This window comes from Megalobrama amblycephala, linkage group LG11 (assembly GCF_018812025.1).
Source record: "Megalobrama amblycephala isolate DHTTF-2021 linkage group LG11, ASM1881202v1, whole genome shotgun sequence".
NCBI classification, from domain to species: Eukaryota; Metazoa; Chordata; class Actinopteri; order Cypriniformes; family Xenocyprididae; genus Megalobrama; species Megalobrama amblycephala.
The window spans coordinates 20,023,137-21,176,569 of record NC_063054.1 but is presented as its reverse complement, the minus strand read 5'-3'; the positions used below and the strand labels follow the sequence as shown (position 1 = coordinate 21,176,569).

Genomic DNA, 1,153,433 nt, shown 5'->3' with positions numbered 1-1,153,433 from the left:
TTCGATTGCTAAATGACAGTGAGCACAACTGGAGCTACATGTGCAAAACTCTAACTACAGTCTGCACTACCAACAGTCACCTGAGCTAAACAGTTAACACATGACTCAAAACAGGCTCAGTGCAGCCAAACACTATGCACAACCCTCACTGAGATAACACACACTGTCACTCAGAACACACTGAGAGTAAAAACACTAGCATCAAACTCCAACACAGAAAATACAAACTTTTCATCTTTATAGTTTGAACAGTTTCAGTGACTTCATACAAAGTAATATTTTCTTCAAAGAAAAGAGTGACATTCTTTCACATGATTTATTTAAATTTTTAGAACATAATTCTTTAAGGTAAATGAAAATTAGCAGTTTGGTTCAATAGTCTGTAGTAATTGGGTTTACCAAAGAAAACCTGCTCCCGATCAGGTTAATTTCACAGAGTAAGTTACTATGGTAACTGACTCTGAGTAAGAGTTACCTCTCTTTCAGAAATGGGCTTGACTTACCCTGCTTTCTCGGGTTAGACATACCTCCCATTCTGAAACAGAAAACCCAGAGTTTCCCTCATTTCAGGGTTAACATACTCAGAGTTTTCACTTAGCCTCCTTTCTGAAACAGGCCCCAGAGAAGAAAAACAAACGCAAAAATGCGATATCCATAATGTTATTATTAAAAAATGTACAGAAAATCTTTTGCATGGTTTATTTATTAATTTCAATTGTTCTTTTTTTATAATTTAGCAGCATTTAGTTAGTTAGTTAGTTACAGTGTTGGGAAAAGTTACTTTTAAAAGTAATGCATTACAATATTTTGTTACTCCCTAAAAAGTAACTACTTGCATTACTGGGATACTTTTTATGAAAAAGTAATGCATTAGATTACTTTTACATTACTTGCTTGTTTGTTTTTAAAAACAACAAAAAAGGTCTATTTTTTGGCAAATGTTAAGGCCCTTTCACACCTAAAAGTGAAATAAATAAGCTTAAAGCAGAAGGAAATGCATATGTACACCTGTACAGTAGAGGGCGCAGCTCAAACAAACCTTTCAGCTGTGCTGCCATTCTGGATTAAAGAAGAATAGGATACAGGAGAAGGAAGTTCAACACTCTTATTTCTAAATCTAATGTAAATTAATTTTTGCTTATTAGTATGGTTGAATTAGATCATTGAAGATCAACAGCAAAGACATTGGTTAATAAAGTGAGATTAAATACATAAAGTATATTTATGTAATTTAATATATAGTTAATTATTACAGGTTTGCGTAAAATTCTGAGATTGCATTTCAGTTTTTATTCGAGGAATACTGAATGGTTTTGTGCAAGTGAGATGAGTAAATGTCTGTTCACATTCAGTCTAGAACTACCGTTAGCATCATGTTTACGCACAAAACGCCTCTGCACTTTATTTCTCTCAACATGGGGACAGGAAAGCTGTCAGTCAATAAATGTGAAAAAGTAACTTGCGTTACTTATTTGAAAAAGTAACTTCAATATTTAGCTGTAGATTGAAAAAGTAATCTGATTACGTAACTCAAGTTACTTGTAATGCGTTTCCCCCAACACTGGTTATTTAGTTAGCCTATTTATTTTTAACCACTCATTCTTAAATGCCAAATTATTTTCAATACCAGTGCTATATGTGCAATAAAATCTTGTGAAACATCAGGATTAATGAGGGTTTTCTGAGGGTAAGTACAGGACAGAGTCTTTATCTGGTGTAATATGAAAAAAACATTCTGCTTTTGCCTTCCAGGGAATGAGATGTGCTTCCAGCAAACCTGTGTGTGTGTGTGTGTGCGTGTGTGTGTGTGTGTGTGTGTGTGTATGTACATATGCAAATTGCAAAGCTGCATAGTATCACTTGACAGTTCTATGCAAAAGCGGAGCCAGTGAAAGATCATGTAAACAGGATGGCAATAGTGTGTGAGAGGGAGAGTGCAGCAATAAACCAGAAAGAGATGGAGATTAGTTTCATAAGAAAAAAAAATCATGCTTCGGTAAATCATAATTATGACAGTTTGATAAGTGTGACCATTATGATAAAGTATACTGTCTTCTATAGAGCTGATTATAGCTGAATTGAACTTGTTTCTTAATTGATGAACTTACACCGAACTGAATCAACACTGAACTGACTTGAGCTGAATAATGACACTATTGTCTTTTTAGAGTTGCTATACAGCAGAATTTGAATTTGTTTCTGTGACAAGCAGGGCGGGGTGAGAGAATGGCGTGAGGCCGGTAGCGTGATTGCTAAGTGGCATCACCTGCGCACTGCACCGGTCTCGTATCTCTCACGGAGGAGCTCCGGAAGCATAAAAGGAGGAGCGAAGACAGTGAAGGACGAGAGAGGACCAGTCCTGGATTTATGTTATGTTTTTATTATATTATGTTTCCTTTCGTTTTGTATTTGTTTATTTTGCATTAAAGTGTGTTGAACATTCGCCAGTTCCCGCTTCCTTCTTCCCGTAGACTATATACGAACTGCATTACAGTTTAATATTTGATGAAATTTGCATAATTGAATCATTTTCCTGTTTAACACTGTAAAGCTGCCTAGAAACAATCTTTTGTATTGTATCCTATGAAGCGCTATATAAATAAAGGTGACTTAAATTGAGTCACAATAAGATAAAATGTTGACATTATGACAAAAAAACAATTGACACAAATTCATAGGGTAGGGTAGGGGAAAACGCCCCCTTGGGGTAAAACGCCCCCTACTGTTTTTCCCAAAATAACCACTAGATAAAGTCAAGATACATTTTTGTTGCAAGTATGGACTACATTGAGTGATGTAGATGTAAATACAGTGATGCTTCCACTGGTGATGTACCTGAAAGAAAATGGATTTCACTGTAAATGATCTAATTTTCAGCAGTCAGAAAAAAAGTGTTTTTTTGACCATATATCACAATATATCACAATTATATATGGTATGAGAATAGTAAAGCCTGTAGATAGGGAGTACATGTTATTTAAGGAAAATATAATTATATTTTCAAAATGACAAAAAAAAAAATTCAAACATAGTCTGTAGGGTAAAACACCCCCCCTTCCCACTACTGTAGTTACTCTGTTCTAAACATCAAATCCTTTGTTTTTCAATCAAATGTATCTAACTAGGTGGTTGAAAAAAAAGTGGACTTCATATTTAAAAAATTACCTCAAGTTAGCATCAGGTATAGCTAGTTAGATAGCCAGTTAGCATCAGCTAACAATGTTTTTTTAAATAAGATATTATAATTTTGCAAATCATAATTATTGATTATATTCTTTTTAATTTTAAATCTAAAACTGCCTGTACTCTGATTTTGCTGTAAATGTATAAATCAACTTGCTTTGTCAGACTGGAGGCATTTTACCCCACCCATGGGAGCATTTTACCACACCTGTGGGGCAAAATGCCCCCTTGGTACAAATTTCATTTTTGTTAAAAATCTTAAAACATGAAAATTCTGGACATTTTTCATACTTGGTTTATAATTTATGTCATTGTCACTAAAACTATGATAGCTATTCTGGACACATTTAACTTTTTATTCACAGAAAAAAAAAAAAAAAAGACACAGTCCTTAAGGGGGGCGTTTTCCCCCACCCTACCCTACTTATGAGATAAACAATTTATTTTGTCATAATGTCATAATAAACTTTTTATCTTATAAATGACTTAGTACGCCATAAGATGTTTTATCCAATAATGACTTTAGACATTTTGTGTCATAATCAGGGGTGAAAATGGGGTGTCACAAGGGGGGGCGGCGTCTCGGGAGTGAATTTCGAGGGGGGACGCCATTCCAGTTCAAATTGGTTAGATTTTTTTATAGAAATGAAGGGATTTCTGTATTTATTCACTCAATAGCCTACGAAAACGAAACCGATTCATTGCAAAAACATAGCGCAATAAAATTGCATGATTAATCATAAAAAGATCGCAATCTGGATTCAAACAAACACCCACGTGATCTTACTCAGTGCTAGAAGTGGGCACTTCTTTAATCTGTAGCGTACCCACGCTTTGTCTTGCGTACCGGCACTTCTCCCATGTTGCCAGTACTCTATTGTCTGGCTATCACCAGACCAAGCTCAATTTAAAACTTGAACATTGGTCTGGGGAGTTTGCTATGTATTTCCTACTGCACAAGAGGCGTGATCAACGAGCATTATTCACGCAATTGGATAGTCCTTCAACCAATCAGATCAACGATCCGGGTGACGTACCTTTGCAGAACGATGCGAAAACTCCAGACAGGCTTAGTTTGTATTGGTTTGTAGAATTGATCAACGCTTTGCAGAAGCAGCAATGGCATCGAGTGATTTTTGCAGGTTGTGCAAAAAAACATGAAAGTGAGTGGTATTTACACCCAGTCGAGCGATTTCTTTGCTAAACTAAAGAAGTCATTTAGCATCGTTGAGAGGTTAAAAGGAATTGGATTGACGGTCGTGCGAGAGAGACGTCATCGTGTTATACCCGCCCAGAGCCATAGAAAGAGCTCTGTACCCGCCAATAGCGAGCAAGGTGGATAAGCCAGTCTGTGATTGGTTCCCGCAAAAGTGTAACAGATGCAGCAGAAATGAATGTATGGGTTTCCAGACTGAGTTGCCGGGGGAAATCAAATCGCCGGCAGATCAGGCTTGGTTTACCCAGTCTAAGTACTCTAACCACCACACCGAAACATAGAATCAGGCTGTTAATTAATTGTATAAATCACGCGTTCGGAGCTTTTATAAGCATGATTGGCGCACCGCGTGCGAATCACCGCTGGCGCGTTCACCAGCGCGCTCCAAAAGTGTGTAGATATGCGCGAGCTTTTCCTATGATAAAATGTGAAACCCATTTGAATTCTATTGGGAATGTAGTAAAACGCTATGGAGAAAGTCAAACATGATCTAAAGACAGCCACTCAAAAGACTTATGAAAAGAGGGGAAAACATGAATCACGTTCTATTGTATTTATTGTGGTACATTTTAACTAACTTTTAAGGGAATAGATTTAAAAAAGAGAGAAAAAAATTGCCCTGAAGCATGCAATGAGGAGCCATCAATCTACAGTCTACCTGTAATTATATCCTTATTGTAACAAATGTTATGGTTAAACAATTACGAAGAAATTAAGCTCTAGCGCAAGTTCTGCCAGGAAGACTCAAATGTTACAGTACAGTCCAAAAGTTTGGAACCACTAAGATTTTTTATGTTTTTAAAAGAAGTTTCGTCTGCTCACCAAGGCTACATTTATTTAATTAAAAATACGGTTAAAAAACAGTAATATTGTGAAATATTATTACAATTTAAAATAACTGTTTTCTATTTGAATATATTTCACAAAGTAATTTATTCCTGTGATGGCAAAGCTGAATTTTCAGCATCATTACTCCAGTCTTCAGTGTCACATGATCCTTCAGAAATCATTCTAATATGCTGATCTGCTGCTCAAGAAACATTTAATGTGTACAATTGTACAAAATATTTGTGTACAATATTTTTTTTCAGGATTATTTGATGAATAGAAAGTTCAAAAGAACAGTGTTTATCTGAAATCTAATCTTTTGTTACATTATAAATGTCTTTACTGCCACTTTTGATTGATTTAATGCATCCTTGCTGAATAAAAGTATTCATTTCTTTAATTTCTTTTCAAAAAAAAATAAAAATAAAAATTCTTACTGACCCCAAACTTTTGAACGGTAGTGTGTAATGCTACAGAAGCTTTGTATTTCAGTTCTTTTGAACTTCTATTCATCAAGGAATCCTGAAAAAAAAAGTACACAACTGTTTTTAACATTGAAAATAATCATAAATGTTTATTGAGCAGCAAATCAGCATATTAGAATGATTTCTGAAGGATCATGTGACACTGAAGACTGGAGTAACGATGCTGAAAATTCAGCTTTGCATCACAGGAATAAATTACTTTGTCAAATATATTTAAATAGTACACAGTTATTTTAAATTGTAATAATATTTCACAATATTACTGTTTTTTACTGTATTTTTAATTAAATAAATGTAGCCTTGGTGAGCAGACGAAACTTCTTTTAAAAACATTAAAAATCGTAGTGGTTCCAAACTTTTGGACTGTACTGTATGTCACTTATTAGTTCAGATCTAACCAATCATTATCTAACACATGGAGTATAAAAGATCAGTACTTACACCACGTCTGAGTTCGCAGATGCTGACGCCAACCTTCACCTCCATCCTCCCCACCACCACCAGGATGGTCCCTGTCCATAGTTCCGGGGGGTCGGCTACGCCCCTGCTTTCAGCTTCAGGCAGGAAACGCAAAGTCTGCAACCCTCAGGACGTGAGCTACAGACGGGGCCTACGCCAAAGAACGTTAACCTTTTATATTCTGCTTGCTGTTTGGTAATAAATATCATTGTTATGTTATCTTGCCTCCCGAGTCTTTCTGGTAGAACCATTTTTTCATAAGGCCAAGCTAGAATCATGGATCTTCTTGAATTATTGACTAAACATTAGTTTCCTCATGTGTAAAATGTGTTCTGCTATTTGACAGATATGCCCATTAGGAAAAAACCTGGCTGTATTCCAAGAATTAACATGTTCAGTATAAGAGCATTTTTAAGTAAAGATAGTTTGACTTCCATGGCACTTTGTAAACAAGTAATTGCTAACTAAAGGCTGTTACTCTATTGTAGTTGTGTTATCAACCAAACTTTGCATGTGTGGACCATTTTGCAAAAATAAAGCAACAAACAAATAAATAAACCTCATGAGGGAGCAAACCCAAACTCCTCGCAACCGAGGAAGACAACCAGTCCCCATCCCAATCGGAAGTGAACAAAATAGAGTAAATCACCCTTTGAAAGTAACTTCGTTACACCAGTAGGTGGCGACAAATGATTGTTAAAATGTATTTGTCATTGAATCATTCATTACAAAGAATTGTTCAAAAACGTTGATTCATCTATGAAACAAGTGACATCTTTATAATTGAGTCATTAAATAATGTATTCAAAACGATTTTAAAAAATAATTAATGGTTTTTGTAAATAGGCTGCAGCAACTAACATTATGTCAGAATCTCTAGTCAATTATATGTTTTTTTTTTTTAGTTGTCTATTCAGAATCATGGGAGAATTGTGAACACTCTTTTTTTTTTTTTTCAAAAAAATGTGCTTCTCAATGTCCTGAATCTTGCAGCTTATTGACTAAAAACAGCATCATAACCTCATGTGATGAAACGGGTTGTGAAAGTGAGAACAACCCATTAATAGACTACTCTTTAAATTCTGGGGGGAAGAATCAGCAGTTGAAATTTTAAAATATTAAAATAGAACTGCATGTTCAGGTGGCAATGTTTTAAAAAACTCCATGTCTATGGTAACATCCTCAAAACAAAAAGTTTTTATAAAATGATAAACATCACATTTCAACCCTTTTAACCACTGTTTAAAAAAAGGGACCAGTGAATATTATTATATTTTCTAGATACATTATTATCCAAATTAGATGCTTGTTAGAATGCACATCAGCTTCCTTTTACATTAAAGGTGCCCTAGATTAAAAAATTGAATTTACCTTGGCATAGTTAAATAACAAGAGTTCAGTACATGGAAAAGACATACAGTGAGTCTCAAACTCCATTGTTTCCTCCTTCTTATATAAATCTCATTTGTTTAAAAGACCTCTGAAGAACAGGCGAATCTCAACATAACACTGACTGTTACGTAACATTATGAAAGGCATTAGACAAGGGCAGAACGTCTAGATGTGCACAGCTGAATCAACAGACTAGGTAAGCAAGCAAGGACAATAGCAAAAAATGGCAGATGGAGCAATAATAACTGACATGATTCATGATAACATGATATTTTTAGTGATATTTGTAAATTGTATTTCTAAATGTTTCGTTAGCATGTTGCTAATGTACTGTTAAATGTGGTTAAAGTTACCATCGTTTCTTACTGTATTCACGGAGACAAGAGCCGTCGTTATTTTCATTATTAAACACTTGCAGTCTGTATAATTCATAAACAACTTCATTCTTTATAAATCTCTCCAACAGTGTAGCATTAGCCGTTAGCCACGGAGCACAGCCTCAAACTCATTCAGAATCAATGTAAACATCAAAATAAACACTGTACATTACGCGATTAGACATGTTGCATGACGAACACTTTGTAAAGATCCATTTTGAGGGTTATATTAGCTGTTTGAACTTTTTTTATGTTGTTTAAGGCAAGCACGAGCTCTTGGGGCGTGGAGCACGAGATTTAAAGGGCCACACACCCTGAATCGGCTAATTTCTAATTATGCCCCAAAATAGGCAGTTAAAAAAATGAATAAAAAAAAATCTATGGGGTATTTTGAGCTGAAACTTCACAGACACATTCAGGGGACACCTTAGACTTATATTACATCTTTTTAAAAAAAGTTCTAGGTCACCTTTAAAACTGGATTCCCCTTTAAATGTGTTTAAATTGTTGATTTTCAAAGTATACTAAACTGAGAGGTAGCCATCCAAAACATTCAGTTTTTTCCTCATAATTATAAGATTTTATGTTATAATTGCGATTTACCAAACCATTGTATTTTTTATCCTTATGTGGTGGAAGAAGGCTTGCTTATAAACATATGTTGTTTTCTTTTTCCACAGGTGATTAGATCACATAAATAAAGACAGATATGAATGCCAATCAACCTACTGAACTTTTCGTGTTTAAACATCACTGAAGGTCAAACTTCCCCTAAATACTTCAACAAACAGGCCTACAGCTTTACTAAAAAAGAGTCACATTAGCCCCACCTATGCGCCTCTTACTGATGCGGGGAAGACAATTGCGGTTGTGTGTGTATAATGTTAACCGTTTTTCCACAATAGCCTATCTACTTGATGACAGTTAGAGAAATACTCCCACCTAATTACTCCATAGCTCATAGTCCTGCCTTCCCGGCCCAGGCCTGCCTAAGGATGACATCATCACTGAAAATTAAGCACGAGCTAGTTTACCAGCATTGCGTTACTTGTATAGCATGAATGGGTTATCAAGTGAGTTCAACAGGTCTTTTTTTTTACCTGCCAGTGGTACTTTTGGGCAGTGAGCTCAGCTGACATTTGCATGTTCTGTCATGTAAAGATTAAAAACTACAAAAGAAACAATCTCAGCAGGAACATTTTGGACCAAGCGATTCAAATAGAACAAGGCGTGCAAGCGTAAGGCGTATCAAAGAGTGTGCGATTTAACTCAATCCGTGGAGAGCAATGAAGTGAAATAAGATATTGGTTTGTTGTGCTTTATGCGAAAGCAGCGGGGTAGAATTGGATTTATGATGTATTTGGCTGGAGATGCATGTGAAGGATAATCGCATTAGTAATCTCTCAGTCTTTCAGGTGTAACTGAATCCCTGCTTTAATAGCGCTGCTCTCTCATCACCTCTCATCGCTTGGCTCGGTCGAGAGAATATCGCTCAGAGTGAGTTCGGACGGCTTTTGTGCTGTGTCGTCTTTGGACCCCGCAACCTCCCCGGAGCCCGTCTCTCGTTACCAGCCCGTCTCCATGGCCCGGTGCTCAGACCGCTCTTGTTGTTTGAACAGGGTATCGCATCTAGATTAAAACGCCATTTCTGTAAGTGATACCTTGATTGATTTATCACTCAGACAATAACAGCCGCAACAAAATACAAATTGAAAACTGACAAAAGCTGCGCGGGAAAAACGGCCCTTCCCTTGGTTCTGAGTGCATGTGCTTTATGCCTATGGTAGGCCTAACTATAAATTCCAGAAAAACCCTCAGAAAAAAAGTATTGTAGGCCTATAAAATGACAAAATGGTTGAAATGAATATTAATATAGTCTATTTTAGTATTTAAATGGTTCTTCAAACCTACTTAAAAAATGCCAAGATTAAAAAAAAAAGTTTTTATATTGAACATGTCCTAAAAACATATGTCCCGTGAGATAGTTTGCTACTTTTTTCTTAGTGTTGTTATAAAACAGATTAACAGATTATAACAGATAATAACAGATTAACAATAACTGTAGCCTACTAAATAACTGGCATTTTGACAGAAACTGGTTACCATGGTACATTTTTACATTTCATTATCATTCACATACATTTTATATTTTCCAATAGGCATACATACCTTTTATTCATACTTTATTATTGGAGGTATTTGCCAGACTGAAATGAGTCATTATGTGTCAGACTTTTCACAGCATACTTCACGGCTGCTTGATACTATTAATCCAAAATTGCTCAGTAAATATTATTAGCCTTTTTTTTTTCAACACCAATGCAGCCACAATACGATGTGTTGGCAGGTAAGAAATGTTTGTCCAGTTTTCAGCAGGTTGTCATCTGGTCTATAGCTTTAGACATCCTGGTTAAGTTAACAAGTCAACTGCCTTAAGGACAAGTAAAACAACTTGGGGGCAGGCATTATGTACACATACAATGAGTACAAAACATATTTGTCTACACACAAATGCCCTGGTGTTTTCTCTTTTTGTGCTGTAATTTAGCAAAAACAAAAAAGTAGGTAGAGAGACTAATAAAGGGACTATTGGGTCTTATGATCAAAGATCAAGCTTTTCTCTATCATGTGAATATGTGCTACAGGCAAAGTATAAGCTGAGAAACAAACATCCTTTCTCTTTCTCACACATGCAGGAAGACAGTAAAATAATCTCACAATCTTGCAAAGGTATTTTTGATTGAAATGTAGTGATATAGATACATTGACAACATTTGGCCACGGTGACAACTAGACAACACAGTAAATAACAGTAAAGTTCACTCAGGTTAATCATTTCTTTGGTTTTGTTCAATATAGATTGGGGATTTTTTATTTGTTTTATATCATAATATAGGAGTTACAGAGAAAAAGCATGTTATTAATGTTATTTTTATGGTCATGTGATTTCAACATGGCCACCCCCAGGAAGCTACCCATTTCATGTAAATAAAACAGCTTTTATTACTAGAGTCTTTATGTGAGTGTAACTGATTTAAAACTATCTTTCAAAGTATTTTTGATTTATTTAGGGATAAAATGTTTTTTTATGGAAATCAAATTAAAATTACTTTCAAAATACAGTATTTCCAAAAGCGCAGTATGTATCAAACCAGCCAATCATTTTACGCAAGAAGTGATCTTAACCTTTCTCTAAGTGTCCTCACATGTTAAGAACACTTTCCACACTGGAAAAACTAGTGGACCTCCCCAGTGGGACAGCTATGAAGGTCAATGCATAATATCCTACAAATATTTAATGTCAAGGGGTCAATTGTCTACCACCAGCTGGCCGCGTTTGATGAGGTCAACATCTGATCAACAGTGACATCCTGAAGAACAAACCCTTTTCTTTTTGCAAGAACAGTAAATTGCAAGAATTCCTCATGCCAAAGTCAGGCCAAAGGTTATGAAGTCAAAATAGAGTTTAGTTTCTAGAGAATTTAATCAAATTTTGTCACGTTTCCTCATTTCTCTCTTTTTATTTATCCGTGTCCCTTTCTGTCCCTCTCAATTTTACTCAAATACATTGTCCCTGTGTAACCTTGTCTCTTCTTTAAGCCAACTCCCACTAAAATTCTTGAAAAATCCATGCCCCATGAGACATTTTTTTCTTTCAAACCAGCATCATTCTCATTTTTTAATGCTGACAATGAAATGAAGGGGATTGTTACTCTCAGCATTTGTTTTGCAGATGTCTTCATACTATTAGAGCAAATACAAATCAGCACATATAACAGTTCTATGCAATTTACTGTAAGTACTCAGCTTGGAAAGGTCTAATTAGCACTTCCCTGCTTTTCTTCCCATCCTTTGTGTTTGTTCTGCACTGTACAATACTGTGTGAGGTCAAGGATCAAAACTAGTGACCCTCACTGACAACCAGATGTTAACAGATTTTCACAATATAAAGTGGTGGTCAGAATTATTAGCATAAAATAAATCTGCATTGTTTAGCCTTTTCATCTTTAATTCATAAAATTAGCAAATATCTAACATTTCATTGAAGGAAAATAATTGAAAGTGGGGGAAAATCACATTATGAAATAAATGTTTTTCTCCAAAACACGTTGGCCACAATTATTGGCACCCTTGAATTTTGTATGAGTAAAATATCTCTGAAGTATATTCCCATTCATATTTACATTTTTTAGCACACCAGGGTGATCATGAACATGAAATTGTCCAGCCGAGACTTCCTGCTCCACGGGAGTATAAACATGAGGAAACACAAAGGCCAAATTCCTGTAATCATTCATCACAATGAGTAAAACCAAAGAATATAGTTCTGATGTGCAGCAAAAGATTGTTGAGCTTCACAAAATAGAAAATGGGTATAAGAAAATAGCTAAAGCATTGAAAATCCCCATTTCCACCATCAGGGAAATAATTAAGAAGTTTCAATCAACTAAAGATGTTACAAATCTGCCTGGAAGAGGACGTGTGTCTAAATCGTCCTAATGCCCGGTGAGGAGGAAAGTTTGAGTGGCCAAAGACTCTCCAAGGATCACAGTTGGAGAATTGCAGAGATTAGTTGAGTCTTGAGTCTCAGAAAGCCTAAAAAAATGATCAAACATCACCTACATCCCCACAAGTTGTTCGGGAGGTTTTCAAGAAAAATCCTCTGCTCTCATCCAGAAACAATCTCCAGCATAATTCAGTTGTCAGATAAGACTGGAACTTTAAATGGGACGAGCTTCTATGGTCAGATGAAACTAAAAAAGAGTTTTTTGGCAGCAAACCCACCAGATGGGTTTGGTGCACACATGGATAAAAAGTACCCCATGCCCACGGTTAAATATACTGCTGGATCTTTAATGTCATGGGCCTGTTTTTCTGCTGGAGGTCCTGGACATCTTGTTCAGATACATGGCATCATGGATTCTATCAAATACCAACAGATAAAAAAAATCAAAACCTGACTGCTTCTGCTAGAAATCCAATAATGGGCAGTGGTTGGATCTTCCATCAGGACAATGATCCAAAACAAACATCAAAAGCAACACAAAAATGTGTCACTGAGCACAAAATGAAGCTTCTGCCATGGCCATCCCAGTCCCCCCGACCTGAACCCTAAAGATGAGTGGAGTGAACTGAAGAGAAGAAGCACCAACATGGAGCTGGAATCTGAAGGATCTGGAGAGATTCTGTATGAAGGAATGGCCTCTGATCTCTCCTCAGGTGTTCTCCAAACTCATCCAGCATTATAGGTGAAGACTCAGAGCTGTTATCTTGGCAAAAGGAGGTTGCGAAAAGTATTAAATAAAAGGGTGCCAATAATTGTGGCCAACGTGTTTTGAGAAAAACATTTATTTCATAACATGATTTTCCCTCCACTTTCAATTCTTTTCCTTCAAAGAAAGATTAGATTTTTGCAAATTTTATGAATTAAAGATCAAAAGGATAAACAATGCATAATTATTGTTATTGTCATCTTTGATCATATTTACCAAGGTTGCCAATAATTCTAATCACCACTGTAACTGTTTTACTGTATTTTCCATCAAATAAATGCAGCCCTGGTGAGCATACGAGACTTATTTCAAAAACCTTACTGACTCTGAACTTTTAAACCGTATTGTACACATACACAAAGATGTGCTTATGCAAACCGCAATGTTCAAATGAGATTAACTTTATTATGTTTTGATGTATGGATAACAATGTCCAGCAAGGTTCAATTTGTTAACGTTGGCATTATTCAAAAAGATTTGCATTATCTTAAACTAACAACAACAATCTTGGAACATTTATTAATCTAGAGTAAGGTTAATTTAGAAATATCTGATTGTTCATTGATAATTTGCGTTCATGTATACTAACTATATTTTGGAATTGACCTTAAATAAGATTAATAAATGCTATAACAGTATTTTTCACTGTAATTTCATATAGCTTTTGCATTCCAAAATGTTACCATGCAGAACCATATTGTAAAATGTTGCCAATGAGTATTTATTATTTCCCTTCAAATTCCCTTCAAACTACTGCGTTCCTCTGACACAGTCCAAACTTATATTACCGAAGCTTAACATCCCTGTTTAACCACAAATCGAACATGCACATACACACAAATGACTCTGTTGATCATTCTAGTAATGTTTCTGTGGGGGTCAATTTGACCCCAATAACACATCGCAGAAAAATACAATAAACAAAATCAAAACAACTAGAATGAGTGAATGCAGTCAGAGAATCTTATCATCTGAAAATCATTAACATCAGGTATTAATGACAGTTCAAACATGATATCAAATTTCGATTTTGTTCATAATCAGTTCTCATAACATTCATGAAATATCAGTGGCCTTGGGGGTTTCTCAGACCCCAAGCAGAACATGAAATCATGCCCTGCAAATCCACTGTAAAAAAAAAATACAGTAATCATAGAAAACAACAATAAATAATCCTTTCACATCTATCTTGCATCTGTGTGGTTTCAGGGAAATGAGAAAGGCTTTTAATTTAGAGAGCTTGTATTCTCACTACAACACAGTAGTCAGGCTTTTTGCTTCTCAAGCCCTGCTGTGCAATAGCTGGAGTCTGTGCTTGGGCCACACTAACACTGCTGCTTATTGTTGCATTCTGGGACATTGACCTGAGGCTCCTCCCATTCTGAATGGTTTATATGTGTTTGTTTGTGTGCATGAATATCATGTGAGTTCTCACAGATTGAAGCTGAAGGCAGAGGATGCCAGCCCTTGAGTCTTAGTGGAGGACTGTTCTGTAGGACTGCGTGTGTGTGTGTGTGTGTGTGTGTGTGTGTGTGTGTGTGTGTGTGTGTGTGTGTGTGTGTGTGTGTGTGTGTGTGTGTGCTTGCATGTGTGTGCTCATTTTCCTGATTTATGAGGACACAAATTTGTATAATGACTTGGGTATTACACTGGTATTACGATGTAAACATGTTTTATGAGGACATTTCATGAGTCCTCATATTTAAAATAGCTTTAAAAACATACTAAAAGTTTTATTAAACGCAAAAATGCAGAATGTTTTCTGTGATGGGTAGGGGTAGTGTAGGGGATAGAATGTTCAGTTTGATCAGTATAAAAACCATTACGCCTAATGTCTTCACTAAGCAAAACAAACCTGTGTGTGTGTGTGTGATAAAGTAAAAATGTGCACAGTTTCCTGTGATGGGTAGGTTTAGGGGTAGGGGGATAGAAAATACTGTTTGTATGGAATGTCTTCAGTCTTCACTAAGCAAAACAAACCTGTGTGTGTGTGTGTGTGTGTGTGTGTGTCAACCACTTTAATGTCTTTTGTGGTCTGAATTTTGTCAATATGTTAACCACATTACTGAGACAGTGACTCTTTAGTTCCTTTTGATGTAGCTGAATCATATGCATGTAAGCGGTAAGGGTGGTCCAAGTCATTTAGCAGATTAGAGCTGTGTGATAATATACACTCAACGGTCACTTAAACCAGTTTAACTGCTCTTTAACGCAAATATCTAATCAGCCGATCACATGGCAGCAACTTGATGCATTTAGGCATTTATGGTCAAGACAAGTTCAAACTGAGTATCAGAATGGGGATGAAAGGTGATTTAAGTGACTTTGAACATTGTTGGTGCCAGATGGGCTGGTCTGAGTATTTCAGAAACTGCTGATCTACTGGGATTTTCACATACAAGTGTTTACAGAGAATGGACCGAAAAAGAGAAAATATTCAGTGAGCGGCAGTTCTGTGGGTGCCTTGTTGATGCCAGAGGTAGGACAATGATCAGACTAGTTTGAGATGATAGAAATGCAACAGTAACTCAAATAACCACTCGTTATAACCAAGGTCTGCAGAAGAGCATCTCTGAATGCACAACATATCGAACCTTGAAGCAGATGGCCTACAGCAGCAGAAGACCACACTGGTTGACACTCCTCTCAGCTAAGAACAGGAAACTGAGGCTACAATTCGCAGAGGCTCACCAAAATTAGACAACAGAAAATTGGAAAAATGTTGCCTGGTCTGAGAAATCTGATTTTCAGATGGTAGGGTCAGAATATGGTGTATCAGTGGTTCAGGTTGCTGGTAGTGTAATGGTGTGGGGGATATTTCACTTTGGGCCTCTTAGTACCAACTGAGAATAGTTTAAACGCCACAGACGAGTATTGTTGTTGACCGTTCATCCATTTATGACATCTTCTGAGGGTTACTTCCAGCATGATCACAAAGCTCAAATGATATGTCACAGAGCTCAAATCATCTCAAACTGGTTTCTTGAACATGACAATGAGTTCACTAAACTCAAATGGTCTCCACAGTCACCATATCTCAATCCAGTACAGCACCTTTGGGATTTGGTGGAATGGGAGATTCGCATCATGGATGTGCAGCTGACAAATCTGCAGTAACTCCATGATGCTTTCATGTCAATATGAACCAAAATTTGTATCTGTATAACCAAAGGAATGTTTCCAGCACCTTGTTGAATCTGTGCCACAGAGAAATTAGTCAGTTCTGAAAGAAAAACACTAGCAAGGTGTACCAAATAATATGGCTAGTGAGTATACATGTTGCGACAATAAACATTCTAGCAGTTATTATTTAACATTTATATGCTTTACATAAATGTACTGTATGTATGTGGATAAAGTTAAAGGATATACCTATATAATGTTGTAATGATTTTGGGCTGTATATGTTGTCCTATTGTCTTTTTTTTCTTCTTTTCTTCCTTTTCTTTTCTTTTTAAAATTTGGACCTTGAGTCTGTAATAAAGATTTATTGATTGATTGATTGATTGATTGATTGATTGATTGATTGATTGATTGATTGATTGATGGCTTTACATGAGTACTGGCGATAAAGATAAAGATAAAATATATATATATATATATATATATATATATATATATATATATAGCTGTGCATAATATACTTTACATTTTGCTTTATATATATTTTTTGTTTAGGCTATAGTGTTCGATTCCAGGCTCCTTCACTATCCTATCCCAACATAGGCAAAAATGCACCTAAAAATGTCTAAATATGTTAGAAATTTGGTATTATTTGGTAAAAACATTTAGTATTATTTTCTGTCTTTCACATTGCTGTCTAAACAATATATGCTCTGCATAAAAAGCTGTTTTTTTTCTTGTTACCCTAATTAGTCTACACATTTGATGCACAATCTTCATGTATTTCAGTAAATTCAGTAAACTTTCTGTAAGAAAAACTGTTTCTAAAATAAATGTCCTATTGATAGCACTTCCAAAAACTTTTCTGGTTAATGTTGCTCATATTCACCACAGCAAATGTTTTTACATACTAGAGTTTTAGCTGTTTCAACTGTTTAGCATTAGACAGAATGGCATCTAAAGCTTAGAGATTCAGTACTTTCTATGCTCAGAGCCAAGCAATAACACTGCTTCCTTCACATCCTCTTTTCTTCATCCATCTCAAACCACAAACCAAGTTCTTACCCTGAGATCTTCATCTGTTCTGTCTTTCCATGAAATATTATACAGTGAAAGTGGGATATAATCAGGCAAACTAGTGTGGAGCTATTTTTTTTAACTCTTTCTCACTTTTCAAACTGTTGACATTTGTTTCCCCTTTTGACCTTTTACTTCTTTTTGAGGCCTTTTAACTTTATTTGCAAAATATTTTGAGGCTTTTCAACTCAATATTTCTCTTAACAAAACTGCTTCTCTTCGTATTCCAACTTCAAAACTTTTAGTCTGGCTTTAACAAATATACGTTTTGCTCATGTGAAACTGCATGCCATCGCTAGCCAGATATGATCATATTTCTTAGTTGCAGATAGAATCTCCAGATATATTGTGACGTGTTTTTTTATATTCTTTTCATATCCTTAATTAAATAAGGAGAAAATATGATTTGCTAATTTCATTTTAGGTTTGGCCAATTCAAAACATTTAGCGTAGACATATTATTTTGAGGAATGCATGTGAGATTTACACATCTCAAGCATATGTAGCTTGTAGACATGTTTTGAAATGACATCCCTGTCTGACTGAAGCCAGATAAAGAAACTCAGCATGGTGTTGAGAGAACGCCATTTCTCATAAAGATCACCATGACAGTTTTACAACAGAGAAATTGTTTTCTGCGCCCCCACGTTTGGGAACTGACAGGAATGGCAATTGTGAAAATAGGAGAGTTAGTCACATTGGAAAGGAAACACAATCAAAGGAAACAAGAATTGTGCTATCACACAGTTCTATGTTTAAATCTGTGCTTGCTAGTAGTTTTGATAAATGCATGAATCATTGAGGGTGTTGAAAATTACCGAGCTCATCAGCCATTACGTGTGAAAATTTCTGGCAATACAGTATCATTCTTTTATGTCATGTCATTTTTATTGACTGGTGTGAAAGTGATTGATTCCACAGCTCACATAGTGGCTTTGGTTTTTATTAACGATTATCTGATTAACAGTTTTTCCATTGTTTTTGGTGTGTTTTCCCCCTAATCCTCAGTGAGAGGCATGGAATCCGCAGAACTGCTGTGACAGCATGTCTAAAACTCCGGATTTTAAGGAAAATCCATTTTCTTCTCTTTAATTTATTGAATAAACATGAGCTCTGTCCATCTGTTCAGTAATCTGCAAATGGAGTACCACAGAAGTCTAATTATTTTAAAGCTAAATGGCTTCAATGGTGTATTTTTTTAAAATAATAAATTATTTTCCTTCTATCGCAGTTTAATAAGTTGTTCAAAGACAACTATGTAAGCTATTAGTAAGCTGATTTGCCTGAAAACGGTTACGCTGTGGCTCTGAGGCTCTTTCAGCACATTATGCTGTTCGTTGTGTTCCAGCCGGACACAGCAACATTAGTTCAACCAATGGCGTGAGTTTGAGGCAGGACTATCCTTGCATGGAATTATGCCTGCTTCCCAACTGTTTAGTGTGTGAAATATAGTATTGAAAATGAGTAGTATGTCTAAATACACAATATTCCTAAACAGGAAGGTGAAGAATACCAAAATAAAAAAAAAACATATATACTAAAAAATGATTTCGGAGAGGGCTTATCTGTTTGTTTACTAATGGCAGAGGGGTTAGAGTTGGAAACCTGTTTGAGACAAGATCTTATGTGGGTGTGAGTATAGGGTCTGAGTAAATGTTTAACTCCAATAAAGTGGTAAACTTCAAATGGAGTAGTTCCTCTTTTGCATTTTGTCTACTGTATGTATATGTGTGAGTGTAAGCTCTTTCGACAGTTCTTTGGTGACTGAAAAACATAAATCTTATGGGGGGGATTTGAAGATACAGTTCTCACTGTTCTGTCATCATGATATGTTGCACGAGCAATCATGAAAGACTGTCATCAACACCCCTGCTGATATTCATTTAAATACAACTGTGAGTGAGGATGGTAAATCGATGCACTGATGAGCTGGAAGCTCTTAACCGATCGACCCCCAGCAGCTCTTTTCACATTTAGCCTCCCTTATTGTTTGAGACAATGTATAATGGCATCATTCATCAAAGCTGAGCTTATGATAAAACCACCACACCACCGCAGCCCATTCAGATCTGGTTGTTACTGCAACCCTCAAAACTGTGTAGAGGTTAGATTCTGTTTAAATGATAAGAAAAGGGACATTCATCTTTTCTTTTAGGCTAAGTGTGGCATTCAGATAAGACTAACTTACCACTAAATACTCCTCAGTAACACTTTATAATAAGGTTAAGTTTGTTAACATTGATTAGTTAATGCATAAGATATAATGAACTCATAATAAATGAATGGTAATTTCTATGTACACTAATGCATTTTTAACGTTAAGTCGTATAAAATAAAATTGAACAAATTTAAATGTATAAATGAACATTAACCTAGATTAATAAATGCTGTAAAAATCATTGTTCATGATATCTAATGCATTAACAAATGTGACCCTGGACAACAAAACCAGGGTAATTTTTTTGAAATTGAGATTTATACATCACGATAGGACAATATTTGGCTGAGATACAACTATCTGGAATCTGAGGGTCACATAAATACATTTTTGATATATTTTTACGGAAGGAAATTTACAAAATATCTTCATGGAACATGATCTTTACTTAATATCCTAATCATTTTTATCATAAAAGAAAAATAGATACAACACGAATTCCAGAAAAGTTGGGACATTTTTTAAATTTGAACAAAATGAAAACTAAAAGACTTTCAAATCACATGAGCCAATATTTTATTCACAATAGAACATAAATAACATAACAAATGTTTAAACTGAGAAATTTTACAATTTTATGCACAAAATGAGCTCATTTCAAATTTGATGCCTGCTACAGGTCTCAAAATAGTGGCATGTTTAGCATGGTGTAGCATTCCTCTCTTGTTTTTAAAACAGAGTGAAGACGTCTGGGCATCAAGGTTATGAGTTTCTGGAGTTTTGGTGTTGGAATTTGGTCTCATTCTTGCCTGATATAGGTTTCCAGTAGCTGAATAATTCATGGTTGTCTTTGATGTATTTTTCATTTAATGTTGCTCTAAAACCTTTATGTACCTTTCAGCATTCATAGTGCCTTCCAAAACATGCCAGCTGCCTATACCGTATGTACTTATGCACCGCCATACCATCAAAGATGCTGGGTTTTGAACTGAACGCTGATGACACGCTGGAAGGTCTCCCTCCTCCGGAGGACACGGCGTCTGTGATTTCCAACAAGAATGTCAAATTTGGACTCGTCTGACCATAGAACACATTTTCACATATGGCTTCTTTTTTGCATGATTGAGCTTTAGTTGGCATCTGCAGATGGCACGGCGGATTATGTTTACCGAACAGTGGTTTCTGGAAGTATTCCTGGGCCCATTTAATAATGTCATTGACACAATCATGCCGATAAGTGAGGGCCCGAAGACCACGGGCATTCCAATAAAGGTCTTCGGCCTTGTCCCTTACACACAGAGATTTCTCCAGTTTCTCTGAATCTTTTGATGATGTTATGCACTGATGATGAGATTTGCAAAGCCTTTGCAATTTGACATTGAGGAAGATTGTTTTCCACAATCTTTTTACGCACTCTTTCACAGATTGGAGAGCCTCTGCCCATCTTTACTTCTGAGATACTCTGCCTCTCTAAGACATCCCTTTTATAGCTAATCATGTTACAGACCTGATATCAATTAACTGCTAGATGTTCTCCCAGCTAAATCTTTTCAAAATTTCTTGCTTTTTCAGCCATTTGTTGCCCCCGTGCCAACTTTTTTAAGACCTGTAGCATGCATCAAATTTGAAATGAGCTAATTTTGTGCATAAAAATAAAATAAAATTTCTCAGTTTAAACATTTGTTATGTTATCTATGTTCTATTGTGAATAAAATATTGGCTCATGTGATTTGAAAGTCTTTTAGTTTTCAATTTTATTCAAATTTAAAAAAACATCCCAACTTTTCCGGAATTCGGGTTGTAATTTTGACCCATACAATGTATTGTTGGCTATTGCTACAAATATACCCATGCTACTTATGACTGGTTTTGTGGTCCAGGGTGACAAATGTTAACGAAAGAAACCTCAATATAAAGTGTTACAACTTTCTTTATCATTTATATGGATTATAAAATTAGTTTGCTCCTATTTTTCTTCCATAAGATTGCTTTGAATAAAATTATCTGCCAAATGTCACAATGCATTATAAGTGAATTCTGTGGAAAAGGTTTCAGAGCAATAACACAATTCTGAGCCCAAAGAAAAGCCCTAAAGACAATTTTATGTTGATTTCATTTAACTGCAGGTTCCAACAATATTCATTGAGTAAACATTTTAAAAAATGTAAATGTAATATTTTGCTTTCTGCAACAGGTTGTCACACCTCTGGAAAAGAAAATAACAACTCAGACCACTTTCTCAGTCAGACTTCTTGTTCTTTAGTGATATTTCGTTTGGCCAACCAGCCGTCTATGTTCACACTCAAAGGTTGTGAATTCTGACTCCAAAACAAGCAACCTAATTATGGAACTATATTGAATGCTATTGACACCTCTTCCAATACAAATTTAAGTGCTTGTGAAACTAAACTTCCTCTCTCTCACAGCTGGCCTGACATGTTAACTGCCCTCATCAGGGACATGGTGACAGCTTTACAACTACTGTACCAAAATAAACACAGAAATGTATCACACAAGCTAGCAATAGATGTAAAATTGGAGGAAGTGCTCCAAACAAATTATGCTACATGACCAATCATTCAAATGAGTAATCATGGCAATGTCTCTTGTTATTGTGTCTCTGATCTAACATAAACATTTGAAATAAACCACAGCATACAGTTACTGTATAGTATTCTTACTGTAAACAGTTGTCAGTTCCTTATTAGATTAGCCATTAAAAACAGTAACTGGAAACTGGAAAATTTCTGTCATACTGTACAGATAGGTGTTCCCCAAAAAACCCATTAATCTTCAAAAAGGAAGTTTCTTGCTCACTATTTTTTGTCCTGTTTCCAGTACAAATATATTTTCTTAAATCAAGACACATTTACTTGAGAAGCAAAAATTACATAAGATATTGTGTTGTTTTCTGAAACGTATCAAAATTTCAAACATTTCCTAAAACAGGAAAAAAATCTGCAAGTGGGGTAAGAAAAATAAACTTATTTCATAGGAAATACAAGTTTATTTTTCATACCCCCCAAAATAAAGAGTTTTGGGGTTTGCTTCTCAAATAAATGTTTCTTGAAGAAGAATGTTTAGATATACTGGAATGCATACCCTAGTGAAAAAAAAGTATACTAAGTATACTTGCAGCAAGACTAATTATTAGTATATTTCAAGTGTGTTAATGATTAGTTCATTTAAAGTGCTATTTTGAAACAACAAATTTTGTACTAAGTATATTTAAGTTGAAATTAAGTAGTATTAAAATACAACTTTAAGTATATTTAGTATACTTATGTGTGCTAAATTGGAACAACTTCAAGTATACTTAGTACACTTTAAGTATATGTCTGTGTAGGGACTAATTACATGCTTGATTAGTGATATTAAAGTATACTTTATTTCTGTTATAAGTATACTTTTATTTGTGTTGTGAGTATACTTTATTTCTGTTATGAGTACACTTTGTGTTATAAGTACACTTTATTTGTGATTTGAGTACATTACAAAATAATTACGAGTGTCTTCAGAAAACACAAGCAATATACAATGAATATATTATAGTATATACTATATGCTCAGTACCTTTGGCTTATTCCAAATATTAAACATTACACACTTTGCAGTCAATAACAATACACTTTGTTATTACTTATACTTTGTATAATATAGTCAACATTTGAAACGGATCAAAACCTTTAATCAAAGTTTTTGTGATCCACTTCAAATGTTGACTACTGTACTTTGAATTACATAATCTCACACAATACAGTTGTGTTACTATTTAAATACAGTTTAACACATTTTCCCAAAGTTGAATGCATTTGTTTTCAAGGCCATTAAAATAAATAAAATGTAACAACATCACTAATGAAGAGACATATTTCATTGACAAATCCAATAGTTTTTATTTAAACTTAGATTCAGCAAAACTTACCATGTTTTTCATTAAAGAACCCTAACCCTCTATACACAAATACAAATTACACATTATATTCCATTTTCTGATGAGCTTCTCATTGTGTCTGATGGCACAATGATGACCGCAGAGACTCGTGAAGAACAGCATCTGTTGACAGAATATACCAAAGATATAAGACAGCATGTTCAACTCTTTATTCACGTTTACAATAGTCTGTCTAAATCCTACATTGAACCAATACTATTGTTGAACAGTAAATGAGGATTAGCAGCAGGGAACTGTATCAGAATGGCATGTCGATATTGTTTTCGGTACATAGTCAAGCATAAAACACTTTATGAATTAATATCGTACAGAATACGGGCCGATTTGACCAATCATATGAATGTTTTGGTGCTGCATACAAACATGTGCCATAAACCACCACACAAAAACTCAAAAAGGAGATATCAAGCCGAAATATCGCTCTCCGTTTGTTAAAGAAAATAAAATAAAGTTTGTTAACTGGTAGACTACAACTCACCTCCCAATAGCAGCACTTCTTCTCCGGTTCTTTCAGGATCGCGTAGGCCATTAGATTAGCCGGTTGTCGTCGCCATCACGGTTAGTCTGCGATGTCACTTGATTGAACTGGTCAGAATCCCCAAGATTGAGCGATGTATTGCGCTTTCAGTGTTTTATTAAATAAATTATACATTGCGACATTATGCTTCACCTGAGTGACTGAGCGAGGGGATTCAGACGACGACCGTGACGTCAGCAGCTCTGATTGGCTGAAGGCAGTGAGCAACAAAATCTGATTGGTCACAGACCAAGTTGAAGAGACATTTTGAATTCCGATAAGTTTAACCACTCGACATATTTTTTCGCATTACTTGTGCTGCTGGTGTGTTTAATATAGATTTGGGTGTACGATTGAAAAATGATTCTGCCAGTGTAAACTTAATAAACATTTACACATATTTGGAAATTGTATAGGCTACACTGCATATACTAAATGGTCTTGTAATGCATTAGTCATACTGAAATAAATAGCACAAGTAATATAATGAATTCCAAGGATGAAGAAGTAAACTTAAAAAATATACTCAAATTTAACATTAGATACACTACAACTTCAGGATATTAAATAATGTATTTTTTAAATATACTTTCAGTGCATTGTTACAATGATCATTTTCAGCACGCTGTTAAAATATACCTCAAATATATTTTTATAAAGTGCAAATAAATACACTTTTAAAAAATAAACTGAACTTACACTTCAAGTATATTTTTCTAAAATATATTTTTTAGAAAATATACTAAAAAATTTTAAAATTTTAAAGTGTGTTAAAAGTTGCATTGTGAAAATATGATACTAATATACTTTTTATATATTTAATGATAGTACATTTTTTTGTTAGTATATTTGCAGTGTACTATAGAAAAAAGGAATATATTTAAAATACAATAAAGTATATTTTTTTTCACTAGGGTAGATATACTGCAAGACTCACATATTGAAAAAGAAAATACCTTAGTGAAAAAAAACTAAAAAAACTAAAATGAATTTGAAATACATATATGTGCTTAATAAAAATACCCTGTACTTTTGGTATACATGTTATACTTAAAGTCTGCTAAATTAGAACAACTAATTTTGTATTTAATGCACTTAAATAGTGATATATACTTAAGTATATTTGATTGTGCTGACGTGGAACTATTGTAAGTATACTTTAGGTACACTTTAAATATCTTGCATTTAAAGATCTTACAATCCTTATTAATAGTGATATTAAAACAAATTGTGCATTGTGCAATACAAATAGAAATACTCCAAATAAAGCTTAATTTCATATTAGTTTTAAGTGATATGTCAATAAATATGTTAATGGATTTGAAGTATACTTAGTATGAAATAAATGTATTTTAAATAGATTTTGGTATAGGGTTTTTTGTTTGTTTGTTTGTTTGTTTGTTTGTTTGTTTGTTTGTTTGTTTGTTTTGTTTGCAGTGACTGATTTTCAAATACCAACAAATAATCAGTCAGAACACTTGTGAGTTTTATACAGTTGTATATTATACAATATTATACAGTGTAATATGGTGTGTGATCTTTTTAAAATAGGCAGAAATAAATACATGAAATTGATTAATTTTAACAGAAAGAGAAGTATTCTGTTGCAAGGTGTGTTCGGCTTAATTTGTATTGTATTATTTTATAATAGTATTAATTATTTCATTATTTTCGTTATTGAAATTGCAAGGAAAATTAACCAGGCTAATGCTAAATGTCCTAAAGAAATTTAAAAAAAAATAAAATCTGTATATGTCATGGCTATTCACACTGCTTTACACTCTATTAAGAGTGTTCCCGTACAGTGGTCTGCTAAATCTTATATGCTTGTTTAAAAGTTGACACAGATAGAGTATTAAGAAATATCTTAACCCAATTTGGACAGAGGGTGTGAACAAAGAGGAGTCTTCATGCCGTCTGCCTCGTGGACAGGAGCAGGCAGGAGGCTCGCCCAAGGGAAAATCTTCACTGTATCACATGTGCTGGGCTAAAAGAGAAGCCCTGACCCAACAGCCTAAACCCTAACCAGCTCTGGAAGTCTGTTCTGGTCAAAAATGAGGTGCTTATACACTATCGGTCAAAAGTTTGGAAATAATTCAAATGTTTTAATGTTTTTAAAAGAAGACCCTTATGCTCACCAAGTCTGCATTTGTTTGATCAAAATACAATAAAAAGCAATACTGTGAAATATAAATAATTTATATATATATATATATATATATATATATATATATATATATATATATATTAACCTTATTGTAAAGTGTTACAGAATAATTACATTTTTACATTATTACATAATTACAACATATATATTTTATATATATATATATATATATATATATATATATATATATATATGTATGTATATGTTGTAATTATGTAAAAATGTAATTATTCTGTAACACTTTACAATAAGGTTAATTTGTTAAGCTAAAGGATTAGTCCACTTTTAAATACAACTTTTCCTGATAATTTACTCACCCCCATGTCATCCAAAATGTTCATGTCTTTCTTTCTTCAGTCGAAAAGAAATTAAGATTTTTTTTTTTTTTTTTGATGAAAACATTCCAGGGTTATTCTCCTTATAGTGGACTTCAATGGCCTCCAAACGGTTGTAGTGACAATTTCCGTATTCTCCAAAAAGCTTACGCTGTATGTCCTACGCCTTCCCTATTCTACTTGCGAACACAGCGCCAGTTACATTTTTTTCCGTAAGTAGAATAGGGAAGGTGTAGGACATACAGCATAAACTTTTTGGAGAATACGGAAATGTGGTTTTGGGGGAAGCACTTAGAAGGCGAACATTTGTTTATATAAAGCATATACATTTACATTTTTTTCGAAAATGACAGATCGTTTCGCTAGATAAGACTCTTATTCCTTGTCTGGTATCATTTAAAGCCATTTGAAGCTGCAATGAAACTGTAATTTTGACCTTCAAACGTTTGGAGGCCATTGAAGTCCACTATAAGGAGTATATTAAAGGTGCTAAAGAGGATGTTTTGTTTTATACATTTTTGCAATATTACTTGAAATTGTCTTTACTAACTGATAAAAGACTATTTATTAGGTGCACTGAAAGGAATAATATTAATATACATCATCTGTGCACGAGGTAGAGCCTTAAAAACATCAGCCAATCGTTTACGCGATCATCGTGTAAACGATTGGCCCTCTGGCTTGTCAATCACTGCCATTACGTTCCTTGTGCGAGACGTGCGTGGCTGCGCGCTCCAGTAACTTTCCACACTCCACAGGCGCCGCATGCAATGTTTTTGTCAGGAGACAGGAATAACAGCTGCAGATTATGAGTTACCTGCGGTGAGTCCGACATAATGAATCCACTAACACGACACAGCGAATGCCGGTGGTAAACACTAGTGTTCCAGTACTCGTGCACGAGTTTTGGGAGGCGTTCCCTCATTAAAAAAACTCACTAACAGTCTTTGGTTTCTCAGTCGACGAAAAGATCCTCTTTAGCACCTTTAACAAAGATTAATAAATGCTGTAGAAGTGCAGCTCATTATTAGTTCATGTTAATAATGTAGTTTCTTAATGTTAGCTAATGAACCTTATTGTAAAGTGTTACCAATTATTCTTGTGATGATAAAGCTGAATGTTTAGCATCATTACTCCAGTCTTCAGTGTCACATGATCCTTCAGAAATCATTCTAATATGCTGATTTGGTGCTCAGGAAACATTTCTTATTATTATCAATGTTGAAAACAGTTGAGCTGCTTAATATTTTTGTGGAAACTTTGATACACTACTATTCCAAAGTTTGGTCAAATTAAATAATTGATAACTGAGCAACAAATTTGCATATCAGAATGATTTCTGAAAGACCATGTGACTGAAGTTATGGCTGCTGAAAACTCAAGATTTGCTCTCAGAATATATTCAAAACAGTTATTTTAGTTGTAAAAATAATATTTTACAACACTACATTTTTTACTGTATTTTTCATCAAATAAATGCAGCAGCCAATTGGTAAGCATAAAAGGCGTATTTCAAAAATGTCCAAAATGTTGACCAGAAGTGTATATAAGGCTGTCATGTTCACGAAGATCTGGGTTTAAATCTAGCCTGGGTCATCATTTCCCAATCCCATTGTCTCTTTTTCTCCTCCCATTTTCCTTCAAGTTCTTCGCTGTCCTTTAATAATAATAATAAACCAAAGCTTTGTCAAAGCACAGTCAATGGGTGGGTTATGGAATGTATTTATATACAGTGTGAGGGATATATGAATGTGATCTTATCTACGATCCATCAACTGGCAAGATAGCACAAAGAGGCAACACACACTCTTCTTACTTGAGTTCACACATACATCTGTTTCATAGTCATGTGTCATTTGATACAGAGCTATTAGCTCACATAAAAATAGTTTTTCTTTCTGTACTTTGCCTGCGGACACGCATGGTGTGGGGTGGCTCCGTAAACACATACAGAGGGGCCTCTGTCCGAGACTGCTGGGGTGTGTGAATGTATGAGGCGGAAAGAAAAGACATGGGGAATTGTTGCTTACACGCAGGGAGCTGAACAACGTCAGATTTAAATTTGGTCACATCGCATCGCTGTCTATTGAATTTTTTATTGCACTCTCTTGTGATGCCACTTAAATCTTGTCTTAAATGGATCATATAGGATGGCGCCGTTTATCGTGAAACATTATCCTCTATGTATGCAAGTGCACCTGAAGGCCTGCAGATCACTATTACCTAAACAGAAGAAACACCTCCCCTGGGCCGTACATGTTGTACTTTGAATGTCTGATTGTTGTAAGTGATTGGAGGAGAGTTTGGGTGGTGGATCAATGAGTGGTGTTATAAGCGAATATTTATGGGACTTTCTGAGGAGGTTAATAGTTTGAAGTGATCTGATTTAATTTAGATGGGGATCATGTTCCACTTGAGGCTAACCGCCTGACCCCATTTATTGGCTATGCGTGAGAGAGAGGCCTGGGCTGTTGGAGCTATGTGATTAGAGGTGGATGGTTATCATTTAATTAAATATGGTTAATAATATACAGCTGGAATTAACATTATAAAAACAAATAATTCTTTAGCACACTGTACTTTATTAATTTATTGAGAATGTAGGTTTGTCATCCATTTGTGTGTTAATAAGCCACAAGAGGTTGTGTGTGTTGCAACGATTCTAGGTAAAAGATAAAATCACATAAACAGACTTGAGTGAATGCGTTTATAAAATGGTGGGAACTATGTTGGGTCCAAGTCCACTTTGTGGAGTCTAAAAACAAAACATCAAGGTATCAAGTTATGTTTACCACAGGCTTTGATTTACACATAAATTGAAAAACCCCATAGGAAAATCTCAAAAGGAACCAGTGGTGAATTAGTCTTCAGTTTCTGACGTCATACCTTCACCTCTCTTTTATTAAATGCAGCAATGTTCAAATTACTATGAATGCACTGTAGGCTATAAAATATAGTTTATTATCCTTACTATAGATCGTTTGAGGGTCAACCTAGCAATGTAGTGAGTAGCAAATTGGCGTGTTAAAGGATTAGTTCACCCAAAAAATTAAACAATTGTCATCGATTACTCACCCTCATGTCATTCCAAACCCGTAAGACTTTCATTCATCTTCAAAACACAAATGAAGATATTTGAATGAAATCGTGTCCCGCCATTGACAGTCCACGCAACTACCACTTTGACGCTTCAAAAAATTCATAAAGAGATCGTATAACTAATCCATATGAATTGAGTGGTTTAGTCCAAATTGAAAAAACACAATCGGTTTATGTAGTGAACAGATTTAATTTAGGCTTTTATTCACATACATTCATCAACATGCACATCAGGTGAATGGAAGCTCAAGCATGCTTGCTTGCTTGTGAGAACCAATGACGTTTGTTTTCGTGTGTCAAGTACATTTGGGCTTCTGTTAATGTTCGCCAATCAATGTTTATTGACAAATTGACAAATTCTGTCATTTATTACTCACCCTCATGTCGTTTCACACCCGTAAGACCTTCGTTATTCTTCGGAACACAAATTAAGATACTTTAGTTGAAATCCAATGGCTCAGTGAGGCCTGCATAGGGAGCAATGACATTTCCTCTCTCGAAATCCATAAAGGTACTAAAAACATATTTAAAGGTGCCCAAGAACGTTCTTTCACAAGATGTAATATAAGTCTAAGGTGTCTCCTGAATGTGTCTGTGAAGTTTCAGCTCAAAATACCCCATAGATTTTTTTTTAATTAATTTTTTTAACTGCCTATTTTGGGGCATCATTAACAATGCACTGATTTACACTCGGCGCCGCCCCCTTAAATCGCATGCTCCCTGCCACACCAGCTGTCGACTATATTACAGCGCATTTACAAAGTTCACACAACTAATATAACCCTCAAATGGATCTTTACAAGATGTTCGTCATGCATGCTGCATGCATGCTTCGAATTATGTGAGTAAAGTATTTATTTTGATGTTTACGTTTGATTCTGTATGAGTTTGAGGCTATATGCTCTGTGGCTAACGGCTAATGCTACTCTGTTGGAGAGATTTATAAAGAATGAAGTTGTGTTTATGCATTATACAGACTGCAAGTGTTTAAAAATGAAAATAGCGACGGCTATTGTCTCCGTGAATACAGTAAAAAACGATGGTAACTTTAACCTCATTTAACAGTACATTAGCAACATGCTAACGAAACTTTTAGAAAGACAATTTACAAATATCAGTAAAAATATCATGCTATCATGGATTATGTCAGTTATTATTGCTCCATCTGCCATTTTTCGCTGTTGTTCTTGCTTACCTAGTCTGATGATTCAGCTGTGTGCAGCTCCAGACATTAACTGGCTGCCCTTGTCTAATGCCTTTCATAATGTTGGGAACATCATGGGCTGGCATTATGCAAATATTGGGGCGTACACCCCGACTGTTACATAACAGTCGGTGTTACGTTGAGATTCGCCTGTTCTTCGGAGGTCGTTTAAACAAATGAGATTTATATAAGAAGGAGGAAACGATGGGGTTTGAGACTCACTGTATGTCTTTTCCATGTAAGTTACTGAACTCTTGTTATTTAACTATGCCAAGGTAAATTCAATTTTTGAATCAAGGGCACCTTTAAATCGGTTCATGTGAGTACAGTGGCTCAATATTAATATTATAAAGTGACGAGAATATTTTTGGAGCGCCAAAAAAACTAAATAACGAGTTATTTAGTGATGGCCGATTTTAAAACAATGCTTCAGGAAGCATCAGAGCATAAATGAATCAGTGTATCGAATCGCCAAAGTCACGTGATTTCAGCCGTTGGCAGTTTGACACGCAATCTGAATCATGATTCGATGCACTGATTCACTGTGCTCCGATGCTTCCTGAAGCATTGTTTTGAAATCGGCCATCACAAAATAATTCGTTATTTAGTTTTTTTTTTTTTTTTTTTTTTTGCGCACCAAAAATATTCTTGTCGCGTTATAATATTAATATTGAACCACTGTACTCACATGAACCGATTTATCTTGATAGAGGAAATGTCATTGCTCCCTATGAAGGCCTCACTGAGCCATCGGATTTCAACTAAAATATCTTAATTTGTGTTGCGAAGAAGGTCTTACGGGTGTGAAACGGCATGAGGGTGAGTAATAATGACAGAATTTTCATTTTTGGGTGAACTAACCCTTTAATCTCGTTCCCACGTAAAAGTATCAAGTGTTGTTTTTCTGCAGATGTCTTTTTAGGGCTCCATAGTAGAACTGTCATTTTGTTTTGTTTTTATGCCCATAATATTTATCTAATATTGTTGATAATCAATCGCGGGTGGTTTGACATGAAAATCATACTTGTAGAGCTAATAAAACCTTAAAATAGCTGAGAGAGATGGAGAGGAAGATAAATACTGTATGCACTTTTTAACTGCACCTCTTCGACGATTTCTCACATAATATATCTTGCAGGTCAAAAAAAATTGTGTTTGCAACAAATACAGAGACTCATCTGACTTTTGAAACAGGTGCTCTTTAACCTTGCTGTAGGCTATGTTAGTTTCTTTCAAACTGATGTGTGCACTTGAACAAAATTTTAAGATAGATAACCTGAGAGTAAACCTAAAGCAGCAGATCAGAGGTATTTATTTATATAGTTATTTATTTCCTCTCTCAGCTGAGATGAAGCTGATCAATGGTTTCCTTTGAGGCAATGATTTGAAGAACATTCTAGAGCTTCTATTAAACACCTTTATTGCTTTGATGAAAGTGGTGCTTGCAAACTTGTAACTGAAGTGAGAAAATGTTTCAAATAGATATTTAATCCAAAAATGATCATATATTCACCTTCATGTGTTTCAAAATGTGCAAAACTGCATTGTATTTATAGTATAATGTGCAACCTGCTCTTTTCCATACAATGATGGTATACAAATGGTCTACTTTTGTTAAATGGAAAAGAGCAGCTTGGACATTTTAATATCTCATTTTGTCTTCCTTAAAGCTAACAGACATCAGTTCAGATGCAAAGCATTTCACAATAAATGATAACATTCTATGGGCAAATATAACTACAGGCAAATTCATACTCCTATCACATTTTTACCTTAACTACCCCTCAACCCCCGGACATGTTTTTTCTGTCAGGCTTTGTCTTATAGTTCAACACAGCAGTCATAAGTAAATACAGTCGCTGTGTTCATGGGAATTAGATGAATCAGGGAGCCCAGGAGCTTGAAGTCATCTCATGAGGTTTGACAAGCATGACCAGGCACAAGCCATGGGCCTCTTGGACGCCAGCAGATCCTGAAAGATATGTTGTATTAATAAAGCCTGCAGCATCTAACCTACTTTTTTATGGTGTAGTTTTAGTTTAGATACCCTTTAAATAAACCTTTAAAACAAGTAAAAGCAAACTGGATGACCATGTGAATTCTCCGAAATGACTGTTTTGCTTTAAGGGTTAGTTCACCCAAAAATGACAATTCTGTCATTAATTCATTACTCACCCTCATGTCGTTCCAAACCCATAAGATCTTCATTCATCTTCTGAACTCAAATTACAATATTTTTGATGAAATCCGGGAGCTCTGATTCCTCCAAAGACAGCAATTTAACCACCAATTTTAAGGTCCAGAAAGGTACTAAAGACATTTTTAAATAAGTTTACGTGACTTTAGTGGATCAACCTTAATTGACCCTTCGCAAAGACCCGCCCCCCTTAGTTACTGTTGCTTTGTCCGACAAGCCGTGGCGCTGTCACGCAACACGCAGTGAAAAATACATTGCGGAGCAAAGAAGATACTGACAACACGTCGACAGACAAGACAAAGCAGGTTACTTATGATATTACACAAAGTCCCAGCTTTCAAACTGTAGTTTTTTTAAGAAATTCGAACAGTAAAGCTGCACACACACTTAACGATTGTAAGGCCGATTATGAATGTAAATTGATACTTATGACTGATCGCGCTCAAACGCGTCCAGTCAGAGCCAGTTGCATTCAGTCTGCGATTACAGTCGGTGTTCAAATTCCATGTGTGAGTATATAAATCGGCTCCCGTCGAAGGAAACAATCAATATGTGTGTTCAGTTCAGTCTTAGAATGTTTCAACTAATCGTTAGGTGTGTCCCCGGCTTAAAAACCGTTTTCTGGCTCTTTAATGTGTTGTGACAGATTGCTGTAGCACCTCAGCTCTAGAGGCTCGTAAACTGATCATCTAGTTCATTTATAGCATGAAATAAACATGAATGAACATGAGAAGGAATGTTGTTTCAAACGCGGAAAGATGTAAGTACACACCGTTTTTCAAGTTTAAGTCCACCGAGGTTAATCTTCTAACTCCTGACTGCTTTGTCGGACAAAATGCCGGATTTGGCGTTCTGATTGGTTAGATCGCTTGTCAATCAAACTCCCGGCGAAGGGTCAATTGTATGAAGTGACGAGAATTCTTTTTGTGCGCTTCCAGGTTCTAGAACACTGGCTCAGTATTGGCCGGCGCTGTTCACATGAGCAGCACGATGCATGCTTGTGATGCTGACGCAGGAGCCGGCCAATAATGATTCGGAGTTCTGACGTAGAACCTGGAAGTAATGAATGTAAACAGCATATGAGAATGACACAGAAGTTATTGTTGAATAAAGTAATTTTTTGTTTTGTTTTCGCACACAAAAAGTATTCTCATCGTTTCATAAAATAAAGTTTGAACCACAGCAGTCACGTCTATTTTTTCAACAATGTCTTCAGTACCTTTCTGGGCTTTGAAAGTGGTGGTTAAATTGCTGACCATGGATGAGTCATATACTGTACCTCTTGGATTTCATCAAAAATATCTTAATTTGTGTTCTGAAGATAAACGAAGGTCTTACGGGTGTGGAACGACAGGAGGGTGAGTAATTAATGACAGAATTTTCATTTTTGGGTGAACAAACCCTTTAATGTTAGCTTCGTTTGACACAGCAATACACTTTAAATGGAACATTATCTTATTTTCCTGAAAACTTGGGTGGAGCAAAATGAAATTACTGCATGTGAAACATAAAGGATGAACAGGAAGAAAATGCAGAGAGATATTTGTTGGCTCATTTTTCAAGTTTAACGTTTCTACTCTCCAAGATTTAGCTTAAAATCATTAGCAAAATTTAAATAATTTGATATTACAAATAAACAGAATATTCTGTTTCTTTTTTTTAGAATATCTTTGTTTTTATAATATAGAACAGCATCAAGTGTATTATTCTGAGAAAGAACCCGTGAAAGGAAAATGAAAAGATGGCATGTGTTCAGAAAAGAGAGCATAAATGAATATTCTGAGACTGACGTTATTTTCCAATTGCACTAACTTTATAAAAAAAAAAAAAAAACGGTAAATATCAATTTGATAAAAGATAAGCAAAACAGAGGAAAGGAGGGGAAGATCAGTGAGACATTTATTTACATTAGTATCACATAGCCTTGGGTTCATGTAATTTTTTTAAGAGAAAGAGAGGTAAATATTTTGGATTCGATAAAGCATACCCACATGTAAATAGCCTGGGGTTGTTATACCTTAACTTGGGTGGTTCATAATGAAAACTGAAACGTGCTGTATTGATTGTTTTTCTAATGTGCAATATGAAATGTCTTTGCAACTGTCTTAATGTGTGAATTTACAGGGATTAAATCAACCAACTATGGAAATGTTTTAAATTACAGTGGCATTTAAGTATAGTGTAATTAAGTAGCAAGTTTATTGAGTCTTTGCTGACACAGAATGTGGAAGTGTTACTAGGTTATTTTCCCTATTGCTAGTCATAAATTAATTTAAAAAAAAATTACTTTTGTTTTTGTGTTTGTTCTGTTGTTGGCGCCATTGTCAGTAAAATTCAAGAATCGTTCAAAGTCAATACATTTTACTTCCCTAAAGGTTTATTTGCCTTATTGAACCTTATCGAGCAGTTTCATTTCAGATTCAATATTGATTTTAAAGAAAACAACGAATGTGTTTATCTCAGAGGTTGGAATGATGACAAATCACAAGATAAGAGTGGGAAAGAGTGGAAATACAGCAAAAACAAAATATTTTTGTTAAAACTCCTAGCTACAGAGTCATCGAGAAATAGGGGTGATCGGGGTGAACGAGAAGTCAGGGGTGTCACAGCGATCACAATGTCTTGGGTCAAGTTAGAATTGTGAAAGAATTGTGAAACTCAGTGTTGGCTTTATTAGAGCATCTAAAACAAGATAATCAATAATAAAAGCATAAGAACAAATGATGGTGTTTTATAGACCCATACAAATATTCTTCACAATAATAGGTCTCCTATCAGGAGAGATTAGTAGATATAGAGCTTCTCACAGACATTAATGACAAACAAACGCATAAAACAATATTATCACCACATCCACTCATTCAGTTGTCTCTCATTTCTTCATTTCTATTCATTCTCAGGCAAAATTAAAGTAGCAAGAGAGTATTTCACAGATGAGACTCATCTTGCTGGTTCCAAAACTAATAAATACCACAATATGTTTGTCACATTTAGTGATAACAGTGAAATAAATCATGTGTTTTATTAAAAAAGAATGTACAACAGACATACAACCTCACCTATCACCTCATGCTGTAAATAATATTGCTTGCCTGAGATAAGATAATGTGTCATTTTGTTTTGTAAAACAATTGTTAAGCAATCCTTTTTTTAAAACTGGAAAAACACAACTGGGATTTTTCTGCTCTAATAACATTCCATGCAGGACTGTAAAAATTTTTATGTTTTCATTTGTGTTGTGAATTTCTGCCAAATCAGCCTTATCAGACGCAGAGGACCTTTTTATTAAATTTGAAGGACTGATAAATCAATTTGATAACCCCTTTCCATAGTTATAGTTTGTTATGAGTTTCTTCTGACAAGCCACGTGTCACCCTGTGGCACTAGTAACCTCTTTTGTGTGTCTCAGGTATGACTAGTGCTATTACTGTTGATGTTACCTCCCTGTCCCCGCCCACGTTTGCTCGTCGTTCCGCATGACCCGCACGCAGAGTACAAGGTAGAAAACAACGCTGGCCCTTTAAGACGGGAGTGATCGCTCCGCTGGCGACCGTTCCGCGGTATTATCGAGCTCCAAGACTACCAACACACATGAGATAGATGGAATTATAACAATGGAATATCATTGCGTTCTGTTTACTGTTTTGTTGCAGTTAATCGTCCAACCAGGTAGGACGGCTTTTATCATTTCATTGCTTCTTTATGGTCTCACTTTGTTTTCCAAGTTTAGAGGAAAGATTCCAGAAAGTTGTAGAGTAGGGATGTACATTGCACTTGCTGTATACACCTTTAGATGCGAGTCGTTGAGGCAGCCTTGTTGAATTATTCTTACCAAAAACAAAACAGATTAGGCTACCTTCAGAGAATAATATGGACCTGTTGCTTTTTTTTTTTTTAAACTCCCCTAGATTCATGTAGGCTCTTTATAGAATCAAAATTTTGGCTGTTATCACTAGACGACCCCATGTGTGCTTTCTTATTTTTCCTCATAATGAATATCACTAACATAAGGCGCTTTCGCACCTCGGTCCACGTTCTGTCAGTGCAGAACTCCTCTACTTCTCCAACTGAAAATTAACCATCCTAATTCACGAGAATTTCCACTCATAATCCCAGTGAATCATATCCTATTCACTTACCGTTTGGAGGCTCTATACCAGCACTTTAAGCGGTTACAGGATCATTGAAACAAGATACTGACCGGAGAGCTGCAGGTGAGAATGTAAAGTAAAGCCGATCCTCGCGCGCTGCTCTCAATTATTTATCATCAAGCTCGCGCGTGCCTGTCTCCGCGTCAAGTGTAGGAATACGAAGCTTGTTTCAGGTATAATTAGTGTGAAGGAAAGAGTGTAGAAAATCGCACTGTGACATTATTAACTTTATATAGTTCAGATATAATGGCATGGTAAGAACAACGTGGGGGGTTGACTCCCCTAAGCAAGGATTGAACCCCCCCAAAAGGTTTCGAAAAATAATTTGCGGGTCATATAGAATATTAAACATGTTTAGTTATACATATTGTTACTTTTAACTTTTCATTAACCAAAAAGCGGCAAACAGAAATCGCGTTCATCTGAGGAGGTAGCCATAGCAACAGTGAGCAGCTCGAGCACTTTACGTTAGGATCAGCGTGTTTTTGAAGCGTTTAATTAGAGATTCACGTCGCGCGTAGCCTATATGAAAGAATTAATGATTGTGTCGCTAAAAGCGGAATTGTGCGCTCAACTTATTGAGCACCAAGTACATTTCTTTGTTGTGGTATTGAAATGGCTCTAAACTCAGCTGGAACAGGTACTACAGTTCTTAAAAGGTGCGTCAGTATGGGTTTTCATTTGCAGTTAATGTTACTCTTATCCTATCAACTGTTATATGTAAATTATCGGCAATTCCATGACATTTCCTAAAAGCCAGAGAAGTTGTTTTGCATGCTGCAACTTGACTTTTTTTTGCCTGCGTTTGCTGGCACCTCATGGACGTATCAGATGGTCTTTTGTAGTGCTCAGATAAGCTCTGGATGTTCTGAAAGATGAGGGGCGAGTCATTAGCTGGACTGCATCTGTTAACTGACCATTGCGCATCATGTGTTCAGACTTTTATCCTCGTATAACTCGTGCTTCGAAACAAAGATGCCACTTGTCCTACAGTTTTCAATTGCTATAATAATGTTCCTTTTATTTGAAAAATTTAAGTTTCCAAAAAGGAACATAGCTTTCCTTTTTTGAGGGGGGAATCTGTAGTGTTCAATCATTTAAATTCCACCACAATGTGTTATTGTGTTTGGAGAATAGGGAGAAACCCGGTTATGTTGTCCAAGCCTTATTATGAAACAATTCAAATGACAAGGTTTGAAGTGAGCGTGGACAATACTGAACACATGCGGTTTTGGTGTGGGTTTGGCATGAATCTGAAGATCAACTTTGTAACGCCAGAGGGCTTCAGCGCTCAAGTGACTTTTTGCATCGGGTTCCTTCAAACACAGAGCGCTACGGGCTTTTACATAACAGCCATGAGAAAATCGTTTACATGGAAATATACATAGGCTAGTTAACAGTAGAGTGCCCTGATATACATTGTTTAGTAATCTCGCCCAGAGGTCAGCATTCTGGTGGGTGTATGAAGGGAGGTGGTGCTGTTTTCGGGTGGGTGCCCCTTGTGGCTGACGGTGGTACAAAATACATATTTTTCAGAGAGCCAGAAAGAGCGAGGTTTGAAAAATTGTAGAAAACCAAACATTTGGGGGGAAAGTCTGAATGGGGATACATTTTGAATTTGCATCCAGGCCCAAACAATAATGCTTTATCAAGCATCATTAGCTCCTACATCACCTCTGTTCAACAACTTATAATGTTGTCATAATGGTATAATTAAGATAAAAGCTCTCTCTGCATGGTTTAAATATTTACCAGCGAAACTGTGAGGTGCTTTGTGTGTGCATGACCAGCATTAGTCACATTATTGTTGTTTTTTCTTTCATGCAGTGATTCTTATTTGCCCTTTTGATGTTAACAGTGTTCGGATCACTGGAGAAAACAAATCATCATGAACGGTTGTTGTTTTTCTCTGGAAGAACACCTGACTTTGCAGATGCCTTTTTCTTGGCATAGAGTGACAGTTTGCATTTAAACAAACTACTCATCAGGCTAAACCACAGTTTAGGTTTTATCATGTTATCTCATGTTAGCCTGAAGCAACCATGGAAGCCATTGCATGCCCCCAACCCCCTTGTCCCTCAGATTCTCAGAAACTAAAGAAAGGTTCTTATAAACAGGGGGACAAAATAAGTAGATGCAAAAATGTCATATTTGCTTTATTAAACACATTTTGAAGACATAAAATTTTCCTTCACATTTGAGTTTTTCCACCTCTCAGCGTTAAATTAAGGGCCATTGTGATTGCCTAGATCCATTAAAACTGCAGAAAGCAGTGACAGCTTTAAACACAGTATTTACCAGTTACCAGGAACCAAGTGGACACATTATTATTACTACATAATCTTTAAGTATCCATGCAATCTTTTACCTGCCAAACAGATATTTACTTGCACTTTTGCCCTTTGCTCACTGCTTACTCTTGCTCCTTAAGCCAAGACTTAACATAAACTGTAAACTTGTCCCTCAAATCTGATTGGTTGATTGGAATGTTGTTCCAGGATCAACAAAGATGTTGTACATGTTGTACTTGGTGATATCACATTCACTATTATCTATTCATTTTAGAAATTGAACACTAAAAAAAGATTATTGGAGTGTTTTTACAAGAAAATACTATTTTAGACTTTCTGTTTTAAAACGCAATTGTTTCACTGTAAATGCTACACCATTACTTTTTCAGTGTATTAGATAAAACTATCATTTATAGTTTTACTGTTGTGCTACATAGAATTTTTCAGTTTGATTATTTTACTTTACTTTTTTCATTTTCTTCACTTACTTTCACTATTCTCATAGTCATAAAGGGGAGGATAACGATTCTTTTGTTAGTTTAAAACACTAACCTGTTGCTTTTGAGCCTTGTAGCTGTATAAGGCAATGTAGCACTTTGGAGAATGAAGCTATACTATCCAAAAACTAAGGAGGGAGCAGTAATTTTCCCCCTATGTAGACTCTTTAAGAGCTTCTGTAAAATTGTCAAATTGCCATTTCTAGAGAAATTAGTATGAGAGGAACTCGGAAGACATACTTTTTTGGATTTGTTAAGTTGTGAAACTGTCTATTTCACACTCTTAACTGTCATTTATGCAACTTGAGAGGGATTTGTTTTGTATGTGTGTATAAATGTGTATGTGCTTGGTATATTTTGTATATCACCGTTGTTGTTTTTTATTTTGGAAACCCAGTACCATTTTATACTGGCGAGTCAAATGCATTTGACAAAATATAATGAAGTCTTTACTTGTTATGTTAAATAACTTAAGTCATGTTAACTTTATAAATAATCTATCCTCTTGTAAGTTTATCAAATCTTTTCTTCTTCATTTATGTTCGCATTCTTGTTTCCTCTCAGGCAGGTCCAGGCCCACTATCACCCCAGACGGACCCCGGCTCACAGTACCACTGAACGGCGACTTCAGCTTGCGCTGTCAGGGTGACAATCCAGTGCGCTGGCTGAGAGAAGACCGTCCCAATCGAACCCTGAAGGAGGAACAAAGGCAGGGTCAACTAACAATTCTTAAAGTGAGCAAAGCAGGCCTACATCACATGGGCAAATATTCATGCCGTGAGGATACGTCTGATGAAAAGAGCTCCATCTATGTGTATGTAAAAGGTAAGTCAGCCTTTTGCATTTAGGAGTATTTTAAATGATTGTAATAAATTGTCTGGGCTGAGTAACATGTCTGTAGGGCAGTATTTAAAGAATTCTTGAACCCTCCTTTATGTGTCTTAGCCTACCTTGTCTGTTATATCTTCATGTCAGTGCAGCTACTGTATATTTTATGTGTGTACAAGCCTGTTGGCAACAGTATATGTGTGATTAGATACTGTATAGTAAAAGAGATAGACAGTGCGTCTGCAACGTTACATGTGTTTGCATGATCTTGTAGTACTTTCTAACACTTTTCGTGCTTCATTTTGTCTTTCACTCTCACTCTCCCTCTCTTTCTATGAACACACACTCCAGCATCTCTCATCTTCCTCTGTGGTTCCACATTGTGCCAAAAACACACTTTAGGTGCCCTAAATACCCAACTGTCTGTATTCATCTGTTGCCTGCATGGCCTTTAATATATACATCAGTGTCATGTGTTATTTCATGCATGTTCTTATAATCCCATTTCATAAAATCTTCAAATTGATCCCTGGCAGTTTTGGCAGTGGGCAGATTTACATTATACAAATGTTAACACTGCAGATGTGGGTTATTTGTATTTGTTCATTAGGTATGATGGAGGGTAGTTTTCACTTTCACTCTTTTTGTGACACTCTTTCTCTTTCTCTGAGCTGTAATGTCATGATCTAAGCCCCCTTGGTTGTGTTTCATTGGTTTTTGATTTAGCATTCCTCTCAGCAGATCCTGAAAATCCCTTCAGGAGGAGCATCGTGTTTGACATTGTTGCGGGAGAAGGAGACACGGCCACGATCCCATGCTTGGCCACAGACCCAAATATTACAGAGTTGCACCTGCAGAAATGCGACGGAGAGCTGCTTCCCAACAGTCTGCGATATTCATCCAGTATTGAGACGGGTGTGGTGTTGGATGATGTTAGGAAGGACTTTGAGGGATGTTACGTCTGTGTCGGGACTCTAGAAGGCGCCACGGTTAAATCCGGAGAATATCAACTCAATGTCCGCCTCGGTGAGGAAATAAAAAAGAAGAGACATTTATAAATATTAGGGCTGTCAATTTAGCGTAATACATTTTTTTAATGCAAAAGTGCCCTTTTCCCAAAAATGGGCAGCAGGAGCCATTGACGCAGGATATGTTTATGCGTTCAAAGCAGATGGGATATACACGTTACCGTTCAAAGTTTGCCATCAATAGATTTTTTAAAGAGAAATTAATATTGTACTTTTATTCAGCAAGGATGCATTAAATTGATCAGAAGTGACTTAACTACTTAACCAGTACAACTTTTCAACACTGATAATAATAAGAAATGTTTCTTGATCACCAAATCAGCATATTAGAATGATTTCTGAAGGATCATGTGATACTGAAGACATTGAAAGTTTTAAATTGTAATAATATTTTATAATAGTACTGTTTTTACTCTGTTTTTGATCAAATAAATGCAGCCTTGGTGAGCATAAGAGACCTCTTTCAAAAACATTAAAAAATCTGGTTGTTTATATACTCCTAAAGCCACTTATTGTAATGTTTTTATTTTGGGGCATTTCAAATATTTATTGATTCATTAATCGCCATATGATTTAATTTGTTTGATTAAAAAAGTCATTGATTGCCAGCCCTAATAAATACAACAAGAGGACACAGACTGACACCAGACATGTGCATGTCTATGTTACCCCACTGTAGCTTGTTCTTCCTTTCCCACATGTTCCTGCTGCTTTGATACAATGCATCATACTTCTTTGCTTTTAGTTCCAGACGTGCCTCCTCTGATCACACTGGGTCAGCCTCAAAGAGTGCTGCTCACCCGGGGGGAAAAGCTCTCCCTATCCTGCTCCACCTCAAATGTCAACAGCGACATCAAAATCAATTGGAAGGCTCCACGCGGAGTGGTAAGACACAAAGTAACCAGCTCATACCTGAGCACACCATGACACTCTTCATGATCACAACACACATATATTCTCTATATACTGCAGGCTTTATTAAACACAGCAACCATTTCAATCAAGTAAAACCTGTTTACAAAAGCATACCTCTAGAAAAGCATACAGTAGGTATGAGTGCACGTCCCAGTTTACCTACTTAATGTGGTAATATGTACCCCCATGATCAATTTAGTGTTTGTAGACTGAGAATGAGAATTTAAATGTTGTTTGTTCTTGACATTATGGCCAGAGGCAAACTGGATCTTGTGTGGTTGAAGGTGCACCTCAAAGTTCTCTGTGATCATGTTTACAAAGCAGCAGAATACGGTTGTCAGCAGGGTTGAGTGTCATTCAGAAGTGAATTGAGAATGACATTTAAATTCCAGTTTAACTCCTGAATTTTGATTTGGATTTGAATTGAGGTAGCAAACATGATGCAGATAGATAGATAGATAGATAGATAGAGATTGATTGATTGATTGATTGATTGATTGATTGATTGATTGATTGATTTGGCAAACCTGTGCTGTGGGAACACAACCAAACAGATCTTCAGTCTTGCATCGAGATTAAACTGGCATCAGAGACTGAAATTTGAGATATGAATAACATGCTTTGTTTCATATAAAGATAATAAAAACAGCCACACCTATACATATAGACAAGCACTTAACCCAAGACTGGCCTCATCTCTCCAGAGTTGCCCAATCAGCTTTGTGTCTGTTTTCTTTCTGCATGTGCCAAGCAACCGTCAGTTCAGCTGACCTCACGTCTCCTGACTGAGCCTATTTCTCATGTGAGGACCGCCATCCTCAGTCTGGGGTCTGTGACGATGCAGGATGCAGGGAGTTACAACTGTGAGGCCATGAACGAAAGAGGGACCAGTGCAAAGCCGGTCTGGGTCGACATCTATGGTAAGTCTCTGTTGTTTCAAATACCGTTTTCAGTTTAAAAAAACTATCGGTTACACTTTATTTTAAGTTGTTTTTTGTTACATTGTAACTATACATTTAAGTAGTGAGTAATTGTAATTAACAACGTGTACTTACTATATGGTTATTGTCTGGTTTAGGTTAGTTGTCTTTACATGTAACATACAGTATGTAACAAGGACACTGTAAAATAAATTATTACCAAACAATCACGAGACTTATTTTTATTAAGTCTCAATAGCTATGCTGTTTCAAAGAATAAAATTATGTTTTATGTGTTTGTGTATGTAGATAAAGGCTTTATTAACCTAACAAGTGTGAATAACAGCACTAAGAGAGTGCGCGCTGGAGAAAGTCTGTCCCTGCGTGTGGTAATGGACGCTTACCCAAAGCCTCATATGTTTTCCTGGAGCTACAGTGGTGTAAAACTAACCAATACCACTGATCATGTCATTACCAGCCGGTCACATGGGAATAGGTATGATTTTATTACTGCTAACAATGCTTGTTTTTCATATGTAGCAATTGCTAGGGATGCATATCACATTGATACCATATCAGTTATCTAGACAATATTAGTTATTATTATTGGAAATATTCGTTATACCAGTTTTTATATTTAGATCACCTTTGCCGTCATGTAACGCTCACTTAAAATTAGGGATGCACAATATATATCGGCCACCATATCGGTATCAGGCCGATATATGCTCATTTTTTATGTTATCATTATATTAAAGCTGATTAATATTGGACTATTCCCTTCAGATGAGACACTTCAGATGTGCACTGTTTACCATGATGGTTTTCAATTGCTTGAAATATGATTGAAATCACTTAAAAAAGGAAAATACAGTCAAGTGCAACGTACAGTGCAAGTCTGTCATATAAGCTACATAATATTATAATGAGAACATTATATTGCTGCTTGGGACATGGCTTTTAATGGTGAGACTTTTGTTTTTGTAATCAGGCTCTCAAAAATTATATAAAAAATTTTATTTAGATTAATTGGCCAATATATCGGTTATCGGCTTTCAAATATAAAGAATTATCGTTACCGGTTTCTGCCAAAATTTTCATATCGGTGCATCCCTACTTAATATTAATTTTTAAAAATACTAATAATTTAAATTACATAATTTGTTGTGAAGCCTAAATTCACTTGTGGCATTTAAAGTGATTGGTTTTTGTTTTTTATAGGTTTATAGGTTATCAGCCATAACATGAAAATAATTATTGGCTCATCAGTATCGACCAGAATGTTAATATTAGTGCATCCCACATTTTGTGCATACTCCACATTTTATTCCATTAATTCAGTGAACTAAAAGATATTTAAAGTAATTCATATTTTTTCTTTTATTTTACAGTTACACGAGCGAGCTGAAACTAGTGCGTCTCAAGGTGTCAGAAAGCGGCGTTTACACCTTTTCATGCTCAAACCGAGACGCAACTGTCCATCAAACGTTCGAAGTCCATGTCATAAGTGAGTGAAAACATTTAATGCAAATGGCAAATATTTGCATTTCCACTTGCCAGAAAAGAGTATAGAAATTGTGTGATTATGACTTTTTGTGTGTATTCTTGTTCACTAGTAATCAGTCATATTTCTTGAGTATTGTGCTGGATGAAAGAACTCAATTGTCTATGTAAGACCCTGGCCAAAGCCCACTAACAATAGTAGAGGTGGTGTAAAAACGGATATGAAAGGACTGGCCTTGAAGACGGCAAATAAGACATTTATCATTATCATTTTTTATCATTCATTTTCTTTTCTATTAGAATTACTGATTTTAAGCTGCAAAATATTTAATATCTGGCATTTTAGGTCACTTAATCTACATTTTACTATAATAGACAGCTGTACAAACATCCATCTCACTAATCAGAATTGTAAAACTGATTCTGAATCAATCTTTGACTGTTAGGTAAACCACAGATTGTGTCCTATGAGGGGCCGATTGATGGACAGGTGCGCTGTGTGGCAGAGGGTTACCCCACTCCTCAGATCAAGTGGTATTACTGTGACCAACCCCATTCAAGGTACGTGTCTTTCTACAGTTACGTTAGTTTCGAGTACACCCGCAAACTTGGAAAGGTACATACAGTGGGCTCCAAAAGTTGCTTTCAGAAATTAGCCGTACCTCCCTTGAGCAGTGTTAACATATTAGAGGGTACATTGTGACGCAGCATGGATTAGCCACTTAGCGCTAACTTGATGTTTGATGATTGGACAACAAAGCTTTAGCCTATTATTCATGGGGATAAGCAATTTGACTCTGTCATGATTGTGACATCACAAAAGCGATTGGTTGCCATCAGTCATGTGACAACGCCCAACAAGATGGGAACAAGCCGCTCCCGTGGGGCTGTTTATTCTTGGATAATAACAGTGTTGTCAGAACACCTTAGCACAGACTTAGTCAAAAGCTTATCCAATCAATTCCTCATGGTGATCAAATCCGATCAGGATAACATGACCTGCTTCAATTTGAGCATATAAACATGCAGGGCAATTTGTCCTTTGATCTTGTTTGTGTGTTGCTCACTTTGTCTGTCACCGGTTTGGTGGTTTTCTCAGCAAACAGGTATTTCACTGAAGAGAGGTTTCCATCATGACAAACAAAGTACTTAACGATATCACTCAACAATAAAGAGACAGAATAAGAAATGTAAACAGTTGAGATTATGTGTTCTGCCTTTATATTAAACAAACTTTATATTGAACTCAACTCAGTAGCACTCGTACTTAATTTTGAGAGAGGAGAGAGACATAACAATTGAACAAAAATTAAGCAAATAAATCAAAGCACTTGATGGCAGTGCATTCCACTCTGATGTTTTTAAACAAAAGAGCCCTCGAGGTCTGTCAATTCACAGCTTGTTATTTTGCTTTCTTAAGCAAGGAGCTATTTTCACACACATCAGTAAAAATCTGTCATAGACCCTGAATGCAGTGAGAGATGCTTATTATTATCCTTAGAACTTAAAAAAAAGTTATGTGCTTTCATATGCAATGGTTCTTAACATTTGATCTTAAGATCTACATGAAATGAAAATTGACCCCACATGCTCCTTGTCTTATTGTGAACAAACAGAAAAAAATGTTAGGCTTTGTAATCTTTCCTCAAAATGGGTTGCAATGGCTAAATAATTTGACTTTAAAGCAGCGTGTGATCCTGGACCAGAAAACCAGTCATAAGGGTCAATTTTTTGAAACTGAGATGTATACATCATATGAAAGCTGAATAAGTACTCTCTTCATTGATGTATGGTTTGTTAGGATAGGACAATATTTGGCCGAGATACAACTATTTGAACATTTGGAACCTAAGGGTGCCAAAGAATCAAAATATTGAGAAAATCGCCTTTAAAGTTGTCCGAATGAAGTCCTTAGCAACGCATATCCACTCACAAAAATACATTTTTTATATATTTACGGTAGGAAGTTTACAAAATATCTTCATGGAACATGATCTTTACTTAATATCCTAATGATTTTTGGCATAAAAGAAAAATCTATAATTTTGACCCATACAATGTATTGTTGGCTTTTGCTACAAATATACCCGTGCTGCTTATGACTGGTTTTGCGGTCCAGGGTCACATATTTATAAAAACTGTAGTTGTACATAAATCAGTTCTACACAGTAATTACATGTTCTTGAGAAGTGCAAGATCAAGAATTGACAAGTGTGTTGCATGCATCCTCAGGTGCTCTAATTTGCTGAATGCCACTCAGGAGGAGGAGGATGTTGTCACTGTAACCATGACAAATCCTCCCTTTGGGAAAGGCGCAGTGGAGAGCCGTCTGAACATAACCAAGAACAATTACGCCACCCTTGAATGTGTGGCATCTGCCAATGGGGAAATCGTGTACACTCTTTTCTCTATCAGTGGTGAGAAAATAACTTCCCAGATCACTCACACACACACACACCCCTTCAGACAATGACTGAAGACTCAAGTTAGTAAGTTACTAAGTCTCAGCCTCAGACGACTCCGCCCGCAAACTGCCTACAGTCTGTTTTCTGACCCTCTGATCCATACTGCTCACAAAACTGGAAAGCATTTTCATGATCTGCAGGGTATAATCTGGTTGGCTGACTTTATGCAACTTCTGAGAGTGAGTCATACAGGAGGTGTTTTTTTACCAGAATATATCTGAGATTTGGTTTTATGAATTCAAACACTGCTTCTTTGTTGGACCTTTGCATATCACATACATGTCCATTAAATCAACTCGCATACTGTCCCAGTGCGGCCTGTATAGGTTGTGCTCATTTGTCACAGGTCAGGGTGTGTGTCTTTGCTTTGGTGTGCTAGTAGAAAAAAAATCTGTTAATTTTGTTGACTTGTTTGATTTGGGGTTTTCTTCCATCGTTGACTGAGGGTGTGTCTCCGTTCTCTCCTAGTTGAGTAGTCATTGCATCGGCCAGGGAGTCTGTCCCATTACCAAATTTGACTGGTATATTTCTAATGTGCATGAAAGGAAAACAATCCTGCAAACTTTAAGTATTATACATGAATTAGTGTTAGAATAAGATACACAAGGACCACATATTTTCTTTTCTTAAATTTATTTGTTCTTTTATGCATGTTCTGCCATTTTTGCAGTTAGGTACGAATATTTATAAGTATTGTATGCCTTTATTTTATTTGTTTAAATGTCTGCCATTATGTACACTATTGTTCAAAAGTTTGGGGTAAGATTTTTTTTTTGGTTTGATTATGCTCACCAAGGATTAGTTTGATCAAATAATAAGAATAAAAACAGTAACATTGTGAAATACATTTAAAATAACTGTTTTCTATTTTAATATATTTTTAGTATGTAATTAATTTATTCATGGCAAAGCTGATTTTTTTAGCATCATTACTCCAGTCTTCAGTGTCACATGATCCTTCAGAAATATAATATTTTGCTTAGCAAAATATTGTTGCAAACAGTTGTGCTGCTTAATATTTTTAATTTCTTTAAAAAAAATCTTTCTCACCCAAAAATTTTGAATGGTATATGTGTACATGATCTGTTCTGCTAATTTAATTTAGGTGTATATGACTGTCTTCTTTCTGAGAAATATTAATAAATATCCTGACGCCTCCGAGCTTTATAATGGCAGTGAGCGGTACCAACAAGTATGAGCTGAAGAATGTTCCTCCATCCACATCCATCCATCAATCCATCATAAACATATTCCACGCGGCTCTGGGGGGTTAATAAAGGCCTTCCGAGGCTAAGCAATGCATTTGTTTAAAAAAAATATCCATATTTAACAAGTTATGAAGTATAATATCTAGCTTCCACCAGACCACCTTCCATATTCAAGTGTAAAACTCTCGCAGTTCAAAAAGCTTACGCTGTACGTCCTACCCCTTCCCTATTCAACTTACGGAAAAAGCTTAACTAACACAACGCCAGTTCCGTTTTTTTGAATTTGAATACTGAAGGAGGTCTGGCGGAAGCTAGATATTTTACTTCTTAACTTGTTAAATATGGATTTTTTTTTTTTTTACACAAACACATCAATTAGCTTCAAAAAGGCCTTTATTAACCCCCCAGAGCCGTGCGGAATATGTTTATGATGGATGGATGTGGATGGAGACACTTTCTTCAGCTCGTTGATCCTTGCTCACTGCCATTATAAAGCTTGGATGCGTTAGGATATTTATTAATATTTCTCCGACTGTGTTTGTCAGAAAGAAGAAAGTCATATACACCTAGGATGGCTTGAGGGTGAGTAAAGCTTGGGCTAATTTTCATTTGAAAGTGAACTTATCCTTTCAGTCATCAGTGTCCCAAAGTTTAGTATTCATCTTACTTACACATCATATAAAAACCAGGAAGTGGAATGAGACTCAGAGACCTCGACCCAGGTGCTTCTGGTTTCCCAGGAATGGCTAAACAACCAAATGAAAGGAAATGCACATCTCCTCACGTTCACTCCAGCTGTGCATTGTATGTTGGCTGCATCTTTTTAAGGAAATTTAAACCAGCTGCCAACTTGCAGGTCACCACTCCTGCTCCAGCTCAACCTGTGTAGGCAGACTTTTTGGATAAGAGATATCCAGGCTATTATATAAACAGAGGTGCTGAGTTTTATCCCTAATCTTGTTTCTTTTGTAAACCTAGCATTACCAACTGTTCGAGATTATCTCAAGGGTTTGGGGGGGGTTACGTTTTGGTTTGTTGCAAAACACAAAGTTTTTCCACCCCAGTTTGTGCTGGTATTATTGTTAAAGACAGAATGGTTAACAAAAGGTCATCTACATCCAGTTTAGTTTGTATCTATTTATTTTTATCCTTTTTTTTTTTTTTTTGGTGAAAGTTTTGCATTTTCTCAACTGAATTAGCCAGAAGTAAAAAAAACTCTAGTTGAACGTTGACCTTTTTGTAGAGTCCATCAGGAGTTGGACTGGAGGTTTTGAGGTTTGAGCGCATGAATTGAGTCTAGCTGCCTCAGGAAAGCCTGTTAGGGGATGTGTAAGAACTGCTTTAGACTCTCAAGGTTTATACTGCAGTAGATCCAGGAAAACCAGTGGGACAATGAGCCTTAGGCTGGACTGTTAAAGCTGTTCAACCTCAGCTGAGCGAGATGCAAAAAATGTGTGTTGTTATGGTGTTCGGTGGTTTGCGGGAAGGCTTGATGGTATGCTTGGATGCAGTGTGATGATAGATGGATGGATGGGAAGGATGGAGGGGGAGAGAGAGACAGAGAGAGGGAGCAGAAGAGGACTGTGAAAGCCAGTGGCAGGTTTACAAGGGATTACATCCTGCAGAGTCTGCATTCTTTGACTTGAAATGGAGAGAAAGCTTCTTATAGCTTAAGAGCTTACTACACCGTTCAGAACAGCACAGAAAAACAATAACACAACACGCATGAACACATACACACACATTACATAAAAAAACACAGCTACAGTTTCAAAATGTGAAAAAAAGTGGGTCACAAAAATCTCCAGTAGAGTTTTACCTCAATTCATTAGCGAGTATTATTCACACCTCATTAAATGCAAGGCCTTTGGACATTATTCCAATGTGAGTCACTTATTCATTATTATCGATGGTTCTTTACTGTTATTGTTTTGTTTTATAGGTATTCCAACAGGGTAAACACTGTGGTTTTGTTTCAACGTCTGTACTTAGTCCAATAATAGTGTTTTATTTCCATTGATACTCTGGCTCAAGTCTCAAGACAAGCATCAGATCTACTGTGGTTTTTTGTGCTAACAGAAATGATCCTCAGGGATGAGCCATGTGTATTGATTATCCGTTGATGCCTGTAAAAGATTGCCTTATTTACGCAAACACATTGTGTAGAGCAGTGATTCCCAACTGGACAGTTTACAGGCGGAACACGCATAAAATCTCAAGGTGTTATTGCAATCAAAATTACATTTAATTACATTAGAGTTAATTTATTAATGTGATTAATACACCAAATTATATCCATTATGAGTTAAAAGTAGGGATGCACAATATATTGATTATCAGTATTGTACAATATTCTTTGTTTTTTATAATGTCTGGCATTTGTTTATTGGCCATAACATGAAAAATTATCATCTGCTTTTTCATATCAGCCAGAATTTTAATATCCCTTGTTAAAAGAAACACATTTCTGGTTTGCTGTTGATGGAGTACATATGGCATCTTGCATGTTTCTGATGGCCGCTGTATGTTGTTTTAATCTTCACAGAGAACACTGTTCCTCATGAACTCTTCACACCGTTGCTCATTGGTTTTGTTGCCGCGGCTGTTATCCTTGTTCTCATCCTGATCGTGCTGTCCTACAAATATATGCAGGTAAAATGTCATTCATTACATAGCTTGTCTTCGAACACATGAAGTACATGCTTGACTCATGGGGGTGTTTAATTAATGAGACAAAATTGAACTTTGTTTAGTAATAATTAATGTAGCCACTTGTTATTCTAGCATAATTTGTGTTTGGTTATTTGATATTAAGCGTGATACTCAAATTCAACGTAATTTACCAGTCACACCTGGCAGCCCTCCCACACTTCAGGGAAACTCTGAAACAACAATTTACTTAGCATGTCATAAGACCTGATGTTTCACCGTGCAGTTTCACACTGTTGAACAGGGGAGCAGTCGGCTATGTGTGTACACACACACATGCACACATGAAATTACTGTTCACATTTGTGTTTGAATAATTTATGTGCATTTACACTAAACTTTTATTAGTGGCCTCTGTTTACTTTTGTCTTTCAGAGCACCTCATTACACTTGCAGTAACTGGAACTGATGTAAAAGGTTGTTTATGCTTGTCTAGCAACGTCACTCATTGCTTATTTCTTCCCTCATCCCTCTTTCTTTCTCTCTCTCTCCCTCTCTCATTTTTGTCTCCTACAGAAACCTAAATACCAAATACAGTGGAAAGTCATAGAGGGTATTCATGGAAATAGCTACGTGTACATTGACCCCACCCAGCTTCCATACGACCACCAATGGGAGTTTCCCAGAGATAAGCTGCGTTTTGGTGAGTGAAGTTCCTTAATCAGTCTGCTTTGACTTGTTGGACCTCGTAAATCATTTCCCAAATAATCTTTCTACATTGTAATATTACTTTTGTTTGAACTTTGCGTTTGGAAATCTTAAGATTCAATGCACCAAAAAGCATAAAAGCCTTTTGAATTTTGCTTCTTTTCATTGACTGTGCATGGTTTATTGACACTGATAGCTAGCGCCTTGTGACATAGTATCATATCTTCCCCATGAAGGAATAACCGTATCCGTCAACAAACAGGATCCAACAGGATCTAGCATATCACGCTTCCCCAAAAGCCACACCTACTTGATTCAAAAACAAGTTAATGTTCCAGCTGAAAACTTGTTTTGGACCAGTTTCCAGGCTGATCCATTGATTGTAAACAACTTTATAAGGGAAAAGTGATACTGAGCCGTTCATGCTGAATCAATTTCAATCAATCAAAAACAGTTTTGCTTCCCTGCATCTCCAGGAAAAACTCTAGGATCTGGAGCATTTGGAAAGGTGGTGGAGGCCACTGCTTATGGCATGTCCAAAGCAGACACTGTGATGACCGTAGCTGTGAAGATGCTCAAACGTGAGTAAAAAGCAACAGAAAGCATGTTCATAATCTTGTGAAATATGTGTAGCACAGTAACACCAAGGCATGTTTAACCAGCGTGTTTATTTAAGCAAATATGACAATGCGTAATGAAACACCAGAAGGTACACAGACATGCGTGATTAAAAGAAGGAGGTTAAACATTTCCAGTAACCCACAATTTTTTGGTTCCCAGAACATTCTGGATTGTTGGTTTATGGTTTTAAACAATAAAACCTAAAAAGAATGTTCCTAGAACATTAGAAATTGGTTCCCAAAACAGTAACCAAAGGGGAACCATGTACTAACACTGGGGGAACATTCTCTGTTTGTGTATTCTGATGTATTACTTTAAAGAAATTATGATGTTTTTTTTTGTTGTTGTTTTTATTGTTTTTTTTATTTATGGTTTTATTTGTCTTGGTCTTTTGCCCCACAGCAAGTGCTCATGCCACTGAGAAAGAGGCTCTGATGTCTGAGCTGAAGGTGCTTAGTTATCTTGGCAACCATATTAACATTGTCAACCTGCTAGGTGCCTGCACTATTGGAGGTGAGAGGCTTTTTTGTGTGTGTGTGTGTGTGTGTGTGTGTGTGTGTATGCGTGTTTTATGACATATCAGGACACAAATGTGTATAATGACATGGGTATGACATAGGTTTACAAGGAGAGGGTGACTTATGAGGACATTACCCCATGTCCCCATTTTTCAAAAGGCTTATAAATCGTACAGAATGAGTTTTTTTTAAGAAAGTAAAAATGTGCACAGTTTCCTGTGATGGGTAGGTTTAGGGGTAGGGGTAGTATAGGGCGATAGAAAATAACGCCTATGGAATGTCCATACAATTCACAAAAACAAACTGTGTGTGTGTGTGTATTGTGTTGTTCATCATTACTGAACTGGTCTGTTGCACAGGTCCAACACTAGTTATAACGGAGTACTGCTGTTTTGGTGACCTGTTGAACTTCCTGCGCAGAAGGAGAGAATCCTTCTACTTCTCTACGCTAGGAGAAGACTCTTACTATAGAAACATCATGCTGCAGCCAGAACCAAAGTAAGTAGGATCAATGCAACTGGTAGTTAGTTATGATAGTATGAAGTGCTTCTGGGTTCACTAAAAAGAGTTCATGTTTGATCACAGTGAGAGCAGGAATGGGTACATGACCATGAAGCCCTCTGTATTGGGAATTCTGTCCTCAGAAAACAGAAGATCACTTAATAAAGGTTGGATCAATGTCTTGTCTTCTCATCTATTCTTGTTTCTTTTTTATTGTCATCTCATCTCTTTTTGCCTAATTTCATGTCTTTTTGTTTCATCTTGTCGTATGCCTTCACTTCTTGTGCATTTTTAATTTTCTATCTTCTTGTTTTGTCTCTCTGGTCTCATCTTGTCCTGTCCTGTCTTGTCTCATCTATTCTCCATCCTTTCTCTTTTCTTGTCTTTTCTCATCTGTTCTCTTAGCTCTTCTCATTTCAACTCATCTCTTCTTGTTTCGTCTTGTGCCCCCTCTTCTAGACTTGTCTGCTCTTGTCTCTCCTTTTCTCATTTCTCTTATATTCTTCATCTCTTCTGTCTCATATCATCTTTTTTTTTCTCATCTTATGTCCCTTCTTTTCTGTTGTCACCTTGTCTCTTTTATAGTCTTATCTCTTCTCATGTCATCTCTTTGTCTTGTGCCATCTGTTCTCATCTCTTCTTGTCTCGTGCCTTCTCTTGTCCATCTCTTTTCATCCCTTTTCTTGTCTTATTTCATCGTTTTGTCTTGTGCCTTGTCTTTTAGTCTAGTATGTTCTCGTCTCGTCTCATCTTGTCTCAGCTCTCATGCCTTCTTTTTTCTTAACTTGTTGTCTTTTCTCATCATATCTTGTACCTTCTTGTCTATTCTTAACAGAATTTTTCACCCCTTTAGGTGATTCATACAGCGATTCAGATGCCGTCAGTGAGATTCTGCAGGAAGATGGCTTGACTCTGGACACTGAGGATCTTCTCAGCTTCTCCTACCAAGTAGCCAAAGGGATGGATTTTCTGGCATCCAAGAACGTAAGTGATTTTTTTTTTTTTTTTAATCTGTTTGCGTTCGGCCTTTCTGACGGATACTGAGTTTTATATTCCGAGTGTTTGCAGTAATCCCATACTGCAGATCTTCTCTCCCTTCCTCTACAATGCCACTGGCTCACATTCCATTACCTCTGCCCAGTCAAGGATCGGGTTACACAAGGTCACACACAAATGCACACATGTTGTCAAGCACATGCACACACTCATTCACAGAGGACCATGCCGAGAAATATCACATTTCCCCACCTGGTCAGCAGGTCCAGTATTCAGTTTAGTGGAAGGACACTAAATTAGTCAAGCTGTTAATTGGGCATGTGAGTTTTCTGTCAGTGGCTTCATTTCAGCACCTCTACGCTAACTTAGAATATGGTATGGTCAACACTTTTTTGCTAATGGGGTTTTAAATATTGGCACTGTTACTGTAAATACCTGACAGTCCTGACCAGGTCATTTTGGTAGTGCCTCCAGGCCACTAACTTCTATGCATACAAGTACAGCTTCTACCTACTTGAATTGCAAAAGGTAGAATTCACAAAAACTGCTTGTCAATATTCCATTTCAATAACATGTTTTAAATTAGCCATAAAATATGACCACAGCTGTATTACCTTCTTTTGCTCAAATCACCCTAAAAAACAAGAGTTTCTCCCATTCGTTTTTCTGAGTGGTCCCCTTATACTGTCTCTACTTTAAAATATTAGTGTGTATGATGAACAGTATTTCTTCATGTGTGTTTATTGTTTGTGCAGTGTATTCACAGAGACCTGGCAGCCAGAAACATTCTCCTCACCCAAGGCCGAGTGGCCAAGATCTGTGACTTTGGACTAGCCCGAGACATCACTACTGACTCAAACTATGTTGTAAAGGGCAATGTAAGTATTAGCTGTCATTACATGTGACATATAAACAACTTTAGCCTCAACTTTATTTCATTTGTATGTTTTCCCACTAGGTTTTGCTTGTCACACTGTATAGTAATTATCGGATTAAGTGAATAAGCAAGCACAGATCATAGTTTTCTTACGTGACACATTTAGGAACCAGGGCTTACCTATACACAATCATAAAAAGCTACGAAAAAGGAATGTGTAATCCATAAATAAGACACTTTGTTACAAAAAGGAAGCTTTTTCTTTGCATTGATGCAAAAGTCTGTCAGTCAACATTGTGTCAAACCCGCTTTTTAAGTGTTTACTGTGGGTGTTGGATGTGCTTTATCTCAAGAGCTTTCTGTGAAGACATCCCACCTAAAGCAAAATGACAATGATCAGTTTAAAATACAAGGGCGTTTATCCATGTTGAGACATGTACTAGACATGCATGAATTACCCAAATGTTTTACATTGGCAAGAGGTTGAGGCAAACAAGCCAACAACGGGGTATTTTCTGCAACTTTAAGACAGTTGACTTATATCCCAGAATTTGCATCCTGGTTTCATGGTCTAAAAAAAGCCCAAAGCAACAAACAGTCAAAACAAACTTACTGTAGACTATAGTGTTGGAGTCTTTGAGTCAGTATTCTTTTTGTATATTTATTCTGCAAACAAGTCAATCTACAGCTTGCTAACTAGAACAAAACTCTATGATTTGAGGTTTCCAAACATGCCTTTTGATTGTAAATTGTTAAGACTGAATCCTTCAAGGAATGTGTGTTGTACTGCATGCTTTCATGCTCTACCTATGCTATTAAGGAAGGAATGTATGTAATGAGGATATTCTCTGCACAGGCCCGTCTTCCAGTGAAGTGGATGTCCCCCGAGAGCATCTTTGAATGTGTGTACACCTTTGAGAGCGATGTCTGGTCTTATGGCATCCTGCTGTGGGAGATTTTCTCCCTCGGTAAGTTAAATGATCTCATAATTATTTTCACTTGGCATGGTATACTGCTTTTGATCCAAATATTGATAATGTGCTTCTATAGGGAGTAGTCCTTACCCGGGAATGCCTGTGGACTCTAAATTCTATAAGATGATCAAGGAAGGATACCGAATGGAGTCACCAGAGTTTGCCCCAAGTGAAATGTAAGTGTGAGCTGTAATTAGTGAAAATATCTTGAATCTAACAAGATACTGGCAGCTTTTACCATTTATACACTACAACGTTCCCAATGTTCAGCGCAACTTGTGTTGTTGTTTCAGGTATGAGATCATGCACTCATGCTGGGATGCCGACCCCTTTAAGAGACCCTCATTTAGCAAGATAGTGGAGAAAATCGAACAGCAAATCTCAGACAGCACCAAACATGTATGTCTTTCTTCTTTTTTTTTTTCTTCTTTTCAGCACTCAAAACATTGTAAACATGCAAGGGTCGATTTTTTTTAATTATTATTATTTTTAATCTATTATTTATTTTAAAAGTATATTGAAAATGCAGTTTATACAATTATTTGAAATGTGATAAACATGTTTTTAATTTCTGAATTAAAATTAATTTTTTGGTCGAAAGTCGAAAAAGAGATGCAATTGTCCTGATATCATATAAAAATTATATCATAGAGAAGACCAGAGATAATTTGATATTTTAATGACAAGGCTAGTTCAGGTTGTGAAATGTTATGTTGTGCAACTCCCTAATAATTCATGATATTTGTATAATTTTCAAAAAAGCTTTTAAATATATTTTTAGTCACATATATTCATAGTGTAAAGAAAATGTTCCTTTTTTTTACTTTATACCACATGATTACAGTCATTTCAGTTATACAAAAATCCATATATTAAACCAATGTGAATACAAAGAATACATTTCTAAGAATTTGACAGTAAAAAGATTTTTCCTTTTCTTTGTGATGGACACAATATCTCCTTTCTCTTCTTCAGATTTACTTAAACTTCAGCTCCAGGTTGCCTGTTGCACCGGGGCCTCGTGAGGAATCCAGTTCTCATGTCCAGCGGCTAAACTCAGTGGGCAGTCACAGTACCGCCACTCAGCCCCTGTTGTCCAACAACGATGTCTTCTTGGAAGGGACAGGTCCACGTCACCCTCCGGTGTGAAGATCTGATTCCCAGCAGAAACCATTCATCTACTGAGACCCTTCGCCTTAGCTCCACTGTAGCTGTCTGACATGCATGAGGACTTTGGTGGAAAACACTGATCAAAAATCTCTTTTAGGATCCAAGAGCAGTCGTATTCTTTCCATTCACCTTTCTCGCAGAATGTGTATATAAGCCCCCCTGCCAGAAAGGACAGTGATGGTGTGCTTTCCTATTAACATTTCATGTATTCTTTGGAATTGTGGGACATCAAACTTTTGAGAAAGTTAATAATCAATGCTGGTATCATCCCATGGTACTATATCTTCAATGTGAGTCTGCAGGAGGACTGAACCTTTTTTTTGTAGAATCCCTTTGCTTTATTATATTGGATATATAAACACAGCAATGCTTCATTTGCTAATAGTCAAGTCTTTACAAGTGACAGGAGTCAAACAGGCTGTTTCAAGTCAGAGACTAGATGAAATCATGAGAATCACAACGACGTTCCCAAAACATCTCTGATTTGATATGAGCTTTTAGCTGAAAATGCATTATGCCGCACCTTTATTATACTGTAAAGCTTATGGGATGAATATGACTCAGTCATATGTCAGACTGTCAGTAGTAAAAGAGCCTGGCATGAGAGTCATTCCTCTCATAAATTCAAATATCAAACACATAAAAGGCTACAATGATATGTATAAGCAGCAATAACTCAGTAAAAAAAAAACGTAAAAGCATTTAACAGCATAATCATGCTGCTGCACAAGCCAAAAACAAGCTACTTGATGCATGTTGTATTTGGGATAGTATTTGGTCAGTTGGCAGCTGAATCTGGAAGACGTTTTACGTTTAAATAGACCAAATTGAGGCACATTTCAGTTCACTGTCAGGAAAGGTGTTGGGACACGAATAGGCAATTCATCACAGTTCATTGTTTACTTTAAACACTCAGCGATATTTTGGTTCCATAGCAGTATTATATTATTGGCTTATGTTGTCCTTTCCTTTTCCAGGAAATGTAATTTGGGACAGCGAAATGATCCAGTCAAGCAGTAATTCAAGCTTGACGTATCAAACTTTTAGACAGTGTTTCTTTTAGGGATCACTTTAAACAGTTTCTTCCACCTCCCCTGTGTGTTTTAAGGAAAATATTTGGTTTATTTCATTTGTATGGCAGACTTATCTTGATTCAAATGTTTCTTTGAGTAGTTTTATGTATGACGTGGTTCCATAATGGTGGACTGTCGAAGATCAGTAGCTTCTGTAGCATTGGTTCTGTTCTTTATTCCAGAGAAAAATGGGAGTGATTGATTCCACATTTTATCTTTCATGAAACTGGAAGACATAGCGAGTAGTGCTCTTTTGTACATTTGTAAATGTTTTGCTAGCTTCTTTGTTGCATCCAATTTTGTGCATAAAAAGTAAGGTGGGGGTCTGGTAGTTTCAAAGAGAGACTGCTCTGAGATTGCGTCGTCGCTCTGCTTTCTTGTGTTTGCGGAAATCGCGGGTTATCATTTCCTACAGACTTGACTCAGTTACTCTGACTTCTACTTACCACACCAACTGTTGTGCCTGAAATGTTTTCTATGCTCTTTAGCCAATGAGAATCGTGCTGTTGACGGTTGAGCCAATAGAAAGCTGCTGCTGCTGTGTAGAAATGGGTGCCAATGGCTTCTTGCTCTCTGTAGGAGTAGCCAATGAAGGATCTGCCAATAGACAGGTGGCTTTCAGATGGAGGACAAAAAGAGCGGCTTTCTGTTACTTAGATGAGCCAATAGGATTCTCATTCCACTGCCAAAGGGAAAAGGGCAGAGTATTTGTTTGAATATGAGTTACGTACTGAATGATTCAGTCGACACCAGCCGCAGAACTCAAAGCTGTGCAAACATCAGTAGTCTGGACACTCAGTCAGTAGCTCATTTTCCAGGTCTCCCTCTGTTCTTTGTGTCCAGCTGCTTCCTCCGGCGGATGTCTCACTTCCACAAAGTCTCGGCCGGGGAGATCCAACTCAGCCCGTATCCCATCTCCACCGCCCCACCCCCTCCCCTCCTTTTCGCCACACTGGGACATTGTTCCTGATGGGCACTGGCTTTTGCTTCCATTTGCGCTAATGTGTTTTGTGCGTCTGTGTGAGAGTGTATGAATGTGTAAATGCAGGTCATTTGCTGTTAAAATGCCAGAGCACTGATGGGTTCCTCCAGTAGAACGACTGTAGTTAATGAACTTCAGATTGTCTGAATTATAGTGCTGAAGCAATCGATGTTCAGCCGCTACATACATACCATCACTGTTTGCTCTTTTCTTGTATGTAAATAATTTTATATATATATATATATATATATATATATATATATATATATATATATATAAAATATGTAAATCAAAATGTTGCTTCTTGTTTTATCACGGTACGTTTTCTCATGTGCTGCATATATTTTTGTATGTATGTTATATTTTTGTTTTGTTTGTTTTCACATGATCATCTTCTGTCATTATTTTGCCTCTTGATTCATTTATTCATAAGTGCAGTTTTCAGACACACACCAGGTACAGTTGGTTATATATTCAGTGCATTTATATTATATTCAGCGTTGCTTGTCGTTTCAGTATTTTCAGTGTTTGCATTATCGATGAAAGGAGGACCACGTGAAAATAGACACAGATGGTCCAGGAATCCCATTTGTGGCCGCATATTCACTACAGTTCTCATATGCATTTTTAAATAATTGAAAGGTGTTTTGCCCCAGAAAAGACTGTTTAATGTATTTTATTGTATATTTATTTTACAGTTTTTATTTTGAAGACAAATGTGCAAATCCTGTGTGTAGCTCTTGTTACTTCAGTATGTAAATAAATAACTGAAACCATGAATCTTGCAATGATTACGATGGTTAGCTTCAAGATTTTTTGCCATCTGGAGCAATATTTATTAGAAAAGAAAAGAAAAGCACTGTGAGGCATCACTTTGAAAATGAAATGTTCGGAAAAAAATTTAAACTGCAGTTGAAAATAGACTGCAATAATATACAGATGTTTTCAAACGAGCTTCAGGGGGGTCCATGGAAAAGTAAAAAGAAAATGTTGCACAAAAAACATACATATTCTGTAGTCATGATTAATTGATAGTTTTATGTATAACGTTAAATGTCTCTTCATTGTTTATATAGCTATATATTTATTTATTTTCAACAGTATAATTGGGTCTTTATACATGAAAATATACAGAATATGCCTCCCTTCATATTTTTGGAAGAGGGGGTCATCATATTTTACTAAGTAATTTTCAGTAAAATTAAGTCAAATCATTTTATTAACAGTGTGTCCTATTTTGGTATATTCTTGAAATGAACACTATGTCTCTTATACTTGAAGCACATGATTTTGGGCCATATTGTCAGCCATCTGGGGAAGCATGCCATACAGTTTCTGCAGATTGCAGCAAACGCAACTGTCTGAAGAAATGCTCATTTATGATTATGCCCAATGGGCTGTAAAATATGTTAAAACCCTGTTGTCAGAGACAGTGACTGTGATTTTGGCTTTGATGCAGATCTGGACATCTGTTTCTAATGGGCCACAGACATAATCCCTCATTGAGTACTTCAGTTAAATTGTTTATTTGAAGTCCTTAACTGTTGGTTGAAGTGCTTTGTGTATATTTTGGAAGATCTTAGCAGGTACTTTTGCTCTATGTTGTCCTGAAGACAACTCGCAGCTCTCTGAGCATGTGAATCTCCCAGCACAGTCAGAGTTTATTGTTCACATATCTGATAAGAAGCAAAGGATTTCCCACTATTGAAGATGACCAAATATACATACAGTGAGTCAGCAGCACCTGAGGACTTCACTCACTGCCCAGCCAAAAGTGAAAGAGGGAATCAAGTTTTACAACACATTGGTTTTGTTGCAAGACAAGAAACACCTGCAGTGAACTCCAGATGTTGAAGAAGTGATAATATTTACTTAAACCTAAAGTGTGTAATTTCCATTGGCGCCACTAAAAGGATTCTAAGATGCTCCTGATTTACACCCCTTAACTGTGGTCTACTGTTCCTTTACCTCCATAACACAAATACACACTATAATTTACTTTATAATTTAAATAACTTTTGACTCTAGCTAGGCAAATATATTTAGAAAAATTGTGTCTTTGTATGTTGCTGTAAAACTACTTTTAGTGTGAACTTTAGTCAAAGTTGTTTCTCTAATGAGTGTCACCTTCCTGTGGTTTTTGTGGCATTGCTGACAGTTTGACCTGTTCAATGTGCAAGAGCAGGACAGGGAAGGTGGCAGGGTTGAAGGGGTTTATGAAAGAAGTGATGAAAAAAAGATGAAAAAAGATGAAAAAATGCAGTGGAGAGGGAAAGAGGAGGAGTCTTAAAGGAATAGTTCACCCAACAATTATCCCATGATTTACTCACCCTCAAGCTATCCTAGGTATATATAACTATCTTCTTTCAGACAAACACAATCAGAGATATATTTAAAAATATCTTTAGTCCTCCAAGGTTTATAATGGTTGTGAATAAGGGCCTGCATTTTGAAAAAAAAAAAAAAAAGAGAAAAAAAAAATCATCCATCCATAATCAAAGTAATCCATACGGCTCAGTGGGTTAATAAAGGCCTTTGAAGCAAAGTGATGCGTTTTTGTAAGAACAATATCCATATTTTCAACTTTATAAATTCAAATAACTAGCTTCCGGCAGACGACCGTACACATACTAGGGGTGTGCACAAATAGTCGAATATTCGATCTGTAATTAATATTCGAAAAATAAAAATACTATTCGAATTTTACTATGTTGCTTTGCTGGCCGTAAATGCAGTGAATCCACGATAAATCCTAAGCACTAAAACTCGCAGTTATAACTAAATGCACCGGGTGGCGCTGTGGAGCGTGTTTAACAAGTTTATTTTATTTGATCGACACATAATGTTGTCTGTCTCGCAAAGTTTGCAATTACTTAAATGAAAATGATCTTACACAATGGAATTACTTTTGATCAAATGAATTAATGAAACCGAGTTATCATAATATCACCACCATATTGAGAAAGAACATAAAATCCAACAACCCATCGAATGAGGAAAGATGTCCATCACAGCATTCACGACAGGAAAGTGCAGCTGTGCCCCCGAGTGAGCAAAGATGATAACTTATCTGATAGCAAAATGATTTTGAGACATATGTTTCCTTTAAGTTTCGTTGAGGGAGATATATTCACGAACAGAAAACACAAAGTGCTGCTGTTAGAAACGTAGCTTAGCATACCGTTATGTATTATCGTTACAGGGCTCTCAAGTGTCACGCATTGAGCGTGACAGTCACTCATTTCGGTCTTTTGTCACGCACTCCCGCCACACATTGTATTTCTCACGCAGAAAAACTATTTATCATATATTTAATATTCCGCAGCGCCCAAAATGTATCTGGCCGCGCCGCTCTCTCTCTGGAACCGGGAAGGAATCAAGCGCGTCTCGAACCTGCCACTTATCAGCCAATCAAAAAAAAAGAAAGAGGCTACACAATAGCCAATCAGAAAATAGCACTATTGTATCTGGGTAAGATTTAACGCAACAACCAATGAAAAAAAAGCATATCTTGGAATTGTTCACCATCATCCTCGTTCACCCACAGAGGAAACCACTGGAGCTCTGAGCATCACTTTGAGCACAGAGTAAGTCATGATCTTTGTGTTACAACAAATTCACAACTTGTTTGACAGAAATAATGACAACTTGACTACTGTTAGATAATCAGATAATCAGCATCAGTTTTTCATGAGTGTCTGAACTTAGCCAACAGTTTTACAACCTGTTCATTGACACCTGCTCAGAACAAGTAGTCTAGGCCTAGTTATATTTTGCTATCACACGATGGTTTTCTTTAAAAATGACATTTTGTTACATTAAACATCTCTCTCTCCAAATAGTTTTAATAATTTTATTTTGAATTACCATTGTGTATTTTTCTGAAATGTGCTATACAAATAAATTGCTTTGTCTTGCCTTGCCTATAGGTCAAAGTCATCTGAAGCCATTCCATAGCTTTTTTTTTTCTTCCAAGAATTAGGCTAGAATACTTTTTGCTGCTGAATTCCATAGCTACTCACCTAGTTTACTTATTTATTTATTGGTCAGCTTATGGATTATATAGCGCCATTTTTATTCATTTAAAACGTTATTTTTATCTATAATGCCCAGAATTTGGTGTGTTTAGTGCAGGATTGTTTAACAAATCAAAGAGTGACCATTAGTTCCACAAATACAGACACAGGCTCCCACTAATAAATTAATTCAACAAAGGTAACCTCTTTTGCTACATATTTTTAATGGTTTTCAATTCTGTGTACTCTACATGTAGTAAACACCACTTACGAACTCTCATTTAGCCTACTATATGTTGTGTACATGACTAATGTGCCCAACCATCAGCTTAATAAATAAATTACTTTTAGAGCACAAAATTGTTTACAAGAGAACAAATTTCTTCATTGATCTAGTCACTTAACAACTTTGCTCTTAGAATGCACTAGATTCATGCATTTAAATTTAAAATGTACGAAATTTTCCTCCGGGGTGCATGCCCCCGGACCCCCTAGAGGAACACCTCTGATGTCCATTGTTCCACTACAGTCTCACAAAATCATGTATTTATTCTGTGGGAAACACTGTGGATGCATTAATCATTGCATCTATCTTTCAAAGGTGTCAGGTAAAAGACAACTAATAAACATCATCTCATTCACCCTGAGGGCAGGTTACAGGATGCTGGCCCAGAGAAGGTGGCGAAAGTTTTTTTTTTTTTATTATTTTATCTGGGATATATCGGTGCCACTTAGTTATTAAAAACTCTCTTTTGTCCTGTGTGTGGTCCGAACTAGAGAGGCCTGTCGGTATGATCTTATATGTGTATATCTGTCCTGGCCAACGACTGAGCGATCGAATGAACCAAGAGATTCGTATTAGTCCATTTGTTTTCAGCAACGTACAAGCCAGCTCTTTAGAAAAATTAACGTAAATCACCCGAGTTTTTTATCTGGTGATTTGTATTTATTGTCATTGTACGCTCCTGAGCATGTGAAACAATATGGCGGCGAACCCAGATAACCATATACTGACTCAAGTGTATTATGTACGTTTTGTACAATATCTGGCGCTGTCTGCTTTATTAGCGTTTTACCTGTTCGCGCTGCTTGAGCTTAAATGCTTTTGTTGTTTTGTTTGTTTGTTTGTTTGTTTGTTTGCACATATTGTTTAATGCTTTGAATTAAAAGAAACGTTTAAGATATAACGTAAGCTTGTTGTGTATATTGCCTAATCATAAACTTGGTCAGAAATGGTTACAAATCTTGATGAATTTAAAAAAAATAATAATAATAACGTCCTTCTCGTTTAACGTCATTTAAATAAACGAATATTCGAATATTCGTTTTTTACGAGCCTAAATATTCGAATACAATATTTTGGAAAAATGCCCATCCCTAACACATACTTTTTTTTTTTTTTTTTTTTTCTTTTTTTTTATTGCTTTAAACAACAAAATACAACAACATATATTTTGGGAGCAAAGAGAACACAATACAGGAAGGAAAAAAAAAAAACATTCACAGAAAAACAAGACCTTTATATCATTCAAAAAGTTTGAAGATATTACACAGATAAACAGTCTTTATAGCTTTTCCATTATTACTATTCTGGGGTGCGTTTCCAAAAGCGAACTATGGTCGCAAGTTCCGTCGTTACCAATAGAGTTCAATGGGACTTACGACCATGGTTTACCAACGATGCTTTCGGGAAACTCACCCCTGAATAGTGGACAAGTACTTTTCAAATTCTTTAAGAACTACTGAGAAAAGGGGCTTTTTGTTAGAAAACTTACACTTATGAATGTGAAATTTGACTAATAAAATTAACAGATTAATTACAAAAGCTTCCTTATTCACCCTATCCCTAACACATACTGCGCGACTTGACTTGCGCCAAATGAGTAACCTCATGACGCAATGTATGATGCAGGATGTAGGAATATCTTAAGCTTACACGCCTCTCGCAGTTCAAACAAATAGGACTGGGCAACAAACTCACGCCCCTTTTCTCTTATATCAAAATCCTCCGACATTTCTCTTTAAAATGTCTAGTTTTAGACTTCTAATTTGGTGTTTTGTTATGCTCTCTCCTCTGAGCTTCCGCATTCATCATTGCGTTTGGGTCAAAGGTTGCTCTTCCGCCCAAATCGACTTGCGCAGTATGTGTATGGCCGTCTGCCAGAAGCTAGTAATTTGAAATTACAAAGTTTTAAATATGGATATTTTTCTTACAAAAATGCATCGCTTCACTTCAAAAGGCCTTTATTAACCCACTGGAGCCGTATGGATTACTTTTATTATGGATGCATTTTTTTTTTTTTTTCAAAATGCAGCCCCTCATTCACCTTCATAAACCTTGGAAGACTAAGGATATATTTTTTTAAATATCTCCGATTATGTTTGTCTGAAAGAAGTCATATACACCTAGGATGGCATTAGGTTGAGTAAATCATGGGATAATTTTCATTTTTGGGTGAACTATCCCTTTAACCTGCCAACTGTGACTTCTAAAAGAAGTTCATGCTCATAAAATGCATATGTATAAGAAGATTTTTTTTTACCATTTTCTAGGTTGAAACTCATTGCTAAGACTGATTGAATGACTGAATTATTATTATTTTGTGTCTGCATTTTTAAAGGTACACTATGTAACTTTTTAAATTTAAATAATTCATATATCATCAGTTCTTCTTCCAAGATGTGTTTTTCTCTTACCCTGATTCACTATGGTAAGCCTGTTATGAGTGTTTATATTTTAGTTGGTTTTCACAGGAAATTGCGTATATACGTCACTCACTCATGCATGTTTCGTCATATCAGTAAATAGAGAAAAGTTGCTTGGCTACATTGACGCATATATGGTATGGGAGTGGCATACGTTAGTTGTCACAACAAGCGAGTAAGGTTGACATGGAGCACTAGGGTGACCACCTGGCTATTGACCTGTTGCAGGACAGCAGATGTGATTTTGCGGGACAATGCGGGACACGTGTGAGACAGATAACTACTACTACTATTATTATGTTATGTAAATACTGATTTACATGGCAAACTTGGCATATGCACCAATTAATGTTTCTGCCGGTGTGTGCAGTTGCAATCCGTTTTTTTTATTGGTTAAAATGAATAGAGAATATCGTGTGTTTTTCCATAGATGCTCGACCATTTATGTGGGTGGAGCTTGAGCATTCACGGGATCGTTGAAAATATATATGTTCGTTGAAAATATTTGCCATCAGGATACATGATTACATGCTTTAAAGGTGCCCTAGAACTTTTTTTAAAAAGATGTAATATAAGTCTAAGGTGTCCCCTGAATGTGTCTGTGAAGTTTCAGCTCAAAATACCCCATAGATTTTTTTAAATTAATTTTTTTAACTGCCTATTTTGGGGCATCATTATAAATGAGCCGATTCAGGGCTACTGGCCCTTTAATTCTCGTGCTCCACGCCCACGGAGCTCGCGCTTGCCTTGAACAGTGCATAAACAAAGTTTACACAGCTAATATAACCCTCAAATGGATCTTTACAAAGTGTTCGTCATGCATGCGGCATGCATGCGTCGGATTATGTGAGTATTGTATACTGTTATATTGTTTACATTTGATTCTGAATGAATTTGAGGCTGTGCTCCGTGGCTAACAGCTAATGCTACACTGTTGGAGAGATTTATAAAGAATGAAGTTGTTTATGAATTATACAGACTGCAAGTGTTTAAAAATGAAAATAGCGATGGCTCTCTTGTCTCCGTGAATACAGTAAGAAACAATGGGAACTTTAACCACATTTAACAGTACATTAGCAACATGCTAACGAAACATTTAGAAAGACAATTTACAAATATCACTAAAAATATCATGATATCATGGATCATGTCAGTTATTATCGCTCCATCTGCCATTTTCGCTGTTGTTCTTGCTTACCTAGTCTGATGATTCACCTGTGCAGATCCAGACGTTACTGGCTGCCCTTGTCTAATGCCTTTCATATAATGCCTTTCATAATGTTGGGAACATGGGCTGGCATATGCAAATATTGGGGGCGTACACCCCGACAGTTACGTAACAGTCGGTGTTATGTTGAGATTCGCCTGTTCTTCGGAGGTCTTTTAAACAAATGAGATTTATATAAGAAGGAGGAAACAATGGAGTTTGAGACTCACTGTATGTCATTTCCATGTACTGAACTCTTGTTATTTAACTATGCCGAAGATAAATTAAATTTTTCATTCGAGGGCACCTTTAAATCATCAATTTGGGAAGCTTTTTGAGGTTCTTATACAGTATGTGAAATGAAATCCTTGCTGGTGTTGCTGCGTTCACCTGTCATAGGAAATCAAAGCGTGCTGTCGTGAATAGCCAGGTGAAAAAAGTACACTTCCAAAATGTAGGCTACTTAAAGTGCTCTAAAAACACACTAACTTTATACTTAATATACTAAAAATTTCTTTAGTACTTCTCAAGATAATCTTAAGAACATCTAAGTGTACTCAACTGTGCTATTTTGAGACACCATGAATATGAACATTAAAAAAATTTATTTGTTACCACTTGTAGTACACTTGAACCCATAGAGTACTACAAGTGGTAACTAAATACATTTTTTAATACAGAGATAGTATGTTAAAAGAACATTTTAGTTCATAATTATGGTGAACTAAATATTAATATTTAGTTGAGTACACTTAAATGTAAGATTATCTTAAGGAAGTACTAAAGAATTTTTAGTATATTAAGTACAAAATTAGTGTACAAAAATAGAGCACATTAAGTACATTATGGAAGTGTACTTTTTTTCCCACCTGGGTAATTAAGCAAGGCGTCTTCTCGTAGGATAAGGACATGCAGTCTCGTGAATAATTAGACACTGATGATGAGTCACCAATCTACTATGCTACAATAAAATGTCACATCCTGTGATGTTGACACGAAGACAAATTTAAACCCAGAAGATGAAAATAGCACAAAAAAAGCTTAAAGACATAAATTAAATTATAACATAATAATGAAATTATGTATGACATAACACATATACTGTAACCTTTGTCTCTCTCTCTCCCCATTTTTGCCTATTTTCTGTCACATTCCTTGGGTCTCTGCTGATGAAATGTTTAGAGGAAACGAACACTGTAACTGACAGGACAGCAGAAAACCTCTATATGATTCCAGATATGACTCTGACTTTATGTAGATAAAGAGTCTCCTTCTGTTGGCTGTTGTTTGGGTGTGAAGGCACAGGCTGAAATACAGGTATGAGATATGGTGTAATGTGAGCCTAAATAACATTATTGTTGGAATCTACCTTCAACCTAAAGGTATGAAACATGGGTTCTGGGAACATCTTAATCTTAGATTCATCTAGATCTTTGACATTCAATAAAACTAAGTTGTTCATTTCTGGCATTCAAGCTATCAGCTTGGTTTTTGACATACTGTAGGTTATGTGGCTGTAGGCTATGTGGCTGTACTCAGTGTACGCAGGTAATCAAAAAAAAAAAATTTCCTAATAAGTTGCTGCTTTAATAAGATTTACTGACTGTTATTATCTCCTTTGCCTTGGGTGGTGGATTGCCAGCCGTTTAACTGCACTGGAGAAGCTCACGCGAAGGTCTAAGGGTGTATGAACGGGGAAGAGTTGCCTCAGGCAGTGTTTGAGCAGTTAATGATGAAGGACAGCCTCAGGCAAATGAATGTGGTGTGAACGTACAGGGAGCTCACGGTAGATTGAGGGTGACACTAGAGATACTTTATGTGCAAGTAAGTAAAAGTTTAGGGTGTGCATAATTATAAGGGATGGGCATTTCCTGTAATTTTATAGTCTAGTACACTAACCTAGCAATTTGTCTGTCTACACTGATGTAAAAATCGAGTGACGCAACAATCACAAAACAGCCGATTTGTATGGCAAGCAAATCAATTGGCAAAGTTCGAATAGTGTTTTTTTAGTAGTCGACTAGTTGGTGGAGAATGAGTACTGCAACGATTACTCGTGTGCTTCCCTAACGCATAAGTTTCTCTAATATACGTTGTGTGTGTCACAAGCAGGGGAGGCCATAGTAGGGCAAACACCACTTCCTGTTTTCTCCCAGCTGCTGAGGAAGTATGTGTGTGTATATATACTGAGGAGCATATCTACCACAAGAGCCACCATGAAGCCAGTCCAGGACAACACCACAACCCACACACCACAGTAACAATCACACACACACAAACAACCTTAAGCAACGACACACACACACATATATACTTGGCTGAGAAACCACAGCAGAGAGGTGAAAAGGATGGAGAGAGAGATGAGGTGGAGTGGGGAAATGTGTGCTGGGTTTATCTCTGATACAGTTAACTTCCTCTAACACCACCACGGTGGTGTGGTAATAACAGAGGTAAGGATACATGTCCACATTTACACAACAGACACACACACAAATTCTCTTATTCCTCTTCTAAGAATATACTTGCTCAGAACTCGAAACAATTCAATTTGGTTTGAGGATTAGTTGACATCACACCTTCACTTACTGCCTATCGTTCGGTTTATCTTTTGCTGAGATGAGTGTCATAAAAGAGCAGACTAATAGCCACATGTAGTCAGTTTTGTGGTTAAAAGTTCACTTCATGTCATCCGAAGATGTTTATGTCTTTCTTCATTCGAAAAGAAATTAGGGTTTGAGGAAAACATTCCAAGATTTTTCTCCATATAGTGGACTTCACCGGGGTACAACGAGTTGAAGGTCCAAAATGCAGTTTAAATGCAGCTTCAAAGGGCTCTACGCGATCCCAGCTGATGTTTTTCACCCCTACCGCGCTATATCCGCCTACGTCACTTGTGACCTTTCTAACGTGATTACGTAATGCGTGGCACATCACAGAGCAGTACAAGACTAGCATTTGTGGTTAAAAAGTATATACATTTTTAGAAAAAAAATGATTGTTTCACTAGATAAGACCCTTATTCCTCAGCTGAGATCGTGTAGAGCCCTTTGAAGAGCATTGAAACTGCAATTCGGACTTTCAACCCGTTGTACACCAGTGAAGTCCACTATATGGAGAAAAATCCTGGAAAGTTTTCCTCAAAAACTTTAATTTCTTTTCGACTGAAGAAAGAAAGACATAAAAATCTTGGATGACATGGGGCTGAGTAAATTATCAGGAAATTTGAATTCTGAAGTGAACTTTTAACCACAAAACTGACTACAATACACTTTATGACACTCATCTCAGCAAAAGATAAACCGAACGATAGGTACGAAGGTGTGATGTCAATAACTTCCCCTTTGTCTGACTTCACACCATAGCCTTGAATGAACTTTGACTATTTGACTTTGATATTGCTTATATTGATCTATTTTTTATGAAAGCAGGACGTTTGGACGGTATACACTGCCCTCCAAAAGTCTGGAAACACCCCTGGCAAAGTGTAGTTTTGGACGATATCAGCATAAATCCTTATCATTTTTTGGTGCAAATACATTACAGTAACTTGACATTATCTTTGAAGACCAGCAATAATAATTTTCATTTTGATTACATAATAATGGCAATTTATACATGTCAGAGTCAGACATGCCCCTTTGCCAGCTGTGATGCCTGGTTACTGGTTTAAACTTGGCCCAGGTTTGTAAAAGATTTTTGGGTCAGCACACCTTAATAGCTTCAACAATTGATTGCCAATTAAGTTTAGAATACAATGAACCAATTAGAACCCAGTTTAGGTCAGATAGCTGCTAATGGTGGATATTTTGATGAATCGAAAATTTAAGGTTTTTTTTCTATGTATAAATTGTTTATATAATAAAATAGGTTTTCGTAGTTTGTGTTGTCCCTTATCAGTGCAAAATTATCACAAATGAAAAAGGATTCATGCCAATATTGTCCAAAACCCCACTTTTCTAGGGCGTTTCCAAACTTTTGGAGTGCAGTGTATATCGAAAGGAAGCCAATAGGCTTTAGTTACAACACACCTGTGAACCATGATTTTTTTTTTACTTGCAAGACTTGCAGGTGCCACTAAGGGAATGTCATTCTCATTCTGTTCTATTCATTCTATTCTTTGCTGTATTATGTTCATTTTTGGGATGCACAGTATATCATTATTAGAGATTTTTAAATTTATCGGTATTGGTCAAGATTGGAAAATTTATTAAAATGAGTGCATGCTCATTTTCCTATTTTTTATATTTACATTTTTAGAGTGGCTGAATGATGAATTTTATCATATGTGACCCATGCTGGCAAAATAAGTTACAATGAGCAAATTTTCAAAAATGAGCTTTTGTTATTCTCACATTCTCTATTAAAAATTTGTTGGAATACGACAAAGAAAAAAATGACTAAGCTACACCTGTCTGAAGTCGATAGAGTCAGCAAAGTCAATTTGAGAAAAATCGAGTTAAAGTTTTCTGAATGATTCCAAAACAAAATCACCTAGCCACCAAACCTTTAAATCCCTGGTAATACCACAAAATCTGGCCCAAACCAAGTCAAAACCCATTATCTATAGGAAAAATATAAATATATATAGGCCTATTCACCTTTTTTCCCATGATTCCACAATTGTTTGATTAACATTAATGAAACAGACAGCCATAATAAGACCTACTGTACCAAACAGATCTAATATAATGTTACACATTAGATGTTTTTCCCCAACAGTTAACCAAACATTCACTTAAGACATATCAGATAATGTTTGCGTGAATACTCACCACGACAGATTTTTTGAAATACTGTAATTCTGTGTAAATGTAGGCTATATATCGGAATCGCGCATTGTCTGAGGCGTCTTTGTGCGCGCGCTTCAGATCTGTCAGTCAAACTCAGGCTACGTCCACACGAAGCCGGAGCTTACCCTAACCAATCTTTTTTTTTTTTCTCGTCTCAAAAAATATATGCGTCCTCACAAAACCACTGAAACGACTCAAAATGATGTAGTATACATGCCAGACCAGTATGGGGCGCTGTAATTCTGCCACATAGATGCACTTAAAGCAGCGAATAAGACTTGGAGCATGAGCATAAACCTTGCGCGCTGTATACAAACTATAGTAAAGCTTAGAAATAACACTTTATTTTGGCTCAGTAGCTTCTGCAGCATGAACACAAGCATCTAGAGCAGTGGTCTCAAACTGCCGGCCCGCGAGCCATTTACGGCCCGCCCTCCCCCATACCCGGCCCGCAACTGATCTCAAAAATAAAACATAATCCGGCCCGCTAAATTATTATTATTATTATTCTCTAGTTGCTACCTGTCTGATATGCAAAGAAAAAGTCGCCATTCTATGGGGGCATTCACATATCGCGTCACATAAGCGGCCGCGCCGCATTCTCCTTCTTTTTTTTAATTTTTTATTAAGAACATTATATAGACAAAGAACGAAGCAGTGCATTCTCCTTCTTTCCAATGCGCTTTCGCTCCAGTGGCGTCTGTCGTTGCTATGCAACCATGAGCCGCGCTCTCAACCGCGTCGCTTCTATTATGAACGCTCTTGCCTAAATTACTGTAAAAGCACTCGACTTTAAGTCACGAGCGTTGATTTAAACCACCGAAACGCGTCCGATGCAACCATTAAACGTTACCGATGCTCAAACAGCATCTTGGACAAATGTGTCTCAGCTGTCTGAGCACCAGCGCTGCCAGGTGTCTTTTAAGAAACAGAAGAGAGTACAAATGTATTCAGGGATTGTATTTGTTCAGTACAGTGTTGTTCAGTGCAAGATTTTAATGTTATTTAAGCTAACATAAAGTAAGGGAAAATACTTCCACTAAATGTTTAAAACTAATAATGTATGTAACAATAAGAGATTTTTATTTTTTGGCAAAAAAAAGTTGATATATATAGCTCCAGTTTTTTGTTTATTTCTGACCCCTCCACGCCACAAGTGTTGCTGGTTTTGTTCCTAAATTACACATTTTTTTATTCCATGCACCTTGTTGTATGTGAGAAGTTGCACCAGACTATTGCAATTAATAGTATTATATTAATAGTATTATATTAGTAGTATTATATTAGTATATTAGTAGTATTATATTTGTAATAGTATTATATAATTATATTACAATATGTAACAATGAGAGAGACACTGCTGTTTACATTTAGTATGGTAAATAAAATATTTATAGTATAGGTATAAAAATATTTTAGTAGGCCTAATGAAATTTGAAGTAAATGAGAAATAATGCAAAGGAAATAAATTTTCTGAAATGTTGCACTTTCTTGCGCTTGAATGTTAATGGCCCTCCTATAAGGTGTCAATCACAGAAACGGCCCCCCGCCAATTTGAGTTTGAGACCCCTGATCTAGAGTCTGTTAATGTTTTTGTTGTTGCTGTTTTGTGCTGTTAGCGGCATCTGACTAGGGTCGACACGTGGGTTGATGACATCATCATTTCAGAAAATATACGGGATTGGCTGTCCGCACGAAAATGCAAAGACGGGGTTTTCAGATTTATCCACTCTGGGACCCGGTTTCAAAAAATAGCGGTTTCACCTTTCGAAAATGCCGGATCCGTGTGGAAGAAACACCTAATTTGTGCGTATTCACAAAAACGCGTCTCCGTGTGGACGGGGCCTCAGTACATCAGCATGAGTTTGAAAATCACATTTCATTGTTTCAGACTCATGCCATCGAGAATTCACTATGAATATTCACAAAGTTTAAATGCTGCACTTTAGAACGATACCAAACTTGTTCTGAGGGAAGCACCAGTAGGAAAGGTACTCCTTGCAGAAAACATACAAATGAAGATACTTTTAGATGTTTAATTGCTATTTAGAGCATTGGGATCGCTAGACGAGGGCTTAATTAACTCATTTTTGTGAAAACCTCAATTTCGACCAAAATTTATATTTTTCACTTGTTTCGCCTGTAACTCGAAATTAGCCTGTGTGCATTCTGACTCATTTTGCCAGCACAGGTCACATATATTTGTGAATCATGTTTAGTTGTAGAAAGGCTATTATAGCACAGAAAGCATTACACAAGAGCTCAGACAGATTTTGAACGTTAGTGTTGTAATGATGCACTGGACCCACTGGTTACAAAAGGATACTGTTTCAGAGCACTGCGTACAACAAGCTGCACCATTATGGAAATCAAACGATATACTTTAGGAATAAGCCAGACACACAAAAAAGGCTTAGCCTCAAGATCCCACTTTATATGTGCTCATACAGCATCTAATCACTCCTTTACTCTCCTGCATGAATATTTCACCATCCAAAACAAAAGGCTGGATGCTCAGCACATTGGAATCTTGTATCAGACAAGGACTCGGTCCAGGAACATTCCGGGTGTGGGACTATCAGCTATCTGCGCATTAAATATGCAACAGAGGTGTGAGGGGTCACAAAGGACACCATATTAGGTTTCATTTTTGTTGTCCTCGTCCATTTCCTTTGTTCTGCTGTCTTGTGTTTGACCAGCCGCTGACATTTGCGTCACTTGTACAAGACTACACTAGTTAAATATTCTGTGCTTCAGTCAACAACACTGGGAAACTACAGTTAGCAAAAGAGGAGAGGAGGTTATCAGCACTACATATAAGGGTAATGATGTTCACATCACCTGCTTGCTAACAGATGTTTGAAGGAATATTACAACATCCTCTACATTCATGCCAGGCCTTTGCCGTATAATTATCAAGTCCCAAAAATTCCCCTCGGGGATCAATAAATAGAAAGAAATCAATCAATCCATGAAGCAAGTGTAAATAAATATAAGATATGATAAATTACTCTTGCACAACATTTATCTTGCTCAAATGTACAACCTTGATTATGTAAGTGATGCATGAATGAGGGGAGAAAATAAAAAGATGTTCTAGATGTGCCATCAGCATGTGTTTTTTTTACAGTGTGATGGACACTAACATTTTCTCCCATCTGGGCTCCCATTCTATGAACAGATGGTGTCTGGGTGGAGGCATGGTAAGGGTATGCCCATCATGCTGTGGAATTACAAATTTAAGAATCTGTTTAAAATCTGCGGATCCTACATCCTGACCATTTGGCAGGACAAGCTCAAGATACAGCAGTGCTTTTGTCTCTATGATAATGTAAAGGTATAGGTGATACTGCCAGACTGATTGGATTAGCACCTATGCATTTGAATGACACAGTTATGCTGATTAGATCATGGCTGGGAAATGTAGGCAATGATCTGATTCCTGTACTGCATTTGCATCCTTTTGTTTAGATTGTCCACACCTCTACTCTATGTATCCCTCCCCCTTGAATGTATATGAACTACCAAGTCACTGCCTTAGTTAGATTTTGGATGACCACAGCGACGCACAGCGTGTTTCTCAATAAAGAGTAACTTCTGCTTCAAGAGATCCCAAAGTCTCCTGGTCTATGCTTCTGAGATTTCCAACAGTTTTGGTGCCGTGACCCGGATAGAGCTTCTCATCTCAATCCAGATTGAAACTTCAAGCACAACAAAGATCTGATCCAAAAGAAGATCCAGGCTGAATTTTCCTGTACACCCAAGGGTTGGTGAGTGATACTCTATCCAAAAGAATCATTAAGACCAGTACAAAGTTGTTATCCTCTGCGCCGTCAGAGAGGAGTTAACAGACAGCTGTAGGGTTTGGTTAACTAAGTTATCCTCTAAAAATGTTCTTTTAGAGATGAAGTTTATCCTCTGTTTAGGCAGGGAAGTTTAGCATCACATGCTAATAATTAGGTATCCTCTGTTCAGGCAGGGAAGAATTAGTGTAAAGTGCTAATAATTTGTGTTGTCCTCTGTTTTATCAGGGAAGGTGGTGTGTTAACAGAATAGCCACCCTCTACTTTGCTAGAGAAGAAGGTTCATCCTCTGTTAACTCAGGGAAGGTTATAACTGTTACAGTGTCTTAGCAAGTTGGTTCTACTCTGCTCACCAGAGAAGGTTGAATACATTACGATGTGTATTAACTAGATTAACCTCTGCTCTGTCAGGGAAGTGTTGAAGTGTATTGTTGTGCCAGAAAGACATTACACAATGTTGAGAAAGAATGCTAGAAAAATTCCAACAACTGAGAAAGGTGGACTAGCTACCCCTTTATGGACAGATAGTGAGTTCAAATCATTGTTAGGAAAGCACATGGACTCAATAGTGACTGAGTCAGTCAGATTGGATTTGACAAAGAAATTTGGGATTCATCCAGAAAAAGTTTGGTCCATTGAAGAATGCAAAAAGGTACTTGGTGCTTGTATTCGGAAGAAAAATATGAAGGGCATTGTCTGCTGCCACAGAGAATTTACTCTATCCATTGCACAAGAACAAATCCAACGTATTGCTAAGTTAGAAGAGCAGAACAAACAGTTGCACACTTGAATGTCTCGTCTTACTCAGAAGTTGGGCCTTAACAAGGCATCAACCAAATGTGACTCAAAAGACCAACAGTCAGATGAAAGCTATCCTGAGATACAGTCTTTCTGTAGACTAGAGGGCAATAGCAATACTGGATTCATGGATAAAGATGTAAATGCAGTTGAAGTGTGTGGAGCGAGACAAAAGGCTCAGAGTAGGGCAAAAGGGGTTGACACAGTTCCATCTGTAACCCCCATACTGCAGTTACAAGCGGTCAGTACCACTATAGGTCCTGAAGACATAGAAAGAATTGCTGAGAATTTGCCATCAGTGCATAGAAACTTTTCTGAGTTTAGAACAGAGTTGTCCAGAAAAATGAAGCTCTATGATATGTCCCTAGCTGACGTCACCCAGCTAATGTCACAAATCCTGAAAGAGTCAGAATTCAATGATTTTGAAAGTGCTGTAAATAATTCTGAGTTTCAGCATTCCAGCAAAGGTGAATTGAGAGAAGGAGTTCTGAGAGTGTTACAGAACCTTGTTGGACCAAAGGTAGACTGGTCAAAGATCACTAGTTGTGTACAGACGAAGGATGAAACTGTAAGTGAGTACACTGAAAGATTTTGTCAGTTAGCTGCAGCATACAGTGGAATAGCTGACACTCCAGAGAAGGTGTTAGAGGATAATGGACCACTGGTCCGCATGTGGTTTGATGGGCTTTCATCAGAATACAGAAATGCATTGCCTTTCTTAGACCTCACATGGTCCAATGGAACCCTGCAAAACAGCTTGGATAGGTTAGCTATTTGGGAAAGAGACTCAGATGTCAAGACAAGAGTAAAGATTGCAGCAGCATCCTTTAAGGTCAACACAGAGAATCGACAGAAACGTAAACGTCCTAAGAGAGAAGGCAGTTGTCATTACTGTGGTAAACCTGGACATTGGATGAAAGAGTGTAGGAAAAACAAAAAGACATTAAAAGACTGAACCTTTACTTTCTCAGTCTACTTGCTACACTGAAACTGTCCCCTCTTCTCCAATCTTGGAGCAACAGCTTGCTGAATGCTATTTAGTAGAATGCTACTAGAAAGCTGAAAGACTGTTTTACAAGACATCAAAAAGATTACATAATGTATAAGATACAATGAGTTTCAGTATTCTGTCATTTAGCCTTTCAGTCACATTAGTCTCATTGTACTTCACCTGATTGAATTCATTTGTTGAAGCCATTCTAGTTATTACCATCATTCAGTTTGTCAATCTTTTTCTGTTTGTAATGTGCTTCATTTGTAACGTATTTGTTATTTCTTCAGCTGTTATTTCTTCAGCATTTCAGCTTGACTGAATGTACCTCTCTCAAGAGTCTTATCAAGTTACTACATAAAAATACATTTTCACTATAAATACATTTAACACTTATACTGCCACACCATTATTCTCTCTTTTCCAGGCCCTTAGAATTAAACTCTGCTCTGCCTTTAAGAAATGTATTGGTCATATGTGAACAGTACATGCTCATTTCAGCTTTCATACAGAAGCTAAAAAGCACAGGCTATTTATATCTGCCCCATACATAAATGACAAATGTGTCACATTGTGAATTCAGATTCATTAAAATAATTCAGGCTGATAAAAAATATATTTTAAAAGATTCATTGCTCAAAAAAATGAAAGGAGCACTTTTTAATCAGAGAATAGCATCAGGTCATTTAAACTCCTGGGATATTGATCTGGTCAGTAAAGTAGCAGAGGGGGTTGTTAATCAGTTTCAGCTGCTTTGGTGTTAATGAAATTAACAACAGGTGCACTAGATGGGCAATAATGAGGCCACCCCCAAAACAGGAATGGCTAGGGTCAGTGTCACTACTGGTAGCATGAGGCGATACCTGGACCCTACAGAGGTTGCACGGGCAGTCCAACTCCTCCAGGATGGCACATCAATACGTGCCATTGCCAGGTTTGCTGCGTCTCCCAGCACAGTCTCAAGAGCATGGAGGAGATTCCAGGAGACAGGCAGTTACTCTAGGAGAGCTGGACAGGGCCATAGAAGGTCCTTAACCCAACAGCAGGACCGGTATCTGTTCCTTTGTGCAAGGAGGAACAGGATGAGCACTGCCAGAGCCCTACAAAATGACCTCCAGCAGGCCACAGGTGTAAATGTCTCTGACCAAACAATCAGAAACAAACTTCATGAAGGTAGCCTGAGAGCCCGACGTCCACTAGTGGGCCCTGTACTCACTGCCCGGCACCATGGAGCTCGATTGGGCATTTGCCATTGAACACCAGAATTGGCAGGTCCACCACTGGCGAACTGTTCTTTTCACAGACGAGAGCATGTTCACCCTCAACACATGTGACAGACGTAAAAGGGTCTGGAGAAGCCGTGGAGAATGTTATGCTGCCTGTAACATCGTTCACCATGACCAGTTTGGTGGTGGGTCAGTGACGGTCTGGGAAGCATATCCATGGAGGGACGCACAGACCAATACAGGCTAGACAATGGCCATTAGGTATCGGAATGAAATCCTTGGACACATTGTCAGACCTTAAGCTGGTGTAGGGGGTCCTGGGTTCCTCCTAGTGCATAACAATGCCAGGCCTCATGTGGCGAGAGTATGCAGACAGTTCCTGGAGGATGAAGGAATTGATACCACTTGAATGGCCCCCACGCTCGCCTGACCTAAATCCAATAGAACACCTCTGGGACATTATGTTTCGGTCCATCCAATGCCGCCAGGTTGCACCTCAGACTGTCCAGGAGCTCAGTGATGCCCTGGTCCAGATCTGGGAGGAAATACCCCAGGACACCATCCGTCATCTCATTAGGAGCATGCTCCGACATTGTCAGGCATGCATACAAGCACGTGGGAGCCATATAAACTACTGAGTACCATTTTGAGTTGCTGCGAAAAAATTTCAGCAATATGGACTAGCCTGCTGCATCATTTTTTCACTTTGATTTTCAGTCCTCTGTAGGTAGATAATTTCCATTTCCATCAAACGACATGGCATCCTTTCATTCCTACACATTACCCAATCCATATCACTATAGATATCCAGCATGATATTTTCTCCATTGAGATCTGATGTTTTCAAAGTGTTCCTTCATTTTTTTTTTTGAGCAGTGTATAATAATAAAAAAGAACTTAATTGACTCATTCTTAATATCTGTCTGATATCAGATAGCTGCAGAAGTTCTGATTGGGTGATTTCTGCAGCTTAAATCATTTTTAGACTGGGGAGCAAATTCTGGAAGTTACAGTATGTTTTCAAATTACATTAAAAACCCAGGAAGGAAATTTTGATTCCTCATGACATGACCCCTTTAAAACAAATAATTAGTCCAGAGAAATAGTCTCAGCAAATATGTCTTGGCAAACAAAAGGGGAAAAAAACATGCTGAATTACAAAATCATTTTATACTCTGCTGTACTTTTTCAATTCTAACTGTTTATATTTCCTGTCTTTGTGTCTTATTCTAGGCCCCAGAATGACAATTGTTTCATCGTTAACATGGATTCAGCTGAACAATAAGTTTGCCACAGTGTGTTCAATCTTGTTCACTAACATTGAGTTTTTTTCCCACTCTCATAATGAAGAAACCCTGTGAACTAACGTTTGTTTACTCAAATACTATTTTCCATTTTCTTTGCAAAGTGACTCCTTGAATCTTTGTTATAGTTAATTATACACATCAGAAGTTGTTTTTGTGTCTTTTAAGAATTGCCCCTCGGACGAACTTAAAAAATATTTTCTTTTCTTTTAGTTGAGTCCATGGGATCTCTTTCTTTATTAGTTTTCTGCTGAGGGCATCCACCTTCATGGTGTTTCCAATTAGATGTGGGTAAAAAGGAAGTTGTTTTCTGAGTGCTGAGAGGCCATGTTATTAAAGGATTCAGTCAGGAATGCTCTCTGGAACTCCAGAGACCACTTGGGAAGCTTTCATGCATAAAAACTGTGTACAAGTGCTGCCATGTGTCATCATATTCAGCCCTCTCATTTAAGGTAATTTATTCACAAGTTTCCATGTTAAAATGCTTTTTAGGACAGGATTAAATGAGCCATGAATTTGATTCATCTTTTGACACTGCACAATGTTGAAAAATAAACATCTAACCAACAAAATTTACGGACAAGCTTTAATCAAGGGAGTTCTGGGGCTGGGGGCAGATCATTTGAAATATCTTTGTTTGGTAGTGTTTTCACAGATTACATGGAGATATTGGCTAAAACTGGACCTGTTTCTGAACTTCTTGTCCTGACAGATCCTGTAATGATGACGCACATAGGTTCTACTAAATAAAGAACTTGTTGAGAATCAGGTGTTACGGCACTATTAAATAATGTACAAGGTAAGTCAAGATGATCTAAAGAGCGTGATTTGCCACTTTATCTGGAAACTCAGCCTGTGCTGCAAGAGATCTATTTGGCATGGGCATCTTTTTTGGCATCTGCGTACACCAATTTAAAATTCAGGAAAACTATTTGTATGTGTAAATAGTGTCAGCAGGCACTGATTTTATGTTTTTCATATTTTTCTACATTATAACTGATTGCAGTTTTGATACAAATTCCTCAAATATGCATCCTATACTTATACTACCTATACTACCCATACTTATTATTGTTGTTTTTTAATAAGTGTAATTTATGTCTCATTAGTCATTAGTGTAAGCAAGCACATTACAAAAATAATGACCAACAGGAAAAAAACAGGTTTCCAGAACTGTCCTTGTCTGCCATTGGTTAGCCAAACATATAGCTCCACCTCAAACTCAACCAACTGGCTGAGCCAAGGTTGCTGTTAAAGGTTGCTGATTTGTCCTGCTTAAAATTGAAAACAATGTAATTGACTTTTAAAGGTCTCACTGTTTTCATTAGTGCTTTTTTCATATTTCTGTCTGTATTGTTAAAAAGAATTGTTGATTTAACTCAAGTTACCTGGTTGCCTTAAAATTTTGAGTTCATTGAAATTGAAAATGTGAGTTAACACAATGAAGGTGATTGGCTTAATCAACAGAAACCTCAAAATAATATGTTATCTGAACCACATTAATTACCTACGGATCCCCGGACATGACATGCAGGAAAAAAAAATAGTAGGCTAAATCATGCGGACGATTTACTAATTTGTTTCCTCCTTTACTAAAACGTGCGCACAATTTAGTAAATCAAGGGAACAAATTAGTAAATCGTGCGCACAATTTAATTTTTTAAATTAGGCTCCGTAATTATCTAATAAGTTGATTTGACAAAAGAAAAAATGCTGTGATAACAAATCATGAAAATATTTTTTACAGTGTGTTGAATGATTGATTAATGGACGTTCAATTAATGTTACATACAGATAACATAAGAGTAGCACACTTCAAGAATGAAAAGACAATGGTTTGGCACTGATAACTCAAAAAGGGTTGCACACATTTCAGTAATGGATTGTTACATATAAAGTTTAAATAATATTTCTAAGGGAAAACATTTATATAAATCAATAATATAAAAAAATATACATTTGGATATTAACAACAGTTTTGGTTATACTTCGATACTGTCTACTTTATTCCACATTTTTATTTAGTCCACATTCCACTTACTAACTTTGCAACTAACTCTCATTAGTAGACTAGGGTTATGGTTAGTAGAATAATTTGACATTAGTCATTAAATAATAATTTGACATTAAATAATTTGACAATTTGACATCAGTTAAACATCTGTTGGAGAGCACCAAAATAAAGTGTTAGCAGACAGTCTACTAATACTCTAGTTGAAATGTAGATGCAAAGTTTGTTTGTTTTTCACAGTTAAAGGATTAGTTCACTTCTGAATGAAAATTTCCTGATAATTTACTGGTCCCCATGTCATCCAAGACCTTTCTTTCTTCAGTAGAAAAAGGTTTTGAGGAAAACATTCCAGGATTCTTCTCCATACAGTGGACTTCAGTGGAGTTCACCAAGTTGAAGGTCCAAATTGCAGTTTCAGCTCGGCGAAACGATTGGTCAATCTTTTTAAAAATAAAAATGTAAATACTTTTTAATCACAAATGCTCTGCGATGCACCTCGCATTATGATGAAAGGTCATGTGTGACGTAGGCGGAAGTACCGCAGTAGGGCGAAAAACTTCATCTAATTTTCTCCTCCGACTCTAAAATCGTCCGATATCATTGTTTTACCTTTTTTTGTAAAGAACGTTTGGCTTAATCTTTGCACGTTCGCTTTGTAGACACTGGATCGGTACTTCCACCTACGTCACGCGTGACGGTCACCATGATTTTGCCAAGTAGACATTCCAGTCTGAAAATTTAGTCTTAATCCTATTCCTACCCCTATACCTAATCCTACCCATAACTTATCCCTAAAATCAGAGGGGAAAGATAGGTGAATAACATCGATGTAGAAGCACCTAACCCTGGTTCAAGCCTAAACTTGACATAAACGGTAAACTTGTCCCTCAAATGTGATTGGTTTATTGGAATGTTGTTCCAGGATCAGCAAAGATGTTGATCCAGGAACATGTCTTACTTGACAAAATCACGGTGACCCACGCGTGACCTTTGTAACGTGATTACATCAAGCGTGTGAATTGCAGAGCTAGTGCAAGATGAGCATTTGTGGTTAAAAAGTATAAATGTTTATTTATTAGAAAATGACTGATCGCTTTGCTAGATAAGACCCTTATTCCTCTTCTGGGCCCTTTGAAGCTGCACTGAAACTGCAGTTTGGACCTTCCACCCATGCACCCAACTGAAAGTCCACTATATGGTGAAAAATCCTGGAATGTTTTCCTCAAAAACCTTAAAGGTCCCGTTTTTCGTGGTTTTTTTTGAAGCTTTGATTGTGTTTATAGTGTGCAATATAACATGTGTTCATGTTTCGCGTGTAAAAAAACACAGATTTTTCACATAATTTACTTATCTGAACCGCTGTTTCCATGTCATAAAAACGGGCTGATGACTTCCTTGTTCTATGAAGTCCCTCCTTCAGAAATACGTAACAAGTTCTGATTGTGCCAGCGGTTCCTGTGTTGTGATTCGACAGCTCTGAGCGCACCGTGCCCGGAAAAGTCACGCCTCTTACCATAACGTGGAGATGCACGCGCTCAGTGTTATTGTAAACATGTCTTTAATTTTACCCTATCAATCTGAGCCGGAATCAGACCCGGTGATTGGACTGCGGGATGAAAATAACAGCGTTTCGACGACATGGCGACAAACACACTCTACAAACGCAATTCTTGTGTATTCCTGTGGGCGGAGGTTAGACAAAAAACTGTTTTAGTGACGTTATTAAAGAAGGAAGTAGAGGGATGTAGTCCAAACTGGCCGTTCGATTAGGCGACTTCTGTTAAATAAAATATCTCGCTTGGCATTGAATTTGAGCTTTAAAATTTTACAGATTTTATTTATACTCTAACAACAACATTACACACTAACTAAAGTTTGAAACATGGGATCACGAAGAACGGGACCTTTAATTTCTTTTCGACTGAAAAAAGAAACACATGAACATCTTGGATGACATGGGGGTGAGTAAATTATCATTCAGAAGTGAACTAATCCTTTAAACATTACATTATTGAACCCTAAGCTTTTTCCTTGCAAATGCATGGTCATTTATACTATTTTAAAACACATTTTATTCTCCAAGCATGTGTTTTGGTGGGCCAACAGTCTCTCATCCATGCAAATGCACACAAGTCAACGTGCCTCCATGACGTATGTTTATACCGTAAATGACATTCTTCAAACGAGATAAAGAAAATACACAGCCACAAAAAACATCCTCCAGGGCATCCTGGTTACATACAGTATTGTAGACTCATCAGACACACTCAGAAGAAGAGTGTCACCTTTTATCATATCACTGAGCATTCTTATAGAGATCATACAAACATCCTGTTTCTCTGGATCCACACAGGACAAGGAAATCAACTTTCCTTCCTCCACAATCTATTCACAAACTCACAACCCATCACAGACGCTAACACACAAGCACAAATAAACATCGGAAGAAAAACTTCTCATTCTTGTGCACGCACACATTACTAATACTTCAGCCAGTACAAAGACATTTCTTTTCACGTAAATTGCAGGGTTACAGTCTATGGATGTCAATTGTTTTTGACAAGAAAAATTAGACTTGTTCATCCATAACAAAGCTAATCCAAAGAAATCAGTCTCTCACTCACTTCATATTCCAATTCCTAGCTGTCACATCCTGCTTTGCAAATGCAGAACAAAAAAAAACCCTTATTGTTATCCAGCCCATTCATGCTCAAATAGAGTCAGTTTCTGTACTCACAACTCGCACAAATCTTTCTCAAACAATAAGCTCTTTTTTGTCTGCTAACAGTTAACCCACATATGTGATTAGTCTTAATGACAAATAAATTGTACTTGGCAGCGATTACCTCACCAACACCTTTCACACACTGACAATGGTCTCACAATGCCAGGCCATGACTAACACACAGAAAAAGCTTACATACACAAATCAGAAATGAGTTTTCATGTCTGTTCACTGTCTAATGCCTATTAAATTAAGTGGATTTGAGTAAAATGGGAATTTACTCAATTGTCCACACAGAAGGTCAAAAGAGTGTGTATGCGTATGAGCGGAGCTGTGGAGGAGGGCTATTGTCTCTTCATTAGTTTGCTTGTCTTTTCCGTTTAAGATTGTTTTTCTCAAACACAGCTGTGTGGATGAGTGGAATGTGACGTGGGAGACTCACACTCGTGGAATTGACAACCTGAGAGCTACCGCTTCCTGTACAGCTGGAGAGGCACTGTACAAGCACTCAGTACTCACACACACACACACACACACACACAGGTATAAGCTCCATTCACTATGTCCGTTTGTCCTCAGGGAGAGACTGGCTGTTCATTTATGAATTAAAAACAAACATCCTGAAATCCTGCAACTCTCTCCAGATCCCTAAACCCTTATTCAGATGTATGACATCATACTCAAGATTTGAATCTTATCACTGACGAGTCTTATCACTCCCTACAGACCTCCTCGAACCAGCTGTGGCAACACACTCCCGAAGCAGAGAGAGAGAGAGAGGACACATCCTGTCCAACTCGCTGCACTTACTGTAACCTGTGGATTTGTATTGTTTGTGGAGCATAATTGCATCAGTCTGATTGAGGTAATCCCTAGATCACAGCTGCTGATAGTTGGAATAACACGAATTGTTTATAGGGAACCTAATTAGTTCAGTGTTGTGACAGATAATCAGTGTGATGTCATTGTGTTTACTATAGGCTATAAAGGAGATCTGAAATCAAAATCTAGGCCATTTTTATTTGAGGTACACAATGTATTGGACGGCAGCTGATAAGTTATTTACCAATAATTGTCTTCTAATTTATCAGCAAATAAGAAAGCAGGCATTTTGAGGTCACTTATGTGCATTGTAAAGTCCAGATTATAAGATTAAGGTGCATTTAGGGTGTTTTCACACCTATGGATCGCTTGTTTTGTTCCGAAACAGGGAGTAAATTTGTTACAATGTTGCATTTTCTTCTTGGTTCGGTTCGCTTTCACATGGCAACATTTCAAAGCGTACCAAAATGCATTCAGGTAAGTCACATGAGAGTACAACTGTCCTCTTATTGGTCAGAGTTTTCGCTGCGTCATCCATCAAAATAATGATTGACAAACTAGCTCCATGAGCTTATTGTGGCTTTATTTGTAACTGTCGAGACACACACAAACACTTTATAAATGTAGCCGTCTCTCCCGCAGTTAATTCATATTTGCTGCGGCAAATTCAAACCCGCGCTCTTTCTCTCTCCCTCCATCTCTGGATTTCCCAGCGCTGTCTAGTAGGCGACCTGTTGTCCGTGTGTCTGTCGAGAGAGACCATTTGAATTTTATAATGAAGCAGAGCGGGAATTGAGACTTCGTCGGGACAGCATTCTCGCACGGAGAAGTGTAATTACACACCTCGTTGGCTTTCAGATATTGTAAATAATGTGCTCACTCACAGAATCAGACATTACTGATTTTTATATCATATTTTCCGTTATGAAAATGATATCATTTGGTTCGTTGGTCCGTTAACTGGGTCGATTGCTTTCACATCTCAAGCGAACCGCTCCAGAGTTCGTTTGAAAGCGTACCGAGACCACCTCTTCAAGCAGGTCTCGGTACGCTTGTTTGGTCCGCTTTTGGTGCGCACCCGAGTGCGATTGCTGCTTTCCCACCTGCCCAAACGAACCGCACCAAAGGGGCAAACGAACTCTGGTACGATTCAACCGAACTAAATGAGGCAGGTGTGAAAGCACCCTCACATTAGCACTTTAGGTGCGCACCCGGGTTCAATTGACGTCAGAGTTCGGTACGTTTGGATGATGTGAACACTGTCTTCTGAACTCGGGTGCGCACCTGCAAACCGTACCCGAGTCCGCTTAGGGTGCTTTCACACCTGCCTAATTTAGTTCGGTTGAATCGTACTAGTTCGTTTTCCCCTTTGGTGCGGTTCGTTTGGGCAGGTGTGAAAGCAGCAATCGCACTCGGGTGCGCACTAAAAGCGGACCAAACAAGCGTACCGAGACCTGCTTGAAGAGGTGGTATCGGTACGCTTTCAAACGAACTCTGGAGCGGTTCACTTGAGATGTGAAAGGCAATCCGACCCAGTTAACGGACCAAACGAACCAAATTACATCATAATTCATAACGGGAACTGTGATATAAAAAGCAGTAGTGTCTGATTCTGTGAGTGAGCACATTATTTACCACAGCTGAAAACCAACGAGCGCCTCTGTTGTGTAATTGCACTTCTCCGTGTGAGAATGCTGTCCCGACGAAGCCTTTTTCCTGCTCTGCTTCATTATAAAATATATATAGTCTCTCTCGACACACTGACAACAGGTCGCCTACTATACAGCGCTGGGAAACCTCGAGACAGACCGAGAGAGAGAAAGAGCGCGCGTTTGAATTTGCCGCAGTATTAATATGAATGTAATGTATATATATTTAACAGCGGGAAAGACGGCTACATTTATAAAGTGTTTGCGTGTGTCTCGACAGTTACAAATTAAAGCCACAATAATCTCATGGAGTGAACTTGTCAATCATTATTTTGATGGATGACGCAAAGAAAACTCTGACCAATAAGAGGACAGTTTTACTCGCATGTGACTTGCCTAAACCCATTTTGGTACGCTTTGAAATGTTGCCATGTGAAAGCGAACCGAACCAATTAGAAAATGCAACATTGTAACAAATTTAGTCCCTGTTTCGGAACAAAACAAGCGATCCATAGGTGTGAAAGCACCCTTAGGGTGCTTTCACACCTGCCTCATTTAGTTCGGTTGAATCGTACTAGTTCGTTTGGTGTGAAAAGCAGCAATCGCACTCGGGTGCGCACCAAAAGCGGACCAAACAAGCGTACTGAGACCTCTTTGAAGAGGTGGTATCGGTACGCTTTCAAACAAACTGGAGCGGTCGCTTGAGATGTGAAAGCAAACCGACCCAGTTAACGGACCAACGAACCAAATGATATCATAATTCATAATGGGAAATGTGATATAAAAAGCAGTAGTGTCTGATTCTGTGAGTGAGCACATTATTTACCACAGTTGAAAACCAACAAGCGCCTCTTCATCTTAAATGTTGTGTAATTGCACTTCTCCGTACGAGAATGCTGTCCCGACAAAGCCTTTTTCCCGCTCTGCTTCATTATAACATTCATATATGGTCTCGACACACTGACACACCCTACTTAACAAGACTGGGACATCCATTAATATGAATGTAGTATATAATTTAACAGTGGGAATGACGGCTACATTCGTATAATGTTTGCGTGTGTCTCAACATTTACAAATACAGACACAATAAACTCATGGAGCGAACTTGTCAATCGTTGTGGATGACCAATAAGTTATATGACTTCCATAAATGCATTTTGGTACGCTTTGAAATGTTCCTGTGTGAAAGCGAACCGAACCAAGAAGAAAATGCAACATTGTAGCAAATTTAGTCCCTGTTTCAGAACAAAACAAATGATCCATAGGTGTGAAAACACCCTTATGCATTGTGAAGTCCAGATTATAAGATTAGGGTGCATTCACATTAGCACTTTTGGTGCGCATCCCGGTTCGATTTACATCAGAGTTCGGTATGTTTGGATGATGTGAACACTGTCTTCTGCGCACCCACGAACCTTACCCGAGTCCGCTTAAAAATGGTGGTCTCAGGTGCAGTTCAAGTGAACTTCCGATACGGTTCACTGCTGATATGAAAGCAAACATACCAAATTGCGGAAGCAATTGAACTCGGGTTCGGTCCAGGCAATCGAACCAAGTGTGAAAGCACCCTAATGACACCTATTTTTTTTGCCAGGTTAGTGTTTTGATTGATTAGCTAGCTAATTGTTGTAGTTGTGAAAAGTGTTAAAATGCAAAAAGTTAAATGATTGGTTATCAATATTGGCCAAAACAAGCTGTTGATTATCATTTATCAATACTGAAATCCTTAATTTTAATATTAGTTTTAATGTTTTTGTTTTTTATTTTTTATTTAAAGGGGTGGTTGATTATGATTTCACTTTTTTAACTTTAGTTAGTGTGTAATGTTGCTGTTTGAGCATAAACAACATCTGCAAAGTTACAACGCTCAAAGTTCAATGCAAAGGGAGATATTTTCTTTTGAATTCTCTGTTTAACGACTACAACAAACAGCTGCTAGGGACTACAACGAGCTTCTTCCCAGGTTAGTGACATCACTAACCCTAAAATTTACATAAACCCTGCCCCCGAGAACAAAGGGGGTGAGGCCATGTTGGGCTGCTTTAGAGAAGAGTGTAGGAGAGTGTTGTTGACGTGCCATCATTTTACGCTGGATTGCTTCACAAAAAAGAGTCAATTCAATGCTGGATCGCACAAAAGATTAACATGACGGCACATGCTGGTGGGTAAGTTGAATCAACTCCACAGCAGCTACATAAATTTATCCACTAACTGTTCAGAAACATCCAGATGCATTCTAAAAGTTATAACTTCTTGCTGATTCTCTCCATCTGTGTCTGACTCTGGTTTGAATAATGTAAGGCTGAACACCGTTACTAACAATCATCATTTTGGCTGCGTGAGATTCTCCAGCATTGTTGTTGTTGAGCAACTGAAACGCGAGGTGTAAGAAAGCCGCCCTCTTCTGGAAAGCAGGCCGGGAGCAGCAGCTCATTTGCATTTAATGGAACACACACAAAAAAGGCGTATTTTTGCTCACACCCAAATAGGGGTCAATTTGACAAGCTATAATAAATGATCTGTGGGGTATTTTGAGCAGAAACTTCACAGACACATTTTGGGGACATCTTACATTACATCTTGTAAAAGGGGCATTATAGGTCCCCTTCAAAACCATGCTACTTTTGAAACTGAAATGTGTACAGAGGGTAAAGTCCCAATCATACATAATTAAAAACATCACCAAAACATCCCAATGATTAATAGCCCATTAAAAGGTTAAACCCGGTATTTATCTGAAACCATTTGTCCACTGCTCCATGTTGCATTCCCAATTTAATATCTTTTCCAATTTAGTTTTTGAGATTTATTCAATTATTGCCTGATTCATGCAGTCCAAACAAACATTAATGTCAGGATGTCATTTAAAATGTATCCACTTTGTATCATGTCTTCAGCTAAAAGATTGTTACTACTAAGATACTGTTTCTGCTTTTTTTCCATCATACAAATTATTATTTCCGTTTCAGTGACTGATTATTTTATTTTGACATGATGGATGGAACATATTCCTTTTACATCTGTTAGATTTAAAGGTTTTGCTCAAGCAAAGCGTTTTGACTTACCAACATAACAGGGAGGCTATGGAGATATAGCGAGGAGTACTTTGCTGGTCATGTGATATCAACATGGTGCTCCAGTTAAAAAAAATAAACAGCTTTTATTAAGCTATATTATAACTGGAGTTATATGATGTGACTGTGAGCATACAGTGGGTATGGAAAATATTCAGACCCCCTTACATTTTTCACTCTTTGTTATATTGCAGCCATGTGCTAAAATCATTTAAGTTCATTTTTTTCTTCATTAATGTACACACAGCACCCCATATTGACAGAAAAACACAGACTTGTTGACATTTTTGCAGATTTATTAAAAAAGAAAAACTGAAATATCACGTGGTCCTAAGTATTCAGACCCTTTGCTCAGTATTTAGTAGAAGCACCCTTTTGATCTAATACAGCCATGAGTCTTTTTGGGAAAGATGCAACAAGTTTTTCACACCTGGATTTGAGGATCCTCTGCCATTCCTCCTTGCAGATCCTCTCCAGTTCTGTCAGGTTGGATGGTAAACGTTGGTGGACAGCCATTTTTAGGTCTCTCCAGAGATGCTCAATTGGGTTTAAGTCAGGGCTCTGGCTGGGCCATTCAAGAACAGTCACGGAGTTGTTGTCAAGCCACTCCTTCGTTATTTTAGCTGTGTGCTTAGGGTCATTGTCTTGTTGGAAGGTAAACCTTCGGCCCAGTCTGAGGTCCTGAGCACTCTGGAGAAGGTTTTCGTCCAGGATATCCCTGTACTTGGCCGCATTCATCTTTCCCTCGATTGCAACCAGTCGTCCTGTCCCTGCAGCTGAAAAACACCCCCACAGCATGATGCTGCCACCACCATGCTTCACTGTTGGGACTGTATTGGACAGGTGATGAGCAGTGCCTGGGTTTCTCCACACATACCGCTTAGAATTAAGGCCAAAAAGTTCTATCTTGGTGTCATCAGACCAGAGAATCTTATTTCTCACCATCTTGGAGCCCTTCAGGTGTTTTTTAGCAAACTCCATGCGGGCTTTCATGTGTCTTGCACTGAGGAAAGGCTTCCGTCGGGCCACTCGGCCATAAAGCCCCGACTGGTGGAGGACTGCAGTGATGGTTGACTTTCTACAACTTTCTCCCATCTCCCGACTGCATCTCTGGAGCTCAGCCACAGTGATCTTTGGGTTCTTCTTTACCTCTCTCACCAAGGCTCTTCTCCCCTGATAGCTCAGTTTGGCCGGACGGCCAGCTCTAGGTACGGTCTGGTCGTCCCAAATGTCTTCCATTTAAGGATTATAGAGGCCACTGTGCTCTTAGGAACCTTAAGTGCAGCAGAATTTTTTTTGTAACCTTGGCCAGATCTGTGCCTTGCCACAATTCTGTCTCTGAGGGCAGTTCCTTTGACCTCATGATTCTCATTTGCTCTGACATGCACTGTGAGCTGTAAGGTCTTATATAGACAGGTGTGTGGCTTTCCTAATAAAGTCCAATCAGTATAATCAAACACAGCTGGACTCAAATGAAGGTGTAGAACCATCTCAAGGATGATCAGAAGAATGGACAGCACCTGAGTTAAATATATGAGTGTCACAGCAAAGGATCTGAATACTTAGGACCATGTGATATTTCAGTTTTTCTTTTTTAATAAATCTGCAATTTTTTTTACTGTCAATATGGGGTGCTGTGTGTACATTAATGAGGAAAAAAACTTGAATTTGAACTTAAATGATTTTAGCAAATGGCTTCAATACAACAAAGAGTGAAAAATTTAAGGGGGTCTGAATACTTTCCGTACCCATTGTACATAAAGCATTTTCAAAAACACTATTCATTTCTTTGTGTGTAATACTAAATGCAGCTTGAAATTCCATTTGTTGGTGAAAAAAGTAGATTAAAAGATGGAATATTTTTATGTTTCTTCCAATGTGATTTTGACTATAAAGAAGCCGACGGAGTGATTTCCATCTTAAACTCTTCAAAACATGCACCTTTTTACACTAAGCTGCATTCTAAACTCTAAACAGACCATCACAATGTGCACCATAACACAACTGAATCAAAGTTGTAATGGTTGCTACTGGTTCTGTTATCTTCGTGGTTTTGTTCTTTTGTTCCTTGAGTACTTTGTTATCTGTCCACTGTATTACTTTACTGTATTACTGCAGTTTCCAAACCTCACATGCAAAGTGAAGAATTCAGGAATATTTTAAAGGGATTTAAGTCCTGTTAATGTTACTTTGGAATGGAATTTAATTTGCATGCTTTTATACTAATATGGCCAAACGAGGGAAGCCTCATAATTCATGGTGATAATCATCTTCAGTCTTGTCTGTTTCAGAGTTTAAACTGGTAAGCTAAGCTTTAAATTGTGTCTGTTTCTACTGATGTCTACATATTTCCCAGATAGTTTTACAGATGGCCCTCAGGGCAGCTGTCAGTCTCTTAAAGTGGATAAAAAGAATATTGTTTTGGGCCATTAAAAAAAAAAAAAAAGATTTTTATCGTAATGCATATAAAAGTTTCTGTTCTTGATGTGAAATACATGCAAGAGCAAGCCTGCTTATGCAAAACATTAAAGCTCAACATAATTCACATACCTTTTTATGTGTTCTATGGCGTCTGACAAAATTTACCTAAAGGTGTTGGTGTGTCATCTTCTGTGCTAATGTAGTCCTCTCTCCAAGACTAGCTCTTCATGGACAGCATAATAAAGAAGCCCGTTTTGGAAAGTGAGATACATACTCCCCCTAAAGGCTGCAGAATGTTCGCTTGCTGCTCAGGCTGAGCTCCGCATCCATCTTGGCATCTGTCACCACCTTCTTTTCATTTAATCTTTTATCTTCATTATTTTTTTATGACTACTTTAATCTTGTCCATATAGATATACCTACAAAAGTTGTCAAATGTTTAGATGTGCATTAACACAGCTATTATCCAACATATACATTTACATAGGAACAAGACCAGTGACTTCTCTGTTTTTCCACAGACTTGTTTTACATTTCTTACACAACAACAGCAGTGATTATTTTTTATGCCAAAATTGTAACCTTGTCTGTTATGTTGAGCTCATGAATCATTTATTAAGCTACATTTTAGAATTCTTAATCAAATTAATAATTTTCTTTTATGCCCTTAAAGGGATAGTTCAGCCAAAAAAAAAAAAAATGCTGTCATCATTTACTCACCCTCATGTCATTTCAGATTTGTTTGACTTACTTTCTTCTGTGTAACATTAAGATGTTTGGAGACATGTATTTTTTTCATATTATGGATGAACATCAGTGGTCACCAAAACTGATTGCCAATGCCAATTGTCATATATTCCCCATGTCTTTTCTGGACTTTTGTTTTATTTCCTGTCCTAGTGCCATGTTTGTAGTTCATTGTAGTTTTTTTATTAGTCTACCCAGATGTATCTTGTTTCTTCGTTACCTTGTTAAGCTTGTTTTTTCCCTGTGTGTATATATATATAGCCCTTGTGTTTCACTTGTTACTTTGTCAGTTGTTGTACACGTAATGGTTGCTACTGGTTCTGTTATCTTCATGGTTTTGTTCTTTTGTTCCTTGAGTTCTTTGTTATCTGTCCACTGTGTTACTTATTAAAAACACCTGCATTTAGATCCTTGCCTTCGCCTGCTTATTACACTGACATTCTTCAAACGGTCTTCTTTTGTGTTCGGCAGAAGAGAAATACAGGTTTGGAATGACATGAGGTTGTGTAAAATTTCATTTTTGGCTGAACTATTCCTTTAAGGGCATAAATGAAAAATTTGATTATATTTCTAAAATGTAGCATTCATGACTTCAACACAACATGGTGAAGCAAGATGTGAAAAGAACGACATTAGGAAGTGGCAATGGCAAATGAGCTACCAAGTGCTCCTCTGCTGCCATCTACTGGTTACAGTGGTCATTTCATTCAAGTCTTTGTTTTCCACCAGGCAACAGAAATCATCCACTAAATTAAAGCTTGGCATATTTCCCTTATCTCCATGAATGAAAATGAACTTTAAAATCCTCTTTAAAATTAATTTTACTGCACAAATATAGAGATAAAAATAATAAAATGTTTAAAATAATAGGCTGTGTGTTTAAAAATTATTTTATTGTCCTGGGTCCAATCATCAATGTTGCCAAGTCTGTGGTCTTTCCATGGAATTGAGCTACTTTAACACTATTGCCGCTGGTTGTTTTTCATGTCCGCAGGTTGAGGTGACCCCAAATAACTTGATATTTATCCCCTGGAATGCAAATTTTACCAGGGGATCCCCGACAAAAACGCAGATTTTACCCCCAGAATGTGATTTTTTACCTGGGGACCACACTGAAAAGTGTTTGAGCTAGTTTTGAGTAGCAATTGGGCGGGTTTTGTTGTGAAAACCTTGTCCTTATCTTGTTGTGAAGATAAAGGAGTTCAGTATTTTAGCATGAAAAGGCAACTTAATTTGCTGGCATTTTTCAGATATCCAAAAAGAAGCAGGCATAGTGATGATGTGAGTAATATTACATCTCTGATCTGTTTTAGCCTACTCATTTGTAATACAGTGAGTCAATTAAAGGTGCAATATGTAATATTTACTGTCCGGCATAGCTTAAAGGTGAAACAGAGGATCTTTTCGTCGACTGAGAAACCAAAGACTGTTAGTGAGTTTTTTAAATGAGCGCATGCGTAAGATCAACCCCCCTCCTTCACAGCTCATTTCGAGGGAACGCCTCCCAAAACTCGTGCACGAGTATTGGAACACGAGTGTTTACCACCGGCATTCGCTGTGTCGTGTTTGTGGATTCATTATGTCGGACTCACCGCAGGTAACTCATAATCTGCAGTTGTTACTCAAGTGTGGAGTGTGGAAAGTTACTGGAGCGCGCAGCCGCGCACGTCTTTCACAAGGAACGTCATGGCAGCGATTGACAAGCCAGAGGGCCAATCCGCGCACGTCTCTCACAAGGAACGTCACGGCAGTGATTGACAAGCCAGAGGGCCAATCATTTACGCGATGATCGCGGAAACGATTGGCTGATGTTTTTAAGGCCCTACCTCGTGCACAGATGATGCATGTTAATATTATTCCTTTCAGTGCACCTAATAAATAGTCTTTTGTCAGTTAGTAAAGACAGTTTCAAGTAATATTGCAAAAACATCCTCTTTAGCACCTTTAATGATGGCAAGTTTGAGCATGGATTCTTGGGACATCTTCACCTCAACGGCCAGTGGAAAAGAATTGGGATAGGACTCGGGAAGAAATCATGTTCATGGATGCGATTATTAATGTTACTGTAGTATGAAGCAGAGCTGGACCGAGTGTTGTGGGAGCTGAACGAGGCCGCTGGAGCGATTGCGCAACACGCCGCGAGCAGCGGAACTTTTATTATGCCACAGTCGCCGGCGCCGCTTTCTTACTGGATACATTTGAGTGTGTTGAAAATGTTATAACGTTACTCTGTGCATTCCCTCGGTGGCTGCTGTGAGACACTGTTGCACACTGCAGTAAGCGAGATCGATTTAGAATAATAAATGCTGGATGGCTTGTGTTGATAAATGGCATGCAATAATTTTAAAACGTATTGTATGATGGAGAAAATGCTGTATTACTGTTACTAAAAATAAAGCTGCATCTGATTATGCTATGTTAGCTACTTCACAAAATAGTGTTTTTCTCTGAGGCATGGTAAAGCATGGTACTCGCAAAAAATCAAGAAAATTAGATTTAAACAATAAGACTAAACGTGTTGAGCTATATAACAATAATTAGTTTTCTGTCTATAAATATATCAAAACAGTTGTTCCCTTGTCTATTAAAATATGTAAATATTAAACAGTCTTTGGAGTTTCCATGGTTTCTACAAAATAAAACTGGAAACCAAGGGTAACACGGATATGACGGCATTGACAGGCGACTCCTCACACGTCCCGGAGTCTTGCCGTGTGTCTCAATCAGCTCCCTAGTTCAGTAGTCAGGGCACTGATCAGGGTATCAGCCACATTCACTTTCATTATATACTGATTCACGACCTAGGGAGCTAGGGAGCTGATTGAGACGCAGGGTTGGTTAAAACTGCAATTTTCTCATGATTTACAAATAGTTGGAAACCTTTGGGATATTGTAAGTACTCAAGTGAACAAAATATATAACACTGGCTTAGTGGTTTTTGGATATTTTGCTGCAAAATTCTTACATATTGCACCTTTAATTAATTTACCTTAAAGGTGGTACAGAGGATGTTTTCGTTTTTGAAATGAGCGTTTGAAATGATACACATTTTACGACTAGCTAAAACATTCTGACTATGCTCAACATACAGCGATAGTTTCCTGCTCCTGAAGCAGATTTATATACTTTCACATGGAATTTGAACACCGACTGTAATCGCAGACTGAAAGCAACTGGCTCTGACTGGACGCGTTTGAGCGCGATCAGTCATAAGTATCAATTTACATTCATAATCGGCCTTACAATCGTTAAGCCGCGCACACACTTAGTGGATTCATTATGTCGGACTCACCTCATAATCTGCAGTTGTTACTCCTGTCTCCTGACAAAAACATTGCATGCGGCGCATGTAGTGTGGAAAGTTACTAGAGCGCACAGCCGCGCGTCTCTCACAAGGAACGTCATGGCAGCAATTGACAAGCCAGAGGGCCAATCGTTTACGCGATGATCGCGTAAACGATTGGCTGATGTTTTTAAGGCCCTACCTCGTGCACAGATGATGTATATTAATAATATTCCTTTCAGTGCACCTAATAAATAGTCTTTTAGCACTTAGTAAAGACAGTTTCAAGTAATATTGCAAAAATGTATAAAACAAAACATCCTCTTTACCACCTTTAAATTATTATTTTTGGGATAAGGGGCTAAACAGAAAGCCTAACTAGTGCTAACCTGTGGTAGTTTTGTAACCTGGCTTAAAATGTTATCAAATTGACCGATTTCACATAAAAGATCTGCAAACAGTTTATCAACACATTTTTTTATATATATATTATACATAAATAATTGACAAAATTATTTATGTGTGTAATATAAAAAAATATTGATTTAAAACATTTACACATTTGTCTACGAAACTTCTGGTATGCAAATGAAATAAACCTGAAAAATGATTTCAGACCAGAGTTGCACCCTTGTTTTAGTTCATCTTAAGCCACTATCATCTCTTACAGACTGTCAAGATGTTAGATTCAGATGCAAACAAACACGTCAACAACATGCCTGAGTCACAACAGACGTGCATAGACACAGGCAGGCCCGCCTTAATTCACAAACTTATTATGACTGCCCCTGTGGCCCCTATGATAAGATGATAATCTTATAAATATTTAAAAAAAAAAAAAACTTAAAAAAATATACTTGCTAGTATATTTAGGCTATCAAACATCCATGTCGAAATGATAGCTATCTTTGCTTCTCTCCCTCAGCATCACCTCCACCACTCGGTATTTTTGTCACTTTTGTTATCGTCCTCTGCTTCTTTTTGTAAATATATAGGCCTATTCATAAACTCTCTCATAAACTATCTTCAAGTTTTCTTATTTTTCCATTCTTTTTTCATTTAAATTATTTTAGACTTGTGTCATTAGCTCACGATTACTTTTTAGAAAAGTAGGTTAAGAGCGTGGCTAGTAGTTCCACGGAGGTGTTGCTAAGTAGGTCATATGTACACCATATTTCATATTTAAACGTTTAGTTTATTTATGTATTTAAATTTATTTTTGCAGTTTCGTAGAAGGACTGTTCCTGCCGTCTCCTAACTTCACTCAACCAATGTACCACTTGGTGGCGGCAGAACTTAATTAGTTTTTCTCCTTTTTCAGAACTTGCGTGCATGGATTTATTGCTCAAAGGAAAAAGTGCTTGTGGATATACATAATATATAACAAATAAGATCATCTGATCATATTAGTTGATTATATGGATCACAAATATTAAAGAGGTGGTACAGTTTGTTTTGTAGGTTTACCCTATTGTTGTTTTTCAGTTAAACCCGACGTTATGGGGACAAAATGTCCTCACAAGATGGCAATATCTGATCCTTGCCCTTGTGGGGACTTTTTTTTTTTTTGTCTACATGAGGAACACAGCTAATAAATCATAGTACTACTTTTTTATCTAAAAATCTATGTTCTTGTATATATGGTTTAGACACGGGTATTGTATTACAACATAAACGGTTGAGGTCACTTCCTCCAAATGGCTTTAAAAACATACTAAACAGTGTTTGTTTCTTGTTGTTGTTGTTGTTGTTTTAAAAAAAAAAAATCACAAAAGTTTTCTGTGATGGGTATTTTAGGGGTAGGGTTAGTGTAGGGCAAAATAACAGTTTGTACAGTATAAAAATTACACCTAGGAAGAGTCCCCGTAAACAAAATATTCAAGTATGTGTGTGTGTGTGTGTGTGTGTGTGTGTGTGTGTGTGTGTGTCCACTGCTTTCCACATTATCCACTTGTGCCAGTGTGCCAGAGTTTGTGTGTTTAAAGATATTTCCTGGCATTGCACATCATTGCAGGACATTTCCCCCATTCCAAAGGAAATGAGATTGAGTTCCTGCAGCTAAGAAGGATACACTTTTATCATGAAAGATAAATATATAATGTCATTTTTTGATCATCCCCAACTATTTCAATAATCTCAAATACAGACTGGTTTTAAAAATGTAATGTTACTTAAAAGAGCAAACATCCATATTAAAATGATATAGGTATTAGGTACACGGATTTCCTTTATAGCAGCACGTGGAGCCATTTCTAATCTCTAGGTGGTGCTACTGAGAATATCATAAAACACCTTAACTGTAAAAATGAGTGCTTGCATCATACAGCCTAAATACAGTAGGCTAATGGAAAATGTTTTGTGTCTCTAAAGACATATCAAAGAGTTTTAACATTTTATTTTTCCGTCTTAATTGTGATAATTTTGCACTGGAACAAAACATGCTTTGTAAGTGTATTTATGTGTGTGTATGTGTGTGTGTTTCAGGTAAACCCTATGTTTATGAGGACAAAATGTCACCACCAAGATGGCAATATCCAAAATCCTTGTCCTTGTGGGGACATTTTTGGTCCCAATAAGGAAAACAGCTTTTGTAGCAGTTTGTACAGTATAAAAATCATCATGTCAGTGGAAAGTCCCCATAAAACATGAAACCCAACTTATGTGTGTGCATGGCTCAAGGGCAACCACTGTAAAATCACATGTACTGAAGTGTGCCAGTATTTGGCATGGGATTGTGGTTAGTCCTTTGATGTTGAGGTTCTCAGGAGTTGCAGGCACCAGTTAAGAGTAAGTTAATGTAAGCACAGCTTCCTCACACAGTGGGAATCAGAGCAGAGGTACAACCTCCAATTCAGTTACACAAACAACAGATATCAAATGCACACAGAGGTAGGAAATAAACCAGGAATATAAAGGAAATAAAGTTTTATATATATACATTAGGGGTGAATTCAGGTTGAATGCTTGACTGGATTGAGATGTGGGGAATTTGGAGGCATTGTGCTCCTCAAACCACATTGTGCTCCTCAAACCATTCCTGAACCATTTTTGCTTTGTGGCAGGGTGCATTATCCTGCTGAAAGAGGCCACAGCCACCAGGGAATACCGTTTCCATGAAAGGGTGTACATGGTCTGCAACAATGCTTAGGTAGGTGGTACGTGTCAAAGTAACTTCCACAGGGATGGCAGGACCCAAGGTTTCCCAGCAGAACATTGCCCAAAGCATCACACTGCCTCCGCCGGCTTGCCTTCTTCCCATAGTGCATCCTGGTGCCATGCATTCCCCAGGTAAATGACGCACACGCACAGGCCATCCACATGATGTAAAAGAAAATGTGATTCATCAGACCAAGCCACCTTCTTCCATTGCTCCGTGGTCCAGTTCTGATGCTCACGTGTCCACTGTTGGCACTTTCGGCGATGGACAGGGGTCAGCATGGGCACCCTGACTGGTCTGCAGCTATGCAGCCCCATACGCAACAAACGATGCACTGTGATGCACTTTGTATTCTGACACCTTTCTATCAGAACCAGCATTAACTTCTTAAGCAATTTGAGCTACAGTAGCTCGTCTGTTGGATCGGACCACACGGACCAGCCTTCGCTCCCCATGTGCATCAATGAGCCTTGGCCGCCCATGACCCTGTCACCGGTTCACCACTGTTCCTTCCTTGGACCACATTTGATAGATACTGACCACTGCAGACCGGGAACACCCCACAAGAGCAGCAGTTTTGGAGATGCTCTGACCCAGTCGTGTAGCCATCACAGTTTGGCCCTTGTCAAACTCGCTCAAATCCTTACGCTTGCCCATTTTTCCTGCTTCTATCACATCAATTTTGGGGACAAAATGTTCACTTGCTGCCTAATATATCCCACCCACGAACAGGAGCCGTGATGAAGAGATAATCAGTGTAATTCACCTCACCTGTCAGTGCTCATAATGTTATGCCTGATCGGTGTATATATCGTTAGCCTCATAGCATAATTGCCTAAGTCATTCATTTTCAAATGATACTTAGGCAATTATGCTATGAGGCTAACGATATGTAATATATACATTTGTGTGTCATAAATGTTGTTTGTGAAATTAAATATATGGAAATTTCTAGGTCACTATTTACATTTGTGACAGTTGATCATGTGATTCTTTGTACATACAGTAACATGACTATTGATTTCACTTGAAGCTCAATATGCTCTTTTGAATGATCTCAAATCATGCTGGAGTAGATCTGTACTTGAAATATTTCACAACCAAATATTCAAAAATGTAAATTCTCTCCATTTAGAAGCATTTTCACTTGTATTACTAAGTTTGTTTCCACCAAGGGAGAGGCACATAAATCCAGCTGACCTAGTTTTTCATTAACATTAATACAATAATAAACGTAAACAATAGCTGGATGAAAAGTCAGGCCCAAAGCGCAGAGCTCACTGTGCTTTGATGGCCTTGTGCATGCTATTCTGGGCAGCCATTTTGAAACCAGGACTCCTAGGAAAACACCCAAGGCTGCGTGAGCATTGTTTCCTCAGGCCCGATTGTTCACACCCACACATACACAAAAATACAAATGCATGAAACTCAAAATGCAAAGTAAGTCCAGTTCACAGGCTAGCATGCATTGTCCTGTTCTCTCAGACACACACAAATAGCATGGAAAATAGCTGGAGATATGCGTGCATTGTCTCGTCAGGGTCACTGAGAAACAGATAGAGGAAGAGAGGGGTCACAAAAGATCGGCGCACTCTTGTGCATTCAAACACGCACACATAAACAGTGATTTTAACTGGCACGAGTGTTTATTTAAAAAACTAATTACATTAATGGACGTGTAACTGAAATAATAATCATAATGGCAAAATACTGACATTTTTCTTACAAAGACAAAGAAGGCCCTCATTATAAACTGTACAATCAAAAGGCCAACGAAGAAACAAAGCTGAAAAACAAAGCCGTTTGTTGCTTGGGGAGAACATGTCTGGTCACGATTCGTTTAAAGACAATACAAAAGATGAAGACAAAAAATGGAAAACATTCACACACTCAATTGTCTGACATTCCAGTTGCTATTTCCTGTGTGGTAGGAAGAGGGCATGCCTCTGCTCAGGAAGTGGCGTGGACACACTGAGAGACCACTCTTGCTCCGCAGTCTGTGTAAACATGATTGTATTGCTAAGGCTTTCTCACTCTCCAAACTCCCCTGACATTTAGAAGAATAAAACTAAAACATACATCTTATCTGCTCCAAAACAGTCTGTTCCAACACAATATATTACATTTATTTCAAAAAGTGAGTATGATAAAAGAAACAGTTAACAATTCCAATGAGTCAGTGATTTCTTTACGCATACAATTACGTACGAAGCGATAACGGTGCACCGCAACTGAAGCTCGAGGGCCAATTAAACACTTTGTTGTTTTTAGATTATGTGGTTGCGATACCGGAGTCATTATGAGTAATGGCAGGAAATACCTAATACAGGGTGAAAAGTGAGAAGGTTGCTACTCATTTTAGGTAGGAAATCAGCTGCTCTGTGGCATGAGCGTGAAAGTAAAGTTCACAATTTTCTCGCCTTCATTTTGTATTTTACCAGACAATGAAAGTGGATGGTGACCAAAATGAACAAAACATCTTGAAGTGAAAAATGAAAATTCTGTCATTTATTACTCACCCTCATGTCGTTCTACACCTGTAAGACCTTAATTTATCTTGGGAACAAAAATTAAGATATTTTTGATAAAATCCGATGGCTCAGTGAGGCCTCCATTGCCAGCAAGATAATTAACACTTTCAGATGCCCAGAAAGCTACTAAAGACATATTTAAAACAGATCATGTGACTACAGTGGTTCAACCTTAATGTTATGAAGACTTTTTGTGCGCCAAATAAACCAAAATAACGACTTTATTCAACAATATCTAGTAGGGGTGTGACGAGATCTCGTGACACGAGATCTCGCGAGACTAAACTGTGATGAGATTTCTCGTCGAGGCGAAAAGTAGTCTCGTGATGTTGCCATGACAGAGTGTTAGGATGATTAGGAAAGAATATGCCACCGCTACGTTTACATTACGCCTCCACTATCGTTTTGCTTTGTATTTAACAAAACACATTTAATTCAGTTGGATAACGGTCGCTGCCGCTCCATATTTACAGAGTTACGCGCAATCGCTGAAAGTGAAAGTAAACAAGCGAGCATTCAAACGCGATTTCAATACCCCGCATTTTGAGAGCGGCTCCCTGATGAATACAAATATCTCTCAATATGAAAGCTATTTTAGGCTGGGCAGTGTAGTTGTAACCATCTCTTAGCTCTGTATTAAAGAAAAATTGGTCTTATTTGCGCTTTGAATATTGACAGAGTGCGATTATGGTTGCATTTATTGTAAAGTGTTACCATAAAAATGAATAACAGTTTTCTCTTAATCTTATTAAGCACAAACAATAAGGTTTCATTTGTTAACATTAGTTAATGCACTCTTAACTATCATGAACTGACAATGAATGACTATTTTTATCAACTAACATAAACAAAGATTAATAAATACTGTAGCAAATATATTGCTCATTGTTAGTTGATGTTGGCTTAATACATTAATGTTAATAAATGAGACCTTATTGTAAAGTGTTAATATTTTCATTTATACTGTTTTTATTTCTATGATCGGTTTGTGAAAAGGAGTTCAGTTAGGAGGTCAAAAGTTGTAGAAACTCATAAATCATGTACAGTAAGTTTTGAAGAGACTGAAATTATACAGAAGAGAAGTCAGTCAGTTGAGTTTGTGGCAAAACCTTTTACAGTACTTGAATATTGTCTTTTACTGCATATGATAATTCATACTCAGAAAGTAGAACTGAAATGACATTGATTACAAGATGATTAGTTAAAACATTTCAAATACACCTGCAGAATATTTTTTCTAGTCACGTATTTTGCCATCTTGTCTCGTCTCGTGAACTCAATCTCGAGTCTCGTCTCGTCTCGTGAGATACCCGTCTCGTCACACCCCTAATATCTAGTGATGGGCGATTTCAAAACACTGCTTCATGAAGCTTCGAAGCTTTACGAATCTTTTGTTTCGAATCAGTGGTTCGGAGCGTGTATCAAACTGCCAAAGTTATGCCCCCCAGTGGTGAACCATTGAAATTTCGAAACACTTACGACAGTGGTTATGAAACCACTGATTCGAAACAAAAGATTCGTAAAGCTTCGAAGCTTCATGAAACAGTTTTTTTAAATCGCCCATCACTAGATATTGTTGAATAAAGTCTTTGTTTTAGTTTATTTGGCACACAAAAAGTATTCTCGTCGCTTTATAACATTAAGGTTGAACCACAGTAGTCACATGAACTGTTTTAACTATGTCTTTAACAGCTTTCTGGGCATCTGAAAGTGTTAATTATCTTGCTGGCAATGCAGGCCTCACTGAGCCATCGGAATTTATCAAAAATATCATAATTTATGTTCCGAAGATGAACGAAGGTCTTATGGGTGTGGAACAACATGAGGGCGAGTAATTAATGACAGAAATTTCATTTTTGGGTGAACTAACCCTTTAAAAGCATCGTAAAAATAGCCCATATGTCTTGTATTATATATTTTCAGAAGCCATTCGATTGCTTCATGTGAGGAACCAATTTTAAGTTGTTATCCGATGATCATGTAGTGGTCACTATTCATTTTTATTGTATGGAAAAAGTGCAGCTTGGACATTCTGTTATAAATAACTCCTTTTGTGTTGCACAGAAGAAAGAAAGTCTTCTGAGGGTGAGAGAATGATGTCTGAATTTTCATTTTTGGTTGAACTATTACATTAAAAGTTCTGAATAACATAAAGAGGAAGACTGTTTGAAGCTCTACAGATGTTAAACTGGAGGTGCACTATAACGGACCTCTGCACTGAACTTGTCGTTTCTCTTGGGCAGTGGAGGTTTCTTCCGAATGTCTCTCTTCAGGATCATCTCCTCGTTGGCATATATCGGGGCTTCGCATCATCAGAGTGGTAACCAGACTGATAACCACTGGTCTGATTGGACGATTCAGAAGCTAAAGACTCCTTACTCTTGCATCGCAGTAGTGGGCTGTGGATAAAAGCATGAACATGTTTACATGACTGTAGAATTGTCCTGATTTGTAACTGTACTGAGATCAGGATGAATGGTCACCTGAAATTGATTGGTCTTTGCACCTGCCTATCCAAAGCTTTCATCTGCTCACGTGATAAGCCCACTCCACAGTCCATGTGACCGTTCTGTAGAAAGGAATATCATTTAAAATTGACTGAATTGACTTCTTATATCACTATAAAGGATTTCCGGGATGCAAGAATACTCTTTTAATGGGATTTTTGACCAGATCCTAGTAGAGTTTATTTACCATTATAGCAGTGTGCTCCAGGGGAATGTTCACAAAAGTCATCATACTTATTGGCACACCACAACTGTCTAACTGATGTGGGAACCTGTCAGAAGAGACATGGGTGGGACCATTGTTGCATTAGTTTGTCAAAGGAGAGGTTAAGTGTCGTGTGGACACAATAAAAGCTTCAGGCAGGGATAAGTATTAGTGCTTGCAAGGATATAATTAAATCTGATTAATTGTATGTCTATGATGCCAACAACAGCACTAAAACACCAGACAGAATAGTTATTGTAACTAACCCCAGAGCTGGAGCATTGTCATAGTGGAGCTGGGCCTCTGTGCCGCCTGCATAGTGTGTTCTTTTAGATGTCACACTGACATGAGGAGCCCCTGATACTTCTTCCATCTCTCTGTTTGTCAGTGGGATGTAGTCTTTTCCATCCTAAAACACAGACAACAAATTATAATTCAATTCAAAAGATTTAAGTTTTGTCATATGAAAAATTGAATCATGTTCCATTATGTGGAAAAGTCACTTTCTTAACTACATTTTTGTCTTGTTTTCCAGTAAAAATACCTAGCCATCCTTAAAACATGTGAGAAATTGCAGATATTAGATATTATGGTAACACTTTACAATGTTTCATTTGTTAACATTAGTTAACTACATCAGTTAATATGAACTAACAATGAATTAATCTCAGTTTATTTTAATCTCAACATTTACTAATACATTATTAAAATCAATCTGTTAACATTAGTTAATGAACCTGAACTAACACGAACCAACAATGAACAGTTGCCTTTTTATTAATTAATGTTTTTAATTAATAAGTATTGTAACAAATGTATTGCTCATTGTTAGTTAATATTAGTTAATGCATTAACTAACCTTGACTAATGGAACCCCTTATTGTGAAGTGTTACCATTATTGTTTTTTTCGCAGAATATATCTTTAGTTGTACATCTAACTACATTCGGTAAGGTTTAAAACTATTAAAAATTGGTTTAGCTAAATTAAATAAAGCTGAAATAAACAAATATAAATATTAGATGAAAAATAAATAAATAATAATGTTGCTATGGCAACCTAAAAGTACTAAAACTAAAATAAAAATAAATTAAAGGTAAATTGAAATAAAAAAGAAACAAAAAAGGCCAAAAGCACATAACAAAATAACTAAAACTAAACATAAAATGAAAGCTAAAAAAAAAAATAACAAAAGATAGTTCAAAATATTAATACACACTATAATAGTATATAAATAATACTAAAATAACTCTGGTTGAGGCTTGCCAAAACAGGAGAAATCAATTTGCCAATGGAGTAAGGAAAATAATCATTCAAAGCAAGTATTAATATGTATTTCTCAAGTTTTTTACTGGAAAACAAGATACTAATAAGATTATTAAATACTTCAAATTACAGATTACTAAAAACATAAATTAGACAAAAAATATATATTCTTGGTGTCAAGTCTAACCTGTTGAGCGCTAGCCTGTAGCAGATTGCCCAGATGTTCAACTAACAGGGTAAATGTTGGCCTGTCTTTTGGTCGATCAAGCCAGCAGTCCAGCATGGTCTGGTATCTGGAAGAATTTCACATTGACTACATTTTTAGCTTTCAATTGGTTGCTATCTCTGATTTCATTAATAAGAATAGGGCCCATATGCTACAAAAATGAAACAAAACAAAACAAAACAAAAACAGTATGGAAGTACTTCTGTATTTCCAGCAGAATTAAAGGTGCCCTAGAATTAAAAATTGAATTTATCTTGGCATAGTTGAATAACAAGAGTTCAGTACATGGAAATGACATACAGTGAGTCTCAAACACCACTGTTTCCTCCTTCTTATATAAATCTCATTTGTTTAAAAGACCTCCGAAGAACAGGCGAATCTCAACATAACACAGATTGTTACGTAACAGTCAGGGTGTACGCCCCCAATATTTGCATATACCAGCCCATGTTCAAGGCATTACACAAGGGCAGGCAGTATTAACGTCTGGATCTGTGCACAGCTGAATCATCAGACTAGGTAAGCAAGCAAGGACAACAGCGAAAAATGGCAGATGGAGCAATAATAACTGACATGATCCATGATATCATGATATTTTTAGTGATATTTGTAAATTGTCTTTCTAAATGTTTCGTTAGCATGCTGCTAATGTACTGTTATGTGATTAAAGTTACCATCGTTTCTTACTGTATTCACGGAGACAAGAGCCGTCATTATTTTCATTATTAAACACTTGCAGTCTGTATAATTCATAAACACAACTTCATTCTTTATAAATCTCTCCAACAGTGTGTAATGTTAGCTTTAGCCATGGAGCACAGCCTCAAACTCATTCAGAATCAAATGTAAACATCCAAATAAATACTATACTTACGCGATTAGACATGCTGCATGACGAACACTTTGTAAAGATCCATTTGAGGGTTATATTAGCTGTGTAAACTTTGTTTATGCTGTTTAAGGTAAGCGCGAGCTCCGTGGGCGGGGAGCGTGAGCATTTAAAGGGGCCGTAGCCTAAATCAGCGCATATTTAATGATGCCCCAAAATAGGCCGTTAAAAAAATTAATTAAAAAAAATCTATGGGGTATTTTGAGCTGAAACTTCACAGACACATTCAGGGGACACCTTAGACTTATATTACATCTTTTAAAAAGACGTTCTACGGCACCTTCAAACAAAATTGTAGATACTACTTGCACCCATTTTCTGTTGGAAACACTATGACTGGCATCGCCAGGACTACAAAAACCCAGATCAACTGTCGTTAAAGATGATTTCCACAGATCTTCACAGATTAATTTTACATCAATACTAAAACTGTGTAGTATATTTACATCTCAGGCGTGGCATAATCTGGAGCTCTCATTCTGGTTCCCTCCTTCAGTCGCCTACAGAAAGACTCATCAATGCACACACCTGGGTATGGAGATGCACCTGCACCAAAGGAGATTGTATTAGGTTTAGAGTAGGTTTATTCTAGTAGCTAGTAAGCGCTGTGATAATATTATATTAATATCAATATTGTGTTACCAAGTGAGAAGATTTCCCATAACAGCACTCCAAAAGACCAAACATCACTCTGCGTGGTGTACACACGGTCAAAAATGGTCTCAGGAGCCATCCACTTGAGAGGAAGACGAGCCTGTGATGATAGAGAGGAAATGCTCAAGTGTAAGTTGGTCTACTTCGATAAACAAATGGAATGAAGTTGTGTGTAATAAAAGTCCTCACATCTCCTTTACGGACGTAATCAGGGTCTTTATAAACGTCTCTGGCCAGCCCAAAGTCACATATCTTCACCACATTGTTCTCAGAAAGTAGGATGTTTCTGGCTGCCAAGTCCCGGTGGATACACTGCAAACACAAAGTAGAATTATGACTGAAGCAATTATCTTCAATGAACAGTAAATGCTCAAGATCAATGTATACACACACACACAGGTAGACCCTGATTGTGTGTTTCACTTTTACCTTTCGAGAAGCTAGGAACTCCATGCCTTTGGCCACCTGAAAGCTATAGCTGATGAGATCCTCCATTGTCAGGTGATCCCAGTCTGAACTCTCTATACACGAGCAGATGACACATAATATATATATATATATATATATATCTTAGGTCCAGTAAATGTTTTTAATAATCTTTTTGTGTTCATTAATTATATATATATACACACACACACACACACACACACACACACTATACAGTGCAAATGAGGGCTTGATTCTGGGAGTAAAAATACTGCTTAATCATTAGAATAATTAGGCTTATTGAAGCTGCTTAATCATTAGAATAATTTTATTTATTTTATTATTAATTTCTTTGTAGTTAATTCTATTTAAATAGTTTTAAATTATAAATTAATTTTAAAAGTACAAATATTCCATCTGTTTTCTAAAATAATATGAGCTCATTAAAGCTAACTAATATTTAGAAGAGAAAATAATAAGAATAAATAATAATGCTGTTTATTTATTTATTTGTTTGTTTATCTTGGAGTTAATTTTATTTTTCACTTCTTTATTAATTTGCAGTGTGCCAAATTTATTTTAAAAGTACAGATTTCCATATCCAGTATCTCACAAAAGTGAGTACACCCTTCACATTTCAGCAACCATTTTAGTATATTTTCTCAAGGGACAATACTATAGAAATGAAACTTGGATATATTTTAGAGTAGTCAATGTGCTGCTTGTATAGCAGTATAGATTTACTTTCCTCTGAAAATAACAACATACAGCCATTATTGTCAAAATAGTACAACAAAAGTGAGTACACCTTAAGTGATAACAGCTGTACGTCGTTTAACCATGCAAAGCCACATGTCCTATTCATCATGTTCATGTTTTTGTCTGCTTAGGACCATACAAATGTGTGTATCTTGTATTAGAGCAGTAAAAATTTGGTGCTTTGAGTACAATTCTCTCATATTGACCACTGGATGTTCAACATGGCACCTCATGGCAAAGAACTCTCTGAGGATTTGAAAAGTTGAATTGTTGCTCTCCACAAAGATGGCCTAGGCTATAAGAAGTTCGGTAACACCCTGAAACTGAGTTACAGTACAGTGGCCAGGGTCATACAGAGGTTTTCCAAGACAGGTTCCACTCGGAACTGGCCTCACAAGGGTCGATCAAAGTAGTTGAGTCATTGTCAGGTGCAGAATCTGGCTTCAAAAAACAGATGCATGAGTGTTGCCAGCATTGCCTTAGAGGTTGCAGAAGCGGAAGGTCAGCTTGTCAGTGCTCAAACCATATGCCGCACACTGCAACAAGTTGGTTTGCATGGCCGTCGTCCCAGAAGGAAGCCTCTTCTGAAGCTGGCTTGGACATGGATTCCAACATGTACTGTGACATTCTGAAGCAGAACATGATGCTCTCCCTTCAGAAACTGGGTCGAACGGCAGTTTTCCAACATGGTAACGACCTCAAACAAACCGCCAAGATGACAACTGCCTTGCTGAGGAAGCTGAAGGTGAAGGTGATGGAGTGGCCAAGTATGTCTCCAGACCTGAACCCTATTGAGCACCTGTGGGGCATCCTCAAGCGGAAGGTGGAGAAGCGCCATGTGTCTTATATCCAGCAGCTCCGTGATGTCATTACAGAGGAGTGGAAGAAGATCCCAGCAACAACCTGTGCAGCTCTGGTGAATTCCATGCCAAGGAGGATTAAGGCAGCGCTAGATAACAGTGGTGCTCACACAAAATATTGACACTTTGGACACAGTTTTGACATGTTCACTTAGGGTGTACTCACTTTTGTTGCCAGTTATTTAGACAATGGCTGTATGTTGAGTTATTTTTAGAGGACAGTAAATTTATACTGCTATACAACCAGCACATTGACTACTCTAAAGTATATCCAACTTTCATTTCTATAGTATTGTCCCTTGAGAACATATAATAAAATGGTTGCTGAAATGTGAGGGGTGTACTCACTTTTGTGAAATACTGTAGTTTCTCAAATAATGAGCTCATAAAAGCTACTTAGTAATTAGAATAATTATCTATTAATAATAAAATAATTATCTTATCTTTTTTATTTTGCTGTTAAGTAAGTTCCAGATGAAGTACAGCATCAAACACTCAAATGTATTTCATGTCACTTACAATAAAATGGGTTTTGTCATGTAACCTAAAAAATGTGCTTCATGTGGTAACATCTGAATGACAAAACTAAATGACAATACTAATTAAAACATTTTTCATATTTTCCATAACTTTGTTAAATGTGCCTTCTTTGGCTTTAGTAGCTGTGAGTACATAAACTTACAGTAAGTGTCGAAAGAGAGTACAGAGTATCCAACAAACTAATATACTGTACCTTGTTCATCCTGAAGCTGGGTTGTGGAGGTCTGTTCTCCCATCCTGGTGCACACTGCGGTGCCGGTGCAGATGTCCAGTCGAGTGCTGGTTCCCAGACCCAGATCCCCCTCTTGTAAATCCTCTTCCTGCTGCACCTCCCTCCTGCACGGCATCCGCTGCATCCGCTTCTGAGAAACAAGACACGTGTGGATCAGTTTCCGCTGCTGTCAGGGCAGTTGGTAAGTTAATAGGGTTGTCACGGTCAAGTCGCAACACCTTCATAACGCCTTTAACCTTGAACAACATTTAAAGGCCAAGCCAGGTAAGCTCAATGTCTTAAATAAGGCTCTTGAATCAATCTGACCACATCAGAAGACACCAGAACATTATTAAAAGGAAGAAGTGAGATCTTCGAAACCACATCACAGCTTGATTTTACAAGTTGCACTAGGTTATGACGGAATTTACCTTGTAGGGACTGTACTCTCCTCGTTTGCTTTTTAAATAGCTGGAGAGGTTACCGTGTTTACAATACTCTACAATCACCATCAAGGGTCCTGAAGGAGTAAGAAAGAGAGAGGGGAAGAAGAAGAGAGGCCTTTAATGTGGGCACATTGTGTTCTTCTCAACAATGCACAACCACTTTGTGGTGTTTTTTACACATTTCTCACTATGACTGTACATTTTGTCACCCATAAACATTTACACACTTCCTGAACAGAACTTGCCTGCAGCAAACTTCACAGGAAAGGAAAGATTACAGAAGTAATTTCTGTCAATATCTGAGTGTTTTAAAATGGGAACTCACCCCCTGGTTTAGTGCAGGCGCCTAGAAGGTTGACCACATTGAGATGGTGACCAATATGGATGAGGATCTTCAGCTCAGACATCAGAGCACGATACTCGCTGGAGGTAGCGCCCTCTGTCGGAGATTGAGAATGCTGCAATCAGTTGGGTTGGATGAAAGATATTTGAAGTCAGTTTAAGGCCAGTGAACAGATGCTTCATACCCTTGAGCATCTTCACTGCTACTGTGGTACAGGTGGTGGCCTTCTCAATACCATATGCGGTCGCCTCCACAACTTGACCAAATGCTCCTCTGCCCAGAGGCTCTCCTGGAGAACATGGTATACATTTGTGAACACTTGCGTCTGCATGTATTGGTAACATTTTTGTACAAAGATTTAGCTGTTTGCAGGGGTTAAATTGGGACTTTAAAGGGATAGTTCACCCAAAAATGAAAATTTGATGTTTATCTGCTTACCCCCAGTGCATCCAAGATGTAGGTGACATTTTTTCTTCAGTCGATCACAAATGATGATTTTTAACTGCAACCGCTGCCGTCTGTCATTCAAATAATGGCGGTTGATGGGAACTTCATCTATAAGAGTGAATAAACCTTGCTTAGACAAATCCAAATGAAACCTTGCGGCTCGTGACGACACATTAATGTCCTAAGACACGAAACGATCGGTTTGTGGGAGAAACCGAACAGTATTTCTATCATTTTTTACCTCTAATACACCACTATGTCCAACTCCGTTCAGGACTCCTTTAGTGATGTCTGATCGTGCTCTGACAACGGCAGTGATGTCTGACACTCATTGAAGTATATGCGCGAGACATCACTGCCGTTGTCAGAGCGCGATCAGACATCACTAAAGGAGTCCTGAACGGAGTTGGACATAGTGGTGTATTAGAGGTAAAAAATGATATAAATACTGTTCGGTTTCTCCCACAAACCGATCGTTTCGTGTCTTAGGACATTAATGTGTCGTCACGAGCCGCAAGGTTTCATTTGGATTTGTCTAAGCAAGGTTTATTCACTCTTATAGATGAAGTTCCCATCAACCGCCATTATTTGAATGACAGACGGCAGCGGTTGCAGTTAAAAATCATCATTTGTGATCGACTGAAGAAAAAATGTCACCTACATCTTGGATGCACTGGGGGTAAGCAGATAAACATCAAATTTTCATTTTTGGGTGAACTATCCCTTTAAAGATGTTGAAAGCATAAAATTTGATGGTGATTCTAGGCAAGTTATGATATGCTCCCCTATCCATGTTCCATGTCATTTTGACACCCTGTTATGATACTAAATGCATATATTTTCTTATATGAAAAAATAAAATAAATGATAAATCAAAATTAAATACATGGATATACAGAAAAATGTAGATAAATAAAAACATATCACTGCAGTCTGTTACATATCTGTATACACTGGTCCTTTTTGTGTTAATGTAATGAACTTCAAAGGTAAACTCATTAAATTAAGACATGAGTGTTTCTAACTGCAGCATGAAAATCATGTTTTTTCTTTTTCTTTTCTTTTCTTTTCTTTTCTTTTTTCGAAAACTACTGAAAAGCCATTCAGGATTGTTCCTGGCCAATTTAATTTAAAGGGTTAGTTCACCTAAAAATGAAAATTCTGTCATTTATTACTCACCCGTTTCACACCCGTAAGACTTTCATTCATCTTTGGAACACCAATGAAGATGTTTTTGATGAAATCTGAGAGCTCTCTGACTCATCCAAAGACAGCAATTTAACCACCACTTTTAAGGTCCAGAAAGGTACTAAAGACATCTCTTCTGTGTCATTCTCCTAAGCTGTTTACGTCCAGTGCTTCCAGGTTCTACGCCAGAATGCCGGTTCAGTTTTGGCCCGACGCTGTTCATGTGAGCAGCACAACACATGCGTGTGATGCTGACACAGGAGCCGGCCAATACAGAGCCGGCGTTCTGACGTAGAACCTGGAAGCACTGAACATAAACATAAACATATGAGAATTAAACAGAAGAGAAGATATTGTTGAATAAAGTCATTATTTTTATTGTGTTTTTGCGCACAAAAACCACTGCAGCCGCGTGGAATATTTTAACGATGTCTTTAGTACCTTTCTGGACCTTGAAAGTGGTGGTTAAATTGCTGTCTATGGAGACAGACAGCTCTCGGATTTCATCAAAAACATCTTAATTTGTGTTCCAAAGATGAACGAAGATCTTACAGGTGTGGAACAACATGAGGGTGAGTAATTAATGAGAGAATTTTTATTTTTGGCTGAACTAACCCTTAAATTTTTATTTGGGCTTGTTTTTTTCTTGTTTTATTTTTCACGTTTAGACAAGTCTCACCTAGCTTCAGTCTATCACGCGGGAATTCCCACTTGCTTGCATCATAGGTCAGTCTCTCACAGTGCTCATCCATTGGCATATCATCTGAGTCCAGAATGATTGACAGGTAGCCAGTTTTCAGATCTCCATCATTAGGCTGTGAGAGAGGGAAGAGGGAAGGATGGAAAGGGTGAGTGTACAACATAATGGAATGAGGGTCAAAAGGGGAGAAAGACCTCCACCTCTGTCCTGCTTGAGTCTCCCATCATTATAAAGACACCCACTAATGAGTTTCTGGAAGCCAGTATCATACTCAGAGGCAGAATTAAGGCTGGGGTACAGTGGGCACTGGGGCCCATGGCTGGTGTACGTGACACATTGCAGCAGAATATGGGCTGAGCATACAATAGAGGTGACGTAAGCCAAATGCGGGTGGTCAAATCTGATCAATCAGAGGACAGTGGAGAGTGTGCCTGTGCGTGTAAATGGGGAGAAAACAACAAAAAGGGAAAGAGACGGAATGTTACCCGCTTCCTGTTGCGGATGACAAAGACGATGAGGAGCCAGAGGAACATGGCAATGACCACGGCACCAATAGGCATGATCAATTCCACATTCATCTTTTCTTCTGCACCTATGGGATGGGTCACATGATCAATCAGAAATCACAAAGATGACACACAAAGACATTTAAAAAAAAAAAAAGATTTAACCCATACAACCTAAATAGAATGATAGATAGAACGACCCCGATAGATAGACAAATAGATAGATAGACAGACAGACAGACAGATGGACGGATGGACATTTTAATAAATATTAAAAAAAACTGAAGATATGACATGAATTGACATATTTGTGTCCTTGTTTGGTACCAATTTTCCAAAAAATAATTAGAAAAATTGTATTTAAGCAGATGATTTAACCAGATAAATATTTTATTTTGGAGAGGAACTGGAAATTTTTTTTATTATTTATATTATTTTTATTTTTATATTTATATTATATTATATTATATTACGTTTTATATTATTAGGAAGGCTCAGATTGCCTGGCCAAACCTAGTTTACAGGAAATATTTTGTTGTTGGGCGTGTATGATGGCTCCAAGTGCAAGGAATGTGAATTGTTTGCTGACCTGATATTACATCCAATCAAAATATTCCTGAAGAGAACATGAAGCCAAAGTCCACCAGCAGGAACCGATTCACATTAGATAAAAAAGTACAATGTTCTCTTTTCTAATGTAAAACACGCAACTGGTCAATCGATCACTATATGTAGATTATTGAGTTTATTTTTCTCTCCCTTCCTCTCTTTTACTCCTTCTTTCTCCTCGTGGGAATGGTGCTGTCAGTGAATATGACTACTGCTTTACAGTAGCATATGTAGTGACAAGGATAAACAGTGATGCCGAGAGGGTAGTCACGTACACTTGGAATATGTCTCTGTTATTTGTGTGCCTCTATGCTCTCTGTCCTTCATGTAAGTGAGGCAAGAGACGGAACAATATCAAGATGTAAGTCACCAAGTCACCGAAAAAGATATGTAATGTACTTTATTTATATATATATATATATATATATATATATATATATATATAGAGAGAGAGAGAGAGAGAGAGAGAGAGAGAGGGTGGGTGGGACGTCCCTCTCTTTTGTGTTCTGGGATTTTGCTTTGTTTTCTTTTAGCACTCCCTAAAGGATGTACACTAACAGAGCCCTCTTCCTGGCTGACTAAAAAGAGAGCTATTTTTGCCACAGGGCCTTGATTAAAACAAAATCTCAATGAGGATAAAAGTCAGTGTGAGACTGAGCTTGCCTCACACCCATGACTTAAAATGGGATCTTTAATAGTGTGGCTACTACGTGATGTTTTGCATTTCCCTTCATACCTGACAAACTACTATGAATCTACCTGCTATCTTTTGGTATAAGAAACGTTTACACTACTGTTTAAAAGTTTGGGGTCAGTAATATACATTTTTAAAGAAATTAATACTTTTATTCAATTATTAAGGATGCAATAAATTGATAAAAAGTGACAGTAAAGACATTTAAAATGTTATAAAAGATTTCTGTTTCAAGTTTTTTTTTAAACCTTCCTATTTATCAAAAAATCCTGAAAAAAATGTAGCAACATTTATATAAAAATGTTAAGCAGCTCAACCTTTTTCAACATTGATAATAATAAGAAATGTTTCTTGAGCACCAAATTATCATATTAGAATGATTTCTGAAGGATTATGTGACACCGAAGAATTTTAAAATTACATTTTAAAATATGATAAAATAGATAAGTTATTTTAAAAGTTGAACTTCTTTTAACAGTGTGTATTTAGAGCACTGCGTCATGCGTAAGATGCTGCAAAAGATGCAAGACACAAATGCAACGGTCAAACACGTCCACATGTTTACATAGAAAAACAATGGGAAAAGCCGTGCAGTGGAATGCAAAAATATGTTCTGTGTGAATGGATGCTTAGTGAGTGTGAGAGACTTCTTTCAAAAACATTAGTAGTGTAACTACCATTAATAGATTTGCAAAAATAAAGACTAAATCATATCAAGATCTAGGAGTGTTAGACGACGGGGCCAATTGTAACATTCTAAAAATACAGGTGCTGGTCATATAATTACATTATCGTGAAAAAGTTCATTTTTTTATTGTAAATTATTTTTAAAAATTAAACTTTCATATATTCTAGATTCCCTACATGTAAAGTAAAACAGTTCAAAAGTTTTTTTTTTTTTTAATTTTGATGATTAGAGCGTACAGCTCATGAAAGTCCAAAATCCAGTATCTCATAATATTAGAATATTTCCTAAGATCAATCAAAAAATGGATTTTCAAAACAGAAAAGTTCAAGTTCTTTAAAGTATGTTCATTTGTACACTCAATACTTGGTCTGCAGCACATATTACAGCAAATGACTTGCTCTAGCACAAATTACAGCATCAGTGAAGTGGAAGTGATCAGCCTGTGGCACTGCTGAGGCACTATTGAGCCTTCAGATCATCTATATATTGTTGGATCGACTGTTTCTCATCTTTCTCTTGAAAATATCCCATAGATTCAGGTCAGGCATGTTGGCTGGCCAATAAAGCACAGTAATATCATGGTCAGCAAACCACTTGGAAGTGGTTTTTGCACTGTGGGCAGGTGCTAAAGTCCTGCTGGAAAAGGAAATCAGCATCTCCATAAAGCTTGTCAGCAGATGGAAGCATAAAGTGCTCCAAAATCTCCTGGAAGATGGCTGCATTGACTTTGCACTTGATAAAACACAATGGACCAACACCAGCAGATGTCACGGCCCCCCAAATCATTACTGACTTCAGAAACTTCACACTAGACTTCAAGCAGCTTGGACTCTGTGCCTCTCCAGTCTTCCTTCAGACTCTGGGACCATGATTTCAACATGAAATGCAAAATTTACTTTTATCTGAAAAGAGGACTTTTGACCACTGTTCACTGTCCAGTTCTTTTTCTCCTTAGCCCAGGTAAGATGCTTCTGACGTTGTTTCTGTTTCAGAAGTGGCTTGGTAGTCCTTTTCCTGACGATGTCTGAGTGTGGTGACTCTTGATGCGCTGACTTCGGCTTCATTCTACTCATTGTGAAGCTCTCCCAAGTGTTTGAATCGGCTTTACTTGACAGTATTCTTAAGCTTGCGGTCATCCCTGTTGCTTGTGCACCTTTGCCTACCCAATTTCTTCCTTCTAGTCAACTTTGCATTTAATATGCTTTGATACATCACTCTGTAAACAGCCACCACATTCAGTAATGACCATCTGTGACTTACTCTCTTTGTGGAGGGTGTCAATGATTGTCTCCTGGACCATTGCCAAGTCAGCAGTCTTCCCCATTAGTGTGGTTTCAAAGAACAAGAGATACCTGGAATTTATACTGTAGGGATGGTCACTTTAATGAAACTCAAATGTAAATATTCTAATATTTTGAGATACTGGATTTTGGACTTTCATGAGCTGTACGCTCTAATCATCAAAAAAAAAAAAAAAAAAAAAAAAAAAAAAACTTTTGAAATGTTTTACTTTACATGTAGGGAATCTAGAATATATGAAAGTTTCATTTTTAAAAATAATTTACAATAAAAAAATGAACTTTTTCACGATATTCTAATTATATGACCAGCACCTGTAAATTTCATTAAAATTCTGCACAACTTTACAGAAAATATGTATATGTCTTTTAATCTCCTACAAACCAAAAATAAAAATAAAATAAATCCCACAGTGACTTTTATTTAGACTCACCATCCACAGTGATACGAGCCTCATTATAGTCACAGCCCTGCTTGTTACAGGCCGTACATATGTAAAGACCACTGTCCTCTTTTTTCACCCTTTGGATGGTCAAGACACGATTTGACTCTTGCAGAATCACACCTGACAACAGAAAAGCATGAACACTACTGTCACTGTTTTGTCAGCTTAACAAATGTGCTTGACATGGAAACATGTGAAATGACCTGGTTTCACTGGATACACCTCACTATTTACACTAATAAACGTCATTACTAGTCACTAAACTAGCCACCCCTCAGAGACAGTTACAGTCATTCATTATTGTCTGTAATGCACACACTAACACCTAACTGATTTTATGATGAGATTCAATGTAACTTTGTTAATTGTTGTCTCAAGCCTGAGAACAGTGGTAAAACAAAAAAAGTTCAAATTATTTTAAATCAGATTTGCCTCCAACATGTGAAACAGAGCTGAGAAGCAAACTAAAAGCTGGAATACGCTACATAAATGAACCGATCATACACTTACTGACTTACTGTACTTACCGGTTACAGAGAAAAACTGGGCATCATACACTAAACCACCAAAGATAACACACTACCAGACTTTAAAGTCATCCCATACACAGCAAACTCACGCAGAAACATACACCTCAGTGCTAGGAGATGCATGACAAATGAAAACAATTTGTGTTCTAAAATCTTATCAGAAGATGTTTAACATCCTCCAACTGTATGGATTCATAGACTGAAGATTAAAATAGAAAAAAATAGTCTCTACCCATCATACACTACGTACTTTTGTGTCCGACTGTTCAAAAATCTGCAGACTGGCTCTGGCTTTCAGCAACTAGTGTCGACTCATCTGCAGTGTTATTTTAGTATTGTTTATATAGCATTAAAATAGCATACTGCAAATTGGGGCAAAAATCCATGCGAAAGCCATGCAATGTATTACAGCCTTAAGAGATTTGTTCCACTCTACAGGACAATATTGAGGGTTGTTTAATATTTTTTTGTACTTATAGATGTTTTATTTTGCGCACCTGATCCCTCCATGACGGTCTGGTTGTCTTTAGTCCAAACTACAGTAGGGGTTGGTGTGCCAGTCACCTCACACACTAGTGTGGTAGAGTCACTCGCATTCACTCTTTGGTTAGTCAGATTGGTCACAATTCTTGACATCTCAAGAGCTGCGGAAAGATATAAACCAATGTACATTCAAGCATGCACATGACTTCTGCAATATATCCCATCTGAACAACAATCAAACTGAAGCAAGCAGGAAATAAATATAGTCCGTTAAAGGGATATTTCACCCAAAAATTATCCCATGATTTACTCACCCTCAAGCCATCCTAGGTGTATATGACTATATTCTTTCAGTAGGTCACAATCAGAGATATATTTAAAAATATCCTGGCTCTTACAAGATTTAATTGAAGTGAATGGGCGGGCCACATTTTGAAGCCCTCAAAAATGCATCTATCCATCATAAATATAATCCATACGGCTCCAGGGGGTTAGTGAAGGCCTTCTGAAGCGACAGGTTTTTGTAAGAAAAATATATATATTTACATTTTATAAACTAAAATAACTAGCTTCCACCAGACGACCATACGCATACTGCCTGCAAACCCTGGCGCAATGTATGATGCAAGATGTAGGAGCTTAGACACCTCTCGTGGTTTAAATAAATAGGGCTGTGCAACAAACTGAAGCTCCCCTACTCGTATATTGAAATCCAACATTTCTCTTTAAAATTTGTCATTTTAGATTTATAATTCATGACCAGTGTTTTGTTTTACTCTGTCCTCTGCGCTTCTGCATTCGTCATTACATCATGTGTAGGGTCAGAAGTTACTCTTCCGCCGCAAATCGATGCGTACAGCCATCTGCCGGAAGCTAGTTATTATAGTTAATAAAGTTTTAAATATGGATATTTTTCTTACAAAAACACATAACTTCAGAAGGCCTTTATTAAAGGTGCCCTAGAACTAGTTTTAACAAGATGTAATATAAGTCTAAGGTGTCCCCTGAATGTGTCTGTGAAGTTTCAGCTCAAAATACCCCATAGATTTTTTTAAATTCATTTTTTTAACTGCCTATTTTCAGCCATAATTACATATGCACCGATTTAGTGTGCGGCCCCTTTAAATCTGGCGCTCCCCCACCCACGAGCTCGCGACTGCCTTAAACAGCATTTAAAAAAAGTTCACACAGCTAATATAACCCTCAAAATGGATCTTTATAAAGTGTTCGTCATTCATGCTGCATGCATGTATCGATTCCTGTGAGTATAGTATTTATTTGGATGTTTACATTTGATTCTGAATGAGTTTGAGGCTGTGCTCCGTGGCTAACGGCTAATGCTACACTGTTGGAGAGATTTATAAAGAATGAAGTTGTGTTTATGAATTATACAGACTGCAAGTGTTTAAAAAATGAAAATAATGACGGCTCTCATCTCCATGAATACAGTAAGAAACGATGGTAACTTTAACCACATTTAACAGTACATTAGCAACATGCTAACGAAACATTTAGAAAGACAATTTACAAATATCACTAAAAATATCATGTTATCATGGATCATGTCAGTTATTATTGCTCCATCTGCCATTTTTCGCTATTGTCCTTGCTTGCTTACCTAGTCTGATGGTTCAGCTGTGCACAGATCCAGACGTTTTGCCCTTGTCTAATGCATTGAACATGGGCTGGCATATGCAAATATTGGTGTCGTACATATTAATGATCCCGACTGTTACGTAACAGTCGGTGTTATGTTGAGATTCGCCTGTTCTTCTGAGGTCTTTTAAACAAATGAGATTTACAAAAGAAGGAGGAAACAATGGAGTTTGAGACTCACTGTATGTCATTTCCATGTACTGAACTCTTGTTATTCAACTATGCCGAGGTAAATTCAATTTTTAATTCTAGGGCACCTTTAACCCACTGGAAACGTATGGATTATTTTTATGATGGATGGATGCAAATGTTTTTTGTTTGTTTTTTTTGGGGGGGGGGGGGGGGGGGGTCATATACACCTAGGATGGCTTGAGGGTGAGTAAATCACAGGATCATTTTAATTTTTGGGTGAGCTATCCCTATAAGTGTGTGTTTCTACACCACTAGCATCACCAAACAAATTAAATGACACAAATAATGATAATTTTCAAACACGCCTCTTGAACTCTATGTAAAGCTATGGACTAACCTCTGAGCCTGAGGTTGTGAAGTAAGCAGGTTCTCTCATTGGTGTCCACATTTTCCACTTGGCAAGCGTACATGCCTTGGTCCATCAAAGTGGCATTGGGTATGGGCAGGTCCAGCGTTGCATTGCTGCCCTGCAGGCCTGATATGGTGATATTGGGCTGGTGCAAAGGTGACAGGGTGAGGTTATCACAGGCCTCTTGAGGGGCATCAGGTTTGGTTACGTTTGTTACCCGATACCAACGTAAGTTAGAGTACTGCAGTCGATCGGCTACACAGCGCATTACCACATCCTCTCCCTCAATAGGGTTCCTGGAGGGGAGGACGCTTAGGTTGAGGTAACCTGTGAGGAAGACAAAAATAACAAAAAGTTGAGATTTGAGCACTTCTTAAAATTCGATTGCAATAGATTAGATTGGGATGTACAGTGGAGATTGTCTCTGGTTTGGAACCACTTACGATTTACTCGAAACACAATGACTCGCTCTTCTTCTCCAATCTTATTGGAGGCAAGGCATCTGTAGAGGGCATGATCAACTGCTTTCTGGATCTTCAGTGTGCTGATGGTCTATGGGAGAACACAAGAGTACATCAAAACAGCATCAAAGGCAGTGGATGATTTTAAAAATATAATTATAACCAGATTTACAAGGAATAACCATTAATTCAGTGGGGTCCAAAGGTCTCAGACCACTTTTGCATTTTCATTACAAATTGAAAAATTAATTTGATTTTTTTTTTTAAGTGTCTTTATATTTGGTTGATCTTTTTGCCTTAATGACAGCTGCACTCGAGCTGCGTGAACTCAACAAGTTTGTGTAAAACCTGATGATCATGTTTTCCAGCATGATTTGAGATTATCTAAAGAGCCTCTTGAGCTTCAGTTGAAGCAAGTACATCTGACTGTCTGTACAAAGCAGAATACATTTACTTGTTTGATTAGTGACCTAGAAATAGTGCATGAGTCTTAAATATTTCTTATTTACTTAACCTAATCCTAATTTGTTTCAGGTTTATTACTAGGTTTAAATTAGATTTTGAATCCCAGTATCAAACATATACCCAACTGTATATTTTATGCTTATTTTTTCCATGTTTAAATGCTGAGCTAAACACAGCAAAGAACTGGTATAAATGTTTACCTTAAGAGAGCTTTCAATGACAGATGTGGGGCTGATGATGGGATTCTTCCCTGTGTTGTTTGATATCTCCCTCCACTTGTCACACTTCACCGCACTCTGGTCTGACTTCGGTCTGTGAGTAACAGTTTTTACACAGTCAAAATAAATAAATAAATACATTAAGAATTAAGAAATATAAGAAGTAATTTTTGTCACGATAATAATAATATACAGTGGGTACGGAAAGTATTCAGACCCCCTTAAAATTTTCACTCTTTGTTATATTGCAGCCATTTGCTAAAATCATTTAAGTTCATTTTTTTCCTCATTAATGTACACACAGCACCCCATATTGACAGAAAAACACAGAATTGTTGACATTTTTGCAGATTTATTAAAAAAGAAAAACTGAAATATCACATGGTCCTAAGTATTCAGACCCTTTGCTGTGACACTCATATATTTAACTCAGGTGCTGTCCATTTCTTCTGATCATCCTTGAGATGGTTCTACACCTTCATTTGAGTCCAGCTGTGTTTGATTATACTGATTGGATTTGATTAGGAAAGCCACACACCTGTCTATATAAGACCTTACAGCTCACAGTGCATGTCAGAGCAAATGAGAATCATGAGGTCAAAGGAATTGCCTGAAGAGCTCAGAGACAGAATTGTGGCAAGGCACAGATCTGGCCAAGGTTACAAAAAAATTTCTGCTGCACTTAAGGTTCCTAAGAGCACAGTGGCCTCCATAATCCTTAAATGGAAGACGTTTGGGACGTCCAGAACTCTTCCTAGAGCTGGCCGTCTGGTCAAACTGAGCTATCGGGGGAGAAGAGCCTTGGTGAGATAGGTAAAGAAGAACCCAAAGATCACTGTGGCTGAGCTCCAGAGATGCAGTCGGGAGATGGGAGAAAGTTGTAGAAAGTCAACCATCACTGCAGCCCTCCACCAGTCAGGGCTTTATGGCAGAGTGGCCCGACGGAAGCCTCTCCTCAGTGCAAGACACATGAAAGCCCGCATGGAGTTTGCTAAAAAACACCTGAAGGGCTCCAAGATGGTGAGAAATAAGATTCTCTGGTCTGATGAGACCAAGATAGAACTTTTGGCCTTAATTCTAAGCGGTACTGTATGTGTGGAGAAAACCAGGCACTGCTCATCACCTGTCCAATACAGTCCCAACAGTGAAGCATGGTGGTGGCAGCATCATGCTGTGGGGGTGTTTTTCAGCTGCAGGGACAGGACGACTGGTTGCAATCGAGGGAAAGATGAATGCGGCCAAGTACAGGGATATCCTGGATGAAAACCTTCTCCAGAGTGCTCAGGACCTCAGACTGGGCCGAAGGTTTACCTTCCAACAAGACAATGACCCTAAGCACACAGCTAAAATAATGAAGGAGTGGCTTCACAACAACTCTGTGACTGTTCTTGAATGGCCCAGCCAGAGCCCTGACTTAAACCCAATTGAGCACCTCTGGAGAGACCTAAAAATGGCTGTCCACCAACGTTTACCATCCAACCTGACAGAACTGGAGAGGATCTGCAAGGAGGAATGGCAGAGGATCCTCAAATCCAGGTGTGAAAAACTTGTTGCATCTTTCCCAAAAAGACTCATGGCTGTATTAGATCAAAAGGGTGCTTCTACTAAATACTGAGCAAAGGGTCTGAATACTTAGGACCATGTGATATTTCAGTTTTTCTTTTTTAATAAATCTGCAAAAATGTCAACAATTCTGTGTTTTTCTGTCAATATGGGGTGCTGTGTGTACATTAATGAAGAAAAAAAATGAACTTAAATGATTTTAGCAAATGGCTGCAATATAACAAAGAGTGAAAAATTTAAGGGGGTCTGAATACTTTCCGTACTCACTGTACTATTGTTGTTATTATTAGTAGTAGTAGTAGTAGTATAGCAGTAGCTTATGGTCCTTTGATGTAAGTCACTTTAGATAAAACTCTCTTAAATGCATAAATGTAAATACTACCGTTCAAAAGTTTGGGATCACTAAGATTTTTTTTTTTTTTTTTTTAAGAAATGAATTTTTATTCAGCAAGGATGCGTTAAATTGATCAAAAGTGATAAAGACGTTTGTTTAAAAAAAAAAAAGAAATTTCAAATTGATGCTGGTCTTTCTGTTAACTTTTATTCATTAAAGGATCCACAAAAATGTCAAAGGTCAATAATTACTCATCCCTATGTCGCACCAAACCCATAAGACCTTCGTTCATCTTCGGAACACAAATTAAGATATTTTTGATGAAATTCTCTGATAGACTGCAACACAACCACCACTTTCAATGCTCAGAAAGGTACTAAAAACATTGTTAAAATAGTCCATGTGACTACAGTGGTTCAACCTTAATTTTATGAAGCAACGAGAATACTTTTTGTCAGGATGCTGGCTCATTATTGGCCGTCTCCTGCATCAGCATCACACGTATGCGTCGTGCTGCACAAGAGAACAGCATCGCCCAATACTGAGCTGGCGTTCTGATGTAGAACTCGGAAGCACTGCGCTGTGTTTACTATGTCGACAACACCGTAGGAGACTGACAGGGCAGAGAAGAAATTGTTGAATAAAGTTGTTATTTTTGTTTGTTTTTTGCACACAAAAAGTATTCTCGTCACTTCATAACATTAAGGTTGAACCACTGTAGTCACGTGAACTATTTTAACAATGTCTTTAATACCTTTCTGGGCCTTGAAAGTGGTGGTTATGTTGCAGTCAATAAATAGCTCACGGATTTCAATAAAACTTATCCCAATTTGTGTTCCGAAGATGAACGAAGGTCTTATGGGTTTGCAGTGACATAAGGGTGAGTAATTAATGACATAAATGTCATTTTTGTGTGAACGAACCCTTTAAGCAAATAAATAAATAATCATTATGAAAAAACAAGCATTTTTATTATAACATTTTACAATTGACCACCCATATCTCAAAAGAGAAAACACGCACAAAAATAAACATCTATATATCTCCAGCAGGAACAGGAAAAACGGAATTGAATCCTAAACAACAATGCATCTATTATTAGCAGTCTAAATTTAGCCCATCCCATAACTCAGTTCTCAGATCTACAGTAATTTCACTTCTGCCACACATTTATGAGCAATGGGAATTATCATAAATTTCAATAAACAGACATCGAGTTTATACTTAGGTTCAACATCAGCACCTCATGTAGGTCAGCCATAGAAGATGAGAGAAAGAGGAAAAAGGAAAAAAAAAGAGGGGGAAACAGACAAACACAAAAATAGGTCACACAAAAGCTGTAATGAAAGGTGAGGACGAGGCTGAACTCTTTTTAGTAGGATACAGTGACAGACATTGTGTTATTTTCATGTCTGATCAAGGACACGAGTTTTGAATGCATCTGCTTTTAGAACAACAGGAAGTTGTGATGAGGACTACGGAAGTAGGTGAGGGTGCAATCTGAAGATAAGGATTCGCGTAATTCCTGGCCCTGAACACTCATTGCATGATCACAACATCTTTGGAAGTGATGTTCTGTGAACGCAGGCTGCCAATCAAAGTCACAAGTCAACAAAACTCAAAGTAGCTGATTTCTTGGTCCTCGCTAACCCAAGCAGTCATACTTTTTGGCCCAATAACAACAGTCATTTCAGGATGAATGCCCAATTAGAGCACAAAATGCTAATGAACTGCACTGTGGGACACACTTGAACAGCAGAAACAAATATGCTAACACAGTTCTCATTCGTCTTCTATTGGAATGAATAGACCACACAAATATGTCAAAGCACTGAGCAAACCAGGACCTGCAAACATTCTTATTCAGTGCATATTTTGCCAGCAAAAACAATGACTAACGATATTTTCATCAACCTAAACAAAACAGTAAACGACTTCCCATACAAATACAGGAAGAAATATTTAATTTTTAGTATTCTTTCTGCATGACACGTTGGTAAATGCCAATTTGTTTGGTTTCTGCTGCGTCCTAGCAAGCTGTTTTTTTGGGGCAATGAGGAAATTTCATTTCAGCATTTGCATTACATTTCATCAAGGAATGTACAAATAAGGAATTTCACAAACAATTTATCATACAAGAGAAAAAAATATTTACAGTAATATAGATGCAGAGTAGATGTGAAAATGCAGGAAAGCATAGAAAAGAGAGAACAAGAAACATATTCCACATATGTTTGGGTATATTGATACATACACCGATCAGGCATAACATTATGACCACCTTTCTAATATTGTGTTGGTTCCACTTTTGCTGATAAAACAACCCTGACCCGTCAAGGCATGGACTCCACTAGAACCCTGTAGGTGTGCTGTGGTTTCTGGCACCAAGATGTTAGCAGCAGATCCTTTAAGTCCTGTAAGTTGCGAAGTGGGGCCTCCATGGATCGGACTTGTTTGTTCAGCACATCACACGGATGTTCGATTGGATTGAGATCAGGGGAATTTTGATTGTTGTGCTCCTAAAACCATTCCTGAACCATTTTTGCTTGTGGCAGGGCACATTATCCTGCTGAAAGAGGCCACAGCCACCAGGTAATACCGTTTCCATGAAAGGATACACATGGTCTGCAACAATGCTTAGGTAGGTGGTACGTGTCAAAGTAACTTCCACATGGATGGCAGGACCCAAGGTTTCCCAGCAGAACATTGCCCAAAGCATCACACTGCCTCCTCCAGCTTGCCTTCTTCCCATAGTGCATCCATGTGTTCTCCAGGTAAGCGACGCACACGCACCCGGCCATCCACGTGATGTAAAAGAAAACGTGATTCATCAGACCAGGCCACCTTCTTCCATTGCTCCATGGTCCAGTTCTGATGCTCACGTACCCACTCTTGGCGCTTTCAGCAGTGGACGGGGGTCAGCATGGACACCCTGACTGGTCTGCAGCTATGCAGCCCATACGCAACAAACTGTATATTCTCACACCTTTCTATCAGAACCAGCATTAACTTCTTGAGCAATTTGAGCTACAGTAGCTCATCTGTTGGATCGGACCACAAGGGCCAGCCTTCACTCCCCACATGCATCAATGAGCCTTGGCCGCCCATGACTCTGTCACCGGTTCACCACTTGTTCCTTCCTTGGACCACTTTTGATAGATACTGACCACTGCAGAACGGGAACACCCCAAAAGAGCTGCAGTTTTGGAGATGCTCTGACCCAGTCGTCTAGCCATCACAATTTGGCTCTTGACAAACTCGCCCAAATCCTTATGCTTGCCCATTTTTCCTGCTTCTAACACATCAACTTTGAGGACAAAATGTGTTATTCACTTCACCTGTCAGTGCTCATAATGTTATGTCTAATTGGTGTATGTACAATATGTCACACAGTATTATTTTTTACCAATCTAAGAAGTTAGATATTTTTGTATTTCGTTTATAATATAATACAATGCAATAAAAGAGAACTGAAGCAAAAATATGTAGGCAAATCACAAAAAAATGACATTATGTATTTTTAAATGACATGTGTGTATGCATGTGTGTATAACATGTAAAACATGGTGACTTGCAATTGATATCTTATCCCTTAAAATGACTTTCATTTGACTAACCTAATTTATTTATGTTAATTGAGTTATATTAATAAATATATTGACTTGAATAAAACCAGTTAAATTAGATGAAGCATGTTTATCTGACAAAACCTTTTTTGACCATCTAAATTCTTAGCTGTATTAAACAGCTTACATTTGAAAGCAAAAAAGACAACAGTATCAAATCATGTGGCATACGACTTACAGAAATCTGGCTGGGCAGTCCTCTCTGGGCATCCACTGCCATTTTATTGTGACAGGGCTGGATCCTCCTCTAGCAGTGCATCTGAGTGTAGGGCTACTGCCGTACATATGAACTTCAGGATCCGACAGCATTTCCTTCTGCAAGATCTTAGGGTGAACTGTACATATAAACACACGTTAATACAGAAGAGAAGAGAAGAGAAGAGAAGAGAAGAGAAGAGAAGAGAAGAGAAGAGAAGAGAAGAGATTCACTACCATGAACCAATAGTTGAAATGTTCTATTCTGCTGCTCCTCCTTATTTGTCATGACAACAGTATAATTCGCAGCATCCTCCTCTGTAACACCATATATAGTGAGAGATCCTCTGTTAGGCTTCATCTTGTAATCCTTCCTTTCTATCAGTACTTTATTCTTATACCTGGATGGACAAGAGCAAAAGAAAATTTAATGCAAGTTCAGTCGGACTTGCAAAGACAGTTCTAATCTATTTTATATAGTGACACTCCATTAACCACTTACCACTTGACAGAAGGCTCTGGATAAGCATCATATTTAACAAGGATTTTTGCCTCTACCTGGCCAGCATTTGCCTCCACAGTCTGCGTCAACTGATCATTGATCGCTATAAATGGTTTCTCTGAAATATCAATAGATATGTTAGCAAATACTAGTAAAACATTGTATTTTTGTATTATTTGCATTGTAAAACATATGGTCTTTATGCTACCATATATTTTTGCTGCCCTTGGTGTGCTAGCATCACTAATGTTTTAAATTATATATAATGCTCTATTTTGTTGCTAAGTTATGGTTATTCCTAAAAGCACATACCATAGATGGTGAGGAATGCTCGGGCAGTCTTGTACATCTGACCACTAGAGGCTGTGCAGATATACTCTCCTGTGTCATTTATGGTCACATTTTTTACAATGAGGGTATTGGACAGTTCTAAGGAGTTCCACAGCTTCTTCTTGTAGGACCTGGTCTCATAGCGTGACCTTTGCATTGAGCCGTTGACACTTTTCTGCAGGAGGTGAGAGAGATGGTTTAAAATCCACCAGAGAACAGCAAGATGTTATTTATGAAATTAAATTAATAACAAAATTGGTCTGGACTGGACTGATTTGAATTGAACTTTTGCTTCAAGTTTCTTAAAGGTTAGTTCTCCGAAAAATAAAAATTCTGTTATTAATTACTCGTTCCAAACCCGTAAGACTTTCGTTCATCTTTAGAACACAAATTAAGACCTTTTTGATGAAATCTGAGAGCTTTCTGTCCCTCCATAGACTGCTGCAGAAATACCACTTTGACGCTTCAAAATGTTCATAAAGAGAATCCATATGAATTGAGTGGATTAATCCAAATATTCTGAAGAGACATGCTCCCTTTATATGATGACCAGATTTAATTAAGGCTTTTATTCCCATAAATAATTTGATTAGTGAACATAAACAGAAGCTCATGTGAAACTGCTTGACACGTGAGAACAAACCTCTTCAGGAAGCTCAAACAAGCTGCGTAACACATGAAAATAAACCTCATTGTTTCTTGTACACATCAAGCAAACATGCTTGACCTTCCATTTACCACAACTGAGTTGATGAATGTTTATATGTGAATAAAGCCTAAATTCAATCTGTTCATCATATAAAGCAAACAAGTCTCTTCAGAAAATTTGGACTAAACCACTCAGTTCTTATGGATTATACAATCTCTTTATGAACTTTTTGAAGCATCAAAGTGTCACTTATGTAAGCTGTCAATGGAGGGACAGAAAGCTCTCAGATTTCATCAAAACATATCTTCCTTTGTGTTCCGAAAATGAACAAAAGAATTTTCATTTTGGAAATTTTACTTTTCATTTCACTTTAAGTAAAACATAAATGCCAGTATAACTAAGTAACCAGATATCGATAGTCACACAGAAGACTGACTGATGTGATGATCCATTTTAAAGATGCCCTAGAATTAAAAATTGAATTTATCTTGGCATAGTCAAATAACAAGAGTTCTGTACATGGAAATGACATACAGTGAGTCTCAAACTCCATTGTTTCCTCCTTCTTATATAAATCTCATTTGTTTAAAAGACCTCCGAAGAATAGGCGAATCTCAACATAACACCGACTGTTACGTAACAGTCGGGATCATTAATATGTATGACCCCAATATTTGCACATGCCAGCTCATGTTCAAAGCATTAGACAAGGGCAGGACGTCTGCATGTGCACAGCTGAATCATCAGACTAGGTAAGCAAGCAAGAACAATAGCAAAAAATGGCAGTTGGAGCAATAATAACTGACATGATTCATGATTACATGATATTTTTAGTGATATTTGTAAACTGTTTTTCTAAATGTTTCGTTAGCATGTTGCTAATGTACTGTTAAATGTGGTTAAAGTTACCATCGTTTCTTACTGTATTCACGGAGACAAGAGCCGTCGCTATTTTCATTATTAAACACTTGCAGTCTGTATAATGCATAAACACAACTTCATTCTTTATAAATCTCTCCAACAGTGTAGCATTAGCTGTTAGCCATGGATCACAGCCTCAAATTCATTCAGAATCAAATGTAAACAATATAACAGTATACAATACTCACATAATCCGACGCATGCATGACGAACACTTTGTAAAGATCCATTTGAGGGTTATATTAGCTGTGTAAACTTTGTTTATGCACTGTTTAAGGCAAGCGCAAGCTCTGGGGGCGGAAAGCGTGCGATTTAAAGCCGGGCCGCAACCTGAATCAGCGCATTTCTAATTATGCCCCAAAATAGGCAGTTAAAAAAATTAATTAAAAAAAATCTATGGGGTATTTTGAGCTGAAACTTCACAGACACATTCAGGGGACACCTTAGACTTATATTACATCTTGTAAAAAACATTCGATGGCACCTTTAAAGGATGTTTTCAAGTCAGTACAAGTCAGTTGTGTTGTATAATGTCAATTACCACAGAAATTGTGGAAATGTTTTCCATTTCTATTTCAAATAAAAGTTGTTCTTCTGAACTTTCTATTTATCAAAAAATCCTTTAGAAAGTATAGCATTTTCCACAAAAATATTAAGCAGCACAGCTGTTTTCAACATTGATAATAATAAATGTTTCATATTAGCATATTAGATTGATTTCTAAAGTATCATGTGGCACTATAGAATGGAGTAATGACAGCTTAAGATTCAGCTTTGCCATCACAGAAATAAATGACATTTTAAAATATATTAAAACAGGAAACAAGTATTTTAAATTGTAATAATAATAATAATATTACTAATTTTACAGTATTTTTGATACTGACCCTAAACGTTTGTCACACACCTGCTATCAAAATAAAGACATAGCAGACAGCTTTTGTTTTGACTGTTTCTGGCTGTTTTTCATCGCCGGACATTGCGATTTTATGTAGGGAACAGGAAGGAGACAACAAGAAGAAAAAAAACAGGGGCTGGTCTAGTTCTTTTCTTTGGTAATCAAGATTGAGTCACAAATACTGCCGATTGAGGTTAACTGGTATTGAACATTTCTCTAAGTCACTGACCTTCTCATGTGGGAAGGTCCACTGAAAGTCGATTCCCACATTGAGCTCGGTGTGAGCGGTGCAGTTGAACATTAGCCTCTCCCCTACCATCAGCCTCTCATGAGCTGGACTCAGGGTGAGGTCATGGATCTTGTATCCTGCGGAAGAGGGAAGGGGTGTAAGGGACGTGCCGGGTGGAGCATTGTTCTCTTGAGACCAGGGCAGCTGATCTCACACCAGACTGTTCTACAGTCTCAACAAATGATTCTGAAACATGCAATCTCGCCTCCTCAAAAACAAAAGTTTTATCAATTTCTGATATGCTTGCAAAACTGAAATAAATGATAAGTCAGATGCACATGTACTTCATGCAACATTTACCTGCCCAAATAAAATTAATACTTTTTTTTTTTTTGCTTACCTACAACAGCCACAATGTATGGTGATGACTGATAGGTCTCGTTTCGAATAATGGTTTGGCAGTAGACCACGCCAGCATAGCTGACCACATGACTAGGCAGGATGAAACCCCTCTTGCTATCCCAGATGACTTCTTTCCCATCAGTGGCCAGTTCTTTTACTGGATACTTCTGTACAAGGCAGACACCAGAAACATTCTTCAAATCATATCACCAGCAGTGAATCATACAACACAGGGATGAGTAAACATTAAACAATGTCCATGTCCTAAATATTCAATTCATTTTAAAAAATAAAACCAAAAACTTCCCATAAAAAGCTATTTTCACAATGTACACTACTGTTCAAAAATTTGGGGTCAGTTAAAGGGATAGTTCACCCAAAAATGAAAATTCTGTCATCATTTACTCACCCTCAAGTTGTTCCTAACCTGTGTAAATTTCTTTGTTCTGATATTTGGAAGAATGTTTGTAACCAAACGGATCTCGCCCCCCATTGTCTACCATAGTAGGAAAAAAATACAAACATTCTTCTAAATATCTTCCTTTGTGTACAGCAGAACAAAGAAATTTACACAGGTTTGGAACAACATTTTTGGGTGAACTATCCCTTTAAAGTTTTTATTTTGTTTTATTTTATAAAGTTTTACTTTTATTCAGTAAAGATGCAAACATTTTACACTGTTGCAAAAAATTATATTTCAAATAAATGCTGTTCTTTTAAACTTTATATTCATCAAAGAATGAAAAAAAAGTATCATGGTTTCCACAAAAATAAAACTGTTTTTCAACATTGATAATAATAATAAATGTTTCTTGAGCAGCAAATTAGCATATCAGAATGATTTCTGAAGGATCATGTGACACTGAAGACTGAAGTAATGATGCTGAAAACTCAGCTTTGACATCACAGGAATAAATTACATTTTAAAGCATATTAAAATAGAAAACAGTTCTTTTAAATTGTATTATTATTTCACAATATTCCTGTTTTAACTGTATAAAATAAATGCAGCCATGGTAAGCATGGGAGACTTCTTTCAAAAACATTCAAATATTTTACAGAACCCAAAATTGTGAGCAATAGTGTAGTTTGTATGATTTGGATTATGCCAAAAGCATTATTTAGAGTTAGCTCAAATAGAAATAGATCCTTGGAAATAGAAGGTAACATTTGTGAATCGACACTTTTTACAGTATAGGGTAGGGGAATATGTGTGTGCTGAAATACTCACTGTGTACAGTGTGACATTTAGATCCTCCACAGATACCAGACAGGGAATGACCACTTTGTTCTCCCTCCCGAATGAACACCACATCATAATCTTGAGCCATTCGGATAAACGGCGTACGATAATCTAAAAACATAGATATGTCTGATATTTATATTTAACCAACAACTAGATATTTACAAAGCACATGCAGAAACTAAACTAACTCTACTAAACGCACACTTTAGATAGCATAAGAGATATAACACTACTTACAAACAGTTATGAAACCTGATTATTAAAAGTGCAAGTTCACACAACCACACTTACACTTAAAAACAAACAACTTAAAATAAACCAATTCCTATATTTTGTCTGTCTGGACAAACAGTTTACAGCTATAATGGTGAAAAGGGAAGTCAAATGTGGTGGTGCCACCAGAATGAAGAGGTTATGAAGAATTCAGAAGGTTATCCTGAAAGACAACAAAGAAAGTATGCGGCAAACACATTTTTGTAATATTCCCACTGTCTCTCCCACTTTCTCTGGAAGACTGGGAGAGAGAGTTGAACACTATGAAAAATGTGCTTTTCTTTTTCTTGTCCAACAAGATTACACATGAAAATCATACCTTGTATGAAGACATACACAGCTATAGAGGTCTTCCCATCCTCTATAGGAAGGCTTTTATAGAAGCAGCGGTACTCTCCCGTCTCATTGGCTACTGCTTTGGAGAGTGTTAAAGTGCTACAGAATAGTCCATCACCACTACAGTCTGATGTGGTGAGCCGGGTTTCAGAACGGGTTCGGTTGTGAGGTGTAGACCACTCCAGGATCTGCCGCCCCCTGTGTAACAGGTAAAAAAAGACTAGTGTCAGCAATGTAATCTGACAAAAAAAGACCATCAAAAATCAAATAGCTAACAAAAACAGCACCCAGCTTGTGAGAAAAAATGTGCTGTGGCATCAGAATGAAAATGAAAGTTAATTTTATTTGAAGACAGATCTGCTCTTCTCCAGAAGCAAAGCATACCTGCACGTGATCTCCAGTGTACTTGAAGCATTGATTTTGAGAGTTTTCTCAGTGATGTTTAAGGTTGGAGGATCTGGAACAAATCTTAGCTCTATCGCTACAAGAAAAAATAAACCCAGAATGCTTTGTTAAAGAACAAGCTGCTGATATTCACATGAATACTTGAAAAAAATCAAAATCACTGAGTGATTTAAATGAGGACTTTAGTGGATATGATATTCATATAGTCTTACACTGGCCTAAATCTCAGATGGGACATTTATTACTGATGCAAATAACTTACTTTTGTTGTTGTTGTTTTTTATGAAAAATATATGAATATTATGCCATAAAAAGAAACAAATGTTACCAGATTTCTGATGTTTATCTTACTGAATTGAATTAAACCAACATAAACCAAGAAAGACACAAAACATCCAGTGTAAGACAACATATAACAATATTTCACATTAAAACTAAACACTGGACAGTAGGACCGCCATCCCCAGAGCAATAAACCACCGAGAATACGGCTGTAATATATCACATTAACATCAAGACTAAATAAACTTTAAGAGGTACAACATGCACCTTTCCTAGGATCTCCCTATAGTACTTTCAACATGGTTAATATTAATCCCAGAATAATTTAGTTTATTCACAAACTCAACTTTATCTCCATCTTCATCTGAAAGCAGCTCCCTTTTCTCTTTTTATCTTTATGTAAGTCCACTTATAACACACACAAAGTGAGCCATTTTGACAGCTTTAGCTCAACCATCAGGTTAAATCTACAGCTTCATTATCAACAAACCACAATGATTTATGTCTTAAAAAGGTGCAGTCAAAAAATTGTGCTGCTCAGCTCAAACTAACAGTCAAACCAGTGCTTCTCTCTGTGCACAAGCATGGATTCACAGAGTCAATCGGGAGTTCGGGAGAGCACAAGAGTGGCGAGGACCATGAACGCCTGGATTTACATTGGATGTAAGGAATGTAGACAAAGCACAGAATGGCACAGCATTGTGGCAAAGAGCAATGTGATGTGTGGTTCCCTGGGATATTTTTCCACTGGAGCTGCAAGTGCAGCACAGAGGCCTGGATGTATCAAAACAGGAAGCCTGGGCAGATGGGCCAGGGCCGGGCTAAATGGCCCCGTGCTCCAAAGCCTGAGGTGGGATTCCTGCTCCAGAGGAACTAACTGGGAACTCACACACTCGAATCTTATGGGCACACACAATAATGATAAAACACATGCACTCCATGGAGACTAGCTTATTCAACTGTTTGTTTTAACATTTAAATGGCCAGACACTGAAAACAATGGTGGTGAGGGCTTGATTGTATCTGATGAATAAGAGTGAACTGAAGGAATTACAAGATAAGGGCAAGAAAGAATAGGAAGTTTTGGGGTCTTTTAACTTAGCATGCATATTACTAGAATATTGTACTTATTGTATTGTAGAATTCTTAGTACTTATTAAGCACATATTAATACCTTATTCTATATGACATTATATATCCTTAATCCTGCCCAATACCTAAACTTAAAAACTAGCTTAATAACTATTAATAAGCCGTAAATTAGGAGTTTATTGAGGAAAAAGTTATAGTTAGTTTATATGTGTTCCCCATACTAAAATGTTACCAAAGTTTTATTTAGATCCCATCTTGTATACAATTTTTAAATTTTATACTGAAACAACTCTTACGTCTCTATTGTACATTTTTTTTTATTGCATATATAAATGTTAGCTCCTAAATCTGATAGGCATATATAAATTTAAGCTCTGGCTCTTTACTTTAAAAAGCAACGATTTTGCTACTATAAAATGTGCTGATAATAATATTGATTAAATTATGTAAAACCACAATATGACATATCTTATCTAAACTGACTTCTACAACTGTAACCAATTAGTAACATTAAGACAGAGCACAATGTTACCCACACAAACACAAAACACCATTAGAAAAACACAACACTAAAATAATGCTATAGCTAAATAACATAAATGCAACATAAAACAATAACTCATAAGAATAATCTAAACAAATGTTATAATTTGTGCATGGAATTCTGGGAATGCTTATTCCATTTATTTTATCTGAAGTAAATATTTTTTTGAATAGTAAAAAAAAAAAAAAGCCTAAAAAGACCGATTTTTTAAATAAATAAAAAGTATAAATCGCTTTATAGGCTAATGTGGGCATATAGAAGCATTTACTATTCTTAAAATATATGCTATTTAGCCAACTACAGATACAATAACATGAAAGTGAGAAAAAATCATAGCTACAGTTGTTTCAAATCAATAACAGGTGTACACTTTAACATTTTAATACGAGATTTCGTAATGCGTAGCCTATGACTAGCTGAAACTTAGCAACGGTAATAATGCGAACAATTATCAATTAACAATGAGGTGACTGTAGTGATGAGAAAGATAATGATAATGTGAGCATTTGTAGCTTATATTTAATTAGATGTTCGTGTCATACCTATAACCAAGTTGATGGTAAAGAGGATGTCGACGAGAAAAAGCACATAAGATGTCTTTGCCATCGCCCGACAGTAACGTTGGACCGTCCCGACATGAAACCAAAATTCAGACTCCTTAACTCCTCATCACGATTATACGACACAGTTGTACACTTTAAGATAATTTTTTTAAAATCCTTAACCCTGAAGAAACGGATAAAGAACAGACTATTTAAAGAACATAAATCCTTGTGTTGTTCTGAGTTTTTCCCTGATAGAGACCTGTTGCGCGCTCACTGATGGATTCGTGCGCTGGATGGGCGCGTGACTGAAGTGCGCTGATAGGGAGGAAGACGAGGGAGGGGCGCAGCACACTTACTTATCAAACATATTACCCTTCATTTAATGTCTATAGACTCCAGAGGCCGAAGGTCCGAAGAACATAGACATTCAGGACTTAACGGAAGAGTCTAAATCACTTTATCAGAGATTAGTTACGATAGAGTCCTAACTCAATCAAGAAGTGAAGACACGCAAAATGTCCACTAAACAAACTGCCTTTAATACAGGGTGAGAATTATGGTTGGTTGTGGGTTCTAACACCTAAATTAGGGCTTAATCCTTGACAATACAAAGAAAGTTGGATGGAGTCTTAAAAGTGTTTGTATTGGATTTTTTTTTTTTTTTTTTCGTTATGGAGAATGAAGTGTATTCTTTAAATGATAGATTTATATTCACAGCCACCTTTGCTCATATTTACTAAGGGTGCCAATATTTGTGGAGGGCACTGTATGACATGACATATAAAATATTGCAAAAAAAAAAAAAAAAAAAATCCTGCCATTTTTTTCTTTAACTCCAAATAATGTAATGATGTATATAAACAAATTACATTTACATTTACAAAATTACATTTTTCTATGTGTCTCAGGTGGATAGAGCTAAACCATATTAATTCTGAAAGACAAATATTTATGTCATACTAAGTCCACATTTTATAACTCTTTTTATAATTACACAAATTATTCAAGGTTTTAAAGACTGGGCAAGGCCAATCTAGGGGTAACGGGAGACCACTTCAGGTCAGATTTTTTTTCGGGAAATTTCTATTTTAGTATTCTATGCGTATAGAAGCACAGAAATAAATAAATAAATACAAAAATGCAAAAGATTCATTAAAAGTTTTTTTGAGTGTGCGAAATACTACATTTTGGTTATGTGTAAACTACTAGCCGATTAATTTTGCAGAGGAAGACACTTTGACCATTCCATTGTCTGTAAACAATCTGTGTGGCCATGTTTCCTGTACTGTAAAGTGTTACAGGACAACAATCATTAACAGTATTTCTTTTCCCCCTCTCTGGAGGTAAGGAGGCTGGCGGAACAGTGGTAACCTCCCTTGTTTTTGTTTCTGAGATAGAATGTCCCAGAGAAGCTGCCAGTGGGATATGGGTGGATCCAAAGGATAAAACTGGAAGGGGGGGGGGGGTACCTTTTGTTGTGTAACAGCAAGCCGTATGACACAGGACATCTCCAGGCAAACAATGCACTAAGGCCAAGTATTGTGTAAGTGACGGACAAAATCAAGTCTCGGGTCAACTGTTGGTTGTTTATAGTGCTCACAATATTTCTGGAGAACAGTGGTACTTGTAAACATTTACAGTTATGGCAACCTTACATTTCCCTGTTGTCATTGCTGCATGACTGTATGGATCAGTGAAAAGTTGTGCATATGTAATAGGAGGCTTAATTATGAAGACACTCTTTAAAATAAAGGTTCCAAAAAGTGGTTTCTGTCACAGACACATCAGGTTCCACCTCCATCCAGTACCCACGCACACAATCACCCGAGTACTGGTCACTGCCACCTGCACGTCATCAACTCTGTCATCACCACCACCTTAAATACCACACACTCACACACAGTCACTGTCCGGTCTCGTTTGTACTACAACTCCATGTGTACTTACCTTAAGGACTCCAACCTGCTACTTACCTGCTTCCATCGTCTCCAGTGTCTCCAGTCTCCCCCGTGTGCTTCTCCAACTGTGTGTGAGTGTTCCCAGTCTTCAGTCTCCAGCGTTCTTCTCCATAAACCATCTGCACTCAACAAAAGGACAGTATCACTTCTTCTATCAACTCACCAAACTTCCATCATTGCTTCATACTTTCCGTTTACTCTGCTGAACTCAATAAAACATTGTCATTGCTTTTACATCTGCCTCCGAGCCGTCTCTGTTGTAACAGTTTCACAGCAATGCCATAGAAGGGTTATTTTGTGTTTCCCAAAGAACCTTTCACTAATTAGTTCTTTTAAAAATATATATATTCTTATTGCGAAGAACACTTCAATAATCTGAACAACCTTTTTCCATTATAAAAAACCTTTTGTGCATTGAAAAGGTTCCATGGATGTTAAAGGTTCTTCACAGAACAAGAGATGCCAATAAAGAACCTTTATTTTTAAGAGTGTATATAGTAGAAAAATAGGCAGCAATGGGTGTCCAGAAATTGGTCTAAAAATGTACCTGTGCAAGTGACAGCAAGTTTATGGTAAGTCTTGTAAGAAAGATACAGTAATAAGGATTTCTTGAGTAGTTTGATTGTGGGTATAGAGTAGACTAACATCTTGAATATTCCATAAACCACTTAACTTATGGGTATTGCATTAAAAGTAACCTTCTCTGTGAAGATCAGAACAATTTCTGAACCTATGTCTGTTTTATACTTTAAAACCAGCAACTTTACACTTTGGCATGCTCATTTAGTCTCTTTTCGGTTGTTGTTGCAGGGACTGTGAACTGATGCACTGTGGGTTATGGTTGTTCATTTGGGGATTTGATTGAAAGGGTTAGAGTTTGAGTCTCCAACCACCACATGTTTCCTGTCCTGGTCATTTCTGCTGGGAGTCGAAGCACCTAAAACACTTCCCCTCTGAGCAGGGGATCAGGAAAAAGAAAGCACTTCCTATTTTTTGGACTTGTGCTAACAGCAGGATTGGAAAAGCCCTCAAAGGGAACTCTTTGTGTTGGTTTGTTCGATATAGGAAAGAGCAAATCATGAAAAAAAATAATGAATGGTGTATAAAAACAGATGGAGTAAAATGTATAATTTATTACCATAAGTTCATGTAATATTTTAAGAAAGATGCAGGTGAGCATATGATGGGTTATAAATCTAAGCTAGGTTAGCTCTAAACAAACTAAATTTATTTCTTTGATATTAAGATTTTTCTAATGGCTACAAGTAAGCCATTAAAGGATTAGTCTACTTTTAAATACAAATTTCCTGATAATTTACTCACCCCCATGTCATCCAAGATGTCCATGTCTTTCTTTCTTTGGTCGAAAAGAAATTAAGGTTTTTGATGAAAACATTCCAGGATTATTCTTATAGTGGACTTCAATGGCCTCCAAACGGTTGGAGGTCAAAATTACAGTTTCAGTGCTGCTGTATGTTTTCATCAAAAAACTTAATTTCTTTTCGACTGAAGAAAGAAAGACATGGACATCTTGGATGACGTGGGGGTGAGTAAATTATCAGGAAAATTTTATTTAAAAGTGGACTAATCCTTTAAGTTGATTTGTCTTAAAAGTGTAAATATTGTTTATTTGAGCTCTATTTAAAATTTAGTGTTTGGGGGGAACTATTTGTTTTTCCAACCAATGAAAGATGGTGAAGTCTTTTGCAAACCAGTTTGAAACAATCAAATCAGTTTCACTTGGTGAAACAAAAGGTGCAGAAATACACACTTCAGTTTCAAATACATCCAAAATCTCATTTTAAGTTTCAGCTTCTGATCTGACTATGTCTATGTTTAAGTTAAAATACAAACGTTCTTCTTTCTCTCTCTCTGGGTGTATTTTTAACCATGATACAATAATTGAATACTCTATTGCCTACCACATCCCAATGGGTCTGGCCAAGGTGTGCCAGTTCCTGCTCTGTCATCATCTCTGGATACTGGAAAAGAAAACACAGGGAAAGCCATGGAAAATGAACCTATCCACCCAACCAGAACAAGACAATAAAGAGTGAGAGAGTAATATGATTTACACAATCTAACCATATTAGCACTCATATAAATGCATATTTAGACCTACCACATTTATGTGCTTATTAACGGCTTATTCCGGGTTTATGGAGAAAATGGCATTCTGAAATGTCATTTAAATGCAGTTTAGGAGATTAAGACAAAGCGGTTTAGCACTCCTGGGTTTGAAGTACGTGGCTCATGTGACCATGTAAACATAAGCGGCATCCTTTTTTGAGTTAGGGTTATAGGCTATCTGTGTGTGTTGAATCAATACAGGATGCAATTTGTCATAGAACATGAAATCAAAGATCAAAACCAGAGATTGTCCACGTTCAACACCCATCATGGCAGACCAGTTCTCGAGATCGGCTGTCATGGATTTCCCTGTGTTTTGTGTGTTCTGTGTTATAGGAGAGTGTGGTAAACTGTGCACATTTTCTTTAGGCGACAAGCAATTGAATGGCGGTAAAAACTAATACTCTTACTTATATGTCAGAATGTCAACTATCAAATTAGAAGAAAGCACGGTCACACTTTAGATTAGGGTCCAATTCTCACTATTAACTAACTATTAACTATGACTTCTGCCTCAATAAACTGCTTATTAATAGTTAGTAAGGTATTTATTAAGTTTAGGTATGTGGTATAAAGGGATGTAGAAGATGGTCATGCAGAATAAGGCATTAATATGTGCTTTATAAGAACTAATAAACAGCCAATATCCCAGTAATATGCATGCTAATAAGCAACTAGTTAATAGTGAGAACTGGACCCTAAACTAAAGTGTGACTGAAAGTATGCAGGGTGTCCAATCCTGCTCATGAATGGCCACTGCAGAGTTTAGCACCAACCCCAATTAAACATACCTGATCCAGGTAATCAAGGGCTGAATCTGAAATCGCCCCTATACCCTCATTCACTATTCCCTACATTAGTTTACTAATACAGTTCATTTGAAGTAGTGACTGAAAACGAGTGAGTAAATTCAGACACTGAGTACACCAGAATCACTGCCGCTTTAGCATAGTTTGGGCTTGCTGTTTAATAATCATTTGAAACTTAGCTAACTGGCAGCTCCAGTATTAAGATGAAGGATTTATCTTGAACTCTGCCATAGAAACTATGTATAAACCTTAGATAAACAATTTAATAAACCAAATAAAACTGAATTTATACCTGTATTATATTACGTATTATATATTGTAAACTGAATGAATGAATGGATGGATGGATTTTCTGGCGAGACGCAAGAATTTATATGGCGTGTGACTCTCACAGTGCATTATGGGTATTCTCTAACCATTTAGCGTACATCAGTTCAACAAGTACACTTGTTGTTGCGGTGCATTGTGGGATTGAATGAGTGCACTAGGGCTGTCAAACAATTAATCGCAATTAATCGCATACAAAATAAAAGTTTGAGTTTGCCTAATATATGTGTGAGTACTGTGTGTAATTATTATGTATATATAAAAACAAACAAATTAATGTATATAGTTAACCCTTATAGGGTCTTTGGGGTCTGCACAGACCCCAAACGACGTTTGCTCAAATAAAAAAAAAAAAAAGTTCTCTTTGTCCAAATGACATGAAACTTTGTACAGTTGTTAGCACTTTCTAGATCTACAAAGGAAAAAAAAATTGGAGTGATATCTTGTTTTTATGTTAGTGTAAAAAAAAGGGTCACACTCAGGGTCTTCAGGGTCTCCACAGACCCCAGGCAACAAAATGTAATTTTGTAACAAAATAATTGTTTTTTAAAAAACAAATGTAATTTTACTCTGTTTATTAATGTTTTTACTTCATATTTGTGCAGTTTTTGGAGGATTTGTCATATCTTTTAAATTTATATAAATAAATAAATAAATAAATATTTTTTTATACAAAAACAGCTTATTATGTAAAATTCACTTTATAAAAGACCCACATTTCTAACTTTCATTCATGGGGATAACATGGATAATTTGACATAGTTTAGTGTAAGATTTTTGCACACCTTTTGGAAAATGCAGTTTTACCAGTAGATGGCTGCAGACCTCCACTATTTGCTATGTGTTATTTGACTGACTGAAATACTTTTCACAATTTTTTTTTATATCTAAATATTATGAAATCACAATTATGACAATAAAAGACAATAAAAAATATTTTTTGTCAAAGTTTGGCATTTTTTTTGTACTGAAAAAAATCAAAAATGTTGATTTTGAGGACGAATTTTGTCCATTTTCTAAGCGGGGTCTCATCATAATGTAACAATATTGAAAAACTGATTTTTTTCATTACAAAAAATACTAAACTTTGACAAAAAGTAGCCTTTATTGTTATAATTGTGATTTCAGAATATTTAGATATGAATCCTTGAATATGAATATGAAAATACTTGTGAAAAGACATCTTTCAGTCAGTCAAAATAGCACATAGCAAATAGTGGAGCTCTGCAGCATTTACTGGTAAAAATTATAGTTTTTTTACTTTTATAACTGCATTTTCAAAAGATGGGCAAAAATCATACACTAAACCATGTCAAATTATCCATGTTATCCCCATGAATGAAATTTAGATATGTGGGTATTTTATAAAGTGAATTTTACATAAAAATCTGTTTTTGTATAAAAACCAATTTAAAAAAATATTTTTTAATTTATTTATATAAATTTAAAAAATAAAAATATATAAATAAATTTAAAAAATAAGATAAATACTCCAAAAACTGCACAAACATGGAGTAAAAACATTAATAAACAGAGTAAAATTACATTTGTTTAACGAAGACCGCACAAGGGTTAAGAAAAATATCTTATTTATGAACAAAATATTTTTATTTATATATAATATAAATTATATAAAAATATAAATAAATACATATACTTGTAAATATTTCTCAAATATATACATGAATGAGTTTGTATTTATATATACATAATAATTACACACAGTACTCACACATATATTAGGCAAACTCAAACTTTTATTTTGTATGCGATTAATTGCGATTAATCGTTTGACAGCCCTAGAGTGCACTCAATAATGTCCACTAAGGTTTTGGACACCACTAAAAATGGCTGTTCCCTCAAATAGTGCACTATTTAAGGGTATAATTTTGGACATAGCACAAAGGTCTTACTAGTCATACAAGAAACTTCCAGGCAGGTGTGGCAAAGGCAAAATGAAGCTAAACTCTGCTGGACAGGACCGAGTTTGGACACCCCTGATCTATAGCATAGTGCCATAGAAATATGACGAGTGGACCAGTGACACAACTTGACCCACGTTAAGGGATAAAATGTGTCACGTGGAGGAATAATTAGAAATGAGGACAGATGAAGAATGGATGGATGAATGCATTCCATACTGTAAAGAGAAGGTTATATGAGAAATGGGCTAAAAAATGCTGGGTTAAAAACAACCTAAGTTGGGTTAAATATGGACAAACCCAGCAGGTTGGGTTAAAGGTACCTATTATGCCCTCTTTCACAAGATGTAATATAAGTCTCTGGTCTGGTCAAGTTTCAGCTTAAAATACCCCACAAATTTGCCCCTATTTGGGGGTGAGCAAAAACATGCCTTTTACTATATTACTATATTGCTGGCTAAAAAAATAAATCTAAAATTGGTTGAAAAAAATGGCTGGGTGAAAACAACCCAATCCCTGGGTTTGTCCATATTTAACCCAGCATTTTTTTAAAGCGTGTGTGTTTGGGGAACACAAATCGGAAGATGCAGAAGAGGCCAATGGAGAAATGGGTGGAGGAGCAGCATGGATGGATGGGCAGGGGGACAAAATGGAAATAGGAGAGAAGTGACAATGAGTGTCAGAAAGGGATCTTAATTAGGGTCCAGCACTGGGTACAGTGAGGAAGAGTCAGGAGGGGGCAGGAAATACTGCACACATCCTCAGATAGGAAACCTGACTTTTCTATGATCATCCTGCAGTCGAATACTTCAGAGGTTTTGGCTTGTTCTCTTTCACACACACTCTTTATTGACTGAACACAAATGGTAGTTAATGGCTCAAGTGGGGAATGAGGTTTCCTTGCATTGAAGGCAAACTGTGCAGGCAAACAGGCAAATGTATACTGGTTATTGCTTTACTTCCCGTTATAAATCAGAACCCCATTAAAGATAAAAGATAATGACTGATATATAGACACACACACACACACACACACACACACACACACACTCAAACGTAGGTGTAATACATAGTATTGGTGATCACAAACACTATTATTTATTGGATGGGTCATGAAAATACACTTGCAGCAAAATAAGACTTGGATTGTACATGTTTTTTTTCCCCACATGACATGTTATTCCTTAACGTGGGTCAAGTTGTGTTATTGACCACCCATGCCATATTTTGATAGCACTATATGCTATAGATATTCTCTTCTAATTTGATAGAAGACATCCTGAAATTTTAGTGGATTTTTACCGCCATTTAATTCCTTGTCACCTGGAGGACAACTTAAGTAAAACATGCAGTTTACCACACTCTCCTCTATTATATGCTCACACTAATATGAGTCAAAACAAAACACATCATCAAACACCAGATACATCCTCAGACTATGAATCGCAATCTTTAAACATGGTGTCAGACTATATGAAACTATCTGAAGCAAGACAAACATAGTTGGAAAGTTATTTTAATCCACTTTAGATGTCATTGCGGTTGTCTTTGTGTATTTTAGCAGTGATTATGACACAGGTGTTCCCTTATTAAAACATAATTCTGACTAAAAAGCTTTTTTATGTAAGGGAGAAGACGAAAGGAAAACATTTTCTAACCAATTTATCCAGTGAACCAATTAATTTCTGTGAGAGTACTGACAAAATATATTTTGCCTGCTGCCCCCTTGTGTTCGTATGTAGAACTGCAAATTGTACCGCACTTGTACGGGTGGTTTAAACCAAATCCTAGACTAAAATGGCCTTTTAAACCAGATTAACAGAAATCTGCTTTCTTCGTTATGGTTTTAAATAACCTTAGACTAAGTCTGGTCCAGAGTTTAATAACAGAGTTCCCGAATTAAGACTAGAGTTACTCCAGGACTAAATTGAGGCTTAAATTAAACCTACCAGGAAACGGGTTTAGCTTCAGATTAATGTTGTTTTTCAAATAAGACACATGGATTGCTTGGACTATGCCAGTGAAGATCACTTTATATACAGTTGCAAGAAAAAGTATGTGAACCACTTGCAGAATCTGTGAAAATGTGAATAATTTTAACAAAATAAAGACGATAATACAAAATGCATGTTATTTTTTATTAAGTACTCTCCTGAGTAAGATATTTTACATAAAAAATGTTGACATATAATCCACAAGACAAAAAAATAGCTGAATTTATTAAAATAACCCCATTCATAAGTATGTGAACCATTGATTCACTGCTACTTATGAATGGGGGTGAAAACTTTTGAACAGGATGAAGATGTCCAAATTTTTCTTATTTTGTTTAAATATACTTTTTTTTTTCATTTAGTACTGCCCTTCGGAAGCAACAGAAGATACTTTCATGTTTCCCGGAAGACAAATTAAATACAATTTACCTTGATCTTCAAATTCCAAATGTTTTCACCCCTCGTCTATTATGCATCATGTTTCCTTCTGGAGCATCAGTGAATGTTTGAACCTTTTTTAATAGTTGTGTTTGAGTCCCTCAATTGTCCTCAGTGTGAAAAGACGGATCTCAAAATCATTCAGTCACTGCTCTAAAAGGTTCAAATATAAAAAAGATGCTGGAAAACTGAAGAATCTGCAGGAGCCTGGAGGATTTTTCTGAAGAACAGAGCTCAGTTTAACTGCTCAGGACAAACAAGAGACTCATGAACAACCATCACAAAACAAACAGTTGTATCATCCAGGTAACACACAGTATTAAGAATCAATGGTTTACATACTTATGAATGGGGTTATTTTAATAAATTCAGCTATTTTTTTGTCTTGTGGATTATATGTAAACATCTTTAATTTAAAATATCTTACTCAGGAAAGTACTAAATAAAAAATAACATGCATTTTGTATTATCTTCTTTATTTTGTTAAAATTATTCACATTTTCTGCAAGTGGTTCGTATACTTTTTCTTGCAACTGTATGTATATATATATATATATATATATATATATATATATATATATATATATATATATATATATATATATGTATAACCCCTCTACCCATTTGCAATGCCTCAAACTCTCCGGCGTGGGAGTCGGATGCTCTAACGAGGAGGCTTAAGGCCGAAACCCCTAGCATCAGTCGCTAGAGCATCTCTTGAGGTCAGAGGACTGAGGTTTACTTGCACAGTGACTACTAGCTGGCCTCCGTTACACACACACGCGCACGCACACACACCTGTAGGCCTACTCCGCAAGAAATTTTATGTTCCCAGAACATTCTCAGAACGTTCCCAGTACGTTCAGGTCACGATGTGGAGTTCTTTTAAAGGTTGGAGGGCATTATTTGGTGGACCTTTAGGGAACATTTAGGACGTTCTGGAAATGTTTAGGGGACTATTACTATAGGATGTTCTGTTAACCTCCCAAATGACCTCTTTGTAACATTCTCGCACCACCATAAAATAACCAAAAGAGGCCGTCCCCCTAATGTCATATCAGGAACGTTATTATGTAACCAACAGAGGACCATGTGGGAACGCTCTGTTAATGTCCCAAATGTCCTCTTTGTAACGTTCTTATGTGACCGTAAAATTAACCAAAAAAGTCATATAAGGAAGGAACCTTGAACTGCAGCACTTTCACTACCATAAGAGGACGTTTTAGGAAAGTCCCTAATGTTCTGTAAAGGTTCGGAATTTTCGCCACCTTTAGAGAACTTTTAGGGAATCCCTGCGCAAGGTCACGAGAACGTCCCCTTCCCCTTTAAAGCACAAAATGAATCACAAATTTAATTTAAGCCTCAGTTTAGTCCTGGAGTAGCTCTTCATCTAGCTCTAGTCTTCCTCCAGATAATTTCTTAAGCTTTTCCTGGTCAATTCCATGTTTTATTGGCCATGCTCATTCAGATTAGCACAGTTGGTTTTAAATTAATCTTGTTTATACAAATACAAATATAGTTTAGAAACTTATAGTGTTATCACCATAAGTATCAGGGTTTTCTGATCCACAGTGTGGAATACAATCAACGAAAGCTTGTTTTTAATTAAACATTCAGTTTCATACAGTTTAACATTATGAAATGATTTTGTATATATACAGAGCTATGCAGTACTGTTTCTTCTTTGTGGGTTATCATGGCAGAGCCAGGCACATTACCTGATCATGCAGTGGTGGGGTCTATCAGAAAATTCCTGTGAGTGGAACCTAAAATATCCAGTATTTGTTTCCGTCGGAATAATTACACGAGAGGACGGAAGTATGATGCTTCTGCGATGCATACAATAGCAATAGTTAATATTATATGGTTTTTGCTAGCGCTATGTTTTATTGTAGCCTTTTGCCTATATAAGTTTTCGTTGAAACTCCCTAACAGGCTCGAGGACGTGTTTCAGGATTTAATCCGATATGGGAAAACTAAGGAAAACATCAAACGCCCAAGCTGGCAGCTCGTTTTTGACGTATCAAAGAGGTGATTTGGGGTTAATTGTAATTCTGTATATTCCCCAGATATCATGGTTTGAGCACGTCAAGACGATTCTGCAGGAAACATGATTCTCTGATGTTTCCTTTAGGTGTTTCTCTCATTTCTATGCGGTGTCTGTCATGTGGAATGGGCTGCTCCTACTGTTCTCCATACGTTCTGTCGTCATGAGGGAGACACTCCCTGATTGGCTAATTGACGCGCTTTGCTGTTTGACTGGCAACCCAAGAGATGCTTGGAACGGTACTTCAAATAGCAAAGAAAGCATGCTTTTAAAACATGGTGACCAACAACATGACAATGTAGTAACCAACTATGCCATTTAAAAAATACAATCAAAGTTCTGAAAGCTCCTTGTGACACTGTTTATGGGAGACCTCATATTTTGTAATATAAATTAATTTCTCATGTATATCTATTTGCTTTTATCTGTTACTTCACTTTTACCATCAAATGAATATTCACATGCATAATTACGTGTGATTTTCAGAGTTACATCTGTCCATTCTGCTTATACAAGTGCTACTGTGGGTCCATTCTTTAGACGGCTGTTGGAGTGTCTGTTTGTCAGCGTATTCTCTAATGGTGTGATCCATATAGTCCAGTACGCATTTGGTTTGGGTTACTATGTCCTACTTGGACTAACTGTCCTGTGTATAAATGCCTCTCTGCCACAATCAGGTTAGTAGTTTCCTACTTCCGATTCCATCATCACAATATCATATTGTTTTTTTATTATTATTATTATTAAAATGCACCTCCAAATTGCAAACTCCAGACTTAATTCATGTTAAATTGACAAAAAAATATTTTTATATTTTAGAATATAGCAGCCCAGTCTGGATATTTCACTTAATTGTACTAACTATTTGTATATTTGTGTCTCTCTGCAATGTCAGGTGCTGTTCCTTTCTTTAAACAGCTCACATGGTATCATGTAATCGGGACTTTTGTTTTCATCTGGGCATCACTCCTCCAGCACTCGTCCCTCTCACTGCTGGCCAAGATGAGGACTGACAACTCGGGTAGGAAGCCGCTGGAGTTTCCTTAGGAAGAAGAAGAAAAAAAAAACAAATCTAAGCTATAATAGTAAAATATGTTTCAATTATTCTTCTAACTGTAACTAGTGAAAACAATTCAGTTTTATGTTCAAAATTATAACCTGTTTTATTACAAAAATTAAGTCTTTGTCTTCTCTGTGCAATATAGGTAAAGTAGAGACTCTGGCCCACAAGATGCCACATGGGGGCTGGTTTGAGCTAGTCTCTTGTCCGCATTACCTGGCTGAGCTTCTGATTTATGTTGCCATGAGTGCCTGTTGTGGCTGCAGTTCATTAACCTGGTGGCTGGTGGTACTGTATGTGCTCTATAACCAGGCACTGGCTGCACAGCTCTGTCATGATTACTACAGGAGCAAGTTTGAGACATATCCACGTCAACGCAAAGCTTTTATACCCTTTGTCCTGTGATTTACTGTATGTGTTTTATATGAAAATATGAACCTAATAAATAAACTTAACAAAATGAAAAATATAGATTGTCTTAATTGCACTCTCTAACAAATGGAACAGCTGACACCATGGTTCATGCATGATTAATGTGTAAGAAGCAGGGCAACAGGACCGAAATGGACTGATGGCCTGACCTCAGAAGGTGACTGACAACAGCTGTCAGCAAATGACTTAAAATGGAAGTGGCTCCAGCCCCATAAGAACTATCTGAAGCTGACTTCCCCAACAAGAGAATCAATTCAAAAACACATTTTCTAACATTATGCACTTGAAGTAACCCGTATATACTAATATTTCCACTCAGCTGCTAATAAATACATTTCAGAAATGCGCAAATTCGCGTAACACTGAGAAGCCAAACTCATATATAAATTATTCTGGTCTTTGAGAGGAGTTTCTAATCTCATATTTCCGTTTTACGTTGCATCTCTAACTAACTTGAAGGTGTTTCTTCATACGTCATTTAAGACCGACGTTTAAACCAATAGTCTGGCTCAATTTCAGTGACGTATGCGTCTCCTGTACACGTTTGTCTCCCAACCGACCAATCACGGTCAGTTTTCAACCGACAGTTTTGTTTTAGGCTTTGGCGTCAGTCTCTCAGCAAAGATGACTATGGTGGGCTAGCAAAATCGGAACGACAAAACGTTAATGTTTATAAATTAGCGGTGTTATTAGCTTAATTTGCAGAGCAATAACACAAAAGAAGCCGCGTTAGCCATCCGTTAAAATGCCTCTCCGGGCCGGCGAGCGGCATGGCAGTGGCAGGTTTAAATGCTTCCTTGTTCTACTTAACATTGTGTTGTTTTCAGTCGGAGTTACAGCAACTCAAGAAGAGAATAAAGTCATTCACGAGGAGCAGCCCGCGGAGGTACGTACGAATTTGTCCTATTTTCTAGGTAACATACATAAGAGAGTTTATTAACACTGTAAATGTGTCAAAGAGGAGTTGAGCTAAAGTAGCTTGGTAAGGGTATTGTCATTCAAGGGAAACTAGTTTGACCAGACGCTCTCGAACAGATTTGTTCACTTGGTTTTTGGCTGAAATAAAATGTACTTTTGACAAGAAGGGATCATTAAGGAGATTCTGCTGTAGAAAATGTGCTTTTAATGTTTTAGTATATACATGTTCCAGCGTTGGGTGTAATAAATTATTAGGTAATCTAATTACTGTAATTTAATTACTTTCCCTTGATAAAGTATAGGGATTACTCTTTATTTTTCTGTAATTGAATTACAGTTACTTACTATGTAATTGCATTAAATACGGTATAGACTATACAACAATTCTGTATAAAACAGTAGTGGATTTAACATCAACATTTAATCTTCAAATGTATGTTTTTTTTTTTTTATGCAACCTTCACCCTTTACACACTTTGGTCAGTTATAAGAATAATAAGAATAATTTATGCAATTGAAAGAATTGTTTATTTGAAAGAATTAAAAGAGGAAGTTCATGTCTATCCTTGTGTAGTTCAACTGGTCGAGGTTGCTATGGGTTTTTAGGGATGTGCAACGATTAATCACGATTAATCGTTTGCAAAATAAAAGTCTGTGTTTACGTAATATATGTGTGTGTTCTGTGTATAATAATTATGTATATAAAATACAGACACATACATTTATATATTTAAGAAAAATGTCAGATTTATATATAAAATATTTATATTTATATGATATAAATATATATTTATATATAAATATATATATTTATTTAAACATGCATATATTTCTTAAATTTATACATGTATGTGTATTTATATATACATAATTATTATACACAGAACACACACATATATTACGTAAACACAGACTTTTATTTTGCAAACGATTAATGGCGATTAATCGTTGCACATCCTTTTAGAGAGAGAGTAATTCAGTAATCTAAAAACCGTAATCTAATTACACTGTTGAGATGTAATTTGTATCTAGTAACTAATTACTTTTAGACTAAGTTACCAAACATTGTGTATATCCATTTAAAATAATAATAAAAATAACTTGCAAAACTTAAGTTACTTAATCTACTAAACTGTTATTTATGTGAAGTGTTGGAGCCTCAGGGGTTTGCCCACCTTTCTCAAAGATGAAGTGCAGTACCAGTTATTTTTATCAGTCAGAGGCACACACACAAATAATATATATATATATATATATATATATATATAAAATATGTATATGTATAATTCTAATATTGAAATGTAATCTCTAAATGTTGTTAGATTTTCTGTTTTCCCATTTTTTTTTTTTTTTTTTTTTTTTTTTTTGTAGAAATTATGTTGCTTGTAAACACTTACAGTTACCTTATTACTATTAATTGAACTAACATCTGAATCATAATTTGTGTCTAGCTGCAGAAGGCAACCACTGGTCATGCTCCCGGCCCGGAAATGATCATCAATGAACCCAATAATGGAAACCTGGGGTTTATTCATGCCTTCGTGGCAGCCATCTCAGTTATCATTGTCTCTGAACTGGGAGACAAGACGTTCTTCATTGCAGCCATCATGGCTATGCGCTACAATCGCCTCACTGTTTTGGCGGGTGCCATGTTGGCCTTGGGACTCATGACATGTCTGTCAGGTAGGTGAAATACAGTGGTTCTAAAGCACCTTTACTTTTTTTTTTTTTTTTTTTTAAATTAACTACAAATGTTGATATGCTTTACATCATAAAATTTTCCAAAAAATTCCACTTTTCAACAAAACATAAGAATTTTGGCGTCACGTGATTTCAGAGTCACGTTTTTGCTTATTACATGTTGAATAAAATATTATCTGACATAAAATTAAATGTAGCAAGTTTTAAACAAAATCAAATACCCCCACCACCTCCTTAACTTTTGGCCTGTCCCATCTCAGAGGACTTGACCTTCTCAATTGTATCCAGCAATTAAAATTATACAATAGTATTATAATTGTGACAAACTACATAATTACAAATCTCCATTTGGTTTAAAAACTATGAGTGACAGCTTAATTTGTTACATTTGCATTCATGTTACCCATTCTCTCTTTTTTCATTTTAATGTGTAGGATAGAACATTAGAAACATATTTTCCAATTTAGACGTCCCAAATGTTGGTACTTTTGTCAATTTCTCTCTAGCGTTATTTAATTTGATCTTGTTTATGTGCGTTTGAGCTTTTTGTCCCTCCTTTTTTCCCTATTTGTCACCTTTTTCAAATTATCCGGATTCCTATTAGGGATGCACCGATGTATCGGCCGATAAAAGCAATTATTTCACTAACAGCCAATTGTTTAAAAACAACCGATGATCAGGGCCGATTATATCCGGTCAATCAAAAGGAGGCAGTAAAAGTGTCAGACTGCATCTCGTACTGTGTGTGAAGAAAATGTCTCTTGTGTTGAATTTAGGGCTGTCTACCTGACAATAACGCATTAAAAAACAGTGATGCAGTAATGTAGAAATGCAGGCTCTGTTTGACCTTATGAATCATCTGTAGTTCAAGCCAGGGTTGCTAGGTCCATGATTTTTCCCTACGCTAAACATTATTTCTAGCGCTCCTCTCATCCAATAATCGCAAAGAGCTTTATGCTTTGTTACTTCTGATAAGAAACAAAGTCTCATCTTTCAAATTCTGTCCATTTTATCACAAAGTAAAACAATAAATGGCATTTTGACTCTTTTAAATGTGTCAGATCACTGTAGCATCTAATTTTAGGCGACAAAAAAACATGAATGCACATCAGAAGATATGTTGAAAGCTACAGTACAGTTTACCAAAATGTAGCATGTATCATGTAGTCGCTCAATCAGTGTTTCAACCACAGAAAGATGTCAATAAAACAGCTTGAGAACATTGTCACTTAACATTATTAGTAACGTTATTCCTTTGTTAGCTATGTTAAAAAAACAAAAAAACACTTAGAGAGGAGCTCATTTACTGTTAATGATATATGTATGTTTGAATAAATTTGTCATGAAGACAAGTGTTTATGAAAACTATTTTGTGCAACTGAGGTGTACATGAATATTTCATTTTTTTACTTGAGTGTAATTATTATATGTGAAAATAAATAGCAGTTTTATGTAACAGTTTGGGCTTTGTTGTAAATTTTACCCTCTAATATTAGGGTAATATACCAAATGAGAGGGTTCCCTGTATAAGTTTATAGCATTAATTGGGAGATTATTTTTTTTTTTTTTCCCTTAAGAAAATCTATCTATCGTTATTGGCAGATATCATTCTGAATAATGATATCTGCTATTCTGAATAATGATATCTGCTATAGCTTGCATTGTGTCAGTAAAAGTCTTATGAGATATTTATAGGTTATCATTCATCATGCAAATTTTATAATAAATTTGCATCCATCCAAAACAATATCATCATGCCATACAGGTCTAACATATTTCTAATGAGTTTTTTTTTTTTTTTTGTCCAGCCAGCTTTATTAATGTCTTATATAAGTATTATATCTTAAAAGTTTTACAGAGAATAGCACATAATTCAGCACTTAGGCCACTGAGTTTGCTTTTTTAATATAATTAATGTCTAATGCATTAAAAGAGAGTGTTGATCTACTGTGTGTCTTTTATAAAATCCTCTTAATGCATGAATGACCTATTTTTCTGTTTGTCTTCACATTAGTACTGTTTGGTTACGCCACCACCATTATCCCACGGATCTACACCTACTACATATCAACAGCACTGTTTGCCATCTTTGGTGTGAGGATGCTGAGGGAAGGACTGAGGATGAGTGCTGATGAAGGGCAAGAGGAGCTGGAGGAGGTCCAGGCTGAGATAAAGAAAAAAGATGAGGAGGTAAAAGCTTTGTAACTGATGTTTGTCCGCAGGTATCGCTATTTATAACACCTGCTGAATATTTGAAGCATCTTATCTGACCTCTGATTGGCTGATTCCCTCTCCTCCCACAGCTTCAGCGCTATAAGATGGCCAACGGCGCACCAGATGTGGAAGCGGGGTCGACGGCGAACTTGTTGCCTCAGAGGAAGTGGCACAGTGTGATCTCACCCATATTCGTTCAGGCACTCACCCTCACCTTCCTCGCCGAATGGGGTGACCGCTCTCAGCTTGCAACCATTGTGCTGGCTGCAAGAGAGGTATTGTACAGAGTCCAAAATTAGACTTTAAAATTATATTTTATATTTACTAAAAATACTTCTGCACTTTTTACTGTTTTAAATATTCTTAAAGCCCATGAAAATGTGTTTTGCATTATATATAAAAAAACACTGAATGTGATATATATTTTTAAGGTAGGGTAGGCAGTGCTAAAACACTTTTTGTTATACTGGTTGAAACTCTCCTGAAACTCTCCTTACATACTGATAGCAATCAATAATAGTCTGTGGAAGCCATGTCAAAATTACCATAATTAAGATATGACAACTCGTGACATTGTACTCGTAGCTTTAAATGTTAAAAGGACAAAGACATGCCAACATTCAAACATATATATAAGATTGACCTGAAGAATATAAACTCACTTGGGAGATCTCTCTCTCTCTCTCTCTCATAATACTCCACATATTACAGTGAGTTTCAATGAAGCGACTCAATGTTCCTTCGTTACTAGTTCTAAATAGAGCCTGACCAATATGGGTTTTTGGGGGCCGATGCCAATACCAATATTAAGAAGTAAAAAAGGTCCGATATCGATATATCAGCCGATATTCTTTATGTGTATATTATAGTTCAGTACCAGTCAAGTTTTGACACACTTCCCATTTGTTTGTCCAAACTTTTGAGTGGTACTGTATATTGAATACCATATATATATATATATACATAAACAAATTTTTTGCAATGATCACTCAAATGAGTGATCAAACACTTATACTGATGTGATAAAGAAATGTAAAGGCAGGGTATTTAACAATTTAACAATAAACTTTATTATCCAAAATAAGCCTGGCATCAGTGCACTGAACACTAAAGTTCACTTATTATAAATAAGTTTAAACACACATAGAACAATATATATAACTTGAATTAAAAAAATAAACAAGGTAACTGTGTAGGGCAAGCAAGCTACTGCCAATCCAACAGGGGCAGGTTTATGCGGTCAATGGCTTATTTTCTGGTAATCAAATGAACATGCAGAACATGAGGATCATATTTAAATAGTCTTTTTGCAGTTTAATATTCACAAACATTAGTCTACATTGTGATTTGATTTAAGTGTTCTGACCTGTTTTTTATTTATTAATTAAAAACATGACAAATTCCGTGTTGTACAGTAAAATCCGTTTTATGACTGGATTCCGTGATTTCCTGCATCGTGGAAATCCTACTAATGTAGCAAATGAGTAAGTAAAAGATGGGGACATGTTTATTTACTTATATATTTTTACTTATTATTTATATCCTTTAGTAGCCCGTTTCACCAACTAGGTGACAATGTAGCATTAAATCACCATTCAACAGGCTCAAGCCACCACTGCACCGCGGTCTATTGGACTGCAGAAAGTGGACTGCAAACTTTTCAATCTGCTACATTAACTGACTGTACTGACAAACTATGCTAATTTAGGATATGTGATGTGAGCGATGTGATATATGTATGAGCGACATGGCAGTTTTAAGGGACGGGGCTAATGTTATTATTGGATGGACTTATATTGAAAAAGGAAACTTATGGGGGGGGTAAGTTATGTATGTCACAAACTAGTTCGCAACTTACTGTTAAGACAATGCTTTGATTCTTGTGAAGACACCGCTTGACTGCTTGCCGCTGCCTGAATGAGAGACCTCTTTACTGAAGTGAAAGGGTTGGCTGGTGTCAGTAGCGAACAATGGAGTGTGCTCTGCTGGACAAACTACCTAATCAGACCATTTACAACCATTTTATCTGTGTTATATGTTCTGTAAAAATAATGTTCATATCGGAGGCATATCGGCACCATATACGCCGATGCAGATATATCAGTGACAGGCTCATATCGGCCGATAAAATCGTCAAAATGATATATCAGTCGGGCTCTGTTCTAAAGTGACGTTTTAGAATTGGTAAAGGAGGCTTGGGCTCAACTGTTAAACTGTCAACTTGAGATTTGAATCTGTGGCAGAAGGAAGTAGTTCCTCACAAAATAGGGTTTTTAAAAACACTCCGTTGTTCTTATTTATTTACATGCTTGTGTTGTCGAAACTGTTGTATAAACACAATATCACGCTCCTAACCATGCGATATGGCTTTATATCACGCTGTGACGCTGTGATATACAGCCATAATCGCACGGCTACGAGTGTGATTATTGCTCATAAATACATCGATCAGGCATAACATTATGAGCACTGACAGGTGAAGTGAATAACACTGATTATCTCTTCATCACGGCAGCAAGTGAACATTTTGTCCTCAAAGTTGATGTGTTAGAAGCAGTGTAAGGATTTGAGCGAGTTTGACAAGAGACAAATTGTGATGGCTACATGAATAGGTCAGAGCATCTCCAAAACTGCAGCTCTTGTGGGGTGTTCCCATTCTGCAGTGGTTAGTATCTATCAAAAGTGGTCCAAGGAAGGAACAGTGGTGAACCGGTGACAGGGTCAGGGGCGGCCAAGGCTCACTGATGCATATGGGGAGTAAAGGCGGGCCTGTGTGGTCCGATCCAACAGACGAGCTACTGTAGCTCAAATTGCTCAAGAAGTTAATGCTGATTCTGATCGCAAGTGCATCACAGTTTGTTGCTTATGGGGCTGTATAGCTGCAGACCAGTCAGGGTGTCCATGCTGACCCCTGTCCACCGCTGAAAGGCCAACAGTGGGCATGTGAGCATCAGAACTGGACCACGGAGCAATGGAAGAAGGTGGCCTGGTCTGATGAATCACATTTTCTTTTACATCACGTGGATGGCCGGGTGCGTCACTTACACCAGGCACCAGGATGCACTATGGGAAGAAGGCAAGCCGGCGGAGGCAGTGTGGAAAACTTGGGTCCTGCCATCCATGTGGATGTTACTTTGACACGTACCACCTACCTAAGCATTGTTGCAGATCATGTACACCCTTTCATGGAAATGGTATTACCTGGTGGCTGTGGCCTCTTTCAGCAGGATAATGTGCCCTGCCACAAGCAAAAATGGTTCAGGAATGGTTTGAGGAGCACAACAACAAGTTTGAGGTGTTGACTTGGCCTCCATATTTCCAAAGTATTAATTAATATATTTATATATTTCAATTTACTGTGCTGTATATAAAAAATTACTTTTTTTTGTTATGTACATTTACTTAGCTCAGTAAAGTCCTGTAGGATGATTGTAATGGACTCTGTATTATTATTATCATTATTATTAACGGGTGATTTGCTAGCTGCTAACTGAATAACCGGCTGGTTTTTGCTGTAGGATCCATTTGGAGTAGCAGTTGGGGGAACTTTGGGACACTGTCTGTGCACAGGACTGGCTGTTATCGGTGGAAGGATGGTGGCTCAGAAGATCTCTGTCAGAACCGGTGAGATTGATGAGTCATTTACTACAGTACTAAATTTCTGTTGGTTTACATGAGCAGTGATCTATATCCAGATTTATTTGCTGATATTTCCTTTTCTTATCTCTACAGTTACAATCATTGGTGGGATCGTTTTCCTCGCCTTTGCGTTCTCTGCCCTCTTTATCAAGCCCGATTCTGGATTCTGATGGATGAAGTGACTCTTGGTTTCATTTTGTACATACAGTCACCACAGTACAACACAGAAGAAATGGAACAGAGAGAGACTGCAGATGCACAAAGACTGCAGATAGCTTGTTTGTTTATTTGAGTGAATCTCTTTTGTGTGAGTGTAAGTATGACTGACTGAATGAATGAATGAAAAATGGTTAACTGCTCATGTCTTAATGAGCATTTAAATTTTTTGCTTAATCCCTCATTTTTGTCTTTACTTTCAACCAGACATTATTCTGTTTTTAGGTGATCTTTATTTCTCCAGTAAGCCACCTAACAGTATACTTGAACTTGCCAGATGTTTGTCGTTGGAAATAGGAACATTTTAAATAACAAATCATGAATCTTGTTTCTATATTGTTTTACCTCTGTTTGAGCAGTGCACTATGGATAAATGCTGGCCTGGGTCCAGTCTATTTTATTTCAGTTCAAGCTTACTTGACTACAACAGATGTGAAACTACAACCAGATCAAGATGAGCACCGTCACCCTTCCCTGTGACATCTTGTGCCATCTACCCACTGCACAGCAGTAAATCTACTTGTGTCTCAGGAGATTTAGTGGATAAGAACCTCAGCAATAATAACAGTCATAATTCCCTCATCAATGACAAACTACAGTTCTGAATTGAACTCGAAGAATTCTTTAGGAACTGCCTGGTGTTTTAACTGCCTGTTGATGGTCCTTTATTCATACCATATTACCGAAGGATAAATGTAATGTAAAATGATGTGGGATCATCATCACATTACATCACATGTGGCCTTTAAACCCAGTCGTGGTATTTACTGGTCATCATTGTGCACTCATAAATGCATCTGTGTTCACTCCTCCCCTCTGCGTCACTGGTCATAAAGTGTTAAGAACAGTCATGCTTTCACAAACTGCCCTGAAAGAGGCACACAGCATTTAGTGCAGTCTCTTTCTCAAGAAATTGTAACTATCATTTCTGAAGTCTGCCCTTTTCCTCAGAACTGTTTTTATTTATTCGAGTATGGAGCACAGATACTGATATTTTGTCATGGTTGAAGAATTTGTTCAGTCGAGGAGAAGATGGGGGTTCTTTTTTTTCTTCTTCTTCTTTTTGTAACATTTTCAGGGTGACTTTGTCAATATTTGACAGGGGTTAAAAAGTGTGAACTTTAGAGGAACTACAAAAATGTTATTCCTGTAAATATTGAATAAAAAGGTCAGTCTCAGTCTTTCAGATGTTTTTTGTTGTTTGTTTTAAACAGTATGAACAATTTAAACCAAGGAGCAGATATAATAACCTGTGTAGATGTAATAAGGTTATGAAGCACATTTTCCTGAGAAGTTAACAAATGTGGTTTCAAATTATTTTTTGACACTTAAGTCATATGTACAATTGTATGAATTTCTTTGCATTAGATGCAAAATATCAAACCATGTGGCAAGCTTTTCCCTGAACTAAATTTGCTTTTTTGAGCCCCCTTTTAACTGTAAAGTCACTTTCCGTGGCCATCAACTTCACACAGGTGTCCTAGCACCACTGTATTTGACAAACACAATGTAATTTTGTCTTACTTTGAACAATATAGCCTATCTATTGCTTCATATGCTGACTAAAATGTTTTGACTGAAAAGTGTGTGCTGTTTCCACAAAGTTCAGTTTGATATTCACAGTTCAGTCAGTGGTCAAAATGTTCTTAAAATCTTACTTGCTATTGTCTATTATTTAAAAAAAAAACCCAGGACAATACATTTTTGTATGTTTTTGTAGGTGTTTTTTAATTGTGGTTTCAAATTCTATTATTATAATTAATATGATATTTGTGGTTTACTATTAATTTAATACAATTCACCATAAAAAACATGAAAAATAGTAAAGAGTAACCATTGCAAATACACTATATTGCCAAAAGATTTGGGATGCCTGCCTTTACGTGCACATGAACTTTAATGACATCCCATTCTTAATCCGCAGAGTTTAATATGGAGTTGGCCCACCCTCTGCAGCTATAACAGCCTCAACTCTTTCCACAAGGTTTGAAAGTGTGTTTATGGGAATTTTTGACTATTCTTCTAGAAGCGCATCTGTGAGTTCTGGCAGTGATATTGGACGAGTAGATCTGGCTCGCAGTCTCCGCTCTAATTCATTCCAAAGGTGTCCTATTGGGTTGAGGTCAGGACTCTGTGCAGGCCAGTTCAAGTTCCTTCAACACCAAACTCGCTCATCTATGTCTTCATGAAATTGTCCAAAATGTCTTGGTATGCTGAAGCATTAAAAGTTCCTTTCACTGGAACTAAGGGGCCAAGCACAACCCCACACCATAATCCACCCTCCACCAAACTTTTCACTTGACACAATGCAGTCAGGCAAGTATCGTTCTCCTGACAGCCGCCAAACCCAGACTCATCCATCGGATTGCCAGACAGAAGTGTGATTCGTCACTCCAGAGAACACATCTTCACTGCTCTAGAGTCCAGTAGCGGCGTGCTTTACATCACTGCATCCAGCGCTTTGCATTGCACTTGGTGATGTAAGGCTTGGATGCAGCTGCTCGGCCATGGAAACCCATTTCATGAAGGTCTCTACACACTGTTCTTGAGCTAAATTGAAGGCCACATGAAGTTTGGAGGTCTGTAGCTATTGACTCTGCAGAAAGTTGGCGACTTCTGCACACTGCGCACCTCAGCATGCACTGACCCCGCTCTGTGATTTTACGTGGCCTACCACTTCTTGGCTGAGTTGCTGTTGTTCCCAATTGCTCCCACTTTGTTATGATACCACTAACAGTTGACCTTGGAATATTTAGTAGTGAAGAAATTTCACGAATGGTTGCCACCTGTGCAATAAAAATCACGGTACCACGCTTGAATTCACTGACTCCTGAGAGCGACCCATTCTTTCACAAATGTTTGTAGAAGCAGTCTGAATGTCTAGGTGCTTGATTTTATACACCTGTGACCATGGAAGTGACTGGAACACCTGAATTCAATGGCTGCGTCCGAAAACCTAGGTAGGTCTTGCTGCCTCGCTGTCTTATAAGAGAATGACTTGTACGGCAGCGTTTGTGCATGAAGGTACCTCACGAAATTGATTTCGGACAGACTTCTGAGGCAGCGTAACAGTTTAATGATCTACAGCAATATAGCGCGAGCCTTGGTGAGAACTAAACAAATATTTAATTATTACAGTAGTAATTTCTCGATAGAAATGATATCAAAATTGAAATATGTTGGTCAAAATCGTACATTTATACACAAAATGATCAGCAAACGCAACTTTCGGACAACATCTTTATTTTTCTAGCTCAACTGTCACAGAATGGAAAGCACAGGATTGTGGGATATCAAAGGCAGCTAAGGATACATCTATGCTTCCTTCAAAAATCGATCCGAGGAAGGTAAATCATGAGACAGGAAGTGAAGCTAACATTGGATTCGGATGTGATCTGGCGCTGGAATGTGTTGTTTTTGAAATCATGCTGAGCGTTCATTGATGTTGACTGTTATCAGTGGTATGCAACTGTGCTATCTTGGCGCTCGTGCACATTCCACACAGAAGAGCGCTTTATCAATGAACGCAGGTTTTAATGAGGGAGGGGTCGGTGAACTTAAAGCCAAGGTGCCCTAGAATCAAAAATTGAATTTACCTTGCCATAGTTGAATAACAAGAGTTCAGCACATTGAAAAGACATAGGCTACATTGAGTTTCAAACTCTATTGCTTCCTCCTTCTTATGTAAATCTTATTTGTTTAAAAGACCTTTAAAAAACAGGCGAATCTCAACATAACACCGACTGTTACATAACAGAACAATAGCAAAAAATGGCAGATGGAGCAATAATAACTGACATGATCCATGATAACATGATATTTTTTAGTGATATTTGTGAATTGTCTTTCTAAATGTTTCGTTAACATGTTGCTAATGTACTGTTAAATGTGGTTAAAGTTACCATCGTTTCTTACTGTATTCACGGAGACAAGAGAGCCGTCACTATTTTCATTTTTAAACACTTGCAGTCTGTATAATTCATAAACAAAACTTCATTCTTTATAAATCTCTCCAACAGTGTGTAATGTTAGCTTTAGCCACGAAGCACAGCCTCAAACTCATTCAGAATCAAATATAAACATCCAAATAAATACTATACTCACATGATCCGACGCATGCATGCAGCATGCATGACGAACATCTTGTAAAGATCCATTTGAGGGTTATATTAGCTGTGTGAACTTTGTAAATGCACTATATTATAGTCGAGAGCTCAAGGGGGGGCAGGGAGCGTGTGATTTAAAGGGGCCGCGCGTTAAATCGGTGCATAGTTAATGATGCCCCAAAATAGGCAGTTAAAAAATTAATTTAAAAAAAATCTATGGGGTATTTTGAGCTGAAACTTCACAGACACGTTCAGGGGACACCTTAGACTTATATTACATCTTATAAAAACTGGTTCTAGGGCACCTTTAAAAAACGGTGTGTACTGATGTTAATACATATTTATTATTAGTAGGAAGAGATGATCAGTTCATGTGCCGTTTGAACTGAAATGCAGCGATCACACACACACTCATGTCCCCCCCACTTTTTAAAACAAAGTTACGCCACTGATCTTTACTATCCTTAATTGGGATTATTTTGCATTTTAGGTTCATTTTGAGTGTAATTGTTTGGTTGTTTTATAATTATTATTTTGCCTACATATCGGGGTGTTTACATTGACCATAGACCTAGTTAAAGGGTTAGTTCACCCAAAAATGAAAAATTCTGTCATTTATTACTTACCCTCATGCCGTTCCACACCCGTAAGACCTTCGTTAGCTAATCTTCGGAACACAAATTAAGATATTTTTTGTTGAAATCCGATGGCTCCGTGAGGCCTTCATAGGGAGCAATGACATTTCATAATGCTCCGAAGCTTCCTGAAGCAGTGTTTTGAAATCGGCCATCACTATATAAGTCGTTATTTTGTTTTTTTGGCGCACCAAAAATATTCTCGTCGCTTTATAATATTAATATTGAACCACTGTACTCACATGAACCGATTTAAATATGTTTTTAGTACATTAATGGATGTTGAGAGAGGAAATGTCATTGCTCCCTATGGAGGCCTCACTGAGTCATCGAATTTCAACAAAAAATATCTTAATTTGTGTTCCAAAGATTAACGAAGGTCTTACGGGTGTGGAACGACATGAGGGTGAGTAATAAATGACAGAATTTTCATTTTTGGGTGAACTAACCCTTTAAGGTGTAAATGAGGGAATTACTGCGGTGTTACTGTGGTGTAACGGCTGAATTTCGGGAACGTTTACAATTTCGTCCAAAACGTATACAGTAGAAGTGGTACCCACAATTTAGCAAAATTGTCCCTTTAGCATCATAAACTCAACTGGACCACTGTGATTCGGAGGTAGGCTCGAGGCCGTAATTACTATTGCGGAAGTGATTATTGCTTTTATACAAAAGTTCAGCAAATAAGGAGTTAATATTGAGTAACTTACATAAATACGTTGTTACTTGGTCTGTTGTCCCAACATAAAAACTGTTTCAAACGAAGCCAAAGCAGCATCAACCGTTGTCTCCGAGGAACACAGTATCCAGATTCCGGAATGAATCAATAAGGTTTTTAAACGAATCGGTTGAGTTGATGATTCATTGACAAAAGAATCACTTGTCGCCACCTACTAGGGTATTGATGTGACCTGCAAAAAAGATTCACAGGAAAAGCCCCTAAACCTTATGAAACTTACCTAGAGGAAAACTATCAGGCCGAAAAGAAAGTAATAAAAACAGTCAAGACTGCATTTTTTTTTTAAATAGTTTTATTTTCAAAATTGAATAAGGGGAGTAAACGGCACTGTTTGTTTAAAAAGGTTCCATTATTTCTTTGTTAAATGTAAGAATGGCCTGGCTCACAAAATGAACCCAGTACAGCACACTGTTTTCTGATATTACAGATTTCTCTTTTAAAAAAGATTGAGTTTAGGAAAACAGAGCTATGCGCTCTGGTACCCCCTGATGGAGCTCTGAAATTTGAGAAATCTAACAAATGGTGAAAGTTGAAACCTATTTATAGGTATATTTAAATAATTTGTTATATTTCCTCTGTATTAACATGTACTGACCAGATCAATTTCATGAGCCAAACACGAGTGCTCTGCAAAGAACATCACACGTACAAAGATTAAATGATAGCAAGAGAACACTGATAGACATTCAGAACTTCTAGTGCGTACATCAGAACTACAGAACATTTAACATGGTTCACCACCTCCTTTTCCACTGGGCGCTTTTTAATGTTTCAAAAGCAAATTTAACAGGATTTCGGCATGTTCTCTCATCTTTCCTCACAGCTCTTTGGGTTAATTACTAAACGCCAGCTGACATGAAGTTGCATTGAGCACCACAGACAATCCAGAGGTACATAGAGGGCAACCATTATGACAGATCCTGTTTTTTTTTTGTTTTTTTGTTTTTTTGTGGTTCTTCATGGTAAATGCAGAAGAATGTGTGTTATTGAATAGGTCACTATCACAAGATTAAGTGAGGAAGAGAAAGAAGGGGGGGAAGATTGATGTCGGTTTGATTATTCTGAACCAACCTGAGGAAGCCGTAGTATTTCTCTGTTACCTTAGGGCTGACATAATACAAATCAGTGCAGAAAACAGAAAAACAACCCCTTGTACTCCAAAACATCATCGCATGTGTCAACAACTGACATCTGATGCCAGTGCGAGGGGATGCACTATGAATCAGAAGGCCATTTGTGACCCAGACTGGTCGTCTTACTTTTTAAGCAAGACTTTTTTCTTTCCTTTTTTTTTAAAATGAATTACCTTCAAATACTCCAAAACATAAGTAGGAGTCTGTAGCATAAATCAATGACCTCTCTTACTCAGACAAAGACCTTAAAATAACCACTTCCTGAATCCAACTGCATTGTGGGGAGAAAGTTCAACTGGTCCTCCAGTGTGTCACAGTTTGTTTAAATCCTTCATTTGAGGTTACAATGTGGAGTAAGCTTGATATTCTGTTCCTTTCCTAGCAAAAGGTGTATAACAGTTGTTTTATACATCATCTATAGCCTATCTGCATAAATTCTCTGTTCTGATCTTGCTGTAGAAAAATAAGAGCATCTATTTTTTAATATATTCCTCTTTAAAAGTTACTATAAAGCTAAGTGACAGTTACATTCAATCAGTAATCTTGCCTTGCTCGTTCTATCCATGCTGTTCGGTCACAATATCTGTGGCACTGAAATGTACAGCCATCCATTACTTCTACATGACCACAGAAACCATAACCAACACATTAATGGCCGTCATATACTATAGGTGCGACTTGAAGGGTAAAGAACAAAAGTATGAGTTAGATTACATACTGCATTATCATAGACCACTTGGGTTATTCTGCTATTGGGTGGATTACTGCAACATGAACTGCGATTGGACCAGCACTCCAGATGGGAGGCTTCAACATCCCACACAAACCGAACATTCAGACTGGCACTTTCATATATGGTGAGGTCTGATATTGAAAATATTGAAATGACTATTTGTAGTGACCTGAAAAGGCAATATTGCTCATTAGTGCACTAAAATGTGACGATTAGAATAATAATTAAAATAATAACACGGTCTTGTCTCACAAGACCAATACATCAAATACAAAACTGCTACTCTCAGCTTTTATAATACAAAATGGCCACAGTTTATATTAGATGCATTTAACTACTATGTACAAATAAGTGCTTTGTGTCGATTTATTTATTTAAATATTAGTAAATAGTAGTTAAAGACGCTAAAGTTAGACCAAAAAACATTTAAATGTTTAAGGTATCTTAAAAAATAAAAAAATGTATAAATAAATTTCTGTGTGTGATAATTTAAACGTATTATAATTTTATTATTTATTTGATTTTGATTTATGTTGACCCATTTAATTGCAGGAAAACATAACTATTACTTTTGAACATTCATGAAGGCTAACTGCTAACAATGTCTGACGAGCAACTTTGAGCAAACTGCAATTCTAGCAAGGAATGCACTGTAAAAAGTAATACGCTATATCTACTCCATAAAATTTTGGCAACAGATTACAAGCAATATCATTAATTCAATTCAACAAATAGAATTGAGTTGGAATTAATCAAATTAATTCCTTAAATGTCAACCATTTAAAGTAAAATTTAAACAAAAATATCTGAATAACAGACAGCATTGAAGACTACGGTGGCCCAGTAGTGCTCAACACAACGAAATTAAAAAAGCAAACATAAGTTCACAACACAACGAAATAAAGCCACAACACAACGAAATAAAGCCACAACACAACGAAATCGAGCTACAACACAACGGAATAAAGCCACAACACAATGAAATCAAGCCACAACACAACAGAATAAACCCCCAAAACACAACGGAAATACTCCCGACCACTAGGGGGCTCTCAGAGCTCAGTATTGTTAGTATTCCTTGCCAATGTTTTATAGAGTCGGCAGTGATATGAAAACCACGATTTGTTTCAACAGTATATAACCACTGTATATCGACATGAAATATTAATTCAAAATCACTTGAGTGCACAATAGCTTCATATTTTATACCTGTGAATGATTTGACGCGCTACCACGGCGAATGATGAAGGGAACGTCTAACAATTCCACCAAGTGGTTAAAAGCATAATTTGTATTCATTAAAATTACTTTTAACATTTAAAAACAGACATGTTCAAATTACAAAGCTTGTCAGTCTTACCAACAGGAAGTAACAAGCTTTGGAATTTGAACATGTCTGTTTTTAAATGTTAAACAAAGCCATTGTAATGAATACAAATTATACATTTTAACCACTTGGTGGAATTGTCAGACGTTCCCTTCATCCGTGGTAGCGTGTCAAATCATTCACAGGTATAAATATGAAGCTATTGTGCACTCAAGTGATTTTGAATTAATATTTCATGTCGATATACAGTGGTTATATACTGTTGAAACAAATCGTGGTATTCATATCACTGCCGACTCTATAAAACATTGGCAAGGAATACTAACAATACTGAGCTCTGAGAGCCCCCTAGTGGTCGGGAGTATTTCCGTTGTGTTTTGGGGGTTTATTCTGTTGTGTTGTGGCTTGATTTCATTGTGTTGTGGCTTTATTCCGTTGTGTTGTAGCTCGATTTCGTTGTGTTGTGGCTTTATTTCGTTGTGTTGTGGCTTTATTTCGTTGTGTTGTGAACTTATGTTTGCTTTTTTAATTTCGTTGTGTTGTGCACTACTGGGCCACCGTAGAAGACACCTGATGATAACAAGCAGAATCACTGATGGAAAGAGAAACACAAGAATTAACAGAGGTTTAGATGTTGATGTTGATGTTATTGAAAATGTTTGGTCGCCATTATGGTTATCAGTGTTTCGTTTAGTTGGGCAGTTTGACTATTTGCTTTTTATGTCAGTTTGAGGTTTTTGTAATGGTGCTAATTTTACTCATTTTAAATGGTTGACTTTTAAGGAATTCAACAGATTAATTCTAACTCAATTCTAATATGTTGAATTTAATTAATAGTATTGCTTGTAATCTGTTGCCTCAATTTTATTGAGTCGACAGAGCGTATTACTTTTTACAGTGTGTGTCTTGTCAAACAAGCATAAATATAAATCTCAAAATCCTGAAGACACAGTTAATCAGTTTAAATATCAAATTAATCTACTATAATCTGGCATATTTTAACTGTAATACTACAGGGGCCAATAAACAGAATCAGATTGTCAACACTAGGCTTGTGTTCTGTGCTTTGGGCTATGAGATAGACGTTGCTAGTGACTTTGTCAGCGTTACAGAGGTACTAGTGAACCTATACATTCCTGCCTTTCAAGAGTGTCTATGAGAGTGGAAGAAGTTCGCAAAGTCAAGTCGTCATCACTGAAACATCATCGTTTGACGATGAGCGGAAACCGGAGAAAGGCAAGTGAAAGTACGCCTGCATTAAAGCTGTGCAAATATGTGATAATCTCTAAATGATTAACAGGTTTGGTTGTTTATATTTCTGGTTATTCAAACCTACTTAGTGAACCATACCGAAAACACTGTATAACAGTGTAAACAACCATGTAAAACTAAAGGAAGCTTAGCCTTAAGCTAATTTACCTGTATTGTTTAAAATGAATATATTTTTCCTCATCATAACCCTGCTTTCAGTTCCAGTTTAGCAGAGTACCGTAACTATCATCGGTACATAATAGCGAAAGTCGTGAGGACATTTCCAGCTGTAATGATTCTGCTCTAAACAGTCGAAGCACCATTTCTATATTTTTGCCTAACTGCAAGAAATACTAAATCTGAAGCCTTCTCTTTAAAGTATTTACAAATGTAAAACATCTCTCTAAAATATTCATATCTATATTTTTGAAATTACTAAGGTGTCACTGCATAACAAGATGCAAAACATCTAAAGATTGCCTGTTCCTTTAACAGTTTTACTAAAATATGAAGGCCGTTTTTAAACCAACTGTGACACAATCTGTGGATCCAGCATCGCCTGCTTGGCAGACACACATACGTACGAACACGTGCGCAAGCACATACGCACACACACTCACCCCTATCCCACTGGAAAAAGGAAGTCTGTGAAGAGATCAGCCATTATGTGTATTAAGTTTTGCTTTTTTTCCTTTGAATATTAGAAAAAAAAGTATATTCAAAGCTACAAATAACAGACTACGCTTTTCATCTCATGCATCATATAAAATATTAGTTTCTCTTTCCTTTTGTCCATATATTTACACATTATTTTACAGGTGAACTGTACAATAAAAGTGGAATCCACACGACATTCTTAAAAATATTTTCTGACCCATAATTACTTCGACAAGTAAAATGAGGAGGAAAGAGGAAGAGAAAGAGAGGCAGAAAGAAAGAGAGAGGCGTTGTTTGTCCTGCGGGACTTCTTTGAAGTCTCAATCTGCATAAATTAAACCTGTGAAAGAGGGATGACGGCACACACTGGGCATACGAGACAAAGGGGATGTGATGGTGACAGTTTGCGGAAAACTCCCTTGCCGGGCAGCAGAAAGTTCGGCGTTCGTGGTCGGACCTCTCCCAGAATTCAGTGCAAGCAGCCGTTGACCAACTACCTATAGGTCGAAGAGGGCACGGGGCGAAAAACGACACCCGATTAGGTCTGGCCCTTCACCTATAAGCAGTGGAAGGGTATCTGAGTGGGTACAGTACAAATACTGCTTTTTTTTAGCTTGAAACATTCCCCTCAGAAGGCCCCTAGCTTGCAAGACTGCTCAATGGAGATTTGGTTGCGTCTCTGATGTGTTGTCAGCTACTGAGGTGGTGCATTGGACCGGTCCGTCATGCTGTCTGAGCGATGAGCTGCCAGTTGCTGCTGTAGCTGCTGCTGCTGCTGTTGTTGCTGCTGTAGCTGCTGCTGTTGTTGTTGCTGCAGCTGCTGCTGCTGTTGTTGATGTTGTTGTTGCAGCTGTTGCTGTTGTTGTTGATGTTGCTGCTGCAGCTGTTGCTGCTGCTGTTGCAGTTGCTGCTGCTGTTGTGTTGCAGTTGCAAAGGTGCCTTGCTGCTGCAGAGGAAATGCTGCCTGAAGGATCAGCTGGGCAGACTGGTTGCCATGTAAAAGCCGAGGGGCCTGCAGGAGGAAATGCGCAACATAAATATTCATGTAGGGATATAGCGATATTGAAATCCTATTGATATCAATAGGACAATAATTATTTTTTCGTGTCACGGCTGATAATCAATACATGATCAAGATTATGAATCTACTACTACTCAGAGAAAAAAAAAAATAGTGAAACAAAAAGTGCTCATAATAATAAAGGAAGCACCTCTAGGATGCAGAATAAGTTGTTCTTGTTAGATTGTCATAGTTATAACTAGGGTTGCAAAGGGGAGGAAAGTTTCCGATAAATTTCCGGAACCGTTCCACGGGAACTTAACCTGGGGAATTTTGGAAATATTCCAATTTGGAAACTTAACAGGAATTTATGAAAATTAATTGAAAATTTTGGGAAATTCATATAAATGTATAATATTTATATAAATATATATATAAAATATATATATATATATATATATATATATATATATATATATATATATATATATATATATGTAAACATTTTGTTTGGTCATAACATGAAATTTCTTTTTCGCAATAAATTAATTCTAATTCAGTAAATATGTAAAATAAATATTTTTATTGCAGCAATTGTTGTGTTTTATTTATTTCAGTTACATGATCCTTCAGAAATCATTCTAATATGCTGATTTGATACTCAGTTATTGTCAATGTTGGAAACAGTTGTGCTGCTTAATATTTTTATTGGAACCTGTAATACTTTTTTCAGGATTCAATGATGAATAAAAAGTTAAAAAGAACAGCATTTATTTAAAATCTTTTCTAACAATATCACTTTAATATAACCTTTTATCATTTTCACACATCCTTGCTGAATAAAAGTATTACTTTCTTTAAAAAAAAATATATATATATATTTTTAAATAAATTCTGTTCTTTAAATTTTTATTCATCATAGAATCCTGAAAAAAAAAGTATCACAGGTTATAAAAAATATTAAGTTATGAGTATCAAATTAGCATATTAGAATGACTTCTGAAGGATCATGTGACACTGAAGACTGGAGGAATGATGCTGAAAATTCAGCTTTGCATCACAGAAATAAATTATATTTTAATGTATATTAAAATAGAAAACCATTAAAAATTGTGATTAAATTGTGGTTATATTTAACAATATTACTGTTTTTTCTGTATTTTTGATCAAATTTGCATATTATGGATGCATGCAGGGGGTGTGGCCTCAATAGCCCTGCAGTAAGTAGTGTGCTGTGTGAATGTCAGGGTAAAAATTGCATTAAATCTGGTTGTTTTAACCAAAATTATGCTGCAAGATGTTATTTTCAACTACATTTAAGTACCCTGTTATAGGCTAGCCTGCAATTTTGCAAATGTTGATGTGTGGCACGAGTAAATGAGTTTACTGTGCATTTCAATTACATGCAAATTCAAATATATACACTACTGGTCAAAAGTTTGGGTCAGTAAGATTTAAATAAAAAAATAATACTTTTATTTATGGTGCATTAAATGTCTATTAAATGTCTCAAAAATTATTTTGAAGATTATATTCAACAAATAAAATAAAAAAAGGATTATTTGATCACCGTTTCCACAAAAATATTAAGCAGCACAACTTTTGTCAGTATTGATAACAGCATATTAATGATTTATGAAGGATCATGTGACACTGAAAAAAAAATATTTAAAATTCAGCTTTGCCATCACAGGAATAATATACAATTTATCACAACAAATTATTACAAATGTAATAACATTTCAAAATATTATAACTTACTATATTCTTAAGCTGCTATTCTAGTAACTTACAGCAGTAAAAGGCAGGAAGTCCGTTTCAGCTAAATATATAAGAAAACATGCTTATCTTAAGAAATATCTTAAAATTAGCATAAATTCATAACTTTTTAAAATAAAGACTATAAACGTAGTCTACTGAACTTGTTTTCTGTAGACTAGAGCCATTTAAGCCATATATGTGTGGAACAGACAGAGATTTAGGTCATTCAAGTCGGTATGAAACTGAAATTGTGCTCACGCTTTCATCATCGTGACATACATACAGTACACGTGATGGCACACGATCGAACGAGAAAAGGACAGGACTTGATTTTGTCCATTTGGAATTGATTCGTTTGTCAATCTGGAATTGATCCTTGAATTGATATAGAATTGGATCATAGAAAGTGGAAACTAAGTTGCCGGTGCATGTCATCAGAGAAGAGATGTCATGGCGAGAGGGCAATTATATATTTTTAGCCATTGACAGAATTTCCTATCATTATGACCGAACACTTCCCTGCCATCAACAGAATTTTCCAGCAATCCGTGTTTTTTTCACTGTTATACGGTAGGGGGCACTATTTCACATCTTCTGATACAGAATCTCCAGATCCAAAAACAAGCGAAGCAGCAGCAAAAACAAGCGAAAGAAGCATTGCTAATGTACATGTAAGCTAACGTGATCATCAAACATTCAACAGCATATAAATCAAAACTGCCAAATGTTAACAATTGAAATGTCAATCCACAAAGTAGTATAGGACTGTGAATCTTTGATATGTTTTGATTATAGTTCTGAATCCGATCTGGACATAGTCATTGACAAAAAAAATTATTTTCTCAGCTTTTTGTTCAAAATGTTGCTTTTTAATGAAACTTAGCCACATTCAAAGTGTTGATAAAAAAGAATGTATGAAGCTAGAACACAATGTTTGTTGTTGTTGTTGTTTAAAAGTTCTTTCTTTTGATATATTGTATGTTCAGTTATCCATACAAAAAAATATTCTGGGGCCATGAAAAGCGCTGGCTTTTTAAAGAGTTAATTAAAGATTACAGGGGCACGTCTTTCTTCTTCTTCTTCTTTTTTTTTTTTTTTTTTTAAAGAATGATGTGCACTGACAAATCATTAATAATTTTGATTTCATGGTGACATTAATGAGAAAAGTAGCATTGTCTGATTTGTGAAAGAATCTTTCACACTGCTTTTGTGAACCACATTATTAGGTTCATTAAAATAGATCTGACTTCAAAGAATGACTCTTTCACAAATCAGACATCACTACTCCTCTCTTGAAGACTTGGACTGTCACATGAAGCATTTTTCTGCATTCATTTTGAAGCTTTAAAGCTTTAGTCCTCATTCATCCCAACTGTCTGGAAAAAACAACCAGCACATTCTTCCAGGTTTCACTTTTTGTAAAGTGAGGGTGAGTATGATAACACATGTACATTTATGGCTGAATTATATCCCTTTAACTAGTAAATCAGTAAGCTGACCAAAAATATGCTACTGCCACTACATGCTGACTTCTCAGGTTCACAGTTCTCTGCGCGGTACCTGTAGGAATTGTGTTTGCTGCTGGGCGAGCTGAGCCTGGGCCTGTCCTTGCTGTTGGGCTGTTCCTGTAGCTGTCTGTGACTGCGTCTGAGCCTGCTGCTCTGGCGTCTGTGCAGACGGCTGCTGGGTGATGCTGATTGTTTGAGGCTGGCCCTGCTGCGGGGCAAATGCAGTCACCACCTGCCCCATGAACATGGTGGTAGGCACCATGACTGCACCACACGCCATTGGGCCGGTTACTAGCTTAGTGAGGAGCTGTGGGGCAGCAGGGAACCTGTGTGAGGCAGGAGGACAGGTTAGTAGTTAGCTTAGTTTCTGTTTAAATGTTGGGATCAGTTGTACTGTGACATGGTCAGGGGTCCCCAAGAGTGAATGTTATATATATATATATATATATATATATATATATATATATATATATATATATATATACACACACACACAACACTGAAGAAATGACACTTTGCTACAATGTAAAGTAGTGAGTGTACAGCTTGTATAACAGTGTAAATTTGCTGTCTCCTCAAAATAACTCAACACACAGCGGTAGGCGTAGGCTATAAGAAGATTGCCAAGACCCTGAAACTGAGCTGCAGCACTGTGGCCAAGACCATACAGGGGTTTAACAGGACAGATTCCACTCAGAACAGGCCTCGCCATGGTCGACCAAAGACGTGCACATGCTCAGCGTCATATCCAGAGGCTGTGTTTGGGAAATAGACGTATGAGTGCTGCCAGCATTGCTGTAGAGGTTAAAGGGATGGAGGGTCAGCCTGTCAGTGCTCAGACGATACGCCGCACACTGCATCAAATTGGTCTGCATGGCTGTCGTCCCAGAAGGAAGCCTCTTCTAGAGATGACAAGAAAGCCTGCAAACAGTTTGCTGAAGACAAGCAGACTAAGGACATGAATTACTGGAACCATGTCCTGTGGTCTGATGAGGCCAAGATAGACTTATTTGGTTCAGATGGTGTCAAGCGTGTGTGGCGGCAACCAGGTGAGGAGTACAAAGATAAGTGTGTCTTGCCTACAGTCAAGCATGGTGGTGGGAGTGTCATGGTCTGGGGCTGCATGAGTGCTGCTGGCACTGGGGAGCTACAGTTCATTGAGGGAACCATGAATGAGCAGAGCATGATCCCCTCCCTTTGGAGACTGGGCTGCAGGGCAGTATTCCAACATGATAACAACCCCAAATACACCTCCAAGACGACCACTGCCTTGCTAAAGAAGCTGAGGGTGAAGGTGATGGACTGGCCAAGCATGTCTCCAGACCTAAACCCTATTGAGCATATGTGGGGCATCCTGAAACGGAAGGTGGAGGAGCACAAGGTCTCTAACATCCACCAGGTCCTTGATGTCATCATGGAGGAGTGGAAGAGGACTCCAGTGGCAACCTGTGAAGATCTGGTCAACTCCATCCCCAAAAAGGTTAAGGCAGTGCTGGGAAATAATAGTGGCCACACAAAATATTGACACTTTGGGCCCAATTTGGACATTTTCACTTAGGGGTGTACTCATTTTTGTGGCCAGCGGTTTAGACATCAATGGCTGTGTGTTGAGTTATTTTGAGGGGACAGCATATTTACACTGTTATACAAGCTGTACACTCACTACTTTACATTGTAGCAAAGTGTCATTTCTTCAGTGTTGTCACATGAAAATATAATAATATATTTACAAAAATGTGAGGGGTGTACTCACTTCTGTGAGATACTGTATGTATACAGGAAATGGAGGATACATGAGTGTAATTACTCTCTGAAGTTAGTCTACTACTAATGTGCGTATTTAACCACATACTATGTGCACTTCACATTTATAATGAGTCACCGTCTCAATGTGTGTTTGTAATAGTGCTACAAGTACCGTATCTGCCGGTCTTGTGAGAAGGTGGCAACCGCGGCTCCGCTGGGGCTGCTGTTCTGGGCCAGGCTTGTGGAGATCTGCACAACATTGGCCTGCGTCGGCTGAGAGATCATCATGGTATTGTACAAAGATGCAGGCAGTGCTCCCTGAGGAGACTGTAATGTGTGTGACGACCTCTGAGACTGCTAAGAAACAGACAGAGATAGAAAGACTTTATATTAGATTACATTAGATTACACACAATCTAATATATATTTACTTTCATATTTAATAGCAGGATGTTTTATCTGAACATACCACAGACTTTATTTATAGATCCGTCTGATATTTTTGGATTTATAAGGTTAAAAATTCAGCAAAATTGCTCAATTTCACTTCTCTGAACATAGTAATATGGCACTGTTATTTTAGTATTATTTATATATAAATAACACTAAATATATAAAATATTTATATACTATTATAGTTTTTATTAATATTTTTTGTATATTATATTTGTTATGTGCTTTTGTCATTTTCATTCATTCATTCATTCATTCATTCATTTACATATTACCATTTAGGTTTAATTTAGTTTTAGTGCAGTTTTAGTTATTTATTCATGGCAACTTATTTCAGTTATTTGCCAAGACAACATTTCTAATATATATAATATTTATATCTTATTTTATCTCAGCTTTATTTCAAATCAACAAAAAAGATTTGTTGTAGTTTTAGTTAATGGCAGCACTAGTATCTCTCTATCACCTGATTTAGGGTGGAGCTCTGATCTCTGAGAAGGTTCTGTTGCTGTGGCGGTGCCTGCTGAGGATGCTGTGTGACAGTGTGTTGTGTCCCTGTATGTGTAGATTGCAGGCCGCTTTGCAGGCTCCCCGCCGGCACCACCGCCCCCTGCATGGACAGAGCGCTCCCTGGCTGCACGGACGATCCCTGGGTCAGCTGTACTGAGCCCAGGTTGAGACCACCACCTCCTGGCTGCAGAAACATCTACATAGCCAAACATAAGGGTGTCAATTTGAGGCAGAGTGCGCACATTTAAACAAAAGCTAGGGGACGCTCTCACCTGTAAGCCCTGCCCTTGCACCCTCTGCAGCTCCTCCTGGATTTGCCGCAGTTCCTCTTGTTGTCTCTGGATGTTGGCCTCAATCATGCGTGTTCGCTGTTCCAGTTGCTCCTTAAGATGCTGCATCGCATCCATCTGTGTGGAAAACTGAATCACTGGCTGCAAAACAATGAACAGCACCAAGTATAATAATTTCAACAAGCCTCAAAAGTTAACACTACCAGCACAATACAGGTCTTCAAAACTTATTCAGTAGACTAGCAAATCTAATATTCAGATTTGTTTTAATCATTATATTTTTATATATATATATATATATATATATATATATATATATATACACACACACACTATATTGCCAAAAGTTTTGGGTTGCCTTCCTTTATGTGCACATGAACTCATCCATGTCTTTATAGACCTTGCTTTGTGCACTGGTGTGCAGTCATGTTGGAACAGGAAGGGGCCATCCTCAAACTGTTCCCACAAAGTTGGGAGCATGAAATTGTCCAAAATGTCTTGGTATGCGGAAGCATTAAGAGTTCCTTTCACTGGAGCTAAGGGGCCAAGCCCAACCCCTGAAAAACAACCCCACACCATAATCCCCCTCCACCAAACTTTACACTTGGCACAATGCAGTCAGGCAAGTATCGTTCTCCTGACAGCCGCCAAACCCAGACTCATCCATCAGATTGCCAGACAGAAGTGTGATTCGTCACTCCAGAGAGCATGTCTTCACTGCTCTAGAGTCCAGTGGCGGCGTGCTTTACACCACTGCATCCGATGCTTTGCATTGCACTTGGTGATGGTGATGTAAGTCTTGGATGCAGCTGCTCGGCCATGGAAACCCATTTCATGAAGCTCTCTACATACTGTTCTTGAGCTAATCTGAAGGCCACATGAAGTTTGGAGGTCTGTAGCTATTAACTATGCAGAAAGTTGGCGACTTCTGTGCGCCTCGGCATGCGCTGACCCTGCTCTGTGATTTTACGTTGCCTACCACTTCTTGGGTTGCTGTTGTTCCCAACTGCTTCCACTTTGTAATGATACCAATAACAGTTGGCCTTGGAATATTTAGTAATGAGGAAATTTCATGAATAGACTTACTGCACAGGTGGCAACCTATCATGGTACCACGCTTGAATTCACTGACTCCTGAGAGCGACCCATTCTTTCACAAATGTTTGTAAAAGCAGTCTGCATGCCTAGGTGCTTGATTTTATACACCTGTGGCCATGGAAGTGATTGGAGCACCTGAATTCATGATTTGGAGGGGTGTCCCAATACTTTTGGCAATATATAATAATATATATAATATATATATATATATATATATATATATATATATATATATATATATATATATATATATATATATATACAGTGGCATGAAAAAGTATGTGAACCCCTTGCAGAATCTGTGAAAATGAGAATTATTTTAATAAAATAAGAGGGATAATAAAAAATGCATGTTATTTTTTGTTTAGTACTGTCCTGAGTAAGATATTTTACATAAAAGATTTGCATTTAGTTCACAAGACAAAACAATAGCTGAATTTATTAAAATAATAATACTGTGTGTGTAATACTCAATACTGTGTGTGGTTACCTGATGATCCACGACTGTTTTTTTGTTTTGTGATGGTTGTTCATGAGTTCATGAGTTGTTTGTCCTGAGCAGTTAAACTGAGCTCTGTTCTTCAGAAAAATCCTCCAGGTCCTGCAGATTCATCAGTTTTCAAGCATTTTTGCATATTTGAACCCTTTCCAGCAATGGCTGTAGGATTTTGAGATCTGTGTTTTCATACTGAGGACAATTGAGGGACTCAAACACAACTATTAAAAAAGGTTCAAACATTCACTGATGCTCCAGAAGGAAACACAATGCATTAACAGTCGGGGTGTGAAAACTTTTGAACAGGATGAAGAAGTCACAATTTTTCTTATTTTGTTTAAATATCATTGTTTTTCATTTAGTACTGCCCTTCGGAACCAACAGAAGATACTTGCATGTTTCCCGGCAGAAAAATTAAGTTCAATTTACCTTGATATTTGAATTCATAAGTTTTCACCCCTCGGCTCTTAATGCATCGTGTTTCCTTCTGGAGCATCAGTGAATGTTTGAACCTTTTTAATAGTTGTGTTTGAGTCCCTCAATTGTCCTCAGTGTGAAAAGATGAATCTCAAAATCATACAGCCACTGCTGGCAAGGGTTCAGATATGCAAAAATGCTTGAAAACTGATGAATCTGCAGGACCTGGAGGATTTTTCTGAAGAACAGAGCTCAGTTTAACTGCTCAGAACAAACAAGAGACTCATGAACAACCATCACAAAACATAAAAACAGTCGTAGATCATCAGGTAACCACACACAGTATTGAGAATCAATGGTTCACATACTTATGAATGGGGTTATTTTAATAAATTCAGCTATTGTTTTGTCTTGTGAACTAAATGCAAATCTTTTATGTAAAATATCTTACTCAGGACAGAACTAAACAAAAAATAACATGCATTTTTTATTATCCCTCTTATTTTATTAAAATAATTCTAATTTTCACAGATTCTGCAAGGGGTTCACATACTTTTTCATACCACTGTATTAATACTTTTAAAATATATAATATTTTTAAAATACATAATGGTTTAAAAAGAATTATCATATGTTTACCAAGGCTGCATTTATTTGATCAAAAATACAGGAAAAAAGCAATATAGTGAAATTATTGTTTCAATTAAAAATAACTGTTTTCTGAATCAATGTTGAAAACAGTTGTGCTGATTAATATTTTTATGGAAACCGTGATACATATTTTTTTCAAGATTCTTTGATGAATAGAAATTTCAAAAGAACAACATTTATTTGAAACAGAAATCTTTTGTAACATTATAAATGTCTTCAGTCACATTTGACATTTGACATTTCTTTTTTTTTTTTTAATTGTAGAGTACATTACACTTGGTAAATGTAAATTGAAAATGATTTATGGTTATTACCACTGACATTAGTGTGCAAAGTCAAACTATAATCTTTTATACTAGTACTTCTGTGATTATTTATCAGTATTCATCACTGTTTATTGTAAAAATGATTGTGTGGTTGAAAAGACACTCAAGTAATTGAAAAGTCATTCAAATGACAACTGCTAAGTCAGTCCCTTTCTCTGGGTCAGTGGACGTCCAAAGAATGTCATACACCTCATTGATTACATGTGTCAAAGGTTCATCAGATATGTACATACATCGACCACCATGCTCTCTCTAGTGGCACCAGGCACTTCAAGACCCGCATCTAATCGAACACTAATTAGCAAGAGAGATACTCGTAAATGCAGTGCAGATGATGAATTACCTGCACAGTGGGCTGAAGTGGTTGAGGCTGCTGAGGCTGAGACACAAGAGATGTGGCCATTGTCTGTCCTGTGTTCTGAGAACTCATCGACTGAAGAGGGATGACACACAGGGTCAAAACTCACACAAGAGTGGACAATTTCATTGTATGTTTACATTTTCTTTTTACTGTTTTATCCTAAATTTTAGTTTATTTACATGTTAAAATAGTTTTGTGCATTGACTCCACTGTATTTCACAGAGTTCACTGATGATGACGACATGTACCAACCTGACTGCTAATGGAGGACCTCCGCTGTGATGTCATCTCAATGGCTGACACTGATTGGCGGGGTGGTGTGCTATGGTCTGTCTGCAGCTTTGTCTGTGTGGCTACAGACACACAAACATACATGGGTCAGTCACACTACTGAAATATGTGTAAACATCTTAACACGCAGTGGCTGTGTTGCTTACAACCATCATCTCTCTTTGGTATTGAATACGTACACGTGGGGTCCGAGACGGCGGTGTGTGAGGAGGACTTGCGGGAGCTCCGTGATGAGGCGGAGGGTGTGCGGCTGTGATCGAATCGCTCTAGGGCCTCCTTCAGGCTGGAGGTGTTCAACTGGGACTCAGAGCCTGAGTCTTGAGACTGTGAAACAAGGTTAAAGGATTGTTCAGTGCAAGTTAAGATCTATCAACAACATATGTGGAATAATGTTAATTACCACAGAAAATAATTATGGGGGGGAAAAGGGTAATGGAAAGGTTTATTATTAGGCAGCGGCTATTTTCACTAAGTGCAAATAGCAATAGATGCTATTTACAGTAAGTAAAAATAGCAATATATTCTATTTACACTAAGTGACAATAGCAGCATTTTCTTAGCGATATGCTATTTACACAGGGTGATGAATCGCCTTCGATAATGAACGCGATATTGCGTGGCTTGTCAGTGATATACGGCTCTGTCTATTAAATGCCACTCCATTTGAAAGCAGGTGATGGCGATTTAGCGGTAATCAGGGAACCGGCTTTACTAACAAAATGCGCGCGACAATCACATGCGATATATCTCCCAGCCCTAAAATAGACATTCCTGTTATTATTAATCTAATAAATTTATAATATAAAAAATTCTTTAAAAAAAATCACTGTTAACAGGCAAATATGTATAATAGCATTAAGTTATATATGTGTGTATATATATATATATATATATATATATATATATATATATATATATATATATATATATATGTATATATATATATATATTAAAAAATGTAATGCTATTTTATATATTTGCCTGTTAACAGTGATTTTTTTAAAGAATTTTTTATATTATATTCACTTATATACAGTGAATATATAAATAAAAATGTGTAAATATCAATAAATGTATACTATTAATATTAATAAATGTGCAATAAAAATGTTAAAATAATAATTATATATATATATATATATATATATATATATATATATATATATATATATATATATATATATATATACACACACACATATATATATATAAAAATGAAATAAATGTAAATTTGTATAAATATATTTACTTATTATTTTTCATATTTGTCTGTTATATTTGGTGGATGAATCGGAATTCAGAATTGAATAAATAATTAATAACATAGGAACAAAATAAATGTATATAAAAACATTTATTAAATATAAATTAAAATGAAATAAAAATTACATTAAAATAAAAAAAGACTTTTTAAATATTTTACATATTTGCCTGTCATATTTGGTGGCTGAATGGGGATTCAGAACTGAATTCAGTAAACGTCTCACCTTGTCTGCTGAGATCTCAGGAGGCGATTCCTCAATGCCCAGCTCCCTGCGCTGTTCAGCCCTCACTTCGGCATAACTGAGACAAAAAAATAAATAATACTAAGAAATTCTCTATAAACAGAAGCACAATGTTCTGCTTTACGCTTTATTGTGTTGCGTCTGGTTAGGATTCAGTGTAAAACCACTGCCAGAAAATGGCAGTGACAGAATGACAGTTGTTCCTTTATTGTTAGTAGCTGATCCAATTCAACTTTACATGTTCTGAAAGTCTCACCTGACCACAGTGTGTGTGCAGACGATGAACTCCGGCCGTGAGTTCCACTGGTGGTAGGTGATATAGTAGTGAGTCTGAAGCCAGATCCACTGCTGACCTTTAGTCAAAAAACGGTAATAGCACGACTTCCCCTTACCATACTGCATCACTGCAGAGAGAGAGAGCAAGAGAGACAACTTATTGTTACAAAGTCAAAACTCAAGACAATGTCATTCATTCATAAACTTCAAACTACGAGGGAAACAGTAGTACAACTCACAGTGTTCATGGCACTTGGCCAGAGTCTCCAGGTCATCCACGTGATAGTAGTCGTACCCTGAAGTACCCAGAACCTCAAAGGGTAGGTAACCTATGATGGGAGGCGCCCTGCAAAACATAACACATGCAACTTCACATCATCCGCATGCATGTATTCAGTAGGGTCATTCTCAAATACGACAAACATATTCAGTCACAAAAAGATTTCAAATAGTCAAAAAACTCTATATAAAATACATAATTCTATAACCTAACAGTTTTTTAAATAATATGAAAATGTTTGGCTATTTTAACAGAAAAATCCTTCAAAATTATATGAATTTGTCAAGTGCCTGAAAAAACCCTTGCGCGCTTCATCCGGTATACCACGTCTATGACACTTAATTGTTTATTTACATTTTTTCCAGCTTAACTCTAACAAGACTAACAAAATAAGTTTAATTAACACCCTTGTTAATGAATACTTTGTCCATTGATGTCTTGTCATTGATGATATCAATGTTAAAAACATGTTCAATTAAATGTAAAAACAAATATTTTCTAAGTTAAAGCTCAGATCTCAAAGAAGCTGTTCAAATGTGCACATGTTATTCATTTACCTTTAAATGTATTTGTGTTCATATAGTTCATGTAAATGTGTCATTGTGAAAGATTTTCATTGAAATGAAATGATTTTAATACATTTTAAATATTATAATATATTGATTTTAATCAGATTACTCTTATATTGACTGGTATGTGTTTTGAGATTATATTGACACCCCCCCCTCCACACACACACACAAAAATATTACAAGTATCTACTTTTATGAAATAAAAAAGCACAAAAGCCAAGTTATACTTTTTGACTATAAAACTAAACTAAAATGAAAACATGGAACAGATTATCAGTCATTCCTTGATTCATATGCAAATGTTTTGGGATAAAAAAAGACCTGAAGCGCCACTAGCTTCTGCTAAACAACCGAAAATGTGGAAAATCGTATTCAATCACTTTAATATCTAGCATCTGTGCCGATTAAACTGAATCCTTGATTTGAACTATATATAGAGTAGCAGCAGTGCCAGCAGCTATTTTTCCAAAACGACTTGTCTAAATTCAGTATAAACCTTTCCAAGCATAACATTATTAGATTTTATAGAGAAAATGATGTTCATGCTATTCTAGATGTACAAGCCTTTGAGCCTGTGGGATGAATGTGAGCTATTGATAAATCTGAGACATACTGTTGAAGCAAAATGCAAGCATGCACAATAAACATCCTGAAAAAGTGAGAAGAATCTCAAGGGAAGCATCAAGCATTCAAAATATACTCCTTTGGCCGTGAGGGCGGAAAGACACGTTCAGCACTTGCACACTATCAAGTGGACTTTGTTTTCAAGCGCTCAAGTCACATGCACTGTTGTATGTGCATCGTCCACGTAGATACAAAAATTGACCTGCACGTGGACAGTGATTTACTTAAAAAATATTTTGTAATTCTAGACCTAACGAGCCATAACTGATGAAAATAACTGCCATTTTTACTCTTACGGTCAAATATTGCATTGCAAATACCAATGATATCTTGAAAATGAAAATTGTATAAGTGGGATAATTCACAGCTATAGCTGCTTCATGTCGGGTGGTACTTTGTCTCCACGTTGTGCATTAAAATTAAAGCCATGGATTATCCCTTACTTACGGAAGAGGATTAGGGCCAAGCAATAATAAAAAAATAAAACCATCTCAAGATTAAAGTTGTTAAATTTTAAGAAAAAAGTCTAGATAAAATGTTGAGAATAAAGTCATTAAATTACGAGAAAAAAACTTGTTAAATTTCGAGAAAAAAGTCAAGATAAAATGTTGAGAATAAACTCGTTAAATTACGAGAAAAAAGTCGTTAAATTACAAGAATAAACTTGTTAAATTACGAGAAAAACGTCATTAAATTTCGAGAAAAAAGTCGAGATAAAATGTTGAGAATAAACTCGTTAAATTACGAGAAAAAAACTTGTTAAATTTCGAGAAAAAAGTCGAGATAAAATGTTGAGAATGAACTCGTTAAATTACGAGAAAAAACTTGTTAAATTTCGAGAAAAAAGTCGAGATAAAATGTTGAGAATAAAGTCATTAAAATTACGAGAAAAAAGTCGTTAAATTAAAAGAATAAACTTGTTAAATTACGAGAAAAAATTAGTTAAATTTCAAGAAAAAAGTCGAGATAAAATGTTGAAAATAAACTCATTAAATTATGAGTTTTTGGTAACACTTTACTTGAAGGGGTGTGCATAAGACTGACATGACACCTTCATAATCATGACATGACACGTGTCATGAATATGAAGGAGGTTTTATGAATGTTTATGACAACTGTCATTAAGTGTCATTCGCTCAGTTATGTCATTTTTAATGCAAAGATGACATTGTTTGAGATGTCCGAGTTATGGCAACTTGACATAAACCAACACATCATAACCTGTCAGTGTCTTTGTCATGACAACTTGACATCATTTAGCTTTATGGGTTAACATTACATTAAACTGTCATGTGGTTGGTTTTGACATTGGCTGTCATGAGGCCATTATAATAGTGTCATGAATATGTATCTTGAGCTCAAGTACAGTGGTACAAATTGAACTTGTCATTAAAATGTAATTAAGTGACAATACTCTGACAAATAATTTTATAACAGCGTCATGACTATTTTTCATTTCATGTTTTTTTTGTTTTTGTTTTTTGTTTTTTTAAGTTTCCACCAACAGAAGGTCAGATAATAGACAATTTCAAATTTCTTAAAAAGATGACACTGTTATAAAATAATGGTAACACTTTATTTTAGAGTCTTTTAACTAGTTGCTTATTACTATTAGCATTCATATGGCTAAAGTATTGGCTATTTATTAGTACTTATAAAGCACATATTAATGCCTTATTCTGCATGACCTTATTCTACATTCTTAATCCAACCCAATACCTAAACCTAACAATTAACTATACTATAATTAACAGTAAATTAAGAGTTTATTGAGGGAAAAGTCATAGTTAATCGTTTATATATGTGTTCCCTATACTGAAGTGTTACCAAAATAATGTAATGTAATGTTAACCCATAAAGCTAAGTAGTTTTTTAAGTTTGATAATTAATCTGCTATGTCATGTTTATGACAGGTTATGATGTTTTGCTAATGTCAAGTTGTCATGACAAAGACACTGACAGGTTATGATGTATTGGTTTATGTCAAGTTGTCGTAACAAAGACATCTCAAACAATGTCATCTTTGCATTAAAAATGACATAATTGAGCGAATGACACTTAATGACAGTTGTCATAAACATGCATAAAACCTCCTTCATATTCATGACACGTGTCATGTCAAGATTATGAAGGTGTCATGTCAGTCTTATGCACACCCCTTCAAGTAAAGTGTTACCGTTTTTTCTCGTAATTAAATGACTTTATTCTCAAAATTTTATCTCGACTTTTTTCTCGAAATTTAATGAAATTTTTCTCATAATTTAACGAGTTTATTGTCGTAATTTAACAACTTTTTTCTCGTAATTTAATGACTTTATTCTCAACATTTTATCTCGACTTTTTTTCCTCGAAATTTAACAAGTTTTTTCTCGTAATTTAACGAGTTTATTCTTAACATTTTATCTCGACTTTTTTCTTGAAATTTAATGAGTTTTTTCTCGTAATTTAATGAGTTTATTCTCAACATTTTATTTCGACTTTTTTCTCGAAATTTAACAACTTTAATCTCGAGATGGTTTTATTTTTTATTATTGCTTGGCCCTAATCCTCTTCCGTACTTACTTGATTCTTAGTTTGGCCATATTTTAATGCTTGGTTTGTTTTAAATCATTTTAAGTCATCTTGAAGCCCTTTTGAAAGTTTGAATTTCATGATATTTTTCATAACGATCTAATCTTCAGAAGAGAAGTGAATTGCGCGGCTCTCGTGAGAAATGAATCAAACGGACGCTCTGCACGTTCGTGTGATTGGCTGTTTGCCGCACGTGTCACACTTTCAGGTGCACGCGCTTCAGAGTTAATTGCAAACTCTGGATTAAACCTGAGTTGACAGAGAAAGTTTATTCCGAGCGCTGTGCAACATTTGATCCTAATCTTAACCAGTTTGGATTTATCAACTCTTAACATTCTCTGAAACTCAGAGTTTGTTCAACTAGCTTCATGCAACAGGCCACTGGCATTAAAGGGTTAGTTCACCCAAAAATGAAAATTATGTCATTAACGACTCACCCTCATGTCGTTCCAAACCCGTAAGACCTCCGTTCATCTTCGGAACACAGTTTAAGATATTTTAGATTTAGTCCGAGAGCTTTCTGTCCCTCCATTGAAAGTGTATGTACGGTATACTGTCCATGTCCAGAAAGGTAATAAAAACATCATCAAAGTAGTCCATGTGACATCAGAGGGTCAGTTAGAATTTGTTGAAGCATCGAAAATACATTTTGGTCCAAAAATAACAAAAACTACGACTTTATTCAGCATTGTATTCTCTTCCGGGTCTGTTGTCAATTCGCGTTCACGACTCCGCTTCTTCTTCTTCTTCTTTCCTGTTTCACAGCGGTTGGCATCCAGCTTATTGGTGCATTACCGCCCCCTACTACACTGGAGTGTGGTTCACGACTCCGCAGTGACGCTGCTGACGTAAGACGCTGCTGACGTGTTATCCGGTGCGCCAGAGCTTCGTTTACAGTCTGAGGGTGACGCACGCTGTATTCAAGCTATTCTACATTGTTTGTATTTTGGTATTGCTATATTTTTTAAAATGGTGCGCAAGTGTGCATGTCGCGGATGTCCTAATCACCAAAAACAACCACGGTGACGTAAAAGTGCATTACCAATGCCGACAGATGAAAGATTGATTCCATTAAATCATTGAATGGAATCAATTCAATGGAAAGGATTCCGGAAGAGAATACAATGCTGAATAAAGTCATAGTTTTTATTATTTTTGGACCAAAATGTATTTTCGATGCTTCAACAACTTCTAACTGACCCACTGATGTCACATGGACTACTTTGATGATGTTTTTATTACCTTTCTGGACATGGACAGTATACCGTACATACATTTTCAATGGAGGGACAGAAAGCTCTCGGACTAAATCTAAAATATCTTAAACTGTGTTGCGAAGATGAACGGAGGTCTTACGGGTTTGGAACGACATGAGGGTGAGTCATTAATGACATAATTTTCATTTTTGGGTGAACTAACCCTTTAAGATCTGAACCATATCTGCTTCAGGTTGAGTCATTGTGGAGTAACACTGCATTGGAGTGTCAATGGTAATGTGTCATCAACTCACCTGTCAATCAACCACTGTGCTAAAAAAATTAGGTCTGAAACGTTGATGGTTACACACGGCTTAGAAAAACAAAACAAAAATACTTTGAAGACACACACCTTTGAGGCACGCACATGTTAAGATCAGTCACATGATTAGCTTCATTCTTTCACTTCCTTACTTCCATCTTTACAACTTTACTCCTCGTTCGTTTCTTCTTCCCTTCCTTGTGTTATCCTTTAGTTCTCTTTCTTTCTTTCTTTCTTTCTTTTTTTTCTTTCTTTCTTTCTCTCAGTCTTTTGTTTCCTTCTGTCTTTCAAAAATCAGAGACCCTGTCCTTGAAATCCAAACGCAAATAGTCACAGGTGATATATATGATTTAAAATCTGTCTCGGCACAAACTAGCAGAGGGACTCTTTAGTTTTACTTGAGAGGGAAAGTGATGAGGTTTGTACCTGTGGTCCAAGAAAAGGAATTTCCACTCTAAACTGTGTCTGGAGGTGAATTCCTCATTGGGCTCCTCCACAGTACACATTTCCTGTCGAAACAGAGATCATAAACGACTATTCGAACTTATGAGCATGTCTAGCAGACAAAAAAAACAAGAACAGAAACCAAGTGACCTACTTCTCACAGTTTCTCAGTGTTTTGTATGTTGGTCATTTATCAGTGTCTTCAAAAACAAAGCTAATTCTTGCACAAACATGTACAGTGTCTATCAACACACCCACACAACACATTAATTCCTTTGTCATGATGAACATATACACAGCAGATCTCATGGAGGTTGTCACTGTCTGTCAGGCAAATGTTAGAAGTCACAGGGCCAATGAGAAGGTGCCAAGTCGGCTTTGGCTCAACCTACCTTGATAAACTGAGGTTTGGCTAACCTCACGGTTGCTATGAAACACACTCTGTCTTCAAAAGCCGGCCTCAGCGATCGCTGGATCACTCCCTCGAAGCCATTACGTGTTGAGTTAGGCACTAAAGACAAAAAGACAAGCAAATCTTTATAAATGGAAGTTTTTTTTACAGAGAAGAAACGATGAACAATGAACAATAAGCTTATTTTCTTTAGCCTACCACTAGGGGGCAGCACCTGCGAGGAAATGTCTTAAACTCTTTTTGTATTTAAAACAGCAAGCTCCTGCAGTGTTCATTTTAACAGATAGTTTCTGTTTTTTATGAAAATGTCAGTTAAATTTAGTCAATATTTCATTGTCATATTCATCTATCTATCAAAATGAAATATATAAATATATATAAAAATGAATATGACATAAATGTCATTCTTTTTCATCTCTCTCTCTCTCTCTCTCTCTCTATATATATATATATATATATATATATATATATATATATATATATATATATATATATATATATATATATATATATATATATGTATATATATTTATATAGATGTGTTCTGTCAGACCTGGGCCCTGACTATTAACCCAACTAAATCAAAAATTCTAATGTTTCAGAAAAGACCTGTCAGGGAAAGAAACACAATTTCACCCTTGGTACGAAAACAATTTATCATGCCACAAGCTACACATACCTCGGGATGAAAATAAGTGCAACTGTGCAACTGCTAAATTTGGCCGTGAATGAACTGAAAGAGAAAGCAAGAAGGGCCTTCTATGCCATCAAAAAAATCAATCCAAATTGAAATACCAATTAGAATCTGGCTCAAAATATTCCAATCAGTCATAGAACCAATTGCACTATATGGCAGTGAAGTCTGGGGTCCTCTCCTGAACCACGAATTTGAGAAATGGGACAAAACCCCAACAGAAGCCCTGCATGCCGAGTTCTGTAAGAGTATCCTGAGAGTACAGAGGAACACACCAAACAACGCATACAGGGCAGAATTAGGCCAATACCCTCTATTAATCCACATTGAGAAACAAGCAATCAAATTTTGCAGACGTGCGCGGATTGGCCCTCTGGCTTGTCAATCACTGCCGTGACGTTCCTTGTGAGAGACGAGCGCGTCTGCGCGCTCCAGTAACTTTCCACACTCCACAGGCGCCGCATGCAATGTTTTTGTCAGGAGACAGGAATAACAGCTGCAGATTATGAGTTACCTGCGGTGAGTCCGACATAATGAATCCACAAACACGACACAGCGAATGCCGGTGGTAAACACTCGTGTTCCAATACTCGGCGTTCCTTTGAAATGAGGGGGCCTGTTCTTACGCATGCGCTCATTTCAAAAACTCAGTAACAGTCTTTGGATTCTCAGTCGACGAAAAAATCCTCTCTATCACCTTTAACAACCATGAAATGAACATTGAAAAAAGCCCCCTAATTCAGATAGTCCTGAGGCTGCAAAAACAAACTAACGCAACTAACAACAGCCAGCCTCGGGACACTGACACCCTCATCCACAGAATTCGGCCCAACCAAATTACAAAAACACAAAAAGATAATTACCTGACCTATTGGACGGAAACAACAGAAAAACAAAGTAAACTTGAATGTTATTTGGCCCTAAATAGAGACTACACCACAGCAGAATATCTGAGTACAGTGAAACACTGTAAATTAAGAAGAATAATGACGAGGTACAGACTGAGCAATCACACGCTGACTGTAGAGACAGGCAGATACAGACAGAACTGGCTGCCCAGAGAGAGACGCATCTGCCCGCACTGTGACCTTGGAGAAGTGGAGACAGAGCAACACTTCCTCACCAGTTGCCCTAACTATGAGGAAATCAGACATTTCATCCAAAATTTGAAATACTTTGCCCTAACTTCATAAAAGTAAACAATAAAACACAACTTCAACATTTATTAGGTGAAAAAAGAGATTGTATCCTACTAGCAGCAAGATACATTGATACCTGTCACAAAAAGAGGGAGGAGTTGACTAATCAGTAATGCGCTCTCACACACACACAGATTTCTAAATTGTTCATAGAATTCTAAATATTTATTGATTAATTGTTCTGCTTTTTTATGTTTCTATATGTAAATGTGATTCACTGTACTGTATGTTGATGATAGAAATGCTTTGGCAATACTTCGTAACAATTGTCATGCCAATAAAGCACTTTGAATTTAATTGAATTGAATTGAGAGAGAGAGAGAGAGAGAGAGAGAGAGAGAGAGAGAGATGAAAATGAATGACATTTATGTCATGTTCCCCATTTTTCAAAAGGCTTATAAATCATACAGAATGAGTTTTTGTGAGAAAGTAAAAGTGTGCACAGTTTCCTGTGATGGGTAGGTTTAGGGGTAGGGGTAGTGTAGGGGGATAGAAAATACGGTTTGTACAGTATAAAACCCATTACGCTTATGGAATGTCCCCACAATTTACAAAAACGAACGTGTGTGTGTGTTTATATGTTTGGGGGCAGTATGATTTTTTAAAGAAATTTTTAAGAAATGAATACTTTAAGAAATACTTTTTTCAGCAAGACATTTATGATGTTATGAAAAATAATGTTAATAATTTTAACAAAATTAAAATAAAAAGTGTCAGTCTCTTCAAAAATATTTATCAGCACAACACAAATTTCTAAAGGAAAAAAAGCATTTGCAAAAACGAAAATGTGTCAAACTGACACACTGAACTTTTTCCATGATTTATTTATTTTTTTAAACATTTATTAACTCAAGGATTAATAACATTTATTAGTATTTGTTAACATAAAATATAACATAAAAATTGTCATTATGAAAAAGGGAACTCCTGAAATAATAGCATATAATTAGTATCCTTAAGTAATTTTTTTTTTTATTAAAATGGTTTAATTGTCATTGTGGTGATTTGTTTTTGTCTTTTTCAATAAACATTTTTATCATTAATTTAATCAACAAAGCTGCTTTCTGTATTTATAAAGCACATCTTAAAGGTGATGTAATTTTTTAAAATGTTTAAATACACCCCTCCCCCCATCAACTATAATTAAGTCACACGTAGTAGTTCGATTCCCCTGGAAAAAAAAAACATTGCTCTAGTTTGATCATCCCAACCGATCTTGGCTCCACCAATGGTGTGAGTTTAGGGCAAAGCTATCTGTTTTCAAGGGGGAAAAAACTAACTTCATTATTTTTGTAATTATGTTTACTGACACCAGTCAAATTACACACTTCACCTCTAGCCACAAACAGTCAACTTTCCATCTTAAAATCTGGGTCAGAAGCCTGCTTCTCTGGCACACTGGCTTTTCGCAACACTTCCTATTGAAATAATGATCCTTGCTCCATCTACTTTCATAAGAAGCACAAGCAATCAAGCACTTGGCTGGGTAATTCAATAAATGGATCCATATGAAAGACTCGGCTGATGCCACGGGTGCTCGTTCTGACACTCACCAGTGTTGAGGGACTTAAAGTTTCCGATGAACTTGACATACTCATAAACGGGCGGCTCTTTTGGGTCGATCGTGCCCCGGAGCATGTGGCAACAGAACTCTAACTGGTTCTTTGCTGCAGGGAAGCAAACAAAACAAAACAAAAACAAGAAAACAGCATTAATGAGCTCTAGTCAAGTGATCTGTGCTCACAAAAATGAGACAATAACACACAAAGACAGAGAGAGACCAGAGAAACAGAATGAGAATAAAAGCTTTTGGTCATGAGGAGATGTACATGTATGAGAGCGATTCTTACTTTTTAGGTAGTCTGGGGTAAGGGTCTCTCCTTCCAGCATGTGTGTGGACAAGGCTTTATACACCTCCGAATGCTCACCCCGTGGAAGGAAATTCAACAGATTTTGATCCACAAGATCAGACTGAAAACACAACAGATTTTGTCAGTATCTCTCATACTTACACAGTAAAGCTGCAGTCACGCAGACAGTGTTTAAATAGCTGGAGGCTGCAGTTATTTTTTTCTAGTAAGCATGCTGTATCAACCATTGTATTCGTAACCGTATCAGGTGACGGACAATTGCACATCCATTGGTGGTCGCCGCATTGTGCCACTGCTCATTTGCATGTGTTTGTCGCTTAGCGGTCATTATCACTCAATCACTCATATTGAAAATAAATTATGTTTGGTTGCTTTGTTGCTGCAAATTGCTGTCAGTATGAATGCCCTGCCCCTTAAGGATAGGTCAGGATTGTCAACTGTCCACCAAACTACTACTAGTGCTAAGGTTGTTAAATTCAAATTTTTAAATCTAAATTTTTGTCTCATTTTCATTGTAATATTTTTAGTCGGCGATGATTTAAAAGGAATATATTGAGAGACGTAACTTCTTACACTGTAAATATGGATGTAACCGTCAATGCTATCTCTCTGAAAAGTTACAGAATTATTCAAAGATTTAGGTAAAAAAAAAAAAAAGTGATCAAAAGTGACAGTATAGACATTTATAGTTTAAAAAAAATATATATTTCAAATAAATGCTGCTTTTGAACTTTCTGTTCACCAAAGAATCCTCAAAAAATGTATGTTTCCACAAATATATTAAGCAGTACAACTGTTTTCAACCTTGAGCCGCAAATCAGCATATTAGACTGATTTCTGAAGGATCACGTGACACTGAAAACTGGAGTAATGACTGAAAATTCAGCTTTGTCATCACAGTAATAAATTATATTTTAAAATATATTAAAATGGAAATCATTTTCACGATATGGCTGCTTTTACAGTATTTTTGATCAAATAAATGAAGTATGTTCATACTCACAGGTAGATGTTCTAATAAAGACGTAACACTTTCTGAGACGTAGATTATGTTGCCGTCCGTCATGATGGCCAGAAAGAAGCCATCAAGTGCCTAAATGAATAAAGCAATGAAGAATATCAATAATTCTGTCATTTTAGTGTTTACTGAATGAATACACATGAATGGGGGGGCTTTAGGCAAGTGTGTGTGTATGAGAGAGAAAGTCCTCACCTCCAGCATCAGCTGTGTGAACTCCTCATTGCTAAGGAATGGCGGCTTCCAGTCCTGACGGATTTCACTTGACTCAGACTGCGCAGCAATTTCTGATGGTAAGACAATACAAACAACAAGGGTTCGGTTTCAAATACAGGAAGATGAACTAAAACATAAGCTTTATTTCATCAGGGTAATAAACTAAATGTCTGATTAATTATAAAATGCTACCATTCAAAAGTTTGGAAACATTACTATTTTTAATGTTTTCTCTAAAGTCTCTTCTGCCTGTGTTTATTTGATCAAAAATACAGAAAAAAACAGCAATATTGTAAAATATTATTACAATTTAAAATAATGGTTTTCTATTATAATATACTTTAAAATGTAATTTATGTCTGTGATGCAAAGCTGAATTTTCAGCATCATTAAATCCAGTCTTCAGTGTCACATGATCCTTCGGAAATCATTCTAATATGCTGATTTATTACAAATGTTGTGCTGCTTTATATTTTTTTTATAACGTGATACTTTTTTTTCAGGATTCTTTGATGAATAAAAAGTTAAAAAAGAGCAGCATTTATTTAAATTAAATCTTTTGTTAAATTAAATCTTTTAAATTAAATACTTTTTTTTTCAGCAAGGATGTGTTAAAATGATAAAAAGTGATAGTAAAGATTTATATTTCTATTTTGAATAAATGCTGTTCTCTTTGACTATTTATTCATCAATGAATCCTGAAAAAAGTATCACAATTTCCAAAAAATATTAAGCAACACAACGGTTTCCAATTTTGATAATAACTGAATATCAAATCAGCATATTATAATGATTTCTGAAGGATTATGTCACACAAAAGACTGGAGTAATGGCTCATGAAAATTCAGCTTTGCATTACAGAAAAAAAAATATATTTTAAAGTATATTAAAATAGAAAACCATTATTTTAAATTGTAATAATATTTCACAATATTACTGTTTTTTTCTGTATTTTTGATCAAATAAATGCAGGCTTGATGAGCATAAGAGACTTCTTTCAAAAACATTAAAAATAGTAATGTTTACAAACTTTTGAATGGTAGTGTATAACAGAATAAACTCAAAGAACATAATAATTATGTACTTAGCAATATTAGCACCCTAAAACAGGGTTTTTACAGTTTTGAAAATGTATTTGTTATTTTAAATGTAGATTTTTTTTGCATTTTAGTCAGTTTGATACACGCTCCAAACCACTGATTCGAAACAAAAGATCCGTAAAGCTTCGAAGCTTCATGAAGCAGTGTTTTGAAATCACCCATGACTAGATATTGTTAAATAAAGTCGTTTTGGCGCACAAAAAGTATTCTCGTCGCTTCATAACATTAAGGTTGAACCAATGTAGTCACATGAACTGTTTTAAATATGTCTTTAGTAGCTTTCTGGGCATATGAAAGTGTTAATTATCTTGCTGTCAATGGAGGCCTCATTGAGCCATCGGATTTCATCAAAAATATTTTAATTTGTGTTTCGAAGATGAACGAAGGTCTTATGGGTGTGGAACGACATGAGAGTGAGTAATTAATGACAGAATTTTCATTTTCATTTTTATCTTATTAATCTTATCACTTTTATTTTATTTTATTTTATTTTATTTTATTTATTTTATTTTATTTCAGCATTGCAGCAAACTGTTCAATCTCTGTGCATGACAACACACACACAACTTTCAAAAACTGTATCATCCATAAAAATGATACCAAAAGCAATCCATCCATCTGAGGAAGATAGTGGCAACTAAAATATTTTAGAGGACTAATTTCTTTGGTGGTGTCTGTTCAGACTTTTGCTTTGATTGCTGCACTAACACTTGAATTTGTTGTATCCAGTCTATCAATACGTCTATATCAGAAATACCTACTCCTGTATGTTGAGTGAGAAAAGCAAACTGTGTTGAAGGTTTTACATGTTTTACAAGTCATCAGACGGCTCCTTCCTGTCTAAGTGGGCGGTTCTTGGCCAGAATGCATCGATAGTAAATAGTCTGGCTTGTGAGATCAACTTAAGTCAACTAAACAATTACAGAGAAAAAGTTGGATGTTAAAAATGTTGGACACATTATTGATTGAAAATATGAAAATAGTTTTATTATTGATTATTTTTTTTCCTTTTCAGTAGATGAAAATATTAAGTTGAGTTTCATTTTCAAAATGGTCTAAAACATGACAAATTGCGATCTAAAAATATCTGGGGCCGTATTCACAAAACATTTTATCTTACCACTAAGAGTTCTCCTGAATAGCAGTAAAAGTTCTTAGCTAAGAGTTTTCTCTTAAAACCTATTCACAAAGCTGCTGAGACCAGCTTTTACTAAGGACTAGACAGAAGTCTTAAGCTAAGAGTAAGGGCGGGGTTGACCTCGTTGCCATGGAGTATACACACAGTGATTGGCTGATGGGGGAGGAGTCAGAGATTTAATCATAGAAATATTGTAGAATGAGGTGTCATGTTTCCATATTAAAATACAGGTTTAAAATACAAATGTTGCCCTATTCAAATAAATATTTTTTAATAAAAATGTTGCCATAGTCAAAATAAAATGTTGCCATAAAGGTTTTAAAATGTAGACTAAGTGTCACTAATTAAACTAGTATATACAGTTAATTGTCCACCTCTTGGATGTATGCATCTCAAGAGAATGCAGAATTCAAGTGACAAATTATGTTTTATAAATAATTTATATTTATTTATTTATGAAAGTGTGGGCTCATGAAAACCATTGCCACAGGTAATCAGACAATATTTATTTATTTGTTAAAGTTTTTTTTTTTGTGCCGTCTCATCGTAGATTCAAATCTATAAATCAAAATGTATTGCATTTATGAAGAAAAAGTTCAGCACCTAAGGCTCTGTTGCTATTGCCTCAATGGTGTTCAGTGTCTTTGGGTGGATTAGGACTGTTTGTGATTTGGTCTTAGTGACTTAGAAGTCCTCTTGACTACTCCTAACGTTTCACAGACTTAGGAGCTAGTTTTAATGCTAAAATGCTTTGTGAAATACTCTTAGAGCAAAAATTTAGGACTCCTAAAGTTAGGACTGACACTCCCATTATTTCTCCTAAATCGGCAAGTTAGGAGCTACTTTTAGCCTTAAGATGTTTTGTGAATACGGCCCCTGGTTACTAATGATTGGTGTGGCGCTACAGTAACCTTTGTGCTTGCGCAGGAAGTCAATGCTCTTCTGTAGGATGGTCGACTTGTCCATCTTGCGGGTGTTGCCCGGCAACATGGTGCCCAGTTCCTTGATGAGCACATTGAACTGGTCTCGCCTCTTCTTCTCCGACTTGTTCCTAGATACTCTGTAGGTGGAAAAACATGAGATGGAAAATTCCACAGTGGAAATCAACCGTTAACTTTAAGATAACATAATTTCATTGGTATTTCAGATGTTTTCAAAGTCACAGTTGAGCTCTAAACCACACGTCATCTAACTATCTATTCATTCTCTCAAATTGTACAATTTACTCCTAAAAGTGATAATTGGACACTATCTAATCTGAGAAAAATCTTGCAATGCTGAGAGAAACCATTTCACGGTTCTGTGAATGTATACAGAAGATGAGGGTGAATATGTGCACTCAGGTTTAAACTGTCATAACTAGGTCACACTAGTTTCTATTCCTGGTGCAAAACCACTTTAGATATACAACCATGAAAAAGCACTTGTCTACACAAACCTCTAGTGTAATGAATCATGTTTAAACCACTCTTTTGCGTGAGATAATGGAATGAGGGGTTGGTTCATAGTATGAGTTTGTCTTGGGTAAGAGAAAGAAATTCCCATTAAGCAATCATATTCATAATGTTTTATATGTCTAATCACCTTTTTGCTTTGTCCTTCTCATCTTCTTCCATCAACCCATCAAAGATACTGCTGTCATCCCTGAAAAGAGACCAATAGTAAAAGCAGTTAGACCAACTTGACCAATGTGAGCTCTACCTAGCTGTATGCCCAGCCAATCAAAGCTTCATTCCTCACCCCTCCCATATAATATCTTTGTGTGAGAAACAGACTGAAATTGAAATCATCAGCCGCATTTCCACCGAAATTACCCGGAACAATTTGTCCCAGGAACATTTTTCCCACCGGATCTGTTGCTGTCTGCGTTTCCATTGCCGTCTAACGTACCGTGAAGATTAGTCCGGTGACATAGGACTGCGCATGACTTTCCAGTTCCCGCTGGATTTCGTCCTCCACATATAAGCTTAACACTACAACAGCCAGGGGTCGTTGTCTACCTAAAACCGCCAGCGGGTAAAATTTACCCATGCACATGATTACTGTTTTGATATGGCTAAAAAACATATTATGTCACTGTATTATGCTGTATTACACTGTATTATATAAAAAATGTCATTAATCACATATTAAGATAACCCATGTTATTTAAATGACTAAAATACCCTAAATAAACAATAAAAAGCAATAATATTTCACTGCACTGCATAGGATGTAACAACATTATGATGCAACGACAAATTCAAGTGCACAGTTTCACCTAATTAATTATTAATTTGTTTAGTTATATAATTTATAATTTGAATAAGAGAACAACATTAATAAACTTGGGGTAATTCATAAAAAGCCCTAAATAGGAACAGCAAACAATACATGATAAAAACGGCAAAAAAATAATATTATAATTAAATTAAATAATTAATCCAGAGTTTGAACATTGTAGACTAAAACATGTTAATTTGAATGTGCGTTGTGTGACTGTTTACAGTAAGCCTACATGTTGCTCAAACACAGCACGAAAATAAAGGAATTATATAGGGGTAAATTTGACCTGCTGGCGGTTTTAGGTATAAATGCCCCATTTTTTAAACCTGGTTTTATCTAAACAATTTTTAACAACAAGGCATTGCAAATAACACAATTTTAGTAAGAGTCAATGACTGGGAGACTTGGGTATTTTACTGAAAATCTGTTATGTACATTTGAAAAACATACCCCGTGGCGGTTCTAGTGTTAAGCCTAAACCTTGTCATCAGTCCATCGGTCGTAATTTTTAAGCTCCGCAACAGACTTTTAAAAATGGTGGTTGAAATAAAATGCTGCATGGAGTCAACCAATCAGCATGTTCAGTGCCCAAGTTCCACCCCTGAAAGTTCCTAAACTTTGAAAAGGTACTACCTCGTGAGCAGGGACTTTCTGAGGGGGAAATTTTTACCCGGAGGTTCATTTAGACCCTGGTTCCTGCGGTCGAAACACAATATGAAAGTTCCAACTGGAAATGCTTTCATGCTTCAAAACTGTCATTTTACTCATGTTTTTCTAAAACTAATTGTAAAACCATATGAATTGAGGGGTTTAATTAAAGTCTTTTGAAGGGAAATGATCACTTATGAACAGATTTAATTTAAATTTTATTCACATATAAACACTGATCAGTGTTAATTCATAGAGCACATTAGATATGGTATTTGAAAGCTCAAACATGCTTGGATTTCTTTTACGATATTTTATGAACTTTTTGATGTTTTGGTGGAATGGCCTTTCAATGGAGGAACAGAAATTTTTAATTTTATTAAAAATATCTTAATTTGTGTTCCCAAGATCAACAAAAGTCTTATGCATTTGGGATGACATAAAGGTGAGTAAATGATGAACTATCCCTTTAACTGCTAGAACTGAATCATTGAGTCAGAACAAAGGAATTTGTGAATGAATCATTCAGAATGGTTTTGTGAACTGCACAGATTCATTGAAAAAAATCCAACTCAAAAGAACAATTAATGCCCTGAATCAAATATTGTTGATGCTTGAATCGCTATTTTGACATCCTTTCTGTCCCCATTCATTGCAATTGCATGGAAAAGAGTGTGTTGAACAATCTTCAACATCTTTTGTGGGTTTTTTTTTTTTTTTTTTTTTTAGCAAACACATTTGGAACGACATGAGGTTGAGTAAATGAGTGAGGAAGTTAATGAGAAAATATAAAATGACTATACCAAGAAAATGTCCAAGCCATTTCTTTTAAGGCCCACATTATTTCATCATAATCAGGTCAGGCAATAAATCATTGATTAAACAGGCAGTAGGTCAGCAGTGGAGGTGGCAGTGAGAGGCGGATATAAAGATCTTTATGGGCTGTGTGTGTGTATGTGTGTATGTGTGTGTGTCAGTGTACTGTATATTTAGATACCCAGTGTTCTCTGACTCAGCTGCTTTGTGAGCACAAGACAGAAAGCGAGACCAGCTGGTCATGGCAGAGGATCTGAGAACAGTTTGTAATGGTCATGTAATGGTCTTGATTTCATGACTGATGTCATAGCAGTTTCTCAGATCCAAAGAAAGTAGTATGGGTTTAGGAAGACATGAGGTTGAGGGAGTAAATGACAGTTTCTGTATGATCTTTTTAAGGTCATCTCAACATGACATGACAGCCACTCTGTCTTTTTTAGCCTTGAGATAACAGGTCTTTTTCACAGGGTGTTCAAATGTGTGTCTGTCTCTGGAACTGCAGAGATCACAATGACCTATAATTTATTGTATGTAGGTAGAGTGGTGCATGTACACAAGTGAATTAATGTTTTTCGTCAACCATATTAGTGTGTATTTGCAAAGTTACGAGAAAAATGAGTACAAACAACCGGCTGGGTAAATAAACCAATGTGCATTTTGCTCTGCCGCTGGGTGTCCATTACCAACATTTTTACATAAACAATCCAGAGCTTGCCCCAGTCCATTTGCATCAATGGTTGTGGGTGTGTGACTGTGTGTTTGAGTAAGAAAGCACCCACTGCTCTAATAATGCCACATTATATGGTCAATATTATTGCTGCATGTGAAACCTGCATTTTTAATTTAGAATACAGATGCAAAACGCAGTTTTACAGGAAACAGAAAAAGAAAATAAAGTTGAAAAAAACAATGAAAATGTCTAACACCTATTAGCAAGTTTAAAAATACACTGACGTCAACTGATTTGGCTGCCAAACAAAAAGATATTTATATCTGCTCTGTGAATACAAAGCCATCTGTTCAAAATGGTGGCCGCATAAAATACGAAGCGGTAAGATTGGCTAAGAAAATTTAAACAGGACAAATAATAAGAAAAGAGTCAAAAAATAGCCAAATAATTTCAGTTTACACTTGTGAATAAACTAAACAAGAAATTAGGTGTAAAAAAGCCCATAAAATAGCTTGACGAGTAAAATTTTTCCTGTGTTGATTTATTTCCTACTTAAGGGCTTACAAAAGCCTTGTCTTTTTATTTAAAAAAAAGATATAGCCACTACATTTTAGTTTCCACTACTGTTCAGAAGTTTAGTGTCAGTAAGATTTTTAAATGTTTTTGAAAGAATTATCTTATGCTCATTAAAGCTGCATTTATTTTATAAAAAATATTTAGAAAATAACTGTTTTCTATTTAAATATAATTTAAAATGTAATTAATTCCTATGATGGCAAAGCTGAATTTTCAGCATCATTACTCCAGTCTTCAGAGTCACATGATCCTCCAGAAATCATTCTAATATGCTGATTTGCTGCTCAAGAAACATTTCTTATTAGTATCAAAGTCATTTGACTCGGCGGCCTCTCGGGCATCCTGGGCATCATGCAATCTCTTCGAATGGGGAAACATCAAATTCTCCAAAACTGTTCGCCAACCTTACGATTAAATTTCATATTTGAAATCAACAATGAAATCTAACAACAACCGGCTCATAAATTTAGTTTCTAAACGCTCGAATCATGACAAAAAACAACTATTTTTCAGGCTGGATCAAGCTAATGCGCATGCGCAGACCTAAATGCGCGTCTCTTCGGAGGCGCGCGTCTGGCTGTTTCTATAGAAACCGGTGATTCTAACGGCCGCTGAAGTGACGCGCATGCCTTTACCAGTCGCGATTGGCTCTTATTTAGAAGGCGGGACTTATTCCGCCATATTGCACGTTCCACTTTCTCCCATAATTCAAAACAATATGAGTGACACGTCTTGTGTTATTCTATAGTCTTTGTTAGTATCAATGTTGAAAACAGTTGCGTTTTCAGGATTATTTTATGTTGAAAGTTCAAAAGAACAGAATTTATCTAAAATAGTCATCTTTTGTAACATTATAAATGTCTTTATTGTTACTTTTGATCAATTTAATGTCCTTGCTGAATGAAAGTATTCATTTCTCTCTTAAAATAAAAAATGGCAAAGCTGAATTTTCAGCAGCCATTAAGTCTTCAGTGTCACATGATCCTTCAGAAATCATTCTCATTTGCTGCTCAAGAAACATTTCTTATTAGTATCAATGTTGAAAACAGTTGCGTTTTCAGGATTATTTTATGTTGAAAGTTCAAAAGAACAGAATTTATCTAAAATAGACATCTTTTGTAACATACAAATGACTTTATTGTCACTTTTGATCAATTTAATGTGTCTGCTGGATGAAAGTATTAATTTCTTAATAATAATAATAATAATAATAATAATAAAAACATACTGACCCCAAACTTTTGAACGTTATTGTACATCATAGATAGCTAGAAACCATAATTGGCTACTTTCTACAGCTAATCAGAACACGCCCATTAGTGCAAGATGACTCATCAATATTTTTGTGAGTTTTGCTAGAAGAGAAAGACTGTATATGTTAAATGCAAATACTGTATATGCTGAAGTCAACTTTTAGGAGTATACTAAAATACAGATATCAGTTCATTCATTCATCCATTACAAACAGAAAAGAGGACACATATTTATTGAACATAACATGCATTTAGTATGTTTTCCAGCCTTAGAGTTGTAATACCATCACATAATGTATGAACTGCATTTGAATGCTTCGGTTGCATTTTAAGCCACACACCCCACCTTCATCATTTGCTTCCAAATGCGTCACTGCATCTGCCACTACAGCCTCGTGCGTGACACACTGCCAGCATTAGAGATTGGTGTATCGGCTCATGACTGAATGACCCCATTCCACACCTGTCTTTAGGCTTAAAGTTGCTGCATCTAAAAGACCCTCCACAAAGCGACAGGACACACACTCACACACATTAAAGTGAGAGGAGAGCTGTAATTGTTTCGAAGACACAAACAAGTCCATTAGTCACTGCACGCTCATAGTGTGGCATTTTCTTTCTCACACGATATATCCGACTGCTTTACAAACGACTTGTTTTGAACATGCGTCTCATTTAAGTATACTGAAACTGAGCTAATTTGAACAATTAGAAGCATAAAAACATGATGACCTACATTTATGCTACAAAAACAATGCAGTGCTTGTGTATTAACATTTCACCGTTCTCTCTCCGACACACGCACATAGAGGATGTGGATGGCTGATCATTAACTTTAATAGTGTTTGTGTCGTGAGAGACAGAGTGACTGTTTAAGTCACTAGTCCGCTATCTTCCTGACTCCTGTAAAGCAAACACACCAACAGTTGACCACAACAATGCAATAAAGATGTCAACTGATGCCAAAGATCTAGTTTCAAAGCGCAGTACTGATCACAAAGCATACAAGGAGGTGCAACGTGTCCTGGATTCACCCTTCGCCGGGAGTTTGTACAGGCGATCTGAATAATCATAACACCGTATCCCGCCATTTTGTCTGCCAAACAAACGTCGGTGGACTTGAGCTTGAAGAAAGTGTATCTGAAAACATACCTTCTGATGTTCATTCATGCCTATTTCATGTTATAACTATGAGATGAACAGTTTATATGCCGCTTGAACTGAGGTGTTACAGCGATCTGTTACAACACATTAAAGAGCAAGATGGTATTTATTATTTGAATTTATTTGGAAAAAAAAAAGGGTCAAAAATTGAAAGCTTAAACTTTGTTTCATACCAAAAGTAACCTGCTTTGTTTTGTCTGTCGGTGCATTGTCAGTGTCCTCTTTGTTCTGCAATGTATTTTTCACTGCATGAAAACATTGTGGCGTGAGAGTGCCATGGCTTGTCAGAAGTAGCAACAGCAACTAAGGGTCTTTGCGAAGAGTCAATTAACCATGAATGTTTTATTATTAAATGTAAATTTGGCTAAGGGTTGGAAAAAGAAAAGAGTGTATCTTATAGTGCTGCATGTTTACCAAAAGGCATCAATTACTGGCATTGGCAAATATGAAGAGCCAATATTTGAGCTAGAAGCCAAAAGGAAAACATATTTCAGCAGTGTTGAACACATAAAGTAGACTTCCTGATTGGCCAATGTTTTTCAAATAAGATCCAAATGGCAATGGCAATGTCCCATGTTCTTTTAGGATAAATTAAATAGAATGGTTCATCCAAAAATAAAAATTTTGTCATCATTTGCACTACTGTTCATGAGTTTGGGGGCCAAAAAAAAAACAAAAAAAACAAAACACACTTATTCACCAAAGAATCATTAAATTTATCAAAAGTGACGGTAAAGAATTTTACATTGTTAAAAAAAAAAATACCCGAATGCTGTTCTTTTGAATTTTATATTCAACAAACAATCCTGAAAAATGCTTCACAGTTTCCACAAAAATATGAAGCAGCACATCTGTTCATAATTGATAATAAATGTTTTTATGAGAACAAAATCAGCATATTAGAATGATTTCTGAGGGATCATGTGACAGTGAAATGTGGAGTAATGGCTGCTTTGCCATCACAGGAATAAATTAAGCAATAAATTATGTAAGTAATGTACACATAATTCTCAATAAAGCTTAAGTATCCTACTTCATCTGTATTCACCCTAATAGTAACTTTTGTTCAAGAGTTTTTAAAGCAGCCCAGAACTGTTCAACACACATTTGACCTAGATTTGCTCAATTAAATGTTTATCAGTGGATATCAGATATGTGGACTTGACACTCCTGAGTTGAACTCAAGTCGCAACGTTGAAGTCTTATAGCTTGACCTGCCAAACATTACAATATTCAAAACTAACATTTGCCAGTTTTGACAATCACAATTACTCAAGAAGTTATAGACTGGGTTTCACCCAAGTTACTGTCAGACGGTGTTCGGAAAATGTCAAATATGTGTGTGGGAGAAAAATATAAGGTATGACAATTCAAAACATCATTAACTACATCAGACATCCCACAGAACAATGTCTGAACAAATTTGGTTGTAACAACAAGAAAAATTGTGTGATAACTTAATGCTGGAATGTACAGCAAAGAGCCCGCTGGATGTTTAACAAGTAATGCTGGGACTAAGATTTAGGTTTTTAGTTAAATTTAATCTGACGTGTTGGTTTACTGATATTGTTTTACTTGCCCCACTTATGCGCATTTTTAGCATATTTTAAAACTTAAACCTGACATAAACTCTATAACATGAGATGTGAGAACTTGAGAATTAATGACAGCTGAAAACCAGAGAACCGTGACTAACAAACTGCAACATGTCCCAAAGTCATAGAGGTTCAAATGTGTAGATATTAACAAAGGCAGTCATGATAGATGTCACTGCGTGGTGAAGTCTAAATGTTACCGTTTGCACTTCAAGGGCTTGGTAGTTTCACTTTGGCTTAACTGTACAGCAGGTAAGACCAGTCCCACTTCAGTCTCACTTCAGGAAGGGCGAATATGAATACGTAACAGCCTACCACATTATAAAAAGCTAATTAAAAACTCTTTAAAAAAAAAAATCTTAAACAAAAACCCTTCACACATGACCTGTTCAATTAAAAAAAATAAAATTAAATTTAAACAAGTAGTACTATTACAGTATGAAAATTAAAGATTTCCCATAATTAAAAAAAAGTATTAAATGTGCCCTAGAATTAAAAATTGAATTTACCTTGGCATAGTTGAATAACAAGAGTTCAGTACATGGAAATGACATACAGTGAGTCTCAAACTCCATTGTTTCCTCCTTCTTATATAAATCTCATTTGTTTAAAAGACCTCCGAAGAACAAGCGAATCTCAACATAACACCGACTGTTACGTAACAGTCGGGGTCATTAATATGTACGCCCCCAATATTTGCATATGCCAGCCCATGAACAAGGCATTACACAAGGGCAAAACGTCTGGATGAGCACAGCTGAATCATCAGACTAGGTAAGCAAGCAAGAATAACAGCGAAAAATGGCAGATGGAGCAATAATAACTGACATAATCCATGATATCATGATATTTTTAGTGATATTTGTAAATTGTCTTTCTAAATGTTTTGTTAGCATTTTGCTAATGTACTGTTAAATGTGGTTAAAGTTACCAACGTTTCTTACTGTATTCACGGAGACAAGAGCCGTCGCTATTTTCGTTATTAAACACTTGCAGTCTGTATAATTCATAAACACAACTTCATTCTTTATAAATCTCTCCAACAGTTTAGCATTAGCCGTTAGCCACGGAGCATAGCCTCAAACTCATTCAGAATCAAATGTTAACCTCCAAATAAATACAATACTCACATAATCCGATGTGTGCATGCAGCATGCATGACAAACACTTTGTAAAGATCCATTTTGAGGGTTATATTAGCTGTGTGAACTTTGTTTATGCAATGATAGAGTCGAGAGCTCAGAGGGGCAGAGAGCGTGTGCAATTAAAGGGGCCGCAGCCTGAATCGACGCATTTCTAATTATGCCCCAAAATAGGCAGTTAAAAATTTTTTTTTAAAAAAATCTATGGGGTATTTTGAGCTGAAACTTTACAGACACATTCAGGGGACCCCTTAGACTTATATTACATCTTGTAAAAAAACGCTCGATGGCACCTTTAAGAGTTCCATCGGGGTACGTTTTTATATTATACAATGAATAATGTTAACTGCTACACATTAAACAGCAACATGCAACAATTCAACTTTTCCAATGGTGCGGAATCATATAATATTTAATATCCAATATAACGCACATTTAAAACGCATTAAATTTGATATATAAAAATGTTTATTTTCACCAGAGTTACAAAATAAAAAGCAAACAGCACATTTATTGTGTTAATTATCTGGCAACTGATAAAATATTAGCTAAATAATAATTAATAGTATGTGTATAATACATTTGTAAATTCTACATTATGATAACCTAAATAAACTACTAAATAAATACTTAATATAATAAATATGTAATATGTAATTATTTCCTTAAGCAGCTTATACAACATTATTAATACATTGTTATCATAATACATGCAATGCATGTAATATAGACATTAGTATAAAATGCAACTCAGTATGCTGAACATCAAATAAATGTAAGAGGTGTGGACTTTTTTCCTTTTTTTTTTTCACTCAAAATCAATCAACACAAACCGTGAGCAAAATTTGTAAAGCTAAAATGACTGTAAAATGCATTTGAAATCCCCCTGTGTTCTGTCTAGATGTGTTTGAAGGCAAGAACATGTCCAGCGTGATGAGCCACTTACAGCTCACGCATGTCTGAGAGATGAGAGGATTTATGACTCTTCAAAAGATACCGACTTACTGAATAAGGTAAGAAAATACAGATTGTGCAAGCACCATATGGTGATGGTTTTAAGTCCCTGTTTTTGACCGTCGGTGCCATCTCCAGTTACTTCACCTGGAAACCTTTGAGAGAAGAAAATGGAGCTGCTGCTCTATTCAGCGTGGCGGTAATCCAGAGATTAGCCTGAAAAATTCCACACTGCTGCCACACAATGGCCCATCTCACTGTCACTCAACAGGCCCGACCAGTTAGAAAAAAGCCGGGAGCATCGAGGCCGGCCAGAGTGGGCATGTTTAATGTCATTCCATTCACTGTTGTCTCTATAGCAACCGGCCATGGGTGTGTTACATTTGCATGTTAGAGGGAAGGAAAGCTGTTTATGAACGTAGATATTAAGATTGTTTAATATGAGCGCTTCATCTCTTCTGCACCGTGACTGTAACCATGGTTACGGTGTCAGGCAAAAGATGCAGGACAGGAACTGCCTTGGTTTCAAATGAACTCTGAATATCATTTAACAAACCAACTGACTGACTGATAATGGAGATGTTTATTAGCCATTTTATTGTTGTACTGTGCTTTTCTCATACATGTTGGAGATTTTGGCTATTGTTAAGGGAATCGATTCTTCAAAGGATGGATTGGGGTCGACCAAAGACTTACCGGTCTATGCTGGAGGTCATTTTTGTAGTGTGTTCAGGGTCGCAGTTGTAGAGAGAGGACCTTTAAGCGTGAGGTAGACATTTGTACATTAACCTGGGTAACAAAACGACAACAACAACAACAAAAAACATTTATTTAATGCAATTTAAATGTGTTTATTTAGCAGGCTTAAATCTTCTCTACTTTTACACTTCTACTGTTGTATTAGGGCTGTCATGATACCAAACATTCAGCAGTCAATACAGTTTTTCAAGAAAAAAAAAAAAAAATAGAATAAAGACAAAGTAGATAATGCTTGACATTTTTCAGGTATCTAACAGCAAGGTTCAGAATTGATTAGAAAACATTTATAACAATAATAATAATAAAAAAAAAACATAATGTCTATTTAGTTGCATTTAGACTGAAATGTCTAAATGTAAAGACCCAATACTTTAACACACATCTGTTTTTGTTCCATCTGTTAAATTCACCATGAAAACAAAATTCTTATTTTTTTATGAAATAATTTATCCATGCACGTCATTATTTTTTTAAAAATTCCCCTCCCACATGCAGCAACATCTCTTCTCTGGTGACGTGTTTGCTGGCGTGAGGGCGGGGCAACCTGTCACTCACATGGCATCACAGCAATAGCAAACCACAACCACCCAATGATCCAATCAATTCCAGGACATAAAGTCCCTTCCAACATTTTTTCTTGTTCGAGAAGTCGTTTCACTCTGATATACGTCACAATAGGGAAGAAAAGATGATGACAACTTCCTTTCTATGCCGACTTTAACATAAGACAAAATGACTGTGTTTATATACTGTTTACAGCAGAAAGAATGACGGTATTTTGTTTTACTATGCCATTCTTTTTTACTAATACACTACTGGTACTTTTGACATCTTTATTTTGCACTACAGTGGTTACAATATTGCCATCTCTTGTAAGATGAATTGCTTGCATTTTTCCTCATTTGTAAGTCATTTTGGATTTAAATTATTAAATTAAAATGTAACAATGACCCATGTGGAATAAACACAACAATTCAATAATTCATTCAAAAGCAAACTTACCTCCAGGCCTGCTTGCTCTAAGGAAGGAAGAGAGAAGCTTGCCACAGGATGTAGGATGAGGACAATCGGTGGGCCAGAAAGAAGGTGCGTGTGAATATGAATGTTTTTGTGTGCAGGGTCAATCAGAGGATTCTGAGGTCAAGGTAGAGCAACCTGCTGTGGGTCCCTGTGGGGTGTATGTGCTTTCAGTCGGGTGCGAGACTGGAGGCACCACATGTTAGCACTAACCCCCTCCTATGAAAAACATCTGCATTATGATCACACATTTATATGTAATGAAAGTAGCATGTTCAACACATATTTCTTAAATCATTTTAGGTTTAGGAGAAATTATGTATAATTTAAAGGGTCAGTTCACCCCAAAATGAAAATCCTGAAAGCCGTAAGACCAAACCCGTAAGACCTTCGTTCATCTTTGGAACACAAATTAAGATATTTTTGATGAAATCTGAGAGGTATATGACTCCTCCATAGACAGCAATATAATCAACACTTTCAAGGTCCAGGAAGGTACTAAAGACATCGTTAAAGGTGCCCTAGAACTTTTTTTTAAAAGATGTAATATAAGTCTAAGGTGTCCCCTGAATGTGTCTGTGAAGTTTTAGCTCAAAATACCCCATAGATTTTTTTTAATTCATTTTTTTAACTGCCTATTTTGGGGCATAATTAGAAATGAGCCGATTCAGGGTGTGTGGCCCTTTAAATCTCGTGCTCCACGCCCCAAGAGCTCGCGCTTGCCTTAAACAACATAAAAAAAGTTCACACAGCTAATATAACCCTCAAAATGGATCTTTACAAAGTGTTCGTCATGCAGCATGTCTAATCGCGTAAGTACAGTGTTTATTTTGATGTTTACATTGATTCTGAATGAGTTTGAGGCTATGCTCCGTGGCTAACGGCTAATGCTACACTGTTGGAGAGATTTATAAAGAATGAAGTTGTTTATGAATTATACAGACTGCAAGTGTTTAAAAATGAAAATAGCGACGGCTCTTTTGTCTCCGTGAATACAGTAATAAACTATGGTAACTTTAACCACATTTAACAGTACATTAGCAACATGCTAACGAAACATTTAGAAAGACAATTTACAAATATCACTAAAAATATCACGTAACACAAGAATACTTTTTGTGCGCAAAAACAAAACAAAAATAATGACTTTATTCAACAATAATAAAAGTTCTCTTCTGTGTCATTCTCATATGTTGTTCACGTCCAGCGCTTCCAGGTTCTATGTCAGAACGGCGACTCATTATTGGCCGGCTTCTTCGTCAACATCACACGCATGCGTCGTGCTGCTCACATGAATGGTGTCGGCCAATACTGAGCTGGCGTTCGGACTTAAACACGGAAGCCTTCACTGTGCTTACTGCGGCAACTGCGTAAGGGAAGAGACTGTTGAATAAAGTTATTTTTGTTTTGTTTTTGCGCACAAAAAGTATTCTCGTCGCTTCATAAAGTTAAGGTTGAACCACTGTAGTCACATGAACTGTTTTAACGATGTCTTTAGTACCTTTCTGGACATTGAAAGTGTTGATTATATTGCCGTCTATGGATATACCTCTCGGATTTCATCAAAAATATCTTAATTTGTGTTCCGAAGATGAACAAAGGTCTTACGGGTGTGGAACGACATGAGGGTGAGTAATTAATGACAGAATTTTCATTTTGGGCTGAACTAACCCTTTAAGAAAATGTATGTCATATGAAAAAATTGTCCAGATATTAAATAAAAATTGTAAATCGTTCCCTTATGAATAAATATTTAAGTATAGCTGGCAAGAAACAAATTATGCAGTAATTTTATAGACAAGACAACTGAACTGTAATTTATGAAATAATTTGGGAAGATATAAACTCACTCATGTCATTATTTCTGGAATAGCAGCAACGCTCCTGAACCCCTGTAAATCTGCTCTTAAATCTGAAACAAACAGAAACAGAAATTAGTCACATAAACAACATTCTCCTGAGAAAACGACTTCAATTACATTAGAGGAACTAATAATATATTAGCATAACTAATAAAATAAAATCACATGATTTCATAAAACTAGGCGTTCAGGTTCAAGATAAAAACATCAATTTGACCCAGCAAGCCTGGGAAGAGTCAAGACTTTGAAGTTGACCTATCAGCATGGTAAACATTCTTCAATGCAGAGAAAAAAAAAAAAAAGCATAATCACTGCCCAAAATCATGGCTTAACTGACATTTAACATTTCATCCCTGGACTAACAGTTCTGTCCATCACAATATAAACTAAACAGCCTAATACTGCAGGATATTTTACCACAGATGTTGTGACGTACTTCCAAGCCTGATAGACGACTTGGCAAGACTTTCTCCACCAAAGACAAACATTCAATACTGTAAAACCAGGGCTGAAGTTCAAACGTTCATAAGAACATACAAAATTCACTGTCATCACCAGTTAACTGCAGTCCGATGTGCACTGTACTAACTAGCCAGGTATTTAAAAAATTGATAGTTCACCTAGAAATAGTTTACTTAATAATTTACTTTACATTTACTTTCATTATATGAGGGGGAAAAATTTCAAAATATCTTCTTTTGTGTTCCACGGAAGAAAGAAATGCATATAGGTTTGTAAAGTTTGTTTTCTTTTAAAATGTTTGCTTTTTGTGTTTGCATGAAAATAAAATGTAAAAAAAGACTAAATTAAAAAAAAAAAAAAAAGATAAAAAAAAAAATAATAATTAAAACAAAATAAAATAAAATATAAAATAGAACAAAATAATTTTATTAAATAATAAAATGTATGAATCCTCCCTTCATCCAACTCAGGTAAAATAAGAACAGGCATTGGTTCTCTACTGGAAATCACCCAGCAGGAAAGAAGCCATAAGAGCAAGCTGGGTGAGACATGATGAAGCTGTAGTACCCTGACAAGCTGCAAGACTTTTTTTACAGTCTATGTGCAAGACGTGTCCACAGTCCAGGGAAGTACATGTGTCATAAAGGCACACAACCCTGAGGGCAGTCTATATATAGCAGTGGTAGTGCGGTATTGCCTTCACATCATTTATATTAAGTTTCCATGTCTTGAACAGGCAGACTGCAGTGATCAACGGGCAACATCTGAATAGTTATAGTCGACAGCATCCTGTTCTTTTCATCATAATTTTCATCAAGAAAAAAAAAAAAAAGCATGTGATGGACTCATAACAATTTACACAACTTCACAAACAAAAGTAGCCGCTTTGACCCAGTTCAGTCCTTTAATAAGTATTGGGATCATGAAAAAAGGTGGGTCAAAGTGCGTATTCTTATCAAGATTACTACTATCGGAATACATCAGTTCACAGACTGTATATAGTCTATTGGCTAATGCCCTCAAATACTTAACATTTAGGCTGTTTTCATGCATGGTTTGATTGTCTAGTCCAAACCAGAGTTTGATTTCATCCTATTTCCCCTGTAGGATGGATTTTTTTTTTGTTTGGGACCAAATTATTTGGGCGATATGTCAGTACCATCACCAAGAACAACTGCAGCAGCTGTTAATGACTGTAACTAGCTAACAACTCTGCATATTATTATTATTATTATGATGATTAATATTAAGAAGCTTTTATAATGTGTTTGTACAAGAATGTCCTGGCCAAGATGGTTACTGTAAAGAAAAAAAAAAAATTACAAATAATTACACTGTAAAAAATGAATGTGATTTTAACGGTAAAATACTGTAAAAACGCTATGGAAAAAAAATTGTAAATAGGTTAACAGCAAGTTCCCGTGCTATATACAGGGAAAAACTGTAAAAGCTCTTACCAGACATTTTAAGTAATTTTCACTGTAAAATGTTGTAAATTTGACAATTTTTAGATGTAAAAAAGAACAAATCAGTGTATAATTTACAGTCAAAAACTGTAAACTGATATTCCCACAATTCCATGTAACACTCCATTTAAAACAAATTTTGTTTAAAAATTTTTTTTGTTATGTACATTAGGGTTTTATGTTACATCTTCTGTTGTTTAATGAATGTTTATTGCATTATGTAAGTGTTGTGGGTTACCATGATGGTGTTTTGCGTTTGCGTGAATGACTCTGTGCACCTTCTTTATATTAGTATATACTTCAACTCATGGAAAAGCTATTTGTGATGAACTCTGATTCTTCATGTGGCTTTCTCTTTGCATTATTATGGTGGTTGTCAGTATGTGTTAAAGGTACAAAACAGATTTTAGTAGTAGTGTGCATTGTTGAATTTACTGGTTTACATTCAAATTTTGTTTGTAAATTACAGTTTTATACTGTAAAATTCACAGTTTGTTCTGTAAAAGCATTTACAGTTTTTCCTGTATCTTTTACGTAATTATTCAGACAACCACAGCTGCCAAAATTATTTTGTAAAAACTACGGAATATTTTTTACAGTGTAGAATACAAATAAAATGTAATATGAAGCATCAAAAGCGCAGTGAAAATAATAAAATAAAATAATAAAATTACAAAACAAAACAAAACAAAATAAAATAAAATAAAAAACAACAAAACAAAAACAAAAAAACAAAACAAAACACAAAAACAAAAACAAAAAAAAACACAAAAACAAAACAAAACAAAACAAAACAAAACAAAACAAAACAAAACAAAACAAAACAAAACAAAACAAAACAAAACAAAATAAAATAAAATAAAATAAAATAAAATAAAATAAAATAAAAAAAAAAAACAAAAAACAAAAAAAATATTGCTATCTGGGATTGCTTCCTATAAACCTTAGACCACCTTTATGATTTGCTAGTGCTCACTAAACTTCAGAAAACACACCAACCAAATGAAACAAGCTCTGACATCAAACAGACACAGGTCCTCTCTAGCATGAAAGCACCCCTAAAGCTCCCAGACCAGGACACTGTTAAAACTCACATAAAGCTATTTGTTTTTTGCATACTGCAGAGAAGAGCCTTCTGTCAGTCACACAACACCTTAGCTCATTAGCACTCATAAAATACAGCCTAATGATTGAACACTTTACTGTCTTTGTCCTTCTGCCAGAAACAGTTGGTTGTTCTTGTTTACAAGCTTGTACTTTATGGGCATTTCAATGGTCTATAAAAAGGATAACAGCAAAGAGATTGGCGTAATGCTAGAAGTTAGCGTGACTTATCAGCTACCACACGGTTTTGAGCAACAGTTCTGACGCTGGTTCTTTTTCGTATGACATCCACAAATGGAGCAGAACGGACACGCATACCTAAAGGCACCCTCAGATTCTTATGAGCTCAAAGAAAAGTTACACACAACTGAGTCATTCTTCAATTAGAGTGGTGAGACAGAATTTGAAAAGACAAAAAAGGGCTATTTTTTTTTAATAATAAAATGTATTGCTATGTATTTAAATTGTGTTGTGTCATGTGGTATTCATTAAAATAGAATCTTAAGGACACTTTGACAATTTTAGTCAAATACTTGTGCCACACTGGTAACATCAAAGACTCTAAAACATGATGAAACTGTCCAAAAATGTAAAAAAAATAAAATAAAATAAAAAAAGATTAAATATTAATATGAACTCCACTACACACAAAGTAGTCCAAATAGAATTCCCCCTTTTCTTAAAGGAACGACGTCCATTGTTATAACACAAGACATAAATTTGTGAACTTTTTTTTACAATATAATACAATATAATAATATACATATATTTAAAAAAATATTTTCATTAAATTGTACATGTTAAATAAAATTTAAATTCACAATATAACCCTTTATTTACGTTAAAAATGGCAACTACATCCCAGGATAACTCTTCGATGTTTGGTGGGAACATGCAGATTGTTACACATAAAATCTCTCCAACTTAATTAAATATTTCCAAACAAAAATTTGACATCTAAAAGTGCACAAATTGTTTTAACCCTATGCAAACACTTTATATTAATATTTAAAGTTTATTTCAACTGTTACAAAGTAGAGGGACATCACTTGACACCACAAACGAAGAATGAACCAACTGCCTATTAAATCCGGCATCCAAAATAGGATCAAGGGTAATATCATAAACAAACGTCAAACAACATTTACACCAGAAATGTAAACCGATATCTAGATATAAATGTTACTAATTGCATTTGAATGGTTTGTATATAAGCCTCATCAAATTCTATAACGCTGGAATAACAACAAAGAAACCTCTGGGAAGGAAGTTTATTTAGTTGATTAGCTGAGTTGAATTAGCTGAAATGGAGTGGAGACACACTGATTCATGACGATCGATATAATACACTATGGTCCATGGTGCTCGGAGGTGTGGTGACCAGATGAAAACAAGTGTGCAAATGATGCTTAACAATGGTAATAATGGAAAATCTCAATTTGTACTATGAGTGTCTTGTCACATGCAGGTCTGGAGCTCCGGTCACGCCATGCTGCACACCAGCTATGTCCCCCTACTGATCACTACATGTGACTACTGACCCAGACAACATACAAAAAGAAAATAAACGACATACCGACTCAGCTCAGACCCAATTCGGCCACTTCTGCAACATTTAGGACAAAGAAAGAGAAAGCCAACACAAACAAGAAACACAACCAGATGCAAACTAACAGAATCCTAAATTACAATAAATGTAAATGAAGAAAGACAAAAACATAAATGAAAGACTATGAAATTTCTATTAGAATTTGGAATAGATTGAAACTTTGGGGTCAGTAAGTTTTTTTTTTTTTTTTAATAAATACTTTTATTCAACAAGGATGCATTAAACTGACCAAAAGTGACAGTAAATACATTTATAATGTTACAACATTTCTATTTTAAATAAATGCTTATTTGAATTTTCTATTCATCGAAGAATCCTGAAGAAAAGTAACCATTTCCCCAACAATAAAGCAGTTTTCAACAATGATAATAATAAGAAATGTTTTTTTGAGCAGCAAATCAGCATATTAGAATGATTTCTGAAGGATCATGTGACACTGAAGACTGGAGTAATGATGCTGAAAATTCAGCTTTGCATCACAGGAATAAAAACAAACAAAAATACATTAAAATACAAATACAATTCACAATATGACTCTTTTTATGACTGTATTTTTGACTAAATATGCAGCCTTGATGAACATATTTTGAACGTTGGTGTATAGGATTCCAACAAAACACAAAATAAAATCTTTCTAGCATATATTCCCAATAGGACTATTATGAAACCAACAGCATTAAATATCCCTGTAAAACATCAAAAGGGTTTTAAAACAAATCCGGCAGAATTTTAAAACACCCACAGCTCCTCTTGAGATTACATTAACTGTCTAGAAGTGAAACTTTATTCCGATAAAATGGAGTTCTAATAAGGACTACACATATCCAATTTAAAATAGGATTCTAAGAATTGAAAATAAATACACAAACATTTTGGACAAAAACAAAATGGGAATTTTCTAACAAAAGAAAAATCACATTTTCTAGTAGGGGGAGACCGGGGGGAAATGTAACAGGGGTCAATTGTAACATCTCAAATTACACCAATCAGAAACGAGACAGAACCATGAAACTCATTTTGCATGTGCTCTATGGAGATCCCTCTCTGCATGCCAAAGCTTCATACTTGTGAAAGTTACAGTATAGTATTTCCCTCATACTGTCTTTAATTTAAACCATTAATGTCTATGAAATTAAATCTGTTTTGTTTTGATGACCATTCTGTTGTCTAACATTTGATATCTTTGTCAAACAATTAGCTTTGTTGTTTCTAGCTAGCAGGGTAGCTTGTCACGGGATGGTACAGTCGGGGGCAATTATAACACTGCATTACAATTGCCCCAGACACCATCAAAATAGTGTCCAGCTTAGGACATCAAAATAGATCGATAGATTACAATAATTTAATAAAGGGGTTTTTGCCTCTCAACCTGTGGATCCATTTTACTGAGTAGGCCCTGTACACTCTCTGTTCACAGCATGCCTAGGTTCAGACCAAGGAAAACAGCAAGGGCAGTTAATTAATTGTTCTGGATAATATGGATGTAATGGATACTGAATAGTTTTAACTATATACCATATTCTTTAGAGTTTATTGTGGTCATTGGTATTTATATGAAGGTATTACATGTGGGGGCAGATGTAACATTTGACTTCTAATGTTTCAATCAATATTGTGATTCTAACATTGCTTGTAAAAACATTTGGTGACTGTTAACAAGTAGAACACAGATACAAGATACTGACATAAAAATTGTATCCAAATATTTCAAAAGGTTTTTGAGTAATGACGACATGACCAAAATTTGTTACAACTGCCCCCGGTCTCCCCCTACATATTCAAACTATTATTATATTATGAGCAGCAATATAATAAAATGTCCTTGAAGAATATCAAAAGGAGTTTAAAGGGTTAGTTCACCCAAAAAATGAAAATTCTGTCATTTATTACTTACCCTCATGCCGTTCCACACCCGTAAGCCCTTCGTTCATCTTCAGAACACAAATTAAGATATTTTTGTTGAAATCTGATGGCTCCGTGAGGCCTGCATAGCCAGCAATGACATTTCCTCTCTCAAGATCCATAAAGGTACTAAAAACATATTTAAATCAGTTCATGTGAGTACAGTGGCTCAATATTAATATTATAAAGTGACGGGAATATTTTTGGAGCGCCAAACAAACAAAAAAAAGGACATATAGTGATGGACGATTTCAAAACACTGCTTCAGGAAGCTTCGGAGCATTATGAATCAGCATTATGAATCAGTGGTTCAGAGCGCCAAAGTCACGTGATTTCAGCAGTTTGGCGGTTTGACACGCAATCCGAATCATGATTCGATACACTGATTCATAACGCTTCCGAAGCTTCCTGAAGCAGTGTTTTGAAATCGGCCATCACTATATAAGTCGTTATTTTGTTTGTTTGGTGCACAAAAATATTCTTGTCACTTTATAATATTAATATTGAACCATTGTACTAACATGAAGTACAATTTTAGTACCTTAATGGATCTTGAGAGAGGAAATGTCATTGCTGGCTATGCAGGCCTCACTGAGCCATCGGATTTCAACAAAAAATATCTTAATTTGTGTTCCGAAGATGAATGAAGGTCTTATGGGAGTGGAATGGCATGAGGGCAAGTAATAAATGACATTATTTTCATTTTGGGGTGAACTAACCCTTTAAAGGAAATGTTTTCCTTCAACTGTCCTGGAATAAAACATAATACACCTACAATTTTGTACTCTACAAAGACTACCAATACATATCCAGGAATAAAAATAATAATAAAAAATCCTATGGGAATTTCAGTTCATCCAGGAGGATCATTTTAAATTCCATTAGGATCATTTAGGATTGGTTCCAAATGATGACAGGAATGCTCATAAGTGGATTCAGGATTGTTTAACAAAGCACACAAAAACCCTGACAGATATCATAGAAATTCTTTTTTAATGTTCTACAGTGTGTTTGTGGGCTGTAAAATTAAGATATCTGTCATTTAGATGCTTTCCAGGTATGAGTTACAATAACTTAAAATGATGGTGGAGTTTCAGTTCAACAAAACAGAATTGCTTCACTTCAGGGAAAAGAAGGGAAGAGGAATCCTCTGACTCTGTGCCACAAATATTTCCTAAACACATAAAACATGTCATTTGCACATACAAAAATAGAAATCCAAAGGATTTCTTTGAATGGGGAGGTGACACAGAAAGGGGGAGGGACGGGGAGGATTCTGGGAAAAACATGAGAAGGCCACATGTGGAGAGGCAATGGAGAACTGGAAAAGGATGTAGGATACAGTCAAATATTTTCTGTTCACCAAGATATGGAGTCAATTTCACAAAATATCTGACAAAAAGCAAGGCATGTAAAGCCGTGAAGGAGGGTACGGGAGAGAAAAAAGGGATAAGAAGGCATGCGAGAAGAAAAATGAGGGGGAAGGCTTGCGGGAAAAAAACATCATGGTGAAAAAGGATAAAACGAGACATAAAAGCGAAAAAACAAAAGAAAGAGGAAGTAAGGCAGTCCCCAGCATTTCCTGCATAGTGGTTGTGGCGTTTAACAGTAGGCTGAGCAATGGTTTTGTAACTGTGATGTCAGTAGATGCTTCACTGACCTGCTGACCCAGTGACCTACTTTTGCTTCTCTCGCTCACAGTTTCTCTCTTCTACTGAGACTTAATCACAGCTCAACAGGCAGCTGCAGCCAATCATGCGGCAGGCTGAGTCACCACACACTCAAAATCAGCAAATCAGGGAATCAGGTGTAGCTCACCACTAACAAACAGCAGCCAATAAAATGCTGAGGAAGAAATAAAAGGGGTTTCCAGCCAATCAAACGCAGAGTCTACAAACTGTCAGCTAACCAACCGCAAGCAGGATAAAGAGCGAACAAGATCAAGTATAAGGAAGGAAAATGTGAGAAATAGCAGAAGGAAACATGCTAACAAAACCTTTCAGAGTGACATTTACCTATTCGACCAAAGTCAGCCAAACCAGATCTGCCTAAAGCACTAGGTTAAAACCAGATATAATCAAACAAGCACCATGACAAACAAACAAATTCTTCCTCCGCTCTCTCTACACACTCAAACAAATGAGGTTTCTCTCTCTCACACACACCCACAACTATCCTTAGGTGCTCTATACACTATAGACTGCCCTATTTCTCAAATATTTTCATACAGTTGAGTATATCTTGAATTGTACCCGACCCATGCACAAGCAGTCACAAGATGGAAGATACACATTTCGACTGTGTATAAGGATTCCACTGTCATTTACCTTTTTTAGCTCTTAAAGGGATAGTTCACTCAAAAAACTAATTCTGTCATTATTTACTTCCCTTCATGTTGTTTCAAACCTATATCTACGGAAGAGGATTAAGGCCAAGCAATAATAAAAAAATAAAACCATCTCGAGATTAAAGTTGTTAAATTACGAGAAAAAAACCTTGTTAAATTACGAGAAAAAAGTTGTTAGATTATGAGAACAAATTCGTAAAATTATGAGAAAAAAAGTCATTACATTTCGAGAAAAAAAGTCGAGATAAAATTGAGAATAAAGTCATTAAATTTCGAGAAAAAAGTCATTAAATTATGAGAACAAATTCGTAATTTAACGAATTTGTTCTTGTAATTTAACGACTTTTTTCTCATAATTTAATGAGTTTATTCTCAACCTTTTATTTTTAAAAATTTAACGACATTTTTCTCATAATTTAACGAAATTTGTTCTCGTAATTTAACGACTTTTTTCTCGTAATTTAATGACTTTATTCTCAACATTTTATCTCGACTTTTTTCTCGAAATTTAACACGTTTTTTCTCGTAATTTAACGAGTTTATTCTCAACATTTTGTCAACTTTTTTCTTGAAATTTAACGACTTTTTTCTCGTAATTTAATGACTTTATTCTCAACATTTTATCTCGACTTTTTGCTCGAAATTTAACAAGTTTTTTCTCGTAATTTGACGAGTATTTTCTCAACATTTTGTCAACTTTTTTCTTGAAATTTAACGACTTTTTTCTCGTAATTTAATGACTATTCTCAACATTTTATCTAGACTTTTTTCTCGAAATTTAAGTTTTTTCTCGTAATTTAACGAGTTTATTCTCAACATTTTGTCAACTTTTTTCTTGAAATTTAACGACTTTTTTCTCGTAATTTAATGACTTTATTCTCAACATTTTATCTCGACTTTTTGCTCGAAATTTAACAAGTTTTTTCTCGTAATTTGACGAGTATTTTCTCAACATTTTGTCAACTTTTTTCTTGAAATTTAACGACTTTTTTCTCGTAATTTAATGACTATTCTCAACATTTTATCTAGACTTTTTTCTCGAAATTTAAGTTTTTTCTCGTAATTTAACGAGTTTATTCTCAACATTTTGTCAACTTTTTTCTTGAAATTTAACGACTTTTTTCTCGTAATTTAATGACTTTATTCTCAACATTTTATCTCGACTTTTTGCTCGAAATTTAACAAGTTTTTTCTCGTAATTTGACGAGTATTTTCTCAACATTTTGTCAACTTTTTTCTTGAAATTTAACGACTTTTTTCTCGTAATTTAATGACTATTCTCAACATTTTATCTAGACTTTTTTCTCGAAATTTAACAAGTTTTTTCTCGTAATTTAACGAGTTTATTCTCAACATTTTATTTCGACTTTTTTTCTCGAAATGTAATGATTTTTTTCTCAAAATTTAACAACTTTAATCTCGAGATGGTTTTATTTTTTTATTATTGTTTGGCCCTAATCCTCTTCCGTATACATCACTCTGTTTCTTGTGTAAAACATAAAAGGAGATATTTATAAGCAAGTCCAAGCTGCTCTTACTCTTATCACCATTCATTTTCAATGTATAATCAAAATTCACTTGTAATTGTAATAAAGCGATTGCGTGTGTGAATTAATCATACCGTCTCTCTATTAATTGTGAAGCTGTGGGTTGTAAATAATTACTTACAAAAGTAGAAAAATATATGCTATAATTACTTTTGAGTTTCTAAGCTACTTTAGTGATAAATCACAGGACAGCGCTAACAACTTTCTGCTCCTCAGTGGACGCGTTCCTTCACGTTTTGTGCAGCTAATGTTACTGTTTGTACGAGTGTTCCTGTCACAATGCAGCTGCGCGAGCACGGTAGCTCGATATAATAATACACATCCGATCGTCTAAATCACTTGAATGTCTAAACCGGCAAACCTTAAAACAAATACAACTGACAAAGTTTAGTGAAGACGCAAGGCTCACCGCTCGTGCGCCGTCTCTGTGTGTTGACTCTGCGTTGACCTGCGTGTTGACTGTACAGGCCAGACTGTCACGTGGCTACACACGTGGTAGTATGTTTTTAAGTGAGAAGCATTAACAGGATTTTAAAAAAAACGAAATAACCGACATGGGAAAATTACGTCGGTTAGAGGTTCTGAATTTCGGTTTCGATTACTTTTCGATTAATCGTCCAGCCCTACCCAGCCCTAGTAATTTTAGTAGGGATGCACGATATATCGGCCACCATAGTGGTATCAGGTATATGATCATTTTTAATGTTATCACTTATCGTCCCGATAAGAAAATTTGGCCGATATATTAAAGCCAATAAATAATTAATTATTTACTTCAGCTGAGATACTTCAGATGCACACCGTTCTCCATGATGGTCTTGAATTGCTTGAAATATGATTAAAATTACTCTGAAAAGGAAAATACAGTTAAAGGTGCAATATGTAAAATTGTCTGTCCGCTAGAGGTTGCTAGAGGCCTATTCAAAACAAAGGCGTTGCTTTATGACGCCAAGTTTGAGCGTGGAATCTTGGGATATGTGGTCTTCACATCACAGCCGGTGTAAAATAATCAGGATAGGACTCAGGGAAGAAATCATGTTCATGGATGCGATTATTAACGTTACTGTAGTATGAAGTAGCGCAGGACCGAGTGTTGTGAGAGCTGAAAGAGGCCACTGGAGCGTTTGCGCAACACACGCCTCACGAACAGCGGAACCTTTATTATGCCACAGTCGTCAGCACTGCTTCCGCTTTTCCGGTCAAGCGTATGAGGCAACAGCTCTGTTTATCATATTAGATACATTTGACTGTGTTGAAAATGATGTTATAATGTTACTCTCTGCTTTCCCTCAGCGGCTGCTGTGAGACACTGTTGCACACTGCAGTAAGCTAGATCAATTTTAGAATATCATATTAAATACTGGATGGCTTGTGTTGATAAAGGCATGGAATTAATTTTAAAACGTATTGTATGATGGAGAAAATGCTGTATTACTGTTACTAAAAATAAAGCTGCATCTGATTATGCTATGTTAGCTACTTCACAAAATAGTGTTTTTCTCTGAGGCATGGAAAAGCATGGTACTTGCAAAAAAAGAAAATTAGATTTAAACAATAAGACTAAACGTGTTGAGCTATATAACAACAATATGTTTTCTGTCTTTAAACGTAACCAAACAGTTGTTCCCTTGTCTATTAAAACATGTAAATATTAAAGCGTCTTTGGTGTTTCCATTGTTTTTTACAAAATAAAATGAGGGTAACGTGGGTATGATGCAATTGACAGGCGACTCCTCACACGTCCCGGAAGCCTTGGTTAAAACTGCAATTTTCTAACAATTTCCAAATAGTTGCAAACAATTGGGATATTGTAAGTACTCAAGTGAACAAAATATATAACACTGGCCTAGTAGTTTTTGGATATTTTACTGCTAAATTCTTACATATTGTACCTTTAAGGGCAACATGTGCAGAGCACATCTGCCATTCAGGCTTACATAAAATTATAATGAGAACACGAACTGTAAAAGAATGTTGTGAAATCTTTGTGTGCCTGTGTTTTAGCATGTTGTTACGGGAAGAGCATATCCACCACAGAGTTACACCATGACTAGCACAGTCAAGTTTGCTTGTGCATTCACAGCCTTTTGTGCAACTAAGTTGTCAAAATTATGTTTATTGCATTTCATTGAATTAATTACCCACTAACAAGGCGCTTTAGTTTACCAGTGTTCAAACTGTAAACTATACTATTAATTTTAGATGTTTCTTTTTAAAAAAAAAATAAAATAAATAAATAAATAAACGACATAATAACTAGCACTTTTATTTTTCTAGTATTATTTATATCAACAATATGGTTTAATTAAAAACTTTTCATTATTGTCCTTGAGGCCATTCCATTTTATTTAACCACAGCACATGCATTTTGATTACTTATACTGATTATTTATACCGTATGATGGTCGAGGAGAAAGAATGAGCAAAAGGGTGATTTAAAAATAATAATAAAAAATAAAAAAACAGCAGAACGAGAGATGGGGCACAATACAAAACAGCTCAAAAGAATATCACTGGAATGAAGGTTTATGACTGGGCAAGTGCTTTAGGACCCGTGTTAATATTAGAAAAGCTTTCCAGTGCTGAAGAGAGCTAAGTGGGAAGGCCTGAAAACAGACGCGGAGGCTGCTTTGATTCCTTCTCGTGTAAGTAACACTTGGTTTTGATCGTCTGGAGCTGCTGTGCTGTTGGTGACTAACAACAAACTCTTGTTTGTACTTACTCTTGTGTACTGTACGTTCATTTTTTTGTGCTTCCTTGTCATTCGTTCATCATCTGTGCTTTATTTTTCGTGAAAGCATTTTGTTGCGTGTCAGCTAGTGAGAGTTTTGCAGTTAAACCACTGCGCACTGACAATTGGAAGAGAACACGTCATTGGTAGTGCATTTGCCTCGCATGCCAGCAGCGATTGGGCCGGGGTTCGAGACCGACTCGGAGCAGGGTGGTTAGGACTGGAGGGTGAGTTATGGAGGCGGAGCAATGAAGAGAGGGGTGGGTTTGTTTGGGTTGATTTCAGATATCAGCAGTGTTCAACAACGAATTTGACAAATCGCATACAGCACCTTTAAGTTAAAACCAACAATTCTTTTTTTTACTAAGTTTTCTAAAAGTTTCTAACAGTTTTAGTTTCAGTTTAGTTCATGATTACAGCACTGGTCGCATTCCTGTATCTCAACAGAGCATATGGCACAAGCAACCTAAAGCTCGTGGATTCAATTCTTAGGAAATGCATGAACTGATAAAATGTATATCGGGAATGCAATGGATAAAAGCGTCTGAAATTGTAATGCATAATGACATGTGTCGCAACATGTATTAAGATACCTAAAACTTTTTTTGTGTTTTACACAAGACATTTTTTGAAAGTTTTTCCTTAAACTCTCTGAAAAAAATGTCTCATTTCAACACAAACTTAATCACCCACATTACTAACTGTATCCAGTCAAGATAACCAAACATGGCTTTTTCTGTTCCGTTCCTGTCCATTCTTTTTATTTTTTTTCCAATCGCACAGTCTGCTTTCCATTTTTAATAAATGTATGCAAGGTGTCCTACACATTCTCACTCTCTCTTTTCTCCCTTCTCTCAGTCAGATCGAGTCTCTACAGGCTCGCTGTGTGTGTGTTCTCTCAGATGTAGGTCAGTAAAGCTCTGAGGATGTGAGTCACTCCAGCATGGATCTTCGGTGCAGCTCTGCACGCACGGAGACGCCGGCATGACAACGGTGCCCATCGGCAATGCCATAGCAACCACTCTCACCAAGCAGGGTAAAAATAGATGTGCTGAATTCCTCCACTGCAGAGTTTCCCTCTCATATTCTCTCTCTCTCAGCATTTTCTCCATTACTCATGCAGCAATCTACACAATCATCTAGAAACGCTCTTCAAAAGAGAAGTTCTTTGCTATTTGTGAAACGTATGGCTACCTGGATAAATCACAAAAATAAAACACAACCAGCTGAAACACAGATATTAGTTAGATTTATACTTTTCCTCACAAAATATGACCACAGCTGAAAAAAAATTATTAATGTGCATTGAAAATCATGAGGAAACCCTTATGCCCAAATCTGCTGCGCAGTGATTCCCATGCTTAGGTATGTAGACAGGGTTTCCATTTATAGCGCTGCTCTCCTCTGCCCTTTATACAGTCCACTTTAACACCATTTTCCCTGGAAACACGTGGATGTTCTTTTCTAGTGACATTGTGTTATCTTTAGGTGTAGTTATCGTATAGATAACATTGGTTAAATTGTCAACACAGTGCAGTAAGCAAGCCATATTTCTCCTTATCATCCTGAAATGACTTCCCTCCTAGAAATCTGAAAAGGCAAGGGATTTCTGACTCACTCAGTGCAAACCCCATTTACGTCACACCTCTGGACATCTTTTAGAAAATAAAATAAAATAAAATAATAAAATAAAATAAAATAAAATAAAATAAAATAAAATAAAATAAAATAAAATAAAATAAAATAAAATAAAATAAAATAAAATAAATGCACTACAGATCTGGGCAAGGCTGATGTTGTTGATGATGATGACAATGACGGCGATGATGATGATGATGATGATAATAATAATAATAAATAATTCTGAAAACATTCTGAATTTAATTTACAGCAAAAATCAAAAGTTTTATTTTATTTTTCTTATCTAAAAATATTTATACATTTTTACAATATTTATACATTTGTATAATTATATATGTTATTAAAATAAAACAAAACAAAACAAAACCTTTTGGTTTTTGCAGCAAATTAAATTCAGAATGTCTTCAATTATCATCATTTCCACCGTCGTCATCATCATCATCATCAATAAACTTCAATAACCAAAACTGAGGTAACCAGAATTATCAAAAAAAAAAAAAAAAAAAAAATCCTATTAGATATAAAATTATACAAATAAATTAATAAAATGTATAAATATTTTTAGATAAAATAAAAAAATAAAATAAAACTTTTGATTTTTACAGCAAATTAAAATCAGAATATCTTCAGAATTATTATTATCACCTTTGTCGTCATCACTGTCGTCGACAACAACAACAACAACATCTTCAATAACCAAAACTGATGTAACTAGAATTATCAAAATAAAAAATTCAATCATATATATAAATATACATATATATGTTTAATAAAATATTTTTAGATAAAAATAATAATATAGTAATAATAGTACATTATTTTATTATTATTATTATTATTATTATTAATTGTGATTTAAACAAATATTTATAATTGGAATTTTAAATAAACTTAATTCTGTTTTTTGAAAAACAAACACACTATGCAGCACAAAACATTACAGAAATGATGTGATATGCTGCAAAAAGGGCATGGAGAGCACATCTGCTACTGCACATATACTAGGAAAAGGTGTGTTCACACTGGGAACAAACATACGCCTTCAGATAAGTTCAACAGTCAAGGACAAAAAAGGCTGAAAGAAGCTACAACACCTCAAAGAAAACACCTCAACGTTGTGAGAATGAGATGCAACAGAATAAAGTGTGACAAATTGTTTTGACCCCTGTATTTTTATCTAAAGTGGCTGGTGAGCGTAAACAAAATTGAATGCAGAACCTTTACCAAAAATTCCAAAATTCAGCAAAAATATGTATCCCTATGCTCTTGCTGAAAACATGAGATGCATCGAGAATTGCTTTTCACAAACATGCTGATGGGTATGTATGGTAGTTGAAATGGTGATGATAGTATTGGTGACAGAGCAAAAGTGGCACTTCAGAGACAGGCTGGGATTGCCGTCTGTGTCAAACGCTCTCACAGGGCGGGAGCGGGGATGACTGCAACACCGTTACCATGGCGATCAATCCATAAGCAACCACGGTCGACATTTAAAACCAGTCATGGCTTAGACACACACACACAGGGAAGTGAAGACCCACACAAACACAAGCAAATTTTAGTCTAGCTTAGTGACAATACATTCACATACTGTACAATCCAAACCAAAACATTAATTCGGATCAAATAATGCTCATCTTTTACACACAGCGAATAACGCTACTAATATACAGGCTCTCTTACAAGAGAGATGACACACAGTTTAAGCAGAAACAAATTAACAGTACAATTTATGGAGGGAAATCACACTTACTTTTCATTCTACAGCCCTACACACAAACGTCAGGGTGACAGTGAAGTGATGAGATGGTTCAGTAGATGCAAGCAGTAAACACATCTATTTAATGGATTCTCTAAAATCCAAACACAGCGGAGAGGTGTTTGTATAAAAAGTGCCAACACTTCAGCCATAAAACAATGCACTGTCACTCCCAGAAACCTCTGCACACATTTTCCACACTGCATTCAATAAATCAGACATATTAAAGGGTCGTGATCCAAAAATACTGAATATATTTTAAATCACTTTTATAAGACCTCAATATATAGTCAGGATCAGTAGGTATTCATTTTGTGTTGCTTGTATCTGCTAAAAATCATAGTGTTCTACTGAAGAAAGAAAGTCACCTACATCTTGGATGGCCTGAGGGTGAGTAAACTAACAGCAAATTTTCACTACTCATTATTTGTTAGTTCACCCAAAAATGAAAATTCTGTCATTAATTACTCACCCTCATGTCGTTCCAAACCAGTAAGACTTTTATTCATCTTCAGAAAACAAATGAAGATCTTTTTAAATAAATTCTAGAGAGTCTTTCTTTACCTCCATTGACAGCCAACGCAACTACTTACTTTTAAGCCCCAGAAAGGCAGTAAAGACATCAGTAATCCATGTGACTTCCAGTATTTTAACTTAAAAGGATAGTTCACCCAAAAATGAAAATTCTGTCATCATTTACTCACCCTCAGCTTGTTCCAAACCTGTATAAATTTCTTTGTTCTGTTGAACACAAAGGAAGATATTTTGAAGAATGTGGGAAACTGAACAGTTCTGGGGCACCATTGACTTCCATAGTACAAACCCGATTCCAAAAAAGTTAGGACACTGTACAAATTGTGAATAAAAAAGGAATGCAATAATTTACAAATCTCATAAACTTATATTTTATTCACAATAGAATATAGATAACATATCAAATGTTGAAAGTGAGACATTTTGAAATGTCATGCCAAATATTGGCTCATTTTGGATTTCATGAGAGCTACACATTCCAAAAAAGTTGGGACAGGTAGCAATTAGAGGCCGGAAAAGTTAGATGTACATATAAGGAACAGCTGGAGGACCAATTTGCAACTTATTAGGTCAACTGGCAACATGACTGGCTATAAAAAGAGCCTCTCAGAGTGGCAGTGTCTCTCAGAAGTCAAGATGGGCAGAGGATCACCAATTCCCCCAGTGCTGCGGCGAAAAATAGTGGAGCAATATCAGAAAGGAGTTTCTCAGAGAAAAATTGCAAAGAGTTTGAAGTTATCATCATCTACAGTACATAATATCATCCAAAGATTCAGAGAATCTGGAACAATCTCTGTGCGTAAGGGTCACGGCCGGAAAACCATACTGGATGCCCGTGATCTTCGGGCCCTTAGACGGCACTGCATCACATACAGGAATGCTACTGTAATGGAAATCACAACATGGGCTCAGGAATACTTCCAGAAAACATTGTTGGTGAACACAATCCACACTCAAAAAAATGATTCTTGCCACTATTTGAAATTAAGCAAAAAAATCTAATAAAACATATTTAAAAACTAATAAAAATACCTATTATTACTCCAAATTACTTTTATACAACATGAATGAAATGGATACAAGACCAACCTGATCAAATTACATAAACTATACTTAATTTGTTGCCATAAGGCGCAAATGCAAGTGTTGCGCATGCTCACTGAAGTCTGAGTTCAAAATACAACAACTGAAGGCGCAATGGCGATCTACTGTCTGACTCGGCGAAAAGGAGGATTTGGATGAACAGATGTGGATGTTTTACAAGGTAAGATATGTTTATTAATGATTTAAACTTAAACAATAACCATGTTTATGTTTATTCTATCTTGTTTTCTTAGTTTTAGCGTGAAGGCGCATTTTTGCTAAAGCGAATTGACCGTTATTAACTTTTATTTTAGGTCTTCTCATCTGTAAAAGGAGTAATATATGTAACTGTGCTCATTTTAAGATAACGTTATGCTGTCGACTTGACGGTGCACCGTGCATCATATTCGCATTTAGATAGATTACAAGTTATTATTATTATTATTATTTTTTTAATAACAGATTCGTCATTTCAGCGTTCTTTGCTAACGTTTTGCTTTGCAAATAAGACAAAACGTTGCTCAAACACACTTCATTATTGTAACTTCTACGTTATCTACGTTAATGAATACGTTATCTATATATTATATTGTCTTACAAGTATTTGTAAATTTGCTCATTTCGAGATACTTTTACAAGTAAGTTATATATATAAATACCTGCTTTGTCATCTCGATGTGCATTTTACTTTGCTTGAAATATAGTTTTGAAATATACCAAAACATTGACAAGAGTGTGTTTGTCATTCAACTGTATATAAACTAAAAAAAAATAAAAATCCTGTTAAAAGTCGTGTCCATGAAAGGGAACATGAATTCTTTTCAAGTCGTAATTTCATTAAAAATATATAAATAATAATAATAAAGTGTATGTCATCTTTGTTATTTCAGAAACCTCATCAGTGGGACAATAACTCAATTATGGTATGTGTAATATTTTTTCATATTTCTTGTATTAAAACTAAAATTTACTCGTTTAATTTCTTTGTAAAATTGTTGATGTCGATTTTCTGTTTTTTGACTTTCAGATATGTGAGTTTTGTGGAAACGTAAAGTGTGTGGAAGAAGCATCACAGAAGTATCCAATATGTTTAAGTAACTGAAACATTCTAAGATTAAACTTGGACATTTTGAGGAGAGATTCAGTCAACCTGTTCACAGTAAATTAAGTAAGTGTTTTTGTTATTTACATTTACATTAGATTTTTTTTGCAAATTACTATAGTTTCCTCTACAGTAGGCCTCCACCTCTTCTTTCTTCCTTTTTTCCTCTCAGATAAAAGCAGAATTAATGCGGATAACGACTGTGCCACTTCTGTCAACGTTCATAGCAGCTGGACAGATACACTGTTGATCAAATGAAAGTTTTCAGCAGAAAAGGAGCTTCTGGACAAAAGATATCACACACATTGCAGTTGCAGACAAGGTGTGGTAAATTACGTTACCGTTCTTTGGAACTAATTACAAAAATTGAACTATAATCATTCACTGTTTTTAATATTGTGTCATATTTTTCAGTGCGAAGATATACACTTCAAATGAGTCTGTGTTATAAAGAGTCTGTGTGTGTATCTCAATGGGGACATTACAACACTTCCAGTTCTCCAGAATTCTTCCAGAATTCCAGGTTTGTACTGTATATATTTTTTTGTAATGACCTACACATATAGTATAATGCTGTGTGCTGCCAATATTTCAGTGAAACTAAACAAGGTGTTATATATTTATTCATTCATTCATTTACTTGCTTAGGACTGCAATCCTGAAGGAACTGAGGGAGGAATTTCTGAGACTACTCTGGGCCCTTTTGTGACCCTTAAAGAAAGCGCTGAGGATGAGCCAGTGGATGTTGGCGTAGTACTACAACTACTACAAAAAACTACTACAACACTTAGGAGTTTTTCCTTTGGATGCTGTTTGCTGTTTGGATTGATCTACGCAATCAAGCTATGCTCCGAGTCTCAAATTCACTTTTGAATTCTTCCAGAAGGTACTGATGAATTTAGATTTTAGGACCTCACATAGATGTTTCGATACACTGGAAGGACTTAGAAACTTTGAAACCTAAGAAACATTGAATTGAAGACTATGATCGATGACACTATGAACCAATGACACTAACTCAAATCAAGAGACTACATCTAATGCACCTTCTGGCTTCCTCTAACTCTGATATTTTTAAAGGGTTAGTTCACCTAAAAATGAAATTTCTGTCATTAATTACTCACCCTCATGTTGTTCCACACCCGTAAGACCTTTGTTCATCTTTGGAACACAAATTAGGTTATTTTTGATGAAATCCGTGAGCTATCTGACCTCAGATAGACTGCAACACAACTACCACTTTCAAGGCCCAGAAAGGTAGTAAAGACATTGTTAAAATAGTCAATGTGACTGCAGTGGTTCAACCTTAATGTTATGAAGTGACAAGAATACTATTTGAGCGCAAAAAAACAAAACAAAAAAAACGACTTTCTTCCCTTTTATGTCAGTCTCCTACGCAGCTGAGGTTGTACACGCATAATATCTTAATTTGTGTTCTGAAGATTAATGAAGGTCTTAGGGGTTTGGAGCAAAATTAGGGTGAGTAATTAATGAAAGAAATTTAATTTTTGGGTGAACTAACCCTTTAACAGAGATGTTAGCCCTTGTGCTATTCCTTGTCCAGGAAGTTAACTTGTGAGTAGGACACTTCGGCTGCTGAATGTCTAAATGCTGAAATGTGACAGATAACAGAAAACCTGTTATATGTAAAGTCAAATATAATCCCTCAAATTGCTTTTCTTTTTTCCCCAAGTGTCCTGATTGTTTTTTTTTTTTTTTTTACACGTTTACAAGGAATGTAACCATTTACTGCTATGTTTCAAGTTTCAGACAAGCAAAAGCACAAACTGACTACCATACTATGCAAAGAGATGTCGAAATGTTACCTTGAATATATGAAAATAATGCTTGATGTTGAAATTTGGTTCCTTGTTGATCTATGAACTTTTTGGCACACAGACTTAAAACTAAAAAGTCAAACAAGGAGCCATAACCATTGTGTTAGTTTCGGAGAAAGCACAAAACTGCTGTAAACAGTTGTCTTAACTTGTGAAATACTGCATTATGTTCTATTTTTTGTCAGATTGGATGTTTCTTATTATTCCTGCAGCAATTGAGACAATACATTTTTATGAATGTAACATGTGTTTGACCATTTATTTAATATAAATAAATTAATTTAAGGTAGTTATATAAAGCAAGTAAGAATAAGTTATATTAAAAGAGTAAGTTTTATGTATTACACAAGCTTAAATTGCAGTTTATCAGTTAACATAACCTTTATTTAATTAATTCAAGTCAACTGAACATGATGGGGAAGCTTAAGTAAAAGTTAACTTTTTTACATTGGATTTATGTGATTAAAATGGATGGAAATTTTATATGCAATTGAATTACATAAGTTTTAATTTTTGGGGTTAAATATTTTTTTGAGTGCACCGTGCCATTTGCCGTTGCCGGCTAAAACTCTATAGGTCAAAACAGAAGCCCTATCTAAACGTGATCCAGAAGCGCAGGCGTTTTCTCTGGGCCAAGGCTCATTTAAAATGGACTGTGGCAAAGTGGAAAACTGTTCTGTGGTCAGACGAATCAAAATTTGAAGTTCTTTTTGGAAAACTGGGACGCCATGTCATCCGGACTAAAGAGGACAAGGACAACCCAAGTTGTTATCAGCGCTCAGTTCAGAAGCCTGCATCTCTGATGGTATGGGGTTGCATGAGTGCATGTGGCATGGGCAGCTTACACATCTGGAAAGGCACCATCAATGCTGAAAGGTATATCCAAGTTCTAGAACAACATATGCTCCCATCCAGACGTCGTCTCTTTCAGGGAAGACCTTGCATTTTCCAACATGACAATGCCAGACCACATACTGCATCAATTACAACATCATGGCTGTGTAGAAGAAGGATCCGGGTACTGAAATGGCCAGCCTGCAGTCCAGATCTTTCACCCATAGAAAACATTTGGCGCATCATAAAGAGGAAGATGCGACAAAGAAGACCTAAGACAGTTGAGCAACTAGAAGCCTGTATTAGACAAGAATGGGACAACATTTCTATTCCTAAACTTGAGCAACTTGTCTCCTCAGTCCCCAGACGATTGCAGACTGTTATAAAAAGAAGAGGGGATGCCACACAGTGGTAAATATGGCCTTGTCCCAACTTTTTTGAGATGTGTTGATGCCATGAAATTTAAAAGCAACTTATTTTCCCCTTAAAATGATACATTTTCTCAGTTTAAACATTTGATATGTCATCTATGTTGTATTCTGAAAAAAATATTGAAATTTGAAACTTCCACATCATTGCATTCTGTCTTTATTCACAATTTGTACAGTGTCCCAACTTTTTTGGAATCGGGTTTGTATTTTTTTTCCTACTATGGAAGTCAATGGTGCCCCAAAGCAGCCTGGTCACAAAATTTCTTCAAAATATCTTCCTTTGTGTTCAACAGAACAAAGAAATTTATACAGGTTTGGAACAACTTGAGGGTGAGACAGAATTCTCATTTTTGGGTGAAATTTCCCTTTAAATTTTATGAAGCGATGTAAGCGATGCACATAATTTACCACTTTATTTACAAAATATTAATCTCCAACACACGTTCACGCAAAGTCTGTTTTCCCATCAACAATGCACATGCATTGTGGTGCTCTCGTGAACACGCGATGGAGATTAATATTTTGTTAATAAAGTAGTATATTATGATTTTTTGAGCAAACGAAGCACTCACTTCACATGAATCACTTTTATGATGTCTTTACTACCTTTCTGGGGTTTGAAAGTGGTAGTTGCGTAGGCTGTCAATAGAGGGACAGAAAACTCTCAGATTTCATTAAAAAGATCATTTATATCATATATACATAATCTTTAGCAAATCTCAAAATGAAAATTCATTTTTTCTACTGCACATTATAATGTTGTGATGCCTAAATTCACTTATAGCACATACAACGAATGACTGTAGTTTATACTGTTTTTATTTTCATTAATTTACACAAAATAGCATAGAATTTTAATATCAGTCATTTATTGGTCATAACATGAATGTAATTATTGGCTTATTGGTGTGTTATGTTACTGATATTTTTAATGCTGTCAATGCATCAATATAGGCTTACCAACTTTTAGAAAAAATAAATAAATAAAGACAAGAAAATGCTTCCCATATTCCTATTGGCTGGAAAATTGATTTGCCACTTGGTAGAAGCTAGTCAAATAAGACAGATGCTCACATAGACAAGTTGCATTTACTTTGTGAACAATCAGTTTCGTAAGAATTTATCAAAGGTTTAACTTTCACAACATTACAAGAAAAACATGTTCAACTGTGTCAGGGATGTGCACTCTTGTCATTTTGACCACTTGAGTACCTGATACATGTACCTCATGATAAAGGCAAGTTCTGGATGCACTATATTGGTCTATGCATCATTTATACACTTTTGGACATTGCATCCGTTAGTGCACACGAACATTGCGTTTTTAAAATGTTGCCAAGTTAAAAATAGTTTATCTAAAAGACTTGTGTCTTCTGTTCAGACACAAATTGCCCAATATCCCAAACGAATTGCAAAGTAAGCCTCCATTTGACAGTGTATAGATGCTGGACTTTTCAAGCTTAAATATAAGCTGTGTTGTGTTTTTCATTATCAATTATTGTTGTTATTTCCATGTACTCATGGCCATCGCTAATCTCTGTGCCGATTATCTGTCCTGCACGTGATAACCACCAACTAAAGGTCATTTTTGTTTCCTCCTGGACACTTTATGCCACCACACCCTGATTTCCCAGGGTTAAGAGTCCCTTCTGTGGGCTTGCAGTCAACCTCAAGCCCCTGTGCCTGGATCTCACAAAAGCTCCCTTTGTTAGTATGAATGTCCAGCAGTCTGCAGACAGGAAAATGTCTGAGCAATACTGCTTTCCACTGGCAGGGCCTCACGACGCCACTGGCAGGGCCCCATGGCGCAGCTGGCAGGAGGCCCCACGGTGAAGTTGCTGCGGCTGTTGGTCTGGTCTTTCAGAGGAACGGCGAGAAGCCAACCGCTGGCACTGACGCCAAGTGGGTCAGCTCTGATCCCAGCCAGAGGGAGGCAGTGAGCACGGGAGAATGGAATAAGGATTAGAGGCAAAATAAGGTGACTTATAAAGATGTCAAAACTGTTCATTAAAACAGATTTTCTGGAACTTACACAGAAGATCTGGGTCTGTTTGTGCAGGTGATGGATTGATTCACCTCTATGAGCATCTGGACCGGCATACTAAGGAAAGCTAGTGCCTCAAAAACAGAATCGGAAACAGGTTTCCCAAACATTCCCCCCATCTGCTACTGGTCAAATAGATTGTCCCGATCCAATCTCACACCATTGGTAGAGCAATGAAGTGTTCAGCTGGTTGGTATACTCAAAATTGCAATGTTTTGAAACTGTCACAAAGTTTAACACTTTTCAGGTAGATTTTGAAACAGTGCGTATTTTAATGCTTACGTACTTTCACAGTTCACTTTTAAAAATGAGAAATGTCGTCTTCGTAACCAACTGAAATATGTATAAGTAGATGTCCTAAAATTACTAAAACTTAAAATAAAATGAAAAAATGACAAGTAATAAAAGTGACAAAAAGATCATTCAAAATATTAATTAATATTTTAATAGTATATAAATAGTAAAATAACATTAGACATTGTGTTATTCAGTTTAAAGGCCTCACGTGTGTACTTGTTTGCTTCTTTATATTGTTATAGCCAAGCTCACGTGAGCCTCTCCCAGTCTCAAGGCGGCTGATTGTGTCCACAGGTCAAACGTAGACAAACATACTATTTCCTCTCCCTTACTCACTTGTTACGCCTGAATGACTCAGAAAACACACAAAAACTGCACAATCATGCAAATACATAAACAATAGGCACCAAGAGGAGCTGAATAACCCACTAATCATCTATAAGTACCATATTTAACGCATCAAAAATCAAGCAAAATGATGAATGATACACAAAATAATTACTAGCCCAATTTGTCAGCACAAAAGCATGAAAACAAACATGATAAAGATTTACAAGCACCACATTTACAGTTGTAATCCATTATGTTCTCCTCCCCCTTTTCTCAGAAGTAACTATAATATATAACTACGGTAATATACACAAACACCATATATAAACACACACAAGATTTGAATGGAAAGAAAACTGCTCGATTCAGCTACTGGTTTTATCGTTTTAAGTTATTAATAATTAAGAATAAAACAACCACTAGCCGAATCAAATAGTTTTATCTCCCTTCAAATCTTCAGAATCAGACTTTTCCTCAAAAATGCGACCTATAGTTTCTGAGCTGAAATGATTCAAATGAACAAAATTTCAGAATTTCAGATAAATATGAAAAAGCAAAAACAGGCAAAAGACATTCTTCAGTTGCTTTTGATAAGAATATCTACTAAATTAATCAAAAGTTAAGTACTTAAATTAAAATGTGTAATTAAATGATTAATAATTAAATTATGCAAAAAGAGCAAAAGAATGTTAAATGCAAGTTAATATCTTAACTAATTGACATTTCAAAAGTAGTAAAACCTTGAGGATATAGGACTACTGAGCTTGATTGAAATGACTCTAAAAAATGACTCTAAATAAAAAAAAATATATATATATTTTTTTTTTTTTTTTTACTGAGCTTGATTGAAATGACTCTAAAAAATGACTCTAAATAAAAAAAAAAAAAATAAAAAAAAAAATAAAAAAAAAAAAAAATATATATATATATATATATATATATATATATATATATATATATATATATATATATATATTTTTTTTTTTTTTTTTTAATTTAGAGTCATTTTTTAGAGTCATTTCAATCAAGCTCAGTAGTCCTATATCCTCAAGGTTTTACTACTTTTGAAATGTCAGTTAGTTAAGATATTAACTTGCATTTAACATTCTTTTGCTCTTTTTGCATAATTTAATTATTAATCATTTAATTACACATTTTAATTTAAGTACTTAACTTTTGATTAATGTAGTAGATATTCTTATCAAAAGCAACTGAAGAATGTCTTTTGCCTGTTTTTGCTTTTTCATATTTATCTGAAATTCTGAAATTTTGTTCATTTGAATCATTTCAGCTCAGAAACTATAGGTTGCATTTTTGAGGAAAGTCTGATTCTGAAGATTTGAAGGGAGATAAAACTATTTGATTCGGCTAGTGGTTGTTTTATTCTATATATATATATATATATATATATATATATATATATATATATATATATATATATATATATATATATATATATATATATGTGTGTGTGTGTGTGTGTGTGTGTGTGTGTGTGTGTGTGTGTGTGTGTGTGTGTGTGATTCCTACTAATGAGCTCTAAAATACTTTTTATCCTTAACATGCTAAGAAATACATATACAGGGAGCAAAACAACAAAAACAAGAGAATGAAGCACTACACTGAATCTAAACATTTACATTTACTCATATGGCTTATACTTTCACCATTTTTTTTTTAACAACTTCCAATTGGAGGACTAATTGGATGACAAAAGTGTTCCTCCCCATTTTTGAGCATATGTAATTGAATCGTCTAAAATGTCAAACCACAGGGTGCTCTATGTTTGGCCATTAATTGGTGCAGTTGCAATGGTATTTTTCTGAATACAACAGAACTCTACACTTTAATCAGGTAAAGTTTTGCATGTTTTGCATTAACATAATTTATCATATTTTAACAGTTGGAAAAGGTTGTTAATGAACAATACTTCCTGAAGACATGTACGTTTAGGGGCAGTTCACAGAGAATGTGTTTTTTTTTAATTAAAATTAAACCTTAAATGCATACCTCAGGTCTTTATTGACCCGGGACATCATTCACTACCCTCCTTCTCATTCATTTTTTTAAAGTTAGACATCAACCTTCTTAGTATTCCTCAATCAATTCATTATGAACAATATAACAAGAAAAAAAAATCATAAAATTATAAAAGAATGCCTATTTTCCTATTCATTTTTTGTAAAAATTGTATAGGGTCGCTAACGACCCGAGGTGTGTATCAGTGTACGTATTTTTTTTTTTTCTGCACAACAATTGAAACTTTGATGACAGAATAAGCGCAGTTCACAAGGTGACAATGTCTGATACACAATGATGAAGTGACGTTTCATTCAGACAGAAAACAAAAGAATAGGCAAAACATGAAATGGCTCAGCGATTTACTGCAAAGGAAGTACTGAATGCAATCAAATATGAGTGTCTTTGTCACTGTTGCAGGATCTAGTGAAGGTATCAGCGATCAAAATATTGATTTTGAAGATGTTGAAAATGACAGATTTAAGAATATGTTTGAGATCACGAATGGGCTCATATTCGCGATCTCAAACATATTCTCAAAACTTGAATTTGCTGAACGTACTGGGAAATGAGCTCTGACGAGGACGGTGATGATGGCATAAAACATCTGCTCAAAATGAACCCTTCCAAGCTCCAAAAGGTAACAAAATATGCTTTATTTTATTCTTCTGTAATGGTTATTCTAACATTAGGAAAGTTTTATATTATATTGACAGGTGGCGATCCATCCATGTTAGATATAGATCCGGGTTGCTAAAGACCCGATTATGTAAGAATGATTGGTGAAACATTCATGCATAATTATTTTTTTTCTGTATCTACTGCAGTCTTCTTTAAGCTCTTAATTCAATTGTTTGATGGAAAAAAAAATCTTTTGTGCTTTTTATTACCAAATGTTTAGAAATATTTGCCAAATCTTCCAAATTTCTTTATGCTTTACCGATAAAAATGAATTTAACTGTAGTAACCAGAATTGGTTTTCTGGAGCGTCTATTTACACTGAGTGAAAATAGTCTGCCTTGTTGGCATAGGCTATTTACACTAACTCCGCCCACCAATGTCTGATTGGGCCACACAAAATTCAAAAAGACTCCCAGCAAACAAAAGCCACAGTGGCGTATCAGATCTAAAAAGCATTTATTTTCAATTATCTGAAAAGTGAAAAAGTGCCTAACGAGTGTTTAATAATAAAGTATTTATCGGGTAGGGTTAGGGTTAGGTGTAGGCTATATTGTCCTAATAAGGCAGCATCCATTTAATAATTTTATAATTTACATTCTATGTTATTATTGCATCCTGTTAAAGGGTTAGTTCACCCAAAAATTAAAATTAGCCCATGATTTACTCACCCTCAAGCCATCCTAGGTATATATGACTATCTTCTTTCAGACGAACACAATTGGAGATATATTTAAAAATATCCTTAGTACTCCAAGGTTTATGGTTGTGAATGACTGCCCACATTTTGAAGACAAAAAAATGCATCCATCCATAGAAAAAAAAAAATGAATCCACATGACTCTGGGGGTTAATAAAGGCCTTCTGAAGCGAAGTGTTTGTGTAAGACAAGTATCCTTATTTAAAACTGTATAATGTAATATATCTTCCGTGACATAGTACACAAAGCCATGGCGTTTTACACTAAGCCATGATGTACTATGCTATATCCTACGCTATAACGCATAGTATGTCATGGCATTGTATACTACGTTGCAGAAGTTAACGCTTTTTGGATGTACGCCGAATGCGTATGGCTGTCGTTATTTTACTTTATAAAGTTTTAAAGGGGTGATGAACTGAAAAATCAAATTTTCCTGGAGCTTTTGACATATAAGAGGTCATCATACTTTAAGAATATTCTGTAAGTTTTAGAGCTGAAAACTTCCTTGTTAGTCCAATAAAAGCTTTTATTGACACCAGACCCAGCAAACGACAGGATTTACAAAGTGGGGATCTATGACATCAAAGGGCAGCAAGCACCGCCTCCGCAGAAGAAGATCAACGCCTACTTCATCCCTGCCTGTTTAGCCCCGCCCACCGATTCACGCATGACATGCAAAAGAATAGGTAGCCTAAGTAACGTAGGCCTATGTGGTGCTAAACCAGATCGAGCTACCAAGCAATAAAAATGCTGTTGAGGATTACAAAATATTGCGCAGTGCCTGGACTCGACAGTGTTAAATCTAATGCCCGATCTGATATGTAATGATTTATGTACAGTCAGATGTTCTTTGTCTGTGTGTCAGTAAATCAAACTCGTGACTAAATGTCAACTTGCGTTGTTTCTCTTAGTAGGATGAAAATAATCTATCATTTAATGGTAATTAAATTATATAAAGAAAGCAATCTAAGAAAACTCCCTTTGCTATTGTTGGAGCAGTGCGCTGAAGAAACAGCGCAAATTTATCAGTGACTGACACGTAAAACTCCCATTTTATTCAACAAATCTTTTAGTTATATCGCGTTTGCAATGTTAGTGAAGATGAAAGCATTTGTTAGTGTACAGAAATTAAGTTGCAATGACGAGATCACTGCTTTCATGCGCTCAGCATGTCTGTGATCGGCTCAGTGTTCATCTCTGCAACCTTTCATGCCAAGATCTAAATATAATACCATAGATCTAAATGTAATGCAACACTTTTCATGATTAGTTAACCTTGAGAGCTGTAATAGTAAAAAACGTGCTAAAAGAGAGAGTAATACTTGGCTATTTCAAATGGAAAGATGTTAGCCAATCAGAGCAGTGGGCGTTTACACTGAAGTCTCACAGCAGACACGCCCCTTAAAACAGAGCGTTCAAATCAGAGGGCAAAAATCAGGGTAGGAAAAATGCCTTTTATTTATAAAATCAGACTCGATCGGAATCGGACGTTACCTCCCGATCAGGACTCGGATATATATGTATATATATTCTCATTATTTTTAACACATCTAGTGATGCGGTGGCACAGAGTTAGGCCTGTTTCACACTGCAAGCGTAAGCGGCGCGTGAGTAGCGCATATTTTTTTCAGCGTGCATGTCAACCAACGGATGCATTCACACAGGCAGCAGGAGCAGCTCGTAAAGCGTCAGGCAGGAGCGTCGCGTAAGCAGCAGTGCCGCGATCGTCTCGGCACCGAGTCTATCCCTGTGTCTCAATCAGCTCCCTAGGTCGTGAATCAGTATATAATGAAAGTGAATGTGGCTGATACCCTGATCAGTGCCCTGACTACTGAACTAGGGAGCTGATTGAGACACACGCTGCGCTGCTGACGCGTAATTAAAGTGAAAGCACACTTTTGATGGACAAAATAAATATAATTTCACACAAAAAGTGTTCAAAATGCACACAATACGCATGTCTAATGTGTTTTAACAAGAATTTGAGTATGACAGAAAAGAAAATTAAGAATCAAAAATAATAATAGAAGATTTACCCATTTAAACTTGTTTTTTATTATTCAGTTTGGGTTAAAGTATGGTGTATTATAAAAAACTAAAGTAAACTAGCCAGAAAATATGATATATATAAACTTTATTTTAGTTATTACACAGACTGCAGCATACCCAAATCAAACCAAATATATTTGTTTTTATATTAGCCTTTTTTACATTTACTGTTGCACTAAAGTGAAGTGAAGTGAACAATTTATGTTATTTATTACTTGATTGTTCAAGCTACCTCACAGAAGTGCTCTGTTTGTAATTAAATAAAAAATAAGGAACGTCCTGGATCTGTTTTTTTTTCTCGCTCTTCTTTATTCTTTTTTTGATGTATTATAGAAGTATCGGATCGGGACTCGGTATCGGCAGATACTCAAAATCAAATGACTCGGACTCGGACTCGAGGGCAAAAAAACCTGATCGGGACATCCCTAGTAAAAAGCATACTAACATTATAAGTGCACCCCAGGAAACATTATAAAAACAATAAACCAACGCAGTTCATGACCCATTTAAATAAGGATATTTGTCTTACGCAAAAGCATCGATTAGCTTCAGAAGGCCTTTATTAACCCCCTGGAGTCATATGGATTCTTTTTTTTTTTTTATGGATGGAAGCATTTTTTTGTCTTCAAAATGTGGGCAGCCATTCACAACCATTATAAACCTTGGAGGACAAAGGATATTTTTAAATATATCTCCGATTGTGTTCATCTGATAGAAGATAGTGATATACACCTAGGATAGCTTGAGGATGAGTAAATTTGGAATAATTTTTCATTTTTGACTGAACTATCCCTTTAATGTACAACAATACTGAGGTGCAAATAGTATCCGCCACTATTTAAGTGTTTAAAATGCTGCTATTGTCACTTAGTGTAAATAGCATCTATCGCTAAGAAAATATGCTATTTTAACTTAGTGCAAATAGCTGCTGCCTTTGTTTTCCCCCACAGTGGTCAGAAGCGTTCAAAGAACCGTTAGCATACTGTATTCCCAGGCAACACTTACAATATCTTGCAGGTCTTTAGTGACCAGAATATAAAATTAGCATTCAGCTGACAGGCTTGCTTTAGATGCCACAGACATGAAGGCCTGTCGTCAGCAAAGCCACGCCATCCTCGGAGTAAAAATACAGTTTTGTGGATTCAAAAACGACACGCTGCATTTTTATGGAGGGCAGGCGATTTCTGCCGAGTCATTGGCCTCTCCAATTCCATACTTTTCCCTAGCGCACAATCACCCCTTTTCCTCCTAGTGAGAGAAAAACACAGAAATGAGTGTGACGTGAGGTGGGCTGAAGCCTAGACACTGAGATCATAGGAAACCGTGTGTGTATGTGGGATCTCCAGGGAAGGTTTTTTTCTCAGTTCCGAATCCCAAATCAGCACTGTAGCCTACAGCCACATCCATCCACATGGAAATACAGAAGCAACACTTAGTGCTACATACGTCATTTACAAATGCAAGCATGGCATCTTCATGCAAATTACACTGCAGGTCTGAAAAAACACAAACCAGCTGTGCGAAATCTGAATAACAATAAGAAAAGCATTCCCACTGCAGCAGCACTGGAATGCAAATGGACCTTTACAATGTTTCTTTGTAAAACTTGTTGCTTAATTAAGTCTGTTAACCACAATGATTTTGGTTCTTACATGACGTTCCTAATGTAGGCAAGTTTTGGGTCTTTTTGACTGGTGCACTCCATAAAAGAGTGCTTGTTCGATTTAACTCATTAAAATGGATAAATGCAATAATTCTTATACATTTTGTCACAGTTTTTAATTTAAATGTGTGCAATTATAATTTGTACAACCAAATATGTATTTTTAAATGTAACATCATCCATACATGTGTAGTTTACTTGACTTAGTATACCGAATAAAAAAAATTACTAAATATATAATATTATTATTGATTAATCTTAGTCATTTGTTTATTTCTTTTTTATTCCAGATGAATGTTGTTCAAAAGTTTGAGGTCAGTAAGATTTTTTTCAAGTAATTAATACTTTTATACAGCAAGAATGCATTACATTGATCAAAAGTGACAGTAAAGACTAACACTGTTAAAAAAGATTTCTATATTTATAGAAAAGATTTCTAAATAAATGCAGTTTTTTATTATTTCCACCAAAATATTAAGCTGCAAAACTGTTTTCAACATTGATAATAATACGTTTCTTGAGCACCAAATTAGCATATAGTACAGTGATTTCTGAATGATTATGTAACAATTTATTTTAAATTGACCTACTATTTCACAATATTACTGGATTTTTTATTTAAAAAAAAAAAAAAAAAAAAAACAGCCTTGGTGAGCATAATAATCTTTCAAAAAATAAATAAATAAATAAAAACAAAACCCCAACTTTTGAATGATATTAAAGGTGCCCTAGATTCAAAATTTGAATTTACCTTGGCATAGCTGAATAACAAGAGTTCAGTACATAGAGAAGACATACATTGAGTTTCAAACTCTTTCTTATGTAAATCTCATTTGTTTAAAAGGCTTCCGGAAAACACGCGGATCTCAACATAACACCGACTGTTACGTAACAGTCGGGGTGTACGCCCCAATATTTGCATATGCCAGCCCATGTTCCCAACATTATGAAAGGCATTAGACAAGGGCAGCCAGTAACGTCTGGAGCAGCACAGGTGAATCAACAGACTAGGTAAGCAAGAACAACAGCGAAAATGGCAGATGGAGCAATAATAACTGACATAATCCATGATAGCATGATATTTTTAGTGATATTTGTAAATTGTCTTTCTAAATGTTTCGTTAGCATGTTGCTAATGTACTGTTAAATGTGGTTAAAGTCACCATCGTTCCTTACTGAATTCACGGAGACAAGAGCCGTCGCTATTTTCATTTTTAAACACTTGCAGTCTGTATAATTCATAAACACAACTTCATTCTTTATAAATCTCTCCAACAGTGTAGCATTAGCCGTTAGCCACGGAGCACAGCCTCAAACTCATAGAGAATCAAATATAAACATCAAAATAAATACTTTACTCACATAATTCGAAGCATGCATACAGCATGCATGACGAACATCTTGTAAAGATCCATTTGAGGGTTATATTAGCTGTGTGAACTTTGTAAATGTACTGTAATATAATCGAGAGCTTGTGTGGCAGGGAGCACGCGAATTAAAGGGGCGGCGCGCTGAAAAAAATCAGTGCATAGTTAATGATGCCCCAAAATAGGCAGTTAAAAAAATTAATTTAAAAAGATCTATGGGGTATTTTGAGCTGAAACTGCACAGACACATTCAGGGGACACCTTAGACTTATATTACATCTTTTTTAAAAAAAAGTTCTAGGGCACCTTTAAAAGTGTGCTATGTGTACAGTAGTAATTAACTAACACTACTATCTTACTTCAAAAATCTGTTAATAATATCTCTAAAAAAAATCTGTTAAAGAAAATCATTAATAACTCATTTGCAATTTACTTTAGTTACAGCCTAGTTGCCATTCTCTTTCAAAACCAAACTGTGTATATATAACCGAATAAATACATCCTCCTCGCAAATCAACGCTATTCTACATCTTTCTCCAGTTCAGCCATTTGTGGTTTCAGCTCCGGGGCTTGCAGGGTATTAAGCTATTAAGTGAGTCAAACCCTCAGAAAGATTGGAGTGCAGTCAACATGAAAATCACAACACTGCCATAAGCACACAGCCCATCATATTATAATGACAAGATAGAGGTAGCACAAAATGACTAAGAAGCCATTCACACAGGACACGTGAACTCTTTCTAACATGCCATGGACGTGATGCAATGGCCAAAAACAACAATACATTTACTATTCAATGTTTATTCAATGCCTTCGCCTGCCACAAAAAAGTCACGTCTTTGAATTATCTTCATTTGGGTACTGTTAAACCGTTTTAAAAAGAATATTTCACCATTTTTCACCTTACCTTCTTTAGGTTGGAAAAGTTGCAGAAGGGCTCTTGTAGATTGTCATTGAGCGTTTTAAGTCCAAACAAAATAACTCAAATCCAATGACAATGGAAACCCTGCAAAAGCAAAAAGAAGTTGTTAAGCACACTTTTCTTAAGGTGAGCGTACATCAGGTATATCCACTTTACTTTATTCTGACATTTAGAAATAAATGGCAATGTCAAGAAGAACAAAAAAAAAAAAAGAAGCTGTTTGAATGCACGTAACCTTAACCACAGCAGTCTCTCTGTGAGATTTTGGGAGTCTGTGCGTGTAAGCTTTAAGAATATTTAAATGACAATTTGCTGACTATTATTCTGTAGCGAAATGTGTCAACAAACCAGGTCACGGTTTTAAATGTGTGGTGTGCTGCTGTGTATGTGTCTAGTTCTAAGAAGTGTTCTGAGTCCACCCGCTAGTCTCTCCACTTGTCCCAGAGGTTCTGATTAGAGATGAAATCACAACTAAAACATCTGGGTCATTCTGAGTCTTCACACATACACACCCACCCAAATCATGGGCCTCCCACTGCACTGTGACAAAATACTGTCCCTCCATGCAAACATCTTGCTGTTACTCCTTTTGCCTCTAAACATAAATTGAGTCCAACCCAAAAGGGAAATCTAAGCTCTGAAGAACACGAGCTGACAACTGGCTGGTAACACAGAAGGATCAGGTTCACTCCCAAGTACTTTTATTCATTTTACAGTTTTTATCCGAATACAACAACAAAATCGATTTGTTCTAGGGAGACGGTAACAAGGACAGACAAAAGCTGAGAGTAAACTGACCCCCCATTACCACTGTCCCCAACAGTCTCTAGTGGGACATCGCACAGCAATTATAGTACTGTTAGTGGCACTGGATTAAAGTGTCTGGTGACTAAATATATCGGCAAACTACCCTGGTCAAAATACAGCCTGCCTGTTTAATATTAAAGGGAGACCTATGAAGGTTTATCATTTCAAATAATATGGAAAAATAGCCTTGCCTTAGGAAGAAATTTTCGGTTAGTTTGTTTAGAGCTCTTAACGGTTTATATGAAAGTCAGTTAATCAGTTAAATAATGGCTGCAAAGGCAAACATCACTGTTACTGTTACTGAATCTGATTAACTGACTTTACACAACTTACAGGATTAAAGGGATAGATCACCCAAAAATGAAAATTTGATGTTTATCTGCTTACCCCCAGGGCATCCAAGATGTAGGTGACTTTGTTTCTTCAGTAGAACACAAATGATGATTTTTAACTCGAACCGTTGCCGTCTGTCAGCCGTATAATGCGAGTGAATGGTAACACATGAAACGTTCAGTTTGTGTGAGAAACCAAACAGTATTTATATTATTTTTTACCTCTAAAACACCACTATGTCCAACTACGTTCAGCAGTTGAATCGCACTCTGACAACGGCAGTGATGTCTAGCACTCATTGAAGTATATGCGCGAGACATCACTGCCGTTGTCAGAGCGCGATCAGACCTCACTAAGTGAGTGCTGAACGCAGTTGGACATAGTGGTGTTTTAGAGGTAAAAAATAATATAAATACTGTTCGGTTTCTAACACAAACCAATCGTTTCGTGTCTTAGGACATCAATGTGTCGTCACGAGCCGCAGGGTTTAATTTGGATTTGTCTATGTATATTTTTTGACTCTTATAAATTGTGTTACCATTCACTCGCATTATAAGACTGACAGACGGCAACGGTTCGAGTTAAAAATCATCATTTGTGTTCTACTGAAGAAACAAAGTCACCTACATCTTGGATGTGCTGGGGGTAAGCAGATAAACATCAAATTTGGGTGAACTATCCCTTTAAGCAAAAATAGGGTATTTTATCAGTACAGCTGGAAATTTACCAGGCAGTAGAGTTTTGTTTGAAGAACTTACTAACAAGTTAACTTCGAGCGGCACATTTTGAGGCAAAAATCGAATTGGTATTTTACTGAAAAAAATAAATAAATTGTGATTGCGATTTAAAATGTAATTTAAAAAAGCTTCAGGTTTGTTGTTCTTTTTTGTAGGGCTGCACAATTTGGCAAAAGGAATGTGATTATATCTCAATATGAATATAATAATAATAATAATAATAACAAAAGAAAAATATTAAACAAAATGAGAAAGGAATTTTTATTGTAATATTTCAATGTAAAAATAAAATAATAATAATACGTCACAGTACTAAGGTAACATTTCAATATTTTATATCAATAAAATATTTATGGCTGTCTTAATTTCTTCATTTTCAAACATTAAAGGGTTAGTTCACCCAAAAATTAAAATAGTTTCATTAATTCCACACCGGTAAGACCTTCGTTAATCTTTGGAACACAAATTAAGATATTTTTGTTGAAATCCGATGGCTCAGTGAGGCCTGCATAGCCAGCAATGACATTTCCTCTCTCAAGATCCATTAATGTACTAAAAACATATTTAAATCAGTTCATGTGAGTACAGTGGTTCAATATTAATATTATAAAGTGATGAGAATATTTTTTTGTGCACCAAAAAAAAAATAATAATAATGACTTATATAGTGATGGCTGATTTCAAAACACTGCTTCATGAAGCTTCGGAGCGTTATGAATCTTCGGTTCGAATCAGAGGTTCAGAGCACCAAAGTCACGTGATTTCAGCAGTTTGGTGGTTTGACACGCGATCCGAATCATGATTCAACACAAAAGATTCATAACGCTCCGAAGCTTACTGAAGCAGCGTTTTGAAATCGGCCATCACTAAATAAATCGTTATTTTGTTTTTTTGGTGCACCAAAAGTATTCTCATCGCTTTATAATATTAATATTGATGCACTGTACTCACATGAACTGATTTAAATATGTTTTTAGTACATTAATGGATCTTGAGAGAGAGGAAATGTCATTGCTGGCCTCACTCAGCCATTGGATTTCAACAAAAATATCTTAATTTGTGTTCTGAAGATTAACGAAAGTCTTACGGGTGTGGAACGGCATGTAATAAAAGACTTTATTTTCATTTTTGGGTGAACTAACCCTTTAAACCATCCAAACAGAAGGAAAACAGAAGTTGTGATAGTCTTTTGTGATAGACGTATAAAGTGAAGCGGCTTCTGGAATGAGAAAGAAAATATAGGGCGGGACTTGATTTCATCCTTCAGGAATTTATTGGATAGTAGGAAGTTGGGTGTTGCTTACTAAATGGAGGCAGATCTGAATGGCAGTTTGCAGTCAGTTGTGGCGAATATTTAGTCCCACCCTCCGCCGAGACATGCGTCATGAAAAGAACAGACGTAATTTATCACAAACACGTGCCGACTAGTGGCAACTGACGCAGACAGGGGTAACACACTGATCTGACAAATCCCGACAAACATCTCCATTGCCATTGACCGGCATTGGTGCAGTGTGAATTAGCCTTTAAGGTTTCTCTTTTGTTGACAACAGCAGGTTTATAAGCACTTCTCATTACAATTATGGGAAGATGGTTGAAACATGTTGCACCAAATGCACGCTATAAGTGACCCAAACTCAGAGCAGATGCAGAGATGTGTTTGCATCAAGCAGCATGTACTGCGAACCGAGTTGCTCTGAGACACTAAAAAACATCAGATAATAACACAGTTGTGTTATTACTTATGTTTTTTCCCATGGCCATCAATTATTGTGGTACAATCTATTTTAAAATGTAAAAAAAAAACTGTATGTTTGAGCTCTTCTTATCTAAGTAGGCAGAAGAATAAAAAAAAAGTCAATGTAGGCCAGGCCTTTTGAAATTTAGTCAAAATAAGTAACTATTTAGCAACACCATGCCTAACAACCACTCGCAACTCCTCAGAAACCACCTACCAACACCATAACAACTAGATGTATGGCCTAGCAAACCTCTCCAAACACATTAGATATAGCTTAGCAACTACTGGGAAGCTATCAATAAAAATTTTGTTTAAAGCTGTTCACTAAAGGACACTGAGATTTCGAAAAGTGCCTTACAAATAAACTTGATTTGACTGAAAATGTAAGCATCTAGTATTAAGTGAATTTTAAATGAAAGACTTTTCTAACAACACTGCTCGCTACCCAGGTGGTTTCACTCCTGCTCACACAACAACTACAATTCACATCAACAGGGAAGTGACTCCTTCAATGTTCACAATTCATTTCTAGCTCTTGAATTCCTAACATCAATATGCACGAATGCTAAATGCTTGCAATATTCCAGAAAGTCAGTGTAAAAGAACAAACCCTAGTTGGCAAACCAACAATGACCCAAATTGATGAAAACACATGACTCTATATTTCTCTGCAATATGCCATCTTTAATTTACAAGCATTTGGGCTTTGTAGGTGATGGATCCTTGCCAACTGATAATTCAAACAACTGCTTATAGGGAAGCAAAAAAGCAGTCATGCATCAAATTTAGAATAACAAAGATAAAACTGCTTTATTGAGCCATTAACCTGACTATAAATCAAATGTAACCAGGAAATAAAATTAACAAGGAAGAAATCATTGTAAACATTGTTTTTGAGGCTTCTAATTTGTTTTTTCAAAGCTAAATTTGTAATTAATGTGCTGCTAAGTGGCAAAAAACTGAATAAAAAAAAAAACAAATGAAGTCAAAAGTTCGGAAAAAAAAAAAGTTTAAACGAAGTTTAAACTCAGAATGACTATTTCCGTATTGTGACCTATATATTATGAAAACAGCTTCTCGCACAAGAAAAAAATGTAGGGCGGGACTTGGTTCTCTCCATTGGGAATTCGATCGTTGTAGTTTGATATAGTCGCAATCTCATGTGAGTGGCAGGTTGTCCTGCCCTCACGCCGATAAACATGTAAGTATTTTAATTACAGATCACGAGGGGACATGAATTTTAAAAAAAATAATGATGTGCACAGATAAATCATTTATAGGGGTGTGACGAGATCTCGTGTGCCGAGATTTCTCATCGAGGTTAAAAGCAGTCTCGAGATAGCCTATTGCCATGCTGGAGTGTGAAGGTGAAATTAGGATAGAAGGATATAATATGTCACCGATATATTTACGTTACGCCACCACTGTCATTTTGCTTTTTATAAAAATAAAAATTTTATTAAAGGTGCCTTAGAACCCCTTTTCAAAAGATGTAATATAAGTCTAAGGTGTCCCTGAATGTGTCTGTGAAGTTTCAGCTCAAAATGCCCCATAGATTTTTTTTTTTTTTATAATTTTTTTTAACTGCCTATAATTACATATGCACCGATTAAGCGCGCGGCCCCTTTAAATCTCCCGCTCCCTGCCCCCGCGAGCTCTCGACTGCCTTAAACAGCAAACACAAAGTTCACACAGCTAATATAACCCTCAAAATGGATCTTTATAAAGTGTTCGTCATGCATACATTGATTCCTGTAAGTATAGTATTTATTTGGATGTTTACATTTGATTCTGAATGAGTTTAAGGCTGTGCTCCGTGGCTAAAGCTAACATTACACACTGTTGGAGAGATTTATAAAGAATGAAGTTGTGTTTATGAATTATACAGACTGCAAGTGTTTAAAAATGAAAATAGCGACGGCTCTTGTCTCCGTGAATTCAATAAGAAACGATGGTAACTTTAACCACATTTAACAGTACATTAGCAACATGCTAATGAAACATTTAGAAAGACAATTTACAAATATCACAAAAAATATCATGATATCATGGATCATGTCAGTTATTATCGCTCCATCTGCCATTTTTCGCTATTGTTCTTGCTTGCTTACCTAGTCTGATGATTCAGCTGTGCTCATCCAGACGTTTTGCCCTTGTCTAATGCTTTGAATATGGGCTGGCATATGCAAATATTGGGGGCGTACACCCCGACTGTTACGTAACAGTCGGTGTTATGTTGAGATTCGCCTGTTCTTCGGAGGTCTTTTAAACAAATGAGATTTACATAAGGAGGAGGAAACAATGGTGTTTGAGACTCACTGTATGTCATTTCCATGTACTGAACTCTTGCTATTCAACTATGCCAAGGTAAATTCAATTTTTCATTCGATGGCACCTTTAATTTTATTTCTACTGTTTTTATTTCTAAGATCAATGTGTGGAAAGGAGTACAGTTAGGAGGTCAAAAGTTGTAGAAGCTCATAAATCATGTACAGTTCTAAGGTCTGAAGAGACTGATATGAAATCATACAGGAGAGAAGCCAGTCAGTTGAGTTTGAGCGAAACCTATTACAGTTCTTTAGCATTGATGTCTTTTATTGCATATGATAATTCATACTCAGAAAGTAGAACTGGAATGACATTCATTACAAGATGATTAGTTAAACCATTTCAAATGCACCTGCAGACTATTTTTCTAGTCATGTATTTCATCATTGAAGATTTCTTAAATACTATGAGCTAACTGTCACGTCACACCCTTAATAATTTATAATACTGCAATATTCCATAAAAAAATAAGAATTGTGATTTCATGGTGACTTTATTCGTAACATGCTTCTGATCGTACACACAACACAGTCTTTTGAAGCAGAGTCCAATGCAAAACACAGAGCATGAGAGTGTAGAGCGAGCAGATGGAGGCATGCATACATGCGGGTTTGGGTGGACTGTGGAGTGGGTGGATGTTGAGAGCTCAGGGCATCCAAAAGGACTCGTCACTCCAACCCACTCTCCCACAATGCAGTCACATGTCCCTCTGGACACAAGGCTGGCACCCAGCACCGGGTCCTAGCATCCCACTGAGACTGCCAAACTGAATAGATATCAACTCCAGTTTCATCCCTTAAAGGACAATGAGAATAACTGTGGAAAAACTAAAATGCCAGGGAATTCCAGCCTTCCTTGGACCACCCAATAATATTACCATGACTGGAAATTTTATTTTTCTGAACAGATCGGAAATTAAACGCATCAGCTGCCAGGGAATGGGAAGCACTACGGAAAACAAGCCTCCGTTACTGTCGCATGTCCTCAAAACACAAAAGCTGAATTGAACAGAAACTATAATTTCCATCGCTCTCTGACTGACATAAGTTGATCGGATATGGGCACTAGACATTTGAAGATCTCTAAATGGAAAGTTAATTTTTCTTTGAGGGTTTGGTATCTATGTGGGGTGAACTAAATGTAATTTGGTTGGCAGGAGAGACAATCTCAGAGAGTCTTATGAAATGGCGGCATGCTAGAGAACAAGAGCTCAGATGGCCTCTTGACCCAAAATCATTCTCAAAAGGAAAGCAAACATTAGAGATCTGCCGGTTAAAGACCTCACAATCATAATGTGCATAAATATAACACAATTAACAATGTTAACAAGTGGCCAAAGTACACAAACAAATGTGTCTATAAATAAACAGAAGGCACAAAGAGAAAAAAAGCTTCAAGGTAAGAGAAGAAAAAACATGAGATATGTAATGTTATTATTGCTATTGGTTGCCCCATTCAACAGCCACGACCAAACAGGAAGTGGTACAGTTTGAGGCTTTGCCTTGGCACTTGTCAGCCTCCATATCTCTGATCCTCTTTAACTTTAAAAGCCATTTACACAAATTGAGGAAGTAAGATGCACCACATTGCTTAATTTAATTCATCTATTTTCAGACATTTTGACAACACTAAGGTTCAATTTGTTAACATTAGTTAAAGGATTAGTTCACTTCAGAATTAAAATTGCCTACGTCATGTGTGACCTTTCCAACGTGATTACGTATTGCGTGGTGGATCGCAGAGCAGTGCAAGAAGATCATTTGTAGTTAAAGGTGCCGTAGAACATCTTTTTAAAAGATGTAATATAAGTCTAAGTGTCCCCTGAATGTGTCTGTGAAGTTTCAGCTCAAAATACCCCATAGATTTTTTTTAATTAATTTTTTTAACTGCCTATTTTGGGGCATCATTAACTATGTGCCGATTCAGGCTGCTGCCCCTTTAATTCCTCACGCTCCTCTCCCCCAGAGCTCGCGCTTGCCTTAAACAGCATAAACACAGTTCACACAGCTAATATAACCCTCAAAATGGATCTTTACAAAGTATTCATCATGCAACGTCTAATCGCGTAAGTATGGTATTTATTTGGATGTTTACATTTGATTCTGAATGAGTTTGAGGCTATGCTCTGTGTCTAACGGCTAATGCTACACTGTTGGAGAGATTTATAAAGAATGAAGTTGTGTTTATGCATTATACAGACTGCAAGTGTTTAAAAATGAAAATAGCGACGCCACTTGTCTCCGTGAATACAGTAATAAATGATGGTAAATTTAACCACATTTAACAGTACATTAGCAACATGCTAACAAAACATTTAGAAAGACAATTTACAAATATCACTAAAAAATAGCATGTTATCATGGATCATGTCAGTTATTATTGCTCCATCTGCCATTTTTCGCTATTGTCCTTGCTTGCTTACCTAGTCTGATGATTCAGCTGTGCAGCTCCAGACGTTAATACTGGCTTGAATGCCTTGAACATGAGCTGGCATATGCAAATATTGGGGTCATACATATTAATGATCCCGACTGTTATGTAACAGTCGGTGTTATGCTGAGATTCGCCTGTTCTTCAGAGGTCTTTTAAACAAATGAGATTTAACTATGCTGAAGTAAATTAAATTTTTGATTCTAGGGCACCTTTAAAAAGTATTTACATTTTTTTTTTTAGAAAATGACTGATCGTTTCACTAGACAAGACCCTTATTCCTCGGCTGAGATCATGTAGAGCCCTTTGAAGCTGCACTGAAACTGCAATTTGGACCTTCAAACCGTTGTCAGTGAAGTCCACTATATGGAGAAAAATCCTAGAACGTTTTCCTCAAAAACCTTAATTTCTTTTCAACTGAAGAAAGAAAGACATGAACATCTTGGATGACATGGGGGTGAGTAAATTATCAGGAAATTTGAATTCTAATGTTAATCAAATCTGTAAAAAAATATTTTCTGCTACATTACCTGTATTTTATTACTGAACACAGTGCTGACCAGACGTAAACAGCTCCATAAACGCACTTTAATCAAACGCCTGAATCGAGTGTTTGAATAGAGCTGACAATTTCAGAACGGCATTGTGTCAGTGACTGCGTATTCTGTAATGCCTTCCAAGTACAACAAAGTATTTTTGCAGATCAAATAGGTTCATCAAGATCTGTTGTTGTGCTCTTTGACAATTGCTGGGTGGCCCGAAGTTTATATTTTTAAGGAACTTAAGTTTCATGTTTGGACAAGAGAAATCAAACCACAGCATCTCACTACATAAACAACTGTTCAAAAGTTTGGGGTCGGTAAGATTTTTGAAAGAAGTCTCTTATACACGTTAAGGCTGCATTTACTTAATCAGAAATACAGTACTCTGAAACATTATTACAATTTAAAATAACTATTTTAGATTTTCCTGTGAAGACAAAGCTGAATTTTCAGCACATGATCCTTCAGAAAATATGCTGATTTGCTGCTCAATAAATATTTCTTAATTATTATCAATGTTGAAACGGTTGTGCTTAATATTTTTCTGGAAATTGTGATCAAACAAATTTTCAGGATTCTTTGATGAATAGAAAGTACAGCATTTATTTGAAATGGAAATCTTTTTTAACATTATAAATGTCTTTACTGTAGGGCTGTCAAACGATTAATCGCGATTAATCGCATACAAAATAAAAGTTTGAGTTTGCCTAATATATGTGGGTGTACTGTGTGTAATTATTATGTATGTATATATAAATACAAACACATCCATGTATATATTTGACAAATATTTACAAGTATATGTATTTATTTATATTTTTATATAATTTATATTATATATAAATACATTTTTTGTATATAAATAACATATTTATCTTAAATATATACATATTATTTACATACATTACTCACACATATATTATGCAAACTCAAACTTTTATTTTGTATGCGATTAATCTCGATTAATCGTTTGACAGCCCTACTTTACTGTCACTTTTGATCAGTTTCATGAATCTTTGCTAAATAAAGGTGTTTATTTCTTTAAAAAAATAAATAAATAACTGACCCTGAACTTTATTACTTTAGACAGATTTTGCAGCTTGTAAAAGTAATCCTTACTACCCAATATAAATTAAAAACTAAACACATAATAGTGTTTGTCACTATTATTTCACATTTATTTTTGACAATTTGGACAACAGTTTGTAGATTATTCTTTACATGTGAACATTTAACCAATGTGATGCTCCTTGGACGTCAGAAAGCGTGACCCTGCCCTCAAGACCAACTGACCAGAACAACAAGGCTTTAAGAGCCCTACCAGGGCACACTGGCCTCTCCGTATGGATGGGTTTGGTTTGCTCCTGCTATACTACAATGGTTGCTTTTATGCCCAGGCTCCATAACCCAAACCACAGAGTTCATCGTCCATAACACTTTTCCCAGTATTATAAAGACTTACTCACAAAAGCAAAACATTAACTATGATTTTGCGGGCATTAAACAATATTGTAACAGGAAAACTTTGATCAGCATTGTGCACAGGACTACCTGATTTGATTTCAAAGTCTCGTTTCTTTGATAAGTTCTTCATAATGAGTAACAGTAAACATTCATCTCAAATGATTCTGATCAAAACTTCCACTTATTAATGTATTTTCCTTCTTTAATAAACACATTTTTGACTTTCATTTAAGCCAAATTAGAAGAATGCTGAATGATTTAAAATTTTATTTCTATCATTCTAGACCAGCTCTCAAATTTTGGAAGGCCATATTTGGCAGACCACCTAATGCCCAAAGTCTATGAATAACAATTTTAAGTAGTAGACAAATTACACTAATTATCTCTCTTAATCTTCATCCTTTCTGTTATGAATAAATAATTTTGCCAGTCTGTTGTTCTGTCTGAATTTCATTTAAATGAACTAGACAGCTACTTTTAGCTAATGAACCCAAATGAGCCAACTGTTATTGAGTCACTATAGCTAAGAACTGGATAACTTTCAGTTCTTTTATTGAAGTGAGATGACAAACGCTTTAAAACAACATTAATGTTAACGCAATCGGTTAAAGGAATAGCTTACACACACACACACAAAAAAAAATAAATTCTATCATATTATTTACTTGTTCCAAAACTGTGTGACTTCTGTGGAATATAAAGGCAATATCTTGTAGAATGTTGGTCACCAAACAGTTTTGGTCACTACTGACTCCCATATATGGACAAAAAGAACAACAACTGCAATTTCTCATGTTTCACAGAAGAAAGAAATTCATACAGGTTTGGAACGACACAGGGGCGTGTATCATTTTTTGGGGTAAACCATCTCTTTAAGTCATTGTAATGAGTTGATCAACTCAATGTTGGTGCTTTTTATGTCTTTTTTTGTCAGCCAATCAACTCAAAAACCACACGGAATCCTTGAAAACCACAGTTCTAGACTAACATCAGCAAACAGTGTCAAATGATACAAGACTTCAAGAGGGCACAGTGGCAAACCAAACCACTTAAAGGTCTTTATACGAATTATGCACTCAGTGACCTGCACTGACTCATCTGCTCTCCACACGGCCTTTCCTTCCTAAATTACAGTTTATATACTAAACATAAAAACACACACCTCATTTATTTCTTATTAATATTCTTGACCTTACACTTTGAGTGGCATACCTTTAGTACATAAAACAAACCCAGAGATCGGTTCAGTCTTGTAAACTAGCAATTCAGCCAAAGCGACACACTTGCAGATGTGATACAGTAGGGTGCAAGGTTGTGATATTTCCACATGCTGTCAAAAGCAATATCAGCCAAACCTGTTAAGTCAGATGGGCATGACTTTGCTGGGGTGACAATGCAGGTGACTTGTCCCTGAATGCCCTCATAGACACCAACTTGATGAGCAGTTCAATTACTAACTGAACTTGTTTGAAATACATAAAGGTTCTTACAATGGGAATATACAAATAAACCACAGTCACAGAAAATAAATCACAGGAAGAAGTCATCACTTACAAAAGCATCCCATAGTTTCACACAAAACAATAGTTAGGCAAATAGAATAAGTAGCTTGGTATTAACCACTAGCATAAAAAATGCATTTCTTACACTGTCCAAAGAAGAACTGATATTAATTTCCCATTACAGTAAAAAATGTAGTATGCTTTTTTTGTGAAATCAATGGTTATTAAGGTGCATTTTATTAAGGGGAATCATTTTATTACTGCTTTTACCAAAAAACATTCTCCACCTCAATCTTAAAGTGAAGGACTGGTATTGATCAACATTGTGAAGGTGAAAAACAACCTGTTTTCTAGGATTCCTTTTATTGGGATCATGTGGCCATCGCGCTTATTTACAGACTGTTATTCGTAACTCACGTGTACACACAAGCTTTTTAGATAAGAAATGCTGGGTGATAAACTAACACACCTTATTCAGAGCTAACCTAAAAACAAAGGTGCAATTAACGGTGGCAGGTGGGACAAATCTCCTAAATTAAAATCCTGACATAGAAGCACTGCTATACACAGGCACTTTTGGAAGCATATATTTATTAGTATATGAAGAGGTTCGTTGCAAAACGAGATAACTCCGTTTTTTTAATTTTTCAAAAAATCTTGTTTTTTGGTTGTGCATTCCAATTAATATCAATTCAACTGCAGTTGGTTTGTTTTGATTTAAACCTTCATAACTTAAAAATACAGCTCCATAGTAGCACCATAAAACAAAATAATAACATGATAACATAATAATAAACATGTTTTGACAAAAATGTTAAAAACGGAGTTATCTCTTCATATCTTCGAAACTCTTCATATATTTATTTGTTTTATTATATTAGGAAATATTAGAACACCAAACCTCTTTGAACTCAAAGTGAAAATGTTGCCAGTGGTCAATATTTTGTCTTTAAATGCTGCGCCATGGATGTATCCACTGATCTACAAAATTCCAGAACCAACAGTGGGAAATATGGGAATGAAGTAATCAAATTATTCAGCAAAAAAAAAAAAAAAAAAAAATTCTAAAATACTCAGTGATGAGATGAAGAATTATTTTACATCGGAAAAACTGCAACAAAATTAAGAAATGCATATTTGTTTAATTATTAATCATTAAACTTATTAATAAATGTTCATTTATTAAACATAGACCTATTAATAAATGTTAATTTTAAGCAAGCAACACAGTAATTTATTTTTAAACAATAGTGGGAGTTAAATAAAACTACCCAGCAGGTTGGCCAAACATTTAACCCAATCTCTGCATGGGTTTGTCCATTTTCAACCCAACTTGGGTTGATTTTAACCCAGCATTTTTCTGAGTGTATAAACAGGGGTTATGCGTAATGTAATATCTAATTTTAATTGCAATGAGCAAATATTCTGCTACGGACATCATTTTTTTATTTAGCGTTACAACTGTGTAAATACATATTTGCATTAGGTGCATAACCTAATTAATATTCCAGAACTAGCCTAAGACTTCCCCGACGTCACAATCAACGTGTATGGACATTACAACTGAGGAAGTGGAAAACGCCTAATTCAATTTAAAAATCATTAATCAGTTCATTAGTGGTAGTTGTGTGCGGAAATATGTGAAAAAGACAAAATTTAGACAGCTGTCAACCAAGACAACATTTTAGGCATTTAGGCATGCGCCGTTATAGGACACAGCAAGGCGTTTTTGTGTTACAACAATTAGGCTATACCAACAATCATATTCGCTTAAACACATGTGATACACCAAATATAAAATGAAACGCGGGTAATCAGTTCAAGTACAGTCCATAAGAGATATAGCCTACATCTTCAACGCCGAATAACCCTAATTCACCTTCACAGAGAAGCCGAAACACCTCTTAGTCGCTGTCAGTGGATATATAGCCTAGATTTGACTCTTTTATTCTCGTAAAACTCAAAGCCCTAACAGAAACATACACAAACGTGCACGACCTGTTTAAATAAAAGCACTTAATTACCGGTCCTATCTTCTTTTTTGTCGCTTCGCCCCCGGTCTCATGATAATTAAACAGTCGAACGATGTGCGAAGCTGCAATAAAAAATACCGAAATCTCCGAGATGTGAACTAATCCTGTGTGCGGCTGGTTACTCCAGGCTGTGGTTAGTAAAAGGACGGTGTATCTATCTATCTATCTATTGAGCCGAGCTCGCTACAGGTTGCTCTGCTAGAGCCGCGATAAAATGGTCAGGTTAAATTGGATTTAATTCCCATCCTCCGAGTCGCAATCCCAGCGAAAGCGTCCGGTTGCAGAGTTAAATAAACAGCACACGATTACAGTCAGATATTCACACAACCGCTCGCTCAGAGTGATTTATTTCATTGATTTGCTCATTTAAGTACAGATTAAAATATGACCTGAAGAAGCGCGACTTTACAGTGTGACAAACGCGCGTCATCAGTATAAACAGGGGTTATGCGTGCATAACTGATAAATATAGTAACAAAGTTTAAAATGTGAAGCCACAAAGATATAGCGTCTGCAGGGACTAAAATATGCGATGCATAAGAGATGTCCGGGCTTTAAATCGGTTGCGAACATTTGGCAGCGCAACATCGTACACTCCCCTTGTCTCACTAGGGTAGAACAAATGTGGGTCACCGGGCCTTCGGATTCTTCTCAGGCAAGCATTAAAAAACACACCACCGTATTTTCACCGCAAGTACGCTTGTAACAAATCCGACACAAATGCGACACTGGAGTTCCGCTGCTCTTTCTCAAAATAATGCTATCTTGAAAACCCGCTTGTTCTCTTACCTCGGTTATTTGCCGTCCAGGAGGGGGATTTTCTTGCGCCTTGTTTTGGTTGAGACGGCAGTGTAGGATTGAACTAGAGTTAGAAAAAACAGCAGGGCCTACCCTAGGCTTCCCATGCGCATGCGCAGTACGACTATAGAAGAATCCCACACAATCTGGCAACACACAGCAAGACCTGGCTGCTAGATTGCATACGAGCATCTATGAGAGTTTTTTTTTTATTATTTGCTTGTCATTGTAAAGAATACAATTCATAAACAAGAAACAGAACGGTTATTCAATTATATATATATATCCTATAAATAATGGAGAGTGCCCGAAATCATTTAACTCTATACTAAAAACTATAAACTATATTGAAATTAAAAAAATACATAGCATACATTAAATGTATAATAATAAATAAATAATAAAATAAGAACAACTGGGAACATACAGGACACAAAAAAAAATTATAAACAATAAACAGAAAGGTTAATCAGTGCCAAGGTAATTAAATAATACAATATACAGAAGATGGAGAGTGCAAAAGAAAAAGAAAGGATAAAACTGCAACTTTATAGAAATTTTTGAATCATTAAAAAATTTTTTTTGAATCATTAAAAAAAATAATAAAAAATAGAATAGGCACAACTGAGAAAACCTGCCTTTCAGGTTTTGGCAACATTTTTTATAGAATAGCCTGACACAGCTTTAATGAAAATCTAAACATCAACATTTTAACATTTGACAAGATCAAACAATACCATAAAGCAGCTATAGCAAAAATCTTGCTAATGTTTTTTATACCAATAATCTATGAGTTTTAAAGTTAAGAAATCATAAGAAAACGCATAAATATAAATATATATATTTAAAAAAAAAAACATTAAACAGTTATTGGAGGAATTAACTATAAAATGTCACGAAACTTGCTTGACATATGTACTTAATCATCTGAAATAATTTTAGCCTACATCTTGCTTGGTCTTTCATGAAGTGCATACACAGTGATTTTAGCCTTTCTGTATGAAGGTGTTACATTTCACTGCTTCCGCAGCGGTTTTAATGTTTCAATAACTTCAAAAAGACAATACCTTGCTATCTTTTAAAGGTTGTGTTTCGGTGTGAATTTTATGTTATACAAACGTTCCTAATCTTTGGCCCACATGTGTCGCTCTTTCTCTTGGCCGAATGCCAATTAGGTCAAATACGCACGCCAACCAATCTTGACTGTACCACAGCGCGCGAAAATTTTAGTGCTGACATATTGAATGACAGTTGTCTTGTCCAATAGAAAGACGATGCGAGTGCGCGACATGCTGCGCTTTAAACAAGACCCAACTCAATTTTTATGTTATTTTTTAATATATATTTTTTAGTTTTTATTTAGACCTATATATGTTATTTTTAGGTTATTAAAAAAACATTTACTTGATTTGCATTAAGTTCATAGTAGACTAATTTCCTTAGTGAAAACATGTAAATGTTTCAGTGACATACAAATCAGTGGGGTAGAAAGCACGCACAGACGTGTGGAAACTGGTGTTTGTGTTTAAATCTAACATAACATAGACCAGGGGCGATTCTAGGGTCAGAGCTTTAGGGGTGCTGAGCACCCAATGAGCCCCACTGCCACCACCCACCCTCTTTTCACACAAAAACAAAAAATATGTCTATTGAAAAATAACTTTATCATTTTAACATTGATTCATTCATTTTTTTTGTAGCCTAGTTATTAATTGAATAACGAGACACAAATTCAATCGTGTTTGGTCCCATTTATTTTTTATCACAGTGCATACACACAAAACTTTTAGTCCAAAAGTGCGCACATTTGGAGAAATGCACGTTTACCTCAGATTTCATTAGATAGAATAAGCCGGGTTTTAATTACCGAGGTCAGAAAATGTAGTATGCTAGGGTGGTTCGGGGGCATGCTCCCCGAGAAAATTTAGATTTCCCTGGTGTACATATGTGCATTTTAAGACGTTTTAAGGCCAACAAATTGGATAACAATAGCTTTAAAACCATGTCAACAAATACATGCCTGCACAGTTTTGAGGCAGCTTTAATCGCATGTTTGGTAATTTCATGACTTAACTTACAACAGAACAACGACGGTCATTGCTCGTAGTTTCTTTTGCGCTTTATTTAAGCTATAATAAAGTAATTATGCAGCACGCGCCGGCGCATTTGCGCATGCAATTCTTGAGTGCGCGCCACGGGCACAGTATAACGGCTGATTGGACAGTCGTGTTCATTTTTCTGAGTTTTACCGACATAGCCTGACAACATCTCATCTGACTGCAGTTCACTGTTGTTCAACTGAAGCTCCCTCGTCGTCACCTGCACCTTTTCCGCGCTCGTTTGACTTGCGCCTGGCACTGAGGCGAGGTCGGAACGCGCGTCTGAAAAGTGTCCCGTTTGTTGTGGTCGTAAAGAGACAGTTCTATATAAACGCAGCGTTTTACTTGGCGATGTTTTAAAAAAAGATTTATATTTTTGGTATTTTATATGCTCTGTTGGTGGTTTGAGGAGTAGCATCACCCAGGGGGGATATTTTTTTTATACTGACTCCAGTAGGCTACTCACCGATATGGTTTCGGAATCGGAATCGGTCGTGCTGAGCGGTGCAGGTACAGAGGAGAAGTAGAAGAAGAGAAGAGGATGACATAATTTGCTAAGGGGGATGTTTTCATTTTCATCCTTAACACATGCATTTTAAACCACAATCTACAGAGTATGTTTTGGACATTATTTAACCTTGTAAAAGACGAACAAAAATTTTAGAATAACATTTCTTACTCGAAGTTTTAGGGGTGCTGAGCTCCTTTTTAGGGGTGCTGAAGCACCCCTAAAAAGGGGCTAGCCTCGCCCATGACATAGACCATACAGTTCTATTGTTTATGGTGAAAGAAAAAAATTGATTAGCTTATTCTTAATTCGTGTGATTTGCACATTTTGCAGACTGTTTTTATCCCCCCTGCTAATCATATTTAGCCCAGGGGATTTCAAACTGAAGTCCAAGGGAGTGACATGGGGTCCGTGGAAAAGTCTAGACAACAACTGTATTTAAATAAATAAATATTAAGATAACATTTAACAGAACATTACTATAGAAGAAAATAATTATGTAGTATTATAAATCTAAACTAGGCCTAATTTTAGATTTATAATATTAATTTTTGTAGTAGGGTGTTTGTAAAAGATAGATGCCTTTTAAATGTTAGGATGGGGGTCCTCACGTGATGATCATATTTGGGGGTCCGTGGCATCTAAAAGATTGAAAACACCTGATTTCAATGGCTAGGCTAACCATATGTAAAGCAGTGGTAGGTGCCTAACTAGACTGTTGTTTTAAAATAGTAGGCCTAATGACAGACTACTCGCTTAGCCCACTACTTTTCATGACGGAAAATATAATATAATATAATATAATATAATATAATATAATATAATATAATATAATAAAAAAACGATCAGACTCATTTAGCCACGTACTGTTTCTATTATAAGTGGAGATCTCGCGACACCCAGTGGCGCAAAGCTTCAGACAAAGTGGCACGATGATAATGCAGTGAAAATAACCACACGGTGGTGCAGTTATCATTCAAATTCATGATTTTGAATCTATAGTGACGTTGCCTTGATTTTTGCGGTATAAATTTACTCTCGCAAACAAACAAACAAATAAACAAACTCTCGCTACAAACTTTACATTAGCACACTATCCAGGGGAGAGCGAGGTCGTTTGTTCTAATAAGCATCGTCCTGGTGTGCTGCTTCTGCAAACAATGGGCACCTGAATCTATAGAATTCAGATTGAATAGTTGAACTCTCACTCAGAAATTCTCTTTTACCTTTTTTATGATGTTTTTATTTGCTTGGAAAAAATTCACTTAAGTAAAATACATTAAGCCCTGGTTTCACAGACAAGGCTTAAAGGGATAGTTCACCTAAAAGTGAAAATTCTGTCGTCATTTACTCACCCTCAGGTTGTTCCAAACCTGTATAAATTTCTTTGTTCTGCTTTGAACAAAGGAAGATATTTTGATGAAAGTTTGCAACCAGGTGACTTTGGGGCACCATTGACTTCCATAGTAGGAAAAGAAATACTATGCAGGGGCAGATCTAGAAAATTATTTATAGGGTGGCAAAGGGGTGGCGACACCCAAGCAAGTGCCCATGCATAGTTTTTGGAGATATAAATATTGCATTACCACAAAGTAGTCATCTATATACTGTTTAAAATTAAAAAATAAATAACAAGATTTCAATATCCATCATGGCACCAAGTAAAGACACTATATGAAAAACATCAACAGATTCTAAATGAGTCTGAGCTTGTATCACTAAAGAAGATGAGCAGTTTTATTAATATTACACAGGCTACTTCGATGATATAAATCACATGTTTTAGAGCAAGTTAAAGAGCAACAAAACTTGTTTTTTGCAAACAATTTTTGAGTTTCTTTTCTTAACAGAGGTGGGAACGTCTGTGTGTGTTCACCCAGAACACCCCATCAACCACATACTCTAGCAACACCCTAGCAACTGCATAGCAAGAGCCTAGCAACCACCCAGAATCTCCTAGCAACCACCTAGCAACACTTTAGCAATCACCCAGAACATCTATATTCTGTCCTAACTGACCAAAGTTTTTACGTTTTTTAAACAAGACTTTAAGGCTTTATGACAAGCCAGCATAAATTTGTTTTTCAAACCTTTCAGTCTAGTTATTGTTTTTCTTAATTGCTAATGCACAATTCATGAAACAATTCAACATTTTCTCACAACTATAAACATAATCTCAAAACTATACAAGCCTCAAACTTCCAGGTCAAAATAAAATGTTCTAGTCAAAAACATATTCTTGTCTGACAAAATCAAACTTTGGCATCAGATGACACACAAAACGTAACAAATACACAGACTACTGCACTGCCCAGTGAACACTAGAGAGATCATATAACACTGTAACAAAAATCTTATCTTACTGTAATTCAGGAATTATTTTGCAGCTACTGCACTATACAAAATTTACAGATGCAGATACAGTAAAATACAGCAATTAATTTTGCATGAGAAAAATAAGTATGCACTTGGTATGCACCACAATACAGTATACTGTCAATTGCAGTAAAAGTAAATTCAGCGTCCTCTGCACATTTGGCCAAATTTCATTACAGTATATACAGTACTATAGCTGTGTATTGGTCTTCTGATGCAAGACTATATCCCTAAGCAGTCATTTCTCAGTTCTGCAAAAATACACTACACATAACAAATGGCTACAAAGAAAGTTGACAATCACAAATAGACCTTTATCCATGATGAAAGTGGAGCAGGCGAGGAATCAGTTACGAAAATGAATCTCAGACATATTCGGATGGGATGGGGATTAGGCTATTTCTCACAGGACTTCTGAGTTAGCCGAGAAGCAGTAATTTCCTGATTCACGAACAAATGGAAAAACAATTCGTAAGTGAAGTTGGCTGCGCTGTGTTTTTGACTCCCACAGAACCAGTTCATAAGAGTCATTTGTTAATGAAGCTGACTACACTGGGTGCGTTGCGTGCAACCATCATGCACAGTTTATTGAAAGATGTGTTTTCTTGCCATTATAGCGTTATGCTGTCTTTTTTAGGTCATCACATTGAAGTTTTGACTACACTGCTTACATTTATATTTTATTCTGTGATTATTTTGGGGTGGCAAAGCTTTTTCTTAGGGTGGCAGTTGCCACCCCGTGCCACCCCAGTAGATCCGCCCCTGATACTATGGCAGTCAATGGTGCCCCAGAACTCCTTAGTTTCCCACATTCTTCAAAATATCCTTTGTGTTCAACAGAACAAAGAAATTTATACACACTGTAAAAAAAATCCCAGTAAAATTTAAGGTAAAAAAACGGCAGCTGTGGTTGCCAGAACTTTACCGTAAAAAATACAGTAACAACGAAAAAAAAATCTGTTAAATTTACGGTAAAATAACGTATTTCATTAACTGATATAATGTTAATTTACCAACCTAATGAAGTACTAATATCTGTTTTGTACCTTTATAATACACTGACAGTCACCAAACACAGTGGTGATAAGAGTCACAAGCAGCTTTTCCACAAGCTGAGGAGAACAATACTAATATATAGAAGGTGCACACAGTGTCATTCACACACAAACTAAACACCATCATGGTAACATGCATGAAATTTTAAAAATGCAATAAACATTAATTTAACAACATTATATGTAACATAAAACCCTAATGTACATAACTGATTAGAAAAAAATGAGAAAAACCAAGAAGAAACGATATTTCAACGAAAATATATTAAATGTGAAGTGTCACGCAGGGAATTGTGGGAATGTCAATTTACGGTTTTTCACTGTAAATTTCACTTCCAAAAACTGTGAATTTAACGGTATTTTACCGTAAAATTACATTAAATGTACCGTTAGATCTATTACAGTTATTCACCATATATAGTACGGAAACTTTCTGTAAACCAATTGACAGTTTTTCACCGCAGCATTTTTACAGTCTTTTACTGTTAAAATCACGGTCATTTGCAGGTTTGGAACAACCTGAGGGTGAGTAAATGATGACAGAATTTTCACTTTTGGGTGAACTATCCCTTTAAGCCTATAGTGTCAGACTAAAATGCATGTTTGAGCTGTTTTAAAATAAAGCAACTTGCACTGACAGATCTTAAAATATGTCAGTGCCATTATTTTTCTCAAGATGCACGCATGTAATGTTTTTTTCTAAGGCACATTTATAAAAGCTACTTAACTGTCCTAATTGAACTAAGGTCTAATCCTGGCTCAATCTAAGTCCTGTCTGTGAAACCAGGCCTAAATCCTAAGTGCTAACTGATTGTAATGTTTTTGGACACTTAACATTTTAATTAAATGAATATGTATTTTTTAAATTTACATTAAGGCCCTGTTTCACAGACAGGGCTTAGTGTAAAAATTACTGGTGTGCATCTTGAGACAAAACAATGGCCGTGACGTTTTAAGATATGTCAGGACAAGTTACTTTCAGTTCAACAGCTCAAACATGCATTTTAGTCTAGGATTACCTTAAACCTTGTCTGTGAAACTGGAGGTAAATGTTTTATATTAATGTTTTTGAACCACTTAAGTAGTACTTTCTTCATTAAATTACTTTTATACTATTATAATCATTATAATCATTTATCATTGAAATATGGTTAAAGTGTACTGCTGAATGTACTGACAAGCATTTATGGTAAACTGAAATATACTTTAATGTCATTTCTTTTGAAAATTGGGTAACACTTTATTTTACAGTGTCATTGTTACACATGATACATGTAGTTATTGTAGTAATAACTATAAATTATGCATATTTACATGCAACTAACCCTAACCATAACTCTATAGTATAAGTACATCTAGTTAATTATTATTACTCAGTACTTAAATGTATAATTACACAGACACCTTAAAATAAAGTGTAACTGAAAATTGTATGTCATGTACACTCAAAAAAATAACTCTTTGAACGAACATAAAAAAATCATGGAAAGGATTTCCACATGATTAAGTTGCTTTATTTCAGCATTATGCAATTCTGTTATTCCAATTTAATGTACTTACATTGGATCAACTTAATTTATTAATGTTGATTCAACTTATTTACTAAGGTTGGGCACAGCTTAATTTAATAGTGTCAGCCCAACTAATTTGCAATGTTTTGGAAAATAAATAAAAAGCAATAAATAAAAAAAAAAAAAAAATTGTTTTCATATACATTGATTTTTACAATTCTTCTTGTTTAATTTTATGATTTATATAACTTTTGTGATGTTCTGTGTTAGAAATCTAGATGTGTTACTGGATTCATACTAAATTGCCTTAATCAAAAACATTGTAAAGCATAAATTGATCATTAGTCCATTGGTGGCAATGGTTTTACATTCAACATAGGCTTACAATACTTTTGGGAAATGCAACCCAGAGCACTACCACAGTGATTACTTTTTTATTAAAGTAATTTGAAAGTTTGTTAGCAGGTCCTTAACCCAAGCACAAGTGCAACAATTCACCACAATGGTAACCCTAAAACTATTAATTAACAGAAACTTTTAAATACCAACATAATAGAACAGTAAACATTAAAAAGTCTTTCCATTTTCTCATCTTCCTAAAAACTGCTTAAAATAACACTTTATTTCAACATTTACACTCCTAGTTCAGCCCCTTTGCAAAGCATGATGGAAAGTGAAAATCCTGTTTGATTGAGTCCTGGTTGGGTTTACTTGATTGAAACATGTTATTCCAATATGAAAACATCAAGTTAAGTCAAAGAGTAATTGTTTCAAGCCAATTTAACATGAAGCAATCACATTTAAACCAGAAACCTGATACAATGGTGTTGAATCAAAATAAATGGTTTAAATAAACTGAACAGCATCAAAAAATCTTTTTTTTTTTTGAGTGTAGCCTATATAAATATGTTTGTAATTACACATTTGTAATGATGAAGTTGCAATTTAATACATTTAAAATATATGAACTTTTAATTTAAGACTGAATAACACACTACAGTTAAAATTAAAGTCAACTTTACATGTGCTTTAGTCTGTTATTCAAGACATCAAATTAAGTGTACTTGTTTAAAGCATGACAAAAATTATTAAAACAATGATTTGAAATGTACTTTGAAGTAAAACGTTTAATTTGACATTTTACAGTGTCTGCTCTTTAAGTACACTTAAGTGGCCTTTTATTTCCTAATTATTATATCATTAAGTCTTGTTCACTTTGGATTTTATTCAATAAAACATGGGTTCAAATTAACTTTCCTTCAGTGGACTGCTTGTGACAGGTCCATAAGCCGATAGAATTAGTTTCAGTTATTGTTTTAGTCATCTTTAATAATCGTTTTTCAAATCCCCATATACAGACTGAAATTAAAAACACTAGAATTGTTTTTCTTTATAATCTTGATTGTGCATGTATGGTTACAGTCATTTGTCAAGTAAATACTGCATATCAAACAACATTGCAGGTTGGCTCCTTTGGTAGTAAGATTATAAATTAAGATTCTATTTTAAAAAATGTATCTTCAAGGACATCAAAATATCAGTGGAGGAAATTAATCTCAGTTCATGGGTTATTGGTCACTTCGATTTCCAATTAAATCTGAAGAGTTTGCGTTTGTAACCTAAATTAGCTCTTAGACTATAACAAAATAGATCTTCAGCAGGTTCTGCGTGTTTCATTTGTGTACTTTTCTCATACCCTGAAGATTAATTGCGTTCGACGTCTTTTCACAACCCCGATTCGAAGCTTCCTTTTTCACACCCAGCCCCCTACAAAACACCCACTACAGGACTAATGTGTTTCGAGTCATACCCTCTAGGTCTGTCTGTCTAGAACCGGTCAAGTGATCTTCCACATCTACCCACCCATGTTTTCTGTCACAAGTTTCTTAAAGGAAATGCAGTCACGATCCATGACGTAACTTATTTCAGCCCCGGTTCATCCTCACAGCATGACAACAGCTTAATAAATACATTATGTGTACTTATGAGAACAATAGACCATAAGCAAGATTCTGCTAAACCGATAAAGAGACATTTATCAAAAAGGATGCAGTTCTTGAAACATGCTGTTTAGATGGTCAAATCTAATTAAAATGGAAGTGATCGGAAGTGAAGGTTGATTAATGCTTTTTGACTGATCGTTAGATAGAACGATAACAAAAACACACACACTCATCAAGAAAAGGAGAGAATGAGCAGCGGAGTCCCACTAGTGCTTTCAAGAAATAACTGGAGAGACAAAAAGATTTTATTTCTTCTTTGGTGGCACTCCAATAACAGTAAAAACACATACAGTCAGTTTGGTCAAAATCACACTGCCACAATGAGGAAACATTTTATAATGCTTTTAATTCAAAAGGCACAGCACAGTTACACAAACAGGACATTTGGACAGATAAAAGACTTTATTTGGATTCTGTCTGTACATTCAACATCACAATTCAATAGTGGGGTGTTTTCTGGAATGAGTGACGTGACGTTTCAGGTTGTCTGGCTCTGGATCAGCACATCTGGCATGGGGTCTGGTGCTACTGAAATGGTTAATGAAGAAGAGATTGTTTCTTTTGACATTAGTATAGATCAAATATGTTTTTGTAGGTTTAAGTTCACACTCTAATGCCATTAAACACAAATGTCCTGTTGTATGTCAGAATATAAAAATGTATATGAGTTTCTGTATTTGTTTTTTTTTTGTCCAGTGCACTTGTAGAAACACATGAGATTTGAAAAAGCAGCTCATTTCATCATGAAATACCTTTTTTCCGATTCTTTATTGTTTTACACATACTCCGCAGATCTTCTTCCATTTCGTGGCTGCAGAGAAGCACAAAGAAAAAAAAAAAACTGAGTAGTGTTTTTTTTCAAGCAATAAGATACAATTGTACATTTAAAATGTAGGTGTGTCGCAGCGTTGTTACTGTTAAAGGTAGGGTAGGCAATATTTTATTAACACTTTTAGTGGCATCAGCGCGTTGTGTAAGGCTGTTGTAGACAGACAGTAACCGAGCGCCACAAACAAACAGCAGCTGCCTTTTACAGTTTCTCCTGAACCAAAGCAATGTGCTTATGCTGAGTTTATGCCATGTATATTATAAATATAATCATGTATATAATCATGTATATGCCATGTAATTATAAATATAATTACGAAATGGAAACCAGTGACGTTCTACCTGGAGCTGTTCACATTCTCAGACTTTATGCGTTCCTATGTCAACACTATCAACTCCGAAATGAATCTGCAGCAGTCATTTCTTACAAGTAAGAGATCTATAAGTTGTTTACGTTCATTATTATGAATGTAATGATATGTGCTTTGAGACATGATATAATTTAACGCCATCTCTCGTGATGCTTTGCAGACTCTGCTGTACTTTGCAGACTCTGCACAACTCTCGCGTTGTGTTTTGGAGGAGGCGTGGCTTAGAGAGCGCTCTGAAGGATGGGTGGGATTTTTCTTTCAAAGCTAGGTTGCTATATAGCTAGCCTCTCTGAAATTGCCTAGCCTAAAAATGAAACTATAAACACTCATTTTTGTAATTGAAATAAGGTTAAATAAAATATAAATAATATAACTGTCACCCCCCTATTTGAGTATAGACGTGAAAATGCACTATCCAGACTTAAATGGTTGTAATTCATGAATTCTTTGGAAAACAGACTTGGTTGGTCTCTTTTTAAAGTGAATTCTTTTTTTACCCTCAGCAGATTATTGCTGAAGTGAAATCACTTCAAATTAAAGTGTAAAAAAGTTACAGAAGTTTAAGGTTACTGTAAAACAAATCGTCACCTTGGAATTATAAGGTTCTATCTGACATTTTTGTCAAAATTGAGTTATTCACATATTCTTATTATGTGACAACTTATTTACATTATGTGATTTACATTTTGGGACTTTTTATTTAACCCTTAAATGCATGACTGTTTCGCCAATCATTCTTACATATTCGGGTCTTTATCGACCCGGATCTATATCTAACACGGAAGGATCTCTACCTATCACAATAATATAAAACTCCTCTGATATTAGAGTAACAATTAGAGAAGAATAAAATAAATCATATTTTGTTACTTTTTGGAGCTTGAAAGGGCTCGGTTTGAGCAGATGTTTTACGCCATCATCACTGTCCTCGTCAGAGCTCATTTCCCAGTAAATTCAGTAAATAATAGGCTAGTTTTATGTTTGAGGTCACGAATATGAGCCCATTCGCGATCTCAAATGTATTCTCAAAATTATATAATTTTCAACATCTTCAAAATCAATATTTCGATCGCTAACAGCTTCATCAGATTCATCCTGTAACATTTACAGTCATATTTGATTGCGTTCAGTACTTGCTCTGTAGTAAATCGCTGAGCCATTTCATGTTTTTCTTATTATTTCGTTTTCTGTCTGCATGAGTTGTCACTTCAGCATTGTGTATCAGACATTGCCACCTTGTGGAATAAAGGTGAATTGCACTTATTCTGTCATCTAAGATTCAATTATTGTTGTGCAGAAAAAATATACGTACACTCATACACACCTCGGGTCGTTTGCGACCCTATACAATTTTTACAAAAAATGAATACAAAAATAGGCATTCTTTTATAATTTTATGATTTTTTTTCTTGTTATATTCTTTATAATGAATTGATTGAGGAATACCAAGAAGGTTGATGTCTAACTTTAAAAAATGAACAAGGAGGAGGGTAGTGAATGATGTCCCGGGTCACTAAAGACCTGGTTTTTTAAGGGTTAAAAAACAAAAAGGTTCTATCCACAAAGTCGAATGGAATGCCAAAACTTTGAAGCTCAATATCTCAAAACCGCTCAGAATGCAGACAGAACCTTATTCTAAGGTGAAACGTAGTGTACTTAACAGTTATTATTTTATACAAAATATATACTTACAAAATAATTTGCACTCTAAAATTGCTATAAAATTAAAGCCATATGTCTAACCAAGTTGTGTTCCAAATTTAAAGTTGATATCACAAAAATTGATAAAAACCAAAAATAGCCACTGGGTGACACCCACATAGATTTTTTTTTTCTCCTGTCACATATGAATACATTTCTGTCACAATATCACTTCTATCACAAAATAGTGGCCACATATAGAACCTTGCGTTTTCCAGACCTTCCAGACCTTTTCCAGATATAGAACCAGACCTTTCCGACGATATGTTTTGTCAAGATTAGAATATATTCTGATTATAAAATCGTTAAAATAAATTTTGTAATATGAAACATAACACTGCCAACTAGGGGAGGTGCTCGCTAAAAGGTTTTAATGTACCATTAATGCAATGTCGGATTTCAAAACAGTTTTCACAGGATGAATGTTGAGTTTTTAAGCTTTCAAATGACACCTTATAATTATGATGATTAGCAATTAGGCATCCAAGCATCCCGCCAGCGTGAACAAATATAAGTATAAAATAAAACATGAGGTTAACAATTTAGTATGTAAATATTATGTAGAATTGGAAGGAACCAAAAGTCAATTTTAAGACTTCTGAAAAAATATATATTGGTTGATAACTAATGGGGAAATGTATTCATTTTCCTTGTTATGTTGAACAATAAACAGTTGTCATATATACAATACCCTACCCGATAAAGGAAGTACCCTCTGCTCTGGATTCGTCCAGGCCCTTGAAGATCATCCTGCACATAGAAGGAATTGTTATAGTTATGCTCAAATATCAAACTATACTTTCTGATTCTGCTGCTACAGAAAGCTGGGTAACACTTTAATGTGGCGTAGTTACATGAAATAACAGTAAATTGCATAATTACTAACCCTAAACCAAATCTTAACCATAACTCTACAGTAAGTAAGTTTATTTAATTAAGTACTTATTTGAGTAAGTACAATGTAACTACATCACCTTAAAATAAAGTGTAACCAAATGTTGTGTAACTGTTACTAACTGAATCAAAGGTGAATCAAAGGTATTATGACGACAGTGTTGTTAAGGGGGAAAAACACTTTATCTATACCCAACAAAATCCATCAGGACCATTTCCTGTGTGAGAGTAAGGTAGTCATCATTTATTCTTGTTCAGTTTTGTGTTTTACCTTTATGGCACAATAACACTTTTAGCGTACAATTACCTCTCAAATGGACAGAAGCAGTTAATCAAACGAAGGTTGAGCCATTTCACATCCTGTACATATAATTAGATGGACTCAACCCTGCCCATGTATGCACATGTCAGCCTCGGTCAGCCATGCATGTGTATAAGCATGGGTTACATCATGTAGAAATGCATACATTTAAATATAATTAAAAAATGTCATTAAATAAATATATATTAATTTAATATAATATATATATATATATATATATATATATATATATATATATATATATATTCATCAAAAAATCCAGATTTTTTTTATCATGTTTCCACAAAAATATTAAGCAGCACCACTGTTTTCAACATCGATAATAATAATACATGTTTCTTGATCACCAAATCAGCATATTAGAACGATTTCTTAATGATCATGTGACACTAAATACTGGAGTATTGATGCTGAAAATGCAGCTTTCCATCAAAGAAATGAATTACACTTTAAATATATATTATATAAAACAATTATATCAAAATGGAAAAAAAAATATTTCACACTATTACTGTTTTACTGTATTTTTGATCAAATAAATGAAGCCTTGGTGAACATAAGTGACTTCTTTCAATAATATTTAAAAATCTTTTTGTCTCTGAACCTTTAAACATGAGTGTATATGTAATATATAGCATCATATATTAAAAATAATTATATATTTACAAGTTCCACATATATATGGATCGAATAAGGTAGTGTGACTTATATGTCAACGTCAGTGTTTCCATCATCAACCAGAGAAAGAGAGAGGCTGCAACATATGTGGTGTATAAAGACAGACACTTGTCTGTTTTAATATCAATTAACACTTAACACTTTAATAATTAACACTTAACACTTAATTAAATCAGCAATTACTGATGGTCAGAAAAGAAGCCCTAGAGCTAAGTCGTGATGAGATATTATCAAACAGCATATGGCATTTCATCAAACAGCACCGAGGATTGAGAGAAACAGACACTTCAGTCAGTCTCCATGAACATCTCTCTAAAGTTATGTTGTTTTGATCAACTATTTCTTGCAATTACCACGGATTTTAATATTTAATGGAAATGGACCTATTTCGTTTCAAGACGAGGAAAAAACTCAAGAGCATAATTCCTCAGTAAAAAAAATAAAATAAAATAATAATAATAAATAAAATTGTACACTATTCATTTAGAGAATTAGGGGACAAATAGGAATTATTTCTTATATTTAGTACAGCTAAATGTCCTAAACTCTAAACTGACTTTTGAATATACTGTAAATATTTGGTGTCTTGGCACTTTCCCAAACTAAATATTGATTTAAATGTGATCATACTCACAGTGCTAATGTAGTCTGAATGAAGGTAAGCATGCAGGATACATACATTTAATTTCATTCTCCTGCTTCTTCTTCTGGCAAGCTGGGGTATGAGCTCCAGAAGAGGGTGCAACACAGTAGACTGACACATACACATATATAGAGAGATATCATGAAGACAGACATGGAGAGATATGAAAACCATGAACAGCTGCTCCTGGGGTTTGGCCAGGGGTCGCAGAGAGGACTCTTGTGCGTTCTTTCGCACACTTATCTGTCCTCAGTGCGGCTCAGTGTTCATTTGGCACACGTGGTGCACTGATGTTCAATAAAATCACAGTCACATGCAAGTCATACCAGAGCACATGTAGGGGAATGTGAAGTTATGATGTCAACATCAGGGGGTAATGTTTTTGTGTGCGATATAACATTTATGTTATGAATATGTAGTACATGGCTGCATATTTGAAACATATCACAAAAACTGGCATATAAATACAAATGAATTCATAGAAACCTCTGTACGATGCACGTTTGAAGAAGACAACGCTTCTGTAATGTGGTGGACATGCAACGAATGGACAGTTAGGAAGACACTGAATAGTTCCTCTGATGGCATCAACACAAAATGGCATGTAAATTAAATTAGGAAAATGTAATCTAATGTTCTTCTGGTTTGAGTCTGTGCCAAAATTTAGATATTAATTCTCAAAAAATGGTGATATTATTTCAAAGGACAATCTAGTGCACATTATAATGGGCCTCATTCGTGAAACACAAGTAGAACGAATTTTTGTGTAAATCGTTCGTAAAGCCATTCTGACGTAAATTTTCGGACTCACGAGAATGTTCGTAGCCTATTTTCAAAATGTTAGTTGGTACGAAAGAAATTTACATTTGCTCCCTACCACGTGTAAATTGTGTGTAAAACATTTGAACGTTCTGTGTTCTTTTAGGCAAACTGAAGATACTGCATTTTGATGCACTATGTACCATAATAATATTTCACAAGTTCATTTGCCCTGTCTTTATTTATTTAAAGGCCCACTGAAGAGTGTTGGAATGTGCAGCATTATTCAATGTGTTGACGTAATTTAAACTGACAGAGGAAGACAGGGCGATATATCGAACAGCCCCGCCCCTTTTTTAAATAGCCAATAGCGTTTCGTTTATGTTACAGCTCGGTCAGAGCGGTTAGACTATGTAAAACCTCTGTTTCCTTCTAATCTCTGACCGTTTCTCCTCATAATGTCCTTTATATCGCTTATATACAGCATTCTGTGCAGAATTCAAATGGGTCCAAGTCTGATACCTTTTGTGGTTGTCCGACTCGCACATATGATTCATTCTGTGCTCTCGTGTCTCTGGAACAGAGCAGACTGCTCAAGTTGCAGCAGTTCATGTGACACAAACGCGAAAACGGACTTCGTTCACGTCAAAGGAAAGCATATTTACACTGTCTGAATCGTTCCCTATTCTCTATATAGTGCACTATGTGCTATTCACCATGTAGAAACTAGTAATGTTTACAATTCATTAATATACACACGTTTAAAGGTGCCCTAGAATCAAAAATTGAATTTATCTTGGCATAGTTGAATAGCAAGAGTTCAGTACATGGAAATGACATACAAAGAGTCTCAAACTCCATTGTTTCCTCCTTCTTGTGTAAATCTCATTTGTTTAAAAGACTTCCGAAAAACAGGCGAATCTCAGCATAACACCAACTGTTATGTAACAGTCGGGATCATTAATATGTACGCCCCCAATATTTGCATATGCCAGCCCATGTTCAAGCGTTAGACAAGCCAGGATCTGTGCACAGCTGAATCATCAGACTAGGTAAGCAAGCAAGAACAATAGCGAAAAATGGCAGATGGAGCGATAATAACTGATTACATGATATTTTTAGTGATATTTGTTAATTGCCTTTCTAAATGTTTCGTTAGCATGTTGCTAATGTACTGTTAAATGTGGTTAAAGTTACCATCGTTTCTTACTGTATTCACAGAGACAAGAGAGCCGTCGCATTCAGAATCAAATGTAAACATCCAAATAAATACTTTACTCACATGATCCGATGCATGCATGCAGTATGCATGATGAACATCTTGTAAAGATCCATTTGAAGGTTATATTAGCTCTGTGAACTTTGTAATGCACTGTATTATAGTCAAAAGTTTGAGGGGGGCAGGGAGCACGTGATTTAAAGGGGCCGCAGCCTGAATCGGTGCATAGTTAATGATGTCCCAAAATAGGCAGTTAAAAAAATTAATTAAAAAAAATCTATGGGGTTTTTTGAGCTGAAACTTCACAGACACATTCAGGGGACACCTTAGACTTATATTACATCTTGTAAAAACTGGTTCTAGGGCACCTTTAACTAACGAATCCGTTGTATACGAAGCGTTTGTGAATATAGTATAGGTTATTACTCCGAAATTGCTCATATATTTACGAAAGATTCATGAATGAGGCCCAATGAGATAATGAATATGTTCTTTTCCTAAGTGTGGATGCTGTCATGGAGGAATCATAGGATATCAGAGGTTTCATGCATGCGATGGGAACTAAAGAGTAGATAGTTTTAGATAAATAATCTGAACACTAAAGGCGACGCTGTAGACTTGGTTGAAGCATTAAGATTACATTAAGAATCATTAATATATAGCCTAGATAAAATAATAAAATCAATATTTCATATCCACACATTTATTTATTTGGTGTGTAGCTTTGTAATAAGTTCTGATCATCTTGTCAAGGTTTTTTTAATATTTTGTAAGTTAATATTTTGTTTATTTTAGCTCATTTTAGTTAATTTTTCACATTGACTGTACATTATCCCTTATATCCTAGGAATGTAGCTAAGAGTTTGCTTTTGCATAACCTTGGCCCAAAAGGGAACTGTGTGGTGGCCTAAAATACAGTTTATTTAATTTACGTGAGCTTTATTTAATGCCCGAGTATTAGATGACAGATTGCAATTTGCAGTCAAGTTTTATTAAAGACAGTGCAGCGTAGCAACAGTGGCTGAGTGCTGAAAGCAACAGACACTAAAACAACTCTTGAGGAAACCTACCGTCCCATCTGACAATCCTGCACCATTCGGTTTAGTGTAATGAAATAAGAACTATACATACATGTACAGACGCACAAATACAAAACCATACACACAAACACAGAAGTTATACAGAAAGGCAAACACAAAGACACCAAAATCAATACAGACAAAAACATGAAAAACATTCATACAATGAAAAATAACACCATAATCCATAGAAAGACATCATAATGTTATGATGTCATTGAATTGTCATTGCACTGAATGTGTTTGAAAAAGCGACGTCAAATTAGAATGAAAATGTCACATGCTTACCCTTTTACTGGTCTCTCGAGCTGTGATCTCCTGCATATACAAAAAGGAAAAGTTAAAATATCATAAAAACTAATTGTACTTTCATTAATCTATAAATTACAGCATTTTCAAATAACTTTACATTTGTTTTAGTGTATTTCACTCTAAAAAATGCTGGGTTAAAAACAACCCAAGTTGGGTTGAAAATGGACAAACTTAGCAATTGGGTTGTTTTAACCCAGTTTTATTTAACACAACTATTGTTTAAAATTACTGTATGACTGGCTTAAAATTAACCCAAAATAAGTTGGAAATTTACAATCAGACACATAATTACTAGAGGCAACAATAATCAAAAGGAACATTTATTAATAAGCGATTTAATAAATGTTTATTGTTTAATTATTATTCATTAAAATTATTAATAAATGTTCATTAATTAAACATATTAATAAATGTAAATTCCCAACATATTTGGGTTCATTTTAAGCAAGCAATACAGTCATTTGTAAACAATAGTTGATTTAAATAAAACTACCCAGCAGGTTGGGCAAACATTTAACCCAGCTGCTGGGTTAAAACAACCCAATTGTTGGGTTTGTCCACTTTTATCTCAACTTGGGTAACTTTTTAACCCAGCATTTTTTAGAGTGTAGAATACATTAAATTTGGTTCAGTAGCTGATATCTAGACCCTGACCAAATCTGTGGACTTTTTTTGTATTTATGCAATGATTTTGGGGAGGGAAATCTGTGAAATGGATTAAAGGTGCCATAGAATTGAAAATTGAATTTACCTTGGCATAGTTGAATAACAAGAGTTCAGTACATGGAAATTACATACAGTGAGTCTCAAACATCCATTGTTTCCTCCTTCTTATGTAAATCTCATTTGTTTAAAAGACCTCAGAAGAACAGGCGAATCTCAACATAACACCGACTGTTACGTAACAGTTGGGATCATTAATATGTACGCCCCCAATATCTGCATATGCCAGCCCATGTTCAAGCGTTAGACAATTCAGTATTAAAGTCTGGATCTATGCACAGCTGAATCATCAGACTAGGTAAGCAAGCAAGAACAATAGTGAAAAATGGCAGATGGAGCAATAATAACTGACATGATCCATGATTACATGATATTTTTAGTGATATTTGTGAATTGTCTTTCTAAATGTTTCGTTAGCATGTTGTTAATGTACTGTTAAATGTGGTTAAAGTTACCATCGTTTCTTACTGTATTCACAGAGACAAGAGCTGTCGCTATTTTAATTTTTAAACACTTGCAGTCTGTATAATACATAAACACAACTTCATTCTTTATAAATCTCTCCAACAGTGTGTAATGTTAGCTTTAGCCCCGTTAGCCACACATAGGCTACTATGAAACTCATTCAGAATCAAATGTAAACATCCGAATAAATACTGTACTTACATGATCTAATGCATGCATGACGAACATTTTGTGAAGATCCATTTTGAAGGTTATATTAGCTGTGTGAACTTTGTTTATGCAATGTATTAGAGTCACGAGCTCAGGGGCGGGGAGCGCAAGGATTTAAAGGGGAAGCAGCCTGAATCGGCGCATATTTAATGATGCCCCAAAATAGGCAGTTAAAAAAATTTATAAAAAAAAATCTATGGGGTATTTTGAGCTGAAACTTCACAGATACATTCAGTGGACACCTTAGACTTAAAATACATCTTGTGAAAAAGCATTCTATGGCACCTTTAAATGTGTTAAATGGAGTTGAGAGTGCTACACGCTTAGGTAGCTGAAAGCACAATCAAATTAGCACAACTATTTAATAAACAAATGTGCAAAGGTTGGCAGCAATGTGTAGAATATAGAATAGTTCTACGCATGCTGATTTAATGTGGACATGAATAAAATTCACCTTCGATTTTTGCAGTGATCCCAGCATTAGGAAACACAGGTCCTCCAGGATATCAGATGTCTGGCAATGGTTAAAAGAAAAGTAAATGGGTTATGGACAGTTTAAACATCTGAGGCTGAGCTAAATTATATGCTGAAAGTGTTGAAGGTGTCAGTTTACAAAAAAAAAAAAAATGAATACAGGAAATGTTAAGAGCACTATTAATTGGGGTTCACAGCGCAGTAATTGCCTGGAAAATCCAGCCTCACCACTGTACCAGCGGATGAGTCTCGTCGGCCATTGAATCAATTCGATTTCTAGGGCGGAGCAAATCCGAGCAAACAGGAAGAGGAGTAAACCAATCAGAGAAGGGTGGATATGACGTTAGCAAAGCGACAAGAGAGTCAACAGCTAAAAGTAAATAATTAATGTGTTTTTGGTCATTTAAAACTGAATTCATGGCTGAATAGAACAAACTCTCAGGTCTCCCGTGCGCAATCTTTGTTGATATTGAAGGGACTTTCGCCGCACTAGAGTGACGCTGTTTGCGTCACTGAAATAAACGAATTTGATTGCACGGTACGGTTTGGAATTGACTCGAATCGCGACGGAGGGCAGACTGACCAGACTGATATATCTTGTAGAAGATATATCAGTCTGGCCTTGCCAGGCAAGCGCAGTAAGCCAACTGTTAGCCCAAAGTTTTATATAGATTTCTATATTTTTACATACCATAATTCACTTATGGTTTGCTTCAAAAACACACATAAGTAGTTGTATTGCAAATGGCAACAACACTCCATTACTCACTCTAAAGGATGGGTCTGCAGAGAGGTAGAACGAGCACAGATCATTTATCTAAGAAAAAGACAAAAATGCAGCTGCAATTTGAAGGTTTGTATAAATGGGATTAAAACAACAAATAAAAAGTTCAAACTCAAAATTTATCATGTTATTTATTTTTTTGAATGTTTTGTTTATCATTTCTCCAAATTCCCATAATATTAAACTGTGCTTTTATATCCCAGCCACTAGATCCCCAGGTTTACCCATGTAATTGCTCATGTAACACATGTAAACAAAAGAGAGATGTAATCATCACCTTGGAGGGCAAAGTTAATGTGTACTGAAACTCAATAGGGATAAGTCATTTATGATGAACTTTTGTCTCTGAGGAAATATAACTCAAGGCATTATAAGTTACTTCTAAGTTTAAAATGAAAGGACTTGACTCTGAGTAAATCATACACACCTGGGTTAGTAACTGCTCATGATCTATTGAAGATGGGTTCAAGAGCACTGGAGCACCTGCAATTCATGCAGAAATCATGATTACATATATTTCACTAATACTATTTAGTGTTACAAGCACAGTGGAATTTATAAAAAAAATAATATGAATTTTGATTGAAATATGACAGAGACATAATTATGTTATATTGACACAGTTAGTTCCACACAGCATACTGCAATTTTGTCCACTTTTAATGATTAACAAATCTTCATTGTCAAGAGGTTTCATCACAAAATTGCCAGTGAAATCAATCTGGAATCACTGACAGCTGTAATCCTTGTGATGTTTGAAGTCTAAAATTAATTACTCCTGCTTGTCGATTTTCGTATTTTGGTGATTTCCCCCTCTGCCTTCAATGGAATAAGCTCTAATTTACCAGAGTTTGTTTATTGATCTATGGGTCTCTCATTCTATATTGATCAAAAGGTGTTTTCCATGATTGATTTATGGGACTCATATAAGTCTTAGAATAGGTGAGATAATTAGGCTGTAACTACAGTACATACAGTATAGTCAGAAACAGTAGTAGTTTAGGGAAGAAACCAACAGTAAAATCAGTACCAAAAAATAAAAGACAAAAAATAATGTTATTGTAAACTTGCATCTATCTTGACGGCTTTCTTGGACTCTTATGACATTTAACAATCAGTCGAGATGGCATATCAATGAGTCACATAGTTGTCAAGGCTAATAATCTGACAACATCTCTCCTGGCATTTCTTATATTTCTGAAATTCATGTGACATCACTGCTGTCGAAATTGTCAACAACTCTGCCGCAGTGACATCATGATTAGCAGTTACATGACTGAATCCAATTTGACGATAAATAGCTCTTGGTATAAAGAGCGAATGCTTTATTGCTATATTGAAGGTGATTGAGAAAATGATCATATTTATCCTTGTGGTGTAATGATTATAATTCACAAAATGAATCTGTTTACCCCAACATAATTTTTCAGGTTTATTGGAAAACATCTACCATTTTTATTGTTCTAATTAGTCTCGACATAACAAGGCACTTTAACAGAATTCACTGCCCTATACGAATAAACAGTACAAGCCCTTAGTTAATGAATCACAATGACGCATTCCTGCTCATTATCTTCTGACACACCAATGCATCACATTTTGAAACACAAGCAAGAGAACTAAGTTTAACTAAGCCTTCAATATAACCAGTCAATCTAAAGACTAGGTAAAGACAGAATTTGCAGTGGACTTTTTTATTTATTTATTTATTTTTTATTCCATCCGTTTAATTTGTCACAGTAAAGTCTGTCATTTGTTCTTGATTTTTATACATATATTCAGCATTTGAACTTGATTATCCTCATTTGTAATTAAATCCAGTGTGCTTAAATATCTACAGTGAACTCAATGTACAAGATTTATACAGTTTGCTATATCCAGCACTGTAGATACATTTCTTTAACCCATTCCATTAACTTCTAATTAGGAATGTGCACTTAAATGATTTCATGACCACTGAGGGATTTCATTCAGTCTGTGATTTCAGTTTGGACGGTTTTCATATCAAGTTGTTTCAGATACTGATCACTGATTGTTTGCATTTATTGGCTTACTATAATGTGTACTTGCAATATTAAACACAAAAACAAATGAGTCCCTAATTTCATCAGATTAAACAAGATTCAAGAACAATATGCCATTCTAGCTCTGTTCATGTTATCTCAGTGTTTAGCATTTGAGAAAAGCACTGAAATGCTGAGTAATGAATGTATGTTCGACACAAGTGACTTAGTTCTGAGATAAATTTCAGCACTCTTGGAAAATGCCTATATATATATATATATATATATATATATATATATATATATATATATATATTCAGACATTTTTGATATATTTTTACTAGTGGGTGCAGGACACTATAGTTCATTTATGTAAGTGAGGATAGCAAAATAAAGTAAACTGTGACATATTATACCCAAAAAGTCTTCATACAGTGGACTACCAGTAAAATTGATAAAAATTTGGAATCCAAAAATTATTCAGCAACTTTGACCTGACCATGTTTTGCTTAAGTGTTATCTGACATAATTAAGATTATTTTTTTCTGTTTAACAAAGTTTAACTCTGAGATCTTGTCATATTTTATTACCATTTTTTAACTGTAGTGAATAAACTGTATTAATGAATGAAATGTTCAAGGTGTCTGAATAAATATATACATACAGTTTGACTGTGTGTATATATAACATCCTCCTTGGCTTCACATATTTACCAAACTTTCACTAACTATTCAACCATTTTAAAGCAACAATGAATGTTTGATTTTAAAAATCACTGTTTGAGATATTAAATTAATTCTGAGAATATTAACAACACTGTACCTCTATGACTGTACAGCTGGCAAACATCCCCTTGATTTGGTTTAAAAAAAAATCCAAAAGAATATGATGCTATACAACAGATATACAAATATATAAAAAGATGTTGATGATACCAAATAAATAAAGTTTAAATAAAGATAAAAGGGTTAATTTATATTCTATTATTTTAATTATCATCATCGTCGTGTTGCTGTTTAGAACAGTCCATTCATTTAAATGGTTTAGTTTTGCTCAAATGAATAATCAGAGATAAAGTACTAGGCCACCAAACTTCTTCAACTAAGTTATTCTAACATGACTAAAGAAGTAAAATGAGAGATGTATGTTGAAGACTTACTTGTGGTGATGGGTATGAAGGAGATGAAGAGGATAGCCAGCATCAGGGTGTAGTTGTGTGCTGGGCTCATCGCGCTCTGAGCTGCTCCGCGTTCACACTGACTGCTGCTCATCATGCTCTCGTGCGCGTCAGTCCGTCAGTTCGTGTGGTGCTTTCTCAGTCTGACTTACCAGCCAGACATTATGAACTCTCGGAGTTACACACCCTCTTCGTAAATTGACCTGCAAAGCACGTCATGATGAATGAGCCGTAATTTATTGACAGTTACAGAAACGATGACGTGAAATGAGTGGTTAACGCTAAGAGTAGAATAACATTAAAATCTTTAATCTTCGACATTTTAGTGTATGTACTAGCCTATATACCCACGATTATTTGTGTTATCGTAAAATGCAATGACTTTTACACGAATAAATAGGCTACATGTAATGTTGCTTGTTGACAAAACGTTTGCTGAGATACAAACGTCCTGGTGTAAAAGTTTACAAATGTAGCTTTATTAGCTATATGGATCACACAGAAGGCAAAACGTTGAATAAAACATTGGTCCGCGTACCACTACTAAAGATTCATTAAATATGCATATAGTCATCCCTCTGGTTGACAACAGTCATTACATACTAGACAAACACGTTATATCAAAGTAAAGGGATGTTTTTCTGGTCTCTTTAATGATTGAGGGCGAACAACGAAAAAAAGCTAATGTAAACAAAAGAACGCTGCAGGTATCTCTGTATCAGTTGGTTTTCTCCAGTGTCTCTCTATGTGTGAAATATGAGTTTGTTTCAGCACCACATGATGTGGACAGCTCCAGGCTAAAGTTCCCCTTGAGTCCAGTTACCAAAACAATTTACTCTCTGGGATTTTCTAAATGCAGAAATGTTGAAATGTGTGACTTTGGGGTGTCATATAGTAAGATTTCAAAACTAATTCCTGAATATGAAAAAAAAATCCTGGAAATCCTGGAGATGATTCAGACTATGATGTTCATTTACGCTTAGTTGTCTAGTACAAACTAATGAAACTTCCTAGAAATGTTATTCTATTTTATTCCATTAATCTACACTTTCAATCCATTTTCCTCTGCATTTTAGATATCTTTTTAGAATCTAATGATCACTAAACCACAAAGGTTATAAATTAGATTTAGGGCACATTATGGCATACAGTTTTCAGAAAATGAAATTTCTTATATATATATATATATATATATATATATATATATATATATATATATATATATATATATATATATATATATATATATATCAGTCTGGAAAAGGTTATAAAGCCATTTCTAAAGCTTTGGGACTCCAGCGAACCACAGTGAGAGCCATTATCCACAAATGACGAAAACATGGAACAGTGGTGAACCTTCCCAGGAGTGGCTGGCTGACCAAAATTACCCCATGAGCGCAGCGACGACTCATCCAAGAGGTCACAAAAGACCCCACAACAACATCCAAAGAACTGCAGGCCTCACTTGCCTCAGTTAAGGTCAGTGTTCATGACTCCACCATAAGAAAGAGACTGGTTTTGTCATGCACGGACTTTTAGAACGTATTTCATTAGTTCCTGTTTTTCTTTGTTTAATTTCCCGCTTCTCATTTGTTTCTATAGTAACTGTCATTAGTTCATATGGTTTCAGCTGTGATTAATTAGTCTCGTTTGTATTTACTACTTAAGTTGTGCCTTTGCCTTCATTTTCTGTTCAGTGTTACTCGCGATTATGTTAAGGTGTGTTACTCTGTCTGTTTTGTGTATTATCTTGCCTGTTGGGAATTTATTGAACTTCGTATTGGATTTATATTCACCTGAGTCTTCTTGTGTCTGCCTGAACACACACCCATTGTGTGACTATAATATAATAAAATAAAATATAATATAATTGTTACAATATGTGGTTAGGAAAGTCACAAAGATGAGGAAACATTTAAGGACAGACTTTAATAACTTTTTAGCAAGCAAATATTTCAGTGCACTGGAAGGATCCTGTGATCGAGACAGCCCTTAAAATCACTGACTCCCTGATCAGTGCCCTGACTACTGAACTAGGGAGCTGATTGAGGCCCACCCATTATCATGTTCACAGTCACACTAGTTAATATGGTCACCATTGTAATTACTAATGTTGACTGGATCATTTAATTTAGCCAGTCCAACTTGTATATATTGTCATCAAGCCATCAGTCTTGCCCTCTTAGTCGTCTACATTAATGACTAATTTCTTCCACTGCAGGAAATGACTCCAGCCCAGAAGGAAGTTTCCCATTCAGGAATAAAGTCGGTATTAAGGATTTTAAAGCTTAAAATTCTACCGTTTTTTTGAATTATATTTACTTTCTGTTTTAATCATTTCCAATTGTATCTGGACATTTTAATTCAACTTCAACAAAGATGGTGGATTTGTATGTTTAGGAGTGTTGTATAAATAATAATAATAAAGTATAGCCTATAAATGTATATAATGTAAACTATTTTATGCCTATGTATTTTCAAATTTCAAATGTTTTAAATAGATGTCATTTTGTGACAAAAATCATGTCTTCATTTTACAGTACACAATGAAAGCAGTTTACAGTAATCTTACATTTGCTGTGATAATAATAGAACTCTCTGAAATGTACGGTAATTTGCTGGCAGCAATTAGCAAGCAAGTTGCTGTGTTCTATTCTACAGTATGCTTACTGTAAATTTAATCACGGTAACTATTTTGTTACTGTGTTTATTATTGTACAGTAATTTTACTGTAATAATAAACAGTAAAAATAGTTACAGTGATTACATTAACAGTAAGCATACTGTGGAATAGAACACAGCAACTTGCTAACTGCTGCCAGCAAGTTACCGTACATTTTACAGTGTTCTTCTTACAGTGTACTATAATTCGATAAATATACAATTACACAGATACTTTTGTGCAAGCATCAAGAGTTTTCGTGCAATTATTATCACTGTGAGATTGACAGATATGACCTAAATAATAACATTTGAATCCTATATTAATGTTGTTTGATGGAGTCAAGCATGAACTCATATTGTGCATGTTATATTAAGCTTAAGCCTTTTATGCAGTGAGGGAATTCAACACTCAGTGCTATTAACTATATTTTATTGTGTAAATTGAGGCATGATATAAGGATGAAATCAAATATAGGAACTAAATAAGCTATCTTTATGTTTAGTCAATAGGCTTTAATGTTCTTTTGGCAATTTTCCACAAGACCAAGAGTTACCTTCTTGCGAGTGTTCACTTCTGATCATGTGATCTTGACTGCATTGATGTCAACAAGGGAGTGCTTATATCACATTATCAAAATAAACAGAAGGTTTGCTATAACTTTCATCAAATTTGCAATTAACTGGGAAGAGGAAGGCATTGGAGTGTAATGGAAAAATAAAAAGCCTAAATTCAGCCTTTTGTAATCAGCTTTGTCCTATTTTGAGGGTGTGGCCGTAGCTCCCTTGAGTGGGATGTAGATACAGATAATACGATTGCACCAATGTCTGTTTAATATCTCCTCATTATGAAAATGTCAAGCATTGGTGTCATGGGCTCTAGAGTAAGATTCTCAGCATTGGATATGGCATCACATTTCCGGGCTTAGTCCAAATGTATGTGCATGTGTGTGTACTTGAACAATGGGATTGTTCATATTCGTATGTTTGAGTCAAAACATGCCAAGAAAACATGTACGTCAATGTGTTCACCTGTCAAGGTAAAATGAAGCCTGTGGCTGTGCATGCGTAGGGAGGAGGTGTGCTGAGTTTGTGTGTCTACCGCCGCACATCATGACGCACACGGGAGAGTGAGATTTGATTCACAGTTAAGCATAGCGCCACTGGGAAATATCGGCTAAATATCAAAGTGAATAAATAATCAGTGAATATCCTTTACAAGAGGGTTATTGCTAGAGTTTTGGAGGATTGGGACTGAATGACTTAGTAGCTTCAGCGGAACTGAAATAAATAAAATGAGAGCTTTTGCACAGGTTAAAAAGATAATTTATTCGGCAAGAGGGACAGAAAAGGAATGAGGTAGGAATGGAATTAAGAGGATTAATCAAAAAACAATATGGATAAAACCATGCTGCAGAGTTAAAACGGATAGGTGAGATTGAAACACATATAATGCACATTATCAGAATATGTGGTTTAGAAGTAGCATGAGCAACAGTTGCTTACCTACCAATGTGAGAATTGATTCACCACATATGTACATATACAGGGGTTAGACAATGAAACTAACACACATCCAACAGGGGTAACTGTCGAAGCAAGAGGAAGCTGTCTGAAAGGGATGTCCAGGTACCAACTCGGACTGTATTCAAAAAACATAAAACCACAGCAGAATTAAACCTTTGGTCACTCATGCCAATACCAAATGTCAGTTTCAATGGTGCCAACAGTGCGAATCTTGGGCTTGGAGATTGTGTAACATCAAAGTCCCTATCAAGGAAAGTCTGTTCACTCGGCAGCCATATTTGCAACGCCTCCAGGCAGCAATTTCGGCTATTCAGCTATTAGCAAGCAAGTTGCTGTGTTCTATTCCACAGTATGCTTACTGTAAATGTAATCACAGTATCTATTTTGTTACTGTTTATTATGTATACAGTAATATTACTGTAATAATAAAAACAGTAACACAATAGTTACCGTGATTATAATCACAGTAACTATTTTGACTGTGTTTATTATTACAGTAAAATTACTGTACAATAATAAGCACAGTAACAAAATAGTTACCGTGATTAAATTTACAGTAAGCATACTGTGGAATAGAACATATGAACTAATGACAGTTACTATAGAAACAAATGAGAAGCGGGAAATTAAACAAAGAAAAACAGAAACTAATGAAATACAATGTAGATAGGCTACTTTGTGTCTGTGGCAGCATTCGAAACATTGTTGAAGAAATACAAAAAATACTGTAAATGCGTGTACAATGGCACGTACGTATTATGCTTCCACGAGGTGGGAATTCACTTAAAAAGGTTAGCATCGATTCTATGTAGCTGCTGTAGTTTGCCCGGCAAGCTCAGAAAAACATGGTGCTGTTTAAAATTCTTACCGGTTGCTGCATTTTCTTTCACTTCAGCCCGCTTCGATATTTGATTCATCATGCCATAGCTAGAAGAACAACGAGAAACGGCTAGCGCACTTTGCTAACACACATACACATGCATGTGCATGGAGTTCCAGTTTACTTTCATCCAACAATGTTACTCCACCAAACTGATGACGTTATCAAATATTGACAGATTAAAAAAAAATATGTGAGTAAACAGTTATCTTTGTAATGATATGGCTTATAGTGCTGCTCTCTGCATCTCTTTCCTGGCACACTCCTAGTTTACATGAGGAAGCCTTGATAAATTAACGTAACATTGCAAAATATGAGCAAAGTTACCTTGCTGAAGTCAAATCCTAGAGAAAGTGTGGAATCTCCTCTGTTTCTGCTGCTGAAAATGTCCTGCTCAAAATTTCTTCATTGTGACTCACAGTAAAAAATATATTTACTGTCAAATTTACCTGCCATTGAAATTTAACTATGATGCTTTGCAGATTTACAGCAACATGCTGTATACAGGTTCTACAGTAAGGATTTGTTCATTTTACAGTAATAATGCTGTGAAAACTACAGAAATTTGTTACAGTGCACCAGATCTAAATATTTTTGAGCCATTTTGGGATATTTTGTAGGAGCAAGTCAGAAAACATTTTCCTTCACCAGCATCAGATAGTGACCTGGCCACTGTTCTGGAAGATGAATGGCTCAAAATCCCTCTGGCCACTGTGTTTTTGGCACTTTTTCTGTTGAATAACTTAAACAGCTTTATTAAAAAATATGTTTTATTTTTTACGGTTTTGTTAAAAAAAACTGAATTGACGTTTTGTCCTATTATCAAACACTTTTGGTTTCAGAAATTCATGCATGACAAATCCACTTATAGAGTGAATCAGCCAGCAAAACATAAATGAGAAATATCTGGAGGTGCACCTTTAAAGGTTTCATTCACCCAAAAATAAAAACTCATTTACTCAACCTTATATTATAATAGAACGACAAACAGATGGATGAGGGATGAGAGGATGGGGATTGTAACTGTCAAACCCCAAAACTTTAAAGGGTTAGTTCACCCAAAACTTCTGTAATTTCTGTTATTAATTACTCACTCTAATGTCGTTCCACACCTGTAAGACCTTCGTTCATCTTCAGAACACAAATTAAGATATTTTTGATGAAATCTAAGGGTTTTTTTTTATCCCTCATAGAAAGCAACATAATTACAGTCATTCAAGGTCCAGAAAGGTACACTGTAAAACCGAACAGTGAAATTAATTAAATTAAATGAGTTTGTTTCACTCAAATAATAATGAAAGTTCATTGTACTTAATAGAAAAAAGTTGCATGAACTCAAAATTTCATTGTAGTAAGCTGAACTTAATATGATTGAGTTGAGCTGCAGCAGATTTCTAATTCCCAGCATGCTTTGCGTCAGACCATATAAATAACTGTTGAAATTAAGTGTTATTTTGTGTGTTTTTGCACAAGATTAACATATGGAGATATAAGTTAATGTTTAATGTTGTGTTATGTTGGGATTCGGGGGGTTCTGTTATGTTAGTTTTGTAGGATTACCACTGTGGTGAAGAGTAGAGCCTGTGGTTAGGTTGAGGATGAGCTGCAAAACATTTAAGACCACATATGTTGTTTGAATACATATATGCAAGTATGTAATGACAGTCTCTCTGATAGTTATAACAGCATGTGTTATTTGCTATGTAACATTTAACCAAGATCTGAATGTGATGTTTATGTAAATTAACTGTATGTAATTAACATTATGATTGTTAGTGAGAGACACCTGTACACCACACTGGCCTTGATCCGCTTCCAGGGCTCTCAGCCCCGCCCCACTTGTCACAAATATTTTAAGTTCTACCAACTTTAAAAAAATTAGTTAGTTTACTTAAATGTTTTGAGTATTCTGAACTTATTGGGTTTTACAGTGTATTAAAGACATTGTTAAAATAGTCAACGTGACTGCAGTGGTTCAACCTTAATGTTATGAAGCAATGAGAATATTTTTTGTGTGCAAAAACAAAATAAAAATAATGACTTTATTCAACAATTTCTTCTCTACCCTGTCAGACTCGTACGCAGTTGATGCAGTGAACCGCAGGAGTGAACCTTGTGAGCGGTTCAGTGCTTCTGCGTTTACGTCCGAATGCCGGCTCAGTATTGGCCAGCTCCCTCATCCAATACTGAGTCTGCGTTCTGAAGTAGAACCTGGAAGCGCTGCAATGAAAACAGTGTAGGAGAATGACGGGAGAGATGAATTCGTTGAATAAAGTTGTTGTTTTTGTTTTGTTTTTGCGCACAAAAAGTATTCTCGTCTCTTCATAACATTAAGGTCGAACCACTGTAGTCACATTGACTATTTTAACAATGCTTTTGCTACTTTTTTGGACTTTGAATGTGACAATTTCATTGCTTTCTATAGGATTTCATCAAAAATATCTTAATTTGTGTTCCGAAGATGAACAAAGTTCTAACAGGTGTAGAACGACATGAGGGTGAGTAATTAATGGCAGAAATTTCATTTTTGGGTGAACTAACCCTTTAAGGTACTACAAGTCTGTAAATCTTATGAAACCATATATGTGACCCTAGACCACAAAACCAGTCATAAGTCACACTGGTATATTTCTAGCAATAGCCAACAATACATTGTATGGGTCAAAATTATCGATTTTTCTTTTATGCCAAAAATCAAAAGGATATTAGGTAAAGAATCATGTTCCATGAAGATATTTCATACATTTCCTACTGTAAATATATCAAAAATGTATTTTTTTGAGTGTATATGCATTGCTAAGGACTTCATTTGCACAACTTTTAAGGCGATTTTCTCAATATTTGGATTTTTTTTTTTGCACCCTCAGATTCCAGATTTTCAAATACTTGTATCTCGGCCAAATATTGTCCTATTCCTAACAAACCATACATCAATGGAAAGCTTACTTATTCAGCATACAAATCTCAACCCTTACGACTGGTTTTGTAAGGGTCACATATTATTAAAATGGCTTATCTACCATCTCACTTACTGGTCAGTTGAGTAACTTGGGGTCTCTGTGACCCAGGAGCATCATGGGAAAAAATGTGACTCAGATTCAAGCTGACCTAGGTGATTAAAGCATGACTCACACAACAAGTTTATTAGCAATAATCTCTCCCGTCATACATCCACTCATTCCCCCACCCATTCTATATCAACCACCTACATCCCAAATCCATTTCCCCAACAGTTTTTAGTTTGCCAAACAGTTTTAACACACAAAGTTATGCCTGTTGGATTATTATAGCGGGAGCACATGATGTCAAACATGTAGCATCAGAGTAATTGGCCATCTGGAGAGTAGATGTTGTTCCTGACTCTTGACATACAATACATAAAGAGCCTCTTATGTGTGGTTATTATAGAACACATGTTTGGATTTTTTATCATCACTCTCTAAAATAGCTCTGACATCCTGCATCTGGTTGTTGTTTTCTGAACAGCTTAAAATGTTTCTCAAATGTTATTTATACTGAAAACGTCCTTTAAAATTAGTCAGAAGACCCAAACAAAAAACTTTTCCAGTTTTTATAACGTGAATGTTTTGGAACTAATTTACTCTATGCTACAATCTATGGTGAACACAATCATACCCATAAACATCCATTACAAATGTCAACAGTCACTTACTTTAATGCAAAAAATGATGGTATCTTTTTCACTCCTCTGCCCTTGTTTACAGTGAAAAGAGGCCGAGTAATTAACTTTATCAATATGGCAAAATACTGACATTATGTCATTGCCACTTTACAGCAATCTTGGAAAATCAATGGGTAGCGAGCAGCTGCACACAATGTAGCTGCATCAGATAAGCCACTATGTAATTAATGCTTCCGCTAAGTATGGCTGCGGGCATTAGAGAGGGAACTCCAGGCTGAGGGAATAAACACTGATATTTCAGAGTAATAATTAGAGGCTATGTTGTCTTTCAGAGGGATGAAGAGTTTATCATGCTCTTCAATGTGCAGAAAACACATGTGATAGACACACAACCAAAGCGACAAACACTTGTCTTTGCATTGATCACTTCACATGACATACTTCTTGTATTTGTGGGTTTTGGAACAGGCCCATAGGCTATGAAATGGACTGAGAGTAAAGTTCAACATCGCTAAAGGTGCATTTGATTTGATTTTTCTCTAAGTAAAATGTAATTTAGGGAGGAGCGAGCCCATCTAATCTTCCAATCAACAGCCAGAGTATATAAGCATCTGCTTACCTCTCTTCAGTCTCAGCTGTTCCAGCATCCCTCCACCTCCCCAAACTCCACCTTCATCTCAGTAATCATATCCTATATTTATTCACTGTGGGGGGTATATCAGAGCTCGAGTTGAAGCTGCTTCACATCGAACCCCTCCTCAGTGGACAGCAAGCCCAATTAGCTAACCTAATTCCCTAAAGATTATATGGGCAAAAGAACTTGTTAAATCCCAATGGCACAAAAAAAAGTCACTGCAGCACTTTCCTAAACATCCACGTTTCACTATGCAATTGGAAAGTTGATTTTGCAGTAAGATGATCTAATACTCAGTGTTATTTTTTAAAAATGGTGTAGATTTAAAGGTGCCCTCGAATGAAAAATTGAATTTATCTTGGCATAGTCAAATAACAAGAGTTCAGTACATGGAAATGACATACAGTGAGTCTCAAACTCCATTGTTTCCTCCTTCTTATATAAATCTCATTTGTTTAAAAGACCTCCGAAGAACAGGCGAATCTCAACATAACACCGACTGTTACGTAACAGTCGGGGTGTACGCCCCCAACATGTTCCCAACATTATGAAAGGCATTAGACAAGGGCAGCCAGTAACGTCTGGATCTGCACAGGTGAATCAACAGACTAAGCAAGCAAGAACAATAGCGAAAAATGGCAGATGGGGCAATAATAACTGACATGATCCATGATACCATGATATTTTTAGTGATATTTGTAAATTGTCTATCTAAATGTTTCATTAGCATGTTGCTAATGTACTGTTAAATGTGGTTAAAGTTACCATCGTTTCTTACTGTATTCACGGAGACAAGAGTCGTCGCTATTTTCATTTTTAAACACTTGCAGTCTGTATAATTCATAAACACAACTTCATTCTTTATAAATCTCTCCAACAGTGTAGCATTAGCCATTAGCCACGGAGCACAGCCTCAAACTCATTCAGAATCAAATGTAAACAATATAACAGTATACAATACTCACATAATCCGACGCATGCATGCCGCATGCATGAAGAACACTTTGTAAAGATCCATTTGAGGATTATATTAGCTGTGTAAACTTTGTTTATGCACTGTTCAAGGCAAGCGCGAGCTCCGTGGGCGTGAAGCACGAGAATTAAAGGGCCAGTAGCCCTGAATCGGCTCATTTATAATGATGCCCCAAAATAGGCAGTTAAAAAAATTAATTTAAAAAAATCTATGGGGTATTTTGAGCAGAAACTTCACAGACACATTCAGGGGACACCTTAGACTTATATTACATCTTTTTAAAAAAAGTTCTAGGGCACCTTTAAAGGCTTAGTACACCAAAAAAAAAGAAAATTCTGTCATTAATTACTCACCCTCATGTCGTTCCACACCCGTAAGACCTTCGTTCATCTTCAGAACACAAATTAAGATATTTTTGATGAAATCCGAGAGGTATATGACTCAATTTAACCGACGCTTTCAAGGTCCAGAAAGGTATTAAAGACATCGTTACAACAGTCGACATGACTACATTAGTTGAACCTTAATTTTTGTGCACAACACAACACAAAACAAAACAAAAATAATGACTTTATTCAACAATCTCTTCTCTTCCTTGTCATTATCCTTACGTAGTTGCCACAGTAAGCACAATGAAGGCAGGGCTCTCAAGTTTTGGAGACAGGCAAGAGTGACCCCCCCCCCCCTCCATAAAAAAAAAAAAAAATTTGTACATTTTAAATTTAAATGCATGAATCTAGTGCATTCTAAGAGCAAAATTAAGTGACTAGATCAATGAAGAAATTTGTTAGCCTAATTCTTTTGCTAGCCTAATTCTTGGAACAAAAAAAAAAAAAAGCTATGGAATGGCTTCAGATGACTTTGAATATAGTGCACGAAAACTTAATTGGTGCTAGTCTACTTATTTTGCTCTATGACTCCCACTTTTGCCATATAAAGGAGCGCAATTATCAGATGGTCATTTAAATATCGCATCATATCCGTATTCATATTTTGAGACTGTGGCGGGACCAATTAGAATGTGGCGGGCCGCTACAGTCTAGTCAATGTATGGGAAACACTGATCCATGGCCTGGCCAGGATATAAAATGTGACATGATTTTAAAAGTGACCTATAACATCGACAATGCAATACACTTTAATTTATTTAGTGCTAATAACATTATTAAAACTATTTGGAGAGAGAGATGTTTAATGTAACAAAATGTCAGTCATTGTGTGATAGCAAAATATAACTAGGCCTAGACTACTTGTTCTGAGCAGGTGTCAATGAACAGGCTGTAAAACTGTTGTCTAAGTTCAGACACTCATGAAAAACTGATGCTGATTATCTGATTATCTAACAGCAGTCAAGTTGTCATTGTTTGTGTCAAACAAGTTGTGAATTTGTTGTAACATTAAAACAGGAGATCATGACTTACTCTGTGCTCAAAGTGATGCTCAGAGCTCCAGTGTTTTCCTCTGTGGGTGAACGAGGATGATGGTGAACAATTCCAGGATATGCTTTTTTTTCATTGGTTGTTGCGTTAAATCTTACCCAGATACAATAGTGCTATTTTCTGATTGGCTATTGTGTAGCCTCTTTCTTTTTTTTGATTGGCTGATAAGTGGCAGGTTCGAGACGCGCTTGATTCCTTCCCGGTTCCAGAGAGAGCGGCGCGGCCAGATACATTTTGGGCGCTGCGGCATATTAAATATATGATAAATAGTTTTTCTGCGTGAGAAATACAATGTGTGGCGGGAGTGCGTGACAAAAGACCGAAATGAGTGACTGTCACGCTCAATGCGTGACACTTGAGAGCCCTGTGAAGGCTTCCGTGTTTACGTCTGAATGCTGGCTCAATATTGGCCAAAGCTGATCATGCGTCTGATGCTGACGCAGGAGCCGGCCAATAATGAGTCGCCGTTCTGACGTATAATCTGGAAGCGATGGACATAAACAACATATGAGAATGACACAGAAGAGAAGACATTGTTGAATAAAGTCATTATTTTTGTTTTGTTTTTGTGCATTGTTTTGTTTTCATCACTTCATAAAATTAAGGTTGAACCACTGCAGTCACATCAACAATGTCTTTAGTACCTTTCTGGACTTTGAAAGTGTTGGTTAAATTGCTGTCAATGGACGAGTCATATACCTCTCGGAATTCATCAAGATGTTCCGAAAATGAACAAAGGTCTTGAGGGTGAGTAATTAATAATAGAATGTTCAGACATTTTGGGTGAACTAACCCTTTAAGTAGCAAATAAGATTCATTAAAAAAACAAATATATTTTGAGCTAAAGATCTTGTTAATGACTTTCAGTTTTGTTCAAGGTAATTAAATCAACAGCTAACTGAAGAATATGTAAAAGTATGGTATTTGGTGTAAACAGCACACCTGCTGTTGGGGCTAAAGGTACAATAATTGATGTGATAATGGCTGACTTTTTCATTTGTTGACATGACATGGTTAGATTCAAATGGTCAATGTAATTTTATTAACCTTATTGATATTCGCCATACTGTATTGTATTTTCTGTAAACTATGGGAGTAGCGAAAAGTAGATTTTTCTTGAGGTGTGTCTTTAGCCCCATTGTACCCTACTTCACATCTTAGTCGCAAATAAACAAAAAGTAATTCAGGGGGACCTGTTACCACAACTTAAATAAATGCATGGTTGCAAGTTACAAATTTGAATTTATTGTTTTAATTAAACATTTTAAGTGCAAACATAATTTTGTTGAGTTCTGTTGACATAATACATTACATCAACTTAATGTTGTTTGTATTTTAAACTAAAATTTCTGCATTAATTTGCTTTTATAAAAAAAATTATGTATGTAAATTAGTAACATAACGATATTGTCTTGATAACTTCAAAATTAGGCAGTGGATTTCTAGTTCCCCAGCATGCTTTGCATAGGACTGGATAAAGAGAATAAATGTTGAAATTAAGTGTTAATTTATTTGTTTTTAGTGAAGGGAAATACCTGTTAGTGTTTAATGCTGTTATGTTTGACATCTAAGAGTTTCTGTAATGTTGAAGTTTTTGTGGTTACCATTGTGCTGAAGAGTAGATACATGAAGGTAAACACTATTGACGCTATAAGCAATGACTGCACTAATGCCAGTGACAAGCAATATCTTACTTGTTCATTAAATATACATGTTAAATATATGTTAGCATGTGTTATTGTAATGATTCATCACTCGACATGGGATCCATTTTGCAAGCTTTATTAAGAGATATCGTGATCGTACAGGCAGGGGTCAGAACCAGCAAACACAGCAATGTAGAACAGACAGAATCGTGGTCAGGGACAGGCAAGAGGTCGAGGCAACAGGCAAGATACACAGTCCAGAGAACAGGCAGAGGGTCGGTAGGCAGGCAGCAACGGGTCAATAAACGATAAGCAGACAGAAACAGCAACAGGTAATCCAACAGGGTACAAACGCTCAGAAATGACAGCCGGGGCAATGATCAAGACTTCGCGTCAGACCAGTGTCTGGGAGCCGCTTAAATAGCGGTCTAAACGAGCTGCAGCTGGCAAGCAATCAGAGTCCAAGGCACGGGGTTATGGGAAATGTAGTGAGGATCAGTATACGTGGCTGAGTGGATGCGTGAGTGTCAGTATTCTGGGGATGGAGCCCTCTGCTGGCCAGTAGAGGGACTCACGGGGTTCGTCTCCGTGACAGAGCCCCCTCCCTGCGAGCGACTCCTGGCGCGAGGTGGAACACGACGTCGGGGCCTACCGCGTGGTCAAGGGGCCGGTCTCCCGGGATGGTTGCGGTGAAACTCGTCAATCAGGTTGGGATCAAGTATATCCTCAGCGTTGACCCAAGATTGCTCCTCGGGACCGTACCCCTCCCAGTCAACCAGGTACTGGATGATGCGTCCCCGACGTCTGGAGTTGAGTAGTTCTCGCACCTGATACACCTCCTCGCCTTCCACAATGACGGGCTGGGGACTCTGCTCACGGGACCTCCCCTCCCCCTCCTCACTGGGGTCAGCAGCGGGCTTGAGCAAGGAAACATGAAATGTGGGAGAAATACGATAAGTGTTAGGTAATGCAAGACGGAATGATACAGGTGTAATTTGACGGATGATTTTGAACGGACCCACGTACCTTGGACTCAACTTTCTGCAGGGAAGCCGGAGGCGAAGGTCCCGGGTCGAGAGCCAGACCCATTGACCGGGGTGATATTCTGGTCCGGGGCGTCGTCGACGATCAGCATATTCTCTCTGGCGGCGAATGGCTTGTTGGAGGTGGACATGAGCTTGGTTCCAGGTCTCCTCACTTCGGTTGAGCCAGTCAGTGACAGCCGGCACATCGGTGGGTTCTCCTGACCACGGGAACATGGGTGGTTGGTAGCCCAAGATACACTTGAATGGGGTGATTCTGGTGGCAGGTTTAACTAAAGAGTTCTGAGCGTACTCGGCCCATAGAAGGTAACGCCCCTAATCCTCTTGATTCTGGTGGCAGTATGATCAAAGGAAGCGAGTGAGTTCTTGATTAAGCCTTTCGACCTGTCCATTGGCCTGAGGGTGATAGCCGGAAGTCAGGCTTACGTTGACGCCAATGCCTGGAAGAAGGCGCTCCAAAGACGAGAGGTGAACTGGGGACCACGATCTGAGACGATGTCCTCCGGTAATCCATAGAGACGAAAGACCCAGTTACATAGGAGCTCTGCTGTCTGCATGGCCGTTGGGAGTTTGGGCTGAGGGATTAAGCGACAAGCTTTAGAGAAGCGGTCAATGACAGTAAGAATGACGGTATTACCTTGGGACTGGGTAAGGTCAAGTGATGAAGTCAACGGCTATATGTGACCAGGGACGCTGAGGAGTGGGAAGTGGATGGAGTAATCCGGCGGGTAGCTGTCTCGGGCTCTTATGCATGCTGCAGGTGTGGCACTGCTGAACAAAGACCGTGGCATCCTTGACCAGAGATTCCCACCAAAAGCGGTTCTGTAGCAGATGGATGGTGGCTGTGATACCAGGGTGGCCGGAAGATGGCAGACTGTGGGTGAGGTTCAAGACCTGGTCTCGGAGACTGAGAGGCACAAACACCTTATCCGGAAGGCATGCGGCTGGAATGTCTTGCTGAGCGTTATGTTGTTGAATGAGAGTCATGATGTCCCACTGGATGGGTGCTACGACTACTTGGAAGGGAAGAATGGCTTCGGGTTCACCGGAGGTCGGTTCCTCCTCGTACTGGCGAGACAGGGCATCAGCCTTGACGTTCTTGGAGCCTGGACGGTAGGTGACTGTGAAATTAAAGCGAGTAAAGAATAAGGACCATCTGGCCTGTCGTGGATTGAGTCGCTTGGCTGTACGCAGGTACTCTAAATTCTTGTGGTCAGTTAGAACCGTGAAGGGATAATTGGCGCCCTCTAGCCAATGCCTCCACTCCTCGAAGGCTGCTTTCATAGCGAGGAGTTCTCGATCTCCTACATCATAATTGCGTTCCGCTGGGTTGAGTTTGCGGGAGTAGAAGGCGCAGGGGTGAACTTTGGCTAGAGGGCCCTGTCGCTGAGAGAGGACTGCTCCCACTCCAGTATTTGAGGCGTCCACTTCGACGATGAAGGGAATGGAGGGATCAGGGTGGCAGAGTATGGGTGCAGTGATGAAGCGCTGTTTGAGTTCCTGGAAGGCTTGTCGGGCTGTGTCTGACCAGTTGAGATGACGAGTTCCTTTCTTGACCATGGATGTCAGAGGTTTTACCACGGTGCTGAAGTTCTGTATGAACCGACGATAGAAGTTGGCGAACCCCAGGAAGCGTTGTAACTCTTTCAGGGTGCTGGGTTCGGGCCATTTGAGGACAGCGTTGACTTTACTCTCAATGGGTGTAATGGCGGAGAGACATGAATCTTGGCATTGGGCGCTCCATCTGGTGATCTGTCCCTCTCTCCACGAGATCTGTGGGTCATGGAGCCGTAGCCATGGTAATCCTAGAATGATTGGGGCGTTTGATACAGGCAGGACGTAGAAGTGAATCTGTTCGTTGTGAAGTAGACCCGTTGACATTGATAGTTCCTGGGATAGCTGATTGATTGAGCCCGTCCCCAGAGGACGCCCGTCTATCGTGGCTATGGAAAGGGGAGATGAACAGGGAATGAGAGATATATTATGGGATTTAGCGAACTCCTCAGAAATGAAATTGCCAGCCGCACCGGAGTCCAGCAGGGCGGTGGTGATCACACGCTCTCCATTTATCAACAATGTGATCGGCACAGTTACACAGTTCAGAGAAGTGACAGAGTTCGAGGTGGGACTCACCGATCTGGGGGCGGCAGAAGACGGACGTGAAAGGCAAGAAATCGCTGATGACCAGGTAATCCACAATACAAGCATAGACGGTTGGTGAGACGACGATTTCTTTCCTCGGCCGAGAGATGATAGGAGTTAACCTGCATGGGTTCAGGCGTCTCTTCATGACTCGGTGGTGCAGTGGCAACGGGGCGTCGCGCGCTGGTGCGGCGCGCCCGCTGTAAATTATCAATGGTAATAGCCAGTTCAATGAAGCTGTTGAGGTCCCTGCCCTCATCACGGCATGCGAGTTCGGTTTGCAACTCGTGAGAAAGACCCTTGCGAAACAGAACTTTTAGCGTGTCACTCACCCAGGTAGTCTGTGCGGCCAGCGTGCGGAAATTCATGGCGTATTCCGCTGCCGTTAGTTTCCCCTGGGACAATTCCAGCAAACGTTCGCCTGCTCCCTTACCCTCTCTGGGATGGTCAAAGACCTCACGGAACTGTCTAAGGAACTCGTTGAATGAGGCAAAAGCCATTCCCTCAGCGGACCAGACAGCAGTAATCCAGTCCAGAGCTCTGCCCGTCAGCAGAGAGCAAACAAAAGCGATCTTACCCCTCTCTGTGTTATAAAGGGTAGGCTGTTGCTCGACGAACAAGGAGCATTGCAGAAGGAAGCCTTTGCACTTGGAAGCATCCCCGTCGAACTTCTCCGGGAACGCCAGGCGGGGGTTGACGTGAGATGGCGTCTCCGCCGCGTGTGTAATGGCGGGCGCTGCCGGCGGTGGCACCGCCGCCGCGGTGCTGTGAAGACTCTGAACGGCCTTAGCCAGCTCCTCCGTGATAGTGGTCAGGCGGTTCAGCTGGTGTTGGTTGGCAGCGATCTGACTTGCTTGGGTAGCCATGTGAGCACACAGACGATCATAAGCCGCTGGATCGGATGTTGGCGAAGTCTTCTATAATGATTCATCACTCGACATGGGATCCATTTTGCAAGCTTTATTAAGAGATATCGTGATCGTACAGGCAGGGGTCAGAACCAGCAAACACAGCAATGTAGAACAGACAGAATCGTGGTCAGGGACAGGCAAGAGGTCGAGGCAACAGGCAAGATACACAGTCCAGAGAACAGGCAGAGGGTCGGTAGGCAGGCAGCAACGGGTCAATAAACGATAAGCAGACAGAAACAGCAACAGGTAATCCAACAGGGTACAAACGCTCAGAAATGACAGCCGGGGCAATGATCAAGACTTCGCGTCAGACCAGTGTCTGGGAGCCGCTTAAATAGCGGTCTAAACGAGCTGCAGCTGGCAAGCAATCAGAGTCCAAGGCACAGGGTTATGGGAAATGTAGTGAGGATCAGTATACGTGGCTGAGTGGATGCGTGAGTGTCAGTATTCTGGGGATGGAGCCCTCTGCTGGCCAGTAGAGGGACTCACGGGGTTCGTCTCCGTGACAGTTATAATAGCTGTTGATTTAAAGGGATAGTTCACCCAAAAAATCTGATGTTTATCTGCTTACCCCCAGGGCATCCAGGATGTAGGTGACATTGTTTCTTCAGTAGAACACAAATGATGATTTTTAACTCCAACCGTTGCGGTCTGTCAGTCGTATAATACATGTCAATGGGAAATTCGTCTATAAGAGTAAAAAAAAACATGCACAGACAAATCCAAATTAAACCCTGCGGCTCGTGGCGACACATTAATGTCCTAAGACACGAAACGATTGGTTTGTGCGAGAAACCGAACAGTATTTATATAATTTTTTACCTCTAATACACCACTATGTCCAACTGCCCTGCACATCCGGTTGGTGAGGTCAGAAAACACGTTCTGATGATGGAAGTGATGTCTCGTGCTTTGCTTCAATGTTTTGTCTGTGCATGTTTTTTTTTACTCTTATAGACGAAGTTCCCATTGACATGCATTATACGACTGACAGACGGCAACGGTTGGAGTTAAAAATCATCATTTTTGTTCTACTGAAGAAACAAAGTCAAGACAGATAAACATCAAATTTTCATTTTTGGGTGAACTATCCCTTTAAACTGAAATAGATAAGATTAATTGGTTCCAGGGCTACAACTCTCGTAATTGGAGGAACTTAATTTTTTTGAGTAATCAACTTAAAAATTTGTGTTTATGCTACAAATTATTAAAGGTGCCCTAGATTCAAAATTTGAATTTACCTCGGCATAGTTGAATAACAAGAGTTCAGTACATGGAAAAGACATACATTGAGTTTCAAACTCAGTTGCTTTCTCTTTCTTATGTAAATCTCATTTGTTTAAAAGACTTCCAGAAAACACGCGGATCTCAACATAACACCGACTGTTACGTAACAAATATTGGGGTGTACGCCCCAATATTTGCATATGCCAGCCCATGATCAGAGACATGATCCCAACATTATGAAAGGCATTAGACAAGGGCAGCCAGTAACGTCTGGATCTGCACAGGTGAATCAACAGACTAGGTAAGCAAGAACAACAGCAAAAATGGCAGATGGAGCAATAATAACTGACATGATCCATGATTACATGATATTTTTAGTGATATTTGTAAATTGTCTTTCTAAATGTTTCGTTAGCATGTTGCTAATGTACTGTTAAATGAGGTTAAAGTTACCATCGTTTCTTACTGAATTCACGGAGACAAGAGCCGTCGCTATTTTCATTTTTAAACATGTGCAGTCTGTATAATTCATAAACACAACTTCATTCTTTATATATCTCTCCAACAGTGTAGCATTAGCTGTTAGCCACGGAGCACAGCCTCAAACTCATAGAGAATCAAATATAAACATCAAAATAAATACTTTACTCACATAAATCGAAGCATGCATACAGCATGCATGACGAACATCTTGTAAAGATCCATTTGAGGGTTATATTAGCTGTGTGAACTTTGTAAATGTGCTGTAATATAATCGAGAGCTCGTGTGGCAGGGAGCACGCGAATTAAAGGGGCGGCGCGCTGAAAAAAATCAGTGCATAGTTAATGATGCCCCAAAATAGGCAGTTAAAAAGATTAATTAAAAAAAATCTATGGGGTATTTTGAGCTGAAACTTCACAGACACATTCAGGGGACACCTTAGACTTATATTAGATCTTGTGAAAAAGCATTCTTGGGCACCTTTAAGTTCCTATAACTCAGTGTAGCTTGTTGGTTGAATGTAAATTCACTCAAAGTTGTCATAACTCAAAAAAAAAAAAAAAAAAAAAAAAAAAAAAAAAATTGATGCAAACTGTTGCGTCAATTTTTTAAAACCACATCCCATTAGAGCTAGTTTGGGATAGTTCACCCAAAAATGAAATTTCTGTCATTATTTACTCCCCCTCAAGTAGTTCCAAACCTGTATGAATTTCTTTGTTTTTCGGATACAAAGGAAGATATTTGAAAGAATGTCAGTAACCAAACAGATCATTGACTACCAGTAGAAAAATAAATACTATGGTAGTCAATGGGGTGCGAGATCTGTTTGGTTACTGACATTCGTCCAAATATCTTCCCCTGTGTTCAGCTTATTTTATCAAAAATCTTTTATCAAAATTTCAGCCATACTGCAGTGCTTGTTGTTCCCTGTATTATTATTAAGGCATAACGAATCATCCTGTGGCCACAAACACACACACTAATTACACTAGTGCCCATTTTTTGCTGTCTGCAATTTTGATCTGATTTTAGTCCCTACTAATTGCTTTTCATCTTCCTCATTGATTTTCTGTTTACAACTCGCCACAATCTGTAGTTTTCATTTTCAACAGACATGAAAATTAAGTTGTTTGTACATGTTAGTTTTTCTTATAATAATGCAGTAGAGGAGTAAAAGTAACAAATTGGGAAAGATTATCCAGTCATTAAAGTTATTATACAGCCAGTACATGCGGTTATGAACCTCTCAGTGTTTCTTTCAACATTTCATCAGTTACGCTGAGCCCAGGGGCCTTCTTTGAAATTGCATAACTTACTCAATGTGACAAGTGTCACCGTGCTAGCCATTAAAAAGAATGTTGTCACTTATTTCCCAAGTGGCTACTTCACATCTTTCACCATGAGGTTTTTGTAGTAAAACCAAAACATATGTTTTCTTTATGCTTAAAGTGTTCTCAGTTTAGTCTGACATGTAAAAAAATATATTCTTAAACTGTTGTACGTGTTTTTTGTTTTGTTTTTTAGTAAAACTGAATAAAAGTCAAGGGGGAAAAATGGTTTGGTGACGGGGTTTTGGGTACCCAAGGCTTATCGCTGCACAAGGGCAATGAAGGCTATCCCGTCTGGTCCGAGCCAACAGAAGGCCTACTGTTACTCAACAAACCGTCCATACCGGCGTGATGAATACGATCCTCAACTGGATGGAACTGAAATAAATACTTTGAATGTTGCGATTCTATCAGACTTATGAGAGCAACCTGAATCGTAACAAAGCACTGTTCGCCAGAGGAGAACTGGCCCCCCGACTAAGCCTGGTTTCTCCCAAGGTTTTTTTTCTCTCCATTTTAACACCTATTTGCCACCTGTTTGCCACCTGATGTCACCTGTTGGAGTTTGGGTTCCTTGCCGCTGTCGCCTTTGGCTTGCTTAGTTGAGGACACTTGACATTTGACTTGACATTTGATATTCAACAGTATTTTTGACATTTATTCAACAGTGCTTTGATCTGCCTGCATTGAAACTATTCTTGAAGAGCTGCTGTGCAGCCAAAATTATATACCAGTTATCAATGTAAAGCTGCTTTGACACAATCTACATTGTAAAAAGCGCTATATAAATAAAGGTGACTTGACTTGACAAGTCAAAAAAAAAATTGAATGATAGTTATGGGAGGAATGTGTCACAACACACAGTGCATCACACTCTGCTGTGTATAGGGTATTTTGTGTATATGAGCCCATTCATTCATGAAAAATAGCAATATTTACACATATTTGACAGTTTATTTTAATAAATATCAAAAACCTAAAAGGTGTGCATCATACCAGACACCTAGAGGAACATGTTACAGTTGGTTTTGTTCCAAACAAAGCCATTTTAAAGTACAAACAACTGTTGTGTTTTCGACTGAGCAACACACTCAAGTACATTTTCATTCCTGTACTGTAAAAAATGACCGTGATTTTAACAGTAAAAGACTGTAAAAATGCTGCGGTGAAAAACTGTTAATTGGTTTACAGAAAGTTTCCGTACTATATACGGTGAATAACTGTAATAGATCTAACGGTACATTTAATGTAATTTTACGGTAAAATAACACTTTCAGTTTTTGAAAGTGAAAAATAACAATTCATTGTAAAATTTACAGTGAAAAACCGTAAATTGACATTCCCACAATTCCCTGCGTGACACTTCACATTTGATATATTTTTGTTGAAATAACTCTGTTTCTTCTTAGTTTTTGTCATTTTTTTCTAATCAGTTATGTACATTAGGGTTTTATGTTACATCTAATGTTGTTAAATTAATGTTTATTGCATTTTTAAAATTTCATGCATGTTACCATGATGGTGTTTAGTGTGTGTGTGAATGACACTGTGTGCACCTTCTATATATTAGTATTGTCCTCCTCAGCTTGTGGAAAAGCTGCTTGTGATGAACTTTGATTCATCATGTGACTCTTATCACCACTGTGTTTGGTGATTGTCAGTGTATTATAAAGATACAAAACAGATATTAGTACTTCATTAGGTTGGTATTAACATTATATCAGTTAATGAAATATGTTATTTTACCGTAAATTTTACTGGGATTTTTTTTTACAGTGTACTGAAATCCAATGTTAAATATACATATTTAAAATGTAAAATTCACATGTAACTCCGTAAGTATGTTTACGGTTTGATGTCATTTTTACAGTATTGTTCTGGTAACCACAGCTGCCGGTATTTTTCCGTAGAAACAACAGGGTTTTTTTTACAGTGTGAATGAACCAGTGTGTTTGAAAGAATCAGTTGAATGAATCAATCAATGACTCAGTACTTGCCACGTACTGGCGTAACGATTTTCTAGCAGAAACAGTCAATTAAATTAACATTATGTGTGTGTTTGTGTGTGTATGTGTGTGTGCGTTTTTGTGATTTATGAGGACACAAATTTGTATAATGACATGGGTATTACACTGGTATTATGATGCAAACATGAAATATGAGGACATTTCATGAGTCCTAGGGGGGATAGAATGTACAGTTTGTACAGTATAAAAACCATTACGTCTATGGAGAAGTAAACCACATATACAAGTGTGTGTGTGTGTTTGTGTGCGTTTTTGTGACATATCAGGACACAAATTTGTATAATGACATGGGTATGACATAGGTATTACAAGGAGAGGGTGACTTATGAGGACATTACCCCATGTCCCCATTTTTCAAAAGGCTTATAAATCATACAGAATAAGTTTTTGTGAGAAAGTACAAATGTGCACAGTTTCCTGTGATGGGTAGGTTTAGGGGTAGGGGGATAGAAGAATACGGTTTGCACAGTATAAAAACCATTACGCCTATGGAATGTCCCCACAATTCACAAAAACAAAGTGCAAAAACTTTATCCAGTGGCAATATTTTGCTGCCTCTGTTATCAACAGCATGCACATATTCCAATGTGAAAAGCCATATGGGAAGATTATGTCATATGGTCTGACTTATATATGAATGTTAATTTTACTGTTTTTTATTTATTTTATTCACAATATCTTTGCTACCAAAAGCAAGTCGAGGTATAGGCTATAGGTGACTGAAGTGACAAATTAGTAATATGTTTACTTGCCCAAGGGCAGGTGATGCTACGTATTGATTGCAGTAAAGAGTGTTTGAGCTTGACATTAACATGGTGTTTGTGCGAACATGATATTTTATATCCAGCTGACATTCACGTAAACAGACAAAGGGAGAGCAGTAATAAGCTGCAAAAATATCTGCCATTTTAAAAGACAGTTATTTCATAGTTTGAGAGTTTATAAGCATGTATGACTCTGAAGTTACCTACAGTCTTACTGTATGTGCATATGGTAAAATAACATTAGTCCTGGTATATTCACTAATCTCTCAACAACCATTTTCTGTCTCTTGTCTGTGGAGAATGAAGAAAAATACAAAGCAAACAAGTGCCATGGTGAAAAAGACTTATACCATACATCATGAAAAGTGTTTTATGTCTTCAAATGTGAAATCTGTTGGATGTTCGTTGTTTTAGGACATATGAAAACAAAAATGATTTTGGTTGATTATGAACAACAATCTTATTTAGTATAATTATAAAAGCATACTATAACAATAAAAGCACCTACATTGTGAGTGTCACTTTAAAATCGTATGAAAATAGTAAGAAATTAGCAGTGTCAGTATTAAATATTTAATACAGTATAAAATTGTATTACTTTAAAAGCTATAGCCTATTTTGTCCAGAAGGAAGAAGTTCCAGTTAATAAATATTAACAATGTTCATAGTTCATACATGACAAAACTGTATAACACCTATGCAAGCAACAAAATATACAATATGGGAACATCTGCATTTGCCTGTATGTTGTCATCTGAACTTCAACAAGCTGCTATAAGACTTGAGGGAGCACCCTAAAATTAGACGATTCAGGCTGTACAACAACAACGAGCCTTCTTTTCATCAATTGTGCTTGTAACATTTGCTCATTTATTCATAAGAAGAGATGGCCAGCTTTATAATACAAGCCTTTTCAATGGTTATAACATTATCTAATGGTTAAATGACTCTTCATTTTCCTACGCAAATAACCTTCATATTATAATCAACTATTGTATCCATCTGGATAATAAGATAAATGTTTTCATGGTCTGTTACAAAACAGCTAAAAACCGCTATTAACTTATGATTTATCTACAAATGGGTACATGTACAAAGCGTGAAAATAAGCTAGCCTAAGTAAAATGAAAATGGATGGAAGACATTATAGTTAATATGGTAAAAAGAGGATGCTGCATAAACACCTGTGTAAACGCTATGTAAATATAAAGTATTATATGGAATATAATTTTACATAACTAATTCAAAGTGGCTTGATTTATTGTAAAAACACCAAAATTGTATGTGATTGAATTGCAACAGTAGCTGCTAAATGGCGCCTCTTAGTGGTTGAAGATAGGTACAGCTAGAGTTCGCAAATCAGAGGAAACCAAAGGAATCATCATAATCACTGGAAATCAGCACATTGTTTATTGCTCGACTGGCTAAACGATACCTAAAGTTGTACTTAAAGTAGTCTTTTTGTCATGCAAGAAGTGTTCATAACGTTGTAAGGATGGGAATTCGGCTAGCTCGTACGTATAGTGGTATACTGATTGAGATAGAAGATACTGATTAAAAAATATATTTAAATTTCTTGTCCTTTCTGAAACCAATAATAATAGTCTCTTGGATCGAATGGATATATCAACCAGTTTGTACATAAATACATTCTGAACAATTACTATATGACATTACGAGACATTCCAGATCATGCAATACCAAATATGACCACAAGAGTGCAATAAAACATCATTTAATACAGCTTTATTGGTAGTTGCTTAGAGACACAAGCTGGTGTTCAGAGTCTACTTAGCAGAATTTACTTAGGTTTATAAGGAATAAATTACTCCAAAAGGATGCTTGTGTCATTATATGTATTTTCAAACCCATATTCTATATTTTTCAGTGTAACACAAATATTATTGAAGATTCATTATGGAGATCTTGCCATTGGCCTACAGTCATAGGCTCCAAAAAAGTACAAAAACTCCAGAACATAAACTTTTTTTGCATGGGGAAAAATAACAGCATACAGGTTTGGGATGTCATGAGGATGAGTAAATGATGAGAGAATTTTCATTTTTGGATGAAATGTTCCTTTAAGATCTCCAATGGAAATTATCAGCTATTCCCAGTTTGTAAATTTGTCTTTCTAAATAAGTTAAGAGAATCTGCTTAAGTAATTTTTGCAATAAATAAATAAATAAATAAATAAACAAACAAATGCATTCCAGGAAGGTGTGGAAGTCTAGATCTTGAATGTGGGCATATGGAGGGATTGGTCTTTCCTTAAAGGGTTAGTTCCCCAAAATTGAAAATAATGTCATTTATTACTCACCCTCATGTCATTCCACACCCGTAAGACCTTCATTCATCTTCGAAACACAAATTAAGATATTTTAGTTAAAATCCGATGGCTCATTGAGGCCTGCATAGGGAGACATTTCCTCTCTCAAGATCCATAAAGGTACTAAAATCATATTTAAATCAGTTCATGTGAGTACAGTGGTTCAATATTAATATTAGAAAGTGACGAGAATAATTTTGGTGCGCCAAAAAAAAAAAAAAAAAACCTAAATAACGACATATATAGTGATGTCCGATTTCAAAACACTGCTTCAGGAAGATTCGGAGCATTATGAATCAGTGTGTCGAATCATCGGTTCGGAGCTCCAGAGTCACGTGAGTTCAGCAGTTTGGCGGTTTGACACGCGATCCGAATCATGATTCAGTACACTGATTCATAACGCTCTGAAGCTTCCTGAAGCAGTGTTTTGAAATCTGCCATCACTATATAGTCGTTATTTAGTTTTTTTGGCTCACCAAAAATATTCTCGTCGCTTTATAATATTAAGATAGAAACACTGTACTCACATGAACTGATTTAAATATGTTTTTAGTAACATATTATCGATGCGTACGGCCGTCTGTCAGAAGCTAGTTATTTTAGATTTTAAAGTTTTAAATATGGATATTTTTCTTACACAAACGCACTGCTTCACTTCAGAAAGCCTTTATTAACCTCCCCGAGCAATGTTGATACCTTTCATGATGGATGTATGTGCTTTTTTGGGCTTCAAAATCTCATCCTCTATGTACTGCCATTGTAAAGCTTGACATTATTTAATATATCTCCGTCATATGGAAGAAGAAAGTCATATACACCTAGGATGGCTTGAGGGTGAGTAAATCATGGGGTAATTTTCATTTTGGGTGAACTAACCCTTTAAGGAAAGTCCAATCCCTCCTTATGCCCACATCTAGACATCAAGATCTAGACTTCCACACCTTCCTGGAATGCATTTGTTTGTTTATTTATTTATTTATTTACCCTTTAATGGAAAGATGCAGTGTGTGCTAGAAAGTTGCTTGAAAGGCCATAAATGCAAAACGTCCCTCAACTGTTACAAGGTTTATCCAGGAGTTAAGTGTAAAAGCATTTATTCTTCTCATTCTTCTTCTAATCCAGCCTTCTTCCCTATTTTGGTATGTTGTGTTATCTATACATATTTATACCAATTAAATCTGTCAATTAAGTATCTGTGCCTGAGATTTAAATGAAAATAACCATATGCTGGGTGTAAACAAATCTTGCCGTAGTCATCGTTGAATGCCGTGCATCAGAGGGATGGACAAGGCAAATGAATGAATTCTCCAGGGTGGGACGTCCAGCAAGGGGGTGTGGGGCACAGCTGTAGGGAGACCGTAAGTGTGCTTCCCCACCAGCCCATGGCAATCCCTCCAGATGGCCCCATCTTCATGAGTCTCAGGGGTTTACTGGCAAACTGGTTTCCTAATATGTAAAGAGGGGGTAGAATTGAGGAAAGAACCTGAAGAGATACTGCTGAAAGCCAGTGTCAGATGTAACAAAATAGTATGTAGTAGACTCTAAAATTGGGTCAAATATGAACAAACCCAACCGTTGGGTTAAATTTTTAAATAAAATGTTCAGCCCATGGTTGGGTTTGTCCATATTTGATCCAAATTTGGGTTTAAACAACTCAGCATTTTTTTCTAATAATAAACTGCACTTTCACAGCATTTGTTAATCTTTGTTAATGTTAATTTAAACATTTACTAATACATTATTAAAATCAAGTGTTGTATTTGTTAACATTAGTTAATGCACTGTGAACTAACATGAACAAACTATGAACTGCTATTAACACATACAGTAACAAATGTTTTTTATTGCTCGTGGTTAGTTCATGTTAGTTAATACATTAATGTTAACAAATTAACTTTATTGTAAAGCGTTACTGATTTTTAAATGTTTTTTACACCCAATAAGCAGTGTTGGGTGTAATGCATTAGATTCATTACTATAATTTAATCACTTTTTTTTCTTGAAAAAGGGATTACTCTTAATTTTTCTGTAATTTAAGTACAGTTACTTCTGATGTAATTACATTGAATACTGTATAGACTATAGAACAATTCTGTACATAAAACAATAGTGGATTTAACATCAAAATTGAACATCTAATGTTAAAATCTATGTTTTTAATGTAACCTTCTCCCTTTACACACTTTGGTCAGTTCAAGAATAATTTATGCAATTTTATATTATTTATTTGAAAAGAATTAAAAGAGCAGGTTCGTGTCTATCCTTGTATTGTTCGAAGTTGATATGGGATTTAGAAAGTAATTAGTAATAAGTAATGGATTACTTTTTAGAGAGAGTAATTAGTACAATAATCCAATTACACAATTGAAGATGTAATTAGTAGCTAGTAATTAATTACTTTTTTAGAGTAACTTACCCAACACTGCTATAATCTCTGCTCACCAAGGCTGCGTTTAATTGAAAAAGAAAAAAGAAAAAGAAAAAGAAAAAATCAGTAATATTGTGAAACATTATTACAATTTAAAGGAGACCTATAATGCCCCCTTTACAAGATGTAATATAAGTCTCTGGTGTCCCCAGAAGCTTCAGCTCAAAATACCCCACAGATCATTTATTACAGCTTGTCAAATTTGCCCCTATAGAGTGCCCCAGGGATGACGCGTTTTTGTAGGCCAACCCGGAAGTTAGCGGCGCACGGGTTCCCTCGATTGAAAGCATTTTTCCCATAGACTTTTGGAAAATCGCAGAAAATAAGCTCTGTGTTTAACAAAGGGTTATGACACTTACACGTTTTGTCTATCAAGATAATCTTTACAAGTTAACACAACATTTATACATTTTGAAGCCTAAATAAAGTCGTCAGATATAAAAGGCTAACAGTAGGCTATAAACGGACTACAGCACACCATAGTCGCGGATCAACGTCGTCACCACCAAGCTTCCTCAAACTTTATTTAGAAAACAACTTTATTTAAAAACATGCTCGCTGATTATGATCTGCGCTGTGTATGAATACTTATCCACTTTTTCATGAGAAATGCTGTCCAAATGTCCCGTTTTTAATGATGACGTCTAAAGTCCCCGCCAAACGAAGTAGTCCTTTTTAGCAATTTGTTAACAACCGCCGATTTTAAGACACAGTAAAAGTTTAAAAAATCACAAGCGGGTTATAACTGGTGTGTTTTATGTCATAGATCAAAACGGGAAAGTATTTAGAAGGCTTTGTAAACCACAGACCTTATTTCAGGCGATTTAGCAAAAACCCATTCAAAAAACCCATAGACTTTATGGCGTTGGAACCGGAAGTCCTAAAATGCTAACTCGCTTCCGGGTTTTGCCTACAAAAATGCGTCATCCCTGAGGCACTCTATTTGGGTGTGAGCAAAAACGCGCTGTTTTTGTGTGTGTCCCTTTAAATGCAAATGAGCTGCTGCTCCCGCTGCTTTCAAGAACAGCTCGCGCTTCAGTTGCTCAACAACAAAGCTGGAGAATCTCACGCAGCCAAAATTGTTCAAACCGGAGTCGGACACTCATGGAGAGACTCAGAAAGAAGTTACAACTTAAAGGCCCCTGTATACTTCAAACGAAATCGAAGAAAGAACTGATGTGACGTCATTTCGAACAAAATCAGGCCAAAACGAAGTTCGTTTTGTGTTCTTTTTGGCAAAGCGAACTTTCAGGAAAAGTTCGTTCCAGCACCAAAACACCTCCGTACTACCATTGGTCAGTGACGATAACGTAACTGGAGGTGTGCGCTGAGGCTCCGCCTTCACTCGCGTGGACCACATCTCTGGCTCATTTGATCTGTAAGTTAGTTTGTTGAGGTAAGAGCTCCGCCGGTGAAAACATGAACAGACTAGATAGCTGCTTTATAGTACAAAATGAAGTTGTGCTTGTAAAAAAATGAGGCACTAACACTGTTTTTCATGTTTGATACTGTAAAGCTGCTTGATTTTAAGCAATCCATTGAATAAAGTGCTATATGAAGACGTGACGTGACTGGAGTGCTACTTTGCAGAGCTAGTGCTAACATTCCCATGCTGTTATGATCAGACGCTTTTCCTATGCTTTCTATAATAAATGCTTACTGTTTTCTCATTTTTGTTGTGTTTATTTTGTTACTGAGAAGAAAGTGCACGGCACATATTTACATATTCATCTAAACGTCGCTCTTAGCAGTGTGGGCGGCGTCACATGTTCATTTACAGTATATCGCTGGTCACGCTGGTCGAACTTCGTTTTACCCCTAAACGAAGAACGAAAAAGAAGTTCGTTTGAAGTATACCGGAGCCTTAAAGAATGCATCTGGGTGTTTCTGAATGGTTAGTGGATAAATATGTTTCTGTGGAGTTAATTCAACTCATCAACTAGTATGTGCCGCCATGTTTTTGAGCAATCAAATCCAGTTTAATTGACCCTCGTTTGTGAAGCAGTCCAGCGTAAAATGACAGCATGGCAACAACGCTACTACAACTCTTCCTCTTCTTAAAAGAAGTCAGGGTTGCCAGGTTTTCACAACAAAACTACTCAAAACATTCTGGGGGGTAAAATCCGTGTTTTGGTGGGGTTCCTGGTAAAATTTGCATTCCAGGGGATAAATATCATGATATTTGGGGTCGCTTCAACCCACGGACATGAAAAGCCACCTGCGGCAACAGCATAAAGGTAGCCCAACATGGACTTTCCTCTTTTGTTGTGTGTTCCAGGGGGGCAGGGTTTATGTAAATTTAAGAAGCTCGTTGTAGTCCCTACCAGCCTTTTAGTCCTTAAACAGTGAATTCTTTAAAAGAAAATATCTCCCTTTGCATTGAACTTTGAGCAGACATCTTTGCAGATGTTGTTTATGCTCTAACAGCAACATTACACACTAACTAAATCATAACCAACCACTCCTTTAAAATAACATTTCTATTTTTGTTTCATAACGTTAAGGAGATTATGCTGCTTTAAAATACTCTCTCCATAGGGCAGCTCACTTTTGAGCAGCAGTGCTTAAAACGCATATGTGAGCATTCCAGGTCATGGACCGCCTGGAAACATCAACTTCCCAGGAATGACCAGGCGGGGCAATCAGCAGCTGGTGAACAGAGCAGTGCCTTTGTTGTGTGTCTCGTAGAGATTCACATTAACCCATCAGCAATCAGCCACACCTCAATCATGGAAAGGGCCCTGGGCTGAAAACCATTAAACGGTCTGCTGAGTTGTAATCGTACAATCATGCTGCGAATCCCCCCTGCCCTCCTTATAGACAACTATTGATAAAAGCATGCAGAGCAGTGTGTTAAATCCTGCAGAAACTCTTTGTTAGTGCCATTTAGGTTTACATCACACTTAAAGCAAACAAATATAACACAGAAGTGGAATCTTAATTCTAATTCTTACTAATTCATCTTTAATTTTTAGTTCTTTAATTTTTTTTCTGTCATAATATGACAGAAGTGGATAAATTAGCACATTTTTTGCTCAAATTATTTTTTACAGCTTAGTATAGTTTGATTAATGTGAAGGGATCAGAAATAGGGAGAGAGTTGTTTAAGACATGTGAGAAATGAGTCCACTATCCTCAGCTCAGCTTGAGAACTGACAGGATGCAGATCACCTATCCAAACACACACACACACACACGAGGGTGCGTGAGTGATAACTCAGTCCAGCAGAGGTGGAAAGGTCTCTCTCCGTCTCCCACAACCCCTCTTATCAGTGACCTCTCACACAAACTATTGCACAAGGCTAAAACGTTCCCAAACTCTAAGTGCATGGTGCAGGAAGAAATACAACACATGGAACGGTATGTTAAGTATGTGTTCAACACTCTTTCCAGATTATAAGGTGTGGCTGAAACACATGAAGTGCCACGTTCAGTGAGACTGTGTTGTCCAGTTTGGACTTGTGGACATTGGCAAAACAAATAGGAATCCAGAAGGGAAAACCGTAAATCTGATTACCAGCAGGTCTTTGCTAAAGCCACAACAACGGCATGTTTGCAAAGACAAAGGGCATTTTAAGAGATTGGGTGTTTTTGATTCACATTAATTACTGCTGTACTACCAGGAACCACCAAATGCCCTTGCAAAAGACCCCTTTTGTAGAAAAATATGTGTTAAAACAGCATGTTGCTTCCCAACTAAAATTATTTAGACACTACATTTTTGTAATTTTTTTTATGGGTTTTGGCTGTTTATTTACTGCATTTTGGGGACCTGAAAAAGCAAACTCTTAAAAACTGTACCATTATTGTCTCAGTGTAAACTACAAAAACACGAATTTGTGAAAACAGTGACGTCATGTGCATGCATATTAGGGTATAATAGGGATAAAGGTGCCCCGGGGTAAAAGGCGCCTTTGATTTGATTTTCCTCTAAACCTCTAGATTGCACAAAAACTTGCCGCAGCACTTTTTAAAACATCCACTTTTCAAGTTGAACGTGGAAATTTGACTGATTGCGGGAAGCAGCGCAAAGTTGATTCTGTGCTAATTTGATCCAATATTTAATGTTTTTAAAAAATGTTGTAGATTTAAGTAATGAGAATCGCTAAAATTATTGAATATATTTTGAGACAAAGGTCTTCTTATGTAAAAGTATGGTATTTGTGGGAAAAAGCACACCTGCTGTTGGGGTTAAAGGTACAATAATTAATATGATAATAAATAACTGGCTGACTTTTCCATTTGTTGACATGACGGTTATATTCAGATGGTAAATATCTTATATTAAGTTGGATGTCCACCTTAGAGATAATCACCATATTTATAATGAAAGCATCATATTTAAAAATGTAGCACCTCTGTTCAATCTTTCTGATTTTAGTAAATCTGGTTTAATAGCATTTATATATATAAAAAATGTCTTTGGTCAAATTAAGCTGTAAAATAAATAGTTTATCGCTTTAAATGCAATGGATTTTGAAAGATATCAACAAAAAACAGGCAAAAAAACTTTAAAAGCGATTTTCTCAGGTTTTCAATTGGAAAAAGAGGGCAGACGACCATAAGGGTATATCTTTAAAACCATTCAATGTATGACTTTGACTATGATATCATTTTAAAGCTTATTGTCTCATCTTTCCATTGATACCAAAATCTCAATTTTGAAATTTGGGTCACTGTGACTCATTTTGCTGGATCAGGTCACATATCATATAATAAAATATCATTTAGCCTATTGTTACTACTGTATATATGTATTACATTATTATGGGATCTCAATGCTTTCAGAATCTTTACTTTCTAAAAATGATTTTGTTTCTGTATTTTTAAAATATATATTTATATTAACATATTTTAATAACAGTAAACAAAAATTATTTTATTTACCAAATAAGCAGAAAATAGTACAAACTTTGCTAAAGAGATTGTTTTGAACAAGTATTAACTTAGACATTATTAAAAACATTATTTTAGTTAATTTTAGTTATTTTAGTTGTGCCTTTTGCCCCATGCTGGTAAGCCTTTTACCCAGTTTGTGGGATAAAAGGCCCCCCTCGCCACCACATACATTTATACGATTGTTAAAAAAAAATAAACCACTTTTATGATTTATTTTCACACAAAATCTGTTGCTCCATAAATGTTCAACACAAAAAAATTTTCTGAAATCACACACATGGGAGTAGTGAAAAGCGCATTTTTTAAGGTGTGCCTTTAGTCCCGTTGTACCCTATGCGTCTGAATGGAATAACAAGGGGTGGGACCAGATGCCACAATGACAGCGAAGCACATGGTAAACTGTCAAACCGAACCCATGTGCTCCAAACAAACATAGACACACGACGGAGACAGGGAAAGACAGACAGATCAACCTAGGGACATGACAGAATATAATTCCAAAACAGCTTTATAGAAAATACTGCAATACAGTAGTTGAGCAAGATAAAGATGACAGTGATGAAAAGCTACATAGAAAGGTAAAGGAAAATAAAAAACTATATTCTTGAACATATATAGCCCACATTGCATTTTTTTTTTTTTTTTGCTGTTTAAATCTCTCAAATCTTAAGAGTAATAAAATTTGAGAACCCCAATTGTAGATGGATAATTGATAATTTACAATATCTCTGCAAGATTTACATGTAATGTAACTTCATGTAATGAGGATGAAATCCACTAAAGGTGCAAGTGTTGTGAATCTCCAACTGATGAGTTTATCATTTGTATTGGGCATTATAAGCCAAATTCAAAGATAAGTTCACTTTTCTGTCAATTCTAAATATCAATGAGCTTTTCCTTGATACATCAATTAATGAACTTTAAAAAAAGAAAAAAAAAAGAAAGAAAGAAAAGAAAAAGAAAAGCGTTGTTTAATGTTTTACAACATCACTACGCTTCAAGCTTACCATGATTTTTGAAGTAGGTGAGATGGGTTATATGAAATCACAAAGAAATAGTTAAAACTAGGGGCAAAAACTCAGTTGTCAAAAATCTTTCCGTTATGTTGTCCATTGCGTGTGAGACCGTATTTGACTCATGCTGCTGCCCCAGATGCCCTGTGACATAATGAAGAGCCGCTCTTTAATTATCACATTTTAACAAGGACACAGTGGCAACAGATACTGTAGTGTGGAGAAAACCATGAAAAATAAAGTCTATCCCTCATTTACTCAACAAAATTAAGGAAGACTATAAACTACCTCAAACGAATCATTCATGACTCAAGTGCAAAAACATATATTAAAGGTCCCGTTTTTCGTGTTTTTTTGAAGCTTTGATTGTGTTTATAGTGTGCAATATAACATGTGTTCATGTTTCGCGTGTAAAAAACCACAGTATTTTTCACATAATTTACTTATCTGTATACCGCTGTTTCCACTGTCATAAAAACGGGCTGATGACTTCCTTGTTCTATTAAGTCCCTCCTTCAGAAATACGTAACGAGTTCTGATTGTGCCAGCGGTTCCTGTGTTGTGATTCGACAGCAGCTTAGCGCATCTTGCCCTGAAAGGTCACGCCTCTTACCATAACGTGGAGATGCACGCGCTCAGTGTTATTGTAAACATGTCTTTAATTTTACCCTATCAATTTGAGCCGGAATCAGACCCGGTGATTGGACTGCGGGATGAAAATAACAGCGTTTCGACGACATGGCGACAAACACACTCTACAAACGCAACTCTTGTTTATTCCTGTGGGCGGAGGTTAGTCAAAAAACTGTTTTAGTGACGTCATTAAAGAAGGAAGTAGAGGGATGTAGTCCAAACTGGCCGTTCGATGTAGGCGACTTCTGTTAAATAAAATATCTCGCTTGGCATTGAACTTTGAGCTTTAAAATTTTACAGATTTTATTTATACTCTAACAACAACATTACACACTAACTAAAGTTTGAAACATGGGATCATGAAGAACGGGACCTTTAAATAAAAGTAAATAGGTCAAGTTTCATTTCACTTTGGGATTAAAGGGTGAGTTACCCAAAAATGAAAATTCTGTCATTAATTACTCACCCTCATGTTCCAAACCCGTAAGACCTTCGTTCATCTACGGAAACACAAATTAAAGGTGCCCTAGAATTAAATATTGAATTTACCTTGGCATAGTTGAATAACAAGAGTTCATTACATGAAAAAAAGACATACACTGAGTTTCAAACTCCATTGTTTCCTCCTTCTTATGTAAATCTCATTTGTTTAAAAGACCTCCGAAGAACAGGCGAATCTCAACATAACACCGACTGTTACGTAACTGTCGGGATCATTAATATGTACGCCCCCAATATTTGCATATGCCAGCTCATGTTCAAGCCATTAGACAAGGGCAGAACGTCTGGATCTGTGCACAGCATGAATCATTAGACTACTGTAGGTAAGCAAGCAAGAACAATAGTGAAAAATGCAGATGGAGCAATAATAACTGACATGATCCATAATAACATGATATTTTTTGTGATATTTGTAAATTGTCTTTTTAAATGTTTTGTTAACATGTTGCTAATGTACTGTTAAATGTGGTTAAAGTTACCATCGTTTCTTACTGTATTCACGGAGACAAGAGCCGTCGCTATTTTCATTTTTAAACACTTGCAGTCTGTATAATTCATAAACAACTTCATTCTTTATAAATCTCTCCAACAGTGTAGCATTAGCCGTTAGCCACGGAGCACAATCAAACTCATTCAGAATCAAATGTAAACATCCAAATAAATATTATACTTACGCGATTAGACATGCTGCATGACGAACACTTTGTAAAGATCCATTTTGAGGGTTATATTAGCTATGTGAACTGTGTTTATGCTGTTCAAGGCAAGCGCGAGCTCCGGGGGCGGGGGAGCACGAGAATTAAAGGGGCCGCAACCTATATATCGGTGCATAGTTAATGATGCCCCAAAATAGGCAGTTAAAAAAATGAATAAAAAAAATCTATGGGGTATTTTGAGCTGAAACTTCACAGATACATTCAGGTGACACCTTAGACTTATATTACATCTATTAAAAAGATATTCTAGGGCACCTTTAAGATATTTTTGATGAAATCCAAGAGCTTTCTGACCCCCCATAGACTGCAAAGTTATTACCACTTTCAAGGCCCAGAAAGATAGTAAAGACATCGTTAAAAAAGTCCATGTGACTACAGTGGTTCAATCTTGAAGTTATGAAGCGACAAGAAAACTTTTTGTTTGCAAAAAACATAATTTACAAAATAATGTAATCCAAAGCGTGTTCACGCAACAGTGTCAGCTCTCATGTGAACACAAACCGCATGCGTCAATGTGCTCTCATGAACACTCGCACATGTGTGTTGTGTTGGCGCACAAGTCTAAACACACGTTTATTTTGTTGCAGATCAATATTTTCGTAAATAAAGTGGTAAATTATGTTTTTTTTTTGCCCAATCAAAGCACTCGCTTTGTTTCATAAAATTGAGGTTAAACCACTGGAGTACTTTTATGATGTCTTTCCTCCCTTTCTGGAAGTGGTACAGTAGTTGCATTGGATCTCTATGGAGGGACAGAAACTTTTCAGATTTCATTAAAAATATCTTAATTTGTGTTCCAAAGATGAACAAAGGTCTTACGGGTGTGGAACGACATGAGGGTGAGTACTTAATGACAGAATTTTAATTTTTCGGTGAACTAACCCTTTAATAGTTTCTTGTCAGTTGGTAAGCATAATTTCAACAGCATTCCTGATGCTATAGTTATGTGCCCTAATCTTGTCTTTTTCTTGCTGACAGTATTTTAGATTCAGAATCTGCTGTGCGTAAACACCTGTCCACAATGCTGTGAAATGATGGCTTTGGTTCTGTAGTGAGATCCTGCTCTTTGATCTCTCAGACAGGTGTTCTGCTGCACAGATGTGTCTGCTAAAATAGTTTTACTGACTGAAGCAAGCCTGGTTTCACATAAACATGCCTCAGTTTTTCGAGACAAATTGTATTTATTCAAGGATAATTACCCAAAAATGAAAGTTCTGTCATCGTTTACTCACTGTCATGTTGTTCCAAACTTGTATGAGTTTCTTTATTCTGTTGAACACAAAAGAAGATATTTTGAAGAATGTTGGTAAACAAACAGGAAAAAAAAAATACTATGGAAGTCAATGGCTATCGTTAACCATCTGGTTACCGACATTCTTCAAAATATCTTCTCTTGTTCAACAGAAGAAAGGAACTCATATAGGTTTGGAACAACATGAGGGTGAGTAAATGATGACAGAACTTTCCCTTTAACAATTTGGGTGAACTATCCCGAACAATGAGCAGACAGTGCTGTCTGAACTGCGAACACATTATATTTACCTCGTATAGAAAAAAATACTAAACTCATCATAATTTAATAAACCTGAATCAACAAATCCCATCTGGTGTTTGTGAGTTATTAGCCGTTTCCCAGGCCCCACACTGTGGTGAAAGTTTTGGTTTTGTGTTTAGTCAAAGATTTTGACCAATAAACCGTGCAAAAATGTCATGCCACCTAAAGTCCCAACCATAAATCATTCAATGTAGGATGTTAAACTGTCACTGCTAATACATTGTGATTTATTACAACAACTTCTAGACCTCTCAACCTTTCTCAAACAGACTTTTGAGACCCAACGTGAGACCCAGTGTGTCTCTGCTTGATGCTGATGGGGAAACACTTAACTGTTGGAACAACCTCAGGGGGGATCTGGTCCATTTCAAGGCAGGTAGGTCTTTTCCTTCTTTCTATATTAAATTCCACTGAAAGAGGTAAACACAGCTGCTCAGCAGTCTGAGCTGTCAAGTGGACAGCAACACAAGATATGCATCCTCTTTAAATGCGGATCCTTGCAACTCCTTAAGTGACTTTTAAAAGTATGCTATTGCCCTAAACAGCTGACTTTTGATAATGGAGTGGCTCATGAGTCCATCCCTCCTCCTCTCAGTTAGTTCACTCTAAACCATTTTATTGGAAATATGAGTTCAAAAGTCAACCCATATTGATTTGTAGCAGTGCACAGCGGAACATGCGCTTGCACATTGCGCACTCACCCCGGTGTGAACAAAGACCAGCAAGTTGGTTTTAGTATGGATGAACGGACCAATCCTTATGTATGGATACTTTTGATATATCAGGATTGATCCTCATATAAAAATCGAATTTAAAAAATATATATATTTAATGCAAAGTCAGATGGTTATTTGAATGGGTTTTTGGTTAAATGCTTAAAGGGTTAGTTCATTCAGACATGAAATTTCTGTCATTTATTACTCATCCTTATGTAGTTCCACACCAGTAAGACGGAACACAAATTAAGATATTTTTGATGAAACCCGAGAGATTTTTTTATCCTCCACTGAAAGCAATGAAATTATATATATATATATATATATATATATATATATATATATATATATCAAGTCCAGAAAAGTAGTAAAAACATTGTTAAAATAGTCGCCGTGACTACAGTGGTTCAACCTTAAACTTATGAAGCATATACTTTTTGTGCGCAAAAACAAAACAAAAATAAAGGCTTTATTCAGCAAAGTCATCTCTCCCCTGTCATTCTCCTATGCTATTTTCATTGCAGCGCTTCCAGGTTCTACGTCAGAACGGCGGCTCAGTATTGGCCGACGCCTCTTCACATGAACAGCACGAGGTATGCGTGTGATGCTGACGCAGGAGCTGGCCAATAATGGCTGCGTCCGAAAACCTAGGTAGCTGTCTTGCTGCCTCGCTGTCTTATAAGAGAGTGACTTGTACGGCAGCGTTTGTGCATAAGGCACCTCACGAAATTGATTTCGGACAGACTTCTGAGGCAGCGTAACGGTTTAATGATCTACAGCAATATAGCGTGAGCTTTGGTGAGAACTAAACAAATATTTAATTATTACAGCAGTAATTTCTCGATAGAAATGATATCAAAATTGAAATATGTTGGGTCAAAATCTTACATTTATACACAAATTGAGCAGCAAACGCAACTTTCGGACGCCATCTGTATTTTTCTAGCTCAACTGTCACAGAATGGAAAGCACAGGATTGTGGGATATCAAAGGCAGCTAAGGATACATCTATGCTTCCTTCAAAAATAGATCTGAAGGTATCTCATGAGACAGGAAGTGAAGCTAACATTGGATTCGGACGTGCCTTGATGCCTTACTACCTTGAAATGTGTCCTCAGAAGGCAGCATTTTCCAGTTTTCGGACGCAGCCAATGAGACGGCATTCGGACGTAAACACGGAAACGCAGCACTGCGCCAACTGCGCAACACACTGACAGAGAAGAGGAAAACTTGTTGAAGTCGTTATTTTTGTTTTGTTTTTGCACACAAAAAGTATTCTCGTCGCTTCATAACATTATGTATACGTCATATATATAACTTTGTTGCTTTCAATTATTAAAATCTCTCGGGTTTCATCAAAAATGTCTTAATTTGTGTTCCGAAGACAGGTGTGGAATGACGTAAGGGTGAGTAATTAATGACAGAAATTTCATTTTTGGGTGAACTACCCCTTTAAGATAACGTCTGTGGTTAACACAAGCGCAATATTGTTTTATTCTATGGCATAAAATACATCAGTAATACCAAAGACTATAGAATAACACTTAAATCAAATATTTTTTAAAAATAAAATAAAGACTGAATCAGTTTAACGGTTAATGGTGGTGACGCTGAAGTTAATGTGGTGTAGCTACTTCATTTGCAGCTTATATTTAGCGTTTTACTTCTGCCACTTGTATTTAGGATTCAAAATTCATAAAAGTTCATTTGTGAAGACTATCATGAACAAAATGTGTAAGAATCATAAACTTTTGTTGGTCACAGAGTTTATTTTCTGCAACAATCCAAAAGCTAATGGAAAAAGCCTATTGAGTTTATTTGATTATTGTTTGATGATTGATGTTTATTCAAATTAAAAGTTAAAATAGTTTTTTTTTAAATAGTTAAAATAATTATAAATTGTAGTTCTGTAAGTTCTGATTATTTGCACAATAAATTAGATAGATAGATAGATAGATAGATAGATAGATAGATAGTAGTTATCTTATCTTCAGATATTGAAAAAAGAATAGCCAACGCTATCCCACGACCAATTTGTACATATTTTACGAGGTGGCTAATTTGTACGAATTCGTACGATTTGTCTAAACCCCAATGACGGTTAGGTTTAGGGGCGGGGTTTGGGGTAGGTCATTCGTATGAATTCATACGAATTTGTCAACTCGTAAAATACGTACGATTTAGCAAAAAACGTATGAATTCGTACGAAGTGAGGTCGTATGAATTTGTACGAATTAGCATATGTTTGCATGCTCTGGTAAATTTTACATGATAATGTTAAAATATATTAGCAACATATCCTCTTCACCTTCAGTCTAACTTTTACCTTACCATCTCCACATGCATTGTTTTTCATTGTTTTTTATACTTCATGTGCTGATTAAGAGAAACCAGGTCCACGAGCTGTGATGGTTGATCTGATCTTTGATATATAAATCAAATAAACATGATAGCCTCAAACTGCCTGATTCACTTCATCAACTTATTATCATAACCAACGACCATTAACCTGATAAAATCTCTCAGTGAACTTTTCATGAAGGCTCTCCTTTAATGTTTTTATTTTAAGAAAAAGCTGAAGACATTCACTGTCTCCTCCGTGTCCTTCATTTAATATGTGGAAAACCCCTGGCTCCCACGTGTCTTCTTCATGGATTTATCCTGTCCTGAATGCACAAAGGCTGGATGCGTTGAAGCTCAGGGTGCCTGTATGTCTGGGAGCCATTATCCTTCTGGCCATAAAGAACACAGAAAATGAGAAAAACAATTCAAAGTGTCACATTACTTACACACCAGACTGTGAATGATATGAAAGTGCCTCAAGCATCTGCTTTGTACAATGCATGTGAAAGAGACCATCTTCTTACAGCATCCACTGATTCACCCTGTAGCGTCATGTGACCCTGAGAAACAACAGCTCCCTTCCAGCTGAAAATACCCACAACTTCACCCCTTAATTTAATATGGCAAAGGAAGAGGCAGAGCAACAGGAAGGGGAGCCATAATAAACAAGGTAATCTTGTAGTTAAGAAACAGCCAAGGAAAAAAGAGAGGCATAATTTAATAAGAAATGACAAAAAAGACCTTGTTAGCTCCTCAGATTTTCTGACTTTTGCTCGTATATGCTCCTAAGGATGTAACCAAATATTCAGAATATATAAATGTTTAAAAATCAATCATACCATACTGATTGACTGCTCAATTCTAATCTGAATATTTCACATTGAGCGGGGAGCATGTCTTCCTCATTGGCTATGGCGGTAACCATCTGTAGCTACTTCTTTAGATTAAAGGTGCAATATGTAAGAATTTTGCAGTAAAATATCCAAAAACCACTAGGCCAGTGTTATATATATTTTGTTCACTTGAGTACTTACAATATCCCAAATATTTCCAACTATTTGTAAATTGTGAGAAAATAGCAATTTAAACCAAGGCTCCGGGACGTGTGAGGAGTCGGCTGTCAATTGCATCATACCCGTGTTACCCTCGGTTTCCGCTTTTATTTTGTATAAACCATGGAAACGCCAACGACGCTTTAATATTTACATGTTTTAATAGACAAGGGAACAACTGTTTTGATATATTTATAGACAGAAAACTAATTGTTGTTATATAGCTAACACGTTTAATCTTATTGTTTAAATCTAATTTTCTTGATTTTTTGCGAGTAACATGCTTTACCATGCCTCAGAGAAAAACACTATTTTGTGAAGTAGCTAACATAGCATAATCAGATGCAGCTTTATTTTTAGGTAACAGTAAATACAGCATTTTCTCCATCATACAATACGTTTTAAAATTAATTCCATGCCATTTATCAACACAAGCCATCCAGCATTTAATATGATATTATAAAATCGATCTGTCTTACTGCAGTGTGAAACTGTGTCTCACAGCAGCCACAGAGCGAAACGCACAGAGTAACGTTATAACATCATTTTCAACACTCTCAAAATGTATCTAATATGATAAACAGAGCTGCGTTACCTCATACTCATGACCGGAATAGCAGAAGCGACGCCGGCGACTGTGTCATAATAAAGTTCCGCTGCTCGCAGGCGTGTGTTGCACAATCGCTCCAGCAGCCTCGTTCAGCTCCCACAACACTCGGTCCTGCTCTGCTTCATACTACAGTAACTTTAATAATCGCATCCATGAACATGATTTCTTCCCGAGTCCTGATTATTTCCACCGGCTGTGAGGTGAAGACCACATGTCCCAAGATTCCGCGCTCAAACTTAGCATCATCAAGCTATGCCTTTGTTTTGAATAGGCCTCTAGCGGACAGTAAATTTTACATATTGCACCTTTAAGCATAGATTAAACAATGACAGGAAACGGAATGGAATTTTAACATTTAATGGAATGGAAGTGCATTATCTGATACAGATACATCACTATATATATATATATATATATATATATATATATATATATATATATATATATATATATATATAGCCTATATATATATATATAGCCTATATATATATAGCCTATATTATTACTTATTATCTTTATAGTTTTATAACAATCTAATATTACATATTATAATATGATAATACTGTTATATAAAAATTAAAGGATTAGTCCACTTTCAAATAAAATTTTCCTGATAATTTACTCACCCCCATGTCATCCAAGATGTTAATGTCTTTCTTTCGTCAGGCGAAAAGAAATTAAGGTTTTTGATGAAAACATTCCAGGATTATTCTCTTTATAGTGGACTTCAATGGAGCCTTCAAACGGTTGAAGGTCAAAATGACAGTTTCAGTGCAGCTTCAAAGGGCTTTAAACGATACCAGACGAGGAATAATGGTCTTGTCTAGCGAAACGATCGGTCATTTTCGGAAAAAAATACAACTGTATATGTTTTATATAAAGTCAAGTCAAGTCAAGTCAAATTTATTTATATAGCGCTTTTACAATTGGTAATTGTTTCAAAGCAGCTTTACATATTAGAAGCACAGAAAAAAGGGAAGTGGTTAAAAATAAGCTGTACAAACAAGCGTGGTAATATGTAACATATACAAGATGGTGCTACATTAAGCCAATGTCGGCTGACTCCCAGGGGTGGAAAAAACCCCCTAGGAGAAAAACCCAGCGTGTTAACACTGGGAAAAAAGTCCTAGGAGGGAAAAAACCCCTTGGAAGATATATATAATATATGTAAATGGATATGGAGATCAAAATCTGAATTATACATTTTTATTCTAGAGATTAAAAATAGATTATATATAAATATATGTAAGCGGATACGGGGATTAAAAATCTGAATTATAGATGCAGCCAGAACTGGATCTGTAGGCCCATTGTCTCCTGGGCTACGTTGTAGTCAGGTCCAGACACAGGTTCTCCATCTGATCTGGATACGGCCTGGATCCAGCACCCGGCAAACCTCAGGATAAGCAGAGAGACTGATATTAGCGTAGATGCCATTCTTATTCTGATGTACAGGTATATCTAGTGTTATAGGAAATGTTCTCGGTTCCGGCCGACCTAATTATTGCAGCGTAACAATCCTTTAACGGATTTGAAAAATGTTAATGTATTGATAATGTGTTATGTGTATGCAAGAGCAAAGAGATGTGTTTTTAGTCTAGATTTAAACTGACAGAGTGTGTCTGCTTCCCGAACAATGCTAGGAAGATTGTTCCAGAGTTTAGGTGCTAAATAGGAAAAGGATCTGCCGCCTTCAGTTGATTTTGATATTCTGGGTATTATCAACTGGCCTGAATTCTGAGATCGCAATAAACGTGAAGGACTATAATGCATTAAGAGCTCACTTAGGTACTGGGGAGCTAAACCATTTAGAGCTTTATAAGTAAGTAGCAAGATTTTAAAATCTATACGATGTTTAATAGGGAGCCAATGTAATGTTGACAGAACTGGGCTAATATGGTCATACTTTCTGGTTCTAGTAAGAACTCTAGCTGCCGCATTTTGGACCAACTGTAGTCTGTTTAAAAGCCGAGCAGAACAACCACCCAGTAGAGCGTTACAATAATCTAGTCTTGAGGTCATGAATGCATGAACCAACTGTTCCGCATTTGTCATTGAGAGCATATGTCGTAATTTAGATATATTTTTTAGATGGAAGAAGGCGGTTTTACAGATACTAGAAACATGACTTTCAAATGAAAGATTGGTATCGAAGAGCACACCCAGGTTCCTAACTGAGGACGAAGGTTTAATGGAGCACCCGTCAAGTGTTAGAGAGTATTCAAGGTTTTTTCGTGAGGAAGTTTTTGGTAAACAGATGTTCGCCTTGCGCGTGCTTCCACTTTCCGCATTCTTCAAAACGCTTATGCTCTATGTCCTACGCCTTTGTGTCCTAGGCCATTGAAGTCCACTATAAGGAGAACAATCCTGGGATGTTTTCATCAAAAACCTTAATTTCTTTTCGACTGAAGAAAGAATGACATGAATGACATGGGGGTGAGTAAATTATCAGGAAATTTTTATTTAAAAGTGGACTAATCCTTTAACTATTTTAAGAATAAAATAAAAAATGTAATAAAATAATTAGGTTTTTGAAATATTTGATTTAAGTATTTTTGTCATAGAAACATTTAGATATAATTTATTATAGTTCAGTTTTAGGTTTTCAATTGTTTCTTAGGAATATATAAACATTATACGAAAACTATGAACATTTACACTCCAACCAACCAAACTCATCGGACTCATTGCTACCTGACATCACCCATAGCCTACTACATCTCCCGTTAGACATCAGGACATCTACCTTGTGCGATCATGCGCACTCGCTCGCTCTGGTCGAGTGGAAAAAAAATGATGACGTCAACTCGCTATAGGGTCTGTGCAAGGCTGAAATCAAGCACATTCATATGTCCAGTCTACTTAAACAAAACAGTGGAGTTTGAATGAATGATGAGACCACATACGAGGTAAGCACAGACTTTCAGCTGACTTTGTGGATGAATGTGTAAATTGCGCATATACGCGCGTGCTTATGGATTGTGTTGTTGTGACACGAGAAGCGCATTATCACCGCTGTCCGATCAGTGTACGGAAGGGTAATGGTGATTGACGATTGTATGTACGGTAAACTGTTTATTCAAATACCCCAAATGCCAAGAATGGAGCTGTTATAAGAATCAATGACTGATCGCACGGACCGGCAGATCCTCAAAACTAATGGGAAACAAAAGAGTTGCTCACAATTTTGCATGTGCTTTTACTTTAATTTTTTCGTTGCCTAGCTTCGAGGTTTAAAACGAACGATTTGCATCTTATTTGCATGTGATGTTCTTTCCTCTTAAATAATGAAGCCGGTTCAGTTTTGTGTCATGTCACTTGTGCATGATAGTTCAGAGCACAGCCAGCCTGCCTGCCTGCGCGCGAGCGCGAGAGCGAGCATGTAACCGGCTTCCTAACAATGTTTCACCATCAGAGCTTCTCAGCTTCACCAGAGCCATTCATTGTTTAGCTATAGACTTTTTCCAGATTTTACTTACCTGATAACATATTTTTTTGGGCATATAGCTTTTTGAAATTCTTTATATTCTACATGATTATTTACAGAATATTTTAATGATTAAGAATCTTTTAATGTAACTTATTTGAGTAATTTAAAGTCGTCTTAATGAAGACCCCCGACTGGGCCCTGGACCACTTAGTTATAATTACGATCTTGAAGTGAATTCTGCTCTGAATCTATATTTGTGTTTAGTTGTTTTGCCCATTTGTAGGAGTTTTGCTGTTATTTCCCTCTCAGTCTGTCTTTGTGTTTCTCTCTTCATTTCCTCACCCTCATGTTGTCCAAGATGTATGATTTTTTTCTTCAGCTTTACAATGTACTTAGATCACACGCGTATGACAGTTGGCTAGACAGTTTATACAAGTTTAAAACATTAGTATTTTTCTTAGACACACACCTATCGGTTCTCTTCAGAAAACATTGATTGATCCATTGGAGTCATATATGGGTTGTCGGTGTGATCGCTTTTTGAAGCATCAACTTTTGGGTTACTATACACTTGTATTGTATGGACCCACAGAGATTATTTTTCTAAAAATCTTTGTGTTCATCTGAAGAAAGTCCTATACTACATCTGGGACAGCATGAGGTTGAGTAGGCCTAAATGATAATGAGAGAATTTTCATTTTTGGGTGGACTGTCCTTCCAATCCCATCTGGTTGATAATGCTGCTGATAATGGATAGTGTGGAAATGAGGTTGCGGTTTATTGTTTGTTCACTAATCAAGCATTCAAGTGCGAACTAGACCTAAAAGACTTTCCTATTTGTCCGTCAGCTGACAACCACGTACTGATATCCTCTCTTTGAGTTCCAAAGCCCATGTCACTCCACATTTTCATCAGTCTCAGCCGGTTCTCTATTACTAGGACAATATATCCTGTGGGCACCGCGGGGGCATCGTGAGTGATGGATTTCCACACTTGACTCGACTTGTCTTCCTCGCAGACTGAGCATATTGCGGCCTCAAATGGGGTCCTGCTTTGACTCTTAATATAAGGCATTGTGATCAACTTCAACAACCGTTTCACATGATTTCCCTAACAAACAACGCCTTGTTTGCATTTTATGATATAAGATTGTTGTATTAGGCATGTTATTGTTATAATGTATCCCTTTAAGACAATGTAGGTGAACCTGAACTTTTGCTTTTAAAGGCACAATATGTAAAGTTTCGCCACTAGAGGTCGCCTATTCAAAACAAAGGCTTGATGATGCTGAGATTGAGCGCGGAATCTTGGGAGTTGTCTTCTTCACTTCACAGCCAGTGGAAAAGTATCGGGACGGGACTTGGGGCAGAAATCATGTTCTTGGATGAGATTATTAACATTACTGTAGGATGAAGCAGAGCAAGGCTGAGTGATGTTGGAGCTGAATGAGACCACTGGAGCGATTGCCAATGAGAGACGAGCACGACGCATGCCTCGAGAGCAGTGGAACTTTTATTATGCCGTAGTTGCTGCTTGCACTTTTTCTGTGGGGTAACGCAGCGCTGTTTATCATATTAGACACATTTGAGTGTGTTGAAAATGATGTTATAACGTTAGCTACTCTGAGCGTTCGCTTGGCGGCTGCCATGAGACACTTGTTTCACACTGCAGTAAGCTAGATCGATATCATATTAATAAATGCTGGATGGACTTGTGTTGATAAATTGCATGCAATTAATTTTAAAATACATTGTATGATGGAGAAAATACTTTATTACTGTTACTAAAAATATAAAGCTGCATCTGATTATGCTATGTTAGCTACTTCACAAAATAGTGTTTTTCTCTGAGGCATGATAAACACGTAGTCACAGAAAATAAAAAAAATGAGATTCAAACAATAAGACTAAACGGATTTTGTCTATATAATAGAAGTCAGTGGTTACCAACATTCTTCAAAATTTTCTTTTTTATGTTCCACAGACAAAAGAAAGTCAGGTTTAGAATGACATGAAGGTGAGTAAATGATGATAGGATATTTTTTTGGGTGAACTAAATGAACTTAAAATGGAGTCTCAGACATGAATGTGTGCTTTTGCCGTCATTAGTATGTTTAATTTAATAGAGCTCTGTGATGAAGAATACGTTGCATTGATTGGGATTGAATGAACGCATTTCTGGTTAAATGGAGTCTAGCAATAAAGCTCCCATTATTAAGTCTATTGAGCTCTCAGTGAGCATTCAGTAGTTGTCTTTAGTAAAAAACCAGACAGTTTTAAGAGAATAAGTGCCTTCCAGTGCTTCATTTCATTTATCACTGACAGTGTACATTTGTTAGCTATAGTGTACTTGAGTCCACACAGGTTTATAGGACTGTCACTTTCTTTTTGTGCTGTATTGTGCACCTAGTGTTTCTTTATGTAGTTCGAGATCAGGCTGGGAAATGGCACAGACATTGTGAGGGATAATAAAAAAGACTTGTGTTTAAGCCGTTCTCTGTCCTTATCTTTATATGGAGGTATTCATTGGTGGGTGTGTGTGGCATGTGTTCCCTTTTGTCTGACTGTGCCATCAACAAACCACCTTTTTTACAGAGCCACGTGCCTGGGTGCAGGTGAAGGGTGTGTGTGTGGTGGGGTGTTTGGTTAATTAATTAGGCGCAGGGTTACACCAGTCAGCCTATCAGAGGACTGCGGCCACAACTGCTGCTGCCTCCACAACTCATGTTTGTTAATGAGGAGAAAGCTGAGACACCGCTGGGAGTCGTAATTGTTTCCGCTGGTAAAAGGGTGGTCCCGGGACAGCTGGGGTTACCCCACACCAACACTGCACATCACACTGCTCTGATGCACAATGCAGATCAGTGTTGCCACTTATAAATACTACCGCTCAAGTTTGGAGTTGGTACGATTTTTTTTGTTTGTTTTTGAAAGAAGTATCTTCTGCTCAACCAAGGCTGCATTTATTGGGTCAAAAAAAAAAAAAAAAAGTTTTCTATTTTCATATGTGATTTATTCCTGTGATAGCAAAGGAATAATATGCTGATTTGGAACTGAAGAAATGTTTCTTATTATTATCAATATTGAAAACGGTTGTGTTGCTTCATATTTAATCCAGGATACTTATTTTTCAGGATTCTTTGACTTAAAAAAAGTTCCAAAGATCAGCATTTTTAAAATAGAAATCTTTTGTAAAATTCTTTTGTGTCACTTTTGATAAATGCATCCTTCCTTGCTGAATTAAAGTTTTTATTGATTAAAAAAAATCATACTCGCCTCATACTTTTTAACGGTAGTGTACAACACCTACGAATTAATGCAGTGCTATTATTTGAGTTGATTTATAATAATGTTCATATAAGAAAAAATACATTATATATTCTAACCGCTGCCATCTTGTTGCAAACCGCATCTGATGCTGATCTAAACATAGTCTGCACTGCAGTCTACATTTTTGGCTTCCCTCCCAGTGTTTCTGCCTCAAAGTTTGGTCATAAGCATTGAAGTATTTTCTGTAATTTTTGTCATGCATCAAAACCGGTATGCTTTAAACTTTCAGCACTTCTAGTCCACTTCTCATCCCTCTGTTCTCCATCTTTTGGAATTTAGCCATGTCAACAGTCCAAGAACTAGAACTTTATGAAAAATGCAAGGTTGCTGGACTTCAGAAGATGCTTTTCACCAAAAGATCTGTGAAATACTGAAAACATTTAGCTACCATCGTGCCAGATACTAATGCGACAAATAGAGTTGTCAAAAATGTAAAAAAAATGTGACACTTTGAGCACTGTTGAGTGGATTCGTAAACACCTCCGATTGGCCATTGTGTTCACACTCTCATCGGATATGTCTGTGATTGGCTACAATGATCAATGCTCGGGAGCATTTGAAAGCACATGGAAGTGTTTGAATTTGAAAGCGGGAGTGTTTGGAAGCAAGCTTCTATCAGTGGACTATCAACGTGTGTATCTGTGTTTGTTGAAGAGCGTCAATGATGACTAATTACTACATGTTTTTGAAGTGTTGGTCATTGAAGCCAATCACAGACATATCCAATGAGTGCTTGAACACAATGGCCAATCAGAGGTGTTTACGAATCCGCTCAAAGCGGCACATTTTTAAAATTTCAGTTCTGACTTGGTACCGAAGTCAGTACTTTTGACAACTCTAGTGACAAATAAAACCTTCAAATTTGGCTCAAGCTCAGTGCTTAACCTCAGCGTTCAGTGGAAATGTGTTGCACACATCTTGAGTCTCTGTTGTCTTTTGCAGAATTGGATGAGCACTTCGTTAATGGGGCTTGAGAGAGATCGCAGCATGGCAATGCTCTACGAGCCTTTCGGCTCTGGCCAGACCTTATGAGATAGGATCCCACTCAACTTGGCCATAACAATGGGCCTGTGTGACCGTTTGAATGTCCTATTCTCTGAGTGGTGTGGTTCACTTGGATCAGACAATGGCTTCACTTTGCATCATTTATTTCCAGAGGCCCTGCATGTTACTAGGCCACTCCTGTTTGCTCCGTTCTGAACCAGTATGCATCTACACACCTTCAGCAATTTTGGATCTGGGAATTGTTTGTTCTGTTGTCAGCTACGCTAAAATGGAAATGACTTGCGTTTGCTTGTAATATGAGCTCTTATTGTCTTTTTGCCACTGAGTCAGGTATAATCCTGTTTCGGTTTGTATCCTCAAGCTGTCCTTCATCTTGCTTCAAAGAAGATTATGTGAATAGTAGGGTGACTGTAATTACTTCTGATCTTTTCCGAGCTTCATTTTCATTCTCCTTGTTTTTCTTTTGTGCTTCTCAATGCTTCTGTCCTAAATCCTACTTTGCACACATTAGGAACTTACATGCTCTTCATGGTTGGTCAGTGTAGGATTAAACCTACCTGATAGATCTCTTACTCTTCTCTTTGATCCATTTTCCAGGCAACCAAACAAATTTCACTAAAACCTTATGCACAGTCACTTGCTGTATTCAGGCCTGGTAAGTTTTAGGGATAGTTCATTAATAATGAAAACTCTATTACTGTAGAATGTTTCTGTTTTTGTCGATGCAGTGAAATTCAGTGGGTTCCAAAACAACGCTGAACCTTGACCTTCATTGTTTAGGCAAAATCTTATTTTGTGTTCCAAAGAAAGTCAAGTTTGGAATGACATGAGCGTGAGTAAATGATGATAGAATTTTCATTTTTGGGTGAATAATCCCTTCAAGAGTTTGACTTTCTGGAAGCTTTTAGCATACTTGCGCTCTAGCTGAGGTAAAATCATTGGCCTTTTCCTCAGGGCCACGAAGCCATGAGGTCTTTCTCCTCTTGGAGGCCCCTTGACCTTCTTTATTCCCCCAGGGTCAAGGAACAGGTCATCCTCAGGGTGCTTTTGAATAGTTGTAGTTTTCTTAATTCATTGAGGGTTGCTGGTGCATTCCACAACTTTGCTCCCAGGATATTGAGAATCTGGATGGTTGGTTAGTGTTTTATTAACACTTGCATAAAAGAAAGCACGTCCAACTAAGTTCACTAAAGTTCTCAAATATAACTAAAGGAATATTCTGGCTTCACTATGAGTCAAGCATTTGTGGCATAATATTGATAACCACAAAAAAATATTTCATTTATGGTACGCAGTTATGGTATGGCACATATAATGTATGTGAATGAGGTTATTTAAAAAAAGTTAATGGGATTTAAAAGTGGAATTATGAAGTTTATAATTTTATAAAAACACTTTTAATTCATATTAACTTCTTTATTATTTGAGCTGTAAAGTTCTCATTTTTATGGCTGTTTTAAGGTGTATGGTGTCAGATTGTAATATAAAAAGTAAAAACAAAACAAAAAAATGAAATGGTAACTTTACATTACTCTACTCTATAGATGGTTTCATCGGACGCGCACGCACTGCCATGGTTACACGCCTGACCCAAGTCTACCGGAAGTTAAGTTTGGGCCACAAAACATTTGTTTATGTTGTTGCCGTTAAAACCGTCTATAATAATCATACTAAAATCACGTTACAATCATATTGTTTATATTTTGTGGCTTTACTGAGTGTTTTAATGTTGTATGGATTGGCCCCATTTATTTCTATTGCAAGTGCCTCATTGTAAACATTTTTTGGTTTTAATTTTTATTTTTTTAAAAGAGTGACAAGTGAAAATTAATTTGTGTTAACCCTTAAATGCATACCTCGGGTCTTTAGTGAGCCGGGACATTCATTCACTACCCTCCTCCTCGTTCATTTTTTAAAGTTAGACATTAGCCTTCTTAGTATTCCTCAATCAATTTATTATAAAGAATATAACAAGAAAAAAATCATAAAATTATAAAAGAATGCCTATTTTTGTATAAATTTTTGTAAAAATTGTATAGGGTCGCTAACGACCCGAGGTGTGTATGAGTGTACGTATATTTTTTCTGCACAACAATAATTGAATCTTAGATGACGGAATAAGCATAATTCACCTTTATTCCACAAGGTGGCAATGTCTGATACACAATGATGAAGTGACGAATCATTCAGACAGAAAACAAAATAATAAGAAAAACATGAAATTGCTCAGCGAGCAAGTACTGAACACAATCAAATATGACTGTAACTGTCACTGGATTGATCTGGTGAAGCTGTTAGCGATCAAAATATTGATTTTGAAGATGTTGAAAATTATATAGTTCTGAGAATACTTTTGAGATCGCGAATGGGCTCATATTCATGACCTCAAACATAAAAATAGCCTATTATTTGCTGAATTTACTGGGAAATGAGCTCTGATGAGAACAGTGATGATGGCATAAAACATCTGCTCAAACTGAGCCCTTCCAAGCTCCAAAAGGTAACAAATATGCTTTATTTTATTCTTCTGTAATTTTTAGTCTAATATCAGAAGTTTTATATTATCGCGACAGGTAGAGATCCTTCCGTGTTAGATATAGATCTGGGTCGATGAAGACCCGAATATGTAAGAATGATTGGCGAAACAGTCCTGCAATTAAGGGTTAATCAACTTGAGTGTGGCAAATTTATCATAACTTGTATTGAATGTGGAATATTCATTTAAAACTAACTTGCTCTTAATTTTATCCATGCAGGGGGCTTTAGACTGCAACTAGAATGCGAAATGCGACAAAAAAAAAAATAAAGAAAGAAAGAAATGCGACAATTTACAATCTAGTGTAACTTTTTTAGTCAGATGTTTAATTACATTCCTCTTGAATTTATTGTTGCTGTAATTATTTAAAGTTGGCAGCTCACAGGACTTGAGTTCTATGGATTCCTGGTGTTGTTAGACAGACTGGGTGTAGACAGGTGGTCAACGTTGAAAGGCCTTTTTCATATCCTTTCAATAACTCAGCAATTCTCTGAATTCTGTGGCTTCCTGGTAAAGTAAATATTCAGTAACATTAAACCAAGTGCCTCACACCCTTAAGAAATGTGCACTTTTTTTAATTGCTGCCATATACTTTTTGCCTCGTATGGAAATTCATACATGCATAAGTATCAAGATTTTGTGTAAATTAGAACAGTGTTTTTTGTTCTTTGTTGAGCTCAGCATTTATATAAATGCAGTTGTTTATAACCAGATTTCCTCGTTTGATAGCTTCCCGCTGTTTGACCTCTCTAAAGCAGTTTGATTTGTTGCAGGGATGTCCAGCAGTGTCTATGTTTGGGCCTGTGGTTTTAGTGGCGGTGTGTGCTCTCTCTACAGCGTTGATGTTGCTGTCCTTAGTGCACTGTAATCTGAGAGTCACAATCTAACTGTGGGGAGGCATATAGACATGGTGCTTCCTCTGCCCCCACACTGCTGGAGGCTGGACTGATAAAACAAGGCCAACGGCCAAAACAAACCTCAGCATCATCCTCCCTCAAAACTCTTTAAGGAGGTGAAGTGTGGCTGAGGGTGCTCTGGCCCCCCCTAATAAAAAATTGAGATGTGTAGAGACTGAGAATGGGGGCAGCGGATAGGAACATGTTTATTACAGGTATGATTAACACAGACAGCCTGCTGGCGACACCTGAGTTGTAAAGTTACTTGGTTAGGCATTCCTTCCACAATGAGCTCCTTTAGTGAACTTCTTGTGTAAGTTAAAGGTGCCCTAGATTCAAAATTTGAATTTACCTTGGCATAGTTGAATAACAAGAGTTCAGTACATGGAAAAGACATACATTGAGTTTCAAACTCCATTGCTTTCTCTTTCTTATGTAAATCTCATTTGTTTAAAAGACTTCCGGAAAACACGTGGATCTCAACATAACACCGACTGTTACGTAACAGTCGGGTTGTATGCCCCAATATTTGCATATGCCAGCCCACGTTTCCAACATTATGAAAGGCATTAGACAAGGGCAGCCAGTAACGTCTGGATCTGCACAGGTGAATCAACAGACTAGGTAAGTAAGAACAACAGCGAAAATGGCAGATGGAGCAATAATAACTGACATGATCAATGATAGCATGATATTTTTAGTGATATTTGTAAATTGTCTATCTAAATGTTTCGTTAGCATGTTGCTAATGTTCTGTTAAATGAGGTTAAAGTTACCATCGTTTCTTACTGAATTCACGGAGACAAGAGCCGTCGCTATTTTCATTTTTAAACACTTGCAGTCTGTATAATTCATAAACACAACTTCATTCTTTATAAATCTCTCCAACAGTGTAGCATTAGCCGTTAGCCACGGAGCACAGCCTCAAACTCATAGAGAATCAAATATAAACATCAAAATAAATACTCACATAATTCGAAGCATGCATGCAGCATGCATGACGAACATCTTGTAAAGATCCATTTGAGGGTTATATTAGCTGTGTGAACTTTGTAAATGTGCTGTAATATAATCGAGAGCTCGTGTGGCAGGGAGCACGCAAATTAAAGGGGCGGCGTGCTGAAAAAATCAGTGCATAGTTAATGATGCCCCAAAATAGGCAGTTAAAAAAATTAATTAAAAAAAATCTATGGGGTATTTTGAGCTGAAACTTCACAGACACATTCAGGGGACACCTTAGACTTATATTACATCTTGTGAAAAAGCATTCTTGGGCACCTTTAAGTGCACTGCCTTTCTTAAAAGGATAGTGAGTTGAAAAATTAACATTCTGTCATAATTTGTGATTCAACATATTATTTATTTAAAAATACATTCCATGTCTCCTGAAGTCATACATTAGCTTTGTGTGAAGAACAGACCAAAATGTAACTTTTGATAGGTCGAGGAGTGTAACAAGACGTAACTCGACACACGTTCACTCTCTTGCATTACAGAAAAGCGAAGCTGGCAATGTCCCAAATGGTGCTGACATCTTGGAACCCAAGTCTGCGCAGTAGTGAGAGCTGCTGTATCAAGGCCCCGCCCACACTCTCGCAAAATCTGTTAGTACAGTTTACTGTAGAACAACTCATTATGTCGGTGTAAGATAAACAGTTATGGAAATGTAGAAATTAAAGCTCCCAAAAATCCCAAAAAAAGTCTGTTGGTGCCTCAGTGACTACTTCGGTCCCACTTTATATTAAGTGGCCTTAACTACTATGTACTTACATCAGAAAATAAGTACAATGTACTTATTGTGTTCATATTGAATTGCAAAACACATTTGCAGCTATTGAGGTGGGATACGGGTAAGGTTAGGGAAAGCTTTGGTGGTATGGGTAGGTTTAAGGGTAGGGGTAAGGTGTAAGGGATGGGTCAACAGTGTAATTATAAATGTAATTACAGAAATTAATTACAGATGTAATTACATGCAGGTGTTTTTAAAATATAACTAGAATGTAAAAACTTGTATGTACACAATAAGTGCATTGTATCAAATGAGTAATTTAAATGTAAGTACATAGTAGTTAAGGCCACTTAATATAAAGTGGGTCCACTACTTCGTTCAGAGAAGCTGTCAATCACAGCTGTCAATCATGATGTCACACCCCTGTTTTTATAGATTGAATAACTAACTAAAACCAAACTTATTTAAAAAAACCGAACACTTGAACACATCAGTGTGATTAAAAACTACCTAAAGTGACAAACAAATTTAGGAAAAAAGTGTAATTTGATTGTTTTTAATTTGTCTCATGTCCCATTAGATTACATGGAGAGGGCAGGGTTTATGACCTATACTGTATCCAGCCACCTGGGGGCGGTCAAAATGTTTTGGCTTCATTTTTCAGGACTTGTGCGACACACTTGGTTGGTACACGTTTCCTGAAATGATTCCTTTGTGATTCATTTGGGTATATTTCGGTTATAAAGTTTATTTTGCTTACAAAAGAAATTTTCTCTCAGCTATTGCGGTAAATTATCCAGAGAACCTTCCAACTTGGCACATAATGAAAATATTAATTTTAAATTTGAACAATAAAGCCCAAAATATACAGTTCAATTGCTATTTATTTAAAGGTGCCCTAGATTATGTTTTTAAAAGATGTAATATAAGTCTGTGAAGTTTCAGCTCAAAATACCCCATAGATTTTTTTTAAATAATTTTTTTAACTGCCTATTTTGGGGCATCATTATAAATGCGCCGATTTTATGCTGCGGCCCCTTTAAATCCCGTGCTCTCCGCCCGCAGAGCTCGCGCTTGCCTTAAACAGTGCCTTAACAAAGTTTACACAGCTAATATAACCCTCAAAATGGATCTTTACAAAGTGTTCGTCATGCATGTGGCATGCATGCGTCGGATTATGTGAGTATTGTATACTGTTATATTGTTTACTTCTGATTTTGAATGAGTTTGATAGTGCTCCGTGGCTAAAGCTAACATTACACACTGTTGGAGAGATTTATAAAGAATGAAGTTGTGTTTATGAATTATACAGACTGTAAGTGTTTAATAATGAAAATAGCGACGGCTCTTGTCTCCGTGAATACAGTAATAAACGATGGTAACTTTAACCACATTTAACAGTACATTAGCAACATGCTAACGAAACATTTAGAAAGACAGTTTACAAATATCACTAAAAATATGATGTTATCATGGATCATGTCATTCATGTCATTATTGCTCCATCTGCCATTTTTCGCTATTGTTCTTGCTTGCTTACCTAGTCTGATGATTTGGTTGTGCACATCCAGACGTTAATACTGGCTGCCCTTGTCTAATGCCTTTTATAATGTTGGGAACATGGGCTGGCATATGCAAATATTGGGAGCGTACACCCCGACTGTTACGTAACAGTCGGTGTTATGTTGAGATTCGCCTGTTCTTCGGAGGTCTTTTAAACAAATGAGATTTATATAAGAAGGAGGAAACAATGGAGTTTGAGACTCACTGTATGTCATTTCCATGTACTGAACTCTTGTTATTTAACTATGCCAAGGTAAATTCAATTTTTCATTTGAGGGCACCTTTAACAGATAAGTTTGTGACTTTTCGAATCATTCATTTCAAAGACCTGCTCAAAAGAGTTATTAATCTGTGAATCGGACTACAGTGGTTTTGCTGTATGTTTTTGCATGCAACCAATGAGGACAAATCAATAGAAAGATGTGTTTTCTTGCCTGGCATGCCCTTTTTATGTCTTTACTTTCAATTCAGACTGCAAACTAGGGTAAAATATGACTTCCTTTGCTATGGGGCTGTAGATTTGATGTCGGGTTCATGAAAGAATCATTTTGGAGCCAAATCTTTTCAATAAATCGAATGATCGTGTTCACAAAAGTGTGTAGACTTAAATATCAGTCTGTTCCAAACACAACACTGGTTATTTCTTCAGAAGAAGTGTAATAGAGCAGTCATATATACTTTTATGTTGTCTTTTTTTTTTTTTTTTTTTTTTTGTCATTTTGGTGCTTGACAGCCTCAGTTCTTATTCATTTTCATTATATTGATTATACAGTAGTTAACTTTTTGGTTTGTTTTAAATTGAAATAAAAAGGTGGCCTATCCCTGTTAAAATTGTGTATGTAAAGTGAATCTAATGACTGAATAATTGAAAAAAAAACAGCAAGACTTCTTCAGAGACTAAGTGTTTGCCATGTTTGCCACACACTTCCATTCCATTCCCTTCCCTGTGTCAGAAACCACTGAAAGGGCTTCAATTAAATCTTTTGTTCTGTGGTGACTGAGTGCTTGTAAGATTCCATCATCGTCCTGTCTGAAAAACGAATCCCCCTCATTCATCAGAGAGGCCAAATTTCTGTTTTTAACATGCTGCTGTTTATACATGTTCTTTTGTTACCTGCACTGTCATCCGTGTTTCCATGATGTGGCTTGATTTGGAGCCAAAGAACAGCTGACGCTCCAGGTGTGCTGATAGTGGGTGGGCTAAAACATTATATCACTGCAGAAAAAAAAAAGAACATCGGGAGCATTGTCTTAAAACTAATGTGGGTACTAAATAAAAACCAGCCAGTGCCATAGTGATGTGGGGTAGAAGTAGAGAATGGTGTGTCTGAGAAGCTTTCAGAAGATGTGTAAAAATAGATATATCAATTTCTAACTCTATTGAGATTTTTGTGTCACCAGGTGTCTTTTCCTAAATGCTGCAGTGCTGGGGTGAACTTAAATATTTAGAGCTCTCTAAGGGTGACAAGGCTTTGAGGGAGAAGCTTACAAGGTCAATAGAGGGCTCGTAAATTGTCATTATGTCTCCTTAACTCGAAGAATGTTTTACGTTGAAGTGAAAAAGTAGACCTTAATTCCAGTCTTAAAGGGCTAGTTACCCCAAAAAATGTAGTATTTCAGCATTTACTCACTCTAATGTTGTTCCATACAGTGTAAGCGACTGGTGACTATGGTCTTTGAAGTTACAAAAAGGAAAAAAATTGCCACAAAAAGTAGCATAAAAGTAGCCTATGACTCGTGCTCTATTTTCTAAGTGTTCTGAAGTCATACAATTGCTTTGTATGAGGAACAGACCAAAATTTAAGTTGTTATTCACTGGAAAAGATTGAAAATATTGTATAACAGTCACACTGTCATTTTAGTATTATTTATATACTATTATAGTTATATATTTTCAGTTTTCAGTTATGTGCTTTTGTCATTTTATTAGCTTTTTTAATATTTCTCTTTAGCTTTATTTTATTTTTATTTCAGCTTAAATACCTCAACTTAAAAATATGTATTTCAGTTAGTTCCCAAGGCTATATTTGTAATTGCCATTTATTTTTTTTCTTCATATGATATTTATATTTTATTTTATTATTTCAGCTTTATTTCAATTACCGATTTTTAATAGTTTTAGACTAGTTTTAATGAACAATAACAACACCAGTGCTTCCCACAGGTTTGAAATATACTTGCGGTGGTAGCCGGTCGAAAAATCCTCCTATTACCCACGGCACAAAAATGGTCTACTACATGTGACAAACAAATAATGTGTGATTTTTAACAGTATTTTTATTTATTGAAATTAATTTGAATTACATAGCATATTACATTTAATTACATATTAATATTATGCATTATTATGCATTGTAAATTATGCAAAATTACAGCATTTAAATGGTTCACCTTTTCCTGTGTTCGTCTTGCTGTCATATAGTGTCTCTCTCAGTGAATGGGACACAGATTTTACTAGTAAAATTTATAAAATGAATAATATATGTGTCAAATAATGTTCTTAGTCTTTTCTTCCTGTGGGGGAGACTACAATAATTTACTATGAATTAAATGGAAATCAAATTAAATACAATTTATTATGTAACCAAAATACCAATAATGCTCAAAAGAAAAAGAAAAAAACTTAGCGTGTGACTTTTAATTATAAACAAGCCCGAAATACACCGGGACTCTTATTTTGAAATGTCTGTACTATTGCAGGCTGATCCTTCAGATTCTTACAATCGTCTAAAACATTTTATATAAAGGCCATAAAGTAGACTTTGTAATAATTCATCAACTCGAGTTCATTAGCAATCGCTTGGCATAAATCTGCACTTTTCATTGATTGAGAATCACTTTGAAGCAGACTGAAGCTCTGTTGCGCGAGCGCTAAGATCTCCTGTTGAGATTCAAGGAAGAGAGGAAATATGAATTAAATGGGGTTGAGAAAAGATGCAGCACCTGTGGGAATGTTAGCGGGAGTAAACAGTACTGACACACACGTAACGAGCAGGTATGAAACGACTAGTTTATCGATCGCGGATGGTTTCATTATCTTGTGCGGATATAAAAGTATAAGAGGATAAAAATAATAAAAGCAAAAATGTGTCTCCAAATATACTTGGGCGGCCGTTATTATACGTGGGCGGCCCGCCCAAGTAAAGTCTATGTGTGGGAAGCACTGAACACTGGACATCCATGCACACCATTCACTTTTATTGTATGGAAATAAACATTTTGCTATCATATTCTTCTTTTGTTAGCAACAGAGGAAAGAAAGTTGTACAGTAGTATTGGGTGATAAGCTCCATAGTCGTATCGTATGTGTAATTGTATTGTTATTAGTGTAATTAGATGTTTTGTGAATGTGCTATGGAAACAAAACAAAACACTGACGAACAATGCTGTTTTGGCTTAAACAAAAACTGTTTAAGAATGACCCGTCTCTTTTATAACAAGCACTCTTGACAGTTTGTGAATAGATTCATTTGAAATTCAATTTTGATGTGGGATGTAGTTTTGTAGCCTGTTTTAAAAACAGTTTCTTTGAGGAGTCTTCAATCCTCATACATGCGTGTCGGTGTCCCAAGTGTGGTTATGTGGTGATTTCGTTTTGAAATTAGGGAAGGCAAATGAATTGTAGGTCCTAATATTAATTTGATTTAATAATAATTAACACATTAATGGGAAAACGAGCCAATTATCGTCAAAGCCATTAGCCATCGGTGATATGTGACTTCTATCGTCTCTCGGCACAACCCTATCTTACAGTATTCAATAGACATGATGGTGAAAAAATAAGGACTAAATTTTCATTTAGTTTCCAACTGCTCCTTATAGCCTTTTTGAATGAGAGACTCTCAGATTTGCTTTATTACTGAAAAAACATTGACCCTCAGAAGCCATATTTTCTCTCTCATGATTACATGTTGATTGCATAGAAATCCAAGGTTTAACATAATGTGTGCATGTGTTTTATACTTGTGGTAAGTGCCTGTTTTTGCTGTTGTGGTGTTTACCTCACCTTCACTGAATGTCTTAAGACCCAGGTGTACATGAAAGTTCTGTGTCTTTCTCCTAACTTCTAATACAGATGCAGAACTGGGTTGCTTCTGACCCAGAATCTGTGCTGGGTGGAACTCATTGCTGATGTCCCCTGGAGTGTCAGCACCGGCTGTTCTAGTTCTTCAAAATAAGGCCATTTTCACTTCAAGCATCTGCAATGCAAGTTGTTTAGAATTAGGACTTTGAAGGACAAGGTTTTTGGCATTCTCGTTCATTAAAAAGACTTCAACGTGTTTGTATGTTTTCCAAGGGTCTGTTCAATGTTTTTGTCAAATCCTACTTTTGTTTAATCCACTTCCTTCCACAATGTGTTTTAGTCCTTTTCTAATTAAATGAACATGAGAGAAATCTTGTGATCCACTTGTGTGTTTAAGACTTTGGGGACCAACCTCTTGCTTCCTGCCCAATGACAAGCAATGACCTATTTTCCTCAGTCTCCAAACACTGCTAATACCGTGTCCTAACCAGATGCAATGCACTACATCGATAAAACAAACAATGAAGTCTATTTCTTCCATGCAGTTTTAGAACCACAGTGAGCTGCATGACATTTTGTTTATCACTTGGCTTATACTCTTTTTCTGCAGCATCACACTGGGTAGCCCTGCCCACTGTGGAATATCATTGGTCCCAAATCCTGCTCCACATATAACTGTATATCAAATATTATATATGTTCTCATTGACTCTGATTGATTGCATCACATGTGATTTAACTTCAAAGGTGTTGTTTGTTTGTTTGTTTGTTTGTTTGTTTGTTTTTTATTACTGTACTAAAGCATAAAAATACCATAATATGTTTGCAGATATTTAGGTAACATGCTAAGTTTACATGTCTTGTTTCTCCAAAAAACAATGCTACAGCCAGTTATTTGTTCGGTGTGCATTCCATGTCGGAATGTCTGTTTTTGTTTTGGACTGTGCGATCCCGCCCTCTGCCAATTCACCCAATAGTATTTCGACACCCTGGGTTGCCATTGGTGGAAAACATTTTGCAACCATGGAAGCCAGCAAACGAACTGAGTCAGAGACTTGCAGATTCTACTTGACCTAAAAAGCTTCAAGATCCATCTAAAAAGCTTTTTAAGAGGAATATTAAATGCCCTTTCAGTACCCTTTCAACCGCTAGCTGTCAATATTACATATTGCACCTTTAAGTGTGGTAGAGTGCACGTTAAGATGTGGTGTTGTATAAGGTACATTGTTCTTATAAAGCCCGGAACACACCAAGCCGACAGTTGGCCGTCAATCTTTTTTTGTTCGTCGGCTGACTAAGTTTTCTCAGTGTGTTCCGCACCAACGGCTGAAGTTTGTCCTTGTTGGCTTTTTTTCGGCTGATTCAACATGTTGAATCGGTGTCGGAGCTCGTAGGGCCATCTTTTTTTCAACCCCATTTAATTCATATTTCCTCTCTTCCTTGAATCTCAACAGGAGATCTTAGGCAGAATGTCCAAACCAATGTCCAATGTCCAATAGTTTTCCACTGGAAAAAAAGTGAATGCCTATCTCCTAAAAGGACAAAAATACCATATAAAATATCATAAATTTTGTACAGAGAAATGCAATGAGTTAAAAAAAAACTAAATAACTTAAACTAAATAAAATAAAATAAAATGTATTTCAATCATGACAACTCCTTGGAAGATTTTTAGCATGGCAATGGTAATGTATTTGGTCATGGCTGAATACAAACCCGATTCCAAAAAAGTTGGGACACTGTACAAATTGTGAATAAAAAAGGAATGCAATAATTTACAAATCTCATAAACTTATATTTTATTCACAATAGAATATAGATAACATATCAAATGTTGAAAGTGAGACATTTTGAAATGTCATGCCAAATATTGGCTCATTTTGGATTTCATGAGAGCTACACATTCCAAAAAAGTTGGGACAGGTAGCAATAAGAGGCCGGAAAAGTTCATATAATGTACATATAAGGAACAGCTGGAGGACCAATTTGCAACTTATTAGGTCAATTGGCAACATGATTGGTATAAAAAGAGCCTCTCAGAGTGGCAGTGTCTCTCAGAAGTCAAGATGGGCAGAGGATCACCAATTCCCCCAATGCTGCGGCGAAAAATAGTGGAGCAATATCAGAAAGGAGTTTCTCAGAGAAAAATTGCAAAGAGTTTGAAGTTATCATCATCTACAGTGCATAATATCATCCAAAGATTCAGAGAATCTGGAACAATCTCTGTGCGTAAGGGTCAAGGCCGGAAAACCATACTGGATGCCCGTGATCTTCGGCCCTTAGATGGCACTGCATCACATACAGGAATGCTACTGTAATGGAAATCACAACATGGGCTCAGGAATACTTCCAGAAAACATTGTCAGTGAACACAATCCACTTTGCCATTTGACGTTGCCGGCTAAAACTCTATAGGTCAAAACAGAAGCCATATCTAAACATGATCAAGAAGCACAGCCGTTTTCTCTGGGCCAAAGCTCATTTAAAATGGACTGTGGCAAAGTGGAAAACTGTTCTGTGGTCAGACGAATCAAAATTTGAAGTTCTTTTTGGAAAACTGGGACACCATGTCATCCGGACTAAAGAGGACAAGGACAACCCAAGTTGTTATCAGCGCTCCGTTCAGAAGCCTGCATTTCTGATGGTATGGGGTTGCATGAGTGTGTGTGGCATGGGCAGCTTACATATCTGGAAAGGCACCATCAATGCTGAAAGGTATATCCAAGTTCTAGAACAACATATGCTCCCATCCAGACGTCGTCTCTTTCAGGGAAGACCTTGCATTTTCCAACATGACAATGCCAGACCACATACTGCGTCAATTACAACATCATGGCTGCGTAGAAGGATCTGAAATGGCCAGCCTGCAGTCCAGATCTTTCACCCATAGAAAACATTTGGCACATCATAAAGTGGAAGATGTGACAAAGAAGACCTAAGACAGTTGAACAACTAGAAGCCTGTATTAGACAAGAATGGGACAACATTCCTATTCCTAAACTTGAGCAACTTGTCTCCTCAGTCCCCAGACGTTTGCAGACTGTTATAAAAAGAAGAGGGGATGCCACACAGTGGTAAACATGGCCTCGTCCCAACTTTTTTGAGATGTGTTGATGCCATGAAATTTAAAATCAACTTTTTTTTTCCCCCTTAAACTGATACATTTTCTCAGTTTAAACATTTGATATGTCATCTATGTTGTATTCTGAATAAAATATTGAAATTTGAAACTTCCACATCATTGCATTCTGTTTTTTTTCACAATTTGTACAGTGTCCCAACTTTTGATTATTGCTGTTGTTATAGATTATTGCTGCTGCTGCAGAGCAAGTACAGAAACTTGCTACTGCCAGTACATACACCGATACGCTGCTATGAGAATGTAAGACATGCTCCTTCAGCACAAATAGCATATATAAAATTATCCATAGCTGATCCATACAGGTGGAGCTGGGGAAGGTGGAGGGTTTCAGAGGAACTCTGAAAGTGTGCTGCAAACTGCTATAGTGAACGTTAACTATTTAAAAGTAAGCTCATTGCTGCAGATGCGACATGAACCAATCAGTTTGTGCCATGTATTTAACAATGTAAATATCAGGTTGCATTAATGACCCACCAAGCCTGCGCCATCTGTTTGAACTTGGAACTTGGTATATCAATTAATAGAAATATTTAAATTCTTTTCTTGGTGCTTTTTTGTTCTTTGTGTAACTTGGCTTTATAAATCAAAATCCTCTTTTAGCTTTTGTAAGATTAGCTTGGACATTCTGTCTAACATCTTATTATATAATATAGGCTTATAAAAACATTTTTGGGCCAACTCTTAGGCAAGGTTTTCCAGAAGGACTGCAGGACTTTTGTGTCAAGTTGGGCTGGTTCTAAATTAATACATTGTGCATAATGAACAAGGTGGAGATGGTTGAAACCTGTACAAGCAATAATGCCTCTAATTAAGCGAAACTATGTTTAGAAAGGGCGATGCTGCAGTTATTATCAGTTTGAGCACATTTTCACAACTACACTTTTGCTAGCCCTACCATGTTAGTCTGACTAAGACTCTACTAACGACCTTGTCTTGTGTACTTGGCATTGCGCAGCAGGTCTGGTCTGGTTCAGGGTGAGCAGGCAGCGATTATGTGTGTTAGAGCATGACCTGCTTTGCTTCTTTTTTAAGGTGCATACCTATAAGACAACAAAATGTGCTGTTTCTCACATACAGACAAACAGGTCATCTTGTTCAGGCATGTTTAAATGGCAGAGGAAGATTCCCTCCTGCTGTGCTTTGCTCTGCAGCCAAGTTCAGTACTTAGGTCCTGTTCAGTAGCAGATCTTGAATGAGCTGATTTGCTTTTATGTAAACAAAAAAGAAAAAAGACTAGGTAATGTTCACCCTGAATGAAATCTTTAAAACTGTAAAAGTAAAATAATATGAAAAAATATTTTATTTTATTTTATTTTATTTTATTTTATTTTATTTTATTTTATTTTATTTTATTTTATTTTATTTTTTATTTTTTTATTTTATTTTATTATTTTAGGAAAGTTTTAATTTAATTTAAACATTTTTTTTAATATTTAGTTTTGTTTCATTTTAGAAATGAAAATAAATAAATATTTCTAATAATAAATTAATTTTAAGAAATATTTTAAAAACAATATTTCTTAAAATAAAAATTTGTTTTGTAATATAAAATTAAATGTGTCTTAAGAAATGTTGGGACGTTTTTTTAAATTTGAATAAAATGAAAACTAAGACTTTAAAATCACCAATATTTTATTCACAATAGAACATAGATAACATAAATGTGACCAGTCACGGAAAGTAGGGACACAAGTCGGTTTTGGGGCATTTTGAGTTATTCACAGATTCTGAAAGTGCAGTCTCCAAGCTTTCCAACGATGTGTAACACATGGAAATCTGATAATATTTGGAGAAGTTGTGGCCATTTGAAGGTAGGCAATCAAGAAAGCTCTATAGGGAGAAAAACGCCTCTAAAGTTGCAGTTCTCGCCTGTTCTCACCTGCTGGGAGTGACAATAGGGCTCATTTACATCTCATTTAGATAAGCCATACCCCCTGTAAAGCTGCATGGACCGCATACTATTAATAATAAAGGTTAATGTGCATTGTAAATGTCAGTAATTTATCTTTTTTGACTTTTATAAAAATTATTTAGAGGCTGAAATATGTGACTTTTTTGTCAAACCTCTATTTGAACTTGTGCATTGTAGATAACATGTTGCAAGACACTCCTTTAAAATCTGCCCATCATTTTTAATGTTATTATTTTAATGTTTATGTAAAGAAAAAGTACATATTGATGCTAATTTTATTTTTTATTTGCTGGTTTTCCACATAAAACTTGGTGAATTGACTTTTTGAACAGGATTCTGTGATAACCGTGATGATTTTGGTCACTATAATCATGAAATGAAATGTTCTCACCTGAGAAGCCTGTTAAAGAAGAATAGGCAATCCAGGAAATAACTGGACTAACAGAGAGGCCAGAGATCGCTAACTATGGCTATTCAAAACACTTTTCAAGTCAATAAATACACGATTGAGACGATGAATGCATGCATTGACTCAGAATTTGCGTCTGAATAGCGCTGGCTCCGTGGGCGTGGCCGCATTAGCAGATAATGAGCTGAATCACGGACTTCTGACATGGCTCTCTTTTCATACAGATTACATAAACACAGAAGGTTTGTTTTCGATTTGACTTACACATTTTAACACTTGACATTTCAACGTTTTTTCAGACATAGGCTAAGTATAATTTTTTTATGATTAGTATTCACTAAGTTACAGTTCATTTTCTGAGAACTATCAGATTGGACTTCGTTCAGAGGGAGACGAGAGATCACGCATAATGTTAGTTTTCTTTATTTTTCAAAAAGCACAACATTTTGTTTTTACTCTGAGTGTACACAAATAAAAGAAGACATTCTATAGTTTCAATTGATATATTACTTATGTCTCTATGACAAAAAATGACGGAGTATTTTAAGTCTGTTTTGCTGCAATGTGAAAAAAATCCTGCAAAATGCGCCGGCGCGTTACCCGACTCCAGAGAGGTAATGTCTTATTATGCCGCTTTCATCGTCGCTCAGATCGTCTTCAGAATCAGTGAGCGCTTGTTCATAAGCATCCGGCTTGTCGAAGAAGTACTTCAAAACATTCATTGAATTTTGATATCAGCTAGAGCCGGCCAGAGCGCTGCATAGTAAGTAGCCACGCTTCCCAGTATGGAAATACACACAGACAATGACACGCCCCTACTGCGTGCTAGAGTCTCCGAAAAACAAGCCGATTTCAACCTCAAATGTACGCTTTTAAATATACCAATACTGCTATCTCAAACACGGAAAGGCTTCTTCATGATCTCAACTAACAGATTCTGCAAAAAAACGAAAATCACCAATTTTGAAAAAAAATGCTTCTTTCTCATTTTGCTCGAGAGTTGTGCTGCCGACTTGTGTCCCTGGTTTCCGTGACGGGTCACAAATGTTTAAACTGAGAAATTTGACATTTTTTATGCACAAAATGAGCACGTTTCAAATTTAATGCCTTTTACAGGTCACAAAATAGTTGGGATAGGGGCATGTTTACCATGGTGTAGCATCTTCTCTTCTTTTCAAAACCATGTAAAGACGTCTGGACATTGAGGTTATGAGTTTCTGGAGTTTTGGTGTTGAAATTTGGTCTCATTCTTGCCTGATATAGGTTTCCAGCTACTGAAGAGTTTGTAGTCGTCTTTGACTTATTTGTCTTTATAGGTGAAAGATCTGGACTGCAGGCAGGCCAATTCAGCATCTGGACTCTTCTATGACGAAGCCAAGCTGTTGTAATAGCTGCAGTATGTGGTTTTGTATTGTCCTACTGAAATACACAAGGCCTTCCCTGAAATAGATGTCGTCTGGAGGGGAGCATATGTTGCTCTAAAAATTTATATACCTTTCAGCATTCATAGTGCCTTCCAAAACATGCAAACTGCCCATAGCGTTTGCACTTATGCACCCCCATACCATCAGAGATGCTGCCTTTTGAACTGAACGCTGATGACACGCTGGAAGGTCTCCCTCCTTTTTAGCCCGGAGGACACGGCATCTGCAATTTCCAACAAGAATGTCAAATTTGGACTCGTCTGACCATAGAACACTTTTCCACTTTACAGTCCATTTTAAATGAGCCTTGGCCCACAGGACACAATGGCGTTTCTGGACCAGTTCACATATGGCTTCCTTTTTGCATGATACAGCTTTAGTTGGCATCTGCAGATGGCACGGCGGATTGTGTTTACTGACAGTGGTTTCTGGAAGTATTCCTGTGCCCATTTAGTAATGTCATTGACACAATCATGCCGATGAGTGATGCAGTGTCGTCTGAGGGCCCAAAGACCACGGGCATCCAATAAAGGTCTTCAGCCTTGTCCCTTACGCACAGAGATTTCTCCAGTTTCTCTGAATCTTTTGATGATGTTATGCACTGTAGATGATGAGATTTGCAAAGCCTTTGCAATTTGACATTGAGGAAGATTGTTTTTAAAGTATTCCACAATCTTTCACAGCTCTGCCCATCTTTACTTCTGAGAGACTCTGCCTCTCTAAGACCCTTAGCTTTAATAGTTAATCATGTTTATAGACCTGATATCACTTAACTTAATTAGTTGCTAGATGTTCTCCCAGCTGAATATTTTCAAGATTTCTTACTTTTTCAGCCATTTGTTGCCCCCGTGCCAACTTTTTTGAGACCTGTAGCAGGCATCAAATTTGAAATCAGCTCATTTAGTGGATAAAAGTGAGAACTTCTCAGTTTAAACATTTGTTATGTTATCTATGTTCTATTGTGAATAAAAATTGGCTCATGTAATTTGAAAGTCTTTTAGTTTTCATTTTATTTAAATAAAAAAAAAAATGTCCCAACATTTCTGGAATTCGGGTTGTAAAAAAAATAAAAATAAAAAAAAATAAAATAAAAATGGTGGAAAATGTTTAAAGGAGTATTTTAGCAGTGTTGTACAAGGTTCATCTTAATATGCCAGTGCCAAACTTGTTTTTTTGCTTTTGTTTGTATAGGCTACTACACTGTGAAGCATAAGTGATTAAGTCACTCTATAGTCTCACTAACATCACACGACATTTCTTGACAGTAATCATGACTAGCTAAAGGTTTACTCAGCAGATGGGCGGAGCATCTGCATTGTTCACTCTCCTCACCTGGGTTTATCACCACACCTGTTAATATATCATTTACTAATTGTTATTGTTTTGCACTCACCTACTAATTTGCATGTATTCAGAGATGTGCACTTTTTTCATGTGTTTTGAGTTAACCATGTGCAGCTGAGCAGGTTTTAAACACGTAAGAGGATAACCGGATTAGGCAGCACTTTGTGAGTCAGCAGTGGCCAATATGTCTGAGTTAGTTTCCTTTCTCCCAACAGTCACGTGGTTATTTTTTTAGCCGCACTGTGTCTCTCAGCGCTCGTAACAACACACAATCAGAAACATGCGGGTCTGGTTTGAGATAGGAAATGCGAGTGTTAATGGACTTCCTGCCACAGTTTCTCTTTATCCATCCAAGCCTACCAAAATCCTAGGATGCTTCAGGCTTTATGAAAAATGCAGGAGAGTGTGGGGAATACTGATGCTGATGTTTCACATGGATGGCTTTTCGTAATGTGATCATGCCATGCCACATAACAGAATAAGAAACCTCTGATCCCCACATCAGCACTGCCTTTTATTGGCTCTCTGTGATATCTGTGGATAACGCAGCATGACTGAGCCTTCAGCAGGCCGTTCCCAGCACGAGAACATCAGGGCGCGTGAGATTGCTGCGGTAAGGTTTCACCGTCAAAAAGAACAGCACACATCTGGGATCAACAAGTTAAACCAGAGTTGTTAACCTTCAGATTCCAGTAATCTGGCGTAAGCATGATTCCAGCTTTTACAACAGCTGCAGTCCAGTGCAGTGAAGAGTTCAAAGTTCCATAATTTGGCGCCATTTGAGAATAAGGTGTTTTGAAAGTTTATCATTAACCCTTTTAAAGCACTGTTCTTAACTTAGACCTTAACTGATTCTGGTCTGTTTTTTTTTTTTTTTAAACAGTACCCATGGGCGATTTAGAGTAATGATGATAATGCCAGGCGCTCTCCAGATAGCAGAAACAAGCTTGGGTCAACATCATTGGCTTGGAATGCACATTGGATAATGCATGTCCCTTTTAAACCTAGCAGACCAGAGCTTAGTGAACTGCTTAAACCCAAATTATACTTTGGTTTTTACTTTGGTGTATGCTAGTGTATGTATATGCATAACGTGTGATGCGAACTTTATCTATGTGCGTAGGCCAATTTTTCTAACTGCTCATACTCTCATATGTATGTACTGAGGTTTTTTGCACTATTTTAGTTTGTCCACAAGGCGGCAACACTGGCGCATGATTTATAAATCGAGGGAAGGAAATAGTAAATTGTGCGCACGTTTTAGTAAACTGAGGGAACGAATTAGTTAATCATGCGCACGATTTAGTAAATCGAGGGAACAAATTAGTTAATCATGCGCACGATTTAGTAAATCGACAATTTTATTAGTTATAACTTTTGCAGAGAAATAGTGCAAACACTACGGACAAAGATGAATCTTTCTAGTGCACATCAATGCTTGTGTTTGCACATGCTATCAAATGGAGTATAGTTTTTAAAGGCTATATGTTCAGCTGTACACGTATGCTAAGTGTACACATACGCTAAAGGCTGATTTATACTTCTGTTTGTCCCACGTGTAGCCTATGACGTAGCCTGACGTGCACCTCTTCAAAAATGTTTGTCCCACGTGTAGCCTATGACGTAGCCTGACGTGCACCTCTTCAAAAATGTTTGGACGTGGACCGCAAGCGCTGTGATTGGTCTGCTGGAAGCCCTCCCATGGGTCAAAAAACTGGCGCGGAGCAATAGAAGAGCGAGCATTTTGAACTTCCATATGAATGAAAAACGCTCTGTTTCAGGGGACACATGAAGTCAAACTGCAACAAAAGTCGTTACCTATTTGCCGCTTCTCTGCCGTTTCTATTTGAAAGTTTCTCTGACAACGTACATGACAAGCTGCTTCTTCTTCGGCTTTTGCCTTGATACTCAACATGACCACGGACACTGCCAACTAGTGGTCTGCATGCACGTCGACGCAGAAAACGACACAGAAATATAAATGAAAACAGACACATAGCCTACGGCGCAGAGGCTCCGGCGGAGGTCCGATGCAGAAGTATAAATCAGCCTTAAGTGTACACATACGCTAAGTGTACACATACGCTAAGTGTACACATACACTAAGTGTACACATACGCTAAGCATTAAAACTGAGGTATACTTCAGGCCGATTTGTAATTCTCTACATAGACTACAACTCCACACAGAGTTTAATGGTTAGCATGTTGCTAAGCTAATAAGCAAAAAAATACACATCACACAAATGTTGGGTACAATAAAAAAATTTAAATAACACATAACTAATTTAATTGATTCTTCTCAGTAATTAATGAAAACAAACTAGCAATTATCTCTAACCTCATCCACCATCTTGAATTTGCTCATTTCAGTCCTGCAGTGAAATGTTTTTGTAGGCCAAACTGAAAGTTAGCATTACAATGTTAAAAGGGATTTTTCCAATGGCTATAATTGCAGAAAATAAGATCTGTGAGCAACAAAAGTTAGAAGTTTTATACATAATGATAATCTTCACTAATGAACACAACTTTTATGAACTTTGAAGCCTATAAATACAATCTCCAGAAGTAAAAATCTAAAGTTAGACTATAAATGAACTACACCACGGTTGCATGACTTCATTGTCAACATCACTAAGCTTCCGACAACTGTCAAGTCTTTATTTAAAGTCTACAAGTTGGAAAGTTTGAGTTGGAATATTTTGCAAGAGCATGAATGTAAACACAACTTGCTGTAAAAGCAAACTAGTGAGTATGAGTTTCTGTTTGGCGCAATGATGTTTAATGTCCCTGAAAACTTAAGCCACATAGCAACAACCTTTTTCAGGACATGTAAATACTTCACAAGGGGTATTGATGATGTATTTTATGTCATAGAATAAAACGTGAAAATATCTTGAGCTTGTGTTCACCACAGACATTATTTCAGACATTTAACCAAAAAACCCATTCAAAAATTCCATTAACTTCAGGATGACGAAACCTGAAAGTGCTAAAATGCTAACTTGTATCCAGATTTTAGGACCCATTTCTGCTGTCACTGCCTTGTTATCCAGCTTAAATTAAGAATGTTGCAAATTCTGACTAAAATCTGTGTGGTAGCTCAATTTTAAAACTATTCCCTTGTTCTGGTGAGTGAGAGTGATGCTTTTTTCTGAGTTTTAGTAGTAGGGCTGGAGGACAGAAGATTACAGGACTGTGAGTGATCAAGAACAGTCCATGAGAGGCTGATCTCATGATGCCACAGGTAATTAGAAGCTTGTTGAGGATGAGTAGAGCCCTTTTTCAAGCATTTAATTTGTGATATGAAGGGGTCTCAAGTCAGGGAGAAGTTGATCTGTGGTTTCTGTGGGAAAAGCACATCTTAAATTTGCCATGCCTCTAGTCTAGAAGATGTGGCTGTTGTGTGTGAGCGTAATTGGTGGGCTGAAATGGCAACATGCATGCATAGTTTTTCGTTAGAGTTTAGATATACTAAAATGTACTCATAATGATATTTGCAGCATAAAATATTTAATTAATGTCACATATTAAACATTCACGTTAACAGTACAAAAACCTCTCTGTTCTTACATGGTGTTTGCTATTGTTGAACAGTTTTCAATTATCACGGTCAATATCAGTTTTAGAACAGGTTTTTATTTTTATTGGTGGTATTAGAGGCTGCGTCCAAAAGCTGAAAAATGCTGCCTTCAGGAGGATGCATTCCAAGGTAAGAAGGCATCAAGACATGTCCGAATCCACTTCCAGCTTCACTTCCTGTCTCCTGAGATACCTTCTTCTCATAGATTTATGAAGGCAGCATAGATGTTTCCTTTACTGCCTTTGATATCCCACAATCCTGTGCGTTCCATTCTGTGATAGTTGAGCTAAAAAAAAAGATTGCATTTGAAAGTTGATGGTCAGTTTGTGTCTAAAATCTGTCAATCTGTCAATCCTTTCCGTGTCTGGGCCGGGTGAGGTTTCCCGTGTTGTGTCAAATTAAGCCGCAGGCTCCACTCCTGGTGGTGCCCTTCCGTCAATTCCTTTAAGTTTCAGCTTTGCAACCATACTTCCCCCCAGAACCCAAAGACTCTTCTTCTTTAATGACATTGCTGCCAATGTGTGGATCAGATATAAGACAAACAAAGGTTTTACGGGTTTGGGATGGCATGAGGGTGAGTACTTAAAGGGTTAGTTCACCCAAAAATGAAAATTATGTCATTAATGACTCACCCTCATGTCGTTCCAAACCCGTAAAGACCTCCGTTCACCTTCGGAACACAGTTTAGGATATTTTAGATTTAGTCCGAGAGCTTTCTGTCCCTCCATTGAAAATGTATGTACGGTATACTGTCCATGTCCAGAAAGGTAATAAAAACATCATCAAAGTAGTCCATGTGACATCAGTGGGTTAGTTAGAAGTTTTTGAAGCATCGAAAATACATTTTGGTCCAAAAATAACAAAAACTACGACTTCATTCAGCATTGTATTCTCTTCCGGGTCTGTTGTCAATCCGGGTTCACGACTCTGCAGTGACGCTGCTGACGTAAGACGCTGCTGACGTGTTATCTGGTGCGCCAGAGCTTCGTTTACAGTCTGAGGGCGAAGCACGCTGTATTCAAGCTATTCTACATTGTTTGTATTTTGGTATTGCTATATTTTTTAAAATGGTGCGTAAGTGTGCATGTCGCGGATGTCCTAATCGCCAAAAACAACCACGTAAAAGTGCATTACCAATGCCGACAGATGAAAGGATTCAATGAAATCAATTCAATGGAATCAATTCAATGGAAAGGATTCCGGAAGAGAAGACAATGCTGAATAAAGTCGTAGTTTTTGTTATTTTTGGACCAAAATGTATTTTCGATGCTTCAAAAACTTCTAACTAACCCACTGATGTCACTACCAATGATGGACTACTTTGATGATGTTTTTATTACGTTTATGGACATGGACAGTATACTGCACATACATTTTCAATGGAGGGACATAAAGCTCTCGGACTCGGACTAAATCTAAAATATCTTAAACTGTGTTCTGAAGATGAACGGAGGTCTTACGGGTGTTGGAACGACATGAGGGTGAGTCATTAATGACAGAAATTTCATTTTTGGGTGAACTAACCCTTTAAGGGCTGCCGCTTTTGCATAGTTTTTGCTTGCAGTTAAATAATTATTTGAAACTTGGCAAACTGCCAGTTCCAGTAGTAAGATGAAAGGATCTATCTTGAACTATGTCATGGATACTATACATGTATAAACCTTAAACAATTTAATAATCAATTAAAAAGGTATTTATACCTGTATAATATTACACTGGACCCACATTGGACCAGCGGTTTGGAAAGTTGGATGGATGATTCAAATGTGTTTGCCATCTTCTGCCAACTAACTTCTTCTTCAGATGTGGGAATTCATTTGGTGCACACAGTGCATTATGGGTATTCTCTAGCCTTTGATTGTACGTCGGTTGTACACTTGTTATTGCACGTTAACGTCCACTATGGTTTCGGACACAACTACAAATGGCTGTCCCCTCAAATAGTGCCCTATTTAAGGGTATGGGGGCGAATTCGGACACAGCCTAATGCTGCGTTCCAGACAGCTCAGAAGTTGGATTTTTTCCCACCCCATTTTTGGAAATATTGTCTGGAACACCATTAAAAGTTGGACATTCGATCTGTGAACTTGGGGTACATCAATCAACCCCAACCTCAGTGAGACATGTCATTTGACATCACTTCCAAGATGTCGGCAAATCCTGCTTCCAGTGAGCATAAACGTAAAAACAAACTTTAACATTAGACATTAAGTTTATGTAATTATACCTTAGTTTTTGCTTTTTGTCAGCTGTTTACAAACATTTGTATGTTGTTTTTATTCTGTTTTTGCCCTAATTGACACAAAAACATGATATGCTCCTCTCGTTGTGCTGTGTTGACGTCATATGGTCAACATGATTGTGTCATCTGATCGCTCACTGAGGTCCGAAGTAGGACATTTAATTTGGGATATTTCCAAGCCCAACCTCATCTGGAACGCAGCATAAGTCTTGTCTTTGCTTGTCCTCCATGGTGCATTAATCAGTCAGCGCCATCCTGTTGTACTGGAGTGAATTTAGTTTTGATTTAGTCTGATGCAGGGTTATTAAAGGTGCCCTCGAATGAAAAATTGAATTTATCTTGGCATAGTCAAATAACAAGAGTTCAGTACATGGAAATGACATACAGTGAGTCTCAAACTCCATTGTTTCCTCCTTCTTATATAAATCTCATTTGTTTAAAAGACCTCCGAAGAACAGGCGAATCTCAACATAACACCGACTGTTACGTCAAACATTAATATGTAGGCTATTTGCATATGCCAGCCCATGTTCCCAACATTATGAAAGGCATTAGACAAGGGCAGGCAGTGCTTCCTGAAACAGTCATGAACAAGCAATAGCGAAAAATGGCAGATGGAGCGATAATAACTGACATGATCCATGATATCATGATATTTTTAGTGATACAGTAAATTGTCTTTCTAAATGTTTCGTTAGCATGTTGCTTATGTACCGTCGCTATTTTCGTGGTTAAACCAGGCTGCATAAACACAGTTTGTTTTAAATGTCTGCCAACAGTTAGCATTAGCGTTAGCCAGGAGCACAGCCTCAAATGTCATTCAGAATCAAATGTAAACAATATAACAGATACAATACTCACATAATCCGACGCATGCATGACGAACACATTGTAAAGATCCATTTGAGGGTTACAGTGTGTTCAGGGGACAAGCGCGAGCTCCGTGGGCGGAGAGCACGAGATTTAAAGGAGGACAGCATAAATCGGCTCATATTTAATGATGCCCCAAAATAGGCAGTTAAAAAATGTGACAAAAAATCTATGGGTATTTGAGCTGAAACTTCACAGACACATTCAGGCGACACCTTAGACTTATATTACATCTTGTAAAAAAACGTTAGATGGCACCTTTAAGGTTAGCCATTTAAGGTTAGGAAAACTTTCTGATTTTCATTTATTTTAACTTGATGTAATAAAATAACTAAAACTAAAACTGAAATAAAATGAATAAAAAATATACAAATTTTAAAAAATGAATAAAAATGGCAAAAACATAAAATGCAATAAAATGACTGAAATGTAAATTAAATAAAAAAAATAAAATGATGAAAAACTAATTTGAAATATTAATAAAAACTATAATATAGCTATAATATCTATATTAATATAAAACTGTAATATCTTAATGGTACTAAAATAACTCTGGTATGATGAATATTTGCTTGGTACGAATAGCCTTTCATTAGCCATTTGTTTCACATTTTGTGAAAACATAGCTGCATGTGTGAATAGACCTTTATCTGCCGTTTGCAACCACATTTAAATGGTTTTACCACCTTATGAAGTATATTACTCCCAGAGATCACAGGAGATTACCAGACAGGGTAAAAAATGGTTTGTGCAGAGCTCCATCAGATAACTTTGGTTCAGCTCACTTACAGGCGGAAACAACTCCATAAAAGAGAAAGAGAACGAGCCCTCTGTGTCTGCACAGCTGCGGCCCAGACATGGCATTGTGCTGTAGGCGTGCAGGGTGTTCAGGAGATGTCTATCACTGAGAGAGGAGATTGAGATCTCGTTCTGGCTTTGACGGCATGTCTCCGAGCTTGTTCGGCAGCAGATTTGGCAGAACATGCCACAGATTTTGGCAGCGAATTGTGCATCATAGGAACTGAGCTAAATGATCCATTTCGCAACACTAAATAGACCATGGCACGTGTTTACTATTTTTAGTTTTTCTACCTGTCTTGTAAAATTTTCTGGAGGTGTTCCACTACACAACATGTATGTCCATTAAATTGGCCACAAGCTCTTTAAAACTGAATTGCAATAGAAAGTTTGCTATTTTGGCTAGATATTTTGAATCAAAGGGCTCAGGTTGTCCTGAATGACATTCTGAGTTTTTATGAGGTACAATGACCTCATTTGTACGAGACAGCAATCCAGCTGTCTTGAGGTTATCATGATGATGTGTTTTGTAGTCACTTGATAACAGTGTAGTCAACCATGTCGGTCATATAAAATGTATTGTGAAGTGGTTCTGCAATGAGCCGCCCCAGGGTGTTGGCCTCGCCCTCATCGTAATACACGGGTGGAGCTTGAGAGAAAGACCAAAAGCATCAAGTGCAAGTTTCCCTTCTCTTGGTTGGCTGATTTAAGCAGATTTACAAAAAACAAATCCTTTTCATAGCCACAATAACAGATAATAATAATAATAATAATCTAAAGTAGCTTAAAATGGGCAGCTTCCTACTTATTTCAGTGGCCTTGATTTAGACTTTTTTTCATCTTTAAAATAATTTTCAGCTATTCTTGGGATGCACAATGTAACCTTATTGGTTAATGGACAATATATATAATATATATTTTTTTTTTATTTTTGTGATATTTATTATAATAATTAATAACTTTTTATTTTATATATATATTTTTTTATAAAAAGTAAAAAACCCAATAGCAGACAGTTCAGTGGAATCCTAACAAATCTTAAAATTAATATCCATTTTTATTTTAGTATTATATCATTTATTAAAATTACATTTTTATTAATTGTAAATTAGCTTTTATTTTATATTATCAGGTTTCATTTGAATTTTAGTTATTTCTTAGTAACTTTTTATGCATTTTGGCCATTCATTTACATGACAGCGCCATTTTAGTGGCCAGAAACGCAAACTTTTGAAAACGGGATTCAAAGTGGAAGTTTTTGAAAATGATACCGTTATCATCTCCATGTAAACTGCAAAAATACGAATCTGTGAAAACAGCGATGGCATGCACATGCGTATTATATGTTTAGTCTATCCACCTTATTTTTCAATGCAGAAATAAGGTGTTTTTTGTGAATGTGCGAGACTTCCGGTTTATTAGCCACTATAGGGAAATAATGATAAGAATATCAAAGTGCAGTAAACACTGGCACGTGATCTTTCTTTACAAAGTGACATCGCCAACTACTTGTCTGGCATGCGTAATACAGTAATACAGTAATAATGCATGCGTCATCTGTACACAGAAAAACTTTTCCGTTTTTAGTACATCGTTGTAGTGTAAACGTACCCATATATTTATTAGTTTTGTTTTTAATAACATTTCTAAATAGTTTACATTTATTTTATTTCACTTAATAAATTTAGCATTTAAAATTAAACTTATTTCAGTCAGTTGCCAAGACAACATTTCAAATATTTTATTTTAGTTTAAATGTGTCATCTAATATTTGTATTTTATTTTATTTAAGCTTTATTTCAATTAAAAATGTTTTAATACTATTTGCTTTATTTAACAGTAACAACACTGGTACAATACAACGTTGTGATGGCAAAATTCAATTGTGGTATTTACTGTAAAATGAATCATTTTTGTTTAAAGTGTTTTATTTTTAATTTATCTACACAAAATACTGGCTTATTTATACTAAGCAGAATTTTTTATATAGGTGCATCCCTATATATCTGTATTGGCCTACGTGGCCTGTTTTGGGTGGGTTTGTCATGTGTTTTGGTTCGGTTTCCTTGTTTTCAGTTTGTTTCCATGTTTTTTTTTTATTGATTGTCGTTGCACCTGTGATTCATTGTGTTGATTGGTTTCTCTGTGTATTTAAGCCCTGTGTATTGTCAAAGACAATAGAATAACACAAGACGTGTCACTCGTATTGTTTTGAATGGGAGAAAGTGTAACGCGCAATATGGCAGAATAAGTCCCGCCTTCTAAATAAGAGCCAATCGCGACTGGTAAAGTCATCGCGTCTCTTCAGCGGCCGTTAGAATCACCGGTTTCTATAGAAACAGTCAGACGGTCTGCGCATGCGCATTAGCTTGATCCAGCCTGAAAAATACAGGTTTTTTTGTCATGATTCGAGCGTTTAGAAACTAAATTTATGAGCCGGTTGTTGTTAGATTTCATTGGTGATTTCAAATATGAAATTTAATCGTAAGGTTGGCGAACAGTTTTGGAGAATTTGATGTTTCCCCATTCAAAGAGAATTGCATGATGCCCAGGATGCCCGAGAGGCGTTTCAAAGATGGCCGCCGAGTGAAATGACTTGTCTTAAAGGGACTTTGGTATTGTTCAGTTCATTTGTCTGTTCTTTTATCACGTCCACATTAAAAGATCTGCACTCTGGCTCACATCCCATTAGCTACCAGCCCGATAGTCCACCCTCTCCTTGTCGAGCTTTCTTCCAGTCTCTCTCGTGGCTATTCCAATGGGAATGGGGCTCGTCTGTTATTGCAGCTGCTGGCGGTGCTTTTGAGAGGGAAGCAGATGCCTGCCATGTTACCGTGTGGTTGATTAAACAGGTGAACTGAGTCTAGCTGTTAGCATATTTCTTACACATTGTCAGTTATTACCAAGCCTTATGAAGTGTAAATAAACAGTAGAGAAAACGCTTTGCTGGAGGGACCAAATACGATCATAAACAGTAGGCTGTCTACACTTCCGAAGCCATGGATGTCTGCAAGGAATATCGTTTGGCATTAGGCCATGTGTGTTTGTGTATACATTCTTTCTGGATCTCTAGCTTAGAGACTCCTGAACATGTCATGCTTAACTACCGTAAAAACAGTACTAGCACAGACAGGAAGAGTACACGGTCTTAATTATCAGTTGATTGACAGCTACCACACTCGCTCCACTGTGCTCAGGCTGTCGTCGGTTGATTATCGAGGGTCAGCAGAGGTTGTGGGTACTTCCAGACAAGCTTTCCACAAGCTCCATGGGAGGGTGGCTTCAGTGTTTGTTCCCTGTTCTCCACAGTTAGTATGTTTGCAGCTGCCACATGGTCTTCTGTGCCAAACTCCAACAAAAGATATTACACCCCCTACTATCAGATTTTCCTCAATTTGCTATTTAAGCCATTAATCCAATTTTCTGCTGCTTGAAGAAGAAAATTTTTGAAGCTTTTGCCATTAAGCTGCAAAGTAGGACTATTTGTCTGGTCAATGATGGATGCTAGACTTGAAGTTCACAAAAACTCAGATGCAAGTGGAAGAAAAAATTAGTTTGATGGAGTTATTGAAATGGAAAGACCATGATGAAATGGTTTGATTAACACAACTTTCAACCCTGTGTTACTACATTTTATTTATTTTTTACGTTGAAATAGGGCATATGGTTTAGGTGATATATAGATTGTTCACAGTATTTTTGTGATGATTTTGCTGTCGCTAAAATATTCAAGCATAAATATTCAACTGATTTTTCTCCATTTTTTTTTCTTGCTATGCGAGTGCTAAGACAAAGACATTTAAACTTCAATAGCAAGAAGTTTGTTAGAGTTGGTCAAATAGTTAATTCAGCGAATCAATTCAGTTGTTTCACTAAATTGTTTCAGTCAAACGATTTGTTTACATCATCTTTCAAAAAGTTCCTGGAAGTCTCTGTATGGCATATTTCAAATTTTACAATTTTTTAGTAAAAGTTTAGGGTCGGTACACAGACTTCTCTTATGTTTACTATTGCTGCATTCATTTGCTCAAATACTGTAAAACAGTAATTTTGTTAAACATTATTACCATTTAAAATAAATTAGTTTTCTATTTTAAAATATTTAAAAATGTAATTTATTGATGATTGCAAATCTGAATTATAAGTAGTCCTTACTCCAATCTTCAGTGTCACATGATCCTTCAGAAATCATTCTGATATGCTGATTTGGTGCTCAAGAAACATTATTAATGTTGAAAACAGTATAAATAGAAATAGCTTATAAGTGAATAGAAAGTCCAGAAGAACAGCATTTGTTTAAAATATGAATCTTTTAAAACAATTTAAGTCTTTATTTTCACTTTCGATCAATTGCTGAAAGTATTCATTTAAAAAAATGTACTGGCCAGTAGTGTACATGTAGTAAATATCGCAATTTATTGTTACATTGGTGCTTATATAAATGCTTAAATGGTGATTATATGGTGTGTATGTATGTGTGTGTGTGTGTGTATATATATATATATATATATATATATATATATATATATATATATATATATATATATATATATATATATATATATATATATATATATATTAGTCGTGCTCAAAATTATTCATACTCTTGGTAAATATGACCAAAGAAGGCTGTGAAAATACTTTTGATCTTTTATTTGGAGAATAATATATATATTTTTTTTGCTTTATCTGACCATAGAACATTTTAAAAGTGACTGACACTACTGGAAATTCAAACAGGATGGGTTATATAGTCAGATGAAGCCAAAAAAATTGCTTTTTTAGCAGCAAACACTTAAGATGGGTTTGGTGCACACAGGGGTAAAAAGTACCCCATGTGTACAATGAAATATACTGCTGGATCTTTAATGTTGTGGGCTTATTTTTCTGCTGGAGGTCCTGCACATCTTGTTCAGATACATGGCATCATGGATTCTATCAAATACCAACAGATAAAAAAAAAACCTGACTGTCCCTGTTAGAAGTCATGTAATGGGCTGTGGTTGGATCTTCCATCAGGACTATGATTCAAAACAAACATCAAAACCAACACAAAAATGGGTCACTGAACACAAAACCAAGCTTCTGCCATGACCATCCCAGTCCCCTGACCCTAAAGAAAATTAGTGGAGTGAACTGAAGAGAAGAAGCACCAACATGGAGCTGGAATCTGAAGGATCTGGAGAGATTCTACATGAAGGAATGGTCTCTGATCTCTTGTCAGGTGTTCTCCAAACTCACCAGGCATTATAGGTGAAGACTCTGTTATCTTGGGAAAAGGAGGTTGCAAAAAGTATTGAATAAAAGGGTATGATTAATTGTGAGCAGTGTGTATTAGAGAAAAACATTTCTCTCATAATGAGATCCACCCCCCACACCCCCATTTAAAATTATTATTCTCCAATGAAGGTTGGATTTTTGTAGATTTTTTTAAAAATAAAAGATCAAAAGTATCAACGATGCAGATTTATTTTCACAGCCTTCTCTGGTCATATTTACCAAGGGTATAAATAATTTTGAGCATAACTGTATACAATTTTATGTTTCGCTTCAGTCCAGTACAGCACAGCCTGGGAACCCAACTTGCTAATGCAGTAGCAGGTGGTATTAGGGGGAGGGGGACATTGATATTTCCCCTGCTCCCTATTTTTGGTTCCTTTCTCCAGAAGAGATTGAATAATTGATACTTTTCTCCTACAGGATGTTTTTGTCAGTTATTTGCTTTTATTTCTCAAGTTGTTCCAAACCTGTATAAATTTCTTAGTTCTGCTGTACACAAAAGAAAATATTTGGAAGAAGAACGTTTGTAACCAAGCATCTCCCCCCCATTGACTACCACAGCAAGAAAACAATACTATGGCAGTCAATGCGGGGGGGGCTAGATCTGCTTGGTTACAAACACTCTTTTAAATATCTTTCTGTGTGTACAACAGAACTAAGACATTTACACAAGTTTCGAACAACTTGAGGGGGAGTAAATGATGACAGAATTTTCATTTTTGGGTGAACTATCCCTTTAAGATGATGTTCAGCCTGCTAAAATCACAGATTCACTGACTCTTTCACTCTCTCTTAAACAGCTCCCCCCACACATAAGCCGTGTCCCAATTCATGGACTGCGTCCTCCGGAGGTCACATTTGAAGGCTGCATACGTCATTGAGTTGGTCTCATTTAAGAAAAGTAACCGTTAGATTGCAAAGTAATAAAGAAATGACAGTATTTTACACCTCACAAGGAATAACAGTCAATTTTATTATGGTTACTTTTCTTAAATGAGACTGACTCGATGACGTATGCAGCCTTCAAATGTGACCTCCGACGCAGTCCCTGAATTAGGACACAGCTATAGACACACACACACACAACAAACAAACCTGTTTACTTAGAATCTAAATGGGCACATTCCATAGACTTCTATTGTTTTTTAATATGGCTGCTATAAATCTTATGACCTAACCCTGACAGAAAACTGTCTGCATTTTCGAATTAAAACAAACAAACAAACAAACAAACAAACAAAAACTTACTGTTTTACAAATGAGGACGTCCCCATAAAGAGATTTTGTTAGATTTAGCACACACAGATCTAGTACAAATTTGGCTCCAAAATATGGTTAAGTAGGTACGCACACACACACACACACACACACACACACACACACACACACACACACACACTGTGTTGTCCATTTCACAGCCCTTCTCTAAACAAACTGTAAACAGTGCTGCAGCAGAACATAAGGAGAGAGAGAAAGAGGGGGGAGAAGTGAAGAGCAGTGGGCGGAGTCTAAACTCCTGTGTCCTATGAGAGGCCTGGGTGTTGAAAAGAGGCATGGCTTGTTGATAGTAACATCTGTGCCTGTGTTCTCAGAGAGAGAGAGAAAGGAAAAGACAAGGGGGTGGTGGAGCGTTTGTATGAGATAGGCTGTTGAACAGCAGGGAGACGCCGCATGTGTGTTTACCGGTCAGCCGAGGAGGATCGCTCACGCTGTCTGATATGGAAGCATTCTGGGACTGATCTACGGCACGATTACGTTCAGAATGACTCCAGTGACCAAAGTGACAACCTTGAATTTACATGCTTTTCAAGCCTTTTAGAGATCCTTTGCGCTTCTTGAGCCAGTCTTGTTTCCTCTTGAGGGATGTAACATTAAACGGACCGTAAGCGAAAGGCATAAAGGGTAAGTTAACACAAGCAGTGGTTTTTCCATCTCATGATATTCTGAATGAACGGTTGTGGTTTCATTTTTTTTTTCCCCCATGTTTTTCTTCAGCTGTGACAGCAGCTGAGCTGTTTTAATAGCTTGTAAAGCCTTGAAGGGCAGGTGTGCGTTCACTCACTGTGCGGTGTGGACGTGGACGGCTCTGCAGTGCACCGGTTTCAGCCCTTGAGCTCTGGCTGATGTGGCTCACCTTTAATCATGCAAATTATGCATAAAATAAATGAGAGTATAAAAAGAGTCGCAGGCATCCATTTTAATGTGATTGGACTGGCCAAGCGGAGATAAGGAGGTTGGTGAGAACAGAGATCACCTTGAAAGCAAACTGCTCTCATTGTCTTATCACAAATTGTTGAGGTTTCCTCACTGTATTGCTTGTCTTGAGCGTGTTTTCTCTCAAGGGTTGTGCTGAAAGGAGAACAAGTTGTTTGGTTGCTTTAGTACTGCGTAAGTGATCAGTTACTGTATCTTTTGGTTCAAAATTCCACTGTCACATCTGTTTCGAGCACTACCCCACCCTCAGAGGTATCTAGGTTAAGATTGAGGCAGTTATGGTTTCAATACAGCAGCCTCTGAAGCTTTCTCTTGTCCTTTCTTTCACCTTTTTATTCTTTGATAAATTGGCATCTTTCGGTTGTAGAGATCTGAGAGGTGTCGTTCATAATTAATGTGAACATTCGGGCTGATATCAAGGGAGATTTCTGCTGACCCATCAACTGTCTCATAGGCTAATGGCACATTTAAATATTAAATGGTTTTTAATAGGAAGGTGTGGCTTACCCTATGGATTGCAGATCTCATTTTTTTTAATTAAGCTGACAGATTCTTATTTCACTAGGTCATATGAACATTGTTAGGTAGAGGTCATCAAATGTAAATTAATAATTTTTTGTGGTTGTCCTTGGATTAGTGCAAAAAAAAGAGGGTTTAATGCCGGCCGGTGATACATGTGATGGTTGCTATGGCAACAGCAGGGCAAGGGAGGGACGGATAGCATCCTCAGTGCAACGTTTTGCTGCACATGTGTCAGCTCTGCTACATAATGCTTTGACATTACTACATTTATGATTATATTTGTCTGTCTTGTGTTATATTTATGTTCAAAGTGTAGAGTACAATTTTAAATTATTTGGTTTTGGCAAATGGAAGAAGATGGATAGTATGTAAAGTGTTCAAAACATCTTTCTTATCATATATCTGAGCGCATAACTCATTATCCTTTATGGTTCAGTGGAAATTACATGTTTTGTAAGGATGTCTCTAGCCTCGAGGGACATATACTATAGGATCAAATTAGCATTCACAGTGGTCAATGGAGTCAGCGATCCGCCATACATCTGAGTCAGGTGTCATTTCCTGTCATTCAGGGTCTCAGAGTTCACCAGCCATCTCTCTACTGAACTCCTTCCTTCTCTTATCCAGGTCCAACGCAATACTCGTGGCCCCAGGCCGAGGCAAGTTCAGACTACCATCTGCAAACATGCCTGCTGTCGATGAGCTTATTGTGGGCTACACTGACTCACCATTTCAGGGTTTTTGAAAACTAAAATTTGGCCTTGCTTTTTCTCTAAAATGCAAGGTGGCACATAGGGCTATCAAGGTAGGCTGTACAGTTGGTACTTGCAAAATTGCTAAAACAGTATTTTAAAATTTAGGCATCACAGCATTATAATATATAGTATGAAATTGTTAAATAGTTATTAAATAGTTAGTGTTTTAACTTTAAGTAACTAACTTAAGATTAACTTTAAGTGTTCTAAACACAGCTTTTAACACCGGGTAAAGGAACGTTTCACACTTGGAATTTAGATGCGGGGTTAGCACCGCTTTTTACCCCGGGTTATGAAACCCTGCTCCGGAGCAGGGTTAGCACCACTTTTGCGGTGCCAAGCTTGTACAGTGTGAAATGTGGCAGTGTTATAATTTTACAACTAGATGCTTAGCAACCGACAACCAATTGCTTGCCTTATATTCACGCGCTTTGGGCAGTCATGGAAACACCATGCAATGTATATAAGACTTTTCCATGATAGGAAAAATGTCAAACGACGATGGGAAATGATAATTGGAGTGACGAGACAGTCACTATTACCTTTATAGTTCGAAAAGTTCATTGAGAAAAAAACGTATTACAGTCAGCAATGAGGACGCGCAATGCTAGAGCCTTTAAGTAAACAGGTCACGTGACGCATTTGTCCAGTCAGTAACACTGACGCCGCAAATATGCAAATAAAGACTTTAACCTGGGGATTAGGAATGTGCAGTGTGAAACGGCAGTTTATGAATATCCAGGATTAACTGTTAACCCTGGGTATAGTATGAGTAGTGTGAAACATGAATAAAGATAACTCAGGATTCCATTTACCCAGGGTTTAAAATGACCCAGGGTTAACTATTTCAAGTGTGAAAAGCTCTAATAAAAATGAACGTAATCAACTTAAAGGACACTGACCTGTGCCACCTGACTGCTGCAGATTAATTTTGGCATTGATAGTGTTAAACTCGCATACATTCGAGTCACAAACCACTCTGAGTATAACGTCACGGGTTTCCATCTTTTCCAAATTAGGGTAGTTATGGCGTGAACGCAGCATAAGATTTTGTTTTGGCTCAGGAGGAACTGTAAAAAGTGGCTTCTGTTTTGGTTGCAGTGCTTGTGACTGGTGTCTGTCTTAACATGCCGATGACGTGTGATGTCTGCACAAACAGGGTGCACGAGGGTATGTAGAAACATACTTTGACGGGCAGGTAGGTCATCCTATCATATCCCTCGGACCAAAGGATTTGATTGGACGAACATTTTATGGTCCTATACCTTCTACAAACCATATTAATAAATGTAGACCACTTAGCTTAGTGATTGCTATCAGAATGTGAAGAGACTTTCAACCAGGATAACAAAAATGCTTTTGAAGCAAATCACCTACCCAGCCTTTAACTAATTGTTCATGGTTTAGGGTTGGGTTTGGGCCAGGGTAGGATAATGAACCCCTGATAAAATGATCACCATTCTGTTAAACCCAGTTTGGCCTGTGGTCCCTCAGATGGGAGTGTCCGTGTGGAGAGGAATGCTCATGCTTTTGGCTGTTGTGTGTGTGTGTGTGTGTGTGTTCGTGCTTGTGTATGCAGTTTGTGCAAGTGTCGAGAGGGGGGATGGTGGTCTCATTGTCTGCAGAACATGTTTGACAGGCTGTCTGCAAGGGGGAGCAGCTATTCAAACCTCTTCATCTTCTCCTCCTGTTTTTCCTTCTAAATTACCCCTGACAGGAGGGAGTGTGGAATCTGAACCTCAGCTTTGGGTTCACATTGAAGGGATCCCTGCCTGGCCAACGCCATGAAGCTCTCTTCGGTCTTCCATCCATATACCGTGTTTATTAAAACATGAGGGGGAGACATAGCGGTTAGCCTGATAGCTACAACCACCCTCATGATTAATCAAGGGCTTTTCTCACAATCGTAGTATTACTCAACACCTCTTTAGAAAGCTTCAGTCTATATCTCACTCTCCAGGTCTGAGAGTCCTCATACTGGGGAAGCACTTAATGGTTCCCCAGTGCTCCTCTCCACAATGTTGATTTACGAAGCTATTTTAGGTGCGATCAGCATTACGAACTTATCGGTGTGTGAAATGTGTGCTGGACTGAGAAATGTTGGCCGCATCCCAAATGACACACTTGATGTGGACTGGCTTTGTGACCTTCACTTTTGCACATTCATGAAATACACTAGACAGTAGACTGTCCAATTTGTCATTTAAGGTTTCAGAAAGGTGCATCTTTGTTAGACTTTTGCTAACTTTTGAGGAATTATCAGCAGAATACTACCCAACAATCCATTGATCATCATGTAGACTTGGAGGATGGCAAGGGCTGACATTCTGATTTGGAACATGTCCATTATTTCTCAATTTCTAGGCCAGGTTTGACCCCTTTTCTTTTAATTGAGAGTTTTGTTCTGGTATCAGTATTTATTGATCACAAAAGCTTATTTCATCAACCAGGCATCACTACTCAATTTACCGCTCAATAATATCAATGTATGGTGGCCTTTACTTAATGGCTGTTCACAGTGACATTGATTTGCAGCAACAAATTGAGTGGAAACCATTCTTTTTCAATGACATTGGGTGATTTGTAGCGACATGGGCTACATCAACCATTGACGATGCATCAAAGTTGAGCGGAGGATAACTTTATACAAATGACCAATGAATGCAGCTACTATCAATGGCATTGAAAACTGAAATCGAGTAGCAACTCCTGCTAGCAACCAACAGTATAGCGATTCTGTGACCTTTGTTATTTAAAGGTGCTAAAGAGGATGTTTTGTTTTATACATTTTTGCAATATTACTTGAAACTGTCTTTACTAACTGATAAAAGACTATTTATTAGGTGCACTGAAAGGAATAATATTAATATACATCATCTGTGCACGAGGTAGGGCCTTAAAAACATCAGCCAATCGTTTACGCGATCATCGCATAAACGATTGGCCCTCTGGCTTGTCAATCACTACCATTACGTTCCTTGTGAGAGATGTGCGCGGATTGGCCCTCTGGCTTGTCAATCACTGCCATGACGTTCCTTGTGAGAGACGAGCGCGGCTGCACGCTCCAGTAACTTTCCACACTCCACAGGTGCCGCATGCAGGAGTAACAACTGCAGATTATGAGTTACCTGCGGTGAGTCCGACATAATGAATCCACTAACACGACACAGCGAATGCCGGTGGTAAACACTCGTGTTCCAATACTCGTGCACGAGTTTTGGGAGGCGTTCCCTCGAAATTCTTACGCATGCGCTCATTTCAAAAACTCAGTAACAGTCTTTGATTTCTCAGTCGACGAAAAGATCCTCTTTAGCACCTTTAATCAGTGTCAGTGTGAATACTCTTTAGTTCTAGAATTGCATTAATATGAACTAAATGCTTCAGACAAGTGAATTGGCATTCTTGCAGCCATTAAACAGATTAACACATGGACACTATATTGTAAAAATCCACTATCCCTGAATGCCCTGTAAGCATTCTGAGAGAAAATCTAATTTGCTTGTCACTCTCAGAACCGTCCCAGAACACAATGACATTTGCACCCCAGAAACACTGTTGTTGGATACAGTGATATACAGCATCCAGGCAACTGAATATAAACATTGCCTACAATAACTCATCTGAACATTTTGGCAGTGTGGCTACATGTAGTTTTTTACTAGTAATTTACTAGTGCTATTTTATCTTTTATTATTTAATTTACTCATTAATTATTTACATTTATTAATTTCATTTTATTTTATAAAAACAGATCTGGGAATTGGTGCAGACACTGTTGGACTAGGGATTGCAAGTGCTTATTATGCTTTAACTGGCCTTGCGGCAGTTGTAGCATTTTGTAGTTTAATATTTACTGTTTTTTTATTTTTTATTTTATGAGAACAGAACTGTAAATTGTGACTGACATGTCTGGGGATTACAAGAGCTTATTTTATTTTAACTGGATTGTCAGTGGAACTGTTGAGTAAAATTTAAGTGCAAGCTTTTCTTGGTTTGGGATGTTTCCACAGCTCTTACTGGGCCAAAAAAGACGTTAAAGGGTTAGTTCACCCAAAAATGAAAATGATGTCATGTATTACTCACCCTCATGTCGTTTCACACCCGTAAGACCTTTGTTCATCTTCGGAACACAAATTAAGATATTTTTGATGAACTCCGATGGCTCAGTGAGGCCTCTATTGCCAGCAAGATAATTAACACTTTCAGATGCCCAAAAAGGTGCTAAAAACATATTTAAAACAGTTCATGTGACTACAGTGGTTCAACCTTAATATTATAAAGCGAATCAGTGGATCGGAGCACCAAAGTCACGTGATTTCAGTAAACGAGGCTTCATTACATCATAAGTTTTTCAAAATTTCAATAGTTCATGTGACTTTGGCAGTTTGATACATGCTCCGAATCACTAATTCGAAGCAAAAGATTCATAAAGCTTCAAAGCAGTGTTTTGAAATCGCCCATCACTAGATATTGTTGAAAAGTCATTATTTTGTTTTTTTGGCACACAAAGTATTCTCATCACTTTATAATATTAAGGTTGAACCACTGTAGTCACATAAACTGTTTTATATATGTTTTTAGTACCTTTTTGGACATCTGAAAATGTTAATTATTTTGCTGGCAATGGAGGCCTCACTGAGCCATCGGATTTCATCAAAAATATCTTAATTTGTGTTCCGAAGATGAACAAAGGTCTTACAGGTGTGGAACGACATCATTTTAATTTTTGGGTGAACTAACCCTTTAACTATGCTTGTTGCTGCTAACCTGCTTATTGTTGGTCACCCATGTTAATTATGGACCATTAATTATTGTCTTTATTTTTGCCTGGTACTTGTACAGTTAGATGAAAGACTGACTCATTCTTTGTGGGTTGGATACTCAACAGAGAACACAGATGGATTACATTGTGATTTTTGTTTCATTCTAGAGAAAATCCACCATATATACTCAAGTCCACAATATATTATAATAAAATATAGTTGGCTTCTGTATGTTGATGCTAGTTATGTAGTTTTAACCCTCTTTCTGTGCTGTATCCTTTGTATATGATATAAAGTCTTCCTGGCTAATCTGGGCATCACTCCAGCCAAGTTATCTGATAAAGTGCACTTAGTTTTTGCTGAGTAAGAGGTGAGAAGAGAAATGAAAAGATAGATGGAGAGAGAGAAAATGCTGAAACAGTGCGACAGAAGTGGCTTTGTTTTGTACAGGCCTTCCTGATGGGGTGAGGAGAGTCCAGCCTGTCACAGTGGATAAAGTCACACCCGGTATGTCCTGACACATGGCTCTCATTCCTGTCATTCAACTTTTTTTCTTTCATTTCTCTTTAATCCTGATGACCTTACTGACTGGAAGGATGTTAATGTTGATCTCCAAACCAACAACAGACACTAAATGTCACTGTATCTCCTCCCTTTGTCTGCAGGTGTAGTGTTACTATAGTTTGTTTAGAATGGCTTGGGTGTGTGTGATAATCTCTTTAAGTTGAGTCACAATACATACAGCAGTATGTAATGAAATATGTAAACAGATACATACAAGAAGCTTGTAGCACCAAAACAACACTTTCTATTCAGTAAATCTGACTGAATCCAAATGATTTAATGATAATTACAGCTAGATTTTAGGGTTTGGGTTCTATTTTGTGTAGATTAAATACCATTTTTATGTACATACAGTCTCCTTCCCAATGGACAGTCCTGATAACCGTTTTTTTTTTTTTTTTTTTTTATTTATGGTAGTTCAGATACAATGTTGGAATTTCTGTTTATGCATAGAGTTGTAGAAAGTGCAAAGTAAATTTGCTGTTGCGTGTGCCGTGAAACAGCCTTTGTTAAAACAGCATTGTCTTGTTCAAAAAAGATTGACTGTTTCTGTGTCAGAAAAACAACAGAAGCAGTCTAATGGGTGTTTGATTCCAATGCAGACTTGAACCCAATTACCATTAGCGCCCTGAGGACACAGGAAGAGTGACAAGAGAGTGCATGGTGAGATGGCAGTGGGGCTGTGCAGAGTTCGGCTGACTATGTGCGGAATGTGGCCTGTCAGGACAGGCCCACGGGTAAGATAAACCCTCAGTAGGGGCAAAGGTGATCAAAGTTGGAAGATAAATGCAGTTACAGTACCGATATGAACACCAGTGGGCTTACAGTTGCGATCAACACTAAACTCCTTTGTATAAATCCCTTGACATTACCACTCCCCCTTTTTATTGTCACAAATGAAAGGTCTGAATTCTTGTGACAATAAGCTTAGTACATACTTGACATGCATCACACATACTTGTACTCGTACAATCTACTGAAAATGTGCTTTTCGATGCTGACAGAATTATATGTGAGATCAGTAATTCAAGTACTTCTAAAATACTTCAACTTCCTTCTCTGGAGAGTATTGTCAAGAGTTGGGGAAGCTACTGTGAAACTGTAACCTTGCAAGCCATGAGCTGCGTGTCTAGTAAACTAACCATTTCTCTATTGAAATAACTTGCCTGAGGTAAATGTAATGCTACGTGAGATTTTATTCTCAAGATGTTTTATCGATGTCTTTCCGCGGTTGAAACTGGTCAAGAGATTACACGCATATCTACATCTGCGCTTTTTCTTGTTGTGGCGGTTAGCAAATAGCGTTGCATCACCGCGTGCGCCCCCTTCTGGATTGGAGTTTGGATAGCATGTGACTGACTGTATTAGTTGTCTAACTGCATGAACCGAACCATGACCGTATGGTTCCGTACGGTTACACCCCTACCATATATCTATTTAAAAACATACACACAAAAAAAACCTTGCTAACATGTACTTTGCTAGACTGTGTCTAGTCACAGCACTTACATATTGTTGATTTGATTGCTTCTATTGTTCTCCTCATTTATAAGTCGCTTTGGATAAAAGCATCTGCTGAATGATTAAATGTAAATGACAGTATGAAGTACAACAGTTGGTAAAAATGTCATTCATTTTCTCCATAGGGCAATTGATTTTGAGCAATAACTTTTAAACCTTTAAAGGTGCCCTAGAACTTTTTTTTAAAAGATGTAATATAAGTCTAAGGTGTCCCTTGAATGTGTCTATTACGTTTCAGCTCAAAATACCCCATAGATTTGTTTTAATTAATTTTTTTAACTGCCTATTTTGGGGCATAATTGGAAATGAGCTGATTCAGGGTGTGTGGCCCTTTAAAGCTCGTGCTCCACGCCCACGGAGCTCGCGCTTGCCTTAAACAACATAAAAAAGTTCATACAGCTAATATAACCCTCAAAATGGATCTTTACAAAGTGTTCGTCATGCAGCATGTCTAATCGCGTAAGTACAGTGTTTATTTTGATGTTTACATTGATTCTGAATGAGTTTGAGGCTGTGATCTGTGGCTAACGGCTAATGCTACACTGTTGGAGAGATTTATAAAGAATGAAGTTGTGTTTATGTATTATACAGACTGCAAGTGTTTAAAAATGAAAATAGCGACGGCTCTTGTCTCCGTGAATACAGTAAGAAACGATGGTAACTTTAACCACATTTAACAGTACATTAGCAACATGCTAACGAAACATTTAGAAAGACAATTTACAAATATCACTAAAAATATCATGTTATCATGAATCATGTCAGTTATTATTGCTCCAACTGCCATTTTTTGCTATTGTCCTTGCTTGCTTACCTAGTCTGTTGATTCAGCTGTGCACAGATCCAGACGTTCTGCCCTTGTCTAATGCCTTTCATAATGTTGGGAACATGGGCTGGCATATGCAAATATTGGGGGCGTACACCCCGACTGTTACGTAACAGTCTGTGTTATGTTGAGATTCGCCTGTTCTTCGGTGGTCTTTTAAACAAATGAGATTTATATAAGAAGGAGGAAACAATGGAGTTTGAGACTCACTGTATGTCTTTTCCATGTACTCTTGTTATTTAACTATGCCAAGGTAAATTCAATTTTTTATTCTAGGGCACCTTTAAAGGCAGACTTACTGTGAGGTTGTTAATTGATGGTATATGTTTTTGTCAGCCTGGATAAAACTACATTACCCATGATTCAGCAGAGAAATCTCCATTAATGAGATGATCACGACAAGCAAAACGCACGCTTTAGTACCCATCTACTTCCATGAAGCGCTGCAAATGATGTAGTCAGTTTGTCTACACTCTAAAGTTACTTAAAAAATGTATTATATTTCTCCATCACTTTTAATTTGAGTGTCATTCACAATACTTCATGGGGTTGTGGTTCTTTCCCTCATTAAAGCCGTTAAGAATGCAATCCTGTACTTTTTGTCTGATTTGCAAATACATTTTGCTGACTAATTTATCAGGAGCTTAACAGTAGCTAAGTTCATTTCAAAATAGTCTAGCAGTAATGTCGCTATACTTTTAGCTAGTAACTCTTCAACCCATGGTTGAGAGAGCTGTGACATCTGTCATGAAATGTGTTTTTCTCTCTTCACCGGTTTCCTGTTTATCTTCTTCGGACTGACTCATTTTTCTGGTGGCTCATTTATTATGTTGACGTTCTTTCCATTTTGTTTGAAATGTATAACAACAGGGTTAATGTTTGAAGGACAGTCCCAAGGTAATCAGATTTGTATCATATTTCTTTTTGAGAGCTCTCTTTTATAATAACTAAATAGAACAATTAGAGTGAGTCAGTAGATAATTTCTGATTCTCCTGATAGTATCTGTGTTTGAAGTCTCAAATGTGTCTCAGTACATTCTTAGGGCTGCTTGTTCCTGCTCATATGTCTTCCAGCTAAGTACACCTTGCACTTCCATGGAAACAACAAGGAAGTGATTTACAGTAAACTCTCGACCCCACTGCATTTTGCTCTAATGCTGCAGGCACATACTGTACAGCCTTTATCACAGTTTTAGTCTTTTGCATCAGCAGTAATTACTTATTGCTTAATCATAATCCGCCTGTAAAAGATTAAGCAGCGGCCACTGTGGCAGTCACATGGTGGTGCGAGGGTTTGTTGTTTATTTTATGCAAAGCAGTCATGTCACATGGCCGGCTCTGTTTGTTGTGTCAGCTGAATAGGAAGATAGAAGAGATTATATTGTGTGTCAACAAGTCATAACTTCTTCAGTTTTGGTTTGAAATCTGGACTGTAAAACAGCAATATGTGAAGGCAACGTGAATATAAATACAGTATGACCAATATATCATGTTAATAAACTGCTTGCTTATGACAGAACTTATGGATATATTTTATGCAAACACTGAGGTTTGTTTGCTTGCACTGCTAATTACTGACACAGATATATTAGATTAGCAGTTTGTCTGTCAAAATGCACCAAAGAGAAATTTGGGCTGCTTAAATAGATGTCAAATGTTAAACAGTGATGGAATCAAATATCATATTACTAGGATGTATGATGACAGGTTATGGCCTCCAGGTTAGATGATTTGTAGCTTAGTCAAACGTTTTGCAGTTAAATTCTATTTTTACAGTAATCTGGCATAAAAGCATATACGATCTCCGATATACGATGCTTGTTTCCGTCAGTTTTATTAATAATTTTAATTTTAAGAAACATGGATTACCAAGAAATGATGTTGCAATAAACATTTCTTAAGTGGTTATATTTCTCAGCATTTTTTTTTTTTTTTTTTTTGTCTTTGTTCTTGTCTGATGGCTGTGAGGATGTCAGACTTTGTAATGGTTATCTATTCCACTTTGGTGAAAATGGAGGTAATTTGTATGTGCATCAAATCCTCATTCATTTCATTGTCAACTTACTGTTGCAGTTCCAGTAACTACCTTCTTCTGGTCAGGGCCAATTGCAATGCAGCTCTCCAATCACCACTTTGGAATAAACCACAGCACAGATTTCCAAAGACTGGGCAAGACACTGCAGGCTGGATTGGCCATATCTGACTCAAAAATTCAAAATCCACCCAGTCTATGTTGACCTACAGTATACCACAGTAGACACAGACCCTTAGGGCTGGGACACACCAAGCCGGCGGTCGACCATTAGTCAATGTTGGGCAGTCGTTGAGCGTCGGTCAGGCTAGTTTTTGCGGTGTGTTCCACACGTGGGCTTTAGTCCGGCCAGTTGAGCATGTTGAATTGACTTTGGGCTGTCAGGAAAAGAGATCACTCTTGAATTGGCTGTTCAGCTTGAAAAAGAAAAACAAATGCGACAAAGCAAGCAAACGACAACGACAAGAGGGCAAACAAAGAAGGCACTTATAAATTTACCTACATCTTCATCTTTTTGGAGCATTACAATGCATATACTTTCATAACAACATGGCCAAATGTAGCCTAATTATTTTAAGACAAACTGATCAGCATTATTCACATTCAAAATAGTAAGTGAACGCTGTTTTTTATGGTTTGTTTGTATATTCGGTTGTAGTTTTTGCGGTGTGTTCAAGCGCAACTTTTTTGCAAAGACCCTGCCTTTCATCGCTGCTGACGTTGGTTTGTTGTCTACTGGCCTTCAGAGGTATGGCAGAGAGAGGGTTTTCAAAAAGAGTATATATATATATATATATATATGAAGACTTCAGATGCAAAAGCCTCTAAGTGCCGTCTGAAATTTTCTTCTAAAATAAGCATTTTTATCAAGCTTGTATGTTTATGTTCAGTTATTTCACTTTAATGTCAATGAAAAGGATCTATTATTTGCCATTAAAGTGGAATTACTGAACCTAAACATACAAGCTTGATAAAAATGCTTATTTTAGAAGAAAATTTCAGACGGCACTTAGAGGCTTTTGCATCTGAAGTCTTCATATATAATACAGTCAAACCAAAATTTATTCAGACACCTTGAACATTTCATTCACTAATACAGATTCTTCACTAGATCTCAGAGTTAAACTGTGTCAGAAAAAAATAATCGTGATATTGTCAGGTTACACTTAAGCAAAACATGATCAGGTCAAAGTGTCTGAATAATTTTTGGTCCCAAATTTGTATCATTTTACCGATAGTCCACTTTATGAAGAATTTTTGGGTCTAATATGTCACAGTTTACTTCATCTTGCTATCCTCACTTACATAAATAATAGTCCTGCGCCTACTAGTAAAAAAAAAAATATAAATATAAATGTATAAAAAATATAATTATACTATTATATATTATATCTAATATATAATTATACTATGTCTGAATAATTTTTGGTTTGACTTAAATTTTGGTTATGTGTGTGTGTGTATATGTGTATGTGTATATATATATATATATATATATATATATATATATATATATATATATATATATATATATATATATATATACAATATATATAACATATATATAACAACATATATATAAGTAATATTGTGAAATATTATTACAATTTAAAATAACTGTTTTCTATTTGAATATATTTCACAAAGTAATTTATTCCTGTGATGCAAAGCTGAATTTTCAGCATCATTACTCCAGTCTTCAGTGTCACATGATCCTTCAGAAATCATTCTAATATGCTGATCTGCTGCTCAAGAAACATTTAATGTGTACAATTGTACAAAATATTTGTGTACAATATTTTTTTTCAGGATTATTTGATGAATAGAAAGTTCAAAAGAACAGTGTTTATCTGAAATCTAATCTTTTGTAACATTATAAATGTCTTTACTGCCACTTTTGATTGATTTAATGCATCCTTGCTGAATAAAAGTATTCATTTCTTTAATTTCTTTTCAAAAAAATAAAAATAAAAATTCTTACTGACCCCAAACTTTTGAACGGTAGTGTATAATGCTACAGAAGCTTTGTATTTCAGATAAATGCTGTTCTTTTGAACTTTCTATTCATCAAGGAATCCTGAAAAAAAAAGTACACAACTGTTTTCAACATTGAAAATAATCATAAATGTTTATTGAGCAGCAAATCAGCATATTAGAATGATTTCTGAAGGATCATGTGACACTGAAGACTGTAAAGAGAGTAACGATGCTGAAAATTCAGCTTTGCATCACAGGAATAAATTACTTTGTCAAATATATTTAAATAGTACACAGTTATTTTAAATTGTAATAATATTTCACAATATTACTGTTTTTTACTGTATTTTTAATTAAATAAATGTAGCCTTGGTGAGCAGACGAAACTTCTTTTAAAAACATTAAAAATCTTAGTGGTTCCAAACTTTTGGACTGTACTGTGTGTGTATATATATATATATATATATATATATATATATATATATATATATATATATATATATATATATATATATATATATATATATATATATATATGAAGCTAGATTTCTTTTTAAACAAGAAAAAACTTTTGTTATGGTAATAAAAAATAGAACTCGATTAATTTAATAATAACAAACATTCTCAGAAATAAATTTTTTTACTGGAAAAAATACTTTTTTTTTTTTTTTTTTTTTTTACTTTTTTTTTTTTTTTTTTAAGTGTGAACACAAACCATGTCGATTACTATGCCTTGATGGCATTCCTCTTATCAGAGACACTGATTACTCACGAGTCAAACTGTTTTGATGCTGACCTTATGGTCTAATGCTGTTAAAGGTTATTGTATTATCAGCTTGGAGTCAGCCAGAGGTTAGACGAGAATCTGAGCGAGCTTTGTTGGTGTGCCAGCAGTGGAGTAGAGTTTCCTGACAGCAGGTTAAAGGAGTCTCGCTGTACTCCAGGGCCACAGGTTTCTACCTCAGGGCACATGTTGTGATATCACACCACAGAGGGGAAGGAATGCGGGTCGGCTCATGGTCATTCGTGGAGTGAGGGATGATCTCAGAGTTCACCCAACCAGATCGCTCCTGTTGGTATGCAGGATGTCAGTAAGTGCAACCAGACGTTGACTGCTGGGTGAGGCGAGTAATGGCTCAGCTGGATTAGCTGATAATGTTGATTGGGTCAGTAAGATTTTTTTATGTTTTTAAAAGAAGTCTCTTTTGTTCACCAAGGCTGTATTTCTTTGATAAAAATACAGTAATATTGTGAAATATTATTTCAATTTAAAATAGCTGTTTTCTATTTTAATATATTTTAAAATGTAATTTATTTCTGTGATGCCAAAGCTGAATTTTCAGCAGTCTTTAGTGTCACATGATCCATGACTTCACTGTCACTTTTCAACAATTTAATGCATCCTTGCTGAATAAAAGTATTAATTTCTTCAAAAAAATAAATAAAATCTTACTGCATCGTGCATGTTTACCTACCCCTGTATTGTTAAAGTTGTCCTAAGGGTGAAACATCTTATGCGCAAAACCCATAGAGACTTAAGTTGTAGTTGGGATTCAACTGACTAATTCCAGGGAGGGGCAGCTGGGAATTCCACTGTGGCAACGGACTGGCGGAGGGGCGTTACGTTCAGCTGTACTCCAGCTGTGTCAATTTATATTGGTGACCGACAGGCGGTGAAGGGGCATTGGTGCCAGACTCGCCCACTCAATGGAAGACTTGGCTTGGAGCATCTATATCTCCACCTAAGTTATTTGGAAACACTTTCTCTCATTCACTCTATTTTTTTCTCCTAAGTTCCTTATTCCTTGTTTCTTATTTTTTCCTAGAATAATACTCAATCTTCTGTCAGGTTTTTATTTGAAATTGCTGGATCGTTTTCCCACAATACATTTGTCAGTGACCTCAGGGCAGCCATCTGTGATCAGAATCATCTCCCTTGGCCCACAGGGCAAACTCAATTTATTGGCGCTAAAATGCCCCACAGGTGTTTGCACACACCTGCACATTTGTATGCCTCTCTAAGGCAGAGAATCTTGCTGGTTTTGCAGATTCAAAGTTGTCATTGTTGTGTATTCGTTGTTCAAACCATGTGTTGTTTATGTCTCCACACCCAAATGCAAAGCCGTTAAGACAGCTGATGGACCTTCTGCTGCCGGGCTTGATTGGCAGATGTTACTAAACAGTGGATTCTGTCGTACACGCATTGTTCTTATAGCAGTTGTTCATACTGCATTTTTGCAAAGTATATGAAACACGAGAGGCGAGTTTGTTGGATTGTTGAGTTTATTATAGAATAACAATAGTGTCAATTATACAACACTTTTTTTGGTTTATGTATTAAAAAAAAACTAAATAAATATGTAACTTGTGCTGCACATACAATGTGATGAGAATATTTGTATGTTCTGAATTAAAATTCATTTAATTTTTAGGGGGCATAAAATCAAAATGTCACGGTGATACAACTGTTCTTATATCATAATGAAAAAGAAAAGTCATTAAAAATTTAAATTCTTTAAAAGAAACCTTTAATGAACAATTTGGCTTAATAGTTTATTATTATCAACAGACATATTATTATTAATATTATTAATTTTTTTAAATTCCACTTAATATTTGTAAATTTTATTATAAATTTGACATACAAAGGTTTTTCCGCCAAAATAACAAAGTTATGTCCTCCAACCAACATGCAATAACATGCAGAAAAAAATAACATAAGAGTTCATGATATCTAAAGATATTTATGAAATAATAATTCATGATATTTAAAAAAAAAAATACTGAAATATTAATTAATTAATGTATATTTAAATATATTTTAGTATATTAGAATAATTCTGTTTTAATATCTAACATTTTAATATATTATAATAATTCTATTATTATTTTTATTAAGTTTTTAAATTTTACAAAATGATACAAAGATTTTTTATTTTTTTAATGTTTTCACATCTTGTAACATTTTTTTTTTTTTCCCATTTTATTTATTGTAAACACTCATTGACCCAATTAAGTAATTTAACTTGCAGTCTTTCTCCTCTTATTTGTCAAGTTTGGATCTTATGAAAAGCTTTTTATTTTTGTTTGTGGTCACTGAAACCCATTGCTTTCCATTGTCCTAAATATAGATGTGGCCCTACACATGTGGATGCAAGCTGTGTTAATTTGCACAGCCTCTATAATCCTATGTAGGGAGTGATGCATTGTGGTCCATAGTCACTCCTGTGATGTGGTTAGTTGGAATGAGCCAATCTGATGATTACATGCACGATATGAGACTACTTGTGGTGTTGACTAGGCTTAGCGGAGTCTTTATGGGCTGACGTCTTGATTCAGAGTTTTCGATTAAGCTGAACTGTTAGATCATTGGTTTGTTGCCTGGACTTTATCAAGGCTAATGGAAGGCTTTGTCCTGAGAAACGATCTCATGGCTTGACCGAAGTTTCTCTTTCTGTCTTCTTACAGGGCTGAGTGACCTAAGCGTAGCTCTCACCTGGGGGAGGACCAGCACTCCCTCATTCCCATCATCCCTTAAGGCCCCACTCCGAAGCAGCCATGGCGCCACGGAAACGTGGAGGCGGAGGGCATGGCGCATCCTTCTTCTTCTGCTGCTTCCAGAGCAGTGACCACCCAGAGATCACCTACCGCCTGCGGGAGGACTTTGCCCTGCAGACCATGGAGCCTGCGCTGCCCATCCCAAACTATGACGAGCTAGACGCCATGTTCTCAGAGCTGGTGGTAGGTGCAAACTTTTAACATTTCTGTACACTTTCACATTATAATGGTTAAACTTAGCAGTTAATCCGCGAATCACATGTATGTCGAGCCGTGGGGCCTGGTCCGTATTGGATCACGGATCAACTGCAATCCGTTGCACCCCTAATAATTAATGAACTCACTTATCATCATGATTGCTATCTTACCAGAGATGGAGAAAAATCCTACTCCTGTAAGTAAATGTGTCCCTGTCCCCAAAAATGTTGGTACTCAAAAGTGCATCTGCGCAACAGTTATGTGCACGCCTGAGAATAGTATAGTTGTGCTGTAGAGTTCACACACTTGCTGGAAGCAGGAATCAAAGTCCAAGTCCAAGGAAGTTTTATATAAATTCACAAACAGAAGACTAGGGAATTGCAGGAGAAACAATGCAACTCAACAGCTTAAACAAGACTAATACCAGAACAAAGACTAAGTAGGAACAGAGAGTATAAATAGAGACACCAAACAAGGAACTTAACAATACACACCTGAAACGGAATATTCAAATAAGTCTTTAACTATGGTAACAAATAGGCAAGGGAACTGAGTCATCAATTTCACAGATCCGTGTTTTTGTTGTTTACACAGAGATGATATAGTAAAAGGGAAACAACTGCACACTCACTGAAGCATAGGCTTAGTATTTATTCACCAACGTTTCGGCTAGTAGCCTCTGTCAAGGGCACCTTGTCAGGCCCCCAACACGCCGTTGTTGTGTAAGTGAACGGTCAAAACGCATAAAAAGTTTTCCGTTTTTAGTTGAAAGTGGTGTTGTGTAAACCAGAGAATAGAACTAATTAACAAACTAGAAAACTAACCATGAGGCATGAACAGAACAGAAAAACAGATTAGAAATCAAACTTAAAATGTGACTATTATATTATATTATATATATATTATATTATATCAAACTAAAATGTGATATTATATTATATTATATTATATCAAACTTAAAATGTGACTATTATATTATATTATATTATATTATATTATTATATTATATTATATTATATTATATTATATTATATTATATTATATTATATTATATTATATTATATTAATTCAAAAGTTCGGGGTTGCAAGTTTTTTAAAAAAAAACTGTTTTTGAAAGACATCTCTTGTGTTCTCCAAGACTGCATTTATCGGATCATAAATACAAATAAAAACAGTAATATTGTGGAATATTAGAATTAAAACAACTCGGGAACACTTTACAATAAAGTTTAATTTAACATTAGTTAACTAAATTAGTTAACATAAACTAACAATGAATACTATGTCTAAAGCATTTATTAATCTTAAATTATGTTAATTTCATCATTTACTAATACATAAATAAAATCAAATTTTGCATCTGATAATAATTTTATTATTATTATAATATTAGAAAATTTGTAAAAAGTTCAACATTTCAGCATTTATAAACAGCATTTATTTGAAATAGAAATCTTTTGTAACATTGTCTTTGTCAATTTTGAACAATTTAATGCATCCTTCCTGAATAAAATTGTTCTCTTCAATTTCTATAATTAATCCTATTATATCATATTTTTTGTATTCATCATCATCATAATAATAATGATAATAATTTATTTTATTTGTTTATTTTTAAAAACCTTCTATGGATATCACCACACTTATCTTATATGTTGCAAGTAGACCTAATTAATGAAGAAACAAACTATTATTTCCATATACTCAGTCCTTCCTTTTTTGCACACTAATTTAAAGTAATTAAAAAGCTGTAATTGATTAATCAAATATGTTGTCTTTAATCCTTGCTTGAATAGAAAACGCAGCACTGTGGCATGCTGCAGGCTCTGCCTCTCTCTCTCTCCTCCTCCATCTCTGCCAGCTTCCACTTTGCACATCAATGGGCCCCATTGAGCGGCCTTGTGTCTTGGACTGCACTGCAGAGTAATTGCTTGTTTTTGGTCTGACCCATTCTTAACCTCTCTTTCCCTGTACTTGGGTTCGAATTGATGTACAACACAAAGCAGCAGCAGTTGCTCTTTTTTCACAGCCCTCACAGAAAGATTTCATGCTCTCAGCACGCGCCGTTCTGGCAAGTTATTGTTGAATTTGTAAACCGGTGTTGCGTAACTGGCAACCTGCCTGCTTATTCACATGGTTTTACATGAAAGTAATATTATGTTTTAGTAGAAGATACCTGACTAATTTTTAAAGTACTGTAGCCGACATTTATTCTGTTTATTTGGAGGTTATTATGCAAATTTTGCTTCATGTCAGAGGTTGGCAAAGTCTTCTTACAAATTTATCGTATTCAGCACACTGAGGACATTAGAATTACAAAAATACACTCAGAACAAAGGGGCTTTTCAGGATAAAGTGAAAATAATGAGGTACATGAAGGGAGTTTCCATGTGATTTAGCTGTGATATGTGTCTTTTTCCAGGGGATTAGATTAGGTCTATTGTATTAGGATTGGTCCCAGATACAACATTTGAGTCTCATCCAAAATTATCGCATTGTAATCCTTTTATGGCATAGAATTAAAGGGATAGTTCACCCAAAAATGAAAATTCTGTCATCATTTACTCACCCTCATGTGTTTCCTACCCTGCATGTCTTACTTTCTTCTGTGGATCACAAAAAAGAGAAATTTAACAGAATGTAGCCTAGTGGTTGTAAACGAATCATACATCGAAAAGAACCATGTGGTGTCTGTCAGGACTTGGTAAGCAGCAATAAAGCATATGACACAGGAATAAAGAACTTCATCCAATCTTGTTTGATTTTTCCTTCTGTTCTCCACACATTACGTTATTACACAACACTTTAAAATATCCAGAAAGTTGCCTCTCAGACAGCGTGCAAATATCCTATTAAATCAAAGTTCTCTTTTATGTTTTCTTGTGCTTCTACGGAAGAGGATTAGGGCCAAGCAATAATAAAAAATTAAAACCATCTCGAGATTAAAGTTGTTAAATTTCGAGAAAAAACTAGTTACATTTCGAGAAAAAAGTCAAAATAAAATGTTGAGAATAAACTCATTAAATTACGAGAAAAATGTTGTTAAATTTAGAGAAAAAAGTAGATATAAAATGTTGAGAATAAACTCGTTAAATTACGAGAAAAAAACTTGTTAAATTTCAAGAAAAAAGTCGAGATAAATTGTTGAGAATAAAGTCATTAAATTACGAGAAAAAAGTCGTTAAATTACAAGTACAAATTCGTTAAATTATGAGAAAAAACTCGTTAAATTTCGAGAAAAAAGTTGAAATAAAATGTTGAGAATAAACTCATTAAATTACGAGAAAAATGTCGTTAAATTTCGAGAAAAAAGTAGATATAAAATGTTGAGAATAAACTCGTTAAATTACGAGAAAAAAACTTTTAAAAAAAGTACGAGAAAAAAGTCTAGATAAAATTTTGAGAATAAAGTCATAATTTAATGAGTTTATTCTCAACATTATCTCAACTTTTTTCTCAAAATTTAATGAGTTTTTTTCTCGTAATTTAACGAGTTTATTCTCAACATTTTTTCTCGACTTTTTTCTCAAAATTTAACAACATTTTTCACATAATTTAAAGAATTTGTTCTCGTAATTTAATGACTTTTTTCTCGTAATTTAAAGACTTTATTCTCAACATTTTATCTCGACTTTTTTCTCCAAATTTAACGAGTTTTTTTCTTGTAATTTAACGAGTTTATTCTCAACATTTTATCTCGACTTTTTTCTCGAAATTTAACGAGTTTTTTCTCGAAATTTAACAACTTTAATCTCGAGATGGTTTTATTTTTTTATTATTGCTTGGCCCTAATCCTCTTCCGTATGCTTCAACGGACAAGTTCCCCACAAAATTATTTCAAAATACCCATATAGGCAAGTATCCTTGTGAAACATATTAAGTTATGTCTTAAGTGAATGTAGACAGTTGAGAAGGAAAATGCGTGTGTAACAGTGTGTTAGATACGTGCATCTCTTAAAGTGACAGTAACCTAATAAACCTGCTGCTGTCTTTGTCCTCAATGTTAATCTAACAACAAAAGACTCAATCACTCACTGCTCTTGACTGGTTGAGCCCTGCTGGAGCAGTTCTAAATATTCACTGTGCTATTAAATTAAAGATAATATATGATAGAGCAATAATATGAACAGTGAAAGTAACTGTAGCTCCTACAATACATTTTAACAGGCATAATTAAAGGGATAGTTCACCCAAAAATGAAAATTTGATGTTTATCTGCTTACCCCCAGTGCATCCAAGATGTAGGTGACTTTGTTTCTTCAGTAGAACACAAATGATGATTTTTAACTCCAACCGTTGCCGTCTGTCAGTCAAATAATGCTAGTGGATGGGAACTTCTACTATAAGAGTAAATAAAACTTACATAGACAAGTCCATCTTAGGACATCAATGTGTCGTCACGATCCGCAAGGTTTAATTTGGACTTGTCTATGCAAGTTTTATTTACACTTATAGTAGAAGTTCCCATCCATTTGCATTATTTGACTGACAGACGGCAACGGTTGGAGTTAAAAATCATCATTTGTGTTCTACTGAAGAAACAAAGTCACCTACATCTTGGATGCGCTGGGGGTAAGCAGATAAACATCAAATTTTCATTTTTTGGGTGAACTATCCCTTTAAGCATGAAAATAACTGAAGGAAATATCTATTTGCAAAGCCAGCTAATTTGATTTGTATTCTTTTGGTTTCTCTGCCCTATATTTTTAAAAATTAAAAATACAATTAAAATACAGGTATCTGTACTCAGTATCGGCAAGTACTAAAAATAAAAGTATTGGACTCATTCTGGAAAAAGTGGTAGCGGTACATGCCTATTTGTTCTTTTTGAAGCTTTGAAAGCTCCATTCGCGCTATTAGCTATGTTTCCATCTAAAGTTGCAAAATGTATCTATATATGAAAAATTGGAATATCACATATAGTGTTGTCACGGTACCAGAATTCCAGTAGTCGGTACCGATACCATGAAAATTTTACGGTTCTCGGTACCAATTTCGGTACCACAGTAAAATCTATTGGAACTATTTTACTATTTTATATAGCTATTTTAAAAACATTAAATATGATTTGGAGTGTGTGTTTGTGTGTGTATATATAGGCTACCTTAATGAAATAAATTTTGAAATATAAAAAAAAAATAATAATAATTAAATGCTCAAACATCCATTGTGTACTGTTGAAAAAACCAGCTGGGTAAGGTAGGTTTTGAATTTGTATGCTGGTCAGGTAGGTTTTGAAGCTGTATGCTGGTCCTAAACTGGTCCTGCTGGTCCATACTAGTCCTAAGCTGGTCCTGGACCAGCATAAACCAGCTCAAACCAGCATACCAGCTTCAAAACCTACTTTACCAGCATATGCTCGTTTTTTCAACAGGGGTAACAGACGTGCATGTTTATTTTAGCTATTCCGTCAGAGAAACAACACACTACAGCCTGTAAAACTATGAAATAAATATAGGTAAATATAACCTAAATAATACGAGAGTTAAATATCATTTCAAAAAGCATTAGTTTTTTATTTCCACACAGAGACGCGTCATATATAGCCAAAGTCCCGTTATTACTTTGATATAGCCGCTTTGAGAGGGATGTGGGACACGAGCAGGAAAGAGACCATTTCTCTTTAATAATATCTTCGTTATCTCCTGATGTTACAAACAACTGACACTTGTTGTAAAAGGTCTGAAGAACGTGTTTTATCCTCCGCAGGGGCAAGACATTCAGGCTATGTTTGATTTAGCGCTGCCAGAGAAAACGAAAGTAAAAATCACTGGTGTGTGAAACGCACTATACAAATAAACTTGACGTGCCTTATAAAGTCCAATAACAAGCACAAACTCTGTTAAATAGAAACTGACGTGCAAGCAAAAAGGTTTCTGTCCTACGGTGTTTTTTCTACTTTACCACAATAATGCGAATAGCCTATAATAGGCCTAAATGCGAACGAAAGAAACGTTATAATCCCCTGCGTGAGTGAAGATTTGGAAAAAGAATCAGATTCCATGTTCAGTGGAATAACTAATGGAATATTGTTAAATTCTCTGCTAATCAGGTGACCAGATCACGATTCGGAAAACAGAATAGGAAGCTTAAATGTATGGACTCACGCACCTCTCTTATTCGGCATTAACCAAAATGTTTCCATGGCTGCGATGTCACATTTAATTGCTAATCTATTATTTCTTCTGTAAACAAAGCTTTGTGCTTCACTCGTGTCATATTCAAGTAAATACTAGCACAGCCCTATCAGTTGGTACCGAATATACCCGGATTCTCGGTACTACCGGTACTACAGAAATGCTGGTATCGTCACATTTTCAAAATTTCAGTACCGACTTGGTACCGAAGTACCGGTACTTTTGACAACACTAATCACATAATACATTTGCGGGAAAAAAATATAATTTCCATCTCGTGGAATCGATAATTGTGCATAAAAATAAGGGTATGGAAACTTGCTTAAGCTTGTGTAATTGACCCTTCACCAGGAGTTTGATTGACAGGCGATCTAACCAATCAGAACGCCGACTCCGCCATTTTGTCCGACAAAGCAGTCAGGAGTTAGAAGATTAACCTCGGTGGAGTTAAACTTGAAAAAATTGTGTATATTGTAGTATTTCCACGTTTGAAACAACATTCCTTCTCATGTTCATTCATGTTTATTTGATGATATAAATGTAGTAGTAACCTGCTTTGTCTTGTCTGTCGATGTGTTGTCAGTATCCTCTTTGCTCCGCAATGTATTTTTTACTGCGTGTGGCATGGTAGCGCCACGGCTTGTCGGACAAAGCAACAGTAACTAAGGGGGGCGGGTCTTTGCGAAGGGTCAATTGCATGGAAAAGAGTGCCCAGCACATTCTTCCAAATTGCTCCTTTTGTTTTCTTTGGATCCAAGAAATTCATACAGGTTTGGAGCGAATAATGACAGAACTTTAATTTCCAGGTGAACTATCCCTTTAACATCTGTTTAAACCATAAAGACATAGATAATACGGTATATGGCTTCAGTACACCACTGTAGTGTAAACTGTATAATAAATGAGTCTTTTCATTGGTGTAATCTGAGAGTTATCCTACTGTATTCTCCATTAGAGTGCAAGTTTATTTTAATCAAGAGTTGATTTGACTGCTCAGTGACTTAGTGTATAGTCTACAATAGAGAGTTCATGTTCTACAGTGGACGTTTTCCTCATTATGAGTGCTGAAAGGATTGGTATAGAGCATTGATAGATTGATGCACACGGCCCAGGCTTTAATGTTTGTTCTGCGACTGAACGCTGGGGCTTGATGTAGCGTGTTGGGTTCAGATAAGGCAAGGTGTGGTTTTCTGCATGAATGGAACATCCTGGTTGTAGTCTGGCTGCCCTTGACTGTATAACGAGACACTGTATGCGTATTTTCTTTATGCGTATGTGCCGGGGATGTCTAGACTTCTGCTGACTGTGCAGCTAGTTTCCGTTAAAGGCTGGGGGATTTGCAGGAAAGAGAGATGGAAGAGACACCAGGCCGGATGAGAGGAACAGCAGCTCTTCCTCTCTCCTGCTACCCTGTGGAGCATCAGGGACATCACTGTCACCAAGAGCTGCCAGACAGGAAGCCATTACCAGTTTTGGAAGGCAGATCTCTGAGTAGCATTACATGCAGGGATTTACAGTGAGAGATGTACGCTGAGCGGACTCTTTATTAGCTTCTGCTGCTGAAATGGACAGATCGATGGTGGATCCGTTCCTTGAACGTGGTCCATTTCAGATTGTAGAGCTCAAATTCAATCAACTTTGACTGTTGAAGCTATGTCCTTTTCCACTATCATGATATGCAAGTGTTTCATAGAATTTGATATGATAATAAAAATAGCTTTGTAAGTACAGTTCAACATTGATAATAGTAAGAAATGTTTCTTGAGCAGCAAATCAGCATCATTTGAAGGGTCATGTGACACTGAAGACTAAGTAATGACTGCAGAAAATTAAGGTTCACAGGAATAAATTACATTATGAACTATTAAAACAGAAAACAGTTATTTTAAATTATAATTATATTTTACAATATTACTGTTTTTACTGTATTTTTGATGAAATAAATGCAGCCTTGGCGAACACGAGACTTTTTTCAAAAATAGTGTTTTACCTATAACCATTAACAATTATTTTACATACACTATAGGAGGCTATGATAAAATTTTGCCATTTTGTGTCCCTGGAGGACAACAAAATGGTGCTTTATGGTGGGATACTTAGAGGGGAAACACCCTCATGTCATGAAAGATTGTAAACTGACTCAGTTGCATGTTTCAGTGAATGGATTTCTCTCCTGTATATATTGTATTATGAATATTTTCATTTGTCTGTGTGTTTACAAGTGGAAAATCACAGTGGAATTGTAATTTCGCTTGGGACTCCCATGTCGAGAGCAGCTAACAAACAAACCAGGGCTTTCTTTGTGAAACCTACACCCACTGTTGAGGACAAACCACAACACAGTGATTGTTGTGGTATACTGCTATTTCAAGGACAAAACAAAAGGAAATTACAAGTGGCAGAAGTTTATATGTAGTACATTCATTGCCAAAGCCGCTGATTGTTCAATCATCAGTCCTTCAGTGTTTCAAACAGAATTGAGCAGAATTTACAATGAATTTTGATGAATTTGAAGTGAATTAGAGAGACTCCACAGGATGTTAAATTGGAATGACAGAGAGGAATTGAATGAATTACAATTTAAAGAAATTTAACACAATCACAGTCTTAAAAATACAGTAATACTGTGAAATATTATTACAATTTAAAATAGTTGTTTTCTATTAAAATATTTGTTAAAATGTAATTTATTCTTGTGAATTTTCAGCATCATTACTCCAGTCTTCAGTGTTACATGATCCTTCAAAAAAATCATTCTAATATGCTGATTTGCTGCACAAGAAACATTTCTTATTATTATCAAAGTAGAAAACAGTTGTGCTGCTTTAATTTTTTTTCATTGTTTGGAATTCACATCCTTTGTAACATTTATAAATGTTTGTACTGTTTCTTTTGATCAATTTAATCAAACTTCTTTGACAAAAAATAAAAAGAGAGAACATTTTAATAGTAGTGTGTGTGTACTACTCTTACAATAGCAACATTTTTTTTAAAAATTTCATTCTTCATTCCATCATGTTTATACTTTAATTTTTAAATCTGAATTGCAATCTTAATTCTGTTTGCCACTTCACTTCAAATCCATTTTAAATTCAGGAATGATGCACAACCCTGCATGAATATATTTAATTTGGTTATAAAACATGCATTGACATTTTCCTTAGTTAAATTTCATTAACTGAGATATATCCAGTGTAATCTATATGATTCATATCCGTTGCGTTTTTCAAACTCAAGTCAAGCAAAGTTCAAGCCAACTTTGATTTATTATTCTTCCAACTGTATATAAGTATACAGTGGAAAGAAATGTCATTTCACCAGGTCTGCAGTGCAAATCACCACTTAGTCCTATATCACAGACGTTTTCTTCTTTTTCTGTCAGTTTCCTCTGTATCCTCTCTGCTGGAGGATGGGAGGAAATATTTGTGGGTAAGGAGAAAGTTGAAAAAAAAAATCTGTGGTTTCCACATGCTGTTATCATTGGTTTGTGGGTATATTGGCACTGCCTCGAGGGATTTACAGTTTGTTTTTGCCATGTCCAGGTTCAAAAATATCTAATCTTTCTTTTCTCTTTCTGTCTTTTCCTTTCATTCAGGATGAGCTGGACCTCACAGAGAAGCACAGAGAGGCAATGTTTGCCTTACCAGCAGAAAAGAAATGGCAGATTTACTGCAGCAAGAAGAAGGTTAGACTTCTCCAACATTACGCCATAGTGTGCGTGTGTGTGTTGTTAACCCTCTCATCCTCAGTTGAAAGTTCAGTGCACCAGATTACACTGTCATCCTGTCAGAACGGTGTTTAAACATCTCATATATCAAAGTGCTTAGCGTAATCACCTCTCCGTCTGAAAGAAACAGGATTCTGACTCAATGGGCCTTATCTCCACTTTCCCTGCTTTAAAAACAGCTAATCTATTAAATGTTTCCATTTATCTGTTCATTATCAATTATGTGTCAGCAGAACTTTTGGATAAGTGGACATGTTAGACTTCATAAAGACAATATGAAGAGACTTTCTCTTACATTATGTTCTTAGCAGATTCTTTCTTACCAAAGAGACCTGAAACAAAGTACATGCTGCACTTCAGGATATCCAGTTCGTTGCTGCGGAGAGAATTTTGCAAAGTGTCAGTCAGTCTGTTTCTTTAGGCGTTGCTTTCATCATCTGAGAACTGAAAAAAATGGTGACTCACGAGCGGAGAAAAGAACATATTTTTTAAGGGAAATGAGAAAGTATTTTCTGCTTGAGAAATAATCTGCTTTACTTATTGTCTGTACTTGTAGAAGACAAAGCTTGATTTTTGTTTTGTGTTTTTGTTTTGTTTTTTCATTTGTTTTTGGTTTTTTGTTTTGTTTTGTTTTGTGTTTTTGTTTTGTTTTGTTTTGTTTTGTTTTGTTTTGTTTTGTTTTGTTTTGTTTTGTTTTGTTTTGTTTGTTGTTTGTGTTTTGTTGTTGTGTTGTGTTGTTTTGTTTTGCGTTGCGTTGCGTTGCGTTGCTTGTCTGGTTTGGCCAGTAGAGCTTTTTACCACAATTTTTATTCAAGATTTTTATTTATTTTTATTTATTTTTTTAGAAATTTCATTAAACTTTGCTCAAATATTATTTACATTTGCACCATTTTTTATTAAATATGAAGCATTCTTTATAAAAACAAAGTTAGAACAAATAATCTATTTGGTTTTTCATTTGTAATAATAGCTGGACATTTTATTCTACTGTAATAATACATAACTATGATCAACAAAAGTAAGAAATAGTGACAAACACTAGACATTGGCCCTGGGCCACTGAACTACTGTTAAGCCATGCAAGATAATTTCATCAACTTCAAGAAAAAGTGTTAGACTTGATTGGTTTGTGATGGGAATGGAGGAATTTACTGGGTCCTTGTTGTATCTTGAACATTTGCCATAGACGAGGTCATCACATGGGTCTGCTGTTCCCACCGCTTGATTCTGTCAGTTTCCTCTAGCGTAATGTTTTGTTAAAAAGCAAATCCTATTTTATGAAATCACACTTATTCATTTATACTGGACATCGCTGCATATTTAGGAATGCAGGATATGGTGAGGCCAAGTCATACCATTTATCCTCCATGACCTAATGGAGCTCAGAGAGCAGAGAAACGCCGGAGGGGTGGGTGGTGTTTAAAATGACATCAAACCCTCCATGATGCCACAAACATAAGTCCTGCCAGCCTGTTCTTCTGATGTGAATCCATGTGTTTAACTCAAGACAGCATGAGCACTGAAACCTGCCGCACATACACCGCCAAAGACAGTGGGTGGTCGGTGGTTACCTGCCAGTGATGTGACAGCAATACAGTCAGGGTGATAGAAAGCACACTGAAGTGGCAAAATCCTGCAGGTCTATAAACTGTTCTTAGTTAAATGTTCACACTGAAGCGTAAAACCCATTGCAACTCAGTAAGCCTGTAACACTGTAGCTGCATCTGAAACGTGCTATTATGTACTGTATTTAATAAAACTGTTACTAACTTTTGTTCTATAGTTATGCATGTGAATGAATACACTCAGGACGCACTGTGTTCACCATGCTATCATCTTAAATCTTAAAAAAAAAAAAAAAGGATTATCAATGGGGGGCATTCAATCTGGCTATTTACTGTAATGCTGTATTTCTACTGTATACGTGATTTTGAAATTGTGGAAGATACAGAAAAGCCGATAATTATTTTATGTTATGGCTGACAACCGATAAATGGCTTATATTATACATCTGTATTTCTTTGTTTATCACTAATAACTGATATGGTGCTGATGTATTCTGCCTCTTTTGTGTTTAGCTCTGATACAGTTGCAGTGGGATGAATGAATTCTGGACTCTAGCTGATATTTCTCTAGATATGTGATATGGAGTGGGTTTTTTTTTGGTTTTTTTTGCTTCAGTATACATAATATGATGCATTAAAAGAAAGCGCCCCACTGGGATTTTTCTCAGACGTTCTTATCTATGAATTGTAGTGGTTCAAAAGCTGGTATTGGTTACAGGTCGTCCATCTGTCTGGCCATGACATCTTTTCCTGTATAGCCACATATGCTGTGTCCCAATTACAGACCTAATTACTCATTGTCATGGGACACTGAGCCGAAAGAGGCCATGGTGTGAAGTAGGGCACTCAAAATTGTCTTTTGACTTCTAGTTTTAGTCACGAGAAGGATTTTTATACATGTTTTGTAAATGACCTGCTTTCTAACCTGATCCTGGTTTTTGGAAGCACAGCAGTTGGCCCGAATGGGATGCTGTTTCTGTGTTTTGATAAGTCTTTCAGCCACATTTGATTTAGCTCTACTTGCATCAGGAGGTCATGCTCCGTGATTCAACACATGGAACCAATGAAAAAGATTTAAGATGGTGAGCGGATGGATGAGATTAAGGAAGAATATGTCTGTCGTGAGATGGCCTGTGGCTGTGCAGCAGCATTCATGCAGACTCAGCACAGTGCCCAGCCTGGGACTAGTAAAACAGGGACTTGGCGCTCTTCCCCAGGGCTTCAGTCTGGGATAGGAGGGTGGAAGGATAAGGGAAGCCGTGGTTGGTCCAAAGCAAACAGGAAGGCCTCCATTTGCAGGTGCAGATTATGTTATCTGCAAGAACTGATGGCTTTTGATGGGTCTGTCAAGCCTGGGAAACAGCCGGGTTGTAGCCTTCAATTCACACCATTTATCTCTTCCATTACCTTCTCTTTCCATGTATCAATAAGGTGTAGACATCTTGATTTTGACACAAACTAGAGGTGACAATTTAATGTGTTAATCCATGATAAATATCTTAAATATACATTTACGCTGTTAATTACATAATAAAGAATTTTTAAATAAAAAACATTTAAATATTCCTTTGTACTGTATAATTTAAAAAAAAAAACTTATAAAAATAATATAATGTCTTTGAATTAACTTAATGTTGTTTTGTTTTTTCCTCATCAAATAATAATAATAAATATTAATGTCAATAAGTATATAGCAGCTTTTAGTAGTGTTAATTTTCACTACCATTCCAAAGTTTGGGGTGATTAAGATTTTTTTTAATATTTTTGAAAGAAGTCTCACCAAGCCTGCATTCATTTGTTCAAATACAGTAAAACAGTAATATTGTGAAATATTATAACTAGGGCTGTCAAAATAACGCAGGACATTAATAACGCAGATTAATCCACTCCGTATTGACCTTTGAACCTGGAGTCGTTCTAGCCACCATTCGACTGTAAAATGAAGGAGGGAGACGACTGCTGCGCTGACGGACAGAACGAGCAGAGCTCTTCCTTCGTGCGCACGAGGTCTCTTCAAAGTAAGCACTGTCTTTGCACTCTCTCTATCTCACACATAATAATCTAAATCAACTGACACAATGCTAAAAGTTCGTAAGACCGAATCCATGTTTCACAAGGCGCATTCAGAAAATGTTTTTCCTGAATAACCATTGGGTGTGAATAGTGCTCAAAAGAACGTCACCTCATCTTCTCTGACAGGCGCCCTGCACGTGCAGCTGACATAAACCACACTTTCAGTAAACAAAAAGAAAATCCTATCCAGTGGTGAAGTGTTTTCTGTGTTGACAAATCTTTTGCGATATCCTAATAACAGTCGCGATTCGCACGCAACGCGTCAACGTCCACTAATGTCCAATTCGTGACCTAATGACTCATTTGAACAGATTCATTTTAATGAATCATGACAACAACTGATCTGTCCACACGGACTGTAATGAATCATTTACTCGAACAACTCTGAAATGAGAACATAATTGTGCTTACCCCATTTAGCAAGAGTGTTTAGTAAAATTAGCCTTAATAATCCACAATATTTTCAGGTTATTTAAATGACAATGTGTAGTAAATTAGGCCTACCTATAAAATCAGTTAGTTTAGACTGGAATGAGGTGAAACCAGAACAAAGCAAGTTGTTGTTAGCTAGGTGCATTCAATTGTATATGGTAGAAAATTATATTATTAGTTAATATAACTTCTAAATGCTACTTTTTAATACTTTTCAGGTTTAGCAAAAAAAGCATCTTCTCTTACAAAGCTATAAAATCACTTTTTTTTTTTTTTTTTTTTTTTTTTTGCAAAGAGGGCAAGAAAGAATTACAGTGAGAGTGACGGGTACTTTATTGTCAGTATGGGGCTCGCAGATCACTTGGGTAGGGCACTTTTTACTGTTTGTGTGGATGACCATGTCTGTCAACACCGAAGACCATTTTTGACCCAGGGAAAACCCTGCATTGATTCATTTGAATTGAAATATTTAATACTTTCACAGCAAAAATTATGTATGCGATTTAATTTAGATTAATTAATCACAGAGTATGTAATTAATTAGATTAAAATTTTTAATCGATTGACAGCCCTAATTATAACTGTTTTCTGTTTTAATATATTTTAAAGTGTCATTTATTCCTGTGATTCAATTTTCAGCACCATTACTCTAGTCTTTAGTGTCACATGATCTCTCAGACAATTAGGTTCTCGAGAAACATTTCTTATTATTATCAGTGTTGAAACAGTTGTGCTGCTTAATTTTTTTTTGGAAACCACAATATATTTTTTTTACATTTATTTGAAATATTTTTGTAACAAAAAGTATTTACTGTCACTTTTGATCAATTTAATGCATCTATGCTGAATAAAAGTATGAATTTCTTAAAAAAAAAAAATCTTACTGAACCCAATATTTGAACAGTAGTGTACATTTGTATATAAATAATTCAATTGACAGCCCTAAAAAAACACGTTATGAACAAACAAACAAAAAAAACACATGATCTGATGACAGATGGTGATCAAAATCTTATTCATAATCATACTGTATAGGACGTTGATTGATAGTTATCAGCAGAGCTGCTAAACCAGTTGCAATCTGATCACAGGTTCAGCACTGACCTTAACAAGGTGAGTCATAGGTGACTCTCTGTTATCTCTCATATGATATCAAATGACGTGATGGAGCACAAACCAGAAACAATAATTTTATTGCTTGACCAGGTAACGCTAACTTTGAAAACTGACTTCCCTCAAACTCGCCTGAATTGCCTTCTTTTGCATTTTAAAGTCAAAACATTATTTTTAAAGGTGTCATTATGAGGATTGATTTTTTTTTTTTGTTCTAGTTAGATAAACGTGCACATTGTACTATGTGATATGATGTTTTATTAACCTGTCAGGCTCTGCGAAGAGGTAGTTACGGTGGCCCAGTAGTGCACAACACAACGAAATTAAAAAAGCAAACATAAGTTCACAACACAACGAAATCGAGACACAACACAACAGAATCGAGCCACAACACAACGGAATAAAGCCACAACACAACGAAATCGAGCCACAACACAACGGAATCAAGCCACAACACAACGGAAATGCTCCCGACCACTAGGGGGCTCTCAGAGCTCGGTAAAGTTAGTTTTCCTTGCCACTGTTCTATAGAGTCGGCAGTAATATCAATACCACGATTTGTTTAAACAGTATGTAACCACTGCATATCGACATGAAATATTAATTCAATATCACCTACGTGCAAAATAGCTTCATATTTAGGCCTATACTTGTGAATGATTTGACGCGCTACCACGGCGCATGATGAAGGGAACGTCTGCCAATCCCACTAAGTGGTTAAAACGTATAATTTGTATTCATTAAAATTACTTTTAACATTTAAAAACAGACATGTTCAAATTCCAAAGGTTGTTCCTGTTGGTAATACTGACAAGCTTTGGAATTTGAATATGTCTGTTTTTAAATGTTAAAAGTAATTTTAATGAATACAAATTATACGTTTTAACCACTTAGTGGGATTGGCAGACGTTCCCTTCATCATGCGCCGTGGTAGCGCGTCAAATCATTCACAAGTATAGGCCTAAATATGAAGCTATTTTGCACGTAGGTGATATTGAATTAATATTTCATGTCGATATGCAGTGGTTACATACTGTTTAAACAAATCGTGGTATTGATATTACTGCCGACTCTATAGAACAGTGGCAAGGAAAACTAACTTTACCGAGCTCTGAGAGCCCCCTAGTGGTCGGGAGCATTTCCGTTGTGTTGTGGCTTGATTCCGTTGTGTTGTGGCTCGATTTCGTTGTGTTGTGGCTTTATTCCGTTGTGTTGTGGCTCGATTCTGTTGTGTTGTGTCTCGATTTCGTTGTGTTGTGAACTTATGTTTGCTTTTTTAATTTCGTTGTGTTGTGCACTACTGGGCCACCGTAGGTAGTTATTGCAGTATGGGGCAGTAAAAAAGGTTTTTGACAAGACAGCAAACCTGCATTCAAGGCCAGAGAGCAGCCATGTGTGGTTATTTATTTCAAAACAAATAGTTTTAAGTGTCAGGTAGAGAATAAAAAAAACAAATTATGACACAAAAATCTCCCAGCAACATTAGAGATCATTTACATTTAGTCTTAAAGATTATATTCCTAAATGCTGTTCTTTTGAACTTTCTATTCTTCAAAGAATCCTGGGGGAAAAAAATGATTATAGTTTCTACAAAAATATTAAGCAGCACAACAGTGTTAATTTTGGCAGCCATTTTTGATTTAGTCTTATTAGTCTTTATCTTAAGATGAAAATGCTCCTTAGTCTTAGTCACATTTTAGTCGTTTTAGTCTTTCATATTTTAGTCTAGTTTTATTCGATGAAAAGTCATCACATTTTTGTCAAGTCTTAGTCATTACTTTCAGTCAAACTACAGTTACCAACATTCATTTTGATAGCTATTTTATATGTAGTCTTTAGACAAAATAGTCATAATTTTTCTCTTTAGACCAATTCATGTAAGCTTATGAAAATTTGAATCAAGGTAAGAGACTGTATTGACATTGCACTCATAGCAGCAGTAGCACTTGTGCAATTCTACATATCCTCTTTCAGTGGTTCTCAAACTTTCTAGAGTGTCGTACCCCCTGAGGGATTTAACATCTGTCATACCCTCTCTTTTCCACTTAGACTGCAGTTACACATTTTCATTAATAAGGGACAATATTTACCTTCTTAAATCGATTTTTTCAGTGCATTTTTTACCTTTATAAATACCTTTGTAAAATAAATAATGCCTTAAATAATTTTTTTTTTTTTTAAATGCAATAAATACAATGATGATAAAAACAAAGTGATACTTTTAAATATTACATTAAAACCGCCAGTAGGTGGCGGTAAGTCACTGTTTTTATGAGTGAATCATCGAGTCATTCATTCTTTCAGTATCAAAGCTAGGCCCTGTCCCAAATGGCACACTCCGGACTTGTGGACTTCCTCGTATTTTTGGGACAGACTCGATCGTCACGCCGGAAATAACGGTCTGGTTGTTTTTTTGACAGGACCTGCAGGTTCGGGCATAATATTTAGCATCGAGAACAGGTTTCTTTTCTTTTGCAAAATATTATCTCCATATCAAATACACAGCCTGCTTATGCCACCTAGGTATTAAACAATATATACATGCTTATTTAAATAATGTATACAGTTGTAATAATACATAATGTTCCATTTGAACTAAGATTACAATTTTAACACATAATAAACATGTGCGTGAATTTCAGATGAATTTACAGGTTTAAATATAAATACTAGGTTTACATATGACTCAGTAAAGCCCTGACATTCGGTTCTATTTATTTAATGAATCATAATGCAATCGTTTTGTTCAACGCGCTATTATTATATTTGAGATATCAACCACTGGTCGATGACCAGAATGTTTGTATAAACTGTAGGTAACAACTGGTAAAATGTACACCTAGGTCAAAAAAAACAAAATGTAATGATACCTTCACTTAAATATTTTCTTCTCAGCCATGTCATCTTTTGTTCTTGAGCAAAATCTCCTCACATCCGTTGTCTGATTGGCATTTCACAAAGATTCCTGGGTAGTTAAAGTGCGTGGAGCCTGCATCTATGCGGGCTTCCCGGAAGACCGCTTCAAGGGTACAAAGGGGGCGCTGCTGAGCACACTTCAGAGCGTTAAAATGCTGAATGGGACGGCCTACGGACTTGTAGACTCGGCGAGCATGCGCAATTTAAGTCCACGAGACCGAAAGTCCACATGAAGTGCGCCATTTGGGACAGGGCCCTAGTGGCTGTATTTATGAATGGATCATTGAATCATTGATGATTCGTTCAAAGCCGCAGATTCGTTCACGAAACACAGCTTGTGTGCTGCAGCTCTGCTGTGGCTTTCGTTGCAAAAATACTGACAATACTGTTTAAAATTTACATATTACCCTTTTGTTTGTTGAACTGTATAAAATCAATATTCGGGAAATTATATATTATATAATATATGGGCAATATTCTTGCTGGTATAATATGATCAACATTAAAAACAGTAACTCACAGAAGGGTATGTTTTTGTATTGAAGAGAGTTTTAACCTTAAATCTACATGCAATCTGTCTATTTGTTCTTCATGCTAGTAAGTACTAAATCCACACTTTCACAAAGGTAACGTTATTTTGTCGAGAACAGCACTAATGTAGTGCGATGCTGGCTTGTGTTGTGTTGGGTGCAGTCCGTTTTGACCACGAAAGATGAGTTAATTTGATTGAATGTTGTGTATATACGACATTTTACCTGCTAGAAATGTTATTTTAAGGTGGAGTAGAATAAAATGAACGGCACTTTTCACGTACGTCAGTTTGAAAGCCACTGATGGATATCTGCACTTTGGTCCCAGATTTAGTCAGTAAACGAGCAGCGCAATATAGACACTTTAATTTAAGTAGAAAATCTCAAATGAAGAGCGCTGAACTTTAGCTTACTTGTCTGTGTTTTCAGATCATCCACGCCTCTTCCTCAGTGTAGAGAGGGCTCGTGTGCAGGGTTGCCAGATAACAAAGATTAAGTAAAACGTGTTCTTTCAACAGAAAAGCTCTGATAGTGGGTTTAAATTCTGGAAATCTGGCAACTGTAGGCGTGACTGCTTGTAAAGACAGTTTGTAATGTTTTGTCTCCTTTATTCGACAAAAACAAAAGAGTGATTTTGGTAAAGTGTTTAGTCTTTTAGCCACATTTCAGTCTCGTCAGTTCACTTTCGTCAACGATATTGCACGTGTAGTTTTAGTCACGTTATTGTTAAATGACATTGGTGTCGTCTCTCATCGTCTCGTTTTAGTCATGGAAAAAAAGGTCTTCAACGAACATTTTTCGTCATAGTTTATAATTAACGAAATTAACACTGCAGCACAACTGTTTTAAACATTGATAATAAGAAATGTTTTTTGAGGAGCAAATCAGGAGCTGAATCAACTCCACAAATTTATCAACTAACTGTTCAGAAACGTCCAGATGCATTCTAATGCTGCGTTCACACCAAACGCGAATAGAGCGTCAAATTCGCGTCTACCGCGTCTAGTTTGCCGCTTGAACATTTTGAATGCATTCGCACGTCTAGAGCGGAATAGACGCGCGTAAAAAACAAGCGTTTGAAGCGAAATTGAGGCGCGTCCGAGGCGAAATCCGCTTCTTGTGGGAGGGGCAAGTGCTAGGCGGTTGTCTGTTTGCAAGATGGCTGATGTTGATCGTGCGTTCATCGAGAGAGCTACCGCTTTGTATTCGCGGGTCGATAAACGTACGTGACTCAAAAGTGAAATGTGTATTTACAACTTACCAGATTGCCCAATCTCCTCACCGACACTCTTCCAAGCGAGGTCCTTTTTATTCCTGTCTCTATAGAAGTATGAACTTGTGTCATAAATCTCTGGGTGACTGCTCACTGATAATATCAGTCGTTCCTCCGTTTTGAATGAGTGACTCCGGGCGGGCCTGCCGCCACAGCAGCAAGCAGGCTCCTGATTGGTTAACGCGGCGCGAATTTACGGCAAAGTTCAAATTTTTCAACTCGGGCGTCAGACGCGAATTCGCGTCATACGCGTAAATGCACAAAAAGCACCATTCGCGAACTAGACGCGCGAATGAGGCGAATTCGCGTCTTCCGCGCTAAACGCCTCATTCGCGCCGCGAGACCTCCAGACGCGCGTAAATGCGTCTTTACATTGACTTAACATTGAAATCATTCGCGCCAGACGCTCTATTCGCGTTTGGTGTGAACACAGCATAAAAGTTAATAACTTCTTAATGAGTTTCTCTATGTTTGAACAATGTAAGGCTGAACACCATTACTGACAATCGTCATTTTGGCTGAGTGAGATTCTCCAGCGTTGTTGTTGTTGAGCAACCGAGGCGCGAGCTGTTAAAGCTCCGCCCTCTTCTGGAAAGCAGCCGGGAGCAGCAGCTCATTTGCATTTAAAGGGACACACACAAAAACTGTGTGTTTTTGCTCACACCCATATAGGGGCAAATTTGACAAGCTATAATAAATGAGCTGTATTTTAAGCTGACAGATTCTGCGCACAGAAGAGGCATTATAGTTCCCCTTTAAAAAAGAAAACCGTTATTTTAAATTGTAATAACATTTACCAATATTACTGTATTTTTTTACTGTGTTTTTACTGTATTTTTGATCAAATCAATGCAGCCTTGGTGAGCATTAGAGACTTCTTTCAAGAACATTTAAAAAATCTTACCAACCCTAAACTTTTAAATAATGTACAAGTAGCAAATATGTATTCTGAGGTTCAGAGGAAGGGGTTAAAAATGGCCATGACTGTGGACAAGGAAAAGGCTAAATTCAAAACTAAAAATGTGTACAAAATGGCCTCTTCAAGTCATGAAAGTCATCTTTTGTGTCTCTTTAGTGCTTCTGGAAGGGTAAGGAGTGTAGTACTCTTATAACCCCTGTGAAGGGCGAGGACTATTTTAAGTTTGATTCCCAAACTGTTTTGCTGACATCTCTTTCTGTACGGTGTGCTGAGCACAGTTAGTATTCACCTGCGCCCTGATCTCAATCTCAATGCACTCAGGTGTGCAAGCTCTCCTGGCTCAAGACCAAAGCTCCAGGTACAGTATCAGCTGTCCTGCTCCTGGCAAAGGTCGATTAAGAATAGTCAGTGTGGATATTAATCTGACTTGCCTCAATTGTCCCCATTGTGGAGAAATAAACATCGGTAATCAGAGCTTTCTGATTTCTACAAAATAAATGGATGCTGTTGTAATCTTACTCTCTTTCTCTTTGCTGAAGCATTCAGTGTTTTCATAAAAAAAAGTTAATGGTGGATGGGCAGAAGAGGAAGAGCCTTGATCTTGGTTTTTTTTGGGTTTTTTTCTAAGTCAGGGGCTATCAAGCTTTTCGCCTGAGTTCCTTGGGCGGTGGGCCAACAAATACATAGACAAGTGGATTCAAATGAGCAGAGTGAATCTCTGACCCACCGCTGTCTGGCAGATGTGAAAGATTAGATCTGTAGCACTGCAGTCAACATTGACCGTTTCCCTCCGAGTTGTGAATTTAGTCAATGCAACAAATCGGTAAATTGCAAAAAATAACTTGTAAATAAAGCAGCATGTCTACACACACACACACATATATTTAATTGGTGTTTATTAGGGGTGTAACCAGGGCTTGACATTAACACCACTCCCACTAGCCACTTTGGCGGGTTGAATATAATTTCAGTTTACATCCAAATGATAGTCGAAGATCGTCGTAGCACAAAATTACAATTCAATCACACAATTCGTTATTTACATGCAATTAGTGAAAGAGGGATAGGCGGAATTGCGCTGAATGACACGCAACAGAAGCGCTCTCTCGCGTGCGCTCGATGAGTTCTCCTCGCGCCTGAATAGTCAAATACACGTGCACACAGATGTCTAAATGTCCATCGTGTGGAGTATCTCACATGAATACAGTTGGTTATGTCTTAAGTGGACATAAACAGGTGGGTAATAACCGAATATGCGTCAGTTACGTCCATGCATTCAGCAGCCCAATTAAATACCTGTCTGTCATTAATGTTAATCAAACAACAAAAGATGTTAAATAAATGTAGGCTATATGTTAAATAAACCTACTGTATCTGAAAAAAGATTATTTTTAATTTACTATTGTTTTTGTAATTTGCTTCGTTGTTCTATTATATAGCCTAACACAAATAACTTATACAATTTCTCATATTAGCCCATGCTCGTATTGTCCACCTCTTGCCCACCTGTACATACCAGCTGATATACAATGTAGTCTTGATTTGGGTGGTCAATCTGCATTTAAAAGTTTCAAAGGGTTTTAAATCTTCAAAATCAAGTAAAATGACTCAAAATAAAGTAATCTAAGCATAACAAAGTCAACTTTAATCATATAAAATGTAATTTCCCAACATCAAAATTGTGGCCAGTGAAAATGCTGAGTGGCTAGTAACTGTGGAAAACCACTAGCCACAGTGGCTGGTGAGCAAAAAAGTTAATGTCAAGCCCTGGGTGTAACGGTACACAAAACTGGCGGTTCGGTATGTAACTCGGTTTTGAAGTCACGGTTCGGTTCGGTACAGCAGGGGGAGAAAACTAAACAAAATTGCTTTTTTTATTTTTATTAAACAGTAGTTTACTGAACAAATTGTGGCTCTGTCTTTAAATGAATTCAATTATAATTAAAATTTTCTTTTAAACATATATTAAATAATCAAGTTAAGTAGGCTAAATATAGTGAATAGGCTAATATAGTGCATATATTTAGCGAGAGTTCATTTCTCTGGAGAACTAACAAACTGTGGACACTGAATGACTTGCCTGAAGTAAATGCTATGTGACACAGTGTTTACAAACTGTTTTATGGACGTCTTTTGCCATTGAAACACTGATTGACTGATTACATGAGATATTATACATTTCAGTAAGACGTACTGCATCTTTCAACAATCCTTCAGATGTTCATTCATGTTTATTCTGTAACTAGTATAAAAGAGGAAGAGTTGATCGCGTTCACTCATGCTCCAACCTGCCACTTGAAATGAGGCGCCTGTACAGTGATCTATCACGCCACAAAGAGCATCAAAACAACTTTTTTTGTTTGGATTTCATGATAAAATAGCCAGAATTTGAAAGATGACACTTTGTTTCTTATCAAAAGTAACAAAACACAGAACTTATTGCGATTATTGGTGGTTAATGGTGGTTAGGCTACAACGCTGTATTTGTCGTGTAGATGCAATGGGCCAGGGCTGGGCAGGGCAGCAGGGGGGCGGGGCAAGTTTGTTTTGAATATTGTTACACCCCTTTATTATGTGGTTTGTTTGTTTTTGTTTTTTTTGTTTTTTTTTGCATTTCAATGAATGCCTGTTAATGTACCTGATCAGGCCAACATGAAAATTAGTGTGGTGTTTTACAGATGTTCTAATCTCTTTTCCAATGCACTGTGAAAAATCTGGCTAAGATGTCAAATACTAAGATGTATTTGAAATACATTTATTTTGTGCTAAGTATACTACAAATACATTGACATATTTATGTGCTTAATAAAAAAATACCTTGCAACTGTACTTTTGGTATACTAAACTGATATACTTAAAGTCTGCTAAATTGGAACAACTAATTTTGTACTTAATGCCCTTTAATAGTGTGGAAGTAGTGCTGAGGTCCAACTAAAGATCTTCTTAAGTATATCTAATTGTGCTAAAGTAGAACTATTGCAAGTATACTTTAGGTACACTTTAAGTACTTTAGGTTAAATATTTAAAGACTGATATTATACAAAGATCATACAGTCCTTATTAACAGTGATATTAAAACACTTTTTAAGCATAATATTAAGAAATGTGCATTGTGCAATGAAGAAATACTCCAAATAAAGTTTAATTATAATTTTATATCAGTAAGTTTTAAGTGATATGTTAATTCATACTTAGTATGAAATAAATGTATTTTAAATAGATTTTTCTATTAAATAGTTTTTTTTTTTGTTTTTTTTTTTGCCACCACTGCTGTTACAAAACCCTACAATTTGGTGGAGCTCACAGACAGACTATTTTTTTTAAGTGACTATATAGCAGAGGAACAATCCCGATCTGACTCTCTTGTCTCTATAATCTTGTATTTGGCATTGTTTGAGGAACACCATAGCGAATTAAAAAAATTAAACTGCTTGAAAACACGTAAATACCGTTTCACTACTTTTCATCTCCATAACGAGCGAAATGAAATGCCTTCAGAAATGTCGCTGCTTTGTGCAAAGGGGTAACTGGGGTATTTCTACATTTCTAAAAGCGCCACCTACTGACAGAGAGTGAAATTGCATTTTCATTCAGCACGTCTACTGAATTTTGTACACATTGATCTGACCAGACAAATTGTATGCGAAAATCAGACTGAATTTTCATGAAGAACATACATTTTTGGTGGGAGCAGGCCTTTATTTTGCTGTTTTCATCTGGCATTTTTATGTGATATCCCAATATTTGCATAAAAATATGCAGATAACAACTTGGCTAATCTCACTTGAATGCTATGCAACAGTTGAGCTTGTTCAGCTAATTGTTGGTGCTTATTTTTAGCAATGCAGTTTAAATGCTTTTAACTTATTTCGTAAATAGTAATTATCTGAACTGAACATATTGAAGCAGTGATAGTTCCTAGAAAGAGCGCCTCTCCGAACCAACATCAGCCAAGTCGTTATGACATGTCTGTCTGAGAATGAAGTGCTCATGGGAAGAGGGCAGCGGGAAGTCCTTCCACAGCATGAGAATGAGTCCTGCCAGATATCCACGTTGATGCTTTGCTCATTAAGGCCAAATGGTGTGTGGGGAGTTGAGGAGAAATATGCAGGACGGTGGAAGTTCACAGGTCTCCAGGCCGGCATTCAAGATTCCCCAGTCTTCCTGTTTGTGAGGTGCCATCATCTCCCAAAAGGCTTGGCAGAGCCGGGTGTGAAACATCCCACACAGTTCCTACAAGGAGCTCATTGCTATGCCAGATTTTTTCCTTTCCTGTGTGTTCAGGAAACATAAGCTACAATTAAACTCCTTATTAGTGGCCGTGCGGGCAGACTGTGCTTGTTTTGAGAGGGAAGCTGTCACACTTCACAAGTTCCACTCGTTTTTGATTCATTACTCCCTACGTAGCTCCCTGCTTTCCTGCTTGTCTTCTGAATCTTACTGCGTTTTCAGCTAATGCGGCATTGGCTCAATCTGGGAGCTGTGTTGTTTCTCTGGTGTCTGTGAATCTCTGCTGGCCTACTTAAAGCATGTGCTATTTCTGCCAGTGCTTTGAGCGTGATGTTCTGTTTCAGATCTGTTTTTTCTCTGTATGTTTGGGAGAGTGTTTGTGTGTTGGGGGAGGTGATGTTCACCTGGGAATATATGCAGTGTGAATCTTATTGCATGTTTTATGTGCTTCGGTTACATATAATCGTAAGCAATGAATATACACATACTTTGGTTAAATCCAAGAAAAATGATGCAAAGAAAAAGAAACCAAAGAAATAAGAGGTGTTGTCATTGCATAAAAAGGAAAAAAAAAATAGCAACAATCTAAATGCAAAAGGAACGACAGATTAAATAAATGCCTCTCAGATAAGCCAATTCACTCTTTTGTCAGCTGAATATTTGGTTTCACACAACTGGCCGGTATCAAAATAAGATCATTTTCAAGATAAAGATCATTTCTCATTGCTGCAGAGTTAGGAACGTCTCATTCCCACTGATGCGTCCAAATTATGTCATTCCCAATAACATTCCAAAACCACACATTCCTTCCCAGTTCATTCCCGATGTGTTGTTTCACATTCCTCTATTCCCTGTGTCATGTTCCTGTTGTGTGCACTCTGAGCGGCATCATGCAGAGGACGGCGTGGATTAATGCCGTTTGCTTGAAGTGAAAACAAGAGCCGTGTTTTAAATATATTCATGCTGACATGCTTAAACCAATAATTTAAAGGTAAAGTGTGTTAATTCTGTGCCTTTTAACCTATTGTTTTATTCCTCTCAGGAACAAGAGGAGAACAAAGGTGCTACTAGCTGGCCAGAGTACTACATTGACCAGCTCAATTCAATGGCAGCTGTAAGTATGTCATTTTTGAAGACCTTTTCTTTTAATATCCATGAACTGTTCATGGATATGGTCATTTCTTTTTCTTAAAACAATGGTTATTGGAGCTCTTAGTGGTTACCCTAATTATACATTATACGAATTACATTCCCATTCTGCGTTGTGGCCTTAAAACACATGACATGTATCCATGCTTAGACATGTACATCTTAGCTGGCTAACATGTGCTTCTAGTGTAAGCATGGCATCTCATTTTATTTTACAGAGAAAGACTCTGTTGGCCTTGGAGAAGGAAGAAGAGGAGGAACGCAACAAGACCATTGAAAGCCTTAAAACGGCACTGCGAACGCAACCCATGAGGTCTGCATACTGATGCACACACTCTATCTTTATGAAATATATAGCCGCCAAGACTTTGTATTTGGTTACTTTCTTTGAAAAATATATAATGTTTTATCTTATTTTGTTTCATAAATCAAAACTAACTCATATGTAACGTGTTTAACACTTCAGGCCCTATCATACACCCAGTGCAATGTGGCGCCAGGCGCGACGCAAGTGATTTTTACTAGTGTCAGCCCAACGCAGTTATCTTTTTCACGCCCTGCGCCACATTGTTTAAATAGCAAATGCATTTGGATCTGTTCGCCATGGGCAAAACGAGGTGTGTTCAGGCGCATTGTTGGCACGTTGCTATTTTAATGCAACTGAAATATACTGCGCCATTGTCCCGTAGATGGTCAGATCCATTTCCTCACTAGAGAAGCATTCAGCTTTTCCGCTTGCAAATTCTGAATAGCATTCTAAATAGCGATTGCGCAATTGGCTTTTAACCCTTAAATGCATGACTGTTTCGCCAATCATTCTTACATATTCGGGTCTTTATCGACCCGGATCTGTATCTAACACGGAAGGATCTCTACCTGTCGCTATAATATAAAACTCCTCTGATATTAGAGTAACAATTACAGAAGAATAAAATAAATCGTATTTTGTTACCTTTTGGAGCTTGAAAGGGCTCAGTTTGAGCAGATGTTTTATGCCATCACCGCTGTCCTCGTCAGAGCTCATTTCCAGTAAATTCAGCAAATAATTGGCTAGTTTTATGTTTGAGGTCACGAACATGAGCCCATTCGCGATCTCAAACGTATTCTCAAAACTATATAATTTTCAACATCTTCAAAATCAATATTTCGATCGCTAACAGCTTCACCAGTTACAGTCATATTTGATTGCGTTCAGTACTTGCTCTGCAGTAAATCGCTGAGCCATTTCATGTTTTTTTTATTATTTCGTTGTATGTCTAAATGAGTCGTAACTTCAGCATTGTGTATCAGACATTGCCACCTTGTGGAATAAAGGTGAATTGCACTTATTCCGTCATCTAAGATTCAATTATTGTTGTGCAGAAAAAATACACGTACACTCATACGTACCTCGGGTCGTTTGTGACCCTATACAATTTTTACAAAAAATGAATACAAAAATAGGCATTCTTTTATAATTTTATGATTTTTTTCTTGTTATATTCTTTATAATGAATTGATTGAGGAATACCAAGAAGGTTGATGTCTAATTTTAAAAAATGAACGAGGAGGAGGGTATTAAATGACGTTCCGGGTCACTAAAGACCCGAGGTATGCAGGGTTAAAGGGATTGGGAGATGAGACTGTGATTGGTTTGTTGCATGTTATGCCCAAAACCACACCCATTACTCATTAAGAGAATAGGGACAACCCTTTTAGACCATGCGCTGGCCGCGCCAACCATTTTTCCCATCGTTAAACTAGCAAACGTGGATTTGAACACGCCCCAAGTGCACTTGCGCCATGTGCTTTAGACCATGCGCTTAGATAGTTAAAATAGGGGCCCTACTGTTTTAAAAGTGTGGAGTCAGAAAGAATTTTTTAAGAAATTAATACTTTTTATTCAGGAAGGTTGAATTAAATTGGTCAAAAATGACAGTAAAGATAAATATTACAAAAGATTTGCATTTCAAATAAATGCTGTTTTCAATATTGATAATAATGAGAAATGTTTCTTTGGGGCTCTTTACACGACATGGAAAACTTTTTATGTGTTTTGGCCGTTCATTTACACAACAACAGCAAGAAAACGCCCGAAAACGCAAGTTTTTGAAAACCATACCGTTGTCATCTTCATGTAAACTGCAAAAACGTGAATCTGTGAAAATGGCGATGGCATGCATATTACGTGTTTAGTCTATCCACATTATTTGTCAATGCGGAATTAAGGTATTTCTGTGAATGTGCGAGACTTCCGATTTATTAACCGATATAGGGTTAATAATTAAAAAAATATCAGTGAACTATAAAAATAAAGTGGATAGGCATGCGCGTTTGGCACGACCATGTGTATGCGCAGGTGCGTAATCTTTCAAAGTGACATCACCAACTACTTGTCTGGCATGCGTAATACAGCGTTTTTAGTCATTTTTGCGGATCTGTGCGCATGGGGATAGTTTTGATAACGTTGTCATCTGTAGAAAGAAAAACTTTTTTGTTTTTAGTACATTGTAGTGTAAACGTACCTTTTAAGCACAAAATCAGCATGTTAGAATGATTTCGGAAGGATCATGTGACACTGATCTTATCAACCCCAAATTTTGAATGGTAGTGAAAATACATATTTTGTCCATTTTATATTTAAAATGGTTCATATTTGATTACTAAATTTAAAAAAAAAAATGCTGACATTATTGACTTTACTTGAAGCAATACACAGCTGTCTTAAGGAAATATTTTATTTAACACGTCATTGATTTTTCCATTGGCAAGTACCTCACTCTCTTATTAAACAAACGCTTCCCTTATGGTGTGTGTTTTGGGTCTCATTATGCAAATGAGATTACTTTCATCAAACACACATGCTCACAGACACATGCGTTTGATTAGTTGTTCCTGCTCTGACCGTTTGATCCTGGGGTCAGGTCATCTCCACTGACCTCTGCAGGGCTCGGGTCAAAACACTCCAGCCCTCTTTGTGCCTAATAACGTTCAGGCTGCATATCAAACCATTCCTTTCACAGTTTTGGCAATTGTATTTAAAGTCAAGTGCTTTATAGGGGCCATAAATCAGTCTAGTTACTGATGTGATATATATTTTTTCGCATTCATCACCTCCCTGAGGAGTTCATCATTTTCACATTTACTTTTTTTTTTTTTTTTTTGAAGAAAAGGCCTAGTGGTTAGCACACATACTCGAGACACATTGAGCTGTGGTTTTCATGTCGCAAATTTAATGTGGGTTTGAATCCAGCCCATGTCATGTGACAATCCCATTGCACCATTTTCTCCTCATTTCCTGTCGCCTCTTCATTTTTGCTAATAAATAAAATGGGGAAAAAAATTAAACTAAAAAAAATTTATATATATTTTCATAAAAATATTAAATATTAAATATATTTAAATAAAAAATATTTTAATGTAAATTAAATTATATCAAAATTAAATTTTAATATATTAAAAAATAGTAAACTAATGAATTTTTTAGAGAAATTTTTGATGAAAGACATTTTGATGAAACCATCAAAATATGAGGAAAATATTTTATATATTTTTAATTATTTTAAATATACTTAATTAAGGTATTTATCTGAAAAAAAAAAAATATTTGGCAATTTTACTATGCAAAAAATGCATAGAAAAACAAAATGCTCACAGGAAAAATATACATTTAATACAACATAATAATCAGGTATTAATATTTCATTGTTTCTCTCTTGTAAATACATTTTACAAACGTATATGACACAACACCTTTAAAATTAAAGCTTTATTTTTTTTTTTTTGTCATGGCATATCAAATTTATTACGACTAAGAAAGCTCTTTAACAAACAGCTGAATTTATTCCTCATAGGTTTGTAACAAGGTTTATTGATCTGGACGGGCTGACGTGCATCCTGAACTTTTTGAAGAGCATGGATTATGAGACCACCGAGTCTCAGATCCACACATCCCTCATCGGCTGCATCAAAGCCCTGATGAACAACTCCCAGGGTCGCGCTCACGTGCTCTCTCACACGGAGAGCATCAACATCATAGCTCAGAGTCTGGCCACCGAGAACATCAAGACCAAAGTGGCGGTGCTGGAGATCATGGGCGCTGTGTGTTTAGTGCCGGGAGGCCACAAGAAGATTCTGGAGGCCATGTTGCACTATCAGAAGTTCTCTTGTGAGCGCACACGATTTCAGGTGGGCTACTTTGTTTATAATCTTAAAGGGTTAGTTCACCCAAAAATGAAATTGCTGTCATTATGTACTCACCCTCATGTCGTTCCACACCCGTAAGACCTTCGTTTCATCTACAGTAAACAAATTAAGATATTTTTGATGAAATCCGAGGGTTTCTGAACCACACATAGGCAGCAACGTCATTATATCTTTTGAGTTTCAGAAAGGTAGTAAAAACATTGTTAAAATAGCGCCGCACTGCGTTCACTACCTCAACTATGTGTATGACAACAGTTTAAATTCTTAAATAAAGTCATTATTTTTGTTTTGTTTTTTCACGCAAAAAGTATTCTTGTCCCTTCATAACATTAAGGTTGAACCACTGTGGTCATGTAAACTGTTTTAACAATGTTTTTACTTTCTGGACCTCAAAAGGTGTAATGACATTGCTGCCTATGTGTGGTTCAATCTTAATTTGGTTTTACGGCTGAGAGATGACATGAGGTTGAGTAATTAATGACAGAAATTTCATTTTTGGGTTAACTAACCCTTTAAACCCAACCCAATCAAGCGAGTATGCATCAGGAAAATGTTAATCCCATGATGTCTTTTTTGTCACAGACATTGCTGAATGATCTGGACAAGAGTACAGGGCGGTACAGGGACGAGGTCAGCCTGAAAACAGCCATTATGTCCTTCATTAACGCTGTGTTAAGCCAAGGAGCTGGCGAAGTAAGTGTTTCCACACTTTTTTTCCCAGTTTTAACACATCTTAATTTACTCTTTGACTAGATCTGTGCTTTCCTCTGTAAACATATACCGAAATAACTCTCATATTTGTCCTTAAAGGAATATTTCTTCCAATAGTTCACCATTAAAGGTGCCCTAGAATTAAAAATTGAATTTATCCTTGGCATAGTTGAATAACAAGAGTTCAGTACATGGAAAAGACATACATTGAGTTTCAAACTCCATTGTTTCCTACTTCTTATATAAATCTCATTTGTTTAAAAGACCTCCGGAGAACAGGCGAATCTCAACATAACATCGACTGTTACGTAACAGTCGGGATCATTAATATGTATGACCCCAATATTTGCATATGCCAGCTAATGTTCAAGCCATTAGACAAGGGCAGCCAGTATTAATGTCTGGATCTGTGCACAGCTGAATCATCAGACTAGGTAAGCAAGCAAGAACAATAGCGAAAAATGGCAGATGGAGCAATAATAACTGACATGATCCATGATATCATGATATTTTTAATGATATTTGTGAATTGTCTTTCTAAATGTTTCGTTAGCATGTTGCTAATGTACTGTTAAATGTGGTTAAAGTTACCATCGTTTCTTACTGTATTCACGGAGACAAGAGCCGTCGCTATTTTCATTATTAAACACTTGCAGTCTGTATAATTCATAAACGACTTCATTCTTTTTAAATCTCTCCAACAGTGTGTAATGTTAACTTTAGCCACGGAGCACACTATCAAACTCATTCAGAATCAAATGTAAACATCCAAATAAATACTATACTCACACGATCCGATCCATGCATGCAGTATGCATGACGAACATCTTGTAAAGATCCATTTGAGGGTTATATTAGCTGTGTGAACTTTGTTTATGCAATGTATTATAGTCGAGAGCTCGGGGGCAGGGAGTGCGTGATTTAAAGGGGCCGCAGCCTGAATCGGTGCATAGTTAATGATTCCTCAAAATAAAAAAAATTAAAAAAAATTTATTAAAAAAAATCTATGGGGTATTTTGAGCTGAAACTTCACAGACACATTCAGGGGACACCTTAGACATATTACATCTTGTAAAAACTGGTTCTAGGGCACCTTTAAGAAAGTGTTGTGTATAAAATCCCAAGTTCATCAAATGGTTCTTTAATTAACCTGTAGGCCAGCCTTGAGTTCCGGGTTCATTTGCGATACGAGTTCCTCATGTTGGGGATTCAGCCCATCATTGACAAACTCAGGTCACATGAAAACTCTACATTAGACAGGTAAAGTCCACATTGCTAACTCTAGATTTATTGTTGGAGTCTTATCCAGCAAATATGAGCTTTTTGATTTTGTGTTTTTTTTTTTTTGTGTGTGTGTGTGTGTGTCCTCAGGCATTTGGATTACTTTGAGATGCTGAAGAAATGATGATGAGCTCACATTATCCAGGCGCTTTGAGTCTGTGAGTAGATCAATATATCATGTTTCATTATACAGTCAAACCAAAAATTTATTCAGACACCTTGAGTATTTAATTCATTAATACAGTTTATTCACTATAGTTTAAAAAAATGGTAATAAAATATGATAAGATCTCAGAGTTAAACTGTGTCAGAAAAAAAAATTAATCAGATGTCAGATAACACTTAAGCAAAACATTCAAAGGTAATAATTTTTGGTACCAATTTTTTATCAATTTTATTGATAGTCCACTGTATGAAGAATTTGGGTATAATATGTCACAGTTTACTTTATTTTGCTATGCTCACTTTCATAAATGAACTATAGTGTTCTACACCCACTTGTAAAAATATACCAAAAATGTCTGAATAATTTTTGGTTTGACTGTATATATTATGTATAATATTATTTAGCATTATTTTTATATTTCAGTAATATAATTATTTTAATAATTATGTATTATTTTGATTCAAAGATGTATATATAAAAATAAAATTTCCTCTGACTTAAGACTTTTGTATGGAATTTATCTATTTTTTTCAGATGCATATAGACACGAAAAGTGCGACACAGGTTTTTGAGCTTGTACGGAAGAAACTGGCCCACACAGATGCATATCCGCACTTTATGTCTGTTCTTCATCATTGCCTGCTCATGCCTCGTGAGTGCTTACCTGTCCCTCCTAATATCATCTCTTGTGACACAATGACAGCATCTGTCTTTCATCTGTTGTTTTTTTTCTCCTGTAGCTTTCAAATAGATCCTATAGCTTACCCACTCTTTCCTGCTGGGAATTTATTGTTTAGACTTAGTTTATAACTGAAACCATAAGCTATGCAGACTTTTTCCACCAAATATTAAAGGATATAATAATGTACTGTCAGCTCGTCATTAGTGCAAAGCTATTCGTTTTTTTGGCAGTTATACAGCACAAAATTATTCGACCGCAGAATACCACAACTGACAAATAAGAATCACGTATATATTTAACCATTTTGATTTTAAGTGTTCTGCATGCACGAATGTTTTAAATATGCACTTTGTTTTAGATAAGAGAAGTGGGAACACAGTGCAGTATTGGCTGCTGCTGGACCGCATCGTCCAACAGATGGTCCTGCAGAATGACAAAGGTCACGACCCTGACGTCACACCATTAGAAAACTTCAATGTAAAGAATGTGGTTCGAATGTGAGTTTGCTTTTTTGTCATAATTGTGTTTTTTATAAAGATTTTCTTTGGCAAGTTGCTGTGGTGTATATTTATAGGAAGCATTTTTTAATACCCTCATTAAGTCTTTGCCAAATAAACCAAGATTATCTGTACTGGAATAATGAGTTTTTCCTTAAATCACATCGCTTACCCTCCTTCAGGCTTGTCAATGAAAATGAGGTGAAACAGTGGAAGGAACAGGCGGAAAAAATGCGTAAAGGTCAGCATATGTTCTACACATTGATGTTTCTTTTACAGCAGGCTGTTTTTGCATCCAGATTTACTGCTCTGTAACTATTGGTGCGTTCACATCATGTAAGAATTAACGTTCTGACTTAACAATGGAAAATGTTTGTTAAACTTATAAAATTCAACTTGAATTTTAATAACTAGGCCATCATGACATCATGCAAATTGACATCATGAAACCATATCTATACGTTTTACATTAAATAAAATGTTTGATCATTTATTTTGCATATTTATTTATTTTGCAGATTATTTATATGCATTTTTTCTCATTTTCATCAATTCATGTAGAAGTCACCATTCTGACTTGACAATAAAAAACATCATTGTGAACCTTATAAATTACAACTTGAATTTTATGTGAATTTTTATGACGAACCAGCGTATAGTGAATTAATTTAAAACTCTAACAAAAACATGCAAATGTGATCTATTTGGCATTGTAAGCATCGCCATATTAAATAATACTATCTGAAAATGAGAATGTCATCATCTCAGAATTGTCATCTCATAATTATGATAATTCTGACACAACCTGAACACAGGCGATTTATAGATTCAGTTAGCTGGAATCCAGTGTCTTCATTGTAAAGACCTAAAATTTAGACCTCTTTGTCCTGCAGACCACCATGAGCTTCAACAGAAGATGGAGAAGAAGGAGCGAGAGTGTGATGCAAAAACACAGGAGAAGGAGGAGATGATGCAGACTCTCAACAAGATGAAAGAGAAGTTAGAGAGAGAAATGGGCGAGCATAAACTAGTCAAGCAGCAGGTGGCGGAAATGACTGTAAGACTACATGACCTCAGCACGGTGGGTTGATGATGTCACAAATATTAATAAAAAAAGTATTTTTACGGAAACAAACATTAATAAAGGCAAATCAATTTTCATTCCTCATGTATATCTAGAGACAGATAGCCAGTGTTCCTGGAGGTCCTCCCATCCCTGGTCCTCCAGGTGGACCTCTGCTACCCCCTCCACCTCCTCCACCTCCACCTGGTGGCATGATGCCGCCTCCACCACCTCCTCCACCGGGCAGCGCTATGATGCCGCCCCCTCCACCACCGCCCCCTGGCGGCCCCCCGCCACCCCCTGGACGCCCTCCTTTCGGTGGAGCTCCGCCTCCGCCAGGAGCTCCCATGGGACCATCCCTGAAGAAGAAAAACATTCCTCAGCCGGCCAATCCACTCAAGTCCTTTAACTGGGCCAAGCTCTCTGAGGTGAGACTGGCATGGATTACAGGAGCAGACTGGGTCATCCTGACACTCACAGAGAACAAAATCTGTTTCTTAAGCCTCTGCTTTTAATCAAGAAACACTTTGGAAGTGAGGCAAATTAGTGTCAAAACTGTCCTCAATTTTGCCAGGCTGTCAGCATTTGTCAGATCGTAGAGGACTAGATTTTAAACTTGTCTTTTCTTTCTAATTTTTTTCTTTTTTTCTTCCAGTTTATTTTTGTTAATTTATCCAAAACAAATAATCAATATAGGGAAATACAAACATTATCAATATAAAACACTTAAATAATCACAAAAATTATATTATTAATTACATTAAAGAATAAAATCACTTGAAACCAAATATTTTTATACATTTGACATGGATAAATCCTATACATTCCATATGTGAAAATAATAATAAAGCAAAATACAGCCAAACAGGAAAAAAATAATTAAAATAAAATAAAAAAATGAAAATAAAAAACACCCAGCCAACACCAAAACCAGCCCACCGCAAAACATTATTTACCCAATTCTTGCGAAATCTCTGCCCTAAATCCTTTAATAGTGACGTATTTATTTTATTCTGCTATAAACTTGTATTTTCATGAAAAAGTATATTTTATTATGTATATTTTTATATACTTTTGTGTTATTTCAATTTCATGAAACTGTAATTATCTATACTCTTTAGCATTTAATAAAACTTTTATTTATTTTATTTATTTATTTTAAATTTCATGAATCTATTTTTATATATACATTTTATCATTGAAATAAAAATGTTTATTTATGTATTTTAAATTTCATGAATCTATTTTTTTATCTATATACTATTATTTTCCTGATTATTAATGTGCCATTTTTTTGTCTCGTCTTCATTTTAGATCGTTTAGAACTTCTCAATGCATTATTTACTTTAGATTCAGAGTTTAACAATGAACAAAATGTACCATGTGACTTACAACATGTGACTTTAAACTGGATGGTAATTGAGTAAATTTCCCAATCTCTCCCACAGAACAAGCTTGAGGGGACAGTCTGGGCAGACGTCGACGACAGCAAAGTTTTCAAAATCCTAGACTTGGTGGACATTGAGAAGACCTTCTCTGCCTATCAGAGGCAACAGGTTACTAAACAAAGCTTCTTTCTCTGGTTTTCATTTTTTTTCCCTGTCCAGGATGATCTCACAAAGCATTTACTGTTTCTCATGCATGGTATTCATACGTTTACCCATGGTAATCCTGCATCACAGAGCATGGGGTTTAAATTAGCAGACTATAAAATGCATTGATATCACCAGCAGCTTCTATGAAAAGCAGACATTGGCTCCTCATTACGGCTGGTAAACCACACACTTAGTCACATTATAAAGCGATTGCATACATTTCTTATGGCTTTACGGTCAAATTAGAGAAGAAAAAAAGAAAAAAGAGGTTGGGACCTCATTGGGTTTATATAATCATAACCATCATTTTAAACAATGCATTAAGTACTGTAAGCTTTTGAAATAACTTTTTTGAAGGCATGCTTAATACAATAAAATATATATTCATTAAACCTCTCCAATTTCATCAAATTCTCACAATTTTATATATTTAATTGACTTTTGAAGCATTATGGTTTGGAAGTTTCTTCCTCGCAGTAAAAGGAAAAAGTAATTGCGATTTATATCTTATAATTGTAATTGTATTTTTATTTCTCATCTTTAATTATTAAATTATATAAAATTTATTTTATTTCTATTAACGTTATGTATCAAAATTACAATGTAATATCACAGTTGTGACTTTATTTCTGCATAACTGTGATTTTATTTCCTTCAGTTGTGGCTATTTCTCATAATTGACTTAAAAAATGCAACTATTTCCTGCAATTGCGAGTATTTTTGTCATTGTGACATTATTCCTCTAAATTGCGCTTTTTATTTTTACTCTGCAGGCTTCAACGTTAAGAACAGGCTTTAGAAAAATAACTAAAATTCATTATATGAGATGCATGTTCACTTAATCATGCAACTAAAAAGCAATCGCGGAGCATGTAGATTTGCTACACCTGTCAAGGTGGAATTGGAGAGGTACAGTAGCTTGTGATGTTTAGCTTTAACCAGTCATTCATGATCAACTAGCATGCATCTTTCAGTGCACACACACATTTACACTGCATTTACAGACCTCCCATAAGGCTCTGCTTTCATGCACCCTCACGCTCACCATTCACCACCCCAGTAATGTCATCATGTGCCTGTTTGAGTTTGTCTTGGCTGAATTCACTAGACTACTCGGTCTCTCTAACATGTGCTGCATCTTCCTTGCTTCTTGCCTGCATTTTAGGACTTCTTTATGGTCAATAACAGCAAACAGGTAAGTGGTTGAACAGATCTAATAGTGTTTGCATCATCTTTACCCCCTCACTCTTTCTGTCATTCATTTTGCATCCTATGAAAACATGTTTCTGCCAGGGAATAAAAAATAAAAAACGTAATTGTGACTTTTTATCTCACAATTCTGCAATTCTGAGTTTATATCTTGCAATCTGGACTTTATTACTCACAATTCTGAGAAAAAGTCAGAATTGTGAGTTATAATCTTGCAATTGCGAGAAATAAATTAATAAAATTAAGTCAGAATTGCGAGTTTATATCTTTGTCTATAAACTGATTTTATTTCTTACAAGTGTGAGATATAAACTCACAATTCAGACTTTATTTCTCACATTTGTGAGATATGAAATCGCAATTCTGACTTTATCACAATTAAGTTTATAACTCACAACTTAGACTTAGATCTCGTAAGTGCGAGAAATAAAGTCAGAATTCAGAAAGTCGCAATTAACTTTCATAGTATTTAGAAACTATATAAATGTAGAAATTGTTTTTTTTTTTTTTTTTTTTTTTTTTTTTTTTTCAAATCAATTTAATGAGACTTTACTGATAGCGTTTATATGAACTTTCCATTGCGACAATTGTGAGATTATAACCCACAACTCGGACTTGCAAGAATTTTCCATTGTGACTTCTTATCTCACTATTTTTCCTCACAATTATGAGTTTATATCTCATAACTCGGACTTTATAACTAGAAATTGCGAGAAATAAAGTCAGAATTGCAAGATAGAAGCTCGCAATTATGAGAAAAAAAATAGTAAGATAAGAAGTCGCAATTATCTTTTTTTTATTCTTTGGCAGAAACAAGTTTCCATAGTATCTAGACAAGTATATAAATGTGGAAATTGTTTTTCTTTTGTTTCAAATCAATCTAATATGACTTTACTGATAGCATTTATATAAACTTTCAGAAGAGTCTTGAGTGTATTGATTCTTTTATTTGAATTCTGATGATCTTTAAAGTTGCTCTTGAGTGAAATGTATCATTTTTGATTGCAGAAAGAGGCTGAGGAAGATGTGTTGAGCTCCAAGAAAGTCAAAGAGCTCTCAGTCATCGATGGCCGCCGGGCTCAGAACTGCAACATCCTTCTCTCACGGTGAGTGATGTGTCTGACCCGTGTCTGAGTTCACCACCAGCTGCCAAGTGTGTGTGTGTGTGTGTGTGTGTGTGGACCTCAATGATCTCCAGATGTAATGTCATATCCTGTGGGTTAAACCTTGCAGTTTCTACGTCCTGGTTTGATACTGTAACCTCCACCTTGGTTATTGTAGCATTTCCTATCAATGAAAGATATACCACCCTTTAGGTTCTTCATATATGTATGAGGTGATTTCCTTGAATTCTTTATAAATCAATGCAGCATGGGTCTCTAAAAATTTACAGCAATCATGCCTCATTAACACACACAAGGAGTCTCCAAGGATTCTGTGCTTGCAGAAGCTCCACAGATTGCAGTGGTTTGGAATTCATGTATTTGAAAACGTTTTACCCATCACCGCCCTAAATAGTTTGGCTAATTTGATTATGCTTTCAACTATCCAAAATATAATTAATTTTAGAAACTCCATGTATCCAGGCTTCATTTAATGAAAATAGCGTAGATTGATCTGAGTATTAAATTGGCCATTTCACATCCTTAAGAGAGCTCACTCTTTCTGTCATTCATTTTGCATCAAACATTTTTCTGCCAGGGAATAAAAAATAAAAAAGATAATATCTCATAATTCTGACTTTTGCAGTTCTAAGTTTATATCTCGCAATTCGGACTTTACAACTCACAATTGTGAGTTTATATCTCAATTCTGAAAAAAAAAAAATTTGAATTATAAACCCGCAATTGCAAGAAATTGATTAATAAAATAAGTAAAAATTCAGAGTTTATATCTTTATGTCTATAAACTGATTTTATTTCTTACAATTGTGAGATATAAACACACAATTCGGACTTTATTTCTCACATTTGTGAGATATAAAAATCGCAATTCAGACTTCATCACAATTGTTGAGTTTATAACTCACAACTCAGACTTAGATCTCGTAATTGTAAGAAATAAAGTCAGAATTGCAAGACATAAACTGACATGTGAGGAAAAATAGTGAGATAAAAGTTGCAATTAACTTCCATAGTATCTAGGAAGCAGTGTTGCCAAGTGCATAGTTTTCCTACGGAATTGGATTACATTAAAGGTGCCATCGAACGTTTTTTTACAAGATGTAATATAAGTCTAAGGTGTTCCCTGAATGTGTCTGTGAAGTTTCAGCTCAAAATACCCCATAGATTTTTTTTTTAATTCATTTTTTAACTGCCTATTTTGGGCCGATTCATGTTGCGGCCCCTTTAAATGCTCACGCTCCCCGCCCACGGAGCACGCGCTTGCCTTAAACAGTGCATAAACAAAGTTTACACTGCTAATATAACCCTCAAAATGGATCTTTACAAAGTGTTCGTCATGCATACTGCATGCATGCGTCGGATTATGTGAGTATTGTATTTATTTGGATGTTTACATTTGATTCTGAATGAATTTGAGTCTGTGCTTCCGTGGCTAATGGCTAATGCTACACTGTTGGAGAGATTTATAAAGAATGAAGTTGTGTTTATGCATTATACAGACTGCAAGTGTTTAATAATGAAAATAACGACTGGCTCTTGTCTCCGTGAATACAGTAAGAAACAATGGTAACTTTAACCACATTTAACAGTACATTAGCAACATGCTAACGAAACATTTAGAAAGACAATTTACAAATATCACTAAAAATATCATGATATCATGGATCATGTCAGTTATTATTGCTCCATCTGCCATTTTTCGCTATTGTTCTTGCTTGCTTACCTAGTCTGATGATTCAGCTGTGCACATCCAGACGTCCTGCCCTTGTCTAATGCTTTGAACATGGGCTGGCATATGCAAATATTGGGGGCGTACACCCCGACTGTTACGTTAACAGTCTGGTGTTATGTTGAGATTCGCCTGTTCTTCGGAGGTCTTTTAAACAAATGAGATTTATATAAGGAAGGAGGAAACAATGGAGTTTGAGACTCACTGTATGTCATTTCCATGTACTGAACTCTTGTTATTTAACTATGCCAAGATAAATTCAATTTTTAATTCTAGGGCACCTTTAACACTGTTGCCGCGGGTTGAAGCGACCCAAATAACATGATATTTAGCCCCTGGAATGCAAATTTTACCAGGGGAACCCCACCAAAAACGCAAATTTTACCGCGGGACCCCACCGGAACGCAATTGGGATGGTTTTGGGATAGTTTTGAGTAGCAATTGGACAGGTTTTGATGTGAAAACCTTGGCAACCCTGCTAGGAAGTATATAAATGTAGAAATAGTTTTTCTTTTGTTCCAAATCAATCTAATGTGACTTTACTGATAGCATTTATATAAACTTCCCATTGCGACTTATCTCACTGTTGTGCACAAAGGCATCAGATATGTATTATTTTAATTCAGTACTTGATTCAAAGAATGTTTTGTTAATTCAAACCTCAGGAAATATTTTATTCACTTACAATTGGACGATCAAGCCACTCTAACCCAAAATATATGACATACTTGGGGAAAACACCACTGTGGGTCTTAGTTACAGAACTCCTGGGTTGGTGAATATTAATATTCAGGGTTTAAATTTCTCCCATTTATAGCTTTATACTGTACATATGTTACTGAAGTGTGAGATTGAGTTGAAATTAAACAGAGCTTAATACTTTAATTATCCAGAGTTTCTCTTCTCAGTGGTGATGTTGTTCTTTATGCATGGTTTTTACCAGAGGATCAAATTTTTATTTTAGGTTAAAATATCTGTTTATTTCTGTATGAAACAAATCCCACAAAGCAAACTGTAACAGTTGGTCACAGCTGCCAATCCAGACGGTCTCGGATAAATGACGGCTCACTGACTGACTGTGGTTTGGCATGGAACCCAAACACCAAAGGTTCTCGTAAAGCAAAACTTCAAACTACATAAAAAAAAACAGACCGAATTTCAAAATAGCTAGATTCACTCAAAAATCCCCACTGCAAAATTGTATTAATGACAGTTTGTGAATGACCGACATTGAGACCCTCTTTAACGCACATTAGCAGCTGACTTCAGCACCATCTGTAGATCATGGCCTGTGGTTCTATTACACTCTCATCCTCCCTAAATGGTCTCTTAGGATTCTCCACAAGCAGAGATTTGGGTGTAATCCATTGTACAGCCACCGAACGGACCACCCAAGCTGAGATTCACAGGGATTTAAATAGTTTCGCTTCTCAAGTGGAAGCCTGTAGAGTCATTAGTGTTGGTTTAGGAATGGTAAATGTGGTGCTGGACGTCAAGGCGGCGGAGGGTGAGATGGTGGTCTGGCTAGAGGGAGATGTGACTGAGGAGTAGCATATGTTCAATAATTGCTAATTAGAGCTCAGTTCATATTAATCTACTCTGTGTTGACAGTTCTCAATCAGAGGAGGAACTGAAACCTACTAAGCCCGTTGCACAGGAATAGATCAGAGATGACTATACACTTCAGAAAAAAGTTTATATATATATATATATATATATATATATATATATATATATAATATATATATATATATATATATATATATATATATATATATATAAATAAATATATATAAAGTTACTAAGGCATCGTTAAAACAGTCGACGTGACTGCAGTGGTTCAACCTTAATTTTATGACGCGATGAGAATACTTTTTGTGCGCAAAAACAAAACAAAAATAATGACTTTATTCAACAATATCTTCTCTTCAGTGTCATTCTCATACGCTGTTTACGTTCAGCGCTTCCAGGTTCCACGTCAGAATATTTTTCCTGTTTTTCTGGATGAAGAAAATGCCTATGTATCTGCTATAAAGTGAATTTTGTCAGCATCAACACTAGCATACAGATGGCCTCAAAGCCAGCACACATGGACTAAAGGTTAAAGAGCTTTGATTTTGATTTCATTGGATCTTTAAAGGTTTGATTAATGGCATCTCACAATCGTGGTAAAGTGTGTGTGACCACATGAAATGGAAAGTCCTCTGCAACTCTGCAAGATTTTTCCCCGACTGTGTCTCCGGCTTATTATTTGCTGATTAAATAATAAACGTGGGATTCCTGTGGCTTACGCTAATGACCTCCTAATAATGACGTTGGGTTGCCTCTGAATGAACTAAGGCTGCCATTATTTCATTCTTTTCCTTCCTGAGTTCATCTTCACTGACTCCGGTAAGAATGTGAACTTTGTTAGAAAGAACTCAATAACACACAATGCTGGGAATTGGAAGCGCTGCTTGGCACAAACACCTAGACTCGAACATGGAAAGTGCTCTGGCCGTGTTTCACGTCAGTGCTGTGGTTTGCAGTCTCTCTGGATCCTGGCAGGGGAACGAAGGCTGCTCTCCAGCACTGGTCTCAGACCCGTCAAACACCTGTTCTTCTTGGCCTAAAGTATGCACACAGCTATCCCTGAATCTGATGTATTTCTCTATCATTAATTTACTATCTAGAATGGCGGGCCTTCACTAATGAATTTTCCTCTGGGATGTTTTGACCATCTCTGTTGGAGGGATATACTAAAAGGTTCTGCCAATTGTAGGAGGAAGATATTTCATCCCAAGATTTTCAGCTTATTTTCACAACATACTCGTCATATATATAGCTCAAACAAGTTGGTGGAAAGAGCAGGAACTCATATTCGACAAACTGACCACAAATGTAATGTTACTGTCAAGACGTAAGCAGTGATGATCGAAGATTATTTAAAGCAGGCAAATGCTGGGTTAACTTATGAGTCATGCGATAATCTTACTTCTTCACTCCAGTAATGATATATAGTGTTAGCCAGGAAATTCTTGGTAACTGGAACAAACACTTGGGTTCAACACTGGGCCGCAAGATTAATAGCTCTTCTAAATAACATATACTAATTTATTTATACTGTATGCCAAAGGAAAATTGATGTAAGCGGAGGAAATTCCCAACAATTTCCTTTTCTCAATGTGATTAATTTGAGTTCACGGAGTTCTCTGCTTGATGTGGAATCTATCACTCAAATTTGATTTGTGAATTCATTTCAAATTAATTTATTTGTCCCAGTCTGCTTGATCTGTATATCCTGTTCTTTGTGTTACAGATTGAAACTTTCCAATGAGGAAATAAAGAGAGCCATTCTGACCATGGACGAACAGGAAGATCTGCCCAAAGACATGCTGGAGCAGGTGAGTGTCCAGGCATGAACAGACTGCAATGTGAGGGACAAAATAAAAAACTTAGTGTGATTGAGTTTAAAAAAACAGTCGCAATTGTGAGATCAAGTCAACTGTGAGATACAACAGTAAGTTACAATTATGGGAAATAAACACAATTACAGAAAAGTCAAGATATAAAATCGCATTTCTGAGATATATAGTCACAATTATGGAAAAAGTAGCAGTGGTAAGATATAGTCACAATTGTGAGATATAAAGTTGTAGTTATGAGCTATATAATAACAATTGTGAGATATGAAGTTGTAATTATGGAAAAACAAAAAGGTTGCATTTGTGTGATATAAAGTCACAATTATGGAAACAGTTGCAATTGTGGGATATAAATTTGGAATTGTGAGATAAAGTTGCAACTGTGAGATATAAATTTGCAATTATGAGATTTAAAATGTCAATTGTTAGATGAAATTGTAATTATGGAAAAAAGTTGCATTTGTGAAATGTAAAGTCACAATTATGGAAACGGTCACAATTTTGAGACAAATATGGAATTGTGAGATATAAAGTTGGACTTGTGAGAAATAGTCGTAATTATGGAAAAAAGTCGCAATTACGAGATATATCAAGATATCAAGTTGCTCTTGTGAGAAATAAAGTCACAATTATGGAAGAAAGTTGCAATTGTGAGATATACAAGTGCTGGTCATATAATTAGAATATCGTGAAAAAGTTCATTTTTTTTATTGTAAATTATTTTTAAAAATGAAACTTTCATATATTCTAGAACTATATATATATACTATATATTCTAAAACATTTCAAAAGGTTTTTTTTTAATTTTGATGATTAGAGCGTACAGCTCATGAAAGTCCAAAATCCAGTATCTCAAAATATTAGAATATTTCCTAAGATCAATCAAAAAATGGATTTTCAAAACAGAAAAGTTCAAGTTCTTTAAAGTATAATCATTTGTACACTCAATACTTGGTCGGCAGCACATATTACAGCAAATGACTTGCTCCTAGCACAAATTACAGCATCAGTGAAGTGTGGCATGGAAGTGATCAGCATGTGGCACTGCTGAGGCACTATTGAGCCTTCAGATCATCTATATATTGTTGGATCGACTGTTTCTCATCTTTCTCTTGAAAATATCCCATAGATTCAGGGGTCAGGCATTTTGGCTGGCCAATAAAGCACAGTAATATCATGGTCAGCAAACCACTTGGAAGTGGTTTTTGCACTGTGGGCAGAAGCTAAAGTCCTGCTGGAAAAGGAAATCAGCATCTCCATAAAGCTTGTCAGCAGATGGAAGCATAAAGTGCTCCAAAATCTCCTGGAAGATGGCTGCATTGACTTTGCACTTGATAAAACACAATGAACCAACACCAGCAGATGTCATGGCCCCCCAAATCATTACTAATTTCAGAAACTTCCCACTAGACTTCAAGCAGCTTGGATTCTGTGCCTCTCCAGTCTTCCTTCAGACTCTGGGACTATGATTTCAACATGAAATGCAAAATTGACTTTTATCTGAAAAGAGGACTTTCGACCACTGTTCACTGTCCAGTTCTTTTTCTCCTTAGCCCAGGTAAAGATGCTTCTGACATTGTTTCTGTTTCAGAAGTGGCTTGGTAGTCCTTTTCCTGAAGATGTCCGAGTGTGGTGACTCTTGATGCGCTGACTCCGGCTTCATTCTGACTCATTGTGAAGCTCTCCCAAGTGTTTGAATCGACTTTACTTGACAGTATTCTCAAGCTTGTGGTCATCCCTGTTGCTTGTGCACCTTTGCCTACCCAATTTCTTCCTTCTAGTCAACTTTGCATTTAATATGCTTTGATACATCACTCTGTAAACAGCCACCACATTCAGTAATGACCATCTGTGACTTACTCTCTTTGTGGAGGGTGTCAATGATTGTCTCCTGGACCATTGCCAAGTCAGCAGTCTTCCCCATTAGTGTGGTTTCAAAGAACAAGAGATACCCGAAATTTATACTGTAGGGATGGTCATTTAATGAAACTCAAATGTAAATATTCTAATATTTTGAGATACTGGATTTTGGACATTCATGAGCTGTACGCTCTAATCATCAAAATCTAAAAAAAAAAAAACGTTTGAAATGTTTTACTTTACATGTAGGGAATCTAGAATATATGAAAGTTTCATTTTTAAAAATAATTTACAATAAAAAAATGAACTTTTTCACGATATTCTAATTATATGACCAGCACCTGTACTGTTAAGTTGCAATTATGGAAAGTCACAATTATGAGATGTACAGTTACAATTACAGAAATCAGTCATATTGTGAGATATAAAGCCGCAGTTGTGAGATAAATTACGTAATTGTAAGAAACGGACTTTCAAAATAATGTCACATGAGACTGGTTGAGGATTATTCTCTATTATTAGTTCTGTTCTAACTGATGGTGTTTCTTCACCGCTCCAGATGCTGAAGTTTGTCCCAGAGAAGAGTGATGTGGACCTATTAGAGGAGCACAAACATGAGTTGGACCGCATGGCAAAGGCAGATCGTTTCCTCTATGAAATGAGCAGGTAGGACAGTTAATCAAACATGGGGTTTTCAAATATAAACTGTCATTGTAACAGTTTAATGGGACCGTTCATATATTGGTCTAATTTGAATTCGAAAAGTAAGACTTGGTTGGTCAGACTAGTTCTTAACATTGTGGCTATGTTTATGCAACTGGCTCTTGTTGGTCTACATACACTACTTGAAGGTCTTTCACCATTACGATGCATCTTAAGTAAAAATAAGTAAAAAATCATGTGGCAAGTGTGAATGGCCCCCTTTTCTCCCACAATTCTACTTTTATCATGAAGAGCTTTATTAAAATATAATTGGCTCAACTAAGGACCTGTTTATACACCTGGTCACTTCATGCATCTGATTGTGAAAAGACCAGGTGAAAATGCCCTCCTAAACACATTCAAGACGGATTTAAATCCGATTACTCAAACCACTTCAGGAGGTAGTTTGAGACACATTCCAGATTAAACTGGACAAATGTAAATACATCTGGTTGTTAAAGCTACATATGTAAATTTTACGCCTCCCAAAATGGTACAAAAATAAACGTGTGACCGTGTGTTATAGGCTACCGGCTCCCGGTAGTCACATATGACAGCGCTACTGTAACACAGATATGACCCGACACAGATAAGTAGCCTTTCTCGACGCACAAACTGCCGCAAACAAAACAAAATGTTCAGTGCCGCATCCTGAAGCTCAACACGCATTCATCTTCAAGCAGTGAGACTAAATTATCTTACCAGTGCTTATGCCACTTTCTCCCCTATTGCTGTCTTTGACCTTGAAATTAGCAGATGATAAATAAATTACAGCTCATATCTGTTGCTTTCATTGACGTGAACTCCGTTAAATTACCTTGGATTCTTTCATGATGTTGGCCTAGTTAGTACGTTGTTGTGTGTGAGGAATATCAGATCCATGAAGGCCACCCACCACAGTACAGTGACTGATCTGTTTCGTTTTTTTCCACACAAATACAGTGTCAGAAGCAAATGCGATTTCCTGCAGGAAGGAAGGAAAAAGGTTATGAATCCTGGGTGACACATTGATCTGGTCAGGCTGAGGATCCTGTTCAGCATCAATATTTGCTGTAACTAAATAAGTACTATCTCATCGTAGCTATGCAGCTGCCTTACACTTTTTAACAGAGGAGCTGAGCCAAACAAAGCACAGGTGTCTTGGCTTGCCTTGCTTTTTCTTTCTCTGTTTATGAGACCCTGGTGAGTTTTTCACTCCGCTGTGGCTGATGTGTTTGGAGCATAGAGGATGGAAGAGAAACCTTTTAAAGAATCGAACGTGGTTGTCAGAGTTTAGTCCCTAGGCTGTGTTTGGGCCCTCGGCAAGTGCGGTAACCAAGGTGATTGTCCCCGGCACAAGAGTGCTGAATGTAACACAGCAGCGTCAAGGTCAAATCACTGGTTCAGGCTGTTTGTTCTTTATTCAGTGGAACCATTAATGCTGTGTATACAGATCATATGAGTTTTATCATGTCATATGCGAGACAATAATGTTCTACAGCTCATTTAGTATCTATTACGGGTGTGCAGTCCTTTTAATGGGCCTTTCTTTTATATTTAATGTACTCTCCCTTTTTCCTGACCCAATCCTTTTTTGTCCTTCCAACAGAATAAGCCATTACCAGCAGAGGTTACAGTCTTTGTACTTCAAGAAGAAGTTTGCCGAAAGGATTGCAGAAATTAAACCTAAAGTTGAAGGTGTGTGCATGTGCTCTTTAAATTAATTTGCATTACAAAAAAATAGGTCTGTTAGTAGATTACATTTTAAATCGTTTTTATTTATTTACTTTTTTAAACACAGTCCCATTTTTAGAGTAAAAAATACTGTATTCAAGTGCTGAATATTTAGATTAATGTACGTTGTGTGTGTGTAAATTATAATATTAAAAATAGGGTGATGAAAAATTATATATGTCATGCATTTTATGATAATTTTCTCATTTTTAGTGCAATACGTGTATTCAGTTGCATTTACTGTCAAATAAGTATTATCAATAAGTAAGTAATATCAAATACCTTAACTTTATAATACCTTTATAATAATAATAATTTATATATATATATATATATATATATATATATATATATATATATATATATATATATATATATATATATATATATATATATATACCTTTATTTTACCAGGCAAATTAAGAACATGTTCTTATTTTCAATAAAGGCCTGGCAGGAGAACAAAAAGTCTCCTGAAAGACATACAGCCATACATTAAGATATACATACACCAAGAAAAAAAAAAGAATATATATATATATATATATATATATATATATATATATATATATATATATATATATATATATATATATATATATATATATTCAGCCGTAGGTAATCACAGCATGCTGATAGACAGCCATATCACACGGCTACGAGTGTGATATTGCATTTATACAACAGTTCGACACGAGTGTGTAAATAAATAGGTAATGCACTCGCTTAGTCAACCTCTCTCTCTCTTAATACTCTACAATGAGTTTCAGAAGCGACTCAACTTTCCTTCCCTACTAGTTCTAAGTAAGCAATAAGGTACTCGAGGCTAGTGCTGTATCGTGAATAAGTCACAGCTGAAGGCCGTTGTTAGGCACGATGCGAAGCAGAAAATATGTATCAAAATATGTATCAATGCAACTTTCATGAAGTAAACTTTCACTAAAAGCAGTCCTTCCTCCGGAAATATAGACCCTGGCTGTGAACAGCAACAGAAGTTACATTATCCCGCCATTAGATGGTGGCGAAGACTGTCTTTATGAGTGTGTCAGTCAGTAGGAATAAGAACACGGAATAAGATGCAACTGACAAATGCTTTGACTGTCAGTCATGGGAAAACCCCTTAACTGTTAAAAGGACAAGATAATACATCGGACATTTAAACAGATTTTTTATTATGAACATAGGACTGACCTGAAGGAAAATTCTAAATCTGAATGCAGGTAATAAACTCGGTCACTCTATATTTTTCTCACAACATTCTTCTACATAATACAGTAAGCTTCAATGAACAATATCAGTTGAGAACATACAGTTTACGTTGCTAAGTATATATATATATATTTTTTCTTCTTCGGCCATAGGTAATCACACTGTGCTGATATACAGCCATATCGCACAACTACGAGAATGATATTGCATTTATACAACAGTTCGACGACACGAGTGTGTAAATAAATAGGTAATGCACTCGCTTAGTCAACATTACAAGTTTCAATAAAGCGGCTCAACGTTCCGTCACTACTAGTTCTAAAGTGATGTTTTAGAATTAGTAACGGAGGCTTGGGATTTGAATCTGTGGCAGAAGGAAGTAGTTCCTCACAAAAGAGGTTTTTTTAAAGGTGCCCAAGAATGCTTTTTCACAAGATGTAATGTAAGTATAAATACCCCATAGATTTTTTTAAATTAATTTTTTTAACTGCCTATTTTGGGGCATCATTAACAATGCACTGATTTACACTCGGCGCCGCCCCCTTAAATCACGTGCTCCCTGCCACACGAGCTGTCGACTATATTACAGCGCATTTACAAAGTTCACACAGCTAATATAACCCTCAAATGGATCTTTACAAGATGTTCGTCATGCATGCTGTATGCATGCTTCGAATTATGTGAGTAAAGTATTTATTTGGATGTTAAAGTTTTATTCTGAGTGAATTTGAGGCTGTCCTCCGTGGCTAACGGCTAATGCTACACTGTTGGAGAGATTTATAAAGAATGAAGCTGTGTTTATGAATTATACAGACTGCAAGTGTTTAAAAAATGAAAATAGCGACGACTCTTGTCTCCGTGAATACAGTAAGAAACGATGGTAACTTTAACCACATTTAACAGTACATTAGCAACATGCTAACGAAACATTTAGAAAGACAATTTACAAATATCAGTAAAAATATCATGCTATCATGGATCATGTCAGTTATTATTGCTCCATCTGCCATTTTCGCTGTTGTTCTTACTTACCTAGTCTGATGATTCGGCTGTGTGCAGCTCCAGACGTTACTGGCTACCCTTGTGTAATCCCTTTCATAATGTTGGGAACATGGGCTGGCATTATGCAAATATTGGGGCGTACACCCTGACTGTTACGTAACAGTCGGTGTTATGTTGAGATTCGCCTATTCTTCTTTATATAAGAAGGAGGAAACAATGGGGTTTGAGACTCACTGTATGTCTTTTCCATGTACTGAACTCTTGTTATTTAACTATGCCAAGGTAAATTCAATTTTTGAATCTAGGGCACCTTTAAAGACACTCCGTTGTTGTTTCTTATTTATTTACACACTTGTGCCATCGAACTGGTGTATATGAACAATATGACACACGTTTTTTTGCCTTGCATGACTTTTCAGCACTGGCCAAGGCCTCAAAAGAGGTGCTGCACAGTCGGAATCTCAAGCAGCTGCTGGAGGTGGTGCTGGCGTTTGGTAACTACATGAACAAAGGACAGAGAGGCAATGCATACGGCTTCAAAATCTCTTCACTAAACAAGATTGCAGACACCAAGTCTAGCATTGACAAGTGAGAAAATCTATCTTAGTGTTTATAGAAGAATAAAGAACACGCAATGATTTATATTCATACTTTTATTGTGACCTTTGTCCCATTGCAGGAATATCACTCTCCTACACTACCTGATCACTATTCTGGAAAAGAAGTACTCAAAAGTCATGCTTTTCTCAGAGGAGCTGCAGAATGTGCCGGAAGCTGCAAAAGTCAAGTAGGTATAGCTGCGGAGTGGCTATAGCGTGCGCTTCTTTCGTCGGCTTTACGATTTACAGGCCTGTAGGGTCTACTTGTGCTAAATGGATTTTGGAAATAGTTTTTGCGGTGTCACTCCCGCCCACCACTTGGCCTGAATCCATGCTGTGGGTCATACAAGCTTTTGGTTACTCACATATGCAGAGCAAAACCCTAAATTATAGTTGGAAGAAATGGGGCCCTTGGCTCTCCTGGCTCTAGGTGCTGAAATATATAAGTGGAAGAGAGATACATGGCCACCATAGCAGAGAGAGTGTGAATACAGCTCCACTCGATGACCTCTCGACTTCTACGTGATGCTGTGAAGTACGTGCCAACAAATATGGGCCGAATTGTGACTGATACGCTTGTGACACTCTCCCCCTTGGAAGATAGTTTCTAATTTTGAGTCACTCCTCATTACTTTGCCTTAAAGGGACCGTCCATTGTACAGTAGAATGTCAACTAAACGACTTTTTAGTTGCACCAGCGAGACTAATGTGATCATGCTCGGTCCACAAGTGAAGTCACAAGACAAATTTTGCTGTGATCTCATTTGAGGGGGTAGAAAGAATGAAATAAAGGACTTTGTTTGCCTCGGGCAAATCAATCAGTGTCATTTATTCAGACAACAAATGAAAAATAATATGTTGAAGGGTCACAAGCTACAATGAGTGGCCAATCATCAAGTGGAGACAGGTTTTTCCATAACCACACAAGTACGTCTCTGTGTACTTTGATAGTTCAGTCTGTTACAATGCCCTATTTGTGTGTAGGGAAGAATAAAGGAGGCACAGATTGAAGACAAGCAGCTATCAGTCTCACTGAGGTCATTTCTGTAGCTAAGAATAGCTCGGCTCAAAACGGAGCCTTTCACACACATTATATTATTAATGGAGTCACTTTAGTGCTATCACAGGGGTTAAAGTGCAGATGAATGGCTGTTATATATATCTATGGTTCTTATCAGTTTGGATAAAAGGCTAAAAATGGCCAGCCTGCATGGCGTATGGAGATAATTATGTTAGATGGCATAGGGGAGAGTGGGGTAAGATGTGTCATCCCTTAATATTGCAAACTTTGAATTGTTTTTGTTGCATGACTATATATTTGAAAAGGGCCTGTCATATGTAGCTGATTGTGATTGAGAGATGTACATATAAAACATCTTTAAATAAAAATTATCAAATAAAAAAGATAGCATACATGTTGGTAAATATAATAAATATTTAATATGTGTTTAAACTATTTTTAAAGTCATTTGTAATTGATATGGTAGGTACAATGAATTTTATTAAAAAAAAATATATTAAAAATACATTTAAATTTAATTTATATAAAATATAGTAGTTAAAAACAAAAAAAATGTATAGATATTATACTTGTTGGTACATTTTAAGATTGTTTTATTCATCTAAATTATAGGACTAGTCATGAATTATTAAATGGAGCATTTCAAAAATAGTAGCTGTGGGGTAAGGTGTGTCAGATGCTGCAAGTATTAATTAATAATAATTGTAAGCTTTCTCTCATATTGTTAACTATTTAATAAAAACAATATTACAAAATGTTAAACTGTTTCACAACACTCAGATATTCTTATTTTACTGAAAATATAAAAAAAATGTGCTGCAAAATAAGACGTTGGGATTGGGCATTTAGTTATTTTTTCAGTTGTTTTGTTTTTAAGTATTTTTTCCTTTTAATTTTAAAATCAAATTGTTTACATTTCCCTAATTATCTAATTTAACACTTGACATGGCACAACTAACCCCTAATGTGGCGAATGTTGTCGTTGGACCACTTTTTTTTTCTTTCATATTACATGTCCCATCAACCTGGATAAGCCTGTTTTCATCGGTTCTTATCGTGGAATGACATACTGCTGGATGGCGCGATTGACCAGTCAGAATTAAGTATTCCACAGAGCTGTGTAATGATTCACTTTATAGCAGACATCCTGACAAAAGTATTCGTTTTTATCTATTTACCTTGAGGACAATTTGTCAAAAGCGGCACAGCTTACCCCACTCTTCCATTCTTGACTACATATAAAATGATTGTGATGTCTCTGACTGTGTCTTTCCAGCATGACTGAACTGGAGAAGGAGATCAATAATCTTCGCAGTGGCTTAAAGAGCGTAGAGAGTGTAAGTGCTGCATGATTCCTCTTTGTTCTCAAGCTTAAAAGCAAATCATCTACACAGGCTCTCTCTCATGCAGGAGTTAGAATACCAGAAGAAGCGTCCTCAGGAGTATGGAGATAAGTTTGTGTCTGTAGTCAGCCAGTTCATCACAGTGGCCAGTTTCAGCTTCTCTGATGTTGAGGACTCCCTCGGTGAGGCCAAAGAAATGGTGAGTGTGTGTTGGACCGCGTGTGTTTGTTTGTGTGTATATCTTAAAGGTGCACACATCCAGCTGAAGAAACAGGCTGCAGTCACTCTGAATGTCCTGCTGCGCGCAGGAGCTGACCTTCAACCTCTCGCTGAGAACGCTTCCTATGTAGTAACCCTGGCACTCTCACTGGCCCCTGGGGGCCCTACAGGACATCGAGGAGGAAAAGGACATACAACTCTTATTGCTTTCGCAAGCTCCATCTGTACAAAGGGAGGCACACAAACACATAATATCTTCCAGGCCTGTGAGGGGAAATGGGTATATAAAATGTCAAGGTTTTTGAAAGCCAAAATGCAGCAAATTCATGATATTGTGCTTCTATGACAGGAATGTGAATGTTTTGTATGTAAAAATCTCTGATAAATAGGACAGCCCACATCCAAGTTCTTAGAAATGTACTCTTTATATTCATGTTGGTTTCATATTTCATGATATCTCAATGGTTATTTCCCAAAAAAGTTTTAAAATGTATTTTTATGTGTAGTACAAGGTATATTTTATTTATTTATTTATTTTCATAATATCATGAATTAAGTTTTTTTGTTTTTTTTATGTTTAGGGGCTGTTTACACAACTTTTTATGCATTTTGGCCATTCATTTACACAACAACGGTGTTTTGGGTGCCTGAAAATGAGATTCAAAGTGCAAGTTTTTGAAAACGATACTGTTATCGCCCTCTGTATTAACTACAAAAACACGAATTTGTGAAAACTCTGACATTATGTGCATGAGTATTAGGTGTTCAGTCAACAGGTGCATAGTTTTTCTTTACAAAATGACATCGCCAACTACTGGCCTGGCAGGATAATACAACATTTTTAACAGTTTTTGCTGATTCGTTTGAGCAAGGATCGACAACGTTGTCGTCTGTATGTGATTGGGCTGGGCGATATCGCATGCGATTGTCACGAGCATTTCGTCAGTAAAGCCGGTTCCCTGATTACTGCTAAATCGCCATCACCTGCTTTCAAATGGAGCGCCATTTAATAGACAGAGCCGTAGTTCACTGACAAGCTACGCAATATCGCGTTCATTATCGAAGGCGGTTCATCTGCGATAATGAATGCAATATTGCGTAGCTTGTCAGTGATCTATAATTCTGTCTATTAAATGGCGCTCCATTTAAAAGCAGGTGATGGCGATTTAGCGGTAATCAGGGAACCGGCTTTACTGACGGTAAATGCGCGTAACAATTGCATGCGATATATCGCCCAGCCCTAGTATGTGAAAACACCAAGTTAAAACTTTTCCGTTTTTAGTACATCATTGTCATGTAAACGTATGCTTAGTTTAAGTTTTAGAAATTTTATGTGCTTTTGTCATATATTTTTATTTAGCTTTTTTTATTTCACTTTCAGTAATTTAGTAACTCAACTTAAACTTATTTCGGTTAGTTGCCAAGGCAGCATTTTTAATTTTCTTTTCTTTTAAGTTTTTCATCTAACATTTATATTTTATTTCAGCTTTATTCGTAATTACCGAAAATGAATAATAGTTGTAGTTAACGTTAACAACACTGCAAATTATTTGAGTCTTACTGGCCTTGATACACAGCCATGAGGGTACGCAGGGGTCGTCTCTATGATATCATTTCCTGTTTTGTTTCTTTTTTTCCCCCATGCATGTTGGTCACAGTGGACAAAATTTCAAATGTTTTTGCATTATTAATCAGCAGTGAAACAGTTTTGTTAACGGTTTTCTTTTCAAGAATTTAAAATTTAATTAAGCTTTTTTCTTCATTATGCCGTTGCATGAGCTATTTTATGCCTATGCATGAGCTGCATTTTAATGTATTTTTGAATTACTTGATAGAGAGGTCATGCATGTCAATGCACAATAACATGCCATATGCACTCTATAGCAGAAAAGCTTTAGCTCCAACCTAACCTAGGCCTCCTGTCTGAAGTCTGAGACAGATAAGAAGAGATAAAAAAGCAGGGCAAAGGAGAAATAAAAATATGCCCCTTGGCTCAGGCACATACAGGCCCATGGAGGAGCTGTTCCATATGGCAGTGATAAAGGCACATCAAAGGTGTAGTGGGAAGGCTAGGCCTCCTCCCCTGTGGTGAGACGGCACGAGGCAACAGCAGTGCCGTGGCAAGACTCCAGTCCCCTGTGTTTAGGCTGTAATCAGCCACTGGAGAAACCTTGGTTAACAAGACCACTTTATGCCTTGCTACCGGTGACCGGATAACTAGCAGTGCGTCACACAGTTCATTTACTAGAACTTCATTAGACCCCCAGAGTTTGTTATGCTACTGTTTGCCCATTCCACTGCACTGTTTTTCCCTCTAGGTTTGCCCTTTTTTTGCATTGTAAAAATTTTTTTCCCATTGCAAATTGTAAAAAAAAAAAAAGATGAAAAAAGTTACATCCTACATTCATTATTTTTATGACATGTTAACTAAAAATATTGCTTTCTGTGATGAAATGAATATTGTTGTTGAAAACTGTGCTGTAAATATTACCACATTATTTAGCAGCATTATTCAGTGACATATAAATGATTAATCACGTGTATTTAACACGTTCCTTTTTCAATTTATCTTTAAGATATTTTATCTTACAAATATTTTTGGTGCATTATTTATTTATTTTGAACAAAAAAATTGTCTCTCTGCTGCATTATGGAACAGTAACCACAATTTCAAGTCCCAGAAACCATTATTGGTCTGAAAATTATAAACAAGCCAGTCATTTTTAGCTATTATTTTAAAAACAGTACACATAAATTAAGTTGCAAGAAAAAAAATGGTTGTGCCACAGTATGTTTGTGCATCTAAAATATTTTAAGAAGTGTTTAAGAGTGTTTTTTCAGGATTTTCTTGAGGGATTCATGTTCATGTCATTACTCTGAAAGTAGCGCGAGCAGGAAATGGCTTTCATATGACCAGTGCTTCTGTTCACCAGTTCTTAAAGGCAGTCAAGCACTTCGGCGAGGATGCTGATAAGATGCAGCCTGATGAGTTCTTTGGGATATTCGACCAGTTCTTGCAGTCGTTTGCAGAGGCCCGTCAAGAGAACGAGAACATGCGCCGACGCAAAGAGGAGGAGGAGCGCAGGGCACGAATGGAGGCTCAGGTCTGTGAACCTTATATATGAAGTTTTGGAATATATATATATATATATATATACTCCTATATACTCATTAGCCACTTTATTAGGTACACCTTGCTAGTACCGGGTTGGACTCCTTTTGTCTTAATTCTTTGTGGCATAGATTCAACCGGGTGCTGGAAACATTCCTCAGAGATTTTGGTCATATTGACACTAGCATCATAGAGTTACTGTAGATTTGTCAGCTGCACATCCATGATGCGAATCTCCCATTCCACCACATCCCAAATTGCTCTATTGGATTGAGATCTGGTGACTGTGGAGGCCATTTGAGTTTAGTGAACTCATTGTCATGTTCAGAAATTAAGTTTGAGATGATTTGAGCTTTGGTTTTAGAAGACTGTGGTCATAAAGGGATGGACATGGTCAGCAACAATACTCAGGTAGGCTATGACTTTTAAACGATGCTCAGTTGGTAATAAGGGGCCTAAAGTGTACCAAGAAAATATCCTCCACACCATTACACCACCAGCACCAGGCTAAACTCTGGATACAAGACAGGATAGATCAATGCTTTCATGTTGTTTACACTAAATTCTGACCCTTCCATCTGAATGAAGCAGCAGGAATCAAAACTCGTCAGACCAGGCAGCGTTTTTCCAATCCTCTATTGTCCAATTTTGTTGAGCCTCAGTTTCCTGTTCTTAGCTGAAAGGAGTGTCAACCAGGGGTGTGTTTTCCAAAGCGAACTATGGTCACAAGTTCCATCGTTACCAATAGAGTTTAATGGGACTTACGACCATAGTTGGCTAACGATGCTTTTGGGAATCTCACCCCAGTGTGGTCTTCTGATGCTGTAGCCCATCTGCTTCAAGGTTCGATATGTTGTGCGTTCAGAGGTGCTCTTCTGCAGACCTTGTTCTAACGACTGGTTATTTGAGTTATTGTTGCTTTTCTATCATCTCAAACCAGTCTGGCCTTTTCCTCTGACCTCTGGGATCAACAAGGCATTTCCACCCACAGACCTGCCGCTCACTGGATATTTTCTCATTTTCCTGTTCATTCTCTGTAAACCCTAGAGATGGTTGTGTGTGAAAATCCCAGTAGATCAGCAGTTTCTGAAATACTCAGACCAGCCCGTATGGCACCAACAACCACATTCAAAGTCACTTAAAGGTGCCCTAGAACTTTTTTTTAAAAGATGTAATATAAGTCTAAGGTGTCCCCTGAATGTGTCTGTGAAGTTTCAGCTCAAAATACCCCATAGATTTTTTTTTAATTAATTTTTTTAACTGCCTATTTTGGGGCATAATTAGAAATGAGCCGATTCAGGGTGTGTGGCCCTTTAAATCTCGTGCTCCACGCCCCAAGCGCTCGCGCTTGCCTTAAACAACTTAAAAAAAGTTCAAACAGCTAATATAACCCTCAAAATGGATCTTTACAAAGTGTTCGTCATGCTGCATGTTTCATGTTTCGTCATGTTTATTTTGATGTTTACATTGATTCTGAATGAATTTGAGGCTGTGCTCCGTGGCTAACGGCTAATGCTACACTGTTGGAGAGATTTATAAAGAATGAAGTTGTGTTTATGAATTATACAGACTGCAAGTGTTTAATAATGAAAATAGTGACGGCTCTTGTCTCCGTGAATACAGTAATAAACAATGGTAACTTTAACCACATTTAACAGTGCATTAGCAACATGCTAACGAAACATTTAGAAAGACAATTTACAAATATCACTAAAAATATCATGTTATCATGAATCATGTCAGTTATTATCGCTCCATCTGCCATTTTTTGCTATTGTCCTTGCTTGCTTACCTAGTCTGATGATTCAGCTGTGCACATCCAGACGTTCTGCCCTTGTCTAATGCCTTTCATAATGTTGGGAACATGGGCTGGCATATGCAAATATTGGGGGCGTACACCCCGACTGTTACGTAACAGTCTGTGTTTTGTTGAGATTCACCTGTTCTTCAGAGGTCTTTTAAACAAATGAGATTTATTTAAGAAGGAGGAATCAATGGAGTTTGAGACTCACTGTATGTCTTTTCCATGTACTGAACTCTTGTTATTTAACTATGCCGAGGTAAATTCAATTTTTGAATCTAGGGCACCTTTAAATCACCTTTCTTCCCCATTCTGATACTCACTTTGAACTTCTTCAGATCGTCTTGACCACATCTACATGCCTAAATGTATTGAGTTGCTGCCATGTGATTGGCTGATTAGATATTTACGTTAATGATCAGTTCAACAGGTGTACCTAATTAAAGTGGCCTGTGAGAGTGTGTGTGTGTGTATTTGAAAAATCTCAGCTAAGAAATTTAAGTAACTGACAGCCAAACCACTTATCTCAGCAGGTCCATAACTCTTCATTCTTCACCCATTTACTGCTAAATATGATGTCCTCTGTTTTGATGTGTTTCAGCTCAAAGAGCAGAGGGAGAAAGAAAGGAAGGCTCGAAAAGCCAAAGAGAACGGAGAGGACGACGGGGGCGAGTTTGACGACCTGGTGTCTGCTTTGCGTTCTGGAGAGGTTTTTGATAAAGATCTGTCGAAGATGAAACGCAATCGTAAACGCATAAACAGCCAGACATCAGACACCGGCAGGGAGCGTCCAATTACCAAGCTTAACTTCTAAACGGCAGTCCAGCTGAGCAACCACTGAGACGCATTTCATTACAACCAAACAACCTCCTTGCAGTGGTGGATGACTGGAGGACACTCATTAGCTCCTCTACTCAGATTAAACACGATCTGGAGTAGTGGAGGAAACCGTGTTTACCCAAAGACACTCAGTTTATCATGTGTCACTTGACTGTAAAGGAGAATCTGTCTAAATGCAGAGAAAAGACTCTTAAGGACTTAAAAATATGGCTGCCAAATGAACCTAATTTAATGATGCAGGAGCACCAGGATTATTATCAGAGATTGAGATAAATGTGAGTTTACTGATTGGTTATGAATCAGAAGCTCATGTTCATTTGACCACATAAACTTGCAATTCTTGTCAATCCCTTTTTTCTTACTGTAACAAAACAAATTGCCAAAAGTGACACTAGCTCTTGGCTCCCAACCGAACTACTCAATTTCTTCCTTTTCTGACTGATTCAAAGTGGGAACAGATGGTTATTTAAAGAGGTTTAATGACAAGTGTCTGTATATAGGTCACTGAAAATCTGTAAAGTGACTCTGTACCCCTTTAAGAGAGGGGTTTGCCCTTTTTACTAAAGGTGATTTTTTTTTTTTTTTTAATACATATAGGAATATTACTGACATCGATAACTAGGGCTGGGGGTTGCTTATTTCAGAAAGATGACTGCATTGTGATATCCAGTACAGGCTGACTGGGAATGATTTTTTTAAAGGTGTGTTTTTAGGGGCCTCTGGTGCCCATGTTGCGTCTTAAACACTGTGGACGGTCGTTGTACAGACACTATGCAGTTTCTGATGTCAAGTGTTGGTCTCTCTGTGAAATGTAGTCATATTTAAAATGATCCGTAAGTAACTGGATCAAGGCAATACTCTTCTTCCTTTACGTTCTTCCTTCCTGACTGGAGTCTCTCCTGGTTTTTCATCAGCAGCCTAGTTGTATGACAAAGTTTCCTTTTTCAGTGCAAGATACCTCCATTGGACTTTTATAATTTAAGGAAAACTCAGCCTTCCATTGTAAGATGAATCATAAGAGAATAAATGGAAGAATCTGAAAAGTATTTACTGCTCTATGCTATCATTTGAAGTAACATTTGACTGGGATAAAAAATAGGGTTTTATAATAAACAAAAAACAGAAACAATACTGTTTAGTAAAAACATTGTCACCACACTGTTCATTTAGTTTTTGCTGGATCAAATGTAGTCAGATGATGCCTCCTGGTGGCCATTATTCACAATTCAAACAATGACAAAAAATATTATTTAAACCAGAACTGATTCATTTATACACTTTTATCATTATAAAATGTTTAGGAAATTTCAAAAAGTAATCAGTACATTAAATTAAAAAGAGTCTTAAAGGTTTACAAAACTAGTCCTGTGACACGTAACAGTCATAGAGTACAACATTTATTCAGCATTTAATGATTTCCTTTACAAAGAATCTACATCAGAAGACTGCTGTGCTCCCAAGCTCAGAAGCCGTACCTGCAATCAGGCAGAAATAGATGTTTTAACCTTTACATCCTCTAAGTCAGCGCAGAAGGAAGCCTCCACTGAGGGGGTCGTCGCTCTCCTGGGTAAAGCTGGCCACACCGCTGTAGTGAGCATGACCTTTGACCTCCACTACCACAGCCTTGAAGTCCCCACACATGGTCTCCTTCAACAACAGAACAGCTACAAATCACTGATTTTGTTAAAGAATCAAGCATATAAAATACATTTCCAAGACTAGGCTCTTAAAGGGGACCCAATATGTCATGTAAGTCTCTGAAGTTTCAACTCAAAATAGCCCACAGATCATTTATTATAGCTTGTCAAATTTGCCCCTATTTGGGTGTGAGCAAAAACAAGCCATTTTTGATGCTGATGCTTCCAGCCCCTTTTCCAGAAGAAGGCAGCTTAACAGCTTTAATAGCTTGCGCTTCAGTTGCTCAACAACAACAAAGCTGGAGAATCTCACGCAGCCAAAATGACGATTGTCAGTAACGGTGTTCAGCCTTATATTGTTCAAAACAGAGTCAGACACTGATGGTGAGAATCAGGAAGAAGTTACAACTTATAGAATGCATCTGGACGTTTCTGAACAGTTAGTGGATAAATGTATGTAGCTGCTGTGGAGTTAATTCACCTCATTGACTAGCATGTGCAAATCCAGCATTGAACTGACCATCGTTTGTGAAGCAGTCCAGCGTAAAATGACGGCATGGCAACAGTACAACTCTTCCTCTTCTCTAAAGCAGCCCAACATGGCCTCGCCCCCTAGGTTGCGTGTTGTAGGGCCCAAGGTTTATGTAAATTTTAGTCATTGTAGCCTACCAGCCATTTGTTGTGGTCCTTAAACAGAGAATTCTTTAAAAGAAAATATCTCCCTTTGCTTTAAAGGTGCCATCGAATGTTTTTTTACAAGATGTAATATAAGTCTAAGGTGTCCCCTGAATGTGTCTGTGAAGTTTCAGCTCAAAATACCCCATAGATTTTTTTTTATTAATTTCTTTTAACTGCCTATTTTGGGGCATCATTAAATATGAGCCGATTTATGCTGCTGCCCCTTTAATTCTCGTGCTCTCCGCCCACAGAGCTCGCGCTTGCCTTAAACAGTGCATAAACAAAGTTTACACAGCTAATATAACCCTCAAATGGATCTTTACAAAGTGTTCGTCATGCATGCGGCATGCATGCGTCGGATTATGTGAGTATTGTATACTGTTATATTGTTTACATTTGATTCTGAATGAATTTGAGGCTGTGCTCCGTGGCTAACGGCTAATGCTACACTGTTGGAGAGATTTATAAAGAATGAAGTTGTCTTTATGAATTATACAGACTGCAAGTGTTTAAAAATGAAAATAGCGACGGCTCTTGTCTCCGTGAATACAGTAAGAAACGATGGTAACTTTAACCACATTTAACAGTACATTAGCAACATGCTAACGAAACAATTAGAAAGACAGTTTACAAATATCACTAAAAATATCATGTTATCATGGATCATGTCAGTTATTATCGCTCCATCTGCCATTTTTCGCTATTGTTCTTGCTTGCTTACCTAGTCTGATGATTCGGCTGTGCTGCTCCAGACGTTAATGCAAATACTTGGGGGTGTACATATCAATGATCCCGACTGTTACGTAACAGTCGGTGTTATGTTGAGATTCGCCTGTTCTTCGGCGGTCTTTTAAACAAATGAGATTTATATAAGAAGGAGGAAACAATGGAGTTTGAGACTCACTGTATGTCATTTCCATGTACTGAACTCTTGTTATTTAACTATGCCAAGATAAATTCAATTTTTAATTCGAGGGCACCTTTAAATTTTGAGTGTCGTAACTTTGCAGATGTTGTTTATGCTCTAACAGCAACATTACACACTAACTAAAGTTAAAAAAGTGAAATCATAATCAACCACCCCTTTAAATAGCTGAGCTGTATTATATAATACCTCACTTATTAACAGTGAAATTGATATGAAAATCTGTTTTTATTTGCTACAGGTACCTCTTTTGCTGTTCCTGTAAATACTGATCCTGTAGCTCCGCTCTGGAAGCTTCTGGTCTGGTTTAGTCCGATCAGGCCTTTATGGTACTGAAGAGCTATACGAGCAGTAACGCCAGACCCTGTAGGGCTTCTATCCACCTGACAAGCCATATAACAGACCTCTGTCACACAGACTGAAGAGCAAAAGACAAGACCAGTTGATATCACTTTAGGATATCAACTTGAAGGGCAGAACTTCCTGTGTATGGATTAATATAAACATGTCACAACTGGTTTTACCTGTGCGTCCGCAAACACACACACATTGGCTGTGGGCTCTTCAGAATAAGCATCTTTGCCGTCAGTAAGGATTGTCCCATAGAGGAAGGCCAGATCCTCACTGACTGGATGGTACAGCTTTACCTATGGTCATTACGATAATTAGTCTAATAAATTATGCAAATTATAGATTAACAGTGTGGAATAAAGTAGTCTTATGCTTCTTTCCTTTGCCAGAAAAAACCCCAACTATAAATCAATCAATAATCATCAAAGAATCAAACAAGGTCCTATTCGAAACTGAAATTCCGAAATAAATAAATGTTTTTATCCAGCATCACCTTATTCGATTCATAGATTAATCTTGTTTGATCCCATTAGGATTAGTTAGAAAATATGATTCTTTACGAATTTTGTTTAGCTGTTTTTGCCTTAAAAATCATTGGATTGGATTCATTTGACCAGTTCTCTTTATTAATCACTTATATTTTCAGTTTTCATTTTTAGTCTTAACAACACTGGACCAGTTACCTGGGATTTGACAGCATCGCTCACAGCAGTGGCTGCATCCACCAAATCTCTAGTTTTGGACTTACTGACATCCAATCCAAACTTCTCAGCACTCACAAAAGCATAAAGAGCTCCACCATAACTAATGTCCACAGTGATGGACCCATATCCTGGAACAGAGACACTCACATCTAGAAAAACAAGAAAAAAAAGACAATTTAAAAATTATATTATAAAAACAAGTATGACAAAGAATCAAATTGACTAACATAATATACACCAATCAGGCATAACATTAAGACCACTGACAGGTGAAGTGAATCACAGTGATTATCTCTTCATCACAGCATTGGGTGGGATATATTAGGCAGGAAGTGAACATTTTGTCCTCAGTTGATGTGTTAGAAGCAGGAAAAATGGGCAAGCGTAAGGATTTGAGAGAGTTTGACAAGGGCCAAATTGTGATGCCTAGACGACTGGGTCAGAACATCTACAAACAGGCTCTTGTGGGGTGTTCCCGGTCTGCAGTGGTCAGTATCTATCAAAAGTGGTCCAAGGAAGTAACAGTGGTGAACCGGTGACAGAGTCATGGGCGGCCAAGGCTCATTGATACATGTGGGGAGCGAAGGCTGGCCCATGTGGTCCGATCCAACAGACGAGCTACTGTAGCTCAAATTGCTTAAGAAGTTAATGCTGGTTCTGATAGAAAGGTGTCAGAATACACAGTGCATCACAGTTTGTTGCGTATGGGGCTGCATAGCTGCAGACCAATCAGGGTGTCCATGCTGACCCCTGTCCACCACCGAAAGTGCCAACAGTGGGAACATGAGCATCAGAACTGGACCACGGAGCAATGGAAGAAGGTGGCCTGGTCTGATGAATCATGTTTCTTTTACATCACGTGGATGAACGAGTGTATGTGCGTCGCTTACCTGGAGAACACATGGCATCAGGATACACTATAGGAAGAAGGGACACTGGCGGAGGCAGCGTAATGCTTTGGGCAATGTTCTGCTGGGAAACCTTCAGTCCTGTCATCCATGTGGAAGTTATTTTGACACGTACCACCTACCTAAGCATTGTTGCAGACCATGTACACCCTTTCATGGAAACAGTATTCCCTGGTGGCTGTGGCCTCTTTCAGCAGGATAATGCACCCTGCCACAAAGGAAAAATGGTTCAGGAATGGTTTGAGGAGCACAACAATGAGTTTGAGGTGTTGACTTGGCCTCCAAATTACCCAGATCTCAATCCAATCAAGCATCTGTGGGATGTGCTGAACAAACAAGTCCGATCCATGGAGGCCCCACCTCGCAACTCACAGGACTTAAAGGATCTGCTGCTAACATCTTGGTGCCAGAAACCACAGCACACCTTCAGGGGTCTAGTGGAGTCCATGTCTTTTGGCAGCAAAAGGGGGACTAACACAATATTAGGAAGGTGGTCATAATGTTATGCCTGATCTGTGTAATATAATAATATAATACATTGTTCTGAAATGACACCAGCTGAACTTGCAATTTCTTTTATGTTCGTATTGTCATGCTCTGATCATAGTTGTCACCTGTAGCGAAAGCAAAGGCTGGCACACTGAGGAATCTGACAGCTCCGGTTTTCCCATCGGAATATTGTGTAAAGGCCTTCACTAAGCCGCATGGGCAGTGTATGTTTATTTGCGTCTCTGGTGAAGTAGGCGCTTTAATCAAACCATAATCCACCGCAAAGCGCCCGAGCGCAATGACAGCGTGGCCGCACATGGTGCTATACCCTTCATTGTGCATGAACAAGACGCCGAGATCAGCCTCTGCTAACTCACTTCTGACCAGAAGGGCTCCGTACATATCATAGTGACCACGGGGCTCAAACATTAAGACCTTGCGAAGATGATCGAGATGCTCTCGCACATAACGTCTTTTGGCAAGGATGGTGTCCCCCTTCACCTCTGGATACCCGCTCAGGATAATGCGCAGCGGCTCTCCACCTGTGTGCATGTCCACTACTGATAAAACAGACCCAGAGTGAGGGGGCAGCTTTGGGAAATCCATAGATCACTCTGTAGGAAAAAATTAATTAATGAATACATAAATAATAAAAAACAGATTTGCAATAGTCTCAAAACAGAAGCAGAGCTAAAAGCTTCACAAGGTTAAAGATATTGTTCCTGGTCCATTGTTTTACTGGGTACTTTGATTTAACATGCAATGATTTTTTAAATGTTGCAGATTTATGCTAATAAGAATAAGAATTGTCACATGTATTTAGGTCAAAAGACAGTGCAGTTTTTTTTAGTGCCACCTAAATAAATTATTATTGGACTGGACAGTATTTTTGACCCAAAATGAATGAATAAATAAACTTTTGAAATTAAGTCTTAAAACATGGCATAGTTCTATATAAATAAAAACCTGCGTAAATAATTTATTAGCTTAAAAAAATACTTTGGTTAGAGTAAAGCTGAGGGGTAGCATTGTATAGAGGTACATTTATTAAAAAGACTATATGATGTTCTTTTGTAATGGAATCTCAATGTAATCAAAACAGGTAAACTACTGTCAAATTGCTAAATGTGATTCCAGACCAGTAATATAATCCTCTTACAACTGTTGTCCAATCTTCACTAAAACTGAGTCATATGATTATCAGACCATTAGTGACATGATGTAACTGTAAATTTTGTAGTCGGCAAACTGTAACAAAAGTAGTCTATTGAGTTGTTTTGAATCTGCTTTGGCACTCAACTTTGTGTATGTCTTTCTGGTATCATGTCAAAGCTGTAGGTGGAATATGACACTATGATTACTGATGATTACTGTAGCTCTAAAGGATTGTTCATGCATCAATAAAACAATCAACATATTGTTTGCTCTTCATACATTTTGGGACCATAAAAAGCCCCGTTGTACCCTAATCCTAAAGGCTAATAAAGAAATACACTGCAACACAGGTGTCAGAATTGTGTCCAGCGCTAGTTTTAATGAAATAATTTGAGATGCAAAAAGCAACTTACCGTCACTGCTTTACTCTGTTGATAAGCTACTTATAAGAGACAGCAAGTTTTGTTAACACGTCAACGAAAATATTAGCCCATGTATTATATTTAAGGACTGTTTATTTAAAAAAAAAAAAAAAAAATGTGAACACTTTTAAATGGAACAATTCTTTTACAAATTTTTTCTCCGACTTTTTTGGGGTTTTTGCTTTTCCAAACTTCATGTGCACATTGTGCAGTGGCTCTTTACTGCCTCTCTGTGGTCTGGATGAGAATGACACATCACTTGCCTTGACGTCCCAAGCTGCTTTTTTTATTTTGCAAGATAAAGATAACAATTACTAATAAAAAAAACAATGAGGGTTGTGTTACATTATCACAAAGCTTATTATACTGGACGAAACCTGCAAAAACAATAAATACGTGAATAAATAAATCCACAAAATTATACATAAATAAATATATAAAGTAAATAAATATGCAGATAAATGTATAAATCCATATAATCCTGCATAAATAAATATAAAAAATAATAAAATGTGCTAGCAGATAAATAATTGAATAAATAAAACCAATTTTTGGGAGAAATTTAAAAAAAAAAAATGTTGAAGGAAATGCAAAACTGAAAGCTGATTTTAACCTAAACAACCAATGGTGGTGTCATGCACCTAATTATTTTATTATTGTCCACAGGCTCAAGTCTCAATTATTTCAGGGTGATGTTTTAGACAGACTCTACGATCTTCTGTATGAAAACAATTATTTATTTATTTATTGCTTTTTATTTATTTTCCAAAACATTGCAAATTAGTTGGGCTGACACTATTAAATTAAGCTGTGCCCAACCATAGTAAATAAGTTGAATCAACCTTAATAAATTAAGTTGACCCAACGTAAGTACATTAAATTGGAATAACAGAATTGCATAATGCTGAAATAAAGCAACTTAATCATTTGAAAATCCTTTCCATGATTTTTTTATGTTCATTCAAAGAGTTATTTTTTTGAGTGTATAAATGTTTACAAGAAAAAAACTACTGCCGTGCATATTGAGATGGCACTGACATATTTTAAGCTATGTCAGTGCAAGTTACTTTCGGTTAAAACAGCTCAAACACGCATTTTAGTCTAGGACTAGCTTAAGCCTTGTCTGTGAAGCTGGGGGTATGACTGCTATAACAAATGCAAAAAAAAAATTGGAAACTTTTGCCACCACTGTCATAAGAAATGGTTAAAATATGCTTCCTTTAAAATAAAATGTAGCAATAAAAAGTAATAACATCCTCTTCAAAGGATGATCCACATATTAAAATATAGCAGCCTATATTGTTTTTATTTAAAAGCAGTGGTTGCAGTAACTGGTATTTTGGCGGGATTTTTTGTAAGTTTGTATGTTAAGCGTTGTTTTCTTTGTTAGACTAATAAATTAATAAAAAAAAACCCACAAAATTAAACACACAAAGCTACTTTATAATGAAAATACCTTAGATGAGTCTACCTTTTATGAGCACATTCTGCACGAAGGCGCCCTCTGGCTTCGAATTTGAATGAAAAGAAATGCCTACATTACCGCAACAACCAAATTCAGATATGATAATTGATGTGGTACTAACCGTCTGGAACTTTATCGTGAAAGCGCTAACAATTTCCTTATTGCATCCTTATTGCTTATTCGTTCTTCGATTTCGTTTGAAGTATACCGGCGGGGCCTTAAGACATTGCCCTATTTGTTCTCTAATCATAAATAAAGACCGTGTTGTCAGTTCTCAGATGCCAAATAAGCGGTAACACTTTACAATAAGGTTCATTAGTTAAGCATTAGTCAATGTATTAACTACCATGAGCAATACATTTGTTAGGCTACTGTAGGCCTATTTGTTAACGTTAGTTAAATACAACTATTCATTGTTTGTTCATGTTATTTCACAGTGCATTAACTAATGTTAACAAATACAACTATTAATTTTAATAATGTAGCCTATTAGTAAATGTTGAAATTAACATTAACAAAGATTAATAAATATACTGTAAGTGCAGTTCATTAGTTCATGTTAACTTTAACTAATATTAACTAATGAACCTTATTGTAAAGTGTTACCATGAAAGCATTCTACTAATCCAAGTGGTATTTCAAAATAGATCACATCCCTCTATTTCTCTACGAATGGTTATTTTATATCGGTTCCTTTTTATGAACCGTTTCGCAAAAACTAACTTTGAGAGTTAAATGAAAGACGTGAAATGTTGAAATCACAAACAACAACAACAAAACACATATACAAACAGTGCTAAACAGCAATATTTAGCTAATATTAAAGAACACAAATAAATAGAACACGACGTAATTCCACACGGTCATAAGTGATGATTCAAATGATTTATGTTTTTGAACCAGTTCATTGAAACGAACCGTTCGGACGAACCGATTCTAAAAAATGATTCGAACTTCGTATAGCTCAGAAAAGGTGTGTGTTCTACTTCAAGGGGATGGAAGGCGGAGTTAAACACTTCAAACAAACCATTGCCGCGACGCCGCGCTGAGCGTTTGTTTTCATTTCGACTTCCAGTTCTTCCAAAGGTGCTGTTTGGGAAATAATTGAGAGGAATTGTCAACAACTTGAGACAGCAAACAACGTTCATTCACTGTAAGTTTGCAAAACATTCTATGCTAAATGAACGGTTGAACTACAAGCCATGAGTTGTGCCATGCTACCTTTTACTGTCAGGTACTAAAAAGGCATTAAAATTAACCACAACATCAGTTCATTGTAAGGTTTTCACATCTCATGGTTTGTATAGTTATTTGTTTTTTTTAAATAATTATTTAATTTTATAAAAAACAGCGGTGACCATGCAGACACTAGGTGTAGTGCAACGTGTATTTCACCTGACAGTGCAAGTTGCAATAATGCTAATTAATGAACTGTATTATACAATTAAATTGTATAATAAAGCATACAGGTTGTCATTAGTTTCACATTACTGGACTAATGATGCTTTCCAATTTTTATCTTTTAATCTTTGTGCTTATGTTCTTTTATTTCACATTGACATGGCAATAACTATTTGTTGTGACACAACAGCAGTTGAGTGTTTATGTTCATTTATACAAGAAAACTAGAAAAGAGACAGATAATGGAAGTTTAGAAATTTGTTTTTCTAGTTTCTTCTGTTCACGTGGTCAAGTGTAAAGATCGTAGATGAATAGATTATACCAAGCACATACACCAGAAGTGGTCCCCCCATGTCTTAATATTTTTCTGGAGCATGAGTTAAACAGCACTGTCCTTATGTCTAAGTAATCTGATTCTTTCTAACTGTGATTATTACTGCCATCCGCACCCATGCCTGTATCCCACTGCACCTAACAGGTCTTTTCAGTGTGAGGCTTTGTCTGGTCTTGCTGTTCCATTAATTAGCTGGATGTTTTGGGGCGCTGTCATTGTTCTGTCATAGATGGATTTCTGCTTTTGCATTATGACCCAGAAATGTGTGTTTAGTTGTGTGAAACTGAAGCCACCTTTGAAAGAGTGTCACATTGGAAACCATGTCCTTGGAATAATAATAACACTACAGACAGTGTCATCTGATACAGTTTCACTCAAAGTTGAACATTTGGAATGAGGACGTGTGTGTCATGTTATGACACTGCACATTATGAGCGGCATTTATGAGACCCCAATACAGCTGTGCTGTATTGTCACTGTAGTTCATCAGTGGAATTAAAATTTAATTAGCATGCAGATGCCATCTGTTTGACTGAATATTAGACTTTTATCTCACAAAGCCTGTCAAGAATATTTCCGGGTCATATTTTACCCAAAAATCAAAAGTAAAGCAATTGAATGAAGGCTGTTTTAGTACCATTACAATTTGTTTATGATTTAATTTGTTTTGTTTTGTTTTTTACTTTACATTCAGAAATATTATACTGAATCAGGATATATATTATAATATATAATAATAATAAGATTAAATGCAGTCTTATACTGTTTTTTTGTTGGACTGCCTTTAATTTATACTGATTTATATTGATTTTAATTGTGTGTGTGTACAGCTACTGAATGGCTTAAAATCTGTAAAAGGTTAATTAAATGTAAAAATGAAACAAAAGTTGGTAAAATGCTCAATGGTTGCTTGACAAAATAATATTTTTAGAACAGAAAAAATGTAAAAAGTCAGCACAACAAAGCTTAAATACAGTAATTTAATAAAGGATTCTCTCACACCAGTGATTACATGTAACAAATCATGTAAAAATGTATAATATTTTATTAAGAAATTAACATTTTATCAGACTTTTTTAATTGCCTTAATCTTTTAAACAACTGAGAAGATAGTGATCAAACTACATTTTATAAAAATGATGGATTGAAAGGTAATGATTAGCCACAAGTATTCGGTGAAGTGATTGATGCTCATAAGTCTGTTTTGTCAATTTCTATTATATTCAAACCAACAGCCTGCCTAAGTTTTTGATGGACCTGATAATGTGTGAAGGGTGAACTATGTTTGATTTTTTTTTTTTGGTAATTATAAAATGTGCTGAAGACGTTCTAAATGCTTTTTGCGTAGTTCATTATACTTAATTTTAAAGTTTAAAATAAAATAAAGTTTATTTCTTGGCCTAAATAAATAAACGCGTTACTCAGACACTGATATGTTTGGCTTGTCAAAAATGTTACATTCAGCTGTTACAAATTCGTTGACTTTTACCAGGAAAGCAGTGGTTGGTTTTTTTGATGCACAAAGTTGTTTTTATTGTCTCTTAGAACAAATCTTTTTTTTTTTTAAACCCATGAAAATGCAGATCCTGTTGTAAATGATAGTGAAAAATCACTTTTTAAAACTGTTGTTCCATTATGACCCTCTTAGCAGATTTTAACTTGTATATATATACAGTCATGTGAAAAAGAAAGTTCACCCTTTTGAATTCTATGGTTTTATGTATCATAATGATACAATAAAAAAAAAATAAAAAAAAATCTGGTCTTTAGCAGGTCTTAAAATTAGGTAAATACAGCCACAGATGAACAACAATGCATCACATATTGTACTGTGTCATTATTTATTTAAAGTCCTCCTGTAGTCAATTATTTTATCCCTTAAAACTCATCTTTGATCACCAAAATGACATATTTAAAAAAAAAAAAATTCTGTAAAAAAAAAAAAAAAAAAAAAAATTCTTCATGCCTTAAAATAGCTTGAATGTAACTCTACATCCTTGCCTCATTTAATTTATGCTCTTTACAACATCGGACACATAATGGTAACTAATATCATTAATATCATATCAACAGAAAAATATACCGGGATAACCTGGCTTCTCTCGAGACCCCCCTGCTAGTTTGCTATTAATGATATGCTAAAGCCTGCCAGCACTTTGACATGATTGGTTACAAGGTAGTTTGTGACATCACAGATGGCAGTGATTTCGAACCGCGGGTTTAAGACTTTAAGGAGAAAATACTCAGCAATGGTGCTGACATATGGTTTTGCACATGGTTTGTCTTAAAGCATATTAAAAACACTACATAGTCATATAAACAACATTAAAAACTTGATTTTCACCGGTCTTTAACAAAAATGAAGCCAAAATAGAGAACCCATGTGTGACAAACTAAGTACACCCTATGATTTAATTGCTTGTAGAACCACCTTTAGCAGCAATAACTTGAAGTAATCTATTTCTATATGACTTTATCAGTCTCTCACATCATTATGGAGTTCTTTTGGCCCTCTCTTCTTTACAATGTTGCTTCAGTTCATTGAGGTTTGTGGGCATCTGATTATGCACAGCTCGCACGTCCTGATATTGCGGAGTTCGATGAGTTCCTGGGTCAACACATTTTTTTTGATCTTGGAACAACATTCTAGTCTGAAAATTTAGTCTTAACCCTATTCCTACCCCTAAACCTAACCCTACCCATAAGTTATCCCAAAAATCAGAGGGAAATGAATAACACTGATGTAGAAGCACCAATTCATGATTTTAAGCCTAAACTTGACATAATCTGTAAACTTGTCAAATCTGCCAGGATCAACAAAAATGTTGACCCAGGAACATGTTGAACTCAGCAATATCAGGTTATGCGCACAGCTCTCTTAAGGCCCTCGCCACAGCATTTTGGTCGAGTTGAAGTCTGAACTTTGACTGAGCAAATGCTACTCCTTGATTCTTTTCTTTTTCAGCCATTCTGTTGTAGATTTGCTGATGTGCCTGGGATCATTGTCCTGTTGCATGACCCAATTTCGGTCAAGCTTTAGCTGTCAGACAGATGATTCTAAAATACTTTGAGTTGACCATGAACTCCTCTTTATACCAATGACTGCAAGGTGCCCAGGTCCTGCGGCTGCAAAACAAGCCCAAATCATCACCCCTCAACCACCTTGCTTGACAGTTGGTATGAGGTGTTTGTGCTGATATGCTGTGTTTGGTTTTTATCGCCAAATGTGGCACTGTGCATTATGGCCAAACCTCTCCACTTTGGTTTTGTCTGTCCAAAGGACATTTTTCCAGAAATTGTGTGGTTTGTTTAGATGCAACTTTCCAAACCTAAGCTGTGCTGCCATAGTCTTTTTAGAGAGAAGAGGCTTTCTCCTGGCAACCCTTCCAAATGAGCCACACTTGTTCAGTCTTTGTCTAATTGCCTTAAAATAGCTTGAATGTAACTCTAACCCTTGCCTCATTTAATATACGTGGAACAATGAATATGCAAATTAGCCCCGCCTCCACTCGCTTGCACCAGCTCAGAGATCCACTCGGTCAACTTACTGAGGTAAACGCTGCACAATGGTATCGCTCTTTACAACATCGGACACATAACGGTAAGTAATATTAATATCATATCAACAGAAAAATATCTCTCGAGACTTCCCTGCTAGTTTGCTGTTAATGATATGCTAAAGCCTGCCAGCCTGTTGACGTGATTGGTTACAAGGTAGTTTGTAACATCATAGATACCACCTTGGGGTGAATTTGCTGGGACGTTAACTGTTGGTAAGATGGCAACTGTCTTGAATGTTTTTCACTGTGGAATGATGGACTTTAAATTGTATGGAAATGGCCGTATAACCCTTCCCAGATTGATGGCAGAAACAATTGCTTCTCTATCATCACTGCTGATGTCTTTCCTCTTTGGCATTGTGTTAACACACACCTGAATGCTCTAGACCAGCAAACTGCCAGAACTTCTGCTGAGTTGGTCACGCTTGCTGATGATCAGTTAATCACAAGCATTTGATTAGCAGTGCCTGGCTGCTACTTACCATCTTAATTCCTATGGAAGCAGTAAGGGTATACTTAGTTTTTCCACACATGGCTTCTTCATTTTGGCCTAGTTTTGTTACATAAATCATGACATGGTGTAATATGTCATGTGGTTGTTGTTGTATTTACCTAATTTTAAGACCTACCAAGGACCAGAAGATTTTTTTATTATGTCCCGATACGTAAAACCATAGAATTCAAAAGGGCGTACTTTATTTTTCATATGACTGTATGCATTGATTTGGGTGTATAATTAAGTGTTTAACGCAGGTCCACAAATTCACCTGTGCTTTGTTTAATCTTGGTGTCAGTTACAAGGCATGCGGTTTGGATTACAGAAAGAATACAATTAGGTTTAGTGTTAAATGCTTATTTAAGGGAATTACGGTAAATGAAGGTGATTCACGTTTATGTACAACACACAGTGCAAGTATTGGCTGACACAGAATGCTTTTTGTGGGTCATAAATCTGTCCTATTAATAGCATCAGATTCCTCACCGGTCAGTCCATCTATCTCGCCCTTTCTCTTTCTCCTCTTCCAGTTCACGTGTGCACGTATGTGGAAAAAGGTGCATGGGTTGCCGGTAACAATGTCTGCATATTCCCAAGGCTGTATTTGCCCTTTTGATGTCAGTATTGGCAACGGTGAATGAGGCTGTTGTTTCCACACCTCTTTGGCTGTTTTGGATGGTGACTCTGAATCTCATCCAGAAACAACAGGTGTGTGTGTGCATGTGCTGAATGAGTGATTGTATTCTGGAAGAATCAGGAGTGATTTAGACAGTGCCCTCCAATGACTACTTAGTAATTTTCACATTTAATGATAAGGTCATGAGTGTTCAGGACAGTCCTTCACGGTGCCACTACCTGTTATGCTTTCAAGTAACCCATTAAAAGTTCACATGAAGGATGAGCAAGCTTTTGTGTCTGTTAACATGCAAGAACAGCCTTTTTTGTGTCCTTTTAGACAATATTTACCTCTTTTTAACTATAATTGGTTTCTATAATTGATAATTGTTTTGGACAATTATTTTAATTGGTTATCAGTTATTTAATATTGGGTCTACCTGGTGGTTCTCTAAACATATAAAAGTGTGCGTTTAACAGGAAACAATACAGGTAAGGTAACTTTTTAATTTTTAATTTTAATGTGGTGTTTTCATTATTCTTTTTTTCTTAACAGACAAAAATGTTACAGAAATACTAATTATTGTTATATTATGTATTAAAATGAATAGTCAATAATTTAAAAAGTATAATTATTTTATTTATTCATTTTTTTTTACAATGATGATTATCAGTCATAAAAAACAGTATGGAAAGATCACATTTAAAATACGAGAATGTATTAAGCCTATAACCCCTCTTGAATATACACTTGTCAATGTAGCATTTCAGCAATAATGATTAGATCAAGTCATAAGCCCTTAGGCTGCCTGTGTGTCTGTGTTTGTTTATTATGTACTTCCCTTGAATCATACTTCCGTCTTAATTCACTTAGTAACTAACTCTTCTGTAGTCATTTATTAGACTTTATTGGCAGCCAGTATTATGCGTGGGTTTGGAATACGATTAGCCTAATTTCCCCAGGACACTTCCTTCTTTGATTTCCTTCTTCATGTTGGTACTTTATGCTGATGTTGTTTATCTCTTCATAAGCCCTCTCTCTCAAACTAATTCACAGTACCATCATAATTATCTTTGTAATTTAAGAGTCTGTTGACGAAGCTCTTTATGTTGTATCACCACGATGTAGTATTTGAGACCCCACCTCAGATGTTTGGTTTTGGCATTTTTAATCTATACATTAGATAAAGGTTCATCCTCTGTGTCATATGAAACTACTGAATGCCTTGTTGCTTGATTTTAGGGTTCTTTTTTTTTTTTTTAATCGCAGATGAATCGCCTTCAATAATGGCTTGTCAGTGAACTACGGCTCTGTCTATTAAATGCCGCTCCATTTGAAAGCAGGTGATGGCGATTTAGGTATCAGGGAACCGGCTTTACTGACGAAATGCGCGTGACAATCACATGCGATATATCGCCCAGCCCTATCTACATAATCACTTTTTCAAAACTCAAGATCATTGTGATATGTAATGAGAACATTTGGTTTAATCACCGAAACACAACAGTATGATCTTCTTTCAATTAAGTACTTTTAACAGTCAGTTAATTCAATAGCAAACAATGCAAGATACATGTTTCAAATCACCCTTGTTGCTCAAATAATTATCATTATCATAGTTATCACAGGCTACAGATGCCACATTAGAAAATACACTTGCATTACCTAAATTACATAACTCACTTAAAATCCATGATGTTTGTAATATTCAGTATGTTATCAAAAGGTGTGATGAAGTATGACACAGTCATGATGTGCTAGAACAGAGTTTGCTGCCAATACAGATGAAGGGTGAGTTACAGTAATGTGTCAGTCTCTACAATGGTAATGCCTCTGTTTACAGTGTCACATGGCATTCTATAATGTAAAATGATGTTGGTTTTCCATGTTTTATGGGGACTTTCTATAGACATAATGATTTTTACTTTATAAATGCTATATTCTATCCCCTACCCATAAACCTGCCTATCACAGAAAACTTTCTGCATGTTTACATTTTATAAAAAATTCATGTCATAAGATTGATGAGCTGTTTTCCTCATGGGGACCCAAAAAATGTCCAAACAAGGTCTAAATTACTGGTATTACCATTCTTGTTGGGACATTTGGTTCACAATGCATTATTTACAAGGACCACAGATGCACACACACACAAACACACACACACTTTGAAAATTGTGGTTATCATCTATAGGTAAATCTAAGATAAATTGCTTATGTGAAAAGAATTTGTTACATTTGGTTATCTATAACGTAAATTGCAAATATGTTCTATAAAAGTATGCCTATAAAATCATATCTATAGAAATCCTATAGGTGTACCAAATGATTCATTAATTAACCATTAAGTTGGATTTAATAATAGACAAATGTATTAAACTGAACGAAAAGAGATGCAAATGAAAAGTTTGATAGTAATAGTATAATGAAAGGCAGTTACTGTGAATGAAACATTTATATAGATGAAATACTTATTTTGTGTTGTGAAAAGGATACATTGTGATTTTGTGTATTGTACTAATACAATTGAAAATTTGCTGAAATGTGCTCATTTTATGATCTGTTGTGATATTAGTACTAAGAGTTTTGAAAATTGACCAATTACTTGTGAAAATTGCACCAAAGCAATTAAAAAAAAAAACTGTAACACTATTTTTAAGAAATCTTCAATAACAAAATATGTGACTGAAGGTCACAAAATGCAAAACAATGCAGGTGCTTTTTTAATCCAGGGCTGTCACTAATGATTATTTTGGTAGTTGAGTAATCAAATAATATTTTTTGTCATAATAAAAATAGACCTAAGTGAACAGTAGCTTTTAAAATGATTTCAGATACATGTAATATGTGGCAATAATGAGGCAGTAATAATTGGTTCAAATAAAGCATCAAAAGCAAGTAATCATACGGTTTTATTGAACAACACTGTTAAAATACATAATGTAATGTACTATAAACAAGAATCAACTTCTGTACATTACGTATTATAACAAACGCCTGCAGAGGTGATTGTTGTTGTTACACTTTACTGCATGGTCAAATCCTTGTTTAATATTGGCCAAACAACATTTAATTCAATTGTCCACTTAATCTTAAATATTTGGCCACTTCTTTACGATAGAATTGCTACAGCCACTCTAATTTCTTGAACAAGAACATGTGGACATCAAAACATGCAAACACAGAGCGAGGGTTTAAACTTTTATTTTGAAATTGTGATGAAATTTACAACAAATCACTCTGAAACCTGCAGTGCATATATTTATTTAATTGAATCGCAGCCTTTGTGATTACACAGTAACACTATGATATAGTTTTAATATGCTGCGGCTGCAGCCTTAGAAAGCGATCTAATAATGTGGTCCATTGATTCTCAACCGTGGAATGTGCCACTTCTGTATTTTGCTGGTTAAACAACATGATTAAATTGCAACGGAGGATTTTTTAAAATTGAACACTTGAATTTAATCGAGGAATCGTGACAGCTCTATCTTGTAACAAATATCACTTCAGTTGTGCTTTCTGAGTATGGAAGCACTGTAAAAGGTTTTGCCACATACTCAACATTAACAAGAAATATCATCACGTTTTAATATCGCGAGATCTCGTACCACGAGATCTCGTCACACCCCTAGTTATAACATAACTTTCAAATGTATTTTTAATATGATTGTTTTGACCAAACAGCGTTGCGTTACCCTACAATTTCATCAGAATTAAATACATTTTAATGATCAAACATAACTGTGTAAGAAAGTTCAATTTCAGGGAAGGAGGTGGGAACCAGCAAACATTAAAGGTGCATTCGAAAGTTTTTTTACAAGATGTAATATAAGTCTAAGGTGTCCCCTGAATGTGTCTGTGAAGTTTCGGCTCAAAATACCCCATAGATTTTTTTTAATTAATTTTTTTAACTGCCTATTTTGGGGCATAATTAGAAATGCGCCGATTCAGGCTGCGGCCCCTTTATTGCTCGCGCTCTCCGCCCTCCTGAATCGACTCTATCATTGCATAAACAAAGTTCACACAGCTAATATAACCCTCAAAATGGATCTTTACAAAGTGTTCGTCATGCATGCGGCATGCATACATCGGATTATGTGAGTGTTGTATTTATTTGGATTCTGAATGAGTTTGAGGCTATGCTCCGTGGCTAACGGGGCTAAAGCTAACATTACACACTGTTGGAGAGATTTATAAAGAATGAAGTTGTGTTAATGAATTATACAGACTACAAGTGTTTAAAAATGAAAATAACGACGGCTCTTGTCTCCGTGAATACAGTAAGAAACAATAGTAACTTGAACCACATTTAAGTACATTAGCAACATGCTAACGAAACATTTAGAAAGACAGTTTACAAATATCACTAAAAATATCATGTAATCATGGATCATATCAGTTATTATTGCTCCATCTGCCATTTTCGCTATTGTTCTTGCTTGTTTACCTAGTCTGATGATTCAGCTGTGCACAGATCCAGACATCCTGCCCTTGTGTAATGCCTTGAACATGGGCTGGCATATGCAAATATTGGGGCGTACATATTAATGATCCCGACTGTTACGTAACAGTTGGTGTTATGTTGAGATTCGCTTGTTCTTCGGAAGTCTTTTAAACAAATGAGATTTATATAAGAAGGAGGAAACAATGGAGTTTGAGACTCACTGTATGTCATTTCCATGTACTAAACTCTTGTTATTTAACTATGCAAAGATAAATTCAATTTTTAATTCTAGGGCACCTTTAAACATAACTTTAATCGTAAAATAAACATAAACAACAAAATGAAAGGAGCAACTGCAAACGACTGCGGCATATACTGTAAGCATAATAAAACAGCAGCGCAAAATGTCCCAGGCCTGGTTTTCTCTCGATCTTACACTTTTGTTATTGTTTTGAATAAGCAACCTCTAGTGGCGAAACTGACATACTGTGCCTTTAATTCCATTGTGGTGTTTATGATAATAGCAGAATACTCTATATATACTCTATATATACTGTATATATGCACTGTCATCATTTTGTTTTGTTTTCACCCTTTCAGTGGGAATGAGTGTGTGAGAGTGTCGAGGTAACAGTCATGGCGTCAAGAGGAGAAACGTGCGCTCCTCCTGAGGATGAGAGGGGCGTCCCACTGGACATTGATGATGTACACTTGCTCTTACAAGGTCAGTCTTAACTCTTATAAGCTTTTGGTGTTTATTTATTTTTTGTATTAAAATGGTTTCCTTAATCTGTTTGGTTAGATGTGCCCATCTGATCAAGCAAACAAAAAAAAAAAATGGACTTCAGTCTAAGTGGCATAAAAGTAAAAAAAAGTAAAAGTGGCCTTCTAAAAGAAGAGTTTAATTGTTAATACTTCAGGGTTCTATCATTTCATTTTAAAAAATTACACACACACACACACATATATATAAATAAAATAAAGAATTTGAAATGAATGAAAGGATTCTCCGTTGTTTGTTGGCTAAAGAATTGATCCCATCATAAATGCACTTATCACCACCTGACATAGACTTTCTTATTTGTTCTATGGTCTCCTTCCAATCTGTCTCCGCTTTCTGAGGTTTAGGGCGGATTCCTGGCGGCAGGAGAAATTGTAAACTGTTGACTCACTAAGTTTTCAAACAAAAACATGTTCTGAAAGGGTGTGCTAGAAGTTTATCGTATAAGTAACCCGTTTTCCTTTTTCTAGAACCTGTTGATCACTATCTTGAGTAAACATTATATTGAGTACACACTAACTTTACAGTTAAAATGTGTAATTTCTGCTTCATCAAACACATTGTAAAAATGATTGTTTTCCCAGACACTCTTCCTTTCTGCCATTGGTTGGCCAAACAGTTAGTCCAGCCTAAAACTTGTAGCATTTCAACTTTTAACACCTCAATCATGAATACAATAAGCTGTACGGTTTCTTCTGTAATGTATTATTATTTTTTCTGAATGATTATTCATTTACCACCTTTCCTTAGTTCAACTGTAGCTGTTTTATGAAGCAAAATCCCCTTGAAGACCTTTGAACCTGATGTTGTCTCTTCTTTCATTTTCTCTTACTTTAACGGCTGTGTGTGTCATGTGTCTCAGCGTTCCTGTCAGTTAAAACTATCGTTGTGTTTGCTCGACAGTCTCTGCTTACTGGTGCATGGTTTCCAGGCAGCTGAATGTTTGCTATGACGACAGTTTGTCTGATGTCATGTTTAAGTGACATCACATGTTTGTCTCTAGTGCAGTGATGACACTCATGTCATTTGAATTAAGATTAGTACACATTATTTTTAACAAGTTAGCAGTTTTAGTTAGATGCTAGTACATTCAAGAGTACATTCAGTAACACTAAAACACTTAAAACATTATACATGTATCATATATATGCATGTATCATATATATGCACATCACAACTCTCTAAAGATTTTCAGCATGACAATGGATATGACAATGTTAATGTATTTGGTCTTGGCAGAATAGATCTGCTACGTTGCTGCTGCAGAACAAGTACAGGAACTTGCTACTGCCAATACATATGCCGATATGCTGCTGTGAGCATGTAATACTGCTTCAGCACAAATAGCATATATACAAGTACCCATATCTGATCTATACAGCTGTAGCTGGGGAAGGTGGAGGGTTTAAAACTCTGAAACCATTCTGCAAACAGCTATAGTGAATGTTAAGCAGCAAGCTCATTGGCTGCAGATGCGACATGAACCAGTCAGCTTGTGCAATGTAGTTAACACAACCTGATGATATTTACATTGTTAAGGATCAGCCTGCGCTATCTAGAGTTTCATGACAGAACAATATAAATATATAGAATTAAAATATTCATGATTCTGAAGCTGAAAATACAGAATTATTTTAGATGAATACACTTGCACTCATATCTAGTCACGGACTAGATATAATTAAAATAATGTAGGCCTCTTTTTACTGGTAACATAAGACATTTGGCATTATCAGGACCCACAAATACTCCCCCATTGCATTATTATACATTATAACATTATATATATAGTAGTTTAATGTTATATTGACACTAAAACACTGTAAACTTGAATTTTTTTCTCATACAGTAATTTTCATTTTGGGTGAACCATACACAATACATATTGTCACTATCCACAAAACATATTGTTGCATTTTTGTATTGAAATTTATAGTTAGACCCCTAATATTTATATTGCTGTATGTCATAAGGGATCTTCATTGTACACAAGTTAAGTTCCTTTGTGGCTGTGCAAACAGGATGTCCAGTGTCCAGTGGGTTTCTGACTCAGCCTGTTGGATCTTGTCCCACGAAACTAAATGAACATCTCCTATTGAGGGAATGGCCCAGTCTACCTTTAATAGCATGGGAAGAAGTTTAAATTAAATACAACTGTGATGGGTGGGTGGTTGAGCCGACTGAGCGTCTTCATGGGTGTTCAGGGAAATGCTAAATGAGGGGAAATTTCATACAGAAACGAAGGAATATGGTGTCTCTCAAACCCTTGTTTGAGGTGGAGGCTGTTGGCGGCTCAAAGATTGGTAAGTCGAGCCAGGTTTCCAGTGGTCATGCAATGTTCTCCGCTTATAAATAGTTATGTATGAAGACATGCTGTGTTTTTTGATGTGCTATAAACCAGAAAGCCCTAAAGCTGCTCTCTGGCAAGATGTGTACATATTTGTGCATAGATGTATTCTAGTTCTGCCAATGTATTCATACAGTTTCCTACACATACTGTTTTTCAACATGTGAGTTTGGTCCAGAAATAAATCATATCTGATATAATATTTTTTAACAGTGGAACAGGAGCAGATTCAGAAGAGGACGTTCACAAACTGGATCAATGCACAGCTCTCCAAGGTAAACCCAAGAACAATTCATAACTTATGGTAATGACTATGACTGTGCAGTCTAGAAGTGCTATCAAGTTAAACTGAGACTGAATTGCTGACTCACTGGTCAGTAAGGAAGGTCTTTTATGCTCCGTCTGCCTTTGAGCTTTGCATATGGCAAGGAGCTTGATTTATTTATAGCTCCCTGCCCAGCAGCGGTGCACTTCAACGGGCTGTAACATGAGCCATGTAGCCCATCCATTGGAACTTGACTGTGTTTTAAACACAAGCGCTCTTAAACCTTCTGCAAGTGATAACCTGTGGAGATCTCCAGTCATCCGCAAAAGATAGTAGTAGATATTCCAAAGGTATTTGGTCCATCACAACTATTATCAGTCAGTTTGCACTTGCATTGGTAAGAAAACAGTGCCATATAAAAAGAACAGTTATACTGAATTAATTATTTTGAATTATTATATTTTAACATGTAAAATATCATACACTTTAACTTTTAAATAACAACCATTTACAATTATATAGATAATATTTAAATAAAGTAAATATAAAATAAACTAAATTTATTTTAATAAATTATATAAATTTATACAAATATTTTTCTACAGTCTTTTATTCCATGCTCTATTTATTTTATTATTTTTCTGCTTATGCCACGATAGCTTGACATCAGAAATGCTCCATGTATTACCATGTGAACACTATTAACACTTTCAGATGAAATACTGATGTGTCTTTCAGAGGAGCCCTCCAACCACTGTTAAGGATTTGTTCTTGGATCTTCGAGATGGGACTCGGCTGCTCGACCTACTGGAGGTGATGAGCGACCAACGCATGGTGAGTGCTGAATATCACTGTCATAATGCTGAGATTCAGCCAAGATTGATTTATTTACACTGAATCATAGAATTGTTTTGCATGCAGTCACAGTTAGCATACAATAGAGTTTGTTTGTTTCTCTGTAGAAGCGTGAGCGGGGTCATGGTGTGTTTCAGCAGAGAGGCAACATCGAGACCGCTTTGAACTTCTTGAAGAATAAATCTGTAAGAGGTTTTTTGTGATTCTTACATGACTGATGATGGTTTTCCATCTGTTAGGACATTAAGATTTATATACAAATGGCATAAACAACTGTTTATGTTCTCACAGATCAAGCTGGTGAACATAAACATCCCAGACATCATAGAGGGGAAACCTTCCATCATTCTGGGCCTGATATGGACCATCATCCTGCACTGTCATGTTTGTATAACAATGAAGAGACCTTGTGTCTTTCTTTACAAAAACATGCATATCATATATACATGCATCTTTCTTTGCCTTGAGCTTTTTTTTCATTGTTTACTTCAAGACCTTTAGCATTTTAGCTCAGAGAGGGGCTGTACTTTTTGAGATTTGAGACACTTTTATTCCTCTAGAAGAGAAAAGAACATCAAAATAATGATGCACACTGGAAGCATATGGTATTATGTATCCTTCAGAAGATTCTTTTGTATCAGTGGACCTGGGTTAAAATGAGTTTAGTGGTTCTATTTAGTCATATAGTGAATAAAAAAAAAATATATATAATAAATATAAAATATATATAATAAATATAAAAAAAAAAAAATATATATATATATATATATATATATATATATATATAAATATCAAAATGTATGTCATTGTATTTTATATACACTTCAGTTACAAGTTTGGGGTTGATAAGATTTCTTAAATATTTTTGAAAAAAGTGTCTTTATGCTCACTAAGACTGCATTTAGTTAATAAAAAAATACAGTAAAATAATTTTTTTTGATAAAAAATACAGTAAAATTATTATTATAGAAATATTATTACAATATAAAATAACTGTTTTCTTCTTTTAAATATATTTTAAAATGTAGCTTATTCCTGTGATGGCAAAGCTGAAATTTCAGCATCATTACACCAGTCTTCAGTGTCACATGATCATGTAAATTTATAAATGTCTTTCTGTTTTGATCAATTAATATGTCCTTGTTGAATAAAAGTATCAATTTCATTCAATAAAATAAAATTTTATTGACCCCAAACTTTTGAACGGTAGTGTACATATTAATGATAATATATATTATGCATATTTTTATGGAAAAGTTATCCAAAATCTACTGCAGAAATAATGACATTTTCTCTTTGCCTTCCTGTGATAATAAATCTTCTTGTTTGCTTTTGGCCAATACATCTGTATTACACATGCTCATTTCTCGTCATTGCTACAGATAGAGGAGCTAGCCAGCACTCTCTCTTACGGATCCCGTTCATCCTCCCTGGACTCTCTGTCCAGTCTAGATTCTGCTCCTGGGTCTCCAGGCAGTAGTCCTGTTCCTCGAGGAGCATCACCTCTCCATACGCGCTTCCGCCTGTCTGCTAAGAAGGCTTTGCTCCTGTGGGTTCGGGACCAGTGCCAGAAGTGAGCTTCATCTAGCTAATGCTTTCAAGCACTTTGAAAATTTGTTCAAATTGTTTAGTCTATTTGATGGGCGTTCCAATTGTTTCTCTAAATATTTTCTTTCTCCAGGGTTGGTTGCTTAGCCAGCGTGAGGGACTTTAAGTCCAGCTGGAGGAGTGGTGAAGTGTTCCTGGCCATCCTCTGCTCCCTTAGACCTGATTTGGTGGACCTCTCCCAAGCCCAGACCAGCAGCCACCTGGAAAACCTGGAGAAAGCATTTCACCTTGCTGAGAAGGAGCTAGGAATTCCCAGACTGCTTGAGCCAGAAGGTGAAAACTATTAGCAGCATCCCAGTTTGTCCCAGTCCCAAATGCCACCCTCAGTCTTCGTGGTCTTCTTCCAATTCAACACTTTGCATAGGCTGTTGGGTAATAGTTTGCTGTGAAGTCTGTATTTCAAACTGGGGTCTGCAAGAGGATGCATGTGGATCTGTCAAATTTGAAAGGGATAAAAAGCATTGTTTAATTTGAATATTTTTTTTTATGCATTTAGTTTCATTCTGCTTTCTAAATACTGGTTGGAAGTCATGATATTAATATGATAGTTATTGACAGCACTGGTTTTTAACAAAGAGGAAAAAATATTTAGCCATTTTTATGTATTTATACTGTAATACTGTGGTTCTCCACCAGGTGGTTGGGTCACACTGCTAAGGTGACCTCAAGATGATCTTGCATTTAAAATAAGCAACTACAAAGCAAGATATTTCTTATATTAATGTAACCTCTCAACAACTGTCTTGAAAAACCTGAATATACTGTTTGAGGTACTGTAAAATTGTAAAACTCCATGGGCATTTTTATATTTTAATAAATATACTTTTTTTTTTAGTTATGCAAAGCTAAAATATTTTATGAGGTAAAAAAGTCCTCATCCTTAATTATTTTCCAGTAAATCATGAACAATTGGAAAAGTCATGGGGCCTTCAAATATTGTCATGGATAGTGGGGGGACTTGGAGTCCAAAAGGTTAAGAACCACTGCTTTAATAGTGGGTAGAAAATAAATAAGTTCTTAATACAAGATAAATACTTTCCAGATAATATTTTAATAATTTACTTAATTATAAAGATTGTATAAAAGACCCTCCCCCCATCCCCCCCCAAAAAATGTGTTTCTCTCTCTCTCTCTCGACTCTTCTTGGTCATAAAAAAAATCCCAGGATGTACTTCAAAATAGAGTAGGGGTGTAACCCTGGCCAAATTTGACCATTGGCCTCTGTCCATCACGGCTTCCTAATCATCCCCATATACAGATTGGCTTATCCACCAATAAGCTGGAGGCATTCTACTGCAAAATGGCTGCTATCGCATCATCCAAATGGATGCTGCACATTAGTGGTGGTTAATATGTAAAGCACTTTGAGTACCCAGAAAATATAAATGTAACACATTATTATTATTATTACTAGTGTACAATGTATTTATGCTTCTTTATGGTTTTTGAAAGTTTATACACTTTTAAAATCTTTCTTCTTAGACATTGTTGTCAGTAACCCCGATGAGAGGTCCATCATGACATACATTGCTCAGTTCCTGCAGTACTCCAATGATCTTCCCTTAGCTGATGATGATTTTGAGGTGAGGCCATCTCCCAGCCGGATCTGTGCTTTTGCTGATCTGCCTCTTTTTTTCATTCACTTTGTCTCTCTTTCTAAACCCCTGGCCTTTATTATGTTCCTCCAACTTCGCTTCCTCTTCCTCTCTGTCACCCCCTCCTGGTTGGATGCAGCTTCAAACTCTGCTCTTTCCCACATGCCTCTCTCCTGTCAACCTCCCTACATACTTCACTCCTGCTGTGCTGGCCTCTCCACTGCACCAGGTACAGGCGTCACGGAGCGCTTGTGAATTCCTTCGCAATATCATTCCAGAGTCAGCTTTTACTTGTTTTAGCATGTTTTCTGATTAGACAATCAATCTCTGGTTCAGTTATGTTGCCTTGCCCTGCCCTCAGGCTTCACCCAATCAAAAAGCCAGAGAGATGAAATGCTGGCTACAGCGAGCCTATCAGGAATTACTGGAGGCATGGGCCTCCACAGGGGGGAAAGGATATGCAGAAAGGTATCAGGTATGTTGAATGTTAAACCATAAATCATCACTTTCAAATGTAAAACGCGAGTCTTATGACAAACCCTGAATGAATGCCTGTGTTTTTACCCAAGGCATTTCAGAACTTTGTTGGAACTTATTATGATCAGCGACGTCCAGTTATTCCAGTGCTTAGTGCAATGAGACGCTGCGCTAAACCCAGTGAGGAGCAAATGGAACTGAGAAAGGCCTGGGACACGATGGAGGAGAAGGTAAATTCTGCTGATTAAATATGTCACCAAATACATATTGAACCTGCAACAGATCTGACAAAAACATTTGTTTTTGTGTTGGGACCAGTAAAAACACAGCTAGATTATTTTATAAACTTTTTCCCCTTACTCTTTCCTAGTTACAAGAGTACAGAACAGAGCTTGATGTTGCTTTGCCAGCCCCTCTGAACACACTGGGCCGGTGGCTCCAGCATATGGAGACTGTGCTATCTGAAGACAGCGGGAGAACAGAAGATCATGTTCTTGCTGCCAGAGATGCCAGATACAAGCAAGAACAGCTGAAGGTCAGTGGGCAGCCATGTATTATCATGCTTAGTGTGTATTTCTGAATTACATGGGTGCTTCTGTTTTTACACTTTCTGTATCTTCAGGTCTTGGTTGAGGACTTAAGCCAGCACTTGAACACCCTTCATCACTTCCGTAACACCGATGATAATGGCTGTCCTCAAGTGCCAATCGAGAAGCTAGAGGAGATCAAGAGACGGTTGGAAAACAAAACCTGTTTAGTCTTCCCTGCTGAAAAGACCAGAATATGTTGTGTTTTTGGGATGCTGGTGTCCCTATCAGGCTTTTTAAGCAGCTACAAGACTCCCTAGATCAGCACTAAATTAGTACAGTTTGCTGATCTAAGATGGTCTTTTCAACAGGGCCACCCTTCATTTTTTCTCACTGTTGGTGTCTTCAGATATCCAGGTTTCTTGCTGATGTTCCTTATTCTTTTTGATAGTTTCACCAGTGCCAGAGTGACAGCCAAATACCACAGCATCAAGCTACAATACAGAGAGCAGATGCACAATGTTTTTGACCTACTGGGACAGTTGAAGTCCAAGCTGAGCTTGTGGAGAGGACCTTACGGCTCCCAGGAGTCTGTGCTCTCTCTGCTACAGGATTGGCATGTATGTGGCCATTTGGAGCAGTCATTGCTAATTGCTAATTCACCATGGGTTCCCTTAAGAATGTTTTCTTTTCTAGAAAAGCAGTTTTCGATTTAAGTTATGACTTGAATGAAAGAAAGTCTGTGATGAACGTTACTTCAAGACTTTCGTAATTTGACCTTCAACACAAATTACATGCAGTCAAACCTTAAATGTGAACTTTGAAGATGTTTATTTCTGGCAAGTTGCTACATGAGGACCATAACTACCAAAAGGGTGTGAGTTTATATGCTTGATGAAGCAGATGAACATTGTAGTGTTTATTTACTCATGAGTTTTACTTCTATTTCGAAAATCTATTCAAAATTCCAAAAACTCTTTTGGATTTAATACAAACTGAACTGAACTTGTGCAGTTTATTTAGGTACAAATCGTTCAATTTGCTTGCTTTTTAACTGATTGTTCACCATTTCTGCATTTAGTGAAAGCATAAGTAGTCAAGCCATAGCAAAACAGGCTCATAATAGAGAGACAACATATTTTTGTAGGCCAAACCAAAAGTTAGCATCACACTTGTTCGCTTGATTGAAAGCCAATAGGATTTTTCTTTTGGATTATTGCAGAAAATAAATCTGTGACCAACAAATGTTTGATAACTACACATTTTGTTTATGATGGCAATATTTATAAATTTACAAATCTTTTAGGAATTTTGAAGCCTAAATAGAGTTGTCAAAAGTAAAAAGCTGAAGTTAGACTATAAGTACACCATGGTCGGCCAACTTTAACATCACCAACACTAAATTTCCAACAACTCTTTTAATCTTTACGAGTGAGTAGATGAGTTTTCCTGTTCGGCTGATGATGTTTATTGTCCCTGACAACCGCTATAGTCTTTTTATAGCCTTTTTCAAAACATGTAAAAGCTTAAAAAAAAAATCATGAGTGGGTTATTACTGATGTATTTTGTCATTATTGTAGAATAAAACATGAAAATATCTTGAGCTTGTGTTAACCACAGACCTTATCTTAGTCATTTAACTAAAATCCCAATGAACATAAGTGTTAAAATGCTAAATCATTTCTGGATTTAGGGACTCATTCCTCCAGCACTCTATGTTCTTTAATTCTTGAGCTTGTAAGCAATGTGTATATATCCAATTAGGACACTGTTGACAAGCAAGGCCTGGTGTGGATGTTGAAGGAAGCACTTCATAAGTTGAAGGAAACAGCAGTCAGTTATACAAGCAAAGCAGCTTTAGGTAAGATTGGATTGATGTAAGTTCTGTTATACATTGGTTGAATGAAAGCCATTGGCTTCTTCATGTAACTTATGTCTGATCCTTCTCTTCTCTTTCTTTTCCAGCAGATGATTCGCCTGTGGTAAACAGGCAGGTAAAAGAGGCTGATAGTGAGACAGGTGTCAGCACAGAAGCTGCAGAAGTCGTAAGATCCACCATGGAGCGTGTGCTGGCTGCTTGGGAGTCCTACAAAGACTGCCTGTATCTATTACAGGTCTGGCTGGGGCAGGAGGGCCAATCACAGGCTCAGTTGAAAGAGGTACAGCATTTGCCATTTAAAAAAAATACAACATCATACACTGTATACAGTGGCCCCCAAAAGTATTTGAACACCTAAGCCGCATTTAAAATGTATTAATGTCATTTCATTAGACACCAAAATATAAAATAAGAAACCAAATGGCATTTATCCTTGTTGGGACATTTGTTAGATTTCAGTTGTGAGAGTGATAGCTTAGGTTAGGGGATGATTTTTGTATGTGGTTGCTTTTTCCAGAGGTTCATTTGTCATTCATCTTGTGATCTCTTTCATAATGCAGCAGAAGCGTTTTTCTGCCAAACTGAATGAGTGGAGTTCACGTCAAGCCCAGTTGAACGAGGCGGGAAACTTTCTCATTGAGATGAGTGACGCCTCCACCAGCCATTCTCTGACTGAAGAGCTCCAGAGACTCAACATGCAGTGGGCTGACTTCATAAAAAGGACCAAGTTTGTGAGTTTGTAAAGACATGCCCTTCTGGTTTTCAGCAGGGTCTAAAATAACACTTGCCAAGCGCCAAAATGTGAGTGAAAGCTGTCTTTGACAAAGAAATGAAACGGTTTCTTTTAAAAGAAAATGCAACATAATACATTATCTCTCACAACATGAACTTCAACAAACATTTCAGTGAAAAGTTTATTATCCATTTATACTAGGATGGCTGTTAAAAAATTAACACATGGTGTCACGTGACTATTCAAAAGATTTCTTACTTTACAACACTAATTTCAGTATTTAATTTGAGTAACACTTTACAATAAGGTTCATTATTTAACATTAGTTAACTACATTAGCATTATTATACATTAACTACATTAGCATTTATTAATCTTTGTAAATGTTAATTTCAACATTTACTAATACATTATTAAAATCTTGTTAACATTAGATAATGCACTGTGAACTAACATGAACAAACAATGATCAACTGTATTTTCATTAACTAACGTTAACGAAGATTAGTAAATACAGTAACAAATGTATTGTTCATGGTTAGTTCATGCATTAACTAATGTTTAACTAATTAACCTTATTGTAAAGTATTACCAAACATTTTTGTATTAGCAACTGCAAAACAGGACACAATGGGCTGCATTGTTTCTCACAAATATTCAAAGTAAAAAAGCTAAATAATCTTAATATTAAGAACAACAATAATGCAAAATAAAATTTCATAGCTGACAAGAAATATTTATGGCTGTTGAATTACATCTACTTTTAATGACTTGCCAGACACTTTTGTCCAAAGCGACTTACAAATGAAGAGAACAATAGAAGCAGTTGAACCTAAGAGCAACAATATGTAAGTGCTGTGACAAGTCTAGTTAGTAGCAAGTTTTTATATATTAGGGCTGTCGAATTATCATGTTAATTTAGTTAATTAGTTACGGAAAAGTAACGTGAATAAAATGATTTAATGCACCAACCCCGCCTCAGACCTATGCAGTTCATCTAACATTTCATACAGTTGCTTGGTGACGAACATGATACAGGGCAACATGATGTAGAATGCCTCTAAAATTCAAGATATCAGGGCAAAAATGCCTCTGTTTTTTTTTTGTTTTTTTTGTCTCACATTTATAGATATAGTTAAGCTATATCACAAGAGTAATGAGCGCAATATCACACAAGTGCTGTTTTTGATATTGATGCAGTTGTGTTATCGATTTTATACAACAGTTCAATAAATAAGAATTTAATATTGTTATATTGTTGATATTAATAATAATGTAATATTACAGACACAATATTGTCAGTTTTGAATTGCCTACGAAAATTTTAAATATTACCTAAAGCCACAGCAGAACTGTTGCCTGTGTTCGAGCAACACACAGAGGTGTTGTTTCTGAATAATTCGTTTAGAGTGTTAGGCTTCAAGTGTTGACAAAAAAAATAGCCATATCTTGAAAATGGCTAAAGACTCAGATTGAGTTAGGCAGGTCATTCCACCAGCAGGGAACAGTCAAGGTAAAGGTCTATGAAAGTGATTTTGAGCCTCTTTGTGATGGGACCACAAGGTCCTGTTCACCTGCAGAACGCAAGCTTCTGGAGGGCACACAAGTCTGAAGTAGTGAGTTTAGGGATAGGGGTGCAGAGCCAGTGGTAGTTCTGTAGACAAATTCATTAGCAAGAAGGTGTGGCAAAAAGTTTATTTTGAAACCTGGATATTTTTCAATTAAAGACAAAACTCTTTATTCAATCCAGTAGAACGGGTTTTAAACCGCATCACTCAGCCTTTTCTGATCCTGTAAGTTGCACAACTTGTTGGTGGATCTTTACAAACTATTTTTCACTTTCTTTGAGTAATACACTGACAAGCTGGTGCATTAGTCTATTGTATTTCAAAACCACAGGAGCTTTCTATTTCAACATCTGTCCTTACAGTTGATAAAAGCATGTGTTTGCCTTTTGTTCTTCATCTTTTAACATTCTACACCCTTGAAGAGATTGTGCTTTATTGATTTTAAAAAAGATATTCTTGTTTAACAATGAAGGGCTTATGTTATTGTTAATGGCATGTTTTCAGGCAGTGGCCCCTCAGCCCATCTGTGCAGTCCCGGGTGTTCAAGCTGCTCAGGGCCTAATGCAGGAAGCTGGGTGGGTGCTTAGAGAGACTGTGGATGTGTCATCTACACCTCTACGTCTTTACAGGAAAAAACTCCAGGTATACTGATCTTTCTGTCCCAGCTATAGTGCTTCATGTAGTTCACACTGTTATATTAGATGTTTCCTCATTGCATTGTTTGTCTTTCTTAATTTTTATGCTTGTTTTTTTTTCTTTCTTTACTCAGGGCATAACTAAGAAGATTTCACAGTTCGATTTGCACTCTTTATCTCCATCTCCAGACTGCAAAGAGGAAACTATTCAGAAACTCAGACAAACTCTCCCAGAGGTTAGGCAATATTCTGTCCAGGTTAAACGTATTAGATGTGTTGTTGATGTAAAAGATTGTTACTTGCCCTTAGTTATTCTGTGGAACTTTGAAATTTTCAAGAATCTTTATGAGTCATCATTGAGTCTGTGAGTGAACGAATAATTCTTTTGAATCGGTTCTTTCCAATGAACCAGTTCATCAGACTGATTCGTTCATATTTATACATATCCATTTATTTGGATTTTCACTAAATGATTATTGTGGTCAAAAGAATGAATGATAACAAAATTATTGCAGTATCTATAGAAATTTTGTAAGTAAATTATAAAAAAATGAATTAAATAAATATATCAGTCAAAATCATCTTCTCTGATATCCCCCCCTCCCCCCAACCAGCTGGTTGGAAGCCATCGTTAAGGTGCAATACCGACTTCTACTATGTTGGACGGTCAACCAGATAATTACTGGTGCTTTATTATTTACATTTTTAATATATTTGTAGTATTAACGCAATATCAACATTTTTTTTTTTTTTTAAATCTCGGTTATCATCAATTGGAGTAAATTGCGTCACCCCTAATTTGGAACAACATGAGGATGAACTAATCATTTTTAGATTAACTGAAACCTGTGTCTGTAATGAGAGTAGTTCTTTTAAACTTGGAACTGAGCAAATCTGTGGACATATTTCTGTGCAGATATTTGAAACTTTGAACCGGGTGGATCAGGTGTGTGAGGGACTCCAGAGACCGGCCTCTCTGCTTGAGGGTAGGCTGGCTGAGCTTGAAAACTGGAGCTCAGAGGCCCAAGAGGTCTGCCAGCTCCTAAAAGAAAGGCAGCATAGGGGCCACTGGGGGCCACATCTCAGGACTAAAGTGAGCAGAATTAATATAGTTCTTGAGTTCATTTGGTTGATCAAAGCAGAGCTTTCACATTGTTGTCTCTTGATTCCCATTGCAGGCACTGATTTCCAGAGGTCTACAACTGGAAGGGCAGGTAGTGACAGAAGGTGAGGACCTGCAGGTGCTTGTGACATCAGTGCAGAAGAACTCCTCCCTGCCTTACCTCAGCACATCAGCCCTACAAGACCGACTAAAACGGACTGTCTCTCACTGTCAGGTGCATTTCTTTGCCAGACCACTATCAGTTAGGGAATGTTTAAAATCACAATGTTGTAAATGCTCACACCTTCCTCTATGTCTGTCAGGAGGTTACTGAGATGCTCAGTTCTCATGGAGTGAAGCGTGAAGGACAGCCTGAAAGTGAACAGCCTGCTACCAAGGCTTTTGTCCATGCACATTCTCAGCCTGAATCCCAAACTGAAACCATTCAAGACAATCAGGCTCAGACATTTTCAAAAAGCAGCAAACTTTCTCTAGAGAGCCCAGTAGAGCCTCAAAACCAAGAACATCATTCTTCTCACCTGCAGTCACAATTGGAAGCCACCAGTGGTGTACATCCCCAGGTTCTTCCTCAGCTTCACGATAAGTCTCCCAATGACCAAAAGAAAGCTATTTGCCAAACACAGCAAGCAGAGCTAAAACAGCCTTTGCTGTCATCTGTTGTTGTCAGGAAGGTTCAAATGAAACCCCAGACTGAAGTTCATCTTATCTCTGTAGACTCGAGCCAAACCAGTAGCTTTGGACCATCAGACTTTCAAGTTGTCTCAGTAAAGTCAAGCCAAACCAGTGGCTTTGGACCCTCATACCCTCTCCAAGTTATCTCTGTAGACTCAAGCCAAACCAGTGGCTTTGGAACTTCAGGGACTCCCCAGGTTACCTCTACAGACTCAAGCCAAGCCAGTGGCTTTGGATCCTCAGGGACTCTCCAGGATATCTCTACAGACTCAAGGCAAACCAGTGGCTTTGGACCCTCAGGGACTCTCCAGATTATCTCTACAGACTCAAGCCAAACCAGTGGCTTTGGACCCTCTGGGACTCTCCAGGTTATCTCTGTTGACTCAAGTCAAACCAGTGGCTTTGGACCCTCATACCCTCTCCAGGTTATCTCTGTAGACTCAAGCCAAACCAGTGGCTTTGGACCCTCAGGGACTCTCCAGGATATCTCTACAGACCCAAGCCAAACCATTGGCTTTGGACCCTCAGGGACTCTCCAGATAATCTCTACAGACTCAAGACCAAACCAGTGGCTTTGGACCCCCAGGGACTCTCCAGATTATCTCTACAGACTCAAGCCAAACCAGTGGCTTTGGACCCTCTGGGACTCTCCAGGTTATCTCTGTTGACTCAAGTCAAACCAGTGGCTTTGGACCCTCTGGGACTCTCCAGGTTATCTCTGTTGACTCAAGTCAAACCAGTGGCTTTGGACCAACAGAGCTTCAGGTTGTCTCCATTAGACTCAAGCCAAACCAGTGGCTTTGGACCAACAGACCTTCAAGTTATTTCTACTGACTTAGGACAAACAAGTGGCATTGAACCATCAGACCTTCTGCAGTCTACATCTTCAACTATGTTCAGCCCAAGCACTTTGCCTAAATCGTCTACTGTGAGTCAACCAAGAACACCAATCAAACAGCCCCTTTGTTCACCACCAAAATGGCAACTTCAAACCTCCTTGGCATCCCCACACCAAAGAGAAAGGGTTCTAGCCAGAAGTCACAGCTTTCCCCAGCCCCTTGAGCCATCACAGACCCAGTCTCCATCCTCACCTTTATCTTGTCCAAGCACTTGTTTGGATACACCAGTTACAGTGACTCAAATAAGAACGCCAATCAAACAGCACCTTCAGCAACCTCAGACCTTAATGACAACCCTAGGCCAGGGACAAAGGGTTCTAGCCAAAAGTCACAGCTTTCCACAGCCATCAGAGGCTCTGGGTGTTCCTCATGTCCCAGTACAGAATGAGGTATATGCCAGAGCTCAGGCTTTAGCCAGGAGCAGACTTGGATAAAGCCAAACAGCACCTGCATGATCACATACAGGATGTCATCACTGTAATCAGTGCCAGAGAAAAATCTAAAAAACAATCCAAGAAAAAGCAGGTGAGACCATTTCAAAATCTTGTGAATTGCAAACAAATAATAGTTTAAAAAAAATCAAATGTACGGTCAGCCAAAACACATACGCATAAGCTATTATTGACTGCTGCTATCTTTATGTTCTATAGGCAGTATCACGTCTTCTGAGGCCTGCAGTGTTGGAGATGTTTCTAGAAGCTGTGAAGGGAATGGGGCATTTCTGCTCTGATGCCCAGCTCAAAGACATGGACCTCCTCTCTCATTCAGTTAAGGCCCAATGGGAGGTAAGGGTAGTTTATTATTTCCAAACCATTGGTATGTTATGACACTTGGTGAACCAGCTGGCAGTATGGGTGGCCAATAGCATCTGGCTGCAGACTTGCACCTGCACTTTCCGACTTGGACTCTCAGTCACCTGCACTTCCTCTGTCAATGATGTCACTTGCAAGTCTGCAGCCAGATCCTTCTCCTGGGTGGCCAATGCCACCATGTCCCTTATGTGATCTTGTTCCAGCATAATTGATTAAATCATAACATCCTTTAGATTGAACTACTATGAATATGAAATATACTTTGTGTTTTTTATTTAGGCAGTATAATACTGTGTGTGCATGCAGCCAACACATACCTTAATCTACATGTCTCTGCATGTGAGCATATCTGCATTAAATCCAAATTAGTTATTAAAACCTCATTCTGTATTTTTATATAATGATTAAATCATTAAGGATTGATTTGTTGTAAAAGGGATCATTTATAGACTGCATGCATGTTTGGGCAGGTGGATATAGACCGTTACATATTTTCCTTTCAGCTATATAATCACATTTTGCCTGCGTTGCTATCTAATCACAACCAGTTAGCCAAGTTAGCAAGCCTTTTCAGCACTCTTTCTAAATGGCCATTATATATGCACCACAAAGAGGACTACTTTGATCTGATCTAGATCTGATACTAGAATATTAACTCATATTAGCTTAAACATAGTTGCTCACTCCCAGACAACAGTTGTAGTCAAAGTTTTTATATTTATCATAATAATCAAATTTTATTTTATCTGTATAGCTAAAAATACATTTTATGGTATCATTTTATTTTACATTTTATTATATCATTATATTCAAATTCAAATCAAATTTATTTGTATAGCGCTTTTCACAATACATACAGTTTCATAGCTGCTTTATAGAGAATGCATGTCAACATTACTATTTAGAGTAATCTGTTATCAGAGGTGGCAGTGTCCAAATTATGTAATTTCAGAAATGTACATATACAAATAACACAGTTAGCTAACAATGTATTAATTTAATAATGTATTAATGTATTAATTATGTTATTATATATGTGGAACAGTTTGGAATAAGTTTATTTAATGAAGGATTTGGGTTCAAACCTCAGGAATGTGCCACAGCAGCTGACCATTCAGTGCATCTGAAAGCCTTGAGAAGAATGAAAGAGAGTCTGCAGCCTGCAGAAAGTGTTGTTCTCAGCACCGCCCACCTGAGGGCAGACACAAAGGGAGTGGAGAGCATTCAGCACCACACAGACCCCACAAGTGACTTGGCACCATGTCAAGACAGGTAAGAAAATGGCAAGAAAATTGTGGTTTTATATCCTAAAAAATATTTCTATATCATATTATATTAATAATATATTTTCTAGTACAGTATATGCTTTAGAAAAAAAACAACACTTTCTGTATTTTATGCTAATTTTATTGTTCTAAGACCTTGCCTCTCACATGTACCAGCAGAGTTTTGTTATCATTTTTGTTAGCATCCTTCATATCACAGAAAAGTCTTTAGTTTTATCATATTTATAAAAGATACATACGCTGTACCGAGTCTTTCCGAAAACAGCCGAGTGCCTGGAGGCGTGTCCTGTGAGCGATCTAAAGAGTGACGAGCACACGCAGCTTTTGCGTAAACAGCAAAATCATCAACTCTGCTCAAAGTACATATGGTCCCTCTCTAAATAGTGTTAAAATAACACTGAAGCAGAGTTCAATTTAATGAGATAATAAAGCAATTAATTAATGTAATAAGTAATAAGTAATGATTGCGCATTAGTGATGAACACCTGCTGTTAACAAGCAGAATCACTGAAGAAATAAGAAAAAACACAAGAACAACAAGTGACTTCAGTCACAGCCTTATTAATTGCTTAATTATCTCATTAAATTTAACTCTGCTTCAGTGTTATTTTAACACTGTTTAGAGAGGGACCATATGTACTCTGAGCAGAGTTGATTTAACTCTGGGGATTTTGCTGTGTAGCGATCATTTGCAAGCTATCAATGGTCAGCTAAACAACTGTATTTAAACACACATACAATACACCATCGCATTATCCATGGATAACTTTTGAATCACTATAATGAGTATAGTGTATAGTGAATGATGAATAATGAATTTATGAATTCACTACGTTCGTATCATATTACATTATATGCACTTAGGTGCCTATTGCAAATAAAACAGACATTTGAAGCAGTTTTTCTCACTACCTGTGGTTCCGACTTATCACTGGGATCATTTATCACTGTGACCGCTCCATCTTTCAGTTTCAAACGATCTGTAAATCCAGCATAGAACTGGGCCTTGTTTATGAAACCATAAGCGCCGATCCTGAGGGCTTGAGCAGCCATGGAAAAACACGAAGATATTCTCCATTCATTTTAAACAATAAAAAAGTGATTGTAACTATCAGTTTCTATGGTTATTTTAATAGCAAATATCGAGAGCACATCAATGTAATGCGTGAGCACAAATCTCTCAGCTCAACTTAACACTGGGTTCTTTGGGAAGCAAGGTTATCTTTCCCTCACAACCAAAAACACACTTCTCTGGTGACATTGTTGATTTCGTGGTCTAAAAACAAAGTGACAAATCTTTCTCGAGTAAGTCCTGTGCAGGGCTGCCGATGACTTCCGTAAACCTGAACGAAGCACGTTGATGGGCGTGCTCTTGCTCTCTCGCTCTGGCCTATGTGTGCGCGCAAGCTCTTTTGGGAGAAGTGCCCGTACAAGGAATTCCGATCTTTCTGATATCAAACAGGCACATACTCGAAAAAAAGATCCCAAAGAGTATTTTTGGCACAGAAATACTCCGTCATATGTCCAACTCGTGTTTGGAAACTTTGGCCATGTTTAGCATGAGAATCCAACTCTTTTAACAGTGTAAATAAGTCACTTAATAAGTTACTTAATAAGTTACTTAAAAAAAAGTAGGAACATTCAAAAGATTGGGGCCAGTAATATTTATTTTAAGAATGCAATAAATGTATTAAAGTGACAGTAAAGATATACAAAGTATAAAGTATAATGTTAGTAAAGATTTCTATTTCACATAAATGCTGTTTTAAGTAGCATAACTTGTTTTCAGCATTGATGATAATTTCTTAAGATCCAATTCAGCATATTAGAATGAGTTCTGAAGGTGATCATGTGATACTGAAGACTGAAGTAATGATGCTGAAAATTCAGCTTTGTAATCAAAGGAATAAATTACATTTAAAACATATTTTTAAATTATAATAATATTTCAAAATATTACTGTTTTTTGCTGAATTTTAATCTAATAAATGCAGCCTTGGTGAGCATAAGAGGCTTCTTTCAAAAATATTCAAAAATTCTACTGACCTCATACATTTGAATGGTAGTGTATGTCTTCTTCAAACTCTAGCCTTTCTTATAGCCAGACTACACTAACTGATGAATTTCAGTGTTTGTGTACAGTACATACTTAGTCACAGTATGTACATGACTATGATTACAATTAGCTTTATATAAAAGTCTGCTAAATAAACATGTGCATGTGTGTTCTCAGCAGGGGGGGAGCAGTCAAGGATTGTGTCCTGTTGAGAGAAGCTGTACTGCTAGATGATCTAAGCCTTGCCCACTCACAGGTACACGTGCTTATGTGTTGCTTGTCTGTGTGTGCGTCCACTGTTTTATCTCTTTTTGATCAGTGCAGTATTTTATAAGAGTATTTATTTATTTATGTATGTATATGACTTTACAATATCAGGAACTATAGCATCTGTTTCAGCTTTATATCTGCCTAGTGTTAACACGGCACGTTTTCTTGGCATGGTCGAGTTTGCTTGTAGCCAAACATGGAGATAAACCTTGTGAGAACTTCTCAGCTCTGATTGGATGTTGTTGACCTTCTTAAGCACATGGACAGCTCAGAGGAGTTAATCTGCAGAGATTGGTCAGGGCTGCTAGAGTGTATTTGGTTGTTCTGGGGGTTTTTGACTCTACTTGACACTGGTCATTCTCTCTCAGGCCGTTGTCCAGACCAACATCGTGGAGATAAAACAGATACCAGAGAGAACCATCATCCACCCCTGTTCAGCACAGGAAGAGAGGGTTACTGAACAGGAAGCTAAGAGCAGGTAAGCACTTTTCATGCAAGTCACAAATTGTTTAAAGAAGTAGATATATTTCCCTATTCTCATACCTTGACAAAGGCTTGTTGCCGAAGCATTAGATAATAAAGTATTTGCAAGTGAGTGTGCGGTCAGATCTCATTTATACAGATTTTTTTGGTGTGCATTTGTTCAAGTTTTTTTCTGTTCTGTCAATACTTGATATAGGATGCAAATGACTTAGGACCCTTATATGTGCAACTTTTTTGCTACATTTTAATATGTTAATAATTATTGCTTTATTAAAGAAGTAAATAAGTAATTTTATATACATTTTTATATAAATAACATACATTATTTATTTATTTATTTATTTATGGTTTATTTGAATAGGGACAAATACAATATACATAGATAAACCTGAAAACAACAGCCATCCAAAACAAGTATCTTAATGTTTGAAGCGAAAGCTAATACCTAAAATCTGGACATGAGTACAAGTTTGTTGCTGAATTAATCATATATGCATAAGTTATGGTTGGGACTTTTTTTTTCCTAGTTACTGTGCTGCAAAGTCAGTCCTTCAGCAGCAGCTGCTAAACAACAGTCAGCAGCTGGAAACAGAGTTTCCCATCAGCCCCGGCAGCAGCACCGGTATCTCTGCTGACTCGCTGAGAAGTCAACTCCAGCACCTACTGGTTAGTCTCACACCCCACTTTCCTGCATTTTAGGGGCATTTTGTATACAAATGACTATGTGCTCATTTAGGCTCTTGAGGTCCAGACGGAGGGTCTGTGGTGTGAGTTTGAGCTTCAGCATTCCCAGAGCTCTCAGCATATGGAGGATGGCTGTAACATGGAACAGGAGAGATCTCAGCTCATTGAACAGTGGAAGGGACAACAGATGTGCATTCAGGCCAGGTGAGACATATGTACATGTTCTCTTCCAGAACAGTGAGCTGCCTATAGATGGTTTGCATTATGAAGTCTGTTCAGGTAGGTTCAATGTAAACAACTAAATTATGCCACCTGAAGATTTGTTCTTTTGGCCAGATTCTAAGGCAACAGCACACATAGACTACAGTTCAAAAGCTTGGGCTCGGTAAAGTTTTTAAATGTTTTTGAAAGAAGTTTCTTATACTAACCAAGGCTGCATTTATTTGATCAATTTGATTCTACAATTCATAACTGTTTTCTATATTGTTTTTATATTTTATAATGTAATTTATTCTCATGACAAAGTTGAATTTTCTTCATTACTTCAGTCTTTAGAGTCACATGATCCTACAGAATTCATTCTGACATACTGATTTTGGTGCTCAAAAACATTTCTTATCGTAATCTATGTTGAAAATGGTTGTACAGCATTGTACAAGTATCATTCAGATTTATGACCATTAGGATGCTGGAAGAGTGCTCTCTAGGTTGTGGAATAGAGCTACTGTTAGCCATAAGTGGCACAATAATAAAGTTATTTTATATATTGCTCAGGGTGAAGTCCCTTGAAACTGCAGTAAAGCTGCTGGAGTCAACTGACATACAGATCAGACTGATTTCTGATCAGCTCAAACAGATCAGTCAGAAACCTCTGAATATCAGAAACTTTGCAGTTGCTGATGCCAGAAATCTACATGAAGACCTAAAGGTACAAATTAATGTTCATGCTTGCAGATACTTGTATATCTATGCTTTTTTTTTCTCGCCTCACAACCAGCAAATCAGACAATTGACACTCAAACTCACCTTGCTATTATTTTTTATTTTTTATTTTAAAATGTTCAGCTTGCATATATTTTTTCAGAGGTACTTTGTGATACTTTGTGGTACTTTGTGGTATTTGAGATTTAGAGTTGACAAAAGTAGCAACTTCAGTACCAATCGGTACTGAAATTTTAAAAAATGTGATGCTTTGAGCGCTGTTGAGCAGATTCGTAAACACCTTGACCATTGTGTTCACGCGCTCATCACATATGTCTGTGCATAAAGCCGTGCACACACTTAACGATTGTAAGGCCGATTATGAATGTAAATTGATACTTATGACTGATCGCGCTCAAACGCGTCCAGTCAGAGCCAGTTGCGTTCAGTCTGTGATTACAGTCGGTGTTCAAATTCCATGTGTAAGTATATAAATCAGCTCCAGTCGAAGGAAACAATCGGTATGTGTGTTCAGTTCAGTCTTAGAATGTTTCAGCTAATCGTTAGGTGTGTCCCCGGCTTAAAGTGCTGGACTTTCCTGGCAAAATAAGACATTTGAAAACATTTTCCTTTAAGAAATGTTTGCTTCCTCATTCAAAGCGTACATTTAAATGTTTGTGCAATTTTTCTTTACACTGACTGATGTACTTTGCATGTTCAAACTGATTTCTTTGTTCTTTGTTCAGCGTCTGGATGAAAGTATTGAGAAAGAGCTGTTTCTGCTTAAGAGTGAAGGTTCAGTTAGTGACTCTGCTGATCTCAGTCACATTGAGCTCCAAGCCCGTCTCCCCCTGCAGCAAACTGTCCACGACCGCACAAAATGCCTGGAGCAGCAAAGACAATGTCTGAGAAAAAGTGAATCAGCCCTGGTGGTCCTCGAGAAGCTCCTTTTCCAACTCCAGCAGGTGAATGACGACCTTACTGCAGCTCACAGCACATCAGACCGCAGCTACAGCTTAGTCTCCATCCAGCGGAGTCTTCAACAGGCCAGGGAGGAATCGGTTCAGCTAGACCAAATACTAGATGATGCCGGTATGGGAGTAACTTTGGATGATAAACCAGGCAGCTGTCATGAGATGGTGTCAGCTCTGGCTCTGCATGCAGAAGAGGTCGAAACTAAACTGGCTATAGGGCCGAGGCGGTCTGACAGAGGTGGGAAAGGAAGAGAAAAGGGAGAGCAGAGAGTGTTTGGTAGGAAGAGGATGGGCCTGCAGGTCGCTCTGAGGGAGGTGCTGACGGCACTGGAAAGACACGGGCTGAAGGAGCCCACACTTCCTGCACTACAGCACAGGTGAATTTAATTTAATTTAATTTAATTTAATTTAATTTAATTTAATTTAATTTAATTTAATTTAATTTAATTTAATTTAATTTTTTTTATTTTAGTTTAGATTTAAATTACTTTAAAAATGTGCTAGTAATATTAATTAAAATAACAATTGCAATATAAAATAAAATGCAATAAAATAAAACTTTACTGCTTTACTTTTTCTCTTTGTTTTGCACACAGTATTTCTAAAGTAATCATTTTCATTTAATTTATGTTATGTTAAACAAGGAGTTATGTTATTTAAAATGTACAATTTTAATATACAATATTAATGTATATTAGACATGAATGAAGGCAATTAATGAAGTATAATATAAATAAAAATATAAATAATGCTGTGAATGATACATGAGTTCTTTCTCGTAGTATCACCTGCATTTAATCTGTTTCAGGGAGTTTTAAAAAATGTGGAATGACTTCTAAGATTTTTTTTTTTTTAAGTATTTCTCTCTTGTATATCTAAATTTATTACAATAAAGGAGATGATATGCCTCGGTTTCAGTCTCACTGTTGTCTTTCTCAGGTTACGCTTCCTGACAGACATGGAGAGTAAACTGGTTGCACTACGCTTAGAGATTCAGGATCTGAGAGATACATGTGCACAGACAGGCACCTCAGACACGAGCCTCAGTGAGCTGCAGACGGAATGGGAAAACGCACACAGAGCAGTCACAGAAAGGTGGCATGATTATAGGAAAGCTCTTTGTTAAATGCTATTGCTCTGATGGAATTAGACAGCGCATATTGCTAACTGGACACATTTGTTTCATGCTTCTATTTCAGTCTTGAGCAATGTGTATCTCTGATTGAACTACTTAAGAAGTTCCAGAGCTGCCGAAATCGTTTGGGAAGCACTTTGCAGAGAGCAGAGCAGACTATCGCTGATCAGGCCTACTACATGGGCAAAGACAACCTACAGCTCCTGATCAGCAAGGTACAACGTTTTTGGAAAATCCTGGCTACAGTTCTTCCATTCTTAGTGGACAGCAGATGGCAGTGTTAACTGCATAATTTTTGATAATTTTAGTATTAACTGCAGATCAATATATTTTGTAAAATATTAATTAAAAAAAAAGTGGCATTATTTAGTTTAATGAATGAGTATAAATGAATTCTTGACTATTTTTAAATGTTGTGTCCAGGTGACTGGTATAAAGTCAGATCTCAGTGGTCTTGGGGATGGGGTGGAGGAGTTCAGAGCTATGTGCAGACAGCTCCAGTCTCTGATGAGAAGGATCCCTGACTGTATAGACGCCCCATTTGAGAGTGAGGCTGACACCCTCATGGACCGCTGGCTTGATGTATGTTACCTCAGTAATTATATAGTATGATATATATGTCCTCTCTGTCTTTCTCTCTAATAATATTCTGTGTTTGTATTAAAGAAACATGCCATTATTTTTGAAAATAGGCTCATTTTTCAACTCCCCTAGAGTTAAACAGTTGAGTTTTACCATTTTCAAATCCATTCAGCCAATCTCCAGGTCTGGCGGTACCACTTTTAGTAAAGCTTAGCATAGATCATTGAATCTGATTAGACCGTTAGCATCTCGCTCAAAAATGACCAAAGAGTTTTGATATTTTTCCCAATTAAAACTTGACTCTTCTGTAGTTGCGTTGTGTACTAAGACCGACGGAAAGTAAAAAGTTGCGATTTTCTAGGCTGATATGGCTAGGAACTATATACTCTCATTCCGGAGTAATAATCAAGGAACTTTGCTGTTACGTATACCATGGGTGCAGCAGGCGCAATGATATTATGCAGCGCCTGAAAATAGTCCCGAGCTAGGTAACTTCCAACGTGACTGGCACTAAGTTTGTGTAGTTGTAGGGGGCAAATAGATATGGTTCAGGATCTGCACCAAAGTAAATATCTTCTGAATCGTCTCTCACAAATGTCTCCATGGTTGCAAGGCACGCACCCTGTGCAAGCAGGTGGTCACGGTGGTTATGTTGATGGAAGTTAGTCTATTTTCAGGCGCTGCGTAATATCATTGCGCCTGCTGCACCCATGGTACGGCAGCAAAGTTCCTTGATTATTACGCCGGAATGAGAGTATAGTTCCTAGTTCCGAAAATGGTAAAACTCAACTGTTTAACTCTAGGGGAGTTGGAAAATGAGCCTATTTTCAAAAATAGTGGATTGTTTCTTAAACCTGTTACAAATGCTCTTACTTCAGGTCACTGAGAAGACAGACTGTCATCTCGACAACCTTCAAGCTGGGCTTTCTCTTTGGGAAAAACTCCTTCTATTGGCTGGAGAGGTAGAGGACTGGAGCACCCAAAAGCTGATGACACTTGCTCAGTCACACCCCTTTCATACGGAACTTGACGTGTCTGCCATGCAGGTAAAACCTTTGTCAGCTGACAATTTTAGGTATAACTTTCAAATAAACTTACATTACAGTTTGAAACCAGTGTTACGATGTTATTTTAGTTAACTCAGTCAAAAATGAAACCCAATAAGTATCATTATATCTTATAATTTGTCATCAAGTGAACATTTTATGTAAAATAAATCATTATAGTGATATTTACATTACCAATCAAAAAAAAATTGTTTTTAAATGAAAGGTCCCGTTCTTCGTGATCCCATGTTTCAAACTTTAGTTAGTGTGTAATGTTGTTGTTAGAGTATAAATAAAATCTGTAAAATTTTAAAGCTCAAAGTTCAATACCAAGCGAGATATTTTATTTAACAGAAGTCGCCTACATCGAACGGCCAGTTTGGACTACATCCCTCTACTTCCTTCTTTAATGACGTCACTAAAACAGTTTTTTGACTAACCTCCGCCCACAGGAATACACAAGAGTTGCGTTTGTAGAGTGTGTTTGTCGTCCATGTCGTCGAAACGCTGTTATTTTCATCCCGCAGTCCAATCACCGGGTCTGATTCCGGCTCAAATTGATAGGGTAAAATTAAAGACATGTTTACAATAACACTGAGCGCGTGCATCTCCACGTTATGGTAAGAGGCGTGACTTTTCCGGGCACGGTGCGCTCAGAGCTGTCGAATCACAACACAGGAACCGCTGGCACAATCAGAACTCGTTACGTATTTCTGAAGGAGGGACTTCATAGAACAAGGAAGTCATCAGCCCGTTTTTATGACAGTGGAAACAGCGGTATACAGATAAGTAAATTATGTGAAAAATACTGTGTTTTTTTACACGCGAAACATGAACACATGTTATATTGCACACTATAAACACAATCAAAGCTTCAAAAAAACACGAAAAACGGGACCTTTAATATTTTTATTCAGCATGGACATAATAAATTCATCAAACGTGACCATAAGGACATTTATAATGTTAAATGATTCTATTTGAAATAAATGCTGTTCTTTTAAACTTTCTATTTAGTAGTATCCTGAAACTGTTTCAACAAAATAAGTAGTTTTCAATACTGATGGTAATAAGAAATATTTCTTGACCATATTAGAATGATTTCTGAAGGATCATGTGATGCTGAAGACTGCAGTAATGACTGCTGAAAATTCAGCCTTGCATCACAGGAATAAATTACGTTAAAATTTAAATTGTTAAAATAGAAAACAGTTATTTTAAGTTGTAACAATATTTAACAATATTCCTGTTTTTACTGACTTCTATATCAAACATAATTGTTTTGCACAGGATGAGCTGAGGGTTCAAGAGGAGAACATTGAACATTTCCATCGCAGATCTTCAGAGATCCAGGAGCTGCTGCAGAGTCATGAGTTCCCACTAGAGCTGCAGGTGATTTTCAGACACACTAGGGTCTTTTCACAATGCTAATTTATTCACTTAATGACATTTTTATTAAAAAGTGCTGTAATATTCCAAGTTCTGTTGTTAAACCACATGCATTAGTATATTTCAGTAAACTGACTTGTTCATTTTTAGGTGGTTGAGAGCCAGCTGAGGAAAAAGATGGCAGGAGGTTATGGAGCTCTTTTCTGAGACCAGTGATGTTTTTAGACAGCTGGAAGCTGCCAAAAGCCAGGTGGCATCTGAGATCGCAGATCATCTATCCTCCATCCAGACCATCACAAATACTCTGAGCACATTGACCACTGCTGAAAGCCCACAAGTCCTCAACATCATCCAGGTAAATGTCTATACTTTAAAAAGGAAACATGAAAAGGAAGTTGTGATAGTCTTTTCTTCCCTATTGTGACATATATCCAAGTAAAAAGGCTTCTCAAACAAGAAAAAAATGTAGGATTTTTTCTATGGGGAACTGATTGGATCCTTGGATGGTTGTGGTTTGCTATTGCTGTGATCTCATGTGAGTGACAGGTTGTTAGGGTTGGTTAACATTTTAATTTTAGCGATTTTGATTCTGCTTATCGATTCCGATTCTTATCGATTCCCAGTTTCGATTCCAGTATGGTAAAAAAAAAAAAGAAATATTAATATTTAGATATCAAACATGATTATTCTATGACTTTTTGCAAAATATTCTGTTGCAGTTAAATACCATAAACAATAATCAGCAGCCTTAAAGGTCCCGTTTTTCATGGTTTTTTGAAGCTTTGATTGTGTTTATAGTGTGCAATATAACATGTGTTCATGTTTCGCGTGTAAAAAAACACAGTATTTTTCACATAATTTACTTATCTGTATACCGCTGTTTCTACTGTCATAAAAACGGGCTGATGACTTCCTTGTTCTATGAAGTCCCTCCTTCAGAAATACGTAACGAGTTCTGATTGTGCCAGCGGTTCCTGTGTTGTGATTCGACAGCAGCTTAGCGCTCCTTGCCCGGAAAGGTCACGCCTCTTACCATAACGTGGAGATGCATGCGCTCAGTGTTATTGTAAACATGTCTTTAATTTTACCCTATCAATTTGAGCCGGAATCAGACCCGGTGATTGGACTGCGGGATGAAAATAACAGCGTTTCGACAACATGGCGACAAACACACTCTACAAACGCAACTCTTGTGTATTCCTGTGGGCGGAGGTTAGTTAAAAAAACTGTTTTAGTGACGTCATTAAAGAAGGAAGTAGAGGGATGTAGTCCAAACTGGCCGTTCGATGTAGGCGACTTCTGTTAAATAAAATATCTCGCTTGGCATTGAACTTTGAGCTTTAAAATTTTACAGAATTTATTTATACTCTAACAACAACATTACACACTAACTAAAGTTTGAAACATGGGATCACGAAGAACGGGACCTTTAAGAACAACTAACTAATAAACTAGACTACTATAAATTTCAAACATTATTAAAGACAAGTATACAGTCAGTAATACAATAAGAACAAATAAGCAAATCAGCAATAGCACAAATAAATACAACTAAACAAAGTTCATAAATCCTTACAAAAGTTATTCAGTCAAGATTAGTGAGTGATTTTCTTTTCCTGCTGTCACTTTAAGACCAAAAGCATGGATCCAACATACTGTTACACAAGCGTTTTCTTTCTCAACTATTTACATTCACTTAAGATGTAACAATCTGTGTTTACGAGTATATTTTGACAATTTTGTGTGTATTTGTCCTTTCAAGCTCAAGAAGATGCAAAACAATTTAATACAGAATTTGTGCACTATATTAATAGCGTTTTTTTGTGCAGACGCTCTAGACATGAGCAACACAGAAAACAGTGTGCGACTACCGAATTGACTTCTCTTCTCGAAATGTCTTCTTGCGTTTGAATGGTTTAAAGCCACATTAAAATGCACACACAGTAATCAATGAGCAGAATAGAATTTTTAATTTTATAACAAGTATCCAATTCCTGACCTTAAGTATCTGATTCCAGAATTGGAACTGATTTTTCGATTCCCTGCCCTTTTGCCAGTAAACACGTCATCAGAGAAGAGATGTCATTGCTAGAGGGAGAAGTTATTTTGCTTAATGATTGAGGGCACATGAATAAAAGAAAATGATGTGCAGCAATAGTTCATTTATAATAAATACTGCAATATTCCTTAAAAAAGAAGAATTGTCTATTTTGATTTCATGATGACTTTAAGTTAGTTCACTCAAAGAGGTCATCATTTACTCACCTTCATGTTGTTCCAAACCCGTAAGACTTTCATTCATCTTTGGAACACAATTGAAGATATTTTTAATAAAATATGAGAGGTTTCTGTCCCTCCATTGACAACCTACTCACAACTACCACTTTGACTCTTCCAAAAGGCTCTTCCAAAAGAAAACCTAAAAAGAGAATGTAAAACTAATCCAGCTGAATAGAGCAGTTTATGTTTTCTGAAGAGAGATGATTGCTTTATATGATGAACATATTGAATTTAGGCTTTCATCTACATATCAACATTGATCATTGAACATAAATGGATGTTTGATGTGCGAGAAAAGCCCAAACATGCTGCATTGGTTCTCACACATCAAGCAAGCATGCTTGAGCTTCTGTTTAAATTAAATCTGTTCATCATATAACGTGATTGTGTCTCTTGAGAAAATTTGGATTAAAACACTCCATTAAAACCACTCTAGTAAATGACAATTTGTTGAACTAACCCTTTAAGACTAAGCTGAGAACACATTCAAATGAAATGCAGCCATTTAGCACATTTTGATCTACAGTATATGTACACAATGTCTCTGTCATGCTCTGTACTTGAATTTTAGTCATTTTAAATCAATCAGTAGTTTACCCTCCCTTTTTTTTTTTTTTTTTTTTTTTTTTGTTGGATTAATCTTTTAATGTAACCGTTTCAACTGACAGGGCTTGTTGGAGCAGCTTCAAACAGAGGCAGAGCAGTCAGATGCGTTACTACAGAAGATAGACCTTCTGGCCAGCATTGCAGGTCTAGAAAACCTGCAGGCGCTGGCTAAAGATGGAGCTCACCTTCAAGAAAGCATCTGTACAGCCAGAGAGCTGGTCATAGAGAAGAGAGAGCAAGCAATGAACCCCAACATGCCTGAAAATCAGATGGTCCAAGACCATAAGCACATTAAACCCGAGATTAAAAAAACTGAATTTACAGTGCTTGAGTTACAGTCAAAATCCAAAGGTAAAACAGAGGAACTGTCACACGGACAGAAGACAGTTGACACTCTTCTTGACGTGAAGGACATCAAAGAGCAGGCCTGCAGCTGGGCCGGTGAACTGCATCTCAAGGGGGATTTTCAGGTTTCTGAGGATGGGAACAGACTGGTCACACTTGAGGAGAGACTCACAGCTGTACAGGTAATTTCCTTGTCCTTCGTCTGTTTGTTCTCTAAGGGTCTCTCTTTAAAGTGGCCTGAACTGAAATACGACGCAATTTGTTTCTTGGTAAATCAATTCAAATTCCATTTCAGTCCGTCAATTAATAAAAGGAACATCTGACACACTAAAGGAAATTTATTTTTGCACTGCTGAATTTATGTGGGCTAGAGAAGCTTGTTTGCCATTTATTTATTTAATATAAGGCTTTGATATAATTTTGCCAAAATAAAGAAAGAAGCAAAGAAAGCAATTGCATTGCAAAGTTAAAACTTTAATATGTACTTTGAGTACTTCGTGTTTTTTATGGAGCTGTAATTATGACAATACTATTTGAATTTGAATTGTGTAAATTTAATAAATAAATAAATTTAAACTGTAATTTAATGTGTAATTTAATCAAATTGTGCGAGTCTGTACACAGTGCAAGTCTGTACTAGTCAATAGAAAGGCAAGAACCCATTGATTATAATCAGTGATATTGTGTACACTAAATGCGGCGTGACCCGATGCGACAGGTCAAATCCCCAACAGCAAACAAATTCCCGTTATTATAGTTATAGTCCACACTTTGCAGCGGTCACTACATGCTGTTGCGATGCAGTGTGGTCGCATCCGGCATAGACACGGTGTTGCGCCACGCCGCCTGCATTCAGTGTAGACATTATGTATTACTGATTATAAACAATGGGTTCTTTTGTCATTTCACTCTCGTCCTGTGTAGACACAGTAGCATGCTAATTACTTTCACACCAAAAATACTTTAAAACAAACAATAGAGGAAAATTAGACAAATGATTCACGTGCTGAAAAAGCCAACCTAACATATAAATACAGCTCATAAATGTTTAAAGGCGATAGAGAGGATTTTTTCGTCGACTGAGAATCCAAAGACTGTTACTGAGTTTTTGAAATGAGTGCATGCGTAAGAACAACCCCCCTCCTTCACAACACATTTCAAAGGAACGCCTCCCAAAACTCGTAAACACTCGTATTGGAACACGAATGTTTACCACTGGCATTCGCTGTGTCGTGTTTTTTGGATTCATTATGTCGGACTCACCGCAGGTAACTCATAATCTGCAGTTGTTACTCCTGTCTCCTGACAAAAACATTGCATGCGGCGCCTGTAGAGTGTGGAAAGTTACTGGAGAGTGCAGCCGCGCTTGTCTCTCAAAAGGAACGTCACGGCAGTGATTGACAAGCCAGAGGGCCAATCGTTTACGCGATCATCACGTAAACGATTGGCCCTCTGGCTTGTCAATCACTGCAGAACCCTGATGTTTTTAAGGCCCTACCTCGTGCACAGATGATGTATATTAATATTATTACTTTCAGTGCACCTAATAAATAGTCTTTTATCAGTTAGTAAAGACAGTTTCAAGTAATATTGCAAAAATGTATAAAACAAAACATCCTCTTTAGCACCTTTAAGCACAGACTCGCCCCAGAAAAACAACTGCAGCTCTGTAATTGGCTGAAATGCTCCGTTCAACTTTTCTGAGACCCTCTACTTTTCCCTGTAGATGGCCTCTGACCTACTTTCTGTACGATCTGAATTTCTGCTCTTTGAATTTACAATATTGAATTTGATGTGCTGAATTTCTTCTTCATCTTGAAAGCTTGAAGCTGTATTTTTAAAAACTGGATATTTGCAGTCTAAAATTTCAGAAAAATCTGCTGTTTGAAAATACATGTCTATAAAATTCTGCCATGAAAACATTTCAGTTGTGTTTAATTTCAAATGTTTAATATTCAACTATGTAAAATGCCACATAATATTCAATTTTATTAAAGTGCACTTGTCTATAATTCAAATTTACACAATTCAAATTCAAATAGTATTGTCTTAATCCTAGCTCCATAGTTTTTTTTGAATGTCCTACGTACATTATATATACAATATAATCGTGTGTGTGTGTGTGTGTGTGTATGTATATATACATATATATATATATATATATATATATATATATATATATATATATATATATATATATATATACACAATATAATATATACACAATATAATACATGATTTACTTGTGATTTACATGTGATTTAATATTTTTTTAATTTTAACTTTATATAATATTTCATAATTGTTAAACAGTTTTGTTACAGTTTATTTTTATTTAGACTACTTTGGTTTTGTTTTAGTTTTTAGCAATATTGCTCATTGACTATGAAATTATTATTTATTTGGTTAGTTTTTATTTTTGGCTTAGTCAGCAACATAGATTACTGACTATGAAAACAAGCATTTATATTGACTGTTTCTTTTTTTAATTTTGATTTATTTTACTTTTCATTAATAATTAGTAGTTTTATTAAGTCAATCGATTAGTCTTCTCCAGTTGCCTAATGAGACTAACTACTTTGGTGGATTCTTGGTAGGCCGTAGAACAAGTGGAAAGAAACCTTCTGGAGGTTGAGAAACTGTCTGAAGTCCTACAGACAAGCTGTACTCCAGAGGTTCAGTCTGCTCTCTCCCAGGACCTTCAGCCTCTGTTTGGAAAGGCATTAGACCGGAAGAAGATCTTGGAGGATGAGAGGACTCGGGAAGGGGACTCTGATCCAGTTCAGAGCTTTATACAATGCAGTGAACCTCAGCAGCCTGAAGTATCCACAGAGGAACAGTCAGTTCAGGTTAGTTTTGTGTGACTTTTGCAGAGGAATTGTTTGAAAACGGATATGTGCGGTTCTTTGTGGGTCTGGCTTTGGCGTCAGCAGGAGTGAATTCATTGAGTGTACCACTGTGGCATGGGCACAGATTCACATTAGCTAAAGCCTACTAAATGGAGTGCCTGCTCTGTACTGAATCCCGGCCATTAATGTAGGATGCCACTTCATTGCTTTTAAGTGCTCGCCTTTTACTTTCTCTCTGAGAAAAAATCCTTGTTTTGCTGTGTTGCGCTCTGCTTTTCTGATGTCACAGTTTATCTTTAGACTGCATTATCATCATTATTGTGAGTTGCTTCTTGGTTTCTCAAAACAGGTTTTAAAAAAATAAGATTAAAAACTTTAATGCTCACCAAGGTTGCATTTATTTGATCAAAACAGTTAAGAAGTAATTATTACAAAAAAACTGTTTTCTGTTTTAATACATTTTGAGATATGATTTATTCCTGTGACGCAAAGCTGAATTTTCAGCATCATTACATCATCATTCATTGTCACATGATCCTTCAGAAATCATCTTGATTTATGTCCAGAGACATCTGATTTGTTGTTCAAGAAATCAATAGTTGTTACTACAATTACTAGTGAAAACAGATGTGATGCTTAAATTTCTTGTGGAAACTGATACTTTTTTTTCAAGATTCTTTAATAGAAAGTTTAAAAGAACAATTTATTTGAAATAGAAACCTTTTGTAACATTATAAATTTCTTTACAGTCACTTTTGATCAATTTAATGTCTTTTTGCTAATATTATTTTTGTATTAAATAATTAAAAGTATTTAGTTTTTGAGTCCAAAACTTTGTAAAAGTAGTGTGAATAGTAATATTTAAAGGGGAAAGGCCATAAGTTGAATAAATGATGTCTTAAAAAGTATAGTTTACCATAAAAGGTAAATTTCTGTAATCATTTACTTACCCTCACGTCATTACAAACATGCATGATTTTCTTCTTCTCTAGCACCCAATCAAAATATAATCTGAGTCCAGTGTAGAACTTGACTGGTTTAGACTATCAAAAACAGGGCTGATTTCTGATGATGCCGTATTCATTCTAGATTATTAAAAATGCTCAGGAGTTGAAGAAACGCACATACTGCATATTGCTGAATGATGTTTATCAATATTGGTTAATTGTAGTTAGTTTCCTTGTTTTGCAGGTTGCCACTGGCAGTGTCGTGGATGACTTGTATCGTAAAAATGTAAAGATCATGTCCACAAAGGAAGTCAGTGGAACAGAAGATACATCATGTTTATCCTTCTCAATACAACAAGCAACCGCAGATGTTGAGAACATCCCACCACGCCATGACACAGATGATCAGCAGTCTGGATCTGGATCTGAAGAGAGGGGTGAAACTGGATCTGTAATAAGAGAAGATGCCAACGAATCCTCTCAAGACTCATCTTGTGGAAGCCCAAAGCCAGTCTTTGTTATAGTGTTGGACTCTGATCTTACCGAACCCAGCCAGAGCCCATTGGCACGAGCTATCCCAGCTTCTACAACTACTGTTTCAGTAGTTCATGATAGGACCACAGAGAGATCAGAGGATGGTTTGAAACTCTTGGAAGCCAAACCAAATATTGATGCAGCTGTAGATGAAAAACATGCTGTAATATGCTCTTCTGATGAGCCTGTTCATTTATGTGCTGACCTTTCCACATCAGAAGTGCAGTTTAATGAAAACAACCACACTGATAATGTTGAACCCACTCATTCTCCTTCAGACCCTGATTTCAGGCCTAATCCTGAGAAGGACTCATCTACTCAAGCATTTGTCCCAATGGTTTCATACCCAGAGAACCATCATGCAAGCTCTGGAAATGCAAAGAAAATATTTACCATCATCCTCGATGTTGATTCTCCTACATTATCATCAGACAGGTGTCACTTATTGTTGCATGATAATGTATCTGGTCCTGAAGACTCATCCACAGATGAATTCTCCCAGTCAGATGTAAAACATCAACAAAGGAGCTCTTCTGGCACTGAGAAACCTGTAGGCCAAGAGGCTAAAGAAGGCCTTTCAGAGAAGGACAATGTGAAATCAAGTAGTTCTGAAACACAGAAGGAAGCTATCCAGACCAAAACCCATGAGATCATGGAGATTGACATTCGAAAAGGTGAAAATGAGAAGCAACATGAAATCATAAAAGCAGAAACATCAAGCCAAATGGATGTCCACACTGGAAAAGACAATGATTTGGGCTCTATAGTTCATCAGAAGGAGGTGACGATGTTGGAGAGTCATGATGAGGGTGAGAAAAAGACATTTGCAGAGCCCTCAAATGAAGCGAACATACTTCAAAAGCCTTCAAATGTTGCTAAAGGTAAGAAGAAGAACAAGAGATCAGCTGGTGTGAAACAAGGAAGCAATATCAATACTAGAATAATGAAGACATCTAGATCTGAACAGAAGAACACAACTGATTCAGAAAACCTTCAAACTTCTGAGGTCAGGCTGCTGGACATCACGCATACTTCACTGACTGTGTCTTCAGACTGTAGTCAGCCAAACAGTGCAAAGCCATTGAATACAGAAGATAAACTAACCAAAGTTATGGACATTGTGCAGGAAGAGACCTTGAATCGTCTGCAAACTGAGACAAAGGATGAAAAATTTGAGACTGTTAGCGTCTCACTTGCCGGAGAAGCCAAAGATAGTGTGGTCTTAGCAGCAATGGAGACTGTACAGTCAGAACATACAGAGGACTCAGAAACAGTGCTAACAGATGCTTCACCCGTTATGAAAGCTGAATGTATATCACAAATTTCTGCTACAGTGCCATCAAAGTCACAGCTCCACCATGCTGAAGCTCAGAGGATGGATGATTCAGATGGCAGCTTCCCTTTGCAGGTCAGATTCACATGGTTGTGTTCTTATGAAAATTCACTCAGAAATTCACTCATGTGATATATCACACACAAAATTCTTGTTGGTCATGTTCAGTACTTGAATGAAATGATTTTCAAGTACTTTTAATGCGTTTTTGTCATTCAGAACCTGTTTCAAGATTCAGAAGAACATCATTTGTAATAGCTGGTTGGCACAGGAGTTCTAAACCTGAAGTGCTTTTACTGCAAGCAGAAAATCATTTCTTTTCAAGTTCAGTTGATGCCTTTCAGCTACATTTTGCACCATTCACAGTTTATTCCAAGAAGCCATTTGTTAAATAATATCAGAATGAAAATCATTGAAAGGATCAGTGACAGATTTTAAAAGCTCAGCAGAATGCACACAATTAAAAAAAAAAAAATCTGACAGATCTTACATTATCTGAATGTGCCAACATTGTTCCAAGCTGTTTGAAATGCTGGAATTCAGTCTGCAATTTTATGTGCGCTCAAAGCAGTTAGTTCAACAATGGTGAATGTTGTTTCTGGTATTTATATCCTTGCCTCTATTTGACATTTTGATGTAATTTGTTATGCTTCAATGGCAAAAAGCATTTATTCATATATATTATCAAATGTATTAATGTATTCATATACAAGTTATATTATATATAAATATATTATTTAATACATTTTATGATATAAATCAAAAAAATGTTTTTGTCATTGGAGCTTAACAATTACACCAATATGTGATTTAATGAATGCACAAGATTTTTATTTATTTATTTATTTATTTTTTTTACTGTTGCTATATATTTATTAGAATGTTAACAATTTTTTTATTAGGGCCTGAGTACTGGTGGTGTGAGTACCCTATTGTAATTGCTTAGTCAATTATTCTTCTATTCTGAAATGAATCGCATTTGAGAGGACCTAAACATGCTCGAAAACTCATGAAACTTTGCAAACACATCAGAAGTGGTGAAAAAGTCTGATATAGTTTTCAGAATTGGGTGTGGCAAACTGGCTCGATAGCGCCACCTACAAAATTTCAATTAAGTGCCCTTCGTGCTACGTTTCACATACAGGTATGAAATTTGGTAGACACATGTAACAGCCCAGTATCTACAAATAAATCCCAGGCACAAAATCTGAAAACCCAACAGGAAGTAAGATATTTTGAATTTTTTCTGCAAAATTTTTGCAGTTTTTGCCAGTCATAGTGCCACCTGCTGGCAACAGGAAATGGCATGCTTTGCACTGTAATTCACTCCCAGAAACACATTATATATGCCATGAAGTACCAAACATGCTAGAAACACGTTAAATAAAGCAACACTTGGCTAAGTCCTAAAGTATGCGATTAACGCCATGAAACGGGAAGTTGTTGTTACTCAGGCAAACAATGTCCGATCTGCTCCAAACTTCACATGTTTGATAATAGTCCTGGCCTGAACACATCTACATGACAATATTCAGTTATAGTCAAAGTGCCACCTGTTGGCAGCAGGAAGTGTGGCACATCGAAATGACTGCCATATTTCTCCTGTATTTACTCACTTACATGCATGTCACCCACTATTCACTGTTTTCCTAAGGCCACCGGGTGGCGGTGGGCCTGGGTACGAGGGCCCTTTCATTGCTGCTTGCAGCTTTAATTTATATTTTATATTACTCATTTAAATGATTCTCCATAGGCCACCTATGTACGTTGCGTCATTCATACATTATTCCACGTGTAGACATTCTAACAGATATCGCCCTTTATCATGGTTATATTGTGGCACATATATCCATATTTTTTATCTATTAAATTTCTTGTAAAAGTTGTCTTACAATACTTGTCTTGCAATACAATATTTTCAGTAAGCAAGAAGTTGGCTTCCTTATACCAACTATATTTTGTTGGAATTAGTTCTTGCAGTACTGCTTCTCCTAAGTTTGTTTTAGGCCTGAAAGCACACCACGCCTTTTAGAGGAAAGACTCAGTTCCCAAGGGGGCAGCATTCCTTGTTTTTCTGAAACTGTGACTTAAAGAATCTACAACAGAGCTGTGTTAAACGAGCTCTGACAGCAGGTGCAACCGGCGTTGTGCTGAATTTTTGTGCTGAATGAACTGTGACACTTTTTTTATTATTGTAGTATGAAGAAATGCACAGAGCCAATTCAGACCCATCTACCAGGAACAAATCATCTGAAAACAGAGGATCAGTAGCAGCCGGCGAGGATGAAACGAGCCATTCGGAGAATCCTACAGGGACACATGTGTGGGCCACTTTACTGAACACCATCACTAATATTCAGCCACCTCTGGTGACCAGTCAAAGTTCTGAGGTACGTATCTGAACACATGATTTTGTTCTGAATTGTTCAAGGAACAGCAAAAGAACTGTAGCAACTTTGGTGCTTTTGGGCTTTTAACAGAAAGAGGAAAAATTCAGCAAAAATACAGTTTATATTTCTGTTTCTGTCTGAGATTAAACCAAAAAATACTTTTTTTTTTCTCAAAAACAACTGACTGCTATCAGTTAATCAACTCATTTTTGGTCAGTCTTTGACTTGAAGACCATATATTCCCTCGAGACTGGGAGGAATTTGCACAGGAAGGAAGGATTCCTTTGCTCTATGGTGCTTTAAACTGTACCATTTTCTCTTGTTTGTATTTTAAGTTTTTCACTGTCATTTCATGTTTTAATACTTTTATTTTAACAGGAAACTAGGTCATGGAAGGATTCCTTGTTTCGGAACTCAATACTCTCAGAGTCTGAAAGCAGTTTGGCATGGACTGTCCTGCAGGTTTTCAGATGCCGGTACCGACCAACCCAACTCAACATTGCGCATATGACTCTTCAGCTGGAAGAAGCTGAGGTACAGTACATTACCTCATTGGACTGGTTTCTCCAAAACCTCCAACTGTGAACAGCTGTTGACAGTAAAAATGTCAGTGGTCATAAAGAGCTAATCTAAAAACATTTTATGATGTTGATAATATAATCTGTAATCGAAAAATGTTTTAGTACATTTATAATAATGCCAAATAAAAGCATTTTCATTAGCGGACTCCACTTTTGGACCCCACTATACAAGAATCACTTGGTTCTGTGGCTTAATAGCTAGCACACATATTCTGACACATTGAGCCGTGATGCTCATGCATGTAAAACTGGCTCGCAAATTAAAGTTTTAAAATAACACTATCAAACTTTATGACATTACATCCCTTCATCATAGATCTGCAGGCAGTGTGTCCTGGATCAAGTGGCCAGACTGCCTCGAAATAAATCTGGTGCAGGATGCTTTACAGAGCCTGAGCAGAGCATAGAGGGGAGATGGAACGCAGTACTGCTGGATACCTCAGCCATGGCAGAGTTTAAAAAGGCACAGCTACAGCAGGTCACACAGTATCACAAACAAAAACGTGCTCTCAAGGATACTCTAAACAACCTGGAGGTTGAGCTCAGCACACTGACAGTGTGAGTATCCTTATTGACATTTTTATGTATGTGTGTGTGTGTGTGTGTGTGTGCGCATATTTGTGAATTAATCGTTAAAATAGATGAGATGATTCTAAAATGTATTGATCTTGTAATATTTTAAGTCGGACAGGATTAGTTTTCTAAACAATGTCAATGTCCGTTTTATTTGTATAGCACTATTCAAACAACACGTGTTGACCAGTGTGCTTTACAACATCTCAGTATAAAAACAAATTAATACAATATTAAAGGTCCCGTTTTTCGTGGTTTTTTGAAGCTTTGATTGTGTTTATAGTGTGCAATATAACATGTGTTCATGTTTCACGTGTAAAAAAACAGTATTTTTCACATAATTTACTTATCTGTATACCGCTGTTTCCACTGTCATAAAAACGGGCTGATGACTTCCTTGTTCTATGAAGTCCCTCCTTCAGAAATACGTAACGAGTTCTGATTGTGCCAGCGGTTCCTGTGTTGTGATTCGACAGCAGCTTAGCGAACCTTGCCCGGAAAGGTCACACCTCTTACCATAACGTGGAGATGCATGCGCTCAGTGTTATTGTAAACATAGTTTTACATGTGGATTATAATTTTCGGGAACCGAGTTAAACATAAATTGTAACCATTGATCTCTAAGTACAGCGTCCCTGGGAAGGCCAAACAAAGGTGATTGGACTGCGGGATGAAAATAACAGCGTTTCGACGACATGGCGACAAACACACTCTACAAACGCAACTCTTGCTCTTCTCCGTGGGAGCGCAACAAGACCACGTCCCCTTTTTTGTGTATTCCTGTGGGCGGAGGTTAGTCAAAAAACTGTTTTAGTGACATCATTAAAGAAGGAAGTAGAGGGATGTAGTCCAAACTGGCCGTTCGATGTAGGCGACTTCTGTTAAATAAAATATCTCGCTTGGCATTGAACTTTGAGCTTTAAAATTTTACAGATTTTATTTATACTCTAACAGCATCATTACACACTAACTAAAGTTTGAAACATGGGATCACGAAGAACGGGACCTTTAACAATAACAATAATAAAATTAGAAGAAAGAAAAAAAACAAAAAACAAAAAAACCCAACTAATATTAAAAATGATCAACAAGAGGGATACACCATGGCAAACAAGTGTGTCTTAAGTTGTATTTTAAAAATGTGTACGGAGTCAGCATCCCTGACATGCAAGGGTAAGCTATTCCAGAGTCTTTGCGCTACTGCCGCAAATGCATGATTCCCTTTCCGGCTCAACTTGGTCCTTGGGATTTTAAGTACATTTTGAGTTGTTGATCTCAGTGTTCTTCCCGTCTTATGCTCAGTTTACAAATCTGATAAATAAGATGGTGCTAGGCCATGCAGAGATTTATATACTAATAAAAGAAGCTTATGGTGCGTTCACACTTGTCATGTTTGGTTCGATTAAAACGAACCCTGGTGCGATTGCTCGGTTAGTGCGGTTCATTTGAACATGTGTGAACGCTGCCATCCGAACCCTGGTGTGCACCAAACAAGCGGACCGAGACCGCTGAAAAGATGGGTCTCGGTCCGCTTCCAAACGAACTCTGGTGCGGTTCGAATGATATATGAACGCAACACGGACCAAAGACATGTAAACGAACCAAAAACAGGAAGACGAGACCCTAAAATGGACAGAATCCTCACGCATGTCGGTTTTTCTCGTCATAGACGCGAGTTTGCCCATCACAGGCATCAGACGCGCGTCTCCACGCAGCAAATCGTTTGTGTGTGACGGATGGATTCCCGCCGCTGTTTTGACTCCTTTGCACATTTTCTAAGCTTTTCATGAGTTTTCAGCTGGCCAAAATACCATCACATGCAGGCTACGCACACACAACGAGCGCATTTACCCCAGCACACAGAATTGTTTTGGATGTTCGGTAAGTTCCGTCTCAAAATAGGCAATACATCATAAAATCCGACCAATCACGTTGTGAATGTATCACTATGCCTTTAGGTTCGGTATCTTTTGGTTCGGTGATAAACTTGCTAATCTGAACGCTAATCGGACCAGGACTAAATGTTTTTTTTATTCTTTGGTCCGGACCAGATGAACCAAACAAACCGAACTACAAGTGTGAACGCACCCTTAAAGTCAATCCTGTACTGTACAGGAAGCCAATGTAGGTAGACTAGGGACAGAGTAATGTGCTCACGTTTTTTAATAAACTTGCAGCAGCATTTTGAACCTTCTGCAACCGTAAGATAGAGGCTTGTCTAATTTCTTTGTATAACAAATTACAGTAAGCAAATCTTGATGATATGAGAGCATGTATTGCAATTTCGAGACTCTTAAATGTCAGACAGGATTTCATCTTGGCCAGATTTCTCAGATGAAAAAAGCTTGACTTTACCAGATGATTTATCTGTGTGTTCAACTTCACGGAGCTATCAATAAAAACACCCAAGTTTTTAAAACATTCTTTAACATTCGTTGGGCCAGTGGGCCAAAACTGAACTCTGTTGCGGCCTTAGCTCCTCTGGGGCCGAACACTACAACCTTCGTCTTGTTTTCATTAAGATATAAAAAGTTAGAAGCCAGCCATGCTTTAATATCAGAGAGGCAGGACATTAGAGATTCTAAACTATTTGCATTAGTTAACGGTAAATATATTTGTAAGTCATCCACATAGCAGTGAAATGCGATGTTGTATTTCCTTAAAAAATCTCTTAACGGGAGCATATAACGTGAAAAAAGGATGGAGCCTTGAGGCACACAATATATAAGCAATGTCTCTCTCGATGTATGTGAGCCAAATTGCACTGCCATTCTTCTAGCAGTCAAGTAGTACAATTTAGGGCCTTACCCTGAAACCCTACATACTCTTCTAGCCGCGAAAGCAGCACCATGTGATCTATTGTATTGAAGGCTGCAGTTAGGTCTAATAAAACTAACACTACTGAATCACCAGCATCCACAGTCGTAAATCATTGAAAACTTTTACAAGGGCTGTCTGTTTAGAATGACTGAAGCCGGACTGGTAAACTTCACCAATCTTACTCTGTTCTAAAAAAAAACATGTAGTTGACTAAACAGGTTTGAGAGTCTCAGAGAGTGAGTGAGTTTCTAAACAATGTTGGAGTTAAACTTCTTATCACAGGATTTCTGTGATTTCATGTACCGATTCGGACGAGACTAAAATCTAGACTTAGATTTGTTACAGAAGGTCATCTGCTGTGCTTGCGTGCATCACATATGATGTATATGTTTTTTTAATGAATTACTTATTGATATAAATTTTATTTATTATTAAAACTTAAATTATTTAAATAAACTTCACATGAGTTTATAGAAGTGGCTGTTTATAATAAACCCACATAAGTGAGCAGTGACATCTATACAAGTATCTTTCCTGACACTGATATTAAAATGGGCAGTCTTTGCAGTTTCTGTGATTTGGCTGTATTTAATGATTTCAGAATTAAAATTTTTCATTGGATCCAAATTGAAATGAAATGAAAGCATGCGAAAGATTGGTGCGCAAACATTTGCGAAAACACAAGGAGAAGCCTTATTATAATACAATATCTGCAATTACAAACATCTACATTTGGATGGGATTAGATTTCTCAGAGGACAGTTGAGTTGGACAGTAGGTAATTATGAGAAAGTTTGAGAAGGTTTTAATACAGACATAGCAGATTCATGAAACATGAATTTCTCTAACATCCTCCATGAAAACTAGTCCTGTCCAGATAGGGCTTTAGTGTTCGTGCTTGTATTTTAATTCACATGGGATTAAAAGTAGAAGTGCAAGAAAAGTAGACGAAAGCAAAGTAAAGATAAAATATGTTAAAAAAAAAAACTTACATTACATGTTTTTCATTACATGTTTCCCATATGTGTTATTCATTGATGACTTTACTCTTATTCTAAAATTTGGAGAAAAGTCATTACAAGGAATAAGTAGGTGTGTCTAAACCTATACTGGTAGTATTGATTTAGTTTCTGTACAACATTGAAAAGTAATCCCCATTTTTCCATATTGAAGAGATTGCATTGAAAGTAGCACCCTGCAAGCAGAGAAGCTGAGTGAATTCCTAAAGAGCATGCAGAAGAAGAGTGGCATACTTGAAGAGCTCTTACAGTCATGCTCTCAGATCTCAGCCCATCTGGGTGAGGCAGAGGGACCTGTGGCCTGCATTGAACCTGTGAGGACTTTACAGGAAAGATGGCACACTTTGGAGTGGGCTGCTTCCAGGAGTCTGTGGCGTGCTAATATCTGCGCAGCAGAAGTTTCAGGACTCCTGCAAGAGGCCAGAGAGCTACAACGTGAACTGGATCTTCTGGAGAAGTCAGTTTCTACTCCGCACATCTCTCAAAGTCAGATAGACTGGCAGAGTGCGCTACTTGAGATTGTCAGAACTGCAGACCTGGCAGTGTTAAATGAACGCTATTTGTACCTTCTTGAGGTCTCTCAGGCTCTTTCCTCAAGTCCACTGGGAAAGAAAGAGCTTAGAGATGTGGAGGATGCATTGCAGGGTCTGAATTCTCAGCTTGCTCTGACTCAGGAGAAGCTCAGCTCCCAGACTTCGAATGGCACTGATTATTCACCGATCATTAGGATTATCAGGGACTATGTTACATGGGCTAAACAAATGGAAAGCAAAGTCAGTAGGAGAAGGAGGCTATCCCTGTACCCTGAAGAGGCAAGTCACGAGGTCAACCACTTGAAAAAACTGCAGTCCGAAACATCTCTTAAGAAGTTTCAGTTGGCCTCTGTTTTGAAAGAGCTTAGAGAGGAAGTTACGGGGCTCGAGGAGAAGGATTCCAAAGACATGTTGCCCATCCTCGATTTCGTAGAGGATTTGTATGTTAAAATTTCTGAAAAAACCAAATGTGCTGTTGTAGAAATTAACAGAATGTTTCATATTAGAGAAAGACTGTGGAAGCAGATCACTGACAGCAGCTCTTGGTTGACCTCAATATTGGAAAAAGAGTCTGGTAAATCGGTGGCCTCTGAACCTAAAATTACTATCCCAGAATTGAGGGTTCAGCTTCAGGTATGCACTGAGGCTTTGAAAGATGCTGAGAGACAAGCAAAAAACTTGGAGATTCTGTTAGATGAAACCAAGACTATGAATAACTTTTTGACTGTACCCGAAAGCTTTCAGCTTATCAACAGGCTTACATCCTTACAAGAAGAAGTCTCTAGAGTTGTGAACCGTAAGTGGGCCTCATGCTGGGTGCTTGAAGAGCTCCTTCATTCTCAGGAATCTTCTGCTGAAGAACAGAACTTCATTCAGAAGAGCTTGAGACAGTTGAGTGCTGATGTCATGAGGCAGAAGTATCCTGTAACAAGGGACTCGCTCTCGGCTCTTGAATCCGTTAAGCACATGCTGATTGAGCTCCTGTGCAAAGTGCAGGAAATTCCACACTTCCCAGAACCTCAGAGGAAAGAGATGCTCCATGCTGTACTAGACCTACAGAGAAGAATACATCTGCTGGAGCAGCAAGCCAAAGAGCATGAGGAGTACCTCACTCTAAGGCAGCACATGGAGAACTCCAAAGAGGCAGTAAAGAAGAACTTGTCACATATTGTAGACTCGTGTGCAGGAACTGACATAAAGCTCGGTGTCTGTCAGGCTGTCCTAGTGGAGCTGCCTCTGGTGAGAATGACATGTCAAGAGGCCGCTGACCACCTGGAGGCCATTTCGAAACATCTCTATCCATCCCAGCTGACAGCAGAAAGGCAAAAGATTCGTTTGGTCATTGAGCAGCTAGCTTCTTGGGAGCTCTCGGTCAAAAACGAGGCTAAAAACCTTGAATGCTCTCTGGCGGAGAAATTCGTTAGTCCCACAGACCTCAGTCCACTCATGAAGCTCTTCAACAGTGTCAGGCAGCAGCTAAAGGAGACCATATGCTTGGAACCAGATAATAAGGCTATTGATGCAGATCTGCGAAAGCACTCTACACTTGTCCAGAACGTTGAGTCTGCGATTCGAATGTTGGATGTCTGCAGGAAAGGTGAAGTGGCTGAAAGCTACCAGATGACAGTTGATCTTGGCCAGAGAACTCTTAATGATTGCAGTGTACATATGGTAAGTTCCATGTGACCATTCATGTTAAACTGACTAAAGGCCCATTCACACCAAGAACGATAACTTTAAAGATAACTATAATGATAACTATATTTGCGTCCACACCAACAAACAATAACGATCTGTTTATTCTAAGCTCACACGCTGCAGTTTCAAAGTGTGTACAACACCATTGAACATGTTTTTCCTGTTCATTTACACGGTTTTAACCAGCAGATGGGTAACACTTTACTTGAAGGGGTGTGCATAAGACTGACATGACACCTTCATAATCATGACATGACACGTCATGAATATGAAGGAGGTTTTATGAATGTTTATGACAACTGTCATTAAGTGTCATTCGCTCTGTTATGTCATTTTTAATGCAAAGATGACATTGTTTGAGATGTCCGAGTTATGACAACTTGACATAAACTAATACATCATAACCTGTCAGTGTCTTTGTCATGACAACTTGACATTATTTAGCTTTATGGGTTAACATTACATTAAACTGTCATGTGGTTGGTTTTGACATTGGCTGTCATGAGGCCATTATAATAGTGTCATGAATATGTATCTTGAGCTCAAGTACAGTGGTACAAATTGAACTTGTCATTAAAATGTCATTAAGTGACAATACTCTGACAAATAATTTTATAACAGCGCCATGACTATTTTTCATTTCATGTTTTTTTTGTTTTTGTTTTTTGTTTTTTTTAAGTTTCCACCAACAGAAGGTCAGATAATAGACAATTTCAAATTTCTTAAAAAAGATGACACTGTTATCAAATAATGGTAACACTTTATTTTAGGGTCTTTTAACTAGTTGCTTATTACTATTAGCATTCATATGGCTAAAATATTGGCTATTTATTAGTACTTATAAAGCAGATATTAATGCCTTATTCTGCATGACCTTATTCTACATTCTTAATCCAACCCAATACCTAAACCTAACAATTAACTATAATAAGCAGTAAATTAAGAGTTTATTGAGGGAAAAGTCATAGTTAATCGTTTATATATGTGTTCCCTATACTGAAGTGTTACCAAAATAATGTAATGTAATGTTAACCCATAAAGCTAAGTAGTTTTTTAAGTTTGATAATTAATCTGCTATGTCATGTTTATGACAGGTTATGATGTTTTGCTAATGTCAAGTTGTCATGACAAAGACACTGACAGGTTATGATGTATTGGTTTATGTCAAGTTGTCGTAACAAAGACATCTCAAACAATGTCATCTTTGCATTAAAAATGACATAATTGAGCGAATGACACTTAATGACAGTTGTCATAAACATGCATAAAACCTCCTTCATATTCATGACACGTGTCATGTCAAGATTATGAAGGTGTCATGTCAGTCTTATGCACACCCCTTCAAGTAAAGTGTTACCATTTAGTCTAACAGTGAATTTAGCTGACATAGTCAATATAGTGAAATAAAAACAACACCTAGTCTTTTTCACTTCAACTTCAAAGGAAGCAAGACAGTGTTGCCGAAACTAGCGCTGGATACCTGAGGTAATTTTATGTTACACTGTTTGCTAGCTTAGCATAATGATCTCATGTCCGTTAATACTTCACCATTTATTCTGAGGGTATGACAGATTGTTTTCCATACATCCTTTTTCTTTAAGTTATCCTTGAAAAGGGGGTTTGATTTGTCAAAACTGGTGGATTTTTCTGGACCTCAGCGATTAAGCTCTCTGCAATGTCATCTGCCATTTTAAATGTGCAAGACCTTCAATTCAAAATGATTCTCATTGGCTGTCAGTGTTTTATCAACAGATGGAAAAAAATTGTTCTGAAAGTGATCCCAATGATATCATTCCTCTATATCGTTATCATTATAGTTGTGGTGTGGACTCTGCTATTCTTTTATATTTAGAACAATTTTTAGAACTGTAACTTTATTGTTTTAGTTATCGTCCTTGGTGTGAACGGGCCTTTGCATCATGTCTACATGACCAATAGAATGCTGCATTTGAAACTGTTGTTATTGTCAAGTATGTTATTTTGAAGAATTTTTAGTATTTTTAGGCTGCATCTTAATACAGATTTGTTTGAATTCAGAAGCTTTTTTCTCTGTTTTCTATTTTTTTTTTTTTTGACTGATTAGAACAGGTAACTCATCTTTTTTAAACTATTCATTAAAAGAATCTTCTCAAAAGTGTCAGTCATCATCGGCAGTCGAGCTAAACTGGTCACACCTGGGCTATACTGGTCTTATCTGTTTTTGCGTGCAGCCCTCAACAACAACACGATTTTGGGATTGTTTAAATAAAGATCATTATCATTCGGAAAAAGAATACTCTTTACCGAGCTCTAGTTTTTAGAAAACTATGAATGTTTAATAATTTTTTGTTTGGTTGTCCAGGACAAGCTGCTCAAAGCTCGGGAGGCACTGAAGCGTTACTGCTGGGCTGTTCAGGGTGCAGAGAGCTTCTTTCATCATATAGAGTCCAATCTCATGATTTCATCTACTGGTTTCCAAGGCTACAAAGAGGAGCATCGCTACATCCAACAGATTTTTAGCACTCTGGTTGAGGGTTTCCAGGCCCGCTTGTCTGAAGTTGGTGTTTGCGTACCCCAGCAGAAATGCCTCTCCATCCCTCTAACTGAGCAGCTTCATATCGAGGTTTTGAGTCACCTTCTGGTACAAGATGCCAAATTAGAAGCTCAGGCTCAACTCAGACTCGAGGCATTACAGAGGTTAGTCATACTCTATAAGCATACTCTATTGAATTTTTTTTTTTTTTTTTTTATCAAAACTTGATGACCTTGCCCTATGATTCATATTGTTGCATTTATAATGCTCTTTGATTGTTGTTGACATTTTCTTAACAAATTGGAAAATCATTTTATAGTTGTTTTGTTTGGGGACAGATAATAGGGAAAAATACTTTTACAAATAATCAAAAATGTTCTCAAAAAGCTCTTTAAATGTCTGCCATATACGGCACATTACTTGGAAATATTTTTCTCAGAACACATGGTCTGAAACAATTAGTTTTAATGGAATGCATCTATTTGGTTAAATGTACTAGAAGCAGTTTTATTTAGCTGTTTTAATGGTTCACTCTTTCTGCTACAATTTAGATGCATGAGAAACCAAATTGTGCACATGAGTCACCATGAAGAAATGAGCCAACTTCTCAAAAATGTTGATTCTCAAATCTTAAAATGCTCAAGTAAAAAACCGACTGATTCTGAAGCCTGCCAAGAACAACAGCTGAAAGTAAAGGTTTGTGGTCATTGTATGCCATTAAAGGATTAGTTTACTTCAGAATTTAAATTTCCTGATCATTTACTCACCCATATCATCCAAGATGTTTATGTCTTTCTTTCTTCAATCAAAAAGAAATAAAGGTTTTGAGGAAAACGTTCCAGGACTTTTCACCATATAGTGGACTTCACTGGGGTACAGTGGGTTGAAGGTCCAAATTTCAGTTTCAGTGCAGCTTCAAAGGGCTCTACACGATCTCAGCTGAGGAATAAGTGTCTTTTTTTTTATCTTGCACTGTTACATAATCACATTGGAAAGGTCATGCGTGTCGTAGGCGAAGTACCACGGTGGGGCGAAAAACTCCTTCTCATTTTCTCCTCCAACTTCAAAATCATACGACATCGTTGTTTTACCAAAAAGGGCGTTTGATTTAGTCTTTGCAGGTTCGGTTTGTAGACACTGGATCGGTACTTTGCCTACGTCACGCGTGACCTTTCCAACGTGATTATTTAATGCGTGGCGCATCGCAGAGCTAGTGCAAGATGAGCATTTGTGGTTAAAAAGTATATACATTTATTCGGCTGGGATCATGTAGAGCTTCGTTGAAACTGAAATTTGGACTTTCAACCCATTGCACCCCAGTGAAGTCCACTATATGGAGAAAAATCCTGGAATGACAAACATCTTGGATGACATGCGTGTGAGTAAATTATCAGGAAATTTTAATTCTGAAGTGAACTAATCCTTTAATAGTCACTATTTATAAGAACCTAATTCCATTTTGTTTATCATGCATGTTGTGCTCGGTTTAAATGCTTTAAATTATTTGGGAGCCAATGAAAACTTGCTTGAGAATATACTTCCCTTCTTGCTTCTTTTTTTTTATCTTTTAACAATGCTAGTATGCTAGATCAGCATTCATTGAAATTGTCTTCATCTGCAGGTGCTTCAGACAGAGCTGAAGAACCTCGCTAATAGACTGGAGGAATTGAGGGAAAGCTGCACGGGTCGTCGATGCAGTGCTCCTGTAGATTTAATGCTGGGACATCTGTGGAGATCTTGGGCAGTGCTGCAGTGCAGAGTGGAATCACTCAAAGCCAGCACGTCTCATAAAGAAGCAGAGTGGAGAGACTTTGTGATACGTGTATGTAATAGCTTTTATTTTTTATAGTAATTATTATAATTAATTATTATTCATTTTTTTGTGTTTTTTTTTATTTCATAATATAAAAAAGAATATATTTCATTTATCTTTTTATTTATTTTATTTTTTATATATATATTTTATTTATTTTATTTATATATCCAGCTTGTAAAATGATTAATGAAGTAAGCTGTGCATTAATTAATTTCATGTTTGGGTTTGCTGTGCAGCTCAATAAATCAAAGGAAGGTCTTGGCAGACTGCAGAATGATCTTCCTGACTCGTCTGTGATGACGGGATCCCTGGTGGATCTTCAGGGTGTTCTGAGCCTCACTGAGCGCCTTCAAGATAGGATTGAGCAGGAGCATCATACACTTGCCTCTCTACAACACCATGTGGCGCGATTGCTTGGGGTCTCAAATTTGCAGCAGCTCAAAGCATCTCCTCAAATCTGTCAGGACTTGCAGTCTTTACAGGGTCAGTGCAGAAGGTAAGACTTGTACACACATGCACATTATCACATATATGTTGAGAAATGTTCAGACTCTACATTTACAGACCTTCTTTTTCATGCAAAGTCTCAGAGATCAGAGCAATAACATCCGTCGGGAGGTGCTTTCTGAGATCCAGGAGTTGGGTCGTGTGCAGGAGGAGATGAGTGCCATTCAGCAGAATGTTCTGTCTCTTTTGACGGTTTTACAGTCTGAGTCAGCTGCTGAACAACTACAGGTTGGTGCTTTGTGGCCTGTGTTTTACAGGGACAGTGTCTGTTTCTGCAGTATTTGCTGTTGATATTGTATTCTTTGTGTTTTATCACACTGTAGGAAGTCAAAGTGGATTTGGTGTCACTAAAGGCTCGACTGCAGGACGTCATGGACAGAGTGCAGAAGAGATGGAGCTGTGTACCGTCAGAGATTCAAATCTTACAGAATGATCTCAACATCTCCCTTCAGGAGGCTAAGGACAAAGTATAGTATTTACTTTATTTTATTATACTGTGAGATTGAGTGCTGTTTCGGTCATAGGTAGAGTGTGTTTAATGCTGGGAAAAGCTTATTGTGTGTGTGTGTGTGTGTGTGTGTGTGTATATATGAATATTGTTGATGAGCATGTTTATATGAATATAAATGTCAATAAGGGATTCTAAAATAAAACAATCCTTTGAACTTGTGAAAAAGGTAGTCTCCACCTATGCATGTATGTATATATATGTATGTATTTATGTATACATATATATATGTTTTTATTTTAGAATCCTTTACTGACATTTATCCCTTATTGTCACTTAATGACATATGTATATATGTGTATATATCACTTAGAAGATAGCACCTTTTGTTTAGGCCCACCCATTGGAACAGATTGACTTAAAATAGATTGAAGTGAATAAGACTTAATATTTAGTTGCAAATATTTTGCTTGCAATATCTGCATCAAGCCTGTGACCCATTGACATCACAAAACTTTTGCATTCTTCTTTTGTGATGTTTTTCCAGGCTTTCACCGCAGCCTCTTTCAGTTGTTGTAAGTTTTGGGGGGTTACCCCTTTCAGTCTCTTCTTTAGCATGTAAAATGCATGCTCTATATGGTTTAAGTCTGGAGTTTGACTTGGCCAGTCTAAAACATTCCACTTCTTGCCCATGATAAACACCTTTGTTGTTATGGCACTGTGTTTTGGGTCATTATCTTGCTGCTTGATGAAGGATCTCCCAAACTTGCATCAGTTTGGTTGCATCTTCTGTAAATTGGCAGACAAAATGTTTCTGTACACTTCTGAGTTCATTTTGCTGCTGCCATCATGTGTTACATCATCAATAAAGATTAATGAGCCTGTCCCAGGAGAAGCCATTCAAGCCCAAGCCATGACATTACCTCCACTGTGTTTCACAGATGAGCTTGTATGTTTGGGATCTGTTTTTTTTCTTCAAACTTTAGTCTTTCCATCACTTTGGTGAAGGTTAATCTTTGTCTCATCAGGCCATAAAACTTTGTCCCAGAATTTTTGAGGCTTGTCTCTGTACTTTTTGGCAAATCTTCTGGTGTAGCCTTTGTACTTTTGTTCATTAAGTCTTCTGCGAACAGTAGATTGTGATACCTTCTCTCCTGCCCTCTGGAGGTTGTTGCTGTTGTCAGTAACAGTTGTTTCAGTGTCTTTCTTTACAGCTTTCACAATATTTCTGTCATCAACTGCTGATGTTTTCCTTGGTCTACCCCAAGGTCTGTTATTTAGTACAGCAGTGGTTTCTTTCTTCCTCAGGACATTCCAAATGGTTCTACTGGCTATGACCCATGTTTGTGCAATAGCTCTGATTGATTTTCCATATTTTCTCAGCATCACAATTGCTTGTTTTTCACCCATTGACAGCTCTCTGGTTTTCATGTTGGTTACACATCTAACTATAAATACAGTTTGCACAGGCCCAAACCCAAATCTGAAACTGAGCGTAGACATTCAGTGTTGTTTATTGTTTGAATAATCAATGTAACAAAACATACCCAACAGTCACATATTGCAATACTTTTGGTCACATGAGCGGGTTCAATGGGTGGGTTCAAACAAAAGGTATTATCTTCTGAGTTGTGTATCAGATCCAGATGTAAATACCTGGAAATAAAAGGTGAAATGTTGATTTCTTGTCACGTATTCATCTTTTGATGTCAAACCAAATGTTTTCAGTCTACAGCAAAAATAAATAAAGGAATTGGCCTCACTGTTCCAATACTTTTGGAGGGGAGTGTATATATATAATTCCTACTATTGCCAATTCCTTTATTTTTGCTGTTAATTTAATTAAAACCTAATACAAATGTAACTCTCTGTTTCAGTTGGGCATGGTCATGGAGAGAAGTGGTCCTCTCCATAAAATGGGTGAGCAGGTTGGAGAAGTGACGGTGGGCTTGAATTGTGTGCAGGCCCTGCTAAAGCAAACAAGTCCTAATTTTTCTGAGGCTGAACATACACAAAAGGTACTTGTTTCCTGCTCACCTCCATATGCACGTTATTGAAATACATTTCCAGTGGACAAAACACTCTGGAAAGCATGGGCTATTAATTAGGCAGCTTCATCTTTTTCTCTCTTTACTTAGCTTTGCATGTTATTTGGTTTATTTCTTTTTGTTCCACTTATTTACTTGTTTTCTTAAACTTTTATTATATTCTTATTCTGTATTTGTATGTATGTACTGTATTTTTTGGAAAAACTAAAAGTTGCACGGGTCAAAATTGCAGAAATTGGTGACAGAAAAAAAAAGCAGATAAGTCACATCGGTGTGTAAGTCGCATTTTATTATTACATTCAGAAATTATGTAATGCCGATAATTAAAACCAAAGCATTTACAATCATTATAAACGTTTTAGTTACCCTCACAACACAAAAAATTCTTTATTTTGAAAGGTGCTCTAGAACGCTTTTTTACAAGATGTAATATAAGTCTAAGGTGTCCCCTGAATGTTTCTGTGAAGCTCAAAATACCCCATAGATTTTTTTTTAAATTATTATTCATTTTTTTAACTGCCTTTTTTGGGGGCATAATTAAATATGGGCCGATTCAGCGTGCTTCCCCTTTAAATGCTCGCGCTCCCCGCCCTCAAGCTCACGACTCTATAATACATTGCATAAACAGTTCACACAGCTAATATAACCCTCAAAATGGATCTTTACATAGATTTACATGGATCTTTTCATAGTAGCCTATGTGTGGCTAGCGGGGCTAAAGCTAACATTACACACTATTACAGACTGCAAGTGTTTAATAATGAAAATAACGACATGACTCTGATCTCTGTGAATACAGTAAGAAACGATGGTGACTTTAACCACATTTAACAGTACATTAGCAACATGCTAACAAAACATTTAGAGAGACAGTTAACATGATATTTTTAGTGATATTTGTAATCATGGATCATTTCAGTTATTATTGCCCCATCTGCCATTTTTCGCTATTGTTCTTGCTTGCTTACCTGCATAAAGTCTAATGATTCAGCTGTGCACAGATCCAGACGTTAATACTGGCTTGTCTAATGCCTTGAACATGGGCTGGCATATGCAAATATTGGGGGCGTACATATTAATGATCCCGACTGTTACGTAACTGTCGGTGTTATGTTGAGATTCGCCTGTTCTTCGGAGGTCCTTTAAACAAATGAGATTTATATAAGAAGGAGGAAACATTTAACCCAGTGGCTGGGTTAAATGTTTGCCCAACGTGCTGGGTAGTTTTATTTAACTCAACTGTTGTATAAAAATTACTGTATTGCTTGCTTAAAATGAACCCAAAATATGCTGGAAATTAACATTTATTAATATGTTTAATAAATGAGCATTTATTAATAAGATAATGAATAATAAACATTAAACATTTATTAAATTGCTTATTAATAAATGTACACCTTTTGATTATTATTGTTGTCTCTAGTAATTATGTGTCTGATTTTTAATTTCTCACCTATTTTGGATTCATTTTAAGCCAGCCATATAGTAATTTTTAATCAGTAGTTGGGTTAAATAAAACTACCCGCTGGGTTAAAACAACCCAATCGCTGGGTTTGTCCATTTTCAACCCAACTTGGGTTGTTTTTAACCCAGCATTTTTAAGAGTGTAGCATTTTGAGCACTGTTGAGCGGATTCTTAAACCCCTCTGATTGGCCATTGTGTTCACGCACTCAACAGATATGTGTGTGATTTGACTACAATGATCAATGCTTCAAAAACGTTGTAAATATACATCTTTGACTCTTCACCGAGCGCTTATACAGATACACACGGGAGCGTTTGAAAGCAGGCATTTATCAGCAGATCCCTTATATATTATGTTTAAGAATCCACTCAATAATGATCAAAATGCTAGGGGGAAATTCTGGTATTGTCACATTTTTTAAATTTCAACCCATTTTTTACATTTTAAATGACAACCCTAATGTCTACACCAATTAAAGTCTAATGTGCATGTGTGCATGTAGCGTATATGGGATGAGCTGGACCAGTGGCACACTCGGATAGCTGAGCTGGAGGCTGAGGTGCAGGATCTAGCTGAGCAACAGCCTGAAAGAGCACACGTCCTCATGGACCAGCTCACAGAGCCACTGCAGCTCTACCAGATCACAGCCAAACAGGCCGAGCAGAGGACCGCCCTCATCAGCAAAGTCAGATGTTACCCATAATCCTCTGTTTCATAACATAAGCCAACACATAATGCCACTGATAGCAACCATGACTACTTGTGCCTTGTTTTTTGCTCCCATCAGATCCCTGCCTGTCTGCAGGAGTATGAGGGTTTACTCAGTAGCTCCAACTGCTGGTTGAAAGAGGCTCAGTCCTGGCTGGTCGCCCCAAGAACCTACACCACTGCGAAATGCATCCACTGCCACGCCAACTCCCTCAAGGTCAGGTCAAAGCCTCATACTGAAGCAGTTTACAGGTCATTTATAGTGAGGCATGCCATACCTTATGTAGACCTTATGTACAATAGCAACTTGTTAGCAACTCTTGTGGTGTGTTTGTAGATGATGCTGGATGAATCAGAGGGATACAAGGCAGCTCTGGAGGCCTTCCTGCCTGCCCTGCAGGAGATCACTCTGGTGTGTGACACTACCTCTCAACAACAACAGCTCCACCTGGGTGTACAAAATATCACAATTATACAGCAAAGCGTTCTGGACCCTCTCTCCCACCTTCAGCACCTCGCGGCTGTAAGAAATAACATTACATTCAATAAATATTAAATCATTTTGTATGTATTTACAGTAAGATTTACATAATTTTTTTAGGATTTACAGTGTCAGTCACAATACCAAGTTTAGTTTTTATCAATACCAGTGAAATTTTGTAATTCCCGATACCCATTTTGATACCAAATTCAGATTCAGCAAATAATGATTATTATTATTGAATACAGTCCTTTTATTAAAAATATATGAACATAAATTTTAAGTAATTAAATTAAACAGTGTTTGAAGTTGACATTTTACTGAAAATAATTAATAAGTAAAAAAAAAATACAGCAAAGCATGTGTGTTTTTGCTATTTTTTAATAAAATCAAATATTGGAATTACTTGCTAGTATATAATACTGTAATTACATTATTTAAATTATGTTGCCTATATTTTAATTGGAATTCACTTATTACTCTTGTGTAGGAGATGGATGCCATTGAAATGGAGGTGAAGACAATGGAGAAAAATATAACCAAGATCAGAACTATCCTTTCCACCACTGACACAGAGAACATTTCTCCTGAGGAACATCTTGAGGACATACAGGTACTGTATGTCCTATCTTTCTATCCTGACTGTAAACATTTACAGTATCTCATATCCCTTCTAACTTCTGTAACAGGTCATTCTGGATAATGTCCAGTCCATGAAGAGGACCATTGATGAGATTGAGAGCTGCAGGCCAGGCCTGGGGCTTCCTGCTGAGGCTGAGCAAACTCTCACAGCCTTCCATCGGGCTCAAGCGCTCCTGCAGCCCATTCAGGAACTACAGCAACTCAGTGTGGAGCGAAGCGCAAAGTTAAGGGTCTGTTGCCCTAATAGTTTGCTTGTTTTTACCAAGAGTCAGAGGTTTCCTGTTTACTGAGCTGGAGTGCATTTTAGGTTATTTAGTTCATGAAGAGCAGCTTTCAGTAGGTATGGTATTTTGCAAATACCTTGTATTTTATAAAACAAAGGGAAAGTGTCAATTTTATAGGTGAACAGAGTCATTTTTGTTCAGGCTGAGCAGGTAGATATCGCCTCTGTAATGACAGATATTTTAGATATTTTACAGATCACTTAAATATTCCCATGGTGTGAGTGGGAAATTGAAATGTAAAAGTTCAAATATTTATTGTAGTCTTTTAATTGATATGAGCGCTGTGTGATCAAATGCAGACAGTTGTAATTAAATATCTAACTAGACCAAAGGTCATTTTAAATCTAGTTAGAACATATTACTTCATCTTATGAAAGTGCAGTAAATTTGTAGTGTTTTTAGTGACCGTGACCAGCGGGTGACCTCTCCTCTTCACTTTCATGTCTATGGGAATGAGAGGAGGGGAAAATCCTTGCATTTAAAGCCAACTCAGAGAAGGGATGTGTGGGAACCTTGAATTTTCTTAAAAATTAAGTGCTTTAAAACCTCAAATATTGTGCATCAGTAAATCATTACAGACAATGCTTTATTGGCAAAGGCAGTAGTATGCAGTTAAGATGCTTTTCTCATGATCTTTATCATGTAACTTTGGTTTGTCCAAGTTGGTTTATCCATAAAACTGAGTAGTTTGCGGATTTTATTTTCAGGCCTCTATTGGACAACCATCTGAAATGATTCTCCCTTCAGACCAAACCACAGAATTCACAATGCCACACTTTTACTCTGGAGATGTGATGGTAAGTCAACCATCTCAATCAAAAATACACCTCAAAAGCATTCCCACTCAAGATCAAAAGACGTCTAAGATGAGGATAAGTCAGTTTTAGGACTAAATAAGTCTAAAATCATTAGTTTTGTCACTATAAAAAAAAAGAAAAGAAAAGATGTCATATAGAGTAATATGTCAACATAACCCTGGTGAAGCAGGTGTCCATGGAAGGCCGTTACACAGAGGAGGAAGATGAAGACAGTCAGTCTTCATCCTCAGGAACTCTCACATGCAGTGTTCCAGAGGTAAAGCCCCCAAAACCTCCAATTTATCTCCCAGTCTTGATGCATCCCTTTGCCAAGCACTGAATAAGTGTACATTTCTGTACTCTTGTACACTCTGGACCTCTTTGCTGTGGCTGTTGTACACTCTGGACCTCTTTGCCGTGGCTGTTCATTTGCATACATTAATGTTTTATTTATATACATTTATGAATGGAAATTGTACAAATATAATTATGAATATAATTACATAATTTATGTGAATCTTTATATTTTATGTTTATATTTCGCTATGCTATGCTATATTCTATTTTCACTATATTTTCACAGGGACTGGTCATGTTACAGTGACCATTTCATGCTTCTGTTAGTCCTGGATTTGCATGATCACAAATTTCCCAATACTGTTGTTGTTAGTTTATGCAGTTATACTAAAATGCCTCAGTCAGCTTTGTGAACAAGCTCTTTTGCTTTTCCTTTCCGAGGACCAAGTCTGCATTCATTGCAGAATGCCAGATATAACTCCTCCACTTCTTTCAGTAACAGCTGCTCTTCTCTTTTGTCTTTAGGGAGTCTATCCTTCTAATACTCTGGGCCATCATCTCTAATTATTTTTTCTTTCTCTGTACCAGGATCCAGATGAGACCACATTGGAGGAGGAAAATATTAAGACAGATGCTGCCTCTACTGTAACTGAGTGTGTTGTTAAGGTATAGACTGGCCCCTCTCAAGAACAAACTTTGTGACTTTTTTTTTTTTTTTTTGGTTTTTGGCAGGCATGCAGTCATCATCATCATCATTCCACATATTCCTCCTTTTGAAATGTGTAACCCCGACTTCTGATTAGATAAGACCTGCTAAAAGGCATTGTAAAATGTCAATAAACATACACATATAACTTTATATGTTGATTGGCAACCACAAGCTCCCTGCCTTTAGAATAATGTACTGCAATACTGTTTAAAAATTTGGAGTATTTTTTTCTTTTTCTTTTTACAAACTTTGTGAAAGAAGTTTCTTATGATAACAAAGGCTGCTCTGTATTTGTAATTCATTCCTGTAATGGAATGATCCCTACTCCAGTCTTCTGTGGCGAATGATCCTTTAGAAATCATACTGATTTGGTGCACATTTCTTATTGTCAGTGTTGAACAGTTTTTTTTATATATATATATATATATATATATATTTTTTGGAAACTGAAAATTCAAAAGATTAATTTATTTCAAATAGAAATCTTTTGTTATAAATAACATTTGAACTTTTGAATATTTCTTTACTGTCACTTTTTAATCTAATGTGTCCTTGATCCCAAACTTTTAAAACAGTAGTGTGTATTACCAAAGTCCCTTCAAGACGAGTCATTTCACTCGGCGGCCATCTTTGAAACGCCGCTCAGGCATGCAAGTGCAGCTCCTATCTCTTTGAATGTTGAAATATCAAATTCTCCAAAGCTTTCTGCCAAGCATTCGATTAAATTTCATATTTGAAATCACCAATGAAATCTGACAACAACTGTCTCATAAATTTCTCTTCACGTCTCGTGTGTGTCATTTCGAAGGTGCGCGTCTGACTGTTTCTATAGGAACCGGAGCTTCTAACAGCTGCTGCAGTGACACGATGACTTTACCAATCAGTGATTGGCTCTTATTTAGAAGGCGGGACTTATTCCACCATATTGCGCGTTGCTCATTCTCCCATTCAAAACAATACGAGTGATGTGTCTTGTGTTATTCTATAGTATTTGGTATTACTTGGTGGAATATTTATTTAGATCATTATTTAAAAAAAACAACTCTTTATTGAACATTGATGTATTTTATTATATAGTTGAAGTGCTTTTTTGTTGTTGTTTTTTTTTTTTAAATCACTGTAAAACTGCCTATGCCTTAATGCTTTATTTCATCTTTAGGAATCATCTCCTGAAGAAGAAACTGATTTTGCTGCAGTCAAGCATGCATTACAGGAGACTGACACTGAAAGTTGTTTACTAGAGCCTCCTGGATTCTTGGAAATGCCTGACATAGACAGCAGACCAGTTACTGAAGAGACAAGTTGTCTACCTGCACAAACATCCCAAAACTTTGAAGAATTTGCAAATGATAGTTGTGTGAAGCCTGACAGTGTAAATAGAACTGAGGAAATGCAAAATGAGTGCCTAGAAACCAAGGTGACTGAAGCAGTATCAGTTAAGCCAGGAACAAACACAGAAATCACCATGTTAAAAGCAAGTGATGCCAGTGAATCGATCAAACAGTCTGATTCTGTGGATCTGAACAAAGTATCTATAAACACAGAAATTATTCTAAGCGATCAAGTGAAAATGTCAGTTCATAAGGAAGGTTTGACTCCAAAGCCACCTGACACAGAGGCAGCAAATGTGACTGATGGTGACCAGACCCAGGCAGAGACAAAACCAATGGTTGCCTCAGGTGCCACAGCTCCTCTTGTGCTCTCCTCCCAGCACAAAGAAAGTGTGCCACAGGAAGATGCAATGCTGGTAATTTTTTTTATGTGAAATCCAATTGTAAACTCACATGTGTCATTTCATTTTGAATTATGGTCCATTTCGAAATACTTGTATGATTACATACTGCCCTTCCAACTCTCTAGGAAATACAGAGAGATCTGATTGATGCCATTGTTCGCCAGAGCAGCAGCCAGTCTCAGGAACACTCATTTCAGCACACAGAAACTCTCAGTGATCTGTCACAGTCTGAAGAAGGAGGTGAATATCAAGAGTGTCTGGTCCAGCTTCTCACCTCATTGAAAGAAACATCTGAGAAAATGGGGTCATGTCAGGATATCAGTGGTTCTTCAGAGGTTAGTTTCAGTTAAGCAAAATTACAAATGCAAATACAAGTGAATGAGTGTCTGTGTGCATTTTCTGACATGTCTGCATCAGCATAACATCTAACAAGAATTCTGGATCCACTACAGTTCTATAGGATACACTACAGTTCAAGTTTGGCGTCAGTACAATTATTTTTAATGTTTTTGAAAGAAGTCTCTCTTGCTCACCAAGGCTGCATTTTTTTTAAATCAAAAATACTGTAAAAACAGTAATATTGTGAAATGTAATCACAGTTAACTGTTTTAACATAAATGTAATTTATTCTTGTGATCCAAAGTGGAATTTTCAGCATCATTACTTCAGTCTTCGGTGTGACATGATCGTTCAGAAATCATACTAATTACTGCTCAAGAAACATTTCTTATTATTATCAGTGTTGGTAACAATTGTACTGCTTAATATTTTTGTGGAAACCATAATACATTCTTTGAGTACAAAGTTCAAAAGAGCAGAATTTCTTTGAAATAATTGAAATCTTTTGTGACATTATAAATATCTTTACTGTCACCTTTATGCATTTGATGCATCATTGAAGAATAAAAACATTAATTTCTTTCATGACCCTAAACTTTTGAATGGTAGTATACTTAGAAAGGATGACGTGAAGCAGTTAATCTGCAATTTAGTATTTTTTAATTTATTAAAAATTTAGTAATTTTTCTGATTCATATCAGAAAAAAATCAGGCAAATGGTTGACAGAACACATTTCTCAGAAGCTATAAGACTGATTCTGCCTCTGATTCTTTAATTTCCTGCCTACACAGACTAGTCAGCATCTGTTAGAGATTTCTGTGTCTGCGATGAATGCCAGTGAAATACAGATGAGAGACACAACCAAACTTCTCAAGGATTTTTCAGGCATCAAGTTATCATTAGTTCTCTTGTAAGGTCTATACAAAAAAGTGAAACTTGGTGCAATGCTGTCTCGTGTCTCCTTATATTGTAAATAAAGTAAAGTTAAGATTTATAACTTTTATTTATTTATTTATTTATTTATCATTATTTATTAAAATGTTGCTTGTCTCTCTCTGGGTACCTTGTGTCAATATAAGTGACCCAGCAACAATGTTTTACTGTATTTTTGCATAATGTACATAAAATTGTGTTTTCCAAATACACATTTTCCCTATAAATATACTTTAGAAAAGTTCATAAACTTGTCTTATAGTAGCCTTAGCAATATTTGTTAATGTAGGTTTGTTCAATCTTGGGGAAGGATCAGTTCGGACATACTAATGCACGTGTTTGTTCTCTAAGAGTCTGCAGGGCAGCACATGGACTTTGCCACTTGACCGGTTGAGATCAGCGAGACAGAATTATGTTGAGCTCCAGAGATGTTCTGAAGCTCATCTGAAGGGTCTGCGGGGTCTCCTGGAGCTGGGCTCTGAGCGGCTGCTGCGCAGTCAAGATGCACAGCCACACAACTGCAGCCAGCTGCACAGTCAGCTCAAAGGACACAAGGTACACTATGTATTTGAACTGACCAACTTATTTAAAGTTTTTTTTGTTTGTTTTTTCAGTGAAAAATACGTTCATTTAAAAAAAAAAAAAGACCTTTTACATGACTCTCATAATGTTTGCACTTATGACTGGTAACAGAAATACTTCGAAGATTTGGGACAGAACCTTGTAATGGTGAAGCTGCTATACCAGAAGTTGCCAGAGGGGGCACTGCCGGGCCAAGCAGAGGTGGAGCAGTTAATATCAGATCTACAGGATCAAGCACAAAGTCATGGGATCCAAATGCAGCACAGCTTACAGGTACAGAGAAATTATACTTTGTATAATTAATCTTATCAATATTTTCATTTCAGATCTAAAAACTCTTTTTAGAGAAAGCTAAAGCTATCATAATTTAATCTTTTACTGATCCAGTTTACCTCTCATTGCGTCAATTAAGATCAGTAGCGTGTTTACCCACCACGCAAAGCACGCAATTGATAAAAGTTAATAAAAACGCTGGTAAAGAAACAAACGTAACATCACATTTATCTCAGAACAAACATATTCATCATGACCATAAATTCGTTAGTAAGCTAGAAAAATGAACCCTAGAGAGGAGCATTTAACTTAATATATTCACCATATTACATAGCCTATTAATAATATTTTTTAATGTTCTTTAACATATAATGCAAGTTTGAATAAATTTATCAAGTTGATAGCCAATTTAAATGTTTATATTTCAAAAATGAATTGGAGTAGAAATAATTTTAAAGTTAGTACCACCAACTTTATTATTATAAAAATGTCCTTAAGTGTAATGTAAGTTTGTATACAAATAAGTTAATTTTAACCTACAATATTAATGTAGTACCAACTGATTCCCAAGTATATTTTTTTCTTGAGAAAATTTGCCATGTACTGTAATTGATATATAGTAGGCCTATATCCAAAATAACTGATATCGAATCGAATTGCAAGCTTGTGAATCAAAATGCATAACTATGATGACAAACTGGCAGGAAATTATGCAAAACAGAAAACAAAGTGATATAGGGTGATACTGTGACGTACTGATAAGCCTAATCTTTCCATTATTGTTAATAATAGTTGCAACCTGCACTCTTAAATGTGCATTGAAAATTGCCAGCTGATAAACCCCCGTGAACGCGATCATGGGGGCCCCCTCCTGGAGATTTGCTTAGGGCCCCCAATAACCTAAACACGCCACTGATTAAGATATTGTATAGTTATGAATGATTCAACATTATTAAACATATACTGTATTTCATTGTATATGACATGCATAAAATGGATTAACAGAAATGACCAACAAAATAACACTCTTAGCGCTCTGTATGTGGGTTGTAGGAGTGGTCTTGGTACGAGGAGGTCACTGAGAGACTCTGCAAGCAGTTGGATGAGATGGAGACAGACGTGTCCAGTCTGGATTTAGAGCCGGAAGGAGACCTGCAGGGTCAGCTGGAGTCCTATGAGGTTAGTTTCCCACATCCATGGGAATGCTAATGGTTGTCTCTCTCTCTCTCTCTCTCTCTGGGTATTATTGGAAAACATAACTGTTCAAAAGTTTGGGGTCTGTAAGATTTTGTAATTTTTTTGAAAAAATATTATACAGCAAAGATGCATTAAATTGATCAAAAGTGACAGTAAAGACATATATAATAATACAAAAGATTTCAGATATTTCATATATATGCCTTGTTTATTTTTAAATCCTGTAAAAAAACATGGTTTCCACAAAAATATTAATCAGCACCATTTTTCAAAACTGATAATAAGAATAATAATTAGAAGTTTCTTGAGTAGCAAATCAGTATATTAGAATGGTTTCTGAGGGATCATGTGACCCTGAAGACTGGAGTAACGATGCTGAACATTCAGCTTTGCATTACAAAAATAAATTACATTTTAAAATAGATTAAAATAGAATGTATTCTAAATTTTTAATAATTTCAGAGCATTACTGTATTTATCATCAAATAAATGCAGCCTTGCTGAGCATAAACTTCTTTAATTAAAAAAATCTTACTAACCCAAACTTTTGAATAGTACTATATATATATAATTTTACTGGAAAAATAAGACAAGTACTTTTAAGTATTATTGACTTACCAATAGAGGACTCCTGTCCATATTAGTTTTTTGGTTGAGTACCCAGCTAAAGCAGCCAAAGTAATAAGTATCTGAGACATGCAGGCGTGTAAGGGGGGCAAAGTTAAGGGAGAGGTTCTTCTCCTTTTCACACGATGTCCCTGATTAAATTACTCAGAATGATGGTTGCCATATCTGTGGAACTTCATGTTCTGCTGCCTGCATTGGCCGCTCTTTTATTATTGTCCCTCGCACTATTACGAAAGCTAATTTCTCAGCTATGCTGACTCACGCGGAACAGTCCGCAGCATATGGTTGGTTGCGTTCATATTATTTCCCCCTTTATGACTACCAAAGCTCATTACTCTGGATTGATATAGGAGGAACAGCAAGCAACCCTTTTTGTGTCTGTAATAGAAGTACATCTCACTAACATTCCCGCAAGCTGCTCCATCTGAGCAAGCGGTTGAAGCTGGTAGAGATGAGGGGGTGGAGGGATGAGATGAGTTAGAGCAGCGATTCACAAACTTTGCAGTCAAATTACTACATCTGACTACATCAGTATAACCGTGAACCGCTTAATCACAATCAGTTTTGAATAACTGAGTTAATTAAAATATATTTATTCTCCATGGTTTGCCATTTTTTTATTAATATAGATATTAAAGATAAATCATGGTGACTTACCCTTTGAGGACCTTATCAAACACATTTAGAAACAATTGTAATGTGATACAAGTAATATACTAATTTTGTCTTTTAATTCAAACATTCTAATTTGATCTATTATATACAGATCTAAACTATAAAATAAATTAAATATTATTATTATTATTATTATAGTATAATACACTGTGTAATTATAATATTTCACAATATTACTGTTTTTACTGTATTGTTGATCAAATAAATGAAGCCTTGATGAGGATGAGAAAAACAAAAAAAATCGAACCGACCCCAAACTATTTATATTATATTATATTATATTATATTATATTATATTATATTATATTATATTATATTATATTCTTTTTAAAAGCACAATGTGGTTTTGATGTTATTTGATTTTAACAAACTGTAATAAATAGTTTAATAAATGGTTATATACATGTCATAGTTTAGTTTTAGCCATTAACCTGCAAATTTTCCTTATTTTCCTTTTCCTTATTTTCTTATTGACTTTCATTGTCAGAGGTTGCACAAAGTCCTAGAAGACACAAGATCTGAGATATGGGAGATCCAAGACCGACTCCTGGCCTTACAGAAAAAGGGTTGCTGCTTTGAGCGGCCAGGCCAGACCTTCCCAAAATCACGACTGTTAATACGCTGGAAAGAGCTTCGTAATCAGCTACAGCAGAAGATACAATCCACACAGAAGATCAGAACGAATTATGAAAGGTTTGAGAAAAACACAGCAACCAAATAATAAATGATAAAAATGAGCAAAATATCATTTCGTTGGAGGAATGAAGTGGTATAGTAGTATATGCGAACCACCAGTTGAGAAACACTGATTTAGAAGACATGCTGTTATATCAGGTAATATATGAAGGTGTGTATTTCTCTGTATATGTGTGTTTGTAGGTTTCAGCATGACTTAACAGAACTAGAGGAGTGGATGAGTTGTGCTCATGAACGGGTTCAGAAGTGGAAGAGTTTCTCTGATTCTGCTCCACTGGACTCCAGAGTTGTCTGTACCCAGCTCATGGTGACTAGGACTTGATTAGTGTTCATCCCTCTTTTTTTATATCATGTGACCACATGCCTCGCGCAAAATGCAAAAAAAAAAAAAAAGAGACCTTGGCTTTGATTGTGTCACAGGAGTTCTTCAGGGATCTGGTGGTCCGTTCAGCTCAGAAAGCTTCAGCAGAAAGCGCAGGCATGCAGATACTGCAGCTGACTGAGAGTGAATCTCCAGGTCTGCGCAGACGACTGGCTCAACTTGAGAAGGAATGGACAAACCTGACTAGCATGCTACCCACCCTCCACCAGACACAGCAACAAGTATGAATAATGTCCTCTCTCTCTCTTCTTCCATCTCCTCCCTTATCGAACTTTTAGAAGCAAAGCTCTGGTAAGGAGATATGTTTTAGTAAGCATCCTTTTGCCCTCCTGCTAGATGTTGACAAGCCAGTCTCACAGTCAAGTTTTGGCCGATTTGACCTCCTGGCTGGAACATGTAGAGAGACGACTGGAGGATGAAAGCTCAGGGGTCCAATGTGCTCTGGGCTCCTCTGAGCTGTCTAGGCATCTACAGGCTTTGAAGGTATTGCACCTACTCTTTTATTTCTTCTGGTTTTCGGGAAATCCTAAAATCATTCTGATTATTTTAAGGTAGGAATGAAAAAAATCCCCTTGACCCAAAAGAACAATCTTGCTTTCATCAGTCCACAAAATATTGTGCCATTTCTCTTTATGCCAGTCAATGCGTTCTTTGGCAAACTGTAACCTCTTTAGCACGTGTTGTTTTTTCAACAATGGGACTTTGCGAGGGCTTCTTGCCGATAGCTTGGCTTCACATAGGCATCTTCTAATTGTTACAGTACTCACAGGTAACTTTAGACTTTCTTTGATCACCCTGGAGCTGATCATTGGCTGAGTCTGTGCCATTTTGGCTATTCTTCGATCCATTCGAATGGTAGTTTTCCATTTTCTTCCACGTCTTTCTGATTTTGGTTGCCATTTTAAAGCATTGGATATCATTTTAGCTGAGCAGCCTATCATTTTCTGCACTTCTTTATGTGTTTTCCTCTCTCCAATCAACTTTTTAATCAAAGTACGCTGTTCTTCTGAACAATGTCTGGAACAACCCAAATGCACAGTACAACATTTGCTGCCTTTGTCCTTAAATAAAGGCCATTTGTTTGACATTAGTTTTTTCACAGAATTAATTGAAATTGATTAATCTCTAATTGAACTCCACACTGCTATTATTTTGAACACGCCCATTTCAAGTAATGATTCAATTACACAGAATCAGCAGCATGCATGTCATGACTGTTGGGTCTGTTGGTTTTCTATTACTCTAATACATCTCTACTACACCTACACCTGTTATTAAAATATTTGCCATGTAGAAATATAATTTCTATCAAAAACAGTGATTGATCTGGTTAGTGATGTTGGACTGCTATTATTTTGAACACAACTGGTATATATTTTCAAAGTCGAAAACATTTGTGGCTTAATATTTTTTGTGTAAACTTTGAAGCTTTTTTTCAGGATACTTTCATGAATTGAAGGTTCAAAATAACAGCATTTATTTGAAAAAGATATCTTTTGTAACATTACAAATGTCTTAATTGTCACTTTTGATTACCCTGCTACAAAAAAATGAATTCTGTAGGAAACACTGACATGTATTATTTTCCATGTTTTTACATATTAGGATGTTAAGGCTGAAATAACCAGTCACCAGTCGTGCGTCGACTTTCTGAACCACAAGTCTGTGGAGGGGGCGGGATTAGTGAACGAACCCACCAATCGCAGTGAGCGCATCCTGTTTGCTGAGCAACTGGGTGCTCTCAATCTTAGTTGGCTTGTTCTACAAGCCAAGATTGACAGCGAGGTGAGTGCAGGCGTACAACAGCACCATAGTAACCGGTATAACCTTCCAAAGCCATCATGTTTGAAACGTGATGAGTTCTTCTGTCTACAGATACACAATGTTGAGGACCAGTGGCAGGCCTGCACAGATAGAGAAAAGCGATTGCACTGTATGCACAGCTGGATCTCTCAACGTATGGAATGGCTGAGAAACAGCTGGAGACCAGAGAGCTGCTCGCAGATTGAGCAAACATTACAGGAGTGTGAGGTGAGTCTCTTATCTCACAACTAACTTGAAGATTTTGTGCTGCAAATGTTGTTTGTGGGTGTGAGGGTGAAATAGAGTGAGTCAAATGAGTTGCTTTTGAAAAAGGAGAGAGAGAGAGAGAGAGAAATCAGGAAACTCTGACACTGCTTCATTCCAGGACACAGAGGAAAGGCTGCAGGTGAAGTCCTCTGAGCTGAAGGGTTTGAGAGCTCTTCACCTGTTCGGGCTGCAGGATGGTGAACATCCCGGAGATCAAGCATTCTCCAAGCAGGTGCATTTAGCCATCCAGGACTGCCAAGCTTTGAGTCAACAAGTAAGTAAGAACTTTACAATAATTACATTATTTTCATTTTTGGTTGAATTAACCCTTTAAGAAAAGGGTTAATTCACCCAAAAATGAAAATAATGTAATTTATTACTCACCCTCATGTCGTTCTACACCCGTAAGACCTTCGTTCATCTTCAGAACACAAATTAAGATATTTTTGATTAAAATCTGATGGCTCAGTGAAGCCTCTATTGCCAGTAAGTTAATTTACACCTTCAGATGCCCAGAAAAGCTACTAAAAACATTATTTAAAACAGTTCATGTGAGTACAGTGATTCTACCTTAATATTATAAAGCAACGAGAATACTTTTTGTGCACCAAAAAAACTAAATAATAACTTGTCAACAATATCTAGTGATGGCCGATTGCCAAACTGCTGAAATCACGTGACTTTGGTGCACCGAATCACTGAGTCAGCATATTAGAATGATTTCTAAAAGATCATGTGACAGTGAAGACTGAAGAAATGGATCTTGAAAATTCAGCTTTGTCTTCATAAATTACATTTTAAAAAGGAAAACTAAGTAATTTGTAATAATTATATTGCAATATCAAAAACATTAAAAAACTAATAATAATAAAAAATCTTATTGACCCCAAACTTTTGAACAGTATACAGCTACATTTTATGCCATGTCTTAAGTTTTTGGTATTTATTTTTTTTTTTTTTTTTTTTTTTTTTTTTTATCAAAAATATATTATAAATTTATTATCAATATATTATCAATATTTATCAACTTTAAAATTTTATATTACAATGTTTAATCAATAACACTAATACCATTATTTGCAGCCATGTGTCTTGTTTACAGCCATGAGATGCCAAAAATGTTATTATCACTATGCCAACCACTGCGAGATCAGAGGTGATTTCTGTATTCTGACACACAGAATGAAAATTTATATGATTCACTCCCTCATTTAAATATGGTTGTCCCTCCAAATCTTTTCAGTGTGTGCATAGCTGTTTTTTTATTCTTTAATCTATTGTCCTCTTTGTTAGTTGTTGAGAAGCATCGTGCTTTCTTTATAAATATAAGAATTCATTTGATTTGTGTTTGCTTTACTACAACCTCAAATGTGTCCAGTTAGAGTTCATTCATCATTTGTGTTTTTTCCTAGATAAATGCTCTCAGGTTAGATTTGCAGCCATTCAAGGATAAGTGGGCTCACTTTGATTCTAACATGAGTGCAGCAAAACTGCAAACAACCAATGTGGCCTGCAGACTGGAGCTCTGCAGAGTTCCTGTGTTCTCATCTGAGCAGAGCCGAACTCATGTGGAACATCTGCAAGTGAGTAAACAGTGTGACAAAATAATCCTGTTGGGCAAATTGGAAAGTTGTAAACACAAGTTTAGGCTCCAACTTTATTCTTCCAACATTACAATCAGTTACAATTGCGGTGTTATTGGTAGGATATGATATCATGCATGCTTCCCAACAGGAGCTTGAAAGGGAGCTGGACCAATCAGAGACCTGGACCCAATTAACTCAGGTGTTCTCTGACTTAAGAGACAAACTCAAGCCTTGCACATCTAAACTGCTGTCCGATCATCTTGAGAAGGAGAGATCTCGGTAAGTAAATTTACTTTGCAGTCTCATCCTCCGCCTTCACTATATTCGCCATTTAATCTGAAATTGCACTTTGAAATGGCACCAAATTGGCAATATTGTGTCAACATCAATGTTGAAGAAGCTGGTAGCATCTTTATAAATTATCAGATGAGTCTGTTCAGTTGATGGTTTAGTTGAATCATGAATCATGCAAACAAACTGATTCACTAAAAGGAATCGTTATGCAAAGAGAGGACACATGTTTGTTTATTGGGTTGTGTTTGTCTGACCTTATGTGGGCATTAATGTCTTTTTTGTTTGTTTTCAGACATCTAGCAGTGACTGAGGATCTTCATGCAGATTTACTAAAGGCCCAGAATGCCTTGCGGCTCTGGCAGGAATACGAGCGTCTCACGGGAGAGTGCTGTGTTCTTCTAAATCAGCACTGGGAGAGGCTTGGAGAGGTTATGAGTTCTTCAGACAGAGAAGAAAACACTGTAGAGCTGCTCAACAGCAGGATGCAGAGCATCAGTGTGAGTAATTTTTAGTATCTAGTAGGGGTGTCCTCGACTACGGATTTTCATAGTCGAATCCGATTCGAATCAGATTGCCTATATTCGACTTATAGTCGAATCATAATGGGGTGGGGGGGGGGGTGGACTTTGACTACGCATGGACTTTGAAAGGTTCGCGCGCTGAACTGTGCACGAGATGGAGCGGGACACGGAAAATGAAGTAAGGCCTGGCTGTAGTCTACCCGCGGCTTAAGACAACTTTTATTTTCTTTCACACACAGCACAGAGAAACGTCTTTCTAATAAACCGACCAAACTGCCTGTCAAGTGATAGACGAAACTGACAATGATTTTATCTTTTTTAAACAAATGAAAGGCAATGTGGATAAACATTCACAGCCACGATGTGCAGAACACTCTCAAAGATATAGAAGAAAATGAATAAAAACATTTTGGATCAATAAACTTTAAATAATAACTGCAGAAAGGCCAAACTGCAGATACATTTCATATGTCGGCAAATCAAATTACATCGGCTAAATTGTCTGTGCGCAACACAACTAATCTACAGCGCAACACTGATGCACCAAAAAATTTATTAATTTATATATATATATATAGTATATATAGAAACTTATATATATATATAATCAAACATTAATTTACATAATTGAATTAGAACAGAATATACCGTTCTAATAAATGAAAATAGCCTATTTAAAAAAATGAAATATGATCAAGTCAAACTGCAAAATGCCTGAAGTGCAGGGGAACATAGGCCTATATTCAAAACACAAGCCAGAAATAGTTAAATTAGGTAACCCAGAGTGATCAATAAATAAATTAAAATTAAATATATTATTAAAATAACGAAAGCTAGAATTGTCAACTTGTCTTTTTAACTGCAGAGACAATAAACGCTAAACTGGAGTGGCAGTCTTTTTAGCTAAACAAATCCAAAAATCAAATTACAAGCGGCTGTAATAGTTTGAAATCACTTGTAGCTACCCTACCTGATTGAGAGAGAAAAATCCAGTCTTTCACGCGATCTGCCTGTGTCCGTTTGAGTCTTTTCAAATAGCGCGCTATAGTCAGCTTGTTGGCCGGCAGAAGCGCGCCGCAGTGTTTGTTGTTGTAGAGTTCTAGGACATGAGCTGTTGGCACAACTTGCATCATACGTTTTTTTGATCATCTTTTACCATTTCAAAGTGCATCCAATTGTACACTTTATCCCAGACATTGTTGAAGATTTAATCCCTGCCGTAAAGATGCTCCTCTGTCGGTCACGGATCATAGAAGTGAAACTTAAATCGGTCACAGGTTGGATTTATTCACGCACATTAAAAAATATTTATTAAAAGCTTTTTCTTTTCACATTTTTATTTATAGTATTAACATAATAGGCTGTATATTAACCTATTGGGAAAGAACCGGTATGTCTATGTAAAATCAGATATTGAGCGCCCCCATATCTCGTCTCATAACACCTCTGCGACGATTCGACTGTGAGATTGGTAGTCGAATCAGGCTCCTCCTATCGAAGATTCGAATCGTCGACTATTCAGGGTCACCCCTAGTATCTAGGCCCCTTTTACACCTGGCATTAAGATGTTTCCCTTTCAGATAGTATCTGGGTATTCTTTAGCTGGAAAGCATTTACAGATTTATTCCATACACTTCTCTAGTGTTATCAGAGAGAGATGCTGTATGCTCGCACTTACACAAGAAAAAAAAAACAAGGAAAATGCTAATAACTTACATATTACTTGACATATTGTTCATTAAATGTAGTGGTCATTTTAGATTTGAACTCTAATATGATTCTTGGCCTTGATTACCTAAAAATTACTGAAAATGCATCCAGGTTAGACCCCGCTGCAGATGAGAAATCAATTGAAATACAATAGGCCAGTTACAAAACACAGTAAGTGCATAATAAAAAGGTTAAAGGGATAGTTCACCCAAATGAAAATTCTGTCATCATTTACTCCCCCTCAAGTTGTTTCAAACCTGTATAAATTTATTTGTTCTGCTGTACACAAAAGAAGGTATTTGGAAGAATGTTTGTAACCAAGCAGATCTCGCCTCCTATTGACTACCATAATAGGTAAAAAAAAAAAAGAAAAAATGCTGAGGGGGAGTAAATGATGACAGAATTTTAATTTTTGGGTGAACTATCCCTTTTAATGGCCAACAACAGGGAAAACAACATATAACAACCCTTAAATAAATACAAAAGTACTGGTTTGGGGTACCTTTTAGAAAATAACATATTTTGCAAAGTAATGATGCACAGTGAAAAACCAAAACTGGAAGAAAAAAAACCCCCAAAAACCCCCCACCACCAATTTCAGCATGTTCCTGTTAAGTGCTAAATTGTTCGAGTCTTACAGATGAGTCTGCGGTACTTCAATTCAGTCGTGCTTTTGAAAAGAAAGAACATTGAGATCCGAGCAGGAGCTTTTCTCAGTGGACTAAAAATACCAGTGAGACCTGTCCTACTCCTGTCAACACAAAAGAACCTAGAATTATAAATCAGTTCTTTATTTAATCAATTATAATTTAATCTTATTTAATAATTTGTGTTCCAATTGTGTTCCTCATGCGCATAGTTTCTTTCTTAAACTTCACAAAAAAAGACTAATAAATGGATTGATACAGCCTTAGAATAACAAAATCAAAATACTAATAAACAAATAATATTTGATATATATATATATATATATATATATATATATATATATATATATATATATATATATATATATATATATATATATATATAAATATAGTTTCTGATAAAATGAATAAAAGGAATGTTGAAGAAATGCAAAACACTCTGAAGCTGTCAAAAGCACATTGCTACGTTTCTGTGAAATGATTCATCCAGAGCCCTAATTGGTGTGTTCTTGTTTTCATGACATGAATCTCCCTCACAGTCTGCATATACTCCTCAAACACTCCTCAAATGAATCTTTCTTGAGTTATTTAATTGTAATGTTTTAGTAGCTGCCAGAAGTATTTAATAAAAATGAAAAAAAAAAAAAAAAAAAATCCTACTCTCCACCGATTCCATCTTAACTCCCAAAAATACTTGTCAGTGGCTTCATAGATAATTAAGCTTGAAAGGTTTTTTTTTTTTTTATATTTACTCTACTGTTCAAAAGTCTGGGTTTGGTAAGATGAATGTTAGATTTTAAAAGAAGTCTCTCAAGTTCACCATGTTATTTGATCAAAAATACATTAAAAATAGTAATATTGTCAAATATTATTACAATTTAAATTAATGTTTTCTGTTTTGTTATATATTGAAATTTAATTTATTCCTGAGAATTTATTTCACTTCAGTCTTAGTGTCACATGATCATTCAGAAATCATTCTAATATGCTGATGTGCTGCTAAAAAACATTTCTTATTATTATCAATGTTGAAAACAGTTGTGCTGCTTAATATTTTTGTGGTAACTAATAAATAGAACGTTTAACAGAACAGCATAGAAATTTTTGTAGCATTATAAATGACCACATTTGATCAAGTTAATGCATGCTTTCTAAATAAAAGTATTAAAAATCCAATACATACTGTAAACGAATTTATGAGATGACAAATTATGTCATGTCCTGTGTGGCTCTTATATGAATACAGCATCTAACGAACAATGTCTTTCATAGACTCTGGAGAAAGACATGTCGCCCTTGCAAAGCAGTGTCGGAAAAGTCCTGGAGGCCTCAAAGCTTCTCATTGGGCAGATAAAACCTCAGTCAGCCTCGCTAATCAAATCAGAAACCAGGTTGCTATCACGTGACCATGTGCATCTTGGCAAGGCGCTTTCTGAGATTGCGGCACAAGTTCAGGTGAGGACAACAAGTTTAGGTCTTTAAATCAATGACTAGATACAACATTGTGTAAAAGTAATCGGATTGATCTGCACACTGATGGCAAATATCTATACACTGTCCTAAACAAGTGTTGTGCTGTTCTCTGTCCATAGGAGGAGCTAGAGGAGCATTGCCATTTCAGCACAGAGTTGAAATCAATGGAGCAACAACTTAAAAACTTTGAAAGTATTTTGAGCTCCTCCACTACAAGCATGGAAAGACTAAAGGTGAATCTTTGGCACTTCTTGAGGTTATTTTCATTAATTCTATCTAAAGCAATCTGAAAGGTTATAGTTTGATTTTTATGTAAATGTTTTTCTTTGTATTTTCTGTTTGAAAGATGGTTATGTTGGATCTGAGTGGGCTGAACCCTAACCTTGCTGCTCTGAATCAAAAGAAACTCCTCTTAAGCTCTACAGAGGAAGAGAGGTTGCAGACCCTCAACACTGAGTGGGTTCAGGTCTTTTCTCAGGCTACAGACAGACACAGGCAAGCGAAACTTCACTGCACTAATGCCATTCAGTTCTCAAACATTTAGGTTTAGCCCTGAAATATATTAAAAATTGTTCTATGCATTTATCCATGTGGACATTACATCTTATTAAAAGGCTAGTTCACCTGAACATGCAAATTCTGTCATTTACTCACCCTCAAACCTTTTCAAAAACTCTCCTGTTGTGTTCCATGAGGAAAAATAGTTTGGAATGACATGAGGGCGAATTTTCATGTTTGGGTGAACTATTACTTTTTTCCATAAACAAACACCCTAACATTAGCTGTAGCTAAACTTTCTCAGCCCTTGTGTCTGTTGAATGCCAATGCACGTCTCTGTCTGTAGAAAGATGTATGGAGACCTGCTACGTGCTCAGAACTTCCAACAGAAGTGCCAATGCTGGATGGAGCTCCTGGACCAAATCGAAGCTGGTTTATCTAATCAGATGTCTGGAAACTATGCTACTGTAAGAGAGCAGCTAGCTGCGCATCAGGTAGAGCATACAGTTAAATCCATTCTAATATTCGGTTTCATCATGCTAATCCTGTTGCTTCACAATGACCATCTAAATATGCACAATTAGCTTTCAATTAATCCATATTCTGGTTGGCCTTTATTTAGGAAAATAATGTCAGTAAGAACATTAGCATAAATTAGAGAGCTATTGGTGCATTTTTTTTTTTGGATGAAAGTAGGGTTTTTAATTTAAGTATGCATTAAATGTTTTAAAAGATGACAGTAAGACAATTCAAATATGCTTTCATAGTTTCTGTTTTCAACTGTTTTCAACATTGGTAATTAAATGTTTCTTGAGCACCAAATCACTATATTAGAATGATTTCTGAAGAATCATGTGACACTGAAGACTGGAATAATGATGCTGAAAGTTCAGCTTTGCCATCACAGGAATAAATGACATGTTAAAGTATATCAAACATTGAAACTGTTATTTTAAATTGTAATAATATTTCACAATATTACTGCTTTTACTGTCTATTTGTATATCAAATAAATGCAGCCTTGGTGAACACTTTTTTTTTTTCAAAGACATCAAGAAATCTTACTGACCCTAAACTTTTGGACAGTAGTGCATGGTATGCTTCCGCAATAGTCATGTCTACATAGCAACCTTTTTTTGTTTTTCCGTTACTGCTTGACTTTTTTTCCAATTTCTGTCACAGAATTTCAATTTTTATCACACAACAAAGAATAACTTGCATTTAGATATGCATTATTATAAATTAACATCTCACTGCAGTGGACATTCCGAATAAAGTGTTTACATGACAAAGAATTTATGAAAGCAAATGCTATTGATTTGTAGAAACCAGAATATTGACCTAATCAACCTAGTCAACCAGATGCTGTACATGACACATACATAATTACAATTTGACCGTATTCTGATTAATTAATTAATATTTTTAATGTAAACACAGTCAACATTGAATGTTATTTGATGGACTTTTTTACTTAACTGAACTTTTTTATTAAAATAAGAGCAGCAGGAACTATTTGTAATGGAGTACTGTGTAATTTATTTTTGAAATGGTTGTACAGAGCTCATCTACTCATATATTAGTAATAAATCTTCCAGAGGCTGAAAGTGGAGGTCCTCATCAGCCAGCAGCTACAGGATGCCATGATCATTGAGGCATTAAGCTTCCTGGAGAGTGGTCAGAATGAGGACAGGTGAGCTTTTATAGCACTGCACTGAATAACTTATTCCCTAATAAAAACTCAGTAACCTCAGAATTTTCTTACTAACCTCAACTGTAGGACTCTGCCATGGATAAGAAATCAAAGAATGTGGTGTAATAATTTGTTCTGAACTGGATTTCACCTGATGAGTAATTAAAACCAAGGTTCTCCAACTAATTTTTTTTCTCAAGCTGGGTCTATAACTCTTGGATTTATGGTGTGGAAGAGCTTCTTTGAGCTCAGCACTGGAACAAGCTGGCTCGCACTCAGGAAATGAAACTGCATGTGCTACCAGCATGAAATAATTTTTCTTTTCAGCCGCAAAGTGCTGCTTCAAATGGAACTTGTGCACAGTTGAGTTCAAGATGTTTTTCAGGTCTGACTTTCCATTGTAAGAACAATCACTGAGAGTGCCACATAAATGTGGTTGATTCGTTTTTCAGATGAATAGCAAAGCTAATGGCCAGTGGAATGGCAGTTAGTTTTATGATATTAACATCTCCTTTATGTGTTGCTCATCTGTTGTGTCATCTATGGTCTCTTTTCAAAAATAATTCTCTGTTAAGTCCACAACTTATATGTTTGGCTCACCCAAAAATGACAATTCTGTCATCACTTGCTCACCTTTATGTTGTTCCAAACACACAAGACTCATCTTCGAAACACAAACGAAGATATTTTTGATGAAACCTGAAAGATTTTCAATCCATATGAATCAAACAGTTTAATCAAAGTCTTATGAAGAGACATGATTGATTTATATTATGATTGATTACGGTTTACCTTTACAATGTTTTCATGAACTTTTTAAAGTATCAATATTTTGAGTGAATGGACCCAATTCATTAAAAATATCTTCAATTGTGTTTTAAGGATGACCAAAAGTTGCATGTATTTGAAACCTGATGACAGAATATTAATTTTTAGGTGAACTAAACACTTTTAACCCAAGTAAAGGTTCTTCATAAGCCTATGATAACTTTTGGTTCGATTTACCTTTAACAAATCTTGAAAATCTTGACAAACAAATTCCACTGTGAGCAGGAGTCGTCTGATCTTGAGGCTCACCCAACTAAAGGCACAGTGGCAGGGGACACAGCAGAGGGTCCAGCAGCACGGGAAACGTCTGGAGGGGCTGATGGGACATTGGCAGCTCTATGAGGCAGGCTCGAGAAAACTTTCGAGGTTACTCAGACACATCGAAGAACTTCTACCTCCGGCAGGACTGGCGCTGTGCAGCTTACAGCAGCTCCAGTGCTCTATAAAGGACTTTGAGGTAAGTGATAAGACTTTGTTTTTCCAACTGCATACATTAAATGCCAGTTCAGATGCAGATAGCTTCTGTATTTCATATACTGTATATCTTACATACTCTGTATCCCTTAGTGGACTCAGGAACAACTACAGCTTCATGAAGAACTGTACAGCCAGACTGTGGAGGCAGGCAGACAGATCCTTCCCTTAACAGATGCACATACGCAGACATGCCTGCAGTCTGAACTGGATGCCTTCATGGAGACGTGGGAGCGAAGCTGTGGCCTTGTGGAGAAAAGAAAGGCTCTTACAGACACCATAACTCATGTATGTGACCCATCTCTTCTCACTTTCTCACATCTTGTCTTTTATAGTGGTGTAATGGTACAAGTAGTCTTTCGGTTTGGTATGCATGTATACCGAACGAATACAGTGTTGTTTTAATCTCTGTGTGTCAGAGTCCCCGCAGCTCCTTTAAAAGTGTTAAAAAGTCTTAAATTTAGTTTTATCAAATTTAAAGGTCATAAAAAGTCTTAAAGGTGCCATCGAACGTTTTTTACAAGATGTAATATAAGTCTAAGGGGTCCCCTGAATGTGTCTGTGAAGTTTCAGCTCAAAATACCCCATAGATTTTTTTAAATTATTTTTTTTAACTGCTTATTGTGGGGCATAATTAGAAATGCACCGATTCAGGCTGCAGCCCCTTTAATTGCTCGCCCTCTCCACCCCCTCCCGAGCTCTCGACTCTATCATTGCATAAACAAAGTTCACACAGCTAATATAACCCTCAAAATGGATCTTTCTTTTTGTTCATCATGCATACATCGGATTATGTGAGTATTGTATTTATTTGGATGTTTACATTTGATTCTGAATGAATTTGAGGCTGTGATCCGTGGCTAACGGCTAATGCTACACTGTTGGAGAGATTTATAAAGAATGAAGTTGTGTTTATGCATTATACAGACTGCAAGTGTTTAATAATGAAAATAGCGACGGCTCTCTTGTCTCCGTGAATACAGTAAGAAACGATGGTAACTTTAACCACATTTAACAGTACATTAGCAACATGCTAACAAAACATTTAGAAAGACAGTTTACAAATATCACTAAAAATATCATGTTATCATGGATCATGTCAGTTATTATCGCTCCATCTGCCATTTTTCGCTATTGTTCTTGCTTGCTTACCTAGTCTGATGATTCAGCTGTGCACATCCAGACGTTAATACTGGCTGCCCTTGTGTAATGCCTTGAACATGGGCTGGCATATGCAAATATTGGGGGCGTACATATTAATGAGCCCGACTGTTACGTAACAGTTGGTGTTATGTTGAGATTCGCCTGTTCTTCGGAGGTCTTTTAAACAAATGAGATTTATATAAGAAGGAGGAAACAATGGAGTTTGAGACTCACTGTATGTCATTTCCATGTACTGAACTCTTGTTATTTAACTATGCCAAGGTAAATTCAATTTTTAATTCTAGGGCACCTTTAAACATCTTAAATGTTATAATAAAGGTCTTAATAATCATTTCAAGGGGTCATAATGTTGGGGACAGAAAACCAGGAATCACAATATGGTTTCATGTGATAATTAAACTTCAAAAGACGATGATTTAATTGAATTAATGTAATCGTTGTTTCAAAGTAAAAATGCAGCGCTGTTACTTGTTCTACAGGCTCGTTTCAGAGCAGTTCGCAATCACTGTGTCGCATTGTTTGATCTGCTGTTGATGAGTTTTGACAATGTTTACTTCATGGTGTTTGTATGGTACCTGCAAACTCGTCGCCTGTTGGCAAGGAAGAGTGAAATTGCATTTTCATTCAGTGTGTCTGACATTTTTCCCAAACAGGAAATGCACGCAGTGTTGTAAATGTTAACTGTTGGGTCGATAGGAAACTAATGTGCATTCAAAAAATAACAAAGGACACAGAGGTTCATTTTGTTTGCTTGTTGCTTTAATATTTTATTCGTAATCATTTTTCATATGACTTTTTGGTGAAGACAAAACTTTTGGTTAGATGTAATTAGAATGTCAAACAAGAATTAGCCTGCTAATTAAAACACATGATGTAAACATAACACAGACTTGGATCAATCTTATTAGTGCTAACACCCTTGTCTTATTGAATTATTTTTTTTGCATGGACAGAGCAAAGTTATCGTGCGGGTCCTAGCCGCAATTGACCTACATACCCTACTGAGCGTTTCACTCATAAAGTGCTTCATACTGAGGATGAGAGATCAGCCGTAATCTCGCCATAATCCATAAATGAGGCAGCTGGGCCATATCGCACAGAACGAGAGCTTCTCTGAAAACCACGGCCACTAAGCCACTGTGCAGTTTGGTGTCTACATGGATCATCTGTCATTGTTCACAGACAATCCCACAATTCCCTGATACCTGAAGTAGAGGTAGATATGGGAACAAAGCTTGGAAAAAAATGCAAATATAACTGCATTCTATTTCATCCCACTTTATTTTCAAAACCACAATAAAGGAAGATCATGAAGGCTTCAGAACAAAAATTTAGTTATAGTTGTATAAACATCATAAATTATCATTTGGACTGTTGTTGACAGGTGAACATGCAGATGACTGTAATCCTTCTGGTTTATTAGCACCCTGAGGAACTTGGAATAAATAACTTTGATTGAATTAGTTTTCACTGGGAAGCAGTGTGGCTCAGTGTCACCCTAAACTTGGGGCTGACCCACTGTACTGTTAGACATTATATGTAACACCAGTCACACCCACTCATAACCAGTTCTGATTGGCTCATCTGTTTTGGAATGATGACATCATTGTGTTGACTGCCAAAAGTGAGGGGTGTTTAGAGAGTGATGTGGGTAGAAGTGTGTTTATGTGTGCATGTGCTCACAATAGGCGGGGGGATGGTGTATCCCCATAGTGAAAGGGAAATCCCTCTTGACTGATTTGAGATAACATAGTGATAGACACAAAATACAAGCACACCAGTGGCTCTCATAATCAACATGGTCAAACAACTTATAAACAGTTAAAGGAATGTTCCAGGATCAACATATGAGATTAGTCAAAATTATTAAACTGACATGTCGCACATAATGTTGATAAAGCTTAAGATTGTATTGAACCTGGAAGATTCCTTTAAATATTAAACAATATTATTTCTTACACATCTTCTGCAGTAATTAAGAGATTTTGCTGCTTCTTTGCAGAACTGGAAGCTCTGTGAAATAGGACTGGCTGATTGTGCTCTCAAACTGGAAGAGATAAAAGCAAGATTAAAGATTCCACTGCCAGAGAAGATAGGAGATCTAAAGACACATGAGCAGCTCACTAAGGTAATGTATGCATCTGACATCCTAAATATTCAGGGATTTAGGAAGTTAGACCATATTAATAATGTTAATATAATATAATATATTTTTGCAAGGAAAAGTTATGAAAAAAGGAAATATTTAACAGTTTCATATTTCAAATGTAGGCTACTTTGTGATAGCATTGTACAGATGTTCAAGTCATGCTGGTCATGCTGGAGAACATGATCATATACTATACATGATCAAACCAAATACTAAGACATTCTGAAATTCATGTACATTAGCGTCCAAAGGTTTGGGGTTTGTAATATTTTTAAATGTTTCTTATGCAACAGTAGTGTATATTTAAATAAATGTCTTGTTTTCACAAATTGCTATGTAATATGTAATTAAATTAAATATTTATTCAATCAGAAAAAATTCAATCAGAAAATTTGGCACTCTTGTGGAAATATGATATTTTTTAATTTTCAAATTGTTTGTTATAAATCAACATCTCAGGAAAACGTTATGGGGTTTCTAATCAAAATATGACTTTCTGTTACAAAACAGGGCATTGAGTCGAGGACACCGGGACTTAAATCATGTTTATCAGGCATTTTGTGAATGGAGAAAGAAATTACATATCAATATTCCTATCAAATATTAGATATTATTATGAAAATGTTGCCAACCATGAAAACCCATGTATGGCCATTTTACCCACATATTGCATAAAATAAAATGGTATATTAATTCGTTCCTTTATATCGTTCATAACATAGTTGAGAATCATCTTTAAACAAAGTTTGATTTTAAAAAATAGCATTGTTTTTGACTATACATGTAATTTCATGACATTTTATTTTTTTTAACAACTGAGTCCTTGTGTCACATAGCATAACATATGAATAAAATATCATTTTTCAAAAATGTTTTTTTTTTTTGTTATGCTCTAAACAATGTAATGACATGAAAAAATACTAAATTCAAAAAACATTTTTTCCCCAGGTCTTAGGAGGTTAAGCATACATAACTGCTGCATGAATTGTGCCAGTGTCACATTTTTACGCTATTACATGGGAAATTAGTTGTCATTTGGCAGAGACTGTTTACAATTCCTATTTGGCTTTGAAGACTGTAAAACAAAGTGCTTTAATCTGTCATTCTCTTGTATTTTAATACACTCAATCAACTTCCAATGTGTTTGGTAAAGAAAAAAACACCTGTTAATATAATCATGTTGCTTTGTAAATGTGTTAATAACCATCTGCTGAGACTGATTTGATTTCTTGTTGATTAAGCTCTGATGAGGAAGTCTCTTTTAATGGAGGTGGGTGAAACTGACAAACAAAGGATATAATAGTGCTCTTAACATGTTTGGCCTTTACCCCATCATCCCTTTCCATGCTGTTATGGGTTCTCTGCCCTCCCCCCTCTCTCCCTCCCACCTCCCCCTCTCCGCCTCCTCCCCTCCCCCGTCCCATCCAGTGGGCCTTAATCCCATGCGCTAATGACAGGGACCGAGAGAGAGGGAGAGCGAGCACTAGGGTTAGCGTGCGGCAGAGGAGGGGAGTTTAACTTGTTGGTTGCCGTGTTATGCAGGAGGACGAGGGCTTGCTGCAGATTTGGGCTGGAGGACTGAAAGAGCTGAGCACCATGAAGGCAGACGTGTCCCAGTACGTGCTGCCCACAGACACTGCGCTTCTCCAGGGACAGGTGGAAGAACTTCACAGCCAATGGGAAGAACTGTGCTTGAAGGTGAGTGAGTGTTTGTTTTCGAGAGGAGAGGAGAGAGAGAGAGTGTGAGAGTAGGAGGGAAAGAGAAGCTGTTGTCCAAGCAGCATTGAAAGGCACACAATGATTCACCGCTGGAAGTGGGGGGAAACTTCACAGTGCTGCATGGCACAGAAAAAGAGAGGGAAAATAAGAGTTGTACATAAATGGATCTAGATTTATATTCATGATAACAGTTCTCTCCTCAGAAAGAATCACAAATGTTTCTGACATGAAAAATAGTACAAGAAAAAAATGTTTCACCTGTTTAAAGATGAACATTTGCACTTACTCACCCACATGTAGGTCAAAACCTTCTGTGAAACACATTAGGAGAAATTTTAAATCATATGCTCTTTTCCATGAAGTTACAAATGGGAATGGAAGCACATTCAAGCTTCAAAAGGCCACTAAAATCAGCATAAAAGTGTCATTTAAGTAGTTTATACAGTTATACAATATAGTTATACAACTATAACTACAGTTTATACAGAATACTATATCAGTTTCAGAAGACTTGGATATTACTACTCCAATTGGATCATCAAGACATTAAGAGTTGAACTCAGTCTGATTCATGAACAAATCCTTCAGACCAAATCAGTTTTGTTAACTGAATCAGTCAGCACACTAAAAAGATTTGGTCCATTTTTGTGCGAATAATGCCTTAAATTAATACCTTTTACTCAAACAAAGCTATTGTATGACTTCAGAAGACTTGAAATATAGCACATGAGTCACATGGACAAGTTTTTTGGAGCTTGACAGTCCCAGTCCTCCTTCACTTCCCCTCCTTCATTATATTGAAATATTATTTTGCCAGGATAGTCCTCAAAAATGGACTTTTTCTGCAGACAAGAACGAAAGTCATTTTGGTTTGGTTTAATTTTTGGTTGACTGATCCCTTTAACTTATTAACTAGCTATTAGTTTGCTCTTGGAGTTATGGTTATAAAATAAAATAATGCTCCTGAGTTGTGCAAATCTATTTTAATGCACACGTCAATACGTTTTACTTATGTAGCTCATTTTTTAAGTTTTTTTCCCAGGCTAACTGAGGACTTTTTTCAAGATTATCTGTCTAGAGCAGGTGTCCAGTCTGCCGTTATTAAGTAAAGTAGCTGAATGGCCCGCTGACGTTTGAATGGAGTTGCTCTTGTAACTGTAAACAGCCTGAGCAATTAAAAACAGAAAGGCCACATTTAGGACAGATCATTACATGGCCTACATCCAACCCTTGGACTTCTCACCACATTACGCAGGGAGCTTTGTTTAATGAACAAACCGTTTTTCAGTTTGTGGAGTTGCTGTTGTGAGTTTTCAGCCATGCCTTTTATTTAAAACTCTGGCCAGAAGCCAGAACAGAGCCAATGAGGTCAGTCTACGTGTGCGTCAGTGTCTGCGGCCAACAGGTTGCAGGTGGAAACATTCCCTGGAATGGATGACAGATGGCAAAGCTAGGCCTTGCTTTGTATTTCTGGAAGGAGGTCTTTTATTTGTGGTTGCATATGTTTGTAGTAAGTCGCTTAGGTTTGTGAGCTCAAAGAAATGTATAAATAATGTGTTTGACAACAAGGCCTTGAATAGAAGTTGTCAGCTAATCTCAGTGCTTTCTTTTAACCGAACGATTAATATTTGTATATAGAAGGAAAACTACAATATCACTTTCTCTTATAGCTCAAAGCGTAGCATTAATGGATCAAGGAAAACGCATAGTCTTCACTGACAAATGGAAAATGCTTTCGTTCTTTTTAAAAGGTTGCATGTAAGCCATGGCAATCTGGGAATGACATGAGCAAAAAGGAACTACAAAGCGCTGCCCTTGTCCCCTAGTGTGTCTTGGTGTTAGTACATACTAATAGACTAGCCCCTTACTGACAGAAAGCAGTAAAAGCAAGCAGGCTCTTTGCCTAACAGTCCAGTAATCAATCTCACAGCATGAGATGAGCGTTTTGTTAAAAGCCTTTCAGATGGTGGGCTTTTAAAGTATAAATTCATAGTTGTAACCTTACACCTTTGTACTTAGTTGTTTTGAAGTCTTTACTCACGCATGATTTAGGGTAGTGAACTGACCTGTCAGTTCAAGAGCACATTAAAAAATTCAATGAGGACAAAAAGTGCAAGTTCTTCTGTACTCTCTCTAGCACTTAAAGGGATAGTTCACCCAAAAATGAAATTTCTGTCATCATTTACTCACCCTTATGTTGTTCCAAACCTGTATTAGTTTCTTTCTTCTGTTGAACTAAAAAGAAGATATTTTAAAGAATGTTGGTAACCAGACAGTTGACGATGGCCATCGACTTCAATAGTAGGAAAAAAATATATACTGTGGAAGTCAATGACTGTCTGGTTACCAACATTCTTTAAAATATTGTCTTTTGTGTTTAACAGAAAAAGAAACTCATACAGGTTTGGAACAACATGAGGGTGAGTAAATGACGACAGAACTTTCATTTTTTGGTGAACCCTTTATGAGTAGGCCATGCGCTCTCAAAGATGTATCGTGTCAAAAACTAATGAAATTGTCGTTATTAACAGTGTAGATATCTGGGACTTTCAAACAATTCTTTACTTACTGCAAGAAAATGTTATTTTAGGTTGCATTTTTGTCATACTGAAGCATTTTAACCCTTTCCTCTTCCTCTTGTGTGTAGGTGTCACTACGCAAACAGGAAATAGCTGATCGCCTGAACGCCTGGATCATCTTCAATGATAAAAACAAAGAGCTCTGTGATTGGCTGACACAGATGGAGAAAAAAGTGGCACACAGGGGTGAAAACCTTAGCATTGAGGAAATGGTGGAGAAACTTAAAAAGGTAGAGCTTGATTTCCTGTGTCATTGCTTTTTTTAACCTTGTTAAACGTGCTTTTGTCATGGTGAGTTTCTGTTGTACATTTGTAAGGAGCTTAAGTAGGTCAGTAATATGGTATTATATGGTATATGCTATTATGAGTATCTATGAAGGATTAAAGCGGTCTCAAATGAACAGCACGCGTAAGCGTTCCCAAGGGAGGCCCCACAGATTTTACATTTCACAGTGGCTCCATTTTATCCACTCACATACTGTAGCGTTTGTTCATTTTTACTGAAATATGTTACAAATGTACATTATTTAGCTCTAATCTAGCTTACTGCGTGTACTATAAAATTGAGGGCAGAGTGCTGTAACTGTTGGTTCATTTGTTTACCTCTTTGTTCATACACAACAATGGCCTTATATGTGCAGTTTCTCTCTCACCATCAAACAGGCCAACTTCAAGCACTCTGCAGTCATTAGCGCATAGTTTACCGTTGAGGTTTTCAGAAAGGTGGCCATTGTCTTTCTAGTGTTTCTGATAATGTCATTTTAATATCATATAGTATGATCATTCTTATTATTTTAAATGTTTTTATTTTTATATTTTCTGTTTTCATTTTTGTTTAAAGTTGTGTTTTTGACACTTGTATAAAAAGTTTTTATTATTTTATATTTCATTTATTTCATGCAACAATTAAAAATATTTTTAATGGTTTAAGTTAAAGGGGCTATATGTAAGAATTGTAATGTACTAATCGCTTTTTTTTTTTTTTTGCCAACGTGTGAACGACTTGTAACCAAGCGGTAACCTCCCCCAGTTTCTCTTGAAGCCAATACAGAAGTGACTTAAACTGCAATTAATCGACTGGCCACTAGGGACATGCTCCAAAACAGAGCAGAATCTCATTGAGTCCCATGTTAAATTGGCCAAGTTTACAGCAGAAAAAAATGACAACTCTGAGGGGGGTGAATATTTTTTTTATAACTCATCTGTTTAAATTATATTAAGCCTTAAAGTTCTGCATGATTAAGGGCGTGGCCACTTGAGTGACAGGTCAATTGCCGCTGCTGTCTGTAAGCCGTCACCTCAGCTAATTCCAGCCGCTGAACTTGGCATTTCTGCCATGTTTGTGCTTTTTTCGGGATTATTTAATACAATTATAAAATAATATGGCTTGCTGCGTTAATGGTTAAGACTCCAGACAGATGTGCGTCTGTGTAGATGTGCACGAATGCGGAAGATAAACAAAACACAAGTTGTTGGAACGTGGCATTGGCTTAAAGTTTTGTTCGTGAGATTTACTACAATGACAATGGAGAATATAAAACTCAGACAGCACTGCTTGGATATTATAACTAAAACTGCTGCATTTTGAAAAATTATACTTTGGACGCGGGCTCATTTGTTTGTGAGAGTCTAATGTACGATCATATACAGTTTTATAACATAAACGCTGCTCAGGTTGCATAATGTCTTGAAGAACGATGATGGAGAGCAGATCATTCAGAAGAAATGTGATGCAAACAATGGACAATATATCAATATTTCATGGATTTAACGCTTTTGTGGACAAAAAGTACTGTTTTTTTGTTTTTCAATGGACACTCATGGACATTTTACAGAAGTGCCACGGATTGTATTCATCTCGTGGTCGCTATTTCATTATAAAGTTATGAAGTCCCATATTAATTTTGTGTGTTATTTGCACACCCGACACAAATTACAATTACTGGTGCTGGAGCATCTATATCATAAAAAAGACACTGTAGATTGACGGTAAACCTTCTAACTTTCTAATGATGTAACTTGTTATCTTTATTAATATTTTAGATGGTGTCTAAGATAGATAGATAACTCCTTTGCCTGCTAACATGATCACGTTGCGCTAGGCAGGCATGGTTTCAGCAACAAGGCACCTTGGTTCCAACCACGTCCCACCTCTTTACCCATTTTCGCTTCAAAAATGCTCTTCAGAAATCTACGGGTGATGTCACAGCCACTACATCCATATTCTTTACAGTCTTGTAACGCTTGTAACGAAACTTAAAAAATGAGACCTTTTGCCGAAAGAGCTACTCTGTAATGTCAATTTGTCATACAAAAAAAGTTTCATTCAAACTAGTCTCACATAGCAAGATCTATATAGTCTATAGTTTTGAATATGTACTTTATAATCACATTATCATAACTCATCTGTCTACATGATGGCAGTGCTTTGCAGAGCTTGTGCAAACATATCCACATCACTATGATCGGATCATTTCTTTCTGTTGTTTTCTCACCGCTGTCATTTTTTGTTGTTTATTTTTTTATTGAGAGGAAAGTGTGCAGCACCGTTGCTCTTAGCAGTGTGGACAGTGTCTGGATGTTTGTTACTTAACAGTATATTGCTGTAAAGATATTTCCAACTTCTTTTTACTTCTAATCAAAAATTGAAAAAGAACTTTGCAGAGTATCAAAGAGCTGATCAAACTGAATCACATTCAGTCTCTTGTAAACAAGCAATAAGTTAACACTTAACAGCCACTGGTGTTGCTAATAACAAAGTTTTCTGAATTCTACATATAGCCCCTTTAAGTTTAGTTGTTTTTTATGGTTAACAGGGCTTGACATTAACACCCACCAAATGTGGGTGGATTTCAGCAGTGGCGTGTAACGCAGTCACTCCTACTAGCCACTTTGGCAGGCTGAATATTGATTTTTCAATGCATATCGATACTGAAATATCTGAAACGCTTCAAATACTAATTTTCCGCAGAATAGACACAGTATTCCAGCTGCGCTTTCTCACTCTCTCATCTGTCCGACAGAGAGTTAACACACAAACCCGCCTCCCCTTACTTACTCATTTCATTCATTAAGGCTGAATATTGTTAGTGTTACAGGGCTTGAATATTGGCATGGGATTGTGCATAGAACACATCATTTTACTCATTCCCGCAGATTTTGTGCTCACACCCAGAGTGTTCGCACATAAAGCCACCTCTCAGTGCTAATTTTTTTTTTTTGAGAAGGAAATGCATGTGTAACAGAATAATGGATCAGTGCATCAAGTCTTAAAGGTGCCCTAGAACTTTTTTTTAAAAGATGTAATATAAGTCTAAGGTGTCCCCTGAATGTGTCTGTCAAGTTTCAGCTCAAAATACCCCATAGATTTTTTTTTTTTTTAATTCATTTTTTTAACTGCCTATTTTGGGGCATAATTAGAAATGAGCCGATTCAGGGTGTGTGGCCCTTTAATTCTCGTGCTCCACGCCCCAAGAGCTCGCGCTTGCCTTAAACAACATAAAAAAAGTTCAAACAGCTAATATAACCCTCAAAATGGATCTTTAGAAAGTGTTCGTCATGCAGCATGTCTAATCGCGTAAGTACAGTGTTTATTTTGATGTTTACATTGATTCTGAATGAGTTTGAGGCTGTGCTCCATGGCTAACGGCTAATGCTACACTGTTGGAGAGATTTATAAAGAATGAAGTTGTGTTTATGCATTATACAAACTGCAAGTGTTTAAAAATGAAAATAGCGACGGCTCTTGTCTCTGTGAATACAGTAAGAAACAATGGTAACTTTAACCACATTTAACAGTACATTAGCAACATGCTAACGAAACATTTAGAAAGACAGTTTACATATATCACTAAAAATATCATGTTATTATGGATCATGTCAGTTATTATTGCTCCATCTGCCATTTTTTGCTATTGTTCTTGCTTGCTTGCTTAGTCTGTTGATTCAGCTCTGCACATCTAGATGTTAATACTGGCTGCCCTTGTGTAATGCCTCGATCATGGGCTGGCATATGCAAATATTGGGGGCGTACACCCCGACTGTTACATAACAGTCGGTGTTATGTTGAGATTCGCCTGTTCTTCGGAGGTCTTTTAAACAAATGAGATTTATATAAGAAGGAGCAAACAATGGAGTTTGAGACTCACTGTATGTCTTTTCCATGTACTGAACTCTTGTTATTTAACTATGCCAAGGTAAATTCAATTTTTAATTCTAGGGCACCTTTAAAGTGACATCAGCCTAACATACCTAGTGTCAAATTATGAGATAATTTTAAAAATATCTATATGCCAGTTTTCCCCCACTGTATCGATGTCAAAATTGTGGCCAGTGAAAATGGTTAGTAGTGAAAACCACTAGCCACAGTGGCTGGTGAGCAAAAAAATGAATGTCAAGCCCTGATGGTTAACTATAATAACTATGGTGCCGACAACCAAAGGCCTGCTGATCAAAGTGAGTCAGGCTGGACTAAACAAAACAGGTGAACCCTTAAAAGCAGTGGAGAAAGTGAAAAGGATTTGGGTGGCTGAGGGGTCAGTGTGAATAATTGTTCCTCTCTTTTTTAAAGAGGTTCCATGCTGAGAGAAGGAATATAGTTTTGACAGCTGTCCCATCCAGAGACAAAGTGCAGTTAGTCGGTTTTGTTTGGGATGGATGTGTTGATGACTAAAGCATATGAGAGGCCTGTGCTCATTGGGCACCTCTCTTTTCAGGACTGCATGGAGGAGATTAACCTCTTCAGCGAGAACAAGAGCCACCTCAAGCAGCTGGGCGAGCAGCTCCTATTGGCCAGCGACAAGGCTAAGGAGGCAGAGATCCACGGGGCCTTGCGCGATGTCAACGACCGCTGGCAGCACCTGTTCGACCACATCGAAGCCAGGTGAGCTGTGTTGGGAAAAAATGGTTTATGGAATAATTGCTACTTTGATAAAACTTGCCTGGTGTTTGCAATTGCTCCATTTGATTAATGGCTGATTGTTGCGCAGTGATCAAAGCTCTTTGCTTGTTTGAAAGCCGTTCATTTCTGGTTTCCATTCAAGGACTGATTGATTTGATTCGTTAATTTGTGAATTTATTCTTTGTTTAGACCTGTTGGTGATAAAGCAGTTGATTACACATTTACATTAATGTTTGAGGCATTTAACAGATGCTTTCATCCAGACTGACTTAAAGTGCTTAAGTTTTATATGTGAGACTGTTGTGATCAATATATGATTAGCAAGTAGTTCAAAACGTTTCTGCTGGGAAAATAACTGTTTCCTGTGCAAACACAAACATGTAATTGCGTACAAACATCTACTGTTTACTATATATATAAATTAAAGCACATAAAATTTCTTAAAACTTAAATGATCATTTAAGTTTTCTAGTGTTGTTAAAACTTGATGATGATATGATTAAAACTTAAAAGCTTAATTCAGCATATTAGTAAATAATATAATTGACATAACACTAAAATAGCACTGATGCTGTTACAGTGTTTAAAATTGTTGCAATGTTAAATATATTTTATTTTAGTTTTTTTAATTAATCAAAGGTTAGTCTTGAGTCTGCATGTACTCAATAATACCTTTTAGCATTTGATATGATCTTCAGTGATTTGGATGGTTACCACAGCTGGCATATATATGCTCTCGTAATCGTTCTTTGGATATTTGCACATACCGAGTGTATGAATCATGTGGTGGTCCTAAGAAAACAAACAATTTGAGAGGTATCCGTTCCTGTCCGTGACGTCAACAATCTCTAATGCAATTGGTCAGTCCTGCGGTGTGACATGCTCTGAAGCAGCCAGATGGTGCTAATACTGGATAGAGGGGGGAATTAATGTAGCCCTCACTAGTGTCGTTCGCTTCAGCTTTGCCATATGGCCTGTTTAGGCTCCTGTAGTCTGTCCTAGTCCCTCTGTAAAGCTTGAATTGGGTGGAGGGGATGGTGGGGGCAATGGTCTGTCACCTCATATTAGCTCTTATGAACAGGGGCACAATGGGGCCAGAGGGACAGTATGTACTCAGGCACGCTATAATCACAGCCGGCCATCTGCAGGTATGGCTGCTCAGACAGTTTGAGAGGCAATGCGGTCACTCAAGCAACGTAACGAGAAGCTTCACACTGTCACACTTAAATGGTTCAATCTAATCTCTATGGGCTAAACACCCTTTGTCTGTGTTTCTGTGTCATCTGACCTGGGGGTTATCAGACCTTTTTCTAGTTGTGTTTTGCGCCATGCTAAACTTTGACAGGATTTTATTCCTGGGTTCCTGCCAAACTGCAGTCTCGTATACCAAAGAAAACATTTATTTGACTAATTTATAAAAGGGTTAGTACTATTTTTTTTCTTAAAAGAATATGGCACACAATATTTGTTTTCACAGAAAATACTTTTTTATCTAATGGAGAGATTATGTAGGACTTTCGGACACATTCAGGTTTTCATCAAAACATTCAAGTCCATTTATGGTATTAAAACTTTTTCCAAAATGATCTTTTTGATAATTCACTGGATGCTAAATGAATATGCTATCTCTTTCTCTCTCTGTCAGGGTGAAAAAGCTGACAGAAACCCTGGTGACAGTACAGCAGTTGGATAAGAACATGAATAACCTTCGCTCTTGGCTCACTCGCATTGAGGCTGAGCTAGCCAAACCCATTCACTACAGTATCTGCCACAGAGATGAGATCCAGAAGAGACTGGCAGAGCAACAGGTCAGCAAATCAAGAGTTTTTAAAAATTATATGATACAAGATCCTAGTTCAATCAGGAGAAATAGTATGTAAATATCCTTAAACATTATTAAAGGGTTAGTTCACCCAAAACTGAACATTGTGTCATTAATCACTCACCCTCATGTCGTTCCACACCCGTAAGACCTCCGTTCATCTTCAAACACAAATTAAGGTATTTTTGATGAAATTGGAGAGTTCTATGAATAGACAGCAATTTAACCACCACTGTCGAGGTCCAGAAAGGTACTAAAGACATTGTTAAAGTGGTGCAGTGGTTCAACCTTAATGTTATGAAGCGACGAGAATACTTTTTGTGCGCAAAACAAAAACAAAACAAAAAATAATGACTTGAGTCAACATTATCTTCTCTTCTGTGTTATTCTCTTACGCTGTTTATGTCCAGCACTTCCAGGTTCCACGTCACAGAATGCTGGCAATATTGTTGAAATAAAGTCGTTATTTTTGCGCAATTTTTGTTTCGGATTTCATCACAAATATCTTAATTTGTGTTCTGAAGATGAACGAAGGTCTTACGGGGTTTGGAACGACATGAGGGTGAGTAATTAATGGCAGAATTTTCATTTTTGGGTGAACTAACCCTTTAAGGTAGAATTTAGGTAGTTTTTTTTTTCTTTTCTTGGTGCAAATATCAACACAGCACAACACTTATAATAAATGGCAACAAGGCTTGTTTTCAGATAATATTTATTGAATAGTGAACTTTGTCTTGTGGGACTGGCTTTTATTTATTCATTTTTATTAAATGCATAAACAACTTAAAAAAATTGAACATATGTACATATGTGCGTGTTTAGGACCTGCAGCGTGACATTGAGCAGCACACTGAGAGGGTAGCGTCTGTGCTCACTCTATGTGACGTGCTTCTACGCGATGAGGATGCCTGCAGCAGCAACGGAGAGAATGACTCCATCCAGCACACCACGCAGCGCTTGGATCAGCGCTGGAGAAATATATGCTCCATGTCTCTTGAAAGGAGGCTGAGGTGTGGCCATATACCCAGATGACTCTAAGCTTAAACACACACTTCTCACAGATGTTTCGTTTATCTGTTGCATCTCTTTATGGGAAGGAAATCTCAGTTCACTCTAGATCCAGATTAAGAAACTGCTTTTTGATTCACTGCTCCCTACTGATTCTGGGATATCTGTGAAAGTTCTCTTGGCTTGAAAAAGTTTTTTTTTTTTTTTTTTTTTTTTTTTTTTAATGCCCTATAACATCTAAACACTCAAACTATAATTACAATACCATATATAATTACAATATATATATATATATATATATATATATATATATATATATATATATATATATGTATATGTATATTAGTAGTTGATATATTTTTTTATTATATCTCTTGAAATACCTTCAGTTATATGTATATTTCAGTTATATGTATAATTATTATAAAATATAAAGTTTTTATAACAATATATTTAATATGATATGGTAATTACTAAATTATAAATAAAATATTTTATATTATTTTATGTTTTACATTCATTTAAATTTATAAAAAATAGACTGTTTTTAATCGCTCACATCTTTTTTGCAGGATTGAGGAGACATGGAGACTTTGGTGTAAATTTCAGGAGGATTATTCTTCGTTTGAGGACTGGCTGAATGTAGCTGAGCGCTCCGCTGCTGAACCCAATTCCTCAGACGTCCTGTACACTGACGCCAAAGAGGAACTCCAGAAATATGAGGTTTGATTCCAAACAAATGCTAAACTAAGAGCCTTTGAATAGTTGTGCTACAGGACCATTTAGTGCATGTCAGATGTTTAATCCTGCTGTTTTAGGAACACAATCAGTTATTAGGGGAATATCAGATTCCTCAAGCAATCATGTACTGCATGTCAGCAGTTTTTCATTTACTGAATGTTTTGTCATTCAAGGTTGTATTTAGAAATGTTTTCAATGTTAGTTTTTGTTTGGTTTCTCGTTTTAGGGTTTCCAAAGGCAGGTACATGAGAGTCTTACCCAGCTAGAGATCATTAATAACCAGTACAGGCGACTGGCACGGGAGAACCGCACCGATGCAGCCAGCAGTCTCAGGGCCATGGTGCATCATGGGAACCAGCGCTGGGACGCACTCCAGAGGAGAGTGGCTGCAATACTGCGGAGACTCAGGGTGAGGACACTGATACACTTTGTCATCTATGCATTTATATTCACCTGAGTGATAATACAAACCTCTCCCAACTTCATTTTTTTCCTCCCTCTTTCTTTGTCATTTAGCATTTCACAAGCCAGAGAGAGGAGTTTGAGGGAACCCGCGAGAGCCTCCTTGTCTGGCTGACTGAGATTGACCTCCAGCTTACCAACATGGAACACTTCTCAGAGACCCATCTTCAAGACAAAATGAAACAGCTGAAGGTTAATTTAAATTAAGTTATTTAATCAGTCCGTAGATGTCGACACATGACATGAATAAATGACAACAAAATGTCAATTTTAGGTGAATTTAATTGAACTTTTCCCCTACAGAGTTTTAAGAAGGAGATCACTCTGAACACCAATAAGATTGATGCTCTGATCGTGTTTGGGGAGGGTCTGATTCAGAGGAGCCTTCCGCTAGATGCCGTTGTGATAGAAGATGAGTTAGAAGAACTGCACACGTACTGTCAAGAGGTGTTTGGCAGAGTGGCACGATTCCACCAGCGCCTCACCAGCCTCCGCCTGGTATTATAAACATTCGCTTTTCTGTAACACTTTAGTTCTCACTTTTAACTAGGTGCTTATTAGCTTAGCATATTGAATACTTTTATTCAGCAAGGAAGGATGCATTAAATTAGCCAAAAGTAGAGATATTTACTATTTCAAATAAATGCTGTTCTTTTGCTGTTTCCACAAAAATATTAAGCAGCACAACTGTTCTCAACATTAAAAATAAGAAATGATTCTAGAGCAACAAATCAGCATATTAGAATGATTTCTAAAAGATCATGTGACACTGGAGTAATGACCGTTTCACTGTAATAAATTAAGATTTAAAATATATTAAAATAGAAAACATTTATTTAAAATTCAAATAATATTTCACAGTTTTTACTGTTTTAGATCAAATAAATGCAGCCTCAGTGAGCATAAGAAACCTAAAAATCCCCAAAACTTTGAACAGTAGTATATATTTCTTCATCCTTCTTTTTGCAATGGCAGAAGTGTCCAAAAACTTTGCATATGGGCCATTTTATATGAGTATAAATGATAATGTTTTCTCTCTGAAACCCCTGCAGGAACAGCCGGATGTCTTTGATGGTGAGCGGTCCAGAGAGACGCAGAGCACCCCTGCCTCCAGCCAGCCCTCCATGTGCCTGTTATCACCGCCTCAGGAGCGCTCGGGCCGTGAAACCCCCATCAGCGTGGATTCCATCCCTCTAGAGTGGGACCATACTGGGGACGTTGGCGGCTCTTCTTCGCATGATGAGGAAGAGGACGCTGCATTCTTTTCTGCTTTGTCAGGTAAATACGTATAGAAGTGTTTTGATAACCAGGCAAAATTTGCCAAATTCAGTGTCTAGTTTGTCCTCAGAATGGTTTATTATATCGACTTGGTACTTGTTGACACAGATTTATATCAGTCTGCCAGAAAACAATGCTGTGCACCAGTAAATTACAAAAAGAAACGCCAGCCAAACCGATGCAACTGCCAATTTTAACCAGCTTTTGCCAGTTTTATGTCCATTGGCATATCATCTGAGGCTGAGACATACTGCTGCTTTAGCCATTCATTTTCTCTCCCTCCAGATTTAGAGGTCACAGAAATCCCAGAATTCTCATCTGAGGTGACAAAGAAGTCTTTTGGAGAGCCTTTAGGTAGGCCTCCATGTCCCTTTACATGTACTTGGCTTCAGATGTGCATGAGAGCAAGATCTTACCTTTTTTGGTGCATTCACATCCGTCCGGTCCCACACCTCCCTGCTTCTTCTCATTCCCTTTCCACATTATTCTCTTTCTGTCTCTCCCTCCTGTCCTGTTCCCACATCGCTGTCGATACACATAGACTAGGTTTGCTGGATCATCAAAGGCCTGGTATTTTTTCCTTTCAGTGCAGAACTTTCTCTCTCTCTTAAATCAAAAGATGCAAGTGTACTCCCCTCACCCTGCTCTGCTATGTGCTCTTATCATGAAAGACTTGGGCCTGTGATTAGGTTCTGTTGGTTAAGAGGAGGGCTGAGAGCAGGGCATGTCCAGATCTCAGGGAGGTTATGAGAGGGTTGCGTCCCCTTCGCTCAAAACGGCTCAGTGCACCTGCTCATCCCCCTCCACAGCTTTCATGCTCATGCAAAAGATAATAATTCATTTATCTAAACTGCACACTCTTGAAGCTTTGCTCATTACTGGAGAAGTGTACATGATGTACCAGTGTGTCAGTATTTGAAAAAATGTTTGTTTGATGCTTTTACTTTTAAATGGGTTGTACTTGTACTTTTATCCTGGAATCTACTTATAATTGAATGTTTATGCCAATAACATTTGTGTAAAACATATTTTATGTTTTATGGCCATTTTCCACCCTGTCTCTGGCCCTTTGAAAGAACATGATAAAATGTTTCTTGAGCAGTAATTTAGCATATCAGAATGATTTCTGAAGGATCATGTGACACTGAAGACTGGAGTAATGGCTAGCTGATGAAAATTCAGCTTTGCCATCAAAGTGACTTATTTAAAAAAAAAACATTTAAAAAATCTTACCGACCCCAACCTTTTGAATAGCTGTGTGTTTTGTTGAAAATAAACTTCAGCCACTCATATCTAATGTTGGGGTCTTTCAGTATGGTATGCAGAATGAGGAAAAGTGCAAGGTTTTACACTTTCCCACAATATTATCTACCCTACTTCTTCCTCATTACCTCACCGTGACCGATTTGGCCAAGTTTCTGATCACTCAGTAGGCCCTGGTGTGGGCTGTCATGTGCATATGCACTTATTTCTGGAACATCACAAAGATTGGATATCTTTTTTTTTTCCTCTGGTGCAGAAATTTTCAATTTGATGTGACCCCTGTAAAACAAAATAGTTTTATACTACTTGTGTCCATTCTTATTTCACAGCCAAAGTGAAATGCCTGTGCAAAGCATCGAGTTAAATCTCTCTCTCTCTCCCTCTCTCACACACTCACAGGACAGAATTGGCACTTTCAAAACACGCCTGAAAGAAAATCCTTCCAGCTGGACGACTCCTCACCTACACATGCAAGCACTCCTTTTAAACAAGGCTACGTGAGTATATACCCTTTCCTTTTTAACCCAGCACTTTTATAATCTCATTTGCATGTTGTCATCTTCCTCATTCAGACTTTGCCTGCATAAATGTGGATTCTCAAGTAGTATTCATAGTATTCAAATGTCCATTGAACTGCTGCAAAGGCCTGTCAATTTTACATCAATTTTCCATGCTAGTATAAACATGTGGATTCTCATAAGTTTGAAAGGTGATTGTAAAGGCACATGTGTGATGTGTCTGTGCACTTTGCAGGTTCAGCTGATGTCTGAGTGCAGCGGCAGCATTGAGAGTGTGAAGAGAGTTTCTATGATCCTGGATGAAGAACAGCAGGAGGAACAAGGCCTTACTGGCCTCGGCACTGCAGACAAACAGTCAGGTAGAGACACTTTGTCAGACACAGAGGGACATGAGGATGTACTTGACCTGAGTGAGTTATGTAACAAGACACTTCACATATAATTGGGTACATGCACTGACGCAGATCACATGTACAGGGGACTACTTGTCATTTTAATAAAAAAAAAGGATAAAAGACTTGTTATAAAATACTTATTATTTATCAAAAATAGCATATGATGCCACCTCATGGATGGATGGATAGTTGGTTGGACGGACAGATGGATGGATGGATGGATGGATGGATGGATATATAGTTGAGTAGATGGAGGAATGGGTGAATGGGTAGATAGATGGATTGGTAAATAGGTGGCTGGGTGGCTGGATGGATGGATGGATGGATGGATGGATGGATGGATGGATGGATGGATGGATGGATGGATGGATGGATGGATGGATGGATGGATGGGAAAGTTAGATTGGAAAGTTGGATGGATGGATGGATGGATGGATGGATAGTTGGGTAGATAAATGGAGTAATGGGTGGATGGGTAGATAGATGGATTGGTAAATAGGTGGCTGGGTGGCTAGATGGATGGATGGATGGATGGATGGATGGATGGATGGATGGATGGATGGATGGATGGATGGATGGATGGATGGATGGATGGATGGATGGATGGGAAAGTTAGATTGGAAAGTTGGATGGATGGATGGGTGGATGGATGGATAGTTGGGTAGATAAATGGAGTAATGGGTGGATGGGTAGATAGATTGACTGGTAAATAGATACCAATGGGTGGATAAATTGATGGATAGATAGTTGGATATGGATGGATGAATAGGAAAGTTAGATGGGAAAGATATATGGATGGATGGATTGTTGGGTGGATAAATGGAGGACTAGGTGGATGGGTAGATAGATGGATTGGTAAATAGGTGGCTGGGTGGATAAATTGATGCTTAACTATAGATAGTTGGATATAGCTGGATGGATTGGAAAGTTAGATGGGAAAGTTGGATGGATGGATAGTTGGGTAGATAAATGGAGTGATGGATGGATGGATGGTTGGTGACTGGGTGGATGGATGGATAGATAGATGGATGGATAGTTGGCTAGATAAATGGAGGAATGGGTGGATGGGTAGATAGATGGATTGGTAAATAGCTGGCTGGGTAGATAATTTGATGGTTGGTTGGATTATAGATAGATGGATGAATGAATGGATAATTAAATGGGTGGGTAGATCAAATGAAGACAAGGGTAGAAAAAAATCAATCTATCCAATTCATCAGTTTTGATAAATGGATATATGGATGGATAGACAAATGAAGGAACTAGATTGATGTATAGACAGAAGGATGAGTTGTTGAATAAATCGATGAATGGGTAGGTGGATGGATAGATTAAATAAGTGGGACGGATGGATGGTTGGTTGGATGGATGGATGAGTGGATAGGTGGATCAACATTTATGGATGAATTGATGGATAGAGAGTTGGATAGACAATGGAGGAACGGATGGATGGATACATGAATAATTAGATGGGTGAGTAGATAGATGGTTAGATGAATGAAGGGATGGAGGGATAGGTAGATAAACGAATGGATAGGTCCTCTGAATGTGTCCTCTGTTCTCCACAGGAGTGATCGAGCGCTGGGAGCTGCTGCAGGCTCAAGCAGTGAGTAAGGAACAGTGCTGCACCAAAGACCCCCAGCAGCTGACCTCTGACCTGCACGACATCACATTCCTGGCTGGATCGTGTCACCCCTGAGCTGGATAGACTACAGAAACCCGAGACATCAGCCAGTGTCAAGGTCTTAGAAGAGAGGGTCAAACAGCTTAAAGTGAGTGTCACAGTTACAGTACTGCACTGCATCCAAACACACCTTTATTGGTGTTCTAAATGCATTTAATAGTACTTTATTCATAGCTGTCAGTCACGTTACTGCGCAGAGACCTGGAGAGGCAAAACATCCATAGAACTGTTGCACAGGCCTGTCAATGTTCCATCTTTCAAACCATGAATATTTAGATCACCTTTCAAAAGAAGAAAAACAAAGATGTGAACAAACTGCAAGTTCTGGGCACTTAAATCACTAAAAACAGCAGGACGTTCTAAAACACTTAATGATTCATACTATATAGATGGCAAGATGATGAGCCCTGTATATGAATTCTGTGCATTAAATTGCATTATAATGGTTGTCTATGGAAAAAAAAACGCATAACGTGAAAATATGTGTTCATATTTTGGATTCATCTGCTTGCCTGTACAAGTGTTTTACTAATGAGTTTTAGCTATGATGAATTTGGTCCTCCAATTTAACTGTCCTAATGCATTAAGCCACATTAAAGGGTTAGTTCACCCAAAAATGATGAAAATAATGTCATTAATTACTCACCCCCATGTCGTTCTACACCCGTAAGACCTTCGTTCATCTTCAGAACACAAATTAAGATATTTTTGATGAAATCCGATGGCTCAGTGAGGCCTGCATAGCCAGCAATCCAACTTCTCAAGATCCATAAAGGTACTCAAAACATATTTAATGTGGTGATGGCCGATTTTAAAACACAGCTTTGAAGCCTTATAAATCTTTTGTTTTGAATCAATGATTCCTGCTGTTCTTCATCCAGGATCATAGAAACTCTCTTCACACTCTTAATGCTGCCGCTGCACTCAGACATCAGCTGAACCTGTATCAAACTGCTGAAATCATGTGACTTTGGCGCTCCGAACATTTGATTCGAATAAAATGATTCATAAAGCTACAAACCTGGTGAAAAAAAATAACTGGCGGTCAGCGGAGGAAAGCTTTGTTTTGCCCTCCAGGTGGGTGCTGTATAAGGGTGTGATGTCATAAAAAACTATAAATACTGATAAAATACAGTAGATGGGGAAGCTGATGTTGTTCTGGCTTAGGCTCATCTCATATTATATCTCTCGCTCACCTTCAGTGTGTTCCCATGTTCCTGAAGAATGGACAAATACAGAGACACTAGAAAGTAAAAAAGGTAATATTGTCTTCACACTCCGGTTTGTTTTTTCATTATGCAGGAAATGCAGAAGACATTTGCTTGTTATAAGACCATGATGCTGTCTCTGAACCTGGGTGGGCAAGAGCTGCAGCAGGGGGCCACTGGACATGAGCTTCAGGAGGGTCTGCGCAGCATGAATCGCCGCTGGACAGAGGCTTGTGCAGGCCTAGAGGGATGGGAGGGCAATCTACGCAATACACTAGAACGCTGTCAGGTGAGAGAACTGTCAAACATTCATACTAAACCTCGATGAACGTCTATCGGGTTTGATGACACGTGAAACTGACCATCTGCCCTCATGTAGGAGTTCCATGAGATGGTCCACTCTCTACTGCTGTGGCTGGCCCATGCAGAGAGCAGACGCTACACAGTGAACATCGGACGACCCATTCTGTGCAGCCCTCCATTCTTCAGGAACACAGGAAAACACTGAAGGTGAGCGCGAGAAACCGGCTTCTGACATGAGATGAGCCTAAACTTGAACAACATCAGCTTACTCATCTACTAAGACTGTTCAAGCATTGATACTATCTCTGGTGTAGTGAGCTTTTGTATTGCTCCCCCTGGTGGCAGGATCTGGCAGAGGAGCTGCAGGGCAGGCAGAAGCAAGTGAGCTCCCTGCAGGAGATCGTCTCTGAGCTGCTTCCCGAGGCTGCTGGGGAGGACAGTGCTGAAGCTAGGGAAAAACTCCACGTCATTGGAAGCAAACTACGACTGCTGTCACGTCAAGTCGAGCAGGACCTCCAGATGATTCAGGAGAGATTGGTAAGAGTGTTTTTCAAAATATTCTTGAGGCATTTACAACACAGAGTTAAAAAAAAGGAGGCTAATTCCACTAAGGACACACTGCATTTTTTTTTTTTTTTTTTTACTTATTTTTATTATTTAATTGGTAAAAAAAAATGCTATACATTTGAGTGTCACAATTCATTGCTACCAATTAAAGAATGTCCATTTAAATATAGAGGATTAATTAAAACCTTGAACGTTTTGAGGCCACAGAAGCACATTTCTCCTCTTCTTAAAAATTCTTACACAGATTTTTTTTTACCATTCGTTTTTACAGACTTTTTACCATTCATGAGTTTGGGGTCAGTTAAGTTTTTTTTTTTTTTTTATTAAAAGAAATGAATAGTTTTTCCAGCAAGGACACATTAAATTGATCAAAGGTTTCAGTAAATATATTTATAATATTACAAAAGATTTTTATGTTCTGAATAAATGCTTCTTCTGAACTTTCTATTAATTAAAGAATCCTGAAAAAACTAAAATAAACCAGATTTTATTCAGACACCTTGAACATTTTATTCATTAATACAGTTTATTCACTATAGTTTAAAAAAGGTAATAAAATATGACAAGATCTCAGAGTTAAACAGAGTTAAACAAGATCTCAGAGTTAAAATGAATTTTTGGTTCAAAATCTTTATCAATTTTACTGGTAGTCCACTGAATATGAAGAATTTGTGGGTATAATAATAATGTCACAGTTTACTTTATTTTGCCATCTTCACTTACATAAATGAACTATAGGGTCCTGCACCCACTAGTAAAAAAAAAAAAAAAATATATAAATATATATATATATATATATATATATATATATATATATATATATATATATATATATATATATATATATATATATATATATATATATACAGTACAGTCCAAAAGTTTGGAACCACTAAGATTTTTAATGTTTTTAAAAGAAGTTTCGTCTGCTCACCAAGGCTACATTTATTTAATTAAAAATACAGTAAAAAACAGTAATATTGTGAAATATTATTACAATTTAAAATAACTGTGTACTATTTAAATATATTTGACAAAGTAATTTATTCCTGTGATGCAAAGCTGAATTTTCAGCATCGTTACTCCAGTCTTCAGTGTCACATGATCCTTCAGGAAATCATTCTAATATGCTGATTTGCTGCTCAATAAACATTTATGATTATTTTCAATGTTGAAAACAGTTGTGTACTTTTTTTTCAGGATTCCTTGATGAATAGAAAGTTCAAAAGAACAGCATTTATCTGAAATACAAAGCTTCTGTAATATTATACACTACCGTTCAAAAGTTTGGGGTCAGTAAGAATTTTTATTTTTATTTTTTTGAAAAGAAATTAAAGAAATGAATACTTTTATTCAGCAAGGATGCATTAAATCAATCAAAAGTGGCAGTAAAGACATTTATAATGTTACAAAAGATTAGATTTCAGATAAACACTGTTCTTTTGAACGTTTCTATTCATCAAATAATGCCTGAAAAAAAATATTGTACACAAATATTTTGTACAATTGTACACATTAAATGTTTCTTGAGCAGCAGATCAGCATATTAGAATGATTTCTGAAGGATCATGTGACACTGAAGACTGGAGTGATGATGCTGAAAATTCAGCTTTGCATCACAGGAATAAATTACTTTGTCAAATATATTCAAATAGAAAACAGTTATTTTAAATTTTAATAATATTTCACAATATTACTGTTTTTTTTTTTTTTTACTGTATTTTTAATTAAATAAATGTAGCCTTGGTGAGCAGATAAACTTCTTTTAAAAACATAAAAATCTTAGTGGTCAAACTTTTGGATGTACTGTGTAGTATATATATATATATATATATATATATATATATATATATATATATATATATATATATATATGTGTGTATGTGTATATATATATATATTTTTTTTTTTTTTACTAGTGGGTGCAGGACCCTATAGTTCATTTATGTAAGTGAAGATAGCAAATAAAGTTAAACTGTGACATTATTATACCCAAAAATTCTTCATATTCAGTGGACTACCAGTAAAATTGATAAAAATTTGGAACCAAAAATATGGAACCAAATATATATACCAAATAAAAAAAAAAAAATATATATATATATATATATATATATATATATATATATATATATATATATATATATATATATATATATATATATATAAAATTCAAAAAAAAAAAAATATATATATATATATATATATATATATTCACTCATATTAAGCAACTCAACTGTTTTCAACATTGTTAATAAAAAGAAATCAGCAGCAAATCAGAAGACTGGAGTAATGATGCTGAAAATTCAGTATATTAAAATAGAAAACTGTTAAATTGTGATATTTCCCAATATTACATATTTACTGTATTTTGATCAAATAAATGCAGCCTTGGTGAGTATGAGACTTCTTTTAAAAACATTCAAAAATCTTATCAAACCTAAACTTTTGAATGGTTGTATACATTAAAATTATTTGATCTGAGTGCAAATTTTTGCCCCACCATGTCAACAATTACAAACAGTAATTAACCAAGATAAGGCAGTTACTGTTCATTTGTACTATAAATAATATTTCAATTAAAAGTATATTACATGCTCATGAATTAGAGCACTAGGATGTGGTTGAGTAGTTTTCATTTGTGATGAGGGGCTGAACTCTTCTCTGTCTGCTTGCAGGAGTCCACAACTGATGCTGCAGGAGACGGGAAATCCTCCGAATGCTCTCGGTACTGTTGCACACACACATTAACCAGTTTCATTTTTTTTAAGCCTTTTTACATTTTTAATGAATAGTTCTAGAATATTCATTAAAAAAGCGTAGAATATTATAAAAATATATATGTATCACGTACAGCACTAGCCTCAAAATGGTCTTGCTCTTATAAAACGGTCATCACACACAATATAAATATTAGAACCAAAAATATGTATCAATGCTACTTTCATAAAGTAAAATCACTAAATACCTCCCTTCTGTTGGAAAATAGTTTTCTTCAAATAAGAACAAACATGTTTATGTTGCTAAGGGTGTTGTTTAGTGATACACAGAACCGTTGGGTGAGGCGGTCATAGTCATTCTTTATTGTGAATAAAACAGCTATCAGAATCACTTGTACTAAACGTTTTATAAAAGCAAAAATGCACATACCCAGTATTATATACACGTTTTGATTTGAAAAAAAGAGCAGTAGTAAGGGTTTTATTTTTCCTGTTTCAGGTCAAAGCGTGACCCATCCCCTCAGCGTTCGTTCTTCTATCGGGTCCTGCGCGCGGCTTTCCCTCTGCATCTCCTGTTCCTCCTGCTGCTGGTTGTGGCCTGCTTGGTCCCTCTTTCTGAAGACGACTACAGCTGCACCCTTTCCAACAATTTTGCCCGTTCTTTCCACCCCATGTTACGCTACACCAACGGTCCTCCTCCCACATGAGCCCCTCGTCAACTGTTCTCACGATCGATCCACGGAGCCGTTCTCATGACTCAGATGTGCGGCGAAGCACCACACTTTTGTCCAAGCAATATTTTTAATGGTTGTATTTATATAATTGGTTTTATGCTATTTATTCCCCTTTGAGAGCCATACTACTGATATTTTGTTGTTAATGTTACGAGAATGTGATCTAAAAAAAAATGTCCCTTTTCTTGTCACAATGCTGTAAAGTCAATCATTGTATGAGCTTGAATGTAAATCACTGATTTTTTTTTTTTTTTCCAAATGTTTCTAGATTTAAGCACATCATGCACTGATTATAAGAGTTTGCAAGTGGAAAAGATGAACTGTTCAGCCAGTTTGTGGTGACATGATGGATAGCTGCTATTTTGGGATTATGTGGTCATTTTTAAATTATGAATCTGAATTAACTGTATTTGCAAAGCCCAAAACAAAAATATATTTAAAAATATCAAATGCACATGAAACATTTTAATTCACCCCAGTGTAAATAACACATTGTTACATATGTGCTGCAAGGTGGAACACAAAGTGTACAGAAATTAAAGTTTGAAAACTTTTTACAAATTATGTCCTGTTTAAAAAATAAACATTGTCTACTTCAGTAAAACTGTATTACATCTGGTCTTTAATTCTTAGTAGTCAACAAAAGTTGTAAATTTATATCAAACAATTCAAATGGCTGCCGGCAGATAACTTTATAAATACTTTGACTCCATCTGTGCAATTATTAAGTACTTTTAACATCTGTATGCTTTAAGGTAGATTTAGTTTTATATCAGTTAATAAATTGTCTCAACTGAAAAACACTTTCTTGTAACTTTTTTCTTTTAAAAAAAAAAAAAAAAAAAAAAGTGTAGACTATAGGCACACATATTTTGGCTTTTGTGTCTCAAGACAGGACTTTCTGAGAACTCTTCAATAGTGCAATATCAAAAGTAATTCTGGTAACTGTGGTTCATCTTACAAACAGAACAGTTTTCACAATGGAATAAATTGGTGATATGACTAGAAAATGTATAAATGTTTTGTACAAGGCCTTTATGGTGTTAAAGGGGTTTACTAGGTAGGGAGCAGGACGAAAGTAACTGTTTTTTGAAACATTTTGCTTTGGTTACATTTGTCAAAAATAACAGATGCAAAGAAACAGATGACATTCATGAATCCTCTTGCTTTGACCAAAAAAAGGCTTGATTCAGGTCTCAAATCTTTGGACCAGAATTTAGTCTTTGTTCACACTGGAGACTAATCTCTCATCGTTCATACAGTCATTTTACAAGTGTTGGAATCTGATCTGTTCATTTCCGACAGGGTTGTCAATAGCCGCTCTATCTACAGCATTTGTTATAGGCATCGTGATGCTGATTTTTTTTTTTTTTTTTTTTTTATTTTACAGAAAGTGACAGTAGCAAGCTTACTGTATAGAAAGAAATGAAAAAGTAGAAATTGTACACCAGGTCCATCTTGTCTGTGAAAAAAAAAAAAAGTTCACAGGAAAAACATTCAAGGCATCCGTGATGTTTTTCAACTTGTGAAATCCTATTCCACTTTTTTTTTGGCTGTTTTTGTTGTTCATCTTCCCGAAACTACAAATCATCCTTCAGCACTGGAGAGAAAGAAGAGCAATTTAATGTGATTTTTAAATTATTTTTTCAGCTTGTATTGTTATTTTAGGATTTGTGGAAAAAAATTTAGCTGGCCTGTAAAATAAAATATATAAACTAAATCTTTTATAAAACAGGCATTTCCATCAGTAAAACTATTTTTATTTATGTCAGCATCACAATGCCTGCATTATGTAGCGTTACGAAACAAACCACTCTTTCTATATCTTACCAGACAGAGTTTAGGGTCCATGCTGAGAAGCGCAGGTGAAGGCCTCCTGGACGCCTTTGCCCTCTCGAGGGCCGGAGTGAGACAGACGTGAGCTGTGCATGATATGAGCGTCCAGCATCTCCAGAAGCAGGTCATACAGAGGAACCATCTTCTTCATCTTCATGCAGTGGAGGTGGTCCATGCCTTTGTTACTACAGATGAGTAGTGGATATATGGTCAGTGGAAGGTTTTGCACAGATCAAGAGTTACAAATACACATCACTAAGACAGGCTACAAGCTCACAAGTTGAAGACTGTACTATACAGTCAAGCTAACCTTGAAAAAGTAGTTAGCTACATTACTAGCTTCTCAAAATTTAATGAAGTTCAGTAGAGTCAAGCTAAACTTTTGAAAAAGCTGTTAGCTACATTACAAGCTACATGTTTAAAGTAGTTTAAATTAGTAAGCCAACCATGTGAAAATGGAGTTAGCTTAGCTACAATGCTTAGCTAATCATAATTTAAAGAAGTTCAATACAGTCATGCTAACTTTCTGAAAAAAGTAGTTAGCTAAACTATAAGATACTAGTAAGCTATATTGATTAACATTAATTTCAAGTCATTCAAAACAGTCAAGCTAAACTTTTGAAGTAGTTAGCTAACAAAAAGCTAACCAGATTCAAGCAAAAGTGATAATGCACATAATTAGCATAATTATAATTTAATCAGAGCTGTATTTCTCTGGCTCAAAAACAATGAGGGTTTTTGAAGTAATGAATCTCAATTAGGGTGACAATGACAGATAAATGTACCTTACATACTGTCTAACAAATGATATACAATATATCAGGCATGTAATCAGCTAAAGATAAAAAAGCTGGAAAATCCGTCCACACCCACAAGCCACGCCTTGTCACTTCTTATTTAAAATATATACTGTATCTTATATTGTAATAATACATACTATTGTCCTGTAAAAATAAAAGCAGCATTTAATAATCATAATAATAATTAATATATTATATAATGCAATAAAAGTATTAATAGAATTGTTATTATTACAGTACCTGCCAAAAGTTTGGAAACAATTATTAATGATTTTAAAATAAATCTCTTCTGCTCACAGGGCTGCATTTATTTGATACAGTAAAAATACAGTAATACAGCAATATTGTGAAATATTGTTACAAATAATAGTAAAAAATAAATCTATATTAATATATTATAAAATGTAATTTATTCTTGTGATCAAAGCTGAATTTTCAGCATCATTACTCCTGTCTTCAGTGTCACATGATCCTTCAGAGTCACATGATCCTTCAGAAATCATTTCAATTTGACTTAACGAAACATTTCTGATTATTATCAATGTTGAAAACAGTTGTGCTGCTTTATATTTTTGGGGAAATGGTGATATTTTATTTTTCAAGATTCTTTGAAAAATAGTTCAATGAACAGCATTTATTTGCATTCATCAGTTGTATTAAATCATTTATTAAATAGAAATATTTTGTATGATGAATTAATTCTTCTCTTTTTTTTTTTTTAAATCTTACCAAAAATGTTTGAATAGTATTGTTTCCATGAAAATGTTAGGCAGTAAAAACTGCTTTTTAACATTGATAATAATAAATAGTGAATGTTTCTTGAGCAGCAAATCAGTATTTCTGAAGGATCATGTGACGATGAAACTTAACAACAACATAATTATTAACAATTACGATAACGATTCTAATTCGAATGTTGCGTTCCCAAATGCAATTTAAGCGTCACAAATGCAGTAGCATTTACATTGAATCAAAAATTAAAACACGCCTACTGTTAGCCTACAGCAAACATGCATCGCATCAGACGATAGCCTATTTGTACCTATAGAATTACATCACATCCGTTGCGAATTTTATGATATTAAATTTATTAAAAGGTTACCGGGCGAGTAACAGGTTTCATCGCTGATCTACTAGCATTTGGCGCGTTGAGTCATTTGAGCCATAGAGACAGAGCACATTTAAGCCACGCCCACACCGGGGGGGGAAACAATCCAACCGTCTCCATTGACTTTGTATTGCGTGCTGCTTCCTCTTTGTCATTTCTGACTTATAACAAAAAACAGAACAACAATGCCTTAAAGTTGCTGTGTGACGAGGTGTACAGCAAACAAGCTAAAAACCCAGACCTAAATTTTTATAAGCTACCGAACCGTAAAAGCCAGCCTTTAAGGAGACAAAAGTGGATACAGGCAATAAGATGTGAAGCATCAGCAGGAAGAAATGGTAAATTTTGGGATCCTGACACTCAGTATGCCTCAGTAAGCCCACGTGTGCAGTAAACATTCAGTCACTTAAGTCAAATATCCAAATGTCAGTTTTATATATTATATTTCCTGTCACTTACCCCTTTTCCACCAAGGCAGTTTGAGTGCTGGTTCGGAGCCAGAGCCTAGTTTCAAATCAGTTCTTTGTCTTTCGACACACAAAGCACCAGCTCCGAACCAGGAAAAGTGGTTCATAAGTATCACCAAAACATTGCTGGGCTAGACCCGCTCAAGAACCGCTTGCGTCAGGGGCTGGGGGCGGGGGTTACCATGACCAACAAGAAACTTGTGACCGCCATTTTTGAAATAGCAGCTAATCGAGCAAATAGCAGCTCGAGTGTAATCTCCATCTATATACAAATTACGGCGAGCCGTGTTTGGATGCCGATGTAGGTTCGCAAAGCCATGATCATCAACCGTAGTGAAACATGATTCGGTGGGTGCCGCGGATCCGCGGGAGCGTTTGTAGAGCATACGACTCCTTGTACTTTTATCGTTCTCGCTGAGCTTTGATGTCATGCGCCGATTGCTATGCGAGAAGCCGATGCATCTCAAACAAGCCTGCTGTGTTTGTGTTTGGCGCTGCAGCGTTAGCTTTGCTGTGAAATATGAGATGTATGCAGTGATGTAAGTCCTGGCTCTGTGATGCACTCTAGCCCGTGGAAAGGCAAACTGGTTCTTAGAAGGCTCGTCAGTTGAACAAACTCCGAACTGGTACTAGCACTAGCTCTGAACTAGCACCCGGTTCGTGCCATAGACAGTAAGAGAAATGGACACAGCGACCCCATTGGAACTCAACTGAGACAAGTGAAGCCCATTTTTAGCGATTTTTTGCACTTCCGTTTCTGACGCGCAGACTCAAACTAAGCTTGATGACGTCAGCAACCTGTCTGACAGATGTAAATCTTCTAGTAGCTGTGCGTGCAAACTGCCATCGTTAATCTTGCAGAGACGGCGAGCTTGAGCGGGGAGTTCTTTGGCGTGAGTGAGCAGGAGTAAGTATTCTGATTAATTATTTTGTATAGTATTTTAAAATGTAACGCCAGTACGCCATATTAAGTTAATGCATACTATTGCCTGCGAGCTTCTCCTCCTGTCTGTACGGTAATTTCTCTCCTGTGCGACAGAGTGTCGAGTGGTTATGACGCAATCGTTAGCCTATTTTTACAAAAACTGTTTCTACGGGGCCATAATGTAACATAGAAGGTAATGGAGCCCTTTATACATTGTCATGTATCTTTAGAAATAAATAATGGACAAATGGAGTCTTTAAACACCTCAGATGTAAAGTTATTCGCTGTCAAAGTGACGCCAAAATGAATGGGAGTCAATGGGATGCTAACGCAAGTGAAGTTCTGCTACAAGATGGCGGCACGCGGCCGACTTCAACTTCCGGTCGACTTCCTTGGGCACTGGTTCGTGCTGGTGGAAAGGGGGTACCTGATTACGTTCCCCTCCAGTGGGTGTAGTTCTCATAGTAATATGACGTCACGCTCTGTCTCAATCACCTGTATCCACTTTTTAGTCCTTAAACGCTCGTTTTTTTGGGTCGACAGCTTATAAAAACTTTTGGCTTTTTGGTTCTGTTTTTTTTGCTTGTTTTTTGTACACTTTTTTGTTATAAGTCAGAAATGACAAGGAGGCAGCCTCACTATACAAAGTCAATGGAGACTGTTGGATTGTCCCCCCCCCCGGTGGGCATGGTTTTCAGATTATGACGCGTGTCGCTCTGTCTCTATTTTAAGTGACCGTTCATATGTAGCGTATAAAAACAGATGGAAAACTCATCCACGCCGCTTTCTCCTTTCGAAAGCGCTCGGGAGCTTACACTCCGGTGGCGTCTGCCATTACTAAGCAACAGTGCACTCTCCATGACGACGCGGTAGTTTGTTTCAGCAAAGGATATATGGATTTCCAGCAACAAAAATCACTTGCAGTAGCTCTGTTAGTAGATTTATTCAAAAATGGGTATCCGTGTACAGCTTTGATCAGACATTCCTCCATCTTGGTGCTTTGTTCTGCAGATGGCATAGTGCAGCGCTCTCTGGACCATTCCGTCCATGACGCATTTAAAAACATGACCTATTCACAGTTTATTTAGTTAACCGTTTCAGGCCATTTCACGATTTCAATCATCATGCAGTAACCAGCATAACACTGAACACCTGGACACTCTTTATTGTCTGTACCTGAGGTGCCTTATGTGGGAGAGCAGCATGAGCAGATGGGCTAGTCTGGTGGAGCGCTGCTGAAAGTTCAAGCCTGTCTTCGAGATGGCCCATACCAGAGCATCCGTCACTGAGTCCAGCAGACACAGCAGCTTCGACCTGCTCTGCAGTTCCTCTCCTCCCTCAGACGAACTCAGACACATGTCTGCAATGACGCACAAGCGTAGGTTCACAGCAATTCAAGCCATGAGACACTGACATTTACAGCCGTTTAAAATAATAGAGGGTGATACCCAAATAAGCATCCAATCCAAAGAATATCCCATTCAAAAACAACGCAACACATCTGGAGTGATCAAATAAGTGACACAGAGGAGACAAAGTGAAGACAGCTGTTGGGGGCTGAGAATGAAGAGATAATGCACGAGGAAAAGACAGATAAAAAGTTCAGAGGAATCGGAGCAGGAAGAAATATTGGTTCCTTCAGTAATATTAAACACTAAACAGATACTGCCTGTTACTTACAAAAGTGTTTGCTATGAAATGGATAGTTTGGTTGAAAGCGTGGATCACTCCTCAAAGCAGGGATGTTGTTTCCATTAAGACTTTATGGTGTGCGAGAGTTTTTCTTGCCTGGCCATGCCAAGGTTCTCTTCAATTAAAGCATGGATAGTAGTAACCTTCTGAGTTATGGGCCTCAAATTAACACTATTTATTACAGCTCTGTTAAGGGCAGGCATTTGTTTGGCCTTATGCCATTTGATAGACACTAGAGAGGACAAGAAATGAGGGGGGTTTGATTGGTGCATGACACTAGCTGGAATCAAACCTGCTTTTCCCATGTGAGAAACACTGCTATATGTCTGAAGCGTAAGAGCTAGGCCATGACATTCATTTATGATATATGTAATGGAGGCCAGTTAGTAAGAGCTGTGCAGGTAAAGCTCACTCCCCTGGCTTCAAGAGGTGCCCTAGAGGCTGCGGCTTGTTAGCGCACCCGCCTCCCATGCCAGAAACGCTGGTTCGAATCCCTCTCAGAGTAGAACCTGGAAGGGTTACATTGGTGCCTTGACCTGGATGGAAGTGAGGTTTAGGGGTTGAGTGTAATGAAGGCCAGCTAGAGTGAGCTGTGCAGGTAAACCTCACTCCCCTGGCCCCAAGAGGCGCATTCACAACTGACGCTAGAGACTGAGGTCACTTGTAAGCGCACCCACCTCCCATGTGCGAGTAGAACCTGGAGGGGTTACATTAGTGCCGGGAGTGAGGTTTAGGGGGGTCAGTGTAATGGAGGCCAGCTAGTAAGAGCTGTGCGGGTAAACCTCACTAACCTGGCCTCAAGAGGCACACTACCAACTGAAGCTAGAGGCTGAAGTCTCTAGCGTCCTTGTTAGTGCACCCACCTCACATGCCTGAAATGCCGGTTTGAATCCCGCTCAGAGTGATGCAAGTACAACCTGGAAGGGTTACATTGGTGTCGGAAGTGAGGTTTAGGGGGGGTCAGTGTAATGGAGGCCAGCTAGTAAGAGCTGTGCAGGTAAACCTCGCTACCCTGACCTCAAGAAGAGCACTTAAGGCTGCAGCTTGTTAGCATGCCCGCCTCCCATGCTGGAAATGCCGGTTTGAATCCCGGAGGGGTTACATATACAGACCCAAACGAATGCTTAGAGTTTGTTTGTAGCTGAAATGACAGCTGTTCACCATACTGGATCTTTATTTTATTTATTTTTTTATTTTACAATTCAGTGCTAGAGACAATGTATACATTTGCTTATACATTTAATTTTCCTGCAGTTTGTTGTTGCTTTAAATTTTTTTTTTTTTTTTTAAAGAAATTAACACTTTTATTCAGCAAGGATATATTAAATTGTTCAAGAGTGACAGTAAAGACATTTATGTCAAAAGATTTCTATTTCAAATAAATTATGTTTCAAACCCTATTCATCAAAGAATTTTGAAAAACTGCAAAAAGAATTTGTAAATATATATAAAAAAAGTTGATATCTGAAAAAAATTATGATTAAAAAAGTTATTTATGGATCAATATTAAATATTAGGATTAAATATTAATGGCTCCTCAAATTTTCACTATGGTATTATCAGTCATGTGAGAGTAATTAGAAAAAAAAAAAAACATACTTAAAATGAAAAAAACATAAGTATAGTAAAAACGTGTGCTAGTCTCTACTTACTCTCTTAATTGTCAACTAGTCAACTAGTCGCCCTCTTAACTAGTCAAACAAATAAGATACTACTGTGATTCACTGTGATTATTCTGTCCTATGGGGAAGGTCAACCAAACATGCACATTCATTATCCAATAAAATACACATTTGTTTTAGTAATAGAAGTAGTATAAATGCATGCACACTTCATAAACCTTTTAATGAGAAGAACACTTACTGGAGTTCAGGAGAATCATGGCTTTGAGACACACGTACTCCTCTCTCTGTAACTTGAGTTCTCTGAATCTGGACGTGGCTGCCAGCAGCATATCAAAGATTTCCACAAACCCCTGCACACAGCTGCCTTCGTCTCTGCCAAACACAAAGACTTTTATCAGTCTCACAAATTAGCTTCACCTCATCAGAAACACGGGACCGGGCCTTAATCTCAAACCTCACTAGCTGTATTCCAAATCCTGGCACCTACTGAAAGCACTAATGGTGAACTCTATACAAATGGAAAATCAGAGTATAGGTGCTCCCTGAGACGCTTATGAGGTGCTACAATTGGACCTGCAGCAGTAAATGAGACCAGACAGCGCTAACATTTCATTAAAACTTGTGAGAACAGAGAGAACAAAGATACAGCTACTTCCATTTAGCATTAAACAAGACTTATTCACAACCTAAACACAAGGGGGGCTAAATAATTGAGTTGTTGTACTTCAGTTCTATATTAACTATTATTTTAGGAGATTTGTATTTGTGTCAAATAATACTGAGAGTCATTATTGGCAGCTGCAGTCAGAAAAAAAAAAAAAAAATGAAAAATCGATGTTGACACCATTCACCAGGTTAAACTCGTGGACCCAGTTGGCTATGATACAATGAATTCCTTATCCAAGCCCATGAAAATACAGTAAATATCTGGCAACAGCTGCATATTTACAGCAAACCAACTCATGACTGGAACAGCTTGGAAGCATAGTCCAGTGTCTGCAGAGCATCTGTAACTTGGCCCATTTTTTTTTCCTCGCATGACAACATGGGTACACATCATGTTAGGGGGGTACAAAGGGCAGTGGCATGGAGGGGCCATGATAACAGAGAAGCCATGGAAGAATCAGTTCTGTTTTCCCACAGTTGTACTGGCAGCTCTCTAGTTCCCACCACACTCGCTGACACATCTGAACACATCTGGCCAAACTGCTGATTTTGTTTCACAGCTCTATTCTTGAGATGTTTTGCTATATTCTACAAAAATTGTTATGAACACACAGTTCTTTATACCAAGCTTCTGCAGTGTGAACACACACACACGTTACAATTTATAATTACATTTTAAATTCTAAAATTCTAGTTTCAAGGGGTCCTATTATGCAAAATTCACTTTTACATGGTGTTTGAACATAAACGTGTGTCGGCTGTGATTGTACACAACCATCCTATAATGGAAAAAATCCACCCACTCTTTTTTTAATCCACATAAAATATCATAAGCAGTGTCTCAGAATAAGCCGTTTGCAGATGGTAGCTTTTGTGACATCACAAATGCTTAGGTTCCACCCATGTCTGCTGACAGACTCTGCACTATTAGGCCGTGTGTCCACCTGAGCGTTTTTAGCCAGCTGAAAACGCTAGGCGCTCTGCTTAAAACGCCCGTCTGTGAGCGCTTGAGAGCGCTTCTGCAGCGTAGCATTTTTTTTCCGTTGAGACGCTTTGTTGCTATGATACGGAATATCCGTTGGTCGGAGTTTTATTTGTCCCGCCCCTCCTCCACTCTGATTGGACGGCTGGCTAAAAAGTGACAGTGATGAGCGCAGCGTTTTACTCAAAGTTGAACATTCTTCAACTCGAGGCGACCAGTAAAAAAAGAAAAGGCGACCAGCGTGAAAAAGACGCTCAGTGCCTCGTTACGCTCCTGGCGTTTAAAAAACGCGGCGCTCCCATTGAAAACAATTGAAAAAGTTCAATTATATTTAAAGTTCATTATTATATAATGACAGTTGTATCACCCTAACATTTTTTATTTTATGTCCCCCAAAATATCAAAATTCATTTTTAATTCAGAAATTAAAAACATGCTTGTTTTGAGATGTATTCCCCGTAAGTATGAACTGCATTTTATTGCATACATTTATTACATCATGCCATTGACTGATTGTATTTAGGTTGGACTGACCATGGTTAACATGTCTTTTAACCTTGACATGACTAGAGAGCTAACCGAAGTCTGTACATCAGAACACATAATCAGTGACTTTAATCACCCATAAATGATTTTATACCACATTGGCATACAGAAAAAATGGATAACTGCATAAAAAGCATGTGAGAATAAAGAGATGAATTCAAGCACTGAGAGATGAATGTGCCCGTTCATAAATTAGGCAATGGGAAGGATAAACACAATTAACACACTAGTTACCTGCTGAGACTGAGGTCTGGAGAGAAAATGAGCTTTCCAGGGTGATTAACAGAACGCCACATTAGTCCCAACATCAGCACCTCTAACCAGCAGCACTCTAACAAATGGACCTGGTCAAAAAGACTGAGCTCCACAAAACCTGCAGTAAGAAATAAGCACTTGTTACCAACTACATACACAATTACACAGTTTCATTCAATTCATAGCGAATCAAACATAATCCATAGTTCACAGTTAATATTCACAATTAGCAGAGTAGTTCATTTCAGCAGGCAGTGCTTCACTGAATGAAAGTGAATGAGAAAAGGCTTGTGTCTCCACATAAGCTGCTCATCCCTGGGGATCTGGAATAATCTGGAGGGAAAGTTTACTAATTGTTCATGTTCAGAATAAGAACATGATTATCCACTGATAAAAGACTGCCCATCTCAAATGCCAAACATTAATTAAAGTGATAAATCAGATCAGAAAACAGATTTCAGGCTAATAAACCTGTGATTTACACTGATAGATGTGATATACAACGTTTGGACTGTACTGTGTGTATGTATATATATATATATATATATATATATATATATATATATATATATATATATATATATATATATATATATATACATACACACACACACACACACACACAGTACAGTCCAAACGTTTGGAACCACTAAGATTTTTAATGTTTTTAAAAGAAGTTTCGTCTGCTCACCAAGGCTACATTTATTTAATTAAAAATACAGTAAAAAACAGTAATATTGTGAAATATTATTACAATTTAAAATAACTGTGTACTATTTAAATATATTTGACAAAGTAATTTATTCCTGTGATGCAAAGCTGAATTTTCAGCATCATTACTCCAGTCTTCAGTGTCACATGATCCTTCAGAAATCATTCTAATATGCTGATTTGCTGCTCAATAAACATTTATGATTATTTTCAATGTTGAAAACAGTTGTGTACTTTTTTTTTTTTCAGGATTCCTTGATGAATAGAAAGTTCAAAAGAACAGCATTTATCTGAAATACAAAGCTTCTGTAGCATTATACACTACCATTCAAAAGTTTGGGGTCAGTAAGAATTTTTATTTTTATTTTTTTGAAAAGAAATTAAAGAAATGAATACTTTTATTCAGCAAGGATGCATTAAATCAATCAAAAGTGGCAGTAAAGACATTTATAATGTTACAAAAGATTAGATTTCAGATAAACACTGTTCTTTTGAACTTTCTATTCATCAAATAATCCTGAAAAAATATATATTGTAAAAACACAAATATTTTGTACAATTGTACACATTAAATGTTTCTTGAGCAGCAGATCAGTCTATTAGAATGATTTCTGAAGGATCATGTGACACTGAAGACTGGAGTAACGATGCTGAAAATTCAGCTTTGCATCACAGGAATAAATTACTTTGTCAAATATATTTAAATAGTACACAGTTATTTTAAATTGTAATAATATTTCACAATATTACTGTTTTTTACTGTATTTTTAATTAAATAAATGTAGCCTTGGTGAGCAGACGAAACTTCTTTTAAAAACATTAAAAATCTTAGTGGTTCCAAACTTTTGGACTGTACTGATATATATATATATATATATATATATATATATATATTTTTTTTGCCTTCACAAACACTTCGTTTTCTTCACAAAAGTATTGCTTTCCCCCAAGAAATTGTGCTGGCTCACAAAAATATAGAAATTTTTTTCCCTCCCACTGCACAAATTTTTTAAATCACCAGTTTTGCAAGAAAATGCAAAGTTTCTAGGGAGAAAGCAAACGTTTTGAGAGCAAACAAAATTATTGAAATATAATTTTTCACCTCAATTTTTTCTGTATCATTTTGTCCATTTTAAGCACATTGACACATTATACATCAAGTTCACTTCAATCCAGAAAATCCATTCACTACAGAAACGGTTCTTCAAAGTTCAATATATAGAACTTATTTAAGAATTACCATTTTTGAGCCATGAATTTCTAGTGGTTTTTATAATAGTTTTGATTTTTGAGTTCAACAATGTCTGTGGCTAACATTACACGAGCAAACGATTTGTTCAACAGCATGAATAACATACAGTCATACCACAATCAATGGAATGACAACCATTGTGTGCTTTAAAAACATATGTTGCTAACAAGAGACTACATGAGGATTAAAACAGTTGATGCATGAATTTCACATAATTCGTCTAGCACATAATCTCACATCTTTGTTCTACACACAGAAAGTGTGCTAAACTATCTAAAAAAAAGATGGCTTCTTTAAAAAGGTTCTTTACACATAGTTACACTTCTATTTATAACCGTATCTTCCTGAAGAACCCTTTAAATGCTGAAATGTTTCTTTGTGTTAGAGTTTAGGGATCTTTATTCCCGCCTTTTTATTTTTCAAATCTGTAACTGTCAAGGCCACCTCATAATTGATTTTCTGTAGCTGAACGAGCCATCCAATTACATAAACTGTCGCTCTCAACAGGTAAATGTTTTCTTTCTTACAAATGTCTATAAATTTTAACTTTAAAAACCATGTTTTTTCTTTTTTCAGTTTAACAGAACATGTAAGTCAGTGGGACCAGCTCTGTTCAGTTAAGGATACTCATTATCTCTTTTCCACAAAGTAAGTAACGTTAATAGAGATGCTGAATTTATGATCCGTATGGTTAGATTTTTTTTTAATTATTAATTAATGCATAAACACACCCAGCCACAAAAAACATTAAAGCTAGCATCATGACTTTTCTATCACTTTTTCCTTTAATTTTGGCCTTTATAATCAAAAATTGTTTTTACAAAAACAACTGGAAGAGACACACTAACTAAACTCAATTGTGTGTTTCAGATGCTGTCTCCATCATCCGCTTAAAATACACACATAATGATTGACCTAAATACATCATAGAGGATTGTGAAGATATTTCACTGGACCTTGGTCTTCATTACATCTATATTACATTCAACTACTAACCCATGTATTCAAGAACTGAAAAAAAATATTCCATGTTCAAACTGCTAAATACAGATCAAAGCGTGATCAAAATGAAGGTTAATGTGCTTGACAAATGACATGCAATTCATTGGACAACTAAAAACTGTTTCAAAATTCATGTTTGGACAAGGTATGATGTAATAATTTATCTTAAATACAGAAGATAAATGACAAATTCTTATCAAGTAATATTAACTGCATCCCTTACTGTACTCATAAATTGAAAACTGCTATTCTAAAAACCCATTAGAAATTCCAGAGGGAATCCATGGTGATTCAGCCTTCTGGGTTTGGTCTACAAATTGATGCATGCTATTACCAAATACCTCAATTCCATGTAGATTTGCAGTTAGTCTTATTATTGGAAAAGTTCTATAAACCAGCAGAAATAAGGTAACACACTGAGCTAATGTTATAATTGAATCAGTTTTTCTTATAAATCTGGTTCTACACTCACCTGGGATCTTCTTGGCCCAGCTGATCATGTGAACGAGCTCTTTGTCAGCCAGGTTGGTCAGTGACATCATGACGATGGCCTCAGTAAATGGCTTCTTCACATCTTTCATGAGGTAAATCTCAGGTGGCTCTGCATCCATGATGCGAGCGATGAGTTGCTCAGGGCTCAACGCCATGGTAACCACCTCATTTCCACTGAGGGGACGTGGGACACTTTTCATCTCTTGAGATTTCGGGCCACTTGTTCTCATCCTGCCAGAGAATCGTGCCATTCGCTTCGGCTGTGCTCCTCTTTGTTGGTAGCTGCCACGATCTCGCCGTAACCCTGTGAAATATACAATACACAAGCAATAGTCCATTTAATAGCAAATTATATAATTTTTTTATGTTAAATAGTTTCAAGTACAATCTACTATGTAGTCTTTTATTTGTAGGTTGATTTCTCCAAAGTGCAAACACTGTGGCAAAACATTGCTTTGTTTGTTTGATTATCCTGACCACAACAGAAAGCGTGCCGCAACCAATGGTGTGAATGTGGGCAGGACTATGTGTTTGTCTGACCAATGGTAGAAGGCAAGGAGTGTTCGGGAACATTCATTGCCTTTGCAGTTTACAGGGGCTGCAGGATTTTGTAAGTATTTAAATTTAAAATAAAATGCTTTTTTTTTTTTTTGCTAATTTTTTTTTTCCCTCAGTAACTATTGTTTTTATTGTTTAATTTAATACTAATATTCTCAATTGCTGTTAATAAAAAAGTTTTAAAACAAGCAGCTTTGGCAAAATTACATCAGAAAAACTGGCCTTCAAAAATTGTTGACAATAGAGGCCCTTCAAGTGAAAAAAACGTTGAGAACCAAAATATGGGTGAACAGAAGGCAAAGCCAGAAAGCAGTGAAATAAATAAATAAATAAATAAATAAAATATATATATATATATATATATATATATATATATATATATATATATATATATATATATAAATAAATAAATAAATAAATAAATATATATATATATATATATATATATATATATATATTTTTTTTATTTTTTTATTTTTTTACAAGACTGAGTATACAGTCTAAAGTGCTCAAACCAACAACATCAACTACTGAGATAAGAATACATCACTTTCTCTTCTAACCTTGAAGTGAATTATATTATTATGTGTGAATTATTATTATCTGAAATTATTTATGACAAAGAATTATGTATGATAAGATGAATTTTGAGTATTGTATCTAGGTTATTTTGGTGCAACCTTGGACCAACTCCTATAAATAATCAGTGTTCTATCACATTATCATTACAATGCTGACGCATATCACAACTTCACGGCATGATAGCTGCTTAATACTGGAACATAAAGTCCATGACTTTGGACATAATTCAGCAGCAATCTATGATTAAGTATTTGTTAACTGTGTGTGTGTAAAAAAGGGTGTTGCTAGGGAGGAAGAATGAAAGAGACCGAGTCCCACCACATTTCATCATTCCAACTTCATAACACTTCCGGAGTCGGCAGGCCTGGCAGCTTTTGCGGCGGTTCTTGTCGATGGTGCACTGGTTGGTGGCAGGGCAGATGTAGTCATTGTGTCCTGAGAAAATGAATCAGATGTTCCCTATTATTAGTGGAACAGATGCTCAAAGTTTAACAAGTCTGACTATAAAGAAACTCTTACTATGTTTAAAGACCGCAAAACAAAGCAGAGTGGTCTTAGAGAAACAGCTGTGTACAAGATTGGTTGTCAGGGACTATTGAAAATAATACATTTTAGAAGTCATTATAAAATATTTTACAACAGAATGCCATGACTGACCAAGAATCCATTATTCCAGAGCTGTGTAATAAGACTGAATAAATTAGCATTTCTGAAGGATTCTAACAGCTGTGAAGGCATCCATTATGCACTGTAAAGATGGCTATGTGTGGTTAAATATATGCAAGAAAGACAAGACCATTCACAATTCAGCATGCTTACGTAAGAAACTGTTAAAAACACAAATCACATCAGTATGCAAATTTACTATGGCATCATCATCACTTTCAGGCTACGTCTACATTAATCCGGAGACATTTGGAAACAGATTTTTCATTTAAAAATGCTCCTTGTAGAGTTTTCCAAAAGTTGCCCATCCACACAAACCTCTGAAAACTCTTAAATCCCACTTCTGCGCATGCGTAAAACATACTAAAAGCTCACAAGATGATGCAGAGAAAGCAAATATAATAAAGTTATCACGCTATTCTTCTGGCACGATCATTTTATTAGCATATGATCAAATCACTCACTGTTGCGTCCAGGTCGCACTCAAACTCCATGGTTGAAAAACGCAGCTGTCATCATGTTTTGCCGCGCAGGACAGCAACTGCGATTAAATTCTCTGCCATCTTTGCAGGAAATGTAATACGAAGAGTCTATAAATGAGCATTTATCTTGAGCAACACTGACTACGTTTACATGGACAGCAGTAATCCGATATTAATACGATTAAGACAATACTCTGATTAAGAAAGGACCATGTAAACAGCTATGTTTTATTACCTTAATCCGACTAAAGTCATACTCGAAGTAAACACACGTCGAATTAAGACAGGTGGAGTATTCCTATTTTAGTCGCATTATTGGAGTGCATTATACACATGTACACACCTTAATCACACTATTAACGTCATGTGGGAGTTTTCACCGCATTTTGCCACAGGACACATAATACACACACGGCAGTGGTCAACCGTTTTGACGGCAAACAAGAGAGCAAGCGTCAAGCAAGAAGCCACAAATCAAATTCCTCTCACCTCATCTAGTACCGCTGAATTTGTCGCGGTGGCATGAATAAAAGTTGCCGAATTAAAGTAAAGGAGGCCTGTTGCTGGAGAATTTGTATCCACCGTTGTCTATTTACAGAGCCCCACACATGAGAGAGAAAATAAATAGTAGCCTGGGCTAAATCGTGCAAACGATTTACTAATTTGTTCCTCTATGTATAAATCGAGGGAACGAATTAGTAAATCATGCACACAATTTATTTATTTATTCTTGCATGTCATGTGCGGGCTCCGTATATATATTTGCACGTATTGCATGTCAAATAATTAACTGCACTTGAAGCTTTCGTAAGATTAAAAATGAAAACACCCAAAACTGTATATGGCACGAACTGTGTGGTGATGATACGTGAAATTCTGTAGAGAACGTCGGACAGCGTGCTGTGGGGACGTAATGACGTTTGCCATTAATCGATCTAAGTTCTATAACATGTAAAATTGGAACATGAATGGAATATTCTAAAAGCAACTCATGTAAACACCTTAATCATAATATTGTCTTATTTATTCAGAATAAGGTCAGTAATTAGATTACTGCTGTCCATGTAAACGTAGCCACTGTTACAGTAAATAGCAGGCACAAAAATGCAGGCTCACTCTCTATTGCTCTGGGTATAACTATAGACATCTATGGGTACAATATTCGTCACACGACTAAACATGATTCATCGTTTTTCAAATACATCCGTATTCAATCAATCTCCACACTACAACGCAAAAACGGCGTTTTCAAATATACCCATTTTGGAGAGCGTTTTCAAAAAATGCTGTCTCAGTGTGGACTAAATAATTTGAATGCTGAACATTCTGTCAGTGGGAGATTTTCCAACTTTAATCTTAAATTTCCAAGAAGGGATTGACAAATATTTTATTTACCAGTATTGTAAATTATATATAGGGGTGAAACGGTTCTCGGTTAAAAAAAAAAAAAAAAAAAAAAAAAAAACAACCGTACCGTTCTGCACACTCGGTTCGGCACGCACTTGCACCGCGGTTCATCTCATTTCTGATGACGCATACGCATCTATAATATGGTTTGTAGAATAGAAATAAAACAGACAGACAGAGTTAGGCTAATGTATGTTTCTGTCGATGGATACGCATTCTGGCTTCCCTTAAACTTTATTCAGTGCGAGTGCCGCATGCTCTATATGAGCAGTAATTTACGCCTTCATCACCCGGGTGTGTGATATTCAGGTGAGACCTGAACAGCGCACGTTGCTTATCTGTGTTTAAACTAAACTCATTTAAGTCTTGCCAATTTAAACATTCGAGTGCAAGGCGCGAAAGAGAACTTACACGCGCAAATATTGAGGCCTCTTTCAAGTCTTGTGCTTAACGGACAAATTCACACAAAATTATATCAACATGCCCGTCTTGGCGAGTATCCTAGCAAGCATAGTCGGTTATGTCTTAAGTGAACTTAAAACACTCGAGAAAGAACGCACGTGTTCATTGTCAGTGTACTGATCCGTATATTATGCCTTAAAGAGACAGCAGCCCTTGCATTCCTGCTGTCTGAATGTGTTTTTAATGTTAATAAAACAACAAAAGACAAGGAAATCACTCATTGCTCATGACTGAATAGTAACTTAATAATTTATAATGATTGATCTTTATTTTAGTTAATACAGTGATTAGATTCACATTAGAATGATTGTCTGAAGGATCATGTGACACTGAAGACTGGAGTAACCATGCTGAAAATTCAGCTTTGCATCACAGGAATAAATTACTTTGGATGAAATATACCTGAAATAGTACACAGTTATTTTAAATTGTAATAATCTTTCACAATATTACTGTATTTTTACTGTTGTGCTGTTTGATTAAATAAATGTTCTTATTTTCCTTTATTTTTATTTGACAGTACGGAACTTTTTTTACCTGAACATAGCACAAAATCCGAGTGGTTCCAAACTTTTTGTACTGTACTAGACTGTACTGTATATATATATATATATATATATATATATATATATATATATATATATATATATATATATATATATGCTATCAGTGGTGTGCAGTGGTGTTCTAAAATGAGGAGGCAAACAATGACCTCAGTTTATTTATTTATTTTTCATTTTTTAATCAAATGTAAATTCATGTACGTTACTTTTAACGTTGTCACATTTTCCTCTTTAAATGAACATTACATTACATTACATCAAAAAGAAACCAAATACAATTATATTTTGTATTTTTACGTTAACACTGTAATTAATGTTCTACTTATTAAAACCAAGTCAGTCTAATCAAGTTAGTGTTTTAAGCATTTTTACATTTATTCCAAAATAATAACTAAAGGCAGTAACAATTTAACCCTCTATGGTATGCAATATATCAATGAGGAAACATTATTTGAGGTGTTTTTCCTGCTTAAAATTGGACACTATAACAATATCAATAATTTAATTTATTTTTTTAAGTTAATTTAAATGTCTCATTAAAAACAAACTAAAAGACTATTTTGCCTGGAGACAACACCGTACCATAGAGGGCTAAACAATATATTTTATTTGTGTATTGATTTTCATCTGAAGCAAAAACTCTAGTCTACAACCTCCAATACCCAGAATTCTTGTGAACACAGTTTTAATATATATTTTTTGGCTTTATTTCAGTGACTTAAGTTTTTTGTTTTTTCAATAACCACGCATAAACATTATTTCTTCAAAAACACAAACATGTACATACATGTTCCTCACATATTATTGTAGCCTAGTTTGTGCTGAATACAGTGTAATGAAACTTTTGTCATTAATATGTTTATGAACAACTGAAAAAAGCACAAATGTCAGGGCATGTCAAAACTTCTCCAGGGCCCCAAAAATCCTCAGACCCCTGAGGGTTAATAGTCAACTTATTTCGGATCATCGGTCATGCTCGGTAAACACTCTGTCACAGACACAAAGATGTATCTTTAATTTCACAAAGCTGATTTCTCACTAAAACCCCCGCAGTCATCATGTTTTCAGGTCTTTTCATGTTTGATTTTGACATGAAATAAAGCAATGATATCTAAGTGGGTGAGCTGTTTACACATTTTTTAACTTAGTCTTCCCATTGACGCCATCATTTTGTTTATTCAGACTGATGCGCGGAACGCGCCTGTAAACAAGAGGAGGGATTTATCACACAAACCAATCATATCCAGTCATAACCAATCATATCCAATCATAGCGCGATGGAGGCACTACCTCCTCTCACGTGACTTTCCCCAAATCATTCTCTGTTACCCCCCACAAAACCCACCGCATGCTTTAGAGGCTCTGTTATAAGTCAATGAGGGGAGAGGAGGCATGAGAGATGCAGACTCCCGCTGTAACTTTACCTGTGGGTGTTGCTGTTGGACAGTGTTCCTTCAGAAAAACAAGTGACTTTTTATTGTCCCATTTTGTAATATTTACATTGTTTTATTTTTATAATATGGATTATTTTCTCATCCTAATTTTTTGAGGAGGCACTGCCTCCCTTGCCTCCTCAGAGGAAACACCCCTGATACATATATATAAAGAGAGAGAGAGAGAGAGAATGAGTGAGTGATACCTTGTATACTCCTCTTGAAGAAGGCTTTGCATCCTTCACACGACCACACGCCATAATGGTACCCAGAGGCATAATCACTACAGACTGCACAGTAGTGCATGTCAGCTTTGCATCTTGAAGAGGTAGAAGTCTCCTCTGCATCTGCTACCCTCTTCACCAGTGGTTTTCTATGGAGGGGAGCAGACACATGTATCTGAGCGGCTTTAAAGCTAGTAATTAGACAGCCAGTATTATGCAATCATCTCAAATAAAAAAAATAATTGCGCTTCCACATACCTGTATTCCTCTTCGCCGTGATCATATGGTGTAAGTTCCGCCCAAGTTCCACCAGTTGGATGGTTTTGTTGTAATCGAGTCTGTTGTTGATGTAATGCAAGTGATGGAACTTGGCTATGAGGTGGCCAAAAGAAGGTGGGGCTTAGAGACTGCCGCACTGATGAGCAGTCGGACAGAGGCGATGTGCCGTAACCCAGCAGAGCGGGACTGCAGAAGGGCAGAGTGGTGAAGTCATGGCCGAGGTCTGTGTAGGGTGATGGGATACAGATGGGATGGCTCTCCACCGGCAGGGATGGAGAGGAGGAGTTAAAGATAGGTGAGAGGACGTGACCTCCCACCCTGCTGGAATCCACTTCCTGTAGCTGAAGCAGAGGGCTTTCTCCCTCTGGATACTCGGACATGGTGAAGGCGGACAAGTTCAATGTTGTAGCATCATCAACAGGGAACTGTTGATGCATGTCATGTTGAATTCCTGAGTCATCAATACTGAAATGAGACATAGCCGACTGGATAATCGACAAGATGCTTTCAGTTTAAATTGAGAAATGAATAGAAAAAAATTGCAAATATGATTCATCCTATATTTGTTCTAGTGAGCAGTTATTTGCAGCTCTTATCTTTCAATCTCAAGAAAATAAGCACATTCAAATAATCAAGAAATAGGAAGGCCTTTGGAAGCAAATGCATTAAAAAGGTTCAAAATCTAGCAAACAGAAATGGCCAAATTTGATATAACCATACATACCTCAAATGTATTAAAAAAATGACTATCAAGGTCTCTGGTGGTCTAGGATTTTTAAATATTTTTCAATATCTGTGTTTTTCCACACACATTGTAAATGAGCAACCTTTTACAGCAGAAAAACTGTTAATATTTTAGCCTGTTAGAGGGGGCCTTAAAAAATTTGTTGGACTCTCAAGTGAAAAGGTTGAGAACGAAAATATGGGTGAACAGAAGGCAAAGCCAGAAAGGTAAATACAGTATTTTTTGGGAAAAGGGTCCCTTGTTATATTTAGCTGTCCTTAGCATCAAAAAGCTTCTACACTAGAAGATATAGGTTCATAACTATTGCCACTGCTTAGTCATATACTTAAAAGTTAGGAGAACGTGTTTCATTCCATAACCATTACTACAGTGGGTATGGAAAGTATTCAGACCCCCTTAAATTTTTCACTCTTTGTTATATTGCAGCCATTTGCTAAAATCATTTAAGTTCATTTTTTTTCCTCATTAATGTACACACAGCACCCCATATTGACAGAAAAAAACACAGAATTGTTGACATTTTTGCAGATTTATTAAAAAAGAAAAACTGAAATATCACATGGTCCTAAGTATTCACTTTGCTGTGATACTCATATATTTAACTCAGGTGCTGTCCATTCTTCTGATCATCCTTGAAATGGTTCTACACCTTCATTTGAGTCCAGCTGTGTTTGATTATACTGATTGGGAAAGCCACACACCTGTCTATATAAGACCTTACAGCTCACAGTGCATGTCAGAGCAAATGAGAATCATGAGGTCAAAGGAACTGCCTGAAGAGCTTAGAGACAGAATTGTGGCAAGGCACAGATCTGGCCAAGGTTACAAAAAAAATTCTGCTGCACTTAAGGTTCCTAAGAGCACAGTGGCCTCCATAATCCTTAAATGGAAGACATTTGGGACGACCAGACCGTACCTAGAGCTAGCCGTCCGGCCAAACTGAGCTATCAGGGGAGAAGAGCCTTGGTGAGAGAGGTAAAGAAGAACCCAAAGATCACTGTGGCTGAGCTCCAGAGATGCAGTTGGGAGATGGGAGAAAGTTGTAGAAAGTCAACCATCACTGCAGCCCTCCACCAGTCAGGGCTTTATGGCAGAGTGGCCCGACGGAAGCCTCTCCTCAGTGCAAGACACATGAAAGCCCACATGGAGTTTGCTAAAAAACACCTGAAGGGCTCCAAGATGGTGAGAAATAAGATTCTCTGGTCTGATGAGACAAAGATAGAACTTTTTGGCCTTAATTCTAGGCGGTATGTGTGGAGAAAACCAGGCACTGCTCATCACCTGTCCAATACAGTCCCAACAGTGAAGCATGGTGGTGGCAGCATCATGCTGTGGGGGTGTTTTTCAGCTGCAGGGACAGGACAACTGGTTGCAATCGAGGGAAAGATGAATGCAGCCAAGTACAGGGATATCCTGGACGAAAACCTTCTCTAGAGTGCTCAGGACCTCAAACTGGGCCAAAGGTTTACCTTCCAAAAAGACAATGACCCTAAGCACACAGCTAAAATAACGAAGGAGTGGCTTCACAACAACTCTGTGTCTGTTCTTGAATGGCCCAGCCAGAGCCCTGACTTAAACCCAATTGAGCATCTCTGGAGAGACCTAAAATGGCTGTCCACCAATGTTTACCATCCAACCTGACAGAACTGGAGAGGATCTGCAAGGAGGAATGGCAGAGGATCCCCAAATCCAGGTGTGAAAAACTTGTTGCATCTTTCCCAAAAAGACTCATGGCTGTATTAGATAAAAAGGGTGCTTCTACTAAATACTGAGCAAAGGGTCTGAATACTTAGGACCATGTGATATTTCAGTTTTTCTTTTTTAATAAATCTGCAAAATGTCAACAATTCTGTGTTTTTCTGTCAATATGGGGTGCTGTGTGTAAATTAATGAGGAAAAAAAATGAACAAATGATTTTAGCAAATGGCTGCAATATAACAAAGAGTGAAAAAATTAAGGGGGTCTGAATACTTTCCGTACTCACTGTATATTGTGTATTTTCGCAGAGCCGGAATGCAGTATTCACCAATCAGCATCCAGGACCGAGTGAAAAGTTTGGTAAGTGGTCTGTAAGATTTTACAAATATTTTTGAAAGTCTCTTATGCTCACTGATGTAAAAATACAGTAAAAGCAGTAAAACAGTAATATTGTGAAATGTTACACATTTTTCTATATTAAAATAATTTATAATATAATTTATTCCTGTGATGACAAAACTGAATTTTCAGCATCATTATTCAGGGCTTCAGTGTCACATGATCCTTCAGAAATCATTCTAATATGCTGATTTGGTCCTCAAGAAACATTTCAGTTGTGTGTATGTTCAGTTTTGTAACAATGTAAATGTCTTTACTGACACTTTTGATCAATTTAAACCATCTATGCTGAATAAAAGTATTAAATAAACCAGACAAAAGGAGTTGCTGTGCAGCGGAGAGCCGTGACAGGATGCATCCTTGAGTTAATGATTACCGGCAAGTAATTCATAGTGTAGAATGAGTGACAAGATTGGATTGAGGAGGATTAGATTATTACACACTGTGTTCCACCAAAAAACATGAAAAATTCAATTAAATCCCACTTTATGTAAATATTTTCAACTTAATCTTATACTTTATCTCATAACAAATGCAAAAAGTGTTGCCCTGGCGCCATGGTGATCTGTCTACACATCATTTACATTCAAATGTATTTGGCAGATGATTCTATCTGAGGTGAATTACGTTGCATTCAAGGTATACTTTTTTTTCTGTTGATGCATTCCCTGGATTGACTTTTTTTACAGGAACGCTCATAAAGCTGGTCTCACAACAATTTAATAGCAGATGTTTGTTTTAAAGCTTGTGAACAGTGAAAAAGCATCTGCGTGTCTTGCATATCTGCCTATTTTAGGCTAGTTAATTCAGCCTGTTGCATACAGCTCAGTGACAGTACGAATCTTGGTTGCACTCAAAGAGGCCTAAAGATCAGCCTCAGAAACATTTACATTTTTCTTACACTGAATATCCATTAAATTGAATCAAGGCATAATAAAGATACATTTTTATTTCTCTCTGCTGTTTGCAGTGCTGTCTTTCTAATGGCAACACGTTAGTTCTTATCATTTTAACACAGAAGTCTGTTAAAGTGACTCTTACCTACACAGTATTGTAGACTGTACTTGCGAGAGAGGCAGTTAGCCACAACGTCTCCTCGGACTGCCAATGTTGAGTCAGCTGAGGACTTTTGAACCCTCGTTTCAGCACAGACAGGCAACTGGCCAAAACATACCCTGCACAGAGCACAAGTACCTGCAAAATGACAGAAAGGAAATTATGTGATGAGTTATAAAGCAACCTATGATGTGAACAGCAAACATTTAATTTAACAAAATGGTAAAAATTATTATTTTTATTTACTATTTTTATAAAAAATTTAATATTTTTTTTCTTTCATTTTATTATTATTATTACAATTATTAAATGATTAAATAATTATTATAATATGTTTTGAAATTAACTGATAATTCAAAATCCAAAACTAAAAGGCACTTATTACCTCTTTTTCTATCAGCATGACAAGTCAAAGATGTCAAATTAATTATATACTTTCACATCAAACGCTGTAAAAAATGTTTGTAATTTTACAGAAAAATACTAACTTATAAAATGCTTCAGTAAAAACCTGATAATTGGTTAATGTAAGTTACCTTATTGTACAGAGAAAAATTGTAAATGGATTAACATTGCATTGTTTGTAATTTTACTATAAAATATTGTCAAATGTATATTTTTGTAAGTAAATATGATGAATTATATGAATATTATAATGTGTAAAACAAGAAAAAGGTGTGACATATCACAAATTATTGTGTTTTATTTAAATAGTTTTGTTTAGGATTAGGATGTTTTGTGTGATACAGGCAGTAATATTTCCGGTGAATTTTTGACAACCACAGCTGCCATTTTTTTGTGTAAATTTAACAGGACATTTTTACAGTGCAGGTAGTGGTATTTTTTTAGTTTGGTAATTTTAACGTAAATATCCATTTAGTAATTTAAAGGGTTAGTTCACCCAAATATGAAATTTCTGTTGTTAATTACTCACCCTCATGTCGTTCCAAACCCGTAAGATCTTCGTTCATCTTCGGAAAAAGAAATTAATATATTTTTGATGAAATCTGAGAGGTTTTTTTTTTTTATCCCCCATAGAAAGCAAAGTAATTACCACATTCAAGGTAGAAAAAAAGGTAGTAAAAACATTGTTAAAATAGTCAATGTGACTACAGTGGTTCAACCTTAATGTTATGAAGCAACAAAAAATCTTTTTTGGCATCTTTTTGTCAATCTTTTTCATCATGCTGCTCACGTGAACACTGTCGGCCAATACAGAGATGGCGTTCTGACGTAGAACCTGGAAGTGCTGGATGTAAACAGCATAGGAGAATGACAGGGGAGAGAAGAAATTGTTGAATAAAGTCGTTATTTTTGTTTTGTTTTTGCGCACAAAAACTATTCTCTTCGCTTCATAACATTTCGGTTGAACCACTGTAGTCACGTTCACTATTTTAACAATGTTTTTACTACTTTTCTGGACCTTGGATGTGGTAATTACATTGCTTTCTATGGGGATTTTAAAAAATTCTCGGATTTCATCAAAAAATATCTTAATTTGTGTTCCAAAGATGAACGAAGGTCTTACTGGAGTGGAACGATATGAGGGTGAGTAATTAATGACGTAAATTTCATTTTTGGTTGAACTAACCCTTTAATATGAACCACAGAAATGTCACTACGAGGATGACTTTTTCAGCAGCTGTAGACGCAGGTTAAATAATTACCAATCTATAACGAACACTAACAGTACTCTGTTCATTCCCACCATTATGATAATGGGGAGACTATTCTTCCCATTAAAAACCCTCTGTAACCTCAAACTCCTAATTCTTCTGAGAGGAGGCTAAGAAAGACTTAGACAGAATAGAAGACAGAGAGAAGGAGGAGACTTGGAAAGCAGGAGTGACTGAATCTGCCTGCATCAACTCTCTACTGACAACCGGTCTGGCATGATGCATGCTCTTGAGGCAAAAGAGCGCCCGGCCACTGGCCAGCAGTGCATACCAAAAACAAAAGCCCAAGGCCACGGTGTGATCTCCCCTCTCCAGCTTCCCTCACTCCCTTCTCTGGCGGAAAACGGATAACGGAAAGAAGGAGCGACGGAAACCATGCCCTGTGCAGGAGTGGTGGGAACAAGGGGGAAGACCACCACCAAGCCTGACGCAAACCTTTAAGACTATGAACCTTTTCTAATAATATAGAGCACTTAAAAATGGAGTGCTATAATATATTTTATAAAATGGATAGTTAGGATTGATGAGCCGCATTCGGAGCCGTTGTAAATTACTCTACAATCATACACCAGTGACCTCATTAAAATAAATATGTTTATGGACTAACCATTTTATAAAAGTAATAAGCCTCGTGAAGCCATGATTTACAATGAATTTAGAACAGCTAAGGGGGGTTTTCGTCATGGGGTTTATTGCTTTAATAAGTGTTTCTGTAGTTTAAACAGTAGAGCATGATGTTAGGGTTAGGGTGGTCATAGTTTCAAATCCCAGGGAAAGCAAGAACTGATATAATGTATAGTTTGAATGCAAAGGTGCTTTGGATAAAATCAATTGCCAAATACATAAATGGAAAACGTACCATGCCATATTTATATTTAAAAATATTTTATGCAGAAGTTATGTGCATTTCCATAAGGTGTTCATAAGGTAGATCTGCTTTTACTAGTGAAGTGACTTGACTTGTGAAGTGACTTGTGGCCAAGTATACTCGGAATTTGTGCTCTGCATTTAACCCATCCAAGTGCACACACACAGCAGCGAACACACACACTGTGAACACACACCCGGAGCAGTGGGCAGCCATTGCTGAGGCGCCCGGACCATAGACCATAGTCACTGCGCAAAATGTATTCCTTATTTCTTCAATGAATGCTACAAACTATGATCATAATTACTGGAAATCTCAGCAGAGATGCAGCAATCCCATCGTGACTATATTTCTCTGTACCAATTCACAGTATATTGTTCAATATCAGGATTTTGCATTGATCATAATCATTGATATACTGGCAACACAGAGGAATGTCATGTCGCACTGATACAAAAATATTGTGTGTGTGTGTGTGTGTGTGTGTGTGTGTGTGTGTGTGTACACACAAACAATATATACATACATACATACATATAATTTTATGATAATTTGTATTTATTTTTTTCATTAAAAAAACAAATTAACTACAAAAAAATCTTCTTTTCAAGGCAAAAGAAAAAAAAAAGATTATATAATTTTAGTCTTTTTTTTTTACTTCTATTTCCTCCAGCAGGAGTTTACACGACCTCTTGATAAGAAAAAAATGTTTGTTCAGTTTAAAGGGAAAGTTAAAATATCCTATTTATTTGAGAGTGGATAAAAGCCTCTTTGACACAGTGTGGCTGTTATTTAAAAAACCCTACTGACAGTCTTTAGCTGTTCTAATCGAGTTTGAATAGTTAAAATTGCATACTGTATAAAGTAGATGTATTACTGATGGATAGACCTGTGTCTTTGTTACAGACTAAAAACTGCACATAACAGTAGCTGACACTCTTTCTTACTGTACAACAACAGTTTATGAGAAAATTTGTATATTTAATGTCACCGCTTGCTGAAGTCACAACAAGATCACAGATAACTGACACCATTGCTGACTTTTAGTTTTTCAAGTAATTTATAAGTAGTCTATTTGACCAGTGGTTTATCAGCTTATATCAACTATACATAAATTTAAATGTGGCAAAAATGCAGCAGGTCAGCATTAAAGGAGTCCATTCAGTGAATAAACAATTTGCAGCAGGTTTATATGTTGTTATATTTGTCATTTTTGCCTCATTCATTAAAAACAAAAACAAAACGTAATTTTAAGTAATGGTATTACATATACTACATAATATATAGTTAAAATCACTGGAGGGTATTTTTAATTATTTTGATGAATTAACTGTTCACGTTTCAAGATGTAGAATACTGACCTTCATTGTGTCAGTTTTAATATGAATATTTATCAGTTTTAAACCTTTCATCCTCATGCCGAGTGAAAGTGAATGAATATGATGTTCTGCAATTGCATAATTCCATTCATTAACCTACGTCATTTTCGACTGAACAGTGCACACGTAAGCATATGTACTGTAATCGAGCACACGCGCTGAATGAAATGAAACACTGCCATCCAATTGAATTGATATAGGGCGAAAGTTTACCCACAATTACAAACAGACACTGGAAGACAGTAAACCTACCTGTTGCAATCGATGTCAGCAGATGGTCCACTGTAAGGCTTGATTTCTGAGTCGATAAGTATCCCAAATGAGAATTTTATGGCTTGATTTGATCGCTGGTAAAAGCCTGTGTAAGAAGAAACGGCCAGTGTTTTGATGAACTGTCAGGATACATGTTAAATTGTGCTCTGCTCTGTCTGTCACTGAACGCTCGTACTTATTTGAGTCTTTACGTCATTGACCACACCCACCTGAATCACCTCCTCCTGCCTTCTGAACATCTGCTTTTCACGCGCTCTGTATGTACTCTGTAGGTTACAAACCTGATCATTGTTCGGTTCTACACTTAAGAGATGGATCATTCATGTTATGCAATATATTTTAAATAAGAAATAAAGAATAAAAATAAAGAGTTTTCTATTTTAATACATTTAAAAATGTAATTTATTCCTGCGATTAATTTTCAGCATCATTACTCCAGTCTTTAATGTCACATGATCCAGAAATCATTCTAATATGCCAACTTGCAGTTTAAGAAAAAGTTATTACATTATTATTTATGTTGAAAACCGTTTTTGCTGCTTATTTCAAGAAGAGAAAAACAAACAAATGATCACTAAATAAAACAATATTAAAACTATTTTGACTGAAACATAAAAATGAAGATGAGAGTTTCCAGTTTTTAGAAATGTATACGTTTTTAGTTGTTAGAAATTAATGTAGCCTACATGGAAAAAAGGCAACATCCACAAACCAAAGTGATCTTTATTCCTGTGGTGAAAATCAAGTTTTTAAAGGTGCCCTAGAATTAAAAATTGAATTTATCTTGGCATAGTCAAATAACAAGAGTTCAGTACATGGAAATGACATACAGTGAGTCTCAAACTCCATTGTTTCCTCCTTCTTATATAAATCTCATTTGTTTAAAAGACCTCCGAAGAACAGGCGAATCTCAACACAACATTGACTGTTACGTAACAGTCGGGGTGTACGCCCCCAATATTTGCATATGCCAGCCCATGATCGAGGCATTACACAAGGGCAGAACGTCTGGATCTGTGCACAGCTGAATCATCAGACTAGGTAAGCAACCAAGAACAACAGCGAAAAATGGCAGATGGAGCAATAATAACTGACATGATCCATGATAACATGATATTTGTAGTGATATTTGTAAGATATTTGTCTTTCTAAATGTTTCGTTAGCATGTTGCTAATGTACTGTTAAATGTGGTTAAAGTTACCATTGTTTCTTACTGTATTCACGGAGACAAGAGCCATCGCTATTTTCATTATTAAACACTTGCAGTCTGTATAATGCATAAACAGAACTTCATTCTTTATAAATCTCTCCAACAGTGTAGCATTAGCCGTTAGCCATGGATCACAGCCTCAAATTCATTCAGAATCAAATGTAAACAATATAACAGTATACAATACCAAAGTCCCTTTAAGACAAGTCATTTCACTCAGCGGCCATCTTTGAAACGCCTCTCGGGCATCCTGGGCATCATGCAATCTCTTTGAATGGGGAAACATCAAATTCTCCAAAACTGTTCGCCAACCTTACGATTAAATTTCATATTTGAAATCACCAATGAAATCTAACAACAACCGGCTCATAAATTTAGTTTCTAAACACTCGAATCATGACAAAAAAAACCTGTATTTTTCAGGCTGGATCAAGCTAATGCGCATGCGCAGACCTAAATGCGCCTCTCTTCGGAGGCGCGCATCTGACTGTTTCTATAGACCCCTTAATCGCCTACGTCACTGTGACGTCACCGCTCTAGCTGGAGGCAAAACATAAATAAGAACTAGTAGCAGGCGCGCTAAAAATTTGAGGTTTTGACTTTAAAATATTGTTTTGTTGTGTTTGTGTTGTGCTGCCAGAATAGAAGGAACAGGACTTTTGGTTCAAAACTAAAGTTTTACCAGATCCCGGCAGACATTCCTTCACAGAAATCAAAAAGATAATTGTGGTTGAATGCAATACGGCGTACAGACTGGACGGAGACGATCATAAATAATACTCGTGTTTGCAGTGCACACTTCATATCAGGTAAAATAATCGATGCATATGTAATGGTGTGTTGGTTTTATCTAGTACAAATCAGCAAGTTTCTGTTTTATAGGTGAAAAGTCGCCAACTTTCAGCGCACTAGCTAGCTTAAATGTTAAACAAACATACAGCGATAGATGTGTGTGCCATCCTTTGAATGGTCTCTTAAAATAATCCACATTGCTAGCCATAATCATAGTTAGCCCAGCGTTAGGTTACATTAGATAATAAGCCTTGACAAAATTCCCCGAACCACCCGAAAGTAATTCATATGTTGTCTAGGAAATATCCAAAACTTAAGTTAATTTACAAAAATAGCTGTCACGGTCCCGCAGAGTCAGTGACTACATATTCGGAGAGTTCTGAACCTTCTTTTGCATCTATGTTTAATAAATCCCTCCTAAAACATGCTAGCTTAGGCTTGTCAACATTGAGTCCAGCGTCTCTTTTTGCCTCCAGCTAAGCCCCGCCCACCAGAAAACGTTGCAATGTTTACAAACTTTTAAGGGGTCTATAGAAAACCTGTGATTCTAACGGCCGCTGAAGTGACGCGATGACTTTACCAGTCGGTGATTGCCTCTTATTTAGAAGGTGGGACTTATTCCGCCATATTGCGCGTTACACTTTCTCCCATTCAAAACAATACGAGTGACACGTCTTGTGTTATTCGATAGTCTTTGACAATACTCACATAATCCGACGCATGCATGCAGTATGCATGACGAACACTTTGTAAAGATCCATTTTGAGGGTTATATTAGCTGTGTAAACTTTGTTTATGTACTGTTTAAGGCAAGCGCGAGCTCCGGGGGCTGAGAGCGCGCGATTTAAAGTGACCGCAACCTGAATCGGCGCATTTCTAATTATGCCCCAAAATAGGCAGTTAAAAAAATTAATTAAAAAAATCTATGGGGTATTTTGAGCTGAAACTTCACAGACACATTCAGGGGACACCTTAGACTTATATTACATCTTCTAAAAAAACATTCGATGGCACCTTTAATGTTGTTTATATGTCTGTTGTGTTTTTAATATGCTTTAAGACAAACCATGTGCAAATTCATAAGTCAACACCATTGTTGAGTATTTTCTCTTTAAAACTGCAGTGATCTAAAGACAGTTTCAAAAACACGGTTTGAAATTGCTGGTGTTTGTGACATCATAACCTACCTTGTAGCCAAAAACATCAACGTGCTGCGTGCTTTAGCATATCATTAACCATTAGTCTCAAGAAGCCAGGTTATCCTGGTATATTTTTCTGTTGATATAAATAATTGGGTATATTTAGCAATATAGTGGGTGTATGATGTATATAACTATGTTATGATGAACTAAATGCCTTTCTCCACTGACGCTCTAATGTGTTCAAAGCGTTTCTAAAGATACTGATTTTTAGAAGACAGTTGTCTGACTTGCGAATGGGAACATAGTTTGTGAAACATTAGCAACACATTATTAGCAGCTGTTTGATAATGTAGTCAAGCAAAAGGTTCATCATATTAATTAACGTCACGTGTCTAAATGTTTAAATGTGTCATTTTGATGATCAAAGATGAGTTTTAAGGGATAAAATTATTGACTACAGGGGGACTTTAAATTCACCCCTGATTTACATCATTTTGAGTGTAATATTTTGTTAAACCAGGGGAATAAATGATGGCTACATTACAATGAATGGCAGACTCACTGGAATGACTTCTCTCCCAAAGTATTATAATGTACATTAAATGTTATACTAATAACAATAAATTATGCAACTAACTCTAATCCTAACCCTATAGTAAGTACATGTCGTTAATTAATATTACTCAGTACTTAAAAATATAATTACAGCGTAACAAGGACACCTTAAAATAAAGTGTAACCACTGTAAAACTACAGAAAAGGTTTTTTATGGAGAACTTGCAAAAAAGGTTGGTTGTCCAGCATGTTTAACCAAATGGCCAAAGACAATGTCGGGAAGAAAAACAAACTAAATAAAAGCATATTTAGCAGCACAAATAAAAGACAAACAAATAATTTAAGTGGAGAAGCAGGTTTGATGTTGGCCTATTTACAGTTCATAGTTCTTGGACCTCAGGGAATGGAAGTGAATGGTAGTAAATTGTGCCCTTTAACAAGGGCTCACAATGCACTGTAATGGTTCTGTAAATGTGGCAAGGTAGAGTCATCACCACGGGAGACCACGGCTTTAAGCAGAAGCACAGACGAAATACTTTTCTCCCACTTTCTCTGTGCACCTGCATTCAGGATGTCAGATAACCAGCCATGTAGCCTGCTGAGATGATTGCCCCTGTTACTCCTTGCATCTCTCAAGCCCCAGCTCTCAGAGTTCTGCTAGTACATGTCTGGTGATTACAGCTAGCTTGCCAGCCACGGGAGCCTAATGTATTTGTTGTGTCCCAAATTATGAATAATCACGACTCACCTCTTGCCATAAATCTAGCAAAAGTTTATATATATATATTATATATATATAATTTCCAAGTACATTTATAACACTACACTTTATATTACCTTGGCATAGAATTACAGAAAACATCTCGGTTATGTATGTAACCCCCGTTCCCTGAAGGAGGGAATGGAGACGTACGTCAGAAGTGAACCGACAAATTGGGATATCGCTAGAGAGCCCTATCACCTTCGAATGTAACTAATGGCTCGTTTCCACTGAGCGGTAAGTTGTGAATGGTACCCTAATTCCGAACCGTGCCGTACCACTTTTTTGGGACCCTTTCGTTGGGGTACCAAGCACAACAGTACCGTACCAAAAGGGTGGAGCTACATTCTGCAAAACTTTGATTTGTCAACAGAGAATCTTCACTTGCGCGTGCAACAAGGGGAATAACAACACGAGACGCCACACACAAATGTTGTTCAGGCAACGCGTGCATTGATTATTTTCACTTTATGTAGGCTATATAACAAAACAAAATATAAAACACAACCCTGCCTCTTTTCGTTTTTATTTAAAAAAAAATATGAAACCTATTAATGTGTGGTTCAGGCAATATGTGCATATGTACATATCTTCACTGTATGTAGCCTATAATAAAATGAAATAAGACAAAACAACCTTCTCTTTTTGTTAAAAGTCAGTTTTAATTATCAATAATAACCATTATAAAAGTATAAGTATAAAATATGACAAGCTATACAATAATAAATAAAGACAAGCAAACAATTCAGTCAAACATACAGCGCACTACAAAGGTAAAGTTAAATAAATATATAAAGTTATAAAACTTCGCTTTGCCCTCAGCAAAAACAATTTGCCCGGGAACAAATTATAAATTCATGAGACCAAAGATTGCCCGTTATACACAAGATGAATGATATATTGTTTTTAACCACTACAGAGACATCTGAGTCAGCGGCGAATGTCAGAAGGACTAGCCGAGGTACAGCTGCTCTCAGCTGGGTACATTAGCACCGAGCGCCCGGTGATCGTCTGGATCTCACAACTCTGACAATGTCAGATCAAATTTTCAAATAGGCGCTATCTTTATAAATAAACCACAGATTTTAGGTTTAAACAACTACATTCTCGCCTGAAAAACTTTTAAAACTACATTTCATGACAATAAAATTGTTTTTAAATTACGCGGGTTTTCTCCTCCGCTTGCTGGTAGGTGCTGCTGCATGGACACCTGAACTTAAAGTGTACTTTGTATTCTGAAACACCGAATGTTGGCGTGCAGCAAGCAAAGCTCGTCTTCTTCTTGTGACAGACATCCTCAAGCCGAGAAGCAAGAACAAGATCTGCTATATGTCCCATATATATATATATATATATATATATATATATATATATATATATATATATATATGCGACGGAGACGAACCCCGTGATTCCCCCCACTGGCCAGCAGAGAGCTCCATCCCCGGAATACTGACACACACGCATCCATTCACTCACCTATACTGACTCACACAACGTTTCCCACAAGCCCCGTTCCTTGGACTCTGATCACCCTTCAGCTGCAGCTAGTTTGTACTGTTATTTAAGCGGCCATCATACACAGACTCAACGCAAAGTCTTGATCATTGCCCCGGCTGTCATTACTAAGCGTTTATACCCTGTTTGATTTCCCGTTGCCATTGTTGTCTGTTTATCATTTATCAACCCATTGCTGCCTACCTATTGACCCTCTGCCTGTTCCTTGGACTGTGATTCTTGCCTGTGACCCTGAACTACTGCTTGTTCCTGACTACGATTCTGCCTGTTCTCCATTGCTGTGTTTGCTGGTTCTGACCCCTTACCTGCCTGTACGACCATGAGTACTTTATTAAAGCTTGCTAAATGGATCCCATGTCGAGTGATGAGTCATTATATATATATATATATATATATATATATATATATATATATATATATATATAATATTATATATATAATAATGACTGGACCTATATAATGTGGACCTATATGATGTCTATGGTATGTCCTCCATTGTTGTTTACCATGTCATTTTCTTCTTCGAGCGAGAATGACGTCAATCACTACTTTCCGGCTACACCACGCCGTACCGAACTGAACCGTACCGCTCAGTGGAAACGAGGCATAAAAGAGCCAAAGGAATTGCCGTGCGATATTTGCATAACACGCACCACCCCGCAAGGCGGGTATAAATACGGAAGCGGATGCAGTCGCACTCTGTTTTTCGCTGAGGAGACAACCTGAGTCTGCATTACAGCAAAGGCACAGGAACTGTGGCGACGGGACGTATGTCTCCGTTCCCTCCTTTAGGGAACTAGGATTACATACGTAACTAAGACGTTCCCTTTCAGTCAGTCACATTCAACGTACGTCAGGTGTGAACCGACGAATTGGGATCCCAAATAAAATGCCACAGTTACTGACCCATTCCAGCGCCCAGCGTAAGCTCCAGCCACCCAGCGCACCTTGGGGCAGAGAAGGAGGCCGAGCTTACACTGAGAGTCTACTGCTGTTCCGCATGACCCATTCAGTAAGACTTAGACAACACTGGGAAAGCGAACCCATAGGGGACGCTGCGGAAACCACAACCTACCCAGAGGGGGAGGTATTACGTGGAAATACACATATGGACTGGCCATGGGCAGTGCGCATATGGAGTACCTGGGATGGCTCCAGCCTGGCACAAGGGGGAGACACATCTGACAGGAACGGCAGAGCAGGCTCTGCCAAGGGAAAGACACAGGCTCGCCATAGGGAGTTAACTGTGGACAATACACATATGGGATTGCTTACGTAAAGGGGTCACAACATATGGCACCCAGCCAAAAATCAACGTCAGCGACAGACACTTGGCCTAGTATCAGACACTCCGCAATGTCCGAGCCGCAGGGGGTGGCGGAAGAACTCAACAGGGTTCGCCAAGACAGGGAACTCGCTGGAGCAATAGATGCACGTATCCGGCCCAGGGAGCGGGAATGGCACAGCAAGCCTACACTAGAACGGGTCCTTCACGTTACCGGCTACTGGAAGCGAGTACACAGTAAGATACGGGTTCAACATGAATGCTATAGAATCTAGCGAACATGTTAGGTGTCGCCCAGCCCGCAGCTCTATGTATATCTGTCAGCGAGGCTCCGTGCGTCAGCGCCCAGGAAGAAGCAACTCCTCTAGTGGAGTGAGCTCTCAACCCAAGCGGGCAAGGCACGCCTTGGGACTGATAAGCCAAGGCGATGGCATCCACTATCCAGTGGGCCATCCTCTGCTTGGAGACAGCCTTTCCCTTTTGCTGGCCTCTGTAACAGACGAAGAGCGGATCTGTGGTCCTAAAGCTTTGCGTTCTGTCCACGTACAGACGCAGAATGTGGACGGGACAGAGCAAAGCCAGGGCTGGGTCTACCTCCTCCGAGGGCAGCACTTGCAGGTTCACTACCTGATCTCTGAAGGGAGTGGAAGGAACCTTGGGCACATATCCAGGCCGGGGTCTCAGGATAACGTGAGAGTCACTGGGCCCGAACTCCAGGCACAATTCATCGACCGAAAATGCGTCCAGGTCCCCTACCCTCTTAACTGAGGCCAATGCAACCAGGAGGGTGGTCTTAAGGGACAGTACTTTTAACTCAACTGACAGCAAAGGCTCGAAGAGAGGTCCCCGGAGAGATGCAAGTACCAGGGACAGGTCCCAAGAGGGTATGGAGGGAGGGCGAGGTGAATTCAGTCTCCTCGCCCCCCCTCAGGAACCTGATGGTCAGGTCATGTTTGCCCAAAGACTTACCATCAACTGCATCATGATGTGTGGCAATAGCGGCAACATACACCTTGAGGGTGGAGGGAGACAGCCTTCGCTCCAAGCCCTCTTGCAGAAAGGAAAGAACATGTTCGGGGGTCCTCTCGGTGAGAGGAATACCATTCGACGAACAGGTTCCACTTCAGGGCATAGAGGTTTCTCGTAGAAGGAGCTCTAGCGGAAGTGATGGTGTCGACTGGGGTAGATCACTTAGAACCTCCACGTCACGTCCAGGGACCAGACATGGAGTCTCCAGAGGACACAGGTGCCACAGAGTGCCCCGTCAGGAGATCCTTTCCTCAGAGGAATGGGGCCAAGGAGGTGCTGTCGCAAGGAGCGTCAGTTCTGTAAACCAGGTCCGAGTGGGCCAATACGGAGCGACTAGCAAGACCTGCTCCTCGTCCTACCTGACTTTACGCAGTAGCTGTGCGAGTAGGCTCATCGGGGGAAACACAGACTTGCGTAGGCCCCGGGGCCAGCTGTGTGGCAGTGCACCCATCCCGAGTGTGCCCTCGGACAGGACAACTGGCAATGGGCTGTGTCCGGAGAGGTAAACAGATCCTATCTGTGTGGCTCTGAAATGCTGCCAAATCAACTGGACCACCTGGGGATGGAGTCTCCATTCGCCTGGAAGCGGAGGCTGCCGTGAGAGCTTGTCGGCTGCACAGTTGAGCACGCTTGGGACGTGAATGTCAAGAAGCGACCTCAGATGGTTCTGACTCCATAGCAGGAGATAACGGGCGAGTTGCGACATGTGACGGGAGCGTAGACCACCCTGGTGATTGATGTATGCAACGGTCGCAGGTGCATTGTCTGCAGACGCACGAGTGTAGTGGACACCCTAAACACCAGGGGACGCAGGGCGAACTGAATCGCATAGCCGAGTCAGATAGTACGGATGAGCCAGCGGGACGGGCTGGGAAGCGCTAACCAGGCCTCCAGACTCCGAGCCAGCGGGACCAACGGAACCACAGACATACCCAACGTGGGGCAGCGAGGCAGAGTGCTGGAACCCGACTCGGACAGCATAGCGGCCCGAAGTGGGGTCGGACTCTGCCAGGTGACAGGGTGTATGGGTATGGGAGACGGCACAAGAGACGCGGCCTCGACATTCACACTGACACCTGCTGGCGAGGCGAGAGGGGGCTGAGGGTGGCAAGACGTAGCGGCGCACACCGCCAACTGCACCCTCTTGGGACCTGGAGGATTGGGAAACAGCTCTTTCTGTGAGGAAGTGGGTACCTCTGGACCCTGGAGAGCCAGTGGCGGCTCAGAACGGAACAGAAAATCCCCCCCGGCCCTCCTCCGGGGGAGGGAGCGATGTGGACATCGTCTCCCGAAAGAGCCGTCTTCCTCTCCTCCAGGTCGTCTGTCTCAGGACCACTTCCAAGATCTCTTGCCACCTGGCTTGGCTGTGGGTTGAGCGGGCTCAGCAGGCTGGGCGCCTCATCTGCGACCGGCTCCCTGCTGTCTGCCAGGTGGAGGCTGCTGCTTTGCAGACTTCGCAGGGGCGGAGAACGACGCAAGCGGGCACCCTTGGCAACGAGCAGGTGGAGTGACTGCAGCCGGCGGTGGAGTAGTGGCAGCAGCGGACCACCAGGGCAGGATGTGCTTTATAGCCTCCGTCTGCTTCTGTGCGGCCGAGAACTGCTGGGCGAAGCTCTCGACTGTGTCACCGAATACAATAGCTAAGAGGAGATTATCGGTTAACATGTGCTTGAGGCGCTACAGCGATCTTTCACGACACATTAAAGAGCCAAAAATGGTATTTATTGATTGAATTTCTTTAAAAAAAAAAAGACAAAATTTGACTTTGTTTCATACATAACGCGTTAGTCCAACACTTGTTTCTAGTGATGGTGTGAAAATTTGACATCTTTCTCTCTACTGACCAGTGTAATCAATCGCTTTATATTTTTTCCTCTTTTGGAATGTCATAGAAATGCTATTTCTTTTGCTCTTGGGGAATTCAAAAAATATATTTTTTGTCCTGTTGCGGGTCAATTTGACTCGCTTTGATTTTTGAGTTGTCGGAAATAACAGATAATAAATAAGTTTTTTTTCTTGAAATTGTGTGACTTTCTCATTTAGGTTCATGAACATGCATGCAAATTTTCAACACGCTGACGCTGTTTTGACATATACACACTATATTACTATTACGTTTGTGATGTGCGCGGGTTAGTTTGACCCGCATATTTTAATGTTCAAAGGCAACTGTACAAACCAAAAATAACAACATTTCTTGGATACATTTTATTTTAATTGTTGAACTACACTAGAAAAATGGAGCGCAGCTGGAAGAAAACAAAACTAGAAGTATTCCGCATTTCGTGGAGAGAGAAAATTACTGAGTACAGAAAGGCCTTAAAAACTGCTAGATCTGCCTATTTTTCAAAACTTTTAGAAGAAAATAAACACAACCCTAGGTATTTATTTGATACAGTGGCTAAATTAACAAGAAATAAAGCTTCAACTTCTGATGTTTCCAAAGAGCATAGCAGTAATGACTTTGTAGCTGCCGTCAGTGGCAACTCTTATATATTTTAGTTCATAATATGCACTTTATAGTTAAAAGGTTAATAAATAGTTAAAATCTTCAAAATAATCGTTAGAATAAATAAGCAATATAATTTTTGTTAATACATGTCAATTCATTTCATATTATTCAGCTAAAACCATAGAAAAAGGAGGAACCTATTTCCTTTTGTTCCGCTAGGGAATTATTTAATTGCTGCTATCAGGATATTTTTTTCCGGTGCACTACATGTAGAAGAGCCACACGAGGTGCTGCACGCGTGACATGTCTGCAAAAGTTATGCCTATAAGAAGTGCTAAGAAGTTATATTGTCTTTTTGTTTAAAGAAGAAGAAACTGTAACCCTCCAAGTTTATTCCTCTTGAGTTAGAGAGGCCAATGAGGTATGTATTTTATCGTGTTAATTGCTTTGCCGTATGTGAACGTGTGTTATGTGACCGTGTGTTAATGTATAATTAGTCAATTAAGTGTATTTTCTTACGTGTTGAATGTGCATTTTATTTATTCGTTTTGTGTGTATTTTTCGTTTATTATTATGTGTAAAACACCACTTTTAGAGGGTTAATTTAAGTTTTACGTATTTCCTTTCATAGTTCTGACGGCATTGTTGGGACATAAAAGGCTCAAATGTACAAGACATGTTGAAGACTCGTGTCCGAATAAATGTCTGTTAAAAATCAAGAACGACCTGAGCCTTTGCTTCAACTCGAGGGGAGTAACAGACTTTATGAACTTCTTTACTTGCAAGATTGATAATATTAGAGAGAAAATTATAACCATGCAACCAGTCTACTACATTATTGTGTCAGACAGTGCATTGTAGTGTCCCTGAAGAAAAATTCAATTCATTTTCTGCTTTAGGAGAGGAAGAATTGTCTAAACTTGTTAAATCATCAAAATCAACAACATGTATGTTAGACCCTATACCGACTAAGCTATTGAAAGAGATGCTTCCGGAGGTCATAGATCCGCTTCTTAATATTGTTAATTCATCTTTATCACTAGGATACGTACCAAAAACTTTTAAGCTGGCTGTTATTAAACCTCTTATTAAAAAACCACAACTTGATCCTAGAGAATTAGTCAATTACAGGCCGATTTCAAATCTCTCTTTTTCTATCAAAAATACTAGAAAAGGCAGTTTCATCACAACTATGTTCCTTTTTAGAAAGAAATAGTATCTGTGAGGATTTCCAGTCAGGATTTAGACCGTACCATAGTACTGAGACTGCTCTCATTAGAGTTACTAATGATTTGCTCTTATCATCAGATCGTGGTTGTATCTCTCTATTAGTGTTACTGGATCTTAGTGCTGCATTTGACACTATTGATCACAATATTCTTCTAAATAGACTCGAAAACTATGTTGGCATTAGTGGAATTGCATTGGCATGGTTCAAATCATACTTATCTGACCGTTATCAGTTTGTAGTAGTAAACGATGAGATGTCATATCAATCACAAGTTAAATATGGAGTACCGCAAGGCTCAGTACTAGGACCGTTGCTTTTCACTCTGTACATGCTACCCTTGGGAGATATCATTAGGAAGCATGGCGTTAGTTTTCATTGTTACGCTGATGATACTCAGCTCTATATTTCTTCATGCCCTGACGAAACTTACCAATTCGCTAAATTAACAGAATGTATAGCTGATATAAAAAACTGGATGACCAGTAATTTCCTACAACTAAATTCAGAAAAAACAGAGATTCAAATTTTTGGACCAAAAACTACTTCACGCAGTAACCTAGAATTCTGTCTAACACTTGATGGCTGCTCTGTTAAGTCTTCGTCGTCAGTTAGAAATCTGGGTGTGCTCTTTGATACCAAGCTTTCATTTAAAGGCCATGTTACTAGCATCTGCAAAACCGCATTCTTCCATCTTAAAAATATATCTAAACTACGACATATGCTCTCAATGAAAAATCAATGACCCATATAGACAAAACACTTACAAAACACTTCTTTGTTAAAAATTACAGACTTAAGTACAGACTTAAGTGTGGTATCTTTTTAAAGGGAGTACTACACAGATTATTGTAGAAGTAAGGAAAGTTGTAAAAGTAAAGTTTTAAAAAAGTTATAATTATAAATATATTATATTTTATTTAAAATATATATTTTACAAAACATGTTTGTTATGTTGGAGGAGTCAAAATAATCACCAGGCAGAACATGAGCAATAGCTTAGCATTTCTTTACTATATAGTTCTTCTTATCTCCTTCTTACATCGGAACATGTAAAACACCACAGTGCCACCTAGTGGACATTAATAATATAGCAATGCAAACTATGCAAAGGAAAGAGAACACAACATCTTCCCCTTTTCAGAAAGAAAACAACTGTTTGTATATCACAACATAAATAAACAAGTCAAGAATAAACAAGTATTATTGAAACAACTAAATAAAAATGGTTACACTTTGTGTGTGTTATTCAGTCAAATATTCACACAGCTATCTCAAGTTCTCCATATCCCTACATATGTAAAACATAGTCCTTGGTCTAGACAGGTTTTTGTCTAACTCTAACAGACCTATTCACTGGACTTGTCTTTCCATGTTGTACCTCAGCAGGAGTAACATTTCCACTCGATTCTGGCAGTTCAGCACAGGGACGGATTACGAACCGGGCCAGCGGGGCCGCTGCCCAGGGGCCCTAGGGGTGCAGGGGGCCCGTGGGGCCCCTAGCCCAAAACAATTTGCAACGCTTATCAACAATGTATTTTCGTTTGTCTATTTTAGAGGGCCTACATTCTTTGATCCTCTGCCTACAAGGGCCCCTGCCCTATAGGAGGGCGTTTGGCTGCCAAGGGCCCTTGAATTGTGGTGGTTGTGGTGGTGGTGCTGGTGGTGGTGGGGGAGGTCGGTGCTTTCAGGGGGCCCCCGGCCCTGCTATAGGGAAATGGGTGCATGGGAGCCTACTTTTAGAAGGCCCTCTTAGGCCCTCCTATTATGGTCCTGGCTTCTGGCTACCAGGGGGACATAGGGAGGATGGGGGCTTTGGGGCTTTTAGAGGGCCTCTGATTATGAGGGCCCTACTAGGAGGCCCTAGGCTAGGGAGGAGGGTGTAGTGTACCTTTAGAGGGCCATCTGATTACAAGGGCCCCTACCATGGGGCCCCTGGCTTCTGGGGGAGGGGAGGGGGGCGTGTTAACAGCCTTACAGAAGGCCCTCTGACTAGGGAGCGGTAGCATGGTGGGATGGAGGCGGCTAACCTGCCCACTGAGTGGCCCCCAGACCAGTGTAGCAGTGTAAGAGTTTGACCAGTGTAATCACTCCCAGGGCTGTAGTGGAGGCTAAACGCAAGTAAACACGGTTTACCCACCTCTGAAATTTCAGAATTAGAGTTTACCCACTTCTCAATTGATCTAAATGCACATCATAGTATAGTTTATGCACAAAATGTGATCACAGAATTCTTATTTTACCACTACACCCCTGATCACTCCGTTCTGTACGGGGATATGGTACACAGGTGGATTCTGGCATGGTTCAGCTGGACACGGTACACATGTAGTGTGATCACTAACCGTGCCCCAACATGGCTCTCACTGTACGTTCACACCAGGAGAGACCAAAGCGAACACGTCGCCAAGGTCGTTGAAGAAGCTTCGTTGTTGAATTTGCTTTATTCACTTTGTTCGCTCATTGGAATGTTTGATTTAGCCTGTTACCGTGGGGCGTTGGTAAATCTATATATTAGAATTGGTTTTCACCGAACCGCGTCATAACTCATTACATAAGGTTAACTGACTTTTAACTTCTCTTTTTCGCTCTGGCCCGCCCAATTCGCTTCGCTGCCAGTGAATTTGCTTTGTTCGGCCAATTCGCCGAGAAATAATGACTTTTGTCGCTCTGGTCTCTTCTGATGTGAATGTACGTGACATCAATAATGACACTACAAATAATAAATATTTGAATTAATTTGAGAAAGTTGGTGTTAATAACAGTTTTTTTCACATTGGACTCCTTGCAATGCGTAAATCATGGGGAGAGACCTATCTTTTCCTATGGTAATAACCAGGCTGCTGAATAGAAATGGGATGATCAGGGGCGGAGCCAGACATTGTAAACATTCGGGGCTTAGACCAAATCTATATTTGTCCAAAGACAATTTAATTTTCTATTAACAGCTTTACTGACATGAAAGGAGCTTTTGTTGACGTATTCTTGTTCAGAAAATGTACATTATTTGACACTGTAATTTGTAAAACTTTGTTGGATGTACCAGCTCTAGGGGGGTCCGGGGGCATTCCCCCCGGAAGAAAATTTTGAAAATTTTAAGGTTAAATGCATCAATCTGGTGCTCTCTGGAAACTCAAAATTAAGAGCTTCAACCCATGTACAGTGTGCAAATTGAACAAAGAAACAGCATTGACTTGTACCTGGACATTAAAAAGGGTTCAAACATCTTTTTTACAATACTTTTGTACGATTTCTTTTTAAAAGATAAATCCTTGAGCTTTTATTTTGATCACCAGATCACCAGCCGATCGCATGCGCAGATGTGCGCACTTCTCGTGAAACGTTTTGCCCAGGGGCCCACACAACCCATAATCCGTCCCTGGTTCAGCAAGACGTGAGGCATTCCATACCTTACCATCATCAAACAGGTAGGAATCTTCACCTTTCTTCTGTACAACAGCTTTTGGTTGGGTGAACTTCCGATCACCTTTCTTTACCATCCAAGGTTTCTTAACTCGAACTAGATCACCAGGTTGAAATCTTGAAGGCTTTGCATTTCTTCTGGAATCCGTGTAGTGTTTAACTTTGTCTTGTTTCCTTTTCACCTGCTCTCGTATCATGTTTCTGTCAGTTTCTTTAACAGGAAAGTCCATGACTTGTAACTTGGTTCTCATACGTCGACCATGGAGTAACTCAGATGGTGTAACACCTGTGGTAGCATGAGGAGTACTTCGATAGTCCATCAAGAATGTTTGAGTGAAAGTCTTCCAAGGCTCTCCTTCAATTGAAGCAGTTTGTAGACAGTCTTTGAGGACTCTGTTGAACCTCTCAACTTCTCCATTCGCACGTGGGTAATAGACAGCAGATCTGAAATGACGGATGTCTCTCTCTCTCAGAAACTCAGAAAACTCAGAAGAGATAAACTGAGGTCCATTGTCTGAGACCAACTCTTTTGGATTTCCTTCCTGAGCAAAAACAGTAGTCAAGAACTGTTTAACAGTACATGTGTCAACCCTGGACACGAAAGCGACTTCCGGCCATTTGCTGAAGTAATCCACAAGCGTTATTGCGTATCTGCAGTCTGATGGTGCCGTTTCAAATGGTCCAACAATATCAATGCAGACCTTTTCCCATGCAGCAGAAGGTAATTCAACAGGGTTGAGAGGAGCATCATGTGTAACTGCAGACTTGTCATTTTGTTTGCACGTATGACAGTTGCGTATCAGAATTTCAGTCTGACTGTCCATCTTAGGCCACCAGTAAAATTGTCTAAGTATTTGCTTTGTACGGACTATACCTTGATGCGATTCATGTGCCAGTTCTATGAGTTTCCTCTGTAATGATTCTGGTACCAAGAGACAGTATGTTCCCCTGACAATACATCCATCCACGACAGCAAGCTCATGTCGGACAGGAAAGTATCCCTGTAAATCCACATCAACATCCTTTTTGTGTTTCGGCCAACGTGTCTGTTATGTACGCAGTTTTGCAAACACCGGGCAGCTGTTGCACACAGACTGGAAATCTTCCTTGGAGATTGCACTGGAAGCAAATGAAATCATAGCAACAGACTCAATGGTTTCTGCAAAATCATGTTCAGTGTTAGCAAGAGGCAGTATTGATAGGCAATCAGCAACACTGTTCAATGAACCGGGTCTGTATTGAACATCGTAGTCAAACTCCATTAAGCGTGCAGACCATCTGGCAACACGTAAACCAGCTCGACTATTTCCTTTACTTGTGAGAAGAGTAGTAAGAGCTTGATGGTCAGGTCATAGTAGGAATTTTCTTCCGCACAGCCACGTACGCAACTTCTCTGCAGCCCAGACACATGACAGTGCTTCCTTCTCGACAATGGAGTATTTTCGTTCAGCATCAGACAAGGAGCGTGAAGCAAAAGCAATGGTTCTTTCTGTTCCTGCGTCGTCCAGCTGAGTCAAGACAGCGCCAACACCATAGTCTGAGGCGTCACAAGAGAGTATTGTGCTGTGGTTGGGGTTGAATAATGAAAGAGCAGGACTATCCACTATTGCCTGTTTGACTCGATCAAAACTTTCTTGTGCTTCAGTAGTCCAGTGGAATTCAGTCTTTACGAAGTAAGGCTCTCATTGGCTCAACCAGAGTAGCATAGGCAGGCAAGAACTTACTGTACCAGGCACTAAGACCCAGAAATGACCGTAGTGTAGCTGCATCAGTAGGAGTGTGTGCATTTGTAGCAGTAGTATGAGCATCATCCGGGTGCAAGCCATCAGCTGTGAGTCTGTATCCGAGGAAGCTAAGTGTCGTCAAGTTAAACTTACACTTGTCTGCATTCAGTTTCAGACCAGCTTCACTAATCCTGTGCAGAACAGCTTTGAGGTTTGCATTGTGAATGGCTTTGGATGCACCATGGATGATCACATCATCCAAGTAACACTGTACACCATCAAGGTCTTTTAATATCATGGTCATCATCTGTTGAAAAGCAGATGGCGCTGAACACAGTCCATAGGGTACTCTACAGAACTGATATAGGCCTTCATGGGTAATGAAAGCAGTAAGCCCTCTGCTCTCCTCATGTAATTGTACTTGGTAGTATGCATTTTTAAGGTCAAGAGAAGAAAACATCTCTGATCCATGCAACTCAGACAGTATGTCTTCGATCAGTGGTAGAGGATGACTATCTTGTACCACAGCCTTGTTAGGTTCCCTTAAGTCGACACACATACGAATTGTGTTGTTCTTCCGTTTTGTGACTACGCTAGGAGAAACCCACTCAGATGAATCAATCTTCTCAATTATGCCATTCTCCTCTAGCTTGAATTCATCTGACACTGCTGCACGCACTGATAGAGGTAAGTGACAGAGTTTTTGTTGTACAGGCTTAACTCCAGGGTGGGTCTTCACTTTGTGTATGAAATTTTTAGCGCATCCAAATCCAGCAACAGTTGGTATGGGAACAGGACTATCAGTAGAAGCAAGTGAAGTGCTGGATGGTTGAAGCATTGCACAGTTAGTAGCAGGTTCAATCAAGCAACCACCCTTAATCTCAATGTCCAGTGCTCTACATAAGTCACGTCCAATGAGAGGAGTTCCTAATTTGACTATGTTAAACTCACCAGCAACCGTTTTTCCATAGTATGTCACATTCAGTCTCAGGTAACCACACACTGGTATGTTCTCCTTTGAGTAGGTTAGCTGCTTTGAGTAGTTTAGCTGCTAGGTTAGTAAGCTGCATTTTCGGTGGTGACAGGACGCATGAACTGAAGTGTTCTTTGAAGATGTGTTGCGGTACAGGTCTGTGTAGGAGATGTGGGCGTAGCTATGGTAAAAGTACCCATTGGAGCTCCATCATCTATATGGCAGTCATTCACACAGAGTACTGTCACTTCAGGTAAGCATACTTCATTAACTGACTTTGATGCTGTCTTGCACACCTTCGAGAAATGTCTGATTTTTCCACATGTTCTACATTTGCAGTCTTTAGCAGGGCAGGATTTATCATTTGCAAGGTGGTTAGCAGAACCACAGCGGTAACACTGCTGCTGTCCCCTCACACGCTTGTCATCCTTCGACTTAATCCTCGTTTTAATTTTGTGCATTCGCATCTTTTCTTGCTTCTGAATCGCTGCTACTTGTTTTGATTCCCCTTCAGCAATGACTTTAGCATCTGCTACATTGTTGCAAAGAGAGCAGTGCCATCTTAACATCCTCGTCGCCACTTGTTATGTTGGAGGAGTCATAATAATCAGCAGGCAGAATACGAGCTTTACTATATAGTTCTTCTTCTTATCTCCTTCTTACATCGGAACATGTAAAACACCACAGTGCCTAGTGGACATTAATAATATAGCAATGCAAACTATGCAAAGGAAAGAGAACACAACAATGTTCACTCTAAAACCTCAAAAAAATCAAAGCTAAATATCTGAACAAGTTCTGTGCCAAATTTTAGATTGATATCTCAAAAAAAGAACTTTCAGTCAGATTTTTTTGTGCACAGTACCAAACTTTTCCACTCAATGACATTCAGACTCCACCGGTGACCATATAAGAACTCCTTGATTTCTATATTTGGTTTGAGTGATCTGAACCATATATTTCCATACTTTTCAAAATATTTATGAACTTAACTAGTTCTATTTAGAAGTAGTTTGGGCAGTAATGTTAATATTTGACTTAAATTCAATCTCTAAAACACATATAAAAACATACGGAAAGAATCAGAGCGTGTGTTATAGTTGAAGAATCTATTGCTATTAATGTATTGATCTATCATTTCTTTTGAAAATCAGTCACCAAATATGAAAACTAGAGTCTGAAAGCTTTCAAATGATATATGATAGTTTGTCAAGATTACTTTAGGTTTAGACTAAGATGTTATTGTTATAAATGTATAATGGTAAATGTTCCAGGGGTGTCTGGGAAAAATAATAGTTTAAAAAAAAAATTATAAATCATAAATTCAGATATTTATTCTTTGCAATCTGTGAAAAGTATTGATATTAAAAGTTAATTATTTTTACCTGATTGTATATTTTTTTTCATAGTGTGATTTTTGGGGAATTGTATTGAATCCAATTAGGGTCAGTTTGACCCGGACCATACTGGCAGTCGCCAGAAATTGAACAGTGCATGAGGGTTAAACGGTACATGATTGTGGTGTTAAAAATGATAGGCATAACATTTAGCTTATTAAAACATACAGCTGGACACTAAACAGCAATGCAGGCATGGATAAACCACAGGTTAGCAACACCTGAGCTTGTGCTCTATTGTGTCCTCCTCAACGCACTGTGCTCTAGTAATCTGGAGGAAGAGAGCCTGCACCTCAGGAGCGCTGTTCTTTCCTCTTCAGATCTCATTATTACTGCAAGAAATGGGCCCTGCTGATGAAATGAGATAGAAGAATAAAGAAAAGATAGGGCTGGCTCGAATAACAGTGATGTACCTAATCGAGATGGGTATGCCTTGGTAATGATCATTCAGTGATGGAGACATATCTTTGAGGACTACTTCAATAATTACGATCATGAACTCTGAAGCAAGGTGGAAAATGGAGGGGAAAAGGGGAATTAGCTCTATAATAAAGGAGAACAGCTCAGTATTCGATTTGCCTGCCTACCAAAAACGATATGATTGGCAGCGAGGGAAACTAGTCTCAAAAACAATATTTACACTGAAGACAGAACGCAGGTGTGACGCACATTAGTAGCGTGAATGAATCAATTGTTTGAACAATAGACTGTATATATATATATATATATATATATATACTGCAAGAAATGTATATATATATATATATATATATATATATATATATATATATATATATATATATATATGGATGACGCACCTTTACTCTCTTCCATTGTAGTAACTGAAGCCGCCATTGTGTCAATATGGCGCTGATGTCTGCGCATAGTGAACGTGGAGCCCGAGTCTGCGCAATATTGAGCTCGAAGTAGAGCCATGATATCAAGTTCCCGCCCACATTCCCGCAAAATCGGAGAACACATTATGTCGGTGTGAAATAAACAGTTCTGGAAATGTACAAATTAAAGTTAAAGCTCCAGTCTCCCCCCGAAGATCCAGGGAAAAGTCCGTTGGTGCTTCAGTGACGACTTCCTCAGAGAAGCTGCAATCTCAGCTGTTAATCATGACGTCAAAACCCGCGTTTTTATAGCATCAAATAACTTAAAACAAACTTATTTAAAGAACGAACACTTTAACTATCATCAGCGTCATAAAAACTGCCTAAATCACAGAAACCATCTTTGCAATTAAAAATATTTGACGTGTAATTTGACTGTTTAGTTTGTCTCACGTCCATTGCATTACATTGAGAGGGCGGGGTTATGACCTATACTGCATCTAGCCACCTGGGGGCGGTCAAGACGCTTTGGCTTCACTTTAAGGTGCAATATGTAAGAATTTTGCAGTAAAATATCAAATAACCACTAGGCCAGTATTATTTATTTTGTTCACTTGAATACTTACAACATGTCAAATGTTTGTAACTGTAAATCGTGAGAAAATTGCAATTTTAACCAAGGCTCCAGGAAGTGTGAGGAGTCGCCTGTCAGTTGCGTCTTACCCGCGTTACCCTCGGTCTGCCTTGGTTTCCGGTTTTATTTTGTAGAAACCATGGAAACACCAAAGACGCTTTAATATTTACATGTTTTAATAGGCAAGGGAACAACTGTTTTGATATATTTATAGACAGAAAATTAATTGTTGTTATATAGCGCAACACATTTAGTCTTATTGTTCAAATCTAATTTTCTTGATTTTTTGTGAATACCATGCTTTTCCATGCCTCAGAGAAAAACACTATTTTGTCAAGTAGCTAACATAGCATAATCAGATGCAGCTTTATTTTTAGTAACAGTAATACAGAATTTTCTCCATCATATTCGTTTTCAAATTAATTGCATGGCATTTATCAACACAAGCCATCCAGTATTTAATATGATATTCTTAAAGGGGTACTTCACCCCTGGAAAGATGAATGTGTATTTAAAATTGGTCATTTATGTAGTAGAAATGTGATTTTTTTTTTTTTTAATTTGGAGCTTTCTGGACTGAGAAAAGGCAGAAAATGTATTTTTGACTAATGTGGATGAAAGACAACAACTCCCAGAATGCACTTGTTTTGCTGCCCTTGCGAGGCCACGCCCAAACCACGCCTATCGGTTACAGGCGGCATTACCAGGAAAATTCAAACAACTAGGCTTGCTTTGTTACATATTAATTCTATAAATCGTGAGTTAGTTCATACATTTACAGCGAAATGGTGCTAAATTGCTTTGTACCTGGATGTACACACAAAACCAGGAAAGGACAAGTAAGTTTCCATCATTTTCCAATTAAGTTAAAGATTTGGAGCGATGTAAACAGTGGCTGCGGGCCATCAAACACCCGAAGTTTGGAGATGACACCGTTATAGAAAACCTAAAAAAACGCAGAATATGTAGTCTCCATTTCAAGCACGAGGACTACGAACCAAATATCCTTGCAATGAAGAGAACCATTCCGAAGGACACCGCGATACCATCGATATTCACTTTCCCAGAGGACGAACAGCCTGGGCATCTGGTACTAAGCGTATTCGCCTAAAAGGAAGACTCGCTGATACTAGACTGATAACACAGTAGCCTACATGTAGTGTTGTAGGTAGCAGTAAAACTGCAAACTTAGCAAAGTAACGTTAGATAGACAATTACATATAAGTTGACTGTTATCAAAGTAAAGCCACTGTTCTGTAAAACTGAGTTAGTCTATTTATCTATTTATGCTAATGTTACCACAAAAGCCTGTTGCTGTATTGGTTGAGATGACTGCAGAGACCTTTAAATTTGCGAGATGAACCACTGATGTAGTGCAGACAAAATAAAGTTAATTACTGTAAGCTTAAAAATATAATTGACACCCACTTTTGATAAAATCTTTGATCTATGTCCGTGAGTAACCTCAAACGCGCATATGTATGGGCGTGGTGAAAAAATGCAGAACTACCTGCTATTACTGGCTGTAGTTTTAAGCCTCTGGCCAAAAAAGCCTCCGATGACGCAAAATGACGATTTTTGCGTCATCGGAGGCTTTTTTACAGAATAAAAATGCATAAATCTCTCATCTCGGGCTGATATGAAGGGGGAAAGCACAGTAATTCGAAAATACTAGTGGTATTCTACTAATACAAAGCTTAATGCTAAATCCTGAAGTAACCCTTTAAATCGATCTCGCTTACTGCAGTGTGTAACAGTGTCTCACATCAGCTGCCGAGCGAACGCACAGAGTAACATTATAACATCATTTTCAACACACTCAAATGTATCTAATATGATAAACAGAGCTGCGTTACCTCATACTCATGACTGGAAAAGCGGAAGCAGCGCCAGTGACTGTGACATAATAAAGTTCCACTGCTCGCAGCGTGTGTTGCGAAATCGCTCCAGCGGCCTCGTTCAGCTCCCACAACACTTGGTCCTGCTCTGCTTCATACTACAGTAACGTTAATAATCGCATCCATGAACATGATTTCTTCTCAAGTCCTATCTCAATTCTTTTCCACGGTCCATTGAGGTGAAGACCACATGTCCCAAGATTCTGCGTTTAAACTTGGCGTCATCAAGCTACACCTTTGTTTTGAACAGGCCTCTAGCGACCTCTAGTGGACAGAAAATATTACATAGTGCACCTTTAAGTTTCCAGGACTTGTGTGGCACGCTTGGTTTGAATGAATTGGTTATACGATAATTAAATAAATGTCAGATAAATAAATAAGAAGTTAATGTTGAGTAATACATTTGAGACACATTCCAGTTATTTCATTTACTTTTGTTCCACCTACAAAAATAGGCACCACAGAAAAATCATCATTAGTAATTTGCAGACTATCTGGAATGTGCAAACATAGTCGAGCAAAGTGAAAGGCTATAAGTCCTAATACTAAACGCCTTTTGACCAAACAAATTTGAGGACCAGAATCAGCTCTCATGTAAATTTTGGATATACTTGGATATTAAATTGCAATAATAATGCAAAACACAATATCAGCAAGAATGGTTATGATGGCGTCAATTATCAACATTTGTTCTAGTCCAAAATAGTTATTTTAAAGGTGCCCTAGAACGTTCTTTCACAAGATGTAATATAAGTCTAAGGTGTCCCTTGAATGTGTCTGTGAAGTTTCAGCTCAAAATACCCCATAGATTTTTTTTAATTAATTTTTTTAACTGCCTATTTTGGGGCATCATTAACTACGCACCGATTCAGGCTGCGGCCCCTTTAAATCTCGTGCTCCCTGCCCCCCCGAGCTCTCGACTATAATACAGTGCATAAACAAAGTTCACACAGCTAATATAACCCTCAAATGGATCTTTACAAAATGTTCGTCATGCATGCTGCATGCATGCTTCGAATCATGTGAGGATAGTATTTATTTGGATGTTTACATTCGATTCTGAATGAGTTTGAGGCTGTGCTCCGTGGCTAAAGCTAACATTACACACTGTTACACTGTTACTGCACATGAAAGTAGCGACGGCTCTTGTCTCCGTGAATACAGTAATAAACGATGGTAACTTTAACCACATTTAGCAGTACATTAGCAACATGCTAACGAAACATTTAGAAAGACAATTTACAAATATCACTAAAAATATCATGTTATCATGGATCATGTCAGTTATTATTGCTCCATCTGCCATTTTTCGCTGTTGTCCTTGCTTGCTTACCTAGTCTGATGATTCAGCTGTGCACAGATCTAGACGTTAATACTGGCTGCCCTTGTGTAATGCCTTGAACATGGGCTGGCATATGCAAATATTGGGGGCGTACATATTAATGATCCCGACTGTTACGTAACAGTCGGTGTTATGTTGAGATTCGCCTGTTCTTCGGAGGTCTTTTAAACAAATGAGATTTATATAAGGAGGAGGAAACAATGGTGTTTGAGACTCACTGTATGTCATTTCCATGTACTGAACTCTTGTTATTCAACTATGCCAAGGTAAACTCAATTTTTGATTCTAGGCACCTTTAATAACGAGTGGTAATTGTAGGCTACTTTTATGTGGCAATAAAAATGATATCATAAAGAGTTAGCATAAGAGCCAAAACATAAATTGCTGAGTCAGAGGGAGAAAATGCCAGTGGGCAAAAAAAATGCCTTCCCTAAATAAACGTGCAGCAAATGTGCCACAACATCAACAACTTCCTCTCTCACTTCTACAAAGCTTCACGCTGACCTCTGATGCCCTTGTGGGTCATCTTGAACCCCTGGCACTGGCATGACCTTGGCAGCACAAGTCAGGAGGTTTTAATTCCCTGTTCAAGAGGCCCTATGTCACTTCACGGTTGTTTGTGGCAGTGGGTCTGGAATCTTCCTCTTCTTTACAAATCAATCGTTCTCTGGAAGCTGATACTTCTTCTTTTCTTGTCAGCTGTTTTCCGGCTTCGGGGCTCTTGTGACCTGTGCAGCAGATGGTAAAGATGAAATGATGGTGGGATAAGGATTTGTCGAGTGCTGCAGACAAGATACGCACTCAAGTATTATTTTTTCATTCTAACCATATGGTTGTTGGTCAAACCATCAAATGCCAAACTCTCTCAACTATTTTAGTTTAGAGGGTCAGCATTCCACCATCTCTTATCTACTGTTGGTTGGGCAGTTACTAATACAGTAGATCTCACAAAAGCAGTTTTACACAAAGCTGCTCTGAATTCTACACCCAAAACCTTTATAGAAAAATATCTAGCACAATATCTAGAAAATAAAAATATAAAACAGTTAAAAAATAATAAAATAAAATGTAGGCATCTCACACTACAGAATAAACTATCATGGATGTCAATAGAGAAACTATAGTGTCAGGAATAAATATTCAAATAAAAGAATGAACAGTAATTATCCTCACTGTAATTCTGTGGCTGCACTAATATGAAACGATTAAATACTATAATTTTACGTTTTGATTTACATATTGCTCTTTATTATAATTTTTTGTTTTAGTGTAAAAATGAAAAAAAAAAAAAAAAAAAAAAAAAATGTAAGTACGACTGAAAAAACACCCCAGTCTTATAAAAAACAATGTGGTGTGATTTTTATGTTTCTGTAAGGGATCAGTCATCAGTCCAGTTGTTAGCAATTTGTCTGATTTAACATCTTTTTTAAATTAATTCTTAGTTTTAATTAATTTTAGATGACTAGCAATAATTTCAGTTTTTAGTGAACATTTTCAGGAAAGTTCTACGCCCATGTTGGAGCCCGATCACACGAAAATGCGTATCAATAGTACGAGTTTGTAATCTCGTAGAGTATATACGCCAAAATGAGTTTTGGCGTGCTTATGGTACGCAGTTTTCCGCGTGCATATGATACGCACTTTATGGTGTATTATATGTACGAAACCCCCACCCCCCACCCCCATCCTACCCAAGAGCGTGTCATATACACGCCATAAAGTGTGTATCATATGCACGCGAAAAAAACGCGTACCATAAGCACGCCAAAACTCATTTTGGCGTATATATTCTATGAGATTACACACTCGTACTATTTATACGCATTTTCATGTGATCGTGTTGCCATGCTGCCATGCCATGCTTGAAAAAAGTAGCAAAGATAGAGAAAATGGGCACACAGCCATGTCAAGCATGTCAAAACCCAAGCTCACTCAGTTCAGCACGACATACAAGATGCAGAGAGTTGCACATGTATTTTTTTTTTTAAAACAAAACAAAACAAAACATGACTGATAATAATCACTGATTAATAATAACTTGGTTTGTAAAATTACAACCAGTATTACAACAATTTCTATTGGCTAGTCAAGATTTTCCATTCATTATTTGTGTTAATCTAATACAAAAAAATGAAAGAAGAAGATACTGAAAATGTGTTGAATGGCAGCAGTGAAGCCAGACTCTTTTAATATCCAGCTTTTATACTATTCCAGCAGGTCATTACATTTACAGTCAATCGAAACAAAGGCTCTCTAGCTCCAAAACTGTCTGAGTGAGCCTTAGACTTTATCATTTTGTTGAGGAATTTTCACTTATATGACAGGAACTTTGAAATCTGTCAATCAGTTGTGAATTCAGTAATGTAAAATTCTGTTCTTCGGTGAAAAGAGGACTGCAGTGTCTGAAGTGAATTATTCAAATCGTATACGAATATAAAAGAGTGCATTCAGTTTATCAAATTTACCTGGATAGCTGCTGAAAACATGTTCTGACTGACTTCTCACCATATTTTCAATAGATTATTGAATAGATTTTCAATAGATTAGATTCCTCTTGTTAAATAAATGCTTTCTGGGAAGCTGAAGAGTTGCAAAGTACATAGAATTATAAGTCTGTAACCGTGATTAACCACAGAATCCATGCAAATACAACGTATTATTAGCCTATTATATATCACACTAGAGAATTACGAATGTGTTTAATGTGAAACAGCTTACAAGTAGTGACAAAAGTAAAATGGAAAACATTGTAAATCCTTCATGAGAAATGGAGACAAAGAGTGAACAGGGAAAGGAACAAAAAAAGAGAATGAAGACTTTTCAGTCCAGACTGCACAATCCCTGGAGATTTATAGAGATTCTTGCTAGCCAGTTTCAACAGACATTCTTACCAGAGACAGTTACGGACCAAAGACCCTCAAATATTAACTCAGTGAACATCAGCATCATTCAGCAGCAGTTTGTTCAGTAACATTTTTGTAGAGAGATTAACCCGGTGCAAAAAGCTGGGATTTTATTTTTTTAGTTAACATAAAATATATAGTTGACTTCTGTATTTTCAACAAGACAAAGCAGGCAAGATTACTTTTTTCATTGAGAGATTTTAAGATAACAAAAAACATATGCCATATTATATACCATGCATAATAAGATACACTGGAAGAGTGTGATGCCAACATCAAAATGTTAACCAGTCCCAAATAGATATTTAAAGGGATAGTTAAATATAGTTAAACCCCAAAATAAAAATTTTGTCATTACTTACTCACCCTCAAGTTGTTCCAAACTTGTATGAGTTTCTTTCCTCTGCTGAGCACAAAAGAAGATATTTTAAAGAATGTAGGGTATCCACTGACTTCCATAGTAGGAAAAAAATACAATAGAAGTCAATGGGTGTCATCAGATACCAACATTTTTTTTTAAAATGATCTTCTTTTGTGTTCAACAGAAGAAAGAAACTCATACAGGTTTGGAACAACATGAGGGTGAGTAAATGATGATAAAATGTTCATTTTTGGGTGAACTATCCCTTTAAGCATTGTTTAAGTCTACTATTGTAGGTTATGCAGTCTTACTAAAAGTAATCCATGTTTAAGCTATTGTAACAATATATGTTATGAAATAAAAAAATGTTACAAATAATTTTTACATTCATGTATTTATTAGCTTTAAAATTTAGTTTGAATTAATATTAATTATTACAACACACATTAGCAAATAACAATAGATTTGATCAAATAATCATCACCATTAGGATACTTTAAAATTCTTTGGGGTGAAATTGACCTTTAGCTTCCACGTCCCAGTCAAAAAGCATCCTAAAAAATGAGTGTCAGTTGTGTTTCAAGAGGCATTTAGTGCTTCGCAATCAGCTGCATTCAAATCTGCCATTTTTTTTTAACTATTCACTCTGATCCCAAAGAATAAAATCAAGTCCCTCCTAAATAAGTCCCTCCTTTTTTCTCCTTAAGAAAGCATACGTGGCATTACAGAATTAATATGAGTTGTGAATGCCATTTCATTCTTACTGTAATGCATTTAGCTTATTTTGCACTAAAAAGCAGTGCTCTTTTTTCATGCACGACATGATGGGATATTTTGGTTCTCACATGCATTCATTCAAGGAAAGAGTGTGACATTTGAATGAATAAATGTCTCAGTGATAAAGCAACACAAAGCACAAAGAATTTATTACAGCAGCAAAAGCTACGTCAAAGAACTGATGTTGACAAAGAGAAAAACATGAAGCAAGATTGAGAATGAGGCTTGGGTTCCTCTGCGGGCCTGATTTCTTGCAGTGAGACAGCTGGAGTTATTGCCAAGCCATGCTTCACATTCTCTGCTGGTACATGTTGTGATGTGGGAGTAGGTTTTTGATTCTAGAAAACCATTAAAGCCACAAAAAAATAGATAAATAAATACAATGAAAGCCATAATTTTGACTCTGCTGTCTCTGAGTAAGATTGATAATTTTCCTTTAGAAAGAACTAAAGTTCCACATGAGTGTGGAAAAACATGGTGAAGGTCAAGGATGATGCAGCAGGAGACAATATTTGGGCTATTGGAGCTCCTCATAACACCCTCATATTGGACATCCTCATTCTCTGAGCTGACAGACACCTCTCTTTTCATTTGGGATGGACTATATAACATTGTTTAATTCATGATAACAGTTATCTGATATGATGTCACTGGCTTTGTCATTTCATGCAAACCTTTGATGATGTAATCCAAAGACTTTTTGAAGAGAAATCTTCATGTTTCTCATTAGATTGCAGGTGACAGCTTATATAACTTTCGATCTTCAGTCATTATTTATATGTTCTGCTGATAGCAAACAAATATTGGTTGCTAACATTTGTCCACTCCAGTACTCCCTCTCATTATTAATTTTTAAAAAACATTTTAAGAAACTTTAGCCACATGGGGGTTGGTAACTTCAGCTGTTGACTCAGTTTTGACCAGTTTCGCAATGTGGGGTGGATAAAAACACTTATTAACATCAAGTTTTTTATTTATTGTTATTTTATTCTGTTGCTTAGTTTTAATAAATGGTCTGTTTTAATGGGTATTAAGTTACAGTATATTTTCAAAGTAAAATGGACTCTTGTTTCTGAAAAGATAAAGGAAAACATGATTCCTCTTCTACAGTTAATGGGGAACAAGATATGGCAATAAATGATACTGAAAGTCAGGGTTTTTTTAAGATTCATGTTTAATTTTTTTGTTGTTTGTTTTATCTGTTTGGAGAGGGACTTTATTAAAAAAAGAAGGATAGTACATTAGTACATATCTCAATCTGTTGATTTACTGCTGCTTGACAGATTAAGTGCTTGTAAAATGGGCAGCAGATATTAGCAAGGGTTTTAAAAATGCTCTAAAGTGCAGTTCCATCTGATGTTACACTCAACATGGACCCATAAAGAGATCCTTCAACACATCTGTATATTATGTTTGGTTTTCATTGCAGTTACATTTTCATTTTACAAATTCCATTTCAGTACAGTACTAGTATACAGGCAGGCTGTGATGATAGTTGTGAATAAGCCACAAGATTCTATAACCAGGCCTAGACATGTTGTTTCAGAGTTATGTTCATGAAATAATAAGAGGTTATTCCTTTTGGATGGACAGACATTCTGGCCACAAACATGCACATTTACCACTTATTTTCTTTGGTTATCTTTACAACCTTTCGCTGAGACTATTGAGCCAATATTTGTATAAGATACCACCCCACTGGTTTATTGTTGCTATATCATCAAACTATTATTAAAGTTAGTTATAAACATAATTTACTTTACAACCTACAGTATATTCAATCGTATGAACATTGGATGAGCAGCGCAACAGCGCCCTCTTCTGACGCCATTACATCTCCGCTGCAATAACACCTCAGGTGAAAAAAAAGTACATTTCTATAATGTACTTAAAGTGCTCTATTTTCGCGCACTAATTTTGTACTTAATATACTAAAAATTCTTCTTTAGTACTAATTAAGATCATCTTAAGAACATCTAAGTGTACTGAAGTGTGCTATTTTGAGAAACCATGAAATATGAACTAAAATGTGTTTTCAATATACTATCTCTGTATTTAAAAAATATATGTAGCTACCACTTGTAGTACACTATGGGTTCAAATGCACTATAAATGGTATCTAAATAAATTTTTTAAATACAGAGATAGTATATTAAAAGCAAATTTTAGTTCATATTTCATGGTGCCTCAAAATAGCACACTTCAGTACACTTAGATGTTCTTAAGATGATCTTAATTAGTACTAAAGAAGAATTTTTAGTATATTAAGTACAAAATTAGTGCGCGAAAATAGAGCACTTTAAGTACATTATAGAAATGTACATTTTTTCACCTAGGACGCACAGGCTTCCCCTTATATTTATATATACTTCTTCGACAGTCTGTGCTATAATATCAGCCTTTGGTGTTTTTAGTTTGATTGTGTCTGACTCAGTTAAGTTACCGATCTGCTTGATGGCAGGTAATGACTGTGGACAAGATGTTTGAGATAAATGTAAATAGGCTAAATAGATAAATATTCTCTGAATAAATCAACCAAAAATAACCTTGCTTTTTTTAATTCAAATATGTTATATGTACCATTTTCAAAATTTCTTTAAAGAACAGAAATTAAAGTTTATATATATATATATATATATATATATATATATATATATATATATATATATATACATCATGTTCATTCATTGGCCAGATGAGGACTGGTCCACTGACTAAGCTTGGTTTTCTTTCTCCATTTCTGTCGTTGATGGAGTTTGGATTCCTTGCCACTGTCACCTTTTGGGTTGCTTAGTTGGATACACTTTTTTTTTGGCAATATTATTGACTTGAATGCACTATTGAACACTATTGGATGAGAACTGAACTGAGATCTGTTTTCTCCAGAGCTGCTTTATAGATGAATTCCATAATTAATTAACTTTTTTCAGTTATTGAACCTAACAGAATCATCAACACTGAACTATTTCAACTAAATAGTGACTGTGTACTTGTCTTTTTAAAACTGCTTTAGCAGAATTGAATTCTGTTTGCATAACTGAATCGTTATTTTCCTGTTTATCACTGTAAAACTGCTTATACAACTAAAGGTGACTTGACTTGATTTTTATTGCATACCATATCATGCAAATAGCAGATGCTGACATTTTTGTAGGATGCGCAATGATCAAAGTCATTTTTATGTATGCACCATATCAGCATATTAGAATAATTTCTGATCATGTTACAATGAAGACTGGACAAATGGCTGCTGAAAATTCTTTTAAAGTTTAAACCATTCTTTTAAAACTTAAATCTTTTTATAGCCTACTTTTGTAAATTAATGTTTGGTAAGTTTATCCAAATTATTGTCACTTTTTTCTGTGGTGGCTATAGGCTGCAGTGTTGAAAGAGATTTAAATAAAAGCACATTTTGAATTGGATTTGAATTTTTCTATTTAAACATCTACATACTGTACAGCACATGGCTCACACATGGTGTTTAACTGCAATCTCTGCAAGAACTGAAGAGGGCATAAGCACACAACAAACAGCTGCTGTTTTGCAGTGTCTAACAAGTTTCAAATCTGGGACATGCTTCCTTAGGGAGTAACTTCACAAAGAGCTCTTAGCAAATAGGTTTGATGAGAAACCAGTCATTTTAACAGCCCCACCCCTTCGCTGAACAGTAGTAAACTATTATGCTAATTACATAAGTTCATATGATACACACTAACAATAACATACATACCCTTGTTTCTTCTGCATGCCACCATGAGGCAGAAGGTTGTCCACCTGAGGGGACTGCGCTGTAGCCATCCAAGTGAAAGGAGGCTTGAGTTTAGCCGTAGGGTGTTATCCTGCTCCTGTAGAGACAGGCTGAGTTGACGTGCGAGAGAGGGTGTGCCAGCACAATACCTACACGCCCTGCACAGGCCGGCACGCGTCAGCCTCGACCGCAGCCGTTGCGCCCGCGCTGCACCCACACTTGTCGTCATATACAAAACCACAGCCCTTGGGGCTCAGGCTTGCCATCTGATACTCATCTGATCACTTTACACTGTACGCTATACCTTAACATGATTAACACATACTAGAAAAAAGACAACACAATTGCTGTGTTTTTATTTGAGTGGCCCCACAGTTTCTGAGGCTTAATAAGAAGCACATGGCACCCACTCTGGTAAATCTGGAAAGAAACTGAAAGTTTAGTGCTTCTTTTACTGTGGTTTGACTATCTATCTATATACAGTAGTATAGCAGCCATTGGCACTGTAGCCTGGCTCCATCAACACTATAAAACCTTCATGAAACACTTTAAAGTGATAGTTCACCCTAAAATTAAAATCATGTCATTCCAAATGTGCATGTCATTCTTACTTCTGTGGAAGACAAAAGATTTCTAAAGAATGTTATTGCTGTTTTTGTTCATATTATGAAAATCAATAGGGTCCAAAACTTTCAAAGTCCATTAAGAACAAGTAACAAGTAAGTAAGTAACAAGTTCTGGGTCTCACTGACTTTCATAAATTGGACAAAAACAGTTGAAACATTCTTTAAAATATTTTCTTTTGTGCTTCACAGAAGGTTTGAAATGACATAAGGGTGAGCAAATGATGACAGAATTTTCATTTTAGGGTGAACTATCATTTTAAATGCGGTGTTTTACACTTACAAGCAAACAGTAAGGGTTTTCAAAGAGCCTTGTCCAACTTGAAGAGAGCTCTTGATGGATGAGTGAATTGGAGATGGGCTATTAGATAAAAGCATTGACTCACTTTAACATTAGTAATGTCTTACGCCTAGGTCCATAGTCAGAGGCTTTATCTGATTCAAAATCAACAGGTCTGGTAAAAAAAAAATGCTGAATGCAGTCAGTGAATGCTGATGTTGCTGTCTTTCCTAATCATTGCTCATATGCTGGCATAAGAGTCTTTACAGGCCAGGCATGCCGTTGCATGATTTCACCATCAGCATTTCTACAATACTCCACCCGTGAGGAATTATATTGCCTCAAAGGGATAAAAATCAAACTTCAGTTGTTGCATAAGCTCTGTGTTTTCCAACAACTTCAAAATTCATGGCATCCAATGGGCCACGATACAGCAAAATCTGGGGCATAAATGATTTAGTGCTTTCTCTCTATGGGGGTGATGGTTATGGTCCTAGATGGTGTCCAAAGTAGAGGTGACCCTGTAACTGGAGAGTTTCTGAGATCCCAATCCTCTGTTACAAATGTGCCCTTAAGCAAGGAGCTCTTGAGGGACTGTTCCTGCAATCTGCAAACTGTAAGTCGTTTTGGATGAAAGCATCTGTTAAATGGTTGTGGAAACTTGCAATGGGAGGAATAAATGATTTAGTAGTTTCATGCCCCAGTCTGTACCTCACCAGCACAGTTATATTGTACATCCTATACAGTACACCCTGAAGTTCTGAAGACGGAAATGTAGAGAAAAAGTGGGTGAAGAAAGAGGGAGGAGGTAATGATATAAAAATGAAGTGTATTTCACATATTGATTAATGACATGTAGTTTGGTATCTTTTTATATTATATATAAAAATATATATAATTGCATTACTTTTTGATGGCTACAACACTTGACATTTTTGAGTAATTAAATCAAATATTTACACATGCATTTTAAACTAGATTCTATATGATTTTATCATCCCGGACATCCTTGTATATAAATTGACATGAGTACACATGGAAATACAGGCCTAGACAGTTCACCTGTGTAAAAAATCCATCCCACACAATTCCTTAAAATTCCTTACTGAATGTCGAACAACATAGAAACAGGCAATCATACTTTTGTTTGTTTTAGAAGATATATTGCTAAGTGAGAGCTGTATAAATTATGGGCTTATGAACAGTGATTCAGTCATATTGAGACCTACCAGGAAGTGCTTCTGAGTGCCAAGGTGTTGCCCAATAAACATGTGAACACCCAACATGTGAGTCCTCTTACCGCACAGTGATTGAGTCTAAAAGTGAAAGCTTGGTTCCTATGAGTTCTACTGACATTTGTTACAATGCTCATGATAAGTAAATCCACTTTACCAGCTAATTACTCTTTGACAGTAATGCCATAAAAATACACAGAGCTACCGCAAAAACAGAAGCTCAAATAAGATGGCTGTGCGCTTGTTTCTCTGGCACATGAGGTCTGTTTCTTTAAAGGGATAGTTCACCCAAAAATGAAAATTATCCCATGATTTACTCTCAAGCCATCCTAGGTGTATATGACTATCTTCTTTCAGACAAACACAATCAGAGATATATTTAAAAATATCCTTAGTCCTCCAAGGTTTACAATGGTTGTGAATGGGGGGGGGTTTGAAGACAAAAATAACGCAACGCATCGCAACACAATAAAAAGTAATCCATACGACTCCAGGGGGTTAATAAAGGCCTTTTGAAGCAGAGTGATTCGCTTTTGTAAGAAAAATATCCATATTTACAACTTAATAAATTCAAATAACTAGCTTCCGGCGGAGGATCGTACACAGAATGCGCAAGTCGACTTGCGCCAAATGAGTAATCCTCTGACGCGATGTATGACGCAGGAAGTTGGAGTATTGTAACAAATAGGACTATGCAACAAATTTAAGCTCTTCTTCTCTTATATCGAAATCCTCCGACATTTCTCTTTAAAAATGATCATTTTAGACTTATAATCTGTGACCGGTGATTTGTTTGATCCTCTGCGCCTCCATGTTCGTCATTGCGTCATTGAGCTGGGGTCAAAGGATACTCTTCTGCCGCAAATCAACTTGCGCAACCCCCGGAGTCCTATTTTTTTTAACGGATGGACGCATTATTTTTGGTTTCAAAATGCAGCCCCCCATTCACAACCATTATAAACCTTGGAGGACTAAGGATATTTTTTAATATATCTCTGATTGTGTTTGTCTGAAAGAAGATAGTCATATACACCTAGGATGGCTTGAGGGTGAGTAAATAATGGGATAATTTTTGGGTGAACTATCCCTTTAAATGTCAGCAATCACCATGCCAATTGAACCTCAACTAATAGACTAGGTCACTAGGATATAATAATGGTTGCAAGGTTTCGTTCAAGCATTTGTGATCCAATTCATGTAAATGAGTGAACTCAACCCTGAATTATCTTAAGTGGTACATCACTCAACACTAACTTTGTCTAACTTTCACTTCGATTTCTTTGAATGCGCTCTTAAAAAAGTTGTCATGGAAATTGACAAATATTATGCCAGTGCTTGCCTAACGTTTGTAGAAGAAGATCATTTCCTCGCAACTCTGTCTACTTGAGATCGGCAGTATCAAAAGCAATTACACAACTATGCATGCAATGTTTTTTGGTTTAAGAGTGGCACTCCTTTGACAATTCAAAACCTCTGTGTTTTTGATGATGTCTGGTTAAATCTGCTGAGGCTCTCTGAGTGAGTCTGCATAATCAAGCATCCCGCACATTTTTTCAATGTAATCAAAGCAATCTACCTCGTGAATATAGTGTTTCCTGGAACTTAAAGGGATGGTGCACCCAAAAATGAAGATTCTGTCATCATTTACTCACCCTCATTTTGTTCCAGACTTGTATTTGACTTCCAAACCTGACTTGCTTTCTTCTACAGAACACAAAAGAAGTTGTTTTTGTCCATTATGAAAGTCAGTGGTTTCCAAAACAACACTGACTTTCATTTTTCAATATTTTGAGTAAATGATAACTGAAACTTCATGTTTAGTTGAACTATCCCTTTAAAGGAAGGGAACAAGAGTGTCTCCATCTATACTTAGCCCTTCAAAGTCTTAACCTCAACACACGCCGACGCCTCTGTTGAGAGCTTTGGCTTCACACTCAAGTTGTCATAAAACTCAATGACATCAGCTGAGAGTTCCCACATCATAGTGTGAGAGTGATTTCATATGGTCTCATGGTCTATATGAGTCCATTGTGTCTAAATCCTCACCAAGACTTTTTTTGCCTAGCTAAATGCAGTAAAAATAGAATTATTCAGTAAATAAGTATTCAGTAATAAGAAACACTGCTCTGAATGGAGCTTTAATATTACTAATGCAAGCAAGAAGCTCTCAGTAAGCCAACAGCAGACCATGAAACTGCTTGGATGTGCAGAATGATACGTATTGCTTGTCAGATTCTGTCACACACACACACACACACACACACACACACACACACACACACACACACACACACACACACACACACACACACACACACACACACACACACACACACACACACACAGTATGCTGCTGTCTAAACAACATCACCAGCAGTACACACCATTTTCATCTGTTCTAGCTAGAACAATCATTGCGGTTTGTGTCCTTATCACATTGACACTTGGCAAGTTTCACGCTGTTCTGAAGTGTTATTGAATCAAAATAGGACTCATCCACAAATCAAGACAAATATAATCTTATAAGCAACAAAAATACAATGTTTGTATCCTTTATGACTGATTGCACGGCAAATGGTCGGTGTTGGGCTTGTCAGTAGAAGGCATATAAAATTGGTTTAGAGTCCTGCACAAGCTCTGTATTTCACAGCAGTAACGCTATTAGATCTCTGTGCTGGCAAGTCTGTGCAGACATAGCCATTTATCAAGAAGGTGCGAACATCGTCCTGTCCATCATAGCCCACGCTGGGTGGAACACATCAGTCAAAGAGCAGAGTCCTTGAATTTAATACTGGCATATATGAATTATAAATATCTATCTAATATAGAACCATGTACATATAGGCTATATCAAATCTGAACTTTGCATTGTTTGTATCACTCCACTTGCTCATGTTTGTGTTTTCCAGACAGTATGTGCATTAGTGGTGGGTATTTTGCAGTGACTCTATCTGCAGGTTACATTGTTAAACAAGACTGTGGCCACGAGTGACAGTCTTTATGAGTGAGTGTTTGTGATTTGTTCAAAAACACTGATTAATTCAGAATGAAGCAAGTGGTTGTGTCCGAAATCACTCTCAGTGTGGGTGCTATGCATGCATTAAAAAAGTGTATTGTATGTAGTATGAATGTGTGTAGTATGTATGTAATCCAGATGTACTACACTATGTTGTCATTTTCATGTGACCTACTTCATTAACATTCACTAACATTGGCCTCATGGGATAGTAACCTGTCCACTGGATACACTCTTCAGCATGTCGTTGGAAGAAGTAGGTAATCTGGGTACTTTTCACCTTTGTTTTATGAATACTATGATTTCAGACATTCTTCTCTTTTCTTGTACTGTTTTATGCCTACTATTTTGTAAGGAAGTAGGCATATTTGGATGCAGCCATGGTTGAGTGAGTCATTGTATCATTTACTCAACCAATTCATTCAAAAGCACTGATTCATTGAAGAACGAAACATCATCTACACTCTTAAAAATAAAGTTCCCTTTCAGTCGGTCACGTTCGACGTACGTCAATAGTGACCGACGAATTGGGATATCGCTAGAGAGCCCTATCAGCTTCGAGAGTACTAAAACAAGCCAATGGAGATGGAGATAAAAGAGCTGAAATTTCCCCTCTAAAAGAGACTTCCAGACGAACACTGCGTCTTTTTAAAGATGTCATTTCGTCTGTGCGCTACTGGGTGTGGTTGTTCCCTGGTCCCTCCTGATGGGATTTGTGTGTCTGTCCCCCCGCTGGCTCTTCGGAGTCCAGCGGTACCCACTTTCTCACAGAAAGAGCTGTTTCTCCAGGTCACAAGAGGGCACGGTTGTCTGGGCCCGAGGTTCTGCCTCCTCGCCCACAGCCCCCTCTCTCCTCGCCAGTTGGTGGCAGTGTGTTGGTCAAGGCCGCGCATTATGTGCCGTCTCCCATCTGCACTGTCACCCCGCAGAGTCTGACTCCACTTCGGGCCGCTGTGCAGTCCAAGTCGGGTCCCAGTACTCTGCTTCGCTGCCCCAGGGCGGTGGGTAATGGCCAATCCTGGACCTGCGTGTCTTGAATCGGTCCCTGCACAGGTTGCCATTCAAGATGCTTACGCAGAAACGCATTTCCCAATGCATCCATCCCCAGGATTGGTTCGCAGCAATCGACCTGAAGGACGCGTACTTTCATGTCTCGATATTGCCTCGTCACATACCCTTCCTACGGTTTGCGTTCGAGGGTCGAGCATATCAGTACAAAGTCCTGCCCTTTGGGCTGGCCCTGTCGCCCCGCGTCTTTACAAAGGTTGCGGAGGCGGCCATTGTTCCGCTCAAGGAACAGGGCGTTCGCATTCTCAACTATCTCGACAACTGGCTCATTCTGGCCAGCTCGCGGGAGCATTTACAGGGACCTGGTGTTAGCTCACCTCAGCCGGTTGGGTCTTGGGGTCAACTGGGACAAGAGCAAACTCGCCCCCGGGCAGAGGATCTCTTATCTCGGTATGGAACTGGACTCGGTCGCTCAGACTGCGCGCCTCACCGAGGAGCACGTCCAGTCAGTGTTGAACTGCCTGAGTTCGCTCAAGCTCAGGACAGTGGCCCCACTGAAAGTTTTTCAGAGGCTCCTGGGGCATATGGCATCTGCAGCCGCAGTGACGCCGCTCAGTTTGCTTCATATGAGGCCGCTCCAAAACTTGCTTCACGGCCGGGTCCCGAGATGGGCATGGCACCGTGCAGTACGTTCCATTTCCCCGTGACACCGAGCTGCCGCCGCACTCTCGTCCAGTGGGCAGACCCTTCGTTCCTGCGGGCAGGTGTTCCCCTCGAACAAGTGTCCAGGCATGCTGTGGTCTACACGGATGCCTCTGCCACCGGTTGGGGCGGCATGTACAACGGGCATGCAGTCTCGGGTCTTTGGATGGGGCCTCAGCTGCATTGGCACATCAATTGCCTAGAGTTGCTCTCAGTACGTCTTGCACTGGGCCGCTTCAAGAATCTGCTGTCAGGCAAGCACGTTCTGATTCGTTCAAACAGCAGGGTGGTCTACGCTCCCGTCGGATGTCGCAACTCGCCCGCCATCTCCTATTATGGAGTCAGAAGCATCTGAGGTCGCTTCGTGCCATTCATGTCCCAGGTGTGCTCAACCGTGCAGCCGACGAGCTCTCATGGCAGCCTCCACTTGCGGGCGAATGGAGACTCCATCCCCGGGTGGTTCAGCTGATTTGGCGGCACTTCGGCGAGGTTCAGATAGACCTGTTCGCCTCCTCGGAGACTGCCCACTGCCAGTGGTTTTATTCCCTGACCAGCGGCACACTTGGCACGGATGCCCTGGCACACAGCTGGCCCCGGGGCCTTCTCAAGTATGCATTTCCCCCAGTGAGCCTTCTTGCGCAGCTACTGTGCAAAGTCAGGGAGGATGAGGAGCAGGTCTTGTTGGTGGCCCCGTATTGGCCCACTCGAACATGGTTTTTGGACTTGATGCTCCTCGCGACAGCCCCCCCGGCCCATTCCTCTGAGGAAGGATCTTCTGACTCAGAGACGGGGCACTCTATGGCACCCGCGTCCCGACCTGTGGAACCTTCATGTATGGTCCCTGAATGGGACGCGGAGGTTCTAAGTGATCTCCCGCAAGCAGTTGCAGACACTATCACCTCCGCTAGAGCTCCTTCTACTAGGAACCTCTATGCATTGAAGTGGAACCTATTCGTTGAATGGTGTTCCTCTCACCAAGAGGACCCCCAATCATGCTCGGTCAGATCTGTGCTTTCCTTCCTGCAAGAGGGGTTGGAGCATAGGCTGTCTCCCTCCTCCCTCAAAGTGTATGTTGCCGCTATTGCCGCACATCACGATGCAGTTGATGGAAAGTCCTTGGGGAAGCAAGATCTGATCGTCAGGTTCCTGAGGGGGGCAAGGAGATTAAATCCACCTCGCCCTTCCTCTTTACCCTCTTGGGATCTCACTTTAGTTCTTACATCTCTTTGGCATCATCCCTTCGAGCCCTTGCAATCAGTTGAGTTAAAAGAACTGTCCCTTAAGACCGTCCTCCTGGTTGCATTGGCCTCGCTCAAGAGGGTAGGGGACTTGCACACATTTTCGGTTGACGAATCATGCCTAGAGTTTGGGCCCGGCAATTCTCACGTTATCCTGAGACCCCGGCCCGGATATGTGCCCAAGGTTACTACCACTCCCTTCAGAGATCAGGTAGTGAACCTACAGGCGCTGCCTTCGGAGGAGGCAGACCAAGCCCTAGCTTTGCTCTGTACCGTCCGTGCTCTGCATGTGTATGTAGACAGAACGCAAAGCTTCAGGACCTCAGATCAGCTCTTTGTCTGTTACGGAGGCCAGCAGAAGGGAAAGGCTGTCTCCAAGCAGAGGATGGCCCACTGGATAGTGGATGCCATCGCCCTGGGTTGAGAGCCCACTCCACCAGAGGAGTGGCCTCTTCCTGGGTGCTGGCTCATGGTGCCTCGCTGACAGATATCTGTAGAGCTGCGGTCCGGGGGCGACACCTAACACATTGGCTAGATATAGCCTACGTGTAGAGCCGGTATCTTCCTGTGTACTCGCTTCCACTAGCCGGTAGACGCGTTGAGCCCGCTCTAAGTGTCGGCTTGCAGTGCCATTCCCGCCTCCTGGGCCAGATACGTGCATCTTGACTCCAGTCGCGTTCCCCGCTTGGCGAACCCTTTCGAGTTCCTCCGCCTCCCCCTTCGGCTCGGACATTGCAGAGTGTCTGATGCCAGGCCAAGATCCGTCACTGACACTGTCTGTTGGCTGGGTTTCATATGTTGCGATCCCTTCTATGTGAGTGTATTGTCCATGGTCAAACTCCCTGCGGTGAGCCCGTGTCTTCCCTTAGCAAAGCCAGCTCTGCTGTCACCTGTCAGATGTGTCTCCCCCTTCGCAGGTGGAGCCATCCCAGGGACTTCATATGCATACTGCCCAGCTGGCCAGTCCATATGTTATCCCCACGTAATTCCTCCCTACGGGCAGGTAGTGGTCTCCGCAGCGTCCCCTTGGGTTCGCTTCCCCATTTCGGAACAGCAGTAAACTCTCTCGGCGTAGGCTCACCCCCTTCACCGTCCCCTTGGTGCGACGGGTGGCCAGGGCTTGCGCTGGGCACTGGAAGGGGTTTCGTAACTGTGGCGTTTTATTTGGGATCCCAATTCGTCGGTCACTACTGACGTACGTCGAACGTGACCAACTGAAAGGGAACGTCTCGGTTACATATGTAACCCTCGTTCCCTGAAGGAGGGAACGGAGACGTACGTCCCGTCGCCACAGTTTCTGTACCCTCACTCCAGTGTGATTGCATCTGCTTCCTATTTATACCCACCTGTTGGGGGCGGTGCACATTATGCAAATATTGCATGCCAATCTCCATTGGCTTGTTTTAGTACTCTCGAAGCTGATAGGGCTCTCTAGCGATATCCCAATTCGTCGGTCACTACTGACGTACGTCTCCGTTCCCTCCTTCAGGGAACGAGGGTTACATACGTAACCGAGACGTTTTTTTTATTGGCATCGATTGATCCAAGAAGAACCTTTAAACTCCATGGAACCTTTTCATTGCACAAAACATTCTTTATAATGGAATTTGGGTTAAATATTATTATAAATGTTATTTGGATTATTAAAATGTTCTTCAAACTAAGAAAAAGATTATTTAAGAATTATCCACTGGAAGGTTCTTTTGGGAAACAAAATTGTTTCTTTTATGGCACTACGAAAACCCCCTTTCGGAACTTTAATTTTTGTGTACTGTGTGTTGGCGGAGGAAAATTAGACAGTAACTAGAAGTGTCTAAAACATAAGGGACTCAGTATAACTGTATTGTTTATTGAGCTGCTATATAAAAGTCACAATGTTAAAGGGTTAGTTCACCCAAAAATGAAAATTCTGTCACCCTCATGTTGTTCCACACCCGTAAGACCTTCGTTCATCTTGGGAACACAAATTAAGGGATCACACAGATCACACAGTTTCTACCAATCTCATGTTAAACGTGAGTACATATAGAGTAATACTGCATCCTTCATATCTCTGAAAAGTCTTTAATTTTATCATATTTATAAAAGATAGATACGCTGTTAAATTGATAAAAAGTGATAGTAAAGATTTATATTGTTAGAAAATATTTCTATTTTGAATAAATGCTGTTCTCTTTGACTATTTATTCATCAATGAATCCTGAAAAAAGTATCACAGTTTCCAAAAAATATTAAGCAACACAACTGTTTCCAACTTTGATAATAACTGAGTATCAAATCAGCATATTAGAATGATTTCTGAAGGATTATGTCACACAAAAGACTGAAGTAATGGCTGATGAAAATTCAGCTTTGCATTACAGAAAAAAAAAAAATATTATAAAGTATATTAAAATAGAAAACCATTATTTTAAATTGTAATGATATTTCACAATATTACTGTTTTTTCTGTATTTTTGATCAAATAAATGCAGGCTTGATGAGCATAAGAGACTTCTTTCAAAAACATTAAAAATAGTAATGTTTCCAAACTTTTGAATGGAAGTGTATGCAGCCTTCAAAGGGTGCAGACCCTGAATTGGGACACAGCCATTGTTGAAAAATCCATATCCCAAACGAAGCGTGTTGATGGGCGTGCTCTTGCTCTTGCTCTTGCTCTGGGTGATGTGTGTGTGCACATTCATCAGGGAGAAGTGCCTATACAAGGAATTCCACCCTTTATGACGTGATACAGGCCATACTCAAAAAAAATTCGGCGAAACATGTCCACAATCGGAAGTAGTATATTTGCCACAGAAATACTCCGGCATATGTCCAACTCGTGTTTTGAAACTTTGGCCATGTTTAGCATGAGAATGCAACTCTTTAACAGTGTAAATAAGTCAGAATGCATGAAATAGCATTACACCCCCCCTTTAAGCTTCAAAGCTTTACAAATCTTTTGTTTCAAATCAGTTGTTCGGAACTGCCAAAGTCACGTGATTTCAGTAAACGAGGCTTTGTTACGTCATAAGTGTTTCGAAATTTCAATAGTTCACCACTGGGGGGGGGGGCGTGACTTTGGCAGTTTGATACACGCTCCGAACCACTGATTTGAATCAAAAGATTCATTAAGCTTTGAAGCTTCATGAAGCAGTGTTTTGAAATCGCCCATCACTAGTAGATATTGTCGAATAAAGTCGCTATTTTGTGCAAAAAGTATTCTTGTCGCTTCATAAAATTAAGGTTGAACCACTGTAGTCACATAAACTGTTTTAAATATGTTTTTAGTAGCTTTCTGGGCATCTGAAAGTGTTAATTATCTTGCTGGCAAGCAATGGAGGCCTCACTGAGCCATCGGATTTTATCAAAAATACCTTAATTTGTGTTCTGAAGATGAACAAAGGGTGAGGGTGAGTAATTAATGACAGAATTTTCAATTTCTGGGTGATCTAATCCTTTAAGAGTCTGACACTCATCCTTTCTGATGTGATTGGTTAGTTTTTTCTTAAGTAAAAGCATTTGGTAAAAGTAGAAACTGAGCTGAGTATAGGGGTCACTGTTAAAGAGTCCACCATCAGTAATTCTACAACCAGTTAAAAGTGGATATAAATTTTACTAGCTGTTGCAGGTTAAGTACTGTGGCAAAGGTGACCCCCAGTCATCACTAACAACGGCTTTTCAGGAAAGAAGCTCTAACCATGAGCCCAGCAGAGGTCAAAGGGCAGGACATCTGTGAAAGCAGCCTCTGACCTCCATACAGAGCTCAATGGAGACAATAAGATCAGGTTTCTGACTGAGTACACCATCAGAAGGCTGCTCTGCATCTGCCTTCTCTATTCTTCACTCTATTTGTGCTATTTTTGTGCTATACCATTTTTTTTTTTTGGTTCACTTTTGCATCTCATAATCAATCTAATATCTATTTAATTTCCTTTGGTATAGACATAGTATGTACACCATAGTATTCATTTAGTTGTCATTAGGTTACAGATAACCAGATACTCATTAAACGAGCAGTTTATCCTAAAACTGAAAAGAACTTACATTTTGGTCTGTTCCTTACACAAATATATTGCTCCATAAGTTTGGGGTCAGTAAGATAACATAGGAGTTTGTAAGAACCACTTATGACTTCATTTTTTAAAACACACTTTCAAATACATTGTTTATACAAACACATATTAATGTGTACAGCTATAGCCATTCAAAGTGCATTCAACTAACACTGAGTTCACAGAAGTGCGCTAGAGGATTTCAAGAATCTGACGTCAACATTAACTGTCATCGAGAGCATTCAGGGACCCTAAAGCATGTGTACATGCTGTTAAACACACATAAAGGATTTAAATAGACCAAGATGGACAAATACAACTCCATTTTGAAAACATTCCAACCGTCCCAGACGTAACGTGGGGATCACCATTTCGTCTCCGCTATCCCAGCTGCCCATCTACATTTCACAGGGAAGTCAACAGCATATACATGTACCCTTTCAACTTGGTATCATCCTCCTCGCTGTTCTCAGCTCCTGTCTTCAGTAAGAATTATAGGTCACAACTGCTTCCTCTGATAGGTTCAATCAATACCATGACCCTCTGTTCTTGGGGGTTTTCATGAAAGCTTTATAAGGCTGAACAGAATCACCCCTTCCCCCAGTTAAGGAACCTATCCCTTGAGGCATGGGCTTGGGCTTATTCAAGACTTCCACCCGCCTATCAGATCTTATGGGACGTGTCTTGCTGTTTTGAACAAACAGATGTGTTCCATGTCTATCATCAGGAGTAAAAGGACCATATGCTGTCCTGGCCTACAACCTGACATGTTAAAATGGCTTTCTGATGTACATCGGTTCTGTTCCCGTCCCCGTCCCCTCCCCTGTTTGATTGATAGCCACAGTCCCTGTGAGTTGTGAGAGCTGAATCGTCTATGACAGAGCCAAGGCTCCTGGGGAGCCAAGGGTCAAAGTTCAAGCTGGGCTCTCTGCGCCGTTACACTTCAACGGTGTGTCTCAGAAGATCTGTGCAGCGGGAGAGGTCACTTGTCACCCCGTGAGGTCACTGTGAGACAGCATAGGACAAACACACAAATTCCCTCCTTTTTACAAAGTTGTAACTAGTCCTGTATTAGTGGGTCGTTAGACAACATTGGCTCAAGGTCAATATGGACTTGTTGTCCACCTGTCCTGCTCAAAAGAACATGCAGAAATCATTCAACATGATGCAAGACAATTAGATGTTAAACACAATGCAGTAGTTTACATTTCATGTCTCTGAGATTAAGGATGCACTGATACACTGATACACTGATACGTATTTTCATGAAATGGCTATATATGAATGATATAATATGTAATTATTTATATAGTTTAGATACACTACTGCTCAAACTCTACTGATTGGGGTCTGTACATTTTTTAAAAGAAATTAATACATTAATTTAGCAAAGACACATTAAATTCTTCAAAAGTGAAAATAAAGACATTTATAATATTATATCAAATATTAAGCAGCACAACTGTTTTCAACATTGATAATAATAAGAAATGTATCTTGTGCAACAAATCAGCCGGTCCCACTTTATATTAAGTGGCCTTAACTACTATGTACTCACATCAAAAAATAAGTACAATGTACTTATTGGGTACACATTGAATTGCAAAACAAATTTGCAGCTATTGAGGAGGGGTACGGGTAAGGTTAGGGAAAGCTTTGGTGGTATGGGTAGGTTTAAGGGTAGGGGTAAGGTGTAAGGGATGGGTCAACAGTGTAATTATAAATGTAAATACAGAAATTAATTACAGATGTAATTACATACAGGTGTTTTTAAAATATAAGTACAATGTAAAAACATGTATGTACACAATAAGTGCATTGTATCAAATGAGTAATTTAAATGTAAGTAAATAGTCGTTAAGGCCACTTAATATAAAGTGGGTCCAATCAGCCTATTAGAATGATTTCTGAAGGATCATGTGACACTGAAGACTGGAGTAATGATGCTGAAAATTCAGCTTTGCTATCACATGAATAAATTAGATTGTAACATTTTAAAATAGAAAACAATTATTTTAAATTGTATTATTTCACAATGTTTTGTGCCGTATTTTTAATCAAATAATTGTATATCCTTAGCATAAATAAGAATAATTCTTTTAAAAATATTTAAAAATCTTTACTTGACCCCAAACTTTTGAACAGTAATGTACATTTGTTAGTTGTTATAAATCTTTATAATAAAGGATACCTATTTAAAAATGACTGTGCTGTACTCTTCAGAAACTAAAGCACATGTTTTTTTTTGTTTGTTTTTTTTGACAACATGCACAAGTACTTGTTCTCAGAATCCATCTGAAAATTTCACAGGTGTCACTGTGAAGGGCCAACTGTGCGTCATCCATAGCCTCACGAAGGCATTATGTTGATGCTTGTCTATAAGGGAAAGCTGGAGCTGATTGGAGAACAAGCCCTGGATCTCCAATGTTTTGTTTTCCCAGCGAGAGGGCCGGACGGAGGAAAGGGTCTGTGTGTAGGCCATAAGCCCACCGGAAACAAATATCAGGAAAAAGATCAGCAATCCCAACATGATGCAGCGAGATAGCGGAGAACTCCGCATCAGAGCAAATCCCACTGACAATGAGTGCGCTCTGAAAACAAGCCATCAAAATATGACAGCAGTGACCAGCAGCATCATACTAAACATACGTTTAGGAAGAATTCACAACTTTTCCTCACTTTAACATCTAAAAGTAACTGTATGCCTAAAAGCCTAAAAATCAGACCTGGCACTTCTATGATCAAAATTTTGTGCCATTTAATCAATTTAAGACCCATGTGACGGCAGCCCCACCCCCAGCTCTTGTCGTCTAATACGATAGGTAGTTCAGGCAATTTTAAGGAATAGCAGTGAGGACAATGTGGATTTGAGGGCAATATTGATGGGATAAAGGAGGGATGTCAGATGAATGTCAGGTATTGTGAGGGCTGATAAAGGAGTGAGCCGTGGACCATGAGGAGGTCAGTCATTAGCCATTTGGAACGCTGATCCATAGAGATGGGGAGGGGCCATTAGGCACACATCAGCATCCATCCCTGCTCTCCCAATCCTATCCTATGCTGGTACAGACACCCAGAGAAAAAATAGAGAGAAAAGAAAAGACAGAATGAATGGAAAGGAGAGGTGTTTAGAGGGTGGAGAGTTCTGATGGGGAATGAACATGCATTCAAGGGCTCATAGCTTCTCACCTTCTCACACTACCAAATGATATTGTTCCTAGGACTACTACCAGACTTCATGAAACTATTAACCAACTATTACCCACATAATGATTTTAAGAAGAAGGTATTTGGGTGTATCTTCAACTACAGGCACTTTGGGCCAAGCTGACATTTATAAAATAAAATACTAATACTAATAAAAATAAAATATAAAATACTTAATTTGTCCAACTGATGGAAATTATTATTTATATATATATATATATATATATATATATATATACACAAGACTAAGTTTAATATAACATCTGTTTAACTTATAACATGAAAGTAAGGTTAATAATATAACTTAGATTACACATTTTTCAGTTTTACTCAAATTAGGGTGATGCAAAAATGAGTACACCCCACAACAAAAACTACTACATCTAGTACTTTGTATGGCCTCCATGATTTTTAATGACAGCACAAAGTCTTCTAGGCATGGAATGAACAAGTTGGCGGCATTTTGCAACATCTATCTTTTTCCATTCTTCAAGAATGACCTCTTTTAGAGACTGGATGCTGGATGGAGAGTGATGCACAACTTGTCTCTTCAGAATTCCCCATAGGTGTTTGATTGGGTTCAGATCAGGAGCCACTGAATCACTTTCACCTTGCTCTTCTTCAGAAATCCAACAGTGGTCTTAAATGTGTGTTTAGGGTCATTGTCATGTTGGAAAAGTGCACGACGACCAAGGGCACGGAGTGATGGTAGCATCTTCTCTTTCAGTATAGAGCAGTACATCTGTGAATTCATGATGCCATCAATGAAATGCAGCTCCCCGACACCAGCAGCACTCATGCAGCCCCACATAAGGACACTGCCACCACCATGTTTCACTGTAGACACCATGCATTTTTCTTTGTATTCCTCACCTTTGCGACACAATACAGTTTTGAAGCCATCAGTTCCAAAAACATTTATCTTGGTCTCATCACTCCAGAGTATAGAGTCCCAGTAGTCTTCATCTTTGTCAGCATGGGCCCTGGCAAACTCTAGGCGGGCTTTTTTGTGCCTGGGCTTTAGGAAAGGCTTCTTTCGTGGACGGCACCCATGCATGCCATTCCTCTGCAGTGTACGCCATGTTGTGTCACGGGAAATAGTCACCCCAGTTTGGCTTTCTACTTCTTTAGGTAACTGCAGTGAACTTGCATGCCGATTTTCTTCAACCCTTCTCATCAGAAGACGCTCCTGTCGAGGTGCTAACTTCCGTGGACAACCTGGACGTCTCTGTGAGATGGTTGCAGTTCCATCTTTTTGAAATTTTTATACCACTTTTGCTACAGTATTCTGACTGATAACTAAAGCTTTGCTGATCTTCTTGTAGCCTTCACCTTTCTGGTATAAAAAAAATATTTTCTTTCTAAGGTCTTGTGACATTTCTCTTCCATGTGGTGCCATTGCTGACAACATGAAATAGTAAGGGGTTTTAACACCCTTTTATAGTCAACTGTGTGATAAAGTAGATATTCCCCGCTGGGCACGCACGCACACACACACACGCACCTAAATACATACCCCATTCACGCTCCATTTCCCTCTCCTTACCTGCTGTTTCTGCCGTCGGCAAAGCGGGTGCACACGCCGGGCCGATGGCCCATGGACATTCCTCCACATCACATTTCCCTTTAACACAGTTTCATGCCCGATCCTTATACACACACACATCGTCTTTGTCTTGTGTTTTGTCTTCATTCAATTGTTTGTTTGTCTGGGTTTAGTCGGTCTTTCGGTGGGTAAACGCTGTGTCGGCCAAAGAGAGCACACGGAGGGCGCCTGTTTATGACGTAACGGATGGTCGCGCCGGCGCAGCGCAACCGGAAGCCGGCTAAACCATTGTCTTGTGTGGGGTAGGGAGATTATGTGTAAAATATGTGTTGAAAGATTACGTGTTTTTGTGTTATTGAGGACAATGAATATATTTATTTGAATTGCCCGGGAGAATTATTGTTTAAGGTTGATTTAGTGAGTCTTATGAAAGATTTAAAATGTCCAATGTATAATACTTACCCTTTTAATGAATTATGCCAAAAGGGGGTGGAGTCTGTCATATAAAAGGGGAGGCTAGACTCACATTCATTACTTGTTAACCAAGTCAGTGAGAGTGTTGTGGTGGAACCTCAAGCAAAACCCCAAAACCATTGTATATTGTGGATACAGTTTTCGTCTTTATTTTTTGTTTTATTGTTTTGGTACTTTTGGGTTTTTGTGTGCACCTGTACATAGACTTCACTGTGGACTGCTTTATTTCTGGCACTGTAAATAAAGTACACCCTGCACGGAAGTGCTGTGCGAGTAAGCCATCTTTTTTTTTTTCCTCTCTCACGGACTCCCGTTACTTTTCCCCTCCCCCAAAGCGAGTATTGGCACTCGCTTCACTACATTTGGTGGCAGCGGTGGGATGGCTACTCGCAAAACAGCGCCAAAAGGCAAGAAACCCAGGGCTGGGTTGCGGCACAGGTGAAGAAGGCGACGATGGAGGATGAGGCTTGGGATTCGGCGGAGACTACGGAGGAAGAGGAAGTGATGGCAGGGCTTCCTGGTACCTCGAGAAAATATAGCTCACCACAGACTGAGCCAGTCACTCCAGTCGCTGCAGCTGGTGAGGGCATGGTTTCCCTGATGCGTCAGTTCCTAGACGCACAGCAGGAGAGAGAGGAGAGATATCTGCAGGAGCTCCGGGGACTACGTGAGTCCATCTTGCAGTCGACTCAACCTGCTGGGACTTTGTCTGATGGTGAGAGCCCGCGAATGGAGCTTCCAACACCAGCTACGCAGAGGATATCCACACAATGCAGAACAGCACACGACAGAGACTCCCCAAGTGTTCCTGTGCTCAGAGGGCCAATGCAGCGAGCTGAACCAAAGATGCCGATCTTCCAGCAGGGGGAGGATATCGAGAATTATCTGCGGCGGTTTGAGCGTCTGGCTAGGAGCTGGAGGTGGCCTGAGGAGGAATGGAGCTATCATCTGGTTCCTTTACTGACGGGGCAAGCGTTGGAAGCATACCTGGCGATGGATGAGGAACAGGCAGAGGTGTACGATGATCTGAAGGAGGCGTTGCTGGAAAAATTCAACATCTCGCCAGAAACCTACCGGCAAAGGTTCCGATCACCTACTGTTCCAGCTGGAGAATCACCATCTGAGACATACCATCGCCTAAAGAACCTGTATCAGCGATGGGTACGGCCAAGGGAGCACTCCAAGGAGGAGATAGGCGAGGCCATCATCCTTGAACAGTTACTACGGGTGCTTCCGTATGAGGCTCGCACCTGGGTAAGGGAGCATGAGCCAACGTCTGGACTGGCGGCGGCTAAGCTGGCTCAGCAATACCAGAACGCTCATCGCGGAGGTCCACGCACCCAACCATCTAAAGGTACTGTTCGTACTCACTTTGGGACTGAGAGGGGTCGTGCTGAACTGTCAGACAATACACAAAGCCCCAAGTCAACAGGGGGAAAAGAACTGATATGCTTTTACTGTCAGCAGCCGGGGCACAAAGCCGCAGTATGTCCTGCTCGTAAAGCTAAGCTGACAGGATTTTGTTATGTCCCTAGGGAAGAGGACAAAGATACTGACTTTAGAGGGGAGAGTCAAGTTTTGTGTGATGTAACTATTGATGGACATTTTGTGAAAGCACTGTTGGACACCGGTAGTTCCCTGTCCCTCCTAAAGCCATGTTATGTGTCAAATGTTGACTATGCAAGCACCGCAACTGTCCAGTGTGTGCATGGGGATGTGAGGCAGTACCCCAGAGCTGAAGTAGTTGTGTGTGCACAAGAACAGTCATTTCTGATGAATGTTGTTATAGTTGATGATCTGCCTGCTGATATGATTTTAGGAAGAGACTTACCCATACTTTATGAACTGCTACAAGCCTCCATGAACTCTGAGACTGTTGTTACTGCTGCCATTGTTTCTAAATCATGTCCTGCTCTTACTCGGGCTCAAGTTAGAGCAGGTTTGCAGCCACTGCCAGACTTGCACAGTAGTCTGTTGCAGGGCGGGACCAAGGGCCCAAGAAAACCACGTCGACAACGTCGGCTCGAAAAGTACCTGGGTTCTCCAGTCCCTGAGACCTCTGTGGAGGGCCTCAAAGCTGATGACTGGAGGATCCCAGAGAACATTGGGGAACTTCAAAGAAAGGATGAGTCGCTTAAGTCACTGTTTGAAAAAGCTGCCAGGGGGGAAAATTCGAACCTGTGTGATGAAAAGTATGTGATTTTGAATGATGTGTTGTACCTGCAAACTAATGATGTTACTCGTTTAATTGTTCCTAAATGTTGTAGACCACTTGTCTTGCACCTCGCACACACCATTCCATGGGCTGGTCACTTGGGACAGCAGAAAACATATACTCGCATCAGTTCACGTTTTCATTGGCCGTCACTTTACACTGACGTACAGACATACTGTAACACATGTGCAACATGTCAAAAGACCAGTGCTGTGTCACAGCGGGGCCGAGCACCTTTGCACCCTCTCCCTGTTATCTCTACTCCATTCAGGCGCATCGCCATGGATATTGTGGGGCCACTTGAGAGGAGCAGTGCGGGACACCAATACATCCTGGTGATATGTGACTACGCAACCAGATACCCTGAGGTCTTCCCACTCCGTTCCATTACCACCTCAAAGATCATCCAAGCCCTTGTACAGTTGTTCTCCAGGGTAGGAATCCCTGAGGAGATTCTGACAGACCAAGGGACAAACTTCACATCGCGGCTAATGGGGCAGCTTCACCGCCAGTTGGGCATCACAGCCATAAGGACCAGTGCCTATCATCCACAGACAGATGGCTTGGTGGAGCGGTTTAATCAGACGTTGAAAAATATGCTGCGGAAGTTTGTGTCAGACACGGGACGTGACTGGGATAAATGGCTTCCATTTCTACTGTTTGCTTATCGAGAGGTACCTCAAGCTTCAACCGGTTACTCCCCTTTCGAGCTGCTATACGGCTGGCAAGTTCAAGGACCCCTGGACCTGATACGGAAGAGCTGGGAAGATCCTGCTTGCAGAGAAGGGGAGAAGGGTGTTGTTCAGTATGTGTTGGAAATGAGGGACCGACTTGAGCGTTATCAAGAACAGGCAAGAGAGAACCTGAAAGAAGCACAAAGAGCTCAGAAAACGTGGTACGATCAGAACGCGAGACAGAGACAGTTACAGCCGGGGCAGAAGGTACTACTACTGTTACCAACCACAACCAACAAGCTGCTGGCCAAATGGCAAGGGCCATACACCGTGGTGAGGAAGATGGGACCGGTGACCTATGAAATACACCATCCCGATAAGGGGAAAGCCAAGCAGACATATCACATCAACCTGCTCAAAGAATGGAAAGAGCCATCTGTGAAGCAAGGGACGGCAATGATGGTGAGAGAAGTGATTGAAGTGATGGATGAGGAACCAGAGCCAGAAGCCAGGGCACAGAGAGAACCAGCTGAGGTGAAATTGGAGCACTTGCAGGACCCCAACAGAGGCTCAGCTGCAAGGCCTCATGAAACAGTTCCCCACTTTGTTCTGCCAGCGGCCGGGGAGGACCAAGTTAATCCACCACACAATCCACCTCACTGACCCAACACCATCAAGACAGCGACCCTACAGAGTGCCCGAAAGGTTGGTGGGACCCTTGAAAGAGGAAGTGAAAACAATGTTGGAAATGGGAGTGATTGAGCCATCCAGAAGTGAGTGGAGCAGTCCTATAGTCATTGTTCCGAAGAAAGACGGAACCCTACGAGTCTGCATAGACTTCCGTAAGCTAAACGCACAGTCCCGTTTCGATGCTTACCCCATGCCGCGGATAGATGACTTGCTGGAGAGAATTGGAAAGGCCCGATTCATTACCACCCTGGACCTGTGCAAGGGGTATTGGCAGGTGCCCCTTGATAATGACTCCAGACAGTACACGGCCTTCAGGACACCAATTGGGCTGTACCATTTTACAGTTCTTCCCTTTGGCCTGCATGGGGCACCTGCCACGTTTCAACGACTGATGGACCAAGTGCTTCAGGGATGTGAGGGGTGGGCAGCTGCCTACTTGGATGATGTGGTGATCTTCAGTAACTCCTGGGAGGAACATCTGAGACATTTAAAAGATACCCTAAGACGAATCCAGGAGGCAGGACTCACCCTCAACGTCGGGAAATGTGAGTGGGCAAGACAGGAGACCAGTTACCTGGGTTATCACCTGGGCAATGGCAAACTGAGACCCCAAGTGGACAAAGTCGAAGCCATCCAAAGAAGCCCACGGCCTAAAACGAAGAAGGAGATGAGATCCTTTCTAGGCCTGGTGGGTTGGTATAGGAGATTCATTCCTGACTTTGCCACCATCGCTACACCGCTTACTAACCTGCTGGCAAAAACGGCAAAGAGCCCGATTGAGTGGACCGAGGACTGTGAGCTAGCTTTTGGAACTCTCAAAGAGAGAATGTGTTCCAGTCCGGTCCTGCAAAGCCCTGACTTCAACCAGAGATTCCTGGTCCAGGTAGATGCCTCAGCCACAGGAGTTGGGGCTGTCCTGGCCCAGGGGGAGGTGGGAGCAGAAAAGCCAGTGGTCTACATCAGCAGGAAGCTGTTGCCCAGGGAGACCAGGTACTCGACTGTGGAGAAGGAATGTCTCGCTATCAAGTGGTCCCTTGAAAGTCTAAGATATTATCTCCTGGGGAGGGAGTTTGATCTGGTCACAGACCACAGAGCACTGACGTGGATTCAGACAATGAAAGACCACAACTCCAGAGTAATGAGGTGGTACCTAAGCCTCCAACCCTACAAATTCAGTGTGCGGCACAGACCAGGACGACAAAATGTGGTTGCCGACTACCTGTCGCGGTACCCTGGACAGTACGCGGCCGAGAGAAGGGGGAGGTGATGTGATAAAGTAGATATTCCCCGCTGGGCACGCACGCACACACACACACACACGCACCTAAATACATACCCCATTCACGCTCCATTTCCCTCTCCTTACCTGCTGTTTCTGCCGTCGGCAAAGCGGGTGCACACGCCGGGCCGATGGCCATGGACATTCCTCCACATCACATTTCCCTTTAACACAGTTTCATGCCCGATCCTTATACACACACACATCGTCTTTGTCTTGTGTTTTGTCTTCATTCAATTGTTTGTTTGTCTGGGTTTAGTCGGTCTTTCGGTGGGTAAACGTTGTGTCGGCCAAAGAGAGCACACGGAGGGCGCCTGTTTATGACGTAACGGATGGTCGCGCCGGCGCAGCGCAACCGGAAGCCGGCTAAACCATTGTCTTGTGTGGGGTAGGGAGATTATGTGTAAAATATGTGTTGAAAGATTACGTGTTTTTGTGTTATTGAGGACAATGAATATATTTATTTGAATTGCCCGGGAGAATTATTGTTTAAGGTTGATTTAGTGAGTCTTATGAAAGATTTAAAATGTCCAATGTATAATACTTACCCTTTTAATGAATTATGCCAAAAGGGGGTGGAGTCTGTCATATAAAAGGGGAGGCTAGACTCACATTCATTACTTGTTAACCAAGTCGGTGAGAGTGTTGTGGTGGAACCTCAAGCAAAACCCCAAAACCATTGTATATTGTGGATACAGTTTTCGTCTTTATTTTTTGTTTTATTGTTTTGGTACTTTTGGGTTTTTGTGTGCACCTGTACATAGACTTCACTGTGGACTGCTTTATTTCTGGCACTGTAAATAAAGTACACCCTGCACGGAAGTGCTGTGCGAGTAAGCCATCATTTTTTTTTTCCTCTCTCACGGACTCCCGTTACTTTTCCCCTCCCCCAAAGCGAGTATTGGCACTCGCTTCACTACAAACTGTCTGCTGGACACCTGTGTAATGAATAATTAGACTCACCTGTGGTTGAATTCTTGATAAATTAGACATTTATAGTCTAAAATTTTGCTTTGCTCCAGAATCTTTCAGTGGGGTGTACTCATTTTTGCATCACCCTAATTTGAGTAAAACTGAAAATTTTGTTCTCTAAGTTATATTATTAACCTTTCTTTCATGTTATAAGTTAAACAAATGTTATATTAAACAGTCTTGTCAACATTTTTGGAAATAGTTTTTGTGTTCATTGAGATATTGTTTAAAATGTTACTTTTCAAAGGGGTGTACTCATTTATGCTGAGCACTGTATATATATATATATATATATATATATATATATATATATATATATATATATATATATACAAACCCCATTTGTTGGGACACTGTACAAATTGTGAATAAAATAAATAAAAAAGGAATGCAATAATTTACAAATCTCATAAACTTAGAATTTATTCACAATAGAGCTTCCACATCTGGAAAGGCACCATCAATGCTGAAAGGTATATCCAAGTTCTAGAACAACATATGCTCTCATCCAGACGTCGTCTCTTTCAGGGAAGACCTTGCATTTTCCAACATGACAATGCCAGACCACATACTGCATCAATTACAACATCATGGCTGTGTAGAAGAAGGACCTGGGTACTGATATGGCCAGCCTGCAGTCCAGATCTTTCACCCATAGAAAACATTTGGCGCATCATAAAGAGGAAGATGCGACAAAGAAGACCTAAGACAGTTGAGCAACTAGAAGCCTGTATTAGACAAGAATGGGACAACATTCCTATTCCTAAACTTGAGCAACTTGTCTCCTCAGTCCCCAGATGTTTGTAGACTGTTATAAAAAGAAGAGGGGATGCCACACAGTGGTAAACAAGGCCTTGTCCCAACTTTTTTGAGATGTGTTGATGCCATGAAATTTAAAATCAACTTATTTTTCCCATAAAATGATACATTTTCTCAGTTTAAACATTTGATATGTCATCTATGTTGTATTCTGAATAAAATATTGAAATTTGAAACTTCCACATCATTGCATTCTGTTTTTATTCACAATTTGTACAGTGTCCCAACTTTTTTGGAATTGGGTTTGTATATATATATATATATATATATATATATATATCACAACTGTGGGACAGTCATATTTTTTTTTGAAAAATGGATATAATTAAATTTTACGAAAGAAATATAGAAATGGTTTGTTTAGATTATCACTGTTTTCAACATAATAATTCCTATTTTATGGTGGATTTTCATTCATTTCATCAATGAGAAAAAAACTAAATGTATAAATAAATGTAATTTAAAAAGTATAGCACAAATAAATGAACGCATCATAAAAAGTTTCTAAGACATAAAATAAAAAAAAAAGTTCAAATGTTAATTTTAATACATTCAACCCCCAGCTGGGAAAAAAAGTTTATATTGTAGAAATGCGCTTTCCTAACATAATATTTAGCTTTCTTAGTGAGCTTACATGCACATAAGTCCAACACAAGATTTTAATTCAATAAAAAAAAAAAAAAACTTCTACAGTTTGCTGACCGGACAGGAATCGTGAATCAACATTTGGTTAGCATTACTGCACTGATAGCTTGTTAGCTTTGACGGGGGACCTGTACTAGTGCCAGTCCCACAGGGCACAGAGGGCCAGGGACCACCTCCCTCTGCTGTCCACCGAGGGAGAGTCACACAGCCACATTGTCCTGCATTGTTGCTGGATGACATCACCGACTGATTTATAACACTAGCTCAGAAAAGGATTCTTTGTGTCCAAACAAAACGCCTCTAAATGTATGACACCCCATTAATTGGCCTGCTTACTGAGTATTTGCATAGACGGATGGGTAATGATTAAACTACGGCCCACCTCCTGCTCAACTGATCCGCCAGGAAAGACGCGGATGCGCTTCCGATGCACAGTTGGTTGAGTAACAGCGGCGTTTATGTGCTTAGTCAGTATCACCGGCTGGCTGAAATATTGCCTGTGCATGAATATGCTTCCATTTTTGGCAACTTAACAAGTATTTCTGAGTAACTTTGATTGCCAGCCTCAAGCTATGCATGTCCAAGCATTATTTGAAGAAACCTAATTCTACATTCAGGCTTTTTTTTGAGTACTTTCCCAATGCCTCACGTATTATTCCATAACCACAACATGTTATACTGTCTAGTCCTAGTCATTAGTTGTTACAATGAGAATTCTTTTTTAGTTTAGGAATACAAACAAGATGTATCTGTGTTTCTGAACATGTGACACAGGCCCGGCAGGGGGCACCAGGAGGCAGTGTGGATTTGACAGGATTCAACCAGCAGCGTACAACTGACACTCATGAAACACAATACCACTGTGCGTGCTCTCAAACATACGACACACACACACGCACGCACGCTCAAACGACTGGCTCCGTTCCATACTGCCGGCACACTCAAACTTGGTTTCACATAATGATGCAGCTTCAGGGCAGTAAAACCTTCTGCTTCATCCACATCTACACCCTCATCTGCTGGTGTTGCCTAGACTGGCACGGCTATAACAATTAGAGACAGCTTGGCTTCTCTTTTTCTTTGAAAGAAGTCCAGAATGGTTATGAAGCATTAAAAATCAGCAGTAAAAGCCACTTTTCAATGTTCTGCCAAAGCTAGAAATTACTCATTGTTAAGGGCAAAAATGTCCCTGTAGTACATTTTATAATGTTCTGTTAGGTCTGTGTTGTTCAGTGACACCGCAGTGATGTTGAATGTGAAAAATTAGTCAATAATATATGTTGATTAAGGATAAGGGATGATGACACATTTAATTAATAGAAAATTCATATTATCTATTATTCAGATAGACCCCTAGTTGCTGATATGGTAATCATTAATGAATGGTTTAGTTCTTCTGGAGTCAAATATTAACTCATGATTATCTGTGCATTAGTTAAGCATGAAATAATGCATAATAGTGCACAAGTATTGTGAAAAGTTACTCACAATAGAGCTGTAAAATGTAACATTTAAAGCATTAGTTCACCCAAAAATTAAATTTCTGTCATTAATTACTCAATCTCATGTCGTTCCACACCGTAAGACCTTCATTCATCCTCAGAACACAAATTAAGATATTTTTGATGAAATCCGAGAGGTATATGACTCGTCCAGACAGCAATATAATCACCACTTTCAAGGTCCAGAAAGGTATAGACATCGTTAAAACAGTCGACGTGACTGTAGTGGTTCAACCTTAATTTTATGAAGTGACGAGAATACTTTTTGTGCACAAAAACAAAACAAAAATAACGACTTTATTCAACAATCTCTTCCCTTTCCTGTCATTATCCGTACACAGTTGACACAGTAAGCACAGTGAAGGTGTTTATGTCCGAATGCTGGCTCAGTATTGGCCAAAGCTGCACACGTGAGCAGCACGACACATGCATCTTATGCTGATGCAGGAGCCGGCCAATAATGAGTCTGTGTTCTGACGTAGAACCTGGAAGCGCTGGACGTAAACAACATATGAGAATGACACAGAAGAGAAGATACTGTTGAATAAAGTCATTATTTTGTTTTGTTTTTGCGCACAAAAAGTATTCTCGTTACTTCATAAAATTAAGGTTGAACCACTGCAGTCACGTCGACTGTTTTAACAATGTCTATACCTTTCTGGACCTTGAAAGTGGTGATTATATTGCTGTTCACGGACGAGTCATATACCTCTCGGATTTCATCAAAAATATCTTAATTTGTGTAGTCATTACAGAATTTGGGTGAACTAACCCTTTAATGTATTCTAGCAGAAAGTTTATTGCACTATCTGTCTGTGGATTTACAGCTAATTTTGTTTTTGATTTCATTTAACAGTTTTTTTTTGTAACAACCATCTTTTTTTCTTTTTTTTTTTAAACACCCATGGAATCGAACAAACACCCCTGAAAATCAATTCCAGGGAACAAACAATGACCCTTAAAACAGTGCTATATACTACTGTAATCTCTATATCATTGCTAATAATTTGTAGAATATCCTAAAATCAAACAGGAATTACAAAAGCTAGATGGAGTTTGAAGCAAATGGGAAAGCATGGTTTCTCTCCAACTACTTCCAGTAAATCTACTGTCTTATAAATCTACTGCACACTAGAGCCAACTGCAGCCTCCAATGTTGGCATATTCTCCTCCATTTGGCTGTTGCGTCTTCCTCCATGCTCTTAGATGGTGCTATAAAAGAGGTCTGCATCCTATTCTCGTCTTGCTCAGAAATCTAGTCACCCCACAACCTAGTCACTAGTTTTGGAGAAGCCCTCCCAATGACTGTTCAGCTTTAAATCCCACCCACTCTTATCTTCCAGGCAATCCTGCTGCTGTGGTGCCAAATCCCTTCTTGCTCAGCCCAGCCCCAGGACTACAAGAGTTTTTCCCACCTTTTATGGGATCAACCCCTTATTTACCCTGTTATTTATTTAGAGATGCTTCCGGACTCAGTCTTGGCTGCATCACCTTATTAATTCTTCTGAGCAACTGAGGCGGGTACATGATATCCTCTTTCTTCAGCGAGCCAGATCCCAGCCAAACAAAGTTAACCGTGCCTTGAGAGCCCAAATACTCAAATCCAACTAGGCTTATGTTTGTGGTGCTGCCCGCTGAAAAAGTGCTGTTGATATTTGTCTACAGTGATGCAAATTTACAAAGAAAAATGGTGTCCCTTTAGTGTGTGATTAGGATGTTAATGTAAGCAAATGTAAATATCCATTTTGTTTGAATATACAAAGCCAGAATGTGCCTTCAATATCAATATCCTGTTATTAGAACAGTAATGCAGTGGCAAAATGATACTGTCTACTTTATAAATGTGTGGAAAAAACACAAAACTATAGGTTTTGATTCAACTATTTGAAGACAGTCAATAGCTGTAGAGATTGCACTAACATTGCACATTGTGTGTATATAAGATGACACTACAAATTTGTATAATTTCTAATCTTATAAGGGTCCAATTCTCACTATTAACTAACTATTAACTACAACTTTTGCCTCAAACTCCTAATTACTGCTTATTAATAGTTAGTAAGGAAGTTGTTAAGTTTACGTATTGGATAGGATTAAGGGATGTAGAATATGGTCATACAGAATAAGGCATTAATATGTGCGATATAAGTACTAACAAACAGTCAATAGCCTAGTAATTTGCATGCTAATAAGGAACTTGTTAATAGTGAGAATTGGACCCTAAACTAAAGTGTTGCCAAAGTCTGATACTTACCAAGGCTACAATTATTTGATCAAAAATACAGTAAAAAGAGTAACATTGTAAAAATGATTACAATGTCAAAAAACTCTTTTAAATCTGAATACATTTTAAAATGTAATTTATTCCTGTGATGTCATAGCTGAATTTTTTTAGCATCATTACTTCAGTCTTCAGTGTCACATGATACTTCAGAAATCATTCTAATATGCCAATTTGGCGATCAAGAAACATTTTAAATGTTACATTTTTGTTACAGTGTAAAAGTCTCTGTCACTTTTAATCAATTTAATGCATCCATGATGAATAAAATGTGTGTTCCATTTAGTAAAATATTATTTAAATATAGTATATTTAAAATATAAATATAGTAATTTTAGAAAAATCACTTTTTCGTTTGCATATACTTCTAGATTGTATTCATCATTTACAGGAAAGGAGGAATTAAACTAACACTTTTTGGCACGTGATCGAGTATCATCCATTGTATGTTTGCTTGTCATGAAAGAAGCAGTCAGCACTAGAAGATGTGCATTAAGAGGATGGACCCAATGGCTGGCATAAATGAGCATATGTTTTATTTATAGGGGACATTTTAATGTCAAAATAGAGATGCGAATAGGTTCATTAGCACTGACAGCCAATGTCTTGTGGTGTTGAAATATCCCCTTTCTGCCACTCAGGCCCTTCCCCTTATAGGTGCCGCTGCGATGAGCGCCAGGTTCTACGCTCTGCACTACCACATCCCTGACAACCACAGCACACCCCTTTATCAAGTGTGAGTTGACAAGCTGCCATCTGACAAAAAAAAAAGGAGATGCAGAGGGCTAATCATTCATTCTTTCCACACAGGCAGTTATAGGTATTTCAATTCCATACACATCATCTTCCCTGAAGCCCTCTGTATCCCCTCTGGGTCTTTCTCATACCCACTCTTTTCAGACTGGCTGCTACCGGCTGTGACAAGACTGCTGGAGCAACTGCACTGCTGGTGGTAAGGTGGGCTGGGGGGTTGGGGGTGGAGGAACAGCTGCAGTCACAAGACAAACAGAAGCTGGAGGACGCTGGTCTACCCTGACCACAACCAGACACCACCAAAAGCAATGCCAGAAAAGACAACTGGCATCACACCGCAAGAACCGAGCTACTGTTATAAGATGCAGCAAGAACAAAACTCTTGCATGTTGGCTAGTTTCGGCAGTAGTTAACATGTAAAATTATCAGAATTTTGCAGATATTGACTGCAATTAATTCTGAGGATAATATTATTCAGGCTAACACCAGTTTTATTCATGTTCGGACTGTGAAGTCACCCTTGTGAAAAAGAAGTACACTTAAAAAATATACTTTTAAAAAGAGTATTTATTTGGAATATGTTATAATATACTTTACATCTGCATAGTATGTTAGACAACATCAAAATAAGTGTTCTTTGAAGCAAGATAAAAGATTATTAAAACATAATCATTTAAAATGTACATTAAAGTAAAACATTTAATATGACATTATTACAAAGTGCATTTTTTAAAAGTGTACTTAAAGGGATAGTTCACCCAAAAATGAAAACCCTCTGATGTATGATGCAGGATGTTGGAGTATTGTAAGCTTAACCTCTTGCGGTTCAAACAAATAGGACTGGGCAACAAATTTAAGCTCCTCTTCTCTTGTATCAAAATCCTCAGATATTTCTCTTTAAAAATCATCTTTTTAGACTTATAATCCGTGACTGGTGATTTGTTTTGCTCTATCCTCTGTGCCTCCGCGTTCGTCATTACGTTGTGCGTCAGGTCAAAGGATACTCTTCCGCCACAAATCGACTTGCGCATTCTGCATAAGGTCGTCCCCCGGAAGCTAGTTATTTGAATTTTTTTGAAGTTTTAAATATGGATATTTTTCTTACAAAAATGCATTGCTTTGCTTCAGGCCTTTATTAACCCACTGGAGTCGTATGGATTACTTTTTTATGGATGATGCATTAATTTTTGGCTTCAAAATGCAGCCCCTCATTCACAATCATTATAAACCTTGGAGGACTAAGGATATTTTTAAATATATCTCTGATTATGTTCGTCTGAAAGAAGATAGTCATATACACCTAAAATGGCTTGAGGGTGAGTAAATAATGGGATAATTTTCATTTTTGGGTGAACTATCCCTTTACGTGTGTTAAAGGTGCCCTAGATTATGTTTTTAAAAGATGTAATATAAGTCTAAGGTGTCCCCTGAATGTGTCTGTGAAGTTTCAGATCAAAATACCCCATAGATTTTTTTTTATTAATTTTTTTAAATGCCTATTTTGGGGCATCATTATAAACGCGCCGATTTTATGCTGCGGCCCCTTTAAATTCCATGGTCCACGCCCACAGAGCTTGCGCTTGCCTTGAACAGTGCCTTAACAAAGTTTACACAGCTAATATAACCCTCAAATGGATCTTTACAAAGTGTTCGTCATGCATGCGACATGCATGCGTCGGATTATGTGAGTATTGTATACTGTTATATTGTTTACTTCTGATTTTGAATGAGTTTGATAGTGCTCCGTGGCTAACGGCTAATGCTACACTGTTGGAGAAATTTATAAAGAATGAAGTTGTGTTTATGCATTATACAGACTGCAAGTGTTTAAAAATGAAAATAGCGACGGCTCTCTAACTCTTGTCTCTGTGAATACAGTAATAACCACATTTAACAGTACATTAGCAACATGCTAACGAAACCTTTAGAAAGACAGTTTACAAATATCACTAAAAATATCATGTTATCATGGATCATGTCAGTTATTATTGCTCCATCTGCCATTTTTCGCTATTGTTCTTGCTTGCTTACCTAGTCTGATGATTTGGTTGTGCACATCCAGACGTTAATACTGGCTGCCCTTGTCTAATGCCTTTTATAATATTGGAAACGTGGGCTGGCATATGCAAATATTGGGGGCGTACACCCCGACTGTTACGTAACAGTCGGTGTTATGTTGAGATTTGCCTGTTCTTCGGAGGTCTTTTAAACAAATGAGATTTATATAAAAAGGAGGAAACAATGGAGTTTGAGACTCACTGTATGTCATTTCCATGTACTGAACTCTTGTTATTTAACAATGCCAAGATAATTTCAATTTTTCATTCGAGGGCACCTTTAAGAAATGTTAAAGGGTTAGTTCACCCAAAAATTAAAATCATGTAATTAATTACTCACCCTCATGTTGTTCCACACCCCTAAGACCTTCGTTCATCTTCAGAACACAAATTAAGATATTTTTGATTAAATCCGATGGCTCAGTGAGGCCTGCATAGAATGGTACTTCCTCTGTCAAGATCCATAAAGGTACTAAAAACATATTTAAATCGGTTCATGTGAGTACATTGGTTCTACCTTAATATTATAAAGTGACGAGAATATTTTTTGTGCGCCAAAAAATACTAAATAACGACTTTTTAACAATATCTAGTGATGGCCAATTTCAAAACACTGCTCCATGAAGCTTCTGAGCTTTACGAATCGAATCAGTGGTTCGGAGCGCCAAAGTCACATGATTTCAGCAGTTTGGCTGTTTGACATGCAATCCGAATTACTGAATCGACACAAAAGATTCATAACGCTCTGAAGGAGTGTTTTGAAATCGACCATCACTAGATATTGTTAAAAAGTCGTTATTTTGTTTTTTTGGTGCACAAAAAATATTCTCGTCACTTTATAATATTAAGACACCACTGTACTCACAAAAACTGATTTAAATATATTTTTAGTACCTTTATGGATCTTGAGAGAGGAAGTACTATTGCTGGCAATGCAGGCCTCACTGAGCCATCGGATTTCAACTAAAATATCTTAATTTATGTTCCGAAGATGAACGAAGATCTTAAGGGAGTAGAACAACATAAGGGTGAGTAATAAATGACATTACTTTCATTTTTGGGTGAACTAACACTTTAAGTCATGAAAATGTCATATATAATATTTTAAAAATATACTTTTAAGATTTGAAGTACACTACAAGTTAATTCAATACAATTAAGCACACTTCTTCTTCTTCTTCTTCTTTTTTACAATGGAGGGTAGCATTTCAGTAAGTTTTATTATATTATAATTATAATGCATACTAATTTTCTACACATCATTAAAAGGATAGTTCACCAAAAAGAATTTTATATGCCAATGTACTGGGGTTTTACGAAAATACATAAAAAGAATCATAATTGTCCATATGACTTGTGCTCTATATTGCGTTTTCTCAAGTTGTGGGACAGGTTTGTGAGGAACAGACCAAAATAGAACTCGTTATTCACTGAAAATCTTGACATGTGACCCTAGATCTCCTGGGCACATCTGTAAGTCCTTGAAAGAAGTAGTGATGTCAGATTTGTGAATGAATCACTCGTTTGAGAAGTATCTTTTCAATGAATCAGTTAACCCAGTTAAAAAACCTGACTGATCATCAACCTGACTAATCCCATTCTTGAGTTCAACTCAACAGCTCACTGGAGGGAATTTTCAGTGAATTTTGGTCTGTTCTTAACACAAAGATATCGAATGACTTCAGAAGACTAATATATATATATATAACGCATTCATTGTAATTGAATATAAAAGAGTAGAAATTCTTCTAAATTTCTGTTTTTGTGTTTCACCGAAGAAAGTTGACATGAGGTTGAATTAATGATTAAAGAATTGTAATTTTACAACATATCACATTTGACCATTGCAGGCTTCTTCACTTGATTCAACCTCGATTGCAAAGCAATGCCATGTTATCCGTGCATGACCTTTAATGATCTAATATACTCTAATTCATCTCAGTCACAGAGGGAGTCCATGCAACCGACTAATCCCACAATGCCTTTCATGTCTGAAACACCAATTACAGGGGGCTGATTTGAAGCCACACACACATTTACAGTGTCCCGACTTGCAGTACTGGTGATCACGGCCGGGACTAGCGTGGGAACACTGACATGAAAGAAAGTCTAGAGGTTGGTCATGATTATGGACTTAAATACAAAGTGAATCAGGGGCAAAGATGCTGAAAAAAGCTTGTTCACTGGATATCAGACGCGTTGTCTCATGCACAGAATTACTAAACATCACTGGCAATTAGCCACTGATATCCAGCCAGGAAGAACATCAGACTGTGAGCCAGACAGGCAGGAACGCAGGATAGAGGTGGGGGTGCCGAGGTCTATTGTCAATGGATCTCTCTTACAACTGAGCTGGACACTGAACACTGAGTACTGCTATAAGAGGCTTCAGCTAACAGGCCAGTTACTGATGCCCAGATTTACACATGAGGGGAAATCAGCAGGGACCTGCTGATATGATATTATATCAATATCTGGGACATGATACAAAAATAATGTATATGTATAATGTATAGTTACAAGAATAGTTGAATATATATATTGACTCAATATATATATATATGAACAACCATTGCAGATGATTAGAATCAAAAGCTTGGAGGCTGATAAGAAGAAGAGTTATTGTAGATGATTCAAATGGTGTAATTGGATAATATCTATAAGTCATTAATGTAAAAAAAAAAAAAAAACGGTAAAAAAATTAGGAGGGTTAGGTATGTAGTGCTGATAAGTAAACAGAAAAATTATGTGAATAAAAGAAGTCATTGAAAGGAGGCCCGGAGGAGAGCTCCACAGCTCCAATGACATGCTTATATTTTACAATAGTCTCATGACTGTAACACTCACACACACAGACCAGTGTTTCTCCCACTAAGTCAAAAGTTCAACCAGAAGATTAAATGATTATGAATACAGTAACTGATGACACATTCAAACTAAACAAATGACATCAACAAAATAACTTGAGCATGACAAATAAATATACTTAACCCCCCATTATTTATTCGATTTTAGCCAAAATCTCATGTCACGATAGAGGCAGGGTGGAGTTATGAGGTTTTACTGACAGTTTGAGGATCCAGTGCTCTTTTTAACACTATCATTGGTTAAATATTTGCAAAACCCACAGGCAAATGTAAAAGGTGACCAATAGTAATGATTTATGAAAAAAATTATGAAATATGGAGATATGAGGTTTGAGATTTCCGCCTGACAGTGACAATATTATGTGTGTGTGTGTGTCTGTGTGGTTCAGGTATACCTACATTATGGGGACAACAATCCTGGACCTTGTGGGGACAGTTTTTGGTCTCCATGAGGAAAACAGCTTATAAATCTTAAGTGATGCTTTTTGAAAATCTAAAAATGCAGTATGTTTTCTGTGAGAGGTAGGTTTAGGGTTAGGAGATAGAATCTACAGTATCTACTGTATTAAAAAAAATTATGGAATGTACCAAAAAACATGAAAACCCATTGTATGTATGTATGTACGTACGTATGAATGAATAAATGAACACAGTTTGGGTCAGGAATTTTTTAGATGACCTATTATGGTTTTTTGCTTTAGTGTGTAATGTTACTGTCACTCCAAAGGGAGTTATTCTCTATTTCAAGAAAGCACTGTTTCTCAACTCCCTGAAATGCCAGAGGAGAACTGGCCCCCCGACTAAGCCTGGTTTCTCCCAAGGTTTTTTTTTTCTCCATTTTAACACCTATTTGCCACTTGTTTGCCACCTGATGTCACCTGTTGGAGTTTGGGTTCCTTGCCGCTGTCGCCTTTAGCTTGCTTAGTTGGGGACACTTGACATTTGACTTGACATTTGATATTCAACAGTATTCTTGACATTTATTCAACAGTGCTTTGATCTGCCTGCATTGACACTATTCTTTAAGAGCTGCTGTGCAGCAAAAATGATGAACCAGTTATCAATGTAAAGCTGTTTTGACACAATCTGCATTGTAAAAAGCGCTATATAAATAAAGGTGACTTGACTTGACTTGAAACGCCTCGAATGTAGTCTTGAGTTTTCTTCCGGGAACAAACACGTTACAATATTCCTTATTTAAGTAATTCTCATCCAAAGAATGCGCAAAAAAAGGGGTGAGGACAGGTTGAGTTGCGTTAGTAGTGCGCTAAAAACTCGTGATTATGGTAAGGGGCGTGAAACACACTTGAAGCAGACGACCAATCAAAACACACTGATCCAGCCAACCAATCAGAGCACACTGTGCTTTTTGGAAGGAAGGTCTTCATAGAGATTGGAACTAAACAGAACGTTACAGACAGACTGGGACGAGAGGAGCTGCAACAATGCAAAATATGTGAAAAATACTTTCTTTTTTTAACATAAAAGCATGAAACCTATTCTAGTAGACCCCCAAAACAAAATCAAGACTTTGTAAAAGGGCATAATATGGACTCTTTAAAGGCACAATATGTAATTTTTCACCGCTACAGGTCACCTATTCAAAACAAAGGAATAACTTGATGATGCCGAGATTGAGTGCGGAATCATGGGAGATGTCGTCTTCACCTCACAGCCGGTGGAAATGAATCCAACGGGACAACGGGCAAAAATCATGTTCATGAATGAGATTATTAAAGGGATAGTTCACCTAAAAATGAAAATGTTATGTTTATCTGCTTACCCCTAGCGCATCCAAGATGTAGGTTACTTTTATTCTTCAGTAGAACACAAATGATGATTTTTAACTCCAACCGTTGCCGTCTGTCAGTCAAATGATGGGAGTGAATGGGAACTTGGATCAGTAAGAGTCGAAAAACCTTGCACAGAAAAAAACAAAGTAAACCCTGCAGCTCGTGACGACACATTGATGTCCTAAGACACGAAACGATCGGTTTGTGCGAGAAACCGAACAGTATTTATATTATTTTTTACCTCTAAAACACCACTATGTCCAACTGCGTTCAGCACTCGCTTTAGTGAGGGCAACGGCAGTGATGTCTGGCACTCATTGAAGTATATGCGCGAGACATTACTGCCGTTGTCAGAGCGCGATCAGACCTCACTAAGCGTATGTGGGGTAACACAGCACTGTTTATCATATTAGATACAGTTGAGTGTGTTGAAAATGCTGTTATAATGTTACTCTACACTCTGCGCCTGCTATGAGAGAGCATTCCCAGAGTGAACGCACAGAGTTGCACACTGCAGTAAGCTAGATCGATATTAGAATATCATATTAATAAATGCTGGATGGCTTGTGTTGCTAAATGGCATGCAATTATTTTTAAAACATATTGTATGACGGAGAAAATGCTATATTACTGTTACTAAAAATATAAAGCTACATCTGATTATGCTATGTTAGCCACTTGACAAAATAGTGTTTTCTCTGAGGCATGGTGAAAACATCAAGAAAATGAGATTCAAACAATAAGATTAAACGTGTTGAGCTATATAACAATGATTAGTTTTCTGTCTATAAATGTATCCAAACAGTTGTTTTGTTATAATATATTAAAGCATCTTTGGTGTTTCCATGGTTTCTACAAAATAAAACTGGAAATTGAGGGTAAAACAGGTATGATGTCATTTATAGGTGACCTGGTGTCCTGGTTAAAACTGCTTATTTCTCTGGATTTAAACATTCTTGGAAACATCTGGGATAATGTAAGTACACAAGTCAACAAAATGTATAACACAGTTATTTTTAATCCAAAAATCTTACACATTGTGCCTTTAAAAATGGTGTGACTACAGTTTTAGCCATGACTATAAGCAGAAGGTACGATTGCGCCATATCTCAGAACTTGTGACAGCTGAAATCAAGACTAAGCATGCATCAAAATGAAAGAGAAAGCTCCTCCTGTGCTCCTGGAGCTTGGGGGCCACATCCTGCCTTGGGTGTCCATTAACTCATTAGAGCATCCGATTAAAATATCAGACTGCAAGAGCAGCGAGTCTTCAGTCAATCAGCAGCCAAAGTGAGAAACCTGAGGCTTCCGCATCAGCTCATCAGTCATTGAGAGATGCTGTCATGTGTACGCTATACACATACTCTTCAACGCTTCGGACTGAAGCGTATTTCAGCTGGCAGGACTAATCATGCTCCAGTGCTGAGACAGCACACATTCATCTATTCTTCTTCTTCTTCTGTGCTTTTCAGTGGTTAAAACATATTGAGGCTTCTCATAAAGCATGTAATCTTAGGTTAACACCTTTTTAAACACTGGATAAAGCACTTTTCAACACTCAGTTTAGTGTTGTGTTGTTATCGTTAACTAAATCTGAAACTATGTAAAATCATTTTAAGTATTTGAAGCTTACCTCATTAAAGTATTCATGAGCTTTGTACAGTTGCAGAAACTTTAAAGTGATTCCTTTTAGGAGACGACTTTTGGGAGTCCAGTTAATTTTATTGACCTCATACAGGTACATTTGCAAAGAAGAATGTTAACCCAGTGTTTACAAATACACAGTGTGAAGTCTTGAAACCTGAATAACCAGGATTAATTACTAACTCAGAGACAAATATGAACAGCATGAAAACATGAAACAAGATAACCCAGGATTAAGTTTACCCAGGTTGAATGGCTTCCCCAATAGCGAACAAATAAGCTCTCCATAACAAACAAGACGTTTTCATTGAAGTCAAAAACATGTTCTCCCACCCTTCTCGGTGAGCTTCTGTTGTTCTGAAACAAAAAACAAAAAAACGCAAAAAAAAAAAAAAAAATGTAAGTACACAAACTTTGAAACTTCCCTGCTCTTCTTTTGGGCAACCCTGCTGGAGCAGGTCTGTAGCAGAACCCCCACCGTCTTCTTCAGAACCTTGTCTCATAGGTTATTTGATAAAGTGATGAGGGGGTGCTGTGAGCGACTAGACGGTAACAGGGTCTATTTTTAGAGTGTCAACATGGAACATATTCTAGAACATGCTCCTCAGGGAACGCTGGCCTTCAAGTTCCTGAAGGACATTAAGCTACGGTCACCTGGTGGCCAAGACAGCGTTACTATTGTGAATATGAAGAGTTAAGAAAACCATATTAAAATGCCCAACAAAACGTTTCATTACCTGACCTCTCAGGGTTGCATTTATAGCTGGAAAAAGCAGAGAAGCAAGCAGCATAACCTTTTTCTTTCACTATCTATCTCCTTCTATGATGTGATTAGTTAATGCACTTTAGCATAAAACAGGCAGGAACAGGATAACCAAAGTGTGTATCAAGTTCAAAGAGCTGCTCATAAGCAGCTAACTTCTTCCTGTCTTCTGTAGCACAAGACAGCTGCTGCTGCCCAGCAATGCTGCCACACATGATAGCAGTGACATATCTAATAGCGATTGAGTTTCACTTCGCCTTGTGGTTTGTTATGTTTTAAATACTATCTGGAGTAAATAAATCAGGGCGAGAAGTCACAAATATCAAATCATGTTTAATTAGATTTTATTTAAATACTTTCCAAATCGCATCTACAAGTTTCATCTTTCTGTCAAAAAGTATCAGTTCTCTTTTTGTCATAACTCATTTCATTTGCACGAACTCAAAATAAAAAAGTTAATTAACTAAATATTTTATGTTAATTGCTATCAAAATGTATGAGTTAGCTAACTCAGTACTTCAAGTCATGCAATTAACATGCATGAGTACTACAAACTCAAAACTTGATAGTTCTGCTTACTTAAAATTGTGAACATCATAACTCAAAAAATTTGATGTAAACGATTACCTCAAATTTGATGAGTTAGCCCAACTTATTGGGGTTTACAGTGCACAATCATTTTTAATGTTTTCTTTTGCCAGATAAATGAAAGATAAACGAAAATATTTTTGTCAGGCGAACAAAAGATAAACAAAATAAATCTAACAAACAACCAAACAAAAATGATTTGCCTTTGTTTTTGTTTTGTTCCCTTTATCCTTCATTTATTTAACAAAACAAAAAACAAAACATCTAAGTCAAGATTGTTGTTTTGTGTTGTTTTCATTTTTAGGGCCCAAGCGAAAATTCGCGCAGGGCCCTCTTGTTCTTCTAAGGATTATTATTATTTTTTTTTTTTTTTTTTTTTTATTTTTTTTCCGTCTTCCGGGGCTTTTTGGGGGCCTTAACATGCTCAAAAACTCTTGAAAATTGGCACACACATTGGAATCCGCGGCCATTAGGACGCCGGAGAGGCTGGTACCCGGGCGTGGCAGGGGGGCTCGACAGCGCCCCCTTGAAAAAAGTCTGAAAATTTGGTCCATATATTAAACACGCTTGCACGTATTAGTATGAAACTCAGTACACATATAGACCTCATCGGGCCGAACAACTTTCGTGCTCTAAGTTAAACACCACGCCAACAGGAAGTCAGCTATTAAGGGTTGTTTGAAAAACGCATGCTCTGGAATTTGATATACTCCTCCTAGACGATTAATCCGATCGCCACCAAACTCGGTCAGCATGAAGTCAAGACACTGATGATTAAAAATTGCCAGGGGATTTTTGATATCTCGAACGGTTTGGCCGTGGCGAGGCAACGAATTTATGGCGAGAAAAAGGAAACAGGAAATGTGTTATAACGTCTGCATACATATATTGATCTTTATGAAACTTCACGAGTGTGTTCGTTATAGGAGTCTGATCACATGGATGTGACTATTGTGAGTCAAAGTTATAGCGCCACCAACTGGCAGCAGGAAGTGTATCACTTTTTGAAATGTTTTGAGATCACCCTCTTATTTTTACCTGATTTGCTTCAAACTTCATCAGTGTAATGTCAATACACAGCAGATGTAGACCTATGACAGGATTTTTGATATTTGAAATATTGTTGCCATGGCAACAGGTCAAACTGTAATAATATTCTTGAGTGTTTTTGAGGCTCTTAACATGCTTCAAATTGCATGAAACTCGACACACACATCAATATTGTCAACCAGTAGACATGGACAAAGCCATAGAAATGGGCGTGGTGGAGGGGCTCAGTAGCGCCACCTTTTGACAAAAGTGGGGGGGTTAGTTTTTCCTACAATCACCAAACTCGGTACACATATTGTTCTCATCAAGCCGGACAATTTTCTAATTTACATTCATTAGCTCCGACCAACAGGAAGTCAGCTATTTTGGTTTGAATGTTAATTTTTTGAAAAAACAGGCTATGAATTTTATACTACTGCTCCTACAGGGTTTATCCAATTTACACCAAACTTTTTTTAACTTGTTGCTAACACATTGAAGTTGTTTAATTGCAAACGGATTTTGGATATCTCAAACGGTTTGGCCGTGGCGAGGCAACGAATTTATGGCAAGAAAAGGGAAACAAAGTGTTATAACTTCTGCATACATTAATTGATTTTGATGAAACTTCGGCTTAGTCTTCGTTGTACAAGGCTGATCACATGGATGTGACTATTGTGATTCAAAGTAATAGCGCCACCAACTGGAAGCAGAAAATGTGTCACTTTCAGCATACATTGAGATCACCCTCTTATTTTTACCTGATTTGCTTCAAAATTCATCAGAATAATGTTAAAACTTGGCACATGTAATCCTTTGAAAATGGGCAGGGAGGAGGGGCTCTATAGTGGCACCTTGTAGTGCAGTAAATGTGGAGTGAATTTGACATAGTCCTTTGATGTTTAACCGTTTTAAGTGCCTATTGCCCGCTGTGCACAGTTGCCCTGAAGCCACCGGGGTGGCGGTGCCACCGGGCTTGGGCCCGCCATCGCTGCTCGCAGCTATATTTTTGTTTTGTTTTCATTTGTTCATCTTTTTCAAGATTAACAACTTTTAATCTTTTAATAGGAATGATGCTTGATTTATTGTTCACAGTGAAGGCAAATCAGCAAACTTGGATTATACTGTATAACAACAATACAAGTTACAGTGTGCTATAGTTCACCCTATATGGAAAACTTAGAAAGAAGAGCATTATGCATGCTCCCAAAACAAATCCTTCCAAGACAAATTTCAATCGAGTTAGAAATACATGTGTGGGATTGAATTGTTTGTGTTGAGTTCTCGCGAATCATTGTTTATTGGAAGGAATTTTCTGGCCTTTGATGCTTAACCACGCATCGCTATTTTTACACCAACACTTGTTCTCCTCGAACGAAGAGATATTGTTTTCAACCGGTGCATAAACACACATAAACACTAGTTGGCTTGGAATAGCGAGCTGCTTATCAACAGGAAGTCACAGTTCCTACTTTGGAAATGTCATTGTTTGACTCCTACAATACACATTAAGGGGCTTTCTGTAATCAGCTCTAGGGACTGAGGGGCTGGGAGCCGTTTCTGCGCTCAAACAGAAAAGGAGTGAGTGTACTTCACAAACCAAAGAAAGATTCCTGAACAATGGATTTGACAGGATATTACTTATAGCAGGAAACTCTGAATGGTTACCCACTCTAATGTAATCCTCAATCCATCATACTGACCAGTTATATTGTGCCACCAAACAGACCCTGACACATTTAAGAGCCTTTTATGAAATTAATAAAAGTCTTTAGTTCAATGCTCCACGTCTACTATTTATGTTTAGCAGGACAAAAGAAGTCTATGTTGACCTTGTATTCGAGGCTGAGATGCAAAACAAGAATGTTTTGACAGCATCCAGCGTCCTCTTACCTTTAATCATTAGCCTCATGGTGACAATCAGACAGCCTCGTCAGAACATTAATCTAGTTACTGAGGCCTTTTATGACAGCTTAAGCTCTGCTAAGTCTCATAATTCACGTATCACATTTCCCTATCAGGAGCGATGTTACATCAACTGTGTAATTACTTCCACTCACATGCAAACTTCACATTCCTCCCCTCAAGTATTTTCTCCATGCATTTCCTTTGCTGTCTTGGTATAATTAGGTGAGTCAGAACAACAAGTGGATTTTACAGGCAAGATGGACTTGTCAGAATTCTGGGGGGTTTGATAGCATTTTTTTTCCCAAGGCAGGCTGGATTTATACAGATCCATCTCAGTCTGTCAACTGGTTCACTTTAAGTGAATTATTAAAGCAATGAGCAATGAGAAGAGAATATCTCATTAAAGCTATAGTACACTGAAAATAATTATTCTTTGATTTACGTAACTTAATTCAGTTGTGCACAGTGGTTCCACATATTGGAAATGGGTTCCCTTTCGAAAGGGAACTGGCGCTGCGTCGAAATGCTAGGGGGAATGCCTCCGCATGAAACGATTATCAAATCACGGCAATATCATATTGACCGGCGACAGCCCATGACATCATAATGGTGCGACCTGAAAGTATTTAAGGGGCGCCTAGAGAACATGTCATCCACTTATCGTTTAAAGGGACTGTTCGGCAGGGCCGAAGAAAAGGGCCGGGGGGCTGTAGCTTAAAGGATTACTTCACAAAATGGGCTTCCCAAAATGGGCTTTCAATAAAACTTATGCTGTAGAAAGGTGGATTTTTTTTAAAAACTTTCACACCCATAAGTCTGCAACGGATCATAAATACAGAGAAAACGCCGCGACGGACAATCTGAAAAACATCTGTGTTTGTAGTCAACATGTGATGATCACAAATTAAGTGTTTTAAGCCAAATGGAGGGGAAAAACTGAAAGAAACTGCCGTTCTGTCAGTTCTGCCGTAGTGCCGAATTACGTGACCCATCAAATTATGTGACCCTAGTAAGCTCAATACAGGTATCTATACAATATGCTGTATTGAGCCTACTTTGGTCACGTAATTCAGTGGGCCATAGAATTTGGCACAACAATGCCCAATCCCCCGAAAGCAAAAGTAAAAAAAAGGCTGTTGCCATAGCATTCCATTATTAATATAATGCTAGACAAAGTACGAAACAATTCACCATTCGCAGGCGATCTGACCAATCATGATGCTAAATCCGCCATTTTGTCTGACAAACAAACCAGACAGATGAGTTAATAAATTAACATTGGTGGATTTGAACTTAAAAAATGGTGTATTGACGTCTTTCCGCGGTTGAAACAACATACCTTCTGATGTTCATTCGTGTTTATTACTAGTAGGAAGAGATGATCGGTTCATGTGCCTTTTGAACTGAGATGCTACAGTGATCGGTCATGACACAAGAGCCACAAAACGGTATTTATTGTTTAAATTTCTTTAAAAAAATGGCAAATTTGAAAGCTGAGACCTTTATTTCATACCAAAAGTAACCTGCTCTGTCTTGTCTGTCAGCGTGTTGTTAGTGTCCTCTTTGCTCCGCAATGTTTTTTTCACTTTGTGAGAATGTGATGTGTAACGTGAGAGCGCTCTGGTTTGTCGGACTGTGGGTGGGTCTTTACGAAGGGTCAATTTTCAGTGATAAGCCTACTCTTACAATAACTCTCTGTCGATCCGACTGTCCATAGTCGTGGATATAAAAATGCAGAAGTACAATCTGTAGTTTTCAAAAAAGCCTGGAGCTGTCAAAAGTCCGCCGGATGATGCGTTTTATGTCTTTATTTACACTTTAAATAAAGAGGGTCTGGAATCGTGTTTAAGAAGAATAGTGCAAGTCAGCATACAAAGTGTATCTGTTTTAACATGGCGTTGGTGCAAAACTCTTCACTTACCCCTCATCGACCTAAACACAAACTCCACATGAAAATTCTTCTAAATCCCTAAAGAACCTATAACACCAACAGTATTGTAGGCTTACCCCTCTTTTATCATCATGCTCAAAAACACATCATTCAGGTACCCATACAAACCAACCTTGGCCTAAGCTAACCTGAGCCAATTCTCAACAGAGTTTGATCTCACAGTGTCTTTCACAGAGGTCACACTGTGGGGAGATGCTGCAGCTCTTCTCTGCACGGCTCCTCCCTTAACTCTGCAGCCTGGCTTGACTTGGATTTCTGTCTGATATTCAATACATCAGAAACATCCTCAAACTGCTAAGGCGGAGGGACCAGGATGGCTATTTGCTGACTTAAATAGACCTGGATGGAGGGGAGTTCTGAATGAAGACATGGAGAGAATCTTTACAGTTTGGACACCAATAAAGTAACTGTCAACATCGGTACTTATAATGACAATCTGTCTAAGAATTGTGAGTAAAGGCTGGCCATGGGAGGCACTGCAGCACTGCAGTTGGAAATGAGCAGAGGAAGAATGAGAGACACAGAGAGAGTTGTTGATGTGGAGAGCCCCACACAATGCCCCTGAAATAGATTTATCTTCAGCACCGATCAATAGCCTCCAAATACAGAACAAGAGTTCAGCCAGTTCAACATACAGAAGCTCTCCCTGTCAAAAAATACACTTAAAGGGCACCTATTATGCAAAATTCACTTTTACATGGTGTTTAGACATAAATGTGTGTTGGCAGTGTGTGAACACAACCACCCTACAATGATAAAAATCCAACCACTCCTTTTTTTAATCCCCATTAAACCAAAGCATTAGACATGCCGTTTTGATTCTCAGTCAGCGGTCACAAGTTGTACGCTGTCCGCCATTTTCTCCCTGCTCAAGCAGCTTTACCGACAACAACAACATCTGGTAAGCAGTCCAGGTGTTCTGTTGTTGGATGTAAGAGTGAAAATAGGAGTCTTCATTTTCTCCCAACATCTGAGCCACCAAGGACGCAGTGGATTAGTTTTATTTTTGAAGGTAATGCACCCCCCAAAAAATATACCTAAATTCATTTATGTCTGCGCAAATAATTTCACTCCACTTTGCGAACGAAGGTCAATGCAAAGGGACAATACAAAACACAGGTTTTGCCTAAAAGTTGCTACTCAAGGATGGATCAGTACCAACTGTTCGTGATCCAGCTTATAGTCTACGGAGCGATACTGGTTACAGAAGGTGGGAGCACGCACTTTATTACAGTTCATCAGAGTTGTTTTACGGATATAAAGTTCACCAGTTTATTAAGCACCCCCATCGAAAAAAAGAATAAGGTCTGTATATATTTGTTTACTGTTAGTTGTAATTTACTGTGTATGTTTATGATAATGCATGGGAGAGAGAGAGTTTATGGCTAAGGCTTTAATGTGCACTTCTTGTACTGTATTTTATTCAGCTCTTTCAGTGATTTTCTGGAGTGAGAATGGATGCCCCATCTTTTGTGTGATGTACAATAAATTTCATAAAACTCATCAGTAAATTTTTGGCCATCCGCGTCCGCCATAACAGGCTTGTACTAATAGTGGATATAAGCAAGATAACAACATAAGTTCAATTCAACTAAACTATACCTGTTCTATCTCCTTGCAGCATATATTTTCTGGCTCTGTAGGCATCAGTGTCCGACTCCGGTTCTGTTACTGACAGTTTCCGACATTTTCAGTGCTTGAGATTGTCCTGTTTGTTTGTTGCATGAGCTCTTGAATCTCCACCCTCTTCTAAAAAGCGGACGGGAGCAGCAGCTCATTTGCATTTAAAGGGACACACACAAAAACAGTGTGTTTTTGCTTACTCCCCAGAACTGGCCATTTTAACATGCTATAAAAATTTTCTGTGGGGTATTTTGAGGTAAAACTTCACATACACACTTGGGGGACATCAGAGACTTATATTACATCTTGTAAAAAGAGGCATAATAGGTGCCCTTTTAAAAAAAAATGGACATTACATACTTTAAAAGAATATACTTAAGTGATAATTGATAATTGAATGTAATTTTTCTGCATGTTAACTGCAATTAAATGAAAATTGTTTTTAATTTACATTTATATTAAATGCAATTAGCTTAACTTTAACTTTGGCCTCATTTTACTGTGCCTTTTTTGACCCATTGAAGTAGCACTTAAGTACATCTTTATATGTAACATATACTTTAATATCATTTCTATTGAAATTTGTGTCATGCATTTAAATATATTTGAATGTTTGTATATATTTTAAACATTTAAAGGTGCCCTAGAATTAAAAATTGAATTTATCTTGGCATAGTTAAATAACAAGAGTTTAGTACATGGAAATGACATACAGTGAGTCTCAAACACCATTGTTTCCTCCTTCTTATTTAAATCTCATTTGTTTAAAAACGACTGTTACGTAACAGTCGGGGTGTACGCCCCCAATATTTGCATATGCCAGCTCATGTTCAAGCATTAGACATGGGCAGGACGTCTGGATGTACACAGCTGAATCATCAGACTAGGTAAGCAAGCAAGGACAATAGCGAAAAATGGCAGATGGAGCAATAATAACTGACATGATCCATGATATCATGATATTTTTAGTGATATTTGTAAATTGTCTTTCTAAATGTTTCGTTAGCATGTTGCTAATGTACTGTTAAATGTGGTAAAAGTTACCATAATTTCTTACTGTATTCACAGAGACAAGACTCTCATTATTTTCATTTTTGAAAATAATACACTTGCATACACACTTGGCAGTCTGTATAATTCATAAACACAACTTCATTCTTTATAAATCTCTCCAACAGTGTGTAATGTTAGCTTTAGCCACGGAGCACTATCAAACTCATTCAGAATCAAATGTAAACATCCAAATAAATACCATACTTACGCGATTAGACATGTTGCATGACGAACACTTTGTAAAGAACAATTTTGAGGGTTATATTAGCTGTCTGAACTTTGTTTATGCTGTTAAAGGCAAGCGCGAGCTCCGTGGGCAGGGAGTGTGAGCATTTAAAGGGGCCGCAGCCTAAATTGGCTCATATTTAATGATGCCCCAAAATAGGCAGTTAAAAAAATTAATAAAAACAAATCTATGGGGTATTTTGAGCTGAAACTTCACAGACACATTCAGGGGACACCTTAGACTTATATTACATCTTTTAAAAAGATATTCTACTGCACCTTTAAATAGAGCCCGACCGATATATCGGCCGGCCGATATTATCGGCCGATATGAGCTAATTGCATTTAAATCGGCATCTGCGTTTATAACGGCCGATGAAACATGAGAAACAGAGTCTCATGATTCACTCATGTTATGAGTGTTGCATAGTTTGCCCACCAGAGGGAGCTCTGCAACTCCCCAGTTGACAACAGCGCCAGAAATCCACTACAGAAGAAAGTATTGTTGTACTCTTTTGACGGTGAGTCTGTCGTTCGTCATGTGAAATGATTGTAGATTTAGTTCATACACTGTATATAAAAACAGTGTGGTAGTTCTAGCTAACGGTCCTATCATTATCACTTATAAATATTCTGTAACATCACTTACAGCCGCTAATGCATTGCTATATTAGATTACCCACAAAGCTAATACCATGTTTATCAGTGGAAGAGCGCGAACGTTAATAAGAGGTCAAACTATAACGTTAGCGTTTAACTTATTCTAAATATATCTGCAGTGTTTCCCATTTAACTTATTTTAATTTTATTTTCAATTCATTGACATGGTTTTGTGGAATATTGAATTTGTTTGGTATAGCTCTTTTACTTTAACTTTAGTATTATAATTTATTTACAGTACACACACAGACTGTTAAAACCAGCTTCAACTGGAAGTAAGTAAAACTGTTAAATTTTTAAAACCAGACTGTTTTTTGATCATTAAAAAATATATACTTTTGATGTGCAATTGTTTAGTCATTGAGACTGTAATCTAAGGCTTTTTTTTAACATAATCCCTTCTGGAAAATGGTATACAGCCCACATACATAGAACAGGCAGATATTTTGCTATTGAATGTTGTGTAAGTGTAGTTTATAGGAAATGGGCTTATAAATTGGCTCTTTTTGAGTTAATATCGGCATCGGCATCGGCCCCCAAAAATCCATATTGGTCGGGCTCTACCTTTAAAACATATTAACTTTAAATGTACTGTAATATTAGATAACATAATATAGTCAAAATCACTTTAAATTAGCTTTTAGTATGTTAGTTAACACATAAAAATAAGTGTACTTTAAAGCATGATAAGATTAAAACATAATTTAAAATGTATAATTTGTCATTTTACAGAGTACACTTTTAAGTGTGCCTCTATTTGTTAAGAAAATGTACCTCTTTAAGTACACTGAAGTACTTTATTATATCATTTGCAACTTAGCAACGGCTAATTTTTTATTCAAAGGATTTTATATAATGTATTTGTTTACAATTGTTTGTTTACAAACTAGACAATGCCTAAATGTACACAACAAGGGTGCAAAATTAACACTCACTAGTAAAGTTAAAAGGAACTGCAACATAATGCATGGCTTATTGACAAACATGTATAAAACTTAATTTACCAAAACAAAATGAGGAATAAAATCTGTATAAATATGAAGAATAAAAATAGTGTTACCACTTTAAGATAGTTATTCTGTAAGACTACTCGTGCATTTGAATAAAGTCATGTGCAAATAAAGATATTTTAATAACAGAGATCCAAGGGGAGTGTATATCACTACAGTCAATATTACAATAAATTCATTTAAGAAAATTTCCTGATTGCTGTCGATTGTTGAATTGTTGAAAAGGAGTCTATGACCGTGCCCTCCTGTGACACACAGAAGCCTATGATATCTGGACAGAAGACAGCAGCAGTGCTTGCCTGGGTTATATCGCAGTGTGTGTGATAAGTTAAGGGCTCGAGGTATCAAATCAGACACCTTGTCAAGAGAGCGCTATCAACCTCTGTTTGAGTGAGACATTGAATGCCAGACCGACTGGACAGACACAGGAAGGAAGGCAGCCGAACTTCATAGTCGATGCTTCTTTCAGCCATACAGGATGACAGAAGCATTTCTCATGACCTCAGCTATCGCAGCACCCCAAAAGCAGCAGGGGATCCTACACTAGTCATGCATGTCTGCTTTAAAAATACAAAGCCACAGCTTGATGACTTTACAGTTCACAGTAAGTCACCCTCCCTTCCCCACTACCTATATTGGCATTCTCTTTGGCAGTGCTGGTCAGATTCTCGCGCTGGCCCCTTTGAGGTAGTAATACGGCCCTTCCGAAACTACTCACATCTCATTGACCCAGTTGGACACGGTAACTGAGAGTTTGTTTTCTATGACATAGTAGGTCTACATCAATAAGTACAAGATATTGTAAAAGGGCGGTCACACAATTTTTGCTCTAATTCCATTCATACGCATGTGTATGCAGTAACTCACAGTAGGGCTGTTTACAACAGTTTATAAGTTATCGTTCAAAATCATTTCCCCTATGGAGAAAATGAATGGGATTCCATTAGGAAATGTGTTTCACTCAGTACAACAGTACCTCCCCCCTTTTTTAGTGGAGTTAGTTCCGAAAGTATTTGTTCCATTCATTTTTCTCATAGGGATTTCAAATAAAGTATTCTTAAAGCCTTATAAGCCATGAACTAAACCAATCAGCTATGAGGTGAATCATAACATTACAAACTTTATAAAAAGTTTTTGAAAATTGGACAAAATTACAAAGATACAACACTGTGTACTTAACGGCTTTATAGATAGAAAGAACTACAATCCCATGAAGCACTGTGATCAGCATAATTTAATTAAAAATTATGCAGAAATATAAAACTACTCATTTAAAAAAACAATATATTTATTGCAAATATATACATAAATTTAAGTATTTTGAGAGCGTAGGGAGATGCGTTTTGGTGCGTTTTGCTTGTTTCGACTCTCTGATTGGTGGAATTTTCTGTATAGCATCATGGGTAATGTAGTTTTTCAGCACAAATTCTGCTGTTAAATATGATTATTTTAAAAATACAGGAAGTTGAAATAATGCAGGCTAAGGAAATATTATCGATTAAGCACCCAATAGCTCACAGTAAGGCTGTCTTTAACTGTTTATAAGTTATCGTTAAAAATCAATTTCCCTATGGAGAAAATGAATGGACTTTTTACTTCCAGAACCCAACTGTTGCGCTATTAGGAAATATCTCACCGCTGAACTTCACAATTGACCAATCAGAATCAAGTATTCCAGAGACCCATGCAATAATCAGATCTAATAAATGGAATACAGTACTCAGACATCATGAGAGAGACAAAGATGAGGTGCAGCGTCCTGTATCAGATGCTAGTCCATATTTCTACCAGCACACAGCATTCTCAGGGGAATTCTGAGTACCATCAACTCCACATGTTGTGCGAAAGATCAAAGAGCAGCATCCGAGCCAGCAGGGCAGCGTGCCAGCATACATGGTGACCTGCCAACCCCAGCTGTTCCTGCCATGCCCACGTCTATCGTGTTCAAACCTGACCTTTTGCATAACAAGCTACAGCTTCGTGGGGAGGTCCCTCCTCTCCCTTATGCCAAAAATCTAAATTACATTATAACCCCAGCATGTCCTTTTAACTAATGCATATGATGAATTAGTGCCTGCTTCCTGTTCAGGCTTGTGAAAAAAATTGGCTAAAGTAATTCTTGGTGGATCTACGTTCCTTAAGACACAACTCCGAATGAGGGCCACCACTCCCCAAGCTTTTGTAGAGGCATCTGTTGAAAAGCATAACATCTGCAGTCCAGAGCAGCAGCAGGACCCAACCCTACTGCGGCATGTGACCAACTCCTTGAGCTTACTTCACCCCACGCAGTTCTGCCCTCTCTAATGGACACGAGACAATAAGGTCTGAGAAAGTGCGTTTATGATTATGACAGTTATTAAACTGAGACACGATATCTCTATACTCAGTCGTCAACATTTTATTCAGTGCCCATTGTTGTTTTCATACCTTTCGATATTCAGTGCTGTGTCAAGTATGTGAAATCATTCTTTTGAAAGTAACTTTACACAAAAGTTGAGGGTGCTTAAGACAAGCCTGAACCCACGTTGGAATGTGATATTACAAAATGATGATGAACAATAAGATTTGTTCATTGAATTAGATCTGGCAGGAAAATATAAAAAAAACAAAAAAAAAAAAAAAAAAACAAGATCCACAGGGAGATAAGAAACAATTCCAAGCACATCTGAAATGATTTATTGTGATTCTATGGAAAATATAGTGTTAGGGGCAAAAAGTGTTATTTTATTAATTTTTTTCATAACACAATAATTTCCACAGAATCACAATAAATCATTTCAGATGTGCAGGGAATTGTAATTTTGGAAATTAAAGGGTTAGTTCACCCAAAAATGAAAATAATGTCATGTTAATATTCACCCTCATGTCGTTCTACACCCGTAAGACTGTTCATCTTCGGAACGCAAATTAAGATATTTTGATTAAATCCGATGGCTCAGTGAGGCCTCTATAGACAGCAATGCCACTAAAAAATCTCAAGATCCAAAAAGGTACTAAAAACATATTTAAAACAGTTCATGTGAATATAGTGGTTCTATCTTAGTATTATAAAGCGAAGAGAATACTTTTTGTGCGCCAAAAACCCCCAAAATAACGACTTTTCAACAATATCTTGTGATGGCCGATTTCAAAACACTGCTTCATGAAGCTTCGGAGCTTTACGAATCAAATCAGCGGTTCAGAGTGCCAAAGTCACATGATTTCAGCAGTTTAGCCATTTGATAGGAGATCCGAATCACTGATTCGAAACAAAACAATCGTAACGCTCCGAAGCAGTGTTTTGAAATCAGCCATCATGAAATATTGTTGAAAAGTCATTATTTTGTTTTTTTGGTGCACAAAAAGTATTCTCGTCGCTTTATAATATTAAGGTAGAACCACTGTACTCACATGAACTGTTTTAAAATATGTTTTAGTACCTTTATGGATCTTGAGAGAGGAAGTAACATTGCTGTCTACGGAGGCCTCACTCACTGAGCCATCAGATTTAATCAAAAATATCTTAATTTGTGTTCCGAAGATGAACGAAGGTCTTACGAGTGTAGAACGACATGAGAGTGAGTAATTAATGACATTATTTTCATTTTTGGGTGAACTAACCCTTTAACTATAGTTAATCACAATGCAAGTATTTGATGTATCTTATTTTTTCATTAACATCAGCAGTGCTAATTTATGTATCCTAAATACACATGCATTATCTGACAATTACAGTTTGATTGAAAATGACACATAAAAATATTGATAACATTTTACAAAGAGGTTCCATTTGTTAACATTAGTTAACAATGAAAATGCTTCTAAATACTTTTAAAGAAAATACGTAGGCAATATATAAGAAAATTTATGATACAATTTCTTTTTTTTTTTTTTAATTGAGACTGCTTTATTTTCAACTTATTCTGCGAGCATTAAAAAAATGCTCATTACCATAACTTTTGTTTATGAGCATCAATTTAGCACCTGCTTAATTTCTAATCTTAATTTGCTAATTTCTGCACTCTAAAAAAATCTGTAAAAATAGGACAGAATTAGTGTATTCATTTGATGGAATTTTCAGTATTTTTTTTTTTTTTTTTTTTGTATTTTGAATTTTGAACTTTATTGCATTGTATTTTAGGGTTAACGGAAATGTCCTGGTAATTTTCTGCCAGTACATTATGGAATTTTCTTTCTTTCTTTTACAGTGTAATGAAAGTATGCATTCTTACCAAGTTAAACGCTTTTGTGGGTACTTTTTAATGAACTTAAATGTTTGTATTTCTTCATTTAAAGGTGCCCTAGATTCAAAAATTGAATTTACCTTGGCATAGTTAAATAACAAGAGTTCAGTACATGGAAATGACATACAGTGAGTCTCAAACTCCATTGTTTCTTCCTTCTTATATAAATCTCATTTGTTTAAAAGACCTCCGAAGAACAGGCGAATCTCAACATAACACCGACTGTTACGTAACAGTTGGGGTGTACGCCCCCAATATTTGCATATGCCGGCCCATGTTCCCAACATTATGAAAGGCATTAGACAAGGGCAGAACGTCTGGATGTGCACAGCTGGATCATCAGACTAGGTAAGCAAGCAAGGACAATAGCAAAAAATGGCAGATGGAGCAATAATAACTGACATGATTCATGATAACATGATATTTTTAGTGATATTTGTAAATTGTCTTTCTAAATGTTTCGTTAGCATGTTGCTAATGTACTGTTAAATGTGGTTAAAGTTAACATCGATTCTTACTGTATTCATGGAGACAAGAGCCATCGCTATTTTCATTTTTAAACACTTGCAGTCTGTATAATTCATAAACACAACTTCATTCTTTATAAATCTCTCCAACAGTGTAGCATTAGCCGTTAGCCACGGAGCATAGCCTCAAACTCATTCAGAATCAATGTAAACATCCAAATAAACACTATACTTACGCGATTAGACATGCTGCATGACGAACACTTTGTAAAGATCCATTTTGAGGGTTATATTAGCTGTTTGAACTTTTTTTATGTTGTTTAAGGCAAGCGCGAGCTCTTGGGGCGTGGAGCACGAGATTTAAAGGGCCACACACCCTGAATCGGCTCATTTGTAATTATGCCCCAAAATAGGCAGTTAAAAAAATGAATTAAAAAAAATATATGGGGTATTTTGAGCTGAAAGTTCACAGACACATTCAGGGGACACCTTAGACTTATATTACATCGTTTAAAAAAAGTTCTAGGGCACCTTTAATCACTATATTAACTTCCAAGGTTATTGAAGTCTATTCAGTGAAGATACTGACAATACAGGCACAAAAACTAAAGGAAAATGGAATCAAGAATGGGAACTTGAACAATGAATAAGTCACATCAGGGTCAGGAAGTCTCTTTCAAGTCTGTTTGATGTCCATGGGCAGCAAAGGCCTGTGGATATTTGAGAGGTGAATCTGTATGAATGTGTATATTTTGGAAGGCCCTCTCTTTGATGTCAGTGGGAATTTTTGGGGTTTCTAGGTCACCAAGACAGTGGTCAACAGTTATTCCATCCAAGCTGAGAAAAGCATTATTTGAATGTCAGCTGACTATGAAAATAGGAAGATCTGGCTTGAGTTTGAGGAAGCAAAGCCGCCCCAAAGTCAACAGATCAACTCAGCATGTTCTCAGGAATAGGGCATTCGGCCTGCACTCTTCTTCCTTTTTAAATTCACCTTCTTCTGCAACAATAACATTTCAGCTGCTCCTTGGCAACATGATGAATTTCCCAGTAGCCTCTAACACTGTGGGACACAAGCAAACTGGGCCAATGATGTCTTATCCAGAGCACGTACACAAGAATTGAGCAGAAAAACAAGATACACAACACAGCCATCTTGAGCTGCACTAGATGAATCTGAACATAGACACATGATGACAGTTCCTGCCATGGGAGTAATTCTTGATCTTGTATGGTAAGGGGTGATGCTTGCATGGGGGCTCATGACCTTTATCGTGCTGCCAAAGCCTTACCCATGAGACCTTGCCGCATAATCCATGCCTCATTGCTGGAATAAAGGCCCCTGGGTGGAGTTCATCTGCTCCATCCTATATCTAGATGGAGGTTATGTGGAATATGCGCACCAATGGATGATACTTGATTATTTGCTTAAATATCATCTCATAATGTCAGTAGTTAGTTTTATTCAAGAACATCTGATCTCAAGAACTTACACAAGAAGTGCATACTGCAATTTGGTATTAAGCAACACTACTTACTTAAAAACACTGCATCAATGGCACTGTTTAAATCCTGTTAAAAAGCGGTACACAAACACAATCCCCCATTAAGGTGTGGTCACAATATTTACAATAGTTCAATGAAATTTCATATCTCTTGTCAATAGCATAGCCATGCATGAAGCACTGCTCACACAGACTTCACTTTCAAACCAAGCAGCTTTCTGTTGGTCAGCGTGGTGAATTCAAGTGACCAACTTGAAACAAGAGAAATCTGTCCAGGGGAACTTTTTCACCCTCATGCAAAACTCCCGATTGTGCAGATTCCTACTGTGAGTGAAACTCCCGATTGCATGGATTCCTAGTGGAATGACTCAATTTCACTAAGCAACAGTAAATGCGACTGCACCTTTACTCTCGTTTGGTTAATTGGCACCACTGGCTTCAGGCCAGAACACGCGTTGTTTGTTGAGCTATAACAGCTCTAGCGCCAGCTCTGCCACAGGTCACAAATGCTGTGAGGAAAGGCAGAAAGATATACAGCTTGTTATACAGCTTTGGCAAAAGTTGTCCCACCAACAAATACATGAATATTCTTTATATCCTGCATGTGCAAGGATACAAGGAGATGTTTTATTGCTGGTGTGAATGATGGTGTGCCTCACAGATGCTACTGTGCCATACACCTACTGTATGTGATGAGCATTTCTTGTTCTCCATGGCTTTGTATTTATATCCCATACCTCATTGCCTTGAGATCCCATTCTAACTCATCTAAAGGCCAAAGCAGTAGCACAAGGATGAGTGACAACCGTAGATTGAATCATAATGACCAGACCCATCAGAAAGAAGTCAAGCAAATGATTCTGTCCATCAGTGGATGAAGGAGTCAGTTGTATAAAGAGCATCAGTGATTGCCTACTTTTAAAGTCTTCCTGGTTTTGGAAGTATTTTTCCCTATTTGTTGTTTTCCATCTGAATTAAATTCAGCACAAAATGAACATTTACCCTATCTATTTTCTACATACTATTGTAAATCTATCGGATACTATTGGATGCATAGGTTTATAATACGACTTGATGTATGCTGGACATATCCAATCGATTCGTTCACTTAAACTCCACTTTTGTACAATCAACTGCAAACTTGCATTCACCCATCCATCCAATCAACAACTGATGGAATAGAATCAATTCCATGCCCAACATTTTTTCTCTTATGTTTCACTCAGATGTATGTCACAATACAGAAGAAAAAAATACAGTCGTTACTTTGGTTGCATCACAACTTATACAAATATTTATCAAAAAGATCAAAGACATAAACCAAAAGTTCTGAGGTGAATTGCAACATTACAAACTTTGATTTAAGGGAAAAAAAGTATTTGAAAATTGGACAAAACTGTACTAAATATATTTACTAAGGGAATGAACTACACTTACATGAAGCACTGGGAATGATGTAATAGAATTAAAAACAATGGAAAAATATCAAAATAATTGACAAAGTTACAAGCATAGAAATTAAATATAAATTGTAATTAGACTTGATTACATCATTCGCATTGATTTGATTGATTTATTTGCTGCTGTTTGGTGATTGGTCCATATTTCTTTGCAGGATCATGGGTAGTGTAGTTCTGCACATTGTTTTTGAAATTGCTGTGTTAAATATATTTTTTAGAAAATATAGACAAAAAAACAGAAGCATATACTATCCATTAAAGATGCAGTAATAAGAGATTACTGAGAAATGATGTTGATATATAATCAACCCAAACAAACCCCCCCACCCCCTTTCATTGCTCCGCCCCCAAAATGCATGACCATGCAATGCAAGAGTGAATGTCTCTTTATTATAGCTGAAGCGAAGCAAGATAATGCTTTGTGAAAAATAAAGCAAAGATGACAAACAAACAATAAGGAAAGAACAAAAAATATTAATATACAGTTACACAAGAGTATATACAAGCAATAGTTGGTTGTTAGTCGCGAGCAGCACACCAGCTCGAGACAAACAATGACTCTCAAAACTGTCCTGTTACTCTAGCTAACATTACAACAACAGCATATCTTGGTTCTGTGAAACATAGCAAAATGTTATTCACGTATGGAACAGAAACAATGCAACCTCAGCATCTGTTTTCTGGCCTTCCCGCTTAGGTCTCTCCAGCACTGGGAAGCTTTTCAAAAATTAAAGGGATAGTTCACCCAAAAATTAAAATTTGATGTTTATCTGCTTACCCCCAGGGCATCCAAGATGTAGGTGACTTTGTTTCTTCTGTAAAACACAAATGATGATTTTTTTTGCGGTCTGTCAGTCGTATAATGCATGTCAGTGGAAACTTTGTCTATAAGAGTCACAGACAAATCCAAATTAAACCATGTGGCTCGTGACGACACATTGATGTCCTAAGACACGAAACGATCGGTTTGTGCGAGAAACCGAACAGTATTTACAAACAAAAACACCACTTTTAGAGGTAAAAAATGCCCTCCAACTGCCCTCCACATCCGGTGTGTGAGGTCTGAACACGCTCTGACAACGGAAGTGATGTCTAGCACTCATTGAAGCAAAGCACGAGAGATCACTTCCGGCATCAGAACGCGTTTTCAGACCTCACACACCGGATGTGCAGGGCAGTTGGACATAGTGGTGTTTTAGAGGTAAAAAATTATATAAATACTGTTCGGTTTCTTGCACAAACCGATCGTTTCGTGTCTAAAGCCTTGTTTACACTGCACACGTGTGCGGCACGTTAAGGCTGCGACGCGGCTACCGGAGCTGATACGCGACCACTCTAGTCAATGCTCGCGTTTGAGAAGCGTCCCAGAAGCGGCTCGCCGCGCCGCTTTGCTAAAGATAGACGCCTCGCCTATTTTTGACGGACGCCGCATCCAAGACGTGCAGCTCAAATACAAAATAAATCACCCTGAGTAAACTCCTGCTCATATTTCACATCACTAGGATGCCAGAAACTGACGACAAGAGATTCGAAGTTGAAAAACTTGAAATTTCTTTGTTTTTATAGTCCATAACTGGACTTTTAAGTGTATTAACTTTATCTGTACGGCTACAGCAAAATAAAGTATGGCATAGCAATAAACACAATCAAACCGGACAAAATATAACCATCTAGCCATTAAAAACACGAAAAAATCTATGAAAAAACGTTGGACAGGCAAATCTAGTGGTCGCGCGAATCCAGCCGCTTTGCTTCTGAAAAGCTTCTGGTGTGAATTGACACCGCTCAGAGAACGGAACAAAACCTTGCTGGAGCTGTAACGCGCCGCAGATGCATGCAGTGTAAACGAGGCTTTAGGACATCAATGTGTCGTCACGAGCCGCAGGGTTTAATTTGGATTTGTCTGTGCATGTTTTTTTTTACTCCTATAGATGAAGTTCCCATTGCTATGCATTATACGACTGACAGACCGCAACGGTTGGAGTTAAAAATCATCATTTGTGTTTTACTGAAGAAACAAAGTCACCTACATCTTGGATGCCCTGGGGGTAAGCAGATAAACTTCAAATTTTAATTTTTGAGTGAACTATCCCTTCAACCCGGGTCCTACAGCTCTTGGCTGATCATAACCCTTCCTTTTCCAATGATATTCCTTTGACCTTTTTTCTTTTGTAATGTCTCCATCATCTCTCTTTCTACAGTCTTTTTTCAAATCTCCCTCTTGCGTTCTCTCTTTCCTCCCCCATCATGAGTGGACACGCCCCCTATACTTCTGATTGTGTTGTGGTGCTTGGTCCAATCCAGTTTTCAACAGCATTTCTCAGAAATTTGCTTACTGCACCTTTAATGATGTTTCATTAACAAAGTTCGGGAGGAGCATGTTCAGATAATTAACCTGATTAACACATGAGGAGCGCATTCAGTTCATCAACTCAATTAACAATAAGAAGTATATATACAGCAGACTTACCTCCGTTCGTTGACAGTTTATCAGCATCCCTCCACAACCCCATCTCCTCACATCTAATTCTCACTATCACACTATCACAACTGGGGGGAATACTCTGGGTTTGAGCCAAAATTCTGAGCATGGAGTCCTCCCCTTGGACAGCACGCCAAAAATGTATAACCTTTACTCTACTTAATTATATGTAAGTGTGAACTTGTGAAACAAATTTAATATATATTTTTTTCATTTCTGAAACTGAAACAACTGTTCACTCTTAAAAATAAAGTGCACTCTATTCATATGACAAAACACTAGCACATAACACACTTGTGGATCCCATCGCAATCGAGCAAAGAATAAAAGAAATGTTTAAATCAAATCCACCTGCATAAATTATTAGACTGGATACTAACAACTGAACCATTTTACATCCAGACAGGAATAATCCTCCAATTCCAATGGGCGCCAAAAAGTTGGCAATCGCAAAAGTAAATAGTCTTTGTTGGCATTTCTCAAGTGTTACCAATTATAACCTTTTTTCTCCCAACAGGGAGATATGAAAAGCCAAGAGGAATTAACTGAAGGCATTGGCTTCAAATTGGCCCACATACTGTTCCTTAATTCTGTAAGCCAAAAGTTTCAGCTTCAGATCAACTCTGTCATCTCCTTTAAGGCTCAACAAAACCACAAGTCAACCCAGATAGTTTTGACTTTCTTAATTTTTTGATTCAGCACATTTGGAAAGATCTTGTAACAATCTGTCAAATTGGCATATACTTTGAGAGGGAAATGCACTATAACTAGTCAAACAGGCCATTTTTGGATGTCTTTGAAAGTCCAAATCGGAAGGAGTTTCTTTTGAAGACCTAACAGCAGAATGACGACTGGATGAGACGGGCGTACCTTTCGTTTCGGGTCATGACAGGCACTAAATGTTTATAAATGTGTGTGGGTCAGACGTCCTTGACTGCTGAGAAACACTCCAGGAATCTGGTATCAGCTTTCAGCCACATGTAGCCGTCTTCTACAAGGAGACGTGGAGTGACTTTATAGACACCATCAAACATGTAGGTCACTCATGCCTGTGAAAAACAGTTTAGAGGTGCTTTACATCAACTATAATATACTACAGTAGGGATATACTACAGTAGAATGATGCACAAAATGTTAATGTATAAGTGTTTCAACAGATGAGATATTTTCAAGATTCTAAAATGTATAACAAAGCGGAATTCTGAAAAATGTTAAAGGTGCCCTAGAACTTTTTTTTAAAAGATGTAATATAAGTCTAAGGTGTCCCCTGAATGTGTCTGTGAAGTTTCAGCTCAAAATACCCCATAGATTTTTTTAAATTAATTTTTTTAACTGCCTATTTTGGGGCATAATTACAAACGAGCCGATTTCAGGTTGCGGCCCCTTTAAATCGCGCGCTGTCCGCCCCCTCCCGAGCATAAACAAAGTTTACACAGCTAATATAACCCTCAAAATGGATCTTTACAAAGTGTTCGTCATGCATACTGAATGCATGCGTCGGATTGTGTGAGTAGGCCTATTGTATTTATTTGGGTGTTTACATTTGATATTGAATGAGTTTGAGGCTATGCTCTGTGGCTAACGGCTAACATTACACACTGTTGGAGAGATTTATAAAGAAGAAAGTTGTGTTTATGCATTATACAGACTGCAAGTGTTTAATAATGAAAATAACGACGGCTCTTGTCTCCGTGAATACAGTAAGAAACGATGGTAACTTTAACCACATTTAACAGTACATTAGCAACATGCTAACGAAACATTTAGAAAGACAGTTTACAAATATCACTAAAAATATCATGTTATCATGGATCATGTCAGTTATTATTGCTCCATCTGCCATTTTTCGCTGTTTTCCTTGCTTGCTTACCTAGTCTGATTATTCAGCAGTGCACATCCAGACGTTCTGCCCTTGTGTAATACTAACTCCCCTTGTGTAATGCCTCAATCATGGGCTGGCATATGCAAATATTGGGGGCGTACACCCCGACTGTTACGTAACAGTTGGTGTTATGTTGAGATTCGCCTGTTTTCCGGAGGTCTTTTAAACAAATGAGATTTATATAAGAAGAAGGAAACAATGGAGTTTGAAACTCACTGTATGTCTTTTCCATGTACTGAACTCTTGTTATTTAACTATGCCAATATAAATTCAATTTTTAATTCTAGGGCACCTTTAAAAATGATCAGGGTTTCCACAAAAATATTAAGCAGCACAACTGTTTTCAATAAGAAATGTTTCTTGAGCATGTTTCTCGTGTTTTACATTTACCTACATTTGACTTTCATTTATACCCTGCGAGTTATTGTCACTTTCTGGCAATAAAATCAAGATAAGCGCAAATAAGTGTTTTTTTATTTATAAAAAATACTTAGTTCAAGTATATTTGAAGAGCGTGCATACAGACTTTGTCAAAGAAATGAGTGTGACTGTATTGTACGTAGCCTAATATTTGGACCATTGCTGTTGTGCAATACCCTTTGAACCAAAAACAAAACTATACTTCAGTTCTAATATTTCTATAAAATAGTACATCAGACTTTCAGAAATATACTTTGGTCAAGCTCAGGACTTACGTGTAATTAATTTGTTGTGTAAATTAATAGGATTCCTAAGTGGATAGAAATAAAAAGCTAATGTTAAACATTGAAGATTATCTTTAAAGAGGGGGTTGAACTGAAGCTAGTTTTGATATTTTTAAAATCATTCACATTTCTGCAAATTCTAACAGGATTTAATGTTCTAGATTCAGACAAACCAACTAATAACTAATAAACATCAGAGAGATTTTTGCTAATACTTACTGATGTTTGTGCCGTTGTTTTCCCTCCAAAATGATGTAACTTCCTGGAGGATGATGTCATTGTGGAACTTTTGTAGTTAAAGGGTTAGTTCACCCAAAAATTTAAATAATGTCATTTATTACTCACCCTCATTCCGTTCCACACCTGTAAGACCTTTGTTAATCTTCGGAACACAAATTAAGATATTTTTGTTGAAATCCGATGGCTCAGTGAGGCCTGCATAGCCAGCAATGACATTTCCTCTCTCAAGATCCATTAATGTACTAAAAATATACTTAAATCAGTTCATGTGAGTACAGTGGTTCAATATTAATATTATAAAGTGACGAGAATAATTTTGGTGCACCAAAAAAACAAATAACGACTTATTTAGTGATGGCCGATTTCAAAACACTGCTTCAGGAAGCCTTGGAGCGTTGTCCAATCAGCGGTTCGGAGCGCCAAAGTCACGTGATTTCAGCAGTTTGGCGGTTTGACACGTGATCCGAATCATGATTCGACACAGAAGAATCATAACACTCCGAAGCTTCCTGAAGCAGTGTTTTGAAATCGGCCATCACTAAATAAGTCGTTATTTGTTTTTTTGGTGCACCAAAATTATTCTCGTCACTTTATAATATTAATATTGAACCACTGTACTCACATGAACCTGATTTAAATATGTTTTTAGTGCATTTATGGATCTTGAGAGAGGAAGTGTCATTGCTCCCTATGCAGGCCACACGGAGCCATCGGATTTCAACAAAACATCTTAATTTGCGTTCTGAAGATTAACGAAGGTCTTACGGGGGTGGAACGCCATGAGGGTGAGTAATAAATGACAGAATTTTCATTTTTGGGTGAACTAACCCTTTAAAGGAATATCAGTACTCAGATAGCAAATTTGAGTTGGGCCGAATCCGGTTGAATTTCGGATGAGAGTTTGGCCCACATACCGAATGGAATTACGGTCTAAGATTGGCCCAAAAGCTACAAAAGGGAGCAGACCCATGCCGGAAGCAAACCAAAGTATCCCTGATGGTTACTGAAAACTACCGGACTTCTAACAAATTAAGAGGAGTAACGTTACATTTTAAGATACTGCATAATATCTATCAAACTAGCTCCCAAATTGAAACGTTGCTTCATTTATGTTATGAGTCCAATCAGATAAATGACCTTCTTCCAAAGGGAATGTATCTCCTTTCATAGAAAGTTAACTTCTCACTGAAAGAAAATAATTATATATATATATCTTTTTTTTAATACTTCCTTAGAAGTAACCACTTCTTAATTCTTAATTTCATCGTTTTGCATTGCAGTTCTTTTATTCACAAGAACAAATTTCTTAACGCTTTGCCTTCAGTCCTTTCTTTTCATCATTTTACATTATTTCTTCGAGAAACGTATTTGTGTGTATGTCTCTCTCTCTCTTTTGTCATTCTCGCAGGTTGCCCCGCCTTACTATTTGTCAGTTTTTGCCAGGGGACCTTTAGATCATCAGATCAAATGCGTTTTTTCCCCTTGTGGTATGACAGTATTCACACAAAAAATTGATAGTATATGGAAGCATTGAATGATAGAAATCTTTTAATAGAACGTATAAAAACAGATTATTTTCTTAAGGGCACAGACTGAATTTGCGGCCTAAAACATTTACCAGACAGTCATTAGTTATGGCTCCCAACAGCACTGGTTTCCTTTTCTTAGGACTTTGTGAGATAAAGAAAACCCAATTTCCCCACTTTACTTCCATGACCAAGTTCAATTACACCATCAGAGACACCTAAACCCAACACTATGGTAATCTGAGTGATGTGAAACATGACTCCAGCCCTCCGTCCTATTAGGGACTGTTACTTATGGGAAAAAAAAAAAAACCATAACAAACTCACTGCATCATCATAAGCATCCTCATAAAACATTCACACCAGATGAAGCCACGAGAAACCCATCGTCCATTGGCCAGCCAGCAGTCAGCCGAGAACAGGAGAGCCGTTACCATTGGCTGCTTCTCGACAGTAGCATCTCAACTGGAAGCAAGAGTTCCTGTATCGATCCAGAGTCGTACTCACCTCTGGCAGGGGAAGGGGGATTTTTTTTGTTGTATTGGTAATACGATATGATGAAAAGACTTACCACAAACTCAGATGTGCACCTTCAGTACTAAACACCAGTAGACAGTGGTTCTCTTGAGCACATTGTTATAAAATGCTTTAATAAATAGTTTGATTTATTTCTAAGAACAAACATAAATTCCACTAAATGAACCAAATAACTTTTTCAGAGCAATTCTTCTGTACAAAAAAAATTACATCTTAAAAAACAAACAAACAAACAAAAAAAAAACTCCTCCAGCTCCACCCCGTTTCCCTTCCATAACGGACACCGAGCTTAACTTAAGCTTAATTATACTTGTTTACTTGCACTTGAACCAATTGTTCAGGAACAGTTTTAAACGTTTGTCGTCTTCCCATAACCAAAAAAAGTCTTATATTTAACATCACGATGAAAGAAATCAAATCATAGCCAGTCGTTTTCTCAAGTACAAATGCTTTACAACATAATTGTTCCCTTCATGAAGTTTTGATCCAAACAAACAAACGAAAAGAAAAGCAGGAGAAAACATTTGGACATTATTTTGACATATCAGCATCTTTACAAGCAACAAGCAGCATGGACCAGCAGGCCTTGCCAAAAACCATGATTTTATGATCAGCAAGAGAGGAAAGGTGTAGAAAGGGAATAGGGGTCTTCAAGGAGGCGAACACACGCCACAATACAGCACACAATCGTATATGTCTCTAGTGAAAACAAAAACCAACAACATAATAGGATGATCTCTGATTATATTTCTGTTCTGACTGTGGGACGCTGTATACATCTTACAAAACCTGCCATATCAACTGGCATAAATAAAAGGAATGGTGTAAAAAAAAAAAAAAAGAAAAAAGGAAAAAAACAATAATCATAATATTTAAATCATAATTATAATAATAAAATAATAATAATAATAATAATAATAATAAAAAAGTGACTTAAGTTACTAAATTCAAATATACACAGCGACTCCTTTATTATATACACATATTTACAGATCTCTTGTCTTTGTTTAAACAAATACCTTGATGGTGATATGGGAGCTGCTCTTAAGACCAGCCTCTCCCCTTTGTCGTGATCTATCGGGTCAGGAGACCCTAAACCGAGGGGCTTGTCTGAAGGCACTTGCGACCGACTCAAAATACTGCAATCCGTTTTTTAAAGAGTGTTCAGCCAAGATGACAGAAAGGACAGAAAAACAAGGCCACTTTATAGGCACTGCAGCCCTCCTCATGGACGACGAGCTCGGTAAGGCAGGCGTGGAAGGAGAGCAGATGAACGTTTGAAGGGGGATCCCCCGAAGCCAGCGTCCCCCCGCACGTGGTCTGCACCGAAATTGGGCCACTCGAAACAAAACCAAAAGCACAACCATTTGTAAACAACAACATAAAAGTCTTTATATGGTTTCTCTCTCACGTTTCTTACGAGTTCCTTAGTCCTGCTCCTATTCCAGCAGTGTTTTTTTCCGAAAACAAAGCGAGGCTTCTCGCCGCCTCTTCATAAAGAAATATAATATGCTTCCTCTGTACATAAAAAAAAAGGAAAGAAAGAAATTTGCCACTTTATCAGCCTCAAAACATCTCGAAGAAGTCGAAAATAAAAATAACACATGGGGAAAAACTCAGTCCGTGTTTCTGAGATGGCCTTGGTCTCCTCGTCCTGCTCGTCGGAGCTCATACGCAATGTTCTTTGTGCTCTTGGCCGGTGGTGGCATTATTGACATTTTTACAGTTGTTGTCCTTTGGGCTGAAGCCTGTCCAGTAGGGTGCTTTGAGGGAAGGGCTGCTGCGGCCGCTGCTGCCGCTGCTCCGCGTGGTGCAGATCAGCCCGTTCTTGGTCCGCGCTTCAGGTTTAGAGTACTTTTGGATGGGACGCTTGCCCCCCTCCATTCCGCACCACTCTTCCACCAGCTCCAGCTCTTCTTCCTCCACCTCCTCCTCATCCTCCCCGCTGTTGCAGGTCCGATCCGGGGAGCCCATGAGCTTGGTGCGCTCATACTGCACGTCCCGGTTATCCTTGTGCTGCGGCCGCGTCACCGGCTTCAGCGGCTCCCACTGGTTGTTGACGCTCTCCTCCACAGGCACACGCTCCCGCCTCTCACGCTCTTTTCGCCGCTTACGGGTCCACCACACGCAGACAATGACGCAGAAGACCCAGAGAACGCACAAGACAACGCAGAGCACGGGCACCAGGTAGTCTGTGTGGAAAGAGATTCAAGTCAGACATGGAAAATCTGGGATTCATGCCAAGGAGGAAAATAATGAAAAAGTAGGGATGTACGGCAAAATTACATTGGTTATTGGCCAATATTCGTCACTAAATTTATCAGTAATGGGCGATACTGTACATTTTGATTGGATATTTGATTGTGGCCACTCATTCAACCAATTTTTCAATATTAAGACAAAATAGTGATTATAATATAATTTAATATAATACTATTAATATAATTTAATTTAATATTATAAATGTTAAACAGAAATAACTGTTATTGGCCAAAATTAAATTAAGTAAGTAAAGTGTTCTGTTTCAATTCCCTTAAAGGTTTAGTTCACCCAAAAATGAAATTTATGTCATTAATTACTCACCCTCATGTCGCTCCACACCCATAAGACCTTCGTTCAACTTCGGAACACAAATTAAGATATTTTTGATGAAATCCGAGAGCTCTCTGACCCCCCCATAGACTGCAACGTACAGTAATTACCACTTTCAAGGCCCAGAAAGGTAGTAAAGACATCGTTAAAATAGTCCATGTGACTACAGTTGTTAAACCTTACACCGTGTCCTAACCAGATGCGACGCAACGCTGCGACAAGCAATAAAAGGTATCTTTTCCATGTTAATCAGAGTTTTTGTCCTAACCAGCCGTGACGACAACATGTGAATATTCTGTTTAAGAAGCGGTTTCTATTTCTCCGCGACATCACGGCTGGAACAGCAACACAAAGTTGGCAATGATAATATCAGGTACTGTTTATGTGCTTTATTTTACATTAAAAGCGTCTAACGTGAGTTTGAATATCGTTCTGTGTTCCCAGCTTTTTAGCTGTAATTAAAACAACACTGACTAATTCACGTCAGATCTTGAAAATAAATAAATGGGCACAAGAATGTTCAAACTGTCAACTCAATGTGAACAAACAAGTGTATTCTATGACAACGATTGGTTCAGTCATTCCGTATGTACTTTAAATAATGTTTTAATTGTGTAATATTTATGAATTTTACTATGTACTTGCCCATTTCATCGTGTCTGCTGTGCTCTTGCCGAGAGAGCCAGCCCACACTCTCTTCTGATTGGCTGTGGGTTTTGATTGATTTTATCGCTTATCATTTTCACGTCGTGTCTAGTGTGGACAGTCAAATTGCTTGTCGCTGGAATCTTATCGCATTGCGTCTGGTTAGGACATGGTGTTATATTATGAAGCGACGAAAACTTTTTGTGAAAAAATAAATAAATTAAAAAAAAAAAATTATTCTCTGACGCTGTTCACACTGACGTGGGAGCCAGACAAAACTGAGCCGGCATTCTGATGTAGAACTGGAAGCGCTGCACTGTGTTTACAACGTGACACAGAAGAAAAGAAACTATTGAATTAAGTCGTTATTTTTATTTATTTATTTTTTTTTGCGCACAAAAAGTATTCTTGTTGCTTCATAACATTAAGGTTAAACCACTGTAGTCACATGGACTATTTTAACAATGTTTTTACTACTTTTATAGGCCTTGAAAGTGGTAATTGCATTGCAGTCTATGGGGGGAGCTCTCAGATTTAATCAAAATGTCTTAATTTGTGTTCCTGTCTTACAGGTGTGGAACGGCATGAGGGTGAGTAATTGATGACAGATTTTTCATTTTTAGTTGAACTAACCCTTTAATTTACAAATACTATAATTATTTTTTTTCAACCCATTTATTATTGCCTCAACCTAAATTTTTTTTTCAGACATCATTAAGTTTGTCCCATCATTCTCTTTAATGTACAGCTGAGGTGATGACTATGTGGAGGAGTTGAATGACTATAGCACAGGTTTATGGCCTCCTGCCCACAACTGTTGGATCCTTTGAGCCTCTCAGTACCCTCTCCTCCTGTGACTCACAAAGACATTTATGCTGCACTAATTGGTGGAGACGGGGAATTGACACTCGGTTGGGAGTTGAAGGCTGGCTTTAGCCTGGCCCCTGCTCTACTCACCCACTGGCTGGGACATGACCGGCATCTCCACTTTGACCTCGATGACGGCAAGCATGACGGTGCTGTTGTGTCGCTTGGACAGCATGCTGACTATGGTACTAGCTGCCTCCTGGATCTGACTGTGGTTAGGCTGTTCGTCCTGCTGGAACGACTGTAGGAGAAATAATGGGGATTTTATAGATATATATATATATATATATATATATATATATATATATATATATATATATATATATATATATATATATATATATATATATATATATATATATATGCCAAACATGTAGATGAAAGTGGAAGTAAAACCACCTTCAAAGAATAATCTGGAATTATTCACTAAAATGTGAGGTTTTGGGGCACTGCTGCAGTGCCACTGAAAATCCTATTTGTTGATAATCTACATCCAATTTTATGTCTTTGATTTTTGGTGATGTTTTCTCCATTGTTGTTGAAAATTCTGCTGAATGTTTTCAAGCTAGCAAACTTAGATTTGTTTTGTCAGATTTGGAAAAATTTGCAAAAGTAAAAAGAACTATAATCCAATCAGTAATATTTTGCAAAACATGCTGCATATGGTCAAAGAGTTCATCTAGTAAAAAATACCAGTGAACAGATAAGACACTACATGCATCTCTAAATAAAAATCGAAACTAAGTTAAAAGTTAAAAAAGCACACTGATGCATCACATGGTACTCAAAAGTTTTAAATTTGCTTACATCATGTGGTATAGAACCCAAAAAACTACAGTTTTAGTATGAGAACACAAAAAGCGACTTACAGTCAATCTATGACAATACGCTCAGTAAAACAATTAGAGCGAGAGCAATCTTTATCAAAAAAGCAGTTGACTAAATTATTTCAACTCCATTCTGTTTTAACATGCAAAAACCTGCAGCTGTTCAAAGTTCCTGTCTACAGGTTCCATTTTAATGAGTCAGGACAGTTAAAAACGGGCCTTCGGTTAGTGACTTGTTACAACACCGCACGGATTTAGTGTAATCTGACCGAGTATAAAGGATGCATTTGTAGGTAACCGCTATTTGTAAGTAACTTCCGTGAGGCAGAATGTTTCATTGAACGCAGGAAATGTGGCTTCAAATTACACAAAAATTACCTGGCAACACAAGGATATTAATTTTCACCAATGTATTGATTTTTTGTTATCTTAAAGATTATTTGGCTGTGCAAGCTTTTTTTGTCTAAAGACAATAGTGTACATCCTAAAGCTATGTGTGAGATGTGCTGGAGCCCGGTTCCAGTGCTCTCTGTGTGGGTGGAGGGAATGCTGCAATGCAGTACGGCCCGCTTCTGGTCAGTCAACTGAATCTCATTACAACATAATGGGCTGGTTTGAAGAGGGGGCCGGTTGGTATTGCTCTGGGCATCCGGGCATTTCGAGGAACCGCACTCGACTGGGTGAGGAAATCAAATTTGCATCCATTAACAGATCTGTGCAACGAGTATCCAGGACCCCCGTGGTTTTGACTTTCTATTCCACTGATAATAGATCTTAGGGGCCCACATAACTCCGCTGTGTGAAGGGTATACATTTGCAGAGGACTCATGAATATAAAATGTGCGAGTATAACAAGTGCTCCCTAGGTGCACAAAGCTTGAGTCTTCAAAATGTACTTACGATTGCCACCTCTACTGCGTCCTGGTTTTTGTAGGAGAGGTCACAAAGAACCAACAGCATGTGATCTTTTGCCAGGCTCCGTGTGGCAGGCATATACCTCAGCTCTGAGCAGACATTCTGCACTGTCGTTCCCTAGAAGGCACAGGGTGTATTTAGATGAATATTTCAGAAACAGCACTATTCTGGATCATAATGTAGTTACAATAAGAGAAGGACCAAATACATCTTTGACTTGTCTGAGAATAAGGTTTTATATAACATTACTGTGTTTTGGACACAGTGCCCTGGTAATACAACTTTTTTATTAGATATTATTTCATGGATTTTGTACAGATTACTGGGGATACCCATGAACTATATTACCACCATTGCTTTGTGCACATGGTACCCTAGTAATACCATGCCACCATCACCGGACATTTGTGTAATGAAACAAAACACTAACTTAAATGTGAATACTTACTGTGGGCAGTTTGTCCTTGTTGAATATAAGGGTGATGCGAGCACAGCTCTTGTCCAGATAGACTGAGTTGGGCTCACATTTGGTTTGGAGGGTTGGGGCGGCTTCAGGGCTTGAACAAAACCCCCACTGGTGGCAAGGGGGAGAGAGGCACGTCAGGAAGTTGTGCTCCAGGCATTCACGACCTCCTGGACAGGAGTGAAGCTCTCGCCCTGGCGTCCCTGGCAACAGGCACGGCCGCCTGCCACACACCACCTGAGAAAGAGGGTCATGAACACCTTCATTTATTTACTTATATAAATAAAGAGAAAAAAGACTTGTTCTTCAGACACTTACCTTGGTGCACTCCACTTTGCCGTTGACACATTGGCAAGTGTTGCATTCTTCCTCCCAGCGGCTGCCATGCGGAAACTGAAGTCCAGCATAGTGACATGTCTTCCCAATGCCAATAACTGCACCACAACACAAACACAAACACCGTAAGACTGGGGCCAATTCTAATTTAGGAGCAGATCTTTTTCCTCTCTGGAATGATCTAAGTCACATGATGCCAGGTCAGTGCTCCTACGCCGCCGCTGCCGCCCGCCCTTCATGACGTTCACACTTTAGGAACCATATTCCCCGTTTATATTTTTGTTAGCTTTTAGCTTATCTATACGCTAGTGTACTAGTTGGCAAATCAGCATATTAGAATGATTTCTGAAGAATCATGTGACACTGAAGACTGGAGTAACAGATGCTGAAAATTCAGCTTTGAATCACAGGAATAAATTATATTTTAAAATATTTCAAATTGTAATATTTCACAATTTTACTATATTTTAGATCAAATAAATGCAGCCTTGGTGAGCAAAAGAGACGACTTTCAAAAACATTTAAAAAAATCTTAACGACATCAAACTTTTGCACAGTTGGAGATATATATATATATATATATATATATATATTTTTTTTTTTCCTCAATGTACAGTCTTTCTTTACCAGGAAAATTGACAAAAAATATTGATGACTCATCCTGCACTAGAGAGATTTTTGTCCAATCAAATGCTCTCTAGAGTGAGAATATCCCTCCCCTAAATTCCACCTGCCTCCAATTAGCAAATATAAATAATGTTCATGGAGTCTTAATGAGCCTTTCAATTTGCCCTTCTCCAACTTCCTATTTTAACAGGATGGAAAGCAAACGTCTATTGATTTCAGGGGGTCTTTAAGGTCCATTTCTCAATATGGACAAGCTGAGAAATGAAAAGAGATTGATTGTTTCAAAGATTACACAATAGCTCTTACACTCTTGGCATTGAGGTCCGGTGCGACCGAGTGGGCAGACACATCGGAAGCCATTGATCTCATCCACACAGGTGGCACCGTAGGCGCAGGGTGACGACTGGCACTCATCAATGTCTGGTGAAGCAAAGAAAACATACCTTCATCAATACAGCCACTGACTTGAAGTCAATACACATTTATAAATCACCGGGACTGACCGCATCCACTTGGCTGCACCTCGGAAAATGAGGCCAAGGAAATGCATGGAATCTTTAAGGAGTATTTTCTATGTAAGAGCCATCAATGGACACAAGGAGAGGAATTTTTCCACTGGCTGAATAATTTATCTCCTGTGTGTTTGTGAGCCAGGGCTAACCTTTAACCCCAGAAGAGGTCAAAGGGCACTGGATGCTCGGTAATCCTCCAACACCCTCTTTCTATACATCCCCATTCTTTCCTCCTTGAGATACTCACTGATACGGCAGTCGGGTCCAGCGAATCCAGGAGCGCATTCACAACGGAACCAGTTCACCCCATCCACACAGATTCCTCCATTGTAGCTGCAAGGAGATGTGAGGACAATGAGGTTATTGGCCAAAAGAGACACCTTCACCCATCTGATTGACACAATACTTCCAGCATACATGCGTGGAAGAGGAAAGGCAGGAAAAAGGGGGGAAGAGAAGAGTGGAAGAGACATGAACGAAGAGGGATGTGCGAGCTCCTCATTGCGTTTATCAATACCAGCACCTTTCAGATGCAAATGCCCCCAGTGGCTCCTTGCTGGGATCCTCACCCCCTACTCCCGCCCCAACTCCCAAATCCCTTGCTCCCAGGTCAGCGATGAAGAAAGGCAAGAGGACAGAGCGGACTGGGAGAAAAAGAGCCTGTCTATCCCCTCCTCCCCTCACCGCTGGGGGTGCTCTTTTAGGGCCATCGGTTCTATTGTGGTCCCCATTAAAACCAGCCCAGGGTCTCCTGAGCTGTCGGATTTAGGGGTGATTTAGGGACATCTTCTCCCGTCTTTACAACCAGCGTCCCCCCTCAAACCCCCCCTCGGTGCATCCGCTCAGAGAATGGGGGTTATCAGGGCAGGAATAACATGGTGGAATCGGGCAGAAAGCCATGTTAGAAGGGTTATTCCTAGCCTTCTATGTTGTACAGGGAAGGGGAGGGTCGGCACAAACAGAGGCGGCCCCAGGCAGCATTGAGTAAATAAGAGGGGGAACAACTGCAGAGCCACATAGGTCTTCTTACCAGGGGTGAGGGTTGCAGTCGTTGATGTCTGCAAAGAATCAAAAGAGAGGAAGAAAAAGTCAATGCGAGACATTTGCGCACTGATCGAAAGTAATTTAACGCTTTTGTGGATTGTAATGTTTGCTTTCAATGGTATGCAGACATGCACTGGCAGCTAAATTGTGAATGGGGGAATTCACTCACTCTGAGCGCAGGTGGGCCCCTCCCAGCCGTCTTTGCAGATGCAGGTGAACGTGTCACCACCACCCACGCATGTTCCTCCATTTAGGCAGGGGCTGGACGCGCAAGTGCTGTTCTTTGCTAAAGTAGAAACGCGAAATGGAAAAGTTACAGAAAGTGAGCCACTCTTCAGACCTAGTTATCATATCTTATCCCCCAGGGGTCTATCGCCAATTGCTAGGGGTCTGCAGAAAATATCAGAATATGTTTCTAAATAAATACATAAATTATTTTACATTCATTTTCTGTATAGACATTTTTAAAAAAAATTGATTTTCAACTAAAATTCCATTTTTAATTACATTTCAATTTCAAGCCTAGAACCAAATTAACCAGCTCCAGACTGAACCACAATATTTGATTTTAAGCAAAATAAATAAAATAAAATAAAATAAAAACAGAAAGAGACAAAGATACAATACTGTGTACTTTTATATAAATGGACGTTCATTCATTCTGTTTAAATAAGTAACCAAGATACAATATAAAAACTGAAAATAAGTATAAAATATATTAAAATAAAATAATATTAGAAGTTTATAAAATCTTATGTTTAGAATGCAGTATAGCAAAGTTTAAATATTTGGAGACACACATTTATTTATTTGGAGAAATATTTTGGATTAATTTCTCTATAGGCATTTAAAAAAATTCAATTAAATTTATAAAACAAAAAAAGAAGATACTGAAAAAACTGTTTAAATAGAATAAATGGATGACCATATATAAATTAAAATACAATATAACACTGAATATATAAAGAGGATTGCAAGGATAATTGAGTATTAAGAGAGACTAATTTGATTATATAATTTGTGAGGGGAGTCAATGAATAGTTTGGAGCAATGAAAAGCATTTTTTGGTTCAGAATGGTTTGAGAAACGCTGCTGTGAATGAAGTGAGTATGAAAACTGGACTCTGACTCACCTGTGTTGCATGTACTCCCTCCCCATCCAGGAGGGCAGGCGCAGCGGAAAGTGTCTCCGTGGTCATAGCAGGTCCCTCCATTACTGCATGTGGTGGCATCACACTGACTTTCACCTAAAAGACACAAAATAACTCAAAATATTACCAGTCACTTTACATATACAGTTCAGCTTTGGCATAAAACAGGGAGCTGTAACTCACGTGAATGACAGGTCTTTCCTTTCCAGTCATTGGCACATTCACAGTAGAAGTCATTGACCAGGTCCACACAGTGACCGCCATTCTTACAAGGGCTCCGACTGCACTCGTTCACATCTGAGCGCAGAAACACAAGTGACAAAGGTAAGATACTGAATGTAAAGAAGGTCAAGATGAGGAGGAAGATGAAGAAAGACACTCACTGAGGTTACAGAGATCACCTTCCCAGCCATCCGGACAGAAACACTGGAAAGAGCTGATCCCATCGATACAGGTGCCTCCGTTTCGACACGGGTTGCTCACGCAGTCATTTATATCTGGGTTGTCGATATATAACATTTTTATGAACATCAAGATTTTAGGATAAAATGGTATTCAAAAGACTACACCAAACATCAGGAGTTCAAAATGTAATTTAATCATGGAAATAAAGCATTTTAGGGTTTAAATAAAATGAAATGAAACCTTATGATGTAAAATAAACCAAAAAATATTCTGTACCAAATTTAGGCCCTATTTTTGTGTGATTGTCAGGACTTCATGCAGTTTAAGAGCTGCTGTCATTACAACAACATTCTCAAATTAATGTACATTTTTCAGTTACATTTTCATTCAAATACTGATAATATAATTTGTAATTAACATAAAAGTTTTACATAAATTAGTATTTTCACAAGTGATCTTTTGAATCTCACTGTAAGTATCTCCATTTCTTTTTAAGCATTTTTTAAAATAATATTTATAATATTATGACATAATATATTTTATAACATATTTATGTTTAATTGGCCCAGAAGTACCTATGACATTGACAAATGACTTATAATTGTATTAAATTAATAATTATTGTTATAACTATTATTTATTTTATAATTGTCTTAATTTTTGGGAAAGTTTGGCTTAAAATAGTAGCATGTCACATCACATGACACTGCTGAGACTGCTTAACTGTCATGTCAATTACCCATCTACTATGTAAAGCTAAACTAAACTGATAAGAAGTGAACAAAAGAGGAGGAATGGGAGTCACAGGAACATAATTAAAAAGTGGAAAACTATGAAAGTGTAAGGATGACTCACTCTCGTGGCAGTAGGCTCCTGTAAAGCCAAGCTCACAGGTGCAGGTGAAGTTGCCGCCCGGCAGGCTGATACAGCGGCCACGAGGACCACACACATTAGAGTTGATGTGTCTCACGCCCCCATCCGAGCTGTTACTCGCCACAGCTATCGTACAGCTGTCAATCACTGAGAATGGCGGGAATAAGATCAAATGGTGAACTATTGTGCACTATTTTTCAATTGATGATCAATGTACACATGCAGATAGACATCTTTGGTCGTTGCATTTTGGTCAGCAGGAGAACAGCAAGGGCAGTACCTTGGCAAGGGGTTGTCCTGCAGTGGTCCCTGCGGTTTTCACAAGTCTTGCCCTCATAGTCTTCAGGACAGGCACAGTAGAAGTCACCCGGCAGGCTGTAGCACGAAGCCTTATTCTCACAGGGGTTCGGCTCACAGAGGTTTAGGTGAGGCAGACTCTCCAGCTTCAAACGAGACAGGGAGTTTGAGTTAGTTTGCAAGTCCAGTCCTCTTAAGCTAGATAAACAGTCAGGTAAGCTATGGAAGGCTCCCATAAGCCTACAGCTAAAGGAGACAGCACCATTACAATCACACAAGAGACCAATCAAAACAAACTCTGCAGCTAAATTTAGACATCCTTCCGCTCTTACCGAGCATATTCAACTGGGACGAGGAACACTTTTGCACATCTAGTTCTCCGTCTACCTCGACTTGGCCTTGTTCTGGTAAATATTCTTAGAAGTTAATCTTCCACACAGAAACTCATAATGCTTAATATATTCTATTGATATGTTAAAATTTAATATAAACTGCACATTATTTAATATATTTACAAAAAAATTTTTGTAATACATGTAATACAACATTTTGTAATATATGGTCCTGTAGTATGACAAACACATTTCCAAATATACCATTATAAAATTATGAAACCAATTATTTTTATGAATAATAAAACAATTATTATTACACACACCTATATTAATTGTTTTATTACTTGTGGTAATAATTATTGATTTAATAATTTATAATTAAGCTCATGAGTCAAAACGTGGCTTTAGAAATTTGCTTTTTTGAACCCCAAGGCTATCACAGGCCTACAAGCAATCCATCATTTTGCAATTGAGTTTGTCAATCTGTCTGAGGTAGACTTAGGACACGTTCACATGTTCTGTCTGTGCTATTTGTTAACTACGGGCTAGATGACATGCAGACGGATGTCTTTGCCCATTGCTTCACGTCTCTCGCCATGAGTGCCACATTTTTAGGATGCTGTGTTGAATTCGCTATCGGTCAAGGGGCATGAATAAATGCATTGATTTTTTTAAAATTTAAATTGTAATAGTAATAATATAATATAACATAATATAAACTCAACTACAACTGTTCCCATATGACCCCCTTAATGTCCTCAGTTCCCATTTTTTCTCAAAAAAGCCTTTTCTAGGGAGATGAACCTCTGGGGAATTCAAACAACCTCTCTAAAGTACACATCATGCCATCTGCCATGTAAGGTGTTAGTTCAGACTATAACGCTGTCCTCCCAAGCTCCGAGTCTGCTGAATTTATTTTAGTAGGGATATACATTGTATATAATGGAAGCTGACGGCCTGCACAGAGCACTTTTTCACAGGCAGTGATGTAAGAGGAGTGTCTGCAAACCAGACTGTATCCAACAGAGCTACATAAAACTGCTAGAGCAGACAGATGTAAGAGATAATCATCCATCTGTACTGGATCCCAGGAACAACCCTGTTGGACACGTTTCAAACAGTGGTATGTTGGCGGGCAAAAATCGGTTGACATATAATTAAAAAAAAAAAGTATTAATCTGTAGGCATATATTAGAAGCAAACAGGTCAATTTTGGATAGTAGTTTGTTTATTTCATCTAAAATGTAGAGTAAATCACAGATTTATTGTAATGATTTTTTCAGTTCAATTAAACGGATCTGATCCCATATCCAAACATGTCTGATTCTGGATCAAGGACCAAGGCTTTATATGAAGCCTCATGTGCACCTGCACTGTAAACAGCCCTACCAGATCAAAACCTTCCCTAGTATAGGCTCGCTTCTCAGTCTGCAGACGGTATGGTCTAATGTGAGCGCATGGCACGCTAGGCATGAATATAACGTAAAAATCAAGGCCTTCTCTTTCCCGGGCTGATTGTGGGCAGACGGCCAGGAGGCCAAGAGAAGAGTTGCCTCATTCACTACAACTTATTTTTAGTCTGCACGGTAAGATGAGACTGGCTCAGGACCAGCTTCCAGCACCTCTATGGAAGTCCATCTTTAGCCTGCCACTAGACTAACACTGGCTCCAAAACAGAGCTCTCCACCACCAACAGTGATAATGGCCACATGAAGGCAAGAAAAAATACTCCCGCCCTCCACCCAAACCCTGCTCTAGTTACCCTGGCGCACCTGTGGCCAAATAGCAGGCTTGATCTGCCTTACACCGAGGCTTTAAATTCACACACGCATTGGCGGGGGGTGCCGACCAATTTAGCCGTGCCGAACGAGATTGTGAGCAAAGTATGAATGGAGAAGTGACACCATCTGCATTACTAAATGTCATCAATTAAGCAAGACCAAGCCCCACAATTTCCATTTATTGATCATTGAAAGAGATATGATGTAGATCTCTTAAACCTAACTAAAATCACTCATTTCCTATCAGCTGTTCTACTCTAAATAAATAAATATTTAATATATATATATATATATATATATATATATATATATATATATATATATATATATATATATATATATATATATATATATATATATATATATATATATATATATATATATATATATATATATATATATATATATATATATATATATATATACACTGCCCTCCAAAAGTTTGGAAACACCCCTAGCAAAGTGTGGTTTTGGATAATATCGGCATAAATCCTTATAATTTTTTGGTCCAAATCGGGTGTGCCTCATACGTCCTGAAAAGTGAAGCTGCGGGCTCTTTGATCGCCCCCTGGAGGCTGGTTGCAGTACAGGTCATAAACCCCGCCCGCTCAATGCAGACGGAATGAGACTTAAGTTAAAACATTAAAAAAAATTATGCTTCAAATAAAATTGGAAAGATGGTTTTGGTCATTTAAGGTAGTTGTTATCATGCTGATTTATATTCAATTGTTCGTTTTTGTGATAAGTTTGATTTTAGCAAGCAATTTGGCACTAGAAACGGGGCGTGTCGTCGTGACTCACAGTTGATTGACAGCTTCTCTGAGGACTGTCAGCAGTAAACTGTACTAAATGACCTACAGGATCTGACGGATATCTGAGCTTTTCTCTGTAACGTTAAATGTGGACTTCATAAGATAATTAATAAACGTTATTAGTTAAGATAACACGCCTAACGTTAGCCATGATGGACAAAAAGCAGGTGATCGTTATCTGGCAGTTATAATTATTTTTATGGGTATAAAATAATAATTAGCAGGAAAAAAAAAAATGATAGCCTGCTCTAATTAATTATAGAGAACTATCTACAGCAATCGATCTCCTGTAACGTTAGTTTAAACATTTTATTTAAAATAGCAGGACCGTTTCTGACATTTTAGAGTTTCTAGAGACATATTATATTGAGTTCATCTACTGAATTTGCTGTTTCAAAAATATTATTGCTCTAGAAACAGAATAGCCTATTATTTTATAGGTAGAATTTTAAATTACGTATAATTTATATAGCCTATCTAAAATACATCAATGATGACGCAGCCGTCTGGGCGGAAGTTTGATACAGCGACTCCGCCTCCGGGCTCTGACGAGTCTTTCTGCGCATGCCCAGGTTCCAAACTTTTTTTTTTTTGGCATTTTTGCGTAACGTGTCAGTGCCCAGTGGCGTCCGTTTTGGCTTCAGTTCAATACAATGGAAGGAAGCGGCGTCGCGTTGTCCATCTTTTTTTACAGTCTATGGTCCAAATTCATTAAAGTAACTTGACATTATCATTGAAGACCAGCAATAATAATTTTCATTTTGATTACATAATAATGGCAATATATACATGTCAAAGTCAGACATGCCCCTTTGCCAGCTGTGCTGCCTGGTTACTGGTTTATACTTGGCCCAGGTTTGTAAAAGATTTTTGGGTCAGCACACCTTAATAGCTTCAACAATTGATTGCCAATTAAGTTTAGAATACAATGAACCAATTAGAATCCAGTTTAGGTCAGATAGCTGCTAATGGTGGATATTTTGATGAATCGAAAATGTAAGTTTTTTTTCTATGTATAAACTGCTTATGTAATAAAATATGTTTTCGTTGTTTGTGTTGTCCCTTATCAGTGCAAAATTATCACAAATTAAAAAGGATTCATGCCAATATTGTCCAAAACCCCACTTTTCTAGGGCGTTTGCAAACTTTTGGAGGGCAGTGTATATATATTTAAAATGCACTTCATTACGCAGCGCTCTTTATGTTGTTAGGATGACAAAAAGGTTTAAAAGTTACATTTTTAGTGTGGTGACTGGTCTGCCTCAGCGTTCTAACAGCACTTAATGTCAAAATGATTGAGATGGCCAATCAAATCAAAGTAGGCGGGGTTTACTGTTCACAGAAGCAGAGCGTGTTTTCCAGCACAAAGCGTCATTTTAACGTCTAAAGAGAGTGAGGTAAGATGTAAATAGCGAAACATTTAATACATGTTTTGCAATAGAAATGTAAAAAGACCGACAGTAATATTCAGTGATGCAAACTCCTCGACTTTTTTCTCAAATATGGCCATTTTGATCTGAAAATATGCATTACGTGATTCATGTAATTCCTAACTGAGTGTGATGAGACACTTTTACATTTTCGACACATTAGGCATACAAATGAAAGTAGCCTACATGTGTGCATTCAAATTCAAATTAATGCAAATATTATTTTCAAATAGTTCAACTAGAATTAGACCTAGAATTTCCTGCACTGTTCTGTTTATTTATGCTTTATAAAAAATTTGGTCCCCCCAATGTTCAAGACATACGGCCTTGCTATAAACGGTAAAGATTCTCACCTCACACAGCAGCCCTGCATAGTTTGGCGGGCATTCACAAACAAAGCCGTCCAAAACGACATGGCAGCGGCCACCGTTTTGACACGGACCGCTGGCACATTTGTTCCTTGAGACTTCACAGTGCAAGCCCACAAAGCCTGAAGGGCACTGACAGTGGTAACCTCCATGAACCAGCTCCTGCACAGACACAAATAAAAGGGACACTTAATAACAAACACAATTAACTGAGATGCTAAAATAAACCAAGAATTGTTTTGAATCTTAAAGGTTATACCTTGCAAGTTGCTCCATTCTGGCACTGTCCATGGCAGCCATTGAGATCTGCAGTCAGGGGCAAAGTAAATCAAGCAATTAATCAATGGCTAAGTGGAGGAAATCAGGACAGTAGTTAGGAACGGCTGAAGACGTGCAATTAACTCGAATTAGATGAGCTCTGTAAGTGCGCTGAATATGGAAATGTTAGTTCAATCACCACAAACGTGAGGTACAGACAATGACCCAGCATGCAACAGTAGGTGAAGCCTAAGACAAAATATACAGTGTGCAGAACCCCACAGAGTATCAAGTGTCCGAAGAGGAAACCCTGGCCGCCACTATAGAGTAGTGTTCAAAGAAGGGGGAAAGGAGAGGAGAGGAGCATTAGGAGATACTGACTGATGTCACAGTTCTGTCCGGCCCATCCTTGAAAGCAGTCACAGTGATATCCACCAATCATGTTTTTGCAAGAGTGAGCATTTACACAAGGCTTCCCCATACATTCATTTGCATCTGCAAAATTGAGGGACAGAAAGAGTTGGGAAATTTTGAAGACAATTGGTAGATTGAGAAATTGGGAAGTGAGATGGGAAGTGTAGAGCAGTAAGAGAGAGGCAGAGAAATCTGAGATCTTGTTGTGTAACCCCACCACCATTAAGCCCATTGGCTTGAAACTCTAACAGTAACAACGATGCCAGTCTGCTTGACTTCCTGATCAATGACCATTACACAGCAAAAAAATAAAAATAAAAATAAAAATAAAAATACACTACAGTAATCAGTATATGTAGCTTGTGTTCTAGATCTAAACATCCTTAAAACAAGACAATTTTACTCAAAAAACTCAAATAAACATTATGATTCACTTTCAAAAGATATATCATAATTATAGCATTTGTATAGCATTGTATTATTTCACATTTACTATTATTGTACATTTACTGTGAAATATTTCAATTTATATTTTTATATTTAATTGTTATATTGAAATATAATTTATTCCTGTGATGACAAAGCTGAATTTTCAGCATCATTACTCTTCAGTGCCACATGATCCTTCAGAAATTATTCTAATATGCTGATTTAGTGCTCAAGAAACATTTCTTATTATCAATGTTGAAAACAATTCATACAGAAACCATGATACATTTTTTCATGATTCTTTGACATATAGAAAGTTCAAAAGAGCATCACTTATCTGAAATAATTTGTAACATTATAAATGTCTTAACTATCATTTTTGATCAATTTAATACATCCTTGCTGAATAAAATGAATCATTTTTGACTGACATCAAACTTTTGAAAGATAGCAGAATATTCTCTGAAAACATTTAAGCATTATCAACAATTTTCCTCTCTCTCTCTCTCTATTTACTTTCTGTCTTGTAAAAAAAAATTGTGAAATAAGGGTCCACTCGTAATCACCCCTCCTTCTGCTCGTCTCTCCCCAATTAGCCTACAGCAGGTGACCAGCCGGTTCAGGGGGCTGTGACTCTTTTGACTTTGCCATGAAAAAACTAGCGCTTATTAGGTGTTTAAATATTCATCAGGGGCCCCTAGTGAGGTGCGCTCCGCTCCCCTGCGCACCTGTCCTCTGAGAAACACGACTCCCCACCGTGCTCAGGCCAGGCTCTTGTGAGCGAAACCCAAGCTGGAGGCTAAGGTTCGAAGCGTAAGACGAGCAGACCGACTCCTGTTCCCACCCCACGCTTGTTTACAGGTCACAATCCACTTCCTTTCACATTCATCACTTCCCCTGACAAGGGCTGCACACTATTGTGAGCAGAAGGATGATGGAAAATCCTGTGGCGCCTACGATGTCGGAGATGGGCCATCTGATCTAGCCTTAGATCCAGGTCTAAGGCTGGCCCTCCTTGTAACAAATGCATATATGGCTGTCTTACAGGCAACAAGGATCAGGTTGCCGCTATTACCAGTTCATCATGCAGATTAATCAAATCACTTCTCTTGCTTTGCCTAAAATCATGCTGGTTTGTCACAAAGTGCATGCAATTTAGATCTAACACACCATATTCAACCATTTGGATGCAAAATGTATAATATTTTTCAACAAATGGCAAAGCACAAATAATATGGCATGGTCCATCGAACAGTGAATATATTAAAAACTGAAACGTGCCTGAATGCTGTAGTTCAAAACACGCTTGCAATAAAGGGGGATCTCAATCTTACCGATTTGACAGGTCTTCCCAACCCACTGAGGAGGGCAGACACACTCAAAGCCATTTTCCAGGTCGATACATGTTCCGCCTTGCGCACATGGGCCGGAGGCACATTCATCCATGTCTGCAACATCAACACAAAATCATGTTATGTTCCGAAGATATCAAAAATACACAACTGAAACTGTGATTTAAAAACATCTTGTGAGACCATCCTGATATATTATGGGATATACATCACATAATATTATGGGATGTTTTCAGTTTTATGCATATAAACATTCAAACCGGGCAATTTTAAACCCAGCAAGGTTGTGTGGGTTATTCAATGCCCACTACACACACACACATTCTACAGAATGGATCGGTCCTGCTGTGTCAACCTATCTTTATTAAATTCCAACAGCAAGCTGAAAACTATAGCATGCACTCTAAAGTGAATATTATGTGAAACATTTTGATGATGTGTCATGTTACTTGGTGTAACTGTAGGTTCCAATTTGGTGCAATAATAAAGAATTCAACTGATATACAGTCACATGAGTGCAAGTGTATTTTACAATAGCTTCACACAGTCATATTTTTCAAATATTATTGTTTTTTTTTAAACTTATGTTAATGTTAATACTAGACATGTAATTATTTTGTTATTATTAATGTTATCTTCTGATTTGCATACAATATATGCAATAATATGCAATAATATGCAATAATATGCTATGCTATAATATGCTATGCTATAATATGCTATGCTATAATATGCTATAATATAATATAATATAATATAATATAATATAATATAATATAATATAATATAATATAATATAATATAATATAATATAATATAATATAATATAATATAATATAATATAATATAATATAATATAATATAATATAAAATAATAAATAATGGGAAGAAAACAAATATGTAGGTGGCAGGGTGAGGCTTGTTTTCTACCCATCAAAGTAAAATAAAATAAATAAAATACTATTCTAGTAAACATAACATAACATAACATAACATAACATAACATAACATAACATAACATAACATAACATAACATAACATAACATAACATAACATAACATAACATAACATAACATAACATAACGATGGTAGAGTTGGAGAAAAGGTGGGAGAGAGTAGGGCTGGACGATTAATCGAGAAGTAATCGAACCGAAATTCAGAACCTCTAACCCAACCTCTAATTTTCCCATGTCGGTTATTTCGTTTTTTTTAATCCTGTTAATACTTTCCCCTTAAAGGTGCTCTAAGCGATCCTGGGTGGAGTAACTTCCTGTTGACGTTCGAAGTGTTTCAAACAAAACAGAGGCTAGCTAGACCCTCCCTCCTCCTCCTCCCCTCCTTCTCCTCCTCCTTCCCCTCCCCCTCCCCCTCCCTCCCCTCCGTGCTTCCTGAAACAGTCATGAACGCGCATTTAAAATCATTCTTGTCGGTTATTGGCTGGAGCATGTTTATTATGTTTCGCGGTCCAGGCTGCACCAGTTTGTTTTTATTGCCGTTTTTGGAGCTTATGGCGACTACAGAGACCGCGTTTTTTTTTTTACAGTGTGTTCAAAGGACAGGCAGCTAGCGGATAGTGAGGAGATGTTTGCTGTATGTGACAAAAAATGTTTTGTCCTAAAAAGGCGCGACATCGCTTAGAGCACCTTTAAAAACATACTACCACGTGTGTAGCCACGTGACTCTGCCCTGTCCAGTCAGTGGCATAAATGCAACATGGAGGTAAACGCCGGTTCAACACATAGTGATGGAGCGCGAGCGGTGAGCCTTGCGTCTTCACTAAACTTTGTCAGTTATATGTCTATTAAGGTTTGCCAGTTTGGACATTAAAGTGAATTTAGACGATCGGATGTGTATTATTATATCGAGCTACCGTGCTCGCGCAGCTGCATTGTGGCACGAACACTCATACAAACAGTAGCTGCGCAAAACGTGAAGATCGCGTGCACCGTGAGGAATGCAGAAACTAGTTGTCAGTGCTGTCCTGTGATTTACCACTAAAGTAGCTTAGAAACTCAAAACTTATTCTAGCATATATTTTTCTACTTCAGCTTCACAATTAATAGAGAGACGGTATGACTAATTTAACACATGCAAATACTCTCATTACGTACTGGTACTGTGCTAATTTATCTTTATCTGATATACAACGAGCAGAAATCTGTAAGAAATGTTACAAACCATAGACAAAATCACTGCAGATAGTGAGCTGTTATGTCAGATCACTCTTTCAATAGAAAAAAAATATCCCACCTTTAATAGTCAATCATATTTACAGTACAAACCTTGTCAGTGAACTATGAGGGCAAAACAAACAAACAAACAAAATAATCGTTCATTAATCGTAATCGAGGTAAAATGTTCAATTAATCCAGGTTCTTGATTTTAGGCCATAATCGTCCAGCCCTAGGAGAGAGTGTCAGTGCGTTCATCAGAGAGAGCTTTTCTTTATGCAAGACAGTAAAGCGATTACAGCTTGATATAATCCAGGTCGCCAGATTAGCTACTATTAGAGCACAAATCATTACAGTTTTAATACGGGCACAAAGGCACAAAGAACTGAGCAGCAGCCATTCGAAATTTGGAAGAAAATGGGAGGAAACAAAAACAAGAGAAATTCCTCCCTCCTTTCTTCTCCCTTTAGCCTTATACATATATTGTGGTGAATGGGGTGGAGCAGGGGTGTGTAAAAGGGTCAGACAGGCAAGTGAAGAGGGAAAAGGTGGGGGAAAAACCTTTATGGGTAAAATGGTGGGGGGGGCGAATGTCCAAATTCCAGCAGGGGACCCTGCTGTTGCTATGACAATGGAAACACAGCCCCATATGTGCGGTGGAGGAGACCGAGGAGGTAGGACGTGGAGGGAGTGATGAAGAGTGTGAGAAATGCCAAAAATTAAAACACTGGGCATCCTAGAAGTGATAAACACATTTGCAACTGATCAAATTTGAGCTCTGTGGCGCTAAAAGAGGGATGCTTTGTGGAGCCGGAGGGGTGGAGAAGGAAGGGAAGACCATGACACACTGCGTTCCCAATTTGTGAAGCCAAATGCTGGTTCAAAGTGAAGACAGATTATGCAAATCCCCCCTGTCTCAGTGATGGGTATCACCAGGCTCTAATCCGGGACCCGTAAGAGCTCAAGCTCTGCTCGCCATGCGAAGGGACCCCGCTGTGCTGCCAAGATCCAGGACCGGCTTCACCCTGCCATGTACCTGACACATCCCAGCATGACAAGGCAGCCAAGCGGCACTCTGGCCACAGCATCTGGACACATGTTGGGGAGGGGGCGGGTGTCTGTGCTCTAGTCTAGGTCTATAACTAGGTCTCCAGACAGAACAGATCAAGCCATGGAGAAAGTCAGAGAGGAAGGTGCACGAAAGATTTAAGTACCTTTAGCACAAGTGGGTCCCTCCCAGCCTGGTGGACACTGGCATTCAAATCCGGTCGGGACTTCATGACATGTGCCTCCGTTCGCACAGGGGTTGGATACACAAGCATGTTCGGCTGCAAAAACACAATGGTTTATGTCATAAATATAGACAGACATCATAAATATAGACACAAAATTCCCCATCTATCTATCCATCCTTCCATCCATTTATATATTTATCTATTCATCCATTATCCATCCAACCTTCCTTCCATCCTTTCATCCCTTTATCATCCATTTATCCATCCATCTATTCACCCATCCATCCCTTTATCTACCAATCCATTTATCCATCCATCCATCAATCATCAATCCATCCATCCATCCATCCATCATCCCTTTATCTACCAATCTATTTATCCATCTAATCAATGTATCTATCCCTTCTTTTATCATCCATCCATCTATATATTTATCTATTCATCCATCTATCTATCTATCCATCCTTCCATCCATTTATCCATCCATCTATTCATCCATCCACCCATCCATTCCTTTATCTACCCATCCATTCATCCATCCAAACAATTTATCTATCCCTTCTTTCATCCATCCATCCATCCATATATTTATCTATTCATCCATCTATCCATCATCCATCTTCTTTTACCCACCCAACCATCCATCCATCCCTTCTTTTACCCACCCAACCATCCATCCATCCCTTCTTTTACCCATCCATCCATCCATCCATCCATCCATCCACCCATCCACCCATCCATTCCTTTATCTACCCATCCATTCATCCATCCAAACAATTTATCTATCCCTTCTTTCATCCATCCATCCATCCATATATTTATCTATTCATCCATCTATCCATCATCCATCTTCTTTTACCCACCCAACCATCCATCCATCCCTTCTTTTACCCACCCAACCATCCATCCATCCCTTCTTTTACCCACCCAACCATCCATCCATCCCTTCTTTTACCCATCCATCCATCCATCCATCCACCCATCCATTCCTTTATCTACCCATCCATTCATCCATCCAAACAATTTATCTATCCCTTCTTTCATCCATCCACCCATCCATCCATCCATCCATCCATCCATCCATTTATCTATTCATCCATCTATCCATCATTCATCTTCTTTTACCCACCCAACCATCCATCCATCCCTTCTTTTACCCACCCAACCATCCATCCATCCCTTCTTTTACACATCCATCCATCCATCCATCCATCCACCCATCCATTCCTTTATCTACCCATCCATTCATCCATCCAAACAATTTATCTATCCCTTCTTTCATCCATCCACCATCCATCCATCCATCCATTTATCTATTCATCCATCTATCCATCATCCATCTTCTTTTACCCACCCAACCATCCATCCATCCCTTCTTTTACCCATCCATCCATCCATCCATCCAGCCCTTCTTTTATCCACATCCATCCATCCATCCATCCATCCATCCATCCATCCATCCATCCATCCCTTCTTTTACCCATCCATCCATCCATCCATCCATCCATCCATCCATCCGCACAACATCATGCAATAAAATCTTCCATGTAGCACTTTCATTTACCAAATTCCCCATCCATCTGTAGAGACTTACCAATTTCACAGTTCTTGCCAGAGTACCCTTCAGGACAGGCACAGTTATATTCATCTGGTTCAGAGTTCATGCAGGTCCCGCCATTGACGCAGGGATGGTGTGTGCCGCAGTAGTTCAGATCTTTAAGGACATAAAAACAATGAACTAGGGTACTTCTTCAGGCTATGGGGGAAGAAATACTAACAATGTATTCAGATTTTTTTAAGCCTGGTAATGCTCTTTGAATGACTACAGTTGGCAAACTATTGCTGGACTCCCAGCAGACCTTCTAAGGCAAGGCTGTACACATAAAAGTCCGGTAAATAAATAAAGAGAACTGTAGGCACATCTCAGCTGCTTCTCATTCCTAACCACCTTCCAGGACGCACGCTGCCCAACAGATCAGATATCCGAGCGCCACTCCAGTCACAACCACAATATCCAGAGTGTGTGTTTGTGCGTGTGTTGTCACATGATGCACAGCCTGTGCTGACATCGCAGCCAACAAACCAGCTCAGTGTAAGATGCTGTAGTTCTATTTAACACCATGATATGAATTTGCTGCCCTGGCACCTCCGTGGCTGGATACTCGCAGGCTTAAACTCATTCTCATCTACTGCTGACCATTTTATGGGTCAATTCCAGGTTGACCTCAATTTCTCAAAACTAACTAGGTCAATTCATCAGCGTGTGTGATGCACTTAGGACCCTTACCTTTGTCGCACAGGAGGCCACCCCAGTTCTTTTCGCAAGTGCACTGCCAGGGCATAACACAGGTCCCATGCAAGCAGCCAGGGTAAGGCAGACACTCGTCACAGAACTGGCCCTGCCAGCCATAGTTGCACCTGAAAACCACATATACATGTTAACACTTAAAATGCCACTGAGGTTAAAACATCTTAATGACAGACAGGAACAAACATACAGCTGCACATCACTGCGCTGACACCTAATCTTAGGACAAGGCGACATTCCGGGTGACAAAGGTTATGAACACTTTCACAACTGCGCACAGACGCACACTCCCCACCTCGGGCGGTTTGGTCGCAGCCGGGGGCACATAGGGAAATGCTGCAGAGGGGTTAACTAATCATTGGTTTACAGCAACACTCCGCTATTCCAAGGACTGTGGTGCGCTCTCTTCATGCCCCACCACACCCCTCACCCAGCTGTCTTGTCATTTCTGAGCAGGCTATTTTAAGACAGCTCTCCTGCAGAAGAGGTACGGCCTAACTCCAGCTGCCGAGTGGAGAGACACTGTCTGCATATCTCAACCCCAGAGCTAACGCTTACTAGCCTTACAAATAAGTACTGTGGTGATACCATGGTACAGTGATGGGTTCAGATTGAAATACCACAGTACTTTGAGAAGTAGACAGCACTGAATCTTATTCATTTAGCATGGGATTAACATGGTACTCCAGATAAAAACATTTATATAATAACATGTTAATATTTTCATCATACATAAAAACCATGGGTAACAGTTTACAATAAAGTTTAGTCAGTCAACATAAGTTATTGCATAACATACAATGAACAACACAATCTTGGGTAGTCATAACTTCTACATGTTAATAAAATATTTGTACTTTTTAATATTCAAATTGTATAAATGAACATTTAGTGTGTTAAAATGCTGTAAAATGCTAAATCTAAATCTAGGTTAATTCATAAATATACTATTTTTCATTATTAATTAAAGTTTACAAAAATTGACGTTAATTTATACAATTTGAAAATTAAAAATGTTAAATATTAACATTACCATGTGGAAATGAACACTACCCAAGATTAATAATACTGTAAATGTATTGTTCATTGTTTGTTTATGATGCTTAATACATTAACTAAATGTAAACAAAATGAACCTTACTTTTTTTTTTTTTTGCTCTGTTAAAGGTGCCCTAAAATTAAAAATTGAATTTATCTTGGCATAGTTGAATAACAAGAGTTCAGTACATGGAAATGACATACAGTGAGTCTCAAACTCCATTGTTTCCTCCTTCTTATATAAATCTCATTTGTTTAAAAGATCTCCGAAGAACAGGCGAATCTCAAATAACACCGACTGTTTCGTAACAGTCGGGATCATTAATATGTACGCCCCCAATATTTGCATATGCCAGCCCATGTTCCCAACATTATGAAAGGCATTAGACAAGGGCAGCCAGTATTAATGTCTGGATCTGTGCACAGCTGAATCATCAGACTAGGTAAGCAAGCAAGGACAATAGCGAAAAATGGCAGATGGAGCAATAATAACTGACATGATCCATGATAGTTTTAGTGATATTTGTAAATTGTCTTTCTAAATGTTTTGTTAGCATGTTGCTAATGTACTGTTAAATGTGGTTAAAGTTACCATCGTTTCTTACTGTATTCACAGAGACAAGACTGTCGTTATTTTAATTTTTTAAACACTTGCAGTCTGTATAATTCATAAACACAACTTCATTCTTTATAAATCTCTCCAACAGTGTGTAATGTTAGCTTTAGCCACGGAGCATACTATCAAATTCATTCAGAATCAAATGTAAACATCCAAATAAATACCATACTTACACGATTAGACATGCTGCATGACAAACACTTTGTAAAGATCCATTTTGAGGGTTATATTAGCTGTGTGAAATTTGTTTATGCTGTTTAAGGCAAGCGCGAGCTCCGGGGCCGGGGAGCACGAGAATTTAAAGGGGCCGCAGCCTGAATCGACGCATATTTAATGATGCCCCAAAATAGGCAGTTAAAAAAAATGAATAAAAAAAAATGTATAGGGTATTTTGAGCTGAAACTTCACAGACACATTCAGGGGACACCTTAGACTTATATTACATCTTTTGAAAACACGTTCTACGGCACCTTTAAACTAAGTGTGATATCAGTGCAGTGCATTAATAAATAAAATTCAGGCCCACAATCGCATTGGGCTCACATCAGCTTACAATAACTCCAAAATCATTTAATCTGAATAAACAATGGCGTTTGCTAACTAAATAAGGCAAATGTGCTCTTCGAAGAGGTACACACCTGGCACATTCTCTGCGTGGAGGCCTTGATCCAAATCCACTTATAACATCTCCAGTGAGGTCTCTGAAATAGCCCCCTAGATCTGTGCCCAAGGGGCAGGCCAGAGGCTGAATTACTTACACCAGAGCACACACAGCCTTGCGCTGCCCAGTAACAACCTTACTAGTATTGTATGAAAGAGCATGTAGGCAGCAGAGTGTGTGGGGAGAGTGTGAACCCTGCCTGTGCACGGGGGCGTTCAGCTCTGCTAAGCACTGCCAAACATAAGCTTGCTAACTAACTCACTCCAAAGAGAAAGTTGCATTACATTTACTTTATGTGTCAGGACATGTCCACTATAGCTATGAAAGATACCTTAAACTTAAATCAAAAACGTTATTTTTCTTCCACTTTTGATTCGCAACATGGGTTTGCAGTGGCTTGAAAATGTATTTGGACAATTAAAGAGAGAGTTCACCCAAAAAGATTGATCGAAACCTATAGAGTAGTGCTGGGATGACATATGTTTGTAGGCTAAAACCCTGAAATGAGTTAGCATTTTAACACTTCTGGTTACAATGTCCTAAAGTCAATGGGTTTTTGATTAAATGCTTGAAATAAGGTCTGTGGTGAACTCAATCTCAATATATTTTCATGTTTTATTCTATGATATAAAATACTAAATTATAAATCAAACTTTCAAGGAAAAAGTTTTTAAACAGAAACTGAGAGAGTTGTCAGAAGCTTATTGACGATGACTATGTTTAGCTTTTGAATTCTGCCGATTTACGCTTCAAAATTCATAAATAGTTGTATTAATTTGTGAAGATTATCACGATGAACAAAACATGTAAGAATCATAAGCTTTTGTAAGTCACAGACATTATTTTTGCAATACTCCAAAAGCCAATTGAAAAATCCTACTGGGTTTTTGTCGAGGGAACCAGGGTGATGCTAAATTCCGGGTTGGCCAACAAAAAATACGTCATCCATGGACTACTCGAAAACAACTGAAACAATCTTAAAAATAATTTTCTTGGTGTTGATTTTTTGGATGAACTATCCCTTTATTACAAAACAAAAAAAAAAAAAAAAAATTACTGGACGTAATGAAATGTACAAATTTAAGTGTGGCAAAAAATTGTGGCCCACTAATGCAACTACTGGTTAATTAAAATGTCTGTGGCAACCTCGTTCCTCTAGTCTCCACCTTCTTCCTTCCCAGGACTATCAAGCTAGTGACGGCAGGGAAGCGAGTCACCGTATCCTGCAGGGACTCACAGAACTTCCCAAATATTCAAACTCTTAAATAACATATTGGCCTCTGTTTCCTAGCCCGGTTCCAGAAGCTCTTTCGTCCAGGCCATCAAGAAGCTTGGTACATGATGTCCCAAAGAATGTTTTTGGCCCCCCATTTCCCTTGAGGCACAACTCTTGGCCTTTCTGTTGCCTGAGGCAGAAAATACCCATGTCCTTTTTAAACTACTCAAGTCTAGGAGCAGGTAAAGGAGAGCAGAAGAACTAGGGCATGTCTCTGTGCTCAGCTTGTAGCGAGGGCTGAAAAATTGAAGCATGAGAATGTCCGAATAATTTGTTGTCAAATGATTCCAGTATGTCATCATCATCTAGAGAGACTTCCTGGTTTACCTCTGGATCTACTCATTCCCTGCCCTTAGACAGAGTGGGGTTGTAGGTGGAATGGACAAAAAAAGGCTTTCCTCATGGCAAAGACTAAGAGCTTTTCCTGTGGCAAAGGAAGAAGGCAGAGCTAAGCTACAGGAAGATAACTAAAGGAGAACATGATGCGGGACGGTGAGGTGGATTTCATGCTGAGCTCCACAGGAAGCGTCAGAGCTTCCTGTGGCAGAAAGAGCAAAATACCACCATTTGACTTAATTATTATTTGATGATAAGGTCTGAAACATAAGGAATGTGGGGACACTGATTTGATGAGTCCAATTTTTGCCCATGAAAAAACTAAAGCGTTCTGAGAGTTTTAAGAGCACTGCTATGTGGTTGCTACAGTGTTCCAGGTGGTTTAAAAGATCTCAACTCAAAAGACCCCAATCGAAAGGTCCCTATATGAATTGGGTCCCTCCAACAGTCTAGTTTTATCATCTTCCAGGCAAAAATTCATACATTGGACGGATTAATGTAACAGGTGTGACGGGTTTCCAAACCCTTAGTTCACCCAAAAATGAAAATTCTGTTATCAATTACACAATCATGTTGTCTTACATGACTCTCGTTCATCTTGTAAACACAAATAAAGATATTTTTAATAAAACCTGAGAGGTTTCTGTCACTCTATTGAAAGTCCATGCAATTTTGTGCTTTCAAAAAGTTAATAAAAAGATTGTAAAAGTAATCACGATGTTAAATCCAAATTTTCTGAAGAGACATGATTGCTTTATATGATGAAAAGATTTGTTTACTTAAAAACATTGATCAATACACAGATGTCATCAAATATGGTAAACGAAAGCTAATTGCGTGACATGAGAAAACAAAGCTCAAACCTCAATGGAAGCTCAGAAATGCTTGCTTGTTTTGGGTGAATGTACTATCAATTGAGGAAATTACTCAGGTTTCATTAATAACATCTTCATTTGTGTTTCAAAGATGAACGAAAGTCTTATGGTTTTGAGGCGACATGGGCACGAGTAAATTATCAAATGACAATTTTCATATTTGGGTGAACTATCCCTTTGAATATAATAGTGAAGCCTTAAAGCTTCTCAATCAAAAAAATGATAATTGATCACAACTGTTAAACACACTTGAGAAAGTATAGCGTGATTAAAAAAGCATATTAAACAAAAATGGTTTGCACAAACAATGGCTTCACTGCACTAATTAATTAATGGTAAGGTAAACAAATGAAAAGACCTTATCAGCATGAGCACATATGGCCCTGCTGAAATTAAGGAGCCAGATTAGCCCGACCAACCGAGCATGAAATGATGCTCAAACACTTACTTGCATTCTCCAGGCACCGTACAGCCCCCGTGAATCAGATTACAGCCCTGCTTGCAGATTGCTGAGAGAGGAGAGGGAGAGAGGGAGGGAGGAGAGTAAGTCTTGTTCGTTTGTGTTGCCTTACAAGTGCGACAAGATAAATTAATCATGCTCGCTGTGACAGAAGACAACTTTATGGCCTGAACACACACATACGCTTGCCCCTATCCACCCCCATTACGGCCACCTACTCGTACCCATGCTCATTAGGACGGTGATTGGTGATTTACTGCCTTTCTTTAGTGCATTACATACACACACACGCACTCACAGCTTCGGGAACAGAGGTGTTTAGGTTGTTTGCAGAGGTGGGTAAAAGACATCAAAAACCCCAGCATCACCCAAATTAATTGAGCTAATGGAAAGTGTGACTCCAGGGCTGCAGAGGTGTTGTTTACAACATAATCTCACCTCCAGGCAGAGGAGCAAAGATCGCAGGGCTGTGAAAACACTGATAGCAGCAGGTCTCTTTACAGGGTGGTAAAGGGCAAGATTTAACAGGGTTCCTCTCTATATGCTTCAAGACATCTGTCAGCCCAAGTTCATCCTTCATCAAGGGTAATGTGGCTAATAATACTTGGCTACATATTGGGGATGCATGATATATGGCTACTTTTGAATGTCTATTTTTATATAGTGTATGTCGTGAAGTGTATGTTGTGATGCCTAAATTGTATCTTTTGAAACAATTAAGTTTAGTGCAGTGTTGTAATTGTTAACTAAAACTAAAGAAGTTGACAAAAGCACATTACAAAACTACTAAATTTTAAACAAATCAAATCAATACTAATAAATAGCTAATAAATAATACAATAGTTGACAAATAATACTAAAATAACACTGTTTTATGTCTATTTTTTTATCCAAACTAGTATAGAATTTTAAAATCGGCCATTTATTGGTCATAACATTAAACTGAAACGCTAAGTACAAAAAACAGATGATGGTCAACAGCACTAACCCGTCCGGCAGTCCATTCCCATCCAGCCATCTAGACATACAATATTTCCCGATGGATCGCAGCGGTAGTGGCCGAAGTAGTCGTCGCGGGGCCGGCACTGTTTGTTGCACTTACTCCCATAGTAGTTCTCGTCACACCTGACCCGAATGCGGTACTCAATGTGGGCCGTGGTGCCGGGGTGCCGGATGGACTGCCAGTGGTCACCGGGATTCAACATGCTGGCATGAATGGTGCGTTCAATTAAATTCTCCTCACCGGCTGGAGAAAACAGAAGAGTAGAAACAGAGATCATGTGCTTTGTTAATAATCAGAATTAAAAACAATGTTATACTGTTACTGGGGACAATTATGACTATTTAACTGGACAATATATTAATAACTTGTAAGGCCTATATATTTCAGTCTGCTATTTTGCATTAAATAATAATGAATAATAATACATAATATATAATATTCAAGACCTCAAAACAATCACAGAATTTAAGAAATCAAATTTCTACAATACAACTTATTGTACAATGTGATAACAAATGGGTGCGTAGATCAGCTGTAAGTCAAAAGACAGGACAGACCCCGATTTAAAACTATAAACTCGCTAGTGACTCAGACTATCCAGTCTCTGCCAACTTCCTGCCTCGCAAATCCATTCAGACAAATCACTGCACAACAAAGACACTCACACATGAATGACACCATTGCCAAAACAAAGGGTTTTGAATCGGCTCTCAGTTAACAATCCAAAATCAAGTACTGTATTGGTGATTATTACGGCTCATATTCATTTGAACACATCCCTTAACTCTAAGTGTCCTTTGTTCCATGGACATGATGATAACTCGAACTGCAGCTTATGTGGGAGAGGTGTGATCACACTTTTTAGTGAGCAGACAATAAAACACACATAAAAAGAGCTGAGTCATATCTAGGGACCAGAATTTTATATAGACTTAGGGTTGGGCCGGTAACCACTAAGCAATCCAGAAAACCCTAGCAACAGCATCACAATCCCCTAGAATCATTCACATTTTTAGTGAGTTTTAGTTAAAATCTAGTTTTTCCAATGAAAACGTTGATGTCTGGCCAGAGGGAGGGGTGTGAGTTTGACTGCTGTTACCAGGGAGATCTGGGCAAGAGCGGCAAGCGACTTTCAGCTTAGCCCTAACCGTCCTTGAAGGACCTGGATCCCACCCTAGTCCTAATCATCAAGCACATTGTCCAGGTCCACCAGGACATGGACCCTCAATACGATTCCCTCCTCCTAGCGAGAGTGGTTAGCACTCACATTAAGAGCTCCATTTTCCCAAGCTTTCCCAGCCTCTCTGCAAAGAAAGCAATCTTTATCGCAGTGGGATCGGAGACAGCAAACAATCACGGTGGAAACAGGGGGCCTGCGATTTCCTCTTTCCCGACGCGCAGAGCGCGTCCGCGTCTTTCTCCTCTTGCAAACACACATGCGGGGCGCACATACACATACCTTCCTCTCTGTCCCCTGACAATGTCGACCGAATTAAGCAACAAAAACAGAAATAGCCCTGGCGCTTCCAGATAAAGAACAATGGAGCGAGCTTTTGCTGGCCCATTCTGCCCAATGTCTAAACACTGGGCAGTCCAGAGCCCTTCCTGCAGTGTAAACACAACGCTACAGAACTTTTCCTGAGACCTACAAGGCCCTACATTGAACACGTACACAATCAAACCGTTCTGACAGATAAAACAGAATTGTTTAAAGCATCTATAAAAGATGCATGTTGGCTAATTCCGTCAGTTGGACTAGAACAATGTCCCACCGCCACTGGAACAAAGTCCTGATTCCTGAGATGACATGACGCATTGTGAAAGCTAAACTTTATTCACCCGAGCAAAGAGTCAGAGACACATTTTTGCCCTTGGTTTTCTGACAGACAGACGAGGCGGTGTTGGGACGTGTCCGGTTTAAGAAAAGAGGTGCGGCAGCTCAGAGCGTTCACACTGCATACTAAACGAGTAGCATCAAACAGCATTGGAGAGAGGAGGATGCACTGGCGCTTTTGTTGCCAAGCCTTGCGTGAGTACAGACTGCAGATAGTCACATCAGACAGACCTTGGCAGAGTTCTCTCTCTATGACAAGATCATTAATGTCTGGCACGCCTCTCTACTATGGGCTTGTGTGATAAATGAAGCCACTGTCTCAAACAGAGCCCTGCCAAGTCATTGAGAGTGCTCCAGATCATCAAAGAGAGCAGGTCAATTTCAAGCATTTCTAATCAATGGTCACTAGAGCTTACAGGTGGTCTGGTGAACACTTCTAGGGTCATTTTTTCAAACTCTAATGCTAATTTCATACTTAGCATTTTACGTGTCCTAAATAATTTATATAATATTTATATAAAATTATAGTCATCACCAAAAAAAGTCTGAAAAAGTCTTTTTTGGTAATGAGGCACACAAATAGAGTTTTTTGTACACATCATGTCTCACATATTTAATTTCAAACACTTTACACCGCTGTAGTAAAAAAGCACAATAACGTCTGTGTGGTGGAAATTATGGCACGGCTGCGGAAGCATATTGAAATGCATATTTCAATCTTTCTTTAGATTAGCTTTAAAAGTAATAATGCATATTTTATGATGGGTTTTTATAGTGGTATAAAGGCCTGTACACACCGGGACGAATATCGCACACGTTTATCGCCAGTGTTTTTCGAGATGTTTTTTGTGTTCATACCTAAGCGATTTTCACTGGCGTTTCGCAGAGTGAATGTGCAAATTCTCTCCCTGACAGTATATGGCGCTTGTGCTTAACGGTAGTGCAAATAAACATATTTATGAAATAGACATTCTCAACTATATTTCTTGAATGTAAAGAAAAAAAAAAAAACACATCTATTGGTGTGGCCAAGAACTGGCAGAGCACCCATAGCATGCATCTCAATCAGCTCCCTAATTCAGTATTCAGGGCACTGATCAGGGAGTCGGCCACATTAATTTACACGGTATACTGATACACGACCTAGGAAGCTAGGGAGCTGTTTGAGACGCAGGGATAGTTTTTAGGGGTCTTCCTTGTCTACTTACTTTCTCTTTGTCGTCTTGGTATCAATGTGTGCTCGGAAAGACCGTTTTGTGCTTGAGGGCCACCAAGTTGTGTTTTACTGTAACTTCAGCATCTCCAGGCACATGAACAAAAGCACCACTCTCATTGGTCTGCCAGTTTTTAACGCGGCGTGTCAAATCAAAAAAACGAACCCAAGGAGTTTTTTTTTTTTTTTAAATGACGCTTTTACGCCTGGCGTTTTTCGCGTTGGTGTGCACACTCACATTGGCACCCTTCGTTTAGTCACGAGGCATTAAACGTCGGCGATAATCGCGTGCGATATTCGTCCCGGTGTGTACAGGCATTAAGGGTAAAACAATAAAATCTATAATAAAATAATAAAAGGAAAAACAAAACACAAAACACAAATCGTAAGCCTAAGTTAATCGTAGAACAATTGCCACCAATGGTCTCTATGATCAACTTAGACTTACGATGCTTTTCGGAAAGTAGCCCTGGTCAGTATAGCTCAGTCACAGATTAACTCTTTCCCCAGAAAAAAGTTGGCAGCCACCGGCAGCATTTTTGATCATTTTTACAAAACTTTGGCCGCCAGAATATTTTGTTGCATGAATATCTGAACATGCAATATATCAAAAGAATGAACAGAGCCTCTGCTTTAAAAAATGAAAAAAAATTGTTATCAACAGTTGAATGCGTTTCATAAAAAAAGCAACATTTTGAACAAAAAGACTACAATGTGCATAAGCAATGCTTTTATCACTTGTTTCTACTCCTTTTTTGGCTGTGTTTTGATCCTGAGATTCTCTACTCTTTCAGAAGTTGCTTAATAGTGCCCCCTACCATATAACCATATAAGCCAGAAAATTCCGTCAATGGCAAAGAAAGCGTTGTCTCATAAAATGGAAATTCCGTCAATGGCGGAGAAAGAGTTAAACAAAACCAGACCTGTACTCCGTCTCTCTGAAGTCATGCTCAACGTACAGTTCTACTGATGGGCAAACTCCATGGAGAAGTGGCCTACAAGATGCTTGACTCACTGCAGTGAGTCAAACGAGCGTCCTCTGGGCCATTGTTTCAGGCTGAAGTGCATGCAAAGTGCAAGAAAACGAAAAACAGGACATAATGACTTCAAGCAGAGGGAGAGGCGCGTGTTTGTATTTTGACTTTTACAGACGCTGGGATATACAGTGATTCTACAGATCACATCCGCAGATCAAAGTCATGCCCCCCTCTGTCTCTCCTATTTTACCAGTGTTCACCTTTCTTTCGCATACGTCAAATTCCTCCGCCTGACCCTTCCCTACCGACAATTCCTCAAGCCAGACAAAGGCGGTGGGAGAAAACAGGATACAGCTGTGGAATTATGGTACCCATGTTGATTCCCCAAAATCCATACATACTGGAAGCCCCCAAGAACCAGGCTTAGGGGGATTACAACCCAAGATCTCACATTCAAATGAGATTTTTATTCAAGCATAAAAACAAATATGTTGTTGCTGCAACTTATGTGTATGTGTATGACTCAATACTCAAGATCCTCAGGACATTTCACCCAGCGGTTACAGTCAGCAGAGGTCTTCAGATGATCAGATTTATTGGGAAATCTTGGTGGACTTGTGTGCACTACTGAAGCATGTGTGGAAGATGGAAGATTGTACTTGTTTGAGTTTTTAACTACACAAGATTATGATGCCCCCTCCCTCTAGAATGCTTTGCAAGCTCAGGTAATGATTCTTGGGTAAGCAACACATCCAGTCAATATATCTGTCAAAAATTATGAGCCCCTGCTTAGTGCAGTTAAAAATATCAAACTCAATGCATAATTCCAAACCCTCAGTGATGAAAATGGACAACTTTCACACTTAATGCACACCACAAAGTCCTTAAATAACCCAATAAAACCCTGACACACCCCAACGAATTCCCCCGCGCTAAAATTACAACACATCAGCGGTGCAGCTTTAACACTTTCATCTCATCATCAAGGATCAGACTCAATCTCCACAAATGAAGTCATCCCTTACAGCACCAAACTACAGACTAACAATGCTCAACGGCCATTATGAGCAACAAACCCAACCCAGAGAGGCTTCAGCAGCCTGCAGCAGTGAATCATATTGGGATTACAGAGGAATACTCACTGTTTTGAGTGGAGTTATCCCAGTCCCAGGCTTCCAGGATGAGTGTGTAGGATCGCTGAGGGAGAAAGAGAGAAAATACCATTATGAGATGAAATATTAAAATGCTATTGAAGAAGAAACAACAAAAAACAAACAGATTTTTATGTTTTCTTAATCAAATATCAGTGGTGCAAAAGTAGCTGCACTGATATGGTAGGTATAGGAAGTATGCTGATACTATAATTCAAGGAATTCACCAACTTTTTTGACAGCCGACCCTTTTGACCCAAAATATTTAGTTGAAGTGCCCTGAGATTTTGACTTAATACATTTGACACATTTACATTTGATTGTATTTGAAATTATTTATTCCAATTTATCATTTTTGATGACTTATTAGCTTTTCAGCAACTCACAAACCCCTTTCAGATCCCTCATGAAACCCTACCATAAGTAAAAAAAAAAAAAAAAAAAAAAAAAAAAAAATCTAATATTGCCTGATAACCAATGGATGGGGTGTTGTGGGAGGATATAAGTTTGTGTCTAGTACTTCTAACTGATGTACAGTGCATTGTTATGTGGTTAATAAGGTATTCTAGGTGGTTTCTAACTGACCCAGGTCAAAAGACATGCGTCAGGTACCTCTTCCAAATATAAATGACCTGTTTTATATCCTCCAGGTGAAAATCAAAAAAGAAATAGCACAACTCTAAGGAAACAGAAAAATCTGAGGTAGCAGAAACAGTGCCAGATGATTTACACAGTTTTAATGCGCTCTGGATTAAAAGCGTCTGCTAAATGTTAAATGTAAAATGTAACAGAGGGTTAGAGGTTTATTCAAATTCCTAACCTCAAGCATGAGCAATAGAAATAGTGATGTTTGCCTTAGCAAGCAGTGCTAATGAAATGACATAGATACTAAAGCTCCATTACAGTCCTCTCTCATGACAGCGGGCAGCATTTATAAAACTTGAGTTAGGTTACACACGAGATGGAGGGAGGGAGAGATTTTCAGCCACACCTTGGATGTTCCAACTAAAATTGGAAACATTCTTGATGCTCCTCTAATATCTGACAGTCTATCTTCTAGAATGTCGCCTATAGTCCCCACCTGATCACAATTATCATCTTTCATGAAATCAAAAACAGGCCATTGAAGCAGGGCAAAAAGAAACATTTAACTGATGTTTCCATCAGCAACAAGTTTATTCACACCATGTTCTCATTCCTGATTCATGACACCACTTTTAGCACTTTTATAACTTCAGGAATTCTCCTGAAAAGGTATCTTTTCTGTCTCCAATTGTCTAGGTCACAGCATTTGAAATTCTGTGAACATAAATAATTCTTATGGTCATGCATAAAGGCAAGCGATAAGGTGCTGGAGATCTGTTTTAAAGGGTTAGTTCACCCAGAGATGAAAATAATGTCACTTATTACTCACCCTCATGTTGTTCTACACCCGTAAGGAACACAAATTAAGATATTTTGATTAAATCCAATGGCTCAGTGAGGCCTGCATTCAAAGCAATGACCCTTCTTCTCTCAAGATCCATAAAAGTACTAAAAACATATTTAAAAAGAGTTCACTTTTTTGTGCGCCAAAAAACAAAAATAACGACTTTTCAACAATATAGTGATGGGCCGATTTCAAAACACTGCTTCGAAGCTTTACGAATCGAATCAGTGACTCAGATCTCTATCAAATGGCTAAACTGCTGAAATCATGTGACTTTGGTGCTACAAGTCACTGATTCGATTCGTAAAGCTCTGAAGCAGTGTTTTGAAAGCGGCCCATCACTATATTGTTGAAAAGTCGTTATTTTGTTTTTTTGGCACAAAATATCTTAATTTGTGTTCCGAAGATGAATGAAGGCCTTATGGGTGTATTAACAACATGAGGGCGAGTAATAAATGGCATTATTTTCACTTTTGGTTGAACTAACCCTTTAAGAGATGAGCCAAAGATTTAAAACGGCACTATGATTCGCTATCATTAATAAACTGAATGCTTGCGCACATGCACAAACAAAAACAACCTCAATGATGAGCCATATACTATGCTGAAAGTGTTTTTGGTCTATTATACCACTTATATTGACATAAAAATGAAGGAAAATAATGGGAAGAAAAAAGGTCATGCATCAACCGCTAGGCTACATATCCAGTCAAAATACAGACTGAAAAGTGCTATTTTCTTAGAGTAAGAACAATTACTAGAACTTTGTAGTCACAGCTTACGCTATAGTTATCGTACTTCGTGCAAACACTTAATCATTCTAGTGTATTCAAATATTTCCTTGCTAGAAATTCCCAGAATGTACTTTGAAAACAAGTGAGAATTGGCTGTTCACTATATTCACTTATCGACTTTTAACAGCTACAACAAAGATACATGTTCACATGTCAAACAACAAAGTTATTGAAAAATAGGTTAAGTTGAATTGATAGAACCATTATGCTGGATCACAATGGATATGGACATCACAATATCTAGCTCTGTTAGTCCAAATGCACAAAAAGCAGACTAAAGCATTTTTATGCTTTAGTCCGACTGAAATCAGACTCTCAAATTACACGTAAACACACCGAGCGATGCGACCTGCTAGATTTACACACACATCTTGTTCATCTCCAGAGGTGGAGTGAGAGGGGCGGAGCCAGATGGCATGGACGTGTGTTGGAGAGGCTGGGGGCTGTGGGCTGGTCTGGTGGATGCAGTCAGGGATTAGCGGCAGCACCAGGTCTGTCTGGATGGGTTGGAGTGGGTGGGCCACATATCCATGCAGACGTACAACAGATGCGTCTTAAAAAGATGGATTATTTGACATGAACGTGGATCATCCCACGACATGCTGCAGGGCTTCTGACCCCTCCTCCCATCCCCCAACACAGGGGGCGGCCGGCGTGAGAGAGCGTATTAGTGGGGTCTCGTGGTAGCGAGCATCTGTGTGGACATGAAATGCGTGTGTTTGTGTGTGCACTCTTATCTGTAAATGTGGATTTGGTCCAAAGCTCCATCAGTAAATGAATATGCTGGATTGATCTGGTTGGCCGCGCACATGCGGTCATGCGTAGTGGAGCATTGCATGCACGTACCCAAGGAGAAAGGTCAGAATGTCAGGGTGTGTGCGTGTGTGTGTGTGTGAGAGAGAGAGACACGGTAACACGGGGACAGTCCTGTTCCCACACACTTGGTCTCTGATTAGCTGGATTATGTGACAGCTGCCCAAAGGGCTAGATGCGGATAAAGACTAGTGGGGGAGGTGACCAGTGAACAAAGACCTCTATCTAAAACCCATCACTGCGAGACACCATCAACCTGAGTCTCGTGACACTCCGAGAACATTCCTCTGGCCACACACACACACACACACCCTCCGACCTCTAGAAGTGGCCCAACATACAATGGCGGCACAGGCGCACCCAAACAAGCTCCCTTGGAGATGCATGCTGCAGTAATTCTTCCCTCCTTATCGTGGACTACTTTCGCTGATAGCGAGGATATTTATAGCAGGCTGTGAACAAGCTAACGCAGAACGCCTGGCATGGACGTACTTGAGCCGGTACGCATCACAAGCAAACCTTTGGGCAATCGCATACTTGCAGTTGTGTTGGGACGTTAAGCCTGTACGCACCCTGAGTGTGTGTGTGTTTGTTTGTGTGTAAGTAGGTGGGTGGCTAGTGGGGTGGTGGTGGAGGGAGCCACAGGTGCAGGTTCCCACAGTCAGTGGATGGGGCAGTTTAACCAGGGGCAGGGCTGAAATTAGAGGGGGCTGAAGTGAGAGAGGCTAAGCATGACCCTGGAGACCTTTCATCAGGCTTCTCATCAGCTTCAAAAGGCTCCCACGCCACAGTTTCAATTGGCAGCAGCACACACACACACACACACACACACACAATCGGCTGCAACGCTCTGACATACTCACACACAAGGTCCTACTGAGTGCAAGCCATATGATTATTACATTAAACAATGTTAAGTTTAATCATCTGATGATCACATGACAAGATGATATCGGGATTTTCTTGCTAAGAGGGTAAAGTGTTTTCCACCGGCAGTCACGAACAAGTGACGTCCAGCTGACACAGAGTGCAAGGCGAGGCAGTCTGAGAGCTTTCACACGCCTTATCTAAAGTACCAAAGCCTTCAGTGTCGCTGAATATCCTACAAAGAGATTGAACGAGAGAAGAAAGAATATTATAGAACCAAGTCTGGTCTGCGGAGAAGACACTGAAAGAGTCCAAAAGAGATCAACACAGAAACCTTGAAAAAAAAAAAATGGGTCTCCGCTCCTCTGTGACCTCGGTGAGAAAACGAGTACTTCATTTCCTCATCTGCTTTTGGAAGAGGAACTGCCAAGAGAGGCAAACTTCCCTTGTCTGACCTGCCAGGAAGATACAATCCCCACCCTCTCTGCTGACAGACACGTTACTAGGTTCACAGCAGTTTAACAACCAAATATTTAACTTATGGATATCCATTTTATTAGATATTGCAATTAGCATTAGCAAAAATTGCACTGCAAGACACTTGGAAAAGCTGCGTCTTTTGCTACATCCATTCATATTCAGATGGACATCTTTAGCATCATGCCCCACACTTTTTATTTTTTTAAGTTTCAGTTTTGTTTTTAAGATTTAATATTAAGTTATCAATAGTCCAACTTTTAAAGCACTTCATCCACCTTGTTCATTTGGGCTCCATCCAACTGTTTTTGAATGCAAATACTTGTCTTATGTAAACGCCTCAAAGAAAAGCAAAGATCAAGGTCAGGGTTATTTAACTGAACAAGTTACCCAAGACTGGTCATTTTTGAAAATGTCATTTTGCACATCCCTACAAGTTATTAAACAAAATATTTAATACACCGTATTCAACTACACATTCACAAACAAACAAACCCCTAAGTCTGAGCGCCAATCGCACCAGTTCCAGACTTTGATTGATTGTCCTTAGGGGACCCGCGGGTCATTTATTCATTCCATGGCAAACGACTGCAGCATATAATCTCCATTAATCTGGGATGTCAATCCCATCTTTTTTGCTGAACTGTTGACTGACACAGAGATTTGGGCCAAACTGAGGGTGGAGAGGCAGTGGACAAAACGGACCACAACCTTCAATTACCACAAAATGTAAGACACCACCAGGCCAATTAAAGGCCACTGAAAGGCTTTTTTTTTTGTATCATCAGACTGAAACAAGAGGAGACTGTTTCTCATCTGTTAGTTTTGGAGCAGAAAGTATCCTTAAGATTTTTGACGCAATAAAAAAAATATATAATAAAAAAAATAAAAAAAAAATGACTGAATGATTGAGTTAGCTAACATGATGCTGAAATAAATTTTCAAAATATTTCATCCTAAATGCATTTCATTTCCTAATCACAATATGGGCCATGGCAAAGATATTCAGCTTTGCATAAATCAGAATAATAGATCAATATTAAAAATGTATTCACTGGTTTCAAATGATATAAATAATGACATATATATATATATATATATATATATATTAAATAAAAGGCTCACTTAAAGTTAACCGAAACACCGTTAAATATTGTGATGCCTAAATTCACCTGTAGCATTTAAATGATTGATTTTAGTTTTTGTGGTTTTATTTGTAATTTCTTTAGAGAACACAGTACATAATAGATGCTTCATATCCTTTTAATCAACAATTTATGCATTCATCTATACAATTTTCTCACAATTGAAGAGTTGTTGGAAATTGTACAACTGAAGAACCGGGGCATCTAAATAAGCATAAACTCTGAAACCAATGTTAATCAGTGCAGCCACCATTGACTATTGTATTGTGAGGTAGCCGGTATCGGAGGAATAATGGTGGACATAAAACCTTTGACAAATTCAGCACATTTGAGCCCAAGAACGCCCATCCCCTTTTTGGAAGTACAGTGCAATCTCACAGTATAGATCAATTTATTAAGATTATTAATTTATTAAGCGATTCGTGTTCATCCCCAGGGTCTTGCAGCCCAGATCTGATCACATATGAGACCCACAAATTCTCACCAGCACTCTAGAGCAGGCGATGAGCGATGTGATGGCTGTCACGCACCCCAGCATGACAAGGTCATGTTTGTGTCAACCAAGTCTAGACTTGGTCGGGGAGTATTCGGGGGTGTTAGGGAGGTCCAGTCACCTCGCAGGGTCCACATCACGCCCTCAACGGTGGGAAGTTGAGGTTGAAAAGCCAGCTCTGTAATCAATCACCCACAAGAGAAAGGTGTCCCCTACTCAATCACCAGTACACAGGAGTCTCGGCCACACTGCCGACAGGGGGTGACCAGGTCGTTTCATTTGCGCTCTTTCCCTCGCCCTCTCCTTTTCTGTCAACCATATATCGATCACACATCCATCTTAAATTCCAAACACAAACCCATTTATTTGTCGCAAGTATCCAGCTTTCTCACAAGACCAGCCACAACAACTCTCTGAGGAAAACAACGTTGAGCTTGCAGTCTAATTAAACTAAAGGAAACAGCTCCTTGGATCTGGGTAATGACAGGAGAGCAGGGTGGGGAGGGGACGGGATCAAAGAAAACGGCTAGCAAAAATTGCTGGGGAAGAACCTGGAGGAACACACTAACACAACCTGTAGCTCAAGAGGGATTCTGGGTGGCTTTGATGGTCTCTCATTCCGAGAACAATGTGCAAAGTCTTTCCCATCCACCCTCGTCGGCAACCCTACCTTCAGCCCCAAACAAAAAGGTTTAGCTGAAAAGGGATTTCTAGGTGGCTTTGTTAGTCCCTCTTCCAGAGACCAGCGTGAAAGGTCTTTCCCACCCATCCTCATCAACATCCCAACCAACATCCCAGGGACAAGCAATCCCTGGCTATTCCAACCCAGAAATCCCTCTTCCACTGCAGCAGTGACCTCTCCACATAACAAAGTACATATGACACGACTTGTTTCAACTCAGACAATTGTCATTTTCCGCCAGGCTTCCAGAGCACAAAAGCAGACAACAGCTTTGTTTAAGCGTCATTATGGCCCTGGGAGAACAGGAAGATGCAGCACGACGTGCACTCTGGGCCCTGGAGCCAGTAAATGATATTCTGCGTTCGGTAACCTCCCCTCTTTCAGCAAACTCCTACACGGGGGTTGAGTTCCTACAGACACAATAATAAAGCACCATCATCGACTACAATGCGACTAGTTAACCTTGCATACCCATGAGACACTGTCATCAATAAAGCGAGTCGGATGGTGAGTCTGAAAGGCAAGGAACACTAAGCGAGATGCAGATATATGCTTGTGTAGACTTGGCCAATGCAGTGGACTTGGCCAACACAGGGCACGCTCTGGGTGAGTGTGTACACACACGGCCCATTTAGCATTCCGCTGCTATGCCAACAAGATCATTAGCAATGACAATACAACAAACCCCTCCCCTCTGGGTGCTAATTAAGCCGAAAGGGACGGCAGTGGCCACGAACACACACACACACACACAGTCAGAGTTACAGTACATACAGTAACAAGCAAAAGTTGGCACGGGTTATCACACTCCTGATAACAAGGTTTCCTAACGAGATATACTATATAAATGAGCCAGAACTAAAACATTAAACTGCTTACAAAATATTATATTATGAAATATTTATATAACATATTTATATGAAATATAAAATATAAGATCATATGCAAAAGTATTTTAAAAACCATTAAACCTGTAAAGTAATAATTAAAACAAAGAAGTGATTGACATTTGGGGGGGGGGGGATTCACAGATCGTATTGCACATCTTAAAATATAGATTAATAATATGAATATATATATATATATATATATATATTTTTTTCCCCCATATTAATAAATTAATATAATTTAAGCTCTACTTCCAACATTCTTCAGGGATGTCACTTAACCACAAAGATATGCATATAACTAACTGTTTAAAATGTAGGCTACAATATGTCACACCTTGTAGTTGCTCATTTCATAGACAAAATCAATTGAAATTACAGGAAAACTTACTTTTATGTCCATAAAACATGTATAAACATTTAAAAATTATAATTTTTTTCTGATAGGGATGTCCCGATCAAATTTGTGTGCCCCCGAAGACAATGTTAGAGATAGTAAACAAACTGTCAACATGTAAACATGGGACTTCTGATATAAACTTCTTGTATTTAGGTACAATAAGTAGAATAATTGCAGCAAAAAGAAAAAAAGTGGAGAAATGCAACAATGTCTCAGTTTGATTATAAAAATAAGCAGTAAATAAATGACTTTCAGGTGATTTATTACAGCCCAGCCCAGACCAGCCCAGACCCAGACCAGTTCTCGCACATCAAACATACACATTCAAGCTTCTTTTTATTAATGGTGGATGGCAAAGGTGATTTTCTGCCACCTACTGCATGACAGCTGACGTAAAATAAAGGGTCGGGCTTAGGATAGTCAATACAGATCAGATTTTTTTTTTTTTTTTTTAATCCTAATCAGCCCCAATACTGATCCTATAGATCAACTTGGGACATCCCTATTTTATGATGTTATCCAAGAGCAAGCCAATCGTGTAACCTGATAATGTTTGACTCAAAATTTTGGATAAAAAGATTTAAGCATGAAATTTCAATATACTCATAAATGTACTTGACCATAAAAAAGTATAAACATATATATTTTAAGATGTATAGTATAGTATAGTAGTGAATAGTGATACAAAAAAAGGCAAGTTAGATCAATCACCAGTATGCACATCAGTGACCATTCAGATCTTCTCAATTTCAGATACGGTTTAACTGCAGCATTTGTAGAGACTGAGACTAGTATGGCTGCTTGGCAGCAACAGAAACAGGCTGTGAGGTTGGAAGCTGCCATATCCCAGTGGGCACAGCTCACAGATCTCCCAAAGATGCCGGCCTGGATCGATTCTCACAGCTCTCAGTCCTTCCAAAAAGTGTATTACACAGTGGTCCAGCCATACTAATCTAAAGTAGGCTTCCAAAAAATGACTCTGAACACATCAACCACATCTGTGAATCTATTACACCTGATAGCTGCTCTTACACTAATGTTATGAGCCCAATATGGAATAACACCATTCCATATCCAACTGCACATGGGCATCCACCCATTTGGCAAACAGCCCTTCGGTTACTACAGTGAGGCGGCCATTTGACACCCTAGACTGCTAGCTCATCATCAAACCATCTGACAAGCCAGTTGTCTCTCTGTCTGTCTTGTCCAGTTACTGTACTGCCTATTACTCCAGTTTCAGCATCTAGTTAAAATGGCAAAGCCATTGCTAAGTAGCTTCATATCTCAGTGAAAAGACCTAGCGGTATAGCAAGCTAGCATAGCGCCGGTCTCTCCAGCGAGGTTACAGCCACATGAGCTCCAACTCCATTACAATCATTATCATTTTGAACAAGGTCAGGGGTCAAGCGGGAATTAAACTTGCTGTGTGGTAATGCACTTTAATCACTGCAGCACACCTGCTCGCAATTCATTAGCCCACTGGCTCCCTCAGGAAGGCGCACATGCATTAGTCAGACACAATCGCACATGCACCACATCCACGTACACCAACACAGCAAAAACAATCAGGCTCTCCCTGAACAAATTCATATAGGCGCAAAGAAAAAACAGGCATACACTTCATATAGTTGTGAATTGTGAAAGACAGCATCTCCTCCACAGTGCAAGGGAGGTAGAGCATCATGGGTAGTTGAAAACAATTAGTTGAGCACAAGGATCTAACAATAGAAACAGCTCTCTCTCACACACACACTAGCTTCCAGTGTTATTAGAAAGGGACATCAGGGTTAAGCTCGCTAACTCCCACCTCTTCCCACTGAAAGGACCCCATGTTTTCTATGACCCTTCTCAGGGGAGACAGAAAGTCCATTATAATTGCACTGCCTAATACAATCACATCCACCACTGTTGGCTTGGTACATTCAACCTAATGGAAGCTCTTCTGTTGGGGAACCCGTTTATCTTGCACTCTTCATGAGGGCGACGTTCAAGATCTCAACATAGCCTAAAAGCACCCACATGATTTCTTGGGTACTCAGCTGAAGTACTGCACAAAAGAAGAGTGCTTTTTCTTCAGCTCTCCCTCCTGATGCCAGGCCTAAAGACGTGTTCACACGAAGAATGATAATGATAACTGTCATCTGCCAACTTAAAGTTGTGTGGATTTTCATTGGCTGTCACTGAAAGTGTTTCCAACTATGTCATTTCTCGCAATTATTGAAACTTTTTAGTCATAGTTATCTTTATAGATATCAACCTTGGTGTGAATGGGCCTTAATCCTTGTCAGAACCGCTGCAGTCATGTTAACGAAGTGCATTTTCAGTTCAAGCGTTTTATTCATTAATAGATTGGCAGCATTTTGGAGGAGGCACTTCTGCAATCTCTACTCTAAGTAGACTGTTTTTATAGTTTTAAAAGAGTCCATCGTGTGGGAGTGATGGAGTAGGAAGTGCCTGGTCTATATGCTTTACAAAGAATCCAAGCATTCTCACTTTGTATGCTTTATCACGATTAAAAGTCTGGTCAAAACTAGGCAGAAAAAGTCTGTGTTAACAGAAAACAACATTTCCGAAGACAAACTCTTCCAAACCACGTTGTACCATAAGAGGTTGCTTCATAAAGTCACCTCAGGCACATCGCCTCTTAATTGGTCCGGTCTCTCTGCTGCTAAAAATACCTCTACCATGACTGCTGCATTCAAGAGAGGGAAAATGCAGCCTTTCCTTTCATTTAATGGGAAGACATTGGTACAAAAAGCCCTGCTCTGCCCCAGGTCACAAGAAAGAAAATGTTTATTGTGGTGACAGAACAAAAAGCTATTTCAGGGTCAGGAAGGGAGAGAGAGAGAGAGAGAGAAAGAGCATCTCACATCCAGCTAGAGATTCCTCATGATCTTAAACTTCCTGGTGAATCACCACAGCGGGTCTCCATGGAGAAAGAGGAATCAATACTGGCTCTTCCTGTAAAATCACAAACCACTGCAGATGACTGCGAATAGTGCAGCCAGTTAAAACAAAAGCTACTCTGCCTTGACCCATTTATTTGATCTCGGGATGTGTCACAGCGGTCAACCAGCCATCCAATAACTGACTAGTCTACTAGTGAGGTTTTATATACATGTTGGTGACAGTATGGTAAATGTTTTTGGTAATATATGTGACCCTGGACCACAAAACCAGTCATAAGTCGCAAATAAGGTATATTTGTAGCAATAGCCAACAATACATTGTATGAGTCAAAATTATCGATTTTTCTTTTATGCCAAAAATCATTAGATATTAAGTAAAGATCATGTTCCATGAAGATATTTTGTAAATTTCCTACCATAAGTATGGACTTCATTTGGACAACTTTAACCCTTAAGCGCATCTTAATTGTACCAACGTTTTAGTCCTTTGGGGTCAGATTGACCACAAACTTTTACAGAGCGATTGCATAAGGAAATATACATTTTTTATAATATAAACTATATATCATTTTTTTTATTTACTTCTCAATTATGCATTTATGATGTGTTTTTGTGGGTATTTTGTAGTTTTTTTTTTTACCTATTTACTGCACAATTACTTAAAGGCGATTTTCTCAATATTTTGATTGTTTTGCACCCTCAGACTCCAGATTATCAAATAGTTATATCTCGGCCAAATATTGTCCAATCCTAACAAACCATAAATCGATGGAAAGCTTATTAATTCAGATGATGTATTAATCTCAATTTCAAAAAAATGACTGGTTTTGTGGTCCAGGGTCACATACACCTAAAAAATGCTGGGTTGTTTCAACCAAAATTTGTGTCAAATATGGACAATCCCAGCCGTTGGGTTAAATTTTTAAATTAAATTTTTAACCCAACGGTTGGGTTTGTCCATATTTGACCCAAATTTGGGTTGAAACAACCCAGCATTTTTTAGAGTGTATATGTTTTTGGTATAACATTTATTAATTAGATCAATGTTTTTTTTTATTGTTCATGTTAGCTTTTACATTAACCAGTGTTATTGAATAAACCTTATTGTAAAGTGTTTCCATAGTTTTGATATTTTAGCAGTGATACATCAATTAGCATGCTAATAGCTAGCTGTTAAACAGTTTGCCACAAAAAGATGCTATCTACTTATCAATCACACTCTTTCTAGTTGAACTTATTTTACGTAAATGCTCCCTAAAAACATCCAACTGCATATATCTAATTGGTACCTGTAATTTCCTTCTTTATTTGTTACTAATTTGGTATAGTTTTTACAACACAGCATGTTAAAATGTGAAACCCACCCACAACTTTACTGGTTTCTGGTCAACCCCCATAAAAGACAACAACAACAACAACAAAAGATGGACATTGCTTACTTGGACATTTTGAGGCCTTGGGGGAGCAGCGATCTATAATCAGTCCCAATCAGAAGCCACCTGCTCTGATGCTGAACTGGACAATTACTGCTTTTTGTTGACCGGAGACGCAGCCAGCTGTGACTGGCTAATTACACAGTCAATAGTGTAATCAGTTGTAAGGCTCTAGCACTTCTTTCCCAGGTGAGACGAGAACGAGTGGCTCCACTGAAAGATCAGTTAAGGGGGAAGGGAACTCGAAGGGCAATAGATAATTGTTTACTAAAGGCCCATGTAACCGTTTCCTAGCAACTGCCCAGCAAGCTCCCAATCAGGTGTGGCTGATGCTGCCGTTTAGCCTTGAAGCGCAGTGGTCCTCCACTCTGACGGATGGATACAGCTGCCGTCTCTATCGTCAACATTCACTGTGCCACCAGAGAGGCTCTTGTGGGTAGCGCCTGTCAAACTCTTGAGCTTTGGAGTTACACATCCACTAAAACTGCTTTCTATTAACTTCTAAAAATAAGAAGAAGATAAAAGCACCTAATAAAGTAGGGCTGGGATTAATCACAATCTACATCAGTACAATTTTGATAAGGATTTCTTAAAAGATTGACCATTAAGTTAAGTGTTTCCTGCATCCCCACCACTGAATCTCCAGCCCCACAGCAAAAGAAGGCATTTTACCCTAGTTTGCAGGCTGAATTAAATGCGATATGGCAAAAAAAGCCAAGTACAACAAAATAATTGCTAAAAATGTGTTGCATGCCGCAGCGTGGACAGTGTGGTCTGATTCGCAAACAAACAACTCTTATGAACTACTACTTTTTAGTGATCAAAACAAACAACGTATCTAGAGCAGTCTGATTCAAAAAAAAAAAATTATTCTTTTGAATGGATCTTTCAGATCCATAATCAACCATAATCCAAAATCAACACGACTTTTCATACTCTTTCACAGGAGTTTAAAACTGAAGTGTCATTTTATAATAATTTTACTTGAATTTGACACAAATGGAATCAAAAGCTTTTATCAAATCAAATCAGGAAATCTGTATAGATACTTTAAAGCAAACTACTGAGGCAAAAAGCTGTAACGAGACCAATCTCTAACATCAGCTAACGAACAAAAGACATTAATTAAATAATAATTTCACTGAAAGATGGTGGACTCAATCTCCAAGACTCTGGGTGAGGTGCTAAATATCTTTATACAATGCACCCTAGATGAGGTTACACCGAGCACATCAAACAGATGTCCGGATGCAGAGGCATTCAGGAACACATTCCTCTAGCAATTTCATTAGCTTCCATGGGACACTAAGGAACTACAAACACACGGCATTGGAAATTCAAACTCAATCGCAGGCTTTCAGATGCGAGTCTAGAGCCACAGATCATGTGATCAGAGTTATATAGGGACATATCTAGGTGAAATTTCAAGCGGGGGTCAGAAGAGAAGCAGGTGTAGCATCAAAGCCGGCCCTGAAAAGGTCTGTTTGATAGCATGTTACACATTAACCTAAACGGTTGAGTGTCTGCGTACTGTTTGGTGGGGTAGTAAATGAAAGATGTTTCATCCCTACAGAAGGGCAGTTTGCCATCAAACACAGGTGAGTGTGTACCTAACTGGGCTGCCATCCAAAGCTGACAGTCAACACTACGCAGCATCTCTTTTTTGTTGTTGCTGTTGTTTGCGGGTGTGACACTGAACTGCATAAAACATTGCAGCGATTTGCCACCTGATATCAGCATCAGTAATGTACCTGCGTGTCTGGAAAGACACTTGATAAGTTTTTCACATATCAACACAAGAGAAACAACCAGAACACAGCCACCCTTACAACAAATTTCCATGCTAACTATATTTTCCACTAAAATCCCACAGTTAGTGTTGCTAAACTACTATAAAAGTGTGATTTAAGCCAACACTGACAAAAATAAACAAAAAAATCTAGAAGCTTCTTACACTGTTTGAAGGAGATTTCATATTGATTAGCGTTGTACAGTTGGGAAACAGCAAGGAGGGTTTATGAACGTTGTTAGTTAAACATTAAAATTATGGCGTTTGTTTTTAAATTGTTTTAGAACTTAAAAATATATAATTTCACAACTGCATTTGTGATTATTTATAGGCCAATAAACGTTTCAACTAAGTTAGCAAAACAAGAATGAAAAAAATACTACGTTTTTAATAAAACCAATGCGTAGCAGACGTCGAAACGCGTGTTACAACACTCCCTGTTTTCCCCCAACAACAAGAGTAGAAACTATGGTATTTTAGCGGAAACTTTTTTTACCGTGGTAAATTTTTGCAGGGGTAGGCCTAATAAGCTGGTTTGTGCGTCACATTTGAATAACAAGTACACTAGAAGCTTTGGGAAAGATTCGCATCACTCGCAACAGAAAGCCAACTAAAACCAAGGCAGAAGCTGTGTCAGAACCTAGTGAGCTCCCTACCAAGTCAAGACATCGTTCTGCACGCGCCTTCGGTTTCCAAAACGTATGTCTAGGTAGGCAGCTCGCTACGTTTTGAGACACAGCCAGCTAATATTCACTCATGTCGTTTCAAAACTTATTGGTTTACCTTCCCCCGTTAGGCAGAATGACAGACTCAGTCACCATTCACTCACATCGAATCTTTTCTCCATTCAATGCAAGCGAATGGTGACTGTAAATCTCGTGCTCCACGGAAAAAAAATAAGACATACAGGGTGAAATAGATTTATTTATTTATTTATGAGTGAACTATCTCTTTAAGTAGAGTATGTATGTGTGTTTTACCTTGTACGCACCCAGTTTCAAACACGCACAGCAAAGTAAATCTACTACAGATGACCGTTCTACATCATTATAACAAATAACTATTTTTTTCTAAACAAAAATCGTTAGGACACAGCAAACTACACACCCACGATTAAAAAAAGAGACCCTGTCATCACTGTAACAATATAGTGCACTCAACTTCCGAGCAGTGACAGCTCACCGCGGCGCATTATTATTATAGCTCATGAAAAAGACGCGCACTTACCGGCCAGGCGAAGTGAAAAGGAATGATGATCTTTCCCACATCGTTCGTTTTGCTGGGGTTGTTGTTCTTTGCAGTCTTAAAAGAAAATATATTTCCACCGAGAACGTCTGTAGATCCAGAGCCAAATGTGCACTGGCCAGTGGTGGTGACTTCAGACTGGTACTCCTTCAGACACACTTTAAAGTAAGTATCGCACTCGTCCCGAACGCAGCGCTGGTCTTGAGAGTTCCGCGTGCCGTCGCAACATTCCCCGTCCCACAACTCGCCGTTTACATTTTCTACAGCAATCAGCTGCAGCTCAAAATAGCCAGAGGAATGGGACACCTAGAAAAATAAAATTGGAATAAAAAATACATAAATAAATAAACAGATAATGCTGGTTGTTTATTATAGAAATGCAGATCGTGCTTGCAAAACTGAGGTAATATTATTTAAGGGAATGTGTAGCGTGCGCTTGTGCATTCAACTCTCCAGAGAATAAGTCTACAATTTTGCTAACCTGTTAGTGCGTATTAGAGGGGGAAAACAGCTATGTTCATTTTAAAAGACCATCTAATTGATCCACCCTTCCTTTTATCTGGAATCATGGTGCAAGTTAACATTTCTTAAATCATGACATTTCCAATTGCATGAGCACATGTGGCTGCGTAATTCAAATATCGATTGCATTGAGCAGAATTGATTGAAATCATCAGCCCACACCCATCAACTTTTGCCCGCTGATCACTGCTATGGCAATTAAATCGATCTGCAATACTAGAAACAATCAGCGCTCTCACCTTCGTCCATATCGTTAACAGCAGGCACGCGATTGGGAGCCAATTCCTAATCCTGATACAATTCCACATGCCGCTGATTTATGCGTTATGAATATAAGATGGAAAACGGCCGTTGACCGGCGACAGGATCCTCCGTTCCTGACATGCAAAAAATCACAAGCGTGGTGTGTTTGCGCGGTGATGGTCTAAGCTGATCTCTCCCTCGGTCTGATCACTTCACAGCAAATGATATGTTTCACAGCTACCACACGCCTGAGGAGATCTGGCGTGATTGACAGCTGGTTGAACCAATCGCAAAGCCTCCTGCTGATTCGCTTAGCCAACCGCCGCTCACGGGCGGAGCATTGCCAAAACTTACGCTGTCTATTCCCGTTTCACAACGAGCAATAAAACGCATGTTCTTTTTTTCCGTCAAGAATTTTGACATTTTTGTTATGCAAAAAATGCTGAATTTGTAACATGTTAGCTACATGAATGGTTCCTAATTAAATGTACTGAGAATCGCACCTCAAATGTAACAGAGTGCTAACACATGTGATAGATACACTGTATCTATTTAACCATAGCTATTCAGTTCAACTACTGTGGTATGTTCTTTCAATTAAATTGACATAGTACGTCTAAGTTAACGTTTGATTATTCGTATTCCTTATCTTGTTTTAATTCATATTCGCATTATCATATTACTATCACTTTATTTTATTATTATTGTGTGTACTGGGAATGTCATAAGCCAAACAACCAAGTCAATGAAGTGCTTTAAAACTGAACTTAAATTCAAAATTCAATTTAGTATGCGAAATCCACAAAACCACGAAAAGTAGTCCGAGCCTCAGGAAACCTGTATATCCTCGCTGCAGCTTCATGCGTGCTCAGCCTGCTAGTGTGATTTGACACAGGTGAGAGCGCCCTCTACTGTTCATGCGTGCTTTAAATCTGAAAAGAGAGACCCCAAAATGAAAGAAGACAAACGTTGAAAAACATTTTAATGATCTGAATATGAACATATAAACATTTTAAAATATATATCGAACGAATTTATAGATATAACCTGGTAATTTAAAGATTTAATTACCTCAAATGCAGTGGTTTTCAGTCCTCCTTGCTGGAAAGAAAGAATAAAAAACATCTTAAACCAGCCTAAGCTGGTATATGGGCTGGTTTTAGAGGAGCTTTGAACACCTTGGTCTAAGTGGGAGACCAGCTCGCCAACCAGCTAAACCAGCTGAACACCAGCTTGGCCAGGCTGACAGACCAGCTAGACCAGCTGGTCCTGGATAATACCCCAGCACATTTTGTATGTCTCCCATATTTATATCATCAGCAGCTCATTAATAAAGGCTCCAAGACCTGAATTGTGTGTGTCAGATAAAGGAGATGTACAAATGAGCAGTACTGAACACCTCCATCATTTAAATTATGCTATATTGTGTGTCTGCAGCCTATTTCTTGCATGCTTTTGTGAGTATGTGGAGTAACACAGACAGACAGTGTGGCTCTGGTTTCCTTACAGCACCCATGCAACGCCCTCTCACCTGGCAATTGTCGTGTCACTAGGTACGCTGTGAATAAATGCAACGATTACTTAAACAGCAACCTCACTTTAACTAGGATATTTCACACGCTGTCAGTAGAAGAAGAAGAAGGTATGGCTGGGTAATAACAGTTTTGTGGTGGAGATGATGGGGGAAGGGGGAGTGGCGGACTGACGGACAGGGATGCTGGCGGTATGGTGGTGCTGGTAGGCGTGTTTTGGTGGTTCCCCTCATCCATATTTAATGACTTTTCCTTTGAGGCCTTGCACATAAACCTATAGCCAATGCATTGATTCCCTTTTATCTCAAATCATGGCCTTGACCCACTTTAATGGCTTTCACGATTGTTAGTTGCTCATTTCCTCCTAAAAAGCAGCTGTGACTGGGATATCAGAAAATAATGAATCCCTTGTTGTGCTTCTGACAAGACAAAACCATATGTTAAAGTGACAGCATGATTCAGCCATGCAGAAACAAAAACAGGGCATCAAATAGCAACGTTTGTACTGGCTGACAGGTTATAAATCAATTGTGGGATCGTTTTGCTTTTTGAATTGCTGTGCTCAATTCTCATCCCTATATTTGATGCATGACCTTATTACTGAAGCTTGTTTCCATAGCGATAGGCTTACAATTTTACTGTAAAGCAAGCACAGGAAATTAAATGTGATATAAGGAGATTTCCCAAAGGTGAGAAATTATTGATAGGAAAATCACACAGATTTATGGCTGCTAGACGCTGCACATCTTACTGTCTTTTTTGTAGAATTGATCTTCACAAAATATTATGGATGCCTCCTCCAACTACTATTTTATTTCTGCCTTATAGTTTGAGGTTAAACAACATCTTATGTCTATACATAATCATAAGGTAAAGCAAAAAAGTGTACTGTCACAAGAGTGTCAAAATATCATGGGCATGATTATCAGAATATATTTTCATTAGATCTGAAGTAGAAAAACATATTGCTAACTTTTGTCATCCATACAACTGTTTTCCCATATAAAAAAGTGTAAAGTAACTGCGTCTCTCAGTAACTGAATTACAGGTGCTGGTCATATAATTAGAATATCATCAAAAAGTTGATTTATTTTACTAATTCCATTCAAAAAGTGAAACTTGTATATTATATTCATTCATTACACACAGACTGATATATTTCAAATGTTTATTTCTTTTAATTTTGATGATTATAACTGACAACTAAGGAAAATCCCAAATTCAGTATCTCAGAAAATTAGAATATTACTTAAGACCAATACAAAGAAAGGATTTTTAGAAATCTTGGCCAACTGAAAAGTATGAACATGAAAAGTATGAGCATGTACAGCACTCAATACTTAGTTGGGGCTCCTTTTGCCTGAATTACTGCAGCAATGTGGCGTGACATGGAGTCGATCAGTCTGTGGCACTGCTCAGGTGTTATGAGAACCCAGTTTGCTCTGATAGTGGTCTTCAGCTCTTCTGCATTGTTGGGTCTGGCATATCGCATCTTCCTCTTCACAATACCCCATAGATTTTCTATGGGGTTAAGGTCAGGCGAGTTTGCTGGCCAATTAAGAACAGGGATACCATGGTCCTTAAACCAGGTACTGGTAGCTTTGGCACTGTGTGCAGGTGCCAAGTCCTGTTGGAAAATGAAATCTGCATCTCCATAAAGTTGGTCAGCAGCAGGAAGCATGAAGTGCTCTAAAACTTCCTGGTATATGGCTGTGTTGACCTTGGACCTCAGAAAACACAGTGGACCAACACCAGCAGATGACATGGCACCCCAAACTATCACTGACTGTGGAAACTTTACACTGGACCTCAAGCAACGTGGATTGTGTGCCTCTCCTCTCTTCCTCCAGACTCTGGGACCCTGATTTCCAAAGGAAATGCAAAATTTACTTTCATCAGAGAACATAACTTTGGACCACTCAGCAGCAGTCCAGTCCTTTTTGTCTTTAGCCCAGGCGAGACGCTTCTGACGCTGTCTGTTGTTCAAGAGTGGCTTGACACAAGGAATGCGACAGCTGAAACCCATGTCTTGTATACGTCTGTGCGTAGTGGTTCTTGAAGCACTGACTCCAGCTGCAGTCCACTCTTTGTGAATCTCCCCCACATTTTTGAATGGGTTTTGTTTCACAATCCTCTCCAGTGTGCGGTTATCCCTATTGCTTGTACACTTTTATCTATCACATCTTTTCCTTCCCTTCGCCTCTCTATTAATGTGCTTGGACACAGAGCTCTGTGAACAGCCGGCCTCTTTTGCAATAACCTTTTGTGTCTTGCCCTCCTTGTGCAAGGTGTCAATGGTCATCTTTTGGACAACTGTCAAGTCAGCAGTCATCCCCATGATTGTGTAGCCTACAGAACTAGACTGAGAGACCATTTAAAGGCCTTTGCAGGTGTTTTGAGTTAATTAGCTGATTAGAGTGTGGCACCAGGTGTCTTCAATATTGAACCTTTTCACAATATTCTAATTTTCTGAGATACTGAATTTGGGATTTTCCTTAGTTGTCAGTTATAATCATCAAAATTAAAGAAATAAACATTTGAAATATATCAGTCTAATATATCAGTGTGTATATATCAGTGTGTAATGAATGAATATAATATACAAGTTTCACTTTTTGAATGGAATTAGCGAAATAAATCAACTTTTTGATGATATTCTAATTATATGACCAGCACCTGTATAATTGCTCCTTGAAAAGTTTTTGAATAATTATGAGATCTAGTGGGCAGATTATTTTTGCACATTTGAACTTGATTGCATTTGTAAAGCAATTTTATAGACACCCAAATACTTGCCATTAAAGGATTAGTTCACTTTGAAATGAAAATGACCCCCAGTTTTACTCACCCTCAAGCCATTGACCTTCTTCTTTCTGATGAACACAATCGGAGTTATATTTATGAATATCCTGAGGCTTCCAGGCTTTATGATGGCAGTGAATGGGACCAACGTGTTTGAAGCTCAAGAAAGTACATTCATCCACCATAAATGTATTCCCAAATTTCTATATATCCTAATTATTGTTAATATGTAATTCATTTTTCCAGGAGCTCATTGCTTCTACCTTCAGTTAAACTTGCTAACAGTGATTGTAAATTGATTGCCTAAATGATTACATTATTTGCTAACTGCATTCTTTAAATTGTAATGTTGACATCCATTCTCTGTAAAGCTGCTTTGAAACGATATGTATCGTGAAAAGCGCTATACAAATAAATGTGAATTGAATTGAATTAAAATGTACTCCACATGGCTCCAGGGGTTAATAAAGGCCTTCTAAAGCATAGCAATGCGTTTGTGTAAGAAAAATTTCCATATTTAACAAGTTATAAAGTAAAATATCTTGCTTCCACCAGACCGTCTTCCGTATTCGAGTCACGACAGGTACGCTTTTTTCATAAGTTGAATATGGAAGGTGTAGGACGTATCGTAAGCGTTTTGAACTGCGAGAGGCATTACAATTTCTTCGTAAATTGAATACAGAAGGCGATCTGGCGGAAGCTAGATATTTTACTTTATAACTTGTTAAATATGGATATTTTTCTTACACACTTGGAGGTGTCAGGATATTTATTAATATAGCTCAGATTTTGTTCATCAGAAAGAAGAAAGTCATATATACCGAGGATGGCTTGAGGGTGAGTAAAGCTTGGGGTAATTTATAAGAAAAAAAGAAAGAAAGAAAAAGGTTATGCCTCTATTTTTTGCAGAAAGAAAAAGAAAAAAGATAAGTACAGGTTATGCTTCTATTTTTTTTACCTTTGTTCATACCTGCCCGATACCCTGAGGCAACTCACTTTCGCCCCAGCATAATCCTTACAAAGCATGACTCATATATAATTTCATGTAAATCTACCTAGCCACGACATTAACTAATATCATCAATGGAGGTGTGACACCCAGCATGAGGCTGGTCATTTGGAGTTTATTTTAGCCCATGTCCACAATAACAGATAATGTTATCTAAATAACATCATTATTCGGCACAGATGGCCTTCAATAGGGCATTACAGCAGAAAGGTAGCAAAGGAAAAAAACAAGTGATATTTGGCCATAACACATCCAAAAATAAACTACTTTTCCTCCATAACTTAAAGGAGCAAACAGAAGAATGAGGAAATGGCATTGGTTGTCCTCAATGGAATCTCACTCTTCACGTTCCAGAAACGATTCTCCTAAAAAAAGTCGTTGGCCACAAAAGCCTCATTCATGAAGACATGATAGACAACTCTGGTAGTGAAATATGTCACCTTACATAATGAGAATGGCTTCATGTTATAAAATATAAGTGTTTTAAAGTATTTTTCTCATTTGCATCTTTCTGAATTATAATGTTGGCTGAGAAATATATCATATGTACTGATGGGAATTACAGTGTATATATAAAAAGTAAACTGTAAAATAATATCTATTTTCAGGGGTCACATCCATGTCAAGCACTCTGTGACCTCTTGTATGGTAAAAGTGGTGTGCATATTTGCAGTAGGTGCAGAACATGAGGGCATCCGACACCTGAGAGAGCTGCAACTCCCCACACCCTGATCACTGATCCCTGCTTAGTCTTCTTATCTCTGAGGAAACATTACTTCCCCCTTCCCTGTAACCTAAACAAGAGCCAGGGATACTGTACATCTTAGGATGGAGCTCATCTTTTCTGTCAGTGTGTGCTTGTGTACAAAGTATGTGAAGATCTACATGGTGACTACTCCTGAAACAACAAAACTGTACATTGAGTGAAATACTGACTGTAAAAAAAAAAAAAAAAAAAAAAAATCTAAAATTACATATTAGGCAGTGGGAATTTGATGCAATACTCAATTTACTCAAATTAAAAGTAAGTTATAAACAAAAAGAATACTTCAGATATGTCTCATGATGATGGAACAAATAGGTTTTCCAGAAAAAAAGGGTTGTCTTTAATTTTCAGAGAATGAGCACGATAAGTTGCAGTAAGCTTCTTGTGTCTGCCCTTGAGAATGACCTGACACACCCCCGACTGATTCCCTCTTTTCGAGCAGGTGCAGATTGCTCTGCTCAATAATCTTTACAATTAGACCTTATACAATGGGCCCAATCAACCTTGACAATGTGTCAGGAAAAGAGAACTCCTGGACTCACTGCAGAATTCAAATACTACACCACAGTTCTAACTAGATAGATAGATAGATAGATAGATAGATAGATAGATAGATAGATAGATAGATAGATAGATAGATAGATAGATAGATAGATAGATAGATAGATAGATAGATAGATAGATAGATAGATAGATAGATAGATAGATAGATAGATAGATAGATAGATAGATAGACAAAATACTATGCATAACCAAATATAATACTCTACATTACTACTGATATACAATATTATATACTGTAGATATATAGATAGACAGACAGATGGACAGATGGATGGATGGATGGATGGATGGATGGATGGATGGATGGCCAATATACTATGCATAACCAAATATATAATCTACATTACCACTTATATACAATTTTCTATATACCGTGGTTGGATGAATGGATAGATAGATAGATAGATAGATAGATAGATAGATAGATAGATAGATAGATAGATAGATAGATAGATAGATAGATAGATAGATAGATAGATAGATAGACAAAATACTATGCATAACCAAATATAATACTCTACATTACTACTGATATACAGTATTCTATATACTGTAGATAGACATACAGATGGATGGAATGGATGGACAATATACTGCATAACCAAATATATAATCTACTTCACCACTGATATACAATTTTCTACACCGCGTTCCAAATTATTATGCAAGTGACATATCAGTAAGGTTTCAGTACAATAAACATTCAGATTTTAGTGTTTCTAAGAAAATGTTTGTTCGTTTATTTATCCATGTCTTTTTAGATAACTGGTATCAATCTCAGACAAAATATTTGCCAGGTCTATGGAAACCCTACTTAGAGTTTGTTCCACATTATTAAGCAAGTCACAGTTCTCATGCAATATGGGGAGGAAGAAAGATCTTTCTGAAGATGAAAAACATAAAATGGTGAAATGTTGTGCAAAAGGCATGAAAACAACTAATATTGTGTGAAAACTCAATGGAGATTAGGGTTAGCACAGCAGAACTCGGTCAGATAAAGGCTTATTAATGAAAGTTCCTGTCAAAAAAATTAATTGTATTAAAAGGGCAGATATAAAAAAGCCAGTGTTGGCCATCAAACACATCAATCTCCATTGAGTTTTCACACAATATTAGTTGTTTTCATGCCTTTTGCACAACATTGCACCATTTCATGCTTTTCATCTTCAGAAAGATCTTTCTTCCTCCCCATATTGCATGAGAACTGTGACTTGCTTAATAATGTGGAACAAACTCTAAGTAGGGTTTCCATTGACCTGGCAAATTATTTTGTCTGAGATTGATACCAGTTATCTAAAAAGACATGGATAAATAAACAAACAAACATTTTCTTAGAAAAACTAAAATCTGAATGTTTATTGTACTGAAACCTTACTGATATGTCACTTGCATAATAATTTGGAACGCAGTGTATATACCGTGGATGGATGGATGGATGGATGGATGGATGGATGGATGGATGGATGAATGGACGGACGGACAGATGGACAGACAGACAGACAGATAGATAGATAGATAGGTAGGTAGGTAGATATTGTAATGTATGTTGTAGATAATAATGTGCATAATGTAGCTACACATTTGTTTCAAAACATGAGGATCAGCAGCAATTGATGATAAATTATGTTAACAATATATAATTAGACCCCACTTGAGAATGTTGATGAGTTGTGTGTAATCAAGAGACTCTTCACCCTCGTTTCATGTGGGTCTCTGAAGAGGGCCGAGTGCAGGGACATGCCTATGCTATTTGTGTCATTAAAGACGTAATACATCTGCGCAGAGGGCTGAGCGAGGATTCTTTTGTTGTCAAATTAATTCAAGGGGGACACGTTTCTGTTTATTATCCACATCCCCCATTTAGGAGTATTTTGAATATCCCATTTTCAACCCATATTTACCACTTGCATTCATTTTTATCTACTATATCATTAAATTTTTTATCTACTATATCATATCATTTTTATCTACTATATTTCAGCAGTGCTACAACTGCATCCTCCTAAACAAATTATTTCTGAGGTTGTTATATAATCACATCTGGAATTCTTAATTTCTTAATCTTAATAATTTCAGTCTTATGTACTAAAACGTAATATCAACCTCCACTTGAGAAGGGTATTTTTTCCATATGCGAAATGGTTATATTTGGTCTAGAAAAGACCAGGATGTCCGTCCTGTTTATGACATCACACTCTGGCCTAGAGTGGCTTCTGAATCTCATGAGAGCTGAGTATATCAAGCTCTACATGCTTTGGCTGCCCAAAAACAGCAGTGACATGCACTCATCCAGGATATCCTACAACAGAGTCGGAATGGTGACTCCCCTGTTTGCTTGTTTTTATTCTGCTCCATTCCAAGCCCCACATCCGTCCACTTGGTTCAAAGAGGGTTCACCGAGTGTAAGAGTATGAAGACTGTAGAATCAAAACTCCTTTCTTAACTATCTCCACAGAAAAAGACAGGGAGAGAAAGAGAGAAAAAGAAGCAGACTTTGCAGGAGACAGCGCAACAGGGGAGTGTAGTCATTGAAGCCTCATAAATATCTACAATGTCTACAGATAAGCAGAGGACCTTGTGTTCTCACGGCTGGTACTCTGCCTCACTCTAAATCAAAATCTACATAATTTCTGTCACCCTAAATGTGGTGATGAATGACCCCTTCACGAACTACAACGACCAGGACGTGACAGTATCTGAGTGGTAAAATGATGAGACAATAAAAATTTGATGCATTAGAGGCTATAGAATATATATATATATATATATATATATATATATATATATATATACACATCTGTGTATATATACACAAATATGTCTTATGATGAAAAATTTATATACCTTCAACTAAAAAAATGAAGGAAACTACTTAAAGGGTTAGTTCACCCAAAAATGAAGTACTCACCCTCATGTCGTTCCAAACCTGTAAGACCTTTGTTCATCTTCGAAACACAAATTAAGATATTTTTGATGGAATCCAAGGTTGTTTTTTTTTCCCTCATAGAAAGCAACATCATTACCACATTCAACGTCCAGAAAGATATTGTTAAAATAGTTAACGTGACTACAGTCGTGCAAACTTAATGTTATAAAGTGACGAGAACACTTTTTGTGCGCAAAAACAAAACAAAAATAACAGCTTTATTCAACAAATTTGTCTTTCCCCTATCATTCTATTTATGTTCAGCACTTCCAGGTTCTACGTCAGGAGCAGGACACAGGAGCCAGCCAATACTGAGTCAACGTTCTGACGGAGAACCTGGAAGCGCTGAACGTAAATAGTGTTGGAGAATGACAGGGGAGAGATTAATTTGTTGAATAAAGCCGTTATTTTTGTTTTTGCGCACAAAAAGTGTTCTCGTCACTTCATAACATTAAGGTTGAACCACTGTAGTCACGTTGACTATTTTAACAATGTCTTTCTGGACGGTGAATGTGGTAATTACGTTGCCTTCTATGGGGGATAAAAAAAACCTTCTCGGATTCCATCAAAAATATCTCAATTTGTGTTTCAAAGATGAACGAAGGTCTTACGGGTTTGGAACGACATGAGGGTGAGTACTTAAAGGGATAGTTCACCCAAAAATGAAAATTTGATGTTTATCTGCTTACCCCCAGAGCATCCAAGATGTAGGTGTCTTTGTTTCTTCAGTAGAACACAAATGATGATTTTTAACTCCAACCGTTGCTGTCTGTCAGTCAAATAATGCTAGTGGATGGGAACTTCTACAATAACAGTAAATAAAACTTGCTTAGACAAGTCCAAATTAAACCCTGCGGCTCGTGACGACACATTGATGTCCTAAGACACGAAACGATCGGTTTGTGTGAGAAACCGAACAGTATTTATATCATTTTTTACCTCTAATACACCACTATGTCCAACTGCATTCATCACTCGATTCGTTTGGTCTGATCGCGCTCTGACAGCGGCAGTGATGTCTAGCACTCATTGAAGTATATGCGCGAGACATCACTGCCGCTGTCAGAGCGCGATCAGACCAAACGAATCGAGTGATGAATGCAGTTGGACATAGTGGTGTATTAGAGGTAAAAAATGATATAAATACTGTTCGGTTTCTCACACAAACCGATCGTTTCGTGTCTTAAGACATCAATGTGTCGTCACGAGCCGCAGGGTTTAATTTGGATTTGTCTGTCGTGTTTTATTTACTCTTATAGTCCAAGTTCCCGCTGACTTGCATTATACCACTGACAGACGGCAGCGGTTGCAGTTAAAAATCATCATTTGTGTTCTACTGAAGAAACAAAGACACCTACATCTTGGATGCGCTGGGGGTAAGCAGATAAACATCAAATTTTCATTTTTGGGTGAACTATCCCTTTAATGACAGAAATTTCATTTTTTGGGTGAACTAACCCTTTAAGTGTATTACGATTCCACCATCGATGAGATTCCTCTACAGGGATCTGCTTAAATTTCTCATTCAGGGCCTGAAACCACAAAAAATACGACACCAGTTGACCAGTCATGTTTGGTGACCACCATTTCCAAGCCAAATGGCTCTCAGGACATGGAGTGGGCAGCCATATCCAGTTTCTCTGCCCCCGTGTGCACACCATTTCTCATTAGCATACAGATGGACAGTGTGCTGGAATCATATTGTGTGTCCTCCTGCTCTTTGTTTGCCAGTCATAACTCCAGAGGTGGGCACAATGCTCCCTGCTCTTCAAAGGGCCGGTCACACCTGGGAGTGTTCTGAGAAAGGGAGTAGGCACCCATAGCCAGCTGCACAGATGGCCTCTCACGCTAAAGCACAATGGGCGAGCTGTAAGAGGTCCATGTGTCGGGTTACATATGAAAGTGCTCGCAAAACTCTGGACGAATTTGGGAGCTATGACGCGTAAGAGGACCTCATTACTATTTCATCATCAGTAGTGACATAGTGGAAACATCATGTTGTGATGGTGCATGGTAGGGTTTCACATTACCTGCAAACAGTAATTTACACTAACTAACGCACTCTTTATGGCTTTCTCAGATATTAGGGTCAATGTCAAATAAAAGTGTTCATCATAAAAAAGGAAAAATCTTTTAAAAAGTTCTTAGAAATACATTTTTGTTCATTCTTGTTGGTTTCATATGGCTTTTATACCTTTTTCCAAGAAAAAAATGTCATGGTGTAACCATCAAGAAATATATTTTATTTAATATATGCACATTTAAATAATAATATAATAATATACCCATCTTAATCAATATTATATATATATATATATATATATATATATATATATATATATATAGAGAGAGAGAGAGAGAGAGAGAGAGAGAGAGACTAAGATGGGTATATTATTATACCCATGTGTGTGTGTGTGTGTGAGTGTGTGATTTGTCAAAAATTCTCTACCTTTATCTTTAAAAAGGTAAAACTTTTTAAATACTTTAAATTAATTCATTGTTGTAGGGAATTTTAGGGAGTCACACCACATTGGGCCCTATTTTAACAATCTAAGCACATGGTCTGAAGTGTATGGTGCAGGTAAGGGAATGTCTGAATCCACTTTTGTTAGTTTAACTATGAAAAAAATGGTGGGTTGTACCTTGTCTCTTAATGATGTTTTATTAACGTAGTTCAGGAGGAACAAAGTCAAATAAGTTATCCAACTATCACATCATCTCAACCAGCTGTCAACAATCAGTAATCAACATATCTACCCAATCAGAATGAGTACAGGCATATATATAACCACAGTCAACTCACCCATGAATCCTCAACAATTTTCAGCATCCCTCCACCACCCCGTCTCCTCACACTCACTTGGTTACTTCCTAACCTAAATAGGGGGGGTGGGGGTACTCTGTGTTCGGGCCAAATAAAAAAGCTCGGAGCCCTCTCCCCGGACAGCATGCCAAAAACAATTACCATTTATTTTATCTGACTTATTTGTAAGTGTGAACTCGTGAAATGAGTCATGGGTGTGTTTTGGGCAATAAACCAGAGTATCATCTCCCATTCTCTTTAAAAGCCAGGTGCGCTTGCACCATGGCAAATTGCTATTTACATGGCAGAATATAGACACCCCCAACCTGACAAGTCAGTTTAAATACATGTGTGTATTGCCCCGACTGGTCAAATAATTAGCCAATTTCATTCGTCATTACTGCAAAAATTACTGCACCACTGACTTTGGACCAGTTTTTTTTTTTTTGGGCAATGCCACAGTCGTTTTCAGTTGCCTCAAAATAGCAACATGCCAACAATGCACCTGAACACACCTTTATGATAAAATATCATATAATTTAGTACAATTACATAAAGTAGTATAATGTTTATATGATATTTTAAGAAACTTAAGTCAGTCAGCAGGGATCATCTCTATAATATTTCCTGTTTTATTTATTTTTTTCTGCATGTTGGTTGGATCACATGACTTGTTTTTTTCATTTAAAAGAAATAATAATAAAAGATCAAGCCAAATTACTTCTACGACTATATACACTTTCTTTTCAAGAATTTTATTCTTTTAATAAGACTTCATTACAGTATCATGTCAGTCATCAACCTGACTTTTTTTTTACTTTATGCCCCATAAAACTGTTAAAATAAATTCCTATTTAGAAATTAAAAGCATGCTCATCGTTGCATTTATAATTTTAAAGTTAATAAATGTGTATCATGCTATTGACATAACGTGATTTGATAAAACTGAGTAAAAATGTGCTCGGAAAGTGCAATAACAGATGTTCAGTTGATGAAGAATACTACCATATCCCTTTTATAGCTGAAGGTTAGCATATGCTCTGAGAGGCAAACAGACAGACAGGATGACTTGCATCTCATTGAACAAAACCCTGAGGGGGTGTTCCATGACCTGTTACCATCTCGTTCCCCGGCAACAAGTTCTTCAAGCAGTGCTGGTTGTACTATTTAATTTTTTTTTTTTTCTTTAAATGCTGTAGGTGGATTGGAAGTCAAGTCACAATTCATCCACCCCTTCCAAGAAACTCAGCCTTCGGGTCTGCAATGATAACATCTGTATGTATACCTCCGTCCAGGAACTCACAGCATCCTTTTCATTGCAATGCACCCCAAGGAACTTTGCATATACAGTGAGGAGATAACACAACATACTTTAGGAATATTTTAACAGAAGCACGTCAGTGCGGGTGATCCATAGCCACAGGCAGTGTAAAAAGAAGCCCTTATCTGTAACACAAACCCACATGCTGATCATGCAATGCTCATGAAGCTGGTGTAGCTTGAAAGAGAAAACAAATGATCACTTACATGTCAGATTCAGAGTGCCCTGCCCTGAGGCTTTGGAAGCAGAGTGAAAGTGAAAGCAAGACTTACTGGAAGCCAGGTAGTCTCAGCAGAACAATTTGGGAAATGACTCCATAACAGGCAAAGAAGTGATGATGCCATGAAAACTGAAAATGAAATATGATTATTAGTCCAAAGGTCCAAATACAACTAATATTAAAGAAATAAAATAGCAGTTCTGATGCACAGATGCAAAAATACTCTGATGATTATATGATTGGAGAATAATTCTTTAGACACTGACAGATGGTAATTGGTGCTATAACTATAAAAAGACTACCTGCAGATTTCTTGCCACAGGCTATGTTTGAGCGGTGAGCCTTGGGAGGAAATGACAGGAAGGTGGCACAGTCCCTTGACTCCTGCAAATCTCAATTTGTGTACTGTTTACAAGTATTTTGCTCTGGCAGCTCAGCTTGGCTTTATAGACTCATCTAACACAGTCATCCTCCATTAAGTGCCTTATTCAGCCAGTCAAATCATATTTTACTGACATTTTATGCAATTTATAAGCAAGAAAAGGAATGCTGGACTGTTGCCATAAAGTTTATATTTCCTTAGGAGCGACGCAACGAGATTCCAGCGGAAGCAATTTGTCTGTCCGCACCGCACCAAACGCCAGAATAGGGCGTGGTGCAACGCAAAAACACACTCAATCAGAACAGGGCTGCGTTCAGCCCCGACAAAACGTTGCAACACGTTTTTAAACGGAAACGGTGGTGCGTTGAACACCCTGTTCTGATGACGCAAGAGTTGCAACTATGGCCTAGTCCACATGTACATGGGTATTTTTATAAACTGAGTCTTTCCTCCTTAGCTTTAAAAAAAAAATCGTGTCCACACAAGCACGTTTAAAAAAAAAAAAAAAAAAAAAAAAAAAAAACGTCCACATGAAAACGCAAAAACAAGCCATGCTGGCCAATCAGAAGCCTGGAAAGAAGTTTATTACTGGTTCTGGTAGGCTATAACGTTGTCATTTTATTAAGCATTTTATTACTATAATTATTATTATTAATTACATAAACCAGAACAATGCAATGCAACACATTCATTCAAAGAAAAACAAAACAAAACAAAACAAAACAAAAAATATTGTCATATGCCATGACTGGGATATTATAAAACGCTTAACGTGAAAAACGCTTAACATGGCTTAATACTAAAACAGTGATATTAAAAGACCAAACTCAGTAAACATCATACTTTGTACAGCAAAGCAGATGAGCCCAGAATATGAACGCAATGTGTTTAAAGGGTTAGCTCACCCAAAAATGAAAATAATGTCATTTATTACTCACCCTCATGCCGTTCCACACCCATAAGACCTTCGTTAGTCTTCGGAACGCAAATTAAGATATTTTTGTTGAAATCCGATGGCTCAGTGAGGCCTGCATAGCCAGCAATGACATTTTCTCTCTCAAGATCCATTAATGTACTAAAAACATATTTAAATCAGTTCATGTGAGTACAGTGGTTTAATATTAATATTATAAAGCGACGAGAATATTTTTTGTGCACCAAAAAAACAAAATAACTTATATAGTGATGGCCAATTTCAAAACACTGCTTCATGAAGCTTCGGAGCGTTATGAATCTTTTGTGTCGAATCAGCGGTCGACATAAAGGATCGACACAAAAGACTTATAACACTCCGAAGCTTAATGAAGCAGTGTTTTGAAATCGGCCATCACTATATAAGTTATTTTGTTTTTTGGCGCACCAAAAATATTCTCGTCGATTTATAATATTAATATTGAACCACTGTACTCACATGAACTGATTTAAATATGTACAAAATAAATAGGTAAAAATAAACCTCTGGAATATGTTGTCAATTTTTATATTCTATAGGTTTTATATTTTTTATATTCTATATAAATGTTTTATTTATAGGTAAAAGTTTTCAAATTGAATCCCATCTTTTAAAAAAATCTTTTTCAAAATTAAATTAAGACTCTTCTCTTCTAAAATATATTTGCTTTATAAAGAACAAAAAAAAAAAAAAACTAAATTGAATATTATGATTTTTTGATCGTGAATTATGTTTTTGTTTTCTTATTTCTTGTAACTTTTCATGAAATTGTTGTAAGATATGCCATTTTTTTTTTTTTAAAGATTGTTTGCTATTGAAGGGGTGAGTTTTTCCTCTCTTTTTTCCCCTTTATTTGAGGAGAGCAAAAGTGGTTACATGTGGTTCTTGCATTGGCAAGAAAATTACAAGTCAAAAGTGATAATGTATCAGAACTAAATCTGATTAGCTTGATTCACACCAAATGTTAAAAATGTTTCAGTTTACGTACTTTCCCACAGTAAATGTTCCATGGTGGTTCTTAAAAAGGATACGTTTAACTATGAAACATTATGCAGCTAAAGATCACATCATCTGCAAATAAACTCAGGGGGCTGTAAGTTATTAAAACATAACTGTGGCTTGCATATAAGAACAATATGGACTACCTTTAAAGCCCAAAACAGAAAACAACAGGCCTTAATTAATCAGCCTCCTGCCTGGCGTGACAGAGCTCCCGGAGGATGTCTGAATATTCCCTACTGAAGCTCAGCCCTGTCAAACCACACAGCAAATCAGTCCTGCCGTACTGCTAGAAGCAAGATCGGCACATTACAGAGTCTGTAGCTGACATCAAGATGGGGCAAGTTCACATAAACACTCAACTGTGCCATTAATGCATTAAGCTTGTATTATCTACAGTGAATCTTATCAGCTGCACTTGGTTTGTGGAGCAGGATGGGGGAGTGATGACAGATCAGGAGTTCATGGAAATGGAAGTGCCCTTTCCTTCAGGGGAGGGAAAGATCGGAACCTGCATGAAATTTAGAAGCTGCCGCTCAATGTGAGCTGAAATGTTGACCTCACCTCCTCATCAAGAACATTGTTGTTACATTTACTTCCACGTAGATGATTTATGAATGCACTGACAGTGAAGAATAACATTAAGAGTGAACAACTCCTTAAAAGTCAACGCATGTGTTAAGAAGTGGAAAAACGAAAGGTTTTTGTTAGGAAATGTAACTGGTTGAAATGGAAAACAAAACCCACACCTTCCTGGATACGAGAATCTCTTGAACGGCATGCCCACATGTAACAGAGCTTTCAGCAGATTTTCATTTACTGTTACTGGAAGCTCAGCAAATTAACAGGTGGAGTCAATCTTATATGCAAATTATGCGAAACTATAAAAAAAACAACTGACTGAAGAAATTGGTAGCCTTAAGATATACCGGTTAGTAAAGATTGTTCACAACAAAGATATTTTGGAAGCCAGTTTCTGCCTGTTACACTGTGAGGGAGGGGGGGATGCACTTCAAAATTACTATTAATTTTTTTAGGGGTACATCTTTTTAAACCCTATAAAGCCTACTGTATTTGATATGCAACTTTCTAAGGCCTCTAAATGATCAACATGCTAAGGCCCCGTTTACAATAGTGCGTTTACTTTTTAAAACGCACAAGTTTAGCTACGGTTACGCCTGTCATTTACACTATGCCGGAGTTTACGAACCTCGAAAACGGAGACTTCCGAAAACGCTGCTGACCCTGTTTTAGTTTGAAAACGCCGGGGTTGTGTTTCAGTATAAACAGACCAAAACGGACTTTTGAAAACGATGGCATGGCTGCCACGTTTGCTCTGCATATATGGATATATCCTTGACGACCGTGTAAACAATAACATGGAAACTGAATTGCAATCTTTGCTGGCTTTGTTGTAATTTTTAGCAGCCATTGTGCAGTTAAACTCTGCATTTTTTTTTCAAATACTGCGGCTGAGTACATGCGCAAGAAGCAACTGTTTACACTTGTACGCGCATGCCCAGTGTACATGAACGGTCATGTGACATGCGTTTTTGGCTGTGTAGTGTAGACGGAGTTTGTTTCTGAAACGCTGTGGAAACGCTGCTGCTCCCGGCCACTTTCCAGAAGAAGGGGGAGCTTTAACAGCACGCACTTTAGTTGCTCAACAACAACAAAGCTGGAGAATCTCACACAGCCAAAATGACGATTGTTAGTAACTTATTGCTCAGCCTTACATTGGTCAAACTGGAGTCAGACACTGATGGAGAGACTCAGGAAAAAGTTACAACTTTTAGAATGCATCTGGATGTTTCTGAATGGTTAGTGGATACATTTATGTGTTACTGTGGAGTTGATTCAACTCATCAACTAGCATGTGCCGCCATGTTAATCTTTGTGTAAATCCAGAGTTGAAATGACTCTCGTTTGTGAAGCGGTCTGGTGTAAAATAACAGCATGGCAACGACACTACTACAACTCTTCCTCTTCTCTAAAGCAGCCCAAAATGGCCTCACCTGCTTTGTTGCGTGTTCTCGGGGGCAGGGTTTATATAAATTTTAGGGTTAGTGAGGGTTAGTTAGCCATTTTTTGTAGTCCTTTAAAAGTGATTTCTGTAAAAGAAAATGCCATTTGCATTAAACTTTGAGCGTTGTAACTTTGCAGATGTTGTTTATGCTCAAACAGCAACATTACACACTAACCAAAGTTAAAAAAGTGAAATCATAATTTTATCTTATTTGAACTACATTACAAGCTATTTCTTTTCTCTTTTTTTTTGGCCATATAAATATCAGCAATTGAACCAAATTTATTAGTTCCATGATCTCTTATATCACACTATATGAGCCATACAATCCTGGTTTAATATTCAACAAAAAACAAATGCATAATTTTAAATATTGTTTTTTTAATATACAAACCCAATTCCAAAAAAGCTGGGACACTGTACAAATTGTGAATAAAAACCGAATGCAATGATGTGGAAGTTTCAAATTTCAATATTTTATTCAGAATACAACATGGATGACATATCAAATGTTTAAACTGAGAAAATGTATCATTTTAAGGGAAAAATAAGTTGATTTTAAATTTCATGGCATCAACACATCTCAAAAAAGTTAGGACAAGGCCATGTTTACCACTGTGTGGCATCCCCTCTTTTTATAACAGTATGCAAACTTCTGGGGACTGAGGAGACAAGTTGCTCAAGTTTAGGAATAGGAATGTTGTCCCATTCTTGTCTAATACAGGCTTCTAGTTGCTCAACTGTCTTAGGTCTTCTTTGTCGCATCTTCCTCTTTATGATGCGCCAAATGTTTTCTATGGGTGAAAGATCTGGACTGCAGGCTGGCCATTTCAGTACCCGGATCCTTCTTCTACGCAGCCATGATGTTGTAATTGATGCAATATGTGGTCTGGCATTGTCATGTTGGAAAATGCAAGGTCTTCCCTGAAAGAGACGACATCTGGATGGGAGCATATGTTGTTCTAGGACTTGGATATACCTTTCAGCATTGATGGTGCCTTTCCAGATGTGTAAGCTGCCCATGCCACACGCACTCATGCAACCCCATACCATCAGAGATGCAGGCTTCTGAACTGAGCGCTGATAACAACTTGGGTTGTCCTTGTTCTCTTTAGTCTGGATGACATGGCATCCCAGTTTTCCAAAAAGAACTTCAAATTTTGATTCGTCTGACCACAGAACAGTTTTCCACTTTGCCACAGTCCATTTTAAATTAGCCTTGGCCCAGAGAAAACGCCTGCGCTTCTGGATCATGTTTAGATATGGCTTCTTTTTTGACCTATAGAGTTTTAGCCGGCAACGGCAAATGGCACGGTGGATTGTGTTCACCGACAATGTTTTCTGGAAGTATTCCTGAGCCCATGTTGTGATTTCCATTACAGTAGCATTCCTGTATGTGATGCAGTGCCGTCTAAGGGCCCGAAGATCACGGGCATCCAGTATGGTTTTCCGGCCTTGACCCTTACGCACAGAGATTGTTCCAGATTCTCTGAATCTTTGGATGATATTATGTAGATGATGATAACTTCAAACTCTTTGCAATTTTTCTCTGAGAAACTCCTTTCTGATATTGCTCCACTATTTTTGCCGCAGCATTGGGGGAATTGGTGATCCTCTGCCCATCTTGACCTCTGAGAGACACTGCCACTCTGAGAGGCTCTTTTTATACCCAATCATGTTGCCAATTGACCTAATAAGTTGCAAATTGGTCCTCCAGCTGTTCCTTATATGTACATTTAACTTTTCCGGCCTACCTATTGCTACCTGTCCCAACTTTTTTGGAATGTGTAGCTCTCATGAAATCCAAAATGAGCCAATATTTGGCATGCCATTTCAAAATGTCTCACTTTCAACATTTGATATGTTATCTATATACTATTGTGAATAAAATATAAGTTTATGAGATTTGTAAATTATTGCATTCCTTTTTTATTCACAATTTGTACACTGTCCCAACTTTTTTGGAATCGGGTTTGTAGATTCTAAAGGCTTAATAAACGATTACATTTAAAATAAAGATTTATCTATTATTTTATGTCAGGCTTTACAGGGTTAATGATGAAAAATGTCTGACTGCACCTGAAACACAACTGAGGAAAAATCTTCATGTAAATTTGTCCCACCCTCACAATTAATTTCTATTAGCAAGTTAGGGTTTATATGAAATAATCATCACATCTCTAGAGTGGTTGTCGATTCATTACATTAAATGTACAACAAACAAGCCAAACAAATGAACAATTGTTTCGTATTGATAATGTATTCAGTCTGCGTACAGTGCACAAGCCCTTTGTGGGTCATCTGAACAAAGCCTTCAGTAAATCAAGAAGCATAGAAAACACGCTTAAGTGCCCTTGCAATGTCTTCTCCTCTCCCCTGCCTCACAGATCACACTCATTGTGTGTCTTGTTGTGAGGCGTGCGGTTGCTATAGCAAAGTCGTGGTAGTTGCACTTAGTTACTTAATGCTATTATTTGTGACCCCCTCACCCCCTCACCCACCCACCTGTCCCTCCTCCACAATCCCTCGCCCCGGACATCCGTCAGTAAGGCTGTCTAATGATTACCAATGTGCCTAAAAAGAGCAGAGACGAAAACAAACATTACCTTGACAACTCAACTCCTCTCAAATCTCTACATGACGAAGAGCGCTCTGACCCCTAGAGAGCTCTGGATGAGAAGTTCTTGACAAATTGTCCCTCAGCTTGAATGAAAACATCAAGCACATGAAAGCCAGATTGTAACCAAAAGGTGACATGAGGGCAAGTGGAGTGGATTTCGCCATTGGTTGAATGTATTATTTATCAGTCATTAACTGTAACACTTTACAGTTGATTTTGGACAGATATTGACTGAGATTGACAGATGAAAGTAGAGACTCCATGACCTAAGGCAGGAACCTTTTTATTCATTTAAACTGAATGCAGATCAATGTAATACAGAGTGCACATGCAATATTTCATTTTTGAAATATATATATATATTTTCAAATGTCAAAAGATACGTAATTGTATATATATATATATATTATATATATTGAAATATATATATATATATATATATATATATTCGCTCGAGGTGCCATAAATTAAAACAATCAGTAAACAAATGTTGTGATATCCCCAAAAAAAGAAAAAAGAAAAAAAAAAGAGATATAAAGACATTAAAACACCTCTTGAAATACTGAGTCTGAAAATCAAGCATTAGTAACAGTGGCACATGACAATAAAACAATAATTTATTAATTTTTAAAAGAAACAAAGCCCTATCCTGAGATAAACGTACAAAACACTCAAACAAGTTCAGAGTTAATTTTATAAGAAGAGATTAAGAAAATGAGGGAATGATATCTGAGGCATTGTGATAAGAAATAATGCTCCCAAAACAAATGCATAATTCTTAAATGTCTCATTTGCATACTTTAAAAGGAGCGCTCAAAGTTAAAAACACTGCCATTTTTGACCAAACCAATCCTGTTTGTCCTTTTCCACATCACTCGTTTTGACTGATTATATGAACATGGTAACTTGTGAATTAGCACATTGACCATATGTATTGATAAAGTTATAACACTCATCAATCACAGAATATAGACCAAGTACAGTGATAGGACAGAGGAAATGCTTTACAATAAGATCCAATCAGCTAACAATATAGAATTTATTTAATATGGCGGTGATAGTTGTCAAGACAAGAACAACGATAGCATTAACAAATGTTTGTGCACTTCAACATCCTTCACAAAATAATTAAGCCAACAAGATATAGGAAAAAAAACGATTGATTGATTGATCGATCGATCGATTGAAATTTAACTAGTGAATGCTTTGTGCTTAAGAGAATTTGAACTGAACTAAATAGAGTATCTGATTCAGAAAGCTTCAGCTCACCTTTAAATGTTTGTAAGTAAAGTTGCAAGCAGCCTCTCAAATCTTGGAGGTATCATGAAGAATATTGAGGGTATATTGATTATATTCAAGCATTTATAGTCATCACCCTATATATTCATACAGTAAACCGCAACAGCAATACAAATATTTTTCAAGTATAGTATTCAATGGATTTTAGAAAGCCACTACTTTTTGTTCCTGTGACTTTAGGAGGTACCAAGTCTTTTGACACTATATGGTATTTGAAAATATTTTCTAAAATATTTTCAGCAGGCAAGCTCATGCACTCCTAATATATTCTATTCCATAAGTTCTGAAAGAATTCAGAATGTTGTTACAGTTAAGATTATGATTATGGCAAAGCAGCTTTAAACCTGTAGTACTAACACTGTACTCATACTTTAGGTTTTTGTAGTAGATATTTCATAAATTCTGTGCAAAAAACACACTCAGAATATCAACTTAACGTTAAGCGGCAATAAAAAACACCTCAGTATTTTTCAGCATTGTCACGAACCCTGAATGTCCCAAAGTCAGCTTTGGACCTGAGATATATGCAAGAGCGTAACTGATTCTCTTTGTCAATGATTGTTTTAAAGAAGTGGCTCATTTGGGTAGCTGCCTGTGTTGTTTACATATAATTCACATTAATTATTGTTATTATTTACTTGCTTATTTAAATGAATGTTATTCTTCTAAACTGCAAAATTGGAATATGGCTATATACGGTCACTTTCTGACCTCATTGTACAGCTTCAAACGTGAATGATCCAGGTCTGATGTTCTCTCTCTGATGGTATCAACACAGTCTTTCAGATCTTGCCCTCTCATATTAGAGTGGAAGAGATCACCATTACAAAGTCTTTAAGGGCTGTGGTGCGATTTCAAATGGCTGGCTGAAATTCCTGACATGTTAAAAACAAAGCATTCGGTTACACAAAACAAACTCACAATGAACCTCTTCAGTTCTATGGTTAACCGATTGGGATGTGTTAGCTCCCGTGGAAAGCAAATAGCACACGAGTGCAGCTTCATTTTGAAATAAGACAATAGCTATAACCACAACAAACAGATAAAAGTGTAAGAAATAACAAAAAAATTAACAGTTAGTGATCATTTTGAATACTATATATAAAAATGTATGTAATGACTTGTATTTCAGAGGATGGCTTGGAACCGTTATGTTAGACATTGGTGGAGATCTTGTACTTCGGTGACATGTTGCTGTGGAACCAGATGAAGCTGAAAATGACACCCATTGTTTTCGGGAGGCTCTCGTCAAAGGCGAAGGTCATAGCTTCGTGCAGGGGAACTTTGACCACCTCGATCAATTCGCCCTCTTGGGGTTTACCTCCTCCCTCTCCGACGCGATTCTCTTCGGACACCTCAGCGTAGAACATGGTCTGCTTCGATCCAGTCACTCCGACTCCTGACCTGTGGGGAGGAAAGCAACAAGGGACTCAGGACACTCGATGATGACATGGCAAAAAGAGCAATTTGAGAACGCACAAACCTGGGGACACTTTAGTTTTCCTTTACAAGACACTGCAGCTATAAACTATTAAGCTAAAGAAGCCACATGTTGGCTAAATAAATGCGAATGTTGTTTCATTTAATCCTTATTTCGAATGTTACTGAAATAAAATCTTGACAAATAGCTTAGTACATACAGTATTTACATGATTTAAGCTACAGAAGTGTAGCTTCTTAGCTTAAATAGCTTTAGTGTTGGCTAAATAAATGCTAATGCTAAATACAACCACTGTAAGATTTTAGTTGACCTAATTTTATTGAAATGTAACCTTGATAAATAGCTTATTAAATTTTTAACATGATTTAAGCTAAAGCTGTTTTTGCTAAATAAAAGCTAACGCTAATAATTGTAGTTAGAATTTATTCCTGATTTGAAATATTGAAATGTAACCTTGACAAACAGCTTAATACATTTTTAGTATGATTTAAGCTAAAAGAAGCTGCTATTTTTTTGCTAATTAAATGCTACTACTAAATACAGTTCAAATTTTATTCCTGATCTGAAATGTAACCTTGACAAATAGCTTAGTATCTTTTTAACACTATTTAAGCTAAAGCCACATTTTTGCTAAATGCTAATGCTAAGATTTGAAATGTTGACAAACAGCGTAGTACATTTTTAACATAATTTGAGCTAAAGAAGCTAAATAAAAAGGTTAAATTCTGTACCATTGTTGTCAGATTGAACTTCTGATTTGAAATGTTATTGGTTTGTGATCTTGACAAATAGCTTTTAGTAATTTCAAATAGAACTGTATTGTAATGTACCTGAATGCTTATTACCATCTTGGAAACTAGTTGCCAAGGGGTGTTACCAAAATGGCCGGCATGTGAACTGGCTACCATTAAAGTCACATAATGAACAAAAATAAATTATGCTACATGAAAATAATTCCCATCCATTCAATGATGATTTAAAACCCATTAGAGATTTATAGATGAGGATTTGGAAAAATCCTCCATTCAGGAAGCTCTTGTGAAATAGTTATTGTACAATGAAGACTAGGTAAGGACAAAGGGGGTCTACTGCGAGAACCTGAAGACATGAAGCAAGACCTCTCATACCTTAATAGACAGCAAACTGGTAAGCGCCACTGTGACTGAGGCGTTACCTCACCTGAGACTCAGTCATGGAGACATCACCATGGAGATCTTCCTAACACCATGAGAGCATTACAGAAATGGGAAGCTTGCAAAAGCCCCTTCTTTTCTTAGTATTTTGCAGTCTGAAACAGATTTTTTGAAATGAGCTCATGAAATATGGAAGAAAATTACAAGGCCATGATGCCTGCGTACCATCGAAGTGATGGATGATGGCCCGGGGAGGTAAAAATGGAACAAGCCCCAGCAATCACTTTCTAGGATGAGTTTAAACTAACCACAATGAGTGCGTTGCAAAACATGACTCTACATCCGAGAGGATGCATTTAAAGAGAATCACCAGGACACCAATGGGTCTGTCCCCAATGAAAAATGGGCATCTATGCTGACACCCACTCCTCAAAGAATGGAGACAAGATGTGACAAAATAAGTATTCTGAAGCCTGTCTGGGGCACTTATAAGCCCAGAAGATATAATTTTCTAATAAATCTTTGGACGATTCCAGTTTCATATGGTCTCAACACAAAATATTGAATACAGTTTCTCCCTTTCTTTAGGAGAAAGTTTAGGAGGTAGTTTCACAATAAAAATGTCAGTTTAACTTTATTATGCTGATAGTCAAGAATGTTAATTCACACATACATTTTGCAAACTTGTTTGTAAACGCAATGCAAATTACTCCTGTTCCTTCAGTACTGCCCAAAATAATTTGGCTTAATTTCTGTGATACTAGCCCAAAGACAATAGAATAACACAAGACGCGTCACTCATATTGTTTTGAATGGGAGAAAGTGCAACACGCAATATGGCAGAATAAGTCCCGCCTTCTAAATAAGAGCCGATCGCTGATTGGTAAAGTCATCGTGTCACTGCAGCAGCTGTTAGAAGCTCCGGTTCCTATAGAAACAGTCAGATGCGTGCCTCCAAAATGAGACACAAGAGACGTGCACTTTAGGACTGTGCATGCGCATTAGCTTGATCCAGCCTGACAAATACCGTATTTTTTGTCATGATTCAAGTGTTTAGAATAAAAATGTATGAGACAGTTGTTGTCAGATTTCATTGGTGATTTCAAATATGAAATTTAATCGAAAGCTTGGCAAAAAGCTTTGGAGAATTTGATGTTTCCCCATTCAAAGAGATAGGAGCTGCACTTGCATGCCCGAGAGGCGTTTCAAAGATGGCCGCCGAGTGAAATGACTTGTCTTAAAGGGACTTTGTACTAGCCTCAGCAAACAGAATTGGAAAAATGATGACATAAACAATGTTTTGATAGAGCCACAGTGCTTACAATTTTTGGGAGAATCAACAAATGGCTTACTTAGATGTCTATGCAAGTTGGGATACAGCTCAATATTTTCTAAAAATACATACTTCATCTTTAAAAGTCTATCTGACTATGAAAAAGTTACTTTCTGACATTTAAAGGAGCACAACTTGAATGTGTATTATTAACATGGTAAGGAATGTCTTGCATACAAATGGATTTTGATACATTCAAGTCAAGTCACATATGCACTGCCATTCATTAAAATAAACGCTGTGATTTTTAACTTTCTATTGATCAAAGAATCCTGAAAAAATTGATACATTTCCGCAAAAACATGCAGCACAACATTGACAGCAATAAGAAATGTGTGAAATCAGCATTTTAGAATGATTTCTGTAGACTGGAGTAATGATGCTAAAAACTTCAACTTTGCCATTACAGGAATAAATTACATTTTAAATTAAAGCTGCAAGCAGCGATGAAAGGGCCCTCGCACCCGGGCTCACCGCCACCCGTTGGCCTCAGGAAAATAGCGAAAAGTGGGCAACATGCATGTAAGCGAGTAAATAAAGGAGAATTATAGCAAAATCATGTAAAAGTGCCACACTTCCTGCTGCCAACAGGTGGCACTATAGCTAACTGAATATTGTCATATAGATGTCTTTAGGCCAGGACCCTTATCACACATGTGAAGTTTGGGGCAGATCAGACATAGTATGCCTGAGTTACAACAGCTTCCTCTTTCATTGCGAATTATCAGACTTTGTCAGTCTGCCACGGACATGCCCTTCAGCGAAAACTCAAGATATTTGCAATTTAACATCTCAAAGGCCTTAAGATTAGACTGGCCATATATGATGTTGATCTGGTTTAATCTCTATGAGGAGTTAATCACAGTGTAAAACATGTCATTTCCTGTTGCCCCCAGGTGGCGCTATGACTGTAACTGAATATTGTCATATAGATGTCTTCAGGCCAGGACTCTGATAAAACATGTGAAGTTTGGGGCAGATCAGACATTGTATGCCAGAGTTACAACAACTTCCTGTTTCATGGCGAAACATCGAACTTTGCCAGGCTGCCACAGACACGCCCTTCAGCGAAAACTCTAGATCCTCGCAATTTAACGTCTCAAAGGCCTTTAGATTAGACTGACCAAATATGATGTTGATCTGATTCAAGCTCTAGGAGGAGTTCGTTAAAGTACAACATGTGGAAATGGCAAAAACTGCCAAAATTTTGTAGAGAAAATTCAAAATATCTCACTTCCTGTTGGGTTTACAAACTTTGCACCCTAGGGCTTTTTTGTAGGTATTGGGCTGTTACATCTGTCTACTGAATTTCATAACTGTACGTGAAACGTAGCACGAAGGGCGCTTAATTGAAATTTTGTAGGTGGCGCTATCGAAGCCATTTTGCCACACCTAATTCTGAAACCCATATCAGATGTAAATTTTCACCACTTCTGACGCGTGTGCAAAGTTTCATGAGTTTTTGAGAACGTTTAGGCCCTCAAAAATTGCGATTCATTTTGGAGAAGAAGAATAATTGGCTGAGCAATTCCAATAGGGTCCTCACACCATCGGTGCTCGGGCCCTAAATATACTAACGAAGAAAACGGTTTATTTAAATTGTAATGACATTTCACAAAATTACCATTTTTTACTCAAATAAATGCAGTTTTAAAAAAATCTTATAGACCCCAAATGTGTATATTTAAATGAATATATGCAAATAAAGATGTGAAATAAAGATGCAGTGACATCAGAACAACAAGCTAATATGAGGTTTATCATTGTAATAGCATTCTTAACAAGTCAGAGAGAGAAAGTTCAATTTCAATTTATTGAAAACAACCTTTGGTTAGTGCCATGATCTAGTGGTTAGCAGTGATGCGCGGGTTGATCCAAAATGAGCGGGTGCCTGCGGTCACCCGCGGTTACCCGCGGTTTCGAGTCATCCAAAAATATTTTTAATGATATTCGGGTCGCGGTCGGTCGGGTCGTTTGAAATAAAGATGCCAATTAAACCTTTGTAATTTATATAGTACTAGACATAGTTTTCTATGAAATACATAGGCCTAGACTTTATTGGCTGAATAACTTGTGCGAAGATGACGCACGAGCTCAGTCTGCAGGTAGAGATGGAGGCGGCAAGAGAAAAGGTGAAGACGGGAGTGGAAGCTCCACAAATACACAAATAGAAAGAGCAAAGTGTTCTCTTAAGCACAAAGCATTCACTAGTGGGAGACATTTGCCGAAATAATGAAAGGATGAAATAGTAACATTATTAATGTTGAGCGTTATTAACTTTTGAATAAATGCTGACGCGGGACAAAATGCCCGATTTCCCAACACGTTGAACTGAGCAATGCCATTGCACCATTTTAATAGGCTACTTTTAAACGCATATAGCTCAGTAATGTCAGTTTTATGTATTTTCTGAGAGGGGGCGGGATTTTTGTTGGGAAAGTTGGGGGAAGACGCACACTTTGATTAGACTGGATAAACACATGCAGCATCTTAATTGTTAAGAAAATGAAACGAAATAAATGAATAAATCAAGCCTTTATTACATAACACTGACTAGGCTATATCATACAGCATTCAGAAAAAGAACAGTTTGCGCTCCTAAGGGCTGTCACACTTTTCCAAATATGGCCCAATGACGCTACGATGAGCATTTACTACTTTTAAAAAATGCGGTTAAGGAAGCGGGTCGGGTACAATAGCCTATTTTCTTTCTTTTCTTTTGCGGTCCGAGTTGCGGGCGGGTTAGTTGAAAACGTCGGTCGGGTTGTTTATACATTGATCCGCGCATCACTGGTGGTTAGCGTAAATGCATATATGGACAATGCATCATTTCCTTATCCCCTTTCCCACAACATTTCTTGTTTCTAATTATGTGGGGGAAAAAAAGAGAGAAAAAAGTATAACAATTCACTGTGTAACAAACAATGTAACAAATTTCACTGTGTAACACAATCAAACAGAAGTAGGTCATCCTCTCTTTGCATTTCTTCTGTCCCTACCCAGACCATAAAAGCAGTAGGTGCAGCATGAAGTCTACAGGTGTTTTTGATGGTGTACTCGGCAGGTGCGTCTAACTGTGTCTGTGTGTGCATTTTAGAGGAGGATGCTTTGTGACTCCATGTGGTATTTTAGCAAATCAGAGATGGCTGTGGCACAGGTCACAAACAGCAACATGCAGATGTTGCAGGTTCTCACACACACACACACACACACACACACACACACACACACACACACACAGGTGTGTGACTCTGGCAGGTGCAAGGCGGCAGGGGTTTACGACAGTCTCCTCAATGAAGACTGATAAGAGCATAATGCTGCACTGTTTAATCTGTTCTTTACAGATGAGACTGGAACACATTTAACCCCTGAATACTTTATCTGAGGTTCTTTACTCTGGGGGTTTACCAGCCAATGATCAAGATGAAGGTTAAATATTAAATTGCAAGACAAGAATCAGTTGAGATAAAAATGTATGTCAGTCACGACAGAGTGCATATTAGCAGACATCTATACATTCCTCTCTCACACTCTCTCTATAAACTACCGTTCAAAAGTTGGGGGTCGGTAAGATTTTTTTAATGTTTCTGAAAGAAGTCTCTTCTGAATTTATCGAGTAAAAACAGTAATATTGTGAAATATTATTACAATTTAAAATAACTTTTCTTTTTTAATACATTTTAAAATGTAATTTATTCCTGTGATGGCAACGCTGAATATTCAGCAGCCATTACTTCATTCTTTAGTGTCCCATAATCCTTCAGAAATTATTCTAATATGCTGATTTGGTGCTCAGTTGTGCTGCTTAATATTTTTCTGGAAATTATAATACATTTTTTTCAGGATTCTTTGATGGAATTTCAAAACAACTGCATTAATTTGAAACATAAATATCTTTACTGACACTTTTGATCAAATTATTGTATCCTTGCTGAATAAATGTATTAAAGGTGCCATCGAACGTTTTTTTTACAAGATGTAATATAAGTCTAAGGTGTCCCCTGAATGTGTCTGTGAAGTTTCAGCTCAAAATACCCCATAGATGTTTTAAATTAATTTTTTTAACTGCCTATTTTGGGGCATCATTAACTATTAGGGGTGTGACGAGATCTCGTGACACGCGAAAATAGTCTTATAGAGTGTTAGGATGATTAGGAAAGAATATGCCACCGCTACGTTTACATTACGCATCCACTGTCGTTTTGCTTTGTATTTAAATAAAAAAAACCCATTTAATTCAGTTGGATAACGGTCGTCGCCGCTCCATATTTAAGGAGATACGCACGATCGCTGAAAGTGAAAGTAAACGCGCGCGTGCATTCAAAATACCCCGCATTTTGAAAGCGGCTCCCTGATGAATGCAAATATCTCTCAATATGAAAGCTATTTTAGGCTGGGCAGTGTAGTTGTAACCATCTCTTAGCTCTGTATCAAAGAAAAAGTTGGTCTTATTTGCACTTTGAATATTGAGAGGGTGCGATTGTGGTTTCAACTTGTAAAGTGTTACCATAAAAATGAATAACAGTTTTCTCTTAATCTTATTAAGCACAAACAATAAGGTTTCATTTGTTAACATTAGTTAATGCATTGTGAACTATCATGAACTAACAATGAATGACTATTTTTATTAACATAAACAAAGATTAATAAATACTGTAGCAAATATATTGCTCATTGTTAGTTGATGTTGGTTAATATGTTAATGTTAATAAATGAGACCTTATTGTAAAGTGTTACCATTTTTATTTATACTGTTTTTATTTCTATGATCAGTTTGTGGAAAGGAGTTCAGTTAGGAGGTCAAAAGTTGTAGAAGCTCATAATTCATGTGCAGTAAGGTCTGAAGAGACTGAAATCATACAGGACAGAAGTCAGTCAGTTGAGTTAGTGGCAAAACCTTTTACAGTACTTGAGTATTGTTGTCTTTTACTGCATATGATAATTCATACTCAGAAAGTAGAACTGAATGACATTCATTATAAGATGATTAGTTAAAACATTTCAAATACACCTGCAGAATATTTTTTCTAGTCATGTATTTCGCCATTGAGGATTTCTTAAAAATAGTGCGTAAAAATCTTGTCTCGCCTCGTGAACTCAATCTCGAGTCTCGTCTCGTGAGATACCTGTCTCGTCACACCCCTATTAACTATGCACCGATTCAGGGCTGCTGGCCCTTTAAATCTCCTGCTCCCTGCCCATCGAGCTCGCGACTCTATAATACTGTGCATTTACAAAGTTCACACAGCTAATATAACCCTCAAATGGAACTTTACAAGATGTTCTTCATTTATGCTGCATGCATGCTTCGGGTCATGTGAGTATAGTATTTATTTGGGTGTTTATATTTGATTCTGAACGAGTTTGATAGTACTCCGTGGCTAAAGCTAACATTACACTCTGTTGGAGAGATTTATAAAGAATGAAGTTGTGTTTATGAATTATACAGACTGCAAGTGTTTAAAAATAAAAATAGCGACGACTCGTCTCCGTGAATACTGTAATAAACGATGGTAACTTTAACCAACAGTAGCCTACATTAGCAACATGCTAACGAAACATTTAGAAAGACAATTTACAAATATCACTAAAAAATATCATGATATCATGGATCATGTCAGTTATTATTGCTCCATCTGCCATTTTTCGCTGTTGTTATTGCTTGCTTACCTAGTCTGATGATTCAGCTGTGCACAGATCCAGACGTTACTGGCTGCCCTTGTCTAATGCCTTTCATAATGTTGGGAACATGGGCTGGCATATGCAAATATTGGGGGCGTACACCCCGACTGTTACGTAACAGTCGGTGTTATGTTGAGATTCGCCTGTTCTTCGGAGGTCTTTTAAACAAATGAGATTTATATAAGAAAGAAGGAAAAAATGGAGTTTGAAACTCACTGTATGTCATTTTCCATGTACTGAACTCTTGTTATTCAACTATGCCAAGATAAATTCAATTTTTAATTCTAGGGCACCTTTAACACTCTGAGGTCTAAAAACGCGCCGGCGCGTTTTGCAGGTTTTTTTTCACATTGCAGCAAAACAGACTTAAAATACTCTGTCATTTTTTGTCATAGAGACATAAGTAATACATCAATTGAAACTATAGAATATCTCCTTTTATTTGTATACACTCAGAGTAAAAACAAAATGTTGTGCTTTTTGTAAAATAAAGAAAACTAACATGATGCGTGATCTCTCATCTCCCTCTGAACGAAGTCCAATCTGATAGTTCTCAGAAAATGAAGTGTAACTTAGTGAATACTAATCACAAAAAATTCATACTTATGTCTAACAAAACGTTGAAATGTCAGGTTTTAAATCGTGCAAGTCAAATCGAAAACAAACATTCTGTGTTTATGTAATCTGTATGAAAAGAGAGCCATGTCAGAAGTCCGTGATTCAGCTCATTACCCACTAATGCGGCCACGCCCACGGAGCCAGCGCTATTCAGAGGCAAATTCAGAGACAACACATGCATTCATCATCTCAATCGTGTATTTATTGCCTTGAAAATTGTTTATCTGGATGAAAAAGCCATGGTTAGCGATCTCTGGAAGACATTCAGTAAATTCCTGTTTGTTTTCTTCTATTGATAAGTTTTAAGTGAGTTTTTGTTTCTTTAGCGCCCTCCGGCTGTAGTATGAATTGGTAAACACCATTCATGGAATATCGTCTTCTTCTTAGGTGAATTTGTGGACTAAAATGCACAGAGCGCCCTCCGGCTGCAGTATGAATTGCAAACACCAGCGCTCATAGAGATAACAATGAATATTAAATAAAAAATAACTCCTCTGTATAGAAAATTGACATAAACATATGAGAATCCTATATTTCTCCAAATGTGCATGCTTTTAAACTAAAAGCCTATATTCAGACTCTTTGCATCACAGAAATACATTATATTTTAAAGTATAATATAAAACCATTATTTTATATTGTAATAAAATTTTTCTGTATGTTTCATATACCATGATGAGCTTGAGACATCACAGAAGTTTTTTTTTCACAGCCTACCTGACTGAAATGCCTCATTAATATGCAAGTCTTTTCAGGTCATTACTATTCAATTCTTTTGTCTTCACAGGTGAGAATGAGCCATTATTCATGGAGATTCACGCCTCCTCGCATACCGTGTTTCTTGGCAAAAAGTGTCTTACAAAAACTAAATCAGTATATTGTTATAAATGAAAGAGTAGTCAGCATAATTTTTACATAATTTTGAAGCAAAAACTCTAGTCTACAACCTTCAATACCCAAAAGTCTTGTGAACACAGATTTAATATACTTTTATTGGCCTTATATCAGTGACTTAAGTTTTTTGTTTTTTCAGTAACCACGCATAAACGTTATTCCTTCAAAAACACAAACATGTACACACATGTTCCTCACATATTATTGTAGCCTAGTTTGTGCTGAATACAGTGTAATGACACTTTTGTCATTAATATGTTTATGAACAACTGAAAAAAGCACAAATGTCAGGGCATGTCAAAACTTCTCCAGGCCCCAAATCAGCCTCAGACTCCAGAGGGTTAATCTCTTTCAAAAAAATCTTACTGATAAGTAATATTATTAACATATTTTACTGCAAGATTAATCGAAATTAAACTGATATCGCGATTTGGCTTAGTGCAATTATGGATTCGCAAAGACAGAATTTTTTTTAGATTTTTAATTAAATATGCACAGCATGTTAATGAAGAGTGGCTCTGTGATCAGTAGTAAATGCATTTAAAGTAGTAAATGCTTATAACGAGCATTTGAAAAAGCAACACGTGTTCCAAACTTGTAAGAACATGACATTTAATAATGTTTTTATTCCCAACTTTTATTCCTAACATAACGTCAGTCGAGTGTTTGAAATAACTTCCTTTAGTGAGCAGATGTGGCTTCATCATAGAATGAGGCAGACAATATTTTATTTTATAGTATTTTATACAGTGATAAAGGCTATGCGGATTAGCATTGGATTAAATATAATTTAGTTATGAAAATACCAAAGAAGGCTTGAAAAACTCAAATACACCATATATTGCGGCAGTCGTGTGTTTACTGTTTTCATGTTTAATCAGTCAAAGTATTTCTGTTTTCTTTTTTATACAGCTACAGCAATAGTTAATGGCCTTGTCCACATTAGTGATTTCCTGGAACATCATAAGTTATTACATCTGAGAGGCATATTTGGAGTTTTTGTACAAGGGCTCCGGCTTTCAGTATGAATGAAAGAGATGTGTGCTCAGTAATGCTCAAGAAAATAATACTTCTCTCTAAAGAAATGTATATGATAATCCGTATGTTTTTCTCCAGTGTACAGAAATGTACAGGAGTTTGTTTTTACAAAAGATGCATAAGAGGCTCATATTTCATATTAAAGACATGGACTCTGATTTTGCATTACATCCTGACAAAAATGATGAAATTACTGTCACAGATTTTTATCATAATATAATATTTATAATAAATCCTTAAACCTTTGTAATGATTTATAGTTATAGTCTGTCTGCATGTTAACAGGTAACCCTGCAGTTTTTCATAAAATAAAAATATTATTTTTATATGTTATATTTATTCTTTAATACTCTGCTTTTCACTTTTAATAATTAAAGTGTTATTACAATAATAATAATAATTCTTTTATAATAATTATTATTAGTCATTAATATATAAGCACAAAATATTGGGCCAAATTGTACAGCCCTACAAACAAGTACAACAAACCGGGTGTTCGTAAATAAATTATAATATATAAGTTCATATATAAGCAGCTGTAGGATCATATTATTATATACAAAAATATCTGACTGCAGAATGATGTGACTGATGAAGTATTCTAGAGAGACATCTAATAAAGAAAATAAATAAGCCTGCATAAATCTCACGACTTGTTTCATTATCGAGACTGCTTGTGTTATTATTAGCCACTTTCACACTTGAAAGCTGCTATATTTCCAGATGAACTTTCCCACATCCATTATTAGCACAAGCAGCAGCTTTAAGTGTTTTAAACATATTGACATCACCAAAATACATTACATCTGACACCATTTACAAGAAATAACCTTTAACCTATTGGAATTTAATTTGTTGACATTTCTCACCACAATGTAGCTACATTGTGCTAATATATGCTAATAGATTTTGATCTGCATCACATGGGCCTACAAGTAAATGCTTTGAAATGACTGCTAACTAACTTCATGTGTGAATTGCGCCTAAGAACTTGCCATAACAAGATCAGAAATGTGACTTATTTTAGATGGGTTCTCACCTGTATGACGTGATCTTTCTCAGTTTGGTAACTGGAACATCATATCCGCACTCTTCCAGCACTTCCTGCCTGGCAATCTCCTCTAGAGAAAGGTTGGGTTTGTCCACCAAGCCTGCGCACAGCTCGTAGGTCACGCCGGCTGAAGCTGGAGGTTGGGGGCTTGCCGTCTCTTCGCTTGAGTCTCCTGTTTGGTTCTCTTCCGGGACTTTAGCTTCTGTTGGTGGGGCTTCCGCTGACTCTTCCTCCGCAGGCTGAAGGGGCTTAGGTTTGCTCCGCTCCCATTCGCTCATGTACACAGCTGTGGAGAAGTAAGACGTGTCACTCATCATTCAAGAGTGCTTTTAAACACAAAGATAAATGAGGAAACATCTGAGTACACAACCACTTTGATTGATGAGGTCTCAAATATAGTGTTTTAGATCATGTAGGCACAAGTACACCGCCCTCCAAAAGTTTGGATACGCCCTAGAAAAGTGGGGTTTTGGACAATATTGGCATGAATCCTTTTTAATTTGTAATAATTTTGCACTGATAAGGGACAACACAAACTATGAAAACATATTTTATTACATAAACAGTTTATACATAGAAAAAACTTAAATTTTCGATTCATCAACATATTCACTATTAGCAGCTATTTGACCTAAACTGGGTTCTCGTTGCTTCATAACATTACGGTTGAACCACTGTAGTCACGTTGACTACTTTTAACAATGTTTTCAGCTACCTTTCTGGACATCAAAAGGTGCAATGACGTTGCTGCCTATGTGTGGATCAGATACTCTCGAATTTCATCAAAAATATCTTAATTTATGTTACGAAGATGAACGAAGGTCTTATGGGTGTGGAACGACATGAGGGTGAGTAATTAATGACAGAATTTTCATTTTTGGGTGAACTAACCCTTTAAGACAAGTTTAAATTTAATGACTCTAAAAATGTCATGTGGTGTAACCATTACCTAATAATAATAACTTCTGACAACAACTTTAATTTCTCATAAAAAAACTGAAATGATCTGATATTTTAAGAGACTGTAATAATAGTGATTGATCACCCAACCAGTTTATTTTGGGGTGTACTCACACTAGGCGCTCTGAACCATGCCTGAGCGTGTTCGACCCCCAAAGCCCGGTTCGTTTGACTAGTGTGATCGCTCCAAACTGTGCCCGGGCGCGGTTCGTTTAGCCGGCCCTGGCCCGCTTGGAAGAGGTGGGCCAGAGCGCGGTTCGGTTGGGCTCAAGAGCGGTTCGCATGCAGTATGAGCGCTAACCGTGCCAGAGCACGGAACAGTTACTACTTTTCTGTGTGCTACCGTAGGGCTGTCAAACGATTAATCGCGATTAATCGCATACAAAATAAAAGTTTATATTATATATAAATAAAAATATTTTGTACATAAATAACATTTCTCTTAAATATATACATTAATTTGTGTGTATTTATATATACACATAATAATTACACACAGTACACCCACATATATTATGCAAACTCAGACTTTTATTTTGTATATGATTAATCGCAATACGATTATGCTACGGTCATCATTTTGATGGCAAACATCTTTATTACTGCTTTGATAGTACACTTATCAATTCATGTAATTAATTCGAGTGTATTTGGGTTTATAACGGGTCTGATTCTCACCTTATCGATGAACAGGAATTGTAGTTTGCGAGTAAAGCTGCAAATTCCTCCATTAACGTCAGCTGCCTTCGTAATAATCCTCTGATATGTGCTATTGAAAATCGCTGCGCTGCATAAATTATAAATAGCCTATGTTTTCTTCCATTCAAAAAGTTGCATCGTATATGACGTAAGCGTGCTCCGGCCTGGAACGTTAAGGGATATGTGAGTGCAGGCCAGCGGGGGAGTGGGGAGGGGGGACAATCTCGGTCGGTTCAAGGCAACCGCGCATAGTGTGAGTACACCCTAACATAGTTTTTAATATTTTGAATTAGATTTTATTTTTATTTTAGCTAAAGTTTTAGTAATTTTGTTGTGCTTTTTGTCATATTTGTCACTTTCATCAGTTATTTTCATCATGTCTATATAGTTTTTAAGTTTTAGCTTTTAGTTTGAGTTATTTTAGTACAAAATGAGAAATGTTGCATTTGCAACTAGCTGAAATAATGTTAATCTTAAGTTTTTTTAAAATATTTTATTTCAGTTAATGTTTGTTTTATATCAAGTAATGAACTTTTTTTAATGGTTTTAGTTTTACTTAACGATAATAACCCTGCGCCCAACTCATGGTTCACCACACATGGGTTTGAACCTTACAGATATCTTTACCCAGATCTTTAACTACTACGCCCTTCAGACGAATGTACTGTACATATGGGACTGACTGAGAGCTCAATTCAAGAACAGCCATCCTTGAGAAGACTTGTTCTTATGTTTCCTTGCACAAGGCCTGCCTTTTCATTTGAAGCATTGTTTGAAGACTACAGAAAAGAAAAAAAAAACTGCAGAAAAACGTCTCTCTTTCAATGCAAGGCTTTCCTTCCATTCTGAGAAGCAGGGCGCCGTCCCTGGCGAGCATGTATAGAACAATAGTGTAACAGTGTAGCGCAGGGCCAAAGCTTAATAGAGAGCGCTGAAAAATGCTCTGTTTGCACGACCACCATAGACATGAAAAATGTCCCATTATGAGAACACTGCAATAGATTATTCCTTTGTGTACTACACATTTCTGTGAACTTACCTGATGTTTGTGGCAAGGTTCTAAACTGTCTTCTTTTCTTTTCTAGTCTTTCATCCATGTTATTTTCAAGCAAACATTTCAACATAGCAACACTCTCTAACAACAGTTACAAAATGGCACCTGATATCTGTTGCATATCAGATGTTTTTTTTTTAAAGGTTCACTTTTAAAATCTGCAGCAGAACAAAACATTTCTTCATCTCTTTCAACAGAGGGATCTGGGTGTAGTACAACACTGTAATGAGATACAGTCTAAATGAAGTATGTGTGAGAGCGTCTTTGTAAAAATACAGTTTGTAGAGGTGTTGTATTGCTGTGAAATCATGCTTCAAAATCAAAGTAAGAATAACATTAAAAGTTGGTTTTAGGGAATTTTTAAATGTATCTGGCCCACACAGGCACCTATTTGTGTAGGATGAGGGGGAGCTTAGGTTAGTAGGACAGCTCAGACACATGCAAAACCAACAAGGAACATTGGGTGTGACAAGCCTCTGATAGATGCCTTACTCAAATTTTATGTTTTTTGGGGGCTCCAATAATATATCTAACAGGGTTGAGCAACATTCAGAATTGAATTGAGAATGGTTATTAAATTACAAATCAAATCCTGAATTTGAAATGAAGAAATGGGATGCAACATTGCAATTCAAATTCAATGAGGCAGAATTAAAATGAACTGAAATTCAAAGACTAACTGCAATGTGTAATTTTAATTAAATTTAATTTAAAAAAAAAAGTGATAAAAAGATTTTTAAAAAAAATTGTCATTGACAAACCATGTCAATGAATGATGGCTTGACAAAAAAAAAAAAAAAAACAACAACAAAAAAAAGGCTTTAAAGACCATACAGACTAACAGATTGACTAAATGTATGTACAGTGGTGCTCAGAATTATTGGCACCGTTGGTAAATATGATCAAAGATGACTGTAAAAATAAATCTGCATTGTTTATCCTTTTGATCTTTAATTCATAACTTAGCAAAAATCTAACCTTTCATTGAAGGAAAAGAATTGAAAGTGGGGGGAAAGTCACATTATGAAATAAATGTTTTTCTCCAAAACACGTTGGCCACAATTATTGGCGCCCTTTTATTCAATAGTTTTTGCAACCTCCTTTTACCAAGAAAACAGTTCTGATTCGTCTTCTATAATGCCTGATGAGTTTGGAGAACACCTGACAAGAGATCAGAGACCATTCCCTCATGCAGAATCTCTCCAGATCCTTCAGATTCCCAGCTCCATGTTGGTGCTTCTTCTCTTCAGTTCACTTCACTCATTTTCTTTAGGGTTCAGGTCAGGGGACTGGGAAGACCATGGCAGAAGCTTCATTTTGTGCTCAGTGACACATTTTTGTGTTGGTTTTGATGTTTGTTTTGGATCATTGTCCTGATGGAAGATCCAACCATGGCTCATTATTGGATTTCTAGCAGAAGCGGTCAGGTTTTGATTTTTTATCTGTTGATATTTGGTAGAATCCATGATACCATATATCTGAACAAGATGTCCAGGACTTCCAGCAGAAAAACAGGCACACAACATTAAAGATCCAGCAGTATATTTAACTGTGGGCATGGGGTACTTTTTATCCATGTGTGCACCAAACCCATCTGGTGGGTTTGCTGCCAAAAAGCTCTTTTTTTAGTTTTATCTGACCATAGAAGCCGGTCCCGTTTGAAGTTCCAATCATGTCTGACAACTGAATATACTGGAGATTGTTTCTGGATGAGAGCAGAGGATTTTTCTTGAAAACCTCTTGAACAACTTGTGGGGATGTAGGTGCTGTTTGATATTTTTTTATTGCTTTCTGAGACTCAAGACTCAACTAATCTCTGCAATTCTCCAACTGTGATCCTTGGAGAGTCTTTGGCCACTCAAACTTTCCTCCTCACTACGCATTAGGACGATTTAGACACATGTCCTCTTCCAGGCAGATTTGTAACATCTTTAGTTAATTGGAACTTCTTAATTATTGCCCTGATAGTGGAAATGGGGATTTTCAATGCTTTAGCTATTTTCTTACAGCCACTTTCTATTTTGTGAAGCTCAACAATCTTTTGCTGCACATCAGAACTATATTCTTTGGTTTTACTCATTGTGATGAATGATTATGGGAATTTGGCCTTTGTGTTTCCTCATGTTTATACTCCTGTGGAACAGGAAGTCATGGCTGGACAATTTCATGTTTATGATCACCCTGGTGTGCTAAAACAAAATGTAAATATGACTGGGAATATACTTCAGAGATATTTTACTCATAAAACATTCTAGGGGTGCCAATAATTATGGCCAACATGTTTTGGAGAAAAAGATTTATTTCATAATGTGATTTTCCCCCCACTTTCAATTCTTTTCCTTCAATGAAAGGTTAGATTTTTACTCATTTTATGAATTAAAGATCAAAAGGATAAACAATGCAGATTTATTTTTACAGTCATCTTTGATCATATTTACCAAGGGTGTCAATAATTCTGAGCACCACTGTATACATTTCATTACCGGTCACTGATTTTGTCAAGACAACAACATTCCTGTTTGAAAATTTAGTCCTAACCCTATTCCTAGTCCCTAAACCTAACCCATAAAATCAGAGGAAAATGATAGGAGAATAACACTGATGTAGAAGCACCTAACCCTGGTTGTAAGTCTAAACTTGACATAAACTGTAAACTTGTCCCTCAAATCTGACTGGTTGATTGGGATGTTGTTCCAGGATCAACAAACTTGTTGATCCAGGAACATGTTGCACTTGGTGAAATCACATTCACCTTTCACTACCTGTACTGGATTTCTTTAAATTGCTAATTCCAAGTAAATTCCACTGCCTGCCATTCCAATTCAAATTGCAACTCATGAACTGAAAGGGAGCCATTTCTTCATTTCAGAATTTTGGACAATCCTGATATCTACAGTAATAGAAAAATGCCTTACAGCCTTAAACCTTCTGAACATCTCATGGACGAAACATTCATTCAATTGGTGTGACCCAGGGCCGGATTTACCTCATATTGTGACACAGGAAAAAGACATTTTTGGGCCCCCCCAACCTCCTCCGACTGCTGTTGGTCGGAAACCTCGACCAAAACTGCTATATTTCAGGAAATGGAAGAAAAAAATAAATAAAAGTAATATAAAAATAATTAAACACTGTGTTGTTATAGTTGATATTGTGGCTTTATATATGATAATGTACTTGCATGTGTCATTATTTTATAAATTTTTATTTTATATTTTAACAAATTAAGTTACAAAGTGGGTACACATGTTGTAAATAAGACACGGGGCCCTATTTTAACGATCTAAATGCAAAGTGTAAAGCGCACGGCGCAGGTGCACTCAGGGCGTGTGTAAATCCACTTTTGCTATTTTAACGACGGAAAAACGGTCCGTGCGCCGGGGCGCCTTTTTGAAATGGGTTGTCCCTATTCTCTTAATGAGTAATGGGTGTAACGTTCAATAAACCAATCAGAGTGTCATCTCCCATTCCCTTTAAGAGCGAGATGCGCTCGCGCCATGGCGGATTGCTATTTACATGGCGGAATTTGTTGGCGGAAAAGCTGAACGCTTTTATATTTATGTAGCCTACACAATAATATTCTTTTACACTGTAATCCTTTTGTTTTTAATATTTGGCATGTTTGTGTGATGCACATCCCTGTGTGTAATAAGCAAAGTCAACGCGCACTGTGGACGCGCCCAGAGGCGCAGTTTCTACCAACGCGCTCTAACAAAAAAATATTGCGCCATTGACTTTAGACTTTAGACCAGGTTTGAGTTGGTCTATGGCGCAGTCTATTTTCAGCTCCTTAAAATAGCAATGCGCCGGCAATGCGCCTGAACACACCTCTTTTTTAGACCAGCACGCCCATGGGTGCACTAATTGGCGCAAATGCATTTACTAATTTAAGGACGTGGCGCTGAACGGGAAAACGCGAACGGCGCCGGACGCAAACTAACAAACACACTTGTGCTGCGCCTTGCGTCGCATTGCGCTGGGTGTATTATAGGGCCCAACATCTGTATTGCAAACCCCTCCATGTTGCAGTTGTTGTTGTTGTTTTTGGCGTATGCCTAATAATGCAACATGATTGCCATAGAAATCAATGCAAATATTCCGGAAAACAAAAGAGCAGCATGGACACACAAATCGGATATGAATAGTTGCGATACACAATGTGGACATCAATAATTTTAGATCAGATTCCAATAAGATACAAAAATAATCAGATCTGGAATGACGGTCTGAACGTAGCCAATGCGGACAGTCAATAATTTTAGATCAGATTCCAATCGGATACACAAATAATCGGATTTGGACTGACAGTGTGAACGTAGCCTAAGACACTCTTCTCTACTCCTCAAATACATAAAAGATTAGCCTTTATATAAAGTGTTTTGCTGCACTCCTTTATTGACCTTTGCATGCAAGTAAGCAGAGATGGTCCAAACTGTGTGCGGCACTTTATTTAAGATTCAAGAAGTGGGTGGAGTTATGAGATTTGACCGACAGTTTGAGGAGCCAATGGAGTGAAGAGGTTTAGTCACAAGATTTTAAAAATATTTTTAATTGGTTAAATATTTGCAAAAACCACAGACAGACGTAAAGGGTGACCAATAGTAGCCTAATGATTTATGGGGGGAAAAAAAAAAAAAAACACGGTTTCTGCCCGACAGTAAATGTTATTAATTCATAAAGTAATTGACTTACATAGTTTTAGAATTAGAATGAAATGATAATAATAATAATAATAATAATAATAATTAAAAATATTATTTCTCCTCACTGTAATTGGGCCTCCCTGGACGTGCGAGCATAGGCACGTGCCTAGAATGCCTATGAATAAATCCGGCCCTGGGTGTGATGAAAACAAGATTACAACTAAAATCAGTCAAAATCAAAGATTAAAGTGTGGAAAACTGCAGGGCGTTACCTGGGCGGAACTGCTTGACCAGGATAAAACAGTGTGAGGTGGTGTTGAAAATCAGCACAGAGACACTGGAGAGAGGAAAGAAAAGGAAGAGGAATGAATTTAGAAGATGAGTTGGCATTTAGAGAAGTGGTTCCACTTGGATCAATGGATATCTAGACTTCCTGTTAATGCATCCAGTCCTGCAAGAGCAACAACAAACACAACTGATCCAAAAACTCGGGTAGGCTTAGTGGTAAAGAGAGCGAGTGAACATAAGCATGTGTGTGAAAGAGAGAGGCACATGGACACCCTTGCTCCATCAAGCCCCAACAAATCACCCAGGATTAACACCTTGGATGTGGTCTTGGCTTTTCACTTTATCTCGGTTTGAGACTGAACATAATGCCTTAGGAAGAAGAGAATAAATCCCTGAGTCTTAAGGATCTCTGTATAATAGGATTTATCCACTAAAGCATACTGGGATAGCAAGGCCTCGGTGGACTAGCTAATAGCTCAGCGTGGCAGGAGGTCAGAGGACAGAGTGTCTCTGTACAGCACTTTCACACTTATATGAGCAGCAACCGTCCCCAACTCTCCAACCAGGTCAGCACATACCTGACAAAACATCTGACTCCGGAGATCGAAGCGAAACAGATTTCATCACCAAACAATATGCACAAACTGTTGCTCTCAAATACATCCAAGTATATTTACATGTGTAGTTATAATTGAGCTACAGAGGTTTTTGCGTAGTTGAGCCATAGTCTTCATCTGCCTTATGCATAATCAAATATTTAAGGATTAAATACAACTTGTGTGTCTTTTGGATAATGAACAACATTGAGGCCAATTAACATGTATACATATAGATCTCAGACTTCACAAATACCATGCTGGCACACATTGAGCTAGAAAAATCATTGCTTTAGACTGAAAATCAAATTTATTTAGTCAAATGGCTATATTAATTTAACTTCTAAAGATGGATATAAATAGCAGGTGTAAATTAAAGAAATTTCGGCAAAATTTGGCAGGGGAAAAAACCCTCCATTGCCTAGTGTCAATAGTGTCAAACCATGAGTTTTCTGTTGGTCAATGCAACAAATGTGTGGCCAACTTGAACCCATTGCGAAATCTGCATGGGAAAATGTTTGCATTTATCCATAATTCCTAAACACTTAAATTCCTATTGAAATGACTGGATTTCGCCTGGGGATATCCGCAGAACAATGATAGATGCACAAGAGTTGCAAGAGTAAAAGATTTGTCAATTTTCACAGTTTAGATCATTATCTGATTTAATAATATGTTGTATTATGTTGTTTCGATGGCAAAGGAGAGCAAGACGGTTCTTTGAGTGGGGAAAGCGGATATGTCCATAGAGGCAGGAAGCCCTGCCCTGCTTTTCCCATGGTGAATGCTTGCCAGAGATTACCACACATAACCACACACACACACACACACACACACACACACACACACTCCTAAGTCTTACCTTCAACATGCATTCAAAAACTACACTGCCCGGCCAAAAAAAAAAAAAAAAAGTCGCTGTTTGGATTTTAATGGGCAAATACTTAAGAATCTATTAAGGGTTCATTATTACAGTGATTATTATGTTTCTAGCATGTTTTATGTTTGGCATAAGATGGAGTGTGTAGCTTTTCATTCCTAAACAACCACGTAGGAAGACATATCAAGGCCATATTCCAGGATGACAATGTCAAGATTCATCAGGCTCAAATTGTGAAAGAATTGTTGGGAGGGAGCATGAAGAATCATTTCCATACATAAATTGGCACCTCTGAGTCCTGACATTAATTTCATTATAAGTCTTTGGGATGTGCTGGAGGAGACTTTACAGAGTGCTCACCTCTTGCATTGTCAATACAGGATCTTGACCAAAAATTGATGCACCTCTTGATGGAAATAAATGTTGTGATGTTACTTCCATCAAGAGGTGCATCAATTTTTGGTTAAGATCTTGTACTGACAATGCAAGAGGTGAGCACTCTGTAAAGTCTCCTCCAGCACATCCCAAAAACTTGCAGTGAGGTTAAGATCAGGACTCAGAGGTGCCAATTCAAGTGTGAAAATTATTCTTCATGCTCTGTGAACCATTCTTTCACAATTTTCACATGAAATTGGCCAGAATTTTAATATATAAAATTGCATATTTATTAGTTCAGAACAAACAGCAGAGGTTCCTGAATTAATATGATTCAAATTATAGAAAGACTTTTTTGTAGGAAGCACTATCATCTGGAGACACCATGATTTGATGGTTTGAGGTTGGATTAAGAGGGGTCCTTCTTCAGTTTGGTGGTACGTTTACATGACAGCGAAGCACTAAAAATGGAAACTTTGTGTTTTTCGGTACAGATGACAATGTTGTCAAAACGATCTCCATTCACACAGATCCGTGAAAATGACTAAAAACGCAGTATTATGCTGCCAGGCCAGTAGTTGGCGATGTCACTTTGTAAAGAAACACTACACACCTATAGCCTGAGCACACAATATGCATAATTCGCGTTTTGGTAGTTTACATAAAGACGACAACGGTATCGTTTTCAAAAACGTGCACTTTGAAACACAATTTCAAAAGATTGCATTTCAGGCCCCCAAAACGCTGGTGTAGTTTGAATGGATGGCCAAAACGCATAAAACGTTTTCTGTTTTTAGTGGAAAATGGTGTCCCTACGAGTGCCTCCTGCTTCTATCTTCTCATTTATTCCATCAGGCCGATGTAGCTTTTGAGGCACACACCTGATGTCAGTTAGGCTCCTCCCTTTTTCTTCACTGATGATGAGCTGTGGAGTACAATCTATCCCGAATGAAGAGTGCAGTCTGGGTCAACCCTTGAAAACTGCGGCTGACGGGTCAGTGCCCCAGCGAGCCGAGGCATGTCTGAATGACGTGCTCCTCGCTGCTTCACCTCTCCACCATGAAAGTACTGTCAAAGTCACGCAGGACGTGTCACACGCCATTAAGTCTGCTGTCCATTAGGGCTGTTTGGTTCTCGCTATGGGATGCAATGCAGCGGGAGCAGCAGGAAGAGAAGGAGAGGCCTGGTGCAGCATTATACTAACCACTCACATCACACACTGATGCAACTCCAAAACTGTAGATGAAAGATCACAGACAAACAAAGACACTCATCAACGCCCCTGAAAATCCTCACAAAAGAGAACGGCTACCAATTCCTTACCTCCAAATGACCAGCAGAGCTCACAATAGACTGTAGCAGTGGCACTAATGACCTGAACAGATGCTCCTCTTAATGGCTTTACCTTTCAACAGCAGATCACCTCATTCATCAATCCACTAAACAGTGCAACAAAACAAATGGTGCTGTCAAATGTTTTAACAAGTGCACATACATAACCGCTCAAAAGTCTGGGGTAGATAAGATTTTTTGTTGTTGAAAGAAGTGTCTTATTCTCATCAAAGCTGCATTTATTTAAGCAAAATACAGTAAAAACAGTGTGAATATTTTAAAATGTAATTTTTTATTCTTGTGATGGCAAAGCTGAATTTTCAGTATTATTACTCCAAGTCTTCAGTGTCACATGATCCTTCAGATATCATTCTAATATGCTGATTTGATGCTCAAGAAACATTTATCATTATTATAAATGTTGAAAACAGTTGTGGTGCTTAATATTTTTGTGGAAACTAAAAAAAAAAATTGTAGGATTCCTACAAGAATAGAAAGTTCAAAGGAACAGTATTCATTGCCTTTACTGTCACTTTTGATCAATTTAATGCATCCTTGCTGAATAAAAGTATCAATTTCTTCAAAAATTCTTACTGATCCCAAACTATTGAAAGGTAGTATATGTGAGTAACATCGAATACAAAATAAAACCACATAAACAAGAATGCATGGATGAAGCACCTTCTCAAAATCAAGGTATTTACAAAAAAAAACTTGTCATTTCCTGTGGTGAATGAGTCTTCTTCAGCTCCACTCAGTCTTGTCCACGCACCTTGTCCAGAACAGGATCGACACAATATTCTTCAATTCTTCGCTTGAATTGTGCTGGGTTGCTCCACCCACAGTGAAATAAGATTGGTCCAAAATCCAGATCCACGTAGCTGTATGTTCTTCTGACTGGCTGTAATTTTCTCACCTTGCAGCATTTTGAATTGGTTAAAATCAGGATATCATGACTGTTTAGGATGAGGTGTTATAAGCCCACAGTTTTGTTTTGTGGACCATTTTCTCACAGACATGGTCCAGACACTCCTCATTGAAGAACAAAGGCCTTCTTAAGAAACCTAATATAGGAACATCCTGTAACTCTTTCTATATTATTGGCCAGAGACTTTGTAGCCACTTTGTTCCACCAGGTCTACTTGCTGAGAATGATTGAATAACCAGAAAGCTCCATGGAAAAATAAATGTGTCTTGCAATATTGACACACGGTCCACAGAGGTTCTCAATCCTCACCAATAGCTTTTATGAACCCTGTATGAAAGGTCACCTTGATCTCAGGGCAGCAGTTGACAACTGGAGAGGTACAAAGAGGCTGCTCTTAGGTGTGTAATGACCCAAAGACTGCTTTGGGTCGGTGGGAAGAGGTTGTGTGGAAAACAGAATGGAAGTTTAACTGCTTCTGTCTCTCTCTTGGACACTTCAAGCCTGGTCAAGGATAAGTAACTGCACTGAAGACAGGTGGAGGGCTGTAAGGTCTACCTGAACTAACTAAAAAGAGGATTGTGTATAAAAGTAAGAAAAAAAGGGGACAGATTTATCATGACAAAACTCAATGGAGATGTGAGCATGTAGAAGAATTGTGGAGAGATCAAGATGTGCACACAAAAGACTTTTGGGGAAGGGGAGCACTTCCTATTGTTGCACCATGGTGAGACATTCCAACTCCAAAAGCCTCTAATCCTCCCAGGTTTATAGTCGCCTTGAAGTATTATGTTAAATGATTTACACTCTGTGCAACTCAATGCAATGGACATCTCTCTGAGAATATGGTTAAATAGGCTAACAGGAAATCTCCATTTCTTCTAATGTATCAATTTAAAGGGCAGTCAGAACACCAAAGAGAAAGAGATTACAGTCAGATTAAATCAACCAGACTCAAATTCAGAAAGGGCTTACTTCAAAATGTTATTACTGTAAAAAGAAAGAAAGAAAGAAAGAAAGAAAGAAAGAAAGACACATCCTCACCTATCATGGGTTTGCATAAAGTCCCAGGACTTCTTTGTTCCATTCTGTAAAAAAAAAAAAAAATAAAAATAAAAATTTAAAATATCATATACCTTCTGAAATAACAATTTAGATAAATATGTAAAACAAACAAAGAACTGAGACAGACACTTTTAATATTCAAAACTGTAAAGAGCCCTTTTCAGCCTTCTTAATCATTAAACTGAAGTCTTCTATTTAAAGGGTTAGTTCACCTAAAAATGAAAATTCTGTCATCATTTACTCACCCTCATGTCCTTCCAAACCCATGAGACTTTCGTTCATTTTCTGAACACAAATGAAGATCTTTTTGATGAAATCTGAAAGCTTTTTTGCAGAAGATTTGGACTAAACCACTCAATTCATAAAGATAAGTTTTCCGATCTCTGTATGAACTTTCTGAAGCGTCAAAGTTGCAATTGCGTAGGCTGACTATGGAGGGACAAAAAGCTCTGAGATTTCTTCAAAAAGATATTTATTTGTGTTCTGAATATGAACGAAAGTCTTAAGGGTTTGGAACAACATGAGGGTGAGTAATTAATGACAGAATTTTCATTTTTGGGTGAACTAACCTTTTAAATTTTGCAAACTTATAAACTCCATATCCAGAGATGACACCTAAAGGAAGTGGTTCATGAGAAGAATAATTCTGATAGTTTTATTTATAATGTTAAATAAATATTGAAACATTTTCATGCTGTAACTTCAGAGTCTTTAAGGCAAATTTGTTCTCCATGAGGAGAGGGATTGTCACGTGAAATTTTAATTTCCCTGCTAAAATGAGTCAGGCGGGCTTTTGTTTTGAATATTGCAAATTTAACTCCTACTGTAGTTGCTAACCAGACATCCTATTAATCAATACATTATATAAAATGCAATTAGCCACAGATCCCAAGATATTAAGTTATAGCTGTTATATACTGTTAAAGATCATTATGTTAGCACAATAAATATACAAAGGTTAAAGAGTTGCCATTTAATCTTAATTAAACCATTAAATGGCAACTTTTGGATTCAAGCTTGACAAGAAGTTTTGTGCATTTGAGTTGTCAAAACACTACAGCAATATTGGGAGAGGGTGTGTGTAGCTCTTGAAAGGTTAGTAGTAACAGCCCAGGCTTAAGTTTTGTGCAGTACTAAGTGTCTCACTCACCCTTTTATATAAACCTCTAGCACTTTTGATCACTTCATTGCCTGAAGACAGGGATTCTGTGAGACATGAATCTCACAAGATCAGACATGTTTCTTGAAAAGGTTGTAGGTGTTTCTTAAGATGATAAAGGATCGGCCAAGTGTGTGTGCTTGTACTTTACTTGAAGGAGCATCACCTCTTGCTTATTCTACATTCACTCACTCATGTAAAACGTATTGTCTTTTCTTTATATCATGAGTTTAGCTTTTTTGGGATGGGAACTCAACACCCAATGAACACTCAATACAACCAATTTCATTAAATTTCACACTCAATTCAACCAACCGAGCTGTGTATCAAGGTGATGTAATAAGTGTCTTGGAATCACAGAAGTGTGTTCTCTGAAGATCCTGTATCATATTTTCACAAATAGAACAATTACAATGATATTCAGAATATGCTTACGTCCAAGACTTTGCACCCAATATTTGTCTCAACACATACCAGATCAAAAGCATGTGTCATATTTGTGAAAAAGTAGCCTACAGCCTTAATAATATGAAGGGTTTGGAAATGAGTAATTTTCTTTTCATGGGTGCTCTTTATGCTTACACCCACAGTAACTATTCATTCACCACAAAAGAGTGAATTAGTACATCACTCTGAACTTTGAAAAATTAAGCATAGCTCAGCATAAGCGGTATATTGTAGGACTAAAGCTAAAGGAACTCATATGGATTTTCTAACTAACTAAGTAAATATTATTAACATAAAAATTATTATTATAAAAAAAAAAAAAAAAAAAAAATTTGTTGTAATTTACTGACTTTCTTGCAGAATTCCACTGTGGACTAGTTTAACCCTCAAAAGCTACTATCACAGAAAGTGCCATCCGCCTGGTTGGAAGACAAACTGGATGTATGGTCGCAAGCGCAAATACAGAAATAATCAAAGGCTTCATTACACCTCTCAATGAACAGACAATATGCTTATTTAAAAAAAAATTCTAGCACCTTTTTCCAGTTGAACAGCTTAAGCGTGACCTACCTAATCATGGTTGCTGGTCTGATCTGTTAATAAGAAGCAAAGCTCCATTAATGGAAACAGTCATCGGTTACCTGAGGCACCAGTGTAAAACGAGAGTGTGGAAAGTGAACCTGCATACCAAGCACGGTCAGTGGATTCGACGAGGTCATGTTTGCTTTGGGCAATGCCGCTTTTCGTGCTAATGACCTGTATCTTTTGGCTCCAAAATGTGGCTGTTTTGGAGGGAAGACTGAGAAAGCGGAACAAACTTCAGTCTCGTAGCTCTGTATGGTGTCAGAGTTGCTCCATTAATCCAATAGCAGCTAGTTAAATGCTTGAAAAGGTTCTTGTAATCTTCATTACTCAAGCCTCAGCTGCTTTGCTACATGAAAGAAAAGTAAATATTTAGAAAAGATCTTTTTGACTAATGAATTTCCAGTCATTTGTGATTACGTTTAAAGTCTAAACGTAAAATGTAATTACGTCTAAATAACGTGAAAAACACTGTTTATTTTATTTGTATCTTTGCTCTACTGTATTTATTTGTGTTGCTGCTTATAGTTTGACTATTTGTTCTTATTTACTTTATTTTTATTTGACAGTAGTCCTTTTTTCCGCTAAACGTAGCACATACCAAACCGTACTGAAACCATGACAAAAACCGAACGCGAGTAATTTGAACCATGGTAAGAGGATATGGGCATAACTCCCGTTGAACGTTTACAGACAGTATTCGAGATGCTACTGTAAGTTGCTGTGTGAACAGGACATTTCGAGACTCACTCCTGTAAATAAATGCGGTTGTCTACCCCAAAAATGTAACCATTTAGACTAATCTAAGAAATGGTTTGATTAGTTCATTGAAAAGAATCAGCTCAAAACAACGATACTACTGCTTGCAGGCAAGATATCTAGAAACCTAAAGCCGAGTTCAGACTGCACGATTTTCAAAGTAGTCGGGTCACTGTTCTTTTCACACTGCATGACTATCTTGGCCAGCATTCAGTCGCTGCTGTGTTCAAACTGCACGATGGATCGGCGACAGAAGGTTTCACACTGCATGACTTTACAACAGGAAGAATCGCCGACAACTCTGTCTGGCACGCAGCAAACTACGTTTCACAACCAAACACACGCGAGATGTGACAAGGAAACAACGCGATATCACGCGTGGAAAGACCGGAGTTGTTATTATTATTATTAAAACGGTAGCCCACAAGAAGCTTGCAATACGAGTTGCCTGTGCGCTGATTTGCAGCGAATACAAGAAAAAGAAAAGAAGAATATGGAGGAGGAAATGGTTGGGGAGACTGTGGATTGTGTGTTCTGCAACAAGAGTTGGAGCTAAATACATATAAATAAATATACTTCTGTTGCGGATGGTCAAGCAAATGTTTGTGTTTTGTTTCCGTTTGATAGAATTGTAATGTTTATGTGAATGAAGCCATGCTTGCTGATGTTGTGGTCTATAACTCCTCCCCGAACTCTCCGCTGCTCTGTATCTTGCTCTCTCATTGGCTGTTGGTCATCACCGATGTAGTTTTCAGTCAGAACACTTTTCACACAGCAGGATTTTGAATCGCCGACAGGTCCAGATATTTAGCATGCCAAATATCTCACGGGCGTCGGCGACTCGTCTGCGATTCTCTCAGATCGCGTCTTTGCTCATTCACACTGCGTGATTGTCACTTGAGTGAACGAGCACCGATTTGCCTGTGATTTCGGGTATTTGTCAGCGGGCCAAAATCGGGGCTAAAATCGTGCAGTCTGAACTCGGCATAAGGTAAGTTTTGCTAAGCATTGTGAAAAAACTTTTCAGCAAAGACAAAAGAGATATTAAAGTTTTACTTAATATTAAAACTACATTTGAAAACTTTGGTGTTTGTACTTTATACACTGCAGAAGAGATGTGGTTTACCTCGCAAAAAGTGTTATAAAAAGGCATGGGCCAGGAAAGAGGTGTGTGCCAGATCCCTAATCACATCACAGTGATCCAAACATTTCAGTGTAGGTGCAAAATTTTAAATTTTTTTCCTACAGGGCTAGACAAGTGGGGATAAAAATTCCTTTTCATGGCAAGTGTACACTTGAGTGCATGCTTGTGGAGGCAAAAGTGGTATGTTAATGTGTGGAGAGGGATGTAAAGTGCCGAGCTTTAGATTGTCAAACAAAAGTCTTTACGCTACTATCATCCGAGTGATTATTTTTTAGGGTTCATAAGGGAAGATGCCAACTACAGTATCTGAAACAAAGACAGCCCGCAGTTTTCTGAAAAGCTTGAACATTTACATTCCATGAATGCAAACCCTTAGTCTGAAAACCAGTATTAACCCAACCATCACTACTGAAGCACGAGCACTGAAAGGGAGAGGCTATGCAAGTTCATGCACTGCAAAGACAAGCCCACAAAGTGAAAGTGCTGCAAACTGAGCATAAGCTATTACAAGATAGAAAAAGACGTAGGAGCAAAGAGTAAGGGCTTAAGGATGAGGGAAGAACAGATTAATGTTTGTTGCTCAACAGTCAAGTATGCACATTCACGTACCACAGACATCAGGTCTATTGCATCTACATAATCACTGCCATGAAATCCTGAAAAAAAAAACTGCATGTTTCAGACTTTTTCTAATACTAGTGCTGCAGTAGAAAATATTTCTGAGATAGAGGTGTGGAAAACATTACTTAAAATCAAGAATAAGCCTGACATTGACAGCCAACAGTCAGCATCAAATTCAAATAACAGAGCCAGCATCCTGAATCATCACAAACAGCTTTATGAGGGCTGTTTCTACAAAATGACATTGTATCAGTTGCAGGACTTCATGAATCTTGGTTTACTTGTGCCCCGTATTGAACTGAGGTGGATAAAGAGCATCAAAACTACATATATTGTTTGACTTTTGTGCTAAAATATACAGAGTTTGAAAGCTGAGACTTTCTATAACATCATGTTCACATTATTGTGACTTCCAGAGGATGTTTCTTACTACTATTAGAACATAAGTGGCAGACAAACACATCTAACATGTGAACCTTAAACCTAGCCATGCATCCTAGTAAAGCAACGAGATTTGTGTAGATTTGTGTATAATAGTCTAGAAAATGTAAGATGAAATCTGAAACAGAACAACCGATTTATAAAATGTATACCAATTCCGAGTTGTCTAATTGTTAAAATAAAATTTAAAAAAAAAAATCGACCAAAGTCCAAGAATCTCCAAAAACCATTCATGCCACCACATTGTGTAGAAGTGATACTATAAATGGCCTTGTTTCCAAAGTGGTGGGCCAAATTCATGCAATCTCATCTTGATCAACTCTGCAGTTGAATAAATAGCATGTAAACACCACAAGCCTTTACACCATGTGAGCAATTCTGAACAATGACCTCAGTTTTATTTATTTTTAATTTATTATTTATTTTAAATCAAATGTAAATTAACATTGTCATATTTTCCTCGTTAAATGAACATTACTTTACATTACATCAAAAAAGAAAAAAAGAAACCAAATACAATTCTATTTTGTATTTTTACATTAACAATGTAATTAATGTTCCATTTATTAAAACCACGTCAATCTCATCAAGTTAGTGTTTTAAGCATTTTTACATATTCCAAAATAATAACTAAAGGCAGTAACAATTTAGACAATATATTTTATTTGTGTATTGATTTTCAGCTGTTCTTTTTAATAGTCAAGTCAAATCAAGTCATCTTCATTTATATAGCACTTTTTACAATATAGATTGTTTCAAAGCAGCTTTACAGTGATAATAGGAAAATGAATGGACAAAGATTGTTTGGGCTTTACAGCAGCTCTAGGAAAAAGTTATTATTGAGCTAAAGTAAGTTTTTGATTGAATCATTTCTGTTGTAAAAATCAACAATTATTAACTTACGGGCCTCTTAAATTACACATTTTTAACTGAAAACAGAAGACTTTTAATGCGTTCTTGCCATTCATTTATGTGTTTAGTCCGCAGATCCATGGGAGGCATGCTGTAACTTTATTTGTGGGTGTCGCTGTTAGACAGTGTTCCTTTAGAAAAACGACTTGTATGCTTTTTGTCATCATATTTTGTAATATTTGCGTTGTTTTATTTTTATAATATGGATTCTTTTCTCATACTAATTTTTTGAGGAGGCACTGCCTCCCTTGCCTCCTCGGAGGATATAAGCAACAGATCGAAACAGGCACACAAATGCCAATGTATGTTGAGAAAATGCATTTACTGTAAACATACTAAGAAACAGGCAAACAGGAACAACACACCATTAGCATAAGAACAATATTTTGTAATGACTGATAGTGAAAAGACTATATAAGACTAATTTAATGTATTTCAAGCAGTTACTGTAAATTCTTGATGTTGCTTTCCGATGTTCTGCAAAGCATTTTATCTAAACAGAAGAAGTGAAATCAGAGATGTTGCTCTGCAGGTATAAATCCTGTAGAACCCGACAAAGCCTTAAAACTGTAATACTATTACTTTTTAAATGTATGAACTTATGATTTACAAACACGTCAAAGGCAGTTGTATTTAAATCACTTTAGATAACTGACTAATAATTACATTTTTTAAAACATAAGATGATTCCTCACCAAGTCTCATTCATCACTTATTATTGTGCACAAACAGAACTTCCAACTTCAACAACTGTAAAAACAAATGAACTAATGTTAACAAATGAGACCTTATTATAAAGCGTTATTGAACAATTGCAAAATGTATATTAACAATATATTAGCTGGAACTAAAATCCAGGTAAATGAAGAGATAAGGATGTGTACAAACGTGCACTCTTAACTCACAATGTATGCTGTTGAACTCACAAGGTCAAATGACTGAACTAGTTGAATTCATGACTGAAAGGTACAAGAAATTCAGGTTTAATGGAGGGCTATAGGCTTCACTTCATAAGAGACATGTGGTACAGGTTTGGCTGCACCATTTGGTTTTCACGGTAAAGAATCTTGTAATACAAGGAAGTACATTATAACATACAATGTTAAGTCAAGATCTGTCTGGGCTCTGGCCACAATTTAAACAATCATCTGGTTCTAAGGCTACGTTCACACTGCGAGCCTGAGTGCTCAATTCCAATTTACTGCTCAGATCCGCTGAAAGCGCAATAAAAAGCATACTGTCATACAGAAGTATACACAGAGAACATTAAAGTAAGTAATTACACATTTATTTATAGTGTGATCTGCTGCGGAAGCCAGCAAATTTATGCACAGGCAATATAAAAAACAAAGACAAGGATAAAAAAGAGAGCAGAGTTTTTAAACATTTATGATACAAGCCCTCATGTTTTGCTTGTATATAGAGCTGTTACTGTAATACTTATGAGCTCTGACATCACTGTTCTTCAGTGACTACACTCTAAAAAATGCTGGGTTAAAAACAACCCAAGTTGGGTTGAAAATGGACAAACCCAGCAATTGGGTTGTTTTAACCCAGCGGTTGGGTTAAATGTTTGTCCCAACGTGCTGGGTAGTTTTATTTAACTCAACTGTTGTATAAAAATTACTGTATTGCTTGCTTAAAATGAACCCAAAATATGCTGGAAATTAACATTTATTAATATGTTTAATAAATGAGCATTTATTAATAAGATAATGAATAATAAATAATAAACATTTATTAAATTGCTTATTAATAAATGTACACCTTTTGATTATTATTGTTGCCTCTAGTAATTATGTGTCTGATTTTTAATTTCTCACCTATTTTGGATTCATTTTAAGCCAGCCATATAGTCATTTTTAATCAGTAGTTGGGTTAAATAAAACTACCCAGCAGGTTGGGCAAACATTTAACCCAACCACTGGGTTAAAACAACCCAATTGCTGGGTTTGTCCATTTTCAACCCAACTTGGGTTGTTTTTAACCAAACATTTTTTAGAGTGTACCTTTTGCATCTGTCTTGATAACTTCGGGTATGTAAAATCTTTGAAGTGACTCCCAATTCCATGCAGAATTGTGACGAATGTTGCTCTAGAGCAGTGGTTCTCAAACTTTTTTCCCAGTGGGCCGCACAATGGTCCAAGTGCAAGTCTCACGGTCCGCATATAATTTACATATGACGTCACCAATGCAAACTAATCAGATTTAATGTTATGGTATTAGCAGATAATACTATTATTATACCAAGATGTTGCACACAATAAATAACAAATAAAAACTAACTTACTGACATTAGCTTTACAATAATAATCAGTAATGCTCAATGAACACACAAACTGTATATACAATCACTTTAAGTTGCTATTTAATTCTGTATGACTTTATGACTCTCTTCAACATCATCGCAATAGTCACCAAACAATCACATAAATGCCTTAATAAGCAAATGTTACTCAGCTCTTTTTACAAACAACACTGAGCGCACTGTAGGCTAATTACAATTACGATATCAAGCATTCTGTCATGTCGCAATCCCTCGCGCAGCATCGGATCCACGAGCGCGCGCTGAGTTGGGCTCATTCCAGCCGCGGGTGCGCTGATGCGGTTATTTTACTGATTTAAAATACATCAAACAAACACATCGAATTCACAGTTCAGTCTTTTGAAATTGTAGGTTTTGCTTGTCAAGTACTTTACTACAGAGCAAACGGAAGGCTGCCCATCTCGCTCATTAGGCCTAACAGCAAACTGATTCTTCCATTCTTCTTACCTTTACTGCTGATGCTGCGACTCTTCTTGTTTGCATGTGTTCCTTCATTTTATCTTCCACATTTAGTTTTTCTCCTTTAATAACAAATTTGACCATTTTGAGGCTTAAATTTACAAAATTAATGGCTACTGTTTGAATTCTTCCTAAGCGCGCACTTGTGTTTCGTTAACAGTGATTGCGTCATTACATTGCCTGATGTCTGAAAATAATAAAAGCTCACCAAAATTATTTTATATGACAAATAAAGCATTATAGCTCATTTATATATTTTTAATAATTCACTTTAATTTAAATTTTAAAACAAAAATAAATTGTATGCTAATTTTTATTATTAGGGGTTCAAGCACGTAGTGCTGAAACCCTATTGTAATTGTTAGGATTATTATTATTATTATTATTTTTCTTCTGCCGTAAAACGCATTGTGCAGCCCAAACCGTAAATGCTAGAGACTTGAAACTTTGTCAAATGATAGTACAAAAATCGAGGAGAGGTTGACAAAGTATGACCCAAATCGGCCAATAGGTGGCGCTACAGCAATCAAATGCGCAAAATGGCTCATAACTCCTAAACCGTTTGTCGTAGATTAAAAAATTTACATATTTGGAATCCTTGGGTCAAGGCGGTTAAAAGCATAGAAGATCAGATTCGCTCTGCGAGGTCCCGTTTTCCCGCCATTTTGAATTTTGTCCAAAACCTACTTTTGCGAACTAGTCCTAGGTTTTTCGCCCGATCGGAACCAAACCAGTGCATAAATGTTCTCTGGACTCTGAATATCAAAAGTTATCAAAAAAAAGTTGAAATTTTGATTAACGGTCGCTAAGGGACCCCAAAACGTACGCTAAGGACGGAGCCACTTTTACTAAAATGGCTATAACTCAAGAACGAAATGAGATATTTGCACCAAACTTGGTACACATGTTTAGGTGCTTAATCTTTGGTCACGATAAAAAACTGCGTCGATTGGACACTAGGTGGCGCTATAACTTGAAAAAAACATAAAAACAGCTGTAACTATGCAACCGTTAGTCCAATTGACTTGAAATTTGGCATGCAGTGTCTTGGTCCAAGGGGGCATGATATTCTATGAGGACATTAGCGTATCTCAAAAAACATGGCCGCCATCGGCCAATGAAGTTTGAGCACCTATTAGACAAGGTTAACGGAGGTCGATCGGAACGAAACTTGATGGGCATGTTCGACTCATGGTCCTAAAGGTCTGTAAGAATTTTGAAAGAAATCGGCCACAAGTTGACGCTAACGAGTTTTATGCCTCAGCAATCATGTGGTGTTTCATAAAACCACACAATATCCATATCATTTGATAGATCTCCTCATGCTGAACAACTTTGCCTCAAGAACCAATGCTGTCAATCAAATCGTTCATTAATTATTTGCAAATATGTGAAAAACCTACTTTTGCGAACTAGTCCTAGGTTTTTTGCCCGATCGGAACGAAACTAGTGTAGGACAATTCTATGGACTCTCTAGATCAATAATTATCAAAAAAAAGTTGAACTTTGCCCTTTGGTTCGCTATAACTGGGTAATTTAGAAAATGGGCGTGGCTAAATATACCCAAAAGCCTATAAAACCTAAACAAAAAGTCAGATCTTCACCAAAATAGGTGAGCACATGCAACCTATGACTCTAAAGAAGCATGCCAATTTTCGTGTAAATCGGACAATAGGTGGCGCTATAATTGTGAAAAAACTTTAAAAAACATATGGTTTTAATGGTTTTAGATGAAAATATATATAACTTTGGATGCGTCTGACTCATTTTCACGGGAGCCACTTCTTTAGACTCCTGAATCGTTGCCGAGTCTAATGATACCAAATATGGTAGGTTTCACCCTATGGTTTGTGCTACGTTGCGATTTAGCGCTTAATAAACTTTTGCGAATATCTTCGAAACCGTTAGTCCGATCGAGACGAAACCAGCGTAGGAAACACGAAACCTAAGTTGGTTTACTATATGTTAAAGCTCAAATGTCAAAATTTTGATGGGAAGTGGCAAAAAAATCCAATAAATGTCTTTCATGGGTCATTTTTTATGCTCTCTTATATGTAAGTGTCTATAACTTCAAAACGGAATGAGATATTTTCACCAAATTTGGCACACATATGTATGGGCACACTCTGAGGACACCCAAAAAAAGTGGTGGAGATCGGGCAACAGATGGCGCTATAACTGTCAAAAAACCTTTAAAAAACATGTTTTTCCATACTGAATTGTCTGTATTGGCTGTAAATGGTCTTTTCCGTCTATGATCTAAATGTTTACATGCTTGTTAAATAAAATATAATAACTTATTATGTGCTTAAAGGCCTTAAATGCTTGAACCCCGGTAAATGCTGCTTGCAGCTTTAATTATTATTATTATTGTGGTCGGCATATCACGGGCCGCATTTACATTTGTGCCGGGCCGCAGGTTGAGAACCACTGCTCCACACCCATTCAAACGCTTACTGCGCGTGAAGTGTCGCGTCGCGCATGACTCGTTGTCATGGCAACTGAATCACGGAGGAAAACTTTAAATATCTCGCCTTCGCTTTAATTTCGGACCATGTCCAAAAAGACATAAAACACTAAACAAATGATTTTGACATGCGTTTATCAAAGAAGGAAATCCAGATTTTTAATCCCTTACACACAATTGCTGTTGAAATACGAAATGGAGGCGGGTCCGGATTGAATTCCCTCCGGGTCCGGATCCGAACCGGAGTCCGGACTTTGAGAAGTGCTGCTCTAGAGTGACATAAAAGTCACATGAGTTCCGATATGACTGTTCAGACTACGGTCGCATTGCAAAACATCTGACCTGTATCGGATTTAGTACCACTTATGGAAGTGGCAAAATTTGGAATTGAAAAGATCAGATTCCATGTGGTTTGTGCCATTCACACTGTCATGAGAAAACAGATCTGAGTCACATGTGACAAAAAACTCGGATTTGGACACATTTGCCTGCAGTCTGAACGTAGCCTAAATGTCGAGCCATAAACCAATGAAGTGATAGTTCACCTAATAAAGAACATTTTGTCATAATTTACTTACCCTTGTTCTGACGTAAACACTGAAGCACTGCACTCCGTTCACAACGTGAACTGTGTAGGAGGCTGACAGGGTAGAGAAGAAATTGTTGAATAAAGGCATTATTTTTGTTTTGTTATCGCTTGATAACATTAAGTTGAACCATTGTAGTCATGCTGACTATTTTAACGATGTCTTTACTACTTTTCTGGACCTTGAATGATGGTAATCATGTTGCTTTCTATGGGGGATAAAAAAACTCTTGGATTAAAAAGCTGCAGCCTGTATGTTTTGTCTCTGTCGCCATCTCTGTTTGAAACCTGCAATTGCAGTTAATTGCAGAATTATCATCTTTACGTGGGTTGTGCATCGGCACGGATGAATCTAATGTTTGCTGTCAGTCACCACATCGGTGTGGATACTGTACTTCTGAAACACAGATTCTACGTCTTGGAAGTATGACCAAAATAAGAATTTTCACCAGAAAATGTCAAAGTAAGTAACATGTCTGCCACTTTTGTTTTGACCAAAAAAAAACCATTACAATAAATCGTTCTGCCAATTGTGATTAAATCTAATGATCACTTAGCTTGGATCACGTCAAACTATGCAAATGATTATTATTGTTATACTTTGTTCTCAAATTGTTAATGTTAACAACATCAACATTGCGAGACTATGTGTATTCAGTGTGTATTAGCGTTACCTGTAGATTTCAATTTCTGTAGCCACTCTATAGGCCGAAGTCTTTTGCTTTTGACTACGGGTTAATCTCGAGTTTCTTACTGATTATTATCATTCGGACCTTTCTGGATTATAATCCGCCATCAAAAATGATAAATTTAATTATTCCAGCTGCTGTGAGAAAAGGCTATAAATGATCCGCTACCAGCAGCATCCTCACATGCCATATAGCCTACTAGCTGGGACAACTTCATGTAAACAGACGTGATATAATGGCGCAAAGAAGAACGGCTGGATGCTAGAATTTCCCGCGGAAACCCACCAGTACCAATTTCATTATAAAACATTATTACAAGCTTACCGTTGTGAATCGGGCTAAGATAAAGAGATAATTTTGAACACTGACTGGTTATGTACTCGCTCAAAAATTGATTTTGGATAATTTTTAACTAAAAAAAGATATGGATTGCAGCTTTAATCAAAAATATCTTAATTTGTGTTCTGAAGATGAAAGAGAAGGTCTTATGGGATTGGAACAACACAAGGGTGAATACTTAATTACAGAAATTTCATTTTTGGGTGAACTGACACTTTAACAAGTGTTCACTAAAAATGTATATGATTCATCATTCTGAAACAAACCAGTTGAAACCCAGGTTATATTGCCTCCAAAACCCCTTGTGAGGTTCTAGCTCTTTTTATTGTTTTGCCCCCTAAAGGACCATTCTGTATAACCAAGTGTGTTCAGGGTCTCTGGGCTTGCACACAGATGGTGGGGGTACCTCATTATCAGGGCCACTCTCTAGGTCAACAAGAAAAGCCTTTTGGGACCCTGGGAATCACAAGCGACATGGATTACAACACAGATTACAGGGAGTGGAAGGAGACACAGAGACTTGAAATTATTGTGCCCCCTCCATCCTACTCGCAATAAAAGCTTATGAGTGAATAGGGAAGGAGCGACAGGCCTTGTTCTTTTGCATGCTTAAAGTCTAATTATCATCAGCTTGCAGTATATAATGCTGTGACCCCGACAGCTGCTGAGAATTCAATTGCCGTCACGCTGCCATTTACAATCAAGGCCTTTAATTCCCACCATGTGCTGTTAAACTTCCTAAGATTTAAAGCCCTTATCGCACATTATTCCCACCAGGCTATCATGTGCCAAGCCCTGCTGATATTCATAGTAAGAAAGATGTTGTCTGGATCTGGTAGGGTGTTGGTGTGAAATACAAGGGATAATGAGCAAAAAAGGATTCATTATTTTGAAATCACATGCTTGTTTACTGTACCAGCCCATTGATTTTCTTCTAAAAAAAACCCTTAACATCAGCACAACGTGATTCTCAAAATGAGAGATGCGTTTTATGCAATTATGCACTGCCACCCTGCAAAGGGTACAGAGGTTAATTGAGTCCTCAACCGTACTTCAGATCTCAAAGGTAAACACTAAGACGTCATTACACCGAAACAGCCGATGTTACTGAACCAAACAACCACCTAAACAAAACACTTTCTCTGTAAACAACAAAACCCAACCCTCTGACGTGGACACATGCTGATTCCCCTCAAAGCTCACTGGCACGACCATAAATTACGACAGAAAAACACACAAGTGACAAAACAAGCGATAAACATTTTATGGAATGTTTCTGCTCTGCAAGGGTTCTGTCAGCCTCTTAGATGCGACCATCAGCTTCATTCATAATCTTTTTTACTTACATTTTTAAAAGTGTAAGGGGCATTTTAAAAGTGTAAGACATGTCTGCCACTTTAACCCAATTGAAAAGGCTTTGTGTCGCTTCTTTTTTTTCTGCTCTTGCGCTTCAGAGCACAGGGGTAGGGATGAAAGAGATGGGAGAACAGAGGGAGCTCAACCTCTGTGTCTCCATCTGCTTTCTCCGCGCCCTCCACCCCTCATCGACCCCACTCTCCTTCTGCCCCTCCATCCCACAGGTGTGAGCTTACCTCCCCAAATTACCCCCTCTGTGTACCCCCGCCCCCCTTCAAGCCCCATACTGGGCTTAAGTAGTGCCCATGCCTGTGAGCCTAGGGCTACAACTTTCTGCAGCCATTACAGCAACTGCCAACAGTAAGACAGACAAACAAAGATCCTTGATTACGCCGCCAGTTGATGGAGGGTAAAACAAACTTGTATCATAGGTTTTTCTAAATTTAATCAAGCACCACAGTTTGGATTTGTGCATGAGGACAAATACTGTTAGAGTGCCCACGAAAAAAAGTTTCACATACACGTCATGTGCAATGCACTTTGTATTCATGTTGGTTTAGAAAAACTAAACTAGAAAACTAGAATTTTTTTTAATTCCATTAGTGTTTAAGTTGAGTAATTAAAAGTAATAACATTTTGTTTATACCTGGAATACATGCAATATATTTTTAGAATTAGGGCTGCAAGATTTATTGCGATTAAACCGCACGCGATTTGGCAAAAGCTGCGATTATTTAATGCGCAGCTTGTCAGAGCTGTACGTCTCTGTGATCAGTAGTAAATGCTTCTCCATCTGAAAGCCAGAGGGCGCGCTTGCGCAGAAACTCCAAATAAGCCCTGTCGCAGATGAAATAAGCAGTAGCCCCTCACTGAAGAGCACATGAGATCCAGGGGGCGGAGACAGGTAGGTTAAGGGATATGTAAAGTGGGAGGAGTTTGATCTACATCCAGGGGGTGGAGATAGGTAGGTTTAGATCCAGGGGGCGGAGACGGGTAGGTTTTAGGGCTATATAAAGTGGGAGGAGTTGGATCTAGATTCAACCCCGCCCCCTGGATATTGTGTTTTCAGTGAGGACCATCTCGAAATAAGCCGTTATATCGCTGTAGCTAAATAAACACAAGATTGAAACGCTTTAATTAAACATGACTAATAAACACACGCCTACCTTATGCTGTGTAAGAAGCCACATCATCACACAGAAGGATGCTCAACTGTCATTGTGAAGTGAGTTTGGAGCAAAAACATGTTATTAAATGTTGTCTTTTGTTGGACAATATGTTAATAAATGCTTCTCATGTCTGGAAAGACGTTTGACGTGTGTTGGAGCCCCGCACATGACATGCAAGAAAAAAAATTAAACCGTGCGCATGATTTACTATTTGGTTCCCTCGATTTACTAAATCACATTTTAGTAAATCGAGGGAACAAAATAGTAAATCGCGGGAACGAATTAGTAAATCGTGTGCACAATTTACTATTTTTTTCCTGCATGTCATGTCTGGGCTCTGTAATAAGAGATTCAAACTCGCAGTGTTTTCAGATGGACTAGCATTTGGAGCCATACTTCATTGACAAGCTGCGGATTTATATATATAAAAAAAAAAAATTTGCTGCCATATCACACTAAGAATAACGTTTAAGTTCAATGCTATTTTTCATATTGTGTGATAAATCGTGCAGCCCTATTTAGAATACATTTTTCAATAAATATTATGAATTACGGAATTAGCAATACGTTTTGGGGGGAGTCTTTTACAGTATTTTACAACTTTGACTTGTCATAAAAAGTTCAAATTATCTGATTATTTAAAAAAAAAAAAAAAAACTAACTGACCTTGACAAACATAAGGGTCTGGAGAGGTCCTCTCTATGTCATTTCCTGTTTTATGTTGCTTTATATTTCCTGCATGTTGGTTGCAAAATGATTTTGATTTGAACTTATTGAAATATTATTTAATCACTTTTTTGTGTGTGTGTGACAACTATGTGACTATGGCAAACGACAATCTGTTTTTTCTTTACTTTCAAGGATGTAATTTTTATTAGGCTTTTCCCCTAATTATAATTATTATCAGGGCATTTTTTACTTAATTTAATTTGGTAATTAAAAACATGCTTATCATAAAAGAGGTGAATTCAAGTCATTGTCTGTATGAATAGCATTTTATTGTATTTTGAATAACAGATTTACACAAAAAAACAAATGTCATGTCATGCACCATTGTGACTTTGCTTTCACTAGGGAAAAACAAGCATCAGAAAACAACTCTAACATGTAAAGAGAGACAGCAGCATACATTATATTCTTCACTATGCAAGTGATTTATGAACTTTTCAAAGAACCACACATCATTGTTCCTACGAACAATCCACAATCTCACAGGGAAATGATATACAGGACATAAATACAATGCCATGAATGGCAGCTGAAAACCTCCTGCCACAAGATTGAGGCTATGCCATGCAGTGGGAAAATGTTCTTGGGTGCAGTTGCTTCCAGATTCTCACCATACAAAACCAACATCTGTAAGAGAAAGGATGTCAATGGTGATATAGGGCCACACAGTCTTGGGAAAGTGACAAGAGTCCTTTCATCAGTTGTGTTATGGTTTGGAAACAGTCGATAAGTAGTAAGTTACACTGTGACACACTTACCACGCAATGCAAGATGACAGGCTAGCCTTGGGCGACAAAGAGTACTCGAAGCTCAAGAGCCTTTCTTTCTCTTTTCATCTCCTTCTGCTGTCATTGTTTTAGAGTGTCTCTGTAAAGCTGTCTAAAGAGAGGTGGTCTACATAGAGGGTAGGGTTAACGGCTTTCATGGGAAGCGCACATTGGTCGATCTCACCTTTTTCTTGCTCATTGGGCTCTAATGCATTCATTACCTCTCTTGCGCACATCTGCCTCACGTAAATCCCATTTCCTGTGTCTATTGAGCGCGCCCAGTGGCCTGGTGCTGGGGCGATGGCCGCCACACGTTTCCCATGGCCTCCTCACCCTTCTGCTCACTCCAGCGTCCCTGCCCCTATTGTTCCTCATCTGTTCTTCCCCACCCAGTGCACACTGTTGTCTGCCCACCAACCCCTGCTTTAATCCAACACCCCTCCTCTCCCCAATACACTCTCCTTTGATAACCCCCTTTCCTAGCCAAGACCCCTGCTGCTAAAGCAGTAGCCTGGCAGCTGGAGCAGTTGACCATGTTGGCTCAGCTGCTGGTTCTCGAGACCCGAGTGACTCTCGGCTCTGCATGAGAACAACACTGGGAACTAGCTCAGGCTAAATTTCATTATCCAACCACTCTACTAATTAATTAAGGTTTCATCTACTGGAGGTGTCCAATGGGAGAGCATTGGACGATTACTGTTCCTGATATACAATAACCTGCCATATCAGATTTCATGTATAAGGGACAGTGCACTGTAAAATCATTTGCACCAGTGATGTAGGACTCAAGACCGGTCTTTGTCTTGTCATGGACTCGGAAGCATTTGGGAGCGGGCCTGACATCCTTTTTTTTTTTTCTCTCTCTCGCTTCAGGATTAGTCAATCCATTTGCGATTAACAGACCTTTGTCAGGGTAGTGACATATTTTGTTTTTGACAGGAATGAAAACAAAGTAGCGTGTGCTCAATGGATTGTACTGTTGTTCAACAACATACCAATTGTTTGGGTGATAAAGCATCTTTCCAAAAGACTTTCAGAAGTCAGTTTGGAAAGTTGCGAGTTTTGAGAATTACGCATGATCTAGGATCTCTATACCGCACATGCCATTGTAAAATTTAATATGGGATTTGTGATTAAGGTCTGTACTGATTAGGCCTGTCGTGATAATTAAATAACCATCTGGTTGCAGTTATTTGATCTAATGGTGATTATTTTAGACAACCGTGATTACTGCGCTCTTTTTGATGGCACAAGAGGGAGACATAGACCAAAAGCCATAGACACAAGGTTCCCCCCTAGGTCACAATCGCTCTCGAAATTGCTTTCAGTTTGTTTTCGGATGGTAGTTTTCTTGGTAGTTGGTAGCCTTTGCAGACTGTGCACTCTGCGTATAGGGAGAAGCGGTATTGGTCATTTTGCCAGGATTGACAAATTAAAGCTGACTAGATGGGTAAGAATAATCATTAATTTTCATTAGTTATTTTGGCTACGGGTCAATAGATCTAGCATTCTACCCTCCTTAAATCAGAAACGGAGATAGAGCATTGTGTAAGATTGCATTTGCATGTACGTGAATTGCATTTGTGCAGAGTACCTTTAATAGTAAAGCTGTTAGTTTAATTACTTCAAAAACATCAACGCTACCACTTTGTTGCTGAGAAATATAATGCAGTGTGTGCGCTGCATGATCTCTGTGTACGAGTGTACTGTCTGTATGTCTTTGTGCGAGTATGTGTGTGTGTGCTCGTGCATCAATGAAGGCAGTGCATAGTGCATAGTGCATTATAGTGCATTGTACTACTAGCGCATTCAACCCACACCTTCCAACCAAACACAATTATATATATATATATATATATATATATATATATATATGAATGTTACATTTATGGCTTTCTGTGATTGGCCAGTTTGTTGTGATTGTTTCAGTTATTTAAAGGAATTAATATTTAAAGGTGTTAATCTTACACTGCAAAATGACAACTTACAAAGGATTCAATTAATCAAAATAATTTGACAATTATTTAATGAATGAAAAAAAAAGTATGACAAAGTCTTAAACAGACAATTAATCATCAAAACCCTAAAACGGGGTCATAATTAGGGCTGTCAAACGATTAATCACATTAATCGCATACAAAATAAAAGTTTGAGTTTGCCTAATATATGTGGGTGTACTGTGTAATTATTATGCATATATATATATATATATATATATATATATGTATATATAAATACACACATATTAATGTATTTATTTAAGAGAAATATGTTATTTATGTGCAAAAATGTATTTATATATATATATTATATAAAAATATAAATAATACATATACTTGTAAATATTTGTCAAATATATACATGGATGTGTTTGTGTGTATATATATATATATATATATATATATATATATATATATATATATATAAATACAAACACATCCATGTATATTTACAAGTATATGTATTTATTTATATTTTTATATAATTTATATTATATATAAATACATTTTTTGCACATAAATAACATATTTCTCTTAAATAATACATTAATTTGTGTGTATTTATATATACATATTATTTACACACATTACTCACACATATATTATGCAAACTCAAACTTTTATTTTGTATGCGATTAATCGTTTCACAGCCCTAGTCATAATTAATTATTAATTGTCATAATCACAATTATTTCTTAATCGTCAGCCAAATTTCATAACTGTGACAGCCCTACTAACTAATTGAAAAAGCATTATTTTTTCCCAGCTCAACCAGACAACACATTGACTCATTGAACAATACTAAGTCCTGCTGGTGAATCTACAAAAGAGTTGGTGCAAAGGTGAGATTTGAGATGGGTGGCAGTATCTGAAAATACAGGTAGTGGAATGGATTGGCAACAACCGTCTACTAGTACATGGCAGCAGGGCTGTGTGGGTGGCAAAGCACTGTGACTCAGTGATGCGGCTGGTGCTGAAAATTTCAACTTCCTTCAGAGAGGCAAAGGTTGGAGGTGTGGGTGCATAGATTGCACTTATCTTCTGTTGCACCTGAAAAAGTGTCTGGATGTTTTCTGACCTGCACTTTAAAGCGCTCACTTTTAATGCATTTAAGACCTCCTACAATCATTCATAATGGAAAAGCGGGACAATTAAGGCCTAATTATTCTTTTCTACTAGCCTGAACAGGACTTCATATGCTTGCATTTCTGACAACACTTTGTAATTATTAGCATGAATTATATCTATGAACTGAATGGCCTAAACATATTTATTTTTCTCTCTAATGGAACATATTCCTACCACAAAGCAAATCTATTCAAATGTCTTGCATTATTATGACCTACCCCCAGCATCAATTTCATAGCAGAATCCTTCCTTTTTAAAACAAATACACTATAAAAACATTATTTCATGATTTTCACTTTTATTTTGTTGAATTAATTAATGTTGATCAGATAATATAATATTTTGAGTTTCTGTTGATTACACCAATCTTTCTTTGTATTCTTTGTAACTAAAATTTTTAGTTTCAGTGAATTTAACATTAAGGCAACCAGGTTACTTTTTTTAAGTTAAAGCAAGAATTTTTTTTTTTACTTTGTAGACATACTTAAAGTCCCCGTGAACCGGAAGTTGCAAACGAGTTTTCTCCAGTGTTGTGACGTATTTCCAAGTGAAACGGAATATCGAATAGAGGGCAGAGTTTTACTTTAGCGCTCCTCCTCTCCATCTCTCGCTCATAGCAGACTAACGGTTGCAGGGGAGTGGTTTAAGCAATTTCAACCCAAGCCGTCAAACTGATGTCATTAGAGAAGGGGCACCGTTGCAGAGGGGAGGAGCATTTTCAGATTTTGATTAAATATTAGGAAGCCAAACAATTTGGTGACAATTGACTTACACGGATTAATTGTTCACCACAAAACTAGACATAAGGTCAATTTTGATTTCATGTGTACTTTTAAGGGTTAGTTCAACCAAAAATGAAAATTCTGTCACAAAGTAAGATATTTTTGATCAAATCCAATGGTTCGTGAGTCTAAGTTAACTTAGACTTTCAAATGCCCAGAAAGGTACTAAAAACATATTTAAAACAGTTCACGTGACTACAATTGTTCAACCTTAATGTTATGAAGCGACAAGAATACTTTTTGTGTGCCAAAAAAACAAACAAAATAATGAATTTATTCAACAATATCTAGTGAAGGGCGACTTCAAAACACTGCTTCATGAAGCTTCGAAGCTTTACAAATCTTTTGTTTTGAATCAGTGGTTTGGGGCATGTATTAAACGATCTTAAACGGCCATAGTCACATGATTTCAGTAAACGAGGCTTTGTTCCGTTATAAGCATTTCGAAATTTCAATGGTTCACGTGACTTTGGCAGTGCTCCAAACCACTGATTCAAAAATAGCTTAATTTGTGTTCCAAAGATGAATGCAAGTCTTACGGGTGTGGAACGACATGAGGGTAAGTAATTAATGACAGAAATTTAATTTTTGGGTGAACTAACCCTTTAAGAGTTTAATCAACAACACTCACAATTATTACACTGAGAATAAAACACCAAATCTTTATAGGCAGGGTGGTACTTAAAATTCCACCAGAGAAATCATGCTAAAACAGCATTTTTAAAACAAATATGCCACTGAGCAAGGCCTGACCATGAATAGGCTGCACTTTAAATCCAAACTACAAGTTTTAGGTGGTGCGTGACCCAAAATGAAACATCAAACACCTTGAAATTAAGGGACAATTGCACAAGAATCTGGACAGAAAGCACTGTGCATTCCATCCGTGCCCACACAGAGCAGCAGATGTGGATGACTAAGATACCTCATGTGGACCCAGGGTCTGCTTGTCAAACTATAACAAGAGGAAGTATTACTACACTCTGAAAAATGCAACACACAGCTTGAGGAGAACAATCAAAGAGGAAACACCCACAGGTGCCCCACAAAAAAACAAAAAGGATTTAATGCATGGCAGTACAACAGAAGGAGAAATGACGTGAATTCAGGAAAAAAAACTATGGATGTGTTGACATATTTGCTACCACAGTTCCACGGAAAAGGATGGGGATGCATGCCAAAAATCAGTCTGTACCAAGAGGTTAAAAGATAAATCCATACCCATAGGCTATTAAAATATGATTGTGAAGTCTACAGATGTGTTGGCATGGGCCTTTAGCTACTACTCAGCAGTTTCATAGAAATAAGAAAAGGAAATGCAAATGCCAAAACCAACAGGTTAAAAGATAAAACCATGGTCAGGGTGGCTAATCAAATTTAGGGCTAGTTAGGGCTGAGTGCCTAAAAGATTATCTTTTAACATTAAATTATTATTTTTTAACCTAATCTTATGGGTTTTTTTCCTGATGTAAGCTAATATTATAATGTATATTGTATTTGCTGTCTCAGTAGTGAGTGTTGTTGAATGTGTATAGTTACGTTTGATACAAAACACCTGTTCCAGTCTGTATTTGGTGTGGCCACCAGCTGCTTTAAGTACTACAGTGCATCTCTTCCTCACGGATTGCTGCAGATTTGCCAGTTCTTGCTGTGAGATGTTACCCCACTCTTCCACCAAGGCACTGGCAAGTTAGCAAACATGTCTAGGGTTACATTACATGTTGTTTGCCATGCGTGGATGATCAGCTGCCCTTCCTGTCTCCCTGTAGCATTGTCTCAGGCATCTTACATTATGGACTTTATGGTTTATTGCTCTGGCCACATCTGCAGTCCTCATGCCTCACTGCAGCAGGACTACAGCATGTTCAAACAGGTGATCAGGGAACCTGGGCATCTTTCTTCTGGTGTTTTTTTATAGAGTCAGTAGAAAGGTCTCTTTAGTGCTAGTTTCACAGACAAGGCTTAAGCTTAGTCCTAGACTAAAATGCATGTTTGAGATGCACACCAGTAATGTTTTTTTCTAGGGCATGTTTATAAAATCAACTTAAATGTCCTAATTAAACTAAGGCCTAATCCTGGATTAATCTAAGTTATAGTAACTGTACCTTAATTGTCTACTGCCTGTAAACTTATAGCGTCTTAAGTACTGTTCCACAGGAGCGTGTGCAATAATTGTTAAAGGGTTAGTTCACCCAAAAATGAAAATTCTGTCATTTATTACTCACCCTCATGTCGTTCTATACCCGCAAGACCTTCGTTCATCTTTGAAACACAAGTTAAGATATTTTTGAATAAATCTGATGGTTCAGTGAGGCCTGCATAGACAGCAATGGTACTTCCTCTTCTCAAGATCCATAAAAGGTAATAAAACATATTTAAATCAGTTCATGTGAGTTCAGTGGTTCTATCTTAATATTATAAAGCGATAAGAAAAAAAAAAAAAAACACTTTTTAACAATATCTAGTGATGGCCGATTTCAAAACACTGCTTCAGAGCGTTATGAATCTTTTGAGTCGAATCAGTGATCCAGATCATGTATCAAACCGCCAAACTGCTGAAATCACATGACTTTGGCGCTCCGATTCACTGATTCAATCCGTAAAGCTCCGAAGCTTCATGAAGCAGTATTATGAAATCGGCCATCACTAGATATTGTTGAAAAGTCGTTATTTTGTTTTTTTTGGAGCACAAAAAATATTCTCATCGCTTTATAATATTAAGGTAGAACCACTGTACTCACATGAACTGATTTAAATATGTTTTTAGTAGCTTTATGGATCTTGAGAGAGGAAATACCATTGCTGTCTATGCAGGCCTGAGCCATCGGATTTAATCAAAAATATCTTAATTTGTGTTCTGAAGATGAACGAAGGTCTTACGGGTGTGGAACGGCATGAGGGTGAGTAATGACATTATTTTCATTTTTGGGTGAACTAACCCTTTAATAGTTTATGGTTAAGTATGAAAAACATTATTTAAACCCAATAAAGATCTGTAAAGCTTATTTGGATTTTTTTGCCGAGTTTAAATCTTGGAGTGAGTTAGATGTCCCTAAATGAATTCGCTTAAAAATGTTTTAATAATACCTTGTGTCCTTATCATATTTAATATTTATAAAAGCAAGAAGGCTGAGGGTTGTCCCTAATAATTAGCCTTTACCACTGACTATATTCAAAACACAAAGCACAGTGCCTTATTTTTTTTACAATAATGTAAAAAAATAAATAAAAAATATAATAATAAATAATAATAATAACAATTATATATATATATATATATATATATATATATAAGTAAACACATGCTTTCATATATATATATATATATATATATATATATATATATATATATATATGTGTGTGTGTATATGTAATCTCAAAATTGCTTAAGACAGACAGATAGATAGCTTAAAGTAAGGATAAATTTAACTATTATATAGCTTGTTTTCTAGCATGTTTCCATTATGTTCAGTCCGTAATGGCGTTTCCTTCCTTCATTCCTCAGTACCAACTGTACAATATTATGTGCATCAGGCTTTTAATAAAGCCTTTCTAAGGCAGCTGTGCTGCTTATAATGTAAAGCATGTGCTCGAGGAAAAGTGGCTGCTTTCCTGTCTATAGCATAATAGCGTCTTGCTAGCTAACCTAAGATCACAATACATGATATCAGCAACATTTGAAATACGCCGTTTGACATTCTTAAAGCCATATGCTGATTGTGAATTATTAGACGCAATGTTGGTCGATAAAAGCAATGACAAAATGAATGGGGGTTGGGCAGCTGACAGCAAAATGATGAGGTGTGACCGCATCACTGACAGATGATAACGTGCGATTAAACTAGCGACTCACCTGATTATAATGCACCCTAAACGGTCTCAGATAGTTAGAGCTGGTGCACGGAACCACCTGAATATTATTGATCTGCTCCATGGCTTTGATATAGCTGCCCACGGGTACTTCTCACCACAGATGGCAGAGCCGCAGACTACAGGAGACTGAGGGGAAATTTCTACGGAAGCCTGTGAAGGGCAGAATAAGAACGCTGTCTTTGCGTTGTAGTAACGTTCCTTTTAGAGAGGAGACTATGCGGTGCAGAAAACTGCCAGTCAGCAATAGTTGCGGGTGGATGAGGTCATTCATTTATTTATTTTTATTTTAAGGTTAGACAAAGGACTGCGCGGTCGCCTTAGCACACCCCCTTTTCGACCTTTACCGCGCGCGCGCCTGACGCGCGCATGCAGGTGTGCTTGGCTCGTGCAGACATTACCTCAGATTTAGCACCAACTTCAGGGAGCGCGTGATTCGCTAAATAAACCGCGAAAAGTATTGAACAATTTTCTGTTAATATTCCCATAAACGTGCACTGCCCAAATGCCTGAATGATTCATTTGACACCCCCAACTTCCTCGACAGGACAAATAAGGTATTCAACTATAATAGGTATTGTGAAATTATTATATATATAGCCTAAGGTAGTAGTAGTTGTTGTGGAAAAACATAAAATTAAGAAAAAAAAATAAATATACAACATACATTTTTTTTTTTTTTGTAGGCCTATTAGTTTTATTAGCCTACTTATTATAATAAAATACTTAAAAATATAATAGCCTATATTATTTTATATGCATGTGTATACATTTCATAGTAGCTTTCTCTTTTCTTGATTAATTTATTTTATTTATCTTCCAAATGAAAGGATGTTTTCTTCTTCTTCTTCTTTCTCTTCTTCTTCTTTTTTTTTTTTTTACATAAACTTGGATTAAAAATGTGAAATAATTTTATTTCCAAGATGATAACTGGTCATCTCTCTGAATTTAACATGCGAGGTCATGTGAATAATGTAGCAAACTGTCTGAAACATTCTTTATACTTTTACACCTAGCATTAGGCAGCAGTATTCCTTTCCAAACACAGCCTTTTTGTTTTCTATCTTTAGCAGATGTAGGCTATTTCATCTTCATTTTCTGTCTTTTACCCCCACAAACACTCCAGTACTGCAAAGTAAATCTTTCTGCTTATCTGATGGCCTTAAAACATCAGTGCTCTGAGTGAATGTCTATACATGTGGTTTCAATGTAGTTTAGAGGAAACAGAGTGCTGCATTTGACATGGATGTCTTAAGAACTGCAGAGGTAAATGCGTGTATCATGATGGGTGCAGGTTTCTCATCTGACCCTATGCCTCTGCTATACATCTCATCAAAACCAGCTGACAAAGCTTATCCTCTCTTCCTTGAAACATCTTTACTTAAAATTCTTTTTTTTTTATAATGGATGAGTCTTAGTAAAAAGTGGTGTATTACGGGTCCCAGGGCTGAAGTATCAAGATGCACTGTTTTTTCACTCTATGTAGGACAGCTGAAAGTAGGCTCACAATGGTCCAGTTCACAATGGACCTGCACTTATGAACTTCATTAAATTAAGGAGAACTTTTTCATTTAGGTTGGTATAACAAGAATAAAACAAGTTCATTTTACCAAATAATTTATTGTTAAACCATCTCAAGGCTGGCCCACACTAAAAGATTTTTAAAATCTTATCAGATTTTCAAAATGTGAGAGATCACAAACATGATACAAAAAAAAATCATAAATTTAACGGTTGTGTATTGTTTCATTCCACATGACAATCTACAGAATGTGTGCACATTTGTCCTCGGGGTTCCCCCCACAACTGGATTTTTGAACATGTTGAATATTTACGATTTGAGATCAGTGCAGCCCCGACGTTCTTCCGAGCAGATTCAATCACACTTAACACACCTCACACCACAGGAAAATCTGATAAGACAATCTGTAGAAGACAATCTGTAGAACCATCAAGGAACCTGTTCAGGGGCTGTAAATTTCATCTAACAGTTGTGGGGGGACAATAAACATAAAATTTCTCAAGAGCAGTTTTTAAAGAGGACACAAATAATACAACCAAAATGTATCTGTTTTTCTTTTCTCTGTCATTTTATCTGGCCAACAACACAAAACGATAGTTGTTTAAATACAAATGACTGTAGGTTCATAGAATCACCACACGGTCATATTATAATTATATAAAAATTAAGTCCTCCACATAGTATTTTAGGTTTTGTCTGGGACAGAGAATGTCTCTTACTATATTAAACTGCAGCAAGCCCACTAATCTGCCACCTAACCAGCAAAATCCAACACAATGGTAGATCTACAGTATTATCCTAAAATCAGTTCACACATGCTGCCGCTTATCTCCGTGTTGGTTGAATCACACTTTTGTTTGTTTTTCCAAATGAAATTGTGAAGAAAGCTCTGAAGTGACTGAAGTTCAGGTACCACAGTAAGCAGCATCACGTGTGTTTGAGTAGACAAAACAACACCATTAATTCACACAGAGACACGCAGAACATGCTGACTTATAAGCGACATGCTTTGGCTGTTGTCGTGTTCATTTCTACAGTGTGAAAGCCTTAAAATCTCTGCTGTGGGTGAAACTCTCGTAATAGTTTGTGACGTCAAATGTACCATCTCTCCTCCATCCTTAGGTTGCCAGTTATTCATTATAAAGATAATACACATTAGTAAAAGCATCCTTTTTCATTTTCTTTATCTACAGATAAATGTTTTGACAGCCGCCGTACATTATAAAAGTAGCCCCCAAAAAATAAAAAGCAGCCCGCAGCTCTGTAATTTTTCCATTTTCAAAATACCCCAATTGTGCGGGAAAACCGCAACCCTGGCAACACTGGTTCTCTCCCTCCAGACTTGTGTGTAGGTGAGGTAAAGGGAAAGCAAGCAGTGGACCAAAGCACTGTGAGGCAAGGGAGGGGGGGGACTTAAAATGTTTGCCCCGTTTTCGTTTATATTGTTTTACTACTTACACAATTATTTTAAGTATATATCATCATACACTGTGCGCATAATTATTATGCAAGTTGATTTTCTGATCATATTTTTTTTTCCAGGCACATTTTAACAATTCCAAACCACATCAATCTTAAAGGGTTAGTTCACCCAAAAATGAAAATTATGTCATTAAAGGTACAGGTTGTAGGACCTGCCACTAGAGGGTGCACTACCAAAACAATAACAATCGCATGGTTTGATGACGCTAAGAAGGTGCGTGGAATGATGGGATTTGTTGTCTTCTACCCAACCGCTGACGGCCATCAATCAGACGGAAAGATAAATCATGGATTTAACGGATGAGGTAAAGTTTTATAAATGTTGTGTTTGATGTCATAGTTTAATTATATTGAATTAGACCCGAGTAATGGAAGGTTTACAACGAAATTTTTAGTCATAGATGTTAGAATATTTGTCCAATTCGATGGTGTGATAACACAGCACAGTTTCAAGTGTTGAAATCAATAATAATAAATGTTGAAGTAGGTGAAGTTTGTCGCGAAGCTCTCTCCATCTAGAAAATGCAACACCGATATTGATCCTCGCTTGTTGAGTTATGTTCTCATCATTTATGTTATATTATGTTAATTACTATTATTATTATTATTTTTCCTTTTATGTTAGATTATGATACTGACTGTTGTATACCCAAAAATGTGCAAGAGTTCATTGTGTGCATGTGTGAACAGACGGGACTTTTATTTTGACTTGAGTAAAGTGGATGTAAAAAGAAAACTTTTCACATTGAACCTGTTGCTGCTCCCTCGAGCACTGATGGCAGTGCATTGAGATGTAAACGGTAAAATAAAACAATACTAAGAAGTTATATTTTGTAGTAATCTTTAATGGATGGATGACAACAACATATTACACATAGGCATGACGGAGAGAAATGAAACCTTAACAGGTTATGGGCCCAGGCGCGCCAATGCTAACGTTACAGGAGGAAGATGGCAGAGGCTAGTCTTTGACGGAGACGAAAATAACTACGAACTATGGGAAGTAAAATTTCTTGGTCATCTGAGATTACTGGGTTTAAAAGAAACAATACTGTCTACCGGGGATATAGACGAGGAAAAGAATGAGGAGTGCTACGCTGAACTAATCCAGTTTCTCGACGATAAAAGCTTGTCACTGGTGATGCGAGAGGCGACTGATGACGGCAGGAAAGCTCTGGAAATACTTCGAAGTCACTACGCCAGTCAGGGTAAGCCGAGAATTATCGCCCTATACACTGAACTAACTTCGTTAAAGAAGGAATCTAACGAGACGATAACAGACTACATTATCCGAGCTGAGAAAGCGGTGACTTCCCTAAGAAACGCAAAAGAAGTAATAAGTGACGGACTGATAATAGCTATGATCCTAAAGGGCCTGCCAGATTCCTACAAACCTTTCGCTATCCATACTACACAGAGTAGTGAAGAATTGACTTTCACCCAGTTCAAAAGCAAACTAAGAAGCTATGAAGAGACCGAAAAATTTGATGATAAATCCAAAACTGACAATGTGATGAAAGTAAACATAGCATCCGTGACCTGCTATGGATGTGGAAACCGCGGTCATGTTGCACGTGATTGCCGCCAAAAAGGCGTACCCAAGTGGTGCAGCTACCATAGAAGTTCAACACACAGTGATGAGACATGTCGCCGGAGAAAAGACGGGCACAAAGACGAAGCGAAACAGGCTGCAGAAAAACAAGAGGAGCATGAGAAAGAACAAACATTTGTTTTCAAAGTCAGTCAAACATTTCTTCCAGACAATATTACGAAAAATGGACTAATGGTAGACTGTGGAGCAACATCCCACATCTTAACAGAGAAGAATGATTTCACGAAATTTGATGAGAGTTTCGACCCAAAGTCACACTACATGGAACTGGCGGATGGAGCCAGGATGAACAACGTGGCATTAAAGCGGGGCGACGCAGAAGGTGTTACTGCTGGATGTGGAAGGGAAATGCGTCAGGATCACTCTAAAGAAGGCCTTGTTCATACCATCATATCCACAGAGCATCATCTCCGTTCAAGCTGCTACAACAGATGGTGCCAAGGTGGTCTTCCAGGAAGGACAGAATGAACTGATAAGCAAGGATGGAGCTGTGTTCCGCATAGAAGAGCATGAGAGACTGTACTATCTGAAAATGGTAAATAACAACAAACACTGTGTTGATACATCAGTTACTGATATGATGTCCAGGGACAAAGTGAGTCTAACTTGTGATGTTAAAACATGGCATGAGATCATGGGACATTGTAATGTTAGCGATGTGTTGAAATTACCTGAAGTGGTAGAGGGTATGAAAATCACAGGTAATACCAAACTAGACTGTAACGTTTGTACTGAGGGGAAGTTCATCAACAGCAGAAATAGGAAAACTGACACAAAAGCTGGTGAGGCCCTAGAGTTAGTACACACTGACTTAGCAGGTCCCATTGAACCAACTTCTCAGGATGGATATAAGTATGCAATTTTATTCACAGATGATTTTTCAGGGGCAATATTTGTTTACTTCCTTAAGAACAAGAGTGACGCTACTCTAGCGACAGAGAAGTTTCTTGCAGACTGTGCACCATACGGTAGAGTGAAATGCATAAGATCAGACAATGGTACAGAATACACAGGCAATGCATTTCAGTCACTTTTACGAGAAAAGGGTATAAGACATGATACATCATCCCCATACTCTCCTCATCAAAATGGTACAGCTGAGAGACAATGGCGAACCATTTTTGAAATGGGAAGGTGTCTACTAATGGAGAAGGGATTACCAAAGGTTCTGTGGCCTTATGCTGTCCAAACTGCTACTCATATCCGAAACAGATGCTATAATGACAGAATTAAGAATACTCCACATTTCATGTTGACAGGAAGAAAGCCAGACCTTTCTAAAATGTGGGTTTTTGGATCAGAATGCTATGCGTACAAACACAATCAAAAGAAATTGGACCCTAGATGTGAGAAGGGAATATTTGTGGGGTATAGTAAAAATAGCCCAGCTTATCTGGTATACAATCCACAGACAGGAAATGTGTCAAAACACAGATTGGTGAAATTCATTAGGAAGAGCAGTGTTGAACAACAGACACAAACCGATGAAGATTACTTAGAAATCCAAAGCTACAGAGACAGGACACAGGATAGTGAGAACAGCGGCGATGCCCCACAAAGTGAGGAAAGCACAGAAAATCAGGTCCTAGATGGAAAAATGGAGAGTATAGATACAGACAATACAGAGGTGTCAGAACATGATGGAACTATGGAAAAAGCAGACACAGAAAACAACAAAAACAGTACAGGTCCAACAGACACTGCTAGTCAAAAACATTACCACTCGAAAAGAGAAAAGAGAGCCCCAAAGTATTTACAAGATTACCTGACAGACTTTAAAGATGATGTAACCAATGTGAGTGTCGATTATTGTTACAGGGCAGTGTGTGGAGTTCCCCAAACCTATAGAGAAGCCCTCATGTCACCTGATGCTCCCGGATGGGAACATGCTATGAAGGAAGAGATGGACTCACTAAAAGAAAATGACACATTTGAATTGACAACTCTACCAGAGGGCAGAAAGACAGTAGGGGGAAGATGGGTATATGCCCTTAAAGAAAATGCAGAAAGAGGAAAAATCTTCAAGGCTAGGTATGTTGCAAAAGGATACAACCAAACTGAAGGCATAGACTACCATGAGACATTTGCTCCTACAGCAAATCTCACCTCTGTACGGGCATTAATGCAGATAGCTGCTCAGAATGACTTTTTTGTTCATCAGATGGACGTCAAAACAGCATATCTGCATGCTCCAATAGAGGAAGACATATACTTAGAACAACCAGAGGGTTTTGAAGAAACATCTGACATAGGAGACAAGTTAGTATACAAGTTAAAAAAATCTCTGTATGGTCTAAAACAGTCTGGAAGGAACTGGTACGAACTTTTAAATGATCATCTTGAACAAAACAACTTTGAGAGAAATCAGTCTGATCACTGTGTGTATAGAAAGCAGATTGAAAATGAGACAATCATAGTGATCATCTGGGTAGATGATTTGATAATTGCAGCAAGCAGTGAAGATCAGCTCAACAGTTTTAAAGAAAAAATGTGTGTGTTGTGGGATGTGAAGTTGCACATAATTATATTACACTCGTCCTCGCTGCACTACACCATTTGTAACATATAGCATCCTTCTCATGAGCATTTAATAATTTTTGAATTTTCAGTCTGAGTTAAATCTCTTTTTTTGGCTCATGTAAAAGAAAACCTGCCTAATAATTATGCACACCTCAGTATTCGGTTATTAAGTCTGACGTCACGCTGCAGTGCTTCCGGGTCCAAACGCTCTATCTCACACCACAAGAAAACAACAAATGGTGCTAATATACACACACGATGTGGTGTAATACCACAAAAACATTATAATTATAACCTTTATCTCCATACCAAAATCCCAGATGGCGAGACAGTGATTAATCTTTTATAAATCATTAAAATATTAATGTCTGTGACGCTGTGAGCACGGAGACTGTTTTGTAGACTGTAAGTATTTTAAATTTTTAACTTTAAAATGTTAAATGTTTATTATGAATAAATAGCTCTCATAAACGTCTGTGGTGATGGCATTCTCAAGTGAAACGAGTTGAGGCTTGGACCCAGAAACGGCATTCCTTATGTCACAACTTAACAAGCGGATAAGGCGTTTTTCACTTTCAGCCTTCATGAACAATAATATATCACTTATAAATTATTAAATAGCAGCATTTTTTTGAGTGTGTAACTTTCAAGAGTCAGTAATGAAATGATGTGTTTAAAACCATATCTTGAGAGATGAGGATGTTGGTGAGTCACCATCTTTTTTACAAGCGCAGAAAGTGCAAAACTGTCACCTCTATATGTAGGGTGACAATTTTCTTTGTCTGCTTTAGACGTCTGTGATCACAGCTTTCACGTATAGAAATGACATCATAGACGGTTCATCATCGACATGTGGAGAATATGTCTATTGATGGCTTGACATGATTTCAGAGACAGCAGAAGTGGAGCGAATTGCTAATTACACTGAGGAATTCACTAGAGACCTACAGTATATGACTGCCAGGTCAAGGTTACAGACATAAAGAGCAATAAATTGGTTTGCAGTTCCATAAGTATATTAATAAGTATATTATTTTCCACTTAATTTCCTGAGTTTATATGGTTATATTTTTTAAAAATCCAACATTATTGTCTCATCCAAAATATACAAATATTTAGAATGAAATTAACATCAGATTTTTACTATTAGAAAAGCTCTAGTTCTGTATCAATTTAAGCTATTTTGTTGGCAATTTAAGCTATTTTGTAATCATGCAAATAATTGTATTATATTTTTCTACCCATATCTTCTGCAATATCCTTGGGCCTTTATGCCTTATCATGTAAGAAATCAAACAAATATTGTAAACAAAGACAAAAAACAAAGACCCAAATGTTTTACTGTATTTCTCATGTGGTCATGGGTTTCCACAATGATTAATGTGATGGCAATTCAATCCACAATATACTCCACACCCTGTTCTTTCAATCATATTTCTCATACCTCTAATCATAGTTCTCAGAACTCTCCCACACGAACAGTTTCCGCCCCTTGGTTCCTCTTTCCCGCCCTTCCAATCTTCTGAGTTTGACTGGAAAAATACAAGTTCTAATTTGATCTAAATTAGATCTTTTGATGAAGGCGGGGTGGAAGTCAGTCGATAAGGCAGCGAGTAAATTCAGCATGTTCCTTATAGACCCCGGGGTGTGCACCTTTCCAAACATCTTTAGACGCAATACTGTGTGGTACAGTGATTGTGGTTGCCTACAATAATACAATAATCAGCGCAATCACAAAAGCACCATACGGGTCCAGGCCAGGAGGTGTTGAGAGTAGCTGAAGACGTGTAACACCCAGGACGCCCCGACTTTGATGCTAAATTCGGGGAGAAAGGGTGATGTCACCCAAACTGCAACAGGGCACTCGGTTTCGGACATTCCGAGGGTCCCAATCTCTTCAAGCCAGTTTCCTCCTCAGAGGGCCAGAAGTCGCACCCTCCGTACACTGGCAGGATGTAACACTTTTTCTGGCTGATTTACATCTAAATAAACATTGCCAGACAAAACAATGTGCGACTGGAATGGAAACGCAGCCCTTTTTTCTCCACCCGGCCAATTGATATGAGCCGATTGAACAAGGCTGCACTGTATGATAAGCAGTACTACAGGTTCACAGTCGTGGCTTTCAGTTTTGAAAAAGGGGTTCACAGAGAGTTTAAGGGCCTTGTGGAGTGGGGACACTCAATTAATTATATATAGACTGCAGACTGTATATATATACAGACTGCTTCTAACATTTGTGAAAGAATGGGTTGCTCTAAGGAGTCAGTGAATTCAAGTGTGGTAACGTGATAGGTTGCCACCTGTGCAATAAGTCCATTTGTGAAATTTCCTCACTGCTAAATATTCCACAGTCAACTGTTAGTGGTATCATAACAAAGTGGAAGCAATTGGGAACAACAGCAACTCAGCCACAAAGTGGTAGGCAACGTAAAATCACAGAGCAGGGTCAGTGCATGCTGAGGCGCACAGTGCGCAGAAGTCGCCAACTTTCTGCAGAGTCAATAGCTACAGACCTCTAAACTTCATGTGGCCTTCAGATTAGCTCAAGAACAGTGTGTAGAGAGCTTCATGAAATGGGTTTCCATAGCCGAGCAGCTGCATCCAAGCCTTACATCGCCAAGTGCAATGTAAAGCTTCGGATGCAGTGGTGTAAAGCACGCCGCTACTGGACTCTAGAGCAGTGGAGATGTGTTCTCTGGAGTGACTAACTGGAGTCACACTTCTCTGTCTGGCAATCCGATGGATGAGTCTGGGTTTGGCGGTTGCCAGGAGAATGGTTCTTGTCTGACTGCATTGTGCCAAGTGTAAAGATTGGTGGAGGGTGGATTATGGTGTGGGGTTGTTTTTCAGGGGTTGGGCTTGGCCCCTTAGTTCTAGTGAAAGGAATTCTTAATGCTTCAGCATTTTGGACAATTTCATGCTCCCAACTTTGGGGATGGTCCCTTCCTGTTCCAACATGACTGCGCACCAATGCACAAAGCAAGGTCCATAAAGACATGGATGAGTGAGTTTGGTGTCAGGTACCCAATAGAACACCTTTGGAATGAATTAGAGCGGAGACTGTGAGCCAGGCCTTCTCGTCCAACATCACTGCCTGACCTCACAAATGCGCTTCCAGAAGAATGGTCAAAAATTCCCATAAACACACTCCTAAACCTTGTGGAAAGCCTTCCCAGAAAAGTTGAAGCTGTTATAGCTGCAAAGGGTGGGCCAACTCCATATTAAACCCTACGGATTAAGAATAGGATGTCATTAAAGCACATAAAGGCAGGTGTCCCAAAACTTTTGGCAATATAGTGTGTGTGTATATATATATATATATATATATATATATATATATATATATATATATATATATATATATGTGTGTGTGTGTGTGTATATATATAATACTGTATATATTTTTTAATATCATTTATTATCTTCATTTATTAAACTAACAAAGATGTATCATATGGACATATCAGTCAGTATTGTTAGTGATATAAAGCTTTCTTCATTCCGATAGACAGCTATGAAAATAATGATACAGTAAGTGAGTCAGATATTGATTCAGTAACTGCTCTGATGAATCGAGTTCTGTAAAGGATTCGTCAGACTGATTCAAACCGGAGATCTGGCTCATAAGAGTCATTCCTTTCGGAATCAGACCACACTGGTGGCATTGTATGTTAACATCTTATGGATGATATTTTTACCTCTTATTCTCCAAGTTTGTTTTTTCTAGCACAAAATAAAGAGATTAAACATCCACAGGATTTTGAAACTATTTAAGGCACTGTAAATATAGCCCTGTGTTCTGCGGCAAAGCTTTTGTGTGAACTGCCCTTGTTTTGAACTGTGCACAGTATCCAAATAAGTAGCCGAAGAAGTGAAAGTCTGAGAACACAAGATAACTCAAGATGAGACATGGCTCATTACACAGTCTATATCTTAAAGCTGAATGGAAAACGGATATCGGATCGCCCGGTCTTCCTTTCAGTCTGCATGAGGCCCCCTGTATCTTATCAGACCATCTTTTTGGCTCGGGAGCCCCAACAGAGTGCTAATCCTGCACCCCTGTGCGCACCTCAGGGCGTCACTGTGGTTTGGACCGTCCCTTCACTCTGAATTACACTCTTTGGTTCTGCAACACAAGCCAGGCTACTGCTGGCTCCAGAGAATATAGGGTCATGGAGCCTCACACACTCCTTTTCATATTTCTAGCTTTCATTCTGTCTCCTCTTGTAGTCTAGGCACAGTAGGTTTATCAGCAAGGGTCAAGCAGGGATTTGTTGTTGCCGGAGATGACAAGGTCAGACTTCTGGGAATGCACTTAGCTGAGGTGCCTGCTATCCTTCTGTTAGCATTCACAGGGTGTCGAGCTAGACACGGCATCCTGAAGAGATTGTGGCCTTGAAGGTCAGTTTCATATAGGTCAATGACATTTAACAGTGTCCACGATATAGAAAAGAATCTTTTTAAAACACGAGGCAAGTTCTTATAAATGTACTGTTAGTATTCATGTTGGTTTCAGATGGTTTTAAAAAACTTTTATACCAGTCTAAGGGTACATAAACCCCAAAAAAAGGTTTTACATGACAACTATGTACTAAAAACAGAAACGTTTTTCCTTTGCGTTTTTCGCGTTAAGTCGACAACGTTGTCAAAATGATCCCTGTTCAAAAGGATCAGAAAAAAACTATTAAAAATACTGTATTATGCTGCCAGGCCAGTAGTTGGCGATTTCACTTTGTAAAGAAAAATTACATGCTTATAGACTGAACACATACGGCCAGATTTACTAACAGCTTACGCCAGCGCAAACCCTCTTTTGGTGTTAAAAACTACTGTCGGGATTTACTAAAGACACGCAGTGCAAAATTAGCGCTGAAAAGGCGTGGACTGAGTTGTTTTTGTGGCTGACCTTATTGAATATGCATTTGTAGGAGTTTCCCTTTCAGACACAAAATTTATGGGAGGAGAGTATTTAAATGAAACACGCAACGTGATTTACTAATCTTCGCGCTCGCCAATTTACTAGTATTTGCGGCATTATTTAATGCCCAAAAAAAGCATGTCTTAACCCATTTTGGGACATGACTGTATGGCACAGAGAGCACGTGGTAGAAGGGAGAAAATATTTTTCACTCATATTAATTTCTTTGGAATGCCAGAGGAAGACGTTATCTGAACATATCGTTTGCCAAGATGCCCCTGTGTCGACCCGCACCTGATGAGAGCATCAGCTCTGCTTATTTGCGTCCCAATGCTAATTTGTGCTACTCTTGTTAGATTGCGTTGCTCATTATGTAAATGATTGTGACTGCATCTGTGTTCTTTAATTTACGCGTCAACAGTAGATCGCTCACAAAATTTGCCACTTTCATCTGCGCATTTGTGGAATTGTGCTCTCAGGATAATTTGCCCCTTTTAGTAAATCTGGCCCATAATATGTATGCGCATGACGTCACCATTTTCATGAATTCACGTTTTTATTATTTACACAGAGACGATAACATTGTAGTTTTCAAAAACTTGCACTTTGTTTGCATTTTCAGGCCCCAAAACACTGTTGTTGTGTAAATGAACAGCCAAAATGGAAAAAAAAAAAAAAGTTTTCCATTTTTAGTTGAAAACAATGTTGTGTAAATGGCCCCGTATATATATGTATATATATATATATATATATATGTTATTGAGTTGAATTGATATTAATTGGAATGCACACCAAAAAACAAGCATATCTCGTTTTGCAACGAAACTCTTCATATATATATATGTTATTGACACACACATATATGTAGGTGTGATGTCCGCGGCTTTGGGCGGGACAAGAATGGCCATTGCCTGTCACATCAAACGACACTTCGATCCTCCTCCCTTTCCAGGTAGGGCCTAAATTAAGGCAACCTGATCTGTGTGGAACTTGCCTCTCATGAATAGTCCTTCAAAGCAGCAGGCCTCTCTTCCATCCAGGGCCTTTGTAATAGAAACCTCTGCTGTTATTTTGCCTCTTGTATTTTCAGGCAGGGCTATTATTGTTCTTGTGGCCCCGGATGTGTTACCCAGACAGAATTCCCGCGTCCCGTTCCTCATTTTGCGCACAAATTATGGCCGGCGTACTCAGACCAACAGTACCATCCATTCATTTTAAAGAGTCGCTAACAGAAAAGAGATGGTGAAAGAGGCAGTTTGTGATTTTGATAAGTTGGGAAAGGTGACACTTAAGTGATAAAGAGGCGCCTGAGGAGGTATTTTTAGAAATGGTCAAAAGTGGCAGTCCTCTTTGGGGATTACAGGGCCACAGGCCTGACAAGCCGACTGAACCTTGATCTCTCTCTCAATTTACTAAGGAACAGCTGACCACCCCCTCTCCTGCAGGGGGGACTATTTTAAATGCCTTGAAACTCAAATCCTATTGTTTTTATATGAGGCTTTACCCACACTGCAGCTTGGCCTCAAATGCAGGGCTCTGGGCCGAGTATGTTTGTGAGATGGCTTGTGCCTCTCATCACCATGGGAATGCACGTTCCCTTGCTAATTACTTGCTTGAATTGGCCCACAGAGACACTGTTAATGACACATAACCTGATCTCAAAAACCTGAGACGCTCTACAGATAGTACAGCCTGTATACGGAGTGAGAGGTTACAGTGGGCGTCGGCGGCAGTGGTGGGGGGCTGTAGTGGAAAAGGTGACGAGAGAGAAACAGTGTGACACACTAAACCAACTGTGCAAACGCGGTTCTGTCTCCAATTCCATAGACCATTATCTGCCCTGTGACCATGGGGAGAAGATTGGTGCTGGTCATAGTAGTGTATATGGTTATGTGGTGGTGATGGGGGGGTTGGGTGTTATACAGTGCATTAGTGTCCGCCCACTTTTTCAGCTGCGTGGTTTCTGAAGTATTTTTTCCATTAATTTTTCCTATAGGGATTTTTAAAAAATCTTTGTTAAAGCGTTATAAGCAATGAATGCAATCAACACACTCCGGGCCAGATTTACTAACAGCTTGTAAAAAGCAAGCGCAAACCAAAACTACTGTCGGCAGTGCAAAATTAGCGCTGAAAAGGCGTGGACTGAGTTGTTTTTGCATTTGAAGGAGTTTCCCTTTCAGAGGCAAAATTCACGGGAGGAGATATTTAAATTAATCACACAACACGATTTACTAATGTTTGTGCTAGTCAATTTACTGGTATTTGCGCCATTATTTAACGCCCAAAAAAAGCATGTCTTAACCCATTTCGCAACATGGCTGCAATTGTTGCTGCTAGGAGGAGACACCGCAGAGAACAGAGAGTGCATGGTAGAAAGGAGAAAATATTTTCCACTCCTATTAATTTCTTTGGAATGCCAGAGGAAGACGTTATCCGAATATTACAAGTTGCGCCTGTGTCGACCCACACCTGATGAGCATCAGCTCTGCTTATTTGCAACCCAACGCTAATTTGCACTGCTCTAGGTAGATTGCGTTGGTCATTATGTAAATGACTTGACTGCGTCTGTGTACTTTCATTTGCATATCAGCAGTAGATTACGTGCAAAACTTGCCACTCCCATCGGCGCATTTGTGGAATTGCACTCTCACGCTAATTTGCCCCGTTTAGTAAATCTGGCCCTATGAGGTAAATCACATTAGAAACTTTTATTTGAAGCCAAAAATAACTGACAATAAAAATGACAAAAAGTCAAAGGTTCAAAATTGTGTACTTAATAGCTTTAGTGAAGAAAAGAACTACAATCCCATGAAGCACTGAGAATGACAATCAAAACTAATTAAAAATGATATGGAGGCAGACTCGATTCACAGTGCTTCATGGGAGAGGACGTTGCCTGCAGAGCTCTTTTGGAATTTCCTGTACAGCATGATGGGTAACTGTTTTTTACCACAAATAAACACAATTATTTTAAAAATACGCTGAAATAATGTGAACAGATGGCTTCAACAAAAGTATACCATGAATTAACCTCAGAGCTCACAACAAGGTTGTCTTTAAAGGTTTATAACTTATGGTTAAAAATCAATATTTTTCTTTTGGGAACCCGTCTGTTATAGTATGGCAGTGGGCCCTCAGTTGCAGCTGGGTTCATTAACCGGAGTCTAAGAATAATAATTAGTGCTTTTGTCACGGCAGTGGTATGTTAATGACATGCTGGGCCATAGACACTGCAAAACTGTATGCATGCCCTAAACATCAACTGCACGTGATGTTGCATCAAGAAAGCTTGGCTTAAAAAAAAACAAAAAAAACAAGAGGTGATTAACAGCCCCTAAATGAAACTAGAGCCTGGTTACTACCAGGAATAGTCTGCTTTTTCCACATCTTACATAACTGACATGATTTATTGCTAGATCTGCTGTGGTTTAGCCTTACAGCAATATGGTTTATCAATGAACAATCATTGTCATGGTTGGTAACAGTTGTTGTATCCATTAAATATAAGTTAATATTATTGGTTAATGTTAATTTCTAAATATACATTAACATTTCAAGTTGTATAAATTAACATGAGTTTATGTAAAATGAAATAAATAAATAAATAAAAATAAACAATTATTTTTCATAAATAAATTTAACTGTTTTATAATATATTGTATGTTTTATAATAATAATACTAAATAGTATTATTAATGTTAATTTGTAGCCTACATATACATTTTTATGATTTCAAGGTCTAAAATACCTAATATATTATGAACACAGATGAATTACCCTTAATTATTTCTTTATAAATAACATTACTTCATAAATGCTAATGTTCAAGGTTAGGTCATATACATTAACTAATGTTATTTATTTTAAAGGTTTAATATAGTCCAAAACAGGCTGAATCAGAGCCCAGAATCATGAAGTGCTCAGATATTAATAATCCTGTTCTGGAAAAGAAGCCTTAGATCATCACATTCATTATCGAAACTGACTGTAAAACACGTGCATAGATCATCTGGGTATTCAGAAATCTCTTTTAATCACTATGGGGCAAGATTCATTATCAGTATGAAGAAACAGTTTCACACCTCCACTGAACTACCAGTATTCATTTTCACCTCTGGCTCAGAGAGAGCAAGACACTTGCGGTTGCAAAAATATATAAATAAAAAATTGAGAGACTGAGAAAAATGGAAAGTTAAGATTTGTCTTTTTTTGTCATGTCATGAAGCGTGGCCACAATATGGGAAAAATATTGACAAATACATTCCAGAATGTTGTGAGTTTTTGTCGTCCCCCCACCCCCATCTCTTCCTGTATGGTTGCGCATCAACATTTAGTGTAAATTGATTAGTCACAGATGGTCTTACAGTAAATTGTTAATCACATAGGGCACACTCATACAAACTAATATGTGTGATGTCTACTCCCTCCTGATTCTGATCTGTGGTAAAAAAAAAAAAAAACCCCAGCTACTTTTCAGCGACAGTCTTTATAGAAGTAATGTGATAAGTCTACAACTTTATGAGGGATAAGCGCCATCCATTGGTCACAGTCCTGAACTGCCATTTTCACCCCTAAAAACCAGAAGATTTATTGTGTTCAAATCAATTCAAAAGCACTATGCATACAAACACAAACCTACAAGGACACCTTCGGTTAGCCATTGTACATCTGCACTCTTCTATAAAACGCTAAATCAATCTTTAAGCAAACAAACTTCACATAGCCATAAATCCATTAACAGATCCTGTTGCAGCACAACAATTCCTCGGTTGAGGCGGCCACACTTGCGAGGCCTTGAGAAAAGAGTTCCAGAGTCAAGGCCCATTATCCGAAGCCAGGGTGTTTTATCATGCAGTGCTTTTGATTCTGCAGCCCTCCCATGGGTGCCAGCAGTACGCCAGTGACCGGACGGCTGTAAATAAAGCCAGAGAGTTTTGGGTAACTCCCTCGAGGCTTCCTCTTTTCCTGTGCCACCCGCTTCAGAACGGCAATATTATTCTGTCCCCAGGTCTGAAGAATGATTCCATTGTACTGGAGGTAGAATGCGGCCTTCCTCCGAGCCCACTTTACTGCCGCCGTTCTTTATTTAAACAGCACCGCCTTTATCTGCCCTCCACTGTACATGCTCCAGCTGTCACTCGCCGGGCTCGGCCGGCTTTGGTAGATAGGCCCTGATAAGGGTGGCGCTCTATGCAAACATGTCCCAGCATGGGGACTGGGTGACCAGCAGGAAGCGTCAACAAAGAACGGGGTATTAAAAGCTCTCGACAAGTTTGATTGTTTCCCATCGTGATAATTGTACGGTGCTTTAAAACGGCTGCCATCCTGTACGTGCCTTTCATTGTTGCATTGTGTGGATTTAAAGACCACCAGGGAATACTAATGAAGAACTTATTAATAATAATTAAGCATTATTTCATCCATTCTGTATGAACAGTGGGTAAATAGTGCAATGCTTTTGAAAGTATTTGAAAGCTATACAGTACAGGTTTGTCAGCCATGGATGGTGCACGCCAACAATGTGTTCCTGAATGCCGATGCATTTGTGCCTTGGGGTTGCGTTTGGATCTTTTGTTCACTGTTAGATAGTTTCCTGTGTATCACCACACCTTTGTGTGCCCAGAAATCAGTGGAGGGTCATACCGCCTGCCCATACATGTTAGCATTTTTCTCTCAATCAGGCAATGGCTTTGGTAATCCTGAAAAAAAGACTTTGAAAAAGAAGGGATCGGCCCAAATCAAAATACACTCCTGTTTTTGGTTTCTATGGAGCATGTGTGCTTGTTTCGATTTCTCAGATACTGATCATTTGATTTAAATAATAACACATAAGAACATAGTGTTTCACATCAGCATGGACATTTGGCCAGTTGCTGTGACCTATTGACACAAATCTGTCAGAATCACTCACAGGTCGAATCTGTTTTAATTTAACCGCTGTTCGTTTGGGGTCGACACTCGTGATGTTTGGGGTCTCCAGAGAGATGGATGGATAATTGACATGGTTTAGTGTAAGATTTTTGCCCATCCTTTGGAAAATGCCATTTTAAAAGTAAAAAATTATCACTTTTACCAGTAGATGGCTGCAGAGCTCCACTATTTACTGTTTGACTAACTGAAAGACATCTTTTCACAAGTTTTTTTGCAGTTGGATCTATATCTACATATTATGAAATAACAATTATAACAATAAAAATTACTTTTTGTCAAAGTTTAGCATTTTTTGTACTGAAAAAATAAATCAGTTTTTCAATAATGTTACATTATGTTTAGAATCAAACCTGAACAAGATGTTACAAAGAGAAAATTTGGAGTCTTTAGAGACTTTCAAACATCTGTTTTTTCATATAATTCTACAAATTTAATCTACACTTCAGTTACTAAATAAACAGAACAAAAATTAACAGAAATGAACAGTTATATTATTGAGTACAAATACACAACATGAACATCAAAATGCAATGAACTGAACAGCAATAACATATGAGCATGATCATTTTGCATTGCGGATGTTTCAAAGTGTACCACTTCATTTATGTCTATGTTTGTTCTGCGTTGTTTCTGATTTTGAGGATGAATTTTGTCCATTTTCTAAGCGGGGTCACAGCACAAGTTTGACTTTTTTTTCCACACGAAAATAAAAAAACAGATATTCCAATTTATTAATTTATTTGTAGATCTAGAAAGTGTTGACAACCGTACAAAGTCTCATGCCATTTGGACAAAGAGAACATTTTTTTTAATTTCAGAAAACGTCATTTGGGGTCAAAAAGACCCCGAACAGTGCCAGATGGTTAATCACCCTCACATTGATCCAAATCTGTGTTTCTTTTACATAAAAGATGATATTTTGAAGAATGTTTCAGCTGTTTTTGTCCATACAATGACAATCAATGGGGTCCAAAATGTTCAAGCTCCAAAAGGAAGATGTTCATGTCTTTCTTTCTTCAGTCAAAAAGAAATTTTTTTGAAAGGTTTTTGATGAAAACATTCCAGGATTATTCTCCTTATAGTGGACTTCAAACGGTTGAAGGTTAAAATGACAGTTTCAGTGCAGCTTCAAAGGGCTTTAAACGATACCAGACGAGGAATAAGAGTCTTATCTAGCAAACAATCGGTCATTTTCGAAAAAAATGCAAATGTAAAAACCCACCAAAACTGCACTTTCGTATTCTTCAAAAAGCTTACTCTGTATGTTCTATGCCTTCCCAATTCTACTTAAGGCAGGAACACACCAAGCCGACGGTCGGTCGTCGGGCAGTTTTTCTTCATCAGCCGACTAAGTTTTCTCAGTGTGTTCTGCACTGTCGGCTGAAGTTGGTCCTCGTCGGCTTTTTTTCAGCCGATTCGAAATGTTGAATCGGCATTGGAGCTCGTCGGTCCGTCGGGCCATCTGATCATTCTGATTGGCTGTTCAGCTACTGCCGCCAGCTGGTTCGGAAAGGCATTTCATCTCACGCAGGCGCAGAACTGACGTGCTACTTGGCCGTTGGCTGTTTAACGTCAGTTTGGTGTGTCAGGGCAACTTTGGGCACAGACGCTGCCGACGTGAGCCAACCACACAGCCTGCTTTCGTCGCCACTAGTTCGTCGGCGTCGGCTTGGTGTGTTCTGGCCTTTACGGAACAAACGCGGCACCAGTTCAGTTTTTTCCGTAAGTAGAATAGGTAAGGCGTAGGACAAGCTTTTTGAAGAATAGAAAGTGTGGTTTTGGTGGAAGCACTTGTTTTATACAAAGCATATACATTTACTTTTTTTTTTTAAATGACAGATCGTTTCGCTAGATAAGACCCTTATCCCTCGTCTGGTATCATTTAAAGCCATTTGAAGCTGCGCTGAAACTGTCATTTTAACCTTCAACCATTTGGAGGCCACTGAAGTCCACTATAAGGAGAATAATCCTGGAATGTTTTCATCAAAAACCTTAATTTCGACTGAAGAAAGAAAGACATGAACATCTTCCTTTTGGAGCTTGAACATTTTGGACCCCATTGATTTTCATTGTATGGACAAAAACAGCTGAAACATTCTTCAAAATATCATCTTTTATGTTCTGTACAATAAAAGAAACACAAATTTGGATCAGTGTGAGGGTGATTAACCCTCTGGCACAGTTCGGGGTCTTTTTGACCCCAAATGACGTTTTCTGAAAAAACTTAATTTCTTTTTGACTGAAGAAAGAAAGACATGAATGGATGACATGGGGGTGAGTAAATTATCAGGAAAATTTTATTTGAAAGTGAACTAATCCTTTAATTTAAATACAACTCTATTATACATTTTCAAAGCAGCACAATCACCTAGTATGATTAAAAGATACAATTTCAGCCTTAAAGGTGCTAAAGAGGATCTTTTCGTCGACTGAGAAACCAAAGACTGTTAGTGAGTTTTTGAAATGAGCGCATGCGTAAGAACAACCCCCTTCCTTCACAGCTCATTTTGAGGGAACGCCTCCCAAAACTCGTGCACGAGTACTGGAACACGAGTGTTTACCACTGGCATTCGCTGTGTCGTGTTAGTGGATTCATTATGTCGGACTCACCGCAGGTAACTCATAATCTGCAGTTGTTACTCCTGTCTCCTGACAAAAACATTGCATGCGGCGCCTGTGGAGTGTGGAAAGTTACTGGAGCGCGCAGCCGCGCTCGTCTCTCACAAGGAACGTCATGGCAGTGATTGACAAGCCAGAGGGCCAATCGTTTACGCGATGATCGCGTAAACGATTGGCTGATGTTTTTAAGGCCCTACCTCGTGCACAGATGATGTATACTAATATTATTCCTTTCAGTGCACCTAATAAATAGTCTTTTATCAGTTAGTAAAGACAGTTTCAAGTAATATTGCAAAAATGTATAAAACAAAACATCCTCTTTAGCACCTTTAATTAAGATCAACATTTATTTCACACTACATTTACATTGCCATTCAAAAGTTTGGGGTCACAGAGTTTTTTTTAAAGACTTTGGTACTTTTATTCACCAAGGTCCCATTAATTTAGTGTAAAGACATTTAAACTGTTACAAAGATTTCTGTTTCAAATAAATGCCGTTCTTTTGAACTTTCCATTCATCAAAGAATCTTGAAAAAATGTATCACTGTTTTGTTTTGACATTGATAATAATAAGAAATAATTATTGAGCTCCAAACCAGCATATTATATTCTAAAGGATCATGTGACACTAAAGACTGGAGTAATGATAATGAAAATTCAGCTATGCCATCACAGGAATAAATTACGTTTTAAAATATATTAAATAGAAAACAGTTATTTTAAAATGTAATAATATTTCACAATATTACAGTTTTTACTGTATTTTTGATCAAATAAATTCATGCTTGGTGAGCACCTTACCGACCCTAAACTTTTAATGTATGTTCTTTTTGGACCCCATTGACTTTCATCAGATCAACAAAACAGCTGAAACATTTTTCAAAATATCTTTTTTGTTTTGCACAAGAAACAAAGTTATACAGGTTTGTAAAATGCACATTTTCAAGTGACTACTCCTTTAAGAGGAAACTAATGTCAGTCCCATATACTACCAGTCAAAACCAGCATTTGAAGTGGAGTCCGTTTCCTCCCAGGGGAGCTTTGATTCCACCGATTCTGCCGACTGACATTGAAGTGGTATAGCCTATATACTGTAGTTCATTTCACCTATTTCTTTTCTTCCCTCTTTATGTTTAATTGCCTCCCCTGATGACGACAATCTCTTATATTGCCGCATTGTACTTTAGGAAGATAGTGTTACAGCAGATATCATATTTCTTCTCAGCCTTAGCTCAATTATAACGTCCTCCTACTCTCTCTGGGATCTATTGGCTTTACTGGAAATGGTGTTTCGCTTTACTATCAGTCCCACCAGCCATGACAGTCTGAGGGCAGGTGTATGAGAAGCAAGACTTAAGCCATCATGTGACAGGACTTGTTTAGGCTTTGCCCGAGCAGTCCAGAGGAAGCCTGGCTATATTGAATAATGATTACGCAGAGAAAGGAGACGTGTACGGTCGGCGTTAGGAGGCTACAGAACATATGAATAGAGAAGAATGTGCCTTCTGAGTGCCATTGTTTGGGGGTGCACTGGAGGTGGTGTGCAGCTGGTTTATCCATGAGGAGAAGAGCAAGCGTAGGCGGCTAATGGGATGTGTTCCCTCATGTCAGTCCTGCTGCAAGAGAGAAGGAGGGAGGGCGGCAGGCACACAGTTTGCAATGGAGCGGAACTCTTTTTCAGGAGGGATTAGCTTAAGGGAGCAAACAGGCCTACATGGGCTACTGTGGCACGTTCCGAGAACTATTATTATTAGCTCACGGAGGTACAGCAATGGAAACATGGAATAATCATTAACGAACCCATGTGTCAATCACAACAATGCATAAAGGTGGAAAAAGCTAGAAGGCTGCTCATGGAGGTTATTTGAGGTGCCTTATGGAAATCCTACATATATGGCAGGGGTTTTCATGCCAAAAAAGACCCTCACATATAATAAATAGCTAATTTATTTTAAAACCTATTTATACTGTGTGAAAAAAAAAATAGAATGTGTGATAATATAAAGATGACAAAAGGCATTTATGATGTCATTGTATAATTCTAAAGCCAAAATATTCAAATCATTTTCTGGAAAATGTTCTTAATAATTTAAAATAATTTGTTATAGTGTGTTTCGGAATTCCCAAACTTTTGGTTAAAAAACTCCCTGCATAGGTTTTGAATATAATATGTTTAAACTGAACACGTTTAAGCTACTAAATTAAATTAATACATTTTGTAATAAGAATGTTGAGAACAGAACATTACTGATTGAAAATGATTATATTCACATCAGATTTACATTATGCTGCACAAGAACAAGGATTCAGCTCTTAACTCATAGAGGGATTTGAACATGTAAAACAAATGTCCTAAAAGTTCTTCTGAACACAACAAAATAGTGGTCCAATAATATATATTTGAAATCAAATACATGTACTTAACGTGGAGGGGAAAAAAAAGTAAACCATAAGACCATATCTTTTGTGTGGTGGGGGATTATATTTACTGATTATTTAAGGGAAGATTGGGTAGGAAGACCCATATACATTAAATGTACAGATACAGATACATTGTGACAAATATACAGTAGATATGGGTTTATCAGCATTAACCATATATTATTTTACATACTGTAACTGCATTTAGCTGCTTTGAAACAATGTGTATTGTGAAAAGCACTAGAATCAAATTGACTTGACTGGCTTTTATCCAAAGTGATTTACATGCATTAAATGTATATATTTTATCGGTTCATGGCATTGCCAATATAAACAGAAACATACTCGTTTTGTTGTTATAGCACAAAACTGAAAATTGTGTATATGATTTGCTCAAATATTAGGTTAAGATAACCCCCACAGTCTGATAAAATCTATAATATACATTTCCTCAGGGGCATTTTGACCCTTATGTCATCCTGAGCTCTATATTTACTTAGTCCTTGATGTGAGTTTGGATGAAACTGAGAAGATGTTCTCCTATAAATCTCTGCTATCGGGCATAATGCTATCTTGTCAGTTTTATGGTTCTCTGTAATAACCGCAAATGATATACAGTCTATATATGCCGGAACACCTGCAAAGATTATGGGTTTAGACAAAATAACAGTGAGGGAAGAAAGCAATAACAGAATGTAGATTCCAAAAACAAACAAACAAAAAAAAAAAAAAAAAAGAAAGAAAAAGAGAGAGAGAGAGAGAGTATATAGGTATGTAGGCCTACTAAATAATAACTGTCAACACAGTCAACAATTGTCATTAACGGAGACCTATATTACCCAGTTGCACAGCTCAACCTACAGCTTTGGTGACAATCGAGGTGTTTTAAGAACACATATAATGTATATTTGAATTTATATAAAAAGGATAGGTCCAAGGTAAACACTGGTCCTGCACTACTTCATTTGCTGAAGCTGAAAATGGACGGGAAGAAGATGGTTAGCATTTCTTTTGTTTGGCAACAGCACCATCTGGCTGTTCATGTCACTCCCATGTTTTCATTTATATTGAAAAATGGACAGATTTTACTAGATTCTATTGTATAATGTCTGGAATGGAACAGCACATTCACAAATTTTGTTAACACTTTACAATAAGGTCCCATTAGTTAATGTTAATGAATCCATTAACTAACAACAAGAAATATATTTTTATTAAAGATTAATATTTAATATTTGTTGGCGTTAGTCAATAAAATAAAATGGTTCGTTGTTAGTTCATGTTAGCTCAGGTTTATTAAATAAAATGATCAGGTAAATCTAAGTAAACTAAGATTAATAAATGTCAAGAACTAGAAGTATTTTTCATTGTTATTAGTTTAAGTTAACTAATGTAGTTAAATGTTAAATGTCACAAATTGAAACTTATTTTTAAAGTGTTACCCAAATTTTGCTAGCAACCATGTCAAAATTTCACATTATCCGTCTGGGGCTCAACAGTAAGGATTCATTCTGCTGGATTATATATTTTAATTAATTAATTAATTACTATTTACACATTCATTCTTATTTAGACTTTATAATTCTATATTTACAATTATACTTCTTATATAATCTCAAATATCAGTTATAAATAATTTAAAAAACATTATTAGTTATTATACATCTTTCATAACTTGAATTCTTTATCAACAAATGTTACGTTTACAAAAAAAATTAAGGCAATAGCGGCAATATGATGTCATTGCTTAAGTGCCATTAAAGAAGGACTGCAATTCACAAAGTCATGGTGCAGCCCTAATATCAAACGTGGCCAAATACAGATCTGTGATTACATTTACTTTGGTAACACTTTTTAATAAGGTTCATTAGTTAACATGAGTTAACTACATTAGTTAGCATAAACAAATAATGAACTGCACTTCTACAGCATTTATTAATCTGTGTTAATTTCAACATTTACTAATACATTATTAAAATCTTGTTAACATTAGTTAATGCACTGTGAACTAACATGAACAAACAATGAACAACTGTATTTTCATTAACTGACATTAACGAAGATTAGTAAATACAGTAACAAATGTAATACTCAATGTTAGTTCGTGTTAGTTTATACATTAACTAATGTTTAACTAATGAACCTTATTGTAAAGTGTTACCCACTTTATATTGGTTTCCCATATCCTTCTACAAGAAGTCACATTAGCACCCTTCAATAAACAAGGGCAATTCTGTAATGCAGTGCATGACCTATCAAATTGCTTTAAGTGCACATTTAGACACTCAGACATGAAAACCCACAAAAACCTGTAAGACATTCTCAGAAACAATTAGACTTTTGAAAAATAGGGAGCATTGCTTGCCCATGCAAATGTCAGTTGCTGCCTGAGTTTTGCAACGTGTTTGTGGTTTTGGATTAATTTAGTTTTTTTTTTATGTTACTAGGGTTATATAGGGCCACCTCTAATACAGATCCAGTTTCTTAATCATTAAATAAATAAACAAACACTAAATACTTAACAATAGATGTTGACATGAAGAGTCAGGTGCTTGTAGGTTTGTTGCTGGACAGATGAGTGGTATTACTTGGCTGAACCATTCACTCTTGAATAAGGGCGGTATTAAAGAGATATTGATGGATGGCTGATGCTCTCACGCTTCTTTTATGACATCAATAAGAATCAGAGGTTGTCTACTGAGTAGCAACTCATGAATGCAGTAGATGCCTGAGGCTCTCCTATATACCAAGTAGAATAAATGGAATCATGGGAACCCAGTCACACCCATCTCCATCTTTTTTTTCCCAGCATCCCCTTGAGAGTGGTACAAAGAAGAGTGTAGATGATTCATAAACACAGATCATTTTGAGCCAGTTTATTAAAACAAAGATTGATTAAAATGGAGAAAAATTGAGACACTGATATTGTCAACCCAGCCCTAGACACATATCACATTAAATTTAAAGGGGACATATCATGAAAATCTGACTTTTTCTATGTTTAAGTGCTATAATCAGGTCCTCGGTGCATCTACCAACCCAGACAATGTGAAAAAGCACAACCCAATAACTTTGTTTTGGTAAGCCTTTAATATCAGATATTCAAAATCAAGAATTGTTTAATACAGGAACTTGTCTAAGAAAAAACACGCAACACACATCGTCCTTGTCATCACAGAATCTGATCAATGAGCGGCATTCCAGTGCCCTTCCCTCGCTAACTTCCCTCAGTCTCGTTGACTTGGGCTGTGTTCCACTCCAGTTGTAGATTCGCACTCACAAACTTCCCAAAGCACTTCCCCTCGGGGGAATCCCTGCCACCATTTTGAAGTGCGTTCCACTTCGTGAAGTGGACTAGGGAAGTTTATATGGACAGACCCTCGATCCCTCAATTTTGACCGAGTCTACTTCATATGTACACTTCAGGCAGCTCCATATACCACAATGCAACACGATTGTGACGTCACCACACATCACATTCAATTTACACCACCACAAACAACTCTATGATATTTTAATTATTTTTTTAAAGGTGCCATCGAACGTTTTTTTACAAGATGTAATATAAGTCTAAGGTGTCCCCTGAATGTGTCTGTGAAGTTTCAGCTCAAAATACCCCATAGATTTTTTTTAAATAATTTTTTTAACTGCCTATTTTGGGGCATAATTAGAAATGCGCCGATTCAGGGCTGCTGCCCCTTTAATTGCTCGCGCTCTCCGCCCCCCCCCAGAGCTCTCGACTCTATCATTGCATAAACAAAGTTCACACAACTAATATAACCCTCAAAATGGATCTTTACAAAGTGTTCGTCATGCAGCATGTCTAATCACGTAAGTATTTATTTGGATGTTTACATTTGATTCTGAATGAGTTTGAGGCTATGCTCCGTGGCTAACGGCTAATGCTACACTGTTGGAGAGATTTATAAAGAATGAAGTTGTGTTTATGAATTATACAGACTGCAAGTGTTTAAAAATGAAAATAGCGACGGCTCTTGTCTCCGTAAATACAGTAATAAACGATGGTAACTTTAACCACATTTAACAGTACATTAGCAACATGCTAACGAAACATTTAGAAAGACAATTTACAAATATCACTAAAAATATCATGATATCATGGATCATGTCAGTTATTATCGCTCCATCTGCCATTTTTCACTATTGTCCTTGCTTGCTTACCTAGTCTGATGATTCAGCTGTGCACATCCAGACGTTTTGCCCTTGTGTAATGCCTTGTTCATGGGCTGGCATATGCAAATATTGGGGGCGTTCACCCCGACTGTTACGTAACAGTCGGTGTTATGTTGAGATTCGCCTGTTCTTCGGAGGGAATTTTTATAAGATGAGATTTATATAAGAAGGAGGAAACAATGGTGTTTGAGACTCACTGTATGTCATTTCCATGTACTGAACTCTTGTTATTCAACTATGCCGAGGTAAATTCAACTTTCAATTCGATGGCGCCTTTAAAATATTTAAAATAACCCAAACACACCTATATACATATAGAATGCTACATTAAGCAATTTTGTAAGGGAAAAAAATTAAATAATAAATCAACTCCATAGTGGATTCTAAGTGATCAAGGGCTTAGGAAGTTCCAATACAGCCCACTGAAAAGGTTCCGCCGGTAATGGACACTCATGCAATGTATCATAGAGTTGTTTGTGGTGGGGTAAATGGGTGACGTCACAATTGTGTTGGTATGTTGGTAGGCCTGAAGCGTACATATGAAGTAGACTCTGTCAAAACCAAGGGAGCGAGGGTCTGTCCATATAAACTTTCCCCATCCATTTCACAAAGTGGAACGCACTTCAAAAATGGCGGCAGGGATTCCCCCGAGGGAAAGTGCTTAGGGAAGTTCACGAGTGTGTGTCTAAAAGTGGAGTGGAACGCGGCCTTTGAGCAACTGCAGCGCCTGACCTAGGCGGCTGGTCTCGCTTTGCTCTCGCAGTACTTTGATGGCACATGTGATCATAAGGCGGCTGCAGGGCCGATCAAAGTCGGACAGATTTTCTAACCAGAATGCACTGCTTTTGTCAGGCGGCAGCCGATCTTTGCAGCGCCACATTAAGTCGAACAAGCCTTTTCTCTGTGTTAAATAATTTCTTATTTCTTGGGCTTCACTTTTTGACTTTCTCTGTGTCTTGGGATTTTTTCCATTGCACATCATGTACCTACAAAACAAGAAGTAGTAGTCCTTGGATTCTGAGAATGCTTTGTACCACACTTTATCTGTGTCTGCTTGGTCATTCTCCCGAGGCCTCGCGCTGCTGCTGCCACACATCACAGGGGTTGAGGCGCCTGTTTCTTAATTGATGACTGGGGATTACAAATATTCTACCTATTATTGAGATTTTGATCTAACACCCTGTAAGCACGTTAAAAAAAAAAACAAGTCGCTCAGATTTCACTCCCCTGGTGATGTAGGAAGGGGATCTTATTATAATATTACCACCACTTAATCTGCACGTTTCCACCCACGGCACCGTCATTTTGTTTACACAAGCGAGAACGGTGTACCAGTTCTAAATCCATGGCAAAAGTTCAAGCAAAGCATGCATAGCCTGCAAGTTGACACCGGCAAGCTCGATTGCTAAAAAAGGAGCGTTTCTGTCCGAACGATATTTTGGAAAAATTAGACCATTCACAGCATTTGATAGAAATCATAAACGTTAGCCTGGTGTGTATGGCTCTGTTTGGCAAACAGGTACTCTATGGTATAGTGGGTGACGGGTTTTGCACAAAATATTAACATGATGGCACATGATAGTCAATGAGCTGAATCAACTCCACAGTAACTACATAAATTTATCCACTAACCATTCAGAAACGTCCAGTTGCATTCTAAAAGTTGTAACTTCTTCCTGAGTCTCTCAATCAGTGTCTGACTCCATTTTGAACAATGTGAGGCTGAAAACTGTTACTGAAAATCTGCATTTTGGCTGTGTGAGATTCTCCACCTTTGTTGTTGTTGAGCAACCAAACTTAAAGCTCCGCCCTCTGTTAAAGCTCCACCCACTTCTGGAAAGCACCCGGGAGTAGCAGCTCATTTGCATTTAAAAGGACACACAAAAATGACAGGCAGGGCATAATAGGTCCCCTTTAAAGAAATTATATAAAATAACATAAAGAGCAAATGCGGAAGGATGAGAAATGTTTTTTTTTATACGGCACTTATTTTTATATTTATTTATTCTTTATTTGACAGGGACAATGGACAATAAAATATTACCCCAGAATTAGCTACAGAGCTAAATTTCATCTGCTGTCCCTGGGCAGGAGTACACCAAATTATCAATAAAAATACCATACAGATTAAACACAATAGAATACAAGAAGTATAAAAACATATTCAAAAATCGTTACCTTGTATAATTAATGATCACCAACCTGGGTAACACTTTATAATAACTGCACGCTATGAAGCATTAGTTAAGCATTGGCAAACAATCAATTCATCATTTATAAAGCATTAATAGACATTAATAAGCAGTTTATAAATACGGCTATAAATGCTTTGTTCTTGATTTATAAGCATATCTACAAAGTGTTTAATAATTGTATTTTAATACTTTATTAATGATCAATTTATCATTTCTAAATTAAGTATTAAATTATTTACAAACCAGTTATTTAGGAGTTGTCAGTGATTCATAAGATCATTTAAGAAATATAAGCAAATGATTAATAAACTATTTAAACATTCATTTATACATCTTATTATTTAGACTTATAATAATAGTTACTCAGTGTGTTTTTAAATGCTTTATTAACACATTTCTAGTGTACTTTATGATTAATTCAGGTAGTTATAAAACATTTAGAAGTTGTCAGTTAACTATTTTTGTGAGCTCATCTAAAGTGAGGAAAATTTATGCCTCGTAAAGCTTTGCAAAGGAGATTTAAAGGCTCAGGTATCTTCTGCACTGCTGTTCTCTAATGTTTTAAAGTTAGTACTGAGGTAGTTTTGACACAGTGAAATATTTTATTATATTATTATTGTTTTATAAACAATATGTTGTTGTATTTTGGCACTTCTGTAAACCAGTGTTGGCACTGGTAAATTTTTATTCAGCAATGTTTACACTTTACTGAAATGTATTTTTATATCAGATTGCATAGGCTTAGTTTCATTTTACTGCACAGTTATGTTTTCTGGAGAAGTACATGGATTTTTATTTTCTGTAAAATTGCAGAGGTTTACTTTTAATTTTATATCAAGTTACCTGTCGTAAAGTTTCATTTTCCCCCTTGAAATAAACAATTCTATGTTCTGTATCCTTTAAATCTCCTTTATAAAAGCTTTACAAAGCATAAATAGTTCTCACTTTAGATGAGCTCACAAAAATAGTTAACTGAACACTACTAAATGTTTTATAACTACCTGAATTAATCATGAATTACAGTAGGAATATGTGTTAGTAAAGCATTTAATAACACACTGAGTAACTATTACTATATGTCTAAAAAATAAGATGTATAAATGTACATATAAATAGTTTATTAATAATTGACTTACACTTTATAAATGATCTTATGAACCACTGACACCTGATAAATAACTGGTTTGTAAATAAGTAAATTCATCATTTAGAAATGATGAATTGATCATTAATAAAGTATGAAAATACTATTATTAAACTCATTATAGATATGCTTATAAATCAAGAACAAAGCATTTATAGCTGTATTTATAAACTACTTACTAATGTCTGTTAATGCTTTATAAGTGATTAATTAACTATTTACTAATGCTTAACTAATGCTTATTATAAAGTGTTACCCAAACCGGACTTCTGCTTTCCATGATTATTTTTTCACAAGCCGAATTGGGGAATCAGGCTGTTTTGTTTTTGAGGGAAAAACTGCTGAAAGGATTTTAATGTATTACTGTACAACACTCTCATTGGTAACTTAAAGCATTATTAAATAACCAAAATATTTAATAAACAATCAGGCATGATTTTTCAGGATAGATTCCAATTCTGTGGAAATCTGCAGAGCTTTCTGAGAACCTCAGCAGATATAGATTTCATGCGGGCCTAAAGGATATGCCTGACTGGAAGCTACCTTGTCCCACTTCTGGAATATGGAAGCACCAGATAACAAGAAAAATGCTTTTATTTTTCTGGTTTGATACTATCTTCCAGACCTGCATCCCCACAGGAGCACTATGATCCTGAGCATGTGCACTTGCACTGCGCCACGGCTCGACCGGCAAGTTTTTCATTGACAAAACCTTTTTTTTTAGAGAGAGACAGAGACTCTCAGGACCAGCAGGCTCATTGTTACACATCCTATCCACATATCAGTCACAGACCTGAGAAAAAAGGGACACCCACACTTTGTTGTAATTTTACCCAACCACCATCTGCATTCATTTGAAGTGTCACTAGTGAAATAATACACCAGCCTCAACTTCTTTCTGATCCACTGATTCTCTTTCTTTCTCTCACACTCTTTTTGTGTAGACACAAAGAACTGAAAGGGGAAAGAACTGTCTTTCTTAGTGATGCTACTTTGAGAAGGAGGGTATTGCTGTGATTGCAGAGAAAACAGAAAGAAGTGTAGCTGGATACTGCACTTATGAATTCACTTCTTTAAAAATGAATGCAAACAAGTAATCAAAAAAGCAATGGAGCACAGCAGGATAGTGTTCTCTTGACAAAAGTGTTCTTTTGTTCTTAGTCTACTCAGCATGAAAAGGCTTATGGAAGGGTCTCAGGGTTCAAAATGATCAGCAGAAACCAAATCAGCTAGCTAAACAGCTTCTGCAAGATCATTTTTATTTAAAAAAGAAACTACTCATCATTGTTGTTTTAGTGACTTTCAGTGTCTTTTAACCCATTATTCACAATTTTCTCAAGTCATTTTACCTTCACTCACAAATTCATTGTTATTTATTATTGTCCACTCACAATGGATATGTGCATAACTAGCTACAGAGAAACCATTAAAATGATGAATAGCAGAAGAAGAGTCCTGACCAGAGTCATTAACCTAAACCCTATCTACCAAATGCCATTCCTCCTTATTATCACAAGCGCTCCAAAATCATTACTTTGAAACCATTTCAAATTGTGTGATTGTGCCAAGTAATTACATCACATTAGGAAAATGTTCCTCAAAACTAATGCGATAAAGCAGTGAGTCCAAGGCAAAAATGTTGTTGTCCATAACATTCAAAGGACCCGTGACTTCTCTTCTCTCTCTTTTTTTTTTTAAGGTTTAAGGATAAGGTTTTTTAATACAAAATGTATATTCATAGAATGTATAAAAATGCCCATGGAGTTATAGGTGTTTATTAATTTATATAGCTTTTCCGGGTCTAGATATAAAATTTTTATAATTCTTTAAAGAAAAAAAAAGAGGGGGTGAATTTGAGTTGTTTTTGCATATTTTAATGCTTGTTTTGTCTGTATTTTCAACCATTTTAAAGGTTTAGTTCACCCAAAAATGAAAATTCTGTCATTAATTACTCACCCTCATGTCGTTCCACACCTGTAAGAACCTTTGTTCATCTTCAGATCACAAATTAAGATATTATTGATAAAATCCGAGTGGTATATGACTCCTCCATAGACAGCAAGTGCACTTTCAAGGTCCAGAAAGGTACTAAAGACATCATTAAAACAGTCGACATTACTGCAGTGGTTCAACCTTTACTTTATGAAGCGACGAGAATACTTTTTGTGCGCAATAACAAAAATAACAACTTTATTCAACAATCTCTTCTATTCTGTGTCATTCTCATACGTTCAGCGCTTCCAGGTTCTACGTCAGAACGCCAGCGCAGTATTGGCCACCACTGTTCCCGTGAGCAGCACAATGCATTCATGTGATGCTGATGCAGGAGCCGGCCAATAATGAGTCTGCATTCTGATGTAGAACATAAACAGCGCTGAACATAAACAGCATATGAGAATGACACAGAAGAGAAGATATTGTTGAATAAAGTCGTTATTTTTATTTTGTTTTTGCGCACAAAAAGTATTCTCGTCAAAAATATCTTAATTTGTGTTCCAAAGATGAACAAAAGTCTTACGGGTGTGGAACGACATGAGGGTGAGTAATTAATGACATTAATGACAATTTTTGGGTGAACTAACCCTATAAGTGATCTTGAGGCCATCTTAAGTTGGGTTCAAACTGTATACAAACCCGATTCCAAAAAAGTTGGGACACTGTACAAATTGTGAATAAAAACAGAATGCAATGATGTGGAGGTTTCAAATTTCAATATTTTATTCATAATACAAACAGAAGATGACATATCAAATGTTTAAACTGAGAAAATGTATAATTTTCCATTTAGGGAAGTTTCAAATTTAAGTTGATTTTAAATTTCATGGCATCAACACATCTCAAAAAAGTTGGGACAAGGCCATGTTTACCACTGTGTGGCATCCCCTCTTCTTTTTACAACGTCTGGGGACTGAGGAGACAAGTTGCTCAAGTTTAGGAATAGGAATGTTGTCCCATTCTTGTCTAATACAGGCTTCTAGTTGCTCAACTGTCTTAGGTCTTCTTTGTCGCATCTTCCTCTTTATGATGCGCCAAATGTTTTCTATGGGTGAAAGATCTGGACTGCAGGCTGGCCATTTCAGTACCCGGATCCTTCTTCTACGCAGCCATGATGTTGTAATTGATGCAGTATGTGGTCTGGCATTGTCATGTTGGAAAATGCAAGGTCTTCCCTGAAAGAGACGAACGTCTGGATGGGAGCATATGTTGTTCTAGAACTTGGATATACCTTTCAGCATTGATGGTGCCTTTCCAGATGTGGAAGCTGCCCATGCCACACGCACTCATGCAACCCCATACCATCAGAGATGCAGGCTTCTGAGCTGAGCGCTGATAACAACTTGGGTTGTCCTTGTCCTCTTTAGTCCAGGATGACATGGCGTCCCAGTTTTCCAAAAAGAACTTTCAAATTTTGATTCGTCTGACCACAGAACAGTTTTCCACTTTGCCACAGTCCATTTTAAATGAGCCTTGGTCCAGAGAAAACGGCTGTGCTTCTTGATCATGTTTAGATATGGCTTCTGTTTTGACCTATAGAGTTTTAGCCGGCAACAGGCGAATGGCACGGTGGATTGTGTTCACCGACAATGTTTTCTGGTTATTCCTGAGCCCATGTTGTGATTTCCATTACAGTAGCATTCCTGTATGTCAGGGATGGACAACTTCAGTCCTGGAGGGCCACTGCCCAGCAGAGTTTAGCTCCAACCCTAATCAAACACACCTGAACCAGCTAATCAAGGTCTTTAGGATTAGTAGAAAATTATAGGCAAGTGAGTTTTTATCAGGGATGGAGATAAACTCTGCAGGACACTGGCCCTCCAGGACCGGAGTTGCCCATCCCTGCTGTATGTGATGCAGTGCCGTCTAAGGGCCCAAAGATCACGGGCATCCAGTATGGTTTTCCGGCCTTGACCCTTATGCGCAGAGATTGTTCCAGATTCTCTGAATCTTTGGATGATATTATGCACTGTAGATGATGATAACTTCAAACTCTTTGCCAATTTTTCTCTGAGAAACTCCTTTCTGATATTGCTCCACTATTTTTCGCCACAGCATTGGGGGAATTGGTGATCCTCTGCCCATCTTGACCTCTGAGAGACACTGCCACTCTGAGAGGCTCTTTTTATACCCAATCATGTTGCCATTTGACCTAATAAGTTGCAAATTGGTCCTCCAGCTGTTCCTTATATGTACATTTAACTTTTCCGGCCTCTTATTGCTACCTGTCCCAACTTTTTTGAAATGTGTAGCTCTCACGAAATCCAAAATGAGCCAATATTTGGCATGACATTTCAAAATGTCTCACTTTCAACATTTGATATGTTATCTATATACTATTGTGAATAAAATATAAGTTTATGAGATTTTTAAATCATTGCATTCCTTTTTTTATTCACAATTTGTACAGTGTCCCAACTTTTTTGGAATCGGGTTTGTAATTTTGGCCACGATTTGGCCGCCTGAGACAAACTTTGAGAATCCAAAAGATTCCTCTGATGGGGCCAAAATCTAAAGTCTTTGATCGCTAGTTTGACATGTTCACCTACAGCTGATTAATGACCATTGTGATCAAATTTAACCTCCGACGACATTCTGGTAGTGTCTGAAGTTTTGAGGTGCCATCCTGCAGTGTGAATTCAAAAGTGTCATGGATTTACAATGTAAAACTCCGGATGAGTGTCCTTGTGTGTGTCCGATTTTAATGCGTCTTGACTGCCGTACAGTGTGACATGGCTTACAGCGGGGATCATGTTCATACTGTCTGACAAGCAACAATCGTTGAGGACTATTATAAATCAGTTTGCACTCAGCTTTAGAAGTAGGCCCTGGACCCCTGGTTGGGATTCACTGCTCTAAAGAATCAGAAAGAGATTTAAAGGGATGTTAAAGGGACAGTTCACAAAAAAATTACAATTCTGTCATCTTTTATTCACCCTCATGTCATTCCAAACCTGACTTGTCTTATGCAGAACACAAAAGCAGATATTTTGATGAAACAAACAAAAAAAAAACACTGAGACATTTGTCAAAATTTCTTCTGGTTCCACAGAGAAAGAAAATCATACAGGAACGACATGAGAATAACGATGACAACATTTAGATTTTTGGGTGAAATACCTCTTGAACTGGGAGGCCTCACCTCTGCTTAGCTGCAGGGTGACACCTGCTGGATAAAAATCTAGGCTGAACAAACAATACAACCAAACTCCAGAGAGTTAAAGAAACCACAGTTCATATGAAATCAAAATCAACAAGCCAATGTGTTACTCAAGCTATTTTTTAAAAACCTCGAGGCAGAACTGGATGTTCTAATGTAATGACTAAACAGGCGAGGTTAGCTGAATGGAAACATCTAAACGGAGGCGACAAATCTGTGAATTCTATTGCGCCCACCCTGCATCCCGCCTCTGCAATTGCAACCTAGTGGGCTATAGTAAATTTAAATGCATTAACCCTTCATCATGCCACCATCCAAACACACACACATTTTAAGGGGCATAATTGATTGCTTGTTAACACGCTGCTCCTTTTAAATCAGCATGATGAAGGTCTCCAGCCAAGAGTTAATTCTGCACAGAGTAAGCAACCTTGAACACCTCGTTAATGGAGGATTTAGCCTTAATTGTATTATTTTGCTCAATTAGTGCCTCTTCCAGCACATTTTGATCTGCCTGAAGGACACATGGGCTAGTTTCATGTTTAGATCTGCTTGATGGCGTGAAAAAATGAAGTTACTTCTATAAAATGCTCAAAGACATGCTCAAATAGCTCTTTGGCCTGTTTTAAATTTCTTTCTTACATCTGTTTATATAAATAAGCAGCAAAAGAGCTTTGTTTTTGTGGTGTTTTGGGTTTTTGAAGACTTCAGCGTTTAAGGTCTAAGCTAAAGGCAAAAAACGACCATGTTTACTTCGCTTTCTTCTCTTTTTCTTCAATAATATCCTGCAGGTGACCTGCAGATTTATCCCCAATTAAAATCCCTACAATCATCTCTACCAAAACATATTTTTGTGCAGAAGCGAATTCAAAGGTGCATTTAGTAGTTTACTGTATCCCTGCATTCAAATTTGCATACTTCCCTGCTACACAATATGCAAAACTCTGTAGAAATATGACATTATTTTAATTTCAAATGTCTGCACTCTCGCTTTACAATAATGTGCTCTCAACATTAGCCATTAAAATAACGCCATAGTAGTAAAATGTCTGAATACTCCAGATGTCACACTCTTTGTCACCTTTTTTCAAAAGCATAAATTCAATATACAACAAATAGTCTACTAATACGTAAAACTATACAATCTAATCTAATGGTTCTCAACCCACTAGAGGGCCTCTAGTGACATTTTAAGATATTTTAATTAATAACTTATTATTAATGTATCAAATTAATCTAATCTAAAATTAAAAAGCTAAAAACACATTAATCACATAAATTCCTCCCATCCACCCCCCCCATCCACCCCTCCCCCCTCACACACCCACCCTCCCACCCACACCCACAAACCCACAAACCCACAAAATGAATAAATTAGACTACTGTTTATTTAAAATAACTGACATAAAATATTGCGTTCAGCTGTCTGTTTTGGTTGATGTGCGGATTAGGATATTGTTACCTCTGTGGATTTTGGATGCCGTTCTGTTTTGTAACTGCAGAGATCCTCAGGGAAGTGTGAATGTAACAGGAAGATTTACCTCAATAAGTCCTCAGGGCATAATTATCTTCCAGACCAGCAAAAGATGCTGCAAAACAGAACAATACAGCTCCAATACAAACAGATGGAAAGTGGTATACAAAGAAATTTGCTCACACATGTAAAGACACATTCAGACAAACTAGCACAGACAGAGTTCAATCCCCAAGTTTAAAAACATTATTTGGTTTTCATAAAAACAATGTTTCTGACAAAGTTATGATGGCCCCCAGTAATAAATTACACTACATAAACATTTCACTATTTATAAAAGGAATTAACAAATTCATTGTGGCCACAAGGTGGCGCTGTTTCTCTATAGTAAAACTTCTCAGAGGCTAATTTTGTAGCCTATGCACAAACTTCCTCAGATGTCAAAAATAAGAGCTTATCTAGGTCAGCAGCTATGAAAACGTTTTTTTTTTTTAAAAAGAGTACGATTTAATTTCCCATGTCATAAAGCAGCTGACAATCCCTCTGTGGTTGTGTCTGAATCCAGAGACGTTAAGTTTCTTTCGAGTGTCGGGTATGGTGCCCCAGAGAAAATTGCTTCTGAGAATGAATGTATTTTAGCAAGAGCACTGTAAAAACAGGAGTAACTATATTACTAATCTGTTATTTAACTGACATTTTAATCAAAAGCAATTAACAGTACAGTTATTACAGTGACTACCCATGAGGAGAAACCTGAGGTTAAGTGCCTTGCTCAAGGGCATAATGATAATGGCTCATGTATATGAGCTATTATCATTATATATACACAAATTTGACTTTACTAACTGACATTATGCTGTTCATGTCACCAGTTTGGGCATCTGTATTTATTTTTTAGTGATTTAAAAAAAAAAGTACAAATGTCAGTATGTGTGGGTGGAACGAATCTACAAAATTGTAAAGCTTACATCATTTCACACACTGTAGCATTCAGGTTACGCTCTTGAAGTGGATACTGACAGGCCTTTATACTGAATGTTTCCTAGCGAGCCAGCTTCACACTGAGCCGCGCTGCTGCCTGCCTCTCAGGCCTCCTCCAGAGCTCCACAGTGGGAGATGACTCCAGCTGAGAAATAGAGTGCCAGCGCTCCCTTTACCACAGTTACACTGCCATACCTCGCACTGCTGTCTGCAAATCACACTGGGATCAGTGATGTCCTATATACAGAGATAAGGGCTTGTGCCTGCTGCAGCCTGTACTGTACACAGCTGCACTATGACAACACTGACACAATCAACTGTGTTCGTTGTGTTACCTGGAAAATGTTCTTTTCTCCTTACTCTGGCATTTCTATCACATCTTAAATCATTTATTGTGATTAACATTATTGGAAATAAAGGTGATGGAAATGACATTTTAAACATTTTGGAATAAAATGACTGATTCCTTAGTTTTGTTAAAGGGTTAGTTCACCCAAAAATGAAAATAATGTAATTTATTACTCACCCTCATGCCGTTCCACACCTGTAAGACCTTCGTTCATCTTCTGAACACAAATTAAGATATTTTTGTTGAAATCCGATGGCTCAGTGAGGCCTGCATAGCTAGCAATGACACTTCCTCTCTCAAGATCCATAAATGTACTAAAAACATATTTAAATCGGTTCATGTGAGTACAGTGGTTCAATATTTATATTATAAAGCGACGAGAATATTTTTGGTGGGCCAAAAAAACAAAATAACGACTTATATAGTGATGGCTGATTTCAAAACACTGCTTCATTAAGCTGCGTTAATGAATCTTTTGTGTCGAATCATGATTCAGATCACGTGTAAAACCGGCAAACTGCTGAAATCAGGTGACTTTGGCGCTCCAAACCGCTGATTCGACATGCTGATTCATAATGCTCCGAAGCTTTATGACGTAGTGTTTTGAAATCGGCCATCACTATATAAGTCGTTATTTTGTTTGTTTTTTGGCGCACCAAAAATGTTCTCGTCGCTTTATAATATTAATATCGAACCACTGTACTCACATGAACTGATTTAAATATGTTTTTAGCACCTTTATGGATCTTGAGATAGGAAATGTCATTGCTGGCTATCCAGGCTTCACTGAGCCATCGGATTTCAACAAAAATATCTTAATTTGTGTTCCGAAGACTAGCTGACGAAGGTCTTACGGGTGTGGAACGGCATGAGGGTGAGTAATAAATGACATTATTTTCATTTTTGGGTGAACTAACCCTTTAAGGTTGATTTCATTATTATTTCATGTATACTAAATATACACAATTAAATAATATTTTCACAATTATTTTGACAAAATATAGCTTGATTGGCACAATAAAAATTCACATTCACAAAAGAGAATTTTTCTTCATGTATCTCATACTATATTTCATCTCAAGCACTTTTGATAACGTTTTATTAGGGGCAAAAATCGTTTGGTGTGGTGGAAATGAGCTGAAGAGGGACTGCCAGAATTTTTCAAAAATGTATATAATTTTTTTTTTAGAAAATAAATATTGAAATGGTTCATTGAGATTATCATATTTTTAAATGTAATAATTCATATGTATGATGAATTTAATGGGTAATTGATAGTTTAAGTCTAAAACATGGATAAAACAAAATACATACAAGGCATTTGAAAAGTGGCAAAAATAAATAATGAAAGCATAAGCATGTACATGATAAAGAACATGATCATAATAATAACTACAACAATAATAATAATATACCAAATTTTGCTGTCTCCTGAAATATTCAAAGGTTAAATTCAATCTGTTCATCATCTAAAGCAATCGTGTCTCTTCAGAAAATTTGGACTAAACCGCTCAATTCATATGGATTAGTTTTATGATCTCTTTATGAACTTTTTGAAGCATCAAAGTGTCAGTTGCATATAGCTGTCTATGGAGGGACAAAAAGCTCTCAGATTTCATCAAAAATATCTTAATTTGTGTTCCGAAGATGAACGAAAGTCTTACAGGTGTGGAATGACATGAGAGTGAGTAATTAATGACAAAATTTTCATTTTTGGGTGAACTAGTTAACCCTTGCAATGCAGATCACAGTTCATATCCAGAACGGAGCAAGTGTGTTTCAAGTTTTTATAGACATATTTCACATACTTTCCTGCTCCAAACATGAACCAGCACTGTGTATGCGCACATACTTCATCTAGTCTTCTTCAAATTAAATACAGTATATAGGCTATGTGCAAATAAGTAAACTGATACGGCGTTACATTTGATCATAAACGCAATGACACGACTAACTATTCTGATACACAGAGTACAATAACGTAGACCAAAAATCAAAGAATGGACAAAAAGTAACTATGCCTTTATTCTTTCCATGTTAAACTGATGTGTGTCATCTGTTCAGCGATGTAAAACATAATGAAAATATTATGGACCTTTCAAATTTTCTTCCTGATTCTGCATACAGACCAATAGCTCTGCAAAGTTATAATGATTATTTGTTGATATTTTTAAGAATAATTTATCAAAACATATTTGATTTGTTTGTGATAGTTGTTAGTAGTCTCTAATGATTAAAATGTTTGTGAGTTTTTTTCCCCTGCTCATGAATAATGAGTGTGTTGCAGGTCTGTGTTTTATCATCTCCCCTCTCCCATCCTATACACTCCCACTTTTCCACAGCTTTATACGCCCATTTTTTTAAAAAAAATTCTTTTTCAAATCTAAGGCATGAATGACCAAGCTAAAACAGGGGGTTTCATGGCACTTCAATAAAGTATTATCATATATTGTGTATGTAAGAAAACAATTAGCATTTTGGGTCAGACTCAGAAGAGGCAAAAACATCGGTTTATGTCTATTCTGGGTATACACATCTTGCTCACTTACATACCATTAAAAGGGTATGTGCATTTTCACCCTGGCAGCTTGACAACATAATGACTACACAGTCAACTCATCAATAGCCAAAACAGACTAAACCTGCATGCTGTTTACAAAGTGCCATTAAAGTTTGTTCTGTTGCACTATTTTTTTTTCTTTGCGTTAGATGGGCTGTAATCATGATCTAATCAAAGAGATTCGCCGCTCCAAAGCGTACGGCCGCTCTGGACCTCCACCTTCCATTAAAATGACTGAAGTCCAAAGATTAAATTGTGTGCTTGATTAAACAATGGAATTAATTAAACTGAAATGCCAGACAAGAGGCTATTGGCATCCGTCAATCATCCTAATTGCACTTGATGTGGTTCTGGTTATTAGCCACTGGAGAACAAGGTGCTTGCAAAGTATGTGTATTTAAATGTGTGAATAGGTGTGAAATAATGGTTGTGGTTGGCAAGTTTGGTCAGTGACAGTCTGATCTACAGCCAGCTAGACGCAAGAACCCTTCACAGGAAGAGACATGTCTGACATGCCAGGACACCCAACCATAGTTTGTTATGTTGGAAGCTGGATCAGGACATACAAAAGGATTTTTTTTTAAATTATTATTAAAAAGCCAACAGTCTTCTTTTTACATCACAATTGCAAAGGAAACTCTCACTGCTCACATATGGACTTGCTCCCTCTGTCCCGTAAAAAAAAAGCAGACTCTTGAGTCAAGCAGGCCGGGGTGGCTGTGTAGGACGGCCCCCCAGAGAGGAACAAATGGGATTTATTTACAATTTACTACAGGATTTGTATGCTGGTATTTGTCTCCTTAAACCAGCACAAAAACCTACAGGATTTTAGGGCTGAACGACATTGATGAAAATTCTAATTCTGTCATGACAACTCTCTGAGTGTTTGGCATGGTAAAACATATGACAATGTTGATATGTTTGGTCTTGATGGAATAGATCTGCTACGCTGCTGCAGAAGAAGTACAGGACTTGTTACTGCCAATACAAACATAACATGCTGCTGCTGTACAATATAGCATGTATGAATTACCCATAAGTAGATCTATACAGGTGGAGCTGGGGAAGGTGGAGGGTTTCTGAAAGCACGCTGCTACAACAAATACAGACCAAGTATTTGAAGGTTATGCAGCAAGCTCATTAGCTACTGATACAGCAGGAACCAATCAGCTGTGCCTTATAGTGAATTATGTGATTGCATACAGATTGAGTTAAGGATACGCTATCTAGAGTTTCATGACAGAACTTTTTATTTGTCGATAATTTCCCCCTGATACGTATTTATTAAATATAAAAAAATACTTATTTTATGTGGGGCAACTGCATGCCATATTCTTTAAGCAGCCTACACATCCAAAACAATCTGAGAACTGTGTCCCTGAATGATTTTATTTCTGTTTTATCAATAAATCAATTAAATAAAGCAAACAGCTTAAAAAGGGCAAACACATCACCACCTTTGTTATAATCATCATGACCAGTTAAAATCATTGAAGTGTAAACAGTTTGACATTTCAGAATAAGTTAATTGTGGAAACCACTAATTGTGCAGCTCTACAATATTTGTCTTTGTATAAAGTTCTCTATGTTCCAAATGGTTTTCGAGTCTAAACCCCACATGCTCAATAACCCTGCTAAGTTAACTGTCAATAGGAGAAGCCAAACAACCACATCAATTAGAGATGAGTCAAACACAGTCAACAGTGTCACATGACTATGACTCCACCCCTGCTGCCTGAGGTTCCTGCTAAGAGACTGATGAAAAATTAATTTCGTACACATTCATAATTCAGCAGCAGAGGCAAACAGTCATAGCCAGCACGTAGACTCAGGCAGTTGACCCTTCTATCTAGATAAACGCGATTATAAAGCATATTATCAGCAGGATTTTAGAAGACATGCTCTCTGGAGGAGAGATGCTCTTTTAAATATGACTAATACCACTCCTATTTATAAGTTTGGGGCTGGTAAGTTGTGCTGCTTAATATTTTTGTGCAAACCATGATACTCTTTTTCAGGAATCTTTGATAGAAAAGTTCAAAACAACAGATTTTTTTGAAACAGAAATATTTTGTAACACTATAAATGTCTTACTGTCAATTCTGATCAATAAAAGTAATAATTAAAAAAAAAAAAAACAAAACAAAACAACAAAAAAAAAAACCTTTCTGACCCCAAACTTTCTAATAGTAGTGTATCTATATCATTAGAAGAGTTGATATGTTATGTAATATAATACTGTTCAATATTAAAATCCAATCGTTTACATTTGGTAGTAATGTATGTCAAATGTGTCTGCTGCGACCACTTGTGAACAGATTTTGAGGGGAGGGTCTCTGTTTTTTTTTATTATTATTATTGTATGCTTATAGAGTGCAAAAAAGAGAACAATATAAAAGAAAAAAGTCTGCACACTACTGTATATACGTACACAAAATGTGTTCTTATCCTTTTACATTTAATGTGAGCTTCTATATTAGCTGTTGGATGCATATGCTTCCATTTAAAGCTGTTTTAGCATTTACACCATACATAATACAATGTGGGCTTATGTATTTTCGCTTACCTTCAAATGTAATTTGAGTGGTCCATTTTGAACCCTGTTTTCTCTGCTAACCACTTATTATCATCTGAACCGGATGTTAATACCAGGTGTAAAGACAACTGAATCTGAATCAGAACACCATAGGATCCACAAACAATCTATGATTGATAAATGACCATTCTGTTTTGCATCTGTGCAAATTTATGGCATCCATCAGAGTGGGTGTAATAATTAGATAGAGATCATTTGCGCTCCGTCTATGTGTGCTGTATGTACATATGTCTCCAGGAAGACAACTGTGAATGCTTGGTGCATACATCTTGGGATAATTAGCATTGCTGACATTGTTCCTGCCTGCCGTGATAATCTGTCTATGAGGGGCTTATTAGAATGAGTGTTTACAGAGTGTGCCTGCAGACCGGGGCTCTGCTTGCCTCTATTCCTCCCCTCTCCACTATTGTCCAGTCTGACGCCTGGCCACAAAGCCAGTCCTCATGTCCTTATTGTTCAAGAACAACCAGCCAAGACAGCCATCAGCAGGCACTGGGCAGATGGCCCTATTCAGGAGCTCTCACAATGCCAATATTGCAGGCCAACAGCACTGTGTCTGAGCCCTGACTGGACCCCTATAGGTCCACAACTCAGCACTGATTCACTGGAAACAGGAGACGACATTAATTGCTGTCGTGTTTCAAGCATTTGTGTTTATAAGAATGACTGATGAGTCTCCACTAGGGAGTGATTCAAATGGCAGACTTTTACGACAACTAATGGAATGTGAGAAGGGTTTTTTTTAAATACAGATTTTAAGCGGAAGTGTGTAATTTCTGTGCTATTAGCGTAACAAAACAGAACTGTAAAAATACAAGTATTTTGAAACTGGTTTCTCACTCCCTGTGTCTGCAATTGGTTGGACAAATGGGCAGTTTGGCTGATTGGTTTATATGTTCAGTTACACATGTACTTATATTATCTATTTAATAATAATAATAATAATTATTATTATTATAAGCAGCAGTAGTAGTAGTATTAAAATATGTACTATGGTATTTATTATTAATATAATTAATCTTAATAATAATAATAATAATTATTATTATTATTGCTGTTAAATTAATTATCAAAAAAACACAACATATTAAAGGTGCCCTAGAATCAAAAATTGAAGTTACCTCAGTATAGTTAAATAACAAGAGTTCAGTACATGGAAAAGACATACGTTGAGTTTCAAACTCCATTGCTTCCTCCTTCTTATATAAATCTAATTTGTTTAAAAGACCTCAGGAAAACAGACGAATCTCAACATAACACCGACTGTTACGTAACAGTCGGGATCATTAATATGTACGTCCCCCAATATTTGCATATGACAGCCCATGTTCAAGGCATTACACAAGGGCAGGCAGTAACGTCTGGATCTGTGCACAGCAGAATCATCAGACTAGGTAAGCAAGCAAGAACAACAGCGAAAAATGGCAGATGGAGCGATAATAACTGACATGATATCATGATATTTTTAGTGATATTTGTAAATTGTCTTTCTAAATGTTTCGTAGCATGTTGCTAATGTACTGTTAAAGGTGGTAAAGAGGATGTTTTGTTTTATACATTTTTGCAATATTACTTGAAACTGTCTTTACTAAGTGATAAAAGACTATTTATTAGGTGCACTGAAAGGAATATTATTAATATGCATCATCTGTGCACGAGGTAGGGCCTTAAAAACATCAGCCAATCGTTTACGCGATCATCGCGTAAACGATTGGCCCTCTGGCTTGTCAATCACTGCCATTGCGAGAGATGTGCACGGATTGGCCCTCTGGCTTGTCAATTACTGCCATGACGTTCCTTGTGAGAGACGCGCGGCTGTGCGCTCTAGTAACTTTCCACACTCTACAGGCGCTGCATGCAATGCAATGTTTTTGTTGGGAGACAGGAGTAACAACTGCAGATTATGAGTCACCTGCGGTGAGTCCGATATGATGAATCCACTAAGTGTGTGCGCGGCTTAACAATTGTAAGGCCGATTATGAATGTAAATTGATACTTATGACTGATCGCGCTCAAACGCGTCCAGTCAGAGCCAGTTGCGTTTAGTCTGCGATTACAGTCGGTGTTCAAATTCCATGTGAAAGTATATAAATCTGCTTCAGGAGCAGGAAACTATCGCTGTATGTTGAGCATAGTCAGAATGTTTTAGCTAGTCGTGCACGAGTTTTGGGAGGCGTTCACTTGAAATGAGCTGTGAAGGAGGGGGATTGTTCTTCCGCATGCGCTCATTTCAAAAACTCAGTCGAGGAAAACATCCCCTGTACCACCTTTAAATGTGGTTAAAGTTACCATCGTTTATTACTGTATTCGCAGAGACAAGAGCCGTTGCTATTTTCATTTTTAAACACTTGCAGTCTGTATAATGCATAAACACAACTTCATTCTTTGTAAATCTCTCCAACAGTGTAGCATTAGCCCGTTAGCCACAGAGCACAGCCTCAAAATCATTCAGAATCAAATGTAAACATACAAATAAATACTATACTCACAGGAATTGATGCATGCATGCAGCATGAATGACGAACATCTTGTAAATATCCATTTGAGGGTTATATTAGCTGTGTGAACTTTGTTTATGCACTGTATAACTGCACTTATAATCGAGAGCTCGGGAGGGCAGGGAGCGAGAGATTTAAAGGGGCCGCACAGCCTGAATCGGCGCATAGTTAATGATGCCCCAAAATAGGCAGTTAAAAAAATTAATAAAAAAAAATCTATGGGGTATTTTGAGCTGAAACTTCACAGACACATTCAGGGGACACCTTAGACTTATATTACATCTTTTGAAAAGACGTTCTACAGCACCTTTAAAATATTTACTGATTTATTATTGTTGAAGTTATCATCATTATTATTAAAATAATATACATTATTATACAAATATTATATGAATATATTAGTGTTGTTATTATTACTACTACTACTACTATTGATTATTAATATATATCTATATTACTATTGCAGAATAACTCTTCATTTTTTCGATCACTTGTCTTGCATCATGAATAAAGCTTGTACTTAAAACATCTGTTCCTTTTTTTGTAAACTTTCTTTTTTGATGGACAAATGCCTTCATTATTTCAGTGCGGCACCTGCTCTAATTGAATAAACACAGTGGGGCAAAAGACCCATCAAATTGAATTAGATATGCTAAATATGTTTTGTTTGGAGTCGACACAGTCAGTTGACCATCAAAGGACTTAATATGACTATCAGTCTAGACTCCAATCTAATTGTATTTGAAGTCACTCATGCAAAATCAAATAAACAATGCAGTGAGTGGGAAGTGAAAGAGTTGCTCTGGCTTTTATGTGTTTAGTCACACTGTGAAACTATGAAAACTGATCAATAACAGCTGACATGACTTATTGTTTATTTATGTGTGTTTAATGTGTTTTGTAATGGTTGTCTTACAGATATTTTCCAAACTATTTTGCTAATGTACTGTGTGATTAGCCATTTATTCACACTTGCATATATATATATATATATATATATATATATATATATATATATATATATATATATATATATATAGTCAAATCACTAGATATACACTATATATATTTTTTTATATTCTTTTTTACTAGTGGGTGGAGGACACTAGTTCATTTATGTACTGTAAGTGAGGATAGCAAAATAAACTGTGACATATTATACCCAAAAATTCTTCATATTCCGTGGACTACCAGTAAAATTGATAAAAATTTGGGACCAAAAGTTATTCAGACGCTTTGACCTGACCATGTTTTGCTTAAGTGTTATTTGACATAATTAAGATTAATTATTTCTGACACAGTTTATCTCTGAGATCTTGTCATATTTTATTACCATTTTTATATAATTAATAAACTGTAATAATGAATGAAATGTTCAAGGTGTCTGGTTTGACTGTATATATTTATATAAAATGTTATTTCTTATAATTTCCACCTCAGACCAAAAAAATACACCAAGATTTAAAATTGCAAATGATCTTCTAATTATTATTATTATTTTTTTACTCAAAATAATCTATTAAGGTACAAATACCATCTTTGTCATGGTAGTACACATATAGGGACCTATTTTAATGATCTAAGCACATGGTCTAAGCGTAAGTGCGCTTAGGGCATGTCCGAATCCACTTTTGTTAGTTCAAGGACGGGGAAAATAGAAACTTCCACAACAGTGTTATTCAACTATCATTTCCCTCTGGTTTTAGTGACAAGTTATGGGTAGGGTTAGGTTAAGGAGTTGGGAAAAGGTTAGGACTAAATTTTTGGATAGGAATGTTGATCCAGGATCAACAAAATATGTTGATCCAGGAACGTCTTACTTGGCAAAATCACGGTGACCGCACCTGGCGCATGGTCTAAAATGGTTGTCCCTATTCTCTTAATGGATGGATAATGGGTGTGTTTTGGGAGTAACGTGCAATAAACCAATCAGAGTCTCATCTCCCATTCCCTTTAAAAGCCAGTTACGCTCGCACCATGGCGGATTCGCTATTCACATGGCGGAATTTGCAAGCAGAAAAAGGTTAAAGCGTGCTAGCAGACCATCTACGGGACAAGCGTGATTCCACCATAGTATTTTATCTTTATGCACACAATAACAATCTTTTACATTATAATCCTTTTATTTTTAATATTTGCCATGTTTGTGTGCTGCTGCGCGTCACTGTGTGTGTAACAAGCAGAATGTATGCGCGTTGTATATAGGCGCATATTACTAACACGCTCTTTAAATAACAAAACAAATATTGCGCCATTGACGTTAGACCAGGTTTCAGTTGGTCAATGGTGCAATCTATTTCAGTTGCCTCAAAATAATAACGCGCCGTCAATGCGCCTGAACACACCTCATTTTCAGACCAGCATGCCCAAATCCAGGATAATTGAAAAGTGGGCACTGGAAGCTGGTGCGCCTGAAGAGAGCTGCTGTGGAATGTGGCTGCTCTTTCTCTAGTATTCTGAGCTCGTCAGATGAAAACCCACTTGGAGAAGGAGAGGTAATGGGGATGGGGGATGTTCGCAACCCCAAATTAGATATGATTTCAGATCTAATTCTGAATAAACGCAGGAAGGTCTTAACAAAAAACCTTAAAAGGTGATGGTGATAAAGAATGATCAACAGAGATTGTTACTTAGATCATGCAGCAGGATTGCGAGTGGGGCGCACGAAGGGAATGAGACAGCTGCTCTTTTAAGTGACGGAATCCTCAAAGAGGAGAACACTGCAGGAGAGGGGCCGGGGGTGAGGAAAAGCACCTGCCATCTCTCCGTCTGCATGCCACGCTTTCTCCTACATTCACAGGACCTGAGTGAAATAAACTCAAGCTCTGTGGAGGGAGCAGCAGGGAGCCTGACTGTAATGCTTCAGGATTGTGTGTGATGTTTGTGCTGATTGACATGTAAAGGATGAGAATCTTATGACTCATGCTGAATGTTGTTTTCACATTTTTTTTTTTTTAACTAAAGCCAGAAAGTTGCACCATGTGTCAGCTGAAGAAAAAGTTATACTGGAAGAATGTTATAGCCCTGTCAATCACACATTAAACAAAAATAAATGATATTTCCAGCAAAACTGAAATTTCAAGCAAAACTGTTTTTAACATTGATAATTATAAGAAATGTTTCTTGAGCAGCAAATCAGCATATTAGAATAAATTCTGAAGGATCATGTGACACTGAAGACCGGAGTAGTGCATTCATGTCCGACCACTTTTTCAGTGGCATTGGTTCCGGAATTTATTTAATTCCATTCATTTCTCCCATAGGGATTTCAATTATAAGCGTTATAAGCCAAGAACCAAACCAATCAGCTATGAGGTGAATCGTAACATTACAAACTTTGATTTGAAGCAAAAAATTATTTGAAAATCAGACAAAAATACAAAGATACCAACTTTTGCACTCTATGGCAATCACAGGAATAAATAAAATTTTAAAACATAAAAATGGATACTCGAAAAGAGTTATTTTAAATCATAATAATATCAGAATATTACTGTTTTTACTGTATTTTTGATCAAATAAATGGCAGTGTATATTATTAACTATATTTTTTATTTATAAATGTATTAATGAACTGCTGTGGACTGCAAGCCTGTGATAGACTTCAGCTCAATAATATAGCAATAAAACAAACAATATATTGACGTATAACGTCTATTCAGTGATTTACTTGCATTTCAAAATAATCTAATATTTTAAATCATTTTAATTTGGGGCTTTTTAAAATAAATACTGATATATGTGATTTATTGTGAACCATTTGATTAATTAATCAGCGTATAATGTAATTATTTAAATTATTTATAATTGATTAATATTTATATATGTTATTTAATTAAAGGTGCAATATGTAAGGATTTTGCAGTAAAATATCCAAAAACCACTAGGCCAGTGTTATATATTTTGTTCACTTGAGAACTTATAATATCCCAAATGTTTGCAACTATTTGTAAATCGTGAGAAAATTGCAATTTTAACCAAGGCTCTGGGACGTGTGAGGAGTCGCTTGTTAATTGCGTCATTTAATAGACAAGGGAACAACTGTTTTGATATATTTATAGACAGAAAATGAATTATTGTTATATAGCTCAACACATTTAGTGTTATTGTTTAAATCTAATTTTCTTAATTTTTTCTGTTACCATGCTTTACCATGCCTCAGAGAAAAACATTATTTTGTGAAGTAGCTAACATAGCATAATCAGATGCAGCTTTATTTTTAGTAACATAAATACTGAATTTTCTCCATCATACAATACGTTTTAAAATTAATTGCATGCCATTTATCAACACAAGCCATCCAATATTTAATATATTCTAAAATCGATCTATCTTACTGCATTGTGCAACAAGTATATCAGAGCAGCCACCAAGTGAACGCACAGAGTAACTTTATAACATCAATTTCAACACACTCAAATGTATCTAATCTAATAAACAGAGCTGCGTTACTTTTAGAGCTGCAACTAACGATTATTTTTTCTGTCGACTAATCTAACGATTATTTTTTTTCAATTAGTCGACTAATCTAACGATTATTTTTATTAAATTTTTTTTATTAATTTAGTGTTCTTTTTTTGATTAGCTAATGAATCCTTTGGATAACTTTACAAAAAATTATAAGTACAACTTCTAATATAATATTTCAACTTTTATTCATTTTTTTTTCAACTGACTGACTTCTCATGTGATTTATGAGCTTCTACAACTTTTGACCTCCTAACTGAACTCCTTTCCACAAACTGATCATAGAAATAAAAACAGTATAAATAAAAATGGTAACACTTTACAATAAGGTCTCATTTATTAACATTAACGTATTAACCAACATCAACTAACAATGAGCAATATATTTGCTACAGTATTTATTCATCTTTGTTTATGTTAGTTAATAAAAATAATCATTCATTGTTAGTTAATGATAGTTCACAGTGCATTAACTAATGTTAACAAATGAAACCTTATTGTTTGTGTTTAATAAGATTAAGAGAAAACTGTTATTCATTTTTATGGTAACACTTTACAATAAGTGCAACCATAATCGCACTCTCTCAATATTCAAAGTGCAAATAAGACCAAATTTTTCTTTGATACAAAGCTAAGAGATTGTTACAACTACACTGCCCAGCCTAAGATAGCTTTCATATTGAGAGATAACTGTATTCATCAGAAATCTCGTTTGAATGCGCCCACGCGTTTACTTTCACTTTCACGATGGCGCGTACTCTGTAAATATGGAGCGGCGGCGACCGTTAACCAACTGAATTAAATGTTTTTTTTATTTAAATACAAAGCAAAATGACAGTGGAGGCGTAATGTAAACGTAGCGGTGGCATATTCTTTCCTAATCATCCTAACACTCTGTCATGGCAATATCACGAGACTACTTTTAACCTCGACGAGAAATCTCGTCACATTTTAATCTCGCGTCACACCCCTAGTGCTCGTGCATCGCAGTTGTGCTGCCGCGGTACGCCATCTCGGTTTTGCAAAGGGAACAAAGGACCATTTTATTTGGCCTCTGTTTAAAGTATTCCCATACTTTTGATAATCGTGGTTTTTGTGATAGAATAGAACTTTCTCCATTCCCAGGAGCAGAAGCCGCCATTACGCGAGATGAATGTAAACAATGTGACGCATCGACGCATTTCACGCACGTCGACGTATTTTTGTAGTCGACGTAATCGATTACGTTGGCGCGTCGTTGCAGCCCTAGTTACTTTATACTCATGACCGGAAAAGCGGAAGCAGCGCCGGCAACTGTGGCATAATAAAGTTCCACTGCTCGCGAAGTGTGTTGCGCAATCGCTCCAGCGGCCTCGTTCAGCTCCCACAACACTCGGTCCTGCTCTGCTTCATACTACAAGTCCTATCCCAATTGTTTTCCACTGGCTGTGAGGTGAAGACCACATGTCCCAAGATTCCGCACTCAAACTTGGCGTCATCAAGCTACGCCTTTGTTTTGAATAGGCCTCTAGCGACCTCTAGCGGACAGCACCTTTAAATAAAACGTATTTAAATAAATATTAATTTAATTTTCACTTTTTGCATCAATTGACAGTCTTAGTTACATGAACTTGACCAAAAAGTTTTTCTTCACTTTCTGTCTAACACTGAGCAGAAAATTCTCTCCTTCAAAAGTGCTTGTGTGGTTGTGTAATTTGTGTTCACTAACCAGGCACAATTCCTCAGCAGCAGATGAGAGGACTCTGAGCCCCAGCATTAGCTCTGTAATAAGACACCACTCAGAGCAAATCACAGTCACAGAGACCTGCTCAGCCACTTCAAAGAAGCCACATTTACTCAGATCACCAAAGCCAGAGGACACACTCGGACCAGAACGAGTAAACATTTGTCATGGGCTACTGTGCTCTGTAGTTTTGTATGTCACAACGTCACAACGCAAGGTCTAATTTAAACCTGATGGATTGTCCTATGCTGCAGTCACATTCATTATGTCATTTGATTCCCTTCTTAGTATTCAACACTGCCTAAATCGGTTCACAACGTAAGCAAAATTTTTCCCATACCATCTCATTACTGTCCGACTGTCTGTACCTCTATTCCTCTCTATAACCAGACTCTGAACCAGTCACCTCTGTCTGAACCAGACTGAATAGTGGCCTGTTGTTAGGTGAATCCTGTGAGAATAGAGATGTTTTATTCAGTAAGGTGGATACAAATGTGCAAGGGCAGCATTGGAAATAAAAAAAAAATGCATGTAAGTATCTATTTTATTTCATAGTCCACATATCACCATTTATTTCCAGCAATGATCATGTCACTCACATACACCGCAGGGGTTCATTGAGTTTCTCAAGTATGTGTCAGGAGTGCACGGAACCTTTTATGAATATTGGATAATTCTATTCTATTCTATTCTATTCTATTCTATTCTATTCTATTCTATTCTCAAAGACTTCAGGACTCAGAGACTCTGAATGCTATTGACATGAACTGAAGCAGAAATGCAAATAGAGACCCAGTGATGAAGTGAGAGATAAATGAAGTGATGCTATAAAGCTGGAATAATTTTGAATTTAGCAGGTGGGAGTAGAGCTATTAAACATGCCATGAAATTACAACAAGGAAATGTACTGTAAAACCATTACTTAACTTGGCAGTTATGGCAGGAGTTTTTTTGGCACTGTCTAGTGAAGGAAAGCTGCATTTTCCAGACAAATTGTTGCTTGATGTCTATGAATCTTTGTTGTGATAACTAAAAATAAGAGAATGATGTAGTAACAATATTATTTACAAACAGTAAATAAGATTCAGCTCTGTTTAGAAGCACTGTCCAATGAGTTCAGAGTTGACAAATGTAAAGTGGCACAATTCGGTTTCATAACTCATCCCTCAAAGGGGCCATGGATATATACACAGATCAGGCATAGCATTATGACCACCTTCCTAATATTGTGTTAGTCCCCCTTTTACTGCCAAAACAGCCCTGACCTGTTGAGGCATGGACTCCACTAGACCCCTGAAGGTGTGCTGTGGTATCCGGCACCAAGATGTTAGTAGCAGATCCTTTAAGTCCTGTAAGTTGCGAGGTGGGGCCTCCATGGATCGCACTTGTTTGTTCAGCACATCCCACATGTGAGATCCCAGATTGAGATCTGGGGAAATTCGAGGCCAAGTCAACACCTAAAATTCATTGTTGTGCTCCTCAAACCATTCCTAAACCATTTTTCCTTTGTGGCAGGGCGCATTATCCTGCTGAAAGAGGCCACAGCCACCAGGGAATACTGTTTCCATGAAAGGGTGTACATGGTCTGCAACAATGCTTAGGTAGGTGGTACGTGTCAAAGTAACTTCCACATGGATGGCAGAACATTTGCCAAAGCATCACACTGCCTCCACTGGCTTGCCTTCTTCCCATAGTGCATCCTGGTGCCATGTGTTCCCCAGGTAAGCGATGCACATGCACCCGAAAAGAAAACATGATTCATCAGACCAGGCCACCTTCTTCCATTGCTCTGTGGTCCAGTTCTGATGCTCACGTGCCCCCTTTTGGTACTTTTGGTGGTGGACATGGGCACCCTGACTGGTCTGAGGCTATGCAGCCACATACGCAACAAACTGTGATGCACTGTGACACCTTTCTATCAGAACCAGCATTAACTTCTTGAGCAATTTGAGCTACAGTAGCTCGTCTCTTGGATCGGACCACACAGGCCAGCCTTCGCTCCCCACATGCATGACCCTGTCTCCAGATCACCACTGTTCCTTCCTTGGACCACTTTTGATAGATACTGACCACTGCATACTAGGAACACCCCAAAAGAGCTGCAGTTTTGGAGATGCTCTGACCCAGCCGTCTAGTCATCACAATCTGACCCTTGTCAAACTCGCCCAAATCCTTATGGTTGCCCATTTTTCCTACTTCTAACACATCAACTTTGAGGACAAAATGTTCACTTGTGTTATTCACTTCACCTGTCAGTGGTCATAATGTTATGTTAATTGGTGTATATACACAATATCGCATATGTGCTAAAATGAACTAAATTTAAATAATAAGTCAATTCATTATCAATCCTTCTTCCAAAACATGTTTTTGTCTTATTATAAGTGTTTATATTTTATACCTATTTGTCTAGAACATAAGGGGAATCACCCATTTAAAAAAAAAAAAAAAAAAAAAAAACAGAGGAGACTTTGTTGGCAAAAAGAGAATGTGACAGAGCTTGTAATAAAATGAGAATCAACATTGGCTTGACTTTTCAGAGATGACGAGAACTGAGGGATTTGAAATGTTTTAAAAGCGACGTGGAGATTGCATTTTTATTACTCAACAGGTGAATAAGGTATTTTATTGAATAGAACTCTCTAACAGAATTCATTTTAAAGCATTATCTAGTAGTCTTTTAATGTTTTTAAAAGTCTGCATTTATTTGATCCAAAATAACTTTTTTTCTATTTTAATATATTTTAAAATTTTATGTATATAAAAATGTATTCTTGTGATAGCAAAGCTGAATTTTAAATCTTCAGTGTCACATTATCCTTCAGAAAGAGTCCTAATATGCTGATTTGGTGCTCAAGCAACATTTTTTATTATCAGCGTTGAAAACAGTTGCTTATTTTTGTGGAAACCATGGTACTTTTTTCAGTCATTATTTTAAAATAGGTTGTTTTGTATGTAAAAGTCTTTGTCACTTTTGATCAATTTAATGCGTAATGTAATGCTAAATAAAATTATTAATTTCTTAAAAAAGAAAAAAAATTACAGCACTGGTACATACATTGGCTATAGCCATGCAGTGAAAGCTGCATTACAGGCTGCATATGTAGCTCTTTTACACAGATAAAGATGCTGAGAGCAGTATCTCTGCGTCCAGTCGTGCAGTCGGTGTGTGAGGCACAGATATGAATGTGTTTCTTGGCCAGCTCTCAGGCTACAACAGAGGTTAATGTAGGTGTCTTGGAGTTTATCTGTGACAAAAGAACAGGCATATAAACTGGTTGCTGCATCTGCGGCCAGTGCTTCTGTTCTCATGGTGGTAAATTACCTGCATTGTGTTTCCTGTCCAGTTTCTGTGCCAACACATGCTAAAGCCATGAAAGCTGACCATGGATAAAAACCAATATTAATCTGGTAGGAACATGATAGGTGGTTTTACCTGGTTCAAGCTGGTCAATACTGGCTGACAAGCGACCATGTTTCAAAAACCAGCTTGATGACCACACACCAGCTGTGTGTCTGGTCATTTGCTGGTCCAAGATGGTCTACCAGCTTGGACCACCTAAAGACCAGTTAAAAACCAGATTGGACCATCAGATAAAAATGCTGGCCTATCAATTAGCTACCTCGTAAAATACGTACAAATTGCCGTGAGATCCGGTTGGCTAGTCGTAGCCTAATTAGGACCTGAAACAGATAACTATTAAGTCTGCTTTTTAAAACAAAGAAAAGGAGGATGGTTGTATTGGTTAGTATATGTGATGAGCAGGGCGGGTGAGAGCCGTGAGGGAAAACACGAGGCTGCGAGCCGCACCGGCCTCGAGTCTCTCACGGAGGAGCTCCGGAAGCATAAAAGGAGGAGCGACGACAGTGAAGGACGAGAGAGGACCAGGCCTTGGACTTTATTTTATGTTTTTTTATGTTTGTGTGGACGCCTGCCAGCATTACTTTCGTTTTGTTCTTTGTTTATTTTATATTAAAGATTATTGTTTGAACATTCGCCAGTTCCCGCCTCCTTCTTCCCGTACATACGAACTGTGTTACAGTATACTTTGTTATTCATGCATCAGTGTGCACGTCAAAAGAGTAAATCCGACAGTAGGAAGCTTGTGACATATAAACGTGCACATCAACCCAATCACTTTATTTAGCGTTCATGGAAACACTACGTTCGGATTAATCAATTGGAATGAATTCATTCAGATTGAAGCAAAAAGTGTCCTTGTAAACATAGCAACTGTGACCTTAACACTAGAACCGTCGGGGGTCGTTATATAGCCTTCCTAAAACCAGCAGCGGGAAAAATGTACCTATGCAAATGATTATTGTTTTGATATGGCTCAAAGATGTACAAACCCGATTCCAAAAAAGTTGGGACACTGTACAAACTGTGAATAAAAACAGAATGCAATGATGTGGAAGTTTCAAATTTCAATATTTTATTCAGAATACAACATAGATGACATATCAAATGTTTAAACTGAGAAAATTTATCATTTTAAGGGAAAAATAAGTTGATTTTAAATTTCATGGCATCAACACATCTCAAAAAAGTTGGGATAAGGCCATGTTTACCACTGTGTGGCATCCCCTCTTCTTTTTATAACAGTCTGCAAACGTCTGGGGACTGAGGAGACAAGTTGCTCAAGTTTAGGAATAGGAATTCTTGTCCCATATTTTCTGCAACACCCTTAAGTTTAAGGGAAACATAAGGGCGATCTTAAGGGAAAATTACACTTAAGGTGCTTTATGCAACCGGGCACTGAAGCTCACGGGCATCCAATATGGTTTTCCGGCCTTGTCCCTTACGCAAAGAGATTGTTTCAGATTCTCTGAATCTTTGGATGATATTATGCACTGTAGATGATGATAACTTCAAACTCTTTGCAATTTTTCTATGAGAAACTCCTTTCTGATATTGCTCCACTATTTTTCGCCGCAGCATTGGGGGAATTGGTGATCCTCTGCCCATCTTGACTTCTGAGAGACACTGCCACTCTGAGAGGCTCTTTTTATACCCAATCATGTTGCCAATTGACCTAATAAGTTGCAAATTGGTCCTCCAGCTGTTCCTTATATGTACATTTAACTTTTCTGGCCTCTTATTGCTACCTGTCCCAACTTTTTTGGAATGTGTAGCTCTCACGAAATCCAAAATGATCCAATATTTGGCAAGACATTTCAAAATGTCTCACTTTCAACATTTGATATGTTATCTATATTCTATTGTGAATAAAATATAAGTTTATGAGATTTGTAAATTATTGCATTCCTTTTTTATTCACAATTTGTATAGTGATTTTTTGGAATCGGGTTTGTATTATGTCACTATATTATGCCACTGTCTTCACAAAGAAGTCAACTTGAGTCATGAAATGATTATTTTTAGTCATCAACTATGTTGTCCTGTTGTTTTATGCTATTTTAAGCAGGCTACACTATGACAACGAGAATTAGAAGAAAACAAATACATATTTGGGTGCTGTAATAATATAAATAAAACATAATTATTCACATATTAAGATAACCCATGTTATTTAAATCACTTAAATACTCTATATAAACAATAAAGAGCAATAATAATTCACCGCACTGCATAGGATGTAACATTATGATGCAACGACAAACACAAGCGCAGTTTCACCTAATTAATTATTAATTTGTTTAGTTATATGATTTAGAATTTGAATAAGAGAACAACACCAATAAACGTGGGGTAATCATAAAAATTGTTTTATTCATTACATCATAGTTTGAATTTTTTTTTTTTCAGGAAACGGGCAGACTTGAATAAATAGCAACACAGTAGCAAACAATACACAATAAAATTGCAACACAAAAATTACTGATTAATTCCAAATGTTAACATTTATGAGTAGGCTAAAACATCTTAATTTGAACGTGCGTTGTATGACCGTTTACAGTAAGCCTTCACATTGCTCAAACACATCGCAAAAATAAAGGATCTTTTCTTTTTAACAACAGGGGATTGTAAATAACACAATTTTAGTAAAAGTCAATGAAAAGTCAAATTTTATTGAAAATCTGTTATGTACATTTGAAAAACAGTCATGGGTAAATTTTACCCCGTGGCGGTTCTAGTGTTATTAATAAGCCTCTGTGAAACACCAGCAAACCAGCATTCAAAACCCAACATATGCAGGTCCTTTCAACAGGAATGAATGAGGTTTAGGAGAAAGAGACAGATAGGAATAAGATATGGGGATGAGGGAAGGTAAAACAATGAATTTAATAACATCTCCAATTCTGACAATTTTCATTAAATCAAAGTTAGACAGGACGCCTTCTGAAAGCGTATTCGCCATACCAGACTCTGAACGCAATGGAGGCAGAGAGGCTTTCTAGTCTTGGTTTATTGCATTAAGTAATCAGAGAACACAAACGTTCCTCTCTCTTTCCCCTCTTCCATCTTCACCATTGACAGATGAGAGCTTTCTCAAAGCACTGCGTGTTCCCGAACAGGCCCACTCCCCCTCATCCTACTGTCAAGCGGCTTCAGTTGTTCACTACTTTCTCTCTTTTCTTTGTTTTTGATATTTCTGTGCCATCACAACAGTCATCTAAATGCTCAGAATCCCTTGTTCTTCAAAGAGAGACCCTCCTATCATGAGCTTCGCTGAACGGGTGCACCGCAGATCTCAACTCACTCCAGTGTGCCTCTGACAAAGACAGACTGATGAGCCGCCACACACACAGAAACTGAAACTGTGTACACTGAGAATGAACACTGCAAAAAATATATTCTTAATTGTTCTGGCTGATATTCAATTTCATCATACCCATGCAAAAATGCAAATAACCACATGGTCAGCGCCATAATTACAGAGAACAATAAATACAATTCCTTTTCATACTGGAAATTAATTGTCTATTTTAGTGTGATTGGTCTTTCAGATGTAACAAAATGATTTCCTGCTTCCTGCAAACTGCACATAGTGACTCACAGTTCTCAAAGACTCTATACGGGTTGCCCACGGATGCACAAAAACAGCAATTACCCCTGATTGGGACGACTACGCACCCATCAATGTCAAAGCCTCCCGCTCTGCTATATTGACAGCACTGTATGGAAGAAACAACAGCAGCCAATCATCAGACCCAGGGGAGACCCTACAACACTTGACGGCCTACAGATCACAAGAACGCTCTATTACGCAAGGAATCTTCTCGAAGACATGAAGAGTCTTTCACTGGATGCTTTTATTGCTCTCTCTGTTTCTCATAGCATTGGCTATTTTTACAGACAAACTTACAATGCATTAAGGTACTGCAATTAAGTTTGAGCTCAAAACAATCATGTTTCTTAGCAAAAAAGCAAAGTAATTGTCAGTAGCTTGTAAATGAGACTAAAAATGTCAAGTCAGGGAATACCAGACTCAGAGACATAGAGTTAGTCCAACCCAAACAGGTATTTATTGAAACAGAGGATAAACAACGCAAGCAGGTGAGCAAAGGAGAAGTCTATGAAGATACAAGCAGATGAATGCAGAATAACATTACAGGCATCAGAGATATTGACTGTGACAGGAAGGGGAAAGCACACTCCTCTTCAATGATAGTGGCAAGATACCAGGTGAGTAAACAGGTAGGATTCACAGTACAGGAGATCACTGGAGTATCACAGATGTTAGGAGTCTTACAAGGAGATTGCTTGGAGTATTCTCAGGTGAGTATAGCAGGTAATCCACGTTGGAGACAGGTCCTGATTGGCGTGCTGATGAGGGACAGGTACAGGTAATCAGTATTCGGGTGAGAGTGAGCGTTGGATTTATGATACGGTGGAGCCTGGTGAGATTTTGACTAATGCTGAATTCACACCATGTTGTAATTACCGTTGCCTCAAGACGACAACACGTGACGTTCTATTCGGAGCTGTTCACATCCTTGGACTGGGAATTATGCTTTTTTATGGCACCACTATCAATGACCTAAATGTATCTGCAGTGGTCAGGTGGTACAAAAAGGAGCTCTAAAAAAATTCCCATCTTACAAGCTGTAATTATGAGCTCTACAAGGACGTGAATGCTTTTTACAAGTTGAAACGCACCCATATACACTGTAAATCATTAAAAGATGTGCAATACACACACTGTTCAAATGTTCGAGGTCAGTATAATTTTTTTTTTTTTTTAAGGAAATAATACTTTTCTCAACAATAATGCTTTGGTAACACTTTACAATAAGGTTTCATCTGTTAAAATTAGTTAATGTATTAACTAATATGAACTAACAATGAACAATACATTTGTTCATACATAATATTAGTTGATAAAAATCCAGTTGTTCAATGTTTGTTCATGTTTCACAGTGCATTAACTAATGTTAACAAATACATTTGATATTAATAATGTATTAGTAAACAGTGTTGGGGGTAACACATTACAAGTAACTTGAGTTATGTAATCAGATTACTTTTTCAAGTAGTGAAGTAACGCATTACTTTTTCAATTTACAACAAAATATCTGTTACTTTTTCTAATAAGTAACGCCAGTTACTTTTTCACATTTATTGACTGACAGCTCTCCTGTCCCTATGTTGAGAAAAATAAAGTGCACAGGTGTTGTGTAAACATGATGGTTATTGTAGTTCTAGACTAAATGTGAACATGCATTTACTCATCTTACTTGCACAAAAGCATTCAGTATTCCTCCAAATGAATAAAAACAGTGAAATGCAATCTCAGAATTTTATGCAAACCTGTCATTTAGATTAGATTTAGAAATAAGAGTGTTGAACTTCCTTCTCCTGTATCCTATTCTTCTTTAATCCAGAATGGCAGAACAGCTAAAAGGTTTGTTTGAGCTGCGCTCTCTACTTTTATGGCATAAATATGTTTTTCCTTCAGCCTGAGTTTTATTAATTTCACTTTTGTTGTGAAAGGGCCTTGACATTTGCCAAAAATAAAACTTTTTTTGTTGTTATTAAAAAAATCACAACAAGCAAGCCGAGCCCAGGTCAGAAAAAGTAACGCAAAAGTAATGTAACATTACTTTTCATAAAAAGTAACTAAGTAATGAAATTAGTTACTTTTTTTAGGGAGTAACGCAATATTGTAATCCATTACTTTTAAAAGTAACTTTCCCCAACACTGTTAGTAAATGTTGTAATGAAAAAGCCCAGACAAGGGGGTGTGTTGTCACCCGGAAATACAACACCTTTATTGGCTGCATCAACCTTAAGAGGTTGGACTTTGACCAGAGGTTAAAAGCTAGAGAACAATGCCACTCCCGCTCTTTTCCTTGCTTCTAGGCCTCGGCCTACAAACTAGCCATGTGCTCAACATCCAACATACAAAAGTCTGGCAACAACTTCAGACGAAATCCTCAAGATCTCTCCTCAACCTGGCGATCTGACGCTCCGCAGCCTAAAGGCATCTTGCAAGTATCATACATTTTAACACTAAACAGCAATTTAGTATTAATTTGTAAGACTTACCTTTGCCATTGCTGAAGAAACTGATGATTCCTTTCCAGATTGTCTTTGACTTTTTTCCTATAGCTCTAGTAACAGTACCTTCCGGTTCAACCCTATCATTACTCATTCTTACCTACAGTACGTATGTGTGTGACCTTTGTTGTATGTTATGTGTTTGTTAGTTTAGTTATGTGTTTGTGAGTTAGTTAATAAAGATTGTGCACAATACATGTTTGGTTCTGACTCCGTCTGCTAATAAATTGCCTCCTAAGTGATTTAGATCCTGAATCCATGCTCTAAGTAGCACGGTACAATAAGAATGTTATTTTTCCATAACCTGGAAATGAACATTTCTTAGAATTATTAAACAATCAACACTGAGTGTTCCCTGGACAACAGGTTAATTGATTGTAATATTAAGATTAATATAGCTATATCCAGTTAATCTGATTAACAGATTTACATATTCATAATTAATCATAATTAATAAATCATATTGAGTTATGAATAATTATTAATATTTCCCATTTGAGTTAATTCGCTGCAATGTTGAAATTAACATTAACTAAGATTAATAAATGCTGTAGAAGTATTGTTAATTCTTAGTTCATGTTAACTAATGTAGTTAACTATGTTAACTAATATAGCTAGTATAAAGCTGCTTTGACAATCTGCATTGTAAAAAGCGCTATATAAATAAAGGTGACTTGAACTAATGAAACCTTATTGTAAAGTGTTACCAATACTTTTATTCAACGAGCACACATTAAATTGATCAAATTCAAATACAATTTCAGAATATTACTGTTTTCACTGTATTTTTGATCAAATAAATGCAGCTTTGGTGAACATAAGAGACTTCTTTATATATCTTACTGACCTCAAACATTTGAAAGATACTGTATGTCAGTACTATATCTGTAAATGTGTGATTTACATATTGTGTCTGTTGATATTTGATTTTTAATTATCTAATCTGATTGGATGTTCGATTTTGTTTTGTTTTGTTTTATTTTATATGTAATTAAACACAATATTATAGCATTTTAATATTGTCTGTAACATGAAATGCATTTTCAGCTTTTTGGTATTGGACAGAATTTTAATATCTGTGCATCTCTACTATAATTCCAAGAAAAGGGAAGAAGCATTTGCTACACCAAATTGAACTGTGACACTGACATTTTGACCTTAGTTGGAAGGATAAATATAAACAATGTTTTCAGCAGGAAGAAGGAATTATAATAATACCTTAAAACATCTTTTCTAAAAATAAATCACACACACACACATACACAATCATTGTGGTCTTGGTCACAGCAAGAAGAATGAACATGCAGGAAAGATCTTTGTTGTAATTGTTTGTATAGTGTACATTGATACGACCCCCTCCAGAGTAAATGACATTGTGTACCTACATGCGCATGCAGGGAGTGACTCACTCATTCCATATGACATCATCAGCTGTGGCCTCCCAGGGATGCTGGGAAAAGGCAGATAAAAGAGAGTAGGTGGGCGCCGAAAAACAGGCCGTTTACCGCCCACTGTTACTAAACAGGAAAATGGAAGGATTGATTTCGTCCAGCTGAAAACAGGTGTGTGTTTTGATGTACCCTGCAGGCATGGAAATAATTGGAGTGCATCATCCCCAGAACTTTTGAACTTGACCTGTTGAGGTAAAAAGCCACAGAATCTTTCCTCATGGATCTATTATAACCATGCAGCAATGTGATATTTATGTGCATAAATCACTGAGCTTGTGGCTTTTGGTTCAATTCAATTCAGCATATGTGAACATGTGCATTGACTGGCTGCTTTGCACTGACTTAACAAATGACTTGTTGGCAAGCAGCTCGGTGTGCGGAGGTTGATTTTTATGGGCCCATCTGTGCAGGTGGTCACGGGTACCCTAAAGTCTCTCAGTGGAGTTTCTTTTATGAACTGAATATACTGGTGTGTTTACTGTAGAAATATCACCCTTCCCCCACTTCTTCGAGGCATTCACACAAGCAATCCTGTGAGAATATTAGAATATGATGCTTGATGCAGACTGAGCATCACTTTAAAATAAAATGAATTCAAATTTAAAGGACTTGCTTCTAATATTGTTTTTTTTAAAGCAATACCTTATAAAAAATACAGTGATATATAGTATTATCATGGGCTTTGTTATACACAGATCAGTCATAACATTATGACCACTGACAGGTCAAATGAATAACACTGATTATATCTTCATCACGGCACCTTTTAGTGGCAGGGATACATTAGGCAGCAAGTGAACATTTTGTCCTCAAAGTTGATGTGTTAGAAGCAGGAAAAATGGGCAAGCGTAAGGATTTGAGCGAGTTTGACAAGGACCAAATTGTAATGACTAGACGACTGGGTCAGAACATCTACAAAACAGGCTCTTGTGGAGTGTTCCCGGTCTGCAGTGGTCAGAATCTATCAAAAGTGGTCCAAGGAAGGAACAGTGGTGAACCGGTGACAGGGTCATTGATGCATGTGGGGAGCGAAGGCTGGTCCGTGTTGTCCAATCCAACAGACGAGCTTCTGTAGATCAAATTACTGAAGAAGTTAATGCTGGTTCGGATAGAAAGGTGTCAGAATACACAGTGCATCACAGTTTGTTGCATATGGGGCTGCATAGCTGCAGACCAGTCAGGGTGCCCAAGCTGACCCCTGTCCATCGCCGAAAGTGCCAACAGTGGGCATGTGAGCATCAGAACTGGACCTCGCAGCAATGGAAGAAGGTGGCCTGGTCTGATGAATCACATTTTCTTTTACATCATGTGGTAAAAGAACTGGGTGCATGTGCATCACTTACCTGGGGAACACATGGCAGGATGCACTATGGAAAAAAGGCAAGCCAGCGGAGGCAGTGTGATGCTTTGGGCAATGTTCTGCTGGAAAAACTTGGGTCCTGCCATCCATGTGGAAGTTATTTTGATACGTACCACCTACCTAAGCATTGTTGCAGACCATGTACACCCTTTCATGGAAATGGTATTCCCTGGTGGCTGTGGCCTCCTTCAGGAAGATAATGCACACTGCCACAAAGCAAAAATGGTTCAGGAATAGTTTGAGGAGCACAACAAGTTTGAGGGGTTGACTTGCCCTCAAAATTCCCCAGATCTCAATCCAATCGAGCATCTGTGGAATGTGCTGAACAAACAAGTGCGATCCATGGAGGCCCCACTTCACAACTTACAGGACTTTTAAAGGATCTGCTACTAACATCTTGGTGCCAGATACCACAGCACACCTACAGGGGTCTAGTGGAGTCCATGCCTCGACAGGTCAGGGCTGTTTTGGCAGCAAAAGGGGGACCAACCCAATATTAGGAAGGTGGTCATAATGTTATGCCTGATCGGTGTATGATGTACCTATTCAAATTCTAGCCAATACAATCAATTTATTCTAGACAGACAATAGATAGATAGATAGATAGATAGATAGATGTAAAAATCTCACATTTACAAAGTGTTTGTTTGTGTGTTTGAATATGGAACAAAAGCGTCTGTGTTGTAACATCTGGTGCAGCTCTAGAATGGGCTTCTGTGACCCCCTGTAGAAGCTGAGGCTATGAATGTAGGGATAGTACAAGGCCTTCAAGCTTTTGAGACATCACACAGAAGATCAATGCATCGGTTCAATGGACATCACACACATTCACATAATCTGGCAAGTAATTGCACTCTTGTGTCTCTCTTGTTTACTAGCCTCTCTGCATCAAACCAACCACATATACGCATGGACAGTCGAATTCCTCGAGCCAGTCAGATTACGCACTTCTCATGAAGACGAACAGCAACACAGTTTCTCATTCCCAGTCCTGTCATTTCTGTCTCCCGCTTTCCCTCATCTGTGACTCAGGTATCATGACTGTGGCTGTTGCTGCAGGAGGGCGGCAGTGTCTTGTGATGGATTGTATAGACACTGGAGTAATGCTGTGCTAGTGACTCACCCGTTCCCGAAACCTCTATTCCACTATAGCACTGCGACAGGCTACACACCTCCCACTAAACCACATTGGTAGGGTATAAAGACTCCCGAGGGAGCCATCTATAAAGGCCTACAGCACACACTCACATGCACATCCAGTTATCCAAGCAGACACAAACACACACACACACACACACACACACACACACATACTGGGAGGCTTAATCCATGGGGGATATTTAACACACGGAAACTCAGGCCAAACAAAGAGAGTAGGAGAGGGAAAACAAACAGGAGAGGAAAAGAGGGAAGATAAAACAGCCATGAATCATTGGGATATGAGAAAAAACAAAATTAATGGAAAAGTAAATAAAAATAATTCCTATCATAACTTTTACATAAATATGCTTTGATTTAATAACCCTAGTAAACATGATACTGTTAACATTAAATATCAAGAAACTCCAATGAACTAAACTGATTACAGAAAAAATGTAAATAAAATCAAAACTAATGTTACATATTACCTTGTTAAATGTGTTTTAAAAAATAAATTTTATAAAATATTTTATATACATTTGTGAATATGAAAAATATTAAATACAGGGTCAATGACGTGACGTATCTTTTTTTTTTTTGTCCAAAGGCCTTAATAATAATAAAAAAACAAAGATATGACTGTCACAGACACGCCAGGCTCCACCCTCACTCAGTCCCAGCGCACTCAATCACCCGAGTACTAATCACCACCACCTGCACCTCATCATCACCGAAATCACCAGCACCATAAGAAGCCAACACTCACACACACTCACTGTCCGGTCTCGTTGTACCACACATACCTGTATGCTTACCTCAAGGACTCCAGACGAACTACTTACCTGTCTTCAACGTCTCCAGTTTCCCTTGTGTGCTTCTCCTCCTGTGTGTGAGTGTTTCCAGTCTCCAGTGTTCCAAGTCTCCAGCGCTATTCCAGTTCTCGTACCCTGCGACCACAAAAAGGACAGTATCACCATTCTGCACTACTATATCCATCTCTACATCACGTATTACTCACCTGCACATCTGTTGAACTCTGCTGGTATCAATAAACCTTACTGTTTGTTTTACATCTGCCTCCGTCCCTTCTGTACTGTAACAGAAGACCGGACCAACAACAGCCGATACCAGCATGAGTCACCGGGATCCTTTTCAAGAGCTCGTGAACGCTCTCCGTCAAGCCCTCACTCCACAACCATCGTCACCGTCACAACCCTTTGCTTCCGCAACCCCTGCCTCCACTTCTTCACCTGCTGTGCACGCCAGTCCCATGGCTAAACCGGTGCCCTACTCAGGATCGGCGGAGGATTGCATTCCTCCTGCAATGTGAGCTGGTCCTGGAGATGCAACCGCGCCTCTACCCTGACGATACCTCGAAAATTGCATTCATCATCTCTCAACTTCAAGGTAAAGCTTTACAATGGGCAGACTCCCTGTGGTCACAAAAGGGTCCAGCAGTGCAATCATACTCTTCCTTCGTCTCGCACTTCTGGGAGGTTTTTGGCAAACCTGTCTCCGACTCGTCTGCTGGTGAGAAGCTTTACAATTTAAAACAGCAATCAATGTCTGTCAATGAGTATGCTTTGCAATTTAGAACGCTGGCTGCTGCAAGCGGATGGAACGAACAAGCCCTCATCACCTCTTATCGTCAGGGTCTGGAACCGAGTGTGCGGTTGCATCTCGCTGCATACGAGGATTCCATCGGCCTCGAACACTTCATCCAACTCTCCATCCGCGTAGGCTCTCGTATGCAGTCGTGTATTGAAGAACACCAGGGCCAGCCATTCTCCAACATCCTTCTCCGCCGTCAGCCCTCCAGAACCAGCCAATGAACCCATGCAAGTGGATTCATCCCAACTCTCATCCACTGAACGCCAACGCCGGCTGACCCTGAATCTCTGCTTGTATTGTGGTGCTCCTGGGCATGTCATATCTGCATGCCCCATCCGTCCTCCTCATCCCAGCTCAAAACCACGCCCTCTCCGAGCATCTACCAAGTTCACTCCATCACGGGCAAACCCCTAAGCTGAAGAAAGATCAGTCGGTGCGTGGGCCCTCTTCAGTTATGTGTGGGAATCTTGCATGTGGAGGAAATTCATCTGCTGGTTCTGGAGGAATCCACCTCTGACGTGGTTCTGGGGCGCCCGTGGCTAGAGCAGCACAACTCAACCATCTCATGGCGTACGAGCGAAATCCTGAAGTGGGGCGATACCTGTTTCTCCGAGTTTCCTACTTCCCCTGCTGCTTTGAGTTTCTTCTTCGTGGCTAAAAAGGACGGAGGCTTGCGGCCCTGTATTGATTATCGTGCACTGAACAAGATTACTGTCAAGTTCCGGTACCCCCTTCCTCTCGTCCCAGCTGCCCTAGAACATCTCCGTGGTGCCACCGTGTTCACCAAGCTGGACCTCCGCAGCGCGTACAACCTCATCCGGATACGCGAGGGGGACGAGTGGAAGACCGCCTTCGTCATGCCCACCGGCCACTATGAATATCTCGTCATGCCGTATGGCCTGGTCAACGCCCCCTCTGTATTCCAGGATTTCATCCATGAGGTGCTCTGGGAGTTTCTCCATCGGTTTGTCCTGGTCTACACAGACAACATACTCATCTACTCCTGGAGCCTGGCCGAACATCGCCACCACGTTGCGGAGGTCCTCCAACGCCTGCGACAGTTCCACCTCTTCCTAAAAGCAGAAAAATGTTCATTCCACCAACCCTCAGTACACTTCCTCGGATACATCATCGATCACAGTGGCATCCGGATGGACGAGGGGAAGGTGGAAGCTATCTAATCCTGGCCCACACCATCCACCATAAAAGAATTCCAATGCTTCCTTGGCTTTGCAAACTTCTACCGTCGCTTCATAAAGAACTACAGCTCCATCGTCAATCCACTCACCAACCTACTCCGTAACCAGCCCAAGTCTCTGTCCTGGGACCAAACAGCCACCAACGCCTTCAAAGCCCTCAAGAACGCCTTCACCACCGCTCCCCTCCTCGTCCACCCTAACCCAGAACTGCCCTTCGTCGTAGAGGTGGACGCTTCCACCACAGGAGTGGTGGCCATGTAGACTGCACCCATGCGCCTTCTTCTCCCACAAGCTCAACCCGGCGGAGGTCAACTACGACATCGGAGACCGCGAGCTCCTGGCCGTCAAGCTTGCCTTGGAAGAGTGGAGGCATTGGTTGGAGGGAGCCAAGCACTCCTTCCTGGTCTTAACGGATCATAAAAACTTGGAATACCTGAGAGCTGCAAAGAGACTCAATCCCCGTCAAGCACGGTGGGCCATGTTTTTCTCCAGATTCGACTTCTCGATTTCTTATCATCCTGGCTCCAAAAATGTGAAGGCTGACGCCTTGTCCCGTCTCCATGCTCCCGAAGAAAAGAACGAAGAACCCGAAACTATTCTCCCTGAATCCATCTTTGTGAGCCCCATCTCCTGGTCAGAAGAGACCTTACCCTCCTCCAATGCCTCCACCAATGCTCCGCCGGGTTTCCCCCATAGCTTGCAGTACATCACCCGGACACGACGCACTCCACTGATCCACGTCACTTGGCACTGGCCACCCGGGGGTCAATGAGATCCTCTCGCTACTGAAGGAGCGCTTCTGGTGGCCCAATATTGCCAACGACGTCAGAAGTTACGTGCAGGGCTGCAGGGAGTGCGCCATCTCAAAGAGCCCTCGTCATCTCCCAGCCGGCAAGCTGAATCCTCTGCCCGTTCCTGAGCGACCCTGGTCACACCTGGGAGTGGACTTCATCACAGACCTCCCAGCCTCTGATGGTCACACATGCATCCTGGTAGTAGTAGACCGCTTTTCCAAGTCCTGTCATCTGATCCCCCTGAGAGGTCTACCTACCACCATGGAAACAGCTGAACTAATGTTTAACCATGTATTCCGATACTTTGGTATCCCCGAAGACATTGTATCAGACAGAGGACCCCAATTCATCTCTCGTGTATGGAAGGCTTTCCTATCCCTCCTGGGTGTGACCGTCAGTCTGTCATCCGGTTACCACCCTCAGTCGAACGGGCAGACGGAAAGGAAGATTCAGGAGATCGGCCGCTTCCTGCGTACCTTCTGCCACGGCCACCAGGACTCCTGGAACCAGTACTTGGGTTGGGCCGAGTACGCACAGAACTCTCTACGACAGTCAACCACCGGACTCACTCCATTCCAGTGCGTGCTCGGTTTCCAACCCCCTCTGTTCCCCTGGGACGGGGAACCATCCAACGTTCCTGCGGTCGACTACTGGTTCCGGGAGAGCGAGAGGGTTTGGGACTCAGCTCATCACCAACTGCAGAGGGCCCTGCGCAGACGCAGAACGACAGCAGACCTTCGATGTTCCAAAGCTCCCTCCTACCAACCGGGACAGAAGGTCTGGCTGTCAACCAGGGACATCAGGCTGCGTCTGCCCTGCAAGAAGCTGAGTCCCAGGTTCATTGGCCCATTCACCATCACCCGACAGATCAACCCAGTCACCTACCAACTACAACTCCCTCCACAGTACAGAATTCACCCCACTTTCCATGAGTCGTTACTCAAGCCTCACCACCCTTCTGTTTGTGAAATCCTGGACTCCCGGCGCCGTGGTGGTCAACTAGAATACCTAGTGGACTGGGAAGGCTACGGTCCCGAGGAGCGCTCTTGGGTCCCTAGAAATGATATCCTCGAATCCCAACCTGCTTGAGACATTCCACGCCAGCCACCCTGACAGACCTGCCCCACGTGGAAGAGGACCACCACGACGTCGGGGTCTTCGGCCCTCAGGAGCGGGCCGTGGGAGGGGGGTACTGTCACAGACACGCCAGGCTCCACCCTCACTCAGTCCCAGCGCACTCAATCACCCGAGTACTAATCACCGCCACCTGCACCTCATCACCGCAATCACCAGCACCATAAGAAGCCAACACTCACACACACTCACTGTCCGGTCTTGTTGTACCATACATACCTGTATGCTTACCTCAAGGACTCCAGATTAACTACTTACCTGTCTTCAACGTCTCCAGTTTCCCTCGTGTGCTTCTCCTCCTGTGTGTGAGTGTTTCCAGTCTCCAGTGTTCCAAGTCTCCAGCGCTATTCCAGTTCTCCTACCCTGCGACCACAAAAAGGACAGTATCACCATTCTGCACTACTATATCTTTCTCTACATCACGTATTACTCACCTGCACATCTGTTGAACTCTGCTGGTATCAATAAACCTTACTGTTTGTTTTACATCTGCCTCCGTCCCTTCTGTACTGTAACAATGACATCTAAAGTATTATTATATTATATTTTATATTATATTATATAATTATATTTTGCTACATATAAAGCTATTTTAAAGATTTTGAAGTGTCAAAAGGTCATTCGGTTTAACTGTCCAAAGGCCAATACAGCCATTTAATTTGTGATTAAAATATCTTAAAATGTAATAAATGTATATATATTTTTTTATTCTGCCATGATTTTATAACATCATATATCAACATAGTGCAACATGGTATTTAGATTATGTGTATAAGTTGTTGCTTTGTCATGAGAATGAATGTCCGGAAAAATCAATTTCATTGATGTCTTTCGGAGTAACCAATATAAAGGGACCGTTTTGGATCAAGTCATGAGGTCAATATCATGTGACAGGATGTGACATCATTCAGACACCTGCAAAGGGCCACATGTGGCACGTTCAAGCTCAAACAGGTGCACAACGTTTTCCTACGTTTTGCTACTATGTTTCCTGGAAACGGTGTGCAACAGGTTTGAGATATGTTTTCTATGTCAGAAATGTCAGCCCAATCAGCGGCAAGATGTATATAAACCACGTGGTATTAAAGAGACAGCTCACACAATGGGTATTAATGTAATATAAAAATACTATACTTATATATTTTGCTATTGTATTGTGAAGTGACACTTTAAAAAAAAAATTCTATACTCCTCTTATTATATAATGGTAAATATTACAATATCATAGCACAACAACAGTGATCAGCAATAATGATAAGCCTAATACTCACAATAAAAAATATAGATATAAAAATATAATATAATATAGATCATGACACAGTCTCGGAGGTAAGAAGTGGAAATGTTTGTCTTTTCATGCTGAAATGCAAGACAAATGTTGGATCACAATCATTAGAAGTTTCCATAAATCCCTTCACTCGATTGGGATGTTCTGTTTTATTCTGGATAGCAAATTAATTTATTAAACATGTATTTATACCGATTTCATCAGGCTCCGAAAATTCTTCAAAAAGAACACAAAGAATGGCCTTCTCAGCTGCCAGAGTTGCAACTCCTGTGTCATCAGAACAGGGTGTTCAACGCACCACCGTTTCCGTTTAAAAAACGTTTTGCAACGTTTTGTCGGGGCTGAACGCAGCCCTGGTTGTGAAGCAAAGTAACTAACTCTCTCTTAACTATTTGAAAAATATGTTAAAAAATATGTCATGTTTTCACTTGCTCATACACACACAACCGGTACAACCGCTATAAAACATGGAAAATATTGTAATATTTTAAAAACTTGTACTGAATATGAAATGTTTGATTGTCCTTTTGTTAGCTAGCTAGCAAGCTAACTAGCTAGGTAGCTAGATATCAGACATTGTTTGAAAATATCGTCATTCGGTATAACCAAAAGTGTCATTCTGTAAATGTGGTGTAGACCAGACAGCCTGTATTGGTGTAGATGGGACCATCATACAGTCAGGTGCTCAGACAACTGTGCTTCAGTCCACTTCAAAAAATCTCCCACTCAAATGACAAACCTACTATTATGAGCTATGTATGATTAGCTTGTTCAAAGTGAGTCTTGGCAACTTGCTCCCATTCTAGCATGTGAGAATGTGCTACAGTTGTGAGTGAGACATGGCAATAGGCAAATGAGTTGTAAGTCATAACTTCACATACTGGCTGAAGGGGCTTCATTAAAATGGGGGTCCATTAAAATTATTCCTTAATAGCCGGTGCATAATTCATCATTTTATTTCAGACACAAGAAAGGTTCATTTCAAAGCCCTTAAGGAGAATCTCCTGCATTAGCATCTATATTAGCATGCTTATGACGTGGCACGTCTGCAAGCAAACTTAATATTCCCTTGGGATCTGTGTGTGCCAGCAATGCCAGACACCAAAGAGCTCTTCTCCGCTTGTCCAATTCTTTGCCTCTGGGTGGCATATCAAAGAGGTGTCTGTAAGATGAGGTTAACTGAGAAATGGACTTCTTACTAGCTAGCGCTTAACCCCAGTAATGAAGCCCCCTCCTTACTGTAGGCACAGGTGCAGTCAGACCTGTGGCACCTCATTAGAGTACACACTGTACCATCTTCCACAGAGCGATCTGGACTCTGATTTCCCCAGAGGAGCCTGAGGGGACTCTTTGATGACAGTACCTGTTACCTCTTTTTTATTCTCTCTGGCTCCCTCTCTCTTTTTGTCTTTCATTTATTCTAAAGGCCCAGTGTGACTCCAGGTGATACGCTGCGGATGGAGTGCGTTTTGATAATGAGAGCGTGTTGTTATGGATTCTCTCTGGCTATCACGGTACAGGTGAAGAGCCTGAAGCATCTATTCAGGCACAGAATTACCTTCCTCTAAGACCGCATTTACACTGCAGGTCTTGATGCCCAATTCCAATTTGTTGACTATATCCGATTTTTTTGACGATTAGCTTAAATCTTTGCATTTACACTTGGCGAAACAACCCAAGGTAGACATACTGACCCGAAAAGGAAGTAAAAACTGTGTAATTTGCAATGGTCGCAGACAAAATGATAATACAAGCTTTTGTATTTGCAAAACATTGGTCTCTTAAGACGGAGGAAAAAGAGGAGAGCCCTTGTTGCAGCCTAGGCATTGAAAGGAGTCATGTGATTCGTTTTTTCAATGACGTATGACTCACATTGACGGGAAAATGGTTTATTTCCACAAATGAATATGGCCTGAAACCGATCTGAGAATTTTGGAATCCATGTGCTTTTTTCCTGATTACATGTTCATGGGTCATATTCCACAAAAAAACGTAATTGAGTCACTTGATCAATGTAAACGGCCTAACTGACTCCCTGTTCAGAATGAGATACAGTACAGCCTGTTGTAATCTAATACTGCACTGGTGTTTCAGTAAATACATTAATGCATTTTTCTTAATCAGTTTTATTTTAATTTGTAAACCTAAAACAAGATAAATTTACCTGAAAAGCATAAATTATCAGAATATAATAGCGTACAAGCTTAAAATATGAAAAAAACATTTATAATGATTAAACAACACATCAAATAATTATATTATTATTATAATAAAAATGTATAAAATATATATGTATGTAATGCATGTATGTACACTTCCATTCAAAAGTTTGCTCACCAAGGCTGCACTTATTTGATCAAAAATACAGTAAAAACTGTAATATTGTAAAATATTTGTACAATTTATAATAATTTCAGCTATTATAATATTATAATAACTTCAGCTTCTGCCAGTTATGTGACTTCATAACTCATTCAACTTCACTTCCAGGGAAAGACTCCTTTTGTTTGCTCACATGTACCCTGGAAAGATTACGTAACTGTAGCATGAAAAGGCTAGTAATATTTCTTGAGCAGCCCAGGTGACATTGTAGATAAGTCTTGTGATCTCATTTACCCTTTGTTATATGACCTAGAATAGTTACTTGCAGCTTCAGATCTTGGTATAACTTCTCAATGCTGAAGACTGAATAAAATAGTCACTGAGAAAGACAGTGGAACCAGATATCTGATGCCATCACAAACTCTTGATGTGGCTTTGTTTGACTATGTTGGATGGAGCATTGGTTGGGTTGTTTACATTAACCTTAATCTGAGTTGTAGTCCCAAAAAAAAAATCAATCTTTTGCTTTATGCCTATTTTTATTGGCTGCATGAAAAAGTGTACTGCAAGATCAATCAGCTGCCTTTGACACTGTAAACCACCAGATCCTCCTGCCCACACAATCATGTACCTGACTTGGGCATCACAGGTACAGTGCTTAAGTGGCTTCAGTCTTACCTCACAGGCAGATCTTTCAAGGTGTCATGGGGAGTAGGGGTGTCATTAACTAATGGGGTGCCTCAAGGTTCGGTGCTTGCTCCTTTTCTCTTCTCCATTTACACAACTTCAATGGGAATGATCAAAAAAGCACATGTCTTTTCCTCTCTATCTATAATTTTAACCGAATGATCCCATTGTTTCATTTTGTATCTCTGCCTGTCTTTCAGACTTAGTTCTTTTTAGGAAACCAAAAATATACAGCACAACCAGTGTAAAATAGTCAAATTTATGAACAAATGTAATGTCTTTTATGAGATGGTTCTTTTCATGAATAGATTAAAAAAGACAAGTTACAATTTTGAATCAGTCTGAAACAATGCCCTGTATAGAATAAAAGAAATATACCAAATATAACCAAATATGTAACAATATATCGTGCTACAATATATCGCGATACAAAAATGCCACAATATTGTGGATAGTGACAATATGTATTGTGTATAGTTCAGCCAAAATGAAAATTACTGTGTGAGAAAACAATCAAGTTTACAGAGTTTTAGTGTCAGTACTACATTAAACTACAATATATAATGTTGAATATAATGTATGATAATGCATTGGGGGAATATTTGTGGGTCCTGATAATGCCAAATATCTCAAGTTACCAGTAAAAAGTGTTATATACAATATTTTAAACATATCCAGTCATTGACAGAGTGCAAGCATATTCGTCTAAAATAATTCTGTATTTTCAGCTTCAGAATCATGAATATTTTTATTCTGGTGTCACTATTGTCCTCTGCATTGGTTTACCAGTACCAAGTCCAAGCCTATACATTTCCACCCCCAATGTAATACCAAATGTAGCGTTTTAATCAACAGTACATTTTTGGTTAACCGTTTACCATGTCTTGGAGTATTGCAATAATATTGTATCGTGAGTTCAGTATCGTGATATGTATCATGACCAAATAGTTATTAGACCCACTTTATACAATAACAATATCTACATATATTCACATAAATTATGCAAACTGTCTCAGGAAACATTTTTGGCATATAGATGCCTGGTAAAGCACCCTGATCACATATCAGTGGATGCAGGCTGCAGGAAGACAGAGTCAGGGTGAGGGAAGGAACGATGAAGGAAACTCATAATCCCTCTCAGTGTGGTGACAGGGAAAGGTGGTTTGAAGGTTTCTGCTCGGAAAACAAATTGAGTTTGCTGCCATCTCCCTGAGCCCGTATTTATGAGTCTGTCAAAGACGGCTGCGCTGCACTGGGCTGTCTGTCTGTCTGCTAAGATGTGTGGGCAAAACAGAGATGAGACACCCACCCAAACACAAATATACAGCACTACAGGGCATGCACAGCACACACATAAAATACAACTTGGGCACACTCGCCTCGCTGGGTAAGCGTTCTTCCACACTACGCACAGTCATAAATAGTCTGGACTGAAAAAACACCAAGACAAGAGTGAAATATTAAATGCATATATCACAGTCAGGTTGCAGCTATTTATCAGAATCTTGTACTTTGTTTGCAATATACACAACCTATCACACAAAAATGCAGTCTGCTGCCACGGAGGTCTCTGCATCATGTTGAACCAGGACGTTTGTCTGGAACTGATTGATCCGCTCTGCCGAGCCTTCCATTAGGTTAACCTGGAGAACAGTCATTGGTGGACAAACTCTCATGGAAGAATGTCACATAAGCAGCCTGACATTTAATGTGCCATACAGGATTATTTGCCCAAGACAAGCACTGTAATTAGATAAGGTAGCTCTGAAACCCCTAGCAGTCAATCTGTCCTTCAAAAACAATTGCTTATGAAGTCAACAAGCTTTTCTCTGAGGCTTAAAAAATGTGGTTTAAGTTACATGATGGCTAACATCCAATACAGTTACCACACAAATGACCTTCACATGCGAGGTCATCTTGCTAACTAAGAATCTATATTGGTCTAAATTCACCCTATATAAAATACTTAATTTTACACAATTTTAATCTTGCAAGCAACACATTCAACAAGACCAACATTCACACATGCATATTAAAGTAAGTGAACTAAAGGAAGGTTAACCATTTACCAAAGAAAATCATAATAATTATGATTATTTTATATATTGACCTGAATATTGACGTCTTCATACAATTCATACAAAAAAACTTTAATTAAATACCTGTTAATAAGTAAATTGAAAATATTTCTCTATACATACAACATTACTCTTACATAAAAAAATAAATACATAAATAATAATCCACTTCTTTGGATCTTAGTACAATGACAAATTAAAAGACAGTTATTTAATTTTACAAACAACATATTGTCTTCCCTGCTGAAAAATCCAGCTAAAACCAGCTTAAGCTGGTTGGCTCGTTTTAGCTGGTTTAAGCTGGAAGTAGCTGGTTTTAGCTGGTCTCCCAGCCTGGGTTAGCTGGTGTTCAGCTGGTTTAAGCTGGTCTCCAAGCCTCCCAGTCTCCTAGCTAATCAAAACCCCTCTAAGCTATGACCAGGCTGGGAGACCAGCTAAAACCAGCCTGACCAGCTTAAGCTGGTTTTAGCAGGATTTTTCAGGATTTTTTTTTTTTTTTTTCATTGTTTTAATTAAAAGGATTAGATCACTTTCAAATGAAAATTAGCCCAAGCTTTACTCACCCTCAAGCCATCCTAGGTGTATCTTCTTTCTGATAAACACAATGGGAGATATTTAAATAAATATCCTAATGCATCTGAGCTTTACAATGGCAGTGAACAGGGGTCACGAGTATGAGCTGAAGAAAGTGCCTCCATCCACATCCATCCATCATAAACATGTACTCCACACGGCTCCGGGGGGTTAATAAAGGCCTTCTGAAGCGAAGCGATGCATTTGTGTAAAATAAAATATCCATTAACAGGTTATGAAGTAAAATATCTAGCTTCAGCCAGACCGCCTTCTGTATTCAACGTACAAAGATTACTAATTTATCAAATATAATGACTAATACAACGTGTCACCAACGCCGCCTCGGAATGCGTGCTTGTCAGAATGTGCACTCCTGTTGTGGACGCGCTGAAAACGGCAGCTAAACCCAATGAATTCACAACGATTTATTAAAGTAGTGTTCTCATTAATGTTATGTAACAATCATAGTTATTATATTAGTCATGCATTGCTGTTTGAGCTGCGTGAGCCGCTCGCTGAAGCGTTGAATGAACACTGGTAAACTGGAGCACTTTGTTATTTAACTCAAAGGAGTGCATCCTATATAAAATTAATCAGATATGTACAAAATAAACATTATATCCCTGGTGAAAAAAAGCATACTTTATTGTATTTCAAATATATTCCCTTTCCAATAGTACATTGCAAATATACTAACAAAAAATTGTATCATCTTTATATATATAAAAAAATATATTAGCATCATGCTTTTACCTATTTTCACAATACAACTTTTAATATATTTTAAAATAATTGTAATGCAGTATATTTTCTAAAAATATATATTTTACATTAACATCCTGTGTATTTTTTTTTAAAGTGCACTTATTTCAACATTACTTTAAAATATGTTTTAGGTATATTTTAAACTGTATGCTCAAAATAGTCATTGTAACAATGCACTGAAATATTGTAATTAGTCTGGCTGCAAGTATACTTAGCATACTTTTTTTCACCAGGGATTACAAATTATATCTGCACAAAATGACGCAAATGTACAAGTGAACTTGAACTAAGTTACGTGCTACTCAGAATGTCTTGTTGTGGACGCGCTCTTCCTGGAGCAACGTGATGAAACAACTAAACGGCAACTAAACCCAATGGATTCACAGTGATTTATTAAAATAGTGTTGTCATTAATGTTATTTAATATGACAGTCCCAATCATAGTGTTACAGTCACGCCTGTCCCGGACTCCATTTCCCTTGATCCTCCCTGTTCCACACCTGAATGCACTTCCTCATCAACTCTCCCGCTCTCCCTGGATACCCTGCCTGTTCATCGTCATCAGCACACACTTTATGTTGGACTCACTCCTTGCACTCCTTGTCCGTTCTCGTTGATGTTGCTATTGTCTAGTGTTTGCTGTTCTGTTCCTTTGTTGAATAAATACCCGTTTGTAGAAGCCCGATTCTGACTCATCCCTGCTGCAGCTACACTATCTGTAACAGAAGAATGGACCATAAAGTTGAGGACTTCTGCAAGTATGGGAATTTTTCTGATCCCAAGCTCTCCCGTGCCTCCCAGTGAAGATATGTCAGTGGTTGACCGTCTACGAGATCTTCGGCAGGACGGTCACCTGCTGGAGAGGTATTTTCTGAGCTCTCTTATTTTTTGAACTGGCCAGATGCCCTAGCCTGACTTCGTCATACTCATATTCTAGGCAGAATGTGAGTCTGATACTGCTCCATTGCACTTGAATTATGGGGCGTGTCTTAACCGAACCAGTAAAAAAAAAAAAAACTCTGCACTCAATTGGATAGACCTACAACCAATCAGAGCAACGCAGTAAGTGACGTATGTTGAACTTGTACTTAAACTTTTGCCGAATCCCGTTGGAAGGACGGCAAACACATCTTTCCCATCGACAAATGCCTTGATTGCGGTTCTTTGTTCGTCTTTTAAAATTAATGCGCTGTCGATTTCTTTTATTACAGACGTGATAGCGGAATCAAAACATCTTACTTCTCCAGCTGCAGTCATCGTTGGTGAAAACCAATTCAACCCAAGCGCTCTTTGATGACGTGGGTGGTTACGTAAGCAGATAGCCTGTCCATCATCGATTAAAGCCCGCCCTGGCAATTTGATTGGCTCGGCCTTCTGGGAGCCGAGAATAATTACTCCACAATGGATCGAGTCCAGACCGAACTTCCCGTCCAAAAAATGTTGTGGGCGGGGTTCGGGCTGGCACCCAGGCTACAGATGCCCCGCTTAACACGTGCTTTCTGATGGGCCTGGACGAGGGCACAATTCGCTATAGTGAACCTACCTTTTCCCTAGTCGAGTCTATTAATCTGATTCTCTTTTTAAATGGCTCCAAGTTTTAAATTGAAGAGGTTCAAGAGCAAACGTGTCTTCCTCATCCAGTCTCCTCAGAAAAGCACACGGCCTGGTCAGTTCAACCACAGCCAGTTTCCTCCACGTATCCCTCCAGTGGGTCTGCCCATGTTGTCCTGCATGTCCCAAAGCCCAAACCGCCAAAGAAGATAGCCGCCGCAAAACCCAAACCACCAAAAGAAGATGGCAGCTGTGAAGCCCAAGCCGCCAAGGAAGATGGCTGCTGCCGCGCCAGAGCCACAAGGCAAGATGGCCGATGCCTCACCCGGGCCACAAGGCGAAATGGCCGCCACGAATCCTAAGCCCACACCAGTACCCCTAGGCATATTGATTGAATATGAGGGGATGTCCTGGGCTCCAGTTCTCTGCGAACCAGCTCCAAGATTCCAAGAGTCTGCTCCAAGTCTCCTAGAGTCTGCTCCGAGTCTCCTAGAGTCCGCTCCGAGTCTCCTAGAGTCCGCTTCGAGTCTCAAAGAGTCCACTCCGAGTTTCCAAGAGTGCGCTCTGAGTTTAAAATGACCCCGCTCCGAGTTTCCACGAGCCCGCTCCAGTCGTCCACGAGCCCGCTCCAGTTGTCCACGAGCCCGCTCCAGCCCCCGATCCCGCTCCACCCCCTGAGCCCGCTCCAGCCCACGAGCCCACTCCAACCCATGACTCCATTCCAGCCCACGAACCCGCTCCAGTTCACGAACCTGCTCCATTCCACAAGCCCTTCCTGCCCCCCACATGGGTGGGGAACATGTGGGTGGGACCCCTGACCCGCCATGGCTGCCCGAGGCCTCTGACCCGCCATGGCCGCCCACGGCTCCTGACCCGCCATGACTGCCCAAGCTCCTAGACCCGCCCTGGAGACCTCCGTACCCGTCTGCACCTCCGTCTCCGTCCCACCCCCCCTCCCCCGTTGTTACATCTTAGGTGCGAGGACACGCCTACCGGGGAGGGGAGGTAATGTTACAGTCACGTCTGTCCCGGACTCCTTTTCCCTTGATCCTCCCTGTTCCACACCTGAATGCACTTCCTCATCATCTCTCCTGCTCTCCCTGGATTCCCTGCACCTGTTCATCATCATCAGCACACCCTTTATGTTGGACTCACTCCTTGCACTCCTTGTCCATTCTCGTTGATGTTGCTATTGTCTGTTTACTGTTCTGTTCCTTTGTTTAATAAATACCCATTTGTAGAAGCCTGATTCTGACTCATCCCTGCTGCAGCTACACTATCTGTAACACATAGTAATTATTAGTCGTGCACTGCTGTTTGCGCTGCACTGAAGCTGATCACCGGCACGATTTACTAAAGCATTAATTCTTAACCAAATGCATCCTATATGAGATAAATCAGATATAGATAGGCCTACACAAAATAAACATTACTACAACTTACATTTGCACAAAACAAAAGGCTGTGAATGCACACGCAATCTTATAGTCATGATGAAGGTGTAACTCTAGCTGTAAAATGGTCCGAAACATAACTCCGGCACGCTCGCTTCATTTTTCCTCGTGTCTGCTTTACATGTTTTGTAGTTGAGCAGCACGCACGCACATAAAACCGCTTAATCAATGATAAGTTTTATCAATTAAATGTATTATCAACAATTAATCGATCGTCGAATAATCGTTAACATCCCTAAACAGTATATTGGATTCGTGCATAAGCTCTTAAAGTGACAGCAGCCTAATAAACCTGTTGCTGTCTGTCATGTTAATCAAAGAACACTGAATTATTCTTGATTGAATAACTTTTGTAACTTTAACTGTAAGCATTAATCTGTATTTTATGTGATTAATTTCTGTAGTATTTCTTACCCGAATACTACTGTTAGACCCACCTGAAAAAACTTAAAGCCATGTTTATTTCATTTGTCTCTTTACTCTATTGTTTGCAATTAGTTTATTTCTTCTTATTTTATTACTGACTGTTTACTTGGCTTTTTTTGTAAATTAAGTTTAAAGGGTTAGTTAACCCAAAATCTCCCAAAGAATCTTTTGTTTAGAATCAGTGGTTCGGAGCACTGCCAAAATCACATGAACCATTGAAACTTCAAAGCACTTATGATGTTACGAAAGCCTCATTTACTGAAATCACATGACTTTGGCAGTTTGAGATCGTTTGATACATGCTCCGAACCACTGATTTGAAACAAAAGATTTTTTTTTGGCGCACAAAAAGTATTCTCGTCACTTCATAACATTAAGGTTGAACCATAGTCACATGAACAGTTTTAAATATGTTTTTAGTACCTTTCTGGGCGTTTGAAAGTCTAATTTGACTTGCTTTCAATGCAGGCCTCACGAGACATAGGATTTTATAAAAAATATCTTAAATTGTGTTCTGAAGATGAACGAAGGTCTTACGGGTGTAGAACATGAGGGTGAGTAATTAAAGACAGAATTTTCATTTTTGGGTGAACTAACGCTTTAACTAATCAAATAAAGCCTCCTTGTGCTGTGTGTAAGCTATTGCAACGAAATTACACAAATTATCAAAAAATGATGAAATAATAAATGATCTGTATGGCTATATATATATATATATATATATATATATATATATATATGGCAGTTTTCCCTGTGGTATCGAAAATGGTATAGAATATTAATATTTTTCAAGGTATCGTATCAAAGTTGGAAATTCCAATCTTGATAACACTATATTGTAGTGTACACATTTCATTGTATTTATTGTAACTGTGCCAATTTTTGTGACCAAAGTAAATTTAGCAAATGAAGATATAGTGATTCTGTATAGTGTCAAAGGGCATTTACATTTCAGACCTCTGAAGTCCTGCCATAACTACCTTTAAAGCCTAAAAACCCTGACACAAGCAGTGCACATGTCTGAAATATGCAACACACACACACACACACACATACATTAGTCAGCCCCAGAATTCTGCTGTCAAAGCAGCCAAGTGTATCACTGATGTGCCTCTCTTCTAGCATTTGCATTGAGAGGCAATGCGTGTGTGAATGCATCGTGCGTGATTTACCTCTCCTCCGGGCATGTCTCAGCTCTGTTGTTACGTAACCTTAGCCAAACAGATTTTGGAGCGCCTGACTGAATGCACATGTTTTTCACCCCCCAAAACCCATTTGAAATTCAGACGACCAAAGCGCAGTCGATAGAAGTGAAGAAAGGCTAAGCCACGCTTGAATACGTCACATCACGTTGGGGTAAGCATATCCACATAAGCCTGCAATTTCAGCATTTATTCAGAAAATTCCCTAGTGAGGGAAAACCGACTTGAGGGGTAGGAATCACTAGGCCTGGTCAAACACCTGAGGTGTGACTCCTCCTCCTGAATTCATAACATTCTCATTTCAAACAACCTTCTTTTCTATTCACAATTTACTCACACAGTGACACGATAACTATGAATTAAGGTAATTATTAATTAATATTCTACATCATATAAATCAGTAAACATGCAGTAGACAGACAGTAGTAAAATAACTATAAACTATAACTATAAACATCAACTGTTTTAAATTCTACAAGTGAACTAAGGCATCACAATAATATAATGTACATTGTACAGTATAAAAATTGATATTCATCATTTTGAGATTTGCAAAAGATTACATTCAACAGTGTTATTATTAAAATATTAATATTTTTAAAGATTAACTAAATGAGCATTAGATGATGGCAAAGGTAATCTAAATGTAGTCTAAAAATAGAGGAAATTAAATTAGCATGAACAATTAAATATCCAATACTGATAAAAAATAAAAAAAAAAATAAAAACTTGAATACCAGTTGGTAATTAATATGGTATTGATAAATCATGCACTGGATATTAAATGCCTAAACTGAAAATATAAATTATTTTATTTGGGCATTTAATATAAACCAATTACCATTTTCAACTACATATTAATGGACCCACTTTATATTAAGTGGCCTTAACTACTATGTACTTACATCAAAAAATAAGTACAATGTACTTATTGGGTTCATATTGAATTGCAAAACACTTTTGCTGCTATTGAGATGGGATACAGGTACGGTTAGGGAAAGCTTTGGTGGTATGGGTAGGTTTAAGGGTAGGGGTAAGGTGTAAGGGATGGGTCAACCGTGTAATTATAAATGTATGACAGGAAATAATTACAGCTGGTGTTTTTAAAATATAAGTACAATGTAAAAACATGTATGTACACAATTAAATGCATTGTATCAAATGATAAATGTAAGTACATAGGAGTTAAGGTCACTTAATATAAAGTGGGACCATATTAATTTCTGTAAAGATTTACAAAGTTTGAGGAGGATAAAATGACATTTAAGTCATTAAAGTGTTAAAGGTATCATAATGCAAGGGTTGGCAAATAAGTTTGGCATCAGGCCAAAAAAAATTGTTCGCGACTAAATGGCATGCCAGAACATAGTCAAAGGATAATTTAAATTAATTGATGAAAAATGCAACTAGAATTGCATGTGACAGACTGTTACAGTGTCTTTTGTAACTAGTATTGAGTTGTTACTCTGTGTTAAATCCTGTAGTTAGGACGATCATTAACAAAAAGCCACATTTGTGTGGCAGTGTCTGGGTTTTACACTGGATGAATTAATAAAGCAGAGTAGTGACATGTAACCTGGCAAGTATCTTCATTCACCAACTTGCAACACAGACCACCTTGCTAAAACACACATATGTGGGAGATGCGGAATGGATAAAAATAACTCAAAAAATAAAAGAGGACTTGAATTAGCCTATTAATGGCATGTTTGAGTCATGCTCTTAATGAACTATGTTTTATTTCCATATTGTGAATAATAAATGTGTATCATTAATTTGCTTGTTACACAATGGAGCCAAATTTATTGTAATAATTATTTGCTGTAGCCTACTTTTACACTCAGAATTATTCCTTGGCATCCTCACGTACTAAACTGCATTTTTTTTTAATTGTTTGAGTGCTGGAAGTATGCTATTACATCGTGTGCAGAATGATGTTAACATCTAAGCTAGCTGGTGAGAGAAAATGGCACTATCAAAGAGTCTAATGAGGAAAGTTGACAGCGAAAATAGGGCATTACAAAGAAGAATGGAAAGACAACTATGCGTTCATCTTATCTAGTTTTGTGAATGCAAAGCCGGTGTGTCTTATCTGCAACAAAGTTGTCACTGTTTACAAAGAATATAATATAATAGGGGCCGTTCACATGTCGCATCTAAAAACGTGTGGAAAGCACGGCCGCACCTCTTTCCTTTCCAAAGCGCTTGCGCTCCTGTGGCATCTGTCGTTGCTATGCAACAATGAACTGCGCTCTCCAGACAGATCCATTTCAGAACCAGCCGCTATCAAAATAATCTGGCTGCGGGCGCGGGCCAGATATTATTGCTGACAGGGCCAGTTTTGGCCCCCGGGCCGCCTATTGCCAACCACTGTCATACTGTATTTCAAGGGCAGCACTGATAAAAGCGTTTCCGATCTTCGATTTGATTCTGTGTAAATGCTCAGACTCATTTTACCCACACTGATACAATGATCATATGCTGAAAATTGAGATTGATGTTATATGATGTAAAATAATTGGGAAATATATTCACGCATACCTAATTTAGAAGGAGATTATTTTTTCCTCTGAAGATCTAAATTTACTTAAGCAGTTAGTTAACATGCACATTTATATTTGCTGGCTCCTGTCTACAATAATTAAATTCTGAACATGTAAGACTGACATTTCCATTTTCTTTCCCTTTTATCTCAATTCCAGGCTCAATTTGCTATGTCATAAATTGAAAATACAGTCCTCCAAGGGCTGGTTCTAAATTGTATCATATTGTATAATATTTCTCACCATTCAAACCCAATGGATTAATTTTCAGATAAAATTGCTTTCTGGTTTTTCTAAATGATAATGACATTTAGAAAAAATGTCATTATGGAAAATTATACCTTTCTAAATGTGTGCATACATAGTGTGAAAAAGTGACAATGCACAAATGTGACTTTGCAGTTATGTGTGAGGTCCAATCTGTGGATGACGGTCACAGCGCCAAATCAAACAGTGTGCGCACATAGGTCACAGAGAGGTTGCAGAAAAGCCGTTCTCAGCAAAATAATCTTATCCATCCCATCCGTCTATTACATGACAAATCTGCAATGCAGGGTGAGTGAATGAACCCCTCCTCCCCACTTTTGCCTTTGCATCTGACTGGCTAGAAGAACTGCTGGAATTTTTTGCTTTAACATGTGATTGATATATGTCATCAGACCAATTTGTGAAACCAATAATAAGACCGATTTTAACTAAAACATTTATTTTCAACTTAAAGGGTTAGTTCACCGAACTTTCTATCATTAAAGGTGCAATATATAAGGATTTTGCAGTTAAAATATCCAAAAACCACTAGGCCAGTGTTAAATATTTTGTTCACTTGAGTACTTACAATATCCCAAATGTTTGCAACTATTTGTAAATCGTGAGAAAACTAATTGTTGTTATATAGCTCAACACGTTTAGTCTTATTGTTTAAATCTAATTTTCTTGATTTTTTGCGAGTACCATGTTTTACCATGCCTCAGAGAAAAACACTATTTTGTCAAGTAGCTAACATAGCATAATCAGATGCAGCTTTATTTTTAGTAACAGTAATACAGAATTTTCTCCATCATACAATACGTTTTAAAATGAATTGCATACCATTTATCAACACAAGCCATCCAGTATTTAATATGATATTCTAAAATTGATCTATCTTACTGCAGTGTGTAACAGTGTCTCACAGCAGCCACAGAGTGAACGCACAGAGTAACATTATAACATAATTTTCAACACACTCAAATGTATCTAATATGATAAACAGAGCTGCGTTACCTCATCCTCATGACCGGAAAAGTGGAAACGGCACCGGCGACTGTGACAAAATAAAGGTTCCGCTGCTCGTGAGGCGTGTGTTGCACAATCGCTCCAGCAGCCTCGTTCAGCTCCCACAACACTCGGTCCTGCTCTGCTTCATACTACAATAATGTTAATAATTGCATCCATGAACATGATTTCTTCCCCAGTCCTATCCCGATTATTTCCACCGGCTGTGATGTGAAGACTACATGTCCCAAGATTCCGCGCTCAAACTTGGCATCATCAAGCTACACCTTTGTTTTGAATAGGCCTCTAGCGACCTCTAGCGGACAGTAAATATTACATATTGCACCTTTAAGTACTCACCCGCATGTCATTCCAAACCTTCCCAAACTTAAATTAACATATTTTTGATGAAATCCGAGAACTTTCTGATCTCCCTATACACAGCAATGTCATTCCAAAGTTCTAGGCCCAGAAAGGTAGTAAAGACATTGTTAAAATATTCCATGTGAACATCGTCGGCCAATACTGAGCTGCCATTCTGACATAGAACCCAGAAGTGCTGCACTGCGTTTACTACATCAACAGCGTAGGAGACTGACAGGGAAGAGAAGAAATTGTTGAATAAAGTTATTTTGGTTTAGTTTTTGCGCACTTGTGGAATTATTTTTTTACGTGGGTTGTGCTTCAGCACTGCTCCTCTGCGTGAATGAATCTTTGATCACCACATCAGCGTGGATCTGTCTTTGGACAGCGATTTAATAAGAAGAAGTATGTCCTATTAGGCATGATCTGAAAAAATGTCATCTGAACAAGTAACATACCTGCTGCTTTTGTTCTGACCAAATAAATTTTGAAATAAATCACATTACTGATATTTAGAACAATTGTTTAGTCAGATGAGATCACACATTGCAAATTAGCTAGAAAAAGTCACGTCTGCAAGTTTTCAATCCCTCAAAGTTTTGCAATCCTCTCAAAAGCCATGCGATATTTACTCTCGTTTTAGCACAGGCTCTGTCACTTTCCCTTTTTGACTGCAGGCTCTCCGCAGTTTGAGGATTCTTTTTTTTTTGACAACATGTGATTCCGCAGATGTCAACGAAGTTTGCTGTTTAGACCTTTCTAGATTAAAAGCAGAGTTTAAATTCTAAGCAATTGCATCCAGCACACACCATACAATAGCCGAGTCTTCCTTCTGTTTACAGACATGAACCACGCAAATACAAATGACCTCAAACTGGCATTACATGCAAAATCGGACCCAACAGCTCATAATTATAAATCATTTTTATAAGCTTACCATTGCAAAATCAGGGTAAGGTCGACAGTTTTGAACACTGATTTTATATCATTTTTTAACCAAAAAAGTTACATACTGCAGCTTTAATATTGAATTACTATAGAAAATGTTATTTATACTGAAACTTCTATTGAAAATGTTATTTACAATAAAACAGAGGAAACTAGAAATAATTGTAGGTACAACACAAGCCAGAATCAAACCTGTGAAGGCGGGGGAATATGGATATGTCCAGATATTGTGGATGACTAGGATGAAGGGGTTGAATTGAACGCCAATGATAGAGTCAACAGCAATGATTGATAAGGTGGTGTTGTAAGACAGAGAACCAGCTTTGTTAATCTCACACGAGTTGAGCCAAACATCATTGACAAAACTAATGACGCACCGCGTGGGCTTGCGCTGGACCTCAATCAATCAGCCATTACTGCAGAATAACAGCTCCAAGCCTGCTCGCATGCATCCTTCATTGATCTCAGTCATGGCCACTGTTCAGCTTCAATTTACAGTGTCATTAGGCTTTCCATTGCTCCGCCTCAAAAGGGGCTCAATGTGAGACTCTAGCAGGGGATGCAGGACATACTGCAAATAAGCCAAACTGTATCCATTTCCAGGAAAGTATGAATGAGTTTATGTACACTCATATTTGAAGGATGTAAAAGTGTTATGAAGAGATTTGCACAGGGAACTGGCTATCCCAAGTCCCAAGTCTTCTGAATTCAACTGCATTCCACAGAAGAAAAAAAGTCAGACAGAATTTGAATGACATGAGGGTGAGTAAATAATGACAGAATTTTCACATTAGGGAACTATCACTTTAACATCCAGATTTGCACATTAGAACACACATATCGCTTTCAAGTTGACAGAGCTGATATTCAAATGGACTGCATGCAGAGGATTTAGAGTGTGATGGAAATGAATTTTGATTCATAATCCTTATGGCTCTCAAGGGACCCGAGTTGACACTGCACAGCTCCCTAAAAGCGAGCTCCCTAATTGAGGTGGCATGCACGACCAGCTTGATTGGTTCCTAAAGCCCTTAGAGGAGCGGTGGGAGGAGGGGGAGCACAGGATATTAGCACTGTTACGGGAATCTCTGCTCGTCAAGCCACCGCTCCGGTTTGGAGAAAAAGTGAGGAAAATTCAGAGCTGATTAGGAGGAAGTGAGCAGAAGTATTTAATTAAAGATGCACATAGCTTATGTCCGGAGAGACGCCATTTCCCGCCAGAAGAAGAGGCTGACTGACAGGAGCACAAGCTAGGGAAAGAGAAAAGAGTGGAAAGAGAGTTATACTCCGGTTGGAAATCAGGAATACTGTTTTAGTGGAACCAGGCATTATATTTAATTTAATGGTTCATGAACCAACTGCATTCTTCTGCAGATGCGAACCTAAAACAGTACTAAAATACTCGGTGTTTCCTGTGCTGCTTTACTGAACCTACAGCACCACAGATAAGTCATATTTTAGCTGAGCTGTTAGCTTGCGGCTTGATTTGAATGTAATGGTGGAGAAACACTGGGCAACATAATAAAAAGACGTACAATAGAATTTTAGAAATTAAACTTGTCCAGGTTTGCTGCAGGCAACACCAACATGTGTGACTAGTTTTGTCCGATTTGTGAGAGAATGACTCATGATGGTGTTTTTGTAATTAAATGGTCAAAAAGACTCACAAATGACTCTCAAACACAATGTATTGAAATGCTTTAACAACTCCAAAACGCTTACAGTACGTCCTACGCCTTCCGTATTCAACTTACGAAAAAAGCTTAACTGACGCAATGTCAGTTACACTTTCTTCCCAAGTTAAATATGGAAGGCGGTCTGGCGGAAGCTAGATATTTTACTTTATAACTTGTTAAATATGGATATTTTTCGTAAATGAACATTGCTTTGCCTTGATAAATAATGATTACATCATTTAATTCTAAAGTGAACTAATCCTTTAAGTTGATCGTAGAGAACATTGGTGGTAATGGTCTTCACGATCAACTTGAGTTCACAATGCTTTTGGGAAATGCAGCCCAGTTCCTTAAGATTCACATCCCTGCTTAATATTCCTACATATAAACGAAAGAAAACAGCATAACCTTTAATACCTACATCTAAAGTAGACCCACTCAATAGCATCAATTTAATGAGACTCTAATCAAAGTAACCATGAAATTGTCAATGCATGGGAGAATATATCGGCCAAATTTCACCGTTTTAGATTTCCATAACCTGAAACCTAGACGTTAAGAGAGAGAGAGAGAGAGAGAGAGAGAGAGACTGCAAAATTCTAAATCACCACAGAACTCCGGAAAGCACTCCAGATATCTTCTCTTTTGCATTACAAATGTAAAGAGCAAGTGCACTCTCAAGTGTGCTTGACTATCACCATTAAATGTGTCCAATTGTGTTTCACTCCTAATGAGAGCCATTTGGAAAGGCGTATTCAGCTGATATAATCCATAACAAGGGCACTGATTAATTGCACATCTAATGTATTGTTTATTGCTCATGACTTTGACAGCAGAAGCTGGCAGTGCGTGTTTCGGTGGCTCTGTTGTCTCTGCGAGAGAATTCTGTGCTCATTCAAAATCTGCAGCAGGATAAGCCCCCTAAACCCCAGCAAAATGATCTCCCTCCTCCTCCCGAGGGGTAAAGCGAGACAGCTGTATCTCAGCACTGAACAAAGACAGCAGAGGAACACAGACGCATCTCAAAAGCTCATTGGAATAATTTTAAATTACTATCGACCGTCTATGATTAAATGTCCCTTTAGCATGTTACATATCCTATTTGAGGAAAAACAAAAATGCAAAGGCATTTTACTCTGTAAAACACATGAAGTCAAAGTCAGGTTTACTGTTATTTGCAGGCAAAATGTGGTTCCAACAGTGCAAACATATAACAGAGAGAGAAAGAGAGGACAATCATTAACGGTACAAATGTGCACTATACAAAAAAAAGCATCTGAAAATGATTCAGTAAAAATTTCTGTTCCACACCCATAAGATATTTTTGATGAAATCCGAGGGTTTCTGAAGTTCCAACGTCGTTGCACCTTTAAAGACCAAGAAAGGTAGTAAAGACAGTTAAAATAGTCCACATGACTACAGTGGTTTAACCTAAATGTTATGAAGCGACGAGAATACTTTTGTGTGAAAAAAACAAAATAAAAATAATGACTTTATTCAAAAATTTCTTCTCTTCCCTGTCAGTCTTCTACTCTGTTGACGTAGTGAATACAGTGCAGAGCTTCCAGGTTCTTTGTCAGAACGGCGACTCAGTATTGGCCGACGCTGTTCAAGTGAGCACCGCGACGCATGTGTGTGATGCTTACGCAGAAGCCAGCCAATAATGAGTCACCATCCTGAAGTAAAACCTGGAAGTGCTGCTCTGTGTATACAACATCAACTGCGTAGGAGACTGACAGAGAAGAGAAGAAATTGTCATTATTTTTGTTTCATTTTTTGCACACAAAAAGCATTCTCGTCGCTTTATAACATTAAGGCTGAACCACTGTAGTCACATGGACTATTTCAATGATGTCTTTACTACCTTTCTGGGCCTTGAAAGGTGCAATGACATTGCCGCCTATGTGTGGTTCAGAAACCTCTTGGATTTCATCAAAAATATCTTAATTTGTGTTCCAAAGATGAGTATGAGTAATTAATGACAGAAATATCATTTTTGGGTGAATTAAGTTACCTTATTTTATAAAGTAAAAAAATATATTACATTTAATAAGATGATATGTGTCGTTTTATTGTACATTTGGGTTTTGGAGGACATGTTCATTAGCTATTGTTCATGGAAAGACCAAATGAACTTTAACATTATATCTTAAAGGTACACTATGTAACTTCTGGCACTCTAGCGGTTAATAAACAAAATTGCATGCATCTTGAGGAAGAACAATGTAGCCGGAGCTATTTCTCTCTTTTTATGGAAATGACGAGTCACGCAGGTACTGGGTTACTCCGCAGCAGTTGGTAGTCTGAATATAAACACTTATTATAGGCGTACTGTGATTTAGGATAAGACAAAAATATGGTTTGGAAGACGGATTCATGATGTACTTGGTCATTATGTAAATTTGGAACAAACAAAAGGGTACATAGTGTGCCTTTAATGAAATATATGGTTATGAACTGTAAAAATATACAGGCAGCAAAATGCCATAGCGTAAAGCCTGAAACTATTTTACAGTGAATTTCTGGCAGCCATAACTGCCTCTTTTTTTTTTACCATACATTTAATAGGATTTTGTTTTACAGTGTGAGCCATTTCAGCTGAAGGCTAGTTGAAGGGGGATCAGAGGCAGAAGGGATCGACATGTTCACAGATGGGATTACTGGTGCTACATCAGAGCCACTGTTTGCCAATGCCAAGATTTAGTCAGCAAGACCTCTCACTAATATTCTCTTTTACTACCAGAGCCAATGACTACCTCTGATACACCTGATTATCAAAGAGACACATCTGCAATTTGAATGTAAAATGCTTGCCCAGATTAACACAAAATGATGTGTGGTTCAAAAACACCAACAACATTTAAATTTCGAAATAAGTCATAAAGGATGTTGTAAGTTAATTGCCCAATGGCACTCTGGTCTGGCCTATAATTAAATTACTAATTCATGGCTAGAATTAATTATATCAGAAACAAACATTTCATTTGAAATGAAACACGATTAATAATTTATTTATTCATTTATCCAAGTTTACGCTGACCGTTCAAAAGTTTGATGTCGGAAAGAATTTTTTCTGTTTTTGAAAGAATGCTCACCAAGGCTGCATTTATGTGATATATATTTTAAAATGGTGTTTATTTAGCTGAATTTTCAGCAGCCATTACTCCAGTCTTCAGTGTTCAGTGCTAAATAAGATTATTAACTGCTTTCAGGGAAAAAAGCTATTATAATAAATGTCAAAAACCAACCATATATTCGATAGCTCAAAAGACCAAACCTGTCATATTGTAATATAATAAAAACTTGTAATTTCTTGTACAAATAGTTGATAGTTGTAATTTAAAATAAAATAATTTTCACATAATAAAACGGCCAAAACAACCATATCAGGCCATATCATGTTGATGATGACTTGTGTCCTATTTATGATTTAAAGCTACACTATCATATGAAACTGCTGTACAGGTCAAAGCGATGATACAGTATATGTCATTTTCATGCTGCATGTGTCACAGGTTTTGTGGTGTTGAGCCTCAGATGACATCAGAGGCTCCATCTCATTATTCAGTGTTGCCTGCCTCCACTCTGAGCTCATCGCCGCTGTCACCGGTCAGCAACACATGACGAGAGACTTGTGAAGCACGCACATCTCTCCCAAGGGGGGCATAAGATGGCCCAGAGTGTTGACAAACGCTTGAATATTTCATGCTTTCTCTTGGATAAGCAGCAAAACCAAAAGAAGCACATACGGCACACCTGCTATCCATCAAAAGACATATATAATACACAAATACACACATAAACTTGGTCATCACAGTTTCAGCCAATTAAAAAGAAACCCAATAGGGCTGGAACCAAAGTCAGGGTTGTGCTCACCTCAAACATACACAATAACAGCTGTGTGAAGCTGTGCCTCTGAGCCAGGTGTCAGCTTTCACATGGATAAATCAGGCTTGTAATGGAGAGAACCTGTCCCATGCAGCACGTAGAGGGAAAAAAGGATGAGGGCCATGCCCAGGGCAGAAGCCATCCGCAACCATAGATCAAAAGCCTGACTCAAACATGTGCCCTCCATTTTTCACAGGGACGATAACCACAGCCACAAGAGTCTAGAACAAAGCACTGCACTGGTTTTTGAACATTTTACCTGACTTGAACCCTAATTATCGGAACATATTATTTTATCATATATATTTAATAAGTGCATATGATGCCCCTGCAATATACTGGACAAATGTTCAACATTAATTATGCTTGTTAAAAATGCTTCAAGTCACCATGAAATCAAAATGGACAATTCTTTTTTTCTTTTATGGAATACTGAAGTATTATAATTTATCTGTGCGCATTATTAGGGCCCGAGCACTGATGGTGTGAGGACCCTATTGTAATTGCTCAGTAAATTCTTCTTCTTCTCCTAAATGAATCACATTTTTGAGGGCCTAAACATGCTCGAAAACTCATGAAACTTTCAGAAGTGGTGAAAATTTACGTCTGATATGGGTTTCAGAATTAGGTGTGGCAAAATGGCTCAATAGCGCCACCTACAAAATTTCAATTAAGTGCCCTTTGCGCTACGTTTCACGTACAGGTATGAAATTCGGTAGACACATGTAACAGCCAAATGCCTACTAAAAAGTCTCTGGGTGCAAATTCTGAAAACACAACAGGAAGTGAGATATTTTGAATTTTCTCTGTAAAATGTTTGCAGTTTTTTCCAGACATTGTGTTTTAACAAACTTCTCCTAGAGCTTTAATTAGATCAACATCATATTTAGTCAGTCTTTTCTAAAGGCCTTTGCGACGTTAAATTGCGAAGATCTTGAGTTTTCGCTGAAGGGTGTGTCCGTGGCGGACAAAATTTGATGTTTTGCCATGAAACAGGAAGTTGTTGTAACTCAGGCATACAATGTCCAATCTGCCTCAAACTTCACATGTTTGTTTGATAAGAGTCCTGGCCTGAAGACATCTACATGCCAGTATTCAGTTACAGTCATAGCGCCACCTGCAGGCAACAGGAAATGTCGTGTTTTACACTGTGATTACCTCCTCATAGACATTTTACCAGATCAACATCATATTTGGTCAGTCTAATCTTAAGGCCTTAGCGATGTTAAATTGCAAAGATCTTGAGTTTTTGTTGAAAGGCGTGTCCGTGGCAAATTTTGATGTTTAGCCATGAAAGAGGAAGCTGCTGTAAATTGTCCGAACTGCCCCAAACTTCACATTTGATAAGAGTCCTGGCCTGAAGACATCTTTATGCCAATATTCAATACTCAGTCAGAGTGCCACCCTAGCATCAGCTCTGCTTATTTGTGACCCAACACTAATTTGCACTGCTCTTGGTAGATTGCGTTGGTCATTATGTAAATGATTTGACTGTGTCTGTGTTCTTTAATTTGCGTGTCAGCAGTAGATTACGCGCAAAACTTTCCACTCCCATCGGCGCATTTGTGGAATTACACTCTCGCGCTAATTTCCCCCGTTTAGCAAATCTGGCCCATAATGTTAATTTTACTCATATGAAAAAATCTCCTCTCTCTGTTAACTCTGTAAATCATATAGGACAGTGGTTCTCACACAGATAACACACAGAAATCACACAGGTTTTAATACCATGTATAAACAAGCTCAATAAAAAACAAATTTAATGTAATGTGAGTCATAAGGATAATTTTAGCATGTCTGAGAGTATCTTCAGAACCATTCACTTTCTCACAGCCAGTAGATGCCACTCTATCATTCACACACCACAAACATTTTCCCTCCTAATCTGCAGTGTAACAAACCATTTGAAGGCTGAATTAATTTGGCTCCTTCACAAAAGAAACTTAATAACCACTTCAGTGGGCTTTAACTGTGTTTGACACTCCACAACTAAAAAGTTAAGATGTTCCTGCTGGCTTTCATCGACCTCAAAATTAGTCTGTGCTGCAGTCAGTGCACTGGAACCATAGTGTTTCTGAATTATGTACTGTCAGTTTACAGATATCACATGGATCAGAAAGCCTTTGGTATCCAATACAATTCCAACTAGGTTTTTTCTTGTACAGCCAAATTAAAGGTCATTCTTGCTTAGCAAAATGACTACTATTCTCTGGGTCATCCAGAGATGTAATTGGTTAAGGAGTGTCCGCCTATTATAGAAGATTAATATCTCTTCTCAGAGACTGAGATTCTGGCTCCATCTTAAGCAGTTAGTCTGGGAATCACTTCCTGACAATCCTTTCATCCACCATATTACCACAATCAATAGACAATCTGTCAGGCCTTGTATTTTAAACACATAAGGAAGCTGCTTGAATGATTTATTAAAGATGATGTCTGGAGATTAGTATGTAGAGTATGTCACAGCAACATTTGCAAAATCCATTATGAATAACAGCTAAACTATTACTCTCTGGTTCAATCGTTCAACATTCAATACTTTATTACCATAACAACAATCGCAGACATCTCAGCACTGTAACTCCGGAAAATGTTAAGTATTTCCATATAAAAGGTGACCTTATTGCTTGTCTCTTGCTATATTAATTGCATATCTAGTGTACAGTAAACTAATATGAATTAGAATGTCAACAGCATGTTCAATATTGTTCCCGGTGATTAACCTTCTGGTAACCTCTATGAGTGGAGCGGGGCTGGCTGATGTTTGTGAACATGGAGGGACTGCAGTTTTCTCGTGTTTGCTGAGGTGGGCTAATGGGTGACAGCTCTGACAAATGGGGCAATGTGGCAAGACCCACTGAGACTACATTACTGCAAACACCAAATAGGTTAGCCACAAACACAACAAGTTTTCTACTACTGTAAACTTAGAAGCACAAAATATCAAGGGTAAGCACAGACTACAACAAAAAAATAGAAGTGTAGATGATCTGAAATAATTTACTCTCAATTGCAGTGTCCTGTTGTGAGAAACTCATAATGCTCAGTACAAGTTATTTTAAAATGATTTGCATGCTATTTAACAACAAGTCATCCTTTTATTAATGATATCCTAATATCAATCTAGCCTACTGCAGTGTGCAAGTGTCTCATACCAGCCACCAAGCGAATGCACAGAGTAACAAATTTTTGACCAAGTAAAACATTAAACATAACTTTAATTGTACCTTTATATAAAAAAAAAAAAAAGAAAAGAAAAAAAAGAGCAGCATCGTCCAACTGCAGCATATAAGCATAATAAAAACAGCACCGTAAAATGTCCCAGGCTCCCAGCTCCCTTTATTCCACAGTAACGTTAAATAAAACTGTAATACATTAGCTCATCCATGACACAATTTCTGCCCGAGTCACATCGGATTGCTTTCCATCGGCTGGCTATGGAGGTGAAGACGACAACTCTCATGATTCCACACTCATTCACGGCGTCAAGCTATGCCTTTGTTTTGAATAAGCGACTTCTAGTGGCGAAAATTACATATTGTGCCTTTAACCTCATTAAAAATATGATATTGTCAGAACCAATCAATTTTTGTGCTCGTTCTTCATAGGTGTGCCAGATTTTAACGTACTAAGACATTTTATGGCTTCAGAAGACCAGGACTATAGTTTACATACTATATAGAATACTTTTATGTTTGATGTCCTTTTTGCAGCATGACAACCTCAGTTGGTATTCATTTTGTTCTATGGAAAAGGATCTGCGAATAGAAGACCGAAATATCATTTTGCGAACTAACCTAACAGAACATTTTGTTCCTGCTGCTGTTTGAATGCTGTGCAGCACATTATAATATATGATTGTTCACATTACAGAAATCTGTTGTCTCTTCCGAGGATGAATTTCAAATCTTGACAGATCCAAATTAAAATCAGTTAAGTTTAGAGTTAGGAAAAATGCACTTCTGAAAGAGGTGCCAATTGTTATTTATTGATTTGAAATTGTTTTGTTCTTTTTATTTAATCTCAGTTGGAGTATGTGTCATGATTCCCATAAGTACACTCATAAATATTGGATTTGCCAAACTGGTTAACTTCAAAAACAAGTTTGTGATGAGACCAGGTTGAGATACAGTAGTACTCTGAAAGTTCTGAAAGGTGCCCTAGAATTAAATATTGAATTTATATTGGCATAGTGTTACAACAGAGACACCGGAGGCAGAGATAAAAGCAGTAATGATGGTTTATTGAGATAATCAGCAGAGCAACAGGTAAGTGAATGGTGAGTATGATGGTCTTGGAGAAGAATGAGAGGTAATACTGTCCTTTTTGTTGTGTTGCAGGTGAGGATGGAAGGAGACGCTGGAGACGGATGACTGGGACACTCACACACACAGACAGGTAGGAACACGAGGAGCACTGGAGACGATGGAGACGATGGAGGCAGGTAAGTATAGCGTTTGGAGTCCTTGAAGTAAGCATACAACTGGCTGTAGTGCAAACAAGACCGGACAGTGAGTGTGTGTGAGTGTGGAGCTTAAGTGCTGGTGATAATGACGGTGCTGATGATCTTCAGGTGGCGGTAATTAGTAAGCTGGTGATTGAGTGCATGGGTAAGGGAGTGAGGTGGAACCTGACGTGTCTGTGACAGTACCCCCCCTCCCACGGCCCGCTCCTGAGGGCCGAGGACCCCGACGTCATGGTGGTCGTCCTCTAGGGCGTGGGGCAGGTCTGTCCGGGTGGTTGGTGTGGAAAGTCTGTAACAGATTAGGATCAAGGATATCATTCTTGGGGACCCATGAGCGTTCCTCGGGGCCATAACCTTCCCAGTCTACCAGATATTCCAGTAGACCACCACGGCGCCGGGAATCCAGAATTTCACGAACAACGTAGGCAGTACCATCGTCCAGGATGAGTGGAAGGGGGGGCTCGACGGCTGCCACGTCAGGTTCTGTGGAGGGAAGAACAGAAGGGTGGTGAGTCTTTAATAGTGAGACATGAAAGGTAGGATGAATTCTCTATTCTCTATATGTGATGGGGTTGATCTGTCGAAGGATGGTGAACGGGCCAATGAAGCGGGGACTCAGCTTCTTGCAGGGCAGACGCATCCTGATGTCTCTGGTGGACAGCCAGACCTTCTGCCCCGGTTGGTAGGTAGGGGCGTTGGAGCGCCGAAGGTCGGCTGTCATTCTGCATCTGCGCAGGGCCCTCTGCAGTTGGTGGTGGGCTGAGTCCCATACCCTCTCACTCTCCCGGAACCAGTAGTCAACTGCCGGAACGTTGGAGGGTTCCCCATCCCAGGGGAACAGTGGGGGTTGGTAGCCGAGTACGCACTGGAAAGGTGTCAGTCCAGTTGTGGCTTGTCGGAGGGAGTTTTGTGCGTACTCGGCCCAACCCAGGTACTGGTTCCAGGAGACCTGGTGGCCGTGACAGAAGGTACGCAGGAAGCGGCCGATCTCCTGGATCTTCCGTTCCGTCTGCCCATTCGACTGAGGATGGTATCCGGACGACAGGCTGACGGTCACACCCAGGAGGGAGAAGAACGCCTTCCAGACACGGGAGATAAATTGGGGCCCTCTGTCAGAGACTATGTCTTCGGGGATCCCATAATGACGAAAGACATGGTTGAACATTAGTTCTGCAGTAGTCATGGAGGTAGGTAGACCTCCCAGGGGAATCAAACGGCAGGCTTTGGAGAAGCGGTCTACGACTACCAGGATGCACGTGTGACCATCAGACTCGGGGAGATCGGTGACGAAGTCCACCCCCAGGTGTGACCAGGGTCTCTCAGGAACGGGCAGAGGATTGAGCTTGCCGGTGGGAAGATGGCGTGGGCTCTTGGAGATGGCACACTCCCTGCAGCCCTGCACGTACCTCCTGACGTCGTTGGCCATGTTGGGCCACCAGAAGCGCTGTTTGAGCAGCGAGAGGGTCTCATTGACCCCCGGGTGGCCAGTGCCAAGTGAAGAGTGAACGGAGTGCAGGAGTGGAGTGCGTCGTGTCCGTGTGATGTACTGCAAGCCCTGGGGGCAACCCAGCGGAGTGCGTGAGGAGGCATTGGAGGAGGGTAAGGTCTCTTCCGACCACTGGATGGGGCTCATGAAGATAGATTCAGGCAGGATAGTTTCGGGAGTTTCATTCCTTTCCTCTGGGGCATGGAGACGAGACAGAGCATCAGCTTTTATATTCTTGGAACCTGGACGATAGGATATGGAGAAATTGAACCGTGAAAAGAACATGGCCCATCGAGCTTGGCGAGGGTTGAGTCTCTTAGCAGCCTTCAGATACTCAAGGTTTTTATGATCAGTGAGAACTTGGAAGGGATGGTTAGCCCCCTCCAACCAATGCCTCCATTCTTCCAGGGCAAGCTTGACTGCCAGGAGTTCACGGTCACCGATGTCATAGTTGACCTCCGCCGGGTTGAGCTTGCGGGAGAAGAAGGCACATGGATGGAGTCTACTTGGTGTCCCCTGCTGCTGCGACAGGACTACTCCCACTCCGGTGGTGGAGGCGTCCACCTCCACGACGAATGGCAGGTCCGGGTTAGGGAGGACGAGGAGGGGAGCGGTGGTGAAGGTTTTCTTGAGGGTCTCAAAGGCATTGGTGGCAGGCTGGGACCAGGACAGAGACTTGGGCTGCTTGCGTAACAGGTTGGTGAGTGGGCTGACAATGGTGCTGTAGTTCTTAATGAAGCGGCGATAGAAATTGGAGAATCCGAGGAAGCGTTGAAGTTCTTTTATGGTGGTTGGAGTTGGCCAGGTCTGGATGGCAGAGACCTTCCCCTCGTCCATCCGGATGCCACTGTGATCAATCACGTATCCTAGGAAGTGGACAGAGGGCTGATGGAAAGAGCACTTCTCTGCTTTGAGGAACAGATGGAATTGCCGTAAGCATTGGAGGACCTCCGCAACGTGGTGGCGATGTTCGGCCAAGCTCCGGGAGTAGATGAGGATGTCGTCAATATACACCAGCACGAACTTATGGAGAAACTCCCGGAGCACCTCGTGGATGAAATCCTGGAATACGGAGGGGGCGTTGACCAGGCCATACGGCATGACCAGGTATTCATAATGGCCGGTGGGTGTGACGAAGGCTGTCTTCCACTCGTCCCCCTCGCGTATCCGGATGAGGTTGTACGCGCTGCGGAGGTCCAGCTTGGTGAACACAGTGGCACCACGAAGATGTTCCAGGGCCGCTGGGACGAGGGGAAGTGGGTACCGGAATTTGACGGTTATTTTGTTCAATGAGCGGTAGTCAATGCATGGTCGCAAGCCTCCATCCTTCTTTGCCACGAAGAAAAAGCTTGAAGCAGCAGGGGAAGTAGACGGGCGGATGTATCCTTGGTTAAGGGCCTCTTTGATGTATTCCTCCATGGCCTTCTCCTCCGGTACAGACAGGGGGTAGATGCATCCCCTAGGCACTGGCTCACCCGGTAACAGAACGATGGCACAGTCCCATGGCTGGTGTGAAGGTAGCTTGGAGGCACGTTGCGGGCAGAAGACATCACTGAAGGGGGCGTAGTCGGGTGGAATATCCACAGAGCGCTTTTCAACAGGACTTTCGATGGACGTGGCATTGATGGAGATAGTCTTGGAAAGAGGAGATCTTGGAACAGGAAGTACTGGGAAGCAGTTGGAGAAGCAGTGGTCGCCCCACTTCAGGACTTCGCCCGTGCGCCAGGAGATGGTGGGGCTGTGCTGTTCTAGCCATGGGCGCCCTAGAACCACATCAGCGGTGGACTCCTCCAGAACCAGCAGATGGATGTTCTCCGTGTGAAGTATACCCACTTGTAGTTGAAGAGGTCCCACACAACGACGGATCTTACGGCTTTGCCCGTGATGGAGTGGACCTGGTAGTTAATCGAAGAAGGCGAGATCTTGAGCTTGAGGTGTCGACAGAGGGCGCCGGAGATGAAATTTCCTGCTGACCCTGAATCGAGGAGTGCCACCACTGGAACAGAGGCATTAGCAGCAGTAAGGTTTACAATAGTAGTGAGTGGTTTCATCTTTTGAATGGAGGGAATGATAGCACTCACCACGGGCCGAGGAGGACGAGTTGGGCATGTGGAGATTACATGCCCCTGAGATCCACAGTATAAGCACAGATTAAGGGTCAGCCTTCTCTGTCTTTCAGCAGATGTCAGACGGGAGTTATCCATTTGCATGGGTTCACTTGCTGGTTCTGGAGAGCTGATGGGTTCGGACCGACGGAGGAGGGTGTTGGAAAGTGGCTGGCCCTGGTGCTCAAGGAGACACGACTGCATACGAGAACCCACGCGGATGGCGAGTTGGATGAAGCGTTCGAGTCCAATGGAGTCCTCGTATGCAGCGAGATGCAACCGCACATTCGGCTCCAATCCTTGACGAAAGGTGGTGATGAGGGCTTGTTCATTCCATCCGCTGGTGGCGGCTAGCGTTCTGAACTGCAAGGCATAATCGTTAACAGTTTTATTTCCCTGTTTTAGATTGTAAAGCTTCTCACCATTTGAAGAATCTACCAAAGGTTTTCCGAAGACCTCACGGAAGTGAGAGACGAATGCAGAGTAAGACTTTACAACTGAGCCTTTCTGAGTCCAGAGTGAATCCGCCCATTGAAGGGCCTTACCTTGCAGTTGGGAGATTATGAACGCGATTTTAGCCGTGTCGGTGGGGTAGAGGTGCGGTTGCATCTCCAGGACCAACTCACATTGAAGGAGGAATCCGCTGCAATCCTCCGCTGATCCTGAGTAGGGTGCCGGTTTGGCCATGGGACTGGCGGTAAACACAGGAGAAGAAGTGGAGACGGTGGATGCGGAAGCAGCAGCGGCGGTGGGTGACGGTGACGGTGGTTGTGGGGTGAGTGCTCGGCGCAATGCATCCACGAGCTCCTGGAATGGATCGGTGAGGCTCATGCTGATGTAATGCTGTTATGGTCCGGTCTTCTGTTACAACAGAGACACCGGAGGCAGAGATAAAAGCAGTAATGATGGTTTATTGAGATAATCAGCAGAGCAACAGGTAAGTGAATGGTGAGTATGATGGTCTTGGAGAAGAATGAGAGGTAATACTGTCCTTTTTGTTGTGTTGCAGGTGAGGATGGAAGGAGACGCTGGAGACGGATGACCGGGACACTCACACACACAGACAGGTAGGAACACGAGGAGCACTGGAGACGATGGAGACGATGGAGACGATGGAGACGATGGAGGTGATGGAGGCGATGGAGGCGATGGAGGTAGGTAAGTATAGCGTTTGGAGTCCTTGAGGTAAGCATACAACTGGCTGTAGTGCAAACGAGACCGGACAGTGAGTGTGTGTGAGTGTGGAGCTTAAGTGCTGGTGATAATGACGGTGCTGATGATCTTCAGGTGGCGGTGATTAGTAAGCTGGTGATTGAGTGCGTGGGTAAGGGAGTGAGGTGGAACCTGACATGTCTGTGACACATAGTTGAATAACAAGAGTTCAGTACATGGAAATGACATACAGTGAGTCTCAAACTCCATTGTTTCCTCCTTCTTATATAAATCTCATTTGTTTAAAAGACCTCCAAAGAACAGGCGAATCTCAACATAACACCGACTGTTACGTAACAGGGGTGTACGCCCAAAATATTTGCATATGCCAGCCCATGATCGAGGCATTACACAAGGGCAGCCAGTATTAACGTCTGGATGTGCACAGCAGAATCAGACTAGGTAAGCAAGCAAGGATAATAGCGAAAAATGGCAGATGGAGCAATAATAACTGACATGATCCATGATAACATGATATTTTTAGTGATATTTGTGAATTGTCTTTTTAAATGTTTCGTTAGCATGTTGCTAATGTACTGTTAAATGTGGTTAAATTTACCATCGTTTATTACTGTATTCACGGAGACAAGAGAGCTGTCGCTATTTTCATTTTTTAAACACTTGCAGTCTGTATAATGCATAAACACAACTTCATTCTTTATAAATCTCTCAAAGTGTGTAATGTTAGCTTTAGCCACGCAGCATAGCCTCAAACTCATTCAGAATCAAATGTAATACATCCAAATAAATACTATACTCACATGATCCGATACATGCACACAGCATGAATGACGAACATCTTGTAAAGATCCATTTTGAGGGTTATATTAGCTGTGTGAACTTTGTGTTTGCTGTTTAAGGCAAGAGCGAGCTCCGGGGCGGGGGAGCACAAGATTTAAAGGGGCCGCAACCTATATATCGGTGCATATTTAATGATGCCCCAAAATAGGCAGTTAAAAAAATGTATTAAAAAAAATCTATGGGGTATTTTGAGCTGAAACTTCACAGACACATTCAGGGGACACCTTAGACTTATATTACATCTTTTAAAAAGAAGTTCTAGGGCACCTTTAAAAAATATGATGGATATGATACTATGCTGAAAAAAAGGTTAAACTAGCTGGTTAGCTGGTCTCCAAGCCTGCCCAAGCTGTTCTTTTTTGATGTTTTTAGAGGGGCCACATGTCAGAACGTCAGTCTGGGACTACAGCTGACCAACCAGCTAAACCAACTAAATACCAATTTTACACCAGCTTGACTAGACTAGGACACAAACTCAACCAACTTAAAGGGATACTCCAACCAAAAATTAAATTCTGTCATCATTTACTTACCCTCATGTCGTTCTAAACCTGTACAACTTTTTTTCTGCAGAGCTCAAAAGAATATTATGAAGATGAAAGTTTGTAACAATGTGATGGTCAGTAAATGACAGAAAATGTTCATTTTTGGGTGAACTATCCCTTTAACATAAGTTTGTCCAAGCTGGGGGAACTGTTAGACCATTAGACCATGTAGCTTAGATCAGGCTGGTCCACCTGGTTTCAACTGATCTTTTCAGCAGAGTAGTACTGGCAGCATCTTTTTCCTGCTCTTCCGAGGTGCTTCTCTTGAATATTTGAACAGACTGTGTCACCAAAGAGTCAACGAATCAATCAATAGTTTACAAAGGAAACCGAATATGTCTTCACTATAGCCTTCATCATTTTGAAATAATTCACCCATCCTCAGATTCCCTCCCTCTTTTTCGACCATCTGCAGGTGTTCTCATACTGCTGCTCACAGCTGTCAGCTCTCATGGCCGAAGATGAATGAGGTTTTCACCCATCCCGCTCTCTCTCTATGTCTCATTCCCTCTCCCTCAGAAACACTCTGAGAGAGTATGTATGTGGGTGACTGTCATTGTGCTGCGGTGGGTATGATTCACAGAGCACTCCCACGTCTCCTTATGCGGTAAAATGACCATAAAAGAGATTTAAAGAAGAGGGCAAAAGACAAACAGCTGCTCTGCTGAGGCACAACTCCACACAGTATGTCTAAGAGAGCATACACAGCCTTCTGGGTCATGGTTTATGTCATATATAATTGTGTTTTTCCTAATGATGATGTCACTGCCATATTTCACCCTAGTCATATCCTCTGATCTACATCTTGAAGTCTCTGTCATGTCACAACATTTACTGTGATGTTTTAACCACCTCCAAGGAAGCAGACACATACAGTTCAATAGTAAAATAGTTAGGAATTTCTTAAAACACTGCTGTTTACTGATGGCTAGAATTTTCCTCCATTTTCTGCTCTAAATTTAGCGGAAAATCTGCAGAATTGATTTAAACATGTTAAAAAATGTGTCAAACGAAGCTGAAAGTACTACATGCATACTGGCAGCTAAAAGCATAAGCAAATAAGCCAAAAATATTGAATAAACTTTAATGAAGTCTAGCTTGCCATCTTATTCCTTCCTCTTCTCACCATTGTCTACTGTCCTATCCAACTGGCAAAAACTTGTGCATGCCCTGCATTGAAATTTGCTATAATCCATCTAAAACTTTTTTGAAGAGTTCTTTCATTGTTAACTCACCATCATGGTGTTCCAAATCTATATGACTTTATGTATGAAAATAAGATATTTTGAGAAATGTGTTTTTTGGTCATTCAGTGAAAGTCAGTGGTCACCAATGTTGTTTGTTTCCCAATGTTCCTTGAAATTTCTTCTTTTGTGTTCCACAGAAGAAAGAAATACAGGTTTGGAATGACATAATCGTGAGTAAATGATGACAGAAGTTTCATTTTTAATTTTTAATTTTTTTTGAGTGAAATCTCTCTTTAAAGTAGCATTTGGCTAATTATATGAAATTATTAAGCAATCAGATGTTATGTATGGAAACCTATTTTAAGCTCAGCGCAAAAAAAAAAAAAAATTAAAAAAAGGTAATTAAGTGTTTTTTGTTTGTTTGTTTTTTGAAAAAAGTCTCTTATGCTCCCCAAGGCTGTATTTATTTGATCAACAATACAGTAAAAACAGTAACATTGTGAAATATTATTACAATATAAAACACCTGTTTTCTAGTTTAGTACACTGCTGAAAAAAAATTAAAGGAATATTTTGAAAACACATCAGATCTGAATGGGGAAAAATATCATGCTGGATAGATATGGACTGAGTAATGTGTTAGGAACGAAAGGATGCCAAATCGTTTGATGGAAATGAAAATTATCAACCTACAGAGGACTGAATTCAAAGACACCCCGAAAATCAAAGTGAAAAAATGATGCAGCAGGCTAGTCCAAATTTGCTGAAATTTCATTGCAGTAACTCAAAATGGTACTCAGTAGTTTGTATGGCCCCCACGTGCTTGTATGCATCCCTGATAATGTCGGAGCATGCTCCTAATGAGACAACGAATGGTGTCCTGGGGTATTTACTCCCAGATCTGGACCAGGGCATCACTGAGCTCTTGGACAGTTTGAGGTGCAACCTGGCGGCATTGGATGGACCGAAAAATAATGTCCCAGAGGTGTTCTATTGGATTTAGGTCAGGCGAGTGTGGGGGCCATTCAATGGTATCAATTCCTTCATCCTCCAGGAACTGCCTGCGTACTCGTGCCACATGAGGCGGTCATGCTGAACGATGTTACAGGCAGCATAACGTTCTCCACGGCTTCTCCAGATCCTTTCACGTCTGTCACGTACTCAGGGTGAACCTGCTCTCATCTGTGAAAAGCGCAGGGCGCCAGTGGAGGACCTGCTAATTCTGGTGTTCAATGGCAAATGGCAATCGAGCTCCGCAGTGCCGGGCAGTGAGCACAGGGCCCACTAGTGGACGTCAGGCCTTCAGGCCACCTTCATGAAGTCTGTTTCTGATTGTTTGGTTAACACATAATGATGTGCCATCCTGGAAGAGTTGGACTGCCTTTGCAAGCTCTGTAGTGTCCAGGTATCACATCATGCTACCAGTAGTGACACTGACCCTAGCCAAATGCAAAACTAATGAAAAACAGTCCAAAAAGATGAGTAGGGAAAAAAATATCAGTGGCCTCCACCTGTAAAACCATTCCTGTTTTGGGGGTCATCTCATTGTTGCCCGTCTAGTGCACCTGTTGTTAATTTCATTAACACCAAAGCAGCTGAAACTGATTAACAACCTCCTCTGCTACTTAACTGACCAGATCAATATCCCAGGAGTTCAACTGACTTGATGCTGTTCTCTGATTAAAAAGTGTTCCTTTAATTTTTTGGAGCAGTGTATATTTAAAAATGTAATTTATTCCTGAATTTCAGCATTATTATGCCAGTCTTCAGTGTCACATGATCCTTCATAAATCATTCTAATATAATGATTTGCTGCTCAAATAAACATTTCTTATTATTATCAATGTTGAAAAACAGTTTTTGATGCTTCTTATTTTTGTGAAAACTGTTACATTGTTTTCCAGGATTCTTGGGAAAAAAACAGCATTTATTTGAAACTTTTGTAGCATTATAAATGTCTTTACTGTCACGTTTGATTAATTAAATGCATCCTTGCTAAATAAAAGTATAAAATCTTTTCAATGATAGTGTATCGCAGTTTCCAGAAAAATATCAAGCACCACATATTATTTTCCTTTTTTATAAATGTATTTATTTAAATTTTAACCTAAAATCTTGAAAAAGTATTCAGTTATGCTTCAACTATATACACTTCTTCTTAAATAAATAATACTTTTATTCAGCAAGTCTTTATATATATATATATATATATATATTTGAATTTATATTAACTATTTTCATATAAAAGCTGTTCTTTTGCAATTTCTGTTTATCAAAGAATGCTAAACAAAAATGCATCACAAAAACATGCAGCACAAGTGTTTTCAACATTGATAATAATAAGAAATGTTTCTTGAGCAGCAAGTCATTATATTAGAATGATTTCTGAAATATCATGTGACACTGAAGACTGGAGTAATGATGCTGAAAATTCAGCTTTGTCATCACAGGAATAAATTACATTTAAAAACATATTCAAATAGAAAACCTTTTAAAATTTTAAATTGAAAGAATATTTCCCAATTTTACTGTTTTTACTGTATTTTTGATCAAATAAATGCAGCCTTGGTGAGCACAAGAGACTTCTTTCAAAAACATCAAAAATCTTACCCCAAACTAGAGCAGAGCAGTGGTTCTCAACTCCAGTCCTGGGGACCCAAAGCTGTGCACATTTTGGATGTTGTCTTTAACACACCTGATTCAGATCATCAGCTTGTTAGGAAAGAGCTCCATGAACTGAATTGTGTGCTCCATGAACTCCACTGCAATAGAGTACATATACACAAACACATTCACAAACACAAACATTATGAATAGGGACTATTTATAACATACGGTCGGCCCGCAAGCAGTTTATCAGTGACAGTGCCCGTCACTCCCATTCATCTCCCAAACAGAATGCAGCCGACATGACAGCCAGCAGAGACTCCATTTGCTGACAGCTCTGACCTTCTTCGATTAGACATTTCTATTTTCCTCCCATCTCTCCCTCTCTCTCTTTTTCTCTGGGGGGGTCAGTCCCTGGGTATAATACGCAGTGTTGACAGTGAAGTATGACAGTTAAGAGTTCGACCTTGGGCTGCCGTTTGCAGCCGGAGTCACACACACCCGAAGTGGGCGATGTACTGATGACCTTGCTATCATATTTCAAACCTCCAACGCTCTGCAGATGAGCATGCGAGAAGATTTTATTTCCACAGGACAGAATCTATTTTTTAGTGTCAGTGGACACGCATCCCATATGACATGGCGTTAACGTGAGAGAACATTTACCGGAACAGACAGTGTGTGGAACTTCTGTAACCTTTTATCCAACTTCAGAACTGTCACAACACGGCTAATGATTTGGGATTTGAAGGCTACAGATATTTGAGCTTTGGTCCCTGTGTGCTATCTATATCTCCACTGAGAGAACGTGTACAAGCATACATAAGGGAAAATATAAAGCATTTTAGAAAGCATTAGTCTGCTTAAAGCTGCTGTCCTTACCTTTTTTTGGTTAAAAATGATCCAAAATCAATTTCTGAGCAAGTAACCAGCCATTGTTCAAAACCATCTCCTTACCTCAGCCAGATTCACAATGTTGGGTTTCCGTGGGAAATTCGAGCAAGTAGCCATTCGTCTTTGCATCATCACATTATGTCTGTTTACATAAAGAAGGAGTCCCAGCTAGTAGGCTATATCATGTGAGGATGCTGCTGGTAGCAGATCATTTATAGCCTTTTCTTATTTTGGTCATACTTCCAAGACGTAGAATCTGTGATTCTGAAGTACAGTATCCACACCGATGTGGTGACTGACAGCAAACATTAGATTCATCCGCGCTGAGGAGCCGTGTCGATTCACAACCCACGTAAAAATGAGAATTCCGCGAATAACTGCAATTGCAGTTTTCAAACAGAGATGGCGACAAAGAGGCAACACTTACAGACTGCAGCTTTAAAAAAAACATGCCTCACGAGAAGCGGAACTTTTATTATGCCGTAGTCGCCGGTGCCGCTTCCACTTTTCCGGTCAAGCTTATGAGGTAACACAGCGCTGTTTATCATATAAGATACATTTGAGTGTGTTGAAAATGTTATAATGTGAGACACTGTTGCACACTACAGTAAGCTAGATCGATATTAGAATATCATATTAATAAATGCTGGATGGCTTGTGTTGATAAATGGCATGCAATTAATTTTAAAACGTATTGTATGATGGAGAAAATTCTGTATTACAGTTACTAAAAATAAAGCTGCATCTGATTATGCTATGTTAGCTACTTCACAAAATAGTGTTTTTCTCTGAGGCATGGTAAAGCATGGTACTTGCAAAAAAATCAAGAAAATTAGATTTAAACAATAAGACTAAACGTGTTGAGCTATATAACAACAATTAGTTTTCTGTCTATAAATGTAACCAAACAGTTGTTCCCTTGTCTAATAAAACATGTAAATATTAAAGCGTCTTTGGTGTTTCCATGGTTTCTACAAAATAAACCGGAAACCGAGGGTAACGTGGGTATGACACAATTGACAGGCAACTCCTCACACGTGTCCCGGAACCTTGGTTAAAATTGCAATTTTCTCACGATTTACAAATAGTTGCAAACATTTGGCATGTTGTAAGTACTCAAGTGAACAAATTATATAACACTGGCCTAGTGGTTTTTGGATAACAAAAAATTCTTCCATATTGCACCTTTAAACTATATATACTATACTATATACTAGTATGTATATATATATATATATATATATGTGTGTGTGTGTGTGTGTGTGTGTATGTGTTTCTTTGCTTTCACTGCTTATTTCTTTCCCAGAGAAGATGTGATTGCAGTGAAGGAGAGATGGCCTGTAATTAGACAGTCTGCTCAGTCTTCACTTAAACTGTGAGTGGCCTTCCCATCGGGGGCCATTGCCACAAAAAGAGTGGAGGGGCCGCAGGAAGACCTTCTGAGTGACAGGCAGGTCAGCCAACCCCCGAAACACATTCTTCTTACAGACCTATTAATGAGGCTTTTCGATTCATCAAATGGAAGACAGATGCCTCTCCAGGGGCTGAGGAGGGATGAGACCCTTTATTCATGAGGCCAAGAGAGCAGTATTGATTAAATGAAGCAACAGAGCTGCTAACATAATGGTGGTAGAATTATTAGATCATCCAGGGGTTACATAGGTCAGTCAGACTATTTATATAGTCAAAGTGAGTTATTCTAGTAAATCAAAACATAAATCATCTTAATGCAGCTTGGCCAAATATCAGCTCCATATTTCCATGAATCCTTCTGTTTTTTTTTTACTTGAAATGTCTACAAAGTAGTTCAAAAGACCACAGAAGTCAGGGATACGCCTCAAATAGGTAGACATCCCGCTGTGAGAAAGCATCACCACACTTAATCAATTCCCGCATCCCTCCCTGCCTCTTTCCCCCTATCTCAGTCTCTCAGAGGCTGGCTCACATACTCAATTAAGAAGATTAACATCAAGCAAGAGGGGAAGTGTGTGTTGAGTCTCTCTGACTGGCTGAGAAAAAAAGGGAGGAAGGAGCCAGGCCAAGCACTCCAGAGGAAATCAATGCAGCAACACACCCCGAGCCACAGACAGTGCAGGGCGATACCCATCGGCCGATGTGACGGTCACGCATTACAAGAACGATAACACTAATCTTTCCCAGCAAACTGTTACAAGTGCAGGCTTTTGGAGAAAAAGACACCCACAAGTGGAAAGGAAATAAGTGTGTTTTCCAGAACATTCGGTGAAAAGAAAATAAAGATGTCATCTAAGATGCATGGCCATTCCCAATGCATTTCCAGGAGGAATTCTCTGGAACTCATTCTCTGCAAAGCTGCTTTTCTGTGATAGAAGAACACTGCATGGTAAATTTCATTTCCAATATCTTTCAAATATTTTTGCCAAGATCAAACTCTACAACATTATTGTACTGTATAGTTAAAGTTAACCACCTCCTCCCGCCACTATAAGGCTACGTTCACACAGCAGCAGAATACGGCTGTCAGTCTTCATTTGAGTCCTTAATACGGTTACGTTCACACACAGTAAGGTTATTTACGGGAGTGACAACCGCATTCTATAACTGAACTCACACCCGTAAATTTTCAGGACTCACAACCGCATATTCTGAATATTCGCACTGTGTGAAAGGAACCGCACTGGACATCACGTCATACAGTGCGAGAGAGATGCTCTGCTAAGGTGTTTTTGTGTGTGGCTCCGCTTTCAGTAACTTAAGAGATGTGAGCTGTGTGTCATCTGAAGTTGTTAGATCCAGTTACTGTTCTCCACCGGAGCGGCTCCCGTCAGTTTTGTGTTTCTTTTCCAAATTCAAATGTCGTGTCACGCGCGAGACGTCGCAAAGAACGTGACACGCATGTGCAATGGACTCCGGCTAGCGCGTGTTTACATGTTGCTGTTGGTTAATGAAGTTTTGATGGATGAACTCGCGGTTCAATTGGTCTCTTGTCATGTCAAAAGTGATAATACTTTTCAGTTTTATGGACGTCGACATCTTTAATATTACATTGGTCACTGTCGTTATGGTTACTAGTGAGAGAATACGGGCTTGACTCTCGTTGCACGTTCATACAGACAGTGTTCCAGACGCTACTGTAAGTTGCTGTGTGAACGAGACATTTCAAGACTCACACCTGTAAGTAAATGCGGTTGTCAATCCCAAAAACTGACTGTGTGAACGTGGCCTAAGTACCAAACAGAATAGGAAAAAGAACACCTCCCCTGTCTGCTTTTGGTTGAACAAACAAACAGTCCCGCCCCAAAATCTCACCATTGGTTGAGTCAGAGTTGCTGAATCCAGATAGCTGGTCAAGATATTCAGAGTAGGGATGCTCCAATATTAAAACTCTGGTCAGTACAGTAAGTTGATAATGATTTTCATATTAGTTTGATACACGCTCTGAACCACTGATTCGAAACAAAAGATTCGCAACGCTTTGAAGCTTCATGAAGCAGTGTTTTGACTATCACTAGATATTGTTGAATAAAGTCGTTACTTTGTTTTTTTGGCGCACAAAAAATATTCTCTTTGCTTCATAACATTAAGGTTGAACAATTGTAGTCACATTAACTGTTTTAAATATGTCTTTAGTACCTTTCTGGGCATTTAAAGTGTTAATTATCTAGCTGTCAATTGAGGCCTCACTGAGCCATCAGATTTCATCAAAAATATCTTAATTTGTGTTCCAAAGATGAACAAAGGTCTTACGTGTGTAGAACGACATTAGAGTGAGTAATTAATGACAGAATTACACCTTACCCCACCCTTAAACCTACCCAAATTTGTGCCTAAACTTACCTGTATCCCACCTCAATAGTAGCACAAGTGGTTTGAAATACAATATGGACACAATACTTATTTTTTGATGTGAGTACATAGTAGTTAAGGCCACCTACTATAAAGTGTGACCAAAATATATATTTATTGAATTGTTAATGTTTAAAGATTAACTTGACAAAAGGTCATATAAATGTAAAATTAAGGAAATTAACAGATAGATAGACGATTATGCGTTGCAATTATTCACAATGCATTCAGCAAACAGTGTTTAATCCTAACAGCAGGAGTGAACATGCTAAATAAAGTTGGTTGTTTTTGTTTTGATTTCATCCGTGCTCTTCGCCTCTCTCATCCTTGAGTATCAGAGAAGCGTGTGTGAGCTGAGAGCAGAGGCTAATTGCAAATCAATAGACTGCAGTTGTTTCCTACGATTAGAGAGTGAAAAAACAAGCTTTGCGGCCTCACCACGTGGCAGCTGGCATGTGAAAAGCCATAATCATCTCCACCCTTGCTCGTCATGAGCAATTAAGCTTTGGATCATGGAGCGATTCTTATCACCCAAAGACAGACCGGCCATGAGGCCACAGCAGCCACACACACACACACAAACACACTCGCGCACACTTATATATAGACTCTTAGTAACACATACATTTAAATGGAAAACATTAGATGTGATACTAATGGATAGCTAAAGGGATGATTGGGAAATGAAGAGTGTTGCAACCCGCAATCCATCACACCACATGATCTTCCCTCATTCTATACATATACAATATGTGCTGAGAATATGTTAAAATGGGCATTTATCACAGAAAATCTGTCAGTTTCCATTTCTGCTGCATGAAGATTTAACACCCTCTGCAACGGATCTCATGTTAAACAGAGGACATTGACGTGTAGCTGTCTTCTTATCCATGTTGTTTATGGATGCTTTATTAAATTGACAGTCACATAACATGAGATAAGGAATGTAAGCTGTATATTCACTATAAGAGCTCATAAAGAACAAATCACAGTTTACTTGACGTTTTGCCTTCCTGTAAGGCTTCTCTGTCACTCACTGCCTCAGAAGAACCAATCCATTTACACTTAATTACAGTTTTTTTTTTTTTTACAGAACAGAGTGTACAGGAGCAGTAATCTCTCTAGTTGTTGTGTAAACAGATGCGGTTACACCATGGAGGACCACATTTGTACACAAGGTTTAGTTTATGGTATTTTGTCGGAATGCACAAATATTAACCTTTCTGGCCAATACTGATGAACTTTAAAATATATTTTCACACTTATGACCAATTTTAAAATTTATACTTTTTTTATTACATTGCCTAAATAAATAAATCACTATGAAACAAAACACAAAGAATAACATTTTAAATTCTTAAGTGAAATTTAAGCATCACATTATAATGTAGAGTTTGAAAATGAGTGTTCATTTTGAGATTTGCATAGATACATTTAAACATGTTATGAAATTATCAGTGGTTTTAAAGATTAACTTTAAGTGAGCATTAGATGTCTGGCAAATATAATCTAAATGTAAATATAGAGAAAATTTGCATGTATAGTTAAATATCCAATACCGGACCAAAACAGTATACCTAAAATAAAATCTCTAATACCCACTGATAACCAATATGATACCTATACATACTCATTGTAATTGTTTAAAGTCACCATAAAATCAAAATTCTTATTTTTCTTTAAAAAAATGTTCCAGTGCATATTATAAATGATTTATCCATGCATAACATTATTTTTTTTTAATTCATATGTCCCTGTAATCTTTAATAAAAATGTTTAACCTCCCTTCCCCGCTCCAATAGTGGTGTGAGGTGGTGTTTTAAAATGAGGAAGCAAAGTCCTCACATTTTTATATACTGTATATCAAATGTAAAATTATGGTTAAATAAACATTACATAAAAAAGAAAGACCAAATATAATTCTATTTGGATTTTTTGCAATAACTATGTAATGTTCTATTTATAAAACCAATTATAAATTTCATCAAGTTAGTGTTTTTACGCATTTTTACATTTATTCCAAAATTAACTAAACTTATAGTAACAATTTAAAGAATATATTTTATATTTATATATATTTTATATATTTTAACTAATGTTCAGCTTTTCTTTTTAATAGTCAACTAATTTTCAGCAGTCATCAAGCTTATACACACTGTTCAGAGACATGAAGATGTACCTTTAATTTCCCCAAGCTTACACTAAAAACCCCCACAGTCATCATGTTTTCAGGCCATTTTAATTTTGATTTTGACTGTGACATAAAGCAGGTGAAATAGCTGAGTTGTTTACTTACTTTTTAATTAGTCTTCCAATTAATGCCATCATTGTCTTCATTTAGGCGATGTGCACCAAAACAAGAGGCGGGATTTATCGCGTGAACCAATCATAACCAATCATATCTAATCAAAGCCCGATAGAGGCATTGTCTCCTCTCACGTGACTTTCCCCAATTCATTCTCAATTACCACCAACTAAACCCAACGAACGCATTAGGGTGTTTTCACACAGAACTCGTCTTTGTGTTTAAAAATGGAAATAACAGAAATATCCAAACAGCAGAACAGCTACTATTTTTGACATGAAAAAAATAAACTTTTACACTTTTTAATGTCACCTTTTGTAATATTTGCGTTGTTTTATTTTTTTGTAATATCAATTCTTTTCTCATCCAGTTTTTTAAGGAGACACTACCTCCTCAGAGGAAATGCCCCTGCCCTCCAAATGACGTTTGTTCTCTTCATGTATGTCTCAGAGGAGGGTGGGACTAAATATCTGCCACAACTGACTGCAGAAGCCCTGTCCCAAAAGGCACACTTCATATGCACTTACAGTCTTGTGACTTACAATGGCTGCCACGTGATTGTGAAATCCACAAGACCGTAGGGTGTCCCATTTGCAGCCAATATGCACCCTCAATGCGATAAGTGTTTAGGGTGCCATTTGGGACAGTTCAGCCAAACTGGCAATCAGATTTGCCTCGATTTAGTTAGCAACACCCAATTTCCTATAATCCAATCAATTCCTGCAGGATGAAATCAAATCCCGCCCTGCATTTTTTTCATTCCTGAAGCCGTTTCACTCAGATATACATCACAATAGAGTACCTCAGGGATGACGTGATTTTGTATGCAAAACCCGCAAGCGAGTTAGCATTTTAAGACTTCCGGTTCCAACGCCATAAAGTCTATGGGATTTTTAATGGGTTTTTGCTAAATCGCCTGAAATAAGGTCTGTGGTTAACAAAGCCTCTAAATATTTTCACGTTTTGATCTATGACATAAAACACACCAGTTATAACCCGCTTGTGATTTTTTAAACCTTTATTGTGTCTTAAAAACGGCGGTTGCTGACAAGTTGCTAAAAGGGACTACTTCCTTTGGCGGGGTCTTTAGATGTCATCCTGACAAACAGGACATTTGGACTTGCCTGGCAAGTCCAGAATGATATTTCTACCAGAAAGACTCGGGAAGCAAAGAAACGTTTGAATACAATTTATTGAACCGTATGAATGTAAATATCAAAGAATGATAAAGTTCTTTGGTGTAGGCCCCGTCCATAGTACAATCCGGAGGGTAGCAGACGTTTGCAGATCCTGCCTGAAGATGAAGGCAGGGGCGGAGCCTACCACGATGTATGGACAGGGACCGACCTGGTGGTGGTGGGGAGGATGGGGGTGAACGCCGGTGATGGTATCTGCGAACACCATAGTGGGTGGGAACAGAACTTATATACTCAGGTGACGTGTAATGATTGGTTAGAAAATGAGCAATGACGTGCATTAGAGTCTTCCGGGTAGAACTTCCGCTAAACGCTCCCATATCTTCTACAAGATATATCAGTCTGGTCAGTCCGCCCTCCGTCGCGCCTTATTTCAGTGACGCAAACAGCGTCACTCTAGTGTGGCGAAAGTCCCTTCAATATCAACAAAGATTGCACACGGGAGACCCGAGAGTTTGTTCTATTCAGCTGCGAATTCAGTTTTAAATGACCAAAAACACATTAAGTCATTAAAACCCCAGCAGTTTATTTACTTTTCGCTGTTGACTCTCTTGTCGCTTTGCTAACGTCATATCCGCCCTTCTCTGATTGGTTTACTCCGCTTCCTGTTTGCTCGGATTTGCTCCGCCCTAGAAATCAAATTGATTCAATGGTGACCAGACTCATCCACTGTTACAGCGGTGAGGCTGGATTTTCCAGGCAACATTTGGACAACATTTCTCATGGAAAAGTGGATAAGTATTCATGCACAGCGCAGATCATAATCAGCGAGCATGTTTTTAATTAAAGTTGTTTTCTAAATTAAGTTTGAGGAAGCTTGGTGGTGGTGACGTCTTCAAAATGTATAAATGTTGTGTTAACTTGTAAAGATTATCTTGATAGACAAAATGTGTGTCATAACCCTTTGTTAAACACAGAGCTTATTTTTTGCGATTTTCCAAAAGTCTATGGGAAAAATGCATAGGCTTTCGATCGAGGGAACCTGTGCGCCGCTAACTTCCAGGTTGGCCTACAAAAACACGTCATCCCTGAGGTACTCTATTGGGAAGAAAAGACTATCAGTTTCATTCCAACTTTAAGAATGGCCCATTGACAATTTGTTAAATGCTAATCAGAAAATGGCAAATGTCATGTACATAATCCATCCTATTATCAATGTCAGACACATCAACTGCAGCTGCATCTCTAATCACACTAAGCTGACATCAGGCACAATGAAATATCAGCACTGACACAACGACACACCCACATAGGCCTTCTGCATATTTTATAGTTGGCTGGTCCCTCTCTGCCTCCTTTTCAACAGAGCATCGCATGCTACACAATGAAAAGTTCATAAGTATTTGTATAAATACAATTTTATGAAAATTAAATAGTAAAACATCCCATTATTTTTTCTTGTGTGAGTTCACTGTGCTATAAAAACAAAATTAAATATTACATAAAAATGTTTATTTAGCTTTAACAGATTGCATTGTTTGAATCCATTCAAAATTACAGCTTTTCTCATGGGAAACTGACTAATTTCCTCTGCAGAATCTATTTAATGATGAAAGTGAACCAATACGTTACCAAGGGAATATAGTTACTGGCCAAACAATCAAATAAAGGAATAGCATCAGCAAAGCCCTGCCAAAGGGCTTTCAGGATGTCAGATATCTCATAATCTGATTGCTGTGGGAGCAATCTAAGATATTTGATGTTGCTGCAAGATCTGACTTACTGTAGATTCAAACACTGACACATCTCGTGTTGTCGTGTGGATTGTGGGGCATATTGAAAAGCAATTATTTCAGCACAGCACTTAAATGTACACTAAGCAGTAATTTGTTCCACTTAAAGATTTACAGCTAAAGAGACAAAAACAGCAAAGATTGCAGGATGCATTTCACATACTTTGGGGGTTGTGCTCCGACTGACCAACTGGCAGTTGCTGATTAACAGCTTTTTCTGAACATTATACACCTCCTTGGGAAACAAGCAAAAAATACTTAACACACCTTTAAATAAATCTGTGTATGAACCAGTGTTGTTATATTATTATTTATGCTAGTTATAGTATTTATTAAAATTCTGAATTAGGCCTATTTTCAGTTTTCATTTTAATTTTAGTTTTAGCAAATTTCTTATGTGCTATTGACATTTTTATTAGTTTATTAGTTTATTTTAGCTTTATTTCAGTTACCAAAAATGATTTTTAAACAGTTTTAGTTAACAATAACAACACTGTTATGAACCTTGTGAGATGTGAAAGCACTACGTAGAAAAGAGCACTTGGCATTTTGTTGTTGTGTTTATCTTCCTCTGTGAAAGAGAGATGCGTTTCCTGCCTGATTGCTTTGTCACAAACAGGCCATCTCCGCCTCACAACCTCATGATCAATCAATGAATATTTCATATGCCACGTGAAGTAACACATTAATTATTGACAGGGTCTCTTGCATAATGTCTCACCCAAAATTCAGCATTTTTTGCCCGCTTCTTATGCTGAAAAATGTTCTTTTAACACCAGCATTGAGTCAGTGTCAACATGAAAAGATCATATAATTTACACTATAATATTTTAGTGATTTCATTTACATATCTAATTGGCCTGTTTTATATCATATGGCTTGAAACTTCCAATTTCTGTACCTACAGTATGATCAGACACTAAGATTCATATTTCATTCATAGTGCATCACACAAGTTCATCTTACTGAGAGAGTCAATGGGTTTAATAATAGACTGAGTGTGTATGTCCTCATTATAAGCATGTGTTAGACGCAAACTGACACATGCTAATCCTGTGATACTGTCAGACCAGCCCCAGGGCAGTATGATTTTTCAACTCTGGTGAACTTGTGCCCCCAAAGCCCATCTTGCCTCTGGGTATTTTGCTCCTGTATTACTGCAGCCTTCAGTCAACCTGTTCTGAACCATCTGAACTTATTTCTTCATCTGGCACCACTGACACGTATAGTAAAAAATACACTCCTAAACCTCCAAACATATTGTGCATTGAAGAACAAAATGTCAGGTTAGTATTATGTCTCACTGAAGATATATCTAACTTAATACATGTTGTGCACCACCACTGTTTTTTGGGGCAAGCAAACAATGCCAAGGACAATTGTAGTCCAATTAAAGCCCTGTTCACACTAGCGACATTCATTTCAATGGTAAGCTGGTTGTTTTCGGCAACACGAGTGACAGTGATGTAGTACTCGGCATGCTGACTCCAAGTCTGAATGGTTTTGTGAACCCAAATAGATCAACACTTCTGCTTTTGCCACATACAAAATAGCCGCAATGACAAAGAGCACTCGCTGATTCTTGTTCATCTTTAATATTAAGCATTTTATGTACTAATACCATTCAGTATTTTACCTCCAAAATGTTTCTTTTTAGTGGCAAGAAAACTAATTTGTTGTCTACAACATCCGTTAAAGCCATTTACAAATGTTAATAGGCAACCAGAAGTGGGAACGCCCACTGCCAACTCAATAGAGTACCTCAGGGATGACGTGTTTTTGTAGGCCACAAGTTAGAGGCACACGGGTTCCCACGATCGAAAGCTTATGCTTTTTTCCCATAGACTTTTGGAAAATTGCAAAAAATAAGCTCTGTGTTTAACAATGGGTTATGACACTTACACGTTTTGTCTATCAAGATAATCTTTACAAGTTAACACAACATTTATACATTTTGAAGCCTAAATAAAGTTGTCAGATATAAAAAGCTAACAGTAGGCTATAAACGGACTACAGCACACCATGGTCGTGGATCAACGTCACCACCACCAAGCTTCCTCAAACTTTATTTAGAAAACAACTTTATTTAAAAACATGCTCGCTGATTATGATCTGTGCCGTTTATGAATACTTATCCACTTTTTCATGAAAAATGCTGTCCAAATGTCCTGTTTGTCATGATGACGTCTAAAGTCCCCGCCAAATGAAGTAGTCCCTTTCAGCAACTTGTTAGCAACCGCCGTTTTTAAGACACAATGAAGGTTTAAAAAAACACGTTATAACTGGTGTGTTTTATCTAGATCAAAACGTGAAAATATTTAGAGGTATGTTAACCACAGGCGATCTAGCAAAAACCCATTAAAAAACATAGACTTTAGGGCAATGGAACCGGAAGTCCTAAAATGCACTCGCAAAAACACGTCATCTGGGTACAACAGCCGCTGGCAACATGTGGCAACAAATTCACTGGCAGTGTGAATGCAGCTTAACACTTTTTTTATGCTAAACAAAGTCAGTTACAGTCACATTATCTAAGACTGTTAAGGCCCACACAGCTCACACAGAAGTCCCCTTCAAAACCAACAAGCTGCTTTCTGTTGGTCATGTGACCAACTCAAACTTGTTTAGAAATCTGCACTAGTCAATGTTTGACCCTCATATGAAATTCCCAATCATGTGGATTCTAGGCATGTGACGGTATCAAATTTTCATGTTGCGATAATTGCTGAAGATTTTATCACGGTATACGGTATTATCACAATATTGAAATAAGTGTTGTCATAGTATAACAGGTTTAAGAACTCTTCTTATAACAAAAATAACTCTGAATGTTTAAATACAATAACACAATACACAAAAAATTATAATAAACAGAGTTGTGTTACCTCATACTCATTACCGGAAAAGCGGAAGCAGCGCCGGCGACTGTGGCATAATAAAAGTTCCACTGCTCGCGGTGTGTGTTGCGCAATCGCTCCAGCGGCTCCCACAACACTCGGCCCTGATTCCGCGCTCAAACTTGGCGTCATCAATCTACACCTTTGTTTTGAATAGGCCTCTAGCGACCACTAGCAGACAGAAAATATTACATATTGCACCTTTAGGTCTTTAGTATTAAGTATTTGGAGCTGTGATGAACAACATTTCGAATAAAAAAAACTGTTCCATCAGTGCCCTCTGCTGTCAGAGAGTGAACGTGCACTTTCGTTCAACGCATCTCCTTCACTCGTTCCGCCATATGCTTCTCGTGCACATTGGGCTTGTTTACATCTGAGTGCATGTGTCCCTTTGACGCAGCATACAGCGGTGTTGAGCATTTTATACGATTGATGGAGAAAGTATTCTTAAAATGCATTATAAAAATTTGAATAATTCATAATAAATAATTATTCACTGTATTTTGAAGTGCCCGCGATGACAATATTGTGCATATTCATTATCGTGTTATATCGTATTACCGAATATTGGCACGTCTAATGGATTCCTATTGAAATTACTGAAATTTGTCTGCAACTCTTCACCTTCACCTTTAGTATGGCAACATAATGTTTTATGTTCAGTCTGGTCTGGCTTATACACCAACCATGCCAACTGCCGTGATACGTGAAAGCTTTAAAACATGAAAGTTTGAACAAAAAAAATCAATGCCAGTTCTCTCATGGTACAGTACATTTCAAACTATCGAGTGATCAATTGACATGTACTATAGGCATTTCAAATATCACTCTCACCACTCAGCTGAATTCACTTTTAGTGGATAACAGCAGCCCAAAGGGCTTCTCACCTTCTGGAGGCCCAGCAGATCCATCAGACATGAGCTGTGATGGTGAGCACATCATGGGCAACAGGAAGTGATGTTCGGCTTATGGGGGCAGCTAAGGAAAAGGAGCATGATAAAGAGATAGCTCTATCCTACAAAAAAAAAAAAGACAAGGTTGTTTAGATATCTTCTGTGTCATTTAGAGATTTAATGAATGTTACATAACATTTTGGTTATGGAGATTTATGGAGAGCGTCTGCTTCATGCATCTGAGTCATCTGTTTAAACAAGCCTTAATTTATTTTATGCAAAATGAAGTGTAGTTTGACCCATGAAAACAGACAAAGCAATCAAGGTAGTTTAAAGCAGTCTAGTTTCTCCATGAATCATACTAGACAACCTAATTAATTAGGTACTATAAAAAATGATACAATTTCTGATAGAAAACCTGAAGAATACCCTGCAGACAGATATATACCACTAAATCAGTGGCGTGGTGGTTTTCTGAAATGAAAAGACCCCTCTCATGGGTTATTTAAACCCATTTATATTCATGTTTCTATAATCTGTAATCATAATTCCTTATGATGTAAACTTAATTCCATGATGTTTACATAGTTTCTATGTTAAATGCATATGAAACAGCATTTAACAGTATCTCTATCATCCAATATTACAATATTCTGTACAGGTATGTTTACATTAATGCACTTTTTATTACAATTAATCTACTAAAAGTCTTAATATGTTCATGCTTTTTAAAAATGTTTACAATACTTTAAAAGTAATCTACAATAATTTACCCACATTGTAAACTTTTATTTGATACTGTTAATTGTAGTTTGGATTTACAATAAGGCATAGACTATTATTAATACCTTGTTAAATGCTCGTTGTTAAACACCGCAAATGTCATAATGGTGATGATAACAGACACGGCGCACCAAGCCGACGGTTGGCCGTCGCCCATCGGGCAGTTTTTGTTCGTCGGCCGACTATAAAAACTACAAAAGCCGCGGTCACACTAGACTTTGAACGTGCGAAATTTATTCGGATGCTGTAACGGTCGTGATATGACATCACGGTCTACAATGTCTTTTTTATAAACATGAATTCAACACATAACTTAAAGTAAGACATTTAAAATGTAAAAATATAGAACCTACTCGACTTTACTGCAAAAAAAATATAATTCTTTTAATTCAGCCAAGAGGTCATGCTGTGACGAATCGATCTTCTACTGGTCGCACCATAGACATATGTCTACGGGTCGCACGTCTTCACATGATGCGATTCGCAGGTCAGAGTTCACCACTTGAACTTTGGAACGCAGCGAAATGCGACATTTTTCGCACGAGCTTGCGTTTCCGGTCTGACGCATTCGCATGCGTTTGAATCATAGGGTGTGTCTCAATCAGTGCCCAAGGAAGTCGACCGGAAGTTGAAGTCGGCCAGGTGCCGCCATCTTGTAGCAGAACTTCACTTGCGTTAGCATCCCCATTGACTCCCATTCATTTTGGCGTCACTTTGACAGTGAATAACTTTACATCTGAGGCGTTTAAAGACTCCACTTGTCCATTATTTATTTCTAAAGATACACGACAATGTATAAAGGGCTCCATTACCTTCTATGTTACATTATGGCCCCGTAGAAACAGTTTTTGTAAAAATAGGCTAACGATTGCGTCATAACCACTCGACTCTCTGTCGCACAGTAAAGAAATTACCGTACAGACAGGAGGAGAAGCTCGCAGGCAATAGTATGCATTAACTTAATATGGCGTACTGGCGTTACATTTTAAAATACTATACAAAATAATTAATCAGAATACTTACTCCTGCTCACTCACGCCAAAGAACTCCCCGCTCAAGCTCGCCGTCTCTGCAAGATTAACGATGGCAGTTTGCACGCACAGCTACTAGAAGATTTACATCTGTCAGACAGGTTGCTGACGTCATCAAGCTTAGTTTGAGTCTGCGCGTCAGAAACGGAAGTGCTAAAAATCGCTAAAAATGGGCTTCACTTGTCTCAATTGAGTTCCAATGGGGTCGCTGTGTCCATTTCTTTTACTGTCTATGGTCTCAATCAGTTCCCTAGCTCCCGAGCTCGTGAATCAGTATATCGTGTACACGAATTCGGGCACTGGTAGCTAAGGACAGTAAAAGATGCTGGTTCACTACACATTGGGACACTTATGACTCTATTTCCGGCGACGTGACAACGTCCTCATTGTACAACATCACTACTGGTATTTATGAACAACAACAGAGCTGATATTTTCTGACATTACTTGTAATGTTATTTAAAGTACATTATGATTAATTATTTGCTTGTTAAATATAAGTGCAACATTTCAGCCGTGAATAAATTATAAATGTTAGCTAGATTATGTTCATTACCTGTCTAGCAATGTATGTTTATGCTGAAATATAATAAAATAACGGTTTGTATTTTTTAAAACATCTATCGCGTATCGTTATGTGTAGTGAGTTGGCTCACGTGATTCAAGTTTCGCGCTTCAGAACTTCCGTTAAGGGAGCATAGTGAGCATCAATGCTCCCTGGTTTTCACGGTGCATTGTGGGACTTTTCAGGGAGCGAACGTTTCAGTGCCCTGGAAGGATTCTGCGATTGAGACAGCCCTTAAAATGGCCGACTCCCTGGTTAGTGCCCTGACTACTGAACTAGGGAGCTGATTGAGACACAGGGATAGACTGTAAAAAAATATGGACGTAGCGTCCGTGACGTCACCCATAGAGTTCTGAACAGCAGTTTTGAAGCGAAAATGAGGCCGCGGCCATCTTAGCTGCGCGTCACCGCACGTCACTCCCGGATAACTGAAAATGGGCAAAGAGGCGGGGAGGTGGTTTGAGCTGATATGACTGGTTGCTGAAACCACGCCCGCCTAGCTCGACGTGACCATGTTAGCAAGCAAAGGAGCTATCTATCTATCTTAGATACGATCTAAAATATTAATGAAGATAAGTTTTATCATTAGAACGTTCTAAAGGTTTACTGTCAATTTACGGTGTTTTTTAAGATATAGATCCTCCACCACCAGTAGTGTTGGTTGTGCAAATAACAACATGGAAAATCAAATGGGACTTCATACCTTTATAATGAAATAGAGATCGCGAGATGAATCCAATCTGTGGCACTTGGGTAAAATATGAGTGTCCATTGCAAAAAAAACATTTCACATTTCTTCTGAATGATCTGCTCTCTGTCATCGTTCTTCAAGAAAGGATGCAATCTGAGCAGCCTTTATGTTGTAAAACTGTATACGATCGTATCTAACAAACAAATGAGCCTGTGTCCAAAGTATATATTTTTTTCAAAATAGTGCAGCAGTTTTAGTTATAATATCCAAGCAGTGCTGTCGGATTTTGATATCCTGGTATTGTCATTGTAGTAAATCTCACAACCAAAACTTTCAGCCAATGCCACGATCCAACAACGTGTGTTCTGTTTCTTCCCCATGCATGCACATCTACACAGACACACATCAGTCTCGAATATTATGCAGCAAGCCATATTTTATAATTGTATAAAATAATCGAGCACAAATACGGCTGAGATGCCAAATTCAGCGGCAGCTGAGGTAACATGATGGCTCACAGACAGCAGCGGCATCTACCTGTCACTCAAGTGACCACGCCCTTAATTATGCAGAACTTTAAGGCTTAATATAATTTAAACGGATAAGTTATAAAAAAATTCACCCCCCTCAGAGTTGTCATGAAGGGCAAAAATAGCAGTATAGACCAAAACCACAATTTGAACCAACTTGTAAACATGTTTTTTTCTGCTATAAACTTGGCCAATTTAACATGGGACTCTATGAGATTCTGCTCTCTTTTGGAGCCTGTCCCTAGCGGCCAGTCGATGAATCGCAGTTTAAGTTACTTCCGTATTGGCTTCACGAGAGAAAGGGGGAGGTTGCCGCTTGGTTTGAATGCAAGTCAATGGAACGAAAAGTGCAGTGTGACCGCAACTTGAGTTTTCTCAGTGTGTTCCGCACCGTCAGCTGAAGTTGGTCCTCGTCGGCTTTTTTCGGCCGATTCGACATTCTTGAATCGGCATCAGAGCTCGTCGGCCAGTCGGGCCATCTGATCATTCTGATTGGCTGTTCAGCTACTGCCAACTGCTGGTACGGAAAGGCATTTCATTTTACGCAGGCGCAGAACGGACGCGCTACTTGGCTGTCTTCTTCTTCTTTCTTGTTTTACGGCGGTTAGCATCCAGCTTATTGGTGCATTACCGCCCCCTTTAACCTTTTTACCGTGAACTCCTGTTCCCCTAACACCCTCAATTTATTCCTCATCATCTCTCTATGAATTTCATATCTCCTACAAGTCATAATTATATGCTCAACTGTTTCCTCTTCTTGACATCCTTCACACAATCCTGTCTGGTGTTTTCCTATCATCTTAAGAGTTTTATTTAGTGTACAATGTCCCAACCTTAACCTTGTCATCACTATTTCTTCTCTCCAGTACCCACATCCTACCCTATCTCCTTTAACATTTCTTTGAATTTGATATAACCATCTCCCTTTATCCTCTCTATCCCACCTTTCTTGCCAAATTTGATTTATTTTCTCCCATATTATGCTTTTAACCTCTGCTTTGCTAAAATTTACTTGCCTTTCTATATTATCTTTCAGTAATGCCCTTTTTGCTAGCTTATCTGCCATCTCATTTCCCCTGATCCCTACATGCGCTGGAACCCACATAAATTTGACCTGACTACCTTTGTTAACTATCCTCGTGCTTACCTGAAGTACTTCATACAGGATATCTTGTCGGCTTTTTGAAATAAACGACCTTAAACTAGATAAAGCTGATGAAGAGTCAGAGCATATCAAAGCTTTGTCCTGTCCCGCCGTCTTTTCCACCCACCTCAATGCAGTTAATATTGCCAACATTTCTACAGTAGGGGAAAGTGGGGTGAGTTGTGCCAGTTTTTACTCAAAGTGACTTTAAAGTGAGGCCATGGCAGTAATGCCTTCAACTTAAGAATGTATATGTATTTCAGGATGTGGTGCATCCCTGAGAACAATAACTTTGGATCATTTCAGGCAAAAAGGCTTTGGCAATAGATGCCTGTTGACATACATAGAACCCTGTCTGTCAATTATAAGAATAACATATAAGAATACACCACGTTCCAAATTATTATGCAAGTGACATATCAGTAAGATTTCAGTATAAACATTCAGATTTTAGTTTTTCTAAGAAAATGTTTATTTATCCATGTCTTATAACTGGTATCAATCTCAGACATAATAATTTGCCAGATCTATGGAAACCCTTACTTAGAGGTTGTTCCACATTATTAAGCAAGTCACAGTTTTCATGCAAAATGGGGAGGAAGAAAGATCTTTCTGAAGATGAAAATACCTGTTTTCAGCTCAACACTGGCTTTTTTTATAGCTGCCCTTTTAATACAATAAATTTTTTTTTTTGACAGGAGCTTTCATTAATAAGCCTTTATCTGACCAAGTTCTGCTGTGCTCTAAATCACTCACAAATCTTATGATGATTCGATAATCTCCATTCAGTTTTCACACAATATTAGTTGTTTTCATGCCTTTTGCACAACATTGCACCATTTCATGCTTTTCATCTTCAGAAAGTGCGTTTTATAAGTGTGTGGCATGATGGGTTTTGGTCTAAAATCAAGAATGTCACATAGTTTAACTGCTAAAATGTAAGAGTACAATGTACAATTACAAATTAATAATATGTTGAAAATAATCATACGTGGGGGTGAGTTGTGCCACTGGCACAACTTAACCCAGGCCCTCTGGCACAAATCACCCCGAACCCACAAGTTTGAAAAACTAGCATGATCCAGCAGTTAAGAGCTAACATCATGCTAACTGTATAGACTCATTGTGTAGCCTGCTAAAGCACTAAAACATGTGTGAAATGTTTACAAACTTGTCTATAATTGTTCAGACACTACAATCAAAAAACCTTGATCATAGAAATTTTACTTTGAAAGGGAAAAAACATTTTTTTTAGCTAAAATGTGCTTTCCTCTCATGCCATGTGTCTCTCTTCTTTGGAGGATGAGTAAAATGGATGACTTTCAAAATTATGTGGTCACATGACCAATTTCTTCTATGGTTTTCCAGAAACAATGGGTGGAACTACTTCCCCCCTGGCACAAATCACCCCACTCTCCCCTATATACCCCTAATTTATCCAATGTTACTTGGCTGTCGGCTGTCGAGCGTTGGTTTGGTGTGAGGGCAACTTGCCACTAGTTCGTTGGCGTCGGATTGGTGTGTTACTAATCTGTGATTACACACAGATTCATTTCATCCGTTCATCTCTAGTTTGAAGCTTTCAGGCCTATTTTTGTGGATTTTCTCTTTTTGATTTTCGGGTGGTCCGGAAATTAAGCCTGATTTACGCATCCGCAAGTTCGCTTGGGTGCGCGCGACAAAAGTGATGTCATTGCGGTGTTGGCGGAAGTGCGCACGAACCCATTTTGCGTGGCGTGTGCACGGCAAATTTTGCAACTTTCCGCGCGGCTCCGCATTCGAAGATGTACAAATGCGAGGCGAATCTGGCCGAGTATGTACGTCTCACCACACCGGCACCCAGTTTGTGCTTCTAAATTAGTTGCTTACATTTACAAAATGTGGCAACAATACCAGAAATAATCCATTTTAATGAAAATAAAGGTCCAGGTTTAATAAACAATGTTTACAAAACTAAATAAAAATGTTTAGTGGAATTAGAAAATATTTATGAGATCAATAATTTAGTTGTATACATGTTTTCATATCCATATATTTTGTTCTAATGTCGAAAGTAATAATCTCAGGGTTTACTGGGTTTTACACAATGCTTTTTGCAGTGTGGTTTTGGTGAAGTTTAAGGTTACTAGAATAAACATGTCACCTCAGCTTCCTGCTGATTACAATTTCTCAGAGTCAATATTTCAAAGAATAGAACAACGGCTCGCAGTGCGGAGCCAGGCGAAAGTATAAATCCAGCTTTACGCGGTGACGCGTATGACGGCATTACGAAATTAAGTAAAACTGAACAGAAACAGAGCTAAATCGTTTTATTGTATGAGTTCATTGAAAGAACCGTTTGCAAGAACCGGTTGATGGAAATGAATCAGATTTTTCGTTAGTTGTTTGCACCTATTGACAGCGTAACTTATCACAGCGACGAGGAGGCTGGAGCCAAAAGAAACGTTTGTGGTCAAGCGATTAAAAATGTTAATCTAATTAAAAAGTGGCTGTCAAGCGATTAAAAATGTTAATCTAATTAATTACACAATGTGGCAATTAATTAATCACAATTGAATCGCATGTCAATTGCTGAGAAATTACCCCCAAAAGATAATCACAGAGACATTACAAAAAGTAGCTTTAGTAAGAAATATTTTATTTGATTCAACATGAGGGTGAGTAAATGATGACGAAATGTTAATTTTTGGGTAAACAGTTTTTTTTATTATTATCATTATTATTATTATTATTAATATGGAAATATATATTTTTTTATGAAGTGATACTCTAAAAAAGAATCTAAAACTGCCAGTAGGTGGCAGTCAATGTCTTAATGAGTGAGTCATTGAGTCATTCATTCATTTGATTTGTTCAAAGAGCTGATTCATTCAGGAATTAAAGGGTTAGTTCACCCAAAAAGGAAAATTCTGTCATTTATTATTTACCCTCATGCCGTTTCACACCCGCAAGACCTTCGTTAATCTTCGAAACACAAATTAAGATATTTTAGTTGAAATCTGATGGCTCCGTGAGGCCTGCATGGGGAGCATTTCCTCTCTCAAGATTCATAAAGGTACTAAAAACACATCTAAATCAGTTCATGTGAGTACAGTGGTTCAATATTAATATTATAAAGCAACAAGAATATTTTTGGTGTGCCAAAAAAAACAAAATAACGACTTATATAGTGATTGCCGATTTCAAAACACTGCTTCAGGAAGCTTCGGAGCATTATGAAACAGTGTATCGAATCTGCTGTTCGGAGCGCCAAAGTCACGTGATTTCAGCCGTTGGCAGTTTGACACGCGATATGAGTCATGATTCAATACACTGCTTCAGGAAGCTTTGGAGCATTATGAAACAGTGTTTTGAAATCGGCCATCACTAAATAAGTCGTTATTTTGTTTTTTTTGGCGCACCAAAAATATTCTCATCGCTTCATAATATTAATGTTGAACCACTGTACTCACATGAACTGATTTAAATATGTTTTTAGTACATTAATGGATCTTGACAGAGGAAATGTCATTGCTTCCTATGAAGGCTTCACGGAACCATCGGATTTCAACAAAAATATCTTAATTTGTGTTCCGAAGATTAACAAAGGTCTTACAGGTGTGGAATGGCATGAGGGTAAGTAATAAATGACAGAATTTTCATTTTTGGGTGAACTAACCCTTTAAGTAAATGCCGCACTTTATCAATTGGTTCACCCGATTGATTCGCTCAAAACACGGATTCATTCAAAAACGAAACACCGCCGTGTGTTGTTCGGAGACACACAACTATGGAATGATATTCCAAGGGAATTGCAAATTGTATTTGCAATTTGCAATTGCGTTTTCAATTTGTGGACGCATAAAATGTGACATATTCCAAACATAATTGCAAATCGCACATTAGTTTGCATTTTAGTTTACACAAATGCACAACGACTGCCAAATTTCAAATGGAAAAGCAAAGTCCATTTGCAACTGTATTTCCCATGTCTTACGAGTTATGACCCTGTCATATTTAAATAGCAATCTCAATTACCACGTCTGCTTTTTCACTTTCTCTGTGTCGCGTATGTAGCCTGCCAGAATTCAAATGCAATCGCAATTCCCTTAGCATTTGAATTTCCGATGCCTACACGGAAATCTGTCAATTAGCATGAGAGGTGGGGCTATACTATGGGGCGTGTTTGTATGGTGACGTCACTCGCAGTCGACTGTCAAGAGGGCAAATGTCATTGCCGTTTGGAAAAAATTTCTATTTATTTATATGTGCATACTGTAAACATACTGTACAAGACATGAGATGTGTGACAGCTAGCTAGGTGTGTGACAGTGAGGAAATAGCTAGCATTAATTACTGGAAGCCTAGGTAGCGTGGACTCCGCCGATTATATTAAGAAATTAACTCTCAGTAATGATGAGACATTGCTTTTCTGCACGTGCATCTCTGTGATGACGTTGCACAGAAATCCATCTATAGGCTCTCTCACGCAGTGAGTTGTTGCCCTGCTTCATATTCGTCATCAATTAACTCTATGAAATGTCCTTTATCCCAAACTTCCCTGTTTCCTGTCATACATATTGATATTTTTGTCCTCCTTTTTAGGGCATCCTGTTTGATTCCCACTCCTAATTGCTTAATAGTTCCTGTGCATTCTATTATTAAGAACAGTTTTGTATTCAAATGCATAAGGATGAGCTTAATCAAAATTGGTTGCCTGTTGCTGCTTAAGCTGATTTTGCCAGGGGTCTCATCAGGATACAGAAAGCAAGAGTTTATCACAGTAGGGTGCACATGAAGACTCATTATGCATGAATATGAGGCAGATGTTTATCAGTATTCTCCAAAACTGCACGAGAGAACATTAGTTGATAGTAACTGTGCTGTCATAATGCAGTGAGTAATGTGTTTAGTGGGTGTAGGCTACTCAAACATTTGTGGTAAGATAAAAAAAGAGAAATAAATTAATACTTTTATTCATCAAGGATGCATTGATTAAAAGTGACAGTGAAGACATTTATAATGTTACAAAAGATTTCTATATAATGTTTTAATAAAATTTAACAAATAATTTGGATTTAATAAATAAATTACAGGAAAAATCAAAAACATTAAGAAAATGAATGTTGCAGTGTATATAGCACAGGCAAATCTGCAAAACAAAACATTTCTGAGAACTGCAGCGGAAAAATTTACATGCTTTATAACAAGATCCAAATTTCCATTTGGTCTACTTGGAATTAGATTTTTTCTTTTTCGTTATTTATTAACATAGCTTCACATCTTGTGAAATGAGATGCCACTCTTCATAATGTCTACACACACAAATCTCTGTCTGTCTCGCAGTGGGCAGGATCCGTCTCACACTCTGTCATCTGTCCTATGCGGCATCCTGGCATACACTTCTCACTCCATCCTCAGAGCCGGAGGGGGGAACAGCGGACGTCTCAGCTCAGGCGTATCATGGTTAATGCCACATGTGGTGCTGCAGCAGCCCTTGAACAGGGAGAGAGAGAGAAAGAGACCGAGAGAGGATGAGTGCAGGTTTAGTGGAGTCTGGAGAGCTCTGGCATCCCAAGCATGGGCAAGTCTCCCTTTACCTGACAGCTTGCCCCAACCGCTTCAACATAACCTTAGCAGCTTTACTGAGATTTGCTCTCCACAGGGTTCAGTTCATTCCTATGCGTTCAAGAAGCCAACACACCTTATTCTGCTGCGATGCCATGGGGTTGGGACAGAGAATTGTCTCATACTGAGAGACTCTGACTTGTAACAGGGTTTGCCACAAATTCTTAAATTTGCTGCTGCGAGATGAGTGATTCCTCCATCATACAGACTTCAGAGTATTCATTATCCAGTCTACAAGTGCAACTCAGGCACTATGAATTTGACTCACAGTATAGTCACATCCATGTGTTTGGCATCCTTCAGTGAGCGTGCAGCTGAAGTTTCATCAAAGTCAGTCAATGTATGCAGAAGTTATAACACACTTCATGTTTCCCTTTTCTCGCCATGAATTTGTTTCAACGCCACAGCCAAACCGTTCAAGATAGCAAAAACCTGCTCGCAATTTAGCATCCTCAGTGTCTTGGTTTCATGCTGACCGAGTTTGGTGCCAATTGGATAAATTCTCTAGGAGGAGTATATCAAATTTCAGAGCATGCGTTTTTCAAACAACCCTAAATAGCTGACTTCCTGTTGGGCGGAGCTAATGACATAGAGTGCGGAAGTTGTTCGGCCCGATGAGATCTATATGTGTCGAGTTTTATACATGTACATGCTAGTATGTATCCAAGATTTCAGATTCCATTCAAGGGGGTGCTGTAGAGCCCCCCTGCCATGCCCGTGTCCCATCTTTGGCCCGTGGATTCTGACCTGTGTGCAAATTTTCAAGAGTTTTTGAGCTTTTTTAAGGGCCCCAAAAGTCCCAAAAACCTTGATGTGTGAACTTTCTAGATCATCAAGACTGACAAATGGAAAGATGTCAGGAATAATCCCTTCCGACTGGTCAATCTGCAGTCAAATAGTTTCACATTTGGTAGTCTTACTAATCAGTTTCTTTCATTCAGGTTTTTGCTATAAAAAAAAGCCATAAAAAATGAAGATAAACATCACTTTGAGATATTGGCAAAGCAAACAACAAGCTGCCTAATGGTTAGATTGTGTATGATGCAACGTTTTAAAAACGCTGCTCAAGTTAAAAGAATAACTTGATAACATAAAGGTGCCACCGAACGTTTTTTTACAAGATGTAATATAAGTCTAAGGTGTCCCCTGAATGTGTCTGTGAAGTTTCAGCTCAAAATACCCCATAGATTTTTTTTTATTAATTTTTTTAACTGCCTATTTTGGGGCATCATTAAATATGAGCTGATTTAGGCTGCGGCCCCTTTAAATGCTCATGCTCCCCGCCCACGGAGCTCGCGCTTGCCTTAAACAGTGCATAAACAAAGTTCACACAGCTAATATAACACTCAAAATTGTTCTTTACAAAGCGTTCGTCATGCAGGATGTCTAATCGCGTAAGTATGGTATTTATTTGGATGTTTACATTTGATTCTGAATGAGTTTGAGTCTGTGCTCCGTGGCTAAAGCTAACATTACACACTGTTGGAGAGATTTATAAAGAATGAAGTTGTGTTTATGCATTATACAGACTGCAAGTGTTTAAAAATGAAAATAACGACAGTCTTGTCTCCGTGAATACAGTAAGAAATGATGGTAACTTTAACCACATTTAACAAGTACATTAGCAACATGCTAACGAAACATTTAGAAAGACAATTTACAAATATCACTAAAAATATCATGTTATCATGGATCATGTCAGTTATTATCGCTCCATCTGCCATTTTTTCGCTGTTGTCCTTGCTTGCTTACCTAGTCTGATGATTCAGCTGTGCACAGATCCAGACGTTAATACTGGCTGCCCTTTTGTAATGCCTCAATCATGGGCTGGCATTATGCAAATATTGTTACGTAACAGTCGGTGTTATGTAGAGATTCGCTTGTTCTTCGGAGGTCTTTAAAAACAAATGAGATTTATATAAGAAGGAGGAAACAATGGAGTTTGAGACTCACTGTATGTCATTTCCATGTACTGAACTCTTGTTATTCAGCTATGCCGAGGTAAATTCAATTTTCAATTTGATGGCATCTTTAAAAGGATAGTTCACCCAAAAATGAAAGTTCTGTCATCGTTTTCTCCCCAACAAAATTTCTTTGTTCTGCTGAACACAAAGGAAGATTGGTCTGAGATGCCTTTGCAGATCTCGCACCCCCCATTGACTACCATAGTAGGAAATAAAAATACTATGGCAGTCAATGGGGGGTGAGATTTGCTTGGTTACAAACATTCTTCCAAATATCTTCCTTTCTGTACAGCAGAGCAAATAAAGTTTGAGTGGCAGTAAATGATAACAGAATTTTAATTTTTGGGTGAACTATCTCTTTTAAAAAACACGTATCTTGACCTTGCAATTTTTTTCCCATACCACTGCCCTGCAACTCACGTTTTTGCATGTGAATGGCTGCACAGAACACGTTTTTGCATGGCATTTCCATTGTTTTTCTACGGTATGTAAACAAGAGCTAGATTGTAATATGTTTGACCACTGCGCTCGTATCATTTGAAGCATTTGTGAAAATCGTGGCACTCAAGATAAAAGATAACTTGAGTTGAACTTTTAAAATCAGTGCCTTGCATTCATTTTTCATTCCACTTTCCTATGTCTCCTATTTTTAAATGCAAAAAAGTATTCTGTGTGAATGGCCCCTTACACTTTGCATGGTTTTAGAAACATTTAGCATTGTTTTTCTTGAATTTTTTGCATGAAAATAAGTCAATTTTGTCCATAGGAAGTTAAACGAGACAGATTTCCTTTCTCTAAACCCGTGCACTTCATCTAAATCCCACATAAAACGAAAACAAACAAATGCCACAAGCTGAATAAACAATGCGCTGCCACAAGTGAGGAAATCTGCTGTTTAACACCTCTAAGGAAGAGTTAGCATGAAGTGACTTCTCAACATTTAAGTGGTGATCTTGCCCACTCAGGAGGTTCACCTTTCCTGCAGGCTGAGCACAAGAAGGCAGCCAGGAGGCCGTGTGAGGAGGAGGCACTGGAGGGCACTGCTGGCATTAAGAGAGGCAGGAGGATTCAAGTCTTCAGGGCTCAGTGCCCAAATGCTGCCCCATATTGCTGCCTGGCAGTGAAGAGGCAGCAGAAGGCAGGCATGTGAAACGCGAGTGTGTTTGTCGCCACTCTGCTCCACACAAAGCAGACAGATGTCTTCATTATCGTAAGGAATAATGATGAAGGATCTGGATTATGATCTGGCAAATAAATGGGAAAATACAGATGGATACGAGCAGGAAACTGAAACACACATGCTCTCACACACTTATATTCAATAATGCCATGCTGTTATACCATTGTCCATCTGAAAGGATCTTCACAATTTTCCATGTTCATGCCTCGCTGGCTGCATCGGTAATCAAACTAAAATGGCACCTTTGAACAACAACAACAACAGAGTAAAAATGGAGCTTTTGCTGTTTATACCTGCAGCATTGAGCCAATGAAACAGGAAAGCAGAGAACATTCGATATTCAACAGACTCTCAACTTTGTTTACATGACGTCCACATAACCTAGCCTTGGAATTCGAGCAACAGAAAGCACACAAATCAGAAAGAGAAAATCTGCAAGTACAGACTTACTGTGCTATGAATCATCAAAACATTCAAAATCATTTCTTGTTTACTTCAGCCTCAATGCAGAAAAAATCATCTGGAAGACTTTGATGGAATTCTTTCAATGAAATAAAAGAGATGCAGACTTTCCCACTAAACTGAAATGAAATGTGTGGCCTGTGACATACTGCAAAAGCCTCAAAGAGCAGAGTGAGCACCACTTCCTGTGCCAATACACTGATGGTCTCCCTCTTCCTCTTGTGCTTCAATGTTTTGTGACCACTGTATCTGGGAGTCCGAGAACCTTACCAAACTGATGTCCCTTTTTTTATTACAAACCAGCTTTAAAGTGCCCCAATTATGGATTTTTGAAAATGACCTTTCATGTAGTGAAAACACCCTGTAAAATTTTAAATCTGAAAGTGCAGTTATTGTCTCTCAAAAGTAAGAGTCGACTCTGAGTCAATTAAATGAGTCATTTGTAAAATGAATCCCAAGCCATTTTGTTGTGATGTCAAAACGAAACATTAGCATTAGCATTAGCAAAATGAAACATTAACTCCCCCCCATTTATTGTGTGTGCAGATGCCAGGGAAAATTTATTTTTTCAAAAATACCACAGCACACAGCAGTTCAATCTTTTGTGTTCCTGTCATTTTACTGACGACTGCTTCTCAAACCTCGAGGAGTTTAACGCAGGATTCACAAAACGCTTGGTCTTAAAATATGGATCAATGACCAGTTTATTTAGACCAGCTTGCTCCTCTGAATCTCAGCCTGTAAGTATGATTAATAAGTGATGTTTATATTTTCTATTGATCGTTCAAAATTCTTAGTTTTGTATGTTATTTTGTGTAATGTACACCCTAGTCTGTATGTCTCCTGCTAACCGGCTAACTCACGTTTCTGAAGTTCTGCTATTCAGATGTGGGTCCAATATCGTCTAAAAATGTGTCGATTAATGCAGCTTGTTTGTCTTATTATTTGGAGTAATGATCAAGGATGGAGCAGGACTTTTGTTTACAAAGTGTAATGCATTATCAGTTATTCACATTTGTGCTTGGCTAAAATTAAATGTAAATTATGAGAAAACTAAAGTATTTTTTGACCTTGCATGCATTTAAACCTGTTGTAGGAGACTCCCAAAACAATATTAGGAACCTAAGGGGCACTTTAACATCCTAAATGTTGTTTTTAGCACAAATCAGGCAAATCAAGTTTACTCTGGAGGCTCTTTTAACTGAAAGGCGGTACTTCCATTCCTGTTGTCACCATAGAGTGCTGCAGTGATGACGTATTTTTGTTGGCCAACCCGGAAGTTATCATCACCCTGGTTCCCTCGACAAAAGCTCAATCCGCTTGTTAAGTCGTGACGTAAGGAACGCCGTTTCCGGGTCCAACCCTCTACTCGTTTCACTTGAGAATGCCATCGACGGCCGTTTATGAGCGCTATTTATTCATTTTAAACATCAATCATTTAAAAAAAGTTAAACATTTTAAATACTTACAGTGTACACAGCAGTCTCCATGCTCACAGCGTCACAGATATTAATATTTTAACGATTTATAAAAGATGAATCATTGTCTGGCCATCTGGAATTTTGGTATGGAGATAAAGGTTATAATTCTATATTTTTTGTAGTATTACACCACATCGTGTATGTATATTAGCATCATTTGTTGTTTTCTTGTGGTATGGGATAGAGCGTTAGGACCCGGAAGCGCTGCCGCATGACGTCAGACTTAACAACCGGATAGGTTTTTTCCATTGGCTTTTGGATCATTGCAGAAAATAAGCTCTGTGACCAACAAAAGTTTATGATTCTTATACGAATTCAAAAAATGAATACCTATTATGAATTTTGAGGCCTAAATACAATCACCAAAAGTAAAACTCTAAATGTAGGCTATAAATGATCTACACCACAGTCACATGACTCGTCACCACCATTATCCCACAACTCTTTCAGTCTTTGTTTAAAAACATTTTCCCTGAGATTTGAGTTAGAACAGTTTGCTAGAGCGAGATTATAAACACAATGTGGCTATAAAAGCAAACTAGTGATTAGGTGAGCTTTCTTTTTCGGCGTGATGACATTTAAAGGTGCTCTAAGCGATGTCACGTGTTTTTAGGCCAAAAAATTTTTTGTCACATACAGCAAACATCTCCTCACTATCTGCTAGCTGCCTGTCCCCTGAACACACTGTAAAAAAAAACGCGGTCTCTGTGGTCGCCACAAGCTCCAAAAATGGCAACAAAAACTACCTGGTGCAGCCTGGACCACGAAACATAATAAACATGCTCCAGCCAATAACCAACAAGAATGATTTTAAATGCGCGTTCATGACTGTTTCAGGAAGCACGGAGGGGAGGAGGAGGAGGAGGAGGAGGGAGGGTCTAGCTAGCCTCTATTTTGTTTGACAACACTTTGAACGTCAACAGGAAGTTACTCCGCCCAGGATCGCTTAGAGCACCTTTAATGTGCCTCTGTCGTACCATTTAGCCATATATAATAGCAACCACCATTTTCAAGACAAATAAAAATCACAATACTGATGCATTTTATGTTGCAGAATAAAAGGTGAAAATATCTTGAGCTTGTGTTCACCACAGACCTTATTTTCAGCATTTTGAGCCATTCAAAAAAAAAAAAAACATTGCCTTCAGAACAATGGAACTGTAAGAACTTTTTTTCCGGGTTTTGGCCAACAAAAATATATCATCCCTGCAACACTCTATACTGAGCATAACAAATTCTCTTATTTGTTTCCCTATGAGTGGACTGTCTTCTCCCACTTATACTGTCTGATCTGTTCACAGCCATTATTCCAACTGCTGAGAACACGAGTTTCCACAGTGTAATGTGGAAGTGTGTCAGGAGGAGACATACAGACTGCACTATGGAGAGAGGCCATCTGCCGCTCTGCACCCTGTCTCCATCCTCAATTAAACACTCACCAATACAGGCACATTTACAGATAGCCAGTGGAATCTGAAACAACCCTGACCTTAGTCAGGATGCCATTCAGCACAATTAGCAATGTCAATTAGTCCGATTCCATGTGTTCCCCATGAGTCAACTCAGCTAATAATGAGCCATATCATTTGGCAGGAAAGTGACTGCTGAATACAAAAAAGACCTCTGTGACCCCAGATATTCATATTCGACACCAATTATGCCACAAGCAAAAGTGTACCGGAGTAAAGGGATAGATCAACCAAAAATGTAATTTCATTTACATAATTTATTCACTGTCATGTTGTTCCAAACCTTTATTACTATCTGGAATTTACATACAGTGGGCCCCACTGACTTTCATTGTATGGACAAAACCAGTTGAAACATTGTTCTTTGGTGTTCTGCAGAAGATAGAAAGTGACACAGGTTTGAAAAACACAAGGGTGATGACTGAATTTTCATTTTTTGGGGTTTTGGCTATCCCTTTAAGGATCGTTTAGACATAAAGTGATGTGCAGTGTCCACAAATCATTAACTTTCAGTGAGAATTGGTGACATATTTTAAGTTATAAATACCCAATATAACATTACATTAGCAAAGCTAAAACTAAATCAGATTTTATAATTTCCCTTTCTTTGTGTTTTCTTCAGCAGCATAGCCTGTTAGCTTAGCATAGCGTTAACTAAGAAAAGCCCTTTGTTTAGCTACAACAAGATATCCTGATAATGCACCACGTTTTTGATTAGGCATAAAGTAAGGGGAGATATTATTTGCCTAAAAGCAACAAACAGTACGTCGATCTGACCACCTCCAGCAATAAAATCACTGTCAGTGTGAACAGGGCATTAAGTGAGTGAGCTCTTCACTCTCAAAATTTCAATCCTTCTTTATCTGCATATGCTGTAAACTAAGAACGCAGCAGATGGTGGCAGAGAACAAGGCTGACAGCTGGTACATCGCATCATACTCTTAAATAACAAAATATAATCGTGTCTGTACTCAGGAAAATGGAAACCGTGAATAAAGAACAGAAAAACCCCATCCGTGAATGAAAAATGCTTAATCCTGACACTAGTGCAAAGCAGTTTCTGCACCCTAGAGAACAGCACGACATGTAATTTCTGTCAGTACTTTAGCTTGAAATTGTCATTAAACCTGCAAGTCTTCATTTCTTAAACTACAGGTTTTGTGGTCCTTAATTACCCTGAGACTGGGGGAACTGACGGGGGATCAAAATTCAAGCACCCACATGCCAGGTGGAAAACACAAAAGGACCCTTCACATAATGAGCTTCCATATAAGGGACATAATCAGGGGTCAATTTGGGATTTTGGATGTTGGGAGACCTGGAGGATATCACATGAACTAGCAAGATTTGACATGACCCCTCCCCCACCACCAAAGAGCACCCTTTTGTAATAATTCTATATGCAATACTTATATTTGTTATAGGAAAAAATAAAATGAATGATCAGTCAAAAAATTCAGTAATAAACCAAGCAAAATTGCTACAACACATCATTAGAAACGAAGTGCATTTGTACTTGGAAGACTGTTCTGAGTGAACATGCCTACTGAACGAAGACAGAATGTGTACATATACATATATGTTATATATAAATATTATATACATATTAAATAAATAAATTATACTGATTAATTCTATATATACTGTACTTGAAACATGGTGGCACACAAAGCATTGTCCAAATGCTTTGTGCAGACTTTGTACAAAAACAACATCTGGCATTTGTGACACACTATCTATTCGCTCATTGTAAATGAAAGTTCTCAAAGGTGATCCATGCGATTTCCTGCTAAGATAATCAGTTGATGTCTCAATAATTAAAAAGTCATTAGGGGTGCAACAAACCTCGCTCTCCTTCACTAAATGACCCTCACAAAGTGAAGTAATGATGTACATTTTGAAAGCAAATCTGTAATATGGTGCCTCCCAGCTAGAAATTTTTTATATTCTTGGAATGTTTTCAGTGGCAAGTTTTATTTTTGTTCCCAGAATATTCTGCTAAAAGGTAGGATGACATTCTCTAAAAACATTCTAAAAATGTTTAGTGATAACATTGTTAGAACATTATCCCCAAACATTCTTGCCATTGGGCACTGGATGTGGACTCAAACTGGGTGAAATCAGTTAATTAGACCACTACATGATGATTATATCGTTATCATCAGCAAATAGCTAACATCATCTGATCACATTTTCTTTTGTTATTCTTGCCATAACAAACAGTTACAGCAGCCAAAGAAAAACTAATATTAAAGTTGCCATCGAATATTTTTTTACAAGATGTAATATAAGTCTAAGGTGTCCCCTGAATGTGTCTGTGAAGTTTCAGCTCAAAATACCCCATAGATTTTTTAAATTAATTTTTTTAACTGAATATTTTGGGGCATAATTAGAAATGCGCCGATTCAGGGCTGCTGGCCCTTTAATTGCTCGTGCTCTCCGCCCACGGAGCTCGCGCTTGCCTTTAACCGTGTATAAACAAAGTTTACACAGCTAATATAACCCTCAAAATGGATCTTTACAAAGTGTTCGTCATGCATACTGCATGCATGCGTCGGATTATGTGAGTATAGTATTTATTTGGCTGTTTACATTTGATTCTGAATGAATTTGAGGCTGTGATCCATGGCTAATGGCTAATGCTACACTGTTGGAGAGATTTATAAAGAATGAAGTTGTGTTTATGAATTATACAGACTGCAAGTGTTTAATAATGAAAATAACGACAGTCTTGTCTCCGTGAATACAGTAAGAAACGATGGTAACTTTAACCACATTTAACAGTACATTAGCAACATGCTAACGAAACATTTAGAAAGACAGTTTACAAATATCACTAAAAATATCAATGTAATCATGGATCATGTCAGTTATTATTGCTCCATCTGCCATTTTTTGCTATTGTCCTTGCTTGCTTACCTAGTCTGTTGATTCAGCTGTGCACAGATCCAGACGTTCTGCCCTTGTCTAATGCCTTTCATAATGTTGGGAACATGGGCTGGCATATGCAAATATTGGGGGCGCACACCCCGACTGTTATGTAACAGTCGGTGTTATGTCGGTGAGATTCGCCTGTTCTTTGGAGGTCTTTTAAACAAATGAGATTTATATAAGAAGGAGGAAACAATGGAGTTTGAAACTCACTGTATTTGTTATTCAACTATGCCAACGTAAATTCAATTTTTTAATCTAGGGCACCTTTAAAAAGTTAAGAGTCAAACTGCCCAACTAAAGCAAACACTGATCACCATAATGGTGATATAAAACCAAACAGACATCAACATCTAAAAGCCTTTTTTTATCTCAATAAGAACTTTTATCCATGTATGACAGAAAAAAAATCAATCTGGTTTGTAATAAGTGAAGCTGGTAATGCTGTTTAGGGAGTTGCTTAATGGCGTTGGAGCTTGACATCAAATAAATGTTGGGTTTAGATGTCAACCTGATTTTCATTTTCAACCTAAATTTGACATCTGAGCAACATTGGAGTCCACATCCAGTGCAGCTGGAAACTTTATAAGAATGTTAGGGGATAATGTTCTAACAATGTTATCACTAAACATGTTTAGAATGTTTTTAAAGAATGTTATCCTACATTTTAGGAGAATATTCTGGGAACAAAAATAAAACTTGCCACTGAAAACATTCCCAGAACATAGCATAATGTTCTCAGAACATTCTTAGAACAAAAAAAAATTCTAGCTGGGCTGGTGCATCTAGTACTTTAAATGTAGGGCCTACTATCAGTTACATATTGGCACCACTGAAACATCTCCTATCATTTAGAATGTCATGAGGCACTTTTTCTTTGTACTGCATGTATTCATATTGTGTGATACATGCTATTATTCCTAAAAGGGAACTGCTGTTGCTGAATGATATGGGTAATAATAGCACATATGCATGAGTCAGATGGTTGTGTAAAAATATGAATGGTTATATGTAGGGCGCAAATTATGGTGAGGATTGCATTTTAATAGCCTGTCAGCTAACATACAAAATGAGCACCGGATTGTATGGCCTAGTTATGATTATCATAAACTGTCACTGTAATTATGTGACATGCTTTGATAAGTAGGCCTGCCACCAATAACATGGCCATGTATACATTTTTTTCTGTGCCTGAATTAAAAAAGACATTACTGTTTTTGTATGGACAATTAGCTAATTTGGGGTTAGCCTATAATGCATATAGACTGTATATATATGGGTCATTGATGAATAAGGTTTTTAAAAGTGTAAAAAAACATAACAGAGATATAATTAATTTTGTAATCTTGTAAATAATTAAGTTTTATTAAGTGTTAACAATGAGATTATGTGGTTTTTATAACACTGCTTTTGTCATTTTTTACAAGATGGACAAAGTTTATCACCAAAAAAGTCATTTGGTTTAACCAAAATTTCTAGCTAGCAAAAGGACAATTAGACATTTTATATTTAATACAAGTTTTTTTTTAAAAATATTACAACATTTTCCATGTTTTATAGCGGTTGTACCAAATGACCTGATGTTTCGGGACATGCGTATGAGCAAGCGAAAACACAAATTTTTCAAATAGTTAAGAGAAAGTTAGTTACTTTGCTTCACGACCATGTGGTCCTTTGCAAGTGTCTGAATGATGTCACATCCTGTCACATGATATTGACTGCATGACTTGCTCCAAAACAGTCCCTTTATATTGGTTACTCTGAATGACATCAATGAAATTCATTTTTCCAGACATTCATTCTCATAACAAAGCAACGACTTCTACACATAATTTTAATGCCATGTTGCACTATGTTGATATGTTATAAAATCATGCCAGAATAAAAAATGTATTACAATTTTAAGATATTTTAATCACAAATGAAATGGCTGTATTGGCCTTTGGACGGTTAAACCGAATGACCTTTTGACACTACAAAATCTTTAAAATACCTTTATATGTAGCAAATTAAAACCTTTTGGATTCAAAGATCTAGTTGTACTACCTTACATACTTTGGATGTCATAACTATAAATGTTGTAACTATACCATTATGGAGCAAAAAACAAAAAAACACTTTCTTGATCTCTATTAAAGGCCATTGAAAAGTAACCATGCATTCTGACTATATACATTTTTTTGTAAGCATGCATCATATCAATCACATATATTTCATTATAGAGGATATTTTGGAGGGCAGCTGAGGAACTGCCACCAAAATTAATGGAAACGCTAAAGAATAGCTTTCTCCGTGTATTACAGACCCCCTTATGCACCGGCGCCACTCAAGCGTTGTAACGCGACACTCGAAGTTCAAACAATTTCAACTTTGACCCCATTTGCCACTGACCTTTCAAAGCGTGGCCAATGATTACCAGACAATACATAAGACGTATGAAACGTCCTTGCAATGACTGCTCCCACCTTGCCTCATGTATTTAAGAGCATAAACCAACAGAAAATATTTTAAAACAGTCATAAAGAAATTTTAATTGCTTCAGAATTTCTTTTTTCTTTGTACACATATATTCTCAGTTCATGACCTAATTTAAATTCAAGAGAATCCAGCAGTAGTTTCATGAACACATGTTCAACGGCTCCCTTTCTTATTTCTACAATGTTTTAAAAGCCATCAGCAGGACTTTTTCTGTTTCTGTTTAAAGCTCAAATTCATGTTCTCACTGTTTACTGTGTAGCTACACTTTCTTTTCTTGCCATCTAGCAAAATAGCAAACTGTCTGCTGTGTTTTCATGTGGAAGTCAAAGCAATTAGCCTTGAAACCCTGATGCAAGTCATTTAAAAGAACCTTAAAGTGCACAAATGTAGAATATGCTGAAAATAAATTGTGTATACATAACTGTACACAGTAACACTTTGAGAAACCTCAGAATGTTTAGGGCATTTTAATTTTCCCTAATTTCCCTGTAATTCGCACCAGTGTGATTGGTGTGATTTGAAAAAGTCATATTTGTTTTTCATCTATTTTTTCTCATATTAGATAAATATGTGCAGTAGCTTATGTTTTCAAAGCAACACGAGAGAGCGTTTATGTAGAGTCCACAGAATTTTCCAAAAATTAAAACAGAAAATGTTGTAAAAGATTGTCATGCTAATTAGAAAAACATCTAAACTTATGAACTAGTGTATAGTTTCTGTATACTATATAGTTACAGTATATATTATAATTATCAAATTATATTTCTAAATAATAAACAATATATTTATACAATTATATAGAAATAAGCCCAGCAAAATAAATAGAAAATGAGATTCAGGCTGCAGGGTGGAAGTCATTATGCCGCAGAGCTTCATATATGGTGTCCAGCAGAACCCCTGTGGTGTGTGTCCATCTGTTGCATCCCGCCCTCTCTGGCCTCTCTGGTCCGTGCAATGCTTGCCTCTCCACCTGCACTTCATAAAAACACTCAATATGACCTCTATTGTTAAATGCATGTCAACACAGGGCTGAAGGTCAAAGTTCACCCTAGGTCAGTAGCTCCTTGTCTCAGGAGACATCTGAGAGGCCCCACATGGAGTTGCCATGGAGCTAGACTGATCAGAAGTGATCAAAACAGACAGGGCGCATTTATGAGGGTGTATGATTAGAATTCGGGGTCTGGATCTGAGGGTTTACACTGACCAGGATTTGGTGACCAAAAGGGGCACCATGAAGTCAATCGCCTCAGGGGGCGTTTCTGTTCCGGGCCTCTTAATCTATTAATGAATTCAATTACAACAGGCACAGCATGTGGCACAAAGGGCTGAGGGATGTCTAACCGGCCCAGAACTTCACCAGAGAGACTGAAGCATAATCAGGATTCTCTTTCCCTAACAACCAGCAAGAAGTAGAGAGTTAGCGACTCACAGTTTTATTATTGATAACTGAAACTATTAATAATTGATTTTGCTAATTTAAATAAAGCTCAAATAAAATAAAACAAAATATAAATACTGAAATAAAAATTCACTAAAGCTTTACAGATATGTAAAAATGAATAAAAATGATGCAAAGCACAGAACAAAATTACTAAAACGAAAACTGAGAATCTAAAAGTAAAAGCTAATTTAAAATATTAATGAATACTATAAAAGTATATAAATAATACAAAAATAAAACTGGTGAGTTACAATGTTCCTCAACATAGTACATTTTTCCCCAAACATAAAAAAATGTGCTTCATGTGGTAACATCAAAATTATCTCTGTTTTTATTTAAGATTAAGTTATTCAGAAATGCAATTTAATCTGACTAAATCAGCCTGTCAAATGAAATTACCCCCTGTCACTTGATAAATAACTACCATGATCAACAGAAAATGTACAAGCCTTTTCCTTTAATGGTCAAAACACAGATTTAATTGCACCAGGCAAATATCACTGAGTTTTGTGAATAAAATGTAAAGTAGTGTCCAGTGTTGGGGGTAACGCATTACAAGTAACTGTATGTAATCAGATTACTTTTTCAAATAAATAAAGTAACACATTATTTTTAGATTTACAAGAAATTATCTGAGTTACTTTTTTTCAAAGAAGTAACTTAAAGGAATAGTTCACCCAAAAATGAAAATGTAATGTTTATCTGCTTACCCCCCGCGCATCCAAAATGTAGGTGACTTTGTTTCTTCAGTAGAACACAAATGATGATTTTTAACTCCAACCGTTGCCGTCTGTCAGTCAAATAATGCTAGTGGATGGGAACTTCTGCTATAAGAGTAAATAAAACTTGCATAGACAAGTCCAAATTAAACCCTGCGGATCGTGACAACACATTGATGTCCTAAGACACGAAACGATCGGTTTGTGCGATAAACCGAACAGTATTTATATCATTTTTTAACTCTAATACACCACTATGTCCAACCGCGTTCAGCACTCGTTAGTAAGGTCTGATCGCGCTCTGACAGCGGCAGTGATGTCTAGCTCTCATTGAAGTATATGCGCGAGACATCACTGCCGCTGTCAGAGCGCGATCAGACCTCACTAAGCGAATGCTGAACGCAGTTGGACAACATTTTTATTTAGTTTAAAGGTGCTAAATGAGGATGTTTTGTTTTATACATTTTTGCAATATTACTTGAAACTGTCTTTACTAACTGATAAAAGACTATTTATTAGGTGCACTGAAAGGAATAATATTAATATACATCATCTGTGCACGAGGTAGGGCCTTAAAAACATCAGCCAATCGTTTACGCGATTCATCGCGTAAACGATTGGCCCTCTGGCTTGTCAATCACTGCCATGACGTTCCTTGTGCGAGACGTGCGTGGCTGCGCGCTCCAGTAACTTTCCACACTCCACAGGCGCCGCATGCAATGTTTTTGTCAGGAGACAGGAATAACAACTGCAGATTATGAGTTACCTGCGGTGAGTCTGACATAATGAATCCACTAACACGACACAGCGAATGCCAGTGGTAAACACTCGTGTTCCAATACTCGTGCACGAGTTTTGGGAGGCGTTTCCTCGAAATGAGCTGTGAAGGAGGGGGGTTGTTCTTACGCATGCGCTCATTTCAAAAACTCACTAACAGTCTTTGGTTTCTCAGTCGACGAAAAGATCCTCTTTAGCACCTTTAACGTGATGTACTGAAATAACTAAAACTAAAATAAAAACGAATAAAATCTAGGAATATTTAAAAATAAAAAAACAATAAAAATGACTAAATCTAAAATTAAAATGAAAACAGAAAATCTAATAATAAAAACTAATTCAAAATATGAATAAAAACTATAATAGTACTCACTAAAATACTAAAACAACTCTGCTATATCCCAGGGCAGAGTGCTATCATGAGTGTTTTTAGCACCTGGCTAAACTAGACTGCATGTGGCTAATGACTATGATGCAAGTTTTTGCAAATAAAACACAAGAAGTGCAACTGTTATTGAATTTTCACCTGAATAATAACAAGCAAACATCACTCATTTCATCCCTTTTTCAGCTTTAGAGAACATCTTATCTTAAAAAACAGCTGACAGAAAACACATGAACCCCACAGGAAGGGCAATTTTTGCACAAAATCTGCCAACGCAGATTTCATTCTCTTGGAAATTATTCTCAGACCTTAGGGTGGTGTTGAGAGAAAGGGTAATTTAAAGAGTGACAGACCAAATGGATGAGAGCTGATCCAGGGAAAGATGGGGGCACCCTCGCGGCCCAGGAGAGGTGCTGATTTATGAGACTTGAGGGGGGAATCAATGCTAAACTCAGCCAAACCTCCCTTCTGACACCACAACCACCCTGAGCCCTCTTGAGCCCTTATCCTGAGACCGAGAAAGGGATGAGGGAAAAAGTGAAAGTCAACCTTGAGGTAAAGGGATGGAAGAAGCCAGTGCCGATCCAGGAGAGAGATGTCTCTTTCACCTGATTCTTCTCCCACATTATTCCATCTCTGTTTCCAAACACCCACAAACACACAAGTTGGAATGCAGTTCCAACATGCGCGTATGCTATTACAAAATATGCAGTGAATGTGAAACACAGTCTGATTAGTGTCTCCTTTGCCCTCTAGCATTAGTCCTCTAAGGAAAGACATTGGTTTTTTTGGCCATGCGTAGGATGGAAAACAGCATGTTCATTTTTTAAATGCACAACAACATTGAAGCTATTTTCTCCTCGTTGATTGAGAGGTGGTGAGAAAGTGCATGTTTTTGAGTATATTTGTGTGTTATGTAATGTTAAGTGCATCAATACATGACTAAAATCCAACATTCAAATCCAAATATTGAAACCACATTTACATCTCACAACATATTGGCAAAAAGAATATGTTGCAACAAAGAGCACTTGAATTGTCAATAAGCCAATACATTTCTCAGCAAATATAGTGTTCTTGTTATGGCATGTTTAATGAAGGCAGCTTGTAAAGATTTCAAGTTTCACCGTATCACCAATAATAATTTGTGTCCATTTTTATTGCATTTTAGTAAGTTTTGGAGTTATGAAAATGTATTTTAGTTTAGTTTTAGCTTGTATTTAGTTTTCATTATTAAGCTATACAATGCTCTGTTCAGTCCATTATGTTCATGACACAAAGCTATGACTTCAAAAGTGAACTAATTTTATGGTGCTTTATTATGCTTTTTATCCATTTTGGAGCTTGACAACCGCTGGTCACATACTCTAAGAAAAGTCTGTAAAACCTGGGCCCAATTACTGTATTAAAGGTATAGTTCACCCAAAAATGAAAATCATCCCATGATTAACTCACCTTCAAGCCTTCCTAGGTGTATATGACTATTTTCAAATACAACCGGAGATATATTTAAAAATATCCTTAGTCCTCCAAGGTTTATAATGGTTGTGAATGGGGGGCCGCGTTTTGAAGCCAAAACACCTGTTAAAAATCAGTATGGAAAATTTCTTCATATTAAAGGGATAGTTCACCCAAAAGTGAAAATTATCCCATGATGTACTCACCCTCAAGCCATCCTAGGTGTTTATGACTATCTTCTTTCAGACGAACACAATGAGAGATATATTTAAAAATATCTTTAGTCCTCCAAGGTTTATAATGGTTGTGAATGGGGGACTGCATTTTGAAGTAAAAAATAATGCATTTGTCCATAAAAAAGTAATCCATACGACTCCAGGGGGTTAATAAAGGCCTTCTGAAGCGAAGCGATGTGTTTTTGTAAGAAAAATATCCATATTTAAAGATGCCCTCGAATGAAAAATTGAATTTATCTTGGCATAGTCAAATAACAAGAGTTCAGTACATGGAAATGACATACAGTGAGTCTCAAACTCCATTGTTTCCTCCTTCTTATATAAATCTCATTTGACCTCCTTTGAATCTCAAAGACCTCCGAAGAACAGGCAAATCTCAACATAACACAGACTGTTACGTAACAGTCAGTGTGTATGCCACAATATTTGCATATGCCAGCCCATGTTCCCAACATTATAAAAGGCATTAGACAAGGGCAGGCAGTAACGTCTGGATCTGCACAGGTGAATCATCAGACTAGGTAAGCAAGCAAGAACAATAGCGAAAAATGGCAGATGGAGCAATAATAACTGACATGATCCATGATATCATGATATTTTTAGTGATATTTGTAAATTGTCTTTCTAAATGTTTCGTTAGCATGTTGCTAATGTACTGTTAAATGTGGTTAAAGTTACCATCGTTTCTTACTGTATTCACGGAGACAAGAGCCGTCGCTGTTTTCATTTTTAAACACTTGCAGTCTGTATAATTCATAAACACAACTTCATTCTTTATAAATCTCTCCAACAGTGTAGCATTAGCCGTTAGCCACAGATCACAGCCTCAAATTCATTCAGAATCAAATGTAAACAATATAACAGTATACAATACTCACATAATCCGACACATGCATGCCGCATGCATGATGAACACTTTGTAAAGATCCATTTGAGGGTTATATTAGCTGTGTAAACTTAGTTTATGTACTGTTCAAGGCAAGCGCGAGCTCCGTGGGCGTGGAGTATGAGAATTAAAGGGCCAGTAGCCCTGAATCGGCTCATTTATAATGATGCCCCAAAATAAGCAGTTAAAAAAATTAATTTAAAAAAATCTATGGGGTATTTTGAGCTGAAACTTCACAGACACATTCAGGGGACACCTTAGACTTGTATTACATCTTTTTTAAAAAAGTTCTAGGGCATCTTTAAAACTTTATAAATTCAAATAACTAGCTTTCGGCAGACAACTGTATGCAGAATGCATAAGTCAACTTGTGCCAAACGAGTAATCCTCTGACGCGATGTATGACGCAGGATGTTGGAGTATTGTAAGCTTAACCTCTTGCGGTTCAAACAAATAGGGCTGTGCAACAAATTTAAGCTCCTCTTCTCTTATATCGAAATCCTCCGATATTTCTCTTTAAAAATGATCGTTTTAGACTTATAATCCATGACCGATAATTTGTTTTGCTCTATCCTCTGTGCCTCCGTGTTCGTCATTATGTTGTGCGTCAGGTCAAAGGATACTCTTCCGCCGCAAATCTTGCGCATTCTGCGTATGGTAATCTGCCGGAAGCTAGTTATTTGAATTTTTAAAGTTTTAAATATTATTATATATATTAGTATTAAATATTTTTCTTGCAAAAATGCATCGCTTTGCTTTAGAAGGCCTTTATTAACCCACTGGAGTCCTATGGATTACTTTTTTATGGACAAATGCATTATTTTTTACTTCAAAATGCAGTCCCCCATTCACAACCATTATAAACCTTGGAGGACTAAAGATATTTTTAAATATATCTCTCATTGTGTTCATCTGAAAGAAGAAAGTCATATACACCTAGGATGGCTTGAGGGTGAATACATCATGGGATAATTTTCATTTTTGGGTGAACTGTCCCTTTAATATGAAGAAATTTTCCATACTGATTTTTAACAGGTGTTTTGTTGTTGTTTTACTCCCTATTTTGAATTAACCATTGCACTGTGTTGTGATAGGGTTAAATGAGATGTCTGTAAACATAATGGATAATGTCCTGGCAGAAATGTACCAGTACTTTTTCTTTCTTTTTTTTTTTTTTTTAATGTAAAAGAGCAGCGTGAACATTCATCAAAACATCTCCTTTTGTGCTTCACAGAATGAAGATATACAGGTTTGAAATGAGTAAATGATGACAAAATTGTCAGTTTGGGGGTGAATTATGATTCAGCTGTGTCCTTCTAATGTTATTTATTTATTTCATTAATTTGTACAAGAACACTTACCACTTTGATATAAAGCTAATTTCCGTGGAATGAGGAGAGGCTTTTATTCACACTCAATGATGCAGATGAATTTGGACAAGAAAGAGGATTATAATTATGCTTTTTGCGCCTTATGAGTATCTGGGTTGCCCTACAGGTCAAACAAGACAAGCACAACGCAGCTCAAAAACAGCTATTTCATACCTCCGGCGCGCATGTCCATTATTTGCACACATCTTCAACAAACCGTGAAACCAAAATTGCTCCAGCAATTTCCTGGGATGGAATGAACCATAACAAGCGGGTTATTTGTGATCATCACAACGTTATAGGAACAACGAACAGATGGCAAAGTTGTAAAAAAGAAACACTTTTACTGCACGTTAGAGATGTCCCTTTAAACAGGCAAAATGAAAAGGCCATGGGTGATTTGTTCCTATCTGATTAGAGTCTCTGGGGACAGAGGAGAGGGTAATAAATAACTATGACAAAAAGCATGTTTAACCACATCTACAGATAAAAGCTGCACACTTAGGCTATCATTTACATTCATTTATCAGCACTTGGGCCTTTTTTGCTAGTGTGTGGCAGTGTTTAATTGAAAATACTACTAGTTTGACTGGTTTTATGTGTACATGGACACACCAAGTCTATAATTACATTATAACATTAAAATCGGTTATAATAATCAACGGCACACTGCATTCACATATAGTCTACTCGCACACATTTGGTTTTCAAATCTGCCGTTTAATACTATCTGTGCTACATTTTTCAAGTAATATAATCTGATCAGTTTGTTGAAGACAGTGTACTACAGTACAGTAATGATGTAAATGTCAACACAATGTCAGCAGACTTTCTCATATAACAACTGCGAGCTGTCAGTGAGGAACAAGAGAATGGAAAACTGGACATTTTGCCTCTGCTCATGTTTTTAAATGCATCTGAACCTGCTGAACTCATGAGGTGTGTGAGAATATAAATGAAAGAGGGATTTTATGTGTTTACTGTGTCCAAAACTACTGCTTGTTCACTCATTCACTATTCACTAAATAGTTAAAGTCATATAGTCGCCATATGAGGAAAAAGTGAAAATGTGTGTATTTGGGCACAGCAAGACAACTCTGTATAATGTTACATATATATTGTGCCCCGAATGACAATAAAACTGAAAGAAAAAGAATTGATTTTAATTGAATTTCAGACCACACCAGATGTGAAAGATCAAACAGATGTGTTTTAGATCAGGGGTTTATATGTTGAGATAAGCCAGCATCAAATGCCTGCAAGCCAGTAAGTGTGTATGTGTGTTTGCACCTTCATGACTGAATGGTGATGATGTGTTATGACTGAAGTGACAAATCACCCTAAAATCGACCCTGATTCTGATTATCACACAGAAACTCGTGCAGCTGAGCCCCTATTAATTTTATTAATAATGTGCTGGGTGGCCTGCAACACTATCAGTGCTGTTTAGGTTAAAAAAAAAAAAGTTTTTTATTTTAAAGGTGCAAAGGTTGTACTAATAAAGCAATGAAAAGCACTTTTGAGAAATATTACTAAATATTATAGTCTTATAGAAGCTGTTTAATTCCAAATGGAGTGGGTTCAGCACACATGGGCCGCCATGTTGAGATCACATGATCTGCTGTGTCATGAAACTGGCCAATTCACTACTATACTACTACTAATAACAACAACATGTATACTTTAACAAACTATAACAATCCACAAGAACTCTACATCAATGATTGATGAGACTGAAGCCCAATTTATACTTGTGCGTCACGGGAATGCATTAGGTACGGCATAGCCTACGCTTAGTAGTGTACCCTACTCTGTTGATGCACATCTCCCCAAAAATGTAACTACACGTCACGACGACGCAGACCGCAAGATCTGTGATTGGTTGGCTTGGTAGCATTGCATTTCCAGCATGTTCTTCTTTGCCACCATTCATCAGCGGCGAAGAAACTCAACAAAGTGTAACACAGAAATCCCACTGCCAACTAGTGTTAGAGCAATGCAGACAGAACGCAGAAGTAAAAATGCTCATGACGGCATCGATGTAGGCTATGGCGCACACTCATGTGGCAAGCCATTTTGACTTCATTCTCAGGATATGAAATCTTCTTGATATCTGATACTTCTTGATACTAGTAACAATGGCAGTTTTTGATATCAGGAATTACATTTCCACTAGTAACAAAGTTAATATCTGTAATTGTGTTTTCACTAGTGAAATGTCACCATAGGCTGCCATTCAAATTCAATGGTTGATATCAAGAATTGATTTCTTACTAGTTGAAATTCCAATTTCACATATCAGAAATACAATTCTTACTAGTAAAAATCATAATTTTTGATATCAATAATGACATTGTTACTAGTAAAAATGTGAATTTTTGATATCAGGAATTCAATTGGCAATAGTTGAAACGGCAGTTCTTGATATCGACAACTGAATTGCTACAAGTAAAAATGTTCATTTTTGATATCGGAAAATGTACTTCTGATATCAATATAATTTCAGATATCTAAAATGGCTTTCTAACTTGTTACAATCACATTCATGATATCAGAAACTAACATTGTCACTAGTGACAATCAAATTATTGATATCAAAAATGAACATTGTTACTAGTAGCAATTCAATTGTTGATATCAAGAATAGATATTTGCACTAGTAACAAAGTAATTAATGATATCAAAAATTATGATTTTTACTAGTAAGAATTGTATTTCTGATATGTGAAATTGGAATTTCAACTAGTAAGAAATCAATTCTTGATATCAACAATTGAATTTGAATGGCAGCCTATGGTGACATTTCACTAGTGAAAATACAATTACGGATATCAAGAAATGAATTGTTGATATCAAGAATTGAATTGTTGATATCAATAATTCATATCCTGAGAATGAATAAAAGTCAAAATGGCTTGCCATACACTGTCACTAGTGACAATCAAATTATTGATATCAAAATTTAACATTGTTACAAGTAGCAATTCAATTGTTGATATCAAGAATAGATTTTTGCACTAGTAACAAATCAAAAATTATGATTTTTACTAGTAAGAATTGTATTTCTGATATGTGAAATTGAAATATCAACTAGTAAGAAATCAATTCTTGATATCAACAACTGAATTTGAATGGCAGCTATGGTGACATTTCCCCACTGAAAATATATGCCATTGATACTAGTGGAAATGTAATTCTTGATATCAAGAATTGAATTGATATCAAGAATTCATATTCTGAGAATGAATAGAAGTCAAAATGGCTTGCCATAACACTCAACGCAGAAGTATAGATTGACCTTAATATGGCAAGCTGTTTTGACTTTTATTCATTCTCAGGATATGAATTCTTGATATCAACAATTCAATTTTCACTAGTTAAAATGCTAATTCTTGATATCAGGAATTACATTTCCACTAGTAACAATGGCAATTTTTGATATCAGGAATTACATTTCCACTAGTAACAAAGTTAATTTTTGATATCAACAATTCAATTTTCACTAGTTAAAATGCTAATTTTTGATATCAAGAATTATATTTCCACTAGTAAAAACTAGAATTCTTGATATCTGTAATTGTATTTTCACTAGTGAAATGTCACCATAGGCTGCCATTCAAATTCAATTGTTGATATCAAGAATTGATTTCTTACTAGTTGATATTCCAATTTCACATATCAGAAATACAATTCTTACTAGTAAAAATCATAATTTTTGATCAATAATTCAGTTGTCACTAGGTGAAATGTCAGTTCTTGATATCAAAAAATGAATTGTGTTAATTTTTGATATCAATAATTTGATTGTCACTAGTGACAATGTTAGTTTCTGATATCATGAATGTTGATTGTTACTAATAAGAAAGCCATTTTAGATATCTGAAATTATATTGATATCAGAAATACATTTTCAGATATCAAAAATGAACATTTTTACTAGTAGCAATTAAATTGCTGATATCAAGAACTGACATTTCAACTAGTGACAATTGAACTCTTGATATCAAAAATTCGCATTTTACTAGTAGCAATGTAATTATTGATATCAAAAACTTACGATTTTTACTAAGAATTGTATTTCTGATATGTGAAATTGGAATTTCAACTAGTAAGAAATCAATTCTTGATATCAACCATTGAATTTGAATGGCAGCCTATGGTGACATTTCACTAGTGAAAATACAATTACAGATATCAAGAATTATAGTTTTTACTAGTGGAAATTCAAATGTTGATATCAAGAATTTACATTGTTACTAGTGGAAATGTAATTCCTGATATCAATAATTGAATTGTTGATATCAAGAAGTAACATTGTTACTAGTGGAAATGTAATTCCTGATATTAACAATTGAATTGTCGATATCAAAAATTCATATCCTGAGATGTGAATAAAAGTCAAAACGGCTTGCCATACCTTAACACTATAATGAATGTCTAATTCATGGATGTGTGTTATAATGAGACTGAGTAAAACAGAGAAAAATGAACAAAACAAAAGATAAACAAACAAGTATGGTATTCTATTATAGCAAACAGTTTACTACACTTTGTTTTTCTACTAGTTATTAGAGTGGCTAATGAATCTGAGGTCTCGCATGTTTACAGAAAATATCTTACTTCCATGTTGAAAAATATTGTGAGGTAGATTATGAAATAAGTCTTCAATTAAGTCTTCAATTTAACAGGAATACGCTTCACTGCTGTTTGTCTTGCAGAGGCTAAGCACCAGTCTGTTTATAAAGCATGTCTGTTGTCAAATCTATTTATTTTCATGTTCATTTATTTTAATGTAATGTTGTGAGTCAACAATCCACTTGAGTGTCTTACCGAGCACCAAGCATGACTGTATGTGAGTGGGTGAGACAATTAAGTCTGATTGGAAGTTCGTTGAGAATCTATGCCATTTCTTAAGTCAGGTTAAATGAAGTGTGCTATACAACTCTAGACTGAAACGCATGACATCCTAAGCACTATGAGCTAAGAGAAATGTGTCTGGATCTGAGCAGTGCTCTACGTGTAAGTTTACTTTGGGTATCAGACAAACATTTTATAATTTTGTCAGCCTTCTTCTGTGGTCCTAGACTAATTTGGTTAGGACACTCAAGCTTCTCTAATTGAAATCCAGTCATTTTAATAGGATTCCACATGATCATGATTTTCTTGTGAAGGTGAAAGATTTCCCCATGCAGATTTCACAGTGGGTTGAATTTGCCACACTGACCAAAAGAAAGCTGCTTGGCTTGAAATTTCTTGGGCACAATTTATAAAGCACTGCTTTCACAGAAGTCACTTTCAAAGCAAGCAGTATTCTGTTGGTCAGCTCTGTGAACAAGTGACCAACTATAAAATGAGCGAAATCTGCATGGGGAAATTTTTCGTCCTCACGCAAATTTCCTGATCGCCATTTTTGCTGTGAAGTTTCGCAGAGTAACGCTTTAGGCTTTTCTTACAAAAACAAATAACTTGATGCTTGTAAAACATTTTATCAGGCATGTACTGCCTTGTGGTTACCTTGTCTTGTTTATTACGTTTGAGGTTGTGATGAATACACCACTGTATCATTTACAGACTACAAGTGAAGTGTCTGATGGTGAAGAGACTGCTGTAGGCTTTGATGATCAAAAGCAAAATTATGTCATGATATAATAACAGATGAATGGGACTTTCCCAAAAAAGTTCCCACACAGATGGTGCTGCTAGACAGACGACTAGACAGAGCACTAGACAGAGCACTGAGAAGAAACCAAAGCCAAACTACATTGTTTTCAAACTATAACAAAAGATTAATTCTGTTTGGGGTCTCAGAGACTCCAAGGTCATTTTTTAGATCATTCTAGATCTAAAAATATGCTTAAAGTGTTAGGTTGATTCTTCGTGGTTTGTCATATCTTATGAAAACTGATTATACACATAATTTCAATGCAACAGCAAGCTAAAAAAGAGGAGTCTCAGATATTCCAGATATAAAACATACAGTGGCATGAAAAAGTATGTGAACCCCTTGCAGAATCTGTGAAAATGAGAATTATTTTAATAAAATAAGAGGGATAATAAAAAATGCATGTTATTTTTTGTTTAGTACTGTCCTGAGTAAGATATTTTAAATAAAAAATTTTGCATTTAGTTCACAAGACAAAACAATAGCTGAATTTATTAAAATAACCCCATTCATAAGTATGTGAACCATTGATTCTCACTACTGTGTGTGGTTACCTGATGCTCCACGACTGTTTTTTTGTTTTGTGATGGTTGTTCATGAGTCTCTTGTTTGTTCTGAGCAGTTAAACTGAGCTCTGTTCTTCAGAAAAATCCTCCAGGTCCTGCAGGTTCATCAGTTTTCAAGCATTTTTGCATATTTGAACCCTTGCCAGCAGTGGCTGTAGGATTTTGAGATCCATCTTTTCACACTGAGGACAATTGAGGGACTCAAACACAACTATTAAAAAAGGTTCAAACATTCACTGATGCTCCAGAAGGAAACACGATGCATTAAGAGCCAAGGGGTGAAAACTTTTGAATTCGAATATCAAGGTAAATTGTACTTAATTTTTCTGCCGGGAAACATGCAAGTATCTTCTGTTGCTTCCGAAGGGCAGTACTAAATGAAAAACAATGATATTTAAACAAAATAAGAAAAATTGTGACATCTTCATCCTGTTCAAAAGTTTTCACACCCCGACTGTTAATGCATCCTGTTTCATTGTGGAGCATCAGTGAATGTTTGAACCTTTTTTAATAGTTGAGTTTGAGTCCCTCAGTTGTCCTCAATGTGAAAACACAGATCTCAAAATCCTACAGTGACTGCTGGAAAGGGTTCAAATATGCAAAAATGCTTGAAAACTGATGAACCTGCAGGACCTGGAGGATTTTCTGAAGAACAGAGCTCAGTTTAACTGCTCAGGACAAACAAGAGACTCAAGAACAACCATCACAAAACATTAAAACAGTCGTAGATCATCAGGTAACCACACACAGTACTGAGAATCAATGGTTCACATACTTATGAATGGGGTTATTTTAATAAATTCAGCTATTGTTTTGTCTTGTGAACTAAATGCAAACATCTTTTATGTAAAATATCTTACTCAGGACAGTACTAAACAAAAAATAACATGCATTTTTTATTATCCCTCTTATTTTATTAAAATAATTCTCATTTTCACAGATTCTGCAAGGGGTTCACATACTTTTTCATGCCACTGTAACTCATTTACACTTTATTTCGATGGTCCACTTTAGACATTCTAAGTAACTTTGCAACTACATGTCAGCTAACTCTCAGAGAATTAGTAGATTCTTATGTTAGGGTTTGGGTAAGTAGAATAAGTTGACATGTACTTGCAAAGTTACTTATAGTCAGTAGAATGTCTGTTGGGGAGCATCAAAATAAGTGTTAGCAGATATTAAACGGCTAGTTCTCCCAAAAATGAAAATTCTTAATTAATCTTAAATTCATTAATTACTCACCCTCATGTCGTTCCACACCGGTAAGACCTTCGTTCATCTTCGGAACACAAATTAAGATATTTTTCATAAAATCCGACTCAGTGAGGCCTGCATTGCCAGCAAGATCATTTCCTTTTTCAATGCCCAGAAAGCTACTAAAGACGTATTTAAAACAGTTCATGTGACTACACTACATTAGGTTCAACCTTAATATTATAAAGCGATGAGAATACTTTTTCTTCACCAAAAAAATAAATAAATAGCGACTTTATTGAACAATATCTAGTGATGGGCAATTTCAAAACACCACTTTATGAAGCTTTGAAGCTTTACGAATCTTTTGTTTCGAATCAGTGGTTCAGAGCGTGTATCAAACTGCCAAAGTCACGTGAAATATTGAAATTTTGAAACACTTAAAACGTAATGAAGCCTCGTTTACTGAAATCATGTGATTTTGGTGCTCTAAACCACAGATTCGAAAACAAAAGATTGGTAAAACTTCGTGCTTCATGAAGCAGTGTTTTGAAATCGCCCATCACAAGATATTGTTAATCGTTAATTTGTTTTTGTTTTTTTTTGGTGCGAAGCTTTATGAAGCTTTTGTTTATAATCAGTGGTTCGGAGCACCAAAGTCACGTGATTTCAGTAAACAAGGCTTTGTTACGTCATAAGTGTTTTCGAAATTTCAATAGTTCACGTGACTTGAACAATCCGAATAACTGATTCGAAACAAAAGATTCATAAAGCTTCAAAGCTTCATGAAGCAGTGTTTTAAAATCAGCCATCACTAGATATTGTTGAAAAGTCGTTATTTTGGGTTTTTTTTTGGTGCACAAAAAGTATTCTTGTCGCTTTATAATATTAAGGTTGAACCACTGTAGTCACATGAACTGATTTAAATATGTCTCTAGTGGCTTTCTGGGCATCTGGAAGTGTTAATTGTCTTGCTGTCAATAGAGGCCTCACTGAGCCATCAGATTTTATCAAAAATATCTTAATTTGTGTTCTGAAGATGAACGAAGGGCTTACTGGTATGGAACGACATGAGGGTGAGTAATTAATGACAGCATTTTCATTTTTGGGTGAACTAACCCATTAAGTAGACAGTCTACTAATACTGTCATATGTAGTTGCAAAGTTGTGCACATTATGAGAGAAACCAACCAAGATATAATTTGATGCAAAAATAGATGTGGAATGCTTTGCCGACTTAATTTACATTCTAGTCATTCACAGTCAGCTGTAGCAAATTATGTGCAGATTTTTACATTTTATAGTCATTTTTGTTCTAATAAATAACTTTATAATCATGCAACCATGAATCACTGTGCAATGGCACTGCAGCTAATGTCACCTGTTGTCCTCTGTTATTGAACTGCCCCTCACCTTTTGTATCATAAATGAGAAAGTAATTAGGCACTCTGGTTAAATAAAGGTTATATTAAAAACAACTAGAAGAGAATAAATGTCTTAGCTTAAGAAGTGAGCCAGAAGAATGCACAAGTGGCGGAGCAGCAGATGGCTCAGAGGGGGCTGGGCTCAGGCTTGTTGTGTTTAAATAGATCACTTGAATGGGGCCCTGGTGAGTTTGTCTCTTCATGGCTACGGTGTGTTATACCTCTTAATGTGCATGTTACATTCTATTGTCTGCACCGTTGGGTTTTTGTGCATAATTAAGAGGCATGAGGGATATGTGGCTTCGAGTTTGAAGGTACAGGGCATGGGGGTCTTCTTCAGCTAAACTGTTTCCCAGAACAGCTGAACAGTGAGGGGATGCACTTCAGCAGACATGGCGAGCTGCCCCATCACGGCGAGCGCGGTAAATTTAGCAGGCAACAGCACAAGACAACTCTGTAGGGAATGAAAGTGCAGAGGATGTTTTCTACATAGTGTACCATTACTAGACGGTGATCATTTGGAGACGTGACAGCATCTCTGTGTGCTTGCGTGGGACAACCTCTGAACGGTTACATAATTGGTGCACTGCAGGAAAAGAGAGATAGGTCGCATATATATCTCTGGTTCAGTCCGCAATAACTCAGAGAGATGCAGAGAGACATGAAGAAGACAAAAGGAAAAATGGACAACACATACTAGGAGGACACAATATCTTACACAGTTTTGCTATTATAAATATATAACATGACGAACATACTAATTAATCAGTGGTGGTTCACAAAGAATGCATTTGAAAATGCAAGATGCAGTGAAAAACAATAAAAAAAAAAAAAAAAACGAAGGGTTCACAGGTTTCACAAGACCGTTGTGAGACTGTTATTTTTTGCTGTAGCAAAAAATGGAATACAATGGAAACGGATGAACAGCAGCTACTGTTTACACATGCTTGTGACAGTTGCCCCACCCCCGGCTTCTTCTGATTGGTCCACTGTTTTGAAACTGACATTGATTACAAACTTCCATTTCTACAATACATAAATTCAAGTTACGTAAACAATAAAAAATCTAAATAAAAGGTGCCAGAGTATTAAAAAACAAGTGCTACTAATCTATCATTATACTGTATCAGTGATATTCTTTAGGCCAGCCTGGAAGTTAGCAACACTCTATTTCCCTTTACATAAAACCAATAGAATTTTTTGCCTTTTGGATTTTTGCAAAAAAAAAAAATAATAATAATAATAATAATATTAAAGGGTTAGTTCACCCAAAAATGAAAATAATGTCATTAATTACTCACCCTCATGTTGTTCTACACCCGTAAGACCTTCGTTCATCTTCAGAACACAAATTAAGATATTTTTGATGAAATCTGATGGCTCAGTGAGGCCTCCATTGACAACAAGACAGTTAACACATTCAAATGCCCAGAAAGCTACTAAAGACATATTTAAAACAGTTCATGTGACTACAGTGGTTCAACCTTAACGTTATGAAGTGACGAGAATACATTTTGTGCACCAAAAAAATCCAACAAAATAACGACTTTTCAACAATATCTAGTGATGGGCAATTTTAAAACACTGCTTCATGAAGCTTCGAAGCTTTACGAATCTTTTGTTTCGAATCAGTTATTCGGATCGCGAGAGTCTATTGTTCAAATCACGTGAACTATTGAAATTTTGAAAACGCTTATGACGTAACGAAGCCTCCTTTACTGAAATCACGTGACTTTGGTGCTCCGAACCACTAATTATAAACAAAAGATTCGTAAAGCTTCGAATCATGAAGCAGTGTTTTGAAATCGCCCATCACTAGATATTGTTGAAAAGTCGTTATTTTGTTTTTCGGCGCACAAAAAGTATTCTCGTCGATTTATATTATTAATGTTGAACCACTGTAGTCACATGATCTGTTTTAAATATATTTTTAGTAGCTTTCTGGGCATTGAAAGTGTTAATTATCTTGCTGTCAATGCAGGCATCACTGAGCCATCGGATTTTATCTAAATAGCTTTTTAAATATCTTTACATTTTCAAAACTCTAATATCACAACAGATCATCAAAAGTGCACTTTTTTCAAACATTTCAGCATATTTTCAATTGTGTTAGTACAATACACAAAATCACAAAGTATCCTTTTCACAACACAAAATAAGTATTTCATCTATATAAATGTTTAATTCACAGTAACTGCCTTTCATAATAATAATACTATCAAACTTTTCATTTGCATCTCTTTTCATTCAGTTTAATACATTTTTCTATTATTTAATCCAACTGAACTTAATGGTTAATCAATGGATCATTTGCTACACCTATAGATTTCTATAGATATTGATTCTATAGGCATAATTTCTATAATTTTTTTTTTTTTGCATTTTCCGTTATGGTTAATCAAACGTTATGAATTATAAGCAATTTGTCTTAGATGATGACCACAATTTTCAAAGTGTGTGTGTGGTCCTGGTAAACACTGCATTGTGAACCAAATGTCCCAACAAGGATGGTACAGCAATACCAGTAATTTTAGACCTTGTTTGGACAGTTTTTTTTGTTGTTGTTCCCATGAGGAAAACAGCTTATAAATCATATGAAATTATATTTTTATAAAATGTAAAAATGCAGAAAATTTTCTGTGATGGGTAGGTTTAGGGGTAGTTTAGGGAGATAGAATATACAGTTTGTACAGTATAAAAACCATTACGCCTATGGAGAGTCCCCGTAAACCACATATACAAGTATGTGTATGTGCGTGCGTTTTTGTGATATATCAGGACACAAATTTGTATAATGACATGGGTATGACAGGTATTACAAGGAGAGGGTGACTTATGAGGACATTACCCCATGTCCCCATTTTTCAAAAGGCTTATAAATCATACAGAATGAGTTTTTGTGAGAAAGTAAAAATGCACAGTTTCCTGTGATGGGTAGGTTTAGGGGTAGGGGTATGGGTAGTGTAGGGCGATAAAAAATACAGTTTGTACAGTATAAAAACCATTACGCGTATGGAATGTCCCCACAATTCACAAAAACAAACCTCTGTGTGTGTGTGTGTGTGTGTGTGTGTGTGTGTGTGTGTGTGTGTGTGTGTGTGTGTGTGTGTGTGTGTGTGTGTGTGTGTGTGTGAGAGAGAGAGAGAGACAGACAGAGACAGATACAGAGAGATTTTAAATTTGTGAACACAGAGCAGGACAGAGTACAAGGAAAAAGAAAAGTCAATGACTGTATAACATCAGATTGATCAGAGATGCTTCAGAAGAAGGGAGACAGATGGCATTGTTTTACATTATAGTATGCCATGTGATACTGTAAACTGTAAAAGGTATTGCCATGGTAGAGACTGACACATTATTGTAACTCATCCTTCATCTGTAAAGATCAGTTATAGATTCAGTCATATGGTACAGTGAGATCATTTACTGTATTGGCAACAAACTCAACCTCATGACTGTGTCATACTGTATCACAACTGTTGATAACATACTGAATAGATACTATTTAAAACAATATGGAATTTATGTCAATTATGTAATTTAGGTAATGCAAGTGTATTTTCTGAGGTGGCATCTGTAAACTGGTGTAAATATTTCAGTAACAAGGGTGATTTGAAACACGTATCTTCAATCTAGCTATTGAATGAACTGATTGATAAAAGTACTAAATTGAAAGAAGATCATACTTGTGTTTTGGTGATTAAACCAAATGTTCTCATTACATTTCACAATGATCTTTTGAGTTTGAAACAGTGATTATGTAAAATGAAAATATGTACAGCAAGAACGAAAGCATGAGATCAGATTTTGAAAGAATGACTAGCTTGACCAACAATTCTTTCACAATTTTAACCCTGATGAATCTTGACATTGTCATCCTGGAATATGGCTATGATACATCTTAATACATGGTTGTTTAAAAAATGAAAATCTACACACTCCATCTTTAAGGGTTAAAAGAACCGTTGCCAAACATACAGTATAACAAGCTAGAAAAATAATAATCACTGTAATAATGATCCATTCATACAGTAGATTCTTAAGTATTTGCCTATTAAAATCCAAACAGCGACTTTTTTTTTTTTTTTTTGTCCGGGCAGTGTATTATGAATTTTGAAACCTAAAATAATCACCAGAAGTAAAAATCAAAACGTACACTAAGCTTCCTACAGTCTGAGTTAGAATAGTTTGCAAGAGTGTGATTATAATAACTGATGATGAGCAAAATTATTAAAAAGTAATGCTCAGCAATATTATCACCCTGAGGTGTGCATTATTTTTCAATAATTCAAAACCTTTCATCAATTATTACTTACATTTTGTAATACATATTGTAAGTTTACAAGTTTTGACATTTATATAAAATGCTGCAATATTTATGAATATATAAAAGCATTTATGAAGTGAAAAAATGTTACAAGACCATTTGAATTTATGTTCAATTTACTATTATTAATTGTGTAAGATATAGTTTTTTTCCCTTTTCCTATCATCCCATGATCATGGAAACATTTCAATATATAATTTCCTTACATATATACAACTAAATTCAGCTTCTTCCAAAAATAAAAGTAAATAAAAACAAACAAACATACTGGCACAAACAAGCATTTTAAAAAATCCAGCGCTCATGCAATAGATGCACAATGGTCAAAAGCATGTTTACATACATAATAACAATTTAAAAGCAGCACAGTTTGGCCTGTCCCTAACAAACATAGTGAACAAGATCAATGAGGTCATATTTTCTCTCACCTAAGTCCAATGGAAGTGACCACAGTCAGAAGAGACAGATGAGCTATCTGCCAGCGCACAGCATACAGGAGAACAGTCACATTGTATAAATCACACAGCCCTCTACCCTGAACCTCCAGGACACAGCTGGCCTGTGGCTCACAAGAAAATGATTATGCACAATCCACAGGCTTTGCCATAGCTCAAGGCGAAGAGCAACTCAAAACAGCCTGAGACTAGGAAGGGTGCAAACAGCATGAAATGTTGCATTTGCTCTGAAACCTAAAGGGACTGTATTAATCACTTATTCATCACAACCATCATCACCATCATTGTATCTTAATGAGTGTCATAAGTCATTATCATCCATTATTTTCCACTTAATGTCTACGAACAGCATCTGTGGCATGACATTGATTACGCCAGAGAGTAATTTCAATTCATCCCTCAACGAAGCACGTATATTTGTTAAAACGTACATTAAAGGGAGTCAAAAATAAAATTCTATCATGATTTACTCACAATCATTTTTCCAAACCTGTATAACTCTTTCTTCTGTCTAAGATAAAAAAGATATTTTGATGATGTTAGTAACTAAACAGTTTTGGTTCCCATTGACTCCCATTACTTAGACAAAAATGATAATGAAGTGAATGGGAACTGAAATGGTTTGGTTCCAAAATTCTTCAGAATACCTGCTTTTTATGTTCCACAGAAGAAGAAAAAAAGTCATATTTTGGGTGGACTATCCCTTTGAAGGTGCATTCAGTAATTTAATTTTCTTTATTAAAAAGACTCCAGTCACATCAGTAACCTAATAAAATCTTTTATATTTTGCTCTTACAGAATAAATGAATCATAGATGACTGAGAACATGGTATTTCTGCAATAGCTTCGTTAACTGAAAACTTCACGTGGGCGGCTATTTTCATAAACGGACATTTCAACCTCTCCGGTTTCAAAAATAACATTGTGTACACATGTCAGTTTTCAGAAAAGTGTTCATTTACACGTACCCGTGTATATATGCCGTCAAGAGCATGCCAAACCTATAGGTGGCGGTGTAACGAGAAGCTCAAGCCCACGTAAGCCAATCAGAATCCCGAAAATAGCAACGAATCACTTCCTCTTCCTCTTTTGAACAAGGATGGCGCCAGGATCATCATTCGTGTGGTCTGACCAATAATGGAGCAGCTTGTATTTGCAAATGCAAACACACGAGAAGAGTTTACACCAACATAAATGCGACTGCTACTCTGAACGCTTCCATGATCACATGTAAACATAGGTCGCACTTTTGACGTAGGTGCGAGCTCTGGCGCATACTGTGACGTTGGCTGCCTAAACACCCGTTTGTCTCAGTTTACATACAAACGTGCAAAATCTCCACTCTGGCCGGAGTTTTTAGAAAGACTCGTTTTTAGAGGCGAATTCTCAGTTTGCATGTAAACGAAGGGCGCAAACGAAGGGAAATGTCTCCGTTTTTCAAAATAACCATGTACGTGTAAAGCCGCGTTCACACTAGACTTTAAATGTGCGAAATTTATTCGGATGCTGTAACGGTCGTGATATGACGTCACGGTATACAGGGTCTTTTTTATAAAAATGAATTCAACACATAACTTAAACATTTAAAATGTAAAAATATAGAACCTACACGACTTTACTGCAAAAATATAATTCTTTTAATTCAGCCAAGAGGTCATGCCGTGACGAATCGATCTTCTACTGGCCGCACGTCTGCACGTGATGCGAATTCGCAGGTCAGAGTTCACCAAACTTTAACTTTGCAACGCTGCGAAATGCTAAATTTTTCGCACGAGCTTGCGTTTCCGGTCTGACGCATTCGCATGCGTTTGAATGGAAGTTAATGGAACAAAAAATGTGCAGTGTGACCACCCCTTAAACGGGGCCTTAGTTTTGCACGATGCTACATCCACACCACTAGGTGTCAGTATGACTGTCGTATCATCCAGCAAAACATGGGCTGCATCTGAAAACCTAGGCAGCTGACTTGTTGCCTCGCTGCCCTATCAGGCAATGACTTTGCAGGCAGCGTTTGCACACGAAGACACGAAACTGGCGTAACATTTTAATGATCTACAGCAAAATAGAGCGAGCTTTGGTGAGAACTAAACAAATATTTATTTACTACAATAGTAATTTCTCGCTTGAAATGACATCAGAAGTGGAAAATGTTGGTAAAAAATTTACATCTACACACAAGAAACCGCAACTTTCATACGCCATCTTTCTTTTTTTTTAGCTCAACTGTGCTAACAATGAATGGAATGCATAGGATTGTGGGATATCAAAAGCAGTGAAGGATACATCTATGCTTCCTTCAAAAATCAATCAGATGAAGGTATCTCAGGAGACAGGAAATGAAGCTAACATTGGATTTGGACATGCTTTGATGTCTTTCTACCTTGTAATGCATCCTCCAAAAGGCAGCATTTTTAAGTTTTAGGATACAGCCATGAACTAAGTGCACCCTAAATTAAAAACATGTTGGTAACTTGAACTGTAAAAAGTTATCTAAATTGGCTTTTGAGGTACGACTATATTTTTAGTTAAAGAAACTGTGTTATATGTTAATTTTTACGAACTGAAGGAAAAATCAAACGTACAAGAAATTTAACCATAATAAGAGTGTTGTAGGTGATTGCAAGGGTGGTTGCTTACTAACCTTCTGTTCACTAGATACGCCTTGCGGTCCTCCTTCAGTGCAAATCTATGTTTTTTTTCTTCAATGCTTTATCATCCTTCAAGCATATGTTGTCTAGAAAAGTAAGCAAATAAAGGTGATAAGCATAACTCTCCTTAACAAGCTGCATGGTAACATAACTAACTTCAATTTTGGCTGGTAATTATGCAATACAGTCCAGCGATCGCTTGCGGTTATCTATAGGATGTTAAAATCACAGTGTTGACCTTGCTCTGAGAAGGCTGTGATTAATATACCAGACCAACTGAAACCAGAGTAGGTCTACAGCCAGACAGAGTGGGAAGAAATTTGAACACAATGCTTTGAAGGACTGAACCTGATACAGTTGAAGTATAAGGGCACCCTGAGCCTGCATCTGTGGACAAATCAAATCAGATGTGAGTGACAGGGTGCAGTACTGCAGAAGCAGACTATTATAGTGTCTTGTTACCCTTCAGTCTGATCACCAGAGCGGGTTAAATGGGCTGCAGTTTGTCCATACTCTCAAAAGCAAACACATAGTATGTGCTGGCATCTTAAACCTCCAGGTAGCCGCATACTGCTCTGCCGTGTATGAATTTAGCCGTTCACACAGACAGGCTGATGGTTATTTAGGGGTAAATGGTTCAACCGAATCTCTTTGGAGGCTTTTGTCCTAATGAGCTGTCATCTGTTGATGAGATCTGTCAGGGTATATGAGCCACAGGCAAAGCCCAACGCATTCATCTGACCTCAGACTCGTAAAATCTATATCATTAGCCATTACAGTGCTCACAAATGAAAATGGGATTTGTATATGTTTCAGCTTTTGTGGTTCTTGAATGCTCAGATCATAGTCGCACAAAGACTGCTCAATTCTTATAATGAAATTCAGGAAACACTGATGAATCGCAGTTCTAAACCACCTTGACCACGACTCCAGAACAAATTTGATTTGAGACTTTAGTGATTGTATCACAGACGAGACGTGTAGCTTGTGGGAAGGAGAGTTTTTAGGCTGTTTTCTGTAAGACAGGGTTGCCCAAACTAGGGTTTGGGTGTTGATGAAAAGCTAATAATTAATAAAATCATAAACATAAAAAATGAATGAATAAAATCTAAATAAAACACTTAACATAAGAGATTAAATATTTTGTTTACCTGCATGTCATGAAACCGTTAACATTCAAATGTGTTGTTAAAGTGTTGAAATATTAACTTAAACTCTCGGGGGGTACTTCAAGTAAAAATTTTATGTCAAAGGGGTTTGGCTGAGAAAAGCGCTTGGAAATCTTTGCTGTAAGAGGCTGTACAGTAGTTGCTTGACATGAAAAATATGAAAAGAAACAAGAAAGGGAAATATATATGAAGAAATCAACTCTGAATTCACATTAGAATTAGTTCACCCAAAAGTCAAAATTCTGTCATCATTTACTCACCCACATGTCGTTCCAATCCCGTATGACTTTCCCTCTTTCTTCAGTGAAATACAAAATGAGAATTTTTGAGGAATATGGTGATCGATTTTTCCCCCATTCAATTACAACGAATGAAGACAGGGCTTTTAAACTTCAAAAACAATGCAAAAAGCATAAAAAAATCATCACAAAGCATCCTGAACAATGTGAATTTAATCACATGCATTGTATTGTTCTACTCACTAGTTTCAAATCCCAGATCTGTACTCTGAAATCTACATCTGACGATAATATTCAATGAAAACAGATAAAAACGAGGTTCATAACATTTCTGTACAAAACACTGCAGTATATTACACATTGATATTTATCATAACCAAACAGAGAGGAACATTTACTTTTCAAGGAATTAGCAAATATAACAGTGCATCTAACAAAATACTGTTACATATACATATATACAGACATGTAGCATTAAATAGCTAAAAAATAAAAAGTTAAACACTGTGACATAATTTTACAGCTTCTTACTATGTATGTACAATAAATGTGGTAAAAGTGTAAATGTACAACAAATCGCTAGTACATTGTCCCACAATGCATTCAACATTATTATAAAGCTTCAGTATCTTCACGTTCAAATCCTACTGCATCTGCGAAACATCTTCTCTGAGATCCTCAGGAAACTACTTCAGTGCTTTCTGTCTGTTAAATTTCTAGTGGAACATTGGCTAAAATGGTGCTAAAAAGTGCTAAAATGGTTTTATGCACTGATTGTTCTTCAGTCAAAAGCTGCCAGCCAACTGCACAGTGAGAGAGAATGACCTTGTAAATGTGCAGCATATTATAGGTGTCTCAAATGTGCCTTAAACGCTCTTCTCCTCACTATACAGGGTAATGGAAGAGGACATGAGGACAAGTTTGGTGGGCAGACAAGTTCAGTCTAAAAAATCTCCTCTTCTTCAGCTTCACATCCGTAATCTGTAAAGACAAAAGGTTTTAATGAATTCTGTGGTTTCGGGATAAATGGTGAAAAAGACAGAACGGTAAAGATTAGATTAGATGGTAGACTGCTACCAGGACACTTCTGTGATAAGCAATAATTTGTAGATGAGGAGAGGAGGAGAGGAGACAGGATAGGAGCAGTTTATCAAGATGATAAACACTTCAAATGCAGTCTGCCACGAATGCTGGAGAGTTACAGCCCACTTAGCATTACACAATTTGTCAAGATGAAGAGCCAGACCTTGGAACTAATCTGGGAAACCCTTGATCACTGAACCCTTGAGCCGTGACTTCATTATCCTTGTCAGTGACAAGGCTACAATCCGCTGTGACATACTGACCATTTCCACCTATCAGCTCCATGGCGCTAACGCAAGACTCTTCCACCTCTTCTTCAATTTCCTCTTCTTCCTCAGCGGGTTCCTCATATGCCACAGGCCCAATTTCCAACACGGGGGGAGGGGTGGGGGCCGGGGGGGGTCTGGGGCTGCAGGAGGCAACATTGTGGTGATGCTGGGAGTGACCTGAAATAAAGAAGTAATATTTTAGAACAACAAACATCAGTGTGTTAAAAGACAATTGCCAGATTTGCTATATTTGTTTATAAATTCACAATGCTCCTCAAACCAGGGGCGGTTCTAGGATGTGATCTTCGGGGGGTGAGAATCTGTAGCAAGAGGCCATCGCCTAAATGATGCCTCTTTAAATCGCCACCACTATATAACAGTTTACGTTCAGTTAAGATTATGTTTATGTGGATACTTGTCAAAATGGACATTTTTGCCGTATTTTCCGTGTATTTGCTCAAGAAGACGCGAAAGATAATTCGGTACGTTAGTGCTGTCTGAGAGGCGGCTTTCAAGACGCTGTGAAAGAGAACTTGCGCTATGTGATAGATTGTTTCACCTGAAGCACACTCACTGCACGCAAGTTTTCTTTCACAGCGTCTTGTGACTGAATGGCTTAAAATCACTTGAATGTTTAAACTGACAAGACTTAAAAACATGTGAAAATGATAAACTTTCTTGAGGAAGGAGCACTAGCTGAGTACTATCATTCAGACAGATGATTATAGTTTTAGGGGAGCTGAGATGACAATTAGGGGGGCTAAAGCCCACCTAAAAACGGCCTAGAACCGCCCCTGCTCCAAACTCTGAAAATCTGAAATTCTACTGCCAGATATAAATCATTATGTCAATACTTTTTGGTTGGTACCATGGTACATGTAAATGTGCATCTAAAACATTAAATTGTGGTGCAATACGGGGCAATGTGGGCAATGCTGGTTTGAATCTGGTCTGAAAAATGTCCAGATCCCATTACCTCTCTTTTCCTTATAATCTCCATAATTTTCAATTCTGAAGCGCAGTGGCTAAGATATGTACATATCATATGTACATGTACATCTAACATACTAAATCGTGGTGCTCATGTGGGTAATACAGGTTTGAATCTGGCCTCTATCAATTTCTGATCCCATTTTCCGTTTTCTTACAAACAATTTTCCATAATAATGTCCAATGCTCATTCTTAGTCAGCACCATATTGTAGTGGCCAGCATACATGCATCTGATATGTTCAATCATGGTGCTCATGTGGGAAATGCAGGTTTGATTCTGGCCTGCAACAAGTCCTGATCCCATTTCCCCTCCTTCTCACGAATAATTTCCATAATAATGTTCAATACTGACTCTAAGTCAGCACTATATTGTGGTGGCCAGCATATGTGCATCTGACAAGTTCAATCATGAAGGAAATGCAGGTTTGAATCTGGCGTGCAATGTGTGCTGATTCTATTCCCCTTCTCTGCCCACAATAATCTGCTGTCATTCTCCACTATCTGTCCAATAAAGTAAAAGTAAATAAATAACTAAAAATAGTGATTCTTCACATTACAGTCGAGGCAAAAACAGAGATTAAATCAAGATAGAAAAAAGAGAGCCCAAGTGAAGTACAGCTCAGGGGAAGCAGAGGCCTAAATCAATTATCATGTTGTGAAAAACGGAGGAAGAACATGAAAGTCTCAGTGGTAATTATAGTACAGACTTGCCGCTGTACCGTGAGGCCGCTCTTCAGGCGGTGCCAGTTAAGGGGAAACAGCAGCAGCGGGGATCTTGTAATAGGGACTGCCAGGCTTGGCAAATGCCTAAAAGACGCCCTGCAGCTCACCTGTGGGTTACACCCTGAGTGAGTAACCCAGGCTGGGATCACAGAGACATGCAGAAGCCTGATGGCTGGAGAATCTGGGCTGGGGCATTAATGATCTCATTAGAAACAAGACAATTATGAAAACTTGAGATAATTTTCTAGTACTTATCTTATATGTGTATTACTTTTTTTTCATTCTACAGTTGCTTACCACATCTGAACTAAGACCCCTTATGTATGAAACAGTGCTCTGCTTGTTTGTTTTGTGTGGAAAAAAAAAGAACTTTTAAAGTTTCTTCGTTAAGAATGACTCTACTCTGAATCTTGCAGAAAAATGCAAAATTCATTATATAACACTGATCTTATTTCAGAAGATCTCTGTGGCAACCTGGATGGGACATTGGGGGGACATTGGGGAGACATCGGGGAGCTACATCCAGTAGCACAGTTCCTCAACAAACCGTCCATACCGGCGTGATGAATACGATCCTCAACTGGATGGAACTGAAATAAATACTTTGATTGTTGCGATCCTATCAGACTTATGATAGCAACCTGATTCGTAACAAAACACTGTTCGCCAGAGGAGAACTGGCCCCCCAACTAAGCCTGGTTTCTCCCAAGGTTTTTTTCTCCATTTTAACACCTATTTGCCACTTGTTTGCCACCTGTTTGCCACCTGATGTCACCTGTTGGAGTTTGGGTTCCTTGCCGCTGTCACCTTTGGCTTGCTTAGTTGGGGACACTTGACATTTGACTTGACATTTGATATTCAGCAGTATTCTTGACATTTATTCAACAGTGCTTTGATCTGCCTGCATTGACACTATTCTTTAAGAGCTGCTGTACAGCCAAAATTATGTACCAGTTATCAATGTAAAGTTACTTTGACACAATCTGCATTGTAAAAAGCGCTATATAAATAAAGGTGACTTGACTTGACTTGACTTCAGTGCGAGAGCAAAGTTGACCCCTGCAATCATTTTGTGCTTGATTTTTTTGCCACAGAAACTGGCCACAGCTTCAGGCCACATTGCTGCTTATCCAAGCCTGACCAATCTGAAGAGTGACACTAAGACCTAGAAAGCACAAAGCCAATCCATCAAATTTTGTGGCTTGAACATTATCACAGATATTGACTTTCAATTAAATGTATATGCCATATTTACCCCATATTGTGAAATATGCTGGTTCGCCATTTACTGCCGTGACATTTAGCTATGATGTATTTGATTATAGTGATGGATTTACCACTGAAGTCAAGTAGGGTTATTGAAGTGAATTTGATTTGACCTCTACTAAGCTGATATTCATAAAATATAGCTCTTTAGGTCAACAAGAAAACAGACTGCAAACAGTTTTCCACTGAGATGCCATTCAGTAATCACATTAGACCTTGGGTTATGACATGAGATGCATAGTTCAAAAAGAGAAGAGGAAATTCTTGCCATATTTAGTTTTTAATGTCTAAGGCTGTGTGTCCAATCAAATGGGTTGCAAAAAGAATAACCATGGATTGTGCTGACACGTGCTTCATGTTAAAACTATACTAACACTTATTTACGATATTTATGGTAACACTTTACACATATTCACTATTATCTACAACTATTGCCTCAATAAACTCCTAATTTACTGCTTATTAATAGTTAATAAGGTAGTTGTTGTAGCTTTTAAGTTTAGGTATGGGGTAGGATTTAGGAATGTAGAATATGGTCATGCAGAATAAGGCATTAAAGGTGCCATCGAACGTTTTTTTACAAGATGTAATGTCAACAAGATGAAAGTCTAAGGTGTCCCCTGAATGTGTCTGTGAAGTTTCAGCTCAAAATACCCCATAGATTTTTTTTAATTAATTTTTTTAACTGCCTATTTGGGGCATCATTAAATATGAGCCGATTTATGCTGTGCGGCCCCTTTAAATGCTGACGGTCCCCGCCCACGGAGCTCGTGCTTGCCTTAAACAGTGCCTAAACAAAGTTTACACAGCTAATATAACCCTCAAATGGATCTTTACAAAGTGTTTGTCATGCATGCGTCAGATTATGTGAGTATTGTATACTGTTATATTGTTTACATTGATTCTGAATGAATTTGAGGCTGTGCTCCGTGGCTAACGGCTAATGCTACACTGTTGGAGAGATTTATAAAGAATGAAGTTGTGTTTATGCATTAAACAGACTGCAAGTGTTTAAAAATGAAAATAGCGACGGCTCTCTTGTCTCCGTGAATACAGTAAGAAACGATGGTAACTTTAACCACATTTAACAGTACATTAGCAAAATGCTAACGAAACATGTAGAAAGACAGTTTACAAATATCACTAAAAATATCATGATATCATGGATCATGACAGTTATTATTGCTCCATCTGCCATATTTCTCTATTGTTCTTGCTTGCTTACCTAGTCTGATGATTCAGCTGTGCACATCCAGACGTTACTGGCTGCCCTTGTCTAATGCTTTTCATAATGTTGGGAACATAGGCTGGCATATGCAAATATTGGGTGTGTACACCCCGACTGTTACATAACAGTCGGTATTATGTTGAGATTCGCCTGTTCTTCTGAGGTCTTTTAAACAAATCAGATTTATATAAGAAGGAGGAAACAATGGAGTTTGAGACTCACTGTATGTAATTTCCATGTACTGAGCTCTTGTTATTTAACTATGCCAAGATAAATTCCATTTTTCATTCGAGGGCACCTTTAATATGTGCTTTATAAGTACTAATAAACAGCCGATATGCAAGCCAATAAGCAACTAGTTAAAAGTGAGAATTGTTCCCCACACTAAAGTGTTACCAAATTTATTTTTGTATATTGCTAGGTCTATGAATATTTAAAGAACCTTTTTTTTTTTTTTTTTTTTTACCATAATGCTGGACTACTACTTGATGTCCAATGTAAAATAATCTTCGAATGGACAATAAAACATATTATTAACATTAACAGTAACTCTACAGGGCCCTCATTTAACCTACCGGTGTGGCTGTTGTCCTCTTCTTCTTGGGAGTGGATGATATCAAAGGGCGGAGCCTAAAGAAACAAGATAGAAAGGTAAAATAATTATTTTGTGAATCTTCAATGGTCTCACACTTCTTCACAGCAGCTCAAGCATTGATAGAAGAGCTCATAACAAGCCTAATTTTCCTTCTAAAAATATGAAAATATGAAGCATACTTCCTGCCCCCTCCTTCACTCCCACCCCACAGCAGATTACTGAGGCATATTTAAAGCAATAGATTCACACTGAGACCTGCACTACTGAGGCTAAAGAAGCCCTGTGGTGCTGATGAAATGCTTAGCTTACACTTCCTGGCAACTGGATTTAAACATCAAACACCAGCACTATTTAGGGCTAATATTAAAGAGACCAGTATAAAACATTAATTAGTTTGATGGGGGAAGGGAGAGAGGAAGAGGGAACATTCTGAAATGAGAATGACCTTGATCTGGCTTCATGTTAGTCCAGTGTGCACCATGAAAACAGACTGCTATTTATGTCATAATTATGATGTGCTGGTTCAGAGCTAAATTGGTACAATGGCAGTTCAATGTTTTGTCTGTGCATTTCTATATACAAGACAGAAGAAGAATATGTAGGTAAGCTATTTTTGTACAAAATAAATAGGAGCATATGCTATACTCAAAAACTGCTTCTTTTTTTAAAAAAAAGTGAATGCTTGGAGCTTGTCTCATTTCAATTGGTCAAGCTCCACCTGATCTCATAAGGTTTACCTTAAGAGTGTGCCAAAAATCATCAAAAATACAGAAAGGCTTGGTGTGTCTTTGAATGCCCAAAGGCTCACCTGAATGTGCCAGAATGACTGAGAATAAAAACAGCATTATAAGTAGGCAAGAATTTGCATGATACTATGCAAAACAGCACTGACTGTGAATAGAAAGTTGCCTTCAAAAGATTTTACACCAAATTCCCGCAGAAAATCCAAGCCAAATAATCTACAAATTTTGGAAAGCTTTATCAAAACAGACATGAAAGGGTTAGTTCACCCAAAAATAAAATTCTGTCATTAATTACTACCTGTAAAACCTTCGTTCATCTTTGGGACACAAATTAAGATATTTTTGATAAAATCCGATGGCTCATTGAGGCCTCCATTGACCGCAAGAAAATTAACACTTTCAGATGCCCAGAAAGCTAAAGACATATTTAAATCAGTTCATGTGAGTACAGTGGTTCATCCTTAATGTTATGAAGCAACAAGAACACTTGTTGTGCACTAAAAAACAAAATAGCGACTTTATTCATCAATATCTAGTGATGGGCGATTTCAAAACACTGCTTCATGAAGCTTGAAGCTTTACAAATCTTTTGTTTTGAATCAGTGGTTTGGACTGTGTAATAAACTGCCAAAGTCACATGATTTCAGTAAACGAGGCTTCGTTACGTCATAAGTGTTTTGAAACGTTTCGAAATTTTAATTTGGTTCGTGTGACTTTGACAGTTTGATACACGTTCCGAACCACTGATTCAAAACAAAAGATTTGTACAGCTTCAAGCTTCATGAAGCAGTGTTTTGAAATCTCCCATCACTAGATATTGTTAAATAAAGTCATTATTTTGTTTTTCGTATTATCGTTGCTTCATAATATTAAGGCTGAACCACTGTAGACACATGAACTGTTTTAAATATGTCTTTAGTATCTTTCTGGGCATTTGAAAGAGATAATTATCTTGCTGTCATTGGAGGCCTCAGCCATAGGATTTTATCAAAAATATCATAATTTGTGTTCCAAAGTTGAACGAATTTTCATTTTTGGGTGAACTAAACCTTGAAGCGTGCAAATTGTTCACTTTTTTTTAATCTATTAATTTATGGTATACTTGCACTAGTACTGAAAGTACTGCATATGCAAATGCAGCTTCACATAGAGTCTCAATATTGTATAAATATACAGAACATCTCACACAAATACACTCACACAGGCATATAAACACAAAGTAATGTGCAGAAAAGCTGGGCAGCGACTGTGCCTCCCTGGTGAGATCTCCCCAAGGACTTAGTGAGAGCACTTTCTTGGCCGATAAGGGAAAGTGCTGCTAATTAATCTGCTTAAGGAAGAGAGGAGGAGGAGGAGAGAAAGAGCAAGCGAGAGAGAAAGTACATGCTGAGAAAGGGGCTTCCTTTGTCGTAACTCATTAGGAGTGGCGGCCTACATTAGCCATCTGCAGCATGCTGGCCAGGCAGAGCCGAGTTGAGTCTGTTCTGGCCAGATCTACTCTATGCACCAGTGTCCTGGACCTGGCACACATCCTCAACGTAACTCCAGTATTAGGATTATCCAACACATTACTGGAAAACACAATCACCCCCGAGCGGCCTCGCAAAGTGAATAGTCTTGGGAAGAGGCGCAGATCTACAACCCAAGTGTGACTAATACACTTACAAATCTTCAGCCATGGAAGTGAAATGGCCTCCAGCTGAATCTAGAGCACATATTGTGTATCGGATGCCTCTGCTTGCGGGGACTGAGAAACGTAGATAATCTTACAATACCAAATGCATGAGCTCAGCTGAAGTGAGTGAGGATGGTGCTAAAGATGAACCAGACAGAAGACCTGAGCAGATAGCTCAAGCGATTGTTTTGTCTTCTTCAATGGCACGTCAAGGAGGAACAGTGGCAGATCTTTTTAAAACAAGATAGATTTATTTGAGAACCAAATTATGTAAAACAATAAGACTTGTTTTCAGAAAATATATCTTGAAATACACAAGTTTATTTTCTAACCCACCGGCAAATAGTTTTTTTCTTTTCTTTTCTTGTTTTAAACAAAAACTTTACACAAACTTTGTGGAATGTATGCTTTAAACAAGAAGAAAAACAAAACTGTTACCAGAGGGTTAAGAAAAATAAACTTAATTCAAGACATATTCTTTGTAAACAAGTGTGAGGAGTCGACTTAGCTGTAACTGGGTCCTCGAAACACTACAGTAAAGAGCAACTGCTATAAAGTAAACTAATTACTGTTATTTGCCTTGTTTTAAAGGTGCTAAAAGGGATGGTAGTCGCCTCACGAACTTCCGACGACCACTGAATTAGACCACAAAAAAGCTCTAAAAAATCAAATTCAAATGTCAGCTAACCTACAGTATCTGCTCAGAATGAGGTAGTAAACAGGTAGTAAATGCCTCAAAGTGCTCAGACAACAATAGTCGTCAGATTCATTTTTTATTTCGGTTTACAGTGGTTTTTCAGAGACTGGTGTGATTCCTCAGGACTATTTCAGTAATATCTGTCTGGTAGTTCCATGAATTTATGTTGCAACTTACTCCATAAAGCTAAAATACAGCAAAATTCATTTTTCTAAATGTATCTTACACTGCTCATAATAAACTTGATAACCCAGTACAATAAGGTTGTTCCAAACAGTAGGCACCAATTGACTTTATTTCAGTGGTTCTCTACCTTTTTGACTATAAATGCCCTTTTGTCCAACACAGTATTTAAAAGTCATCCTGTGACACCCTTGGAAGTTTGCTGAGACCCCTTGGTTGAGGCCCACTGCTCTACTTCCACATAAGACATCTTGTTTCATCCAAAACTGAAGACAGCACTACATATTTTTTATTCCATACTGACAAAAAAAACAGATATATAAAAAAAAAAAAAAAGACTTTATCAAAATATTAGTGTGTACTATGCATTTTGGTGTTTGGTGTGAGAATTGCATTAGTGAGCATTATAATTAAGGATGCAATCTAACATCATGTAATATGATAAACTTCCAGTGATAATCAAATTATCTGTCCACAAAGATAATTGAACAATATATAGGGCCAGATTTACTAAATGAGGCAAATTAGCTTGAGAGCCCAATTCCACAAATGCGCTGATGAAAGTGGCAAGTTTTGCGCGTGATCTACTGCTGACGTACAAATTAAAAAACACAGACGCAGTCAAATCATTTACATAATGGAAAATATTTTCTGCCTTCTACCACACGCTCTCTGTTCTCTGCAGTGTCTCCTCCTAGCAGCAACAATTGCAGCCAAGTCGCAAAATGGATTAAGACATGCTTTTTTGGGGGTGCTAAAATAAGGCGCAAATACCAGTAAATTGACTAGTGCAAACATTAGTAAATCCCGTTGCGTGATCATTTGAATACTCTCCTCCCATAAATTTTGCGTCTGAAAGAAAAACTCCTACAAATGCATATGCAATAAGGTCAGCCGCAAAAACAATTCAGTGAACGCCTTTTTAGCACTAATTGTCTTTAGCAAATCCCAACAGTAGTTTTTTAATGCCAAAAGAGGGTTTGCGCTGGTGCAAGCTGTGAGTAAATCTGGCCCTTAATGTGTAATGCATTGTTATGTGGCCAATAAGACAGCAGGTGGGGATACTTTATTACAATATTGTAGAAAAAAAATATCAGCAAAAATATCCATTGTGGTCATGGCTGGTTAGAACAAAAACGCATGCATCACATTTACTATTGTACTCGAAATTCTGTGAGCAAAATGCATTCATCTCAATAGGAATCCTCACATCTGTATTTTCCAACACTGGCAATTCGTAACTACTTTATATTTTGGCCGGTGGCTAATTCATATGAATTTAAACAATCTCATTCTTACGTTTTCATGCAATCTGCTTAAGCCCCAGTGACTGGTATGTTGAGGGGAGGATTTAAGGGTGGACCTTCATGCTTACTTTTTTCAGATAATCATACGTTTTTGTATGTTTTACATTGTACAAATTCTTACGCCACCTCGTAACATAGTTACATTTTTCTGTGAGATCAGGTTGGTAATTTCACATAAGGGACACGTGAGGATTTTGCATTGGATTCGATTTTGTTGAACTCACAATTGAACACGCTTCTTGTTGAACACGTAATTTAACACTTTTACCAATATAAAGCTGCTTGGTTTGAAAGTAAGTAGTGGTTCCTGCATAACTACATAATTGACAATGGAAATACTTTGAACTACAAAATGGGACCTCGCCATCACATTATATATATATATTAGAACACAGTGTTTGAAGGTAGCAGCCTATGAAGACAGCAGACAGCAAGGCAGCTCATCAGGGTTTGGATCAGAGCCATTAGCTCACAATATGATGCACATGTCAGACGTTTTCGCTCTAACACAGACACACTTAAACCGGCTCCTGAGTACAGTGAATACTGACCCTCCCACGGCCTTCTCTATAAATCACTGATGCAATTTATGACAGACCGTCTGCTCGTCTCTAAACACATTACAATCAGCCGACACACGGGCGGCACTGAGGACCTTTAACCAGGCAGAATTAACCACCAAAACTCCAGTGTCAGATTGGCAAAACACTGTAAACACATCCAATTATTCTTCAAGAGCTCTTTTATGCATTTAATAGTGGGCATCTGCCGCCCAGAGATGTCAGACCAGTGAGCGTCAGAGAGAGAGAGAGGAAATGAGAGAAATAGAGAACAGGACTGTTCAGATATGTGTATCTCGAGGACAAGCTCTAAATGTGACTGTTGAACCCTGTTTCCACAGCACCTGCCGCTTCATGCCCGGCAGGGGCTGACCACATCACAACACAATCCCCCACAACCTCCCTGGGTAGCACACTCACATATTACACACACGACTGCGAGTGACACTGAGCTGAACGGCCTCTGGCATGTGACCTGGACCGCTGGGAACCGTGAAGGTCCTGTATGTGTTTGGAGGTTAGATGTCAAGATGGCTCCTGTATAAACACACATTCAGTATTGTGTGTGCATACTCTGAAAAATGAAGGGTAAGTGACTGATGATGTCAGTAGGTGTGTTTGGCCTATGAGGTAAGTGTGAATTTCAGTGGAGTGTGATGCAGTGGAGTGGGGTCACATTAAGGCCAGAAACCAAATACGTAAGATTTGAGACTATGAACAAAGTTGTTTGAATTTACACAGTCTTCATTTACTCTAAATTTCTGTTTTTGTATGCTGTGTCTCATTAGCTCACCATGAGTTAGTGTATGATGCACATTTGGGCATGGGCAAGGGTCTTGATTCTCTGAACACTGAGACACTGATGACTTAAGCATTAAAACATCACTGGTACAGCAACATCGCTGTTGAGACTGGAGACATGATGACAGTTCCAGTTAGTGAACATATGCATTTTGAGAATTTTTAATGAGCGAACATACAGACTGTTCTACATCAACAGTTTTTTGTGTCAGACCGTGAGATACACATACATCTTAGCTAAGACTTTGGTCGCAAATGACTGGCATTTTGAGTGCCCAGAGTCTGTGTTCTCTCTGACATCCTCATTTACATACAAAATGTGAAATATTGTGATGCAGTCAGAACTTCATCTGAGACCAATGGCTTGTTTCACCGAGCGGTACGGTTCAGTTCAGTACAGTGCAGTACGATTCGGGACAGTAAACTCTGATTCAGCTTGCGTTTCCACCGCCAACAGTAACCTTACTTGATAGGCATGGTGTATGCCGGAAAGTAGCGTTCGACGTTATTCTCGCGTGAAGAAGAAAGTGACAGTAAACAACAATGGAGGACATACAGCAGCTTTGTTTGAGCAAAGGCTGAAGGCTGCAAGGAAAAACAGCTGAAAAATACACATTGTGTTGCAGTGATATTGTGTTGTCATTCCCCTTGTAGCACGCGCAAGTGACGATTCTTTGTCAACTAGAGCTAAAACAAACGATTATTATAATCAATTAATCTACCGAGCGATTAGAATCGACTAATCATCTTTGTTCGATTATTCCACTAGCAATTAGTTAAAATACTGAGTTATTCTTTAACTAATAAACAAAACAAGGAAATCACTTCAGCTTTTGAAAGTGTATTTTAATGAATTTGTTAAAAAATACTGTTAAAAATGACTGATACTGTGTTTTTATTAAGTCTGGGAGTTGTAATAACTTTTTAATAAGAGTAAAAATATGAATATGTAATATTGTGCATATTTTTTTTGAAAAATGTTCTCTCTAGATTTCGTTCTTTCCTGAGGTAAATGTAACATTTTGTGACATATTTGTTTGAAAGCTGTTTTATTGACGTCTTTCTGCGGTTGAAACTCTGATCAAATGATTACATTAGAGATGGATTCATTTTTGTACTGTATGTAAATTGTACTGTATCTTTCATCTTTTTTTGTTTTATGTTCATTCATGTTTATTTCGTGCTGTAATAGCAGAAAAGAGGAAAAGAGAATAGGTTCACGTGCCGCTTGACCTGAGGCGCTACAGCGATCTGTCACGCCACATTAAAGAGCGCTAAAACCACATGTATCGTTTGAATCCCTTAGTAAAATTGACAGAATTTAAAAGCTGAGACTTTGTTTTATATCAAATGTAACCTGATCTGTCTTATCTGTCGGTGTGTTGTCTGTGTCCTCTTTGCTCTGCGATGTATCTTTCACTGCATGAGAAGATGGACATGTGGCGTGAGAACAGTGAGTTGAATGAGAGTTGGTGGCCCTGCATGACAGCATTTTTTGTAGTTATGCTAAACATTATGGGCCCTATAATACACCCGGCGCAATGCGACGCAAGGCGCAGCGCAAGTGTGTTTGCTAGTTTGCGTCCGGCGCCATTCGCGTTTTCCCGTTCAGTGCCACGTCCTTTATATGAAGAAACTCATTCTTAAATCATGTAATATTGAGTGATCTTGTAAACTAGTAAACAAAAGGGCTTTTCACACTGCGCTTAAGCCCTGGGTTGTCTTCGTTCTAAACACCGCTTTTAACCCCAGGTAAAGGAACGTTTCACATTTAGAAAAAATTAGTAAATGCATTTGCGCCAGTTAGTGCGCCCATGGGCGTGCTGGTCTAAAAAAAGAGGTGTGTTCAGGCGCATTGCCGGCGCATTGCTATTTTAAGGAGCTGAAAATAGACTGCGCCATAGACTAACTCAAACCTGGTCTAAAGTCTAAAGTCAATGGCGCAATATTTTTTTGTTAGAGCGCGTTGGTAGAAACTGCGCCTCTGGGCACAGTGCGCGTTGACTTTGCCTATTACACACAGGGATGCGCAACACACAAACATGCCAAATATTAAAAACAAAAGGATTACAGTGTAAAAGAATATTATTGTGTAGGCTACATAAATATAAAAGCGTTCAGCTTTTCCGCCAACAAATTCCGCCATGTAAATAGCAATCTGCCATGGCGCGAGTGCATCTCGCTCTTAAAGGGAATGGGAGATGACACTCTGATTGGTTTATTGAACGTTACGCCCATTACTCATTAAGTGAATAGGGACAACCCCTTTTCAAAAATGCGCCCCGGCGCACGGACCGTTTTTCCGTCATTAAAATAGCAAAAGTGGATTTGGACACGCCCTGAGTGCACCTGCGCCGTGCGCTTTACACTTTGCGTTTAGATCGTTAAAATAGGGCCCTAGGTTTGTCATGTTTTATGCTATGATAAACTCCACATTTTACAGGTTCGACTTCGTTTTCACTATGCACTCCGAAGCACCGTGTCTTCTATGGATCTTTGAGGGCTGAATTACAGTATTGCGCTACAGTGCCCCACTGGTCAAACCACGTTATTGCAGACCCTTCAAATAGGTCATATGAGATCAAAAGACTATTTGACAACAAAAATATTTGTCGACAATTTTTTATTGTCGACATTGTCGATAATGTTGACTAATCGTTTCAGCCCTACTGTAAACCCATTAATGTTCTGAACCGTACCGCTCAGTGGAAATGAGCCATAATTGCCTTTACAATATCGTTATGGCTCGTTTTCTAAGAGGACGATCTTTCAATGGAACCTAAAAGTTTGAATCAGAATTAAATATGACAGAATACAAGGTTTGATTTAATATATTGAGTAATGAACTTAATTAAATTGAAAAAAGTCTGTCAAACTAGCAAAGCCATAGAGGCAAAACAGTATGATCTTAATATGTACTGTATACAGGAGGTCCAAAGCACATTCACACACTACAACATCAGGTAGCATCTGTGCATTGCTTCCCCCTCACAGGATTTTCACAGGTGCCTGGCACCAGGCGAAAGTGTGAAGTCAAAATCGGTACATCTGCAGAACAGAACTGTTACATCTTTACTGGAAATAAATCACCGGAACCAGATGGCTGACCTGCATTATTGAACAGTGTGCTACATTTTGGGTGTCCCTCTTGTGACCTCTCAGGAGGAGGTAAAAACGGGCCAATCCACAGGTCAGACGTGGTGCCCTCAGGGCTGAGTGGGTGAAGCTGGTGAGGACGCCCAGCCCTTATGCCAGGCTTCATACACCCCCCGGCAGCCTGCACCCGCCCTGGGCCAGATGGTGAATGAGCTGGCTAATGGAGCGAATTCATGCAAGACAAATTTGCCCACTTAACAATCAATCCCAACACTGCTCTGTCATCAATAATTTCCTAGGATCTCCCAGGACTCTTTCAAAGGCAGACTGAATCACTGATGTAAACACCATCAAGTCTATGAGACATAAAGCTTTGAATAAACTGGCAATCAAACAAAAGCATATACAATTGTTTGATATGCAGTCTAAAGCATGTTTTCAGAAATTACTGAATAAGGTTGGATTTATTAGATTTATTTATTAGATTATTACGGAAAAAATATTTTTAATATTTTTATTAGTATAATTATATAACAACTAAATATATAATAAAGTCAAAAATATTATATAAAAATCATTATAATTATAATTATAATTATATCTTGTATCTCATTATAATCATTAAAAATTATAATCAGTACAAATTGTGATTGGTTTAGCTACAACCAAATCTGGAGCTATAACCACACATTTTATATTAATATGCTTGCTTGGACACAATAAATAGCCTACAGTAAAGCTAATGAACTATTTTATTTGTGGAAGATTGTTTATTATGATTCTTAATAAAATAAATATTATTATTAATAAAACAAATGTAACTATTTACTGAACATTAATCATGCCACAGAACATGCCTTACGTCAAAATTACTGCAATGCACAGCTTCTCGTGGCTTATTTCTTTAATAACATAAGATAAGAGCTTTGGTACTTTTAGTCTAAATTTACACAGCTGTTTCCTTATCCTCCAGCTGCAGATTAAACATGTGTAATTCAAAGTATGCATGAGTATTTGAGTACCAAAGCTAACAATCTATTCACATATGGGTTATATATATAACACATTGAAGGCTGTAGGGCGGAAATCAAACACTTCCACTATTACTGATGTATTCTTATGGGCTTTGTAGCTAGGCAACACATTTAAACGGCTCTTAGTGTGATCTCATTTAAAAAAAAAAAAAAAAAAACTGGCCCAGACTCATTTCAGAGGGAGCACTTTTGCTCTGCTGGGCCCATATGCCAGTCTGTCAATAATGCATGTCGATGAAATCTGACAGGGGAGGGAAGTAATATTTCTGTTGAGCCAATATCATATAGCAGCTGGCTTTGTGTAAATAAATCTAAGGGGGGAAGAGGGGTGTAATGGGTGGAGGCTCTCCACCAGATTTGGGTGCCACTCCGCAGCTGTAATCCCCGCTCTCCAGCTGGGGGTATCAGCGTTTAAGTTGTAGGGGTAGACGGAGAGCAGATTGAGGTGCAGGTCTAAACACGAAATGCAAATATTCATAAATATTTAAAAATTAATTAGCTAAAATATAGATTTATCAGGGCTCCAGAATGGGACTAAAATATTTACAAAACCCACAAAAAATAAAATGCACCAGCATTTTGAACACAACATGAGCCGTATTGTCAGATTCACAAATAAGGCTGTAATGAACCAATTCTTTTTAATGAGTTGATGTAAAGCTGTGGTCACATTAGCAAAATTGCAGCATATTGTCAATAGCACAGTGATCCGTGAAGCACATTTCACACAATTCACTTTCAAACCAAGCAGCTTTCTGTTCGTCAGTGCAATGAATTTACATGAAAAATGAACTTGAAAACGAATTAATCTGCATGGGGAACTTTTTCGCCCTCACGCAAAACTCCCAATTCCGTGGTAAATTCGACAGCTCCTTAAAGGATTAGTTCACTTCAGAATTAAAATTTCCTGATAATTTACAGATCAAATGACAGATCATTTCACTACATAAGACCCTTATTCCTCGGCTGGGATCGTGTAGAGCCCTTTGAAGCTGCATTTAAACTGCAATTTGGACCTTCAACCCATTGGTAGCTGTTGAAGTCCGCTATATGGAGAAAAATCCAGGAATGTTTTCCTCAAAAATCTTAATTTCTTTTCGACTGAAGAAAGAAAGACATAAACATCTTGGATGATATTTAAGATTCATTAAAGAGTCTTGAACATGCTCAGGCCTGAATCAGACTCACTCCGTGAATCGTTCAAAGCTGTTGCTTAGTTCACAACTTACTCCCTCGCTGAACCATGAGTCAATCATTACTTTAGATTTTGTGAGATTTACTGTACTGTCTGTTTGCTGACAGGTTGTTTATATGATAATGAGTAAATAAACATACATATTCAAATGAAAGAAGCTATACATTTCATACATTAACCAAAGCAAATCTCTACAAGCCGATTCTGTAATTGGTCAACTAAGACTCATTTGGCTCCTAAATGTTTCATGAGAGCCATTTACCCCCTCATCATTAAACAGCCTGTTTATGTATTTATTCAAAACAAATACAAACCAAATTTTAAAGGGTTAGTTGCCTGATGTTTTGTTTTTGTTTACAAGCCTTCTACCCTTCACCTTTTCACCTTTTTGGTTGGACTGTTTCTTGTGTTTCTGCTAGAAGCTATTGTTTTCAAAAACAAAAACAAAAAAAAAAAGGCTTAAAGGGTTAGTACACCCAAAAATTAAAATTCTGTCATTAATTACTCACCCTCATGTTGTTCCACACCCGTAAAACCTTCGTTCATCATCAGAACACAAATTAAGATATTTTTGATAAAATCTGATGGCTCAGTGAGGCCTCTATTGACAGCAAGATAATTAACACTTTCAGATGCCCAGAAAGCTACTAAAGACATATTTAAAACAGTTCATATGACTACAGTGGTTCAACTTTAATGTTATGAAGCGACGAGAATACTTTTTGTGTGCCAAAAAAACAAAATAAGGACTTTATTCAACAATATCTAGTGATGGGCAATTTCAAAACACTGCTTCATGAAGCTTTGAAACTTTATGAATCTTTTGTTTTGAATCAGTGGTTTGGAGCGTGTATCAAACTGCCAAAGTCACGTGATTTCAGTAAACGAGGCTTCATTATGTCATAAGTGTTTCGAAATTTCAATAGTTCACGTGACTTTGGTAGTTTGATACACGCTCCAGATTCCTGAAGCTTCATGAAGCAGTGTTTTGAAATCGCCCATCACTAGATATTATTGAATAAAGTAATTATTTTGATTTTTTGGCACACAAAAATTATTCTCGTCGCTTCATAACATTACGGTTGAACCACCATTTTAAATATGTCTTTATTAGCTTTCTGGACATCTGAAAGTGTTAATTATCTTGCTGTCAATGGAGGCCTCACTGAGCCATCAGATTTTATCAAAATTATTTTAGTTTGTGTTCGGAAAATGAACAAAGGTCTTACGGGTGTGGAACAACATGAGGGTGAGTAATTAATGACAGAATTTTAATTTTTGGGTGTACTAACCCTTTAAGCCTTTTTTTTTTTGTTTTTGTTTTTGAAAACAATAGCTTCTAGCAGAAACACAAGAAACAGTCCAACCAAAAAGGTGAAAAGGTGAAGGGTAGAAGGCTTGTAAACAAAAACAAAACATCAGGCAATATGATTCAAAGCAGTGCCTAAACTACTGCACAGCTCCAATGACCTTTAATAGCCAAACCCACTATTACCCCTTTAGGAGCGAACCTCATTCCTCCTCAAAGTGGTTGCACAGCTAGAAAATATCAATAATAACCATCAAATATCACTGGACTCATAAAACAGTGGGGAAGTCTGAGGGCTGAACTGAGAACAGGGGATAAACACAGCAACTCATACCAAAAAAGCTTCCCTAACAAATACTTACAGAGCATCCTTTTCCTGAAGGACAAAGCAATTACGCATTCAGCTCCTTCTCTCAGATCTAGCATGATGGAGGAGATACAGAGGGAAGACATGCAATCTGACCCTGGAGGAGGCAACAATTAGGGCCCAGTGTTTTCCACACCTCGTGGTGACAAGGCATCTTATCACACTTCCTGCAGGCCACTGAGGAAGGCCCCCAAGGGTCTAACCCGGGGACAAGGCTTCGAGAGAAAGAGAGATCTATAGAGGCGAGAGGAAGGTGTGATTATCCTCCTTGTATCTCACCCTCCAGCGGTCCAGTACAACAGAGGGAAGGTGGGATTTGTCCCTGATTTCACTTTTGTGGATTTGATCAATATTGTGTATGATTTCACCACTACAGCCATGTACAGGCACATAAAAACAGTTATTTTCAACTCTAATAATACTTTTTTTAATAATATTACTACTTTTATTTTATTTTTGATCAAATAAATGCAGCATTGGTGAGCACCTCTTTCAAAAATATTTTTAAGAATCTTACCTTCCACAAACTTTTGAACGGTAATATATGTGTGTGTGTAATATATATATATATATGTATATACTGAACAGGCACTCCAAAATTATATATATAATACATGCACACACAAATGTGTAATACACTAAAACTATAATCTTAACTGATGTCTCAAACACTCTATTCACAGTCACCAACCATGGCGTTCTTGATCATTGCCTACCACCAAACAAAACAGTGTGTGGGAGTGAGAACGCCCTGAACCGATCACACATGAAGAATTTGACATGCCGCAAAGCCTCCGTGGAGCAAGTAGCAATTTTCTTCTCATCAAAGGGGCCGCTGCTTAGGAACAGCTTTCGCCCAAAACCTGTAGCGCTTTGTGTTCGACAAAGCGATCAAAACCTTGCAGTGGCAAGGAAAGTGCACAGGAGGATCTATCACCTGCAATCATAATAACATCTGTACATGCATACCTGCTCCATGCCACCAGGAGAGAAAAAAAAAAGTTTCCATTAACGGCTTCAAGTCAGTCAGGGAAGATGAGTGGGAGAAGACTCCTGCTGACACAGCTTGAGAAGTGTGCTGTGACTGTGTCAACCTCCCTCTGTGACTCTAGTGCAGATGGAAAAAAAAGGTAAGAGAGCTCGCAAAGCTTTCAAGATGGCCTCTCGGCATCACCTACAGAACCCTGGCCTTGTAACATCTGCAGAGGTGAGTGACAGGTGTGAAGAAGACTTAGTGGGAGGCCTATATGGCACAACAGGCAAGTTTTGGAAGTAAAAATCTCATTCAGTATATTTTAATTATTTAAATTAAATTGATCAAAAGTGACAGTAAAGACATCAATAATGTTACAAAAGATTTCTATTTCAAATAAATTCTGTTCGTTCAAACTTTCTATTCATCAAAGAATCTGAAAAAATGACGGTGTCCACTAAAATATGAAGCAGCACAACTGTTTTCAACATGAATGATAATAGGAAATGTTTTTTGAGCAGCAAATCAGCATATTAGAATGATTTCTGGAGGATCATGTGACACTGAAGACATGAGTAATTATGCAGGAATAAATTCACAGGAATAAATTACATTTTAAAATGTATTCAAACAGAAAACAGTTATTTTAAATTGTAATAATATATCACAATATTACTGTTTTAAATGTATTTTGATCAAATAAATGCTGATTTGGTGAGCATTTGGTAAGATTTCTTTCAAAAACATCAAAGTAGTGTACTTCTGTAGACACCAAGAGTCTGTGAGATTTCAACATGATTTTTTAAAATATTGTGGATAATACACTGTCCACAATCCCATGGCAGCGCCTTGAATTGACCAATCAGAGAAGTCAAAGAAACGAGAGCCACGCCCATAATTGCAAATGACAATCAAATCAATGTCCAACAAACAACTCAAATATTTACATACACAGTCAAACCAAAACTTATTCAGACACAAGATATAATTTTTAATATTTTTTACTAGTGGGTGCAGGACACTATAGTTCATTTATGTAAGTGAGGATAGCAAAATAAAGTATACTGTGACATATTATACCCAAACATTCTTCATACAGTGGACTACCAGTAAAATTGATAAAAATTTGGAACCAATAATTATTCAGATACTTTGACCTGAAGTGTTATCTGACATAATTAAGATTAAATTTTTCTGACACAGTTTAACTCTGAGATCTTGTCATATATTTTACTATTTTTTTAACTATAGTGAATAAACTGTAATAATGAATAAAACATATTCATTAATTTAAGGTGTCTGAATAAATTTTGGTTTGACTGTAGTACCTGACTATTTATACCATTTATTTCTACTTCAAAAATACCTAATTTTATATTTTTAATAATAAATATCAATAAATCAATAGTACTGTATCATTCGCAATGCTTCATGGGCAGTAGTTCATTGATACATGAAAGACATTGTGACGAGCAGGGCGGGCGAGAGCCGTGAGGGAACGGCGCGAGGCCGGTGGCGCGAGTGATAATGAGCATCACCTGCGAGGCGCGCCGGCCTCGAGTCTCTCACGGAGGAGCTCCGGAGGCATAAAAGGAGGAGCGACGACCGTGAAGGACGAGAGAGGACCAGGCCTGGACTTTACGTTATGTTTTATTATGTTTGTGTGGCCGGCAGACGTCCGCGAGGGTCTGCCGGCATTACTTTCGTTTTGTTTGTTTATTTTGAGATTAAAGTTTTGTTCAATGTTCGCCGGTTCCCGCCTCCTTCTTCCCGTATTGACGAACTTCGTTACATTGGTGCCGAAACCCGGGAGGAAGGAGGGACATGCTGTCGAAGAGCCCTCGCTGCTGAGGGGGATCGCGGTGCTGCGGAGTTCGGGCAGCGCGGGAGTGTGTGTAGACCGCGAGAGGCTGCCGAGGCGGTGGTGCTGGAGCCTAGTGACAGGTGGGACGGAGAGCTCGAGGCTGTGCCCCTGGGACGAGGTGGGGTGGCTGCCGTCCAAGAGGGAGCGGAGGAGTCGCCGCCGTTTGCCGTGGGCCGGAGCCTGCTGCCGTCCGCCATAAAGGGGAGGAGCAGGGAACGGGGGACTCGCTGCCGGCTGCCCTCAGTCCGGAGGAGCCATCGCCGGCCGCCAGGAGGCGGTCGAGGATCGGGCCGTCCACCGAGCGTCCAGTGCCACCGCATGGCACCGCGAGGAAGAGCCTCCCGGCTGGCTGAGGACCGAGCAACAGTGTGTTGGGGAACCGGACCAAGAATTTTTTTTTCTCTTTTTTCCTCTCTCCCCTCTCTCGTCCTGTCGCTCCCCTTGCTTCCGTCTCCTTTCTCTCGTCTCGTCTGTCCTTACCCCCAGGTGCTGCGGCCGCCGAGACAGGCCCCGGGGGGGAGTAGAGCGCAGTCTCGGGAGTACCCCCCGGCCTGCGAGGGGCGATGGGGGTATGTGACGAGCAGGGCGGGCGAGAGCCGTGAGGGAACGGCGCGAGTCTCGAGTCTCTCACGGAGGAGCTCCGGAGGCATAAAAGGAGGAGCGACGACCGTGAAGGACGAGAGAGGACCAGGCCTGGACTTTACGTTATGTTTTATTATGTTTGTGTGGCCGGCAGACGTCCGCGAGGGTCTGCCGGCATTACTTTCGTTTTGTTCTTTGTTTATTTTACATTAAAGTTACGTTGAATGTTCGCCGGTTCCCCCCTCCTTCTTCCCACATTTACGAACATCGTTACAGACATCAATTAAACATTTGAACTTTCTCTGATTTTCAGAGCTGGGCAGTTTTGTTCATGGCTTTTTTTGAAATCCCTATGAAGACAATGAATGTGAAAATACTTATAGACCCAAGAATGCTAAAAAAAAGTGTGGTGTCGCTGGTGTCAGAATGTTATGTTACCAAAATTATTACTTAACTACAGCAATTACGAGCAGTTTTGATCTCTAGTATTTGGGTTGTCTTGTAGATCTATGATCAGCTGTGGATTTTCTTCCATTATTATTGTGATTTCATTATGGCTACTCTAAAATCCAAAGTTATTTCTTAATGACCTTACAAGATTAAATGAAACAATCCAGCTGCTTTGTCTCGACCAAACATGATTCCCATCAGCAGGATGTGGCTCCCTTACTCCCACCACCAGATATCCTCCGGACTCAGATCTCAACCCACTGATAAATGGAATCCTCAAACAATAGAGCCCTCCATGCTGAGAGACCCAGCCTAAAACCTTTTTCACCAAGCTTAGAGGTCGAGAACCAGGCACAAGATGATCCTAAAAAGTCCTTTCTACCGTCTTCTCTCACATAGGCCTAAAGTCCAACCACTAGAGATTTTCTGTGACAAAAGTCTTTAGAGAACAACATTGCTTTACCGCTAGACGGTTCCATGCCGGTCCTGGGTCAACATGACCACGCTAGAAACAAACAAAATGACTCATTCTGCTGATCTAGTTGCTAGGAGTTGGTGAAAGGTTTTTGACGACAAGGAGCTCCATTGAGACGGACCGAATGACACACTATACAGTCGGTTGCCTTGGTTTCCTGCCCTCTAGAACGCAAGATGACGGGTTCTAACAGTATGGACACTGAGAGCCCACTCTAATAATGAGTGAAAAGCCATACTGCTGGAAGTGGACTAATGTTAGGGTGGAAACAATGACATTTTAGTATGGGAAACTGAGCCGGGTCAAACAGAAAGGGAGGATCTGTAAAATGCATCAGGGCACACAGGCTCATTGGCTATTTCTGGATGTGCCTGGCAAAATAAATGAGAGGTGCTGTGAACTTTACTCAGTGTAGGCCTGGTGGAAAGCACATCTCAGGAACAACTCTAACTCATTCCATCTGACTTTAAGCTAACATTTACAAATCAATCTCCACTCACGTTGTCACGGAGCTAAAAAACCAGACTGGATCTGGTAGAGAGCAGAAATACGTATACTTCTTCGCTCCCAAGTGCCCAGCGTCGACACTGCTCCTCAAACGACTCTGATTTCAAAGAGGTAGCTGTTACTGTAAAACGAGGATCAGAAACAGGATCAGGCAGCACGCTGGAGCTGGGAGGTGAAGCGTTCTGTCGGGCTGTCACTTTTTCTGAGGTTTGCCGAGAAGAGAGGCATAGACAGGTCATCCCCACGCATCGAGATCAGATTTACACTTCAAAAAGCAAATCCCAACAGTTTTAAGAACGGTAAGCCTTTACTAAAAGACAAGGGTAGAAAAGGAAGAGGGTTTGAAGAGGTGAAAAAGGAGGAAAGAAATTAAAGAAAAGAAACTGGATGGCAATTATCTTCTTATCTTTCAGGAGGAGTGCTTCTCCGTTGCTGTTAGTCTGAAGGTTGTGCAGAGTTTTAATCTGGCAGCTGGTGTTTGAGGCTGGTAAAGGGGGATGGAAGTCTGGGAGCTACTAAAGGCAGTGAAGAAGTGTAACAACAGCATTTTTATGCAAGCAAATAGATCTGTGTTAGTCTATTCAGCCCCCAAAATAGCTTATATACCAGTTCATATACCAAAATATCTTCGAAGAAATGTGCTTTGATCAGCTGGAGTGAGAGTTCTGTGACAGAGAGCACTGCATGCATTTTGAATGCTGAGCAATTGGGCAATGTTAGGCATTTACTTCTGCACACTTAGTAAATCCAAAAGAGAAAAGGGGCTACTGGCTCTTTTGAACCATTATGTTTCTAAAAGTACTGCGTGAAATGTCTTAGACAGTTGCTACTTGCAAGTCGTGGCAACAAAACTGAGAACTCTTTGCCCTCCCATAGCAGCTCATTACAAATGTTCCCATGATTCAACTGGGGTGGGAACAAGCTCTCTCAACTGGAGCTGGAACTAAATTCAAGTTTATCGTTCAAGATGGTCCACAGTTTCATCAGACTATGATGATTTCAATATTTTTATACTGGCCTCTGATGGTTTGGCCAGGTTTGGGGTCAGTAAGTTTTTTTTATTATTATTGCTACAAAAAAAATTCTATTTAAAAAAATGCTGTTCTGTTGAACTTTCTACTCATCAAAGAATCCTGAAAAACTGTCAACAGTTTCAGCAAAAATATTAAGCACAACTGTTTTTAATAATAAGAAATGTTTCTTGAGCACCAAATCAACATATTGGAATGATTTCTGAACAATCCTGTGACTGGAGTAATGATGCTGAAAATTCAGCTTCGTCATCACAAGAATAAATTACTTTTTAAAATATATTAAAACAGAAAACAGTTTTTTAAATTGTAATATTTTTTTTTTTTTTTTTTACTGATTTTATTATCAAATAAATGTAGCACTGGTAAGCATAAGACCCTTCTTTCAAAAAAAAAAAAAAAAATTACCGACCCCAAACTTTTTAAAGGTAATGTAACAAAAATAATAATAATTTTTAAAAATATATTACAGTCCCACCAGACAAAGCAAATGATAAGACTAGCACACTAGCCAGCTATGTTTTTATATCTTCAGGATATCCATATTATTTATATTTTAAAAATCTCAAATTTAATAAAACTAATGAGAAAGTTTATTTCAAACACGTTTGTTAATATAAGATTGAAAATAAAGGGGTCAGTAAATTGTCTTTTCGAAGCTTCAGGATATGAGATCTCCGACAGCGTTCGTATGTCTGATTCATCATCATCTCACCATTCAGTATGAAATTAGTAATTATCATTAACGAATTGGACTGGAGGAAAGACATCACACAATGAGAAATTATCTTTCAACGCCAAAGTGGAGAAGTCATGATCTTGCGCTCCGTCTGTCGTATATTCATTACTTCTCTCACAGGGACGTTTGGAGCCCTGGAGGACTATTAATTGGAGAAGGGGCAGGCTCCCAGCATGCACTACAGGGTGCCAGGTGATGGCAGACAGACAGTCCTGGCACTGAATTGATGACAAGCTTTCTCCTGGTGGAAATGACTGTGAAGGTCAGCCAAAGGAGCAAAGCAAAGACAAAATGTTGGAGGCCGACAAGAAGAAAAATGTAGTCCTCCAAGGGCAAGGGAACAGCCTTTTTGATCATGTCCTTTGTTTGAGGAACAAAAGAGGCTTTTTACCACTTGGAGTGGGTCCCCGTTACTACATAAAGACCGACTTAGTGGTTTCTGGGAGTGAAAAAGTAGAAAAAGTTGCAAAGCGCAGTGTGAGCCAACAGTAACAAAGTAAAAAAAAACAAACAACAGATTCACTATTCATTAATTTCTCACCTCTTGCCCATGAGGCTTGCTGGGTTTAGCGAGCCCAAGATTGCTCTTGTTTGGCTGCTTCTTGCGGCGGGTCAACTTCTTGCGTCCAGAGCCACCGGCAGGCACGTCTTCGGCTTGTTGGGTGGTGCTGCTCCCGCTGCCCTTGCTGTTGAGGTCCCACAAAACATCGTAATTGATCTTACTGGAGATCTTTTTCTGCTCCAGCATCTTCTCTATGGCCTCTCCCGCAGTGCTGGCCAGGATTGGTTCTCGCTTCTTGGACGGCTTCTTTGGCTAGACAAATTGGGATAAAAGTGGTTTACAGTGAAAAACAAACATTGGAGTCAGTGCTTAGATGGCTCTAATTCATAGTGAAGCGGTTACTGAAGGCTAAAAAGCATGCTGTTCATTTATTAAGTGAGCAGTGCTATCTTTTTGGGGCATCTGGGTGTCATTTAAACAGTGCATTTTCTCCACTGGGCCTTGATATAATGATGTCAGACTAACAGCTGTCAACAAAAAGGTGACAGAATCCCATAGTAGTCTGGAAAAGCAATCAAGCCCATCTGATCTGGTCACCCCTGACCATGTTCCTCTTGTACGAAAGTCTAACAAGTCTCTTCACAGTCAGCAAGTGGACAACGCTATCTGAAATTGCTATCAGACTCAAGACCTCATTAGAGCTGCAGAGCAGGGCCAGCTAATCCAACCCCAACTGGGAGTCACGGTGCAGATGTCAGAGCAGACAGGTTAAGGAGAGGCGACACTGAGAGCCTGGGGTGAAACCAGAGGAGCAATTGAAGTTAAAATGGAAAGTATGTGGTCTCCTAGGATCCGCAGCTGCTGAGTGTCTGAAGACCCTGGAATGGGAGAGAAGCCCATGTCGACACACACTCATGACTTACTCACCTTCTCCTTATAGGTCCCCTGTTCCTTCTCTTTAGCTATTCTTTCTTCTTTTTCTGAAAAAATAAAACCAAATGGGAGCACAGTGGCTTTATCAAATTGAGTGCTTTATAGTAGACCCAAAAAGCAATACAAAAATGTTGAGAAGATTAACTTCAGAAGGTCAATCTTTTAGTTGTCACAGGTATTTTTCATTTACGCATTTTTAAAAAAATCAAGACTAATCTCACAAGGTTCAATCGTGGGATGAAACTGCAGGAAGTAGTTCACTGTGCTAATTGAGGATTTAAAAAAACAAAATCCTTCCTTTCACTGATTTTTTTTATCTATGTGGCTGAGCAGTCCCTTAGTTAGACACATGCCTCTGACGTCAAATTGGGTGTTTGAGTATGTATTGTGTTAATAAATGCACAGGTATTAAGCTCTTCTTTTCTTTTTTGCTTACCTTTCTGTTCCCTCAAATACTCCTCATTTTGCTTCATCCACAGCTCTGTCTTTGCCTCCACCTCTATCTCATTCAAATGTACTGTAGAGAAGATAACAGGACTATGCTGATAAGTAATGCTAAGAGGTGATAATTCTGGGATGCAGACAGTTTAGATGCATTAGACAGTTTTTTGAACTTCACATGACATTTAGTGAGATTTGTCTTATTATCTTTCACAGTTTTGCTTCTCAAGTAATTTTTTCTTCTATGTTTTTAATATGTTTACCAGAAAACAAGACATAAATCCATAAACCCATTAATTAACATACCTTTTCAATTTCATCTTCATCAATCCCATCTAGATCTAGTTCCCCATTATCTGATTTATCTTCCACTGCAGAAAGACAAAGATACATACGTTAATAAAATGAGAAAAACCTGATGAAAGAGGAGTCTAATGTACATGACACAGTGATTACCACCAGACAGAATGCAAGATATTCAGATGAGTTTCTATTACAGAATTTCAGAATGAAACTGAAGATAATCGCCCTGCTTGACTGGAATCCACAGCTGTCAGAAATGGTACACTATACAGGAAGTACTTTGGTGGCATTCTCTCAATAATGCACGCATTGCCAGCTCTTTGTTGTGTAATTGCCATTAATAGGCTTAGCAGTGATATGAAAGGATTTTGTGTGTTCCTCAAATACTTTTCCAAATCGTCTTGAAATCCACAGTGTCACATTTATTAATCCCTAAATTAAAATCTCATACTGAGGCAAATATGAACAGCAATGTTACTGTATGCTAATACAATGCCTTTATGTTCACATAAATGTGTGTTATAAATACCACCTGAATACAATTAGCAAGTGTCTGTAAGAAAAATTTTAATATAAATGAGATCAGGCCAAGAAGAGGGAGCTGTAAATAGACATGACGAAAGAAAACAATCACAAAATAAAGAAGCATCTCTGCCTGTAAATGGGAATCTAATGGGTAGCAAATTAAAAACGTGAACTTTTGGAATGCAATAATCAAGTATAAACTATCTAAATAACATAAAAGAAACACTCTGATTCTGATTTCCATTTGTATTCAGTTTTGTGTGATCTATCCAAGTTAACCTTTACTTTTAAAACATTTAAAATCTTAAGCAAGAATTAAAGCAAACAGTGACACATGTAAAACTTTCTCTGTGACTTATTTTCATATGACAAAAATGCTTTTTCCAAATATGAAGCAAAAGTTGGCCTGAGAAAAGTGTGATTGGATTGGTGGAGCCTTGGAGGATCAGGACCAGATGTTCATTAAATGAACATAAAGAGATGAACGTTGTCTTTACTGTGGCCATCCAACTCATATTCACACACTCTGACGTTCTCACAGCAAGAGTGGCCAGGGAGAACAGATTTAAATATCTGAACTGAGACAAACGAAAATGGGTCACAATCTGCCCTCATCTCAGACTCTTACACTTGCATGTGTGAGGTTTAAAACACATCACACAACTTCAAAGACTGCAGTAAAATAGATTCTAACTTTGACTCAAACAGTAGTTTTTATTTCTTATTTTTTATTTTATACATATTTATACACTCCAAAAATTGATGCACCTCTTGATGGAAAAACATCACAACATTTATTTCCATCAAGAGGTGCATCAATTTTTGGTGAATATCTTGTAATGACAATGAAAGAGGTGAGCACTCTGTAAAGTCTATTCCAGCACATCCCAAAGTTTTTCAATGAAATGAAGGTCAGGACTCATGTGTGGTGCAAATTTATGTGTGAAAATGATTCTTCATGCTCCCTCCCAACCATTCTTTCACAATTTGAGCCTGATAAATCTTGACATTATCATCCTGGAAAATGGCTATGATACGGACTGGTTGTTTAAATGAAAAGCTACACACTCCATCTTTTAGGGTTAAAAGAACCATTGCCAAACATATAACATGCTAGAAAACAAAATAATCAATGTAATAACGATCCATCCATAGACTTATAAGCATTTGCCTATTAAAATAAAATAAAAAATTAATAAAATTTAAATTAATTAATTAAAAATGCCAAACAGCAACTTTTTTTTGGCCGAGCAGTGTACATCTAACATTACTTTAACAGTAAAATGTTATTAAAATAAATATATTATTATAAAATGAAAACAAATACTGTACATAGAATAAATATATTATTCAAATATACAAAATTTTACAGATATTTTAATAATATTCTTTAGTATAATGACAATATAAATGCATGTTGTCTTTATAATATTTATAATTATATTATCAAATTGGTCTTTATACATAAAAATATGCAGCTGCCTTAATATTTTAGTGTAAAGACTCCTGGTTAAATTTAGTTAAACTGTTTACATGCTTCATGAATAACAAGACATCCAGTTCAATAGCACAGACATTTGAAGGTAAATCTATCCTCCCCTTGAACACTGAGGTTTTTTACCAATAGTAATGCAAAGACGCTTGTCAAGTATTGCAACATGGCTGGGTGCTTCAAATGCGTTCATCAAGCAAGTGTGTAAGTATGTAGTTGTGTAAGGTATGTTTTTTCTAACAATGTACATGTCACACATTTTCAGTCAAAAGCCAGTGTCTCATATGGATTGTTTGTGGTCGCTCTTACAGCCTTCTCCACACCGTCTATTACATCTTCTCCTACTGCCTGCTCCTCCAACACCTGATTTCAAGGGGGAGGTGAATTCTAAATCTTTAGCAGGACTGTAATTGAATCCAGGTATCTCGTCCATAAGACGGAGATAGGATACTTGCTCAGGCATGGACCAACATGGGCACACTGGTCTATGAGGGAATTGGGCTTGTTTGCAGGCAGCTTGCTGGGGCTGTCACATATCAAACCCAGTGGAGCAAATCACAGCATTTCACCAGAGCAATTGCACAGCCGGCTTGGATAGAAGGGAGAAAGAAAAACAACATGGCACGATCAGGTTTCTGCTCTTTAGAAGGTTGGCGTGTGGCTGATTGGGGTTGGATAGATGATGGTAGCCTCTCGCAAAGATCTCCGGTTTCGTAGGGGGATGAAAAACGTGAAAGAAGTCACCCAAAGGTCACAGAGGCTAAGCTATGCAACCAGCATGAAAATGGTATACAACCTCAAGTCACTAACTTTTCTAGGCTTAAGGTGCAGCCAGTCAGTCACATTAGCGAAATTTCAGTGAAAAAAGGTCCATTGTCAATAGAGTATAGATGTATGAAGCTCTGTTCAGAAATAACTTTCAAGCCAAGCAGCTTTTCTGTTGGTCAGCATGGCAATTAACATAACCAACATGGATAAAATCTGCATGGGGAACTTTTTTGCTGGAAACAAAAATAAAAGCTGAAAATTAAAGCTGAAGAGGGTTAAAAGAATAGATTAAATCAGTAAAAAAAAAAAAAAAAATGTTATTATTTACTCACCCTTTTTCTTTCCAAATTTGTGTTACATCAAATTTGTGTTAACTCTTAAAATAATTAATTGGTTTGCATAGGACAAACTTAAATTAAACAAATTAGTTCAGTCAAATTAATTTATGAGTATTTAGCACTTTCTTTTTCTTTCAAGTTCTCAGAACTGATATATTATAAGTAAACTGAACTGTTTCATTGTTTTGAGTTTTATGAACTTATTTCCTTTAATTTAGACAAACTTAAGTTTAACTGAAACTGGCCTGTGGTAAATGTGGCTTGGTTTGAGAGCAAGTATGTTACATGCTTTATATTGCTGCACTCATTCAGCAAGTGCTATACCATGCTATTGTTAACACGTTAGCAAATTAGCAAGTTAACATTTTCTGAATTAGCTTGTTATAGCTAGCTAAGTTTACAATAATAAAAATGTTCACATTGAGTTTACATGGAAATTTTAAGTTAAATGTATGAATTAGTGTACTCAAACATTTCAAGTTAAGAACAATTAAAATATATGAGTACAAAATAAAAATCTGCCAGTTCTACTTTGAATTTCTTAACTTAAAAATTGAGGCAACTGATCAAATTTTTTTGAGCTTTGCCAACTTATTCAGGTTTACATTGTATCTTTTCTGATTAACACAAAATATAAACTCCTCGAACTTGTGGACTAAATTTAGAAAAAGTCATTATTCAATCATAAAACAAATATGACACAATGGTGTTTGATCATGAGACCCACGAGATACAATGATTTTATATTATTGATATCCAACCAGTGGCACCATATTTGATTTTAAAGCTTCAGAAGACTTGGATTTTCTCTATTTTTGAGATATTTGTCATTTTGGAATTCGCTCACAAAAAAGATCTGTAGAGTTTCTTCAAAATTCAGAATAATAACAGGGTTGGCAACATTTTTTTTTTTTGTGCAAACTGTCCCTTTCTACTGGCTTCTTCAAAAACTTGGCATGTTGGTTGTATGATGATATGAAGAACGCAAAACAAGATTAAATGCTCATAATGCAGTATGCTCCAGCATATTTCAATGAGAAATGAGCCTCTAATCCGAGCGTGCACTTGACTGAACCTAATCCAGATTACATAATGAATCGTGAATCATTATGCAAATAAACAGATCAGCTTGATGCTCCGCTATGAAATGCCACAGAGATGAATGAATATTGAGAGCAACATTTGCATTTTGAGACTGAGAGAACGAATGTTTGAAGATATTTATTTTAGAAGCCATTATATTTTAAACCACATTTAATCAATTTCTACTGGTGAATGAATTATTAGATTTCTCATAATGTCAACAAGACAAGTCCCTGTTCTGAAGATCCAGTGAGATTATATAAACTTTCTTTTTTTGCTGAATGCTTGAAAAAGAATCTAAAGAGCTTGTGGATTGAGAGTGTTTCACGCTCATACAAACAAAAAGGAGGACAAGGTGGAAAAAAAACCTCTTGCAATATGGCATGATAACCTCTAAGGGCCTTTTCCAACCTCACCACCTGCTCTCACTGTCTGTGCTATGGGCAAGCAGGCCAAGGAGTGAAGAGTATATGTGTGTGTGTGTGTGTGTGTGTATTCTTGTCTTCAGGTCAGCTACAGTAGGCAGCTACAGTATCTTTCAGATCAAACTAGCTATCTGCCCTAACACATTGACATTCTACACATGCAGTTAACTCTAAATGTGTATAGACTACAAAAGAGCCCTTTGCTCTCCGCTATCCCTCAACATGTTTTGATCACGTCAAACACAACCGCTTGAAAGGTTAAATGCTGTATTTGCCTGCAGAAGCTGTGCTTTCCCATGCGTCATTCAGTGAATGTCCTCCTAGACTAACTGTCATCTCCATCTACACGCAGTCTCCCATTTCTCTCCCTCGTTCCCAGAGCCACTGGCCAATCACTCAGAATCAAGCACAGCTGTCTGACTGCATGCAGACCATTGGATCGATATTTTACACATGCGAGTAGCAATGGCATTAACAACCGAGAGATGGGAAGGGACAACACTCAGAGCGCACTGGACCATGAGGCAGCATCACCATAGCCGAGGTTCAGTGCATAACAGTAAATGCAATGCAGCAATGCAGTATGGGAGGAGTTGCAAGCAGGTGTAATCAATCAGTGTCCCAGCTGCAGGAAACTCATGACATGCCCCCCTCAATACATACAGGAGGAGAATTTCACTTTTTATTTTATAACTGGAATAGGAGCTTGAACACTTTAGGATGTGTTCTTGCATCCGTCTGTGCCATTTTTAATTGTTTTCTGTTTAAAGATACACTAACCCCCAGTTTCACAGACAAGGTTTAAGCTAACCCTTTAGTTACTGTTGCTATGTCCGACAAGCCATGCCCATGGCGGAGCAAAGGGGACACTAGCAATGTATTGACAGACAAGACAGTGCAGGTTACTTTTGATATAAACAAAGTCTCAAATTTTGTAATTTTTAAAGAAATTTAAACAAATACCATTTTGTGGCTCTTTGATGTGTTGTGACAGATTGTCTCAGTAGCGCCTCAGTTAAAGCAGCTCCTGAACCGATCATCTCTTCCTACTAGTTAATTTATAGCATCAAATAAACAAGAATGAACATCAGAAGGAATGTTCTTTCCACCACCTAGACGGCGCTTCATAGAAAGATGTCAGTAAACACCATTTTTCAAGTTCAAGTCCACCGAACGTTAATCTACTAACTCCCCTGACTGCTTTGTCGGACATAACGGCGTATTCAGCTTTATGATTGGTTAGATTGCCTGTCAATCAAACTCCCGTTGAAGGGTCAATTGAACTAAGGCCTAATCCTGGCTTAGTATAAGCCCTGTCTGTGAAACGAGGCCTATATGGACATTCTTGAGTGTTACAATGCATGTCACAGTTTTTTCAGGGACTCGCAGCATGTCAGGTTTGTTGTTGGTTTGGTTCATGCTTTCATGTCTTTTATTTTGAAATTTGCCATTCATGTGTTCATGGTCTTTGTAGTTCTTTTGCTCTTTGTTATTAGTTCCAGGTGTTCTTTGTTATCATTAGGTGCATCCCTATTTGCGTACTTGTGCACTATTCTATGACGTTTTTAAGTTCAAATAGTGTGAGTAGTGCGTTCACACAGAAAATTCCAAAAAGAAAAAGGGCACTTTAAATACCCGGATGGTGCACTAAATTAACGGAAAAAACAAAGTGTGGAATGTTGGACACTTCATGCACTCAACTGTAACGACTGAGACAAATCACAATTATTTGTTATATTAAACAAGTAATTGTTTAAAACTTACTCTGGGGTCTGTCCCCATCCCCCGAGAAGACCAGCCTTAGATTTATTGCCCTGAAGTATGTGTGCGTTGCCATGTGGAAAAGCAGAGACAAAGAGAAACAGAAAACCTGCATCTTTCCTGCATTTTTCCCACAGAACACAGACTTTCCTGCATTAATTTATAGACAGACTGTTCTATAAATGAACATGCACATCCCCAGGAAATGGTATCCATTATTACTGTTGTTGTTGTACTGTACTCAGTATTGTATTCACATGTTTTATGATACATTTAAGGTAACTTCAATTATACCATGATCAGGGTCTATGGGTTCATATCGAGAAGATTTAAATGCTTGTGTATACGATATGTTGATACCTGCGTAACACATCAGTATTACAAGAATCGTTAATAGTTCCTCTTCAACAACTAATTTTAATCATGCTCTGTCATAAAAAGCCCCCATAGAGGAATTTTGCCGCTCCGAGATCCTACCCATTTCATTGGTCAGGTCAACCCTTAGGGGTGTGACTTTTCCCAGAGCTTAAAGCCAGCACGCAATGCTCCTCCCTCTCTCTCTTACTTCTCCGACAACACAGAGATTGCAGGGGCTGCCTGTGGGCCTTTGGGCCTGGGCCTGCCCTGCCCCCAACCATGTGCTTGACTAGGAGAGGGAGAACTCTTTCCAAATTAACAGCTCAAGTTGTTTCATATGTCTTTGACTAGGGGTGTGACGAGATCTCGTGTCACGAGATCTCACGAGACTAAATTGTGACGAGATTTCTCGTCGAGGTGAAAAGCAGTCTCGTGATAGTGTGAGGGTGAAATTAGGAAAGAATATGCCACCGCCGCTACGTTTACATTACGTCTCCACTGTCCTTTTGCTTTTTATAGAAATAAAAAAACATTTAATTCAGTTGGATTACGCGCGATCGCGAAAGTGAAAGTAAACGCGAGCACGTATTCAAACGCGATGTCAATACCCCACATTTTGAAAGCGGCTCCCTGATGCATGCAAATATCTTCCAATATGAAGGCTATCTTAGGCTGGGCTGTGTAGTTGTAAGCATCTCTCAGCTCTGTATCATGCTTAAAGAAAAATTTGGTCTCTATTTGCACTTTGAATATTGAGAGAGTGCTTTGATTATGGTTGCACTTATTGATTGCACTTAAGACTAAAAGAAAACTGTTATTTATTTTTATGGTAACACTTTACAATAAGGTTTCATTAGTTAACGTTAGTTAACTTTACATGAACTAAGGAAGAACAATACTCCTACACTATTTTAGTTAATGTTAATTTCAACATTTACTAATACATTGTTAAAACCAAAAGTTGTATTTGTTAACATTACTTAATGCACTATCATGAACTAACCATGAATGACTATTTTTATGTTTAACTAACATTAACAAAGATTAATAAATACTGTAGTATACTGTACTGTACAGTGCTTGAATATTGCTTGAATATTGTTGTCTTTTACTACATATGATAATTCACACTCAGAAAGTAGAACTGAAATGACATTAATTACAAGATGATTAGTTTTTAACATTTTAAATGCACCTGGAGATTATTTTTGTAATCATCTTTGAGGATTTCTTTAAAATAATGTGTAAAAATATCGTCTCGTTCTCGTGAACTCAATCTCGTGTCTCGTCTCGTGAGCTACCTGTCTCGTCGCACCCCTATCTTTGACCAATGCAGAAGATATTGGTTACAACTCCGGACTGAATCATCAAGAATTTCTCCTCAGCCGGCAGATTTATTGTAATATTAATTTTAATGTAGCTACATCAAGTTAATCCAATTAACTGATTCACATATTCAAAATTAATACTAATTAATAATCATAATGAGTTATGAATAATTATTAATATTCCCCTTTGAGTTAATTCGCTACACAACTGTCACAGCTTTAATTACGTTGTGGAGGGGGGATCAGACTCCGTTGTTTAATGACAAAATAAACGTATATATTTCATACACTACATGGATGGAGTACATAGTGCATAAGTACATAGTGTATAAATGCATAGTGTATAGTGCGTCATTTGGGACGCAGCTATTGTTTCAGTTAGCTATTTAACCTATTTAACCTGTGTCTAGCCTCGGTCTGTGTGGATTATTGAATGTATGTTTACTTGCCCCGTTCTTTGGAGGTTTATGGTTTATGTAGCTATTTCCAAGGACTATGTTTCATGTGATGATGACATTTGTCAAGTAATGGATTGTTTCATGTTAGAGCCATTAAACATCTTTTATTTGCAATTAGTTCCAGTATTCTTTTCTTGACTTCAGAGGCTACATTACACAGCATGAGCGCTGCATTTTTAAGATGTTGTGTTAAGTTCATTGAAGTTCAAATGTATTAAATTATTAGTGTTTCTGAATATTAACTTTTAGTGAGTGTTAGAATAGATGATGGCAAAGCAGTGTTAGTATTATTTATCTATATTAATATTTTGAATTAGCTTTTATTTTAGTGTAAGTTTTAGTACTTTTGTTATATTCTTGGGATATTTTTATTATTTTGTTATCCATTTTTAATTCACTTACAGTCATTTTGGCACTTCATAAACTTATTTCAGTTAGCTGACAGGCAACATTTCTATTTTCATCTAATTTCTACATTTAGCTAAGTTCTTTTTAAGTTTTTAATTTAATATGTATATTTTATTTTAGCTCTTATTTAAATTAATGCAATTTAAATAATTTTTAATAGATTTAGTTGAAGCTTTGTTTGTTTGATTACGTTTTTTACGCCACGTTAGCATCATGGCTATTTACATGGCAAACACAAAGGTCAATATCATAATCCATAAAATTTACATTATTATGTAAATATTTCAACTTAACATAAGATAGAAAATCTAAAATACATTCAGGTGATACATTTTGAAATATTCCATACAAACATGTTTCTGAATAAAAGCATTTTCTAGCAGCATCATAAAAATTACAATTGAACAGAATATGTTTAACAGTCAAGGGAACTTGACACGAAGGAGGAACTTCGCCTATTAATAAAAACCCATGGGTAAGTCTTGAGCGACCCAGTCTGCACCTAGTGAAGACAACATGGTCATGTCTTGATTTGAAGTTATGGAAGATACTTCTTTTTATACTAGGGTTTATTTCATACAGTTTATTATTTTAATTCTTATCCCTCTGCGTGAGGAAGATTCATTTAGATCCGCTCTGATGGATAGATCCGTTTAGATCCGCTCTGACGGACAATAAAAAACTCCCTGAAATTTCCTAACTCTTCCATCTAGATAGCGAAATTCTCTGTTTTTACTGTTATGTATTTGGTTCTTCTTTATGTAAAGCACTTTGAATTACCATTGTGTATGAAATGTGCTATACAAATAAAATTGCCTTGCCTTGCCTTGCCTTTAATTTTATTTAGTTAAAGGTAAGCTAAATATAAAATGGTGAAAATGTGCACGACGGAAAAAATATAAATAATACTGGCTGATAACCACTATGGTACCGATATATTGTGCATCCCTAGTAAGAACGTATCCTCTGTGAACCCCCCGTTATAAGTCCACAAGAGGCTTACATCCCTCAAGAGGCATTAGTCCCCCTTACATTTTTCACTCTTTGTTATATTGCAGCCATTTGCTAAAATCATTTAAGTTCATTTTTTTTTTCCTCATTAATGTACACACAGCACCCCATATTGACAGAAAAACACAGAATTGTTGACATTTTTGCAGATTTATTAAAAAAGAAAAACTGAAATATCACATGGTCCTAAGTATTCAGACCCTTTGCTGTGACACTCATATATTTAACTCAGGTGCTGTCCATTTCTTCCGATCATCCTTGAGATGGTTCTACACCTTCATTTGAGTCCAGCTGTGTTTGATTATACTGATTGGACTTGATTAGGAAAGCCACACACCTGTCTATATAAGACCTTACAGCTCACAGTGCATGTCAGAGCAAATCAATGTATGAGGTCAAAGGAACTGACTGAAGAGCTCAGAGACAGAATTGTGGCAAGGCACAGATCTGGCCAAGGTTACAAAAAAATTTCTGCTGCACTTAAGGTTCCTAAGAGCACAGTGGCCTCCATAATCCTTAAATGGAAGACGTTTGGGACGACCAGAACCCTTCCTAGAGCTGGCCATCCGGCCAAACTGAGCTATTGGGGGAGAAGAGTCTTGGTGAGAGTAGTAAAGAAGAACCCAAAGATCACTGTGGCTGAGCTCCAGAGATGCAGTCGGGAGATGGGAGAAAGTTGGAGAAAGTTGTAGAAAGTCATCCATCACTGCAGCCCTCCACCAATCGGGGCTTTATGGCAGAGTGGCCCGACGGAAGCCTTTCCTCAGTGCAATACACATGAAAGCCCGCATGCAGTTTGCCATGATGGTGAGAAATAAGATTCTCTGGTCTGATGAGACCAAGATAGAACTTTTTGGCCTTAATTCTAAGCGGTATGTGTGGAGAAAACCAAACACTGCTCATTACCTGTCCAATACAGTCCCAACAGTGAAGCATGGTGGTGGCAGCATCATGCTGTGGGGGTGTTTTTCAGCTGCAGGGACAGGACGACTGGTTGCAATCGAGGGAAAGATGAATGCGGCCAGGTACAGGGATATCCTGGAAGAAAACCTTCTCCAGAGTGCTCAGGACCTCAGACTGGGCTGAAGGTTTACCTTCCAACAAGACAATGACCCTAAGCACACAGCTAAAATAACAAAGGAGTGGCTTCACAACAACACTGTGTCTGTTCTTGAATGGCCCAGCCAGAGCCCTGACTTAAACCCAATTGAGCATCTCTGGAGAGACCTAAAAAATGGCTGTCCACCAATGTTTACCATCCAACCTGACAGAACTGGAGAGGATCTGCAAGGAGGAATGGCAGAGGATCCCCAAATCCAGGTGTGAAAAACTTGTTGCATCTTTCCCAAAAAGACTCATGGCTGTGTTAGATCAAAGTGTGCTTCTACTAAATACTGAGCAAAGTGTCTGAATACTTAGGACCATGTGATATTTCAGTTTTTCTTTTTTAATAAATCTGCAAAAATGTCAACAATTCTGTGTTTTTCTGTCAATATGGGGTGTTGTGTGTACATTAATGAGGGGAAAAAAAAAGAACTTAAATGATTTTAGCAAATGGCTGCAATATAACAAAGAGTGAAAAAATTAAGGGGGTCTGAATACTTTCCGTACCCACTGTATATAGAGAAGAAAAGAAATGGGGGACGGGATTAGAAAATGTCAAAAACTGGATACACACATGAGCAACACAGGTCAATGTATTAGAGCATGTGTGCTACTGTAACTGCCCAGCTCCATGGCTCCAAAACAGTAACAGTACTCATGAATGATTCAGAGTCATTTGGAAAAATTGATGAAAAACACATGCTGTCCATGCAGAGGAAATTGAGATTCTTTTGAAGCCTGAGCGTTCAACTTTCTCAGTAAAGCTGTGACTCCGGTACTGAGATTCTCAACGCTGTAAGCTGCTCATCACACTAGAGCATCAAAATATCCTGGGTTCAAAGAGATCCAAGAAAGGGAGGGTCCCAGGAAGCTTTGTTAGAACAGGCAGGTCTCTCCTTTGAGGAAAGTTCCTCTATCCTCTCAGTCGTGGACATGTTGGCTAATGCCTGGCATTTAAAATGGCAAAGTTCAAACAAGGTTCATAAAAACCACAGCAAGCCCAAGGGAAAATCCTTCCCATATTTTCATGTTTTCATTCTCTCTCCCTCTCTAACACAAACACAGACAATCTGAAATGCATTACCCAAGATCTGGTGGCCAGCCCTGTATGTGGTTGGAATATATTGAATAGTAAAAAACAAGAATTGATAATGGACTTCCAAACCCCTTTATCATCATCAGATAAAATTCATATTCCACTGCACTCACTGCTCTGGAAAATATATATCGATTAAATAAGCAGGACTCCTTGAATGCTTTTTGAGGGAGATTTCTGGGTTAAAACTGGTGAGCCGGTGGGAAGTGAACCTGAGTGAAACAGATGCTTTTGATGAAAAGGAGGCTGTGGAATGGCCAGTCACTTTCTTCACTGCAGTGAAAATGAGAGAGTGAAAGAGAGAGAGAGAGAGAGAGAGAGAGAGAGAGTGAATCTCATGTGTCCCTAGAGAACTGAAGAGACAGACAGTCTGAAAGAGTGAGACACTCCAGTACCGACAGCCTGTCAGGGTGAGAGAGGCATCTGCCAAACCTCACACATACACAGACACACACACATTCTTGGTCACTTGCTTTCAACCTCTCACTCACTTTGTCTCTGTCTGTCTCATGCGTTCCCTATTTAAAGAACACAGAATTTATGCAGACATGCACACTGCAGCAGTTTAAAAATGCACTTCCAATGCCTGCATTTTAGTCACTGCTACACTGGAATATGTAAAATAACATAAAATAAAATAAATAAAAAATGTGTTTTATTTTTAGTTATTTATTTACTGTGCTTTGTTAAAGCCTGGTTTTTCATTCCCATTTACTGGAAAAACCCAAATAAATACAATGCTTAAAAAAAAAAAATATATGAAAAATTGAAATGTTTTCCTCATCTCTCACCACACACACAAACACAAAAGCCAACATTCAGAGTGACAAACATAGTCTGCTGTGTGTATTGTTGTGAGCAGCGATTCACCCATGCTGAGTGGAACCCTATTAAGCCGTCTTTATGAGTAACTTTAAGAGGCTTTCACTCCAGCAGAATCATCACCTTCTCCTGCAAAAGGACAATAACGACGAGGGAAATGTATCAGCAAACTGCCATAGCAGAAAGAGTCAACGGAAAGTCACCCAGACAGCAGATCACAGTCTGGAACGCTTTAAAATAAAGCAGCACGGCTCCAATCTCCTACACTGGCCTGAGGAGACATATGCTGCGTTCAGATAAACCACTGCTGCTAGTCACTTAAAGCTGCAGGGAACACCTAGGTCGAGGAGTCGTCAGGGGTCAGGGTCAAAGGTTAAAAGGGAATGGCCTGAGTTCAGCTAGCGAGCAGGTGCTGAGGTCAGAGATGTGTTGCTGGAACTCGTGATATTCTGTTGAATCCTGTGACATTTTATTTTCAGAGCCGCCTTTGATGAATTTCAGTAATCTAAAGCTCTTGGTAAATAAAGTAATCTGTTGCAGAAATACACATCAATCAATGCGTCTTTACCAAAGGGTCTAACTCAATGTTATCAGTGCTTTGTGGATCAATAATGCTTAACCACATATGTGCTGGTTATGAGTAATATGATAATAACTATGCTGTTCTTTTATATATTTATCAAAGAATCCTGAAAATATGTATCAGGATTTCAGCACAACTGTTTCAACATTATTAATAATTAAATGTTTCTTGAGCAGCAAATCAGCATATTAGAATGATTTCTGAAGGATCATGTGACACTGAAGACTGGAGTAATGATGCTGAAAATTCAATTGAAAATTGTTTATGTTTAACTGGATCCTCTCATGTTATACCGCTGAATGACAATTGAAAAACAAATACAGTCATCTGTGTAAGTAAAACAAGACAGCATCTAATAACCTCGGAGTAAAGCCCCATACGTTTCCCATCTCTAAAATCATATGCTCTCTATAAACTGAAAAAAGATCAGCATAAAAACACTATAATGAGAAAGTACATCTGTGGTTTTTCCTCTGCAGTACAGCATGAAGCAGACAGATTGGAGCAGCTCTTATTAAATGTCTTAAAAGGATTTCAAAAAGCTCAAAGTGATTATGTCTGGCAGACCTTCCATCGGAGAGCTGACTTTCACAATAGCAAAGGGTTAAAGCTTTCCTAAAGATTAAACATTCACCACACTTCTTACGGTCATCCATCTTATAACAAAGAAAAAAAATCTGCTTGATATACTCAGGAAATATTTAGTTTTAACAGATAAATGGACCATGAAAGTTTGGACTAATTTAAAAAAATATTTTTAATAATATAATATTATTATAAAATTGTATCTCAAGCAATTCAAATTATTTATATGAAACAATGGAACACTAGACTCTTGCTTTTTTTGTGACCTTTTTTCCTTCCCTTTTGTGACGTATATACGATTGATACAGCTTCTCAAATGAGAAAAAAAAGTAGGACGGGACTTGATTTTTTCCACTGGGTATTGAATAGATGGATCAAATGTTGTCGTTTACTAATTGCTGCAATAGTTTCATGTCGGTGGTAGGTTGCTGGAAGGGAGGGATTGAAACTCGTCTGGCTATTGGAACACCTTATTGCCCAGCCCTCACGCCGGTGCACGTCATCAGAGAAAAGATGTTGTTGCGACGGGGATGATTAACACTGCAAACGTTTTTTTTTTTTTTCTTGTTCTGCTTTCATCGTGAACTTAAAAATTCTGGCTGGCTAATCTGATTATGCTTTCAGCTACCAATAACAACACAAGATTCCCACACTCTCTTAACGTCCATGAATTTTCTAGTTGTTTGCGACAAGAATTCATTTGAACTATTTCCAAGATTTTTCCATGACCATGACATGATTTTAATAATTTCCAGTATCAGGGGGAAGCCTTGTAGTATTTTGAGATTTATACTGTATATATATATATATATATATATTTGAAGAGACAGTTCTATGTAAATGCAGCGTTTTACTTGGTGATGTTTTAAAAAAAGATTTTTATTTTTGGTATTTGATATGCTCTGTTGGTGGTTTGTGGAGTAGCATCACCCGGGAGGGATATTTTTTTATCCCCCCGGGGATAAAAATAATTCAGCAGAGGCGGGGATACATAGACCAGAAGGGGGGAAATCCCCCCCATCCCCCCGTCCCCCCCTACAAATCGCACCTGCACTGTATATATATATATATATATATATATATATATACAGTATAAATCTCATATGGGGCTCATAAATGAACGATAGTGTTCTGCACCCACTATATAAATATATAAAAAATATTGACTGTGATATATATATATATATATATATATATATATATATATATATATATATATATATATATGCGTTACATTACTTTTGCGTTACTTTTATTCACCTCGGCTGGGCTTGCTTGTTTGTTTTTTAATATCAAAAAGAATATATATATTTGGCAAATGTAAAGGCCGTTTGACACCAAAAGTGAAATTAATAAGTTTCAGACTGAAGGAAATGCAAATTTTACACCTGTACAGTAGAGGGCACAGCTCAAACAAACCTTTCAGCTGTGCTGCCACTCTGGATTACAGAAGAATAGGATGCAGGAGAAAAAAGTTTTCAAAATTCTTACTTAACTAATAAAAACCATTGAATGAAACACAAATGTGATTTTTTTCTTGAGTCATTTTTGCTTAGTATGGTTGAATTGGGTCACAGAATGTCAGCAGCAAAGACATTGGTTAATAAAGTGAGATTAAATACATAAAGTATATTTGTGTTATTTAACATTTAGCTATTGTGGGTTTGCATTTCACTGTTTTTATTGATTTTGAGGAATACTGAATCTGTTTTTGTGCAAGTGAGATGATCAAAATGCATGCTCACATTTTTAGTCTAGAACTATAATAACCATCATGTTCTCACAACGCACACAACGACTCTGCACGTACTCACGATTTCTCTCAACATGGGAACAGGAGAGTTGTCAGTCAATAAATGGGAAAACAAAGTAACTTGCATTACTTAATTGAAAAAGCAACTCAGATATTTTGTTGTAAATTTGAAAGTAATGCGTTATTTTACTAGTTACTTGAAAAAAGTAATCTGATTACATAACTCGTGTTACTTGTAATGCGTTACCCCCAACACTGTCTAGAACTAACTTTTGCTTTTATCACAAAAAAGGGATAATCTCAGAAAAGCAGGACCTTTTTTAAGGTTTGATTGTAGTACAAGGCCACATTTTATCATATAAAACAGCAAGGATAAACACAGTATGCAGTAATGGCCAAATATCCTGTGCTGAGGAAGTGGGACACTCACTGTTTGTAGTCTCCTCTGCGATGCATTCCCGAATGGAGTCTGTTAGACCAAGGCTGGCTGCACTGGGAAGAGGGCCGAGGAGGGCTGTCAGGGGCACATGTGTGGACTGACTAGAGAGAGGTACCGTATCCTTACTCCCCTCCTGATCCTCCATCCCTCCCTGGTCTCCCTGCTCTAGCACCTGACTGAAGAACTCCTGGTTGAGATGTTGGGCTGCTGCCTCCATTTCCTCATCCTCTGGATCTTCGTCCCCAGTCACCCCAGAGGCCAAGGACACACAGTCATCATCTGAAAGGGTGTTAGAGAATAATCTAAAACCAACAGTGGTGTATCTGCACGTGCATCAGCATAAAACCACACAATAATCTCTATTAAGAACAAATCATCAGCGAATTGTACTCAGGTGAGCCTATTTGTTCTAAATAAACATGCAGAGCACTTGATTTGATCTACCTTCTCTTGCGTAGGAGGAATAAATCCCTCTCAGTTTGGTTCTGCTGCTCCCTGCCAGCTGTGTCTCAATCTCATCGCGGTATGAGTTGATCTCACCTGCAGACAACGTACACACGTGTACACATGAGCCTGAAGTCTCTGACTGACAGTTCAATCTATCTCACAGATATTAAGAATGCAACATAGATTCCTTGGTAGAGTGTGTTCAATGTTCAGATTACATGTGCTAATGGAACATATGACATATAGTCCAAATATATTTAGACCAATCATTAAAACAGCTGCTGTTGGTGAGGTGGGCGCTCCAAACCACAGGGGCATTTGTTATTCATAATCGTTGAAAAAATCTTGAAATGATTGTAGTGTAGCCGAGATAACGCACCACAGAGAGCATTCAGATGCCTTGTTGAGTCAACAGAGAGAATCAATATCTTATTCCAGGAGGACAGACTAACCTTGATATTCCTCAAGTTTCTTGACCAACTCCTGCTCCAGCTGAAACAATGACATTTCAATTAAGAGAACCATTTATGCAGCAGTCTCATATGGCTGAATCTTATATTCATAGCTTCATATCTGGTCAAACACACATATACAAACACTATTGTTCAAAAGTTTGAGGTTGGTAAGAATTTTTAAAAATATGTTTTTAAAAGATTTTTTAAAAAGTTTTTTTGCTCACCAAGGCTGCATTTATTTTGTCAAAAATACAGTAAAACAGTAAGCTGAAAATATTTAAAATGTCATTTATTCCTGTGTTGGCAAAGCTGAATTTTTTTTCAGAAATCATAGAAATCGTTGTAACATAGTAAAAGTCTTTACTGCCACTTTAACTTTATGTGTCCTTGCTGAATAAAAGTCTATCCTCTATCCTCTGTGCTTCTGTGTTCGTCATTACGTCATGTGTCCGGTCAAGGGTCTCCCGGAAGCTAGTTATTATGTTTAACTATAATATGGATATATTTTTTACAAAAAACCATCGCTTCACTTCAATTTTTTTGCTTCAAAATCGAGCCCCCCATTCACTGCCATTATAAAGTTTTGGAAGAGCTTAAATATATCTCAGATTGTGTTCATCTGAAAGAAGATAGTCATATACACCTAGGGTGGCTTGAGGGTGAGTAAATCATGGGGTAATTTTCATTTTTGCATAAACTAACCCATTAAAGGGATAGTTCACCCAAAAATGAAAATTTGATGTTTATCTGCTTACCCCCAGCGCATCCAAGATGTAGGTGACTTTGTTTCTTCAGTAGAACACAAATGATGATTTTTAACTCCAACCGTTGCGGTCTGTCAGTCAAATAATGGGAGTGAATGGGAACACAATTTATAAGAGTCAAAAAAACATGCACAGACAAATCCAAATTAAACCCTGTGGCTCGTGACGACACATTAATGTCCTAAGACATGAAACGATCGGTTTGTCTCGTGCTTATACTTCAATAAGTGCTAGGCATTACTTCTGTTGTCAGAGAGCGATCAGACCTCACTAAGCGAGTGCTGAATGCATTTGGACATAGTGGTGCATTAGAGGTAAAAAATAATATAAATACTGTTCAGTTTCTCACACAAACCGATCGTTTCGTGTCTTAAGACATCAATGTGTCATCACGAGCCGCAGGGTTTAATTTGGATTTGTCTGTGCATGTTTTTTTGACTCTTATAGATTGTGTTCCCATTCACTCCCATTATTTGACTGACAGACGGCAACGGTTGGAGTTAAACATCATCATTTGTGTTCTACTGAAGAAACAAAGTCACCTACATCTTGGATGCGCTGGGGATAAGCAGATAAACATCACATTTTCATTTTTGGGTGAACTATCCCTTTAATGCATTTGTTGCTGAATAAAAGTATTAATTTCTTTAAAAAAATCTTACTCCTGACTCCAACCCTTTCAACATTAGTGTATGTCCCATATGAGTACCTGCTGCATCTTGAGTTTTTTCTTTCCAGCAACAAAAGATGGAGGATCACATTCTTGCTCAAGGTCCACTCGCATAAACTCATCAATGGTCAGGGAACTGGTGGGGGTCTCCTCAAACTCTGTCAGTCTGGGCATCAGTGCAGAAGAAACGTTTGGCAAAATGTCATAGTACAGGTATCAAGGGTACATAATCTATCAAATGAGTTTTAACTAGGGATGCAACGGTATTATAATTCTAGGTGATACCAGTAAGTCGATAACTACATTATACAGTATTATACCACAGGGCTGCTGACCGCTTGTATTCTGATTGATTTTTTCTGATTACTTTTCTTGTGACAAGTGGGTAATAAATATTTATGGGTAATAAAACATTATGCATCAAACAGTCAGGTCACTACTTGTTTTTGTGTGACAACAACAGACAATTTCCCTAAAAATCTGCTCAGATCAGCCATGACATTCACCTTTTTCTCAGCGTGGCCTCGCACACCTTGACGACAGATATCACCTCCTTCACAGTACGACGGAATTCATGCATACGAGCTGCCACGAGCAGAGCTGGGGGAACAAGGGAGAGAAAATGAGAATAAATGTTTTGTCCCCAAACAGTATTGTTCTCAATTTGTATGACATTTCACCGCCATGCAAATAGACAATGTATGTGCCATACAAAAGTGTTGAGTTGTGCATTTCCTATAGTAAAGGAGCACTTGTAAAAAAGAATCTCTGCAGATGCTGAGGTGTGTTGTGTGATACAGTAATCCGTTTAGTGGACATTATGTAAATAATGCTGAGGAGTTGTGTTTAAGAGAACAATAAAACAATCCCTCTTCCGTTCACTGTCAACATAAAAGCTTACCTCTCAAAGACGCATCCAATATAGAGACGATATTTCTATAATTGTACGAATTTTAATCCGTATTTTACACACACACACAAATATATATATATATATATATATATATATACACTACCAGTCAAAAGTTTGGAAACATTACTATTTTTTATGTTTTTGAACGAAGTCTCTTATGCTCATTAAGGCTGCATTTATTTCATAATAAATACACAAAAAACAATAATATTGTGAAATATTTTTACAATTTAAAATTATGGTTTTCTATTTTAATACACTTTAAAATATAACTTATTTCTGTGATGCAAAGCTGAATTTTCAGCAACATTACTCCAGTTTTCAGTGTCACATGATCCTTCAGCAATCATTCTAATATGCTGATTTGATACTCAGTTATTACCATTGGTGAAAACAGTTGTGTTGCTTGATATTTTTTTGGAACCTGTGATACTTTTTTCAGGATTCACTGATGAATAAAAGGTTAAAAAGAACAGCATTTATTCAAAATATAAATCTTTTCTAACAATATAAATCTTTATTATCACTTTTTATCAATTTAACACATCTGTGCTGAATAAAAGTATTCATTTCTTTAAAAAAAAAAAGAAAGAAAAAAAATTACTGACCCCAAACTTTTGAACGGTAGTGTATATCAAAAGATTTCTATTTTAAATAAATGCTGATATTTTTAACTTTTTATTCATCAAAGAATCCTGAAAAAGTATCACAGGTTATAAAATAATATTAAGCAGCACAACTGTTTCCAATACTGATAATAAATTATTACAATGATTTCTGAAGGATCATGTGACACTGAAGATTGGAGTAATGATGCTGACAATTCAGCTTTGCATCACAGAAATAAATTATATTTTAAAGTATATTAAAATAGAAAACCATAATTTTAAATTGTAATAATATTTCACAATATTATTTTTTTTTCTGTATTTATTATGAAATAAATGCAGCCTCAATGAGCATAAGAGACTTTGTTCAAAAACATTAAAAAATAGTAATGTTTCCAAACTTTTGACTGGTAGTATATATATATATATATATATATATATATATATATATATATATATATATATATATATATATATTATCTTCAATATATTTATATTTAGTGTCCAGTTATTTTTCTTATTATCAATGTGAATGTTTGTGGAAATCATGATACACTTTTCAGGATTCTTTGATGGATAGAACGTTCAAAAGAACAGCATTTTTATTTGAAATAGTTTTTTGTAGCAATGTAAAATTATTTACTGTCACTTTATCAATGTAATTCATCCTTAATATAAGTAAAAGTATTATTTTAAATATATATATATATATATATATATATATATATATATATATATATTTATTTTTTTTTTTATATATATATAATATATCCTAAATCCTAAATGTATCCTAAATCTTGCAAACTTATTGATTAATTATTATTTCTGAGGGGGAAAAAATCATATAGACACATGCATAGTGTGACACCCATTATTTATTATTATTATTATTATTATTATTATTATTATTTTGCTTTTATCTTGATCCTTGTTTTTGCAGCGTTCACACTCTGAGCCAGAAGGTGAAGTGTAGTTGTGTGTACTCCCCTCGCTCTAAAACAATCAACCTCAATACAGAAAACTGACATTTACACTTATCATATTCCCCTGAACACTGTGAATGATTAATGATGAATTATTAATTATTCAGATATTGCAGCAGCGGATGTTAGATGGGAAAAGTGAGACAGTGAGAGAGGGCTGAACTAGAGATGCAGGCAGGAAGTCTGCCTTCTATTCCTGAGCAGTCAGGGCATCTTGCTGACGACAGAGTGCAGGGACCAACAGTTCTGCCTCAGATCGAGGGCAACAAGATCTGTGCAGTGGTAAAGCACTCGCTGTGATCTTGTTTTTATCCTTGTTATGGAACTCGCTGCTCCAGTTCCCATGTCAAACTTTTAGCACATTAAGGGATTTGCTTTATGATCTGACAGATGTGCAGAACTTAAGACTGAAAAAACACGTAGACTATTTTCGTTTCAAGCTGACAAAGGAGACATCTAGTGAATCTTGGAAGTTAATCCAAAACAAACAAAGGACTGAGGTTTAAAGGAATAGTCCGCCATCGTTTACTCCCCCTCATGTCGTTCAAAACCTGTATGATTTTGTTTCTTCTGTGGAAAACAACAGAAGATATTGCTTCAGCTGTTTGTGTCTATACAAGTCTTCTTAATTTGATTTGGACTTTGAATACATGATTTTATTTGGACCTCATTGAATTTTATTGTATGGACACTTCTGAGTTCTACAGATAAAAAAGAAAATCATACAGGTTTGCAACAACATCAGGGTGAGTAAACAATGACAGAATGATCATTTTCGAGTGGACTATCCCTTTAAGAGACTCCAAAAACAACAAAGGACATTAGACAATCTACCTGCACCACACAAGCCTGATGGCCGCCGCCCTGTGTGCATCCAGTCTCTTTTCATCCTCTGCAGCAGTCTGAGAGCAGTCATCGAAACCTCATGAGTCTTTTCACCAAACTCCAACATGTGGGCGAATCGTGGAATGTACAGACACGGATCTATAGATAGAAATCAACAGATCTGTAATCAGCGTCTAGACACAAACCTGAGAATATAACCTAAATATGCAACTTTGGATTGAAAACTAAGTTAAAGTTTATTACAAATCAAGGCTCCACGTCTCTGTGAACCTCATTTAGCTGATGCCCTTTCAATGGATCCAAAATGGATTTTTTTTGTGGTTCTCCTTGACTCCATGTTGAATCTAGAACACAGTCCCCCTATGGGAACCTTTAAAAGTGGTTTGGCTTAGAGTCACTCTGTGGGAGCAAATATCCCTCACTTCCACCTACTTCTAAGTCCTTGGGTAAACTCATTCTGCTGGCCCAATAAAGTCCAAACATCACTGCTGTCCTATTAAGAAGGAAATGAGCTCAGCTAAGAAAGGCGGCCATTTACGATCCTATCTAAGGCTACACTATGGGGACTGCACCTGCACTTATGAGACATAGTATGTTCATTGAAATCTCCCTAGACTGTGTCTGTCACTGGCCTTTTTATACATCTAGGTAATTTTATATTAAATTATCATTTTAATGCAGTAGAGCAGAGCGGTTGACAGAGCAAATAGTCAGTGTCATCTGTGAAACAGGAAATAGTATAAGTCGTTTAAGAAAAATTTAATTTTCTCATGTAACGTTCTTTGGAATGATCCATACCGCACTGAAAAATAAATTGATTTTCATACTTCTATTTCAGTCTTGGCTGTAAAATTATCTGATTTGTGAGACTGTGGCTGTCAGAGTTTGATTAAGGGAAAAATGATAAATGAACAGAGAGAAATAATCAAATAGATCTGTGAGAATCGTTGGTGTGGACAGGAAACTAGGCATTGCAGAAAAAGGCCTTTGAAATAATTCTTGGTGAGGGTTGTGGACAGCAGTACAGGTAGGATTTGAAAAATCCTTTATAATAAATTCACATGCTGCATTTTCCTTCAACAGACACCCTAGTGAAGAAAAATTATTGATGATGCTCTTCATTTTAGTGCTAAAATGTATTCTTATCTATGCTGAACAAAGACATCCCATAAAAGATGCACCCAGGGATCAGATGTCTCAAACTCAGTCTCTGACCTTGATGTCTGATGTGTCTGTAATTGTTAAAATCATCATTTGCTTGGGGGAAAGCTTGATTTTGACACCAGAGTACTAAATTGAAAGTGCTAATCAAGACCTTTTGCATTTAAAGTAGTGCATGGCAGAAGTGTTAACTGTATTTTAAATATACAGTTAATTCTGCAACCTAACAACCTAACAAATACCCACATAGAACTATAGAAATTCATAACTGAGTAACACCTGTAACACCAACTGTAACACCTATTGTGACAGCTTTAAGAAGTAGGGTACAACAGAGCTTAAAGGTGCCGTGGGGTAAAAGGCGCCTTTGATTTTATTTTCCTCTAAACCACTAGATGGCACAAAAACTTGCCGCAGCACTTTCCGAAACATCCGTTTTTCAAAATGCACGTGCAAATTTGTCTGATCCTTGACGCGATCGCGGGCAGCAACGCAAAGTTGATTCGGAGGTAGTTTGATCTAATATTTGATGTTTTTTAAAATGTTGTTGATTAAAGTAGCAAATAAGAATCCATTAAATTAATGTTTGTATTTTCAGACAAAAGTCTTCTTAATGATTTTCAGTTTTGTTCAAGGTAATTCAAGCAACAGTTTTTCAATAATGGAAGAATATGTAAAAGTATGGTATTTGGGGTAAAAAGCGCCCCTGCTGTTGGGGCAAAAGGCACAATAATTAACATGTTAATGAGCTGGCTGACTTTTCCATTTCTTGACATGACATGGTTAGATTCACATAGCAAATATCATATATCAAATTGGGTATCCATCTTAGAGATAATACCCATATTTATAATGAAACAATCATATTTTAAAATATATTAATCATATCATAATAAAATATAATTTATTGTTACTACTGTAAATCTATATTAAATAGGCTATTATGGGATCTCCTTCAATGCTTTCAGAATCTTTACTTTTTAAAATAATTCAGTTTCTATATTTCTGTATTTTTAAAATCTATTTTTATATTTTATATATACAAATATATATCACATAGGCCTATTTTAATGACAGAATATTTACTGAACAAAAATGAATTCTTTTATTCATCAAAATAAACAGAAAATAGTACAAACTTTGCTAAAAGTTATTCTTTTGAACAAGTATTAACCTAGTCATTATTAAAATTATTAGTCATTATTATTATTTGAGCCAATTTGTATAAATACTTTGTGCCTTTTACCCCATGCTGTGGGGCCTTTTACCTCACACAGGCTCACCACCTCATACATTTATAAGATTTTTAAACAAAATTAACCACTTTATGATTTTTTTTTTTCACTGATTTTTCCTGCAATCATATACTTTGAGAGTAGTGAAAAGCACAATTTTTCTTAAGGTGTGCCTTTAGCCCCGCTATACCCTAATTCAGAGGGTGTACAAGTATTTAATACTATGTTTTACTTTCAGTTTATAGCTGAAGGTGAACTCAGCCTGTGTTCCAGTTCAAATTTGTATGCCCTTCCCTTGCTAACTTCCCTCCGTCTTGTGGACTCGGATTTATATCATTGCTAACACTGCACGAGTTCCCACTACAAGCTGTAATGGGTTTAAATGGAACGCCTTAAGCCCTTGATCACTTGGAATTCGCTAAGGAGCTGATTTATTATTTACAACTCTTTCCTTTAATAACTGCTTTATGAACCGTCCTATATGTCTATTGGTATACTTAGGCTGCTGGGAAAAATGTAAAAAAAAAAATGAAATAAAATGGTACAAATGAAAACTAACAATACAATTAACTATGCCTGTGTAAAAATTTAAGGTCATCTTAAGGTAACTACAAGTACTATGTGGTTACATTTCTAAATATTTCATATATCATACACTACAGTAGTATAGGGTGGAGAAGTAACATGTGCTCTGCAGTCAGGAGTTTGAAGATTAACCTCGGTGGACTTGAACTTGAAAAATGGTGTGTACTTAAGTCTTTCCGTATTTGAAACAACTTTCCTTCTCATGTTCATTCGTGTTTATTTGATGCTATAAATTAACTAGTAGGAAGACGAGCCGCTTGAGCTGAGGTACTACAGCAATCTGTTACAACACATTAAAGAGCCACAAAAAGTTTTTTATTGTTCTGATTTCTTAAAAAATTACAGTTTGAAAGTTGGGACTTTGTTTAATATCATAAGTAACCTGCTCTGTCTTGTCCGTCGACGTGTTGTCAGTGTCCTCTTTGCTCCGTGATGTATTTTTCACTCTGTGTGGCGTGACAGTGCCATGGCTTGTCGGACAAAGCAACAGTAACTAAGGGGGTGGGTCTTTGCGAAGGGTCAATTGTGTTGCATTGTGGTATACAAAGCTGCGTGACGTGTACATACTGAATAAGTAGAGTTCACTCCCACGTACTTCAAAATGGTGGTAAATATTGCCTGAAGAGAAGTGCTAAAGGAAGTTTGCAAGTTTATGGGCCCTATAATACACCCGGCGCAATGCGACGCAAGGCGCTGGGCGCAAGTGTGTTTGCTAGTTTGCGTCCGGTGCCGTTCGCATTTTCCCGTTCAGCGCCACGTCCTTAAATTAGTAAATGCATTTGCGCCAGTTAGTGCGCCCATGGGCGTGCTGGTCTAAAAAAGAGGTGTGTTCAGGCGCATTGCCGCGCATTGCTATTTTAAGAAGCTGAAAATAGACTGCGCCATAGACCAACTCAAACCTGGTCTAAAGTCTAAAGTCAATGGCGCAATATTTTTTGTTAGAGCGCGTTGGTAGAAACTGCGCCTCTGGGCGCGTCCACAGTGCGCGTTTGACTTTGCTTATTACACACAGGGATGCGCATCACACAAACATGCCAAATATTAAAAACAAAAGGATTACAGTGTAAAAGAATATTATTGTGTAGGCTACATAAATATAAAAATGTAATGATGAATAGTCATTGCGTGTATTAGAATTAGGCTACCTATTTTCAATTCAGCCTATTACTACTTATAATGATGAACGAAATTGACTAATTAATTGAACAATTGTGCCAATACACACACATATATATTAACTGACTCATCGCGCGGAGCTATTTGAAAGCCTGCATCCAACGCAGACGACCGAAAGATTGACTGGCCACTTAACAGGTAATTCCGGCATGTAAATAGCAATCCGCCATGGCGCGAGCGCATCTCACTCTTAAAGGGAATGGGAGATGACACTCTGATTGGTTTATTGAACGTTAAGCCCATTACTCATTAAGAGAATAGGGACAACCCATTTCAAAAATGCGCTCCGCCGCACGGACCGTTTTTCCGTCATTAAAATAGCAAAAGTGGATTTGGACATGCCCTGAGTGCACCTGCGCCGTGCGCTTTACACTTTGCGTTTAGATCGTTAAAATAGGGCCCTATGTCTGAAAGCAAAGTGGTATGTTTTTATGTTGGCATTTAGCTGATTTTTATTCATTTCAATATTAGCAGTGCTTTTGAACTTTATACTGACACCTATTGGCCTGGATGCATCTTTTTGTTTAGTAACTGCTGCCTTTTCACACCAAGGGCCCTATTTTAACGATCTGAAACGCAAGTGTCAAAGCGCGAAGCGCAAGTAACTTTGTGGGCGGGTCTCGGCGCTGTTGCTATTTTCCCGGCGGGATAAATGGCTCTTGCGCCCTGCGCAAATCTAAAATGGGTTGGTCTGAAGTAGCTTCATTATTCATAGGTGTGGTTTGGGCGTAACGTGAAATAAACCAATCAGAGTGTCATCTCCCATTCCCTTTAAGAGCGAGATGCGCTCGCGCCATGGCGGATTGCTATTTACATGGCGTACACGCGATGAGTCAGTTAATATATATGTGTGTGTGTGTATTGGCACGATTGTTCAATTAATTAGCCAATTTCGTTCATCATTATAAGTAGTAATAGGCTGAATTGAAAATAGGTAGCCTAATTCTAATACACGCAATGACTATTCATCATTACATTTTTATATTTATGTACACAATAATATTCTTTTACACTGTAATCCTTTTGTTTTTAATATTTGGCATGTTTGTGTGATGCGCATCCCTGTGTGTAATAAGCAAAGTCAACGCGCACTGTGGACGCGCCCAGAGGCGCAGTTTCTACCAACGCGCTCTAACAAAAAAATATTGCGCCATTGACTTTAGACCAGGTTTGAGTTGGTCTATGGCGCAGTCTATTTTCAGCTCCTTAAAATAGCAATGCGCGGGCAATGCGCCTGAACACACCTCCTTTTTTGCGCTGAACCGCCCAGGGAGCGCAAGTTCATTCACTAGTTTAGCGACGTGCTTCTGTGGAGGGAAAAGCGCGCTTTGCGCGGATGCAAAATAGGAATGACACATGCGTCGGTGTACAAAGTCAATTGCGCTGGGTGCAAGATAGAGCCCCAAAGCTGTTTGTTTGTTTCCGCTTGTTAAAGGGTTAGTTCACCCAAAAATTTAAATTCTGTCATTAATTACGCACCCTTAACCGACACTTTCAGGGTCCAGAAAGGTAAAGACATTGTGGTTCAACCTTAATTTTATAAAGTGACGAGAATACTTTTTGTGTGCAAAAACAAAACAAAAATAACGACTTTATTCAACAATATCCTCTCTTCTGTGTCATTCTCATACGTTGTTTACGTCCAGCGCTTCCAGATTATACGTCAGAACACAGACTCATTATTGGCCGGCTCCTGCGTCAGCATCAGATGCATGCATCGTGCTGCTCACGTGTGCAGCTTTGGCCAATACTGAGCCGACATTCGGACGTAAACACGGAAGCCTTCACTGTGCTTACTACGTCAACTGCATAAGGATAATGACAGGGAAGAGAAGAGATTGAATAAAGTCATTATTTTTGTTTTGTTTTTGCATACAAAAAGTATTCTCGTCACTTCATAAAATTAAGGTTGAACCACTGCAGTCACGTCGACTGTTTTAACGTTGTCATTGCTTTCTGGACCTTGATAGTGTCGGTTAAATTGTGTCTATGGACGAGTCATATACCTCTCGGATTTCATTAAAAATGTCCTAATTTATTACGGGTGTGGAATGACATGAGTGTGAGTAATTACGAAGGAATCACGAAGGAATACTGTTTCTGGGTTCAAACCTCTAATCATTTCGTTTCAATTGAGAATTCAGCTGTTTATGAGCACTATTTATTCATATGACAGATTATAAGCTTTTAAAAATACATGGTGTACACTACAGTCTCCAGGCTCACAATGTCAGGACACCAATATTTTAATGTTTCATAAAACATTGTCTGGCCATCTGAGATTTTGGTATGGATATAGAGGTTAGGATGTTTTATTACAGTACACCATGAGTATATTAGCAACATTTGTTGCGACTTAAAATCGCATATATAACATATTAGTAGTAGCATTAGTCAGAACTGATCTGGATTAATGGCTGGTCATATAATGCCAACATGGCAGCGTCCATGAGTGGGTGACTACTTCATGTAGAATAAACACAGCTTTTTTTAAAAGCCTGATATGACTGGAGTCTGCATCTCACGCCCGTTTACGTCATTTTAATCATAATTTCTCAAAAAGTGCTACTAAATTCTTTATAAAACTTTTTGGCCCGGTTTCACAGACAGGGCTTAGCCTAAACCAGGATTAGTTCAATTAGGATATTTAAGTAGCTTTTATAAACGACACTAGAAAGAAAAAAAAAATGCTGATGTGCATCTTGAGACAAAACAATGGCACTGACATATTTTCAGATCTGTCAGTACAAGTTATTTTCAGTTACAACAGCTCAAACATGCATTTTAGTCTAGGACTTGTCTGTGAAACCAGGGGTTTAATTATCAAAATCAGTGCACCTTTAAGAAGTTAACCAGCTTCTCTTACCCAAAGTGACCTACTAAAAGTGCTTTACATTTAGAGAATTTCACTCACTGTGTGCATGTTTCACAGAATCTGGCTGGCAAAAAACATCATTGTCTAAATTGTGTGAGATAGATAAGCCGCTTATCGTAGGCGAAGGATCCAGTTTCCAGCGCCGGAGCCCTCTGTTGGAGATCCGGGAAAGCTGTGCAAGCCCAACCCCCTCTCTCTCTCTCATAGCACACTGTAGATTTAACATGGCTCCTGGCTGCCAGTGAGCCTTCAAACATCAAACCTGAATGTATTTTCCTGGCAGCTGCGCTTCGGTGGGCTCAATAAGGTAAAGAACGACTAATGATGTACTATTTAAGTTCCTCTGCGGTTACTGCTTTATTGAATCGCGAATAATGATTCATATTACTTCGAGTTCGTTTTGGTGGACAAGTCTATGCGGACGGTAGCTCTGTTCTGCTGCTACTTTATCTCTTTAAACCGGGTTTGTAAAGAACGCTCGCGCTATAATAATTGATCGTCCATGATAATGGTGAGCGCGCACGATATTTCTACCGACAACATTAAAGATTTGCTTAGTAGGATGAGCGCTTCGTTGCAGATTTGTATCCCCTTATGAGACATTTAAGGCTGCATCAGCAAATTGACTGATCCTTCATATGAAGTTGAAACACTGCAACTGAAGCTCGGTGTTTGTGGTAAAGCGTTACAATGTTGAGTTCTGTTTTGCGTGTTGGTGGAAAAAGTTACTTTATGAAATAAAAAAATGCCTTCAAAGCTTCGCGCGGGATTTCATATAACGCAGATCAAATCTGTTTGGCCCCTGGTGATGATGACATGGATAACACTAAGATATGATACATTTTGATTTATGTATGCCGTTTGGTGGAAGTGGTGACGTGAACATATTGTCAACAATAGAGATGGGAATCGCGAATTAAACGATTCTGGTTCCGATGCCGATTCCTGTTAACGATTCGGGTTGCTTGACGGCCCATTAAGTTGGTATTGTTTTAGAAGCCCACTTTTCAAGGAATAAATTGCATTTATTGTTATATGACATTATGTCAGTCAAATTCAACAGAACAGAAATAAATTCAATACGTTTATTCCAAAATGTGTGCTTATACAGATCTTTCAATGATTTTATATAAAGGCAGATATAAATGCATTTCGAACAATAAAATAAAATAAAATAAAATAAAATGTGGTAACATATTTCATTTATTTATTTTCATATAAAAAAGCACAGTGTCCAGCATTTGTATCCTTAACTACAGGTTGTCATGTAAACAACTAGTCAGTAAATACAAATAGGCTATGTGAGTCTTAGTAGTTCGTGCACATTACATGAATGTAATAACATGCGAGTCAAGCTAATTCAGCAACTCTCAAATGTTTTTGATGCACAAGAGCCGACTCCTAAGAATCATTCTTTGGTCGCGTTGTATGTTTTTGAATCACTAAAAACAGCCGACTCATAAGAGTCATTCATTCGGGAATCGACACCACTGAGCTGTTGCGCTGAACAGTAGTGCAGGAAACACTGTATTTTAGTATGTGTTCCACGAAGTCTTTCGGTTCGTTTGTTTTTTACCGAAACGGTTCACGGTTCCCAAGTAGTAAACAATGCGCAAGGGGTTAATTCGTGCTGGTGTGAGCGGCGAGAGAGAGAGGCTGGATGTTTGGCTGTGTGGGAGGCGCCTCTGGGCTACTGACGTCCGATTCACTCGTAGTTTGATTTGTCAACAGAGAGCTGGGCGTCCTCTCCCTCTACACAAAACGGGCTTTACACAGAGTAGAGATTCTGAGAGAGGATGCACACAGATATGTTGGCAGACAAGGACCACGTAGCACTTTTCGTGGTCGACACAGACCTCTGACTTATTTAAGCGAACGTCTTGCAGCGTATTACTTTCACTGTAATTGGCGCCAGATCAAGGAATCTTGAGGATGCGATGAGAAAGAGGAAAAAGTCTTCGAGCTGGAATATTTCCACCGGACGGGTTTGTAAATGTGCCAGAGAGGGAAATATGCTATGGAAGCGCGTGTATTGAGTGACCGAGGCTTTTAGTTTCTAATTAAATCAAAGGGAGCTGTTTCCCCCCCGATACACCTGTCTTTAGCTACTCGACAGACTGGAGGATAGACTTGCTGATGCCAACAACGCCAGATTGCCTATATGGCAGGATCATGAAGTTTTTGACGTTTTTCCTTTTGCTTCCAGAAACCTTAAAAAGGACAAGAAAGAGTGGGAAACAGCTCAGCAAGCTGCCAGTATGCTATGAAATCGTGACTTTGTCCTTGAGGAAGAAGATGGCTGCAGAACTCTATCCTGCCAGCATAAACACCAACCTTCCAAACAGTAACAGCACAGCAGTAACAGCTGCCGGCAAAAAGACCATCGTCCAAGTCACTCAGACGGTGACCACGCCGACTACAACTGCCACTCAGCAGAACATCAACAATAATAACGTCGAGACTGCCAGCTGGCAGTCCACCCATCCGACACTGCGAGAGAGGTAAGGGCGCGTTCGGTTTGATGATAATCTAGGCTGTTATCGGCCCCAAAAACATAATATTCTGTTGCATTTTGTTCTCTTCAGGAATGCTTTGATGTTCAATAACGAACTCATGGCAGATGTTCATTTTGTTGTGGGTCCTCCTGGCGCATCCCAAAAAGTTCCAGCACACAAGGTGAGCGCATCCTCCCGTGTCCAAATGCATCTCGAGTGGCTCTTTCATCAACCGTATGCTTAACCGCTTTTGTGTGGCATTTGTGCTTTCAGTATGTGCTGGCAGTGGGGAGTTCTGTTTTTGGTGCCATGTTTTACGGAGATCTAGCGGAAGGAGAATCTGAGATTCATATTCCTGACGTGGAGCCTGCTGCTTTTTTAATCCTTTTGAAGTATGTCCTGTTCTTTACTTCTAATGTATTTGGGTGAATGATGTGAGACTCCTTTTCTTTTTCTTGATCGATAAATTTATTCACAAATTCATATATTCAGTGACTTAAAGTAAATACGCTCCTGTTTTTAATTAAAAAATAATTTATTTTATTTAAAAAAATATTTTACACAACAGGTTCGCTCTTTAGTATAATATTTGAAAACCTTTTGTCATTTGGTGCAACCAACATGAAGAAAAACATAAAATAGTCCCCTGTCGATGTCCTTAAGTATAAAATATCAGACAATTTGACTTTTTCTGACAGTTCAGGTTATGAAATGTCATGTTATTTATGAATTCATTGTTTTTTTTGTTTTTTTTTATATATATTTTTAAACATTTTGTCAATAATAACAAATGTATGTTATCAAGGTTTAAAGAAAATGTTATTACTTTTTTACTTGGTTGCTTTGAGTCATCATAATGGGAATCTTCATAAATGTGTTTTTTCAAAACAATATTAATCCAATATATTTTCAAAATGCATTTTAAATTAGATTTTTCCTCCTCTGTTTCTTAATCATATATTATTTGTCATTGACCCATGCATATAACTCTAAACTCAATCACTGCAAAGCCTAATGCTTGTAAAGATTTGATGTCTTAGTCCTTTTTTTGTTCACTTTCAGGTACATGTACAGTGATGAGATTGAACTTGAAGCGGACACAGTGCTGGCCACTTTGTACGCTGCCAAAAAGTATATAGTGCCTGCACTGGCGAAGGCCTGTGTCACCTTTCTGGAGACGAGCCTAGAGGCCAAAAATGCCTGTGTGTTGTTGTCCCAGAGTCGACTGTTTGAGGAGCCTGAGCTGACCCAGCGGTGTTGGGAGGTCATTGATGCTCAGGCTGAGCTGGCACTTCGCTCTGAGGGTTTCTGTGAGATTGATCTTCAAACGCTGGAGATCATACTAAAGCGAGAGACCCTCAACACCCGGGAGGCGGTGGTCTTCCAGGCGGCTCTCGATTGGTCTGTGGCTGAATGCAAAAGGCAAGGACTGGGACCGACCACTCGTAATAAAAGGGCAGTGCTGGGCAAGGCTCTCTACTTGGTTCGCATCCCAACCATGACCCTGGAGGAGTTCGCCAACGGAGCAGCGCAGTCAGACATTTTAACGCTGGAAGAGACTCATGATGTCTTTCTGTGGTACACAGCAGCTAATAAGCCCAAGCTGGAATTCCCACTGCAAAAAAGAAAGGGTCTGACACCACAGCGCTGCCATCGTTTTCAGTCCTCGGCTTATCCGTAGTAACCAATGGCGCTACCGCGGACGCTGTGATAGCATCCAGTTCGCGGTAGACAAGAGGATCTTCATCGCAGGTCTCGGCTTGTATGGTTCCAGCGGTGGAAAGGCAGAGTACAGCGTCAAGATCGAACTCAAGCGCCAAGGAGTGACCCTGGCCCAGAACCTAACGAAATTTGTTTCAGATGGATCCAGCGGCACCTTCTCTGTATGGTTTGAACACCCGGTCCAAGTGGAGCAGGACACTTTCTACACAGTCAGTGCCATATTAGATGGGAATGAACTTAGCTACTTTGGACAGGAGGGTATGACGGAAGTGCAATGTGGAAAGGTGACCTTCCAGTTCCAGTGTTCCTCGGACAGTACCAATGGAACTGGTGTGCAGGGGGGTCAGATCCCAGAGCTGGTTTTCTATGCCTGAAATTGTCAGGACGTCCCATTGCAGTGCATTCCGCTCACTGGAATTAGGATGGATTGAATACAGGGTCTCGTGAGGCTCTTGCCTTTATTATGTAGCAATGGTGAACTCGATGGTAATGGCTCTTCAGTTCCACAACGAGCTCAGATGGAAGGAATGTTCTTCAGCTTTATTTATTGCAAAAAATATATATTTGATTTAATTATTGATGCTGCAGCAAGCAGATCTCTATATATATATATATATATCTATATATAAATGAGATAGTTGTACTGCTTTGATAGTGGACAGAAGCCACTAGTGTCATGTTTTGTACATAACTTATTTGTTTTCAGCTTGATGCTGATTGACAAATAAAATGTCTTGTATTAGTGATCAGCTTCCTGAATTGCAGATTATAAATGTTTTTGTGACTCAAGTCCAAAGTTGTTTTACTTCTTATACATACACTCACAGTCCTGACTTCAGCAGCAAGGGAGGTTGAGCTCAATCTATATTTTAGATGCCCTAAAAGTGTATATAGTATATACACTTTAAAATCAAGTCATTCCAATTAGGTAATATATGAGCTTTTACTATGCAATGATGTGCATTATGTTATAACTGAAATCCAAAAAATGAAGCCACACACCACAAATGCAGTGGGGCTTGTGTAAATGAGACAGTGATTGTTAAGTGTGGATGAAATATTCATCTTGAAAGGCCACATAAAGAACCTATTATCCCAAGCGGGCTGCATGAGGAACTGAATAGGGAGTCTGTTTGAATTGAGCCCATAGAATCTGCTGCTCCACCGTTTGCATTTTAATTAAGGCTTTAGTAAACATGGAGCAGATGCAGCTTGGTAAAACAGCAGATTTTTGACCAAAAACTCCCCCCCACAAAAACAGATGAATATCGAATTATGACACATGGAGAGCTGCTAATCAGACTGCATTCTGGGATTATGCCCAGTATTTTAACATTGGGATGCTCTCTGATGTATACTTGATTCATTTTGTCTCTGCTTCCTATATTCTGATGAGTCTGTTTTAAAAACTGCAGACATGTTCTGTTCTCATAGTGTGCACAGAAGGTGGAAAAAGGTTTGCAATGATGGACCAAAATGGATTTTTTGACATGACGCAGTGCCCCCTAGTTACATCTGGCTAGACTGCAACTCGCTATGAATATAATTTCCAGATGGATAAAACATTTTCAACCTGTGTCTGAAATAGTTTGAATTACAGAATATTGCAGAAAATTGAGCTTAACATATCTGGATGAGAGTACAACAACAGCAAATCTCCCTTTTGATCCAACTAGGAATCCAATTGGCCAGATCAGATAAACAGATTGAGAATACTTGTATCGATCCAGCCATGCTGTATTATTGATAACCAATTTAGCAAATGAATTGTTTTGAGAGATGCTACCTGCTTTATTAATGAGGTTCGTTCAAAAGCACTGTTCCGGTCAGCTGAATTACATTAGCTATTTCACAGAGAGGTCATTACAGGGAGACTTACCGACGGCTGGGGCGTTGATACAGAGCTCTCTAGCCAACAGGAGGAAGGTCTTTCCCAGAATGTAAACATTAACCTACAACAATATAAAAAGTATAACTGAAGACTGAAGTATTCAATGGGTTCAACTTTACACATTACCAATCACTCTCGACACGGGATTAAATATGTTCCATAATTACTTCTCATTTGTCTTTAAAATAGCAACATTTTAATTAATTAAAATTAATCAGATAGGAACATTCTTCATTTTGTCAAATCTATTACATGATCATAAAACCAGATTACAACCCAACACTTCATAGATATTTTAGTGGAAATGGTGAAACATTTTTTCAGGATTCTTCGATGAATAGAAAGTCATGTTTGACGTTCATGTGGGTTTCTTTCTGTGTTTGCGGGCTACTGAATTTACTGCAGACAGACTCACTGCCACACCATGCTTCATGCTCATAGTGGGTCCTTTATTTTCAAACCACACCTCTTTGTGGTGTGTGGGGAATAAATGCTTGGGAGCATTTATTTGAAAGAGGAATCTTTAATAATATAAAATGTATTTACTGTCACTTTAGATCAATTTCAGCATCCTTGCTGAATAAAAGCTTCTTTCAAAAAACAAAACTGAGCTCAAACTTTTGATCCATAGAGCAGAGGTCTTCAACCCTGCTCCTGGTGAACCACTGTCCTGCAAAGTTTATATCCAACCTGCTTCAGCACAACTGAATTTCACACCAGTGTGATTCAAGTGATTCTGAAGAGCTTGATTTGCTGGTTCAGGTGTGTTTGATTAGGGTTGGAGCTAAACTCTCCAGGGCTGCATTCCAGTTCTTTTTTTTTTATGCCCTTCCCTCGCTAACTTCACTCAGTCTCGTTGACTCGGATGTACGTCATTGCTTACGTTGCATGAGTGCCCACTACTGGCGGAACCTTTGCAATTGGCTGAACTGGAATGTCCTAAACCCTTGATCACTTGTAATCTGCTATGGAAGTGATTATGATTAATGTAGCATCCTATATGTATATATGTGTTTTAAATATAATTTTTTTTTTGTAAATGTATCAAAGAGTTGTTTGTGGTGGGGTAAATTAAACGTGATATGCGGTAATGTCACAATCGTGTTGCATTGTGGGATATGGAGCTGCCTGAAGTGTACATATGAAGCAGGGGCTGCGTTCCACTCCAGTTTTAGACACGCACTCGCGAACTTCCCTAAACACTTCCCCTCGGGGGAATCCCTGCCGCCATTTTGAAGTACGTTCCACTTCGTGAAGTGGACGAGGGAAGTTTACATGGACAGACCCTCGCTCCCTCGATTTTAACCTAGGGAGCGAGTCTACTTCACATGTACGGTTCAGGCAGCTCCATAACCCACAATGCAACATGATTATGACGTCACCGCATATCGCGTTTAATTTACCCTACCACAAACAATTCTATGATATATTAATTATTTTTTTAAACATTTAAAACACACATATATACATATAGAATGCTGTATTAAACAAATTTGTATGGGGAAAAAATAAATAATAAATCAGCTCCATTGCGGATTCCAAGTGATCAAGGGTTTAGGACGTTCCAGTTCAGCCCATTGCAAAGGTTCCGCCAGTAGTGGGCACTCATGCAATGTAAGCAATGACGTACATCTGAGTCTACGAGACCGAGGGAAGTTAGCGAGGGAAGGGCATTTAAAAACCGAACTGGAACGCAGCCAATGTCTGTTCATATAAACTTCCCTCGTCCACTAAACGAAGTGGAACGCACTTCAAAATGGCAGCAGGGATTCCCCTGAGGGGAAGTGCTTAGTGAAGTTTGCGAGTGCTTGTCTAAAACTGGAGTGGAACGCAGCCCAGGACAGTGGCCCTGTGTCCCAATGTCAAACTAAATAGTATGTGAGATTAGAATAAGTCTGTCCCAAAGCAGAGTACACCAAAAATCCCTGAATGGTCTACTATTTCCAGTAGATTTTTGAAGTGTGAATCCGTGCACACTCTTAACGGCTAATATTGCTCACATCCCATTGCACTTTGGAGGAGAATTCGGTTCAGAACTACAAACACAAATAAAAAGTGTTAAAAAACTACAAACATGGCGGATGTGCGACTGACAGTTAAGTAGAGAGGTTTAGATAAAGGGGTTTGAGTGACTTATAATCAACAAATTAACAAAAATATGAGGAAAGTTCTCCGCATGAAAGACCCACAACTGGCAGATCAACGCGCCACTTCTTTTCTCTCCAGTATGGTAGGAAATGAAATGAAATGTGGAGGATGGTAACTTTGACAAGATGATTGACAGGCCAGATACTTTTAGGGAGTTGTATAAGTAGGCAAATTGGGACGCAGCATGGGTCCTCAGGAGCAGGGTTGAAGAACTCTGCGGTAGAGTATAAATGTATATAAAACACTGTAATGTGTTATTATGTGCACTTTTCAACAGAGACCCTCTAAGAATGATGAAGGGGTTATGACCTCAGCACCAGGTCCCTAGTTAGCCTGGCATCCAGGCAGGATATATTGGGGTCAGATTTGGGTGTGGCTGCACTTGCTAAAGATTCATGACATATTTGAGCCTCCGCCCCAACCATCTAGTGTCTGTTCAATAGCTGATACAGTTCAGTGGACAGCTGAGGGAGTAAAAATAACATTACACCAGTGCTTAAGCACCAAAATGTCTGGCCCTAAAATAACTACTAATAAAACCTATACTGTACATATTGTCAAAGGCACTACTGTCTATTGTTTTACAAACAAAATGTAGCCTCATAGTACCAACTTGTTGTTTAATAAAGCAATAGACCAATAACCATGGCCTTGATTAATAAATAGTTAATAAATAATAAATAGTTTCTTAACAAATATCACACCAAGCAATTCTTGTGCCAAGTAATAGTTGGGTATGTGGGTACCAAAAAACTTGCCACAATAATATAGAATTCTTCTTATGTAGTGCAGTCACAGGTGTGAGTATAACAGTTTCTTGCCTGAATTATCCAATCAGACTTCAGAAATACAACATTTTATAAATGGCATCTGCATTTATATCCATTGAAATGTCAAACTTGTTGAAAAAATGAAAATCTGGCCTTTTAAGTGAAGAGAAACTATGCTAGTATATGAGGTGGACTGAAGCTGGATATCATAATTTCTGACATGGTGTCTGCTTGCCTGTTATGTCATATGCAATACCTCAAACAGCATTTCTTTCATATGGTCATATGAAGGGTATGAAAGATTATTTGAAGATTGAACATCATGCAACTTAGAAAAGCCGCTTAGATTGTGTTATTCAGGATGAAAGAAATTGAAATGAAAGTCAGCCAACCTGTAAAAGATCACTCAGGTCCAGGAGCATGTCTGCACATCAGTTAAGGAAGGGAAGGAGAGTACAAAACAAATGGATTATATCATAAAAATGTTTAAAAGTGTGATAATGATCTAAACATCTTTGTCCAACTACATAGCTAAAAATAAGAAATCAATTCTGCTCCTAAATTAATCCTGGTCACAGTGATTAATTAGGCATCGGACGGCTCTGTAATTGTCACTGGGGGAGTTTCGACTTTCACTGATCATCTCTTTACATCAATGGACTTCGGACAGGATCTCCTTATCTCTGCATGAGATTCACCCTGACCATCTGTTACAGCTCACCTGAGCGGCACACACACCTGAGGCACATGTCTCCATGGTGACTAATGCCCCCTTTAGCACAGAGATTAGCATCACTACAAGACCAGCTAATCCCACTTTATCAGGAGTCTGACGGCCTTAATTACAGCCTGGCATGAAAGAAAGAGAGTATTTATACGTGTATGACTGACATCAGTGATATTGATAACTGTCTTATCTACAAGACCAGTTATGAACCATTGACAAAAACCGCAGCTACACAACAAAGGGTCAAAATGATAGGGATAACAGCATGTTTAAAAATAATGATACAGACACATGCAAAAATGTTATTAGGAAATATTTTTAGTGTTTAGTATTTTAGTCTCTATATATTGTTTTTAAATCAAAAATTTTTTTCTCATTCATCACATGGACACCAATGTCTTCATGGTTCTATCAGTCTTGTAACAAACCGTGTTATTAATGCTTCTGTCTAGGACAGTGTTCTCAATCTCTGACTCCAAGGCCGCCCATTGTCCACAACAATATTCAAAGGTACCATGACTTTTGAAGGCCCATTCACATCAAGAATGATAACTATTAAGATAACCATAACAATAACTATATTATCATCTACACCAACAAATGATAATGCTCTGTTTATTCTAAGTATGCACTCTAGTTTTATCGTCTGGCCCTTTAAATGCTTGAAGCAGGATGGATTCTGATTGGCTGTCAATGTTTTTATCATTCAGCAGCTGGAAGAAAAAAAAAGTTCAGAAAGTAATCCCAACAATATTGTTTCTCTGTGCCGTTATCTTTATAGTTGTGGTGTGGGCTCTGCTATACTTTAATATTTGGAATGATTTTTAAAACTATATCTTTATCATTATCGTAATAGTTATAGTCTTTGGTGTGAACAGGCCTTTAGGACATTCCAGTCATTCGTGATTTACTGGATAAGGATTTTTAAAAATGTTTTTTTACTTGCAATTTCTATTTGGCAACACTTTACAATAAGGTTCCACTTGTTAACTACATTAGTTAACATGAACTTACAATGAAAAACACTTGTAAACCATTTAGTAATCTTAGTTAATGTTAATTTCAATGTTTATTAATACATTACTAAAATCAAAAGTTGGCTCTGTTAATATTATTTAATGGACCAGAGCTAACAAGAACTAATAATGAACAGTTAAACTTAAAGATCAATAAATATTAGTAACAAATGTATTCCTCATTGTTAATGTATTAACTAATGTTAACAAATGGAACCTTATTGTAAAGTGTTATCAAATATTTAATAAAAAAAAATCCCCAAATAATTTACACAACTTTTTCAGGTCTAGAAATCACACGTTTAATAATGAATGGGTAAATTAAAATGATTTTTTTCGTTTTTTTAACTCTTTACCAATGCACTTGTAGTGTCCAATATATTTGTAAGATGCATGCATTTGAAGGGCTCCTTGTCTTTAGAACTGAGCATTTATGTAAGAAATGTACCAGTAAGCAACAAAACAAGAATCTCAGCATGATGAGCCTCTGAAATCATGACCTGTCAGCCCAAAAATCGACAGATCAGGTCAGTGAAGTTCACTGAGACAATGTTTCCAGAACAGTCAATCTTCACCTTAGAGAACCTGGTCTATACAGATGTGCTGTTCCCAAAATACACTCCAAAAATGTTAAAACACTGCTAAATGGCTAAAATGAACAAGAAAATGCTGAAACTGGAGAATGCTGAGATATTTGAAAGAAGCTTTAATAATTTAATAATTTCGCACTTAAAAGTGAAAGTCGATAATTTTCACATGAAGTAATTAAATAGTACTTTATGTGAGAATGAAAAAAATAATAATACAAGCGAATATACTTGTCCAAATAATTCTGTATATCATATCACAAAGATGCAAGAGATAAATGCAGGGATATTTTATGAGGCAAAGCAGAACACATTTAAAAATACTCCACAATTTGGAATGGGTTTGGTGGTCTGTAAAGAAATGGACGACTTGTTTGTGTTTCTGCTGTTTAACGTGAAGTACTGAATCTTTGCAAGTGACTGAAAGAGCCCCACCCAGGGACAGTTTACAATTCTCCTTTGGCAACTCTAAATGGTACACTAGGTACCAGTAAGGCCTGACGTTACACAAAAGCAGAGCAGAGATCTGGGTGTGACCCAAGAAGACAGATAGGATATGCTTGCCGGTGTGAGTAAGTCTGTCTATTTGTGAGACAGAGAGAAAAAGCAGTGTAACACTATCCAGGTGTGCTGTGTTGTAAACACAGGTGTGGTGAGTCTCAAACCCATAATTTGAGAACACAATTTTGACAGGTTTGGGGGAAAACAACCTTAAAATGTGGAAGAGGGAAATGCTTTTTTCCCTTAAACATCGCTTCAGAATTTTAGTCTATGACTGACTGAGTTCCACATTTTCACTACAGTAAAGGGGACATGATTTTTTTAGATTAAATGAGTGTCACTTCAATATCTTTTGTACACAACCAGGATGGACACTGAACATCTTTTTAACAAAATGAGGGAGGAGTGACTCAAAGAGCGACTTGCTGGGCTGCTTTCCGTGATTTACTCCAGGGAACATCCTCTGAGATTCATAAAGGTGCAGTAAACACTCTTCCTTTTCCTCTCTTTTGCCTTTGACAGTATATTGTAGCACTATTGTTTTCACATCCTGACACATCCCTTCAGACCCTGAACTGGGTTTTCCCTAGGGAAAGCATGGAGTGGTAAAAGAGACTATTTTAGACCAGCATGAATTTATATGCTTAGTCCAGGTTGGTTTATGCTGGTTTGGTTCTGTTCCAACTTCTGATGAAGCTGGCTAAGGAAAGGAAATAAATGACCTGAACCCTTACACCTAACCCTAATCTAATGGTCTAGTTCTAACATTCTAATGAGTGTTAGTTGACATGTAGTTGCGAAGTTATAGTTAGTAGACCGTCTAAAGTGGACCATCGAAATAAAGTGTAATCCAAGGAAATCTTGCATATTCAGCTAGTTTCTTATACCAGCAGCCAAAACAGTTAATTATTATGAAATTAAATATATTTATATGAAGAGTTCAGATGCAAAAGCAGCTAAACACCACCATGATATTGAGCGAATGTTCTCCCCACATAGTATACGCTCATCAAATACTTTCGCTTCAAATCCTCTAAATCCCAGCATCAGCCCATTCAGAAATAACGGTTCGTTGGCAGAAACCACTAAACGCCACTTCCCTTTGTCAGCAAAAGCCTCTAAGTCCACAGAAAAACCAATTGGAAGACGCAAATCGAATCATATGATTTCCAGATGAATGATGTGTGCATATGAGCCTGTTTTTATCATGTTTTGTATCAAGTTTTTATCATGTTTCCTATCAAGTTTTTATCATGTTTCCAGTAGAAAGTAAACACAACAGTGTTCTTTTTCCTGCAGTAAAACTGACAGAAACTGACATTTTACTATGTCTTGTTGTCCAAAGAGATGGACTTTTTGAAGAAAAAAAAAAAGCACACATGGACTTGGTTTTGCAGCAAAAGACAGTAAAATTGGTTAAATACCAATGAATTGACTAAAGTGACATTTTTGAAAAGAAGGCATTTCATTAGGAGCCTGGTAAAAAATGCTAATTTAAAAGAAAACGTCAGATGGACTTGGAGGTTTTTGCATCTGTGTATATATTATATACACTGCGTTCCAAATTATTATGCAAGAGACAAATCAGTAAGATTTCTGTACAATAAACATTCAGATTTTAGTTTTTCTAAGAAAATGTTTGTTCGTTTATTTATCCATGTCTTTTTAGATAACTGGTATCAATCTCAGACAAAATAATTTGCCAGATCTATGGAAACCCTACTTGGAGGTTGTTCCACATTATTAAGCAAGTCACAGTTCTCATGTAATATGGGGATGAAGAAAGATCTTTCTGAAGATGAAAAGCATGAAATGGTGCAATGTTGTGCAAAAGGCATGAAAACAACTTATATTGTGTGAAACTGAATGGAGATTATGGAATTATCATAAGATTTGTGAGTGATTTAGAGCACAGCAGAACTCGGTCAGATAAAGGCTTATTAATGAAAGTTCCTGTCAAAAAAATTTAATTGTATTAAAAGGGCAGCTATAAAAAAAGCCAGTGTTGAGCAGCAAACAGGTATTTGAAGCTTCTGGTGCCTCTGGAGTCTCAAGAAACTCTCCATGCAGGCTGGCAGTTGTGCGTAAAGATGCATTTTAGCAACTCCAAACCAAAGCTCACAAAGAGAAACATTTACTGTGGGTTTAGAAATACATTTTCAAACAGTTTTATTGCTGTGGTGTTTTTTTGCAGCATGGGATAGTGCATAGTGCATTGTACAACAGTGCATTGTACTATGCACTATCCTCCTTTTTATACCATAGCTGAAAATGGCCAGTTATGATCTCCACATATCTTGCAAAAGTCATTTTAATACCCTCCATCTCACTTCCCAATAATCCAGCACAAATCATCACCCGCTAGCTCCTTGCTGACTGACTGCTCCATTCACCAACCATCCAGAAATCCATCCATTTAGACCATCCATTGTAGTATGGCATTAGTCAGTGAATAAAACTATTTAAAAATTAGTCTTAATGTATTTCTAAACCCACAGTAAATGTTTCTCTTTGTGAGGTTTGGTTTGGAGTGGCTGAAATGCATCTTTACGCACAACTGCCAGCCTGCATGGAGAGCTTCTTGAGACTCCAGAGACACCAGAAGCTTCAAATACCTGTTTGCTGCTCAACACTGGCTTTTTTTATAGCTGCCCTTTTAATACAATTAATTTTTTGACAGGAACTTTCATTAATAAGCCTTTATCTGACCGAGTTCTGCTGTGCTCTAAATCACTCACAAATCTTATGATAATTCGATAATCACCATTCAGTTTCATACAATATTAGTTGTTTTCATGCCTTTTGCACAACATTGCACCATTTCATGCTTTTCATCTTCAAAAAGATCTTTCTTCATCCCATATTTCATGAGAACTGTGACTTGCTTAATAATGTGGAACAACCTCTAAGTAGGGTTTCCATAGATCTGGCAAATTATTTTGTCTGATACCAGGTATAACAAAAATTTTATTAGAAAAACTAAAATCTGAATGTTTATTGTACAGAAATCTTACTGATTTGTCTCTTGCATAATAATTTGGAACGCAGTGTATATATATATATATATATATATATATATATATATATATATATATATATATAATATAAAATACACTTTTTAAAGCGACAAGCAACAAATATGTCAAAAATTTCCCATGAAACTGAATGGAACAATATAAGCAGCCAGTTTGCCTTACTTTCACTGATTGCCATCAATTACAGTTAAAAAAAAAAAAAAAAAAAAAAAGGATGGGAAAAAAAGCCACTAACTAATATTTTTGCTCTCAAACCTCATTTTCTTTGTATTTACATTTATGCATTTGGCAGGCACTTTTAAAATGTATACATTTTATCTGTTCATGCATTCTCTGGGAATCAAACTGATGACCTTGGGGTTTCAAGTGCCACACTCTACTGTTTGAGCTACAGAAATTTTGCCTATTAAAAACTTGAAAGGTCAAAACATCGACACTTTCTTTCTAATTTTGCTAAATCATGCACCTAATTTGGGTTGAATGTGCACACTTTTCTCCATGGATTACCATTCACAAAGAGTTTCACTTGGGTTTCACACCCTAGGGATCATTGTGGGAAGGATACGTGGAGTTCCCTCTGTCCTGCAGACCAGGTAGAGGCAGGCGGCTATGACGTGTGTCATCTTTCGCCCTCGTGTCAAGTGCTTGCTCACCACCATCTTGAAGAAATTAAAGGCCGTATCTAGGCAGTGCTGGTTCAGCTGCAGCTGGCTGCCGAGGTTGTGTATCTGCCGTTTCCCTAGAGACAGGACACACATATGCATCAGATTGAGCAAACATACACACATGCATACACGCACGCTTGCGCACCGAGGCATGACTTCACACGCAGGTGTTTGGTTTTCCAGTAGCACTGATGTCATGAGAACGGTGCACAGCCAGACAGGCTTTTAATGGAGCCTGGAAGTGAAAACGGGCAGAAAGACAGCTGTTTTACGTCCCGTGTGAGGCCACGTCCCTCTTTCCCCTTCTTTCACAGTCGTACATTTTACTCCTTCACAGATGATCTCAAAACAGGCCACGTTGTAATTCATTGGTCACATAAATCAGTCTGCCCTGAAATCCCACGGTGGACCTCGATGTGTTTAGCATATTAAAATCCACATTAAAAAAACACAGTCCGATAGTCTATCTTGCAGAGTTCTGTTTACTTAATACATCATTTAGCAAAAGACCTTGTTCACCCAGACAGTGAAAGTCTTCCACATTGTAAACAATGAGAAAGATTTAGGTCGCTTCAGATGGAGTTGATGAGTTTCACAAGTTCAGGTCATTAATTATGCTTGAAATTGCACACATATACATGTTTATAAGAAACAAATTCTTTCATCAGTCTGTCCTCTAAATGTACAGATACTGTATCCAGTAATGAGTTCAGCAGATGCATAGATGAATCTAACTTTTTCTTTAGCCCAGGGGTTCTCAAAGTGGCGTCTGTGGACACCCAAGGGGCTGCAAATGGGTCCGAGGAAACTTTCGGGGAAAAAAGAAAATTTTAAATGATTTCTGCCTTATTCTATTTCATAAATACTTTATAAATCATAAGTTTAAACATGATTATTGTATTATTGATATTCTATTTTATAAAGTTTACCTTTTAGGTTTATTCAGCTAACTGTACTTTAATAATAATATTTTTAAATAATTAAATATGTATGTTCTTTAATATCATAAATATATATTCAATATATAATAATAATAAGTAAAAACAGTAATTTTGCAAAATATTATTAGAAATTAAAAATAACTGTTTTCTATTTGAATATATTTTAAAATGTAACTTATTCCTGTGATCAAAGTTGAATTCTCAGCATCATTACTCCAGTCTTCAGTGTCACATGATCCTTCAGAAAATATTTTAATATGCTGATTTGATGCTCGGGAAACATTATTATTATTATTATTATTATTATTATTATTATCATTACCAATGTTGAAAACAGCTGTGCTGCTTAACATTTTTGTGGAAATGGTGATACTTTTTCAGGATTTTTTATGTTAAATAAACAGAATTTATTTGCATTTATTACATTTATTAAAGAAATTAATAAATAGAAATCTTTTGTAACATTATAAATATCTTCACTATCGCTTTTAATCAATTTAATGCATCCTTGATGAATAAAAGTATTAATTTCTCTCTCTCTTTTTTTATTATACCTCAAATGTTTGAATGGTATCATTGTTTCCACAAAAATATTAAGCAGCAAAAACAGTTTTCAGCATTGATAATAATAAGAAATGTTTCTTGAGCAGCAAATCAGCATGTCAGAATGATTTCTGAAGGATCATGTGACACTGAAGACTGAATGATGCAGAAAATTCAGCTTTGCCATCACAGGAATAAATTACATGTCTAAATATATTAAAATAATAATATTTCACAATATTACTGTTTTTAATATATTTTTGATTAAATAAATGCTGCCTTGGTGAGCATAAAACATTAAAAAATTGTAATGTTTACAAACTTTTGAAGGGTACATATATTCCTTTTTCCCACAGTACAAGTATGTCTTCTTTATACAGTAAAATAAATAGCTGCCTTTATGCTTTAGGAAGGCAGTCCCTCGCATCATATTTGCGGTTCCTTCCTTGGCATAAAAAGGTATGAAAACCCTTGCTTTAGCCTACGGTATAGAGTTAACATAATCACAGAGCCACAGATGTTAAAGTGGATGCTGGACTTTTTGTCCCTCAACTGTGGAGCCCAAAAGCTGCAGTGTCAAGTGTCGTGTTGGCCAAAAATAACTCTGAAAGCTTTTAAGAGCATAATCCCTCTATTCTGGAACCACTGTGTGCCAACCCTCCGTCACACACTCCAGACCTGTCTAATCCCAGAGTATTTTTCACGCTGCACATGCCATTGGATTAGCAGCCAGGTCTGCGGTGACCTCCCTAAATGACAGCAGAATTACATAACTGCCGCAACACTGCAGGGACACGAGGCACCTTTATTTAATGAATGAAATCTTGTGTTTGTGAAGTCGGAAATGAGTTTCCCAGAATCTACTACAACTACCTGCCAGACATATTTCTATGCACATGTATGTGTAAATCATTTAAAAGGTTTTTAAACTATTATCAGATGTGTCTGTGAATAATAGTTGAAGAGTCATTATGAATCAAGTGTTTATACAGTTGGTGACCTTGATTCTGAAAGTATTTTGAGACTGTGTTATCGCTTTTAGTTCTTAAAGCTCTGGAAAAACACACCAGGACAGGCAGCTGTAACTGAGCAATGTGTGAATTTATGCCACAAAACACATTGTTCTCACAGTTCTTCTGAATCGCACATATTTACTCAATTAAAAGACATTTATCAGAGAGCTCTATGAAATGGATCAACAGTTAATTATGTCTTGTGTGATCTTCAGAAAAGCACAGATGCAAATTATATAAATTTAATTAGCGCTTGGGATGTAACTGGGTCAGAAATGAATGTAGATGAGTTAATGAAACATAATATTGAAGGAATATTTGCCTACAAATGAGAATGCTGTATGTGATGCATCTACTGCCATATTTGATTTTAAATTAAATTACAGTCTACCATTTGGCTTTGTTCCAGAAGATGTGGAATATAATGCAAGAGACCTATGGGGTACTTTTATTTCACTCCTTTTTGTCATTTTGGAGCTTGCCAGCACCCTTTGCATTCACTTTCATTATGTGGAAAAGAGTGACATTCTTCAAAAATTCACCTTTTGTGCTGTATACTGAAGAAAGAAAGTCATACGGGTTTAGAGCGGCATGAGTGTGAGTAAGTAATGACAGATCTTTTCATTTAGGGTGAACTGCCCCTTTAAGCCTGGACGTGTTTTATAAACCACGATCATTCACTGACTGCACCTACACACTGCTGCTGACTAATATAAAGGTACGCCTACCGTTCTGGAGCGTCTGAGCTCGTGATTCTTTTCCCAGACTTGTGTGGAACCCACTGCCCAGGACCGGAGCTTTGGAAGTACCTGAAAACAACACAAAACACAATGTATTATGTTTAAAGTTTTGAAAGCCAAACTGAAATCAGAAATTTACAGTAAATAGGAATAGTTTTGAATTATAATATATAAACAGGTGTACAAATGCAAGCCTATTATTATTATTACAAGACGTGACAATTTAAGCCTTTAAATAAAGCTATATAGCACACTCCAGTGGCTGTTTTTGTAAATAACAGTTTTGTCGTTGTATCGTTACTACAGTGACACCTAACGGTTGCCAAAGTCTATTGCGCTCCACTCTACACAAGTGTTCCTATTAGCAACCAAAGTCTGATTGACACACCTGAGACTGATAACCAAGTCAGGGAAACTCAGAGGAGATACAAATGAACCACAACAGTATTTGGCTTTACCTCTAAGTAAAATATTGCACAATTATATATTTCTCTAGCCAGTGCTTTGGTCAAATCATGGCACTGAATGTTAGCTTCTTCTTTGGGTAAGTCACTGTGTGAATATACAAAAATCAAAACATATCGAATCACAAAACTGACATGCAGAACATCCACAGGTTTCTCTTGCTTTGCTTTCAACTGTGCAAGGTGCATGGAAGTTATGTTTCCACTGATCCACAAGGTCGGTTTATTGTGATGAACACCTCCAGTTCGGTATATATAATAGTGCATTTTGTTAAATCCAAAGCTGTAATGAATTTTAATTGCTCCAGGTGCCATTGAGACCGAGTGTCGTGATCGATATTTCTTGGTGTCTGTTGATGTGGGTTTTTCAGGCCGTCTCCCAAGATTTGAGGCTGTAGGTACGCTGCTTACTTGATGTTAATCTGTACCACAAATTATTACACAATATGTTTTAATCCTCATTATCAGTACATATTTTTAAGTTGAAAATGGAGTGCATACAATTAGTCAGGGTCATGGATCCATGTGTGGCTACACGTTGAACTACTTGAACGGTCGGGCGTCTCTGAGGGCTTCCTATTTCTCCTGCCACACCGAAAACCAGGCAAGACTTCAGTTAAAAAAGAAAATATTGATTGGTTAGCTCTAGAACTATCATATCTAGAAGTCTTGCATATGGATACATTTTTGATAATATTGTTTTCTGCTGCATGATGTCTTATAGAATGACAACTACTTCCTTTTTAAGCTGAATGTTGTTTTGACTGACTATATGGGCAAAGAGAATAAATTCAATCTCTCAGAGACCTGCACGCTGCCGGCTGACTGGTCTGCCAAAGAGATCCTCTGTGAAGAAAACTACATAGAGGTAGGATTTTGTGAGGCAGGCAATATAAATCCTGTGTGATATGCAGTAGTGTTACTGTTAATTAAAATCTCTGTTAATTTGAATAAAATATATTGAATAAACTTGAAAAAGTCCTAAAACTGAAATATAAACTAAAGCTAAATAAATCAATCACAAAAGCTGAAAAGCACAGCTAAATATAAAAATAATTTAAAATGTATATGCTAAATCAAAACATTAATAAATACTATAATAGTATATAAATAATACAAGTATTCAGCATTATCTGTTTTTCTCTGAACTAGGTGACGCTGGCGAGAGATACGCCCTGCTCATCCGATAACCGCACTACTAATGAAGCCTGGCTGGCTGCTCTTGCTTTAGTAAGAAATCCTGGTGCTTTAATGGGAGGTGTGAACTTCTACAGTTTGAATTTCTCATTGTTAGCTCTGTATCTCCACTTGTAGGCCCAGCAATCTGCCATCTCTGAGTGGAAGATAATGTTTCTGAATCAGGAACGCTTGGATGCGATGTCCATCTCTGATGCCAGGCGAATGGGATACATGGTTGATTCCACTCCAAACAGGGTGGTCTTTCGCTCTGCCTACAATCAGCCACATTCAACGATCACAGAGGCAGGTGAAATTAAAATTAAAGGGATAGTTCAGTCATTATTTATACAGCCTCTTGTCATTCTAAACCTATATGACCTACTTTATTTATTATTTTGAACAATGTCTTGGTGTGTTTTGTACATACACTACCTTTCAAAAGTTGGTTGGTAAGATTTTTTAATGCTTTTGAAAGAAGTCTTTTTTGCTCATCAAGGCTGCATTTAACAGTAATATTGTGAAATATTATTACAATTTAAAATGAACTCTTTTCTATTTGAATAGATTTTAAAATTTATTCTAGTGATGGCAAAGCTGAATTTTCAGCAGCTTAATATTTTTGTGTAAACCTTGATACATTTAAGGATTCTTTTTTTTACAGTCACTCTTGATCAATTTAAAGGTGCTAAGAAACCAAAGACTGTTACTGAGTTTTTTAAATGAGCGCATGCGTAAGAACAACCCCCCTCCTTCGAAGGAACGCCTCCCAAAACTCGTAAACACTCGTATTGGAACATGAGTGTTTACCACCGGCATTCGCTGTGTCGTGTTAGTGGATTCATTATGTCGGACTCACCGCAGGTAACTGATAATCTGCAGTTGTTATTCCTGTCTCCTGACAAAAACATTGCATGCGGCGCCTGTGGAGTGTGGAAAGTTACTGGAGCGCTCAGCCGCGCTCGTCTCTCACAAGGAACATCACGGCAGTGATTGACAAGCCAGAGGGCCAATCGTTTACGCGATGATCGCGTAAACGATTGGCTGATGTTTTTAAGGCCCTACCTCGTGCACAGATGATGTATATTAATATTATTCCTTTCAGTGCACCTAATAAATAGTCTTTTATCAGTTAGTAAAGACAGTTTCAAGTAATATTGCAAAAATGTATAAAACAAAACATCCTCTTTAGCACCTTTAATACATCCCTACTGAATGAAATTTAGTTCTTTTAATAATCGTACTAACTCCAAAGTTTTGAATAGTAGTATGAAATGAAAATCAAAGGGGTTAAATTTTTGCATTGACCACAATGTTGTTCTATCCATCCACCTTATTTTTCATGTAAGAGCAGATGTGTCCATTTGTAAATTTAATGTGTCTGGCTTCTAGTGTCATTTGCTTCTTGTTATTTTTAGCTGTACAAAATGGCTTGTTAAAGTGCCAACTGGTATTTATCATATTATTTTAATGTATTGTCATAATCATCAACACACTGGTTGGTAACGCAAATAGTTTTACCATTTCCTACACTTGGTTATTCTTTAAGTTGTTTACTTATTGGGGCCAATGAATCGGAAGTCTCACACATTCACAGAAATAAACTTATGCATTGTGAAAGAAGGTAGGGCTGGGCGATATATCGCATGCGATTCTCACGCGCATTTCGTCAGTAAAGCCGGTTCCCTGATTACCGCTAAATCGCCATCACCTGCTTTAAAATGGAGCGCCTTTTAATAGACAGAGCCGTAATTCACTGATAAGCCACGCAAAATCGGGTTCATTATCGAAGTCGATTCATCTTCGATACTGAACGCGATTTTGCGTGGCTTGTCCGTGAACTACGGCTTTGTCTATTAAAAGGCGCTCCATTTGAAAGCAGGTGATGGCGATTTAGCGGTAATCAGGGAACCGGCTTTACTGACGAAATGCGCGTGAGAATCGCATGCGATATATCGCCCAGCCCTAAATTTATATATAATTTTTGTTGTTGTTGTTTGCGAACTACATTAACTATACCTTTATATGTTAATTGTGCAAGTTTTACCATGATAATATCTCAGGATATTTAATGGTTGAAGGTTGAAACAACCTTGTTTCCTCAGATTGATGGCATTGCTGTAGAGGTGATTCATGCAACAGTGTTTTTCAGATGTAAATGGGCGGTAGTGATGCTTGACACATCTGCGGCATGCACGATAGGTAACTCATTGGGCATGTGCAATTTCTGATACATTATAGTTATATAACTGATTGTTGATTAACTATTAAATGTACATACAATATCTTTAATGCAAAAACAGCCATTCATAGACGTTCAAGCTTTCATAGGCCGTACTTTCCTCTCAGTCTTGCATCTTTATCAGCCCCTAGCTCATTTGATGGAGTGACTTTGCAGTGGAGAACTCCTAAAGTCATGACCCCGCTGGTGCAGGACCCCTCTGGGTTTGTAAGCAAGAGCATTAAGCTGGGTGTGGATGCTCAGCTCTTGGACGAGGCCACCAGGAAATACATGGGCTTCATACTGGGAGAAGACGGCCAGGTGGTGTATGTTTCAGTGCCATTTGGTGCACCAGGAGGTTACAGAAAGGTATGTACTGGACTGGTAATCAATGTTGTATATTTATGCAAAATCAATTCATCTGTGCTGTTTGTTGCAGAGTTTGGTGGAAAATAATGTCTATAAAGAAAGTTACATGGCTTTCCTGTACTATGAGCACATTTATTCACATGTGTTTATGGATGGTACTGAAATGGAGACCAGATATCACCAGCTACAAGTTATGGAGACGCCACTAGTTTCTCGGAATCTTTTCGCTATAGATGGTGAGATCATTACCATACAGTTATACAACAGACTGATATTGTTTTTATGACTGGTGCATATTATTCTTCTGATAACCAATATTCAAAACTGACTTTTAATTATTTTTCTGCATTTTTACAGAACTAAATGATGCTTATTATAAAAAACTAAAAACATGTGTGTCATTATCCTTTTTTTTTTTTTAAAAGTGTCTTTGATGTATACGATAGCAAATTTATTTTGTCTAAGAGGCCATTCACACAATACCATATTCAACTAAAAACAAAACTTTTTACGCATTTTGGCCGTTCATTTACACGACAATGGTGTTTTAGTGGCGTGAGTGCGGTGTTTGGCGTGAGTGCTCTGTAAAAGGTTGCATATGTGCTACTTGTCTGGCATGCATAATACAGCGTTTTTAGTTGTTTTCGCAGATCCGTGTGAATGTGAATCGTTTTGATAACGTTGTCATCGTTGTGGTGTAAACGTACCCTTTATATTGATTTATATTTTCTTCTCTATAACAGAAACTTTGCCTCATGAAGAAGTGTTCACCATGTATCTTGGTAATTTTGCTGCGGATGTGCAGCTCATTGCAATCAAGCTGAATGAGAACTATCTGTCAGTAACAGATGCCATTCAACACCATTACTTCATTACAAAAATTCCCCACATTAACGGGACCCACGGCATCACCATCAAGGTCCCTTTTAAAGATAAAGCTGTCAATCGTGTGGTGAGGGATTTTCTTTAGTTTATTATTCCCACAGTATTATATTTATATTATATATTTAATTATATATTATAAATATAAAATCTAATTTTCTAATCAACAGTACTTGGGTGAAGGACTTCTGCAGTACTCTGTGGAGATTAACTACACCCTTAACATCATCGAACAAAACGACACATTTTTCTACAGTGTCTCTGTTGTGGCACACGTTAATGATGCTTGTAAGTCTTTAGGAGTCAATAGATTTAAATCGCATGACATGAAAGTGACCAAGAGTCTGAGTCTGATTTGTTTCCCTCTCATTTAGTTCCTCCAGCTGTCACTGCTTTCTGTACAGAACAGAGCATAATATTCAGGATGGATCATTCGAGGCATGCCGGACTTTGGGAAGTCTGTGTGGGGCATCAAGCTCTCACATCTGACTTATCCAGACTGAGGGGCTACATACTGATGAACGACAGTCACAGTATGACTCTGGAGGTCCCACTCTTCACGTCGGGCTACATTTATGAGGCAAAGAAAACCACAAATTATATACTGATTTTCATAATGTCATGATGACAGTCTTGATTCAGATCTCCTTTTGTTTTTAAAGGTGCCCTAGAACTTTTTAAAAAAAGATGTAATATAAGTCTAAGGTGTCCCCTGAATGTGTCTGTGAAGTTTCAGCTCAAAATACCCCATAGATTATTTTTTTTTAACTGCCTATTTTGGGGCATCATTATAAATGAGCTGATTCAGGGCTACTGCCCCTTTAATTCTCCTGCTCCACGCCCACAGAGCTCGCGCTTGCGGCATGCATGCGTCGGATTATGTGAGTATTGTATACTGTTATATTGTTTACGTTTGATTCTGAATGGATTTGAGGCTGTGCTCCGTGGCTAACGGCTAATGCTACACTGTTGGAGAGATTTATAAAGAATGAAGTTGTTTATGAATTATACAGACTGCAAGTGTTTAAAAATGAAAATAGCGACGGCTCTCTTGTCTCCGTGAATACAGTAAGAAACGATGGTAACTTTAACCACATTTAACAGTACATTAGCAACATGCTAATGAAACATTTAGAAAGACAATTTACAAATATCACTAAAAATATCATGTTATCAATGATCATGACAATTATTATTGCTCCATCTGCCATTTTTCGCTATTTTTCTTGCTTGCTTACCTAGTCTGATGATTCACCTGTGCAGATCCAGACGTTCTGCCCTTGTCTAATCCCTTTCATAATGTTGGGAACATGGGCTGGCATATGCAAATATTGGGGGCGTACACCCAGACTGTTACGTAACAGTCGTTGTTATGTTGAGATTCGCCTGTTCTTCGGAGGTCTTTTAAACAAATGAGATTTATACAAGAAGGAGGAAACAATGGTGTTTGAGACTCACTGTATGTCATTTCCATGTACTGAACTCTTGTTATTTGACTATGCCAAGATAAATTCAATTTTTCATTCGAGGGCACCTTTAATATTAGAATAAGTTAAATACAACTTGCTCTATTGATAACATGTGGAAATAATTCTGGCTTGTAAAGGAACAAAATCTCCTAAATGCACTTAAAATGGAAGTATATTATGAAAGCTTGTTTCCGCCACTGCATAATGTCAGAATTGTGATATATAAACTTGCAATTTTGAGTTATAAAGTCGGAAATGTGAGATGTAAACTCGCAATTGACCGTTCGCAAAGACCCGCCCCCTTTTAGTTACTGTTGCTATGTCTGACAAGCCATGCCGATCTCTCGCCACACATCATGTTCTCATGCAGTGAAAAATACGTTGTAGAGCAAAGAGGACACTGACAACCAGTGTTGGGGAAAGTTACTTTTAAAAGTAATGCAACAATATTGCGTTACTCCCTAAGACTGAGCAGGTTACTTTGATATGAAAAAAGTCTCAAATTTTGTCATTTCTAAAGAAATGTGGCTCTTTAATGTGTTGTTCTTATTTCTAAATCTAATCTAAAGACAGATCGCTGTAGTGTATATTTGTGTAATTTAATATAGTGAATTATTACCTCAGCTCAAGCGGCTCGTGAACCGATCAGCTCTTCTTACTAGTTATAGCATCAAATAAACATGAATGAACATCACAACGCATAAGGAATGTTGTTTCAATCTCTTTAATGTGTTGTGACGGAGTGCCTCAAGCGGCTCGTGACATCATCTCTTCTTACTAGAATTTATAGTAAATAAACATGAATGAACACATAAGGAATGTTGTTTCAATCACGGAAAGACACGAGTACACACCATTTTTCAAGTTCAAGTCCACCTATATTAATCTAACTCCCATGACTGCTTTGTCAGACAAAATGGGGGATTCTTCATTATGATTGGTTAGATCACCTGTCAATCAAACTCCTGGCGAAGGGTCAATTGCAAGAAAAAAAATATTTCTCACAATTGCAAGTTTATATCTCACAATTCTGACTTTATAACTCGCAGTCAGAATTGTGAGATGTAAACTCGCAATTGTGAGATAAAAAGTAGCAATTAAATTGTTATATTCTGTGCCTGAAACAAGCTTCCATTGTATATGGGTTAATTGTGCATCAACAGAATCAATGGCTGTCCAAAAGCTTAAAAAAAAAGCTGCCTTCAGAGGATGCGTTCAAAGGAAGAGTAGGAAGGCATCAAGGCACATCCGAATCCACTATTTGCTTCCTGCCGCCTCCTGAGATATTTTTGAAGGCAGCACAGATGTATCCTTCACTGCCTTTGATATCCCACAATCCTTCTGTGTGTTCCATTCTGTGATAATTGAGCTAAAAAAAAAATTGGTGGAAGCTGAATGTTGAGGTTGGTGGTCAGATTTTGTTTAAATGTATGTTTTCCATTTTTGATGTCATTTCTAGTGAGAAATTACTATTGTAATTAATAAAGTAATATTTGCTAGTTATCACCAAAGCTCTTTATCTTGTTATAAATCATTAAACTGTTACAGTGCCTCAGAAGTGTGTCCAAAATTAGTTTCAGCAAGTACTTTCATGCACAAACTTTGTCTGCAAAGTCTGTAAGGACTTTAAGCAACAGCTGCTGATGGCGTTCTGGTGTTCTATTGCGCATACGCAACTTTAACTGCTACTTCGTGACGTTGTACTGTAGACATCTACTACAGGAGAACAGCTGATTTGCTGTAGTTCAAAGGTGTTTACCAACACAATTTTTTTTGCAAAGTTTGCTTTGGCAAGCTATTTCAAACTCCCAAAACAAACACGAAACGAACATTTGTTTTGGCCTGATTTTGTTCAAAAATGACGTTACACAATTTTAGCTTGAAGTATATCGGGCCTTTAGGGCAGTGAGGCAACAAGTCAGCTGTCTAAGTTTCGGACACAGCCAATGTTAAATAAAATCCCAACTTTGTTTTGACACTAAAGTGTAAAAATGCAACTTGTGGGAGGGAGTTCTTTCTAAAAATTGGAAAGAAAAAAAAAGCATAAAATTATAAATAATTTTACTGAATAATTTGCGTAAGTGCTTCAACAATATAAAGCTGGGAATATTATAACTCTATAACATTGTAGTTTTCTGATTTTCCAGGACATCACATTGAGAAACTTTGTTGGCACCTTTGAGATTCTTATAAGAGACTCAAAGACTCTGGAGATTCACAAGAGAACATCAAAGCGCTGTTACTTTCAAACGCATGAACTAACAGGCAAGATACCATAAGATGTTAACAGGGTTTAATAGCTATAAAATAGCACCATTTAGCTAATAATCAAACAACTTCTATTCCTCTAGTGTGTTCCACAGATGGAGTGATGACAGTGGTGGCGACCACTACAAAAACCTGGCCAACGGTACCACCCAGCAGCACAACCCTTTTAGACAGAAGATGCAGACCCAAGGCAACAGATGAAACGAGGGTCATGTTTTCTTTTAGTGTGTCCACATGTGGGACTAGATTATTGGTAAATGCACTGAACTTATGCTTATGAGTACACTATTGTAACTTTTCAAAAGTTTGGGTTCAGTAAGATGTTTATCTTAAGCTTACCAAAGCTGCATTTAAAAATGCAGTTAAAAACAGTAATATTGTGAAATATTAATAGAATTTAAAAACTCTAATATGCTGATTTGCTGCTCAGAAAACATTTATTCTTATTATTAATGTTGAAAACAGTTGTGCTGCTTAATATTTTTGTAAAAACCATGCCACAATAGCATTCATTGAAATGAAAACTGTCCTTCCTTTTGATCACTCTTTGATGTGTCCTTCCTTGCTGAATAAAAGTTTTAATTTCTTTAAAAATGTACTGACCTAAAACCTTTGAGAGTAGTGTATATATATTCACCAATGCAATCTGCATCCTCGTGTAGGTGGGTGACGGCTACATTGTTTATGAAAACGAGGTCGTTTCTGATGGAGGTGCTGTAACTGACCAGGAAACGGCCATTACAAGGGAATCAAAATTCAGGTATTTGTCTAACTGGTCAATATTTAAATGGGTCAGTGACATGACGTGCATATTTTTGTGTCCAAGTGCATTACTTTCTTTTAAAATAATTTGATAAATTCATGACGTATATCACTTTATTCTGTAAAGCCTATTTAGTTTGAATTCATGTTTAGTACATTTATATAATACATATTTTATCTTTTGTTATCTTAAACCTCCAAAATGTCAGGTGGTGCAACTTGTCCGAACAAATTAACAGACTAAGAAAACTATTTAAAATGGTGTCTTAATAATAAAAAATTAAAACTAAATACTATGGCATAATTTTAGGTTTGAAACCTTTCATATAAACAATTTTTATAAATATCAGTAGTTTTAAAGCTGTTGAGATAATTGAAAAACCTTTGTCCAGCAATTTGTATATTCTCAAATGTCAGGGTTTCACAACTGCAAACATGGCTCTTTTATTATGAATTGTCAAGGTAATAACTGTAAACATGATAATGCATCATCCAAAGGACCCCAACTGATCATTGTGGCAGAAAGAAAGGGTTTGTAGATCTCTCTCAAAAACTGGTAAAAACCGTTAATTTCAAGTATGGGTAGGTTGGTACACTTCCCATGTCAGGTGGTGCAACTACAGTATACATACAACTATTTGGTTGTACCGTCTGACATAAAAAGTCAAAAATGAATTTAAACACTTTGAAATGTTATTTAACAGTTTGTTTAAACATTGTTCATGACTCAAATATGTATTACATCAGTTTTGAAAAGATTTTTTTTTAAAAACACTTTATTTGTCAATGACCCAAATAACACTGAATCTTTGAAAACAATTCTGAACACCTCTTTTTTTTTTTTCCTCATGAATATTTCAGGTTCACTGTGAGATGCTTCTATCCACTTGACTCTGTTCAACAGGTTTTTACATCCAGACTGTTTGAAGATCCTAGCTTTGGTAAGTCAAAGTTAGACACTACAGGTGTCTGTAACCAGTATTAACAAGGTTAATACTGACACATTCTATTACAGGAAAATTAATCAAAAGAATTGCTTTCATGTGTTCTCTTTATGTATCTCCACATAACCTAAAAGGACAACAAGGAAACCTTATCAGCTCTCACACAGCCTCTGTTTTTGACCCTAAACCTTGGCCGAAACAAACTTTCTTACAGCCAGATCAAGTCTGGCAGAGGCTGCTGTGCAACAGATAAGGAGGATACACAATTTCTGCAAAGAGGACTTCCACACCCTGGCTATACGTCAGAAAACGGTTACGACGCCAACAATATTCCATATCCATACAGGCGTTCCCAACTCAAGGAATCTGGTGCGCAATTTACCCCTCAAATGATTATCAAACACAACTCTGGTCCATCTATGACAAATGCAGGGCAGCAAGACTTTTTTAATGGCTTGTTTGAGGACAAGTCATTCCTTGTTGATGTCCCACAGAAAACTATGAAAATGAGTATTCTAAATCAAGACAATTCTGTGATGATTGGTAACCATTCAGCTTCAGCTTTCTACAAGGGATCAAAAAATGCATCACACATCGTAAATGAAACCTTGCTTTCCTTTTTACAGTCTCTCAATACCACCGGTTATCCAACAAACTACAATCTAAATAGCAATGAAGTGAGTGACCAGCTTCACCTAAGAGAAAACATGGACAATTACACTCCTGACAGTGGTTTTCAACATTCCTCGGATCAACTAATTATCAATCTGCCTTCAAATAATTCTTCGCGCTACACAAAAAATATTATTTCTAACAAATTCGAAGCAAGCAAAAGTGAATGGGACCAAAAACATTCGAAGAGTTATATACTTCCCACATTCAACATGAAGAGTAAGAGCAAACTTGCCACTGAAAGCAGTACTCAGCCACTTAAAGAGTACAGATGGGAAAATGAAGGCCTTGTAGCAGGCGAGCATAATTTCATGCATGAAGATGATTATAATCCAAGGAAATTACTTACTATGCATACACAACAGCAAAAAGACAAAGATGGACATTTTCGTTCTGATCATAAGCTTTCAACAATAAAACCATCATATGACAAATTGAGAGGGACTCTGTTCTTCCCTGGTAAAAGAAGCCGTTACGGTTCCAGCATTCATAAAGGAATAATAAGAGGTAATTTTCCATTTCTGAATTATGTATAGTACAATTAAGCAACATGCAGTATCATACAACAGTAAATTTAAGCAATATTCTAATGCTGAACCAAACATTCTTTCCTAGGATGACCATGGAGGCTGTAAAAAATATGATTTCACTGTTAAATAAATAGTGAATCCAAATTGTGAACTTTGCTTCTTGTTGTGTTGAGCCATTGGGCAAGTGCAATGAGATTTTTTTTTTTTTTTTTTTTTTTTTTTTTTTTTTTTTAATGGGTTAATATCATGGCAAAAAACAGTCCCAGGTGGAAAGGTCAAGCCCATTCAAATTGAGGGGTAATATCCAGTCCTGTCAAACTTTCTCCGGATCATTTGCTATAAGAATGTCAAAACTGCTTTTGCAAATGAAATGCACACTTGATCGTTGTCATGTTTAGTTGCAATTTTTCTTAACTAAAAACTATTAATATGGATTAAGATGGGTTTTGAACCAAAGTCCATTTGCATGCTCAAAAAAATCTCTCTCACATTTATATCTTAATACAATGTCCACATTATAGGCTTTTCAGCATGTCAGGACTCTTATGGGACAAGCCTGTAACCAGTCTATCTCTGTATCAGATCCTACCACATTTGCCACTAATCTTAATTTTTATACTCGTTTGCACACCTGATTTTTCAGGTCTCTTTGCCCTTTCAAGTGTTTGATAATGGGTCCCTTCTAACCAGGCAGGATGTCTACTTTCAACTCATTAAATGCAAATCAAATACGGCACCTGGGTGGGTCTTGAAAAACTGCGCCCTGGAATTAACCCCTATTCTTCATTCTATCTTTCTTTGGATCACTCTGTACCTCAACAATACCTGTTATCTGGAAATCATCAATTGTTATTCCAGTCCCCAAAAAATCTCATCCATCAGAGTTAAATCAATACAAGCCTGTATCATTAAAGGCACAATATGTAAGATTTTGCAGTAAAATATCCAAAACCCGCTAGGCCAGTGTTATATATTTTGTTCAGTTGAGCACTTACAATATCCCAAATGTTTTCAACTATTTGTAAATCGTGAGAAAATCCCGATTTTAACCAAGGATACGGGATGTGTCTGGGAATCGCCTGTCAATGGCGTCATATCCGTGTTTCCGAAACAACAAAGACGCTTTAACGGATGTTTTATTAGACAAGGGAACAACTGTTTGGTTACATTTATAGACAGAAAATTAATTATTGTTATATAACTCAACATGTTTAGTCTTATTGCTTAAATCTAGTTTTCTTGAATTTACGAGAGTACCACGCTTTTACCATGCTTCAGAGAAAAACGCTTTTGTCAATTAGCTAAGTATTGCAGCATTTTCTCCATCATAAAAAATGTTTTAAAATGAATTGCATGCCATTTATCAACACAAGCCACCCAGAATTTATTAATATATTCTAAAATCAATCTAGCTTACTGCCGTGTTAACAAGTCACAGCAGCCGCCAAGTGAATGCAGAGAGAAACATATCATTTTGAACATAGTTAAAATGTATCTAATATGATAAACAGTGCTGTGTTACCCCACATACGCTTGACCAGAAGAAGCGGAAGCAGCGACTGTGGCATGATAAAAGTTCCGCTGCTGTCGAGGCATGTGTCGTATTCGTCTTTCATTAGCAATCTCTCCAGCTGCCTCGTTCAGCTCCAGCATCACTCGGCATGTGCTGCTTCATTCTACAGTAATTTTAATAATCTCATCCATGAACATGATTTCTGCCCAAGTCCGGTCTTGATTTTTTTCCCACTGGCTGTGAGGTAAAGACCACATTTCCCAAGATTCCGTGCTCAAACTCAACGTCATCAAGCTACACCTTTGTTTTGAATAGGCAACCTCTAGCGGCGAAAAAATCTACATATTGTAGCTTTAACCTCTATAATGAAATGTTTTGAGAAAATGGTCAAAAACATATTTCCGTATGTCACTCAATTTCTAGACTGTTTCCAATTCGCATATAAGCAGAAGAGATTTCAAATATGCAGATGACACTGCCATTCTTGTGCTGCTGAATAAGGACAATGATTCTCTGATGGACTATCAACGCTCCATAGCATATTTTAGTTCTTGGTGCGACAATAACTTTCTTCACATTAATATTTCAATCAAACCCATTCTTCCATTATTATCAATGGAGAGAAGGTTGAAAGGATGGAGCATTTTAAATATCTTGGTATTATACTGGACCAACATCTTCAGCAACTTCAACCAGCATACTGTAGACTGACAGTTATCCGTAAACAAATTTCCTCCTCGAGGACAATAAAAGGATCTAGCCTTATCTAATCTATCTTTTTTTTTAGGATTAGTCCATTTGTTAAAAAAATTAGCAAGGTATTTCAGGATTTATTAGGAGTGAAATTTATGAGCGTGATTGTAATGCAAGGATGTGGTTCTAAGCTTTGTTGATTATGATCAGTCTAAAAAAAAGAATAATTTTATGTAATGAATCTGATCCTGTTGATTACCAGTTTCCACATTCACAGATCCAAATATTGAAATTTTAGACCTCTCTTTTTTTTGTATAAAAGAAATTGAGCAATATCTCACATTTAAATTGTCAACATTAAACATTAAAATTGTCTTGTATTACCTGTTTCCAATTCTTTTCCTATTTCTAGTGCCATGTAATTCTCAAAACTTGTCATTATTTCCAGTTTATATTGCTTTTAAATTCCACCTTTTCCTTTTTTTATTGTTACACTGTATATTGCTTTGAGCATTAATTAAAGGTGCCCTAGAACCAGTTTTTACAAGATGTAATATAAGTTTAAGGTGTCCCCTGAATGTGTCTGTGAAGTTTCAGCTCAAAATACCCCATAGATTTTTTTTAATGAATTTTTTTAACTGCCTATTTTGGGGCATCATTAACTATGCATAGATTCAGGCTGCGGCCCCTTTAAATCGCGCGCTCCCTGCCCCCCCGAGCTCTCGACTATAATACAGTGCATTTACAAAAGTTCACACAGCTAATATAACCCTCAAATGGATCTTTACAAGATGTTCATCATGCATAATGCATGCATGTGTCAGATCATGTGAGTATAATATTTATTTGGATGTTTACATTTGACTCTGAATGAGTTTGAGGCTGTGCTCCATGGCTAATGGCTAATGCCACACTATTAGAGAGATTTATAAAGAATGAAGTTGTGTTATGAATTATACAGACTTTAAGTGTTTAATAATGAAAATAATGACGGCTCTTGTCTCCGTGAATACAGTAAGAAACAATGGTAACTTTAACCACATTTAACAGTACATTAGCAACATGCTAACGAAACATTTAGAAAGACGATTCACAAATATCACTAAAAATATCATGTAATCATGGATCATGTCAGTTATTATCGCTCCATCTGCCATTTTTCGCTATTGTTCTTGCTTGCTTACCTAGTCTGATGATTCAGCTGTGCACAGATCCAGACGTTAATACTGGCTGCCCTTGTCTAATGCCTTGAACATGGGCTGGCATATGCAAATATTGGGGTCGTACATATTAATGATCCCGACTGTTACGTAACAGTCAGTGTTATGTTGAGATTCGCCTGTTTTTCTGAGGTCTTTTAAAAAAATGAGATTTACATAAGAACGAGGAAGCAATGGTGTTTGAAACTCAATGTATATCTCTTGTTATTCAACTATGCCAAGGTAAATTCAATTTTGATTTTAGGGCACCTATAAAACAAACACACACACACTGGTCCCCCTTTAAAACACAGGTGGATGATGCACCTAGTCCAAAAACTGTGTTCAGGTTCAAATGAATAGCTCTTTCTTACCATCTGCGGATACAAACTGGCCGACCGCTGAAGACACCCCTCCGCTGTTTTCCACAAACTGAATCTCAGATACGATGATATTATCCTCCAGAACCGAACCACAGGCTGTGCAGACTGCACTACCCCGGGCTGGGTCTGTGTCGATGTCTGCTCCACCACAGTTCTTACACTGACGACTCATACTGGCAGGAAGATTCAGACCTGAAGAAGACAACATGTACACCATTACTGAACAACAAACGATTGGCAAACAAACACATCATCTACAACGTCAGTTTATTGTTATTCGGAATAGGACAGCATAATAATAATAATATACTTAATAAAATTGCTTAATGTAGTACTTCGTGAACGATATAATAGTACCTAAACTATGTCGAGACCGGGATTTGAACTCGGGTCGCCAGTTTTCAAACGTCGGTGATATTCCGCTCTGCTACACAACAGCCTTCCCGGGTTAGACACACAATGCTCACTTAACCCATCTTCGGTATCGTGCACATATTTATTTTTCTATATAATAGAATTAACTTCATATTAGCATTATCTCTAATGTATACTTCTAGTATATATAATCCTTGCTAAGCTAATGTTTTGATATGATTTAGTAGTAGGTGTACATATGCTACAAAATGAAAAGCTAGCTTGCATAAGACCTGTATGATACTACTGTAAACATAATACAAACAGCCCAATGTATCGCTTTATTTTTGTTTTATATTATACAGACGCACATAAATATAAGCCATTAACGCTAGCTTTCAATAGCAGCAAACCACTCACCAGTCAAAGGAAGTAAAGACTTAAGAACAAACAGTTTAAACCAGTATCCTCCAGTCCTGTTTATTGTTAGCTTTCACAAACTATTTAATTAGCAAGCATTTCATTTCATTGAGCAACATGCCTACAAGTTATGGTAAAATATATAATTTGATTTAATAACACCATTACAATAGTGACTTTCAACCAAGGCTTTCTACCCAACTGCGAGACGACATTATGGGCTTTTCTAAAAGCTGAATATAGAGGGGTGGCCACTAAGCCACAGTTCTTCGTTTAGTTGTTTGATTAGTTTATTTATCTAATATGTGTCGCTTTATGACAGGATACGAGTTTTAGGAAATATTATTCATAAATTTATCTTTATTATAATCCCAGTTAATCTACATAGTCAAACGCTTACACTCCAAACACCCCCATTTTGATATGGACTGGGCCAGTGGCGGACTCCGCTCTTAAAGCGCGATAATATGAAGGGGGTGTGAGGTGTTTAGCCGATATTGCACTCTTTCTCTTATTGACTTGCTAAAGTATTTTTCGTTATATTTGTAGTGGCTTGTCTGTCCTTGTATTAACACTGCCAGGTTAAAATAATAAAATCGTTTATCGACTGGATTTGAGACTTTGATTTTGACAGAATTTTTGACATGTTGACCGGGAAGTAAATTGTGTGCCGTTCAAAATGTGAGCTGGTCGTTTTAGTGGGTTAAAATAATAATTACACGTTATTTTACTAACGTTACACCGTTTAAATGGAGATCCGCGGGAGGTGATGGAGTGGGAACAACTTGAGCTGAATCCAAGGATTATTGCTGCTGTTAAAAAAGGTTGACAAGAAATCCCGCTCGAGTACACTCAGTCTAAAGCTGAATTCGCTTCTTGTTTAATGATATTTTATTGTTTAGCCAATTTTAGATCAGCGAAGGAGATCCTCCGTGTGTCTGGTCCAGATGTGCAGAGACTGACGCGCTTGTCAAAGACAGATGTTCAGCATCTTCACTCTGCTGTAGCAGCTGCTGTCCGCAAGTCCAGCCCGGTCACAGGTGGGCTTCGTTTATTGCAACAATCGTCTACTACCATTTGAGATTCAGCTATTTTTGAAGCTAAACTATTATTTTAATGTATTCTCAGCTCTACAGCTGATCCAGGGAGAATGTCCTGTTTTGGAACCTGGACACAGGCTTTCTTTTGCCTGTCCCATTCTGGACGGTCTGGTGCGCGGCGGTCTCCCGTTACGAGGAATAACAGAGCTGGCAGGCGAGAGTGCTGCTGGGAAAACTCAGTTTTGTTTGCAGCTTTGCCTATCTGTCCAGTATCCACGGGAAAACGGAGGGCTGAACTCAGGTAAGGGTGTTTTTAAACTCAGTTTCTACCCAATAAAATAAATATTTAATTGCATTTTAAGATTTTTTTTTTTAAATAGTAACCACCAGGTGGTTTAAATTCCAGGTATAGAAATCACACTTTTTAAAATGCCCTCATATATCCAGCTTTTCAAGATTGTGTTAATCCCTTCTGGTTCTTCAATGCTAAAAGAAAAAAAAATAAAATAAAATAAAGAATATCTTGATCAGTCTCCTAGTGAGACCCGGCCCACTGATTGAGAACCACTTTTAAGACCATTTTCATTACAGCTTTCATAAACGCATCAAATAGACACTTATTTCAGTATCTTGTCAAATCTGAGCACAGTTTGAGAAACTCTAATGGCAACTGTGAGATTTCTGTGGTAGAAGGAGAAGAAAGTACACTGCCCTCCAAAAGTTTGGAAACACCCCTAGCAAAGTGTGGTTTTGGATGATATCGGCATAAATCCTTATCATTTTTTGGTGCAAATACATTACAATAACTTGACATTATCATTGAAGACCGGCAATAATAATTTTCATTTTGATTACATAATAATGGCAATATATACATGTCAAAGTCAGACATGCCCCTTTGCCAGCTGTGATGCCTGGTTACTGGTTTAAACTTGGCCCAGGTTTGTAAAAGATTTTTGGGTCAGCACACCTTAATAGCTTCAACAATTGATTGCCAATTAAGTTTAGAATACAATGAACCAATTAGAACCCAGTTTAGGTCAGATAGCTGCTAATGGTGGATATTTTGATGAATCGAAAATTTAAGTTTTTTTCTATGTATAAACTGTTTATGTAATAAAATACGTTTTCATAGTTTGTGTTGTCCCTTATCAGTGCAAAATTACCACAAAGTAAAAAGGATTCATGCCAATATTGTCCAAAACCCCACATTTCTAGGGCGTTTCCAAACTTTTGGAGGGCAGTGTAATCGTTTTGACACATTTCTGATGAATTCCTTTTTTAAATCACATTTTATATGGTCATTTAACAGGAGCCGTTTATATTTGCACCGAGGACTCTTTCCCCATCAAACGACTACGGCAACTCATTACCCAGCAGTCCCGGCTCAGACCAGATCTACCTCCAGCTCTGATCCGCAGCCGGCATTTTACTGACAGCATCTACATCGAGCATGCAGCTGACCTGGTGAGACTGGCAAGAATTCTTCTTAAGTTAATAACCATTAGAAAGGTCTTAAAAGGTTAGTTCACCCAAAAATGAAATTTCTGTCATTTATTACTCACCCTCATGTAAGACCTTCGTTCATCTTGGGAACACAAATTAAGATATTTTTGATGAAATCAGAGAGGAATATGACTCGTCCATAGACGGCAATATAATCACCACTTTTAAGGTCCAGAAATGTACTAAAGATATTGTTAAAAAGGTTGATGTGACTACAGTGATTCAACCTTAATGTTATAAAGCGACGAGAATACTTTTGGTGTGCAAAAATAACAACTTTATTCAACAATATTTTCTCTTCTGTGTCATTCTCTTATGCCGTTTACGTTCAGCGCTTCCAGGTTCTGCATCAGAACGCAGACTCGTTATCGGCCGGCTCCTGCATCAGCGCAAACACAAAAGCTCTGCAATGCGTTCACTGACCCAACTGCGTAACATAGTGACAGGGAAGAGGAAAATAGTTGAATAAAGTCATTATTTTTGTTTTGTTTTTGCACACAAAAAGTATTCTAGTCACTTCATAACATTAAGGTTGAACCACTGCAGTCACGTTGACGATTTTAACAATGTCTTTAGTACCTTTCTGGACCTTGAAAGTGGTGATTATATTGCTGTGTATGGACGAGTCATATTCCTCTCGGATTTCATCAAAAATATCTTAATTTGTGTTCCCAAGATGAAAGAAGGTCTTACAGTTGTGGAATGACATGAGGGTGAGTAATTAATGACAGAATTTTAATTTTTGGGTGAACTAACCCTTTAATGCTGGTGCGTATGTGAGCAGGAGGCTCTGCAGGCGTGCGTGTCTCAGCGTGTGCCTGTGCTGCTGAAGCGAGGTCTGGTGAGACTGGTGGTGGTGGACTCTGTGGCTGCTCTGTTTCGCAGTGAGTTCCAGGCTGATGAGGCTATACAGAGGTCACGCCACCTGCTGGCTTTTTCCAGTACACTCCACCGCCTGAGTCATGCATATGGTGCACCTGTAGTCTGCGTCAACCAGGTCAGACCTCCATCTGATTTCCAACACCTAATCAGAGATATTATACAATATTCACTGTAAACGCTATAGACATTATAATTTAAATTTAATTACACAGAAATAGCTCTCACTGTACGCTATTTATCTGTCCTAGGTTACAGATGTTGTGGACGGCCCAAATCCAGGAAGGTGTGACTATGGGTGAGTGTGTTTGTGTCAGTTTTGCCAGCAGCAAAAGGGCCAGAATACAACAGCTAAGCTCATTTCAGGAGACTTGTTGTAATTACTAAGCATGTGCACCACAACTAGTTTCATTAATGTTTAAATTTTTTAAAGGACTAGTCTAACAATCTCCAAGAGGACAATCAAAAACCTGTATGTGCGATTTTAGTGCGAAGTCAGTGGTGCCACAACTGTTTGCTTACCCAAATTCATCAAAATACATTCTTTTGTGTTCAGCAGAATAAAGAAATTCATACAGGTTTGGAACAACTTGAGGATGAGTAAATGACAGAATTTTCATTTTTGGGTGAATTATCCCTTTAACAGCTAGTATTTTCAATGTCAACATCTTTTATACGACTAGTCCCGCACATCCCTAGTAATTACAAAACCGGACAGATCATACTTTATGCTTTTGAAGCTCTTTAATAAGTCTTCTATAACTTGATCTACACAGGCTGGTGGGCAGTAAGGTGCTTCCTGCATTGGGCATTGCTTGGGCCAACCAAGTGATGGTGAGGCTCATGCTCACAAGATTGGCAGGACAAGTAAAATCAGACAGCCGAAGCAGTGCTCTGCGGAAATTAGAAGTGGTCTTTGCCCCACACCTCCCTCGAGCGAGCTGCCTGTGTGGGGTTTGGGAGGAAGGAGTGAGAGGGATCTCCGATAACGACTCCGAGCTACAGCCACAGAGCTCTTCATGATCAATGATCGGAGACTACATTCAACACAGTATGGCAGTTAACAGATGCTAATGGACATACATGTTTTTAAAGCACATTTGAATGTTTTTTTTTTTTTGTTTTTGTTAGGAATGGCTACATTTTTACCATTTGAAATGAATGCACATGATTATTAATTAAAATTCTCACAGGTATTATGTGCAGACAATTTTGTATAATCTAACCCTATTTTTATAATAATTTAAATTTTATTATTATTATTATTATTATGCCCTTGAGACACTGAATAAATGTTTTCCTTACGTATACCTGTATGTTGTTACAGTTTTCATACAATAAACAGTTACAATAAAGCAATAAAGCCCCAAGAAGTCAAAGCTCAGCCAATCATTATCAAGGACTGGAACTATCATTTTATATGCAGCATAAGCAAGCTAAATAAAGGCTAATCACTGCTTCACTGCTACCCTTGAAGAGAAATGTGTTCACCCATTTCAGAAAACAAAGCAAACTCAATTTGCTATAGCACTGTCAAGAGTCCAATCACTCAATTTACCAACCTACAACACTCAATATAGCATTAATCATGTTGAAATTAACAGTCAAGACTATACAATTTCAAACAGAAAGGCAAAACAGTCTGTGTCTTTTTCTACAAAGGTGGTGTGTCCCAGTTGTAAACCCAAACCATGTGCAAAAAGGGTCATATGACCATGTAAAATTAAAATTTAGAAATAACTAATTTATTACTATAAAATGTATATGGAGATAGTAAATGTAGATTTTTCAAAAAAAGTGGCACCTATTCAAATAGATAAAACAGTGGCACCCATTTTCAGATCTCCTGTTTTGTCTTTATCATTCTACCAGCATATCTTCTACGTTTGAGACCTGTTATAAGTCACCTGTGACTCTTTATGAGTTTTGACCAGCAGAGGGGGCTAAGATCCAACAAAACTCAGTGTACACATGCCACATCTTGCATATGAAATTGCCCCAATAATAGATCGCATAACCTGATATTGCTGAGTTCAACATGTTCTTGGGTCAACAATTTTCTTGATCCTGGAACAACATTCAAATCAGATTTGAGGGACAAGTTTACAGATTGTCAAGTTTAGGCTTAAAATTATGAATTGGTGCTTCTACGTCAGTGTTATTCATCTATCATTTCCCTCTGATTTTTGGGATATTTTATTGGTAGGGTTAGGTTTAGGGGTAGGAATAGGGTTAAGACTAAATTTTCAGACTAGAATGTTGTTCCTGGATCAAAATATGTTGACCCAGGAACGCATCTAACTTAGCAATATCAGGACATGCATAATAGATCATCTAATCCTGAAGTTGAGGGCAGATATACAGTATCAATGATATCAATAACTTATCCACAGTATGCTAAGATAAAGCATCCTTGTTACCATAGATGGCACAGGCTGCACAAGGGCACCACCAAGGAAGCTGTGAAAATGGGTTTGAAAAAAAAAACTTAAAGCATGGTACTGATATATTTGGCAGGTGTGAGAAAAGGATTGGTTGCTGTTGCATCAACGGCCAATGAGCCGTGGCTCAACATTCAAACAAATACTGGTAGTGTTGCTGTTAGCAGTCTGCTGCACGCTTTCAGAAACCCTTCACCTTCCCCAGCTCCACCTGTATAGATCTGCTATGGGGGTTAAATGCTGCAGCAGGAGCAGCATGTCTTACATGCTCACGGCAATTTCTGTGAATGTATTGGCAGTAGCAAGTCTCAGTAGCAGCAGCAGCATAGCAGATCTATTCCACCAAGACCAAATACATTAACATTGCCATATCCATTACCATGCCAATCTCTATTACCATACCAATCTCTAGAGATTTGTCATGACAGAATTCCTATTATCAATGTTGAAGAGTTGGACAGTTTGTGTAATTTTTTTGTGGATTCTTTGATGAACAGAAAGCTCAAAATAACTGCAGTCAGACTATTTAAAGTAGAAATCTTGTGTACAGAATGCATCTTTGCTGAATAAAAGCATTAAACATTAAAGGGTTAGTTCACTCAAAAATGAAAATAATGTCATTAATTACTCACCCTCATGTCATTCTACACCCCTAAGACCTTTGTTCATCTTCGGAACACAAAGATATTTTTGATGAAATCTAATGGCTCAGTGAGGCCTGCATTGCCAGTAATGGTATTTCCTCTCTCAAGATCCATAAAGGTACTAAAAACATATTTAAATTAGTTCATGTGAGTACAGTGGTTCTACCTTAATATTACAAAACGATGAGAATATTTTTTGTGTGCAAAAAAACAAATAAATGAATGACTTTTTAAAAATATCTAGTGATGGCCGATTTCAAAACACTGCTTCGGAGTGTTACAAATCTTTTGTGTCGAATCAGGGATTCAGATCACGTACCAAACTGCTGAAATCACATGACTTTGGCGCTCCGAACCACTGATTCGATTTGTAAAGCTCCGAAGCTTCACGAAGCAGTGTTTTGAAATCTGCCATCACTACATATATGCTTTTTTTGGTGCACAAAAAATATTCTCATTGCTTTATAATATTAAGATAGAACCACTGTACTGACATGAACTGATTTAAGTAGCTTATAGTAGCTTTATGGATCTTGAGAGAGGAAGTACCATTGCTGGCAATGCAGGCCTCACTGAGCCATCGGATTTCATCAAAAATATCTTAATTTGTGTTCCGAAGATGAACAAAGGTCTTACAGGTGTGGAACGACATTAGGGTGAGTAATTAATGACAGAATTTTCATTTTTGGGTGAACTAACCCTTTAATTTCCTTCCCACAAAAAAGAAAAAAAAATATTTTACTGACAGTGAAACTTTTGTATAGATGTTTTACTAGTGCCCAACTTGTTTATAGAGGTCACATTTTCCCCTCTGCTTTCACATCACATCATCAATTGATTTTTGATGCATGCTGGGTCTTCTGGAAGGACTGACCCAACACTGGAGCCCAAACCATACTACAGATTATGTGAAAACCCCTGAGTCATGCAACTCCATTTCATACTATTTTTCACAGAGCATGTAATTTTGGAGCATATATCCTCTTGAGCTGCACATTTCAAGATGACGTTACAAACGAAAGTGCAAAAATGCCTGGCAGTGATTAAAGTCCAGCTACACAGAAAGGAGTTTCTGGATAGGCCTATAATCCTGCCAAGCTACTTAACACATACACACACGCACTGACTAAGTCACTTCATCAACATTGGAAACCTGAATGTTAGCGCACACAAACAAACGCACTCATAAGCAACCAAATGCTGTGAGCAGCTACATTCGCCTTTGAGCTCGTCCTGTCACCATGGCGACGATCACATGGGCTGTCTGTCCCAGATTGTTTGACCACCCCCACCCTCGGCAAGACAAGAACCCTCTCCATCCATCGCACTGCAACCTCAACTCAACCCCCTACCATCCCCTGCTACAAAACACACATTTTCCTCCTTCCACTCAGCTGTTTACTGCCGCGCTGATGAAAACCTTGTTATGTAACTCCGCCGGTCCCAACGGGCTACACACAGAAGAGCTTTCAGAATAACCACCCACATCTGCCACCGTCTTCAAAATGACTGAGAGCTGCTCACACTTGCGCACATCAAGCAGTTTCATGCCGGACTCTGGTTTGTCAGGCAGGCGTCTGTTAGTATGCATCCCACGTATACTCGTCTCAGCCAGGGCGTCAGAGAGACGGATGCAATGACTGCAGGCTGCAAGGCTCTCTCTCTCTCATATAAACATGCATACACGGCCATCTTGGGAAAGAGAGGTAGAGGAAGAGAAAAATGGATTCTTGTGTTGAGACTTGAGGAGAAATGTGGAGCATGTGTATGTAGAAATATGCTGAGTATTATGTTAGGCTAAGGAAGACAGAAGCACAGATGCTAAAACACAATGCATACCTATGAGGTTAGGATGTTGGCTTGTCGTGTTTTTTGGGACATTCCATAGACATAATGATTTTTATACTGTACAAACTGTATATTCCGTTTTCTAAACCTACCGATCACAGAAAACGTTCTACTTTTTCAAAAAACAATTTAGTACGATTTTTAAGCCGTTTTCCTCATGGGGACCAAAAAAACACAGGATATTGGATATTGCCATCTTCGTGGGGACATTTTGTCCCCATAACGTAGGGTATACCTGAAACACACTTGTATATGTGGTTTACGGGGACTCTTCCAAAGGCTTAATTGGTTTTATACCGTACAAACTGTATATTCCATCCCCCTACCCCTAAATCTACCTATCACAGAAAACTTTTGCCCTTTTAATTTTTTTAGTTTGCATAAACCATGTTTATGTTGTAATACCCATGTCAATATACACATTTGTGTTCTTATAAACCATATTATAAAGTCAGAATTACGAGATATAAACCTGCAATTGTGAGTTATAATTGCGAGTTTATATCTCGCAGTTCTGACCTTTTTCTCGCAATTGCGAGTTAATAGTGGCAATTCAGACATCTTTTCTCAGAACTGTGAGATAAAAACTCGCAATTGCGAGTTATAAAATCTAATTGCAATTGCAGAATTGCAGCATTATATCACACAATTCTAACATTATAACATGCATTTGCGAGTTTATATCTCGCCACTCTGAGGAAAAAAAGTGGCAATTACATTTTTTATTCAGTGGCAGAAACAAGCTTCCATAAAAATCAGATCAATACTGTCAAAGTATATTTTAATGTAATAAATTTCACAATTTTAAAGGATTAGTTCACTTTCAAATGAAAATTAGCCCAAGCTTTACTCACCCTCAAGCCATCCTAGGTGAATATGACTTTCTTCTTTCTGATGAACACAATCAGAGATATATTAATAAATATCCTGACGCATCCATCCATCATAAACATACTCCACACAGCTCCGGGGGGTTAATAAAGGCCTTCTAAAGCGAAGCGATGCATTTGTGTAAAAAAAAAAAAAAATCCATATTTAAAGCTGCAGTCCGTGATTTTTCCTCTGTCGCCATCTCTTGTTTGAAACCTGCAATTGCAGTCATATGCGGAACAGTTATCTGTACGTGCGCTGTGCCTCGGCACAGCTCGTCAGCGCGGATGAATCTAATGTTTGCTGTCAATCACTACACCGGTGTGGATACTGTACTTCAGAATCACAGATTCTACATCTTGAAAGTATGACCAATATAAGAATTTTCACTGGAAAATATCATCTGAACAAGTAAGTAACATTTCTGCCACTTTTGTTCTGACCAACTGAGGAAAAAAGCATTAGGCCTACAATAAATCGCGCTGCCAATGATGATTAAATCTAACGATCGCTTAGCTCGGATCATGCCAAACCGTGAAAATTATTATTACTGTTATATTGTTCTCAAATTGTTAATGTTAAACAACATCAGCATTGCGTGACTATGTACTTAGTGTATATTAGCGTTAACTGTAGTTTTCAATTTCTGTAGCCACTCCACAAGTCTTTTGCTTTTCGACTACGGGTGAATCTTCAGTTGTCACTGATGATTGTCATTTGGATCTTTCTGGATTACAATCCGCCATCAAAATGATACGTTTAATTATTTCAGCTGCTGTGAGAACAGGCTATAAATGTGCAGATACCAGCAGCATCCTCACGTGATAAAACCGACTAGCCTGGACGGGACTCCTTCCTTTCTGTTTATGGACGTGACGTAATGACGCAAAGACGAAACTGCTGCATGCTCGAAATTTCCCGCGGAAATCCACCATGTCGCTCTTATTATAAAACATTATTACAAGCTTACCGTTGTGAGTCGAGACAAGATAATTAGATAGTTTTGAACACTGGCTGGTTATGTACTTGCTCAAAAATTGATTTTGGATCATTTTTAACCTAAAAAGTTACAGACTGCAGCTTTAACAAGTTATGAAGTAAAATATCTAGCTTCCACCAGACCGCCTTCCATATTCAAGTTATGAAGAAAGTGTAAACTGACGGTGCGTCAGTTAAGCTTTTTCCGTAAGTTGAATAGGGAAGGCGTAGGACGTAGCGTAAGCTTTTTGAACTGCAAGAGTTTTACACTAGATATTTGACTTTATAACTTGTTAAATATTGTTTTTTTTTGTTTGTTTTTTTTAACACAAGCGCATCGCTTCACAGGAGGCCTTTATTAACCCCCCGGAGCCGTGTAGAGTACGTTTATGATGGATGGATGTGGATGGAGGCACTTTCTTCAGCTCATACTCATGACCCCTGTTCACTGCCATTATAAAGCTCGGATGCATCAGGATATTTATTAATATATCTCTGATTGTGTTCATCAGAAAGAAGAAAGTCATATACACCTAGGATGGCTTGAGGGAGAGTAAAGCTTGGGCTAATTTTCATTAGAAAGTGAACTAATCCTTTAAGAATTGTTTAAAGTAATATGGTCACATTCAGTGTTTTTTTTTTTTTTTTTTTTCATAAAAAACACTTTATATTAGATACACATTCAACAACACTCACCTCAGAGACATTAAATATATACTACAGGTCATTACAGTGTCCACAGAGGAACTCAGCCCAAAACATGATAGGCCTAGAATAAGACAACAAGTATTAGACAACAGGTAAAACATCTTGAGGAATTCATTCATCATTCATTCATTAATCATTACAATGTATTTTTGCCCTGAGCTCTGGTTAATTTCTGACCCTGCCAACAGGTTTAAATGAGAAGAGCACATTTGTGATATGATGTTAAATCAGATGCATACTCAGACACTGAAACAGCTTTTCTGGGGGGTTTGGGATAATTTGACTATTGCAGAATCTAATCACGTCCCAACTCCCATCAAATGAGTCACAGCTGCACTCAGATTAATGCTCCAAAACAACATATGTGCAAAAATGAGGGTATAAAGTAAATATATGTCATGAATATGAAAAGACAGTGATTAGTACAAAAGTCAGAAAGAAAAATGAGAATCTGAATGGCTTTTGTGGCAGGAAACAGACAGCAGCTGGTCGGTTGCTAAGACAACCAGGATTAGTCCTGCGCCATTGGCCCTCAGCTGCACCGCAGACTCTTTCTCCAAGAGCCTTAACTCCATCCCACCTGGATTGCATTACATCCAGCTCAAATCATCCTTTATATCATATCATTGTTGTCAACTTATACAAATGTAATATTTCATATAATGTTTACCAAGATAATGCGTACCGTACCTAAAGTCAACTTGTCAACAAAATCAATGTATTAACAAAAACACAGAACTGATAACAACTCAATGTCTGGTATAAGAGGGAGAAAAGTTCTATACATTGTAATAGAAAAAGCAAATGTAAACAAACACAGAGAGGGAAGAACAGGAGAGTATGACATCATCTGTAGTGATGCAGGAGGGTGCAATAGCACAACCCCACCACAGGAGGAGCAGTGAGTTTCAAATGAGACAAACTTACAAACTGCTTTACAAATTATTTTGTTACTTGTTAAAGTAGAGGATTTAAAGAGCAGCAAAGAATATAAGTAAATTGAGCCATTTACTACTGCCTATAGAGTATCTGTGACTGAAAACGCACTAAACAGGACCTGAAACAACACAACTAGCATCACTTGACAAACAAGCCATTCTAGCCTACTGTGTCAATCCAGACAAGATTCAAGTTGACTAAAAGAAGTCTGCACTAAAATCGGCCTGTTCTGTTCCTTCATCATATTGCATTGAAGAGAAAACAACTAAACTGAACCGAGATCAGCACACATGGCAATGCCACAGGGAGCAGGCATGTGAAGGACTGACTGAGGGTATTGTGCAGTGGCAGATGAAACAGTTTGAGATACACAGTAGTTTTATTCAGAAAGGCAGGCTGGGTTGACCCGTTATGCAGATTTTGTAGAATGGGAGGTTTGCACTCTGAGACCCCCTTGACTGAACTAGGTCACACTTTGTCATGGAAGCAAAGAATTTCATTAAAAAGAAAAGAGAAATGATTAAATAATCATGTTTGATATACTGTCAACAACTTGTGCTGTTCCAGCATTGCTCGATAATACAGAATAGATTGAATACTCTCTCCTTTAGCGTTTCCCTGCTCTCTATCTTGTTCTCTATCACACACTCACATTGTCAGGCAAGACCAGACATCACTTCCAGGACGTTTTGGGAAGAATCCATAATGAGACAGAGGCATTGTGGCAAGGAGGCATCTCCATGGTGACAGGAAGCCAAGCTGGAAAAAATACACAATAGTCAGCAGCAGTGGGAGGTAAATGTGAGAAACGTAAAGAGGGGTTTGTTGGTGTGTGAACAATAAGTAAAACTGATGGTGAGCTTCATGAAAATTGAATGACAGTAAATGATTTCCAGATAATCAAGAAACATTTTTTTTTTTTTTGGTTCGTAAATACATTAAAAAAGAGTTTACTTCAGTATACCTCGTCAATGATGAACAGGTTTTTAATTCCTGAATTCAAAAGAATGAATGATCCGCTTTTGGCATAATGTTTTATTATACACCAATCAGGCATAACATTATGACCACCTTCCTAATATTGTGTTGGTCCCCCTTTTGCTGCCAAAACAGCCCTGACCCGTCGAGGCATGGACTCCACTAGACCCCTGAAGGTGTGCTGTGGTATCCGGCACCAAGATGTTAGCAGCAGATCCTTTAAGTCCTGTAAGTTGCGAGGTGGGTCCTCCATGGATCGGACTTGTTTGTTCAGCACATTCCACAGATGCTCAATTGGATTGAGATCTGGGGAATTTGGAGGCCAAGTCAACACCTCAAACTCGTTGTTGTGCTCCTCAAACCATTCCTGACCCACTTTTGCTTTGTGGCAGGAGCTATAAAGGATACTGCTGAAAGAGGCCACAGCCACCAGGGAATACCGTTTCCATGAAAGGGTGTTCATGGTCTGTAACAATGCTTAGGTAGGTGGTACGTATCAAAGTAACTTCCACATGGATGGCAGGACCCAAGTTTCCCAGCAGAACATTGCCCAAAGCATCACACTGCCTCCGCCGGCTTGCCTTCTTCCCATAGTGCATCCTGGTGCCATGTGTTCCCCAGGTAAGCCACGCACACGCACCCGAAAAGAAAACGTGATTCATCAGACCAGGCCACCTTCTTCCATTGCTGCGAGGTCCAGTTCTGATGCTCATGTGCCCACTGTTGGTGCTTTCAGCGATGGACAGGGGTCAGCATGGGCACCCTGACTGGTCTGCAGCTATGCAGCCCCATACGCAACAAACTGTGATGCACTGTGTATTCTGACTCCTTTCTATCACAACCAGCATTAACTTCTTGAGTAATTTGAGCTACAGAAGCTCGTCTGTTGGATCAGACCACACGGGCCAACCTTCGCTCCCCACATGCATCAGTGAGCCTTGGCCACCCATGACCCTGTCTCCAGTTCACCACTGTTCCTTCCTTGGACCACTTTTGATAGATTCTGACCACTGCAGACCGGGAACACCCCACAAGAGCTGCAGTTTTGGAGATGCTCTGACCCAGTTGTCTAGTCATCACAATTTGGTCCTTGTCAAACTCGCTCAAATTCTCACACTTGCCCATTTTTCCTGCTTTTAACACATCAACTTTGAGGACAAAATGTTCACTTGCTGCCTAATATATCCCACCCACTAACAGGTGCCGTGATGAAGAGATAATCAGTGTAATTCACTTGACCTGTCAGTGCTCATAATGTTGATCGGTGTATATTGAAGACATATTCTTCAGTATATTCTTCTATAGAAAATGTATCAGTACACCATTGCTACCTCTCTAACACTTGTGATAGCAACACACTACTCATTTGTGGAACCAGGTCTAAGATAAATTAAAGCATAAGGTGAAAGAACATTTCAGATCAGTTCCTGTTTTTAGCAATGCCAGCATCGTCCTAGACTGACTGACTCCCTCCTGCCTGTTCCCAATAGTGTTATGTAATCCTCTGAAACGTACCAATTTTGCATTTTTATTAGAGTCACATATCAAAGAGGCATTAGGAGGGAAGGATGTCAGAAACCCTGACATTAAAATATTTGGAGGTACCCAAAGGGTTGCCTTCTGGAGAAATACACCTCTAAGACTGCCTTTAACACATCTTATGACATGTACTTACCTATATTAAAAGAGGACCAATGTCAAAAATAAACAGTATGGTTCTGGTATTTTAATTATCTAACTACAGTGACTCTGGTGCACAGAGGTGATTTCAAGGTCACAAAGTTCATAAATGAAATACTGAAAGTCATTAATGAAAGACAATCACTCGGGGGGCCATAAACTAAAACAATGACTGATGCACTGCATGAGCTAAAAAGACTCCAGGGCTCCAAATTAAACAGTCAGCATCCTTTATGTTTTTACTGTATTGGACTGTCCCTGTTCATGGAGACTGATTGATTGTTCCCTGTGGAGCCTGACATCATGCTTTATATTAATTTGACCTGAGATAACCTTGGAGTATCCGCTCCAGTGTTATGTAATTTCTTCTCTATGTTCTATTCTTACCCATTTTGTCCTTCTTCTGTTCTCTCTTCTTTGGATAATACCTTCTGTTCTAAACGACCTGGGGACAGAGCACAAACATCAGCAAACACATCAGAGACCATCTGTGATGTCTGAGTCCTATGTATATTATGTGTGGTGAAGGTTATACATGGGGGATAAGCTCCTGTTAAAGTAATATCACAAAAAATAATGTTACTTGTTCTCATGTCATTTGAAATCCTTTCTTTCTAATGTGGAACATAAAATGAGCTATTTAGCAGAATATCCATGCTGCTCTTTTCCATACAATGACATTGAATGGTGACCACAGCTCAGCTAAACCTTCCTAAAATGGTTTGATTACATAATTTTATGGTGAATCAAAGTGCCACCTCACAATTACTACGGCACTAAAACAGACTTCCTAACCTAGTCTCCACAATCAGACACTGATTTAAGGCTCATCCTATCTGCGTAAGAGCTTGTCTTAACTCCCCAAATAGGATGACATGCCACCTACCCAGCTGCGACGACTCTAAGTAGATCTGACCATCAACCGGATGTACACAAGCATTGGCCATGGCTGTATGAAATCCTCCCCATAATTACACTCCCATTGAGAGTGAGTGTTTCTCTCATAGTAAGACTCTCATAATCCTAATTACACACAATTACAAACAGGCACATTACTGCAGTCTGTTACAGTATGTGTGAGAGAATGACACAATGATGACTGCTAGTCAGGAATATACCACCAAGCAACAATTCCTTCCTAGCAGCATTTTCTGTTTGTAGTAAAGGCTAAACTAATGTCAGTCTCAGGCTCCAAAATAAGCACTTTCCAAGCACCAAATGGGAGTAAATATAGTTTTTGGTGGATAAGTTAATTGCCATTTAGGAACTGCAGCATAATTTATGGGTTTAGATGAATTATAAGAAAACAAAGGCAAAATATACAAGGAAATAATCCCCTTCTCAAAAAAAAAAAAAAAAAAAAAAATATATATATATATATATATATATATATATATATATATATATATATATATATATATATATATATACAGTACAGTCCAAAAGTTTGGAACGACTAAGATTTTTAATGTTTTTAAAAGATGTTTCGTCTGCTCACCAAGGCTATTATTTAATTAAAAATACAGTAAAAAACAGTAATATTGTGAAATATTATTACAATTTAAAATAACTGTGTACTATTTAAATATATTTGACAAAGTAATTTATTCCTGTGATGCAAAGCTGAATTTTCAGCATCGTTACTCCAGTCTTCAGTGTCACATGATCCTTCAGAAATCATTCTAATATGCTGATTTGCTGCTCAATAGACATTTATGATTTATTTTATGTTGAAAACAGTTGTGTACTTTTTTTTCAGGATTCCTTGATGAATAGAAAGTTCAAAAGAACAGCATTTATCTGAAATACAAAGCTTCTGTAGCATTATATACTACTGTTCAAAAGTTTGGGGTCAGTAAGAATTTTTATTTTTATTTTTTTGAAAAGAAATTAAAGAAATGAATACTTTTATTCAGCAAGGATGCATTAAATCAATCAAAAGTGGCAGTAAAGACATTTATAATGTTACAAAAGATTAGATTTCAGATAAACACTGTTCTTTTGAACTTTCTATTCATCAAATAATCCTGAAAAAAAATATTGTACACAAATATTTTGTACAATTGTACACATAAATGTTTATTGAGCAGCAGATCAGCATATTAGAATGATTTCTGAAGGAATACAAAATATTTGTGTACAATATTTTTTTTCAGGATTATTTGATGAATAGAAAGTTCAAAAGAACAGTGTTTATCTGAAAATCTAATCTTTTGTAACATTATAATTATATAATATATTTTCTATTTGAAAGCTATTCAAATAGAAAACAGTTATTTTAAATTGTAATAATATTTCACAATATTACTGTTTTTTACTGTATTTTTAATTAAATAAATGTAGCCTTGGTGAGCAGACGAAACTTCTTTTAAAAACATTAAAAATCTTAGTGGTTCCAAACTTTTGGACTGTACTATATATATATATATATATATATATATATATATATATATATATATATATATATATATATATATATATATATATATATATATATATATATATATATATATATTATATTATATTTATTTATTTATTTATTTATTTATTTATTTATTTATTTTAATTTTTTTGTAAAAATTAAACACCTAAATAAAGCAAAATAGTACAGTTTCATGGCCATTAACAAATATTTACAGATGGTAAATTTTCTCAGTTCTCTTTGCATGTGTGTTTAATTAGTTAATTTTTGACCCTGGATGTACACTATCATTTGGTATGTACAACTATCATTTCAGAAATTATATTTTTATACATCAAGGATGCATTATATTGATCAAAAGTGACAGTAAAGACTTTTATATTATTATATTTCTGTCAAATAAATGCTTTTCTTTTGAACTTTCTATTCATTAAAGAATCCTGAAAAAAATGTATCATGGTTTCCAAATATTCCACAATATGGAATATTTGATAAGATGTTTTACCACAATATTAAGTAGCACAACTGTTTTCAACATTAATAAAAATACATAATAATAATAATAATAATAATAATAATAATACAGCAAATCAGCATATTAGAATGATTTCTGAAGAATCATGTGACACTGAAGACTGGAGTAACGATGCTGAAAATTCAGCTTTGCATCATAAATTACATTTAAAATATATTCAAATAGAAAACAGGTATTAACAGAAAACAATATTACTGAGATAAAATAAATGTAGCCTTAGAAAAAAAAATTCTGACCCAAAACTTTTGAACCGTTGTGTGTTGCCCCCTAAAATATGTATTCTTTCATGTTATTTAGTTAATTAGGCCAGATAGACGAACCAGACAAAGTAACCAGTCACTAGTCAGTCATCCTGGGACTAATCAATACCTATCCGGGTAGCGATGATAGAGTACCAGTCATACATTGTCACGGCCCATTTAGCAGGGGCCGAATGAGGGTGTTTGAAGAGTGTTCAGGTTTTAGCAGTAGTTTAGCAGGACAAAATGCATGTTATGAAGAAATGAAGAGAAATTTGATTGCTGAATTTAAAAAGCATCTATTCAGTTTTTATCAATGTATTTTAAGCAATTAAAATAAAGGCTTGGGCTAAAAGACAAAGTCATTTACTATCACATAGTGTTCACACGCAGCCTCAGAATCTGTTCTTCAGTTCACATCTATCAGTTTATTCATGCGTGTGGAGGGGTATCAAAAAGCTGTTAGAAAAAGTGAGAGAAATCCTTTGTGTCTGGAGTGAGAGCCACAGGGGGGAGTGAAGCAGACAGTCTGGACATCAGATCAGGAACATCCTCTCATGGATAGAGTGGTCTGCATGTTTCTCTACAGTTTTATAACGCATGTACTGGTTTTGCAGCAATACACACTAGTTATCTACAATAGCTTAAAAAATAGCAAGACATTTATTCCACTTCAGGACATTTCGAAAACATTCATAAGACCGATCTACAATCATAAGGCTGACGTACAAGGACACACATTTGATTGAGTAAGATGGATTTAAGGCAAAGATCATACACTACAGTTTCCCTGAACTGCATTTAAGCGTTAATCGAATCAGCGGTTTATTTTTTACCACACTGCACTGGGATTAAGAAATGTCAGATACATTTAGGCGAGATAGACGAGGATAGTAAAAAGGGAAGCGGGCTGAAGGAAGAAAGCGGATGTTGAGGTACATGTATTTTTAACATGAGTGAGTTTGTTTGAGTGAAGCATTGATAGGGGGTATGTGAGTCTGACTGAACCTCTAACCTCTGAAATTATGCAACTGTGTCTGACTCACTGTCTTGCCTCAAATGTTTGCATTGACACCTCAGGAAAGCTCTGCAAGAAGATACAGTGCATAATACAAATGTATATTCTCAGAAACAGTATACTGTATAACCATCAAAAAACATCTTTAAGCGGTATAAAAATGATTAAATTGGTAATAAGTAATAGACTGAATTAGAAAATTGATGTTTGCACTTATTTTTACTTTGTTTCTACACATTATTATTAGTAGTATATATGTTTTAAAGTAAGAATAAGTTTTAAGAATAAGGGCCAGATTTACTAACAGCTTGCGCCAACACAAACCCTCTTTTGGCATTAAAAACTACTGTCATGATTTACTAAAGACACGCAGAGAAAAATTAGCACTGAAAAGGTGTGGACACAGTTATTTCTGCAGCTGACCTTGTTGCATATGTATTCGTAGGAGTTTCCCTTTTCAGACGCAAGATTTCTGGGAGAACAGTATATAAATGAATCACACAAGGTGATTTACTAAGGTTTGTGCTAGTCAATTTACTGGTATTTGTGTCATTATTTAACGCCCCAAAAAAGCTTTTTGTCTTAAACCAGATGCCAATATGTGCTGCTCTTGGTAGATTGCATGGGTCATTATGGAAATGATCCGGCTACTTCTGTGTTCTTTAATTTGCACGTCGTCAGTAGATCACGCGCAGAACTTTCCACTACGATTGGCGCTCTTTTGGAATTGCGCTCTCATGCTAATTTGCCCTGTTTAGGAAATCTGGCCCTTAGTCTACACATTTGTCAGCCTATTGTATGCAACTTGGTAACACATCTGCATTTGTAAAAAGGTCATGCAGTTATTATATAATATGAAATATATGTTATTATATAATATGAGTACAGATCACAGTATATTTAAATAGACCATGGGCTCAGCCTCTGATGGTGGTTGAATCTCACCTCTGTCTGTGAGTGTGGAAAGGTGTTTGAAGGAGGACTGTGACTCTGTGTACTGACCCCTGAGACTGATAAACACAGTCCAGATGGGGACAGAGGGGCCGACAGAGGGAGCCCAGCAGGACCGGCCCGCACACCCTCAGTCAGATACCTCTCCAGTGTCCTCTATAACCCCTCTTTCCTTTCGTCATCCACAGTACATATGCATGTGAGAAAAAAACATAAAATTCAAATATATATGTTAATTTCTCTAAAGAACCTCACTGCTGAAGGTCTTAGAGGAGCATGGAGAATGAAAGCAGCAACTATCAACATTGCCATGATAAAGACTATACACAGTGCAAGACGATAAGAGCTCTTTAGGAGGGTGATAAAATGCTCTCTTTGTGTGATAAGTATGTGATGAGTGCTAACCTTGTACAGCATTCACTGCTAAGTGAGCAGTTAAACATGTCATTTACATTTATTTTCTTGTCAATGCTACTTCCAAGAAATGCTATTTTATATGCAAATCATGTGAATTTAGATAATATTTCACAAAATAAAATATTACAACAAAACATAAAAATGATGGTAAATAAAACTCTGTTTATTGAATGTTACTGATACTCAAACTAGCTTAAGCTAAAATAATAATGCTTCTTTGGAAGATGGGAAAGCCTGCATTAGTGCATCCTGGTGTGATGACTTATGAAAAATGTCATGCCAAATAGATAACACCCCCCACTGCCAGTCCATCTGTACACACAATCATAGACACACATTCACATTAAAGCAGTATTATGTGATCTTTAGACAAACACCAACCATCTGTCCAACACATACAGCCCATTTTCAATCTGTTTCACTAACTCTAAGACATGTGATGAACTAAACGCATCCATTTCATGTGTGGAAGAGAGCTATAGTGTTACATAATCCCTTGAAGTTATGAGAAGCTTGTGTAGTATCCATCTGTACCATTAAAGAAGAGCATGTCTCTGTGGATGAATGTGCTGTTTCAGCTGGCTGGAAACTAAGGCGAGCTTCACAGTGCTGCATCCACGGAGTTATTTCTGGCGTGCCTTGCTAACGCGCATTGCTGATGACTCTTTAATATGTCCTGTCACTAAACCCTTTCCAGGAAGCTTTCTGAATCTTAGTCTTTAAAGGGAGAAAGGACAGGTGTAACTTCTATTCTATTCTATACTTTTAGCTTTCTCAAGCCAACTTCAAAGTTTGTTTGCGAACTTTACTTATTTTATTCCATCAAATAACCTAAGGACATAAGTTACATGATAAACTAAGACCCTTTATAGCTTGATATTAAAGGTGCCCAAGAATGCTTTTTCACAAGATGTAATATAAGTCTAAGGTGTCCCCTGAATGTGTCTGTGAAGTTTCAGCTCAAAATACCCCATAGATTTTTTTTAATTATTTTTTTAACTGCCTATTTTGGGGCATCATTAACTATGCACTGATTTTTTCAGCGCGCAGCCCCTTTAATTTGCGTGCTCCCTGCCACACGAGCTCTCGATTATATCACAGCACATTTACAAAGTTCACACAGCTAATATAATCCTCAAATGGATCTTTACAAGATGTTCGTCATGCATGCTGTATGCATGCTTCGAATTATGTGAGTAAAGTATTTATTTTGATGTTTATATTTGATTCTCTATGAGTTTGAGGCTGTGCTCCGTGACTAACGGCTAATGCTACACTGTTGGAGAGATTTATAAAGAATGAAGTTGTGTTTATGAATTATACAGACTGCAAGTGTTTAAAAATGAAAATAGCGACGACTCTTGTCTCCGTGAATTCAGTAAGAAACGAAGGTAGCTTTAACCTCATTCAACAGTACATTATCAACATGCTAACGAAACATTTAGAAAGACAATTTACAAATATCACTAAAAATATCATGCTATCATGGATCATGTCAGATATTATTGCTGCCATTTTCGCTGTTGTTCTTGCTTACCTAGTCTGTTGATTCACCTGTGCAGATCCAGATGTTACTGGCTGCCCTTGTCTAATGCCTTTCATAATGTTGGGAACATGGGCTGGCATGTGCAAATATTGGGGCGTACACCCCGACTGTTACGTAACAGTCGGTGTTATGTTTAGATCCGCGTGTTTTCCGGAAGACTTTTAAACAAATGAGATTTACATAAGAAAGAGAAAGCAATGGAGTTTGAAACTCAATGTATGTCTTTTCCATGTACTGAACTCTTGTTATTCAACTATGCCGAGGTAAATTCAAATTTTGAATCTAGGGCACCTTTAATATAGCTCGAAAACATCTATAAAAATATGATCTATCACATGATCTATCAAAATCATTCTAATATGCTGATTTGGTGCTCAAGAAACATTTCTTATAATTATTAATGTTAAAAACAGTTGTACTGCTTGATATTTTTGTGGAAACTGTGATACATGTTTTTCAGGATTCTAGATGAATAGCATTTATGACTTTACTGTCACTTTTGATCAATTTAATGCATCTAGTGTACTGTCGTACCAAATGTCATCACAAGAGAAAAAAAATCACTCGTCAAGCGATTTCACAGGGTATTTAAGCAGAGAGAACAAAAGTGAGAGAGAGGGAGAGTGAGGGACCAACATGAATAAAATCAATACATAATTAGAGATGATGTTTCCAGTCATGACATAATTCAGGTCATACATTAACCTGAACAGAGTGCAGAGTCACCTTTCATCGCGTGCCCAACGGCAAGCCACATTTGTGCCAACATTTTAGTCCTGTACCTCCCCTCCCCCTCAAAAGCAGCTTATGGATTACAGCAAAAGCACTTACAAACCCTGTGTGACGAAACACTGTGTCTTAAACAAAAACACATTGTAGGTCAAGAATATAATGACAGTTATCACTCAGCATGCATCTTAAATATATGCAGTTTTCATATACAGTACATTAGGCTGTTTTATCATGTGTGTGTGTCCACTGATAGAACTAGAAGGCTTTATGTAAGAAGATAAAGCAAGGTGAGCGGGTGCAGAGCGGGCTGACAGTGTTTTGTCTCCTGGCTGTACTGCAGACATCCCGATCGACTTTACTCTCACCTGAACGCTAACGTGTCACATATCAAAGCAACTAAGATCAGGTGTGCCGAACTTGCGACACGCCATCTGTGGATAAGCCACGCTGTGGGACTGAGAGGTTGTTTATGTGCATGAGTGTGAGTGTGTGTACGAGGAAGAGAAGTGGTGTGACTGCATTCCTTCTAATCCCACAATCCAACAGCTTGATAATCGTCAATTAAATACTAATCACATATGTTTTAAAAAAAAAAGGTTATTGGTTATTTCGCCAGAATTCTGACAATGACTTAAAATTGTCTGCTGCTTAGCTGAATTTGTTTCATAATTGATGAATTTTGTAACAATGACTCTTTTACTGAACTCACTTGAGCTGAATGACACTATTGCCTTCTGCTTATGGCTGAATTGAACTTGATAATTGATGAACTTTGCAACAATGACAGCTATTGAACTGAATTGAATCAACACTGACCTGACTTGAGCTGAATAATGACACTATTGTCTTTTTAGAGCTGCTTTACAACAGAATTTGCTTATTTCATTAAAGGGATAGTTCACCCAAAAATGAAAATTTGATGTTTATCTGTGTGGCGAGCAGGGGGGGGCGAGAGCCGTGAGGGAACGGCGCGAGGCTGGTGACGCGAGAGATAATGAGCTCCACCTGCGAGGTGCACCGGCCTCGAGTCTCTCACGGAGGAGCTCCGGAAGCATAAAAGGAGGAGCGAAGACAGTGAAGGACGAGAGAGGACCAGGCCTAGATATTATTTTATGTTTTATTATGTTTGTGTGGCATTACTTTCGCTTTGTTCTGTGTTTATTTTGAATTAAAGTTTTGTTGAACGCTCGCCGGTTCCCGCCTCCTTCTTCCCATACTTACGAACTGTGTTACAATCTGCTTACCCCCAGAGCATCCAAGATGTAGATGACTTTGTTTCTTCAGTAGAACACAAATGATGATTTTTAACTCCAACCATTGCGGCCTGTCAGTCGTATAATGCATGGCAATGGGAACTCCATCTGTAAGAGTCAAAAAAACATGCACAGACAAATCCAAATTAAACCCTGCGGCTCGTGACGACACGTTGATGTCCTAAGACATCACCATGCGTATCCGGTTGGTGAGGTCTCTTGCGTGTATATGTCTATGAGTGCGAGCGATCACTTCCGGCATCAGAGTACATTCAGACCTCACACACCAGATACGCACGGCAGTTGGACATAGTGGTGTATTAGAGGTAAAAAATTATATAAATACTGTTCGGTTTCTCGCACAAACCAATCGTTTCGTGTCTTAGGAAATCAATTTGTCAGCACGAGCCGCAGAGTTTAATTAGGATTTGTCTGTGCATGTTTTTTTTTACTCTTATAGATGGAGTTCCCATTGACATGCATTATACGACTGACAGACCACAACGGTTGGAGTTAAAAATCATTATTTGTGTTCTACTGAAGAAACAAAGTCACCTACATCTTGGATGCGCTGGGGGTAAGCAGATAAACATCACATTTTCATTTTTGGGTGAACTATCTCTTTAAGTTTGCATCATTAACACTTGCGTGATGAATCCACACCTCTGAATCCACACCTCAACACAACGCAAAAAACAAAAACAAAACAAAACAAAAAAAACTATGTACAGCTTTAAGATGCTAATCAATTGATGTCATGGCCATTTAGACAGGAAGTTCCTCTCAAGCAGACAGGGAAGTGAAAAGTGTAGGTGGTGAGTCAAACTACGCGTCAGTACTTAAGGACTCAACAGATGTAACGCATTCATTCCCAGACCCTTAATCCCATTACTGCAACATGAGATCAGTTTTCTGTTCCACTGGTAGACAGGATGCCTTAGCTCATGAGCACCCTAATAAATAATGTTAACACATATGAGAGGCATATGATCAATATTATATTATGATTATAATTTCATTCAGATATATAAGCATACCTACTGTCTGTCCATTTCTATGAGAAATGTTGTAGCATGATGACTGTTAGAACTTGGACAAGGACACAATGCCACTGATTATCTTTCTCCTCTAATGGATTTTAAGTGGAAAACACACACACAACAGTCAATAAATCACAGTCTTTAACAAAGCACTTTGAAAGACTAGAAAGGAAATGAGTAGGTTGGAAATAAAACTGCAGGAGCCTTAATGAGAGGATGTGAACATGCCGGTGTTTACAGTAATGACATAAGAGCATAATTACTTATTCTTTTTCTGTTAGGCTATTTTTACTGCAGATTATATGCCTCACCTGTTACAAGCAGATTTGCTTTCATTAGATCATTAATATGGAATATTTCAGAATATTATCTTGTGCCTTTTAATCATGTTTTACAATAAAATTGCTGTGGGATGAAATTGTTTTGGTGAGATCGGTTTATAGACAAGCAGGTGGAGGGCAGCCAGAGGACTCTGACAGTGTCAAGCTGTACAGCACAGACAGGGAGTTTAAATTTAATCCATCCCTTGGTTATCCATCCCACTTTTTCGTTTAAAATACCTTCTCCTATCCAGATTAATATGCAAGGTTAATCGTAAGTAAACTATTAGAAGGTTGATTTACCTAAAAAAAAAAGTATAAACATAGCAACGGTGGCTTAACCAATGGCATGAGTTTGGGGGCGGGATTATCAGTTTGTCTGACCAATGACAGGCTGGGGGAATGTTTGGGAAACTTGTTTGAAAACAATCACTTTTTTTGCTATTGGTGAGGTTGTCTCACTTTGGTGTTACAGAGGCTATACTCAACTTCTTTTACTTCAAAAAAAAAAGAAAAAAAAAGAAAGAAACAAGATATCTAAATCCAGTGTTGTGATGATAACAGGATGATTATGTACATTTACAAATTATTATTACAGTTTAGCTTGAGAAATATTGCATATTTAATACCTAAGTCACTGTTAAAGGTGCCGTAGAATTGAAAATTGAATTTACCTCGGCATAGTTGAATAACAAGAGTTCAGTACATGGAAATGACATACAGTGAGTCTCAAACTCCATTGTTTCCTCCTTCTTTTATAAATCTCATTTGTTTAAAAGACCTCCAAAGAACAGGCGAATCTCAACATAACACAGACTGTTACGTAACAGTCGGGATCATTAATATGTATGACCCCAATATTTGCATATGCCAGCCCATGATCGAGGCATTACAAAAGGGCAGCCAGTATTAACGTCTGGATCTGTGCACAGCTGAATCATCAGACTAGGTAAGCAAGCAAGAACAATAGCGAAAAATGGCAGATGGAGTGATAATAACTGACATGATCCATGATAACATGATATTTTTAGTGATATTTGTAAATTGTCTTTCTAAATGTTTCGTTAGCATGTTGCTAATGTACTGTTAAATGTGGTTAAAGTTACCATCATTTCTTACTGTATTCACGGAGACTATTTTCATTTTTAAACACGTCTAGTCTGTATAATTCATAAACACAACTTCATTCTTTATAAATCTCTCCAACAGTGTGTAATGTTAGCTTTAGCCACAGAGCACTATCAAACTCATTCAGAATCAAATGTAAACATCCAAATATATACCATACTTACGCGATTAGACATGCTGCATGACGAACACTTTGTAAAGATCCATTTTGAGGGTTATATTAGCTGTGTAAACTTTGTTTATGCAGTGATAGAGTCGAGAGCTCGGGAGGGGGCGGAGAGCGTGAGCAATTAAAGAGGCCGCAGCCTGAATCGGCGCATTTCTAATTATGCCTCAAAATAGGCAGTTAAAAAAATTAATTAAAAAAAAATCTATGGGGTATTTTGAGCTTGTGAAAAAACGTTCAATGGCACCTTTAAAGTATATCCAGATATATTAGCTTTAAAAACATGAAGCCTACTTGCAGAAAAGACAAAATCTATTAAACAGATTTACAGCAGAGGAAACAAAGCAGCTTTAACTGCAGTACGAGCCACACAAACAAGAGTCTTCTCAGCACAACACAACCTGTCTGGTGTTAAAGGCTGGAAGATGAGAGATGACGCTGGTGTGGGAACTGCTTCCGCCGTTTTCAGAGGCTGTGAAATCCTGAATTGGAGTGACGGAGACACAGAGCCTATTGCCGCGGTAACAGGGCAGTTTTTGAAAAGGGGACTGCTAGCGTACTAAATGCAGACATAGCCACAGGCTGCATATCGCTTTGCAACGGGCCCTTAAGTAGGGAGAGACCTGGCGAGACCCTGCGTTCTTTTCACACATGGCATCTCAGCCAGGAGAGAACAAAGCAAAGGCATTTAAAGGCACAATATGTACGATTTTTGGATTAAAATATCCAAAACCACTAGAACAATGTTATATATTTTTTGACTTGTGTACTTACATTATCCAAAATGTTTCCAAGAATATTTAAATCCAGAGAAATAAGCAATTTTAACCAGGACACGGACCGTGTCCGTACGTCGCTTATCAATGACATCATACCCGCGTTACCCTCAGTTTCATTTTGTAGAAACCATGGAAACACCAAAGATGCTTTAATATATTATGTGTTTTGTTAGACAGGTGAACAACTGTTTGGATACATTAATCGACAGAAAACTCATCATAGTTATATAGCTATTTAGCTCAAGTCTTTTATTAAATCTAATTTTCTTGATTTACACCATGTTTTACCATGCCTAATATCGATCTAGCTTACTGCAGTGTGCATTAAGTGTTTCATAGTAGCCTAATCTACTATGTTTTATCTAATAAAATCTCTTTTATCTAATATGATAAAACAGTGCTGCTCTCGAATAAAAGTTCCACTGCTCTCGAGACGTGTGTTGCGCTCGTTTCTCAATAGCAAACCCTCCAGTGGCCTCGTTTCTGCTCGCACAGCACTCGCCCATGCTCTGCTTCATGCTACAGTAACGTTAATAATCTCATCCATAAACATGATTTCTGCCATGAGTTCCGATTCTCCCAACTCCCACCTCCCATGATTCCACTAAATCAAGGCGTCATCAAGCTACGCCTTTGTTTTGAAAAAGCGACCTCTAGTGGCGAAAATTTACATAGTGTGCCTTTAATGTGCAAGTATGCACATTAAAGTATTTTTGTGTTTGTATTTTTATTCTGTGCCTGTTACTTTCAGCATGACAACATTAATATAACCATTTAAATGTATAGTCTTTCTCTTCTAGAGAAAAAAAATAATAAAAATATTGATAACATCCTGCAGTACACAGAGTTATAGCCCAATCAGATGTTCTCTAGAATGAGAATGTCCCTCCCCCTTATACTAGAAAATATAGGAGATATAGAGAAATTAGATGAATATGAAAACATATACATACACATATATGTGCATTCTAATGCTGTACTAACAATGCTATCAGCACCACATTGTTTTCACAAGGTCAGGTACAATCTTCCTGTGGTTCAGTTTTTTATATATGTAGGATAATAATTCAGCTGCGGGTGACCACTCAACTGAGGTGAGGCAGAAAGCTCTCTCCACCCCTCCCCATCCATCCACATGCCTCCATTTTGCTGCTGAGGCTGTTCCTCATGAATTAATGAGCCTTGCAGTGCGGCAGTGAGGCCACAATGTTCTGCAATGACTCTCAAGAGTCCTGCAGCAGCCTGACAGCAATTCAGTTATACTATAAATTCAGTCTCACGTTTCAATTAACAAACTGGACTCCCCTTCAACATCACCTTAGGAGCTGGCTGAATTGTTATAAGGTTGCATCTAACCTTTGTAAATGCCACATCTGCTGTTGTGGGTTATTTTACGACTGCACTTAATGTGATAGTTCACCCAAAAATGAAAATTCTGTCATTTATTACTCACCCTCATGTCCTTCCACACTTGTAAGACCTTTGTTCATCTTCGGAACACAAATTAAGATATTTTTGATAAAATCCAATGGCTCATTGAGGCCTACATTGACCCAAGTTAATTTCAAATGCCCTACTAAAGACATATTTAAAACAGTTCATGTGACTACAGTGGTTCAACCTTAATGTTATGAAGCGACGAGAATACTTTTTGTGCACCAAAAAAACAAAATAACAACATTATTCAACAATATCTAGTGATGGGCGATTTCAAAACACTGCTTCATGAAGCTTTGAAGCTTTACGAATCTTTTGTTTCGAATCAGTGGTTCGGAGCGTGTATCAAACTGCCAAAGTCACGCGATTTCAGTAAATGAGGCTTCGTTATGTCATAAGGGTTTCGAAATGTTTCGAAATTTCAATGGTTCGAAACAAAAGATTCGTAAAGCTGAAATCACCCATCACTGGATATTGTTGAATAAAGTCGTTATTTTGTTTTCTTGGCGCACAAAAAGTATTCTCTTCGCTTCATAACATTAAGGTTGAACCACTATAGTCACATGAATTGTTGTAAATATGACTTTAGTAGCTTTCTGGGCATTTGAAAGTATTAATTATAAGTATTATTTATCTTGTTGTCAATGGAGGCCTCACTGAGCCATCGGATTTTATCAAAAATATCTCAAATTTGTGTTCCGAAGATAAACGAAGGTCTTACTGGTGTAGAACGACAAAAGGGTGAGTAATTAATGACAGAATTTTCATATTTGGGTGAACTAACCCTTTAAAATAATAGTTCACTTAAAAAATATGTTGTTCCACACCTGAATGAGTTTCTTTTTTCTGTGGAACACAAAGGAAAATATTTTGAAGAATATTGTGATGAAAACAGTTTAGGTTCCCATTGGCTTCCAGTGTATGGACAAGAAATACAATTGAAGTCAACCAAAACTACCAGCATTTCTACAGTTACCAACATTCTCCAAATATCTTCTTTTATGTTCCACAGAAGAAAGAAAGTCATTCAGGTTTGGACTGACATGAGGGTGAGTAAATTATGACAGAATTTTCATGTCATTAAAGGGATAGATCACCCAAAAATGCAAATGGGGAAAGAATGTAAGATAGAGCAAAATATGTGCAGATGTGTGATGATGGAGATGTATTGCATCAGGTGAGCGGAAAGGGATGCAGGGGGAGGGGCTATATGTAGAGTGTAACGGGATAGTGGCTGCAGTACTTCTCTTCGTTGTGACATTGCTGTTAAACTTTAATGTAATCAGAGTGGCATGGCTGGCAGTGAATGGCCTTAGACCCAGGCATGCATCAGAGATGAGACAGATAAAATGGTGTAATACAGGAAAAGGCTGAGCAGACGAAAAATGACCCCATGTCTCCTCTTTCACTCTCTCTGTTCCTCTTTAACGCTGACTTACGTCCAGTGCCTCCTTTGAATGTTACAAGGTTGTTTTGACCCTGAGCTATTCAGACTGGAAAAGGCTTTCCTCTCTATATTAAGAATTGTGGTCCACTTCTCTTTTATTTTAAAAGTGAAGTGTGTAATTTTATGCACAACTAATGTCACCAAATGGAATAGGGTAAAAACAATGTGCAGACAGCAAAGCAAATGACAATGTTAATTTGACTATCTTAACATTTCAAGATGTATATACTGTAAGAATTCATATTATGAATGTCATATTAACCAGCTGTGTGGCAGAGTTGTATAAGGACACCTTACAGCAACTGTCATCTTCCTTCATCTGCAGTGGAACAGTGTGAGTGACAGGTCATCTGTTCAAAGAAAGGAGAAGAGGATAGAGGACAGGTGAATAAAAGTCAAAATAGGAGTATGAAATGCCCAGGTGCATCATGGGAGACTGCAGCACTGCAGTGGTAACTGCAGTAGCTCCTCCTCCTAGTGACTTACACACACACAGATTCGCACAAATGCATTCATCTTATATGCCTCGCACATTCACAAGGACAGGAAAACATCACAGAAGGAGGAGTCTTAAAGGCACGTGGAACAGGCATGAGTGGACATCGACACACTCTTAATGTACAAATCCCACATGCAGACTAGTAGATGAGATGTTAAATCATTCATAACTCAAGGCAGACTGCGCTTAATTGCTGTTTCTATCTTCTGCTCTGAAGAAAAAAAGCCTTCCGTGTCCTGCAGTGCCTCAAGCCATTCAGCAAATAGAGCTATCAGACATAAGACTGAATGAAAAAAGAGAGCCTTTAGCTCCGTTCCAAAACCTAGTGAGTATTTTAAGACAGCACTGTGACAAGCTAAGTAAAAAGAACTATTCAAAATGGTGGACAGAGTCATTAGAAATGTAGACTTCATTCAGTACCGAAAATTATTAATAAAAACAGCTCAATCTAATTAAAATGGACAGTTTTATGCAGTATTTGTGTGTAGTAGGAATTTGTTATGCTTATTACAGCATCTTAGCAACATGCCAATGTCAAACTGTAGTTGTGTCCCAAATGACGTACTATACACTATAGACTTACACACTATGTACTTATGCAGAATGTACTCAACCGTGTAGTGTATGAATTTTATTTTGTTATTTAGTTTAGTTATTTTGTCAATCAACATTGACGTAACGCTACATAATTTAAGCTGCTACAGTTGATTGCATGAAGTGTCCAACATTCCACGCTTAGTTTTTTCAGTTAATTAAAGGCACAGTATGTAAATTTTCGCCACTAGAGGTTGCTTATTCAAAACAAAGGCATAGCTTGATGTCGCCTTGATTTAGCGGTATCATGAGATGTGTTGTCTTCACGTCTACAGCCGGTGGAAAAGAATAGGGACGGGACTCGGGAAGAAATCATGTTCATAAATGGGATTATTAACGTTACTGTAATATGAAGCAGAACGAGGCCACTGTAGCGATTGCTAATGAGAGACGAGCGTGACACACGTCTCGAGAACAGCGGAACTTTTATTATGCTGCAGTCGTCACTTCCGCTTCTTCCAGTCATGCGTATATGTGGGGTAAAGCAGCACTGTTTTATCATAGATATATTTGTGTGTTGAAAGTTGTTATAGTGATACTCTGCATTCGCTCGGCGGCTACTATGAGAATCTTGTTGCACACTGCAGTAAGGTAGATTGATATTAGTCATGGTAAAACAAGTACACAAGATTTAAATAATAAGACTTGTGTTGATCTGTATAACATGATTAGTTTTCTGTCAATTAATGTATCCATCCAAACAGTTGCTCACCTGTCTAATAAAACACATAATATATTAAAGCGTCTTTGGTGTTTCCATGGTTTCTATAAAATAAAACCAGAAACTGAGGGTAACCCAACGGGTTTGATGTCATTCATAGGCGAAGCATGGACCGTGTCCTGGTTAAAATTGCTTATTTATCTGGATTTATTCTTGGAAACGTCTGGGATAATGTAAGTGTAACACAGTTCGTATGTACGGGAAGAAGGAGGCAGGAACCGGCGAACGTTAAAACAATAATCTTTAATAAAATAAACAAAGAACAAAATGAAAGTAATGCCGGCAGACCCTCGTGGACGTCTGCCGGCCACACCAACATAATAAAACATAAAATAATATCCAGGTCTGGTCCTCTCTCGTCCTTCACTGTCGTCACTCCCCCTTTTATGCTTCCGGAGCTCCTCCGTGAGAGACTCAAGGCCGGTGCGCCTCCCAGGTAGAGCTCATTAACTCTCGCGCCACCGGCCTCGCGCCGTTCCCTCAGGCTCTCGCTCGCCCTGGTCGCCACATACCCCCATCGCCCCTCGCAGACCTGGACGCTCCTGCGGCGATGGCGAGTCCGCCGTCCCCTGCTCGTCCCCTTCATGGCGGACAGTAGCAGGCTCCGGCCCACAGCAGACGACGGCACTCCTCCGCTCCCTCCAGGATGGCAGCCACCCCACCTCATCCCAGGAGCACGGCATCCGGGTCTCCGTCCCACCTTTCACAAGGCTCCAGTACCACCGCCTCAGGCAGCCTCTCTCGGTCTTCATTCCCGCGATGCCCGAACTCCACAGCACCGCGATCCCCCTCAGCAGCGAGGGCTCTCCGACAGCATGTCCCTCCTTCCTCCCAGGTTTTGGCACCAATGTAACATAGTTCGTATGTACGGGAAGAAGGAGGCGGGAACCGCTTAATAATAAACACACCAACATAATAAAACATAAAATAATATCCAGGCCTGGTCCTCTCTCATCCTTCACTGTCGTCGCTCCTCCTTTTATGCTTCCGGAGCTCCTCCGTGAGAGACTCAAGGCCGGTGCGCCTCCCAGGTGGAGCTCATTAACTCTCGCGTCACCGACCTCGCGCCGTTCCCTCAGGCTCTTGCTCGCCCTGGTCGCCACATACCCCCATCGCCCCTCGCAGACCTGGACGCTCCTGCGGCGATGACGAGTCCGCCGTCCCCTGCTCGTCCCCTTCATGGCGGACAGTAGCAGGCTCCGGCCCACAGCAGACGACGGCACTCCTCCGCTCCCTCCAGGACGGCAGCCACCCCACCTTGTCCCAGGAGCACGGCATCCGGGTCTCCGTCCCACCTTTCAAAAGGCTCCAGTACCACCGCCTCGGGCAGCCTCTCGCGGTCTTCACTCCCACGATGCCCGAACTCCGCAGCACCGCGATCCCCCTCAGCAGCGAGGGCTCTCCGACAGCATGTCCCTCCTTCCTCCCAGGTTTCAGCACCAATGTAACATAGTTCGTATGTACGGGAAGAAGGAGGCGGGAACCTCACGGCTCTCGCCCGCCCTGGTCGCCACAGTAAGTACACAAGTAAATAAAATATATAACATTGTTCTAGTGGTTTTTGGATCTTTTAATTAAAAAATCTTACATATTGTGTCTTTAAGTGCATCATCCAGGTATTTAAAGTGCATTTAATTTTCAGTGTGAACACACTTCTCACACTTTGTAGTTAAAATGCCAAATGCAAAAATACATTACAAAATGTACATTAAGAGGCAAGAAAAATCTTAATTCTGGGTAACTGCAAAAATAATTATTTTAAATATAGGCCTATATTGTGGTCAATATAAATATATTTTTAATAGAGAACATTTTCCAAGAGGAAATTTAACATATCGAAAATATATTTAGGTAAAACAGTGTTATTTTTGTTAACGAAAACTAAAACATTTTCAGTAATTGAAATAAAGCTGCCTGACAACTGAAATAAATAAGTTAAAAGACAATCAAATAAAGTTTAACAGAAATATATATATATATATATATATATATATATATATATATATAACAAAAGCACATAAAATAAATAAAACTTCAACTAAAATGAAAATGAAAACTGAAAATATAAAAATAAAAGCTAATTCAAATTATTAACAAATACTATAATTGTCAGGTGCCATATATACAAGTAAAACAAAGGGGCAAATGAGGCTAATGAACAAGACACAGCTGAGAATAATAAACTAAATCAGGGTAACCAAGGGAACAAACTAGTGGCGGGAAAACTGAACAAAAGAGAACATGTGACACAGGAAAACATAAACAGAACTTTGACAATAACACAGTAGTAAATAAATAATTACTAAAAATGATATTAGTATATTTAAAAAATCTATATTGCCTATACATGTTTGGCCATTTTATGTATATTTTGAAATTTATTTTAAAATACATCTGAAAAGATATTTTTTCCATATTGACAATAAACTATAGTATACAATCAGTAGCATGTAATGCAGCAAAGCTCACAGCAAAGACATTCGATCTTTCAGACATTCAAGTCACCTCCCCTCCTCTGTCCCAGTTCCTTCCCTGCCTCCTCATGGCCTTTAATCTAGAGCTGAGACAGCTGAGACCAGGCAAGACCAAACTCTTATACAAGAGCATAATTACAGTCAGCAGACAATTGCTCCCCGTGTCCCAGAGTGCACAGAAACACTTTAGCAAGCCTTTTTGAATGCATCTTGTCAATGGCGCTTTGAAATCCTCTGCATTTCCCATGGCTATGTGGCAGACACAGGTGACAGATGAGAGAGCTTTGATGAGCGTCTTGCTTTGAGAAAAACACAGGACGGCATTGTTGCACAGATATGGGCATGAAAGCCATGGTACCGTGTTCCTGTGTGTTAAAGTGATGCCAACAGGGGCAGCGGGAGGTACAGAGGTCTTAGAAAACCAAAGGCAAGTGGCAAGCCAAACCAATACTCTTGATCATGGACATGACTTTATTCATTTACTTTACCATAAATCATGATCATAACCCCATCAAGACACTGCATTACAATGAATTAAGCCATGGCTGGGATGGAAAGTTAAGAGTGGATATTAAACAATAGTTGAAGGGTTTGGGAAAAGGGTCAACTTATCAATATAGGGTCAACAGATAAATATATATGTTTTTCTTTTTACTAAGAAACCAATATAAAGGGTATGTCAGCAGGCATAATGCTAATATGAGATGCTGAGGTCAATATAAAAGTAAATATAAAAATCTTGGGGTCAGTTTTTAAATTTATACTTTTATTCACCATGGATGCATTAAATTGATCAAAAGTGACAGTAAAGACTTTTTACATTGTTACAAAATATTTCTATTTTTTGATAAATGCTGTTCTTTTAAACTTTCTATTATTCCTGAAAAAAAAAATGTATCACAGCTTCCACAAAAGAATGAAGCAGCACAACTGTTTTCAGTATTGATAACTGAAAACAGGAGTAATGATGCTGAAAATTCAGCTTTGACATCACAGGAATAAATAAAGTTATTTTAAACAATACTATTATTAAATATTTTTAAATATTGGTTTGCATATGAGACAAAAACATTACAAAAAACTTTTTTCACCTACTGTGTAGGTTTTAATTTGATTTTCACAGAGACAGGATATATTCACACAGGCTGTGAAAATAAATGAAGGTGCACAGGACAGCCAATCAAGTCTTTTAATTTTAATAGGAGGATGTTTAGGAGGAAGGTGCTTATGACAGTGATGGATTCTGGGTAATAAATGCCCTAGAATCTGTTAGATTGAAGACATGAAGGGAATGGAATCTTCCAAAAGATACATACAGGGAAACACCTTAGGGCATAATAAATGACCTTTTTATGTTTTTAACACATTCTCTAAGAACAATTTCAACAGTGTATCATAAAATACAGATGGAAATAAACATTTTGGGGCTGTCTGCATCTTATGCTCAAACAGATTATTTGCTGTTGGCATTTTAGCATTCCCTGGGATGGCTGTTTGGCAAAGAGCTTTGAGCTCTTTCAGTACAGAGATGAAGGACACTGGCATTAAACATGATTATATAACACGCTTATGGATGTGAAATTCACTGCGTGATGGGATGAGGGAGGGGAATGAGGACAAAGACAGAGTAAGAGATCAAGGCAAGCTTTACACAGCATGTCCACTGATGTGGAAGAAACCTGCTCAATACCACCCAAAACCCCAGAGATGTGCCACCAGTGGTTGTCTTCTTGATAATATCAAAATTCTAGCTAATAATTATATTCATTTTATGGTCAGTAACCGATAATTGGCAGATATTAAAATTCCATATATTGTCTAAATAAATTAAAAATAAAGCTACATTTACACACATTCAATACTCTGTTGTTAATCTGAAAGACTTCATGTAAACACCTCAATCAGTCTGATTCGATAGGATTGAAAGGGTGGTGTAGACCTGAAATAATCTGATCAATAAGAAAAAAATAACTAAGCATGTAAATACATGAATATGACTTCTCTCATTTGGATTTAAAAATACATTGCGCACATGCGCAGTGCAGTTATGCATATTTTTAAGATATCTGTTTGAATATGTTTTACACAACCATCCTATAAAGGTACAAATCCACCCACTCCTTTTTTATATTCCCCATAAATCATAAACAGTGACTCAAAATGAGTAATTAGCGTTTTCTACCCAATGTGACGTCACAATGGAACAGGCCCCGCCTACAACAGCTGTACACAGTGAGCTGTACACAGTCCGCCAATGTCTCAGCTACGTAATTTACAATCTAAAGGTTCTGTATCGATAAACACAGAACGAGTTTCTCCATTTCACTGCTCTACTTTTCCATTGCTTTTAAACGTACAAGCGTTAGACGGATGTGTTTTACTGTTGCACTTGTGTCTCGCATCTTTTACAGCGTCTTGCACAGGAAAGGGCATTCTAAAAATGCAGCGCTCAAGTTAAAAGAAGTTTAAAGGATTAGTCCACTTTTAAATACACTTTTCCTGATAAATTTACTCACCCCCATGTCATCCAAGATGTTCATGTCTTTCTTTCGTCAGTTGAAAAGAAATGAAGGTTTTTGAGGAAAACATTCCAGGATTTTTCTCCTTACAGTGGATTTCAATGGCTACCAACAGATTGAAGGTCAAAATTACAGTTTCAGTGCAGCTTCAAGGGCTTTAAACGATACCAGATGAGTAATAAGGGTCTTATCTAGCGAATCGATGAAATCCACTGTAAGGAGAAAAATCCTGGAATGTTTTCCTCAAAAACCTTCATTTCTTTTCGACTGACGAAAGAAAGACATGAACATCTTGGATGACATGGGGGTGAGTAAATTTATCAGGAAAAGTGTATTTAAAAGTGGACTAATCCTTTAAGTTTTAAAAAATGCATCCTGACGCCTTGTGCTTTCCACTGCCTGCATCTCGTATTTTTAGATGCAAAGACACACACTGAGTGAAGAAAAAATGCAATGTCTGTCTAGTGAGTTTCATAGAAAATACTGAAAAAGAAGCGCAGTGAATGCAAAAAGGTGTTCTGTGGCTCCATACTGTTTCACCTGTTTAATTGTTGCAGAGCTGTAAAGGCACAGCCCACTTCTGGAAATGGGGGGAGGGGGCAGCAGCTCATTTGCATTTAAAGAGACACACATGAAAACAGCATGTTTGTGCTTCCAGCCAAAAAGGGGCATTTTAGGCATTGTATAATAAATTATCTGTGGGGTATTTTGAGCTGAAACATCATAGACACATTCTGGGAACACCTAAGATTTATATTACACCTTGTAAAAAGGAGCATAATAGGTGTAAAATGTTATACATTATGAAAACCAGATAGGCAGTTTGAGACTTCGTAAAGATAATATTTAACAGTGTTTAAATAATGGAAATGACCATAAACAAATAAATATCTGATCCAATAACCAATATATAATAAAAAAATCTCTATTATCAGCCAATAACCGATATGGTACCAATATATTGTGCATCCATCCAACCACATTTCAGTCTTCTACAACTGTAAGGAAACTCATCCAAAACAGAAGTGAATCCAAGCAGGGGAACTCAACACAGCCAAGCCAAAAAGATTCTATATGACATGCTTTTTCAAGACCTTTTGAACAATGAAATGAATCGGTTTAATCAGCATTTTCCACCATTATGTTGTACGGTTGGCAGGGAGACTGCGTGGGCATCCAGTCAGTGCAGAGGCTGGGAACCATGCCTTCACTCAAAATTACCCACTCCACACAGCCTGCTGCGTCTTCTCAGCTAATCTGAGAGGTGAAAGGAGCGGCATGACATCATCGCCGCTTTTGTTCTCATGGCAACAATGGAGGCAATGTTTCATTAATACAGTAGCCATGGCGTTCATATGCAAATGGGCGTCTGTGAATGAACGTCCAGCAGGTGGAAAAGGGAGGGAGAGCTATTCTGCGCTCGTCTAATGATAGCTCGTCTGCAGGAGACAGTGAGAACCACAATGTCATGTAGGCCACAGGCACAAGGTCCAATTTTGTCTCTTAACACAGAAATCAATTACGGTGCAGAGCACGGAAGAAAAATAACTCTGCAGTCCTGACGAGGCCACACGGCTGCAGGGCAAACCGAACGAGGCACAGACAGATGAAGGTGACTGGGTTTTTCCCTCTCCGTCGTTCTCTCTAATATGTGGTTTTGGGGAAGAGGAGTTGGATACATAAACACTGCTGTAGACAGAGTGTTTAAAGATGCATTAAAGGGGAAATGAGCCTTTCCCTTTCACCCATTTCAGATCAGACAAAGCCACAGGAGCTGGAGGAGGGGGAAAGAGAGCGACGAGAGAGAGAGAAAGATAGAGAAATATAGAGGAGGGGTCAATGGCAGACATGTTTCCTCCTCCATAAACCTCATGAACTGAAAAATCCCAGAATGCAAACATTACAGACATCAGAATAGAATAGAATAGAATAGAAAGAAAGGAATTAGTAAACAATACAGATAAACTCATAATTATTTTAAAGTTATGACTAATAACAGATAAATGGCAGAGAATATAATTCCATACTATTTTGTATGAATGAATGATAAACCTAAAAACTAAAATTAAAACTAAAATCAATAATTTTAAATTTTTTGAATTTAGGCATCACAACATTATAATGTACAGTATGAAATTATTCATTTTGAGATTTACTTCACTTTATTTTAAGATTTATTAGTAACACTTTACAATAAGGTTAACATTTGTTAACATGAACTAACAATGAAAATACGTCTGAAGCATTTATTAATCTTAGTTAATGTTAATTTAACATTTACTAATGCATTATTAGTGGACCTGCGCTAACATAAACTAACAATGAACATTTTTATTTACTAATGCTAACAAAGATGAATAAATAAATACTCTAATACATAGTTCATTGTTAGTTAACGTTAGTAAATGCATTAACCTTATTGTAAAGTGTTACTGATTTATTTTTTTAGTGAGTGTTAGATGACAGCAAAGGTAATCCAAAAATTTAAAAACAATAAAATATTCAATATCAACCATTACTGATACATTTAAAAATGTAATTTAAAAAAAAAAATTGTGTATTTTTATGCTTGTTAAGGCCCATTCACACCAAAAATAGTAACTATATAGATAACTATAATGATAACTATATAAGCGTCAACACCAAAGAGCAATATCGTTTTGTTTATCCCAAGTGCAAGATGCAATGTTATCGTCTGTCGCCTTAAATGCTCGAGCTCTTTAAAGCAGGATGGATTCTGATTGGCTCTGAATGTTTTTATCATTCATCAGCTGGAAAAAAAAAACGTTCTGAAAGTGATTCCAATAATGTCGTTTCTCTGTGCCGTTATCATAATAGTTGGGTTGTGGACTCTTTATCGTTATAGTCCTTGGTGTGAAGTGGCCTTTAGAGTTTAGTGTTGTTAGCATAGCCAAAACTCTATTGAAATCACTTGTGTTGAATCTCCTGCACATTTTCATGTGATATACACAGTTACTATGTAGATTGTTCCAAAACGTTCACTTATTAAGGTTGAGATGAGTGCTGCTACTGTATGTAATGCCAGAACAAAATGCTACACAATCGAGCAGCAAGTCAGCTGAGCTGTCGCACAGCATCATATGAATGCCTCCACATGTGACCAGCAGAAGAGAGAGGGAGGGAGAGTAAGACAGCAGACCCCACCCACTCCACTCATTCTAATATATAAGCTAATATTTCACATCTCGCAGCAAAACACAATCAGTGTGATTGATATGGATTTGGTGGAGAGCGGTTGTTCCCTTTCATCAGTGTATATATCTGCTACAGACATGATCTACTTGGATACACACTTCTGCTGCATAGCCACAGCACATCAGTGTGAGAAAGTGTGCGTGTGTGTGTGTTATGCGAGTGAATTAGACAATATGTGAGTGTGTTATGTAATGCAGAGCGTTTGTTGCCTGCTCCATCCCATCGGCAGCTGAGAGCTGTTTTTCATGGAGTCAGCTAAGTGCTACTCACTACATCAATCAAAACATGACTTTCTATAGCACTAAACAGCATACATGGTATGGACTGGGGAATGGGATCCATTACTGCAGAGCTGTTCACAAGCACTAAGTATAATCCCTATCAAGCATGATACAAAATGTCTGAAAGTCTTAGATTCGCTTGAGATCCATTATAAGAGGCTCTTTCGAGTGCTTAATGGTTTAAAATGTGAGGCTGGTACTAAAGAGACCAACACTCAGTAAAGCATGTTGTTGCATGGTATTTTAATCAGACAGTCCCATCTGCTTTTATCATTAAAAAGTTTTATCTCTATAGAAATTAATAGTATTTTCAAAAATATGCACCAGGGATGCGGCAACATTAAAATGCTGGCAATACGATAAGCCAATAATTACTTTCATGTTAGGGCAGATGACCAATACTGGTGGCTATTTGTAAAAATATAGGAAATGACAGTGTACAATTAAATATCAAATATCGACGATATCAATAAATTAAAAGATCGCTAATATTGGGTGATAAACGATATGGAACCGATATGGAGGGTTGGGGAGTAACGAAATACATGAAACTTAGTTATGTATTTAAAATACAACATTTGAGTAACTGTATTTCATTACAGTTACATTTTAAATGGGTGGTAATCAAATTACAGCTACATCTGAAAACTATTTTAGATTACCAAAGTGATTACTTTGAATTTTAATGTCATTTATTTCATTTAAACAACCATGCAAACTGTGACAGGCAATTAATGTAAACAGCAGTTGATGATTCTCTGGCCCTGACGCTCCAAGCATCCTAAGCAACAATTCTGCTCATAAGTTTCATACCCTTCAGAGGGATCATAAAAATGCATGTTATGTTTATTTACTACTGTCCTGAAAAAGCTATTTCACATAACAGATGTTTACATATACTCCACAAGACAAAATGACCAAATTTATAAACATTGTCCCATTCAAAAACTTACATACCCTTGAATCCTAACTGTCCTTTCATTAACTGGATGATCCACAACTGTTTTCATGTTTTGCGATAGTTGTTTGTGAGTCCCTTGTAATTGTAAAATAAGGTAATTGCGACTTTTTATCTCACAATCCTGACTTGCAACTTTATATCATGCAATTCTGAGAAAAAAGTCAGCATTGTGAGATAAAAACTCACAATCACCTTTTTGTGTTACATACTTATTGGTATGTAAACAAGTATTCTAAAGTATTTAGATTAAAGGTGCCGTAGAACGTTCTTTCACAAGATGTAATATAAGTCTAAGGTGTCCCCTGAATGTGTCTGTGAAGTTTCAGCTCAAAATACCCCATAGATTTTTTTAATTAATTTTTTTAACTGCCTATTTTGGGGCATCATTAACTATGCACCAATTTAGCACATGGCCCCTTTAAATCCTCGCGCTCCCTGCCCCCCGAGCTCTCGACTATAATACAGTGTATAAACAAAGTTCACACAGCTAATATAACCCTCAAAATGGATCTTTACAAAATGTTCGTCATGCATACTGCATGCATGCATCGGATCATGTGAGTATAGTATTTATTTGGATGTTTACATTTTATTCTGAATGAGTTTGAGGCTGTGCTCCGTGGCTAATGGCTAATGCTACACTATTAGAGATTTATAAAAAATTAAGTTGTTTATGAATTATACAGACTTTAAGTGTTTAATAATGAAAATAATGACAGCTCTTGTCTCCGTGAATATAGTAATAAACAATGGTAACTTTAACCACATTTAACAGTATATTAACAACATGCTAATGAAACATTTAGAAAGACAATTTACAAATATCACAAAAAATATCATGTAATCATGGATCATGTCAGTTATTATCGCTCCATCTGCCATTTTTCGCTATTGTTCTTGCTTGCTTACCTAGTCTGTTGATTCAGCTGTGCACAGATCTAGACGTTAATACTGGCTGCCCTTGTGTAATGCCTTGAACATGGGCTGGCATATGCAAATATTGGGGGCATACATATTAATGATCCCGACTGTGTTGAGATTCGCCTGTTTTTCGGAGGTCTTTTAAACAAATGAGATTTACATAAGAAGGAGGAAACAATGGTGTTTGAGACTCACTGTATGTCATTTCCATGTACTGAACTCTCGTTATTCAACTATGCCAAGATAAACTCAATTTTCAATTCTACGGCACCTTTAAGTTACAAAACTTGGGTAATCTAACGAAATGCATTACAAATTAGATTTTAAATCATGTATTTTGAAATCTGTAGTGAAATACATTTTAAAAGTAACCTACCCAGCCCTGCCGATATGTACTGTGAAATCCCTAACATTAAAGGTGCCCTAGAATTAAATATTGAATTTACCTTGACATAGTTGAATAACAAGAGTTCAGAACATGGAAATGACATACAGTGAGTCTCAAACTCCATTGTTTCCTCCTTCTTATATAAATCTCATTTATAAAGACTCATCCAGTATTAACGTCTGGATGTGCACAGCTGAATCTCAACATAAGCAAGCAAGAACTGTTACGTAAAACAGTCGGGCAGTGTACGCATATCCCAGTATTTGCATATTTGCCAGCCCATGTTCAAGCATTAGACAAGGGCAGCCAGTATTAACGTCTGGATGTACCATCGTTTCTTACTGTATTCACGGAGACAAGAGCCGTCGCTATTTTCATTATTAAACACTTGCAGTCTATATAATTCATAAACACAACTTCATTCTTTATAAATCTCTCCAACAGTGTGTAATGTTAGCTTTAGCCACAGAGCACTATCAAACTCATTCAGAATACATGTAACTTAGGTACGTATTTAAAATACAACATTTGAGTAACTGTATTTCATTACAGTTCAATTTTAAATGGGTGGTAATCAAATTACAGCTACATCTGAAAACTATTTTAGATTACCAAAGTGATTACTTTGAATTTTAATGTCATTTATTTCATTTAAACATTCATGTAAACTGTGACAGGCAATTAATGTAAACAGCAATTGGTGATTCTCCGACCCTGACACTCCAAGCATCCTAAGCTACAATTCTGCTCATAAGTTTCATACCCTTCAGAGGATCATAAAAATTGCATGTTATGTTTATTTACTACTGTCCTGAATAAGCTATTTCACATAACAGATGTTTACATATACTCCACAAGACAAAATCCTAATTGTCCTTTCATTAACTGGATGAGCACTATCAAACTCATTCAGAATCAAAAGTAAACATCCAAATAAATACAATACTTCAGCGATTAGACATGTTGCATGATAAACACTTTGTAAAGATCCATTTTGAGGGTTATATTAGCTGTGTGAACTGTGTTTATGCTGTTCAGGGCAAGCGCGAGCTCCGGGGGCAGGGGAGCACGAGAATTAAAGGGGCCTCAACCTATATTGGTGCATAGTTAATGATGCCCCAAAATAGGCAGTTAAAAAAATGAATAAAAAAAAAATCTATGGGGTATTTTGAGCTGAAACTTCACAGACACATTCAAGGGACACCTTAGACTTATATTACATCTTTTAAAAAGGCACCTTTAAGATTTGATAACATGTGACACATCTACTGTCCATTACCGCAAAAAAAATAAGTTTGCACCTCAGCCCACTGGAAGCCCATGTTTTGGTAAATCATAACTATAACATAAAAAATCAAAATTATGACACAAAAAGCCATAATTTACCAAGAAACATTCATTGTGTGTGCAAGCATACTTGGCAATAAAGCTTTTTCTTATTCTGATTCAAATTATGACAAAGTTTATGAAAATAAAAGTCATAATTATGACATAAAAGGTTGAAGTTATGTTAATTATTAGTCAATTGAGATAATTCAATTCTATTCTTAACTGTCATTGTTAATACTGTCAGTATAGCTTATCTTGTATTTAGTAAAATCATGTATTTAGTATAAACATTCCTTCAAGATCACACCAACAAGTATGTTAACCACTGTGGAAAGCCTTTAAATAGCCATAACCTATACCTCCAGTTTTGAAACAAACCCCATGAGGCAGTTCACAGTAACCCCATAAACAGTTAAGTGCTGAAATCTACAGCTTCAGTCTCCCAGCTGAATACACTGTTGTTTGGCATAGAGACTGAAGGGCAGGCTCTCCACTCATGGATGGGCTTTGTAACTGCAGGAGGGACAGCAGTCTAGATTTATTATTCAAGATAATTGAGCTCTTATGAAAGCCGATGCTGGCCTACATTCATTTGACTGGTTAAAATTTAAATGGCCTCTACCATTGCCAGCCCCTGTGACCACAATAGGCCAAGAGCAAAGGCAAAGCAGCCAATCTTTACTAGGCACTGAATGGAGGAGCTGGAAAATTGGTTGTCAAGCTGTTGTGTACAATGGCACCTGCCATTTTGCTTGAAAATGTGGGCGTTCTGCCACCATCGTACGGTTGTTTTCCAGTATTATATTACATCATGCACTAGTTCTGTGTATCTTCATTATTTTTTCCATATCTTTTTATTGTTTAAAGTCTCTAGAAGTGCTTTACTCTAATGTGACTAAAAACTGTGATAAGAATGAGCAATTTTTCTAAAAGTCAACCACTTTAATGCTGCAAACACTCGTTGGTTTGGGCAGTAGAGAACAGATGGCTGTTGGTTGGTCAATGTAAGTGACAGTCAGTAGAAAGCAACATAATCAGGGATGTTTTAAGGCAGATGAGCTGCAATAGATATCTTTAATCTACCTGGCTGGGATGCGTCAGGCGTAAGCAAGGAAAACAGCCAATCGGAGGATTCCTGTTGACCTTCAGCTCAATATCACTGCACTCAGGAGCTTTCTGGAGAAGCAGGCAAAACAGAAATGGCCTGAACATATGCAATGAATGATGTGCTACACTGGCTTATCATGGGGAGTTTTGTAAATTTAATGTCCTGGTCTGCATGCAAAACATTATGCAAAACAGTCTTTGATAAAACTTCACATTCAACCTTCCAGAAATGCTTAATAACGGGCTGTAACAATATATCGCAATACAAAAATGCAACAATAATTGTGTGAGAAAAAAATCAAGTTTACAGAGTTTTAGTGTCAGTCCTACATTAAACTACTATGTTGAACATAATGTATAATAATGCAATGGGGGAATATTTGTGGGTCCTGATAATGCCAAATGTCTTATGTTACCAGTAAAAAAGTGACCTACATTATTAAATATATCTAATCATTGACGGTGCAAGGCAAGCATATTCATCTAAAATAATTCTGTATTTTCAGCTTCAGAATCATGAATATTTTAATTCTGGTGTCACCATTGTCCTGTGCATTGGGTTACCAGCACCAAGTCCAAGCCTATACATTTCCACCCCCAATGTAAAACCAAATTTAGCATTTTAATCAACAGTACATCAGAACAGTACATTTAATCAGAGTATCACAATAATATCGTATCATAAGTTCAGTATCGTGATATGCATCGAATCGTGACATGGGGGTATCGCTACACCCCTACTCATTAAGTTACTCAAAAAGTTAAATGAAAATTATCCAATATTTTCATCTTTATGCAACATAAAAAAACACATTGCATGAAAAAGTCCAATCATACCTACACTATACCATTCAAATTTTTTTTTAATGTTTATGAAAGAAGTCTTTTATGTTCATCAACATAAGGCTGCATTTGTTTGATGAAAAATACAGTAAGAACAGTAATATTGTTGTTACAATTAAAATAAATGACTAAGTCTAAAGTAAGCAGTCATTACTCCAGCTATCAGTGTCACATGATCCTTCAGAAATCCTTCTAAAATTCTGATTTGCTGCTCAAGAAACATTTCTTATTATTATCAATGTTGAAAACATTGTGCGGCTTAATATTTTAGCGGGAAAATCATGATACTTTTTTCAGGATTCTTTGATGAACAGAGTTCATTTAACAGCATTTATTTGAAATAGAAATCATGTGTAGCACTGTGAATGTTGCTAATTAGTCCTTGTTGAATAAATTATTACCTTCTTTTGGTAGTGCAATGGTAGTGCATATAAGCTAAGCAATGTGTGGTTATATTTTAAATTACCTTTGAAAGAGTTTTGAATATAAAATAGATTTGAATACATTTGAATTAATTTTTGGCTTCCTGTCTGCGATCACTAAACAGTGCTGATTTGGCCTCTACACAGTGCTTCAGAGAGGTGACTGAGGAGGAGGGGAGAAAGAAAAGATTAAATGCTCTCAAGAGCGATGCAAATGAGACATCTGAAGAGAGGGAAGGGGTGATTTTGACAGCTTCTTGTCAGGAGGGCTTGACAGACACATGGCTACGGAAGGAGACTTTGTAGGCTGTTAGCCTTCTGTGTAGCATAAAATGATCTGACACTTCATTATTTTACTTGTGTTTTGTGAGTTTCTTTCTGTGACAATATGTAAGACCTGCTGTTATAGCTGCTCCTTTGTTCTGCTTTAGTATACATGCAGTGTTGTTTTCATCCATCCGTATTCTGCCCAATGCTTTGTATATATAAAAACAAGAAAGCTAAGGGCAAAAAATTCTGTCATAGACTCTCTACAACATCAGCACTGTCAACGTTTGTCACACCCTGTCAAAGTATGATCGCTGCACACTGCTTTGCAGTCCCTGAACCAGGGAGAAAAACAACAGTCCACGGGGTTGAAGGGGAAAAACACTGCCATCATGAATACTCATCAGATGCAGCCTTGGGCTTCATTCTGAGACCATTCTTTTGTTCTCAGATCGAACATTTTTATTTTGTAAAAGAGTTTAAATATTTAAAAGAATATTTCAAAGTGAAAACTCCCTTCTTTGGCCAGCATACCCGTTGTTATGCTAATGCTAAAGCTAGTTCAAATCATGAAATGTGCAAATGTGTAGGCCTACCTTCAATGAGGCAGTCAATCACACACAAAAAAGGGTGTGGCCGTGCTGAGCATTCTGGGATACTGGATGGAAACAGAAAGGTACTGTTTAGCATGACAAAAAATGGCAGTATGCTGCTACAATATGTGATTTCTGACAAAGAGGTTGCAGGTAGAGGCAGCATAAACAGCAGTAATCTACAGTAGAAGTCGTGCTCTGTGGAGATGGCATTATCTTCTCAGCACGAATGTCTCTCCATGAGCCCACGGTTAAGCTCCTAGGTGAGTTTATACTGTACACAGGAGACTATAGTTAAAATTCTGTCTCTAGCAAAACATAACTCAAACTCGCAAAGGCAACAACCTCACAGTTACAGGACCAGTATATCATTTCCTTCATACCAGGTGGTCCCTTAAATCCAGGAAACCCTGAAGGTTCTCATTAGTAAATAATATATAGAGAAGACTGAAGAAAGGTCTGTCTAAAACAAGCAGTAAATGTCTAAATTTTGCTAACATATTATTGTAAAATACAATATGACAGCTCAAAAGTTTGGGATCGATGTTTTAATGTGTTTGAAAGCAGTCTCTTATGCTCATCAAGGCTTCATTTATACAGTAAAAACAGTAATATTGTAAAATATTATTACAATTTAAAATAACAATTGTAATTTATTTTAAAATGTGATTACTCCAGTCATCAGAAATCATTCTAATATGCTGATTTGGTGCTTAACAAACATTTCTATAATTATAAATACTTATTATCAATATTTTTGTGAAAATATTGTTCAGGATTCTTTGATTAATATAACGTTTTTTTGTAACATTATTAATGTCTTTACTGTCACTGATCAATTTAATGAATCTTCACTGAATAAAAACATAATTTTTTTTTCACCAAAGTAAATCTTACTGGCCCCAAACTTGAACAGTACTATGTATTTGTTAAATAAACATACACTGCCCTCCAAAAGTTTGGAAACACCCCTGGCAAAGTGTGGTTTTGGACGATATCAGCGTAAATCCTTATCATTTTTTGGTGCAAATACATTACAGTAACTTGACATTATCATTGAAGACCAGCAATAATAATTTTCATTTTGATTACATAATAATGGCAATATATACAAGTCAGAGTCAGACATGCCCCTTTGCCAGCTGTGATGCCTGGTTACTGGTTTAAACTTGGCCCAGGTTTGTAAAAGATTTTTGGGTCAGCACACCTTAATAGCTTCAACAATTGATTGCCAATTAAATTTAGAACACAATGAACCAATTAGAATCCAGTTTAGGTCAGATAGCTGCTAATGGTGGATATTTTGATGGAATCGAAAATTTAAGTTTTTTTCTATGTATAAACTGTTTATATAATAAAATATGTTTTCATAGTTGTGTTGTCCCTTATCAGTGCAAAATTATCACAAATTAAAAAGGATTCATGCCAATATTGTCCAAACCCCCACTTTTCTAGGGCGTTTCCAAACTTTTGGAGGGCAGTGTATGTTACCAAAAGTAAACAGGCTTGTTAGCACCATAAACTGCCTTTAGTAATACGAATAAATACACTCAATTGACAAGTGAAGTAGCAGAGATACGAACTGGCATATTTTTGGACACCAAAATGTACATCAATTAGGTCTTATCACTGCCTGGGAACAATATGTCATAGTGAATAAAAACACAAACAATCACAGGGGAATGAACATTGTATTATGTTACCGAAAGATTTGATTGAGGGTTTAGTTACACAGAAATCTAAAGCACATCAGATTGATGACTTTGTTTAGAGACTAAAGCATTTTATTTCATATTCATCTTTATACAGATAATGCCATGTATAATGTAACACTGATTCAATAGCGAAAATGGAGACAGAAATAAAAACTGCACTTGCAAAAACAATGCTTCACAAGGCAGTCTACAGGATGGCAACATGAAACCAGTAATAAATGCTAAACAAAATTCATTTCCTGGGAAAAATGAAACCACATCCACACTACATCAAAGTGATGATGCTTTAGCGTGATATATAGAGAGCTGAGCAAACATCAACAGACAGATAGACTTTAAAACAGTGTGGCATAAATTATCCAGCCAGCACAAAACAAAACATCTGAAAGTGTTGATAAATGCACGTGATTCCGCATTGTTCGATTTTGTTGTCAATCATGACAAGGAGAACCGTCAAGGAAAAACGTCATGTGATCAATGTAAGCAAATAGTGGATGTTGTGGAGGTGATGCGACGCCCTGCCCAATAGAATGAATGGACTCAAATAGCGTCCAATCAGAGGAGAGCATGAGCTTGATATAAAAACCCCACAAAGCCGATTATTTCTGGACACCATTATCAGTCTTTGTGTGGGTTCTGGTGGACTTTAGGAAGGATTAATCCCGTTTTCCCAAAGAAACTCAGTATAAGGTATGTTTTTTTTTTGTTTTTTTTTGAAATCATTAAACAAGCCTTTGTTATTTTAATATTCATAAGTTGTGATGTGATAACGCTGCCAAATCAATTTACAAAACATACATTTGTGGGCTGTATTAATAATTTAAGTATGACGAGGAATGCATCAGTATCCAGACATAAAACGTGTATTTAAGCTCTGTTGGCAATTTGCAATGCGCTGTTTCTATTTACCTAAATGATTTAATCGTATAGAAAGCCAAGTAATGTCAATACAAAGACATTTAAACGCTTTAAATGATATGTTGGCCAAGAGAACACGGATATGTGCATAAGGTGCTTTTGTCCCAAACATCAGCAACGACCTTGCAGTCAGCCTCCTTTTTCTGCAAGGTCTTTGGAGACGTTGCGCATTACGCATTCGCATGCTTCAAAGAATAATAAATGTTTCCCATACAAGACCTTCGTAATGCACAGAGGGCATTACATAACATAAAAACTGCATGCAATTGAACGCATTTTTTAATGAGGCGTCAATTATTGGATGCGCGCTCGACATTCCATCATGTTTACTGCCCGCGTGACATGACACATCACCGAGCATAAAATCGTCATACCACGACCGTTTGTTGCTGTAACGGTTTAAGCGAATAAAAACAAATTCCTCTTGTTTTAGAAAATGCGCTTTAATGCTGTTACGTCATTATTAATGCAGCTGAGGGACTGGCTTTGTCTCCTTGTTTGAATCCGATTTGAATTCGCCTTTTAACAGCCTTGTTTCCAAATATTTGCACCAGGTAGACGCAATCATGCCTTTCGGTAACACTCACAATCAGCTGAAGATGAACTACACCGCCGAGCAGGAGTATCCCGACCTCAGCAAGCACAACAACCACATGGCGAAGGTGCTGACGCTTGAGATGTACGCAAACCTTCGGGACAAACAAACTCCCAGCGGATTTACCGTGGATGACGTCATTCAAACCGGAGTTGACAACCCAGGTAAATGGCCCATCTTCAAAATGGAAAAAGTGCCCGTATTTCAGCCGGTGCTCAAATGTTAAAGCACGTATGAGTCAATGTCTCACTTTCTGGCTTTTAGTCCGTGTGTTGCGTTGAGCTTGTTTATATGCTGCTTGACCTCTCAATGTCAAGAAATATGTACTTCTAGCAAAAAGCACTTAAAGTTTGTCTGTCTCTGGAAGAATGGACCAAAAATAGGAGCTGTGTCCTCCGAAGGTCGCATTTGAAGCTGCATACGTCATCGAATCGTCTTCTATTAAGAAAAGTACTTTAACCATAATCAAATTGACCGATTTCTCGCGAGGTGTAAAATACTTTAATTTGTTTATTACTTTGCAACCTAACGGTTACTTAAAAAAAAAAAAAAAAAAAAAAAGTCTCTCAATGACGTATGTAGCCTTCAAATGCGACAGCCCCTGAACTTGGACACAGCCATTGATGACTCATCCTGCACTACACTATTTTTGACCAATCAAATGTTTTCTAGTATGGGAACGTCCCTCCCCCAATACCTCCTGAAGCCAACTAGAGTTTTTGTTTTTAAAAGTTATCACCAAAAAAAAAAAAAAAAAAAAAAATCTAACGTTACCTAAATAAAGAACAAATGTACAGACAGTACTTGTAACTAGGAGTGAAAAGCACCAATTATCTTTTTATTTTTTTTATTTTTTTAATTATCTCGACAAAATAAAGCAGCATGGGATTACCATTTTAAGTCCTCTAGAATTTTTTTGAAAATGAAATGGCTTGGTTATTGCGCAAAGTAAATAATCATGGTTCATGGTTGTGAGATGATAAAGCAGATTGGCTAATAATAATTTGGATCTCTAAATATTATTTGATAGATATAATATTATATATATTTTTTAATAATAATATATATATATATATATATATATATATATATATATATATATATATATATATATATATATATATTAATATATATATATATATATATATATATATATATATATATATATATATATATATATTTTTTTTTTTATTTTTTTTTTTTTTTTTTTTAAATGACCGCATTCATCCTCTAGCCTAGACACTAGTAGTCTTCGACAAAACATTTTGAACAAATAACATTAACTTTTGTATATATATATATATATATATATATATATATATATATATATATATATATATATATATATATATATATATATATATATATATATATATATATATAGTTAGTTGTAGTTTGCTTATTTGTGTCAAATTGGTACAAAAACACACTTGAATATTTCTGCATCTCTTTTGAGTAAGCCTTGGACTTGCACATTTAAGCACTTCTACAAAGTTGTGGTGGTACACTGATCCTGATATGTCCAAAATGAACAAGCACTGAACATTTAATGTACAAATATATAATTTGCATTCTTTGCATAGTGCTGCTTGCTCTTATTTGCTGTTGTAATCCTGGTGGCTAATAATGCATGTTATGTACTTGAGTATAAGCTTTCATACATTTGACTCGGTCGGTATGCAAAAAAACCATGAGAAAGTGGCAACGGCATTCTAATGATATATTTAAGTCCAACAAAAGGAGGATTGTGTCGTCTTGTATCTCATGATTGCTTAAAGGCCAACTGTGCGATAACAAACATGAGGTGTGGTTATATAAAGCTGATGCCCATGGTGTCAGTGTTTTAAAAAAAAAAAAAAAAAAAAAAAAAGTCACTACAACAAAACATTGAAGTCCAGGATCTTTTGTGTTCCAGGGCATCCTTTCATCATGACGGTGGGCTGTGTTGCTGGAGACGAGGAGACATATGAGGTGTTCAAAGAACTTCTGGATCCCGTCATTGAGGATCGTCATGGTGGATATAAACCCACAGACAAACACAAGACTGACCTGAACCCAGACAACCTCCAGGTACTCTGCGTCTCTCTCTGTCTGGTGCATCTAATTGGGTTTAACGTTTTAAAATAGTCCGCTGTTAATTTAGTCGTGTTTTTAATAGGGCGGAGATGACCTTGACCCCAACTACGTTCTGAGCTCCAGAGTGCGAACTGGCAGGAGCATCCGTGGCTTCTGCCTCCCTCCTCACTGCAGCCGTGGGGAGAGACGCGGCATTGAGAGTCTGTCCGTTGAGGGTGAGTCGGCTAGGCATCTGTCTTCATGATTGGTCGTTCAAGAGGGGTGGGCGGGAACACAAATGATTCAAGCATCCACTCTGTAATGCTGCAGGTCTGTTGTGATGTATCCTGTGATTTTCACAGCTTTGGGATCCCTTGATGGCGATCTTAAGGGAAAGTACTATGCCCTCAAGGACATGACAGAGGAGGAGCAGCAGCAGCTGATTGATGACCACTTCCTGTTTGATAAGCCTGTGTCCCCACTGCTGCTGGCCTCTGGGATGGCCCGTGACTGGCCCGATGGCAGAGGGATCTGGTGAGTGAGAACAGGCTTTTTGGTCCATTGCTCCTCTCTTTATTAAAATTTGGACTTTGTCCCAACTTACTAAATGGATTCATTTTAGGTGCCATCATAATTTGAATAATAATAATAATAAAAAAAAAATAATAATAATAATAATAATAATAATAATAATAAATTAAAAAATAAATAAATAATAATTATGTATTTATTTTATTATTATTATTATATTTTATTATTATTATTATTATTATTATAATTATTGTTATTAATACAAATAATTGTATTATTAAATTTGACATTAAAATATTCTGTTTTTAGATTTTGGTTTGCGTATCCTTTTATAATTAAATAAATATTTTTATTAAAATGGTAATTATATCTTGATGAAAAATTGCCATGTTGGTGCTAAAATATTTTGTAGTTTATTATATATTGTATTTTATATTACAAAATGGATGCATTTATATATAATTATTATATAATGCAATATAATATATATGAGATTTTATTACATGTATTTCTTTTTACCTTTGTATAAAGATTATTTGGCTTGTGTATCCTATAGTAGTAATCATTTTTATTTTAATTTAATAATAATTTAAATTTAAAAATAACAATTTTATTAAATAATTCCAACTTTATTTAAGTTGAGATATTTTATAGTTTATGTATTGTATTTTTATTACATAGGGTTTTTTTTATTTATCTTATTTATTCCTTAATGCTTTATAGGCACAATGACAATAAGACATTCCTGGTCTGGGTGAATGAGGAAGACCATCTTCGTGTCATCTCAATGCAGAAAGGTGGCAACATGAAGGAAGTCTTCAATCGCTTCTGCACAGGCCTCACAAAGGTCTTTATTTATTTTAAATCGATTTGATGCCTTCCCTTTTGTAACATTGTTAGCAACTCCTTTGCATTTTAATCCTAACCCACTTGTCTTGCAGATTGAGGAATTGTTCAAAGAGAAGGGCCATGAGTTCATGTGGAACGAGCACTTGGGCTACGTCCTAACCTGCCCCTCCAACCTGGGCACAGGGTTGCGTGGTGGCGTTCATGTCAAACTTCCCAACGTCAGTAAGCATGAGAAATTCGGTGAGATCCTCAAGCGACTGAGGCTCCAAAAGCGTGGAACAGGTATATACTCGCCTGAGCCATACAACGGTTCTGTATTACCTGTACAGAATGTCATCTCCAATACTAACCTCACTCTCCTCAACAGGTGGAGTGGACACTGCTGCAGTAGGTGGTGTCTTTGACATCTCCAACGCAGACCGTTTGGGCTTCTCTGAGGTTGAGCTGGTTCAGATGGTGGTGGATGGAGTTAAGCTGCTTATAGAGATGGAGAAACGCCTGGAGGCAGGCCAGTCGATCGATGACCTTATGCCTGAGCAGAAGTGAACACTTCGTGACTCCTAACTTAACTCCTTCCCTGCCTCCACCAGTACTCCCTTCCTCCAGTACCAATAATCTTAATTCCATCAAGGAACATACACTCCACCCAAACGGTAGTGGCACTAAAGTTAGACGAGTCTTCCATCAGTGTGAAGGATTTTGTATCTCAAACGTCCTGCAATGTTGAAGATGGAGCTTAACACCAGAAATAAAGTCTCTTTGGCCCATGGAGTTTCTTGTGTGCATGTGTTATTGCTTGCTTAAACTACAATAAGTCTGTTTGCTGTAGACCCATAACTTAATTTACTTGTGTTCTGCATTTTTCCAGTTGCCAGAATCAAAAGCTTTGAACATGTGGTTTTCTAGCTGTTAAATGTGGTTGTTTTTTTTGTTTTGTTTTTTGTTTTTGTTTTTTACAGTTAAGATGTAATTGTGTGTGGCCATGGTGTAGGATACAATGGACAATCTTTAATTCCACTTCAAAAGGTTGCTTTTGAATGCTACCAAAACTTATACTGACAAGAAGTGAAAGCCAATAGAACGTTTCATTGCAACACCAGTGCCCAGCAGCAGCCTTACTCTTCTGCAATTTTGGGGTGAAAGCAACTCTGCAGTCCACTAGTAAAGCAGCTGATATTGCCATAACATTAAAGCTGAAATCCAACCTGAATGATGACCACACAAAATAACAATCACTAGTGAACAGAGACTGTAAGTCTTCCACTTTTCTCACAAAACCTTTTCTCTCTAGAAACCCAGTCAGTTTGGGTTAAAATTCTTTCAAAGAAAGAATTTCTTTGAAAGAATTTCGAAGCAATGCCGAAGTGGCGGTTACCCGAAAATCATCAGAGTTTCGCGTCTTGGGTTCTATTCTCTTCGATGTTACTGTCTAACCGGTCGTATACTGCCACCTAGTGGCCATAATAGGATAGGCATTTAAAAGAACTTCAGTATTTTGTTGTGGAAACCACGAATCATATATTATTAACTTGTTTGTTGAACTGTTTGTTGAATTTACCATCACCTCGCGATTGAAAATGTGACACAGTGTCACATTTTCAATCGCGAGGTGATGGTAAATTCAACAAACAGTTCAAAAAACAAGTCAGGTCAGGTCGTGTGACGTATGTTGCTGATATTCAAATGCTATAAATATAAAAAACACATTTTGAAATTTAACTGCAGTATGTCAATTTAGTTTATGTGTGCTGCGCTCATTTGTTTGATTTCCCCTCGAGAAGCTGTGCAAGCCTCAAAAGGTCCTTGCACCCTGACTGAGTCCGAAACTGCCGTATTCGTTTTTTTTTTTTTTCATATTCGTCATTTGGTCGCTCTCAATTGTCAAAAACACCCCTCAAAATATTTGCTACGGATGCGAAAAATGCAGAAAATCGAACCATCGGAATTAATTTTTTATGACGGACGAAAGTTTCAGAGGCTGCAAACGTAGTATAAAATGTGAGGTCGTATTTATATATATATATATAGCCTATATATATATATATATATATATATATATATATATATATATATACACAGGGTGCGATATGTAGGGCGGATAGGGGGATTTCCCCCCTTCTGGTCTATGCATCCCTCGCTCTGCTGAAATATTTTTATTCCCGGTGGCGGTGGGGATAAAAAAAATATCCCCCCGGGTGATGCTACTCCACAAACCACCAACAGAGCATATAAAATACCAAAAATAAAAATCTTTTTTTAAAACATCGCCAAGTAAAACGCTGCGTTTATATAGAACTGTCTCTTTACCACCACAACAAACTGGACACTTTTCAGACGCGCATTCCGAGTTCACCTCAGCGCCAGGCGCAAGTCAAACGAGCGCGGAAAAGGTGCAGGTGACTACGAGGGAGCTTCAGTTGAACAACAGTGAACTGCGGTCAGATGAGGTGTTGTCAGGCTATGTCTGTAAAACTCAGAAAAATGAACACGACTGTCCAATTAGCCGTTATACTGTGCTCGTGGCGTGCACTCAAGAATTGCATGCGCAAATGCGCCGGCGCGCGCTGCATAATGACTTTATTATAGCTTAAATAAAGCGCAAAAGAAACTACGAGCAATGATGGTCGTCAGGGGCGCAACTGCACATTTGCTGAGGGGTATGCAAGATCATGGTTGGCGCCCCCCCCCCCCTCCCCCAAACAACAAAACAAAAACAAAGATATATATAGCCGTATATATTAACTATATTACTTATTAATATTAATTAATATTACCAGGCACTAGTATACACACACACACATAATATTCCGTAGTAGCATACAGTGGCAAGACAACATATGTGAACCTTTTTGAACGTTTTTAAACTGCTAACAGTGATTTGTTAATTAATTGCCTAAATTATTACATTATTAGCTAACTGCATTCTCTAAATTGTTATGTTGACTTGCATTCTCTGTAAAGCTGCTTTAAACAATATGTATTGTGAAAAGCGCTATACAAATAATTGTGAATTTAATTGAATTGCATTGAATTTTTGACTTGGTTGGTTTTCTGCATTAATTTGTCATAAAATTGTCATCTGATCTTCATCAAAGTCATAAGTATAGACGAAACACAATGTGACAAACTACAACACAAACAATAATTTTCTTTAATGCCTTTATTGAACAGAACCCATTAAGCATTCACAGTGCTTTGGAAAAAGTACACTGTGTAAAAGTAATGATTATATTTTAGAGAGGGACATAGTTTCACTAATAATTTGTTTATTTTTGAAATTTTTTAGTGTTATTGGAATACTTCTTTCATGAAGTGGACAATTTTAAGATTTTGGTCCATTTTTGCTGCCATGTCTTTTACTCTAATGGAAAGAAAACTTTTAACCCTAACCCTACACATTAGTTTGTTTTAAGCCTACTACCATCCGTCTGTTTGCATCTGTAGATTTATTCTAAATTAACCAATACAAGCTAATCTGCATATTTAAACACATCAAGATTTTTTTCCTGAACTGTTAATGCTTAATGCATTGTATATTATAACAAATGCCTGCAGAGGGCGCCAAAAGCCTGCTGATTTTTGTTGTTAGACAGCACAGCACGATCAAAGCCAACCACCATGATTAAAAAAATATTATTAGTTAAATAATAATAATCGGCCACTTCTTTGTGATAGAAATGTTACAGCCACTGTAATTTCGTCAACAAGAATATGTGGACATCAGAGCCATAGAAAGAGAGAGTTGCGACAATGGAAGTTCAAAACGCTTGATCGTCACGTGATTCGCGTAGACTTCAGATAGTTCCAGGAAGTGCTTCAGCGGCAATTCAAAACCATAGGGTTAGAGAGACAGAACCGTGATTTTTGGTAAATTGTAGTCAATAAATGCATCGTTTTACAATATTTATGTAATACTCCGACATGTGACTGTAGTATGTGTATGTAGTTACAGCAATGTTGTTTTTAAAAGATAAAAACCTGCTAATATTTGAGGATTAGTGTTTTCAACCAGCGTTGCCTGCCTTGTTAACATATTTCTGGCTAACATTACCTTGGTTAAAGACCATGTTGCAGTTGTTTTTAAGTATTTTTATGTTTTTAAACTTGTATGTTAGTGAAGTATGTTAAATTGGGGCAGTCGTGGCCTAATGGATAGAGAGTCGGACTTGTAATCCAAAGGTCATGGGTTTGAGTCTCAGGTCCGGCAGGGATTGTCGGTGAGGGGAGTGAATATCCAGCGCTCTCCCCACCCTCAATACCATGACTGAGGTGAGACCCTTGAGCAAGGCACCGTACCCCCAACTGCTCCCCGGGCGCCGCAGCAATGGCTGCCCACTGCTCCGGGTGTGTGTTCACTGCTGTGTGTGTGCACTATGCAGAGCACATATTCCAAGTATGGGTCACCATACTTGGCCACATGTCACGGCTGCCCACTGCTCCGGGTGTGTGTTCACTGCTGTGTGTGTGCACTATGCAGAGCACATATTCCAAGTATGGGTCACCATACTTGGCCACATGTCACTTCACTCACTTCACTTCACTTCACTCACTCATCTCATGTTCACTATGGTTTCACAGGAGACAGGTGATTGCCTTCAAAAAAACCCACTGCAAACAAGTGAAATATAAAATTTAATTAAACTTAATGTTTACAATTCTTATGCACTTATTACTATATAAATTCATGCACAATATATTCAATTCTAAAACAAAACATGATTATACACACATTGACTTTTCCACTGATTTAGTACAATGGGTTTATAAATTTCTAATAAACTGCATGTCAAGCATTTTGCCTGTCCTTTACATGTTCTTGTAGTCTCCGCTATAGTTTGCAGTACTGCATGAGGATGATCCAGTCGCTCAGAGAAAGCAGTGTGAATGCATGGTTTCCCCACTGACATGGAAAGGAGAAAATATGTTCTAGTCAGCAGGAGTAATCTAAATAGAACTAAAGATTGTGTGCTAAGTTGTGTGTTAATCATATGTGTATCTGCCCTTTTCACAAAACCCAACACTGGGAACTTTTATGTTTATTAAGGTTTATTAAAAATAACGAGCAAGGAAAAGCTTGCAAAATCCAAGGAGCAGAGATGGTGAGGGTACAGCATCATTGCATGGAGTCTTCAGGATCTGAATCCCCTTGTGCTTGTATTGAAAGCAAGAGAAAAGGAGACAAAACGTGAGAAATTAAATACAGTAATAGCATATAATATACAGTTTTGGTATTTAGTATGATTTCCCATTTAGCCTATATGATTTTTTTCACCTGGGAATAAAGAATGACTTCTTTATTCCCAGGTGAAAAAATGCTGTAGTAATTTATAGTAAATACTATAGTGTTTTTGAACCATACCATAGTAAAGTACTTGAATTAATTTGTTGTTGTAAATCTATAGTTGCTGTGATAATATAACAACTATAGTAATATAAACAAATAACTTAATAGCCTACTGTACTAAGTTTTCTACAACTATAGGGTATATTATACTACAATATACACTAGAGTTTACTGTAGTAAAAACTAAAGTATACTACAGTATCAGTTCACTATACTGCAGTACCCTGTAGCATTCATTAACAGTGTAAATACTATAATATATAGGCTACAGTATACTACAATTTACTATAGTATGGTTCAAAACACTATACTATTTACTTATTAAATGTACAACCCAGTTGAAAAAATACTATAAGGATATTCTCATTTTACCACTTTCACCCACCACAAGCCCCAAATTCATATTTAACCCCGTTTAGAAGCCCTAATTAGTCAACGATGGATAAAACTGCATTAATAGTTATAATCTACTATCTGATAACATCCTCCGAAACGATTTATTTAGTGAGCAATATCAGCTAGCATGCTTTAATACACAAGTTAATTTGATTCAGATGCATTTATAATATGAAATCTTATACTTTAAACGGCTTACCTTTCAAACATCACAAACGGTCTGTTCTGCTGTAACTCGCGGCGCGGCTGCTACTTCCGGGAACTATTGAGAGCATGATTGAGAGGCTCCACAAGCCGCCATTGCTGTAAAAAACCGTTCCATTGGAGTCTATGGAGTTGTCGCAACTCTCTCTCTATATGGCTCTGGTGGACATCAAACATGCAAAGACAGAGCGATTGATGTATTATATTATCCTGTGTAAGCATAGATTTAAGAATAGCATTATGTAGCTAATGCTGTATTATGATTTTTAAATAGTTTTAACAAACCATGCATCCTTAGAAAACTGTCTAATAGTGCGGTTCATGGATGCTCCTCTTCTGGTATTGACAGCCCAAACGATATCTTTACCATGGTTCAAAACGCAATGCATAGCACAATGAAATAATTGAAATTATAATATGACATAAATTTCATTAGTATCAAATCAGGCAGATGCGTTGAGGGTGGTCAAACTATTAATGCAGCGTTAAATGTATAAATAACCCTTAAATAGCCAAAACTATTAGGTTTGTGAACATAGGCTAGGCTGCCTGAAAGAAATGCACGGGATGCATCCATCTAGGGCTTTTTTCTTTTTCGCTTCTCATCCAGACAGCAGTTGCATTTTCGCGGGAATAGTTGTCAAGTTTTCAGCCAGTAGCAAACTCAAGGTGAGGTGGGGCGTGGCACGCGTGCGTGCGTGCGGGCATGAATGGCATGTGGCGGAGTGAGGGCATCTGAACTCGACAAAGTCGCCCTGATATAGTATTTTTTTATTTGTTTTATTCAGTAAATATATTTGTTTGACAGGGAAGCTGTGCGCAAGCAGGAATAGGCTATATATTCATTTATTTAAAAAAAAAAAAAAAAAGCACCCCAGAAAAAAGGGCACTTTCTCTCGAGGAAGAAAAAGGGCAGGTGCTCAAGCCCCTTTTTTGTCCATGTGTGCACGTGCCTGCAATGAACTCTTCAACAATTCTGAGTTTGTCTGTTTCAAAAAGTAAACAAAAAAGTAAGTTAAGTCTGTTGTAAGTTAAGTCATGAAATTGCCAAACATGCGATTAAAGCTGCCTCAAAACTGTGCATGCATGTATATATTTGTTGACATGGATTTAAAGCTATTGTTATCCAATTTGTTGGCCATAAAACGTCTTAAAATGCACATATGTACACCAGGGAAATCTAAATTTTCTCGGGGGAGCATGCCCCCGTACCCTAGCAAACAACATTTTCTGACCTCGGTAATTATGAAACCCTGCGTACGGCCCAGCTTCAATTCTATATAATAAAATCTGAGGTAAGGTTTGTGTCTCGTTATTCTATTAATAACTACCGATTGATTTTGCATTTCCTTCAGAAATTAAGAATAATTAATGTCATTGTAGTGGTGCAAATATCTAAGATATCTAATACTTCAAATCTCAAGGATAAATCAGAAGATTTAAAAAAAAAAAATGTTTCTGTAACAGCTGCCAAAAAATAGTACGTAGCACTGTGGTTTTTAACAAATTTAAAAAAAAAAAAAAATTATGAATAAATTCAAAACATTCCCCCCCCCCCCTCTGTTTTTTCACAAATCGCACCCTGTATATACAGTATATATATATATATATATATATATATATATATATATATATATATATTAACGAATAGGCTACAGTTAAAGCTTTCCTTTAGTTTTTGTGAAATGCTCACACGCACTGGGGCCCCAACTGCAATGAACCAGCTTTGGGGGGGCCCAGCTTGTAAAAAGGTTGAGAACCGGACTAGAGCAATCGTGTCACTTTAGAACACTTGGAAGAGACCAGCGATTCATACATTACTGTTTTTTGCGATGACTTTTTGAAACGTTTTGGTGAATCGTCTTTCATCGGAGGGATATAAATCTCTGAGATTTCATTAAAATATCTCAGTTTTTCTTTCATGTGTCTTTTGGAACCCCGTTATTTTGTGACTCCAGGTAAGATTTGTATTTGATTAACTTTACTTTTTTGTGCCAGTCGTATTTTTGATACAAAGTGTAACAGCGCATCTTTTTCAATGCAGCTACATTCAATTTGACCAATCAGACGCGATCAGATGAAGATGCTGCACGCAGAAGTTACTGGTAAGTTTTTAGTTGCTGTTTGTATAAAGAAAATGTATGCTGCTTGCATAAATTAAAAAATAAAAACTGAAATCTGAGTGCAGAGACAAGCGAAGAAGAGTGTTTTAATGTCATATCTCCTCTGTTATAAAGATTTTTTTTTGTTGTAAAAAACATACATATCCTGTAATGCTCACAGTTTGCTTTATTAAATATCAATATCAGTGACTTTGTAATTGAACTCTGCTCACTGTAAATGGTGTTGTTGGGCTTCTTCTAATCTTATGTTTAGTGTAACTCAGAGTGCTGCATAGTGATGACAGACAAGAGGATAAAAATGGACTCGCACATGTCAAGCTTGATGAGGATATAGTCAAAATTCTAATGAATATCATTGCAAATTATAAAACACTGTATATTCAATCATGGATGCAAAACTGTTATTCAATTGTTAATTTTATACAAATTCTTTTTTCCTTTCACAGATCCTGTGATAAAGCAGCCTTCAAATAGTACAGTGTCTGAATTACAAGCCCTCAGTTGCGGAAAATGTAAGTTGTGCTCAAAGAAGTGACCCTCCACTTGAAGATGAAGATGTGATATTTAAACTCTTTTGTTTCTTTGTTTGGTTCAGGCATTTGCATTTTTACATTTGTTAAAAAAAATGCACTTCACTTCTGTTGTTTGTTTTTCAGTGACTTTTTCAGAAAATTGCATTGTAATTCTTATTCACTGATGTAAAATTCTGTACTTTTAACTGAAATGTCTTATTTATTTGAAAGTATTTTGGTCAAAAGATTAAATGTTGCTGTACTTTTTTAATGTACTGTAAGAATATTTGTAATGGTGTACACAATATGTAGTGCATTAAAGTTTTTAGATTTCAAAATGTGTGTGTGTGTGTGTGTGTGTGTGTGTGTGTGTGTGTGTGTGTGCAGATAAAAACAGCTTTATAATAAACCAAGTAGTGTTATGCTAATGCATTTGTAATGACCTGAAATTGTATTGGAAATGTACATAAAGCACATTAAAACAATACTTCAAATATACTCTAACTGTAATAGCAGAAGTATTAAAAGTACATTTTAAATGTATTTAAAGAAATACTTAAATTGCACTAAATGTACTTAAATGGGTCCATTTTAATTTAATATATTGCAAATAGTTTAAAACATGAACTTAAATACATCTTGAAATATGCTTATTATACTTTGTTGTTTCAAAATAATACATTTAATATGCCCTTATTATAGTATAATTTTAATATATTAAGTGTGTCCACAAAGCACAATTTAAATATATTTAGTGCAGTAAAATACACTTTTTTTAGTACACTTCCATAATGTACTTAAAGTGCTCTATTTTCGTGCACTTATTTTCTACTTAATATACTAAAAGCTCTTCTTTAGTACTCAAGATCATCTTAAGAACATCTAAGTGTACTCAACTGTGCTATTTTGAGACAGCATGAATTTGAACTAAAATGTGCTTTTAATATACTATCTCTGTATTAAAAAAAAAGTATTTAGTTACCACTTGTTGAACCCATCTATTATACATTTTTAAATATACTTAACAGACATATAAAATAGACTGATGATGCATTTCAAATATAAGATTAATATATAATGAATATAAACAAAATGTATTTATAATGTATGCATACAACATTATGAATACATTTTGTATACATTTTGTATATTATTCTTATATTTTAAATAATTCTTAAGTGTAATTCCTATGTCTGATGAGTACATTTAAAAGTGTATGAAAGATGGGTTCAAGTATACAACAAGAGGTTACTAAATAAATTTTTTTAATACAGAGATGGTATGTTAAAAGCACATTTTAGTTCAAATTCATGGTGTCTCAAAATAGCACAGTTGAGTACACTTAGATGTTCTTAAGATTATATGAAGTACTAAAGTACAGCTTTTAGTACATTAAGTACAAAATAAGTTCACGAAAATAGAGCACTTTAAGTATGGAAGTGTACTAAGTGTACTAAAATAAAGTGTATTTTACTGTACTTTTTTTTCACCTGGGATAGGCTGTCGCTGGCCAATAGGGATTGGAGTTATTGGATAGTTGCTTTCAGACAGTAGAAGATATTATATAATGCTGCTTGTTAATGTTTTTTGTTTTGTTTTATGAGTGACAAAGTTTGTTTGTTGGGTGAAACCTTTGCTAGTGTTCAGGAAGAATAACATGATTTGAGACATGATTGAAGTGTTTTGGTGGTTTTAGTGCATTCTGAATGTGAAATTAACTGCTGTGAAACTGAAAGTTGGTTTGGAGAACTGAGTGAAGAGTTTTGAAAAAGTGGCATAAATATTGAAAAATGTGTCCTACCAATTGTTAAAAAAAACTATAATGAGTCACAGACACTTATCTATTCTAATTTAATTCTAATATAACATTTTAATCGTGTCAGTTAATGGATAATGATTGGGTAACAAGCATCACCTGTCAGTCAGGGCGAAAACATGCAAAATGAACATCCATACTTCATATATTTCATTTGAGTCAACATAAAATGTTGAGATCTGACCTCCAAAATCTTTATAGTGTTTGTGATGGTAAGAAATGGCAAAGCAACCAAACAAACGTGTCACACTTTACCATCTAACAGGGGACTCTGACAGTCATTTTGTTTAACAGAATCACTATTCACTATATAAAGTGGTAATATTTTTGAATTGAACAAATTAAAAAAGTTAATTTAGATGTTACCATTTTTAAAGTTAAAGTGTAAATGATAGAGTTAAGCAGCAGCAGCATGTGCATGTTCTAGTGATTTCACTACACAAAAGGACAATGGTCCCCTGTTAGATGGTAAAGTGCTACACCTGTTTGGTTGCCTTTATATTTAACAATATTTCATATTTCTGAATATAATAATATAACACCAGTTCTTCTAATAAATATATGCAGTATGTGATACAATATATTTTTTAATTAATTTAAATGATATTTAAATATATTTAAAAACTGAAAATTATATAACCAATAATATATACATTTGCGATATTTCAATATATTGTGCAGCCCTAATTTTCAATGCAGCAAGTAAATATATAAAATTGAGATTTGGGGTCAGATTTACTAATGGTTTACAACAGCACAAATCCACTTTCAAGGTTTACTAAAGACGGTGAAAAATTAGCTCTGAAAAGGCGTTGACAGATATTTTTGCAGCTGACCTTTATGCATATGCATTTGTAGGAGTTTACCTTTTTGATGTAAAAGTCTTAAACCAGATGCTAATTTGCACTTCTCTTGGTAGATTGCGTTGGTCATTATGGAAGTGATCCGGCTGCGTCAGTGTGTTCTTTAATTTGTGCTGAACTTTCCACTACCATCAGCACTGGTTTTGCGCTCTCACACTAATTTTCCCTGTTTAGTAAATCTGGCCCTATATCTCCAAAGTCTTTACAATGTGTTTGTGATGGTAAGAAATGGCAAAACAACGAAATAGGTGTCATACTTATGACAACGGCAGTGATGTCTCGCGCATATACTTCAATGAGTGCTAGACATCACTGTCGTTGTCAGAGCGCGATCAGACCTCACTAACCTATTGCTGAACGCAGTTGGACATAGTGGTGTATTAGAGGTAAAAAATGATATAAATACTGTTCGGTTTCTCGCACAAACAGATCGTTTCGTGTCTTAGGACATCAATGTGTCGTCACGAGCTGCAGGGTTTAATTTGGATTCGTCTATGCAAGTGTTTTCGACTGTTATTGTACGAGTTCCCATTCACTCTTATTATTTGACTGACAGACGGCAGCGGTTGCAGTTAAAAATCATCATTTGTGTTCTACTGAAGAAACAAAGTCACCTACATCTTGGATGCGCTGGGGGTAAGCAGATAAACAACAAATTTTCATTTTTGGGTGAACTATCCCTTTAAATATCACAATTGCGAGTTATAAAGTCAGAATTGCATGACATAAAGTCAGAATTGGCACAATAACTCAAGCAAAACAGATGAATATATTTAAATTTTAATGTCACCAGAATCAGTGAACAAATTCTTGCTTGACTTTATTTTATTTTTGGTTTTGCTGTTGTCAAAACAAAGAAATGCCTGCAGATACTTTGATTACATTGAAGCTAAATGCAGTTAATAATTTTAAGTAGCCAAAGTTAAGTGCTACTGTTACAAACTACAGATCTACAACTGTTGTCTTATTTTTCATATTAAATATTTTGTTATTCATTTTCTCTTTTTGTTCTGAAGTCCATGAAGTCTTTCATCCACTTGATCTGCAACCCCAAAGATGGAATTCACTGCTCTTTTCGCTGCATCATACATGGAATCTGCGTGATATCCTGCTTCCCCTCCAAGAAATAATCCTACTACTCCTGCAGCTGCTGTTACAATGCCTGAAGCTATAACAATAGCACCCAGTGATGTTAATGTTTTCCCTTCCTTTATCAAGTACAGTTTAAAAATATATATAGACTCAGTACAGTATAATATCAAATAAAATCATACCAGCCTGCTGCAGGAAAAACATGACCAGACCAGCAGCGGTCACCATCCCTGTCAGCATTCCTACAATCTTTTGGGACAGACAGCCTGGAAGAAAACACTTATTATTATGATATGGAAATAATAGGATATGGATTATTTGGAATTTGACAGCAGGCTCATTTTATAGGTGATATTTGTACTGTACCTTTCCGCTGTTCTTCGTCTCTGTAATAGATGTAACATAGTTTATTCATAACCCTCTTCATATCTAGAGCCATTATTTGCACAATTATATATCAACAAGTGTCTTGTATAACTAATTTCTTGCTTTAAAAAAATACATTAATTCTACATTACAGTTTTTATTTGCTTTGAAACAATTTTCATATGTAAGGCATACATTTTCAAAACTCTTAGTACAAAAATCTAAACTGATCACACTTGTAACCCAGCTAGTCATTCTTTAAAAAAAAAAAAAACTGATCTCAAGCTTTCATTCTAGTTGTACATATTGTCATTCTACATAATCACTGTTTCAAAACACAGTATCATTGAAATATGTAATGAGACATGTAAATTGTAATGAACCGTATGCTCTTCTTGGGGGAGTGGGGATGTAGTAGACTGAGTGCAATTCTGACAGTTCCAGTTGTGGCCGCTAGGGGGTGTATATGTTCATGTTGAGTGGGAAATTACCTTTTGAAGAAGAGTGTTCTGTCCTGTTGGATATCCAGGTTATTGAAGGAGAGTGTTCTGTCCTGTTGGATATCCAGGTTAGTGAAGGAGAGTGTTCTGTCCTGTTGGATTTCCAGGTTGTTGAAGAAAAGTGTTCTGTCCTGTTGGATATCCAGGTTATTGAAGGAGAGTGTTCTGTCCTGTTGGATATCCAGGTTGTGTTTGTTGACTCTGTAATAAGAGCAGTTGTTAGTAAAGCCCTTCACCTGTACTCTCCTCTCTGGTGTGGTCTTTTGATGTCAAGTGTGTGTGTGTGTGTGTGTGTGTGTGTGTGTGTGTGTGTGTGTGTGATGATGTCAACATTTTAAGTGTAGTTTAGAATATATTAAATACCTGTCTTTTGAATGTATGGTATATATATATATACTGGTAAACCAGTATATTGTACTGACAAATGCTTAGTTAGTATAGTCAGTGGTGTCAAAAGTATTCACATTCAATACTCAAGTAGAAGTATAGATACTAGGGTTTAAAAATACTTCTGTAGAAGTTGAAGTATCAACTCAAGCTTTTTACTCAAGTAAAAGTGTAAAAGTACTGGTTTCAAAACTACTTAAAGTATAAAAGTAAAAGTAATGTAAGGAAAAAAAATGCCATTAAGGACAAAAGCTTAGGCCGTGCCACAGGGGTCTATTGTGCACTCCACCTCCTCAAAATGTCATCAATAACCTTTATTGGAATGTAAATGTACATCCAAACTTAACTGCAGGAATCTGTGAGGGCAGCGGACAAGAAAAATTTGGGTAGTTTTGGTGTACCCAGGGCAGGCTTAGTAACAATCAGGGCTTGACATTAACACCCGCCAACCTGCCAAATGCGGGTAGTTTTCAGCTGTTTCAGTTCACACCGCACTCGTCTGTTGAAGTTTGTTGGATAGGTGTGATAACCCTGTTGGCATTGGTCGGAGTCTATTTTTACCAGACTGAACATGTTTAATCGGCGTTTGTTTGGTCGTCTGAGCATCCAACAAACGGCAACAAACTCTCGGAGCGTTCCAAACGGCATATATCGCCCTCTGAAGAGCACTTCGGAGTGAAAACAATCATGGCCGCCAATATTGAAGGGTTGTTCCAAACCGAATTGCTCAAAACTGGCCACTTTAAAGGGCCCTTCGGAATGAAGGATTTCGAAGGATACAACTGATGGACACTTCGGGCCCCCATGATCCTTTGCACAGGGAAGTTGTTTGACGTCACAGAATGGGTACAGGAGGCTCGGAGTTCGATTTTATCTATAAATGTATGTATAGTATTTTTCTACTGTAATATTTCTACGAGTTAGATTTAGTACATTATTATGGTCAAAACGACATTGTGCTTCAACAAAAATACTTTACAGCTCCCTTTATTCAAAAAACATTCAAATGTTTCAAATACATATACACAATATACATTATGGTGCGATAAACCAAAAATAAATAAATAAACTAACGTTAAATAAAGGGCGCAGCTTGCGCAATCTATCCTCCTTGATTGTCTTGTTAAGATGACGCAGAAGTGCGTTCCAAAAAAGGAGTAATTTGACCCCTACACCCTTCATCCCTTCGAAGCTCTCACTCCGGAGGGTAAACACTTTTATAGGGATTAGGGCATAGGGATGAGCCCTTCCGAATGGAACGCAGGGCCTGACGTAATCTGACCTGGCTACGAACCGTGCCATGACGATGAGGCAAAGACAGCTGTTTGATCGCGCCCGCGCCTCACGTACACACAACAAAGCACTGGAAACGTGACATCGGAGCTTGTTCGTTATAAAAAATAAAATACAGTTTAAAAAAAAAAAATATATATATATATATATATATATATATATATATATATATATATATATATATGCAATCCGTGCCATTCAGCAAGAGCACTGCTCCACTTCACCGAAAGAGAGAGGTGTAACACCATGAGAGCAACGCAGGCTTACCTTCAGTTTCGTTTTAAATAAACTCGTTTTGGCTTGTTTAGCTACATGGTTGTATATGACTATGGGTCACATAAATAAAAAGGGTCGCGCTAAAAAAAAAATAAAAACCGATGTATACGCTAATTTATTCAAACGTCTCTCTACCGAACTACCTAGCTTAATTTGCAGAGGACGAAGAGAAAGCACCCGTTTGATAGCCTAAATGAGCCAGTAGGCCTAGTGGATAAATAATAACTTTTAAGAAATAATCTTTTTTGAGTAACGACTCCCAACACTGTCCACCTTGCTGGAGTGTGACGTGATCTGTGACGTGCAGGTGTGATGGATCGCGTACAAACCAATAAGGTGTCAGAATGGTAAATGTTTATACTTCTCATCCAACCACAATCAAATTCACTCTATCCGGATGGCGCGATTTATCTGGATAGGTTTTTTTTTCAAGCCGGAATGAAAACAGGCCGAAATGAAATAGGAATAACGAGGCTATTTTTAAAATGTAAGGAGTAGAAAGTACAGATAATTGAGTAAAAATGTAAGGAGTAGAAGTAAAAAGTCGTCTGAAAAATAATTACTCCAGTAAAGTATAGATACCCGAAATTTCTACTTAAGTAAGGTAACGAAGTATTTGTACTTCGTTACTTGACACCTCTGAGTATAGTTCACTAGAGTAAGTAAAGAAGAATAAAACCAATGTTGTGTTTGTTACCATGCTGAATGTTGAAATCTGTGTGTGACTCAAGCATGGTCATTTGCATGATGTTGTCACAAATATAGAGGGATTGTATCAACCCAGTTAAAAGTTTCACAAGGTGTTTCTCATTACTCAACATGGAAAAACAGACTAGTTAAGGATTTAGTTAGAAGCTATACATCACCTTTTAATAGCAACCTATTTATTGCTTCATTTCCTTTGAAACCAAACAACTATTGAAGGGTGGATTCTGGAATCCACTGCCACTTCAATACATATCATTTGAGTTATTAATTAACATTTATCTTTCTAAATATTAAATTAGTTTCCTTTTCAAAGATTAGAAAATAATTTTGAGTATTGTCTGTACCTCTCACTGAGAGAAAAGTACAACTTATCAGTATGTTTTGAGAAACTTTCCTGTTTATAGTTGGAGCCTGGGTCAACTTCAGCCTTAAAGAAGCTGTGAATCATGTGTATCTGTGTATGTGTGCTAGTGTTCTGTGTGTAGGTCCTGTATCCAGAAACATTGTGACTTGAAGCTGGCTTCTGCTAATGAGACTGCAAACTATTCTTCAGTAAAATTTTCTTCAATTTTTTTTTTTTTTTTTTTTTTTTAAACTCTGACTCCAAGTCTTTATTCATCATATATGGTCTTTTGGGCCTTTAACTGTAAAATTCACATACAGAATCAATATGAAAAGAATTACAATATGGGCCTGGTTTCACAGACAGGTCATAGCCTAAGCCAGGATTAGGCCTTAGTTCAATTAGGATATTTAAGTAACTTTTATAAATGTACACTTGACTAAAACAGCTCAAACATGCATTGTAGTCTAGGACTAGCTTAAGCCTTGTCTGTGAAACCAGGGGATGAAGTTCCAAGTGTCCAACCAAAGGGAACTCTAATCACCATAATGGTGAGTTCAAACAAATCAGCATCAATTTATGAAAATCAGCATCAATTTATGAAGTCAGCTTATTTGATGTCTCAATTTTTTTCAGTTGTATTGACAATTCAACATTCAAGATGACTTTGGGAAATGAGTAAATGCAACTAGAAATATAATTGCAGAAATTAGTGAACACCTAGAGCCGTGTGAAATATGTTTATGATGGATGGATGTGGATGGAAGCACTTTCTTCAGCTCAAACTCGTTTGGTAACGCTTACTGCCATTATAAAGCTTGGAGGATAGATATTTATTAATATTTCTCAGATTGCATTCATCAGAAAGAAGAAAGTCATCAGATTACCAGTAGACAAGGGAGACACATTCCCGTTTACACCTGGTGTCTCTTTTGTCCACTTTCGACCACTTCTGTCCTGATTTCTTTAAGAGGAGTGTCTATGAGTGTCTAAAGTTTCGCTTATGTTTAGGCGAATAACTTTTGAACCATAAGGACTACAGACAAAATTTCTCCTCTGATTCATTAGCTCATGACAATTCGATTGCACCCAATGATGTCCTTTTTCATCATGATTTTTTTTCTGCCATTTTGAATTTTCTGATAAACCTTTTTTTTTTAACTCCTCCAAGGCCAATTTTTATGAAAATTTCACCAGATCATCAAGTCGATTTGTCAAACAGTTTTAAAAAAAAAACACAAATTCATTTTACATGCCGCTTGCAAAAATAGAATTTTGGCTGTATCTCCTCAATGCCTTATCATATTCAGAACAAACATGGTCCAAGTCATTACAAGCATGACCTGAAGTTGTGGCCAGTATGTTTACGTTGAGTGGGAAATTACCTTTTGAAGAAGAGTGTTCTGTCCTGTTGGACATCCAGTTTGCGTTTGTTGACTCTGTAATAAGAGCATTTGTTAGTAAACCCCTTCACCTGTACTCTCCTCTCTGGTGTGGTCTTTTGATGCCAAGTTACCACAGTTCTGTGTTTTGATGTTGCACCCCTTATTTTCCCTAGACTTAAAAGGGTTTGCAACATTACCAAATTTGAGTCAGAACACCTTCAGATCATGCCGGCAAATAGTTATGGATATTTGCGTTTTTAAACTCAAATACATAAAAAATTCTGAGATGTGATTTACCTGTGGCTGTCCATCTCTGATAGGCTTATTATTTAGATCCTAATGAAAATGACATATACAGTATATGAGAAAAAAAAAAAAACATTGTATAAATTTGAAAAAACTTGTAATAGCAGAAATAAACATAGACATAAACTACTTACATCCACTGGAGCATTAACTCTTTGGCCTGCTTGTTCACCTGAAATTAGAGACCAAATAAAGATTGTGAAGATGAGGAGTTTCACATTTATCAACATAGGCCTCACTCACACACACATGTTGAGTTTTCATGTTTTATGGGGACTTTGATTTGTATATTGTACAAACTGTATATTCTATGCCCTTATCCTAAACCTACCTGGTAAATATGATTAAAGATGACTGTAAAAATAAATCTGCGTTGTTTATATTTTTGATCTTTAATTCATAAAATTAGCAAAAATGTAACCTTTCATTGAAGGAAAAGAATTGAAAGTGGGGGAAAAAATAACATTATGAAATAAATGTTTTTCTCCAATACACGTTAGCCACAGTTATTGGCACCCCCAAAATTTAAAACAGGGCTTGTGTCAGAGGCCCCAGACGAGACAGGGTCTGGAGTAGAGTAAAGACTGTTGCTGCTGGACAGAACTGGGAGTTGTAAAGAAAGAGGAAACAGTGTTAAGGTTAATACATTGAAGGACAGATTAAATACAAATTTCCAAAACATTTTCACGAGGTTGACATTACAGAAGTGAGAGCACACACCTACAATTACTGTAGGTCCATAACTATTTGATATGATTTCTGTTATTGTGGCTCTGTACAGATTTTGAAATTAAATGAGAAAAAATATATATATCTATATACAAACCACTATTGTTATTCAAATTTTTATTCTTCCACACAATAACATTATGGAAGAAGCTGGGTGATTATTTTGCTCATCCAAGAAATTATGCAAATAAGGGAAAAAAAAAAATATATATATATATATATATATATATATATTTTTTTTTTTTTTTTTTTTTTTTTTTTATGCTGTCATAGAGGTGTAAATTTAATGATGATTTAGCATTGAGGTCATAGTTTGTGGGGGTGTTTTTGCACTTGTTGCTTTATATCCAGATGTGTTTAATATTCTGGCCACCTCATGTATGTAAATAAGAAACCCCTCTAAATGCAATGTAGCGTAACATCACCTTTAACTATGTCCTCAGTATTGAATTTACACATTTCTGGCTGATTAAACTTCATTAAAGTAGAATTCATGGCAGAGCTGTTGTATTGAATTACATTAGATCGTAAAGGTGTTCCTAATATAGTGTATGATACCCCCTTACTTCCTAATATAGTGTATGATACCCCCTTACTGTGTTATTTTCTGGTACTTTAATGAACTGGCAACTAAGTGTTGATAACTTTAACAACAAATCTAATAACTTAAGATAAATGTTGTTTGACAACGAACTTGTAAACGTAAAGGTAAATGTAGCCCAACTGACGTCAGGTTATGGCAGCTAAAGTTAGTGAAGTGTTGGTCACTTAAGATAGCTGCAATTAAGAGTCTAACTAACATTGTTAACTTACAATAAACATTAAAGGTGCTACAGAGGATGTTTTGTTTTATACATTTTTGCAATATTACTTGAAACTGTCTTTACTAACTGATAAAAGACCATTTATTAGGTGCACTGAAAGGAATAATATTAATATACATCATCTGTGCACGAGGTAGGGCCTTAAAAACATCAGGCTTGTCAATCACTGCCATTACGTTCCTTGTGAGAGACGTGCGCGGATTGGCACTCTGGCTTGTCAATCACTGCCATGACGTTCCTTGTGCGAGACGAGCACGGCTGCGTGCTCCAGTAACTTTCCACACTCCACAGGCGCCACATGCAATGTTTTTGTCAGGAGACAGGAGTAACAACTGCAGATTATGAGTTACCTTCGGTGAGTCCGACATAATGAATCCACTAACACGACACAGCGAATGCCGGTGGTAAACACTCGTGTTCCAATACTCGTGCACGAGTTTTGGGAGGCGTTCCCTCGAAATGAGCTGTGAAGGAGGGGGGTTGTTCTTACGCATGTGCTGATTTCAAAAACT

At 37.4% G+C, this 1,153,433-nt stretch overlaps 18 protein-coding genes and 7 long non-coding RNA genes across 45 annotated transcripts; 15 read left to right on the top strand and 10 right to left on the bottom strand.

Annotated features, from left to right (window-relative positions):
* The first annotated feature begins 36,519 nt into the window (after nt 1-36,519).
* On the top strand, nt 36,520-60,700 carry kita (KIT proto-oncogene, receptor tyrosine kinase a). 2 transcript variants are annotated; one of them, XM_048206671.1, is made up of 21 exons: nt 36,520-36,714; nt 40,549-40,809; nt 41,539-41,838; nt 42,586-42,725; nt 43,507-43,675; nt 43,985-44,171; nt 45,067-45,182; nt 45,625-45,739; nt 47,411-47,595; nt 51,397-51,503; nt 52,077-52,203; nt 52,685-52,789; nt 53,232-53,342; nt 53,707-53,845; nt 53,933-54,015; nt 54,702-54,832; nt 55,600-55,722; nt 56,578-56,689; nt 56,772-56,871; nt 56,989-57,094; nt 57,671-60,700. In XM_048206671.1, exons 1-21 carry the CDS (start codon nt 36,660-36,662, stop codon nt 57,842-57,844), a joined length of 2,946 nt encoding a protein of 981 aa, XP_048062628.1. In that variant the 5' UTR covers nt 36,520-36,659; the 3' UTR covers nt 57,845-60,700. The 2 variants fall into 2 exon arrangements, with proteins under 2 accessions (XP_048062628.1, XP_048062629.1); XM_048206672.1 differs by having other exon boundaries at nt 36,521-36,714; nt 41,554-41,838.
* A 44,253-nt stretch (nt 60,701-104,953) lies between these two features.
* kdr (kinase insert domain receptor (a type III receptor tyrosine kinase)) lies at nt 104,954-141,751 on the bottom strand. Its single transcript, XM_048206668.1, is given in 33 exon segments — nt 104,954-105,492; nt 105,495-105,583; nt 105,668-105,753; nt 105,879-105,963; nt 106,163-106,305; nt 107,349-107,454; nt 108,723-108,822; nt 108,919-109,030; nt 109,120-109,242; nt 109,360-109,451; nt 111,709-111,877; nt 112,158-112,246; nt 112,498-112,611; nt 112,700-112,804; nt 114,830-114,965; nt 115,336-115,442; nt 119,080-119,211; nt 120,119-120,265; nt 122,290-122,628; nt 122,745-122,853; nt 123,428-123,539; nt 129,147-129,303; nt 129,401-129,564; nt 129,666-129,783; nt 129,978-130,170; nt 132,693-132,829; nt 133,093-133,261; nt 134,326-134,389; nt 134,391-134,448; nt 134,933-135,147; nt 135,334-135,430; nt 137,815-139,894; nt 141,698-141,751. Coding segments are annotated over 32 exon segments (4,056 nt in total). The 5' UTR covers nt 137,879-139,894; nt 141,698-141,751; the 3' UTR covers nt 104,954-105,367.
* Nucleotides 141,752-149,192: 7,441 nt separating this feature from the next.
* Nucleotides 149,193-150,971, top strand: srd5a3 (steroid 5 alpha-reductase 3). Its single transcript, XM_048206669.1, is given in 6 exon segments — nt 149,193-149,426; nt 149,530-149,681; nt 149,929-149,976; nt 149,979-150,119; nt 150,338-150,463; nt 150,648-150,971. Coding segments are annotated over 6 exon segments (924 nt in total). The 5' UTR covers nt 149,193-149,229; the 3' UTR covers nt 150,908-150,971.
* Nucleotides 150,972-151,424: 453 nt separating this feature from the next.
* tmem165 (transmembrane protein 165) lies at nt 151,425-160,803 on the top strand. Its single transcript, XM_048206670.1, has 6 exons — nt 151,425-151,820; nt 153,304-153,535; nt 155,568-155,743; nt 155,857-156,042; nt 159,286-159,391; nt 159,500-160,803. Exons 1-6 carry the CDS (start codon nt 151,680-151,682, stop codon nt 159,574-159,576), a joined length of 918 nt encoding a protein of 305 aa, XP_048062627.1. The 5' UTR covers nt 151,425-151,679; the 3' UTR covers nt 159,577-160,803.
* An 8,031-nt stretch (nt 160,804-168,834) lies between these two features.
* Nucleotides 168,835-260,582, bottom strand: clocka (clock circadian regulator a). Of its 3 annotated transcripts, none has more exons than XM_048206665.1 (24): nt 260,439-260,582; nt 245,718-245,816; nt 211,259-211,320; nt 209,394-209,627; nt 208,329-208,421; nt 198,134-198,193; nt 197,461-197,609; nt 194,291-194,382; nt 194,081-194,170; nt 193,057-193,177; nt 192,760-192,873; nt 189,294-189,412; nt 188,884-188,966; nt 183,132-183,238; nt 182,873-183,020; nt 182,599-182,674; nt 181,291-181,435; nt 181,073-181,173; nt 180,803-180,892; nt 177,454-177,612; nt 177,138-177,377; nt 176,391-176,575; nt 174,525-174,798; nt 168,835-171,215 (listed from the first exon to the last, which is right to left on the bottom strand). In XM_048206665.1, the coding sequence occupies exons 5-24, from the start codon at nt 208,346-208,348 to the stop codon at nt 170,898-170,900; spliced, it is 2,691 nt and encodes an 896-aa protein (XP_048062622.1). In that variant the 5' UTR covers nt 208,349-208,421; nt 209,394-209,627; nt 211,259-211,320; nt 245,718-245,816; nt 260,439-260,582; the 3' UTR covers nt 168,835-170,897. The 3 variants fall into 3 exon arrangements, with proteins under 3 accessions (XP_048062622.1, XP_048062623.1, XP_048062624.1); XM_048206666.1 differs by having other exon boundaries at nt 176,391-176,572; XM_048206667.1 differs by having other exon boundaries at nt 177,454-177,588.
* LOC125277992 lies at nt 229,253-231,344 on the top strand. Of its 2 annotated transcripts, XR_007187030.1 has the most exons (6): nt 229,256-229,636; nt 230,346-230,378; nt 230,483-230,623; nt 230,730-230,879; nt 230,972-231,080; nt 231,206-231,344. It is a non-coding gene; the product is annotated as an uncharacterized LOC125277992 (long non-coding RNA). The 2 variants fall into 2 exon arrangements; XR_007187029.1 differs by having other exon boundaries at nt 229,253-229,636; nt 230,483-230,879.
* Nucleotides 260,583-270,760: 10,178 nt separating the features above from the next.
* On the bottom strand, nt 270,761-296,435 carry nmu (neuromedin U). 3 transcript variants are annotated; one of them, XM_048206661.1, is made up of 10 exons: nt 296,381-296,435; nt 284,624-284,844; nt 281,889-281,944; nt 281,447-281,494; nt 280,658-280,717; nt 278,782-278,811; nt 278,485-278,535; nt 275,473-275,547; nt 273,596-273,649; nt 270,761-270,810 (listed from the first exon to the last, which is right to left on the bottom strand). In XM_048206661.1, the coding sequence occupies exons 2-10, from the start codon at nt 284,736-284,738 to the stop codon at nt 270,775-270,777; spliced, it is 525 nt and encodes a 174-aa protein (XP_048062618.1). In that variant the 5' UTR covers nt 284,739-284,844; nt 296,381-296,435; the 3' UTR covers nt 270,761-270,774. The 3 variants fall into 3 exon arrangements, with proteins under 3 accessions (XP_048062618.1, XP_048062620.1, XP_048062621.1); XM_048206663.1 differs by lacking the exon at nt 278,485-278,535; XM_048206664.1 differs by lacking the exons at nt 275,473-275,547; nt 278,485-278,535.
* A 33,095-nt stretch (nt 296,436-329,530) lies between these two features.
* daam1b (dishevelled associated activator of morphogenesis 1b) lies at nt 329,531-445,383 on the top strand. Its single transcript, XM_048206657.1, is given in 27 exon segments — nt 329,531-329,671; nt 384,919-385,191; nt 394,939-395,028; nt 411,164-411,235; nt 411,489-411,583; nt 415,104-415,437; nt 416,038-416,148; nt 417,323-417,426; nt 417,538-417,562; nt 417,564-417,605; nt 418,148-418,265; nt 418,654-418,792; nt 418,975-419,033; nt 419,686-419,873; nt 419,972-420,283; nt 421,304-421,411; nt 422,616-422,645; nt 423,668-423,765; nt 428,811-428,895; nt 431,336-431,442; nt 433,067-433,155; nt 435,822-435,990; nt 436,082-436,189; nt 438,299-438,359; nt 438,433-438,564; nt 441,518-441,688; nt 444,099-445,383. Coding segments are annotated over 26 exon segments (3,243 nt in total). The 5' UTR covers nt 329,531-329,671; nt 384,919-385,008; the 3' UTR covers nt 444,312-445,383.
* Nucleotides 444,899-451,899, bottom strand: LOC125277989 (trans-L-3-hydroxyproline dehydratase). Of its 3 annotated transcripts, none has more exons than XM_048206660.1 (6): nt 451,598-451,899; nt 450,407-450,643; nt 448,612-448,781; nt 448,102-448,224; nt 447,823-447,960; nt 444,899-445,984 (listed from the first exon to the last, which is right to left on the bottom strand). In XM_048206660.1, the coding sequence occupies exons 2-6, from the start codon at nt 450,633-450,635 to the stop codon at nt 445,859-445,861; spliced, it is 786 nt and encodes a 261-aa protein (XP_048062617.1). In that variant the 5' UTR covers nt 450,636-450,643; nt 451,598-451,899; the 3' UTR covers nt 444,899-445,858. The 3 variants fall into 3 exon arrangements, with proteins under 3 accessions (XP_048062617.1, XP_048062615.1, XP_048062616.1); XM_048206658.1 differs by having other exon boundaries at nt 450,155-450,643; nt 451,598-451,863; XM_048206659.1 differs by having other exon boundaries at nt 445,874-446,001; nt 450,155-450,643; nt 451,598-451,874.
* A 2,142-nt stretch (nt 451,900-454,041) lies between these two features.
* Nucleotides 454,042-570,023, top strand: LOC125277985 (nesprin-1). The gene is given in 106 exon segments (XM_048206656.1): nt 454,042-454,224; nt 464,526-464,649; nt 467,267-467,328; nt 468,057-468,152; nt 468,281-468,358; nt 468,465-468,557; nt 469,556-469,746; nt 469,855-470,054; nt 471,264-471,364; nt 471,738-471,851; nt 471,946-472,083; nt 472,224-472,388; nt 472,476-472,588; nt 472,832-473,000; nt 474,145-474,241; nt 474,346-474,539; nt 474,820-474,990; nt 477,065-477,202; nt 477,330-477,431; nt 478,112-478,288; nt 478,374-478,532; nt 478,621-479,491; nt 479,550-479,761; nt 479,763-480,314; nt 480,316-480,414; nt 480,540-480,674; nt 481,792-481,973; nt 484,221-484,299; nt 484,682-484,791; nt 485,324-485,462; nt 485,533-485,684; nt 486,255-486,408; nt 487,148-487,752; nt 488,315-488,470; nt 488,575-488,725; nt 488,934-489,092; nt 489,971-490,138; nt 491,429-491,530; nt 491,678-491,710; nt 491,712-491,882; nt 494,476-494,940; nt 497,356-497,607; nt 498,799-500,496; nt 502,620-502,811; nt 503,190-503,345; nt 503,709-503,950; nt 507,959-510,008; nt 512,377-512,711; nt 513,099-513,243; nt 514,169-514,369; nt 514,600-514,859; nt 514,948-515,098; nt 515,194-515,337; nt 517,196-517,336; nt 519,335-519,517; nt 519,620-519,757; nt 519,878-520,063; nt 520,512-520,634; nt 520,711-520,893; nt 521,655-521,744; nt 521,932-522,021; nt 522,630-522,707; nt 523,910-524,497; nt 524,611-524,820; nt 525,617-525,717; nt 526,112-526,313; nt 526,452-526,613; nt 527,667-527,792; nt 529,600-529,805; nt 529,992-530,115; nt 530,229-530,411; nt 530,527-530,673; nt 531,796-531,975; nt 532,066-532,221; nt 532,379-532,534; nt 533,673-533,843; nt 533,995-534,125; nt 534,433-534,637; nt 538,291-538,473; nt 538,611-538,724; nt 538,838-538,986; nt 539,336-539,483; nt 540,588-540,682; nt 541,736-541,967; nt 542,078-542,272; nt 545,151-545,276; nt 546,840-546,995; nt 549,664-549,825; nt 554,311-554,477; nt 556,141-556,303; nt 557,140-557,327; nt 557,898-558,048; nt 558,293-558,475; nt 558,583-558,720; nt 558,832-559,026; nt 559,581-559,806; nt 561,469-561,566; nt 561,823-561,946; nt 563,551-563,654; nt 563,656-563,754; nt 564,969-565,163; nt 565,254-565,328; nt 565,331-565,384; nt 565,523-565,714; nt 568,423-568,472; nt 568,964-570,023. Coding segments are annotated over 105 exon segments (21,597 nt in total). The 5' UTR covers nt 454,042-454,224; nt 464,526-464,561; the 3' UTR covers nt 569,172-570,023.
* Nucleotides 570,024-570,112: 89 nt separating this feature from the next.
* Nucleotides 570,113-691,704, bottom strand: esr2a (estrogen receptor 2a). 8 transcript variants are annotated; one of them, XM_048206649.1, is made up of 15 exons: nt 691,602-691,704; nt 689,667-689,845; nt 623,011-623,234; nt 598,517-598,573; nt 598,287-598,392; nt 594,097-594,249; nt 590,193-590,698; nt 589,917-590,083; nt 585,016-585,132; nt 583,538-583,861; nt 580,080-580,218; nt 577,890-578,023; nt 575,511-575,694; nt 571,029-571,219; nt 570,113-570,798 (listed from the first exon to the last, which is right to left on the bottom strand). In XM_048206649.1, the coding sequence occupies exons 7-14, from the start codon at nt 590,690-590,692 to the stop codon at nt 571,039-571,041; spliced, it is 1,746 nt and encodes a 581-aa protein (XP_048062606.1). In that variant the 5' UTR covers nt 590,693-590,698; nt 594,097-594,249; nt 598,287-598,392; nt 598,517-598,573; nt 623,011-623,234; nt 689,667-689,845; nt 691,602-691,704; the 3' UTR covers nt 570,113-570,798; nt 571,029-571,038. The 8 variants fall into 8 exon arrangements, with proteins under 8 accessions (XP_048062606.1, XP_048062609.1, XP_048062607.1 ...); XM_048206652.1 differs by lacking the exon at nt 691,602-691,704 and adding an exon at nt 690,667-690,724; XM_048206650.1 differs by lacking the exon at nt 623,011-623,234.
* Nucleotides 571,111-583,530, top strand: LOC125277986. Its single transcript, XR_007187028.1, has 3 exons — nt 571,111-571,243; nt 582,640-582,711; nt 582,934-583,530. It is a non-coding gene; the product is annotated as an uncharacterized LOC125277986 (long non-coding RNA).
* A 671-nt stretch (nt 691,705-692,375) lies between the features above and the next one.
* LOC125277982 lies at nt 692,376-697,870 on the top strand. Of its 2 annotated transcripts, none has more exons than XR_007187027.1 (3): nt 692,376-692,407; nt 697,495-697,512; nt 697,671-697,870. It is a non-coding gene; the product is annotated as an uncharacterized LOC125277982 (long non-coding RNA). The 2 variants fall into 2 exon arrangements; XR_007187026.1 differs by having other exon boundaries at nt 697,631-697,870.
* Nucleotides 693,768-745,987, bottom strand: jag2b (jagged canonical Notch ligand 2b). 2 transcript variants are annotated; one of them, XM_048206645.1, is made up of 26 exons: nt 745,702-745,987; nt 744,923-745,246; nt 729,566-729,620; nt 724,385-724,642; nt 723,385-723,445; nt 718,111-718,241; nt 717,418-717,537; nt 715,803-715,916; nt 712,400-712,513; nt 710,604-710,717; nt 710,224-710,270; nt 709,950-710,126; nt 705,222-705,384; nt 704,924-705,088; nt 704,047-704,160; nt 703,847-703,960; nt 703,646-703,759; nt 702,683-702,799; nt 702,500-702,527; nt 701,717-701,802; nt 701,264-701,377; nt 700,313-700,428; nt 699,980-700,231; nt 699,517-699,648; nt 697,880-698,030; nt 693,768-695,877 (listed from the first exon to the last, which is right to left on the bottom strand). In XM_048206645.1, the coding sequence occupies exons 1-26, from the start codon at nt 745,768-745,770 to the stop codon at nt 695,354-695,356; spliced, it is 3,774 nt and encodes a 1,257-aa protein (XP_048062602.1). In that variant the 5' UTR covers nt 745,771-745,987; the 3' UTR covers nt 693,768-695,353. The 2 variants fall into 2 exon arrangements, with proteins under 2 accessions (XP_048062602.1, XP_048062603.1); XM_048206646.1 differs by lacking the exon at nt 710,604-710,717 and having other exon boundaries at nt 745,702-745,984.
* Nucleotides 745,988-757,815: 11,828 nt separating this feature from the next.
* On the bottom strand, nt 757,816-760,466 carry LOC125278748. Its single transcript, XR_007187257.1, has 3 exons — nt 759,951-760,466; nt 759,635-759,777; nt 757,816-759,553 (listed from the first exon to the last, which is right to left on the bottom strand). It is a non-coding gene; the product is annotated as an uncharacterized LOC125278748 (long non-coding RNA).
* Nucleotides 760,467-767,642: 7,176 nt separating this feature from the next.
* nudt14 (nudix (nucleoside diphosphate linked moiety X)-type motif 14) lies at nt 767,643-818,990 on the bottom strand. 2 transcript variants are annotated; one of them, XM_048206644.1, is made up of 6 exons: nt 818,649-818,990; nt 805,829-805,890; nt 793,913-793,956; nt 788,745-788,809; nt 781,105-781,402; nt 767,643-769,330 (listed from the first exon to the last, which is right to left on the bottom strand). In XM_048206644.1, the coding sequence occupies exons 3-6, from the start codon at nt 793,927-793,929 to the stop codon at nt 769,081-769,083; spliced, it is 630 nt and encodes a 209-aa protein (XP_048062601.1). In that variant the 5' UTR covers nt 793,930-793,956; nt 805,829-805,890; nt 818,649-818,990; the 3' UTR covers nt 767,643-769,080. The 2 variants fall into 2 exon arrangements, with proteins under 2 accessions (XP_048062601.1, XP_048062600.1); XM_048206643.1 differs by lacking the exon at nt 805,829-805,890 and having other exon boundaries at nt 818,649-818,989.
* Nucleotides 818,991-987,820: 168,830 nt separating this feature from the next.
* Nucleotides 987,821-1,080,020, bottom strand: brf1b (BRF1 RNA polymerase III transcription initiation factor subunit b). The gene is given in 21 exon segments (XM_048206642.1): nt 987,821-988,606; nt 988,972-989,112; nt 989,115-989,154; nt 993,762-993,816; nt 1,013,911-1,013,933; nt 1,013,935-1,014,183; nt 1,014,799-1,014,851; nt 1,015,241-1,015,321; nt 1,015,548-1,015,616; nt 1,031,876-1,032,163; nt 1,032,329-1,032,424; nt 1,032,784-1,032,823; nt 1,034,260-1,034,386; nt 1,034,727-1,034,820; nt 1,037,559-1,037,708; nt 1,050,699-1,050,771; nt 1,054,021-1,054,052; nt 1,060,060-1,060,233; nt 1,063,385-1,063,465; nt 1,078,933-1,079,133; nt 1,079,716-1,080,020. Coding segments are annotated over 20 exon segments (2,085 nt in total). The 5' UTR covers nt 1,079,114-1,079,133; nt 1,079,716-1,080,020; the 3' UTR covers nt 987,821-988,568.
* On the top strand, nt 1,045,883-1,049,608 carry btbd6b (BTB (POZ) domain containing 6b). Its single transcript, XM_048206637.1, is given in 6 exon segments — nt 1,045,883-1,046,587; nt 1,046,809-1,047,103; nt 1,047,188-1,047,278; nt 1,047,371-1,047,489; nt 1,048,160-1,048,772; nt 1,048,774-1,049,608. Coding segments are annotated over 5 exon segments (1,449 nt in total). The 5' UTR covers nt 1,045,883-1,046,587; nt 1,046,809-1,046,897; the 3' UTR covers nt 1,049,194-1,049,608.
* Nucleotides 1,063,488-1,064,458, top strand: LOC125277979. The gene is made up of 3 exons (XR_007187025.1): nt 1,063,488-1,063,940; nt 1,064,013-1,064,077; nt 1,064,169-1,064,458. It is a non-coding gene; the product is annotated as an uncharacterized LOC125277979 (long non-coding RNA).
* On the top strand, nt 1,067,040-1,069,012 carry LOC125277976. The gene is made up of 5 exons (XM_048206639.1): nt 1,067,040-1,067,238; nt 1,067,403-1,067,626; nt 1,067,697-1,067,862; nt 1,068,370-1,068,578; nt 1,068,679-1,069,012. Exons 1-5 carry the CDS (start codon nt 1,067,208-1,067,210, stop codon nt 1,068,880-1,068,882), a joined length of 834 nt encoding a protein of 277 aa, XP_048062596.1. The 5' UTR covers nt 1,067,040-1,067,207; the 3' UTR covers nt 1,068,883-1,069,012.
* Nucleotides 1,072,042-1,075,316, top strand: LOC125277977 (zona pellucida sperm-binding protein 4-like). The gene is made up of 5 exons (XM_048206640.1): nt 1,072,042-1,072,242; nt 1,072,329-1,072,498; nt 1,072,908-1,073,005; nt 1,073,869-1,073,948; nt 1,074,086-1,075,316. The coding sequence occupies exons 2-5, from the start codon at nt 1,072,349-1,072,351 to the stop codon at nt 1,074,202-1,074,204; spliced, it is 447 nt and encodes a 148-aa protein (XP_048062597.1). The 5' UTR covers nt 1,072,042-1,072,242; nt 1,072,329-1,072,348; the 3' UTR covers nt 1,074,205-1,075,316.
* A 189-nt stretch (nt 1,080,021-1,080,209) lies between the features above and the next one.
* xrcc3 (X-ray repair complementing defective repair in Chinese hamster cells 3) lies at nt 1,080,210-1,084,513 on the top strand. Its single transcript, XM_048206638.1, has 7 exons — nt 1,080,210-1,080,539; nt 1,080,618-1,080,755; nt 1,080,844-1,081,056; nt 1,082,068-1,082,222; nt 1,083,046-1,083,258; nt 1,083,392-1,083,438; nt 1,083,917-1,084,513. The coding sequence occupies exons 1-7, from the start codon at nt 1,080,485-1,080,487 to the stop codon at nt 1,084,161-1,084,163; spliced, it is 1,068 nt and encodes a 355-aa protein (XP_048062595.1). The 5' UTR covers nt 1,080,210-1,080,484; the 3' UTR covers nt 1,084,164-1,084,513.
* Nucleotides 1,084,514-1,087,169: 2,656 nt separating this feature from the next.
* Nucleotides 1,087,170-1,127,287, bottom strand: LOC125277973. Of its 3 annotated transcripts, XR_007187022.1 has the most exons (8): nt 1,126,795-1,127,287; nt 1,124,643-1,124,735; nt 1,099,386-1,099,563; nt 1,098,438-1,098,509; nt 1,094,614-1,094,671; nt 1,092,221-1,092,327; nt 1,090,618-1,090,690; nt 1,087,170-1,087,917 (listed from the first exon to the last, which is right to left on the bottom strand). It is a non-coding gene; the product is annotated as an uncharacterized LOC125277973 (long non-coding RNA). The 3 variants fall into 3 exon arrangements; XR_007187023.1 differs by lacking the exon at nt 1,098,438-1,098,509 and having other exon boundaries at nt 1,126,795-1,127,285; XR_007187024.1 differs by lacking the exons at nt 1,098,438-1,098,509; nt 1,099,386-1,099,563 and having other exon boundaries at nt 1,126,795-1,127,281.
* Nucleotides 1,127,288-1,129,045: 1,758 nt separating this feature from the next.
* On the top strand, nt 1,129,046-1,134,225 carry LOC125277972 (creatine kinase B-type-like). The gene is made up of 8 exons (XM_048206636.1): nt 1,129,046-1,129,196; nt 1,129,979-1,130,183; nt 1,131,935-1,132,089; nt 1,132,178-1,132,310; nt 1,132,437-1,132,608; nt 1,133,329-1,133,452; nt 1,133,547-1,133,736; nt 1,133,822-1,134,225. The coding sequence occupies exons 2-8, from the start codon at nt 1,129,991-1,129,993 to the stop codon at nt 1,133,998-1,134,000; spliced, it is 1,146 nt and encodes a 381-aa protein (XP_048062593.1). The 5' UTR covers nt 1,129,046-1,129,196; nt 1,129,979-1,129,990; the 3' UTR covers nt 1,134,001-1,134,225.
* Nucleotides 1,134,226-1,141,170: 6,945 nt separating this feature from the next.
* Nucleotides 1,141,171-1,142,231, top strand: LOC125277803. The gene is made up of 3 exons (XR_007186990.1): nt 1,141,171-1,141,356; nt 1,141,443-1,141,503; nt 1,141,968-1,142,231. It is a non-coding gene; the product is annotated as an uncharacterized LOC125277803 (long non-coding RNA).
* The last annotated feature ends 11,202 nt before the right edge of the window (nt 1,142,232-1,153,433 follow it).

Coding starts and splice junctions, on each gene's coding strand:
- kita (XM_048206671.1), top strand. CDS start 36,660: ATGGAATATCATTGCGTTCTGTTTACTGTTTTGTTGCAGTTAATCGTC. Junction 51,504..52,076: donor TGTCCTACAAATATATGCAG/GTAAAATGTCAT, acceptor TGTCTCCTACAG/AAACCTAAATACCAAATACA. Junction 53,343..53,706: donor AGGTGCCTGCACTATTGGAG/GTGAGAGGCTTT, acceptor TCTGTTGCACAG/GTCCAACACTAGTTATAACG.
- tmem165 (XM_048206670.1), top strand. CDS start 151,680: ATGCCTCTCCGGGCCGGCGAGCGGCATGGCAGTGGCAGGTTTAAATGC. Junction 151,821..153,303: donor ACGAGGAGCAGCCCGCGGAG/GTACGTACGAAT, acceptor ATTTGTGTCTAG/CTGCAGAAGGCAACCACTGG. Junction 153,536..155,567: donor ACTCATGACATGTCTGTCAG/GTAGGTGAAATA, acceptor TCTTCACATTAG/TACTGTTTGGTTACGCCACC.
- clocka (XM_048206665.1), bottom strand. CDS start 208,348: ATGACCTCCAGCATAGACCG. Junction 194,171..194,290: donor TCACACAGCTGATGCTGGAG/GTGAGGACTTTC, acceptor TTATTCATTTAG/GCACTTGATGGCTTCTTTCT. Junction 183,239..188,883: donor TTCCTTTTCTTGGACCACAG/GTACAAACCTCA, acceptor TATGTTTTGCAG/GGCGCCTCCCATCATAGGTT.
- nmu (XM_048206661.1), bottom strand. CDS start 284,738: ATGATGAGCAGCAGTCAGTGTGAACGCGGAGCAGCTCAGAGCGCGATG. Junction 281,945..284,623: donor CTTCATACCCATCACCACAA/GTAAGTCTTCAA, acceptor CATGAATTGCAG/GTGCTCCAGTGCTCTTGAAC. Junction 280,718..281,446: donor CTGCAGACCCATCCTTTAGA/GTGAGTAATGGA, acceptor AACCATTGCCAG/ACATCTGATATCCTGGAGGA.
- LOC125277989 (XM_048206658.1), bottom strand. CDS start 450,635: ATGGATTTCCCAAAGCTGCCCCCTCACTCTGGGTCTGTTTTATCAGTA. Junction 448,782..450,154: donor AGCCTTTGCTTTCGCTACAG/GTGACAACTATG, acceptor TTGTTTTTCTAG/ATGTGAGTGTCTCTGTTCCA. Junction 447,961..448,101: donor GTGTGTTTGCGGACGCACAG/GTAAAACCAGTT, acceptor ATGGCTTGTCAG/GTGGATAGAAGCCCTACAGG.
- esr2a (XM_048206647.1), bottom strand. CDS start 618,777: ATGTGTTCTCCGATTTTGCGGGAATGTGGGCGGGAACTTGATATCATG. Junction 583,862..585,015: donor AGTTGGAATGATGAAATGTG/GTGGGACTCGGT, acceptor TATATTTCACAG/GGTTACGGCGAGATCGTGGC. Junction 580,219..583,537: donor CTGGGCCAAGAAGATCCCAG/GTGAGTGTAGAA, acceptor TTCTTACTGCAG/GTTTTGTGGAGCTCAGTCTT.
- jag2b (XM_048206645.1), bottom strand. CDS start 745,770: ATGTGGAATTGTATCAGGATTAGGAATTGGCTCCCAATCGCGTGCCTG. Junction 718,242..723,384: donor ACGGTGCCTGGAGAATGCAA/GTAAGTGTTTGA, acceptor TGTGGTTTTCAG/GTGCAACTATGGCTGGCAGG. Junction 705,385..709,949: donor ATGCAGGGCTGCTGTGTGAG/GTGAGAATCTTT, acceptor TCTCGTTTGAAG/CTGGAGAGTCTGCCTCACCT.
- nudt14 (XM_048206643.1), bottom strand. CDS start 818,729: ATGGAGCAGATCAATAATATTCAGGTGGTTCCGTGCACCAGCTCTAAC. Junction 781,403..788,744: donor GGTCAAGCAGTTCCGCCCAG/GTAACGCCCTGC, acceptor ACTTCTCCACAG/CTGTGTACATGAGCGAATGG. Junction 769,331..781,104: donor AGAAAGATCACGTCATACAG/GTGAGAACCCAT, acceptor TCCTCCCCACAG/GTCAGGAGTCGGAGTGACTG.
- LOC125277976 (XM_048206639.1), top strand. CDS start 1,067,208: ATGCTTGACACATCTGCGGCATGCACGATAG. Junction 1,067,627..1,067,696: donor CACCAGGAGGTTACAGAAAG/GTATGTACTGGA, acceptor TGTTTGTTGCAG/AGTTTGGTGGAAAATAATGT. Junction 1,067,863..1,068,369: donor GAATCTTTTCGCTATAGATG/GTGAGATCATTA, acceptor TCTCTATAACAG/AAACTTTGCCTCATGAAGAA.
- LOC125277977 (XM_048206640.1), top strand. CDS start 1,072,349: ATGACAGTGGTGGCGACCACTACAAAAACCTGGCCAACGGTACCACCC. Junction 1,072,499..1,072,907: donor CATGTGGGACTAGATTATTG/GTAAATGCACTG, acceptor ATCCTCGTGTAG/GTGGGTGACGGCTACATTGT. Junction 1,073,949..1,074,085: donor GTTTGAAGATCCTAGCTTTG/GTAAGTCAAAGT, acceptor ATAACCTAAAAG/GACAACAAGGAAACCTTATC.
- xrcc3 (XM_048206638.1), top strand. CDS start 1,080,485: ATGGAGTGGGAACAACTTGAGCTGAATCCAAGGATTATTGCTGCTGTT. Junction 1,080,540..1,080,617: donor TATTGCTGCTGTTAAAAAAG/GTTGACAAGAAA, acceptor TTTATTGTTTAG/CCAATTTTAGATCAGCGAAG. Junction 1,083,259..1,083,391: donor CTGTAGTCTGCGTCAACCAG/GTCAGACCTCCA, acceptor TATCTGTCCTAG/GTTACAGATGTTGTGGACGG.
- LOC125277972 (XM_048206636.1), top strand. CDS start 1,129,991: ATGCCTTTCGGTAACACTCACAATCAGCTGAAGATGAACTACACCGCC. Junction 1,132,311..1,132,436: donor TGAGAGTCTGTCCGTTGAGG/GTGAGTCGGCTA, acceptor TGATTTTCACAG/CTTTGGGATCCCTTGATGGC. Junction 1,133,453..1,133,546: donor TCTGCACAGGCCTCACAAAG/GTCTTTATTTAT, acceptor CTTGTCTTGCAG/ATTGAGGAATTGTTCAAAGA.